General features: G+C 37.4%; 2 protein-coding genes and 1 long non-coding RNA gene across 4 annotated transcripts; 1 reads left to right on the forward strand and 2 right to left on the reverse strand.

Annotated features, from left to right (window-relative positions):
* Positions 1-65,630: 65,630 nt before the first annotated feature.
* On the forward strand, positions 65,631-812,103 carry THSD7B (thrombospondin type 1 domain containing 7B). Its single transcript, XM_042948618.1, has 27 exons — positions 65,631-65,769; positions 226,492-227,302; positions 264,605-264,850; positions 278,407-278,576; positions 329,801-329,956; positions 339,988-340,185; positions 417,264-417,455; positions 419,446-419,680; positions 427,874-427,989; positions 456,229-456,358; positions 460,626-460,729; positions 566,451-566,645; positions 572,081-572,347; positions 619,906-620,084; positions 709,971-710,104; positions 717,038-717,188; positions 769,245-769,386; positions 771,387-771,502; positions 773,669-773,786; positions 789,189-789,334; positions 794,430-794,589; positions 795,615-795,788; positions 795,889-795,984; positions 798,646-798,728; positions 800,775-800,967; positions 804,065-804,152; positions 811,889-812,103. The coding sequence occupies exons 1-27, from the start codon at positions 65,631-65,633 to the stop codon at positions 811,968-811,970; spliced, it is 4,821 nt and encodes a 1,606-aa protein (XP_042804552.1). The 3' UTR covers positions 811,971-812,103.
* On the reverse strand, positions 626,772-627,223 carry LOC122225912 (thymosin beta-10). The gene has a single exon (XM_042948619.1). It carries the CDS (start codon positions 627,149-627,151, stop codon positions 627,017-627,019), a length of 135 nt encoding a protein of 44 aa, XP_042804553.1. The 5' UTR covers positions 627,152-627,223; the 3' UTR covers positions 626,772-627,016.
* Positions 812,104-970,730: 158,627 nt separating the features above from the next.
* On the reverse strand, positions 970,731-1,035,190 carry LOC122225913. Of its 2 annotated transcripts, XR_006205433.1 has the most exons (7): positions 1,035,098-1,035,190; positions 1,034,856-1,034,998; positions 1,029,672-1,029,735; positions 986,478-986,629; positions 978,729-978,829; positions 974,707-974,910; positions 970,731-970,797 (listed from the first exon to the last, which is right to left on the reverse strand). It is a non-coding gene; the product is annotated as an uncharacterized LOC122225913 (long non-coding RNA). The 2 variants fall into 2 exon arrangements; XR_006205432.1 differs by having other exon boundaries at positions 1,034,856-1,035,183.
* Between the last annotated feature and the right edge of the window lie 111,249 nt (positions 1,035,191-1,146,439).

Here is a 1,146,439-nt window from a genome sequence, read left to right on the forward strand (position 1 = left end):
GAGCTTCTTCTAGTCGGGAGAGAGGATTGGGGCGGGACATCGGAGTTTAACCTATGATTATATGGAACGTGAAGAAAACATTTCTGTGCCCCATGCTTTTTAGAGTTTCTTTAGGTTTGGAGTTTCATGGTCCTTAACATTATTTCATTATATCTGATTGCATCTTAGGAGAGAGATTATTGGTTGTATTGAAGCTTGCAGATTTGGGGTTTTAAGAAGCTTGAAAAGCTTCACTTGATAATGTGAAATGTCTGTTATTGCATGCATACAATTGTGAAATGGAGAATATTCTGCCTCTTCAACTTCATATCCTGCTTCAATAGTCGATTATTTGAGGCCATTTTATAGTCTTGAAAACAATGATTTTATTAGCTGCATAGTGTTCCATTGCATGAATGGAACATAGTTTAATCAGTTCTCTATTCTTAAATTTTTGGATGTTTTATTTTGCTATTATTAATAAGAGTGAGATAAATAGCCTTCATCTTTGGTTACATTTCTGATAATTTCCTGAGGGTAGATTTCTATATGGAATTCCTTGGGTTAAAGGGTATACCTACTTGTAAGACTTAACATGTAATGGCAAATTGCCCACCAAAAAGGTTGTACAGATTATGTTTTCATTTGGAATGTACATGAATGCCCTGTTTATTTATTTTCATATCTGTATTTGTATATCTGAGAAAAATTTCATGACTTTATGTGGATTGGCACATTTCTTATGAATATTATACCCAAAGATTTATTTATCTGTTAGTGTGATGAATGAGATTTTTTATTCCATTATGTTCTATCAACTTTTTGCTGGTGTATTATGAAAACAATTATTTTTGGTCCATTCTGTATATGGTCATATTACTGAATTCTAATGTTCATTCTAAAAGTGTTTAGGTTGATTTAGGGGCACCTGGGTGGCTCAGTCAGTCAAGTATCTGACTCCTGATTTTGGCTCAAGTCATGATCTCTAGGTTCTTGAGATAGAGCCCTATGTTGGATTCTGTGCTGACAGCACAGAACCTGCTTGGGATTCTCTGCCCCCTTCTTTCTCTGCCACTCTCCTGCTCACACACTCTCTCTCCCTCTTAAAATAATAAATAATTTTTTAATGTTTATTTTATAAAGAGAGAGAGAGAAACAGAGACAGAGTGACAGAGAGACAGAGTGTGAGCACGGGAGGGGCAGGGAGAGAGGAGACACAGAATCCTAAATAGGCTCCAGGCTCTGAGCTGTCAGCATAGAGCCCGATGTAGGGCTTGAGTTCACAAACTGTGAGATCATGACCTGAGCTGAAGTTGGATGCTCAACTGACTGAGCTACCCAGGTGCCCTAAAATAATAAGTAAATTTTAAAAAATTAAAAAAAATGTATTTAAGTTGATTCAGTCAGTTTGTATTTGGACAATAGAGAAGTGAGAGTAAATCCTAGGAATGAAAATCTTCCACTTTCCTCACTGTATGTGAAAATGCACAGAAAACCTCTGTTGTTGGTACATTCTTATCTAAGTCAAAAAACAATGCTAGTGAGAAACACACCAAACAAACAAAACCAATGCTACTAAGTTAAAAGGTGATAGAATCTAATTTAGGTGAATAAAACTGGATTAATATGCAATTTTGAATGCTGTCCTTTAGGAGTAGAACTCTTAGAAATAGTAAGGTCTTGTTTGGTGTTGCTTGTTATATTTGTTTTTTTTAAAAAAGAGAATATGATTTTTCTTAGAAAAGGGTTGAATTGTGTTCAGCATTACGAAGAACCTGGAATGGGTTAGGAAATGACTACAGTCCCTTGCTTCTTTTAGCTTAAAATAGAATTTATGTTTTAATTTAGTTTTTCAGCCTTTATGTGAAATTGTTTAACATGAGTGTTAAGGCCAATGGTATAATAAAATGTCACTGATTCTTCATTTCTAATTTTTTTCATTTAGCAATGTCCATTGGCTTTCAAATAAGTTGGTTTTTAGGGCACTAGACTTGGCTGCTTACAGCTCTAATAAAATGATGCTGTTATAAAGGAGAACTGTCATTTTAGGTGCTCTCAGACTTTTATACTCTTGATACCCTGGCATCTCAGTGGAGAATTAGGAATTCATGCATGGGTGAAAGTAGATTTAATGAACATGAAAACCACTGAGAAGCTGTGTGCTTAATACCTTGCTTTGCTTATTTCTTCTCAATCCCCCAATGTCAACACTAGGAGCAAAAGGCTCTAAACTAGTGTCCTTGAAAGAAATATATAATGGGCAAAATATCTCAGTCAAATTGTCATTTATCAGGGGCTTTGAAAGTCAAGATCATTATTATTTTTTCAAGGATACAAAGTATAATTATGTAAATGCACTAGTAATGCACATCTGTTGTTTTTCCTGCTCAGTATACCTTCTTACCTTCTTTGGAATTAGGACCTTATTCTGGAGAGAATCATTACTCATTCATTCTCTCACTGCTTCTTAGGGTGGAATTGACCTCACCTTTGATGTCTCTGGATTGGATTTGTGGTCCTGACCTTGTCAATCCAAATGTCCTCCCCTGCTTTTCTCCTCCACCTCACCTCTTAAGGATTTATTCAGGAAGTGGGATATGAACCAAGCAACGCCCATGCACATTGCTCTCAGGCAGTGGCCTCAATCTGCTGTGGAGAGGCACTGAATTCCTTCTGGGGGTGCTACATGAGTGTAATGAGAGGCTGGACTTGGGATGACCATCTGAGCCACCACTTGCGGAGGAGAAATCAGAAACAAGACGTAGAGGTTCCTGAGCTGCTTGCTTTAGCCCTCTCCCAGTCCAGCTGTAGCTGAAATGAGCTCTACAGTGGATGTATATTCACCTATACATTTTCTTTTTTTTTCCTCTTTTTTAATTCATTTTAGGAGTTTAGGGAATATTTTGGTCATCTGTAAAGGAAAGAATCCTGAGAAATCTATTATTCTCTTCACTCAGCTTATTCTACTTCAGCCCTGTGCTGTCCCTGAAACATATCAGGCACCTCAGGGCATTTGCATTTGCTGGTCTTTATGTTTGGAAAATTCTTCCTTTCCCCATGGCTCTGGTCCTCCCCCTTCACATCTGTGGTCAGGAGGTACCTCTTTAGGGAGGCCTTTCCTGAATTCTTATTTAAAATGGAAGCAGATAAGTCCCTCCATAACCACCCTTCAATTGCCTTCTAGCATTCTAAATCCCTAATTATTTGTAAACCGTCAGGATTACCCTACATGTCCTGGAATATGAAATCCTTGATGGACGAGATTTGTGTTTGTTTTATTTTCTGTAGTATCCCTAGCGCTTCAATTGAAAGATAGGGTGACTGCTCAGTAAATGTTTGTTGAACTATATAAAAATGGTACCTAATTTCTCCAGAGATTACTTACTAATTACAGAGGGGAAGCGGTTACACAGTAGAATCACCTGGAGGACACCATGTTAACCAAGTGGTCAATGTCAACATCACCAACAATGGGACAAGTCAGCGTTACATGTTTCCTGAAGTGATGTGCTGAGGTTTAGGTCATCTTGCCACAAATGAAAGGAAACTTAAAAATATCAGATAAATCCAACATGAGAAGCATTCTGCAAAAAGATGGCTTCTATTCTTCAAAAATACCAGTATTATAAATGGAAAAAAAAGCTGAGAAACTTTCTTTATTAAAGGAAACTAAAGGGGCATGGTGACCAAATGCAACATGTGATCCTGGATCAGAAAACAGTGACATGAAGGTCGTTAATGGAAAACTGGAAGAATTTAAATATGGACTATATATTAGATAATAGTAATCTACCAATGTCAAATTCTTGAATTGGTAACGATCCTGTGATTAAGTAAGATATTGTCCTTATTCTTATGTAATACACATAGAGTATTTAGGGTAAAGCATCACGGTGTTTGCAACTTTCAAAAATTTCAGCACTATCTATTTATATTTACATATCCATATCTGTAGCTATCTGTTAAAAAGTGCTATCAAATGTTAGCAATTACAGAATTTAGGTGAAGAGTAGATGAAAAGTCATTGTATTAAAAAAAAAAAAAACCTTACACCTAAATTATGAGAATAGTATTAGCTAGAGCCATTTGAAATTACCAATATTTGGCCATTTTTGATTTATACAAATGCCAACTTCACATAGTTTATCTAATACTCTTTCAGCTTTTCTGTGAGTTTGATGTTTTTTAATGAAAAATTTTAAGAAGGAAGCACATGTGGTAGGTGTGACTGGACAATCTTTGCTGGATAATGTATTTATGTGGATCAGTTTTTCTCCTAGAAATTTATATCAGCCAGCTGTTTAAGGTCTTGTAGTCTGTGTATTTGCTGAGGGAAAGGAAGAAAGTGTAAAGTTGCCAATTAGCGATTTATCAGTTTCTACTGATAATTTTGTCATACTTGATGTTCATTTGTAATCAGCTTAAAACTCTAAACTTCATCCTGTGTAATCATTCAGAACACCCTGGTCTTGGCTTCTCAAGAATGTGTCTCCTGAGCCTGGCTCACAGGTGCTCCCTTCCTTCCCTTCCCCCACCCTCTCCGTCCTGCTCCTCAGCAGTGGTGGCTGGATGGGAAGTAGGCAATGGCAGTGGCTGCAGTGGGGGCCTGGGAGAGTCCTGTTCTATGACTAACAAGCACAGTGGCTGGACCCGGTGGAAGAGGTTCCTTTTCTGTCACCACTTGCCTCCCGGGCCGTTGCTGGAGATGGATGGCCGAAACTTCTGCAAGGTCCCTGTGCGGTCTTTGGCCACTGTCTCCTGTGAGTTTCTCTGGTTTTGGTGTTCTCAACACATGTAATGTGTGTGCCCTGCCTCCGTGTTCCAAACTCATTGACCTCTAGTGGAGCCTTCACATCTTTTTGTAACCTTTCACCCATGATACCTGCCATAACCCCTTTGACTAGGAATCTCCTTGCTTTCTTGCACACCTTAGTAGGGCCCATGACAAACTATCAGGATGTGAATGACTAGAAACATAACAGATGGCTTGGCCCTGGATCATGGATCACTTAATTCAAGCTTCTCTGAAGAGGGAGAGTGAGCGACACTCACACTACACAGGACAGAGTAACTGGGGCATAATGGGAAGATGAGTTAGGGGTTGTAAAGAGGAAGTTCGATCCTCTCTCCTCTTGTATTTCTGTAAATGATATAGAGACCAGTGCACTGCCATTCCTGGTGAGTTGATCGATCAGAGTTATGAGGACTATGGGGCTGAGACCCCATCCAGACATCCTTCCACCAAACCCACTTGAGGATGGTTTAATTTCAGCCAAGAATCCCATAAGTGTGGAGGTTGTGTGTACTGAACTGCAAAAGCCAAGGGGCATTGTGTCCTCCCAGAAGTCATCATGGGCCTCCCCTGAGTCTGACTCCTGTTTCTGCTGGTGCTGCTGCCATCTTGGGCACCACTAATGGTCCTTCCCTGAGGGATAAATGAGTGTCAAGCACTCCTTTAAGCACCTTCAACACTTGGAATCATTTGGTCTTTGATCAATAGAGCACTTTGTGAAATAGACCTTATTGTTCCCATTTTATAGATGAATAAACTGAGTCTTAGAGAAGTCATATGACCACTGAACATTTTACAGCAAGGTTTTGACTCTAGTTCTGATTGCTTTGAAGCTTCTAGCTCTTAAACCTTGTCTTAAAATATGCATAAGAATGTCCAGTAAAAAGGGGCATATGGGTGGCTCAGGTGGTTAATGTCTGACTCTTTTCTTTTAAGTTTATTTATTTTTGAGATATATATAAGAGAGGCAGAGAGAGGGAGAGAGAGAATCCCAAGCAGGCTCTGTACTATCCAGACAGAGCCTGACATGGGGCTTGATCTCATGACCCATGAGATCATGACCTGAGCCGAAATCAAGAGTCAGACGCTTAACCGACTGAGCCATCCATCCTCCCTGAGCATCTGACTCTTGATTTTGGCTCTGGTCATGATCCTAGGGTTTTGTGATTGAGCCCCATGTCAGGCTCTGTGCTGAGCATGGAGCCTCCTTAAGATTCTCTCTCTCTCTCTCTCTCTCTCTCTCTCTCTCTCTTTCTCCCTCCCTCCCTCCCTCCCTCCCTCCCTCTCCCCTTCTCCCTGGCTCATGCTCCCTCTCAAATTAAAAAAAAAAATTAAAAATATGTCTAATGAAAGAAGAGAAGAAGCATCCCATAGAAGGAGCTTGCAATTGAAGGCCAGGGCAATACTTTAGTGTGCCTGAATATCACCATGGAGCAGGTTTAAAAGGGAGATGCCTGTCCCCAGACATCATGACTCAGTGGATGCAGTGGGATGTCTGATAGTTGTAGGAGCACTCCAGGTGATTCTGATGTCTTAGCTGCCCCAGAGGATTAGCTAGATTTAACTGCATACATTAATTAAGTAGTTTATTTCTAAGTAAACATGTGGCTCCTAATTTATTTTGTAGTGTACTACTGAGGACCTTTCCTTGAAGAAGTTTGGGCTCTAATTCCAAGGCAGTATTGTCAACTAAGCATCTTCTTTTAGGACTCGGGTAATATTTGGAACATCAATTGGCACAATACGTGCTTTCTGTTAATTGGTTGGTTCTTTAATGTGGAAGAGATGTGTATCATCTGGAAGAGGTGCATTACCATGTAGGATAGCCTACTATGAGATGGTTTTTTCAAAGACAAAGGCAGAGGTAATGGATAACCAAGGAGAATGGGGCTGTCAGTAATAACATTTGGAAATTCCTCAACTATCCTCCAGCGTGGGCCATTAAGACTCGGCTGATTTGAAGATATCCAGCTGCTAAAGGACATTTTAGTATGTTCTCTCTCAATTTTGGTTTCCTTTTCTTTTTTCTTGTGACAGACGGTACCCGCTTTGGTTCGGAGAAAGCAGATGATACTTTTTAAATTATCCTTACAATTATCAGTTAACCTTTCGTCCTTTGTCTCTCTTTTGCTTCATAAAGTCCTCTCTGTCTTTTGCCAGTAACTTTTTTTTTGTCGTTTTCTAAACTTGTATCTTCACACATTTACTTTTTTATACGTAAAACCTGGCCTAACTGTGCTTTTCACGACAGTCCCATTTGCTCTTTATTCTCCACAAAGATCTCATTTTAGCCAAAATTTTCTTTTCTAAAGTTCATTTTTTATTATCTCCCTGACTTTTCTCCTCCTTTTCTCAGGGTTCATGTAGTCGCTTTAACATTTATACCCTTAAGAAATTCCTTTCTGTTTCTTTACTTAATTGACAAAGAACGTTTGGGTAAAGTCTCTTCCTTTGAATTGTTCCTTACTGGTATTAGGAAATTAGCCAAGACATGGAAAAAATGGATCTCATGAATATTGATTCATTGACAGGATTCTTTAGCAGATATTGTGGTAAATTGGTCCTGCCATGATGATGATCATAACTGATGAAAGTAATTACCAATATGTATTGAGTACCTACTGTGGCTCAGACAGTGTACTGAACATTTTGCAACTATTATCTCCTTTAATCTTCATGACTGTGTGCTGAGCTCAGTTCTTTTACCCCCCTTCTGTTTAGAGAAGGGAAAGATGCTGTTTTACTGGGAATGAGGAATCTGGTAGAGTTGGGATGGTTTGAAGATGGGACCTCTTCAGAGGGAACAGCCAAGAATAGGTGGTTTCGTGGGGCCTGAGAATGTCAGAGAGATTGTTTCATGGGCTCCCCTACCTGTCAAGATACCCACCCACCCTGCCCTTGCGCCAGCATGATAGGAATATAGGTTTTAGTCATTGTGCTCCTGCTGTTAACCAGAGTGCAATCAGTCCATCTTTCCTGAATGTTGATGCCACAGGGTAAAGGAAGTTTCACACGAGGCACTGCAACTGGGTTGTTGATGACAAAAGGGCCGGGCCTCTGGTAGGGATGGGTGGCAGGAGGAGAAATCAAGAGTGGGGAGGAGTGGGGAGCAGACCCAAAATTTTAAATGGTATTTCAAATGCAAAAAATTTAAATGCTAGTACATGTGAAGGAAGTTATATGAAAAAGAATTAAGAAATTTTCCCAAAGATACAAAGCAGTAGGTGGTATGGCCAATGTAAATAATTGCTTTGGACACATCTATTCCTTCTCTGCTTTTTAAAAAAGACTGTAAACATGTTAATTTTGGAATTTGCACTCTCTTGTTGTATATAAGTACCTCTACTTAGTATTAGGCTAAGGTTCTTTTTTTGTTCATATCTAGGTGATGATTTTCTATTATGTGAGCTTGGAAGTCCATTTGTTTGGACGCATCTAATATATAAACCCCAAAGTTCCTTCTTTTGGAGGGCTATTCCTGGAGTGCTGACAAATCATTTTGTGTGGCTGGGCTTCAGTATCTTGAGTGTACCAAATATAATCAGTGTTTGACTGATTAAATATGTTACTTGCAAAATATTTTATTAGGTTTGCAAACTCTAATACATGGCCTGCTGTCATGTTTCGGAAAGCTAAGGGTGGGTGTGGAAACTTTTAATACATGGAGTGTCTTCTCTGGCTGATAGATGTTTCTGTAAAAAATGGATAAGGTGATGAGATCAGAATCAACTGTGTTTCTTATGCAGAACCAGTGCTTCAGATGCATGCTAAGTCCCTAGCCATGCATCTCATTAACTTGCCTAGCAGTTGGAGATCTGCATACTGACTTTGAGAATATTTCATTACTGTATTTTTCTAAGGGAGGCTTTATATTTGCCAAAGAACTGACAAGATGTGTGTCTCTATAACTCAACTGGTTTTATATTATGATCAATATGAAAGATTGCCTCTGATTACCTGGGGATGCCATGAAACTGTTAACATATATTAGGTTTCTGGTTTATTTTCTGATTGACCGAATTCTGTAAACTTTAGAAAAAGGAGATGCATTGAAGAAAAGGTTAAAATTCTGTTTCTTTCTACTCAGCTCTTTAAAAATTTTGTCCAGGATTTGCTTTTTAACTTTTGCAACAATTTAAAAGAAAAATGAGAACCATTTTTGCAGATGACAACATAAAAAAGGAAAACAAGTTAGTTTTCTCTGACTCTTAACATCTTCAGTGCCCTTTGTATTATGTAAGGTAACATATTCAAAGATTCAGGAGATAAGGATGTGACCACCTGTAGCAGGGACATTATTTTGCCTACCACAGGTTCTCCAGTGTCATGACATGGATTGAAAAAGGGCTCTTTATATGCATTAGTCTCACCCTTTTAGTTATGAAATTATAGACTCTGAAGTAGACTTTCTGAAGTATAAAGTAGTTCATAATTACTTAAGTGTACTCTAATGAGACAGATTTCAGGAAATGGCAGATATAAAATAGGGAGGCTCTTATTTACTAAATTTCCCTCAAGTTAAGAAGCTACTAGTTTCCTAGGCTTAGAATTGAGAGAATTTGTTATTGTCTTCTATGGCTTGAAATTGTTTTGTGCATTTGTGGTAGCTCCCAAATGAACTGAAGGAGGTAAATGTGATGCATCTGGCCTTCCCCAAAGGGTCATGCTTGGTGCTGAGCCCATCGTTTCTTGTTCATTTGTTGATTGCTGTTAATAAGCTGTTTGATTACTAAATAACTCCAATCAGGCTGGCCAAAGGAACATTAGGCAAGGCTCAGATTGTGTTTTCTGATTTTAGCCTCTTATCCCTCTCTTCCATTCCATGTCACATTGTCCTATTTTGCCTCCTCTGGCAGGTGTGGGAATCTTTTGCCTAGCACAATCTGCTGTTAAATTCTTTACTCGTGATGGCTGGCAAAATGTGTTGTTTGCACTGTAATACACTTGAAAACTACCCAAGAGGGACATGGTGCAACTTCAGATGCATCCAATAAATGGAAGAGGAATTTCTTAGCAATAAGCCTTTCCTGATGGTCCTTAAATCACACTACGCTCCCTATTTTCTCTGCACTAGAAGATGTGTCCATTGCTACATGTTCAGTGACAGAAAAGGGGTGATCTGATATATTTTAATAAGAGCCTAGAGCATAGTATCTAACTCTGGGTAGTTAATGATTTTTTGGTTAATTTGTATATTTATATCCCCCTCCCTTCAATGATAGAATTTCTGACTTTTCTTATCACAGGGTATACAAATAAATAGAAACTTAGAAAATCAGAACAAGTGCAGGAAAATAAAACATGTTAAGTATTAACGTAGTTAATATGGTTTCTGTGATTAACGAGCAGATTAGACCTTATAGTAACAGCAAAGAGAATCAGGAGAAGTCACCAATCCCTCTGGCAATGCTAGGTCAGCTCCCTACTTCTCCAGGACTTCTGACTCATTTTTTGGTGGGGTCTGTCATTGATTTGGAACATACAACACAGTAAAGAGTGCTACAATATCCAAGATATCTAGAAAACTCATATTTGTGGTACTCTGGTGTCCAGACCAGGGTCAACACGCTGAAAATAAAGATGGATGGACATTTCTAAAATGTTGGAGACAAACAGAACAAGAATCACATGTGGCCTTAAGCAGCAAGGAGACAGAAACTTACATTTAGTTATCCAGGCAAGGCAAATGGCACCGGTTCATGTCTACACTGCAGGGTGAAACTGAAGTCTTGATTGAGGAAAGAATATCTCTTAGGTGGCCAGCCTCTATTGCTAGTGTGTTGCCACAGTTTAGCAGATGTTGACAGCAGGTGATGAGTGCCAGAAAGGACCTCTCAGCCTCAGACACTGGGTTGAAAAACAAGCAGAAGCTGTCCCAGTGCTAAGATTGTGTGATGGACCACTCTCTTTAGCAGAAGATACAGGCAAATTTCTTGACTTGCTACTTAGGTGTAGGCATTTTCCATAGGAAGATGTAGCTAGAAGCAGTTACATTGAAAAGAAGGAGAAAGGGAGAGGGGGAGACCTTAGGGGAGAGACTTTTGGAAAGTTTGCTCTGGGTTTCCTTACTAGGCCCCTTCTCCTTTTTGTCTGTCACACAGCAGCGTGGGTCTCTCCTATAAATGACAGTGTCCTACTAGACTGTAAACTCCACGAGGGCAGAAACCACACCTGTTTTAGCACCAGACACAGAGTGTGCACTCAGTAAATATTTATTAAATGAGTGGAATCTTACTTCCTCTATGAAGTCTTCATTAATTGTTCATACCATGAAGTTCTCCCTTTTCAAGGTTATTCTGGTGTTCATCACTTAAGTGTCAGTTTCCCTTGTTCTCTTTTAATGTACATTACAGTTTTTTTTTTAAATTAGATGGTAAGTTCTAAAAGGAACTGCAAATTCTCTGAGGACAGGAAACATATCTTATGCTTAAAAAAGTTTTGTGGAGTGCCCCAAATGATTCTGAGCACAATGCAGGTTTGAGCTAAGACCTGGAGATTGGTTTACCTTTGTTCATGGGTACGTGGAGATGTAGTCACTATCTTTTGCACATGGTGCCTCTTTCTTTGGCTTTGTCCTCTAGCCCCCTTAGGTATGGGGCTCATGGGGATGGAAGAGAGAGGGAGTAGAACCATTGACTGGCACCCCCTTCTCTGTGGAGACTTGATAACCTCAAGAGCAGGCTTCAGCTCTCCACCATTCAAATCAGGAGACTAAGACCTGGAGAGGAGAAGCTCTTGCCTTATACAAGGCAGGTGTGCAGTAAATTGGACCAGGTTGCATAGATAATTAGAAGAAAAGTTGCAGCCATAACTTGGGTCCCCTGACTCCAGGCTCATTGTTCTTTGCTGGGTTGTCTCATTTAAATTTAGAGAAGAAAGATTAAGCTTTCATTAATAGGATGAGGCACACATGCTGGGAATTGCAATTAATAGGGAAAGGGAAAGCCAGGAAGATCCTGCGGAAAAAAAAAAAAACAGGTGTGTAGGTGAAGCTAGGTGAAGAAGGGCTGGGTTATATATTTGGCAAAAACCATTATTTAGAGTTTAGCTAAATCATAACCATTGTATCTACTTTCCTTAGGCTTTGCTACTTTAATTTTAATTTATGGAATAAATTATCCATTAAAACATCCCTTAGAAAAATCTCCTTTTCTCTCTTGCCTCCTTTTATCGTTTTTATATATTTCCATATAAAAGCCGTAAGTTGTGACCCCACAGGGTGTCACAGTCTGTAACTGTGAGTGCTTGTGGATGTAGCTTAGATTATGTTCACTGACACATCTCATTGCATTTCCTCACAGTCCTGCTCCTTTCTCTTCCTAGGTACCAGATGTCATTTTCTTTTTTTGCACCCCTGTGTTGATGCGCCTGTTCATGTGCACACATACACACCTACTCCCCCTCCCTCCCCCCCCCTTGAATGTGCATAAACAAGGATTGAACTGAGGTAAAATACTGTGACATATGGTACCTGAAAAACCAGAGTCTCAATCGCAGGGCTGTAATCAGGGTGCAGATGTTTGGCATTTCACAAATGAAATTTTTAATGTAAAACTGTTTTAGTACATTAAGCTAAAAGATGGAAAATTAGCTCCATACTGTAATGAACCTTTCCATTGAAAAGGAATTAAATGGGAAACTTAACCAAACAAATAAGTTAGGTCCCCAGTGATCTTCTGAATATGTTTTTGTGAGTACTCAGATTTCATTTTTTATTTCCTCTTGGGGGTTCTTTCCTTCTGCCTTTATTATTCAGCTTACACAGATAGTGCGTTAAGGTGCTCTGAGTTTCTCTAATCTTAAAGTATTTGCAAAAGAGTTTTGACATGGTACTCTAATGCTTTCTTTCTCCAATGTCAAATTATACCGTAAATGCAATTTTTTTCTTCTCTTTGCCCTGTCAGACTAACCACCTGTACCTAGATGTTTTAAATGCACGATGGCTTATTTTAAAAATATGTTTCATTGGCTATTTTATGGCCACTGAATTTAGTACAACATACAATTTGTCACTTATTCCCTGTCCAGAATTTCTCCTCATTTAATGTTTAGTGATATTTTACTCCACTTTTATTGTAGATCTCTTGAAATTAGGAGTTAGATCTTGTGGTAAGTGATGTATAAATACCCATTGATTCTTTTTAGATTGTTTTCAGAAAAGGAAGGCATCACATTGCTTAGCAGAAAATGACATATGTGGGTCAATTATAAGTACACAAAACAATCAACTGGTAATTGCTATCAATAAAACTGTTTGCAATTTCTTCTTATAATCTTTTGGAACTGTGCCCTGTTTCCTAGTTTGCCTTGTTTGAGTGGTGCTCTGGAATTTTAGGCCTGCAGAAGAATCCTTTTTAGTTACGTTCTTTTTGCCAGTGGATTTTCTAAGTTCTCTTTCCATCAGAGGCAGCTCAAAATGCTGTTTTCTAACAGTATCTTTATAGTAAGAAGAAATAAGGGTTGTATTTAAAGATTGGAATGATATCCCTATTTAGTAACTAATATTTTGTTATATTTTCATTTGTTTTTTTATTTGATCCTTAACCTAGTGGATATTTATATTCTGTTTATGCATGAAGAACCTGAGGTGTTAAATGATCAAAGGCCATGTAGCTATCGGAGAGCAGAGCTAGAGTTCCAGCCAGTCATCTGTTTTCAGATGCTTTGGGCTTTCCTCTTTGCATTTCCACTATGCCTTTGGTGGAAGAACTGGCCCTTAAGTGGGCACATTCTGTATAAAGAGATGTTCTCCAAAGAACATGATAGAGGAGTTTCTCTATGGTAAAGACCTAATCTGTTATAATATTTTGCCTAGTAGTGCAGACTTGACCATTAATCCATGGACATCAGCTGTTGGTGGACTTGAAAGGTTTGTGTACCACAGAGAAGAGTTTGGGAGTTAGAATCAAATTGTTCTGTAGGCTTTAGGAGAATCTGAGGCTCTACCCAGCATTACCTTTTGGGAGTATACTTCCTACTCTTGGTACCTGATCCTTGCTATCCCATCTCCCTCTTCTGCCCTAGCCTACTTAAATAAAAGGTTTTTCTTCCTTAAAGGCCAGCATAGCCATTCTTGGTGGGCCTTCCCCGTGTTTCCCAGGACACTGGGGTGCCTTTCTTTTGGGACACTCCTACAATGATTATCTGCTCTAGTCACTAAGCACTTAGCAAATGTTAGCTTAATTTCCTGGTAAATGCTCTGATTCTTCAACTGTATGTTTCTTATGGATGGAAACATGCTTAAACTTCCTTGTATCCCCAGTTAGACAACAGTGGATGGGGTAGTACTGTCCTCAGGGGTCTAACTGCTTTGTCACAGGCCATCCTAGTCTCCAATCATTCATATCACCTTTTAAAAATACAGCAATCATTTGTCTTGCATCTAGCAAATAGCAGGCAATAAGCTAGTTCCTTCTATTGTTGGCTTATCCATTTCATAGCAGCTCAGGAATTTAAGTAACTTGCTCAAGGTTACCCAGTAAGTAGCAGACTTGGATGCACTCTTTTTTCCATCATACTGACTCTTGAATCCTGCCTGGTATCCATCCTCTAGATGTATCTTTAATCTGGCTTTTGTCTTTGCCTTCAGTCTGGGAGTATTGGCAGCTAGATAAGAATTTGTGGATTTTCCACATGAAACCATCACCATTTTAATAATCTCTCAATGGATTCTTTGATAAGTGATTATCATACTGGTAGAAATTAATCCTCTAAGTTCAAAAGCACAGGGCAATTAGGTGCATAGATCTTGATTATTTTCTAGGAGATTCCTTTTTTTTTTTTTTTTAACAGTTAGCTGTTTGGTGCTTTTAATGACTCATTTTTTTCCTCCTTAGATTTAAGACAATAATTAGAGCTAATCTTGGCTAGATAACTATAACGGGTCAAATGTGGGCCTCATAATTTAAAGGACTTTGTACTGAATATTGTTAGAAATATCCTACTTTGCAATTTTACTTTTGTTTATTCAAAGTCACATTTCTAAAAATTGCTGATTTAGAGCCTCGTTCATAGAAGAGAATGTTTTTCACTCAGGCAAAGTACAAGAGGTGAAGTGGAATAATTTAGGCCATCATTAAGCACTTTTTTCTTTTCATGTGTTATAGGTACACTTGTTCAGTCTTTGATGAGGACTAGGAAATGAAAGTGGTTTGAGATTAGATAAAATGAATTTGTTGAGACAAGCTTTAATTCATAAAAATTTATAAAATTTACTAAAATTAAAAACAAGAAAATAATCATTATACTTTTAATTCCTTGTCTAAGATGTGTGTCATAGCCTCCAAACCCCCATACATCTTTTTGAGATTTATTGCTGGAATTTTGGAGCTCAAAAGTGTAGCCAGAACTCATATCAGAACTCTTTCTTGCTGAAGAGTTGTTCCCATGACTAATATGTAGGTAATACACATAGCAGTGTGATCACATTGCTTGTCAAAATATTGAAATGTTTTCCTGTTGGTTGGTAAAAGTCACTGCCCCACCTGCTGAAACGTCTTATAATCCAATAGCTAAGGGTTAATATCTAACCACTAAGGACCCAGTTCATGGCCAGCATCCATCCTGTTGGTGGCTGTGTTTTGAATATCACATTTGGTTGTTCTTTTGCAGTCTTTCTGCCATGATGTGCAAAGATGTGTAGCCCAGTGGCCATGGATCTTTCCTGCTCTCGCTAATCTGAGAGTTGACTTTTGAATATTCTTTCACAGACATTGTTCCGATTTAAAATCAGTAATAGAGTCTTCCGAGTAATAGATATTATGGTTGAAAAAAACCCCACATATCTAGGCAAAAGTGAATGGAATAATGCTTGTTTTTGCTTTTTTTGTCTTGTTGCTAGCATTATTTCCCAAAGGAAAGCATGTAGGTTGACTGTGTGAAATATTTGTGGAGTTCTCACAGTTTTATGCTAGAGGTGTTTAGGATTGGGGATTGTAGGTTTGTTAGCTGTGAGTGTAGACACAGATACCTTCTAGAAGTTACAGAAGTGCTTTGACTCCAGGATTTATTGAAAGAATACTAACTTGGTGGCTTCTGACAAATTTATGTTACCTTCTATAATTTGTGTAGCAGTAAAATGTCACACATCATTAATGTAGGTTAGATATAAATAAATATTCAGATGTACCCACTGCCTCATTTTATCCTCATAAAATCAGTGAGAAGGTGCTACTATCTGTGTTTTACAGAGATTACCTAACTTGATGGAAGCCACATGCTTTTGACTAGTGGATCTATAGCCAAGGCTTCAGATCTGACCCCAGAGCCCACATGAAACTGCTTCCTCCCATAATGTTTCAAATAAGGTACCTGTAAAGTTAAGAGAGATTTTCAGGTCATGAAACAAAACACAATGAAAGAAAAACACTAAATGTAAAAAAGGGATGCCATATTCATTGTTTCTGCATCATTCATGAAATGAAAGGGGAGCAGGGTAATATTTTGAGCTCTTTATTTGAGTCCAGGCATAATTCTCTGGAGTCTGCTAACCCATATATTTTTTGTTATTGAAATAGGATTATGAATGCTAGCTTGTCTCATAGATATTATTGACTGTTGAATAACTTTTAAATTAGGAATATTGATGATGTGAATTATCATGATGTGGAATGTGAATTTATTAAGTTTTGCTGCTGAAACAAGGGTGTGGCTATAACATCTGTCCCTTCACTGATATCAGTAATGGACTAGGGCCTTTGACAAGCTGGCTTATGTACCCTTCTCCCTCATCACTCTGTGGATAACTGTTAGAATTATATCTTTGGTTTTCTTGTGGAGTTAACCCTATTGTCAGCATTTTCTTTTAGCATTTTTATGCTTAGACATGAAGAATATCTAAAATATTATCTCTTAGACTTTTAGTTTCCTTACAGACAATGGAGAAATAAAAGACTTACATTTTTCCATTCTGAAAAGCATGCTATACTTCTTGAATATTCTATACTCTGAGAAGAGAGACTGGCACATATTTGGATGTTAGATAAAGGCCTGGATCTATCCTTGATATTGATAAAAGAACACGGAAGTTTGAGATGCATAAGGACAGAGAAAATGAGAATTAATGTTTGTTTATCTTTGCTTTCAGGGAAGAAATTAAACTAATCTCATCAAAGATATTTAGGAAGTTTCTGACTGTACTCTTTAATCTTTGCTTCAGAAAACAGCAGACTGCATTATTAAAAAGATCATTGCATGTGGGAAGAACATTCAGCTGGTGTATGTTTTCAAATATGAAATTAAAGAATTTGAAGTTAATTTCAGAGCTTAAGAAACTGCTAGTCAAAACAGGGTAGGCCATTTGGGAAATGTTATTACATTATTTGAAACATATCTATTCAAAAAATGTATGTGTGCTGCTATACAAATACCCTGTGGGTATAATCACAAATGAAAACTTAACTGATGCTGAGATCTAGCTACACATTGGGCAAAGGTATTAATTTGGTCTCCTTTTTTGAGTTGGTACTAACTCAACTTTTGCCTGAATTGAGAAGCCCTTCTCTATCTTTATTGTCAGGAGGTGTGTGTGTGTGTGTGTGTGTGTGCGTGCACACGCATGCACAATATTTTAACCTCATATTGTCTAGTTCTGTGGTCAGTAAGGAGGAGATTCATTAGTTTATGTGCATTTATGTTTTATATATAATAGTTGGTTAAATAAACTTGCAACCTAACACCTCCAAGAGAGTTTAGCACTTTGCTTGTTGTCCTTTCCCATCACTTTTCTTAGATCCCCTTCCTTTGTTGGCCTCTGAGTGTTGGAGTACTCCAAGGCTCAGTTATTAGAGCACTCCTTTATCTAACTACAGTCATTCCTCAGGTGATCTTATCCAATTCCATGGCATTAAATGCCATCTATATGCTGAATGTGTTCATATTTTTATTTCCAGCCCCAGAAGTTCCTGAATTTCAGAATTTTGTGTTCATTGTCTGCTGTATAGCTCTCCTTGGGTATCTAAAGTCATCTCAAACTTGGTGTGCCTGAAATGCTAAATACTGATTCCTACCACACATGTGCATGAGGGCACACACACACACACACACACACACACACACACACACCACATACACACCTCCCCCTCTGGCTCCCCTCCTGTCTTCTCCACCTCAGTGAATGGCATTACCATTAATCGAGTTGCCCAGGTGCAAAAACCTAGGGATTAGCCTTGAACTTTCTCTCTCATCCATTTCACATTCAGTCCATTAACAAGTCCTGAAGCTATGCTTTTAAGATAGATAACACATATATTCCAAAATAAATCACACCAGTTCAACTGTTATTTTCCTACATTGGGCTGGCTTCATCTTCCCAAAAGATCTGTGTTCCCTGTTAACACAATGGTAGCCACTATTCCACCTTCTGTATTCAGAGGGAATGATGAAGAATATAAAACTAATCCTATCACTCTCTGTCTTCTAAAGACTTTTTGTCCTGCTGGGAATGAATTCTCAAGTCCTTACCACGAGGTCTGCCATGGTCTGGCCATTGCCTATCACTTTTTATGCATTTTCTGCTATTTTTCTTCTGTCTCCACTGCATTCATTCTGTTTTAGCTATACTGCCCTCCCTACTGGCTCACCAACTGTCCACCTCAGAGCTTCTGTTCTCTTTGCTGGCAGTGTGCTTCCCCCAGATATGTGTATGGATCATTCCCTCCTCTCATTTAGAACTTCTTTCTCTTCCTCCACTTGCCTGCAGGCCTCCCTTTCTCATCTCATTCAGGGTGGTGTTCTTTGACTACTCTATTTAAAATAGCAATCCTGTCACTCTTTGCTGTTTCTTAATATTTTATAGCATTTCTCATTACGTGCAGAAATATTGGTTATTTCACTTATTTGTCTATCCAGAAAGCAGGGAAGCTCCATTTGGGTATGGCATTGTTTGTGTCTCTGCTGCTGTGTCTCCAGCAATGGTATCTGACATATGATGAGGGGATGAATACATGATACATTTTTCTTCCTGATATCCTTACCCATTCTCTAGTGTTTTTTTTTTTTTTTATTTTGTGATAATTTAAACTGTCTCTTTATATCCCATTCTATGTTACTGTGAATGCTGAACAATGTTATGGTCCCTTCAGAACAGAGGAGCATCTGATTTAAGAGGCAGTTGTAAGAGCATAATGGGTCCAGGCTCAAGGCTTGGAAAGAAACAGCTGTGAGTTTAATGTTGCCTAATTACTGACTTTATGATTTTTGGACAGTTTGATTCACTTCCTTTGACCTCATGTCTCATTTGTAAACTCAGATAATGACACCACATTCATATGTTTATTTCACTGTATGTGGAGCTCCTAGTATAGACTTAATGCTTAAATGTGGTACGTGTTCTTATGACCTTTGGTGCTAAGGAATGTGAACAAATTTCTTCTGATCAAACCATTGATCAAATAATCAAATTTGTCAATCTTTTTTTGTTTGCTAACTTGGGTATGATTCTGTGTTTTCTTAGGATCTGCTTTCTTGGGAGAGGGAAGAAGGGTGGGCGGGTTGTTTGACCATTCGTAAATGAGAAGTTTGAGCTCAGATAGAAGGGTGGACAATTCCCCTTTTATCATTTACATATACAGTAGAGTTGATATTTAAACTAATACAAATGAAACTTATAATAAATGTAATTTGTGCATTTTCTATAATTGATCTCATTTTGCTTGTTTGTCTCTCTCCATCAAGTATCTGGGTTTGGAGAAACATAAACTTGCTAATTAAAGGTATACCAGTCTCTTCTCATTGAAAAAAAAAGTGGGGCTCATATTTTAGTCACCAAATTTATTTTTTTTGTGGTTAAATATCCAGCTTTCCTGAGTTTCTCCCCTTTTCCTATTTTTCTTCCCAAGATTGGGTCCATGTGTCAGGAGAGGCTTGTGAGGCTGGCACACTGACTTCTGGGCCTTTGTCAGAGTCTGGTGGGCTGTGGCCATTTTGTTCAGCCCTTGGGCCTCTGGCATTGTGCCTGCAGAGATAAGACCAGCCTGACCTGAATTTTGTAGGTACTATACTAGAATTCACTGATGAAATATTTTTTTTTTTAATTACAAAATCTCAGTTTCCTCCCTGAGGTCTCCACCAGCCTTGTTCTGTAGTACATGTTTCTTAAGTTTCCTCCATTCTCTCGGAACCTACAAAGCCTGGGCTGTGGGGAGGATATCAGGATCTCATTCACCATGCTGGACTTCCAGAACCCAGCAAGAGAGCGCTTTGGCCCTAGAAACCTTTGCCATCCATTTCTACACTACTTTGGGATACTGTCATGTCACTCCCATGCCATATTGAACAAAGGAGTTGACAGAGGAGCTTGCAGACTTCCTAGACTATGTGCTTGGGAGCAAAGACCAAGTAGCCCTTACATGGAGCTTCCTCATAAACTTGGCGTTTCTATCACACCTCCCTCTTCTCCACTGCCTAGGGTTTATTTGTAGTTGGGAGGATACTCCTTCCACTTCTTGTTTTTTTCTCTCTCTCTCTCTCTCTCTAGTCCCTGCTAATGAGAATCAGAGGAAGAATTATTCCTTCTGCTTCCTGTCAGGTGGGAGCTTCCCCCACATCATATCTTCTACCCCAATACCCCATGGCTTATAGTAAAACTCCATGATTTGAATTCAACATGTTTAATTTTGGTATATAAATGGAGAGCTTATAATAATAATAAAGAAAACTCAAACTTTTAATTTTGTTATAAACCTTGCAAGACCTTTGGAATTATTGTCTCACTATGGACTCATTGACTCAGTGTCTAGCATTGACCTTCTTCCTCTAGGAAGAGCCCTCCCTCTTCTTCTCAGGAGATACTTGACCTTCAAACTGGAGGGTATAGAGGGAAAAGACTTTCAAAGAAATGATCAATGCTTTTCTTTAATGTGTTGATAATATTACTTCATTACAATGCTTTGTAATCCCCATTTTCTCTTGGTTCTGTGGGGCCTGATGAGCATCTAGATCTCACTTGTTTCTGATGGTCCTCCTAATTTCATGATATCCATAAAATAAATCAAGCAGATCTGGAAAAATGCATCTACCTGACTAGAGTCAATGAGCTTTAAAATGACATCTCTTATATATATGTCTTATTTCAAGAACATGTGTTTAATAAGCATTTATGGAGTGCTGTGTACCTGATATTGTATTATGTCTGGGGATATAAATTGAAAAGATGTGTGTGTTTTAGCTTTTTTAAAAAACATTTTAAATGTTTTTATTCATTTTTGAGAGACAGAGCCCAACTGGGGAAGGGTCAGAGAGGGAGGGAGACAGAATATGAAGCAGGCTCTAGGCACTGAGCTTTCAGCACAGAGCCTGATGTGAGACTTGAACTCATGTACCATGAGATTGTGACCTGAGGCAAAGTGGGACACTTAACCAACTGAGCCACCCAGGCACTTGTGGGTTTTAGCTTTAAGGAGAACCCAGGTTAGTAAAGGAAACAGGCAGATAAAAGAATAACTACAAGGCAAATTGATAGCACACACTGTAGAGGTATGAATAAGAAGACATACAGAGGACAGAAAAGAACCCAGTTCTGTTGGGTAGTTGCAGGTCAGGTTAGGGAAGGCTGTCTGAAGAGGTTACCCCTGAGTTGGAGGTTGAGGAAAAGCTTGGCAGGTAGGCAGAAGGAGAGTTATGCAAACAAAGGCACTGAGGCAAAAATGGTGAGTTTAGCGTTTCAGGGAGTCTAAATAAATTTATTTTGTTTGGGAACATAGGAATTTTGAGGGATTGGCAAGAAATGCCAGGGTCAGATCACCAGAGGCCTTGGATGTCTTGTGAAAGAATTTGAACTTTACCTTAAAAATGGGGGGAGGGATATTGCAGGATTTTAAACACAGGAAGGGTATGATCTGATTTGCATTCCAGGGAACTTGCTCTGGGTATTATGTGGAGAATCAACTGTAAGGGAATAAGCCCTCTGGGAAACCAGATAGGATAAGGCAAAAGATGACAGGGGAAAAGGGAAAAGCAGAGAGTCAAGAGGTTTGCAGTAAGTGACCATACAGGAGATGAGGGCTGTGGGAAATGAGAGGGAAAATATGAAATGAATCCAGAGTTTTGGGGTTGTTTGGCTAGTAGGTGGTATTACTGAAGAAGAGGGAAGTAGCAAAAAGAACTGCCTATGTTTTTATTGGTGAAGCTGGCATTTATTGAGCATGAGCTGTGTGTCATGCCTTTTGCATCTGTGCTCTTAGCTTAACTCTTCCAAGAGAGAGCCCTAAGAGAGAAGGATCATTACTGTTCCTCACTTTATGAACTCCAAAGAGATTAGATGCTGTGGCCAAAGTCACACAATTAAAAGTGTCAGAGCCAGGATTTGAACGCAAGCTGACTGACTCCATAATTTGCCTACAAATATTTTAAATTTATATATTTAATGTTTACTATCATTCCCCTTTTAAGGTAATGAGCACTCATTATATAAGTGACAACATACCTAAACGCAAAAACAGGAAAGAGTCATTCAGGGTCTTGCCACACAAAAAGCCAAATCTTGGCTTTATTGTTCTGGGTGGGTTGTCACATGGGGAGAGGAGTTTGAGATGTCTACAGGTTACACAGCTATCTTGTAGGTGGCTGAATATTTGAGTATGGATTTTAGACTAGCAATCAGCCAGAGAAACCTATTTAGAAATCATCAGTGGACAGGTAGTAGGTAATCCATAAAACTGGAGAAAATATGTTAAAGAAAAATAACCAAAACTTTCTTCACTCTGGCAAGTGTATGGACCCTGACCTTCTACAAATACATATATTTAGATTTTGTCTGAAGAAATGAAAAGATCAGTTCATGTAAGTAGATTTATATGGAATATCATACTTACTATCATGACAAAGTTTTTCTCAATGGTTCTGGAGATTTCTAGATTTTTGCCATGTTAGTCTGTTGAGAATTTGTCAGTGTCTCCTGTTTCACCAATAATGGGACCTCAGTCCTCCTAGAAGGCTAATTGAACTGTAAAAATGACACTCTGAGGCAGCTAAGTCTGTGGAAGCCTGAATTTGTCAAATAAAAGGATTTAAAGACAATTGTTTTTAAAGAATAGCTTGCACTCTTGCATTATCGCTTACTTTGTCATCCAAATGATTTCTGTGTTCTTGGGAAAATATCAGTATTCATCATTGTTAAGTTGGAGGAAAAAAACTGCACTGGGTTATTTTATGGGTGTCAAAAGCTACACAGAAACTGAAGAACACCACGAGGTGCTAACCGTGTGAAACAGTCTGTGTTCCTTGTACCTTGTCCAAAAATAATTGACTCATTAATTTCAACTATATCAATCTGGTCCCATTATGAGGGTCAAAGATAGGTTAATTCTAATAAGTGGATGAATATCAGTTCACAAATAGGCATGCATTTAGCAGATATTATCTTACCAAGAAAGCAATAATTAGAAAAATTATTTAGTGAGGTGATTTCAGGGAAAAATGCCCTAAATGAGACCCCTAGTTTCTACCTCAGGATTATTAGGAGAACAAAAACTGAGCTGTGTTCCTAAAAATGACATTTGAAAGTGGAATGCAAAGTAAATTTCTCTTCTCTATGGGAAAGCATTTCCAAAAATAATAAAATGTTTTCACTAAAGGAGCAATAATTTCACCCAAATCACAGAACACTGTGAGTGAAGAAATATGGGGTTTTGACATCAGAATGCTTTGGCTTTGAATCTCCATCCTGTCACTTTACTACTTGACTTTGGACAAGGAATTTCATCTTTACAGGTGTCTGTTTCTTTCTCCATGAAGTGGAGCAATACTGTATTTCACAGACTGATTTTAGGGATTGGACAAGAAAATATATGTGCAAGCATCAAGCACAGTCCTTCATGTGCCATAATTATTCAATAAGTTTTTTTTCCTTCCTGAATAATGGACTCTAATCAGGTACATATTGGCAAGGTCTCCCTTTTCCAAAAAAAATGTTAATGTAATTTTGAAGCTGAGAAAAATAACTGTTCCCTCATACCAAGTGGTTTCTTTCTTTTTGCTTTTTCTTTTGCTTCCTACTAAGACATGGCTTTCTTTTATTTCATTTAACTTAACATATTTAAAAGCACTGTTTATACTTCTATTGCCAAGGGTAATCATTCATTTGAAGTAAGGCAATGTCCCATTGTTACAGTTATTGATGCCTGTTGGGGGGAATGTTAGAATTTTAGCATGTCTGTTTAAAGATTGCATTTCTTACATTTCCCAAGAGGAATCCTGGCTCCATCTAAAGTTCTCTGTGATCATATTTATATTTATATGCTTATCCCCCATAATGAAATCAGGTTCATGAATGTCCCATTGTCCTTTTCTCCTGCATCATAACCATTCCACATGCATAGGTAAACCATAAAAATGGAAAAATAATTAAATAATTTTTAAGCGTTCAACAGAAAATTAATAAGAATTGACTATATGCCATGCACTTTCTTATGGGCAGAGTTCAATAAATAAGGCAGCATTATTACCATACTCCAATGGAAGAAACAGATGTATGAAGAACCAATGGCAGTTGCAATGGTATAAGGGAGGCATTGCGCCTATTATTATGGGTATCTGAAGATGATCCGTGTGTAGCAACTTACCACCTGGTTGTAGATAAAAGGTGCATGTGTTAGTAAGACTGTTTCTCTGTACTGGGAGGGTGAGGAGGTATCCAAAGAAGGCACTTTGACAGTTCTGAGATGGATGCCTATGTGGGTATTGTCATATGGTTGGGTGCTAGAGTACTCCTTGTTCTCCTAGAAGCACTCAGTGCCCTTTGAACTCTGGGGATTTACTCCAGGTTGCATGATTCTGTGACCCAACAACCATGTCGGGTCCCCATGTCCCCAGCTGTGGGAGCAATGTGTAAAGTAGGAATTGAGGATCCTCCATTGTGAATTGCCAACTGTGTTCTGAGAGCCCAGAGGTTTTTCTGGGACAGAGAGCACAGTGCTTCCACCCCACCCTCTTTGGCCAGAGCTCCATGACTTCAATCATTTTTAGATGTTGAGCTTCTGCATATGGTTTTGTTTCTGAGAAAATTGTATCAGATAGGGTCCGATCATGCAAACAAAAATTATTCTAGATATTTGAGCATAGAGAATTTAACATAAGGATTTGGTAACATAGGTGATGGAAGATCTGAGAAGCCAATCAATAGACAATGTGGGAGCTATAAGGTGGCAGCTGGAAGCTACTACCTTTCCTAAGTCTGGAGAAATAAGAGGAGGTAGAGATGTAGCCAAAGCCCAGGAGCTAGGTGTACTTGGTGGAGACTGCAATTGTGGCTGGCCTGCCTATTGGTTGCTACAGAGGGCAGGATGTTCAGGCAGGAGCTGGAATCAGGAAGGAAAACCCACCCATCAGAGAGACAGAGAAAGAGGTACCCTGGCTTCTCCTTTTCTGCTGCTCTCCTAACGCTTCCTATTGTAACCTAGTAAGGGAACTGGGAACTTATAGAAGGTAGTTCATAGGAGAAAGGTCAGGATTGCATCTGAGCTTGAACAGGTGACTGCCACTGAGGCAGACATGGAGGTGAGCCCTCTATTAGGCAACAGCCAGCTGCAGGAAGTGTGGTTGGTGGAAGCCTCCAACTGCCAGCTACTTCAATTTGCCTCAGCTACAAAGAGCCTGCCTGCCTGAGGTCATCTGATGCCTGAGCTGGGAAAATGAACAGAGGATGGCCTGCTCGTCAGATCTCCACATGGTACAACTTTACCAGTGATGTTCTTTCTAGAGCTCCAAGGTGGGTGGCCAGGTCTTTGTCAAGCAAGAATTTCAGTTTGACCACTTCTTCCTTCTTCCTTCTTCCTTTCACAGGTATTGATACCTAGTACATTTCTTGTAGCTCAACTCTATTTCAGTATCTGCTTTTAGATAACTTGAACTTGGACATGGATGTATTTATCAACTCCAACCTCAGATGTGGTCCAGGGCAGAGGGAGAAAAGAATAAGTTTCGGATGTGAGAGGGGGAAACAAGATCATACAGATTAGAGAATCACGAGAAAAGGGAGAGTTCCTTGTGCAGTGGAGAACTTGAGCACACCATCATGGAGGGGGTGAAAGGGTTAAGAGGTTTGAATAGGTGAGTAGCAGGGAAGGGAGGTTTCTGGAAGAGATGAAGAGCTCAGTGGAAGGTGTAACAGTGGGAATTGTTATGTTTAGTGAAAGAGGTAGTGCAATAATTTAGGACCAAGGCCAGGTCCTAAATTCTGCTCTAGGGAAGGAATAGAAGCCATGATAAGAGCAAAAGATTTTTCTTTTAAACTTTGCAGCATCTGGGGAAACATATTTCACAGTTTGGCAGAAAGAGGTGTGTAGATTTTAAATAAGTTTTTTAAACAAGATTTTGTACACTCTTTTATTTTGGTTTCTGCCTCATGAAAACCTTTAATCACAAAAGCATAATTGAGCCAGGTAGAAAAGTCATTGTTTAGATACAAATTCTTTTTATTTTCTGGGATTCCATATTAGAAAGGAATAAAATCAGAAAGGCACTATTATAAGCAAATACATAATGGAATGGTGTGTTAGCCTGTTATAAACTTTGGTTTAGGAAAGGAGTTGCACAGTAGTACACAAAGGCAAGATGTGCTTTTGTGTTTCTTCCAGAGTAGATGTAGGTACTCTTTAAGCATGAATTTATCATGTTTCCAAAGAAGATAACTATGCTAAACATGCAAATATTTTCTTGTGGCTATGGTGAGGAAGAGATAGGGGTCATCAAAAATTATCCTGAACATTTGGGAGCTTAAACTGAAAGTTCCTGCTGATTTCTTAGGATCTTAGACAATCCTAGGATATGTTGTATACACAAAAAGAGTATATGGACCATCCCTGATACTGGCTGTGATGTGGATAGCCTGGTGAGGGAACTGTGGTGAGTGCAGGAGGTAGTCAAACATCTTCCTGTCACTGTCCTTTATCTTGGCTCTGGGAATACTCATTAGATTCCTGAGACCAACTAGAGATTTTCTCTTTTTACTAATGATGGATGCTTATCACCAGCAGTCAAATCAAGAGTATAGAGTCTTCCTGATAAAGTGAGGCCTTCATTGCTATGAGTATGCACATTGACAGCGACTTGGGCTTGAGAGAGTGAACGCCCCAAGGCATTGCCTGTTCTGATAGGAATCTAAATATAGTGACAGAGGAGATACCAAGTACTGAGACAAATGTCTGAAAGCCACTCTTAGGATTCTTTTATGCGTAATGTCATGTAGGAAAGGAGCCATAACCGGGAAATGCAATCATTCTGCTCATTAAAGAAATGAATACATTTTCTGCTGCAGTAATTTGATAATGAAATTTATATATTACAAGAAGCAGGAGTAACACCCCAGTACCTGCCTGATTGTCTTTAGTTATGAAGCTGATGCCAAATAATCAACATGAAAATAGTTTATAGGTGCCCTTGTTTTATTAAAAAGCACTTCATGATTCCATTTTAACCTACTTAGTAATTCATACAGAGTGCAAGCAACAAAGACATCATCATAATTATACATTGAAAATTGCCCTACTGGGATATAACTGTTTTATTCATATGATGTAGAATTCAGCAAGAATATGATCAGAGTTTGGCATATGGAGAAGAAAATCACATGCTAAAGCACAGTGTGCAGTGTATGATACACAGATTCCCATATTAACTTTAGGACAGCATTAGAATTTACCGGCAACTCTCTTTCCTAGGACCCTATTGATGGACAATAAATATCAACAACAAAAATAATGGTGAAAAATTGAGATTTCAGTTTTTATACATCCTGGATCTATATGTAGCCACATAGCTTATTTAGAGTTTGCATAAAGTTTAACTCTGGTCACAGGAGACACATGTGAAAAGCTTTCATGTGAGAGTTTTCCTATAGTACTCCTCCCCTCCACACACACCCCATGAGAAAGTTTTATTGCTGAATTAAAGGTGGGAATGAAGATATATTGTGAACACATGTTAGTTTGGATGGAAATAAATGGAATCACTTTAATTCGGAATCAACCTTCTGGCAAGGAGGTCTGCTGCCCTAATTAGAAAAAGACTGTGCTGCTGGCCAAGGTGCCACTATGTTCATAAAGTCATGGAGAAGCAAGAATAGTCACAGAATGGAAAGTCACATTTGGCCTGTGGAATCTGAGGGTGGGCCTTCCATGAAGGATATGAGTATGCATTGAGGGATGCTTGACTTTAGCTCCATCTAGAACTGTCTGGAAGGCAAACTTTGGAATTCTGGAAGCCTCTTTTTGATGGATACAGACAATAAGCTGAAAGGGCAAAGGATATCTGGGGGGCTTTGGAGATATGTTCTTTCTCCTGGAGCTAAGGAGATGCATATTCCTGGGAGGGGCACCGTGCCTTTCAGAGAGTCTTTAGTAGCCCGTTTAGAAACAGGTGGATATATGTCTGGAGTTAGCGTTAACTTTGAAACGGTAAAATATGCAGGTTTTCATATACAGTATATTAATGTTCCTTTAAGAGATTTCTCTGTAGTAAACCTGAATAAGCGATGCACGGATATGATTGTCAGTTGATTCTCAGTAGGAGCACAGAAACTTGAGCCTGATCAGGACTTTTTGTCATTGTCCATGTGAGGCTGTCTATCTAAGTCTCACCTATCAAAACCATATCGAAGAGCATATAAGCAGATCATTGGCTTTTGAGATTCTTGGACATGACTTTGACTTTTACCTTAGACTCCAGCAGGGTCTTTTCCTGCTTCAGGCTTTTATTTAGATTGAATGAATACATCAGAAGTAAACATTTGGAATTCTAAAACCGTGCAGCCCAACCTGGCCTTATATATCAGTTCTTACAAGAAAACATTTGTCAAAGTTATGATGTGCATCTGAACATTCTCATGACATTCTGTGTTGTCTGTCATAAAAATTTGGGCTGGAAGGGTCATTACGTAGAACCTCCTTCAATGTGATCTGAAGAACTTTCTTTGAGTATAGACTCCATTATTTATAGCATCAGAGGTGTAAGGGCCCTTAGAGGTCTTCTAATCCAGGCTGAGGCCAAACTCTTTGCGCAACTACCTCTGGCAGATACGGTCAGGGCAGTACATTGGGTGTTCTCCTTGAGATTTGGACCCTGGGTATCTCCTATTATGTAACCCAGTGTTTCTCTGTGTGAGCCCACATTAGAATCACGTGGAAGGCTTGTGAAACATAGATGGCTGTGTTTATTCAGTATTTTGGGGGTAAGGCCCTAAAACTTGCATTTCTAACATGTTTCCAGGTGCTGCTTGTCTGGAGACCATATTTTGAGAACAAAAATATAATATATACTTTTGGGTGGTTCTTGAGATTTGAAAAATAACAAAGAGTATGTAATAAAAAGACATGCTAAATTGGGGATACAGTAGAAATTCTAATAACTTTCTCAAGAATGCTTCTCATTTTAAAATCTTAATTTTAGATTTTATTATGCTCCTTTGAATGTATTTGTTGAAAGCAATGAAGACTTAAGACCTAAGCATTTATTATATATTTCTGTTCACTTTTTGCCAAGGAGTAAGTCTGCCAATCATTTTGAGAAAGCTGTAGGGGTTTTCGTTATGCAAAGTTTTGTTGAGGATGAAATGTTCTTATTCTCTTGAAAGTTTGTGCAGAGACACATTAGACTGAACAAGATTTTTAGTGGTTTCAAAATTCATAATTAATTTCTCAGTCTGAGATCACAAATTCCCAATTTCTTTCTCTTTTCTTCTCAGTTTTTAGAGAATAATATTACAGCAGCAACAATAGTAGCGGCTACTGTTTATCAAGTGAATACATATTTATGCCCAGCACTTTAATGTTTAGGGTCTCTGAGTCTCCCAGTTACTCTGTAAGTTAAATTTTTTTACTCTTGTTTCCTAGCTGAGGAGATTGATACTGAGATCATCATATAACATATGTAATTTGATATCCTAGGTTGCAAAGACTTGCATTTTCTTCATTATAAAACACATCCTCCCCACCCCCAGATGATATATCTGGTTCTTGAAGCATTTTGGGTTTGTTAACATCAATGTTAGTCAAAGAAAGGTTAAGATATACTGAGTGCTTACTAGATGCTATCCGTTTTGTATATGTGATTTCATTTACTCTTCACTGTATCCTGCAAGTGGAGTAATGTGTTTACCTTATTTTGAGGATGAGAGTTCTAGAGCTTCAAAGAAGAGGAAAGGAGTTAGATAAATAATTTGGGGAGCAGCATTTGAACCAGAGTCTTTCTGGCTCCTAAACGTGTACTCTTTTCAAGACACAATAGTGCTTCCCTAAAGGCTTGAAATAAATGGTCTTATTTTAATTGTTATTGAAGTTGATAATTGTTGTGGTGAGTTCACCTAACCATGGCCAGACTTAATAATGGACAGAACAGGAAGTCTTCTTGCTAGAGAGATTTGTGGAGTGTGGGTAAGTCCTGTCCCCACCCTGCCTTCCTGGTAAACTGTGTAGGGACTAGAGAGCCTGATAGTTATCCATTAGTGTTTTATGACTATAAATGCAGCCTTGCTCTCTGCAGTTGTCTTCTGCAAATGCGTCCATCCTTGGGAGGGCTAATGCACTAAAATGCCCTCCGAGATTGCATTTCATTCTCTACTGAAATAAGCCGAATGGTCTTTCTCTAGAAAAAATGTTCAGATATTTTTGTGACAGAGTATTGGAGAACTACAGAAAGGTAAAAGAAATAATAGAACATTTGTGTTTATACTATCACGCTTTATCAAATCTTAATAATTTTCTATATATGTTTCAGTTTTTTAAATACTATGACACTTTTTTTTTTTTACATTGGAAACTTCTCATGTTCTTTGTTTCAAACCCATTTTTCTTCATCCCTTTGCTGAGTTAAACCCTCTTTAATTTGGTGTTTGAAATTCCAGTATGTAGTTTTGCACTACTCCTGCATATATATGCATTTGGGAAAATATATTATGCTGTGTGATGGTTTTAAACTTTACATAAATGGTTTCATACTTTGTGCATCATTCTACAATTTGCTTTTCCACTCAACCTTATGTTTTTCGAGATTTCTCTGTGTTGATAAATGTAATTTTAGTTCATTGATTTTTGCAGCTGTATAATACCGTATTGTATGACTACACTAAAGATGATTTATCCATTTTCTTTTGAATGGCCATTTAGGTTGTTTCCATATTTTGCTATTAAAACAGTGATATCATGATCATTTTGGGTTATTTTTTTCTGTGAGTACATTTGAAAGATTTCTCTAATATGCCTAAGAGAAAAATAAAGCAAATAATGTAAGATACTTAGAAGTGAGATTGCAGGGATACAGGATATTCTGCATTTTCAGTTTTCCTGTATGATGCCTATTTTCTCAAAGGGTTATACTAGTGGACACTACCACTAGCAGTTTGTAAGAATTCCCTATTGCAAAACTATAATATCAGATAATTAAAACTTTTTTCAGTCTGAGAAGTATAAAATTGGGCTGTTAATGTGGTTTTAATTTTCATTTCCCTAATTAGTGATGTTGAACATTTTTTCATATGTTGCTTGGCAATGAATAAAAGATGGTTTTATCTATTTTTAGGCATAAAAATAAATATGTTATAGCTAATATTTTATTGTATTTTAATTTACTGATTCATTTTCATCAGTATTTTGTGCCCACTGTTACTTCTTATATCCTATCCCTTTATTTTCAATTTTTTTCTTTCTGAAGTGTTTTCTCTCTCTTTGTTGAAATTTCCTTGTATTTGTATGCTTAAATTTGTTGAACTCAGAAGTGATAATTTATCTGGTTATAAATTGGAGATATAAATTTATTTTTTTCTCAACTATTTAAAGGTAGTGCTATGTATTTTTGTTGTTGCTGATGAGAACTCTGTTGTCAGAATAATTGTTCAATTAGAGATCATTTCTTCATTCTGAGAATAGAGTCTTTTTTCTCTATTTGTTATGTTCTATAGTTTTTTATGATATATTCAGATATGGATTAATTTTTCATTTTGTTGCTTGATACTCCACATATCCCTTTAATCTGTGGGTTCATAGTGTCAACTTCCCATCTATTATCTCTAAGTATTCCTGTCCATTATTCCCTATCTTCTTTTTTCTGTAACCACTGTCAATTGCATGTTATATAGCCCTTCATTCTACCCTCTGTGTCCCTGAACTGCACCTTGTTGCTATTTCACCCTTTGTCCTTGCTGGATTTCTTATAATACTTTCTGATTATTTAATTCTTTGATTGTATGTGGACTAGCATTTATCTCATCATATTGTTAGCTATCGTTCCTTCAAATCATCATCCAGTTCAGTGGCTTAAAACAACTATCTCTTATGATTGCTTATCTGTCTGTCTGTGGGTGAGCTGGAAATCAGCTGATCTTGGCTGGACTCCACTGGGGTGGCTTTTTAACACGTGTTTCTCATCTTCCTTGAACAAGGGGGCTAGAGAGAGATGTTCTCATGGTGATTGTAGAGGTATCAGAGGGCAAATGGAAACAGTCAAAATTTCTTGAGGCTTAGTCTTTTACCATTTCTACTTCTTCTGTTGGACATAGTGATTCGTGTTGGCTGAGCCCAAAGTCAAGGAGTGTGGAGATATATTCTGGTTTTATGGGAGGAATTCCAAAGATGATGACAAAGGATACAACCCCAGGGAAAGATGAAGAATTGAGGCCCATAACGCAATCCATACTGACTGTATTTTTAAAAATTTCTGTTATAGCAGAATAATAGCCCCTAAAAGATGCTCACACTCTTATCCCTAGGGATATGTTTTATGGCAAAAGGGAGTTTTGTAGATTTAATCAATGCATGGTCCTTAAAATAGGGAGACGGTCCTATATTATCCAAGGAGCCTTATTCAGTCATGTGAGCCCTCACTAAAACAGAATGATGTGACAGAAGAGGAAGGCACAAGAGATGTAAGAGGTGGGGCATCAGAGAGAGTCTAAGTTTGAGAATGGTTCTGACATGCATGGGCATGTAGACATGGAATACAGAGAGAGACTGTAGGAGCTAAGGACAGTGGCCCTGAGCTGATCACCAACAAGTAAACAGGGACTTCAGTCTTAATGTAAGAAACTGAATTCTGGGAACAATCTGAATGAGCTGGAAGAGTGGATTCTTTCCTAGAGCCTCCAGAAAGGAACTCAGCCATGCTGATACCTGGATTTCAGTCTTATGAGACTTGGAGCCAAGGACTCAGTTGAGCCATGCTATGCCTAGATTTCTCACCCAAAGAAACTGTTAGATGATTATGGGTGTTGTTTTAACCTGCTAAGCTTGTGGTAACTTGTTATGGCAGCAATCTCCATGGTTTTGATTTTATCCTTTCCCATAATATCTTTTAATGTAACTCATGCCTGTCTTTGTTTCATGATTTATTTCCATTTTTACTAAAAGTTATTTTTATTTTATGATAAAAGGGCATCCTAGATATTTTTATAGTTTGACACAAAATTAATTTTATTAAAGTGAATTCTTTTATTTGCTGAGATATTTGCTTGTCTTTCTTACCATGAAATTTCTTCCTGTTTTTGGGGTCTTTTGGTCAGAAAATTTTAATATGTAATTGAAACAATTTTGGAATTGTTTCAAATGTACAGAAAATTTAAAGGAACAGTAAAAAAACTGCATCTCCTTAAGTAACTTTTCTTAACTGTTAACATTTTGTTGTATTCCCCCCCCCCAACTGTCTGTGTGTATATGTATGTCTATAGTCTTTTTCTGACATGATGCTCATCATCCCTAAATACTCCAGTGTGTACCTGCACCCAAACAAGGGCGTTCTCTTTATTAAAACTGTACATCCCTCCTGGTCAGGAAGTCAGCATGGGTACAATACTGTTACTCATCTTACTGTCTTCACTCAAATTTCGCCCATTTGCCCCATCAAGATCTCCTTGTCCTGTGTGGCCCAGATGCAAGCTAGGATTGTGTATTACATTTAGTTGCCAGGTATTAATGTTCTCCTTCAAACTGGAGCCCTTCTGCCATCTTTTTTCTGTCTCTTCTATCTTTGAGAAGCTTAAAGAATACAGGCCTTAGTTCTGTAGGATGATCTTTACCATGGATCCATCCAGTGTTGTCCCATGACCAAACTCAAGCCATGTATTCTTGGGAGGGTACCACAGAAATGATTCTATGTTCTGGGGTGCCTGGGTGGCTCAGTCGGTTAAGCATCTGACTTTGGCTCAGATCATGATCTCACCATTTGTGAGTTTGAGCCCCACATTGGGCTCTGTGCTGACAGCTCAGAGCCTGGGGCCTGCTTCGGATTCTGTGTCTCCTGCTGTCCCTGCCCCTCCCCCATTCCCTCTCTCTCTCTCTGTCTCTCTCTCTCAAATAAAATACAACATTAAAAAGAATAAAAATAAATAAATAAGTAAATATTTCTGTGTTCTTCTCAGTGCATGAAATCAGGAATAAATCACGTTGAATCACAAAATCACTGCTGATACTAGCTTTCATTATCTGATCAAGATCGTGTCTGCTAGGTTTCTTACTTTTAAAACTATTTTCCCTTTGTGTTTGATTAGCATTTTATGGAGAGATAGTCCTATTTGATGCTAAATCTTCCCTGATCAGGTCTGGCATTCACTGATACTGCTGCTTGTATTAGCTACCGCTGTCATGATTGCCAAATGGTGACTGTCTAGTTCCATCATCCTTTTTACATGTGTGGAGTAGCATTTGCTGTGAGCAAGAATTCTCTCTTCTCTCCCAGTTTTGTCTTTTTAATCTTTTTAAATTATATCAGCAAGGACTCATGGATTCCTATTTTATTCAAAAGGGTGTAATTCTGTACTTTCACTATTTATTTTCTCAGATTGTCCTAGATTTGGCCTATGGTAGCTCATAAAACTTGTTTGTAACCTTTTGATATATCCTCCTCATTTTTTTTTTATTGTATATTTATTTTTGAGAGAGAGAGACAGAGAGAAAGAGACAGAGACAGAGAGAGAGAGAGAGAACAAGATTGGGGGAGGGGCAGAGAGAGAGGGAGACACAGAATCTGAAGCAGGTTCCAGGCTCCGAACTGTCAGCACAGAGCCCGACGTGGGGCTTGACCCCATGAGCCACGAGATCATGACCTGAGCCGAAGTTGGACACCTAACTGACTGAGTCACTCAGGCACCCCATATCCCCCTCATTCTTTGAGTACTTCCTTACTTTCTGGCATATCTGGATGTTCTAGGCTCATTTTGTCATCTTGTACTTTTCCTGACCCCTCCCGTAATCAGCTGTTTTTCCTGGAGGTTGGTATTTCAAAGCCAGGTCAGGGTACTCAGTGTGCTCATGGCCACTGGAATGTCATTGCTCTTAGGATGACTGGATGTCATTGCTCTTAAGAGGCATGTCATTTCCTCTTAGCTGACAGAGCTAGAAAAAAAAAAACCCAATACACAATAAATACGTATGTATGTGTGTGTATATATGTGTGTGTGTAATTATATATCTATATTTATGTATATTTACTTGTGTGTATTTATTTAAATTATTTATTTATTTAAATTCCAGTTGAATATCTGACAATTCTTCTCAGTCTTCCCTCTTTCCATATTTTAAGTCTCTTCTTAGACAGTAAGAAATGGCTCCTGTTATCTTTGATATATTTACTTCCTCGCTCTCTCAGTTAATCTATTTGCTCAATAGCCCACTTCCCAATCTCACATCACTTCTTCCACCACCTTCCTGTCTCTGTTGATGCTCTCCTCTGCGTTGCCCCACTTTCTCTCTGCACATCACCATGGACTCACTCTTCTTTGTTGCCCTGCTTCCACATGCTTCCATGATGCTCTTTGCCAAGCCTAGAAAGGGAAAGGAAGGAAAGATGACAAGGGAAATTTGGAAGTGAATATATAAAAAGCAAAGCAGCTGGGTCATTTTTAATGAGAAGTTGTTCAGTAATCTCTTTCTCTCTCTTTACTTACCCATCTCTGTTGAGAGTTTTGTGGTAGTATTTTGTGCTCCTGACTTGGAGTGATATTGCAGATATGGGAGATCCAGCCATGGAAAGAGATATGGGAGATCCATCCACCTTGGTTCAGTTCCTGGTTGCTAGTATCTGTTTCATCCCTCTTATCAACATTTTCTATAATCCATAACCCAAGTGATGGTCAGTAAGGGTTTTTATTTTTTAGTCTCTTTTCTAAATATGGGAAATACTTTCCCAGGTACTGGTTTCAAATAATTAGCTTCACTTTGGTCTGTTATATTACATAAAGCATTTTTAGTTTCCTTTGTGCATCAGTAGATGAAAGTTTGGCCACTTCTGCTACTTCTTAACATGGAGATCAGCATTTTATGGCTTTTGCTTTACTTACTGCTTATCCATAGAGATACATCTCTTTGATTTTCTGTATGTTTATGTATGTATTTTTTAACCTATTTGGGTTTTATTCCTATATATATAGTGAAGAGTGGGTATATCTGGAGTAAAATTTAAGCATCTTTTTCCCAGTATATATCAGATCATATCATCTATTCACTCAGTGCTTAAAACCTTACACTGGCCCCCTATTATCTTAGAATAAATCTGAACTACTTATCAGGATTTAAAAAAGCCGCATATGACCTGCCTGTTAACCCACCTCTTCTCTCATCACTGTCTCCTTCATTCCTTATGATCCAACCTCAGTGAGCACCTTTTTACCCTCAAATATATCAACCTCACCCCCGCCCTGTGATCTTGCAATAACTCTCCCTCTGCTTACATTACTATGCTCCCCTTCCCCAGAACCATGGATGGTTCCTTTTTACCATTCAAGTCTCAGCTCGAATGTTACTTTCTTAAGGAAGCATTTCCTGTGTGCCACCCAGTCATTACTCCCATCATTACTTTCTATCATGCCACCCTGTTTTGTTTGCTTTATAGCATTTATCACTCTGAGAAAGAATTTTGCACAAGTGTTTCTTTACTTCTTAATTTCCTCAGTATCAATGGAGGGCAGGGCACTCCTATTTTTACCACAGTCACTGGCATGTAGACTGTTAATAACTGCTTATTAAATGAATGAATGAACTGTGCCCACATTACTAATGTGCATCTGGGCATTTAGGGAATTGGTAGAGTTTAAATATAGGGAAAGGTGAGGGATCTTCTAAAGCACACCCTGATTACCTTTCTTACAGGTTGATGCCAGTTCTTACTTGTTACCTTTCACGTAAAGACTCTTAGTATTGCATCAGTGTGATGATTCTTTTCCAGATTTTCTTTAAAATGCCTTTTAATGAGAGTGCTAAATCCTCTCTTGAACCTAGGTCAATTTACCTAGCTCTTGAAGAGATAGATCACTCAATTATAATGAGCTCTATATTTGAGTGGTGTTCAGAATTCCTGTTAATTTGTTTTCCTTCTTTCTTCATTTTAATATTTTCTCCTAGTCAGAGACAGCATGAAAGAGAGAGACAGAAAGGAAAGGAGCAGAGAAGGAGGGAAGGAGAGAGAGAAGGATGAAAGGAAGGAGGGTGGGAGGGAGAGAAGGAGGGCAGGCCCAATATTTCAGATATTACTTTTCTAATATGCTTAATTGTCATTCTTTTAGAATAGAGACATAGATTGGGTTTTGATGAGATGTTATGCTGTTTTTAGCTGATTCGTTTCAATAGTCACCAGAAATGTGGCTTATCTTCTATGAAAAATCATTTGATGTATAAGCACTAAATTAAAATTTAAATTGACTGTATTGATTTTAAATTGTCACCCATTTGAAAATGTGAGTTCATGAAATTATGTGACCAAGCTTAAATGTTTAACAACAAACAAAATGACAAGTTCTTAAGTTGCCAGAGTCAGACTCTCCATGTGACATGGTATGTCCACCCTGGGCTCAGGCTGTGGGCTGGAAGTGCTCTGATCCCACACAGTCCATGCTCGCATGACAAACCACATGCCTCCATTTCTTTAGATGTGACGATAAGTGACTGAAAGCAGCAGCAACTTGTGCTGTTCTGTTCCTTACCCCTGACAGTGTTAAAACAGATCTTGCTTTTTCAAGTTATTCTAGGCATCCTGTGTTTTTTTCCCCCTTGCTTAATTTTTTGCTCAGATCTATCCTATTTAGTGTCTATGAAATGTTTCTATGGCTATGTGAAAATTTCTGGTATAATTGTCAAGTAGAATCACATATCTGGAGGAATGATTTGAGGGTCCACCAGATATGGGTTGCTAAATTCACACAAGAGAACTCCAACAAAATTTCACACAGCAAATAGTTTTACAACAATTTGAGGAAAAGAATGGAGTCATGTCCTTCATAATAATGGTTCTCTATTGTTGAACATTGATAGATCATCTTTTCTCTGCCCAAAATGAATCCTGTCTCCTCACCTGCTGTTTAAACCCATTTCTTGCTGTGCTAGCATCTGTAGAGAATAGTGGTTTGCCTCCCCCGTCTGTCTACTACCCATTGTATTGCTTGAAGGCAATTGTATTTATTCACTGGCTGTCTTCTTTTTTATTCTGAAATGTTTGTGGTTTCTGTAGACTTTTTTCTTAAGCCTAATATCTCAACTCTTTATTCTGGATGGGAGTAGCATTACAAACAGATGTCTTAAAAACATAATTGAGCACAGCATTTGAGGAAAATAATTAACGATTTAAATGAATAGAGATTTTTTTATTTAGATATGCTAATTAAAGCAATTTTAAAGTGATGATTATTAAACAAATAGTTATGTAGGCTTGGGTAGCAGATTTTCACTGTTTTTGGAATCTTTTCTTTTGAGGATTGAAATTATCTAGTTTGGAGAAATCAACAAATAATGATCATTTAAAATGAATCTATAGGTCTATCCAATGATAACTGGGTCTACTTTGGGAATTTTAGACATGCAGAGATGTGGCTCATTTCAGTCTTTTCTTAAGTGGCGATTGTCATTCTCCATTCATTCTACACAATATAAGGCTAATGACCCTTCATGTTTTTGTCCATTTGCGGATCATCCTTGGACAACCTGTGAAATGCTTAAGCGATATTTCAAAAATATATTCTTTTATACCATACACACTTTTTAGACAGTGATACTTTGCTTGATAGCAGCTTCTGCCAACAGTATATTTATATGATCTAAAACAGTGATGCCATTGTGATCATGTAGCTTCATGACTCTAATCCATTTTTGTTATTATCTTTATATTGCTTTCAAATATGTGGTGGAATGCTATACTTGGAAATTGACCTAATATTTTCAGGTGATGAAGTACCCTTCTTTCTTTCATTATCTGAATTGCTCTTGCCACCCAGTGTCAAAATGGGAAAAAAAAAAAAAAAAAACAGGCTGACGTCCCATCATGTTTTCCCATGGTGCACCCTCATTGAATTATTTCCAGGTGGATGCGACAGATGTTCATCAAGTCGCTCCCGGCTTCTACTGTTAATTGAACCATAATGAGAGTGACAGCAGGGAAGGACAAATTACAGGAGTAGATATACAATTTGAACTCTGCATTCTTATGACCTTCCTGGAAACTTGGGTTGGACTGGCAGTCCCTGTTAACAGGTTACTAAACCAGGAGTCCAACTATGAATCATGGCTTTAGAGAAGTCACCTAATCTTGTTCAGCTATACTTTCATCATTTTTTCGTTATCATTTTCAAAAGGAGAAAAAATTACCTGTTTTAAAGCATCTGAAATGAGACCTTCACACGTTCGTGAATAATTTTTTAAGGAGATAAGTATTATGCATATGCCTGTTTTAAAAGTTATTTTAGCCAGGGGCGCCTGGGTGGCTCAGTTGGTTGAGTGTCCGACTTCAGCTCAGGTCACGATCTCGCGGTCCGTGGGTTCGATCCCTGCGTCGGGCTCTGGGCTGATGGCTCAGAGCCTGGAGCCTGCTTCCGATTCTGTGTCTCCCTCTCTGTCTACCCCTCCCCTGTTCATGCTCTGTCTCTCCCTGTCTCAAAAATAAATAAACGTTAAAAAAAAAAATAAAAAAAAAGTTATTTTAGCCAGAATTAAAAATTCTCTACTTAAATAGTTGGATTTGGTACAGAAGGTAGACTCAGAGTTGGTCAGGCTTAAGAAACACTGTGTTAATGTGCTAAGGGATGATGACTATAGCAACCAATAGTTAGAGAAGACACTACACTGAGAATAGAGTTTACAGAGTTCAAAGGAAGGATGAGTGGCAGTTACCAATAAGATGAGAAATAAAAAATAATGATTAGAGATTCGTATGGCTGTGAATGTCCTACTTGTAGGTAGCATTCAAGGGAGAAGACTGGTCAACATTTGCTGCCGTAAGATGTTTTTAATGTCCATTAGAAAGAGCCTTTCTACAAACCCTTTGATGTTTTTCTTAAGAGGAGTGGTATGACCACAAAAGAGAAGCCCAGAACTCAAAGTGTCAGAAAAGAAGGGAAGGAAGAATTCAAATGCATTAGCTGAACTATAATGGAGATGATAGCACGGGTTGATAACCAGTTCTCCCATTGTTTGTCAGTGGATGAAGAGAACAGTGAGAGAAACCAAATCATTCCAGAAATTGGAAGACTTAAGTGTGGATTCTAGTTTAATAAAAGAGTGGATTGGAGAAGATCATTCAGGGTTTATTTGAGGAGTGGGGGGCAGTATCTTGGGAGGCCAGAGAAGTGAAATAAGGGAGAACTGAGAAGACATGGAGATGTGAATGGAAGGAGCACATTATTGTTGATGGTGGACTTGATGCAATCCTTGGTCTTCTTTATCCTCACTCATATGACCTTGGTGACTACACCCAACTTCACACTGTTAGTAGCTACATCTTCTGAATATCACCAGCTCAGGACTCTCCCCTGAACTATGGATTTATGGATGCAATTTCTTATGTGTCATCACTACTTGGATATATATTAAGCATTTCAATCTTCACATCTGAAACTGAACTCCTGATATCCTTCTTCATTCACATCTGCTCCTCTCACCTCATATCCTATGAGTTGAAATTCATTCTTTCAGTTGTTTATGTCTAAAATCTTGAAGTCATCCTTGGTTCCTCTCTTTTACTCCATCTAGTACATCAGGAAATCCTGTTCGCACTTCCTTCAAAATATTTCTAGAAGTTGACTTATTTTTACCATTGTCAATTATAACTGCCTCACATCTAGTCTCCCTGTTTCGATATGTTCCCCTCTTGCAGCCTATTCCCAACACAGCAGCTAGAGAGATCCTGCTAAAAGGTAAGTCACATCATGTTACTCTTCTGTTCAAAGCACTCTAGTGACTCCCCATCTCACTCATAGTAAACATCAAGTTATTATAGTGGTCTATAAGGTCCTATACTCTGTTGTTTCTGACACCATCTTTTCTATTTCTCCTCTTGCTAACTTTACTCCAACTTCACAGTCTTCTGTGCCTCATAACCTTGGCACTTACTGTTCTGTCTGCTTGGAACACTGTTTCCCAGATCTGTGTATCTTAGCCTTATCTACTTTAAGTTTGTTCTGTTTACCATTGTATCCTTAGAATCAAAAACAATATGTGTCACACAGTAGACACTCACTAAATATGTATTGATAGAATTAATTATTTTGAATTAAGATATATGTGCCTAAAGACTTAGCAATTTGGGTAACGTGGAAGGAATTTGATGAAGAAGTGAGATGGACCTATTTTGCCACATGTAGGAGACAAGACTTGGCATAGAAATGCTTTGTGTCATGCAGAAGTCTAATTTTAGGATCTCATTATTTCTTGGTTCACCTTCTATAATAGTTTCTTCCACTTATTTCTTATCCTTTTAAGCTGGTTTCTCTTTGCATTCTCTAGATTTTTATTTAACTTATATTTGTTGAACATCTTCCATGTGCTAGATCATATAATAATGTGTGCTCAAGAAATTTTGTCTAAGACAATCCCACAACAACCCTATGGTTTGGGTATAAGTATTCTCATTTTGTTAGGCAGGTGGAAATGGAGATTCAAGAGGATGAACTTGATCAGAGTCACAGAGTAAGCCAGTGACAAAATGGGGACTTCAATTTGGTTCTCCTAGTTTTGAGTCAGGTGCACTCCACTTGGCAGTCTCCAATCTATCAGCAGAATCAAGTGTCTACTCTGTAAGAGCGATTATCATTTACTATTCCTTATCATCTTCCTCCTTTTTTTAGAGATCTAGAGAAATAGAAAGAACCTTAGGGTAGTAGTTATTTGTTTCTGTGTAACCTGTTACTCCAAAATTTAAAAGCCTAAAGCAACAATAAACATTTATAATCTCATACAGTCTCTATAGTCAGGAATCTGGCCCTAGTTCTTTCATGAGGTTGCAGTAAGACATCAACTGGGGCTGCAGTCATCCGAAGGCTTGATTGGGGCTAGAGTATCTGCTTCCACAGGGATTGACACACGTGCCTGCCACATTAGTGCAGCTTGTTGGCAAGGAGCCTTAGTTTCTTGCCATGTGGACTCTCAGTAGGATTGCTGGAGTAACCTCTTATGTTACCCAGATAAGTGATAAAGAGAGCATTCAGGCAAAAGTTGCAATGTCTTTTATGGCCTAGCCTAGAAAGTAACCCAGTATCATTTTCATAATTTCCTATTCAGTGTGAAAGGGGATGTAAGGCATGAATGCCATGTGGTGAGAATCATCAGAGGAAATCTTGGAGGCTAGCTTCCAGAGTCTGTCCCGTGTTCCACCATAATTCCCATCTTTTCCACATGCAGACTGCATTTGCCCCCTTTCCAGGCCCCCCAGAGTCTCCTTGCATCATTTCAGTATCCAGAATCCCATCATTTAAGTCAGGTTCACATATTATTACTATTATTCCACAAAATTTTGCTGTTTTTGGTCCCCTCTTAGTGGTCAGGTCATTTTTTTCTCAACTATGCTAGACACTGAGCATTTTATAAGACTTAGTTAAATGTTTATCTGTGCCAGGCACCTTGCTAGGAATGTAAAAAATAATCAGGCAAAATTTTTATCTCTGTGGAGTTCACAGTCTAATGGATAAAAGAGATGTAGAAATGATTATTGTACAACATACTTTAGGATTATAAGTTGGGTAGCGAGGAACTCTTCCCAGGTGAGCTGGAGAAGATTCTGCAGATAAGGTGCCATTTTTGCTAGCCCTTGAGTGTTGCAGACAAGTTCATAAAACTGTCAAGTAGAAGAGAATGCTTTGCCTAGAAGAGATAGCATGAGCAAAAACTGCTTCCTCTTCCTCTGAATATGAGCAAACTGAAGAGCTTAGCCCTTAGCCTCCTGTTCTGTCAGTACTGCATTCTCTCACTTGGAGAGCCTACCCAATTTTTCTACTTTTGTGAACTTTACTACCAACTTAATGGACCTAATTTTCCAAATTGTATCTCTAACTTTGACCCCTCTCAGTTCCATTTCTCCACCTCTCTAATAGATATTATTACTTGAATATTACATTATTACATCAAACATATAACAAAGAAGCAATCGTCATCACTTTCCTTAACTGGTTCCTCCTTCCAACTCTGTTTCTTGAGACCTCATTGTTAGCTATGACCCTCTTCTTTCTTCCTTCACTTTCTACTTCCTTTGTTACATCTCTTGCTGCCCTTCCATTTTTACATTTCCACAATGGTCACTTTACCTGTAGCACGTGTTTACATGTAAATTACTGCTCTAGTCTTCTAGTTTGACCTTATCTTCCTTAATCTGCCCTGTATGCTACTGTTTCATTAATTAAATTTATTACTTATTGTATGTCCAGTAATTACGATTAGTTGGCAAGCTCTGAAAAAGAGGTGGTAAGCATGATCTTTTTTATTTTACCTGAGTATAGCACTCTACTTTGTCTCTCCATTCTGGTATTCATTAAATATTTGGTCATGGCAATATTTGTTATGAAATTTCATGTTAGAGTAGGAGCAGAATTATAGGATTCTGTTCATTGTGTTGCTAGGACATAGTATCATGGAGTTAGGTGTATATTTGGTTTTAACAGCATTCAAGGGACCATCTAGATCCTATTGCACTAGAAATTTGTATAATATTAAATTAAATCAGCTATCAATTGGCTGGGGCAGTGACTATGACTGTGATAGTGTTTGGCTTCAGTTCTCAGAATGGACAGCAAAGTAGAGCAGAGAATATTGAGAAAAAAATTTATAATGGATTTCAGTTAGCATAGGGGGTGTAGGAAGAGGGTCTCATGGCTTGTACAACTCTGAGGAGTAGGAAAGAAAACCAGAAGGAGTAGACATCTTGATCTCTGTTTGATTTTAAGCTTTCATTATTGAATACAGGACCAGCTTCAACAGAAATAAGTCAAACTGAGATTATTTTCTTAAAAGAGGCAAATTGTTTACATTCATTTTAGTTTTCATGATAAAAAATATAAAATTATCCTGCAATCAGCTTTAATTATTTATGCAGTATCATGAAACCCAAGGGTCCTTCCTCTCTTCTCCAGGCATTTCCATTAAAAGTTGATGGTAATTCTGTGTTTAAATGGGTTTTGCAGAGCATAAAAGAGTGGGGAAGCTCTTCTCATTTTTGCTACTTGAGGAAGAATGGCTACATGGGAAACAACACTAATTTAAAGTAGTTAAAACATTAAAATTTTGAAGAAACATTAAATTTTCTTTTGCAACAGATTATTTTCCTTCCTTGGAAAAACATTCTTTCACCAACAGATTGCCAAAATCCACATAGTGCACTGAAATGGCCTTGATGAGTTGGCTTCTTCAAGCAGGAAGCAGATACTTATTAAGCACTCAATATGTGTTATACCATATTTGGTGTTGGGTACTTACAGTGTGTTCTCTGGGTTTTCTTAAAATCTGAAGCATTATTCTAAAACTGAAAAAAGGAGGTTCCGGAAGATGGCGGCGTAGGAGGACACGGGGCTCACAGCGCGTCCTGCCGATCACTTAGATTCCACCTACACCTGCCTAAAGAACCCAGAAAACCGCCAGAGGATTAGCAGAAGGGAGTCTCCGGAGTCAAGCGCAGACTAGAGGCCCACGGAAGAGGGTAGGAAGGGCGGCGAGGCGGTGCGCACTCCACGGACTGGCGGGAGGGAGCCGGGGCGGAGGGGCGGCTCGCCGGCCAAGCAGAGCCCCCGAGTCTGGCTGGCAAAAGCGGAGGGGCCGGACAGACGGTGTTCCGACAGCAAGCGCGACTTAGCGTCTGGGAGGTCATAAGTTAACAGCTCTGCTCGGAAAGCGGGAAGGCTGGAGGACAAAGGGAGGGAGAGCTGCTGAGCCCCCGGACGGCAGAGCTCAGCTTGGCGGGGAACAAAGGCGCCAGCGCCATCTCCCCCGCCCATCCCCCAGCCAAAATCCCAAAGGGAACCAGTTCCTGCCAGGGAACTTGCTCGCTCCGCGCAAACACCCAACTCTGTGCTTCTGCGGAGCCAAACCTCCGGCAGCGGATCTGACTCCCTCCTGCTGCCACAGGGCTCCTCCTGAAGTGGATCACCTAAGGAGAAGCGAGCTAAGCCTGCCCCTCCAGCCCCCGTGCACCTTGCCTACCCACCCCAGCTAATACGCCAGATCCCCAGCAACATAAGCCTGGCAGTGTGCAAGTAGCCCAGACGGGACACGCCACCCCACAGTGAATCCCGCCCCTAGGAGAGGGGAAGAGAAGGCACACACCAGTCTGACTGTGGCCCCAGCAGTGGGCTGGGGGCAGACATCGGGTGGGACTGCGGCCCCGCCCACTAACTCCAGTTATACACCACAGCACAGGGGAAGTGCACTGCAGGTCCTCACCACGCCAGGGACTCTCCAAAATGACCAAACGGAAGAATTCCCCTCAGAAGAATCTCCAGGAAATAACAACAGCTAATGAACTGATCAAAAAGGATTTAAATAATATAACAGAAAGTGAATTTAGAATAATAGTCATAAAATTAATCGCTGGGCTTGAAAACAGTATACAGGACAGCAGAGAATCTCTTGCCACAAAGATCGAGGGACTAAGGAACAGTCACGAGGAGTTGAAAAACGCTTTAAACGAATTGCAAAACAAAATGGAATCCACGATGGCTCGGCTTGAAGAGGCAGAGGAGAGAATAGGTGAACTAGAAGATAAAGTTATGGAGAAAGAGGAAGCTGAAAGAAAGAGAGATAAAAAAATCCAGGAGTATGAGGGGAAAATTAGAGAACTAAGTGATACACTAAAAAAAAATAATATACGCATAATTGGTATCCCAGAGGAGGAAGAGAGAGGGAAGGGTGCTGAAGGGGTACTTGAACAAATTATAGCTGAGAACTTCCCTGAACTGGGGAAGGAAAAAGGCATTGAAATCCAAGAGGCACAGAGAACTCCCTTCAGACGTAACTTGAATCGATCTTCTGCACGACATATCATAGTGAAACTGGCAAAATACAAGGATAAAGAGAAAATTCTGAAAGCAGCAAGGGATAAACGTGCCCTCACATATAAAGGGAGACCTATAAGACTCGTGACTGATCTCTCCTTTGAAACTTGGCAGGCCAGAAAGGCTTGGCACGATATCTACAGTGTGCTAAACAGAAAAAATATGCAGCCGAGAATCCTTTATCCAGCAAGTCTGTCATTTAGAATAGAAGGAGAGATAAAGGTCTTCCCAAACAAACAAAAACTGAAGGAATTTGTCACCACGAAACCAGCCCTACAAGAGATCCTAAGGGGGATCCTGTGAGACAAAGTACCAGAGACATCACTACAAGCATAAAACATACAGACATCACAATGACTCTAAACCCATATCTTTCTATAATAACACTGAATGTAAATGGATTAAATGCGCCAACTAAAAGACATAGGGTATCAGAATGGATACAAAAACAAGACCCATCTATTTGCTGTCTACAAGAGACTCATTTTAGATCTGAGGACACCTTTAGATTGAGAGTGAGGGGATGGAGAACTATTTATCATGCTCCTGGAAGCCAAAAGAAAGCTGGAGTAGCCATACTTATATCAGACAAACTAGACTTTAAATTAAAGGCTGTAACAAGAGATGAAGAAGGGCATTATATAATAATCACAGGGTCTATCCACCAGGAAGAGCTAACTATTATAAATGTCTATGCGCCAAATACCCGAGCCCCCAGATATATAAAACAATTACTCATAAACATAAGCAACCTTATTGATAAGAATGTGGTCATTGCAGGGGACTTTAACACCCCACTTACAGAAATGGATAGATCATCTAGACACACAGTCAATAAAGAAACAAGGGCCCTGAATGATACATTGGATCAGATGGACTTGACAGATATATTTAGAACTCTGCATCCCAAAGCAACAGAATATACTTTCTTCTCGAGTGCACATGGAACATTCTCCAAGATAGATCATATACTGGGTCACAAAACAGCCCTTCATAAGTTTACAAGAATTGAAATTATACCATGCATACTTTCAGACCACAATGCTATGAAGCTTGAAATCAACCACAGGAAAAAGTCTGGAAAACCTCCAAAAGCATGGAGGTTAAAGAACACCCTACTAACGAATGAGTGGGTCAACCAGGCAATTAGAGAAGAAATTAAAACATATATGGAAACAAACGAAAATGAAAATACAACAATCCAAACGCTTTGGGATGCAGCGAAGGCAGTCCTGAGAGGAAAATACATTGCAATCCAGGCCTATCTCAAGAAACAAGAAAAATCCCAAATACAAAATCTAACAGCACACCTAAAGGAAATAGAAGCAGAACAGCAAAGGCAGCCTAAACCCAGCAGAAGAAGAGAAATAATAAAGATCAGAGCAGAAATAAACAATATAGAATCTAAAAAAACTGTAGAGCAGATCAACGAAACCAAGAGTTGGTTTTTTGAAAAAATAAACAAAATTGACAAACCTCTAGCCAGGCTTCTCAAAAAGAAAAGGGAGATGACCCAAATAGATAAAATCATGAATGAAAATGGAATGATTACAACCAATCCCTCAGAGATACAAACAATTATCAGGGAATACTATGAAAAATTATATGCCAGCAAATTGGACAACCTGGAAGAAATGGACAAATTTCTAAACACCCACACTCTTCCAAAACTCAATCAGGAGGAAATAGAAAGCTTGAACAGACCCATAACCAGCGAAGAAATTGAATCGGTTATCAAAAATCTCCCAACAAATAAGAGTCCAGGACCAGATGGCTTCCCAGGGGAGTTCTACCAGACATTTAAAGCAGAGATAATACCTATCCTTCTCAAGCTATTCCAAGAAATAGAAAGGGAAGGAAAACTTCCAGACTCATTCTATGAAGCCAGTATTACTTTGATTCCTAAACCAGACAGAGACCCAGTAAAAAAAGAGAACTACAGGCCAATATCCCTGATGAATATGGATGCAAAAATTCTTAATAAGATACTAGCAAATCGAATTCAACAGCATATAAAAAGAATTATTCACCATGATCAAGTGGGATTCATTCCTGGGATGCAGGGCTGGTTCAACATTCGCAAATCGATCAACGTGATACATCACATTAACAAAAAAAAAAGAGAAGAACCATATGATCCTGTCAATCGATGCAGAAAAGGCCTTTGACAAAATCCAGCACCCTTTCTTAATAAAAACCCTTGAGAAAGTCGGGATAGAAGGAACATACTTAAAGATCATAAAGGCCATTTATGAAAAGCCCACAGCTAACATCATCCTCAACGGGGAAAAACTGAGAGCTTTTTCTCTGAGATCAGGAACACGACAGGGATGCCCACTGTCACCGCTGCTGTTTAATATAGTGCTGGAAGTTCTAGCATCAGCAATCAGACAACAAAAGGAAATCAAAGGCATCAAAATTGGCAAAGATGAAGTCAAGCTTTCGCTTTTTGCAGATGACATGATATTATACATGGAAAATCCGATAGAGTCCACCATAAGTCTGCTAGAACTGATACATGAATTCAGCAAAGTTGCAGGATACAAAATCAATGTGCAGAAATCAGTTGCATTCTTATACACTAACAATGAAGCAACAGAAAGACAAATGAAGAAACTGATCCCATTCACAATTGCACCAAGAAGCATAAAATACCTAGGAATAAATCTAACCAAAGATGTAAAAGATCTGTATGCTGAAAACTATAGAAAGCTTATGCAGGTAATTGAAGAAGATATAAAGAAATGGAAAAACATTCCATGCTCATGGATTGGAAGAATAAATATTGTCAAAATGTCAATACTACCCAAAGCTATCTACACATTCAATGCAATCCCAATCAAAATTGCACCAGCATTCTTCTCGAAACTAGAACAAGCAATCCTAAAATTCATATGGAACCACAAAAGGCCCCGAATAGCCAAAGTAATTTTGAAGAAGAAGACCAAAGCAGGAGGCATCACAATCCCAGACTTTAGCCTCTACTACAAAGCTGTCATCATCAAGACAGCATGGTATTGGCATAAAAACAGACACATAGACCAATGGAATAGAATAGAAACCCCAGAACTAGACCCACAAACGTATGGCCAACTCATCTTTGACAAAGCAGGAAAGAACATCCAATGGAAAAAAGACAGTCTCTTTAACAAATGGTGCTGGGAGAACTGGACAGCAACATGCAGAAGGTTGAAACTAGACCACTTCCTCACACCATTCACAAAAATAAACTCAAAATGGATAAAGGACCTGAATGTGAGACAGGAAACCATCAAAACCTTAGAGGAGAAAGCAGGAAAAGACCTCTCTGACCTCAGCCGTAGCAATCTCTTACTCCGCACATCCCCAAAGGCAAGGGAATTAAAAACAAAAGTGAATTACTGGGACCTTATGAAGATAAAAAGCTTCTGCACAGCAAAGGAAACAACCAACAAAACTAAAAGGCAACCAACGGAATGGGAAAAGATATTTGCAAATGACACATCGGACAAAGGGCTAGTATCCAAAATCTATAAAGAGCTCATCAAACTCCACACCCGAAAAACAAATAACCCAGTGAAGAAATGGGCAGAAAACATGAATAGACACTTCTCTAAAGAAGACATCCGGATGGCCAACAGGCACATGAAAAGATGTTCAACGTCGCTCCTTATCAGAGAAATACAAATCAAAACCACACTCAGATACCACCTCACGCCAGTCAGAGTGGCCAAAATGAAGAAATCAGGAGACTATAGATGCTGGAGAGGATGTGGAGAAACAGGAACCCTCTTGCACTGTTGGTGGGAATGCAAATTGGTGCAGCCGCTCTGGAAAGCAGTGTGGAGGTTCCTCAGAAAATTAAAAATAGACCTACCCTATGACCCAGCAATAGCACTGCTAGGAATTTATCCAAGGGATACAGGAGTACTGATGCATAGGGGCACCTGTACCCCAATGTTTATAGCGGCACTCTCAACAATAGCCAAATTATGGAAAGAGCCTAAATGTCCATCAACTGATGAATGGATAAAGAAATTGTGGTTTATATACACAATGGAATACTACGTGGCAATGAGAAAAAATGAAATATGGCCTTTTGTAGCAACATGGATGGAACTGGAGAGTGTGATGCTAAGTGAAATAAGCCATAAAGAGAAAGACAGATACCATATGGTTTCACTCTTATGTGGATCCTGAGAAACATAACAGAAACCCATGGGGGAGGGGAAGGAAAAAAAAAAAAAAAAAAAAAAATGAGGTTAGAGTGGGAGAGAGCCAAAGCATTAGAGACTGTTAAAAACTGAGAACAAACTGAGGGTTGATGGGGGGTGGGAGGGAGGGCAGGGTGGGTGATGGGTATTGAGGAGGGCACCTTTTGGGATGAGCACTGGGTGTTGTATGGAAACCAATTTGACAGTAAATTTCATATATTAAAAAAAATAAAAAAAAAAAATAAAAAAAAAAAAATAAATAAAACTGAAAAAAGACTATACTAGTAAAGAAAATTTTAGGCTGATACCCCTGATGAATACAGACGCAAAAATTCTCAGTACAATACTAGCAAACCAAATTTAGCAGCACACTAATAGGTTCATTCATCATGATCAAGTGGAATTTATCACTGGGATGCGAGGATGGTTTAACATCTGCAAATCAATCAATGCAATACAACACATTAATAGAATGAAAGAAAAGAATCCTATGATCATCTCAATAGACACAGAAAAAAAAAACATTTGACAAAATTCAACATCCATTCATGATAAAAACTCTTAATAAATTAGGCACAGAGGAATATAACTCAACATTATAAAGACCATATATACCAAGCCCACAGCTAATACACTCATTGGTGAGAGGTTGAAGCTATATTTCTAATATCTGGAAAGACAAAGGTGCTCACTTTCACCACTCCTATTGAGCATAGTACTGAAAGTCCCATCTAGAGCAATCAGTCATGAAAACAAAAATGTGTCAGAACTGTAAAGAAAGATATTTCTATTTACAGATGATGGGATTTTATATATAGAAAATACTAAAGACTCAATCAAAACTGTTAGATATAATCAATGAATTCAGTAAACTTGCAAGATACAAACTGAACATACAAAATCAGTAGCATGTCTATGCACTAACAAAAAATTTTCTGAAAAAGAAATAAAATATCATTTATAGTAGCATGAAAAACAATATAATAGTTAGGAATTTAACCAAGAAGGTGAAATATCTGTACTATGAAAACTACAAGATGTTGATGGAAGAAATTGAAGAAGACACAAATAAATAGATATCCTGTGTTTGTGGATTGGAAGAATTAATATTATTAAAATGTCAATACTTCCAAAAGCCATCTGTAGATTCAATGCTATCCTTATCAAGATTCCAATGGCATTTTTTTTATAGAAGTAGAAAGAAACATTCCTAAAATGTATATAAATTCACAAAAGACCCCAAATGGCTTTAACTATAAAGCTACAGTTATAAAAAACATATGGTACTGGTATAAAAACAAACAAATAGACCAATGGAACAGAATTAAGAGCCCAAAAATAAGCCCAAGAATACTTGGTAAACTAATATGTGACAAGAGAACCAAGAATACTGAATGGAGAAAAGGCACTCTCTTTAATAAATGGTGCTGGGATAATTGGATATTCACATGTAAAGGATGAAACTGGACCCATATCTTACAACACTCACAAAAAAATAGATCAAAATGATCTATTTAAAGACTTAAATGTTAGACCTGAAATAATGAAACTCCTTGAAGAAAAAACATGGGAATAAAGCCTCTTGACATGGGTCTTGGCAAGAATTTTGGAGATGGCACCTAAAATACAAGCAACATAATAAAAAAATCAACAAGTGAGACTACATCAAACTAAAAGTCTTTGATATGGTAAAAGAAATCATCAATAAAGTGAAAGGACAACCTACAGAATGGGAAAACATATTTGTTAATCCATATATCTGATAAAGGGTTAATATCTAAAATATATTAAAAGTTTATACAGGTCAGTAATGAAAAAACAAATAACCCATTAAAAATGGGCAAAGGACTTGAATAGGCATTTCTCCTAAGAGGATATACAAGAGGCCAACGGAGATATGGAAAGATGTTCAACATCACTAGCCATTAGGGAAATGCAAATTAAAACCACAATGAGATGTCACTTCATGCCTGTTTGAAGGGCCATGATCAAAATGACAAGAGATAACAAATGCTGGGGTGGTTAATGGGGAAAAGGGAATTCTTGTGAACTGTTGGTGGGAATGTAAATTGGTATAGCCACTATGGAAATAGCATGGAAGATTTTCAAAATTTGAAAATAGAACTACAGTATGCTCCTGAAATTCCAATTCTGAGAATATATCCAAAGAAAATGAAAACACTAACGTGAAAGGACATTATTTACACTAGCCGAGATGTGGAAACAACTGAAGTGTCCATAGGTGGATGAATGGATAATGAAGTTGTGGTATATATACACAATAGGATATTATTTAGCCACAGAACAACAAGGAAATCCTGCTATTAGTGACAGTATAGGTGGGCACTGAAGTCATTATGAAATAAGTCAGGCACAGAAAGATAAATACTATATGATGTTGCTTATAGGTGAAATCTTAAAACAAAACTCATAGAAACAGAGATCAGACTTGGGGTTACCAGAGACAGAGAGTAGGGGGGAGGAGTAATTGGAAGAAGGTAATCAAAAGGTACAAAAGTCTAGTAATAAGATAAGTACTTGGGCTGTAATGTATAGCATAGTGACTATAGCTAAAACTGCTGTATGGTATATAGGGAAGTTGTTAAGTGAGTAAATCCTGTGAATCTTGTCACAAGGAGACTTCCCACCCCTTCTTTTCTTTTCTTTTTTTTCTTTTTATGAGGAGATGAATGTTACCTGAACCTATTGTGGTAATCATTTGACAATTTTTATGAATCAAAACATCATGCTGTATGCCTTAAACTTTTACAGTGCTGTGTATTATTTATTTATTAATAAAACTGGAAAAAAATCTGTGAAATAAAGGCAGTCTGAATTACTCATCCTAAAATAACTTTTTTAAAGCTTGGATAAGTGAGAAGACAAGAATAAAAACAATCTCTCATGTTTATACCATGTTAATGCAACTAACATTCTTGGTATGACTTTTTTTCCAAAAAACTTAATGCATAGATTTTTCCCGCATAATTTTAATTAAATATAATATAATATTGAGGTTTTTCAACTTATCCTACACATACATTCCATATTTTTATACTCTTAATAACTATAATATGGCTACACAGTACTGCATTGAGAAGATACAATAAAATTAATTAATCATTTCCCTATGGTAGACATTTAGGTTACTGTCTTCTAATTAACATTACCATGTTTCTAATTAACATTAATAATAATCCCTGATATGAATGCTTCTCTGCACAGGTTATTTTTTTCCTGTAGTTAGGATTGTTTCTGAGGCAGTTCTTGCCCCATCCAAAAGCCCTTTTACCTGACCAGTTACTGTGAATTTGGCTACTAATGGCTCACAGCCTTTCCTTCTGCATAGAGTTGTCTTTCACCTTCTGGAGGCATGTCTGGAGAAAAGGCCCACTTTGGTGAAGGATGTAGATACCGTGAACCATGAATAATGGAGTATGAGATAAACATGTTGAGCCTAGAAAGGAGGAAGTTTGGAGTTTTTTTATGTGGCAGACAGATGAGATATACTTTATAACTGCAGAGGGAAGCGTTAAGGTCAAAGGCTTTAGATACGAAAGTAAAATAACTGTTCTGGGTTGAGATGCTTGTCCTAATCACTGAAGTTGTCACAAAATGGGATAGGCCACTTTGTGGGGCACTGAGTTAATTCTTTGTCATTGTAAATATTGCATTACTACCAAGGGTATAAGGGAAACTAAGTTATAGATATTTAACATTCTTTTAATTCATTAATCCTTTAAGCGTTAATGTTAGTGCTATCAATCACCTCTTATGTGTTTCAATACTTATTTCAACATTTATTTATTCTCATGTTTGGGAGCTAGAAGATGCAATAATTGCTGTAGAAGAAGAGTAGGATCAGTTTTAGAGTAATGGTGGCATGTGTTGGAAATTGTTAAGGGAATATAGCATTGTCATTTAAAAATTGATACCAATTTTTTTCAAGCTTTTGTTCTCACAGACATCTCCTCTTGACCTTAAGATTTCTGAACATCATTCCTCTCCCCCTAGCTGACAGAAGTTATGTCTGTGTTGCTGTTAATATCTATTAGTTTGGTACAACAAATAACAGATGTGTAGGATGTTATATTTTGCATTTTAATAAAAAATTACTATACTAAAACATTATTTTTAAAGGCCGAGGTCCTTTGAAGACTTCCTGTGATTCACTATTAACTCTGTTAAAATGAGTGATGATTTCTAGAAATTATAAGGCATCTGAAAGTTCAAGACTATTAGTCCAGGGGGCCTGAGTCATTTAATTTTCTTTAAGAACTTTACCTAATTATTTTTTTAAGTGTTTATTTTTGAGAGAGAGAACACAAGTGGGGGAGGGGCAAAGAGAGAGGAGGACAGAGCATCCAAAGCGTATCTGTGCTGATAGCAGAGACCCCAATGCCGGTCTCGAACTCATGAACTGTGAGATCATGACCTGAGCCGAAGTCAGATGCTTAACTGACTGATGCACCCAGGCGCCCCAGAACATTACCTAATTATTAGTTAATATTTACTTGTTTTACTAAAATATCCACTTGGCACTTCTTTTCCTATGCACTGTTAAACTCAGAAATGTTTTCATTTTTGGGGCCATAGAGCTCCTCCAACGTTGGAGCTGGTGGTCCTCATTCCAACTTGTAACTGGCAACAGTCTGGAAAAGGGTTAGAAAAGGTGCAACATTGATAGGGTGAATAGCAAATGGTGGCTATCTAAGGAAGTCGTTCAGAATGGAACTCTGCAGCGTTTTTGGGGGGAGCATGTTGGAATCAATTTGTGTGTGTGTGTGTGTGTGTGTGTTTGAGGTTGCTGGCTTTCCTAGTCTGATTCTTTTTGTTCATTATAATTTTATTTGATTAGTATATACCCTGCTGTACCTATTCACTTCATTTGTCCTTCACAAATGAACATACTGTGTCTAGTTGTTAAGCCACAAGTTAGAAATACAAAATGAAAAAATGTGGCTTCTAACTTCAAGAAAAAACCTTTTGGTAGGACACTGCAGAGGCCACTGGGATATGCATGTCTTTAACAACCTAGTATACCAAGTAAATAACTGAATCCATGCCAAGAATAAAGTATAGACAGATGACATTGAATGCTCAACTTAGCCATCCACTTGGCTATCCCAAATGGATCACAGATAGAATTCAGTGGATATTTTGGTGGTCACTGTTGGCTTTTTTGCCTTCTTCGGAAGCCCATGAGTCTCCAGAAAGTGTGGAGCTACTTCAGGCATAGCTCTCCAAGGACACAATGCAAACAGAGAAATGGTTTTTCATTCCCACATTTCCCTGGTAGACCTTTCCCCTCCTCCTTGCCCACAGTTTTCTGCCCTCATAACTAAGAATGAAAGGTTTAAACATACTTTCCAGACTCAAATGGTTTCAATGAATATATTATACAGTAAATAGTTTTAATGAACTGTGGGTAACAGTAGTATCATTTCACAGAAAAGATCCATCCTATTGCTGTTTAATTAAAATCTTTCTGCTGATGGAAACTTCTCTCTCTCTAGTGTTTTCTTTAATGCATTCATGATGCATCTGTCTGGGCTCCCTTACTAGAGATATCTTTCATTATAATCCACTTATCTAAGTTTGTAATTAAACTTCTAAATGTAAAATTTCCAGTGGAAAATTGCCAGGGTACCCAGTGAACTTGGTTTTCTTTCTCTGAGAGAAATCACTCTTTGAAAGCCTCATTTTTGTGTTTTGATCATTTTATCATTTTAGAAGTATTTGTGTGTGTATGTGTACACATAAGCAGATGCACATTAATAGTGTAATACAGTACATGAAGATGAAGAATGGCTTTTTATTTAGTGTCATCAATTTCTGCCTGTTTCTGTGAAATTGAAGGTAGATAGTATTGATAAATGGAGGTATTGCATTTTTAAGGTAGGAAAATGTTAAATGAAATATATTTCATGGCAGCTGACTTCAGACTTTGTTGATACATTTAAAACACCTAGAAACAATAAAATTAAAAAAACACACACACAACAACCTTGGAATTGCTAGTAGAGGGAACATAATCTGTTTTCCACTGGTTAAACATGTTCTTACAACTTTCTTTGTGGCTTGTGCAATAAAAGAAGAATCTAAAAAGACCTTTGCATTTCAACTTAAATTAAAGTATTCTCTTTCAGATATTACCCCATTCTTTTGGGAAGAATGAGATGAAAAAGGATGAGAGTAAATTCTATCAAATCTTCTGAATCTAATGAGCAACTTATTAATGGTCAATGCCGAATCATAATCATAATACATGAAAACTTATAAAAGATAATGGGAGGGACTGCTAGAAAATTTTACAGGCTTATAAACATGTTACTATTTTTTATGTCAACTGTGAACACATTTTTCAATAAGTTCTTTTGCAACAGTAGATGCATAATTGATGAAGAGAACACAAAACTATATTTATGTTTAACTAGATAATTCTCTTGACATTAAATATTTAGAATCTTACATTGCAGAAAATATTAATGAGTAATTAAGTATTTTTTAATTTCAAAGGTCAATAGCATTTGAGAAGACGATGTTGTCTTGTTCACACATTCTAGTTATACTGAATTCGTATAAAGCTCTTTAGAGTAATGGTTAAATACAACCTTACACACACAAAAAATCACTCTCTCTCTGTCTCCATTCATATATATATATACATATATATATGTAAAACACACACACATATAAAATACTAATATATATATATTTAGTTATAAAATTTGGTAAAAAGAGATTATCAAATTCTTTCCTACATCTTTAAGCATAATGGACTGTAGACTAATGCCATTAGGTTCCTGTTTTATTTCTTAAAATATCTGATTGTACTAACTTTATTACTCTTTCTAGAATGTAATGCTTTCAAATTGAATGCATTTTCTTTTTGTAATTAACCTAAGCTCCTCCAAGCAAATTATATAGATTTTATTTTTTCTGTAGTGAATATCTTATGTTTTTTCATGTTGTTTCATTAAACTATTTAACTTTCACTTTTTCCTGCTTTATATAAAAAAGAGTCTTCCACCTGTGGACTCAAATACAGGCAATATAGAAAATTTTTTATAGAAAAAAAAAGATCTCCTGATATTTTTTGGGGCGTGGAATAAGGTGTTTGTAATTTATTTATAAAGTGAGAGGAATTTTCAACTGTTTGCCAGAGTCCATGTGATTTTCAGGGTTTCACAATTACTAAATTAACTCTACTGGACACAGGGGAGAGAATTCAAAAACTCAAAATAAGAGAAACTCATAACATTATACAGCTTACCGTTGGCTCTTGAATATCTGATGAATGTTATTTCAGAGACAACCTATTGTTCTAAATTTAAATAATTTCCATTTGTCTCTAAACTAAATAAATTTTAGTAGCCATTAAAATTAAAATGACAAGTATACATTTTAATCAAAGATTTTTTTGTTGTTATTTTTTTTTTTTTTTTTGCTTTAAATGCAAGGGTTAGGAAGCTGACAACATCATTTATTGAAGCAAAATAGCATTCAGTAGTGATTGTAGTTCTTGAATAATAATGTAAGGAGGTTCCTATGATGACAAGTAGGAAAATATACATTTTTAGAAACCATTCCTTTTAGGTAAATTTTGCTCCCAAAGGAGCCATTTTGCACTTAGAAAAAAGTAAGTGATAATTTTTCATCTAAAAACATGGAAATATGATTCTTTTAAAAATGAGAGTCAGCACTTTTATTTATGTATTTTTAAAAATTTATTTATTTAAGTAATCTCTACACACAATGTGGGGCTTGAACTCACGACTCTGAGATCAAGAGTTGCATGTTCTAATGATTGAGCCTGCCAGGTACCCCAAGAGTCAGCACTTCTGGTTCTTTCTTAAATTTGCAGCAGATAGTTCTGTGTGTTGGATAAAACCCCCTTACCTAGTTATTTAGACATGCTACATATGCTCCAAATATCGGGATTTTAGAAATAATTTTAATATATTTCAGTTGGCTAATTTTTCAAGTAGATGGGCTTTTCTAGCTGTTCATTTGCCCTTATATGCTAAAACCTCTTCATCAAAATTATGGTCCATGATCAAGAAAACTTAACTAGAAAAAATTTTTACAAATGTAGACTCATTCATTCCTTCTTTCATTCATTTAGCGAATATCTGTTGAACATCTACTTTCCCAGCAATACACAGTGAACAAGATAAAGTATGCAGATGGTACTAGAGGAGATGAAAATTAAAAAAATAAACTAATATGTACTAGATTGTCAGGTATTGATCTTTTGTAAGTGTTACAAACAAACAAATGCCAAGAGGATAGATTGAATGCAACTGTGCTGAACAGATGGTGGTCTGGGAAGGCCTTTGAGAATAATGAAGTAAGGAAGCAAGCCCTGTGGATATCTAAAAAAAACAGTACTGTAAGGACCTTGAGAAGGTGCATCCTTGAGGAACAAGAAAGAGGCCAGCATGCCTGGGCTAGAAGACTGAATGGAGATTAGTAAGAAAGAGAGGAAGCAAGAGTCTAACCAGCATAATTTTTAGGTTCTATTTTGTGATGGGAAACCATGAGAGGATTTTAAGGAGGGCAGCATATTTTTCTTTCCTGAGTGTTATCCTGGATTTTCTATGGAGAATGCATAGAAGGCATTCAAGAGTGACAGCACTCCACCAGTTAGGAGACTGATAGCGTAGCTCAGGTGAGAAATGGTGGTGGCTTGCACCAGGAAGATGGTGGCAAAGGAGATGGGAGCTTGCCTGATACTGGACAGACTGTGGAGGTGTTGCCAGCTAGGTTTGCTGATGGATTGTTTTTCATATGTGAGAAAAAAGAGGATTTCAGGGTGACTCCTGGGCTTCTTGCCTGGTGAAGTGTGATTGCCATTTTGGAGATGACACTGGGGGAGGAGAAGTGGGCTGCAGCCTACATAAGGGGATCACAAGCTTTGCTATGTGTGCTGCATGTCAGTCGCCTATCACACACCCTGTGGAGATGTTCAGCAGTAATTTGGATGCATGAGTTCAGGGAACAAATCAGGACTGGAGATATGGGGATGGATATGGGGAAATGGGAACTTGAAGCATGGTATTTCATGCTGGGAGACTAAGATGACTTGGGAAGTGAGGAAAGAAAAGGCTCTGAGAACAGAGTGAGAGATATGTCAATTTAGAGGTCAAATGGGAGGATATGATAGAAAAGGAGGGTGAGAAGTGGCCAGTGAGAAATGAAAAAAAGTTTGGTATCCCTGACCAAAGTGAAAAAGTGATTAAGAGGAAGTGGAAGATTTGCACAATAACCAGAAACACTAGGAGTAACGAGGATGTGATTCCATGAGGTAATGGCTTTCCATGAGGTGATGACAAGGTAGTTCTCAAATGATAAAATCTGTCCATAATGCCTTCAGAATTAGGGAGGGGCTTGGCAACAGCATGGGGGAATAACTGCATAAATATGTTCTTAAATTAGACTGTGTATGAGTGGATTTGTTCTCACTGGGGAGCCTCAGGCAGCTTACCAAAGTAATCACTACCCTTCTTTTTTATTTATAGTTTATCACCCATGAAGCCCCCTTTCTTCACTTTGATAACTCTTATGCAAAATGACAACAGATGCAGTGGCTTTTCTTTGAATAGTGTGTCTATTACCTGAAGTAATCAGTATGGGAAATAAACCAACCTGCCCTGTTTAGAAATAGGGGCATCCACGATCAGGTTTACAGAGAATTTCAGTGTGTTGCTTGAATCATGCAAGATACTGTGTTTCAATCTGGAGAAGTCAGAGAGAGAGGCACACGCATACAAATAGGTATATCTATTAACAGATCCAGTGCGTGTAGGGACATGATACCGTTAGGAGTTAGAGTTGCTTTCAGCTCATGTAACAGAAAACACAGAAAAAAGGGGATTAAAACAAGCGGATTTATTTCCCTCACAAGGTGGAAAGTCCAGAGGGTGACAATTTAGGACAGTTGCTGAGGCTCCACTATGGCCTCTGAGTCTCAGGATCCTTCTGCATCCCCTCTCCATCATTCATAGTAGTGGGCAGTGTTCATTGTCATGGGCTTAAGACGGCTCTGGTACTTCCAGACATTATATGTATGTTCCAGGCAGGGGTAATGGCAAAGAACCACACTTTTACGTTTTGTCCTTTGGGATTTTGTATTTCTTTTGGGGAATAAAAATATATTTGACACTCAATCCATTGCTTAGAACTGTTATGTGGTCACTCTAACTGAAAGAAAATCTGGCAATGTGTAATATAGATATATAGAATAGATATATAGATGTAGGTATAGGTAGATATAGATGATATAGACAGAGATAGAGACAGAGATAGAGATAGAGATAGTAAGTTGTGTCTGCTGCAGCTACCAAGATGTAGCTTTGAAGGTTGTGACAAATCTGTTTCAAGCCCTCTTTCTATTGTTCCTGTGGCAAAAGTTTGTCCAGATATATGTAAAATACTTGTGTGGACTTTGTGCAGAATTCTCTGTGGCCTTATTACATGATGCAAACCTATTGAAATTATTACTATGGAAAACCAGAGTCCACGTGATTGTATATTATTCGGTATGCTTGCAGCTGCCTCATATGTTGATGTAATTGGTTTCTGCAGAGTGAGGTACGTGGAGGAAGAGGCTGGCAGTTACAAAGCTTGAGGAAGTTACTAAATATCATGTCATTGTGAGGCCAGAGGTTACTTTCTCATAAAATAGAGATGATAATCCCTGTTTTCTCCTTCACAGGGTCAGTGTGAATCTTTAATGGGGCTCTTGGTACAGACTGCTTTTAGCTCTTCAGAAATATGGTATGCACAAAGTCACAAGATTGGGTGGTTGGAAAAAAATCATCTCTCATTCCTTTGCTGCAGGGCAGGATTGCATTCGCACTGTTATTTAAATTTGCTAGAGTAAGAGTTTTTTGAATTTTGAGAGAGTAATTACAATATTAGCAATGGTGGCCCTTTATTTAGCAAACACTTGTTCTCTGGCTGGCCCCCATCTAAGTAGTTTCCATCCATTATTTTATCCCATCCTAGAGGTTATGAGATGACTGTCCTCCTCATTTTGTAGATGAGGACCCTGAGGCTCCAAGGCCAGGTGACCTGCCAGGGTCACTGCATGTGATGCCATAAACAGATCGGGACTATGGTGTCAGGCCTGTTATGTAATCCAGCTTTGACATTTTCTGGCTGAGGTAACCTTGGAATAATTATTTAACATCCTTAATGATCAGTCTCTTTTATATCTGAAAAATAGGAATAATTGCTCATAATATTATGTGAGGATTGAGTGAAATGATATGTAAATTGCCATGTATAAGCTGCTGAGAGACCCTACATAGGGCTATAAAGGATCTCCATTTTCAGGGTTATAAAAAATTGCTTGCATTGATACAGGGTTACAATGTTACTCCCTCTTGTTTCAGAGGAAGGCCACTGAGATCACTTGCAAATGACTTACCACCTCTGTGACCTTGGGCTTGTCACTTAACTCTCCATGCCTCGTCTCTGAAATGAGAGAAAATAGGAATAACTACATAGCAGGGCTTTGGTGAGAGTTAGAGTATTTAGGTCAATATTCTATATACAACAGATTATGAAAGATGAAATGGAATTCACAATATTGCAATCAGAAATCAGGCAGATAGCTGAGAAAAAGCAAATGCTCCTGTGGTCTCTCCAGTGGTATTTAGTTAACAATCACTTGTAATAGGCATCTATCTGGAGTGGCCATCAGCTGAATCAGCTGTGCCAGTCAGTTGGGTGGGTCTCAACTTGGGTGTCCTCTCCTCCAGCCCCTGTTACTCAGCCATCTTTATCGAGCCATCTTGTCCACAAATTGCCATGAGATGGCACTATGGGGATGTGCGTGCTCAAGTTTGCTTCCCTCCCTTTCACTGCTGTTCCTGCAGGTTGAAAGCAAATTGGAACAGCTTTTATTTTATTTTATTTTATTTTATTTTATTTTATTTTATTTTATTTTAAAGTTTTGTGCCTTTTAAATATTCAAGGACTTCAATGATAAGAATACATTTAAAGGGAAATGAAATGCGTGTAAAACGTAAGACGCATTTTTCATAGTTCGAATTGCCTTCAAATGGTTAGAAAACAGAGGCAAAAAGGATAAAGTGTTTTTTTAGTTCTCTTAGTATTCATCAATTTAAAGCTAACCTTACAAATATATTTTGGATGCTAAGATATATAGCAAATAAGTTGATTTGGAAACTGAATGATGGTTGTGATGTAAATTATTTATGCCATCGTGGGTAGCACATGCTTCCTGCATAATATATATTTTTATTGTAGTTACAGCATTTGTACAACATCTATTTATGTTGTACAAATAGAGGAGTGGAATCTCTAATTGTTTCTTGTTTCCCCTCTTTTTTTATTGTGAATACTTGTGTGGCTTTTCATGTAATGAATACAAGAATGACTCCCAGTGTCTTTGAAGGAATAATTGAGTAAACTTTCAGACATTTGGAGGAAAGAGAGGAAACACAGTTTAGTGGAGTAAGACAAACCTGGGGTCACATTCCATCCTGTGCTGTCCATCAACCCAGCAGAGATTCTCATTTTACTTATACATCTAAAGCATGGAGCGTGGCAAGTGGTGGAAGCTTCACCAAACCTAGTTTCCCACCATTTCTCCCTCAGCTTCTTGGGGAAAGGGAGGTAATGACGTATAGGATCATAGATAATACTGATACTAAAATGTGTAGGTATTCCCAGGAGTAAGATTGCTGTGGTATCCCAGACTGAAATGCTTTTGTTCATTCTCTAAGATCTGTATTTCAGATTTTGTTTTTTTGTTTTTTTGTTTGTTTGTTTGGTCAAGATCAGCCTAAGGTTTCTACTGGCACTCTTCCTGTTAGTGACAGCCAGAAGATGTGGTGACTGTACATACATGAGTGGCTATGAGGTTCCCAAGCCACTCTGCTCAGGGATCTGCCACTGGCTTAGATGAACACAAAAGGAAGCTTCAAGACATTGGGTCCCTTTGCAGAGTCAGCACAGGGTTCTGGAATGATAAGAAAGCCTAAAATGAGATCAGGGCTCATAGCGGCCTCTACTCAGGGAATTGTGGTGATTTTGTTATTGTTTTATTTTGAATTAAATACAAAGATTGATACAAATTCAAGATGTTTAAATATTACTTTTTGACTAATCATTCCAGATCACTGGAACTCTTAACTCTTTTAAGTCTTTTGTGGCTTTCCACCTACAGCCATTTGGAGTATAGCAAATATGGTTTGGGTCTTCCTTCTCTTTAGTTTACATATTAATGATTTGAATATATTTTTAGATATGCTGGATATGTGTCTCTTAATGATGAGGATGAACAAAGTCCTCTCCTTTACCCTGGTGATTTCCTGCATAAAAGAAGTTATCTTTGTAGAGAGCTGGTCCTGATGGCAAATTACTTTAATAGTAATAATAATAGCTTAGGATTAACTACACAGATCATTTTCATTACAAGTTTTATCCTTAGAATAAGCTAAAATTAATATCCATGCTGCCCAGCCTATAGCAAAAGCATAGTTGTAGCAAATCATACTCTTGGATGTTTGCTACAAAGAAGTATGACCAGTTCAGTTCTCTGGGCTTGAGGTGTTTGAATCATGTCCAGCAATGCCACAAAAGTTCCATGAGATAGTTTACCAGGCCAGTCTTGGGGGCAGTGAAGCAAGAGAGCTCTGTTTTATTTTAGCCAGATGACTCCACTTTGATGAGTCTCAATATTGGTATGTGATACAGAAATTTGAAGAAAAGGTTTTGGTTGCTTATCCATCCATGTACTCTCTTCATCCCTGGATCCAGGCCAGCCGTCAGAGAGCTGTGTACTTGAACTTCATTGCTTGATCCTTTGTAGAATCTTTTTTACTGATTTTGTACTTTTCCATTGTACTCTTGGAATGTGCCTGGAGTGCCACGAAACATGGTTTGCCATGTTTCTTATATTTGATGAAGTGTTGTGTTCAGCACATTGCTCAGCACAGCGTCTGTATTTATGAGGACTCCTAGGGTAAATTCCATGAGTGCCTGAAAGTAGACTAGTGGCTTCTCCTGAAACAATAATAAAAAAGAAGATATAATTTTCTCCTACATACATGAGGGCATTAATAGCTACTTCCTTTCTTTGGTCACTGGGAAGCTCATAGTCAGATTTGTTCCTCACTCTTAGCCACTATGTGGGTAAATGTGTAGGGACAATACTTCTACCTTGATATCCTTTTACTGTTCAATCTTTTTATTCCCCCCCTCCACCCATGTTTCTTAATACATTTTCCTATTACATGAACTGTGGCCCATGATCTCTAATCTCCTTACCTCCAGGTAGACTTATTATCCTTTGGGAAGCTACCTGGATATCCTGTAGGCACATCAGACTTAATATTGCTGGGAGGAAACTCTTCTTATCTTCCTTTTCAAACATGCCCCTCTTTACCATTCCTCCTTTGGTAAAGAGGTCCCATCTGTTTGATCATGTAAGTTGGCAGTCTTGCTGTCTTTTTTATTTTTTCTCTCTCATATTCCATCCATTTGGTAACTGAATCTGGCCTCTGTACTGCATTTGACATTTACCTGGATCCTTTCATTTGTCAGTTCTTGCCTGGACTATTTGCTAGTTTCCTAACTGGCCTCATCCACCATGAATGTGTTGTGCACACTGGTGTCAACTGTTTAAAAGTCATTCCCTTGCCTATAATTCTTATTGTTATTATTTATAGAATGAGTCCCAAATCACTCACATGACATCCAAGGCTCTTCATAATTTGCTCCCCAACCTGTGTTCTAAATCTCCTCTCTGTCCATTCCTCCCTCCCCTTTTCATCCTTCACAGCAGCCACCGGCCCACTCACCATCCCCTAAACACAAAATGCATGTCAGCACCTAGTTCTCACAGCCAGAAATGCACCCCCTGGCTCCCTCAAACCCTTGTTTTCCTAAGGCTCCTCTCAGACATTACCTTGTATGAGACTTTCCTCTTTTTTTCTCAGCACAGATGATCTAATTGCCTCCCCCTCAATTTCTCCATTTCACTTTCTTAATACTACTGTTAGAGTATTCTTTGCCCTATTTTGGACTTTGATGTGTGTGCATGTTTCTTCCCAAATTGTGAGCTCCTCAAGGAGTTTGGCTAAGTTGAAGGAGAGAGTAGACCAGGTATCTGCCAACCCTCCTCTCACAAAAGTCGACTGATAAGGGGACCATGGAGTCGCTAGAATTGATAGTCTCTTCAATGGGTAAGGATTGAAAGCATGGCTAATTAACCTTTGATCTTAAAATGTTGATATTATATGCACTCTCTTTATGGTAATGGGGAATTTGTAGTATCATCATGATAAAGGTTCTAGCAGTCAATGTGAGTCTTTATAATTTCTGTAAAGAAGAAACTTATCTGGTTTTCTTTCTTTTTTTTCCTTTAAAAAATTTTGTTTTTAGGAATAGGAAAGTCAAGAGGCTGAAAATCTGAAGAATGTTTTCAAAGGGTAATCTGGCTGTCACTTGCTGGTTATGGAGGAGCATGAGGAAGCTGTTTCTATTACTTTCTCTCTTGCTGTCCCATGCAGCTCATTTGGAAGGCAAAAAGGATAATCAGTTCATCTGGAAGCCAGGTAGGAATGTTCTGGCTGTTCCTTTGTCCCATTTTCATTAATGAGAAGACTATTCTTCCATTCTTGTTCTTATTTGTGGAGTAGTAGAGAATATTCAGAGAGGAAAAAAAGACTCTTCTTTTTTACAATAAAGCTTACATTTAATTTTTATTTCTGCATAATTGTCACCTCTACCCATGATCCTTGTTATCCTTCTGAATTTTCATGTTGTTGTCAATTAAAGTTATGATTTCCATAGTTACATCTGCTTCTCCTTTGTCACATATATCACTGTGCTGCACATGTGTAGCAAAATTGACTACTGAATTTAGCTGATAGCCTTAGCTACAAATGCTTTGGACCAGTTCTGTATGTTTCTTCCTTTAGCTAACAGACTAGTTAGCTGTTTATTATTAAATATTTTGTAGCATAGATCCTGTATATCTAAATTTGGGAGCATGAAGAATTGTCCTAACAACTTTGCTCATTAGCTGTGACTCCAAAGTCTCCTTAATGTATTTTGAGATCCCCAGATACCTTGTACACAAGTATATGAATAAGTTGAATTGAGATTTGGAGGCTTGTGTATAAGTCATGTTCTTTTCTAATAATTTCTTTAATTTGAGTGTAGAAAAGATCTGTTAAATTTAATTTTAAATGCTTATGTTTTATTATCTTAAATGATGAACCCTAAACGTCTTGGCTCTTTGTATCACTGATGTGTCTCTTTGCTCTAGATTTTAATTTTCTTGAAGTTTCAAAATCAGATCATTTAAAATATTTATTACTGTTTCCAGAGTCCATTCTTGCAAATACAGATAACTTTTATGCTTAATATCTTGGAATAGGAAAATGTGATGTTATAGAAGATGTATGGCCCTTGAAGAATTTTCATTTTAGTCTCATCAGTCGTAAATTAAATAGACTGCAAATGTATTGTGTCACCATGGAAATATGTACAAAAGTGATATTTGTAGTATTTAAATGATTTTGCAAAAATTAAGGTAAATTATGCTTTAAAGTATATTAAGTAAAAAAACCTAGTGCCACTAGAGATAGTCTGGAGGAAATTTAATTGCACTAAAGCCCCTATAAATTAATTTAATTGTGGGCTCTAGTGCCACATTAGTGATTTGTATTTTTTATCTCAGAGTGGTTTTAGTAAGCTTTGGAACTAGGTCTAAAAGTCAGTCTTGCAATTCTGTGAAAGGGGCTATTTTGTTCTAATCACAAAACGCTAAACATATTTATCAAATCTAAATGAGCACACTCATGTGACTCTACTCTGTCTGAAGTTCTCAAAAAAGTGCAATTAAGATAGAAAGTAGCAAATCTGAACCACAAATGAGATGTGTGAAGAAAAGGGGCTTATTTGGAAACAAATTTTAAAAATAAGACTGCTTTTCTAAAAGCAGGTCATTGGAATAAGGTGGTACAGACCCTCGCTGCAGTGGATGAATTCTTTGATAACTGTCAAACTTCAGTTTCAGAGATAGAATCCTTCCACTAAGATACATTGCGCTGTTCAAATGAACATCTCTGTCATCAGTCTCATTTTCCCTGGTATTAATTACTTCTTTCCCTCCTTAATGTGCCATCAAAGAGGTAATAAATATATACTTCCCATTTGGATTTGCTTAGAAATTACAAATTTATTACTTGTATATGACTGGATATTTTAAAAGTGGAAAAAAATTACAAGCTACAAAATGAAAAGCAAAAGTCCAGACCGTGTATCCCGTTCTCCAATCTCTTATGTATCCTTCGAAGATTTTCTTTGTGCATGTAGGTACCTCTCCATGCATATTTGTGTATATAAACCACATAAGATACACACATATACACATAAAGTATCACTAATATTATTTATTAGGGGTCTGCCAAAAAAGGAAAAGTACATGCACAGAAGGTCATTGGGAGGAGTTTAATAAAAGGACTGTTTGCAAAAGTGGGAAAGTGTGAACACTGTTTAAGAACAGCGACAAGGAATTGTGGAGTGCCTGTGAGCTAGTGTCAGTCTTTATGACTTCTAGATCTGCAGAGGCAAAGAAAGGAAGTGGTTTCTGGAATCTGGAGAGAAAACTTCATGGAGAGGATACCCGAAAGATGCTGTGACCTTCAGAGGGATATAACCAGCCTGCAGAGAGGAGTAGGAAAGGGGCCAGGGGAATGAAGGGCCCTTGCCCTCACATCTCCTGCCAGGGCTCTCATTGCCTGAATCCAACCAGAAGTCATGAGGCAAGGGACTCCACTGATTTATCATACAGACCGGCCTCCTGGGCAGGGAGCAGAGTAGAGAAAGGTGGACAATGTGGTTCTGAAAATATTTAACTCATACATACATATATGTACATACGCACACACATTTTGCTTCCTACAATCAGAATCATACCATGTACCCTTTTTTTGCAGCTTGATTTTATCACATGATGTCTTGATGAACATTACATAATAGTGCACATGGGTCAGTTTCATCTTTTAATGGTTGCATAGTATTCTTTTGTGTTTTTATTTAATAGTATGTTTATTAATGCTTGCCTGGCATTTCAGCAGTTTTTAGTGTTTTGCTACTATAAATTATAGTTATACGAATGCAACATTATTTTAAAGGTAAACAATACATCATCTTGAGGAGTCATTGTACACTAGAGCAATTCTGGGTCATTACCTTCAAAGGCAACTTCAACATCTTAGAATCTGTTAATCTACTTATATGTGAGTGTATTATATTTCAATTTGGTTTTAAAAGACATGTATTGCAGGTGACATCAGTTGTGTTTTGGGAGTATGTTATCAAATCTGACAACCAGGTCCAGTGTATTCTGAAATTTGAACAGCTTTCCCCAGGAGACCCAGACAAATATACTTAGAAACCTAGAAACTGTTCTCTGGGTTTTGATTGTAGGATCCACAATTTAAGATTTTTGTTGGTGTCTGTTGTTTTCCCTTGAGTCCATGAATTAGCTGATAGTCAACCTTATCTGAATTGGAGGCATTTCTAAGTGATTCCTGGCTTTGGATAAACAATGGATTGATGAATAATGAGTGGTATGTTATGTTGCTAAGGATTTCTGTACTGAGAAAGTCTGGTGAGCTGTAGGCTGTGGGGGTCATTGATCTGGCAGGGCTGTTGAATGTCTGTCATCACTGTGATGAGATCCTCTGATCTATATTTAGTGTCAAGCAATCTGCCATTCATGCCAAGGAAGGATTGTGTCTGCGAGAGTACCAGATAGGGAGTGATGTTACTTGTTGTTTTAAGTAAATATATAACTATTCATGTCTGCATGGTTTGTAAGGATGGACAGATCATGGTTTCTGAAGCCATAATAGTGAGTGGTTTCAAAGAATTTCTCAGTATTGGTTCTAAGAGGTTCATTGATTCCACTAACACTTGTCAAGTCCTTATTGTGTGACAGGTACTGTTACAAGCACATGAGATAAATTGAGAATAAAACAGGCAAAGAAATGGGGTAATGAACATGATCAAGAAGTTAAATAAAAAGTACATTAGATGGTGGTAAGTGTTTAGAAGGAAAGAGAAGGCAAGGAAGAGAGATATACAATGATAGGTGAGAGGCAGATATTGTTAACATGTAGGCTGTGGGATGCCTCACCAAGGAGGCGAATTTTTTTAAAAAAAGTTTAACATTTATTTATTATTGAGAGACAGAAAGAGGCATAGCATGAGCAGGGGAGGGTCAGAGAGAGAGAGAGAGGGAGAAACAGAATCTGGAGCATGCTCCAGGCCCTGAGCTGTCAGCACAGAGCCTAACGTGGGGCTCGAACTTGTGAACCACGAGATTATGACCTGAGTCAACGTCGGACACTTAACCAAGTGAGCCATCCAGGTGCCTCAGGAGGCAAATTTGAATAAAGACCTAAAGGAAGAAGGCAGTTAGCCATGGGGATATTGGGTGAAGAATTTTCCAGATGAAGGAAACAGCAAAGGCAAAAGGCCCTGAGGCAGGACCATATGTGGCATGTTTGGAGACCTGAAAAGAGGCCAGCATGCTGGAACAGAGCGAGCATGGGGTTAGAGATAGAACGGGACCCAAATAAGGTGTGTCCTCATAGTCATATACAATTTGTTTTACTATGGGTGAGAAAGAAAGACACTGGGGAGTTTTGAGAGAGTGGTGACATGATCTGACTTCATTTTAATAAGATTTTAATATGTCATTGTGAGTGGTCAGTTGAGAATGGTGGAAGCAGGGAGGTCAGTTAGGAGGCTTCTTCAAAAGTAGTGAAGAATAATGCTACTAGCTTGATCTAGAGTCATGGCAGTGAAGGTGGTAAGAACAGATTGAATTTTGGTCATATTTAAGGCCATCCTTTTTAACTTAGGTGATTTTGCCCAGCAGGGTTTTTTTCTGTTTGTCACAACTGGGGTGAGCTACTGATATCTGTGGGTAGAAGACACAGGATGGCCTCTACCACAATTACCAGGCCCCCAAGAGTCAATAGTGCCCAGGTTGAGAAACATTGATTTAAGGTAAAGCATCATGACTTACTTATGTGAGGGGGCGGGGAAGGAAGAGATTCAATGGTGGCACTGAGACTTTGCCCTTAACAGCTAGACGAGACAGGCTTGCATGGAGGGACCATTAACGACTTGGCATTGGACATGTTACATTTTTTAACCTGTTAGAAATTCATGGAAGATGCTGACCAGGAAGTGGGATGTATGGGTCTGAATTCAGGAGAAAGGTCTGTGCCAAAGACATAAATTTGGAAGTCACTAGCAAAGAGGTAGAATTTAAATGTATAGCCTTAGAAATGAAGAGGTGGCTTTGAAATTTGTGATCCCATTTATGTGGAGGATACACCTGTGCTTCCTTTGGGCCAAATCACATTAAAAATTGTAGTGGTAACATACACATAATATGAACTGTTACCGTTGTAACCATTTTTAAGTTTACGATTCAATGGCATTTAGTATATTCACAGTTGGTGAAGATATCACCACAATCTAGTTCCAGATCGCTCCAAATGATGTTTTACAAGTGAGTTTATATAAAAAGACTGGAAAAACAAGTTTTGCTATGAATCATAATGCATGAAAGGAGAAAAAAAAAAAAGCCACCTTTGTCTCTTTGTGAGAAGCTCTTTTACTAGCCTTAAGTCATCCTAAGAGATCTTTTGAGTCTAGTAGAAAGAGCTAGAGCTTTCGACACAGGCAGACCCACATTCAAATCCTAAGTATATAAAGAGGAGAAAGTTCTTTAACTTCTCTCAACTCTACTTATCCATTCAAAAATGAGGATAATAAAATACTTCATGGGGCTATTCTGAACATTAGGTAAAACTATATATTGAAATACCTGTGTATCATGTACCTACTCAATAAATGTTAGCTCTTATTTTTATCATTATTATATAATCATTTAATGTTTACAGTATCCAACTTTTGCATACTTTTGTTCCTTAAATACACACAAAAGGGGAAGTTGGTTTGACAGCTAAATATATTTTAGTGATAAATCGTCAAAAGTAATTTTACTAACTTTTTAGGTCTAAAACTTTCTATACGACAGACCCTTAGTTTTAGTAGCTCCTTCCCAGTAAACGAAAAGGGTGAGGATAATGGATCACATTCTAAGAACTAAGTAGATAAATTGGAATTAGTCTTTCTGGGAAAACAAAAAAGGACTATGAAAATGATATTGTATAAGGAGAAAAGATCTTACACAGGGTAATATATAATTATACCTTAAGAAATAATGTTTTCAGTGTTGAAAGCATTTTAAGAAAAAAGTTACATATGTATGTTTTTTTAAAGTTTAGGAATCCTAGGGAAAATAAAATGTTCTTAGGAGAAAGCTAATTTTTTGACTATGTCCATGAAATATTTCTTTTGGGAGTTTGATTAAATTGAAATCGTTTTAATTACTTCTATGGATATCAATTTGTCTTACAGATATGTGCATAATATACTCTCAGTGGTGTGATTTCTGTGCTATCAAAAGGCATAGACATATATGGAATGGGACTCACTGCTAAAAATTCTAATTACTTTTCTTTGGAGACCACAGGTACTAATTTTGCAATGTTTCCAGTGAGTCAGAAAAAGTCTCTGTTATTTAAATAATATAAAATAAATTATTCTGCTTTCCCCCCCCCCCTAAATAACACTATAATGTATGCTCCCTGAGGACAGGGAATTTGCCAATTTTATTCATGGATATATTCCAGGTACATAGAACATAAATAACTGTTGCATGAAATATTCCCAGCACATTAAGTACTTGCAGAATGAGTGGAACTGTCGTTGGGGTTTGTGTGTGTTATATGTGTATTTGAGAAGGTTGAAAAGTGATGAGGCTGTTATTATCAAACTTGAAATAAATATTGAGGAGAGAATGTAAAACTAATAAAAACCAGAGTCAAACTTATGAATCAGTTAACTATGAAAATAAATGATCTATATTTCCTTGTTGCCTGGCTCCAGGACCCTTTCTGATCATCTCTGGTAAAGATTTTGAAGATACTTTTTTATGAAAGGGTGCAGGTGTATAGTTAGAAATTTAGCTGTTGCTCTAATTCTTATGATGATGTATTACAGTTGCATGCCACCTCCCAATTCATTTTCACTGAGGTAGCCACTTACAACTCTTTTTTCTGTTTACTCTGATGTTCATCTCCATATTTCTAAGTAATATGCTCATTATTGACAATTCTTGGTTTATACATACTAGGTATTTCCTACTGACTTTCTGTTATGTTAGTTGAGGATGTTATCTGTCATCTAATTACCACTTTCCTTCCTTATGACCCCACTCTAAAATGGGGAGATCAAAATATTTAAATCCGTGAACATATTTTTTCTTTGGGGTATTTTCCCACATCTTTCCACAGTTGTTTTCTTTGGAATGTTCCTTCATTTTCTCATCTGGAACCCCGTGGTCCCTGTTGTGTTTCTCTTCTTTGCCTTTACTGCTTTATTTTCTAGAACTGCCAAACTTACCTTGTAAAACTCCTGAAATAGTGTACATCTGAAGTAACTTTTTATGTCTGAAAGGGCTTCTGTAGTTGGCATGTACGTGGCTGATAACTTGGGTGTGGAGTTCAAGGTTAAAAAGCACTTTTCCTTCAGAAGGCTTTGCCTCACTGTATTCTGGCTTCCAGTGTTGTTACTAAGAAGTTTGATGTCATTCTGTTCTCATCTCTTTGTACATTACCTGTTTGTTTTCCTCTTCCTGGAATCTTCTTTTTATGCAGGAAGTTCTGAAATTTCATGGATCTTGTGCTTTTGGGTATTTTCTTCTTATTGTGCTGAATATTAGGAAGATATTCTAATTAACATGCTCATGTTTATTTTGTATGTGTTTTCCTCCCCCCTAAACTCCTTAGATATTTCAGCTCTCTAGCTGATCTTCAATATTCAGATATTTCCCCCACTTTTTCTTTTGCTTTCTTTTTGTTTGTGTTTTTATTTTAATTTCTTTTCTTTTCTTTTTGAATTGGTGTATTTGTTTCCTTTGGGTAAATACTCAGTAGTGGAATTACTGGGTCATATTATAATTCTATTTTTAATTTTTCTTTTTTTTCTTTTTTTAATATAATTTATTGTCAAATTGATTTTGATACAACACCCAGTGCTCATCCCAACAAGTGCCCTCCTCAATATCCATCACTTGAAATATTTATTCTACTTAATCTTTCAGCCTTTCCTTTGAATACTTTTTTATTTCAGTATCACATTTAAAAAATTTTAATACCTCTTACTTCTCTGATTATATTTCTAGCGCATCTTGTTTCATAAACATAGTGTCTTTTAATTTAGAAGATGTTAATAATAATTTAATTTTTTCCCTTTCATTTTCTGTTCTATTTAGGCTTCCTCTAAGTTTCTCTTTTATGCATGTGTTTGTTTGATCATGGCCTCTGATGTGGGGGAGCTTTCTTTTAATGTCTATTGATTATTGTCTATCTCCTTAGTGTTTCCCAAGAGTAAAGCACTAAAAACTGATGGGACATTCTGTGTACTTGATTCAGCTTGGGCTTCCTTGTCAGGCTTTTGTGAGTGATGAGTTGACTTTTTTATTGAAGAATGGGTTCCTCAGAAGGCTATATCCCTCAATCCTAAAGGGTTTTACTCTGGGACTTAATATGGGTATTATTTAAGAAGAAGGCTAAGCTGCCATAACAAAGATACTCCCAGATACAGTGAGTTAAGAATGACAGAACTTCCTATGTCTGTTACATGAAGGTCTCATAAAGTTAGTGGTCCAGATTGATCTGCAACATGTGGTCCTTCAGCCATGTGGGTTTTTTTTTCAGTCTTGTGGAAGGATATTATCCCTTTCTGCCCATCCAGGACAGATCACAGGCATTTCTATGTTCTAGTTGATCAAAAGGGCACAAAGCTTAAGTCTCAAACAAGGGATTTCAACAAGTGGCATAGAAGTCCCATATGTGTTTCATTTCTTTTGTTCTATGCAGCAGCCTACTCCAACATTTCATTTAAATTCCTCTCTTTTGAATCGAAAATAGTGGTTTCAAACATTAACAGTCATCAAGTCAGCTCCCGGGGCTGATGGTCCAGCAAGGTGTTCTCACTTGTGGTCTCTTATGCTATTGCAGTCAGATGGTGGTAGGGGCTGAGTCATGTGGAAGGCCTTCTCACTCACATAGCTGACACCCAGGCTGGGAAGTCTCAAACAGCTGGGGTTGTTACAGCTGGGCCTGTAAGTATTTCTTTCTCTTTCTCTATGTGGTCTGGGTGCTTGGTCTCTCCATACTGAGGCTTCTGAGTAGCCAGACTTCTTACATGAAGCTAAGGACCCCTAGAGCAAACTTCGAAAGAGAAATAGGAGTTGTGTAGCTTTTTCTAAGCTAGCCCAGGAGTCATGCAGTCACTTCTGCTGTACTCTGTTGGTTGCAAGAGAGTCTCTAAGGAGGGAGCTTAGGTTCCATCTTTTGATGAGAAGATTGTCCAATCATTTGCAGATATGTTTTAAATTTGCCAAGATACATCACCACTTCTGTTCATATTCTCTTGGTGAGAATGTAGTTTCATGGTCATGTGTAGCCACAAGGGAAGATGGAAAATGTAGCCTGTGGTTTGGCAGCCATGTAAGCAGAGAAAATAGATTTTGTCAAGATTAGCAGTCTTCATCACAGGGACTATTTAATGTCTGGATTATTCAGGGTTCTCCAGAGAAACAGAGTGTGTGTGTGTGTGTGTGTGTCTGTGTGTGTGTGTGTGTGTATGGTGTGTGTGTGCATTTGCGTGCATGAAGAGAGAGAGAAGAGAGAGAGAGAGAGGAAGAGAGATTGTGTATTATCTGTCTGTCTCTCTGTTACAAGGAATTGGCTCAGGTGATTATGGAGACTAAGAAGTCTCATGACCTGCCACCTGAGTCCCCGGAAAACCAGTGCTATAGTTTCAGTTCAAGCCCAAAGCCTGAGAGCAGGGGGGCAAGTGGTATAAGAACCAGTTCAAAGGCAGGAGAAGAGTAATGTCTCAGCTCAAGATGTCTGGCAGAGTGACTTTTTCCTTCCTCTGTCTTTTTATTCTGTTTAGGCACTCAGTGGATTGGACAGTCCCTGCCAAAATTGGGGAGGAAAGTCTGCTTTACTCAGTTTACTGGTTCAAATGCTAACCTCCTCAGGAAGCACCTACACAGATACACCAGTAAATGGTGTTTAAATATCTGGGCATCCTGTGGTCCAACCAAGTTGACACATAAAAATAACCATCATACCTTCATCTCCTGAACTGAACCCCTTCTGGACTGCCTATACTAGACTACTAAAATGACCAGGGCAGAAGTCTTGGCAGAAGTGGCTCAACACTGAGTCCTCAACATTTTGCTTAAGTTCCTCTGTTTTGAGTAGCATACCTCATCATTGTCTTCCATGTTGTATGCCTCTGTTTTCCTCCAGAGATTGAGGAAGGAATAGAGAGAGGCATATGGGGGGAGGCTAATTAATTCTATTTATCAACTTTTAATTATTCCCCATTTGAAGCCACAAGCCTTACTCCTTTCTGGTGCCCCTAGGTCCCAAGTCTTCCCAGTGTTCTGCAAGTATAAATTGGCTTTTTTTGATGTTATGCCCATAACTCTTATGTAAGCGCCTAATCTTCAGCTTCCATTACAGTCAAGGTGCCTACTGCTCCTCTATCTGCTCTCCAAGCTCCAAATTTATTGCTAGTTGTTCTCCACCTCTTACTCCATGTTTTTGACCCTTATCGAGTTATACCTTTTAATGCCTTTACTGTCATTTCAGTGGGGTATCAGAAGAGTGAAAATATATATGTGTGTCATGTTCCCTGGGTTAATGGGAAGTCTTCTCACTTACTTTTCTGCCAATTTTACTATAGGCTAATTATTTCAGAATGGAAAGGATGTTGAAATGTTAATTTTTCTGTGGTGATTGACTCAGTTATTCTCTTTGAGCATGTGTTACCAAATCTGGCTCTTTATAAAGTTAACCGGCCACCCAAACTGTGCCTAGGTTAAATTTTTAAAAAAATTAATTTAAATGTTCATTGGCTTTGTATGATTTGAGTTGGACTGAGCTATTGGACTGGTGATGAATTTGGGCACAGTTTCTCTCTGGAGGTCAGATTATCAATGGAAAGCTCCTTTATGGCCACCTGGAAATATCTCCCTTCAACTTTTTCTTCCATGGAAGAATTTTGATATTGAACATACATTTGAATTATTCTTAGCTATGCAAATAAATACAAAAATAAAAATGAAAATAACTGAGGCCTGTCAAAGTGGGATTGAAACATGAGTTAAAGGCTAAAAGACAGTATTGTGAATTCATGAAGCCACTTTAAAAGCTTATTTTCTAAAATATTTTTACTATTTTGAGGGGGGGGGGAGGGAGGGAGAGCACAAGTTGGGGAGGGGCAGAGAGAGAGGGAGACAAAGAATCTGAAGCAAGCTCCAGGTTCCAAGCTGTCAGCACAGAGCCCAACATGGGATTTGAACTCACGAACCATGAGATCATGACCTGAGCTGAAGTTGCATGCTTAACTGACTGAGCCACCCAGGTGCCCCTAGAAGTTTATTTTATAAAGAGCTTCATGCTTATCTCCTGAGGTACCATAAAGCACAGTAAATCTTTTTTTTTTAATAAAATAAATAATGTTTATTTATTCATTTATTTTTCAATATATGAAGTTTATTGTCAAATTGGTTTCCATACAACACCCAGTGCTCATCCCAAAAGGTGCCCTCCTCAATACCCATCACCCAGCCTCCCCTCCCTCCCACCCCCCAACAACCCTCAGTTTGTTCTCAGTTTTTAAGAGTCTCTTATGCTTTGGCTGTCTTCCACTCTAACCTCTTTTTTTTCTCCTTCCCTTCCCCCATGGGTTTCTGTTAAGTTTCTCAGGATCCACATAAGAGTGAAACCATATGGTATCTGTCTTTTTCTGTATGGCTTATTTCACTTAGCATCACACTCTCCAGTTCCATTCATGTTGCTACAAAGGGCCATATTTCATTCTTTCTCATTGCCATGTAGTACTCCATTGTGTATATAAACCACAATTTTTTTTTTATCCACTCTTCAGTTGATGGACATTTAGGCTCTTTCCATAATTTGGCTATTGTTGAAAGAAGCACAGTAAATCTTGATTGGAAATAAATAAGAAAAAAATGCCTGTCTTTTTGTAAGTTGATTATAGATTTACTCAATTCATACAAGTATTTGGTATATCAGTGAAGTTCTCTGAACTTTATAGCCACATATGACATCTGTGGTGCAGACTCAGAGACCCAGAGAAATAACTCAAAAGGTATACATTTATTTTTATTGCCAAGTAGTATTCCATTGTATATATAAACCACACTTTCTTAATCCATTCATCAGTTGATGGACATCTGGGCTCTTCCCATAATTTGGCTATTGTTGATAGTGCTGCTAAAAACATTGGGGTGTATGTGCCCCTTCAAATCAGCATTTTTGTATCCTTTGGATAAATTCCTAGTAGTGAACTTGCTGGGTCGTGGCAGCTGCACTTGCAATGAGCATAGCATAATGTAGAAACTTGTCAAATCACTATGTTGTTGTATACCTGAAACTAATGTAATATGTATATAAACTACCCTGAAATAAAAAATTTTTAAAAAAGGAATACATTTAACACCATTCATGTTCACTACTCTCATTAATGCTATGTACTTTTGAGGCTTATTTTCATAGCAAAGTATGAATATGAATTAACCATCTCATTCTTTTATTTCTTTTCTTCTTTGGAGTTACTATAGTAACCAAACAGTAGTTCATGTAGGGAGTCTGTGATATTATTATCCCCTTACATTGATCATTTTCTCCCCCAAAGAGGAAAATAATAAGCTAATGTGGAAATAAGTAGTTTTATCACCCAATGGTGGATTTCATTCATGAATACACTTTACTGCAAAAGTAACATAAGAAATGATAAGAATAGCATATGGATATATTTTTGTGTGTGTGTGTGTATTTTTCCACAGGGTTAATAATTTTTTAATTGAATGCAGCTGTTCAAAGATTTTTGTTGCTAAGTATATGCACTGTGTTGAAAAGGAGTGCCTGCATTTTAAATCTTTTTTTTATAAAACCATTTTGAAGTTTAATTACTTAGCCATATTTGTAGCAAACCTGTAAATAAGAAAGATGCCCACAGTACATACTAGGCAGGCTGATGGCATGGTCCAGAACATGGACACCATAGTCAGATTGGGTGCTAAGCCAAGGTGTGGGTGACCTCAACTTTATGCCTTTGCTTTCTCACCAGTAAATGGGGAATAAATGAGAAAATATTTGTAGAATATAGTTCATATTCTATAATACATCCTCAGAGTACATTTTCTATACTCAAAGTTGCAGAACCAGAGACCTTAGGACAGCATGTGAACCCGACCAATAAATTACTTGTTGATAAGGTATGGGCTGTTGATAGCAGCCAAAGGGGTCTCTTCAGGGCCAAAGCCCCCAGGATTGGTCCATTCTTCCAAGAAGGGACAGCTCCAGTTGGCCTCATTTGCCTTCTTAACCAGTGTAATCACCACTAATTGTGAAAATTAAGTTCACTTTACAAAAAGTGTTCATTCTTGCCACCTGAATTATAAAATGTCTTAAAAACCAAATTAAATAATAAAAAAGGAATCAATTGAAAAAACAACAACAAAGTAAAAGTACATGATCAAAGTCATGTTAAATATTCAATGCTACTCTTCCATTGCTATTAAATGGATGCTACTCTGAGAATTTATGCCCTTTTCCTCCCCTCTTCTGAAATGTAGAACACAATTTAATTTGAACATATAGATATGAAGGTATAATGAATATCACTTCACTCAAGAGGTAATTGGATATTCTTTTTCTCCACTTAAAGTTTATTTTCTAATTGTCATTTTATTGTTTGATTTTAGTGGCATTCGTGCACCTTAGTTGTTTCAAATATTGGGCCTCCAATAAATATTGTCCCCTGACATGTCCATTCATAAAACTCTATTTTATTGTTTTCAAAGCAAGAGCTATGGGATGCTATACAAAACAATTACCAGGAAGAATACAGTCTTAAAGCTTTCTTAAGGGCCAAGAATGTATGTATGGCCTGTTTGACCAAAACTGTTATGAATACACTTTACTACAAAAGGTCAAAAGTTTGAACTTACATGGGTTTATCTGATTGACTTCTGTCTTAAGCCTCAAATTGAGACAAAAACAAGAGTGCAAGAACACCTTGATATCTGGCAACAAGGTGACCAAATAATTATACTATAATCCTTCTCTTTTATTCATCTTATACTGTCCTCACAACAACCTGAGATGCAAACGAGATTGAATAGCATAGGTAGTATGGGATTACAACTAGGCCAGTGTTTTTTCATTACTTGAATTTTCATTATGCAGAGGTCTTTGGCTTTCCTCTTTTGAAATTTTTGGAATTGCTGAGATGTTGCTGTTCTCAATAGAGAGGCCCATAAACCTAAGACACGACCACCTTCTCTATTTCCTCAGATTTCATGTTAAATGCTTATCATTTTGGTGGTTGATGACCCAAATAAACATGTTTTATGCCATGTGGAGGCTTTTCTATATAGCATTCTATGCTGTTACCATACTACTATTTATTAGCATGAAAGATTATTTTTAAAAGTATAATTTACATACCAAAAATTTAACCATTTAAAATATATATTTCAGTTATTTTTACTACATTTACCAAGTTACACAACCGTCACCACAATCTGTTTACCATAAATCTCCATTCACACCCCCAGCCCTAGGCAACTGCTAATCTACTTTTGGTCTCTATATTTGGGTTTTTTTTGGATATTTCATATAAATGGAATGATACAGAATGTAGTCTTTGGTGGATGACTTCTTCCATGTAGCATAATGTTTTTGAACTTCATTCATATTAAGCATGTATTAATATTTCAGTCTTCTGTATTGTGAATAGTATAATATTGTATTATATTAATATAACATTTTTTATTTATTCACAAGTTGATGGACATTTGGGTTATTTCTACTTTTTTGCTACTGTGTATAGTGCTGCTATGAATGTATGTGTGTAAGTCTTGGTATGGACATATATTTTCATTTTTCTTGGGAGAGGAAGTGTTGAGTTGTATGGCAAATAGATGCTTAACTCTAAGAAATGACACATCATTTTCCAAAGTGGCCATGCCTTTTACATTCCCACCAGCAATATATGAGGGCTCCTCTTTTTCCATATCTGAGCTAACATTTGTTATTGTCTATATTTTTGATTAAATTGATTATTGTGGGTATGAAATAGAACCTCATTATGGTTTTGATTTGAATTTCATTAATGATTAATGGTATTGTCTTTATATATATTTATTAGCCGTTTGTATATTTGATTTGGTGAAATGCCTAATCAAATCCTTTTTGCATTTTGATAGGGTTTATACCTAATCTATAGTCTTGTTAGTGAGTTTCAAAAGTTCTTTTTACGTTTGGGTACAACTCCTTTATTGGACAGGTGTTTTGAAAATGCTTTCTTTCAGTCATTTTCCAAAGTGGCCATGCCTTTTACAATCCCACCAGCAATATATGAGGGCTCCTCTTTTTCTATATCTGAGCTAACATTTGTTATTGTCTATGTTTTTGAGTAAATTCATTATTGTGGGTGTGAAATAGAATCTCATTATAGTTTTGATTTGAATTTCATTAATGATTAATGGTATTGTCTTTATATATATTTATTAGCCATTTGTATATTTGATTTGGTGAAACGTCTAATCAAATCCTTTTTGCATTTCAGAATTGGGTTATAGTCTTGTTAGTTTCAAAAGTTCTTTTTATGTTTTGGTACAACTCCTTTATTGGACAGGTGTTTTGAAATGCTTTCTTTCAGTCTGTAGGTTTGCCCTTTTGGTTTTTAATGGTGTCTTTGAAGTGCAAAAGTTTTGAATTTTGAAGTCCAATTTATTAGTTTTTTTTCATTTATAGATTGCACTTTTGGCCCCATAGCTAAAAACTCTTTGCCTTATTCAGGTTCTCAAAGATTTTCTCCTAAATTTTCTTCTAAAATTTTTATAATCTTAGCTCTTATATTTATGCCCATGGTGCATTCTAAGTTACTCTTCTGTATGGTGGGTATAAAGATCTAAGTTCATTTTATTGCATGTGGCTGTCCAATTGTATCAGCACCATTTGTTGAAAGGCTATACTTTCCTCACTGAATTGCGTTGGTGTTTTTGTGAACATCAATTGACCATAAATAAAAGGGTTTATTTCTGGACTTTGAGCTCTGTTCCATTAATCCCTATACATCTATCCTTATGCCAGTACACTGTCTTGATAACTGCAGCTTATCTTGATAACTTTATAACAAGTTCAGAAATTGGAAAGTGAAAATCCTCCAAATTTGTTCTTTTAAAAATTGCTTTTGGTATTCTGAGTCTCTTACATTTCTATTTCCAATTTAAGATCAGTTTGTCAACTTCTGCATGAAAGCCTGCTGGAATTTTGATAGGGTTTATACCTAATCTATAGATCCATTTAGAAAGAGTTGCCATTTTAACAATATTGAATTTTCTAATCCATGAACATGGAGTGTTCCTCCATTTGTTTAATTTACCCTAGTAATATTTTTTAATTTTCAGGTTACAAGCTTTTTATTTCCTTTAAATTTATTCATAAGTATTTTATTCATTTTGAATAGAGTTTTCTTAATTTCATTTTAAGATTGTTTATTGGTAGTACAAGGAAATGCAGTTGATTCTTTATGTACATCTTGTATCTTGCCATGACTGGCTATTGAGCTTGTTATTAAGTTATTAAGGTATTCCCTGATTTAAAATGGATGATACCAGGGGTCTATGTAGAATTTTCTGGACTTTATGGATACTAAATGCAGCAGTAAAGTTTATTTGCAGTACTTCTTGCCTGACAGGAGCCTCTTGCCTAACAAAAGTATTAAAACTCACTTGGAATATAATAGTAGGAAACTGAGCCTTTTAATGATTACTGCTACCTCTCAGGTCCAGAAGGCCACTCCTAGCACTGTATCATGGCAAGAGCTTTTGTTCTGCCAGACACATCAATAAGAGCAAATATCCTTTAAAACACCAATAAACCATATTAAGAAAAAAAAACCCTCAGTTAAATGAATAGACTATTAAGACATAGCAGAACTTGGGCTAGTGTATTTAGCTTGTGTTGTTGAGAGTTCCTAGTTTGAAAAGGAGAAAGGTATTGTTTTTCCATTTCTTAAAACTGTTTAAAAATCAATACTGCAGTCTATGTCTCTTGCTCTATAATTCTAGCCTCTTGGGAGTTAAATGTCTGACTTTTGTTTTAATGTATTTTTACATCATGTATTATTATATGCTTCAAGTAACTACTATTTATCATATAATTATATGATGCAAAGATGTTTATGAATTCTTAAATGTGATTTTAAAACTGTATTTTGACACTGTAACTCTTCTTTTGGGAACACATTCCAATTTTATAAGGTGAGCTAATTGCACAATCCATTTCAGTTAATGTAAATCAATTTTTTACAAGAACTTGCCTATAGTTTCCAGGGAAGCCCAACTATATTTACTGTTCTGAAAGAGTGGGACGTGTTTAAAAGTTTAAAAAGTAACAACCTTGTTAATTGCATTTAGGTTGGGATTTTTTTCCCCATGTTTATTTATTTATTTTGAGAGAGAGAGAGAGAGAGACAGAGAGAGAGAAAGAGACCAACCATGAGTGGGGGGAGGGGCAGCGAGAGTAGGGGAGAGAGAATCCCAAGTAGGCTCCACACTGTCAGCACAGAGCCCAATGCAGGGCTTGAACTCACAAACTGTAAGATCATGATCTGAGCTGAAATCAAGAGTCAGACACTTAACTGACTGAGCCACCCAGGTGCCCAGTATTTCAGTGGGTTTATGTTACAGTTGTAAGTGGGGTTTCTAAAGTTGCTGGTGGAGAGACTTAAGACTTTTGAATAACTAGACATTAATGTGTTTGATACTTAGCAACATTTACATTAAGTTCAGAGAAGCAGATGGATTCTGATATTCCTACCTTGAATATTACATGTTGAGTATTGTGAGTTCATCATAAGAGTCGATCACTGAATAATTTACAGAAAGCATAAGTTCTGTAGTTGTTAACGTGTTGGTAATATGCTGGTGGGTACTTGGCTGACAGCTTTGGTAGTGCAGCCTCCTGGACATGATATGTCTTATATGGCTCGTCATGAAAAATCACTTTTCAAATTAGAACTTAATAAAAACTTTCCTGGTCTGAACACTAAGCTCTACTCCCTGTGCGATTAGTGGTTTCATTTCTTTCTCAGCAGTTGGGTAATGATTATGGCTCCAGATGCAGTGAGAGTGATAAAGAGATTGATTAATTTCACTTGCAAGGGCATATGTTCAAAGAGAATCCAATCGGAACGCCATGAATGAAGATCTGACATCTTTGCAGCTGAGAGCTGTACCCTTACTTGGTGTCCCACTGATGCTGAGAATAGGACCTTGAAACCCATGTTGGTCTATAAAATGTTAGGTCTTGCTTCTAACCTAGGGCACATGTGTGTGAGTGTGTCTGTTCTTGCTGCCTTTCTCTGTCTTTGTAATGAGCTATTTGTGACAGTTAAAAAGGTTCTTTGGTTCCTTTACCCTAGGGATGCCTTTGAGTCGTGTATTGTTATTGATCAGTAGAACTAAGTTTGCCTCTGAACCATGGCTTAATTTAGAACACACCACACACACACACATACACACACACACACACACACACACATGCACACACACTCACACAGCATAACAAAGCCCTCTGTATTTCAGTGTGGAAAACATTTTCAATAATACAGCAGTGTGACCATAGAGAAAAGCCTTTTATTAAATTTTATTTAAAAAAAAACCTAAAAACAAAAAAGCATCTGTTTAATGCTTTATCAGCTTACATTTATTTGGTACCTCATATTTTCAAAGAACACTGTTTATTATAAATATATCAATTATATACCGCTGTCTTAAAAAATTTTTTTTTTTACATTTATTTATTTTTGAGAGACAGAGTGAGACAAAGTGAGAGTGGAGGAAGGGCAGAGAGAGAGGGAGACACAGAATTGGATTCAGGCTCCAGGCTCTTAGCTGTCAGCACAGAGCCCGACGTGGGGCTCAAACTCACAGACTGTGAGATCATGACCTGAGCTGAAGTCAGAAGCTCAACCAACTGAGCCACCCAGGCGCCCCTGCTGTCTTTTATTTTCATGCATTTGTAACATTTAAAATAAACATTTTATGACAATTTAAAAGTGATTCAAAACTTACTTTTTTTTTTATTTTTAAAAAAATTTTTTTCTAACGTTTTTTTATTTATTTTTGAGACAGAGAGAGACAGAGCATGAATGGGAGAGGGTCAGAGAGAGGGAGACACAGAATCTGAAACAGGCTCCAGGCTCTGAGCTGTCAGCACAGAGCCCGACGCGGGGCTGGAACTCACGGACCGCGAGATCATGACCTGAGCCGAAGTCGGCCGCCTAACCGACTGAGCCACCCAGGCGCCCCTCAAAACTTACTTTTTGAGAGAAAAATATTAACATCCACGGAAGATGGTGGGCTCAAATTTTGATGAAAAGAAGATAAGGATTCACAGCTGTGATTTCAACATGGAGCTTGAACTTAGTTTTGTTTCTGAGTCTGTGAATGAATGGATGTGTGTTCTGAATAAAGAAAATACATGCCTCTTCTTTTGGAAAGTGTCTCATCTACAAATCTCTGTCGTAAGGGGTGAGAGGAGAGAATAATATAAATTCATGACAATAAATGAGGAAAGTGTTCTCTTTCCTTGGATATTATGATTGTTTTGGTAGAGATGTTTTGATCTGAAAGACGTGGGTTCTTTTTCCTGCTTTTATACTTGAATGTTAAGATTCTATTCAAGCAGCAAATAGTTCTTGGGCTTTCCTCTATGTCAGGTGCTGTGCTGTGAAAAATACAAAGTGAAGCAAGGCACAGTTCCTGTTTCCCAGTAGGGGGGTGTCAGGGTGGTTGCGCTTACTGATCTCAACATGGAGGAAGTAGACCATGGCCCTCAAAGATCCATTCTGAAAGAATGCCAAGAATTTCTAAGTTATATTGATGCATAACTTTGGATGCTTTAAGAATGTACCCTATCCTTAAGGCTTCTCTCTCTCTCTCTCTCTCTCTTTCTCTCTGTCTCTTTTTTTTAAGCTCTGGAATAAGGTCAGTAAAGGATGGTAAAAAAAAAAAAAATGACTGGAAAGGGGATGATTGAGAAGAATCTCATTGATATTTAAATACTTCTCAGTACTTAGGTTAATTTTTAAAAAAATTACTGGGGAAGTGACTCTAGCTCTTTAAGTCCTTTTGATATTTTAAAAACATTTCCCTTAGGATGAACTTTGACAAGGAGATTCCCAGAGAGTTTTATTTATATACTCAAGAAAGAATCCATGCACTCACCAGGATTTCTAGGAAGCTAAGATAGTTTTTTTAAGATTTTTTAAAAGGCATTCTGCATTCAGTATTAAAGCCAGTGATGCATTAAAAGGTAGGCTTTGCCGTCTCTTATTCCATCTTTGTTAGACTACCTGATTTGTTTGCCCTTGATTGATTTTGAAATAGATGAGCCAGCTTTCAGTGCAGGAGAATGATTTAATTATTATAGAACCCAAGGCCCAAAATCAGATTTGAAGGTATGTTGAAACAGTGTTCGGAATGAATTAATGAACAGATGTAGTGTATATGTCAGTGATATCTGATACCCCTATGCTGACCGAAGGGTAGCGCATTTCCCTTTGGGTCTTCAATTCTAGATGTCAAAAGGTCCCTCTTAATCTGAGATAAATTCACTTAAGTTGCATAATGGAAATTCTGGGTCCATTAAAGAATCTGGAGTTTAGAAAATGGAGGAGAGGACAAAAGTAGGAGATACTGAATTTGTTGACTGATCAGGGACCATATTTTAGGGTGATTATATTAGCAGTCTGAACACTGATGTCGGTACTGACGCCAGAGATCAGCTGAAGTTCAAATTTATTGTTTAGTAGTTTATATAAAGCAGATATACAAGTAACTGTTTCTATAGAATTTTAGAGCTGGAAGGGATCTTGAGGTTATCAAATCTGGCTGCCTTATTAACAGTGAGCAAACTGAGAGCCAGAAAGACAGTTTGGAGCAACAGAGACAGAACTGGGACCTGGGTGCCTTGAGTCCGTTCTCCCTTCCCAGTTTCAAGTGCAGTTCACTTTCTTCTACCACATGGGCTGATGGTGGAAGGAACCGGAGCCTCACTGTGAGGGGATGGATGGTGGGCTTCAGCCGTACACATTCCCGTTTTTACAGTCAAAATAGTAGTTAGTCATTAAAACTGGGAGCTAAAGTCAATAAATCCAGATGATAGCTCTCAGGAGAAAGGGCAGATGAAAAGATATAGTGGAGATGTACAGAGCGACTTGACAGCAGGTCTTGACTCCCCTCTTGTCATTGGGCATGGAAGAACCTTTGTTCTCCTGAGGGAACTAGAGTTGGAAGCTCTGGAATCTGCTAAAAAGAGGCAGCGACTCCAAATATTTACACGGGAGTAAACAGTATGTTATCTTGCCTTAGCTTATCTTTTAAACTTGTTTATTTACTTTGAGAGATAGTGTGAGCAGGGGCGGGCATTGAGAGGGAGTGTGAGCAGGGGCCGGCAGAGAGAAAGGGAGAGTAGAACAATCTGACAGCTCAGAGTGCCATGTAAGGCTTCAACTCATGAAATTGTGAGATCATGACCTGAGCTGAAATCAGAAGTTGGAGGCTTAACCGACTGAGCTACCCAGGCACCCCCTTTTTTAAGTTTTTTTTTAAACACTATTTTAGACACAATGTGAAAAATGACATGGCAGTTTAGTCCAGCATAGAGGCATTTTGAGGTTGGATGAATCTGGTTTGTGTCCTTGCCTGCGTGTGAGTTTTGGGCCAGTCATGCATCCTTTCCATGCCTCAGTATTCTCTCAGCAATGTATTTCTTCCCACATTCACTTGTACACACTTATGGAGCATTTATTATGGACCCTGTCATATATTGCAAAATAAGGTGATTGATATCCATCCCAGAGAGTTTTTTTTTTTTTTAAATATGAAATTAGATCATGTACTAAAATGCTTAGCACTGAACCTGGCATATAGTAAATGCTCCAAAGGTGATAAAATTGTTTATAGTGCTGATCAGTTGGCATAGGAAAACCAGGTTTCTGGCTGGGAAAAACCTATGAGATAAAGAATTTAGAGTGAAAATGATAAAAAGGATGGTTATGGGGAGATGACTGATGTTTTACTGATACTAGGGAGTGGCTTGGTCTTGTTTTGTTTTTGTTGCTGTTTGCTGGGTTGCTTTCAAATGCTTTTTTCTTTTTTAATTACGGCAGAGAATAAAGCATTTAAAAAAATATATATACAATATATATATTATATATATTGTATATATATTATATATATATATTTTGTGTATACCTCAAAGGTGATGCTGATTGGCTACTACAAAGCTGGAGCACGGACAGGGTGGAGGTCTTTCACTCCACTCTACCGCATCCGTCCATCCTGGGTGACAGAGACACGCAGAGGACCAGAACCTTCCCAGACCCTAAGGACCAATGGTTCTGAGTTGCCCAAATGGAAGTTCAGCCTGAAGCTCTTATCACAGTGATGGAGCACAGGACTGATGGTTCCAGCACAGTGTCTGTTTTCTACGAAGCTCTGTGTTTCCTTCTTGAGTCTGAGGGGATAGGCAGCAGAAGTATCAGAATGTTCAAAGGAGCAATTAGACCATGTGGTGTCTCCTTGGGGGGTTCTCTTAGCTGAGCCAGAGGCATGATTTTTGGAAGCCTTAAAACAAAAATCAAAATGTAGCCTTAGTTGTGTCCCCACATGCTCCCAAGGGAAGGAGAGGGTAAGGACAGGAATTTATTTATGGGAGAAAAATCACGGTTAATCTTCCCCACAATTTGATACCATTTGGTGAGGTGTGTGAGAGTATCAGGCAACCCCAGCAAAAGTGAGAAGGGATTGGAAGGGGTGTTACTGACTTGTGGGACATTCTCTGGGCATCCTGGGCAGTGGTGGAAAGGTGTCTGAGTGAATGAGCAATCATGATCCTTGAATTGGTGGCAGGCACAGAGAAATAGAGACAATGGCCAAATTCGTAGGGTCAAAAGTAGTGTGCAGTGATGGGGGTTCTTTATCACTCTAGCCCCTGGAAGGGTTCCCATGTAGAGTCCTTCCAGGGCTGTTTCCTGAGGAAAGTGGGGCATGTTCTGTGTGGCCACCAAAGGACTCCTCCTTCTGCTCCTCTGATTGGCTACAGATATGTGATGAGCTAAGTAGAGGACCCTGTGCTTATCAGGATTGGAAAGGAGGTGCTTAGCACCTGGCTGAGGCTTTCTGCTCTATGACAAGGGCCATCTCTGACATGGTTAGAACAGTCAGGTGGGACAGCTGGTGCTGAGGTGATCGTGGTATGTCTCCACTGGAGAGAAGCAGTAAGTGGCCTGGAGACCCCCCAGGAACCTTCAGTGATTGGCTCTGGGATTTCACTGGGAGGTAGTTTGGGACAAGTGAATTAATTTGGACAGATAAGTTAGAGAAAACTGAGAGTAAAAAAGAAAAAAAAAATGTTTTCAAAATGAATGTCCCATTTGATGTGAATTTTAAATTCTTATTCATCTGAGAATTTCTTTGGGGTAGTCGATCTAAGGATTCCTCAGACTCATACTGTGTTGAAGCTGGTACTGCATTCCATTTTTCAGCTGGGGATACTGTATGCAAGGGGAAGGAAGTGACTCTGATTCACTACATCCTTGGCCCTAAGCTTCACATTTATGATCAAGTGTAGTCCTCATAGCAACCCTAGGAACTTTTTAGGTTAAGTCTTTTGCGCATGGGTCGCCTAAGACAATGCAGAGAATCACTGGTAGAGGTGAAATTAAAATCCAGCTTTCCAGAGAAGTGGCTGAGTGCTGTTATCATCATCTTACTTATTGTAGTAGTGAAATTTTATAATACTTAATTTTACCTTCATTCCTTCAGTTGGCTATCAGGTATTTATAAGGCATTTTCCATGGTACTTACCACATTCTAGGCCCTGAGGATAGTGATGATTTCCTTTCCTCCACCCCCAGGGAGTTTATCATCCAGTTGGTGACTTAGCACATAAACAGACCATTACGGAAAGAAAATCTAGCAGAGATACATCAAAAGCATTATGAGAATATAAAGATTATATAAGAAATATTGCCTTGAACAGTGGAAAGGAGCTATAATAGTCTGTACATCAGGCACTGGGCTAAGTGTTTTGCTTGAATTATTTTGTTTGTGTATTAGAAAGACTATTTCATTGGTCTTCAATTAATAGCTAGGTATATAGTCATCCTCCCTCATCATGATAGTGCTTATTTTCTTCACCAAGCTTCAGTAGAATATTCCAGTATTTCTCATATAAGACAATACAATCTAATACAATATTGTATATCAGGAATAATGTTTCACTTTTGGTTGTAGACAGGTAAACAAATGATAACCAATAATTTGAAACATATTCATCATTTAACATTGAGAAAAATTATCGTTATGGGTAACCTGAAATTGAGAGAGCATTCAGTCTTATGCAAAGACAGACAACCAGTGAAAGTCCAGTGGAAGAAGACAGTTGGGGCTAGCGTTGGAGCCTCTGATACTGGGGACGGAAGGAAGGCATGCAGATGGCTCTGGATGTTGAATACCAGTGGGAGATACTCACAGCTACCAGCAGAATCAAGCTATGGCATTTTCTTGCCTGGGAAGCTCTGCAGGAGTAGACTGAGGTTCTCACTTAATTGCTGGTGGAATGTCTCAACATTCTAACACATTTAATCTGGTCGCCCCCACTTTTTTTTTTTTTTAATCTCTGCTCTGCTTTTTGTGATCGCTTTGCTTAGTTTCTCTCCATTTATTCATAGAGGTCTTTAAAAATACTCTTTATTCCCTCTTTTATCCTGTTTCCCTTGTTTGCAGTGAATTTCCAGGGGATCTAAGGTTTGGCATGAACTTGATATTCAGCTGCAGGGGGATACCCTATGAGAATCTCCTAACTTCAAACTCTCTTGTCTTTCAAAGTGTTCTGCATATTGGTTTTATATATATATATATATAAACTCCATATATATATATATATGGAGAGGGAGAGACAGGGAGAGTTGTGTGTAGGGGAGAGGCGCGTAGGTAGAGAAAGTGTACACACTAATTTTTTTGCACTTACAGGTTGTTTTCTAGTATAAAAGGAGGGTGTATTGGGAGCATGGGAGTAACATAAAGGAAATCTGAGCTTTTTGTGGTCATTTTTGTATTTTTAATTTGTTGACTATAGTAACAGGAAACTGAGAGTATGGATACTTCCAAATAGTAATTTAGACTAATGTATATTTGTCTTGGAAGTTCTGATTAACTTTTGCAGAGTTCCCCTCTATTTCTTGTTTAGGGAATAAATAATTGAAAGGTGACTTTGTATATAGAGTAGAACAGAAGAAGAAGCATGATATAAATAATAGTGGTCTTTCTTTAAGTGGCCTTTTTAGTTTTTCTATAAAATCTGCAAAAGTAGTCTGTGGAAATATTCTTTTTAAAATGAAAATAAAATAATGTGAGAATATTATTAGAGTTTGTAGAGAACAAGTTGAACAAAATGTCGTTTGCCATTAAAAGTCAATAAAATGTTGGGGCGCCTGGGTGGCTCAGTCTGTTAAGTCTTTGACTTTGGCCCAGGTCATGATTTCACAGTCGGTGGGTTTGAGCCCCGTGTCAGGCTCTGCAGTGATAGCGCGGAGTCTGGAGCCTGCTTTAGATTTGGTCTCCCTCTCTCTCTGCCCCTTCCCTGCTCACACTTTGTCTGTCTGTCTCTCTCTCTCTCTCAAAAATAAATAAACATTAACTTTTTTTTTAAAGTCAATAACTTGTTTATAGTTCCCTTACATTTCAAGATCTTTTTACAGAAATTTTCCTTTTTTCAGTTCATAAGATATAATTGACATATAACATTGTATACATAATCAGTACAGTTATTATGGAAACCAGTATGAAGATTCCTCACAAAATTAAAACTGGAATTACCATTTGCTCTAGTAATTTCACTTGTATATATCCAAAGGCATTGAAAGAGCTGTATCAAAGAAGTATCTACACCTCCATGTTTATAATGCTGCTATAAAGTGTTGACAGATGAATAAAGAAATTGTGATTATATATAATTTATATTATACATATTATATATTATTATATGTTTATGTATTATGCAAATTATATGTATTATTTATATGTATAAATTGGATTTTTTTATTCAGCCATAAAAAGAAGGAAATTCTATCATTTGTGACAACATGGATGGATCTTGAGGGCCTTATACTAAATGAAATAAATAAGATGGAGAAAGACAAATACTATATGGTCTCACTCCGCCAAAATAAATTTTTCTTGGGACACTTGGGTGGCACAGTTGGTTGAGCATCAGACTCTTGATTTCAGCTCAGGTCATGATCCCAGGCCGTGGGATTAAGCCTCGCAGTGGGCTCTGTGCTGAGTGTGGAGCCTGCTTGGGATTCTCTCATTCTGTCCCTCTGTCCCTCTCCTTTACTGTACTCTCCCTCTAAAAAAGATTTAAAAATAATAAAATAAATAATTTTTCTAGAAAAATAAAGTTTTCTAGATGAGAAATGTGAAAAAGATTTCAATATATTTGTCAAAATGAACAAAAAAGTAAGTATGGTAAAGAGTTAAGTAGTCTTCAGAGTTCTTTCACTGAATCAGTTACAAAAGTAGAGAATACTGATTGCTTTTAAAATTGTAAGTGAAGTTAAAAAAATTAAATATATATACATGAGAGTACATTTCAGTCCATTTTTTTATTCACTTACGTTTGGTTAAAACCATGTTTGATAACCAAGAGAGAAAATAGAAAACAAAGTAAGAAAATAGTAAAATGACAAATAGTGACCATGGAATAACTTTAATTCATTTAAGGTCTAAACAATTAAAACTGTTACTGTCTTAATTAGTTTTACACCTAGTAGTAAACAACAGTTTAGTTTGATGAAATGTTTTAGCAATGTACTGTAGTAGTGAAAATCTATTCTTAAAATCTGATAATTTTTATTGTGTGTTTTTTTTAAAAGAGAAACTGAAGTAACAATTATGGTCTCAAAAACTGAAAAATTGTCTTTTTCTTCTTTTTTGATAAGACAATTGCCGTATTTCACTGGCCCACACAGATTTCAGTTCAGAGGTTTGTGTTTTTCCTTCTCAAGCTGAAAAATAAATGTCACCAACATTAAGCAGCAGGGTGTCTCCTCTGGTGCAGTATTTCTGGTGATACGGATGACACTAACAGTAGAGGAAATTTGACATTGGTGGCTATAGCAGATGAAAAAATCATTCATCTGAAGTTTTTGTATTTGCCTGAGAATTCAGTGATTCAGTCTTCATTTAATCTTTTCAGAGAATTTATTTGGCAGCTTTGATTTAAAATACTTTATGTTTTTTAATGGTTTTAATTTTTTTGCAGAGAAATGTTGAGTATGGCTGCCAAAATTTGCCTCCTATGCTCATTGCAGAATCTCTAGAGCTACATAAGATGCATAAGATAAGATGCACAAAATTAATAATATATAAGAAAAAATCTTGTGAAAAGTCCCACAAAATGTGCTAGAAATAATAACAACAATGATAGTATTTATGTTGACTGACCAGTTATTAGATGCCTTATTGCTTTCGCATACTTTATTACATTCAATCTTCACAAAACTCCTATGATATTCTTATTCCCATATTGCATCTGATGAAACTGACTCAAAATATTGACATGAGTAGCAGAATTGGACTTGAACAAGAATATTCTTTTTTTTTTTTAATTTTTTTAATGTTTATTTATTTTTGAGACAGAGAGAGACAGAGCATGAACGGGGGAGGGTCAGAGAGAGAGAGGGAGACTCAGAATCGGAAGCAGGCTCCAGGCTCTGAGCTGTCAGCACAGAGCCCGACGTGGGGCTTGAACTTACAGACTGTGAGATCATGACCTGAGCCAAAGTCAGACGCTTAACCAACTGAGCCACCCAGGCGCCCCTGAACAAGAATATTCTTGATAATAGACTTGTGCTTCTAAACAGTTGCTTTACACAACACCGAGATTCCAAGTCGGAGTCTATCAGGAACCTTGGATTCTCATTTGGAAGAGACAACTTTCCCAGGGAGCTCTAAATCTGGACTCAGCCACCTAGGAGACAGTCTGCACACACTAGCTTATAATGCATACTTATTGAAGGGACAAATAAAGGAGAGAATAGTTTTGAATGGATGGCATCATGCCTTAGTTAATTGTGTCAGCTACATCAAGGACTAATTGTAAAGACTGAGTGAATTAGAGTTTTCTATATGGGGGAAGAAGGACATTTTGAGGCTTGGATATCAAGTATTATGTTTTTTGAATAAATACAAATAGAACATCACTTAAGTAAACTAATGGGAACAATAGGGCAGATATAATTAAAAGTGGGACTATTCTAGAAAATACATTTGAGTCACCCCTTTCAGCTTATGGCACCCACTGTAGGAAAGAACAGGAGTGGGTCCTGATGCTCTAGGTGCCTGAAAGATGGCAAGATAAGGAAGGGGTTGGAGAGCAAGGATGGAGTGTGAGAAATGAGGCCGAGGGAAAGAAGGGGAGGACAGCAAGAGAACTCTCCTTGTTTTGTCCGTCACTAGTGATGACCAATACACCACTCTCTGCATTCCTGGAATAGAAACACTTAGAGAAAAATGCCATTTCTTACTCATCTTTGAATGTCTCATGATTTTGATTCCAGAGTCTTGCTCCATTTTAAGCTCAATAAATGTGTGCACAAGGGAATAAATGCATGACAAATACGCATGTGACTTTGGAAAATCCAGTTTGAGCTTCTTTTTAGCTGAGAAATCCCAAATACTAATCAGATTGTATCTGACATATAATCCAAAATTGCACTGGAAATAAAAACAGTGGATGTCATTGTTAATTGAGAGCTTGTGAACATGTCCTAACAGGCATGTTCAAAATAAGTGTTCAAAATAAAGATATTGGTGGAATCTACATGATGCTTTAGTATTTGTGATATGTCCAAACTACTTAAGTCCTTTTCTATTATTTTTTCTCTTGCTCTGGTTTTGGTTATTGTTTTTTTGTTTATGTGTTCGTTTTTAGAACTGAATTATTATAATTTTGTTTTTATTTAAATTCCAATTAACATACAGAGTAATATTAGTTTCAAGTGTACAATGTAGTGATTTAGTGCTTCCATACAACACCTGGTGCTCATCACAAGTGCACTCCTTAATCCCCATCACCCATTTAACCCATCCCTCCACCCACCTCCCTCTGGTAACCATCAGTTCTCTATAGTTAAGAGTCTGTTTCTTGTCTTGCCTCCCCTCCCTGTTTTTACCTCTTTGTTTGTTTGTTTTGTTTCTTAAATTCCATGTGAGTAAAATCACATGGTATTTGTTTTTCTCCAACTGATTGATTTTGCTTAGCATCATACTCTTTAGCTTCATACTCCATGTTGTTGCAAATGGCAAGATTTCATTCTTTTTTATGTCTGAGTAATATTCCACATCTTCTTTATCCATTTGTCAGTCAACAGACACTTGGGCTGTTCCCATAATTTGGCTACTGTAGATGATGCTTTTGTAAACAATGGTGGTGCATTATCCCTGTGAGTTGGTATTTTTGAATTCTTTGGGTAAATATCTAGTAGTGAGATTGCTGGATTATAGGGTAGTTCTATTTTTAACTTTTTGAGGAAACTCCATACTGTTTTCCAAGTGGCTGCACCACTTTGAATTCCCACCAACAGTGCAAGAGGGTTCCCCTTTCTCCACATCCTCGAGAACACCTGTTGTTTTTTGTGTTGTTGATTTTAGCCCTTGTGACTGGTGTGGGCTGATATCTCATTGTAGTTTTGATTTGTATTACCCTGGTGATGAGTGAAATTGAACATCTTTTCATGTGTCTGTTGGCCATCTGTATGTTTTCTTGGAAAAATGTCTACTCATGCCTTCTGCCCATTTTTGCTTGGATTATTTTGGGGGATTATTTTTACTACTCATTCTTCTGTATTATTTCCCTGGGGGTGAATGCAAATTACTGGTGTAATGGGATGACTTTCTGGGAAGTCTGAGAGTAGAATAGCATAGGAAGGAGGGTTGTTGGCAGGCAGAAACAACAATGTTGTTCTTAGATATATATTGACAGCAGGGGCCCCCCTAGGGTCTGTGGGATGATATTTCCCTTGGTTTGAAGTACTTTCAAGAGTAGGACTTTGGTTCCAGGAGTCCTGGAACAGTTTCTCAGGGAAAGAATTGAGTAGCGTATCATCAGTCTATGGAGAAGCTCTGTCAGGAGGGAGAAAACAACTTTAACTACAAACATCTAGAACTGAGTAGAGACTATACACAGTGCTAAGTAAGAGGTACAGAGCAAGAGAGAGAGATCAGAAGAAGTTTTGAGAAAAGTCAATATACAGATGGTTCTGAAACTAGTCCTGTCTGTGGTGGGATTTTTTTTTTTTTTTTGATGATTTATTTTTGAGAGAGAGAGAGAGAGACAGAGGCAGAAACAGAGACAGAATCTGAAACAGGCTCCAGGCTGTCAGCACAGAGCCTGATGCAAGGCTCGAACTCATGAACTGAGCCAAAGTTGGATGCTCAACTGACCGAGCCACCCAGGCACCCCCATAGTGGCATCATTCTTGAATGTGGTGCATTGTTAGGAATAAGGGACTGTGTTCTCAGAGGGACTTGATCATCTGCATTTGGGATTTTATGATACCTCTATGGATTTGAGGATCTAAAGTAAGTTGAATCTCAAGATGTTTTTGTATTTTAAAAAATACCTTGTTTTCTAATCTGCACATGGGTTTTGTGGTTATTGATGTTGGACACGCTTAGTCTAAAAATGTATGATTCTGAAGGATTAATGAGTGTTATGAAAGTATTCACTTATTTGAAGGCTTTTTTATATATGGCAGATAATCACAGTGCATTGCATATACAAACTCTTCATGAATTAGGATGTGTGTTTTGGAAATACACAAACATGAGTTTGAATGATGGCTCTGCCATTTGGTAATTATGCACTTTGGGGCAAATTTCTTAAATTCTCTCTGCCTTACTTTATGTATAAATTTGGGTACCTGAGTCAGTAGAGCAAATGAGATAATACATATATGGTTCATGCTTTGTTCAATAATGAGTATATAATAAGGGGTGTACAGAAAGAATTCAGAGAAGTAGTATTTTTAGTCAGCAAAGTCACCTTTTTAAAGGTGGAAAAGTTTTTGGAAAAACTTTTTCCAAAAGCTTTTGGAAAAGTTACATATTGCTGTTTATTGGAAGGGCAGGCAAATTTATGTTTTGTTCATGGAAATCTTTAATGTTTATACCCACTGAGAACATTTAGAGTGATGATTATGTTGGTATGACCCATATTCACGTTGAAATTGCTCTTCATATGCCATTCATTAATAATTCTTTGATCATCTTTGTATTTAATAAAATTGATAAAATTACTTTCACTGTTTCTTTCTAATAAAAACCTTTTGGCGTTCCTCTGGACATTTTATTGATAAACTCTCCCTTAAGCATACATCCAAATTAAATGTGAGAACCTGCAGCTAAAAGAAATTGCTCCAAGGCAATGACTCACTAAGAAGAAAAATCAATAGCAGTTTCATTAAGGACTGGAAGATAGTTTAGACATACTCCTACCTAGCTTTCTTCCGACGGAAAGGAAAGGAACAATTGTTGATTATGTCTCTCCTTTTAGATATAGTGTTCATATCTGAGTAACGTGGCTGCTGTATAGAAAGACTGTACGTGTTCCTTCAAATCTGCTGGGTTTCTTGAATAGAGCCAGTCTTTACGTTTTGAAAAATTGACACTCATTTAAATCAGTGTTTCTTTAATAATGCATGTCATGCTGAGCCTACTGCAAGAGAGATCTTTACAGCCAACAAATCCTACTGATACATTTGAATTAAATTCCAAATTTCTTTCTAAGTTTGTGCTTTCATTCCATCTTCCTCCCATTCAACTCTTAGTTGATAGCTAGTTAAGGGAGAAGGGCAGATCGATGAAAGGACATCTGGATGGTGGTGGATGGACAGATGGAGGTGGAAGCAGGAAGAGAAGGAGGGAAGCAGAAAGGAAGGAAGGAGCTAGTGTGTAGCATCATGGTATGTGTGCTTCTAACTCTGTGCTTCACAGCTGTATGACCCTGGGCAGTTTACTCAAGCTCTGTCTGCCTGAATTTTACCACCTGTGAAAAGGTCATAATAATAGTGCCTTGTAGGACTGTGAGAACGAAAATGAGTTATGTGAAGTGTTGCAGTTAGTGTCTGCCGCATGATAGGTACCATATAGCTGTATAATTTTGAGCTGTGTTATTAGTAACATTTTAAAAAACATAAAGCGGGGTGCCTGAGTGGCTCAGTCGGTTAAGCGGCTGACTTCGGCTCAGGTCACGATCTCGTGGTCCGTGAGTTCGAGCCCCGCATCGGGCTCTGTGCTGACCGCTCAGAGCCTGGAGCCTGTTTCGGATTCTGTGTCTCCCTCTCTCTCTGACCCTCCCCCGTTCATGCTCTGTTTCTCTCTGTCTCAAAAATAAATAAATGTTAAAAAAAATAAAAAATAAATAAAAAAAACATAAAGAGATAGGTAAAACAAATACAATGACATTTTTTTAAATGTTTATTTATTTTTGAGAGAGACAGAGACAGAATGTGAGTGGGTTAGGGGCAGAGAGAGAGGGAGACACAGAATCCAAAGCAGGCTCCAGGCTCCAAGCTGTCAGCACAGAGCCCGATGCGGGGCTTGAACTCACGAGCCGTTGAGATCATGACCTGAGCCGAAGTCGGACACTCAACCGACTGAGCCACCCAGGCGCCCCTACAATGACATTTTTAAGATGCCATTTTTTACTACAACAATTCAAGTTAAAAAAAATTGCATTTAAGCTACAAGGAACACAAAATGGCTTCTGGGTTATCTCAGATGGTAGTTGGACAGTTTGGACAATAAATGTCCCTAAAGGAAGATGTTTTTACCTACAGGGTGGAATATTAGGTGGGGGTGTAACCACATCCATGCAGTAGAAGAGTCCTAGTCTTTTTCAAGATGTTTCAGTATTGAGGAAACATCCATGTGGGAGCCACGCTGGCTTAAATAAAATCTTTTCCAAAGCAAGGTGAAATGCTTAGTTTTTCATAGTGTAGAATGAATCAGGAGGACACTCATTCCAAAGATAGAGAACTTTATCATAAATCGCTGCATGTCCCATATCAGGTGTAAATGTAGTGATAGGATGTTGTTTCTTCTGTGATAGCAGCAGGCAACATAAGTATCAATGAGTTTTTTTAGCAACTTTATTATAAAATGCTATTTCAAACTCTCAAGACTTTGGCTAGCCCAATCAGCCTTTATTTATCCCATTTCTTTTAAGATCTGTGAGATTCACTCAGTAATAACTAAGCACAATGGCTAACATTTACTACTTTTTCTTAATAGTCAGGCACTATTCCATTTACTTTGCATGGATTTTATATATTCTTTTGCCTCACCTGGATTGTTAGGAGGTTCATACTATTGTTATTTTGATTTTGTAGATCTGGACACTGTGGCACAGAGAGGTTATGTAGCCAGCCCAGGGTCACGCAGCAAGTCAGTATGAGAGCCAACATTCAAACTCCTTGTGATTCCAGAGACTGGGTCTTAAATGAATTCTTTAAAAAAAAAATTTTTTTTAATGTTTATTTATTTTTGAGAGACAAAGCATGAGCATGGGAGAGGCAGAGAGAGAGATGCAGAATGAGCTCCAGGCTCTGAGCTGTCAACACAGAGCCTGATGTGGGGCTTGAATCCATAAACTGTGAGATCATGATCTGAGCCGAAGTCAGACGCTCAACCAAATGAGCCACCCAGGTGCCCCTTAAACTAATTCTTTATATAGGTACTTAATATTTTTGAATGGTTATAATAATAATACCTGGTGTTAAATATAGCAAGAAAAAGATTTCTTCTCAATCTGACAGTTCACTTCCAGGTTTGTGGGTTTGTGCCAAGTATGTATACTTGAAGGACATTTTGAAATTAGAGAAATAAACATCTCTTTTCCCTTCTCGTATAAAAGGAAATAAGGAACCCCTCTTAACTTTGCCTAATAATTGTTTCATTGCTTTATTTTTGGTCTAAATTTTGCTAAAAGGAAGAAGCCTTTTTCTCTCTCTTAATCTACTTCTATCTACCAAAAAAAAAAAAAAAAAGAAAAAAGCCAGAAGAGCAAATTTCATTGTGCCTGTTCGTTGTGAGATTGTTTTGATTGTCTGTGGCCTGTAGGGAAGAGCATGTACTAACCTCTGCCCATGATGACCGATATTTGTGTCTACTGGTTCAGATTGAACTTTGTGTCTTTGAAAGGACTTGGTGGCTGCCTGTAGCAGGTATAGTAAGAAACGTGTTATTAATGGAGGGTCTACCATGTGAAGTGAACTAATTTACATCCATTGACTCATTTCCTTAGAGCAAAGAAGGACTGGTTATCCCTGTATTACAGGTAAGAAGAGCCAGGCATACAGCAATTCTGAAATTTACTCCGGGTTACATAGCTCATGAGCAACAGAACTCAGTTCTGAATTCAGATCTCTGGGATTCCTGCCCACTTTCCACCTTTCTATAGTGCCTTTTATTATAGTTCAAGCATGTGATCTAGGAAATGCTTTTCCCCATTGCTTCTTACTGGGCATGAAGCGGAGCTTCCAGCTGGTATTAGTTTTCTGGACTCTCTCACCTTCCCTTGCCTCCTTTTTGATCCAGATTGTTCAGCCATGTGGAGACTGCTTTCCCACTGCATCTGGCTTTGCTCCCCGATCATAGATACAGAGAGACAGCACTTAGCACTTTATAGTGCTGAATCCAAATATGTCTGAATCCAAATAATGATTATCATGAACCAGTCATTTCATTCTTCAGTCATGGCATTGCACTTCTTTGAATAGACTTTAGGGCCTCTATCTATAAAATGGATACTTAGAGTTATTGGGCCTATGGTTACAGACAGCATTATTATGAGTCTCTAAAAAGAAAGTTTATAGAATTACCCAAAAAAGTAGCCTTCAAATCAACACCGATTTTATCAGTGTCATATAGGAGGCAATTAGGACATATAATAAATTACTTTCATGAAGTAGATATTTGACTATGGTATGATTTTAGAAATGATGAAATTATCCAATCTCAAACTTGGGGGCAACAACTTTGAATTTGTATGAAATCTTCAGTTTGGAGTATTGGTAGTAACATTCCTCATTTGTTCCTATTCTCCTAGTTCCTGTTAGTAAACAGAAGTATATTTGCACTGCTGCTGTGGTTTGTAGCTTATTGAAATCACATACTTCCTTGGGTTCTTTCAGTAGGAATGGACAAAGCTAATTGTGCATGGTGTCTATGGACTCCCAAAGCCAGCTCTTGTCTAATTGAGTCAGTGAGTCAGCTTACATTTACCGAGCTCTCAGCTGGGGGTGGGGTGGAACCAGGCATTTTAACCAGAATTGAACATCTGCTCAGTGCTTAAGTAGCATGAGCCTCCAGACTGGGGCTAGCCTAATGGACTCGCCATTGCGTCTCTGCTATTGAACAGTGATTAGTATACAGATTGGGACATATTTGGTTTCAGTTCAGTCTGTTCCCACAGATGAGGCCCGAGTATGATCATATCATATAAATTATTTAAGGTGCAGCGTCTATGTAATCTGAGCCATAAGTAAAAGTTGGCCTACCGTCTGTTCTGTCACCCTGGAGGACTCTTTATTTTCCAAAGGAAATAGTCCATCTTGTGAACTGACATCATTAGAGTCATAAAAATTCAAATGTGCCTTGAGCGATTTCTTTACTTTGGCATAAAGTCTCAAGTACAATATCCAAAAGCTTAGCATTCTCTAACTGTTGGCTTAGGGTTAGATGGAAGAAATTTCTAGAACACTAATTGCAATTCCAAAATGGTGTTACTAGTTGTAGTCTGAAGAAATTTGAATCTGTAAATTCCATTCATTTTCACTGATTCTTTAAAGTTCAAGTTTTTTTTTTTTTAATTTGTGAATTTAGTTTGATGAGAAGTAGATTTAGTCATGGGTTTTTTGGATGGTGAAATAGACTACAGAGATTATTTTTGTACAATCCTGTACAATTTAGTTTGTCTGTGAAGAACTACTGGGTCTAGAAACAAAACTGACTTGTTGAAGGTCACATGGCTAGAACCAGAACCCAAGTGACCTGACTTCTGGAGGACCCTTTTGGTTATATCATCTCCCATCCACATCATTCTATTTTAGTGAAGAATCACAGCCTAGGTCTCTTTCATGTTTAAAACTTTCCTTGCTCTGGTTTCAGTGAGTTGGAAATAGAAAAGTAAAGGGGAACTAAATCTATCTCCCCTTTCCTCTCCTTGAATCACCTTGCCAAATATAGTTGCTACATTCTATCTATTCTTATCCTGTCTGGATAAGACCTACTCCTGGAGCCTGTCCTCCCCCCGCCCTGCCCCCGAATGCATGTAATGAAGACTTTGGGGTAGATCACGGCAAGTGACAGGGTCCCTGAAGTTAAAGGTCCAATAGTTACAGGTCCGCTGCTAAAGGATGTATAGCACACTCCTTAGATGGAAGGATAACAACAGCAAGTGTCCAGAGCTTTGCTATTTTCTTCCGTGCCAGACATTGTGAACTGGAGCTGCCTGCCAGGACCAGACTGGGGAACCTGGCCTCTTTAGTCACTTTCCAGAAATGCAACTTTCAGTTGGCTTTCCTGTTTAAGAAAGTTAACTAGATTCAACCAAGGGAGTTTAAAGGGATGTTAGTTTCTTCCATTTTGTATCTTTCCTTTCTCTTCAAGCATATCCTGTACTGATCTTCAGAACTGGGAGAATAAAGCAGACAATACCTTTTAACACTGTGAGGCCTCAGGGCATGACTCCTGTGGGTACTGGTTCTGGTAGTGACTTGACATTCTCTTCATGGAGGCATTTATGCCTCAAGTCTTCCTTGTTAGGCACTTAATTTAGAACTCTTTTAAAAAGTACCTTTAATTCTGCTTCTTTAAAGTAGTCCTTCCTAAGCCCAAAAGCGAAACAATTTCCCAAATGATGAATTCCTTAAAAATGCATGCAGTTTAGGACAGCAGTAGTAAATAATTGACAATTCAATAGCTTTAGTCCTTTTTACTCTCTGGAAGCTCTTGACTAAAGATGGCACACACATAAAACAACCACAAAGGACATAGTTGCTTAAAACGCTAATGCCTTGGAGTACATTTTCTCTTCTGCCAAAATATATTCTTTGATTATTTCCTGGTAATTAGGACTAGCCTCTAGCAGAACCGAAGGAGGTGATTTCCCCTGCAGCACTGCCCCTCCCTTTCTGAGCCACACTTGGAACCTTGCTGTATAGACACCTAGCTTCCTTCATTCAGATCAGATTATGTTAATGACTTTTTTATAATAGCAGTTGCTTCTCCTAGGAATGCACACCTCCCCACAGGTTCATTGGTTTTACTGTTTACTGTTTTTTTTAATTTTTTAAAATTTTCTTTATTATTTAATTTATTTTTTAATTTACATCCAAGTTAGTTAGCATATAGTGCAACAATGATTTCAGGAGTAGATTCCTTAATGCCCCTTACCCATTTAGCCCTTCCCCCCTCCTACAACCCCTCCAGTAACCCTCTGTCTGTTCTCCATATTTAAGAGTCTCTTATGTTTTGTCCCCCTCCCTGTTTTTATATTATTTTTGCTTCCCTTCCCTTATGTTCATCTGTTTTGTCTCTTAAAGTCCTCATATGAATGAAGTCATATGATATTTGTCTTTCTCTGGCTGACTAATTTCGCTTAGCATAATACCCTCCAGTTCCATCCACATAGTTGCAAATGGCAAGATTTCATTCTTTTTGATTGCTGAGTAATACTCCATTGTATATATATATCACATCTTCTTTATCCATTCATCCATCGATGGACAGTTGGGCTCTTTACATACTTTGGCTGTTGTTGATAGTGCTGCTATAAACATGGGGGTGCATGTGCCCCTTTGAAACAGCATACCTATATCCCTTGGGTAAATACCTAGTAGTGCAATTGCTGGGTTGTAGAGTATTTCTATTTTTAATTTTTTGAGGAACCTCCATACTGTTTTCCAGAGTGGCTGCACCAGGTTGAATTCCCACCAACAGTGTAAGAGGGTTCCCCTTTCTCTGCATCGTCGGCAACATCTGTTGTTGCCTGAGTTTTTAATGTTAGCCAATAGACACTTCTCCAAAGAAGACATCCAGATGGCCAACCAACACACGAAAAAATGCTCAACATAGCTCATCGTCAGGGAAACACAAATCAAAACCACAATGAGATACCACCTATAGGTTCATTTTAAACGTGCAATATCTTAACCCAAAGGACTAAATTTATTGTTGTGGCAGGCAGGCTTTCTAACGTGAAGTTCAGGGGATGTTTCATGCTGGAGACCCACAAAGAACAGCCCATAGGCCAGCGTCTTATCCTATTTATGTGCAGGGCCATGTTTTTATTTTTTCATATGCTGGATTTTATTTTTCTTATAAAGTCAGGCCATGGTAGGGCGCCTGGGTGGCTCAGTTGGTTGAGCGTCCGACTTCGGCTCAGGTGATGATCTCGCAGTCTGTGGGTTCGAGCCCCGTGTCTGGCTCTGTGCTGACAGCTCAGAACCTGGAGCCTGCTTTGGATTCTGCCCCTCCCCTGCTCTGCCCCACCCCTGCTCATGCTATGTCTCTCTCTCTGTCAAAAATAAATAAACATTAAAAAAAATTTTAAAAACAGTCAGGCCATGGTGCAGGTAAGATGTATTAAGCTAAGGAAGGTGGAAAGCAAAGTTTAGTTATGAAGAAGTTAGAATGTTTGGAATTTTTCCGAGATGTTACCAACGACTAACAGTACCGTCTTAAGAACTAGATGGCAATTTCCATTCAGCATTTCCTTGATTTTCTAAGATTTTAAGGTTCTTAACATTTTCTTAATTATAGAATTAATTAGCATGTTAATGGAAAAATCATTAGATGGCAGAATTCATAAAGCCTGTGTTTTTACAAACCACTATTTGCACAACAGAGCACTGCAGTTTTAATTACAGTCAATAGAGCAATTGGGCCAAACTGTACTCTGTTCCTAGATGGTGAGAACTCACATGTCTCTTATCTTTTTGACTGGTTATCTTTTTGCACAGAGATGGCTATTTTCCTTAGAAATTTCCCAAACTATAAAGATAGGTTGGAGAATTTGGAGCCCGGAGTTGCTTTGGCCTTTTTCAGTATTCTTTTCTTCTTACTTTTTACTACCGCATCTCAGGCATGCCTTTGTATACTAGCAAAGGAATCAAAAGCCCTAATGTTCTCTGCAGTATCCTTTTCTTTCTCCTTCACTGTCTGGATTCTTGGTTGTTGGGTACCTGCCCCCACTGCTGGTGGACATGAGCAACCACATCCAAGGGGACCGTGTCTGGCATCAACTTTACCTTTATTTACACTTGGCTGTCTAGTTTGCTGTGCAGACTCAGCATGGGGGATTATGCAGCCCTTCTCTGACCATAAGGGTTTGTTGCCACACAGTATTGTAAGATGTCATATAATTATGTATCATAATTTCTGCCTTTTTTCGTACTTGATTCTACTGAAATTATACCTGCCTCCTCCTCCCTATTATCAAGGTCTCTTGGCTAGAAATCATGCCACTTCCAGCTTTCTGAAGATGGTGGAGAGGAGAAGGGAATGTGTCTAATAAAGCTACATTATTTGGAGAGGAACATTCATTTAGTTGGCCATGATATAATTTCCAGTTGGTAATCTTTTCAACCAATCAACCTGAAATTAAAACTAAAAATGTAATAAGCTTTCTTATCTCTATATGTTTCAATTTTCAGCTTCTCCAGTGAGCTGGAGATATAGATAGGAGGCACACTTTCTGTTTGTTATACTTGATTGATGAACCCTTGTTTGCTGCTACTTTTAAAGTAGATAACCTTGACAGAATTCTACATTTTTCTAAAATTAAAACTCCGTAATACACTCATTCCCATGACCAGTCTCTATTTTTATCAAGATAGCTATTGCTCACCTTGCCATTAAAATGACTAAGTGAACTGTTAACTCTTATTTGTACGTCAGAGACCGTTGATGCCCTGGAACATGTTCTTTCAGCCCAAATGCCATTCCTCTGTATATTCATGTAGTTTATATGCATGTGGCTCTACCACTATTCTGTTTTGTTTTCAATTTTTCCCAATATCTTTTTTATTGTGGTAAAACACACACGCTCTAAAATTTACCATCTCAACCAGCTTTAAGTCTACGGCTCAGTGGTAAGTATTCTCACATTGCTTTACAACTGATCTCCAGATATTTTCATTTTGCAACCCTGAAGATCTGTACCTACTGAACATTAATTCCCCAACCTCCTGTCTTTTGCCCATGGTGACCAACCACCTTTCTGCTTGCCATTTCTATCATTTTGACTATTTTAGATATTTCATATGAGTGGAATTACACAGTATTTATCCTTTTGTGACTGGCTAATTTCACTTAGTAAAATGTTCATGTTGTAGCATGTGACAGGATTTCCTTCTTTTATAAAGCCACTTAATATAATGGAATCATTATATGTAGATAGTACGTTTTCTTTATCCACTCATTTATCAGTGGATAGTTATTAGTTATTGTGAATAATTCTGGGATTAACATAGATAGGCAGACATCTCTTCAAGATCTTGCTTTGAATTCTTTTGGATATATACCCAAGGAGTGGGCTCACTGGGTTACAGGGTAGTTCTATTTTAAATTTTTTGAGGAACCCCTGTACTCTTTTCCATAATAGCCGCTCCATTTTACATTCCCACAGTGTACAAGGGCTCCAATTTTCCACATTCCCTCGAACACTTGTTATTTTCTGTTCTTGGGTATGAACTGATATCCTATTGTAGTTTTGATTTATATTTATTTTATGATTAGTGATGTGGAACAATCTTTTCATATGCTCATTGGTGATTCATACATCATTTGGGGGGGGGATTGTTTATTCAAGTCCTTTGCTTTTTTTTTTAATCAAGTTATTTGTTTTGTTGTTGTTGAGTTGTAGAAATTCCTTAAATATTCTGGATATTAACTTCTTATTATATCTATGATTAACAAATATTTTCTATTATTCTGTAGGTTGATTGCCTTTTCACTCTATTGTTTCCTTGGATGCATAGAAGTTTTTAGTTTTATTTTTGCTTTTGTTGCCTGTTTTCTTGATGTCATGTCTAATAAATCATTGTACAATACAGTGTCCTGAAGCTTTCCCTGTATGTTTTCTTCTAGGAGGTTTATAGCTCTAGTGCTTATGTTTAGGTCTTTAACCCACTTTGAATTAATTTTTGTATATGTTTAAGATAAGGGTCCAACTTCATTTTGTATCCAATTTTCCCAGCACCGTTCGTTGATTATGTAGTCTTTCCCCATTGTGTAGTCCTGGCATTGTCTATTCGGGGTCCTTTGTGATTCCTTATGAATTTTAGATAATTTTTATATTTCTGCAAAAAAATGTTATTAGGTTTTTGACAGGAATTTCTTTGAATCTGTAGATTGCTTTGGGTAGCATGGACATTTTAACAGTATTAAGTCTCCCACCCCGTGGATATGGGATATCTTTGATATGGGATATCCCATTTCTTTGAGTGCTGTTTTGTACTTTTCAGTGTATGAGTCTTTCACCTCCTTGTTTAAGCGTATTCCTAAGCTTTTTATCATTTTCATGCCCTATAGTAAATTATCTTCTTAATTCCCTTTTTGGATTGCTCATTGTTAATGTACAGAAACACAACTGAATTTTGTATGTTAATTTTGTATCCTGAAACTCTGCTGAAATTGTTTATTAGTTGTAACAGTCCCCTCCCATCCCGCCCCAGTGGAATCTTTTGAGTTCTGTGCATATAAGATCATGTCATCTCTTAACAGAGATAATTTCACTTCTTTTCCAATTTGGAAGCCATAAAAATTAGGTAAGGAAAAAAAATGACTTCCAAATAACAGTGATGAGGGTGGGCATAGTTGCCTTGCTCCTAATCTTAGAGAGAGTTTTCATTTTTTTACCATTGAGTATGATGTTAACTGTGATATGGATTTTATTATGTTGATATAGTTTCCTTTTATTCCTAGTTTTCTGAGTATTTTTATCATGAAAGGATGTTGAATTTTGTCACATGTATTTTCTGTATCATTTGAGATGATCAGGGTTTTTTTATGTTTATCTTGCTTGTATAGCGTATTGCATTGATTGATTTTTGTATGTTGAAACATCCTTGCATTCTGCATATAAATTCCAGTTGGTCATGGTGTATAATCCTTTTAATGTGCCATTGAATCAGGCTTACTAGTATTTTGTTGTGGATTTTTGCATCACTGTTCATCAAGTATACTGATCTATTGTTTTCTTATCGTGTCTTTGTCTGGTTTTGGTATCAGAGTAATAGTGGCCTCATAGAATGAGTTTTGAAATGTTCTCTCCACATCAATTCTTTGGAAGAATTTGAGGAGGATTGGTGTTAATTCTTTAACTGCTTAGTTGAATTCTCCAGGGGAGCCATCTTGTCCTGGGCTTTTATTTTTTAGGAGTTTTTGATTGCTGTTTCAATCTCCTTAACCATCTGCACATTTGTTTAAATTTAGTGACACAGTTGTCTTGATTTCCCCTCCCTCCTAAACAACACACATATTGTGTTGATATTGCTGGTGAAGGAAAGGAATATGACATTACTCCTTTAAAAATGTAAGGGTGTAAAATAATTTAGGAATGCTAGGTAGAATATTGTGTTTCTTCTACAACTCTTCGAGTCTCATTTCTTTCTGCAAATAGCTTTTGATCAACTTTACCACGAAAACAAACAAGCAAACTGCAACAATAAAAATCAGGCAAAATATCTCTCCACTTTCACAGTCTCCTTAGTGCTGCATTTGCTTGTGTACATGTTATTCCTTCCTTCCTCCCATGTCTGAGGCAGGTAGGTCCCTCCTACTGTTTTGGTCTCATCTCTTCCCTTGAACTTTCCATTCTGATAATTTCTCTTGGTTCACTTCCTTTCCAATAAGTAGTCCTTCTCTCCTCTTACATTGGCTCTGTTTCCCTGTCCCTTTCTCTGCATCTCTTAAAAAATGCTTTTCTCTTCAACCTTGTTTACCTTTATTCACTGAAGGTATTTCTAAATTCTCCTCTACCACTCACTTGTCAGTTTACATAAACCAGCTACATAAACCTTGTGAGCCTTTATTTTCTTGATTTAAAATAAAGACAAAAGCAACAATAATAATGATAATATCTCCCTTAAATAGTTGGAATTGTAAAGGTTACCACACACATATGTGTTGATCTTGACCTTCCTAGATATCTCTGAGGTATTTGGAGTATTTTCTTCCTGGAAATTGTTTTCTCTCTTGAAAAAATTTTTTTTTTCATTTTTCATTTTCATCCTACATCTCTGGCCATTTCTCTTTTCTTTTTGATAAGCTCATTTCCTTCACTCGCCTTTTAGTCTTTATTCCTCAAGCATCGGCCTTTAGCTCTAGTCTCCCTGTACTTTGTCTGAGCTCTTCTACTCAGAATCATAGGTACATTTTTAATATTCATTTTTGGTTCAAAATATATACATGGGAGATATACATATGCATTTCCAAATTTATTCTGAAATCCAGACATGCTTATGGCCTGCAGATCTCCCTGGATGCTACAAAATCACTTCAAACTCATTGGGTCCAAACTGGTGCTCAGCAGCAGCTTGCTGAGAACCTTTTAGGTCCATTTCTATGAATTTCTGTGAGATCTTCTTGGCCATACTTTTTGTGTTAATAAAAATGTCCTTATCCCAGCCCACCACTCCCTAATTCCCTTTCCCTTATCTCTGTCTTAAATGTTCCTATTTTTCTCCTTGTTTCTCAAATGCATTGCTATCCTATTGTTCTTAAATGATCTCCTTATCTCCAACTTTCGAACTGGTTCCAACTTATCATTATAAAATACAAACAAAACTGCTTCTGAAACTTTGCTGCTTAAAATATTCTACCAGTTTTAGGATAAAAGGATAAAATCTGAATTCCTTTGTACACCAGAAAGATTCTTTGTGATTTGTCTTCTGCCTCGGCTTTATAGTCTGTCATCTATCCCATATATTTTTAATAATTTTTAAAATTGAAGTATCATTAATATACTGTGCTGTATTAGTTTCAAGTGTACAATATAATGATTCAACAATTTTATCCATTTCTCAGTGCTCATCAAGATAAATATGCTCTTAATCTCCTTTATCTATTTCACCCATGCCCTTACCTCCCTCCCTCCCTGTAGCTACACATTTGTTCTCTGGATTTAAGAGTCTTTTTTCGTTTGCTTGTTTGTCTCTTTTTTTCTTTGTTTATTTACCTCATTCCTTAAATTCCAAATATTAGTGAAATCATATGCTATTTGTCTTTCTCTGGCTGACTAATTTCACTTGGCATTACCCTATATATCCACCCATGTTGTTACAGATGGTAAGATTTCATTCTTTTTATGGCTTAGTAATACTTGATTGTGTCTTTATCCATTCATCTGTTGATGGACACTTGGGTTGCAACATTATTTACAATAGCTAAGATATGGAAATAAGCCATCACATACAATTTTGAGCAATATGGGACTATTTGTCCTTCCAGCAAAGTGAATATCTCTTACTTACTAGTTTTTTTCCCCTCTCCCTCTCATCTGTCCTTCTTCTTCTTCCCCTTATTCTCTCTCTCCCTTCCTCCTCCCCCTTCTGACTTTGTGACTTTTTTTTTCTGACTTTTTCTCTGTTCTCTACATAATTAGCTTGTTTTAATCTTTTAAGAACAGCAGAAACACCCCTGGCTCTGTGAGCTCTGTCCTGATCATCATCACCTTACACACCTAGACACTTGGTTAGAAGAGGCTTTCCTCCACTGGGCACTCAGGTATCCTCCCTTCTGGGGGAGTTGTCTTCTCATTGTTATGCTGCCAATACATGGTTCGAGTTTCAGGCAAATCGACTTCTGGAATACTAACAAGAGGATTTTCTTCTACTGCTATCCAACTAGAACGTATATCTTTTGACATTTAGATAATGTTGAGGGATCCTTATTAAATAATTGGCTTCAGAGATGAAGCCCTTGTTCAAAGTGTTGAACAGATAAATTTAGCTGTGTAAGTAGCAAAGAGCTTAAGTTTGTCAAACTGTAGGGCATTTCATTAGCATTTCTGAGGAACAGGTGTTTCTTTCTGAGAAAGGTTGACTTGATCATAGTAAATTTTGCCTCTAGGGATGCAAGTCCACCTTGGGTCAAAGAACTAAGAGTGTAAATAGTCAGGACTGACTGTTGGCAGACACTGATAGGGGACAACCAGTGCTTAGAAATGCAAGAATGTTGACAGGAGTAGAGATTTTCCAGATCAATTTTTGACACCAGTTATTTCAATGTAATTGTTTCTTTTTCTTAAGGAGTCACCAAGTTAAAGCCCTTCTAATTGTCTGTCAAGACACATTGGATTATATCCATTCTTATCATGGGAATCCTCTCCAGGCCAGGAGATTGGGAGGGAGAAGAAGAGAGGAGTTTTGTACATGTTTTTTCTTCTGGAAGTCAGCCTCAATTTGATTTTTCAGTACATTGCTTATAGTTGTATAGTTTTTAATATTTTGAAAGCATTTGAATAGCATTTTTTTTCAGTATAACCTGCTACATCCTACTTTTTGGCATTATTATAAACTGATTTATAATCATCTGTTAACAAGATTATATGACTATATCCCTGGCATACCCCAAAGAATATATATTTAATAATCTGGGTTTGAAGAGGCATTCTTTTTTAAAAAAAATTATGTTTTTATTTATTTTTGGGAGAGAGAGAGAGACAGGGCATGAACAGGGGAGGGGCAGAGACAGAGGGAGACACAGAATCCGAAGCAGGCTCCAGGCTCCAAACTGTCAGCACAGACCCCGACGCTGGTCTCAAACTCATCAACTGTGAGATCATGACCTGAACCAAAGTCGGACGCCCAACCGACTGAGCCACCCAGGTGCCCCTGAGGAGGCATTCTTGATATGAAAAAGGTACCCATTTCTTTTGTTACTGATTGGACAGAAAATAACCATGTTTTCCATATAAATTAAATTCCCAGGGTTCATCATTGAATTATATGCTTCTTATTTTAATTTGAGGAAGTCTAGTAATTAAAGTTTCATTCAGATAAAAGACAAATATTTTTTAAAAGAAATAAATAAAAACAAGTTTATTACAGATTTTGAGGAGCCCAACTCAAATATATTTACAGAGTAGGTTGATAGAAGAGTCATAAAATGTAATGCATGCAAAAAGAAAAATAAGCTATTGAAAAAAATCACACTTATCTTTTTTATCCTTTATTGTAATCAGAAAAAAATCATGAAAATTGTTCTATAAACATGAGTGAGCTAAAAAATATTACCAGAGTATTAGTTACTAGAGAAACAGAAATGAAATTTGGAAATGAGATTTATCATGTTCTCACTTTAATTTGTACTCCTGCTGTACTGTAAATGTAATAACCATCAACATGAAAAATGTAACAGATTGATAATACCATTGAGTTTTAATTAAACCACTGAAATGAAAAGGACCCAGATGGATAACTGGGAAATGTAGTTATCCTTTATGAAATGTGCTGGATTGCCCGTTTATTCTGTTTTCTTATAAATTAATGCTTTGCCAAAAATAGTGTCCTATCAGAAGATTTAGTAAACATTAATCATTTAAGTTTATAAAACATATGGTTGCTTTGGTTTTTTCAATTTAGTTTTGAAACACTTATCGCTCCAAATCAGCAGTTGTTCGCTTTCCTGATTCCTTCCTGCTATGACTTCCCATTTCAGCAATTTTCTACATAAATAGAACCATAGAACTGCAGTACGTATAGTTTGTTTTTCTATAAAGCCATTGGTGTGATCTGTTTGCTTTAGAATGCCAGATTTGTGGAGTGCCCGGGTGGCTCAGTTGGTTAAGTGTCTGACTTTGGCTCAGGTCATGATCTCACAGTCTGTGAGTTTGAGCCCCAAGTAGGATCTCTGCTGTCAGCACAAATCCTGCTTTGAATCCTCTGTCTCCCTCCCTCCCTGCCCCTCTCGGGCTAGTGTGCTCTCTCTCTCAAAACTAAATAAACGTTTAATAATAATAATCAAAAGAATGCTAGATTTGTAAATCTAAGTTTTAGGACATTTTAGGTTCTGTGAATTCATGAATTAAAAAAGAAAAAGAAAGGACACCTTAAGAAGCCACTCCTTTGGAAAGTTTTCAGCACTCCTGAAAATAGCAACCACTGACAGTGGTTCAGTTAAGACATGAAGCAGTGGTGTTTTTCTTATCAGCTTGATGTTAAGGATGAATTGGCTACTTAGGATTCGGGAGCATCCCATCTGAAGACCTTACTGAACACCCTGTAAGGTGTTCAGATGTTTTCAGAAAAGTGGTCACTAGAGTTCACAATGACAGACCGCTGATTTTTTGTGAACAAAAGCACCAGGTCACCCCTGTGGGAGAGTTCTGGTTGTAAATGTGCAGATTTCCAGTTTCTGACTCCCTCTATGTCACGTGAAGGGCATCTGAAGATGACCTTTATCCAGTAGCAGAACTGGACTTACATGTTGAATTGGAAACATAACATTTTCATGACAGCTACAGAGAAATGAGATGGATGAGTTTAATCAAAGAACAATTCTGTGTGTTTTTATCTTAGGGTTAACTTTGTAGGATATCCAAGTTTTCTGTTTGCAAATGGCACGAAAATCAAGTGTTTGTTGTTGAGGGCCCATTATGCCTGGCATTCTGAGGACAATGTCCCTAAGGAAGATGTCTGGGAGGAAGATGGCTCTGTGATGTGCCTGTGCTCTCCAGCACTTACAGCTGAAGTGTAGAGATAGCAAAACAAATAGGAAATAGGAAATTATTATAAAATCGATTCTACCTGAGTGCTATAAGAATTCAAGAATGGGTGGGATCAGTATGAGTTGCCTATAAAAAATAGGACAACATTAGAACATTAGTTTGTCGTGGATGATTGGAATTTGGAAATGGGAGAGTAGACCATTTTAACTAATGAGCTTAACATAATGGGAGACCTGGGGGAAAAATGATTGTGATGAGACAGGGAATGTTAAGTATCCAAGAAGAATGGCTTAGCTTAAGGAATAGATGCAGATAAGGTTGGCTGGACAAGGGAGGTCCAGGCATTGAGGTACTTCAAAGCTAAGTGGCAGAGATTAGATCTTTTATGACAGGACACACAAAACCAATGTTTGTTCTTGAGCCGAGAAGTAATCTGAAAGGACAGTGGTGGAAAGGTGAATCTGGAAGTGGCACCCAGCTAGGAAAATAAGATGGTTGAGGTATTATTATAAGATATTTGAGGCATGAAACATGATTAGGAACTTAAAAAAATTAACTCTGGAGAGTGAAGAATCCAAGATGTGGACATGGTGTTCGTATAGTGCAGCCTCTGTATCTGCTTAGGATGCCTGCCCAGCCTCTTTTGGCTGAGGCCTTTTGCCCTGCTCATGTTGGTTCAGTATAGTACTACACCCCCCAGGGCAGAGTGATCTGTCTTATGACAGCCATTTAACTCAATGTAAGCCAGTAAAAGGGTTTTCCAGAAATTGTTCTGATTTTTCTAGTTAGAGGAAGCCCTATTTTCCCTTCTGTCATGAAGCCATAGAGATACAAGACCAGATCTGCCCGCCAGTATTGTTAGAGCTTCATGCAACAAGCCTGAGAGAGTAAAGCCAGCATGCACAAGGACGTAGTGATAAGAACGGTGACTAGGGGGTTGGAGGGAAATACATGTGTGTGAATGTATATGCATGTGTATATGTATATGTCTGTGTGCATACATATATGTGTACATTAGTACAGCCCTAGAATATAAGCCTTACTAGCTGCATTTTGCAGATGAGGAAAATCATTGCTCAGAAAACCTAGCAATTTCGTCAAGGTTAAATAGGTAGATGGTAGATTGCCAATCAAAGCCTGAGTTCATCTGGTTCCAAACTAGTGTTCTTTTCTCTTTATGAGGCTGCCTCTCGTCATGGTCTTAGGGGGTCATGATCAGATTAAATGCTAATTATATTAATTGTCCTTACCTGGTCTTTCTTTTATGCTGCAAGTGTCTGTTCTCAGCAAACATAGCCCTTGTAGCTCTGCTCTGTTCTGTAGGAGGGAGACATGTTCTCCACATCTGTGTGATCCTCAGTGATATAAAACATGGGGAACTTTTCTCTCTAGGAAGTGTCACAAAGAGTGTTTAGTCAAACACTAGCCAATAAAATCTGTATTATCTATAGTATAGTCTATAAAATGTTCCAGGTTAATAGTGAAAAAAGTAGAACGTTTTGTTGCCCAAAACAAAAATCAAAATTAAACTAGGACTAGCTTTTAATGTATAACACTTGTAATATATAGGAATATTTAGTTAAAGGGTTTTAAAAGATGGGGAAAACATTTGTGGAGATTTCAGATGATATTTTGGACACCTGTCAAATTATTTAATGTAGACACTAATAGTCCCAACATTTTTTTCAATTACATTTAATGTAGATTTACAGAGTCTAACATTTTTAAAAATTGCACTTAATGTAGATACTGCTGGTCCTGATATTTTCAATTGCATTTGTGACTTTCCTTTTTGTTGATATAGTTACATCTCATTTATGCCTCTGGTATAATTTTCTAAAGTACTATCATTAGAAATAATAGTTATTAGTGATGATTTACCTGAATCCTAAACTCTTAATCCATTTTTAACTTATTATGGAGATCAAAGAATGAGATAGAAAGAAGGGTAAGGAGAGAGAAAATTGTTTTCCTAAAGGAAGTAACTAAAAGTTGGAAGAGATACAGAAGCTGAAACATGGAGAGTTGGATATGTGAATAAATCTGAAAACTGATTCCTTGGGTCAGGCAGGAAGATATGGAAACAGTGAAAATACACTGTGAGTTTATACAGCTGGGGAGAAATAAGGTTGTAAGGAAGCAAAGGGGAGCAGGAGTTTCTCATTCAAACCACCAGGGGGTGGTAATGTCACGGAGACATTTGCAGGGCACCAGAGGCTGTAGGGCTGACCCTGTAGATCAAGCATTAGTAACACTGAGAATGGTTAAAAGAAGGGAAAAGTGATTGATATATGTCATTCTAGTTTCTGTTACTCAGGGAATATCTTAGTATCAGATGTTACTCAGGGGATAACCACTCCATTTATAGATGATCTATTGTTTTTTGGTTGAACATTTGAGTATTTTGTTATTTTTTAAATACATTCTCAAGTTGGTTGACTCAAAAATAAAAGGTAAGCTCCGATGTATGTACTCACTAGTAGATAATTACTACTACTAGCTGTCATAGAAAATTATTGGTTAGTTAAAACTTTAACTGGATTTTGTATAATTGATAGATTTTAATTATATTATTCTCATTTCTGTAATCAGTCTTTCTCTCATTCTCTTTCTTTCTTTCTTTCTCTCTCTCTCCACTCTGACCCTCCCATCCTTCAGCATTATCACAGAAATGAAGTGTCTTACTCTCTTTTCATATTCTAATGCTGAAATGTATTGACCTAATTGATAGTGAACCTAATTGAAAATTTTAATCAATTTCTAATCTTTTCTGATCTAAAGTGGCAAGTAAATAAGAAACAAGTGTGAAACTATATAGATCTTCCAAATCCATAGCTATTTAGGTTGTGCTATTAACTGAGGTTCCCAAGCTAGAAGTGTATTAATTTCTCCCTCTTTGCAGTTACATCAACTCAGAAATTCAGACAGTTTGTCAAGTAGCTTTTCCCTACAAGCCATGTTCATGTAAAAAGCATTAGTCTAAAATCCACAAAGTAGCGTACAAAGTTAGAAAAATCAATCCAGTAGTCCCCCCCCCCCCCCCCCCCCCCCCCCCCCCCCCCCCCCCCCCCCCCCCCCGCCTTATCCTCAGGGGATATATTCCAAGACCCTGTGGATGCCTGAAACCACAGATAGTGCTGAACGTTATATACTATGTTTCTTCATATTCATACATGCCTATGATAAACTCTAATTTATAAATTAGCATAGTAAGAGACTAACAATAATTAATAAATAATAACAATTATGACAATATACTATAATAAAAATTATGTGAATGTGGTCACTCTCTCAAAGTATCTTATGTCCTATTTTCTTCCTCTTCTTGTGATGATGTGAGATGATAAAATGCTTACGGAATGAGATGAAATGAGGTGAATGACATGGGTGGCACTGTGATGTAGTGTTAGGCTACTACTGACCTTCTGACCTTATATCAGAAGAAGGATTATCTGCTTCTGAACTGAGGTTGACCTTGGGGAACTGGAATTGTGGAAAGCGAAACCACGGATAAGGGAGGCTACTGTATTTTATTGGTTTCAAACCTTTAATCTACTTCCTCCTGATTTTTTTTTTCAGAAAATGTTTTGTAGTAAACATTGATTTAAAGCTTTCCAAACATTGGTGATCGATAATTGTTTTCTAGTCACTGAAGAATTCATTAACTTCTATACTTCCTGCATTGCCACATATTCTTATTGAATTCTCTTCTAATCGCCACATTATTCTTGGCTGAAAACACATTAGCTATAAAAATTCATGAAATGAGAAACATAACATTATAAAGACTTTGTTTAGGTATAGTAGTTAATGGATTGTGCAGAACAGTGGAACACTCTCTCATTTCGAGTAAAACTAAATTTATATCTTCCATTGTTTTACACTTAAACATGGGTAACTTCACTGCTTTATCATTGCATAAACAAATTATTACCAAATGAATTTGTGGACCCACATAATTTTTACTTGTCTGGCAAGATGTAGGAATCTTAGCACCTTCTGTAGACAAAGATAGACAACAGTTGTATATGCATTAGGGCTTATTTATTTTGAATAAAAATAGATTATCGGTCAGCATTAACTTGAGAAATAAATGTAGTGTATCAAAAAGAAATTTGGCATACCTAATTCATTTTAGTATGTTAGCATATAGTTTCCCTTTTCTTCTGGGTGCATGTTAAACTGTAATCATTTTAGCCTATCTCAAAATTTCTACTATTTCATTCTATAAAAATGCTAAGTCATGGGGCACCTGGGTGGCTCAGTCAGCTGAGAGTCTGACTTTGGTTCAGGTCATGATCTCACGGTTTATGGGTTTGGGCCCTGCTTTGGGCTCTGTGCTGACAGCTCAGAGCCTGGAGCTGCTCGGGTTCTGTGTCTCCCTCTCTCTCTGCCCCTCCCCCACTCATGCTCTGTCTCATTCTCTCTCTGTCTCAAAAATAAATAAACGTAAAAAAATGCTAAGTCATTCATATTTATATTTTTATTCCTAAATCACATCACAATTTTAGTTAGTGTGCAGACAAGGGAATACTAACATAAAATTCATTATATCTAGACATTCAAGAAACTTCAAAAATGAAGATGAATGTGGAAGATGTTTGCATGTTTCCAAGATAAAACTGCAGCATTTATGCAGAATATGATCATGAGAATAGGCTCATGGATGAGAAGGCAATTAGAGGTACACATTCACACTTAAAAGCATCCAAAGGCTTTTAAGAAATGATTCAAATATAACACTTTCTTCTTTTCCAACTTCAGGTGCTGTTTGTACTTACCTACAACTCTGCTCATTCTCCCTTTGGAACATTTCTTGCTAGGCTTGCGTCAGATAGACCTGCTTGAACATTGATTTCACTACCTCCTAGCGATGGGGAAAATTACTACACTTTCCTGAGCCTCAGCTTTTTCATCTACATGATGGGGGTCATTAAACCTGCATCATGGCATTGTGGTGGGGATTTAACGAGTGTCTGTAGAAAGTGTTCAGCACATGTCAGTAATAATAACAGTGTAGTTAAGCTATTTTTACTGTGCCATTTTTATTCTTTATAATGTAAAGGATAGAGCTAGATGGAATGTATTGGATCCATCCTGAAATCCATCAATAACTAGCTACTTTAAGCCGTTCGTGTATCAACAGAATGGATGGGTTTAGGGACAAGTGTTTTTAACTTGATGGGAAATTTCTGTGGACAAAAGACAGCAGCCTCTTGAGATTCAGATACATTGTGAACTCAGTGTCATTTCTTTCATAGAGGAAATCGGATGTAACTAATATCATTTACTCTTCCCAGAGCCGTGATGAATACTAAGTGTGTTATACCTTCAAGTAAATAAGAACATGAGAGAAGGGAGGAAGGCTGTACTCTGTGGAGATTGCCTGGGCAAAGTGTGAAAGGGATAACAACAGTCATGTATTTTTTGGGTATATACAGAGATGTTTGTTAGATTTTGGAATACCTATATAAGAGATAATTGTGAAGACCTTTTAGTGACAATGATTGTCAAGCCATCTTCCGTCTCTTTTATTAACAGCTTTATTGAGATAGAATTCATATACCATTACAAATACCCATTTAAAATATTCAGTTCACTGGGTTTTAGTATATTCACAAAGTTGTCCAATCATATTCTAATTTTAAAGTTTTTGTCATCCCTCCCGAAGAAACTCCTTTTCTGTTAGTAGTCACCCCCTCCTCACCCGTAACCATAGGCAATCAGTACCCTATGTTCTTTCTCTTCCTTTATTTTTCAGCCTTTCTCCTACGTTTTCTCTGATTGGAATTTCTACTCCAGTGTATTCATGTTTAAACATGGTTTTTGGTTTGCCATCTCTGCCTTTTTGTCCATCATCTGCTTTCCTCACCTTGATAAACCTGTCCCTCTCCTGTTCTTCCTATTACTCTTAGTTCAAATCTCATCTTCTCTGTAAACCTTTGCTGATATCTCGGCATTTCTGAACCTGCAGTTCTTGAATTGGCCAGAATATTTTGTACCGTCATGTGTCAAATATTCTGTTTTAAGCCAAAATCTTCTTTTAATTGCTCATATGTTGGGATTATTTTCCCAAATTAAGTACAGGATACTTAGCTTACATGTATCCTACAGACCATTTAGTGGTTCTTTGTATAGAGTTGATACTCAATACATATTAACTGTCATCTCTGTTCACTTATCTGCTTGATACAGTTGCCCCAATTGGGCTATAAGTCATCTTTGCCGCCTTAAAATCAGAGAGGTCTGCTACAGTGGATACTTCTTGTTCGGAAAAAGCTATGACTCCACTTGCAGCTGAAGAAGTCTTGAGTTTAACTATTAAAAACATAGCTGAGTAGAATAGTTGCTTAATTTAGTGATTGAGTAAATAAAATACTTGCCATAGCTGAGCACAGGGCCTCAGGTAGGTACATCCCCGATGGCAGGGCTTGTATCAGGACATACTTTGCTTTTATCCAATTTTTGTACAAGCTGAATCAAGATAGTGGAAAAATAAAAGAGGACTTTGAGACGTGGAGGAAGTCCAGAGAGTGAGACATGCAGGAAGGGGTGAGAAGTCCGACTCACTTTGACTTGGACTGCACTTTGGACTCCGCCTTTTACCTATGCTAAAGGGGGTGCTGATGTGGGTGGTCTGTGGATCACACCCAGAGACACAGGGCTCTGAGAGAATGAAGTGCCCATCACTCTAATGAGTGGAATGTGAGATTTTGAGGAGTTGGGCTTGAACAGAAGGAAAATAAGCCTGGGTCACTGACCAACAGAAAATGCTAAGCCAGGAGGGGAGGAGGAAGAGAAAGAGGCAGAACCCAGACACTGAGGAGCTGAAGGAAGAAAAAGAGCATAATTCAATTAGAGTGTATCCTGTAGTAGTGAAAGACAATCAGAGGCTTTTTTTCCTTCACTTGAAACACTAAAACTTTAATTTGATTCCATCCCATTTTTCCTCAAATATGATATTTTTTAACTCATTACATGTATATATATGTATATACATATGTGTGTGTGTATTATATGTATTTAATATATATTTTTCATACATTTTTTGTGTGTTTGGCTTTTATTCAGGCACTTGTGGTACACAGGATCTGAAATAAATGTTCTTTTCATTTAGATAATGTAATGTTCTCTGCTTTTGTTGTGGTAAAGATCAGACTTTGTATTGAGACACATTTTTCCTTTTTTGTAGCACAGTGCATCACTGGGAAGGTTGTTATTTGATGCTTCAATGTGTGGACAGAGCTTTTGAAAAGAAAAATAAGATGAGGAACCAAACTGATGAAGCCTCCATTGTGTCCATGTCTGTAACAGAGTAATTTGATGGATAAACCAATCTGACTTTGTGTGGCATAACAGAGGTGACTGCCAAAATGGGCAAAAAAAAAAAAAAAAAAAAAAAAAAAAGGAAATAATACAACCCATACTGCCATAGAAATCAAGATACGTATATGTGACTTGGCAATAGTAATAGAAAGAATCTTATCTAATTTCTTTGCTCTTTGTTGAGTCCCTTTTGGCCACTAGCCTAGCTGGCCATACAAAACAAGATTCCATGGCATCTTTCCTAAATATGTCATTTTAAGCAGATTTCAATAAAAATGAATTTCCCACCCCTTTCATTGGCTGCATCATTTGGTTATCTGAGCTTGCGTTTCTGTAGCTGGCCTTGACTCCGTTCCCTCATTCACCTCCCAAGTCCAGTTAATCAAGTTATGCTGAGAATTTCTTCAAATTACCTTTTTATTTCTATTGCCACAACTCTAGCAGCAGCTGCTAGATTGTTCTCCACTCTCCTGATATATCCTTTTCTAATCAGTTCTGGAGTGGAAGATATTGGATTAATGTTCTCCAAACACAGAGGCTAGTATGTTATCATGCTACCAGGATTTTTAACTTTTCCCCCCTTTACCTCTAGTTAATAGTTCCATTCACCTTCATCTGGCATACTGGCCCTTACAGCTTTATCCCCTAATGCCCTGTGATTTTCTAATATAATTCCTGCCAAGGCGGGTCTTTCCTTTCACAGTGAATAGGGTATATGCATCCCCCATCACCAGCTATTCCCTGAGCCTTGGCTCATCTGTTTCTTCCATAAAACCTTTTTCTCTTTCTGACCAATGGCAATGACCTTTTTCTTCTCTGAGCCATTGTGTGCATACTGTCTCTTTATTATAACACTTACTATTGTGCTTTGTATACATGTCACCATCTCACTTTTGACCCCTTTGTTTCACAGACACAAATTCTACCCTAACTCTGTTGAGCCATCTTGTCAAAGTGTAGCATCTATTACACTGGATCCCTAGGCCAGAGCATTTAGATTATTCAGTAGCACCCACCACCACTGCCACCAACTCATCCTGAAGCACCCAGGGGTGAAGCAGAACTTTTGTTTTTTTGTATATAAAGGGCAGCATATACTAATGTGTCTTCCTACCATCCTAGCCGGGAAGATCCTCCCTTGTATAATACTTGGGGTCTGCAAAACTAACCCTCACATAGGTTCTTTTTGATATAGCCTTCGTGTTTATAATTACATGCAGCTAAGAGAAGGTCTTTATTCTAGCAGGAAAAAAAATTGAAAGCTCTGTTATTTTCTATTTAGTATGTTTTTGGTTATTTCTGCATTGAAAGGTGAAAAGGGAGAAGTGAGAAGTGACACAGACATGGGCAGACAGAAATATTTGATCAAACTGAGGGTTGATGGGGGGTGGGAGGGAGGGCAGGGTGGGTGATGGGTACTGAGGAGGGCACCTTTTGGGATGAGCACTGGGTGTTGTATGGAAACCAATTTGACAGTAAATTTCATATACTAAAAAATAAAAATAAAAAAAAAAAAGAAATATTTGATCAACTGAAATAAGTGCAATATTACAGCATGCAGTCTGTGATATATTAGGTATTACTTTTACCTTGTTTTAAGGAATAAAAAAAATAAGGATTTGTATTAACAGCTCACCCTGATCAGAGATTATCCAATTTGGAGAATATTTTGGTTTATCTCTCTCTTCCTTCTTTCTGTCTTATCCTCTATCATTTCCTTAAGAAGATGCATTTCCATTAAATGGCATGTGAGGGAACAAAAGAGGTGAAATCCTTCTTTGGTTATTAATTCTATGATGTATGCATTAGATTGAACTATCATACTGAACTATTAATATCTATAGACATGTGGGATTTCTTTAGATCACTTTTTATATGATTTTGGCTCTGCATTTAATAATTGCACATTTTTCTCTATCATTTTTTTCTGTCCTGAAAATGTGACACCCCAATTTAAGCCATCCTACAAGTATGTCTCTTCCTGCCATGTTCTAAGTTACTCAGCAGGCAGCTGCTGAGAATGTCCTGCAGGCATATCATAGGATGTGTCCAAAATAAGTTCTGTCACCTCTGCCCTTTGCCTTACAATCCTGCCTTTCTCTGAATGGAGACACCATTAGCTCTCTGAGTTGACATGAATACCCTCCTCTTTCTTGTAAGTGAAATCTCATCAGTTAACAAGTCCAACTCCTTCTAACTCTATAACACTTGTTTGTTTGTTTTTAAAGACTTAACCTAGCATGGTGTGGGTCATAAAATAGAAACAGAGTGGACATTTGCTGACTAAATACAGAAGCAAAACCAGTATTCTTGCCTCCTATATCACAGATTGAATTTCTTAGAAATGTACATAGTGCACACTGTGTCCTGCTCACAAACCTTCAGGAACTCCTCATTGTCTCTACAAACACCTATATTCCTTAGCCTGCAGGCAAGCCTCTTACCATCTAGATACAGCATAATGTAGAATTCTTGTATCTCATTACTTTCCCAGTAGACAATCCTGACTTCTCAAGGTTGGCCAAAGAGCACCACAGCTCCCATACTTCTTTTTCTTTGCTCATGCTGCTCTCTCCCTTCCGACACCACACTTCAAAATGCCAGGATTTTCCCCACCATTATTTCCTGATACAAATGCTCTTGTCGCTAAGGACACTCCTCTAGTTTCAGCCAACTTGAAATAATGTTTTCCTGATACTGAGTGATGTTGAGAATCTTTCCATGTGTCTGTTTGCCATCTGGATGTCTTCTTTGGAAAAGTGTCTGTTCATGTCTTCTGCCCATTTCTTCACTGGATTATTTGTTTTTCAGGTTGGAGTTTGGTGAGTTCTTTATAGATTTTGGATACTAACCCTTTATCCAATATGTCATTTGCAAATATCTTTTCCTATTCTTCTGGTTGCCTTTTAGTTTTGTTGATTGTTTTCTTTGCAGTGCAGAAGATTTTTTATCTTGATGAAGTCCCAGGAGTTCATTTTTGCTTTTAATTCCCTTCCCTTTGGAGATGTGTCGAGCAAGAAATTGCTGCAGCGGAGGTCAAAGGGTTTGTTGCCTGCTTTCTCCTCTAGGGTTTTGATGATTTCCTGTCTGTGAGAGAAATTCTTGACCTAGCATTGTAGAAAACTTGCAGACTTTGAGACTGCTCCTGAAAAACCTTGGGTTTTGTTACTACGTGATAATAATATAGATACAATTTACAATTCACAGGCTTAGAAATCATTCAGTTTTGCTAGTTGAAAAGAAGGTTTGGATGATTTACATTATTTCTGATATTTCAAATATTTTAGGACTTTATAATACTCTCTTATTTACATAGTTTAACTTTGCACAAATGCGTGATACTACAGAACTGTAATATTAATTGAATATAATTTGAATGGGAAGAAAAGAGTAAGAAGCACATCCTGTAATGTGTTATACAAACAAAAGGAAATTGCATCATGTGTGCATTTAGTTTATGCTAGTTCAACTGTAAAACAATCTTAGTGACAATAATTTTTATAGAGAGAATAACAATGTAAGGAGTATATAAAATTCTGCCTGCTTTTCCTTCAACGGTCATCTATACTGGACTAAACCTGAGATAGGTAATTTGATTCTGCTATCTGCTGACTCATTGGCCTGTAGCATTTTGCCTGTCTGGGTGATATTTTTGTGTTAAAAGATAATGCATTTCTGTTTAACTTGGCCCCAGAATGAGAATCAAGTATTTCACTTGTTGCTTAGTTGAAACTGAGATCTGCTCTGAACACAAGGAAAAGCTAGCTATATTGGACTTACTGAGAGCTACTGTGTCATTAATGTGTCAGCATGAGAACTTCAAATTCATTTTCCAAGTTGCTTTTTGCTAGACACGATTTCTACCTTATGCACCTATCTTTGAACCTAATTCCTTCATAAACTGCAATGTCTGTGGCTGCATGTCTGGTTGTGAGAAGATTTGGCCTGCATGCATTTCTGAGGAACTTCTCAAACCTTATGTCTTCTTAGTTTGAATGGCCTTATGGAAAGCTGAAGCAAGTTGGTGAGTTACAGTAGTGAACATCAGCAATGATCACCAAAGATTTCCGGATCTATCCTCCTTCCCTTTTGTCAAGTGCTGTAGTCATACTTCTTGTCCTTTATGGAAGTAAGTGGTACTGAGACTTAACTTCTCCACAAATGCAAGTCTGAACTGGAGGAAACCTTTTTGGCTTTTTAAAAAAATTAATTTAACTTTTTTTATTTTGAGGAGAGAGAGAAAAAAAAGAGAGGGGGGGAGGGGCAGAGAGAGTCAGAGAGAGAGAGAATCCCAAGTAGGCTCTGTGGTGGCAGCAGAGAGCCCAGTGCAGGGCTCGATCTCACAAACCATGAAATTATGACCTGAGCTGAAACCAAGGTTCAGTTGTTTAACTGACTGAGACACCCAGGCGCCCCTGGAGGAAAGCTTTAAAAGCAGCTGTGGGATTCTCTATATACATTATTTTCCTGCTTTAGTTTTGTGTGTGAATGGATATTGGGTCCTCCTCAGCCTGATTCCCTTACTAAGAATGATGTTAGGGAAAATCCCATTTTTGTCTAAGAGTCTTTATCTAAAAGACATGCATTTTAAACTACCTTGCTTGCTATTTGAAGCCCCTGAGGTTTGGGGGATTGCTGGTTGCTGCAGCATTATTGCTGAAATCATGTTCTGCAGTGGTCATTAGTGTTGCTGCTGTGGTGGTCTGTGTATCTCACTTTGCTGGAAAAAAAAAATCTCAGCATTGTAGCAAAATCCAAGCGGGTGCGGGTAATAATAGTGGACCAGGGGTCCTCAACCCTGGCTTGTGTTAGAATCATGACTGAGTCTGAAAAAATACCATTCAAGGGACAGCTATCTCAGACTTTCTGGTTATAATTAGCCTGTGATGAGGCTTGAACATATGCATTTTAAAAAGTTCCCCAGATGATTTTAATATTCTGCCAGAGTTGTGATCCTCTAGTCCAGCAGTAAGCTGCTGGCTCTCAGACTTTATTCTTTACTATCTATCCTTGTGATCGAAGTGCCTTTCAGTGTGATTCTTTTTTTTTTTTTAACTTTTATTAATTTTTGAAAGACAGGGACAGAGTACAAGTGAAGGAGGGGCAGGGAGAGAGGGAGACACAGAATCTCTGAGTTGTCATCACAGAGCCTGATGCAGTGCTCGAACCCACAAACAGCAAAATTATGACCTGAGCTGAAGTTGGAAGCTTAACCGACTGAGCCACCCAGGTGCCCCAATGTGATTCTTAATACTAAGATTAAGCTCAGATGAGGTGAATTTACCCTTGATGCTGTCTGAATTATTTGATTAATCAGTAAAATCGCTCATGGAAGTTGTTACCCTCACCCCAAAATTACCACTGTGAAAAAAAAAAACCAACAAAAAACCCCCAAAGGTTAATGGGTTCCTAGGATTCAAGTACAAATGGTGGCATTCACTATTGTTTTGCAATGGCCCCATCAAATTGTTTCATAATTCTTTTGAGGAACACTAAAGAAAGGTTGATGGTTATGCATGGCATTCTCTTGATGTTGAAGGAAGGAACAAAGAAATAACTTCCTCCTTTGTTTCTACTCAGATTATGCTATGTTTGGGAGGAAATGCAAATAAGTGGTATTTGTAGTAAAGACTACCATATCCAGTGGCTCGAGACTGAAAATACTTAGACAAACTATGTGTTTAGATGATGGAGAGGCTCCTACCATTGATTCATTCTCAGCCCTGGCATCTGCAGGGTCAGGGAGGATGGAGTGCAGGACGAAGGCCTCATGACATCCCTAATTGTAGCAGGCATGATGGACCCTACTGAGAATCGGTCTACTTGGGGATGAAATATACACTTGAGGGTTAGCTTTTAGGAGATATGTTTATTGAGTAACTTAAAACAGGGAGACACCACAAAATATTCTTTCTTTCTTTCCTGCCATGCCTCATCTCCTTATTATTGTCTCTTCCTACCCCAATCCCTACACAGGCTCAATTTAAGTAGTTTGCTGATTAATGTGCTCTTTAAGCTTATTTAGATAAAAAATGTAAGTATAATTCTAATATAGTGAACTCTATATAGTAACATCTATTTCTTTTTATTTTTATGTCAAGAAATACTGTTAGAATTCCTTGTATATATGGATTTCATTCCTGGCCAGTAGGTCTGGGAAGAAAACACAGCTAAAGTCCAGCTAGTTCTATAGTGAATAAACTAGAGAAAAAAAAAGTGCATGAATCCAAAAGGAGACAGTAGTTATTCCAACTTCCTCTACGATTACTGTCCTTCATCCTTTGCTTTTTGTGCCAGAGCTTTAGAACGGTATTTAATTAGGGAGGATGGTTTCATAGTTTTGATGGGCTTTTGAATTCACATAATTCAGATCGGCTAGTCACCAACATAATCATTGCTCCTTGGTGGTCAGAAAAAAGGAACTGTGACAATTTCAACCTAAATCATAAATCAGCTCTTCTCTCTCATTACAAATAGAGGTAACTCATCATCAAGATTTTTTTTTTAATATCCAACACATTGTAAATAAAAAGGGACCAGAAAAAAAAAATAGCACTTATATGGAACTCATTGAAGCTGCATCAACTAAACATATTCCACTGGGTCATGATATGGAAATAACTTTGGGATTTGGATTGTTCTTTGTCAAGTTAATTGTTTAAATGGGATGTTTCCTGCACTGGAATATGAGTAGTGCACTGTAGCTTCCATTTCCCAGTTTCAGTAACAAATGTAAATGCACTGAGAGACAGTCTGGGTGGAAGACTTTCTTGTGTGTGAATATTGTTTTCTTGTTAGTGTAAGTTATTGAATCTCCTTTCCTAGAGCTATCTGAGATGATTTAAGTACAGGCTTGTTCAGTGGCAGAGGACTAATCTTTGGAGGGTTTTTTCATCTGAGTAAGATAGCAAATCATCTAAGAGACCCAAATCCACTTTAATATTTTTACTCTTTGTGAATTACTATGTCAAATGTGTGATTTACCAGCACCTCAAAACACATTCTCAAGGAACCTAAAATTCTTCATATATTTTATGTTGAGTGTGGTAACAAAGAGATACTATTCTTTTGTTGTCTTGACCAAGGTCTCTAGAATCAAACATGAAGACTTGAGCCCATTTCACTTTTGACCTTAGCATATGACGTTTTCCTCTCTAGAGATATTCTTGCAGAACATTAAGATAGTGGGTTACCTTCTCCCTTGTGTATATCTGAGATTTGCTATTAGTGGGAATAAAAAATTCATAAACCACTTAGAGTTATAGTTTCATATGGATTCTTCCAAAGCAAATGTTTATGGTAATTTATAACTTTAGCCAAATAACTTCAGATAAGTCACGTATCATTTAGCTAAAGCTCTACATTCCTCAAGAAAAAAAAAGACCAAGGTAAATAAGTAAGTAAGTAAGTAAGTAAGCAAGTACGTAATAATATTGTACTGGTAACATGGCAAGGGGTGTTGTTACTGATCCAATAAAAAGTGCCAGAATATTAAAATTAAAAAAAAAAAAGTATGTGGAGGGGAAAAATAAAAAAAAGAAACATGGTTAAGATCTTCCATTTATAGTTTTTAACTTGTAGTCTGAGAGCAAAGGAACAGACAGCCTCAGGCCCCTCTGTAGAAATGAAAATTTACTCTTAGATTCATTTTGCAGGAAAGACAAACTTCTTTATTGAGCTTCAAGGCTGGCTAACTCCTTCGAAGACACGGCTGCTTAATCCGATTACTGGTTTTGAAGAACACATTAAGCTATTTTAAAGAACTACTATTTTCAGCCTTGGGAACTTCTTTTCATATTAGGCTACAATGTTTACTACCCAAGGAATAAGGGACTCCAGCAGAGAAACAGTAAGAAAGAATTGTATATCCTTATACTTCTGCTTTTCTTGTACATTTAGAGAGTTATTTCTAGAGTTACTTCACTGTTATGCCACTTATGTACAAATGTATGAAAGTCATTAGTAAGGGTTCAAATGGGTCACGATTAAATGGAGCACCATAGTGGAAAGACAAATGACCCCCAGAGCCACTTCAACATCTTTGCACGTTAACTGAACATCACTTTCCTCATAAATTAATTTCATCAATCCCAAAACATGTTCACAATAAAGCCTGCAAATAAACATCTATTCTTGAAGCTCTAATAATCCCTATTCCTTAAATAGTTTTTTTAATGCTCCTCTGAGTTTCATATAGACATCATCTTGTTTTACTATGTTCACTTCTCTCTAAGTTACTGAAGATTGTCAAAATTGCCAACACTTCTAGAGTTCAAATTGAAGAAAGATTAGAGTTTCGTTTAATGACAAATGTGTCAGAAATACAGCCTTACCAGACATAGAAGTAGTGATGTACTTTAGGATTTTATTTTACAGTCAAATTCAGATGGTTCATTCGTTATTTACTTACACATTACTTTTTTTTCCCCAATATATGAAATTTATTGTCAAATTGGTTTCCATACAACACCCAGTGCTCATCCCAACAGGTGCCCTCCTCAATACCCATCCCCCACTCTCCCCTCCCTCCCACCCCCCATCAACCCTCAGTTTGTTCTCAGTTTTTAACAGTCTCTTATGCTTTGGCTCTCTTCCACTCTAACCTCTTTTTTTACTTACACATTACTTATTGGATTATTTATTGACGCTGCTAGGTGCTAGGAACACGGGCATGATCTCTTTAGTTGTTGAATTTGTAATATAGTAATCAGATATTTGAAAAAATATTATACTATTCATTATGGAGTCTCAATTGTGATATGTCTGCAAAAGAGAAAAATGGGCTGCTGTAGGAGTGAAGGGGAGGGAGGTTAATCTGGAGTCAGGGAGGTTCTCTGAGGAGGTAACGTTTAAACTGAGATTGGAAGGAACCCATCAAAGGATAGCCAGGTGTAAAAAAGGTAGTGTTCTGCAAACTTTCCTTGATCAGCTTATCTCGTAGTGATTTCCCTCTTCATTTGCACCATTATTGTGCCTCTACATAGTGTCCCATTAGTGAATGTCTTATTTTTAAGACATCACGTAAGAGCTTTCTATTCTTTGACTTGTATCGTTTCTCTTGCTTCTTCTACTAGACTATAAAGGAATGCATTTCTGGGTTCTCTGCAGACTTTAGCCTGCAGTATCCAGATGTTGTGTATTTCATTAAACATTTGCATATGGTTGTTTGTAGTAGTTTCTTTGTGTTTTTCAATAGCCTCTGGGGTTAACCCATTCTGATTTTTATCACTACATTGCAATTTTGCTTTCTTAGCTATTATTATCCTTCAAATCCACATATTTGTATTGACTTTTATTGTAGGGACTCTAAGACAGTCATGGAGAGTGAAGGGAAGACCAATCATACAAAGAATGTAGATATGAGGACCACCTACTGGTGAACCTGAGTTACAGCTCTGGGGAGCTCTGCCCTGTTTGAGGTGAAAGACTTAGCAATAGAATTGTGTGCAATTTAAGGTGGTTGTCAGATAGCTGGAATATATGGGGTCACCTTGATAGAGCTGATGTATAAATGGAAATTTAGAGAACTATTGTTTACCTAGATCTTTAACTGAGTAAGTTTCAGCCTATAACATCAAATTGTTTTAACTTAATTTACAAAATTGCCTAGCTAAATTAGCCTCACTCCAGAAGGGAATTGGATTTGATATGACCAACATAATCTACTCTCTATAGATTTTTCCTATGTGTTAATAATAGCTTCCCATGCTCCTTAAAAAGGAAACTCTCAGAGAAACAGATATGCCGTCTCTAGAAATCTGGTCACAGAATCAACCATCAGAGTTCCTTTAAAGTTGCAGTCTCCTTAAGAATTTTTTTGATATTAATTAGGCTTAGGATGTGAGTTTTCTTTAATCAGATTTGTCAGATTTTAAATTGGTATAAAACATTTTTAGATTGTTGTATATGAAGGATGTGAATGTAAAAGCAGAGTAAAAGTGAGGGCATTTCATTTATAGGAGACAGCAGAAAAGAGGGATGTAGAAACTACATGCTTTCATGCACATAAAAAACATTAAATTTCTTACTCTTAGGCAGTAGAAATTTAATAAATAAATCAGGCATGGAGTAAGATTAAATTTACCCTAAATTTTTTAAATATGTAAGGAAGTCAGCTGCATGAATCTTGAACTAAATCTTTGATCTCCAAGGTACTTTGCAAGGCAGACATGACTGGTTTTTAACTTCATGTCAGCAAAATAAATTATTTAGCAGCATACAATGCCAGCTTGGCCCCGAGTGAGAATGAATCTCACACTGGAAATGGAAAACGTGGTTACATGTCTTGCAAATCTGAGAGAGATGGCTTGGCTGCTTGCACCTGGGAACATGTTTCCTACTAGTCTGACCCATAGCAGCCCCACCTCCTTCTTTTATGTGGCCAAGTGTTCTCCTGTGGATAGTGTACCATGAGAAATTTATTAGGCTTATGCCACAGTCATTTGAAGTTGGGGCCCATCTAACAACCATTGTACCTTCCTCTGGTGACAGTACCTCGAATTCCTTCTGCCTTCCTCGCAGTGTTTAGAAAAGGCTTCACTTCGGGGTCCAGATGGGATCATGTGACTTGGCCTGGCCATTGAGTGTCATTTGGACCCAATGTTGGTTCCTTTAGTTATTTCTGGGTCTTGGGCTGGTGTTACTATTCAAGAATTGACTCTGAGATGGAATAGGGTGGAAGATGCTGGCAGCTGTCTTGCTACCTACATGGAGGTAAAGCTGAGAGATAGACAGCTAGGTCCCAGCAGCACACTGTGAGCCCAGCGTCCTGCTGTCACTACCTTAGACTTTTCAGTTACATGGGCCCAACACAATTTATTTTTTGCCTTGAGCAGTTCATTATTAGTAGTCATTATTATTAATATTTTCTTTTTGTAACTGACAGCAGAGTCCTGGTAAATATAGTTTCATTGGTCTAAAGCATTTCATTTTCTTTGTTATTATGTTCTGAAGAGCTTCCTGAGTTTTGTGTTTTGTGTCTAGATTCAAGCACTCTATATCTGAATTAATATGGTCAAGTACATTTGAACCAAATGATAGTCCAAAGCTAGAGGCACCCCTGACTCATGAAAAGACTATACTGGGATTGTGATGATTAAAGTTAATGATATTTACTCGTTGCTAACAGTGTACCTTAGGGCTGTTGGTCGCTTCAATCTGGTCACTTATTTTTCTTAGTGTCTTGAAATTAGCCATTAATGGAGATATTTATCAGTTGGCTACACAAATGAAAGTGAGGAGTATTATTTTGCATCTCTAAATCAGGATACACAAAGATCTTCAATAATTAAAATAATTGTAAGTAACAAGATGAAATTTAACAACTCTGATTTTGTATAATAGTATACAATGGTAAGACTTATCAAGCTTATATTTCTTATTAATTACAACATTTTACATACATTTACCAAAACAAATTAATGTGTTCATTTTAATTTACTTTGTGGAAATGATTTCAAATGTAATGAATGAAGAGATAAGATAAAGATATTTTGGAATTTATTAAAATGCAAGTATTGGATACTTAATTTTTTTAATCAAAAAGCAAAAGTAGCTCTAAAGATTTCTAAAAGTAAAGATCTATAGTTGTGTCCTTCAAATAAACAGCAGACTACAGGAGGAGCACAGGATGAAGGAGATGTGTGGTTTATCAGCAGCACTGTGAAAATGATTTAGTGGTTTTAGTTGATTGCAAACACAATATGATTTAACAACCTGGTATACTGGCCAAAATGGTTAATTTGGATGCATTGATGCAATTGTAGACTGGTTTCATCTAGATACAAAAGCCCCAAACTCTGGAGGTGATAGTCACCTTTTATCCAGGGGTAATGAGGCCACCTCTGAAGAATCCATTGTTTTTGGCATTGTGCTTGGGGGATATTGACAAAAGGTGGGGCTCAGAGTAAAGGCAGAACCTGGGGAGAGCACTTGTCACTCTTCTGAGGGATTGGGATGTTTGCCTTGGAGGAATGAAGACTCACAGCAAATGAAACTGTCTTTAAATATTTGAATGATATTATGTGAGAGACTGAGTGAATTTATTCTGAGTGGCATTGGAGAGCAGAACTGGGCCTACTCTTTGGAGGCCTGTTTCAGATTACTTTAAGACTGAGGAGTCTAATAGAGGTCCCCCAAAGTGGGCTGAACTTTTTCCCATGTGGGTTTTGGATATACAAGCCTCAGACTGTGTGGTAATGCTGGTAGAGGTGATGGTGGTGGTGGTGGGAGGGGCAGTGCACCTGCCTTTTACATTCCCTCCAATCTGGGATTCTGGCAAATTCTTCAGAAGTGGAATTGGTTTCAAGTGTTATCAGTGGCAGAATCACAAGTAAACCTCAGAAATAAGGCATTCAGGGGGACTGGGTGGCTCAGCCGGTTTGGAGTTCTCATGGTTTGGGAATTCAAGCTCCACATCGGGCTTTGTGCTGACAGCTCAGAGCCTGGAGTGTGCTTTGGATTCTGTGTCTCCCTCTCTCTCTCTCTGCCCCTCCCCTGCTCATGCTGTCTCTCTCTCTCTCTCTCTCAAAAATAAAACATTAATATATACATATATATACATATATATGTATGTATATACATATATACACATATATATGTATATATATACGTACATATATATGTATTATGTATATACGTAAATATATATATATATACACATACACACATATACATATATATATATATGTGTGTGTGTGTGTGTGTGTATGTGTGTGTGTGTATCTATCTATCATCTATCTATCTATCTATCTATCTATCTATCTATCAGGCATTAGGGATCCTTAGCACATCCTAGAGCCAGGAGCTACTTTAATATCATATGTTTTCAGCTCAATTACTTCAGTCATTATGTGACTTTTTAAATAATCTCCTTCTTTGATAGTACTGCCTTCTTCCCCAGCTTCTACTGGTGGTTGCTTAGGGAAGTAGACACTGAAACAGCTAAGCTGCTGCTCTGTCTTGACTAGCAGCTTTGCATCCTTCAGTCCAATTTATAGCATTTGTCCCAGTAAATTACTGAAACTGCACTCTGATGTCCTGCCTTTGCTTGTCATAGAACTTGTCTTTCTCCACATTCACTGCTTCACTTTGCCCCTAAACATGGGTTTGGTAAAAGCCACTTCTGGCTTCCACTTCTCTTAAAATTACCTGGTTGTCAAAACACTCCTCTTGTGAACTTTTTCGAATAGCACATTCTATTTGGTCAGAGAAATCATCTTCAGTTTCCTTGTTGATTTTCTGGCAGGATGTGAACTTCAAGTCACTTAAAGCCATTATTGCTCTTTAGCCAAGTGTTTTTCAGCCTGAAATCTGGGTGATCAGAAATAGAATACCTAGCCAAGGGGAGCAAGGTGTTCACACCCCTACCAATTACCTCCATAAATGTATTGCAAAGATAGTGAGGTGTGCTTTTGGGCTAATTTGGTTAAAATAATTTTGACATTTATCCCTAACTAGAATTGAGGCCTGGCAAGAGAGGAACTCTGGAGGGGGGCTTCAGGGGCAGGAATCAGATATTAGGTTGAGAGAAAGAGCCAGCACAACTAGAGGAAGGCATACTTGATTCAGAGTTAACATCACACAGATTTAGAACTAAGAGCCAAAGTCTAACCATTTTGAGTTAGTGACTTCTGGGTTGTTTGTATGCAAAGTGATATTGTAGCAGATTGTGACCTGTGGATACTCATTTGAGGGCATTCAACAGAATTTATTTTCCAAATACAGGGTTTCCATGGTCTTTGTCATTGCTGGTAACAACAGGGTAGCTTTGGGACAGGAATGCCTTTAGCTCCTTTGGTTTCACTCCACCATTCTTTTCAAATGCCTTTTCTGAGAAGTGGTTTTCAAACAACAGCTTTAACCCATAGCCCCCTGTCCTACCCTCCCCATGTCAGGCCTTCCCTATCCAACAAGTTTCCTACCTTTATGGACAGAAATCTTTCAGCTGTACTTGTCGCTTAGAGTTGCACAAACAAAAGAAGGAGAATGAAAATGTAGACTTGCAGGGGGAATAAAAACCAATGGCATATTTGAAAATGTAACACCAGAAAACATAGCAAGTTCTCAGGTTAAATGTACGATTTCTGCTTCTGATGGAAATCAGTTACATTAACTTATAGGTGTTATTGGTATTTAGGTAAATAGTATTCAATATAAGTAGTAAAACTTAGAGGAGATGCCCAGAATGGATCATTCTTGGCAGAGCTTTGTGTCTTTTACTATTGAAGTCTTCAAATATATGCACGTGCAACTTGAAACAAGGTGACTCTTATTATTATGGATTTATTCTGCCTTTACCTTTATATTTAAGGAAGGTAAGTGATCATGGAGGAGGGGTGCCCAGGTAGGCTATTCATGAAAGTGCACTGTGATAAGTTCCATCTTCTATAATGATGGAAGAGAATAGAAGTGTCATGCAACTTCCAGTTACTTACTATATCATCAAGGGAATCGAGAACTCAGAAAAAGGAATTTGAAAATTAAAAAAAAAAAGTTCTTAGATTTTGTAATGTTTGTATCTGTGGTAGGCAGAATAATGCACTATCGCCCTACCTCCAAGATAGCCATGACCTAATCTCCTGAACCTGGAATACATTATGTTAGATAGCAAAGTGCAATTCAGGTTGCAGATGGAACTAATGTTGCTGATCGGATGAACTTGAGATGGAGAGGTTATTGTGGATTTTCTGGCTGGGCCTAAGGTAATTACCAGGGTCCTTATACATGAAGGAGAGAGGCAGAAGAAGAGCTGTAATGCCCCCGATTTCGAATCCGAGAGACAACCAAGGAGCCAATACCGATGCAAACGCACGAGAGTTTATTTGAAAGCTCGAGCTTGGGCCCAAGTATACCTGACACAGCGGAGCAGGGACTTGGACCCCTAGGTTAAGAGGCGTAGCAGTTTTATGGGGGCCAGTGGCCAATGAGATTGTAACACACACAGAAAGTTGCACATTCATGTCAGTCCACATGCAGGTGGCCAATTGAATTACAATTTACCCTATAGTAACTGTTTGAACTAGCCTATCACTCTGGTCAGAATTGGTGCGCAAGTTTGGTGAGCAAAAGGCAGGGTTTACGTTCTTTGGCGGTTAGGGGTTCTGCATTCCTAAATGAGCCAGTTTCCAGTAAGGGTGTGCTCAGCGGTTTGACTAGGGTGGGGGGGTGTCTTAAGCAATAAGTAGGTCATGTGGAGGTTATACATGAGATGGTGGGTGTAGCACAAAATGGAGTTAGTCTTGCTCTGCTTGTCCAGGGGTAGGGGATTTTTGTTAAATTCCTTAGGTCCCACAGAGCGAGGGTCAGAGTGGTGTGCATGAAGACTAGACCCGCGATTGCTGGCTTTGAAGATGGGACAGGGCCATGAGACAGGATCCCAGGCAGCCTCTGGTTGTCAAAGGCAAGGACATGGATTCCTCTCTAGAGCCTCCAGAAGGAGCAAAGGCCTGCGGACACCTTGATTTTAGCCTAGTGAGACTACTTCACACACCTGACTTGAGAATTGTTAACATACTAAATCTGTGTTGTTTTAAGCCACACAGTCTGTGGTCATCCATTGCAACAGCAATAGGAAACAAATACACTATGTGTATTTATGAAAATATGTTATCTGTTTCTTCACAGTATATGGCAATAAAAATCTTAGGAGTTGAAGAAGACCTTGCTTTTGGAAACAGCAGAGTTATGGAGAGCTGGGCCTACTGTGCCCTCCTCCACAGTCAGTCTTGTGCAAAAAGGAGGAGGGCGGGGCCTCCACAGGAGGCCTCTGAAGACAAAGGAGCAGAGTCTCTGGGGACAGAGGAACAGAAGACAGGGAGGGCAGAGGAGTTCCTGGGCTTGAGAAGCCTCCTCAGGACCTTAGTGTAGAAATACTCCCAAGACAGTTGAGGAGAAATCCTGAGTGAAATGATATGAAAGTGCTATAGAAAATATGATGTATTTTTGCTGAGAAATGTAACTTAATAAAGATAAGTGATCTATTACTTTTCTTATGGAAATAACACATTTGGGGGGATATTTTTTTGCTGGCTATAAAACATACATAGTTTGCACAAAGGAACATAAAAGCTAATACTTCAAGTTTGATCATGAAATATTCATTTTGAAATCTGGGTTTTTGTTGTGTTACTCTTTAGTTTGCTTCAACAGAGGCCAGAGTAGAGTTTCTAATAGAATGGTAAATGGAGATTAAATTACTGGTTCTGAATATTATACATATTCCAGAGATGGAGGCAGTGGGTCAAAATACTGCTTTTTGGGGTCAGAATTACATAATTAAAGCTATGTAACAGGGATGAATGCATCAGTATTCACCATTGCTTCCCGTTCTTACTCGCTAAGGAAGACTTTGGATCGGCTTGTTTGGCATTTAACACTCCCTCACATCCCTCCCACCCCACCCCTCCATTTATTTTGCAGATCATAGTAATTAGTAAGGAAGGAAAGGAGAAGAAAAGACAATTTGTACTGGAAAGGTTTATGATTTGCTTGAGAGAAGCTGAAGAGAATGAAGGTAATAGAAGAGGGAAATTAGAAGGAAAGAGCAGAGTCCATGCCAACCCTGTGTCACAGAGATTTTGATCAGGAGAGTCAGAAGATTCTTTCACAGCTCCTTAGTCCATTTACTCTGTCGTGCTCAAGACAACTGTTTCATGTCTTCTTTTCTTAAACCTTCAGCAAGCTCAATTCTCCTTCCACTAAGAAAGGAATTAGAATTCTCTCATCTTGTGTCAACTTGCTCCTGTGCTAGGCCTTGCTGCCCTTCCCAATGGGGTAATTGTCTGTACTTCTGTCTAGGACTGTCCCCAAAGATGCCCCACAATCCACCCCCTCCTGACTTCTCAACGGTATGACTTTACTATTTCTCTTATTTTGCATCAGTAACTTTTTCCCATTCTACTTGAACATTTTCATCTTTATACCAATATTCTGTAACATCTCCCATTTCCCAACAGAACAAAAACAAAGCCATCTCTCTTCTCTATATAGCTAACTTCCTCCAGAGGACTGTTTATACATGCTAGCTTTACTTCTTCACTACCCATTAATGCTTTTACTCACTCCAATCACGTGGTTTTCACAGTGCTTTTTTGAAATTGCCTTCGCTAAGGTCATCTTCCAAAATCCTATTGTCAGTTCTCTGGACTCTTATTATCTGACCTTTCATGTAACACAGTTAATATACTTTCCTCTTGACTTGATTTTGAGGACATCCTCTGTGTAGGCACTGATCTCAGTGCTGGGGCTGTGAACATTAGTCATAAATCTCTGCTCTCATGGAGTTGCTATGGGGTCAGACAGATAAGTTATATATATATATATATATATATATATATATATATATATATATATATATGTATATGTAACATGTATGGTAATAAATGCTCCAATGCAAACAGTATGTGGAGTGCTGGAGGTGTAGTTTTGAATAAGAGGTTCAAGAAAGGTCTCACTAAGAAGATGGCATTTGGGCAAAGGTCTGAAGGAGAATGAGGAGCATCCATGAAGAAAGTGCTTTGGGAGACAGGACACAGGCAGAACCCCCTCTTCCCAGCTGACTTCTGCCCACTTGACTTTAATGAAACTGCTTTCCAGAAATTCACCCATGACTTTTTCACTGTCATTGGCCTTTCAAAGGTCCTTTCTCTGTTCATTTGTTCTTGACGTCTCTGTTGTAGTCTTTCTTCAATCCCGTTTTTTCCCTTTAAAAATTTTTTTTTTTATTTACTGTCCTGTTGAGATAATTTGGTTTTCCTTTGGCTTCTGATTTTTGTTTATCTTTTATTCTGTCAGAATATATCTTTTAAAAACATTTATTGTGATAATAACATTTAACATGAGATTTACTCTCTTAAAAGAAATTTTAAGTATAAATACTACATTCTTAATTATAGGCCCAAGATTGTACAGCAGATCTCTAGGAAGTTTTCATCTTGCGTAATTGAAATGTATACATGGTTGCCAGGGGGAAATGGAGAGTTGCCAATCATAGTCAGTTTTTAATGGTTTCTTTTCTTCCTACCTGTTAAACTCATTAATTTCTTTTACTTTCTCTCTAGAATTCTTTTTCTATCTTCTTAACTCAAAGTTCTGATGGTAAATCACATGTTATTGGTGCTCAGTACATGCTTTTTCAGTACATTCGTTATAGACCTTTGTTTACCTCTCTGGCTTCAGTCCATACTTGTCTGTGCATACGTCTTCATTCTTCTGCTGACTTAACTTTTTTTCCTGTGTAAATACTCTAGTTTTCCAAGACAATGTTGGGCATTTTTGCTTGATTAGTGAGCTTCTGTTTCATTATCCAACCTGTGCTTAAAATTGAACTCCTGTCCCTCTTCAGAATCTCCCCCTCCTGGTTAACTGCTTTCTCACAGTGGTCTCAGGGATCTTGTTGTCTAGACTTCGCACTTTGGAGCTGGCTTTAGCTTTTCTCTCTTCTCCAAATCGGTCTATATTCATTCATTCTAAACAACATTTCTTCAGTCCATTCCTTTGCTTTCGTTTATATTGCCACATTTTAGCTTTGGTCTGTATCTTTTTGTCTCGACTGCTTTCGTGGCATGGTCTCTGAACTGTATTCCTTACTTTTTGCTTTTCTTATCTACTGCTTAGCTGATGAAAAAAATCTGGCACCAACCTACCATTCCCATATTGTCTTTCCTGTTCCTTCAATTCTCCCTAAGACTTGTCCTCTGAATATGTTAGTAAGCACCTTCCCTTTCTGGAAACATTTTCCTCTCCCTAAGTCCTATCCATGTTTCAAGACACAGATCAATAAAAAGCCTAATTGTAAATGATTCCCTCTTTCTTCTCTTCTATCCACCTACTCATCCTTCCTTTCTCTCTCCCTCTTCTTATGAACTCTCTATCACTCATCATCTCAGCAACTCACTTAGCCTTGTCTTTTATTTAGCTGTCATTCCCTTTATACGTGTCCTGTGTCCTTGGCTAAATTATCAGCTTCCTGGGGAACAGAATGCTGCTTATGCTTTATTGTATCCTCTGCAGTGCTCCGTATGTTACCTGGCAGGTGGGAGGTATTCAAAAAAGCATTACTTGGTTGGCTATTTGAAATAAATTTTTGCAGTGGAATAACATTCTAAATGGGTATGTCAAAACTAGTGGACTTCTTTACGAGAGTATTACACAGAGATGCAAAAATGGCCAAGCTGTTTGTGACACCTGCCCTCTCTTTCTCTTGCTAACTTGTTCGCCTTCCTGTATTGCCTCTCTCTACCAGTAACCTGAATATAGTCTTGAAGGCATCCTCATTTCTTTTATTTCCTTTTGTTATTATATACAAACATTCACCAAATTCTATTAATTCCATCTCTTCTGTGAGCATTCTCGGTGCCATTTCCTGCCACTTCATGGCCATGGTTCAAGATCCCAAGTGCTTTCCCTTCGTTATTGAAATAGCCCATTCCTCTGCTTCTTTCTCACAATCTTTTCTGCCTTATTCATGAATTTCAAAATATGGATGTGTTTATTTTATTTTTGTTGGTAGATATTCTTAGGGGAAAAATGCATATAAATACAGGTTTAAAGAATAATTGTGAAGTGAGCCATGATACATCAACCCAGGCCAAGAAATAGAATATTGCCTGTACCCCTGTGTGCCTCATCTTTATCATAGTCTACTCCTCCCAGCCAGAAGGAAGCAGTTTCCCTGATATTTGTAATAATGTTACCACTGAAGATATGGATCTTCCTTGATTTGCTTCTTATACTCTACTTGTGTTCCTGAGATTCATCCATTTTGTGTCACGTTACTGTATGTCCTCCTTGCCGTATAGCAATAATTGAAGGGATATGGCTTATTTATCCATTCTGTTATTAATGGACATTTGAGGGGGTTCCATTTTTACTATTAAAAATACTACTGCTTTGAACATTTTATGAATGTATCATGATACAGATGTACATGAGTTTCTGCAGGGTTTTTACCTAGGGGTGGATTTGCTGGCCATGTATATCTTTAATCTATTAATGACAAGCTCTTTTCCCAAATGATTAAACCAATTTACACTTGTTTTAGCATCATATGAACATCCATATTATTCCATATTCTAATGTTGTATGGTATTATCAAGCTTTGAAAATTTTGGTTTTGTTTGTGTGTATGTGTGTGTGTGTGTGTGTGTGTGTGTGTGTGTGTGTGACAGAGAGAGAGAAAGAGAAAGAGAGAGAGAGAATAGATATGTGTTTAAAGGTGATATGTGTTTAAAGGTATCTCTTTGTAGTTTTAATTTGCATTTTCTATTACTGGCAAAGTTGAGGATCTTTTCTTTTTTATGGGCTATTTGGATTTCTTTCCTTTTTTTGTTAAATACCTTGCCCAATTGTCTATTTTGTTTTCTCTTTATTTCTTATTAACTTTAGGAATCCTTTAAATATTTCTGCAAAGAGAACTCTGTTGGCTATATATGATGCAAATGCATTTTTCTGCTATGTCTATATTTTCATTTTCTTTGTGGTATTTTTAAAAACAGAAGTTCTTAATTTTAATGTAGATAAATTTGTCAGTATTTATGACTAGGACATTTAAAACCTTGTGTAAGAAATTCTTTCCTACCCTGAGCTTATGCTGTAATGTACATGTATTATTTTATGGAAGTGTTTAATATTTAGGTTTTATTATTTCATCTTTGACAGATTTTTGTTTTAGCACTTAAGGAGATGGTGATAGCCCTTTTTTTAAGTTTATTTATTTATTTTGAGAAAGACAGAGACAGTGCAAGTAGAGGGGTAGAGAATGAGAGAGAGAGAGAGAGAGAGAGAGAGAGAATCCCAAGCAGACTCCGCACTGCCAGTGCAGAGCCTGATGTGGGGCTTGAACCCACAAAACCATGAGATGACTTGAGCCAAAATCAAGAGTCGGATGCTTAACCAAATGAGCCACCCTGGCACCTCAAGTTGGTGATAGCCTTTTAACTCTTTTTGGTTTGCCCTCTGGTTTCTCTCACCTCCCATCTGTCTCACATTTGGCAGCCACCTACATTTCTAAAACAATAGCTTGAATAGTTTGTGTGTGAAAAGTATGCAGCACGTTACCCAAAACACAGTAAGAATTAACTAAATAAAAAAATACTAATACTGTTCAATTGCACAGAGAAAACAACCCAGCTTTTTACCCTAAAATTTAAGGTGCTACCTGGGTGACCCCTGTCTCCATGTACAAGTTTCCACTCACATCTTGAGCTCATGTAACTATGCCAGCCACTGACCTGCTTTCTGTTCTAGTAACAATTCTTTTTTTAAGTTTTATTTATTTATTTATTTATTTATTTATTTATTTATTTATTTTTGAGAGAGACATAGTGCAAGTAGGGGAGGGGCAGAGAGAGAGGGAGAGAGAGAGAGAATCCCAAGCAGACCCTAAAATGTCAGCAGAGCCCAACACAGGGCTTGAACTCACAAAAGTATGAGATCAGGACCTGAGCCAAAACCAAGAGTCTGACACGTAACAGACTGAGCCACCCAGGTGCCCCTCTAGTAACAATTCTTGCCTTGATTTCCCTAACTCTATGTCTTGGACTTTCCCCTGTCAGCTTTCCATTACCTTTTTCTCTGATTTTGACCCTCTAAAGTTCTTTATACATTGTGAATTCCAGCCCAATTTCAAAACCTTCCCAGGCTCCTTTATTGAGAAATGTCTGCTCTACACTTAGGCCACTGCATTTTGCCTCTCAGATCGAGTTAGGGAATAGCTTACCTCTCCCCATTCCAGACTTACCTCTCTGTAAGACCATGAAACATAGATTTTATTCTAAACTTAGTTATGTCAATGACTTTTGCTACAGTAGATTGTGAACTTTTTTAGAGAAAATATCTAAGTTTAATAACTTTTGAATTTTGGAGAGCTTCAAACATATGTCTTACATGTTGTAGGATCTCAGATATATATATATTTTTTTGAAGTAATTTGTTCATCAATTCATCCTGTTTTCCTTTTGAATGAGTTTATAACTATTACCTAATTATAAGAATAATTTTTTTGCAAAGATATTTTGTGAAAACAAGTAACAGTATAAAGGAAGGAATAAATGGAGACCTCCAGCCGTCATTTCCTGCCCTATTTCCAGAACACATCAGGTAGGATATAGAGAGGTTTTCCTTATAGAGACTGAATAACCTCAGAGGAAAGACATAGACATACCTGTATTTGGGGAACAGAGACTCTAAAAAATAAAGCAAACATAATCTAATCTCTGTAAGTGAAGCTCACCAGTTGATAAGCTTCTAATTAGCTTTTTAGTGTTTCATGTTTGATATAATTGAACAGCCAAGATCACCATGCATTTCAGGGAAAACTCCAAAACAAAAGTTGAACAAAGTTGTTACAAAACAAAAACAACCTCATACCTACAAAAGGAACTTATAGGATACAGCAGCAATGCAGGAAAAAATAAAATATTTTTAACAATCACTATCTTGAGAGAAATAGGAGAAAATATTGAACCCAAAATACAGTATCAGGATATTTAAAAAATATATATCAACATGATCTAGAAAGTTCAAAATAAGGGCGCCTGGATGACTCAGTCGGTTGAGTGTCCAACTTTGGCTCAGGTCATACTGTTGCAATTTGTGACATCAAGCCCTGCGGAGACTGGAGCCTGCTTCAGATTCTGTGTCTCCTTCTCTCTGCCCCTGCCTTGCTCATGCTCTTTCTGTCTTTCTCTCTCTCTCTCAAAAAGAAATAAACATTAAAAAATTTAAAAAAGAAAGTTCACAATAAAGTAGAAAAAAATCAGATAAAGGTTTAGAAGAAAAAGTTGAGGATGCTCAGAACCAAATGAACAAAAGAAAAGAAAAAAAAGAAAAGAAAAAATTCAAGGAAGAATAAAAACAAAAAGAAAATATAAAAACACTTAAAAAATTAACTTCAGAGGGCTAACATTTGATAAATAATAATTTCAGAAAGACAAAGCTGAGAAAGGGATGAAATAATGAAAAAAATAATAAGAAATTTCCTAGAATTGTAATGTCCCAATGACTAGATTGAAAGATATTATCAATATCTAGCCCAATAAGTGAGAAGAAACAAATCTATCCAAAGCAAAACAGTGAAATACAAGAATATCAGAAATAAAGAGAACATCCTAAAATTTTTCAAAGAGAAAAACACAAAGAGAAAAACCCAGCTTATATACCAAAAACTAGAATGAAAATTGCATTGGGTTCCTGGATAGGAATATTGGGACCTATGAGGTAATATATCAAAGCTTTAAATAGTTTAAATAAATTATTAATTAAGCTTAAGTGTAGAATAAGGAGACTATTCTTTTATACTCTATTTATTTTGAGAGAGAGAGAGAAAGAGTAGAGGAGAGGCAGAGAAAGAGGGAGAGAGAGAAACCCAAGCAGGCTATGTGCTGTCAGCTCAGAGCTCAATTCCATGAACCATGAAATCATTACCTGCACCAGTATCAAGAATCGGACACTTAACTGACTGAGCCACACAGATGCCCCATAGAATAAAGAGATTTTTATACCTCTATATGTAAAAAATGAAGTTTTTAATTATATTATTTTAATTTAATTTAATTTAATTTGTTGTATTTTATTTTATTTTATTTTATTTTATTTTATTTTATTTATTTTATTTTATTTATTTTTTTAGAGAGAGAGAACACAAGCTGGGGAGAGGGGCAGAGGGAGAGAGAAGGAGAGAGAATCCCAAGCAGGGATTCTGAGGCAGGACTGTATCCCATGCTGCAGGGATCAGGACCTGAGCTGAAATCACTAGTTGGATGCTCCACTGACTGAGCCACCCAGGAACCCCCAAAATTAACTTTTTTTGAGTGCCTCATTCCTTTTTATTGCCAAATAGTATTAACTGTAACAACTTTTAAAAAAAAATTTTGTTGGTGTTGTCTACAACAACTTTTTTAAGAAAATTTTTGTTGGTGTTGTCTAAAGGAGATTTATTTATTTATTTAGTATAATTTATTATCAAATTGGCTAACAGGGTATACAGTGTGCTCTTGGTTTTAGGGGTAGATTCCCATGGTTCAGTGCTTACATACATCAACCAGTGCTCATCCCAACAAATGCCCTCCTCAATGCCCATCACCCACTTTCCCCTCTCCCCCATCCCCCTATCAACCCTCAGATTGTATTTAAGAGTCTCTTATGGTTTGATTCCCTCCCTCTGTCTTTATAACTATTTTTCCCCCTTTCCTTCCCCCATGATCTTCTGTTAAGTTTCTCAAGATCCACATATGAGTGAAAACATATATCTGTCCTTCTCTGATTGACTTATTTCACTCAGTGTAATACCTTCCATTTCTATCCATGTTGCTGCAAATGGCATGATTTCATTCTTTCCCATTGCCAAGTAGTATTCCATTGTATATATAAACCACATTCTTTATCAATTCATCAGTTGATGGACATTTAGGTTCTTTCCAAAATTTGGCTGTTGTTGAAAGTACCACTATAAAACTGGGGTACACGTACCCCTATGAATCAGCACTCCTGTATCCCTTGGGTAAATACCTAGTAGTGCTATTGCTGGGTTGTAAAGTAGTTCTATTTTTAATTTTTGGAGGAGCCTCCACACTGTTTTCCAGAGTGGCTGCACCAATTTGCACTCCCATCAACAGTGCAAGAGGGATCCTGGTTCTCCACATCCTCACCAGCATCCACAGTTTTCTGAGTTGTTCATTTTAGCCACTCTGACTGGTGTGAGATGATATCTCAGTGTGGTTTTAATTTGTATTTCCATGATGATGAGTGATGTTGAGCATCTTTTCATGTGTCTGTTGGCCGTCTGGATGTCTTCTTTGGAAAAGTGTCTATTCGTGTCTTCTGCCCATTTCTTCAATGGATTTTCTGTTTTTTGGGTGTTGAGTTTGGTAAGTTCTTTATAGACTTTGGGTACTAACCCTTTATGTGATGTGTCATTTGCAAATATCTTTTCCCATTCTGTCAGTTGCCTTTTAGTTTTGTTGATTGTGTTCCTTTGCAGTGCAGAAGATTTTTATCTCAATGAGGTCCTAATAGTTCATTTTTGCTTTTAATTCCTTTTTTTTTTGGAGATGTGTCAAGCAAGAAATTGCTGCAGCTGAGGTCAAAGAGGCTGTTGCCTGCTTTCTCCTCTAGGGTTTTGATTGTTTCCTGTCTCATATTTAGGTGTTTCATCCCTTTTGAATTTATTTTTGTGTATGGTGTAAGAAAGTGGTCTAGTTTCATTCTTCTGCATGTTGCCGTCCAGTTCTCCCAACACTATTTGCTAAAGAGACTAGTTGGCCATACATGTGTGGGTCTAATTCTGGGTTCTCTAATCTAGTCCATTGGTCTGAGTGTCTGTTTTTGTGCCAAAACCATACTGTCTTGATGATTACAGCTTTGTAGTAGAGGTTAAAGTCTGGATTTTAACCTTCCACTTTGATTTTCTTCTTCAATATTACTTTGGCTATTTGGGGTCTCTTGTGGTTCCATAGAAATTTTAGGATTTTTCGTTCTAGCTTTGAGAAGAATGCCAGTGCGATTTTGATTAGGATTGTATTTAACGTGTAGATTGCTTTGGGTAGTATTGACATTTTAACAATATTTATTCTTCCAATCCATGAGCATGGAATTTTTTTCCATTTCTTTGTGTCTTCTTTAATTTCCTTCATAAGTTTTCTATAGTTTTCAGCATACAGATCTTTTATATCTTTGGTTAGGTTTATTCTTAGGTATTTTATGGTTCTTGGTGCAATTGTAAATGGGATCAATTTCTTTATTTCTCTTTCTGTTGCTTCATTATTGGTGTATACAAATGCAGCTGATATCTGTACATTGATTTTGTACCCTGTGACTTTGCTTAATTCATGTATCAGTTCTAGCAGTCTTTTGGTAGAGTCTGTATGGTTTTCCATGTAGAGTATCAAGTTGACTGCAAAAAGTGGAAGTTTAACTTCTTTGCCAATTTTCATGCCTTTTATTTCATTTTGTTGTCTGATTGCTGATGCCAGTACTTCCAACACTATGTTAAACAACAGTGGTGACAGTTAACATCCCTGTCGTGTTACTGATCTCAGGGAAAAGCTCTCAGTTTTTCCCCATTGAGGATGGTATTAGCTGTGGGCTTTTCATAAATGGCTCTTATGATGTTTAACTATGTTCCTTCTATCCCAACTTTTTGAGGGTTTTTATTAAGAAAGCATGCTGTATTTTGTCAAATGCTTTTTATGCATCTATTGACAAGATCATATGGTTCTTATCCTTTTTTTTATTAATGTGATGTATCACATCAATTGATTTGTGAATATTGAAGCAGCCCTGTAGCCCAGGAATGAATCTCACTTGATCATGGTGAATAATTCTTTTTATATGCTGTTGAATTCGATTTGCTAGTATCTTGTAGAGAATTTTTGCATCCATGTTAATCAGGGATATTGGCCTGTAATTCTCCTTTTTCATGGGGTCTCTGTCTGGTTTGGGAATCAAGGTAATGCTGGCTTCATAGAATAAGTCTGTAACTTTTCCTTCTGCTCCTATTTTTGGAACATCTTGAGAAGGATAGGTATTAACTCTGCTTTAAATATCTGGTAGAATTCCCCAGGGAAGCAATTTGGCCCAAGACACTTATTTTTGGGGAGATTTTTGAACTGATTCAATTTCTTCACTTGTTATGGGTCCGTTCAAATTTTCTATTTTTTTCCCATTTGAGTTTTGGTAGTGTGTGGGTGTCTAGGAATTTGTCCATTTTGTTAAAAAACCCAGCTCTTAGTTTCATTGATCTGTTCTACTCTTTTTTGTTTTTTGTTTGGATTCTATAGTGTTTATTTCTGCTCTGACCTCCATTATTTCTCTTCTTCTGCTGGCCTTGAGGTTTCTTTGTTGTTCTGCTTCTAGTTCCTTTAGGTGTGCTGTTAAATTTTGTATTTGGGATTTTTCTTGTTTCTTGAGATAGGCCTGGATTGCAATGTATTTTCCTCTCAGGACTGCCTTTGCTTCATCCCAAAAGGTTTGGACTGTTGTGTTTTCATTTTAATTTGTTTCTATATATTTTTTAATTTCTTCTTTAATTGTCTGGTTGACCCATTCATTCTTTAGTAGGATGTTCTTTAACCTCTATGCATTTGGAGGTTTCCAAACGTTTTCCTGTGGTTGATTTCAAGTTTCATAGCATTGTCATCTGAAAGTGTGCATGGTATGATCTGAATTCTTTTATGTTTATTGAGGGCTGTTTTGAGACCCAGTATGCAATCTATCTTGGAGAATGTTCTGTGTGCACTCGAGAAGAATGTATATTTGGCTGCTTTAGGATGAAAAATTCTAAATATATCTGTCAAGTCCATCTGGTTCAGTGTATCATTCAGGGCCATTGTTTCTTTATTGATTTTCTGTCTGGATGATCTGTCCATTGTAAGTGAAGTATTAAAGTCCCCTGCAATTACCACATTCTTACAAATAAGATTGCTTATGTTTGTGATTAATTGTTTTATATATTTGGGTGCTATCAAATTTGGTGCATAAACACTTATAATTGTTAGCTCTTCTTGATGGATAGAGCCCATAATTATGATATAATGTCCATCTTCATCTCTTGTTACAACCTTTAGTTTAAAATCTAGTTTGTCTGATATAACTATGGCTACTCTAGCTTTCTTTTGAGTTCTAGTAGCATGGTAGACAGTTCTCCATCCCCTTACTTTCAGTCTGAGGGTGTCCTCAGGTCTAAAATGAGTCTCTTCTAGAAAGCATGTAACAGGTGGGTCTTTTTTTTTTAAAATCCATTCTGATACCCTATGTCTTTTTATTGGAGTATTTACTCCATTTGCATTCAGTGTTATTATTGAAAGATATGGATTTAGAGTCATTGTGTTATCTGTAGTTTTCATGCTTGTACTGATGTCTCTGGTCCTTTGTAGTCCTTGCAACATTCCACTCACAGAATCCCCCTTAGAATCTCTTGTAGGGTTGGTTTAGTGGTGATGAATTCCTTCAGTTTTTGTTGGTCTGGAAAAACCTTTATCTCTTTTTCTATTCTGAATGACAGGCTTACTGGATAAAGATTCTGGCTGCATATTTTTCCTATTTAGCCCATTGAAAATTTACTGCTACTCCTTTCAGGCCTGCCAAATTTTAGTAGATGCATCTGCTACTACCCTTATGTATCTACCCTTGTAGGTTAAGGCCCATTTATTTCTAGCTGCTTTCATAATTCTGTCTTTGTATTTTGCCAATTTCACTATGATATGTCATGCAGAAGATCGATTCAAGTTACATCTGAAGGAAGTTCTCTGTGCCTCCTGGATTTCAATGTCTGTTTCCTTCCCCAGATTGGGGAAGTTCTCAGCTATTATTTGTTCCAGTACACCTTCAGCCTCTTTCTCTCTTCTTCTTCTGGAACTGCTATGATATGGATATTGTTCCATTTCATTGAATCACTTAGTTCTCTAATTCTCCCCTCGTGGTCCAGAATTTTTTTTATCTCTCTTTTTCTCAGTTTCATCTTTTTCCATAAATTTCTTCTGTTTCACTTAATCTCCCATCTGCCTCTTCGATCCTCACTGTCACTGCCTCTGGTTCATTTTGCACCTCATTTACAACGTTTGTTAATTCATCACGACTGTTTTTTTTTTTTATTTCCTTGATCTCTGCAGCAATAGATTCTCTGCTGTCTTCTATGTTTTTTTTCGAGCCCAGTGATTAATCTTATGACTGTTATTCTAAATTCTTGTTCAGTTATATTGTTTATATCTGTTTTGATCAATTCTTTAGCTGTCATTTATACCTGGAATTTCTTTTAAGCTTGTTATGTGGCCTGCACCTGCAAGCACTACTGTATTAAAGAGGGGTCATACACTGTCCAGGGCCTGGCACTTCAGAAGTGATTTTTTGAGAGTGTTACTTACTCTCTGTTGTGACTTTGGTTAGTTTATCTGCCTACTGTGGTGATGTTTTGGACCCTCCACCAGTTGCGTTTTGATTTCTTCATTGAAGTATCCCTGGGAAGGAAAACAAACAAAAAAGCAAACAAACAGAAAACAACAACAACAAAAAACATACAAAAAAACAAACAAGAACAAAAACAAAAAACCAGAGATACCAGCTACAAATAAACAACAGGGTGGAGGCGGTGCTGATGGAAGAGGCCTTATCCTATACAAAGAGAGAAATGACAGGTGTAGGGAAAAAGAAAAAAATAAAAATTGACCATACAGAGAAACTATATGGCTTAATCCAGAGAGAAAGAAAGGAAAATAAAGGAGGTGTGGAACATGTATCAAGAGAATGCATTAAATATGTCTGCTTAAACAAACCAACAACCAGAGTAACCAGACTAGAAGAGGGAAGAGATAAGAAGGAGAAAAGGAAGGAAGAATATATCTATGTAATAAGAATCATCCAAGAATTAAAGCAAGCAATGCAGCAGCACAGGTTTTTAGGAGGGGCTGTCTGGTTCCTCAGTGTCTATCCCACTCCAGCAGATATGCAGTTACCAGGTGTGGAGGGGTGTGGTTTGGTGTGGGCAGGTCCGCCTCCACTGTGGGCCCACTGCCTGTTCCCTGAAGCCTCATGTTGGTGGTGATATGGAGAAAAATGGTGACACCCCTGTCTCTCCTCCAAGGACCAGGTGTCCCAAACCTCTCTGTTCGAGCCATCCTTGCTGTGATGTGGATGCAAAGGAGGCGGTTAGTCCTGCTCTTCTGACTCCCATGCCTCCCTGGTGCTTGGCTGGGATTTAAACCCTGGTGTCTTAAAGATTATTGCTCCATGCATCCTGGTTCCGGGGAAAAGCCTCCCTGCCACCTCACAGTGCTGTGCATGGTTTGTCCCACTCCACTGACTCCCATGCTTCCCTTGGGCTTGGCTGGGACTTAAACCCCGATGTCTTTAAGGTTCCCACTCTGTGTGCCCCGGTTTCAGGACATGCCACTCCTTTGAGTGGATATATACCTTCTTCCCACAGCACTCCAGGGATGGGATTGCTTTCTCCAACTGCAGACTGTGCATCTGAACTAGTTACCGAGCCTGAGGCTGGCTCCCCTCCTCCCCAGGTGCACGATCTGGGCAGCCGGTCCCAGTTGGGAGAAAGTCCCACTGTTAGAGTTTGGATTTTTCTCTGTCCCAGTGCATGGTTTTTCTCTTGTCCAGATACAACCCTATGCTTCCCCAGCCTCTCTTTCTCTTCCCTTTGTCTCTCCACAGATGGGGATTCCTCCCCTTTGTTCATTTTATCTCTCCCAGTTCATAATCATGCACCCATGGCCCATAAGGTTGTCCTGGTGGATCCCTGGAAGTGTCCCTGTCATTTTGCTGCCTGGAATCTTGGAGTTCAAAGTCCTTTGGCCTCAACACTGCTGTGTTTGAAAAACAAGGGAACTTTGGATCCCACTTTTCTGCCATGTTGGCCCCTCCTCCCCAAATCAACTTTTTTAAAGAAGCTACTTGATCATGTATTTCAACAGAACAGTGGAATAAACCAAGAAAGCAGAAACTACTGGAATATATTTTCTACATAAATAAAGAGAAAACATGAGAGCTAGGCATAGAGTATCTAAAAGAAGAAAAGTAAGTGTAAGAAGACTGTCCAGAAAGTTTGGAATGCAAAGTTACAGAACTATGGTTTACTCACCTAAAAACAAACAAACAAAACACAACTGGTCTAGTTTATAGCTGGAGGAAGAAAGACCCATAGAGACCTTAATTAAAAAGACCTTCAGTTAAAAAATGCATTGATAGATTATTAGGTATATTTATGAAAACTGCATGTTTTGGTTTTCTCAGTACAATCCTGATTTATACCTGTTGTAGTCATTGATAACACATACTTTCACTTTCAGAAATGAAGGATATTAAGTTATATGGTCACCCTAGATATGTTCTACCATGTTGAAAATTGCCTCAAAAGTCTTGCGTATTGTGTAGGAGTAAAATGTATAGGCATAAAGCAAACTAAGCAAATGAAAAATGAGGCATATTTTAAGTTCTAAGAATATTAAATATTGCATAGGAAAGCAAATGTAATTATTGTTTATCACTGGTCAGAACTTATACAGATACAAAACACAAACATTGAATTATTGGTTTAACCAAAAAATATATAATAAAATTATATTGCATGATAGAACAACCGAGGGATATTGAGGTATATTTGAGCAGTAATAGGGAATGCTACCTCATTTTGGCTTCACCAAAATTTAACTTTAATATATCACATAAAAAGAAGTCTGAGATAGGAAACTGCCACTGTGTTGGTAGGGTTTGGGCTCCACGTCTCATTGAATGTTTACTTCTCCCCTCCTGTTTTATCTTTATCCTCAGATAGATAATTAGATGGCTGCAGAAGTTCCAAGCATTACATTAATGAGAAAGTGATGAGAAAGCCCAGAAACAGAAAAAGGATAATTTCTGCTGAAGTCTCTTTCCTAGGATCTAGGAAGCCTTCCTCAGTAATTACTGAGAAGACTTTCCACTGTGTCTCTGTGAGCAGGATTAGTTACATGCCCACACCTGAAACCAAATCACTGTCAAGGAGAATGGACCACCATGAGGTTTAGAGTCTTGGACCAAAGTGTAAATGTTGGATAGAAAACCAACATTATGTGCTGAACTTGCAATAGGAGATGTACAGGAGTAGTGAGAATTATGTCCCTATCTTCCTTGGAAGTTTGTACATAATGTCGAACACTGATGAATTAAGATATAGAAGTGTAAGTTATTATTTTGAGATCCGGTGGTCAATATCAGCAGAAAGAAAAACAATTTCAAAGCAGTTACTCTGGAGAACAAACAGGAAGGGGGGAAAAAGGTTTGTTTTTTAATACTTCATCATGCTTTTCAGTGTTATCTGATATTTTAAACAACATGCATATATTTGATAAAATGCCACTTAAAAACAAAACAGTAAGTATTAAACCTAATACCACAATTTTAAGAAACAATATAACATTCTACTACACAGTTTTCCATAACATTGAACCCGTCCCCTATTGAAATGTATTTAGATTGTTGAAACCTTTTGCTAATACAAACATGAAGGGTGAGCCTTGTTTTGTTTAGAATACTTTGGACATACTTACAAGCATTAAATAAATATGGTTTGAAGCAAGTAATTATTAGGAAGAAAGCACTAAAGATTCAAATGGTGGTTCTCAAATGTTGGAGCACATAGGAGTCACTTGCAGGGATTTTACAATAGCTCAGTACTTGGGCTGCACCCCAGACCAACTGTATTCAAATGTTTTTGGAGGTTGGGGCAGCTACACAGACATGGGTTTAATTTGAAAACTTCCAGTGATATAGTGAGTATACAAGTTTGAGAATCACTGTATTTAGGGAAATTGTTTTCCCACTCAAAACAATCATGATTTAAAAACATTTATGATGTCTATGGTGCGTATTGATTTGATATTATAATTCTGTAATTACTTACACCCATTACTTTCCTCTTCACTTCTTCTCTCATCTCCAGGCTTGCCTTCCCTCTCACTCATCCTCCCTTTCCCTTGCCTCAAGGCAAGAAATTTTAGGATTAGAGTGCAAAGGTTGCAGTTGGGGGATATCATTTCTTTCTTCTGTCCTTCCTTTATATTGTAACCAGTCTTGTCATTCTTTTGAAGGGGCAGAGGATGTCTTGTCTGTATTGGCCATTCTGAATTATGTGCTTCCTTAACTGGCATTATTCTCCTGTCTATTTTTGCACCCCTCACATTTGGGTTCTTTTCACATTCTTGAATGGCTGTTGCTTTCCAATGTGAAGACTTTGTTTCTACTTTTACAGCCTAGTTTGGCAAATAAATTGAATTTAAAGACTAAATATCTTTGTTTTTATTTATTCTGCACTGCACTTTTTTCCTTATAATGGACTGTTTTTTAAAATCAATATTTGTCATGACAGAAAAAGCAAAATTCATTATTTTCTAAAATTATTTGTGAAAATGGATTTCCAAGTCTTCAACATATTCATTCTATGACAGTAACAGTAAAGTGTTTTCAATTTACTTTTTTTGATCAAAACCAAACTTGACAAATACATTGTACTGCTATGCCATCTGTAGCAAGCTATTGTAATTATGCATCTGTTTCAAATTGCTCCTTTGTTAGTATGTTTTTGCATTCACGGTTTTGCATAATTGAGTTTACTAAAGTAAAACCCTTGAGTTTTAATATTTAGTGTAATATTTTTGAACTCTGGCATTCTAGAGAGTACATGTTAGTATGTAGAGTTTTGATGAAAGCAAATATTTTATTCCTTAATGATTTGTGTTGCTTAGGAAAGCAATATTTTAAAATATCATGAGGTAATGCTTTGTATAACCACATATTTCAGAAGGATTTTATAATTTAATGAGAGTTAGACTAAATGGCTGTGATTAAGTAATGATGATTCAGATTATGGTTTTTCTCATTATGTTTTATATGAATTTAATGAATATTCATCTGAACTTATGACATTTATTTTCATCCTGCTATTGACACTTATTTGCTCCTTGCATTGTATAGTTATGCCTATAATATTTGTTTTCACTCTTATGTGGATCCTGAGAAACTTAACAGAAGACCATGGGGAAGGGGAAGAGGAAAGAAAAGTTACAGAGAGGGAAGGAAGCAAACCATAAGAGACTCTTAAAAACTGAAAATTAACTGAGGGGATGTGGAGTGGGAGGGAGGGCAAAGTGGGTGATGGGCATTAAGGAGGGCACCTGTTGGGGTGAGCACTGGGTGTTGTATGGAAACCAATTTGACAATAAATTTTGTATTAAAAATGTTTATTTTTGAGAGAGAGAGAGAGGGAGAGAAATCTCAAGCAGGGGAGAGACAGAGAGGGAGGGAGACAGAGAATCCCAAGTAGGCTCCATGCTGTCAACACAGAGCCTGATACAGGGCTCAAATTCACAAACCACAAGATCATGACCTGAGCCAAAACCAAGAGTCGGACGCTTAACTGACTGAGCCACCCAGGCACCCCATTTTTTTTAAATTTTTTAAAAAATATTTATTTATTTATTTATTTATTTATTTATTTATTTTAAGAGAAAGAGAGAGAAAGGGGAGGAGCAGAGAGAGAGAATCTGATTCTCCCTGAAATTATGACCTGAGCTGAAATCAAGCGTCAGACACTTAACTGACTGAACCAACCAGGCACCCCTAAATTTTTTTTGATTTTTAAAAAATTTTTTTGAGAGAATGAGCACAAGTTGGGGAGAAGCGCAGAGGGAGAGACAGAGAGAATCTTAAGCAGGATCCACACTCAACTTGGAGCCTGATGTGGGGCTCAATCCCATGACTCTGGAATCATGACCTGAGCTGAAATGTAGAGTTAGATGCTTAACTGACTGAGCCAGCCGGGCACTGCTGAAGTTCATTTTAAATCGAGATTTTATAGTTGGTATCTTTATAATGTAGACCATTCTCTTTCAGTGATGCTTTTGTACAGGGTTTCTGTATAATATCATAGTTTTAGAGTTCTGTTTTATTAGATTGACTGTATTGTCATTATAAGTATGTTTTGAAAGTATGCACAGTCACTTAGCAACGTGGATGGAATGTTGCATTTAGTTAATAGTAGTAATGATAATAACAAGTAAACATCTGTTGAGTGGTTATCTCATAGCAGAAACTATGTTGAAGGATTGGTCTCCATCATTTCTTTTAACCTCACCAAAACAAATAATTATAATGTCTTAATAGATATTACTTCTATATTGAATTCACATACGAGTGAACAGGGGCTTAGAGGTTATATATATATTTTTTTCACATTTATCCAGGTCTTATGGCTAATATGATTTTTAAACAGAACCTGGACCATTTTCTGACCCCATACACAAAAATAAACTCAAAATGGATTGAAGACTTAAATACGTGACCCCAAACCATAAACTCCTAGAAGGAAACATAGGCAGTAATTTCTTTGACATCGGCCTTAGAAATGTTTTTCTAGACATGTCTCCTCAGGCAAGGGAAACAAAAAGCAAAATTAAACCATTGGGACTACACCAAAATGAAAAGCTTTTGCACAACTATGAAAACCATGAAGAAAACAAAAAGGCAACCTATGGAATGGGAAAAGATATTTATAAATGATATATCTGATAAGGGGTTCATATCCAAAATATATAAAGAACACCTTCAACTTAACACCAAACAAACAAAGAATATGATTAGAAATGGACAAATGTCTATTTAGATAAACATTTTTCCAAAGAAGACATCACATGGCCAATAGACACATGAAAAGATGCTCAACATCACTCATGAGTGAAATGCCAATTAAAACCACAATGAGATAGCACTTTATACTTGTCAGAGTGACTAAAGGAAATGAACAGCCAACAGGAAATACTAAGTGTTGGCAAGGATGTGTGGAAAAAGGAGCTCTCATGGTGCATGCTTGATGGGAATGCAAACTGGTGCTGCCACAGTGGAAAACCATATGGAGGTTACTCAAAAAATTAAAAATAGAATTATCATTTGATCTAGTAATTTCACTACTGGGTATTTACCCAAAGCAAACAAAACACTAATCCAAACAGATACATACACCCTTATGTTTATAGCAGTATTGTTTATAATAGCCAAGATATGAAAGCAACCCAAGTGTTCACCAAGAGATGAATAGATAAGGAAGACGTGGTATACATACACAGTGTAATATTACTCAGCCATAAAAAGAATGAGATTTTGCTATTTATAACAACAACATTACACCTAGAGGGTGTAATGCTAAGTGAAATAAGTCAGTCGGAGAGAGACAAATACCATATAATTTCCCTCATATGTGGAATTTAAGAAACAAAACAAATTAACAAACAAAAAATTCAGAAAGACAGACTCTTAATTTAAAGAGAAAATTGGTGGTTACCAGAGGGGAGGTGGGTGGAGGAAATGAGTGAAATAAATAAATGGGATTAAGAGGACACTTGTCTTGATGAGCACTGAAAATGTAAAGAATTGTTGAATCATCATATTGTATGCCTGAAATTAATATAATACTATATGTTCATCATACTTCAATTAAAAAATACATTATATAGTATGTTAATCAGGCTTCATTCAAGAAGTAGAAAATCATGTAGGCATTTAAAACAGAATGGATTTAATTCGCTTTTGAGAAACTGAGAGAGTATCAAGTGGTCAAAGAGGTGACCCAGAAATTGGTAACTGTAGAAAGTGGCTGTCAGTTCTCTGGCTGGAATAACAAAGGGATGAGATGGTGCTATGAGAACCTAGAAACTTGGAAAGTGGCCACCATGGGGCCAGGAGTGGTGACTGAGAGGTTCCATTAGGAGACTAGGGCCTTTGGGAGAGTTTTGCAAGGCCCATCTTGGTCCTACAGGTGTGCCTTGGGACTGATGCTCAGACGCCGCAGGGAAGGGATGTTAGAGCTATTTAATGCTACTGGAGGGGTAGTGATAGGAGTTGGAGAGAGGGCCTTCTCCTGCCTCTTTTCTCCTTCCTGTCTCCTTCCTCTTCCACCAGTGCCTCCCAGCAGCAGAAGCTAACCAGAAGGCTGCTGTCAAGGGAAGCTGAGAAATGTATGTAGCTTGCAAATTCCAGGCCCAGGATTACAAAGCAGAGTATCAAAGCTGTGGATTTGGGCTGAGGGGTAATTGGTTAATAAATGGAACCTATACTCTGAAGTTTAAAAGACTGTATTTCCAGGCTATCTCTGAGTATACCACATGCCAATTTATGTGGTGTTGGAGATTAAAAATGTTAAATACTAAGCTGCTGATCAGATTGTTGTGCAATATGTATGATTTTTTAGGTTGATCAAAATAACTGAGTTTAGACATCTTGATAATTCAGCATTGTGGCATGGATGGGAATCAATTTTCTCAGGAATTGGCTACTATTGCCAAAAGCCTAACTTGATTGGAAAATGATCAACTTGAGTCTGTCATATTATTAAGGTCAAAAGCATAATGAGCTAGACAGATGAAGTATATAATTAAAATTTTAAGTAGTGTTTTATATCATGTAATTTATCTATATAATTTAGGTTAATTTATCTCCATTGCTCAATGTCACTATTTGTTACATGTTTGAAGGTGTGCAGGTGGGTATGGCGAAAGAGAAAAATAATGCTATATGGGAATATGAGTGCATAACCTAAAAAGGTTAGCATTGATTTACTATTTTAAAAATACTGAGAAAAACAAAATAATTTTAAACAATCATGTATATGTTTGAAATGTTTCTTCAACTTTTCTAGGCTGAGCAGTTAGGTCAGCTTAATATATGCCCCTCTGTCTTGTTAGTTGCTTCCATGAAAGATAGCTGTATACTTTTAAACTTAGTATACTCAAAACCAGAGGAAAATGATAAATGAATTATATTCTTATTAGACATAAGAGAATGCAATTAAATATGGTTATTTTAAAAAATATTATCTTCCAATTGGGAATACATACTTAATTTAGATGATAAAAATGCCTTCTTTAATTAGAAAAAAAAAAGAAGTATGGTATACGTTTGACCTCTTTTTGTGTGCAGTTCATAGAATGATCCTCCAAAAATAGTTTTTATGTTAAAGTTTAAAGTATCAATTTTTTTTCCTGTAACACCAAAGTGAGAATTTGTATATGCAATAGATTAATGCTAAACTGAAAAACAAACTTAGATGATTTTTTTTCTATCTCTGTTACAGCAAAAAATCTCTTTGCAGAAATACAATTAGTGATTTTTAAATACCTTTCTCTGTAGCATACCTTTTGAAATGACTTTTAGACACTTGACCTAGGAAGTTGGCAAACTTTTTTTTTTTTCCTGTGGGAGAATTGCCAAACAGTTGTAATATAGTTTAAAGACACCAGTGCTCTAAACAAAAACCAAAGTAATGTGTTGGTCTGAAAACAAGAGAGAATATGTAGTTGTCAGTGCTAAATCTACCTAGGACAAGAAAATGCTCTCAGAGACCTTAACCTTGAAAGTAATGTCAAGCGCTAGATGAAGATTCTGGTTTTATCCTCCCAGGACAGGATGCTGAGAAGAGGGAAAAGGGTGAAGTGTTGGGTCAGAAGAAAGAAGCTGCATGTTGATCTGGACTCTGTGGTGTGTACATACATAGTTGTGGGAATCAACCTTCCCCTCAGATATCTGATTTTCTACCTTGGATATCTGATAATTTAAATAATCTGCATGAGTGTTTTCCTTCTCGCTTCATTATTAACTCTGCTTTTTTAGCTTAATTTGAATCTAGCCATTTCTCTTTTGAGGGTAGCTTGGTGTCCTTTTTCTAGGGAGCCCTTCCTCACCCTGCACTATGGCTTGCAGAGACTTGGGTTCTCTATTATTATCACCAATGCCATGTCTCCATGCTGGTTCAGTTCATAAGTCTGGAGTGAGTACCTTCTGTTTGTTCACTCACCTGGTTTCCTCTCCATGATCACTTATCTGGAAAACCTTGCCTGCCCCCTCCAATCTGAGTGGAGGCCCTCTTTGCACACTCAAGTTCCATGCCGTCCAGGTTATAGTGCTTAGTGTGCCATCTTGTAATAGTTGGTTTACCTAACTCTCTTTATTATTGGCCAGTGAGCTCTATGGCGGTGAGGACCTTGTCTTATTCATTTGTTGTTTGGTGCTTATCACAATGCCTGGATCTGACAGAGCTCATGGAGGAGGCCCTGGGTGAGGTTTTGGGGATACCAGGATGTATGTGACTCTATTTTGTTCTCAAGGAACTCACAACATAACTAGGGAGATAGATACATGAACAGCCAAATCTAACAGAGTGAACTATCTGTTTAACAGCTATGGAAGAGAAATGAGAACTGTGTTGTGTTAGAGTGAAGAAATACCATGATAAATATGCTGGGCTGAATATAATATGTTAAGTCCCTTCTTTCAGAAACATGCAGTCTGCTAACCTGGATTTCATGATTTTGCTTAGTATGTAGCACAGCCATGTTCAATGAGAAGTTTCTGGACAACCCAAACACCTTAAGTCAATGAAAGTTGATTGGACACTGATTATGCAAGCTGAAGTGATTTGTAAGATGGAACACAATAAACATAATTTCTTCCTTTGAGGTAGTAGCCCTCTGATAAGAAAATATGACATGAAAACCTAGAAGGTAAGATTTTTTTAAGTTTATTTATTTATTTTGAGAGAGAGAGAGAAATAAAGAGAGAGAGAGAAATAAAGAGAGAGAGAGAGAGAGAGAGAGAGAGGGAGAGAGAGAATCCCAAGCAGGTTCCATGCTGTCAGCATAGAACCCAACACAGGGCTTGATCTCATGAACTGTGAGCTGAAATCAAGAGTCGGACCCTTAACCAGCTGAGCCACCCAGGTGACCTGGTAAGATTTTTTGTTTTAAAGAGAAGGTATTCTGTAAGCACCTACAAGAAAGTCTGTGAGGAGTTACCAAGTGGACAGTAAGTTCTATGAGCTTCATGTTCTTCCATTTCCATGGTTCTTATCTGCCCATCCCATTGTACAGAAGGATCTAGCTATGAAGGATGTGAAATGAGCAGGTATGTAGAAGCAAATAACACAGGCTTCAAAATGTAGACAGAGTTGGAGTTCTTCTCTTGAGTTTCTTAGGGAAATGTCAAACAACACTAGGGTTGCTGTGATTGTTTCAGTCAAACAAGTGCACATGAATTGAGAACACAAATCATGGGGTAGGTAACTATTCCCGCCAATAGGAGCAAGTGTACCTTTGTGAACATCATCCCAGAAAGTTTATTTCTGTCACCTTATCAGCTCCCACTGCTAATAAACTATGACTGTAAGGACAGCTTATAATTTTGGAAATAGGACAAATGCTGTTTTGGCATACTAAATATCTGTCTACTAGTTATTGGGGGTAACTTGGTGCTATCCCAGTTTTCAGAGATGTTGGTGGTAAAAGTGTTGATTCATAAGTTATTTAGCCCTCTGAATTCGACACCTACTTTGTAACAGCACCATAGTGTTATCTTACTACCTGCCAGCAATCCAGAAAGGTAGTTACCCACACCTCCATTTCTCATTTGAGAACAACTAGATTCCCAGTGGTGCAAATGTCATTTCAGTATGTTCCATGTCTGTGTCTGTCCCATCTGACATTCAGAATATATGCTAGAGAGAAAACAAAGAGAGTCCTTCTTTTGATTTTGCAAAGTCATTTAGCCACGGCAGGTGACTGACTTTTATGCTACACCTTTGCAAGTTCCATGGTGGAGAACCACTGGGGCTATTCTTTGATTTATCACCTCGATAAAAGGGGCATTTTAAAAATGTAAAAATTAGGGCAAAAACAGAACCAAAAGTGAGCCATAAAAGGAATAGGAATAGGAGTAACATAAACAAGATGGATGTCAGGCATGTGAGGATGGGATAAAGGTGAGAAATAATGTCTGCATTTTCACTGCCTGAAGATGGGGATGAGGCAGCTGTAAAGACTGAAAACATCAACTTGAGAGGCTGAGAAAGGCCTGGAAGCCCATCATTTCGTCCAGCCTTTCCACCACACAGCATAGGCTTCTGACTTCAGCTTCTGACTCATGTCATTTTAACTTAATTTGGATTATTCTCTGAACATTTTTTATATCTGGTCATTGGGTCATTTTGCATTTGATCAAGTGTAAGGTATGTGCTAAAGATTTTACACCTGGTTGCTTTATATTTGCCAAAAAGGGTTGAAGAAGAAATGGCACATTATTTTTGGAGTGGAAACTACCTCTTCTAGGAACCTCTGGCAATACTATCAAGTGAAGACTTTTGTAGATCCATACATTAAGTTGAGAGAAGAACAGATAAAACTTCATTTTTATATGGAGTAGAGATGTTGTCCGCCTTGAGATGGAAAGCCAGGGTAATCCAGCTGCTTAAGTCTGAAGACTTAATTTAAAACGAAACCAAACCAAAATAAAACACCAAAACAAAACCAGGCTCTGTTGAGATATCATTTACATTTCATAAAATTCACCCATTTTAAGTATATAATTTTACAATTTTTGGTGAATTTATTTTGTTATTCTACCATCACAAAAGCCTAGTTTTACAAGACATTCACCACCCCAGTGAGATCCTTGGTGCCCTTTTTTTGCCACCTCCAGTCACAGGCAACTACTAATGTACTTCAGCTCTCTACAGATTTGCCAAAGGCTTTATTTTAAGGAAATCAAGTTGATCCAGGAATTTTAGGATGGATTTTTGTGTCTCTGGCCTCAGATGTGGGTAGGGAGGCTAAATATGAGCTCATACTGAAGTTTGAATTTTGTAAGTCTTTTGATTTTTACCTATTATATGAGAAAATGGCCTTGGGTAGTGGAAACAACAAGACCTAATCTGTATTTGCTTCCATATCTGCCAGAGTGAGTTGAGAAACTTCTTTAGAAAGTAGTTTGAGATTGTTTAATACTTTCTCTGGCCAGAGTATGACCTTGGATGATCTTACTTGGAAAGATTGGCCTCCACTAATGTATTAGTACACCGTTCAGTGTGTGAGGAGCTTCCACTGAAGACTGTCCTTGAGGTGGCTACAGGAGGGAGATCTTTGTCCTTAACCTCTGAATATTTGCATTTCCCAAAGAAACTTGTCTATAACTTTGAGAAGGCTTTCATGGATTTCCAGCTTTGGGCATGTGGAATTTTTTCTCACGTTAGTGGAGGCCAATCTTCCCAAGTAAGATCACTGAGGTCACACTCTGGCCAGAGAAAGGATTAAGTAATTTCAAACCACTTTTTGTAGAAGTTTCTCCACTCTTTCTGGTCAGCTTGGGAGCAAGGATGCCACACTATTTTCCATTCAAAATCTGTTTCACTCCTGCTCAATGCAAAGTCAATCCTGTCATTTAGAATCTTGAAGAAAGCTTCACTACCCTAGTAACTCTCCCTTCTCTCATTCATCCATTGAACAAGAATTTGTTATTTTGAGCATTGTTCTAGATGATAGGGACACAGGTGTGATTAAGAAAACAACACCATTGTTCCCCTGAAGTTTACATTCTAGTAGGGGAAGAGAAATACTAAATAAATAAGGTATTTTCAGAAAGAAGGCAGTGATAGAAATCAAAGCAGGGTGTTGCAGTAGGCATGATTGGTGATGCAGGATGGTGGGGTTACTATAGATAGGGTGATCAGGAGAAAGCCTCCATGAGGAGTTCATTTCAGCTGAGGCTAGAGTCACAGAGGGAGCCAGCCATGTGAAGATTTGTTTGCTAGATAAGTATTCCAAGCAGAACATGCAACAATTGAAAGACCAATTGAAAGACCAAAACAAGGCCAGTGTGGCCATAATTTTGGAAGAGAGAGAGTGATCCAAGAAGAGGTCAGAGAGGCTAGGACCCATGGTAAGGCTTTTGGTATTTATTGTAAGTGCAATAGGAAGTTGTGGGGGAGAAGGGGTAGTGATATGGTCTGAATTACATTTAATCCAGATTATTCTAAGTACTGGATGTAAAATGGAATTAAGGGTTCATGGGAAGGAGCTGAGAGTAGCTTATACTAGGGTCATAGTGCCATCTAGTAGTTTCACACATGTTGATTCTTTTTTTAAATTTTTTTTTTTTATTTTTGAGAGAGAGAGACAGACAGATAGACACAGAGCATGAGTGGGGAAGGGCAGAGAGAGAGGGAGACAGAGAATCCAAAGCAGGCTTCAGGCCCTGAGCTGTCAGCACAGAGCCCAACGCAGGACTCGAACTCATGAAACACCAAATCATAACTTGAGCTTAAGTTAGATGCTTAACTGACTGAGCCACCCAGGTGCCCCACACATGTTGATTCTTAACATGATGCTTTCTCTCTTCATTCTTTGTGCATCTGTCCTGTTAGTGACATCTTCTGCTTTCCTCTTTCTTTCTTTCTTTCTTTCTTTCTTTCTTTCTTTCTTTCTTTCTTTTTCTTTCTTTCTTTCTTTTGCTCATTGAATTGAGTAACCTTAGTGAGGATGGCTTTAAGTCATTGACTAAAAATACTCTTCAGAGACAATATAGTGAAATCCTGTCATTTTAGAATTGAGGCGACTGAAGTCAGGAGAGAAATCAGTGACTCGACTGCATTTATTCATCTTGTTAATGACAGAGCCAAGAACAGAACCCAAGCTCAAGGTTCCTTCCTCACTGATTGTTCCTTCCACTAATGTCCAGCCTGGGTGGTATTCCCATGAAATGTAATCATTTTCATATTCTTTGTTGTAAGAGTCAGATGTATTGGTCAGTGGGCAGAGAGGCCTTAGTTAGGAGGACAAGCTGGCAGAGCAGATCATTGTGTCAACCCAAGGTGACCAAGATGCCTGAGCAAGGGTGGTAGAGAGCCAGCAAAGCAACAGGACTTTAAAAGGTCAGAGTGATGAAGACAACAGATGGACAGAGCTGTAGGGGGGTAATGCCAGGCGGGGAGCAGATGAACCTGAGACTGTCTGAGGGCATTACAGGACAGTCAGCAGATGGGCTGTGCTGGAACGTGGGGTGAACAACACTGTTGTTGACACTAATTACTCGTGATGGAGGTGCTTTGCAAAACATGGGGGAAAATGTTCTTATTTCATAGAACATTTGCTGTAACAGTGGGCAAGTTCGCAACAGCGTTCTACATTAAATGCACTAAACTGGGGAACTGGGGAAATATTTGCAGTTTGCTTTTCCTTCTCTAATACCATGTTTGAGATGGAGATACTGATTAGGACATGCCACAGTGCCTGGCCAATGGCATTTCTTCTGACCATTGAGCATTTTTACAAATTAAAATTCCCTTAAAAGTAAAATATTCAGAAGTGAAACAATGCATAACCCAACAGATGAGGTGATTTTTGTAACAAATCAGCAACTAAATCAGAAGAATCTGATGTGGGAAACACATCAAAACTGTCACATCTTCTCTGATGGCACAGTTTCATACCAAAAAAAAAGTATAAAAAATAAAGCTGGTTATATGTTAAAAAGCCTGAACAAGTATGAGCTTCAATAGAGAGGCTATCCTTTTTATGTTATTAGAAAGTCCCTGGTATGTAATTTAACATTTTAACTCAAGAGATTTTTTGGGAGCAATTATTGTGGGCCAGATCCAGTGCTAGGTTCTGGTGATGCAAAATTGAGCTAGGTAGGATCCCATATCTCAAATCGCTCACCATTTAGTCAGAGAGAGCACACAAAAAATGATTCGAACATAACTGCTATTAAGGAGGTAAGTAAAAAAAAAATGCTTTGGTTACATGAATGATAAACCTCTATGATAAGGAGAGTAGGAAATTAAAATAGGAAGGTCAGCCGTGATCTTGAGAAAGATGAGTGGGTTGAATGATATATTTGCAAGGAAGTCTGTCCTGTGGTTACCTTTGCATTGTTGGAGGTCACTCCACATGCCTGAGCTTGCAGTGGAGAGGTGGGCCTCTTCCCCCTTCACTTCTGTATTTGTATCACTTTGGCTCCAGAGTAGCAAAATGCTAAGTGGTGGCTGGATGATCCCCAACCACTGAGTAATTGGAAGAGATGGGCAGGTTGAGTGGAGGGCATCAGTTTGTCTGTAAACCCTTTGATTTGCTCTTCATTAACAAGACAGTGAGTATTACTAATTCTACTTAGCCTTATTGTTTGCATTCTGTCCTCATAGCCAATTCTTTCATCCCATTAACTTTTCTTCTGCCTCACTTCTTTCCTTAAAGTTCTCTTATTTCCTCACCACTGCCCCTGGCCAAATTAAATTTGTCAAGAGTATTTTGGAACTCAGGTCCATAAACTTGGAATGCCAAACCACTACAGCTTAGTTTTTACAGTTTTCAGAAGCTTGTCTGGCCCTAAAACGGGATTTCTTATTTGGCTTCTGCCTTCTTCATTAGTCACTTTACCATAATGAACATTACAGAGTCCTCTCCAGCAGTCACATAAGCTATAAAGTCACATTCATGAAAACAAATTAAAATTTTATCTTCTTTGTCTCTCTTGCCCAACACACTAATATATAATTTTATTTCGGACTTGGAAAAAAATCGTTTAGTTGATTGATATAGCAATAAAAAGACATGTTAGATCAACCAAGATAAAAAAAAAAACTTGACTAAACTGACTTCGTTTTGCAATAATCTTTTATCTCAAATTACTAGGACCTTACTTAAATGACTGAAGTATACTATATAAAAGTTATTCTCTGGCAAAACTTTTGCTGGCTAAACACTGTAACTGATCAGAAGGAGTTTCTCTCTCTTAAGGTATCATTTTGGTTCTAAGACAATTGTGGGACCCAATTTAATGGTTTATTTCCTGGCAGTCTAGCTGTTGCTGATGCACATATGCATTACTGAGGGTGCTTTCAGCAGCATATCTGGGATTGAACAAGGAAGGAGTTTACTTGGAAAGTGCAGGGAAAACGTGTAGGGAGTGGGGAAGTGATGTCGGGAAGGGGAGGCAGCCAAAAAAGGTGAGCTATACCACCAGCATTACAGTGGGTGCCTGGAGCTTGACCCAGAGGGCAGACTCTGGGAAATAATGTGAAACCCACAACTGAGGGGTGAGGAGATAATTGCGTTACCAAGTCTCAAGACATTGGTTGAAGACTGCCCTGTTCCTGTGGGTATTAGCTTCTTGGCACTTCTGGCCTGTCATGCAGTAGCACATCTGGGCAACTCATCTTTCCGTCATTCCAAAGGTCAGCTGCTGGTAATTGGAAGTCAGCCTGATACTAGCACACACAATGGTCCCAGGGCAACCATGGGCCATTGAAAGTGTCGTTTCTCTAATTTTAGATTATCTGACAAACAGAAAAAAAAGAATAAAGTTAAGTCCTAAAATCTTTGCTCTCTGTTTAAGTCATTACTTCTCTTTCCTTCATTGATAGTCTAATCAAGAGATTCCTTCATCTTGCTACTCATGCTTTTGCATTGGAAGAAATACTTGGAGGCAATCTGACAGTGGGCAAAATGAAGAGAAACAAAGCTACCTGAATGATTCATAAACTGGAGAAGCAGATCATGAATAATCATGGGTTGTCAGAACAGGCCTTTGCAGCTAAGAGGATGCTTTCACTGTTTGAGCTATACACAAGAACAAATCATCTAGTGCTTGTATCACTGCCATCATTAATGTCACACATTTCGTAGGCACCTCCATTTGAATATGACACTTTTAGACAGTATAAAAAGCAAATCAAACCAATGTGCTCCTTTCCCCTTGGAATCTGAAATCTGAGCAAAACACCTAAATGGATATAAAAGCATAGTCCAGAGTGCACAATATGAAATAAGAGCCATGAAAGCAAAGTGAATGAGAAAGCAAGCCAGGTGTAATACGATAAGTAACACTTAGCCTTATGGTCAGGAATAGAATAGTAGAGTCTTCAGTAAAGTAGAGAACTTGAGTTCCATCTAAAGGGGACAGGCTGCCATATGGAAATGCAGTCTTAGTGGTTATGGATTAACCAAACTCTCCGTAATAGGTATATGGAGGTTCATGTGACATTGTCTCAAGTTTTAAATGAATAGGTAATTCACATATATTTAAAACACTGTGTGGCCCAAACATATCAGGCCAGGTAAAACACATTTGCTGACTGGATTCAGCATATCTGTCAAATTTACTTGGAGAACTCTGATACAGAGAAGTGTATAAATACCAGATGACTGTCATTGCTGGAGGTGGAAGAGGGTGTGTGTGTGTGTGTGTGAGAGAGAGAGAGAGAGAGAGAGAGAGAGAATCACCTGATGTGCTTATGATGAACATATATCCATATGCATTTATGTATGTGTATATATAGATACATGCATTTTATTGACAACAATGAGATAAGTATTTTTTTGAGATTATGAATGGAGAGGATAGCAAAGGTGTTTTCCATAGTCTTCTGCCATTTCAATCATATTCTTACCTCAAGATCAACTAAGCCATTGCCACATCACTGACTCTTGCCTTTATCAGAAAAGATTTTTGCCAAGAGGGGTTTCTTGGTATATAGGTGGATTTGCAGGTAAATCCATTGAATAGGTCTGGCATAAGATAAGAGATTTAAATGGTTTGTTTTGTAAGAGAAGGGGAGCATGGAGAAGTTCATAAGGACTTTTAATTGTGGCTTGAGAATAAGAATAGCATATAGTGAGAGTTCCTGGGTGCTAGGGCCCAAGGTATTTTGCCTCTGTTATCTCATTTAGCCCCAACGACAATCACGTATGGTGTTAAATTATTTTAGAGAAGGGAGAATGTACCCCTTTATGCATATGTGTAAATGAAGACCTAGAGTTTTAATTGTTTGCTACAGATTATAGAAACAATATTCATCAGTCCCAAGGCTTATATACAGATCACACTCCTTAAAGTATGCATACAATCCCTTGCATAAGGTTTTCAAAGAAGCAAGTATTGTCCGCATTTTTCAGAAAGTGGGAAAAATATACATTTATTTTATTTGTGCATAGTATTCCTCTTTGGCATGTAGGTTGATAAGTGTTGGTTAATTTGGGGACTTTCAGATAGAGCATGTGCCTCTCTTTATGCCTGAGCTAGTCTGACTCTGCGTTACTCCATAACCCATTTGTCTACTGGAGTCTTTTAACAGGTTAGCTAAATTTTTCAGAAGAGTGTTTTAATCTGTCAGCAGACATTTCAAGCAATCCAAAGCTTGTGGCTGCGGTAGAGGGAGAGGATCAATCCTACCTAAACTACGACCTTATGGCTGAGAATGGCTGTCTCAGAACAAACTCCAGTGGGGCTGTGAGCAGGTGGGAAATGGATGTTTGCCAATAGATGGTAACATAATGTGTCATCAAAGCAACAAAAGCAGAGATGGCACCGGAGGTTAGCACAGGGCAGATGAACAGATTGAGAGTAATAATGTTGAAACTCAGAGAGAGGCAGGGACCTGCGAATCTGCATCCCTGAGAAAGGAGACAGCAACACTTCCTCACCTCTTCCTTCTCCAAGAACAAGCTCTGCTTTCTGCCTATATTTCTGCTCTGTTCTCTGAATTCTTCCATTAAATACCTATTTTTAATTTGAACTAGTCTGAATGTTTCTGATATGTGAAATGAAATGACCCCATCTAAGGGGACATTTCCTGGGGAAGTGTGATGTGAATCAATATTGAAACCATCAATTCTTCTTTACTTGGGAAGAGAAGAATATGATTGGCAAGTAATTACTTCTCATGACTTCATCATCTTAAGGAGACAAAATCTCACGCATACCTCACTAAGAAATAAGAAACGTGGTTGTTACCTGCTTTTGTCTGTTTCATTTTAGACAGGAAATTGAGAAAAGCTTGTTGAAGGTGGAATTCTACATGCTATATTGAGGCAATTTTCTCTGGGCTATTCACTTTTAAAGTTAGGTCTTATTTATAGATGGTTAGAATGGGGACAGAATACGTGTCATTATTGAGATCGGAGTTAACAGTGGTGTGTCCCACATTAGTTTTTTTCATCCCTCATCCCTTGATCCACCAACTGATTTTTATCCCAAAGGTTTTGAGGAATCATCTTTACTTTTTGCTTTATCTCATGTATTTTGCTATCCCTGAATAGCAACATATAATTTGAAGAAGTAATAACATGATTTGAAGTTATGCTAATTTTTAATGGAATAATTCTGTGTGTTGACACCTCTGCAGAGATGTTGCTATAGCATTAATTTCTGTTTTCTCTGCTCTGTCTGTGCACAGGCTAGCAGAATGGAAGAAGCCACTTCACAATTCAGTAGGTAGTTAGAAAAGACATTGAAACTATTTTAAATTATTAACAGATGAGTCAGACTGTGTTTTTAACATGTGATTTAGAAATATACTAACAACACAAATTGGTGCTTTTGATAAGATAATTTCATCATTAATCAATAAGTACTCATTGGGCATTCTTAGAGAGAACATGGTGGATGCCAAAACAAATACATCTAACAAATGCACAGAAATGTAAGGAAATGATCGAGAGCTGTCTTTTAACAGTATTAGTGAAATACTTTATGTTCTCGGATGTTGGACTGAATTGGAAACATTCATGATTAAATTTTTATGGACAGAGTGATGGGAGGGTGGATTATCTTTATTTTCTAAGCAGTGATGTGAATTATTTTTTCTTACATACGTATTGGTTGAAAGTCTGTAATAGTACTCTTCATCCTTGGAAACATAGTCCCAATAATGTAATTGATAGCTCTTTGGGTTCAGGATGTTTTTCAAGTACCACAAATTAGTCATAGTAAACATGAAGGGTTATTATAAAGTTGAAGAATAAAATAGATGACTGAGCCTGTATCCAGCTGATGAGAATATTCCTGATATGGGAAGTTGCTCCTCTTTTCTTACTCCTTTTTCTTCTTTTTTATCTCCTCATTTTCCTACTCTTTCTTCTCTTCTTTAGTAAAAATCCTACTTATGAAATTGTTTTATTGACAATTACTTTATGCAACTAAAAGTAGAGTACAAATATAATACAAAACCTACATGCTTGAGGGATTTGTTTAATTAGGGATTAAAGTATAAAAGAGCTCCTATAAGTTCTCTGATTTTGTGTGGCTATTGTCATATCTAGACTCAGTTGGGATAATGTTTTGAAAAGATGAAACCAAGGTGGTTTGTTTATTGCCTGCATTCACTGATTTTATTTACCCTATCCACTTTGGAGAATGGAAAGCAGGTGCATAGGCACCACCATAAAGTGGAAGAGAATGTGATAGAACCTGCACGTTTCTGAGAGTAGAAGAATAAATGAAACTGAAATAGTAGAAACAAGTGATCTGACACCTGTGTCTGTCCTAGTTTCCTCATCCAGTCGCCACAAATTAAGAATAGTCACAGCAAAGTCCTGAATTAATGACTCCTTGCCTAATCTGGTAGCTTTATTTCCTGGAAGTGAATCAGATGATTCAAGGTCAGATGGTTCAGACCTTGGGAATGCAGGAGGAAGCTGAGTTGAAAACCATGTGGGCTGCAGAGTGCATAGCTTATGCCATGGTTAAGCTGCCGGGCATGACTAAGACCCAGTGTTCCCCAGCATTACCAAAGGATGAGGTGAGACAGAGAACTGGCCCGGACTGAGCTAAGAAAAAAAAAGCCAATAATTCAGCAGTCAGACTTTAACAGACAACTTCACAAGTTCTCAGAACACATTGGATCAGCAGAAGACACCAACTGAAGACCCATACAAAAATCAAGGACTCTACCTAATTGGTATCACTTAAGCTTGTTTGCTATTCTTAAGATGCTCTTTTTGGGAAGAGGAGGTATTAAAAACTGTGAAAGCCCATAATTTATTTTTTAAAGACAGAGTTTACTTCCTAAAATTATCTTATAAACAGAAAGAACCTAAAAGACCTGTATTGTAACTTTTTAAGCTTCATATTGTCATGGATTAGGAACATGTTTTCCTGTACATTTGAGTGTAACATGTTAATTTCAACCCATGATTCACACTAAAATGTCTGAGAGCAGGTGGTCCTTTTCTCCACATCACATCTGTAGGAGAAATGAGAAGGGCCTTTCTAATGGCAGAGACTGGAAGACCTTTGTAAAGTTTTCCTGAGGTATTCAACTTTAAACATAAAGCTTTACAAAGTCAAGTTTTGTGAAGGATTGAATTACACAAACACTGGACAGAGAGAGAGAGAGAGAGAGAGAGAGAGAGAGGGAGAGAGATTGCTGGTTGTAGAATAGAGAATGGCTTTATAGCATCAAAGAACAAACCTACCTTCATTTAGTACTTTTTACTCAAGAATATTGCTGGTGGTTTCTTTCAGGAGGGTGGGAAGTTGAGGTCAAAGATTCTTAAGTTCTGAGTCTAAAGCTGTTTCAAGAAGCAGAAAGCTAAGTGACAGCCTTGAGAAACTTAAAAACACACTTAGTGATAGGCAAAAGAAGTAATTAGTGGCATTCATTTTCATCATCTGTTTCATGCTTTTTTCCCTAACGTGTGTGTGTGGGATGTGTGTGTGCGTGCACATCCCACACACACACTCCTTCCTGCTTTCCTTTTATCCAAGTTTTAAGCATGGATAAAGAGCCTATTCAAGATTCTTCTCCTCGTTGAAGGCTTACACAAACTCTCCCATCTCTTTCTTCTTTTCAATATTTATTTTCTATATTCCTTGTTTAAGGACTGATTGTATTTGGCTTCAAGATTTATGAACGGTTCTATGAGAGCTTAATGTTTCCTCAGGAAAGATGATCAGCCCCCTAGGGACAGTAGAGATGTCTTGTGATGTCACTCTGCTCTTCTGGGCACAAAGGGCAACAGAGATAACCAATACTTGATAACTAACATTAAAACCACACAACTATCCCAAATAAACAACATAGTCTTTTAGAAATTCCTGGTGAATCCTTTTGTAGTCAGCTCTACTAAGTCATGTTTACTAAAAAACTGAGTGTGTTGGACTTGTGTGTTGATTGAAAAAAATGAAAGACTAAGAAGGTTCTGAGTAAAAGTGATGGAGGATGATAGATTGAAGCCAGAGCTTGGGTTACTTGTTTAAGCATGGTGGTAGTTTTGATTTATCCTTTTTGTACATCGTTGTGAACTTGGCTGAACTCACCCTAGAAATTCTGAGAAATGATGGCAGCAGGTAAGGGATTAGTTAATTCCCCAAATCTGCAAGTCTGTTCCCCTACCCTCCTAGCATATGATTTTGGCATCTGTCTCACCAGCAAGCTGCTATGAATCTGCAGCATTGTGAGGGGGAAACTCACAATATTTAAGAAATATGAGCATACTGTTTAGATTACATATTTCAAATATTGCACCTCCCCCTTAATGTCTGACTAAAGCCCAGCTGGGAAGTAATTTTGGTTCAGTAGGAGTTTTATGCCAATTTGTATTTTTCAAGTTTTGCTTCAAGGCTGAAGCAGGAGAATCCATCCTGTGCTAACGTGTTCAGTTTGGGACATTTTGGAAATGGATGGAGAACATTTGGAGTTCCACATCTAATTGTGTGAAATCTTCCTGACTAGGGTAGATTCCAATTCCAATGGAGAAATTTCATTAGGGACTTCTATGTTAAGACAAATTATATTTATGTCTTTTCATAAATTGCAACAGGATTGTCTAACTGCAGTTATTGGCTACCAGTTTCTCTCCAGAGAGGTTAAATCATTTTATGAAGCTAGAGAAGCAAACTTACAAAGTTAGGGTACAGTGAACAAGAGAAATACATTTGCCATTACGCTTTGAAGGTTACAGAGCAGAAATGTTTACTAAGCCCTCCCAACTTTTTTCCCTTAAGCTTAACTTTTCAAAACTATAGGTGACTGTAACTAAGGTTTGTTATGTCATCTAGAAATTGTGAAATTCTTATAAGAATTTAACTGGGAAGCTGTGCTGATATCATAGAACCTGTGGTTGGGAAAGTCTTTTAATGCTTAATCTCATTAAGAGGTAGTACATTTGGGGTGCCTGAGTGTCTCAGTCGGTTGGGTGTCTGACTTCAGCTCAGGTCACTATCTCATGGTTTGTGAGTTCAAGCCCCGCATCTGGGTCTGTGCTGACAGCTCAGAGCCTGGCGCCTGATTCTATGCTTCCGATTCTGTGTCTCTCTCTCTTTCTCTCTCTCTCTCTCTCTCTCTCTGCCTCTCCTTGGCTCACACTGTCTCTCTCTCAAAAATAAATAAACATTAAAAAAAAACTTAACAACAACGAAAAGGAGGTAGTGCATTTTAACATGCATCACAATTGTGACTGCTATCTTTAGCACTTAAGAAGGAATACTGATCCTGTGGGGTTTGATTATTAACTCTGTTATTATGTTCCTAGTGTACTCATGAAACTGTTTGGTAATGCACCCATAATTTATTTTTATTTTATATTTTGGAAGCATTGTTATGGGTTAATTGGCTCTATATTTTACAAGTTTGCATCACTAATACCAATAAAAATCTGTTTATATTGTTCTTTTGGGATTCTGATTGCATTAAGGGATGATTAGTCCTAATTAAGTTCTGTAGTCTGTGCTAATTACAATCAAATAAGACTTTACACAAAAATGTGAAATTATGCTGAAGTAAACACATTTTTGATCATTAATTAGAAAACTACCAGGCATACCTTTGAAGATGTTTTTATTTTATTTTGTATTTTTCGTTGTGAGATGGAAACTTCACCGACAAGTCACTGCATTTGGAAAGGGTGTCTTCCATAGTTGTGACAGAGGCAGTCTTGTTAATTAGAAATTTGAGTGATGTTTCCTTATTTTACTCCCCATGAGAACCAAACTGTCCCAGCTGTTCCTCATCTACCCTCCAGGTAGTAGTATCATGTTTACTTTACAGAATAAAAGTGCGAGGCTGAGGGTTTTAAGAGCATGTGTTCTATCATATTGCTTCATTTAACTTTTATGCACTGCAGTCCTTTTCACGTTTGACATTTTCCTGATTTCTTTTTAATGCTGTGGACTCATTTGTGTGAGGTGGTAATGGTGATTCTACCTGTACTTTCCTGGTGTGCTGACAACTGATGTCCTCAGCACTGACTTTTTTTTAATGTTTATTTATTTTTGAGACAGAGAGAGAGCATGAATGGGGGAGGGTCAGAGAGAGAGAGAGAGGGAGACACAGAATCCGAAACAGGCTCCAGGCTCTGAGCTGTCAGCACAGCTGGCTCAGAACCTGAGTTTCATGGAACTCACGAACCATGAAATCATGACCTGAGCCGAAGTCGGACGCTTAACCGACTGAGCCATCCAGGCGCCCCTAGCACTGACTTTTTAATACTCTTTCTTACTAGGAGTGTTGAATTTCCTATGTAAACGAGGAAAAGATAAAAAGGATAGAATCAGTTTCTGGCCACCTGCATCTGTTTCTGTCCTTTCATAGGAAACACTAAATGAGATAGTGCCTTTAAAACACAACAAGCTTCCTGGTGCATGGAAGGGTTCAATAAATGTTAGCTAAGATAATAATTATGGTTAGCATTGCATTGCATTCAATACTGCTGGAAGTCCAATTTGAGACCAATTAGTTGGTTTTGAGCTCAGAAGGAAGAAAGTATTTCATCAGAAGTCTCCAACAATTTCACTTCCTCTTTTGCACTTCTCCTGCTTAGAGATGCTAGGAGTTTAGCAGCTAAGACATTTATAGAGGCCGAACTCTCTAGGATACTTCAGTGACCCTGAAATGTCCACTCTAATGCAGTCGTACAGGCTCCAATTCAGAAATAATACTCGAATCTTTGACCATTTATCTACGTTGTAACCTTAATCTACTTTTTTGTAAGCCGCCTCCTCATTCATTTCCTCACACTCAATTACTTTTCTTACTCTTTATCAACCCAAGAGCTATTTTTCTACTTTTCTGACTTAATTGCACCTTGATTTCTTTGTTTCCTGTTTTCAAATATTTTTATTTTGGCCTTAAAATTTTTTTCTCACTCTTCAGATACTCTTAATTATTTTATTCATATTATTTTTTACTGTTGCCCTGTCTTCACTTGAGCTGCTGATCTCTCCAAGACCCTATCTTTTTTTTTCCCATCTCATTACTGTTATTTATCGCTGATTGAGTTCATATTCCAGCCAACCAAGTATGTGTTTTGCCTTTCATATGATTCTCTCCTTTCTTGCTCTGGAGTTTTAAACATGACTTTTTCTGTGTGTGGAGTTTCCTCTTTGACACTTTGTCGATACTCCATTCAGTGCAGAGCCTGATGGGGGGCTCAGTCTCACAAACCACGAGATCATGACCTGAGCTGAAACCAAGAGTTGGACACTCAACTGACTGAGCCACCCAGGTGCCTCATCTTTCAAGGATTTTTTACATCCAGATGCCTCCCCATGGCAGTGGAATTACAGAATACTCTATCTTTGAGATCATGTATTCAAATCTCCTTATGTTATAGATGAAAAAACTTAGGTCTAGAGTGGGTCACCTGAGCTGACCAAGAATATGAGGCCCTTAAATGTCAGAATAGGAACTGATGACTCCAAATCCCATGCCCGTTCTCACACCCGCTGTGTTACAGCACACACACAAATATACTTCTCCTTTGGTATCTTATGAGTTTTTTTTAACTTTCTTTATGCATGTGTGTCTTTTCCCCCTCAGTTACTTTGTAAATTCTTGGAACTCAGGGACCATACCTCCTTGCTTTTACCCTTTGTCTTCCATCATCCTCCGTAACCTCTAACAGAAATTGAATTCTCTACAAGGGCCCACCAAATGTAAATATCATTGTCCATATCATGCTAGCATTTTTATTTTTTTCCTGCATTGATTTCCATATATTTGAATATGTACCTCTATATACCTCTTTCCCCCCAAATTCTCATTATTTTAAAAATTATATTTGCATCATATTAGCTTTCCATTTTGTGATCAGAATTTTGTTCATGTCTTATAACTACATTTTAGCTAAAAGATAAAAGAATATCAGTAGGTGCACCTGGGTAGCTCAGTTGGTTGAGTTTCTGACTCTTGATTTTGGCTCAGGTCATGATCCCAAGGTTGTGAGATCGTGCTGGGTTCTGCACTGATGGTGGAACCTGCTTAAGATTCTTTCTCTCTCCCTTTGCCCCTCCCCCCTCATAAGCTCTCTCTAAAATAAAAAAAAAAGAAAAAGAAAAATTGTAGGTAGTTAATGGCTCTTTTTTTAGTGTGTGAGTAGCAAAACCCAACAGCATGGGTGTCAATTATTGTCAAAGTCTTTTTACTTTACTTGCATAGTGTATGAACAATTTTTTTAAAAGAATGCTTAATTATTTATTTTGAGAGAGAGAGAGAGGAGGGGGAGTTAGAGAGAGGGGCAGAGAGAAAGAGGAGAGAAAGAATCCCAAGTAGGCTCTTCACTATCCCAAGCAGAGCCTGGTGCAGGGTTCCATCTCACGAATGTGAGATCATGACCTGAGCTGAAATCAAGAGTCAGAAGCTTAACAGACTGACCACCCAGGAACCCCTAGTATATGGGTAAATTAACTCTCTGTATGCTAACTAAAGTCTTTTAAGTCTTTTAAAACTAGTTGCCTGCTGTTACCTCATGAACTTTTCAAATGTTTGACATTTTTCACTGGAAAGTCTCTTCATCTATTGGTTTGTAAGTCAGTTAACAACATCTATTAGTTTGTAAGTCTAGGTAATCTGTCTAATGGGAAGTTTTGAACTAGATGCTGTTTTTCTGTGTTGTTGTAATGGGAACATCCACATACTGCTTTTTATAAATGAGTAGCATACAAAATTCAAAGACAGAATTTGTCTTAGAGTCCTGCTCCTTTAGAACAATCTTGAAAGAGGAAAGTTCACAGTTTTGCTAAGGAAAGTTAGAAGAGCATTCTAGGGATAAGAAAGGCATGGTTAACTGCTTACAGGGTAGATAGGGAGTAGGGTACTGTGTTTTTCTGCCTTTAACAAAAACTGGAGAATAGGTTAGAAGATAGTAGATATAAGAATAGAAGAATTGCTCAAATTCTTTAAGTCAACGATCCCAAATATCCTATTCAATTTTAAAAGGAAATATAAAGTGTGCCATGGCAACCACTGAGATTCAAAATCATTAAATGGAAGGGTCTCATCCTTTGCAGGACTGGAAAGGCTCTGACTTTCATATGAATTTCTTTTAAGTACCTCTTCTGGATGATCTCTTCCCATAGAAAGACTCTTTAGAAACACATGTTTACTCGGTTCCTACCCTGTGTTATGTTTGTCTTTGCATTTATCAGCTCATCAGTCATCACAGCTAATTCTGAGGTGAACATTATCAGTTCCATCTAACAGACAAGGGGAAAGAGCCACAAAGCCGTGAAGTAACATACCCACAGTTAAACAATACATGTGGTAGAACTAAGATTTGAATCTGACATTTATATGAGTTTACAGCATTTTAATTCTTTTTCTAGGCTATATTACCTCTTAATGTTAAAAAATATCATATAGATTTTATGAACTCTAGTCGCAAAACACTAATCTGTCTTATTCCGCTGATGCCTGAGAAATTCCCTTCACCTCCCCACCACTGCCTCCTGAAATAATTGTGCATTCAGTTGAAGGGTTATAACTCTGCCATAGTATCTCAATTGTGAACATAAAGAAAGTTTCTGAAAAACAACATTAATTACTAATTATGTAGGAAATTTATTTAATCAGTTGAAAGAAAAAAAATGTTGATGATGAGGATTCAAAGATGGCTCTGTGTAAAATTGGAAGTATGCACATCTATACATTCATAAGTTGGGCTGCCAGCCTTCATCCACCTTCATCGTCGTTTGCCTGATCCAGTACACACATACACACGCACACACACACACTCACATGCTCAAATACTTATCATTCAAGAAGAGCCACTCTAAGGTCTTGTGACTATATCTCTTCATTCTGTAAATCACATTATTTTTTCCTAAGGAAACAATTAGTTGCTTATGAACTCACGGACGTTACTAAAGCCTTTGGAAGTGCCACCTATGCCTATGATGTATTGGAGGGAAAAGACACTGAAATACAAAAGAACAGGCTACTTCATGGGGAAAACTGCATATGTGACTCAGTTCATTTGTCTTTCTGGAAAATTATGGTCCTATACCAAGCTTTGAAGAAACCTCTTTTTGAAAATTCTGATAGCAATCTTTGTGTGTTTAGAAAAACATCGTGATGATGTTGATACCATCTTGAATTCTGTTCAAGATAATCAGCCGGATTTGTGGACATTTAACTGAACCCAAATACTTGAGTAAATTTTCCCATTTCAATGTGAACACTTACTTTCAAGAATGTGCAGTCTTCATTTTGTTGGATTTTTATAGTTATTTGAAATATATTCATGAGTACACTGTGTTTTTATAAATTATATTTTGTAAAAGTTATAATTTGAAAAATTATATATAATATAATTATATCATATGTATTATATTATTATATAATTAAATTATATAATAATATGATTCTTATAAATTGTTTTTATAATTATAGTTAAAATAAATTATAGATTATAAAGTTTATTTTAACTGCCTTATGTCACTTCTGTTCTAAATATCTGTGAATAGTTAAATCATTATATTCTTCTATTTTCTGTTTGAAGTTGGATATCATGTAAAGGTACTATTTACTCATGCATGAATGCATTTTACAACTTCTCTTCCTTTTGTAAAATAATTTGATAAAGTATATGTAGTCTTATTAAGTAAACAAATCCAACTGCTCAGAAAGTCCTAGTGAAATATGTGCATGTATTATATATCACAAAAAACTCTTCTGCAAGTCTGTTAAAGAATTATTTGATGTGAGACAGGAGAGCTAGAATGTTTTCAGGGTTTTTATTTTTATTGGTTTGTTTGTTTGTTTACTTATTTCCTATGTCAAAGTTAATTTTTAAATGAAGATGTGATTTCAGTTCTCAGCCAACTCCTTTTACCAATAATTTTCCTTTTGAGCCAACAAATGTTTATGAACAAGTCAACCAGTGGAGTTGAAAGGTGCTGAAGCCTGCCAAAGCATGTCGGTTGTTTTATGTTTCAATTCCCTGAGGAAAGAAATGTAGGGTATGGTACGGAAAATATCATCTGCTATTTTCTTTCCCCAGGGAACCAGCTTGGCTTTGCCATCAGTGAAACTGCCCATCCTTTACTTTGTTGCACTGGTACCTTGTGACTTTTTACCTCAGTTGAGCTGTAGGATGTTATGATGCTCAGAACCCAGACTGCATGTGTTGGCATTGCTGTTGGAAGAAATTGAGATAGCTTAACAGAAGTAATTGTGCACTTGTATTGTTGGCTACTCTATGTTGTAATTACTTCTGCAGTTGCCAAGTTCCACAAATTTCAAGTTAGCCAATTAATTAGGCTTCCATTGTAGAGAAAGATGGACCTACAATCTAGGCTTTTTATTATACAAAGAAAAGGAGGAGAGGTCTATTTTTCTTGATTCTATTATATATATTTGAAACAGCACAGTTTTGTTTTATCGTTAGCAGAAGTTTTTACCTTCTAAAGATTGCATTTGGCCTTAGAATTAAAGTAAATCTAATAACGTATTGACTACAAAGTTGTGTGTGGTACAAGAGTGGAGAGAGAACTCATTTCAGATTTTACATGTATGTGTGCTTGTGTGTGTGTACGTGTGTGCATGTGTACATTTACAACAAATCTTAAACTTTATATCTTTTGTAAATTATTAACAAAATCTGAGCTAATGATAATATTGAACAGAGAACCAATTTCACATTTTTAAATACTGAAGCAGTAAGATCTACCCCAAAATGTGCAAACGGAAGTCCCATCTGAACCTTTTTAAGTAATCAGTATGGGATGTTTGTGAGCAGCGGGCACACTTGTGTGTGACATGGCCTGAAATTTGTGTGAAGAAGGAAGAATGCCTCCTCTAATTTCCATTCTACTGGCATGTTGGGTGATTCCATGCCCTACCCCCATCTGCCCTCCACCATCAATGCTGAGAGAGAAAGCTTAGCCAATTCTCCCAACTTCTTGTAGACATTAGTACACAATAATTAAATATTTATCTCATCCCAGGCTGATACTATAACAAATAATACTAAAACAAATACTGTAACAGATAATATATCTCTTTTCATTTTTGTGGGCCATTTTATATTTTGCAAATTCTGTACCATACTGTCTTCAATTTCTCTATGGCTATATAGTTATAAACTATTTCTCATATTATGACGACTCTATAAAACTGTGATATGAAAGACTAGAATAGAAACAATTGAAAGAGAATTTTCCATGTAAAAAATGTAAATTTTACACAAATAAATATTGTACAAAACAGTTTCTTCCTAGCTGTGTAGATGACAAGCAAATTAATCTCAGTGTTCTCTTAGTATTGAAGGCATTTCATTTGATTCTATTAGTGTAATTTAAAAAATTTTTCTATGTCACATCATTTCATATGACTAATAGTGAATATTTGCATGCAGACAGATATTCCTGAGTGTAAATACTTAGGTTGTCTCAGCTTTCAGATGGAAATATTCATGTAAAAATGGGCACTAGTGAGTGAAAGTATAGTCAAATTAGACATTTGTCACTTTAAGGGAATGACTTTGTGGGCAGCTTGAATTATGCCTGAAAACATTTAGATGACCAGAATGTATACTAATTCTCACAGGAATGTTTAAATTACAATATGAAGCATTTTATCAATTAAAAGTTTCCTGTGGATTTGAATCACATTAACATGTAGTAAAGACAGATGACCGCCTAATGTAGAAATGAAGGCAGGAGCTCTCTGGAAAAGATTAGAGGTGAATACTTTAATATATTTCCATAGCAGAGAATAAACAACCCATGAAGAAAATACAAATTAATGGAAGGTGATGTGTAAAGTTTGTATCAGTGAGAGATAAATGAATCCTGTGGCCTGACCAGACCTAAAATTCTACACTTGGACCATTCATTGTAAAGGTACAATGCAGTGAGATAAGAATTGTGAAGACACTCTTCATGGTAACAAAAAAAAAAGGAGAAATTAAAGCAAACATCAACAGTAATATTTCTATAGGGATCATATTGCCAATGAAAACCTTGGACAAAGAAATCTTTATGATGAATTAATTAGGCCATAAGTCTTTTTATTTAACTATGAATCACCTGAATGCCAATTTAATTCCAAGTCAATTGATGTTATCATTAGTTCATTTAAAATCTATGAAACAAATATCCGTCATAAAATATGGAATGATATGTGAAATACTTTGCTGAATGTGATTGATATTAGTTGGCTTGGTTTCAGCAATAATTACTTGGAGGATTCAGCTATCCAGATAAATTTTATATGATGTCAAAGCTATAAGACTTAATGGGTTCATATCTAATCCATTCTATGAGCAAGGCATGAATAAGTATTGTATGATCAGTAAAACACTGTATCCTAGTTTGGGCTGGATCAGGAAAATGCCCTATGGCCAAAATTTTTATTTCCAACTCAGAGTGGAAGGCCCTTTCTGGTTTCTACACTGTCATGATAGAAGAGTGGGTGAAAATTCATCTTAATGAGAATGTCTGTGGCAGATAGTGAGTTGAACAGGTGGAAACAAATTAGTTTAAGAAGCCCCTTTTTGAAAAAAAAAAGGTAAATCAATTTTAATTAAGGGGAAACTATAAAACAAACACTCAGGCCAAAGGGTACATTATACCTTTAGATGTCAACTTCTTATAAAACATCTGTTAGCTGTTAATAAAACTGGACTTATGAACTATTGGACAACCCAAAGTGTGTGGTGTATTTCTTTAGTTGATGAGGTGGAAGTAAGTTCTTCCAGAATAAGATTAAATTGGACTATGCTCTTTGGTTTAATGTGGTTGATTTTTCTGGGGTGTATGCATGTGTTTCTATTCCATCTAAAGAGACAGAACTCTTTTTTTTTTTTTTACTAGAGTCTATCTTATAGAAACCCTTTATTTTCATGGACATTGCAATATGTAAAATATTTTATTTTATAACAATGAGGAGAGTGATGATAAAAATATCATTGTTTATGAAAGAGATAGTGATAGTTCATAAATTGCACCTATTGCTAACCACTGGAGCTATAAATGACTTAAAAGTGGTCTCCTTTTGTTATTTCATTTCTGAGGTCTTTTGTTCCACATTCACGTACAAACTACAGTGTAAGTTTTGTTATTGGAAACATCAGCTTGCTCCATTCTTTAAGGGTTGACATAAAATGCTTCTGACAGTCTCTAGACCTAAAATGCCATATGGGGCCTTTTTATTCTGCAGACAGAAAGGAACAGCGCCCGATAAAAATCATTGGGAGTAAATTTCCTAATTCTTTGATATGATATCTAGCACTGCCTTCAAAACTCAGATGAATTATAACATAACAGTGATGTTGAGTATCAGAGAGCAAGGGTTAAGAACCATGATTTCCTCTGGTGACTTCTCAGGAGTGTGGATAGCAGTAAAGCTTCCTTTGTGCTTCTGTGGTATCTTAGATATTGTCCATTATGAGGCTTATTGTGTTGGATTGTCATTATTGTCATTATTTGCATGCCTTAAGTCCTGGAGGACAGAAATTCTTTCCTTTGATCTTTATATCCACGCCAGGATTTTTCAACCTTCGTAATTGTGACACTTTGAACTAGATAATTCTTTGTTGTTAGGGGCTGTCTTGTGCAACCTAGGACTTTTAGCAGCGTATGTAGCCTCTACCCACTAGATGCCAGAAGAACCCCCCCCAACCCCCCACATTGTCATGATAATCAAGAATGTCTCCAGACAAGGGCCAGCTCGATGCCTGGCACACAGTTGATATTGAGTGAATATTTCCTGAAGAACAAAGTGCAGTTATGATGCTGCATAAAACAAGAATGTGTTTACCAGGGAATCCAGAAATGTGTTCCGGGTTTGAATGCATCTGAACATGTCATTTAGTCATGTCACAGTGGGGTGGCAACTCTCATTTCCCATCCCTAATTCTGTTATCTAACTCTGAATAAACTCGGGTGAATTCCACTCTCCACCTACACTCCCCACTTCACCCCGTCATCCCCGTGCTTCTGCTTGAGGACTTCAAGCTGTACAGCGCTGGAACACTGTTGGTGGCAGGTCATCTCACTGTGTAGACGTCTTTGACTTTGATCTGAGGAGCTGTGCAATCCATCACAATCAGATACAGAAGCATGCACAGACACCCTCACAGCTAGTGGGAGTGGAAGAAACTAGATATTGGCAGAGTGGAGCCATGGCTCTGACTGCAATTAGGTGTGCACTCTATTAATCTTCATATCTAAGGACTCAGTATATATTTACAAGAATCTCCTCTCTACTTTTCAACTACATGACTTGAACAATTCCCCAAAGTTCTCCAATAAAATTAATTAATTTTCTCACCGATAAAATTAAAAGAACAATAATATCTGTCTCCCTGACGCTGCATTGGAATACTCATCACACTTGGTTGTAATTCTTTTTTCACTGCATGCCACTCTTGCTGGCCTGGAATGTGTGTAAGGGGCAGGCTCAGATTTCTCACTCGTTAAAGTCTCCATCACAGCGCCAACATATGTCATTCCTCAGTTAAAGAAGTGAAAGTAGTTTGGGGTGCCTGGGTGGTATAGTTGGTTAAGCATTATGCTGTTGGTTTTGGCTCAGGTCATGATCTCAAGGTTCATGAGTTCAAACCCTGCATTGGGCTCTGTGCTGACAAAGTGGAGCCTGCTTGGGATTCTCTCTCTTTCTCCCTCTCTCTCTACCTCTCCCCTGCTTGTGCTCTCTCTCTCTCTCTCAAAATAAATACGTAAAAAACTTTAGAAAAGAGAAATGAAATATTTTTTCATGAAATACATTCATGAATTACTTTGTAATAGCATATACTATACAAATGTTAGTAACTCTCATTTATTCATTCAGTATATATTCTTTTTTATCTACTTTTTCTGTTTAAAAATTTTAAAATGTTTATTTGTTTTTGAGAGAGAGAGAGAGAGAGAGACAGAGACAGAGAGAGAGACAGAGGGTGAGTGGGGGAGGGGCAGAGAGAGAGGGAGACACAGAATCCTAAGCAGGCTCCAGTCAATGAGCTGTCAGCACAGAGCCCCATGCAGGGCTGGAACTCATGAACTGCGAGATCATAACCTGAGCCAAAGTTGGACTCTTGACTGACTGAGCCACTCAGGTGTCCCTATTCAATATCTAATGACCACCTACTTTTTCAAAGCCCAGTTGGGGTACCCTCAAAATTTAGAAATACATGGGGCGCCTGGGTGGCTCAGTCGGTTGAGCGTCCGACTTCGGCTCAGGTCATGATCTCATGGTCTGTGGGTTCCAGCCCCGCATCGGGCTCTGTGCTGACAGCTCAGAGCCTGGAGCCTGCTTCGGATTCTGTGTCTCCCTCTCTCTCTGCCCCTCCCCCGCTCTCACTTTGTCTCACTCTGTCTCTCAAAAATAAATAAATGTAAAAAAAAAATTTAAAAAAAATTTAGAAATACATCAAGGAATTGATTTAAATTCCTAACCTCATGGACCTTGCGTTCCAGTGGGCCAGGCTGTCAATAAGAATTGAAATCTCTCTCTCTCTCTCTCTCTTTGTCTTTCTCATCTACCTACAGACCTACATAATTTCTGGTATTTATAAATGGATAAGTACTATGAAAAAATATAGCAAGATGAGATAAGAGTGATGGAGGAACCTATTTTATAGAGAGTGGCAAGGAAAGACTTCTCAGGAAGTAATTAACATAATATTTTTATCGTTTTCATGATTAACATTATCATCAAGGTGCCGCTATTAGTCTTTCATTAGTAGAACATGTACTTTGATTCATCTTCCTATTAGGGATGCTGAACTATTTACATACTCTGACCTGATTCCCCTTGAAACCACTCCTAGGAATGGGGCCTCGGGTAGATCTTATGGCTTTGAAATGGGGGTTTTGACCATGCAATGAATCATTCCTGAGACCTTAGTTCAGTCAGTCTGCATATGAGACCCTCGATAAGGAGGAGGTTTTACCTTCAAAACTTGATATACTATTTGTCTCCTAAACAGTACCCTACCATTTTCTGTTTCATTTGGTGTAAAGAAGGTAACTTTAATGAGCTACTTCAAATCCTTCTTAACCTCTTCTTACAGTAGAATTTTTCAATCTTGGCACTTTTGACATTTGAGTCAGCTAATTCTTGAGGGGCTGTTCTGTACATTGTAGAATGTTGGCAGCATCTCTGATCTGTACCCACTGGATGCCAGTAGCATCCCTTCTCCATTTGTAACAATTGAAAATGTCTCTGAGCCTTGCCAAATGTCCCCTGCGAGCCAAAGTTGACCTCAGCTGAAAACTGCCTTTTAGGAACCTTCTCTGTCTAGCTTCTGTATATAGCATCTCCTGCAAGTGCTTTTGTTGCCCCACTGTGTTTACTAATGCAGCACCACAAGCTCCTTTCTCCCCTTCGATGATGTGTATCCCACCCATCCCTGAAGACCCAGCTGAATTTTTTTGCCTGTTGCATGGAGCCTCCTCCTAAGCACTATAGCCTGTTTCGCTTCTACTTCTGAATTCCTATTCTCAGTCATTTCTGTTTGATCATTGCTATTTTCATCCATTAGCTGAGCCCATTGTTTTTTATTGAAAGAATCATACCTTTTTATCTCACCTAGATTATAAATTCTCCAAAAGTAAAGACCACAGCTTAGTCACCTTTGCATCTCCCTGGGGCACTTGGATAAGGAAATTCTTGAAGTATAGGTTGAATTTAGCAGAAGCAGTCTTAATCACCAACAACCCCATCCTTAGTCAGGAGAAGTGATAAATAACACAGATGGTATGGTCTTCATAACAATCAGTTATTTTGGAAAATTAAATTTTTATGAACTCAATGTACAATTCAAGTGTAACAAATACTGATATTGGTGGAACTGAGTTTACAAGAGCTTAGAATAAGTTATGCATCTAGGGTGATCCTGAGTTGGAGGGTCAGAACACTTTAAATAATGGACTTCCTCATCAGGCACAAGGCTCGAGGTAATTGTTAGCTCTTGACGCAAAAGATGTTTACATAATGTTTAATAACTTGAACTTAATTGTTTTTGGTAACAAAGTAACAACGTCCTTGGAGAAGAATGTATGGAAAAGGGCATCCATTCAGGTAAAGCAAACGTGTACCTTTCTCCATGTCGATGGTTTGGTTTAACTCTTGAAGGGTAGGTTAATAGGTCTCACTGGAAGAAGTGCCTACACATTAACTTCTTTCTGCATCAAAATAAAACTTGTTATTCAGAGTGTATGTGTTTGTTAAGTAAATTCAGTACTCATGTGGCATTCAGGTAATTATTGAACACTGGAGAACCAAATTCAAGGTCCTTTTAATGACATCTGAGAAGTGTAGCACAACCACACTGGATGTGGGGTCTCCGGGCTCCTAGTGTGTGTTTACTCCACTTAGGATATGATTCATAGTCCTTCTTCTGCTTTTCACATTTAATAGACTACATAGGGATTTCTGAAACATGGACCTATCTCATGATTTCTCATAAATAAGTTCTTTTAAATAGCAATGTGAATTGTATTATTTCCAATAGAACAGCTAGATAAAAAATGCCTGGGGTATAGATGTACCTGAGAAATGCTCCTGTGGTGAGAGATTTGTGGGTCAAATGCCATACCCACTCAGGTGGATACATTTCAGCCAGTCAGGAAAACGGCCTGAAATGACTGTTTACTTAATTTCTTGGTGAGAGTGTAGTAACAGCTAGGTTATAACATACTGATTATTTTATTTGCTAGCCACTCTACATGTAGCAACTGAGGAATCCTAGACACAACCTGTTGTGAGGTTTCCCTGTATAGTATTCCCTTTGGACTCCCTGTCATTCCACAGGCCATTTTTTAAGATCCACCCCCAAGCCCTACTCCTCCCCCACCCAACCTTCCCACAGCAGAGAGCTTCAGGGTCCAGGCTGGTGTAAATGCCTTCCACCTCTGGGTAAGAGCTGGGACACCCAGGTGCTCTCCTGTGAATTAGGAATTAAGATGTGTGGAAACTAGTTAGTTTCTGTTAGTAACTTGATGTTAATGTGGTGGTCATGGAAAGCCATAGTTCATCATGTTCAGTTTGGGAAAGCAGAGGTTGGGGGCGAGGGCATAAAGCAGAGGCAGAGCACTGAGTGTGAAATCACTCCCCACAAGCTTTCTAGTTTTTCCTTTCCTTCCCTGGGAATGCTTGACTGCCTGTCTTTCCAGTAGGATCCATGTCATCATCCAAATCCTTACAACAAAGTCATCTTCTTTTGCTTGTGCTGGTTGACTGGGTTTCTGCTAGCAACAGAACCTTGAAAGCAATTATTTTCTCTGTTTTCCTAATAAGAAACATGAAGTCCAAAGAAGCCAGTAACTCATCCAGAGCAGTGGAGCTAGGACGTGGTTAAGTCAGGATTCCAGCTTTGTGCTCAGTGTTCAGAAATCTGTGCAATTATGTGTGTGGTCATGGTTTCCATCAGCAAAGTTTAGAATGGATACAAATAATTGTGTAGAGTAAATGGTTTGTGAATGGTCTTGTGATTGGGCACTTGTGTGATGGCGGCCCTTTCCTTGGTGCTGCTGTGCATGCATATGGCTGGCTTCATTGCTTAAGACATGTATCTGTGCCTTGAGGCCAGCTTTGACAGTTCTCTTTGCTGCTTTTCCACAAAGCTCAGGGTGATGCCTGCTTACTTAAGTCATTCCCTCAGCTTGGAGTTTTCAAGCTGTCGGTCCTGGTTGTCGGTCCTGGGTACTTTTCTTTGGTCTTTAAAAGTTTAAATCCCTGTTTTAGTCATCTTTGGGTGTTGTGATAAAATGACCATAATCTGGGTGCCTTAAATGGAAAGTATTTTTCTCTCATAGTTCTGGAAGGCTGTGAAATCTGGTATCAGGGTGCCAGCATGTGCAGGTCCTGGTGGGGACCCTCTTTGTGGCTGCAGATGGCTGCCTTCTGGCTATAACTTCATATGGCAAGGGAGAGGAAGTGGAGGGAAGAGAGAGAGAGAGTGAGAGACTGAGAAAGGGCACTCTCTGGTTTCTTCTGAGGGCACTAATCCCATCATGAAGACCCCACCCTCAAGACTCATTTAAACCTAATAATTATCTCCTAGGGGCCACATTTCCTAACGTCATCACACTGAGGGATAGAGCCTCGACATAAGCATTTTAGAGAGACACAAATAGTTAGTCCATAACAGTAGTCTAGTCTGTATCCACTATGGAAGAGATATATTCCTTAATTAGTTTCCATTGATGTCCTCACTAATTTGCCAGGAGTGCACTCACACAGGCTGGTGCACACACACAGCCACCACATGTAGTTCTTTCCTGACTGCTCCAAGCTTCTCTGGTCCCCCTTGGAATTCCCTGTCCAGTCCGCTCAGCATTGGCCTCTCCCTCATCCCCATCTTCAGGAGCTATATCTGGTCTTCATGGCCATGGCAGCGAGGGCTGCCCTGACTCCCTTGTGAGCTGCCTTGGTAAATTCACCAGAGTCACTCAGTGAAATTGGCTCTCTGTGACCAGACCTCTGTCTCCCTCAGGCCTCATCTCAAGCCATTTCTTTCCTTGCTATCTGTGCCGCAGTCTGAGCAGCCATATTCTATGTCCTGAAGTACATGGTGCCCTTTTTGTCTCTGAAGCTTTGACCATGCTGTTCTCCCAGCCTGGAATGCTTCACCCGCCCAACTCCTCACATTGTGGGGCTCAGCTTCACCCTCACATGGTCAGAAAGGCCTTCCCTGACCCCCAGACCTAGTCCTATTCCCTTGAATCTACTTGTATCTCAGACTTCCTGTATCACAGCACCACCTCTTCTTAAAATTGCTTTTGAGGTATCTTCCTTATTAAACAATAAACTCTCAGGGGCAATAACCGTATGTCTTACTCACTGCTCTGTATCCAAAGCCTCTCAAAAATGGTGGTACAGAGTCAGGATCATGATACCTGAAGTAGAGGATGTGAGTCTCATTCTCACACCAGGTTCCAAGAAATGCCCTTATTTAATTTTTGGCTCTGAATTACTCCGATGGACTGTTAGGAGATTCAACTTGATTTGACTTAGATACAGCTCCCTCCCTGCAGATTGTGCCCTACTATTGGAGCTTTTCCAGTGATCACTCATGGGTCCACAGAGGTTACTCCTAAGGCAGCCATTGTGTCTGCAGCTGCCTGCAGCTTCGGTGCCGTGGCTGGGACTGGAAATCGTTGGTGGGGATAGATATCAAGGCCAGCTGAGTCCATCTCCCCTGAAATAACCATATTTCATTCCTTGATGGTAATTTCCACCTCCCTGGGTGCAGTTAGTGTTGTAAGAGCTGAGTCTTTGTTATTCCAGACCCCAAAACCTGTCCTGTACCATTGCTCCTACTTTAAAGGAGCTCTTTCTCATCTGAGGAAACCCCTCTTTGCTTCCTGCTTCTGTGAGACTCTTTATTTCTTCCTTAAATATCAGTTACTCTCTTTTTCTTTTGAAAGTAGACTTTGATGTCCCGTGAATTTCGGAACCTGAACTAGTGGCACACAAAAACCATTTCCCCTTCCTTTGAGAGCAGGGAGGACTTAATCATCAAGACCTCTTAGGAGATGAAGAGAAATGGAAATATTTGTGTTTCCTTTTTCTAGTGCAGCAGTGAATGGTAAAACAAAATAATTAAATTTACATAATAAAAGAGTCTGAATGTTCATATCCTGCTATACTAACATTTGCTGAATGCTTACTATGTGTCAGACATTTTGCTAAATGCTTTACAGGGAAAATCACATGTAATCCTCACAAGAACACCTTGAGGTAGGTGATTCCTGATATCATATATGAGGAACAGAGGCTCAGAGAGGTTAAATCATGTCATAAAGTCCCAGAAGAGGATTCCAGCCCAGTCAACCTGACCTCAGAGCCTGCAGTTTTACCTCTGCTTCTCCTTCCAAAGGCCGATGGGGGTTTGCTAGATGAATAATTAGATAAAAGAGACCCTTGAGAGCTTTCCCCAGCAACTAATAATAAAAATGAATCTTATCGGCAGCTTTGTGCAGACTGATGGCCATCTCTTTGTTTTCTAAAGTAAAGAAATAACAGTAAATATGACACTTGCAGAGTATATAAGAATAGAGTATCCAGAAGACTTTAGGAGATATTTTTGACAAATGTCACCTGTCACTCTCTCTCTCTCTCTCTCAAACTACATCTTTTAGAGAGCTTTGATTTTGACCTCAGTTTGGAATGATAGTGCATGTAATCTTACCTCCTTGGTGAACTGGACATTGACACCTGAACGTGAAGCCCACTCCCCATCACACACACCTTTGAAAACCACTCCTAGAGGCTTGTGGTGGGGAGAGAAGCAGCAGTTATTTTCTCTTTGTGTCTGTTGTTTGTTTCTCATGGGGATCATCAGGGCTTATTTCATTAAGACAGCTCTCCTTACTGGGACCAGGATACATTCTCTGAGAATATTAAATGGTATATGAAGAGTGTCTAGACATGTTAATGCCCCTTAATGTAGTACCGTTGTGTAAATTAGACCGCAATTCTGTAGTTGGGCTTCTAAAGTCAGAAACCACTGTGTTTCATATCAGCCTCTGTATTAATCACAGATATACTGTCAATACTTTTACAGTTTCTCCTAACTATTGAGATTGATATGAAAAATATTGCAGGTTTACAGCCCTTCATCCCAAGTCCTTTGGGCCAGATGCTTTTCAAACCATAGGTGTTTTAAAAATATAATACAGTGCATATATACTTTGTGTTACATAGCACCCCCCGCACACTGGAATCAGTCATGATGATATTTCCACAGAAGAATATAAGAAAATTAAGCTAAAATGTCAGTTTCCTGCAGATTTTACTGCCAAATTAGAATATAATGTTTTTCTCTCAAATGAATTGCAAAGTATATGTATATAAACATATATATGTGCAATAATACGTGTGTGTGTGTGTGTGTGTGTGTGCGTGTGTAAATATGTATGTATAATCTCATTTTTAGAGCTTTTGGCACTTTAGCATTGTGGATGAGGGGTCGTGGACCTGGAGTATGTATCCACTATTCATAACCAGAAAGGAAATAAAAACAACAAAAAGTGGGGCACCTGGGTGGCTCAGTTAAGCATCCAACTTCAGCTCAGGTCATGATCTCACAGTTTGTGGGTTCAAGAACCACATGGGGTCTGTGCTGACATCTCAGAGTCTGGAGCCTGTTTCGGACTCTGTCTCCCTCTCTCTGCCCCTCCCCTTCTCACACTCTGTCTCTCTCTCTCAAAAATAAATAAAACATTAAAAAAAGTTAAAAACCAAAAAAAAGTAGAATAGTAGCTTGAGGCAAAACTGACTTGACATTGAAAGAAGGGACTCTGTGTTTTCTCTCTTTCTCCCTCTGTCTTTATAAGAAAAACTTAATCATTAGTGAGGATGGAACCAATTTTGGGTAGAGATTGGAGGAGAGATTTACACCTTGGAGAGAATAGGAGGGACAGGACATGAACCGCTAGCCAGGAGGAGGGCAAGGGCAGGGAGTGTGGCCTTGTGAGTAGGCAGCAGGCAGCACGTGCAAGCATAGGTCTGAGGAGCTGGTTCTCAAGTCCTCATGGGGGGCTGGTGTATTCTCAATCTTGTAGGGATGATGCTTGGGTCTGAAAGGGCAAATGCCCTTGTAGAAAACAGACTATCAAGCAGAAGTGAGGATATAGCTGAAGCTTGGATTCCCGGCTTTCAAACTTTGATGTCAGGACGTGCCTTATGCTTTCTCTGTCACTTGTACAGACAACGTTAGTCTGTTGCTTGGGGACTGTGGGCCCTTCCCCACTCCGTGCAGCACAGTGTCTTATCCTTTCAGATGCTTCTGTTGCTTTTCATTTCTAGTTTGAAAAGTTGTGCTCAGTCATGATTAGCTTTCAAAGATCTCATCAAAAAGGAATATCCAATTCCTTTTTCTTTAAATGCCGAGCAATTGGATTCAAAATTAATGCTGTACCTCAGCTTGCACCATTATAATATTTCCAAAAGTTCTGTTGTATAGGATGCAATGAGACAATGTTTAACATCTGTGAGGCAGAGATAAAGACCCTTTTTGACTGAGTTTTATTTTAACTTTCTTTGGAGTGGGTTCTTCCCTTTCCTCAGTCAAGAACTCTGATGTTTCAACATTTTTACACATAGATTGATGTTACTGTGTGTTGAGAAAGTGAGTCTTCAATTCTCTCTCTTTTGCAAACTAACCTTAAATATAAGAAAAATACATTATAAATGTTATTTTATTTTTAAATAAAATATTATTAAATTTAAAAAATAACACATAGATCACATTTTAAATTTTAGATTTTTTTTAAAGTTAAGAATATTGTAAGACAGCAAAGTATACTTCTTATGGTGTTTCCAAATAAGCACAGGGACAATTGTCAGATTTTAAACTAATGATTGGTTGGCAATGAGATTAGAAAGATGATAGCAGGTAAAACCAAAGAAACCTCATAAGGACACAGAAGTACTCAGATAATCTCTGGAAACGTACATAGCTATACTCTAAACCTTGAAAAATTTTGGAAAAGCACAAGGAATCGTAAGCACACATTTATGCTCTCAGAGTGATGCAACAAATGAAATATGGTTTCTGGAAAACTCTATTGTATATTTTAAGTGCAGGTTACAAATTTGCAGGGAATTTAGTTTGCAACGTGCAAGACACCTATGGAGCAAGAAAGCAGATAAAATAGGATTTATTGGGGCACTGAGTGGCTCAGTTGGTTGGGCATCTGACTCTTGGTTTCAGCTCAGGTCATGATCTCAAGGTTCCTGGAGCCCTGAGTTGGGCTCTGCACTATGCAGATAGTGAGGAACCTGCTTTGGATCCTCTCTCTCCCTCTCTCTTTCTGTCCCTCCCCTGCACATGCGTTCTCCCAAGATAGTTGGATAAACTTTAAAAATAAATAAAATAGGGAGGTGCCTGGGTGGCTCAGTTGGTTAAGCGTCCAACTTCAGCTTAGGTCATGATCTCACGGTTCATGGTTCGAGCCCCATATTGGACTCTGTGCTGACAGCTCAGAGCCTGGAACCTGCTTTGGATTCTGTCTCGCTCTCTCTCTGCCCTTCCCCTGCTTGTGCTCTCTCTCTCTCTCAAAAATATAAACATCAAAAAATGAAAAATAAATAAATAAAATAGGATATATTATTTTAACATACTCAAACATACTATTTTGTTGAGTGAAATGGCTCAATATTTACCATTATTAACTAAGTAATGTAATGGTTAATATTAAAAAAAAAATAAAAGCATGATGTTACCTGGCATTATGTTATTCTATTTCCAATATTTTCTTTCTATACATTTCTTTTTTTGTGTGAATTATTGAAAGTACCTTTTACTATGTACAAATACTTTGGCTTCCCGTAATGACAGTGGACTGAATATTTTAGTCACAACCCAGTTCTTACCTCTATTTCTTCCTTGTCCCCACACCTATTCTAGTAAGTCAGCAAATATTTTAATCATTTTTATGAAATAATTCTCAAATATATTCCTGTTGTAGTTACAATTCTCTCGTTTCATTCCCTAACACCTTCTATCCCATCCTCCGGCCATCACCAATGTGGTATCACCTCCAGGGAACTGTTGCTCACACCCATTGTTTCCTGCCATTCGAACCGGCACCTCATCCTCTGTGTTCAAATCGCCCTGCACACATCTCTGTCTAGTAGTTACTCTATTTTTATGTAGTTGTTGATTGGTTTGCTTCTCTCCACCATTCAACTGAAAACCTGTATTTATGTCTCTAATTTCAACACAATGCTTGGTACTCAATATATACTTGATGAGTAAAGGAAAGAGGTACCCATGTGATCTGATCATCCTCCACTGAAAAATCCTTTTGTGGGTCTCATTTGCCCACAGAATACATTCCAACTCCTTTGTGTGGCAATGCAATTCCTTATAACCTGTCCTTGACCATATTTCTAGCATGCTGCTGAACTGTATTCAACACTCTGTGGACCTTTGGGACTCTTTATCTTTGAACATGCATTTTCTCCATCTAGAATGTATCATCCTGCATCCCCCCACCCCTTTAGATGCCTTTGATCAAACCCTTTCTACCTGTTAAACTTTCATACATCTTGCAAATCCACTGTAAGTGTCATATCTCTGTGACACCTTATACTTCTTTATGCATATTTTACAGAGTGCACTTATATGAGTATATTATGACTTTAATTTATTATTTACTTTGCCCTTAGTGCCTAGCTCAGTGCTTGGTATCCATCAGATGCTCCATAAATGTAGTTTGGGTAAATACATGTGTCCTGAATTAATAGAATAGCACAGGGATAAAAGAACAGGTTTTGGAGACATAAAAAAAAAAAAGATTTAATTTGAATGCCAATTCTGACAGTTACCTGCTGTGCGACTTTAGGCTAGCTACTTACTAGCTCTGATCCTCAGTTTACTGGTCTATAAAATGGAGATAATGATTCATGCACAATAGGTTTGTGAGGATTAAGTTAGGGAGCATGAAAATTTCAGCCACAGAACTGGGAACACAGAGCTGCCCAATGAATGGCAGCTATTCCTATTTTTTAAGATTATTTAATTTTTTTAATGTTTATTTTTGAGAGAGAGAGAGAGAGAGAGAGAGAGAGCAAGTAGGGGAGGGGCAGAGATAGAGGGAGACACAGAATCCAAAGCAGGCTCCAGGCTCTGCGATGACAGCAGCAAGCCTGATGTGGGGCTTGAATCCACAAACCTTGAGATCATGACCTGAGCTGAAGTTGGATTCTTAACTGACTGAGCCACCCGGCGCCCCAAGATTATTTAAAAAAATTTAAATCTGAGTATAGTTGATACATGATGTTATGTTAGTTTCAGGTATACAACGTAGTGATTTGACAAGTTTATTATAGGTTTTGCCATGCTCAGAAGCGTAGCTATCACGTGTCACCATGTAGAACTGTTACGATACTATTGACTATGTTCCCCGCGCTGTACCTTTTATTATCATGACGTATTTGTTCCCTAACTGGAAGCCTTTACCTCCCACTCGACTTCACCCATTTTGTCTGTCCCCCTTACCCCTCTCCCCTTTGGCAACCATTGGTGTATCCTCTGTATTTATCGGTTTGTTTCTCTTTGTTTTGTTTTCTTCATAGCTGTTATTTTATTTGCTATGGAAACCCCACAGAAGGCAAGACCATTTATGGTTTGGTTGAGTTTCCAGGAGGTGTGGTTTTACCTGGACTTTAGAGGACAAATAAAAGGAAATGGAACAGGTGTCCCTGTAGGCAGAAGTACAGGGGTGGTCCGGACGGTGTTCTGAAGGAGACAAGCTGGCCAAATGAGATTGGAGGATGCAGGCATAACAAGCTAGCGTGCAGAGAGGTCCAGGTGATGAAGGGCCTTGAGTGCTAGACTGAGGGGCCGTTGACTGTTCTCCAGAACTGCTGAACTACTGCGGTTCCTTTAGAAAATTGTTTCTGCTCATTTTCTCCCAATCTGGTCCAGTTCCTGTCTATTTAAAAGGAGCATGTCTCCCCTATCCCCACCAGTGGGAACGCACACATAAATAGCATGGTACGTTATGCTCTACCCCTCCCACCCCCCACCATTGTTTCATTGAGCAGCTAATCACTGTGGACACCAAGCAGAGCAGAGCCCCTGAACCCTGCACACCTCTCTTCAGTGCTCCATTAAGAGACCACCCCCACCTGTCTCCCACGGCCCTTTTGCGTGGCAGCCAGCCCGGTGTGCACAGGAGCCGCGGTTTCATTTCATCTTCCAGTTTCATTTGTCATCTTGTCAAAGAGAGGGGCCTTCTGAGCACAGCGTCAGCTTCTCTTTTGTGAATGTGTGCCGTCACCATCACCACTCATCATGTTAAACCCCATTGTTCATGCAGAAGTCAAGGTTGGTGGGGAAAGCTGTAATCTAAAACAATTCACTTTTATTTATTGTATTCCTCTTTTTAAAATAAGGGAGTAGAAGGAGGAAATGTACATCTTATCTCGGAAGCAACATCCTGCTAGCTGGCTGAGAAACTGTCTGAAGAACAATGCATCTCTATACACAGTTTGTCACAACTGGTTAGTTTTTAATACCGTGGAGGTTTCATTACCTCTTTTGGAATTGCAGAATTTTTAAAGTAGAAATGTGTGTTTCTTTGTAGGAAGTGTGCTTTCTGGGAGTAGTTTTGTGTGGCCATTTTCCTGTTGAATGGCTCTAATTTGGCTATATATTTTTTACCTGTTCTAGCCCAAAAAGAGTATCTGGAGGTGCTCTGTGTAATGCTTTAGCCACTTACTACATGTGGCTGTTGAACTCCTGAAATGTGGTGAGGGTGACTAAGGATTGAATTTTTTGTTTTGTAAAATTTAATCAGTATTTACAATGTATAAACTGATATTTGATTCAGCTATTGGAAGACTTTTAGTTATTAGAGAAGCTTGGTTATGTGAATCTATTTTTATCAATGCTAAACTTTCTATTTTGTAGGTTTACATGCAGCTATAAGATATAATACAGAGAGTATTATCCTTGACTCAGTTTCTTCAATGATAACATCTGCAAAAGTGTAGCACAAGTTTACAACCAGGATGTTGACGTTATATAGTCAGATTCAAAGCTTCTCCATCACCACGAGAATCCCTCATGTGCCCTTTTATATTTTTATAGTCATACCTACGTGCCTCCCAACATCTCCCACCCAGACTCTGGCAACCTCCAATCTATTCTCCGTTTCTATAATTCTGTCACTCCAAAAATGCCATATTAGTGGAATTATATGGTAAGCTTCTTTTTGAGTCTGAGTTTTTTTCACCTAATTTTGAGATTTATCCACATTGTTCCATGTTTTAATAGTTTGTTCCTTTTTATTGCTGAGTAAAATTCTAGTGTATGGATGTACCACAGATTGTTTAACCATTGACCTGGTGAAGGACTTTTTCTTTTTCTTTTACAGTTTTGGGCTGTAATGAATAAGCCACAATAAAACATGTGTGTAGAGGTTTGCATGTGAAAATAAGTTTTTATTTAACTGAGATATATGACCAAGAGTACAATTGCTGAATTATATGGTAGTTGCATGTTTCATTTTATAAAAAACTTCCACATTGCTTTTGGAGTGTCTGTAGCATTTTATTTTCCCAGTAGTGGTGCATGAGTGAGCCTGTTTATCTACATCTTTGCCAGCATTTAGTGTTGTCATTATTTTTTGTTTTATCCATTATCACAAGTTATTTACTATAAATCTACATTTTTAACTATAAACTTCATGAAAGCTACATAGAAATCAAGTATTTGCAATGAAAACATAGCATCCAAAATGTGGTGCTATATGTGTAAAGTATATGTGCTATAGGTGTAAAGGCATAGTTTGAAGGCATAGTGTTAAAAATGTGAATTATCTTGACAGCTTTTTATATTGGTGACATGTTGAAAGTATTATAAGACACATTGGCTTAAATAAAATTATATCATTGAAATTGATTTCACCTGTTTCTTTTTCGTTTTTTTTAATGTTTTTTTAAATTTATTTTTGAGACAGAGAGAGACAGAGCATGAACGGGGGAGGGGCAGAGAGAGAGGGAGACACAGAATCTGAAACGGGCTCCAGGCTCTGAGCTGTCAGCCCAGAGCCCTACGCGGGACTCGAACTCACGGACCGCAAGATCGTGACCTGAGCTGAAGTCATATGCTTAACCGACTGAGCCACCCAGGCGCCCCTCTTTTTAGTTTTTTAATATGGCTACGGGAGAATTTAAAATTTCGTGGTAGCTCACACTCTATTTCTATTGGACAGTGCTGGTCTAGACTGTTATGATCACAGAGCCCACCTGGGCCTAGATGGAAGGTCTTGTTTTATTTAGTGCAAGAGTCAGCAAACACATTCTGTGAAAGGCCAGGTAGTAAATATTTTAGACTTTGAGTGCCATAAAGTTTCCATCGCAGGTACTCAACTCTGCTGTTGTAGCACAAAACCAACTATAGATAATATTTAAATGAATGAGCATGGCTGTGTTCCAATAGAACTTTACTTACACAAACAAGCAGTGGGCCTGAAGGCTATAGTTTGCTTCTTCCTGGTATACTAAATATAAACAAACTTACAACAAAACTCCAGACACATGGGCTGTATCAGATATGTTCAAGTCTGTATGCAAGAAACCATCCTAGATATTTTCACAGAAGGAATTTAATAGGGAATTTGATGTAAGAGGTGAGAAACTAAACAGGGGTGGTGAACTATCCTAGAATTTAGAAATCACTGGAAGCTGTTATCGCCCCTACATTTGGAGAGACGATGGAAGGGAGGAGAGGGGTGTTCTTAGGGTTTATCTGGTAGGAGCTGGTATCATGTTTGGGGCTGCCAGGCATGAGGTGGGACTTCAGGCAGAGTGGCTGTCATGGGACCAGATACTGGGGGATGTCTAGTAGCTGTGAGGTTCCCCCTGCCTTCTGTCCTCCAGTCTTCTGCCAGTGCATTGTGGTGGATGAACCCACATCAGGAAGGGAATCTGGGAAATGTAATTCCCTCCAATGCTGAGCAGAGCCCCAGTAGCACGAGGAAAGGACCTGTGAGCAGTGCCTTCCTAGTCCACAGATTAAACCTAAAATGAAAGGAAAGTAGGGAGCTTTGAGCTAGCCTGGTGGCCAAGAACAGCATTTTGTGCAGCATATTTCCTTCCTTTGTGTCGAGTCTTTTTTAGTAGTTTTACTATTTAATCCCTCAGGGAGGAATGGTTAGTCAAGAAAGAATAAAGATGAAAGGCCCAAGGACCAGAGTCCTCAGATGGAGTTATCAGTTCTGTCAGTAAATCATCAGGAGCTTGCAAGAAGCGGTGGCAGTGATGGAATGTGAGCTGGCGGTTTGTAGCTGGAGGAAGTGTGACAATTTTTCCCTCTGGGTATGAGCCACCCATATCATATGAGATTGGAAAATAGGAAAACAGAATTTCACTTCAAATCCAACTAATGGACAAGACATTTTTTTTCCTTCTAGTTTTTTTTCTTCTTTGACTAACTGAAATAAAGTAAAATCTCAGCTTTGCTTTGATCTGCCCCTTGGTTCCAAGAGCTGGGTTTAAAAAGTATCAGGGAGAAGGCCATTTCTTACATATTCACCTCTCTTTAAAATGACATCTGTTCATTGAAAATCCCCTCCCTTTGTTCTCATTATATCAGATATAGAGGTCTTCCAGACATCTACAATACTCATTTATTTGTATTTGTTTTAAGACAGAAACTTCTCTTCCTTTCCTTTATATTTCTAAGTAGGTAGCATTTGTGGACTCATTTGCCTCACTCTTTCCTTAGAAGAATGGGACACACTGAACTGGTTGGTGGTGGGTTTGGGAGAAGAACCTAGACATGTGTGGTCAGGCATTTCTGGCCTCATTGCTCAGAAAGTATGTGTTGGCATATGTTCTCCATTATGGGTTTAGGAACCTCACGGTAATGTAGCCATGTTTTTTTTTTTTTTGTTTTTTTGTTTTTGTTTTTTGTTTTTTTTTTTAAGGCTGGGAACATTTTATTTATTTATTTATTTATTTATTTATTTTTCAGTATATGAAATTTATTGTCAAATTGGTTTCCATACAACACCCAGTGCTCATCCCAAAAGGTGCCCTCCTCAATACCCATCACCCACCCTCCCCTCCCTCCCACCCCCCAACAACCCTCAGTTTGTTCTCAGTTTTTAAGAGTCTCTTATGCTTTGGCTGTCTTCCACTCTAACCTCTTTTTTTTTCCTTCCCCTCCCCCATGGGTTTCTGTTAAGTTTCTCAGGATCCACATAAGAGTGAAAACATATGGTGCCATGCTTTTTCTCAGAGCTGCCTGTGACAGGGAAGGAAGTGGGATTTAATATTAGTAAGACTACTTAGCCTAGGGTCTAAAGTTATATTCTCTAATCAGCCTCATCATTTATTACAAGTGATATTTAGATCTTTACATAATTGGTTTCTGGATTTGTTGCCCAGTCAAGTTCAAATTTAAGCTTTAGAAGAAGGGGGATATAATATATTTATTGGGTCCCTTTAAAACCTCTAAAACTTAGCACTCTTTTCCCATTATAATTGGGTCAACCTGAAAACAAGAAACATATATTAATATATCTATATTAAAAATTCACACTTAATTCATAACCTGAGTCAGGTACTCTGCAAAAAGTACACACACACACACACACACACACACACACACACTTCTTCCTTCTCCCACGTATAGTCAAACTTCGTATTCCCTTAGTTTTTTACACACCAGCAAAGAACACCACCATCCACTTAGCTTTTTAGGTCAAACATGTAAGTATCATTGGTTTCTTATCTTTTCTTCACCCAGAATGTCCTTTCAGCTCTAGCTCCAAGATGTAGCCTGATCTGACCACTTTTCACCATCAATATCACTCCTCTTCTTGGCAAACCAACATTATCCCATGCCTAGAGTACCACAGTAGCTTCCAGTCTGATCTCATTCTGCCATCTCGCCTACCTTAAATCATTCTTCATGTAGCTAGAGGATAAACTAGATCATTTATGTCATTCTGCCTAAAACCTTCCGGGAGCTTCCCATTAGACTTAAAATTTGTCCAATCTTCTCACTAAGCCAATAAGACTCAAAACTCACTAAGTCCAGGCTCTCGCCCTTTTCTATCTATACTTCAACCACACTGGACTTTTTGTTCTTTCTTAAAAGCATACACTTAGTTTGTGGATAAAGAGTTTTAAATGTGCTATGATATTTGCCCCAGTTGCTTGTCCCCAATTTTGCCAGACTCCTCCTTTATCAACTAAATTGTACCCTCTTCAGAGAGACCTTCTCTGATCTTCCTATCTCAGTCATCCCAACTAATTGAGATACAGCACTCTCCATCACCTTGTTTTATTTTATTCCTAGAACTTCACCATTTAGAATTTTATTGTGCATGTAGATTATTTAGCATAGGTTAAGTGGAGGTAACAAATAGATCACCACATAGTGTGATGGTTCTAGCACTATAGATGTTTATTTATTGCTTGTGTGGTAGTTCAAGATAAATGTTCCTGTTTGGCAGGCAACTGTTCTCCATGTGAAGTTTCATAGTCCCAGATATCTTTCATCCAGATGTTATTCTCTAGAGTCTGAAGGCAGCAGAAGGGGACAATGAGTGTGTGCGAAGCATGCTAACTTCTTAAAATCTTGTCCAGAATGGGCACATATACCCTCTTCAAATTCTTTTGGTCATAACTAATCACATTCCTTCACCTACTCGCAAAGAGGTGGAGGTAATGAAGAGATCACTGTCTTACATCTAAATAAAATGGTAGAACAGGAACAGCATATGTATAACATAATTCCCATTCAGAATAAGGAAGATGGACAATTACAGGGCAGTTAGCAGTTCAGAACATAATGGAATCTTTTTAAGACAGGGATTATGAAGACTGCTTTTCCAGTGGAGGAATTTTCCTTTCCGTTTTTTTCCTTTCCTTTCCTTTCCTTTCCTTTCCTTTCCTTTCCTTTCCTTTCCTTTCCTGCCCTGTCCTTTCCCGCCCTGTCCTTTCCCTTTCTTTTCTCTGTTCTTTTCTTTTCTCTTTCCTTTCCTTTCCTTTTTTCCTTGTCTTGCTTTGCCTTGCCTTTCTCTTTCTTTTCTCTTTTCCTTTCTTTTCCTCTTTTCCTTTCCTTTCCTTTCCTTTCCTTTCCTTTCCTTTCCTTTCCTTTCCTTTCCTTTCCTTTCCATCCCCCTCTTTCCTTTCTTTTGAGAGAGAGAGAGAGAGGGAGCCTCTTATGCAGGCTCCACCCTCAATGTGGAGCCTGACATGCGGCTTGATCTCACAACCCAACCGTGAGATCAGGACCTAAACCAAAGTCAAGAGTTGGACGCCTAACTGACTGAGCCACCCAGATACCCTTTTTTTCTTGATTAGAACCTAGATTGCATTTGGGAGGAACTTCCTTCTCCATTGTTCTCTATGGTTCTTTCCTTGCCTTCTAAGAAACTCTTCTTCAGTTTTCTCCATGGACACATCTGAAGTGAGCTTTGGGAAAATACCTTTTTTAGAGGCTATGCAATTTTTGCAACTTGCTCCCTGCTCATGAAACTTGGAGAGACCAAGGATTGCTTTAAGAGTTTGAGAGTCCAAGGCTTTTTAAAAGCCAGGCTTTTGGTTTCTTTGCCAATAGAATTTCCTCAAAACGTTTTAGCCTTTTGCTCTATCTGCTTTCAATCCATGTTGTATGTCTACACTCCCCAACCAGTTTCCAGTATCTGTTTTGAGACTGCTTTGGTTCTTTGCCTCCTCAAACCCATGCCTCTCATCCTATGGTGGCCACCTGAAATAATATGTATGTGTTGGAAAGCCACATCAACAATCTTATTTTTGTTTCCAGCCGAGTATATTTGTTTAAATTATAAGTTTTTAAATAAACATTTGTCCTCATTTTTCATTCCCATCTCAGGATATTTATGGTCATTTATCATTTGTCTCTCTCCCAGCAAGTTCTTAGTTTCTGTTTACTAAGCAGTCAACTTTACCTTGAGCTTATTAGTTTCTTATAATGCATTGGAAAAAGCAGCAAGTATAACCCGACAAGAACTAATGCTCAAAAGTCAAACTTCCTGGAGATATAGGCCAAGTAGGTGCTGGGTCAGTCTTCCCAGTTATTGTAGGCAACAGTGTTCTCAAATATTTTATGATGAGGTAATATATGATATCTGTTCCGTGTCACTCACTGCTTGGCCATTAAATTGATGTCACATATTCAGGTTATTTTCATGGTAGCACTCAAATCAAGGTACCATATTCTGTATTATTTAGAGTGGTGTTAGCTGCTCTCAGAAATAGAGCGTAGTACAATGCCTTAGCCCATAGTGGCTATTTGTCACTCACAGAACAGTCCACGGCATGTCCTCCTGGTCGGCAGATGCCTTTTTTCTAAGTAGAAATTGGGAGACTCAGGCAGCTTCCATGTAGAGGCTCCTCTGTTTCTTAGGACTTTATTTTATTTTTTAATATGAAATTTATTGTCAAATTGGTTTCCATACAACACCCAGTGTTCATCCCCAACAGGTGCCCTCCTCAATGCCCATCACCCGCCCTCCACTCCCTCCCACCCCCCATCAACCCTCAGTTTATTCTCAGTTTTTAAGAGTTTCTTATGGTTTGGCTCCCTCCCTCTCTAACTTTTTTTTTCCTTCCCCTCCCCCACAGTGTTCTGTTAAGTTTCTCAGAATCCACATAAGAGTGAAAACATACGGTATCTGTCTTTCTCTGTATGACTTATTTCACTTAGCATAACACTCTCCAGTTCCATCCATGTTGCTACAAATGGCCATATTTCATTCTTTCTCATTGCCAAGTAGTATTCCATTGTTTATATAAACCACAATTTCTTTATCCATTCATCAGCTGATGGACATTTCAGCTCTTTCCATAATTTGTCTATTGTTGAAAGTGCTGCTATAAACATTGGGGTACAGGTCTCCCTATGCGTCAACACTCCTGTACTGTTTCTTAGGACTTCAGATAATAGGAGAAAGAGAAGTGGGTGAAATCTGCACCAGATTTCTTGAAACCTTTGCCAAAATGGAATCTCTTTAACTCACATTCTCTTCACAAGAAGTAGTCACATGGCCACATCTATATGCAAGGAGAGCTGAGAAATTTAATCCTGTCTGAACAACAGCTTCTCAATGACATAATATTCTATGAAAGGGGAAATGCATGTTGGACATTCAGTCATCTTTGCCACAGTATGCTTGCACTCATGTGTTTAAGTTTCTATCTACCTTGATTTAACTGTAGGCTCTAGGAGCCCAGGGCTGTTTGTTCGTTGGTATATTCCCAGGACACAGAGCAATGTCTTTATTAGAGTAGACACTCAGCAATATTTGTAGAAGGAATGACAATACGATTAATAAATTGAACTCTGTACTTCATAATCCTGACTCTGGCAGTTATTGTAAACTCAAGATAGTTGCTTCAATTTTGCCCATCGTTAAATAGTAAAATTATATTATCTGCCTCATAAAGTGCGGGTCAGAGGATATAATGTATGCATATTGCTTAGCATTATGCCCAGCACAAAGTAAGCATTCAGTAAATGTAAGCTAATCATATTATTATTCCTGTTATTATATAGGTATATATCTCCCCAAATGAACCATGTCATGAAATTTTGAGGATAAGTGAATAGAATTTCACTTCTGGAATTAAAACAGTTTCCATTATTAAGGTGGTTGTTTTTGGACATAGGTAAAAGTTTGATGTTGAGACAATTTATTGGTTTGGATTCATACACTTAGAGGAGCATACTCCTACCTAAGGCAAATTGAGAGCCTCGAATAGGAGCATATGTAACCTTATAGTGCTTAAACAGTCCTGCAAATAAAATTATATACCAAATTACAGGGATCTCTGTTATCCTTTAAACTGGGTATGGAAGAAAGAGTTTGTAGGTAAAATTTCATGGGAAGTTTAAATTACTGATAATTTATCAAAAAATCATTTGCCTTAATGAAAGATATCATTATTTAAGGGGGAAGTTTAATTAATATCTGCAGATATTACATTCTCTGTGCCACACTTTATGCAACACTTTTAGGAAATGAGAAACCATTCAACCTTTCAGTTATTCAGTAATGTTTATGTAACAGGTACCAGGTTCCAGTCACTGTGCGAGGCACTGGGATTGCAGTGATGAACTAAGCAGAGAGGGTTTATAGTCTGAAAGTATAAACAAGTAAATGACAAAATGGAATGTTCAGTTTTAAGTGCTATGATAGTAAAGAGCAGAGCATCCTGTGGACATTCTCAAGAAGGGAATCTAATGTAGCTATAGGGTTCTGGATGGTCTCCTAGAGGAGACTAAGCTCAGACCTGAAAAATAGGTTGAAGCTGGGCAGGTAAATGATGCTTTGGTTCTTTATGAGGACCTAGAATTAACTTTTTGTTTGTTTTATATTAGGTTACATTAGAAATTATATAAAAATATACTGATGAAGATATACATTTTCCATATCCCATCAACCAAAGAAAATCATTGTCAATATTTCAGTTTATTTCATTCCTGTGTACCTTTTATATAACTAAAATAGCACAATATAAAATATTTTCTGTTTTGTCACTTAGAATAATATTATAAACATTTTCCAGGTTTTTTTAAAGGCATAGTTTTAATGGCTAAAAGGTATCCCATCTTGTGGATAAATCTGACTCTTACTGTAGCTGTACATTTAGATTATTTCCATTTTATTCATTTTAAAAAATCACTGGGAACTAATATTCTATTTTTAAGATGTTCAAAGATATGGAAACATATTTGTTGTAATAATGCATAATCTGTATCTCTTAAGGATAGTGCAAAAAGTCAAATTGAGACAGAATTAATTTTCCTTGGCTACTATGACTATAAAAGTAGAATCTTCTGAGATTTACAGTCTCCTTAGAGGACTCTTCCTTGAGTCAGTGCTCAGTTGAGTAGACTTCTGTTGTATGAACCAAGAGGTCTTTGAAAATGATCAGTATTGGATCAGGTTGTTGTGGGATTTTTCAGAGGCCTTAATATGCTAATGTGCATTGCCAATCTACAAGACAGGAGGAGTATCATCATGTTGTGATTCCTGAAGTTATTTGATCATCGTAGCCTATTTATATAGGACATCCCATAGGTCTAGTGTTCCATGGAGCACAGTTTTAGAAATATTGATTTATCATAACTTTGAGGCAGCCTGTAGCTGGTTGAAAGATTATAACAGCTAAGGTAAAAATGGTTATACCTTAAGTCATATTGGTCCAATTTTTGTACTCTGTTTAAGACTGTTGCACCTCATGGACACATGTTGATATAGGAGAAGCAGCTTTAGTGTATCATGGTAATTGTGTGCGTGTGTGTGAGCATGCATGAGTACATAAGTGTACGGGTGTAGAGAAAGATTGGTGGTAAAAACACAAATACAAAAATGCTTATATTGTATACAGACCATGGGAAATCCTCTATAGAAGGATATGCAGGATACGTAGAGAAAGGAGATTTCGCAGGTTGCTGAAAGGCTTAGGAAAACATATTTGTACATACATGTGGGTGTTGGGACGATTCCTTTGGAGCTCTTCATAATAGTGATCTCAAGTCTTAGGTTAGGCTTGTCCAGAATAATAATTTTATTATTGTATATGTGTCTACAGGTGAGCTAGGTGGGTCCTGCTAATCTGGGATTAGCAGATTATATCTTGCCCTTGTATCTCTAGTCAGTTAGAAGGTCTGCCAGAAGCTGGCTGATCTGAGATGGTCATAGCTGCTGTGATTCATTTCTGTTGCATGTGGGGTCACATCCTCCAGCAGGCTCTCCCGAGTTTAGTTCACATGGCAGCAGAGGGAGTACACAGGAAGCAGGAGTACACAAGTCTTCTCCAGACCTTTCAGAACTGGTGCAGTCACTCCCAGCACACTGTTTTGGCCAAAGTAAGTCATGAGGCTAACCTAGTTTCAGATGAAGAACTAGACTCCACGTCTTGATGGAAGTTCTGAGAAGTCATATTGCAGAGTTTGGATACAGAGAAGGTTGAAAATGTGGTGCTCTTTCTTACAAATGTCATCAATAACATCATCAAGAAAGAATGCACTCCAGGACTGTCAGCCCCTGACAATGGTAAGCCTCTGACTGGTGTGAACTTTGAGCTCTACTTTTGGCCTTTTGTAGGGATCTGTGTCGCTCTTTTTTTATCATTAAGCTGTCTGTGTTATATGTGTTGTTGAAGTGCTTGCTTCTTACTGCCATTTAACTGTACCCCACTCTTTTCTAATTTTACTTTGACTCACTGGCTTGGAAACCAGTTAACCAATCTCTGTCAGGGAGGTGTGGAAAGTAATTCTCAGAGCGTTTTGTGGTGTTTTGGTGACACATTTTTGCTGCTTGGAAGCTTAGCTTTTTGCTGCTAGCAAATACTGTAGAGAGGTATGTTCCTAGATTATTAGTGTGAGCTTTTAGAGAAGAGAAGTATTACTTTATCGTTTGATTTTGATCCCCATGAATTAAAGCATTTCACACATTTCACAAGAAGTTCCAAGAAAGGGGCCGTGGATGGTGCTCCTGTTTTTTTGGCCCATTCTATCCCCAGGTCTTAACATGATTTCTAGGGCTCATGATAGATGGAATGAATGAGTAAATGCATTGATGATTTGTAGTATTTCTAAATCCAGGTAGACTTGTGAAAATCCCCAGTGCTCTCTGTGTTCTAAAAAAAGGTAGTGCAAGTAATATTTTCTTGCCTCTGAGGGGGTATTTACAAGGATTAACTAATGTCAGGAAAGGGCTTTGATATGACTAGATGAAGGGCATCCCATAACTATAATGTTTTATTGTTACAATGCCATAAAATGCTTTTTGGGACATATAGCTTACATATTTTCCATAAAATTAATCCATAAATCATGTGTAAAATGTATCAAACCCAAAAGCAATAGCTTTGACCTTAGAATTGCTGCAGCAGTAGTTTGATGATATACTACCTACTACATCAGCAGTACTCTAGAGTACATAAAATGTGCTTCCACATATTCAACATGTGCAAACGCTTAAAACGAATGACTAGATGCTTTAAAAAATGATTAAATGATTCAGAGCTTTTCGTACAGAATTGTAAGTATTTTTAAGGCATTATTACAAATGCCACAACTTTTATTACAAATGCCACAACTTTTAGTTATTTTCACAAATCCACATGAAATACCATTCAATTCAAAATGTTCAGTAGAACTACCTTATGATTTCCTTTTCTGAAAGATAATCTTCATTTCCTGGTTTTTCTGCTTAATAGCCATATACAAATGTCCACAGAGCTTTTAATGAAATGTCAGCACACATAATCTTCTTGTTACATCTTTTTTTTTTTTTATGTCACCTGCATGGCAAATGTAATATTCACAATTTTTTTCAGAGAAATACTCATTTTTCCTTCTCAGTTACACTATCAAACTTATGAATAACTATGAAGGATGAAGATATATTATTATTACCAATATTGCCAAAGAGTGATTGCTCACTTTCAGTATACTTGAAGGAACTGTTACAACTTTCTCAGTATGATTTTGAAAAACACAAAAAGACATACCTGTCACAAGTAGACTTTTGTTTAAATAGGGCTATTTTGAAATACTTCTAACTTCTGTAGTGTCTATAGAACATCATTCTGTAAGTATTTAATCAGAATGGTGTATGCATTCCTTCCCCAGAGGGACTTAGGAAAGCAGGAGAATATCACTGAAAGGGTATCTCTATCACAGATGCAAGGTAACCTTTAAATATTTGCATAGTGTAATACCAGACAGCAGATTTAGAGGGACAGTTATTCATCCCTACTGGATTCTTTGTCTGTCTCCCTGCCTCACAGTGGCTGGGCTGAAACTTCCTCTCTCTGTTTCCCTTTCATTATTTTAGGACTTTCTTTTTCTTTGTATTAAACAACTATTTAATTGAAATACCAGCTCCATCTACAACTCTCATGGGATCATAACATATTTTGGCATCAACAGCTATGGGATATTGTGTCGAACCCTTAGTTTAGATCCTTATATAAAAGTGACGGCTTCTAATGATACTCAGCATGAGCCAATGTTTCTCTTTGTTCACAAGAGCAAGGAAGATGGCATACAGTATGGTCTCTGAGTACTTCAAGCATTCAGCACAGTGGCTGGCAGAAAGCATGCGATCAGTAAATGTCAGGTTGCTTCTCCTACCCAGACTCCTCTTTGCTTCTTTTTTTTAAACTGAAGTATTGTTGACATATCATATTAGTTTCAGGTGTACAGCATCATGATTCAACAATTATATACATTATGAAATGCTCACCATGCTAAGTGTAATTACCATCTGTCACCATACAAAACTGTTGCAGTCTTATTGACTACATTCTATATGCTGTATTTTTCATCCCCTGTGACTTGTTTTATAACTGATAGTTTGTCACTTCCCTCCCATTTGATTGAGAAAATCAAGACCATTTGGTATGGATTCCTCAAAAATTGCTCACATCATTCCCATTTTCTCTTCCTTCCCTGAGAAGAAAGTGTCATGTGTCATTATAATACTCTGCCGTCCATGAAACATCCAGTTTTCTGAGTGGATAATTTTTCTGACTCAGTGTTTGTAAAGCCTTTGTGTATTGATTGGAGTAACTACTAATCATTCTTTACACTGACATAATTTTAGCTAAGTCTTCTTTTCCTAGGAGATTCTAAGCAATCTGAGCGCAGATTTAAATTTGGACATTAATTTCTGAAAGTCCTCTTATAATTCTGATGTCTACGTTTTCTACATAGCGGTCACTTAATGCTGAATTGAATTGTTTATATATGTAAGTACTATAAATAGTAGTATAATATTATTTGTAGTTAATACTGAATTGATATTTTATATCAGGGAGTACTATTTCAACTTGACTGTTTTATATTTATATATTAAAATGATCTAAATTTAAATGAGTACTAGAGTCTTTTACCTGGGCTAATGAAGAGCTGTATGAAGGCGGAGCTCATGTTTCTGAATGGAATATATATGTATATAGCATATTGTGATATTGTTCTTTTATTCTAAAGGGACAGGCCTGTAGGAATCCAGTTTATTTTTCCATGTGGATATAATCTGCTGTTTTCATTTTTCACACTTGTTTGTCTGAGTAAAGGTCTTATTTTTATTTTCCAGAAAGTCTTAACCCAGGTTGGTGGGGGGTAGGGTGGGTGGTGGGTTACGGTTTTCCTTTATTCCCTCCTCTCTACATCTCTGAAGAAGATAAATATGGATTTATGTGACCAAAGTACTTTCTGCACTAACAAGTTGTATCTTAAGATTGCTTTATCACACATGTTTCCATTGTGTGACAAGGTGGTATAAACAGTGTAGTTTATATTAGAAAATGCATGTCTTATAGAGAGTATAGAAAAGGTTATTCAGAGGACATTAAGAATAACTTTAAGGATGTTAAGGAGGATGTTTTAAATAAAGGATGATGTATAAATCCGAATTGGTGTTGGTCATATCATCTATGAGAAGGATAATCCCAATGTTCTCATTTATATGTTAAGAATTTCATCTTATTTAATGCTTAATAAAATAAAAAATGTTTTGTTCGTCTCTTCCTGTGGTGAATCAGTTGGATTTTTTTTAACATTGTAAAACTTTTAACACAAGATGGAACCCTGACCCCATAGTGTTTCATTTCACTCTGCAGTGTGGGCTCAAGATGGTCATGTCATTATCACTAAGTTTGGAATTTAAGGGTCTGTGTGCTTAAAAATGTCCTCAAATGTTTCATGATTTTTGAAGTTATAAGAGTAGAAAGTGATTGAAATATTTGGCATTTTCTCTATGAGATTTTTAGGCATCTTATTAAAACCTCCTCATTCAAAATCACTACAGCAAGGGGTTGAAAGCTAAATGGTCATGTTCAATCCTACTGGATGACAAGGAATCATTTGTCTGTGCTGGACAGCAGATCTTTACTGCCCTCTGATGGACAATCCATGCTGTGGATGACCCTGTCCCCTTTCCTGGGAAAAGAGCCTCCTCTCCTGCTTTTGGCCGCTAACAAGCACTGCAAGGCCCATGGCCCGACCAATTTCTTAGCCTTAAGACTAGCTGGGGCAGTTGGGGTATTCAGTTTGTTGAGGAAGTTTGGTTATTTTAAACTTGTGTTTCTGTGGGGGGAAATAAGATTTTGTTTTTGAGGTGTGAACAGGCAGAGTACATTCAATGCAGGGGAAGGAATCATCCCACCTGGAGTGATGGCTGGCACAAAAGGGTTGAGGGCTTGGTTTCACTTCACAATGGCAATTTTGTACCTTTTAGCTTTGCCCTGCGTGGCAAGCTGCACTGGAGGGCTAGCTGTTGATACAACTGTGAAGTTGACAAAATCCAGTTTGCTTTTCTGTAGGACATAAAGGTAGGTTAAGTTGTGTGCCTGTGGTCACATAGCTAGAAAATGGAGGAGCCACAGTTCAAATCCTGACTGTGATTCCAAAGTCCAGGTTATTTCCAGAGTACAGGATGGGGAAGGTAAGGTGAACCTTAATAAAATAGCACTGAAATATATGGGGAAGGATGGCTTGAAAAATTCATATATTGAAAATTAGTAAAAATGGGGGAAAGATAAATCATGAAGTCGTATAAACATTGCTTTAGGAAGCCAGAGGTGGAACATAGAATGCTGAATAGGTATCAATGGACTTTTATTATTCTTCTTTAAAATCACATTTTAAATATGGAGAGCATAGGGGTGCCTGGGTGGCTTAGTCAGGTGAGTGTCTGACTCCTGATTTCAGCTCAAGTGATGATCTCATCATGGTTCATGGGATTGAGCCCAACATCAGGCTCTGCACTGACAGTGTGGAGCCTGCTTGGGATTCTCTCCCCGCACCCCCCCCCCGGCTTCTCCCCCACCTCTCAAAATAAATAAAAAAACAAACTAACAAAAAGATGGGGAGCACAGGCAGAGTTTAGGCTCTTGGCTCACTGTTCTGGATCTCCCCGTTGTTACTGCTGGGATTCTGGATGGGTAATGGAGCTGCTTTGTAGAATGGACGAGTCACCCACCTCCTGGATTTGTGTTAAGAGACTCTTAACAGAACAAACTGAGGGTTGATCGGGGGTGGGAGGGAGGAGAGGGTAGGTGATGGGCATTGAAGAGGGCATCTTTTGGGATGAGCACTGGGTGTTGTATGCAAACCAATTTGACAATAAATTTCATATATTAAAAAAAATAAATCAATAAAATAAACGATATGGTGTAGACCAGTGGTTCTCACCAGTGGCAACTTTACCTCCCGGGGCATATATTTGGCAATGCCTAGAAACTGGGGTGAGGGGTGCTGCCACCACTTCAAGGGTGTAAGGCAAGGATGGCCCTTTGTAGCAAAGAATTATCTGGCCCCAGATGTCAAATGCCAAATTTGAGATTGATGCTTATGTAGACCAAGAGCCTAGTAACAGACAGTATCTCCCACATGTACCTGTTATTTATTTATTTATTTAATCTTTATTTAAAGTTTATTTATTTATATACTTATTTATTTTGAGAGAGACAGAGACAGCATGAGCAGGGGATGGCAGAGAGAGAGAGAGAGAGAGAGAGAAAGAGAGAGAGAGAGAGAAAATCCCAGGCTCCACACTGTCAGTGCAGAGCCTGATGCAGGGCTCGAACTCATGAAACCGTGAGATCATGACCTGAGCCCAAACTGAGAGTTGGACGCTTAACCGACTGAGCCACCCAGGTGCCCCTGGACCTGTTATCTATTACGTGCCCATTGTGTGCCAGGCACTGAGTCAAGAGCTTTTCATGTATCATATCTGTTCTTACCAGCCTATAGGTTGAAATGATTGAAAATCAAGGCAAAACGTGCTGCTGAATGTTACAGAGTGCTCCATGGCAAGATCAAGATTTGGACTCAAGTCTGTATAGCTCCAAAACACTTTCTATAAGCCTACTTTCTCCTGTTTTAAAGAAGTTACTGTCATTGACTCTTTGCTTTAAGTGTTTGGAAGAATGAATGAACATAAGCATTTAAGAGTAGTTTGTCAGACACTGTGTGCAGAGTCTTGCCCACTGTGGGGTGTTTCTCTCCATTTACCAAGACCAGATGGTCAGGTAAGATGTTGATTTTTTGGTTAGAGGTAGCTGTCCTTGCCCCCTGCTCCTTAGTCTACTCAGGTAAGGCTCCCAGAACACTGCCAAATTGTTCACATCTGTAGTCACCCCCAGGGTAGAACTAAAGGTCTGACAGCACTGTGGGTGACACTCTGCCCCTGTTGCTTACTGCAGTTGTCAAAAGAAAGAAGCAGGTCAGAGAGGAGTGGTGCTGTTTCACTCCCAGAAGGGGCTCTTCAGTGAGAATTACAGAGGCTAGACAATGCTTACAAATGTATTCTTTTAATGTTTATTTATTTGAGAGAGTGAGAGTGCACGCACAAGCAGGGGAGGGGCAGAGAGAGAGGGAGATACAGAATTTGAAACAGGCTCCAGGCTCTGAGTTGTCAGCACAGAGCCCAATGCAGGGCTCAAACTCACAAACTGTGAGATCATGACCTGAGCCCAAGTGGGACGCTTAACCCACTGAGCCACCCAGGCACTCCTTCCTGCAAATGTATTCTAATGGAAAGGCAGACAGGAGAGCTGTGGGGGTCACCAAACTCCCCCCGCCCAGCTGAGTATGAAAGCTAATTTTGATCCTTCCTTTCTCCTCAGTGAGCAAAGAAGTAGCATTATCTCTTCTGGAACCCAGTAGATGGGTTGTCTGACATATCCCATGGCTCATGTGGTCAACTGGAAAAAAACAAAGGAGAGAGATTCATGCTGAGACTACATTTGTCTTGAAATAGAGAAAAAAAAAACACCTCAAGTAAATCTTAATGTAGATTAGGAAGTGTGGACTTCCAATTACTTCAAAGTGGCATAGGCTTTTGATAATGTGTTTCATCAGGATAGGAATTATGAGGTGCTCAGACTAATTCTCTGAAATCACAAGGGGGATAAAGAGTTCTAATAGCTTGTTACAGTAAGAGCCCAGGGAGTACAATGTTATGGTCCACATTAAATCTCCATCTCTAGACCATGAATTACATATTGATTTTTGGAGAAGAGAAATATAATAGAGGGTAGGTTGACAGTGAATGTAAATTAATAATTGTTTGCACGATTCAGAAATATCTTTTTGTGCGTCATCAGTTTCTGTGTGGTCTCTGTGTGGGGAAAGAACTGACGTTCCTTAAGTATTGGATATTAGTACCCTGATGTTTATGCATGTATGTATGTATGTTTATTAGTACCCAGAAGCACAGTCTTTTAACCAAGGGGAATAGTTACCCGTTTGTTTGGATAAGAAGGAAGAGGAGCAGAAAAAGACTCCTTGAGTTTATTGGTGGTGGGACAGGGATGGGGATGCTGATAAGCAGTACCTTCTGTCATTGGGCAAAGCATTCTAGTGCTGGGTATAGATTGGAACTAATTAAATATCATAAGAGGTTAACAGAATCAACAGGCAACATGCATATATGTGTATGTATGTGTATATGTGTTTACAGCCTTACACACAAACTCATGCATACATATTATATCTAATATGATTATATAATATAATCTGTTATATTACATATACATTTATATATACTACATAATAAATGCATACAGAAATATATAATGTATATCATGCATAGGAAATAGAATTGGCTTAAATACTTGTTACACAATATAAATTAGTATTATGTGTACTATATGTTAAATACAATGTATAATACAATATAAATGTGTAAATATATGCTATATCCTTAATATAATATATACTACAATGGATTTATATATACATATATATATTTATGTATATATAAATCAATTCTTTTGATTGCGTGCTACAGAATATCAAGTTCATGTAGTGTTCTTGCATGGAATACAGAGTCAATAAAGCTGTGTTCTAAACTTAGAATCTGATTACATTACTATAATTATCCTATGATTCACTGTATGGCCAGTAAAGTACATCTTGTCATATCCTGAAGTAAAATCTAGCACAGCACAAGCTATGTTTGAAATGACATAGAAAATCTAACAATTAGAGACGTGTAGCATATGCAGGACTTTTTTATTGGGCTGCAAATTAGTGGCATGCTCAGTGATTGCTTTAAATCAGTTCGTGCCTTCACAACATTAAGCTTTGTCCCTCTTCCATGCACTTTGATCTAGTGTCTTAGGTCTTTGAAATTGCTCTGCTAACACCTAACAGATAGGTGGATCTCTGCTGTGTGTTTTCTATCTGTCTTGTTCTTTGTGAACAGGTGGCAGATCTTAGATTTATTCTGGTGTGTTCTTTACTTTGTGGTTTTGTGTGTTTTGTTTTGCAAGGATGTGAATGCCAGGCTGTGGATTGAAAGTTGCATTTTTAACTTCATCTTATGGTGTGAATCCTAAAGTTAAAATTATGATTTTATTTCATATTAATTAAGATCATTAAGGTTAAAAACTAGGGTCCATCACCTCATCTAGCAAGGGAAAAGCATCACACATGCAAAATATGTTTATTTTTTTTCCTCCAGGAAAAAACTGACATAGGGAAAGAAGTTTATGAAGTGTTGTACCCTAGGGATACATTCTTTGGGATTCACGATATTTAGATAGCTTTGAGGACTCCTAAAAAGAGAAAACTTGAATTTTTTTTTAACTCTGCATTGTTCACAAATTTATTTAATAACAATGCTCTTCTCTCTGTACTGATCTTAAAAGATGCAGCTGTTCCACTGAAAACATTTTGGGATTTCTTGAATGATAATATGTTATCTTCAGCAGGGATCAGATGAAGTGGTTACTAAAGGAAAGGCCAGGAGGCAGCCCATTACTACCTTATCCCCAGAAGTTGTTAAAATTTGGCATTTTTTTCAACCATCTGTGTACTAACATTAAGCCTATCAAATAATAAATGCTACTTTACAATAATTATTATTTTCGTGGTAAAAATGTAAACTACTCCCATAACTCAGATGACATTTCCACAGTTCACTTTCATTGTAAATTGAATTTGCTCAAAGCACTCTGGGAAATTCCAGTCATGCAGGGGAGGAGGAGGCTAAAAAGAGTTGACACAGGCTTCAGGCCACTGCCTCGTGCTCACCCAGCTACGAAAGGGTAATGAGGATAGATTTTCTCAGTATGTTATTGAGCCAAGGGCCTGAATATCCTATGGTGCTGTCAGTTTATGGGTTGGTGGGGTATGTGTTTATTATTGCTTCTCTGATTCCCTTTAATTATTATATGTGGTGGTGACTATTGTAGTGGGTACTTACCTCAGCTAAAACTTCAGGTGTGCAAGAAATAATTTTGTCAGCTAACTTTGGTTATTTATTTTGAGCTCGTCGTACCACCAAATGGGTCCCCCATTTTTTCCTTTGGACCCCAGTTTCCTAGCCATCCATTTATACTGGTCCCCACTTAGAAGGCCCTTATTCCTGATAGGCTGGCTGACTCTAGAATTCTATGCTGTGTTTGGTCCTTTGTGCTACCTTCCCACTGTGCTGAGCCTGTGGATCTGTGGGAGGTGCTCAGTGGTCTTAGCCTTCTCTGCCTGGACAGCCCAGGCTGCCATTTCCTTTCTGGGGAAGCAAGCTACATGATCTCCTTGTCTCTGTTACTAACACTAACATCTCTGCTCTTATCAGTCTTACTCCAGACATGAGAAAGGGGCAGGGAGGAAGTTTTTTATTTTCAAGCTAGGAGTTATTTGTCAGGGGAAGGGCATTCCTCCCTCAGAAACATCTAACATAACCTTCTTAACGGACAAGACTTCTGGTAACACAAAAGCCAGAATCAAGTTGGGCTGTGTTCATTCTCAAAAGTGTCTCAAAGAAAATTTTTTTTCCATCACCTTCTAATTAAAATCTGTGTTTCTGTAAATGAAATATACTTCTGAAACATGTTTCTCCCATCCCCCAATCCCACACAAAGACTTGGTCTCTGACCCAAACTCCACCCTTTGGAATAACAATGCTTCTCAAAGTTGCATTAGGGTTTGAGCAGGAAGACATTTTACACAGAATCCTTCAGGGTCTAGCCAGGGACATGCATCCTGGCAGGTTTCTAGGGTTTCTTTCTGCTTCTGGTGCTTCCCTTCCTCAGGCAGAGGAGTGGTCCAAATTAACCGTCTGTAAGTGCACTTTCCCAGACCCTTCCCTTCTTAGGCCTTTCCCTGGGCATCTGAGAGTGTAATCATATCAACAAACTCTGAAGAGACTACATTCACTCTCTTTTCATTTCTTCTGCCAATTTTCCTGAAATTGGAAATTTAAGGCAGCTGGGAGTTCTGAAAATTAGCCTACTTTGTGAGGCTGCTTTGAGGACTGAGTGACATGATTGTTACAAAGCGTTGAGCACACTGTCTTCCCACAGTATCTGTAGGACTGATGCTGCTGTTATTCTACTGGAGCTGTAACCACCATGATAATTTCATCCCTGGCCACTTTTTAGTTTTGTTAGTAGGCAGGGATGATATGATCCGATATGTAATTCTCTGAGAAAAAAAGATTTAATCCTCTGAGAAAAAAAAAAAAAGATAATATTATTTTACTTGTTCAGCCAACTTCCTGGATCAATTAGAATATTTGAATTAGACCTATGTCCAAGGTCAAAGGTATTTCTGTAGACTTTGTATTTGTTAATGTTAAAATTAGAATGCTAACCATGAGAAGACTGGGTACCCCATTCTTCAGTGCAGGGGCTTTGTGGAGTCTGGACAGAAGGGGCCCAGAGAGTTGCAGAGTTGCAACAAAGAACAATAGGCATTACGAATACAGTTGGGATAGACAAGTATTTAAGAATCATGTTGCACATCATGTTGGAGATTGCTTCCCTTAAACATATGCTAAGGAAACACAGAATGGACCTTTTTTCCGCCCCCTCTCATTTAGGTAAAACCATCAATTCATTTGTGTGATGAGTTTGTGGTACTGACATTACTCCTAGTTATATTTAGATATGATTCTGCTTCCTACAGTGCTGTTTGCTCCAGCTTTAGTAATGGGTGGGAGGCTAACCATATGCCAAGCACTAGGTTAGCGCTGGGAATAGAGTGGTGAGCAGGACTGACATGTTTCTGCCATCATGGAGTTTAGAATCCAGTGGGAGAGACAAGGATTAAATTACACAGTCGGATTTGTAATTACAAGGGTGGTGAGTGCTTTGTGGAAGAGTAAGGTCGTGCCAGAGCAGGGCAAGCATTCTCTAAGAAAGTGACTTAAGATATGAAGAGTGGGGGTGGAACATGTGATTTGGCTTTAGGAATTGTAGCCACATGTACAATTGTAGCTACATGTAGTCCCCCAGGTATGGGAGGGGACTTGGAGCATTGGAGGAACTGAAAGATGACCACCATGATGGCAGAAAAGTGAGTGAAACTGGGTGGCCAGGTTATCAGGATCCTAAAGAGGTGGAAAGGGGCCAGATCAGGTAGGAACTTATATGTCATGTTAATTTTTTTTTTAGAGGAATGGGAAGCAACTGATAAGCTTTAAGCATGGAAATGCCATATAGATGACAAGCTGCACCCAAAGTGGTACAGATTTGAATTATTAAATGATATGTGTCTGTGATATGGAGAAAGAATTGACATCAGGGGTGCAGTAGGGTGGGGCAGTACATGCTAGAAGGCCAGACAAGAGGTTACTCCTTTTGTTCATACAAGAGAAAATGGTGGTTTGGAAGAGGGTGGTACAGTGGGAATGAAGAAATATGAGCAAATTGGATTGATGTTTAGGAAGTAAAACTGATGCGTGATTGATTGGATTTGATCTTTGTGAAAGAATCCTTAGGATGCTCATTAGACTGTATAGGACACATAGGTATTTCTAGTGTTTCTAGATAGAAAATAATATTGTGATTATGCCATGGTACTGCTGTTTCTCAGATATTTTTTCAAATCAGTAACTTGGAAGTTATTTTTCGGATGACAAGAGTCTCAAATAGTGTTAAAATTACTGTTTCAAAACTGAAATAATTATTTCTTTGGGAAGAAAAAAATTGGGTGAACTAGATGTTTTATCCACCAAAATGTACCTTATGTTTTGTTCTCTCTCACTTGTTCGTCATGACTATCTGCTACTAGAGAAAAGACATATTGAAAAGTAGATATACTCCATGTAACTGTTAGAGAATTGAAATTACGAAAAAAAATATTATCTCAAGTATGCTCCAGTGCAATTTTTAGCCTAGGTGAAATTAATCCTTGAGTTGCTTAATGATAAATAAAATGGATGCCACCCTGCCCTTTTGCTTCATGTATTCTTAAAGCCTATGTACATAGTCTCAACATTGCTGCTTTTCCAGTGAACGTCTAGGACAACCAGCCACAAAATAGGCCTCCTTTATCAATCCCAACATGTATTGATTATTCACTGTGGAAATAGCACTTTATTCTTTTTTTTTCCGAAGGAGAAGGAGTACAGCTTAAACATTTCAGCCTCCCAAGCACCTGTTCCAGTTTGCTTCTTTGAAGTATAAAGCAAACAAATTTCTGGCCCTCCTGAAGTTTAGTCACTGCCTGAGTGGCCCATAAGCTAAGGGAGAAAGTCCTTCAGAAGAACACTGTGTGGGATTCAGCTTCACTCCATTTCTGGCTTACTCTTCATTACCTTTTTCACACAACGGATACAAAACAGCTGAGTAAATGATTTTCTTCTGCTTCTCTAGGGAATCTAGAGGGCTTAGCGGAAGCATTTATTGTAAGTAAAGTCAAAGTTGACTGGAGCCATATTTATGGGATGAGAACACCCCATAAATATTCGTTGACAGGTAGCAGAGCCCCAGGAGTTCCAGGGCCATCACCCGAGCCAGGCCATTGAGCTGAGACCAAGGCAGGCGCAGAGTCCTTTAGGCAGGAGAGGAGTGGCTGTGCCCTGAGCCCCTCACACCAGCTGCACGTAAAACAGATCCCTCTTCTAAATATAGTTTATCTAATGGGCATTGCAAGGCTTCATTTGCTCAAGAGATATGGCTACTAAAAGTAGTTAAACTGCAGTTGTTGTGGAAAAGGCATGAGGTGGATAGAATGGAGAGTCCAGCAGCAGGGCTTCTGGGGTGTTTACTTTGAGCATGTTCTTTGACCTCATGCTTTGATGGTCTCATATAGCAAAGAAGAACAATATCAACAATGTATTAGGAAGATGGTAGGTGTTGAGAAAACTGTTACTATTATTTGCTATAGTTATTCTAGGGATGTGTAATTTCTTACTGGTGCTTGAGGCTTCGTTTGTGTGCTAATCCCCTGAAACTTGCTGGTTCTTTATGTTCTTGAACATAGCTGAGTCCGTGTTCTCAAGCATTCAAAGGCAGGAAGGATCCCATTTCACATAATAAATTGTGAAAGGTCCCTGAGAACGGCTCCAGTTGCCGGTGCAGGAGACTGAAAACTCTCAGCATTAACAGGCACTTTGTTGCTTGTGCTGTATGTGATTTTATGTAATTTTCACTTGTTTTTTATGTTTTTCCTCCTTTCACCGCGCCCTTCCCCCCCAATCTTGGATTACATTTACAGAGTCCTTATTCCTCCCTTGCAGTCTTAGGGTGTTACAATGGAAGCCAGCATAATATAGTGTAAAGATCACTGGACTGGGTGTCTGGAATGGAATTTTCCATCCCATTTCTGCTCCAAATGACTTTGTGACCTTGGGCAACTCATTGAATTTGTCTGGGCTTTGTTTCCTCCTACAAAAACTGTGGGCTGTCACATTACCTTTCCATTCCCATATTTGAGGCAGTTAGCAGGCTGTAGGTTTTAGTGATCTGAAAAGACCCACTTTGTGTCAGAATGTAGTGAAGAATATGAGGCTTGAGATTTCCTTTTAGCTTCAGAATTTTTAGAAAGTAGAATTCAGACCAGAAATATTGATAAACAATTTTTAAAAGGTGGTTTTCTGTCTCTGTGGTGTTTGCATTAGCTGATGAGTCATTCAGATATATTTCTAATCTGCCTTGCTGTCAAGCTACTTTTAATGGATGTTCTAGCCACTGGCAACTAATAATTTGTAATCATAAATGATAAGTAATGGAGGCACTTTGCTTTTCAGTCAGAGGCATCTGTCCACAAAGATGAAATGGGCTTAAAACGTGCTGTTAGGTGTCAAACAAAAGCACAATCATACAGAAAGAGCCTGGGATATTAGCAACAGTGTTTGCGCTTTCTGCAAGTATAAAAATTCAGTCCAAATGCTCTGTGGTGGCCTTGCATGGAATCATAAACTGTCTCCAAAAGTAAATCTTTATACCTATGAAAATGAAGTTACAGCTCTGAACCATTGCTGTTAAAATCTCTAATGAGAAATACTGGAATACTGTAGTACACATAGCCTTCAGACCACTGGTGTGTTTTGAAAATAGCTTTAGTATTAATAAAGGATTTTTTTGGTTCCTGTGAAAAGCATAATAGAATTTTTAACTAAAATGCATTATGGTTTAAATTTTTTCTCATTGAAAACAATTTTCCATGTTTTTACATTTTCTACATTGTGTTTCTATTGATATCTGATATATAACTCAGTAATGGATATATATAATGAACAAATTTTCTCTGTTAGTTTTGGTGGTGCTGTATGGCTTTAAACATCCTCTGCTAGTAGAAGTTATTAATTAACATGACAGATTCAGGAGGCATCTGGGTGGCTCTGTTGGTTAAGCGGCTGACTTCAGCTCAGGTCGTGATCTCATGGTTCATGAGTTCGAGCCCATTGGGCTCTGTGCTGACAGTTCAGAGCCTGGAGCCTGCTTTGGATTTGGTGTCTCCCTCTCTCTCTGCCCTTCCCCCGCTCACAGTCTGTCTCTGTCTCTCAAAAAATAAATGTTTAAAAAAAATGATAGATTTTGAAATGTAGACTTGAGAATGGCCATCCCTTCTAGCTTCCATCAGTGCCCCTGCCTCCAATATCCCTCTCAATTTCTGGTTTGCTGCTTTAGATCTAATGAGCTTGGAAAACCAAAACATTAAGACTGCTAAACTGTGTACCAAGTAAGTATAGATAGACCTGAAGGAGAGACGGAATGTCCTCTTCAGGAGCAAATTGGCATTACATTTAGTGCCCAGATTTTGTAAGAGATACTTAATGTTTCATTTATTTTTATATTTCCAGAGTCTAATATATTACTTGTCAAGTAGCAGGTAATGAGGAACTGTTATTTTAGTGAATGAGTGCTCAGATGCCACTCTTTTCTTATTCCTTGGGTTCCTTGATGTGTTTTAGAAAGTGAGATTTCTTAGATATTTGTTCACTATGCAATAGAAACATTATTTTAATTACTCCATGGTTGATGTGAAAGCCTTTTGAGAAGTGAAAGCTACTGCATAAATTTCAAGCTATTTCTTGGAGGGGAGGCATCTTACAAGTCAATGTTGTTTTATATCACATTTGGTAATGTTGAGGTTTATGAATGCTTTGGCATAGTAATTATCCACAAATAATTTGGGTAAGGTATTAAAGCTTTGCATTGACATTCATGTCATTCCTCAACCCCATTGCCCAAGATAAAAAGAAAGCAATGTCAGGGTAATAAAAGCAGTGGTTGAAAAAAAAAAAGAATAGTAAAATAAACATCTCCTCCTATTGCATGAATGGTATTAAGTCAGGGTTGCTGCCTCAAACAGTGGCAAATGGTGTGCAAAAGCTATGGAATGTGTTTATTCTCTCTGACCTCTTGAGTTCCGTTTTTCCTTTGTTGTAGGTATCTCAGTGAATGCCGCACCTAAAACTCAGGCATCCAGTAGGTTGTCCTAAATATGATGATTTAGATTGGGAGATACATTCATCTAAACTAATCCAGTTAAGGATAACTTAATTAAGAGAATAAAATGTGCCAGCACTTTTCTGCTTCTGGAGGACTATTACATTAGAGCATTCGCATATTTGCGCTTTCTGCAAGAAACACAGGCAGGGGAAAAAAAGAATCAAAGAGTCTTAAATGTGAATGTGACCCAAGAGTCCATCAGTACTACCCTTTTGTGTGCAAAGATTTTACCTTCTAAACCAAAATGTTAATATAATAATTAAAACTGTTGTGATTTAAAAGATTTAGCAGTTTATTCTAGAATGACTATGTTTATCATACACAAAAGGTAGTAAATTGCAGGTGAATTTTGTTTTTGCATAATGTTGGTCCAGGTAAACAAGTACTGAATTACTATTCCTGTTATACCATTAAAATATCTTCTGAGAAATGTAACACAGCATGAGTTTTAGTTTAAAGGCATATTATGTCTAATTAAACTTTTAATCCTTTACTGGTTCTAAATTTTGTTTAATTTGTATTACTTGGGGCCTGTTTTCAATTAAGGAATACCAAATGATTGATGTTTACAAGCATGGGTTTCCTATATGTTTCTTTAGATTATTATCTAAGGTATATATTGTGAATATAATCACATTTTCTATATATATATATAGAAAATTTAAAGGTGATATTCATTTTCTACAGGCAACTGCTCAAAACTTTAATATTTCCTATTTCTGAACTTGGACAGAGATACAAGATTTCTCAAACTGTAGTTCACATCTTACTTAAATGTGCATGTTTTCTGAAATGGCAAAATCCCTCAGGGCTATGTGATTTTCACGAGTGTGTGTGTTTAAAGTTCATAGGCAAACACAACTGAATAAATCATGGAACACATTTTGCCTCTATGCCTGAGAAATGCAAATTGTTATAGGTCAATTGCTTAGAGGTCTTGTCTCCATTTTATGTGTCTTGTTTGCAATTTGTTTTTCATTTATTCCAAGCATACGCAATTCACTTTTTTATTTGCTTGTTATTTACCTGTTGTTCAGTTGTCTGCAAAGTTTGCTTTTAACATGAGGAGAAACTATTCTACCTTGACTGCGCCTTCCTAAATGTACTGACTAATGCTTATCAACATGCATGTGTCTTACCTGCCATCCTAAATTTCCAGGGCCAGAAGGGGGAAATCATTGCTCAAATACCACCTTGATTACTTGTACTCATATCCAAAGGAATACTAACTACCAGATGGGAGAGATCATAGCTAAGCTAAGAAACAGATCTGCCTTGTGATGTTAGGATCACACATACCAATGCATATGGAAAAAAAACCACCACCACCACCACCACCAACAACAACAAAAACTCATTTCAAATGAAGGGCAGGAGCCTAAGTTTGGAGTCTCACAGATCTGGAGTCCCATTCTAGTCTACCATTTACTAGCTGTATAACCTTGGATGCACCCTGTAACTTCTCTGAGCTTAGTTTCCCCAGTTGATAAAAGGAGCATTCCAGCCCCGTGTCAGAGGACTGTTGTAAGAAACAAGAAAGGAAGGAAGGCACTGAGCAAATTGCTTGTGGTATATGACAAAGCAGTTCTGTGTTGTTGTTGTTGTTTTTAAATGTCTTGATTTGTGGTATAAATACTCACATCATGGTTGATTTCAAATTATGAATGATTTAGCAACCACTTGGTAAAATTCTTGAATATGTAACAGTCTTCTGCTATCATCCCAGCCTATGACAGCACTGCTAGCCCTTAACAAATGGTAATAATTATTTCTTAATATGTATATTTTGTCTTCCATTGATCTAAGAAATTTTTTGCTGTTTGATGTATTTCTTTGTAGATGGGAGAATGTGAAAGCTAAGGGAAGAATAGTAATGTACAAGGTTTAAAATATTAATGATTTCAAATAACAAAAAAAAGCTACCTTAACAGTTTTGAAAGTAGGCAAAAAACTTAGAACAAGAAGGAAATATTTTAATAATAAGAAAATATGTTAGTAAAATGCTTTAAGAGTAAGAATAATGATCACTTTGTAAGGTGTTCTAGATGAATTAAATTTAGTATTAAATTTTTCAGATTGGTTAGAAATGGTTTGATTTTTCTGCTCTTACTTTCTTTACACACACACACACACACACACACACACACACACAAAGTCCTAAGGGAAAAGTTGTGTGTATTTCCTACATTAACAAATAAAGATAAGCAGACAGCCATTATTTAAAAACCTAGTACTTAGAAAATGAGCATCTTTCAATTTTATCTGATAACTGTTTTATTTTATTCAAGACTGATTTTAGATTTTAAAATTTGCTAAATGGATATATCTTTTTTTTTTGTTTTAGTTTATTTATTTTGAGAGAGAGAGGGAGAGAGAAGGAGGGAGAGGAAGAGTGAGAGGGAGTGAGAGAGAATCCCAAGCAGGCTCTGCACTGACACTAATCGTGAGTGAGATCATGACCCGAGTCGAAATCAAGTGTTGGATGCTTAACCAACTGAGCCACCCAGGTGCCCCTGGAATATTTCTTTACTGAGTAACCATGGTGATTTTTTTTTTGGGCACTAATAAAAATTTGCGTGCACAGTCTGCCATGATGGGCAAGGGATGGCATACTTGAACTGAGATTGCTCCAGAGCATCTGGACACATGAAGCCTTTAAATGACTTTCGTGTAGCAATGAACATCTCGATTTACAGAGTACAAGATTGTGGGTGATCTAGGAGAAAAATCACCAGAATCCAGGGCAGTTGATGAAATCGGCCTGAGCCAAGAGTTCCATTTTTTATGTGCATTTACTGTGTCATGAGCTGGGGCACCACGCCTAGGAAATGTGTGGGCAAAGTCAAGGGCATTGTGGTGAGTAAAAGCTGACTTACTTCAATGAAACTTCTGTGCCCACTTCAGCAAGAGGAGTCTCCAGGATGAGGACACTGAAAGGACCTGAGGGTATTTTCTCCGTTAATCTCACTTACAAAGTGACAAGTCATTGGCATAGTAGGTCTGCATAACCAGATAGAGCTGTGAGGAAGAACTGGGAAGACTGCACATTAGAACCCCAAAACTGATGTCCTGTTAAAGTGATAGATCCTCACTGCAGCATTTGACCCCAAATGCAAGTACCTGTTTCTCTGAGGATATATATGTCTCTTCCTAAATGCATGTGACTATGCACACATTACTGTTCCTAGAAATATAATGTGTGGACATGGAAACAAATTCCATGAAGTAGTTAAATGGCATTTGGGCATTTGGAGTGTTTGATCAGATTTGGGGAAAGACAGAAAGACTGCATCTTCTTTCCCTTACCTATGTAAATTGTTTCTCGGGGTGTGAATTACCTTTATTATTGTCACAACCTAGTGTAGGGGCAAAGGTTACATGGTTGAGCTGATAAAATTTTCTTGCGTTCATATTACATATTTAAGTAAAGTGAAAGAGAGGAAAGTATTTTCTTTCCAACTGACATAAAATGTGCTTACTTGCCATCCTTATGAAGTTGTATCATCAGCCTTCTGGATAAGGCTGGCTGGTATGTCTTCAGGTCAGATGCAAAACAATGTGAGAAACCTCAATGGACACTCTTTTGTCTGCCCGTTTCTTCGTGGGACTCTTTCTCATGAAAACGTGTTCAGTAATTAAAAGAAGTGGCATATTATGAACCAATGTTGGTAGCTTTACCCGGAGTCATTACCTGTCGAAAATCCAAGGGGGTATATTTCAGGGATTGTGAGGGCAGTTCAATAGTGCTGTTGCTGCTTTTATTACATCCTCCCCCATCAGCTATTTTCTTTTTCATGCAATTCACTCTGCAAGCAAAAACCAAAAGCGGGGACATCTATTAAGCGAGTGAAAATATATTTAGGATACTTTGGCAAGTTATTTTTTAAAAACGTATTTCTCTTCTGAGCCACCTGCAGTATTGAGCTGAAGGCTTAGAAAGATGAGAGACCCTACTTTATTAAGATCCTGGGTTTAGGGCTTTTCTTTGAGATCAAACATTGTCTACCTAGAAAGTATTAATATTGAGTTAGATATATAGGCTTTGGAATGTAGCGATTATAATGATACCAATCATTTATTACGTGTGCATTGTCTCCTTGGCACCACATTGTACTACTGATCCTCAGAACAGTTCTGCAAGTCAGTGCTTTTATTCTTTCCCTTATGTAGTTAAGGAAACTAAGGCTTAGAAATGGAAGTAATTCATCCAAGTTTACATTGCTGGTAAGAGAGGGAGAGGGGATTTCAACAAACGCAGACCGATGCAGCGTCCACACTCTTCACAACTAAATTAAACCTCCACTTAAGTTCATAATTTCATACTGGTTGTGTTGGGAAGTGTGCAGACTGACCCATTTTTGTGTGGAGGGCCGGGTGGAATGTCTGAGTAATTGACATCCTTGTCTTTGTGCCTGTAGGCCCCTGGGGAAGGTGCGAAGGAGACTGTGGACCAGGAGGAGTCCAGAGTCGTGCACTGTGGTGTTTCCACTTGGAAGGGTGGACGAGTCACGTCTCTAACTGTGATGAGAACAGCAGGCCTCCAAAGGAAAGAAGCTGCTTCCGAGTCTGTGATTGGCACAGTGACCTCTTCCAGTGGGAGGTCTCTGACTGGCACCATTGTGTGCTCGCCCCTTCCAGCCTCGGCCAAGCCGAGCCTCGGCCTGAGGAGTGTGTGACAGCGCAACATGGGTTACAGCACCGGACTGCGCGTTGTATTCAGAAGTTGAACAGAACTGTGGCTGGAAATGAAATATGTGAACACTTTGTCCCACGGCCCCCCACAGAGCAAGCTTGCCTCATTCCCTGCCCCCGGGATTGTGTTGTATCTGAGTTCTCACAATGGTCCGAGTGTAGCAAGGGATGTGAGAAGCGATTGCAACACAGAACCCGGGCAGCCATCGCTCCCCCTCTCTATGGCGGTTCTCAGTGTCCCAATCTGACTGAGTCAAGAGCCTGTGACACTCCCGTTTCCTGTCCTCTTGGAGAAGAGGAATATACTTTTAGCCTTAAAGTTGGACCATGGAGTAAATGTAGGCTGCCTCATCTTAAAGAAATTAACCTAAGCGGAAGAACTGTTCTGGATGTTAGCTCTGATTCAAAGGAGCGAGTAACCTTTAGACATCAGAGTTACAAGCCACATCACCATTCCAAGCCCTGGGACTTAGAGATCGGTTATCAAACTCGGCAGGTCTGGTGCACCAGAAGTGACGGAAAAAATGCTATGTTAAGGTAGGAGGCCTTCAGTGTTTATACCTTTGCTTCACCTAGATATTTTACAACATAATTTTATAAGATATATTATTTCCTATAAAGGGATAATTATAATCAGGTTGGGGATTTGGGTTTTTAGAAGTTTAATTTAAGAGGTTTTCAATTTCAATTGTGAACATTTCAGAGTATAGACCAGGCAGAGCTCTGAATTCTTACATAATTAATAGTACAACTACATAGGATAAGGCATGCATTTCCACATTTTATCAAAGTGTCAACAAGTTTTAAAAAAACATTTATCACTATAGTAATAGAAGACTAAACCTTTCTTTATAATCATAAAAATTCAAATTGACTCTCAAACTTGGGATAGAAATTATGCAAAAATTATCATTTTTCATAATCATGTTTTTTAAAAAAAATTTAATTCTTATCTATTTTTGAGAGAGAGAGAGAGAGACAGAGCATGAGTGGGAGAGGGGCAGAGAGAGAGAGAGAGAGAGAGAATCCGAAGCAGGCTCCAGGCTCTGAGCCGTCAGCACAGAGCCCAACACAGGCCTGGAACTCACGAACCGTGAGATTATGACCTGAGTTGAGGTCGGTTGCGTAATCCAGGCACCCGGTATTCATGTTTTTTAAACTTGGTTTTGTTTACTTTTGTTTTCATGTTTAAGAAGATTCTCTAACATTTTAGTGGTAGATTTTTTATAGTAGTAATAATAACAGTAAGTTAATCTAAGAATGCTTTCTATGACATCGATTTGAAAAACATATTACCTTGCACGGCAATAATTAGAATTGCAAACCTGTAGAGGGAATGGACTAAAACTTTTAAAAAGAATAGTTAAGGCTGTTAGTGCTTAAAAGTTATTTGTAATTGTTCTACTTTAAATTGTAGTACAGAAAAATCATGACCTAGGTATATAGAAATATGCTCAAAGTAGTATTTGTTTTATTTTCCCCAGAAGGTCTTAAAGCGCTGGTATGTTACCAAGTTTTTCCAAATTTAAATGCCTTTCAGTAAGACGTATATTACAAAATAGTGAAACACTCATCTCTAGAATTAATCATTATCACCAGTTACTGTTTTCTCAGAATCCACAGCTGGCTGGGAGAGGCTCAAAAGACTACCTCTGCTATTCAAGAACAAAGTAATGTGATGATTGTTTCTTGTTTTTTTAATTTTTATTTTTCATTTGACTTCACAAATGAGCATATTTCATCTTTGATGCTTCATTCTGATTTATGCCATATGCGGTTGGCAAGTCCATTGAAGAGTGATTTTCTGCCTTTTATTGCCTGCCTCTGTGAAGCCCAAAAGATTAAGCAGATGATTTGGGTGATTATTGTTTGAATGTGTATGTGGGATTCTATAAAGACATTGTTTTCTTACTATTCCAGAGAATGTTTTCAGTTTTAGTTTGCTTGTGTTTGCCATATTGTTTTTCTTTGTTTTAAATTAAGAGACTTTGTTTTTTAGAGTAGTTTTAGATTTACAGAAAAATTGAGTGGAAAATACAGTTTCCATATAGCTTCTCCTCACTCCCCTCCACACATACAGTATGGTACACACTTCTTGCATCAGTGTAGTGTGTTTGTTACCATTTGTGAGCCAGTATCAACATATTATTATAGTCCGTAGTTTAATTAGGGTTCACTGTGTTGTACATTCTGTGGGTTTGGACAAATGTATAATGATATTGTTCATAATTACTGTATCATATAGGATAATTTCATGGTCCTAAAAATCTGTGTACCACCTATTGGTCCCACCTCTCCTCTCCCCAGTTCCCTGGCATTCAGGGATCTTTTTACTGATGGCATAGTTTTATCTTTTCCAGAGTGTTATATAGTTGGAATGATACAGTATATAGCTTTTCTTATTGGCTTCTTTTGCTTAACAATATGTATTTAAGATTCCTCCATGTATGTCCATGGCTTGATAGCTTGGTTCTTTTTATCACTGAATAGTATTTGTTGGTTTATAAACTATCCCTGTACACATAGAGCAGGGAGAGACCAAAGAAAGAGACAGACCACTCCGGATTGGGAGGTGGCAGTTTAGTAAGCAAGAGAACTTACCAATAAGGCTTGTCTTGGGTGGCTGCAAGATGAGTAGGTATCTGCACCCATTGCCAAATCTTAAAAGTTTATATAGAGGCCTTAATTGGTTTCCGTCACATATACCATCTAGATGTTCTCAAAAGACCTTACTCCTTTAAGACCATGTACTTAGAGCAGCTCCCACTGTGTACAGAGCATATATTCCAAGGACAAGCAAAGGGGTGAGGAGCCTCCAAACGCCTGAATCTAGCCTGATGGTCAACTGGCAGTCACATCCTCTTGATTACCTCCTCTAACAGTATTCTGTTGTATGGATATATCACAATTTGTTATCCATTCACCTGTTGGAGGACATCTTGGTTGCTTCCAAGTTTTGGCAATTATAAATAAAGCTTCTGTAAACATTCATTTGGAGATTTATATATGAACTTACATTTTCAACTAATTTGGAGAAATACCAGTGGGCACTTTCCTACATATTACAGTGAGAATTGTTTCATTTTGTAAGAAACTGCCAAACTGTCTTCCAAAGTGGCTGTATCATTTGGTTTTGCCACCAGCAATAAATGAGCATTCCTACTGCTTCACATTCTGGCCAGCATTTGCTATTGTCAGTATTTTGGATTTTAGCCATTTTTAATAGGTGTGTAGTGGTATCTTGTTTTAATTTGCAGTTCCTTAATCACTTACGATGTTTGGCATCTTTTCATATGCTTAGTTGCCATCTGTAGATCTTCCTTGGTGAGGTGTCTGTTCAGATCTTTTGTCTATTTTTTGAGTTGTTTTCTTATGGTTGAGCTTTACAAATTCTTTGTGTACTTTGGATACCAGTCCTTTATCAGATATATGTTTTTTTTTTTTTTAATATATGAAATTTACTGTCAAATTGGTTTCCATACAACACCCAGTGCTCATCCCAAAAGGTGCCCTCCTCAATACCCATCACCCACCCTGCCCTCCCTCCCACCCCCCATCAACCCTCAGTTTGTTCTCAGTTTTTAAGAGTCTCTTATGCTTTGGCTCTCTCCCACTCTAACCTCTTTTTTTTTTTTTTTTCCTTCCCCTCCCCCATGGGTTTCTGTTATGTTTCTCAGGATCCACATAAGAGTGAAACCATATGGTATATCAGATATATGTTTTGCAAATATTTCCTTCCAGTTGATGACCCCCTTTTCATTCTCTCAATAGTGTCTTTCACAGAGAAGTTATTTTTTGTTTTGTTTTAATCTTAGTGAAGTCAAACTTATCAATGTTTCTTTCATGGATCATTCTTTGGTGTTGCATCTAAAACAACAACAAATTCTCTAAACCTAAGATCAACTAAATTTTCTCCTATATTGTTTTCTAGGAGTTTTATAGTTTTACATTTTACATTTAAATCTATGATCCAGTCTGAGTTAACTTTTGTGAAAGGTATAACGTTGGTGTCTGTATTCTTTTTTTTTTTTTTTTTTTGCGTGTGGATGCCCAGCTATTCTAGTTCCTTTTGTTAAAAAGACTCTCCTTTTTCTATTGAACTGGCTTTGCTCCTTTGCCAAAGATTAGTTGACTATATTTATGTGGATCTATTTCTGGGCTCTCTGTCTTTAGTCCATTGATCTATTTATCTATTCTTTGCCAATAAAACAATGTATTAAATACTGAGGATTTATAGTAAGTCTTGAAGTTGGGTAGTTTCAGTCCTCTGGATTTGTTCTTTTTTTAATATTTTATTATCTATTCTGTATCTTTTGTTTTTCCATGTAAACTATAGAATCAGTTTTTTTCAATATCTACAACATAACTTGCCAAGATTTTGATTAGGATTGCTTGTAGTGTATGGATCAATTTGGGAAGAAATAACTTTTTTTTAATGTTTATTTATTTTAGAGAGGGAGGGAGAGATAGAGAGTGAGCAGGAGAGGGGCAGAGAGAGAGGAAGACAGAATCCTAGCAGACTCCATACTGTCAGCGCAGAGCCTGATGTGGGGCTCGAACCCACGAACAGTGAGATGATGATCTGAGCGAAACCAAAAGTTGGAAGCTTAACTGAATGAGGCACCCAGGTGCCCCAAGAAATAACATGTTGATAGTGTTGAGTCTTCTTTTCCATGTACCTGCAGTATTTCTCCATTTATTTACATCTTTGACTTCTTCATCAGAGTTTTATACTTTTTCTCATGTACCTTTTGTATCTATTTTATTAGATTGATACTTAAGTATTTCATATTTTTGGTGCCAATATAAATGTGTAGTGTTTTAAATTTCAAGTTGTAGTTTTTAATGGCTTGTGTATAAGAAAACAATCAACTTTTATATATTAACCTGTATTCTGCAACCTTGTTATAACCACTTATTAGTTCCAGGACTTTATGTTGTTATTGTTAAGATTCTTTGGGATTATCTATGTAGATAAGCATATCATTTGCAGACAAAGGAAGTTTTATTTCTTCATTTCCAATCTGTATACTGCTCTTCTTTTTCTTTCTCTCTCTTTTCTTTCCTTTTCTTTCCTTTTCCTTTCCTTTCCTTTCCTTTCCTTTCCTTTCCCTTTCCTTTCCTTTCCTTTCCTTTCCTTTCCTTTCCTTTCCTTTCCTTTCCTTTCCTTTCTCTTTTCCTTTTCTTTTCTTTTCTTTTCTTTTCTTTTCTTTTCTTTTCTTTTCTCTTTCAATTCTCAAGTTAGTTAACATACAGTGTAATCTTGGTTTCAGGAGTAGAATCCAGTGATTCATCTCTTACATATGACACCCAGTGCTCATTCTGAAAAGTGTCCTCCTTAATGCCCATCACCCATTTAACACCTCCCCCTCAACCAATCCTGTTTTTTCTCTGCATTTAAGAGTCTCTTATGGTTTTTCTCCCTATCTGTTTTTATCTTATTTTTTCTTCCCTTCCCCTATGTTCATCTGTTAAGTTTCTCAAATTCCACATATGAGTGAAATCATATGATCTCTTTTTCTGACTTATTTTACTTAGCATAATACCCTCCAGTTCCATCCACGTTGTTGCAAATGGCAAAATTTCATTCTTTTTCATCACTGAGTAGTATTCCATTGTATGTATATGTATATACATACAATTGTATGCACATATGTATGTGTTGTATTGTACATTGTATGTACATCTTATTAATCCATTCTTCAGTTGGTAGACATTTAAGCTCTTTCAATAATTTGGCTATTGTTGATAGCTGCTATAAATATTGGGGTACATGTGCTGCTTGAAATCAGCATTTTTGTATACTTTGGATAAATTCCTAGTAGTGCAGTTGCTGGGTTGTAGGATAGTTTCATTTTTAATTTTTTGAGGAACTTCCAAGAAATGTGCAGAAGACATGAATAGATACTTTTCCAAAGAAAACTTCCAGATGGCAGATAGATACATGAAAAGATGATCAAAATTGGTTGTCATCAGGGAAATACAAATCAAAACCATAATGAGATACTACCTCACACCAGTCAGAATGGCTAAAATTAACAATTCAGGAAACAATAGATGTTGGTGAGGTTGTGGAGAAAGGGGAATCCTATTGCACTGTTGGTGGGAATGCAAAATGGTGCAGGCACTCTGGAAATCTATATACCGTTTATTTCTTTTTCTTGTCTTATATTATCTAGGACTTTGAGTGTGACTCAAATAGGAGTGATAAAAATGGACATCCTTGCCTTGTTCCTGATCTTAGCAAGAAAGCATCTGGTTCCTCACAATTAAGTATGATGTTAAATGAAAGTTTTTTTCTGGATGTTCTTTTTCATTTTGAAGAACCTACCCTGTATTCCTAGTTTGCTGAGAATTTTTATCATATATTAGTGTTGGTTTTTGTCAAGTGCTTTTTCTGTATGTATGGATACAATGTATGATTTTTCTCCTTTAGTCTATAGATAAATTAGATTGTGTTGATTTTTGAATGTTGAACTGGCTTTACATACCTGGAATACAGCACATTTGGTTATGATGTAGTATTGTTTTTATGCATTGTTGGATATTATTTGCTAATATTTTGTTGATAATTTTTACATATATGTTTATGGGAGATATTGGTCTTAGTTTTCCTTTCTTATAATGTCTTCATTTTTTGATAATAAGATAACGCTGGCCTCATATAATGGACTAGAAAGTGTGTACTGTACTTTGATTTTCTGAAATAAATTGTAGCAAATAAGTATAGTTTTTTTTTTTTCTTGACTGGTAGAATTCAACAATGGACCTGGTGTTTTCTAGTTTGGTAGGTTATTAATTACTGATTCAATTTCTTTAATAGATATGAACCTATTCTTATTATAGATTTCTCCTTGTGTGAGTTTTAACAGGTTGTATATTTCATTCATCTAATTTATCAAATTTGTGTGCATAGACTTGTTCATAATATTCCTTTATTATCTTTTTTTATGTCCATGGGATCATTAGTGATGACCTCTCTTTCATTACTTATCAGTACTTATTAGTACTTTGTTTCTTCTTCTTCTTCTTCTTCTTCTTCTTCTTCTTCTTCTTCTTCTTCTTCTTCCTCTTCTTCTTCTTTTTAATCTTAAACTGGCTAGAGGTTTATCAGTTTTACTGATATTTTTTGAGAACCAGCTTTTGCTTTCAGATATTTTCTCTACTGATTTTATACTTTCAGTTTTATTGATTTCAGTTATAATTCTTATTCTTATCATTTTGCCTACTTTGGATTTAATTTGCTTTTCCTGTTCTAGTTTTCTAAGATAACTTAAGTTATTGCTTTTAGGTATTCATTTTTTTTCTACTATGTGAATTCCATGCCATAAATTTCTTTCTAATCACTGCTTTCACTACATCTACAAATTTTAATAAGTTGTATTTTTATTTTCATTTAATTCCAAATGTTGTTTAAGTTATCCTGTGACTTCTTTGACTCATGCATTATTTGAAAGTGTGGTGTTCAATCTCCAAGTATTTGGGGATTCTCCTCCAGCCACCTTTTTGTTACTGATTTGTAGTTTAATTCCATTGTGTCCTGAGAGTATACTTTGCATGATTTATATTCTTTAAGTTTGTTAAGGTGTGTTTTATGGCCTGGAAATGTGGTCTGTCTAGGTGAATGTTCAGTGTAAGGATGAGGATAATGTGTATTCTGCTATTGTTGGATAACGTATTCTTTAAGTGTCAATTATATCCAGTTGATTGATGGCACTGTTCAGTTCCACTATGTCCGTACTGATTTTCTGCCTGCTGGATCTGTCCATTACTGATCGAGGGGTGTTGAAGTCTCCAACAATAATAGTATATTCATCTATTTTTTCTTTGCAGTTGTATCAATTTTTACTTCACATAGTTTGATGTCTCTTGTTAGGTTCATACACATCAAGGACTGGTATATCTTCTTGGAGAATTGCCCCCATTGTTGTTATGTAATGCCTCACTATATCCCTAATGGTTTTACTTGTTCTGAATTCTGATTTGTCTGGAATTAATATAACTACTCCAGTTTTCTTTTGATTACTTTTAGCATGGTAATATTTACATTTTAATCTATCCTTGTCTTGAAAGTTTCTTGTAGACAATATACAATTGGATTTTCTGATTTATCCACTCTGACAATCTCAGCCCTCTGATATATTTGTATCATTGAATTTTAAAATGATTATTGATGTAATTGGAACAATATCTATTATATTTATTGTTTTCCACTTATTGCCCTGTTCTTTGTTCCTCTTTTTGTTTTTTCATCTCTGATTTTAATTGACCATTTTTTATTATGTCATTTGTCTTCTCTCCTAGCATATCTTTTTTCTTTATCTTTTTTTTTTACCTTTTTATTTTTTTCTATTAATTTTTTTTTTACTTTATTTTATAGAGAGAGAGTAAGAGCAAGTGAGGGAGAGGGGTAGAGGGAGAGAGAGAATCCCAAGAAGGCTTTGTGTTCAGCACAGAGCCCAATGTGGGGCTTGATCCCACAACCCTGGGTTCATAACCTGAGCCAAAGTCAAGAGTCAAATGTTCAATTGACTTAGGCATGCAGGGTCCCCTTTTCTTTACCTTTTTCCATGGTTGCCCAGGAGTTTGCAAAGTAAATTTACAATTAATCCAAGTCTACTTTCAAATAACACCATACCACTTTACACATTCTTAGAACATTCCCAGTCCCCTTTTCCCATTCCTTATAACACTCCTGTCATTAATTTCACTTAGCCATAACCCATAATTACTTAGTACTTTGTTATTATAATTTTGAATAAATTATTGATATTAGATCAGTTATGAATGAGAAAAATAAAATATTTTATTTTACCTTCAATTATTCCTTCTTCAACAGTCCTTCTTTATTTATGTAGCTTTAAGTTTCTGACCTGCATCGTTTTCTTGTCTCTGAAGAACTTCTTTATAACCTTTATTTCAAGGCAGGTCTACTGATCACAAATTTCCTAAATTTTTCTTTGAGAAATTTTTATTTTTCTACTTTTGAAAGATAGTTTCACTGGATATAGAATTTAGGTTGGTGGGTGTTTTTCTTTCAACACTCCACTATATTTTTTGCTTGAATAGTTTTAAAAAGAAATTTTATGTAATTTTTATCCTTGCTTATCCATAGCTTAGATGTTTTTCCAGTCCAGCTCCCCATCCCGTTTTTTTTTTTTTTTCCCAAGACATTCTCTTGGACTTCCTGTATTTTGAATATTGTATGCCCAGGTGTAGGGGTTTTTTTTCTTCCATTTTTAAAAAAGCTTATCCATGGGGTGCCTCGCTGGCTTAGTCAGTGGACTTTTGACTTCAGCTCAGGTCATGATCTCATGGCTTGTGAGTTTGAGCCCCATGTCGAGCTCCATGCTGACAGCTCAGAGCCTGGAGCTGCTTCGGATTCTGTGTCTCCCTCTCTTTCTGCCCCTCCACCACTTACACTCTGTTTCTTTCTCAAAAATAAATAAACATTACAAAAATAAAAAAGCTTATCCTGTGCTTGGTGTTCCCTGAGCTTCCTGAATCTTTGATTGGTTGTTGTCTGTCATTAATTTTGAAAAATCTCACTTATTATTTTTAAACACTTCTTTTTTCTTCTTCTTCTTTCCTTCTTTCTTTCATTTTATTTTACCTGTGATATTCCTATTACACGGATGTTACACTATTTATAATTGTCCTGTAGTTCTTGATATCTTGGGTTTTTTTTTTCATTTTTTTTCTCCTTTACATTTCAGTTTTGGAAGTTTCTGTTGACATTTTTTCTTTTTTTTTTTTTTAAACTATTTTTTTAATGTTTATTTTTGAGAGAGAGAGAGAGAGTGACAGAAAGACAGAGCATGAGTGGGAAAGGGGCAGAAAGAAAGGGAGAGACAGAATATGAAGCAGGCTCCAGGCTCAGAGCTGTCAGCATTGAGCCCAGCATGGGGCTTGAACCCACAAACTGTGAGATCATGACTTGAGCCAAAGTCGGTTGCTCAACTTGACTGAGCCACCCAGGTGCCGGACATTTTTTCAGTCTCAGTCTCAGTGATTCTTTCCTTAACTATGTCCAGTCTGTTGATGAGCCCATCAAAGGGCAGTCTTCATATCTGTTTTAGTGTTTCAACTTCTATCATTTCCTTTTGATCTTTTTCATAGAGTTTCCATCTCTTTGTTCGTAATATACATATGTAGTTTTGTATTATGATTTTTTCATGTTAGAGCCTTTAGCATATTAATCAAAATTGTTTTAAATTCCCAGTATGACTGGGCACCTGGGTGGCCCAGGCAGTTAAGTATCTGACTCTTGGTTTCGTCTCAGGTCCTGATCTCATGGTTTTGTGAGTTTGAGCCCTGTGTCAGGCTCTGTGCTGACAGTGCAGAGCCTGCTTGGGGTTCTTTCTCACTCTCTCTCTCTCTCTCTGTCTCTACCTCTCCCCTGCTCACTCTATCTCTGTCTATCTCAAATTAAATAGATAAACTTAAAAAAATTCCCGGTATAATGCCAAAATTTTAGCTATATCTGAGTTTGAATCTGACGTTTTCTCTGTCTTTTCAAACTGTGTTTTGTCTTTTTGTATGCCTTGTATTCTTTTGTTGAAAGCTGGACATGATGTACTGGGTAAAAGGAACTGAGATAAATGGGCTTTTTTTTCTGTTTCAGTAAAGTCCTATTATGCAAAAAAAAAAATAGGCTTTAGGTGTGAGATTTTGTATTTATTTGGCTAGGATTAGTCTGTGTTTGATGTAGCTATAGGGGTCAAAGGCTAAAATTTTCCTCTGGTGTCCTTGTTATGTTTTTTTTTTTTTTCCTTTTCCTCTTTTGTTTTTTGGTTTTCCTTAGAAAATTCTTCCTAATTAAGTTCTGGTACATGAAATTATTTTTATTGTAATTCTCTGTTATTAATCTGGAGCCTCATTAATGTTTTGGGGGGAGGAGGAGTAATGAATTTTGTAATGAATTTTGGGGGGAGGAGGAGTGTTTTATAGTCCTATAATTTGGTCTCAATCTTTTATTGAACCTGTTCTCCTAGATGTGGCCTTTAAAAATGCTTCTCCTACTTCACAACTTCTTTCTTCCCAATTAAGTAATAGAGAAAGGCTAGAGAGGGCTGGGGTTGGGTATTTTCTTTCCCCAGATTGTTAGGATCTGGTAATATCCCAGTTGGTTAGGCTTCAGTAAATAGTTTCCTTTGAGGGTGAGAAACTTTTAAGAATTCTCTGGGTCTACTTCAGAATGCCTCCCCTTGATGAGAGCATGACATTTTTTTTCTTTATTGTGAAAACCTGGTCAGACTTCTGGAGGTGAAACTCAGGAAAATACAGGATCTCTAGTAGGACTGGGCCCTCTTGAAATTTTTAACTCAAAAGCTTGTCTGAACTGAAACCACCAGCAATTTATCAATCACAGCTTAAGTTTTCCTACCCTGTAGTGGCTTCAATGGCAGTTTCTGCTCCTGAGATGCTCCCAGTAAGTTATGATTCTCCATATCCACCTATTTTCTTTGTGCCTTTTGGGACATCTATCTGCCCTGTGACTAAATTCTCTGATGAACTGAAGAAGTTGTCAGTTTTCAGTTTGTTTGGCTTTTTCTCATTTTAGGAATGAAAAGAAGTCTTTTAATGTTTATTTATTTTTGAGAAAGGAGTGGGGGGAAGGGGCAGAGAGAGAGGGAGACACAAAATCTGAAGCAGGCTCCAAACTGTGAGCTGTCAGCATAGAGCCTGACATGGGGCTTGAACCCACAAACCATGAGATCATGACCTGAGCCAAAGTCGGATGTGCAACCAACTGAGCCACAAAGGTGCCCCTAGCTTTTTCTCATTTTGATGATAGCAGTGAGTTCACACTGCTTAGGTGGTTGTATAGAAACCAGAAGTGACCATGTTGTCTAGTTTTTTTTTCCAGTTTTATTTTATTTTATTAATTTATTTATTTAGAGAGAGAGAGATACAGAGAGCATGAACATGGGAAGGGCAGAGAGAAAGGGAGAGAGAGAATGCCAAGCAGGCTGTGTGCTGTCAGCAGAGAACCTGATGTGGGGCTCAATTCCATAAACCATGAAATAATGACCTGAGCCAAAATCAAGAGTCAAACATTTAATTGACCGAGCCACAGAGCCTAACATGGACGATGTTCTCCTTTGAGTTCTAGGCAGCATATTGAACAACTTTTTAAACATTATGTCATGAAATTTATGCTATTTATTTTATTGAGTCATCAAAGAATTATGAAATGACTTATATCCTATCATGAAATGTTTAGGTTATTAGGAAAATATAGTGTTAAGTAGGAACATAATCTATTTCTCTAACTTCCACTGCAATGAACAGAAACATTTCCCTTGACAGCTGTGAGGGCCATTGTTGACAATATTGTCTCATCTCATTTTTATCCAACCTCATGAATTATGTGGACATAGTCCACCAGAACTTTTACTAAAATGTTTCAAATCCATCTTTGCAAAGTACACATTTTTTTTCCCTTTTTGTGGATCTGATACATTCAGGAAAGCATTGTTATTTTCGTGTGTCTGTTGACTTTTAGGACGAACTTAAGTTTCCCTTAATCAGTCAAAATTGTCATACATAATGGATTCCTTGTATGCTATACTTATATGAACGTTTAAGCCACTTTCCTTTTGGTGGTCTCTGTGAGACTGTATGGACAAGTGGCATTTTGTTTCCTCTGTTCTGATTATGGCAATGGCTAGTTGTCATGTCATTTAGAATGGGATACTTCCATAATGCCCGCTTCTGTTTGCGCCTTGCTGGAAAGTCATTTCACAATCTAGGGCACCACAAAGGTTTAATTAATGTCCTTTGCTAGTTCTCTCATTGATTACTGTTAACTTTTGATAAGCACCTCAAGCAATTTTCCCTTCACACTTACATTTGCCGTGTGGTGGGCAGTTCTCTTAGTGTTGGTGCTTCTCTGCTCCCTCATCACCGATTTGCCTTAAAGATGGGCTTAAAGATCTTTAGTTTTTAACTGTGTCATTGCATATCCTATTTTTCCCTTTATTTTGATGGGAGTTTCTCTGTGGTTCCACTATTACATTTTTATTTTATTTTTAAATTTTTTAATGTTTATTTATTTTTGAGAAACAGAGACAGAGGGGAGGGGCAGAGAGAAGGGGAGACACAGAATCTGAAGCAGTCTCCAGGCTCTGAGCTGTCAGCACAAAGCCTGATGCAGGGCTTGAAATCACAAACCACGAGATCATGACCTGAACCAAAGTTGGACGCTCAACCGACTGAGCCACCCAGGCGCCCCTATTACATTTTTAAAGAGCCGTCCCACAGCCTGTTCATTTTTTTTTTTCAGATTATCAGTGATGCTGTTATTGAACTTTTACAATACCTAACTTAATGAAATAAAGTGATCTTTATTCATCTTTTTTTTTTTTTTCATTAAAGTGTAAGTGCATCTGAGTTAAGAAATCTGGGTTGTAGACTAGGCAATCTGTGTATATGAATAAAAGAAGTGATTTATATTTATTATTTAGGTCAATAAAATTCAGATGAATGGATTTTACTTTGATTTTAATATAGAGAAACATTTGGCATGGGCAGTCTTTTAAAAGCTGTGATCATTTGGTACATGGTGAACATTCTTTAAATTCTCAGGCCGCTATGGTTAGATAAATATTCTATGATTTCCCTTGAAAAGAGCTCCTGAGAGGTAATAAATTTTGACTATAAAAAGAATCATATCACTACAGCTGAAATCCTACTGTTACTTTGCTTTTGTTTATGTTTTTTATCTCTACCACCAGAGTAGATTTAGAAAGAAATTTCCTATCCCTGTCCCTTTCAAAACATAAATAAGTGCTGACCCTGAATGTAAAAAGTCATTTTCATAATTTGTTCTTTGAAAGTGGCAGAGAATATTTTGTTGCTTTTGTTGTGTTGGTGGGAATGAGAATAGAGGACTTTTTCTTTTCTGGTTTTCGTTTTTTTTTGTTGGTTTACTTTAAGTTTTAGATTTTGTTTTCCTCTTTTCCTATGTATTGATTTAATTTTATTTTTAAAATATATTGAACAATAACGTGTTTCTCAAAGTTAAAAGTATACATCATGTTACTGGGAGGAGCATTACTTCCTCCTATATATCTCCATCCTATGTCTCCTACCTTTTGTAGATAATCACCATTCTTGTTTTCTCACTTATCCTTCTGTGTTTCTTTATGTTTTTTAATTTTCACTTCTTTCTTACACAAAGAGTAGCATAGTGTGTAACATTTTTTTTTTTAAAATTATTTATTTTTGAGAGAGAGAGACACAGAGCATGAACAAGGGAGGGGCAGAGAGAGACACACACAGAATCTGAAGTAGGTGCCAAGCTCTGAGCTTTCAGCACCCATGAACTGTGAGATCATGACCTGAGCTGAAGTCAGGATGCTTAACCAACTGAGCCACCCAGGTGCCCCCACACTGTAGCTTATTTGAACAGATTCCCACATTTAGACATCTAGGCAGTTTCTAATATTTTGCAATTACAAATAATTCTTCAGTGAATAAGCTTTTGTTCATATATTTTCATATTGTTGGAGATATATCTTCAGGATAAATTCCTAGAAGTACAATTGCTGGAAAAAGGATTAATACATACGAGTTTGTTTAAATAATGCCAAATTCTTTATGAGAGTGATGCCATCTTGCATTGCCATCAACAAACTTACAATGAGACTATACTGTCAAGCTTTTGAACTTTTTCCTAATCTGAAATGTGGGAAGTGATATTATAATAGGGTTTTAATTTTCATTTCTCTTAATATGTATAAATTTGTATATTTGCCCATATATTTAGGGGCCATATTTATAGATCTTTTTGTAAATTCTTTGTTCATGTTGTTTGCCTTTATTTCTATAGGAAGTTTTATCTTTGCTTTCATTTTCAAATTTTTGTAGTTAGGGATATTAACCCTATATCTGTGACATATACATATATCTCTATATATAGATATATTAGATATACATATTTTTTAAAGTTTATTTATTTATTTTGAGAGAGAGTAAGATAGCATGCACACCAGTGGGGGAGGGGCAGAGAGGGAGAGAGAGAGACAGAGAGACAGAGAGAATCCCAAGCAGACTCCACATGGTCAGCAGAGAGCCTGATGAGGGCTCGATCTCAGGAATCATGAGATTATGACCTGAGCTGAAATCAAGAGTCAGATGTTTAAAAGACTGAGCCACCCAGGCGTCCCATAATATATATTCTTATATTGTCACTTAGTTGGCATTTTGTGTTTTGACTTTGCTTATAGGATTTTTGCTATGCAAAAGTTTAAAATTTTTACATAGTCAAATTGATAAATATATTGCATTTGGAATTTTAGTCATGATTTGAAAAATTTTTCCATACCCAGTTTAAATTTATGAAAATTTTCAGGGCACCTGGGTAGCTCAGTCGGTTAAGCAACTGACTTCGGCTCAGGTCATGATCTCATGTCTGTGAGTTTGAGCCCTGTGTTGGGTCTGTGCTGACAGCTGGGGAGCCTGGAGCCTGCTTGGGATTCTGTGTCTTCCTCTCTCTCTGCCCCTCCCCTGCTCGTGCTCTGGCTCCCTCTCTCTCCAAAATAAATAAACATTTAAAAAAATAATAAATTAAAAATTAATGTTTATTTTTGAGAGAGAGAGAGACAGAGCATGATCAGGGGAAGAGCAGAAAGAGGGAGACACAGAATCTAAAGGAGGCCTCAGGCTCTGAGCTGTAAGCACAGAGCCCAAGGCAAGGCTCTAACCCACAAACTGTGAGTTCATGACCTGAGCCAAAGTCCGATACTTAACCGACTGAGCCACCCAGACTCACCATACCCGGTTTAAATATATCCATGGTTTCTATTACTACAAGCATAATTTTATTTTTTACATTTCAATTTTTGATCAGTTTAGACTGCATTCTTGTGTATGGTGTGAGGAATGGATCTAATTTTGTTGTTTTTTAAATCTTTCCAGTACCAGTGCCATTTATAAATGATTCTCTCTTTGACCCTTTAAGTGAGAGAACATCTTTGTCATATATTAACTTTCTATATGTAGTTGAATTTCTTACTGGGATTCTATTGTATTTTAGTTGTCTATTTATGAGACAGTCCCCAAGTATTTAAAATTTTTTTTTGATGTTTATTTATTTTTGAGACAGAGAGAGACAGAGCATGAACAGGGGAGGGGCAGAGAGAGAAGGAGACACAGAATCTGAAACAGGCTCCAGGCTCTGAGCTGTCAGCACAGAGCCCGACGCAGGGCTTGAACTCACGGACCGTGAGATCATGACCTGAGCCGAAGTCAGACACCCAACCGACCAAGCCACCCAGGCGTCCCAGTCCCCAAGTATTTTAATGAGAGAGGCTTTGCCAATCTAATGCAATATCTGATAGGGCTTGTCCCTCCTCATACCTGTTCTATTTCTGCATTTCATAGCTATCCTTGAAAGGTATTTATTCCTTGCAAAATTTATGATCAACTTGTCCAGCTCAATAAAATAAGCTCATTGGAATTTCATTAAGTAAAATTTATAAATTACCTTAGAAAAAACTAACACCTTGGTGTTGAAACCTCCTAACTAAAAACAAGGGATATCTTTTCATTTGTCTCAGGTCTATTTATGTGTCTATTGGAGATGTTTTATAGTTCTATTTATAGGGATCCTGAACACTTCTTAAGTTGTTTTCTTAAGTGAAGTTTTATATTTTTGTTGGATTAGAGATGGTATTTTTTGTCATTCATTGCATTCTCTAAGTGGTTAATACAAAATGCAATTGATGTATGTATCTTAATTTTATAACTTGGAGCTTGCTGAATTCTTTTATTAAATGAGTCACTTTTTATCATTTGCCTTCTGGTGCTTTTCAAATATAATGTCATGTTATCAGCAAATAGAGATAGTTTTGTATATTCTCTCATTCTCATGCCTTTGGTTTCTCTAGTTTAATGAATTGAATGCAGAAAAATCTTAAATAGTCATGAAGATAGTGCCTATTATTACCTTTCTTAAATCCCAGTGACAATGTCTCCAGGATTTCCCCATTAAGTAAGATTCTGGTTTTAGGACTGAGGTATTTATCAATTTTCTATCACTGCTATAACAAATTACCACAAACTTAGTGCCTTAAAACAACACATTTATTATTTTGCAGTCCTGGAGGTCAGAAGTCTGCAGTGGATCTCCCTGGAATAAAGTCAGGTTGTCAGCAGGCTGCATTTATTCTGGAGGCACCAGCAGAGTCAGTTCCCTTGCCTTTCCCAGCTTCTAAAGCCTGCTTGAGTTCTTTGGCTGATGGTATAGTTTCTTCAGATCTTTTTCTGAGATTTCTCTGACCCTCACTCCCCTGCATCTCCTCTCTTTTTTTTCTTTTAAGTTTATTTATTTATTTTGAGAGAGAGAGAGAGAGAGACAGAGAGAGAGAGAGAGAGAGAGAATCCCAGGCAGAGCCTGCACCGTTATTACAGAGCCCGATGTGGGGCTCAAACCCAGGAACAGTGAGATCATGACCTAAGCCAAAACCAAGAATCAGACGCTTAACTGGCTGAGCCACCAAGGTGCCCCTATTCTTTTTTTTTTTTTTTTCCTTATAAGGAAACTTGTTTATACATTGGACCCACCAGGATAATCCAGGGTAATCTCCCCATCTTGAAATCCTTAATTTAGACACATCTGCAAAGTATCTTTTGTCATTTAAGGTAACACATGCATAGGTTCTGAGGACTAGGGCATGCACTTTTGGGGGGAAATGGGTGTATTCTACCTGTTAGAAGGGGTGTGTGTGTGTGTGTGTGTGTGTATTCAGTCATATTAAGGAAGTAGCCATCCATTCCTGTTTTTTGTTAAGAGAATTCTCTCTCTCTCTTTCTCTTTTTTTTCTTTTTGTTCTTTCTTTTTTTTGTGTGGAGACTGGTCTATTCAAACTGGGAAGAGTTTTGGTAGATTATATTCTTGAAATTAATGACTCCTTTCCACTAGATTTTCAAATTTATTTGCATACATGTATTTCCTGTATAGAATTATTTACCCTGTGTCATTTTTATTAAAAAAAATTTTTTAACGTTTATTTATTTTTGAGAGACAGAGCATGAGTGGGGGAGGGGCAGAGAGAGAGGGAGACACAGACTCTGAAGCAGGCTCCAGGCTCTGAGCTTTAAGCACAGAGCCTGATGTGGGGGTCGACCTCACAGACTGAGAGATAATGACCTGAACTGAAGTCAGAAGCTTAGCCTGAGCCACACAGGTGCCCTACCCTGTGTCATTTTTAAATTTTTATATATCTATCCTTTATCTCTTCAGTTATTATTTAAACTAGTGGTTTGTATTCTGGTTAATGTTTTTAAACAAAACAAGATTTTGGATTATTAACTCGGCCTACTGTTTTTATGTTCCCTGCCTCACTAATTTTGACATTTTTCTTCATTATTTACTTCCTCATGCTTCATTTGTATTTATTTTTGTTCTTTTTCTAAGAAATGGTTTTGGATAGGGTATTTAACTTATCTTAATAATTATGATATTTCTATTTCATACAACCTACTGATGTTTTCTTTGTGTTATAATCTATGAGCAATCTTTATAAATGTTCTCTGTACACTTAAGAAGGTTTATCTTCTATTATTGGTGTGATTATATATGTACCTTACTGATTATACAATTTAGGTTTTTTAATATCTTTACTTATGTTTTGTCCACTTGTCCTTAGACTGAAAACGATTGTTAGATTCCCTATTATTAGCATTTGTGTCTGTTTCTTCTGCATCTTATATATTTTTTTCTGTGCACGGTTGCTTATATTATTTGGCACACGGACATTAAAAACTGCTCTTCACTGTGGAATGTAGCTTTTAACATTATCAGGTATGCTTATTTGACTCTTCTAATCATTTTTAGACAATTTCACTTTGTTTGATATGAAGACTGCAACACGTGCATTCTTTTTGTTTTCATTTGCCTGATAAACCTTTGTCTATCCCTTTATTTTTAGCCTTTTCCAATCACCACACTTTAAAAAAATGTTTATTTTTGAGACACAGAGAGAGAGAGAAACAGTGTGTACAGAGGAGAGGCAGAGAAAGAGGGGGACAGAGTATCTGATGCTGGCTCTGCACTGATAGCAGAGAGCTCCACGTGGGCCTTGAACACATGAACTGTGAGATCATGACCTGAGCGGAAGTTGGACACTTAACCGACTAAGCCACCCAGATGCCCCGAATCACCATACTTTAAGTATGTCTCATATTCACCATCAGCATGGAGTTGGATTTTGCTTTGTGAGTGGATATAAACATTAAATTTCTTTTAACAAATGAATTAACCTTCACATTGGTTGATATGACTCTTGACTGGTCTCAGTTCTGTCATCTTATGTTGAATTATAGTGTATATAATGTTGTATTTACTATGTGTCTTTATTTGGAATATACATCTTGCTTTTAAATATAGTTTTTGTATTTAGGAATGCTTGTATTTTTGTTCTAAGGACTATATTTATATTAACTCTTTTTATAGTGCCTTTTCCTCTCCTTTATCTAACCTAAGTTATTAGTATGTGTTATGTTAGTTTTACCCTCTTTTAAAATTTTTTAAAAATGTTTACTTATTTTTGAGAGAGAGAGAGAGACAGAGAGAGAGAGAGAGAGAGAGAGAGAGACTAGCAGGGGAGGGGCAGAGAGAGAGGGAGACACAGAATCAGAAGCAGGCTCCAGGCTCTGAGCTGTCAGCACAGAGCCGGACAGGGGGCTCAAACTCATGAACTATGAGATCATGACCTGAGCCAAAGTTGGCAGCTTAACGACTGAGCCACACAGGCACCCCTACCCTCTTTCTTTTCTTTTTAAAATTGCCTTCACGCCCAGCATGGAGCCCAATGCAGAGCTGAAATTCATGACCCTGAGATCAAGAGCTGAGCTGAGATCAAGAGTCATAGGCTTACCTGACTGAGCCACCCAAGCACCCCTGTGTTATGATAGTTTTAAATTACTCTTTTCTATCTTATTCTACTTTTCCATTTTTCTCTTTCTTACCCTTTATATTTTAGGTGAATTCTTTCTACTTGTCAGCACATATAATATTTACATATTATTCTTCTACACACGCTCAGTATAATCTTAGTTTTACAGTTATATATATGAAATGCTTTAGTTCAGTCATTTAGCCAAAGCCTTCCAAATGGCCTTTGGTGGGATACAGCCCAACATCCAGTGGATTACTATGGTATGTCACAGCATATAAAGTATTTCCTGAATTTGGTAGGTTAAAAACTATTTGAAGAACAGCTCAGCAGGATATAATATTCTTGGTTCACATTTTCTCTTTACGTTTCTTGGTAATCACTACTTCCCTGCAGCCTTGATTTGTATGTTGTGTCTGAAAAGCCTGGTCGCCAGTTTATTTTTTGGCCTTTGTTAATTATTTTATCTTTTTGTCTGGTTACTTTTCTTTACTTTAAGTTATAGTAGTTTTTCTAGTTTGTATCTCAGAGTTGATTGTTCTGGGTCAGATTTCTTGGTGTATAGAAATGTATAGATTTCAATGTATACAATTCAGGTTTTCTTTTATTTTTAGAAAATATTTTTAGATTATATTTTTAAACACATATTTATTCTAATGTATTTCCCCTCAAGGGACATCTAATATATTGGACTTTCTTGCCTACTTTCCACTTCCCATTATTAAAAAAAATTTTTTTTATTGTGTATTTATTTTTGAGAGAAAGAGAGAGTATGAACAGGGGAGAGGCAGAGAGAGGGAGAGACAGAATCCAAAGCAGGCTTCAGCCTCTGAGCTGTCAGCACAGAGCCCAACGCAGGGCTCAAATTCATGAACTGTGAGATCATGACCTGAGATGGAGTTAGACATTTAATGGACTGAGCCACCCGGGCGTCCCATCCACTTCCTATTATTGATTCCACTTTCTCTGGTCCACTTTTCTTCCTTCCTTACCTCGTCTTATTTCTCTTTGTTTTTTTCTGTAGTACTTTTTCAGTAGCCTATATTTTGTGTTCATTTGAATCTTTTCTTTCATGGGCATCTTGTAATTCTCTATTTGTTTTTTGAAGTGATCTTTTCTTCTGTGTGTGTGTGTGTGTGTGTGTGTGTGTTTTCCCCCTTAGTTCAATTAAGTCTCCTTTTATTTTATTTCTTCTTTTTTTTTTTTTTTTTGTCCATTCTGGTCTTAGCTTCTATATTTCTGATTCAAGTAGGTTTTTAAAATATCTCCACATGTTTGTTTGAGGATATTTACTGTAGTTTCTTGTGCTATATTTCAATATATTTTTAGCTTCATTCCTGTCATTGGTGCTAGAGGATACTGCTTACCAGCAAAAAATCTTGTACACTTTCTGATTTTTCTTTATAGTTTTGAATGGATGTAGTCTGCTTTATTTCTGTTCTTATTCATTTCTTGAACACAGCGTCTGTTTCAAAAATATTCTCTGTCAGTTTTGCCCTCTTTTGTGAAGTTTTATTTATGGATGTTGTTGTGAGTGGTAGTGGTCGGGGAAGATTGGTATGCCTTGTTTCATGTTTGCTTCCATAGGATCCTTTGTTTCCTCCCTCTATTTCCTTCCTTCCCTTCCTTGCCTCCTCTCTAAGACCTACCAGCCATTTTCTCTCTGTATGATAATCCCCCAGGGGATGCTTCTCTAAGACTGTCACTTCCAGGGCCCTTGTCTGTATGTGCACTGCAGGCTACCATGTTCTGACCCATATTCTGTATTTTGAAGTTATTGGTGAACTTTCTTCTTATTGAAATGATTTGTCTGCACTTTGCTCAAACCTTTCACTCCTCTGTAGTCTTTTGCATAGAATCTCTTGGGATGTTCCTCTCTTACTTTCTCCAACCAGTAGGTTGCATCTGTAGGTGGTCAGTGAGTAATCTGTTAGAACTTTTCTACTTATACATAATTTGAAGGTGTGCATGTGTGTGTGTGTGTGTGTGTGTGTGTGTGGATGTTCATGTTCTCTGTCTCTAGCAATGGTGAACATAGGGTCATGTGTGGTTTTATTTGCTTTTCTTTTTGATAATTTTTTGGTGCAGTGGTGGTGGAAGAAATTCATAGTTAGGCAACTGCCTTTGTTCTGCAAACCTAGAAGTCATGATAGGCTTTTTATGTTTTGTTTTCAATGCACTGTCAGATCTTATAAATTTGAGTTGGTAACCAGAAGAACTCTCACATGGATTGCCTGTAAACTTAATTTTGGCCTAAAAGACAGGGATTTAATTTTAAATCTTGACCATTCTGTTCTTTCATGTGTGCCTATTAGAGTGATTTTTTTAGAACATCAGTTTACTTCTCTAAAAAGAGGGTAGTGGCTAAGACCTTCAGGTCATTGCTAATACGGTTTTTATCTTTAACTGCTTACACACACATCCAAAAATATGTACTTACTTATCATTCTTGGTATTCTAAGAAATTTGGAGAAAATAGAATTCATTTTATTCTGGAATTTGCACTACATGTGCAAATGTTGAATCAATGTTGAATAATAATGTTTTCTAGAAACAGGAAATGATCACAATACTAAAAACATTCCATTTTAATATAATATCACTTTCAAGGACATTCCTTCTAAAAATTTCATATCTCAATATATCTCTGTGCTTATCTTTGTATTTATAGCACAATTTGTCCTTCTCACCCAACCAACTGAGCAGCTTTGTTTGTTTGTTTGTTTGCTTATTATTTTATAATATTTATTTATTTATTTTGAGAGAGGGAGAGAGAGAGAGTGTGTGTGTGAGCAGGGGAGGAGCAGAGAGAGAGGAAGAGAGAGAATCCCAAGCAGGCTCCATGCTGTCAGCCCAGAGCCCGAGGCGGAGCTTGATCCTACCAGGACCTGAGCTGAAATTACGAGTTGGATGCTTAGCCAAGTGAGCCACCCAGCCACCCCTGAACATCATATTTAAAATATAATTTTATTGGGCTCCTGTGTGGCTCAGTCAGTCAAGCATCCGACTTAGGCTCAGATCATGATCTCACAGTTTGTGGGTTTGAGCTCCGCATTGGGCTCTGTGCTGACAGATCAGAACCTGAAGCCTGCTTCAGATTCTGGGTCTCCCAATCTCTTTCTCTCTCTCTCTTCCCCTCCCCACTGTATTCTCTCTCTCTCTCTCTCAAAAATAAATAAACATTAAAAAAATAAAATTTCACATTGCTATTTTAGAATTAGTGCATGATGTTAGTTTTATCACCTATTGAAAAGTTTAAAATCATGTAAGTAAAAATAAGAAATTAAGAGGAAACGTTTCAGGTCAGGAGGGAATGAGATGATATATTCAAAATATTGAAGGAAAAACGAAGATGTCAACTAACAACTCTATACCTGGTGAGGCTCTTCAGAATGAAGGAAGGATAACAACTTTCTCACACAAACAAAAGCTGAGGGAGTTTATTACAACCAAACCTGCCTTACAAGAATTGCTAAAAGGAATTCTTTGAGTGGAAGTAAACAACACTAATTATCATCATGGAAACATAAAAAGATATGTAAAAAGCAAAAAAAAAAAAAAAAAAGAAAGAAAACAAAACTCACTGGTAATGATAAATATATAGCCATAGTTAAATTTTGCAATATGTTAACAGTGGTGCATAGATCACTTTACAACTCTGGTTTAAAAGTTAAAGAAAGGATATAGTAAAAATAATGACTACAACAATCTCTTATTAACTACTCAATAAAAAAGAAAAAGCATGTAAATTATAATAGCAAAAACCTGAAATGTAAGTGGGGGTAGTGAGCATAAAGTTTGTGAGTTCCATCGAAGTTACCAGTTTAAAGAAAGAGGTTGCTATAAATTTTAGATATTTTATGTAAGTCTCCTGGCAACCACAAGGGAAAATCCTGTAGTAACTATGCAAAAGAACTTGATTAAGACAAAGAATACTGCCCAAAGATATCAAAACACACAAAAAGACAATAGAATAAAAAATAAGGAACTTTGAATCTACAAAACAAACAGAAAACCATTAACGATATAAGAACAGTAAGTCCTTACTTAACAATAGTTACTTTAAATTTAAGACATATAAAATGGCAGAATGGAGAAAAAAAACATACAAGATCTAACAAAACGCTACCAAGAAGAGACTCACATTAGCCCTAATAACACACATAGGCTTAGAGTGAAGGGATGGAAAAAAGTATTTCAAGCAAATGGCAATAAAAAAAAAATCCAGGGTACCTATACTTATATCAGACAAAATAGACTTAAACTAAATATGGTGAAAGAGACAAAGAAGGTCATTATATAGTGATAATTAGGTCAATACATCAAGAACATATAACAATTATAAATATTTATGTGCCCAGTATTATAGCACGTAAGTATATAAAGCATATACTAACAAAGCTAACAGGAGAATAAACAGTAATACAGTAATAGTTGGGGACTTTAATACCTGTCAACAGTGTATAAATCATCCAGACAGAGAGTCAATAAGGAAACGGCAAATTTGTTTTTTTTGCTTTTTCATTAATATAATTTATTGTCAAATTGGCTACCATACAACATCCAGCACTCATCCCGACAAGTGCCCTCCTCAATGCCCATCACCCATTTTCCCCTCTCCCTCACCCCCTCAGTTTGTTCTCCGTATTTAAGAATGTACTGTGGTTTGCCTCCCTCCCTCTCTGTTTGTAACTATTTTTTCCCCTTCCTTTCTCCCATGGACTTCTGTTAAGTTTCTCAAGATCCACATATGAGTGAAAACATATGATTATCTGTCCTTTGACTTATTTCACTCAGCATAATACCTTCCAGTTCCATCCACATTGCTGCAAATGGCCAGATTTCATTCTTTCTCATTGCCAGGTAGTATTCCATTGTATATATAAACCACATCTTCTTTATCCATTCATCAGTTGATGAACATTTATGCTCTTTCCATAATGTGGCTATTGTTGAAAGTGCTGCTATAAACATTGGGGTACATGTGCCCCTATGAATCAGCACTCCTATATCCCTTGGATAAATTTATAGTAGTGCTATTTCTGGGTTATAGGGTAGTTCTATTTTTAATTTTTTGAGGAACCTCCACACTGTTTTCCAGATCGGCTGCACCAGTTTGCATTCCCACCAACAGTGCAAGAGGATTCCTGTTTCTCCACATCCTCGCCAGCATCTGCAGTTTCTTGAATTGTTCATTTTAGCTGCTCTGAGTGGTGTGAGGTGGTATCTCATTGTGGCTTTGATTTGTATTTCCCTGATGATGAGTGACATTGAGCATCGTTTCATGTGTCTGTTGGCCATCTGGATGTCTTCTTTGGAACAGTGTCTATTCATGTCTTCTGCCCACTTGTTCACTGGATTATTTGTTTTTCAGGTGTTGAGTTTGGTAAGTTATTTATAGATTTAGGATACTAACCCTTTATCTGATATGTCATTTGCAAATATCTTTTCCCATTCTGTCAGTTGCCTTTTAGTTTTTGTTGATTGAGGAAAGGGCAGATTTGAACAGCACTGTAGACCTAATAGACCTAACAGGCACACACAGAACATTCTATCCAACAACAGCAGAATCAGAATACATGTTCTTTTCTTTATGTATGTTTTTTTTTACTTTTTTAAAGAAAGAGAGAGAGAGAGAGGGAGAGAATTCCTAGCTGAACATGGAGCCCAACGTGGGGCTTGATCCCATGACCCTGGGATCGTGACCTAAGCTGAAATCAAGAGCAGGACGGTCAACTGAATGAGCCACCACGATGCCCCTACGCATTCCTTTCACATAAACATGGAATGATATATAGGTTAGAACACATGCTATGCCAGAAAGCAAGTCTTAGAAAATTCAACAGGATTGATATCATATCAGTGTCTTCTGTGTCCACGATGGCATGAAACTTGAAATCAGTAATAAGAGGAAAACTAGAAAAATTACAAACACATGGATATTAGACAACACTGTCCTGAACAACCAGTGGATTGAAGAATAAATTAAAGGAGAAATAAAGAATGTTTCCTCGGAGCACCTGAGTGTCTCAGTTAGTTGAACATCCAACTTTAGCTCAGGTCATGATCTCCCAGTTTATGAGTTTGAGCCCCACATCAGGCTCACTGATATCAGCCTGTCAGTGCAGAACCCACTTCAGATCCTCTGCCCCCCTCTTTGTGCCCCATCCCCACCCAATTGCACTCTCCCAAAAAATAAATAGATATTTAAAAAAAGTTTTCTCAAGAAAGACAAATGAAGAAAAACAACATACCATATCCCATAACTTATGGGATACAGCAAAGCAGTTCTAAGAGGGAAGTTTATAGCAGTAAATGTCTACATTAGGAAGCAAAAAAGATCCTTAGTAAACAACCTAGCTCTGACCCTTAAAGAATATGGGAAAGGAAAACAAACTGAGCCCAAAGTTAGTCAAATAAAATAATTAATAAATATTAGAGCAGACATAAATGAAATAGAGAACAGAAAACCAATATAAAAGATTAGTAAACAGAGTTGGTTATTTGAAAAGATAAACAAAATTAACAAACCCATAGCTAAATTAGCCAAAGAAAAAATATAGTAACTTCTAATTTAGAAATTATAAGTGAAAAAAGAGTTGTTAAAAACTGATACAACAGAAATTGATAGGATCATGAAGGACCACTCTGAATAGCTATAATCCGACAAACTGGACAACCTAGAAGAAATGGGAAAATTATTAGAAACATACGATTTACTAAGACTAAATCAGGAAGAAACAGAAAATCTCGTAGACCAATTACTATAAAGGAGATTGATTCAGTAATCAAAAATCACTCAACATAGAAGTGCCCAGGACCATATGACTTTTCTGGTGAATTTTACCACACATTTGAAAAGGAATCAACACAATTCCTTCTCAAACTCTTCCAAAAAATTAAAGAGGATGGAACAGTCCCAAACTCATTTTAGGAGGCTAGCACTATCCTGATACCAAAACCAGGAAAGGACACAGCTAGAAAAGAAAACTATAGGTCAATAACCCTGATAAATATTGATGCAAACATTCTCAATAAAATACTAACAAACTGAAATTAGCAACACATTAAAATGATGGTATGCTATGATCAGGTGGGATTTATTTCTGGATGCAAATATGTTTCAATACACACAAATCAGTCAATGTGATACATTACATTAATGGAAAGAAAGAATCTCAGTAGATGCAGAAAAAGCATTTGACAAAATTCAACATCCATTTATGATAAAAATTCTTAATAAATTAGGTATATAAGGAACATATCTCAACATAGTAAAGGCATTATATGAAAATTCCACAGCTAACATCAAACACAGTGTTGAAAAGTTGGAAGTTTTTTCTCTAATATCAGGAACAAGACAAGGGTGTCCCCTTTCATCAGTTCTATTCAACATAGTACTAGAAGTCCTAGCTAGAGCAATCAGGTAAGAAAAAATAAAGGTATGAGAATTAAAAAGGAAGAAGTAAAATTGTCTCTATTTGCAGATGACATCTTTGTATAGAAAATCCTAAAGATTCAACCAAAAAAACCTAAAACAAAATGAAACAAAAAAAAACACCACTTGTTAGATTTAATCGATAAATTCAGTAAAGTTACAGGATACAAAATGAATATTCAAAAATTACTAGCATTTCCATACATTAACAACAAAATTTTTGAAAAATAAAAAAATAAATCCTATTTTACAATGACATCAAAAACGTTAAAATGCTTAGGAACATACTTAAATAAGGAGTTGAAAGATCTAACATTGATGACAAATCAAAGAAGACACAAATAAATGGAAAGGTATTTCATGTTCCTGGGTTAGCAGAATTAATATTGTTAAAATGTCAATATTACCAAAAGCCATTTATAGATTATGTTATCCCTATGAGGATTTCAATGACATTTTTTACAGAAATTGAAAATACTCCTGAAGTTTATATGGATCGCAGAAATCCCTAGAGAGCCAAATAAATCATAAGAAGAAAAAAGCAGGAGGCAGGACACTTTTTTATTTCCATCTATACTATAAATCTATAGTTATCATGGGCACCTGGGTGGCTCAATCGGTTAAGCATTGACGCCATTGGCTCAGGTCATGATCTTATGGTTCGAGAGTTTGAGCTCCTCATCAAGCCCTGTGTCAATGGTGTGAAGCCTGCTTGGGATTCTTTCTCTTTTCCTCTCTTTGACCCTTCCACTTTCTTTCTGTCTCTCACAATAAATCAATAAACTTAGAAAAAGTTATAGTCATCAAAATAGTATGGTACTGGAATAAAAACAGATAAATGGACCAATGGAACAGAATTAAGGGCCCAGAAATTAACCCAAACATATATGGTCAAGTAATATTTGACAGTGGAGCTAGAATACTTAATGGAAAAAAGAAAGTTTCTTCAATAAGTGGTTCTGGGATAATTGGGTACCATATTGTAAAAGAATGAAACTCAACCCATATTTTATACCACTTGCAAAATTTCCCTTGAAATAGATTAAAGAGTTAAATATCAGACATGAAACCATGAAAATCCCAGAAACAAAATAGAGAATAACACTCCTTGACATGGATCTTGGTAATGATTTTTTGGATGTAACACCTTAACAGCAAGAAACAAAATAAAATATATAGTGGGACTATATAAAACTAAAAAAGTTTTTTTCTGCACAGCAAAAGAAACTATCAACAAAATGAAAAGATAACATACAGAATGGGGAAAAAAAGTATCTGCAAACCTTGTATCTGATAAGGAGTTAATATCCAATATATTTAAAGAATTCATACAACTCAATACATATGTACATACAGACATACGTACATACATACATACATAATACATACTCCAATTTAAAAATTGGTAAAGGAACTGAATAAACATTTCTTCAAAGAAGATACTCAAATGGCCAACAGATATATAAAAAGATGCTCAACATCATTAGTAATTAGAGAAATACACATTAAAATTAAAATTCATATATTACCTCATGTGTGTTAGAATGACCACCATCAAAAAGACAAGAGATAAATGCTGGTGTGGATGTGGGGAAAGAGAGCCCTTGTGCACCGTTGGTGGGATTGTAACTTGGACAGCAGTGTGAAGGATCCTCAAAAATAAAAATTGAACTACAGTATGGTCTTTCAATTCCGTTTCTGAGAATATAGCCAAAAGAAATGAAACCACTAACTTTAAAAAGATATCTTCAGGGGCACCTGGGTGGCTCAGTCGGTTGAGCATCCGACTTCGGGTCAGGTCATGATCTCAAGGTTCGTGCGTTTGAGCCCTGCGTCGGGCTCTGTGCTGATCACTCAGAGCCTGGAGCTGCTTTGGATTCTGTGTCTCACTCTCTCTCTGTCCTCCCCCACTCTGTCTCTCTCTCTCACACAAAAATAAACATTACAAAAAAATTAAAAAGATAATTTCACCCCCATGTTCATAGCAGCATATGTATAATAACCATTCATTGACACAACCTAAGTGTCCATTGATGGATGCATGGATAAAGAAAATGTGGATTGTAGAGTGTGTGTGTTGTATCTTTGTGTACATACACACACATATGTATACAGATGTATATATACATGTGTATATATACACGCACTATATATATTGTATTAAATTAGTATAATTGGATATTATTCAAGCAGAAGAAATGAGAAAACCCTACCATTTGTGAAGACATGGATGGACCTTGAAGGCATTATGCTAAATGAAATAAATCAGGCAGAAAAGATAAATACTACATGGTCTCACATATATGTGTAATCTTTTTTAAAAAAATGTTTTTTAATGTTTATTTATTTTTGAGAGAGAGAGAGTGAAAGTAGGGGAGGAGCAGAGAGAAATGGAGACACAGTGTATAATCTTAAACAAACAAAAAAACAAACCCTCCTAGAAAAAGAGATCAGACTTATGCTTGCCAGAGACAGAGGGTGGGGAGGTGGTAGAAACAGAGGAAGGTGGTCAAAAGATAAAAACTTCCAGTTTTAAAATAAATAAGTAAATAAATACGTACATAGGTACATAAGGATGTAATACGTAGCATGATGACTATAGCTGACACTGCTCTGTGATATATAGGAAAGTTCAGAGAGTAAATCCTATGCGTGCCTGGGTGGCTCAGTCAGTTGAGTCAGTGTTGATTTTAGCTCAGGTCATGATGTCACAGTTTGTGGAATCGAGCCCCACATCAGGCTCTGCACTGACAGCACAGAGCCTGCTTGGGATTCTCTCTGCTTTTCTCTCTCTGCCCCTCCCCTGCTCGTGCTCTCTCTCTCTCAAAATAAATAAACATTTTAAAAGAAAAAAAGAGTAAATCCTAAGAGTCCTCATCACAAAAAGAAATTTTTTTTTACTTTTTCTTTTCTTCTTTATATTTTTATTTTATCTATCTGGTAAGATGGACATTAGCTAAACCTATTGTGTTCATCATTTCACAGTAACATAAATCAAACTATCATGCTGTATGTTTTAAACTTACATAGTGATGTATGTCAGTTATTTTTCGATAAAACTGGGAAAAAATTCAGAGGCATTTCAATAGGTTGGTTTTATTTTATTGAGAATCAGAAAGAAAAAAAGTTAAGTAACTTAAGTAGCATCCCCTTGGTTCCACATTCTAACCTAATGTAAACATACTTTTTGTTAAACAAGACATCTTTTACCTCAGATGAATTTGGCCAAAAAAGCAGGTTATAGAAAAAAAGTAAACTCCTAATCTTCCAGCTAAAATTTCTCAGTAATCCTTAATATTTTTTCTTCGTAATTTTAAACTCTTACATTTTCAAAATTGTCTTACAGACAACATTTTAGAAACTCTGCTTACTTGAATGTCTTTACCTGCTGTATCTTACATTGTCATAGGCATTCTGCATTTTAGTCCACTTTCTAAAATATCCAGAGTTTCACATAAGACTTATGCTATGTGCCTGTTTTTTCTTCTTTGGGCTATCATTCTTATTCTCTTTTCAGATATCCCAATTAGTTTGACCAGTGTCAGAAAAATGCTACTAGTTTGGAGTCAAAATCATTAAAATAAGTAACATGTATTCTATCTTATTTCCAAAATGTATTCTTTTTTAAGCCAATCTCAGTTCTGGTTCATTTCTCTTCATTTCTCCATTCACATTTTATTCCCCAGTGTTATTTTCATGATGTAATCTTGCGATCATTCTCTAAGTTAGAATCTGTTAGCTCAAAGCCACTGTTCTCTTGTTAGTCTGCTGTGATTGGGTGAGCTGCTACCAGATGGATAGCAGTGCTTTTGCTAAATCATTAGAATAACTGCTTTCAAATGGCCCAGATTAGTTGCAGTTTCACTTCCATAAAAATAACTTTTTAACTACATAACATATTTTGGAAGTATTAGATTCTATAAACAAACTACATAATTTAGAATAAGATTAATGAAAATGAACATACTTCCAATATTTGATACTTTACTCATACATTTTAATGACTTCTAACCAGTAAGTTTTCCATGTGTCGTGTAGATTTAGCTCTTCGGGAATTTGTTAATTTATAGATTGGATCCTTATGTGGCTTTAACAAAACTCTGTGTCAAGTAACTTTTCAGGCTTCTTGTTAAATATGGCAAGATGAACATAATCATTTATCACTGCTATATTCTAGAACCCCACTTACCTAACAGTAAAGGAATAAAAAAGGCATAAACTCTCAAGGATGAGTATAATAGGGAAGGATCTGGCAGCTAAATAGAAATGTCACCAAATGTTGGGAGCCGGGAAGCAGACTGATGAGGGTTTTCACCGAGCGGAGTGGAAACCAGCTGAGAGTTCCCTTGCAGTTGAAAGATCTGCAGGAAGCAAATCAGTTTACGTGGCGCAGCTGGAGGAGACACACAGCTATGTGGTTATCACATTTTCGCCTCTTCCGGGGCATGGAGGAAGATATTTCACTGTCTTCTATGCAGTTATATTGGAGCCATTTGACTGATTTGGCCAATGAAATGTAGACAGAAGTAACGTAAGCCACTTCTAGGCTAAAGTTCTAAATCACTTTGGGCCATCTTCCTTCTCTGCCTTCCCTTCCTGAAGCTCCATGTGGAAGCCGTGTATTCTAGACAGTGAATATATAAGATGAACACAAACTAGACCCTTAAGTCTTCAGGTAGAGTGCTTCCTAGGAGAGTTCGCACTGAGCTGTATGCAAAAGGAAAATGAACAGTTATTTTGCTAAATCGTTCAGATTTCAGGGTTTATTACCACAACCTATTTGATTCTAATACAAGATTCTTTTTAAAAATTTTTTTTAATGTTTTATTCATTTTCTGAGAGAGAAAGAGAGCAGGGGAGGGGCAGAGAGAGAGATAGAGAGAGGGAGACACAGAATTCGAAGCAGGCTCCACGGCCCAGAGCCTGACATGGGGCTCGAACTCACAAACCATGAGATCATGGCCTGAGCTGTAGTCAGACGTTTGACTGAGCTACCCAGGTGCCCCAAGATTCTTTTTTTTAAACGTTTATTCATTTTTGAGAGACAGAGACAGAGTGTGAGTGCTGGAGGGGCAGAGAGAGAGAGGGAGACACAGAATCTGAAGCAGGCTCCAGGCTCTGAACTGTCAGCACACAGCCTGACAGGGGGCTTGAACTCACGGATGATGAGATCACAACCTGAGCTGAAGTCGGACATTTAACTGACTGAGGCACCCAGGCGCCCCATTAATACAAGATTCTTGGGAGGCCTAACAATTATAGGCGCTAAGTAACTCTGATGATAGATGTGTCCAATAGGCCTAAAAGTTACTCCCTTACCTATAGAATGTAGTGTAAATATGAAACATCATTCTGTGAACATGCAGATGGAATGAAGATCTATACGTAGTTTGTGAGAGTGCCCTGACAGTTCCCTTCCTCCAATCAGCTTTCATGGAGCTAACATCCAGGTCTATACAATGAAGCAAGGACAGGGGAATTCCCATCTTGGGAAAAAGGTGAGCGTTAGGCAGTCTACCCTAATGGACAAACAATGTGAACGGTCACTTCACAAGAGATGAAGTCTGAATAGTCATTAAAGATTCAAGAAGAATATAAAGCTCAATGGTAAGCTCAAAAAACAAATGTAATTTTCCAACATTTTGAAAAAAGTAAGTCTGATAATACCTCTTTAAGGCATGTAAGAAAGGAGAAATCTCATAATACCTAGTACATTTGATTATATGAATATTTATGGCCCAACTCAAGGCAAAAATACTGAAGAAAATATTTTACACATGTGTAGGACAGAGACATAAAAAGAGGCTCAATTTATAATCCTTTGGAATTGCAAGAAATTAACCACAACCAAAAGTTGCAGTAATGGGAAAATGAATAAATGAATTGCTATATACTCATACAAACAGTAAAAATAAATGAACATTATCTGTATTTGTCAACATAGATAGATCTAAAAGTCATAATATTAAGTGAGGAAAGTAATTTCCAGAACAATATGTTTAATAAAACATTTAAGTAAAACATTTAGCAACATGCAAGACAATGAATGCTATATGATAGTTATGAGCATATACATATTTATCTAAAGTATAAAAACATTGTAGAGAATACTAAAAATCAATGTCAGGTTAGTGGCTGTGTCTGAAAAAGACAGCTTGAAATGCATCACAAGAGACATAGGGAACTTTATCTGAATTTGTAATTTTTTATTTATTTAACAAAATTTGACATAAATGTTCATTTCTGTTAGTAAAGTCTTGGAGTATGTGTTATATAACTCTACTTTTCTGAATGTTTGAGGTATTTAACATTATTTTAACTGTTGAAGTTTTGATGAAGGGAAGATACCTTTCTCTTGGTTTTTATCTTATACGAGTTTCTGTTCTTTTTTTTCTAAATAAAGAGATTTCCTTATATTTCCATAGGAAGTAAGAATTATTAGAGTAATTTTTAGTTTCAGTGATTTCCTTTACAGTGAATACTTGTGAAATAATTTACAAATGATGTGTTCTGTAAATGTCAAGGAGATATAATTACATAGCATCTCTTTTTTTAAAAAGACAAATCCACAGTTTATGTCTGTTTTATTAAAAATACCACCTTCTATGAAAAGTTTTATTCCCATTTCTATGTGTAGACAATAATATTTGTTATGGGCTTTAGTTTATAAGGTGATTTTACACATACTAAAAGTTATTATGACTATGATAGGGGGTGAGTAAATCACATTTTATTATTTTTTCCTGCAGATAGTGAAGCTAAGTAGCCGGGAGACTAAGGTCATGCTAACATATTGTGATGCAAACTTCAAGTCTCAAATATTTCTTATTCACCACTTAGTGCTTGTCTACCTATTCCAGTAAAATGGAATTTCACTGATCAAAGTAGACCAGGGATCTATGTGGCAGCTTTTATGATTTTTTTTAACCAAGAAGGTAGGTTTGTGAGAATAACACTAAAAATAAGTAAATATGGGCACCTGTGTGGTTCAGTCGGTTAAGCGTCTGACTCTTGGTTTCGGCTTAGGTCGTGATCTCATGGTTCATGAGTTTGAGCCCTGCATTGAACTCTGCTGACAGTATGGAGCCTGGTTGGGATTCTCTGTCTCCCTCTCTCTTTGCCCCTTCCCTGCCCATGCTCTCAAAAATAAATAAACATTAAAAAAAATAAGTAAGTAAATATGTAATCAGTGGAACGTATGCTCTTCCTAGTTCCAAAAATTAGGATTCCTTTTCAAAAATGCAAAATTTCCTGATTATTCCCTGCAACTCCTTGCAAGTCTTGTTATCCATTCTACTGATCCAGTAGGAAAAGTCATTCTGGGGAAGATGAGCAACAGAGAGTGAAAGCTGTTAAATGGGAAGAACCAAACCACCACAACTGTAGACAGAGAACTGTATTGTGTGGGACCTTCTTTATAAAAGGAATTAAGTCCATCTTGGAAGGTGAGACTTTTCTCTAAAACATGCAAATTTTGTGTATTTCTAAAAACACACAAATTGAAAAACATCACTAAATTTTTGTATTAGTGTGCTAGGGCTGCCTTAACAAAGTATCACTGACTGGTGGCTGAAACAACAGAAATTAATTTTCTCACTGTTCTGGAGTCTGGAGAGTTCAAGATCAGGTGTCAATGAGGTTGGTTTCTTCTGAGCTCTCTTTTGCTTGTAGATAGTTGTCTTCTCTCTGTGTCTTCACATAGTCCTCCTTCTCTGTATCTGTTTCCTAATCTCTTCTTGTAAGGAGACCATTCATACTGGATTCGGGCCAACCCTAGTGACCTCATTTTAACTTAATACCCTTTCTAAAGACTCTTCAAATAGAGACACATTCTCAGGTACTGAGGGTTAGTACTTCAATATATGAATTTGGAAGCCCATAAAAATTTCTGAAAAGTGAAAACCTAGAAACTTCTTGATGTTTCTGTTGTATTATACACCAAAAGAGACAGTCTTCTCCCCCTACCTCCACAAGGCACAGAGACAGTACATTCTGATATAGGTGGGGCATTTTCAAGACAGGTTCTTCCTAGTATGTCTTAACCCCAAGCTCCCAAAATGTAACATTGGAGTGAGCAATGGTAATAAGGTATACATTGTCTTTTTTCATTTTGAAAGGAATATGATCTGAATAGACTTGAATACACACACACACACACACACACACACACACACACACACACACACCCACACACACACACACAAGGTTTATCTTATATCATTGTGACTTCTGAAAGCCACACTAACTCTCCATGGCTTCATGAAGGAATGAAAGATATCAATATGGAAACCTCACTATAATTTGCTTAAATTTGATCATGTTTTATTCTCCCCTGCACACCACCTTCTATAATCCCTTTCCCCGTTGGTGACTCTTCCTTATCAGCATTATTTTCACAAGTCACAAACATGGAGAACAACCATTACCTAATCCTGATTAGTTCATTACTCCACCAGGTTTCACTCACCCACTTTGGGAAGTCAGTATTTGAACATATATTGTCTTATGTTCCTGTCAAAGTTATCCTTTTCTTCCCCAAGGTAATGGATGCCTTTGACATAATAAGGAAAAGGCTAACAACAAAAAAAGTAAAAAAAAAAAAAAAATAAGAACACTGATTAATATGTAAAATATTATTTTCCTGGTGGGGTCTGATTTTCCTCACTTAAAATTATTTAATGCTCAGTTAAATCCAAATTTCTTAGCTGATGATGTGAAGTCTTTCCAGACATACTTTTGAAGAATTCACAAACCTAATATCTATCCACTTTCCTCTTTGAATTTTATGCTTTATAAATTGACAAATTATGACAGTTGACAAATTGGTTTTTACTCCCCCCCCTTTGGTGTGCTTATAAATGTTTAAGTACCTGTTCTTGGGGGTGGGGCGTCAGGGTAAGGTGGGGCTTGGGGGCTTGATTAGTAGCATCTGTTGATTTCTGCAGTGTAAATACTCCTACCATGGCCAATTTTAAGCTATCTGAGTGAAATCAACTGGCTTGCAAAATTCGTGAAAAGTTACTAGTTAGTTCTTGTGAAACAGTACATCCAGCTCTGGCATAACACTGGTTTCCATCCCCACAAAGTTTTATATCAAGGCTTCAAATATACTATTTTGGTGACCTAAAATAGTCTTCTTTCTGTGCCTGGGAAGCTCCTATCAATCTTTAAAAGAAATGCAGCTCATACATCTTTCTCTCTTAGAACCCCTCACTCCCTCCCATCCTCCTGGCCTTTCCAGATGGTCTATCACTGACTCATCAACTTTTCTCCTCATCATTATAAATGATTTCATGTTGAATTCATCACATTATCACATATCCCATCTTTTTATTTATTTGTTTCCCAACTAGATTGTTAGTATTTGATAGCACCTGAATTTTGCAAATGAGAAAACTGATGCTCAGAGCCTAATGGTGTGGGGAAACATGATACCACATTTGGTTTTTTCATAGCCCAGAATGAAAAGAGTGGATAGATCAATACTCTACAGCTTACCTTTACCTTTGTTTGACCTTAGACAAATGTTTTAGCCTTCTTGAGCTTAAATTTTCTACAATTGGAAATAATAATACATAAACTCATGGGGTTGTTGCGAAAAAGTACCTGTGAGATACAGCACAGTGTGTGTGACACGTGGGAACCAGTCAGTAAATGGCAGCTGTAAGTTATAGTGCAGGTGACAACACACTAAAAGAACCTCCTTCTTCGTCTTCTTCTTTTTTTTTGTATTTTATTATATTTTTTTATTTTAATTTTTTACATTTAAATTTTAGCTAGTTAACATACAGTACGATATTGGTTTCAGGAGTGGAATTCATCATTTACAACACCCAGTGCTCATCACAAGTAGCCTCCTTAAGGCCCATCACCCCTCTAGCCCATCAATCCCATCCCCCACCCATTTCCCTCCATCAACCCTCAGTTTTTTCTCTATCAGTAAGAATCTCTTGCGGTTTGTTTCCCTCTTTCCTCTCCCCCGCCCTCCCACATGTTCATCTGTTTTGTTTCTTTAATTCCACATATGACTAAAATCATATGGTATTTGTCTTTTTTTGATTGACTGATTTTGCTTAGCATAATACATTAGCTCCATCGTCATTGTTGCAAATGGCAAGATTTCATTCTTTTTGATGGCTGAGTAATATCCCATTCTATATGTGTACCACATCTTCCTTATCCATTCATCAATCAGTGCACATATGGGCTCCCTCTGTAGTTTGGTTGTTGCTGGTAATGTCGTTATTTTTCATAATGCTTTGCACAAGGTATAAGTGTACATGTGTGTTTTGCTAGAGTGAAATCACTTCACAGTTGCAGATAAAAGAGAACATACATTTTTAAGATGTATGTTCTTCATTATTTTATCATGATGCCTCTAACATTTTTTAAAATCCTTTGAAAGCTCATATCAAATTTCAGGGTTTTTTTTCCCCCTTAACAGGCACTTCATAATGTTGGTTACACCCTACTGTTTTTTTTCTTCTATTCTTTCAGCCTTTGCACACAAGACTCCTTGCCTTTGACTGTCCAGTCCTGCATCATGCCGAAAGACTGTGAAACCACTGAGTGGTCGTCTTGGAGCCCTTGCTCCAAGACGTGTCGTTCAGGAAGTCTCTCACCAGGATTCAGAAGCAGGAGCCGGAATGTGAAGCACATTGCTATTGGAGGTGGAAAGGAATGCCCTGAACTTCTTGAGAAAGAGGCCTGCATTGTTGAAGAACTTTTGCAGCCATGTCCCAGGTATTGTGCATTCTTTGGCATGAGTATTCAGTGTTCTACAAAACCTCATTTTATGTGGTGTAGGGATCTCAACAATAATAATAGTAGCTGTGATTTTTTTTTAAATTTTTTAACGTTTATTTATTTTTGAGATAGAGAGAGACAGAGCATGAACAGGGGAGGGTCAGAGAGAGAGGGAGACACAGAATCTGAAACAGGCTCCAGGCTCTGAGCTGTCAGCACAGAGCCTGACGCGGGCTCAAACTCAAAGACTGTGAGATCATGACCCAAGCTGAAGTCAGATGCTCAACCGACTGAGCCACCCAGGCGCCCCAGTAGCTGTGACTTCTAACTGTTGTGTCTTTACTCAGTATAGAGATCCATACTAAGCAGTCTAGCACAGTGCTTTAAGAGCATGGGTTGTGTTGATTCCCTGGGCTCTAATCCTATTTCTGTGATTTTCTAAATTTGTGAACTTCAGCAAGGAACTTAAGTATAGTGCCTTAGTTTACTCATTTAGCAGTACTAACTTCATCCAGAACCTGGCACATAATAATTGCTCAATAACCATTAGTTATCATTGCCTGACATGTCACACCTGATTTTTGTAACAAGTTAAGAGGCTATTCATAGCATCATCATTTTGTAAATGAGGCTGTTGTTGCTTAAATATTTTTTCATGTCACATAGCTAATGGGTGGTGACACCCCAGTTCTAATGCAGTTCTGTCTCTAAATGTTACTGCTACCCTATGAAACTGTTTCTAATATACAGCCCCTAATACATTGTCTAATGTATACAGAGTCAATCCCTAATACATGCTACCCTATGACATTGTCTCCAATGCAGAGAATTTTGAGAAAAACATTGACATAGATTAGTAGCTGTATTTTAATATTTTTATATTGTTTATATTTTGTCTGACTGTAGGTACGACCCTTGGTGAAGGCCTCCAGTATATTTTTCTCTGTGTTCTTGTATTATGGTAGGCCAAGTCTGATAATGACATAAGTCATTTGCAGCTGGCTATTCAGAAGTCTTTGGGGGACAAATTTGTGGTAATTCCTGCTGGACAGCTGCCCTGAGCTCTATCTGTTAAATATGTAGCTATTTTAGATAGACCTTTCCTATTGTTTTTTTGTAGTTTGTAGAATTTGAGAATCAGTTCCCCAGTGAAAAGTAAAATGAGGCAAAAAATATATCTTCTTGTAGCAATTAATCTAACAGTCAAACTCAACAGGCATTATTGATGAGCTTAGCTATTTCTTGCACCTGAAATAATGTGTATATCCGGTGGGGCAGGGGTAGAGGAATATAGGGACAAATGCCTGTTGTCAGATTCTTAGCCACTCACTTCCTCCACTTCACCATTGAAATCAGTGTGCATTCAAGTCCTCACATACTGATTGTTCATTTTTTACCAAGTTGACCCCTTAGATTCATATCATTCTGTACCTCAGAAGCAGAAGAGATAGATGTAGTTTATTATCCTTTACAGATTAACTTACTGTCTCACAGAATTCTCCCTAGTTGTGTGAGTATGTGTCCAGTCTTTAAAAACACTGATATTAGGGGGTGCCTGGGTGGCTCAGTCAGTTACGTGTCTGACTCTTGATTTTTGGGTCAGGCTGTGATCTCACAGTTGTGAGATGGAGTCCACATCAGGCTCCATGCTGGGTGTGGGGCCTGCTTAAGATTCTCCTACTTCTCCCTCTGTCCCTCCCGTGCTCACAGTCTTAAACTCTTTCTCTCTCTAAAAATAAAATGAAAACACTGATATTAAGGGACAGCATGGGATTTGGAAATGACATAAAGCCTGAGATCTTTGTTCTTTTTGATTTTGGGTAGACCTGGATCAAAATTATATTACCATCATTTATTAATTGTGTGTTTTGGGGAAAGCTATACAACTTCTATAAGACATTTCCCTTTTCAATAAAATGTGTCTAATTATACTGCCTGTGTTGAGGGTTGTGCAGATGAGGTATGTAAACTGTCAGTCTCAGTACTCAGCACATAGAAGCACTACCAAGATGGCAACCCTTATTGTTGCTGTTTGGAGGTGTGTTCATTTCCTCCAGAAAGAGACTACCTCCTTTCCTTTGAAGGCATACTATGGTAATTTAAAGAGGTAGGAAATTATTTCTTCTGGGTAATGTGAAATCTTTTTCACTATGGAGGCCTAATTCAGAAGGGTTCTCAATATTAGGCTTCTAGGAATAGAATCTGGGTTTAATGATGAAATAGACATTGATCCCCTTTTCCTTCATTCCTTACATGAAATGGCTAGTGACCTCTTCCAAATGTTAATTTATAGACATCCTTCCATTTTTACCTCTATTTTCTGTGTTGAAATGATTACAGTTTTCTTAGAAGTCAGAACAATTTCTCTCTGATGATCATGAGAAAGTTGAGTTGCATCTGTATTTGTTAAATAATGGCTACTTTTTATTGAGTACCTACTGTTCACCAATAACTATATCAGAAATTTAACAAAGATTATTTAGAAGAACATAAAATTTCTCATCAAAATAGGATAGTTTTGAGAGTAAAAGGGATGCAAACTGATGTTGTTCATATTGAAGTCTATTTGGCTCAAAGTCAGTATTCTTTCCATTACTTTCATGATAGTTGTAGTGAAGACACATACACAGATAAAGGTATATATACACATATTCATGGGTTTATATGTATCATTTTTTCCCAACAAAATAGTGTGGAATGGTAATAATTCAAGATGCATCCAAGATGAATTTCTTTATTGTTCTTCATTTGATTGAACCTTAACATCTGAAAATAGATGTGACAAATTTCATTGGCGATGGACCTGACCTTCTAGTTCTGCTGTTTGGAAACATTACTTAGTTTGACATTTTTTAAAAACCTTCTCAAATGGTGAATTTGTAGGAAATATGAATCTTGGAAAAGTCACTGAATACCAACCTGTGTTTCCTAGGGAGAAAGGTATGTTAGTGACTGATTCCAGGAGAATGCATAAATAACAACAAAATTAACATTGGCTGACATTCTTATTTGTCTGAAATCTGAGCTGTGGCATCTACCACAGGAAAGCACAAAGGCTGCGTACTAACTTTGGTTTCTAGTGCGACATGGTGATTAAAATTCATTGTGAACAAGGGAAATGGAAACAAAAAGTCTATTAGGGAACAAAAATGTCCATTTCTCCTTTCCCAGAATTCATGAGCAAGTCATATATATCAAGCAATCCAATTCACCATATTTCTCCCCAGCAGGAAAATGTACATTTCTGTGACTCTTCATGGTGCTTTTCTAAAGTCTCTCAGAATGCCGTTTGGCTTTAACTTTCCACCATCTTTGCTATAGGAAACATGCTCATCCATTCAATAAATGTACATTGACCTCTTGCTATGTGTCGAGTTTGTGATACCTCAGAGAACAAAATAGTCAAATAGTCAACAGTCCTCTCCTTGTCATGGGGCTTAAATTTTAGTGAAGGTACATCAAATAAATATAATAAATAAAATAAGCTATATACTGTGTGCATGAGCTATGAAAAAAAATCAGACATTACAGTAGGGTTGCTGGGATGCTGGGATGTGGGGTCAGCTCAGGTTACAGAATTAAACAGAGTCATTACAGTTGCCTCATTTGAACTGGTGGGGGACTTGAAGGAAGTGAGGAAATTAGCTTTTAAGTAATTAGGGGAAGAATACTCCAAGAAGAGGGAAGAGCCAGAGAAGTACCATAGGTCCTGCATATTAATACTGCTGTAAAAGTTCTTTAGCTACATAGCTTTGGGGCTATTCGTCTCACCAGCTAGACTCCAGCGGTAAACATTTTAGCTCTAAACACTACGAGTGCCAATCCCTGAGGCATGATCCCATGAAAGGAATGGTAAGTAAGAGAAGCCCATTCCACAAGTGCTCTCTGAGACCAGAACATCTTGGTAGTTCCTTGGGGCAACCAGCTTACGTAAACTTGAAAAGAGACAGAAGCTAGTCTGTTACACTAACATAGGAAATTATACAACTATAAAGAAGTTAGTGTAGTACAGCCTTAGGTTTGTTTCAAGAGTATGGTTTTAACCAAGACATGTATAGACTCCAAGAAACCCCTTCCTTCAGCATTCGGGCTACTTGTAGGTTTATGTCCATTCCAACGTAACATTAAGCACTCATACTGTATATTGTGAGGTGGGAATAGAAATGAGAGAGATGGGATAAGTCTGCTTGTCACTTGTCATCTTTTCTCTGGGTGTGTTTATCTCCTGCCATTGGGCATCATGACCTTAGGCACTATGCTATTCTCTACCTCAAAACATTGAAAGATATGTGTTTTATAAGCTACCTTGGTACTTGTGTTTTTTCTTATGTCCTGATTAACATCTGAAGTATTCGATCCTACATCTGAACTAAGAGGATGGTGAAAATCATTCTAAGACTGTAAATAAGGTGGCCCCGTTTACTAGATAGCATAAGGAAAGTTTTATTTATTTATTTATTTATTTATTTATTTACTCACTTACTTACTTACTTATTTATTTTTATTTTTTGAGAGAGAGAAAGAGAGAAAACAAACAGCAGAGAGAGAGGGGGGCAGAGAGAATCCCAAGTGGGCTTCACACTGTCAGTGTAAAACTTGATGCAGGGCTCAAACCCATGAATCATGAGATCATGACCTGAGCTGAAAACAAGTGTGGGAAGCTTAACTGATGGAGCCACCCAAGCAGGCACCCCAGGGAAGTATTTTAAATGCTTAATGTCAGATAACTGAGGCACAACCTGATGCCGGAACAGCTGTGACTCCAGATCCCTTGTGTTTATGTGGAGAGCCCATTAGGCTGAAGATACCATAACAGACAAACATATTGAAAAGTGTCAACACCTTTCCTGGAAATGACACCTCAGATGACCTACCAGCAACTTTCACCACTTCACCAGGAGACAACAATTTTCATGCAAAAAAAAAAAAAAAATGGCTGTTCTGTCTCTTAAATGATCATTTAGAATTTGAAATTGAATAGAAGACAGCAGTATTAAAAGGTGACAGTGACCGATGTAGATTAAAACTCCCAAGAAGATCTTAAGGCAGAAGCTGTGTGGTTGATCCTATTACATATACTGTGATATTACTGCACAGAAAAGCCAATTTGTAAAACATTGTTTCACTGTTTGGGTCTGACACTGAATAGATTGGCTCTCATGATCCATCTGTCCTTGTCTCTGGTATGCATGAATTTATCCTTATTATGATCTATCTGTGCACACTCACACTGAGAAATGTGTCTGGGTCTCCTGCAGCCTACTTTGATTTCTCTGTACAACACCCTTCGTCCACAACCCATGACCAGCCTGATTCTCCCTAACATCTCTTTTAGGCACTCCACCCAACTTTAGATTTTCCAGAAAAAATTCCTTTTCCTTGAGAAAACTCTGGGGATTAGTTGACAGATCTTTGTAGATGATATTGAAACCAGGGATAGAGCTAAGGAAAAGGATGGCAGGGAAAACTTTGCTTGCTTATTGGCTTTCTTTGCCCATTGGAATTCTGTAAGTGCTGGAACAGGGTTGCTATGTTGTGAAGAGATGTTTGTCCAACACCTGCTTCAGCCTGTCACTGTTAATTTCTAGAGAATTCAGGAGACTGAAAACGTTCAGTCTTTGTTCACTTAGTTTGTGCATATTAAGAATCTTGTAAAAGATCTTCTTTGACTTATGATGGAGTAACCTCTCAATAAACCCATGGCAGGATGAAACGATTGTAAGTTGAAAATGCATTTACTATACCTAACCTACCAACCATCATAGCTTAGCCTTACCTACCTTAAATGTGTTTAGAATGCTTACATTAGCTTATAGTTGGGCAAAATCATCTAACACAAAGCCTATTTTATACTAGTACTGAATATCTCATGTAATTTATTGACTACTGTACTGAAAGTGAAAAACAGAATGGTTGCATGGATACAGAATGGTTGTAAGTGTATCTATAATTTACCCTTGTGATCACATGGCTGACTGGGAGCTGCAGCTCATTGATCACGAGAGTATCAGATTGCATATTGCTGGGTGGAAAAAGATCAAAATTCAAAGTGTGGTTTCTACTGAATGTGGCTCACTTTCACATCATTACACAATCAAAAATTTGTATGTTGAACTAGAGCACCCAGAACATGATTACCATATCCTTTAAGAATGTTTATAATAGTTGGTAATGTTCTTACAAATCATCCCATATGTAGGGATGTTTATTTACTTTTTTGTTTATTTACTTTTTTCCTCTGCCTTCGAGTGGTTAGCACCTATAAAAATGCCTGGCTCATAGTAAATGCTCAGCAAACAATGAATGAATGAGTAAATGTTCAAATGTAGGGTAGTTCCAGAACAATATTATGCACATGGTACTTTCTTCCATGATTTTACTTATTATGTAATATGTGTGAAGGATTTAGAGTGATTTCTTATAAAGAGCAGCCGAAACTGACATCATCAAGGAGATTAAATAAGAACAACTACCCAGGGTAGGGATGGACACATGAAGCTTGATCTGATATTGTGCCCAATGGCCACCTTTCTTCTGCTAACAGTGTGCCTGGTTTTCCAGATAAGAAGTTTCTATTTTCATTCAGTTGTAAGAGTAGCTTCAGAAAGGGTGAGAAATGAGATCACAGTCTCAGTTTGTAAAAGTTTGCCTTCCAGAACAGAACGGCATGAATATCACCTACCATATCTCCTGAATCTGCTGTTGATCATCTACCACAGTGCAAACAAGCACTCTGTACCTAATAGGAACTCAGTACATTTTTTAAATGAATTCATGGATTCGTTAAGGATGATTTTTGTGTTGTTGTTGTTAACTGTTTTGATTAAACAGCTTGAGGAATAAAGGAGTGATGACCTGGAGCCCTCAGGAGACTGTGTGTTAGATAAGAAACAATGGTTTCAAATATCTGTAAATTGTTTCAACAGAAGAAGACAGATGCTTTATTGAATCTATCTTTTACTGGTACATATTTTTTCATGAGTCCCTATTGTGCCACTTGAAGTCCTCTTGGATGGAAGATTTGTTCCCCTGTTAGTGTAAGAAAAGTTAACGTACTGATAAGTGCTGTGCATAGTGATAGAAGTCTATTAATAATACATATGTGGAGTTTGGCTGGCAAAGCCAGCTGCTGAAGGGCAAAGAGCTTTGCACTTCAGAGTAGCTTTCCATAATCAATAGTCTCACTGTATTCAATAAAAAATTACTAGAGCATAAAATATATAAAGCTTGATCTGTTCCCTTTATTTTGGTCGTCTGTTCAGCAAAAAAAAATGACAAGTTAATTCTTTTCTAAATGCATTTACAACTTTAAAAGGGCAACAGACATTATCATAAATTAGTCATGCTGCAGTACACTGATTTTTAATATACACACATTTAATTTGAATACCTTGCACTGGGGCTTCAATTCCAAGAGTGTTTGCAAATCTATATGTGCTTAGTCAAAACATGACCATTAACTAATGCAATTATTCTTTCAATCTGTCATCATTAAGTCACTTAAGATTCTGTTCCATGTTGCTTTGCTTTAAATCCAAGTCTTTAGTAGGAGAAAAGAAATCCACACGTTAAGCAATTCTAAGCCTTGTGAAACTGATAAAGCATACATTCTAAAGGGCAGAGGTTGCTAGAAAACTCTGATGGTCCTGCCATCCTGTTGCTATTAGAATCACTTTATGTCACATTAGTAGGATGGAGGTCTTTTAAAAAGAGTTGCTAATGTGCCTTCTTTTCTAATTTTGTCTTTGCTAATTTATGATGTCTCTACTCATTGCTTCATAGCAATAAGTTCATTCCTTACTCCTTCTGCTATCCCCCTTCTGTTTGAAGAATAGTTTAAGTACAGGATTCCTTGAGTTAGACAACATCACTGTCTGGAAGACAAGCTGGTTATCTTGGCAAATGAATTTCAGGGCCTCAAATCACTTTTCCTAGTCCACAATTTGTCTCCTATATCTCTTAATGGGAATATGTATTTCTGCCATTAGAAATTTCTTTGACTTAATCTTGGTTTCTTCTTTTAAGCTGCATATACTTCTTTAGAATCATAACATATTTAATGTTAACATTTTCAGTATTTATTTTATTCCAATATAGTTAATATACAGTGTTTTATTAGTTTCAGGTGTAGAATATAATGATTCAGCAATTCTATACATCACCCAGTGCTCAGCATGGCAATTAATCTTGTAACTTTTAATATGTATCATGTGAATATACTTATTGACCATTTCCTAAAAGGAGACTTAAATTATAGGGACCATATAAGAATATTGGGCAATGAGTTTCAGGCATGGGAGAAGGATTTGGAAAACAGATTCTAGAAAGTAAATGAAGAAAAACTGAGTTTCTCAGTTATAATACATGGTTTCCCTGATGTCTGGGTTCTTGTCCCCTTTTCTGGGCTGTCTCATTTAAGAATTCATTGCCAACACACTGTGGTGCTAATACTTGGGGAAAAATAATTTGGAATCATTCTTCACTCCTCCCTTTCTCTCTCATCTCTATCTAATCCATTGGAAGGCTGTCCCTACCTTCACAGCATATCCAGAATCTGGTCACTTCTCACCACATTCACTATGACTGCCTCAGTTGAAGCCACCATCATCCTTCCTAGATGAGCAAAGCCTTCCAAATTTGTCTCCTTCCTTCACATCCCCCATAGTCTATTCTTCACTCAGTAGCCAGGGTGATCTTTAAAACTTTAAATCACACCATATTACCATTCTCAAAACTCTGCAATGATTTCCTGACATATCTAGAATAACACTCACAGTCCTAACTCTGGCCTACTATGTTCTTTATAGACTGGCTCCTGACTACTCCTCATTTTCTCTCCCTCTTATCCTAACCCACCTGACCCAGCCACACTGGCTTCTGCGATACCCTAGAGAGTGCCAAACACTCGGTCTCTTGGAAACTTTGGATGTGCTCTTCTCTGCCTAGAATGCTCCCTGACCGCTCATTCCCTCATGTTCTTCAGGATTCTGAAGACTTCCCTGGTCATGGCACGGAAATAGCTCTTTCTCTTCTCAAGGTCAGGGGCTTTGTCTTGCCTACTGCTGTGCATTTCTATTGTCTGAAATCTTGCCTGGCACATAATTGGAGCTCAGGAATTATTTGTTGAAAGAAAGGATTAATGAAAATGTGGTTGTGTAAGTGATTCCCTTACTATTTGGGCAGGCCTCTTTCTTTTTCTAGGGAGTCCTTCTTTCTAGCCCTCCCCCTGCCTTCAGGCTCTCATACGTATCTTTATGTTAACTAGAATGCCCTTGCATCAGCTCTTTTCCTTGTGCATTCAGTATTTGAGTTATCAGCATTCCCATTCTCAGAGGGTGGGGTTCCAGAGTGGTTGGAGGTGTGCTCTCTCACTAGTTAGTAGTGGGGACATTGGAGCTGTTTTCACATGAATGGATCATGACAAGTTTACTTAACACTCTAATCAGTAGGGAGCAACATGGAGAGTTTGATTTCAAGCCTAAAGTTACCTTCTTTAAGGTTTAATGGGAATTTTAATTTTTATAGTTAGGGATCCTTTAATTTGGCTTATATATTATTTCTCTTTTTTTAAATTATATCCTGAAAGCACCAAAACTTGACCCTATGTTACCACAGTGCTCTAATTATAAGTTGGCTGTAAAATATTCTCAAACTTTATTTTTGTTTGAGACTGAAAGAAAAAAAAATATATATAGGCAGTATAAAACATTATCAGTTAGTTGTCACTGGCATTATCTTTGCCACCAACAAAAAGAGATTTTTTTTTTTTTTTAGTCCAGAACCCACTTCCTCAGACCAAGACCAACATTTACTTGTCCTCATAAAGGCAGGACAGGTAGCTACCTATTGCCTACTGAACTTATTTTCAGTATCCTTTGATCGTGTTTCATTGGTTTGCCATTCGCTATTTTAATCTACCTGCCATTTCATTAAAGAAAAATAAATCTGACATTGAATCTTGCTCTTCCAATTACTTATGACCTTGGAAGAATTACTTCTTTTTTATTCCAATTATCCCATCTGTAAAAGCAGAAATAATATTTTCCTCAGGGTTTGTTGGGACACTTTAATGAGGTAACACACCTATTTTTGTTATTGGAGTGCCTGGCACAGAGTAGGCATACAGAAGGTATTGGTTGTTGTTATTATTACTTGAAGGCCATGTCATGATACTCTAGTAGTCCAAATAAATTAATGCCTTGACTGTTGTGTTCAGACAGAAACTTTGAAAAAAGCAAATGGATCCTCCACAGTCACATTGCTAAGGGGCCATGAGGATTGACTAATGTCTTTCATTCCATGGCTGTCTACTTGAGGCATTTCCACAATCAATTAAAAATGTTTTGTGCCCACAGGAGGTAGGACTCTGGCCTTTGAGACTCCCCATATTTCCCTCCTAAACAGAAGGACAAAATGAGGGTGTGTTAAAAGGCATCAGAATTTGGAGAGAGAGGTGAAAAAGGCCTGTTCTTTGACAGGGACTTCACTATTAAAGATAGCGTCCCAGGCAGTCTGGATGCCGTCTTGTCCAGAGGCTGGAGGACCATTGCTGTAACAGCTTCTAAAGGAGAAAGTGAGTACCAGTTAGCCAAAAGGACTCCTTTGATTTCTCATTCTGTCAGTTCCTGGAGACACTTCCCCAGGTTGATAGAGTTTGGACATTCAGTTTTCATGGTTGCAGGGTGATTTGTGACTACACATAGATAGGGCTTTCGAAAAAAAAAAAATAAAGAGGATGACGAGAGACTGTGAAAGACAGATTTTAAAAAGGAATATAGGAGTCCTTACCTGGTGATCATTTTCCCTCTGCCACTTGCTTGTCTGGTATTTTCTCTGAGGTGATAAACAATAGCAATAGTGATAAATGCCTTATATTTCTTTAGAGAATTTGTTGTTTGCCAGTGAATGGAATTTGGGTGTTGTTGGTTAATGAGCTACCAACAGGGTTTTTGTTACTTTACATAAAACCATAGTCATTAAACTTTTCTTCTCATTTTTCTCCATAATGACTTCCAAAATTCCTCCATTGCTAATTCTTCTAGGGTCATGATAAATTAATTGAAAAAGCTATTTATACAGCGTGACCCATTCCTTTCAAACAAGCAAAAAAATTGCTGTGACTTGCTGTAATTCTGAACTCTATGTTTCTTTTATACTCTGCTGAACTTTGGTTGCTGAAAGTTAGGCCATAGTATTCCTGGATCTCTAATGTTAGGACTTGAGGAAATCAATGAAGTCCTCATACATAAAATGTTAATGTGTGTGTGTGTGTGTGTGTGTGTGTGTGTGTGTGTGTGTTCTGTGGCAGCAAGGGGCAAAACCTGCATGTAGAAGGACAGAAGCAGAAAAGGAATTAACATTTACTGAACATCTATTCCATGCCATGTTCAACATTTGGTATTATTATGCCCATTTTAAAGACAGGAAAACAGAACTGGGCCACGGTTACATGCCTAGTAAGTGGCAAGGCACAACTCAGCTGTAAAGCATGCCTGTTGTCTATACCACACTGTTCCCTTTTTTGCCTACCTTATTTGTTAACTATATCATAGGAGGCTTCTACTCAGCTACTGTTATCTGTCCCCCTCCTTAATGGCCAGAAGCTCTTTGCCTAGGGGATCTTTGGAGGAAAGGGATCTGAAGTGAGACCTTGGTAGCCATCCATCCCAACAAACCCTTACCTCATTGCATTTTGCCCTGGAATACAGAGCCATCTGCCCTGGACTCAGGGGCATGAGGGAGAAGCTTTCTGCTTGAGTGAACATGGAGAACAGGGTGAGAACTTTGAGTGAGGAGAACAGGTTTCAGAAGTTTGCCTCTGGAGAAGACCTACCTTTGGAAATAATCAAACTTTTCTCAGTCTGTCACTCCCAGGAATTGGAAACAGGTTATTGTCTGTATCGTGTGCATAAGCAGAACCTGCACTGCGTACCCAAAGTCTTGTCCAGCCTACTGACTTACTTTTTTGCCTGGGAGAACCATGTGAAAATGAAGTGGGGAGGCAGAGGGAGAAGAGTTGTGTCACAGTGAACCCCCCAGAATTGTCCAAATTCTTTTCCTACAATGCGCTTTTTATAAGACTTCATGAGGGGCTCCTGGGTGGCTCAGTCGATTAAGCGTCTGACTTTGGCTCAGATCATGATCTCACGGTTCGTGGGTTTGAGCCCAGCATTGGACTCTGCACTGACAGCTCAGAGCCTGGAGCCTGCTTCAGATCCTGTGTGTGTGTGTGTGTGTGTGTGTGTGTGCGCATGTCTCTCTCTCTCTCTGCCTCTCCCCCTCTTGAACTCTCTCTCTCAAAAATAAATAAACATTAAAAATGTTTAATTATAAGACTTCATGACTGTCAGGTTTTCAAGCTTTTTTAGAATTATGACATTCATTGTGAAGGGGTTTGGTTATTATTAGGTTTCTGAGAGATTTGCTTTATTATTTTGATGTCTGTGACTTGACTTCTATTTTACTCTAGTCTCTGTAAGGCCAGTGTTTGGGTGACACACACTCATTTTTATCGCTTTTTTTTTTCCGTTTAAGTAGTCACAATGCTGAGAAATTTTTCCTCAAATCTGAAATGGGACAGCAGTTACAAGAATGTTCTTAGGTTTTGTTTATTGTTCTAGAAGTTAATGAGTCTATTGGTATTTATGTGAATGCTATAGGGTTCTATTAATGATGTGGGCTTGAAGAATGTTGTAATAACCCACAAAAGGAAATTCTGCCTGAAATAATTCTCCAGGTCTGAGTGCAGTGCTGGTACGATTGTTTGTTTTCTGCAAGTTGTGTTCAAACTCCGTTGGGTTTCTTCCCCGTATCTGTATGCGTGCGTGCATGTGTATGTATGTGTGTCTATTAGTATGTATCTTAACCAGTTATAAACCAGGAAGAATATATTATTAAGTCAGTTTAAATAACAGCATGTCTGCATATATAAAACACTCATCAGTTAAATATAGTGGTCACACTGATAACTCATTTTTAGTATGTATATCGTTATGCTAATGGGGTCAAACAAGTTGAAATACTGTCCTGTATCAAGAAGGTTGAAAAGTTGGTCATCCCTATCCATTTAAAATCATATATCCCAACTCCACACATTCACACACTACTCTACTATCTTTAAAAGGCCAACTTCCACATAGTCATCCAGAAGTTTGTGAAGTGTTATCCCATGAAAAGTTCGGCTGCTATGGAACAGGCTCATTGGGTTTTCACATCCTTCGTCTGATTCTTCACTCTCTTACAGTACCTGGGATGAGGCACATCCCCTGTGTATCCACATTTCCTTTCTTCACTCCTCTTATTCCATACTGCCACCAGGAGAGGCTGCTGTGATTTTTTGCTCCTAGGAAATAAAAGGGATTTAGTATCAAAACCAATTGACTTTAAAAACGAACAAACAAACAAACAAAGCCAATTGACTTTTTTTTTAATCTATAGGTGAAGATTTGGCCCTAGAATGATTATTACATGCATATGATATTGTGACTTAAGTTTTCTTTAGAATATTATATTTTCCTTACTTCTTCTTCTTTTAAATAAATCAAACCAAACAGGTATTCCTGGAGGACCTCTGAATGGAAAGAATGCCAAGTCTCTCTTCTCCTCGAGCAGCAGGACCCCTACTGGCCTGTGACGGGACCCGTTTGTGGAGGTGGGATCCAGACCCGGGAGGTGTACTGTGCCCAGAGCACGCCAGCGTCCACCGCACAGAGGGCCAAGGAAGGTAGGCAGCCAGTTCCAGGGACAGATGGTGCAGCTGACTGGAAGGGAATCAACTTTAAAGCTATCTCTGCATATTATTCTTGACATAATGGACCCTCAGCACTCACAGGTTTAGTATTTGTTTTGTTGAGAATTTGCAAACCAGTCCTAGGTTCTTCTACTTGTAATAATTGGCAATAGTTAGAAATAATAGCAATAATAATAACTTCAGCCTCAAAGGATCGTTGTGAAAATTAAATGAGAGCATATACCTAAGAGCTGTAGCAAAAATGAATTGCTATAAGCTAAGGGGCTGGTAGGTTGGAGTGAGTAATCAGTCATGAATTAGTAGCATTCTTTTTTCGTTTTCCTCCCAAGAGTGCTGTTTGGGTGAATTTGTGGATGTGGGAGTTTCTACAGGCCTATCACTTTCAAATGTCATGGATCCACTATTTTACTGGCATATTTTAAATAATGTGAAAATGAGAAGGAGACAGAGGAGGAGGGAAAACAGCCTTCTCCATAGTAGACTCTCTGACAGGCATGCACAGCCTTAGCAGTACCCCATTTGTTTTAGAGTTCGAGACAGTGATTACATATAGGGACTGAAAAACCAGCCCAGGTTTATTTCAGTCCATTGGCTGAAACGCCAAAAGTGAGCAGGAATGCTTCCACTCTAGAAGAACGTGTGGCATCGCAGCCACATTGGAGGACATGGCAGTTCTCTTTGCAGAAGTAGTCGAGGTGGGAATGTTTCCTTGAGTGTGCACATAAATTCCCTACTGTAGAAGGCAAGATGCATGCTTTCTTGGTATGGAAATGCATCTATTTTACCCCGTAAAGCTTTTCATACTAGGTACATTTTTGTGTGTGACATGGCCTCTCAACATTCCAGAGGCATCTCTGACCATAACCTTGGATAATTTAACTTCTCAGTTATAGAGGGATCATCTTAACAGAATCATTAGAGTTTGCTTCAACAATTAAAATTACAGTGTCACATTTACAGAGCTAGAGTTATTTTAAAAACAGTAATTAAATTTTCTTCCTTATCTAATGTCACATTTGGAAAGTGACAATTTACACACTTTCTGTTCCAGGGTAGAACGTGACTATGCTTACTTTTCTGACTTTGGACGAACAGAATTTAGAGAAAGAACTCTAGAATATTCTTTAAGACCTTGGTAATTTTTTTGTTCCACCTTGTCGTTTCTTGTCTTTACTGTTGTCTATAGTACTAGGGTTTTCGAGGGTCAGCAAGTGCATTAAAGACGTGGTATAGCTTACTACTTACCTTGGTAGTCATTAACAAAGGCTTTCTTTTGCTTTTGTATAGGAGTGAATGAGAGAGATTGGTCAGCTATTACTTTCCTTTCTCATAAATGCCTTAATTTCCTACTGTTATCATTTATAGATATACCTTGAGACCTCTGGCAACAAAAGAATTTCTTCTTGGTTCAAGTTAAACACAAGATAATAATTGAATTGCTATTGTAATGGACCAGTGAGTGTGTTTGCCCAATTAAAGAGGACAAATTTAAATATTTCTAACCTTTTCTGCTAATGCAATAATAAAGGCCAAAATTGGTGACAGTTTTTGCATCAGTTTCTGTGAACATCACATTTTTTTTCTTTAAGTTAGACTGTAGAGGGAAAAGGAAGTTTAATAGCATTGATTTTGAGAACTCTTTTCTCAATGACAATTGACTTTCCCACAGGTTAATTTTTCCTTAAACTCTAGGATACTCTGTTCAATCTTTGGACTGAAATTGCTTGACTTTTCTTCCCTACAAAATCCCACCATCTGCTGTGAGTTAGCTGCTCTGCATTTCAAGAACCTGATCTTAGGGGAACACAACCCTGGGGAAAACACCACAACCACCAATGAATAAAAACAAACAAACAAGCAAACAAAACCACACCAAAATAAACAACAACAAAAAATCAGCAATCCCAAAACCAAGACCCATTTCCATGGATCTCTTATGTAATAGAATGAAATCAAATCTAGATTCTGGAGTAAAAAAGAAAAATGCTAATTCTCCCCCAAGGGCCTCCTAGTTTCTTGTATATGCTTGATGTTGAGGCTGAATTCTGACTTTGATACAGTTCTGTCGGTGACTTCTTAGTGGTGTCCCATTCCCCATTTGACCTCAATTCATGGTGCTTATAGAAATGGCATAATATCTATGGCATATTTAACTGGTTCTTTTGTTCAGTGTTCATGTGATGTTTTAAAGGCAGCCAAAGTAGTGCTATAACAATCAATATGAGAAGCATTACCTGTAATAGGAGCCAAGCCAATAGAATTGGGAATGAAAATGTAGAAAAATATTTATGATTTTGTTTACCAGTTATTATTGTAGAGAGAATTGTGCTTCTCTTTTATAATTCAGAAATACCAGCAAGAGTGATGCTTACCTGTAAATCTGAAAGTTTGGTTTAGAGAGAGCACTTTCTTCTTGCCCTTTTCCGAAATGAAATTAAAGCCACTCAGCCTGCATTCAAGCATAGTTTCTCAGGAGATAAAACATTGAGATAAAGAACACACCTTCAAAATCTAATAAAGACTGGGAGGTAGTTATTTTCCATTCATGAAAACATGGCCTAGAAACTGAGATATCAACAAATTCGGAGTGAAATGACATAGAGATAGAATGTATTTATATGGTGAAGAAAAAATACCCCCCCCCAAAAAAAAACTAAATAAAAAATTTGGAGAAAGTATTGGTATGGCTGTAGTTAAGAAGAACACTTCCTGAATTTTTTTCTTATTTCAGATTCATTATTTGACATTAAATGGACACAGTTCTTTTAAGAACGGGACATCAATTGCATCCTCCACTCCAGTAAGATTAAATAGTTCTTGAAAGTCTTATGTCTTTATCATTTTGGACCCAGAGTTGACATAAGGAAGTATATGGTCAGATAAGAGAATGTATCCCGAAATGCCAAGTAGTGTATAGCGACTTAGTGCATTTTGGGTCTCAGTAGCGTATGGAGACTTAAATGTTTGAGTTGCAGGCTTTAATTTTAAACTGTATAGAATTTTGATAAGCCACATAAATGTTGCTCCAAGCTTCCAATTTTTTAAATTATTTTTAAATCTATTGACTGGTTGAGTAAAAGGTAGATGAAAATCACACATTCTTTGTTTTTTTTTTCAAAAATAATTTGTTAAGTAGCAACTATGTTTTAGGTTATGTATAAGACACTCATATGAAGGTGCTTCTCATTAAATTACAGGTTTTAAAAAAAATTTTTTAATGTTTATTTATTTTTGAGAGACAGAGAGAGACAGCATGAGCGGGGGAGGGGCAGAGAGAGAGGGAGACATAGAACATGAAGTAGGCTCTAGGCTCTGAGCTGTCAGCACAGAGCCCAACGCGGGGCTCGAACTCACCAGCCGTGAGATCATGACCTGAGCTGAAGTCAGACGCTTAACCGACTGAGCCACCCAGGTACCCCTTTACAGGTTTTTTTTTAATTGGAACAACAGTTGAACTAAGCATTATGCTGTAGTGTTGTAAGTAATGTGTAAGTAAGTAAATAAGTAAGTAAGTATATATATAATGGCTAAAACCATTTAATGGTGTCTGAGAACCCTGAGGTTCTCAAAAGGAGGTAATGCTCAAAGAGTGTGTGGGATCATTAGGATAGAATGCTCTAAGTGGGGGCAGAGGGGACATATGGAAAGGAACAGAGATATTTGTGTTCAACACATTTGTGTTGGTAGCATGTGAATTGGTGTGAGGGGAACACAGAGAATAAGACCTTCACAGTGACATTGGAAACCTAGGCCTTTGGGGCTGTTCTAGAATTAAGACTTTGTTTTTGAGAATATGGGTACAGCTTTTCTTTCCCCACAGCATGTTTTTAACAGAGAAGTCTCATATTCTTAACGGTATATAAGAATGTATAAATGTCAGTATACCAAAAGAATTCTCAGATATGCTCATGTCCTACTTGCACACTTATCTGATTATCCAAGAAGTTTTTAAGATATGAAATGAAGTAATTTACATTATGAACAGATGAACAGACATCCTAAGGGGCAATTGAAGGGGATATCTATTCCACCTTCATTTGAGGGCCTAGAAATGTCCTTTACATGTCTTTAGAAATTGGTTTTAAAGTCAATATGCTCATTTGGGTGTGAGAATAAGGTTTAAGGGAAACATGCACTTAGAACTTCCTTTAGTGTTGACTGGTAGAGAAGAAGTGTGTTTATAGCATTTTCTCTCTCTTCATGCTAAAAGAAAAGCAGAGATAACTGGATGAAATAATCTTTGCTGGTTAACAACAGGCTATTTGATGACAGTTCACATGAGACCAAAAGACAGAAGATAATTGGCCTGTAACCATTATACTTTGAAAAAAAACCCTCATTGTTGGGGTTATGGGTATAAGAGAAAGTCAGTGTATGTATACTTCAAATGTATATATATTTCAAATATTCTCTCCAAATATTTTCCCCAAAAGTGTGAAAGCCGAGATAAGTTTAGAAAAAGAGTATTAGATATTTAAAGGCAATTATGTTGCCAGGAGTTTAAATTGAGATTGGTTTTTACCTGTTCTGTTTCATTGTTTGTGTATCTCACTTTAGTGACTGTTTTAAAATCAAGTATAACAAATTTATCCTACTGTGATTTAGCAAATGTTTATTGAATTACTGTGCTTAGCAAAAATATTGAAGAGTTCTTACTTTAGTACTCATGAAATTATCAGGCTGTTCTTGACATTAAAAATGTCCTAATTTATTTAGCTCAAGGTATAATTCACATGATTGAAATAGGAATAGGAATTTCTCAAACTCTTTTACCAGTGACATTTCAGGTTTGCTAATCCTATTGCACTAAGCCCAGACCCCTGTTACAGAACATCCCTTTTTGCCTGATTTCTAGCCATTGGTATTATTGTCTTTGTCACAACTAGGCTTGTAAAGCCCTTGAAGGCCATTTTTAGGGTCCTGCTTTGTATTCCCAAGTGCCAGAGCCCATCATAAATGGAAAATTGCAAATGTATATGCAATTCAAAATGAAAAGCTCATCAAGTGAGAGAGTGATGTATTAAGTTTTGTTGGATTCTTTTTGCTTTATGGGCAACACAAAGAAGGAAATTGCTTTACTGTTAACAAAACCAAAATGATCTGCGGTTTGGATGTCAGCATTCCTTGTCAAGTCCAGGTGGTCCAGAGAGCCTGGAATGGAATCAGATAAAATGGAATATCTGAGAATCATGAAGTGATGGAAATGGTCCATGGGGAAAGATTGAGGAAGAAAGCAAAGGGGAAAACAAGGAGGGTCACTGGGCCAGGGAGATCATCTTGGACTGAAACAGTGAGTTTGCTGAGTGATCTTGGCCCATGACACTAGTTGATTTCTGAATAATTTCCAGAGTTAAATGTATTCCTTTTGTTCTCCAGAGAAAAGTGATTATGGATGCCATCAATGATTTTAAGTTATTTATGTCCATCAGTTTTAGTTTTGATTTTTAACAGTCTAGGAGGGGAGATGAGAGTGTCAAAAAATAAGTACAGAACTGACATAACGATATTAAGATAAAATGAAAATTTTAGAGAAGGAGAGATTAGACCAGCAGGATGTGGGGGACATAGGATAGGTTCATGAGGAAAAGCTTTTAGTGGACTTAAAAGAAGGACAGGAGTTTAGACAGGTATTCATGTGAAGGCGAAAGAATCCCAAGAATCCCAAACAAACCATTGGAATAAAAGTACAGAAGTAGAAAGTCATAGAACATACTTAGAGCAAAACCAGTAATTAAGTTGGACCTGAATAGAGGGCAGCGGAAAGTAAGCAACGTGGGTTGAGGGTAGCCAGATAGGCTTCTAGTCTGTGACGTTAGGCCTTATGATAATCAGATCATGAGGTGGTAGGAATTACACTATTACCTTCTTTATCCCTGTATAACACCCTGAGCTCCAATAACTTTAACCTTTCTAGGCCTTGGGAAACAGTCTCTGACTGACCAGTGTCCTACAGTCTCCCCCCCCACCACCTCCCCCTCTAACACAAAGTTACTCTCTGGCTCTGGCGATCACCTGGATAACCCCTCTCTCTTAGACATTGCTCTTTTTGGGAACCTTTAAAGACCACATAGGGTCTCTGGTCCTCAGTGGTCAAAGCCCTGTATCTCTCACCTCGCTGTAATTGTTTGTCTGTGTGCACTGTTAAGCAGGCCACTACACAAGGTCAGGGACCATATCTGTTGTCCACTGTTATTTTCACAGCACTCAGCACCATCTCTGGCACATAAAAGATACTTGAATTCAAGTTTTGCCTCTTCGTATATTCCTTTACCACCTTCTTTCTTTCTCTTGGTTGATGCTCTACAAGCACATGGTAGCTAGGCCACTTTCAGACCTGGACAAGATGCCACATCGTGATGTGTGGAGTCTGGTTTCCTGAGGAGCAGCCGAAGGACTAGGTGTTGCAACCTGGCAGTGGAGATTTGGCTCCTTAAGGTGTGAACCTCCACCAAAAGGAAACAGGATTTAGGAGGGAGCCAGGCTATTTCCAGTGCACCTGTATATTATTCCAATATATTCTTGCAATCCTCCCAGAGCAGTTCTGTTTTCCAAATACAGAACCTGCTATATATCTTTGGGGTTCAATACAAAATGGTAGTCAGCACTGCAACACATCACATAGTATTTCTTCATATTTTCCTAGCTTTGTGCCTCCCACTTTCTGTCACTGTCTCCTGACCTTGTAACTCCCAGATAAAGTATTAACACCTGAATTCTTATTGCAGGCTCTGCTTTCTAGAGACTCGGCCACAGCAAAACAATGAATATGTGTCCAAAGAAATAATAAAAGGCACTGTGTTTAGGGATTGACGATACTAATCTAGATGAGACCTGGTACAAGCCTGAAGTACGGTGGGGGCTGTAAACAACTCTTTTCACTTTTCATATTCTTTCTCTCTTCTCCCTCAACCTCATTCTTCTCCCTCTTCTTCTATATAATTTCTGTCTTCCTCATCATCTAATTTTTTCATTTCTTCCCCTTTCTCGTTTTTTCCTCTTCTTTTCACTTTGCACATATCTCGAGAGCAGGAACAGTTTTAGCAACTGTAGTAGTCTTCACAGCAGTGAGCACATTGCCTGGCCAAAGGCAGATAAGATCTCAACGGGAATTTCTTGAACAAATGAATAACCCCCCTGCATATAGTCATACCATTCGGTTTTAGGCATTTCTTTTCACTTCTGAACAATTTTACCCTTTATTTCAATTGTTCACATACACCTGCACTTCATTAATGAACAGTTAGATTCTCCTTTTCAGGGCAAAAGATTGTATTTAGAAAAACATGCTGAGACTAGTGCATTTACAATCTTTAGTTGGGTGTCTTACTAAACTTCATTTTGTCAGCTGGATTAGATTTTTCTCGGACACCAAGCCAAGAGGTAATGAGGTTCCTCTTGGCAGCGCAATTTCTGAAACAAGGAAATCTTCCAAATCTGTTTCTCCATCCTTGTTGAATATGTGAATGCCCTGGCAAGTAGGATATAGAAGAACCATCTGCTTATTGTCCAACTGTTCCTGCAGGAAAGTTTCACAGTTTCCTCCTCCACTTAATCTAGTATTTAGCATTTTTCCATGTTCTACTCTGAACTTCTCATCAGGTTCTGTCCTCAAGAGAGGTGTTGCTTACTAAGACCTCTGTGTGCTTAAGATTGGTTAAATTACTCCTTGTGTCTTCTGGCCATTATTTCAGGCACATTGGGAGGGGGTGCAGGACCAATCCCCATGTCAATGAAAAAGCAAGAAAACCAGCTGAATTGCAGTGCTGCTTCTCATTCAAACATTCTGTGTGTCTCTATGTGGAATGCATAATCACAATTCATTTTATTCTTTTAGGAACTGTTTTTCTAACACTTTGATTCTATTTATGACTGTTGGTGAAAGGTATCCAAAGTGTCCCAATTCCTTCTAGACTCAAGACTCAGTACTGGACCCAGCTAGTTCTCTGTGAATAATACATAGCATTTTAAATTCAGTTTTCCAGATTGGACTCTTCATTATCCTGCTCAATCCTATATGAGACTCTTTTCCAGTGTTCCAGAATTAGGAAATTGTCTTTCTTCCTGCCAAGTGCTTATGCTAGAAACCCGGACAGCATCCTTAATATTTTACTGTCATTCACCTCTTTGCACACTTTCAATCTAGTATCACATTCTGTTAATTCTACTTCCAAATATATATTTATTTGTTTATTCTGTTTATTTCATCTATTTCCTCTTCTAGCATTATTTCTCACATGAACTGCTATAATAGTTTCCAGGCTGATTTTCCTCCTACTCTTACCCCTTCTACATTGAGGAGGTGTGTGTTTAATGTGGCTCAGCACGTGGGCTCTACAAACACACTACCTGGGTCCAAATTCTTACTCTCTCACTTATAAGCTGTGTAATCTTGGACAAATTCATTCTTTTACTTTTAATTTACTCATGTATTAAATAGAAATAATAATTCCTAGCTCATCAAATGAACACATACATACGCACACTTATACACCACTTAGAACAGAACCTTATACGATAAGCACTTAATAACTACTAGCTATGATTAAGTTTCTTCTCCATACTCCTACCAAATCAACCTTATAGGAAAGCTTATCTGAGTGTGTCATTCCCATGAAAAATGATTTCAGTGACTTCTTCTAAGTGAAAACTTCTTCACGTCACTCACAGAGCCATGTGTGATCTGGCCCTTGCCTACTTTGGCAGCCTCAGCCAACTTCATCGCCCCTTCCATTAATTCTATTTCAGCCACACTCTGTAGCTTTAGGTGAGTTTAGTTAACCTTTCTGTGCATGAGTTTCCATCTTGTGGCTAAAAGCTAACATTGCATCATCTAGACAGCAGAGAACATGAGAATCACAGACCTAGAACTTGAACATCCTGATTCAGAACTGAGACACTTCAGCAGTCCAGTAAGGAGACTAGTCATTGTCCCTCTCTCAATGCAAAGAAGGACAGGGGGATTAGAAGTCCTTGGAAAGTGTCACGTCTGGCTGATCAGACATTTTCTAGCTACAGTTGTATGCTTTGGAAGGGAAATGCCAGTCTTTGAGGGGCAGCTAACTATCTCTGGCACAGGCATTATTTCCTATTAATCGCACCCCTATGTTATTCTTATGGAAGCAGTAACAAATTACCACAAATGTAATGACTTAAAACAATGCAGATTGATTTTCTCACAGTTTTGGAGGTTGGAAGTGTGAAGTGAGTCTCACTGGGCTAAAATCAAGGTGTCAGCAAGGCTGTGCTCCTTCTGGAGGGAGAATCCTTTCTTTGCTTTTCCCAGCTCGATGCAACTCTTACCTCTTGGCTTATGATTCCTTCTTCTATCTTCAAAGCTAGCAATGTACTCTCTTCAAATGTCTTTCTGACTATGACTCTTATGCCTCCTTCTTCTGTTTACAAGAACCCTTGTCATTACATTGGGTGTGCCTTGATAATCTGGGATCATATTCTCATCTCAAAGTCAGATGAGAAGCAATCCCAGTTCCTCAAGACCTTAACTCCCCTTTGCCATGTAACCTAACATTCACAGGTAGTAGACAGTAAGATTTAGACACATTTGGGTGGCCACTATTATGCCTACAAAGTCCCCTCCCACTTCTCCTGAGAAATAAATAATACTTGGGGTTTATTACAATTAAACAAGAGGCTAGTTGTTATGAATATATGGGTTATGTGGTGTGATGTAAAGGGATTCAGAGGTCCAGTTAGCCTAGTAAGAGTGAACTTAGTTCTAAAGTGGGGATTGCCATGACTGAGCACCAGCACCCCCATTTCCTGGCCATGTGATGTGGGGCAAATCATGCAGCCTCCTTAAGAGTCCTGTTTTCTCATCTGTAACATGGAGATAACAACAGATTTATCAGAATTAAATGAGATGATCTATGTTTGAAGGAGAAACAATTACAGCATAGTGCCTGATACATGGTAAGCATTCAGTAAGCACCAGGTGTTGGTTTTCTCCTCTTTAGACACTGAAGGCTTTGCTTTTTTGGGCACTTACACATTTACTGAAGCCCTGCCATAGACTAGACACTGTATCAAATATTAAAGATAGAGGGGTAAACAAACCAACCTTAAATATTAGAAAGCCAAAGCCAATTTGAGAAACATAAAAACAAATCATGTGGGTTTAATATAATGTGTGTTATATTACAGGTGTGTAAAAAGCATTTTTAAAGTGTAAGATTAAAGGGGGGGGGGTGCCTGGGTGGCTCAGTCTGTTGAACATCCAACGTAGGCTCAGGTCTTGATCTCACAGTTGATTTCGAGCCCTGCATCGGGCTCAGAGCCTGGAGCCTGCTTCAGATTCTGTGTCTTCCTCTTCTCTGCCCCTCCCCTACTCGCACTCTGTCTGTCTGTCTCTCTCTCTCTGAAACATAGATGAACATTAAAAAAAAAAAAGTGCAAGATTAAAGGGGAACCTGGGTGGCTCAGTTGGTTAAAAGCATCTGACTCTTGATTTCGGTTCAGGTCATGATCTCGCAGATTGTGAGTTCGAGCCCCGCATTGGGCTCTGTGCTGGCAATATGGAGCCTACCTGGGATTCTCTCTCTCCTTCTCTCTCTGACCCTCCACCTCTCATGCACACACACTCTCTCTCCACTTTAAAAAAAATAAATAAACATTAATTTTTTTTAAAATAGTAAAATGCAAGATTGAAAAACAAACAACCTAGAAGAAGAAAGGAGTATTCCCTTTAAAGTTTCTGTTGAAATGCAGACACTTCAGCTTCCTCATTTTTAAAATGAGAAAGTTAGAATATGATCCAAAGGCAGAGTCTCCTTCAATAATGGGATTATGTGATCTCTTTTCTCTGGGAAGGGATAAAGCTGAACAGCCAATAAGTATGACCCAGGCACTGGACTGGACACTTTATTGTCCTGTATCTACTATGGCATGTGTGTGAGGGATCACTCTTTAAGCTCCATAACAGTTAATACCCACTTGAGCTTAGTCAGTCACTGAGAACATAACACTACTCTGAGTTCTCTATGACTGCTTTCAGAATTGACTGCTCATAGATTTGGTACTACACTAGAAATATGGGATCCCACTCAAAGCATCCCAGTTGATTTTAATGCAAGAAGTCCACAAACCACGACTTAAGCATTCTATTACAATAGTTTGACACAGAAAAAATGGGAGATGTGAGAATTTTGGAATGGTGTAATAGAACCTGGGACAAAAGTTTTGATTTTTCAAAAAATTTCCCAGGGCTGTTCAGTTTCTTAATTGAAATGATCAGTTATAAAGTGACTCTCCAGGATTTCTTAGCATACATAGAAGCAGTTGAAAGACAAACAGGTCTACAAGAATTGCACAAAGCCATTGTAGGAAGATCTATTTGTAAGCTCAAACGTGAATAACTGACATACACACCTATCAAGAACTGTAAAGGATCTCACATATTACCCTACTTGCTAGCTAAGTTAGCCTGCAACCGTTTCATAGATACTGGCAAAAAACATGAGATCCCGGATCAGAGACAAAGGACAGTTTGTTACCCACAGCTATGTCAGTAGCCAGAGTATTGTCATTTGTATTTATTTCTTGAGCCTCAGTTCCCACAGGGCAACATAACAACAAGCCACACGACACTGGCACACATAGTAAGTTCTGTGACAGGAAAGACATACTGAGCTTTAGAAAACCCAACCTTTTATAAGGTAGGTAAAAGAAAACCTGGCACAACCGTTGCCCCAGAGGATGACATTATCCTCTTCCAAGGCTATTTGCTATATAAACATCCTTGAAAAGATAGTCTGGAATAAAAGCTGTCAGTATCTTTAATTATAAGATATGAAAAAATAGGACAAGTCCATGGAGGAATTGTCTTCCAGCAACAACACATATGCATGTACACACACACAGGCATGCACACACACACATACACACACACTCACACTGGTTCATATATCCCTTTCCATTAAAATGTAACTAAAATAATTGTATATAGTGAGTGATATGCCACTTTTACAAGGATAATCAGGAGCTAGCATTTCTACTACATGAAACAATAAAATGCCCTATGTCCTCCAAAATCTTTGATTGTCCAAGGCTAACCTCACATTTTGATGTCCTACGTTGTGGTATTAATTCATAGAAGGAAATATCATAGCCAAAAAAAGTAAAAGTAGCCACTACTTTTATTTAGAAAATCACCTCTCTGTTTTGAAAATTATAGCATCCACACTCTTGGGAAATATGTTCCATTTCCCTGAATCAAACAGATATTATAGAAGTATTGGGCTATTGATGCATAGCTTTATCCAACAAGCTATGAGACAAATTTGTTAAGGATAGAGAAATAAATATGTAACAGATTGGCTTCTCCTGCAGCAATTTTTTGAGATGTAAAATTTTTAAAATTATTCTGCCCCAATTGTTGGCTGTGGAGCTGATATTCTAGGAATTCTACTTCAGAGAATGTAAGATATTTATCTATAATTTGCCCCCTATTAATCTCAAAATAACAAACTTTTTCTTGGGGGGGTGTCATCATGGGAACTTTCAAATGTATGCAAAGTGGAGATAATAGTTATTACATTTTGGTAAAGTGAAACTATATGGAAAGAAATATTGAAAGGGGAATTAAGTGAACAGAAGTCTGATTTGGTCTGTGCCACTGATGATGATACTTAACGTTGGGCCAGATGAGTTACCCAATTTTGGCTTCAATTTATCCCTTTATAAAGTAGGGATAATAGAATGTATTTATTCTTACCTCATAGGTATATTCAAAACTAGTGGAAAATATAAATGTAAAAATTAGTTACATTCAGAAGAAAACTTATTTATATGTAATAGTCTTTTTCTTGTTTCTGTAATGTCTCCTTTTCACTGAATTAGAATTGATACTACAAAGACATTATTTTCCCTAAATTCTATACCTGCAATTTTCTTTTGGCCAGTTAGGTTGGCCAGACTCCTTCAGTATTTTTTAGACTGGATAAAGCTTGCAACCATATCTATCATTTTTTAAGACTGACAATTTCATTAAAATAACTTATGTAAGGGGCACCTGGGTGTCTCAGTCGGTTAAGTGTCCTCTGACTGTTGATTTCAGCTCAGGTCATGATCTCACGGTTCATGAGTTCAAGCCCCACGTCGGGCTCTATGCTGACAGTATGAAACCCATTTGGGATTCTCTCTCTCTCCTTCTCTCTCTGCTCCACCCTCTCTCTCTAAAAATAAATAAATAAACTTATAAAAATAACTTATGTAATTACTTGTTGATTAAATAGAAATGTTCTACATTTATCTCTTTAGGTCATGAGAAACTATTACTTGAAACAAATTTAAAAAAAGTGGAATTTTGGAACTGAGAGGAGATTTCAGTGTCATTTAAGCAATAATTATCAACAAACCTGGTGACCTGAATTACCAATGGTACTCGTTAAACATATTCCTTCTTGGGCTCCTCCCCTAGAGATTCTCATCCAGTGGGTCTAGTGTGGGCATGGAAATTTGTAAAACTTTCATATAAATATAAATGTAAATAAATAAATAAACAGGTGATTCTGATAAATAAGGAAGGTTAGGGGATATTAACACAATTTTATATTTTTGTCCTCAAATACGCAAATTGAGACCTTCAGTAGCTGAAACTTGCTGAGTCCTCACAGTCCATCAGTGCAGGCTTTAGACTTCTAACCCCTTGGCCAGTTCTCCATCCACAAACCCTGGTCTAACAGGTAATGTGCCCACAAAATATGTGCCTTCTCTACCTCACACTGATTCCACCCACCTACTTATTTACTCACTAGTGTAACATTTTCTTTCCTGCTAAATTTGGCATCTATTCAAGTTCCAGGGGCTGGAAAGAGCCCCAGGAATCAGAGAGCTTCTGTGAGAACTTGTTTGCAATGATAATAATTTTAGATGTCAGGGCTCAGTGTGGAGTTTTCAGCTTTAACATTGGAGCTTAATGACTTGCTAACTCAGATTGTTTTTAGTTAGGATTTTATGGCTTTCCATTTCTTGTTTATTCTTGTGTCTTATATAAGCCACATGGCTTTTCTTTATGACCCTGCAGAAAACCTCTATTGTAATAATACTATGTCAAAGATCTTTGAAAATCTAACCTGTTACAAAGGTGAAGATTATTTTTGTTTTTAACTCCATTTTCAAATGGTTTGAGGTGGACTTAAGGCTTAAAAGACATGGTAGCTATATAGCAGACATCAGCCTGCTTACACTATTCTTAACTCTGAAGCTCAATTTATTAATACTTTCTCCTGATTTTTCTTTTATCCTTGGCAGAGGGGCACATTCTATACAGTACAAATTAGACCCCATTGTCACTGGTCAACTTGTTTTGCTCTTCCTTTTATATCAAATAGAAGACTTCTTAGAGAAGCTTTAGTTTTCAATCCACTCCTTCTCCACCTCCTTTTTTAAAGAAGCCATGCACACATTTGTCTTTAAAAGTGTTTTCTTTTTAATTGGAATATAATGAAATAGACCTTTTTCTATTGGTAAGATAAGGAAACTGTCTTATTTGTGTTCAAATAACATAGTATCAAGACATTTATTAACTGGCCAAAACTAAGTGACTGTCTCTAAGGTCCAGACTAACCTTCTGTTCTCTGTTTTATGCAGGTTAAGGCTAGAAGTCAAAGTATAACATTAGCAGTGTTGTTGTGACCATTTCTTTTATATTTACTAACTGAGGTAATAGAATCATGATGTAAATGTAATTTGAAAAGATGTTGAGGAAGGTCATCGAGAAGATGTTGGATCTATGCAGTTGGGGGCTCCTCATCAAGATGAGTTGGATCTATGCAATTGGGTGCTCCTCACCCCATCCCCTGTCCTTAGGATGTGGGTTTTGCTTTCCATCTCCACTGCTAGAACCTGCCCCAGGGACTCAGCCTTGAGATTGTGATGTGATGTTGAGAATGCCTGGACAATATACATGACTGAACTCAGTTAAGACCTCTATATAAATGTTTAAGATTTGGCAGATAGGAGCTTACAAACCAACAAAGAGGCTGGATTGGTTCTGTGGTACAAAATTTTCTGACAGGGTGGCTTCTTGAAGCATCTTTGAGTGTGGTTTCAGATTGCATGCTAGAGATGACTAATTCATTACTCTGTAAAGTTCTAATTATTACATAGACTTCTCATATCCAATTGCTTCTTGTTAATTTCCATCCATTTCTCCCAGTTCTGCACTTAGGAGCTGCATAAAATTAATCTATTTTTCATATAAAAAACCCTTCAAAAATTTAAATATAGCCACACTATACTCTTGACATTTTTCTCTCTATACCAAACACCACAAGTCTTCAACATTTTCCTCATGGGGCATATTTTCATGCTCTTTCATCATAAAGGATGCTTAATGAAGTCTAATAATTTCATAATGAAATGTAATTTTTTTTTGGTTACTGTCTATTTAAAAAATAAGCTTTTGAATTTTGCCTTGAATTATTATCATGCTGGATACACTTTGGAATCTATCCTCTATCCCTTGTGAACAATTATTAAAAATTGGTTTGTTTTCTCCTTCCACTTCTATGTCCAAAATTTCTCATCTAATCTATCTGAAATCAGTCTGAAAGCACAGAGTTCTGTGGGTGAACATAGGAGGATGGGGCTTTTGATGGGTCTTCCAGTTATGGAAAGTCTGAAAAAGGTTGGGCATGTGGGGCCTCACCTTCTCCACTTGATAAAGTAATAAGGGATTCCCCTCTTTGCCATACAGACTGTGTAGGAGGCTAACTTATTTTACCTGTAGGATAGTGCTTCTCAGATTCTAATGAACATGCAAATTATCTGGGTAACTTTTAAAATACATATTGTGATTTAGTATATCTGGGTTGGAGTAGGGATCCTGCATTTCTAGTAAGCTCCCAGAGATGCCTATACTGCTACTCCATGGACCATGCTTGGAACAGCTCTGTCCAATAGAAATCTAATACGGGTCACAAATGTGAATCACACGTGGAATTTTCAGTCTCTGGTAGCCACATTAAAAAAATGCAAAAAAAAAAATGGGTGAAGTGAAATTAATTGTAATAATGTACTTTATTTAACTCAACATATCTAAAATGTCATTTTAATATATGCAATCAGTATAAAATGATATTTTAAATTATTTTTTTGCTATGTATTAAAATTTCTATTTGTTTTACACTTACAGCACATCTCCTATTAGATTAGCTGCATTCTAAGTATTCCGATGTGATATGTGCCTACGTGGCATCTGACTGTCATATTGGACATCACAGCTCTAGCTCTAGAAATTTGGATCTCACAGAACTAGAAATAACACAAGTAACTAATATTTGCTGATGCTTACTTTGTGTATGACACTCTTATGAGATGCGCATGCCATATAAATGCTGTAAATGAAGAATCTCATAAAATCCGTACAAGATTACTATACCACAAGTAACATTATTACCCACCATAGACATGAAGAAAGCAAGCCCTGCAATGAATGAATGGCAGGGCTAGGATTCTTATCTAAAGAGTATGAGCCTAAGTCCTTACCCACTGCTCCAGGGCAGAGGGAGGTTAGTTCTTAGAAAATGGGAGCAGCAGGCCTGGCCTTGGGGTGGAAATGCCAGGCCAGGTGATTCCCTGTGGAGGCATGACCACTAAATTCCAGTACTGAGTTTCAAATTTATTTTTATGTGATGTATTTTCCTGTGTTTTTTTTTTTTCTCTAGTACAGTTGATTGACTTCTAGTTTAGTAAGAGAAGCCACCTGTTGACAGTGCCTGTGGGAATTAAGTTCAATAGGGATGCTTGGGGGATCTTGTTAATTCATTTTCAGAGAATGAATGTGACAGAGGCACCTGGGTCAGCTAATCAGGGATCCACAGGAAGATGGGACCAATGTTAGGACATGCATTGGCATCGTGGGAAAATCCTCAAACCCATCTCTGGGGGTTAGTGCTTCCGACAGCCACTTGGGGTGAGGGCTTGAGTGATTTTGTTTGTATGCCAGAGAGAAACAGCCAACTTTCTCTCCCATCCCAACACTGGTTGAGACATTGATTATCTAAATTTCCTGTCTTTTCTATGCTGTAACTTAGCTTAAGCAGGAGGCTAATTTTATTTTGAAAAGCTGCATGGTCTCTTCGACTATTTTAGATTTTTTACTCCTTCTTAAGCGAGTTGTTTCTACTCTTTTCAGATGTAGACAAGGATTTCTTTTTTTTTTTCTTTCAATATAATTTATTGTCAAATTGACTAACATACAGTGTGTAAAGTGTGCTCTTGGTTTTTGGGATAGATTTCTGTGGCTCATTGCTTACATACAACACCCAGTGCTTATCCCAACAAGTGCCCTCCTCAATGACCATCACCCATTCTCCCCTCCCCCCACCCCCATGCAACTTCAGTTTGTTCTCTGTATTTAAGAGTCTCTTACGATTTGCCTCCCTCCCTCTCTGTTTGTAACTGTTTTTCCCCCTCCCTTCCCCCGTGGTCTTCTGTTAAGTTTCTCAAAATCCACATATGAGTGAAAACATATATCTGTCCTTCTCTGACTGATTTATTTCACTCAGCATAAGACATCCAGATGGCCAACAGACACAAGGATTTCAGTAATAACAGCAACAATGAGACTTTGAAAGGTAGTTACCTCTGGTGCCTAAGAGGGAGAGCTCTGGACTCAGAATGCTACACTGAAACTTTTGTCTGTATCCTCTGCTAGCTGTGTGCCCTAGACAAAGTCACTTGCCCACTGTGAATGCCAGACTAATGATACCACTGGCTTACAGGCTGTTATAAGCGTCATATAAAATAGTAAACATAAAATGCTTAGCTTAGTACTTGGTACTTAGGAAATACTCAGTGAGTATTAACTCTTATTAAACGCTTATTGCCATTCTTCCCCCATATCTTATTATTCTTTTGCCCAAGCTGAACAATCATCCTGTCGTTTACTTATTTTTCTTACCATAAAACTTTTAAAGTGCCCCTTCCCCTCTTTTGGCTTTCCTTAGCATTTTTATAGGCACACTTTATTCCAAGCCTCAGCCCTTGTAACACTATTATAATGCCGTGTTGAAGTCACTAATACGTATTCTTGGCTGTGTTTCCTTTTTTCTAAATTTGTGCAAGTCTTTAAAATGTGTGCTCATCTGAGAGTCTCCTGAGCACCCCACAAGGCCCCCTTGTATCTTTATTCTAGTTAATCCTCTTTGAGGCTTTTGCAATTTGGGATTTTTATTCTAGTTAATCCTCTTTGAGGTTTTTGCAGGATTCTTTTTGGGGGGAGGCTACACCTTAAAGTGTATTGTATCTTGAGAGATTTAGCTCATGACTTTTCTGTGATCCTTTTGGATTTCTAAAATCTGGTTTGCAAGTCTAGTTCAGACTTCCATCTGTCACAAATTCTATAAGGACTTGGGGCGCCTGGGTGGCTCAGTCGGTTGGGCGTCCGACTTTGGCTCAGGTCACGATCTCGCGGTCCGCGGGTTCGAGCCCCGCGTCGGGCTCTGGGCTGATGGCTCAGAGCCTGGAGCCTGCTTCCGATTCTGTGTTTCCCTCTCTCTCTGCCCCTCCCCCGTTCATGCTGTGTCTCTCTCTGTCTCAAAAATAAATAAACGTTAAAAAAAAATAAAAAAAAAAAAAACAAATTCTATAAGGACTTGAACCTGGGTTGGAGGAGGCAGAACTGTGGTGGGTGGTCCCCACTCTTGACCCATCTCCATCCTGGAACAAGACTGACGTTCTGAATGCAGTCTTCAAAGAGAGCTTGAGTGAAACAATGATTTAATCAGAAAATAGATGTTTTCCTCAAAATTTGAGGGAAGAGAAAAGTAAAGAGACACATCCTACATTAAGCAATTTAACTTAATAATTTTCCTCATTAGGCTACGCTGGCCTTCCTCAGGATCATCCTCCCAATTTTTATTCTCTGGTGGTCTCTGTTTTTCTACTCTAAAAAATATTGTTTTATCTATCTATTTATTTATTGAGAGAGAGAGAGTGCACATGAATGTGTGAGTGAGGGAGGGGCAGAGGGCACGCAAAGCCCTACATGGCGTACTGTCTCATGACCATGAAATCATGACCATGAGATAATGACTTGAGCTGAAATCAAGAGTCAGATGCTTAACCAACTGAGCCACCCAGGCTCTCCTCTTCTACTTTAAACTCCTATCTCTCCTCTCTTCCTCCTCCTTTTCCTTCTTCCTCGTCCTTTCTCTTCTCCATCTTTCTTCTTCCCTCTCCTTCTCTTTCTTTTTTGAAGAAAATTCAGTTATTTTCTTGTTAACCATATTATACATAGTAAATAAAAAGTTTGGAGGTTAGAAAAATAATGTCTATATAAAGTGACCAAATATGATGTAGGGGACAGGATCTCAGTGAATCCCACTCAGACTGTTTACTGCCAATGCACTCATCATGTCTACACTACCAACAGATAACTTCTCCTTTGTCAGACTTTGTCCTAGGATAGCAGTTCCTTTCCCTACTCTTTTTACAATTTCAACTATAATGTACTGTGAGTAGAATTTTCCAGATGTTGTGCTTTTAGTTGAATGATATTTTCATAAAGTATTTACACAGCTGAAGTTCTCATTTTACCTTAACATATCTCTGTGATTTTTAATTGGGGTATAATTTACATATAGTAAAATGTTCAGATGGTAAATCTATGTTTTGATGAATGCATATCAAGACAAGTGTTTCAATTACCCCAGAAAGTTCCCTCTGCCCCTTCCCAGTCAGTCCCATTCTATTTCCAACCCCAGTCCCCATCAGCAACTATTCACCTGATTTCTATGACTTTAGTTAGGTTATACACTTCGAGGATTTTCTATAAATGGAATCATATAATATGTACTTTTTTGTGTTGTCTTTTACTTGGCATAGAATTTCTGAACTTCATCCATGTTGACCTTACATTGCAGAGTAAAATTCCCTTGTATGAATGTAGCACAGGTTATTTATACATTCTCCTGTTGGTTGACATCAGGACTGTTTTTCACTATTATTTACAAAACTGTCACAAACATTCTTGTGCAAGGCTTTTTGTGAACAAATCCTTTTATGCTTCTTGGATAAATACCTAGGAATGCAATTGGTGGGTAATGGGGTAGGAATAGTTTTATTAGAAAATTTCAAATCCTTTTTTCCCCAAATAGATGGTAGTATTTAACCTATTTGCTAGCTGTGTGTAAATATGAGGTTCTGGTTGCATTATGTCCTTTAAAACCCTCAGCCTTTTCAGTCTTTTTACTTTTAGCTACTTTGTTCAAGATGTGGTGGTGTCTCATTGTGGTTTTAATTTTCATGTCCTTGGTGACTAATGAAATGGAGCACTTTTTCATGTGCTCATCGTATATCTTCTTTTGTAAGGTTGGAATCTGTTACCCACTGGGGAAAGGATTGTGATAGATTTTCAGTCCAGGATAATAAAGTACCATCCGTGTCCTCCAACAGATTGGCTGGGCTTATCATTCTTTCCAAAGGTTACTTCTCTTCTTCCATCTCATTTTGTGCCTCTCCTGAGCTACCCGCCATATGTTTAGATTCACTGATTTCTAAGCAGGTTAGCAGACCTGTGACATTTAATGTGAAAATGTGTGTGAAAACACTGTATCCTAAAAGAGTTACAAATGTAAATTATTTTCCTACCTCCTTTTTAATATGAAATTGTTGGGCTTTTTTGATGGTAGTTGTGTGCCATACTTGAGGGCCCTAGTCCAGCAAGTCATGGTGTCGCTTACTATATCCTACAAACCTCATTTTTGTACATTTCTCACTCATCCTGTATGGTAGTATCATTGCATACTGTTGCCAAGTATTTACTCCTGTGTATCACTAAGCATACCTTCTACTGTTTGTTTTTTTTTTTTCTGTCCTATCATTTGACATTCTATCCTCCATGTATTACATTTTGCATCTTTATTTGGTCTGTTTCTTTCTGTCCTTTCATTTTCAGCTTGAAGTACACTCTATAATTATTCATTGAGTGTTAACTGCTGTGTTAATATGCACCCCCTACTGTATGGGCATGTTGCTGTTGATCGAGGGCCAGTAAGGTACATGCGTAGAGTTATTTACAAGTAATGTTAACTAAATTGCACTTAGTCATATCCCCATTCTCCCAGCAGAACACCGGGAAAGTCGTGTACTGATCATTTTTATGTTGAAAAGACTGAGAAATTGGAGGATCTGTTATTCCGGATCTAAAGGAACACATTTATGAGGCAATTTGGATGCGGTGTAGAGACAATGTGATACAGAGGCATATCCACTCATGACCAGTGCTGCAGTGGAACATCTAGCAAACCAGGCTCAGTTAGAGTGGGCAACTCGTATTAAGGTTAGGTTAAACAGCAGGACAGAGGGTGATTTCCTCTCTGTAGTCATTTGAATTCCAGTTATGGAATCCTGAACATTCCACTCCAAGCCCTTCTGTAGTTTGCCAGCCAGTGGACCATGATTCTGGGTGGTGAATAAAAGGAGAGTTAGAGATTCCTCCAAACTGTCCTTTGATTGGTGCAGATGTTGCATTTGCCTTCATGATCCATTGTGAGATGCTCTAGGAAGCCCCCCATGGTGGAAATATCCTTGCTGAAATTCTGCCATTAGTAATTTATTTCTTTGGCTTAAGAGCTATGTTTAAATGAGAGCATCCTCAGTTAAAAGATAATACATTATGCCAAATACCTTATGACATTATATGTCAAGGATACTGAACTACTTTAATGAGAGCACATTACATTTCATTTTTACCCTTTCTAATGACATTTTATTTATACAAGAAATACATTGTTGTGAAAAATTAGATAGAGGATATATTGTAGAGAAAGTTAAAAAATTCCCTCAAGCCTACCCCAGTAATCAGGAATAGCATAAATTAACTGGCATAAGTATTTCCTGATATAACTTTGTATACACACAGCATACACACACACATGCACACACACATGTATCTAGATGTGCATTCAGACATACATATACATATATATATATATTCTTATTATAAAGAATATATATATATATTCTTATTATAAAGAATATATATATATATATATTCTTATTATAAAGAATATATATATATTCTTATTATAAAGAATATATATATATATTCTTATTATAAAGAATATATATATATATATATTCTTATTATAAAGAATATATATATATACTTTATATATACAATAGTGTATATATATATATGTGTATATATATATACACATATATATATATACACACACACACACACACACACACACACACAGAGATCCCTCATCATAACATTGCATAACATCCATGGTGCAGGTGAACTTAGTTTAATCATTTCTGCTAGAAGGGCATTTAGAACTTTCTTACAGCAAATAACGTTGAGGAGAGCATCCAGCTATCCTCAAATAGTGTTGAGGAGAACATTTCGCTGTACATCTAGCTTTGTTCAAATGTCAACTGTCAATATTTTAATAAAATTCCTAGAAATAGAACTGTTGGATATGGGCATTTCAGATTTATTAGAAACAGCCAAAAATTCTTCCCCCAAATTCTGTGTCATTTCAAATTTCATTAACAATGTCCAAGCTTGCCAGTTTCTTCATATTTTTCCAGTACTTCATATTTCTGCTGACTGGGTAAGAGAGAATTATAGTCACCTTGTTTAAAATTTATTTCCATGACCACTAGTGAGAATTTATTTATCTAACAAATATTTACTGAGCATCCACCATATGCTAGGAACTGTTTTTAGACATATGGAACACAGCCGTAAGAAAGAAACCAAAACCAGAGCCCTTCCTGTGGTATTTATATTCTGATGAGAAGAGAGACATAATGGATAATTTGACAAAAACATACATATTGAGGGATGATAGGTGCAATGACAAAAAATAAAGCAGACTATGAACCAAGATAATAATGAAGAGCTGGGTGAGAGTGTGTTCCACTTTAAGTAAGAAAGTCATAAAAATTCTTTTGCCAGAGGTAATATTTGAGCAGAGGCTTAAGTGAAGGAAGAGGGTTAGATTAACTCTCTGGACAAAATAATGTTCCAGGCAGAAGAAAAGGTGCAAAGACCTAGGGCAGCTGTGTGCTTGGAATATTCCCTGATGCAGCAAAGAGGTTCTCACCTGGAGGAGTGTGAGGCAGTAGAGACAGGCAGGAGGTGCATCTGAGACTCAGCAGGGGACTAAGGCAGAAGATGCAGAGAGGTGCTGGCCAAGGCAAGTGTTTGGGATTTTGTCTAGTGAGAGGAGAGATGTCAGATGCCTCTGAGCATTATCACAGCCCAGTGTTGAAAGAAGGACAGTACAATGCAAGGGGTAAGGCTGCCTCAGGCAATAAGGGGCACAGTGTCTTTGGAGAATTTATAAGCAATAATAAGACCAATTAGAAAAAATAGAGAACAGTTGGTCATTGCCAGGTTAATTGGTGTTGGGAGGGGATGAGTGTGGCTATAATGGGATAGCACAAGAAAGCCTTATGGTGATATGGAGCAGTTCTTTATTGTGATTGTGTTTCTGGTCATGCGAATGTGCACAGGTGAAAAATTTCATGGAATCACACACAAATAAATGAATATATATGAAGCTGATGAACTCTGAATAAGTGCTGTGTGGTATACCAATGTCCCTTTCCAGTATACTTACTATATACTAGAGTTTATAATATTGTGTGTGTGTGTGTGTGTGTGTGTGTGTGTGTGTAAGGTATACTAGAGTATATAGTATTGTATATATTTGTATGTTATATATATTAAATAAATATATAAATATATAAACATATAAATATACAAATATAAGTGTATATTTATATATTATTTATTTTTATATATTATTTGTATATAATACAAGGATAACTCACAGCATCCCACTTATGTTTAAAGTTCTTTATCATCACCCTTGTCTGCTGGGTATTTCGATAGTGGATATAGCGAGCTCAAGTTTTAATATACAATTAGACATAGACGTAGCTATAGGTTTCTTTAAATGATTACCAGAATCTTACTACACATAGTTCTTTGTTTTTTATTTTATTTTTGTTTTTACATATTCCACCCCATAATTGGATAAACAATACAGCAACAATATTTTTAATCAGAGAAAGAATTGCTACAAAATGTAACAGATAACTTTCAAAAATAAACAGAAAGGAAGATGGAGAAATTAAAGACAATACCTAAAACCCTGTTTATTGTACTGTCTTAGAAATTCTAAGTTTTTATTTGATGTTCTTAAATTATCTAGACAATAGACACATATAAATAGCAATGTTTGAGGTTCCAGTCTAAAAGGGTGACATAGGAAGACCCTGAACTCACCTCCTCCATAGAACATGCCAGATGCCATCTATTTATGGAGCAATTCCTCCTGAAGAAGAACAGAGGGCTGGCTGAACAGCTTCTGTACAATAAAAGATAATGAGAATGGCAAATGGGAACATCAAGAGAGACAGAGATCTGGTAACAAAGGGAACCCCCAACCCCGATGCTGAGAACCACAGTGAGGAGGGATAGTAATGAAGGACCAGGAGCAGATTTTCTGTGTCTTTGGACACAGAAAAAAATAAAAATTAAAACAAAGCAAAAACAAAAACAAAACCAAGGTTTAAAAAGCAACTGGAATATAAAAGAATCAGCCCTAGAACTCTGCCAAACAGTGAGGGGGGTGCTGGAACTCTCTTTGGATGGGAGAGGCTGACAAACCTAGTCTGTCTCTTCCTCCATCTTGAAAGCACAGACTAGTGAACAGTCCGGGCACCCAAAATGACCCGCCACCTCAGTGACCCCAGGATCCTATCCCATAACATGTCCAGCCATCCAACAGGGTGGCCACAGGCAGTGCACACATAGACACCCCTCCCTGGTTAGCACCCACTACAATTCCAGCCTTGGCTTCAAGGTGACACAAGTGCCAAGCGCCCCAGAACACTTCAGACGACACCACTTTGGCTTCAGATGGCCTGCTGGGTCACCCGTGGTGCACAGTGCTCCAGAACTTCCCAGCTGATATCTGCTTTAGATCCAGTTGCCCTGCCAGAGTGCCCCCTATGCAGAATGCTTTGGAAAGCCCTGGCCCTTGCCTGCATCGGTTCCAGCCATCCCGCCATGTCACACCCTGCACTGAATACCCTGGAGCACCCTGGCTTACACCCAAGTTGACTATAGCCATCCCTCTAGGTCACCCTCAGTGTGGAGAGCCCTGGGACAATCCAACTTGCAACTATTTCAGCTTCAGTTGTTCTGCCAGGGCACGTTTTGCACAGAGAGCCCAAGGACCACATCAGTCCACACTCACTTTAGCTTTAGTTGACCTGCCAGGGCTCCCAGTGTGCAAAGCACCCCAGGACTCTCTGGCCTATATCCCATCTTGACTGGAGGCACTCTCTGTGCAGAGAGTCATGGAACATCCTATTTTACACCCACTGTGGCTTTAGCTACCTTGCCAAGGTGTGCCCTCCATTGAGCCCAGGGCCTGTTGGCTTGCACCCACTTTAGTTTCAGTGATCCTTCCAAGACATGCTCTGAGCAGGGAGCCCAAGGACCCCCTGGCCCACACACTGCCTCAGTTCCAACCACCCTAACAGGGTACCTCCTGCACAAAGTGTCCCAACACACCCCAGTGTGCGCCCATTTCAGCTTCAGGTGTCCTGTAGTGTGCCCATAAAACATCCCATCTTTCACTTCAGCTTTATCTGTCTTGTGAGGCCATCCACTGTGTGGAAAGATCCGCGACCTCCCAGCCTGCACCCTGACTCAGTTTGAGTCAGTCTACCAGGGAACTCTGCAGAAAGCCTCAGACATCCCAGATAATACACACTTCAGCATTATCTGTCCTGCCAACCTGCTTTCTGCATATAGAGCCTCAGGACATGCCAGCTTCTCCCACTTTAGCCTTAACTATCCTGTCATGGCACCTGATTCATGGAGAGCCCAGGGACCACGCTGATCTATGCCCACTTCAGATTTAGCTATCCTGCCAGGACGTCCACTGCATGGAGAGCTCCAGGACCTCCAGCCCTCTCAAGCCACAGCTCCAGCCAGACAGCAAACACACAGTTTACATAGGGAATGATCATACACAAGACCATTCCTTCAAGTTTAGGAGAAGTGGTTGTTTCACCTAATCCATAGAAAGAAAAAGAATCAAGAAAAAATGGAAAGATAGAGGAATATACTCCAAAATAAAGAAAATCACAAAATCTCAGAAAAAGAACTAAATGAAATGGAGATATGCCAGATAAAGAATTTAAAGTTATGGTCATAAAGATGCTCACTGGGCTGGAGAGAAGAGGGGAAGAACTCAGTGAGACCTATAATAGAGAGATGGAAAATATAGAAAAAAGAACCAGAGTTGAAGAATACAATAATTGAATTAAAAAAAAAAAAAACTAGAGAGAAATAACAGTAGATTAGAGGATACAGAATAGATCAGTGATCTGAAAAATAGGGTAATGAGAAGCACTCAGGCTCAATGACAAAAAGACAAAAGAATGAAAATAAATGAGGAAAAGTTAAAAGACCTCTTGGACAACATCAAGCAAACAAACATTCACGTTTTAGAGGTCTCAGAAGAGAGAGAGAGGAAGGGGCAGAAAACTTATTTGAAGAAATAGCTGAAAACTTCCCTAACCTGGGGAAGGAAATAGCTATCCAGGTTCAAGAAGTACAGAGAGTTACATACAAGACAAACCCCAGAAGGTCCATGCTATGACACACAATAATTAAAATGTCAAAGGCTAAAGATAAAGAGGCAATTTTAAGACAGCAGGAGAGAAGCAAAAAGCAGTTTATGAGGGAAACCATAAGTCCATCAACTGATTTTTCAGCAGAAACTTTGCAGGCTAGAAGAGACTCTGTACTGAAAGGATCAAACAAACCTACAACTACATAGCAAGAGTATCACTCATATTTTAAGGAGACATAAAAAGTTTCCCACACAAAAGTTAAAGGGTTTATCACTACTAAATTGGCCTTACAGGAAATGTTAAAGGGACTTCTTTAAGTGGAAGAGAAATGACCATAATTAGATGTAAGAAAATTATGACTAAAAAGATGTTAAAGGGGCACCTGGACGGCTCAGTTGGTTAAGTGTCTGACTCTTGCTTTTGGCTCAGGTCATGATCTCAAGGTTGTGGGATTGAGCCCCATATCAGGTTCCCTGCTTACAGCACAGAGCTTGCTTGGGATTCTCTTTCTCTTTCTCTCTCATTCTCCCTCTGCCCCTCCCTCCACAAAAAATAAATAAACTTAAAAAAATATGTGAAATATGACAGCATATACATAAAAATGGAGGAATGAGTAAGAGGTTTTGGTTTATTTTTTAAAATGTATTTGAACTTAAATGACCATCAACTTAATATAGACTGTTATATACTTAGGATGTTAGACATAAACTTCATGGTAACCACAAACCAAAAACCTATAATAGATATATAGAAAATACAGTTAAAAAATACAAACTTAACACTACAAAAATTCATTAATTATAATGAAAGAGAGCAAGAGAAGAAGAAAGGAACAGAGAAAAACTATAAAAACAGCCAGAAAACATTAACTAAATGGCAATAAGTACATACCTATCAATAATTACTTTAAATGTAAATGGCCTAAATGCTGCAATAAAAAGACAGAGGGTGGCAGGATGGATAAAAAAATATCCTTTTTAAAAAAATATAATTTATTGTCAAGTTGGCTAACATACAGTGTAAAAAAAAAAAGACCTTTCTATATGCTGCCTACAAGAAACTCACCTCAGACCTAAGGACACATGCAGACTGAAAGTGAAGGGATGGAGAAATATTTACAATGCACATGAAACCAAAAACAAACAAACAAAAAAATCTAGGCTAGTAAACTCAGACAAAATAGTCCTTAAAACAAGACTGTAATAGGAGACTAAGAAGGGCATCACATAATGATAAAGGGATCAGTTCAACAAGAAGATATATCAATTGTAACTATGTGTCCAACATTGGAACAGATAAATAAATAAATATTAACACATAAAGAGAAAAAAAAAATTATGGTAATTCACAATAGTAGAGGACTTTAACAGCCCACTTACATCAGTGGATAGATCTTCCAGGCAGAAAAATCAATAAACAGTGTCTTTGAATGACACATTACACCAGATAGACATTGCAGATTATATACAAAATATTCCATCCAAAGACAACAGAACACATATTTTTTCAAGTGCACATGAAATATTCTTCAGAATAGATCACATGTTAGGCCATAAGGCAATCCTCAATAAATTTAAGAAGATTGAAATCATACTATACATCTTTTCTGGCCAGAATAATGTGAAACTAGAAATTAATCCCAAGGGGGAAAAAAACCTGGAAAAAGCACAAATGCATGGAAGCTAAATGGCATGATACTAAACAAATAATGGGTCAACAAAAACAAATAATGAAGAAATAAATATCTGAGAGGAATGAAAATGAAAACACAATTGTCCAGATTCTTTGGGTTGCAGGGAAAAGTAGTTCTAAAAGGGGAATATTTAGCAATACAGGCCTACCTCAAGAAACAAGAAGCTCAAATAAAAAATCTAACTTTACACTTAAAGGAACTAGAAAAATAAGAATAAGCTGAAGGGCATCTGAGTAGCTCAATTGGTTAAGTGTCCGACTTCATCTCAGGTCATGATTTCACAATTCCTGAGTTCAAAACTTGTGTCAGGCTCTCTGCTGTCAGTGCAGAGCCTGCTTCAGATCCTCTGTCTCCCTCTCTCTCTGCCCCTTCCCACGCTCTCTCTTTCTGTCTCTCTCAAAAATAAATAAACTTTGAAAGCAAAAAGAGAACAAAGCTGAAGGTGAGTAAAAGGAAGGAAATAATAAAGATCAGAGCAGAAATAAATTACATAAAGATTAAAAACATACAGTAGAAACAGTCAATGAAACCAGGAGCTGGTTTTTGAAAAGATAAAGAAAATTGATAAACCCTTCCCCAGACTCGTCAAGAGAAAAAGAGAAAGGACCTAAATAAATAAAATCTGAAATGACAGAGAAAAAGTAACAACTGACACCACAGAAATAGAAGGGATTGTAAGAGAATGGTACAAAAAATATATGCCAACAAATTGGACACTTTAGAAGAAATGAATAAATTCCTGGAAACATACAATCTTCCAACACTGAATCAGGAAGTAATAGAAAATCTGAACAGACCAATTATTAGTAACAAACTGAACTGGTAATCAAAAAAACTACTAAAAACAAATGTCCAGGACTAGATGGATTCATAGGTGAATTCTATCAAACATTTAAAAAAGAATTAATACCTACCCTTCTCAAACTATTCCAAAAATAGGAGAGGGAGGAACACTTCCAAACACATTTCATGGGGCCAGTAGTACTCTGATTCCAAGACCAAAAACCCTACAAAGAAGGAACTATAGGCCAATATCCCAATTAACATAGATGTAAAAGTCCTCAGCAAAATATCACCAAAGTGAATTCAACAGTACATTAAAAATATTATTCACCACAATCAGGTGAGATTTTTTTCCTGAGATGCAAGGATATTTCAATATTTGCAAATCAACTGATATGATACACAACATTAACAAGAAAAATGATAAAAACCACATGATTATCTCAATAGATGCAGAAAAAAGCACTTGACAAAATTCAACCTCCATTCATAATAAAAACTCTCAACAAAGTGGTTTCAGAGGGAGCATACCTTAACATAATAAAGGCCATGTACAAAACACCTCACAGCTAACATCATATTCAATGGTGAAAAACTGAGAGCTTTTCCTCTGAGATCAGGAAGAAGATAAAGATGTCTACTCTTACCACTTTGGTTTAACATAGAACTGGAAGTCCTAGCCACAGCCATCAGATATGAAAAAAGAAATAGGAAGCATCCATATTGGTAAAGAAGAAGGTAAACTGTCAGCACTTGCAGATGATATGATACTATACATAAAAAATCCTAAAGATTCTATCAAAAAACTATTAGAGTAATAAATGAATTCAGTAAAGTTGCAGAATACAAAATTAATACTTAGAAATTGGTTGTATGTCTATGCACTAATAACAAAGTAGCAGGAAGAGAAATTAAGAAAACAATCCCACTATAACTGCACCAAAAAGAATAATACTTTAGAATAAACTTAACTAAGGATGTAAAAGATCTTACTTTGGAAACTATAAAACACTGATAAAAGAAATTGAAGATGACACAAAGAAATGTAAAGATATTCCATGTTCTGGATTGGAAGAATTAATATTTTTAAAATGGCCATACTATCCAACATGATATACAAATTCAATGCAATCCCTATCAAAATACTAACAACATTTTTTCACAGAACTAGAACAAATAATACTAAAATTTATACAGGACCACCAAATCCCTGAATAGCCAATGCAATCTTGAGAAAAGAAGAACAAAGTTGGAAGTATCACAATTCCAGATTTCAACATATAATACAAAACTTTAGTAATCAAAACAGTGTAATACTGGCATAAAAATAGATGCATAGATCAATGGAATAGAATAGACAGCCAGAAATTAACCCATAATTATATGGTCAATCTATGACAAAAGAGGCAAAAATATACAATGAAAAAAAAAGACAGTCTCTTAAAGAAATGGTGCTAGAAAAACTGGACAGCTACATGTAAAAAAAAAAAAAAAAAAAAAAGAAACTGGATCATTTTTTAACAATACACGCAAAAATAAAATCAAACTGTATTAAAGACCTAAATGTGATACCTGCAACCATAAAAATCCTAGAAAAGAACACAAGCAGTAATTCTCTGACATCAGCACTAGAAACATTTTTTTTTAGGTATGTGCCTTAAGTCAAGGGAAATAAAGGAAAAAATAAACTATTGGGACCACATGAATATGCAAAAGCTTTTGCATGGAGAAGGAAACCATTAATAAAAGAATAAGGCGACTTACTGAATGGCAGAGGATATTTGCAAATAATATATCTGTTAAAGGATTAAAATTCAAAATACATAAGAACTTACATAATTAACACAAAACAGAACAAAGCAGCAAAAAAAAAACCAAATAAAACCCAAGCAATCTGATTAAAAAATGGGCAGAGGACCTGAATAGCCATATTTCCAAAAAAAAAAAAAAAATACAGATGGCAACAGACACATGAGAAAGATGCTTAATATCACTAATCATCAGGAAAATGCAAATCAAAACCTCAATGAGATATCACTTTATACCTGTCAGTATGGCTAAAGGCAAAAAGACATGAAATCAGTATTGGAGAGAATGTGTAGAAAAAGGAGCCCTCATACACTATTGGTGGGAAATGTAAATTGGTATAGGCACTGTGGAAAACAGTATTTATGGAAAAGTTTTGAGGTTCCTCAAAAAATTATAAGTACCATATAATCTAATAATTCCACTACTGGATATTTACCCAAAGAAAATAAAGACACTAATTTGAAAAGATATATGTACCCCTGTGTTTATGGCAGAATTATTTATAACAGCCAAGGTACAGGAGCAAACTAAGTGTTCTCCTGTAGATGAATGGATAAAAAAGATAACAAAATGGAGTATTACTCAGCCATAAAAAAGGAGGACATCTTGCCATTTGAGACAATATGGATGAGCCCAGAGGGTGTTATGCTAAGTGAAGTCAGACAGAGAAAGACAAATACTGTATGATTTCACTCATATATGGAATCTAAAAAAAAAAAAAAAAAAAAACTCAAACGAATAAACAAACATAAAGCAGAATCAGAACTATAAGTACAGAGAACAAACTGATGGTTGCCAGAGGGGAGGGGATGGGGGATGGGAAAAATTGATGAAGTGGAACGGAAAATATAGGCTTTCAGTTGTGGAATGAATAAATCACAGGAATAAAGGACACAGAATAGGGAATATAGTCAATGATATTGTAATAGCATTGTATGGTGACAGTTGGTGGCTACACTTGTGGTGAGCATAGCATATTGTATAAACTTGTTGAATCACTATGTTGTACATCTGAAACTAATGTAACATTGCGTGTCAACTATACTCAAATAAAAATATTTTTAAAATGTGATGCTTATCTTTTCTCATTTAATAGTTATAACTTTTATGTCTTTTTAAATTGTATTGCACTGGCTAGGAAATCTAGTATGATGGTAGGTCATAAAATGTTAGCTAGTATCCCTGCCTTGTTTCTGACTTAAATATGTAGAGTTTTTTGCTTCTAAATATGATTTAGTTGTGATTTGTGTTAGAGAGCACTTATTACATATAAGAGTTTGTTTCTTCATTTGTTTTAGGGATTTGGGTGTTTGATTATTAATGGTTGTGGAATGTACATATAAATCAATAATATTTACATCACATATGTTATACCTTATTATACCATATATTATATTTTTATACACAAACGCACACACACACACACACACACACACACTGTGATGAGCTTTTGAGTTGCCTTCCTCAAGGAAAGGAAACTCTGTCTATCCATGCAGTAAGGTACATTAACAAATACCCCAATAGTAAGCCATTCCTGCATTGTTAGGAAAGAAAAAATTTTGCTTTTTTAATTTTTTAATTCTTTTAATATTTTATTACACTGCTGGATTCATTTTGGATATAGTACAAGAAAGAATATTTTAATCATTTAAATCATTTTAATCATTTAATCATTTTATTTTTGCACTTTTATTTATAAGAACAATTTCATTTTTTTAAAGTTTTCATTTTAATTCAGTTAACATACAGTGTTATGTTAGTTTCAGGTGTACAGTATAGTGATGCAATTTCATTATGTAAGAATTTTTCCCTCTGATGTCCTCTAGTGTCAGATTATAAAACACAAAATGGGATCAGTTAGATGATAAGAATGGAAATTTAATATGGAGTAGAAAGAATAGTAACTTCAGAACATTCAGAAGTCCAGGCTTGTGTCCCATCAATGTGTATATATTGGCCAAAAGGCAGCAAGAAGTTCCCTAGTACCTGGGATCTCAAAAAATGAGACACCAACAGGTCATGGCTACACTTGTGAACTAGCATAACATATAATTGTTGAATCACTATGTTGTACGCCTAAAACTAATGTAATATCATATGTCAACTATACTAAAAGAAGAAGAAGAACAAGAACAAGAAGAACAAGAACAAGAACAAGAGGAGGAAGAAGGAGAAGGAGAAGAAGAAAAGAAAACAACAACAATAACAACAACAGGAAAAAATAAGAGACAGAGAGGGAGAGAGAGAGGGAGAGGGAGAGATTGTCCTACCAAACAACTTCATGATTATGCTCAGATTATCACATGCTTTTTCTGAATTTCTCCCCACCCCCTGTCTCTGATCTTTTTTGGGAGGTATAGTACCTATCTCATGTACAATTGGCTCTAGGCACATGAATGCCTAATTACATACTTGCTTGATAATAATCCTTAGTTTTTATGTGTAAATCTAATTCAGCTGATCAAATTGTAGAGTCACCAAGATAAGAGATTTTAGAAGTTTACCACTTTGTTGCAATTTCAACTCAATTGGCACAGTCTTACTTGACAGTGATTTGTGTTAAGTAGGCCTTTTCTGCTTCCAGGATATTTCCTTTTGTAAAGAATATAGCCTTTCCTTTTAAAATTACACTGGGTATTGCTGAGAGGTTACAAAAGGAAAGTGGCCTAATTCAGACACTTTCATATTGCTTCTATTTAAGTTTTTGGACTTTGGAATCATTAACAAATAAATTTAACATTTTGACCTTCAATGCATACCTCTATTAACCTCACTCTGAACTCCACTAGCCACTGTTCATTCTGTGTCATAGTGTCTTATTTCTAGTAAACTACAGTGGCTAATCTCAGACCCTAACAATCTGTTACTAATTAATTCTTCCATCTACTGTGTTTTCATTGATGTGGGATATTTCTTGATCAGTCACTTGGAATTGTTTTTTCCTTTATAAAATATGTATCTCTTAGGTTTAAAACAAAGCACATATCTGATGCGTTTCTTCTTCTTGTTGTTGTTTTTCTTTTTTTCTTTTTTTTTTTGAAGTTTTCAAGGACAAAACAATTTACCTTAATCTATGGCTATAACAATGGCTTCTAATTTCCAAGGGGAATTCTTAAGCTGACCTGACTCTATATGTACTTATTCTTCTTTAAGATTGTGTATGAATTATAGGCAGCATAAGCTGTGTTGTGTGAATTAGAAAAAGTCTCCCCTTCTTGGTGGAAGTTTAGGAAAAGATACCCTTCTGGGCATAAACTAGAGAGTGTAAATTTATAAGAGGAGCACCGGTTGGATTTCAGCCCTACTTGCCCTTTGGCAAGGTGACCTCTTGCAGGCTTACCCTGTCCAACCCTTGTAGCACCTGGAATGTTAGGATTTTCCAGGTATCCTCGTACTCGTTCAAATGTTCACCAAGTATTGACTGCCAATCTTTTTTTTTATGTAATATCTGGATTAGAATTGAAATTCACATAACCATGTTAATTGACTGATGTGTTTATTCAGTATTTCTTGGATACCTGGCTGTCAGAGATGAGTTGGTGTTGCAGTGGTGAGCCAGACAGTGGATGTTCTTATGGAATCTGTGGGGACTTAACTCAGTCCATGTGTTATTATTTAATATTTTTCATCAGCCTTTCATCATAGGTGGAATGTTTCTTTCAAACCGATTATTGAAAAAAAAAGCGCTGTATATGTTTTTCTTGGTGATAGGCACTTGACTAGCTGAAAACTTGCTAATAATGAGTCTCAGGTGGAAGTAAGTAATCCAGGGGTAGATTGGAAGATGGCGGTGTAGGAGGACGCTGGGCTCACTGCGTCCTGCTGATCACTTAGATTCCACCTACACCTGCCTAAATAACCCAGAAAACCACCACAAGACTAGCAGAACAGAGTCTCCGGAGCCAAGCGCAGACGAGAGGCCCACGGAAGAGGGTAGGAAGGGCGGCGAGGTGGTGCGCGCTACATGGACTGGCGGGAGGGAGCTGGGGTGGAGGGGCGGCCCGCCGGCCAAGCAGAGCCCCCGAGTCTGGCTTGCAAAAGCAGAGGGGCCAGACGGAGTGTGTTCTGACAGCAAGCGGGACTTGACATCTGGAAGGTTATAAGTTAACAGCTCTGCTCGGAGAGCGGGAGGGCTAGAGGACAGAGAGGGAGAGTTGTTGAGCCCCCGATGACAGAGCTCAGCTTGGTGGGGAACAAAGGCGCTCGCCAATGCCATCTCCCTCGCCCATCCCCCAGCCAAAATCCCAAAGGGAACCAGTTCCTGCCAGGGACTTGCTGGCACCGCACAAACACCCAACGATGTGCTTCTGCAGATCCACACCTCCAGCGGCGGGTCTGACTCCCTCCCGCTGCCGCAGGGCCCCTCCCGAAGCGGATCACCCAAGGAGAAGCGAGCTGAGCCTGCCCCTCCCGCCCCTGTGCACCTTGCCAATCCACCCCAGCTAATACGCCAGATCCCCAGCACCACAAGCCTGGCAGTGTGCAAGTCGCCCAGACGGACCACGCCACCCCACAGTGAATCCCGCCCCTAGGAGAGGGGGAGAGGAGGCACACACCAGTCTGACTGTGGCCTCAGCGGTGGGCTGGGGGCAGACATAAGGTCTGACTGCGGCCCCACCCACCAACGCGAGTTATTCAAGACAGCACAGTGGAAGTGCCCTGCAGTTCTGCACCACTCCAGGAACTATCCAAAATGACCAAACGGAAGAATTCCCCTCAAAAGAATCTCCAGGAAATAACAACAGCTAATGAACTGATGAAAAAGGATTTAAACAATATAACAGAAAGTGAATTTAGAATAATAGTCATACAATTAATCGCTGGGCTTGAAAACAGTATAGAGGACAGCAGAGAATCTATTGCTACAGAGATCGAGGGACTAAGGAACAGCCAGGAGGAGCTAAAAAATGCTATTGAACGAGCTGCAAAATAAAATGGAGATGACCACAGCTCAGATTGAAGAGGCAGAGGAGAGAATAGGTGAACTAGAAGATAAAATTATGGAAAAAAGAAGAAGCTGAGAAAAAGAGAGATAAAAAAATCCAGGAGTATGAGGGGAAAATTAGAGAACTAAGTGATGCACTAAAGAGAAATGATCTACGCATAATTGGTATTCCAGAGGAGGAAGAGAGAGGGAAAGGTGCTGAAGGTTTACTTGAAGAAATAATAGCTGAAAACTTCCCTGATCTGGGGAAGGAAAAAGGCATTGAAATCCAAGAGGCACAGAGAACTCCCTTCAGACGTTTAAAGCAGATATAATACCTATCCTTCTCAAGCTATTCCAAAAAATAGAAAGGGAAGGAAAATTTCCAGACTCATTCTATGAAGCCAGTATTACTCTGATTCCTAAACCAGACAGAGACCCAGTAAAAAAAGAGAACTACAGGCCAATATCCCTGATGAACATGGATGCAAAAATTCTCAATAAGATACTAGCAAATCGAATTCAACAGCATACAAAAAGAATGATTCACCATGATCAAGTGGGATTCATTCCTGGGATGCAGGGCTGGTTCAACATTTGCAAATCAATCAACATGATACATCACATTAATAAAAGGAAAGATAAGAACCGTATGATCCTGTCAATTGATGCAGAAAAGGCATTTGGCAAAATTCAGCAAACTTTCTTAATCAAAACCCTTGAGAAAGTCGGGATAGAAGGAACATACTTAAACATCATAAAAGCCATTTATGAAAAGCCCACAGCTAACATCATCCTCAATGAGGAAAAACTGAGAGCTTTCTCCCTGATATCAGGAACACGACAGGGATGCCCACTCTCACCGCTGTTGTTTAACATAGTGCTGGAAGTTCTAGCATCAGCAATCAGACAACAAAAGGAAATCAAAGGCATCAAAATTGGCAAAGATGAAGTCAAGCTTTCACTTTTTGCAGATGATATGATATTTTACATGGAAAATCCGATAGACTCCACCAAAAGTCTGCTAGAACTGATACATGAATTCAGCAAAGTTGCAGGATTCAAAATCAATGTACAGAAATCGGTTGCATTCTTATACACTAACAATGAATCAACAGAAAGACAAATAAAGAAACTGATCCCATTCACAATTGCACCAAGAAGCATAAAATATCTAGGAATAAATCTAACCAAAGATGTAAAAGATCTGTATGCTGAAAACTATAGAAAGCTTATGAAGGAAATTGAAGAAGATATAAAGAAATGGAAAAACATTCCATGCTCATGGATTGGAAGAATAAATATTGTCAAAATGTCAATACTACCCAAAGCTATCTACACATTCAATGCAATCCCAATCAAAATTGCACCATCATTCTTCTTGAAACTAGAGCAAGCAATCCTAAAATTCATATGGAACCACAAAAGGCCCCAAATAGCCAAAGTAATTTTGAAGAAGAAGACCAAAGCAGGAGGCATCACAATCCCAGACTTTAGCCTCTACTACAAAGCTGTCATCATCAAGACAGCATGGTATTGGCACAAAAACAGACACATAGACCAATGGAATAGAATAGAAACCCCAGAACTAGACCCACAAACGTATGGCCAACTCATCTTTGACAAAGCAGGAAAGAACATCCAATGGAAAAAAGACAGTCTCTTTAACAAATGGTGCTGGGAGAACTGGACAGCAATATGCAGAAGATTGAAACTAGACCACTTTCTCACACCATTCACAAAAATAAACTCAAAATGGATAAAGGACCTGAATGTGAGACAGGAAACCATCAAAACCCTAGAGGAGAAAGCAGGAAAAGACCTCTCTGACCTCAGCTGTAGCAATTTCTTACTTGACACATCCCCAAAGGCAAGGGAATTAAAAGCAAAAATGAACTACTGGGACCTTATGAAGATAAAAAGCTTCTGCACAGCAAAAGAAACAACCAACAAAACTAAAAGTCAACCTACGGAATGGGAGAAGATATTTGCAAATGACATATCGGACAAAGGGCTAGTATCCAAAATCTATAAAGAGCTCACCAAACCTCACACCCGAAAAACAAATAACCCAGTGAAGAAATGGGCAGAAAACATGCATAGACACTTCTCTAAAGAAGACATCCGGATAGCCAACAGGCACATGAAAAGATGCTCAACGTCACTCCTCATCAGGGAAATACAAATCAAAACCACACTCAGATATCACCTCACGCCAGTCAGAGTGGCCAAAATGAACAAATCAGGAGACTATAGATGCTGGCGTCTATATAAAGGATGTGGAGAAACGGGAACCCTTTTGCACTGTTGGTGGGAATGCAAATTGGTGCAGCCACTCTGGAAAGCAGTGTGGAGGTTCCTCAGAAAATTAAAAATAGACCTACCCTATGACCCAGCAATAGCACTGCTAGGAATTTACCCAAGGGATACAGGAGTACTGATGCATAGGGGCACTTGTACCCCAATGTTTATAGCAGCACTCTCAACAATAGCCAAATTATGGAAAGAGCCTAAATGTCCATCAACTGATGAATGGATAAAGAAATTGTGGTCTATATACACAATGGAGTACTACGTGGCAATGAGAAAGAATGAAATATGGCCCTTTGTAGCAACGTGGATGGAACTGGAGAGTGTGATGCTAAGTGAAATAAGCCATACAGAGAAAGACAGATACCATATGTTTTCACTCTTATGTGGATCCTGAGAAACGTAACAGAAACCCATGGGGGAGGGGAAGGAAAAAAAAAGAGGTTAGAGTGGGAGAGAGCAAAAGCATAAGAGACTCTTAAAAACTGAAAACAGGGGCGCCTGGGTGGCTTGGTCGGTTAAGCGTCCGACTTCGGCTCAGGTCATGATCTCACGGTCCGTGGGTTCGAGCCCTGCGTCGGGCTCTGTGCTGACAGCTCAGAGCCTGGAGCCTGTTTCAGATTCTGTGTCTCCCTCTCTCTCTGCTCCTCCCCTGTTCATGCTCTGTCTCTCTCTGTCTCAAAAATAAATAAACGTTAAAAAAAAAAAAAAAACTGAGAACAAACTGAGGGTTGATGGGGGGTGGGAGGGAGGGGAGGGTGGGGGATGGTTATTGAGGAGGGCACCTTTTGGGATGAGCACTGGGTGTTGTATGGAAACCAATTTGACAATAAATTTCATATATTGGGGGAAAAAGAAGTAAATAATCCAGCTCGAATAATGGGGTTTTTGCCCACCTAACTGAGAAGGAGAATACCCATTTCCTGGAGAAGAACATCATCTCCATGATAAAATATGCCTTGAATGAATGTAAAGTATAAATGTGAATGGGATATGATAAGGTTAATGAAGGATTGATTGATTGATTGATTGATTGATTGATTTAGCTAGAGGCAGCATAAATGAGTAAACTAAATATTAGGACAGAAGATTCTGGATTGATACTTCCACTAACTAACTGTTGGTCTTGGATAAGTCACATATCCACTTTGGTCCTTGATTTGCTCATTTTTATAAACAGGATATTGTATAAGATATCATTAAGAATCTCTTCCATTCCAAGATTCCAGGAAGGAGCATATGTTTGAAAGGAAGAGATTTTCTAAGTAGGCTACTATTTTCTTTAGGATCTGGCTCTTTGAGACATAAAACTTCCTTAGACCATGAGTGTCAACTGAGGAAAAAAAAATGAGAAGTCTCTCTTCTCTAAAAATGTAGCAACATATATATATATATATATATATATATATATATATATATATATATGTGTGTGTATATATATGTATATATATACACACATGTATATATACATGCATATATATGTATACATATACATATACATATACATATGATCATTACAAATATAAAATTAAGAAAATAATTCTAGATGAAAGGTGTCTTATATAATTAATTGACAATCAATATTAAGTCAAGAGGACAAAATTGGTTACTTCTACTACTAGAAGATGTGGTCTTATCTTTTGTCTCAGGACAAGTAATATGTCAGAGAGTGGAAATGGTGGTGTTGTGAGTGTGTGTCCTCTTTGGATTCTGTTGAGTTAGATTGGAAGCAAGATGATTTTGGGTAGGTAGTGCTGGTCTTCAGATGAGGTACTTCCAGATTCTCTGTAATCTCCCATGGAGAGAGCTCCTGAAGGCTCCCTGAATTTTGTGCTATGTTCACTACTTTAAGGGTTTTGAGCTACCAAAGGTCTGAAAATTTTCTGAACAACCCCTACTATTCTTTCAGTGTTCCCCTCCTCCCAAATAATAGTCATAACAAACATGTCTTACCTTTAGGCTTCATTTAGGTTGAACCACACAGTGTTTGTTAGAGCACCTGAATTACCAAAATATAAATACTAAAAAAAAATTAATGATTGCTGCATGTAACCACATCTCTTTTTATGTAGTAAAAATCTATATTATTTTGAAAAATCTATATGATTTTGAAAATAGGTAATAACCCTTTAAGAGTCAATGTTTAGTTGAATTTAGGAGCCTATAAATACATCCATGCTGCTTTTTAAAAAATATTTTGTTTAAGTTTATTTATATTTGAGAGAGACAGAGACAGCATGAGTGGGAAAGGGTCAGAGAGAGAGGAGACAGAGAATCCCAAGCAGGCTCTATGCTGCCAGTGTAGAGCCCGACTCAGGGTTCAAGCCCATGAAACTGCGAGATCACATCCTGAGCTGAAACCAAGAATCAGATGCTTAACTGACTGAGCCACCCAGAAGCTCCATCCATGCTGCTTTTAATATAAAATCAACTAACTGCATTTTTAAATTGAATAATTATTCAATGCTTTCTCTTTCAAATTAAGACTTCATAGAAGACAGTTATAATGTTTTAAAACATAAATCACTGTCCTTTTGATCTCATAGCCTATTTTGCTGTGATGATATATGCAAATGTAAAAAAATATATATATAAAATATATAAAATTTTGATATAAAAATGTATAAAAATGCAACTTAAATTTTTTTTAATGTTTTATTTATTATTGAGAGAGACGGAGAGAAAGCAGGGGAGGGGAAGAGACAGGGAGAACAGAATCTGAAGCAGGCTTCAGGCTCTGAGCTGTCAGCACAGAGCCCAGTGCGGGGCTGGAACTCACAAACTGTGAGATCATGACCTGAGCCAAAGTCAGATGCTTAACTGACTGAGCCACCCAGGCACCCCCAAAAAGTGCAACTTCTTAAGGCAGTTTTTAATAATATGATTAGTATTTAAGCAAAAAAAAAAAAAATAAATACAATTATGCAACATATCGGCTATTTAAAATTGTCTGTATTCTCTGAATGCATCAGAAAATAACATACCTTATTGGTTAATAGAATTATCTCTCGCTTATTGCAATGAAAATATCAGCATATAGACTCCAACTTCAAGAAAAACACAGGTATTTAGAAGCACTGTAGTCAAATTGAAAAGATAGACTCTAGCCTGGAGCCATGGAAATGTGTGATGAATCCAATAGGTTTGGATTTAGAGCCTTGAGCTGGAAGAGTCTAATATGGTGTTGAAGAGAGCAAACCAGAATCACACTGGCTGGGTTCAAGTCCTGACTCTGCGGGTATACTGATTACTGAAGCTTGAGACTATTTATTTATTTATTTTTTAATTTTTTAAACATTATTATTTATTTTTGTGAGATAGAGCATGAGCAGAGGAAGAGCAGAGAGAGAGGGAGACACAGAATCTGAAGCCGGCTCCAGGCTCTGAGCTGTCAGCACAGAGCCCAACGAGGGGCTCAAACCCACAGACCATGAGATCATGACCTGAGCCAAAATCGGACGCTCAACCAACTGAGCCACCCACCCAGGCGTCCCCAAAGCTTGAGCATACTTTTACACATTCATTTGTCTCACCGGTAACTGAAGATGCTAGTAATACTTACTTCAACACAACCTTTTGCTAATTAAATCAGAATACATTTGTAAATTGGTCAGCATTCAATTTAAGTTCAATGTGTGTTCTACTCCATTCATTCCCAGTGGGGGATGATACCTCCCCCAAGGGGACAAAAAATGGTGCATGGAATGTAAAAAAAAATCTTACACTTTTTATATATAAAGCATATACATATACACAGTATATTTGTGGTGTGAAAATGCCATGGGGGAGGGAAGGGCCTTTAGGGAAAAGGTGTTTACAAAAGGCTCCTTAGGAAGGATAGAATGTAACAAACGTGAGAAGCATTGGCTAGTCCTTATATTTTACAGAAGCTCACATGCTAAGAAATTTACCCGATTCACATAGTAGTAGATTCTCAGTGTAATGTTTTTTAAAAAATAATCATATTTGCCAATTGTTTTTTTTTAAATGGTACCCCATAAATTATTTAGAGTACTGATTCCCCAACCTGCTAATTAAAAAGATTTTTGAAGATATAAATTTTTACTGTACTCTCTGCTACCCCTTTACCAATTTTGACCCAGTGTTTCTGAGTTGGGACTGTGTTAGGCTCTATTGGGTTAGGCAGGTTGAAAGCTACTAATTTACAATGTTGGCCTTGACCTAATGAAGAGCTAGCTATGTAGTATAGGACTTGCGATGCTTGAATAGGCCTGGGAGGAAGGAGCTTTCATCCAGCTTTGCAATGCAGAGGTTTGGTTTGAAAGTTTTGTTTTGCTTCAAAAATGTATAATGCAGTTCCTCACACAAAAGAATGAACTGTTCTGCCTTTTAAAAATTATTATGCGGTGTCTCATTCGTATCACTACTTAGGGACCTGGTGAATCCCACGAGCCTTCCTTTGAAGTTGAATTAACTTGTTCAGTCTAAAATGATTTGCAAATATAAAGTAGCATATGCTAACAAGGATATCAGGTACAGTGAGGCCTTCAGTATCCCTTCCTTTAAAAACAGGACAGTGTGCATATTTATTTTAGAGACAAAGAGTTCTTCTCCTGGCCCTCTAAAATAAATACCGCATATTTTCCCTTCTTTTTCTTTTCTTTTCTTTTCTTTTCTTCTCTCTCTTTTTGTTTTAAGAGCTTTAAGAGCTCTTGGAGCTTTGGAGTTTGTGATATTGGTTTTAGAGATTTGTGTTGCCTCAGAGAATATGGATTTCCCCTTCTGGTTATCATTATTATAAGTTTCCATTCAGTTACATCCAGGTTGAAATACCCACCTTCTAAACCCACACAGACAAAGGTCCACCTTGCTTGCTTCTGGGGAACTAATATGGCATCTTGTGACAGTTCTGAAGTCTGGGAGACCCAGCTCTGTTTTCTGCTGTCTCCTTCTCACCCTCCTTACCAGATCTTCCTGCTCCCTTTTCTTCCTCTGAGACTTCTGTATCTCAACTATATATTTTTTTCTTTTATTTCTCAAAACATCCTCTTCTGACCAGGTTTTTGCCCAGTGGACTTAGGGCACCCTGCTGTCACCTCTGCCCTTTCTCAGTTGCTGGGTTGGATATGATGATAAAGAGAGAGGACTGTGCTAGGGATACTGTGTGTACCCAGTGGAAGGTGAGCTGGGCCCACATTTGCTACTCTTCACTGGTTTCACTCTTCAGCTACCTTAATGGTTTCTTTGGGCATCGTTTCTCTTTAAGAAATCTTGTGAACTCATTGTAATTCCTTAGGGGTGGCCTTAAACCTAAGTTTTAGGATGAAAATAGTCATAGTCTAATTTCATCCCCTCCCTCAAATCTTTACCTTTCAGAATCACATGAGAAATACCTACCTAACTCCTCATCTTCCTTTAACAACACTTTCTTGAGGTTTGGTCTTTACTACTGATATTTTAAAATTACGTTGTTTTTTTTTTTTTCTATTTTATCTCACTTCAGAAATTTTGGGAAGTGGACAGAATATTCATCTGTTTATTTTCCTGATCAATTACTACTGTTTACAGCAGGGTTTTTTCTATCATAATTTTTATTACAAATACAAAATCATAGTATAGTGTAGTATTAGAGGATAGGGGCTTTTAAGAATCCTGGACCTGTGTTGGTCACTTATTAGCTTTGTCATTTTGGACAAATAATTTATCCTCAGCTATGTCATCTACAGAATGGAAATGATAATGATACTTACTTCCAATGATCGTGATGAATGAATGAGAATTTGCATGTAAGTCCGTTGCACAGCGCCTACAAACAAGTAGGTTACTAGTGTGTATTAGGCTATTATTACTAACCTTAATCAGTAAAATAGGCATTTATGGTCATTCCTGGGAACACTTTTCTTATTCAGCTCTTCCCATTGGTTCTATGGGAAGATGAACTCCAAGTTTCAAATCTGTGAGTATGAGGAGAACTTTTGCATGAAAACCCTTTTAAAAGCTGTACTTTCCCCATGTTGCATACTTATGCCACTGACATCCTGTGAAATTCTTCCTCTTACCTGCCTCTCTGCCTTTTCACTTTTTCTCCTTGCCTGACCACTTCCCCACCTTTCATTGATCTCCTTTCTATCCTCTCTCATCAATAATGGTATTTTTAACTTCGTACGCTGTGAAAGATGCCATTTAGGTCAGCTTTTGCTCCTTCCACTCTTTCTATACCTTACTTTTAGGTGCAAGCTAAAAGGCTGAAAAACAATTAGAAAGAAATTCTCAGAAGAGGAATAGAGAGAATATATGATAATAGAAATATATGAGTATCAGGCCAAAGGCTGCTATATTATGTAATTATTTGATATTGATTGTGATTACTTTCCGAAATTGTACAGCTACCTCATTTATTTTGCCTTCATTTGTATTCTGAATCTTGTTTTCCATCTTCACCTATAGTGTTTTTACTCTGTAGCATTAAGGAAATCACTAGGCATTTTCTGAGTGGCTTTATGAAATGAATGAAATTTGGAAAACTCTCTGATATGTGGTCACATTTCATGTAATTATTTCTAATTGCTGGAATTATTTTTAGATATTAAATTCACAGTACATACACATGCATCTTCCTGCCAAATTGTATTGCACAGAAGTTTGCCAAGAGAGTCACAATATGGCTAAAATTAAGCTTTATTAGGTATAATAGGATGAGATGTGATTTAATTCTTTAAGCTGCCTATAAGTGCTAGAAGACAGATTGCTTTTATTCCATCCACTAAGTTAAAAGAATGATCCATTATTTTGCAAATCCCAGTGGCAAAAGGCAATTGAAATAATACATGAAGCTTCTTGAAGGAAAATAGCTTTCTGGTTAAAATTGTAATATTATTTATCTTTCCCCTTCAACCATTTGACTCCTTCAGTCTGTAGAAGAGGCCTATTTATTTTAGCAGTAAGGTGGATTGAATTTCTGCCAAGTCAGTATACTCCCTAAATGAATATGTCACAGGCAATATTGTTTCTCAAAAATCATTTAGAAAGCAGCATTTTTACATAAGTAGGCTCTTTCATTAGTTTTGAATTAAATCTTAGCAATTGCTGTTTCTATTATGGTTGTTCTTGGAGAGCCCATGGAATGAGGGGATTCTGAGCTTTAAGTGAAAATTCCCTTTGGGCTTTACAGTTCCTGCATTTGATTTGGAAAATTGAAATGAATATGACTTTTTTGTCTAGCTTCTTCCTGAAGGCTTATGTCATTCTAGAAATCAAGTATCTTACGTAAAATCAACTGTAGATGGGATAAATTGTTTGCAGGAGGACTTTGCTATCCCTAAGATAAAAAGCAGCAAAACAGTCCAGGTTTCAAGAGTTCCCAGGAAGTAGCAAGCATCACCTCTAGTTTCTTTTCATCTCCACCTCCTTGAAAATAGTAGGAAAAAAAATCAGTATCTTGTGACTAATTCCTTGACCATCTTTAAGACACTTCTTTCTGTGAAGAAGGAAAGGTGAGCTCCATTATGCCATGGCAGAATTACCTCAAACACCTTCTGAATTTTCAAAGACTGACTTTATTTTTCATCCAGTAATAGATATATTAAAAAAAAAAACAAGAAAATGCCACTGGATCCTGTGATAGCTCTTTTTACTTTAAGCAAATAGAACTCATTTTTGCAAATTAAAGGGTACTAGGTTATTAGTTATAATTAATTAAATATTATTTTGCAATTTCAGTTCAGTCTCTTCTTGAGGAATTAAGAGGTGTTGATATTTAGATCTTACAAAATGGTCATCAATAGGGGTGGGGGATAATATACTCGTATTGAATCTTTGCCAACTTATTTCTGTGCTAATTCAAATTAGTTCAGATTAGAGCTTGATTTAGTTTCAAAAAATAAAATGTGAAGGTACCCATTTTTCTTTACAATGGCAGTCATATGCTAATGTCACAACAGGCATTTTTCTTCTTAATTACAAATCGTTTTGATTGAATTTGTATGCTCATCTGAAATCACCTTGTCATTAAGAAAATCATGAACTTTGTACATTTCCAGAATTAAGAACAGTTTTGTGTGTGTTTATTTTTAAAAATTAAACATATCAGCTACCCAGCTTATTTTCCCTCTTATTAATTACCATTCTGTTCATGGAACAATTCATTATTTAAGACAACTTTGCAATCATTAGTAGCAGACTTTCAAATTTCTCGTAAGTCAGGTCAATTTAGTAATTTCTTATTGCAAAGGAAAAATGCCAGGTTAGGCACCAAAATATTCAAAGTATTAATGACTGTTGCATATGTACAATCACTTATAATATTGTAATAGCACTTGGAAAGCTACCACTATGTAGCAATCTCAATTTCTGAGTTGAAAATTATTTTGGCTCTTTAATACTTTGTGACCATGAGAAGTCTTTATAGGGACTAACTTTGCTGCCTACAAAACCTAAATAGACTGTAAAACCTTGGGTAATTGCTTATCTAGTCAGGCAGTTGGTCAACACAGGAATGAATGGCAGAAGGCATCAAGGTGACATGGTCTAAAAGGCATCTGGTATAAGAGAGACAAGTACAGACCTGCACTGATTAGAGCAGGGATTCATTGCATTTGAGAAGACAGAATTGGTAAAGAGAAGTAAAGTTGTTTCAGTCAGTAAATCCAGAGAAAGGATTTCACATGGGTGGAAAGACCGCAATTCTTGCTACAGACATCATGGCTGGAGTTTGGCCAAGTAAAGTGCACAAACCATCCAAATTCAGGTGGCCCATCTCACTTCCACATCCTACCCACCTCCCAAAATTATTTTATTACAATGTGAATAGCCACAAATAAAAGAAGTAAATAATATTTTGAAGTGGACCAAAGTTTGGTCTCACTACCTCTTGCTTGGTGGGGGAAGAATGGACAAGGATTTGGAGGAATTTAAAAATAGTGATGAAGTAAAAAAAATAGTCATGAAGTAGGAGAAGGTTTTGGATTTTATTTAAAAGGTTATAGTGAGTCTGCAGACTTCATGGAAATCATGGATCTGTTGTGTCACTGACTGCCTCCATTGTAGTCACTGTGATTCATAAACAAAATATCCTTAGTACAAGCAACCTTGTGTGTCCTGTCTGATGGCTCCATTCCATGGAAGGAAATCCAACAGGGACAGGTAGAGGTGAGTCAACCACCTGAGACAAGGCTCAAGTTCTGCTCTGCCTGAATTTGCTAACTACCTAATGTCTTTGGTAAAGACTACTTAATGTCTCAGTTTTTTGGTAAAATTGATGAATTCAACTAAATTAGCTCTAAAGCTTTCTTCTAGGTCTAAATAGTCAATAGGTATAGAAATATTCTCTGTTTGCTGTTCTTAAGGAGAAAACTACCTAAGTGGTCTGAAACTGGTAAGTGCTTTGTGAATTGCTTATGATTTATTTCCAGAACAAATGTTGCCCAGAGGGTCTGAGATACAGATAGGTTGGCCCAAGTACATTGACTCAATGCTCAGATGAAGCATCTTAGACATGTTGCCTGGGACTGGGATAATTTATCTGTATGGATTAAGATCTACTGTCTGTCAAAACAGTAGGTGCTAAAAAGGCACGAGTGTTCTGACAAATGGCCTCATTTCTACCCCTGGGCCTCATAATTTTGTCACTTAATAGTCTCCAGGGAACCCCACTCCCTCCAGCTCCTCTCTTGCATACTATGTCCCTCCCTGCTTCCAAATCTTAGGCATACCCTTATCGCTAATATCCAGCAGTCAACTGATTGACAGTTAAGTATTTATCAAAGGGGACCTGGGGTGACTTAACCCCATACCTCCCAAACATTCTTAAAGCTCTCCAAAAACATGTCAGATAAACATAATGATCTATAAAAACAATGTCTTTGACATAGGACAAATTCCCAGTCTCTTTCCAGTTGTACTGCCAATATGAAAGCTTACTTATTACACAGACATTCAGGAGCTTCTAATGATATTAGTGAAGGTCTCCTCTGGGCATAGGTGCTGCAGTGGTAGATTGATTAGTTCCAACTGCAGGGCTCAACCTCAAAAAAGTTGTAGCAGCACATGTCTCCTGGGTCTTGGAGCTGAGAAGTTGGGGTATCTTCTAAGCATTGATCACCAGACACCTAAAGTCTGTCTGGTGTTGTATGTAGTAAGACAAAGGAAAAGAGAAGTAGCAGTAATAGCTTTCTAGTCTTGTTGTTGGGTCTCATGGATTCATGTATGATTAGTATTAACTCACACAGAAATATGAGTTCCATGGGGACAGAGACCTTGTCTGTTTTGCTCACTATTCTGGTTTCAGCACCTAATACAGTGTTGACACATCGTAGGTACTTATCAGTGTACGTTGAATATCCTATGATGAGGCCACGTAGTGCAGTGATTAAGAGCACAGACTCTGGAGCCAGGCTGACTGAGATCCCCATCTCAGCTCTGCAACTGACTGATTAAGATTGTGGGCAAGTGAGTAAACATTTCTGTGTTGCAGATTCTCCATTTAAAAAAAATAATGTTTATTTATTTTTGAGAGAGAGACAGAGTGTGAGTCGGGGAGAGGCAGAGAGGGAGACACAAAATCCAAAGCAGGCTCCAGGCTCTGAGCTGTCAGCACAGAGCCCAAAGTGAGGCTCAAATCCATGAACCATGAGATCATGACCTGAGCCAAAGTTGGATGCTTAACCGACTGAGTCACCCAGGTGCCCCTAGATTCTCCATTTTTAAACTTGAAATAGTAATAATATATATCTCAAAGTTATGCAGGTTAAATGAATTGATGTTTGTAACCAGTGCCTGGCATGCACTGTAAATGTGTGTTAAATAACTAGATTAACTAGTTTACAGCCCCACTTCCTTTACCATCACTACTTAGGTTTTTTTGGGGGGGAGAGTAACATTTGAGTTTGTGAGAACATGTGATAACAAGCACAGGCCCAGACCCAAAGGCATTTCTGTCTTAAGACCTCTGGGTGTACAGCTTTCCATTCCTGCAACACTCTGAAGCATCACTTTCCATCAATTTCGCTAATGTGCTACTTGACTTACCCTTCTTGATTGAGAGCTCCTTGAAAGCAGACACCATCCAAGAGGGTATGATTTAAAGTGGGTACTGATGGTTTTAGAATGAATGCATGAGGTAGTCAGTGAATGGCAATCTTGTGTGTTTTCTCTTGCTCACCCCTGGGAAAGGAATCACAGACCCCTTACCCAACTTAAAGGGGTGGTGGTGGTGGTGGTGGTGGTGGTGGTTGGCCTTCTTTTCTCTCTCTTTCTCTCTCTCTCTCTCTTTTTCATTTTATTGAAATATATTGAGATTCTTCTTTATCCACAATCCACCAGTGTCATAGGTACGTTCTATTCCTGGACACTCTAACCTTCCATCTCACTGTCATTCTGGCCAACCCAATCTCTGTTTGATCACCACCTCTGCTCAGCCTTCCCAGTAACATAGCGATTAACCCCAGTTTTGTTCTCTCTTCCTATCCTCACCTCCTCCACATGGCTTGTGATCTTTGACATTTACATTGGCCATGTTGCTTTGCCCTTGTCTTTTATTTTAGTCAGGTCACATCCTTTTGGTAAAATATACAAGACTTAGTCAGAAACAAAGCATTCTTATTTTTGTTCACGAACTTGTTTTTCCTGTTCACCTTCATAAGCACCTGAAGCTGCCCCACTGTTCGTTGGAAACACATCTTTCCCCATGGGAACTTCTAGAAAACACACAACTTCTAGAAAACACTATTTTAAATTTTGCTGTTGTTTTCATTTATGTTCAAGTTTCTGCTGGTCCAAGATGTGATTTCTTGCTGTCTTTACCACATTGAATTCACATCCATGTAAAGAGTGAAGAAGCAAAGTAGATAGTGTGATTTACCACCCAGTCCTGTCACACCCGTCTTTGTCTTTGAAGCACTTTTAATCTGCTTAACCGGAGGACATGACATATGGGAAATATTTAGACAGTAGTACAAGTCATTTCATAAGATAAAACTGTCCGAACTTAAACCATTTGTTCACAAACTCTGAATTGCTCCAAAACCACCTTAGTGTGAGATCACTCTGTCCAAGCCTCGTTATGCATTTGGCTATTCTTTTATTGTGTCATTTGTTTTCTAACTACTATCAGGAGCTCATCTTTTTCATTTTCTGTGTATTTTCATGGTGCCCAGAATGGATCTGCATGGAAAAGTCACTTGGTGAATGCCACTCATGGCCAGATGGTCACTGCACCCTGAAGTGACCCAGTTCTGGGCACACTCTGGGTGCAGGTGCACAAAGAAGGGCTGGAAGCCTCCTAGTTTGGCATGTACCCATGGCTTCTCAGACATTCTTTGTGCTTCTGGGTAGCCTCACTAATGAAACTGACTTTGAGGGGCTAATTCTGTAGCCACAGATCCTGATTTTTCTTCTTTTCGAAGAACCATTTTTCTGCTATGTCTTTGAGAGCTCCACCCCTCAGGGGAGTAGATTAGTTATGCTAAACACGCCACCTCAGAGGTTTGATTTTGACTTTTTGGCAGAAACTCAGTCATTTCTATAGTGGAGATAGACTCATCTTGAAACTTCACAAAGCCATTTAATTTGTTTAAATCATAACTCTAGATAATTTGTATCTATATTTCCAGTCCTCTCTTGAATTCCCAGGGAATACTCTGTGAAGCAGGAAACTCAGTGAATTCCCTTTGTGCTATATATATCTTTTTACCTTTTTTCACCCAAAATGCTAATGGCATAGAGCTAAGCAACAAGTATGGGAGAGTGTTTATGTTTTGTTTCTATATACTATTGAACCATGTGGGCAAGGTAGGCACACAAATAAAGACATTAGTAATTCTAGAATGTGGGTGCCTGGGTGGCTCAGATAGGTGCCTGACTCTTGATATCAGCTCAGGTCATGACTTCGTGGTTTGTGAGTTCAAGCCCATCATCAGACTGCACTGACCACGCAGAGTCTGCTTGGGATTCTCTCTCTCCTTCTTTCTCTGCCCCTCCCCTGCCCTCTCTCTCTCTCTCTCTCTCTCAAAGTAAATAGATGAACTTAAGATAATAATAATAATTTTAGAATGTGACACAGATCATTATATTTTTTCTGTTTTTTAGTCTCTAGACCTGTGAAAAAGACATTGTGTCTGGGACCTGCCCCTCCAGCCTCTCAGCTCTGCAATATCCCCTGCTCTACCAACTGTATAGTATCTTCCTGGTCTGCCTGGGGCCTGTGCATCCATGAAAACTGCCACGATCCTCAGGGGAGAAAAGGTGAGTGTCTCGTTTGTGTGTGCTTCATTTACTTCCTTTGTACACACAATTCATTTACTTCCAATGTACACACAATTATTCTGGTAGCTAAGTAGCCGATTAAGCCTGCTTAAGACAATATTTGTTTGTAAAATGCAGATAACTAGCTCAAGCCTGACAGCATTCAGTTATTAGGGAGGCCGTTGGGGAGATTTCTATGGAGCAAGAATCTGACCTTTATTGACCTTCCGGTTAGGCTCCTAGCTGTGAAATGACTATCACTCAAATAGGATCTAACAATGTTTTGTATGTGTAATGGTTATACTGAAGAAATTAGACATGATTTCTGTAACCACATCAGGAAACAACTGTTGTGCATATCTATTTATTTTCAGATTTCCACATGCTGACTTTGATGTTCTATTTCAGATTTTCACGAGGGGCATTTATGCATGTTGTTTACTTTTTGATGTCCTTGGGCTTAAAGTGAAAGCTTCAAACTTTATGGGTGTATTTAATTTTGTAGGTCTCTGTAGTCTTGTTTCCTTTACTTTGCTGTTATATACACATCTTCATCTTCCAAAGTTCATTTTTAGTGATGCCTTGACTTTTCTTTCATTAACCCTTCAGTTTGTATTGATATTATAGCCCCTAAATAACAATAAAAAGGAAATACTTCTTTTTCTGAGAAAAAAAAAATGAGCTCCCAAAATTTAAGTTGTGTTTGCTAAGCACTAATCCTAGCTGTCATATAAAGAAAGAATACATGGCCAAGTGCTTGATGCTATAAACTTGGTACTCTCAGCTTAATTCTGTGTCCATTTGAAAACCCACATTTCAGAGGGCACCTGGGTGCCTCAGTTGGTTGAGCATCTGACTTTGGCTCAGGTCATGATCTGACGTGAGTTAACGTCAGTTAACTCATTAACCGTGAGTTTGAGCCCTGCATCAGGCTCGCTGCTGTCAGCACAGAGCCCCCTTCAGATCCTCTCTTCCCCTCTTTCTGCCCCTCCTCTGATCATGCTCTCTCTCTCAAAAATAAATAAACATAAAAAAAAGAAAACCCACACTTCATCAATTCCCAGATTTCTCACATGCATCCACGTGCGTGTCCAAGTTCACACACCTGTGCCTCTGGGCTTTTCTCTCTCTCTCTCTCTTTTTCAATGTTTGTTTATTTATTTATTCTTTCCACACTTCAGGTTTCTAGATCTAATTATGTCACAAAATTGGTGTGTACATTTTATGTGGAGGAATTTTTTCCCTCCAAAACATGGTAATAAAACAGTATAGTGCATTATAAAGGATGGGATCTTATTTTTATGATCAATTAATTTTGTCTAGCTTCATTGAAATACAATTGACATATAATATTGTGTAATTTTAAGGTATGCAACATACTGATTTGATATAAATGTATATAGCAAAATGATTGCCACAATAAGGTTAGTTAGTACATCCATCACCTCACATAGTTACCTTTATCCTGTGGGAAGAACTTTAAAGATCTACTATCTGTACTGCCATGTTCATTGCAGTGTTATCCACAATAGTAAAGTAAAAGTAAAGACCAAGCGACCACTAATGCATAAATGGATAAAGGAAATGTGATACACACACACACACACACACACACACACACACATATATGAGCGAGTATATAGGAATATTATTTAGCCATAAAAAGAAGGAAATCCTGCCATTGTGACAACATGGAAGAAAGTTTAGGACATTATACAAAGTGTTATAAGTCATACGGAAAAAAGACAAATCTTGTGTGATCTCACTTATAAGTAGATTCTTAAAAAACCCTGAAATTATAGTAACAGGGAGTAAAATGGTGGTTTCCAGGGTCTGGCTGGTGGAGAAGATGGGGAGATGTTGATCAAAGGGTCCAAACTTCGAATTATAAGGTTAGTAAGTTCTGAGGATCCAATGTACAGCATTATGAGCATAATCAAAAATATTGTATTCAGTTTAAAGTTGCTAAGAGAGTAAATCTTTAAAATTCTTACCATGAAAAAGAAAAAAAAATTAATTTTGATTTTAGATAGTAGATAAAGTAGAAAAACATGTCTTCCTTAATGCTTCTGGGAAGAGTCATGAATCTCATTGGCTGCTTTGTGTCATATGCTAACCCTGACCCAGTCATTCTAATTGGCCAAGTCCCAGGCATGTGACCACCACTGGAGGAAAAAGGCTCACCAAGCCTCACAGACTGAGAGTATGGGAAGGGTGGCTCCCTCAAAGAAATATGAGGTGCTGATGCTACAAGAAGGTAGAAATAATGCTGAGGTTAAACTAAATAGATATTTATTAAGTGCTTTGTCCCCTTTGTTCTGAGCCAGAGAATTTCTACAGTGATTCAGAGAATGCTCTCTTCCTCATTCTGTATTGCAATTTTTGTTACGCAAGCCAAATTTTCACAAGACCCTTTATGAAAGTGCTCTTTCAACTTTTCTTTCAATCTTCCTTTTCCACATAACCCTGACTGGTCAAGGAACTCAGCTGGGAGACTCACAACATTTGGACTGTTCCACGTGTCCCTTTGGCTCAAGATGATTTAATGCCAAAGCTTTTCTTCATTAGTCCCTATTCCTCTCTTGTATGAGTCAGCTCTTGCAACAGCACCCTGGTCCTTAATTCATTAGACATCACCTGTTGCGAGTTAAATTGTGCCCTTCATAAAACAAACAAACAAACAAAAAAACACCTTCATTCCTAACACCTTGTATATGTGAATGTGACCTTATTTGGAAATAAGGTCTAATGGCTGATGTCTTTATACCATGAGGGAAATTTTGACACAGTGATACACAGGGGAAAATTTCATGTGAAGGCAGACATTAGAGTGATGCCTCTATAAGCCAAGGAATGCCAAGGATTGCCATCAACTACCAGAAGCTACGGAGAGGTATGGGAACAGTATTTCCCTAGAACATTCAGAGGGAGCATGGCTCTACTCACACTTTGATTTGGGGCTTCTAGCCTCCAGGAATGTGAGACAAAAAATTCTGTTGTTTTACATCACCCAGTGTGGTGCTTTGTCATGACAGCCCTAGGTTACTCTTATACTGCCCAACTTTGCATCAGTGTTTGAGCTCAGCAAGGATAGAATACTTCATAATATTTCAAAACTAAAGTATAGAGAAGTTAACCAAGTTGTCCTATCCCACAGTGACTTAATAATGTCCAAGCTAGCACTGAGAACCTGGGTTCCTGTCTCCCTAGTCCAGTGTTCCTTCAAACCTTGGGCTTCCTTAGTGCTTCCCTCTGTGGCCTAAGGAAGTTTGGATCAAGGCACAAGTCCAACACTGAGCTTAGCAGAGAAGCTCTCTGCCTACATGCACCACATTGGCCAGTGGGACCCATTAGTCTTGAGAGCCAATCATTGAGCCAGTATAGAAGATAAGGCATAGGGTGTGGGATTAGCTCTAGTGTATCACCTTTGAAGGGAGAGGGAAAGTAGACTGCAGCTCTGTGATAAAGGAAAGGTGTGCCAAGAACAGCTTGGGAGCAGCAGGTAACTGGAACATGTATTTTTTTACTCAAACAATAAACTTGTCAAGAGAGGCTCAGCCTTTGGAGCTGAAGGAAAGGGTGGAGGCAGTACAACATCTCACCTGAAGGTAGTAGTGTCACTGCAGCCACTTGCAGAGTGTAGGGTCATGTTGGGATTGATGAGAACCAGTCTGTTTTATAGGGCACCTACTTAGGCTAAATGACCTGCCCTAGACACTAAATAATCACAGACAGGGGAGCATGTACACAGCAATGATTGTTATTCACGTCTGGGACGTTTGCTATTTTATAAGTGCTTCCTAGAGCAGAGACAATTTTGATTTTTAAGGTCTTGTTAAAATCTGCCAGGACCACCTGCCTCTAATCCCTCCTGGAAAAAATAAAGAATGGAGTTTTCCCTCTAGCGAAATGATTCTGTGCCTACAAAGGGACCGAGCATGTTATGATGATCTTTTTGTTAATTCTGCTGACTTGTGAACCTGAGGTCTTGGATCTTCTCGATCTCAGTCTGTCCCACGGTCCTACCATGGGGTCTCTTGGAGACGCTGACTGGCACAAACTAAATGTAGTTCAGAATTCCACGCAGGCTGGAATACACAAGCTAATGCATTAAACATCACAAAATTCTGGGGTGTAAACTGGACTGTTTAGCTTCACATTTGAATTCCCTACCCTAAAGAAATGCAGTGAACCTGGTAGCAGAAGTCTAGGATATACATACATTCTTAGATATTTTATATTCTTATATATATGGAAGGTGGAAGATTTGAGTGAAATATCAAACAACAGCAAGAAAATGAATGTGTAAAGTTGGAGATAATTACTTTTTTCTCTTTGCTAGTCTTTTCCCCAGTCACTGTGTTATTGCTTTGGTATGTTACTTTTGTTCGCATTTAAAAAAAGAAAGTAGGAAAGAATGGGAAAGCAGTTAACGTATTACCTAATAGAAGAAATTAGTTACTCTAGAAATGATCTTAACATGGCTGTTATTCTAAGGCAGGCACCCTTCAGTCAGGAATCCTGTAAGGTTTGTGGCTGTCAGCCATCTGAAATACATTAGAAAATCAGCCTCGTACCCAGCCTTCACACTTTCCACCAGGTCTGTGATAGGCAGACGAGGGGAACAGTACTCAGCAGGTTGGTACTTGTCAAGTGAAGCTAGGACACCTTTCAGAGGAATTTAAATTGGATCAGGTTTTAACATTCATTGCTTTATCTTTGATATACTCCCAGGGAGTTATAATTAGAGGCATATGAAAGAGAAATAACCTGAAAAAAATTGCTGATGGGTGAACTCTACACATAGGTATACCTTTAAAAAATTCTTTTTGATACAGTGACATACACTTATATAACATCCTTGTCCCTTTCAGACATATTCCAGAAAGACAGATACCCTTGACCACAGAAGTTGTTTTTTTCTTTAATTTTTATATTTTGAGAGAGAGAGAGAGAGAGAGAGAGAGAGAAAGAGAATGAGTGGGGGAGGGGCAGAGAGAGAGGGAGACACAGAATCCAAAGCAGGCTCCAGGCTCTGAGCTGTCAGCACAGAGCCCGATAAGGGGCTCGAACTCACAGACTGTGAGATCATGACCTGAGCTAAAGTCAGACATCTAACTAACTGAACCACCCAGGCTCCCCGTACAGAAGTTTTAAAAAACAGTTTGATGGAGGCTTCCCAATACAGAGTCATATTAGGTAACTGCTTATGTGATAGGACTTCAGGGATTCCTTCACCAGCCACCCCCCCCCATATGGTATTACCCTCAGTCATACACATAAAGTTCTAAAATCCCCATAGGAAAAGACATTTTGAAACTGAGAAGCCATGACTGTCTTTACAAAGACAGTCTTTTATGCTCTGAAACAAATCAATTTAGATAACACAGCAAAAGCAGGAGAATACTGTATGTTTTAGATCTTTGTATAACAACGTGGGAAAATTTACATTTTCCATCCTTGCCTGGTAGATAGATCCACTCTTAATGAGAAGTCTATAAAATCATTTTGCTTTGTTACAGAAAATATGTATGCTAATAGTTTTTTTTTTTTCTTTTCCCTTTTTCCCCATATCTATGTGTGTTAGGAGAGGGGGCTGTGCCTACTTCTCCTTTTAAGTGTTGAGAGCTCTTATGCTCATGATCACCCTATCATTACTTTTTCATATTTTCTGAATTCAGAGAAGGGTGGAAAGTAATACTGATAGACTAAAATGCTACTCTTGCAGGAATGGTGGTTGATTTCTAAAGAGTTGGAATCAAGGATTCAGTGTGCTCAGGTTCTTTGGATCAAGGTTGTTACCCCATGTAAAAGGTTCCCAGAGAGGAGGAGCAAATGGGATGCTTGAGATAGAATAAGTTTCTGTCATCCTTGGCCAACCAGCAGGCTACTGCTTCAGGCCTGTCCCAGTGGAGTCAGTGGGGAGACACGGTGTTGACCATGGACAGCTCCACTTTTGGATCACTAACCCATGAGGATGTAAAATCCTCAGACCTGAATTTACCTCCTGTCTCCTTTCATTTTTCCATGGCTTCATTTAAAAAACTTTGACCCATATTATGCCATCTGCGCTTCTTCCCTTTTCTCTTCCCAACCCACAATTCACTCTTTTCTAATTCAGTAGAATATATACTATGCCAGTAGACTATATACTAAACTTTGGGTTCATAAAAGAAAAAAAAAAAAAACCTTGCAAATACCAGTTTCATTAAAGGTGAATTGACTCTGTGGTCAGGAAGTGATTATTAAAACTCCTTGCTACTTAGTACCTAAAATATCACTATCCAATCTGTATACCTCCATTTTAAGGAAATGACCCATAGGCCCTGCAGATTCATTATATGAGGTGGGGCTAGAACGCATCATACACAAGAGCTGATTTAAATTCTTTCTTATGAAGAGGTAATGACTCAAAATTCCTTGGCTGAATTTCATACATATCCGTTTAATCAATAATGTGCTTTGGGAGCAGTGATAAAGTATCATTAATCTTAGTTTTCATATGCATAAAATGAGAATAGTAACTTATAAAATAGTTTCAAAGATTTATTAATTTGGGGTAATATAAGTAAAGTGGCTGGCACCATCTTGGGATAGGGTAGATGTTTAATTAATGCACGTACCTTTTCCCCTTGTTGGACTATATGCTCTGTGAAGAATAGATTTATGTTTTCTGTTCCTTCTGTGGCTTCCCACAGTACATTACAGTGATCTACATATGGCAGTTAATGTTTACTGAATGATGCTATCTGATTAATATGGAATTCAGCAAATGAAGGTAAGTGGTTGGCTGGCCCCAGCCACTGTGGAGTTAGCAGTTGTGTATCTTTCAGAACAGAAGCACCCAGGGGAAGCATGATGTCTATTGCAGACATGAACACCAATGTGTGATTCAAGTTAAGCACTAACAGGAGACTGCAAGGTTTTTGTTCTAATGCTGAGCTTCTGCTATGATTTGATTCTAGTTAGAGTCAGGACAAGGGCAATACAAATGAAAGACTAGAAGAATTTATTGACTGAGGAGATGTAATCTATAGATTTATGGTGAGATGGATGCAACTTGATTTGTAGAAGAAAATTTTACATACCCCTTAATGGCACTAAGCTCTAGGTTAAAGGATATCCAGAATCCTCAGGAAAGACTGCTAAGTTTCTGACACAGTAGTGAAACCTTGTAAATCATGGAGACCTATGCTATGTCCTGCTCAAAGATACCGACTAAATAAGAGCAAACATAAGAGGATAAGTAAGCAGTATATGAACATTATTTGTAATAGTAGGGGTCACTTGGGGTTCCTGAGTAGTTCAGTCAGTTAAGCATCTGACTCTTGATTTTGACTCAGGTCATGATCTCACGGTTTGTGAGTTCGAGCCCTGCACCAGGCTCTGTGCTGGCGGTGCAGAGCCTGCATGGGATTCTCTCTCTTTCCTTCCCTCTACCCCTCCCCTGCTTGCTTTCTCTCACTCTCTCTCTATCTCCCTAAAAATAAATACATAAATAAACTTTTTTTGAAAATTAAAAAAAAAGGATTTGAGTTCATCCAAGTTGTGTGGCATTGAGAGCTTGGAGTTCATTATCGTTGGATGAGCATCAGGTGTAGTTGAGAACCTTGTATGTTTCCTATGTCTCTTCTGAAGGTGGCCCAGGAAGGGACCTAAACCCTTCTGCATATTTTATGTTGACTAATTAATGACATAGACTTGTAGGTACGAAGTATGGCAGAAGCCATCTTTTGTTTTAATTGTCCCTGACCTTAATATTTTCAATGCCATGATCATGAATGTGGTCTCTGATTGGCTGAATGATGCCTTCTCCTATGTGGCTGATCATCAAAGTAAGAATCAAAGACTCTCTTTTAAAAAGAGCTCTTTCCTCTCTCTCTCAAAATAAACACATAGACTTAAAGTTGAACCTGTGTGGCTCATTTGGTTAAGTCTGACTCTTAGTTTTGGCCCAACTCATGATCTCACAGTTCATGGGATCGAGCTCTACATTGGGCTCTGCACTGACAGCACTAAGCCTGCTGGGATTCTCTCTCTCTATCTCTCTCTGGCCCTCCCCAGCTTGCATGTTCTCTCTCTCTCTCTCTCTCTCTCTCTCTCTAAATAAATAAATAAATAAATAAACTTAAAAAAATAAACAAAAGGACTTCATAGGTTAACCCTAGACCAAGAAAACCCAAAAAGAGCATTTGAGGTGGTTTATCTAAAATACTTTCCCAGCCCTGTAATATTCTAAGGAAGCGTGGCTCCCTTTTATGGCCTAAAACCATGTGTCCATTAGTTCACACCTCCTTGGTTGTGCAATTTTACAGGAGTGAATCTTTTGCCCACTATACCTTGAGCTTTGTAACCTTTCATTTCATTACTATTGGTGGGAAAATAGGCATGGCTTTGGAAAATATGGGAGAGAGATATACCTGGCTTTGTGACCTCTCATGGTCCCTAATTTGTTCTTCTCCTTGACTCTTGTGGGAATAGTAGTAGGGTATCTAACTCTCAGGCTGGGCATTCAGTGTTCTCAAGCTCTCTATTTTCCTATCAAAGTCTGTCTGTCTGCTGTTTCTCTCTTTTAACTCACCCGAAGGAATAAGTGAATAATTCCTTAAAATGTTATCTCCCAATAAGACTGGTTTCATTAAAAAGAAGGAATTAAAAGAATTAAATTGGTTAACAGAATTTAATGTGTTAGAGAATGGAAGTTAAAATATGAGGTCCATGGAAAGCAGGCATAGCCTTTAGAAGCGACATGGTAGGGCACCTTAGTGTCTCAGTTGGTTGAGCATCCAACTTCAGCTCAGGTCATGATCTCACTGTTCATGAGTTCAAACCCTGCATTGGGCTCTGTGCTGACAGCTCAGAGCCTGGATCCTGCTTTGGATTTTCTGTCTCCCTCTGTCTCTGCCCCTCCCCCACTTGCATTTTCTCTCTCTCCCCCAAAAATAAATAAAAATATTTTTAAAAAATTAAGAAAAAATTTCAGAAGTGACATGTAATAAAGGCCAGAGATTAAAAACTCATAGACTAAAGAGTTGTATCTAGTTCTCAGTCACTTTTTTTTCTTTAATTTTAGGGCACTTTGTTTTTTAAAAATGATAAATTAGTTAAAAATGGAGAGATTTCATATAAAAACAAAACACAACTTGGATTTCTGTCTCCTTAGATAAATTCCACATTCCCTCATGGCAGCAGCCAATGGAAACAGGATTATGGCCACCTGTTACAGAACAAGCATACATCTTCCATTTCACCACACAACTCAGGACTCCTTACAGTTGTACAATTGACTCATTTCCCTCAGTTTGTATCTGTTTGACTCTTGCAACACTGAGTTTATGACTCTGTAAGCTTATAGAGTCGAAGGCCCATATATATCCTTATTACAGGTGATGTTGGGCTGTAGTCCCACAATACATTTTTTTTTAACTGAATAATAGTCCAGGGACCCATGTCTAGCCAAGGTGAGGAATGCAGTCCAAAGAGATGCTGTGTTTACAGGGAAGGCTGACCTGGAATGTAATGTCAAGGAAGGGATACAGGGAAATCTCCGGGCATAAAGCTGTGAATTTCTTAGTTACCAGGGATATGTCAAAATGTAGATGTATTTCAACTTAATGTGGAATAAGCAAAATGTCAAAAACAACAGAAAAAATAAAATGTAGATTTATCTATGTTAGGCTATTTCTGTGAGTCTTCATTTATTTCTATTGGTGTATTGATGCCATTGGACCAGTGCTACTTGCTACTCCATTTGATTGTGTGTTTGTGTATGGCCTCTCCAAGATTGTTAAGTCTTGGAAGACACAGTCTCTGCTCTAGTTCTTTTCCATTTTCCCTTTCTTTTTGTATCCCCCTACCCCATTTCCCATAAAAGAAAACACCTTGAACTCATACACCTTTTAGGACTATAGAGATTAAAATAAAAGTTTTATCTCTTTTCTAGTTGCTGCTGGTGTTTTGTTTTGTTTTGTTTTGTTTGTTTTGGTGGATAAAGTTGAATCCTGTGAAACTTTTTTTTCTTTTCTTCTCAGGATTTAGAATGAGGCAGCGCCATGTCCTCATGGAATCCACAGGGCCTGCGGGCCAGTGCCCTCATTTGGTGGAGTCTGTTCCTTGTGAGGATCCAATGTGTTACCGATGGCTGATGTCTGAAGGCGTCTGTATCCCCGATCATGGAAAATGTGGCCGAGGACATCGCATCCTGAAGGCTGTGTGCCAGAATGACCGAGGTATGAGGCAAAGACATATGTGTTGTTAAGTGAGAGCTGCCCTATTACTATTACACGTCACTGCTCTCAAACAGGTCGTTTTCCCAAGGGAGGGAAACAGCTTTCCTATCCTTGAATACTTATGTTGAGGCCACGTGCTAAATTGCTGCAAAGTAAGCAGTCTTGAGTTAATGTGAGGCCACATAGTCCAAAAGAAAAGTATATGATTATGCCTCAGTGCAACACAGTGAAGCTAGAGATTTTTGTGCAGTTCTTAATTTATCAAGACAAATAGAATACAGAATTCCTCTGGGTAGTTTTCAACTTATCAATACCAAACAAGTTTTATTTGCCTTTTTTGAGGTCAATATGTAACATGTTTTATATATTATTAACAAATACTACCTTGTAAAGATTCCAGGGCTACAATTCTCTCCAAGTTAAGGGAAAAAAAATACTAAGCTATATCTTTTCATTTATGGAACATTCAACTACACTCAGTTCTAGACATAATACTGATATTTCTAAAGAACCGTTTTAAAATCTAAATTGTCAAGATTTGCAAAACTGTAAACAGTGGTGTCTTTGCTTCATTGTCAAGCTTGTAGTACAATGGTTGTTTGAAATGAAGGGTGATTTAGAAAACATGTAAGTCACATGGAAATGAGGAAAGTGACATTTGTAAACCTTTATCCTACAGTTAAAAAAAATCAGTCTTTTGGAAGAATATTGGTATGTTTATTAATCCCATTTATAATGCTCTTGATGGGTGGAGGGAAACGTTTTGACTTATGGAGTGAAGTAATCCATAGAATAGAAGGAAATTACAAAGTGGATTCAGAGTGGCTATTCGCATACACACAGGGTTGACATTCAGCAATGGTTTCCTTGTTTCCCTCCTTCTTGTCTCCCCCTGCAGCCCTCTTTCTCTCTTTCCCTCTCTTCCTGTCCTTACCTCTCTCACTTTCTTCTTTCTTTCCTTCTCTAATCTTCCTTTCCTCCTGCTTTTGATCTGTTTTCTTTCTTTCTTTCTTTTTCTTTCTTTCTTTCTTTCTTTCTTTCTTTCTTTCTTTCTTTCTTCTTTCTTTCTTTCCCACCACCATAATTAGCAGATAGACATTTTGTCAGGCAGTGTAATCAGTTATCTCATGAAAGGTATTTGTTTAATTAGAGGTCAACAACAGGCTGTATTAGCTAAGTTGTTAAAACTAATAGTGGCTTCTAACATTACCAAATAATTTTTGAATTGTGGTGATATATGTACAACTTATTAACAGAGGCAAATAAGATCACTGTGGTATTGCTTTTCTTTGATTTCAGGAAGAGTAGTATAGAGGTTTAAACCTGGAGTCTAAATCAGCCAGGTTGGAATTTCAAGTCTGCTACTCCCCTGCTAGATGAACTCAGGAAAATTAATTAACTTGTGGAGGCATCCTTTCCTTCAGATTTAAAATAGGGGTAATAAAATCTACCTCTCACTGATTGTGAGAGTTAAACTGGTTATATAAAAGTGATTAGTGAAGTGTCTGGCACATAACCACTCAAAATAAGCTATAAGATTATTTTTCTTATAATACACATTTATTACTGTTCTCTGCCCTGGGGGAATTGTGCAAAGAGCATTCTTATATAATATGAAAATAATGATGAGTATTAGAATAACCATATCACTTCTTCCTCCCAACCTCCAGCTGTGGAATCAAAAAGATGCTTTGTGTGGTTGAGTCCCAAAGACAAATTACTGTCAGGCTTTGTCATCTCACAGCAGGTATTAGAGGCTTGTCATGATGTATTATGTCTATAGGGCTGGGGAGTTTTTCACAATTTCACAATCTGTGTCTTCTGTAGTATTGCAGAGTGTGATATGATTGTGATTTATAATTAGAAATACATATTCTTCCCATTTCCGGTGCAGAGCTGCTAAAACTCTTGGAACTTCCTGAGCAAAAAGAGCAATGGGAGCATCTTTTGTTACATTTGGTCTTTTGTCCTCAATTCCTGAAGTTGCTTCTGTAAAGGTGAAATGGGCATGTTATTACTCAAAAACAAAAACAAAAAAAAGAGAAAGAAATGAGTGTGTTGTTATTCATAACAAGCACCATTCTCCCACATTTGGGTTTATGGTAATGAGGTGATTTGTGGAAAGCACCTAAGGATGAGAGCTGGTTGCCAGAGGAGCCAACCAAATAGAGGGTTGGAACTTTCAGTCTCACCCCCTGATTGCCAGGGAGGGGAGAGAGGGGAGGTTGAATCAAACACCAATGGCCAATGATTTAATGACTTGTGCATATGTAAAGAAACCTCCATAAAAAATAAAAAAAAATAATAATAATAAAAAGAATTGGGGGTCTGGAGAGCTTCCAGGTTGGTGAACACTGTGGAGATTTTTGGAAAGTGGCAATGGAAATTCCACGCCCTTTCCCCATATCTCCCCCTATTCATCTCTTCCACCTGGCTGTTCCTGAATTACATCTTTCACAGTCAACCAGGCATGTAGTAAGGGTCATGTAGTAAGTAAAACAGGTTTCCTGAGTTCTGTGAGCCACTCTGGCGAATTAATCAAAGCCAAAGAGGGGGTTGTGGGAAACTCAAATTTGTAGCTGGTTGTTTAGAAGCATAGCTCACCTGGGCTTACAGTTGACCTCTGAAGAGGAGGGTGGTCTTGTGGGACCAAGACTTTTCCCTGTGGAATCTGATGCTATTTCTGGCTGATGTCAGAACTGAGTTGAATATTAGGACGTCCAGTTGGTGTTGGAGAATTCCGTGGTGTGGTGTGGGGAAATTGTCCCACCTCCCCCAACACACACATACTGTCCCACTGAAAATGGATGCAGAATCCTTTCTACAGAGATATCCATTTTACCATTGTATAGCATTTCTAGAGTTTTATTGCTTATCTCTATGAAATGGCTAATTTTCAACATTGACCTAACTCTTGATTTCTATGGGGAAAAGTAGAAATTACTACTGGTTCATATCAATTCCATGAAGTCTTTATGGTGTTTACATACTTGGGTGGCTCCTTAATCATTTGTGGGGTATCAGCCATAGTCATGGTTACAAGAACATGCTAGCCTGGTAGCTGAAGTAGTCTTTTGTCCAGTGAGAAATTGAAAATGTGGTCTGGTTGCACATTTTGCAATTCAGCTTCTTTGAGATTCTGGTTAATTTATGATAGAAGTTGAACAGAAAAGTGCTTCTCTTTAACTCTCTGCATATTATCATGGTCTTTCCGTATCTGCAGGAACTGCCAGAACTGTTGACACTCATTTAAATGCTTGGAGAAGGGAAAAAAACGGTTGAGATATATTTAATAAGTCAGCTGTGATTTTTTTTCTAGTAACATTTGGTAGTTTTCTTTTCATCTTTCTGAATTTATTATTGTTTTATATGCCCTTTATTTCACAATTTATTTAGAGTTAACTGGGTAAGACCAAAATAAGTATCTTCATTTTGGTAAACAAACAAAGAAATAAACAAAACAAAACAAATTCATATTAGATCTAATCAGACTTAAGTCCTGCTATAATTTGTAAGGGTAACTTTTTCATATATGTGTATATATATATATATATATATATATATATACACACACATATGTATATATGTGTATGGTATGTGCACATATGTATATGATATATACATACACACACACGTGTGTGTGTGTGTATGTGTGTGTGTGTGTGTGTGTGTGTGTGTGTGTGTATAACATTGAAACCCCTTGCAAAATATCTATATCCCATTCAGATTGTGGAACCAAGAGATTTCCACATAGCCATGATCAGGATTCTGTAGGCCTCTTCAAAGTGTCTTCTTGGGTATTTGTGCCACTAGAAAGAATATTTGTCTTTCCCAGAAGTGTGTTTAAATAATTAGTTTAGGGGCACCTGAGTGGCTCAGTCAGTTGAATGTCCCGACTCTTGATTTTCATTTAGGTCATGATCCCAGGGTCGTGGGATTGAGCCCTGTGTTGGGCTCCTCACTGAGTGTGGAGCCCATTTAAGATTCTCTCTCCCTCTGCCCCTCTCCACCTCTCATGCTCTCTCTCTGTCTCTTTCTCAAATTAAAAAAGAAAAATTAGTTTGGAGCCTTTGAAAATCTATAATCTCTGTCACATTGAAGCCAGTAAGTAACAATTTGAGATAACCAAAATTTGTGGGCTAGTTTAAGAATGTAATCAACTTTAGACTATCAAAGATCCAAGTAGTCATTTATGAATTTCTACAGTCTGTGTAGAGGTATGTTTTGACTCATGCTCTACTTTGATTTATTAGTGAGTGTCCCGTCTTACTGAAGTTACTATTTCTCATCCAGCCTGTGATTGTAGCAAACAATGGGTTAGTAATACTTATTTTTAGGAAGAAAATTGTATAAAAGATTGCACGAATGAGTATTCTGATTTGTATCTGATTTCTAATACTTTGGTCGATGAACTTTGATTTCTTTCCTCTGCACAACATCTTATCACTAATCTGGGTCAATAGAAGTCTACTGAGTATAGAATATACATAGGTTTTTCTTGTCTCATTGACAAGCAGGTTTCCTGCAAGTCAAAGTAGACATTTGAAAATAAATGGACTGTGATGCAAACTGGATGCCCAACCTACTTCTCCTTTAGATTATCAGGTTAATATGCTGGGTTTTAAACTTTGTTTCTCAAATGCGTAACTAGTTCATTGTTGCCAGGTTTCACTGGCAGTTGATGAAGGTGTACCACTATATACCATCTTCCCAGAGTAGGTTGGGAAAATCCCCATAATGCTAGGGCAGTGGACAACATTCCTAGTGACTGACATATGATCACTATTTATCATCTTTCATGTCTCTGTAATGCAAAGTGGACAGATGACATCACAGGGTCAATGGATAAACACCAGACTGTCTACTAGGCAGTCAGACCTTGAGTACTCACCAAGTGCTTTGCTCCATAATTTGCAGAGTAGGTTATCTTGAGGAAAAAAAGAGTGTATATTTCGGCAAACATCTTTATTTGGAGGTAATGTGGTGTACATTCTGTACTTGGAAAAAGCAAATACCCGTGTTGGTATAACACAGAGTATTAATACATTAAGAAGAACAAAGTTCACATGTTGACAGGTACATGGAACTAGGGTTCTCCAGTGTTACTGGAATGCCCCCTTCCATAAAGGGATACTTATTTTTCAGTTGCACTAGATTTTCTCCATGCAAATATTTTCCTTAAGTGGTGTATATATTTGCACAGAAAGCTTGGGGAATGATTTTCCATCATTAAGGTTACTTTGCTTTTCATTTCAGAGGCATTTTTCTGTGAGTTATTGCCTTGCATCATTAACCTTGGACAATCCAAAAATGTGATATTTAATCTTGGATAAAATGGCATGTGCTCATAAGCATGTGCTTATAAGTACCCATAGGATGACTTTAATTGGTAGAAAGCATGCTAGGTTAATCATTTAACTGAAGTGAGTTAATTTTTTTTAATGTTTTTAAATCTATGATTGAATTGGAAGTTTTGTTTTATTTATTTTTTTATCTTTAAATCTCAAGAAATGTTCTTTAGATTAGCTTTGAAAAGAAGGTCAAACTCCAGATAACAAGTTATTCATCGGAATTCTAAATAAAACCCCTTTTGTGGTTTCAAGTACTATTTTCTAAACCCTTTGATCATGTTGTATGTCATTTTGGTCATTGAGCACTGCTTTACTTCTCTTCTATGCTTCTTCTTTGTCTTACAAGGTTTTCTAACTGCTATTTTAGCACAATATTTATTTTCTTATATTTTAGGAAGACAAAAGAATAAATTATCGGTGAGATATTTCTTTGCCACACAAGTACTAGTCTGTGGTCTATCAACCTGCTAAAGAGACTCTACATATTAGAGCCACCACAGAGATTACACAGCCTCAAAATAAATTTCAAATAAAATTTTTCTAAAAGTTGTGAGCACTTTCATGGAAATAAGTATGTAGCTAATTAAGATGTGCATTTTGGAAGGGATAAGAGTAATTTTAATTGTTTAAAGTTATAAGAAAGCAACTATTATTTTCATCTTATGTTATTTTTATTTGTTTCTGTTTTGAGCAGAAACACACACACACACACACACAAACACTTATATACACACATACACACACTTACCTTTGCATAAGGTTTGGGAATTTAAAAACTGTATTGCCAGGAGTTCAGAGGGATCGAAGGATAGGGAAATAAATATGGACATGCATTTTATATTAGCAGTGCAAATCCAGAGACAGCCTTTTTGAAATAGCTAAACTTAGCATGCACTGTTTCCTGCTCAGATCCTCTCAGCCATTTACCATTTCTGTGTATATCAGCCCCCAAGTTCCAGCTGACATGACTTGCTTCTGTTTGCCGGGGGAATTTCTCTGCCCACAGAAGTGCAGTCAGCAGTGCCAGGGAATTAACAATCCCAGGGAGCAGCCTTCAACCCATGATTGGGAGTTGTAAAAATCATTGCCCTTGCCTTTCAGATGGGATAACGTTGAGATGTATGTTCTTTGCTGTTTCCGAGAGCTCCCACTGAGAGGAAGCTCCACCTACTCATCATGGTGACTTCCTTTGATCACACACCCTCTCTCAGCCTCCTTCCCTGTCTCATCCCCTACTGTTGCATTGGTTCTCTGGCGTAACTCCCCAATAAACACTTGCCCAAGAATCTTTGTCAAAGGGTTTATTGTGGTATGACTCAAACTGAGACAAGGATGTGTGAAAAGATATTTCATGGATCCATTCCTGCAGCAGATAGAGGATCCAATTCCAGTCGTACCATGTCGATAATATTTAAAGAAACAACTTCCTTGGAAGAGATGATACTGCCAATCATGAGATCCCATTCAAAATTTTGAACAACCCTCACTATTTACAAGTATTTGGTAATATCAGATGGCTTCAGTATACTGCTTCTGCACCCCTCCCCCATCCTTTGAAAGCATAAAACCATTAGTGAATCCCATTTCTTTACCAGTTAGACAATACTGGTAACTTATACAATCCTCCTGAGTCTTGTTTTCCAACAATTGAGTTATCTTATGACTCTCAGGGGAAGGCTAGCTAGGTTATTCATGTTTTCATTTTATAGTGGATTCCAGAGTGTATTGGAGTATTTCTAAATAAGGACAAGAGAAAAACAGAGGTCTTTGGAATGTTAAAGGAATTATTTGTGTAGGAAAATTGGGACTGAAGTGTTTGGGGAGCATATTTCTCTATCTCCTTTGTTATAGATCAGTCATTCAAAAACTACAGTGTGAAAATCCCCCAGTGGGATTATAAAAACACTAGTCATCAGAGAAATGCAAATCAAAGCAACAATGAGTTATCCCCTTACACCTGTCAGCTTGGCTAATAATAAAAAGAAGAAATAACAAGTGTGGGTGAGGTTTTGGAGAAAAGGGAACCCTTGTGCCTTGTTGGTGGGAATGTAAACTGGTACAACCACTGTGGAAAACACTATGGAGGTTCCTCAAAAAATTAGAAATAGACTTACCATGGGATTCAGTAATTCTGCTACTGGGTTTTTACCCAAAGAAAACAAAAACACTAATTTGAACACATATATGCATCTCTGTGTTTATGGCAGCATTATTTACAATAGTCAGGATATGAAAGCAACCCAAGTATCCATTAATAGATGAATGGATAAAGATGTGGTATATATACGCAATGGATTATTACTCAACCAGAAAGAGGAATGAGATCTTGCCATTTGCAACAGCATGGATGTACCTATTATGTTAAGTGAAATACTTCAGGCAGAGAAAGACAAATACCATATGGTTTTACTTATATATGGAATTCAAAACAAACAAACAAACAAACAAACAAACAAAAACAGACCTATAAGTACCAAGAACAAACTGCTGGTTGCCAGAGGGGAAGGGGTGGGAGGATGGGGAAAATGGGTGAAGAGGAGTGAGGGGCACAGGCTTCAGTTATGGAATGAGTAAGTCATGGGGATGAAAGGTACAGCACAGGGAATATAGTCAATGGTATTTTAATAGTGTTGTGTGATGACCAATGGTAGCTGCACTTGTGATAAGCATAGCATAACTAATAGACTTGTCAAATCACTATGTTGTACACCTGAAACTATTGTAACATTATGTGTCAACTGTACTTCAATTAAAAAACAAAACACAAATGGAGTGGCCCCCACTCCAGAGTTTCTGATTCTGTAGGTCTGAGATGCGGCTAGGGATCTGTATTTCTAATAAGTTTCCAGGTGATGCTGATGGTGATGGTTGAGGGACCACACCTTGAGAAGCACTGCTCTAGGCAGAAGGGGGCCTATAGGCAACCTCATAATGTTTGTGTATAACAGAAGTAGGCTACAGCAGTGACAGATATGTCTTATACTTAGAATCAACAATAGTATTGATTATAATCTGTTGTTTCTTGTTTCCTGCTGGGGAAGTTATTCTTGAAATCTATGAAATATATTACTGTCTTTCCAGAAGCAAGCAGTGAGTAAATATTCTTTTATTTCTTTATTGTTACCTGGATGGATTACTAAAGATCAAATAGTGGAAAGCAATAGTGTACTCTTGCAGAAACAGAAGACACATAATATGTGAGATGAGTTATTTAGGTTTAGAGGAGAGAATTTTCATTTTCAGCAAGCTATCTTTTTCAGACCACCAACTGGTAGCAGTTTGGTGTCAGTGTCCTTACTGAGGGAAGTGTGGTGATGACAAATACGTTGTATTAAATTTTGAAGTGAACCTGACTTTGCAGTTGAAAGTGCCAATAAGATCAGGCTGCTATTCACGCTACAGGAATCAGACTGCAAAAGAGATTAAATTTGAGAGTTCCTGTAGCCAAGTTCTGCATTCCCTTTCATTTAGATGTCTTGCAGTGAAATTAAAGGTGAAATTTTAATAATGCTTGGCAATGAGGGAATCCAAAAGAGAAAAATAGAGACTTGTTCTAATCAGTTTCCCTATCCATGTTTGATGGGAAGGTGGGAGTAGATGTAAATGGTGAATCAATTTAAATGTTAAAGAGAGAGGAACTGCAATGCGGTTTAAATATATTTACTGTACCTTGCCTGTCGATAAACAGATACTGTATTTTGAATTACTTCCTCTTTCTACCCTGGTAAATACTTAGACAATGCAAGTTAGCTTTTGTCTTTTTACTCTGTTACCAAGGTTCCCAAGGACATGACTGTGTTAACATCACTACCCCATTAACTATAGTCTGATTTTTCCAGATTTTAATATTTGGAAATACCTGAAAAGAAATTGCTTCCTGAGTGTGCCTGTGTGTCTCATAGAAAGGCTGTCTCTTTTTTCTATCTCTTCTGAAATTCTCAATGGCTGTCTACTTTCTGTTCCCGGTCCATAGGATTTGAAAACCAAAACAAACCATAGATTGTACTGATTCTTCAAAATATAGTTCATATGATTAAATGGTCAACCTGACCTTCCAATGGGAATTAATGTGAGACTGTCACCCTTGCCATTACTTTCGATTTTCTGGGCAAGCTCTGAGTTTTCCCTATTCCATTGTATATTCTACTAGTGTTACTAACAGGGATTAGTTAGCATTAGTCACAGGGATATAACTTTGTTTTCTCATTCTGAAATGCATTTTAAAGTGTCATTTGGCTGTTTCATATGGCCTTTGGCTGGTAACTCCTGACATAGCATCTCCCCACTTTTCCCTCTATGTAGACATAGGAAAAGTAAGGTATGTAGATTAAAACACATTTCTCATATGCTGGAGTAATTTTCACTGATAGGATCACCAATATGACTAGATTAGGAAATGCAATCACAGGCTTACCTGTGCTGTACCCATCTGAGTGTTTTAGGGAAAATATAATGAAAAAAATCTCTCCTGGAAAGGCCTATCCATCCCATGCAAAATCAATTAGAAGGAAATTTTATTTAGGCTAGAAAAAATTTTACTTAGACTTTATAGTTAACTCTGAATTTCTAAATTGAAATAATTAGTACAGGTACTGTATCTAAGTGATTAATGAATCAAAGTTAAGAATTCATAGTGTATAAGCCTTTCTGCTGTGCTGTTCTTTCCATACTTACTGAGTTGAGTGTCTGCTATCCCAAAGAACTTGATCATTTTCCATGGAGAAATATCTAAGACGTAGAAATCAAAAATTATTTTAGAGAAATCATATATTTTACATCAAAGAAACACAAACTAAAAGGTAAAAAAGTGTTGAATGTTAATTTAGGGTTATCTTAAGAACCTGGTATTTCCCTTAGTCCTGAGGTAGATTTCAGTCAACAACAGACATCTAGAAAATCCATAGCTCACACCAAGTGCTACTCTTACCTCTGTTACTTCTGTGGGAATTTGCCTCCAGTCACTTATTCACCTGCCTTAGATGCTCATCTTCTTCTTCCTTTGTCTGATCTCACTCATTCTTTGAAAACCTGGATTAATGTCCTTTAGAAAACCATCCCTTCCCTACCATCCCACCTCTTTTAAGCTGTTCTGGACTCTCAGGTAAACATTAAAGTTACCACCCACCTCAGATTATTTGTCAATTATGATAATCCTATTTGCTTGATAGATGGTTGGTTCAGAAATGTGCCAGGTTGAATCCATCTGAGCCAATGGGATGTGAGAAGAAGGACATGAAAAAAGAAGGGTGTTGTTTCAGTTGCTTCCCTGATCCATGGTATGATCTACAGTTTATGTAACTTCTGGGTGAAAGCATTCCTGTGTGTAGTAGGGAAGACCTGTGAAGACACTCTGGGTCCTAGAGGACATTGTTGAGCCCATTAGTCAACAGTCTGAGCACTGGCTGTTAAGTAAGACCAATAGATTTCCTTATTGTAAAAGCCAGTTTCTATTGGAGTTTATTTTAGCTGCTGCACAAGTCATTCTAAATGATGGGGTGCCTGTCTCCTGTGTTCTCATAACACTTTGTGGTTCAGTTATTAACGTCTTTACCACTTTATATTGAAATTATCTGCTTTCTTTTTCTTCCCGTTTGACTCCTAGTTTTTCAAGGGCAGAGACCTTGACTCATTCATCATTTTATTCTTGGCATGATGCCAGAGTGTCTGGTGTATTAAGATGTATTCAATAAATATTTATAGAACTTAAAAGAGTCATTTCAGTCGATTTATACAACAGCCCAATTGGGATGTATTAGTATTATTCCAGTTTTACTGATGAGAACATTGTAGCCCAGAAATGTTGATAGCCCAAAGTCACTCAACTAGCAAATTCTGACACCAGAAGTTTGAATTCCAGACCTAGGACTCCAAACCTGTGCTTGTTCTGCTTCATCAGTGTCAGCAAATGCAGAGCACAGGCACCAGCAGCATCAGCACTGCCATGTCTCAGACTTGTGAAATAGCTTTCATTAGTTAAGATGTTATTTTGTTTGTTTGTTTGTTATGTGAGACTTACCCTGAAATTCACTCTAAACGCTGCACTCAAGGCATCCACTGCCAACTGACTGATGTGTGTCCACAAGTTGAAACCCACTTCTAGTCTCACAATAAGCATCTTGCCTCTCTTTTCTTTGATCTGAGCTAGCAGCAGGAGAGAGGTCATCAGGTACAATGAAAACATATAGCCCACACACGTTTCCTTCTGGCACAACAAGGTGTATTTGAACTAGACATATAGTACTTATCTGGTTTTCCCTGGCAACTTTAGTTCTAATCTTGATCATATTCAGACAGCTAAGCAGCATAGAATTTATTCATCAGACTGGATTTGAAGTAGAAAGAGAAGCAGAATCTCTGAAAAAGAAGATATGCAAAGTCACAAAGGAGAAGGTGGGAGACAACTACTAAGGGACAACTAGCTTTTCACTCCTTCAGAGTAGAGGTATTCCTCCAGGGAGGCAATAACAGAACTGCCCATGACACTATATTTTGAGATTCAAGGAATTTGTGAAGTTGAGGGAGTAAAAAGCAAGCAGACTTCTATACACCAAAGTAGCTCTTAATATCATATCAGAGTGTATTAAAATAAACTGAAAGTGTTCATTGAGGACGTGATTTTCCTGAGACATACTGCTTTAGAGGGCAAACAGGTAGAAATTAAAAGATGACAAACTTTGGCTTAAAATGTGAACACAGGTTCCATTTTTGTTGCCTTAGCAATGGTGACTAGTGTAAGGAGCTCGCTGTCACTGAAGGCATTTGCACAGAGGCTAGACACCTCTCAGGAGAGGTGAGATTCTCCACACTATTCTGCAAGAGAGGCTGGCTCTGTGCATCCTCTACTGCCAGTTTGGACAGGATAGTTCTATATTGCTCTTGATTTTCCTGCACCTACAGATACTTATCATCCCTGAATCTCCCCCATAAAATGCCAGTCATGTCCTCTAGTCCTTGTGTCAGCTCAGAATGAACCCCACGTATTTGTAGTCACCACCAGGAGGATTTCTCCTGATGGGAAAACGCAAGCAAGAAGATGCCCAGTCTTGGGGCACCTGGGTGGCTCAGTCAGTTAAGCATCTGACTCTTGATTTCAGCTCAAGTCATGATCTTGCAATTCATGGAATCAAGCCCCATGTGGTGCTCTGCACAGACAGTAGGGAGCCTGCTTGGGATTCTCTATGTCTCCCTCTCTCTCTGCCCCTCCCCTGCTCATGCTTTCTCTCTCTGTCAAAATAAAAAAAAAAACTTAAAAAAAAAGCCCAGTTTTCCCAAAGTTATCAAGAAAAGGTTATGTTTAATTAAATAATGAATTTTAACCAGGTGATTTAAATAATAAAAATTAAGATGAAATTTTCAGCATTTTTTGTATGCATTGCAGCTAAAAGAAAACCACACGCAAAAAAGATCATGCTGGAAATTAAAATTTTAGATTTCAGGAGAATAGGAAATTTACATATTCAGAAGGACCAGTCAGTTCCATGATTAATAAATGAGGTTTATTACTTTATAATATGTTCCAGTGGGTGTGGGAGAATGATGTGAGGGAGAAGCTTGACTTCCTCTTTGGAAGGATAGTGTGGCATATGAGAGTGTGTTTATTGAGATAAGTAGAACACCGTTCTATAGGAAACTGGAAGGAGCATAATCTCAAAACCATCTCCATCCAATATTTATCACAAGTGCAGCTGAGAGAAACAATATTAGTAAAGATATACCAAAATTGTTTCCTGGATTAAGTCAGGGAAGATGAAAGCTATGTCCCTGGAGCACATAATATTGACATCCTACAGAATTTTTTTTACAGAATCACTTATTGCTGTGATATCGGCTGCCTATAGTATGTCAGGGTATAATACTCCTCCCCATAAAACTCATTGTAACTTCTTCAGAGGATATGCAAGTTCGATTCTTTCTGCTGTGCTTATTTGCCTGCTATATGAGGATCTTTAGGAGAAATGCTGGCTAGTCCCAAATCAAAGATGCTTTCCCATCTCCTGATCAGCTTCTGTTGAATGTACCCTGAAAATTGTGCTGTTGACAGGCTTCCTTATTGCTTCTCTCCTGGGTCTACTTCATGTTCCCCCTTAGTTTCTGCCTTTCTTCTCTGCTGTTTGAATGTCATCTTGTATAGTATTGGGTGTCATTCTCCTTCCGCCACTTGCTAGAAGTGTGACCTTGAGCAAGTTACTGATCTCCTTGGCACGTTAGTTTTCTCGTATGAATGGAGATTAGAATAGGACCTGCATTGTAGGTTGATGTAGGTATTGATTTCTTCTATGTCAGTTCTTTTTTTTCAAGTTTATTTTTATTTATTTTGAGAGAGAGACAGAGAGCAAGTGGGGGAAGGGCAGAGAGAGAGGGAGACAGAATCCCAAGCAGGCTCCTCACTGTTGAACTGTCAGTGCAGAGCCCCATGCAGGACTTGAACTCAGGAACTGGGAGATCACGACCTGAGCCAAAGTCAGGAGTCAGATGCTTAACCAACTGAGCCAAGCAAGCATCCATATGTCAAGTTCTTAAGACAATTCCTGGTATGTGGTTAAAAATATAAGCTATTTTTATTATAATTATTATCTTTTATTTCATGTAAATGAGCTACCTTAAATACTTTGTAGACTAAACTGATGGTATAAAGTAATGGAAACAATAGTCGAATTCAGGCAAATGATTCATCTCTTAGAGGCTTAGTGTCTAGACTCATAAGAATAGGATACTATTTTGTAAGATTTGTATTTTATTTTTTACTTTTTATTTTGAACTAATTTTAGACTTAGAGAAAAAAACAAAGATGTGCAAAAACAGTAGAAAGAGTTCTCTTATATCCTTCACCCACTTCCCCCATTTTTAACATCTCACATAATGACAGCTCAGTTACCAAAAACCAGAAATGAATGTTGGTACAATATAGCTGGTTTTGAGAGTTCTTATAAAATAATATAAAGGCTTAATGGAGGGTCTGGCAGGTATCTTGATTTTTCTTAAAAGTTGATCTTGTCTGTAAAAGTAGAGTAATCTTTAGTCAGTCTAGTTTGATATTTGAAAACATTGCTTGAAAGTGATGATTGTAAAAGATTTAGAACTTTTGAACTGGAAAGTACACACATAGCTCAAGCTTCAGGCTTAGATCACGTTCTTGAAAATAATGGTTTTTATTTTTAATTAATTAAAAAAATGTCTTGGCAACAGCACAATTTGCTATAAATCCTGACATATCCCTGTGGTAATAGGGAGGAAACATAGTGGCCCCAAGCTCTGATAGTAACATGAGCCAAGTGACTGTGTGATCAGCCATAATTACACCCACTGTCAAAACAGGGGACCTAGGCATTGATGGATATAGGTCTTTACATGCAGCAGGAAAGAACATCTATGGAAAATCAATTTCTTTGTTCTGAAAAATGACTTATTGTCATTTCTAACATTTTACTTTGGGCTGATTTCATTTTTAGAGTTCAAATTTGTTTATGGTGTGCAATAAGGATGAAAAATGCATGTGTTCTCTGGTGGTTTTGATTAAAGATAATGGCACCTTCCATTTATATACTACTTTACACTGTAAAAAACATTTACTTTCACTTACATTATTTCATTTTATTCCTCACAACAGCCCTACATGATGGTCAGGAGTTTGTGGCTTACCCTCATTTGACGACAGAGGAGATTGAAGACAAGAGAAATTATATGACTTACCTGAGATCACAAGGCAAATATTTGAACCAATGTACTTCCAAAGTCTTAGGTACTGAATCCTGGGATTCTCTAGGGACATGGAGTTGAAACAGATATTAAATAATTGTGTAATCTAGGAGAAAAACTTTAAAATTACACACACACACACACACACACACACACACATACACATATGGGAAAAGGATCAATATGTCTATCCTTATGTAATCTAGAAGAAAAACTTAAAAATCCATACGGGAAATTGAATAGTATTTCTATCCTTATGTTATCTGGAGTAAAACTTAAAAATCCATATCTATATGTCTATATGTTCATCTATGTTCTGTCTCAAGATCTCTATTTATGTATCTCTCTATCTCTAGCTACACCTAAAATTCCTGTTCCTTAGACCAATATCTTTGGGAAGAGGAGAAAAGGGAGTTTGGGAGCCAGAGGGGAGAGAAAATAATAAAATGGTCTGTACTAGAAATCTATTCATAAAGCATGGATGGGGCAAAACTATTTTGAAATCTGTTTAGAGGTGATGATAGGTTTTTGGATTATGAGGCTTCATTCTATTTACCCAAAATTGAATTATTGGGAATAATTTTTGGCTCTTCTTGAATTATATGAATTAATTTATAACTTAATAACTTCCCAACTCAGGTTTTTGTTTTGTTTTATCATTCCCACATTGACTGTGTATTACAACCAATTTTGTAGAGTTATGGAGAATAAAAATGACATGCTTGATCAAATATATGAGTATCCCCAAAAGGAGCTCCAGAAATGACAAATACCCAACCAGAAGAGAATAAGCTCCCTACAATAAAATCAACATATTAAAAACAAAACAAAACTTTATTAATGAAAAACACCTGTGAGGACTTTCTAGCCACAGGATGGCTATGGAGTTTTATCCTTGGTGCCTTTTATAAACTCTGTTTAGAAAATCCAGGTGGCTTCAGGGATGGGATAAACAGAGTATGGGCCATTCTTCCTTATGTCATATTTTGATTCATTCACCAGGGAATGACATCTGAAGTCCTTTTGTGTCTGTGAAAGCACAGTCCATTGCCTAATCTTTGATATTTGTAGGTGTTGCTCTTAGAAACTACTTAGTCTAAGAGCTGTGAAGAGAGAGGTGGGCACTGGGGAATGGGAATGTGGCTTCTCAAGGCTTAATATGGACAGTGGGTTTGTGAACCAACCAGTGTGTGGGTGCATGTCAGGAAGGAACTACAAGTCCATTCCTTAGATTTGTGTGTTCTACACAGCATCCCACCAAATAGAGCACCTGTGCCAGTTTTACACAAAGCTTAAGAGCAGGGAGTGTTTTGAATTCTAAATGATTGTTTTTGACTGAAGTTCTTTCCTGAAAGGGGGTTATTATCTTTACTAAATGTGAGTGGCCAGTGCACAGTTTAGGCAGAGGTGTTCCCAACCCTTTTGCTTTTAAGAGTCTAGAAGTCCAATATTTGGCAAGGTGATCTGGCACACCTGAAATGAATGCCAGAGTAATAACACCAGGACTACCACTCTGGGCAAAACATGAGAACGCCAAGAGAAGGTGCTGAGTTGTGATGAAGGAGGTATGTTATTTATTTTGAATGAGATATTATCTTGTGGGCATTAGACCAGAATGTTCAACCAGGGCTTCCTTTGTTGTTGGTTCCAAAAATAGTTCAGTGTTCCCTAGTTTGGATAATCAATTTTAATATTATTTAATCTTCTTTCAAATATACCCCCATCCACACTCTTTCCGAGGAATGTATACATTCAATATCTGAGATTTTTATGCTAAATTAAAAATTTTTTACATTTATTTATTTTTGAGAGATAGAAAGAGACAGAGTGCACATGGGAGAGGGGCAGAAAGAGAGGGAGACAGAGAATCTGAAGCAGGCTCTCCAGGCTCTGAGCTTTCAGCACAGAGCTCCATGAGGGGCTTGAATTCAAGAACTGGAGATCATGACCTGAGCCTAAGTTGGACGCCCAACCGACTGAGCCACCCAGGCTCCCCTTTTATGCTAAATGTAAAAAAAATCTTTTGCTCTCGATGGAAATTCCCCAGGGGATTAACGATTCCAGCTCTACACACTGCAGGAAAGGCCTCATTGCTCATCCTGTAGCCTTAAAATTTAGCACAGTACCTGACACATGGTAGGCACTCAGTATTTGTTTGATGAGTTAAAATAATGCTAGATCTCCCTAATGACACCATAGGAATCATAAGATTTATGAGCCAAAGGACTCTTAGGCATTGAATTTAACCCTGTCATTATATTGAGATTTCAAAAGGGTTTCATTTTTCAAAGAGAGGTAGAGCTAAGATTAGAATCCAGTCACCTTGCAGCCTGCCAAGTCCTCTTTCTACCATCCATTTGTCAGCAAATGGATATTCCATTTGTAAAGGCAGGGCTACTTTGATGTTCCTGAGTTTATGAGTTGGAACATTGTGGGTAGATATTGTATCTGGAAATCTACCTTATCCCTTGAACAGAGAATTTTCCAAATCATGTACCATGGGACATTAGTTCCAGGGTTTCCTAATAAGTAACCTGGAAAAAGAGATTCTCTGGTTAAATAAAAGTGGAAAATGCTGCACATGTTATCTCTCTTATGGAAACTCTTAATGCATCATTGTTATAGAAAGGGCTCCAAGAAGAATGCCTTTGAAGAAACCTACTTAATTATGTTTCCTCAAGAGTTTCTTCAAATTGAGCAATGAGCACTTTATTTGCAATTTGCATACTGACACATTCTAGAAGAGTATTCCCAGTGATGACATTTCGGGGATTGCGGTCATCTACCTTCTAAGGTTGACCAAGTCTTACCCATTTCTCTGCAGTCCTTGGGAGCAGCCTCTTTTTTATGCTGCTTTTTCTATGGTGTGACCATCTTCAGGATGTCTTGAAGTCTTTCTTTCCCTCTAATGATATTAAACTGAGATATTAAACTGAGTTAAACTTAGGCATCTGTGAGAAATGTATATTATGCTGAAGTTTCATAGGAAGGGTAGAGAGTTTTCTATAGAATAACCATTCACCCTTGTTCACTCAGCAAAACCCTGTTTATTCCCATTGTCCTTCCATAATCACAAATGCCACCCCTTTTCAATTTCAGAAATATTCAGGTTTGGACACATAGTCATTCTCCCATGCTCAGCCCCACACAATAGCCACCGTGTCTCTTCAACTCAATCTCACCTTTGGCAGCTAGTTGGCAACTCACCTTCCCCTTTGATCTCTATCCACATCACCTTCAGTTCTCACTTCTTCTCACATTGCTGTTATATTATGCGGAGTCACCCCCTAGCTACGTGAAACCCAGGGGCCAGCTCTTTCCACTAGAAATAAGGTTTTCGAAAATTCTTGCCATGGAAACTGGTTTCTCCTGAAGAACTTTCATGTTTGTTGCTAAGAACCTATGACGGAAATAATCAGAAAGTTAAAACAAACAGCTGTGTGTAAATAGGCCCTATGACAGTCCCCAGCAGAGATCCTGTGCTGTGCACATCCACCGTGTCTACTATCGGCGCTGTTCTTTCCTGTTCCGTTTATAGGTTCACCATTTAGGACCAAGTCATCTGTGGTCTACACTCTCTGGAGCTCAGGAGCAGGTCTGTTCTCTCCACAGGAGCCTCAGGATTCATCATCTGGGTTTTCTGGTCACTTGCCTCTACTTCCTCGACTTGCCATGGTACCATGTTTTGTGTTGCAGCTGGAGACTTCTCTGACTATGCTGCCTTAATTGACTCTTCCCTTCCTCTCCTATTTCACATGTAGTTATTACTACACAGCCTTACACTTAATTGCTCAACTGTATATTTTAATTTGGGGTTCTTTCATATAATGTATTCTCTTTGAAAATAGAAACTGGCTTAATGATTCTTAATTGCCCGCCGTGCCTAGAATTTTGTAAGGCTCACGTGAATCAGGGAGTTTCAACCATGGAAAATACTTTAGACTTTACCTAGTTCGGCCCTTAAACATGGTCCAGCAACTTGCATCAGGTCACCTCTGTGTGGAAGCCTAATCCAGGCTGACAGAAAATATTTTTGATTAAAAAGAGGGGAGTAGCCCACAATTAAGTCTGCAGAGGTCCAAATGACTGAAGCCTTCTTCTGGGTTTCACTGACCAGTGACTGTCTACCTCTTACTGTCTCCTCAGTATTTTTCATAGTTGACAGTATGGAGGTGATTTTTATGAACTCTACAAGCTTGTGGTGAGGCTTACCTGAGGCAGCGTATATGTCATGTGTTACTCAGAATTTGGATGTATCAGCCACTTAGTACATTATAGTTCATATCCATTGCTTTATTGCCGGTGTTTAATTCTTTTGTGTCCAGGTTGCTTGAAGGACTGGAACAGGTTGCCTGAGTTTGGGCAGCATATTATGACTCAACCTCATAACATCTGCTCTGAGCCATCTCGGAGGTGGGTTGGGAGTGTGGGATTGCCATGGTGACAAGGATTCTTCCAGCCCCACCTGCAGCAAGGGAACTTGCTCTTTTTCTGAACCCATTGATTTTGATGACACTTGGCAAAAGTATCCTCAGGTATTTACAGCCTTGGTCTTTGTACTGCATGACTCTGCTGGCCATTGTTTCCGGGCTTTCAAGGATCAGAGCGACAACTTCAACTCCCCAGGGGCTGGCTAAAGAACATATGTATATCCACCTGTTTAATTCATAGAGGAAATGATCTGCAGTTCACCATGTCAGGAAATCATATTTCTGACAAATGTAGGGTTTTTTTTTCTGAGGTTTTTAGGGGATTGCACCTTTTCCCTCATGGGGAGTGTTGATGGAGCACTTGTCGGGTCAGCTGTCACTGCTGCTCTGGGAGATGGCTGACTACTGACAGCCTGGAGGCAGTTAGGTGGCTGCGGATCGCTGTGTGTCTCCTCAGGCGGACCACTTGTCATGGGGCTAAGCCAGGGTCAAGAGATGCTGCAGTTTCTTGGCACACTGCTGCTGACAGGGGATCATGCAAGCCACACTGCCCACCGCAGTGTGCCATTGCCCTTACAAAGGTCTGGGGGGACGAGGAGGGTTTCTCTCCTAATGAGGGCTTGCTTAGCCGGCAGAGGTGCTGGCAATAACCTTCTGCGGGTGAAGTCACTCTTCTTGGGAATGGCAAGCAGTTTTAAAAGTGCCACCATCGCCATCCTTGGTCACTTCACCTATTGGCCTGGCAGGTATTTATTCAAACACTTGTCCGTTAGTGCAGGATTTGTTTTCCTCTTCAATTTCGTCCTCTCCACATTAGTTTGTTATAACAAGATATCATTGTTTCTTTTATAGTCCATATATAATTTATTTTCCAAAGCTTATGAGAATTCTGTAAGTACCCCTTCTATTTTCATTGTCCCTCTGCTGCATCCTCAAGGCTTATGTGGGAACACAGTTGAGCTCAGATTGGGATGAGGAGCTCCCTTTCTGCTTTGAGCCAGCCTGGCACAGGAGTAAGGGAGCCTGGTGTTCATGGCACTTTGGCTACTTTCCTTACTAGGTGTCTGAGTATAATGTTTAGTAAACTACTTGGGGTTCCCCAAACCTATTTTTCTTCTAGGCCTTTATTCACACCATTTTGTGTGCCAACACACGCAGTGTGTTCACACAGTTTGTTCTATACCACATTCGTACTTCCCTTGCCACCTCCCTCAGCCACTCATCTCAGCTTATGTGCCGTCTCCTCCAGGAAGCCCTCTCTGGTTCCCTCCATTTGATAGGCTCTCTCCCAGATATGCCCCCTTTGTGGGGCTTATGCAACCCTAGTTGTGCATAAATGGACTACAGTGTCTATACTGCAGAAGGACATCCACTGTGTTATGAGCACTTCATCACTTACATGTTTTTCTACGTCAGATTTTTTTTACCTTTTTTTTTTAAATATGAAATTTATTGTCAAATTGGTTTCCATACAACACTCTGTGCTCATCCCAACAGGTGCCCTCCTCAATACCTCTCACCCACCCTCCCCTCCCTCCCACCACCCATCAACCCTCAGTTTGTTCTCAGTTTTTAAGAGTCTCTTATGTTTTGGCTCCCTCCCTCTCTAACCTCTTTTTTTTTTCCTTCCTCTCCCCCATGGTCTTCTGTTAAGTTTCTCAGGATCCACATAAGAGTGAAAACATACAGTATCTGTCTTTCTCTGTTTGACTTATTTCACTTAGCATAACACTCTCCAGTTCCATCCACGTTGCTACAAAAGGCCACATTTCATTATTTCTCATTGCCATTTCTACATCAGATTTTAATAACTTCATTGTATACCATAGGACAAATGCACCACGATTTGACTTAAAGGGTCACCTATGGTTGGGTGTTTAGGATGTTCCTTTTTTTGGCTGTTACAAATAATGCTGACGTGAATATTGTACAAGCAAATCTTTATGCTTTCCTTAGGATGAATTGTTAGAAGAGTAATCGCTGCTGTCAGTTTGTGTTTTGTGCGTTTTTACCTCCCACAGAATTCTTGGGATTAAAGAGTTCACCACAGAGTGGGGGAAGAGATGAGGTGGGGAAAGTGCCTGCATCTGTCTGCATTTATTCCAGTTTGATCACGGCTATATCATAAATAATATGGTATCAGTATATAGCATGTGTTTATTCAATAAGACATGGTGAAGGCAAGCATATGTGTTCTGGGATATAGGAAGATGCAGAAAATATACTCTAAGACTTTTGCAGCATACAATGTGAACAGTATGAATTCAGAAATGGCGTGATCATGGAAAAAGTCATAAGGGAAGAGTAGTTCAAGTGCTGTTGGTAATCAATCTTGGATGTCTTTTCTGTCCAGGGTGGTTCTGGTAGGGGAGCTTTCTTTCTTTCTTTCTTTCTTTCTTTTTTAATATATGAAATTTATTGTCAAATTAGTTTCCATACAACACCCAGTGCTCATCCCAAAAGGTGCCCTCTTCAATACCCATCACCCATCCTCCATCCTCCCTCCATCCTCCATCAACTCTCAGTTTGTTCTCAGTTTTTAAGAGTCTCTTATGCTTTGGCTCTCTCTGGTAGGGGAGCTTTCTAGATAAGATGGTATTTGAAAGGAGACCCAAAAAATTGGTGTGATTTGTGTACTGGAGATGAGAAATAGGAGCTGGAGAATTCAAAGTGCAAAGAATTGTAAAAGGAAAGCTTAGAAACAGAAAAGCAATGGATATTTTTCCAGAATAGTGAGAGTTTGTAGTTGCCACATGAATAAGAAACATTCACGCTTATTTTTTTCACACCTGTCATTTGCACGCCACCTTTATGCTTCTTGCTGTAACTGCGTGCTTTCATTCATGTAGTATATATATTGAATCTAATAAGTCCTGCTAATTCAATAAATGCATGTTAAAATCCATTTCAAAACCTGGGCCAAGTAATGAGGAACCATAGAAAATGCCGAGTGAGGTCTTCATATTAAGCTACATTATTGGGCATTTTGCTTCAAAATCTGATTTTGATGTATTTTCCATAGTTAAGAAAGGAGAGCTTCTTGTGCTTATATATGTATGTGAGTGTGTGTGTGTGTGTGTGTGTGTGTGTGTGTGTGTGTGTGTGTGTTTATATGACTGATTTTCAGAGGGTCTGGGCTGGTTGTGGAAGTAATAAATAGTTTACTGTGGATTGGTAAATGGTCACTCATCCATCCATCCCTAGTGCCCCTCCACGAGCCAGCCCGTCTGCCATGACTTACCAGACCCCTCCACAATCCAGCAATGTGATGGGTACCCAGGCCACACCAGTAGTGGTGTATGTGTGTGTGTGTGTGTGTGTGTGTGTGTGTGTGTGTGTGCATATACACTCCTGGGCATTTGTGTATGTAGGTAAGCTGGGTTGTATGTGAGCATGTTAGCTTATTTTTGAGAGGACTGTGAAATGGAAACAAGAAGTGACATGACAAATCTCATTGGTAAGGAAGCATCCTGAGGTAGCAGACCCAGGTTTTGAAGGGAGGGAATTGCTATGGATGCTCTTGGCAGTACTGTGTCCGCCTTATTGGTGTCCTTAATGATAGGCATGCCATTGGACTTTCTGTAAACACAGCAGATTCCTATAAAATCAAGAATTTGTTCTTTAAGGAATGTTAATTATACAAACTAGGATATGAAAGCCAGAAGCCACAGAATAGGAAACGCATACAAAACTTATAATCTGCATGCCTTGAAGCGTGTCATTTCTTAGACCTAGACGGCAAATCACAGAAATAAACTTGTGCATCCTTGGTATTACTCCCAACTCTCTGCTTTTTTTGCTCTTCATCTCTTCAGCTATGCATTAAATGAGTGTGAATTCTCAGCCTTAGCTTTCTCATAGGGAAATGGGTTAATAGTCTCACCTCACAGATTTCCTGTAAAGATTCACTGAGGTAATAGCCAATGCAATGCAGGTCATATAAAATGGATATCCCCAGCTTCTCCAAAAAAGAAAAATGAGAGTAACAAACAAAACTACGCAAGCCCTACAACATCAGCATAAGTAGAAGGCAGAGAAGACCCAAACTTACAATCACATTAAGTAGAAAAGTAAACACCAAATTCAGTGAGGTGTCTCTAGCACTCCCTGAGGTTAGGAAATATAAGCTGGGCTAAGGGGTAGGGGGAAAGGGGTGCTCTCTAGGAAAGAGGGGACCAGAGAGCTAGCTGCAGACCTAAAACTGACCTCAACCCACCATAAGAAGGAAAAAAAAATCACTTCATGTATGAAAATACTGAAAAAATGCACTTGACTTCTGAGCTTTCTCTTCTGGAAAGAGACTTAAAAATCTCTGATTTGAGCAGACAGCCTGGAGAGGCAATGCTGCATGGAGAGAAAAAAGTATGTGAGTATTTTTATTTGGGTTACATTAATTTTATGAATTAACTGAAGGAGAACTTCTATTTTTATAATGTTGATTCTTCCAGCAAAGAGCCTATGCTCAGGTAGTCCTTTGTGTCTGTCATTAGTGTTTTGATATTTTCCTTGTAGAAGTTTTGTACATTTCTTATTAAAATTATTCTTAAATATTTCATCCTTTTGTTGCTATAGTAAATTGCATTTTTTCACTTTGTATCTTCTAATTAAATATTATATGTGCAATTGAAGACTATTGATTTATGCTAATTTTATAGCTTGCTACTTTATTGAATCCTTTTATCCTTTGAGTTAATTTTACCATTGATTCTTTAAGGTTTTCCAAGTACACAATAATATAATCCCCACAAAAAATATTGCTTTACTTCTTTTTATTCATTTTTATCCAAATAATCAATTTCTCTTATCTAAATACATTGAGTGTTACATTATTGATGAATAGTGGTTTGGACAAGGAGAAATCTTGCCTACGTCTTTAGATCACTCCATTAAGAAAGATGCTAGCTTTAGGACTAAGGTAAACATATTTTAAGAGTGTATCCATCAATTCCTATTTTCTTACATATATATTTTTTAAAATAGGATTGCATGTATAATTTTGTTAAATGATGCATTGCCTAAGTGGATTCCTAATATTGAACCAACCTTGCTGTCCTTGGATAAGTCCCACTTGGCCACCATGTATTATTTTCTTGATATGGTATTGGATTTTGTTCAGTAATATTTTATTTAAAATATCTGCATTAACATTTAAACATGTTTTATATTCTGTACTAATTTAACTAGGGTTTAGTAGGTTTAGTTATCAATGCTATATTCTGTAACAATTTGTAGGGCAACTTGGTCTTTGATGGCTGAAATAATTCCCCTGTGAAACCTTATAGGCCTGGCATGGTGTGGTTCAATGATTACTTTCTCTGTTTATTCTAGGAAAATTGATCCGTTTAAGATTTCTATTTTTAATGAGGTCAATATTGATAAACTGTATTTCTCTAGAAATTTTCCATTTCATTTGGATTTTCATATTTATTTGCATAGACATTTGTCAAGTAGTTTCTTGTGTGTGTGTGTGTTTTTTTTTAAGTTTTTATTTAAATTACAGTTATCATACAGTGTAACATTAGTTTCAGGTGTACAATATAGTGATTCAACACTTCCATACAACAGCTGGTGCTCATCACAACAAGTGTCCTCCTTATAAAATCCCTTCTGATTAATTATTTCTTCCTTGTCATTACTTATTTTGCATATCATAGCTTTAAAGTTCTACATAAACTACTGTATAAAGAATTCTTTTTAAAAAATGAAGGTAAAAGGTAAGAAAATCAATATAAATTTTTGAAGAAGCATGAACAGACAATTCACAAAAAATATATAGATAGAAAAATGACCTTTGGGCATATAAAATTTGTTCACCTTTACTCATGGTGGCACGAGTGAAAACTATACTGAGATATGATTTCTCATCTATGAGATTAGCATATGTTAAGAAATTCTAACAACACTTTGTCAGTGAAATGGGGGAAACAGGCATCCCTACATATTGCTCATTGGAATAAATATTGAAGTTGACCGATATGAAGTAGAATTTGGAAATATCTATTGAAATTATATACACTTAAAAAATTTTTTTTAATGTTTATTTTTGAAGGAAAGAGAGACAGAGCATGAGTGGGGGAGGAGCAGAGAGAGAAGGAGACACAGAATCCGAAACAGGCTCCAGGTTCTGAGCTGTCAGAGCAGAGCCCCACACGGGGCTCGAACCCACAAACTGTGAGATCATTACCCGAACCGAAGTTGGTTGAACCGAAGTTGGTCGCCCAACCAACTGAGCCATCCAGGCACCCCGAAATTATATACACTTTTATACTTTGATTTGGCCTTCCCACTTACATATTTACCCAGAAAATGCACCTCCCACAGTACAAAAAGATTCAGAAGTAAGGCTACTTATTGTACCATTGTGATTATGAATCATTGGTATCTAAATGTCCATCTATAGGAGAGGTGTTGGGTGGAAAGTATTGAATAAACTATGATACATTCACACATTGAAGTGACATAGGCCCATTTCCAGGATGTATTGTTAAATTAAACATACAAACCATGAAAATGTTACTATACTATCCTACCTTTTGTATAAGAGACATTAAGAAACACAAAAGAAAATCCAGAGATTAAGGTTAATTACCTCTGCCATGTAAGTGGGAATTGAGTGGAAAAGACAGAAGGAATTGGGAATGGTGGTGGTAGAAAGTGACCCTTTTGTGAATATACCATTTTTACAGACCTTATTTTTAGAACTATGTTAATGTTTCATATATTCAAAAATAAATTAAAAAATAATAGAAAATAAATAAAGCCTGTAATGGTAAGGAGGAGGTGGAGTTAAAGCAAAATCAAATAGAAATAAATTAACTGTATTTAAAATGAATACATACAGTCACGGTAAAGTGAGGTGAAGGAAGAGAACTAACTCAAGTAACTTGTAAACAGAACATTTAAGTCATACACTTTCCATCAAAAGACAGTGGGTGATGGGCATTAAGGAGGGCATTTGTTGGGATGAGCACTGGGTATTGTATGGAAACTTATTTCACAATAAATTATATTTTTAAAAAAGACAGAAAAACAAACCAAAACATTTGAAAGAAATACAGACCTCTAATTGTCTCATAAAAAGTGTTCTTTGCAGAAGCATGGGTTAGCAATCCTGAAACAACTTGTTATTCATTATTCTATAAGCCAGGTTTTACACTGTTGAAGCAGTGAATTTCAGATCTGGAAAGGAGAAATCATGAAATGGACACTGTCATTTTGGTTTAAAATTGGTGATATCAGTATGAAATCATGGCCTTCAGTATGTGATAGATGATTACATAGATAGATAGATAGATAGATAGATAGAGATAAAGAATTCCAACATATAAAGAGCTTGAAAGTCTTCACTTACATATTTACAACTAAGGGAAAGCTGGAAAACTAAAAATTAATTTTCTTGGACCCTTCATAGAACCAAAGCCTCAGAATAAAGTGGCATCCTAACATCTGGAGAGACAGGTGCATCTACAGGAATACAGCACCTGAGATTTGTGTGCATTGAGTAGAAACTGCTGGAACCATAAATAAAAAGAACACATAAATAGCAATTTTGTCAAACTGTTAGAGGTAGAATGTGGGATAGTTTGACAATGAGCAACTTAAGGGGCTACAGTCTTCGGGAACGGGACCACTCTTTGATGGGCTTCCCTTCAGGAACCCTATCAGAGATCAGACGAGATCGGGCGCGTTCAGGATGGTATGGCCGTAGACTTCAGGAACCCTATCAGGTTGTCATGGTGAAAATGACAGAAAGATCCCCTCTTGGCAGTGGCAGGGGGAGGCAATTGTGAAATATGCTAAGTCTCCTCTATCATCAAGATCTACTCTCCCTGAAAAAGGACTTTACCAGAACTCAAGCCTAAAACTTTATCCCAGCTTGGGGAAAGGAAGTCCTCCTTACTCCAGCCACTCTCAGCTAAGCGAGGATAGAGTTATGTCAGAAGAGTAGATAGATTAGGAATGCTGCAGCCAGGGAAGAAAATAGGGGTCAGAGAGGGGGGGGGAAGGTATAACATTATAGAAACACTGTGAAAGTCACAGCCCTAAGACATAAGACCACTAAAAGACTGAGATTTAATTATAAGATTATAGAATATCCCTCTTCCCCTGGACCTTACCACCACACCAAAGGGCTCCATTATAATAACAGTAGATTATAGCTCAAAGAGCAGCAAAACACAGGCTGTCTCCAAGGAGTAATATACATGGAAGCCCAGAGTCAAGAGTGAAGACAAAAACAATGACAGTAGAAGAATTTGAAGTCTTTCATATTTATACTTATCACCAAAATTAAACACAGCTTAACTCCTCTTCAGATTAATGTAAATCGACGTAATGAAATTCTGTTTGCCTCAATTCTTATTACCTGGTATGGTATGTCAAACTTTCAACAAAACCTACAAGGAATACCAAAAAACAAGAGAAAACATTCTCTGAAAAGGCAAAGTAATTATTAGAAACAGACTCAGATGTGACACAGATGTTGGAATTATCATACAGAGAATTTAACATAATAATGATTAAAATGTTAAGGGCTCTAGGAGAAAAAGTAACAACATTAAGAACAGATGGGTAATATAAGAAGGAGTCAAAAGGAAGTATTTGAAATAAATAAAAATCCCTGCAACAGAAATGAAGAATGAGCCTTTGATGGATCCATTAATAAGCCAGACACAGTGAAGAAAGAATCAGTTAGCTTGAAGATAGGTCAATAGAAAATACCCAAAATGAAATGAAAAGAGAAAAAAAGAATGAAAAAGACAAAACAGAACATTCAAGAACTGTGGGACAATTTCAAAAGCTATAACATGCATGTAATTGGCAAAAACAGAAGAAAGAAAAAATGGAGCTGTTTAGGATGCTCAAGAATAAATACCCCAAACAGCCAACAACAAAAACACCTAAGCATTTCTTATTGAAGCTGCAGAAAACCACAGATAAAGAGAAAATTTTGCTAAAATCCTTAGGGACAATTATTTTTAATTATTTAGGATCCTAGGATGGAATGCAGACGGTGACAAAATAATCTAACAGTATTGACATGTGTGAAATGACTACTGAAGGGTGTGGGCAGAAAAGGCACAGACTTAAGTAACTTTGCAAATGACTGGAAAGTGTAAGACTCTAGGCAAAAAGAACTATGCATAAGCAACTGCCAGTACTGAGATTGTTTTCCACATCGAGGGGATTAACAGTTCTGAAACTACGCTACATGTATACCAGAACTGAATGATTATGTAAATAGATGGTGGATGGTGGGAGCTATTGGAGTGGAAAGGGAGGAGGCTAGAATGATCGATGTGGTAACAGGATAGACTTGGACACATCAGTATGAACTCATGTTTTGTTTAATGTATACCTGGTTGGATATGTATAGAAATATTTATAGATGTATGTATCTTCATGGGTTACTAGATACACATGTATTTCCTAGTTCTGTCGGCTGAGAGGTCCTAGAAGCAAGGTCATTGAGCACACCTAGTACCCAGGCCTTAATTTCTAATATCTTTCTCTAATAAAAGGCACCAGTGCTCCTTAGAGAAATGATGAATTAAGACATGACTGGGGGATAGGTGCTACTTGTTGGCTCAGCTGGTTAAGCATCTGACTCTTGATTTTAGCTCAGGTCATGATCTCACGGTTCATGAGATCGAGCCCTGCATCGGGCTCTGTGTTGACAGCGCTGAGTCTGCTTGGGATTCTCTCTCTCTCCATCTCTCTCTGCCCCTCCCCAACTTGTGTGTACATTCTCTCTCTCTCTCCCTTTCTCTTTCTCTCTCTGTCTCAAAATAAGTAAATAAACTAAAAAAAAAAAAAGCCTGGAGGATAATGAACCTGAGTGTCTTGCAGTGCCGGAAAATGAGCAAGTGCTGAACAGCCTTGTTTACAAACACACACACAAAGACATATGTATGTCAAAGGGATACAAAGGTACCTAAAAGGGCTCACAGTGGCCAAAGCTACTGCAATTTGAGCAAAAAAAAATGTGATTCTTGATGTGTATATACTTTTGATATGAGGTAATTAGAATTATATTTTGTCTTCTCTGGAGCCCATAGCCTCTGTCTAACCATGAGAAAAGTGTCATCCAACCTCAGTGAAAAATATTCTGTTAACCTACCTGAGGAGCACTTCCAAAACTGTCTAGTTGATCAAAAACAGGGAACATCTCAGAAACTTGTCACAGCCAACATGAACTTAAGGATATGTAGTAACTAAATGTAATGTGGTACCTTGGATGGGATCCTGGATCAGGGAAAGTCATTACATAAAAAATAAGGAAATCTGGAAAAAGTGTGGAATTTACTTAACAGTAAGGTCTCAACATTGGCTCATTAAATTGTGGATGAATGTACCATAGCAGTGTAAGATGTCAATACTAGAAATAGAATTTGGAATATATGGGAACTCTCTGTACTATATTCACAACTTTTCTGTAAATCTAAGACTCTGCCAAATAAAGGTTCATTTAAGAATTGGAAAAAGCTTAGGGCACCTGGGTGACTCAGTTCATTAAGCACCCGACTTCAGCTCAGGTCATGATCTCACTGTGAGTTTGATCCCTGCATCGGGCTCCGTGTGACAGCTCAGAGCCTGCAGCCTGCTTCGGATTCTGTGTCTCCCTCTCTCTCTGCTCCTCCCCTGCTTGTGTTCCTTCTCTCTGTTTCTGTCTCTCTCTCTCTCTCAAAAATAAGTAAACATTAAAAAAATTAAAAAATACTGGAAAAAGCCAAACACTGAATATAAATAAATGTACATATATATGTAGATATATACTTGTATGTATGTGTCAGTAAACATCTATTTTCCACCTTTTTCCTGAAAGGGTCCAAAAACAGTGATATTTCAGCAACAATAAATACTCCTAGAGCCTAGATCTTGGTTTCTAAATGTCATTCTCCACTAAAATGGCCCTGGTCACCTTGGAAAAAGCTGATTTCAGGACTGGATTAAGGACAAGGATGAGACTGGAACATCTTGTGCCAAAAAGTAAGAACACACTCAATAAGTAGTAAGGATATAGCAAAAGAGTGCAGGAGCCACTTTGAAAGGCTTTCTACTAGCCAAGTCTTGGACAATTGGAAGTTCAAGTAAGTTATGTTTAAGTTTAAAATATGTTGGATAAAGTATAAAGTCTGCTTTGATAAAAATGAATGGATGAATGAATGAGTAAAGGGGAGAAGGGAAAGCTCTTTCTTGCAGAAGAAAGCTAGAAGTAATGAATAAACAATGAAAGATAAAATTAGGCAATAGCCATTTACAACCATCATAATAATTATTGAGTCAGGCAAGAATCATCAAGGGATGTTGAAACTGTGGGTGAAAAGAAAGTCTCATGAAGAACATATTTGCATAATTGAAAAACATATGCCCACAGGATATTTTTTTAAGTTTATTTATTTTGAGAGAGAGAGAGAGAGAGAGAGACAGAGAGAATTGTGAGCAGGGTTCACACTCAGCAAGGAGCCCTATGCAGAGCTCTATCTCATGATCTCATGACCTGAGATCATGACCTGAGCTGAAATCAAGAGTTGGACGCTTAACCAACTGAGCCACCCAGGCACCCCCACACAAGATATGTTTTAAAAACAGAGAGTAAAATGGTAACTTTACAGATGAAAAGAATGAGGGGGTGTCACTTTCCACAATCAAATATCAGCAGTAATGAGGCTAATAGACAGCATGTGCCTCCTTTACCCTAAGGAGAACTCAGTATCACTTTTGTGATATCCTGGCCTGCCAAAGGTACATACCCTGACTCTGGTCATGAGGAAATATCTAATATAACCTGGAAGAAATTTTGGACAAACACAAATTAGGGGAATTATGCAAAATACCTTCAAAAATGTTAGTTGTGACATAGACTGAAGAACTCTTTCAGATTAAAGGAGAAAAAGTTAAAACAACTGCATGCAAAATATGGCATGATTTAGGATTTGCATCATTGGTGTAATTAGCAAAATCTTAAAAAGATTTGGAAATTATATGATGATATTATTTTTAATGTTAAGATACATTGTTTATGAAACCCAGAAGAGAGAAAGAAGGAAGGGGATGGGAAGGACAGAGAGAGAGAGAGAGAGAGAGAGAGAGAGAGGAATAATCCAGTTTAGTATAGAGTAAAATGTAACATTCAGGCAATCTTGTTGAATGCATGCAGGAATATTTTGCTTTATTCTTATAACTTTTATGAAAGTGTGTGTGTCTTTGTACATTCAAGCAGTTATAACAGAATACTATAGACAATAGATAGGCTAGAAAGTCCAAGATCAAAGCTCCAGCAGATTCAGGGTCTGGTAGAGGCCAGCTTCGTGGTTTACAGTTGACTTCTCTCTGTGTTCTCAGATGGCAGAAGGGGCAAGAGAGTTCTGGGGTCTCTTTATAAGGGTGATAATCCCATTCATGAGGGTCTCCCCCCTCATGACCTAGTCATTTCCCAAAGATTCCACCTTCAAACACCATCATATTAGGGATTAGGTTTTAACACATGAATTTGGGGAGGATAATGCATAGCAATATGAAATTGTGTAAAAACTGAAAAATAAGTTGAAATAAAGACTAATCCAAATGTATGCTCATTAAAAGCATTCAGCAGAAGAAATAGAGACTAGACTGTAGAGAGAGAAGTTTGGACATTATGAAATGGGGAGTAGGAGATGTCAAGGTAAGTCATAAGTTTTGGAAAGATGAACTGGGAACGTATAGACTACAGTTGGCAATTCAAAAATTCTGTAGTCACAAGGGGCAGAGAAACCTTTGTTCTTGGATTTGGGGTGCTTGGGAATATCACTGAAACAACCTCAACATTCTCTTCCATAACCTTAGGGCATCGGCATTTGTTCAGAACATTTAGTACACATTGTTTGTGAAAGATGAAAATGTGTGATTCTCTTCAGTGTAAGAAATGTCCATTATATCAGTGAGAGTAAGACTGGGTCTACATGGTCATTGATAGCCGTTTGAATCCTGTATCAATCAAATGACCTGAGCCATTTCCTATGTAACACATATTCATGCACACATGTATACACATATATGGTGTGTGTGTGTGTGTGTGCACGTGCACACATCCACAGAGAGTGTGTGTGTTAGTTCAGTTTTTATTTCCAAGAAGTAGCTGCACATCCTTCATGCCTCTGTTTCTACTCCATCTTTCTGCTTGCCAGCTATTCAATTATTTAGTTCCTACTTTTCATTATTTCTTTACCAAAGGGGATAAAAGAAAAGTGGAAATACTAATGAATCTATGTAGTCATTTATCAGAAATTCTTGAGAGGTGTGATGGGTTCAGAAATCAATAGGATGAGTGAATTCCTCCTGTCCTCATTTGTTTTCTTCCTTCTGGGATTCCTCTCTCCACTGCCTGCCTCTCTCCCCCACTTGCAAAAGGAGAATTTGAGAAGTGGCATTTTCCCTTTATAATCTTTTCAGTGGTGTAAACTGTAACATCATTACTGAACCTCGGACAGGTAGACCAGGACACTTAGAGAGGAATGAGTTATGTTTAACTAAAATCTGCTTACTGAGAATAAATGGAAAAATGCTTAACTAGGGTTCACATCTCCTCTGCCATTCTTTCCAAGCTCTTAGAAGCTGCACTTTCAAAATAATTCTGCCACTACTTTCAACCACTTAACCTTCTGAGAAAAAGGGACTGGGGATTTTAGCTGCTATTTTCAACCATCTGAGTGAGGACCAGATAATGCCCCCCTTCCCCTCCCTGGCATGCATACTCTTTGTGTGTTAAAGATGTGTTTAGAAGAAGGCTGGGGATAGGGGTTCTATATGTATAAATTGGAATTTGTTTTCTAATTAACTCCTGATTTCTGCAGATTCTCCTTAAATGGTTGTACCCTCAGCACTAAACCTTTCCTCTACAATATATTGGTAAGTGAGCAGTTATACATGAAAAATCCTTTGGAAGGGATTTTCTTTTGTTTTCTAGACTAAAATTTTAAATTATCTTACTATTAATTTTTTACCCTTACTATTTGAGTTTTAGGATACCTTTGGGAGAATATCATCATGGTTTCATGGAAGATCTTTGAGTATAAGAATTTCCTGGATTTGCATTATGTATTTGAAATTAACAATCAAAAGAATGGATGTCATTAGAGTTCCTCACCATCCTAATAGGGGGCAGAGCTGAGTTACACAGCTTCACCACTGTAGTCCTGTGTGGTCTATGGTGTAATTGGATAAATAATGGTTATGCCGTCCCATTCTGCAAGTGAATTGTATTATATAAAGTTTTATGTGTAGCTCTTCACTGGCAATAGTGAATATGTTTTAAGAACAATGCTTTTTTTTCAGGTTTTCATTTTCATTTTCCTTGCTTTTGTAGAAAGTATATTAAAAGAGAATAGGATATTCATAGTCTTTTTAAGACTATGCAATATACAAGCTAATGTACATTATAAATACTTAAAAAATAAGTGTATATATAACATCAAAAATAAAACATCCCGTTCTGAAAGCCCCTTCCTCATTCACCCATTCCCTCTAGTCTCAATAATCAACAAGGCTTAACTTGTTAACATTATTAACTTGAGGTTTCAAAATGTTTTTCACATATACATATATATATATTTACATTTGTTGTGCATTGAAATACAGACATATCAGCTTATTCCTTTTAGTTGATCTCCAAGGGTCTTATGTACTTGCTTTTAGCAGTGATCATCTTGAAAAGACAGTGAAAGCTAATTCTAATACTCATTCCATGTAGTAGATAAAAAAAAAAATCATCTTGTGATGAATATCCTAAAATAGTGTTGAGAATAAACATAGCATATTGTATCTTTGCTTTTGATAAGTGAGGATAATTTATTTCTCAATCTCAGATTTTTAAAAATGGTTCTTTATTTTCTGCTTAACTAAGGGAAATATGCAAATATGATACTCTTGCATTATACTTTTGAACTTTATGTGGAAATTGATTTTCATGGAGAAAATGAAATGCATGAAGGTAGTATAAAATATTTTCCAGATATCAGGTGGCTAGAATGATTAATGAGAAAGGAATGCTGGTGGCCAAATATTTCTAGAGAGACACAGCTGAGATATGGGAAGAAATAGCCTCAGACTCTGACTAGACTATGGCAGAATCTTCACATAATTATTCCTTTTCATTCTTCAAGGAGCATTGGAAACTTGAATATCTTTCAGTCTTTAATGATTTTCCCTTTACTCAAATTCTTACATCTGTACCACTGCATTCTCCCTTAGATATTTCATATGTATATGTGTAAGATCTCCCCCTATTGGAATAGTGAGGGGACCTAATGTCATCCATTCTTCTGGCTGTTAATTTCAAATAGATAGTGCAAATCCAGGACATCAAATTCCTCTACTCAAATTTTATATCTATATCTATATCTATATCTATATCTATATATAAATATCTATATCTATAGATATTTATATATAGATATAGATATAATATAAATAATACAAATATAATATATAACATATATAATATATACATATATATAATTATATATATATATAATATTTTTCTGTGATGGCTGAAAATTATTCAAGGGCATGGAAGTGACTTTTTCTTTTTTGTATATTCCTATATACCATAGTCATTCTCACCCCAATTTGGGTGTGATATGGAAGCTCTTTATAAGTGCTTGTTCAATTAGTAAGAGAACTAAATCATTAGTTTCAATTTAAATCTCCACTAAGTCTACCTTATTGTGGCATGTTTATACATAAAATGTATGTAAATGCTTTAAATTGAGTGTTCAAGTTGTTTTAGATTTCTCTTCACATTTTTATTTATTTCTTGGTTTATTAGGAACCGATTTTTAAAATGAGTTTATCCTGTTTATTTATTATTTTTAATGTTTATTTATTTTTGAGAGAGAGAAACAGAGAGACAGAGTACGAGCAGCTCAGGGGCAGAGAGAGAGGGAGACACAGAATCTGAGGTAGGCTCCAGGCTCTGAGCTGTTAGTACAGAGTCCGTCACAGGGCTCGAACTCAGGAACCTTGAGGTCATGACCTGAGCCAAAGTTGGACGCCTAACTGACTGAGCCACTCAGGTGCTTTATCCTATTTATGTTTAAAATAAATTTTTATAAAGCATAATATACACATAGAAACCAGTAAAATCATAATGTTTCCTGAATGAATTTGTAAAATGTAATCTTACATGTACCCAGTATACATATAAGGAAATAGCACATTCCTAAGTCCCCCAAATTTCTCCTTATGTCCCATCCCATGGATACACACTCTTCAAGGTAATTATTTTGACTTGTACTATCATAGTCTAATTTTGGCTGTTTTTTTTGGAATTTATGTAGAAATAACCTATTTTCTATTAACATTATGTTTCTAATATTCATTCATATTGAATATTATTGGTAAATATCCATTTAGTTCATTCTCTTTCATTACAAAATAGCAGTCCATTGTTTGACTACAGTAGATTTATTTATTAATTGTAATTTGATGGTCACTTCTCTGTGTGTCTTTTTTGCATTTAAAACTCAGGGCAGACTTCTGTCATATGATGCACATGCAGTCACTTTTAGTACAAGTGGCTCTGCACTTCTCCAAAATGGCTGCGCCAGCGAGGAGCCTAGTGTCAGTGGAAGAGAGTCCTGGGTGCTCCCTACCCTCGTCAATGCGGGTGCTGTTGCTTTTTTTCCATTTAGGCACTCAGGTGGGAAAGTAGCAGCATCTCCTTTGTGGTTTAATCTGCATTCCTCTCATGAATAAAGGGATTGAGCCCTTTCATATCCTTGTCAGCCATTTGTACACCTATTCTGTGAAGTTCCTAAACACTTTGCCCATTTTTCTGATGGTCTGTCTGTTGTTTTGCTGATCTCCAAGAGTACTTGATCCTCAATATATTTTGGACATGGCTTGTTTCCCACGATCTTTTCCCTACTGTGTATTGTGCAGTTTCACTTGTTTCACTTCTATAACACTGTCTTTTGAAGAAAAGAGATTTTAAATTTCTATGGAACTAATTTATTATAATTTTCTTATAAGGATTCTGTTTTTTTGAGTGAGCTCATGGATGATTTTGTTTTTATTGTTTTCCTTGGGTTTTGTGGTAGGCTGCAAAATGGTTCCCCCAAAGATATCTGCATTAAATCCCTGGAACCTCTGAATGTTACTTCATTTGGGAAAAAAAAGTGTTTTCAGGTGTGACTAATTTAAGGCTCTTGAGGAGATAATCCTGGATTATATCAGGTGGGCCCTAAATGCCATCACAACTATCCTTATGAAGAAAGACACTCAGAGGAGAAAATACAGAGGCAAAGGTTTTGCAAAAAGACAGAAGCAGATTAAGGGTTATGTGACCACAAGGTAAGAAATGGCAAATGCTACCAGTAGCTGGAAGAAGCGAGTGACCATTTCCCCCCTGGAGCCTCTGTAGAGAACAAAGCCCTGTTGACACCTTCACTTTGGACATCTGGTCTTCAGATCCATGAGAGAAAAGTTTCTGTTGTGTTAAGCAACAAGTTTATAGTAATTTGTTACAGCAGCCCTGGGAAATTAATACAGGTTTCATAGAGTTTCTTGTTTATGGTTCCTTGAATTAAGCCCAGATTCACATCAGGAATTGGCAAATACTCTAAAGACAGAGAGATTGTAGAGTGTAGTCAAGTCTCTGTGATTCTATCTTGCTGGAAACTTAACCTCAAGATTCCTATTTGACTCAGCAGTTCTCCTATGGTAATAGATAGACGATTGATTGATCAATTGATAAATAGAGTGTTTAATTGGCTTTTTGTTTGTTCTCAGTGGGATTATTGGTGTGTGTCAAGCTATTCCATTATAACCAAAACCAGAAGTCTTATGTAAACTTTTTAAAATGTATTTTTAATTTTTGAATGTTTATTTATTTATCTAGAGAGAGAGGGAGAAAGAGAGAGAACATGAGTAAGGGCAAGGCAGAGAGAAAGGGAGAGAGAAAACCCCAAGCAGGCTTCACACTGTCAGTGCAGAGCCCCAAGTGGAGCTCAGTCTCAGGAACTGTGAAATCAAGACCTAAGCTGAAATAAAAAATCAGACACTTAACCAACTGAGCCACCCAGGTGCCCCTGTAAACTTTTTAAAAAATTGGAATTCTCCTCACTTTTTCTCCAAATTTACTCTGTTCTCCAAAAAGACAAATGATATATGCTCCTAATTCTTAGATAAGATATTACCTGTTCTAAGGTACCAAACAGTGAATAGAACAAGAACTAATTTCTCATAGTTATTAAAATGCTCAAAACATATTTTTTTAATGTATCCTTTCCTGAATAGAAAGATAATAATTAGGTTTGGTTTTCTGGCATTAGGATGAATATAAGAGAGTAAAAACAGCTAATTCACATTTTAAAAAGGTGTATTTCTCTAGTTCTCAATGGTGGGGTGGAAAATAAATAATGACTAATTTTATTCATTTTTTACTTAATTAATTAACATATGAACTAGGCCTTGGTCATGCTTCTGGTTCTAGTCCAATACTCTTATATTTTCATTGAGATATGAGATAAAGGAAAACTTAAAACTTGTTTTAGTAATTTGTTAATAGTTAAAATAGCAATTTGTTGTTAGTAGGTTTGAGGACTGCTTATTGCACTAAAGGACTGAGTTATCATTGAAATAACATTGGGAACCTTAAAACATATTAATAAAGAATGATGGGTGGGTATGTGTATGTGTACTTATGTTAAAAATGATCTTTGAACTTCAGAAAATAGGATCTTGTGCACTGTATTTCTCAATTTGTACTGCTATTCATTAAAATAAAACATTTGAACAGAAACTTAAGAAATCTACCATTATACACACCTTTGCATGAACTTTGCTATTCCAAGAATTTGGAGATGTAATACTACATAACACACTCCCCTTGGAGGCAACCTTTCTCTTGCCAGGTGGGAGCATGTAGCCCATTCAACAAGAAATATGAGTGTTTTACAGAAAGATAACCATACACAATCTCAAGGGAAAAAGAACAGCTTAGAGTTACAAGGGAATTAACATCAAACATTTCTCAGATTGGCGATGTGATGATAATTGGAACAGAATGACAGACAAGAGGTGTGTTGTTGAGTCCTCTGGGGGTTCTATGTAGAAGACAGTCTGTTGCATGGCCTCTGGGGTGGGTACCATGAAACTAACATTCCAATCTGCTAGTTTAAAGTTGCAAACATTTTTAAAAGGAAAATCAATTAAAAAAAGAAGTTGCTTCAGTGTTCTTGTAAATAAAATTAAAGTATGAATACATCAAACTTCTAAAGAAGGGATAAAAGAGAAAATTTGTGGGGCACCTGGATGGCTCAGTTGCTTAAGCGTCTGACTTTGGCTCAGGTCATGATCTCACAGTTCCTGAGATAGAGCCTCACGTGGGGCTCTGTGCTGATAGCTCAGAGCCTGGAGCCTGCTTCCAATTCTGTGTTTACCTCTCACTGCCCCTCGCCTGCTTGCACTCTGGCTCTCTCTCTCTAAACATTAAAAAATGAATAAATAAAGAGAAAATTTGGTTTCCCCATTATTCACTTGTCTTCCAGTAGAAGATGCCTGGTAATGGTCAGGAGAACTGTGGTGCATATTATTCTCCCCTGGTGTCGTGGTCTTCAGATTTCCATATTTTCTGTGCTACTCTATAGGCCGTGAATTATTATTAGTGACTTTGCATGTCGGTTTATCTGCTGTTCAGTTGTCTATGTGTGATTGAGGTCTGAGGTTAAAGAATTAGAGTTGCTGAGAAATTATAATTGACATTCTGTATTGTTGATTTTTTTAAAGGAAACCATTTCAAAAATGATACATTTTCTTTTAAAATATAATCATATTTATGTACACACATTTATTTACTATATAGGTTTGTTTTGGCATATTACCTACATAAAATTCATTAGGAAATCAAAAATCAACTGCATGTCTTAAATTATACTTGAAAAGGGTGAGTTGTGATATGCAACATTTTGCATAGCTCATGATGTAGTGATTTCATTATATAATTTTAGCAGATTTACCAAAAGGCAAAAAAAAAAAAAAATCACTACAACACATTGGCAATTATAAGATTATGAAAATGATTAACAAAAACTAGAGTCAAGGAACATCAATGACACATGACAAAAACCTTCATCATTATGGGATACTGGACCTGAATATAGCATCCAACTATTGTGTGAGAGACCACAAGTTCAGATGAACCACAAGTGGATAATCTAAAGGAGTATCTTCAATCTACTGACCTCATTAATCTCTGTTGACTCTGAATAAACTGGGTCCAGATCCCACCATAGTCCAAATCTCAATGGAAGGAAATTAGCAGAATGTCACTGAATACAATTTTTCTAATGCCAGTTTTACTTCTAAATATAGTGTCAGTGACAGTGAAAAACTGTAGATCTTTTAGAGATTTCTTGGGGATTGAAAAAGTTGTCATTGAGCATTTAAAGTCTGTCATGTAGAACATGTCTTAAATTTGTTTTATATGGTCCCAAAGATACTCTACAGAATCCCAAAGATTCTTCTACCACAAATGAATAGAATTTATAAGAAATCTTTTCAGTTACTATAATGAAATACTAAGTTTCTGGTCACTGGAAAAAAGTTCAAGAAATGAGGAAAATATATGTTGGGGCTGTTTTCAGGAAATTAAGGAAATAGATGGTTAAACCCAATCCTTTAACACTTATTTTATTTTTTAAATTATGTAAATTTTGGTTCTTTTATATATTTTATGGATTTTTGTTCAAGAGAAGCAAAGGCTGTTTTCCCATTGTCATCTCCGATTTCAGTAGATATGAGGCCTCTACAGTGTTATGGTTGTAGATGACTTTGGACATCACTGTCCTCTTTGGAAGCTCTTTTCTCCAAATTCGTCCTTTTTTATAAAAATTCAGGTGTGTAGAAATGGCTCCAGACTGAAAAGTTCTAGGGTCCTGGAAAGCCCTACCTTCGAATTTAAATATTTCATTTTTAATATTATGTGCATCTTAAATCCCAGGGAAGTGATTCTACAACAGCTGTACATTTATTTTACAGTAGTTTGCATTAATTCAAACTCTACTTGCTCTTCTAATACATTATTTATCATTGTGTTAAGAATATTGTCAGCAGTAAATTGTTGTCAGCATATTTCTCCATATTGATATTATCTGCTAACTTATTTACTTATATTACCGAAGTAAATTGGCAATACAAATCTGTGCCTCTTCCGACAAAGAAAGTGATTTATATTTTCAGCAAGGATTCTCCTTTTTGCTTTTTGTGGGGTCTGCATATCTTTTATATTCCTTCTTTTCTTTTTTTAAAAGTTTATTTATTTTGAGACATAGTGAGTGGTAGAGGGGGTCATACAGAGAGGGAGAGAGAGAGAATCCCAAGCAGGCTTTGCACATCCAGGGCAGTGGGGTTCAAGCCCATGAAACCTGAGATCATGACCAGAGCCGAAACTAAGAGTTGGATGTTTAACTGACTGAGACACACAGGCCTTCCCCTCCTTTATTTTTTTCAGGGATGGGCTGTAAGTTGATTTCAGAGGAAAGGCATTTTCAGTGGCTTATTCTCAAGCAGCTGCAGACCTCTCTGTATCATCATCTTCCACCTGCTTTCTTGTTTAATTACTGATAAGACACTGGGAGGTAGGGGCCTCATTAAGTTCTGAAGATCAAGACAATGTGGTGATAAGAGGTTAAATGACTTACCTAAGGGCATCTAGTACCTGCACAAACTTAAACAGGGAAATACTCTTCAGTTCAACAATATAATTAATGAGGGAGAAACAATAAACATAAATGAAAGTATTTAAAGCCCCAAACACAATTTTATGTAAGCAGTTGCCTCTCACAGATTCTCAGCCCTGATTTCACATTAGAATTACCTGGTGAGCTTTTAAAAAAACATTAATGGACCTATCCCCAAACACTCGTGATTTAATTGAATATGGACTGAACCCTAGTGTCAATATGTTTTCTAAGATCCATAGATGATTCTAATATGCAAACAGGGCTGGAAATAACTACTCTCTATATAAGAACTGAATGGGCCCCCATGTTTGAATGGAATACAATTGTGGAGAGTTTTATTCTGGGTCAGACATTATGGGTAGGGAGAAGAGATATGTTTTGTGGTAAGGTATCTGAGTGAGGGCAAGGACACACATATTGTTTAACTTATTAGCCAGTCACTATTCATGAGCTTATTGTTTGCTGAGACCCAGTACTTGAAGTTGAACGCAAGAAGGATAATAGATGCATTTTCATGGTTGGAGCTATGAATACAAATTACCATACTGAGAGAAATAGAAGCAATTAGATATGGGGAGGATTTGATCTAATTAGAACAAGTGTGCACTGTTCACAGAAGGGATGTGAATTGATTACGGTGATGCTTGAGGAAGGTAGTCCCTATTTTCTAGAAAGGAAAGTTCAGAAGGGGAGAGGATGTTGATGTTCGAAAGGACTAGATATTCATTTATTTATTTGGAAAGTAACAGATACTTAAATGGGTAATTCAGGACAGTATCAGAGGGAATGAAGAGAGGAGGTGGGAGGTGAAAAGGAAAAGGAGGAGGTGAAGGATAGTGCATCTGCTAGTCAGGGATGCCCACTCTGTTCTGTGCTTTCATATGTTAACAGTTAAACCAGGTTGAGTTTATTATCGACATTTATATATTACAAATGAGGAAGTTGAAACTGAGCACATTTAATTTATTTGCTCAAGGTCAGAATATTAGAAATGGGTGATGTTATTGCTCAAATCCAGATCTTTCGGGTCCAAGCCTTGGTTCATTTCAATGTTCATTTCGCTTATCTACCAAGCCCCACTGCCTTAGAAAGACACATATTGTAAAGAGCCATTAGTAAATCAGGAATTATTGAATTAATACATAAGAGACAACAGATGGTGACAAATTTCTACATAGTGCTTTGCTCCTTCATCTTTTGTCCACAAGAGCATGAGTCAAATGGTTTGCAGGAAGAAAAGCGTATTAATAAGTCACGTGGCATAAAAACTAGTGAAAAGAGCATGGCTTTAGTCATGATGCCAAGAGATGGCATTGAATTTGCACACGGTTGGGGAGGTGGGTCACTTCAGGAGTGGGCGATGGGAGAAGAACACAAGAACAGAAGTCTGGACCGTGTAATTTTCTCCTAGAATTCAGTGAATTCCTATCCATTCAAACCTCAGTTCCTTGACACCTCTTCTGTGAAGCCTTTTCCTATATGTTACATGTTCTTTGTCACATCCTCCTCTGTGCCATCACTGCTATTCTCAAATTCCTATAAGACTGGTTAAATTGGTTTTTGCTTACATAGCTAACCCCACTAGATTCTGACCGTCTTGAAGGCAGGAAACATGCTTAATTCTTCTTGAATCCCTAACTCCTGGCACAAGATGTTTTCTCTCATTAAACATAAATGGATAACAAATAAATGAATGGATGAATGGATACAGTTTTGTCTTTTCACTGGTGACTATTACCAGATTCCATAGTGTGCCCGATTTGTGGCCGAACACAAGACAGTTATACTGCTTACCTAGAAATAATGTAATTACTACTATCCCTATTAACTGTTTTTAAAAATCTGGTCATACACCTGAAACTAATATTACACTGTATGTTAGCCAACTGGAATTTAAATAAAAACTAAAACAAAAATTGGTCATATATGTAAACTCATTTTTTGAATTAAAAAAAATTTGAACTAGGTACTGCTGAATTCTGCAAATAAGCAAATCACTACATTAATGCCCAGTTATTTGATTTACCTGCAATTCTAACATGGAAGATAGAGAGCAAGTTACCAAGTATTATCTGAATTTAAGAAATGCTACCGTTACGGTAACTTGGCACGTGTTGTGAGCTGAATTGTATTCCCCAAAAAACCATATTGAAGTCTTAATCCTCAGTACCTTAGAATGTGACTACACTTGGATATTGGACTTTTAAAGAAGTGATTCATTAAAATAATGCTGTTAGAGTGGGTCCTAACCGATTCTGACTGGTGTCCCTATAAGAAGAAATTTGGACACAGAGAGGCACCAGGGAGGTGTAGGAACAGAGGAAAGACCATGTGAGGACCACAGTTGAGAAGGCAGTCATCTTCAAACCAAGGAGAGAGGCCTCAGAAGAAACCAAGCCTTCTGACACCTTGATCTTGGACTTCCAGCCTGCAGAACTGTGAGAAAATAAATTTGTTGTTTAAAGCTACTGAGTCTGTGGTAATTTTTTTATGGCAGCCTGAACAAACTAACGCAGCATGAGATTCATTTTTCTCTTCAATGATGCTGCTCATCTAAGTTCTTCATAGTCTATCAAGCTTTCACTTTTTGACATTTAAGCAGCTATTCCCACTACGTAATCAATAAGCATAAGTAGATCATGTCTAAGCACATAGGCATAAAATATTAAAAGTTCTGCCCCATGTAGTTGGAAAAAATTTTGCATAATTGGTGCAGAGATACATGGGGGAAAGAGGTAATCTGTAAAATGATGTTGAATATGTATGCATTTATTTTAAATCACCTATCACCGCTGATTTGAAGCATTTGCTCTTACAGTCACGTAGGAGCCTCTATTTTTTTCCTTTTCAAGTTAAACATTGAAAACATTCAAGAATAAATCTCTGTAAAAAACACCTATACATCATTGTCAAATCCTTATAAACTTTGAGTGGGAGAATTTTATAAGAAATTACTAGGCTGACTTGGCTTGATGTATAGTAATACATTTAAACAGCATTTAAGTAGAGATGAGCAGAGTATCAAAGACTATAGCAATAAACATTAATTTCTTTTGAAAGTACTTAATATTTCTCTTGTACAACTTCTATGTTCACTTTTGCATTATGTCATTTAATGAGATTATGCTCGAGTTGAAACTTAGAAAAAAAGTTATTTCAGAAGATAGAATTTAGCCCTCTAGGTATATCAGGTTTTTCGATGTCATATGGATTTTGAACTCCTTATCCATTTTTCATTTATTCTTAGGGGTTTTTAGAATAATTTATCCAGGAAGAAAAGGAGAATTTATTGAAATTATAGCTGTTTCTTTGAAACTTTGATCCTATTGATTGCAGGAACATTAGTTAATTCTTTCTTAGGTTTTTTGGTTTTTTTTTTTTTTTTGGCTTTTTTTCTTTCTGGAGTTCAGCAGCTTGTGAAGGTGAACATTCATTGAGAACCTATTATAGCAGGTACTTCCCAGGCATTTAACGTTTCAAAGATACCAAATGACCTCAGATATCTTTCACTTCAGCTCATGAAGTGAGATTTGCATATAGACATAGATACTGGCCATGAGAAACAATATTTTATGGTCCAACTGTTTGATTTTTGTTCATAAAATTTGACATTGAGCAATAGAACATCGCCCATGTAAAATTTTAACCCAGACTGCTTGTCTGTTTCTTCACCCAGACTCTGTCCACCCTTTACTCGCAACACACATGCACCCACAAACATACATATGCATACACATACCCTCGACACACACACGAAGATAGGTCATAGTTGTGCTTTCAGTGTCTCAAACTCAGCATTTCCTCAATTAAGCTAGAATTCTATATGAAAAAAAGTAAAACATTAACTTATTTGGCAGATGTATGGATGTTATGTAATTTTTATTATTAATCAATTTATTTTAATGTTATAATAATGTACCTTAATTACTTAGATAACTTTCAGTATAGAATTTATACATGATCTTTGTAGAAAGACCTGTTTTTGAGATATGGCTCCATCCTTTATTGGCTAACTTGGGGCAACCCAATTAATCTTCTTGTGCCTCAGATTCCTTGTCAAAATAAGACTGTTAATATCTCTACTAATAACAATGGTGAGGAATGTATGATTCACAGTGTGGGAAATTGCTTAGTAAACAGTTAAGTGCTCCACAAATTTATTTTTTTTTGTTATTTTTGTCAATGTAATTATGGTTGTTATTTTAAAGTATCTTTCATGGAATTTACATGAGCACCTGCCTATTATTAGATTATGAAAAGAAAATCAAGGATTGAAAATCAGCCTTCAGGCATCCAAATTGGAAAGCAAAAATAAAATTGTCTCTCTTTGCAGATGACTTGATCTTATATGTAGAAAATCTTAAAGACTCCACCAAAAAAAAAAAAAAAAGAAAAAAACTGTTACAATTAATAAATGAAATCAGTGAAGTTTCAGGATACAAAATCACATACAAAACCAGTTGCATTTCTGTACACAACAGTGAACTGTCTGAAAATGAAATAAAGAAAACAATACAATTTATAATAGCATTAAAATAATAAAATACTTAGGAATAAATTTAACCAAAGAAGTGAAACATTTATATACTGAAACCATAAGACATTGGTGAAGGAATTAAAGAAGACATAAATAAATGGAAAGATATCCTGTGTTGAATGATCAGAAAAATTAATATTATTAAAATGCCTGTAATCCCCAGAGCAATCTGTAGATTCAATACAATTCCTATCAAAATTCCCATGACATTTTTCACAGAAATAGAAAAAGCAATCTTAAAATTTGTACCTGCAAAAGACCTCAGATAATCAAAGCAATCTTGAGAAATACTGAAACTGGAGGCATCCCACTTCCTGGTTTCAAGCTATATTATAGAGCTGTAGCAATTAAAAGAGTTTGATGCTGGCATAAAAACAGACTTGTAGATTGATGGAACAGAATCAAGAGCCCAGAAATAAACTGACACATATAAAGTCAACTCATATTTCACATGAAGCCAGAAAACTCAATTGGAAAAAGACAGTCTCTCAAGAAATGGTGTTGGTAAACTGGATATTCACATGCAAAAAAATGAAATTGGACCCCTATCTTATACCACTCACAAAAAATAACTCAAAGTGGATTAAAAAGAATTAAATGCAAGACCGAAACTGTAAAACTTCTAGAAGAAAACAAAGAAAATGCTCTTTGACATTGGCCTTGACAGTCTTTTGGATGTGGTATAAAAAGTACCAGCAATAAAAGCAAAGGTCAGTATGTGAGACTATATCAAACTAAAAAGCTTATTCACAGCAAAAGAATCAACGAAATGAAAATAGCAAGCTATTGAGTAGGAAAAAAATATTTGTAAACTGTATATTTGATAAGGGGTTAATATCCAACATATATAAGGAACTCATACAACTCAAAAGCAATAACAACAATAAAAATGATCCAATTAAAAAAATGGGCAAAAGGCTTGAACAGACATTTCTCCAAAGAAGACATAAAAATGGCCAACAGATACATGAAAAGAGGCTTACATCACTAATCATCAGAGGAATATAAATCAAAATCACATTCATAATCAACCTCACGCCTGTTAGAATGGCCACCATCAAAAAGACAAGAGACGGTGTTGTTAGGGATGCTGAGGAAAAACAAACCTCTGCACTGTTGGTGGGAATGTAAATTGGTATATCTACTGTGGAAAATCATATGGAGATTCCTCAAAAAATTAAAACTACCATGTGTCCAGCAATCTCACTTCTGGGTACATTTGCGACAACAAGGATGGACCTTAATTAAGGGCATTATGCTAAGTGAATTAACGTAGACAGAGGAAGATAAATGTTATATGACTTATTTCACTTATATGTGGATTTCAGAAAGCCAAGCTATTAACAAGAGAGTAGACTGCTAGTCCAGGACTGGGTGGGTGGAGGAAATGAGGAGTTACTGGTCAAAGAATATACACTTTTATTTATAATAAATACAAATTCTGGGGACCTAATGTATAGTGTGGTGAATCTAGGTAATAATACTGTACAGTATACTTGAAAATTGCTAAAAGAATAGATCATAAATGTTCTTACCACCACCACCGCAACAACAAAAAATGGTAATTATGTGAGGTGAAGGATGTGTTAACTAACCTTATTGTGGTTGTTATTTTGTGGCATATATGTGTATCAAATCATCACATTGTACACCTTAAACTCACGTAATATCATATCTTAATTATACCTCAATAAAGCTGGAAAAATATCAGCCTTCCTTGTTAGGCCTGCATCCATTCATTCAATGGTAATTATTGAGTACATATTCTGTGCTAGGTTCAGTGTGGGAATGAGCATACCACGCTGAGAAAAACAGAAACAGGTTTTGTCATCTTGGAGCTAAGCAAAAGAGGAAATCTAGCATCAATACAGAAACAAAAATAAAAATCCCAACAGTATTTGTAGTGATATATTCTGACATGTTCTTTAAAAAGTCACCAATTATGTTAAATGTTTATCTGATTAAATATATTTTAAAACCTATACTTTGTGTAAAATGACGTCACTCTTGGATTCACTACCCTTTGATTCTTGTCAGTTTTTTTTTTTAATTTTTTTTTTCAACGTTTTTTATTTATTTTTGGGACAGAGAGAGACAGAGCATGAAGGGGGAGGGGCAGAGAGAGAGGGAGACACAGAATCGGAAACAGGCTCCAGGCTCCGAGCCATCAGCCCAGAGCCTGACGCGGGGCTCGAACTCACAGACCGCGAGATCGTGACCTGGCTGAAGTCGGACACTTAACCGACTGCGCCACCCAGGCGCCCCTGATTCTTGTCAGTTTTAAACATCCTAGGCAGATATCATAGTTCTATAGGTGTCTTTTCTTGAATTCAACCTGTGATGAATACACTTTTTTTAATGTTTATTTATTTATTTTTAGAGAGAGAGAGAGAGAGAGATCATGGAGAAAAGACAGAGAGACAGAGAGAGAGAGAGAGAGAGAGAGAGAGAGAGATAGCAAAAGAGAAAGAATCACAAGCAGGTTCCACTCTATCAATGCAGAGTCCAAAGTTGGGCTTGATCCCAAGAACCATGAGATCATGACCTGAGCTAAATTCAAGTCAGATGTTTAACCAGCTGAGCCACCCAGGCATCCTGATGAGTGGACTTTTTATTAATTTTATTCTCAAAGGCATGTGGGTAGTAGCATTTCAGAGGCACTTAAGTGGTATAGAATCATCTGTTCTTTTTTTTTCCCATGAAAAACTTCTTTTCAACTTATTTTGCTTTTATTTGAGTATAGTTGATACACAATGTTACATTAGATATTCTTTTTTTTTTTTTTAACGTTTATTTATTTTTGAGACAGAGAGAGACAAAGCATGAACAGGGGAGGGTCAGAGAGAGGGAGATACAGAATCTGAAACAGGCTCCAGGCTCTGAGCTGTCAGCACAGAGCCCGACGCGGGGCTCGAACCCACGGACCGCGAGATCATGACCTGAGCCGAAGTCGGCCGCTCAACCGACTGAGCCACCCAGGCGCCCCTACATTAGATATTCTTATCAGAATTATGAAAAGTCTTCATAAGGAAACCCTTTACCAATATTGGGAAGATTTGAAAATGCTTGAAAATTATTCAGGTTCTAATTTGATTTGTCAATATTTTTGTCAAACTGGGTGATTGATAATGTATCCAAGAGAAATAGTATGTAGCATAATTTTAAAGCAAATTAAGACATGGAGTGAGTTGAGACTAATGATTTTCAAAGTGGAATGCACTGAGAGCTAATATGGAAATAATAAATGCTCTAAAGTAGGCTTCATCTCTAAATTGGCATTTTCTTTGCTACACAAAGAATATCACTTTTGTCCTGTGACTTTTAGTTCAGAAATTATATTGCTCAGGGCAATCCTAGTCAATCATGAACATGAAGCATTTTCAAGGTGAGACCTGAGTATGTGAATATGTAAAAAGATGCACTGAGTATTGAGGACAGCCCTGGGGAGGGAACTAAGATGCTATGAAGAGAAGGCCTGAGAAAGAACAGCAAATGGTATAGGATTATGGCTCGGGGATAAAAATAAGAACTAGAATATTTTCCTTGATAGTTGATACGTGAGTAAAGGTTCAAGGACAAGAATGTCATTCAACTCAGACCCAGATTCATGGCATCTGCCTAAGTAGAAATTGTTCCAAATTCCATAAGCTAATATCTGTATGATAAAAAATTAACAAATAGACAAACAAAAAGTTATAGGGAAGTCTTATCAAGTATGCAGTATCTTTGAAACCTGAATTTGAAGGAGGCTGTGAAGTAATTCCAAATACACTGAGAACTATTAGCATATTAGGAGCTGATAAAGAGTCTCTTTGGCCAGCTTTAGTGAGGCTTCTCTGAGACTCCTTCTCAGCTAGGCCCCACCTTGGGCTTGAGTCTCCATCCTTGTAAAGTCCAGTTTTAGCAAGAACCCTGCTCAGTCATTTTAGAGAGAATCCCCACACTTGGTACCTGATGACCCTCAGTATCCGACCAAATTCCTTATCTTCGGTTATTCCCTAGGTAATACGTGATCATCCTGGCCTGTCACCAGTAAGAATTCTGTTAGGTCAGATTAACAAGAATTATCCTACCCCTTAGTAAAATTTCTATCTACCACTTATTTCCTCACTCTGTTCCTTGACTGTAAATCTCTTTTCTTTGTTGTATTTAGAACTGAGCCTGGGTTCTATACATAAGTTTCTTTCCCCTCTATTGCAAGACTCCTTTATTCAATCTGTGTTTGGTTCAGGGGTGCAATGAAACTATTAGCAACAAAAGGCCAAAAAAATACTTTACTGTCCATCTCTGGTTTCTCTTTGACAGAGCACATAACACATTTTCTATGACTACTTCTAAAATTCATATTCCAGTGAGTGAGAGATAGAGAAAGTTCCAGTATCAGATATATAGCTGACACATTTCAGTATATCTGTGCTATATATCACCAACTCTCTCCCTCCACTTGAATTTCTTGCTAAATGAGCAGATGATTATAATCTATAATAGCATAACAAATACTATACTATATATAATATATGATATATTCGATAGTATTTAAAATTAGATTAACCTATATAACATAAAGTTATATATAAGATGCATGTTTGTTTTTTTATTTTTTTTAATTTAAATTTTAGTTAACACACAGTGCAGTATTAGTTTCAGGAATAGAATTCAGTGATTCGTCACTTACATACAACATCCAGGACTCATCACAAGTGCCGTCCTTAATACCCATCACCCATCTAGCCCATCTTCCACCTACTTCCCTCCATCAACCTTCAGTTTGTTCTCTATCATTAAGAGTCTCTTGTGGTTTGTTTCCCTTTCTCCTTTTTTTCTTTCCCCCATTTCCATATATTCATCTGTCTCGTTTCTTAAATTCCACATATGAGTGAAATCATATGGTATTTGTCTTTCTCTGACTTATTTCGCTTAGCATAATATACTCTACTATCTACATTGTTGCAAATGGCAAGATTTCATTCTTTTTGATGGATGAGTAATATTCCATTGTATATAGAGACCACATCTTAATCCATTCATCAGTCAGTGGACATTTGGGCTCTCTCCATAGTTTGGCTGTTGTTGATAATGCTGCTTATAGCATTATTGGTGTGCATGTACCCCTTTGGATCTGTATTATTGCATCCTTTGGGTAAATACCTAATAGTGCAATTGCTGGATCATAGGTAGTTCTATTTTTAGATTTTTAAAGAAACACCATAGTGTTTTCCAGAGTGGCTGCACCAGTTTGCATTCCCACCAAGAGTGCAAGAAAGTTCTTCTTTCTTCGCATCCTTACCAACAGCTGTTGTTTCTTTTGTTGTTAATTTTAGCCATTCTTACAGGTGTGAGGTGGTATTTTTAGATTATTAGATTAAGTTAGTATCAAGTTATATATAGTATGTAATATAATATAGTTTATATTATGCTATATTATAGTCAATAGTATGATACAGCATATATAATAACAGATAATCACATGTAATTATACATAGTGTATATAATTATCTACTAAATGTAAAACAAAATTCAGGTAGAAAACAGAGAGTTAATCCCTCATCCCCACTATTCTCCCAGTCACATTGGGCTGACAAAACCAACACTAACAAACCCATTTTGAAATCTTGATCTTGGGACCTGGAGTTGTCCTCATTCTCATTTAAACCAAAGTAGACACCAGCGATGCTAATGGCAGGCAGAATTGGACCACAGAACCAGATACAGGAACACCCAGTTGCCTAACTTCTCAGGCAAACTTCAGTCATTCCATGAACCTTACAGTGATGCAAATCTGTATTATAAGTGAGTGAAGTTTTTCAATTCCACTTATTGCATGAGGATGAAGTTTTAATAATATACTGGAGCCATGGATTCAGGTTCTGCTTATAATTTTAATATCTAGGACCACCTTTTATTTAATAGGCTCTAAAATTAAATTAAGTTCTGTTAAAATTAAATAAGATCATTTTTAACTTTTAAAAGTATACACAAAAGTCTCACCTTCTCTTTTTCATATATATAAATTTTTAAAAAGTTAGATTAAAAACCAAAGTTAAAGACCTCAGCCAGTTTTATTTGTTCACATTTGTCATCAGAGCATAATGTCTGAACAAATGATGTAGAAACATACATTTAAAGTTCTTTTTATTGTGTATAATTACCATGATTGATATAAATGTGGGTATATCAGATACACACCTAAGAAAACACCTATATATTATATATTGCATATTCCTTTTAGAGAATGATATGTAAGCTTTTGTTTTTAATAAGATGACTACATTTTTCTTCCTAGAATATTTGGAAAATCAAGTTAACATAATAGAAACAATGAAGAGTATTGACATTGATTTAATATCAAAAGGATATTTTTGAAGTTTCTTTTGTGGTAAAATTCAGTCTCGTGTGATAATAACAGTAATATATTTTATTCAGAGGTAGAATTTGCATGTCAGTATGTTTCAGGTGGTAAAAAAGAAATAAATTAATAAGGTGAAGGCTCTGATTCTAGCTAGTAACATTATTTCATAAATTTTATGTGCAAATGGTAGTATATATGTTTTCCCCACATATGTTTCCCCTTTTATTTTTTCTTTTTAAGAGACAAGAAACTCTTAATATTGTCATATATTTTTACCTGGATTTTTCTTCTGTTTGCCATCTTCTCTATGTTTAGATTATAAGGTTGCTGACCATAGAATAAATGGAAATTGAGCTTTTAAAATAAGAATATGAAATCTAATAAGCATATCTAGGATGGTATATAATATGTATGCAAGTCTTAAAAGTCCTGGCTTTGATAGAAGGTAAAGAGAGATACAAGTATTTTAACTGAAATTACTTTCATCCTTTTCTACAAAGGCCAAGGATTCCAAGAAGGTTGTATGAGTTCTGAAAACTAATAGTCAAGTGTTTGTAGAGAGAGGAGTTGTTTGGAATAAGGAGTTTGCCTTCTGGAAGATAGGGGGGAGCATGCTGACCTGGAGAGCTCTATATGCTTCAGCCTCTGAAGGAGATATGGTGATTAGGAAGTTAGGACAGTACAATAATTTTTCAAATGCTGACCTAATAAAGATGATCACCTAAAAGTACTCCTTATTCTCTTGCAGGATTTCAACTCAATTATAAACCTTGCAAGAGGGTAGGAGACACACTTACTTTAAAAGAAATATGTCAAGACATTGACCACACTTGTCTTCCTTAATCTCTTAATCTTTGTGAATTAGCTTTCTGACTACTTTTGAGAAAATGGAAATGTTGTTTCTGAATATGTATATTTTTCTCTAAGATTCTGAATGTAATATATCAGAATAAGGGTCTGGGAAATTATGCATTCCTTAACTAGGTTTCTAGATTAAATTGTGAGATGGGCCCAGAAGTACATAATGACAGTGCAATTCTATTTGCAGTGTCAGTGTTTCAATATTTTATGAAATTAGCAAAGCTTTATTGTATTTTCTGCCTAGGTACTCAATTGAATAAAAGGCATAATAAATAAGAACTCAAAGGCAGAATTTTGTGGAGGGGAAAATAAATTAGAAACAGTAATGCAATCACACTTATATATATTTTATGATTTCATGCATTCTGTATTTGAAAGTTTGTCAAGGTATGCTTGGGTATTAAAATATAGATTAACGTTGAAAGTTTTAATATTTTTCTCTGTTTACATACTTCTTTGCACACATCAGTGTAAAAAATTCTGCCAAAAGTAGTAGTCAGGATATTCTCTTCCATTATAACTCAATATTGAAGAGGATTGAAGAATATTTTCTAAGAGAAATAGTATTACTTTCTCTAACTCTGGGCCTTTTGTATTTTGGGGCAAATTATTACACATAATCCTCTTAACATTTCCACATATTAATTTGGAATAATGGATCAAAATTTTTACAGGCTTGAGACTTTACGTAAAGTGATAAATGAGGAAAACTGAACAGATTTCCCTTTCCACATTGCTGACACTTCATACGTGTGGAATTATAGGGAACTCTGCCACAGTCTGGCAGTGAGCAATGCATGATTACTTCCGAGCTGGACGCAAGTGTACTGTGGTGCCCAAGTGTCCAAGGATGGGTTTGGCATACTCAGCAAGACCTTGTTAGTCGGCTTTGCTTTGGCTTCACATATAGAACAGGTTGATGATCAAACTCACATAGTTTGTGAAAGTTCACAGGGAAAGAAAATGTGGTTTCCTGAGCTTTGGCTGATCTCCACAAACTAGACTGGAAAGTCACATGAGGACAGGTCTGGAAACAGCTACTCAGGCTGCCTATGGCAGTGTTCATATTTTTAAAAATTCTCAAATGACCCTATCTAGATTACCTCCCCCAACTGTTTCAGGGCAAATTTGCTCCTATATCTCCCAAGATATGCGTAGTGAGAATTTAACTATTTTTTGAATATTCTGTTGTCCTCTCTTGGCTCCTTCGGTCATTTTTGATTACCTAAATGAGAGCTCCTGTTGCAAAATTTTCCGTTCCGCAAGTTTTCCTTGACATCCAGCATTGCTTCTCAGCATCTCCCCCTGAGGAAATGTATGCTGTTAGAATGTTACCCCAAGCAAAATGAATATCCTGGATAAGTAAATCCACTGCCAAAGCAAACAAAAACTGACAAATCAGATGGTGCCTCACAAAGCTTTCCATAAATGCCTTTTGGTATGCTCATCATTTTCTACATCCTTTCTTAATGCTCTGCTATTCTAAAATAGTCTTTCAAAGACTCAGTTGTATCTACAATGAACATGTGCGAGATCTACACAGAGGTTGGTAGATTTATGTGGTCATTGACGCTGTCATGGTTATCATCATCATCATCATCATCACCAACACATACTGACCACTTCCTAGGTGCCTGTTACTTCGGTCTTGCCACATTTAATCATCACATGACCCCTGTGCTACATTGATCAATATATATTGATATATATATTCAATTGATATTGAATCATTATACATATATTTAGATGAGGAAACCAGTATGTAGAGAATTGAAATAACTTACCTAGTGATACATAACTATTAAGGACAGGTTAAAACTCAAACCCAGAACTTTCTGCTTCTAAATTAGTGTTTTTACTCCTAGTAGTAGAACTTTGTTCAGATATATTAATATTGGTGCATTGCTAACCATCTTAAAATTTCCTCAATTTGTGCTAGCTCTATGGATGCCAGAAATGTCTAAGACTCTAAGCATCGCTTTAGCTCAATATTCCTTACTTTAGTTCATTTAGCATTTATTGAATACTTACTATGAGGGAGATAGTGTTCTAGGCAAGGGGGATTCAGAAATACATGAGATATATCATTTTCTTTGGCCAAGCAAGCAATATAATGGTTTCAATACTTGAGACATTATATGACTTTAAATTTATTGAGCAGAAGTTTCCCTTCATTTATTATGTCTCAGGAAAAAAAAAGTGCCTATGTACAAATAACCTAATAAGTGCTAGTTTAACTGCCTGGAAGTATTAGAAAATTATTCTTTTAACCAGTGGGCCAGTTAGAATAAGATAAATGATCAGATATATCTAATGTTCTTAAATTGCTTCCAAAGAAACCATGCCTTGCAGGCAGTAAATGTCAACATAATTATTAATGATCTAATTAAGGATTTGACCTCTTAAGTAAAGCAGACATCCAATAAAGTAATATTTATTTCATGAAATGAGAACATGTTTCTTTTTGGTCTCACTGCAGAAGAAACAAGAGTACACAGATTTCAAGTGTCTGTATTCATCTTTTATTATTCTGAGCACACAGCTTGAATCAAATGTCATGGTTACACTTATGCAGTATTGAGGAGAATTTGGAAATGATGTAAAGTAATGTTTGGATTTTTTTGATGTTTGCTTAAGTTAACTCCTTGTGTTTTGAAGTATCTCAGCATATATTTTATTTTATTTATTAAACTTTACTTAAGTTCATTTATTGGCTTTTTTTAAACTATTTGAGATTAGTTGGAAAAATGGCAGTGACGAATTGTAATTATAACTAGTAGATCAGTTTGGGCAACTTGGGCAAATAGAGATAGGGTTTATTCTACTTTATAATTCATTCAATCGCTAAGAGACGTCAATATTAATCTTAAGATGATGTTAGTGAAATGCAGTATGTAAAAATTATAATAGGGAAAATCCATTTATTCATCAAAATCATACTATCCATGTAATTAATCTAGGTGAAAACACTTTTATTTGTCATACATGCATATTTCCACCTTCATCAGCTTGACTTGAATATGAACTTTAATAAACCTTCAGTGTTCATCTTTTAGCATTCCATGTTTCTAATTATTATCTACCTGATTTTCATTCAGACGTTTTTTTTTTTTTGTTTTTGTTTTTGTTTTTTTTCATTTGCCTGGCTTTATGAGAGACTGAAGTAAGCTTTTAACAGCTTTCTGTTTTATGTTGGATCTCAAATTATGATGGATAATGGAACATATTCTGAGCATTAGTGTGCGTGCCCTCTGGTCTACAGTACTGTAATCCTATATATGAACTAAGTTTGTAGAACAAATTGGAAAAATGCTAGACAGTCATTATTTAGGACTTTCAATAATTTGCAACATTTTGATGAGAAAATGATACAGCGTGATTCTCCACAAGTTCAACACTGGAAACCTTCATTGTAGTTTTATGGTTTGGCATTTTATTATACTTCCTCAATATGATAAAAAGTAGCCATTAGACACCTGCCATGTTCTGAAAAATTGAATAGGAACAGTTTAAAAGCCAAGAGATCAAGTACAGGAAAAACATCAACAGTGTTTTTTTACAGGGAAACATGATAGTTGTCCTCTGAGAACTACACAATCAGGGATATGTAACTGCTTTAAAATATTGTGCTTTTGTTGAACTGTTTCCCAGTATAAAAATCCTTAAAAGATGTTGGTTAACTCTACATATTCTTCATAGAGCCCAAATTGTGCAGGGTCTGAAGGAAAAAACTGGTGTTATAGTTCCTATAGTAGCAAGAGTATAATTCAAACAGAAAAGAATAGGGATATACCAACTTGAGAAAAAGGCAAACATACACTTCATTCAAAGCTTCCCAGAGGTTTAAGCTTAAAAATTTGTTGGAATAAAAATAGTTCACCATGGTCTGTAACTTTCAATAGTTACCAACACAATTATATCATAATAGCTATTATATTAGCTATTATGTTGTAAGCTCCCAGCTCAGGACTTTGCATGTATTAGCTGATTTTTTTTTTTCCTACATGATAACTGAGGAGAATAGGAGTGCTGTAAAAAGGATACTGTTCTCATAGTCACCCATGAACTAGAAGTTCTCATTCTAAAGATGAGGATACTGAGGCACAGAGAAGTTAAGTGTTAGCTAATAAGTAGCAGAGGTAGAATATGAACCAGGGCAGTCTGACTCCAGAGACCATTAGGATACGTATACTGTTTCTCGGTTAATGTTGCGGTTGAAAACATGGCCTTTGGGAACTGTTTCCCAGTCAGTTCCTGATGTCTCCAAATAGACTCATCACAGGTATCTATCAAAGGTACTGGTTGGGGTGCTTTCTACAAAAACCTAAGATACAGTTTATATCTTAAATAGACTAAACATCTTTCTCTCTACTTCTCATTCATTCCTTCCTTCAGAATTTATTGATATCTACTATGTGCTAGACATTGTGTAAAATGTTTGATGCAATGTTATAAGATACAAAGTCCCATCTTCATAGATTGTTTATTATACTGTTTGGATTATACATAAATGTTGTTTTAGCCGGAAGCTAATGTCCATTGCATCACAGTATATTATAATGCTCATCTCTTGGTTGTTATATCAGTAAATATTTGACATGGAAAAGCTGTGCTTTAGCACCCAATGTGGACAACTTGTATACTAGAGCATGCTGGTTGGAGAGTCACAATACCCACAATTATGAAACTTTAGGTCCTAATATGTACATTTCAACTCATTTTTTGTTTGTAGCAGAAAATGCATTTTCTTTTCCTTCTTGAACATTTGGCTTCTTAAAAGGAAATTGGATATGACACCAAAGTATAATCCATAAAGGAAAAGTTGGCAGATTAGACTTAAATTAAAATTTTAATTAAAAATTTTAAAATAAATTGGTCTGCAAAACATACTGTTAACAAATGGAGGGGGAGGGACACAGACTATGAGAATATATTTGCATATCACAAGTCTGATAAAGAACTTGTATCCAGATGTTGGTTTGTAACATCAGGAGCTTCCGGAGTATAATCTGAAGGACTGGAGAGACCTAAGACAGAGGTAGGCTATTCCTGATTGATAGGTACCACTTTTAATAAGCAAAGAGAACTTACATACGAGGCTTGTCTTGAGTGGCTGTGCAAAATGAGTAGATTCCTGCACTTGCCAGCCAAAATGTAAAAGTTTATATAGAGGCCGTAAGTGGGTTCAGTCATATATAATGTGCATGTGGTCTTAATACCACATCATTATCTTGAGGCTCTATCCTTGGGGCAGATCCTAGGAGTGAGGAAGGCAAACAGAATGTCCTTGCACATTCCAAGGACAGGGGAGGGGTGAGGAGCCTCTAATTGCTTGGGTCCAGTTCACCGATCAACTGGCAGTTACATCTTCTCCATGACCTCCTGCAACACTCCATCCTTATGACCAGCTCTTACAATGTTCCACAGCCCCCTCCCCCATAGTGTGCTCTGATCAGTCAGCAAGGGGTTTCACTAGCATGAAGGTAGCTTCTTTGACAGCAATGTGGCTACACAGAAGGCAGATGCCAGATGCCACAGTAATGATACAGGCACATGCAAAAGAAAACATAGATTAAGACACTGATTTTCAAAATCAGTGACAAGTGTTTCCACCAAAAGCCCCCATGTTCCAAACCACTGATTTATTAAGTCCTATAGCCAGAGGATCAGATCATTCAATGTGTCCTCATGTTATTTAATAAAGATGATATATTAGCAGACTTCTCAGGTTGAATACACAACATTCTGTTTGGAAAATAGCACAGGTACATCCTTGTGAGGTAGAATTATGTCCAAGGCCACCCTGTTTCAGAGCACAGTTTTTCTCATTAAAGACATTTCAATGTTTATGAAGGACAAACTTTGTCTATCATTTAAGGCTGTCTGGGTGGATTTAGTAAGGGCTTCTATATGTGCTGTAACATCCTGCAGGCCAGGGGTGGGAAGGCAAAGACGGTCCCTAATGACCATATCAGTGGAAAACAGAATGTGCCCATCTGACCTCGAGGGAAGTGAAATTGGCAATTTTCAATGTGGGGTGGATTCTCTCCTGTGTCCAGGGAAAACCCAGGGTGAAGAAGCCCAACCACTCAGGTGGAAGCCATGGCCAAAGATTTGTAGCACATAATTGCTGGGTGCCATTCAGGGCTACTTAGTGAATACATGGTGGGCATACCAATCAGTGAAAACCAGTCATTATCCTTTAATATGACCTAATGAAAATATAGTTCTGGTGATATCCATCCCAGATTTCTTGGATAATTGAGTTGGTTCTGTCTAGAGTGCATTCTCTTCCTAACATGAGGTTACCAAGGTGTTCAATGTCCATAACCATTCATGTGGGATAAGTTATATGAACCTGTCCCAAATCTGAACATAGCCACCCATGGCTTTGATAGTGGAATTTTTAGGACCCTTCTGATCAGCAGTTTTATGGGCTGCCTGTGCCGTTTGATTAACATTAAAAGAATACCCATGCACAGTGTTACTGGTAGTGTGTGGCACAGGTTTCTAGATCAGTATTGGTGATGTCCGATGAATTAAGAGTATTAGTCCTAACTTGTTAATTCTTTTTTCTTTTTTAATTTTTTTAGTGTTTATTTATTTTTGAGACAGAGAGAGACAGAGCATGAATGGGGGAGGGGCAGAGAGAGAGGGAGACACAGAATCGGAAGCAGGCTCCAGGCTCTGAGCCATCAGCCCAGAGCCTGACTCGGGGCTCGAACTCACGAACCGTGAGATCGTGACCTGAGCCGAAGTCGGACGCTCAACCGACTGAGCCACCCAGGCGCTCCTAACTTGTTAATTCTTAACGTATTACTTTAGGGACGTCTAATCCCCTTCCTGGAGTGGCAATACCACTATGACAATCTTGGAGAGCTAGAGAAGGACAACTGCCCACATAGTCAACAGTGGCATTGATTTCTTTGTTAGGTATACAAATGGGTCCACTGTAGAAAGTATCTCTATCAGGTGCTCATCTTGTGACCAGAAACTATAGATGCAGCAAAAGTCTAAGGTCAAAAAGACAAATATTTAATAAGAACTTGTATAAGATCTTCCTCTTCTATGAAAATTACACCTGTGGACTGATCCTTAGCTATTAATGTTGAACCTGGTTGTGCACACTGCACATGTTGGCTGGAGGAAGCAGCACCGTCTTGCATGAGGAAATGGATGGGGGAGTGGGATATGCTGGACCAGGACCCTTACCATTTCCCTTCTTTCAATGGTTCATATTCCATTCCAGGTATAGTACATGTTAACAGTTCAGTGTGCAGAAGGGCAATGGGATCCCAGTGGATATTGAATAGTTCCTGCTTACTGAGGGGCACACTAAGTAACTCACCCATCCCACTGCAGATCCCAGTAGATAACTCCTTTCTCAGACACAATAGGCTTGGTGTTCTCAGCGGCAGACCATGTTGATCCACAGTGAGAGTCAGAGCAATAATGACTGTTTGCTGAGGCTTACATACCTTCATGGTATTGGATGCTTCAGCAGAGGTGCCCAGTCAGGCATGTGGAACAACAAGCTCTACTGGTTGATCACTGAAATGTATTAAAGCCTGGGACAGTACTTCAGTCCATTGAATCGAGGTGATTTTACCTGTTACTAATTTAATCTGCTATTTTATTATTTCATTTTTTTTCTTTCTACCAACCCTGCTACTTGTGGGTAATAGGGGAGAGGGAGCCTCTATTTAATGGAATATTCTTTTGCCAAGTCTTGCACATTATGACCTTTAAAATGTGACCACAGATCACCATCTGTTCAATAGGGGCATCCATATATGGTGTTCTTCTCTAACCCCTTAATGATGGAAGCCTACTTTGCATGGTGACAAGGGAAAGCTTGGGTCATGTCAGATGCCGTGTCTACAGAAACCATGGCATATTTAGAAACTTCACTCGGGGACAGGAGCCAATATGATCAATTTACCAATTCCTCACTGGTTGGGAACTCTGGTAGATAACGCTAGCCTTCTTTGCCACTTGCCTTGGATATTGGTGAGAACACAAAGGTCCTTCTGTTACTTCATTAACCAAGTCACTGTAATTTAAAAGTAACCTGGCATCCTTGGCAATATGCTGTCCCACCTGAGCACTGTGGTAGCCACCTTTCTGTGCACCTAATCTGCTGTAGTTACTGAAGGGTCAGTTGCTAAGCTTGTATCTGAGCTAGAACATCAGCTTTCTGATTGGCAAGGGGTGTCAGTGTCTTATGAGGTGGGATGAAGAAGACAACGAGGACTGTCTTAGCTCTTATATGAGAATTCAGATGTCTTTTCATATATCCTGACCCCACAAGAATTTGTTATAAAATCACTCACGCCTTGGCTACCCATTATCTGATCCATAGGGTAAATCTCTTTATAACAGCTCAATTGACAATACAAAGGGTTAACAGCCCTGGATCATGAATTTTCACTAGCCAAACTGCTTTAAGTTCAGCTCATTGGCTGCTGAGATTTGTTCTCATTTCCATCCAGATTGTGTCAGTGCTGGGCTGAATAGGGACCACAATCCATGTGGACAGATTGCCTCCACAAGACCAATCTTTATAGCAGGTATCAGCAGGAATTTCTTTCACTCCCTCTCTACAGGCCACAGAGGTTGAAACAGTAATAAGGACAGGGGAATTTGGGGGATTCACATATTCTACAGGGCCTAATAGCACCCACATGTCTAGAGACAGTGGGCTGGTGGACAGGGTAGTCCTCAGTTGCAAACAGGTTTGCCACTTAGTCAAAATGGGGGTTTGAGCCATGGCAGAGGTGAGTTGATGGAATATATATTTTAACCCACCCTTGATATGAAGGGAAATTCTTACCTTGATATGCTGTTCCTTCAAGAGAGACTCTACCTTGAGGAGCTCTGTATACACTGCTAGGAGCTTTTGCTGTATGGGGCATATCAGATTTTTTATTCCTTCCAAGTGGGACCAAAATCCTAGGGGCACTCTCTCCTTCTGTTGTATCTGCCAAGGTGCCCAACCTGTATCTTCCAGAGTCATGGACACATCTAATGCAAATAGTAGCTCTGCTTGAGAGATGCCCAGAGCTCTAATCTGCTTCATTAGATTTTTGCCTTCTCAAAGGCAGCTTGCTGCTCTGATTCCCAGTCCCATATGTGTCCTTTCTTTACTTGGTGGCATAAGGGATGGAGATGCTATTTCATGTGGGGAATAAATATTTTTAGAAGTTGGTTGAGCTTGCATTTTATCAGTCACAGCTTCTGGGACCACATGTATCTTACCTGGCCAGATGACGTCCAAAAACCTTACATTAGTTCCTGGATCTTGAATTCTGTATTGTTCACCACCTATCCTCTCCCTCACAGTTATTCAAGCAAAGCCCACAGGGTGTCCTGCAGCAGAGGCACATCTTCACTTGTTAACGTTATGTCATCAATGTCATGAGTCTCGTTTACTAATGTGGGGAAAGGGGATAGGGACAGGTTGCAGACTACCATCCCATTACAAATGATTGGGCTGTGCACATAACCTTGGGGAAACACTTTAGAGAAAAGTCTATTGTTGTCCCTTCCACGTGAAGGAAAATGATCTTGTGGTGGCCTGAGGTATATTGGAAAAGACATTTGGTAAGTCCAGCACGGCTTGACACACTCCTACACCCCGGCCAAGGTATCTAAAATAGTGGCAATGGTGGACACAGCAGCATGGGTAGGGGACATTACCTTGTTCAATTCTTGGTAGTCTGAGAAAAAGAAATGAAGAGTGAGATATGAATTTATTCATATCATTTCAGTACTCCCTCTAAATGTTAATGGACTAAATGCTCCAATCAAAAGACATAGGGTAGCAAAATGGATAAGAAAACAAGATCCATCTATCTGCTATTTATAGGAGACCCATTTTAGACTTAAAGACACCTTCAGATTGAAAGTAAGGGGATGGAGAAGAACTATCATACTAATGGTCACCAAAAGAAAGTTGGAGTAGCCATACTTATATCAGACAATCTAGATTTTAAAATAAAGACTGTAACAAGAGATGAAGAAGGACATTATATCATAATTAAGGGCTCTATCAACCAAGAATATCTAGCAATTATAAACATTTATGCCCCCCACAGGAGAGCATACAAATATATATATATATATATATATATATATATATATATATATGTATATATACAAATATATGTATATACAAAAATATACATATATACAAAAATATGTATATATACAAATATATATATATATATATAATCTCACAATCATAAAAAAACTCATTGGTAATGCTACCATAATATTAGGGGACTTTGACACCCCACTTACAACAATGAACAGATTGTCTAAGCAGAAAACCATCAAGGAAACAATGGCTTTGAATGACACAGTGGACCATATGGACTTAACAGATATATTCAGAACATTCCATCCTAAAGCAGTGGAATACACATTCTTCTTGAGTGCACATGGAACATTCTCCAGAATAGATCACATACTGGGACACAAATCAGCCCTCAACAAGTACAAAAAGATCAAGATCATACCATGCATATTTTCAGACCACAATGCTATGAAACTTGAAATCAATCACAAAAAAAATTTTTTTGGAAGGACAACGAATACTTGGAGATTAAAGAACATCCTACTAAAGAATTAAAATGCTAACCAAGAAGTTAAAGAAGAAATTAAAAAGTATATGAAAGCCAATGAAATGATAATACCACAGCGCAAAACCTCTGGGATGCAGCAAAGGTGGTCAGAAGATGGAAGTATGTAGCAATCTACGCCTTCCTAAAGAAGGAAGAAAGGTCTCAGATATACAACCTAACCTTATACCTTAAATAGCTGGAAAAAGAACAACAAATAAAACTCCAAACCAGCATAAGACAGGAAATAATAAAGATTAAAGCAGAAATCAATGCTATCAAAACAAAACAAAACAAAACAAAACAAAACAAAAGAGTAGAACAGATCAATGAAACCAGGAGTTGGTTCTTTTAAAGAATTAACAAAATTGATAAACCCATAGCCAGTGTGATCAAAAAGAAAAAGAAAAGGACCCAAGAGATTACAAACAACATTACAGAAATACAAACAATAGTAAGAGAATATTATGAGCAATTATATGCCAATAAATTGGGCAATCTGGAAGAAATGGGGGAAAAATATAGAAACATGTAAACTACCAAAACTGAAACAGGAAGAAATAGAAAATTTGAACAGACCCATAACCAGTTAAAGAAATTGAATTAGTAATCAAAAATATCCCAAAAAACAAGAGTCCAGGGCCAGATGGCTTTCCAGGGGAATTCTACCAAACATTTAAAGAAGAGTTAAGACCTATTCTTTTGGAGCTGTTCCAAAAAAATAGAAATGGAAGGAAAGCTTCCAAATTCATTCTATGAGGCCATCAATACCTTGATTCCCAAACCATACAAAGACCCCACCAAAAAGGAGAACTATAGACCAATTTCCCTGATCAACATGGATACAAAAATTCTCAACAAGATACTAGCAAACAAGATCAAACAATACATTAAAAGAAGTATTCACCACAATCAAGTAGGATTTATACCTGGGATTCAGGGCTGGTTCAAGATCCTCAAATCAATCAATGTGATGCATCACATTAATAAAAGAAAGGACAAGAACCACATGATCCTCTCAATCAATGCAGAGAAAGCATTCAACAAAATACAGCATCCTTTTTTGATAAAAGCTCTCAAGGAAGTAGGGGTAGAAGGATCATACCTCAAGACCATTAAAGCCATATATGAGAAACCCACTGCTAATATCATCCTCAATGGGGAAAACTGAGAACTTTCCACCTAAGGTCAGTAACAAGACAGGGATATCCACTCTCACCACTATTATTCAACATAGTATTGGAAGTCCTAGTCTCAGCAGTCAGACAACAAAAAGGAACAAAAGGCATCCAAATCAGCAAGGAGGAAGTCAAACTTTCACTCTTTGCAGAAGACATGGCACTCTATATGGGAAACCCAAAAGATTCCACCAAAAAACTGCTAGAACTGATCCATGAACTCAGCAAAGTCGCAGAATGTAAAAAATGCACAGAAATCGGTTGCATTTCTATACAACAATAATGAAGCAGCAGAAAGAGAAATAAAGGAATCGATCCCATTTACAATTGCACCAAAACTCATAAAATATCTAGGGATAAACCTAACCAAAGCGGTGAAAAATATATACACTGAAAACTATAGAAAACTTATGAAAGAAATTGAGGAAGACACAAAAAAATGGAAAAATATTCCATGCTCATGGATTGGAAGAACAAATATTGTTAAAATGTTGATACTACCCAAAACTATCTACAAATTCAATGCAATCCCTATCAAAATAACACCAGCATTCTTCACAGAGCTAGAACAAACAATCCTAAAATTTGTAGGGAACCAGAGAAGACACTGAATAGCCAAAGCAATCCTGAAAAAGAAAACCAAAGCTGGAGGCATCACAATTCTGGACTTCAAGATGTATTACAAAGATGTAATTATCAAGACAGTATGGTCCTGGAACAAAAACAGACACTCAGATCAATGGAACAAAATAGAGAACCCAGAAATGAACCCACAAATGTATGGCCAAATAATCTTTGACAAAGCAGGGAAGAATATCCAATGGACTAAAGACACTCTCTTCAGCCAATGGTGTTGAGAAAACTGGACAGCAACATGCAGAAGAATGAACCTGGACCACTTTCTTACACCATACACAAAAATAAACAAAATGGATGAAAGACCTAAGCATAAGACAGGAAACCATAAAAATCCTAGAGCAGAAAGCAGGCAAAAACCTCTTTGACCTTGGCTGCAGAAACTTTTTACTCAACATGTCTCCGGAGGCAAGGGAAACAAAAGCAAAAATGAACTACTGGTACCTCATTGAGATAAAAATCTTTTGCGTGGTGAAGGAAGCAATCAGCAAAATTAAAAAGCAACAGGCTGAATGGGAGAAGATATTTGCAAAGGACATATCAGATAAAGGGTTAGTACCCAAAATCTATAAAGAACTTACCAAACTCAACACCCAAAAAAGATATAATGCAGTGAAGAAAGTGGCAAAAGACATGAATAGATGCTTGTCCAACGAAGACATCCAGATGGCTGTCAGACACATAAAAAAAAGGTCAGCATCACTCATCATCAGGAAAATATAAATCAAAACCACAATGAGATGGCACCTCACACCAGTCAGAATGGCTAATATTAACAACTCAGGCAAGGACAGATGTTGGTGAGGATGAGGAGAAAGAGGAACCCTTTGCCACTGCTTGTGGCAGCCCCTCTGGAAAACAGTATGGAGGTTCCTCAAAAAATTAAAAATAGAACTACCCTACGACCCACAATTGCAGTACTAGGCATTTATTCAAAGGATAGAGGTGTGCTGTTTTGAAGGTGCACATGCACCCCAATGTTTATAGCCATGCTATTGACAATAGCCAAAGTATGGAAAGAGCCCAAATGTCCATCAACAGATGGATGGGTAAAGAAGATGTGGTATATATATACAATGGAGTATTCGCAATCAAAAAGAATGAAATCTTATAATTTGCAACAATATGGATGGAACTAGAGTGTATTATTCTAAGCAAAATTAGTCAGCCAGAGAAAGATAAATATCCTCTGACTTCACTCATATGTGGAATTTAAGATACAAAAAGATGAACATAAGGGAAGGGAAGCACAAGTAATATAAAAACAAGGAGGGGGACAAAACAGAAGAGACTCTTAAATATAGGGAAGAAACAGGTTGCTGGAGGGGATGTGGGTGGGGGGATGGGCTACATGGTAAGGGGCATTAAGGAAGACACTTTTTAGGATGAGCACTGGGTGTTACATGTAGGGGATGAATCACTGGTTTCTACTCTTGAAATCATTGCATTATATGCTAACTAACGTGGATGTAAATTAAAAAATAAGTAAATAATAAAAGTAAAAAATAAAAAAATAATAAAAACAAAAGAAAAGAAAACAAACAAACAAATGAAAAAACCCCCGAAGCCTACATGCTGTGTAATTCCATCTCTATGACATTCTGGGGGAAAAAAAGCAAAACTATAGAGAGAAAGAACAGATCAGTGGTTTCCAGGGACTAGAATTTCAGGAGACAAATTGACCCCGAAGGGAAAGCACAAGGAATGTTTGTGTTGATAGAGCTGTTCTGTATCATGATAACCCTGGTAGATACAAGGTTCCATGCATTTGCCAAAACCCATTGAACCATACAATACATAGAGTGCATTTTATTATATGTTAATTAAAAAGTTGTGGGTAATGGTAAATAATGAAAAAAGCCCACACGTTGACAACTCTTTTCATGGGAGAACCTTAATGAAATTCATCTCCTTTGACTTTGTTTTTCCATTTCTCAAAATTTGTTCTTAGGAAAACAATCAATGATATGGTCAAGAATATTCTTTGTTGTGTTATGTGTCACAGAGAAAATTGAAAATGTCTTAATTGTGCAATTTTAACAAGGTAGCTAAGTAAATTATAATATATTTCTTATTCACTAAAGGCATTCAAATTATCTTGTTGAGGGTTTATTATATAGAAAGAAATGATCATTTTTTACTGTTATATTATCAGTTTACTCTATTGACTTACCCAGTTTAACTTAAAAAACATTGATTATCAATGTTTGCAAACTTTTAGACAACTTGAAATACTTTCTAAAGGTATACCATATATTCAAGCTGATCCATATATTTTTCTGAATAGCTAGATATATAAACAGATAGGTATATAGATAGGCAAAATGAATAATGTTATTTCTGCCTTTATACTCATTTCAGTTCCTTTTTTATTTTTCTAGCTAAGACAAAATTGGGATGGAGAATAGAGGTAGTATCTTTGATCCAAATCATTTTTCTGTTTGGGGTGTCATTTATCTCCATTTTCAACCAATAATAAAAAGCCACATTATATATAAATGGTGCTTTGCAATTTCCAAAGTATTATTTTACATTAGCCTCTTTGATCTATCACCATACCAATAATATAATCAGGAATGATAGCAGCACTCTTCCTACCACTTATTCAAGGAATCTTAAGCCTAACAGTTTTCCTGGGCCACATTTTGGTAGGTGTTGAAAGCAGAACTCAAATCCAGATGTCACAACTCCTATCAAATATTGTGTTCCTTATAAACCACTGTTTACTTACTTCAAGATTTTCCCTTTTGAAAGGGAAATTTAGATCATTTATTCCATTGTTAGAATTTTGGTTTCATCTTTTAAAAATTATAGAGAATCTCTATAAAATTCTCATGAGAAACAGAGTTTCCATATTAAACAGATGTCATCGGATTGTATTTTGAGATGTAACAGTGTGCTTTTTTTCATTGTGGGCAACCGCCTCCCCCCATACCCTGATTACTGAGCTGTCCACTGTGTTCAAAAGATCAGGATTATTATACCTTGAATGCAAACAGATGGTACCAGTCAGTGCCCAAAATTGCCATCTTGAAGCTCTTTTCAGAGACAAAAATCCTGAAAACCAGACTTTCATATGCAAGAGCCAGGTATTTTGTAAATTCCAAATAGCTCCCTGTAGATATCAAGATGGGAGGCCAAAGGACTCCATACAGATTTAGTGTCAGCCAGAATCCTACAATGGCCAGTTCCCAGGGAGGGCAAGAGAAGGTACACAGATGAGTGTCTCTTACCCCCTCTCCTTTTGCAAATGAAATATTGGACAATGAATATGAAAACTGGCTGTTTCAGATAGGTTAAAGGGGAAGCAAAAGCAGAGGGACCATTCCCGTTTGATACTTTGGGAAGAGCCTGTGCACACGGGGTTCCCTGCACCACACCTAAAGGGATGGGGCTGCAACAGTGAGAGGATGATGTACTGTGTTTAGGCACAGAAAGGAGATCAGAGCTAGCTGCCTATCACCCTCACAACCTGGTCTCTCTGGGCCATTTATGATATGAAGTCTTCCCAAAATTCCTGTATGCTCCAAAGTGGGATAGGAAGTGTTAACTGTCTCCAGGAAACTGGGACTAGCTTGGAGTCAGGTCTAGGTGAGTATGAAGTGTGTGGACTAGAAAATCAGAAGCTATGTCAAAGACTATAAATTAGCAATAATGCAGGTGCATCTTTAAAAACATGCATCTTTGAGTGATATAACAAAGACCAAGTTAAGGAAATATTTCAGTAGGAACTTTAAATGGATATATTTATGTATCCCCTTCCCTTTGCAACTCCTGTCTGTTTTTGACTACCAACCAGAAATTGGGACTTGTTAACAAATTGATGTCATTTTTAGGAAAAAAAAAGTTATTTTTCAAGGTCAAATTATGGTAGGTGTCAAAAACAGCACTATATATATAGTTACTTTTCCCCCCACACCTTAGTTGTAATGAGTAATTTTCAAATCTTTACATACACACAGGAAATAGTGGTTACTTTCTTCTGAAATATGTGGTTAAGTCCAACAAAATATGGCGTTTCAGCTCTAAGACACTTTGTTAGATTTTACTTGGGTTTGTTTTTGTTTTTGTTTTTGATAATTTTAGTTTACTTCTATGTCTACTCGTCTACATTTTCTTTCACCCTGAGTAACACTTAGTATAGTACTCATGAGCTAAAGGTATTATAATCCTCTATGCTTGACTGACTCCAGTGGATCAGGCCTTATGTAGCCCAGGACATATATTGTCTTGACAGTGAGAAGATAATGAGTGTCAATAAAGCATCATGTTTAAGAAATAGGCTCTAGAGCTAGGTTGTCCAGGCTCAAATTCAGGATCCACATTTTACTTAGGTTTGTCCTTGGGTACATTGTTAAATTTATCCAAGACTCAATATTCTCATCTCTATAATGAGCATAATTATAGTTCATACCTCATAGTATTGTTGTGACATTTAAATGGGTTGATATGTGTAATTTACTTAGAGTAACAACTGACATCTACTACATATGGTGCATGTGTCTACCGTTATGAATGCTTTGAGGATCAAATGAGTTAATAAATACATGTTAAATGTAAGATTGTGCAGGTGACATTCTAGGTGATCAAAGTGTTACCTGCTATTATGTTATTATATGCTGGGGAACTGGATATCGCTGCTCAGTTAGATTTCTGAACAAACATCTCACCTGCCATGTAGATTAAATTTCAGCTAACTTACAGCTTTTTAAAACATGTCTACCTTAGAAATATTGGCTTCTTATTTTTAACTCTTATATCTTACCTGAAGTATTTTCTTTTTAGCAGTCCTTTTGAGTACCCCATTCATCTTAAGCCTTTGCTCTTGTATTCTCTTTATTTTCTTTTAATAGCTATTAGAATTTGATTGTTTCTTTGTTTGTTTGTTTGTTTTTACTTTGTGAATATCCTTACATCGTTATTATATTTTTGCTTGTGTTTGTATCATTTATTTAATCATGCATTGTGCTGTTTCTGCTGAGTGTCCCTCCTATCCACTTCCTTTCCAGTCTTGTGTTCTGTCTTATCCTTCCATCTTTTAGTTCTGAGCTTTTTTTCATCCGCTTATCTTTTTTATTTTTGAAATAGATTGCCCTATTCTGCCCCACCCTGTGATGCAATTCCCAGATTATCAAGGTGCCCACTCCTTTAGGCTTACTCTTTCTAATACTCAATTTATTGAGTAGCTGACAATGGATTGTGTAGAATCACATCTTTATGTTTTGGCATCAGCTGAAAGTAATGTAATGATGAATGCACATGTGAGATAGGAGCCAGGAAGCAATACAGCATAATAGATAAGAATATCATTTATAATGTCTAACAGATATGTTTTCCAGTGCCATGTTTTCAGATACTAGCTGTATGACTTTGAGCAAGTTTTTTTTAACCTTCCTGTATCTCAGGCGTAAACAATGGTATCTAACTAATGATGTCACTGTGAATATTCAGTAAACCACTACATGTAAAGCGGTAAGTACAGAGTATAATACACTCTATGTTTTCTCAAATGTCAGACGCTGATGTTCTTTTATTACAGTTGTTTTTGTTATTGTGATTATGATAATACCTAACATCAGGTTTCTTTGTCTTCACATATGTGTCAACTAGATAGACAAGTAAGTTTCAAATTGTGAAATTAATAAGCAGAAACATTAATTTATTGCTGGCATTGCATTATTACATGTAGATTCTGCTTAGCCTTTAGCTTTAGTTTTATATTTTATTGGTTTAAAATATAAACACACTTCCTTAGTTGATTAAGGTCTCAGTCCAAAAGTGGCCAGGGGCTACGTACCTTTAAGAAGGTAACATTTAAATTTAAAAATGAAATTAAGTGCATATCAATTCCAGTAAATTTGCTATGTATTATCTGTTGACATCTTACTCAGCTGTCGGCAAGCATTTAATCAACATTTATTGGCATTCTTTTCTGAGATTTAAATAGGACATAAAATTTTATGACATGTAGAGTATTTTCAATAACTGTTTCATTATTTTTCATAGATAGTATAATAGTATACAAGAGAAAATATCAATAAAGTACCCAGAGTGAATTATTTGGGGCAGAGCAAGGTAGTTTGAAGTTTGTATAATGACAAAATGCTGGTCTACTTTCCAAATAATATTGTAGATTTGTGAATAGCTGGGTTCTCTTTTTTTTCCATTTTGTTTATAATCTTTTCTCTTTTTGGACATATAGATCAGAAAACTAAGAATTATAGTTGTTTGCTCTATTGTTACAAAAGATAGATGGTACTTCACAATATTGAATTCTAAGTCCTTAGTGGTCACAAAAAAGGAATGTTACAGAATGTAATATATACCATAGGTATAGTTTAAATAATAGTTTGATACAGAAAGCCCAGACTCTCTCTGATAGCTTATTAGTGTTAAATTTACATGATTGCTTGACCAGTAGCCATAGAGTCTGCATGAGCTACTTATACTTTAAGTGGCACTTCAATGGGGAAAATAAACCTTTTTAAGGAATTGTGAGTATATCCATATGTTCAGGAATCTTCCTTTCATCTAAATACTTTAGCTTTTAGCTGGGAATGGGTGGGCATGAGGACAATAGTATAAACTACTGTGTCTAAGATCTAGTTATCTGGCCATCTGTGCCACAGTTCCCAGAATCACAAACAAAACTGAGTGATAAATATGACCCCGAAATTTTACCCCTAGACATGTACTGAAAATAACTGGAAACGGGTACTCAAAAAAGTACAGGTATAAGCACTTTCATAGCAGCAGTATTCACAATACTTAAAAAATGTCCAGTAATGGATGAATGGATACACAAAGTGTGGTATATATGTACAATAGAATATTATTCATCATAAAACGGAATAAAGTAGTGTATATGGTACAACATGGATGAGTCTGCAAAGCATTAAGTGAAAAAATCCAGACACAACATATCAGAAATTGTGTGATTCCATTGAAATGGAATACTCAAAATAGATAAATCTGTAGAGAGAAAACATAACTTGGTGCCTGCAGGGTCTGAGGAGAGGAGTAAAGGGGAAAAATGCTTAATGTATAAAAGGTGTTACTCTGGAGTGATGAAAAGGTGTTGAGGCTAAATAGAGGCAGTGGTTGCACAACACTGTGGGTTACTAAGTGACACTGAGGTGTTTACTCTAAAATGGTTAACTTTATATAATGTGAATTTCCCCAAATTAAGTTACTAAAAAAATACTGAATGGCCACATTGAAGCAGCATCATATCCCATATTCTCAGAATCACAATTGGTTTAAATAAGTCCACTCCATGAGGAGAGAATGTGGAGTTTGTCATTATTGATCCTGAGGAGGCTGATAAAGGCTGGAAGTAATTTTACAGTCTTCTTGAAAGATGAATTCAATTTCCTTCTTAAATATATTCTATTTTATTATGACATTAGATTATCAGAGCTTGTGAAAATCACTTTTAATAGCCAAGTTTCTGTCCCATGTGCCGCTTTATTTTCCATGCTTGCCTGAGATTTCAGTTGGTCTCATTGATCCATCCGAGAAAATGAAAACAGGAAAGTATAAATGCTCCTCTTCTGAGATGGATTCTCTCTGTACAATGAGGGCAGATAATTATACTGATTTGGATGGGCAGTTGAGGTTATTCAGGCTCAAGTGCTTTATTTTTGACTCTTAAATGGTTTAGATTCACCAACCATATAAATAAAATGATCTGGATAATTATACATAGTTTTTATATTTTATGTGAACCAGACTGTGAAACTGTTGGTAGTTGTTTGTACACATATATGAATGGCACAGTAAGTGCTTTCAATGGCTATGACATAAATATCTAGATTTTTCATATAAAGAAGGCCATTAGGTTTTTGTGGTGTACATCTTTGCAAACACACTTTAAAGGTTTCTGTATAATGAAAGTCCTTCATGTGCTAGGTACTTGCTATATATGTCACATAAACGATTCCTAATCCTTAGAATATCCCTGAAAGATAAGTGTCATTATTTCCTTATTACAGATGAAATAGCTGAGGTTCAAAGAAGTTAGGTGATGTACTCGAGAGGAGAAGTAGGGCGAGGATTCACATCTAGACACTTAACTGTATGCAGCTGGGCTACCTTGTAACGGGGATCCCATTGCAGCTCACTCACAAACTGCAGACACTGCTTATGATTCGTAGTTTGATTTCCCTAAAGAAAATCTCATTCATTTGCTCACATGTCTGAATTGTCCTGTATAGACAAGCTATCAAAATATCGGTAGGAATATTGACATTTAACTGCATGGAGGAAATAGGTATATCAGTTTAAATGAGAGCTTAGGTGTTCAAAGTATTTGAGCACCTGATGTGAATACTAAGGGTACTGAATGGTGATTTGGAAGGATGTTAAATTTGAGTCATGGTAAACCTGATCAACTGGAAATTTAAGGAAGGTAGAGAGATAGCAAAACTTGCGTGTCAGTCTAAGTGATTCAGAATTTGATGTCAAATAACAGTTTCAGCATGGGTTTTGTCTTCTCCTCATGCAGCTTCAGTATTATCTTCTAAATGTATTGCATTTTCCTACCACCTATTCCTATTTCCTATTTTGTTGATACTTTCATTGCCTGGAGAATCCTCTTTCATTGCCACCAAGTTTCAACCTTTCTTTTTTTCTTCGTTGAAAGCCTTCTGCTATCATGCTAGTCCCCCAGATGACCTTCTCTTCCCTGAACTACTATAGTATTTTCTGTTTTAAACACACATTTGCAACTTGGCATTTACTTTTGGACTAAGTTTTCTTTTTATATGTTTATAGCTCATCTCTGTTATGAGTTATGAACTCTAGTGGGGTATATAATAGTATCGTCACCGATTTTTGCCCCATTATATGCCTTGGACATAGCACACGTTCATCAAATAGTACTTGATAATCTTATAACTCTTGAAGGCAGGGCTTTCTAAAAACAATTCATCAAAATACCACTTCTAGGAGATATTCTCCTCAAAAATGGATGATTGTTGGCCAAATAAGTCTGTAAAACACTACATTCAACTTCCACCCTAAGAAATTTACACTGTACATTGGCATTTTCAGCACTCTGAGGAGTTTTTCAGTAGTGAGACCAAGTTTACTATTTTAACTCAGTATTCACAGCTTTCTCCCCACTTTTTTGTAAGAGCCCTACTAATACCTATTATGCTTCAAAAATGTCTTCTGTGAGACACTGCTTTAAAGTGGTTTGTGGGGTACCTGGGTGGCTTAGTTGGTTGAGCATCTGACTCTTGATTTCAGCTCAAGTCAGGATCCCATGGTCATGGGGTTGACACCCAAACTTAAGATTCTCTCTCTCTCTTTCTCTCTCTTTCTGTCTCCCCCTCTTTCCACCCCTCTCCCTGCTTCCTTGCTCATTCTCTCTTTCTCTCTCTCTCTCAAAAAAAATAAATAAAACTATATTTTTTAATTTAAAAAATAGGGGTGCCTGGGTGGCTCAGTCAGTTAAGCATTGGACTCCGGGTTTCTGCTCAGGTCATGATCTCACGGTTGGAGATGTGCTGGTGGTACAGAGCCTGCTTGGGATTCTCTCTCTCTCTCTCTCTCTCTCTCTACCTCTGGCCCTCTCCTGCTTGCACCTGCATGCGTGCGTGCACTCTCTGTCTCAAAGTACATAAATAAACTTTAAAAAATTTAAGAACTAAAATGCTTTGTATCAAAATTATGTTAATAATATTCACAAATATGGAAATTAACTTTTGATTAGATGTAGGTTGGGCATTTTGTATGGCCTCCTTGCTTCTGTACTTGGGAAAAGACTACCCCTCAGCTGTGTCAGGGCACATGCGTGTGTGCATGTGTGTGTGTGTGTGTGTGTGTGTGTGTGTGACAGAGAGAGAGAGAGAGAGAGAGAGAGGGAGGGAGCATCTGTGTGCATGTGTATATGCATGTACTATACAGTGTGGACTCAACCTGAAAAATAGACTGAGACTAAAAACAGAATGATTGGAACTGGTCTTTCAGCTTGATTATCTGCTAGAATCTCTATTACTTCTCATAATATGCTTGAAAAGTTTTATTTGTACCTCAGGGGCAATGAGTCTGGCCTCATTTACAAATATGAATGCAGATATTAACAGTATACTGTCTTCTCCTCCAGGCAGTCTTACTGTCGACTGGTTTTATTTACTTCCTCAGCAAAGGAATATCCATCTCCTTGGAATTAGACACAATGTGCTTAATGGGAAAAGCAGAAGTTTTGGAGTCAGAAAGTTTTAATTTGATTCCCATCTCAGGGACCCTGAGCAAGTTTTCCTTCCAGAACCATTGATTCCTCATCTGTAAAAGAAGATGGGTTATACCTGCTTCTAAGAGCTTCTTACGAGGACAGTGCCTGGCACAAAGGAGATGCCCTATAAACATTAGTCCCCTTTGTAGTTATTCTGTTTGTCAGGCAGTTTATGATAGGAGAATTCCACAGGCATAAAGTCACACAGACAAAACTTCTCTTTCCTATAGATGCTGTTCCAAATATGTGTTGTTACTCTGAACTATAAATGACATCATTATTCTTCATGTCTTCTGTTTTTATGAAGGGACATTGAGCAGGGGAAATAGAATGAGTTGAACTATAATCTATAAAGAGAAACACTGGAATTGTAATAGTGAGTAAATAACCTAAAAGAGATTTTTTCAATTATTATAATTATTTGAGATACAGAAAAGTAACTTAGAAATGATCCCCTTAGTCTTAACATCTATTCATTGTAAAACAAAACAACAAAAGAAACAACTCTCCACTATTATTTTTATATATAAAATTTTGGGTTTGACTAATTAGATCATTCAAAGGGAGAATAATAAATGTATTAGGAAAAATGTCAGATGGGCCTTCAAATTTGTCTCAACATTATATAATATTTTTTTAAAAAGTTTTTAATGTTTATTTTTGATATAGAGAGAGAGAGACAGAGCATGAGCGGGGGAGAGGCAGAGAGAGAGAGGGAGACACAGACTCTGAAGCAGGCTCCAGGTTCTGAGCTGTCAGCACAAGAGCCCGACACAGGTCTCAAACCCACGCACCGTGAGATCATGCCCTGAGCCGAAGTTGGACGCTCAACTGACTGAGCCACCCAGGCGGCCCATCAACATTATATAATAATTTTTTCACAAGTCCATTTCCACCATGGTCTGGGATTATTTACCACATGTACAAACATAACAAAAGAATAATTTTGTGTTAATCTTGCTTAAAGTTACATTTGTGGAGGTAAAGTCACCCAACAGATAATTAGAATGATATAATTCTTTATAGCATAGAATAGAATGTTCAGCATAAATTGAGGTTTGCAGTCCAACAGACCACTGTAGCACCTGTTTTGCAGAAAAAGATATACTTATTACATATGGTTATCAATAGCACGTCAATCATGTCTATCTCTAGCCAGCCGTGGCTAAATTGTTCCTGGAAGAAGCCCACTCTGTCCCTGTGAAGGATGACAAATGAGAGTTTTGCTGTGGTATCTACCTTTCTAAATGCCAAATGATCTCCTGGCAGTTTTTCCTGACATAAATATTATGAATGGCTGAAGAAACCGTCATTTTTCACACTTTATTGGTTTAGACAGAAGGTGAAGTCTTCTCGGCTAAACTGAAGTAGTAGAGGAAGCAATGAACCTAAATGTTCCTTGGACTCTCCTCAATTGTGCATTAATCAGCATCTGTCTCGATCTGGTTGATTACAGGAGAAGATGTATCAGGGAGTCTCTGCCCAGCATCTCCTCCTCCCGAAAGGACGGCTTGCGAAATTCCCTGCCGAATGGATTGTGTGGTGAGTGAGTGGACAGAGTGGTCATCCTGTTCACAGTCTTGTTCAAATAAAAACGCAGATGGGAAACAGACCAGATCGAGGATTATACTGGCATTGCCTGGAGAAGGTGAGTAATAGTGAAGGGTTCAACGGGGGAGTCAATGGCCAAATTACTGTTTTTATTTTATTTTTTTTCTCGTAAGCACTTGAGAAGGTCATATTGTGGAAGTAGCCACATACAGGTGATAGCTCTATGGCCTGAGTCAAAATTAAATGTCATTTCTATGCATACTTTTTCTCTTTAACTCTCTAGTTTATCTATACTGAGTTTCTATATTTACATGATTTGTCTTAGCCCAAACCTATGCCTAGGCCATGGCAATCAGATGGTTGTTATTTTTCATTATACTTATTTTGGGGGGGGACCACAAAGTTTGATTGCCACACATCCAGCTTCAGGTAGCTCATACATTGGGACATTGGGGAATATAATTGAAATATGTCTGGTAAAAAAAAAAAAAAAAAAAAAAAAAAAAAAAAGCTCCAAATTAGGAATCAAGAGACATGGCTCCTTGACCAGGAACTGCCACTGACATCGGCAAGCTATCTGATCCATGCGGCCCAATTTCCTGTTCTGTCATGCTGGCATGTTGTGAGAGGGAAGAAGATGAAGGCTCTGAAATGGCTTTGAAGAAGCTAAAATGTGCTATGGAAATGTAAACGGGTGACATCAGAACAAATTGGAGGAGCAGCTGTTTCTATCATTGATAGCCATGGTCTCTGTCCCCCAGACACATACGTTCTTTCTTTCAGGCTCTCCCTGCCTAGGGCTCAGTAAGAACAGCAGGATGGTGTGGCCACTGGCTGTGAGGAGCTCCTTTTTAAACAAGATTCTGTTCTGTGATCCTGAAAAATGGGGCCAGGGTCAAGAGGAACGAAGATTTTCATATTCTTAAATTGCAGTTGCTTCCCCCTCTTGTCTTTTATATTTCTGGAAGGAGAAAAAAGTCAGCAGTATTTAATGGGAAAAAAATAACAAGAATAACAAAACCAAGGTCACAAATCTTTTTGAGCATTTGGCCCACTGAATAAAACATCATAGGGTGGAAGAGTAGGAAAAAAAAATCAATACTTTAGATTAATGCCAGTTTTTACATGGGTATAAAAATGTGAAAGAAAAGACAGTAATGAAATTTGATTGTCTGACTCACCCAAGAGTGTAAGGATGCACATCTGTCTGGTCTCCCTGCCAGTGGATAACACATTGTCAGATATTATTTCAGAGTTTAAGGATAGGCTCTCTTCTGCCAAGCTTTAAGAGATACTTCTGGGTTTCTCAAAATTGCAGTAAAATGCACGGCTTGATGGAAGATGGGTGTCTTAAAATGATTCTCTGAGAAAAATAATGCTCTTAGGAAAAAGAGACCATATATAGGTAATGTGTGTGTAAGTGTATAGGTTTGACCTAATACCACTTCAAGGTCATGGGCTACTATATCTAACAGACTAACTTATGTAGGCATCATGTTACTAATATAAAAGTAGATTTCTTTGGAGTTTATCTCAGAGACACAGGACTCAGAGGTGGGAAATAGAATCTCTTTTTGTTGTTGGTGGTGGTTTTTTGTTGTTTTTGTTTTTGATCTAATCAACATGTGCTGCTACCTATTATTTAGGAGGGAAAGTGCAATATATTGTCCTCAGATTGTTACTCAGGACAAAAAGACCATGGCCCTGGAATGGGCAGAAGGGTACAGAGGTTCAGGCCTTTGGAATCCTGTGTCAAGAAACCACCTTTCTGGACCATTAAAACAGCAAAAACAAGGGCCCCTGGGCGGCTCAGTCAGTTAAGCATCTGACTCTTGATTTGGGCTTAGATTGTGGTCTCAGGTTGTGAGATTAAGCGCTGGGTGGAGCCCCATTTTGGGCTCTACACGAAGCCTGGCGCCTGTTTGGGAGTCTCTCTTCCCTTCTGCCCCTCTCTGGCTCACATTCTTTCTCTCTAAAAATAAATAAACAGCGAAAACAGCAAAAATAAGAATGACAGTAACAACAGCAGCCTGCTAAGAACAACAGCAAAAACTATGTATCCTTTTTTTATTGTTATTTTTTTGTAGGTGGAAAACCATGTCCCGCTACTCAGGCCCTCCAAGAATATCGTTCATGTAATGACCATTCCTGTATGCAGCTCTACTGGGAGACATCGCCTTGGGGCCCCTGTTCTGAAGACACATTGGTAACTGCCCTTAATGCAACCATTGGCTGGAATGGAGAAGCCACCTGTGGTGTGGGCATTCAGACACGGAGGGTCTTCTGTGTCAAGAGTCATGTGGGACAAGTGATGACCAAAAGGTATCACCAATAGTTTATTGAAAGTGCGTATGGGGGCACCTGGGTGGCTCAGTCAGTTAAGCATCTGACTTCGGCTTGCATCATGATTTCATGGTTCATGGGTTCAAGTCCTGTGGTAGGCTCTGCGCTGATAGTGTGGAGCCTGCATGGGATTTTCACTCTCACCTCTCTCTCTGGACCTCTCCCATTTACACTCTCTTTCTCTCTCAAAATAAATAAATACAGTAAAAATTTTCATTGAAAAACTTAAAAAAAGAAAGTACATATCTCTCAAACAAAGGTAGAAACAGTTATAATATGAATCATTAGTAAAGTTATGGAAAGCAAATTTGGCCCACCAATATTGTATCTATTTGAGTAATCAAACATTTTCTTGATCTCTCAGTATTTTTGGTTCTTTTTCACTCACATAAAGACGAGTTCAGTGTGAAGGTAGGTTCCCCCCTTTGAAAGGATATGGTTGTGTCACACTCCTCTTTAGGTTCCACTGATCTTCTCTGACATGGGCAATAAAGCAACATAGCCATTTGAATGGACTAATTCATGCCTGCAAGTAGGTTATAATCTCATATATGTTAGACTCTTCATATGAAGACATAAATTAAAAAACAAAACAGGATAATTTAGATATAGGAACTAGGATATAGTTATGAAAAAGAGTCAGGGACAATTGCAAGTGATAGGCAAAAAGAGTAGTTAGGCAGAAAACTCCACTGTGGGAGTTTCATCTCTAGACCAAATGAGGAGAAGACCTGACTCTTCCTCATTCCACATGGGAAGTATCTTGGAAAAGACAATGCAAGGGACCTACACAATGTACAGTGACCAGGTAACTGTTCTGTCCATGGAGATTTCCTAGTAGCCATGTTTGAACTAGTCTCCTTCTTGTGGTAAAAGATCCCACCCCAGGGGCACCTAGGTGGCTCATTTGGTGAAGCATCAAGCTCTTGATCTCAGGGTCATGAGTTCAAGTCCTGCCTTTGACTCCATGCTGGGAATGAAGCCTACTTAAAACAAATAAACGAACAAACAGAACAACCCCACTCCAATCACAGGAATGGTGGGTCACCAGGATGGGAACACCCAAACTTTTGTCTAGTGTCACAAACTAGGCAACTTAAAGTGCTTCCCCAGGAATTCACAGATTGGGAAAATGAAACCCTCTCTTCTTTCTGTTCATGAGGCTCTAAGTATATGAATTGAGAATTGCCACAAGCATGGTCCTGGGGAAAACAGCAGGTGAGGGGAGTGAAAAAGATGCTGAGAAAGAAGCAAAAACTGAAGCAGAGCACATCCTGGCAACATCAAGTCCTTGGCCTATCCTGCTAAGTGTGCCCCTGCCCTTCCTGGCAACACAGGCAGATACACTTACTTGTCCACCTGATTCAATCCAATTTGTGTTGCTGTCTGGGACATCTCAAGCACCTGATTAATTTCACCTTGGGACACCTTGATGATAGACTCTGAGCCTTATCCATGGTGGTATGGAAACCACAATTGCTATGTAAGGAAAGTCATAGGAACTCAGATAAGGGTAGTGAACTGTGGATGGCACAAGTCATGCAGACTGGCCAGATACTGCTGGTGTTGGAGCATCCGATGTGCAGATGACTGTGCAAATGCAAGCAAAGATAATATGACTTGAAGTGAAGCACAGTTCAGAAGACCTAATCTCTCTCTCTTCCCAAAGGTGGCTTCTAAGAGTACTGGAGTTGGATGTTCTTAATTGCTACAAACCCAGACTTTAGCACAATGTTTGGCATATAGCTGGTGTACCATAAATGTCTTTGGAATCGACGAATGAGCTATATTTATATGTGGAAAGTTACAGGGTTTAATGAGGATTGGATATGAATCACAGAAGATTGACAAAAGCTAATGTCTATCTTTTGTTCAAGAAAAATTATTTGATCCACCATCATACATTTTGGCAAAGGGGACTGCCATAGAAAGTAATGACTAGATCATATGCATGACCTTCTACTCTTATTAATTCATAAATGTTATTTCTGCTTCAGACCTGACTTGACATTGCTTGAAATGTTTTTTGGAGTATCAGCTTATGTCAGTTGTGTTTTGCAACTCACCTGGTATGCATAGCACTACACGGACTGATTGAACCAATGGGAGTTATAGCCAAACACGGAAAATAATGCTCACATATCACTAGACTCAGGTGAAAATCTAATTCCTGGGGTTACGGTAAAATCCTAAAAAGCTTCTAAAGATATTATGCAGATGTGAAAACTCCCTTTATCTTGGGAAGGATTTTAGGCTTGCTAATGTTAATTTTTATGATGTAAATTTTCAACTGCTTAAAAAAGACTCATGAAATATCAACTTGAATATACAAATAAAATTAAATATGGCTTATAGTTGTAAACCCTACATAAAATGCAGCAAAGTGTTATTCCTTATCATGATGAGAAAATTTAGCATGCCTGATGTCTGATCTTCTCCCTTACATAAAAACTTTTCAGCTCTTGGAGTACCTGGGTGGCTCAGTTGGTTGTCTGACTCTTAATTTTGGCTCAGGTCATGGTCTCATGCTTCATGAGTTCGAGCCTCACATCAGGCTCTGCAGTGACAGTGCGGAGTGTGCTTGGGATTCTCTCTCTTCCTGTCTCTCTGCCCCTCCCCTGCTTGTGTGCTCTCTGTCCCTCAAAATAAAATTAAAAAAAACAAAACAAAATAAAACAAAAACCCTTTCAGCTCTGAACCAGAACAGGGAATTCATATCCACTTGATATGAGCGCAGTTTGTTTATTTCTTAGCAAAGGGACTTTAGAATTGAGACTAACACCAAATAAATTGTCACGTTTAAAAGTCTGTTTTGACATGAAAAATTGGATTACATGTTAAAGCAGCTCCAATTTCCTTTTCTATTCTAGAATTACTTCAAATGGTCGTTGTTGTTTTTTTAAGCCAGAACACATAAATGTTATTATTGCTGTGAATAGCCTCCAGGTTTGCTCAGTTTACCATCACAGAAAATAAATTGCACAGATGTTTTCCCTAACACACACACACACACACACACACACACACAGAGAGAGAGAGAGAGAGAGAGAGAGAGAGAGAGACATTGATAATTACTTTTTACACTGCTAATGAGGCTGGAGACTTAACAACTTAGGTTGAATTCTTACTGTGTATCTCCAAATGACCCTGCTAAATATGAGGAACCTGAGTTGACTTTAATAAAATTAATTAAAAATGTTTAGGTTAAGGAGATTAATTGAGATAAGAGATTAATACCTAGTGTCCAGTGAAGCACATAGTGAGATAATGAAACTATGAGCAGTAGAAAATACTGTTTACTCTGCCCTTTCAAAAAATATATTGTTTTTGTTCTTTTCCACGTAAAAGATACTGCAGTGGGAAAAGATTCCCTGCCATTTGTGAAATCCTTGGAGTGGGGGTAGGGGAATAGAAACAGAAAAGAAGGAAGTATGCTGAGGAAGAGGGGGCCTTTGGGGGTAGAGAGAAAGAAGCATGTCTCCATGGACTGGACGGCTAATATAATGTGTTTTATCTCCAAGCCCACTGCACTGGGAGGCAGAGTTCCTTGCAAGTTCTTGCTTCCCTGGGTTGGTGTCTTGGTTTCTATGCAGTTGTATAGGTGAGAATGTTAGCATTGTATGAGTAATAGAACTGATCATATCAGAAAATGAGAACTAGCCAGGGCACAAGTGAAACAGAAGTAAGAGCTTATTGGGATAGTTCTAGGATTTTGTTTGGTTTTGTTTCACTATTTATTGTCTTTTTTTTTTTCAGTTGCAGCGTTCAAAAAATAATAAAAAAGATTAAAAACACACAACTCAAAGCCTCCTGAAAGTCCTGATAAGGCACTTGCTGCCTTTAATGTGAAAACACCTGGCATTGTGTGAGATGTAATAATAGAGAGCTCCATTTAAACATTTAATGTTGACAAACCTGGCAGGTTCGCCCCACCTAGCTGAGTGAGACGTACGTTGGTTCCTGGGTTGGAGGATTGATCAAAGAAATGGAGCTTTGTGTCTGCATCTTGATTATGGAGGCATAACTGAAAAATGGCAGATCTTTGTAGCTCAGTTTGATGCATTTCAGCACAGTGTTTATAAGGAACTGAAGGCTACAGAGCAACAAAGAGATAATAGTTATAGAGCATTCCAGTGCTAGTCCAGGGAAATACATGTGCTGAAATGAAATACATTCATCCTTTTATTGAGACCACTGCCAATCTAGGGTCAGAGTGGTATGCAAAATTAGGAAGTATAAATTATGACAAAAGCCAAGGGGCCATACTTTGTTTACTATGTAAAAAGTGAATCCATATGTTTCCCTGGATTTTAAGGCTTTAATTTTGTTTAAGAAATGGCTGGACAAATTAGACTAATATCCCCAGGGATTTATTTGTCTTCAGGCTCCAATAACATTGAATACTATTGAATCATTCACTTACTGTTACTAAATATTTACACTGAGCTAAGATATGGCGCTTTTAAGATATGATATAAGATGCAATTCCACATTAAGGCGTTAAAAATTAGTTTATGCATCATGCATGCATACATAGACACGCAGGCGCACGCGCACGTGCGCGCACACACACACACACACACACGCAAGAAAACAGAGTAAGAGAGGTCAAAGCCTTTCTTGGTCAGTATCAATACAATAATACAGAAAATAAACCTTGTAGGTTTTTTTTTTCAGAAATGGAGGGCACATATGTTGCTAATGGTCAGAGTATTTTTGAAGACTAAGAAGAAATTGATGCAAATTAGAAATTTGATGATTCTTGAATGGATAGACACTATCTAAGGAGAAAGGAAGAGGAAGCTGAACCCCTGTGGAAAGAGGTTGCAAAAGAAATGAACAAAAACACAGTTTTCACTGACAAGAGAATGTTTGGCTCCTATCAGACCACAAATCACATTCTAGGAAAGCTCTCCGTTCATGGCCTCTATAAAAGGAATGTAACCTGAGCTTGATCTTTGCTGTTGAGGAGGTGATACCGTTTCTCTCTTACGGACTTAAGGGAAGAACACACAGAGAGAAAGAGGCTGTATTATGGAAACTTGACATTATGCCCAGTGAGTATTTATTGTGCATGATGCCAATAAAGGGTAAATAAAGTAGACAACTTCAGTTCCCGAAAAGAGATTAACACCTGCTCCTAATTGAAATGAGCAAAATCCCTGCAGGATCAGCCTCCTTCTCGAGAAAGCCTGAAGCTAGTGCCACAAATATTTCTAAGCTTATTTTACCAATGCAGGAGTGAGAGTGAGGTGGCTGGTTTTAGTGGGACTCCTGCCACTCCACTGAGCACACAAGAAGTCGGCGTTGCCCGAGTCATACTTTCATTTCCAGCCACATACCACAGGAGCTGTTGGAGAGGAGTTAGAATAAACAGCAGCTCAATTTAATTTTAGTAGACCTTAGAGTATGAATAAAGGACTTGGGAATGATTTTAGTGTTTTTTGCTATCTCCAGTAAAGTATGACATAAGTTTTCCTTACCCGAGTAGCTTGTTTAAGTAACACTGTATTCTCATAAAGACGCTTTTCTTTCTTTCTCTCATTTTTTTTACTGAATTGATCTCTTTGATAGGCAGTGTTTCTGTGTATATTAAGTATAATTAATAATAATATAAGCCACTAGAATCACTTTGATGGCTCAGTCAGTTAAGTAACTGACTCGATTTCAGCTCAGGTCATGATCCCAGGTTTGTGGGATGGAGCCCCTGTGAGGCTCCATGCTGAGCATAGAGCCTGCTTGGTATTCTCTCTCTCTCTCTCTCTCTCTCTCTCTCTCTCTCTCTCTCTCTCTCTCTCCTCCTGCCCTTCCCTCACACTCCCTAAAATAAATAAATACTAATGATAATAATGAAAATAATAATAATGCCACTAATAATTTACTGAGCCATTTTTTTTCTGTGAGTATATGCATTTTCTCTTTTAATTTATTTTTGTCCGTTTTATATACTCCCCAGAAGAAATGAAATGATACAGAGAGACGATGATGGCAAGCAACAGGTCCCGTCCATCTCATGCTCCATTTAGTATCCCACATCTCAAACACAACCACAACAACTTTTTAACAGTTGTTTTGTGTTTTTCTCTGTCTCTCTATTTTGACTGGGTGAGCCTCCACATGGTTCACAAATCATAACAACATGCAAAGATATATATAACAAAGAGAATCCTCATGCTCACGCCCCTGCTCCCATCCACCTCCCCCATCTCCTGTCCTGCCACTGGGAGCCATTGTATTAGTTTCTTATCTCCATCCATTATGTCAATGCAAGCAAGCACAAGTATATATTTGTAGTCCTCCTCCCTTTCTGATGTTTACCTCCTGACTCTAAATAATATATTTTCCACATATCATTCATAAATATCTTCACTTGTCAATGTAAAATGCCCATTCCTCGATTCCCTCTTGTGAAAGCAACGAACCTGAACCCATTTACACTAACTCCTGTCTCGACTCCCAGATGGTGGGTGTTCTGTTGGCAGGTTACATTAGCACTTTGAATTAATCTTTTTAGAGCTTTGTTTCTGTTTTCATTTATATTTAGACTGGCACTCTGCCCACCTGCGTTGTCAGATGAGGACATCCAAGCCCCCGCTCTTTCTCTATCCCCTTCCATCTCCCCTTCTTTGTCTACTTTGTCTTTACCTTATGGTCACAAAAGTGATATCATGTGCATTCTGTTCCATGGTCAAGTTCAGTCCTCCATGTTTGGCTTATATATTATTTCTATTCTAAAGTTTTAAAACTAAGAAATTGTTTTTATTTTGTTAATTATCTAAATTGATGAGGTCTGATGTCATCCAGATTCTTCTCCATTCTTGGGTAATTCTTCCTCTTCTTCCATAACCATTATTGTCTGTTCTCTTACTTCTATGAAGTATTTGAAAACTGGACAACGTTTGTGTTTGCACATTGGTTGTTTTATGTACAATTGGTGGACTTTTCACCTAAATTGTCATCTTTTCATCAGCTCTGTGTTTCTTTTTAATTCATTATTTTCTTGTTAATTTTGTCTCCTCTAATTTCTGTTCTCTCCTTCTATAAGGTCAATTGATTGTCTGAACTTGCTACACTGGTGTTTTGTTCTGTCATAATTTTTCTCAAATGGCCTGTCCCCATGTAGCTTTGGGTCCATTACTGATTATTTCAGTGCCTCAATTTATCATTTGAAAATGAAGGCTATAGTGCCTCTCACTGTTGTTATTAGGAAACTCAGCACTGGCTATCTCATGCTATTAAGCTTTACGCACACTGCATTTATGTGCTTTATGAGGAACTTATGAGAAACAGAATTTAAAATGCAAAAAATGTTGCTGAGTTCTTTCCTGTTTTTCTTCTCAGCATATCACTATTTTAGAAGATAATAAATGTGGTTTTTAGCCCTCTGTATTCATAAAACAAGTAAGCAGGCAAGAAAACAACAACTTGATTGCCATCTTCTGAGACTTTAGTTCTTCTAAATGACTTTGAATTAGTTGACTGTAGTATTTTCGTCCCAAGTATGAGCATTCATTCTCAGCAAAATGATGGAATTGAAGTGTTCTCTTGTTAATGCTAGTTAGTTTATTTGGCCTTTGCCTTCTGTCACATTTTGTTTACTCCATCTCATCACTCCACATGTTCAAAAGAGATACCTACCAATTGTTTAAATATTCTAAAATTCTTTTTATTATCAAAATGTAAAGCAAATGTAAATGGTTTTCGATGACTTTTGTTTCCCACTATGTTCATATATTGCCCTGTATTTTCCTGTTCCTTTTGTAGAATATCACAGATTTGATATGTTACCCTTAATAAAATGCTTTCCAAAAAAATTTATCAGATGTGTTCGTTCTGAAAAGAAATCAAGTGTCACTTGAGTTGATGCTGATGGTGAGACACTTTCTTGGCATTCGTCTTTCATTGGTTTCTGGTATTGCTGTTTTCTTGGACTAGTGAAGAAGTGTTTTGGTCTCCAGGTCAAGAGAGCTGAAGTCTGCTTTGGCTCTGCCTCTGGCTGGGAGACCTTGGGAAAATAGCCTCAACTCCTTGTCTCTCTCTTCCTTGTCTATAAAAGTAAAAACAGAACCTCAGTATTTTCTGTTCTGAAATCCTATAGTTCTATTGTTTAGCATAGAACTAAACAACTTACTCTTTCCAGGAGGCACTGATGTTGTCTCTTCACATTGACAGATGTCCAGATTCCACTCGGCCAGAAACAGTGCGTCCTTGTCTTCTCCCGTGCAAAAAAGACTGTACTGTGACAGCTTTCAGTGAGTGGACGCCCTGCCCAAGGTCATGCCAACCAGGTCGGTGCATTCTGTTTCTTAGTGCTTTCCTTCCCGACCACCTGAATTGTCTTCCCCACTGCTAAATAAATGAGAGATTGTAGAATGGGAACATCTTTCTTTTCCATTTGCGTGTCCCCCTGTGAAACAAGGTTGGTAAAATTTGTAAATGAAGTCTTGGATTTCCAGATCCACCAGAACGTGGCAGGGCAAACCTATTCAGTTACTGCGTGCCAAAAATTTCACTGTAGCGCTTTGCAGAAATGCTTATCCTCTCTTAACCTTGTTGTGGTGTTTTGAACAGCCATTCAAATATGGTTCCTTATAAAGCCTCAACACCATGGCAGTTTCTTTGTGGCTCCTGTGTGCTGGGAGTCTGACTGTAGGGATCTTTATTAGACTATAGGGCCTTAAGCACTGTGCTTACATCACTGATAAATGTAAGTCTGTGGAAGAACAAGGGCAGATACATGAAAAGTTTTGAATCGGTACAAAAATTGGCAACATAAGATTTGTGTTTCTTTACTATAAATATTGATACTTTCATACACCTGCGTGTATTTGGATGGCAGTGATCCAGGATACTTAATACCAAAATCCTAAAAAAACACACAGGAACTCTTTGGTAGAATGACCCTCTGTCATGGAACAGGTCTTTACTCCCAGCACATTGCACTCCCCTGATGAGCTAGTCCATGGGTCAATACCAGTACTCCTAGTCCAAAATCTCCATTTCTACAGAAGATATAGAATTAATAATTTGGTTCTTATACCCATAGTCTTATACCCTAGCCTTGGTCCTCTGGATCTTACCATTGCCACAGTTAGAAAAGGCAAATCCAAGAAAAGGAAGCATGCATAGAATCGTAACCCTAGTTCCCAGAGTAAATTGGGTTTCACACACATATCCTAGCCTTCTCTCTGTAGTCATGTCTTCTCAAACAAGACAAGGCTATATTAGCCTTCTGGAAGAAGGGACAAGGAAGTACTGTATGCAGTTCTGGAAGGGGAGAACCTGACACAAAAGTTGAGAGCATTCATACCTTTCCTTGGGAAATTCCATCCCTGCGCATCTAGGATCCCCTAAATGTTCTTTGACTCGCAAGTCGTCATGGGAGTGATGTGAAAGTATGACCAACACAGACATAGATCTGCCAGATACTTCAAACCCACTCTTAGTGACTGGCAAAGGGATAGTGACAGCTAATGAAGATTACTATTATCAGTGTCTTATAGTGCAGCGGTGGGGAACCTGCATAAGGTTTTCATAACTGTGCCATTTCATCTTCTTAATGATATTTTGTCATGAAATTAATATAGTTGTATCCAGTGAGCTTTCTTATGGGTAGAATTACAAATAAATATTTTGAATATGAAAGAGCTTTGAAAAATACAGTGGAATAATTTTATGATTTTTAAGGGATGGAAACAACAGGTTCTTCCAGGAACTTTTGCAAACTAATTCTCCTGAATGGGGATACAAAGTAAGGGAATTGAATGAACAAGGTTTGTAGAGAAACCAGGAGAATGCTGTTTCCAGACAGAGTGGGACAGAAAAGCTATGATCTCTCTGAACCATTTGAAAGGCAGCATCCAGGAGGCTGACTTTTGGCACTTTAATGGTAATGTACTTGAAAAAATGTCCAAAGATAAAAAAAAAAAAGAGAGAGAGAGAAAGGTATTGGAAAAATGCAAGAAAATAAAATAATATATGATGAAGGAGTTTTATTGAGATTCAGCTGTTTCTTTTAGTTTCTTCCTCATGAGAGATTAGCATAATTCCTCTGTTAAGTGATTATAGGAAAGGAAAGACTGAATTAAAAAGAAGACCCCACTGGCAGCCAGATATTGGTGTTGGAGCTGTCAAGGTCCCCTGACAGGGAGGGAGACATATTCGTTTTGTTGAGCCAGTGCACTCTAGTGGCCAGAGAATATTTCAGAGACTGCTCTTGCATGTATTCTGCCATCAAGAAGATTTCCTGCTGCCTGAGAATCTTCTAGCACTGGCTAAGGATGGAGGCATCATAGAGCATGTGAAATAATTGCTCTTCCAGCAATTTTAAATTTACTTCAATTTCCGGAAATTCAATTAGTTATTTAAATGGTTGGCATTGTAATGAAAATAGTTCTAAGCCTCTGTGGTCCTTTTTCTGCCTCCAATTTTTCAAGCCTAGATAATTCTTTTCACAGCCTGGCAGTCAGGGGACCTAGAGGAGCAAAGATTCAATTTTCAGATTTATTCCAACTTTCCACTCCAATCCTGTTTACCCTCATGTTTAGTTTATACCTTGGGACCAATATATTATTAAATAACCATGGCTTAATTAGGAGGGACTATGTGAAGGAGGATAATATTAAAGGGAATTGTACCTCTAAACCTGTGGTTCTCAGACTTTATTGTCTCTGAATCACCTGGAAGCATTCCAAAATGCCTATTTTCAGCTCCAGAGCTAGAAATTCTGATTCATTAACTACGGGACAGTTCTCAAAAATGTGAGTTGTAAGAAGCTGCTCCTGAATGGTAATGCACTCTATTTCTGATGATAAAAAACAAACAAACAAACAAAAACAATAGATCCATAAACAATCACTGCTTGAACTCCTGACATAATGGCCTATGTTCAGCTTCTTAAATGCATCGTGCTCTTCCCAGCGGAACAGTTGTAGAATGTGATGGCTAAGAACACAGATGCGGGAGCCAGATAGGCAAGACTGAGTTTCAAAGTTTGCTCTGTGATGGGAACACATTGCTTCATCTCTCTGTGCTTCAGTTTCCTCGATTGAAAAACAGGGTTAATAGTCACGCCTACATATATGGAAATCACTTAGAGCATGATTGGGTCATGCTTCAGGATTGCCTGAAGTGTCCAACGTTATTTGCTTAATGATGGCAACAGTTTTCTTATTGTTGCATGGAGTAAGCATTGGGCAAGCATTTCCTTAGTTGCCCTGAGCCTTTGCACCTGTTATGTGTGAAGCTGACACTGTATTCAGATGCCCCTCCTGTTTTGACCCTGTGCATCCACAGGGACCTGCATTAGCAGCTTTCCCCCAGGAATGCTATTCTCATGTCCTAGATCTCCCAAATGTGTTAGGCTGTCCCCAGTTCACATCATTAAGTAGATCATCCCACGGCATCCTGCACATCCCCCTTTATGACACCCTTATCTTTCCATGTCAATATTGACCTTGCTAGAAGTCCATGAATGCCAGGACCATTTCTGTCATCTTCACTGATAGATCATCTAAACCCAACACAGTATGGGGCATAGTTGTCAGTCAATAACTATTTTTTTGAATGGACAAATGTCCTGTAAAGAGAGAGAATGATGTGACTTTGAATCCAGGCAGGATATTCTCTGTCCTTGAGAGTGTGCTTCAAAATGTACTTTGGATAATGGTGCTCTTGAATAATACTTCTCAAACTTAAATGCTCATACATATCCCCTGAGAATCTTAGTAAATACAGATTCTAACTGAGTAGACCTAGATGGGGTCTAGAATTGTACCTTAATGTAAGCTTCCAGGTAATAACTATATTTTGGTTCCAAAGCTCCAGTTCAGGGTGGGGTTCATTAGAAATTTTTGAGCAAGACAGTGACATGGTCAAAGTTGTAAAGTGAAAAGCATAGCCTAGGAACAGATCAGCAGGTGGGGACACAGGTGAGGTACTGTGTAGGGTGGAGGGAGGAGAAGTGGTTTAACCTAAACTGAGAAGTCTGGAGAAGCATGGGCCAGAGCAAGTGGTGACCTTGGCTAATGAAGAAGGAGGAGCTTTTCTTTTGCAGGTGTGATTTCATATTGGGTCATCAAAATTAAGAATAGTTTATATTCGTGGTCTCCAAATTTGACTACACAGCGGAATCACCTAGAGATCTCTAGAATACACTTTTATTTATGTTTGGGTTCTACTTTAAGACATTATGACTTAATAGTTTCCATATGATCAGGGAATCACTGGGTGATATGAACTTCAAACCAAATCCATTTGAAACCTCTCAGAGAGCCAAGGTGGATTCAGGGGCCTGAGTGTACCAGGAGTGATTTGTGCCTTAGCAATGGCTGAATTGTGTCAGCTTTTATTTGGTCTTGCCTGGGTTCATGAGCTAAATCCTTATGACTTCAAAGTATTCTCAAGCCATGAACGATCTCTAGCTAGTAGTCAGCCACTACTCCAGCCTTCATACTTCTCCTCACCTGAGTCTCTCCTAAAATGATTAATGATTGTCACACATTCTTCTAAGCAAATCAGATATTTGTCAAGCTGTGGCACTGTTGTGGCCTTTCTGATTTTTAAGCCCCAGTAATAAATTAGCCAAATGATCAAGAATCATCCTTTGGTACTTTCTTGCTGTTTTCTTTAATTCTTCCTTCAGTCTATAATACAAAGGACTGCCTGAAGTATCCAACGTTATTTGCTTAATGATGGCAACAGGTTTCTTATTGTAGAGGTTCTCAGCCCTGTGGAGCTTTTTTTCCCCCAATGCACTGATGTCTGAGATTCATCCTAGCCCATGTTAGTCAGAATCTCTTCATGCTGAAGGGACATTGGCAATATTAAAACTCTCCTAAAGTGACTCTTAATTAGTGGGCAGGGATGAGAAACATTTAGTGCTTTATACTTTGCAACATGCCTTCACATACATTTTAACCTGTTTTAGGAGATCATTGATAATTGTTTGTCTGGGTGTTGTTGGGAATTAATCTTGGTCACTGCTCTTATAACCATCACACTTCATGCTTTTCCTTTAAAGTCAGAAACCAATACTGATTTTCCAGGATTTCTCTTAGGTTATCTTTAAATGGATGCATTTTATATTTTAAACATTGAATTATATGAAATTTCAGATGTGTACATAAATTAATACAATGTTAATGCAAAAGGTTAATGATCAATAGAATGTGCGCTTGTGTTACCATCACCAGGTGAAAACAATCACCAAATTATGGCCACTCTCATTTTCCCCATGCTACCATTGTCCCCCTTTCCACCACCCCACCCATGGATTATTTTGGAATAATTCCCAAACGTGTACACCACTTCCATAGAAGGGAAATACATAGGAGGTGAAGCTGTTGGACTGGAAGATAACATGTATAAATAGCTCTTATTATAAATTCCTAGAAACCATGGAGCTAATGATTAATTATTTTTCAGTATCAATAATTAAAGCCTGAGGGAGCTCCTTTAACTTTCATCTCTAAGGGGCAAGCTGGAGAGCAGTGTTGTGGAAACAGGAAGGCCAAAGGCAAACCACTGCCGGGAATTGGTAGGAAACTTCATCTGGTGGTAGCCTTTGTTCCTGTTCAAACCCCTGGAGATAGGTCTTGAGGTTTTTTAGATTCAAAGGCAGTAATTCTTTTTAAATACCAAGGTAGTGTAGCGTAGCAATTAAGTGCATGGACTCTCAAATCCCATCTTTGCCATAGAAGTCACTTTAGACTCCCTTTAAACTTGCTGTGTTTCAATTTCCTCCTGTACAGAATGAGAGAATATCTGCAGCTACTTCCTAGAGTGGTTATAGGGATTAACTGAGAACAGGACACATTAAAGAATGTCAAGTACATGGAAATTTATTATTATTATTATTATTATTATTATTATTAATATCTAAGTCCCTTAGGAACAGGGAACTTGTCTTTTATTATGTTGGTGTCCTGCAACATCTAGACATCCTGTGTGAGTATGATGGTGCTTGTTTCATGTCTGTGCTTTTCTTGGACAGGTTATAAAATCTAGAGGGCAGTTGTCTTCCGATTTTATTAATGAACTTGCAGTGCTTAACACCAGAGCTGGCATAGGAAGGACATTCGGTAATTGTTGTTGAACGAATGAATAAATGAATTCTGCATCTTTCCCACAACTAGTTAAAATTCCTAAAGATTTTGCTTCCATTAAGATGAAGCCATAGCATTAACAGATCCACGCCAATTATGGGAAAAGATATTGGTCAGTTATAATGTCAGATAAGTAAAAAAATCACCTGTTCTGGAATCCAGAATTTCTCCCACTCGGATGCACATGAACACCACCCTCTCCCTTCACTTACCCCTTTCCAGCACGCATCGTTCCCTGTTTCTCCCTACAGGAGAAATACTTTTGTCTACCTGAGAAGTGGTGGATGGATTACTAATTTACTCCCAAATAATGAGGAGGCCTTGGACACTAGTCCCCAAAATGGTGTTGAAGGCATCGTGATGCTCTACTGACTTTCTTTAAGAAAGTGACTTAACCTAAATTTCAGTTACCACCTATGTAAATGTTTCATGTTGTTTATTTCCAAGTGTTTTTGAAATACTAAAATGAAATAAGGAGTGTATCTCACATACATGTCCCAAGCTCCAGCCTCAAAATGCAGAGCATAGGTTCTTTTGTTTTTTACAGGCTCCACTGGGGGTGACTTTCCCCCTTTGGTCTATAATTTAAAGCCTATAGATGTAGATGTAGATCAATGTAGACCAGTACAGATCACTACATTGCCCTTGTACTCAATAAATATTCCTGAAAATGTAGTAGGAGGAGTGACAAACATTTAGGCTTGTGGAGATTACAGTTCTCAATCATTCATATTCCTGCCAAACTGAGTTCTGCTGGTAAAAGACACTTTCTCTCAATTCATGGGGGAAAAAATAATTGATAAAATTCTCTTAAGGATTTGGAATTTTTTGCTCTCGTGTTTGTTTTTGTTTTTGTTTTTGTTTTTGTTTTTGTTTTTTTTTTTGCTTTTCCTTAAAATTTGGCACCTTCTGCCTGATTCTTTAAAACCCAGTATGAAGTGGATTTGACTTCGCAAAAAAAAAAATCAGGTTTGGCAACAACAGAAATTAAGAACATTCTGGGGTGCCTGGGTGGCTCAGTTGGTTAAGCATCCAACTCTTGATTTCGGTTCAGGTCACGGTCTTGTGGTTTGTGAGTTTGAGCCCCATGTCGGGCTCTTGACAGTGCAGGGCCTGCTTGGATTCTCCCTCTCTGCCTCTCTCTGCCCCTCCCCTGCTCATGTTTTCTCTCTCTCTCTCTCTCTCTCTCTCTCTCAAAAATAAACATTAAAATAAGAAAAAAAAGGGGGGGGAATATTTCATCAGAGCCCCTTGACCATTTCCTAACATGGAGGAACACCACTGTGCCATAGACAACCTGCTGCTCAGAGGTTGGCACGCAGCTGGCACTACCCACCCCTCACCTTGAGAGGAAATATTAGGAAAGTGTTCTTAGTCCACACTCTTCCTCCTATCCCCAACTCCCAGCTCTTCCGCACCAGAGTTGGTGTACAGCTACCGGGACCTCGAGTTCACAGCATCACCAGCTGGGATTTTCCTTCACTTGCTACAGTGGCCCCAGGAGGTAGGTGTAATCATACATGACTATAGAGGTGAGGAACCCCAGCTCAGAAATATGGAGTAATGGGTCCACGGTTACCCAATGTGCATGGCCAAGGCAGAGCCAGAGTAGAATCCAGATTTCTCAGACTCCAGCGCCTGCCTGTTTTATCTCAGAACAAGTTATTTCTCATATCAATAGGCACACTCATTTTGCTTGTTTATTAGCAATTCAAGAATTTGCAGCCTGGGACTCTCAAACCTGTGACACAGGCTTGGCACATTACAGAACTATCACACATTGCTTTCACATATGCTGTTTCCTTGACAGTTTGGTGAAAAAGGAACAGCTGTTCCATTAGTCCTGCTCCAGAGAGGAGGCAACGGAATTGTCAAGGGAAGCACTCCTGGTCACCTGATCCAAACGGAGCAAAGAACAGGTGAAGATACCCAAATTTACATGAAACTTGCTACATTGCCTTGTCTGGTGAGCCCATACAGTAGTAGGCAAAAAAACTAGACAAGGTCTGACTCTTATCACTAAAAGGCCAAAACATCCACATGCTTTTGCTTCATCTCACTGCCTCTTCCTGTCGAATTAATAAAAATTATAATTTATTGCTATCCATCATCCTGTTTAATTTTTATCTCAGCCCTATATGGAAAGAACTGTTATTTTTCCATTTTACATATGAGAAAATAGAGGCCCAGGGATAGGACTCAAGATTGCAAAACTAATTGAGGGCAAAACCACATGGAAGCCTAGGCTCTTACTCACTCATTCAGCAATAAACGTGCTGAATAATCAGCGTGTTGCAGCCCTTCTGCTAGGTACTACATGTATATATGTAGAGTGGTGAGTGAAACAGACACAGATCCATCCATTTCCATTGTGGAGGGTACAGTCTACTGGAGGAAGATGGAGCCACTGAACCCACAATTACCTAAATACCAATTGTAGTATGTGCTGGGCAGATGAGACTGTTGTGAGAGAAAGTAGTAAGGGAAATCAGATTTCCGCTCTGTCTAGAATATCTTTCTCCTTATCTCTATTGCTTGCCAAGATCTTACCAAGGTATAAATCCTTGCCTCCTCCACAGAATTTGTCCTGATCCTTCTGCTGGAAACAACCACTCCTCCCTCTTGGGTCTCATAACCCTGTCTAACTTGCTTGCATTCTAACTATCCGTAAAGGTATTTTGTGTTCCTCTGAAGGGATGTGAAATCTTTGAAGGCTAGAACCTTTTTCTGCCTTCATTCCCAAAAGTGCCTAAGTAATACACTTAAGATGGAACAGAACTCAGTAAATCTGTACAAAATAAACAGATGCCAGTTAGAAGCAACCTACTTAGGCAAAGCTAGCAAACTGCTAAGAGGAAATTGATATGCCTTTACAACTAAATTTCTTTTCTAAATGTTTCCATGGCTCACTGCAAGAACATGCACAGTGATGTTGGCAATACAAGATGTGGGACTTAGGGGCACTTGGTTAGCTCAGTCCATTGAACATCTGAATTCAGCTCAGGTCATGATCTCACAGTTCGTGAGTTTGAGCCCTGCATTGGGCTCTCTGCTGTCAGCACAGAGACTGATTCAGATCCTCTGTCCTCCTCTCTCTCTGTCCCTCCCCTGTTTGTTCTCTCTCTCTGTCTCTCTCTCTCTCTCAAAATAAATTAATTTAAAAAAAAAGAAGATGGGGGACTTAGAGAATCTGATTTATCTCTGGTTTCCTGGCAAACATGATTAAAAAGAATTCTTTATCCTTTATAATTGTTTACACATTCATTTACTAATTCACTCATTCATATGTCCATCAGTCTGTTTGTTTATTATTATTTTTAATGAAGTTATATGAGTATCTCCTGGGAACCAAAGCCTATTCAATCGCTATTTCTTAGAAGGCATTTCCTGCTGCAACTTCCCATTCCAACAGAGGTCACCAACTGAGGCATTATGTCCATAGGAAATGAAGTAAAAGGTTTCATGTTTTTTTTCTTTTTAAATAAAACCCAAGGGCATAATGTTGAAATCCAAAACTGTGTTCATGTGCAGTCTTGCAGTGGCCCAGATTGGCCCAAGGGTAAAACAATAATTTGAATAGTTTCTGAAAATGTGGCCCATACACTTCCAGCTCAGAGTGACTGGGGATGCTTGTTAAAACCCTAAGAGATTCTGATTTTGAGGTCAAGCCTGGGCCCTCAAAATCTGCATTTTTAAAAAATGTTTATCTATTTATTTTGAGAGAGAGAGTGAGCATACAGCAGCGGGAGGGAGAGAGAGGGAGAGAGGGAGAGAGAGAGAGACAGAGAGAGAGAGAATCCCAAGCAGGCTCTGTGCTGTCAGTGCAGAGCCCAATACTGGGCCCAAACCTATGAACCATGAGATCACTACCTGAGAAGAAGTCAAGAGTTGGACGCTTAACTGACTGAGCCACTCAGGTGCCCCCGAATCTACATTTTTAAATACACTGCCTTAGTAATTCTAAGACACATTAAAGTTTGAGAACAACTGAACTATAGGATCATTTAATTTAATCATTAGCCAATGAACAATTTAAGAAATGTATAACTTGCATCTAGTGTATAGTTCTAATCATCTGTTTTGGTTTTCAAGGATCAAAGGCTTTTAAGCTATAGTTGGTTAAAACGACTTGTTGGAAAATTATAACAAGAAAACTCACAGATAGCCAAAAATAAGGAAAAAAAAAAACTCTCCATGGAAGTCATGGGAACTAGAAATGCCAACAAGACCTGGCACTTATCTGCAGCTTCAGGGCCAGCATGCTTCCTCCTGTCTCTGCTAATCTGTGTGCGCCTACTGTCTGCCTCTTCTAATGAGCCTTCTCTGAATCTGTACACTGTCATAACTAGCAGATACAGAGCCCCAGAATGGCTGTCCCAGCCTTGACTCTACCACACTTTTTTAAGTCAAGCACCCAACGTGGACAGAAACTTCCCTTCTGGCTCTTTATTCAGGTTACCAAGAAAGAGAGTCTGATGGCCCCATTTGTGTCAGGCCCTCAGCCACTTCAGCAGCATGTGGACAAGCCTCCTCAAGTCAGGACCCATCTGAAAGGGGAAGGGGACAGTTTGCAGAAAGGTAACAGGAACTGGGTTTGGAAGTTTCCCTCTCAGATGGAGCAGTGATTGTTCCCCACAGAGACTGGCCTCTCCAGGAGGCCCACGCTCAGCCCTTTGGGAGAGAATTCAGAACGTGACTCCTCCCCTCACTTCTGTTTCAGCAAGTCTGTCTCTGTTGTTGGCCAAACTGCAAGCAGAGGCATGGTAAGACCTACCTGCCTGCTTCCAGCACAAAAGCCATCCTCTTATCACATCAGAGTTGGTTTGGAAAGAGAGTGATTTACATTAGATAGAAATACAGAAAAGGAAAATGAAGCCTCAGGCACATAAATACAGTAGAATTGTATATTCATGTAGACTAGAAACTTGTAGAAGAGAGAAAGCACTCACCCTGAGTTTGATCTGGGCCAGAGGTTTTACTTCAGACAAACAAAATATGTAGTCCGTGTGTACTTGAATTCTTACCAAAATGTACAGGCTGTAATTTCTATCAACAGTCTATCATACACAGTGTTGTATTGGTCATCTTATAAAATAAACTAACATACCAAACAAAGTCAAATAAGTAAAAGCAAACAAAAATTTTAAAATGTAGATTTGATGCATGAGGTTCTGTTCCTTACATCTGAAATCCACCCTTACTCATAACTTCTTCGTTTGCATGTAATACCTGCTATAAAGCACTATTAATCTCTCACTCAGTAGTCAAGCTACATTACCATAAATAAATCCTGTGGCTCACATGGATATTCATAATGATTTATTGTTAGCCATGGTGGCAAAGAATCTGTGTTTCTTTGGATGTGAATGCTCTTCTTTTCAAACTGTTAAGTCCTGGCTGGTTTCTTTCCCATATCTCTAGAATTCTCTGCAGATTTTACAGTGCATCACAATATAACTTTTATTTGCCTGTAGAGGTAAATAAGCTGCCTTTCAGAAACCAAGGTACCCGTTCTAATTAGGAGTTTATTCTTAGACTTTTCAGTATGCTTCCTATGAGGAAATAGAATAAATTAGTTTTGATTTCGGTAGGGTGTTACTTTAAGTTTATTAAATAATTTTCTACAAGTAAAAAAAATACATTAATTATTTTTCACTTCCTTGGCTTTGATCCTATTTTAGTATGATTCTAAATTAGAGTGTGGTTTAAGGAGGCTTTTGACTCATTGGATTAGCTAACATGATGGTAGATTTATAAACTATTTAATTTGTCTTACTATAACAAACCTGAAAGTTAAAGGTGGAACTAAATGTTGGGATCTTAATATGTCAGTTAGGAACTCCAGGTTTTATAAGAACATCAAATGATTTTGTATGGTAACAAATCAAGAAGATATTAAATTCATGCTCAAAATGAAATAGATTGCTCATGATTTAGATGAACAACTTTTAAGTGTTCCTTAATAGAAAAAAATCATCACTGAATATTCTGTTAATCTCTTAAAATTCCTTCAAAATTAAGTTGCTACATGGAGATAGTTCAGATAGACTATCTACTGATTGGCATGTTTTCAGTGATTAGGAGTAAAGTATCCCCAAATAAGTATTCTAGGAACGATAGATTCTTTGCCATTTGAGGTATTTTCAAGTTAAATTTAATTTGCTGATTCCTAAAATATGCTTATAATAACTTTATTTAGAAGCCTTACAAATGATAACCAAAGAAGGCCACATATACAATGACAGGTTCTGTGGGAAGTGTGCTCATTTCTAACATGAGCCAACAATATCCTCTTCTGCTGCTGGATGACCACATGCTTTTTGAACTGATATTTGATTATATTCAGTTTAGCACTTAATTATATTCTCTCTTGAGCTTCTCTCTAATTTGTTCATGTGTAGTGGAAAGAATCTAACATCTGTATGGTGCACCCCTGGCATTGCTCCTTAGCTGTGTGCTAATTTTAACTAAAATTTAGTAAACCTTTCTGAAACTCTATATGTTCATCTGTAACATAAACATAACATGTAGTGTCTATAAGACAATTTACTTCCTAGGGTTTTCTTATCCTACATGAAGAGGCTGGCTCAGCAGTAGTTGCTCTGTATGTGTTAATTCCCTACTTGCCCTCCATTTTGTATTTCATCATCCCTGAGTAAGCTGTAGGATCCATGAGTACTCAGGCTCAAGCTATAAAGTTATTAATTTTATAAACAGAAGATAGAAATATATTAAATGTATGTTTTGAGTGAAAATGAGAGAAAGCAAGAAAGAGACTTTCCTCTAGAAGGAAAATAATAGAAGTTTATTAAACATATGTTGTTACACTGCATGGAACATGAAATACCATTATACGTGATCAACAGGCTCATGTATGATTTTGGAATTTAAGGAAGTCTGCCTTTTCCCCACCCACTTTTTTCCCCCCATCCAAATTTGGAAACAATGGAGAATTAGTCCAAGTAGAGGGGGATCAAAATATCAGCTGATTCTCAACCCTGTAATTAGACAGGCTTAACCCTCTGGTCACAGACCATGTTGGACTACTAAAAATTTGAATGACCATGCCCCAGAAAAGAGCAGAATATGTGCATTCTATGAACAGATACATCCCAAAGAACAAGAAGGAGAATGAAAGAAAGGTGATGTATGTCCACTTCCATCTCCCAAAATAACATGATTTAGATGGCCCTTATCCTTACCAAAGAAGACACAATGGGGGAAGGGGAGAAAGTCCTGAGACAAAGAAGACTGTGGAAGTAAATCTCCCTTCACATAGAAGGAATCATCTGAAGGGCTCTACCCTCACAGACTGATGCTAGGCAGCTTTGTAAACTTCTGTTCTACCTTTCACTGCTTTCTTTACTTTCCTCTTAGCTACGCTGGCCTCCCTTCTGACCAAGTTTGTTGTCTCTTATTCAGACTTGCACTTGCTGCCCCTTCGTCCTAAAATGCTCTTCTCTCACCTTGGCATGGGTGCCATTTCCTCAACATTTGTTTTCAGTTTAAATATCATGTCTTGGTGAACCCTTCTCTGAGAACCTTATTAGAAATTCTCCTCTTCCCATTCTCTTTCTTACTCACTATTTCATGTTATTTTTATTCATAGTGCTTAACCATTCTCCCAATTAGAAAGTAAGCTCCATGTCGTGTTCACTGCTTCAACACGTTGGATAGTGGCTGCCACAGAGTAAGTGCCGACATAGTAATTAAATGAATGATAACAAATGAATGTATCATTAATTCAGCAAACTTTTTGTAGGGTTTACTATATACCAAGCTTTATGCCAGTTGCTAGTAACATTAAGATTAATGAGATGAGATTACTTTATTCAAGGGGCTTTTTTTTATACGAAATTAGAGTACGTAAACATATTTTTCCTCTAACAAGAATGAGCACAGAGTGTTAACAGCCAGAAAGGAGGGTGTCTTACTCTAGCTAAGTGGTCCGATAATGTAATATTTGGTAGATTAGGAGTTTCCACATAAACATGGAATACAAGTACCTTAAATATAGAAGAGAGGATGTATGTATGGAGGCTTGGCAGCTTGAGAGGACATGTTAATGAAATGAATAATAGGCAGCTAGTGATGCTTGGGATGCATAATGCATAGGGAGGGATGATAAGAAATAGGGTTAGAGAGATATGCAGGAGCCAGTTTATGAAAAGATTTATGCCATTCTAAGAAGTTTGGACATTATCTGGAATTCTAATAGATGCTTTAAATTTTAAGCATAGGTGTGATAAAATCAGATTTGTGTGTTAGAAAAAAAATAATACAGAAAATAATGAGGTTAGACACCATTGTAAACCAGTGGGAAAATTATGAGGCCATTCAATTATCTGGGCAAGAAATGAGGAGGATCTGTTTTCTTGAATAAAAAAAATGTGAATTGTACGTAAGTGTATAAATTACCATAACTCAACAGTATTTAATAGCATGTCTTTATGACCCAGTGTGTACTGAGTTCTTTGCCCATCCTGTGGAGTTCACATAACTGGATGATTATGCAAACCCTCTCTCCTGCTCAAGGAATTTAAATGCTAAGAGAGAAGCAAAATCAGTAAGTAACTGTCAGAACTCCAGGACAGAACACATCCTTCCTAGTCCCCTCTCTGTGTCTATACTTCCAAGGAGTAAGATAAGCCCAAAAGAGAGGATCTCATTAATTCTCCACATTGCCACTGTTTTTATCAGGACCAGAACCATAATTTGTAGGGCCCAATGTAACATAAAAATGTGGGATGCCTTGTTCAAAAATTATTAAATATTTCAAGACAGTTGTAGCAGAGCTCTAAACTAAGAGCACTATTGAGCCTGGGGCCCTATGAACTGGCTAGTCTTGGTCCTTATTGACTTTCTGTAGGGGCCAGGCTCCTAACTGGATAGAGCTTTTATTCCTGTGAACAGTTGCCATTATTGGATTTCAGTTTCATTGGACTGCAATTCTTCTTACACTTGGCTGAGAATATTCAGGGGTTGGAAGCAGAGGATAGCAAAGCAGAGCAGTAAGAACACATACTTTGGATGCAGACTTGTTGGATTTCAGGTCCTGTTTATTACTTACTGACATCTTGGACAAGATACAAAACCTCTCTGCTCCTCCATTCTCTGACCTCCAAAATGGAAATAACAAGAGTAACGGTGTTTTAGGATTGTCGTGAGGATTGAGTTGATTTATGTAGAGCACTTGGCAAATGAATGAAGCATGGCAAGTGCTTGGATTGTTTTTCTTATTGTTTTGAAGGTTATATTCTGGATAATAAACCTTGCGTGCTTCCACATAACGCAGATCTTACCATTCAGAGTGAGGTTTGTCATTCAGAGTGAGGTTTGTCATTCAGTGAACAGAAATGCTTAATATTAACATGATTGAATTTATCAATTACTTACTGTATGATTTTCCTCTTTTGTTTTTTAAGATTTTTTTCCTATCCCAAAGACATAAAGATACCCGTGTTTTTCTCCAGAAGCTTTTATATGTAAGCCTTAAATAATTCATTTTCATCTATGATATTAGATAGGAATTATTTTTCTTTGCGGAAACACTGACCTCCCTCCTCTCCCAACTCCAGTGTACCCAATGAAGAAAGCCAGTCTGGACCCCCTTGCTCTCTCTGGAATTTGACTCTGCTTTGTCTTTGTACACAGCATTCACTTTGCATAAATTTCTCTTCTCCTAGGTATTATATAGATGACCACCTAGGTATTTCATGTTCTTGCTCAAATATCCCTTTCTCACTGAGGCTTTGAAGTTTAAAATTACAACTTTCCCTCTCCTTAACACACACACACACACACACACACACACACACACACATTCCTTACAACTTCCTGCTATATTTGTGTGTGTGTGTGTGTGTGTGTGTGTGTGTGTTGCATGGTATTTAATTGCCTTATGAAATAGTAAATATTGACTTATCTTTGCAATTGTCCTTCTGCTTCCACTAGAATGTAAGGTCCAAGAGGTAATATTTCTTTCTTTTGTTTTGTTTTATTTTCAATTTCACGAATGGCATCTCCTCCTTAGATAACTTCAATATTCTTTTTCCAGAACAATCCCGAACACATGATAAACGGTTATTATCTTAGATTTTCTTCTTCAGATATAATAGTGCTGAATAGCTCCAGCTCTACACATTTATTAATAAAGAGGCATCTGGTTAGGAAAACTCTGGGTGACTTCTTTCTTTTTTTTTCCTGTTCTTTCTAGAGTTAAGGTCAGGACAAGAAAGCAACCCCACTCTTTCTGTCTGTCAGAGTAGGTTTTTTTTCACTATCCACACACGAAGGGAATTCTAGTTTTATGTGTGTATCGGTGGGATAGTCTCTGACCAAACATCACTCTGTACTCTGGCCACACAGTTTTTGTCTCCTCTTTCTTGATTTACCGATCTATTAAAAGCCGTGTTCTCACTGCCAACAATGGAGAAATTTCATCAAGGACCAGTGCTCCAAACTTTCTTTTACTTGCCTGTCTTTTTATACCTGCATTTATAATCTGTTTTTGAAAATATTTCAAAGGGAATTCCAAAGAAAACAAGAAGAAAAAGGGGAGGAGCCTATAGGACATGTCAACCAATTATAATTCAGTTGACAGTCAGGAACTGAATTATAACCCAATGACAGTTATATATTTATTAGTATTTTAGGAGAATTGGTATTGCTATTTCTATGTATGGTAGTATTACTGTGATCATCTTTCAAAAAGAGCCCTTATCTTTTATAAATCTATTCTGAAATATTTACAGTTATAATTTTATGATGCCTGAATATTAGAAATAATTCAGGTGGTCATGAATGGGTAGGGGTATAGATTTTACAAAGCATAGCCAGATGATTGTTGAAGCTTATGGGTAGATATATTGAGTTCATTTGATATTACATTCCATTACCTGATTATTCTTCTTCAAAGCCCCAAATAAGTTATTCTAATTATTTCCCTTTGAGGTACCAGAAAATAAGTATTTTCCCAAGTTTACAGACCTGACATTCCAGACTCACCAATTCTAAAAAGTCATGTTACTACATCAACACCAAGCCATAAAAGGAATTTCAAAAACCAGAGGCTTTATGTTGATGCTGCAAATTAATGAAGACAAGAAGACAGGAAATAACACACACCTCATGCATAAAAGGGATAATTAAGAGTCTTTGTCTTCATCGTGATAAAATTTATAGTTAAAAGTGAAAAACCTTATTTTAATTGGGTTATCTTTACAGAGCTATTTTTCTTTACCTTGTCTTACTACTACCACCAAAACAAAAACTTTAATATCACAATCAATATTAATATCTAAATGCTCCCACATACCTTAAATTCACGTAAACCATTTTTTTACATGTAGACGCATCCTGGGGCATTGCAAAAAGTTGCAGAAACCAGGATTCATGTGGTTGAGCCATAGTGAATGGTGGTGCATTTTGAGAACAGCAGGTAGATGGCCCAGGGATACACTTCACTCTCCCGTAAAAACAGAGGATCTAAGGGTCTGAAGTTGCTAGCTGTGCATCCCTGAGTTGTGACCTCACTGTGCTGTGACACATAAACTTGATCTAGAAGTTCTTCTGTCCCCTAGCTGTCAACAATATTGGGCATGAATAGAATCCTTTTATGCTCATGAGGGCATAAAGCATTAATAAGTTTAGAGTAATATAGATTTTTTAAAAAAAGAGTTGCTTTGAATATATGGTTCAGTATTCATGCCTACTAATGACTGTGTCTTGAATTTATATCTTAGATGACATCTGTGTCTCCCCAAACCTGTCTGCATACAGTGCAGTGTGGTGTTGCAAAGAATTTCACTCTTAAGGCTGATGGAGTGTAATGCGTTAGGGAGCCCTGTAGCAAGAAGCCACTAGACATTTCTTCTGCTAAAATGAAAAGGGGTCTGAATGGAGGGAAAATAAATCCCTGTCATTTCAGCATGGGTTGGCAAGAAGAAAAGACAAGTGCAAATTGTCATTATAAATAGTGTTGTTAACCCTCCTCATTTATAGTACACATTTCCAATTATACCCATTATGATGTACTTAGCTAGAGGGCAGGTTGCATTTTTTAAATGTGTTGAGAGCATTGATGATTTAGCTAGTGCTCATTTGTTTTCTATTGCTTGGTTAAGCATCTTGCATTGTCTTTTTCCTGTTTTACATATTGGATGAAAAAGAGATGCTAGCTTTAAATGTGCTAAATTAGTGGTTCTTTGCCCTAGAGATTTTTTAAACATACCAATGCTTGGGCAGTACCCACCAGAGATTTTGATTTAAATGGTTTGGGTTGGGGGAGTCATTAGGAGTCTGTAAAAGTGTCCCTTGAGGTTCTAATATGTAGCCAGGATTAAGGACCACATGGGTTGAGGAGAAAGCAAGATCAGCTGTGGATAACTTCATTTATCATATTTAGAGAAAGGAAGGGCCAGACTCAAAGGTGGTCACTATTTGATAAGGTTAGCTTTACAGATTGCAGATATTCTAAGAGCAGCAGTGGTTGAGGATAGAAGTAGAGGAAATTGGAGATAGTCTCTAGAAATTAGAACTATTGCATAGGCTTTAGAGAGTGTATGGTAACTACTGTAGAGAGGACATGTTTGTTTGCCTCGACTGTCATCCTAGATAGTTTCTGCAGATATGAACACAAGTTGCTTCATCTGAAACTGAGGGCTTGCATGTAAGGAATTTTAAGTGGATACACACACACACACACACACACACACACACACACACACACACTACATTACATTTAAATCCAATTTAATTAGACATCCGTAACAGCTGTCCTGTGAGTTGGCTCAACAGTATTCCCCACATAGGATAAGTAAGAAAATTGAAGCTCTGAAAGGTGAAGTGCATTGCCCAAGGTCATATAGCAATTCAGTAATGAGCTGGGATTAGAAACCAGAGCCCTGGAGGTCCTGTCTGTTGCCAGAGCCATTGAATGTGGCCTCTGTTGCAAAGTGAATGATGATTATGAACATTTAAGAATATAGAGTACATTTTTACCAGGCAACATTTTAAAATGAAAGATGTATATGGATATCCTAGAGCTTATTTTCAACAGTCCTGGAAAGTTTGGCAGAAAAGCTTTGCAATTTTGTTTAATTTCACCGGTATATAGATAGGCTCAGTTGAAGTACTTGGAGGTCCAGGCTAGGAGGGAATTTTGGGGGGTGGGAAACACTCTTGATGTATCTGTTCTCTATATGGAACACCAAGATGAATAGGCAAGAAGTGTATGAAAACTCTCTACTCATAGTTCTAGGGCATTACAATGTTCATTGTTTAAGCCTGCCATTTATCCTTGAACAAAGAGAGAGATACTGGCTTGATGGGCTTTGGATAGTAAATATAAAGTTTATATTATCATGTCTGAATCCTTATAAAACTGTGCAGAACTTCTACATTATTATCCATCCATCAAGTTTCACTTCAGCTTCACTGGGGAGATTTAATAATGCATGTATATATGTTTCAGTATAACGCACAGCCCCTAGGTTCATCTCCTACATATAGAGGAAACCTGATAAATATTTATCACCAATGACAACCCTGTATGTGGTAAGTGCTTCTCTGAGAACTCAGAGTCACTGTTTTTCCATATTTAAGTGGGAGATAGTTGGGCTGGTGGTGAACCCTGGTTTGTGCCTTTCCTAAAAAAAGAAAAAAATCTCAGCAGTGGTTGTGAGTAGACTAATGAGGGCCATTCTCTTGTGTATAATTTTTTGGGAGAGAGAATGCTTTTCTTTTCTTTCTTTTTTTTTTTTGTTTTTGTTTTTTGTTTGTTTGTTTGTTTGTTTTGCTTTCAGAGGATGTAATGTTGAAGAAAGTTGGGCTGACAGACTTCTTAATGACCATTTGGAATTTTTGCCAAGTGAAACTTGTTTTCTCTTCATTTTAATGCTCCACTTTGATTAAACACCACTTCTCTTTAGTTACATAGCTTTTATTCGTGATGTTTCTATCATAACAACACATATCACGTAGCTCCAGTCAATTATCTTCAGGTAAGCCCCATACTCTCCTCTCCCTTTCATTTTTAATTTAATGATTCATGAGCAAGTGTGCTTGGGGCACAGGACCATTTTCTTTGGATGCATGAACTGATATCTAAAGCAGAATTCTGTGGCAAGAAATAAAAAGGTCCAGTGATCAGATTGAATAGATAATTTTAAGAACAGCAGCACAGTCTATCTTTTCCATACATTTGAAATGCAACCCTACGCTGCAGTGAGAGACAAAATGTGCTTGTTACTTACATTCGCATGAGGTGATAGTCTTTTTTTGGAGAGCATATAATTTTCATACAAACAGAGGTACTTCCAAAAAGTGAGTGGATGAGCTATTCATATTTAAGATGAGATAACAAGCATTAACTAGGACTTTCTTGAGCAAACAGGTACTTGATCAGCTTATCTGTTCCTCTCCAATGATATGACAAGGTGGTTGATACAAATTGCCTTGCAATTGTAATTTAATTTACCAGGAATGTGGGATGATTTTCAGCCACTCATAGTCTACTCCTCAATGCTCAGAACATGGCCAAGATGTAACACTGAATAGAAGGCCAGTTTGTCATATTTTTCTTTTAATATAAAGAAGCCTCAATTATTGAAGCATTTTTCTGTGTTTTTGTTTCATTTTATTTATTTATTTGTTTATTTGCTTATAAGTCTATTTTGAGAAAAAGAGAGAGAGAGAGAGAGAGAGAGAGAGAGAGAATGCAGCGTGAGTGGGGGAGGGGCAGGGAAAGATGGAGAGAGAATCCCAAGTAGGCTCCTTGCTGTGAGCACATGAAGCCCAATGTGAAGATTGATCTCACCAAATCATGAGATCATGACCTGGGCCAAAATCAAGAGTCAGACACTTAACCGACTGAGCCACCTAGGTGCCCTTGTTTCATTTTATTTATTTTAGACACAGAGACAGAACAGTGGGGGAAAGGGAGAGAGAGAGAGAGACAGAAAGAGAGAGAATCTTAAGCAGACTCTATGATCAGCACAGAGCCTGTCACAGGGCTTTATCCCATGACCCTGGGATCATGACCTAAGTTGAAACCAAAGTCAGACGCCCAACTGACTGAGACACCCAGGTGCCCCTTCTATGTTTTTTTTGTTTTTTTAAATCTTTTTTCTCACCTTCTCTCATGAATTCATGTTATAGAAGACTCCCTGTATCAGGCAATATGTACATCCTTTACATGCAGTATCTCATTTAATCCTCCTGTCAATCATATGACATAGAAACTTCTTTTTGGTTTGTTTTACAGCCAAGTAAGCTGAGGTTTAGCAAGACTAATTTCTTCTACTTTTGCTACCATCTTTCTGGGAAACACTGGTATAGACCTTCTCAGAGAATCTATAAATATCTCTTATTATTATATATGTATAAATAAATCACTTATATATTTCTGATATTAAATATGGCTCTTGATGTTTAAGCTGCCATCTTCATAAATGTTACTTCTTTTGATTATAATTAGTAGCAAGTATAATTATGCCTGATGACTAAGTGATGATAAAATATGCATAAATAAAAATTGAATTTAGACTAGTTTATTAGCAATAATCGTGCTTAAACAGTTACTTATGTTTACAAACAGGAATTTTAATTTATTGTTATTTTTCATAGGCCTAATGAGGTTGGAAGCATCACTCACCAAGCCCCACAAGCACTGTGTTTACTGGCATTTGAAGCCTTCTGCCAACAGGGTACTATTGAAGAATTGATTAAAAAGGAAGAGGTGTCCCATGGGAATAACAGAGGAATTATGATGTGAACCCTTCCCTGGAATGTCCCTCTCTCTTTGTTTTACCATAAAGTCTCTGTGGAAAGATCATGGGCTTGGATGTCTGTTTAGCCAGTTTTAATGACATAGTTTTAATCGCTTAACAACTAGCAAGGTGACTTTGGGCAAATTATTTAACTCTTCCACCCTCCATTTTCTTATTTGGAAAGTGGGAACAATAATTATAATTTTAAAATAAATGAAAATGGTAGTAGTAACACCAGCCTTGTAGCATTATAATAATAAAATGAGATACCATATGCAAAATGTCCAGAAGCAGATCTGATATAGATGAAGGAGAAAATTCCTGGAAATTTCTAATGCATTTTACATACGTTTAAAATCCAAATGTCTGCAACCTCCAAAGACACTGTCTTCCGTTTTCTGTCTACTTCCCTTAAATCATTTCTTGTGTCTTCAACAGAAAGTGAGGTTCTATTTGACTTCGATTTCTGAGACCTTCCACTTGGCCTTTTGCTCATCATCTCTTGTCTGACTTCAGATCTTGATGTTGGGTGATGCCAGAGACATTCGCTTCTTCTGTTGCTAATTACCTCTTGGGTTTCTGGAGTTAATGTCCTTCCTTGGTACAAAAGTGCTCCTTTCAGGCTGGCTTCAAAGTACAGGTGAAGTGAGAAGACTATTGACTGCTCCATCCCAAGTGTGGATGTTGCCTGCCCTTGAGGTTCCATGACACCCCAGCTAATTCATGTCTCTTGTGCATAACTGACCCAGCTTTAGGTCTGGTTATAAGCTGAGGCACTTATATTACAAAAAATGGAAAAATCATTTAAAAGTGATTGCTAAATATTACCGTGCCAAAGTTGAAGGACAAAGAAACACATCACACAGAAAAAGAAATTTTTAGCAGCTATCTTGCAGATCCTGGTGTTGATTCACTATGTCAAGATCATACCTTATCTCTGTTTCTCTTTTTGAAAAGATATAAAATGTCTTCATTTCTATACAGTGACAATCAGTTTTTTTCTGTAGAAATCTAACCTCTATTCTAAAAGTTTGTTTTGTCCATAGAATCCATCTTTCTCAACCCTCACCTGAACATCTGTAGGGCATGATAAATTAATGCAGCCGTGTTCCCTAAACCTTGAATGACTTCACCTGGAATTACACCATAAAGCAGAAAACCTCTGTGTGTGAGTGTTCATTGTGTGTGTGTGCATGTGTGTGTGCACGTGCACATGTGTGCACATACACATACAATGCGAACAGAGAAACATTGATCTATGTTCTCTCTCAAGAAAGGCATCTATTTCATTTTTCCTATCCTCTTCAATTTTTATTTCTGATCTTCTAAGATAACACTTGGACAACACACACATACACACAGAAACATATACACACATATACACACAGGCCCACACTCATACTAATCCTAAGGGTAAAAAATAATTTTCAGAAAAAGTACAGTGTAACTGGAATTAACTGAGAATGGGAGACTTATTCTTAAAGACATAATTTTTTACAAAGCTGTCCCCACCCAAATGAAGATAGCTCTATATTATTATGCAAAACTGTTTTTATTTTATTGAAGTATAATTGATGTACTATATCCTATTAGTTTCAGGTGTACATCATAGTGATTCAATATTTTTATGCATTATGAAATAATCCCCAAGATGTCTAGTTACCATCTGTCACCATATAGTTATTACGATATTATTGACTATATTTCTGATGCTGAATGGTACAATCCCATGACTTATTTATTTTATAACTGGAAGTTTTTACCTTATAATCCGCTTTCCCTATTTCATCCCCCCACCCCTGCCCACTTTGGTAACCAATAGTTTGTTTCTTTTACCTACAAGTCTGTTCCTATTTTGTTTTGTTTGTTTGTGTTGCTTTTTAGATTCCACATATATTCTCTGTTGGACTTTTGTTTAGCATGTCATTCACTTCCTTCCATGTTGTTGCAAATGGCAAGATCTTAATTTTTTATGGCTGAATAATATTCTATTGTGTATATATACTATAATTTCTTTATCCATTCATCTATTGATGGACAGTACAATTGCTTCCATATTTTTGCTATTGTAAATAGGGTCTCAGTGAATATAAGGATGCATATATCTCTTTGAATTGATGTTTTCATTTTTTTTTTTTTTTGGATGAGTACCCTGAAGCGGAATTCCTGGATCTTATGGTAGTTCTACATTGAATTTTTTAAGAAGCCCCCATACTGTTTTCATTCCCTTTTCTCCACATCCTCACCAACATTTGTTATTTTTGTGTGTGTGTTTTTCATAATAGCCAATTTGACAGGTGTGAGGTAATATCTCATTGTGGTTTTGATTTGCACTTCTCTGACCATTAGTGATGTTGAACATCATTCCATGCGTCTGTTGGCCATCTGTATGTCTTCCTTGGAAAATGTCTATTTACGTCCACTGCTCATGTTTTAATTGTTTTTTTTTCTTTATGAAGTTGAATAAGTACATTATATATTTCGGATATTAAACCCTTTCGGATATATAATTTGTAAATATCTTCTTTCAGTAGGTTGTCATTCCATTTTGTTGATGGTTTACTTTGCTGAGCAAAAATTTTTTAGTTTGATATACTCCTATTTGTTATTTTAACTGTTGTTAACTCTTGCCTGAGAAACTGGTCCACAAAGTATTTCTAAGACCAATGTCACAGAGCTTACTGCCTATCCTTTTTCTTGAGATTTTATGGTTTCAGATGTTATATACAAGTTGTTAATTTATTTAAAAAATTTTTTTACATTTATTTATTTTTGAGAAACAGAGTGAGACAAAAAGTGAGTGGGGGAGGGGCAGAGAGCGAAGGAGACACAGAATTTGAAGTAGGATCCAGGCTCCAAGCAAGCGGTCAGCACAGAGCCTGATGCAGGACTCGAAACCACAAACTGTGAGATCATAACCTGAGCCGAAGTCGGACGCTCAACCAACTGAGCCACCCAGGCATCCCGTTAATTTATTTTTAAAATAGTTTTGTATATAGTGTAAGATGTATATAGTGTAAGATAGTGGTTCATTCTTTTTCGTGTAGCTGTCCAGTTTTTTTGACATAATTTTTGAAGACACTGTCTTTTCCTCATTGCATGTTTTTGTCTGTTTTGCCATAGATTAATTGACCATATATGCATGGATTTATTTCTGATCTATATATCTTTTTTTTTAATGCCAGTACCATGCTGTTTTGATTACTGTAGATTTATAGTATAGTTTGAAACCAGAGAATATGATTGATACCTCCACTTTGTTTCTGTCCCCCCCCCCCCACTCAGGATTGCTTTGACTGTTTGGGATCTTTTGCAATTCTATACAAACTTTAGGATTTCTTATTCTAGTTCTGTGAAAAATACCATTGGTATTTTGATGGGGGTTGCCTTGAATCTGTAGATTGTTTTGGGTAGCATGGACATTTTAATAATATTAATTCTTTCAATCCATGAGGATGGTATACCTTTCCATTTATTTTCATCTTCTTCAATTTCTTTCATAAGTGTCTTAAAGTTTGAGAGTACAGGTTTTCTGTCTCCTTGGTTAAATTTAATCTTTGGTATTTTATTATTTTTGATGTAATCATGAATAGGATTGTTTTCTTAGTTTGTCTTTCTTTCTGATAGCTGTTTTTAGTACATATAAACACAACCAAATTCTGCATGTTAATTTTGTATCCTGCAACTTTACTGAATTCATTTATTAGTTCTAATAGTTTTTTGGTGGAGTCTTTAGGGTCTCCTATCTATGGTATCATGTCATCTGCAAATAGTAACAGTTTTAACTTCTTCCTTTCCAATTTGGATGCCTTTTATTTCTTTATCTTGCCTAATTTCTGTGACTATGACTTCCAATACTATTTTGAATTAAAGTGGCAAGGGTGAGCATTTTTATCTTGTACTTGATCTTAAAGGAAAATCTCTCAGCTTTTCACCAGAACTATTTTAATTACACTTATTTTATTTCTTCTTAAACTCCTATTTTATATTTCTCACACTACCTTAAGTAGTTTTAGAAATGGGCCAATTATAACATTCTTCCTTGCTATATAGTAGTATGTCTTTCTTATTTTATTGGCATGTTCTGGCAGAAAACAGGAATGGTGGCCATTCAAATGGGGCAACTGGGGAAAAATTAATGAAGGGTCTATTTACAAAATACTGGAAAGGGTTATGTAAGCTAACAGGGGATGGTTCAGTACCTGAAGTAGTGATGTTTAGGAGCCTGAAATTTGATAGAGGTAGGAACAATTAGTAGGATTACAGCTATATGAGAGGGCCACTCCACAGAAACCATGCCTTTTGGTTGGTGTAGAGAACCAGTTAAGGTGATCTAGAAGATAAAATCTGGTGGAATAAATTCCCTGATCTTTCTCTCCTCTTATCATCTTTTTTCTTACATTGTGTGCCCCATCCCTCTGTTGGCCAAACCCAACCAGAAGTCAATGGACAAGGGAATCACTGATACAGTCCTTCTATGATCAGTTCCCCGGGTAGACAGCATATAAAGCAGGGGGATAGATCTGTAAGTAGATGGAAAAGATCCTATACATCTGCTTAACTTATAGTTCATGATCGTGAAATGTACATTTGTTTCTCTTCTTTCCATAATCTCATTAAAATAACAGAAATGAATTGTGAAAGCCCTAATCCCATGTTAAAAAAATAATAAGAGAGAGAAGACCATCAGTGGATGAGAGCTCTAAATGCATTTATGAAAACTTAATAGACAAAGACTAAAGATCAGAGAAACTGATGATGCAGCACAGAAAGCTTGTCCTAACTTAGCAGGAATGTGGGTGGTAAGAGAAGAGGAAGTTTGTTTCCCCATGAAGACTCTTTAGAACCATGGTGGCTGGTCTGAGAGAGGACAGGAGGAGTGAGGAGTGGGACTGGAAAAAAAATGTTTTTTTAAAGCCTTTAAATAACCATTAGAAGCATAAAAATAGTGATACAATTATAAAAAATTGAAAGGTGGTACAAAGTAAACTTCCATCCATTATAGCAGAAAGTCAATAAATGATGTCTAAAATTAATGAATCAAGAAGCAATGACATAAGTTTATTATTTATGGATTTGGAGATAACCACAGATGAACTAAATAAAGAGAGTTCAAAGTCTTCTGGAAGGAGGACAGGGAATTGGTTGTGGGTCAGTTTTTTTCTCATTGTAAGTCATGGTACTAATGATTTTTTTAAAACCACATGAAAATATAATTTTACTGAAAGTCCCCCCCCCCCTTTTGTCACATTCCACTTTGTTTACTGGCTTTCTAGAAATTTTCTTCTTAACATGGTTAGGTCTGTCCCAGACTTACCAATTAATTCCATTTTCTCCTACACCACCCTTTCTCTCCATTCTTCATAACCCTCCAACATGTGAACATCCACATTCCATCTAAATGCACCTACATGTCTTTATGAATTCCATGCACCCATTTATGTCTCAGGAGTACCTTTTCTCAGACTTTCCTTGGCCTAAAATGACTTTAACCTTTTTTTTTCTATTAAGATTTCAAGTCCCAGAATAAAATCTGTCTCCTCCAGGAACTGTCTGGTTTCTAGAGACAAAAATGATTATTCTTTCTTCGTACTCTCTTAGTACTGCACACTGTTGACATTTCTCGCTCTACCAATGTCTTAAATTTGTTGTATCTCTATCTGCCCCATTTTCTTTTTGTGTAAGTTCAAGAATTTTTATTTTTATATCTAGTGCATATTTTGCACATAGCAATTGAAATATTTGCTCACCATTGTAACTGTAATTGATTTTTGTTGCTGTTATTGATCAGAAGGCATCTAAAGATTATGAGATGAGTGCCCCAGCCCATTAAAGTGATAGTGAACACTGGCTGTCTTTATTGAGGTGCCTATTAATACTTCTGCTTTTTAGCCAAACCAGGAAGTAGACAATATTTTGTTTTGTCACAATTTTAGCGCCTTTCCCCTAAATTACAATTATATCCATATTGTCTCAGGTTATGATGAATGAGAGATATTATAAGAAACTAATACCCACAAATAAATTACTAATGTATTAATTTTAATGAGTATTTCCAGAGGGAAATGCCTTTCCTGAGGAAGTGATTTGCTGATAGTAAAACTCTAGGCCCTTGAGCTATTGTGAGATCAAAGTTGGTTTCTGTGGTTTCTCAGATTATGCCATGTAATTCTTATGCCATAGGTAATATAAATTCTGATTAATTTAAAGCATATTAAGACAATTGGGAAACACTCTTTGCATATTAGGTCATATAGATTTGAAATCACAATTATTGAGTATTAACTATCTATCTCATAGGAGTGAGAATTGGTATAATATTATTAACCCCTGGTCTTTGCTTGTCATTCTCATTCCCCAAAAAGTCTTACCACATGTTTTTACTTCACCTCCTTCTTTCTTTGTTTCTTTATTTTTTTCCTTCCCTTCCTTTTCCTTTTCCTTTTCCTTTTCCTTTTCCTTTTCCTTTTCCTTTTCCTTTTCCTTCCCTTCCCTTCCCTTCTCTTCCCTTCCCTTCCCTTCCCTTTCCTTCTCTTCCCTTCCCTTCCTCCCCTCCTTCCTGCCTGCATGCCTGCCTGCCTGCTACTAACCCTGTATTTTTCCGTGCAGCTACATAAAAAGGCACTATAATTTTATTTTTCCTTTACTTTAGGAAATGCCACGGTAAAACAGTCTCGATATAGGATTATCATCCAGGAAGCAGCCAACGGAGGCCAAGAATGCCCAGATACCTTATTTGAAGAGCGAGAGTGTGAAGATATTTCATTATGTCCTGTATATCGGTAATTAGTTACCTTTTAAAATAATCATTAGATTTTAGTGTAAATCATGACTTATTTTCTTTCATAAGTTTATGATTTTTAGTGAGAAAGAAGATAAGGTAATGTTTATCTTTAACACCTCTGTATTTCCCCCTGTTATTTTGAATGTATTTTGAGGGAGTAAGGAATAAGAAAGTCTAATTATCAGAAAAAAAGAAACAAACATAGTTTGCTTTTAAGTGAGCTGCTGGAGTTCTGTCACCTAGGCAGTCAATTTTAAGGATTAGGATCCAAAGAGATTCAGGATAAAGACTACCTGGAAAACAAACACACATGTAATTTACTTCATTCTATTGTTTTCATCCTAAAGCCTTTAATGAAGAACTAAGAACAAAAATTTACTTTTAAAATAATTATTTACTTTTATTTTAAAAAAATTTGGTTCTTAATTTTTGTCATATACACATTTTAATAAACTACTTAGGGAAAATAAAAAAGTTTAACCTATGGATAAAATATTTAAAAAAAAAGAAAAAAGAAAGGAAAAGAAAAGAAAATGTGCACCTGGGTGGCTCAGTCGTTTATGGTTAAGTGTCTGACTTCAGCTCAGGTCATGATCTCACATGGTTCATGAGTTCGAGCCCTGCATCGGGCTCTGTGCTAACCGCTCAGAGCCTGGAGCCTGTTTCAGATTCTGTGTCTCCCTCTCTCTCTGCCCCTTCCCTGTTCGCACTCTGTCTTCCCTCTCTCTCTCTGTCTCTCTCTCTATCAAAAATAAACAAAAAGTTGAAATTTTTTTTAATTAAAAAAAAGAAAATGACTTTTAAAATATATTCCCTCTTGGCAACTTGGGGACTATTATTTATAAAAATAATGCCTGAGGTTTGTGTGTTTAGTCATTAATATCCATCCTTTTAATGTTGGATTGAAGCATTGCCTTAAAGTACATCTGGATTAAAATCATTCACTGTTGAGTTTTACTTACTTGTGAAGAAAAAAACCACTGTCTTAAAATTCCTGTGGTTATCAGTACACTTAAAAATGCCTTTATCAAAAATGCCTAGTGTTTCTCCTGATTATTTGAGGAACTATATCTTAAAGATATGAAATTCAAGAGCTAATTTATTCAGGAGGACACAAGTTTTTTTTTTTTCCTTCTTTCTCTCTCTTTTTGTTAAAGTTTATTTATTTACTTTGAGAAAGAGAGAGCATGAGCAGTGGGGGGAGAGGGGGCAGGGAGAGAAGGAGAGAGAGAATCTCAAGCAGACTCCAGCCTGTCAGCACAGAGCCTGATGTGGAACTCTATCTTGCAAACCATGAGATCATGACATGAGCTGAAATCAAGAGTCTGAGGCTTAACGGGCTGAGCCACCCGGGTGCGCCCCCCTCTCTTTTTTAAGAAGGCTCCTCACATTAGATAGAGTGCCACTGAAGAGTCTAAATGACTATCAGCTTTATAATCCTTTATTCTTATTGTTTCTACCTAATGGCCAGTTTAAAGAGGATGTGAATAAATACTGGGAACGTGCCCAGACTACCAGTTGCTTCATTAACCACAGGGCTGCTGTGGAAACACTGTCAATATTCATCTCTTTATACTATATATAAATATTGAAACTTCTGAGCCCACCAAAAGAGCTCTTGGGGAAAGTAGCCAATTGAAAAAAATTAGCCAAATTAAACGTTATTAGAAGTTTTTATAATCCCAGGTCTATTATAATCAGAGAAAATCCTAGAAGCTGTTAGTGAGCTTTTCCTTTCTATTGTCCACTCTCTGAACTCCCTGGTTGCACTCCATTTTAGCCATTAATGTTTAAACTCGTTTCCATCATTGACCTCCTGCCATTTTCCCCAGAAACCAGTTTTGTTGTGTCTGGATTGGATCATTGTATCATTTCTCCTGATGCTGAGGTTAATATGTGTACAAGTTATCAGCAAGATTCTCTGCTCCTCAATAAAACGCCCTTTAATTTTAAGCAATATTCCAATTTAGTTTTGTATCCCTTTTCACTGGTATGTTAGGGAGCTGAGTTAATACAGACCTGTATCATTTTCTTCTGATTCTTCTTTTACTCCATTAAGGTAACATATTCACATGTTTACCATTTAAAATAGAATAAAAATGTCTGTAGAAATTTTTCTGTGAATTTGAACATCTCCAACACATTAAGTTAATAAGCAAAAGGGAAAAAAACATGAAGATGTATCCTTACATAGAATTAATGTGGGGTCAAGGGTCTATGGCTAAGGATCCGAGAATTTAGGAGGGATAACTGGCCTGCTGAGTTGTGAAATCTGAGTGATTTCACTTAACCTTTATGAGGCCAAGTTTATCATTCCAAGACTGAGTTTAACAAGTCCTGAAAATTCCTTATATTTCATTTTATGCAGCACACTAAACTAGACTGAACACCATGATCTCATTTCAATCTAGAAAGTCTTAGTAAACTTAAGGGATCTGAACGAATGATACATCCTAGTTGAAAAATTGCCCTGAAACACCTTACCATTTCAGTTTCTGTGTTTTAGAATTATACTAAATGCATCTATGCATATGCGAGGTAAACTTACAACTATTTAAAATTAAGGAGTGATTTCTTTAATGCCAAGTTTTTCTGTTTTTCTGTTTAGCTGTTTCTTGATTTCTCTCCAATCCCTCAACTATTGACAGTATGATGTCCACTTGAGTGAGATCAATGATTTTATACACACACATACACACACACACACACACATATGTAATATTATTGACAAGTTTTGTAGCGTAATATGTATTATTTTTTTAACGTTTATTTTTATTTTTGAGACAGAGAGAGACAGAGCATGAACGGGGGAGGGGCAGAGAGAGAGGGAGACACAGAATCTGAAACAGGCTCCAGGCTCTGAGCTGTCAGCACAGAGCCCAACGCGGGGCTCGAACTCACGGACCGTGAAATCATGACCTGAGCCGAAGTCAGACGCTTAACCGACCAAGCCACCCAGGCGCCCCACGTAATATATATTATTGACCAGTTTTGTAATATAATATATATGTAATATTATTGACCAGATCTAGAAGATCTCTAGAATTTTTTCATCTTGCAAAACTGTTCAATAATATTTTTGATTCATGTTTCTGTTTCATTTTTTTTGTTTTTGTTTTTTAATTTTTATTTATTTTTGAAAGACAGAGAGCACAAGTAGGGGTGGGGCAGAGAGAGAGGGGGACACAATCTGAAGCAGGCCCCAGGCTCTGAGTTGTCAGTACAGAGCCTGATATGAGGCTTGAACCCACAAACTGTGAGATCATGACCTGAGCTGAAGTCGGATGCTTAACCTACTGAGCCACCCAGGCTCCCCTGTTTCATTTTTTGAAGTAATATCTATTATTAGAGGTATTGGCACATATTAAAAAAGTGTCAACATATACTAAGGAAGGAGCAGAATTTGTGGTTACACTTAGAGTTTGGGTTTTTGGGTACATTCTGAAGAGATAGGTTTAAGGATACAAGTCAGTCTGTCCTGTGGGTCATAAAAATAGAAAGTTTTGTTTACCTGAGAAAGGAAAACAGTGGGAAACCATACGCCTTCCTTACAGAGTATTTCCTTTGAGGAATAGAAATATTGATAATTCATCAGAAATGGATCCATTCCTCTTCCATGAGATGAACTATCACATAAGATGGGTCCCTGTGGCTCCCCACCTCCCTATTGAGATGTCTGAGTCACTTTAAAGTCTTAGAAAATACCTTATAACAATTGTTGAAGTGGAAGATTGAGTGTGAAAGTTTGCACCCCAAACTTTCAGATGTTTAAACCCTGACTCTCTAAAGATACAGTGGAACATAAGGATTTTCTCTCTCCCTCCCTCTCTCACTCTCTCTGTCTTCTCCTTCTTCTCTTCCTTTTCCTTCCTCCTCCCCATCATCATCATCATTGTCTCCTTCTGCTTCTCCTCCACCTCCTCCTTCTTTATATGACTTTAAGTTGATAAGGAGGGTAAGCCTTCTAGATTTGATCCGTGCTTTTAAGGATATTTACTGCCACTTTGGTATATGGACTACAGCTTATATGGGAAATGTCCACATTTAAAATAATGGAAACGCTGCATTAACCATGAACCTGGGGCAGAGTAGACTCTTGTCCTCCCTATTATGTGCCAGAGTTCCATTTTATCACATTGGATTTATATACATTTTTATTGAATTACTGTTTTTGTGCTTTTGTATTTCAAATTCACTTATTTTTATATTTCTTTCGTGTGTTTGTCATGGTGAAATTTTTAGTCCGCTGTTCTTTGTAATCACAGGTGGAAGCCACAGAAATGGAGCCCTTGTATCTTGGTGCCAGAGTCTGTCAGGCAGGGGATAATGGGCACCAGTGAAGCCTGTGGAAAGGGGATACAAACAAGAGGTAAGGGCATTTTAAAACAGTTTTTTTATGTTTTTCTTATAGACTATTGTTTATTTTATATTTGAATAATTATGATATTGGATTACGTTATTTATATTTATCAGTATTTGAGTTTAAGTTGGGAATTATTGTTGATTTTATACTCTCTTTCAACCATAACCAGCTAGTGTATCTGTGAACTAGTGCAATGTAAGCGAATATCTGTAAGTGAATTCTTAGTTATTTGCATATCCCAATGCTGATGTTCCAGACACATGCCGGACATGATCCAAGGAATGAAGAATATGTCTATGACTAGACCCAACAGTATACATTGCACTTTTTAGGTGCTAATTTAATGTTTGCTAAATGAATTAAGGATGACTGAATCAATTGACTAATCTTAATAAGCATGACTTGAATGTAATTGTTATATGCATAATTACTATATGTTCTATATATAATATACATAGAAAGGAGCTATCTTATTCCTGTGAATAAGCATCTGGATCGAAGTAGAAGTGCTTTTAATCATCAATGCCAAGGTATGGCATATTGAAATCTCTGAAAAGCACTCAGAGACTCATCAGGCTGCTCACTTTTCTGTTTCATTCATAATCCAGGTACCAGTCAAATGAAGCTTGATGAGAAGTGCTTTATTCTTAAAATCTAACCACTTTGTTGCTAAAGGGGTATATGTAGCAAAATAAGACCTTGTGGAATCAACTGCATTATACTTGTTTTATAATTTTTCTAAAAGCCATATTTAGAATTGTCTCTTCCTGTTGTGTAGGTTATTGTATTGGTTAGGATCAGTCATTACAACCAGCACAATAACTCCCTGCTTTGTTTGTTGATTCAGAGCTGTGAGGAGTCCACCATGACCAGGTGGCAATCTTAACTTCTGGATCAACGGAATCTTATTGTGTCTCCTAGTGGAAGCACTGTTTCCTTCAGAACAAAGACCTATAAGGGCAGCAGAACATAATATAGCAAAAGACAGGAAACAAATGTTTTACTAGTGAGTCACCAAGGGTAATAGTGAGTTATGCCATCCCCATTTATTCCTTCCCCTTGATTCCTGCCTATTGGAGAGACAGTATCAAAATTGGGTGCTTATTCAGAGCATATACAGCCTTCTGTAAAACCTTGTCTCAGCCCTGCAAGGTATTAACACCTAACTGGTATTATAACTGAGTCTGCAAAAGACCTTTCCACCATTCTATCAAGCCAGCTGCTTCAGGACTGTGGGAAACACGGTATGATTAGTGAGTTCCATGAGAATAGGCCCATTGCAACACTGTTTGTTGTGAAGTGAGTTCCTTGATCAGAAGCAATCCTGTGTGGAATACCATGACTATGGATAAGACATACTGTAAGTCCATGGATGGTAGTTTTGGCAGAAGCATTGTTTGCAGGGAAGGGAAATGTATATCCAGGTTAAATATCTATTCTAGTAGTAACAAAACACTTTCCCTTCTGCGGTGGACGTGGTCCAATGTAATCAAACTGCTCCCCTGTAGCTGGTTCATCACTCTGGGGAGTGGTGCCATATTGGGGACTTAGTGTTGGTCTCTTCTGCTGTCATATTGGGCACTTAGTGATGGCCATAGTCTGGTTGACATTGGTGAGTGGAAGTCCATGTTGCTGAGCCTGTGGATAACCTTCATTCCTGCCACCATGACTACTTTGTTCATGAACCTATTCGTTGATGACAGGAGTAACTGGGGAAAGAGGGATGACTGAGGTGACTGGTCTCCATAGAACAAATCATCCTGTCCATTTAATTGTTAAAATATCCCTTTGCTGAAGTCACCCTTTGGTGAGCTTTCACTTGGGACTCAAATATTTTCTCATTTTCCCCAATATAGAGAGGTCTATATATATATCCCTCTTCCTCAGGTTTACTTTTCATCAACTTTGCAATCATGTTCCTTCCAAGACCCTGACCATACAGCAAAACCATTGGCCACAGTCCATGAATCTGTATATAATCACATATCTGGCCATTTATCCTTCCAAGCAAAGTGGACAACCAGGTATACGGTTTTATCTTCTATCCACTGGGAAGAGGAAAATACCTCTCTTTTCAGGGGTATCTCAGAATGGGACTATAGTGCTTTAGCTGTCCATTTTTGTGTTGTGTCTGTATATTGTGCAGAACCAGCTGTAAACTAGGCTAGAGTCTTTTCTTTTTCTGTCAACTGATTGTAGGGAACTCTCCATGAGACCATAGGTATAAGGTGGGAGAGAGCAGGTAGTTTAGCAGAAGTGGGAACCATAGATATTTGCCTACTTATTCATGTAACATACGTGTGCCTTCAGGGCCTACAAGGACCCAGATATCTATATACGACTTACATTTGATGATACCTTACATTGTGGCTTGGTGGATTAGGTAACACCCAGTTCATGATGGGCATCTTGAGTTTCATGATAAGTTGGTGACCCATGATTAAGCCTGCATTCTCTACCAAGACACAGTATCAAGTGAGGAGGTGTTTCATTCAAATAATAGTTATGTGCAGAGAATGACAGGGCTTTGCTCCAAAATCCTAAGGACCTATCCCGTGACTCACTTATAGAAGCCCGCTAAAGCCTGCAAACAGTGTTCCTGTCTGCTACTGATACTTCAATGGCACTGAATTTGCTGGATAATGTGGCCCAACTGGCAGAACAGTATGCAGAGTAGCCAAGACTATTATAGAGATTTTTCTTATTCTGGTACCCACTAAAAACTAGCAGCTCTGTGAGTCTCTTGGCAAATAGGTGATACTAACACACTCAGATAAGGAATATGTTGCCTCCAAAATCCAAAGAGGCCCACTAGGTGTTGTGCCTAGTTTGGGTTGCAGGAGGGGCCAAATGCAAAAACTCATTCTTCCTCATAGAAAGGATATCTTGGCACAGCTCACACCACTGGACCTCTAGAAATTTCCCTGAGATAGAAGGTCCCTGAGTTTTTTCAAATTCATTTCTTATCCACTGATGTCAAAACGTCTTGCCAAAATATCTGGGGTAGTTGTTACTTCCTACTCACTAGATCCATTCAGAGTAATGTAATCAATGTAATGGACTAGTTTGCTATCTTGCAGAAGGAAAAGACAGTCAAGATGCCCATAAACTAAATTATGAAATAAGGCTGAAGAGTCAATACACCCCTAAGGACAGGAAAGGCATGTTGTTGGCCTTGCTACCTAAAAGCAAACTGTTTCTGGTGGTTTTTATTATTTTCAAATATACTATTATTTGGGGTTGGAGCTTTAAGAAAGAAATTTGGGATCACATCAGTTTATAACAATTACACTTTGTAAATAATGTCTAAGAACATTTATACATGTGAGTTTTATTGGCCAGGTAGTTTTATTCAGGACTGCTATGAGGCTATATACTGACTGTGTAAATTAAGGGATGGGAGCACCTCCTTAAAACATTTTACTTCCAAAATTGTTGTAATAATATGATCTTATAATTATAAGACCTTTGCCTACTTTCTGCTGGAAAATTTCTGTAACATATCTTGATTAGCAATATGTACAGGAGTGAAATTTTTTAAAAATGGTACTTTTGTGTGGTGCACAACTTAGTTCTATATGGTGGCCTAGACTTTGACACTTTGATACTACGGTATCATAATGATTGGTTTTCATTGCAAAACCATTTAGTAATTTGTGAAGAGATGTGGCTCCTAAGGTATAGAATCTTATCACATAAATGGCAAATTATTTTATCTGTCCTCAAATAATTCTATTTTGGATTTCAATTTACATGGATTCTAGCTGGAGAACTGATTGTCCCTTAGACTAGGCAAGTGATCTTCTTGAGTTTTCTCTAAATTAGACACCAATATTAGAAAATTTCTAGTGTTTATTTGTTGGAAAACTTGTAATTTTAAAGTAGTGGGATGGGTCTCCAATTTTAAGATAGTGAAGGAAAGAAACATCTACTCCAGTTTTTCTCTAAAATAACTTCGAAACCAGCAAGGACAACATGAAACCATAATATAAAATTAATCTTCAGTAGATCTCTTTTATAAAATTGCTCCAGAGAACAGGAAGCACAATAAACTCACCTTCAAGTAAATGAGGAGATATCTGTAACATCAATCACAATATATGATTTAGAAAGTGAATGGAAGGGCCCCTGGGTGGCTCAGTTGGTTAAGCATCTGACTTCGGCTCAGGTCATGATCTCGCACTTGAGTTCGAGCCCCATGTCAGGCTCAGTACTGACAGCTCAGAGCCTGGAGCCTGCTTTGGATTCTGTCTCTGTCTCTCTGTCTCTCTGTCTCTCTGTCTCTCTGTCTCTGTCTCTCTCTCTCTCTGTCTCTCTGTCTCTCCCTCTCACCCTCTCCTGCTCATGCTCTATCTCTCTCAAAAGTAAGCATTAAAAAATGAAAAAAAAAAAAAGGAAAGTGAATGGAGATATGGTAAAGTAGTTTGCAGAACAAGATTATGCCTAAGTTTGGCAGGGGTGAAGGTGTGGGGATGAAGGGAAATAAAGTGACTTGTCCTAGAGAACTCCAGAAAGGTACCATATCCTGCAGAAGGAAGTATGCAAGTGTGTGTGTGTGTGTGTGTGTGTGTGTGTGTGTGTGTGTGTGTGTGTTTTGGGGTGGGAGAAAAACACAGGGGCTTTTGAAAGTCTGATTTAAGAGCAGTGAGCAATGTCACCCTCTTCCTATTCTTTTGGGAGCCTGGAGATGTATTCTCTGGTGATATAAAACCAGAAGAATTGTATACTTTGAACAACAGGCAGAGGAGAGTGGAGATGAAGTGTTAGCCTCAAATCAGGAGGATCAAAAGGAAGTCCAAATAAGGAATTAAGAGACCTTCAGTTCCCTTCTTCTACCTGCTTTAGCATGCTAGCCAGGTGTCTTTTAAACTTTTCAGTCCATGGATGCCCTATCAATCCAAAAACAGTTTAAATATAAATTTTCTTTGAGGAGCTTTTGAGTCACAGAGGGAGTATGAATTTAGACCATAAAATCATGGAAAGGCCAGCTTGGGGTTATAAATTCTCAGAAGAGACCCCCTCCCCCACCGCCATCCAGTGTTCAGTTTTAGATTTGCAAGTGGCCTTGCTAAGGCATTTTGCTTTGCATGTTTATTTCTAGTTCATCCATACACCAAGGGCTAGCCTTTGACATCATTATTGTTGCTATGGGGCCCTTCGTAAGATTCTCCATAGCAGTACTTAAAGACATGACAATGGAAACTGGGGCCTACAAGATTTGGTAGAAGCCTTCAGGATGAAGGTTGTCTTTCTTGTTTACCTTGCATCCCAAGCTTTTACTTTGTTTTGTGCTTTATGGACTATTTTCTTTGGGGCCAGCCCAATGATACATTTAGAAGATATATGTTTTATCCATTTTTTTTCATGTGAGAGGTCTTTTATGATTTCTAAGCCATTACACTGTTCACAACAGAGGAACTCCTTGTTTTATGTCATTGTTTGTATTGGTGACCTGGTTAATTGATTTACAGTAAGAATACATTTATATAAAAAAGAAAGAAAGGAAAATAGAAGGGCAAGTAGAATTACAGCTGGAGCTAAATGTCTACACCACCTCCAAAGAAATGGGTGTTTGGGGTTCCACTGTCCTAGCTGCCCCATACTGTAGGGAGAGCCAGGTATCATCCCTGCCCAGCTTCCAGTATTTAATCTGAATGAAGAAGGCATGGTAGCTCAATATTTATGGCAAATGAAAATATCAGAGGAATAAACTTCAGTATTCTCACATACCTTGAGGAAACTTCCCTTAAATGGTACAATTTTAGCATAAAAAAGAAAAAAGTTAAAGATATTGGCAGTCCTAGAAGGGGACTGAATTTGTCTGTGGACTGATATGGTCTGATACGCTATTCACAGTGACTATTTTAAAACTGACCAACGGCCTTGCCAGTGTGTTTCTTTTGGATAATACTTTTCTTTTCCTTTATAAGCTTGTGAGTATACTCCATCATAAATAGGAATGAGACATAGATTCCACTGTGATAGAGGCATAATAGCTGCTGGAGATCAAAGCTGTCCTGCTTCAGATATCCTTGACTTCCATGAAGTACCTATATTCTTCTTTGGTTTGTTTTCACTGAGTAATATTTATGTGGACCAATGCAGGCAGAACTCTATCTCTGTCAAATCTTTTTGTTCTTCCTTAATTTTTGTCTCTGAGAGAAGCAAAGTCTGCTTATACAGTAGTTTTGATGGAATCTGTGTGTTTTCTTTGCATCCAAGGGATCTCTTTAAATAAAGGTCTTTTCCAGAAAAAAAAATTGGCAAAATAATCCAATTTCAAAATGAGTTTCTTAAAAAGGAAGAGGGTTAGAAATAGGAAAGAGCTAAGGAAAAAAAAAAGTAGTCTAAACTCTAATAGTAAAGCAATAATACCAGGTATTCAAAAATGAAAATTCACATGAAATATGTATTTGTGTGTGTCTGCCATTTTAGTAAAGTAGGCTTTATTTCACGTTATTTCCTTCTTTGTTTTTAAGTTTTAATTTAAATTCTAGTTAGCTATCATGCAGTTTAATATTAGTTTAATGTGTACGATATAGTGATTCAACACTTCCATACATCACCCAGTGCTCATCACAAGTGCATTGCTTAATCCCCATCAACTATTTCACCCATGCCCCCACCCACCTCCCCTCTGGTAACCATCAGTTTTTTGTTTTTTGTTTTTTTTTTTTCGTATAGTTAAGGTCTGTTTCTTGATTTGCCTCTCTCTCTCTTCTCTCTCTCTCTCTTTTTTCCCTTTGCTCATTTGTTTTGTTTCTTAAGTTCCACATATGAGTGAAGTCATATGGTATTTGTCTTTCTCTGAGTGACTTATTTCACTTAGCATAATACTCTCTAGCTCCATCCATGTCATTGCAAATGGCAAGATTCCATTATTTTTTAATTGCTGGGTAATATCCCACTGTGTGTATATATTTATCACCTCTATTTTATCCACTCATCAGTTGACGGACATTTGGGCTGTTTCCATAATTTGGCTATAGCAGATAATTTTGCTATAAACATTGGGGCGAATGGATCTCTTTGAATTAGTATTTTTGTATTCATTGGGTAAATACCTAGTAGTGCAATTGCTGAATCATGGAGTAGTTCTATTTTTAACTTTTTGAGGGAACTCCATACTTTTAAAAGGCTTTTAATGCGTGATTAAATCTTTAAAAATTGATTTATATACTTTTTGTAGGATTATATAAATTATATAAATATAAACTATATATCCCTATCAAACAGGAAATAAAGATATTACATAAGCTGAATTAAGAGGAACCTACTCATATTGTAGGTCCAAGTACTCTAATTTTATGACCAAAAAATGTTCTTCTCTGGTTATATTGTCTTCATGGGGAGAAAGTTAAAGATATTGACCCACTACCAGCCCCTTAGCCAACATTTGTCTGGAAAACACACAGAAACACAATAAAACACATACATTTTTAATTTATTAATTATTATTTATTTTAGAGAGAAAGAGAGAGATATTGCAAGCAAACAGAGGAGAGGGACAAAGGGAGAGAGAGAGAATCTCAAGCATACTCCATGCTCATCAAGGAACCTGATGAGGGGCTCTATCCCACAACCCTGGGATCATCACCTGATCCCAGGACCAAAATCAAAAGATGAATATTTAACTGAGTGAGCCATCCAGGTGCCCAAAAAACATAACATTCTGAAATAGAGAAATAATTATGGCCTGTTAATAAAATGTTGAAACAGTCAGTCAACTAGTCATGTTCTTTCTGATACCAAAAATCTTTGCATTTTAAGAAAGGAATAGAGTATCTCTAGTCTTTTTTTTAAGTTTTTATTTTTAAATTTTTTTAATGTCTATTTATCTTTGAGAGAGAGAGTCAGGGCACGAGCAGGGGAAGGGCAGAGAGAGAGGGAGACACAGAATCCAAAGCAGGGTCCAGGCTCTGAACTATCAGCACAAAGCCCAACGCAGGGCTCAAACTGATGAACCATGAGATCATGACCTGAGCTGGTCAGGTGCTTAACTGATTGAGCCACCCAGGCGCCCCTGGTCCTCTTATTCTCTAGATGGAGAAAGTCATAGTCATTCAACCTTATAAGTTGCTCACATTTTGTCTTTTTCATATTTATCTACAACAAGAAAAAATAGAATTCATTTTTGTAGATTCACAGAAGAAAAATATATAGGTTTAAACTATGAGCAATAATCAAAGCAAAGATAGTCTTTTCTATTTTTGTTTTATTTTTGGTGTGGGAGGAGATAGGGGAAAGTTTGCTGGGAAGGAAAGTGGAGTAATTTCTGTTTAATTCAAGGAGAACAAAATGAGCTATGAATTGTGGGCATTTCCAGTAGAGAATGGGGGGTAACTGTAGCTGCCTCAGGAATTCCTTCCACAGATGTAACTGTTTCTTAAATGGGCCAAGACATGTGATGGTATCTTTCTTGTCAATTTCAAGAAGCCACAGCATGACACCAGTTGAGATCCCAAATCAGTGTACTAAGGTTTCCAATCTAGGCAATGAACAACACTATTTTCAATAACTTGTGATATCATTTTTAATAACTGCTCATGTCACAGGAAAAATGATCAGACCCCAATATTCTTTGTATTGAAGATCATTCTTGGGGTGATTTCTGACTTCAGTTCTGACTTCAACACAGGAAGAACCAATTGGAGGACATCATGTTTTTTTGTTATCTTATTAATTAGCACCTGATTAAAAATGAGCAGTTATAAATATTTTTTAAGGAACTTTAAAAACATCTCCTCCAACTATGGTCTTTTTAAGTGTGACAATACAAGGAAGTTCAGGATAGAATGTAGAATTAAAGTGACAGTGTAGGGCAACTCTCTAAATTAAAATATCCTCAGATTTTAACAAAAGAATGGTTTTTATAATACCATAGGCATTGGTTTAAAGAGTAAAGTGTTAAACTTATAGCAAAGATTGCATTTTTATATAAGTGAATGATGATTCTGGGAGTTATTTTTTATTTCCTTTTTATGTTTTAGAATAAGATTAGCTTTGGAGCTTTCATGGTTGCTGCAGGTAGAATATGCACATTTCTAAAAAAATTGGCAATAAATTAAAACTAAATATTAAAGGAGGTGAGTGACCTAAGGCATGATGCTTTAGTAACACATTATTAACTAAATGCAGATTCAGAGATGTTGTCTTTCACCAGCCTCTCCATTTTTTAACATAAAAGCTGTAATACAAAGTACAAAGTAACTCTGAAGTCCACCTACTCACCTCCCTAGAAGATATTTCCCTGATGAAATGGGTCTCAGGGGAGGGAACGGGTAGGGGGTAATTTTTTTTATTTTTTCATTTGAGTGATGCAATCATTTGCTAAACTCGGAGCAATAATTTTCTCTTCTGATTGCATGGCTCTCAGTTACAGAACTATCTTCCCTTCAGGAATGTTAATATGAATTTCAAAGTCTACTGCAAACTGTGTAAATGTAATAAGATTATACTTCTCTTGTCCAAGACCCGAATTCAGTCTCTTCAAATAGATGCGAATCTCTTGGCTTCCCTTAGTTCTCAGGTTACTAAGGTCAAAGTATTCATTTCTGGTTATCCCATGAGCCATCTTAGGATTGTGTCAGAAAGAAGTAATGTTTGTACATTTTTAAAGAAAACAGAAATTCCATCAGGCAGTCTAGTAGCAGTGAGAGGAGGAGGAGTCCCCGCTCACTGTAGAGGCTCTGAAAACTGACAGAGGAGCATCAAAACTCAGACAAACCACTACTCTGAGTTCAAATAGATACCAAAGTTGCAAAACAAGTACCTTTTTAGGCCAACCACAGTTTGAAGGGTCATGTGGTGGGACAAAAGAACCCAATCTTTTAATCCAGATGCATGAGGAATGAGAATTAAAAACCTATTAAAGTCAATTCAACTCAATAGGTTCATAGAATGATCAACCTCATAGCAATATATTGAAAGTAGCTACTAAAACTAAGAAATTTAAGGTTCACTGAGGTTTTGTAATTATATCACAAGGAGTTCTGAAAGCCTATACCAGAATATTGACTTCGGGAATGCATTAGAAAGAATGAATATATATATATATATATATATATATATATATATATATATATATATATATAGAATGAATATATTTATAAAGTATCATAAAAATCAGAGGGGGGGGGTTTAAAGAAATGTATATGTGGTATTGCCAAACGTTTTAGAAATAACTGTGTAAATAGAGATGGGAGAAAAGAATTTGACAACTGACTGAACATAGTTTCATATTCAGAGTCTAGTCGCAGTGAAATAGTTGTAGATGAGAAACAACACAGTTTTGAGATCAAGATCTGAGAGGAAATGGATGTTTTATAGATGATGTTATAGAATATTTGTCAAAGAACACAAGGAAATTAGTAGCATTATAGCTCTGGGTTCAAAGAGCACATAGAGGACCACCTTAAACAAATACGAAGAAAAAATAGAAATAAATGGTTAAGGAAATATATTGAAGGTGTTATAAAGAGAGAACATATTAATATGAGTATGATTCTGGAAGGATGGAGAGGATTATACTGAATGTAGAGATAAATTCAGGAGTTGGAAAGAAGAAGAGTCCTTTTTCTCTTCATTCTAAACTCTGGAGGAGGAGCCGCTGGGTAGCTCAGTCAGTTGAGCATCAGACTCTGGATTTCAGCTGAGGTCATGATCCCAGGGTCTTGGGATCAAGCCCTGTGTTGGGCTCTGCACTGAGCACGGAATCTGCTTTGGGAAGCGCTCTCTCTCTCTCTCTCTCTCTGCCCCTTCTCCCCCACTTGCTTTCTCTCTCTCTCTCTCTCAAATAAACTAATTAATTAATAAAAACTCTAGAGGAAAATATCAGGACACAAATACAAGAGGAGTGAGTAAGAAAGATGAGAGAGTTTTTACAAAATGGCTTTCCCAGTAGTCACTCATGAACTTCTAATTTTAAATACCTCTGAAGGGTCTCCCTTTCTATTTGAGACTCCCCACTCCCCACTCCCATGTCCCAGTTTTCTCTCTACCTCTCTTGAATACTTAGATCCTAATCTCTAAGCCTGACTTTTCTTCCTCTATCCAAATCTTATATGGCATCATTCTCTATACTTCTTTGCTATTGTCATCCCCATCCATAATGTCTGCCTGGAGAATCCTGACTTTCCCGGATTTAAGCTCCAGAGATGATCACCAGGTCTTTGTTTTAAGGCAAGTGTCTCTCTTAACTCCAGATTAGAACTTTCACCTGCTGAACATTACTCACCCTGCAGACAGAATACTGATTGTTTAAAATCATTGTTTCAAAAATTGTCTTACTACCTCCAGAAACTGGATTTTTCTTCCTGAGTTTTCAGTGTCAAGTAGTTAAATCGCTCTCATTCATTAATAAAGAGGGTCAGCCATCAAATCCTAGCAGCTTCATCTTTCTAAGGCCTCCACAGTATCTTCCCTCTTTTCTAGATCACTGTGAATGTATTCTGGGTTTTGTAGTAACTTTCCAGCGGTTCTCCTTATATCTAGGTATATGTCTTATTAATCCATCCTTGCTTTGAAGCCAGGGCTATCTGTATAGAGTAATTCATCTGATTTTATCATTCACCTACTGAAGAACTTTCTCTGGCTAACCTTTTTCCCGTTTGAAGCCATGACTCTGTGCCCTAAATATCCTCCTAACCTGATATTCTGTTTTACTTCTCTCAGTGTTGTCTCCCAGAGTCCCCCTGGCTAGCCATTGCCCAAGTGACACTCATCATCCACAAAGCATTCATTAATGTCAGCCTTCTTCTTCAGCCCGGAAATCTCCTTCTTATCTTCCTCCACTTGTTCAGTTGCACACCTCCTGGTCCCATCTCAGATATTACCTCCTTCCCCACATAATTCCCTTCTTTCAGTTGTAGTTAAACACTTCCATTGTGCACTCCCTATTTACTAGTACTTTATGTGTTGTGTTATATAATGTCTTAAATGTCCCCTCTTATTGTATGTTTCAGCTCTCCAAATGCAGAGAATGTACCTTATGCACCTCTCTATCACCAGTGCTTCCAAATAGCCCTGTACTATATATATAATAGTTGTTCAGTAAATATCGGCTCAACAATTATTTTGTGTATCAGAATAGGAAGTTCAGAACTTTAGCAAAAATATGATACACATATAATTCATATGTAATTTTATTCTTTAAAAGCAAAATTAAAAAGTATACTATATTAAAATTACTATTATAAAATATTCTATCTATGCTTCAATCAAATAATGGTAAAAGGAACTGTGCTTATGGGAGTTTAACTCCTAGAGAGTAGAGTCTGAATAACTTTTACTCTAGAGTATGCATATTTTACAAAGTGTTTCAAAAGTATATTTCTTGTGTAAGATAATGAGATGATGATAAAATACTTTACCACCTGACGTCAAGATTATGAATTAAACTTGTGTAATTATCAGGTTCCTCTCCTAGAACTTACAAGAAAATGAGAGGATTTTGGCTCTTACCCATAGCAGACCTGCTGAAGGTGTTGTTTTATTTTCTCTAGAGTGGTGGTTTTCCACATGTGGTGTGGTGACTTTGCCTCCCGGGAACATTTGGCAACATCTCGAGACATTTTTGATGGTAAAGACTAGGAGGCAGGATGTACAACAGGCAACATTCTGGCATATCAGTAATGCCAAGTGTGAGAAGTTTTCCTTCGAGAGCCAAAACTACAGTGTTAGCTTCACTTTCTCATGATTAAACACATGTAATTTTAAAATACTTTATCATTTAAAGGACTAATTGGAATGCTGCTCATATAAATATTTCTTACAATTGTGCTCAGGTTAACAACATAAGCTAATTGGCTAACTGTGTGTATAGCTGTAAAAGAATTACAAATGCATTTAAAGCCAGAGTCATATTAAAGGCACGTTTAAAGAATTTGTTTTGGGGCGCCTGGGTGGCTCAGGCGGTTAAGCGTCCGACTTCGGCTCAGGTCACGATCTCGCGGTCCGTGAGTTCGAGCCCCGCGTCAGGCTCTGGGCAGATGGCTCAGAGCCTGGAGCCTGTTTCCGATTCTGTGTCTCCCTCTCTCTCTGCCCCTCCCCGTTCATGCTCTGTCTCTCTCTGTCTCAAAAATAAAAAAAAAAAAAACGTTAAAAAAAATTAAAAAAAAAAAAAAAGAATTTGTTTTGATGTGTAGATCCAGAGCAGTTCAGAATTTGCAGTTGGATGGAAAATGGTAATAATGACAATTGCAAAACTGCAAACTCATAATTAAACACTGACGCACTTATACAGACTGAAAATGTGAGTACTTTGCCATCTTATCAGCAACTTTCCTTGAAAGTCTGGGTTTTGGAGTGACATGAATGGTATAATTATACCTTACATAAAGAGCTATTTATTCTGTGTTTATATTTTGGAAGCTAAATTTAATTTGTAATGGTATTATTGTAACAACCTAATCAACTGTTTTTTTTGTTTTTTTTTTCTTTTTTTTTTTATTTTTTTAATATATGAAATTTACTGTCAAATTGGTTTCCATACAACACCCAGTGCTCATCCCAAAAGGTGCCCTCCTCAATACCCATCACCCACCCTGCCCTCCCTCCCACCCCCCATCAACCCTCAGTTTGTTCTCAGTTTTTAACAGTCTCTAATGCTTTGGCTCTCTCCCACTCTAACCTCTTTTTTCTTTTTTTTTTTTTTTTTTTCCTTCCCCTCCCCCATGGGTTTCTGTTATGTTTCTCAGGATCCACATAAGAGTGAAACCATATGGTATCTGTCTTTCTCTGTATGGCTTATTTCACTTAGCATCACACTCTCCAGTTCCATCCATGTTGCTACAAAAGGCCATATTTCATTTTTTCTCATTGCCACGTAGTATTCCATTGTGTATATAAACCACAATTTCTTTATCCATTCATCAGTTGATGGACATTTAGGCTCTTTCCATAATTTGGCTATTGTTGAGAGTGCCGCTATAAACATTGGGGTACAGGTGCCCCTATGCATCAGTACTCCTGTATCCCTTGGATAAATTCCTAGCAGTGCTATTGCTGGGTCATAGGGTAGGTCTATTTTTAATTTTCTGAGGAACCTCCACACTGCTTTCCAGAGCGGCTGCACCAATTTGCATTCCCACCAACAGTGCAAGAGGGTTCCTGTTTCTCCACATCCTCTCCAGCATCTATAGTCTCCTGATTTCTTCATTTTGGCCACTCTGACTGGCGTGAGGTGGTATCTGAATGTGGTTTTGATTTGTATTTCCCTGATAAGGAGCGACGTTGAACATCTTTTCATGTGCCTGTTGGCCATCCGGATGTCTTCTTTAGAGAAGTGTCTATTCATGTTTTCTGCCCATTTCTTCACTGGGTTATTTGTTTTTCGGGTGTGGAGTTTGATGAGCTCTTTATAGATTTTGGATACTAGCCCTTTGTCCGATGTGTCATTTGCAAATATCTTTTCCCATTCCGTTGGTTGCCTTTTAGTTTTGTTGGTTGTTTCCTTTGCTGTGCAGAAGCTTTTTATCTTCATAAGGTCCCAGTAATTCACTTTTGCTTTTAATTCCCTTGCCTTTGGGGATGTGCCGAGTAAGAGATTGCTACGGCTGAGGTCAGAGAGGTCTTTTCCTGCTTTCTCCTCTAAGGTTTTGATGGTTTCCTGTCTCACATTCAGGTCCTTTATCCATTTTGAGTTTATTTTTGTGAATGGTGTGAGAAAGTGGTCTAGTTTCAACCTTTTGCATGTTGCTGTCCAGTTCTCCCAGCACCATTTGTTAAAGAGACTGTCTTTTTTCCATTGGATGTTCTTTCCTGCTTTGTCAAAGATGAGTTGGCCATACGTTTGTGGGTCTAGTTCTGGGGTTTCTATTCTATTCCATTGGTCTATGTGTCTGTTTTTATGCCAATACCATGCTGTCTTGATGATGACAGCTTTGTAGTAGAGGCTAAAGTCTGGGATTGTAATGCCTCCTGCTTTGGTCTTCTTCTTCAAAATTACTTTGGCTATTCGGGGCCTTTTGTGGTTCCATATGAATTTTAGGATTGCTTGTTCTAGTTTCGAGAAGAATGATGGTGCAATTTTGATTGGGATTGCATTGAATGTGTAGATAGCTTTGGGTAGTATTGACATTTTGACAATATTTATTCTTCCAATCCATGAGCAGGGAATGTCTTTCCATTTCTTTATATCTTCTTCAATTACCTGCATAAGCTTTCTATAGTTTTCAGCATACAGATCTTTTACATCTTTGGTTAGATTTATTCCTAGGTATTTTATGCTTCTTGGTGCAATTGTGAATGGGATCAGTTTCTTCATTTGTCTTTCTGTTGCTTCATTGTTAGTGTATAAGAATGCAACTGATTTCTGCACATTGATTTTGTATCCTGCAACTTTGCTGAATTCATGTATCAGTTCTAGCAGACTTTTGGTGGAGTCTATCGGGTTTTCCATGTATAATATCATGTCATCTGCAAAAAGCGAAAGCTTGACTTCATCTTTGCCAATTTTGATGCCTTTGATTTCCTTTTGTTGTCTGATTACTGATGCTAGAACTTCCAGCACTATATTGAACAGCAGCGGTGACAGTGGGCATCCCTGTCGTGTTCCTGATCTTAGGGAAAAAGCTCTCAGTTTTTCCCCGTTGAGGATGATGTTAGCTGTGGGCTTTTCATAAATGGCCTTTATGATCTTTAAGTATGTTCCTTCTATCCCGACTTTCTCAAGGGTTTTTATTAAGAAAGGGTGCTGGATTTTGTCAAAGGCCTTTTCTGCATCGATTGACAGGATCATATGGTTCTTCTCTTTTTTTTTGTTAATGTGATGTATCACGTTGATCGATTTGCGAATGTTGAACCAGCCCTGCATCCCAGGAATGAATCCCACTTGATCATGGTGAATAATTCTTTTTATATGCTGTTGAATTCGATTTGCTAGTATCTTATTGAGAATTTTTGCATCCATATTCATCAGAGAGATTGGCCTGTAGTTCTCTTTTTTTACTGGGTCTCTGTCTGGTTTAGGAATCGAAGTAATACTGGCTTCATAGAATGAGTCTGGAAGTTTTCCTTCCCTTTCTATTTCTTGGAATAGCTTGAGAAGGATAGGTATTATCTCTGCTTTAAATGTCTGGTAGAACTCCCCTGGGAAGCCATCTGGTCCTGGACTCTTATTTGTTGGGAGATTTTTGATAACCGATTCAATTTCTTCGCTGGTTATGGGTCTGTTCAAGCTTTCTATTTCCTCCTGATTGAGTTTTGGAAGAGTGTGGGTGTTTAGAAATTTGTCCATTTCTTCCAGGTTGTCCAATTTGCTGGCATATAATTTTTCATAGTATTCCCTGATAATTGTTTGTATCTCTGAGGGATTGGTTGTAATCATTCCATTTTCATTCATGATTTTATCTATTTGGGTCATCTCCCTTTTCTTTTTGAGAAGCCTGGCTAGAGGTTTGTCAATTTTGTTTATTTTTTCAAAAAACCAACTCTTGGTTTCGTTGATCTGCTCTACAGTTTTTTTAGATTCTATATTGTTTATTTCTGCTCTGATCTTTATGATTTCTCTTCTTCTGCTGGGTTTAGGCTGCCTTTGCTGTTCTGCTTCTATTTCCTTTAGGTGTGCTGTTAGATTTTGTATTTGGGATTTTTCTTGTTTCTTGAGATAGGCCTGGATTGCAATGTATTTTCCTCTCAGGACTGCCTTCGCTGCATCCCAAAGCGTTTGGATTGTTGTATTTTCATTTTCGTTTGTTTCCATATATGTTTTAATTTCTTCTCTAATTGCCTGGTTGACCCATTCATTCGTTAGTAGGGTGTTCTTTAACCTCCATGCTTTTGGAGGTTTTCCAGACTTTTTCCTGTGGTTGATTTCAAGCTTCATAGCATTGTGGTCTGAAAGTATGCATGGTATAATTTCAATTCTTGTAAACTTATGAAGGACTGTTTTGTGACCCAGTATATGATCTATCTTGGAGAATGTTCCATGTGCACTCGAGAAGAAAGTATATTCTGTTGCTTTGGGATGCAGAGTTCTAAATATATCTGTCAAGTCCATCTGATCCAATGTATCATTCAGGGCCCTTGTTTCTTTATTGACTGTGTGTCTAGATGATCTATCCATTTCTGTAAGTGGGGTGTTAAAGTCCCCTGCAATGACCACATTCTTATCAATAAGGTTGCTTATGTTTATGAGTAATTGTTTTATATATCTGGGGGCTCGGGTATTTGGCGCATAGACATTTATAATAGTTAGCTCTTCCTGGTGGATAGACCCTGTGATTATTATATAATGCCCTTCTTCATCTCTTGTTACAGCCTTTAATTTAAAGTCTAATTTGTCTGATATAAGTATGGCTACTCCAGCTTTCTTTTGGCTTCCAGGAGCATGATAAATAGTTCTCCATCCCCTCACTCTCAATCTAAAGGTGTCCTCAGATCTAAAATGAGTCTCTTGTAGACAGCAAATAGATGGGTCTTGTTTTTTTATCCATTCTGATACCCTATGTCTTTTAGTTGGCGCATTTAATCCATTTACATTCAGTGTTATTATAGAAAGATATGGGTTTAGAGTCATTGTGATGTCTGTATGTTTTATGCTTGTAGTGATGTCTCTGGTACTTTGTCTCACAGGATCCCCCTTAGGATCTCTTGTAGGGCTGGTTTCGTGGTGACAAATTCCTTCAGTTTTTGTTTGTTTGGGAAGACCTTTATCTCTCCTTCTATTCTAAATGACAGACTTGCTGGATAAAGGATTCTCGGCTGCATATTTTTTCTGTTTAGCACACTGTAGATATCGTGCCAAGCCTTTCTGGCCTGCCAAGTTTCAAAAGAGAGATCAGTCACGAGTCTTATAGGTCTCCCTTTATATGTGAGGGCACGTTTATCCCTTGCTGCTTTCAGAATTTTCTCTTTATCCTTGTATTTTGCCAGTTTCACTATGATATGTCGTGCAGAAGATCGATTCAAGTTACGTCTGAAGGGAGTTCTCTGTGCCTCTTGGATTTCAATGCCTTTTTCCTTCCCCAGTTCAGGGAAGTTCTCAGCTATAATTTGTTCAAGTACCCCTTCAGCACCCTTCCCTCTCTCTTCCTCCTCTGGGATACCAATTATGCGTATATTATTTTTTTTTAGTGTATCACTTAGTTCTCTAATTTTCCCCTCATACTCCTGGATTTTTTTATCTCTCTTTCTTTCAGCTTCCTCTTTCTCCATAACTTTATCTTCTAGTTCACCTATTCTCTCCTCTGCCTCTTCAAGCCGAGCCATCGTGGATTCCATTTTGTTTTGCAATTCGTTTAAAGCGTTTTTCAACTCCTCGTGACTGTTCCTTAGTCCCTCGATCTTTGTGGCAAGAGATTCTCTGCTGTCCTGTATACTGTTTTCAAGCCCAGCGATTAATTTTATGACTATTATTCTAAATTCACTTTCTGTTATATTATTTAAATCCTTTTTGATCAGTTCATTAGCTGTTGTTATTTCCTGGAGATTCTTCTGAGGGGAATTCTCCCGTTTGGTCATTTTGGAGAGTCCCTGGCGTGGTGAGGACCTGCAGTGCACTTCCCCTGTGCTGTGGTGTATAACTGGAGTTAGTGGGCGGGGCCGCAGTCCGACCCGATGTCTGCCCCCAGCCCACTGCTGGGGCCACAGTCAGACTGGTGTGTGCCTTCTCTTCCCCTCTCCTAGGGGCGGGATTCACTGTGGGGTGGCGTGTCCCGTCTGGGCTACTTGCACACTGCCAGGCTTGTGTTGCTGGGGATCTGGCGTATTAGCTGGGGTGGGTAGGCAAGGTGCACGGGGGCTGGAGGGGCAGGCTTAGCTCGCTTCTCCTTAGGTGATCCACTTCAGGAGGAGCCCTGTGGCAGCGGGAGGGAGTCAGATCCGCTGCCGGAGGTTTGGCTCCGCAGAAGCACAGAGTTGGGTGTTTGCGCGGAGCGAGCAAGTTCTCTGGCAGGAACTGGTTCCCTTTGGGATTTTGGCTGGGGGATGGGCGGGGGAGATGGCGCTGGCGCCTTTGTTCCCCGCCAAGCTGAGCTCTGCCGTCCGGGGGCTCGGCAGCTCTCCCTCCCTTTGTCCTCCAGCCTTCCCGCTTTCCGAGCAGAGCTGTTAACTTATGACCTCCCAGACGCTAAGTCGCGCTTGCTGTCGGAACACCGTCTGTCCGGCCCCTCCGCTTTTGCCAGCCAGACTCGGGGGCTCTGCTTGGCCGGCGAGCCGCCCCTCCGCCCCGGCTCCCTCCCGCCAGTCCGTGGAGCGCGCACCGCCTCGCCGCCCTTCCTACCCTCTTCCGTGGGCCTCTGGTCTGCGCTTGACTCCGGAGACTCCCTTCTGCTAATCCTCTGGCGGTTTTCTGGGTTCTTTAGGCAGGTGTAGGTGGAATCTAAGTGATCGGCAGGACGCGCTGTGAGCCCCGCGTCCTCCTACGCCGCCATCTTCCGGAACCTCCAACCTAATCAACTGTTAACACAGTTGGCATTTATTGAGCACTTTTTCTTCCTTGTATTACCAGAAGGATAACTTTGTCACCACAACCTTTTATCTATTAATATTGTTTCCATATTAGGCTACGTATTCCCTGAGGCTAATTACCAATATTTTTTGGATGTAAAGTCCCTCACCTTTCCCTAGTGTCCAGCAACAGTTTCATCATCCCAGTTCATTCTAATTGCTCTGGACCGTGACTTCATTGTGCAGACCTCACTCTGCATTGGCCTTTTTATGTAGAATGTGACTTGCTCATCACTCATTTCATCTTGTGGGTTAAATATATGCATTATCACTCCTCGTCCACTACAACCCAGTAGGAGCAGTGAATTTTTTTATTTCTTAATGGAGCTATGAATCTGATTGCTGCTCTCTTCTGGCTAAGGTATAGGTGGCATAATTTCCAAGCCAGTCATTAAGACTAGTCTCCTGGATTTTGAATATTAAGTTGAGTGAATCATTTGTGGTGTTTTTAATTTTCTTGATATTCAAATTTAAGAACTGCCCTAATTTTGTATGTTTACTTGATCTTTGAGATGTGGTATCATTATTTTTTTCTCTGGTTCCGCGAACTATCTCATATCCTTCCTTCTCCCTACCTTTATCTCTCTGTCTCTCTCGGTCTCGATCTCTCTGGCTCTTCAGCTTAAGTTAACCAGAATTGGTTCTCTCAGTTGCAATTTTAAATCCTCAATACATATCAATACTCCAAACTTGCTTTTCCTATATTTCATATTAAAAAGAATGACATTACTTTTATTATTCTAGAATCTTCCCAATTCTTAACTGATCATATCTTGTTGAGCAGAACATTCTGTAGATTCTACCCCAAATCTCTTCTCTTCTCTCTCCTCTTACTACTGCCAGTTTAGTTCAACCATCTCTGGACTATATCATATTATTTTCAAAAACTCTACCTGGTATTTCTAAGTGATTATTCTAGAATTAATATTTAATTACATCACCACCTGTTTAACATTTTTAATACATCCCTGTTACTTCTGAAGCATGACACATAGAAATATTCATGATCTGCCCCTACTTTCATTTCTTCCCTTAACCTGGTCCTACCCCTATCCCCCACCTCTTGTATGTAAATCAGCTGCACACTTAATTTTCCCCAGGTAGTTTTTCCTCTCTTTTCTTTGCCCAAACTCTACTTCTGTATGAATGAAAGATTCTTTTCCCACCTTGCCCCAACAATCTTCTTTAGGACATTTTTAGTGCTAGTTGAATTATTGGTTTACTTATCTCACTGTTATTGATGGGCTGAAATTATGTTTTATTCATCTTTGTAACCCTAATATATAGCATCTGGCACATTCTTGGCACCCAGTAAATATCTGGAAAATAGATAACATTGCTCTTCTTTTGTTGTGGTCATGGAATTCTACCTAATAATGACTTTTTTACTTTTTTATTGTGGGAAGAGTTTCAAATATACTGTGTGTGTGTGTGTGCGTATGCATTTATACATACACATGCATATATATGTATATACACACATACATATTAAATAATTATTAACATACTACTTTTGTGTTTCCCTTATTCCCCCTCCTCTCCTTGCAGTGACATTGCTGATACTTGCTCTCACATCTCACATGTTATTTCTAGTATGAGTTTGTTATTATCTCCATTTTCTTTACATTTCCTTAATTGAGTCATTCTAGAAAACAACAGTCTGTTCCAATTAAAACACTAGCACAGCAAGCAATATCATAACAACAGAAGCTAAGGAAATAGCTTAAATAAACAACACAACTTATCAATTGAATATTTATTTTTCCATTTTACCTAGTTTCCAATACTATATTTGAATGATAGATTCTTAGTCTTCACAGATGCCTACTTTTTTTTTTTTTTTTTTGCATGTGTTGCCTCTATATGATTCCCTTGGGAATTTTGAACTTTTCTATATATCATGCCCCTGGCCCTCAAAGAGTACACAAATACCACAGGCAGTGAAAAACATAGTAGTATTAAATAGAACATCTTGCCCTACTGAAATGGAGAAATGTTTTTAGTTACTGGAAATTCTAGTCTTATATTTCTTTAAGTGTTGATGTTCATGTCACTATTTTGTTTCCATTAATCTCTGAAGTCCAAAACACTTTATCTTCTGTTGGCCAAGCTGGGTTAGGCTTTGTAAATCTGTGTCCTATAATGACTTGACCTCTTTCACTCTTTCACTCACTGATGACTGAGTTCTCCCTTTGAATTTTGTTTATAATTTTTTAATGTTTATTTATTTGAGATACAGAGAGAGTGAGAGAGAGAGAGAGAGAGAGAGAGAGGCAGAGAGAGAGGGAGACACAGAATCTGAAGCAGGCTCCAGGCTCCGAGTGGTCAGCACAGGGCCTGATGTAGGGCTTGAACTCATGGACTGTGATGCAAGATCATGACCTGAGCCATAATCAGACACTTAATCGACTGAGCCACCCAGGTGCCCCTGAATTTTGTTTTAAGCTATATGCTTTATGGCTATCAATAAGTCATGATACAGCATTTTAACCCAGAACATCAAAAGTTAAATACCATTATTTTCCTGCTGTAAGTGGTTCAAGATTCATTGAGAAGGTAAATCCATTTGGCATGGGAATTTTTTTTCTTCACATATGTCATATCGCAAACCTATATTTAAATATTCTCTATTGATATCTAAGCTCCTAGATGATGAAGAGAATTCATGCCAGGGAAACAAACAAAAAATTATATATAATATGGAATAACATAATAATTTTATATAATATATAATTATATAAAAATATTCATTATTGTTGTTATATTATAAAGAATTGACTCACATGATATGGAGGCTGACAAATGCCAAAATTTGTAGTGGACAAGACAGAGATTACTCAAAACATCCAGGGGTACAAGTTTAGATCTGAAGGGTGGATGCCTTAGGACACAGGAAGAGCCAGAAGGAAACAATGTTCTGGCTCAAACAGGCAGGAAAAGTTCCCACTTACTTAGTCTTTTTGCTTTATTCAGGATTTCAACTGATTGGACAAGGCTCACCCACGTTGTGGAGGTCAATCTGTTTCACTCAGTCTGCCAATACAAATGTTAATCTCACCCAGAAACATCCTCATGTGTATATCCAGAATAATGTTTGACAAAATATCTGTGCACCCTGAGGTCCAGTCAAGTTGACACAGAATTAACTACCACAGTTATCTAGTCCCTAGGGAGAAGCTTCAGTGACTAGAAATTCTTGGATATTATGACTTTCTTGCTCATTTCTTGGTCCATTCTAATATACTCAGCTGCTCCTTAACTATAAAACTCCGACCTTTTTCAAACTATATTCCCTATAATTGGCCTATCAGATTCAAATATTTGACTCATGTTTACTGCTTTGCCTTTTCTGTTTTTATCTCCAGGGAACTTTTTTATTATTATTCTCATAATGCTTAGATCTGTACATTTGTTTAGCTCTGTTGTATTTTCCAAAGAATTATAGATGTGAAGGTTGGAGATCTCAGAAAATAAATAGTAGGATGACCCCACTGTCTTACCATCCTTTCCCCTGCCTTTACAACATACGTTATAGGTAAGCATACTGAGTCTAGCTTGGCGAGATTTGAGAATTTTTCTCAAAACCACAAATTTCAGGTAAGAAATACACAGATATATAAAGGGGAATAAAGTGGTTGCCAAAAAATGAATCCATAAGTATGGCAATTTAAGTATTTAAAGCCAAGTTCCATCATGACTCATTACGTGACCTTGAAGTTGGTATTGTATATCATTTTCTCCTCTCACACTCTTGGACTAAACCCAAAGTGCCTAACTTCTATAGCAGAATAGACAATATTCTAGAGCAAATTTACTAATCTAATTTGGTGTAGTCTTTATTTAAACATGTATAAATATATGATGAACTATAAAAGCTATTGATTTTATTTTGTGCCATTGAAAGGTTGCATTTAGGTTTTTCAGATCATGAAATCTGAGAACAAAGCTACAAAATAACAAAATTTTAGTGCAGCTATTAGCTACTTTATTAAGATATAGAAAGATTTAGGGAAACATTTTTTTATTGAAAAGCAACAGTATACCCTTATCACATTTTTAAAAATACCTAAAACTTGTGGGCTTAACTGGCTATTAAACTTAAACATACATATTTTTTAACTTTGAAGAGTTGCTATTGTGTAATTTTTTTTTCTATTCACTATAGGAAATTGATTTGGCACAAGTGAATGATAGATATGATTTTCAAACTTTCTCTCTCTATATATTTGTTATATTTTTTAGAAATTGCTTTTAAACCATAAAACATGATATTATATGCAATCTTTTACTTCTGTTTTCTCAATTGGGTAATAAAGCATTGAACAATATTCCTTACAAAAGCATTGCTGTGTCTCACTGTTATGTGCTTGATGAAAAATATTTTATCTACTTCATGGAATGAATGGAAGTAGATAAAGGTTGATTATGATTTTTCAAAAATCTGTTTCATGGACAGAATTGTTCGTCTACATTTTGTGTGCTAAGGGAAATCAAATAGGAATCTCATTACAGTTAGCATTTATAAACTTAATGCTATTTTAATTGCTTCTTATTCCTACCTGCCCCTTCCCTCTGCAAGCTTCTAAACCACAAGAAAAAAATTAATTTATTCAAACTGGAATATCCATACTTATTATAGCATATCATTTAATCAACTATGATGAAGAATTTAACCTGGGTGTGTTATTTTATAATTTACAAAAGGTTATGAGCATTTACAAACTTGCCTTCCTGCCTTCCTTTCTTCCTTCCTTCCTTCCTTTGAATGATAATTTTATGGTGTATTATCTCTATTCCATCTATGTTTAGTGACACCATTTGATTCAGTGATTATAGGATAAATTTGTGTGTGTGTGTGTGTGTGTGTGTGTGTGTGTGTGTGTTCTGTCCAACTATTGTTCGTTAGGACATTTCCATGTGGGAAATGAAATTTTCAAAATTTATTACCAATTCAGTGTGGAAAAGCAGGAATGCATTGTCCCTGACATGTAATTTATACTGCCTGAAAATCAGGAGATGGGAAATTTATAAGAATTCATGAGAGGATAGCACTGCTGTAATAGAAGGCACGTGCTAGAAAAAGGAAAAGTGAAATCAGCAAGGAAAAACACTCATGCTGGTGATGATGGGTAGTTTATTTGATATTGGACTATGGGTAAAGTAAAGATGGTAGAACAGATGTATATGGAAAGAAACAATGAAAGAGCTCTTGCACTGACTGAGGTGCGTAGGGGGAAAGACAGGCCAATGAGGACAGAGACAGCAGAGGACATGTGGGAAAAAAGCATAAGAGCTGTAAAAACCACCTTGGTGGGGGGCACGGGTGGAGAATAAGGTATATGTGGCTGTGCTAGGGATGGACTTATTTATTGTAATTCTCATGACTGACAAAGGAATGAAAGTCTTTTTATAATTGGAATTTATAACCTTACTTATAATTTATAAAGCAATATGAAAATCTTCCTCCCACTGGCTCTTTAAAAAAATTATTGCACCTGGCACTGCATCACAACTAGCCCATTAATGTTTATTATAGACATTAACCCAACTTCCCCCAGCTTCCTTTTGAAATGCTGATCTTGTTTTTCCCTTCCTGGCTCCCAGGAGACTGGCTATGCACCTCAGCTTTCAAAATGTTCTTCTTTCTCTCTCAGGCATGATTGTTTGTCAATTCATCCACTTATTTATTAATTAATTAAGCAGATACTTAATGGGCACTATCTATATCATAAGCACAAGTTCTAGATACTAAATACATTAGTAAACAAAATAAAAATTTCCTACCTCTTGGAAATTAAATTATAGTGAAAGGAAATTGATTATCAACAAAATAAAGGAATGGTATGTATGTCAGATGGTGATCAATGTTGGAGAAATATGAATCAGGAAAGAGGGATCAGAAATGTGAGAATCTGATGAAGAAAATGGTTTAATTTACAATATGTTGATCAGGGAAGCTCTTGGTAAGAACATGACATTTGAGTGGGGTGCCTGGTTGGCTTAGTGGGTTAAGTGGTTAAGCGTCCAACTTTGGCTGGGGTCATGATCTCGTGGTTCGTGGGTTCAAGGCCCACGTCTGCATCCGGCTCTGTGCTGATGGCCACAGACTAGAGCCTGCTTTGGATTCTGTGTCTCCTTCTCTCTCTGCCCCTCCCCTGCTGGCTCTCTCTCTCTCTCTCTCTCATTCCCTCTCTCTCAAAAATAAATAAACATTAGGGGTGCCTGAATGGCTCGGTCGGTTAAACATCCGACTTTGGCTCAAGTCATGATCTCATGGTCCGTGAGTTCGAGCCCCGCGTCGGGCTCTGTGCTGACAGCTCAGAGCCTGGAGCCTGTTTCAGATTCTGTGTCTCCCTCTCTCTCTGCCCCTCCCCTGTTCATGCTCTGTCTCTCTCTGTCTCAAAAATAAATAAACGTTAAATAAATAAATAAATAAACATTAAAAATTAGAAAAAAAAAAAAGAACGTGACATTTGAGGAAATATTTGGAAGAGCGAAGGGAGTGAATGATGCGTGTATCTGGGAAATGTGTAAGTCCTCAGATAATAAAGAACCAGTTGTATTCAAGAAACAGCAAAAGATTGTGGATCTTGAGCATAAAAGCCAGGAGGAGAAAAAAGGGAGAGAAGGGGTCAGAAAGGTGGAGGAGAGCCTCGGAAGGAATTTTGATTTTTATTCTGAGTGGAATGAACAGGTAGTGAAGACTTCATGCAGAAGACTGACAGGATCTGATCTTGAGAATAGGGTTATTGGGCTTTGTAAAAGGATTCGATAAATGTTATGAGACATGGGTTGTCCTAGGATGACTGGAGGTATGGCTTTGAGCGTCATGACCCCATAGTTGATATTTAAACAGTGAGACTGGATGAGACCACCAAGGAATCTATATAGCTAGAGAAAAGTCCAAGGAATGACCTAAGAGATTGGGGAAATGAGGAGCAGCTAGCAAAGGAGACAGAGGAAAAGAGACTGTTGTGTAGGAGGAAAACCAGGTGAGTGTGGAGCTTTGCACACCAAGAGAAAAGAACATTTCAAGGAGGAGAAGGGATTGACTGTGCTAATTGTTGCTGGAAGAAGTAAGATGGGTTGGAGAATGGCCCATGAGATGTTACAACTTGGAAGTCACTGCTGATCTTCGAAAGAAGAGTTATGTGGAGGATTGCGAGAGCATGATCGGTGGTGTGTTCAAGAGAGGACTGGAGATGTTTCTGGGGAAAAAAATAAAAATATAATAAACCTTGTAACAACTTTTGATGTAAAGGGAGTAAAATAGTGGGGTAGTGGAGTTTGTTCATTTATTTTGTTGGTTTCTAACCCTGGAAAATTTATAGCTAAAGTAAATGGTTCAGTAGAAAGAGACACTCATGGTGGACAAAGGGGAAGGAATTGCTGGAAGGATGTTCTCAAAGGCAAGAGAGATGAGTTTTACTTGTTTAATCTTTTATGTAGTAAAAAATGAAATTATGACCATTAAAAATGAAAATAAAAGAATGGCACAGTATAAATTCAACCCTTGTCCCTCATGAATCCAACCACTGTCTCACTTCTCAAATGAACTCAGAAGTACCTTGGTGTGTACCCCTCCAGAAATGCATGTGCAAATATCCACACAGACACACATAAAGGCACTTTTTAAATACAGGTTCGTATTGTGCTACAACCTTTTCACTTTTATTTAGTGTTTATAATACAGATGCCTTTCCATATAATTGTATGTGGAAGTTTTCATTTTTAACTTATGTTTAATTTTTCTCTGAATATAAAAATTGATATACATTTTCAGTAAAAATGTTAGAAAATAAAGAAAAGCTATATTTTCATATGAACCAAATACTTTTTCTCCTAAACTCACTTCCAAGAAAAAATACACCTGTTAATATTTTTATTTAAAAATGTTATGTTTTGGGGCACCCCGTATCAGGCTTTGTGCTAACAGCACAGATCCTGCTTGGGATTCTCTCTCTCCCAATCTCTCTGCCCCTCCCCCACTCGTGGTCTCTCTCTCTCTCTCTCTCTCTCTCTCTCTTTCTCTGTCTCTCTCAAAATAAATAAAATAAACATTAAAAAATAAGATAAATAAAAATGTTTTATTTTATGTCAGTGTAACAGAAGAACAAGATCAGATATGGATATGAGAAATTTGCTATAATTCAAATGCTGCATTTTAGCTTCAAAAATAGAATTATTTGGTTCTCAAAAATTAATCTAAAGTTAAAAAAGATCCAGGGAAATATTAAAAGGTTGAAGTTGTTATTGTAATTTTAATTGTGTTTCTTAATGGCCATAAATTTATTCCCATTAATAAAAATTGATGAACTATATCCTAAAAATCAGAATGTACCACTGATTTCTAAACAGAAAACTCAATCCTCCTAGATTTTTACAATTAATTACTTGATTCAAAAATACTTACCAAGCACTGACTTTGTGCTAGGCATTTTTTAAGGAAGTAAAGATGGAATAATTTCAATGTAGATGAAACTTACTTTTAAAACCAAGAATACATTTTCAGATATAAATCTAGATTTAAAAATAATAATAGGCAAAGGCAAAATTCTTATAAGTGACAAAATAGTTTTTAAAAAGAAAAAAACCCATCATGGAATAATTATTATAGTTAGTACCTATTACAAATTAAATAAAAATTATAAATCATCTGACTTCATATTCTCAGCAGGCCTCTTATTCATCTGCAATTTCTTTACTGTTGTATGTATGCTCTTGTTTTTCCGGGAAATTCTGGTATGCCCTGTTAATTGCTTCAAGCTTTTTTTCATCTGAACCATGGATTTTTTTTTATTTTTTCTTTTCCTAGAATTTCCTTTTTGTTTGTTTAGTTGTTTAAAAAAAATAGGTGGTATGTATTTTCTTAGCAACTATGTATCATAAACTTATGATATATAAGAAATAATTTCATTTCCAAATTTTGATCAACTGTTCATTTAATGGTGAACACTGTCTTCTTGAAAACACATGCATGGGACTTTCCAGACCAGCAGCTTGAATGTAAAACCAGGACTTGAACTTAAGCTTAGTTCTACTTTCCTTCTTATTTATCTTTCTCTCTTTCTTCTTTGTGTGTGTGTGTGTGTGTGTGTGTGTGTGTGTGTGTTTCATACCTTTGCATTTAATTTTGCTTGGCTTTGTTTCAAGGGTCCTGAGTGGTAACTTTCCGATATTCTTGTGTTAAAAAATAAGTTTATTGGGGCGCCTGGGTGGCTCAGTCGGTTAAGCGTCTGACTTCGGCTCAGGTCACGATCTCGCGGTCCGTGAGTTCGAGCCCCGCGTTGGGCTCTGTGCTGACTGCTCAGAGCCTGGAGCCTGTTTCAGATTCTGTGTCTCCCTCTCTCTCTGACCCTCCCCCGTTCATGCTCTGTCTCTCTCTGTCTCAAAAATAAATAAATGTTAAAAAAAAAAGTTTATTTTCCCCTCAAACTGAAATGACCATCTGATTAAATATAGCATTCTGGCTCTGAAATAACAACCCCCCCCAAACACACATGCTGCAGATCCAAAATCATGCCAGTAAGACACTTTTTGTATTAGTCCAGGATTAACCAGAAAAGCAGAACCAGTAGGAGATATGGACTTAGTAAGGGAGTTAGCTTACAGTATTGTGGAAACTAGTTAAGCAGTCTCTATAAGGCTGTATCTATCTGATGCTGAAGTTTGAACTCTACAGAGTACATACTCAAGAAGAAGAGGTCACAGGAGGCTGGAACCTGCAAACAGTAGTTGCAAACTCACAAGGATGAATTGAAACTCAGGTTCCTCTTTGACTTTAGTAGTGAAAGGATCCAGCTGAGTCTGGGTTCATTGTCAGAATTAAACACATAACCTGGCCCAGGAGTCAGAAAACCTAAAAGTAGATCCAGGGGGAGGTAGTAGAGGCTCAGCTGCTGCTTCATAGCAAGGAAGCAAATCAGCAGATCAGCAACAATTGTTGAGCTACAAAATGGCGCATCCTTCTTTTCAATCCTTCTCATCCTTCTTTTCAATCCCTTGAAATCTTCCTTGTGGCCCACTCCAACCTGAAGTATACACACAAGGGAATTCTGGGAAATGTTCAAGTCCTGGAAAACTAGCCAAGGTAACACGTTATAAAACCATCAGGCACATATTTTTAGGTGGACTATTTTTGTGATGTTTTCTTTCATTTTCTCCAAACTTTTAAGATTTCATTTTAAACCTGGACTTCTAAAATTTTACAAAAGTTTGCCAGTTTGTCATCACCACCATCTTCATTCTCATCCTCATCTATATAGTTAATAGTTTTAATATTATTGTTTTGTTCTTTTAGGTTTTGCTCTATAGTTAGTGGGCAAAAGGTACAGATTTGCATGTGTCTTTAGTGATGAAGAATTTATATTTTATTATTTCTATGCTTTCTATTCCTTTTTTCTGTGATATCTTTAGACTGATACATATTTTCTATATTTATCTTCTATTATTTTTTTTCTCTTATTGTCTCTTTCTCACCACCCCCCACCCCCTGCTTTTTTAAATTTATTGTTCGGATCTATGATAAGGTTTCAGTCATATATATTCTGTTTTCTAACATGTATACTGAATGTTTATAAATACCAACAATGTTATTTTTTCAATTCTGATAATTATTATTTTCTAATTGTCCCATTGTCAAGAAGTATAAAGGAAGGCATAGGTAAATGGATAAATAGATGATGAATATTTTCAAGTACAACCTTTTTAAGAAAGTGATACAATGCCCTCTTAAGTCTTTGAGAACAGGAATACTTAAATTCTCTGCTGTAATCTTCATCATCTCCATTCATCTTAGTTTCTCTGTTAAGCTGCTGGTTTTCATGATTTGTATATCTTGGGATTCTTTGGTTGTTCATTTATATTTACAGCTGAAGGACTAGCTTGAAACATGGAGCATGAACTTCTGCAGCAGCTTTACAAAATAGGCGTATTTTAGAAGGGAAGGATTGTTTTGGGATTAACAGTTCTTTCAGGTTTAACAACACAGGCAAACCCTTAAGAGAAGAAGAGTTCAAGTTGCCTTTTTGCCTTGCTAACACTTTTGATGTGGATGCTCCCAGCAGACCTGTGAAAGGCTTCTTTTTTAGCCCACTTGCCAAAGACCACCTTCAGTCAAGGTGACTCCCAGATCCCTCATGACAAGAGGGAGCATTAAGTGATTACAAGCAGGAGACAAACAAACAAACAAACAAACAAAACCAAAGAGACATTACACTTTCTAGGAACATGTCTTGACAACCCAGGAATAAGAGGAAACTGCTCTGAGCCAATATCAATTTCTATTTCATCCTGAATCCAAAGGTGGTGTTCATTTACTTTCTGAAGACACACATATTAGAAACGCCGTGAGAAGGCTCTAGATAAATTGCAGCTTTATTTATTGGGGTGTGGAAATGGGAATGCCAAATGTGAAATGTGTCCCTAAAATGCTACCAGGCATCCACTCCTATGAAAGCATACACTTTTTTTTCATGAAAGGTTAAAAAAAAAAATCAATGGTCATGTACCACTGAAGATCTTTACTGTTTTGTGTGCAATGTGAACATTGCTGGCATAAACTGGATTTATGTTGTACAAGCATAAGTCATACTTTTTCTCAGAGTAAATTGTAGGATTAGCTTGTATTTTAGGGTTTATATCATTCTTGGCTTTGGTGCCTTTGTCATTCAGAGGTTTCCAGAATCTGACCAGCAGAGATGTTCCTCTCAAGGGACTCTGATGATAGAAGTCTTAGAGCCAACTCACAGGAGCTGCTACCACCTGCCAGCAGAAGGCAAGAACTCCTTTGGGAATAGTTACAAATAGGGCAGCTATTTCCTATCATGCAAACTCCTTGTCATCCTATCCCTGCTGTCTTATCTGATAAACACATGTGATGCATTGTAGAGGAAACAATGGAAGTTACCCATTATCCTTTCTTCCAGGTGTTAAATTAACCTTTTATTCTTCCTCCCACCTGCTCCTACCATGTTGCACATATGTGCACCCACACTCACAAACTCAAGCCACAACTTCAGCTAGCAGTGGAGAGGGCTCTGCTCTATTGGAGCTCCAAGCAGAAAAGATCACCAGAAATAAGGGAGCAGGCATTTTTTAAACAGCATGTGAGGACTCATTGTACTGGCCCTGAGCTTTCTGATCAGGTTCTAGATCAGTTTTTGTTTTTTTTTTCTACTTAGACTTCTTTCATCTATGAATAAAGACCTAGCATAAACAATTCTCTGCTTTAAAGTCTTTGAGGGGTTTAAAAGTGATCGAATACTATCATATATAACAGCCACATTTAAGAAGGCCTATTTTAGATTTCATTCAGAATCATGAATAGTTCATGTATCTTAGCCCCAAATTGTCCAGTAGCACGCATTAACACATAGTTGTCAAGTTATAGGTAACAGACAAGCAAATTTTTTTGCTTGTTTTATATATTTATATAATTTTCTTAGTTTTCAAAATACAATATGCAAAAATACATATGCAAAATACAATATGCAAAAGTTACATATATATGTATATATATGTACACCCATTGTTACACAGAATTTTGTGAGAAACTAATATAATAAAAAGTATTTGCAATCTCACCAGCCTGAAAACCAGTCTTTAAATTTTAGCAAGCAACTTTTCACACATCTTTTTATTGTATTATTATTTGTTTTACTTTAAAGAGAGAGAGAGAACACAAGCATGGGAGAGGGACAGAGGGAGAGAGAGAGAGGGGGAGAGAAAGAGAGAATCTTAGGTTCCATACTCAGCATGAAGCCCGACACAAGGCTCAATCCCATGACCTTGGGCTCATGACCTGAGTTGAAATCAAGAGTCGGAAGCTCAACCAACTGAGCCACCCAGGCATCCCTCACACATCTTTTTACATATGTATCACAGAAACATACCTGTTTTTTTAAAATTTCCGGATGGTTCCTAATAGACATTTTTAAGAGTCCTTTTTAATTGATGTAAAGGTAACTGGTTATATGTATACTTCGTTTTGTGGTAACTAATCTATTGCTAACTGATATGAAGGTATTTATCAGAAACAGCAATGAACAACTTTATCCACTTTTAATTTTAAGATTTACTTCTACAGTAAAGTAGAATTGTTGGGCCAGAGATCATGTATCTTTAGACATTTTAGTAAATACTTCCAAATTAGCTTCTGAAATGTAAAATTATTTTCTTCTCTTGAGAGCAGTATAACATGCCTATATCTTCACTGCTTTAGCTAATTCTACTCAAGACTATTAGTATCTGTTGATCAAAATGCATGAGAGTTTTTTACTAGTATTTATTTGATTATAGGTATTTCTTAGCCAATTATATTCTTTATTTTTTTTTGTAAACATTGCTTCTTAAAGTTCTTTGTCTATTTTTATAAGGCCATTTGTCTTATTGTCTTTCCTATAGTTTGAAAGAGTTCTTTGGTATATTATGAATAGTAAACTTATTTGTCATATATTTTTCAAATATGTTCCCAATTTGATATTTCTTGTTTAGTTAATACCATTTATGTGTTTTTAAAAATTATTGAACAGAGTTCAGGGATTGATACACATATTTTTTAAACATTTTTTAGTGGCACGTCTATCAAATTTTTGTCTGTATTCTAGATTAAGTGTTATATTAGAAAAGTTCCTCTATCCCAAGCTTATAAAAATATCTACCTGTACTTTTGCTGTTACATTGAATTTTTTAAATGTAATTATTGTATTGAGCTGGAATACATGTGGGATAAAATTGAGGTAGAGATTGAATGTATTGTTTTCTAAGTAGCCAGCCAGTTACCCAAGGTACTTCATGATTTGAAAAACTGCCTATCAAAATTTCCCATGTAAGGGTCTGTTTCTGAGCCCTATTTTCTTTCTTTGATTCATCTATTTACATACCACCATTCTGCTGTCGTGACATGCCTAGTTTTATATTATGTTTTTACATCTACTAGGTAAATTTTTCCCATTTTACCTTTCGTTTTAAGAATTTTCTATAATTATTCTTCCAGGTAAATATTTGAATCCTTTATTAAGTGTTTATTTTAATGTTAAAGACTTGACATTGGTTGCATTCTATAGTCTTTGATATCATCTCAGAATTATTACTTAAGTAAAACATTACTTTAGCAAGATAAATCTGGTGGAAATATATTAGCAATTTTAGCAAAGAGGTATACACTTTCTCGGATGTTTTAGAAGTTATAGTCTTTGCATAGGCTGCATGGGGGGAGAAAGGATTACCACAAATGGTAGCTTTGGATGAATCTTTAACACTAAGAAGCTGGGGCGCCTGAGTGGCTCAGTCGGTTAAATGTCTGGCTTTGGCTCAGGTCATGAACTCATGATTCTTGAGTTCGAGCCCCACGTTGGTCTCTGTGCTGACAGATCAGAGCCTGGAGCCTGCTTCAGATTCTGTCTCCCTCTTTCTCTGCCCCTCCCCTGCTCACATTCTCTCTCTCCCTCTCAAAAATAAATATAAAAAAAATTTTAAAAAACTAAGATGCTATAGAACATGGTAAATTTTAAATAATTTAATTTCTCCAGGTTTTTATCTAAATTTCAGTTAGTTAACATATACTGTAATACTGGTTTCAGGATTAGAATTTTGTGATTCTTCACTTACATACAATACCTAGTACTTCTCACAAGTGCCTTCCTTAATTACCCATCACCCATTTAGCCCATCCTCTGTCCACCTCCATTCCAGCAACTATCTGTTTGTTCTCTATAGTTAATAGTCTCTTATGGTTTGCCTCTTTTTCTCTTGTTTTTTTCCTTCCCATGTTCATCTGTTTTGTTTCTTAAATTCCCTAATGTGACTGAAATCATGCAGTATTTTTCTCTGACTTACCTATTTTGCTTAGCAGAATACTTTCTAGCTTCATCCATGTTGTTGCAAATGGCAAGCTTTCATTCTTTTTGATGGCTGAATAATGTTCCATTGTATATACATATGCCACATCTTCTTTATCCATTCATTAGCATTTGGACATTTGGGGTCTTTCCATAATTTGGCTATTGTTGATAATGCTGCTGTGAACATCAGGGTGCGTGTGCCCCTTAGAATTGGTATTTTTGTATCTTTGGATAAATACCTAGTAGTGTCATTGTTAGATTGTAGCATAGTGCTACTTTTAACTTTTTGAGGAAACTCCTACTGTTCTCCAGAGTGGCTGCACCAGTTTGCAGTCCCACCGACAGTGTAGGAGGAGGGTTCCCTCTATCCATATCCTGGCCAACACCTCATTTTCCTGTGTTGTTAATTTTAGCCATTCTGACTGGTGTGAAATGATATCTCATTGTAGTGTTGATTTGTATTTCCCTGATGATGAGTGATATTGAGTATCTTTTCATGTGTCTGTTGGTCATTTGTATGTCTTCTTTGGAAAAATTTTGATTCATGTCTTCTGCACATTTTTTAACTGGATTATTTTTTTTAATTTTTTTAAATTTATTTTTGGGACAGAGAGAGACAGAGCATGAACGGGGGAGGGGCAGAGAGAGGGAGATACAGAATCCGAAACAGGCTCCAGGCTCCAAGCCATCAGCCCAGAGCCTGACGCGGGGCTCGAACTCACGGACCGCGAGATCATGACCTGGCTGAAGTCGGACGCTTAACTGACTGCGCCACCCAGGCGCCCCTGGATTATTTGTTTTTTTTAACTGGGTTATGATTTATCTTAACAGAATGCCACAGTCTTCATTTCTGTGCTAAAATAACCTCTGACAATTAGCCAAAAAAAAAAAAAAAAAAAGTTTTTAAGAATTTACTCTAGTGGTTTTCGTGATGGGTTTATTCATATCTTCCCAATTTTTCATATAGTATTTCTTAAACTATTGAAAAAAAAAGTCTAGTTTCAGAGAAGTCAGTCATCTAAATAAGAACTAATTGCTGTTAAGAAATAGTTATCAGTTTTATATATTTCACAACCTGCCTGTGGAGAAAGATAGGTGGAGAGACGAACCAGTGAAGGAAGTAGAATTTATAATCATTAAGTGTTGCTAACATTATATCAATTTATTACTCCCAGTGATAATTAAGGCTTTTTAATTCTCTGACTTGGAAGATTCTGACATGATCAGTATTTCAAGAATAAAAGAAAAACCATACAAGGAGAAGTCTGTGGAATTTTGAGTATAAGTTGAAATAATTTATAAATGTAATTCTTATTCACAGTGTTACATTGATCCCTGAATGCAGTTGACAGTTTGCCCCAGGTGATGTTGATATGTAAATTTTTTGTATATCTTGATTTTTTTGTTTCTTTATCTTTTCAGAATATTGATCAGGTATTATTTTTATCTGTAAAATGACACTGGCCTACATAGCAGTTTTCTGATCTATTTTTCCCTTTCCCATACATCTATGAGCAGTTATTTGAAGTCCTTTCATACACTAGAGTACTCTTAATGAGTGGAAGGTGTTTAATAGTGTTTACTGATTATTGTATAATGAGCCTATTACATATAAACCTTTTTTGTAATATGGGATGACTATGTTTTCTTCAATTACCTGCTTATATAGGTACTTTATGAAATCTGGTATATGGTAACAGGACTACTTATTCTAGAGGATCAAATGACGTCAAGGCAAAAATAAAAAAAAAATAAAATTAAAAAAAGAGGACTCCAGAACATTCTAATCAAATACTTTCATACTTTACAAATGTGGATAAAGAAGGTAAAATAACTGACAACACTTGGCCTCTAAAAAGTATCAATCCTAGGTTACATGTAGCTATACTCTGATTTGAGTTCTAAGTAATTAGTATTAATTACATTCTGTACTTACATCATATTTTTGTCTTCTGTAAACCAACTTTATTAGTCAAGATTGTTTTCCTTACTGTAACAGAAAATGTAACAAAATAGGCCAATTGCAAAAAGATGGAATTAATTGCCTTACGTAGTTCAAAACTCTATGATGCAGAGCATACATCAAGCATGACTGAATTTGAGAATTCAAATAACGCCATCAGAGCTTGAGTTTTCTTCCTGGGTCTGCTTCCCTGTGTTCCGGCTCCATTCTCCAGCTGTCCTCAGCCATGAGGGAAGTATGTCTCCACTTCAGGCCCAACAAACCTAGGACAATGAGAAATTTTGCTTTGCGAACCATGTGGCAAATTGAGGTTTACTGCCCAGATTTGGGGGTATGTCCCTGAAACAGTCACTGTGACTCCCATAGACTAGCACTAAGTCCAGTACCCACACAAGGAGGTGTGAGATGGTGTGGAGCCTATCCCGAATACAGGCCTACCTCTTTTTATTGAGCTTTGATCTTTGTGCTTGCCGATACTATGTATTTTAAAAATTGAAGATTTACACAGGCAATCCTATCTCTGCCATTTTTTCAACAACATTTGCTCACTTGGTGTCTCTGTGTCACATCTTGGTAAATCTCACGATATGTCAAACTTTATCATTACTATATTTGCTACAGTGATCTGTGACCAGTCATGTTTGATGTTGCTATTATCACTGTTTGAGGGCACCATGAACTATGCCCATACCAACAGCAAACTTAGATGCTGTGTGTGTTCTGTCTGCTCCACCCACCAGCCCATCCCTGTCTCTCTCCCTCTCCATGGGCCTTGCTATTCCTGAGATGCAACAATACTGAAATTAGGCCAATTAATAACCCTACGAGAGCCTCCACATGTTCAGGTGAAAGGAAGAGTCACAACTCTCCCACTTTATTTTTTTTTAATTCCCTTTCTTTAGTGATGTGTAATTAACATACAATTTTATATTAGTTTCAAGTGTACAACATTGATTCAACAATACCACACCTTACCCAATAATCACCATGATAAGTGCAGTCACCATATAATGCTATTATAGTATTATTGTCTATATTCCTTATGCTGCACTTTACATCTCTGTGACTTATTTCTTTTAAAACTGGAAGTTTTTAACTCTCAATGCCCTTTATCTATTTCACTCATCCCCCCACTAATTCATTATCTGCATTTAAGTGTCTGTTTTTCTTTTTCTTTTATTTTTTGGTTTGTTTATTTGTTCAAGTGTTTTGTTTCTTGGATTCCTCATATAAGTGAAATCATATGGTATTTGTCTCAGTCAGACTTCTTTCACTTAGCATAATACCCTCTGGGTTAATCCATATTGTTGCAAATGGCAAGATCTCATTCTTTTTAATGGATAGTAATATTCCATTGCATACCACATCTTCTTTATCCATTCATCTTTTGATGGACACTGGGTTTCTTTCATATTTAACTATTGGAAATCATGTTGTTATGAACATAGGATACATATATATTTTTGAATTAGTGTTTTTGTTTTCTTTGGATATATAACCAGTAATGCAATTACTTGATCATACAGTTTTTCTGTTTTTAATTTTTTGAGGGACCTACATACTGTTTTCCACAGTGGCTGCACCAAGTTACATTCCCATCTGTAGTGCATGATGTTCCTTTTTCTCCATATCCTTACCAACACTTGTTATTTCCTGTGCTTTTTGTTCTAACCATTCTTACAGGTGATATCTCACTGTGGTTTTCATTTGCTCTTCCCTGATTATGAGTGATGTTGAGCACCTTTTCTTGAGTTTATTGGCCTTCTGTACGTCTTCTTTGGAAAAAATGTCTTTTCAAGTCCTCTTCCCGGTTTTCATCAGATTATTTGTTTCATTTATGTTTAGTTGGATAAGTTCTTTATATATATTTTGGATGTAGATATATCAATTGCAAATATCTTCTCTTATTCAGTAGGTTGCCCTTTTGGTTTGTTTGTTTGTTGTTTTGTTCAGTTTGGTTTGGTGGTTTCCTTTACTGTGCAAAAGGTTTTTATTTTGGTGTAGTCCCAATAGTTTATTTTTGCTTTTGTTTCCCTTACCTGAGGAGACATATCTAGAAAAATGTTACAATAAACAGTGTCAAGCAATCACTGCCTGTGTTTTCTTCTGGGAATTTTATGGTTTCACATCTCACATTTAGGTCTTTAATCTATTTCGAGTTTATATTTGTGTATGGTTTATGGAAGTGGTCCAGTTCCAATCTTTTGTGTATGGATGTCCAGTTTTTCCACCACCATTTATTGAAGACTGTATTATCCCTATTGTATATTATTGCTTCATTTGCCATTGAGTAATTAACCATAAATTTATGGGTTTATTTTTGGGCTCTCTATTTTTTAACATTGATCTACATACCTATTTTTGTGTCAGTACTCTTTTGATTACTACATTTTTATAGTATATCTTGAAATTTGGAATTGTGATGTTTTCAAGTTTGCACTTCTTTCTCAAGATTGCTTTGGTTATTTGGGGTCTTCTGTGGTTCCATACAAATTTTACTTGTTCTAATTCTGTGAAGAAGATATGGGTATTATGATCAGGATTGCATTAAATCTGTAGATTGCTTTAGGTAGTATGGACATTTTAACAATATTAGTTCTTCCAATCTGTGAATGTGGAGTATCTTTACATTTGTTTCTGTCATCTTCAATTTTTCTTTCCATGTTTTATAGTTTTCAGAGCACAAGTCTTTTACCTTCTTAGTGCAGTTTGTTTCTAGGTATTTTATTTTACTTTATTTTTTGGTGCAATTTTAAATGGGATTGTTTTCTTAATTTCTCTTTCTTCTACTTTGTTATTAGTATATAAAAATGCAACTGATTCTGTATATTAATTTGTATTCTGCAACTTAACTGAATTCATTTGTCAGTTCTCATAGACTTGTGGTGGAATTTCTATATGTAGTATCATGCTATCTATAAATAGTGACAGTTTAACTTCTTCCTTACCAATTTGGAGACCTTTTCTTTCTTCTTGTCTGATTGCTACAGGACTTATAGCACTATGTTGAATAAAAGTGATGAAAGTGGACATCCTTGTCTTCCTAATCATAGGGGAAAATTTCCCCGTTGTTTTTACCATTGAGTATGATATTAGCTGTGGCTTTGTCATATATTGGCTTTATTATGTTAAGGTATGTTCCCTTTAAACCCACTTTGTTGAGAGTTTTTATTATGAATGGATGTTGCATTTTGTCTAGTGCTTTTTTCAGTAGATGATCGTATGTTTTTTTAAATCTTTTCTCTTAATGTGATGTATCATAATGATTGATTTGGGAATGCTGAACCAACTTTGCATCTCTAAAATAAATTCTACTTGATCATGGAGAATGATTTTTTGACGAATTGTTGACTTTGGTTTGCTAATATTTTGTTAAGGATTTCTGCATTTGTGTTCATCAGAGATATTGGCCTAAAGTTTCTGTAGTATCTTTTTTTCAGTTTTGTAGTTTCTTTCTTTCTTTTTTTTTTTTTTTTTTTTTTTTTTCCTGTTTTGTGGTATCTGGTTTTGGCATTGGGGTAATTTTGGCCTCTTAGAGTAAATTGGGAAGATTTCCTTACTTTTATTTTTTTGGAATGTTTTTTAGAATTTACTTGCAAACCCATCTGGTCTTGGACTTATGTTTGTTGGGAGTTTTTTGATCATGGATTTAATTTCATTACTGGTAATCACTCTGTTCAAATTTTCTATTTCTTTCTCATTCAGTTTTGGAAGACTATATGTTTCTAGGAATTTATCTATTTATTCCAGGTTGTCCAACTAGTTGGCATATAATTTTTCATTATATTCTTGTATAATCCTTTATATTTCTTTGGTGTCAGATGTTATTTCTCCTACTTCATTTCTGATTTTATTTATTTGAGTCCTCTTTTTTCTGTGATGACTCTTGATAAAAGTTTATCAATTTTGTCTATACTTTTATCTTTTCAGAGTAACAGCTCCTGGTTTCATTAATCTATTCTATTGCTTTTTTAGCCTCTATTTCATTTATTTCTGCTCTAATCTTCATTTCCTTCTTTTTTCTAGGTTTGGAATTTGTTTGTTTTACTTTTTCTAGCTTAACTTTTAGATTTAAGGTTAGGTTGTATTTTTGAGATTTTTCTTGTTTCTTGATGTAGGCCTGGATTGCTATATATTTCACTCTCAGAAATGATTTTGCTGTGTCCCAAAGATTTGGGGCCATTGTGTTTTCATTTCTAATTGTCTCTATGTATTTTTATATTTCCTTTTTGATTTCTTGGTTGACACATTCATTCTTTACTAGCATGTTGTTGGACCTCTAAATACTTGTGTTCTTTCCAGAGTTTTTCTTGTAATTTATTTCTAGTTTCATACTGTTATAGTCAGAAAAGATGCTTGATGTAATTTCAGTCTTCTTAAATTTATGGAGACCTGTTTTGTGGCCTAACACATGATCTACTTTAGATAATGTACCATGTGCACTTGAAGAAAATGTGAATTCTGCTGCTTTTGTATGTAATGTTCAGAACATATCTGTTAGGTCCATCTGGTCTTATATGTCATTCAAAGCCACTGTTTCTTTGTTGATTGTCTGTCTGGATGATCTATCCATTGGTGTAAGTGGAGTGTTGAAGTCCCCTACTATTATTGTATTTCTGTCAAATTTCTCCCTTTATGTCTATTAATAGTAGTTTTATGTACTTGAGTGTTCTTGTGTTGGATGCCTAGATATTTATAATTGTTATATCTTCTTGGATTGTTTCCTTTACCATTAAGTAGTATCTTTATTTGTTTCTTGTTACTGCCTTTTTTTTTAAAGTCTATTTTATCTGATATAAGAATACTACCTTGGCATTTGTTTTTCTTTCACTTACGTGGAATAGATTTTTCTATTTTTTCACTGTCAGTCTGTATGTGTCTTTAGGTCTGAAATGAGTTTCTTGTAGGCAGCAAATAGACAGGTCTTTCTTGTTGTTTTGTTTTGTTCTGTTTTTTTGGCTGTTATGTTTCTTTGTTTTTGTGGGGGGTTTTTTTTGGTTTTGTTTCTTTTTTTTTAATTCATTCAGTCATCCTATGTCTTTTGTTTGGAACATTTAGTCCATCTATATTTAAAGTAATTATTGATAGGTATGTACTTATTGCCATTTTATTAGTTGTTAGTTGGTTCTGTAGTTCTCTGTTTCTTCTTCACTTATGGTTTGATGGCTTTCTTTAGTGAAATGCTTTGATTTTTTCCTCTTTACTTTGTGTGTATCTCTTATAGGTTTTTGATCTGTGGTTTCCATTAAGTTCAAATATAATATCTTCTATGTATAAGAGTCTATATTAAGTTAATGTTTGCTGAAGTTTGAACCAATTCTACAAGCACTAATCTTTTACTCTCCCCTCCACATTTTATGTGTATGATATCATATTTTGCATCTTTCAATTTTGTATCCCTTGACTAATTTGTTTTAGATATAATTGATTTTACTGCTTTTGTGTTTTAAACTTCATACTGGCTTTGTAAGTATGTATTACATACTTTTTTATGTATTATTTTATCTACCTTTTTTATATGTATTATTTTACCTGTAAATTTCTCTCCTTTTATAATTTGCTTACTTCTAGTTATGGCCTTTTCTTTCCACTCTTAGAATTCCCTTTAACATTTCTTGTGGACTGGTTTAGTGGTGATGAATTCCTTTAACTTTTGTTAAAGGGTATTTCCCTTGTATGTAACTGTTTTATTTCTTCTGCTGCTTTTAAAATCCTCTCTTAATCACTACTTTTAGCCACTTGAATTATTATGTGTGTTGGGGTGGAGGCTCTCTCTGTGCCTCCTGGATCTGGATATCTGTTTCCTTCTCCAGGTTAAGGAGGTTTTCAGCTCTTATTTCTTCAGATAACTTGTCTGCCTCTTTCTCTTTTCTCATTTTGGAATCTCTTTAATGAAAGTGTTATTGCACGTGATGATGTCACTGAGTTCCCTTAGCCTTTTCTCAGTTTTATTATTCTTTTTATTTTTATTTTTGTTGTTCAGTTTGGTTGCTTTCCATTATCCTGTGTTCCAGATCACTGATCTGTTCTTCTGCATTCTCTAATAAGCTGTTGATTCACTCTAGCGTTTTGTTTGTTTGCTTGTTTGTTTGTTTTCAGTTATTGAGTTCTTCATCTCTGGTTCCATTTTTATATTTTCTCTCTGTTTATTGAGGATCTCACTGACTTCATGCAATCTTCAAGTCCAGTGAGTGTCTCTATGACCATAATGCTCATCTCAGTTTTATTTAGCTCTTTTGCTGTGATTTTGTCCTGTTCTTTCACTTGAGGTGTATTCCTTTGTTTTCTCATTTTGTCTAATGCTCTGTGTTTGTTGCTATGAATTATAGAGGTCAGTTATGTGTCCTAGTCTTGAAATTACTGGCCTTGTATAGAAAAGGTCCTGATTGGCTCTGTAGCACAATGCTTTCTGGTGACCAGATCCAGGCACTTCAGGATTGTTTACCGTGTGGACTACACACACTCTACTATTGTGTTTACGCCACCTTTGCCTTCAGCTCAGTCAGCTGAGATCACCTGCTTTGCCTGCTGTGGGTGCACTGGGTAGGGTTGGGTCCCTACACAGTTGAGGGGTCTGTCTGAAACTTCCATGGGCATAAAGGTGGGCAGGGTCAGTAGTCAGGCTAGCTGTCTGCAAATAGCCTGTCTCCACCAGTGCATCCTTCAGCAGGGCTTTCTCCCTGTGAGTCCCGCAGAAGCTTTTATCCATGGGAGAGGCCAATAGTCAGAGGACTTGTCAGCAACCAGCTTCTGCCACAGGTGTAGATGCACTGAATGGCAAGGCTCTCTCCCTGTGCAGTCAACTAAAAGACGAAGCTGCTGGAACTGCAGGTATGCCGGTATGTGGGGTTATCTCCCCCTCTCCAGGACAGGAGTCACTTTGGAGTGGTATAGGTTCCTGCCAGAGCATTTGCATTGTGTAGTGGAGCACTGAGGTGCACCTGCCAAGACAGTGGGATCGGACGGGGTTGGTCCACAAGCAAACACAGGGACAGGGCACACGGAGCTAGCATGATAGGTGGAGAGTGTTAGTGCTGGGTCCTGCAAGTGTCTGGCTATCTAGGCCAGGGTAGGGGAAGAGAAATGGCACCCTCAAGGTCTTTTGTTCTTGGAGAAGTCTCCTGAAAATCTGCCTCTCAAGCACATGTTCTGAGATTAGTAAACAGATCTTCATGTTAAATCCATGTTCGTTAACATGTATTAATGGTTTCAGAAATATAATTTAATGATTCATCACTTACATACAACACCCAGTGCTCATCCCAAGTGCCCTCCTTAATGCCATCACCCATTTAGCCCATCCCCCCACCCAACACCCCCTCCAGCAACCCTCAGTCTGTTATTTGAATTAGAAGCCTCTTATGGTTTGCCTCCCTCTCTGTTTGTATCTAATTTTTCTATTCCTTCACTTATGTTCACCTGTTTTGTTTCTTAAATTCCACATATGAGTGAAATCACATGATATGTATTTATCCTTCTCTTGCCATTTGCAACAACGTGAATGGAACTAATGTATTATGCTAGGTGAAATAAGTCAGTCAGAGAAAGACCCTGTTGGTTTTCAAAGCCAATTTCTATGGGAACTTGTTATCCCTGTTCAGGTCCCTGGTGCGTAGGGCTCCCAGTGTGGAGTCTGTTCCTCTCCCTTTTCCAGGCTTATGGTGTCTCTCCTGTGTGTGGTAGTCTCACCAGAGTTTTGGGTCCTCTTCTGCCTCTTCTTCCTGTTCTGATGTGGCCTCCTCTCTATGATTAGCTGTGGAAGGTCTGTCTGCCAGCCTTTGGGTCATTTTGAGAGTTAGTTACACAGACGTACCCATTATCTCAGTGTGTCCATTGGAGGGGGTGAGCTCAGGATCTTACTACTTTGCCATCTTCCTCCAGTCTCCTATATGTCTCTCACTAAATAAAAAACTAGAAATGATTAAGCTTAATGAGGAAGGCCCATCAAAAACTGAGACGCCAAAAGCAAGGCCTCTTGCACCAAACAGGTAGACAACTTGTGAATGTAGCGGATATGTTCTTGAAGGAAATTAGAAGTGCTACTCCATGTACATATGAATGATAAAAAAGGAAAACAACCTTAATGCTAATGTGGAGAAAGTTTTTGTGGTCCAGATAAAAGATCAAACCAGCCACCACGTTATCTTAAGCCAAAGCTTAATCCAGAGCAAGGCCCTAACTCTCTTCATTTCTGTGAAGACAGAAAAGTGAGGGAGCTGCAGAAGAAAAGTTTGAAGCTGGCTGAGGTTGGTTTGTGAGGTTTAAGGAAAGAAGCTGTACTCATAATGTAAAAGTGCAAGGTGAAGTAGGAACTGGTGGTAGAAGATGCAGCAAGTTATCCAGAAGATCTAGCTAAGATAATTAATGAAGGTGGCTACACAAAGCAACAGATTTTTCAGTGTAGATGAAACAGCCTTGTATTGGAAGAAAATATCATCTAGGACTTTCATAGCTAGAGAGGAAAAGTCAATGCCTGGCTTCAAAGCTTCTAAGGACAGGCTGACTCTCTTGTTAGGGGGCTAATGCATCTGTTGACTTGAAGATGAAGTCAATGCTTATTTACTCTTCCCAAAATTCTAAAGATCTTATGAATTATGCTAAATCTATTCAGCCTGTGCTTTATAAATGGAACAACAAAGCCTGGATGACAGTATGTCTGTTTGTCACTGGATATATTAAGCCTACTATTGAGAAATACTGCTCAGAAAAAAGATTCCTTTCAAGATTTTACTGATCATTCACAATGCACCTGGTCACCTAAGAGGTCTGATGGAGACGTACAATGAGATAAATGTTGTTTTCATGCCTGCTAACACACCATCTATTCTGCAGCCCATGGATCATAGAGTAAGTTTGACTTTCAAATCTTAATTCTTTAAGAAATGCATCTTATAAGGTTATAGCTGCCATAGATAGTGATCTGGACAAAGTAAATTGAAGACCTTCTGGAAAGAATTCACCATTCTCGATGGCAGTAAGAACATTCCTGATTCATGGAGAAAGGCAAAAATATTGGCATTAACAGGATTTTCGAAGAAGCTGATTCTGATCCTCATAGATGACTTTGACGGGTTCAAGACTTCAGTGGAGAAGGTAGCTGTGGATATGGTGGAAAGAACCAGAATTAGAAGTGGAGCCTGAAGATGTGATGAATGGCTACAATCCCATGATAAAATTTAATGGATGAGGATTTTCTTCTCATTAATGTACAAAGAAAGTAGTTTTTTGAGATAAAGTCTACTCCTGCTGTTGAAGGTTGTTGAAATGATAACAAAGGATTTAGAATTCCATACAAATCAAAACCACACTCAGATATCACCTCACGCCAGTCAGAGTGGCCAAAATGAACAAATCAGGAGACTATAGATGCTGGAGAGGATGTGGAGAAATGGGAACCCTCTTGCACTGTTGGTGGGAATGCAAATTGGTGCAGCCACTCTGGAAAGCAGTGTGGAGGTTCCTCAGAAAATTAAAAATAGACCTACCCTATGACCCAGCAATAGCACTGCTAGGAATTTATCCAAGGGATACAGGAGTACTGATGCATAGGGGCACTTGTACCCCAATGTTTATAGCAGCACTCTCAACAATAGCCAAATTATGGAAAGAGCCTAAATGTCCATCAACTGATGAATAGATAAAGAAATTGTGGTTTATATACACAATGGAGTACTACGTGGCAATGAGAAAGAATGAAATATGGCCTTTTGTAGCAATGTGGATGGAACTGGAGAGTGTGATGCTAAGTGAAATAAACCATACAGTGAAAGACAGATACCATATGGTTTCACTCTTATGTGGATCCTGAGAAACTTAACAGAAACCCATGGGGGAGGGGAAGGAAAAAAAAAGAGGTTAGAGTGGGAGAGAGCAAAAGCATAAGAGACTGTTAAAAACTGAGAACAAACTGAGGGTTGATGGGGGGGTGGGAGGGAAGGGAGGGTGGGGGGTGGGTATTGAGGAGGGCACCTTTTGGGATGAGCACTGGGTGTTGTATGGAAACCAACTTGACAATAAATTTCATATATTGGAAAAAAAAAAGAAAAAAAGAATTCCATTACCTTAGTTGATAAAGCAGCAGCAGGGTTTGAAAAAATTGACTCCAATTTTCAAAGAGTTCTACTGTGGGTAAATGCTATCAAAGAGTGTCATATGCTACAATGTAATTGTTTGTGAAAGGAAAAGTCAATTGATGTGTTAAATTTTATTATTTTCTTGTCTTAAGAAATTGCCACAGCTACCCCAACCTTCAGCAATTTGCCACCCTGATCAGTCAACACTGAGGCAAGACCTTCCACCAGCAAAAGGATTACCACTTGATAAAAGCTAATATGATGGTTATCATTTTTTAGCAATAAAATATTTTTAATTAAGACATGCATGTTGTTTTTTAAGACATAATTCTAGTGCACACTTAATAGACTACAGCATAGTGTAAAGGTAACTTTTATGTGCACTGTGAAAACAAAAAATGACTCATCGTGTTGAAATGTTCACTTTATTACTGTAGCCTGGAATTGAACCCACACCTGTACATCTGCTGAATATGAGGGCAAAGCTTTCCCCTCCAAGGAAAAGGGAGGATATTGACAGCAGAGGATGGAGGCAGTGTATATTGGGCAATGATAATGTTGGACAGTCATGGTACTAGATCATTTTTCTACTCCTTTCTGACTGTAACAGCATAAGAATTAGAATCTAACTATCTGAGTTTGAATTTTGTCTGTGTACCTAATAGCCCTATAACCTTGATTTTAACCTCTATCTTCCTTGTTCTTCAGTTTTCCCATCTATAAAATGGGAATAGCCCCTCTTTATAAGGATCTTTATGAAGATTAAATTGCATCAAATATGGAAAGGTGTAATGTGTAGCATATCTGGAAATGAGACTCATTAAGCAGAATTTTGTAATGCAAGTTGCCTGTCTTATTGTTTCTCACCTTAAAATCTTACTGTATTCTAGTGTAATACTTCTTACAAGATATCTCTTTATATTCTCTATAATTCCGTGAAAAGCCATGGAGCCTTGTTAAACCTGAGGCTTTTTGAAGACTAAATAAATGAAGCTTTGTTACAGTGACAAAACTTCATGTGTATATTTCTAGGAAGGACATATAATGGGTCCTGAGAGCCAGCTCCTCCTCACTAAGGTTCTGGTAATCATGGGCCACACATTTGGCTCTGGGAATGTCCTGTTCTACACCCTTCTTATCTTGGAGGTACTCTTATTGCATGTCAACTTGGCAATGATGTCCACTTCCAGCTTGGAGGATAGCTCTTACTGCTGTCTACAGAGAGGTACTCATCTGTCTTTTCTTTTATTCAGAGCACTTGTTCACAGTGAGCTTCTTCAAAGCTTAGAGAATGGATGTTTATCTGTTTGTTTCTGTGGAAGATTTTTCTTGTCTTTAGTGTGATCTGTAGGCTGCTGACTTCCTTCTCCACACGGTAATGAGCCTGGTTGCACGATGCTACCTACAGCTATAACTCTCACCTGAGGATGATGTGTCTGTGTTCACATGTCACTTTGCCTATCATGGCCACAGAGGAGCACTTTAGAATGCTTTTGCCAGGAGTTACTTCTTATTGGGAATCGCACAGGGATTTGTGTCTCAGCATCTGCACACCCAAGCCCCTCTAATCTGTGTTGTTGCTCTTTAATCACTTCACGTTCAATACTGTGTGGCCTGCAGAAGCCCCTGATAAAGTGTGAAGCACTGGAAAGATCCATCACTGCTGTTGCTGCTGTTTTCTCACCTTGTTTAACAGTTTGGATATTTCATATCAGATACTGTGGTGGAGACATCTAGTTGCCCGTACAATTGTTATTTTTATCTTTTTCCTTAACAGAAACTTGACTTTTTAGAAGTAGTCAGGCTAATAATAATAACAATGATGATTATAATTATATATATAATTAAAATCATCATTGTTATTATTATTACCATCACTATTATTATTATTATTATTATTTCCAGGCATCCTTGAAGCTGGAGGTAGCAAGTGAGTTATAAGCAGAAATTATTAGGTAGGGCTACTAGTAAATATCCTTAAATGGGCCAACCCAGCTATCCCTTTGGCTTGTTCTTGCCTGGGTGGTGAATGAGACCTTTGGTGTGCTAGCTGCCATCTTATGGCCTTGAGGACGGAAGGCAAGCACCAAGGACTAAACAGCAGAGAGACAGAAAGCACGAAGAGCTTAGGGGAACTACACTATCAGCCTGAGACCGCTTATCACTGGGTTTGTTTTATAAGAGAGAATAAAATTGAAAGAGAACTTTATGTGTTTAAACCACTAGAGTTGGATTTGTTATTAGCAGTTGAATAACAATTCCTAAATGATAGAGACTCTCATAGAGACTTTTTCTGTTTGTTTTATTTCTTGCCATAGTACCCAAATTTAGCATATGGTCTCACACATGTGTAAATATATCATTATTATATCACTTTGTAGCCCAGTTCATATATTCTGATATTATTTATATATATATAAATATATAACTGTATATATAATATATATGTAATATAAAGTTATATAATATTATAATTGTATATAAATATATAAATTGTATATTTATAAATATATAAATATCAATATAGTTATATCAATAAATATCAGTTCATATATTATGATATCATTTATATATAAATATATAAATATATATTACATATAACATAGACTTATACATATATACTTATAAATATATAAACTATATACTATAAATATATAAGTATAAACATATATTTTGTTACATGGCACAGCACTGACAAACATTTTTAGGCTACCATACTTCTATCAAGAAAAGTTACCTTTTTCTTAAAAGGAATCATTCAAGTTTATTAGAAAGTATAACTGTTTTGAAATTGCACACCTTCAGTAACATTTATTAGTCTTTGATTAAGGAAATAACATTAGATGCAGAATCCTAAAACCTTATTAATTTTGAGTTAATCTCTGTATATTTGGGCCATATAGAAATTGACTATAATACGTGGAATAGTGTTAGGGTTGTAACCTTGTACCAAATGCCTGAACTCATGCTTTCATATCTAAATAGAGGAATGAGTATTATTATCTACACATTAAAAAAAGCTCACAAAGGTGGACTGGAAGAAGTGTGTCCCAATTAGTGCAAATTCATTAATTCCTCTCTGCTCTTGGGGACAATTATTCCTTTACCTTGAATGTTCTTTCCTTTCTTTGCCAGATAAAATACTACTTATCCTCAAAGCCCGTATTAGATGGAACCTTTTCCCTGAAGTCTTTCCAACTTCCAAGACAGAATTATTTCTCCCCTTCTCTAGCTTCCCAGAGTACTACTGCAAAATGCATTTTGGCACTAATCTAGGCTCTCTGACCTTAATTTATGTGTGCTGTAGACAAGTTACTAAATTTCCTTAAGCCTCAGTGGTTTCATATTTAAAATGACAATAATAATACTTATTCTATAAAATAGCTATGAGATTAAATGAGGTTAGTTACATAAAGTTGTCACAAAGAAGTCAGTCTATATTTAATCCTCAAATTACAGAATTTTTCATTATTCTTATCTTTAGCATTAACTTTACGAGAAATATTCATTCCATGTTAGCACTTAACATATACTGTAGTTTAGAGCATTGTGTCTCTTGAAGGGTAAATTCTGCAGTGTAGAACAGGAACATTTCTTACCAATCTTTGAGTAACCTAGAACTAAATTGTGATGAAGTCATTCATTGAACAGGGTAAATCTAAAGTAACTTTTGTCTGTTTTATTGAGGTATATTTGACATACAATGTTATATTAGTTTCAGGTGTACAATATAATGATTTAATACTTATAAATGTTGTGAAATGATCACCACAGTAAGCCTAGGTAACTACCATCACCATACAAAATTATATAATTACTTTTTGTGTATGAAGAGAACTTTTAAGATTTACTCTCAGCAATTTTCAAATGTGTGATACAGTATTACTAAGTATAGTTGCCATGCTGTATATTATATCCCCATGACTTATTTACTTTATAACTGGAAGTTTATACCCTTTGACTCTCTTCTTTCACCCCGACAACCATTCCCAGCTTCTAGTAACAACCAATCTGTTTTCTGTATCTATGAGTTCGGTTTTTTGTTTTGTTTTGTTTTGTTTTGCTTTGGTTTTAGATCCCACATATAAATAAGATCATATGGTATTTGTCTTTTTCTGGGTGACTTATGTCATTTAACATAATTCCCTCAAGATTCATCCATGTTGTTGCAAATGGCAAGATTTCATTATTTCTTATAGGGGAATAATATTCTTGTGTGTGTGTGTGTGTGTGTGTGTGTATGTGTGTGTGTGTGTGTGTGTGTGTGTGTGTGTGTATCACATATTCATTTATTTGTTGATGGACACTTAGGTGGTATCCATGTCTTAGCTATTGTAAATAATGCTATAATGAACATGGAGGTGCATATGTCTTTTGGAGTTAGTTTTTTTCATTTTCTTCAAATAAATACCTAGAAGTAGAATTGGTGGATCATGTTGTCCTATTTGCAATTTTTTGAGGACTTCTATACTGTTTTCCATAATGACTGCTCCAATTTACATTCCCACCATGTGCATAAGAATTCCTGTTCTCAACATCCTCACCAGCATTTGTTGTCTCTTGCCCTTTTGATACTAGCCATTCTAACATGCAGGGGATGATACCTCATTGTCATTTTGATTTGCATTTCCCTGAGGATTAGTGATATTGAACATATTTTCATGTACCTGTTGGCAATATGAATGTCTTCTTTAAAAAAAAATCTACTCAGGTCACCTAATTTGACTATTAAGTGGTATGAGTTTTTTATATATTTTACTAAGTATCTTTTGGATGAATGATTGGATTAATGATTGATTTTTGTGTGCCTTGTGTTTTGTATATGAAGATCATACATACACATTCTGAGTTGTTATAGAAGTGTTGTGTGTGTGCCAATGAATCTACATATTCTTATCTGATCATCTACTCCAGAGGGGTGGAGAGAGCTTCACCGTGATACAAAATAAAATTAACTTTCCCAGATAAAGAAGATACTTATGGTCCTGGTCTTATCAGTTTGTCATGTCAGTAGCTGAGCCAGCCAATCACAGACACCATAGGAATGAGGCAATGTGGCAGTATGCAGAGTGGATTCTTTTTGAGTGAAATGGTTGTGAAGATGTTGGCAATAGGAAAATCGAGCCCTCAAGAGCATTCAAATGGATCCTGTGGGATGGTGAGCTGTGCATCTCTTTCAACAACCATAAAGAAATACAAATATACCAACCATATTGTGTTGTTTTAGTCCATGCTGAATTTCATGGAGTATAAATTCTTATCCAATCTAAGCACATCTGTTCATAATAATTAACTTCTGTGCCTCGTGAGCAGAAAAGCAGCATCAGCTATACAGTGAGATGCATTGGCTTTATTTCTGTTTGTCATAATGATTCATTGAGACATTATGGGGAAGCAGATGCTTTTTATGCACTCAAAGACTCTGCATTGTGGCTGCCTATGCACTGCCATTACTCCTCATATGTTGAATTAAGCAGGGCTTTAAGGTTGTAGAGTATTATGGTTGTCAAGTGTTAATACCACTGTGGGAATATAATTTTGAAACTTTAAAAAGTCATTTGCTCATTCCAAAACTCAGTTCCCTTTCCCTCTCTGGTGTGGGATCATAATTTAAACCCTAATCTGGATTTTGAGTAGAAGCTTTTATAAAGTTGCAAATCACTGGACTGGAAATTTCTGTGAAAATTTTAATTTTTTTTTAACGTTTTTATTTATTTTTGAGACAGAGAGAGACAGAGCATGAATGGGGGAGGGGCAGAGAGAGAGGGAGACACAGGATCAGAAGCAGGCTCCAGGCTCTGAGCCATCAGCCCAGAGCCCGATGCGGGGCTCGAACTCACGGACCGTGAGATCGTGACCTGAGCTGAAGTCGGACGCTTAACTGACTGAGCCACCCAGGCGCCCCGAAAATTTTAATTCCAGTCCCAGATCTACCACCTTCTCTGTCAAAAATAAGCGATCACACCTTCCCAGTAGAGATATTATGATGATTAAAAGTACAATCATAGAAGCAGAGTACGCAGTAGAGACCCTGGTGTATAATAATAATAACATCCAATGAAAGTTATTTTTCAGCTTTGTTCAATCTATATGAATTATTGTATTTAGTACTCAAAAACTCCTATGAGGTGGGTACTATTATTGTACCCATTTTATGTATGTAGGAGGAAACTAAATCTCAAAGAAATGAGTTTTGCCAAGCTCAGTCATGAAGAAAGTATAGAATCAGGACTCAAGCACATGTTGGGTCACCAGAGAGATGACAACCTTAACTTTGCTGTTCTTCACTTCATAAATGTGAGTTGACAGGTTTGATGAAAGCTGAGGCAAAAGTATATTTTGATCTTGAGTTGATATTTGATCAGACATCTTTAAATCATAGCCTTAGAAATGGTTATAATATAGGTAGGTAAGATATAAGAAATGACCAAGAGTAATACCCTCTCATCTAGACTTGGAACAGCTCTATTTGACATAGAGCCTCTCCTCATTGTCTTTCATGTATAAATACCTAGGTTTAATTTGTATGGGAAGACATGGGGGAGAGGATGTTTTCTTATCTCCATCATAAACACATTGAATAGATTATCTGACACTTGCACAGATTTTGTAATGGAAAGCCATTCCAAAGCTCCTGATGAAAGGGCAGCTCTCACCCCACCACATCTGTTACTGTTTGGTTCCACATTCCTGACTTGTGAGCAGGCTCACTGACCCAAGCCACTCAACACATATTTACACACATAATTTAGTAGAAACTCAAGAAATGTGTTGATAGAGAAGTCAAGAGGCTGTGATGAATGATGCTCAATCAAAAATTTTGAGTGAGAAAAACTATGTGTGAGAAGAAACCATGGGATTAAAAAAGACGTATAAAATAGAAGAGCAGAAAAACAGTACAGTTAACAGAGAGACTAGACTAGAACAAGTATGAAGATAGAGGCAGAGGTGGAATCCAGTTCATGAGCAAGGGAATAAGTAGTCTGACCTGGCTTCCATGGACCCTAGTGTCTTTCTCCCACCAGAAGCTTAGTGTTTATTCTCATGAAATCCTTCCTTCTCAACTTTCTTGACAAAATAACTTTATAGTGCTCTTGCACTTCCCATTGTACCATGAACCAGTTCTTTTACTTTCAACCAAAAGAATAAATTAAAGTATCTACTCTTCACTGACTATGCTGGAAGGCAGCGTGTGGCATTAAGAAGAGAATTTTGGGGGTTCCTAGCTGGCTCAATTGGTAGAACATGCGGCTCTTGATCTCAGTGTTGTGACTTCAAGCCCCACATTGGGCACGGAAACTACTTTTCAAAAAATAAATAAACAGGGACGCCTGAGTCTCAGTCGGTTAAGTGTCTGACTTCGGCTCAGGTCATGATCTCGCAGTTCGTGAGTTCGAGCCCCGCATGGGACTCTGTGCTGACAGCTCAGAGCCTGGAACTTGCTTCGGATTCTGTGTCTCCCTCTCTCTCTGCCCCTCCCCGCTCTCTCTCTATCTCTCTCTCTCAAAATAAATAAACATTAAAAAAATTAAAAATAAAAAATAAATAAATAAAAATAAGAGAATTTTGGCTATACGTAGCTCTAGGTGTGCATGTCTTCTTTGACACTTATTATCTATGGAGGGAAGAAAGTAAGCTATTTTGATAAAGTAGTATCAAGTAGGTGAGTGTTTAGTCTCTTGTTTGTATGAATGAATTTGACGGGAAGCTTGATGACAAATTTGTTGTATAGCCAAACTGGAGACAAACTTTAGTGAATTGGTAATTTTGAAAGATATTAATTCCATAAACTTCACAGGTGTATATTCATCATTTTATATGAGAAAATTTAGGAAGATGAATTAGATTTTATTTGACAAGAATAAATGTTCTGGTTCCAGCAAAGCAAAATGCCACATTATTGTCAGCAGTAATACCTTTCATTTATTTTCATATTTTCCCTAGGTCATGATCATTTTGAAAGTGAATTTTAATTAGGAAAATACATCACTTTCTGAGGCTTATAGCAATGAGTAGCCACAAGAGATATCATCATTTGAGACTTAGGTTATCTCTTCCCCTGTAGTGAACTCTTGGGGATATAATGTAAAAGTGAGTGGTTAGCTTTGAAGTTGATAGGTATTGCTATTTTCCTTTCACTTGTCACACTATTTTGCATTTTTAATTACTTCTCTGTATCCTAAAGGCACTACAGCAAAAATCAACGCCTTTAACATGTACAGCCCTTGAGTCTTGTGTAGTTGGACACAAAGTCAGCACTCAATACATGTTTGTTCAATTAGTGGATAAAAAAATAAACTAATGATATTATGTTTCTTCCCTAATGAGTAATGTAGCCATCCAATAATTAATGAAATTCATCATGTTTATTTCATTCAATGAGAATTTACTAAATATTTTAGAACCCAATTATTCATTGCTTTGGATTTTATTACACACCTTGTGAAATAACAAGAACAAAAAATAGCCTCTATAGTTCCTACCCTCACAATGGTTATAGTTAAAAGGGCTATTAATGTTTATTAACCAACATACTTTTTAGAGGGATTGCAACTTTCTCATATTGATTCTTACATAGTTCTTCTTTATTAACTTCTGTCCACTTATTAACAATGGACAGTTTAAGGGGGAAAATGTATATTCCTATGGAAAAATAAAAGCTAAAGAAATATTTTTTATATAAACAAAGGGAAATACTAGTCAAATCAAGAGTCTAAAAACAGGAGGGGACTAGTTAAAAGAAAGGACCAAGAAGACGAATTAAAATAAGAGTGAAAGCTGGAGCACCTAGGTGGCTCAGTTGGTTAAGCGTCCAACTTCGGCTCATGTCATGACGTCACAGTTCATGGGTTTGAGCCCTACTTCAGGTTCTGTGCTGACAGCTGAGAGCCTGGAGCCTGCTTCAAATTCTGTGTCTCCCTCTCTCTGCTCCTTCCCTCCTCATGCTCTTTGTCTCTCCCTAAAAAATAAATAAACATTGAAAAAATTAAAAAAAAAACATAAGAATGAGTGCAAAATCAAAGCCCCATATTACTGACTGATTTCTAAAGAGCTTTCTCTCAGGAGGAAGAAAGCCTCAGACCCAAGTCAACTTGATCAATACATACCTCTTCCTTGCGAATACAGGTCAACAAAGTCCATTTCATAGTTAACTGCATCAGCTGGTTGTTCAGTTAACATGATGTGACATGACAGATTTACTCAAATTCACTGGTTTTATTTCTTACCCAGCCTGTGGCTTTGTCATAGGTGTTGGCATTAAGTGCTGTGTCTATTCAAGATTTTGTTGCTGTAGAAAGAAGTAGTTTCTGGATAGGCAGCCACAGCTAAATAAGAAATCATCTCTCTGAATTCTGCAGCATTCCCCACCTCTTCTCTTTTTAAATTTTTTTTAACATTTATTTATTTTTGAGAGAGACAGAGCACGAGTGGGGGAGGGGCAGAGAGAGAGAAGGAGACACAGAATCTGAAGCAGGCTGCAGGCTTTGAGCAAGCTGTCAGCACAGAGCCTGATGCAGGGTTTGAACCCACAAACTGTAAGATCATGATCTGAGCTGAAGTCATATGCTCAACTGACTGAGCCACACAGGCGCCCCTCCCCACCTCTTCTCTTAAACAACTGGTCACAGATAGAAGGTTCATGTCTGGGGCACTGAGGAGGAACCTCCAAACTGAAGGGAAAGCAAGCAGTTGACTTCTACTATAGTTTACTTTTCATCTACGCCTTCCCCTCCCTACCCCCCCAATTTTACTTCCCATAGAAAAAAGCAAGGATGACAGTGAGACCAGGTTGAAAATACCTGTACTGAACAAAATGATATTGCAGAAGAAAACCTGCTGATGGGGTTTGCCAGACCTGTACTTCTTCATGTATTGGTTGCCTGACTGTGAGGAATTATGTATCCTACATCAGTTTCATGATCTTCAAAATGACAAGACACAACATCAGATGACTGAGAACTGAATGATTTAATCTGAAAAACAAAACAAACAAAACATTTAGCACAAGAGTCTGGTCCTCAGTACACATTAGCTAAGTTTAATATCTTTAATATGGGAATAATATCTATTTATTATATTTGACAGGAAGAAATGAGATGACATAAATGGATTTGGAGGGATGATTTTAATGCAATTTAAAACACTACTCAACTTATCCTACTACCCAGAAGTCAAGACTTAACATCTGCTTCATTTATTTTTCTGACTGTCTTGACTCTTTTCTGTACTTCCTTCATTTTATGGCTTCTCTATGGCTACACAATTCCAGAGTTAACATCCATATTTTGCCATCACGTCTGAAGGAGAGGAGATATATCTTCCTAGTGTCCTCTCTTAAGTGTGGGGACATTTTTCTTAGATTCCTTTGGAAATCATCTGTCATGCACTGTTGACTTCGATTGGGTCACAAGCACATTCCAGAACCAATCTTGTTAATAGGGGAATATCAAGAATTGATAGGCCTAAGGTTGCATTCTTAATCCAATCAATATTTCAAGGAGTATAACTTTCATACTCTTCAAGCCTACCTCTGGCAGTAGTGAGGGATTTCACTTCTCTAGAGGAATGTAATCCTAGTGGGGAGAAATAGATACCCAAAGGAGAACTAGGGTTCCCTCAGGAAGGAGAAGAGCGAAGAATGCATTAAAAACAAACAGCATTGTAACAATGTGTGAACATGCCTTCATCTTTGCCTGGCATGTAAGTGATTCTCAATGTAAACCGTACTAAAGAAACTTCACAACAGTTTATACAAAGCCATTTAAGTTTCTGAAAGTGGGGCTAAATCATTGGCAAAGGAAACAGTGGCTCTGTATTTTTCAAACTATAAAATCCCCCCCAAATCATGCCTGTCAGTTCTTTCACACTGCCCTTCTTAGTAAGAAAAATGGTCAGTTAGTCCAAGACATTGATTTCAGGTCTACCAAATGGAGAGCTGCTTGGAGATATAAAGACAAATAAAAGACATTGGAATGAATTTTCTTTGAAATCAAAATAGTTGACGAAACTGGATGTACACAAGTAAAAATGACTTGAGTCCTCACAAAATAGCAACTAAACCAGCACAAATCAATATGAGAATGTCAAAAGAATTCACACCCCCTTGATACATGCAGTTAAAAAATAGTAGTTTAAAAGATAGTTTAAAAGGCTGTTTGTCAATCTGTTAACTTGGAGTCTATATGTGTCCTTTTTCCTTGTAAACAGAAGACTTTCTAAGAATTTAAATAGAGAGTGGTTTCATATTCACAGCAGGCATGCTTAAATGTGTTTTACGATACATGTTTAAATATGAAAATAATAAATGCATAAAATCCCTCTGTGGGTCAATGCTAGAACTTTTAAGCTTGTTGATTCTTTCTTGGAAAATACAGTTATCCATACATTTAATGGTTTTATTTCTATCTGATTAGGTGATCTTCCTTCCTTTAGTGGTTAGAAAGTTATTTGTCATTTCTAGGTGAAAGCTGAGTGTACTTTTTGAGGATTTGCATATTCTCCTACCAAAGTCTCTCATTTAAAGAGCAGGCACAAAACAGATAGCTGGACCAATCTGGCCAGGTGAGGGTCTGGCAAGCCAAGGTGATGGCCATGCTCGAGACTCTCTATGACATCTGCTGTCCGCTGCATTCTTTATTGATCTTGACCCAGAGTATTGGCCCATATCAACCACCCAGTGCATTCAGGATTTGATTGGTTAGTTTTGATTTATTACTATTAATATTAGAAGAACACATTATAGTTTCCTACTTATCATATGATACCAAGGAATAGAAACTCAGCGTGTCTTACTATGATTAATCTAACTTCTAACTCTTCCAATGATGTCTTTCTCCTCTTCCTTCCATGGATTCTACTTTGCTCCCTCTTCATTTTCTCTTCTCTGGCCTTTATCTCCTCCCTGTCTCCTTCCCTTCTGCCTCCTTCTCTTCTTCACTCCCTTTCTATTTCCTCCCTCCATCTCTCTTCCCTTCTCCTCTGTCTTTCTCTGTCATTAAATAGTTACTGCAAGCTTATCATAGATCACTAAATCTGAGGCAATCATAGTGCATAGTAAGCTCTGGCTTTGAAATGTGTAAAGCTAGATGTAGTAAAAAAAATGTTTTCAAGCAACAATTTCAGAATTGTTAGAGAATGAAATTAATTTTGATTTCTAGTCATACACATGTATTTCTTTATAGCACAGTAGCTAAACAGCATTAATTAATCATTTTAAGTAAAAGCTGTCAAGTTTTACAGATGCGGCCTTTTAAGTTTCCAGATTATTTCAGGGGCCTTTTTGTGAAAGGTATGCTGACATTTTGAAAAGTAGATAGTCCAGGGTGACAGTTTTTTTTCTCAGCTGGATGGATTTTCAAGATACCATGGAAGCATAGGATTACAGTGCTCTTGCTGTGTTTTTCCCTTACTGATATGGGGGTTTTGCTTTATAATTAGGTATTTACAAGTAGTTGGCATTTTTCACTTCTTCTTCTTTATGAGTAGAACTTTGTGAGTTCTGTGAGACTCGACATCTTATTCTTAGCTAAACATGCCTGGGTCCAATCAATTAGGTAAATATAGCATGTTATTTTTTAAAATTAATTTGAAAAAAAAATGCTGATTTTTAATTGAATTTATTTTACCCCTAAGAGCTTCTCTACTAAAAAATTAGAGTAAGACAGAGAAAAGCTTATGAACAAATACAGTAGTCAGTTTCCAGTAGCAACAGGCTTTGGTTGTCCTCTTAACACTAATGCTTAATTATTTTGAATTTCATGGAGAACACTCCTGAAATTTCAAATAAAACATTTAAATGTTAATCAGGACACTGCTAATTTCCCTGCTATTTTACTATGATAAACAAACAAAAACAATTTTTTTAATTGTCACTCTAAAACATGAATCAAGAAAACATAACAGCAGAATATACACTAGCAGTAACTATATCTCTTTGAAAAGGAGTGTTAGATGGCTACTGACTAGTAGGTCAAACCAGTTTTCCTGTTCTCCTCCATACCTTTCCAAATCCTCTTAACACAGAAAGGTTTAGTGAGCAACAGAATGAGTTAGGTGGTCATGTAGTTGTGTGTATCCAAGAAACCATATGCATCAATTCACCGTAAGGTTTCCGAGAGGTAGGTGAGTGCATGCTAAGAGTTCAGGCATCATACTGGACATCTGTCCCCCTCTATCTCTGGCCAAGCTCCAGGTTCTCACACATTTACTTTTTAAAGATTCTCAGATTGTCTCCACCTCCACCACCACCACCACCCTAATTCATATTAGCATTGCAATCCATTCCCCACTGTGCAGCCCAAACAACCTTTTAAATACGGGAACAGAACAATGTCATTTGCTTGCCTAAAATCTTGGGTGATTTTCTTCTCCCCTTAGGAGAAAGGCATGATCCTTTACATGGTTGAGAAAGACTTGAATGTTTGTGTTTCTTTTCAGGCCTGGAAATCTCTTTCTTCCCTCAGACTCCACTGGCCAAGCCACACTGGTCTTTGTTCAGTTCCTATAACAGTCATTGCTCTCTTCAACCTCAGACCCTCCACAGATTTCTCCCTTCTTCCTAGAATACCTTCCTCAAGAAGGGAAACTTCTCTGTTCCCACACTGCTAAGATCTCCCAAGTCACCCCTTGTCATTGTAGTACTTTTCACAACTTCCATTTGTGAGTCTGTGTGATTACTTAATAACTACTCTTTTATTGATGATCTGACAAGACCAGATAATAGACTCCATGATAAACAAATTACAAACTCACGTCTGTTGTGCCTAATCCTGATTTCCCAGAATCTAGTATAATGATTAGGAACTCTATGCATATGTCAATACGTAGCTCTGCATGGAAGGAAAACACAAAAGTAGTCGTGAGATCTGGTTTTGATGTCAGGCAGACTGGAATTCCAGTCTTGGCTTCCTTGGTGTCTAACTGTGTAACCTGGATCAAATTACATAATTATCCATAAATTTACTTTCCAACAGGGCTAATAGCTTGACACATAGTGATTATAAAAATTAAATTAGATAATGTCTTAATAAAGTTATTTCCAGTAATATTATGCCATTATTATACTCAGCTCTGTGTTAAAATTGCATTAATCAACTTTCTAATTTCCTTTAAAGGCAATTAATGGCAAGCTAGCAAATGCACAGTTCGTATGATGCTTAAAACACAATCTCCTATTGGTATTTCTTTGAGTTCTTGAGAGCCATCAGGGAGCAGGAAGTAAACATGATTTCTGGCTCTTTCTTCTCTAGTTATCTAGCTATAAAGATTTGGATTTTGGATTTTTTTTTATTACTTTTCTCTAATTGTCTATACTATAAAATTTTGGACTTTGCCTACTGTCTGGCTCTTTTCACTGGCTTTCTTTCATCTCAGATGGTCTCTAGAGTGGCTTTTCTTTAGCATTTAACTCCTGGGAACACCATTAGTGATGGCATAGCCAGAATGCAATGGAGAGCCAATATTGAAAGACAAAAAAAAAAAAAAAAAAGGAGCGATAAAACTTCAACATTTTCAGAATGTAATTTCCTCAAATAGATAAGAAAGAAAACTATTTAATAAATATGCATTGTTTTCATTTGCAACTTCTCGAAATTCAGGAATATGTCAAGAATATTTGTGAAACTAATGGTTCTTTCATCAGTAAGTTTTCAGGGACACTCTCCTGCCTAAATTAAATCTTGTGTTTTCCTGTCTCTGAGTACCTCTACCTGAATAAATGTAGGCCTGTTCTATATCATCCTTTTTCTACCTCAATGCAAATGGTCACAAAAAGAAGAGAGAAAGTAAGAATGGGTACATCTTGTTCTACCATCACCCTCCCCCCCTTCCCTCCTCAGCTTGGTCCAGCCCAGCACCAGCCCCATAGGTGTTAGAAAGGAAATGGGGCAGGTACTGTGAGGGGAAACTTTCCTGTCTTTTTCTCTATATCCAGATCCACTCCCAAGTCTTTGTTCCCTTCTGGACCATCATATGTCTCCTGCCAAATTCTCCCTTTAGTCCAGTGCTAATTCTTTAACATGCTTCACACAAATGTCTCTGTACCTCCCTGCTCCTCCACCCACCCCTGCCCCCATGGACTCTGCCCCTAGAGATCAGCACCAATGACTGACCCAGCATGACATCTGCTCCTGCCACTCCATGGTGATTCCTGAGTGCATTTTTCCTAAATATATCCTGAAATAGAAGACTTTAATAAGCTTAGAATTGGGTTAACTAGACTTCTGTGATGTACCCCGGGAACATTTTATTTCTGTGGAAACATATGGTAGCCATTTGGAAACTCAAATTGAGTTAATCATAACATACGAACTTTAAGAATACAACCACTCATAAGTTAGACACTACCTCTCAATCCTCTGTAAGCCAAAAATTGCCTACTGTTGGGAATTTCTGAGTGCTCACAGATAAGGTAACAAAAACACTGACTATTAGTAATAGATTTCCAAGGAAGTGAGTGTCCTCCACAGGCTCTGTAAACAGTATCTGATCTTTGTCCTGCTGTTTCCATGAAGGGTCCATAAAACAACAGAGAACAGATTAGCAATGCATCAGATGCAACAGATTAGATGCATCAAGTCTTGCTTCTTTTAACCTTTCTTTTATTCTCCCCGCCCTAAGAAAGAGTTTTTTTCTCATCCACATTGAATTTTCCTGCCAGAGCTAATAGCCCAGGCTCACAGCCTCTAAATAAATCAGCAACAGTTGGTGATAATATTGGTTTAGGAAGAGAAATAATGTCTGGCATGCATTACATTAGTTAGACAGATTGGAACCAGATTAAGGACAGAGGGGGTAGTAAGGTGATTTTGAATTGTAGTTATTGCCCATCAGTGCACTTAGAGTAAATAGATCAAATGCTCATTTTGAAGACAGCAAAAGCCTAAGAAAGGCCAGAATATTGATTTTAGGTGATTTTACCTTCTCAGAGAATGGTGATAAGGATTCAGACATAGCATATTCAGAAGGAAACTTTCTTGGGTCTTAAGTGAAGAATGTTGCCCTCCCAAGTTTGAAATGTTTTTCTTTTTTTAGTTTTTAGTAGTTTTCTTTTTCTTTGTACTGCTTTATTCATTTGTATATTTTCTTAATTTTCTTGTGGCTTCTTTCTGGTGGTGACATATTCTACTAGTGAACAATTAATAAATATTATTTAATACACTTAATTTTCAAAGAGCAGAGATGCTTACCAATTAGAGGAGTATAAAACACTGATCTTCCCTGACTTGTGATTGGGTTACATTCTGATAAGTCCCCTATAAGTTGAAAATACTCTAAGTCAAAAATGCATTTAATACATTTAACCTACTGACCATCACATCTTAGCCTCGCCTCACCTACCTTAACTGTGCTCAGAACACTTGCGTTAGCCTACAGTTGGGCAAAATTGTTCAACACAAAGCCTATTTTATAATAAAGTGTTGAATATCTCATGTAATATATTGAATACCATACTTAAAGTAAAAAACACAGTGGGTGTATGGTAGAGAATGGTTGGAAGTGTATCAGTTGTTTGCCCTTTGATTGTGTGGCTGCCTGGGGGCTGTGGCTCACTGCCCAGCATCACAAGAAAGCATCATACACATATCTAGCCTAGGAAAAGATCCAAATTCAAAAATCCAAGTACAGTTTCTACTGAACGCTATGGCTTTTGCACTTTTATAAAATTGGAAAAAATTGTTAAGTCAAACCATTGTAAGTTTGTATAAAAGTATAAAAATGTGTTGGTTATTGAAAGTTATACGTTGCTTCCTTGAGGCAGTAGAAGAAAGTTCTCAATTATCAATACTATAGTGTAAGGGGAGCAGTTAATCATGAGGATGTGATTATTCCAAATACTCAAGGTGACTAAATATTTTGGGGCCATTTATAGTTTAATATTTATGTCTGATGTTAAGAAAATTAACTGCCATATATAAAGAGCTGAATATAAAGAGCTGAAGCAGGAAAAGCTAGTAAGTGACTTGCCTCCTCCCCGAATCTAGTTTTATTATCCTTGGAGCATATCCTATATGCTGGTACCACAGGATGGCATCTATCTGACTCCACTTTAACTCAAATAAGTTTAATTTTTATCCATTCAACTCTTGGTCCAGTCTGCCATGGCCAGTGGGGCAGAATTTTGCAATATCCACTTGGTAGCCAAAGATCCACCCTGTGCATCAGAATGTACTTTGTAGAGATCGTATTAGAGAATGTAAACTTCCTTCCCTTCTAGCTCTACCTCCAAAATGGGCTACATATCAAACCAAAATCAAGATGTGTGTAAATCTTCCAGCAGTTCAATTGCAATAAGAGCAGTTCTTTTCATGGTCTTGCTCTCTGTGCTGGGAACACGAAGAACTTCAATGAGATGACCACAGGACAGGCATTTAAATTATGAAACTGTGTTCTTGGACAGAAGACCGTACAACTAAGTGTGTCAACCTTGAACTATAGATCAACTTTTTGAGCTGTTTAGTGAAGCATTACATTACATAAAAGTCCCTCATTGTTTTAAAAATGTCTGTTAAAATCACCATTTAAATGTCTATTCTTCAAGAATAAAATGAAATTCTTTGAGGTCACACCTCATCTTCCCCCACTCCAATATTTTTATGTATTAGTTTTATTTTTTTATTTTTTTCAATATATGAAGTTTATTGTCAGATTGGTTTTCATACAATACCCAGTGCTCATCCCAACAGGTGCCCTCCTCAATACCCATCCCCCACCCTCCCCTCCCTCCCACCCCCCATCAACCCTCAGTTTGTTCTCAGTTTTTAACAGTCTCTTATGCTTTTGCTCTCTCCCACTCTAACCTCCTTTTTTTTTTTTTCCTTCCCCTCTCCCATGGGTCTCTGTTAAGTTTCTCAGGATCCACCTAAGAGTGAAAATATATGGTATCTGTCTTTCTCTGTATGGCTTATTTCACTTAGCATCACACTCTCCAGTTCCATCCATGTTGCTACAAAGGGCCATATTTCATTCTTTCTCATTGCCACGTAGTACTCCATTGTGTATATAAACCACAATTTCTTTATCCATTCATCAGTTGATGGACATTTAGGCTCTTTCCATAATTTGGCTATTGTTGAGAGTGCTGCTATAAACATTGGGGTACAAGTGCCCCTATGCATCAGTACTCCTGTATCCCTTGGGTAAATTCCTAGCAGTGCTATTGCTGGGTCATAGGGTGGGTCTATTTTTAATTTTCTGAGGAACCTTCACACTGTTTTGTATTAGTTTTATATTTACTTTCTTTTCAGGCTATTTCTGACCTGCAAAAAAGTTATAAAATAATACACTGATTGTTTGTATGCCAGCTTTCCCTGTTGTTAACATCTTACATAAAAATAATAATACAATTATTCCGAACCAGGAAGGTAGTAGTGGTATAGTGCTATTAATAATCTTTAGATTTTATTCACATTCACCCATTGTCTCATGATTTTTTATTTTTGTTTTGTTTTGTTTTGTTTTTCTGATATAAGAGTCAATCCAGGACCTTATATTGCATTTAGCTGTCATACTGCCTTCATTGTCCTCAACAGGGGACGGTTCTTCAGTTTTTCTCTCTCATGACCCAGACAGTTGTGAAGATCAGCCATCATTTATTTTATAGCATGTTTCTCAGGATGGGTTGATCTGATTTTTTTTTCTTCTTTAGATTGAGGTTATATCTTTTGGCAAAAATGGTATCAAATAAGGAGTTGCATGATAGCAACATGTCTTCTTACAATTTAATTTTGATCTCTTCCTTAATGTACCATCGGGCTGGTTTCTTCATTGTAAAATGGCTATTTTTCTCTTGTAACTAAGTGTTTTTGTGGGAAATTACTTTCAGACTATACAAATATCCTGTTTCTCATCATTCTTTTTCCCATTTATTTTAAAAATTATCAGTGATTCTTATTCGCTGAATTCATAAATGTAACATTTGTCAAGTGGTAATTTTCTGTTTTCATCATTCTTACTATATTTATTCATTTGAATGCTAATGGTAAGAGGAATTGTTTCCTCTCCATCAATCAATTTATTCGACTATTTATATCAGTATGGATTCATGGATAATTATTTTATTCAATGAATTATAATCCATTACTGTAATTATATTATTGCTCAAATTGTCCCAAATTTGTCCATTGGTAACTCCTTCAGGTTGGCTCTTTATAACACTTTTTAAAGATGAAAAAATATATTCTTATGGACACTGTTACAATTATGTAATACTATGTGACAAACCCAAAACTTAGTGGATTAAAATAACTCTGCAGTGTTATTAGTTCTCATACTTCTGGGGATCGGCTGTCTTAGTTTGATGTTTTTCACTTGGGATCCATCAAACAGATGCCATAAGGCAGCTGATTGGACTGCTGAAGGCTTCTTTAGTTACTTATTTGAAGCTTGGCCAAGAATGGTTGGAACAGGTACACCTAAGTCAGGTATTTCTCTCTCTAGATATTCACTACAAATGACTAGTTAGGCTTCCTCATACTGTAGCAATCTCAAAATAGTTGGACATTTTGCATGGCAGGTAACTTCTCCCGACCAGGTGTTCCAAGGAACCCATGTGGAAACTCCAAGCTTCCTAATGACCTGGCCTCAGAAGTCACACATTATTACTTCTGCTATGTTCTATTGATCAAAGTAGTTATAGGCCAGTGGATTCAAGGCTCGGGAGTAGGAAGCCCAGCCAGCCACTCTCAATGGGGAAATGGCCTACACAGAAAGGAGAGAAGGAATTAATGATGACATCTTGGAGATAAGCCACTGCACATACCTAGTATTGATTTAAATTAATTTTAATGCCACTTAATACATCTAAATTCAAAAAACTAAGAAAATATTATTTATGCTTATGGTGCTTATGAATTATAAAGTAAGAAAAGTTAAACACAAGGGAAACTAAAAATCCCATGTATTTTTAATTAACAATATTAATTTACGTGTCAGTTGATGTTGCTTCATTAAAGCCCTAATTCTGCTTAGGATGTGGTACTAAATGCTGTAAAGAAGGTTTTTGAATACGACATACCAAAATTTCATCCTTTAATTAATTACAAAGCCTGTAGGCATGAATGTGAACATACCTGATGGCGGGGAGGGAAAAAGGACTGAAAAGGTAGTAAAGCTCCTGTCTGTGGAGGTTAAATGTTTTTTTAGGGATTTCATGAAGGTCCGTTAGCATTGGGAAAAAGTTATCTTTTTCTTGATTCTATAACTGACTACTTTTACTTAGTTAACAAGATAGTATTTATAGTAGATACTATAGATATCATCTATTTCTCTGTAATGTAAGGAAGTACCAGCCTGAACTTTCTCTTAAAAACTGACAAAGGACAAAAATTTTTATCTGAATAAATATCTTCTGAAGACAACTTAAAGACTGACCTCTGGTACTTTTCTTCTAAGACCCGTGTCATCAATCAGAGTCCTATGCCATTAGAAATGTGCTTTTTCTGCTCAGACAAATAAGCGCAACTGTTCCTGTCAGATGGCAAGCATCCAGCGCATCCAGAAATCACTGAAGCAGGTGTGTTTGTGGTAGATGCAAAAATAACTACAGAAGAGCAAACAAGTGCACGCTCTTTAATGTTCTGCTGAGTGCTATGAGAAAAAAATATATATATATAAATATATATAAATTTATATATATATAAATTTATATATATTTATATATATTTATATATATATAAATTTATATATATTTATATATAAATTTATATATATATAAATTTATATATAAATATATATAAATTTATATATATATAAATATATACATATATCAAGAGAAAGTCTTTCTTGCCATACTCGGGAACATGGGAGAGGATGAAGCAGGGAAATAAAGTGCAGTACTCTGAAGGGATGGACTGGGCACTGGAGTTAGAGTGGATGTCCTAATTTCTAAATTGAGTTTTTTAAAAAAAAGAAAGAAAGCCTCTTCACTTGTGGTTTGGGGTTTGGGAGAAATTTATCTGGCAGCTGTTGTTAATAAATCGGGTTTTGTTTTTCTTTTTTTTATTGAGAGTAATAAAGGAAAGCGTTTTTTGAGCCACGTGATTATCATGATGTGACTCTAAGAGAGGGACCAACTAATGGAAGGAAGCAGCTGTGGGATTTTATTCTGGGGCTTTGGTGGGCTTTGGGACAGGCAGGAAGGGATGCTCTTTTTTCACTCACATACATGTGTGTCTCCTTTTCTGCCCATACCTCTCTCCTTACCACTCTTTGTGCTCCCCAATTTAACCATCTTGCCGGGCATTGATTTCATTGACTTCATTGATTTCATTGACTTGAGAGAACAGAATAAGCTTTTTTTCCCCCTTTTTCACTATCAGACAGATCTGGGATTTTATCCCAGTTTTTCTACTTATTAACCAGGTGATATTTGGCAGATTGCCTGAAAATTCTGATACCCCAGTTTTCTTCTCTAGGGTAAAGTTCTAATAAGTACATCACAGGATTGTTTTTATATAGAAACTTACTAGTTCAGCATCTTTCATTGGAGGTATAATATATGTATATATTGTATATATATATGTATATATACCTATATTAATATAGGAATTAATATATTATATATACATATATTATGGTTTGTAGTCAATACAAATTGAAATCACTTCCTTTATTATAAACATTTTATCTTGAACTGTGCTGTTACATCCAGAACTTTCTTTCTGCCAAATAAATACAAATCTAAAATATGTCCTCCATGTTGTATAACTTAAGGGAAATTCAGATTTCACTTTAAAATTCCAGGTTTTAGATAAAATATATTTTTTAAGTTATTTATTTATTTATTTATTTATTTTTGAGAAAGACAGAGAGAGTGCACATGAGCAGGGGAGGGGCAGAGAGAGAGGGAGAGAGAGAATCCTAAGCAGGCTTCACACTATCAACACAGAGCCCAGTGTGGGGCTCAAACTCATGAACCTTGAGATCATGACCTGAGCCAAAACCAAGATTTGGACGTTTAACCGACTGAGCCACCCAGATGCCCCTAGATGAAATATATTTTAAAACTCACGTGTAAGGGATATAAAGGTTTTATAAGGAATTCATAGAATTATCTAAGTAACCAAAGTGTTAGGCTGGGCTATTTCCCAACATTGGCATTATTGACATTTTGGGCAGGATGACTCTGTATTGTGTAGGATTATCCTGAGCAATGCAGGATGTTTAGCTTTTCTGTCCCTAGGTACTAAATACCACCTAGTTATTGCAACAACTACAATGCTTCTCATTTTTAAATTCTACTGAGAAGAGCACTTTTACTCCTAATTGAGAGCCTCTGGACTAGACTGTATATTTGTTTATTTGTTTTACTTATAAGGGGTATGATTCCAGTTGCTAGGCCACATCCTATAGTGTACAAATGCTATAGTATATAGTGTACAAATATATACTGTAGTGTACTTAATCCTTCGAAATGATAGAAAAGATAATTTAATGCATAACTTCGTTCTTTTTGAAATCTATTGAGTCCAGAAACTGCTAACATAAAGGATTCAATAAGTGATGGAAGCAGTGATCTCAAATACGCATTTTGGGTTTTGATATGGCCTAATGGTGTTTCTTTTCCTCTTTGAATTCTGAGTGAATTGAGGAAAAAGACAATGGGTTAAGGCACAGGTAATTAAATATTTTGCTTGTTAAGCTAATATTGGAGAATGTGGCTTATATCTGGGGACAAATGAGTTTCCAAATGAAATAGACTGACCAGATAGTCATGGAAACACCAGACTGGGACAGGCCTTCCCACATGTAAAGATGTGGTCGCTGCCCCTGTAACATCCATAGTGTGGATGAGCAAAGGAGACCTTATGATTTTTTCAGGAAGGCCCAATTTTTAATGGGATGAAAAGGAAGGTGCTATATTTTGTATACCCACATTATTCCAAATACTCCCATCAATTTCCTGCCCTCCATGGAAGGGAAAATGAAGAAGAGACGGACCAAGACAGACCAAGGTTCAGCTGGTGAAACTTAATTCATGTGGAAGAAAGAAACATCACAAGTTGGAAAAAAAAATCCAAACAAGGCATATGCTTTTTTTTTTTTTAATTTAGTTAACATCTGCACCCTGCCTTGGTGAAGTGTTCTGAGTTGGTTGGCGTGGTGCAGGGAGCAGGAAGGAGAACCTGTCCTGTAAGTTTCTATGTAAAACCAGGGTGCTGACAGCTCTTCTTGGCCTGTGCACCTTCTTTTACTCTCTTTACCTTTGTTTCCAGGGCCTTTTTTTTTTTTTATTGTGGTAAAAAACCTATAACAAAATGTACCATCTTGACTGTTTTTAATTGTACAGTACAGAGTGTTATTTGTCCATTGTTATTTGTCCATATCTCTAGAACCTTTTCATCTTGCCAATCTGAAAGATCATACCGTAAATAATTCCCCTTTCTCCCCTTCACTCGGTCCCTAACAACCACCATTATTTCTATTCCTGCACTTGAAGATACCTCATATATGTGAAATCTTGTGGTATTTGTCTTTTTGTGACTGACATATTTCACTTAGCATAATGTCCTCGAAGTTCACCTTCTGTAACATAAAATAGGATTTCCTTCTTTTATAAGGCTGAATAATATTCCAGTGTATGCATATTCCACATTTTTTATTCATCTATCAATAGACATTGAAGCTGTTTCACATCCAGGCTCTTATGAATGATTCTGCAATGAACATGGGTGTGCAAATGTCTCTTTGAGATTCTGTTTTCAATTATTTTGAATATATGTCAAGAAGTAGGATTTCTGAATCATAAAGTAATTGTATATTTAATTTTCTGAGGAATCACCATGTTATTTTCCTAGTGGCTGCACCATTTTATATCCCACCCACAGTGTACAAGGGTTTCCTATTTCTCTACACCCTTGCCAACTCTTGGCTTTATTTTTTGGGGGCAAGGGGGTTGGAAAGTTTTGATAGTGACCATCTAATGAGTTTCAGATGATATCTCATTGTGGTTTTGATTTGTATTTCCCTGATCAGTAGTGATGTTGTACAGCTTTTCATGTGCTTTTTGGCCATTTGTGTTTCTTTGGAGGAAAGTCTATTCAAGTCTTTTGCCCATTTTTAAACTGAGGTATCTGTTACTTTTGTTGTTGAGTTGTAGGGAATTCATTTTCAGAAAAATGTAGCGTTACTAGAGGGACTCTAGACCAGAGTTTTACAGTAGCTGCACTTGAATTGGACCATTACTCATTTTGTTTGTGTTCATACACCTATGTGGAAAGTCCATATGGAAGCATTTGACACATCTTAAAGGTTCTCATGTGAAGAGAGATACTGTGAAAAGAAACCTAAATGCAAAATTTCATGAATATCCCATTGATGTAGATACTCAACAAAAGATATGATTAACATGTCACCAATAGACTATCTAGATTCAAGTTACACAAGGTGATGTCAAGAGCCAAGCATGATTTATTAACTAAAAAGCAATTGTTTGCCACTGAATGCCTAATGACAATATCCATAACTGCAAGGCCAGATGTTCAGACTCATGTGTTTTTGTGTGTTTTCTTTAGTTTTTTATTTTCTGAGTGCTGTTAATCATATGCCCTCAATATTCAGTGTCCAATCCATTTTGTTAGCCTTTTATCATTTTAAACAGTTACAGATTATGTCTCCATGGAGTGTGCTAGAAATGTCCTTATGTTGCAACAGCCTATGCTTTATGAGATAAACAAATGAGTAATTCAAGCTTTGTAGCGAGTATGTGTGTCACATAAGGGCTCAGTCATAATTTTTGAATTGTCTGCAATGCACATTAAATCAAAGTGTCTATCTGAAACAGTAGTAGTATTTCATGAGCTGTGTAGAATAGTTCCTTATCCTCTCTCTAAGAATGTATTTATTTTTACCTTTCCAGTTTTACTTGGGCTTGGTAGATCACAAAAGCTTAACTTAATCAAGTCCAAGGTCAAGGCACTAGAATCTACATGCAGCATTTTTTATTCCTGTTGTCTTGAAAGTTTAGTAATTTGTGTGTAAAGATAGCATATCCCTGCCTACAGGATATTGTTCTTTACATTTCTTGAGGTTTTAAAAATTGATAATAAATCTGAAAGTTTTGAAAAATCAATAACATTATAAAATAATTATGATATAATATTTTTCTGGCCATCTAAGATGGCAGTTTCCTGAAATGTGCATGTGTGTGTATGTGCATGTGTGTGTGCATGTACGTGTGTGTATGTAACTATTTCCACAGACTGGGATAGGTTTAGATAAAGTTAATGATACATTTTGTCCTCTGGCAAAACCCTTTATTTGACTCGATGATCAAAATGAAAAATGGCTTCAGAAGCATCATTCAAGTCTGTTGATTTGGGAAATCATGTATAAGCAATCATGGGAATCCTCAAATCAAACTAACTTATGTTCCCTAGGGAGACATTATTTTGTGATTTTTTTAACAGCATTTTTACTCATTTGTCATTTCTTTATGGAACAAGATGATCATGAAAAGGAATATTACTAATTTATGATGCTGATTGCATTCCATTTCAACTGATTAAAGCCAGCTGAGACATAGTACCCCAATGCTGTTTATAAGAACCATGCCTGGTGTGTGCAAAGTTCATGAAAATCCTTAGCAATTTGTTAAATAATGTGCCGGGTGATGGCTATAGATTTGTAATATTTTAGAAAGGTCTATCTTTAATTCATGAACCTTTCAATTTCCTTAAAAACTTATGCCAGGAGGGCAAAGCTGTGTGACCCACTTATAGTTATTGCGAACTCTGCTTCCAGTTACAGTTTCAAAGTAGGCTATTCTATTGCCTGCTGTGTTCAACCTTTTATTGAGACCATTTTTCTTTGACTCTTGAATACCCAGGTAGCGACTTGTGATAGTTATTTCAAATTTCTATTTTCTCTCATTTTTTTAGATGAGTCCATACTTTATCAAAATCCTATTCGATGATCAGCCAATGAGAACTATAATATGCCATAGTCATAACATCAAAAGAACTACCAGAGATTAAGAGGAAGAAACGTCTTTTTAAAAGTATCTGTCTTTTCTCTTAACTCCCAGATAAATCATAAGGTGTGGTAATTGTTAATCATAATTTGCTAGACTAAGTTTTTCATACTTCTACTATGGAACACATAGTTAGGTTTGGAAAGAGTGATATATATCTCTATCAAGTATCACTAAAAATGTCTCTTAAATCATAGGTTTTTTCTCATAATTATTTTTAAAAAAGAAGTGCTTTGATAACCTGCTACATACCAAGGTACCAAGGATGGACTAGAGAACAAGAAATATAGAACACTATCCCTGTGGATCTTTTAACTTAGTAGTGAAATTATGTACTAAATAAATACTTACAAAAATAAGTAGTTATTATTCTGGTAAGTGTTGTAAAGGAAAAGTTTGGGGTAAATGAATAAGTTTAATAAAGTTGATACCAGATGAAAGGAACTTGATTGATCAAGGTGAGTTGTTTACTTCCAACAAAGGGAGTATTATGTATAAATCTATATGCAAGGAAGTTGTTCAGTGCATTAGAATAATTGAAATAGAACTAGTGACTAAATTATAGCCAGTAATAGAGTGAGAGAGTGGCCTAAAGTAAAGCTGCATCAGTGGGGAGGGAAGAAGGATCACATGGGAGTCTGTAAGCTAGTGTACTTAGACTTTATGATGAAACCAATAGGACCATAATAGAGTGTCAGGTTGATGCGTGGCATGATTAGATTTATGTTCGAAAAAGATCACTCTGACAGCACTATGAGGAAGGATTGTGTGTGTGTGTGTGGCGGGGGCAGGGGGAAACTGGATTCAAGAGACCATGTTAGAGACTGTTTTCATAATCCATTGGAGACTTTATAGTAGCTTTGATTATCGATATACCAGGGAAGATGGAGAGAAAAGGATGTGCTAAAGGTAGAATACCCAAGATTAAGTAGATAGGGAAGTAAAACAGAGAGAAGTACCCAGGACAACACTCAGGTTTCCAGCTGGAGCAACGACAGTGTTCGTTAATGAGTTAGCTCCTAGGGTGGAGCAGGATGGAGAAAAGATCATTAAAACCACTTTAGAAATGTCGAGTTTGAAGATCCTGAAAAAAACAAATAGCCTAGGGGAGATGTCTAGTGGGCAACTGGAGCTAAATGGAAAAGTCAGAGTTGCAGATTCAAGCCTGGTAATCATTGGTCTCAGAATTGGTAATTGAGTCTTTGGGATTGGATAAGATCCACTGATCTGAGAGCTGGAGAATGTCAAGTCAGAAGAGATGAATCCAAAGCCCTGAAGAACTCCAACATTAGAAGGTCAAGTCATAGAATATGGTATGAGTTTTTGGTATCATTTTATAACTTATGCAATGAGCAAGTTATGTTTAACATGGAACATTAAAATCATACATTTGATATATTGTTTTTTTTTTTTTTATCACCATCTAATGAAGTACTATATTTTCACCAGGATACACACAATATTTCTGAGAATTTAGGCAAGTCTTGACCTCTAAAGCTTCAGATTATTTGGTGGTAATATTAAAGACTACCCAACCATCTGTTCATAAGCAGAGGGAGTTATACCTGTAGTTTATAGTAGGGATAATTTCCAACTAAGTAGAAAACAGAGTTATGATAGAATGAGGATAAGTCTTGATAGAGTTTAGGAAATAGATCGAATGTAGATGGTCATCAGAATGAGATTCTGGGTAACTTGCAGCATGAGGACACTAAGCACGTGGGAAGTAAAGAGAAGAGCTAGATGTAACTAAGACAATTAGGAGATGGGAAAGCCTAGATGCCAACTGAAATTCTTAAGGACAGATTTTTGACAATATTGAAAGGTTTATTGAAATCCTCCCTAATGCCACAAAACACTAAATGGTCGTATTATTTATTCTCTCTCAAAAGGAGCACTTTACCTAAAAAAGGGGAAAAAAAGGAGAGGAATAATGTTATATAATTATAAAGGAAAGGTGGATTCTGAGTGCCAGTCAGGACAAAACAGACATTTTGCTCTCTCTTACTTTGCTCACCTGTCTGCATAATCCAAATGGAAGTTAATAGGCAAATGGTTCACCTGAGATGAACAAGGATTACTTCTGAAAGTCCACGTTTTAATGTTCAATGTCCCACTTTTTAAAGGAGGGGCAAACATTTGTTTTCCTTCCCACTCAAACACAGTTTAGTTTTGTTGGTCCTTTCAGAACCCGACTTAGCTCATGGGCTAAGAAGGAATCCTCTCAGCTTCAGAGAATCTAATGTCTTGTTTTTGAAGTTATTTTCTCAAGGTTTATGGACTTTACTTAGAGAGGGATCTACAAGATTCAGAATGCCTCCCATGACAGCAGACAGCCTCTCTGCTGTGGCAAATGTTCCCAATGGTGGTTCCTGAGGCACACTGCTGAATAGGTATCATGTGTCCCTGATGTTCCATCTACACGTCACGGACCAGGTGTTAGAGCTCTACTAGAAGCTGATTAGAGCCTCCCAAACTAGACTTAGGGCCAAGCTTGTTGTGGAAATGTTTTTAAATGTTCAGAGAGCCAAAGTGTGTTCAGAAAAAGTAATAGTCTTATCTTTAAATAACTTTGTATGGAAACCAATTTGACAATAAATTTAATATTAAAAAAATAAATGAATAAATAAATAATAAATAAATAAATTAAATAACTTTTGGAGCACCTGGGTGGCTCATTTGGTTAAGTGTCTGACTCTTGGTTTCGGCTTAGCTCATGACCTTGCAGTTTCATGAGTTCGAGCCCTGCATCAAGCTCTGCACTGACAATGCAGAGCCTGCTTGGGATTCTCTGTTTCCCTCTCTCTCTGCCCCTCCTCCATTCATGCTGTCTCTGTCTCTCTCAAAATTAATAAATAAACTAAAAAATTTTTGTTTTAAATAAATACCATTTAAACAGAGGTAAACAGGTTTTGTTTTTAAACATTATAGAGCTTTCAGTATAAAAATATACATTATGGGGGGCCTGGGTAGCTCAGTCAGTTAAGCGTCCAACTTCAGCTCAGGTCATGCCGACTTTGGCTCAGGTCATGATCTCATGATTCGTGAGTTCAAGACCCACATCAGGCTCTGTGCTGACAGCTCAGAGCCTGGAGCCTGCTTTGGATTCTGTGTCTCCCTCTCTCTCTGCCCCTCCCCCACTCGCACTCTGCCTCTCTCTCATAAATAAACATTTAAAAAAATTTTTAAATACACATCATGAATTTCTAACAGGTATATTTGGTATGCATTTTCCCTAGTTTTTTTGACGGCAGAATAAAATCTGTTTAACATCTCCTAGAATTAGTGTCCCCTGGAATAGAGTAGAAATGTTAAGTTAACCTTAAAAGAGACTATGTACCTTATAAGTAGGTCCAGTTCTAGAATTCTGCTCAGTTGAAATGTTCTGTACCAGTCAGTGACTAGTTGACTCAGATTCTCATTTTTTAAAGACAGATATGCAGCGTTGGAAGGAAGTCAGGAATAAGTGGAGATGTGGATTAAGAAAAGCAGTCAGAGAGAAGCTGAGCGGTAGGTATGGTGATGTGCTAACTTAGGGAGATAGAGGTGGCCTCACCTGAGAGTTTAGTAAGATGCATCCATTCTCAGAGGTACTGTGAGAGCATTCCTGTGACTGTTGGCTTGTGATCAGTAGTGAAACTCTGCCCCAGTTCTCTACAAGGGGTGTACAGCTATAGACAGGTGTCCATGCATCCCAGCCTCCATGTATATCCTTAACTGTCCTAACCAACCTATTAGGTTGCTCTTGTTCCTTAAAGTTGGAATGTCTCTGTTGACTCTGTCCTACCCTGGATGGTGACGTGGATTTCCCTAAAAGAATTATAGGGGTGAGGAGTTATTCTTCCAGATCTCGTAGCACCCCTTACAAAGTAGGGTGTTTGTTTTAATGCCTGGCACTCTTTTTAAATCCTTTACTGGTGAGAATTAAGGTGGATTTATCCTTTTGGTTTTCTAGATAAAGGCTTGTAAATAAATACATATGAATAAAAGGATGTGTGCGTACTCTGATGAATATAATAGATGCTTCAACCATATAGAAGCTTTCTTTGAAATCTCTCAGAATTCTTATTTTACATATATCAGGAAATACCACACATCATTGAAAAGAGAAGTAGAATATATTTTAGGAGAATTAGTAGGCTATAGCTACGACAAGAAAATACAACACATTTAAATCAACCTCTGTGTCACTTTCTGTTAAAGAAAGGTAATCTCACAGCCATATGGCCTGCTATTCCAGCCTTCCAACTGTGTCTGATGTCTGATGCTCCTCTCTCTCCCACTAATCCTGTTTGTAACTATGTGGCTGGCCCTGGAGGCAGAAGCTAGTATCTCTCTCCCTTCTGCTTTCAGACAACTATCTCTGCTGAAATATTTGATTATACAACATTATAGCTATTTGTTTATATAATTGTCCTTCTCACAGGATTATGAGTTTTTTAAGGGCTAAAGTAGTATCTTATTTGCCTTTGCATCCCCACAACCTCATAGATCTTGGATATTGAATGCATGAGTATAATCATGCAGTCAGAAAGAGTTCCTTATTCTTGATATCTTAATTCCATAAGTGTGTAATGCATGACACTTTACATTTTAAGTCTCTCTTTTAAGAGGAAAAGGAGGGGCACCTGGGTGGCTCAGTCAGTTAAGTGTCTGACTCTAGATTTTTGGCTCAAGTCATGGTCTCACGGTTTGTGAATCCAAGCCCCACATCAGGCTTCATGCTGGAAGTGTGGAGCCTGCTTGGAATTCTCTCTCTCCCTTTCTCTGCCCCTCCCCAGCTCTCTCTCTCTCAAAGTAGATAAATGAGCTTAAAAAAAAAAAAAAAAAAAAAGAGAGAAAAGGAAACTGGTTAAATTACCTGTAGATAGACAGTAGACATTTGGAAAGAGCCAATAGCTTATAATTATATTTATGGTTTCACCAATTGGATGGGTTTTTCTTTAATACTCATATATTCAAATCCTCTGCTAAGCAATATAAAAAACATATTGGTACTTTTAGATTCTTTCTGCTATTGATGTCCAAGCAATTTTATAAATATAATACTTATATTTATATATAATATGTATAAACAAAATAACATAGAGTATATCTGGCAGATAGGAGATAGCTTCAAGTTAAGAGTTTTGCATACAGGCTCCATTGTCACTTGTTATTGAGCTGTTTAGCACTTGCCTTTGTGGTTATATTTCACATCATGAAATCTATGATAATCTTGCAGGGTTTTTTTTTTGTAGTTATGATATATAGCATCAAGGTGGAACTACTTTTGTTCAAAAAACATCTCATAAACTCAGTTATATTTTGATCGAAGTTTGAATTTCAGGTCCCTCTGGGTATCTGAACATCCATTTATTTCTGTCTTGATCATCTAATCAAAGGGAATATTCTGAATGCATTTTCATTTTGCCTAAAATTAACAGCGAGGCTTCAAGCAGATGTTATGAGAGACTGGAAAAAACTTTAATAAAAAGAATAGCAAGAAACTGGTTTAGCAAAGAAATGGCAAAGTAAACAACCAAATAAAAAAAAATTAGTAAACATCCACTGTAAGTATCTTTAATAGATTTATTTGGCATGATTGAGTTTTTAATGGTTTGTGAAAGGAGTAATCATGAATGAGTTTCAGACCTCAAATATTTATGCTTTTAAGAAGAGCCACAAACTTTAAAGCTTTTTACAAGCTTCATGTTCTTATAGAGGGTTTTATTTTTGCTGGAGCCAGAGCAATAAAAATAAGCCAGTTGCTATCAACTCTTAACATTGAAATGTGGATGGTCATTTAAATACTGCAAGGCTGAGGATCCAAATGGCCCATCAAAGTTGTGTTGCAAAACAAGCAACATCATCATATCATTGATACTTTACAAGGAAGAAAATGACACAATCATAGCAGGAATATTTCAATAAGAATAAAGGAGTTCTTCTGTAAAGATATATTGTAACATTTATATATTCTTCTAAAAGCATCTTAAGACAGGATGAAAAGTATAAGAAATGTCAGTTTGCTATTAAGAAAAAGAAATCAGTATCTTTGCATAGACAAGGGGATCTGGGATGGACTAAAAGAAGTATGGTTAAGATTAAAATATACTAATACATAATTCCTAATGCATGAGTGCTTTCTAAAATCAGCATGGACTTTCTGAAGAGTTGTAAATACAGTCACACCATTAATTTTTCTAATGAATTGACCCCCTGTCAAGGCAGAATGACCAGTGGTTCAGAGTCTACACTCTGGAGTGAGACTTCCTGGTTGTGAGTCCTACCTCTGCCACATGACAGCTCCTTGAATTTGAAAAGTTAATTAACTTTTTTTTTGGCTTCTATTTCCTTCTGTATAAAGTAGGAATGATAACAGAACGTAGCTGTAGAGTACAGAATAGTACCTGGCACAAAGTAAGTGGTCTGTAAAGTTTAGCTAATACTTTGCTTGTTTGCCCATTTGCTTTATCTTACCCGACCCTAAAAATCATAGATGTAGTAGTCTGCCATGCACATCTAAGAGGGTGAGAATGGGCATCCACAAAGTCCCCTACAGGCATGGCTTCTCAATGATTCAGGGAGTTGCTGTTGAAGGCTAGTCTGTTGTAGTGGTCCTATAGCGTTAATCTCCATTAGGTTTCACTGGGCCACCAGGGTTCTTAATGTGAAGACAGTTCTACAGCTGTAATGCGAACTCTGGCCAAGGGTACCCTGTCACAGGTTGCCAATTTTGCACAGGACTTTTACTTCCCAGACATATCCCCTTGGGGCTATACCTGCCCTAGTGTGTCCATTCAGGACTGATTCTATGATCCACCAATAAATGGGCTAAAACTCTTGCCCCTCTTTCTCTCTTTAGGACTCAACCTTAAAGGTTAGACATCTTTCCCCCTTAAATTCTTAAACACCAAGTACTTGATAATATCTCTTTAGGAGCCTGAAAAACAAGACTGCTTTACTCAGTTTTCCAAAGGAAAACTTCAAGTCCACAAAGTTATCGATGGTAGGGTGTTGTTTTAATAGCTCCTAGTGAGTCTCATAGCCTATTATTTATTATCCATGTCCTTGGTAAAGCCCTCTCCAACATTGACTCTGTGCTTGCCCACATGGTTTGCTTTGACCAATAGGTATTAGTTAAGATGACATTAGCATGGGTTTGACAAGTGCTTGCCCAATAGAGTTTGCCCTATTGGATGGCGGCTGCCATTGTTTGAACAAGTGTTGGACTCCTTGAGGGTGTAACACCACATGGAAAAGAAGCCTGGCTATTCCATCTGTGACAGCTCAGCCCATCTTCTAGCAGATCCTCCAGCTTAATTTTTTCTCATGGGTGAGCCCAGGCAACACCAGGAGAATTGCCCAGAACCCATAGTTGTAAGCCTTTGCTTTGTGTAGTTTGCATGTATCAATAGATAAACTGAGGGGCACCTGGGTGGCTCAGTCGGTTGAGCGTCCGACTTCGGCTCAGGTCATGATCTCGTGATTTTTGAGTTCAAGCCCCGCGTCGGGCTCTGTGCTGACAGCTTGGAGCCTGGAGCCTGTTTCGGATTCTGTGCCTCCTTCTCTCTCTGCCCCTCCCCCACCTGTGCTCTGTCTGTATAAAAAATAAATAAATGTAAAAAAATAATAATAAAAAAAAAAAGATAAACTGATACAGTGTCATGCCTACTATTCCAACTAAAATACTATCAAATACCTCTTGCCCCAGTGAAGAGAAACACACACGCACATGCACATACCACGTGCATACTTTTACTCTTAGGTAGCAGATGTTGTATGCTTGGCTTGAAAATGTTCTTAGGTGTTCCTAGGAAATGTATTTTATAATTGCATTTGTTGAAACATAATAATGACATTATATGTGTATGATTTATTAAATGAAAGATTTGGTGAATGCCCAGGAAAAGACTTTACTAGGTATTAAGAAAATTCAACCTTAAAGAAAATATGAGTAAAGGGGCACCTGGGTTGCTCAGTCGGTTAAGCATCCAACTTTGGCTCAGGTCATGATCCCATGGTCTGTGGGTTCTAGCCCTGCTTCGGGCACTGTGCTGACAGCTAAAAGCCTGGAGCTTGTTTTGGATTCTGTGTCTCCCTCTATCTTTGCCCCTCCCCTGCTCACACTCTGTCTCTTTCTCTCAAAAATAAATAAACATTAAAACGTGTAAAGATGTGTAAAGAAGAAAAATAATAAAATTGATATTTTATAATTAAACATCCTCAAATGTTCTTTTACTTCAAAAGTGTGTTTCTCCATGTGGAAGCAGCTATGTATAATAGCAGTGACTGCATCCTGTGAAGTTTGGTGGGCATAGGTATACATTTTGGCGTCTCCATTGACTATTTTTGTGATTTGGGGAAAAATGATAGGCTTTTCTGAGCTTTAGTTTCTTCTGAAATCCAAAGACTATATTTTCTCATGTATAGGATTTTGACAAGTATTAGACAGTGATTTCATAAAGCACGTAGCAAAATGTTTGACCCTCGATGTCTTAGTAGTTGTTATTACATTCATGGCTCTCCTTCCCATTACTGGTTGCGAGGTTTGAGGCCATCTGGACAGACTTTAAATAAAACTATGGGAAAATGTTGCTGTTTGAAAAGATATTTGCAGAAAATGGACAGTGTAACTTGGAGGACTTGTAAGTCTCTCCTTTGAGGATAATGCATAACCCATATTGATACCATCCTCCTCTCTAATCTTCCATCCCCAGATGTTAAGAGTTGCAAGATGAAAGACATCATAGGGATGAGATTGCAATAGCCCATGTAGTGATAACTGTGGAAAGAGCTGTGATGATAATTTACTCTGCAACTCACTCTTATTCACACCTGGTAGAACATAGAGAGTAAGGCTCTCTTCAAATAGAGAGTAAGGCTTTAACCTGTGTTTCTAATAGTCCCCTTCTAAGTGTGCATTTTAATCCTACCACTTATTCATATTTTAGAGCAAAATATTTCTCCATTTATTCTCTTCTGCCTTTGCCCTAACACATTCCCTTATTTGTGGTGATGTCCTAAGGTACCAGTCCTGAGACATGCCTCTTTCAAATATATGAGAACAAGTGAAGCACACTTCTTTTGGAGGATAGAAGACTCTTTCATCATGTTTTTTGTTTTTTTTTCCTAAAGGGAATTCTGAGATACCCACTGAAATTTCCTCACAGATGTGTTCCCTGAACATATTTCTTTTGTTTTTAATTTTTTTAATTGCTACCCATGGCTCTGATAAGAACCTTATTTCCTTTTCTCTTTTATAAAATGATTCAATAGAGCTAACTTTTCAGTATCCTGTGATAGCATCTGCAAAAGCATTCTTGGTCATGATTAAGGGCTAACTTAATTTGCAGACAGTAGATGATTAGATGTAAACTTCCAGCAGCTACAAAAAATATGTATACTTAAGACTGGAGATGAATATGCCAAAGTAATATGAAAAAAATCTTAAAAATAGCGAAGCTCTTAATGGTTTATGAAAGAGAACATCTCAGGGATTCAAGGGGAATGCATTCGGGAAAGTGGCTCTCAGGCAAGAAGAGCAGAAGCCATATTATACTCTGGATCCCTTCAGCGCCAAACACTGTATCTCGCATTTGGAAGGTGTTTAGTGAATACTGCCTCAATGAGTGACTATCTCAACATGGCCTTAGTAACTTTGCTTTTCCAAGTATCACAGTCTGGTTGTCAGCTTTTATGAAGCATTTACATCAGTGTCCTTGGTTACAACTGTATGGATCTGTGGGTGTTCTGAGTACCTGAAGCTGTTTACAAAGAAGGTTTTTACTTATGGGCATTCATCAGATAGCCTAAAATACGTATACCTCTGATGAAGACAAACAGAACAAATTCCACAGATCCTTATTTCCTATAGAAACCAAAGCCCTTAATAGGGCATCTAGGGCCTTCTGCAGTTTTGTGTATGCTTACTTTTATAGTCTTATTTCCCATACAAAGCTTAGGTTCTAGTCCAAAGAGGGCTAATTAGCCATGCCATTACCTCTCTATAGGATGTCATCCTTCCCCATATCATCAGGCAAAACTGTATGCATCATTCATGATCCTGGGAAGGAGCTACCTCCAGGAGCCTCTGGGCCACCACCCAGTCCAGTGGTAGGGTGAGAAGGGACCAGGACCCTGATGGGTTGCATTTGAAAGAAAGGACTGGTAGGGCTTAGTGCCAAGACACAGAAAAAACAGCTTATCTAAAAATGATCTGAGCGTTAAATTAAGCAAAAGGGAGTCATGGTCAAGGCATCAAGGCAGTGGAAAAGGACGTAAAATTTTAGAGAGATTACAGGGAGATTTAAGCCATGGTACTTACAAGGAAGTCAGCCACAAGTGGATGGACTCAGAGTAGGTTCTCATTGAAGGGGGCAGTAGGACAGAGATAGCAGGATGCAGTAGGCCTATGGCCTTTATATACCCTTGACTTACTCCAGACCTACATTTTATAGGTGCATGTTAACCTGTGGGCTATTATAATAACCTTCAACACTTGCTAAAACATACCATGTTGCGTTCAAAAAGCACACCATGAACTTCTAGGAAAACAGGTCATGTGCCAGGTATCCTTTTTATATGTGCATATGACACACTTCTCCTGTTCTCCTGTCTAGACAGTGGGGTTTGTTCCACACTTATCTTTCTATCCTTTCCACAGTCCTCTGACCCCACATTCACAAACACGTCCAAGCTCCCAAGGCAGGTGGCATGTGAGATATTTTTATTGAAATAATAATCAATGAATGAATAAGTGACTCACTTGTAATATAGACATCTTAATGTGAAATCCAGTAATGTGGATAAAACATGGGCTTAACATATATGTAGCAGGTCTATGTTAACTGTTACATTTTTTTAAGCTTACGTAATCAATACTAAAAATTAACTTGCCAAATAAAAACACACTGAAGTCTGTGACATTTTTTAATGAAACAATGTCCTCAGAGACATTATTTCAACATGTGAAACGTGGACCAGAATGCAGAAAATGTGCACTTGTGGCTGACCCTGCTGGGCATGAGACTGAACATTTTTGAGCCTCAGTTTCCCCTTGTATGAAATGGAATAATTCCCTGCCCTACCTATCACTATTTGCCTTTTTCAGATCTTTGAAAGATTTGCACAAAAGGCATAATAATGCCTAGTGTTTCTCCAATTTTTCTTTTACTGGCTGTAAATCAATAAGATATTTTGAGGAGAAGAAATATTAGGCGATAGATAGCATATAGGATGTGACTGAAAGGAAAACTTTTGGGGATTTTAATTACAATAACCCTTTAATATTTAATACTTGAATAATATTTAATGTTTCCTATAAATGTAATTACATTTAATTACAAAATGTAATTAAATTAAAATACAGGCATTTTAATGGATTTATTCACTCTTCTAATACAATATTAAAGTATAGAATTTCCATAACTATTTTTCCTTTTTCTGTTATTTCCTTTGCTGTCATCAATTATTATATTTCTCTACCAAAACCCTTTAAATTCAATTTGAAGTGAATTATTAACGGAAGTAGTTCGAGGAATATGTGAAATTTTTGTTTTGCCTCTTTACTTCCAGAGTAATGATATTTTACCTTCAAAGTTACTATGCACTTTTTTAGAATTAATCCATCTGGGAAAAATAGATAAAATGAAAAATAGATGATTATTTTTTCTTTTCACTTGATATTTCCCCCTTGTACTCATGCTTCAAGTAGCCACACTATTTGTGAGTCTCACATCCTGGTGCTGTAGTTAACTAGCATAACTAATACATAGTTAACTAAGCTTTAGACAGGTTACATGGTAGAAAACTAGATAAGGTATCAAGAGATCTGGATTCTAAACCTATTTTTCATTTTAATTACTTGCTTCAGCTTGGGCAAGTCACCTGACATCTCTGAAATTTAGTTTCCTCATGTATACAAGGAGAGAGTCAATAGAAATCAGAGACACAGGCATGAAGCAAGTTCCAAAAATGTGTTATTATGGCACGAGGGATGCCATTGACACTAATGACTCTTCTATAAAATTACAGTCATCACCCCTAAAGTGTTTTTTAATTCTATGAATACCTACAAAACAAGTCTGCAGTCTAATTCAAAAGGCCACCAGTTTTTAACCCTTGGAATGAGTTATCTCTGTGTACCTTTCCAGTTTTAAAATGCTATAATATTTATAATTTACAGTAGTTTGGACTACCATAACCAAACATCATGGACTGGTTGACTTGAACAAGAGAAATTGATTTTCTCACAGTTTTGGAGGCTGGAAATCCAAGATTATTGTTCCAGCAGAGTAAAATTCTGGCTTGCAGATGGCCTCCTTATTGCTAGCTCCTTACATGGTTTTTCCTAGGTGTGTGTGGTGGAGAGAGAGATATTTCTGTCTTGTGCTCCCTCTCTAAGGCTACTAGTCCCATCATGGGCACCACCTTTATGACTTTATCTAATCCTAATTGTCCCCCAAAGTTCCATCTCCAAACACCATAGCATTAGGGGTAAGGGCTTTAACATATGAATTTTGGGGAACACTAATATTCAGTCCATAACATAACTCATTTGGTGAACGTCCCTGAATATGTTGTAGAGGGTGGGCTATGTAGTCCAAGGCCCTAAAAGACTCAAAGCCATTTTTCTTTGAAGAGGAATGGTTGAGGTAGAATAAAACATGTCTTACTTATACTCGAAGATTAGGGGCAGAATGTGAGCTCACTATTTTCTGTCTCTGTTAATGAAAAAAAAAAGAAAGAAAGAAAGAAAGAAAGAAAGAAAGAAAGAAAGAAAGAAAGAAAAAAGAAAAGGAATTGCCTTCCAAAATTAAAGAAGGATGGATTTAGGATATGTTAAAGAAAAGAAAAAAATCTATAATTAACCCAAATCTCTAGATTAAAAAGAAGTTACAGAATTTATACTAAAATATCTTACCAAAAAGCTAAGCTGATTTTCTCTCTCTCTCTCTCTCTCTCTCTCTTTTTTTTTTCTCTTAAAAAAATTGTCTATCTCGGGTGCCTGGGTGGCTCAGTCAGTTAAGCATCTGACTTTGGCTCAGGTCATGATCTCACGGTTCATGGGTTGGAGCCCCATGTCAGGTTCTGTGCTGACAGCTCAGAGCCTGGAGCCTGCTTCACATTCTATGCCTCTCTGTCTCTCTGCTCTCCCCCATTCATTCTCTCTCTCTCTCTCTCTCTCTCTCTCTCTCTCTGAAAAGTAAATAAATATTGGGGCCCTGGGTGGCTCAGTCGGTTAAGCATTCAACTTTGGCTCAGGTCATGATCTCACAATTCTTGAGTTCAAGCCCAACAGCTCAGAGCCTGAAACCTGCTTTGGATTCTGTGTCTCCCTGTCTCTCTGCCAGTCCCCTGCTCATGCACTGTCTCTCTCTCCAAAATAAATAAACATAAAAAAATTAAAAATAAATAAATAAACATTTAAAAAATTTTAAAAAAGCATAGATCAGTAATTTAGACATTTATATAACCTTTTGGTTTTTCTCCTTAGCCATATGAAAATTATGTCATCAATAACAAAGGTATTTAGCTAAGTTAATCCTGGATTCTTCAGCTAGCTTACACTGAATTGTTTGTTAAAGGGTAACATAACAACTCAGTTGGTTTCAATACAAATCCATTTTGTCAATGATGTAATATTCAAATGCCTGGGTTCCTCTCCAGACATGTTTTTTATTGTGATAATGCAGATTATCAGTATTGAAGATTATAGAGCCAAGAGCACATCACTGTTAAAAAGAAAAATAGGTGCCATCTAAGTTTCCACTATTTGGAAAGTATTATTAAAAAGAAACTAAATTTTCTTATTAACTCCTTAGGAAGAAGATTGTGTGTTGAGTTTTAGCTTTATCTGCTTCATTAATTCCCAATTCCCACCTAACTAGAAGATGTATTCATTATATTTGCTACTCGTATTGGGAACCCTGACCACAAAAAGACTGCTATCCCATAATTTTCAGAATTCTCAATCATATTTAAGTAAAGTAGTCTTAGAACTCTGCTTGGAATTTCTCAAACCAGTCTTATTTTGATATATATTTGCTAAATCTTCTCGGTTTCTTTAATAATGGTTCATTTTTTTTTCCCAAGTAAACAGACTACTGACAGATTGGAATGTTAGCAGTACCTCAGTGTGTTAAAGCCAAGTCTTTTAAGAATATTTTACCATTTTCCCAGCTAGGCCCCCTGCTTTGCTTGGATCTGATTTGAGCTCATCGACTATCCCTTCCTGGTTGTTGTTGTTTTGAAACAACCTCAGACACTTGCCTTCCTTTTCCCCACAAGTTATCACAATTTGGGAGGAAGCAGATCTCTCATGGTCAGTAATGAGTCTGTCTTGGCCGAGAATAAAACTGGGTTATTTGGGCTTGGGTTTGTTCATTGTTGTTGATAGTCTCTGACATTCATTTCTGGAATTATTTGCTTTAGCAAGCAGCAGCTTAGAGGAGTAGAGATGCCTTCACCACCAAAATTCATGTCTACTGCTTTGGAGTTGCATTGGACTATTTCTTTGTGACATGTGAGATCTAAGGGATATGTAAATTAAAGCTACTCTTCTAGAAATAAGAATATGGAAATAAAACCTGAGATTATGTGATCTCTAAATCAGTGGTCTTTGAGAGTTGAATGTCCTAAAAGGGGCAGAATAGTTCTAAATAAGGAAAGTGAACTGAGAACTTCTAAATAACCAGCTGCCTTAGCTTTTCCACTCAGCTAAGGAATAATTTCTTTCTTTTGTACTCCCTGGTGTTCCTGTAGTTCATCTCTCATTATGAGCTAATAACCACTTCATTTCATTTTTGTCATTTTGACTTCTGTTATCAACACTTTTCTCAGGGTCCAGTCCTAGTTTTTCCTTCTGGAGGTAAAAAATAAATTACATCAGGGGTGCCTGGGTGACTCAGTCAGTTAAGCATCTGACTTGGGCTCGGTCATACTCTCACAGTCCACGGGTCCAAGCCCCTCATTGGGCTCTGTGCTAATAGCTCAGAGCCTGGAGCCTGGTTCGAGTTCTGTGTTTCTCTTTCTCTCTGCCCCTCCCCTACTGCTGTCTCTCTCTCTCTCTCTCTCTCTCTCTCTCTCTCTCAAATGATAAACATTAAAAAAATAAACAAAAAACAATTTCTTTTTTTTAAAAATAAGAGTAAATTAAATCAGTCTAATCAACCTCCATGCCAACCAGCCACTTAACATGTCAAAACCCAAGAACTAGGTTTCCTGTGTGTATTTCGATTATTGTCACAAAATAGAAGAAAAAAACATGCCACCTTCCGTTGTTGTTGTTGTTGTTTTGTTGTTGTTTGGAGAAAGATAAAGATGTAAGTAGAGTATCTAGAGTAATGAAATATGAAATTAAACTCCATTTTAGTTTGTTGGCAAAAGAAGACAAATTGGAAAGGCTTTGCCTATAAAGAATGTATTTATGAAGCATAATCTACTATATTATGTATTTGACTTAATATACTATTTTATATACCTGGGAATATTTTAAATATGTTAGTCTGTTTTACTCCTTCAATCCCTGTAACTTCTATCAAATGTAAAGATTTTCAATTTGAAGGATCAAACAGTTCTTCAACAGAAATAAAAAACTTGGGGCGCCTGGGTGGCTCAGTCGGTTGAGCGTCCGACTTCGGCTCAGGTCACGATCTCGCGGTCCGTGAGTTCGAGCCCCGCGTCGGGCTCTGGGCTGATGGCTCAGAGCTTGGAGCCTGCTTCTGATTCTGTGTCTCCCTCTCTCTCTGCCCCTCCCCCGTTCATGCTCTGTCTCTCTCTGTCCCAAAAATAAATAAACGTTAAAAAAAAATTTAAAAAAAAAAAAAAAAAAAAAAAACTTAAATAATTCTACAAGGTTTTCTCCTTGCCTCCATTTGCCTCAACTACTGTCAACTATTTTAGCTGATTATGCTGTTTTAAATTCATGTCTCTAACTATGTTTGGTTTCTGGCATCTTATATTTTCAGCTTTAAGCATTAACCATTGTCTTCCCAGTATGATTAATAGGGACTTAGCTCTCTTGTATTATCCTGCCCTCGCTATGCTGATACACTTCCTATTTTCTCCATATGATTATCATGTAGTTTTATGAGATCAATGTATTCAGTGTTTATATTAGTATGGTTATATAAGTATTTTTTAAAGTCTTACTGTGTGTAAGTACACTATGATAATCATATATTTCTTGAAACATTTTATTATCCATAGAGTTCCTAATTCAGTTTTTTCCTTCCCTTTGTTTTTCATCTTGAAAGATGTAAAGGATACATAAATTAAAGCTACTCTTCTGGAAATGGAGAAATAAAAACACAGAAATAAAACCTGAGATTGTGTCATCTCTAAATCAGTGATCTTTAAGGTTTGAATGTCCTAAAAGAGGCACAATAGTTGTTGTTGTTGTTGTTGTTTTAATTTATTTTTGAAAGAGACAGAGTGTGAGTGGGGGAGGGACAGACAGCAATGGAGACACAATCAGGGGCAGGCTCCAGGCTCTGAGCTGTCAGCACAGAGCCTGATGTGGGGCTTGAACCCACTAACTGTGAGATCATGACCTGAGCTAAAGTCGGACACTTAACCGACTGAGCAACCCAGGCACCCCCACAATAGTTCTAAATAAGGAAAGTGAACTGAGAACTTCTAAGTAACCAGTTACCTTTGCCTTCCACACAGCTCAGGAATTGAAAAACTCCCAAACTCTCCACTGATTGAGTAAATATTTTCTCAAGATAATCAGATCATATTTCAGACAAACTTTAATGGATTTTTCTGGCCTATTCAATCAATTTTTTTCATTCAACCCCATTTCTAGAGATTCTGTGTTGCAAGCCAGTTCACTTTTGGCTTTTTGTAGTTTCTACCTTCAAATTTAACATTTCCCTAAATTCATTCAGTCCTTTGCCTCTTGTCCACTGATTTATGGCTTCCAAAATCATGACACCATTTTGTTCCTTCTTATTCTCTTAATGTGCTAGGGACTCACAAAGTTTACTGAAGTTTTACAAGGAAGTAGAAGTATAATCATGTTTCCTCTCTGCCATCTTTACCTGGAAGTCTAACTAATTTATATGTGTTATATAAAATGCCTTCCTGAGGCACCTGGGTGGCTCAGTTGGTTAAGCATCCCAACTTTGGCTCAGGTCATAATCTCATGGTTCATGAGTTCAAGCCCTGTGGCAGGCTTTGTGCTGACAGCTCAGAGCCTAGAGACTGCTTTGGATTCTGTGTCTCCCTCTCTCTCCTCCCCACACCCTCTCAAAAATAAATAAACATTAAAAACAAGTCTTATAAAAAAAATAAAATGCCTTCCTGAGTGAAGTATGGATTTATTTTTATCATAATTGTAGAATTTTAGCAATGGTGTGCTAGTGTGCTATATGTATTTAACAACACATCATCAAATGAAATAAAAACAGTTACACATAAACGCTTGCTTTAGGACCAGCTATCTATGCTAATCTTGCAAGTTCTTGATAAAAGCCTGGATTACAATACATTTGAGAATGTTCTGTCCTGCCTGTACCTATAATGTTGTCATGTAATATTAGAGCTGGAAGGCAGATCAACCGGGTCCATCTCCATCATTATGCATATAAATACACTTGATTTTTAATGAGCCGAACCCAGAGTGGGTCATGCGTCTCTCACAGGAAAAGCCAGAGTCAGACTCAGTCTCCTGACTGACCCTGCTCCATCTTCAGATTGTGTTTGGGTCCTGGTCATTGGTGTAGAATTCTGGCTAAAACACAAGTTCCACTTGGGCGCTATGAAGACTTGAAGGAAATGTGTGAAACAATGCATTATCAGAAGAAGTTTTGGTTATAGGCACCAATTAGCCTTGGTAATTTGAATTGTGCAGATGCCAGTACTAGCTCAAAGTAGTTAAATGTATGAACTGGATATTATTAGTCACATGAAGGTTTATTATTTCCTAGTGCTTAAAGGCAAAAATAGATCAAGTTCCTATCTTATAACCGGTAAGACACTAGAAGGCAGCTTTACTCTTAACTCAGCCAACTTTAGCAGGTAAAAAAAAAAAAAAAATGCACATAAGAAATCAGAGGTCACTTGATTTGGGGGTATATATCACTTCAAACAAATTCAATTTCACATAAAAGCATGCATTGTTTACTTTGAAAAATGAATCTTTGAGGTTAAATACCATTATTCTGGATGGAAAACCTTTTGATAGCACGCTCTTCTGTTGCATTAAAGTAGATTCATTTCCTTCATATTTACTGCATACACCTTTTCAGGAATCCATCTACATATTGAATGAAGTGAGTTGTTCTTCATTAAAACGTCTTGTGAGAGAAGCTAAGTTGTATGACTAGCGAATATATATAGTGCATAAGAACTACAATATGATCCCTGAATCCACCATTACTCAGACTTTTATTATAGGATTTTATTAAGTTTGAGACTCTGGAACTGAATTAAAGTGTAACAAATTTGTTTTTCATAAAGGATGCGGCAAATGCATGGTCTCCAGAGGGACCGAAGACAAAATGGGGATTGAATAAACATAATTTCAGCAGCATCCTGGCAGAGTGTACAGAGGAGGAGACCCAACAAAATGAAAATAAATGTCTTTTCCACATGGCATCAGCTTTGTATATAACAGACAATTGATTATAACGGTGGTGATTACGATCCCATGTAAAGCATTAGTACTCATAGTGATCTACAAAGAGTAAATCATTTGTAGAAAAAGAAAATTTCCTTTGAACATGTTTTAAGTAGATCCACAAGACAATGTGGGATACTTTGGCAAGGGGTGGGGGGAATACATGTGGATATTGTGCTGAATTATTGTTTCTCTGTAGCAGCGAGATAATTAATACCCTGGGTCTTTGCAGTTGTTTTTCAATAGAGAACACAAAATTACTTCTTAATTTGGAGTTTCACATCTCATTTGTTACTTAGTTACTGTTACTAGAATGATTATGTGATGCAAAGTTTAGCGTCCTGACAAATGATACAGCACTCATTATCAAGATAGCTTATTTCATGGCAGATACGTATAGTTAAAGTTTCCGTTTTATATAGGCGTTTAAGAATCTTAGCTTTTGCACTCCAAGAGGAAGGTTTTTTTTTTTTTTGGGGGGGGGGTGTTTTTTTTTTTTTTATTCTGTACTTGGTGCAGTGATTCTCTGTGCCCAAGTCTTCCCTGTGCCTTTATATGAAGTGCAGCGGGTAACTGAATCACCATCCATCTGTCAAGCCCAGAGCAACTGTTAAAAAAATACCCAGCCCATTTTTTCTCCTGATTTGGAAGTTGGTTGCACAACAGCTGTTTGCAGAGTTACAGGTGAAACTTATGTAAATACTGCCATATTCCTTTAAAAATGGAATAAATCACCTTCTACATGCAGTGTATGAATTAGCATATTTATTCTTTCAAAGCTTCCAAATATACATTCCCCTTGTATGTGTACATAAAATAGGGGCTGGAGGAGTATAAAGCTTCTAGCATATTGCATAGTTATAGGCAATATTCTGTAGAATGAAGTGTTTATGAATTTTTTTCTAAATATATAAAAGAAACGTCAAGAAACTCATATGATTTGAATTGAGGACTTCATTCGGCATAAGACACAGAATTTAAATGTGGGAGATATTTCTGAAGGAATCTAATCTGAACGCTTTTTAGTGGCAGTGAGAAAAATGACTTGGAAATACGAGAAAGCATCTCATCATTAGCTTACACCTCTAATGAGGCAATGATGGAGAAAGAAGGAGAGAAAAATAATTTATAAGAAGATTTCTATTTCTTACCCTGACAGTTTTTAAAACATGGTAAGAATTTAGCTCTAACCACCATGAAATGCTTTTGTATTCTAAATATATTTACATACAGGTGGTTCGTAGATATTCTATATTTTGTCGATTCCCCACACACATTAGAAGTTGAGTATTCTGTGTAGATTATAAGCCCTCTTAGGGCAGAAATTCTGTCTTATATTACTGTAATGTCTCACAGTTCAACTGATCATATTCTCTCAATAGCATTCTATAGAATTCTAATTTGGTAAGTATGGCACCACAGAAAGTCTAGGCAATTGTAGTTTGCTTTTTGTTTTACTTAATGGAGGAAAAAATTTTAAAAATGAAACTTTGCAGGTCAGAAAACATATGAAAAGAACTGTATTTTTAAAACTTTTTTATGTTTATTTTTGAGAGGGAGAGAGAGTGTGAGTAGGGGAGGGACAGAGAGAGAGGGAGACACAGAATCTGAAACAGGCTCCAGGCTCTGAACTGTCAGCACAGAGCTCAATGCAGGGCTCAAACCCATCAACCATGAGATCATGACCTGAGCTGAAGTTGGATGCTTAACCAACTGAGCTACCCAGGCACCCTGCAAAGAACTGTATTAATGATAAAATCCTAATTCATTACTCATGGGAACATCTTTGTTTATAAAAGTTAATGTAAATGGTTTTGAGCCTAACTTCTGGGAGAATAATTTCTTTCGTAGCTGGTAAATGCTTATGATTCCCAGGATTTCTAGAAATGCAGCATCTGCCTGACATGATTTTGTGACATGACTTTTGAGCTTTTTCTTAAGAATTATATTTATAATTTATATTTGTTCAAGATTCAGAATATTTACATTATAATTTTTTACAGCAGCTTGAGATACAATTTACTCTCCAATGTATGTGTATAGGTTGGTAGTTTTTAGTATATTCACAGAGTTGTGCAACCATCATGATAATCTAATTCCAGAAGATTTTCATCACCCCCAAAAGAAACACTATCCTATTAGCAGTCATTCCCCATTGAATTATTTTTAATGGAAGAAAGTCAAGTGAGATAAATGGAACTACTCTAAGGTGTTACAAAATCAGGGAGAGAATCTCTGACGTGTAACAAGGTTGGATGCAGTGATGGCTCCTTCATATTCGCTGTCATGACCTAGAGTGATTGCTGTCAGTGTCTTGCGGAGTGTGATGATTTATATGCATTTATAATGGTTTTCTTCAATACAGGTTTTAATATCTCTGTAGGAGGAAGGACTCACAGAGGCATTCTAAATGGAAAGAGTGGCTGAGAACTTTGGAAGCTGTTTGCATAGCATGTCCTCCCTTTCTGTTGAGAGTGTATGTTTTTTTCGGTCTAGTTTAGGGAAGGAAGTAGCTGGAGATTAAAAGACTTGTCTGGCAGCTTTGTTAACAAATGAGCTACTCTTTGTAGCTGTTTATTTTGGGTGGTTTCACTGTGACTGATTGGAAATCATTGGAGAACTAAAGATATTCCAAGATCACTTGTATTTATACAAATGGGCTCTATGGTATCCTAGAGAGACAATTTTATGCTTTTCCTTCTTGGATTTAGGATTTCCACTGGTTACTTCTCCACTCTAGTGTAGGAGCATATGCTCACTCTACTTACCTGGAACCCCCTGATTTCTTGATTTTGCCAAGTGGTCAACACGAACCTCCTGTGCTCCCACTTCTACCACACATTCCCACGGGCCCACACCTGAGGTAAACTGACCCCCAATCCTAGCATTCCCTTCGGGAATTTGCCACAGTCATCGGCAGCCAGAGTTTAAGATCTCACTGCTTTCTCCTCTGTGGCCCTCATGTGTATTAGCCATTTTTAAATATAATTGATGCATTGTTTGTAATTTTACTTTGTTCTCTTTTTTTCCATAAATGTGTACTTTTGTCAGTTTTAGTCAGTTAGGGGGGAAAAAGTCCCTTAAGTCAAGAGCCCTAACCGTGTGCATTTCTTTGGTTAGCTGTGAACACAGAGAGCTCCAGGGCTTAACAGAGGCCCTGGAATAAAGTAAATGGGCATTTTTTAACTGCACATTTTCTGATCTTGTATTAGAACCTAAATAAAGTGCTTCAAGGTTACCTAGGGACTAAGTATACATTATGAGCTCACTAAGAATTTCTTATTTATTTAAAAATGCTTTTTCTCTGAGAAGGCAACAATAATTGGGGAGTATGTTTCCAACATGCAAAATGAGTTGTATCTTTCCATAAGCAAGTTTATAATTGGGCTCCTGCAGCCACACAGCTTCGCATATGGTACTTATGAGTCAATTAAAGCACCCTAACAAGCAATTATGGGTTTATTGTTTAATTCAATTTCCACAATTCATGCTGTTCCACTCAAAAGTTGCATATATGTCAGCATGTAATCATAAGCACACACTTTATTCAAACTCTAGTTTTGAAGAATGAGACCTTCAAATACTGTGCTCCCACATGCTGTGCTCTGCACAGGGAGAGAGAAAATACAAGGGAAAAATGAATGCATTTGGGGCATGGCAAGAACTGGCTTTTACTTCCAAATTGACTCATTTGGATATAGGCAAGTGAACATAAATTCTCCACTAACTTTTGATTGTCACAGAAATGCCATTGCTAGGATAGCCACTGAGTGAATTTAGAGTATGTGGAATGGTTGGTTGGTTCAACTCAGGTGATTTAAATCCAAAGGGGAAGGGCCTGGGTTTGATCCTTGTGTGGAAGAATTGGCTTGGTCATGTCAGGGTAACCCCGATATCTGTGCCTAGGAAATGCCAATGTTAACTGGCCACCTTTCCTGTTCTTCCTCATACTACCAGGGCTCCTGGCCCTCCCCCACACCAGGGCTGGCCATGTTGGGAGAGGATCAGAGCAGTCTGTGTCCACTGCAGCCAGAGTAACAGCATAGACAAGATGGGAAGACTATTTCGTACAGCATACAAGTGACAGTATTGATGTGCTTCCTAACCCTGGCCAGCTCTTGGCTCTTGAGCATGGAATGGGATGTGGGAGTGGCTCAGGGCTGCCCTCATGCTGGACACTTCAGAGCATGTCCTCTTAGTAGAGACAACAAGACATGCTTGCTGTGAAAGAGAGCATACAGTGGGTCTTCTTTTTTGAGATATGGAAGTTTCTATTACCTCTAGCTATTCTCACTCCCTTCTCAATTTGAGTATTTCTCTGAAGAGATTTTCCTTCACTCATTCATGAAGCCAACAATTGAAGCATAAAAATTGGATGGGGGGAAGTGGCTTTGCATTTTGCCTGGCTCAGACTGACCCAGGTGCTGGTATTCGGCAGAATACTGTGCTTGTATTTAATATAGATGTACATTCTTTTTTTTTTTTTTTTTTTTTTTTTTTTTTACATAGTCTCCACACCCAATATGGGGCCCGAAGTTGTTCATGACCCTGAGATCAAGAGGCACATGATCTACCAACTGAGTCAGTCAGGCACCGCTAGATTCTTAATTATGCTTGATCTTGAATAAGAAAGAAGTCCACTTGCCTGTTTTCTCTAAGGATACCCCAAGCAGTGTATGGGAAGAGTAATTCTAAAGGTAGCCTGACTCTCAAAGTAAATAAATATTAAAAAGGTCGGGGTTGGGGGGAGGCACCTGGGTGGCTCAGTAGGTTAAGTATCTGATTCTTGATTTTGGCTCAGGTCATGACTTTATGGTTCATGAGGCTGAGCCCTGCATCAGGCTCTGCCCTGACAGTGTGGAGCCTGCTTGGGAACTCTGTCTCCTTTGTTGTCTGCCCATCTCATGCAGATGAACTCTCTCTCTCTCTCTCTCTCTCTCTCTGTGTGTGTGTGTGTGTGTGTGTCTGTCTCTCAAAATAAATAAGTAAACATTTAAAAAAATAATAAATGTTGCCTGGATGACTAAGGAAAGCCATGCCAGATAATTGCAAAAGAAAAAAAAAAGAATTAAAACAAAATAGTTGTGAGAACATGGAATGGGAAAATCGTGGTAAGTCTGTCAAATCTGTGTTCCTTATTAGTGGGAACACATGAGGTAGGCCTGGTTCTTATTCTAACGAATGAGGCAATACCTCAGAGCTAGGAAGAAACACCTCTCCTCTATGTTGGAGGCTGAATAATAGTCCCCCAAAGTGGCAAGGTCTAATCTCTGGAAGCTGTGAAGGTCTTATGAGGCAAAAGGGATTTTGCAGATGTGATCAAGTTAAGAATCCTCAGGTGGGGATTATCCCAGGTTAATCCAGGAGGGTTAATCCCCAGGAGGATCCAATGTAATCATGGCTGCCTTTATAAGGTAGCGGGAGGACTCAACAACGTGATGAGGAGACAGAGGGATGGGGTTGAGGAGATGTGCTGCTGATACTCTGTGGGCCTGGCAGTGAAGGATATAGGTGGCCTCTAGACGTCTCAAAGGGTGAGATACTTGATTCTCTCTCGCCTCCAGAAAGAACCAGTCCCCATGGCTTCTTGATTTTAGCTTCCAGAAAATGATGCCGAACTTCTGACTCCCAGAATTTGTAAGGAAACAAATTTTGTTCTTTTTGTGGCTAAATTTGTGGTAATCTGTTACAGTGGCAACAGGAAAACAATCCCCTGGAAATAAATTAGCATTTAAAAAAATGGGGCATTTCTGAAACTAAAGGAAAGTGTTGGGCTTCCCAACAGAGTGCTTCTGTGCCCCTGCCTCTTACTCCACAGTGGCTTCAAAGAATCCATCTCTGTCTTTAGTGGCACCTAAATGTGTGTCAGTCACTTGTTGGGAGACCTGTGCATACACAAGCCAGACCCAGGCTCACGAGTCCTGGGCCTCCCCACCTAGTGGTGAAGCGTGTATATGGCAGGCTTCGTATTTTTTAGGTGCTTCTTAATTTATACACTTAATCTAATTAGATTTCTCTCTGCAGCCTGTCTGTCATTAAGGCTTTAGGAAAAAGGACAGGGTAAAGGCCACCTCAGATGGAATATGGATGCAAATGCAGGAGAAATGTCTGTCAGACAAGAAGAATAAAAGTTTTCCTCTTGCTGACAGAGTGGGTCCTGGGGAAGAAACACTAAGAAACTGGGGAAAGGGGAAGTGGAGCTGAATGAATGTCCGTGCTGGTTTCTCTGACTCGGGGCTGATGTTGTCAGGGTAGAGGGCTTGGCTAATGAAAGGGAAGGAAGCTGAAGAGTTTGTGCTCCATGTTCTGTTTGGAACTCTGGGAAGAGGTGACCTACAGGGGCCCCACTCCATAAGGAGGGCCTTAGTGGCTCCCCAGATGTTCTCAGAGTTTCTTCTGCTGTGGAGTCTCCAGAAGTTCCTGCCTGCCCCAGGGAGGGTGAGGTGGCTGCTGGTGCTGTCTGGCAGGCATTACAGAAGAATCTGCTCTGGGTCCCCCAGGGCACCGATCACATGGCCCCAGCAGGTACCAGGACAGGCTAGGCCTCCTCAGCTAGAGGAATATTGTCCCTGAACAGGCTGAGAGGGAATCACCATGAGGTTTTGGGCTTGAGAAGAGACTCCAGCAGTGAATGACACCAATGTCAGCAGTCATCAAGTGGGCAAGGGCCACTGCAGGTGTTCGCAGAGTCCCAGAGAGCTTCTGAAGGATCTTCTTGGCAATCCAAGACCCTTGCTGGGTGCCATACCCCTATGTCAAAAGGGGAAGTGGCTGAAAGAGGGAGACTGAAAAGAATCTACCTGAAAAGAATTAATATAAATAGGAAGGACACTAATTAAAAGAGCCCAAACTCAGATAGCTTTAATTGGGAGTTTGTACTTTTCCTGATTACCTACCAAGAAGGGAGCTTTTAAGGACAATTACATCAGTCTGTATCAAAATAATTGGAAGGGAATGCAGTTTTGCCCTTAGACTCAGCAAGAGGTGGTCTCCTCTAACTCCTGTATGTTTGAGGGCTCTTCTCTGTCCTTCTTCCAGCTTCCTTCCCACTCATGCATAAGGAGCACCCCCCAAGCCAGCTTCCCTACCCACCCCCTATCTAAACTCTGTCTAGTCCTTAGAACCCTAGAATTTCCTGCCCATATGGCCCTAAGCAAGCTTCAAGGACAAAAGAGGCCTCTTGTGAGTCTGACCTGAGGAAAGCTGTGTCTAGCTATGTGTGTACTCTAGACCTGAGGGTGGGTCACAGGCAGCTGACTTGTGAATGGAGTTTTGTAGGACTGACAACAGTCCCATTCCCAAGTGCAAGAAGGTTGCTCCTGGGGTAGAATTCAACTGGGAATGAGAAGGGAAGAAAGGGGGCTAGGGTGTGGGACTGGGTGCAGGCACATTCCAGACTGAAACTTGAAGTCCTCTCAGAATTTTTATTGTAACCTAGCTAAGTCCTTATGAAAGCAAATACGTTAAGGTAGCAGAATAGAATGAATCGATGACACATTTGTTAATGTTAATTTTTAATTCCTTAGACTTGTGGTTTATGACATCTTCTTACATTTTCACACCAGACCCCATACATGCTATGGGCAGCCTGGCATAATGTCATTAGGTTGGTAACTTCCCAGATACAGACCTTGTAATTCTATGCATGATGGGTCTTCTCAAAGATAGGGACGTAGAGTCCTGGGAGTGTGCTTAGCAAGGAAAGGAAGCCAGCCCACCATAGTGCTGGCTCTCGGCACAGGCCTGTGGTATGTCAAGCCCCTGGCCTGGCCCAAGTTGTTTTTACTGGATATATCTTACTCCGCTTACCTGTGTCAGTCCTTCCAGAAAGCTGCTCTGCCCAGTGCCAGAGGCCCCAGGGCTATGCTTTTGCAGGGCCCTGAGGGTAGTGACCTTTTATTTCTACATTTCTTCCATCTGTGTACCCCCAGCCACAGTGCAGGGCCTGACATAGAGAACATGCTGGTTGTGCTGATCAGCTGTTGTCCATCCTTTTTACTCCATGACCTGCATATAAATAGAGCTTTGCACTCGAAGCTGCTCAGGGTTGCAGGACAGCAAATCATAGAGCCCCTCTGGTTTTCTAGCATGTCATTCCCATTTCCTGGAAATCATGGCCTCTTGAAAGAAACTCTTCTTAAGCTTTCTTGTCAACTGTTACAATTGGACTCTAGTCCAGAGCAGTGTGGATCAAGTAATGTGGTTGTCCTTGGTGAAGGTGAGGAGTGTAAATTGACAGGAAGTAGCAATCTCCATCACATAGTCTTCCCAGGCAGGACATCATCCTTTCTTACAAGGACAGCAACCCCTGCCCTCCTCATAACATAATTGAGAAGAACACCATTTTATCACAGCATGTCTGAATATCTGAATCTAGAGGTGACAGGGGGCAGAAAGCCTAACTGTTTAGTAATAGTTAATAATCTGTTTAGTAATAGTTAATAATAGTAATAGTAATAGTCAAATCTGATGATTTGAGTCCTCATGGAAGCCTGAGAAGGCTGCCTAAACCTCCCACATTGAACAGCAGGTAGTTCTTTAAAAATTAACTCAGACACACTGAGAATTCATAGAGGACCTTGCTTTGTTTCTTCTGAATAATCAGATAAATTTACATTTTGAGTCAGGGCATTCCTTTTCATGCTGCTAAAATCAAAAAGAGTGAGGTAACAGGGGAAAGCTATTAGTAACTCTGGTCTTTTTGTGATTTTTATTTATTTTTTTCTTCCAAGTCTCAGCTTGTCTCGTAATTATGAGAAAGGTGAAGAAACTGAACTCCGTTCTATGTGTGTTAGCTACTGTGAATGGAAAAATACAACCTTGGGTTTTACAAAGGTTTCTGGTGAGTTCCAGGTCACCCCTGCCCTACCCATTTACCAGGTGACTGTTGTATGAGAGCGCTTGTCTGAGTGGCTCAGCTCAAACACCTGCTTCTCCATTATTCCTTAAGAATAGTCAGCTGTCCCAGACAGCTAGTCTGACAACTTTCTGTCCAAAGCTTAAGGTAGCTACATTTCCAACAGTGCCCAGTAACGAGATTGTTCTGCAGCTATTGGAGCTAATTTTACCCAAGAGTACAATTTTCCTCCAGCAAAGACAACAATATTCCAAGTTTAATAAAGGATTATCATTGAACATTGAATTGCCATCCCTTAAACAATTCAGTTCAGGTAGAAATGCATGACAGGAAGAGTCTGTAGTAAATGTCTCTCCCTTTCCTCATAGACTTTGCCTACTAGCGTAGTACAGTACTTTACTTAAAAACACCAAAAGGGAAATATTTGCTCTAGATTGTGGCCTGCAAGTGATTTGCTATGATCCAAAGGACCCAGGACTCAGAGTTAAACTAAATAGCAGATGTCTGACAGATAAATTCTCCCTAATGGCTTGTTTTCAGCCTGCCTATTGTGCATCCTTTCTATTTAGGACTAAAGTACCTACTTTTCCTTTCTATATCAAGTTTCCTCACTGGTTATCTCCATTAGGGAGACTACAACATTGTACTGTGGACTCTTGTCACTGCCACTATTGTAGCCTCCCAGAGGCCAGATTATTTTTATGTACATGTATATGTATGTTAGTAAACACAATGCTTTCATAATTGTTTATAGTTACTTATTGTGACTGGATGGATGGTTGGATGAGTGAATGGACCAAGTTCAGTAAGATAAACAGGGAACAAAATGTCGGTAATAAAGATCCAGGTGTATAAGCAAAGTCTGATGTTAAGACCACTGTATAAGTAGAGAAAATGACTTTAAGATGTAGTCCTGATTTTAGGGGATGAACACTTTTTTTCTGGCCTTATCTCCTCTCTTGATCAGAAATGAAGCGTTAATGGTTCTAATGGTCAGAAAAGTTTGATAAATGCCCCTAAATTTTAGATGTTAAAAATTCAGCTTTAGCATACAGTGGCATGACACGTGTCTATGCTGGATAGGACCACCTCGGTGAGTGAGGTAAAAAGTTGCTAATGTGGGCAGCACTCTTCTGTGCAAATGTTCACTGTCCTCTCATGAAATTCTTAAGAGTTAAGGATTTTGATCTTAGTGCTTCTGGAAGGAATTCCCAACGGGCCTTGGATTTGTTTCTTTCTTTGCAGTTCTGCTCTCCTCTGGTAGGTTAGACTCCTTTTTGTAAACCGTAAACTGAATACACAGAGCATCACTTGGAAGTATAACAGACAATATCCTTGGGAGAGCCATGCAATCTTGGGAAGAGGCTACTGACCTCAAGAGTATAATTCAGGGGCGCCTGGGTGGCTCAGTCGGTTGAGAGTCCAACTTCGGCTCAGGTCATGATCTCACGGTCCGTGAGTTCGAGCCCCGCATCGGGCTCTGTGCTGACAGCTCAGAGCCTGGAGCCTGCTTGCGATTCTGTGTCTCCCTCTCTCTCTGACCCTCCCCCATTCATGCTCTGTCTCTCTCTGTCTCAAAAATAAAAAAATAAACGTTAAAAAAAAAAGAGTATAATTCAAAGGAGATTCCAGTTACACTTCTTAGGAGTCAAGACTAATTGGTGGGATTTGGAGAATTTTTCCTGAACCAAGACAAGTGATGGTAGATTCTTCTTTCCTGATGCTTGTTAGGTTTTTATTTCCAGTAGACTTCATTATAAAATTAGGTCAGTCTCCAGTCGAATGTGCCAAGTGCTCTAGTACTGTGCTAAGTACCTCATCTGCATCAATTTATTTTATGGTGTAGGCGTTCTCCTTCTCATTGTATGGGTGAGTTAACTGAGTCTTCAGAGAGTTGACATAACTTGCCCAAGGTAACAAACAACAGCAACACAAGAGTCACTCTTAGTTCTGTTGACACCAGGGTGTATAATTTTATCAGTACACTTTGCTACGTCAGTAGTATTTCTTTTTTTTTTAATTTATTTTTGTAACGTTTTTTATTTTATTTTTGAGAGAGGCAGAGACCAAGTACGAGCTGGGGAGGGGCACAGAGAGAGGGAGACACAGAATCTGAAGCAGGCTCCAGGCTCTGAGCTGTCCGCACAGAGCCCAATACAGGGCTCGAACCCACAAACCGTGAGATCATGACCTAGGCTGAAGTCAGCCGCTTAACCGACTGAGCCACCCAGGCACCCCCTCAGTAGTATTTCTTAAAAGAATTTCTCTGACGTGATTAATCTATATACCTTTAATGACTAAGAACTATAGTGTAGATTTAAAGTAATTAATACATTTAAAAAATAGCTTTTCCTTAGGAGTTGGCCTAATGGAAGGAGGCTCTAAATTGGATTGTTCCAGTAGCTACTAGTGACCCTCATTTACTCTAAATATCTTCTCTTTTTGTTTCCTGGTTTTCCAGTCCTTCAGACTTGGTGCTTGATATTTCTTCAGTAATTTCCTACCCTCTAGTAAAGTATATAGTTCAGTATCCAGCCATCCAATAAATGTTTATTGAATGATTAATCTTCTACTAGAACATTCCCAAGAAGGAAATACTGATTTAGGGTTTTGTGTCTAGTGATTTTTTTTTTTAGAATCATGAGCTTGGAGAAATCTGAAAACAATAATGCCTGACTGTATGCTGATGATTGTATGATCTGTAGTGTGTCAGTTGCCACTCATCTTTGGATCAAGAGACCATCAGTAATAACACACAGCAGGGATCTTGAGATTAATGTGGGTGTCGTCCAACTTCATGCTACAACTGTGGATGCTTTCTTTGGCCCGTAGAACTCCCTAAAGTCTCCATTAGATGACTCGAATATGCCTATTTGTATAGGAGCAATGGAACGGATTTGTTCTACATAACCTAATTAAAATGTAGTGAATATGTTTATGGCATATTTGACATACTGTTTGACTAATGGGGATTTGAAGTTTAGTGCCAGAATCCTGTGAGATTCAATCATGGTTTTCTCTTTCATCCCTCAGATTTTTAGAATGACCAAGGAAGAAATGAGGCAATGGAGAATGATAGTGTGTGCATGTATACCTGTGAGAACTATCAGCCTGCTTGACATAAAATAAATTAAAAATTGCTCTAATTTTTTTAAAAAAACTTAAAATTAAAAAAATAAATACAAAGGGGTTATAATTGATAGCATTTATTGAACCCTTAGTGTACAAGGGATACTGTTTTAAGATTTCTCACAACTCTGTTATAGGTATCTTATCATTTTAAAGATAGAGAGTCTAAGCACAAAGACTAAATAACTCAGTTCAAGATGTTTGGAATTGGAATTTGCATTCATACCATTTGACAAGAATGTCTATGAATTATATCCTATGCCATAGTTATTATTAATTTTTAATGCTTTTTCATTAATGTAAAATAGGTCAATATAGACATTCATAAGTCTAGTATTTGCTAATGTAATTTGCAGAATTTCAAAATTGAATGTTTATCATAGTTGTCAAGTTATAAACTTACGTGAAGAATTATCTTTAAAAAACTTTATCGAAAAAAATACCTCATTTGTATATACATAGGAGTTCAGGTTTCAAATATCAATGCTTTTACAAAGTATTTAAATTTCCCCTTGATGTTGATCAGTACATTGTTATCTTAAGGGAAACATATACCTTGGCAAGATAAAAGTCACCTAAATTGACTGCAGATTAGTTATCTAAACATGCAATTCCAGTAACATTTGCCTGCACCCTCCCTAAGATAAAGTATGTTGGTGTATTCATCATTAATGACTATAATAGTCCCAACAGGCCAAACACAGGGATGTTGGCTTTTTGTGCAGTGGATTTTGTTCCTAGGATGCAAATAAAAATCAAAACAAATTATTCAAAATCCTTGAATAACCCCACCTGCCACAGAGCAGATGCACAAATGGGGAAGTGTGTGTGCACCCGTTATCATCTTAGCTAATTTCTTGGTCCTAAAGCATACACTGGGTTTGGCTTTCAGTTAAAACACACACACACACACACACACACACACACACACACACACATTGAATTGTTGTCTGTGCTCAGAATAATGAAAGGAATTCAGAATACAAGAAGAATGGGCAATTAAATGGAGCCCCTATGTACACTTAGCCTGCCTTACAGAAGTTTCTATATAAAGTATTCTTAACAATATTGATCCTAAGCTGTGGTAGGTTTTTTGCTTGTAACTTGGTGGATTTTAGAGTCGTAATAAAGATGACCCTAAACTATGATTTCTTTAGGATGATGAATTCAGCAAATATCCAATAACATGCACCATATTTACAGGCACGATGCCAAATGTAGGTTGTCAGTGGAAAGGCTGCATCAGAACCACCTGGGACACTTAAAGGCAAAAATATTCCTAGAATTTTTTTTTTTCCCCAGAGATGTTGATGCAGTAGGTTTGAAGGCATGCCATAGAATCTGTGTCTTCTCATAAACCTCCATGACTAGGAATTCATTTAGAAGAGTAGTTTTCACCTAGGGCAACATTTGGCAATGTCTGTAACTTGGAGTTTTCACAACCAGGAGGATGTGTGTGCTGCTGGCATCTAGTAGGTAGAGGCCAGGGATGCTGCTAAATATCTTACAGTGCACAAGAAACACAGGTCTGCACAACAAAGTATCCATCCCATAATGTCAATAGTTCCAGGGTTGCAAAACACGGGTCTAGAGAATATAGACACAACCCTAGAGGGTCCATAATTAGGGTGAATAAAAGATGCACAAAAATATCCTTTATACTTAAATAAATGTCACTAGCTCAAAGAATCAAATACAGAATTGAGGTAAAGTATTTATGAAATTTTGCTTAAGATTATTGGTTATTTTATGGTATGACTAGAAGCATTCTCATTGAAAAATGCTGTGAATGAGACATAACTGCCATTGATAGGGTATCTGTAATGCGAATTATCTGGATAGATTATGCCTATACTTGAGAAAAAAGTATTGAAAATTTTTCATTGATCCTAAAATGTTAATAAGGAAAGGTTTACTAAGAAACAACATTTTTTTTTTTTACTATTTTTTAACGTTCGTTTATTTTTGAGAGAACGAGTGTGACCAGGGGAGGTGCAAAGAGAGGGACAGAGGATCTGAAGCAGGCCCCGTACTGAAAACAGAGAGCCCAATATGGAACTCAAACTCCTGACCTGAGCCGAAGTTAGACACTTAATTGACTGAGCCACCCACATGCCGCAACACATTTAAAAAAAATTTAATGTTTTTATTTATTTTGAGGACAGAGAGAGACAAAGCATGAGCAGGGGAGGGGCAGAGAGAGAGAGAGAGAGAGAGAGACAGAATCCAAAGCAGGCTCCAGGCTCTGAGCTGTATGTCAGCCCAGAGCCCAATGTGGGGCTAGGATTCACAGACTGTGAGATCATGACCTGAGCCGAAGTTGGATCTTAACCGACTGAGCCACCCAGGTGCCCCATTTTTTTTTTTTTTAAATACTGGTTGTGAAGTGAAAATAGGACCACTCTTACAAGTGCCATTTAAACAAGTAAAGTAAATTAAATCTAGGAAGAATTCACATGATTTTAATGGTTTTGTCCTTTTTTTGTCCTCTATTACTCTTACATATTCTTTTAGTTTTAGATCATCCCTCGAGACCAGATACAATCTCATGTACAATAAATTACAGAAAGTTATTTTGGTTGCTGTCAATGTAACCAAATTGGATTAATGAAACCAATTAAATCCTCAAATACCTCCACTGGCAAGGGTAAACCTTTAATTTCCAGAGAGAAATAGGGTTAGCTATGTTAAACACACATAGTCACAGTGATAACCAAATTTGCAAACACTGGGGGGATTCTGCTATTTTGTCGAAGAACCAGCAGCAGACTGATTGAATCAAAATAATACAAACAAATCCATGTGTTGTCGTTTTGTTTTGTTTTCTTGTAAAGCGGTCTCCTGCATCTCTGATGATAACCAGTCGGCAGAAATGATGGAATGCCTCAAGCAGACAAATGGCATGCCTCCCTTTGTGCAAGAATGCACGGTCCCGTGTCGAGATGACTGCACCTTCACGGTTTGGTCCAAGTTTACACCCTGTTCCACAGATTGTGAAACAATCCGAAGTCGACGGCGACAGCTCACAGGTAGAGTATGGGACAGCTCATAGTTAGGGCATACCTTTCATTTCTTAGCTTCAGACAATGGATGTGTTTCTGAACCTGCCACAGAAGGTGGAAGCTCCAGAAGGACTAGAAATGGTATCAGGTCTCTCCCTTTCCCAGCCAATTACTGACTTGATGTATCTTCTGTGTCTATGCCTGCCACATAATATCTACTCATTTTTTGTGAAATGATATGGACCATTCTATAGCTATTAAGTTCCTCTCTATAGGACTTTATAATGTTTACAGTCTTAAATGGCAATATAGCCACGAGCTAGCTTGGAATAGTTAATGACAAAGATTCTGGTATTTTGTCATATCAGAATCTCAGCAAAGTTGATAGCAGTGACTGATGTGTAAAACCCATCAAAGGCAGATCTAACCTGTATCATTCTCTTTTTGCCATTACCTTACAAGCAATTTGACATTTTAAAATGTTAGTAGTGCAAGATAAGTCAAATTACATATATAGGTTCTGCTTTTGTGGTATATTATTTTGGTTCTGTTTGCATCCGTGCAATTTAATGGAAATTAAAGTAATTAATAGTTTAATCAAAGTGCTGGAGCTATTTTTGCCTGTAATATACAAATAATTGATGCAGTATAGCATATTGTACTACTACTCTAGATAAATACCCCAGAATTTCTTGTAGTTGTATTTGCATATCCAGAAAAACTTAATTTAGGTAATGAAGACCCAGAGGAAAAATGCCAAAATAATCACTGGGATAATAAAATTGGTGTTGACATTGAAGAATTAAGCACCGAAGACCATTTGTTCTTATAAGCAATTTAAGGGCTAATTCTCTTGGTTTCAAATTCCCTTTGTTTGAATGCATTGCTTACAAGATTGTTTTAAATTTAACTCACTCTAATGGATTTACTTAATCGATGAGAGCCTTTAACAGGGTTTTTGCACACAACCCGGGAGCCCATTCATAAGTGTAGGTGAAATGTATAATCAAATAGAAACAGTCAAGTATGCTGCACTTTGTGCTTTTTTCCTCAAAATTCTGTGCATATATAACTTTATGCGGCATTGCTTGTGTTTCTAAAATGAAAAAATTCTTACAGGGAATATAATGCAGTGGAATGTGTGTGACAGGAATAATTTCAAGTTCAGGTGTAACAGTTTTGAAGGAAAGGATGTTTTTAATTAGTGGCCAGTTTTTGTCTTTTTCTTTTTTCCTGAGGGTTTACTGATGGTATTTTATACCTGAAAATTGAAAAAGGGAATATCAAAAATCCCAAGATATTTATTAAACTCGTGAATTTTGTTACAAATTGTCAAAGCTGACAAATGTAAAATAAACTTTTTTTGTAAATATTGGAAAAGCCATTGTATGCTTTTCTGCAAACTCTGTCCTAAGAATTAATCCTACCAAAAAACTTAAATTTTTTTCTGAGTTATTATTAATTATGCTTTTTGCTTGCTAATTGACATTTGTGTGTCTTCATGTCTTGGAAATAACTGGTCAATTCTATGAAACACCTACGTTGTAGGGGAAAAAAAAATCAACAATCATGTATTAGGTGTGTGGGAGGCAGTAGTGAATTGAAATTTGTCACTTCTTAAGACTTATTTTCATTGTTGTGGTATTTGCTTGCATTTTGGTTTCTCATGTAATTTGGTGGTAAACTTAAGTAATCTCTAACATCAGTGGTAGTAAAAGGCATGGGCTTAGACTATAGAACAATGGGACTCTCTCTAACACAAACACATGGGAAGCACACAGTAATACTAGCCACTGCATGGAATAATGGGCCATCTAGGGTGGTGTTCTTTTCCATTTTTTTTTTCCATTTTTAACAATAGGCCTTAATTCAATATCTGAATGTCCTGGGTGTTGTACCTAAACGGGATCATCCTGGGTTTTAGATTGAATGGTATTTATAGTAGTTGTTTATACAGTGCTGAAAATAATCCATTGAGTAGATTTGTTCAGGTTATTAATATATAAAATAACTTGATAAATAACATTTAATATATTCTTATAGTTTTATGTCTTGGGGGAACAGGCACAAATTTCCCTCTGACTTAAGTGAGGAAAAATATCTTTATAGTTGTATTAGCGGTAGACTTTTTTGTTATCTTGGGTTTTTTTTTTTTTTTTTTGGTGTTTTTTTATTTGTTTTTAAGTACTAACTAGTTCTGAATCCACAAGTTAATGCTAATTGTTGACTATACTGTAATCAAAGTAAAGGACCAGTGATAATTTGTTTCTTATTTTGAGAACCATTTCTGTATGAGTTTACTCCAATCTTTCTTGAAACAGTGGTGCCACATAATTAAGGATATCCCAAATACAGACATGGCATATATTAGTACAGAATGCTTGTTCTGCCAGCAATTTTTGGTTGCCTTGTAGATTAGTATCTTTCTTCCTATTCTGTCTTGCTCTTACTTTCTCCTTTTGTCTTCACTTTCTCCCCCACTCTACCACTTCTTAAATCTTACTTTCTTAATCAACAGTTTACTTACGTGTGCTAGGCCTTAGGAATACTACTGGGGAATAGATAGGCATCCTACTTTAAGAGCTTCCACTGTAAGGGAAGATAGAGAATTTAATACAGTTACAACCCAGTGTACCACTTGTGACAATAGCTGTGATATTAGTGCTACATTAGTTTCTTAATGCTTTTGTAACAAATTACCACAAATTTAGTGGCTTAAAAAGAACACAGATTTATTCTGAGTTGTATAGCTCTAAAATAAACGTGTGTGTCACCAGACTGAAAACAAAATGTTGGTGGATCTTCATGCCTTTCTGGATGCTCTGGGGAAATTCCTTTCCTTTTTCTAGCTTCTAGAGGCTGTCCACATTCCTTGGCTCATGACTTTTCTATCTTGAAATTCAGTAACATTGTGTCTCTCTGACCATTCTGCCTCTGGTTTAGGAAAGATTCTCTGCCCTGCGATTAGGTTGGACCCACACAAATAATCCAGAATAATCTCATCCCAAGGTCAATAATCTTAGTCACATCTACACAGTGCATTTTGCCATCTAAGGTAGCACAATTATAAGAAATAGGATGTGAGCATTCTTGGAAAGGCATAGCTTGTGGTAGGCAGAATAAAAGTACAGAAGAATACCTTTTCCAGGGGTAACTAATACTTTACCCCTGCCACGGAGGAAGTACAAGCAGGCATTAATTAGACTATGGAGAGAGGTTGGAACTGAGGAAAATTTCTGGTGTAAGAAATGCAAAGGCCAGAAACCAAGGAGTCATTTCCAGGAACTGAAAGATGCTTGTTTTGTCTAGCTTGTAACATGCCCCAGGCAGAGTGGCATCACACAGGCAGGAGGCAGGTGCTAATGGTATCAGACACTTAAGGGCCTTGATGACCATGGCAAGGAGCCTAGAACCATGGTAAGTCACTGAAGACTTTTAAGTAGATGAATGACATGATCAGACTTACATCTTTGTGAGGTGGTTCTAACTGCAGAGTGGGGAGAAGATGAAAAGGAAAATAAGGTATAAAATATTAGAAGAAGCTGTTGTGATTTAAGCTGGATATTTGGAGATGGGCTAAATATTGGTGGTATTGGTCAGAATGGAAACAATGGACTGATTGAAGAGATACTTAGTCATTTGATATGATCTTTTTCATTAATCAGATACAGGTAGTCGGGTAGAGCAACAGAATTCAAGTCTGACATTTTACATTTTGACTTGGTCATGTTGGTATACTTGGTAAATGAAGATGGAGAAAGGAAGGCCCTGGTGTGAAGAGCTTGAGGATGGGTTTTGCCAGGTTGAGTTTGGCCTTTAAAGTTCCAGTCTGTGGCTCAGAAGCTTGAGCAAGAAATCTAGAATGGAGATAATAATAAGGAATTTAAGAGCTGTAGATGATTTAAACTCTTTCTGTGGGTGGGGAGCCTGGGTGGCTCAGTTGGTCTGTGGTGACAACTCAGAGCCTGGAGCCTAGGATACTCTCTCCCCTCCCTCTCCCCTCCCTCTCCCCTCCCTCTCCCCTCCCTCTCCCCTCCCTCTCCCCTCCCTCTCCCCTCCCTCTCCCCTCCCTCTCCCCTCCCTCTCCCCTCCCTCTCAAAAATGAATAAACATAAAAAAAAAAAGTTAAACTCTTTCTGTGGGTGAAGCTAATGGATCAGAAAAGAGAACCTAGTGATTGGTTTCTTTATATCTCAACCAGTAAATTCTCATGGCCATGATAGAAGCTGTGTTTCCCAAACTTTTTCTCCCTAAATGCCCCTAATGGTAGAGGAAATGAATATATCCTCCCAGAGAGGTAGTGGCATGCCTGAAATTCCTGCAAGATCATTTCAGGTCCTGCAGGAATCCTTATTTATTGTGGTCATAAGCAGCATGTCAGACCTATAGAGCCAATCATCCAGCAGCAACTGTAAAAATATATATAAACTATTTGACAATGAGAAAATATCCCATGCATCAGCTTGTATTAAGCATTTCTAAAATAGCTATAAAGACTGGGAATAAGACCAGTAAGTAAATCAGCCTACTTCATTTTTCTATAGCCTGCCAAGACTCTAGCTGATGACTTATTAATGAGGTAACAAAATATAATTATGAGATTTACTTGAGAATTTTTAGGAATCGAGTGGAAGTACATTGGCCAGAAAGTTGAAATCAAGTTACAGGCTGACTTGAAACTCCATTAAACATGATTATCAAGTACTCAGAGCAGTGGGAATTGATTCTGCATTCTCATTACTTATAGACAGAATCACAGCTAAAAGGTCCATCAAAGTCAATTGGTAAGGCAAAGTCATATTCTAGAATGCTTGAGTTAAAAGTCTCTCAAAGTGGAAGCCATGCCTTTTTCTCAGATTAAATTACCCAATGTTATTGGAACATTCATTTCATTGTGTCAGCATTTGTGAGCTACTTGATGGCAAGGACCAAAATAAGTTCTACTTTGTCTGCCACACCTGGAGTGACACCTGACCTCGCTCCAGGGCCATTGTATGGGAGGGTGTCCTTTCATCCTTTGAATAAATAAACCATTTTCAGAAATGTACTTCAAAGAGAGGGTGTTTATGTTGGTTTCCCTGGAAACCATTGATTCCAAGGAAGACTGAGAGGCGATAATTTGCTTTTATCAACAAGTCACAGGGAAAATTATACTAAATGAATTAACAAATTTTCTGGCTGTTAAGTCACTGTAGCAAGCATCTTTTTTTAGTTTGTTTTTTTTTGGCACTCTCCAACATAAGACGATTTTTAATTTTATTTTTTCCAAAATAATTTGAATTTCACAGGTGCTTTGGGAATTGCTTTCATTGTCCTAAGATTTACTTTCATGGCAATAAAGAATCAGGGCAGGGGGAGGCTATAGTGTAAGATTAAATTTTCTAAGAGCTAGTAAAGACAATAATGTGACTTTTTACAAAACAGATATGAAATTAATATAGCAATGTCTCTTTTTGGAACAGGGAAAAGCAGGAAGAAAGAGAAATGCCAGGACTCTGACCTGTACCCTCTCATGGAAATGGAACTATGCCCTTGTAATGTATTTATATCTCAACCTTATGGAAACTGGTCAGATTGCATTATTCCAGAAGGCAGAAGAGAGTCTCAGCGAGGAGGATTTCGGGTGCAAGGAGAAAGCAAAGAATGTGGAAAAGGAATGCGCTTTCGAGCTATAGCCTGCTCTGATAAAAATGGAAGACCTGTTGACCCCTCATACTGCAGCAGCTCTGGTAAGGAGTACAGATGGGAACATACACAGCCCAGGAGGTGTGTCGATGGTCTAGAATTAGTAGCTTTGTTCTTTAAAAATTGTTTTATTTCTCCTTGGTCAATAACACACTACCTTTCATAAAATGCAGGCATTTGGAATGCATAGATCCATATTTTACTGATTATTTGGAATGTGATTAGTTTGGATCCTTAACTCCGTCCTTTGGCCACTTGGTTAACTGTGGACGAGTACAGTTGCTCTACTTGACTGAAAAAGCCATATTTAATTAAAAAATACATCTTGGGGTATGTTTTGGTGCTCTGATCATACATCTAGAAAGCAACCAGGCTGTGAGTTTCTTCCAAGTTAGTTGCCAAAATACCAATTAAAATATTGATTTAAAATGTTTTACCTTGTAATATATAAGAATATCTAAATTAATAGAATAAAACTGTAGGAATAAAACATAGGCAATCTGGGAGAGTGCTGTGAGCTGTCAGTTAGGAAGAAGACTTTTTTTTTTCCATCTTGGGAAAATTTGAAAGATAGGGGTGAATGGGGAAAAGAATGAGAAAGAATGAGATTAAATACAATTGGGGTAAATGTTGTTGGGAGGGTGGGGTGGCCTGAGACTAATGATTACAATGGAGCCTATGAATTTCATACTCTAGTTTGTCTTTTTTTTTTTTTTTTTTTTTTTTTTTTTTTTTTTTTTTTTTAAGACTAAAATGGTTACGATTTTTACAGAGTATGAAAGAGAAGTCATGTTTGACTGGCAAACTCTGGGAGGATAAAAGATTTTGGCCTCTGGGATCAAAGTCTTGTGTTCTAATCAGCTTTCTCAATAATATTAGAAATTGTAAGTTGATTAAGTTCTGACATAGAAGGCAGATAAATGAGAGTTTGTCTTCATTCCCCATGCATTAGCTGTTCTTTAAGATAGGCCCATATCATTATATGAATACAACTTAAAGCTTAATAACTTTTTAATTGGTGAAATCATTGCTCTGCTTCCTGGGGTACTCTATAAAATTTTCTTCAGTAATTTGACTCCTAGAAACATTAAACACATCACAAACAAGTTGTGGATCTGTTTTATGAAAGCCAAACCTGGTTGGCTGTAATCTTTGTTTTTCCATTTATGTATGTATGTATGTATGCGCACACACACACACACACACACACACACACACACAGTGTTTTCTGAAAATTACTTTTCCTTTCTCCTATTGAAATGTTTGACTTACAATGTTGTATACATTTAAGGTGTACAGCATGTTAAATTCATAGAATTTTATAGGGAGATGATTGCTGTTGCAGTGATAATTGGCATCACTATCACATTACAAAATTATTTCTTTTTAGTGGTTGGAATAATTAAGTTCTGGTCTCTTAGCAATTTGATTATAACACAATTATAGGTGTGTATATTCACTATAGGGTGCATTAAATCTCTAGGACCTATTTACTAATTGCAAATTGATATAGCTTAATAACATGTGTCCTATCCCCCAAGCCCAACCCCTCATCTCCTGGTAAACACCATTCTACTGTTTTTACAAGTTTGATTTCTTTACACTACACATATAACGATATCATACAGTATTTGACTTTCTCTTTCTGAATTAGCTTACTTAGTGTAATATCTTCAGGGTCAATCCATGTTGTTACAAATGGCAGGATGTCCTGATGGCCAAATCATATTCCCTGATTTTATATATATATATGTGTGTGTATATATATATATATATACACACACATATATATATACACACATAGATATGTATATATATATAATATATGTAACATATATATATTATGTGTATTATATATGTAACATATATATATTATATATATGTTACATATATATTACATATATATAATATATATAAATATAATCAGAGATATAACATATAATATGTAACATATAATATGTTATGTATATATATTACATACATATATATATATTACATATATATAATACAGCACATCTTCTTTGTCCATTCATCTGTTAATGGGCACATAGGTTATTTCCATAGCTTGGCTATTGTGAATAATGTGGCAACGAACACAGGAGTATATTTCTTTGATACCCTGTTTTTATTTCCTTTAGGTATGTACCCAGATGTGGGATTCCTATATCCCATAGTAGATCTATTGTTAATATTAGAGTAACTTTAATATTGTTTTCCATAGTGGTTGAACCAATTTCATTCCTACCAACAGGTGTACAAGGGGTACCTTTTCTCCATATCCTCAACATTGATTATTTCTTCTTTATAGCCATTTTAACAGGTATGAGGTGTTATTTTGCTATGGTTTTGAGTTGGATTTCCCTGATTGTTAGTTATGTTGAAAATCTTTTCATCTACCTATTAGCCATTTGGATGTTTTTGAGGGAATGTCTATTTCTCTGCCTGTTTCATAAGTAGATGGAGTGTGTTCTTTGTATATTATAGTGCTATCTGAAACATAGTTGGCAAAAAGTTTTCTCCCATTTGCTATGTTTCCATTTCATTTTGTTGACTGCTTCTCTTGCTATGCAGAAGCTTAAGTTTGATATAATCTTATCGGGGTTGCTGCTGTTGTGGTGATAGATCCAAAACCTCATTACCAAAAGCAATGTTAAATAACATCTTCACTGCATTTTCTTCTAGGAGTTTCATGGTATCAGGTTGTATATTTAAATCTTTGATATCTTTTATTAAATTTTTTAGTGTAAGATAAGGACCCAGTTTCATTGTTCTGCATGTGTTCAGTTTTTCCAACACTATCTAAAGAGATCATCATTCCCCCGTTGGGTGTGCCCTCCTTTCTTGTTGAATCTTAGTTGACTGAATATGCATGGATTTTCTTCTGGGCTCTCTATTCTGTTTCATTGGTCCATGTCTTTTTATGCCAATATTATTCTATTTTTATTATGAGAGATTTGTAGTATGACTTGAAATCAGGAGTGTGATAACTCCATCTTTGTTCAGCCTCAGGATTGTGTTGGCTATTTGGGGTCCTTGGTGATTCCATTTCTCTCTCTCCATCTTCTCTATATAAAGAATGCTCTCGGGGCACCTGGGTGGCTCAGTCGGTTGAGTGTCCGACTTCGGCTCAGGTCATGATCTCGCGGTCCGTGAGTTCAAGCCCCGCGTCGGGCTCTGGGCTGATGGCTCAGAGCCTGGAGCCTGCTTTCGATTCTGTGTCTCCCTCTCTTTCTATGCCCATCCCCTGCTCATGCTCTGTCTCTCTCTCTCTGTCAAAAATAAATAAACATTAAAAAAAATAAAATAAAAAAAAATAAAAAAAAGAATGCTCTCTGAATTTTGATAAAGATGACATTAAATCTATAGAAGACTTTTGGGAGTAAGGACATCTTAACAAAATTCTTCTGATCCTTAAACATGGGTTGTTTTTTTCCATTTGTTGTTTTTACTTCAATTTTTTTCAACTAAGTTTTGTAGTTTTCATCATACAGATCTTTCACTTCCTTGGCTAAATTTATTCCTAGGTATTTTTATTGTTTTGGTGCTGTTGTGAATGGGATAGTTTTATTTTTCAGAAGTTTCATTATTACTACATAGTAACATAACTGATTTGGGGTGACATCTGGGTGGCTCAGCTGATTAAGTGTCCCACAATGTGTAGCCTGCTTGGGATTCTCTCTCTTTCCCCCTCTCTCTCTGCCCCTCTTGTGCTCACTTTGTCTCTCTTGAAATAAATTAAATAAAACTTAAAAAATAACTAATTTTTGTATGTTAATTTTTTTTTTTTTTTTTTTTGTCTTGGAACTGTATTGAAATTGCTGAGTAGTTTCAACAGTTTCTTCTTGGTTGAGTCTTTGGGGTTTTATTCAGTCTCCCAGCTGAGCTATTTCGGCTGCTTGAAGTTTTCTATATACAAAACAATACCACCTGCAAATAGTGACAATTTTAATTCTTTCTATCCTGTTTGGATGTTTCTTGTTTGGTTGCTTGGGGTTTGTGTTTTTGTTTTCTGTTTTGTTCTGTTTAATTGTTCCACCTAGGACTTCCAGTACTGTAGTGAACAAGAGAGGTAAGAGAGGACCATCTTGTCTTTTTCCTGTTTCAACATTGAATATAATGTTAGCTGTGAGTTTACCAAATGGGACCTTTATTATGTTGAGGTATGTTTCTTCCACACACAATCTGTTGAGGGTTTATATTGTGAAAGGATGTGATATTTTGTCAAATAATTTTTTTGCATTTATTTCAATGATCATGTGATGTTTGTCTCTCATTCTATTAATGTGATATATTTACTGATTTGTGTATGTTGAATCATCCTTGAATTGAAAGGACAGATCATACTTGATCATGGTGTATAATCACCATGTCTTACTCATTGTAGTCTCCTAATATTTTGTTAATTTTTTCATCTATTTTCATGAGTAGTATTCTATAGTACTCTTTTCTTGGAGTGTCCATATCTGACTTTGGTATGAGGGTAACACTGGCCGTGTAGGAAATTGAAATTATTTCCTCCTCTTCAATTTTTTTTTGAAGAGTTTGAGAAAAATTGGCATTAAGTCTTTTTTAAATGTTTCGTAGAATTCACCAGTGAAGCCTTCTGTTCCTGGGATTTTTTATGTTGGGAGGGTTTTGATAAATGGTTTAATCCCTTTACTCATTAATTTGTTCACATGTTTGATTCTGTCTTGATAGGTTGTGGGCTTCTAGAAATTAACTTATGTCTGCTAAATTACCTAATCTGTTGGCATGTAATCATTCACAGTAGCCTCTTATGATTATATATATATATTTCTGTGGTATCAGTTATAATCTCGCCTGTTCTGTTTCTAATTTTTAGTCTTTTTTTTTTTTTTCTTAGCCAAAGGTTTGTTAATTTTGTTTCAAACAGCTCTCCAGGGGCACCTGGATTGCTCAGTCAGTTAAGCGACCAAATTTGGCTCAGGTTGTGATCTCAGGACTTGAGAGTTTGAGCCCCACATCAGGCTCTCTGCTGACAGCTGGGAGCCTAGAGCCTGCTGTAGATTCTGTCTGTCTGTCTGTCTCTATGTCCCTCCTCCGCCCTCTCTAAAATAAACATTAAATAAAAAGAAAGAAACCAGCTCTTAGTTTCATTGATCCTTCCTGTTTTTCCAATCTCTATTTCTTTATTTCCCCTCCTTTCTTATTTCCTTCCTTCTGATATTTTGGGCTTAATTTATTTTTCTAGTTGGTTGAGGTTTTAGGGTAGCTTGAGATCTAACTTCTTAATGTATCCACTTATTGTTATAAACTTTTCTCTCAGAACTACTTTTGTAGGATCCCATAGGATTTGATAGGCTGTTTTTCCATTTTTATTAGTTTTAACTTCCTGATTTCCCATTTGATTTCTTCTTTGACCCATTGCTTGTTCATAAGTTTGTTGTTAAGTTTCAACGTATTTATAAACTTGTTAGATTTTTTTTTTTTTATTTCTAGTTTCATAGCAGTGTGGTCAGAAAATATAGTAGGACTTCACTCTTAAATTTTGTTAAGTATTGTTTTGTGTCCTGTTATGTGTTCTATCCTGGTTAATGTTTCATGTGCACTTGAGGAAACAATGCATTCTTCTGTTGGGTGGAATAGCCTATATAATCTCAACTCCATTTGGACTAAAGTATTGTTCACTTCTAACATTTCCTTGTTTTCTTTTTCTATTGGGATGATCTATCCACTATTGGCAGTGTGGTATTGAACTCTCCTGCTAATAAATAGTTGTCTATTTCTCTTGTTAGATCTGTTAGTGTTTACTTAACATCAGGTGCTCTAATGATGAATGTGTATACACTTGGGGATGTTAGACCTTATTGATGTATTGACTCCATTATATAATCTTTGTTGTTGCTTTTTTGGGGGCTGAAGTCTGTTTTGTCTAAGTATGGCCATCCCCACTTTCTTTTGGTTCCCACTTGCATGAGATATATTCTTCTTCTGTCCCTTCAAAATTGGAGTGTATGTATGTCTTTAAAGTTGAAATGAGTTTCCTGTAGTCATCATACAGTTAGGTTGTTTTTCTATCCATACAGCCATTCTGTGCCTTTTGATTGATGAATTCAACCCATTTACACTTAAAAGTGATTACTGATATGTAAAGACTTAAAACCACCATCTTATAGTCTGCCTTTGGTTATTTATCTCCAGTGTTCTTGACCGTCTCTTTCTGCCTACCTTTGTAAATTGGTAGTTTTCCACAGTGATACGCTGTCTTCCTTTTTTTTATCTTTACTAATCTATTCCAGATTTTTGCTTTGTGGTTTCCATGAGGCTTACATAAAACATCTCCTAGATAAAACAGTCCATTTTGTGTTCATAATCCCTAATCTCGGGGTGCCTGGGTGGTTCAGTCAGTGAAGTGTCCAACTGTTTTTTTTTTTTAATTTTTTTTTTTTAACGTTTATTTTTTTTTGAGACCGAGACAGAGCACGAACGGGGGAGGAGCAGAGAGAGAGGGAGACACAGAATCGGAAGCAGGCTCCAGGCTCTGGGCCATCAGCCCAGAGCCCGATGCGGGGCTCGAACTCACGGACCGTGAGATCGTGACCTAAGCTGAAGTCGGACGCTTAACCGACTGAGCCACCCAGGTGCCCCTAAGTGTCCAACTCTTGATTATGGCTCGGGTCATGACCTACTGGTTCATGAGACTGACTACCACATCAGGCTCTGCACTGACATCACAGATAGTGATTCTCTCCTTTTCTCTCTGCCCCTCCCTGACTCACAAATGTGTACTCTGTCTCTCAAAATATGGAAATAAACTTAAAAAGAAGTTTATGTTGAAATTCGTTAGTTAACACAGTGTCATATTAGTCTCACATGTACAATAGTTATTTTTACATTTCCATATGATGTCCAGTGTTCAACACAAGTGTACTCCTTAATCCTCATCATCTACTGAACCCATTCCCCCACCCACCTGAACTCTGGTAACCATCCGTTTGTTCTACACAGTTAAGTCTTTTTCTTGGTCTACCTCTCTTTTCCCCCTTTGCTTGTTTGTTTTGTTTCTTAAATTCCACATGAGTGAAGTCATACAGTATTCTCCGTTCTCTTCTTTTGCTTAGCATAATATCTCTAACTTCATCCATGTCCTTGCAAATCGCAAGATTACATTTTTTATAGCTGTGTAGTATTGTGTGTGTGTGTGTGTGTGTGTGTGTGTGTGTGTGTGTGTACCATATCTTCATTATACATTCATCAGTGGACACTTGGGCTCTTCTTTTAATTTGGCTACTGTAGATAATGCTGCTATAAACATCAGGGTGAATGGATCCCTTTGACTAATATTTTTGTATTCTTTGGGTAAATACCTAGTAATGTGATTGTTGGATTGCAGGGTACATCTATTTTTTAACTTGTTGAGGAGCCTCCATACTCTTTCCCAGAATGGCTGTGCTAGTTTTCATTGTCCTCAACAGAGCAAGAAGGGTTTTCCTTTCTCCAGGTCCTTGCTAACACTTGTTGTTTGTGTTCTTCATTGGAGCCATTCTAGTAAGTGTGAGGTGATATCTCCTTATGGTTTTGATTTGCATTTGCCTGATAATCAGTGATGTTGAGCATCTTTTCATATGTCTTTTCATATGTCATTCATATCTTCTGCCCAATTTTTAATTACTCATTTTGGTGTGTTGAGTTTTATATCTTTTTATATATTTTGGATTCTAATCCTTTATTGGATAGGTCATTTGCAAATAACTTCAATTCAGTAGGTTGCCTGTTAATTTTATTGATTGTTTCCTTAACTGTGCAGAAGTTTTTTTTGTTTTTGTTTTTGTTTTACTTTGTTTTGTTTGATGCAGTGCCAATAGTTTATTTTGGCTTTGGTTTCCCTTGCCTCAGGAAACATAGCTAAAATTAAGTTGTTATGGGCAATGCAAAGAAATTATAGCCTGTGTTCTATAGAATTTTTATGCTTTCAGGTCTCACATTTAGGTCTTTGATCCATTTTTGAATTTGTTTTTGTGTATGGTGTAAGTGGTCCAGTTTCATTCTTCTGTATGTTGCTGTTGAGTTTTTCCAAAACCATTTGTTGAAGAGACCATCTTTTTTTCCCTCATTGGATATTCTTTCCTGCTCTGTTGGAGCTTAATTGGCCACATAATTGTGGGTTCATTTCTGGATTTTCTTTTTGGTTTGATTCATCTGTGCGTGTGTGTGTGTGTGTGTGTGTGTGTGTGTGTGTGCGCGCGCCTGTACCATACTATTTTGATTACTGCAGCTTTGTCATATAACTTGGTCTGGAATTGTGATACCAGACTTTACTTTTTCAAGATTGCTTTGGTTATTTGGGGTCTTCTGTGGTTCCAAAAAAATTTAAGATTGTTCTAGCTCTGTGGAGAATGCTGGTGGTATTTTGATAGGGATTGCATTAGATGTGTAGATTGCTTTGGGTAGTGTAGACTTTTTAACAATATTTGTACTTCCAATCCATGAATATGGAATGACTTTCCCATTCTTAGTGTTCTCTTCAATTTCTTTCAGTGTTTTATAGTTTACAGAATACAAGTCTTTCACCTCGGTGGTGAGGTTTATTCCTACATACCTTACTATTTTGGGTGCAGTTGTACATGGGATTGATGCCTTAATTTCCAATTCTGCTGCTTCATTAGCATGTATAGAAATGTGGCACATTTCTGTACATTTTTTTTTATCTTGTGACTGATTTTCTTGATCACTTCTAGAAGTTTTTTGGAGTCTTTCAGGTTTTCTGTATATAGTACATCATCTGCAATTACTGAAAGTTTTACTTCTTGCTGATTTGGATGCTTTTTATTTATTTTTGTCTGATTGCTGTGGCTAGGACTTCCAGTACTATGTTAAATACTAATGGTAAGAGTGGACATCCCTGTCTTGTTCCTGACCATACAGGAAAAGCTCTTCTTTTTTTTCCCATTGAGAATGATGTTAGCTGTGGGTTTTTCATGTATTTCCATTATTTTGTTGAGGTATGTTCCCTTTAACGCTACATTGTTGAATGTTTTTATCAAGAATGAATATTGTACTTTGTCAAATGTTTTTTCTGCATTTGGTCATTGGTTTATTTCTGAATGCACTTGTTGACAGATATCTTCTGAGTCCTGTGGAGTAATGTGCCAAGGCACTTTTGTTCTATTATAGATGTCTAATTAGTTATTACAAGGGGAGAAGGGAGGGGTAACTCGCTGTCCTCATACTGATGTCATGTACATGTTGGTTTAGTCATTCATTTGAGAAAAATGTGTATTTTGAACACCAGCTATGTATCTGCCCATCTTCTATGATTTGGGTGTACATTTAATGTGAAACAAAGTATTCATGAAGTTAATTGTCTAGTGGGGGATAAAAACAAAACAAAAGGAATTTTAAGTTTTTATTAGCTCTTTGGATGCTGAGTATAAAATCTTGACATAAACTTTAAGGAAGTCCTTAAAGTAACATAAACTTGAGATGTGAAGGCTGAGAAAGAAGCAACCATGTGAAAAGTTCATACAAGATCATCAATATATTCTGAAGAGATAAGGTAAGCAAGAAGTTCTTGCAAAAAAAAAGTTTTCTATTTGAATATAGTGAGTGAGGAGCGAATTTTGTGAAGTGAGGTTGAACAAGTAGGCAGAATCTTGTAGGACAAGGAGAGGAGAACAGATATAATTTAAGTGCAATCATAGATGAGAAGGGGGGAGTTAATATAATCCAATTTAAATTTTAAAAGATTAATGGATATGATTGACATACAAGGTGTTTCAGGCATACAGTGTAATGATACAGTATTTGTATATATTGTAAAATCAAAGACACATGGTTAAAATTTTCTTTTTTGGGATTAGAATTTTTAAGATTTTACTTAGAACTTTCAAATATACAATGGAGTATTAACTATGTGGCACATAACATTTTATGATTTATATGTGTGGAAGTTTGTTCCTTTTTACCCATTTTATCCACTTCCCATCACGTCCCACTGGCAACCACCAGTCTGTTTCTTATGAGTTCAGTTTTGCTTTTGCTTTTTTGTTTTTGTTTATTTTCCAATTCTGCATATAAGTAAAATCATACAGTATTTTTCTTTCTCTCCAATTTATTTTACTTGGTATAATGCCTTCAAGCTCTATCTATGTTGTTGCAAATTGCAAGATTTCTTTTTTTATATCTGGATAATAATCTATTGTATATTTCTATTGTTTTCTTTAGCTACCCATCCATTGATGGATACTTAGGTTGCTTGGCTATTGGAAATGGTCCTGCAATTAACATGGGGGTACACATATCTTTTGAAGTTTGTGTTCTATTTTCTTTTTTCCAGGTAAATACCAGAGGTGGAGTTGCTGGATCATGATGTTTCTATTTTTAATTTTCTGAGGACGATTTATACTGTTTGCCACAGTGGCTAACCAAGTTTACTTTCTCCACAACCATGCACATGGGTTCTTTCTCTACATCCTCAACAATACTTACTTGTTATCTTTTTGATAATAGCCATTCTAAGAGACATGAGGTGATACCTTCTTGTGACTGATTTGCATCTTCCTAAAAAATTTCTTAAATGTTAATTTTTTTGAGAGAGAGAGACAGAAAGAGTGCGAGTCATGGAGGGGCAGAGAGGGGGAGACAGAATCTGAAGCAGGCTCCAGGCTCTGAGCTGTCAGCACAGACATGGGTCTTGAACCCATGAACTGTAAGATCATGACTTGAGCCAAGTCAGATGCTTAACTGACTGAGCCACCCAGGTGCCCCTGGTTTGTATCTTCTTGATGATTAGTGATGTTGAGCATCTTTTCGTGTGGCAGTTGGCCATCTGTACACCTGAAAAAAGGTCTGTTCAGAACCTCTGCTTTTTTTATCATGTTTTGTTTGTGGTTTTGGGGGTTTCATTTTGTTGTTTTGCTACTGAGTTGTAGGAGTTCTCTATTTATTTTGGTTATTAACCCCCGATCAGATACATGACTTGCAAATATATTCTCACATTCTATAGGTTATCTTTTTATCTTGCTGATGGTCTCCTTTGCTTTGTAGAAGGCTTTTTAATTTGATATAGTGCCAATAGTTTATTTTTTGCTTCTATTGCTTTTGCTTTTTGTGTCAAATCCAAAAAAAAAAAAAATCATTGCAAAGACTGATATCTAGAAGCTTACCACCTAGGTTATCTTCCAGGAGTTTCATGGTTACAAGTCTTAGATTTAAGTCTTTATTCCATTTTGATTTCTTTTTTGTGTAAGGTACAAGGTAGTGGTACAATTTCATTCTTCTGCATGTGGCTGTCGAGTTTTCCCAACATTATTTATTAGAGACTGTTCTTTCCCCATTGTAAATTCTTGGCTCTTTTGTCATAAATTAATCTGCCATATATTTGTGGGTTTCTTTGTGGGCTCCCTGTGTCGGTTTTTAATGCCAATATCATACTATTGTTATTTGCTTTGTAGCATAATTTGAAATCAATCATGATATCTATGGTTTTGTTCCTAAAATTACTTTGACTATTTGGGGTGTTTGTGGTTCCATAACAATTCCAGGAATTTGTTCTATTTCTTTGAAAAATGCCATTGGGATTTTTGTAAGAATTAAAATGTATCTGTAGATTCTTTTGATTAGTATGGACACTGTAATACTATTTCTAGCCCATTAGTACTGAATACCTTTCCATTCATTTTTCAGTTTCTTTTATCAGTGTCTTATAGTTTTCAGTGTATAGGTTTTTCTCCTCCTTGGTTAAACTTACTGCTAGGCATTTTATTCTTTTGATGTAATTATAAGTGGGATTGTTTTCTTACATTTTTTTGTAGTTCATTAATATATATAAAGAAATACAACTGATATACATATAGATATTCCATTTCTGTATCCCAAAAGCTAACCTAATTCTTTTATTAGTTATTATGATTTTTATGGGGTCTTAAGAGTTTTCTGTATACAAAATCATGTGCCTGCAAATTGTGACAGTTTAGTAGAATTCAACAGTGAAGCCATCTGGTTCTGTACTTTGGTTTGTTGGGAGATTTTGACAACTGATTCTATCTCCTTAACAGTAATTGATCTGTTCAGATTTTCTACTTCATGATTCACTGTTGGTTGTTTGTGTTTCTAGAAATGTATTCATTTCTTATAGGTTCTCCAATTTGTTGGCATACACTTGTTCATAGTAGTCCCTTAAGATCCTTTAGATTTCTGTGATATCAGTTATGTTTCTCCTTGCATTTCATATTTCAAATCCTGGCTTTTTCTTGGTGAGTCTAGTTAAAGGTTTGTTAATTTTATCTTTTCAAAGAAGCAGCTCTGGTTTTCATTGATATCTTCTATTTTCTTTTGAGTCTCTATTTCATTTATTTCTTTTCTGGTCTTTGTTATTTTATTTTTCCTCTAACTTCAGCCTTCATTGTTCTTTTTCTAAAATCTTGGGGTGTAAAGTTAGATTATTAGATTTTTCTTGTTTTTTAAAGTAGGCATTTACCACTCTGAACTTTGCTCTTAGAACTTCTTAAGCTGCAACTTTTTTAAAATGTTTATTTATTTTGAGAGAGAGCATGTGCTCATGCATGGGCAGTGGAAAAGCAGAGAAGGATAGAGAGAATCAAGCAGGCTCCTTGCTGTCAGCACAGAGCCCGACATGGGGCTAGATCTCATGAACTGTGAGATCATGACCTGAGTTGAAAAAAAGAGTTGGGTGCTTAACCGACTAAACCACCCAGATGTCCCTTGAGCTGAACCTTTTAAGTTTTGGAGTGGGTATTTCCATTCTCACTGACTGAGTACTTTTTGATTTCTCTTTATTCCTCCTTTGACCCATTAGTTTTTCAGTTGCATGTTGTTTAATCTTCACATATTTGTTAGTTTTCTGGTTTTCCTGTAATTTCTAGTTTTATACTATTGTGGTTAGAAAAATGCTTAATGTGATTTCAATATTCTTTTTTTTTGTAGTTCTGAATATTTTATTTTATTTTTTTATTTTTTAAAATTTACATCCAAATTAGTTAGCATATAGTGAAACAATGATTTCAGGAGTAGATTCCTTAATGCCCCTTACCCATTTAGCCCATCCCCCCTCCCACAACCCCTCCAGCAACCCTCAGTTTGTTCTCCATATTTATGAGTCTCTTCTGTTTGGTCCCCCTTCCTGTTTTTATATTATTTTTGTTTCCCTTCCCTTACGTTCATCTGTTTTGTCTCTTAAAGTCCTCATATGAGTGAAGTCATAGGATTTTTTTCTTTCTCTGACTAATTTCACTTAGCATAGTACCCTCTAGTTCCATCCACACAGTTGAAAATGGCAAGACTTCATTCTTTTTGATTGCCGAGTAATACTCCATTTTGTGTGTGTGTGTGTGTGTGTGTGTGTACCAATATGCGCGCGCACACACACACACACACACACACACACCACATCTTGTTTATCCATTCATCCATTGGTGGACATTTGGGCTCTTTCCATACTTTGGCTATTGTTGATAGTGCTGCTGTAAACATGGGGGTGCATGTGTCCCTTCAAAACAGCACACCTATATCCCTTGGATAAACACATAGTAGTGCAGTTGCTGGGCTGTAGGGTAGTTTTATTTTTAATTTTTTGAGGAACCTCCATACTGTTTTCCAGAGTGGCTACACCAGCTTGCATTCCCACCAGCAGTGTAAAAGAGATCCTCTTTCTCCTCATCCTCGCCAACATCTGTTGTTGCCTGAGTTGTTAATGTTAGCCATTCTGACAGGTGTGAGGGGATACCTCATTGTGGTTTTTATTTGTATTTCCCTGATGATGATTGATGTTGAGCATTTTTTCACGTGTCAGTTGACCATCTGGATATCTTCTTTGGAGAAGTGTCTATTCATGTCTTTTGGAAAAATTATTCTAAAGGTCAGTCATCTTTTTTATATATTACTTTCAATTTTCAAGTTTTTTTTTTTAAGTTTAGAAATACATATTTCAGTTAGAAGAGCGTATCCTTAAGAAAAAGGAGACCTAACTGAATCAATTGGCAGAACAATAGCAAAAACTGTTAGAAAATGTAAAAGATTTTCAGCAAATGAAAACCATTCTTTGATGAAGGTTTACCATAGACTCATAGCCTTTATATTTGTGTTAATATAATTCTACAGTACATAATTCAAAGAGGACTTTTTAAGAAGAGTAAGTGACAATACTTCATTTTGTCACCTCTAGAAATGAGACACACCCCCATCTATCAAGATGGGGTAGTGAACATGGAGGGAAGTTAATAGCACTTATTAATAAAGACAACTTTTTTTGTTTTAATCAGAGATCACTGATTATGAAAAATTCTAATTTCAGCATGTACAAACAGGCACAGAGCAAGGATGTCAATCTAGCTATCCTAGTAACAACAGCAAATACTTTGCCCTTTTAAGCTCTTACATGGGTTTGTCTATCATCTGCATCTCTAAGACATATATAGGATTCTCTAGGATTATCAGATAAATTTCTTCATGAGGATAATTATTCCTCATGCTGAGGTGTCCAATGTGGACCCTCGTGGTCAATACAGCAATGGGTAACAGAATCTAGTAAATTCTTAATTATATATTCTCCTAGATTCCATAGATGATTCAGATCACAGATCTCAGGCAAGTCTATTTGACTTTGAGAGCATCACTATGAGGACTAACTTTAAAATTGTACTTTATTTTTAAAAAATCAAGGAATTTCTCTCTATGTCCTGTCAGTGATTATTGGTTCCTGTTGAGTCACATCATGGTTTAATACCAAAGGAATAATATATTTCCCAACTTGTGACAGTAGGCTGGAGTTTGACTGGGATTACCTAATTCTTGCAACAAAATAGCATATGCCAAAATTAATATACTTGAGATGAGTTAATTTCAACCAGGTCTCTTATCCCACTGACATTTTGTCTAAGGACAGGACAGGAACGCACTCCCATAAACTGCTTTCTTCTCCTTCCTGCCTTACTTTCACCTTCCTTTTAGTTGGTTCTCTGAGAGGAGTTAGAGGAAGACTGGATATGAACAAAATTAGTCTACTTCATCACTTCCTACTTCCCATACTAGTCCTTATTTTTCTTGATTGTCCACTTCATCACCAACTGAAATATTGTATATTCACTTAAAAGTTGCTTGTCTTTCCTACCACTAAAGAGTAAAGTTCTAAGAGAAATAGCTGCTTTTTTGTTCTTTTAACTGCATGCATAGCACCAAGAACAGTGCTTGAAATTTAGTGTTAGAAATTTTTAATACGGAACTGAATAATCAAGTCTTTGTAATTCTTAATAATTTTATGTCAAATATTTCTCAATCCTCTTATATTGCTATCTAATATTCCCAGTAGTAGATGTTCAAGTATTTTGCCTTGTCTTATCCACCTGACCTCTATCATGACGGAACCATCAGCCATCATATTAAAAGGAAAGTGTGACCATGCCAGTGCTCTGTCAACTCTTTCCCAGTTCCTTCACATAACAGCTCCTTAACAGGCCATGACATTATCCCACTGGACATTTGGACATTAGTCTACCTGGAAGGTACTTTCTCCTCCTTTCAGGAGACTCTTGACTCGTTGGGCTAAGATCAAGTGTTGTCTACTCCAGAAAGTATTTCCCCTATTCCCACTCCCAGAACACAATGGAGCATCATCTGAAGATTCCTACAATTCCTTATAATTCTTTTTATGCCTATATTTACCATTCATTTTTTTTAATTCTCCATGTAGGTTTCTTTTTTCTCACTAAAATTATAGCTTACTGAAATTCAGAACTGAATCAAGTTCATTTCTTCATCCCCCATGTGGAAGAGTGTCTAGCTCATCATAGGCCATCAGTATGGGTGATGTGACTGTGTGAAAAGACCAGTGTAGACAGGATAAGAGTCAACACAGATAGGCCTTCATAGAAGTTCTGAAGTGTGTATGTTCCTGTGTGCATTTGTGTTCTGATAGCTCTTTGGATAGAACTATGTATAATGAACATAGATCTATAGAGAAGTCAGCTAATATGAGGTCAAAGACTATAAGAATACCTGGTTCTACTGTTCTACTTTACCCTTGATCTACAGTTGGGGACTAGAGCAAGTGAAGTTATATTGCTGTAGGTGTACAAGCAGTGTTTTAGAAGGAAATGAAAAAAAAAGTTTTCCAAGTGATCCAGTGATAGCTCTGTACAATTTTAATTCATCAAACTGAAAAGTGAAAGTGTGATCTGTTTTATAGTGGATTCCAGATGAATTATAATTTTAATAGGAAAGTAATTATATTAATATTTCATCCAGAAATAACCTAGAATTTTCAGCTTAACCATTACAGCAATTTTATTAACTTGCTTTCCTATATAAAGAGGTATAGACGGCAGACAAAACAAAATAAAAAACCTAAACAATCTCTTCGTTATTTAAAGAATGATGTTTCACATATTTGGAGTTACTGAAAAAATGATTATCTTAAATACATCTAAAAAGCTTATATTTTATGTGTATGTATTGAACTTTAAATTACTGAAAAATTTCCATTAATATTACATGTACCCGAGTTTATTTTGCCCAAGCTGAGAGAACATGTTCAGGGACTGAAAATCAGGGGCACCTGGGTGGCTCAGTCAATTAAGCGTCTGAGTTACCCTTAGGTCATGATCTCACGGTTCTTGAGTTTGAGCCTGGCATCAGGCTATGTGCTGTCAGCAGAGTCTGCTTATGATCCTCTGTCTGCCTTTCTCTCTACCCCTCCCTGCTTGCTCTCTTTCTATTTCTCTCTTTCTCTCTCCTTATTTCTCTCCTTATTTCTCACCTTCTTTGTCGCCTTCTTTGTCGCCTTCTTTGTCGCCTTCTTTGTCGCCTTCTTTGTCGCCTTCTTTGTCGCCTTCTTTGTCGCCTTCTTTGTCGCCTTCTTTGTCGCCTTCTTTGTCGCCTTCTCTCTCTCTCTGCTTCTCTCTCTCTCTGCTTCTCTCTCTCTCTGCTTCTCTCTCTCTCTGCTTCTCTCTCTCTCTGCTTCTCTCTCTCTCTGCTTCTCTCTCTCTCTGCTTCTCTCTCTCTCTGCTTCTCTTTGTCTCCTTCTTGCTCTGCTTCTCTTGCTCTCTCTCTGTGTCTCTCTCTCTCTGTGTCTCTCTCTCTCTGTGTCTCTCTCTCTCTGTGTCTCTCTCTCTCTCTGTGTCTCTCTCTCTCTCTGTGTCTCTCTCTCTCTCTGTGTCTCTCTCTCTCTCTGTGTCTCTCTCTCTCTCTGTGTCTCTCTCTCTCTGTGTCTGTGTCTGTCTCTGTCTCTCTCTTTTTTCTCTTTCTGTCTCTGGCTCTCTTCCTCTCTCTCTTCCTCTCTCTTCCTCTCTCTCTCTCTCTCTCTCTTCCTCTCTCTCTCTTCCTCTCTCTCTCTTCCTCTCTCTCTCTTCCTCTCTCTCTCTCTTCCTCTCTCTCTCACTTCCTCTCTCTCTCACTTCCTCTCTCTCTCACTTCCTCTCTCTCTCACTTCCTCTCTCTCTCACTTCCTCTCTCTCTCACTTCCTCTCTCTCTCTCTGTCTCTCTCTCTCTCTGTCTCTCTCTCTCTGTCTGTCTCTCTCTCTCTGTCTCTCTCTCTCTCTGTCTCTCTCTCTCTCTGTCTCTCTCTCTGTCTCTGTCTCTCTCTCTGTCTCTGTCTCTCTCTCTGTCTCTGTCTCTCTCTGTCTCTCTCTCTCTCTGTCTCTCTCTCTCTCTGTCTCTCTCTCTCTCTGTCTCTCTCTCTCTCTGTCTCTCTCTCTGTCTCTCTTTTTCTTTCTCTCCCTTTCTCTTTTCTTTCTCTCTTTCTCTCTATCCCTCTCTCTGTGTCTCATTCTTTCTCTTTCTCTCACTCTCAAGCTTTCTCTCACTCTTTCTCTCTCTTTCTGTCTCAAAACATTTTTAACACTTCTTTTTGAGAGACAGAGCACCAGCAGGGGAGGGGCAGAGAGAGAGAGGGAGTCACAGAATCCAAAGCAGGCTCCAGGCTCTGAGGTGTCAGCACAGAGCCCGACACGGGACTCGAACCCACAAACCATGAGATCATGACCTGAGCCTAAGTCGGATGCTCAATGGACTGAGCCACCCAGGCATCCTTCAAAAAGAAACATTAAAAAAAAAATAACTTTTGTATTAACTGAGATGATTTAGAGAGTATTTTACAAAGTGTCTTGGCAAAGATTTGTTTGTATCAAAGATGAGACCAGCTTGTTGAACTATTGTGAGCTACCCTCATACGTCTCCCACAGAGAATGAATGAAATAGTACACTCCATCCTTGGTTACAAAAAGAGACATTTTAGTCATCTGCATCTTTTGCCAAATGACTGGTTTCCTTTAATCTGATACATCTTTGTTTTTTGTGACATTTAAAAGCTCTTCAAATCATCACTCAGGGAAGAATTAATTGTGCCTGTTAGGGGACAAGAAAACTTAAATTTGAGAAGATGAATAGGTTTCTGTATTTTTCATGTTGAATTTTTTTTAATGTTTATTTGTGGGAGGGGGTGGAGAGAGAGCCCAAGGAGGGATGGGGGAGGGAGGGAGGGAAAGAGAATCCCGTGTAGACTCTGCTCTGTGAGCTCAAAGCCAGATGTGGGGCTCAATCCCATGAACCATGAGATCATCATGTGAGCCAAAATCAAGAGTTGGATGCTTAACTGACTAAGCCACCCACATTCCTCAGTTTTTTGTTTGATTGTCTTTTTGTTTTTTAGGGGTTTTTTTTTTGTTTGCTTTAATAAGGGTGTTCATTTAAAACAATTTTTTAGTGTTTATTTTTGAGAAAGAGAAAGACAGAGTGCTAGTGGGGGATGAGCAGAGAGAGAGAGAGAGAGAGAGAGAGAGACAGAATCCACAGCAGGGTCCAGGCTCTAAGCTGTCAGCAAAGAGCCTGACATGGGGCTTGAACTCACAAACAGTGAAATCATGACATGAGCTGAAGTTGGATGCTTAACCCACTGAGCCACCCAGGCACTCCATAAGTACTGATTTTAAAAATGTATATGATACTGGTACTTAGAGATGTGTCTTGCTTCTACCCATGAGTTTCCATCCCAGTTGCTCTCCCTCACGTTAGCTCAGATGTCGCTCCCCTTTTGCCTGAATTTACTACAGGGGTGTTTCCTCCACTGTCCTCGCCAGATCCTTCCTCCCACCACCTTTTTCTCCCTTTTCATGAGGCATGTCACCAAAAGACAAATGGAATCATCCCTCTCCTAGGTTGTCAGGAGAGTTTAAAACCTGTGGCCCAGATGCTTTAGCATGACCTGTAAGCCCTGTCATGGTTTTACTGTTTTTTGAATCTCTGAAGCCTTACCCCTCACCCTTCCTATGTTTCAACACCAGGCTTCTCAGGTTCTTGCACATCTGCACACCTACCAAGCTTTTGCCTTTTGTATGTCTACATTTTACTTCTGATAGGACTTTAACTTTTCCTGTTTACAACCTAATTCTCTGATTAACTCCTAATCACCTTTCCAGCCAGGCATCACAAACATCACCTCCTCTAGGAGACCACAGGCTGTCTCTTCACTCCACCCTTCCCCAACCCTTAATACCCATTAAGAGCTGAAAATATCTGTGTTGTGTCTCTTAGATGTTTCTCACATTTCAGCTACTTTATTGCCAGTCGGTCTTGCCAGTGGGTGACATGTGCTCCTTGAGGGAGGGACTGTTTAATCACTCTTTCTTCACAACCATCTGGCAAAGAGTCAACATATCCTATATACTCAATAATTAGCAAAACATGATGTAAATCCATGCTTATGGATAAAGAATTTTAATGTACATGTGTTTCTTATGACTGCTATAGCAAAACCACAAACTCACTGGCTTAAAATAACACACTTATTCTCTCACATTTCTAGAGATCAGGAGTCCAAAATCTGTTTCTCCGGGTCAAAATTAAGGTGTCATCAGGGCTGTGTTCCTTTCAAAGGCTTTGGAAGATAATGTGTTTCTTGGCCTCTTCCAGTTTCTAAAGCTGCATTCCTTGGCTAATGGCATTTTCCTGGATCTTCAAAGCCGGTGGCATAGGCGCTTGCTTTAGTGTCTCATTGCCTCCTCCCTCTGTCAAATCCCCTTCTACATCCTTCTTATAAGGACATTTAAGAGTATCTAGCTGTGCTGATAATCCAGGATCATCTTCTCATCTCAATATGGATAACTTAGTTGCAACTGCAAAGTCTCTTTCAACCTATAAGGTAACATTCACAGGTTCTAGAGATTAGAACTAGGATATCTTTGGGACCATTATTCAGCCTACCATAGTATGTTAAGGCTAGTAAATTTTTGAAAACAAACTTTTTAAAGATGTACTAATGAAAATGAGTTGGAAGCTTCTCAAGTGTTAGAAACATTTACCTAGTGTTCTTTATTTCTTAGTGTGCATTGTGTCTACACAAGGGGGTTTATGTGAATGATATCACAGTCTGGAAAATTAATTGGCAAAATGCTGAAATGTAATAATTAAGAAAACAAATGGGGCTTTTGGCTATTTTCGTGAACAACATTATATGGAATTGATAATCCCATTCACTTTTTTTGTTTGTTTCGTTTTGTGGTTTTATTTGTTTTGGCATATGGGTTATGCCCTTCTATCGAGGTCCTGTATTATCTTGTTTATTTTACTTTCTAATTTTGACCTATTTAACTATTAATAGAGACAAAGTCTTACTGAAAACCTCTCATTTGAAGACAGTACTATTCTCTTTTGAAATAGTCCTACTCATTTGAAGTAGTAGGACTACTAAAATGTTTGAGGAACTCAGTCCAAGAATTCAACTAGTGAAGGGCTGCATTGGGAACACTGGTTCATTTGTATATGTATTCACTTATTCTTTTAACAGACATCAATGGAAAATTTAGTTTATATCAGGCTCTTTTCTGTATAATAGTATATAAAGAGGAGTAATGCTCATTGGAGATATCCAATTTAATGCTGGACTGTTTGGAGAACTTCTAAATTTGCTATTATCTTCTCTCTCTGCCAGAACATACTTTAGTTTTTTGAATTATAAATAAATAAAAATTTCAGAACCTTAACCAGTCTATCCAGGGGAGTGGGGAAGAGAGAGGTCTCTGGTGTCTCTTCTTACAAGGACACTATTCTCATTATGAGGGCCCCACACTCATGAGCTCATCTAAGCCTAATTACTTCCCACATACCATCACCTTGGAAGTCAGGGCTTTAGTACTGAATTTTAGGGTAACACAATTCATTGCATAGCAGACTGCTAATGATCTCCAGTCTTCTTGGAGAGTGATGATATTCTAAAATTGACTGTGGCAGTAATTGTACAACTCTGAATATCCTTAAAAATGTGCACTTTAATGTGTGAATAACTTAAAGTTAAAAGTAAACTTTGAAAGCTAATGAGGTGGGATACATGGGTGACTCAGTGGTTCAGTATCCAACTATTGATTTTGGTTCAGGTCATGATTCCAGGGTCATGGGATTGAACCCCACATCAGGCTCTGTGCTGAGCGTGGAGGCTGCCTGAGATACTTTCTCTCCTCGACCCCCTACCGCCCCTCTCCCCTGCTCATGCATGCATTCTCTAAAATAAAATTTAAGTGGCTCCTGGGTGGCTCAGTTGGTTGAGCGTCGGACTTCAGCTCAGGTCATGATGTCATGATTTATGAGTTTGAACCCCACATTGGACTCTCTGCTGCCCATGCAGAGCCTGCTTCAGATCCTCTGTCCCTTTCTCTCTTAGCACCTCCCCCTCTCATTCTCTGTCTCAAAAATAAACTTGAAAAAATAAAACAAAACTTAAAAACTTAATGAGGAATTTATAATTGAAAAGAATGATTTGATGTAAAATATATATGCATTACATATTTGTTTATACATACGTGTGTGTGTGTGTGTAGAGATAGATAGATATTCACACACATCTAAAATATTGGCACTTGGGATTCTAACTCATTTTAAGGATTTTCCTGAGAATCACTTTTGATAAGAATAGACTTGTAAATAAGTAAATCTAATCAAATATAGAACATGCCAGCAGAGAAAAATGAACAAAGTGTTTGGGGAAGTCGATGATAAACTAATTCTGGGGTGAGTTTAACATTTGAACTGGGTCTTAAAAGAGGAAAGAGGGGACATTGTGGTTTGGTAAAGGTAACTAGTTCTGTAGGACCAGGAGGTAGGTGACTGAAGGTAAGGTTGGAAATCTAGGTTTGAGTTAATTTGTGTAGGAACTCAAATGCTAGAAAAACTATCATACAGTTTGGTAAAGGTAACTAGTTCTGTATGACCAGGATATAGGTAGGTGACTGAAGGTAAGGTTGGAAATCTAGGTTTGAGTTAACTTGTGTAGGAACTCAAATGCTAGAAAAACTGTTATCATACAAGGCACTTTTGGTTTTTTTTTTAACTTAAATAATGTTTGAACTTTTTTTTTTTTCTTAAGGGACACCCTTCCAACAAAGCTCCATTGTTAACTAAAATTATTTTTATCATAAAACTAAAAAATGTATCAACAAAAAATGAAATAGAACCTCCTTATGCTCATAGAATATAAGCTATATAAAACTGAAAGAAACATAAAATTGTAAATATTAAAATTTGAAATTTACTGTTCTCTAAGAAATATCTGCAGAGTTGAAGAGCCACAGCCACACCTGTATAACAGCTTTAGGGCAGTAGTTCTCAACCTTTTCACTCTGGAGACTTACATACTCCATAATGTTTGCCTAGGACACTCATCAGCAGTAGATATTCCAAAGGGTTTCCCCCATAGGTAAGATTGCTTAAGGATGAGTGAAACCAGGAGCCTTGTTCTGACTCTACCTTTATCTCTCCCACTGATGCTGCAAATCTCAGACTGTGAAGACATTGCTGCTTTAAAAGTAGGGTTGTTAACAAGGGCCGTGATAGGATTCTATGTTTACTTTGGAAAGATCATTCTGGCTTCAGGGTTGAGGTTGTGGACTAGATAAAGAAAAATTAAACGTAGAGAAACTAGCAGGGAGAGCATTATAGTGGCCTCAGTGAGAGTGGAAAAAAAAGGCAGAGGCCATGGGGTGGGAAGGGAAGAAAGTCAGGAGGAACAACACTGGTGACAGGTGTAGAAACAGGGTGCAATCAAGAATACATCTGAAGACTGGGTCAGTGATGGATGGGGACCCTGGCAAGAGTACAGTGGAAAATGGAGAACTCTGTTTCAGACAGTTTGTGGGCTGAGCAGAACAATAATGATGTTAAAATAAGTGGAAAATACTTGAGGTCAGAAAAGACTGTAATTATAGGCCTGGGGTGTAAATTTTGGAATAGCATTTGTTGGCAAGGTAGGTGATAAGGGTGATATTGCAAACAGGAAGAGATTATCTCCAACAGAACACTAAGCCATATTTTTGTTTGGGAGGGTGGGAGAAGAGTTCTGCACCTTCCACTTAAACCTCACTGACTAGAAACTATCCTACAACTGTCAGCTGCACAGCTCTAAAATTGCAAAGATCTTTTTAAAATCTAAATGTAGCTCCTTTCACCCATTGGTTCCAAATTCATTCAATTAAAAATTATATATGTGTGTATATATGTTATGAGTGTGTATCCCCTGTATTTAAAAATATATAAATACTTTATTTTCCAGGCTAACTACCCAGAGGTTTGTACTCCATCTCCTATGCAATTTCTAGCCCTTGATTATTGTGTTTTTTCTCCAATATGTTTCTATTTGGCGGTAAGCACTGAAATGATGGTAAAGGGAACATGGTGTCCTCGTGTCACTTTCAACTACACATTTCATGTACCATCTGCTGCAACCATACTAGACTTCTTCCCACTGTTCCCCACGCACCCTCTGCCCTTGAATGACTCCTTCCTTTGCCTAATATGTTCTTTCCTTAGTCTTTTCTTTTTAAAGTCTTTTTCTTTTTAAGGTGAACTTCTGCTTGTCTTTTGAATGTCCATTTTTCCAAAGAGCATTTTCCCCAACTTCACCAGAGCAGTTCTGTATTCTCACAGAAATATAGTCCTACTTCAACATAAAACATGATTTAGATTATATTTCATCTCTTCAGAGGTCTTTGTCCCTTCCCAAATTATTAGTATCCTATTTTTGGCTCATTAATGAATTAATGAGCTATCTATTGAACACTTAATATGTCAGGCACTATGCTATACCTTGGTTATGTAGTGTTAGACAAAACGTATGTGGTCTTTGGTTTCATTGAACTTGCAGTCTAGTTATTGAAAGATATTTAAGAAAATATATACAGAGGATTTAAATTTTCAAATTACCCTAAGTGCTATGACAAAATTGATCAGGGAACACAATAAGAGGAGACATGATTTAAATTGGGTAATCAGACAAGGCCACTTTAGGGAAGAAAATATGATCTAAAGAGTGAAGGTTAACTAGATGTATAATAGGTCAAGAACACTTTCAGCCAAAATATATACTCAATGTCTCTTGAATAAATAGGAGTACAATATTCTCAATGTTGTATTGTATTTACCCATTTTCTTTGGGCCATTTAGTTTTTTTTTGTTTTTGTTTTTTGTTTTTTTTTCCTGCATGTTTTGTTAAATGCTTCCAGTAGATGAGTTTACATTAAAATAAATGCATAATTTGTATAGTGAATACTGATGCATTTTCAGTTTGTGGTCAGATCCTGAAGTCTTGTTTTTTAGGAAATACTAGAAAGTTTTTTATACCCCCATTCTGAGTATGTACATTCAGTTGTGTTTTGGGTACCACAATGCAGAAAGAAGTGTGCTTTTTCCTATCTTGTTTCTCCTATTCTTAGTTGTAGCTCATTATTCCAGCTTGTTAAGCACTCTGAATCTTGATTCTGACATACAACATATTAGCTCTAACTCTCTGCTTTATATCATCCCAAAATTTGATAAGCATGCCATCTGTGTCTTTATCGAAGTTGTTAATCAAAATGTTGAACAAAAAAGGACCAAGCATTTTCCCCTCAGCATTCAGCCTGGAAAATAAAACATCTATAAATATTTATAAAACTGGGAACATCTTATATATGTGTGTATATATTCAGATTTTTGAAATACGCTTCTGTAGACAATATTTTATATTTTTGGTTGAATAAAGTTAATTTGGAACTATTGGATGGAGGGAGCTATATTTATATTTTAAAAAGATCTTTCCAGGGCATCTGAGTGACTCAGTTGATTGAGCTTCCAAACCTTGATTTCGGCTTAGCTCATGATCCTTGGGTCATGGGATCGAGCCCTTGTGTTGGGCTTCTCACTGAGGATGGAGCCTGTTTAAGATTCTCTCTCCCTCTCCCCTGCTCACATGCTCTCTAGAAAAGTAATAGAAAAGTTTGAAAAGATCTCTCCAGTTTTAGAGATGCTCAGCTGATGGTTCTAGGATAGTTTCTAGTCAGTGAGGAGCTAAAGGATTCTCTCTCACCATCCCAAATAAAAAAAATATGGCCTTAGCGTTCTGTCCAAGATAATGTCTTCCTGTTCTCCTGTTCTCAACATCATCCTTATCACCTACCAAGCCATCTAGATGCTTTTCCAAAATTTATATCCCAGACCTATAATTACAGTCCTTTCTTTTTCCTGACTTCAAATGTTTTCCATTTTTTTAAACATCTCTAATTATTCTGCTCAGTCCACAAAATAAAACAGAGTTCTCCTTTTCCACTCTCAAGTTTGTACCAGACCCTTGCTAGTGTCCCCATCTATCACTGACCCAGTTTTCAAAAGTATTCGTGATTACACCCTGTTTCCCCCCAAGTCCCTTATCCTCACATCTAAGACTATTAAGGCCCAGGAGCTACATTCCAGATTTCTCATCAGTTATATTCCTTCCCACTGATGTTATCAATGAAAGTGGCAATATGTTTTAACAGCTTTTCCTGGATATTGGAGACATGGCTAGGGAAGGTGACGAGTAAAGTATTAGCTTTCAAAGTATATGCTTTGTGTTAGGTATTTTGTCTGGGGCTTTGCCTATGTTATTTCATAACATCTGTTTATGCAGGGGTGCCTGGGTGGCTCAGTCCATTAAATGTCCAGCTCTTGATTTTGGCTCAAGTCCTGATTTCATGGTTTGTGAGATTGAACCCCGCGTTGGGCTCTGCACTGACAGTGTGAAGACTGCTTGGGATACTCTCTCTTCCTCTGTTGCTGCCCCTCCCCTGTTCATTCTCCCCCTCTCCCCCTCTCCCCCTCTCCTCTCTCCCTCTCCCTCTCTCAAAAATAAACATTAAAAAAAATTGTTTACCCAGAGTAAAATCTCTGTGCTCACACAGCCCAGTCTTGATAAGTTAACACATTGGAAGAAATTGAAGTATTTTCAATTTATTCAAATTCTCTGTGATACAAAGAAGTAGAACAATGGTTCACTCTACACAGAGGTTTCAAATATATGGCTTTTCCCACTGGTACCCTACCCAGTGTCCACTGCAGGGCTTTGGGCAGGAGAAAAATAAACAGTATCTTGAAGTTCATTATAATTTTTGGTGTCCTTATGTTTTATGTCTCAACTTGAACTGAAGTGCTTTATCATGTATATCCTGAGGACATTTTCTCTTTGGAGTTTCCACTCATACTGTTATCTTATCAGGCTGTTAACTTCAAAGAATGAGGACAAATGTAAGTAACCTCGGGCATCAGGGCCCATTGTTATATGGAGAGCTAAGGAAACAAAGAAAACTTCCTCTGCCTCAGGAGATGCTCCTGGTTCTAGCCTCTGCTCCCTGCCATGTGTCTTGTTTCCTTTGGTCTCCTGAGTCATGCTTGATGGCCTAGTTTTGCTCCCTTAACTCTACTGCTGTCTCCCTGTCTCATATTTTAAATACTTGGAGAAAGGATTTGATGGAGTTGCTGCATGTTCTCATCCTCAGTCTATGCGCATCCTTCTTTGATTTTTAATTCAGTTTCACAATTTCCCCCTTTCACTCTCTATCCCCAGTCCTATTAGCTTCCCTCATATTTAATTTATAACCTTCTAATCCACTCTACGTGTTTATACTAAAGTATATGCATTCCTGAAGTATGAGTATACATATAATTATTTACCTTGTGATTTATTTACATTTATAATATACATCCATCTCATTTTTACCTTTATTGGAAGATAATTGACAAATATAAAACTTAAGTATATATAATTTATAATTTGATGTTTTAGTATATGTATACATTGGGAAATGATCACCCCAATCAAGCTGGTTAACACATTCATCACCCCACATAGTTAACATTTTTTTTTTGTATGTGTGCTGAGAACAATTAAGATCTACCCTCTTAGAAAAACTCAAGTTTATAATACAGTACTCTTAACTGTAGTCCCCATACTCTACATTGGATTTCTGTATGTTATTCATCTTATACAACTGAAACTTTGCATCCTTTGACCAATGTCTCCCTGCTTCAACCCCAACTTCGGGCAACCATCATTCTGTGCTTCTGTGTTCAATTATTTTAGATCCTATATATAAGTGAACTCACACAGTATTGTCTTTCTGTGTCTGGCTTGTTTCACTTAGCATAATGATCTCCAAATTCGTGTATGTTGTGAATGGCAAGATCTCCTTTCTTCTTAAGACTGAGTCCTATTCCATTATATATAAATATCACATTTTCTTTATTTATCAACATATAGGTTGTTTCCTTATATGAACTTTTGTGAATAATGCTGCAGTGAACATGGGAGTATAGATATTTCTCCAAGATACTGATTTAATTTTCTTTCATACATACTCAGTAGTGGAATTGCTGGATCATAGGCTAGTTCTATGTATATAGGAATAGTTCTATTCCTATTCTATTCTATATAGGAATAGTTGTATTTCTATTTTTTTCCCCAATAAGTAATGATGGGTAATACTGAGCATTTATAATAGGCTATACCTGTCTTTAAGGATCTGCTGGCTCATTTTATTTTTATACCAACATTATCAGTTAATTACTTATTACTATGTTAGATAAAGGAATTAAAGAATAGAGAGGTTGTACAAGATTGCCCAACAAGGAATGTGACAGCTTCTTTTCTCATTCATGCAATTTGATTCTAGAGTGTATCTCTTAATATATTAACTGCTTCCAATCTTTCCTTTATAGATTGTATATTCCTTTGGGGACACTGTATAGTATTCCATCTTTTACACATATTTAGCATTTTAAATTTCTTTTCCACTAGTGATAATTGTCCAGGCTTCACTCCAGCTTTGGCCAAATAACGAAGTTGTGAATACCTTGTGCTGCAGAATGATCATTAGGTAGCTAGTAGGATAGTATAATTTACATAAATAAGTAAATAAATAAATTAGAACATTAACAAAAATGAGAAATACATCAAAAATCAATAGTTGGTAGCCTTTGGTGAGAATGTTTTATTCTTCCAACTCTTTCTTCTTTTCACTCTCCATTTTCTCCATCTCTACATACAGAATTGTACGGCTGACACCTCTCAGATTTTGAGTCTCACATGCAGAATCAAAGCCAGAGAGTAATTTTTACCTCAATGGTCTATATATTGTGTCCCTGATTTTTGCATATATCCTAGTAGGGACTGGTTTCATCTAATCATTTCCAGCCAATACAAAACAAGAATTCAGGCCTTAAAGTACCTTAGTACCACCTCAGCTCTCTTGAGTGAGAAGAATTGAGGGTTTTATCTATCTATGTCTCTGTCTTTGGGGACATTGGAAGGATAAGGTAGTACATTTTAACTTCAGTTAGAATAATTCAGTACTTGTACCAGAGGTATATTCCAAATATATACAGGTATATCCTCTGCTTCCTTCAGAGCTGATGATGATTGGAAAGAGATACCTGTAAAGCTAAGATTCTTATGTACTGCATACAGTAAAAATAAAGGAAGCTGTCTTCAGTGCTTCCTGAATTATATCTTCACTTCATCATATTATCACCACATGTTGAGCATTGTGAATTTACAGAATTTGATGAACCTTAAATGCCAATGGAGAGACCTGGAAATAACAGATGGGGGAAGTTGCGTAAGTCATGTCAAGGAGCTTGGACTTTAATATAGGAGCAGGATAGAGGGAACCTAAAAGGAGAAATGTGATTGGTTAGGGCTGAGGGATGGGGAGTGATTATGAGTTCATTGTAAGTGTTTTTATGGTCTTGTGACTTCATCCCCATCTTCATGTGCCTTCAAGCTCTGCTCAATATTTTGATATGCCTGCTTTAATGAACTATTAATTGGCAAATACCAAAAGCTCATCATTACCTGTTCTATTTTCTTGATCAAAATACACTCAAGCACTCTATCCATTCCTACATGCCGCATAGGTTTGGGCCTTGAGGAGAAAATCTCATTCTTGAAAACTCCACATGTGGATCTTCTCCTTTTAAAGGATTTCTCAAGCTGAACTATCTTCTTACCTGTCATCCAATCTCCTATACTTAAGATGATGTTATATCTTCTATATTGGAGAATAATAACGGTAGCAGTATTAGTGAACCCTTTGTTCAAAATCTCTAATTTACAGACCAGTTATTTGAAGTTGGTGTAATAATTACCTCCATTGTGTAGATGAGAAAATCAAGGCTTGAAGATGGTCAGTGACAGGCACAAATTAATACCACTATTAAGAAGTGGTCTGCCTGACTTTGAACTCCAGTCTTTCTCATTTCTAAGCCCATGCTATTATGCAACATGGCACTTTGCATCTCTCCTAGAAACATCCAACTGGGTGCTTGCTTGTGTGGTTAGCACTACTTAGAGCTTTCATGCAATCTTCTTATGTAGGAAGTACTGCCATTCCCATCTTATAAATCAGAACTTGCAAACCATTTTTTATAAAGGTCCCGATAGTAAATATTCTGACTTTGTACCTCATACTAACTCTGTTAAGACCAGTCAGTTCTGCTATTGCAACACAAAACCCACCATACACAGAACTTAAATGGGTATGGCTTTGTTCCAGTAAATTGTATTTACAAAAACAGGCAGATGCTGGATTTGACTTTGTAAGCTGTACTTTGCCAATCTTTCTTATGGATGATGAAATTGAAGGTTAGAAAACTTAGTTCATATTAAAGTGGAATATAGGCCTAGGTTGGTTTGATCTCAAAGGCAAGGTTCTCATCCATGTGTTACATTTTTTTCCTTATCATAGTCATTATTCCTCTCTCCAGTGGGTTATGCCCCTGCCAAAAGATAGGTTTAAGTCCTAACTCATGCTATTTGTGAATGTAAACTTATTTGCAAATAGCATCTTTGGAGGTAAAATTAAGGAAATTGAGATGAGCTGATCCTAAATTTAGGGGGAGTTCTAAATCCAGTGACTGGTGTCCTTAAGAGAAAGCAGAAAGAGCTGTGGGGCACAGGGAAGATGGCCACGTGAAGAGAAGGCAGGAATTGGAGGCATGCTGCCAAGAGCCAGGTAGCACCTGAAACCCCAAGAAACTGGAAAGGCAAGGAAGGGTTTTCTCCTAGACTCAGGAGGCAGCACAGCCTTACCAACTCCTGAACCCAGAGAATACATATTCAGTGTTGTAAGCCACAAAGTTGGTGGCAATTTGTTATGAGAGCACTAGGAGACAAATAATCTTTATCTGTTCCTTTGTTTTCTCCTCAGAGGAATATTTCTGGTCACTCTTGAGACTTTTTCATAGTTTGGAAAGGTCTTATCTTTTATTGAATTGACGCTATTAGTATAACTAGAAGATTATTGACTATTTGTGTTTTCTTAGAGGAAAAAAATACAGGTGTCTCACTGCATAACTTTTTCCTTTAGCTGGTATATTATTAAATACAATCATAAGGTAGCTCTTGGTCTGTAGAAGATGAGAAAAGCCTAAATCTCTGGATTGGGTGATGCACAATCCATTAGGAAACAAATTTATTGGTAAGTGAAACACATTCACCATTGCCAGCTTTCAATATAAATCAAGGCAGGGAGTCATATTTAATTTTACACCTTGGTGATATTTCAAAGTTTTTTACAGTAACTTGCAAGGAGTTAATGTACTGTGAATTCATTCCAGTACATTGATTTCTGCATTAGTTCAGTGAAACATGCAGTTCTTTGGCAAAAGCAAACTTTTGGAGGCAAATTTTCTTCATCATGTACTCCATGATTTAGAATTTATAATAACAATATGTTTTGTTGTTTATGAATACAAATCATTGAATGACCCAAAATTCCAACAAATATAAAACAATTTCATCTTTGAAGTTTGTCTCATGCACACCTTATCACTTGCGAGCTTTGCTCTGGGCTACAGAGATTGGAGACAGTTGGCTCTGAATGGAAAACGCCTTCATCCATCTCATTTTAGATATTCATACTGTTCTAGGTGTTTTTGATGTCTCTTGTTGACACCTTTAGGAGTTACGTTTAAGTGCTGGTGTGAATAATATGCAGGGTACTGGTGTTAGTAGAACTAAAATCTCCTAATGAAGCTTACAGTCTAGGAATTTTTCTTGTGTTGCCCTTTTCCAAGGTAGGGATTTCTAGTTAAATTCCTCTTAGATGCCTTCATGTAATGAGTAGGATGAGCCCTGATTTATGGGCATCTTTATCTTTTACTTTTCCCTACAATACAAGCAGCACCCCCTTCATCTGTTTTCATATCAGAATTGTGAGTTCAGTTTTTGCCTTAGGTTGAGGGGAAAGAAAGCCTTGGTCTAGAAATATAAACTATCACTCTCATGTACTGTAGAAGACTGCTATGCCATATTGCACCTGAAGAGCCTCTGACCCTACTCAGTTTCAGCCAATTATTGCAATGTTAGAATCAGGACCCAGGTATTTCCAGATCCTCCACGTTTTCAAGAAAAGCCAGAAATCTTTGTTTTCATATGAAACCCCCCAACACTGAACTCTTCGTCTCAAAATAGATATATAAATAAGCAAATAGATAATGAATAAATTCAATATGCTGGTTTAATACTATGTCTGGATTCATGTCAGAGCTTCCTTTAGGGACCTATAAGATGAAGCAAAAAGGATACTTTTCTTCTAAGCTCACCTATTTCTGAATCCCGTGGGATACTTACAAGCATCTATCCCATAAACTGGCCATTGCTTATGGTTACAATTTGTTGTATTAAACCTGTCTTAACACTTGGGAAATGAAGCTACTATTTAAAGACCTGGTTCATTGGTCATTTTGAAGATAATCATTTCCATTTAGACAGTATATTAGCCATGTGTACATGCCAGAGCTAGTTAATTATAAGTAATAGTCAATCATATTTCATTATATCATTCTCTAACAACATATATAAGTAAGTGTAATATATATCTATTACACCTAATGGTCTTTTAGTCTAAGTCCTAGCCATCTGTCACTTAAGTTCTGAATTTTCAAATCACCTTTTAAGAAGGTACTGTTCTCAAGATGTCTTTTCCTCAATAGCACACCTGAATTAATATCACAATTCTTAATCAACTTTCTAAGCCCTCCAGCATGACTTTCTAGTATAGCCCCACCTGACCTAGCCAATATTATACTTTTCCCCACCTCAGATTGCAGATTGTTGTACAAAAGATGTCTCCATGGACTTGTGAACATTTTAGGTCCATTTGCATCTTTAAAAAATTATATATATATATTATATATATGTATATATATATATATATATTATATATATGTATATATATATATATATATTATATATATGTATATATATATACACGTGTATATATATATATATATACATGTGTATATATATATACATATATATATATACACGTGTATATATATATACATATATATATATATATATATATATATATATATATATATATATATGGAGAGAGAGAGAGAGAAGGGGGTGGGGGAGGGGCAGAGAAGGAGAGAGAGAATCCCAAGCAGGCTCCATATTCAGCACAGAGCCTGACATGGTCTCCATCTCATGAACCAAGAGATCATGACCTGAGTTAAATCAAGAGTTGGATGCTTAACAGACTAAGCCATGCAGGTGCCCCCATGCATCCTTTTAATTTAACTTGTGGTATCCCTCCTGCCTGGATCACCTTTTTATCAAAACTTTTCCATGCTTTAGAGATTATTTAAAGTTAGGCCATGATATATTTAGGACATTAAACAGGCTTTGGGACATTAATACAGGGACTGAGCAGACCTGAATGGATGAGAAGAGATTGGAGACATGAAGGCAGTTAAGGAGCCATTATAATAGTCCAGGTGAGAGATAATGAGTGTCTGGCCTTGGCTGGTGGCAGACTTGGAAAGACAAAGATGGACTCAAACAACTGATTTACTGATGCTAGATAGGATCTCTCATTTTGTCAATGCTACCCTAGCTTTTAATTTACACGAAAATGATTTGGAATGAGAAATGTGAAAATTATTATGTTTTTTTTTCTTTTTTACTAAAACATGTTTACAGAATTACATTCTCCATCAATCACTAGCACTAAAAACAAGATAAGGCAAAAACACTTTTACCTTGCTATACAGCTTTTGGTAGTGGTAAAAATATTACCATGTCATTTGTGCTGTATGTTAATTTTTTTTTCCACAGAGGCCTGCTTATATTTTTTTGACCTTACAGTGTTAAAGGGAGTGAAAAAGGACAAGTATTGTTACATTTTTATTTTCACTTCAGGAGACTGAACTATTAGGATTTAATATTTTATTCCAGATCACATAAGGGTAGACCTTGATTTATAATCCATATCTCCAGTGCTTTTTTAAATAATAAATTATAAACTTTCCTGAATTACATATCTATAGGTTCAAGTTTTTCAAGGTCACATTCTCATTTGATGCTGTTACCTTTCAAAGTATGCTAAGTGCTTGATAAGGCTTAATTTTATTTTCTCAGGACATTATATATAGGTTCTCAAAATGCTCTTTGTTCCATTGGACTTTCCACTTTATCTGTGCTATGCCAAGGTAGATCCATCAGGATGAGACAGGTTCTGGTACAATAACAAATGCAACCGATATTTCAAGGTGACAGTGGTTGAAAGCCACAAAGATCACTCACTATTCACCTCTGTCCAGGATTGGCTAGGGGCTCTGCTTCACTCCAGGACACTAGCTAATGGAGCTGCCACTCTCTATAACATTTTTGGTCCTTGTGGCCTAAGGCAAAGAAAGAGTATGCAAATTTACACTTGGACTCTTAAGGCCTCCACCTAGAAGTGGCATGTTTCATTGGCTAAACCAAATTAAAAGATCACACCTAACTACAAGGAGCAGTGAAATGTAATCATACCAGGTGTTCAGGAGCAGATTTTAAAATACTTGGGCAACAGCACTGATGAATATGAGGCACCCTCTCAGATCAGCTTGCAGGATTTTGTAAAGGAAATAGAGAGAAGTTTAGTGTGATTCAAGTCGAGAGTTTTCAGAGCAAGGAGATGTAATGACAGGACTTAATACTGTCTCTTGCAGGCACAGTTCTACGAGTTAGTAATACTGGTTTGTTAATAATCTGTGTATCTTTGTAGGATTTCAGCTGCCAACTTTGTTATGTGGTTAAAGCATTCAGTCACGAATTTTAACAGCACATATTTGCAGTATTGATAGAAAACCCCTTTAGTATATACTGCCCTAATTCAACGGTTCAAATTGTTCTGTGTCCAGTGTTCCATTTGTCCTTAATTTCCTCCATGTATTTTGAGAGTAAAACCTCTCTTTTGCCTGCTTGGAGGAACTTGGTGCAAGATTGTTCATGTGAAACTCTGTGTGAACAACTAGAGACACCATCTTGATTAAATTGCCTGGACAAATCAATTTAAAAGATTGGTTCTTTATATGATTTGGTTGATTGATTAAATTGACACTGATACATTTAGTTATGGCAAGTGGACCATCTCCAGCAATTAGTCCAAAACCTGTGTCTACCACAAATTATGCCAATAAATATGTTCATGTGAATTATTTAAAAAGTAAAGCTAGAATATGCATCTGTGTTACCTTATAGTATGTTAAAATTGGCATATAGAATTTGTATCTTATAATTTAAGTAGTTAATTATATGCCTTCTTTTTCTCATTTATAAGACTGAAGTCTTCCAAAATATGAATTTAAGGGCAGGGTTGACTTTCTACTCTATTACTCCAGCATTAAGGAGAACATTCTGGGGCATATAATGATTTTTTTTTTTCCTATTTGCTAGTGAGCCAAGTATCTCAGTCAAGTCTGGGTTTGAGTTCCCTTTCTATTTCTGACCAGTCTGTAAAATGAAGTTTTTGGTCTTCCTGACTTTGCATAGCGCATCTACATCTAAAATAAAGTAAATCAGTAAATTATATTTTTGATTATAGAAACTAGTTGATACTTAAATGACTTTTTTTTTTTTGGTAGATGTAATAAAATTTAGTAAGTAATTATGCAATGAAATAGTTCAGTTTAAAGAATCTAGGAAAACTTTTTGTTAATGTGAGTGTTTAAACTTTGTATAACTTCTAAATCTGCTATATTCCAGGTATCTGATTAGGCTGTCGGTCCAAAGAATATACTTTGTTATTTGCAATTTCACAGCCATCATTTTATAAGGTTTAACATAAAAGAGGCTATGCTAATGTCCTAAAAAGTCCTATGCAATAAAGATATTTTTCTGGTAGTAGAGAGTACTTTTGGAAACTTTGTTTTAATAACTCAGAATTTAAAAGAAAACAGATGATGATAATTCCAGGGCTTTCCAACTTTCCTGTCTCAGGCTCCACAGACACCTAAACAAAGTTGTAACCATCTTTGAAAGAATGTAACTGCTATTTAGGAGTGGTATTCCTAGACCAAAATAAAATTCACCAAAGCAAGCTGGTAATCTTATGGAGTTTGACCTACCTTTCCACACACTAATGGATTGAGATTTTAAATGTTTAATATAGTCAGTTCTTCCCCTGAGAACAATGGCAAAGTATTGATCCAATTTCTCAAGTTGTTTGTCTTACGACATGGACAAAACATTTGCCTCCAGTTTTCTGCACACCTCTCCTAAACAAATACTTTAAACTACTTTGACTCAAGTCATCAGATACTTCTCAGTATGATATATTATTAGATAAGTAGTAGTACTAAAATGTGTAAATTGAAATAGTAAATCATTAAATATTAAGAAATGATCTCATTTTAACTCATAAGGTACTCCCAGATCCTCACTTGGAAGTGAGGAAAAGAGGATCAGATTTTTTTTTTCCCTGTCTTACTGTTAGAACTGTGTTCTCATTATTTTAGCCAAGTGTCAGTAAATAGAACACACACTTTCTAGTTAAAATGTTTGCTGTTATTTTATACAATAGGAAAATACAAGTAAATTGATCTAGGTTATTTCCTCATACTTAATATCCTCAATATTTTACATCCTCCAAAAACCGATCTTGTTGTTGTTGTTGTTGTTGTTGTTGTTGTTGTTGTTGTTGTTGTTTTGGGGGGTGGGTAGGGGATGTGTTACCACTTGAATGATGGAGGAAACAAATGCACAGTAGGTAATGAATTAGGAAGTAGTTTCATCAATCAGACGACCTGATTCAGAGAGCTGTATTTTCACCTATGTTCACTGTACTTACCTAAACAGCAAAATTTGTGATTAGTAATATTGATAGAAAAGTCATTTCAGGTTTCTGGGCTTCAGTCCCATTGGATGTTTAAGTTATTAAATAAATTCCTTTAGTTATAATATAGATAGAGGTACTATTAATGGGTCCTATTCAGCTCCTCTTTTTCCATAATTTCAACAATACTTTTTGGACACCTATTACGTGTAATGTTTGTACTTTACAAAGTCACAATGTTCGCTATATGCTCTATTGGTAATTCTGTAATCACTAATTCATCCCTAGCTTCATATGCATATGGGTAACTAAAATGGAATGTGAAGCATCCCTTGGCCAAGTAATCTGATGGTCCAAGCAATGTACTCTGCATATAAATTGTGGTGTAAAATATTTTTGGCAGAAAAACTGCTTCTTTCACAGCAATTGGATTTAGATTTATGAATGTTGCCAGTGAAGCTATTCTGTGGTATATTTTATGTAAATGAGTTTTTAAAACATTAGTGAAGTTTCCATAGTCAGGAATTGGAATTCTCCTATGGCAGGTTAACCTTGTACGTAGTCATATTTGATCATATTCTGTTGCCAAAAACTCTAAGTATGTGGGTAAAACTAATCCTTTCAATTATGAGATAGGTATAAGAATATGCAATTAATGGTTCTCACTATGGGCTTTCCTTTGGGGTATACTCTAGCATGAAAATAACTTTCCTGAAAAATAAATGTCACTGTTGCTTAATCCTGTTTAATTTCAAAATTATTTTATACTTATTGAATTTATGACCTTGACTTTCACAGAGATCCTCTGGGTTTATGTCTTTGGGTGAAAGAAAGAAAAAAAAATGTTGCTAGAGGCTCTCCAAATCCTTCATCACGCAAGTGTAGATGAAAATGATTTAAAAATCTCATTGAATTAAAAGGGCATCTAATTCAAAATCTTCTTTAAAATGGGATCTATATAGTCACTAAAATATTTAGAAGTTATTTATATAAAGTCCCCTGGAATTTTATATTTGAAACTTGTATGCCAGGAAAATTAATTCCACTTAATTACTAGTCCTGCTGTTTTTTGTTTTTTTTTTTATTTAAAAAAATTTTTTTTACATTTATTTATTTCTGAGAGACAGAGCACAAGTGGGGAGGGGCAGAGAGAGAAGGAGACAGAATCAGAAGCAGGCTCCAGGCTCTGAGCTGTCAGCACAAAGCCCTACAAGGAGCTCGAACTCACAAACCGTGAGATCATGACCTGAGCCGAAGTTGGGCCCTTAACCAACTGAGCCACCCAGGTGCCCCTCCTGCTGTTTTCTTTAAGTAGCAAATGGAATCCTTTTGTGACTCAGTTTCTCTATAAAATCAAGTAATGCTTATGGTGTCTATAATCTTATATTAGCATTTTTTATGTACCTAATACTAAATTAATACTCAAAGCTCTTAGCAAAGGATAGTAGAATTAAAGTTATGTAAAACAGTAGAGAAAATTAGTCTTTTAATAATCTCAAATAGAGCGATTTTCCTTAACCACACAAGGATCCTTTCTGATGATCCCTAGATGTTTGTTGTACTCTGTCTTGTCAGTGAGTATTATTTGGGGAATGTAAAACCATTCTAATATTAATGGCAGAGAAATAGAACTTAAACATATCTATATATTTTGTATCTATAACTATATATATATATATAATGATATATGTAACTTAAAGTAGGTATATAGTATATATTTATGCAAACACATAGAAAAACAGATATGGGGAGAAGGGAGGAATACGGTCAAGGAAACAAGGTCTTGAAAGAGCTTTATAGAGAACTTGAGTGGTAAAAATGTGCCCTATATAGGAAAACGAATGCCTTTTCCATTATCATATGAAGAGAGAAGAAAAATAAGGGAATCCATACAGACATATTCACAGAAAATTGAAGGAGTTCTTATTTTTATTTTTCTCGGTTAAGAAGAGAGGAGATCGTGAAAGTTTGAGGACATGGAGAAGGCGTAAACAACCTGTAATATGGGATGGGAGAGATAGGAACCTCAGAAGAACCTCCAGTCAGTGTGAGAACATGGTTGACTGAAGATGGATACCACACACTGCAGTGTCACAAGCATACGATTAGCATTTTCTTCTTTTCTGCCTGGTAGTCCAGGGTTAAGCAGAGTAGGAAAACAGCTGGACCAGTCTAGGTCTGAAGTTTTGCCAGACTGGCAGGCAGAAGAACCGTGGTGCCAGGTGGTTGATGCTGTTGGCAAAAGAGTGCCCGATGTAATGCAAGTGGAAGGCTAAGCTGGTAAGAGAACATTTTTTCATGAGGAAAAGCATAGAGATTACTGGAGAAAAGGAATTAGTCTATGTGGACAGATTTCACAATTCCGGGGAGGGAAGGGCAAAAGAATGAGTTACAGAGGTGGCCCTCAGCTTTGACTGCACAGTAGACTCCCCTGCGTATTTCTCTAGGTCTCAATCTATGACATTTCTGATCAAGTTGATCTGCAGTATGTCCTGGGCAGGGGAAATATATTTTACAGCTAGAGTTGAAAGCCTTTGTTTAGAGTGGCTTGTAAAGAATCTTAAAGATTTTGCAAAGTATTTGGCAGTTTATTTTCAAGCAAAGGAAGAATCAGCAAAGGTTTTAAAAGTAGGAGTAGCATAAGTTATTTCTTTTAGAAAAGTAACTTTTTCTTCAGAGTGTTTGAGCAATAATAAAAAGGAATGATTAGGGAAAAGTGTAGAGAATATTGTAGTATTCTGAGCCAGAAACGGTAAGATCTTGAACCAAGGTCTGACAAAGGAATTTAAGAGTAAAGGACATATTTGGGATGTTTCAACAATTGGAACTTAGTACACTTCTTAATATATGTATACAATGACAGAGGAAGGTCTAAGATAACAAATTTTCATTGGGGATGATATGTTAATTTTCAATTGCATAAATTATCACAGACTTAACAGCTCAAAACGTTTATTATCTCTGTCTCCATGGGTCAAGAGTACAAGAATGACTTTCTTAGATTCTCTGCTTAAGAGTCTCAAGAGGCTATAGTTAAGATGGAGACCAAGGCTAGGGTCTCATCAGACGCTTGACTGGGGAAAGCTCTTCTTCCAAGCTCCCTTGGAATTCTTGGCACAATTCATCTACATGCACTGTAGGGCTGAGGTCCCTGCTTTCTTACTGTTTGACAGCCGGAGGCTGCCCTCAGATCCTGGAGGGTGCTTTCAGTCCCTGCAATGTGGCCACTACCCAGGCCTTTTATCCACAGCTGTTTGCATCTTTAAGGCCAACAGAAAATCTCTTCCTCCACAAAAATATCCCAGATACTCTTATGAGGGTTTTCATCTCATTAAGTCAAGCCCACTCCAAATAATCTCCTCCCTTCTTTGTTGTTGTGGTGGTGGTAGTTTCGCACCTAATGTTCTATCATGGACACTGTGTCCTTTTCTTTTACTATTATTGAAATAAAGTTAATATACAAGGTTACATTATGTTCATGTACACAACACTGGTTCAACAACTCTGTATCTCACATTACCTTCACAAGTGTAGGTACCATGTATCACCATACAATGCTATTAAAATACTATTTACTGAATTCCCTATTCTGTAATGTTCTTCCCCATGACTTACACATCCCATAACTAGAAGCCCATACCTCCCACCCCTTTCATTCATTTTGTCCATCCTTTCATCACCCTCCCCTATGGTAACCATTGGTTTGTTCTCTGTATTTATGGGTCTATTTCTGCTCATTTTATGTGTTTGGTTTTTAGATTCCACATACAAGTGAAATCCTATGGTATTTGTCTTTGCCTGACTTACTTGATTTAGAACAATACCTTCTAGATCTATCCATATTATCATAGATGGAAAGATCTCATTCTTTTTTTTAGATATTGGTGAGCAGTATCCCATTATACATACACCACTTCTTTATTCATCAATCAATGGGCAGGCACATGGGTTGCTTCTGTATTTCAGCTATTTGAAATAATGCAGTTATAAACAGGGGTGCATATGTCTTTTCCAATTAGTGTTTTTGTTTTCCTTGGGTAAATACCCAGTAGTGGGATTACTGGATGATATGGTATTTCAATTTTTAATTTTTTGAGGAAACCCCATACTGTTTTCTGCAGTGGCATCATCAATTTATATTCCCACCAGTGATGCATGAGGGTACTTTTTCTCCACATCCTTGACAACACTTGTTATTACTTGTCCTTTTGATACTAGCCATTCTTACAGGTGTGATTTGATAACTCATTGTGGTTTTCATTTGCATTTCTCTGATGATGAATGATGTTGAGCATTTTTTATGTGTGTTGGCCATCTGTATGTCTTCTTTGGAAAAATGTCTATTCAAGTCTTTTGCTCATGTTTTGATTGGATTATTTTTCCTTGTGTTGTAGAAGGTCTTCATATGTTTTGGATATTAACCCCTTATAGTCATATTATTTGCAAATATCTTCTCACAATCAGTAGGTTGCCTTTTTGCTTTGTTGGTTCCTTTGCTGTGCAAAAGTTTGGTGTTTTTTTTTTTTGTTTTTTTGTTTTTTTTTTTAATTTGTTATAGTCCCAAAAGTTTATTTTTGCTTTGGTTTCCCTTGACTAAGGAGACATGGCTAGAAAAATGTAGGTGAGGCCAGTGTCTCAGAAATTACTGCCTATGTTTTCTTTTAGGAATTTTATGGTTTCTGGTCTCACATTAGGTCCTCAAACCATTTTGTTTCTTTTTGTATGTGGTATAAGAAAGTGGTCCCGTTTCATTCTTTTGCATATAGTTTTCCAGTTTCCCATAACCGTTTGTTGAAAAGCCATCTTTGCCCCATTGTATATTTTTGCCTTCTTTGTCATAGAATAATCGACCATATAAGCATTGCTTTATTTTTGTGCCTCCTATTCTATTTTATTGATAGGTGTCTCTTTTTGTGCTGGTACCATACTGTTTTGATTATTAGAACTTTGTAGTAAATCTTGAAATCTGGGACTGTTACACCTACAGCTTTTTTCTTTCTTCTTAAGAGTGCTTTTGGCAATGTGGCTAGTCATTTGTGGTCCCATACAAATTTTAGTATTAGATATTGTGAAAAATGCTATTGGTGTTTTGATAGGGATTGCATTAAATCTGTCCATTGCTTGAGGTAGTATAAACATTTTAACAATATTGGTTCTTCCAGTCCATGAGCATGGGGGTATCTTTCAATTTGTCTGTGGCTTCTTCAGTTTCATTCATCAGCATTTTATAGCTTTCAGAGGGTAAGTATTTCACCTCCTTGGTTCAGTTTATTCCTAGGTATTTTATTCATTTTGGTGCAGTTGTAAATAGGATTGCTAATTTCTCTTTCTGCTACTTTGCTTTTCGTGTATAGAAGCAGCAGATTTCTGTATATTTTGTATTCTGTGACTACACTGGATTCATGTATTCTAATAGGTTTTTTTCCCTTCTTTAGGATTTTATTTGCATAATATCATGTCATCTGCCATTAGTGATGGTTTTGTGTTTTCTCACCAGTTTAGATGTCTATTATTTTTGTCCAACTGCTGTGACTAGCATTTCTAGTACCATGTTAAATAAAGGTGGCAAGAAGGACATCCTGGTCTCTGTTCCTGACATTACAGAAATGTTCTGTCTTCCACCATTGAGTATGATGTTAATGATGGCTTTGTCATATATGACCTTAATGTGTTGAGGTATGTTCCCTCTAAAATCATTTTGTTGAGAGTTTTTATCATGAATGGATGTTGAACTTGGTCCAGGTCTTATTCTGTATATATTGAGATGACCTTATCATTTTCATCCTTTGTCTTGTTGATGTGGTGTATCACATTCATTAATTTGTGGCTTTTGAACCATCCTCACATCCCTGAAATAAATACCACTGGATCGTGGTAAATGTTCCTTTTAATGTATTATTGAATTCAGTTTCTTAATATTTTGTTGAGGAGTTTTGCATCTATGTTTATTGGGATATTGGCCCATAGTTTGTTTCTTTGTTTGTTTATGTATGTATTTATTATATTTTTTGCAGTGTCTTTGTCTGCTTTTGGTATCAAGATGATGCTGGCCTTGCAAAATGCATATGGAATCTTTCCTTCCTCTTCTATTCTTTTGTAGTAATTTGAGGAGAATAGGTATTAACTCTTGTTTAAATGTTTGGTAGAATTTACCTGTGAATACATCTGGTCTTGGACTTTGGTCTGCTAGGAATTTTTTTTTTTTAAAAAACTGATTTAATTTTGTTCCTAGTAATCAATCTGTTCAGATTTTCAATTTCTTTCTAATGTAGTTTTGAAAGATAGTATGTTTCTGGACATCTACCCATTTCTTCTAGTTTTTCCAATTTGTTGGCCTATAATTTTTTCATAGTAGTCTCTTATAATCCTTTGTGTATTTGTGGTGTCAGTTGGCATTCCCTCTTTTCTGATTCTGTTTATTTGGGGGTCTTGTCTCTCTCTCTCTCTCTCTCTCTCTCTCTCTCTTTTTAATCTTGCCAAATTTCATCAATTTGGTTTATCTTTTCAAAGAACTAGCTCCTGGTTTAATTTATCTTTCTATTTTTTTTTCTCTAATTTATTTCTGTTCTTATTTTTATTTCCTTCCTTCTAATTTTAGGCTTGCTGTGTTCTTTTTCTAGTGCCTTTAGGCATAAGATTAGATTGTTGGGGATTTTTTGTTTCTTGAGGTAGGCCTGTATCACTACAAATTTCCCTCTTAGAACACCTTTTACTATATTGGAAAGTTTGGGGATAATTGCATTGTGTTTTCATTTGTGTCAGGTACTTTTTAAAATTCCTCCATTGATGTGATTTCTCCACTGATCCATTGGTTGTTCAGTAGCATGTTATTTAGCTTCCATGTGTTCGTGTTCTTTTTTCCCCAGTGTTTTTCTAATAATTGGTTTGTAGTTGCATACCATTGTGGTTGGAAAAGATGCTTGGTATGATTTCAGTCTTCCTAAATTTATTGGAACCTGCTTTGTGACCTCACATGTGATCTATCCTGAAGAATGTTCAATTGGCCTTTGAAAATAATTCATTGTGTTGTTTTGGGTGGAATTTTCTGTATGTATCTTATGTCCATCTAGTCTAATGTGCCATTCAAATCCACTGTTTATTGATTTTTCCACCTGGATTATCTATGAATTGATGTAAGTGGTGTGTTAAAGTATCCTACTGTTGTTGTATTGTCAGCATCTACTTTTAGATCTTCAAATAGTTGCTTTATGTATTTGGGTGCTCCAATGTTGGGTGCATAGATTTGTACCGTTATCTAATTACTGGATTGATTCCTGTATCATTATTCAGTGCTCTTCTTTGTCTCTTGATAAAGTCTTTGCTTTAAAGTCTATTTTGTTTAATATAAGTTTTGCCATGCCAGATTTTTTCCACTTCAATTTGCATAGAATATCTTTTTTTTCTCACTTTTAGTTTGTGTGTGTCTTTAGGTCTATAGTGAGTCTCTTATAGGTAGCATATAGATGGAGCTTGCTTTTCATTTATTTTGTTAATTTATATCTTTTGACTACAGCATTTAGCCCATTTCCATTGGGAGTAATTATTGACAGTGATATACTTATTGCCATTTTCTTATTTTCTGGTTGCTTATGTACTACTGTGTTCCTTTCTTCCTGTGATTGATGACTTTCTGTTGTCCTATGTTTGGCCTTCTTTCTCTTTATTTTTTGTGTATCTGTTATAGGTTTTTGGTTTGTGGTTGCCATGACATCCTAAATATATAGCATTTTTAACATCCTAAATATATAGCAATCTATATTAAGTTGGTGGTCACTTTAGTTTGAACACATTGTAAGAGAACATTTTTACTTTCCCCTCCCTACTTCATGTATATGTTGTCATAATTTACATCTTTTTTTTTTTAACCTCCATTCTTTTTTTTTTTATGGCCTTTTGTTTCCAATAAGTTACTTTAACATTTCTTTTAAGGCAAGTTTACTGCTTTTTGATTTTTGTTTGGAAAACTCTTATCTCTCCTTTAATTCTGAATGATGATCTTGTTGGATAGTGTTCTTGAGTATAGATTTTCTTTTGTTTGTCTGTTTCCTTTTAACACTTTGAATATATCATGCGACTCTTTTTTGGCCTGCCAAGTTCCTGCTAAAAAATCAACCGATAGCCTTATGAGGATTACCCTGTGCGTAACAGTTGTTTCTCTCTTGCTGCTTTTAAAATTCTCTTTATCTTTAATCTTTGCCATTTTCACTATTATGTAATGTGATGTGGCCCTCCTTAGGTTCATCATTTGCGGCCTTTTGTTCTTCCTCAACTTGGATGTCTCTTCTTCTCCAGATTAGGGAAATTTTCAGCTATTATTTCTTCAAATAAGATTTCTGCACCTTTTATTCTCATTTATCCTCTGGGACCCCATATAATGCAAATGTTTATTTGCATGATGTTGTATAAAAGATCCTTTAACCTATCCTCACTTTTTTTGTGTGTCTTTTACTATTCAGATTGGTCACTTTTCATTACCTGGTCTTCCAGATCATTGAATCATTTTTCTGTGTCCTCTAATTCTCTGTTGATGCCCTTTAGTGTATTTTTCATTTAAGTTATTGTAGTATTCTTCAACTCTGATTTTTTGTTTGTTTTCTTTCTCTTGAAGTTCTCACTGGGTTCATCCATTCTTTTCTCTAGTCTGGTGAGCATCTTTATGACCATTACTTTGAACTCTTCATCAGGCATATTGTTCATTTCCATGTCATTTCATTTTTTGAGGTTTCTTTTTGTTTTTTTCATTTGGACCATATTCTTCTATCTCCCCATTTTGTTTGACTTTTTATTTGTATCAGTTAGGCAGAAGAGCTATTCACCTAAACTAGAGGTATGTCTGATGATTTTGGCTGGCTGGATGGAGCTGTGCCTGCTGCATGCAGGGGTCCTGGGTTCTATGTGCTGGGGCTGCCCTGGCAAGATAGCTGAAGCTGAAGTGGATGAAAGCTTGGGTGTCCTAGGGCACTCTGCACAAAGGGGCACCCTGGCAGGGTGCCTACAGCCTTTATGGGCATGGGTTTTGTGTCCCGGGGTACTCCACACCAGGGCATCCTGGAAGGGTGGCTGGAGCTGAGGCAGGAATGGGCCAGGTGTTGCCAAGCACTCCACAAGGGGTTGCCCTGCCAAGTTGTCTGGAGCCTGAGTGGTACAGACCTGGAGTGTTTGGGGGTGCTTTGTGCATGTGTCTCCTTGGTAAGATGGCTAGAGCTGCAGTGAGTGCTGACCAATGCTGACCAGGTATGAGCTGTCCTGGAGCCTCCTTGGTGGGACAGCTGGCTGGGGCTAGTGTTGTTTAGGGGCAAGGGTCTCACTGAGGCAGTAGGCAAGGTATGGTTCCTGGATCCTTTGTTTTGGTCCACACTACCAAGATAGAGGGAGAACATAAACTGTGGCATTCAACAGGCCCTATGACTTAGAAAGAGTTCCAGCAGCTCTCCCACTGTTGAGCAGAGTTCTAGGCCTGCAACCTTTATGTCCAAGTTGTACTTTTAAATTTTCTTCTTTTAATGTTTATTTTTGAGACAGAGACAGAGCATGATCAGGGGAGGGGCAGAGAGAGAGGGGAAAACAGAATCGGAAGCAGGCTCCAGGCTCTGAGCTGTCAGCACAGAGCCTGATGGGGGCTTGAACTCATGAGCTGTGAGATCATGACCTGATCTCAAGTCGGACACTTAAAGGACGGAGCCATCCAAGTTGCTCTTTTAAACTGTGGCCTTTTTTGTGGAGCTATTGTGGGCTGGGTGCCCAGGGGGTTGCTGAGGTGGCAGGGTGACTAGGATGCCTGGACCCTGCTTCTGTCTATGTTGTCAAGATGGAGGGGAAATGTAAACTGTGATGCTCTCCAGCCCCTCCAACCTGGAGAGAATTTCAGCAGCTTTGTTTGGCAGAGATCTAAGCCTGGCTCCTTTTTATTTTAGTTGCTCTTTTAAACCATGGCTTGTTTGGTTTTTTTTCTGTGCCCCAGGTAGACAAACCTACTTGTGGCCCCTCCATACTATCGTAGTTAACAGTGTTGGGTTTGCGGTTTCTTTAGTTACCATGTTGCCATCTCTCTTGCCATTCTCTATGTTGTCTGTTTTGTTGTGCAGAAGTTGTTAAGTCAGCCCATAGTTCTTCAGGAGGAATTGCTATATAAATAGGTGTAAATTTGGTGTTTCCATGGAGGAGGTGAATTCAGGGTCATCTCATGCCACCATATTGGGCCAAACTCTCAATCTCCTTTTTGATCATCTCAAAAACAACTAATTTGATGTATTTTTATCAGTGAATTCTCTTCCTTTTTGCCACATACCATAGCCTAATCATGGGAGTGGTTTCCTGTTACATTCACAGGTCCTGCCCACACTCAAAGGGATGAAATTATATAGGCATGCACACCAGGGTACAGGGATCAGATATGATGCACTTAGTTAAAATGAATAATACAGGAGAAGTAACATGTTTTTCAAGGAAACTGGCCTCAGTTTTAGATACGTTGAATTTGGAGATAATTGGCCATCCAATTAGAGTGTATCAGTAGGTCTTATAAAGTTAGTAGGGAGATTAGAATTGTAAATATATGTTTGGTAGTGATCAGTAGAGGTGATAGTTAAAAAATGAGATCCTCCAGAGAAAGACTGTAGTAAGAAGAGGACTGGGGACAAGAGCAAGGCCAGGTAAGCTAGAACATCTGCCTGTGCACTTCCACCCATGTCTCTTGATTGCAGTCTAATCTCATCATTCAACCTTTCGTTGTTCCTATAGTTCCTCTTTTAATAATATCCTGCTCTTGCTATTGTGTTGTCCACTCTCTGTCCTCCTCCCACCTCCAAGCCACACTACTAGGAAGTGAGAATCAAGAGCTCTCTTAGTGAAAGCTTGGCAGATGAAAGACACTAAGAAAAATGGACTCTCTTATGCACCCTGATCCCAGATGGGGAGTTGTGGGAATTATAGAACACAAGGGTCAGTGAGAGGATATGGTGCCATCATTTGCCCTGACCCACCTTATTTCTTCATCACAGAGAGCAGGACTGTGAACTTTTCTTTACTCCCCTCCCAGAATTGGCTATCAAGTGTTAGATGGCACAAATTTGGGATGCAGATGTAAGTATATGTACTTATCTCTTAAAATGATGGTCTGTTTGAGTAGAAAATCACTGAAACCATTGCAGTGATATTATTGAACAATCTGAGCTATGATACTGGAAAAAGAAAGTAAACTTTATCAGTACATCTTGACCAGACTTTCCTCCCTTAAATCTTTTTCTTTCAGGTTATATTCAAGAAGAATGTGTCATCCCATGCCCGTTTGATTGCAAGTTAAGTGACTGGTCTAGTTGGGGGTCTTGCAGTTCATCTTGTGGGATTGGAGTGCGAATTCGGTCCAAATGGCTAAAAGAAAAACCTTACAATGGAGGTCGCCCATGTCCCAAATTGGATCTCAAGAATCAGGTAAAGTGCCTGAAGCAGCAACAACAACACGGAGCTAAAAATTATCCACTTGATAATTTCTTGTTGAAATCAGAGTCATTATCATGTTGCAAGTAGCTCAGGAGAAGGGTAAGGAGGACATGACGTAATATAACAGTTAGTAATAGAAGACTTGCCCACTCCTAGGTAGAGACCAACCTGGTATTACTAGAAATAATAACATTTACAAAAATTAAATCCTCTTGATTTTTAAATGTTTTTGAAGCATAATTTGATTAATGTTATTATAAAAGTGATGTGTGTATATATGTATTTAAATATAAATAATCTGGGAGAATGTCAATTACTTTATGGAAGTAAGTATAGTTAGTGGTCTCATACATGTACTCCAAAAATGGAATTCTATTTTCCTTCACCTAACTCTTGATCTAATTTTCCTTTCTTCTCAATGTTACCAAAGTTTCCAGATTTTCATGTCTTTTCTGAGCTATTTCTTTGTTTCCCAAAAAGTCAAAGCTATTTTCATAAATGGAACCCCAAAGGATACCCTTCCATATGGACATCTAATAAAATTGTCATCCTAAGCAAAGTTGATTAGAGTATGTTAGTTGGCTTTACACATATAACAGTCTAAGATTTAGTTAAGAATTATAATAAAGACCTCAGATTTCTCCCATGATGCATAATGGTTATTAGATTAGGACTGATACATACGTTTTTAATCAATTGAATAAGAGGAGCACAAGATGGTGATAGTTGAAAATTCTTTATTCTTAAACTGGTGAAGGTTGTCTTATATGGGTAGTTATATCCTTTGTGATCATGCATGTATTTTAACAGAATAGCTACACAAGGTTCTATTACTAATTCTATTAATTTTCTGCGCTATGAACCCCCTTTTGATTAGGTTTTTCATACAGATTGTTTAATAGAAGGGAAATCTATGTTTATTCTTAATTAATTTGAATAGCATGCATATGAGTAGGTGTCATTTGTCAAGTTGAGGCCAGTATCTTTAGCTATTTTTTCCCTAAGTTTTGCTAAAAGACCCATAACTCACTGAAAAGTGAAATTACCATTCCATCCAAAAATAGTTCTGTTGTAAGATGACAGTATTCTAGTCTTGGTTTTTAAGGTTATATCATAAAATAGTGACCATAGTTTCTTCTCTCAAAGCTATTGTAAACCTATTGGGGAAGACAAAGCAGAAGATCATAAAATCAACATAGAGGTTGTGAAAACAAAACAAACCCCAAAACTCCACATGAACAGTAGTTTGGTGAAGGGAAGATTAAGATATAGGAGTAATAAAAACAGGAGGGAAATAATCAGAGCAGAGATGGCATAAGGAGATCAGCCTTACTTTAGTACAAAGAAAGGTATAATACAGGTTTATGATTACAAGGAGATTTTTCAAGTGAATTTTATGTATGAGGACTATGTGACACTCCCTAAGGGATTTTCCAGGCATTTAGAATGGAAAATAACTACAAAGCTGTAAAAAATGCATGGCAATTCTTATTATTTCTCAAAACTATCTATGGAAGCTAAGCCTTCATAACACTAGTGTTAAACACTAATTTCAATATGCTAATTTTATAAACTAAGAAATTATCAGGGGATTAAAGGAACTTCATTGGAATGCAGACTTTAAGACTGTATTTCCACTATGCAAAGGCAAATGTGTAGAAGTGTGTCTATCAAATTTGAGAGTATGAATAAGATAAGATAAAAGTACTTGTAAACCTGTTGTGACTTAAGGGAAACTTGTTCAAAATGCTTAATTGACATATAAGACTGGTAACTTTAAGAAGTAGTACAAGCTAAAAAAAAACAAAAAAAAACAAAACAACTAAGTAAGTCCAGAGGTGCCTAGGTGGCTCAGCCAATTAGGCATCCAACTCTTGGTTCCTGCTCAGGTTCTGATCTCATGGCTGGTGAGATCAAGCCCCACCTGAGGCTCTGCACTAACACAGAGCCTGCTTGAGATTCTCTGTCTCCCTCTTTCTCTGAGGCTCCTCTCTCTCTCTCTCTCTCTCTCTCTCTCTCTCTCTCTCTCTCTCTCTTTCTCAAAATAAAAAATATATATATTTTTAAAAATAATAAGCCCAACTTTAAGAATAATTTAGATAAATTCCATAAGCGAAAATTAAGTGAAGATGGGCCTGTCTGCAAGAGGTGTTTCTAACTCTTAAGCTCAAGAAGGGAATTTTAGCATTCCAAAGACATTCATTTGTTACACTCAGAAATGAATCCTGGGATTGAATGACAAGAAATCAAATATAGTGTGGCATATATGCTGCTATAAAGAAGTTTCATATAGTTAGTATGTATGTGGCTTAATTCAACTTGAATTGAAAAACTTCACCCTAATCCATACTCTATATTTTAACCTAAGTTAATTGGTCCAGGCGACATGTAATATGTCTTCCCTCTCACTTGCAAGTCTGTTAACAGCAAGTGGAAATACTGCTGTAAAAAATTCTAAATGGAGAAAAAATTCTCCTCAGAGCAATTCCTTTTCTAAAGCAAGCATACTTTTACCTGTAAGTAGATTTATGGAAAGCGATCTTGCTGACTTTATTACATATTTACTCTTAAATATGATAGCACCCCTGTGTGTGTATGTGTATGTGTGTATGTGCATTATATAATAAATAGAAATATTTTTGAAGTTAGCCATATTTTCTTAACTCATCTGAATATAAATTGACAGGAATTTTCATTGTTGAGGAAATATTCTCCAACTTCTATTATTTATGGCAACTCTTCTTTAGAAAAGATCACTATTTGAGGAAGTATGATCTAGTTAGAGGTATAGTAAGGCTTTTTGGTAAAGTTCATTTTTACTACTGGCCTTAGGTTATTTGTCTACTTTCCAGTTGGTTTTCATGTTTGGATTTATTTTCCTGTTTTTAGAACCAGGTTATACTTCCTCCTCTATTCACATAAGAGCTTAAAAATAATAACCAAATTTTAGCGGTAAGAGAGGCACATATCTTTAGTACTTAAGCAAGAGGAAAATTCTATATATGTCAGATTGAGCCCAACATATACTTCATATATGTGTATATATGTATATATGTATATATAAATATAAATACATATAAATATATATAAACATATACAACTTGGTGTATGTATATATAATACATATGCCTATGTAAATATCAGCATACCTACATATGCTTATTCATTCCTCTCCTTCATTTAGAATGGGAGGTCTTTTGAGGGCAAAGTCTTTCTACTGTGTAACTCATTCCAGCCACTAGTGCACTACCTTGTGTATTGTCAAATTATATTTACCGGATTCTTTATTTTAAAAGAAGGCTTCTCAGGGAGCCTAGGTGGCTCAGTTAGTTAAGTGTCCCACTTTGACTCAGGTCACAATCTCGTGGTTGAGTAGGTAGCTAGTTCCATTATAAAAAACGTTAGAACCCTGATCTCTTTGCTACAATGTGTCATTCAAATACTCAAAAATATTAGCCCTTCTAGAAGAAAGAAATAAGAACCTCCAAACTATTATTGCCTGAATTTTTTCAAGATTCCTCTGAAAACTCCTGGATGTAGAATCCCTATTGAAACATAACTCTACGATTAAAAAAAAAATAAAAATAAAGGGTTGCTGTTATGTAGACAAGTTCATAAACTGTTCTGAATCTATTAATGGAATCAATTTTTATAATCTCTCATAAAAAGCCTCCCTTGTAAACTGAAACCTATCAACATGAGAGCTTTCTCTCTAGAAGTGCCAAAGCGACAGCATTACTTGAGTAGCTTTCTACTAAGTATATTTGTGACCCTGCAGCTCCAGCATAAAGTTTACCCAAAACTCTTATCAAGGCAGAAACTTTGTAAATGGTTTATTGGATTATCAGGTCAGCTGGCAGATACTTTGACTCTCCTGTGCATAATAAAATACATAATATATTTTAATTTTTTATAGTCTGTAATGTCTTGAGTGAATTACTTATACTGTATACTTTTGTTATTTTTTCTTTTGAAAGTCTCCTTAATAGAAGATTAAGTATGGGGAAGTTAGAGCTCTATTGGACTTACATTTCCCCTTAAGAGTTCTTCACATGACTGAAGGCAAGAGTGTTCTAGGAAATTATATTTTGTTTATAGGTTGCAAATCTGTGTGTTCACAGTATGTATGGGCAAAAAAAAAAAAATCATACATTGAGATTCATTACCTATACTTCTTAAAATACATGCTATCTACTTAAATACAATTTTAAAAGAGTTTTCATTATGTTTGCAACTGAATGAGAGGATATAAAATAAATGTGTTTTCTAGAAACAATTGCCATTTTAAAGGTGTGTTGTCTCACCAAAGAGGAGGGATCTAAATTTGGAAATAGAGTTGCAGTGCATTTTATTTTTCACAGCAGTGTAATAATATTTTGAAGAATGTTTTCTTTCCAAAGAAACATAAAAATATTTTCACATGAATATTTCTTCCTTAGAAGACCTTTTAAGATGAAAAAAAAAAAAAAGGTTTCTATAGATAAATAGCTTATGCTCCTTTTAAATACTGCTTCATTAATTAACAGTAGCATGTTATGATGTGGGAATAGGATAACTGTCATTCTATCTGAATGTCTGTTTATCAGAAAAATATGGCTACACTTGAGCTTTAATTTGGCTTAACCAGTTTTGGCTTCTTGCTTCTTTTTGACCAGGCCAACTCCCACTCATCCTAGGCTAGTCCAAATCATTCCTGGCAGTGTTTTGCTCACTTGGGACTTACTATGTTGGCAGGAGACCCAGACTGTAATGGAGTAAGAAGTCTTGTTCTTGAGTATTAATATGAAAGGCAGCCCAAGCTTATTCATAATTAAGTACATTCAGGTATACCATTCTTGTGTGTGGTGTTGGTGTTTGCACCTTTGATGAAATCTTGTTTTAAGTAGGAAATATCATATGCCATAAATCAAGAGAAACAGTGATTCATTCCTCAGGGTTATTTGGGAGGATTTAATAGGGCAGATATTCCTAGGACATTTCACCTCTCCCCTACATAGTACTCATTATTCCAAAACTCAGGTATATGGCACCCCATCTCAGAGGCAGCATGGAATGGCTCATAAGGGCTAGTGTTCTTCCATTTTTTTATCCTTTATGCCTGTCTGCCAATCCAGACTGCTCTCACGTTGTGATATGTCACTGAGCTGAGCTCAGAGGAGATGCAATTTTTCTTCTCTGTTCTTGCCCTGTCATCATTTCCAAGAAAAATTGGTGTTCTCGTTATTTTTTAAGTTTGTTTATTTTGAGAGAGAGACAGAGACAGCAAGAGAAGGGCAGAGACAGAGAGGCAGAGAGAATCCCAAGCAGGGCTCGAACCCAGGAACAATGAGATCATGACCTGAGCCAAAACCAAGGGGTGGATGCCTAACTGAGCCACCTGGGTCCCCCCAAAATTGTTTTTTCTTAAGAGATTTCTCTCCCCCACATTGATGCCTCCACATAAACTATTATTGATCATTCCAAAGTAATACCCCCTAGGTTGTTACAATCTTTTGAATTTTTGATCATTTTTGAGAGCTGCCAGAATAACTCATGAAAGAAATTTTCCTTTACCTGTTGTCCACTTTGTCTTGTGTTTTACTGTTTTAATATTAGGCATTGCTACTCTGAAAATATTCAAAATCACTTTCAGTTGTTCAAGATATTCTTAGGTACTTCTAGAATGTTCTTTATTAGGCTGACTTGGTAAATGTCCCCAGTGCTGTTGCCTGGGAGCAAGAATTCATGTCTTCTTCAAGGGTCCTTCCAGCTGGACTAAGACTGAAACTGACATGAGATAGATTAACATGAGAAAATCAAATTTAACAGTGCATGAATGGGAGATGCACACAGATGTGGAAATTCCAAAGACAGGCAAAATGAGGTATACAAGTCATCCCGAACTAAAGAGAATGGGGTGGGAGTCTGGGACTTCAGGGGAAAGGAGTGCAATTCATGGGGTGATAAGAGGAGCAAATGTTTGATAATTAGATGTTTGCCCTGCCATGTGGATGGATCACTCAGATAAAATTTATCTCTGAGAATAACCACTATTTTGGGAAAGAACTCCAGTTGAGATTCTTCTGTAGTTAAGGGTGGTGCCAACATTTCTTTTGAGCCCATAGGGTCTTGATTGCTTTCAGCTTGAAGTAATCTTCATGCCAAAATGGCCCATCTTAGGGCAGTTTGCCCTTAGCCCCTATACTGTCCCTAGGCAGGAATTTCAGGATTGGCTGCAGACAGCTATTAAATTATGAAGCAGGTAAATTTTGTCAAATTTTGTCTTGGTAACTCTTTCACTGTGTTCCCACACCTCCTTAGCTCCTTAACTCCTGAAGTCCTGAAATAACTACTTTGGATAAGTCAGTTTTAATAGGAAATCACATGGTCTGTGTTTGCAATTTTAGAAAACTGTTTTCTTAACCAAGTACTTAAAGTAGAAGTTCTCAAGTATTTTTCTAAAAAATAGTGGCAGAACATACTTTTTAAGTTTTTATGAATCATTCTGTCATTTAAGCTTTAAATACAGAATGGAAACTTCGCTCTTTTTTTTTGTTTTTCATTTTTTTCAGGCATTGAAGGAATATGCTTTTGACTTTAACCACCAGATTTGGTTATATTAAACATACTTTTTATTTATTTTTATTTATTTATTTATTTATTTATTTATTTATTTATTTATTTATTTATTTATTTTTGCCACGAGGTGTGTTTTATTTTCATTAATCATACAAATAAGTTGCTATAATATCCCAGGGCAAACCGGAGAATTTGGCAGTCCGATTGGTGGGGGTCCCCTCAGAGACCCACAGGCCGGTGGCGTCGGCACGGAGTGCCCGGGTTCACAGTGCAGCTTGTCGCTCGTGTCCATCTTGCAGGTGGCTCTTCTTCCTCCACGACTAGGGTGTCTCGAAGATGACGGGGCTGGGGAATCCTTTAGGCTCTTAGGAAATTTCGCTCCGCTTCTCCTGCTCAATGGTCTCTTTGGTCGGCAGGGTGTTCTTCTCCTGCGTCTCCGTTTTCTTCAGCTTGGCCTTATCGAAGCTGGCGATTTCCCCCATGTCTGGCTTGTCTGCCATTTTCTTAAAGCGATCCGTGGAGTTCCGCCTCGAGCCCGGCGACTGGTGCTCCCACTCGCGTTGCTGCAGCAAGAGACCTAAACATACTTTTTAGAATGTTAAGTTGAACTTATGAACTTGCTGAATATCTGTTTTTTAATGGCATGCTAATTCTCCAGCTTTTTTTTTTAAAGATATAATTGACATGTAACATTGTATAAGTTGAAGACATACAATATGCTGATTTGGTACATTTATATATTGCAGTGATTATCAAGGTATTAACTAACATATCTCTCATGTCACATAGTTATCATTTCCTTTTTGTGGTAGGAACAATTATGATCTAGTCTCTTAACGACTTCAAAGTTTGTAATAGAGTATTGATTATAATCACCATGCATTAAATCTTCAGGGCTTACCTACTAGTTAAAGTTTGTACCCTTTAGATTTTTCAAGCTTTATCCCAATATCCCAATATCCCAGAACACAAGTTACCTAGATCCTGACTGGATCTTGTGATAAATCCCTACAGAAAAGCATTTGTTGAATCATGATTTTTCTTTTTTTTTTTTTTTTTTCTGTGTGACTTAAGAGTCAAGATAAAAATGGTCTCCCTGAGAAGTTTATCTAAATCTTCTGAAATCCAGAGTTCATTGTTTTCATAGCCTTTATTGATCATAAGAATAGAACAATCACCATGGGAGTGGAGGGTGTTTTAAAAAGTTTCCCAGGACCCTGCTCTGGAGACTGTAGTCTACACAGTTAAAGGGATTCAAGAATGTGTATTTGCTAACAAAGTTTTGTTTTTGCTAGTTCTTTTGGTCAGGCAAGTAAGTGGGTAAATACTGCCAGAACTGAGATTCTTGCCACTGAGGCTGCCATTTCTGCTGAGATCAGTTCTGGAAAAGATTTTCTCTGCAGTTGCCTTTCTCTGCAAGGCTGCCCTTCCTAATCCAAACAGTTAAGACAACCACTATTTGTTTGGTACTAAAAGCAGACCTGGGAGAACCCTCCTGTTTCATAGAAGGGGAGACTGAGGCTTACAGAGGTGTAATGACTTGCCCAAATCCACCCTGATGTATATAGGAGATTAAAGAGACTATCAGGTATGAGGTAAAACGCTGCCCTGTCATCTCCTAGCTGTGGGAATAGGAGAAAATTATTTAACCTTACTGAGTCTCAGTTTCATAAAATGTCAAATGGGTATAATAATGCCAACTACCTCATATGTATTCGTTAATAGAAAATGAAAATAGAAACTTTCTATCTCTTTGGGCATACAGTATGTGCTTGAAAAATGTTAGGTAGAATTGTTTTTCCTTAGTCTCTAACACATAATTTCTGTTAACAACTTACATTTGCTTTTACCTATACCATATTGCCTTTTAGAACTAAGTTATGCAGATTGTTTCTCTTTTTACATTTAGCTACTTGAACATTTGTAGTCAAATATTTTGGTAGTAGTAACTCAGCTTAGATACATAGTAAAAGCTACTGTCACTGTTTCCTATATGGAAAGTCTATTTTATTGCTAAACATCCTGTTCAGCACTGCATTTTTTTTTTTAGTGGTAAAAGGAAACATAGCTTTTTATATATCTGTGACTAATCTCCTATGAATTTGTGATTCTTTGGATCTTTATTTTTTTTAAACATTTTTATGAAAGAGTACAGCAGAAAGATAGCCAAATCATTCTGGGTAGAGCTCTATGAATTTTCATAGTGAACATTTTCATTCAGTTACCACCAATGTCAAGAAATCCTACATTATCAACATCTCAGGTGGCCCTTTGGTGCTCCAGCTTTCTTACTACCTTCCTTTCACCAAGTAGAACTACCATTCACATTTCCAACACTGTTGTTGAGGAGGAGAAATTTTTACTTTACCTTTCAAGATTCTTCTGGCTAGTCGAAGAATTAAAATCATATGGGACAGATTAATATGACAAAAACAAAAGTTGAATAACCATATACTTCCTGTATACATGGGAGTGACCTTAGAAATAATGAGTAACTCCCTGAAATGGCCAGAAGTCATCACCTTAAATACCATCTTGAGCTAAAGACCAAGAAGATATTGGGACTGGGGAGTCAGTTATAGCAGGCTACCAGGAAAAGTGCAGTAAACACAAAGTTGTTATACATATTTAAGTTGCTGTCTTCTCCATTGATCAGAGTTTCTAGAGATTGAGTCACCGCCCCCCCCTTTCCTGGTACAGAGAATGAGGCACTCTTACAAGTGGAGATTTCCTTTATACATGTAAGTATCTCTTACAAAAGGGTAACTTCTACCTGGTTTTCATTTTCATTTAAAAACTTTCATTTAAAAAACTTTCTGTAGATGGATTCTGCACTATATATTCTTTGGGCCTGCCTTTTCCTCCTCAGTATTATGTTTATGACATTTTCCATCTTGTGATTTGTACCAATATTTCATTGACATTGCTCTGTTATGTCCTTATGTATATCATACTATTGAATATACCACGTCTTAACTATTTTTGTTGTTGGGTGGACATTATGGTTGTTTTCAACTTGGGGATATTAGAAATAACACTACTGTGACCATCCCTGTACATGTCTTGAGGTGCTCATGTGTGTGCATTTCTGTTTAGTACATACCTAAGAGTAGAATTTCTGTCATAGGACATGCATATACATTCAACTTCAGTAGAGAATTGATTTTTCATTTTAACTTGTAAATTATCTCAGATTATCCTAAATGCAAATAGTATATACTTCTAAATAATGACCTGAAGTATGAACTGTCTGATACTAATCAAAAGGGGTCTGGAAGTCATATGGATACATTAAATGTTTATCTCCACATGTGCTCTTTGACAGAATATCAGTGACTGGTGTCTACCCCCAAGTCTTAAGAGAACAAGTGTAGGATCACTCCCTTGTGGCTGAATTCTGCTCACTTGTCTACTAAAACAGCCATTATAACCATTACCTTTCCTCTGTCTCTAATCTCTCCTCTCTTCCCCTCCACTCAATTCCTCACACAGCAACCCCAGCAAACATTCTAAATCACAAATCTGGCCATAAATAAAACCTTTCATGGGTCTCTTGCTACCTTTGGGGTAACGTGCAAACTCTACTATAGTTTATAAGATATTTAATGATCCTGTCCCTACCACATGTCTCCCAGCTCAGAGTCCTTTTCAAGTCAGCAAATCACTCAGGCCAAGGAAACAGCTTATGAGTTAGGAGGAAGGAGCCACTCCTGTGTTTCATCTTCCCCATCAGGCCTCATACAATGCTTTCTTGTAGACAGTGAGAAGTCACATTTTCAGGCTTATCAGCTAAATCAAGGGACTGTCTAATGTGCTTTTAACAAAAATTGACTCAACTTACAAGTTACCAAAACATTCTTTAATGAAGGTAGATGTTTGGATTTACTGTATTGCCTTTTCCCTGGAAGCTACTCCCCAAATTCCCTCTATGCTGGTTTACAATCCTGCTCCACTGCTATTTAAATATAGACCATCCAAGGCTGATTAGAGGTGTAGCTATCTTTCCTGAAGAGAAATCTTTCTCTTAGATGGCAAGGTAAGGGACACTGTGCTTATTACCTGTGCTGAAAGCATGAAAGTATGGAACCAATTGCAAAGTCTGTCTCAAAAGAATATTCTCTAATAGCAGAAGGGTTGTTCAAAACTATCTTCCACACTAATAGACAACAATCTTGTTACCCTTGGAACTGAAGGTAAATTGATTTGAGTAGCAATATTAGAAAAGTTTGAATTGAAGCAATTCTCCAATGTACTGTGTGTCAAATGGGGGCCAGTAGGTTCCATGTGTCATAAACCCAAATGGTAATAACAGAGTGAAATTGCTGTTGCTTTGCTCTGTTTTGGAGCAAGAGAACACAATTGTATTTAAGCCATTGTTGATCCAAAATTTTACATTTTATTCCTTTAAAAAGACATTTGACATATGCATAGTATTTCTGTATTTTTAAATCTTTGCTCAAATTTACCTTCTAAACGTTTTACCTATTTATTTACCCTTGCTCCTCCCATTTACCCTTCCTTGGTTCTCCTTTTCCCACTGTATGATTTCCTCATTTATTGTTGTTTTTAATTTCTGGCTGCCTCTTCATGCCACCCCTAAAACAGATACACTGCCTGGTTCTAGATAAGCACCTTGAAAAGTGATAACAGTGTTTTAGGTTAGGTTCTCCCAGAAACAGAGCCTGAGATATAGGATTCAAAAACAAGAAGTATAGTTCTTAAGTGCAGGAAGCAACACTAGGGAAGAAAATAAGAAGTGCTTCTTCAACAAGAGGTGTGTTATTAAGCCAGAAACCATGGTGACCACAAAAGCTGAAGCTTTTTGGGAATTCTAGGAGACTTGGAAAATATATGCCCAAGTTTTATCAGACCTGAAGGGCCAGGAAGCTGGGATATTCATGGGGAAATGCAGTGAGAAATACCAGGGACACGGATGTGTACTACATGGTCATTATTCTATTAGGAAAACAAATAAAGGATACTCTGGCCTGAAACACTCCCTTCTGACAATCTCCCTGTACTGCTAAAGGGAAATGGCCTTACCATGAGGAAGTGACATCTTGTGGGAGATGACTTAAATGAATATATGGACTCTGTGAAACTCCCTTTTCCTTAGGCATGAGGGGACATAACTGCTGGCTGTGCAAATACCCCTGAATACAGAGAAAAATATAAGATATAGCATGGACCCATGGTTTGGAGTGGTATGATATGGTAGTTAATATATTACACTTTGCATTATTTAAATATTGAGTATTTCCATGCCATATAATTAACGACATTGGGAGGAGAGCTATAGAAATGTAGCAGGCAAAATTATGTTAAGTGTATGATATTGACAGGGACTTCTTGGCAATAGTAATTTTTTTTTTAATTTTTTTTTCAATGTTTTTTTATTTATTTTTGGGACAGAGAGAGACAGAGCATGAACGGGGGAGGGGCAGAGAGAGAGGGAGACACAGAATCGGAAACAGGCTCCAGGCTCCGAGCCATCAGCCCAGAGCCCGACGCGGGGCTCGAACTCACGGACCGCGAGATCGTGACCTGGCTGAAGTCGGAGGCTTAACCGACTGCGCCACCCAGGCGCCCCAGCAATAGTAATTTTTAATGAGACTTGGTAGCTTTCAAAAAGAGAAGAGGTAAAAATAAAATTGAATTCTAAGTAATTATAAATGTGTTAGCAATCACTCATTCATTCAGCAAACACTTGGAATAAATGATATGCCCAGAGGAAACCTCAATAATGCTCATAGAAACTTTACTGCTCACTTTCCACTGGGAACTTGCCTTCTTGGAAGCTCAAGTGAGTGGTTGGATAGATTGAAATTATAGATGATAATGCTCTAGATGCTTATAGCATCAGGACTGCTTTAGCTTTGAAAATGCATGAAGAAATTTGGACACAATCAGCAAAATTATCCATTCCTTCTCTATATTAGGATGATTTGCAACTAACAGAAACCTCAAACTAAATTGGCGTTAAAAAAATACAAAAATCCATTACCTCCTGTAATAAGAAATCCAATGGTAATGCATGTTCAAGGATTGATTGATTCTGTGACTCAGCAATGTTATCAAGAACATAGTCGTTCTTAATTTCTCTTTCTCATCTTCTGTGTTGATTTAATCCTCAGGATGTTAGGAACTGCCATCAGCAGTTTCAGGCATAGCCTCCTGTTACAGCTATGATCAGAAGAATAAGAGAGTGTCCTTTGGGGGCATCTTAGGAACAACAAAATTTTCCCAGAGCCTCGTTCACTCCCCCAAAAGACTGCCTCATTGGCTGAAGTTGGATTTTATGTCCATTCTTAAGCCATCTCTGGAAGGAGTCATGGGATGAACTTGATTAGCTCAATCAAATATTTTCCAACCTTTAATTTTTTAAACTTCACAGTACATATAGAAAACAGTAATATTCATCTGACAAGCTGGAATATGTGTTGGAATTTGTCTGTGGCAACAGTGAATGGTCTGAGACCCTAGATTCAGTGTCTAATACACACGTGAAATCCACCTAAGAGACCCTGGTGGTAGGGCAGTGCTTTCATGTGCATGTGAATCATGTGACATATCTTGCTAAAATGCAGGCAGTTGTCTTCCCAGGGGATAGGGACTGTGATTTTAACAAGCTCCCAGATGGTGGCAAAGCTGTTGGACTGTAGATTACATTTTCGGATGCTAATGTATATCAGTTGAGAAGGAACTCTTTCTTAGACCAGAGAATCAGCTGGGATAGATTGTATTTTGAGGAATGAACTAAAATGTCCACTGTATACTCTTAATTTTACTCTTTTTGACATTGAATTTGATAAGAGTAAAATTAGTTTTAAGTAACATTTTTAAGCCTTACATTGAGATGGAAAAATTAATGTCTGTAATTGAATATCTGAAAGTCTCTCGTGTGTTAAGAAAAATGACTTAATACTTTCCCTATGAGGATATGAATTGCCTGTCCCTTCCTTGACACTTTTTTTGGAGAGCGGGGGGGTGGTGGGGACAAGGGTATCATTCCATTTTGCAAGTCATTTGGCATAACCAAATTTCCAGTGCCTCAGTCCATATGATAAATAAGCGAGCTTGAAATCAGATAAGCAGTACATCCATACACCATTTTTGTTGAAAATTAAATTGTTAGTCTATATTTTCCACTTTTTTAAAAAAAAAGATACATTTTGCACATGTAGTGACTAAAGTTATGTCCATATGAAGCTAAAAAAATGATAAGTTCAGTAAAGTCCAGGGAAAATCATTTACCAAAATGAAGCATTTGGTGACATGAACCTAGACCTATCTGGATTCTCTTGTCCCCTTTACCCCAAAGCTCTACATATTAGAATTGAAGTCCTCTATATCTAGGAAACCAAACAAGAAAGATAATTGAGTAAAATACTGAATGATTGTGAGGAAACAATCGGTCAATTTGGCTATTTAAAGCAAAATAGGGATAGCAAAGATCTAAGAGAAAAACTGAATTGAAACAGCTTTGGAATGTAAAAATGAAATATGAACATCTTGAACTCAGTATATGATCCTCTTTGCATGAATTATTGCCTGTCATTTGAAATGCACATTATTCAAAACTACCAAAAAATCTGTTCTGGCTTATTACTTAATTAAAAGTAAGTTATGAGCATTTTCAATCTTTATATAATTTATATCATTTGTAAGTCATGAATTTCCCATAATTCTGTTGGCCTTAATCATCAAAAAAAAAAGTATCACTATGCTTAAATACAGTTGCTATTCATCTTTTCCACTCTCTAGCAGATGTTACAAAAGAAACTATCACAGCTGGTGAAAATTGATATTCAGAAGTATAAAACATGGCAGTGAAAAGATTAATTTTCTGTACTCAGTGCCCTTGAGACTTGAAAACTTTAAACTTTCTTCACAGTAAGGCCAGTGGTTTCATTGTCTGGTTGGCAGTGGGCAGATGATAATGTTCTGCTCTATTTTACTTTATGGTGAACCAAAGAGGACTGGTTGTTTCTCTAATGAGTTTGTAAGGGATGCTTCGATGCTGACACATTAGCTGCATCCCTTGAACTGCTATGATGAGGAAGTGAAACGTAGTTTTAACAACTTGCTAAAATTATCACCATTAGAGTGAATGAAGCACTAAAATATATATACCAGATGTTTAAAATGGTTAGATTTGGGAGAAAACCTACAATTAATTTACATTTTAGTGCTAAGTACAAATTTTAATTTATTCTGATTAACTACTTTATAGCCCATCTAGAATACCATTTGAAGGAGTTATGGAAAAGCTATAAAGGAAGTCATAATCAAGAGATGACATTTTATTGGCATAGAAGCAGAAGAGTTTCATGCCTGATGCCCATATTGCTCAAAAAGGTTCAACTTTCACTTGCCCAGAACCTGTTATTGAATTACAGGCTTGGAATCAATATGGAACCAGATTAACTCACTTAATTACAATTTGTGCCAAGATTTAATCCCTCCACAGATCAGGTAAATTGCTCTAATCTACATGTACATACTTTATACTTGCCACAGTTAAGTCACCATGCAGAAGCATAAATAGATTTCTTGATGCAAATTATTATAAAAGGGACTGGCAAAGTGAAAACTGACAGCTGAGGCCAAAAGCTTTCCTATAGATGAGAAAACCTTTGAAAGTATAAATGCTGTTAAGACAACATGGTCAACAATAAGTGCCTGGCTTTGCATTAGGCATTCTATAAGTAGTAGCTGTCACTATTAACATCATTCTTGATTATGTTGCTGGTGAGGATTTTGGGGAAGGTTTTTGGAAACCACACCATATTACAAACTTTCTCCAAGTCCAGATCATTTAATCTGGTGATCCATTAGAAAGTTATAGATTGCTGAGTTCATTATTTAGACTGATCAGTGTTTGCCACCAGGTCTTTGATTAATTGTTGAAATTTTAAAAATAGGAATTTTTGCCTTAAAATTTAGATTCCTAATATCTCTGTGAAAATAGTAATATCTGGCAAATATGAAGTGAATCTGAGAATGCCTGTCCTCTTTAGACAGACTCTGTCAGTATAATGGTTATCTTCCTTCCCTGTACCTAGTCGGGCATCAATAGCCAGGTTCATCCCTTTATGGTTGTGGTCTGGAGAGAGCAAATAAACAGTCACCTATATCTCATGTTTGGATAATTAAGTTATAAATCAGTGCAACACACTGCTATGTAAAATATGTTGTATCCTTCTACCTTAAAAAATAGACCTTCATAACAACCCAGAAGGCTAGGCTTAAATTTGGGATTCTCAAAGTTTGGAGTGGAATGTGGGGTTGTAAGGAGAGCCCATCTTCAGCCTATGGTTTGTACTTGTTCTCTTCCAGCCCACACTCCCACTATCTGTACAAGCTCTGTCCACTGCACACCAGCATCCATGTCCACACTTCAGGCCTAGGGGTACTTCTGTGCAGGCAGAGGTGCAACCCATCCTCCAGGGGGATACACCAAGGGAAGAGACCCATGCAAGTCATGAAGGCAACTCATACTCATTTGGCTGGGGAATTTTTTTCTTTTCTTTTTTTTTTTTTTTTTTTACTGTTGTATATATTTGTTTTACTTTAAATTATACTATTGTTAACTTCTAGTTCTATATTAGTTTCAGGTGTACACTATAGTGATCCAACAGTTCCGTATGTTATCCAGTGCTCAAGACCAGTGCATTCCTAATCCCTTTCCCCTATTTCACCCATCTCCCACCCACCTCTCCTCTGGTAACCATTTGTTGTCTATAGTTCAGGATCTGTTTCTTGATTTGTCTTTTTTTTTTCCTTTGTTCATTAACTTTGTTGCTTAAATTCCACATATGAATGAAATCATATGGTCTTTCTTTCTCTGGCTTATTTTGCTTAGCACTATACTCTGTAAATCCATCCATGTTGTTGTAAATAGCAAGATATTGTTCTTTTGTATGGCTGAATACTATTCCCTTGTATATATGCCACTTCTTCTCTCCCCATTGATCTAATGATGAGCTCTTGAGCTGCTTCCATAATTTGACTATTGTAAATAATGGTGCAATAAACATAGGGATGCATAGATCCTTTCAAATTAGTATTTTCACATTATTTGGGTAAATGCCCAGTAGTGTGATTACTGGATCATAAGGTAGTTCTAGTTTTAATTTTTTGAGGAACATTTGGCAGACAATTCTAGAGTTCAGGCTTGTGGAATGTGATCTAACAGATTCTAGAAGGAGGCACAGGTCAGACTGCCCATACGCATGTCCCTGGTCTCTACAGATGATTCACCATAAGGAAGAGACACAGTGGGAACAGGGCCAGAGAGGGTTTGTCTGTGCTCAGGGGGAAGCCAGAGGCAATAGTCAGTGGCTACTTATCATGAGATTTGTGCTCTTGCTTTCTTATGGTAGTTTTACAATGAAAGCATTATTCTCAGAATTCAAGTCTCTATCAAAAATAACATGACTAATGGAAAAATAATGTGGAGAATTTCAAGAAGACGGAAAGGTCCTTGTTTTTAGATGGAGATTATTTTATGTATTTATGTCACGAGCCTGCAGTCTGCAGGTGTTGGAGTTCAAGGCCTTAATTTAGTCATCCTGCTGCCCATTTTGTAATGCTTTGTTTATGGTACATAGTTGTTCATGAATATTAATTGCTTGCCTTAATGCCAGAGAGTGAATTTGTAGAATGCTTATTTCAGTTGAAATAGGGAAGAAATTAGAGTTTAATTTAAAAGCCTTTTAGGAAAGTGCCCTTAAAACAATGACTTTCAATTTTCTGGTTTTAAGGTCCTTTATATTATTAAAAATGAGGATCCCAAAGAACTTTTGTGTATATGGATTGTATCTGGGTTTACCATTTTCAATATATAAAGTAAGGAATTGAAAAAAGATTTAATTTATTTAAAATAATTAAAAGTAAACCCATTACATGTTAATAATACTTTAATGAAAAATCAGTATATATTCCAAAACAAAAAATTTTAGAAAGTAGAAATTGTTAGACATTTTGCAAATTTCTTTGATCTCTAGCATCATAGAAGATATTTGTTTCTGCATTCAATTGTTTGTAATAGGTTTTAGTGAAGAATAAGAAGAAATTCCAGCCTTACACAGGTAGATAGAAAAAGTTTGTGGTAGACCTTCTTAGATAACTCTAGATAGTCTTTGCTATATACCAAAATTTGAATAATAGTTTATCAACATTCAATTGCAACGTAAAATCTGAAATCCAGCAATCCACTTGTTATAATTTGTTAACTTAAAATCCAGTGAGCTGTCTGACATTTTGAATAAGTCTTTAATCCATGATTTTGTAACATCATGCACTGATCATTTAGAATATATTTTTGTCTATTGAGTTATGCTGAAATGTTGACATACTTTACCTCATAATATTAAAAATTCATATTAATATCACCACTCATCTTTCCAGAAAAAAATTAAGTATAGAGAAGCTCTGAAGCATTTCCACAGTTTTAATTTTTCCTCGGAAGCTTGATATTATCACTGTTCACTTCGATTTTTGAGAATTTATTTATTTATTTATTTATTTACTTATTTATTTATTAAAGTGTACTTACTTTGAAAGAGAGAGAATCCCAAGGAGCCTCCTCACTATCAGCACAGAGCTGAACGCGGGGCTTGAACTCAGGAACTGTGAGATGGTGACCTGAGTCAAAATCAAGGGTCAGGCACTTAACGGACTGAGCCACCCAGGCTAACCAAAAATGTTTTTATTTTATTTATTTTTTAAATATAATTTATTGACAAATTGGTTTCCATACAACACCCAGTGCTCATCCCAACAGGTGCCCTCCTCGATGCCCATCACCCACTTTCCCCTCCCCCCACCCCCATCAACCCTCAGTTTGTTCTCAGTATTTAAGAGTCTCTTATGGTTTGCCTCCCTCCCTCTCTGTAACTTTTTTCTCCCCTTTTCCTCCCCCATGGTCTTCTGTTAAATTTCTCAAGATCCACATAAGAGTGAAAACATATGGTATCTGTCTGTCTCTGACTGACTTATTTCACTTAGCATAATAACTTTCAGTTCCATCCATGTTGCCGAAAATGGCCAGATTTCATTATTTCTCATTTGTCAAGTAGTATTCCATTGTATATGTAAACCACATCTTTATCCATTCATCAGTTGATGGACATTTAGGCTCTTTCCATAATTTGGTTATTGTTGAAAGTGTTGCTATAAACATTAGGGTACAAGTGCCCCTATGCATCAGCACTCCTGTATCCCTTGGGTAAATCCCTAGCAGTGCTATTGCTGGGTCATAAGGTAGTTCTATTTTTAATTTTTTGAGGAACCTCCACACTGTTTTCCAGAGGGGCTGCACCAGTTTGCATTCCCACCAACAGTGCAAGAGCGTTCCCATTTCTCCACATCCTTGCCAGCATCTAGTCTCTTGCTTGTTCGTTTTAGCCACTGTGACCAGTGTGAGGTGGTATCTCAGTGTGGTTTTGATTTGTATTTCCCTGATGAGGAGTGACATTGAGCATCTTTTCATGTGCCTGTTGACCATTTGGATGTCTTCTTTAGAGAAATGTCTATTCATGTCTTCTGCCCATTTCTTCATTGGGTTATTTGTTTTTTGGGTGTGGAGTTTGGTGACTTCTTTATAGATTTTTAGATACTAGCCCTTTATCCGATATGTCATTTGCAAATAACTTTTCCTATTCCATCGGTTGCCTTTTAGTTTTGTTGATTGTTTCCTTTGCTGTGCAGAAGGTTTTTATCTTGATGAGGTCCCAATAGTTCATTTTTGCTTTTAATTCCCTTGCCTTTGGAGATGTCTCGAGTAAGAAATTGCTGCAGCTGAGGTCAAAGAGGTTGTTGCCAGCTTTCTCCTCTAGGAGTTTGATGGTTTCCTGTCTCACATTCAGGTCCTTTATCCATTTTGAGTTTATTTTTGTGAATGGTGTAAGAAAGTGGTCTGGTTTCATTCTTCAGCATGTTGCTGTCCATTTCTCCCAGCACCATTTCTTAAAGAGACTGCCTTTTTTCCATTGGATACTGTTTCCTGCTTTGTCAAAGATTAGTGGGCCATACATTTGTGGGTCCAATTCTGGTGAGTCTCTATTCTATTCCATTGGTCTTTGTGTCTGTTTTTGTGCCAATACCATACTGTCTTGATGATTACAGCTTTGTAGTAGAAGCTAAAGTCTGGGATTGTTATGCTTCCCACTTTGGTTTTCTTCCTCAATATTACTTTGGCTATTCAGGGTCTTTTGTGGTTCCATGAAAATTTTAGGATTCCTAAACACCCACACACTACCAAAATTCAAACAGGAAGAAGTAGAAAATTTTAACAGACCCATAACTAGTGAAGAAACTGAATCAGTTACTAAAAATCTCCCAACAGATAAGAGTCCTGGACCAGATGGCTTCCCTGGGGAATTCTACAAGACATTTAAAGCAGAGTTAATACCTATCCTTCTCAAGCTGTTCCAAAAATAGAAAGGGAAGGAAAACTTCCAGACTCATTCTATGAAGCCAGCATTACTTTGATTGCCAAGCCAGACAGAAACCCAGCAAAATAAGAGAACTACAGGCCAATATCCCTGATAAATATGGATGTAAAAATTCTCAACAAGATACTAGCATATCGAATTCAACAGCATATAGAAAGAATTATTCACTATGATCAAGTGGGATTCATTCCTGGGCTGCAGGGCTTGTTCAATATTCGCAAATCAATCAATGTGATATATCACATTAATGAAAGAAAAGATAAGAACCATATGATCCTGTCAATTGATGCAGAAAAAGCATTTGACAAAATGCAGCATCCTTTCTTGATGAAAGCCCTTGACAAAGTCGGGATAGAAGGAACATACTTAAACATCATAAATGTTTCATAAATGAAGAGCCCACAGCTAATATCATCCTCAATGGGGAAAAACTGAGAGCTGTCCCCCTGATATCAGGCACATGATAGGGATGTCCACTCTCACTGCTGTTGTTTAACATAGTGTTGAAAGTCCTAGCATCAGCAATCAGACAACAAAATGAAATCAAAGGCATCAAAATTGGCCTTTGATGATGTCCTTGATGGCCTTGATGAAGTCAAGCTTTTACTTTTCGCAGATGACATGATATAGGTGGAAAACCCGACAGACTCCACCAAAAGTCTCCTAGATCTGATACATGAATTCAGCAAAGTCGCAGGGGACAAAATCAAATTTCAGAAATCAGTTGCATTTTTATACACCATAATGAAGCAACAGAAAGAGAAATAAACTGATCCCATTCACAATTGCACCAAGAACCATAAAATAACCTAGGAATAAACTGAACAAAAGATGTAAAAGATCTGTATGCCGAAAACTATAGAAAGTTTATGAAGGAAATTGAAGAAGACCCAAAGAAATGGAAAAACATTCCATGCTCATGGACTGGAAGAATAAATATTGTCAAAATGTCAATACTACCTAAAGAAATTTACACATTCAATTCAATCCCAATCAAAATTGCACCAGCATTCTTCTCCAAGCTCGAAAATGTTCTTCGAAGTGATAGTGTTATCCCATGATCAAAGGAGCTAGTTTAGCTTGAAACTCAATTATGTATAATTGCCTTTTGTTCAGAGAACCATCCAACCTCAATATGCAGTAGAAGAGTTACATACACACTTCAAAATTAGTCATGCAGCATATTATAAGTATATGTAGTCATGAGTGGAGTGGAGAAGAATGGAATGACTATAATACAGTTTGTCCCACTTCTTGATTCATTTTAGGTAACAGCAGTTTTACCCTCATTGCTTTTGCATCATCATTACAAATACTAGAAGAGTTTTAAAAAAAAATTAAAAAGCCAATGACATCTGTATTATTATTATGAAAATAGTTTTGACCACTATACCCTCTGGAGGTGTCTTAAGGACTCCTTAGCTGTCCACAAACTGCACTTTGGAAACAATTACCTTAAAAGTAGTAGGATGAGTATAGAATTTCCTGAAATGAAAGAGCATTTCCCTCTTAGATTTCCTGCTTAGTCATAATAAATCCATTATCTTTTTAAAGTTTATTTATTCTGAAAGAGAGGATGTGAGCAGGGGAGGGGTAGAGAGAGAGGGAGAGAGAAAATCCCAAACAGGCTCCATGCTGTCAGCTCAGAGCTGGACCCCAGGGGCTTGAATTCTGGAAACTGAAATCATGACCTGATATCATTCTAAGGGCTAAATCCCTTTTCTGCTCACTTTTATTCTTAGTTCTTTGTAATTCTGTCCAAGTGTTAAGTCTCTCTAGGACTGGGTGTTGTTTTTCAGAGACTCAAAGAGGGAAATAAACTTTTTAGAAGGGCCAGTGCCCTCAGTGGGCTTGAATGATGTCATTTACTCTCCATATGTAACAGTCATGTTGGAATTAATATGTATTTAGATGTACAATCGCTGCTCAGGTCTTCACACTTACTACTTTCAAAGTACTTTTGGATTGTTCTTTAATATTTGAGACAAGAATGCAGTATTAGATTATCATTAGTGATTCTACAAAGAATATGCTTAGGCTATTTTTAGCAATTTAAAATCATAACTGTTATCGGTATTTACAAAAAGTCTGTGACCATGTTATTTGAGAGTTTTTGGAAACTCATTTTTATTTACAGGATATTATGCTAATTTAAAATACCAACACAAGGTGTTTATCATAGTACCATTAGGTCTCCTCAAATTCTGCAACTCTGTAAAAAACCAGCTATAGGTATTAGATTATTTTATTCAATTTACATGTAGAGTGTACTGAGCAATAACTCTGAAGTTCTATCTTTATTGAGAAGAGATGAGAATTTTCACTTTTGATTAAACTAAATTGCATGTTTCAAGAACTTTCCAATTAATTATAATTCAAATAGAGATTTTCATTAGTGTTCAGAAGAGGCTAAATTTAAGTGCATTAATAAATTAACAAGATTAAAATTTTAACTGTGTGAAGGACTATGGGAAGTGTCTGGAGTTTTAAGAAGGCAACTTAGTAAAGCTTTGAAAATTAAGTCAATTTTGAAAAAAAGGATTTCTCTAAGTATGCAGTTCTTAGTTATTTCTCAAAACACTGAGACTGTATGCATGCCATGACTTTTGCACTCAGAGAGAATGGCCAGTTTTTGATGTTTTAGTTTTATATCCATGACAGTTTTAAGGTTTTTTTCCTGGCACTATATAAAGTAATTAAACAGATATTTTCCAGAATGAATTAATATGGAGAATAAAGTCTGTAATCCTACTTTTACAAAGAGATCTTCTCATTTTAAATTAAATAATAATCCTAGAAGCTGGAGTCGGCAAGCTTCTTCTGTAAAGGACCAGATAGTAAATATTTTAGGCTTTGTAGGCCATATGATTCTCTGTCAGGACTACTCAGCTCTGTTGTATGGCAAAGTTAGCCATAAACAGTAAGTAAGCAAAGAACATGTCTGGGTTTCACAAAAAATTTTCTTTACACAGACAGGGAGTAGGCTAGATTTAGCCTATGGGTTGTCATTCACCAGCCCTCATGCCCCCTGTAAATAGCTTCACAGAATATCTCGAGTTAGAGAAGATAGTAACAATCAGATCATGTAAATAAAATAGTGCACCCCATTAGCCTTTTACACATCCAAGGGCTTTCAGGAACAGTTCCCCTAAAAGCGAAGAGTGCATTTCCTTAGACTCGTGGAAGTATCATTCTGTGCAAGCTTAGCCACAGGGTCCATTTTTGCATCCAAAACCTTATTCATTGACTAGTTATTAGTATAGGCCAGGTTTTCAACCATATCTCACATGTTCACCAAGAAGTTACTTAGTGTTCTAAGGTAAAAGCAACTGTGTAAATTCTCATGTTCAAATAATTTTCAGAAAAATAGAATTAAACTATTTTTTTATCTATAAAAAATTTAATAGACTTATATATAATGTAAATCTCCAGATGACAGGGTGGAAATATTTCCCAAACTTATTTAACCCTGAAAGCCCCCTTGAACAATCATAGGAGATCCATTGAACATAGTTTGAGAGTTGCTAGTTCTGGGCTTCAGTCTACCTATCAGCATTCTTAATTATAACTTGCCATCTGGAAATAGCTTCCATGGCTGAAGGGCTCAATAGACTCCTACAGATAATTATTCCTTTCCTCAGCCTGCACTTAGGGCTTTCTCTTCTCAGCACTACCGTTTCCACCTTGATTGTGTCCTGATTTCTTCCCTACTTCCAGAACAGGGAGAAGTGACAAGAATTGGTGAAAGTAAAGAAGGATGTGGTGGATCTGTATGCCCACCACAGCTCAGGTTCTCTGAATTATAGATCAATGGTAATTCAGACTCCTGGAACATAAAATCATTGCACTGCACTCTGGTTCTAGCAAACAGCTTGAGGAAGAAAGAATGGGAGGTTATTAAGTGACAGAAGGCATAGATAAAAGCTGTGAAGGTTTGTTTTGTCCCACTTAGGAATGAGAAGTATCCTCAACAGGATGCCTTGGGATCTATGGCTCCTCGCTGGTGTTGGCCTTCTGCTGCACCAAACCATCATTTGTTCTGATATTCTGCTGGGTCTCCTGCTCATGGAAATAATATCAACAGTTCAAACTGATGAGCAGGATGCTTTACCCGTGTTATCTCATTAGTTCTTGGATTAATCCTGTGAGGAAAGTAGTACTCTGTTGCCTTTTTTTCTTTCTTTTTTTAATGTTTATTTTTGAGACAGAGAGAGGCAGGGCATGAGTGGGGGAGGGGCCGAGAGGGAGGGAGACACAAAACCCAAAGCAGGCTCCAGGATCTGAGCTCCCACTCACGAGCTATGAGACCATGACCTGAGCCAAAGTCAAACACTTAACCAACAGAGCCACCCAGGTGCCCTTCTCTTGCCTTTCTTAAAGCTGAAGAAAGTCTTCAGAGAGTGATCTTCAGAAGGTTTAAGTTATTGCCCTAGGTGCACAGCTGGTAACTCAGATCTAGGACTAAAACCCAAGGAAGCCTGTCTCCAGGTCTGAATTAATGCCTTTCTCTACTGAGTCAGTACGTGAGGGAGCAGAAGCCCCTAATCCCATCTGAAACCTTTAATGACCATTGAATATACTGGAGCAGTACACTCAGAAGTAAATATACTCTAATCCTTACCCTGAATGCACAGTATCCACTTCTTTGATTTCTAGTTATTGTGTGTGTTTTGTTTTGTTTTTTTATAGTTGGATTTCCAGAAGCAGTGAGTAGGGAATCAATTAATTCTAGGAAATTAAGTTAGGGAAGTTTCATAAAGGAAATTACAACTTACTTGAGCCTGTAGGATGATATTAACAAAAATAAAACGGAAAAAAGGGCTTCCAAGCACAGGAAAACACAAAGGTCCTCAGCCACTGGTGGGGGCTGGGAATAGTAAGTTGTTGGGTACAACTGGTTATAGCCTCAGGAGTCATTTCACAGACAGAATTTACAAGATGTGTTGATGGATTGGAACTTGAGGCAGAGAGGGCTAAGGAAGAATCATCTTTCAAGCTGGATGGCTAGTGAGATGCTAACACCATTAATGGACAGAGAAAACCTTGAGGGTTCGATGTGATGCTAGTTCCAGACATGTCTAGTTTGAGGTTCCTTAAGGTAGTTAAGCGCAGCTTTCTAATCCAGTAGTTTGATATTTAGATCTGAAGCATTGCAAAACACTCAGTACAGGGCAAACTGGGATAGAACAAAAAAGGTAAAAATATTCAACTGATATTAACTTTTATAATCAGAAGTAACTTATCAAAGTGATGCAATACTAATTACCTAGATAAGGTATTCACATATATAGGAGTACATATAAATATATATACAGGGCGCCTGGGTGGCTCAGTCGGTTGAGCGCCGACTTCGGCTCAGGTCACGATCTCACGGTCCTTGAGTTCGAGTCCCGCATTGGGCCCCTGTGCTGACAGCTCAGAGCCCGGAGCCTGTTTCAGATTCTGTGTCTCCCTCTCTCTGACCCTCCCCCATTCATGCTCTGTCTCTCTCTGTCTCAAAAATAAATAAATGTTAAAAAAAATTGAAAATAAAATAAATATATATACATAGTATATTTTATATGCTGTATATATTTATACAATTAAGATGCATGTTTGATATGTGTATGTATATATGTATATCTTCTATCTTCTCTAAATGTGTCTTCTATATGTATATGTATATGTGTGTATATATATATACACACACGCATATATATGCATATATTTATATATATATATCTTCTATGAAAAAAGGCACTTAGAATTTCAAAACATTGATATAGGAGTAGATTTGGGGGTATGACTTTAAAATTGGATCTTCATAAATTGTATCTACTGCTTACAATATAAGATACACATTTTCACTGATTATGAAGTTAGAAATAGAGGTGCTGATGACCCAAATGTTATTCACAGGGAGAAATAATGATTGCCATGCTAGGGCTGTGATAATGATGATGATCTCTAAAAGCTGTTAACAAAGTGGCTCTGTCTCTATGAGGCTGAGAACTCACAGTTTTTTCCTATCATTCTCTTTTTCTCCATTTCACATATGTACATGCACACAGTATATTATTAAGAATAACAAATCTTCTGAGGTGAAAAAACTAAGACATTGCCCACTGAATTTTAGAGAAGGGAGCACTCACTTGTGCCTTGCTTAAGAGAAGAGAGTTGCATATCACTAGAACTGAATGGACAGATACTGAGTTTGAAATTGCTAGATGCTAACCAGGAAAGAACCTTATCCATGACAAAGTTCCACATGTCCTGTAGCATGAGCCACAGATATGTATAACATGATTTTCCTAGCATGACGACCAAATCCAGGACTAACATTCCCAAAGCAGCACTCCTTCTGGCTGCCCTCAGTTCTCTGATTTTAGGATAAAATTGAAATTCTGTGCATGTTAACCTAGTTTCCTATACTTGTTAATATTTGATCAAGGGAGGAACTTTACATTTTTGTGTGTTTGGCTTATAAGTGCTAACAAATAGAAAAGACTCATCTGCTCTCCTATTTCTCCAACTCTTAAGAAAATACTAATCCACCCAATCCTATAACCAATGAAAAAAATTAGGTTTTATTTATTTGGTGCTTACCAATTTAGTCTTACCATAAATTGTTTTATTTTTGTTTTAGGAATTATATTCATTGAACTAAAATCAAATGTATATTTGTGGGGCACCTGGGTGGCCTAGTCAGTTAAGTGTCTGACTTCGGCTCAGGTCATGATCTCACAGTTTGTGGGTTCAGTCCCCATGTTGGGCTCTGTGCTGACAGTTCAGAGCCTGGAGCCTGCTTCAGATTCTGTTGTCTTCTCTCTTTCTCTCTCTCTCTCTCTCTCTCTCTCTGCCCCTCCCCCACTGGCGCTATCTCTCTCTCTTTCTCTCTCTGTCTCTATCTCAAAATTAAACATTAAAGAAATGTAAAAAAAAATCAAATGTATATTTGAAAATTCTTAATGTAGCTTTGAAAATCACTGTGTCACTCTGTAGATGTTGTGAATAGTTAAAAACAGGAAATCCTGACATAGTGACTATACGTAAAAATACGGTGCTGTACGCTTAAAAAAAATAAGTGTGTAGATCTCAAGGGTTCTTAACAACAAAAAAGGGACAGAAAGAAACTTTAGAGGATAATGTACGTGTTTGTTACCTTGATTGTGGTGATAGGTTCATGGGTTGATAGGCATATGCTCATGTGTATGTCAGACTTATCAAATTGTATATATCAAATGTGCAGGTATATCAATTATACTTCGGTAGGATTGGGGGGCAGGAAATCCCAAATTGGAACTCAGCATTATTCCTGATGTGTGTGTACACACACACACACACACACACACACACACACACATCCTAGATACATCTTCAATCTAGAATGTTTTTATGTTTTGCTGGCTGAAATTACTAACTGTATCTCAACCATCACTCACAGTTTGCAGAGAAAACCTTGTCTTCGTTGTCTGCTTCCCGCATCACTACATGCACACCCCTTGATGTACACCACATGACTGTGAAGTCCATAGAACAACATTTTTTTTTCTGTGTGGTATCATGTGGAGGAAACACTTGAGCAACTCAAGAGCAACAGGTATTCGTTAGAAAAATCCATCAGAGAAATCAATGGTAATTTGAGTTTCACCAAGGAGAAAATGCAAATAGATTGAGAAGAACATAAGATCAGAGTAATCACCAAGCTAGCATGGATGATGATGTTATAAACCGTGGTAAAGGAAATACAGCTAAAACGTGTATTTCCTGGCCATTAGCATCTGCCAACTAACATTCGAAAGATTCTCATTAAGTACCAGCTAAGTGTCACCTACAGTGGATCACTGACTGTCAAAACAGTGACAGTGACTTTTTAGAAGTTTCTGCTAGATGTGATAGAATTCAAGGTGTAAATTTTAATTATGTTTTTTACTGACGACAATTCAGTTTAAATATACAAGACTATATTTTTATAAATCCATTCCAAATTATGATAGAAAGTAAGGTAAGTTAAAGATTTTAATAGGGGCTGGAGTTGTGTTTTGTTTTTGTCCCTCGGGAGATCCTAACAGAAGCATTGTTGTTGAGAAAGTGGTAAATATGCTAATATTTTACATAAAAGTTTATCCACCTGGGGTCTGAGGATCTCCAGGAGATAAAGGACATAGTTTAGACAGCCCAGAAGTGGTTTAAAAGAACCGTCCATGCACGTATTTGTGATTATGTTTTATTACAAAGATAATTCTTATAAAAAGAATGAATTTAAGTATATTCTGGATTATTCAAACAAATGCTTTATATACTAACATATAATATACTTGAACCTTTATTTATATTTTTCTTGTCATACTAATAACAAGTAATTACTTCAAAAGTTTATTTTATATCTGAATTTGAGATCCATGGACTACTGACAATTAATTATTCAGTTAACCCCAGGATCTTTGTGGCAAGAACACACAACATGAGATTTACCTTCTTAGCAAAATTTTGTTTGTGCAATATAGTGCTATCACCTAAAAACACAATGTTGTATAGCAGATCTCTAGAACTTATTCATGTGAAATAACTGAAACTTTACTATTTGATAGTAACCTCTTCTTGCTCTTCCTACTCCCTGGCAACCCCTATTCTATTTTCTGCTTTTATGGGTTTTACTCTTTCAGATACCTCATAAAATTGGAATCATGCAGTTTCTTCAGTGGCTGGACTGTCTCACTTAACATAATGTCCTCAAGTTTCATCCATGTTGTCAAATATGGCAGGAATTCCTTTTTTAAGGCTGAATAATATCCCATTGTATGTATATATCACATTTTCTTTATTCGTTCTTCTGTTAGTGGAAGCTTAGGTTGTTTTCACTTCTTGGCTATTATGAATAATGCTGTCGTGAATATAGAAGTAGAGTTTTTTATGCTTTTAAGCTAATGACATATTGTCTCATATTATCACAAGGATGTATTCTGCAGTAGACAGGCCATTGTCTAGCTGAGTATTTAATATGTGCATAATACTGTGCAGTATTAAAACAAAAGGGTAGCTTTTCACTGGATCCTTGAAGCAAAATACACACACACACACACACACACACACACACACAAATGGTGATTTTTTTTTTCCCCTTTCAACTAGATTTAGAGTAAAAAGAGAAAGAAGGGTGAAGAGGGAGAAAGACAAAGCACATTAATCTTTTTTTTTTTTTTTTTGGAATTAACTACCAGGAAAGACCATAAGGAATTATGTATGTGGCAAACTTTTTTTGATAGGACTATTACTACTGACTGTATCCATTAGTCTAGATGTATGTAACAGCTAGGGACTAGGGGAAATCTATAAACTTGAATCAGCTGCTCAGTTCAATTTACATATTGCCAAGCAATGCATTTAGTAACTTTTACTCCCCTATTCTCAATGTGTTTTAACTAGATAAACCACCATTTTGCTATCATGTGGATACAAGTTTAGATGCAGACTTGGCCAAAAGATTTAGTTCTTGACAAGCTTCGTCACCCCCAGGCTGCTGGATGCCAGCTTGCCACAACATGAAGCCAAGACCTGTTACATGCTCTACTGTTTGAAATAATATTCCAGTTCATTTGTAAAAGATTTTGCCTTCATTACTTTCAACTTCAATTGAAAGGAAGGTAAATGATATAAGAGTTAAAAGTGAAAGAAAAATTCCTTGAAGGAAGTGAATTAAGTTGTTTCTAGAAAATTAGTGTACAATGCCATTAATTTCCAGATTGTTTCCAGTATCCTACATGCCATGATTATTACCTGATTTTATTAAGCATTTCTGTGCTGTGTTTGATCTTTGCAAAATCTAAAGTGTTTTCTTCTCCCCTGCCCCCACCTTTTTTTCCCCCTCAAGAATACCACTCCTAATCTGGTCTTGGTTTTAGCTAATCTCTTTGCACTTCAATTAGGAAGACAAGAGCAATTTCTTGATTAGCTCTGTCTTCAACTATATCCATCTTTTATTATTTTACATTTAACCCTAAATTCCTTTTCTGCTACTTTAGGATACAAGTACATACCCAATACTGCAATGGAAGGGAAATGAGACTTTATATGCCAATTTTCAGAATACATTCCAACCTCAGTTAAGTAGGGCCAGGTAGCAGCAAAATGATGAGCTTAATTTTTGAAACTTCCTTTCTTTCCATCTTAAACCTATTTCCAGTGTTCAGTGTTTCCACCCATGAAATTTCTATCATACCCATGTGCCTACTGGGACCCTTTTACCATCTTCAGACTCCGATTTTTGCATTAAGGAAACCAACTCTAGGGAAGAAAACATCTGAATTGAAACAAGTTACACTAAGGTGTAACTAAGTGGCTGATAAGCATAGTATTGTCATCTGCCCAATATAATCTGTCTGGCAAAAGAAAAATTCTTTAAGTAGAGAGGAGATAGATGGGCTTAATGGAAACAGCTTGAGATTTGGTGTCAGAACATTTGAGTAGCCATTCTGGCCCCATTTATTCTTCAGTTTCCTCCTCTGTAAAAAAGGTTTAACAATGACCAGTTTGGAGTAACCTTGCCATGATGCAATTAGATGATGTATTTAAAGTGCCCAGGATAATGTCAGAGAAAAATTAGCAGCTAGTAAATAACACAAGAAATCAGCTCTTAGAAATGGGGCTATTTCAAGCACTTTGGCAATAGACTAAAAAAAATATTGTAGACAGCCATTCTTTGTTGTTTTCATATTTTATCTGTAGTGTTCCTCAAATCTTTCTCGTTTTTCTGAAAAGAGATTTATACGAAGTTGAGTCAAATTTACTGAGGTCTTTGCTTTATACTTTAACAATTGCTTTCTCTAACAGCTTGCAGAATGATCTTATTTTGGCCACAAAGATGCAGGTTAAATGTCAGCAAAAGATTAACTTTATTATATGTAATCAAAGAACATTCTGAGGTAATAAACCATGATGCAACTATGCCTGTCTTCTGTTGTCCTAGGGGCTGCTGCCTCCTGTCCCCCCACTGTCACCACTTCACACACTTGAAAGGTATGATAAATGAGGGCTCTTGTGGCTCACAACTTCCTCCATGAGGAAAATCCATTATCATCTTCAAATAAAAGAATGGCCGGTGGTAAAGGTCAGCTCATGAGTCCAATTTTACCTTTGGTTTGTGGATTGGAGAGAAACAAAGCCAACCAGATGTGAGGCAAGATGCTGACAACCTTTAAAGTCTGAAAGTTTCTAAAAGAACAGAGAATAGTAACATCCTGGAAATGTGTTCTCCCCTGCTTCTATTTCCTTTTTAATTTTTTTTTTTTCATTTTGATCAGCATGTAGTTTAAGAAGAGTAATACCAACACTCGGGAAAATGTACCTACCATTGTGCATAATGCCCTTTACATCATTTGGAAAATGATAATGTTAAAATTTAGAGCTTAAATCCTCATGTTTCTTAGTACCTCACCCTTTTTTTATATGGAATCATCTGCTTAGTAATTAAATTTGATGCGTGGAGTTTTTGAATATAAAATTTTACTAGTAAGTAAATTGAACAATAGCACATCACTTCCCCATGAGAAATCAATCTTCCTGACTCTTGATTAACTAAGATGCATGGAGAGAGGGCATTCATTATTAAAATTTAAAGCTGTGGTTAACAGAAGGTAACTAATCTTTGCTGTTGAAAATAGCTTCAAAGTATTAGTCTATTACCTAGCCATATTAAATAGAGTGTGCTATGATGAATAATGAATGGATGTTATCTGATGATTAGATCTGTTTTATTTTCTAAATATTATTTTGTACCTGAGAGTCCAATAGATCAAGATTCATAAAATAGAGGTGAGTAGATGGGATGAACTATAAATATTTCTGAGGATTTACTTTTTTGAGAAATAAATTGGTACTTATTGCCAGTTTCCTCACCTTTCTCTCTTTCTGGATGTTAGGTACAGAAAACCATGAGGATAGTATTTAGATGAGATCCTATTTATTGTGCTTTCATTCTATACTCAAATCAGAAATGAACCTGTGCTCATGTGATATATGGACAGGGAATAGAATCTAATTTTCCTGCCCTTTTTAAACATCTAGTTTAACAGGTAATGCAAAACGGTAATCTTGTTGTCCTTAGAAAGCATTTATGAAATGTCACTTGACCATCCTTGCCCCTTTCCCCATTACTCTTCTGCATTTTTTTCTATCTTGTACCTACTTTTGGCTTCTTAAACTATATTTTGCTTCTAGAATAATTTTTGTAGCTACTATTTATTATATCAAAAGAAGGTTTATCTTCCTTAGCTTTGTAATCATGACTTTTACAGTACCTCTACGGTCAAGCCAGTCATCTAGAATTTCATTCAAATCTCCCTTCTTGACAACAGTCTACCCTTTGTTTAATTCCCATTCTACCTACCCAATCTACCTCTCTGTTCTCTGCCTTTATAACGCCCACACATACTTCAACATCCATGCTTTGTGTCCTCTCCTCCAAGAATGCAGGCCTGATCACCATCACCATCCCAGACCACTGTGAGTCCTGGTGAGTTTTGAAGGAATACAAGGGTACCCTCTCTCAGTCATCATTTCCCATATTGTAATTATTGTTTTTTTCTCTATATAGGGTAGGTAGACTCCTTAGTACAGCGCTAAATACTGTGTACTTAAAATGTTTATTCAGCCAATTTGTAATCTTTTCTATTTAGTAGTATGTGGGGGACATGCATAAAAACTTCAATGAATATTATCATTTCAGATTAAATAATACCCAAGAAAAAAAATGGCAGGTATAATAATTACTGTGGGCAGGAAATAAGACAATAGGCTCCTTAACCTTGACTTCTTTTTTTTTTTTTTTTTCTTTCAAAGCTGCTGCCATCTGGTCCCTGGCTGTTAAAAGCTACTCTACCCACATGATTCCTTCTTCCCTGATGGTGTTGGTGGGGAATCAGGTCTTACCTCCCTCAGTCCTACACCCATAATAATTCCAAAATCTAGGGAGGTTTACTCTGGGGTTAACTCCCTCATCACCCCAAGTGCTATTGTGGGAATGACTCAAGAGTGAGTGAATTAGATATTTAGAATGCCCAAACCTCAGCTCTCATTAGCATCTCAATGATGAGTTCAGGGGCCTGCCAAGGGGTCCCAAGAGTCCAACTGCCTACCCCCTTCTCCAGTGTCCTTCTACTTCATACCTTTCTGAGCAGTGAACGGCTATGTAACTGAAAGAGACTATGCACATGGTTCTTAACAAAGGTCTGCTCTAAAATATCTTTGTTTGTTCTGCTCTAAAATATCTTTAGAGAGAGTGTGAGAGAGCATGAGCGGGGGAGAGCAGAGGGAGAGAGAGAGAATCCCAAGCAGCCTCTGCACTGTCAGCAGAGTCCAACGTGGGCTCAAACCCATGAACCGTGACATCATGACCTGACCCAAAATCAAGAGTCAGATGCTTATCTAACTGAGCCACCCAGGTGCCCCTAAAATATCTTTGATATCTATACTTAGACAAGATCTATGCCTCTCAGCTTTTAAATGATGTATTCTGTCCAAACAAATTTAAAGTTCTACCTCCTTGAAGCCCACTACATTCATTTGCACATTTTGTGTTTCATTTTTTTTCCACATTTAAAAAATCAAAAGCAACAGTTATCTTTCTAGGGAGTCAAATTTTAATATATACTTAACTCTTTACAATTCACCTTTTTTATTATTTTTTTAAAAACTTTATGTATCCCAAATGAGAGTCACAAAAATTTAAGAAAACTTTGAAATTGGTGAGTTGTGGTTTGAACATCCTTTGAAATTCTGCAATTAGGAATGTATCAAAGTTATAATTTTAAAGCTTACCAAGACATTTAAGCTCAGTTAATGAGACCTCTTGTCTTGCAAGTAATGGATAGATTCCAGACCAACACTCACAGACGATTTTCCTGAGGTCTCCTTCTGTATCCAAAGACTAACAGATTCAGACCAGCACCAGGTTTCCAGAGAACTTTCCCCTCCAGGTAATCTAGGTCTGTGTAGTTTCACATTTAAATTTTTTTAAATTTGTTTATTTTTGAGAGAGAAAGCACAAGTGCGGGAGAGGCAGAGAGTGAGAGGGAGACACAGAATCTGAAGCAGGCTCCAGGCTCTGCCCTGACACCTCAGATCCCAACTTGGGGCTCAAACCCATGAACTGTGAGATCATGATCTGAGCCACAGCCAGACATTTAACCAACTGAACCACCCAGGTGCCCCTGTTCTCTCACATTTTAAAGATAAACTTAAATTCAGAGTGCCTGGGTGGCTCAATTGGTTAGGCATAAGACTCTAGATCTCGGCTCAGGTCATGATCTCATGGTTAGTGAGTTTGAGCCCCACATCCGGCTCTGCACTGATGATATGGAGCCTGTTTGGGATTCTGTCTCTCCTTCTCTTGTCCCCTCCACCACTTGTACTTTTCTTCTTTCTCTCTCTCTCTCTGTCTCTCAAAAATTTTTATAATATTTTAAATAAAACAAAGATAAACTTAAATTTGGATTTATTAATCTGGGATCTCCGTCAAAAGTTTCTCTCCTCCTACCCATTTCATACCTCTTAGAGTCCCCTTTGTTTTGTAGTTTTTCCTTACAGTCCCAAATGTATGACCAGCTTTTATTACATGCTGATTTCTCATCTGTGGCCAGCTCTTTTTAAGTCATTGCCCGTTATAATTACCATTATATTCTTAACTTCTGCCCTTCAACTTCACTTCTAACAAAAAACAAAGAAACAAACAAATAAAACTGGGCAATATTTTATCTCTTTGAGTAATATAAATCTCTGATCCACTTATTTATAAGATAAACTCTTACAATTGGAAGAGTTCTAAAGTGATTGTGATGTTGTGGATACCCGGCGAGTAGGGGTGATGTAGATGGGAAGCTGGTATCCAAGTTGTCTGCTGTCCTGTCCAGGTGAACAACCACTGTGGTCCCTCCCAGCTTCCTCACTCCTTTGGCTGCCATAGAGCCAGTGGGGGAAGGAGCTGTGCAGGGGAGCATGGGGAACAGGAGACCCACGTAAGGCTCCACCCCAGTCCTCAGCCTACCGTTAGGGAGAGGCTACTGCTCTAGGTGCCCCCTCCTGTCCAGGCCCCTAACTAAAAGCCAATTCAAGTGTCTTTTCCCTAATAAAGCCTCAGAGGGCTCTGCCACACACACCCCCAATCCAAATGGCCTTAATTTCTATCCATTTAGTTTTGACTTCTCTTTATTCTTTTTTCGTAAAGACAGTTTTTAATTCAGCCACAATTTTTGAGTATCTACAACGTACCTGGCCTTAGGATTTAGAAATTAATACATTCAGCAGTTACTCCTAAAAGGCTCTAATCACCTAGTCCATGTATTCTTCTGAAAGTATAGGAAAAATTCTGTGTGATTATTTATATGTCCTTTTTTTTTTTTTTTTTTCTGCAGAGAACAGTCATAGTCTTCATTAGGTTTTTCAAGGATTTATAATCCAAAAAATTGGTTAAGAAATACTCATCCAGAACTATAATTAAGTAAATTCATACTCCCAGAAATATTGCTTACTTTGTTAGGCATCTTACAGGTGAATCCGTGTACACACACATACTAGCTCTTACTTTAAGCCTCTTTCAGCTTGTTAAAGAAGATGAAGTTCTGTTTATTAACACTGATGGTACACTAACTTTTAACAGAATTTTTCTTTCAACTACTTGCTGGCGAAACAAAAAAATATTTTAGATCCTAAAAACATTTAATGTAGACCTAATTTTTTCAACTTGGTGGTAAGTAGTTATAGATCCCTCTGAATTTACTATTGTTAACCATGGTTATTTTATCCCTGTTTTGAGACTAGATTCATTTCCAAATGTAGCAACTGCATACAACCTTTGTTTGATCAAATATAGCAAAAAAAAAATTGTTTCCTGAATGAAGAATTTCCTCTGGAAATTAATTCCTTTAAAAAAAAAAAAAAAAACTCCCTAAGAGCAGTATAACTTAATTCCTACTGCCAGTTACTACTAACTAAAGTTACCCTCATGAAATACAGGCATTGTTAAATAGCAGGAAGGTTTCATGACTCCTTCACTGACTCCCAATTTTAAAGTCACACATGTGCAACGTTAAGAAAGTAAACTAATATTGGTTTTCATGGAGAGCTGGTTTCCTTCTAAGGCTCAAAAATCTCAAATTGAATATTTTCCACCAAGGTGAAACAAAATGTAAACTTAATGTGGAGAACCTAGATTCAATGGTATTTTATTTCCTTGCAATCCTGGATTTTAACTAAGCACCGTGATAGGACTCATTGTACCATAGAACACCAGCTTCACTACCATTTCAGTTGGAATTTTCTAAAGCATAAAGAACTTAGCCATATATAAAATGGTAGCATAATAACTAATATTTCTTGCGATTGGTTAAGTATTTTCAGATAAATATGAAATGAAATCAATCTGGAGATTATACTGTCTTCTCTTTGACTTCATTGACGATGTATTTTTTGAGCCACCCTGCCCCCCAGTTCCTTGTGTGTTAAGGTATTATGTAAGGCACAGGGGGGAGAAAAGTGAATTACTACTACTTAGTTCAGTATATCCATCTCCATAAAAGGACAATGAAGTCTTTTTTCACATGTAGAATTCATTATCATGATGTAGACAGTTGGAATTGATTTCATGACTAGCCCAGAGACTTTGAGCATGCTTATTAGGACTCAGTTGCCTATCCTTAAATGAAAATATCAGACCAGGTGATCCTGTGTATCTTCTCATGTTAAATAATCTGAAACAAGGTGCCCCACCAATCCCAAACTAAGGTTCAGAGTTAACAAAGTTTATTTGCCAGTGCTTCTTTTTTTGTATCTGTTAGATGGGGATACTTTATTGATGAAGAGATGAGTAGAAGGTGTAGGGGAAGGCTGTTATTTGCTTGTTGGTTATTTTGTAGTCTCCTATAAAGATCATTCATTCATAGATAAAGGGGAGAAAAACAGGAAGGGGTAGGAGGAATTGGCCACTTCAACTAGTTGTTAGTGGAGAGAGAGGTGAGCATGATATCCCAAAGAGATGATCATTATGGTAGCCTTTATGAAACTCTAGGAGAGAGCAAAAGAGTTTCAGGGCCTAAATGAAAGTGAACTGCACCCTGATGGGGAAAGGGATATACTCTCAGGTTCTTCCAAGAATCCTATGTTGTTCTGACCTCCAGAGGATCAAGACAGACTTCACATTTGACCTGAATATAGGCATGGTCACCTGTGCCGGTGGTTTCCCAGGTACAGAATATGGACAGGGGAGTTCTGTAGCTCCTATGTAAGACTGTGATTGAGAACTTGGCTCATAAGCCCCTGTGGATACCTGTCCTGGATTACCAGAAAACTTGGGGTATGGTGGGAGCCTCTTTTAGGAGACCCTAAAATGGGAAGTCTGGTGATGAGACAAGGCTAAAAAATCTCATTATTGGTTTAATGGAGTGTAGTGAGGTCCATAGAACATTTGCTTCTTCAGTCCGTTCTATTCCAATCTAATCTGAGACTAGTTCTTCTTTTTGTTTCAATTGTTCATTATAAACATAGATAGTAAAGAGGTTGTAGGGACTTGTCCAACCTGCATAGTTCTGAGAAATTTTAAATATATCTTGGTGCTTGCAAAAAAAAGGATATGGATATTTTTCAGCTTGGTTGAAGCATAAATGCATTCTAAGCAGTTGTTGCATAAACTACAGCAAAATAATTGCCTTATTCCAACATTTCATTGTCTTCTCTCCACTCATTCTTCTAATTTTGCATCCATTCCCAATTTTGCAGTGGGGGATCCACCTCATCGTCTTCTACTTATGCTCCTTCAATGTTTTATGTCAAAGAGTAGCACCCTATGAATACTGGAGGGTTTTCATATGATTCCATTTTCATTTATGTATGACAGGTATTGAATTGCTTACCTTCTCACCAAATTCCCATCAGTGATTAACAGTGCTCTTTCCAAGGGTTCCATGAGCTATGTCAACATCACAACCCTTTCAAGTGGCTTCATGAATAGAGTATATCAACAATGAGAAATACTATGTGGTGATTGTAGCTGAAAGTGATCAGGTCTAACAATTCCCCACTCCCCTCTTCCAACTTCCACTTGAAGACTATCAGAAATTCATGGAGAAGGAATATGTTGCAAGAGATCAGGCAATATAGTATTACTTGGAAGCAATGAGAAGGGTGTTGGAACTATATATAAATCCTGAGAGGAAAGATGAGGTTATAATATTCTAAAAAGGAATGCAGCTTATGAAGAAAAATAGGGTAGTAAAAAACTGCAGTAGTGGCCAATCCTGATAATATAGGGGGAAATTAACAAAAGCAGATGGATTTCAAGACACTATGTAAGCATGGAATTGAGACAAAACTCCTCAGTTCCATTTGAAGACTTTTTTTTCCTTGGCAACTATCACTCATTAGTGAAATCGTGACCTAATTAACATACCCATTTTGAAATCTCAGAATCAAGAATTGAATGTTGAATAACAAAACCTATCTGGTTGTATAAGTTGGGATAATTTAACAACCTGACATAAGCTAAGAATGAGTTTTGAGTCTATCTTTAGATCTGCTATAGAAAATACAAATTAACCGATTATGCGAATAATTCAGAAACATGTCTTGTTGGCTCAATACCAAAGATCTAGATATTACAGATGTGCATATTGAGGCTGATGGCCCATTTCTCATTTTGATTTGATAGGTGCTAGTTTGTGCTTTAGAGTTTCCAGGGCCTAGAGAGTTAACACAACAACAAAGTGAATGACACAAATTAGAAAAGCCTGTTTTAAGTCAGGTTCATTGATGTTTGCTTTCCAGGTTTGTTGCCTACTACCAGTGCAATCTTGAAAGTCACACTCCCTGAAACTACTTCTTAAAATCTGTAAAATATGTATACTAATATGTATTTATGGGGGTCTCTGTGAGGATTAAACAAAAATATTTGTGCACCTTATGGAAGCGTCCCTTTAATCAATATGAAGGGTATTCATAGACGGAAGAAAGGAACTACAATCTAGCAGGCAGGAGCAATGATCTCTCTTAACAGAATATGGTGCATCTCTTCTCACAAAGTGCCTGCAATAAAATGCAAGCTCAGTCAGTATGGAATGCTGAATGAATTCATCCTTAATATCAGAATCATTTCAGTATTACCTCGAGGTGTTCTGCATCTATTTTCTGAAAGAAAACAATAAATTGGGTAAAGGTATTTTATTGAAGAGTTGAAATAGATCATCTCGAAGTCTCTGATCAGATTTTATTCCACGTTATGAAAATGAATCCATTCCTCCAAGCATTTTTCTTTACTCATATTAATTGATATGTCCTTAGATTGTTTCAGAGATGGAAAACTTGCCTTTAAAGTAGAATAAAATTTAGCACCCCCCTCCCTCCACAACACAAGAGTCATGGATGCATTACTAATATGATTGTACTTATAGGAATCACTCCAGTAATTTGCATTTCATTCAGTATTTTCTTAAGAAAATTGCCTATGATTTACCCCTCTAATTGTGGGTTAACAAGGAAATTAACATCTCTGAAGCCACAGAAGAGCAGAGGTAAGTTAAATTCAGGGCCTAATCGTGAAGGTAGTTACAGAAATCTAAGCAGGGCTTTCCCTCAACGAAGAATGTTGAGCCTCTCCTGAATGCAACTGGAAGTGTTTGTGGCTGTGGTCTGGCTAATGAATTGAGTAATTTAAACAGGAAAGGATTAAATGGGCACTGATGATCAATGCACAAACTAAAAGTGTTGATTTGTCAGCTCTCACTGCTTATCCTAAGCCTAAGTGCAAGAAACTCATAAACCAATAAATGATGCATGGTGAAACATTTTAGCATAACCTGAAAATGTATTAGATAAGACCGTGAAACCCATGATGATGAAATCAGGTTCCAGGCATTAAGGTTAGGATCCCTGTGTTAGTCTTTCAACAGTAACATTCTTCCATCATAATCATTTTGCCCTTTAGCAGTTCTCTTAGTAAGTCTGAACAGGTCACTGAACAATATAAACCCTTAAACATAGGTAGATACGTATGTGAGCATATGTGTGTTTATGTGCTGTGTTACGTATATATTGTGAGACACAGAGAATGAGAAGAAACAACTCCAACATTTAACATTTGAAAGGGAGTGCATTGATTCTATTAATGAAACCTGAAGTGCAAAATGAATACAATCCTTGCTAAACTTGACTCTTAGCACTGAATAATGCTTCCAAATCAACTACCTTACTTGTGGCCTAAGACTAAAATGTGGTCAAACTAGCCAACTCTGGGGAACTAAAATTTTCATCACAGCTGCAATAGATATTAGCTGACTAATTTTAAACCAAGTGGGATTTTTACATTGTGGGACGGTCCCCACTTGGGTTAATGCAGTGCTGACACACCTTGTCCTCAAATTGCCCTTACTTAGAAGACCGCTTCTAGTCAATCTCAGACTCATATGATATCTCTGACTCTCTGGGTCATACTTGTAATGTTTCTTGTCAGGTTGTTGTATTTATATTCTTAGGGTACTGCAGAAAATCATGCAAATATGTTCATAGAATATAACATAATTGGAAAAAAATCCTTGCCCTGTCTAATTTTTAGGAAATGATACCTATTATTACATATTGCACATATAATAGCCTGTATACAATAAGAAAATTTCCAAAAAAGTAGGAGGGAAAAATGGGTATTTTAAAGCAAAACCTTCATTCTATCATTGCTGTTTGCAGAGTATCATGTGTCCAAAGGGAACATATAATCTGTAAGCAGATCATTGTTACAACCCTAGGACATCTTTTTTAACTCATAAAATCAACTTCATTGATGGTTTAATTTCTATATAATGCATTCCTAAGTGTACTTTACAGTCCAATGAAATATGGCAAATGTATACACTCATGTAACTTCCATCCCGTTGAAGCATAGAACATTTCTATACATCATTCTCTATAGGGAATATGCTTACCAAAAAAGGTTTTCTCATGTCCTTTTTTCAGTCACAACTCTTGCTTCACCCCCTGGGGCATGGTTCAAAATCAAGGATATTCCCCATCTTAAGCTTGTCACCATACTTACTCAGTTCTAATAAGCATGCTGTGCTCTGGGGACAGAGAAGAGTGAAAACATTTTGAACATTCTACATTGCTGTATATGTAGATACTATAGTTATATAATATGTTTATGCCTTTCTCCTGAGAAGAATATTAAGCAATGCAGCTGGGGAGTGGTAAAAATAGCACTGGGCCTGATACAAAACAGACCTGCTTTCAACTTTAAGATTACTGGTCTCTTGATGCATAGTTCCCTTTCAAGTTACATAACCTCTAAGAACTCTGGTTCCCTCTCCTGTTTAACAGAGATAATACTCACTTACAGAGTGTAGAAAAGAGGAAGTAAGATCCTGCAACAATTTCACCCTGTGGTGGTACTCTTTATGGTTACTGAACATACCTGATCTTCAAACTACTTTTACTTTGAATACCCCTTCTGGTCAGTTTCAGTCCTGTGCAGTATCTCTAACTCCCTGGGTCTTGTTTTGTAAGGTTTCTTTTCAGGGTGATGAATTTATGACCTTCTTAGAGTACTGCAGAAATACATGCAAAATCTATATGTTCATACACAGCATACAATGTAATTGAAAAAAACATTTTGTGTGTATTTTTTAGATGATAATAGTCATTATTACATCTAATTTAAAGCCTACCTACCCATTCTTCCTCAATTCCCACCACTCTGCTGAGACATCCATCAGCTTCCAGGGTTCCTGTTAGATTATTTCCCTCCCATCTTCTCCATGTAGGGTGACTGCTTTTCTTTATGAACTTGCTCAAAATGATAATAATAATTCCAATAATGTCTTCAATAAGGAGATTTAATACTATCTTTACCTAAAATGGTTGATATAATACAAATCAGATTGAGACCAAAAATAATTGGATCCCCACCACAGATTTGGAAAAGTGCCTTTTTTTTTTTTTTTTTTTTTTTTTTTGTCTTGTCTTTGTACTCACATTGGGTCCAACGTTTGTCTGATATTCAGTCTTGGATCATAACTTCAGGAAGGGCTATGTGCAACTGCTGCTGGTGAGGAAAGAAATATTTATATCCACAGAATTGCAACTCAGCCAGTTTCTTTGTGTCAGTTTTGTAGTTTTTGTCTGCAAACCTGCCCCTTGAAATAGTATAGAGTGTGTGTTAATCCAGATTGTTCAAAAGGTAGACTCTCAGGGGTGCTTGGGTGGCTCAGTCATGTAAGTGTCCGACTCTTGATTTCTGCCTGGGTCATGATCTCGTGGTTTTGTGGGTTCAAGCCTGGCATTGGGTTCTGTGAGCTGACCTTGTGGAGCCTCCTTGGGATTCTATGTCTCCCTCTTTCTCTACCCCTCACCCGCTGATGCTATTTCTCAAAAAAAGGGGGGGTGCGTAAAGAAAAAGAAAAAGGTAGACTCTCAGGATTGAGGGTGCCAGCAATTTATGGGGGTCATGTCCTAGGGAGAAAATGCAATAGTACTGGTAGAGCCATTGGGCCACAGTGCAGGTCTGAACAAGGTCATCAGAGTCCTTGAGCCAAGTTTACCTGTCAAAGGAGTCCCAGTTTCCCAAGAATGGGCTTGCATAGTATCCCTGCTGTAATCTGTCACAAACTAGGAGTGGCTGGTGGGAAGCCTGGCCTCAGCAAAAACACACTGAAGGATTTCAGGGTTCAGCAGCTTGTGGTCCTGAAAGATTATTCTCAGGACCACCAGAAGTGGTCCCTTTTCAAGTGTTAACAAGCATACAGCTTGTTGAGGGATTTTTGTTAAAATTCAGATTCTGATTCAGTATGTCTTCCAAGGGATCTGAGATTCTACAGCTCTGGTGAGCTCCCAGGAGCTGCTTTTGTGCCTGGTCCAAGCACCACGCGTTGGGTTGCGGGGGTGGAGAGCACTCAGTTGTTGATCAATCCACGTTTGTGATTCTATTACTCCTCCACTTGTAATCAAAGAAGTTCAGTTCCATAGGACTTGCATCCCATACTGACTCATAGGCCATTGTCCACTCTTCAGATGGTTGATGTGTGCTTCATGATCATCTCTGGATCAATAATCTGTGACCAGCCATCTGGGATAATGTACACAGAGTTATAAACTTGCCTAATAAATACTAGATTTTAAAATAGAGTGTATGAATAGAAAATTGGAGGTATAGTTAGGCCAGCACATCAGGAGTTGACTATCACTGAAAAGATAGTCTGTTATTCATCAGTCCCAAGAGGAGGGAGCACAACCACACAGGGTCTTACTGGAAAGTACTCAGGAGTGGGGGAGTGTGGCAAGGGCCTTTATTGTGATTTTCACAGGAAGGAATGAGTGAGGTAGGAATCAGGTTTAGGATTGGCTACTTTGAATCACTTCAGTGGGCTCTGGACATAGGGACTGTCTTTGGTTGGGTACCGGGTCCTGGGTGATCAGAGCAGGTGTATAGTGGCCCCAGAGTGTGAGAGCTCCATAAAGGAGGTCATTGGGCGTGGGCTCTGGATTGATTGGTTTGTATCTGAAAAGCACAGCCCTGGGAAGCAGATTCCCCTAAGGAATGGTTGGGTCAGATGATGGAGGCAAGAGACCATGGCAACGTGATTCAGACATTTTATTAGGATGTCTTGCATATGTAGAGTAGCTGTTAAAGTACCAATTTATAGAAACTAGAACTGTGGTTAAACCAGCCAGTAGCTTTGTTTCAGAAGTGACTTACAACTGTAGAAAGCACTTAGATGTCTCTTTATCATAAGTATTATTGGTTCCTTCTGAGGGCGGTTTGCTCTAGAGATTTGTAATGTCCATGGGAGAACCATTTTCTAGTCAAAATAGACATTTTTTAAATTTCCTCTTAATTTCTTCAATATTGCTGGATAAAAACTTATCCAAACCCTTATTCTTATACTAATATCAACCAGCCTTTTATTTCTCTAAGAAGACTAAATCTACCTGTCTTTGACTTTCCATACTTCTGACTCTCAAAGGTTGCTTTGTAGAGAGGCAAGGGGATGTGGAAAGTCTTAGATAAATACTCAGGTGGGAGGTTCAAGAAAACCCCACAAACAGATTATCCATTAGCATTTACCACACAAAAAGCTTCAGAGTGGGCATCTTTCACTCGCTTTTACAATGTTCTTTCAAGTTTCTGATGACCTCATGATAAAAACTCCATTCAGTGGTAATAGATTTTAAGCCTTTGTTCTGTGGGAATGTCCTGGAAGCTACTGCAAGGCTGTCTGGCTCCTGGGCTCGGGAGGCAGCTAATAGTGAAAACACCTGAGTCAGAGGGGAGTCCTGTGCAGCAGATGGAAAGAAAAGTGAATTGACAACCTTAAACTCAGCAGACAAACTCCTCTCCAGAGGCTTGCAAGAAATAATCACATAATTGGTGTTTTCTGAAGAAAGTAGTGTTTACTTTAGTATAACAATACGAACTCAGCTGGCAGACTTGAGGTACTTGAAGATATTTGGGAGGGCAGCATGGTACATAATTATTTCCTTGAAAGGAAAAGAGATTATCCTTCTGGGAATACAGTGTTCTTATTCATCCAAAATCTGGCCTGTTTGTCACCAATCGTACAATGTCAGCAATTGGAGGGAAATTATAAATAGGTTTTACTTCAATGCCAGAAAGTAACATTCCTACCTTGAGGCTTCCTTTTAAACCACTGAAAATAGAGCTACCTCAACACAAAGTCCAAGAATTGCCAGCCTGGGGGAGGTCAAACTGCAATCATGCATTATGGGTTTGGGATTCCAGAATACAAATCATACCAGAAGGGAGGTGTCTAGCTGGCTGAGTAGAGTGTGCAACTCTTGGTTTCTGGGTCGTGAGTTCAAGCACCACATTGGGCGTGGAGTCTACTTAAAATAAAAATAAAATTTAAAAATTTAAATTGCATTAAATTCCATTACCACTAAATGGCTGTGTAAACATGGGCAGGTTACTTAACTTTCCTGCATATTAATGTTTCTTCATCTTTAAAATGGGAAAAATATAATAGCAGCTACATATTAATGTATGTTAATGTTTCTTCCTGCATATTAATGTTTCTTCATCTTTGAAATGGGAAAAATATAATAGCAAGTACCTCACAAGGTTGTTACCATCATGAAATTGGTTAATATTTACTAAACAACTAAAATAGTAACTGGCAAACAATAATCACTATGTTTATTAAATAGTAGTAAGATATCCTAAAGTGAAACTGATGAGTTGAAACCAAGTTTAGATTTCAATTGTTTCATTTTGTTTTGTATTTTTGTTTTTAGAGAGAGTGCACATGCAGGAGCAGGAGTGAGGGGCAAAAGGGGAGAGAGAGAGAAAGAAAAAGAGAATCCCAAGCAGGGTCCACACTCAGTGCTACCCCTATCCATGGCTTGATCCCATGACCCTGGGATCATGACTTGAGCAGAAATCAAGAGTTGGACCCTCAACCAACTGAGCCACCCAGCACTGCTGAAAGAAATGATTTTTAAACTGAATTAGCTAAATTGAATTTATGTGTGTACGTGTAATCTCAATACTGTGCTTAGTCCTTGGCATGGTGGTCCTGCCCCTTCTCAAGGGATTTTGAGCTTTGGAATGCTCTCTTTGATAAAAAATATCCTGTGCCTAAAATCATCGAGGCTCAGCAGGGCTATCTAGGAAGGGTACTGAGCCAGACCTAGACCTATATGGGATTGTGTCTTGTTTTCTATCTCAGGAAGATCTTGGGCACTCTATTTTATGCATGTTAACTAAGAAAGTCCTGGGAATTACTATTGTCTTGGGAACCATGGCAGGTCCTGGTTCCTGAGAGGCAATGTGGCCAGTGAATCATTCTTAGTGACCACAGCATTATTTGCAGGATCATAGCAGATCAGGTTCCTAGGAGAGAGTACTGTGACATTGATTTCAGAGCACCAAAATTGTTTATATAGACAGCAACATTACCAAAAGTATTTGCACACGGCCCTGCAAACCCTGTGTCAGCCCTATGGGGTCTAAGGTCATTTTCCTGTCTGAGTCCTTTTTTCTTTCCTCTTTGATATATTTTGTATAGCTTTATTAACAACAAAATTCAGCCATTCTAAGTTTACATTTTTCGCTACTTCCAAAACAAGTTTTAGAACACTTACGTTCTCCCCCAGATTTCCCTCATGCTCCTTTGCCATCATTCCTGTGGTTAATTGATTTTACTTTTAAAATGATTATAGGCTTGTGATCTATTATTTTTATCATTAAATATGAAGTTCCTTTCTCTAGTAATATTTCTTCTCCTGAAGTCTGTTTTGTCTGGAATTTAATACAGCAATTCCAGCTCCCTTTTATATGCCTTAACTTTTTCCATCCTTTTATTGTCAACTTATTTACATTTTTTTAATTTTAAAGTGTGTTTCCTATAGACACTATATAGCTGGTAGTTTCTTTCTTATCCATTCTGAAAATCTCTACTGTTAATAAGTTAACATGTAATATAATTGATAGGGTTGGATTTAGGTATGTAATTTAGCCACTTGTTTTCTAGCTTTCTCATTTTTTATTCCTCTTCCTTTCCTCTTATGAATTTTAATAGCCATGTTACCCTCTCTCTTGACTTTTTAGATAGATTGATTTATTATTTGTAAAGTTGTTGCTCTAATAATTATAATATCATCTTTACTATAATTAAGTTTAACACTGGCTTCTGTTAAAATATAGGAACTTTGCACAAGTGTAGCTCCATCTCCCCTATCCATTTTGTGTTGTCAAGTATATTGCATCTGTATGCATTATGAATCCCAAAATAACATTATAAATTCTACTTTACACAATTCTGAGACTTAAAGAGGTTAAGCAAAAAAGTACATATATATCTGTCTGTGTGTGTTTGATATATTTGCCCCACATTTACCATTTCTGGTGCTCTTCGTGTCTTCCAGTGTAGCTAAGTTAGCGTTTTGTGTTATTTTTCTTCAGCCCAAAGGCCTTATTTTACTATGTTTTATACACAGTTCTCCTAGCCACAAATTCTTTCTGTTTTTCTTTATTTTGGGGAAAGTCTTTATTTCACCTTCATTTTTGAAGAATGATTTTGCTGGATATCAAATTCTTCATTGAGTTTTTCCTGTTAGCATTTTGAATAGAGTTCCAGTGCTCTGCCTTCCACTGTTTCTGAAGAGAATTCTGCCATTAATTATACAGTTTTTCCTTTGTAAATGATTTATCATTTTTCTTTTGCTACTTTCAAGATTACTATTATTTGTGGGGCACCTAGTTGGCTCAGTCAGTTAAGCATCTGACTTTTGATTTCAGCTCAGGTCATGACCTCAGTTTGTGGGATCAAATCCCACATGGGGCTCAGTTCTGATAGCTGGGAGCCTGTTTGGGATTCTCTCTCTCCCTCTTGCTCTGCACCCTACCAAATAAAATAAACTTTAAAAAAAAGATTTATTTGCTAAAATATTGATTCTCATTTTCCCTCTCTCATTTTTTGTGGAACTTCAATTACATGAGCAATGGAATGCTTGACATCAGGTTACAGATTTCTGAGGCTTTGCTCATTACCTTTAAAGGTTTTTCTCTCTCTTTGAATGGGATATTGACCTGTTCTCAAATTTATTTCTTTGCTCATTATTTCCGTATTTCCATATGTTTTTAATTCTTTGAACATATTTGCCTCTACTTCTTTATATATATTTTTTTAAGTTTGGACTTAACGATAGCTACTTTGAAGTTTAGCCAAGTCCACTCCAGGTCAATTTGTATTGACTGTTTTTTCCCTGTGGATTGATAACTTTCCTCTTGCTTTGTATGTCAAATAATTTCTTTTGTGAGAAACTGGACAATGTAGATGATATGTTGTAGTTACTTTCATGCCAGCATAAAAGGCTGTTGTGCTGTTTTAACAGTCAGTTAAGTTTTCTGGATTTAAACTACAAAATCTGATGTGTACAGAGTCTGATGTGGCTGTTCAGTGTTGATAGCCTGGTGCTCTTGCAGAGTTTCATGGTTAGCCAGTGATATATACAGAGGTTATGTTCACACAACTCCATCCAGTCAAGTTTCCATCTTCTATCACCTGAGTTGTATGTTGGTTGACTTAACAGCATGGCAAATCCACAATTCTCCCCACTCTTTGATTTTTGATCTGGATGGATCTCTGTCTGGTATGTAATCTAAGAGTAAACCATTATTTTTTTAGCCTTTCTACATCTTTCTTACTTTCAAAATTCCTCACTTACATTTCTGATCACTTTGCCACCTGCCCTGAACTGTTAAGCTATATAGTATTATGCCACCAAACTGAGGTAATAGGAATGTATTCAGCAATATGGCCACAAAATCTCTGTTCTTGTGGATGAATTAACAGTGTTTCACAAATAAACTTTTGCAATTTATTGCCTACCTTTATTTTTCAATGTCCTGAAATGATTATTTTTAATAATTTTGATCAACCTAAAACCTGTTTTCTGTAGAGTACAACCAGCCACATTCCTCATTAAGGCATTATTTGAAGTGAAATTATTTTATTTTAAATGCTTTCATAAATAATTTGAAATCATTCATGAAATCTGTATTTAAGTGATTTTTTCCCCTTTAAATGATGTTAGAGACTACATTTTAAAAGATCTCGAAAAGTCTATGATAAAAGATTTCATGTATTTAAAGATTAACTTAATGCAGTCACAATTCTTAATTATTTCAGTATAATATATTTTATCTTCACAGCACTCCTGTGAGGCAGTATTATTATTGACCTCATTTTAGATGAGTAAACTAAGCACAAGCAGGATAAATGTCTTGCCGAAGATCATCTAACCACTAAATGGCAGAGCCAGGATTTAAATTCAGGTACTCTGGAGTAATCACCAGCATATAGAATCTCTTCTTTCATAGCATTTGAGAAACAAACCTAGGATAATATCAAAGTTTCTCAAGGACTGACACGGGCTGAAGTATACTTAAAAGACAACCAGTGAGGTTTTAAGCAACACCATTGAAAACCTCAGCAGGGTATATTGTATGGATCACTGATATTCCCCAGTGTCTTCCTCAAGCTTTCTCACGTTGAAAAGCTCAAGGTTGTTTAAGCAATCAGGGCTTGTATATCATATTTTTAATAATGCTGTTTGTTTCTCTGATTCACACCCCATACTTAGTACAGTCAACTACTAAAATAATTATAAGCAGTAGGTTACGTTGTGATTCTGCATGAATTTTTTGAAGTGAAGAATTGTGAGGAGATAGGAAGTTTTGCCACAACACATATCTGAAAGGGCATAATAAAGTGAACTGTTAAAAAATTGATGATCTCTCTATAGCACTGATATTTTAATTGGAGGTAGAGGAAATGGAGAGTGCAGGATTCAGCTGCACATAAAAATTTAGGCTTGGCCAATGGAGCAGAAAAGCAGCTAAAGTCTTTTAATAATTTAGAAGAACTATGATCCAAATATTGCAAGTAGACATAAATAAATTTGATAAATTTCAAGCCTTCAACAACATATGAAGTATATGGTCACATACTAAATTTAACAAAAATATTGTAGTATCAATTTAATAAACCTAGACAATTTTTTCATTGAGGTAAATTTTTCAAATAGGTAAATTTTTCATTAAGAGTGATTTTTCTTGCCTTCTGTTTTACTCAGGGTTCCCTAGAAAACAGATCCTGAGGCAAAGCTAGAGGAAGTATGGTCTGGGCTGTTAGGAAACTAGACCCTTAATTGAGGTTGTCCAGACAAGGAGCAGAGTTTGAAGATGGAACAGTGATAGAAGGTGGGGGTCTCTATGACCAAAGCTGGAGTTTGGGAGATGCATGATATCCAGAGGCTCTGAGAGGAGACCTAAATTGTGCCAGACATAGAGTTTGACTATATCATTCCATTTACCTTCATAAAATACCATTTTTATGTGTCTTAAAGTAGTAATCCAGTTACTCTCAATCTCTGTCCCTCACTGTTTTGTTTTGTGTTCTTTTGCCTATCCTTTCTATGACTGTGCTTTTTCATTATTGATAGCATTTCCCACTAGAAATCAACTGAGAATTGATGAAAATCTCGAAGTTGACCTTGCACCCTCCCTTACTGCTGACATATATGACATCATATGTGATATATGCTGTATTGTATGTCACATCAATTAAAGGCTAATGGGGGATTATCAGAGCACTGCTCAGTTCATTTGGAGACTCAGAAGGCAATGCTTATTGCTTGTATTTTTCCAAGTTTTATAAATTTATTATGTACTGTTTCAAAATTAGAATGAAATACATTGAAAATTTTCATACATTGCTTAGAGGCGCTCAGTTAAGCGTCTGACTTCAGCTCAGGTCATGATCTCACAGTTCATGAGTTCAAGCCCCACATCGGGCTCTGTGCTGACAGCTTGGAGCCTGGAGCCTGGAGCCTGCTTTGGATTCTGTGTCTCCCTCTCTTTCTGCCTCTCCCATGGTCAAGTTCTCTCTCTCTCTCAAAAATAAACACTTAAATTTTTTTTCCATACATTGCTTAAATAGGTAGTTCTTAACATTAAATGGTAAAGGGTATCTGAGCTCAGTAGAACTATAGTTCCAATTCTTATTCTTTTATTTGTTAGGCTGATCTCCCTGGGAATATCACTTAACTTTTCTAAGAATTATTTTTTCATCTGTAAAGTGGAGGTAACAACCCTGGCTTGAAGAGTTATTGCAGAAATTTGGTGTCTATATCAGTCGTTGTCCAGTCAGGAAATCAACACCAATCTAGACCAAGCCAGAGAATTATTATTTTTTTTCCCTCATGGGAAAGCTGACAAAAGTATTGTAAGATTTGGAAAAGAAAAAGGAGAAGAAGACATTGCCCGGATGTCAGGAAGATGACACCATCTCTGGGCTGATGTCCATAAAAGCATTCTTGCCACTAAGATTGTTAGAACAGTTATCTTTGGTTCCACTCTAATCATGCAGGGGAACATGAGCAGGAGCTGTTTTATTCCTTTTGATGGAGGTCCTTGCTTCTGCTTTTAAAATGCTTAATTAGTAGTAGAACTTGGATACCGTCTGCCACCACCACTTCAGGAGGGTCAGCCTGAAGCTGAATGTCTTAACTTTCCAGTAATTTCCATTTTGGCCTGAGTAACAGAATATAACCAGACACTTGCTGGCAAGGAAGCCTGCAAAATTGTACATTGCAGGTTTGAAGGTGAAAAGGTGAAAGTAGAAGGAAATGTAACGGGTTGAAATTTAATAGGTATATGTGTAACACATCAAAAGGAAACAAAATACAAAGCCTCTGCCATAAAATAGGGGTGTTAGTGGTCCTATTTTTTTATACATGCAGACCCTATAGTTTCCTTCAAATTCTTAGAAAAAGTTCATAAATACTTAAAATATACGAACAGAAACTTAACTTGGTCACTGGAACTTTTGAAAGAGGACCTATCTCAGAGAATGAGTGAATGTCAGCAAAACAGTATCAAAACTTTTCATAATCTGTTACCTTTTTCGTTCTGACATTAAAAGACAGCTGAGCAGTTATAGACAGCCAGTCTATGGGAATGGAAGCTTTGTCATAGGAACCTTGCAAGGGAAGATGCTAAGAGGTAGAGATTCCCTGTTTCTCATGTTGTCCGTTACGCTTAATATCCTGAAAACAGTGTACATTATTTCATGGTTGAGTGAAAAAGCTCTTGGCTTGGAATAAGGATGCATTCTCATTTTTCTTGCTGATTCGTTGAGTGACTATTATAACACATTAGCCATCAGAGTATATCTTCTTTAAAGAAAAAGGAGAGTGTAGATTAATTAATTCTCTTAAGATCTCCTCAAACATTGTTCTGTTTTATCAAAAGATGATGATGATGATGGTGATCATGATGATGGCATCTTCTATAACTAATAGAATCTAATTGTTATTGAAAGCTAACCATATGCCAGACACCAGAAGCACTCTATGTCATCATCATCATTAGTATGTTGATGTACCCCTATTTAACAGAGGAACAAATGAGGTATAAGTGAACAAGTTACTCTGTTTATGTAAGGCAAGCTGAATCCAGAACTAAAACTAATTCTCAACTCTCCATTGAATGCATTAAATGTGTAAAACAGAGATGCCTGTAAAACCTAGGTGTGTTGGGGCACCTGGGTGGCTCAGTCGGTTAAGCGTCCGACTTCAGCTCAGGTCATGATCTCACAGTCCGGGAGTTCTAGCCTCGCGTCAGGCTCTGTGCTGGCAGCTCAGAGCCTGGAGCCTGCTTCCGATTCTGTCTCCCTCTCTCTGCCCCTCCCCTGCTTGTACTCTGTCTCTGTCTGTCTGTCTCAAAAATAAATGAAACATTTTTAAAAAATTATAAAATAAAAGACATTGATGTGTAGGGTTTTTAAAAAAGAAAAAGAAAAAAAAAAACAAACTTGGTGTGTTTTAGGTCTGAAGTCTCCTGGGTGGCCCTGTGGTAGCAGCAACACTTGTAAGAATAGTAAAGTCATTTACTGCTTGATTTCTTTTTAACCAGTCCATTCACATGCTATTCTTCAGTACAACAAACTTTTGTCTTTAGCATCTTCGTGGCATAGTAGATGTACGAGGAAACCAATAAGCGTGCCAATGCTTCATATTAAATTGCAATTATATATTATTGCTTTCATAATGCTAGAGGGTGATGAAATTTCTACAGAATTATATTTGATAATTTAATATGCTGGATTAATCATGATTAATGCTTAAAAATCAATAGCACTTAGACTTTTAACACATCTCAAAGTTGTTGGAAAGTTATTTGTGATGAACTCTGTGGTCAGAGATAAGTAAAATATTAGCCCCCTCCCCTTTCTAATCATTTGTCTGAGCTGGAGTGGGAGTGGGCTGGGTTCCTGTTCCTGCTGCCGTTCAGGCTGCATAACCAACCAGCAAGGGGCAAAACTGCTATAAAGACTGATAGCCGGGGCGCCTGGGTGGCTCAGTCGGTTGAGCGTCCGACTTCGGCCCAGGTCATGATCTCGTGGTCCGTGGGTTCAAGCCCCGCGTCGGGCTCTGTGCTGACAGCTCGGAGCCCGGAGCCTGTTTCGGATTCTGTGTCTCCCTCTCTCTCAGACCCTCCCATGTTCATGCTCTGTCTCTCTCTGTCTCAAAAATAAATGAACATTAAAATCAGCTGAAGAGCTTTAAAAAAAAAAAAAAAAAAGACTGATAGCCACTTGGGCGATATCTCCAGGATGGTGTGTAATTTGTATGAATTTCTGGACGAGGTGGTTTTCCTGGGATCTCAGGGCCTCATATAAATTTCACAGCCCAGGGCACCTGGGTGGCTCAGTTGGTTAAGTGTCTGACTTGGGCTCAGGTAATGACCACGTGGTTTGTGAGTTTGAGTCCTGTATGGACTCTGTGCTGACAGCTCAGAGCATGGAGCCTGCTTCAGATTCTGTGTATCCCTTTCTCTGTACCTCCCCCACCTGTACTCTGTCTCTCTCTCTCAAAAATAAATAAAACATTAAAGAAAATTTTTTTAATTTCAAAAGCCTTTATTTAATACATATTTTATCCCAATTCATGACCATAGCATCACTGTTAACAAAAATAGCAGAACATATTTGTTGAGCTCTCACTCAATGCCAGCCACTGTGCCAGGACAGAGTTGGGATGGCTCAAGTCAGTGAGACCGTCACTGTCACCAGGAAGCTTGTACTCTAATGAGTAGGGAGATTGTGCAATAATGAATAGGGGGATTGTGCAATAAATAAATTCTAGAAGGCCATGCAAAGTGCATCACAAACTTGTCTAAGGAAAAGAAGCCCAGAGGAAGGCACAACCCATGCCTCTTGGCCTCCTCTTTGGACTTTTTCCCTTGACCATTAATTCATCTCTCCCAGGAAGAGCTGTGCCAATACAGGAATAGAGCTGTTGGTGGCTCAGCTCTGTTTGTTTTCTGTGATCAAAGCGTGGTGGGAGGAGGTGGAGATTCCAGCTGGCAAGGCTGTTTCTGGTACATCAGGGACAGTAGAGGGGCTGCTGGCATCTGCCTGGCTTTGGAGGCTTCTCTAACCATCCGGCTCCCCACAGAACAGGACTGCTCCTAGCATATGGTCACTGTGTCACACAGTAGAGCATCAGAGGGTCTGTCAGTTGCAGAATGTCCACACAGCAGGGCCAGGATCTGCTGGCATGTGTCCTTGAGCTGTTGAGTACCTCCACTCCTTATTCTGTGTTATGTTCAAGCATAAGACACTGGGTGCTCCAGTCCCTCCCCGATTGTCATGCAGCACCACCCTGTGTGACCCTGAACTTTGATCCCTCTTGGGGCGATAACCCCAAGGATACCCTATATAGACAGCATTTAGGTACAAAACAGCTAATCTTAATCCCTAGTTTTGTACCGGTTTCTTTGGTAATATGAGTAAGTTAGGTAACATGTCTCAATCTGTTTATCTCAAAAATAGAATGCTATCTGCCTAGAAACTCCAGAGTTGTGGCTGCCTCACAAGTTTCATTTTCTTCTCAGTGTTTAGCATATTTCTTGCTACATAGGAAGTGCTTGATGGATGTTTGTTGAATGGATTGCTGGTGAGGAAAAGAAGGCAATTCTGAGTGGCTGTTTTTTTGTTTTTTTATGGAGAGGAAAGAATAAAGATGGGGCAACTGTGGAATTCTTTAGCAGTTAGAAACCCTAGCTGCAACTCCTTTTGCCCTGGTTTTCCACTGCTTTGTATTACTTCATTGACATTGTTATAAATCCAGCTTCATAAGGGCAAAGTTTTGCAGCAAACCTACCTGCTACATGAATGAGAACAAAGCAGAATATGATTAGAAAACTCTCAGCAGAGCAGAACCGAGCACTTAGAATTCTATGTTATGACACATATACTTGCTCCAGATAGACCATTTCTTCATTTAAGAGTCTGCCAATTACTACCATTTATGCTGGGTGATTGCATTCAAACCAGTTGTTTATCTGTCTGATGGCAAGGATTGCATTTCATTCATCTTTAAATATCCCTAACACATGTGGTGGAGGAAGTTCCACATAGTGGCTACTGAACAGAAATGTGCATTTTGAATGATTACTCTGGAAGATTAATGTTTGACATTGTAAATGCCACAATCTAAAAATGCTGCGAGGAGTAATATACTTTCCTTAGGCCAGTGTGGTGATACATATATAATTTTGGATTCACACACGTAGAAATGGACTATGCATATATTCAGTGACATGATTATAGGTTGCAGTTGTTATTTTGTTTTGTTTTTTTTATTATTTTTTTAATCTTTATTTATTTTGAGAGAGAGACAGAGTGTGAGCAGGGGAGGAGCTGAGGGGAAGGAGACACAGAATCAGAAGCAGGGTCCAGGCCCAGAGCTGTCAGTACAGAGCCTGATGTGGGGCTCGAACTCACGAACTGTGAGATCATGACCTGAGCCCAAGTCGGACGCTTAACTGACTAAGCCACCCAGGCGCCCGCAGTTGTTATTTTGTTAATAGCCCTTTCATTCATTCAAAGTTTTATTGTCACAAGATTTTATTTGCTGATACTCTCTTCAAATATTTTCTGTGTGTCCTGATATGTCTCCATAAGATTACCATATTTTCTGGGCCAGAAAGCTCGGTTTCTTCTCACATTTGGAGTTTTCCGTAGTTAGTCTTAAATCATGGGCTTTTAAAGGTAGAACAAAGCTTAGGGATTATTGAATCCAATCCCACATTTTCCTGAGCCATTGCCAGTTATTTCTGTGTATTGTACTCACAACCGAACAGGAAGAATACCAAAAGAATTGATATGATAAATACTATTATTTTCAAATTATGCTCTGTTAAATTTCCCATCTCACTCTGAAAATTTCTGAGAACAATTTGAGATGCTTGGAATATATGGCAGACACAGTTGATTGCCTGCCCTATAGCCATTCTTCCTTCCATTCCTTTTTTCATATTCATAGAGCCCAAATGTGTTCGGTCAGTTATACATCCAGCTTTACTGAGTTCATAAAGATGGGCCTAAGCCAGTCATGGTTAATCCGTTATGCAATTTTAGTCAGCCCGGGACCTACTTCTTACAACCTCTACATACAGATCTCTAGCTCTTTGTAAGCTCAAGGGTGCCAGTGAGGCAAATTCATTTTTTTAAAGGATTATTTTGTGATTATAAATGGAAAGCCATGTTTGAAAAACCCTGCTGTACATATTTTGGACAAGTAAGTTCTCAATACATGCCTCTTACTTAAAAAATACATAGGAGTGATTTAATTTTATGTCAAGGTAGTGGTTTATGGATTTTTCCCCCATTAAAATAGTCTACTAATCAATTCCTGGCTTTCACCCAATTCTATTTACAGTCTACTGAGTGAAACTGCATGTGTGTCCACTGCACTGAAACCCAAACAACAGCAATGATACAGAGTCCTGCTGCTGTGAGTCTGTGTAGCCTGTCAAAGTGTCAAAAGATTTGGCATCAAAACCTCATTTTAAAAGAATGCCTTGAGATACTAATAGGATATTCAATAAGCCACTCGAAAATCCCAAGTCAGCATGGGGAGGCTTTGCAGTTAGCCCAGGAGACATTTTCCAACTCATGAAGAAGTCTCTCATGTGGAACCGTGTCCTCACCATCCCTGCCGTGGGCCACTAGAAATTGCTGCTTGGCTGGCAGAGCATGGGAACCATGCTTGTTAGAGCTCACTGTCCATTTTTCTTTCTTTCCTGTTCACTACTATTTTTGGGTCCAAGCTATTTTGGAGTGCAAGGTGCCTCATCACTTTCCTACACAGGGCGGAATAGAAACCTCTACAATTTTAATACGTGCCTGCCCCATTCTTGTTTATATTTGTCAAGCCAATGTTCTAGAATCAACTGCCCTGTACAAAATGTTGAATAAGAAACAGTCCCAACTCTCAAAGAGTTTAGATTTTGTTTTCTAAGTACTGAGTATGCAGGAAAAGAATATGTTTGCTAAGTCAGGAAATTGACGTGCAGTGATCTGAGGTCAGCTTCCAGTCTTAGGTCATTCCGCTTGGGGGAGCCCATTCTCTTAGGATTGACATTCCATGGATATGTACCTGTCCAGCTCACCAACTGGTCCTCCCTCTGGTTGTTTGGTGACTTTTCAGATTGGAGTTTAGTAGCCTAAAGGAAAACTTAGTCTACCCGTAAGACTCTGTCACCAAGTGTATGTGGGTGCTTTCCCCACACCAACCAATTCTCCCAGTCTCTGAACACCAACTTGATGTTGTCTAATTTAATTCCACTTGACACTACTCAGAATTAGTGTCAAATCCCATAAATTGAAGGGTTCAATCCCATAAGATTCTCACTTCAGATGCCAGTCATAAGTACTGAGTCCCCAGGGTTACCTGCACTTCTATCTGACTTGGCTATAAAGTCAGGTGTTCCCACAACCCGTCTCAGGTTTGATAGTTTTCTAGAACAGCTCACAAAATTCAGGAAAATATTTACTTACATTTACTGATTATTATAAAGGATATTACCGTAAAGGATGCAGAGGAAGAGCTGGATGAAGAGGGACATAGAGTGAGGTCCTGAAGGGTCCTTTTGTTCCCTTAGAATTAGCATGTGCCACCCTTCAGCACAGGAATCCAGAAGCTCTCCAGTCCCTATTGTTCAGGGTTTATGGAGGTTCCATCACAAGACATGATTGTTTAAATCATTAGTCATCAGTGATTAACTTAATCTTCAGCCCCTCTCCCTTCCCTCCAGGTCAGAGATTGGGGCTGAAAGGTACAAGCTTCTAATCATGGCTGTGCAGTAGCCAATCAAGAGCCACCTCATTAAAACAAAATATGCTCCTCTTACCTAGGAAAGTCTAAGAGATTTAGAAGCTCTGTGTCAGGAACCAGGGGCAGAGACTAAATATATATTATGTATTATGCCACACAGCCACACAGGTTGTTAAATATCTTCAGTGTCTTCCCTGCTTTAGAACATGTATGCATTTGAGTTCTGGACAGCATTGTTTGGTGTTTTCTTGCTTGCTCTCTTTTTTCACTTGTGCCAACAACTGGGATTGAAGACTTCATACCGTGTATTCTATGGGATCGCTGTCAGTTTTTCTTGGTTGTTGTTTGTCTGGAGTTTGATTAGTTTCCCCATATGTTTTGCATATCCTTGGTCCTTACTATGAAATACATATATATTTGTTGTTTGGTTAGGACTTCAAAGTACTCAGAGTAGTGGGACCACTCATCAATGTTCTGTTCACATGAGCAATATACTTAATGAATTAATAAGGAGAAAATAGAAGACCCACACCATGTATAATTTCTACCACTCTTTCTCACTGACCCCAGACATCCTAGTTTATTCTAACTCTTAACACCACAAAAGAGATGGTGATAGCTGAGGCCAGGAGCTTCCACCTCTTGGTAGTAGCTACTGTCTCCTCACTGAGGCAGGCAGCTCATCAGCATGTCTTGGGACACATATTTCATGAGGCAAACCTTTTCCAAGAAGTAGTTACTTAGACTTGTTCATCCATTTCCCACCATGTACACTTCTTCTCTCTTCTCTGAAAACTCTCTTAACTGCCACTCAGGGATAAATTTTAAAATACGCTGTCATTATACGGCTTAAGTAGCGTTTTGCATTTGTAATTTGTTGTGTTGATCCACGTGGACCACATTTTACAAACATAATGGTGCAGTGTAATCCGTTTAAATATGATTAATGCCAATATTTCATAGTGCACCATGCTAACAAATGGAAATATTGTAGTCAGAAAATGGAGCAGCTAATGAGAAGAAAAGCTGGAGAGTAAAGAGCTGCTGGTGAGTTCACACATTGATAAGCATTGGATGAGTCAGAGAGGGCTGGATAAGTGTCTGTGTGCCCAAATTACTCCCTTGTTCCTAGCCCTTAATGTAGTCCTATGTCCCTGCTTAGGAGTCACATCAAAGCTAGCTTCATCCAGCCTCTGTCACAGTTGGTATGCCAGCCAGCCTCTTCCCTCCTTCACCTGTAAGCACCTCTTCTCTGGCGTCTGGGTCTTTTGTTTCCCAGCTCTGACTCTTCAGCTCCAGATATTCGGTGCCTACCTAGCTCCTTCCAACCCATCAACCATTTGATCTATTTTCTCTGCCTCATTTCCCCCTCTTCTCCCCATTCTTAGTACATCCACTACCTGGAGAGAGGGGGATGAAGTCACATCTCCCACCGGCCTCCACCTTGAGGAAATAAAACACCTGGATACTGAGTACATTACCTTCCTAACCTTTCACCCAGCAGGGTAGAGCAAAATCAACTTTTTGGAAAAATAAAATATTCACTTACTGCATGACTGCTTATAATATGATCATTCATACAACATTTAGTATTTGCAAGACACTATCCTAGAGGCTGAAAATTCAGGGCTATGACTTCATTGAGCTTTCAGTTTCTGTAGGAATAAACTGATTTTCTTAGTTCGATTAACTAATTTTTAAATTGTGGAAATTTATTATGGTATTAATACTTAGTAATTGTGGCACATTGTGATAAATGTTTTTTTTAATATGAAATTTATTGTCAGATTGGTTTCCATACAACAGCCAGTGCTCATCCCAACAGGTGCCCTCCTCAATGCCCATCACCCGCTTTCCCCTCCCTCCCACCCCCATCAACCCTCAGTTTATTCTCAGTTTTTAAGAGTCTCTTATGGTTTGCCTCCCTCACTCTCTAACTTTTTTTCCCCCTGCCCCTCCCCCATGGTCTTCTGTTAAGTTTCTCAGGATCCACATAAGAGTGAAAACATATGGTATCTGTCTTTCTCTGTATGGCTTATTTCACTTAGCATCACACTCTCCAGTTCCATCCACGTTGCTACAAAAGGCCATATTTCATTCTTTCTCATTGCCAAGTAGTATTTCATTGTGTATGTAATGTGATAAATGTTTTGAGTAAGGGGATGTTGGAGCTTAGAGAATTGAACTATGGCTTGAAAGATTAGGAGGCTGAAAAATAAACACGTATACTAAAAAACAAAAACAAACAAAAAACTAAAATATCACCAAAGAGGAAAACTCCCAGGAATTTTGTACTGCTCCTCCAATGTGAAACAAACCATCAAAGAGATGGATCAGTAAAATCTAACGCTTTCTTTAGAGGAATGAATGATTTTGGAAAGGGAATAAAAAGATAGGAATTTCTGGAATAAAGTATTGATTAAAGGATTAAAAGAACCAAGGTACCTTGGCTGAAGAATGAGTATGTCTATATGTGCACAGAAACTAATTTCAGGGTTTTTCTTTAAGTGCTTGGCTTCAATTGAGCAGCAGGTTATCTTGAAAACAAAATGACAGAATTCCCTTGTTTACAGAATAATCTTATTTGAATGGATTCAATTTTTAACCAAATAACCTTGCAGAAATCCTTGTGTGTGTGTGTGTGTGTGTGTGTGTGTGTGTGTGTGTGTTCAAATCATCTCAAAACAGACTTGTTATGAAAATTCCATTTATTTTTGTAGTGTGTTATCCTAAAGAAATTAAGAAATTTAGGTAAGTATTTTCTAATTCATCGATGAGTTTAATCGCTCTGTCATAATAATAAAAGCCACAGTCCATTATCTTCTTTTCTTGAGCTGATTGTGGTGGATATTTGCTAATGTTGCTGCCCCAAGTCGAACCCCCTTTTTTGTACCATCAATCTGATTTTATTTGGAGGAACCCTTTTCCTCTACTCATAAGCTGTGGTATGGAGTGTAAGCTGGAGCCAAAGGTGAATAATAGACTCCCACCTGGAGCATCAGAGTACTGAGCAGCCGGGGAATATGGTAGTTGACTTGGGAATAGCCATGTGACCCAGTAAGGACTAGAGTTGTTCTTTGACAGAAATTTCTGTAGGAAAAATGTTCTCTTTTCCATTACACTTGACTTGGGAGGATATGATCCTGGAGTTCTGGAGGAAGCCATCTTGACAGAACCAGTGGAACTATATGTGGAGATAGCAAAGAGCATTCAAGACATGGGAAGGGAGAGACTGGTTTCTAGAGTCGTTTTTGGTTCCCTGAATCAAATGACACTTAGCGTCTACCGTAGACTTTTCAGCCATAAGAATTAATGCATTCTCACTTTCTTTAAACCATTTGGGCTCGGTTTGTTGTCATTTGCAATAAGAGGAATCATAATGCAAAGAAAGTTTGGTACCTATATTTTAACCTTCAGTAATGTTACAATTGCGTTCAACTTTGTTGAGCACAAAAGTGATACTGTTGTATATCATTGCGTACTTTAGAAGTGACTTTGTAGTCATTTGGAAAGGCAGCATGGTGTAGGAAAAAGAATCATAGACCTAGATTTTTTTAATTGCACACAATATTACATTCGTTTCAGGTGTGCAACATAGGGATTTGACAAGTTTACATGTTACCCAGTGCTTGCCACAAGTGTAACTACCATTTGTCACCACACAAGGCTATTACAATACCATTTACTATATTCCTGTGCTGTACCTTTCTTCCCTGTGACTTCTTCCATAATCAGAAGCCTGTATCTCTCACTACCCTTCACCCATTTTGTCTACCCTTCACCCCCTCCCTTCTGGCAGCCACCAGTTCTGTGTATTTATAGGTCTGATTCTGCTTTTTGTTTGTTCATTGCTGCACTTTTTTTTAGATTCCACATACAGGTGAAATCATAGGGTATTTGTCTTTCTCAGTCTGACTTATTTCACTTAGCATAATACCCTCCAAGTCCTCTCATGCATGTATTGTCTAACAGTGTCATTTCAACTCTCTGAACCCTTGTTTCCTCATCTGTTAGAGATAGTAATAAATGCCTCATGGAGTTTTTATGAGGCCTAAGTGGGTAATATGCTGTGTTTAATAAGAGAGGAGTAATACATGCTGGAGTATCACAAATCAAACAAAAGATACTTCAGTGCCTTTACTATAGATCATTCAGAAACAGTCTTGTGTTCTGCAAGAATAGGAGCAACTAAGCAAATAAAGCTGTTTGTAACTATCATCATTAAAATTGACCCCCTTTGCCTGATCTAGTGCCAAAGCCTGCAAGCAGTGGACAATTAAACTCCCCAGTTAATCCAGCCCCCACACAGCCTATTTAATAACCGCCTTAGGTTTCTCATTGCATACACATAGCATTTCCCAAAACTTCCTCTGAAGTTAAACTTTATCAAAATCACTGGAGATGTTACAAATACTTATTCCCAGACTCCACTGTAGACATCCTTCTTCAGAATCCTTAGCAGCTTCTGAAGTGCATGCCAGAGTATGAGATCTCCTGGTCCACAGGGTAAGACCACATTAATTGGGATGACACAGGAGACGACTGACTGGCACTTTCCAGACTTCTTTTTCTAACATGTAGTTCTTCCTCCACCCTCTACATTTCAGCCACTCCAAAAGCTCTTGGCATACAATTATCTGTAGTTATTAAATTTTCATACAGGTAATTTTTTTCACATGAAAAATCTTTTTTTTTTTTTTTTTTTTTTTTTTTTTTTAGCAAATTCCTATTTATCGCCAGTGATAGAGGTTAAAATAAATCTTCCAGGATTCTCCCACTTTCACAGAGATAGTCCTTTTCCTTTTGAAGACACTTTTCACTTTTATGAAGTATTCATTTTTATGTGACTGTCACCTCCCTCCCCTCCCTCATTTCTCTACTGAAGTATCAGCAATCTAGATATTATTATTTAATGGAGTCCTCTGTAGATGTTTGCTTAATGAATGAATGAGTGAAAGGAAGACTGAATGATTCATTGGGACATGCATTAGAAATACAATGACATACAGAAAAGTGGGGGTTTTCAATACATCAAGGAGTTAGCTCTTTGACCTAAAATTCATTTAACATCCTAAGGTTTGCATGTGCTAAGGGACTAATGATTATCGGAAAGATAAAGCCTGAATAATTTCATTGTGCTTAGGGAGGTCTCACAAAGAAAGTGAAAGTAACAGTTGAACATTGAAGGAGGAGAATAAACAAGAATTAAAGACCAGCAAGTGTAGTATGGAATGTCTGAGAACTCTGGGTATTTCAAGGAATTTAGAATCCTCCAAAAAAATAAAAGACATCCACAGTGCACCTGTGCTCAGAGAAGTGCTAGCCAACTTCAGAAATTCAGATTGAAAGTTGAAGCTTTTTGAGAGCAGCTACGTGTTTTACATGGGGAGAATTAAACTGCCCTTTGGCTATCACACTTCGTTTTCCAGCTGCAGTTGAGATGAGAGATGGGAATAGCGACACGTGGGTTTGGAGTGTAGCCATGTAACTACCAGGCAGCACTTGGAGGAGTGTCCTGCCATGCATTTGAAATTTGAGAGACAAGGGGATGGTGATTCAATTAACATTAAAAAGGAAGGAAAGTGCCTTTTAAGTAGTGTATGGGAAAAATTAAGAGGAAAGAAGTCTTTAAATTTTTTTTTACTGCTCTCTCTAAATACTGCTAATTGAAAGTTACTGTTAGTGGCACAGCATGGTCTGTAGTACACCTGAGAGAATTAGACTTTAAAAGCTGTGCAGATCTGTAGGAAAAATCTGCATTCTATTGCTCTTGCTATAGAGCTGTGCCTACCTCTTCCATCCTTTGCAGTAGTCAATTATTGACTGACTAATAGGTAAGGAAGCTCTGGGGATCCAAAATGAGTAAGGCATGTTTACAGATGCAGCTTTTGAACAGTGTTTTCCAGAGCATGTCCCAAGGATGCTATGAAGACTCTTTTCCCAAAGAGTTTCATGTTCAAATAAGTTTGAAAAACATGAATTGTAACAAATGTAAACCTTTTTTTAATCTGGAAGTCTCAGACTTCTGATACTTAAATGTGCATTTTGAAAGAAAGGGGACGGATATATTCTGTGTATCTGTATGTTCTATACAGATGTCTCACAAATAAATTTGACTACTGAACTTATTAAAAAGTGAATGTTTCACAGATTTACAGCTTATTCTTCGACTGCAAACATGCTGCAATCTTCTGTGTTAAGCCGTTTGTGAGATTTGCAAAGGGCTATTTCTGGGCGTGGCTAAATGACCCACCGGGCCTCACTGTGTTTCTCCATGACGAGGTGTGCTATTCACACCAGTCCTTGCGGATGATGTTGCCAGAACACAACAGAAATGGGACTAAGCTGTAATATGAATGATACTTCCTGGATTTGTCGGGCAATACTTACAATGAAAAGATAGAGCTTCAAGGCAGATTGACCATTGGCCTCTCTTGGATAATTGTGCTGTTTTAGCACAAGGCTCTTTTAATTACCAAGATGGGAAGATGAGCCATCCTGCTGCAGACCCAGTTGGGAAATGCAAAGAGGCCATATTGAGGCACGACCTGGAGATCATTATTACAGCCCTGGTCTGAGGGCTCAGGATGCAGGACAGGACTCCAGGAGGCCTGGAAAGAGAAAACAGTTCTGGAGAGCACAGAGTAGGCTCAAGCACATGAGAACAAGGGTAGGACCTATGACCATAATTGCCATAATTAATGGCTTGGGTCCCACAAGGAATATGGCAAGAGCTTAGTGTCTGGAATTAAGACACAGGCACACATAGGTAACCAGCTGGATTCGTTAGTTCTCAAATATCCAAACATGCAGTATTTGGGATAGATTTTCTAATAGCACAAAGCATTTTTATAGCCTGAATCTTACTAAATGCACTGTTTGCATATCCAGAAGATTTAACAAAATCACAGTGAGCAAGCTCATTTTACTGAGGGAATACAGGCATTGTACCCCACAGCAGTAAAGTGAGATCATATCCTGCTAGTGAGATACATACCCTGCTTTTCTCTGAAAACAACACTTGATTGTATAATATTTACAGTGCTTGGGCTCTGAAGATCAGAAAAAGCAGTCTTATCAAAGTATAATGTTTTCTGTAATTAATGATGGCATTTATACTTGATTCTGAACCCAAGAAAATATACTGACTCAGATGCCCTTGCTGCACCACTTTATTGGACAATGTGCAGGTATGATTCAAGTAAACGATGACTGACTACAGGGGCAAGCACCCAGGCTAAGGACTGTTGGTGCGGAATTCAGTTCTAAAGCACTGAAACTGAAAACACTCTAACGTAATGAAAATTTTATGACAGCTTACGTGAATATCTTATTTTCTGCACTAGAGTTTTTAAGGCAATAAAATTATATGGAAATTCATATAATTATACCTGTAATTACCTAATAATTGATGTAATTAACCAAGGACTCTCTTGAGAGTGTGTAACTGACCAGTTACACGGGCAGTCAGCTAATTTCAGATGCAATTATATCCACATGTAATTTCATACACCTGCAGTTAATTGCAAGGGCTAAAGGTGGACTTAAAACAAAGGAGCCTATGTGACTATTTCCCCTTAATGCTTGTTTCCTTTATTCCACTACCTAGTGACTTATGCTTAATTCAGTATTATCTTAAATTCTTAGTAGGTAAAGTGTCTTCCTGGAGTGATATGGAGACTTTGGGTGAGTTGTGGTATTCTCACAGAATATCAAATAGTGCTTTCTTGTTGGATAAATGAGCTCCAGTCTGGGGCTCATAGCCAAATAGAGATGATTAAACTCTTCTAAAATAAACAGAAAGAGTGTATTTGATGGAGCAAGGTGTACTTGAAAGAAAGAGCTCATTTTAATTGTATTTTTCAAGTTGAATCTTAAGGTAGTGAGGATAGTAGCTCTGATTTACCAAGTTAATTGCTTAGCATAATATTGAGAACACCATAAGTGTTCAAGAAATGTTTGGTGAATGAACGAATAAGTCTTGCAATTGCTTTAGGACCATTTCGAATCTGCATCTTGGGGTATCATTAAAACCATCTTGATCAAATGTATTATGCCAGTTTCTCTGCATTTCAAATGCCAGCAAAGGATGTTTTTCTAAACAAATGAGGTTATTACTGACTTAGCTCCTTAAAGGGAAATTCTTAGATTTTTGGTATTGCTAATCTTTGAAGAAACTAGAGATAATCTCGTTATAGAAGAGGAAAAACTTTTAGATTGCGGGGGGGGGGGGAATTCTAGATTATTCTGTTTCTATGTGTTTTATAAGTTAATAAATTCCTACAAAACACATTTAATTTGGATTTAATTTGATGAGATCACAGCCCTTGGGGAACAGTGAACATCCCTAAGGTAAGATTTTCTTATTAGAGAATACAAGAAATTAAATTATTTCTTATAATGATTAAACTGCATGGTTATGCAATAGAGACAAAATATGTTTGTATCCCCCCAGAGTTTGTCTCAAGATACAGAGTATGGTTGGTTTTCTCCTCCTTCTTTCTTATTCTGACTCTGCTCTTACCTGCCAGGTTTTATGATCTTGTAGTTTAATTATTAGTAACTTAAAAATTTTATAACTTGCTTATGAAAACAAGTCTATAAACTAGCGGATTAGTGACTATACAGATCAAATGACTATCATTAGGACAAACAAGTCTGATGCCAGTGAATCAAAATAGTGGATAAGCCATGGTTTTGATAATAAAAATTAAGTTGAGAATCTTAAAATATGTGAATCAGAAAAATAGGCAAGTATTTGACCATATATTGTTTGCTCAGATAAAATAGGTATATAGATACATGTTATAGATACATATCATAGTTAAATAGGTATATATGTTTATATAGGTATATCTATATATTTGTATATATCTGTATATTTGTATATTTATGCATACATATCTATATCTTATGTGATATAAATGGTATGTAATATTGTATATAAATATGTAATGATACAGGCATACATAATGAAGTAGCCTATTTTTTAATGGTATAGCCTAGAAATAATAGATGGGGAAGACAAAATATATTTGTTTTAACTCACCAAATTTCTTTTGAATATAAATGGCTCCTTATTGTTAATTTAATTTCTTCAGAATGCATTATTCCTGAATTATTCCTCTAGTATTAGGAAAAGTCCAGTTCTTCATAACATGAATGTTCATAAATCTGTCCCATAGGAAATAAGTAGGATACAGAGTAAAACCTGTTATTCCTATACTGGTTAAATCTATCTCTCTTCTGTACCTCTGCTTGAAAAGAACTTCTTCCTCGTGTCATTGTACAACTTTCAGATTTACCTTCATTTCACTAACTTCATTATTCCTTCATCTCAGCACACCTACCTAAAAAAGAAAAAAAAAATATTCTTGTTCTTCTGATATATAGCAAGAAGTTAAGCAAAGCAGTTGGAGTGTTAATTGTTATTGCTTTATGGTTTTGGCTTCTTTATTTTAGATCTTCATTCCAAATGAATTTAGTGACCTAGTCCAGTGCTGTGGAAAGCAGTGTATTGTAAATGTTACATAAATAACTCTCTGCAAAAGAAAAAAGTAGTGAAATCCCCAGATAGAGTACTATATTTGTTTTAATGTAACCCTAGCATGCACCTCCTTAGCCTGGGCTGCCACTGGGCTTTCTAGCTTATTGAGATTTCAGCATGATGCATCTGATTAAAGGACTCAAAACCAGTAATTTGCCTCTGATAATATCGTTTGACTGCCTGATTCTTTTTTACATGGAAGCACAATGAAAATCTTGACAAAACACTTGATTTAGCAACTGCAGTCTTAAGAGCTTTCTCTTTCCTATCACTCTTGGTTATTCAAATATCCTTAAAGTATAAGTAACTCTACACATGCACACCTGCCCACACATACACACACATGCATGTGTGCACAATTAACAGTGTTAGAGGAGCTTGTTTTCTTCCAACTCTGATTTTCCACAGAATTTGAAACACTGATTATTTTCCTAATCCTTGTATTTCCCCCTTTGCTTTGATTCCAATTTATTCCTCCATTTTTAGTATCTGCTTTCTGTACCATCAAAAATAAAGTCATTTCTTTTTCTGCCTTCTTACCTATTTTTGGAGGATTTCAGAGGATTCATGATAACTAGAGTTCTAATAGCATTCATCTATTTTTAGAAGTCAGTGGTGGCTATTAAACAGTGCATAGCAATCCATTTTATGTCAATGTGAGTGTAGAATATCATTTTATGACCAACTAGAAGTTGTACTCTGAAAAATATCACTGAGGAGATTCCTGAAGAATGTATTTTTTTTTTCTTATTTAGTCTCTGAGGAGACAGCAAAATACAGATGCCCTGTGGAAAGAGGAGGCAAGTTTGAGTTATGTCTGTGTCACAACTTTTCTCTTTCTTTAATTGTAAAATCTATATAATAGCTAATTCATTTGTACCTCCATGCAACTAAATACAGAAAGATGCATCGCTTATGGCAAAATTGTGTGCCCCTCATTAAAAATGAATATGTCAATAGTTTTCTTTTTCCCCAAAATTTTAAAGTATGTAGAAACATACACAGAGATCTGAGTAAAAAATATGTCACTAGCGTCTCTATGTGAGGTTGTCCATTAAGTGAAAAAACACCGCTAATGATCACAGCAGATAACTTTAATATAAAAATCATATAATAACATATCATTTTATGCGGTTCCATATTAAAGTAGTAACAATGACTACTGTGGCATACCTTAGTTTAATTATATTTCATAAGAAAAAAAAACATTCAGGGACACCTATGTGGCTCAGTTGATTAAGTGTCCCTTGATTTTGGCTCAGGCTGTGATCTCAGGGTCATGAGATCAAGTCCTGTGGAGACTGTGACAAGCTCCACACACTCACTCTGTCCCACCTCTCTCTCAAAAGAGAGTGAGAGAGAGAGAGAGGGAGGGAGACAGGAAGAGAGAGAGAGAGTAAAATCCTCCTAGAATTGAAATTTGATTTTGTCTATTGAAATCCTAGCATTGAAATTTGGTTTTGTCTTTTGAAATCCTCCCTATCTATTCATAAAAATGCTTGATCTTCTCCAATTTTTTCTAAGGTAGATTTCAAATATTCTTCAGCATCTTATTTAATTTTATGGTGTTTGGGCCTATAAAAAGTTGTAAATAAAGCTAACACTATGGAAAATACTTAAGATATAAAATTTGATAGCAATTCCATTCATTATTACTTATGGTTCATAATTCATATTTACATTTCCATCAGTTAGTATTCATTATTTATATGTCCATACAATTTTTCTTCATTCATGTTAATGCACTTGGCTGAAAATTCATTATTTGTGGAAATGCTGAGGGGGTCTGTGCAAGTAAAAAGGAAAGAGGTTTCTGTCTCCTAGAAATCTGTCTTAATTACCATGTATATTAGCTGTCATTGATATGTAATTTAAGATAATGAATAAATCATATTGCATGAAAATAGAATTCTAACATCTATCCCTATTTAAATTTACTGACCACATTGACACTTAAAACAGAGCTACAAAGTATCCTTTTACCAACTTCTCTTATTCTACAGTTGCCAATGCTTTCAGTCCACTCTTAAGACATTATACCAGGTGCCTAATGTATAAAAAGGAAATTACTCATGAAATGAATAACTATCTAGTACCTCCTATTGCCATAGGCTTAGAATATCGCTAAGGACAAGAAAGCCAAAGGCTCTGCTCTGATAAACTTATATTCTGAAGGAAATAGTTTGCAAATAAGTAAGCGTATAAATAAATACTTGCAGATAATGATGGGTAGTGTGAAGAAAATAAACAAGGGTAGGGAGATAGAATGATCAGGGAAGATTTCATTGAGAAGGTGACATCAAAGCATAGTCAAGATTGATATGCAAAGGAAGCATGGCAGCCTAAACAAAAATGTTACAACAGAGAGGAGAAGTAGGAGGCACACAGACCCAGCAACCGACTTTCACTTTCTTGTTTGAGGACCAACATGGAAGGTGGCTATGTGACTGAATGGAAGGAGCTTCAGAGAGAGACTTGGAGATAATTTTAGAGAAATAGACAGGATGGGGTCACTTACAGCTCCATGGGCCATGAGTAAGAGGACCACAGATATGATTCTGAGTGCACTGGGAGTTCCAGCAGTGTTCTGAGTAGCCAAGTGAACTGGTCTGAGCTTGTCTTATGTACGTGCCATGGATCCCAGTCTTAAAACAGACTTAGACTCTATCTAGGAATATAGAATATATATATTCATATATATATATATATGAAAAGGCAAATCTGTGGGAATTTCTGTTTGTGTCTCTGGAATTCAGGGAGTGTGGAAGCACAGATTTGGGAAAACGTGAAAGGAGAGAAAGTAAGACCTGAACTGAGCTTTAAAGATTGAGTAGTATTTAGGTGTATGGAAATAGAGTTGGTCCAGAGGAAAAGGTAGACAGTTTCTGTTTAAGCACATTACAGTTTACCCCACTAGTGGAAGTTTAAAGTAGAAAGAGCAAAAAGCAGCTTGACTAAAGCTCAGGAAAAAAAATAATAAAAACTGTTTATAGATGTGAGAATGGTTGAAATATCTGAAAGAAATTTGAGCAAGAAGCATAGAGGATTAATCTTATCCAAAAATTATATATATATACATATATATATACATATATATATGTATATATATGTGTATATATATGTATATGTATATGTATATACGTATACATATACGTATACGTATATACATATACGTATACGTATACGTATATACATATACGTATACGTATACGTATACGTATACGTATATATATATATCATGGATTAATTCATTATGGTACCATGATTAATTCATTATGGTACCATAATTTTTTAAAAGACAGAAGAAGGAAAAGTAATATATGTAACTTCTGGAAAATGACTTGGTTCATCAAGTACAGTCACATTCCCATATCTGATTTGATTTTTAACACGTTGGAAACTTCTTCAGTAGATATCCTGAAAAATAACAAAAAGTTTCTTTTGATTGTCGTTATTTATTGCCCTTTAGAAATTTAACCAACTATATTAAAGAAATTGCCCATTATTATTCCCTGAGAGGATTCTTGGCCTTTAATATTATACTGCATTTCTTGGGGCTCCTGAGTGACTCAGTCGGTTAGGCATCAGAGTCTTGGTTTTGCCTCAGATCATGATCTCACAGTTCCTGGAATGGAACTCCATGTAGGGCTTTTGTGCTGACAGCAGGAGGGGCCTGTTTGGGATTCTGTCTCTCCTGCTCACTGCCCCTCCCTTGCTTGTGAGCTCTCTCTCTTTATCTCTCTCTCTCAAAATAAATAAATCAACTTTAGAAAAAAATATTTTAAAAAATAATGCATTTGTTATTTACACATATTTTTACATATTTACTGTAGAAGTACAGTTAACTGAAATTGAAGAGTTGTAATAACCCTCAAACTATGGAGCTATATTCATAGAAACCTATAACTCTAAGTTCTGGACAGGCCAAAAAGCTCAAGGTGTCAACACAACCATAGGAGTGAAACAGACAATATGCCCAAGTCTCTCTTCATTGATGTAAATTACAGTCCATGGGGAACAATCATCAAGATTGGGTAGTAATATTAATTTAAATATTAAAATATTAAGTATTAAAGCAAATGAGTCACTTCCATAGATGTAATACTAATGTCCAATAAAATAATTTTGTGGACATTGTATGTTGTTCACTTTGCATTAATTATATGTAGCCATAATCATGAAACGGACATTTCTCTATCAGGAATTTTCCGAAGTATCTTGTCATTAACCACTTGTAATGTTTTTATACTTCCATCTAAAACCAAAGATAGTCCCCTTTTGACCTATATAATTTGTAGCCAGCAAATCAATTTTCATAGTGTTTTTGAAATAGTGATACTAAGTCTTGGCCACCTGCTATGTTTGTGAAGTGACTTCTGGTTGTAAACAACCAGTATTTATAGGCTGTGGTGATGATGATGAATTGATTGAAATATGACTAGAATTCCCAAGATACCAGGTATATGGATGTTTAATTGACCTACCAAACTTAGTTTCTTTGGAACTATTATGTTCTGTAAGTTAAGATTTTGGATATTTTACATAAAAGAGTAAAACTTGAATTCAAATTGAAAATTTGTTTTGGAGTTGAGTTATAATTTTTCAGATATATCATAAGATTTTTAATTTGTATTGCCTCAGAACTACATTAATGCATTTTTGTATAGATGGTTTTGCAATATCTACTCTATGCCAGGCACTAGGTAACTATTGAGAATACAATGATGAATAACAACAACAACAACAACAAAATGTATTGGCCCTGCCCTCAAGGAGCATACAGTCTTACAGACTAGTTGTAGAAATTACGGTAATTAAATAGTCACTTAAGTAAGTTCAAAATTAAAATTATGGTGAGGTTAAGGAGTAAAGATACATGGTGGGTAAAAGTGGGCAGTAGGAACAAGTGTCATGGAGTCCACATTCTAAGAGTTAGTCTGGTTTATATGTGCTGTATTTTTCAAAAAAAAATTTTTTTTTGCCATGATTGATGACTGTGACTGGGATACTAAGTGAGTTTGACCTAAGCTTCAGAGATTTAGTGTATAGTCTTAGGAATCGGCTCTCAAAGCCAGAGGACAGCTGGGAAAAATCTGTCCGGCTTTCTCAGATTCGTGTATTCTTTATTCCCATACAATCATATGTTTCATATTTACTAAGAGGAGGCATTTTGCTTGAAACTTGGGAGGGAAACATTCAAATTCTAGCTGAAATGTAAACCATTAATTTTGAATAACCCGGGAAAAGGATTTCTACTTTTTTTTTCAATTTTGCATTATAATAGCAGCTCAACTAATGCATATATAATTTTCTTTCCCTTTTGCTTGTCATGCATTGCCAACATGGACTTCTACAAAGGCTCAGGTTGGTGTTGCAATCTGTTTTGATCTTTACTGTTTTCATTTAGTGAAAAGAAGCTTTGATGTTTTCCTTCACAAATCAGCTTTTTTTCTCTTTGTAAATCCTGATCAAAACATTGTTCACACATGAAAGAAAAAAACTCTTCCCGTAGGAGAGTCAGTTGCCTATATGTCTCTCTTAAATGTATACCTTTACATCAGCAAAACAACTATTTCAGAAACCCAGAAAATTGATTGATATCGGCTTAAATTTGTCATGCCTGGCTTGTTTTATGATATGAAGAAAATAATGCCCTAAGATTTTAGAATCAGCGGAGTATATCAGGCTCTGAAAAGGTTTCTGATACTAACTCTGCTCTCTATTACTTCCAGAGTGTATTAGATGACATTGTACTGGATTTCTCTATCCCCACACTTAACATTGAGAGTTCCATGCACAGCATCCAGCAGATTTTAGGGTCACCAAATTTTTAGCAAATAGCATTCAGAATATTGTTTTCTCTCTTTCTCAATCTCCCCTCTTGTTTTTTTAAAGGAATTAATCTTTTTTCAGGTTTACATCGGTATGTCCTATAAATCTCTAGTTCCTTTATAGTTTTAATAAATCCACATGCTATTTCTGTCCATCCCAATTTTGTTTGAAATATTGTTGGTCAGATAATGAAAACATCAGTAAAGTTTTCAGAGGCTAACTGTATAGTAGACTGGAGTGATATTTATGATGCATTATCTGCCAGGAGCTAAGTACAGCTAAAGTGAGTTTGTCAGTCACAGAAGAATCCAGAGTTTTTTCATGTGCAAAGTTTTACAAGGACTATCAATGAAACATAATATGGCTAGGTAGTTTGGGTCCTGTGCACTGGGGATGGTACAAAATGTACAACTCCAGTCCTACCCAATCTTCTGTTAACTGGGGTTAGATAGCTGACTTTCAAATCCAAAGAACTTTGCAACGTGATACCTTCTGTTATGTCTAAGCTTCATCTAAATGCTCAAGTTGTTTTTTTCTGGTCAAATATATATAAAATCATGGCATGACATTAGTAGGGTTGTCTCCCATTTCATGCTCTGGGCATACACTAACATCTTACGAAGAGGACGCATTTGCTAAAATTAAAGATTCATTTCATCTTCTCATATTTAACTCCAAGATTGCTATAATGATTTGTAAAGATAAGTTCTTAGAGTCCTATAGAAACTTTTTCTCTGAGTAAAAATAACGACTTTTTGCTAACAGGGCCATATACCATACTGCATGGCACATGCAACTTGGTGTATTGTTTTAGCTCACTGACCCCCAAATGGATTTTGTTGGCATAAAGTCGTTTCCTTTTTGTAGATTGAAGATGGTATACATCCTTCTTTAGTTCATGACATATTTATTCCTGAATAACCAATCCTTTATCTTATTGATTAGTGTATTTCACTTTTATTTAACTTTATACCAAAAAAGGCACTCATTTGAAGACTTCCCCCAAAACATGTTCATAAAATTTCAATATAAAAAACTAGAAGATTAGAAGTTTAATGTAGATTATAACATAGAGAATATGTTCCAGAATGGACTGAGATGTAAAGAAAGGGTAAGCAAATATAACTTTGCAGGCAGTAAGATCTGGTCACGACTCCTCAGCTCTACCATAGTAGTACAAAAGCAGCCATAGACAAGACACATATGAATAAGCATAGCTGTGACTCAGTAAAATTTAACGAAATAGGCTGGGGTGCCTGGGTGGCTCAGTCAGTTAAGTATCAGAGTTGGGCTCAGGTCATGATCTCACTGTTCGCCACATTGGGCTCTCTGCTGTCAGCTTGGAGCCTGCTTCAGATCCTCTGTGCCCCTCTCTGTCTCTCTGCCCCTTCCCCCACATGTGCACACTCTCAAAAATCAGCACAAAAAATATTGTAAAAAAAATAATACAAGAATTAGGCAATGTCAGTGAAAATAGTAGAGAAAAGATCTCCAAAAATCCTCTTCTGCATAAAAGCAACAAGAACACTGGCAAAAATTGTCCAAATAACATTTCTCAGGACTCTGTCCATTAATCAAAAGCTGCAGCAATATGGGAAGCATTTATTCAAGAAAAGTAGGTGAATCTCAGAACAGAAGTACTTATTACATTTTAACTTGTCTTATGTCCATGTTCACAACACCAGCTCCATAATGTCCTTGAAAGAAGCTGCCCACAATCGTGGTGTAATAATAATAATAATCAGCCTGGTATCTACTGAGAGGGCTGAGCAAGGTTGCAGCTCCTTCAGAGTTCTGTTCTTTAAAGAATTGCCTTTATTTAACTGTCTGGTGGCTCCCTGGAAGTACCCACTCATAAGGCTTTTTTTTATTTCACCTGACTCAACTGACCTAGTGTGAAGAAGCTTGGGGAAATTACTTCAAAATAATCAGAAGTAATTGTTTAACTTGCAGCTACCTGAGACAGTAGCTAACCATTGGGGCAAGCAACAGAATAACAAAAAGCTTAAAAGGAAAAGCTAGGGAATAAAAAACATGTCCATAGGAGTTTTGAAAAACTCTGACATATTGCTGGGAGTTAAAACACCTTGGACACGCAGATAACTATGGAAAGCCATAACAGGACTCTCTCACCTGGGGCTAACCATGAGACTCCGTGCAAGCAGAAAAATGAACACAAAGAGCTGTAAATTGCTGACGGAACAGTTAAAAGTGTGCCCCAACACACAGGCCCTCAGCAAAGACTGGAGACATTTTGGTCCTAGGGATTAAAGGGAATCTTTGTCAGATCATTACACGAAGACATCATTAGGCATAACAAACTCAGACTTCACAGAATTAGTTTAAAAAAGTCAATAAACAGGGGCGCCTGGGTGGCTCAGTTGGTTAAGCAACTGACTCTTGAATTTGGCTCAGGTCTTGATTTCAATGTTTGTGGGATCAAGCCCCGCATTGGGTTCTGTGCTGACGGCACGGAGCCTGCTTGGGATTCTCTCTACTTCTCTGTACCTCCTTGACTAGCGCTCTCTCTCTTTCTCTCTCTTCCTCCCACCCCAATATTTTTTAAAAAGTCAAAAACAACAAAAAATAGCAACAATAGCAAACACTAGAGAGAGGGAAGAAGTTGGTCTCCAGAGTTGCCACATTATATTAAGTGTCTAATTTTTCAACAACAACAAAAAGAAGAGCTATGTGAAAAAGTAAAAATAAAGTATGGTCCATACACAGAAAAATTAATTAAAAATGGACAAAAGCCCAAAATATAAGGGCTAAACTATTACCCTCTTAAAAGAAAATATCAGTATAAATCTTTGTGACCTGGGATTAGACCATGAATATCTGAAGCTCAAGCTAAGACAGGGAAGAAGTGGTAAACTGGATTTCATCAAAAGTAAAAGCTTTTTGTAATTCAAGGTACATCATCACAAAAAGTTCAAAGACAGTCCACAAAATGAGACAAAATATTTGCAAATCATCTATCTGATGAGAATCTAGTATCCAGGAAATATAAGGATATCTAACAACTCAGCAATAAGAAGACAACCCAATTAATCAGTGGGAAAAGGTCTTGAGTACACATTTTTCCAAATAAGGTATACAAATGTCCAATAAACACATGAAAAGATGTGCAGATGCTAAACATCATTAGTCATTAGGGGAACACCAATCAAAACCACAATGTGGTATCACTTCACAGCCACTAAGATATCTATAATCAAAATCAAAAAGATAGACAGTAATTATTGAACGTAGAGTAATCATAACCCTTGTACATTCCTGATGGAAATGTAAAATGTTGCACTTTGGAAAACTCTTTGGTAGTTAAAAGGTAAATGTAAACAGTTTCCACATGACCCAGCAATTCCATTTACTCCTAGGTATACAGCCAAGAGAATTGAAAACGTAAATCCATGTAAAACCTTGTATACCAATGTTCATAGCATGATTATTCATAACCAAAAGATGAAAACAACCCAAATGTCCCTCAGCTATCCAAACCTGGATAAACAGACTTGGTTTATCCATACAGTTGAATGTTACTCAGGCATAAATAATAATGAAGTATTTATTCATGCTACAACATGGATGAACTTCGAAAATATTATGCTAAGTGAAAGTAACCAGACACAAAAGGCTACATGCTGTATGTATATGAAGCGTCAAAAATAGGCAAAAAAAAGGAGGCAAAAAGTAGATTAGGCTTTGGTTGTTGTTTGTCAGGGGCAGGGGGTAGGAGAAAATGGGTAGTGACTAATGGGTATAAGGTATCTTTTCAGGATGATGAAGATACTATGAAATTAGAAGTAATGATGATTTCACAGCTTTACAAATACATTTAAAAAAACTGAATTATACACTTTAAAATAGTGAATACTGAAGTGCCTGGGTGGCTCATCTGGTTGAGCATATGACTTTGGCTCAGGTCATGATCTCACCATTTGTGAGTCCAAGCCCCACATCAGGCTCCCTGCTATTAGCCCAGCTCCTGCTTCAGATCTTCTGTCCCCCTTTCTTTGCCCCTCTTCCACTTGAGTTCTCTCTCTTATTCTCTCTCTCTCTCTCTCTCTCTGTCTCTCCCCCCCCCCAAAATAAATATTTTATATTTTTTAAGTTTTTATTTATTTTTGAGACAGAGACAGAGCATGAGCAGGGGAGGGGCAGAGAGAGAGGGAGACACAGAATCCGAAGCAGGCTCCAGGCTCTGAGCTGTCAGCACAGAGCCCAATGCGGGGCTCGAACTCATGGACTGTGAGATCATGACCTGAGCCGAAGTTGGCCGCTCAACCGACTGAGCCACCCAGGCACCCCCCAAAATAAATATTTTTAAATTAAATAAAGGAGAAACCTACATATTTTATGATATGTAGGTTATATCTCATTTTTTAAAAACAGTGGCAGGCCATTTTTGGCCGCAGGCCCATAGTTTACCAACATGCAAAAGAAAAGGATTTGTGTCATCTTTATCTAATGTTTAAGAAGATTCTGGGTCTTATGTAGTAGAGCATCAGTAGTATCCAATGAATTCATGTGTGAGTGAATGAGTAAGTATAAGAAATCTAGCTTCAACTGTTAAAAGATCTATAACTCCTGTTATCTACAAACACATATCTTTAATGAAGAATAATTCTTATTATATTCATTCTATTTTCATGTTATTCCTCATCAATGCTTTATACTCTACTTTGTAAGTGATCACTAAACTGTTAGTAGTTTTTCATTAAGTCTTGCAACATGGGGCACTTTATATGTCTCAGCTATAAAAAGACTACCTTTTTAGGAGGAATCATTTCATGCTCAATAGAAAATGTCAAAAACTGATGTGACTATGGAATTGTAAATACTCCTTGTATCTTTATCAGAAATAATAGTGCTTTTTTTGGAATGACTGAAGTTGTTTTGCTGGCTTAGCTGTCACTGTACATCTCTTTTTCTCAGCAATGTATTAGGTGCTGTGGAGGATGAGGAAGCATAAATCTTCAAGGCATTTGTCTCTTGCATTCTGTCATCTCTCCCAGGTTTTGAGCTTGTAATGTTGGAAACTATTCAAAAGTTTATTAGGTTAATGTACGTGGAAATGCAGGTGTGTTTTCAATGAAGTGATGTAGTTGAAATAGATGATCGTATAGATTACTTCCAGCTTCAAAGTTCTTTAGTCCGTGTTTCAGTGCTAATCTTACTCTAAACAGGTATTACTTACTAAAGCGAACTCTCTCAAACTTTCTAAAGCTCATATACCATTATTGTTCTTTTGAAAGTAAATATTAAAGTCAGCAGATGACTTTAGACCCCGAGAGGCCTTTAAGTGAGCTACCAGGAAATCAATGCCAGAAGCTGATACAAAACCCCTTTGTTACAGCTTCCTTCTTGGCTCACTAGACCACAGATAATTTTTCATGCAGTATAAAGGATCATTTCATGACTGAAATGAAACCACCCCAGAAGAGGACCCCATTATTAACTTAATAGGTTCCCACCAAAGAATCCAATAATGGAGAACTGGAATCCACTACAAGTAAAGCAGCTGATGCTGCCCATCCCCCCAATTGCTCTACACTTGACATTTAATCAGTTCAGAGAAGTGTGATTCCTGGTAAGGAAGAATATTTTAACAAGACCCCACTCCACAAATGAGATGTCAGCTCAGATCTAGAACTATAGGTCCCATACTTCCTACAGCTTGATTAAGTTCCATATGAATTTATTATGAGTCTATCAAGAGCCTGCACGTGTCAGATGCTATGTGCAACATAAGAGATGTGCAAGGTATCACCTCCATCTTCTGAGAGATCCAGTGGTCACAATGAACCTGGCTCCCTCATGCCATCAGGCTCTGCTTTTAGCCAAGAATGGTGAAAACTGACTACCTTGAGTATTACTTGTATGTTTCTTAATTCAAGGCATCCATAATTGGGATAGGCAAATGTGGTAGTACTGTCTGTCTAATAAATAGCATCTATATTTAGAGATCAGAAATTAGAGAATTTTAAAATCCTACAAACCTAAAAACATATTAGACTCTGAATTTATTTGTAGATCTACTTCCAAATCATGGGACCAGAGTACAATTATAAGCAGTTAGATTTGAGTTATTAATGCATAATATTAAAATTCTTGTAAAAGTAATTATAAAGAGCAAAACTTTTAGCTTCAGGTGATGCCAACATCATGGTTTGGTCTAGGTGTATGCTTTTCAGGAAGCACGCCCAGGGAAATATTTCTGCACTCATTCATTCATATTGATGCCAGTATACATCTATTAAGCACACAGTATAAACTAGGGACACACAATAGCTTTATGCCCTATTTATTTATTTTGGTGGGGTGGGGAGGGTTGTTTGCACAAAATAGGATTTCTGGAATTCTTAGTACAGACCCCAGAAAGGCTGTTGTTAGACGCACACACACACACACACACGTATTTATGTTTCAACTGTTTGTCCAGGTCAAATTTGTAGAGACGTGCCCATGTTATGTAAATGGGTTAACTGATCTTTCTATAACACATTTTAAGACCTTCATTGTCAGGTTTTTCAAATAACTTTGTGTTCTGCAAGTACCCAGGAATAAGTTAGTTATTTGTGTTGTATATAGCAATATGCTTGTTAGACGTGATTTCTATCTCACAATCAGCTGTCTTTCTTTTGGTCAAAATAAGGTTTACTAAAACAGGGGCTAGGTACAGGTTTGCCTTAAAATACCATTTTCCTGCAGAATCATCTTGTTTTTATTTTGTGAAGAACCAGAAAGGTCTGCCTTAGTCTTGTCCCTTCCTCACTGACTCTGAGGAAGAATGTTTGCAACATGATATTCTTTATTCCATAAAGTAGCAGCTTCCAATTAGTCCCTAATAAGAGTCTCCAACTGATGAAACTAGGGTGGAAATCAGAGGCAAGATCCCAATTTATCACAATGTAAGTGAATGGCAGGGATTCCATTAACCAATCAATCTTGCTCTCTTTTCCACAAAGGTCAGGCTGTGCTGTCCTGGGTTATAAAACATCATGTGTGGCTCTATGTTTCACTTAACTTTGTCCCAGATACATCAGGTTTGTTATGGGAGGACTCACATGAAGAGTTCATATTTTAAAAAGCTGTTTTATGCTGTGACTGGCCTTGTTTCATAGCAGAGAAAACTGTTAGAGCACAATGCAGTCTGAGAACTGCTGCTTTATATGTTTATGTACAGAAAGATCACTCTGTGTCTATAACACAAAACATTTTTGTGCAAAGGTCTCTTTAGAGATATTTTGTAATTATTATCTTTGGCTCAACCTATAAGGAATTAACAATTGTGTCTGGTTTTTGTTTAATGAAAAGATACTGTGATCCCCTCCTCTCCTCCTGTCTGTTATAACAGGATCATTTAGAAATTAGCCAAATTAGGAATGGATTTTGTAGTCGGCAATTCTTACATTGTTCCTTCTTTTTAAATTGGTTCTACTAAACAGAAAAAAAAATGGCCATTTTTTTTTAAGTTTTTATTTAAATTTTTGATGGCTCCTTTTTTTCTTTGACTTCCTGATTAACTTTGAAATAGTGCTATATGAGAACTCTTATACATTTCAGAGCAGGAAAGGTTTATTTGTGGTAATGATTAAAAGGCGATAGCCTGGTGGGTTTAGAGCTCTCCTTGCCTGTGAAACACCAATTATGAGGCTTTCCTTTTGGTCGTGAAGCCGGAAGCCAGTTTCGTGCTAGCCTACTGTGAGTATTGGTAAGTTCTGAGCAAACCTTGCAAAGACCACATTGCTTTTCAGGTCATACACGGCTTCTGATTTATGCCACCTAAGCCAACTTAAGACGAAATAAGATGGTAAATATGTCATGAAAAGTTTTCTTGGCAAATACCCAAGAGTTTCTTCTGCTCTGCTCATTAGTAATACTCCCTGGAATTTAGGGCTCTTGGGAAGCTGATGCCTTGTCTTTTTCTTCACGGTTCTGTTGGTGAAAAAGAGGAAGTTTTCTTTTATCTGTCCTTAGGTTCTAGAATACACTAATCTTAAATGATTTCAAAAAGTAGCACTGATGTTTGAGTTGTCTCTTTCATTTTCAGTTCCAAATCCTGGTATCTCTTCTACCACATTGAGTTGGAAGCTTTGTGGAGATAGCAGTTAAGAGGATCATTATTCCCAAACTGTAGCCTCCTACTGGGACTGCTGCCATTTCCGCCTTGCTCAGAGCTCTCCTGTACTTTCATCTCTGTCCTGTTTGAGATGACTTATGTTCCCCAAACTTTATTTGGAATCTATCTCTTGATATAAATCTCAGAAATTTTAGTGACTCCCCTTATCTACAAATAAAATTCTATCTCATCACATTTTCCCATTTACTTACCTCAGCTAGCTTTAATCTCCAGGCTTCATCTCATGTGTACTGGGGCCCTTGTGTACTGTTTATGAGAATTATGTTTAGACTGTGGTTCATTTGCTTGACTGGCAAACCTCTCATCCAGAGAAGTTCCTATTAGATTATCCTAACTAGGGCTATTCTTCTTTATGCATTTGTATTTGAGAGTCTAGCCACACAAACACAGGATTTCTCTGCCTAAGGGGTGTGCAACTTAGATTACACTGCTTCTCTATATAATTACATTTTTTATCATCCAAATTCTATTGATTTCCTGAGCATGTTTTCATAGGCTTCTTGTATTTATTGGGTGAACAAACAGTTGCATGTATTCCAGAGTATAGGGATAGCATGATGTTCTCAACTACTGAGAATAAGTGGGAACTATATTAGACTCTGTCCCAGCAAAGGCCATTAAGGAAAGTAAAGGCTTTGGCCAAAACTTTCACTTGTGTTTGACACTTAGAGAATGAGTTGCAAGCCTCAGAACAAACCCTTCTCCTCCGTTTTTTGATGAACCCAAAACAGTACCATATACCTTTCACATAGAGATACCCTTAGGACATGTGTTTTGAAGAACTGAGATCTGTTCATCTCTCTTTATGCCTCTAACTTGTAAAACGTATGTTACCCGCCAGAAGGCAAGGGTTTCCATTTCAGACTCTTCTATTAAAACAGAGAAAGAAAGCTGTCTTTTCTCTCCTGATTTTTTGTGGTCATATTCTGTGACCCAGGTAAGTGATAACTCACTCACTCACTTTCTCTGTCTTTCCATTCATCCATCTATCCATCTATTTATCTAATATTTGCACCAGACTCCTGGACAGTATCTCATATACAGTAAGGGCAGAAGTGTTCTTTTCTGTAGTCAGGTTTCCATGGTGCAATCAAACTCCCTTTAAAACACAAACCTCTTGCAAAAATTTTGTTATAAATTTTTATTGTGTAAGAATACTTAACATAGGCCCACCCTCAATACATTTTTAAGTATGTAATACAGTATTTGTAATCCATAACCACAGTGTTGTAGGCTGGTCTCTAGAATTTATTCATCTTGCATAACTTAAATTTTATACCTATTGAATAACATCTCCCCATTTCTCTCGCCCCAGCCTCTGACAACCACCATTCTATTCTTTGCTTCAAAGAGTTTGACTATTTGAGATACCTCATATAAGTGGACTCATGTAGTATTTGTCCTTCTGTAATTGGCTTATTTCACATAATGCTCTCAAGGTTCATTCATAACCTCATTTCTGAAGAGCTATTGGTTCAACTCTTCCAGAGTTTTCTGGAAGTCTCAGTGATAATTGGGATGGGGTTGTTCTTGTTTTGTTTTGTTACTTCAGCTTGACTGGTAACTGCAATCTGTTCTATGAAAATCCAATGGGCCACCGTGACAGTAGACTCTGGCATGCTATGAGCAGTCTACAAAATATCATCTGATTTTTTGTCATAACACAGCATGGCAGTGGTTGGCATCTCTCAGGGTATTGGAAAAGTCACTCTAACCCTGGATTGAGTTTCCCTCTTTTATTCTATTTTTTATGATTGTTTACATAGTGGTAAAGTACAGAGTGTGGGCCTTATAGTTCAACTTGCCCCGAGTTGTCTATGTCAATATGTTACCTCAGTTCTGTAACACATATCAGGCACAGAGAGAATCTGGTCAGTGCTCACTCGCGCACGTGTGTGTGTGTTAGTGCTTTACTATAGAATATCATACACTTTATAGGATTTGCACAATAATCATTTTTTTTGATTGTCTATTACCATGCAGTTTACTTTAAGACCATGGTTTACTTTCATAGTCACTTAAATGACACACAGTAAGAAATGAAAATCTGCTATCAGGAAAATATAGTATTAATGAAGAAAAAAAAGCTAAGGCATTGCTTCTTGTTTGCCATTATAAATAAACTACATTAGCACAGATAACTGAGCTTTAATCATGGCCTTTTACGTGAGGGCCTGGTGGCTCCCCAGTATTAAATACCCTCTGTAAAGTTCAGGTTGTGTGTGACACCCTTGAAAGAGGCAGAAATATGGAGAAGGGGAAGAAGTAAATGCATGGCCTGGGGCCCTACTTAGTCTCCATACCCATCCCTACCTCCACCCCCACTTTGGGGAGGAAAAGAGGACCATGTGGATGACAGAGCTGGTTAAGCTGTGCGTGGATATTCATCTTGATTCTGATGGCATTATGCTTAAGAGATCATCAGTGATATTCAGACCGGAGGTAATGGGTTAAGTGCTAATAGAACATTAGAAAAGGAAAAGGAAAAAAAAATCTGGGGTTTAGAACTTCTCAGTAAAAAATATTCTTCAATATTCACTTTAGAAAAAGGCTATTCTGTACAACATACCTTGTCTCAAAATAGAAATAGTAAGGTGATTTCAAGGCATAGCCTCATTGTTAGTCCATTTCTTCTCTTCATTGTATGTAAAGGCAGTAGTTCCCAGAGCTTTTGATATAAGGATCTTTCACTTTTAGCCAACCTGGATTGAGAAACTTTCTAATGAGGAACTTCAAATTTAGCGGTACTTTCAAGTTAAATTAAAACTTCATTAATCACAGCATTGCCTACATTCCTTTGAGGAGCGGTGATAACAGTATGTCTGAGATTATATTATTCATTGAGACTATAGACAAGGTTTGGTATGGGAATGCACTTATGGGCCCCTCGGTACAATGCTACAGTTCTCAGGGTCTGCACATCCAGCTCAGAAAGCGCTGTTTTTAGGAGATGAGGAATGTAGCCACCACTTTTACTGTTCTAATCAAATACCCATTGGCTTTAAAGTTCAACAGTTTGTCTACAAATTTTGCAGATAAAACTCAGTCAGCATTATTAGGTTTGTGTTTAGATTTTCCAGTGTGAAAACTGAAAAGAAAACATATAATGCATATTTAAAACCAATGGTGAATCTCACAAACCAGGCATGGGGATAAGCTCAGGGCATTCTCAGGAAATCTTTTCAAACACTGTGTAGCTGAAGAAGCTAGTGTGAGAAAATGTCCTGGAAGAGGAAAACAGCCAAGGTCTCATACTTGAACATCAAGGCTGGAACTGACAGTTGCCCACTTCACAAGTATGGATCGCTGTACTGCGGATTTCCAGAAAAACCTGACTCCAAATGCTGCCCTCTTGAGCAACACATTGGACAAGTGATGAACGTAATGTTTTTCCCAGACACCAATTTAAAAGCATTTGTGGATTTTTTAAATCCCCCATTCACATCAAGAATTGCAACCACGTAAAAGACATAGTCCCTGCTCTTGCTTTAAACATGGAAGTTGGTTTTCAGAGATACTTTTTGGTTTTTCGAAATTATGAAAAGAGACCCCATACATGAAGCCTTGAAATGACTTGCTTGTGCAGTATTTTTTTATATGAAGTAATAGCCATAATCTACTATATAGATATCTTTGTAATTCTGTTCTTGGTTTTCCCTTCTTAGGATTTATAAATATTAGCATTATCTTCCTCATTGGAAAGATATCCTCAGAGCATGGTGATATGCCCGAAACAAGTTAAACAGGCAAAACCCAGCACTTTTTTCGAATCACCAATCTCAGCTTGAGGACCAGCCTAGTCATTCATCAGCCATAAATGGCTCAGAATCTTCAAATTTTATTTATTTTTACATGGAAATAGGGATTCTACTAATGTGTAACTTAAATGATCATGATGGTTGAGACCTGAGACATAAAATGTCATATAGAAGCTATAAAGTTATATGCAACCTTATGTGGTGTCACTGATAACCTGGGACCAGTGATGCTGTAAAACGTGGGTGCAGTTGCATTAGGACTGAACTTTAGCACTGCATGTATTACATTATGCACAGACAGGTATAAATTCATGATTAACAAAAATGGAAGCAAAAGTTTATTTACATAAATGTGATATTTTTCAGTCATTCAGATATTCCTAATGGAGGAGTACCTAATTTAGTTGTAGACTGAAGAAGAAAAAGGGCAGATTTTGGTTAAGCTGAGGGAGGCTGTAGCATGGAGGACCCTTCTGAAGGGAAACAGTGGAAACTGGAGGCTGAAAGAGAGGAAACAGGCAAGTAGAGAAGGGCTGGGGAGAAGTTCTTTGAATTAAGAGATGAGGGTCTTAGCCCTGAAGGAAATTTGTACATCTTATGTTAAAAGCTCACAACATTTGAGGCAGAAAGGAACCCATAGTGCTTTATTGGTCTCACCACTCTGAGAAGACCACTTCCTCTCACACTCCAGTGGTACAGACCTGGCTCTGATTTGCAGGAATTTCTGCTCCTAGATGGGGTTTTGAACCGATGTCAAGTTCTACTGATTAATCTCAGTCCCCAGCATGGAAGTCTACAGCCTGAAGACTTTTACTGGGCGTTGTTGACTGGCAGCTTCCCTGGAGCAAAGGGTTATTACCACAGAAAATTGGAAGTCATAAATTTTCCTTTCTTTGTTTTTGTTTTGATTGTGGTTATTGTTTGTTTGCTTTATTTGAGTCCTTAAGCCCTAGGACTCTGATAATTAATAATGACATCCGCTGAGCACCACTGAGTCCCTGCTTCCAAGTGTAGGCCAGGGAAGTCAGTTTATAGTTGGAGACTGGTATCACAAAACAGTACTTAGTTAAACTGATCAGTTACAATGAGTGGAGATGTATTTAATAAATATTAAAAGACCGACTCAATGAGTAAGTTTATGATATGACTCCAGAACTAGCAAAATTATAAAAACACAATTCCCCATTGAAGAAGTAATAAATAAGACTCATTACTAGGAGAATCAAATGTTGCCTCTCAGAGGATTTAGATTTTTCAGTGGCATTTTTAGCATCTATAGCCCTATTAAACCCTATTATTTTCTTCCTAATTTGTGCCATTTAGGAATGATTTTCATTTAACTTTCCCATGGCTCATTTCTCTCCTTCAGAACATTTCCATATGATTCCCTGATAAAGCCCATGCTTTAACACATTTCCATTATGAAACTGTAATAAGCACCAACGAAACAGCAATATGAAATGGCCAGAACATAAAGGACTGACAGGAGAAGAAATTGGCCAGCTGGGTAGTTAATTTTTATTCTGGAATGCCTACTGCACTTTTTGCCGCTTCTGGTTGTTTTAACCCTCTCAATAAGATTCCTTGCCTGATGGACAAGGACTGTAAGGAGACAATTCTCAAAATTCTTTTTTATGTTTATTTTACTATGGGGGGGGCGGGGAGAGCACACGTGAGTGCATGTGCATGAGCGGGGGAGGGGTAGAGAGCGAGAGGGAGACACAGAATCTGAAACAGACCCCAGGCACTGAGCTGTCAGTACAGAGCCTGATGTGGGGCTTGAACTTGGGAATGGCGAAATCATGACCTGAGCCAAAGTCAGACACTTAACCAACTGAGCCACCCAGGCACCCCTATTCTCACAATTCTTAAAGGACATGGTTTTTCCCCATAACAAAATCATCAAGCGGTACCTTTTAATGACACAGTGATTGTTCTTCACGCCAGCCCATAATGGAAAGGAGAGGTTTTTATTTTTGTTCCTCCTTATTGTCCTTTGGGCTTTGCAAAATACCCCTTACGTGTTCTGTTTAGTGGGCCTGTGTTCTCTGGAGAATTACATGAGGGCCAATTAGCAACTGGGCTCCCTTAAAAAATTAGTTTCAATTCAACAATTACTTGTTGAACACCACTCTCTTCTCCATGTCTTGTGAAAAACAGGCATATGGAAACTTAGTTCCTGACTGCCTAAAACTCAAAATTTTCTTTAAGTAGCCACGTAAACAAATGCTGATTATACAGGTTTGACTTTGGTTAGGACCAGAAGCATCAGGTATGAAAAGTACAAATTGTGTTTCTCTGAGCTTATTCTCTCCATATTATTTGAAGTAAAAAGTAGACTTATTATATAAAGTAAAAAGTACACATTAAGACCAAGGTGAGAAAACGAGTTAAAGTGGTGTGAGAAATAGGAAACATTTAGAGAGTCAGATGATGACTTTATTGAATGTGCACGTTCCCCCAGCAACACACAATGAGGTTCTAACCTCCAGCATTGTCCCGGCTGTGTACATGTGCATCCTGACGTTATAATCTGGCTACAGGTCTACTGAAAACTGAGACAGCCAGTGAGTACCAAAGATATGCCAACTAGGGGTCATGGGAAAAGCCTTGCGGAAGCGATGGGGTTTACTTGGGCTTTGAAGGAAGGGTAGGGATTTATCAGCTAGAAGTAACAGTATGAGCAATATTAAAATAGCATACACATCTGAGGGGGAAGAAAAACAAGTAAATCCACGTGACTGGAGAATCTTTAAGAGTTGCTTTTTTATATACCATTGGCCAAGAGGATGGGTCAACATCTTCCTACCTAAATATGCTCCCTATCTTCCAACAGCTTTTCATTGAGGTTGGTTACTCTGCTACAGGTGTAGATTGCAGAGCATAAAGAGTAAAAACAGTAAACCAATATATGACCAGACATTAAAATGTGTATATCAGAGGAATATGAAACTAAACAGGTTTTCTTTCTCCCCACCCCCCCCCCATCTGTCTTTGGGGTTTCCATAGGAGGGAAGGTAGTCTAAGCTCTGCCTAGTACTGATAGCTTTAGAAATATAGGCCCCTTTCAACATATTCCATCCATTTGCTTTCACATTCATACATGAGGTATGGGAAAACACTTTTTTAATTAATATTTTCATCTACCCCATTTGTACCAAGTTGGTTTGGCAGGCTTTCATGCATTTCATATGAAAGCCAAAGAGCTTTACTTAAATGGTCTGGTACCTATTGAAAAGTTTATAGAACAAGCCCATAAATTCAGTGCAATCTTTATTTCTTGGTATAGTTGAGTTGACTAAACCCTCAGCTGTCATCAGCTCACTTTCCAGGTGTCTGCTCGGTTGGGTTCCTGTCTTTTCATTTTTGTCGATTTTTCTCTTACATCTACCATGCTAGAAGTTTTTCAGGCAGACTTTTCTCCCTTACAAGTTATTACCTCCTTATTCTAATGTAGATTCTGCTTCCAAACCTTTCATTCCATTCTTGGCAGCCTTCGCAGCATGAAATGTGATTCTTTTATTACTTAATTCCTTACTTTCCTACACCCATTTCCACTTCTATTTCCCCATCTCCTTTCATTTTGCCCTCACATATTTTTCACTTTGTGGTTTTCCTTTTCCTTGTGTGCTCTAGGTGAGAGAGCCAAATAGAACCCCACGGTTAAAAATAGTTTCTGACATTATTTGTGATTCCTAAGATGTAGTCTCACAAATAACCTTTTCTCATTTGATTTCCATCTAACATGCTGACGGTGCTCCAATCTTGTTTTCTGATTATCCCATTACACAGTGCTTTCCCTCACATTTAGTGGAAACTTGCAAGGAACAGTTCTGTTTGGGTAGCATTGCCTAGTCATCATTTATGATTTTGTGGAATTAGAAAGGCAGTAGGAGAAAAGAACTCAGGCCTAAATTTTTATTTAAAAGGAAAAGCATTAATTAAGTATTTTGGTAATAGGTTGAATCACTCTTCATCAGCGTGCTATATTAGAGCCCTCTCTGTGATCTAGAGTAACCTATCACGCAATGAAACATTTTCTTACCAAGGGAGAGTGCTGTGCTCTATATTGACTAATGCATTTTAAATTCAGTCTTAAATAGGCAAACTCAATTGACTACCCATTGGGATACAATTGTAGGGGGCAAAAATCATCACAAACAAATGCATAGGAAGTAACCTAAGAATTCATTTACTGTAATCATTGTTTTTACCATAAAAGTGTAAATATTCACAGTCAGTAATCAATCATGCACAACCTTTAATAGTCTAGCAGTGTTTGTCTTGTGTGTGTGTGTGTGTGTGTGTGTGTGTGTGTGTGTGTGTGTGTCTGAGTGTTATAGCTATGCTCTGAAAACATCCTACAAATAGATGAATTCATATGAAGCCACAATACCCAGGAGGCTAAATGATTGCCTGTTAGCATTGATCATTTGGGGGCATAAAAAGAAATTTCCGGTGCAAATAACACCACTTTTCTTATGCATTCTAAGGACCTCTTATATTCAAGAGTAAATTTTCCTTACGTATATTTGTTTCAATTGACATCTTAAAGTACATCTGAGAATACAATACGCCAAATAATTGAGAGCTGGACCGTCTAATAGATGCTGTGTGAGGTCTTCAAGGAAATGAAATGGTAATGGAATTCTTATTCTCAGTGGTAGGAAATGACTGTCCTTTGTTCTCTTCTGTGAAGGCATGCCATCAAATCTTAGTTGATTTCGCCTGTATGTTTCTTTAGGCAAGTCAGTAATTTCAGAGAAGCCAAATACATCTCACTTTTTGGGAGTGTAATTTGGCTGTTTTAACCAGAGTATAGTTCTTGGGTTATGTTCATCCGGCATTATTAAAAGATAGGCTGTTTTCATATACCTTGGGTAGTTCCACATAATTTTTTTTTCCTTTCCTATTCTTGCTTGGCAGGTCCATGAGGCAGTCCCATGCTACAGTGAATGCAATCAGTATTCCTGGGTTGTAGAACACTGGTCTCCATGCAAAATCCACAATGAGCTGAGATCTCTGCGCTGCGGAGGAGGAACACAATCTAGGAAAATCAGGTGTGTAGAGATGGAGACACTTGGGAAATGGGCCTGTGGAACTTACACATTTTTATAAAAGAACAGTGTTGCTTATCCAAGTACTCTCTGATTTTTACACCGCATACTCTGGCTTTCGCTCATCATCAAGTATCTGTGGAAGCATATGTGCCCTAACTGCCATGTGTACAGTGGGATTTCCTCTGCAGTTCAGTCACAGTCCTTATCGTTTCCTACAAATGACTTAGGTGGGAAAGCTAATTGCATGGAGCAGGCTGGCATCCCTTCACTGACTCATAATCAGCTATAAGTAAGTCTTAACAGTTACGGAGATTTTAAAAACAGGAGATTTTGGCTGTGATTTTGCTCTATGGGTAGTATAGTTGATGGACATGATCTTAATTTTGAATGTCAATGCATTGAAAAGCTCAATTTAAACCCTCCCTATTACCCTGGAAACTAAAGTCTGAGAATATTTATAAACAGTAGCAATGAATTTTAATACAAAGAAAGCACACCTCTGAAAGAACTTAGTGAATTCTGGGTTATTTACAGAGCGGTCTTCTTTAATGTTTTTGTCTTGTAAATACAGCAGTGATAAGCAAAGGAAAACACTTGGTCTGAATTTGTCAAAATGGCCTATTCAAAAACAATTTGGAAAGAAAGAATTTCTTTACCAACTGAGGATTAAATGTTAGAGACTGAACAAGCAAAAACTAAAATATTAATGATAAACAATGGTTAGTATGTGAATTCAAGAAGAAAATAGAGTTTAGCCAATTATTGAATCGCATGAGTATAGGGTATCATTTTGTGAGATTTAGGAAGCTCCATGTCAAACGGACAGTGCCCAAAGCCTGTAACTCCCTATTGAGTTCACTGTTGGATTGACGTCAGTTGCCAAGGCAGAGCCTGCTTATATGTGTTGATTGTTACTGAACATCAGTGAACCTACTTTATTCCATAAGTCAGTATGCACCCACATCCACCATTTCTGTGACTTAGTCCCAATGTTGCAAAACCACTGATAAGCATGTTGGAAGAAATAGCTGTTAGTGAAACTTTGATGTGCTCCTCCTCATCAACCTAAGTGAATGGCTAGTAGAGAAATTGTCTTTTTGTCACTTTGTTCAGTCCCCTTTCCTCTTGGGACTGGTGTGCTCAGGTTGTCGCAGACTTTTTTCTCTTCAAAATCTGTATCTCCTGTGTCTTGTTCTCTTGGTTTTGAGAAATGACTGATCAATCTAGCTTATCAAGGAACAAGCAGCTGAGCTGTGGTACCTCCACTCTCATCCCAGACAGGCCTCTTACCAGTACTAAAGCAAAATCTCAGGAGAGAAAGGAAAGCTTTAAGAGAATAAATCACTATCAACAGAACTGTGGCAGGCTGACTGAGGAAAAACATACTTAAACAAGAAGGCCTTTAACTTCTCAGCTCAACATATAGAGCTTGATATAATAAAAGTAACACAGCTACTGAATATCACTCTGATATGGGCTAAATTGCATTCCTCCAAAATTTATGTATGTCCAAACCTTGAGAACCTCAAAGTGTGGCTATATTTGGAGACGGCCTCTTTAAAGAGGTAATTAACGTTAAATGAGGTCACTGGGATGGGCCCTAATCCAATCTGACCCATGTCCTCATAGAAAGAGGAGATTAGGACACAGACACAAAGGGAAGACCATGTAAAGCCACAGGGAGAAGACAGCCATCTGCCATCTACAAACCAACAAGAGGGGTCTCAGAAGAAACCACCCTGCCAGCACCTTAATCTCAGACTTGGAGCCTCTAGAACTGTGTGAAAATAATTTTCTGTTGCTTAAGGCACCTAGTCTGTGATATTTTGTTGCAAATTTTGTTCTGGCAAATTTTGTCATGCTTTATGTGTATAATATTAATTATGGGAAGCAGATTTTCCAGGTGTGTTGCATTCCAAACCACTACTGACCTTAATAAGATGCTGTTAGAATGAATAAAATAGCTTATCCTTTCTCTTTCTTGAAACCTCTAATCTGGAGGACATCTTCACGGTTCATCTTGGGTTGCAATCTTCAATTAATTCAAAAAATATTCTGTGTGTCAGGCAGTCTAGGCACTGGGGATAAAATGAACGAAATTTTCTATCCTCAAATAACTTGTAGCAGTAGGAAAAAAAATAAACACATAAACATAATGGAATGTCTTTACTATGAAATGCCAAGAAAAAAAATTGGATTGGAATGAGTGGGGATACTGTTTTGGAGAGGTTCCTCAGCAAAATATTGAAGCAGTGATCTGAATAAGATGAGAGATCTGCATGAATATAAAGATCTATAGAAAGAAATCCCAGGGAGAAGGAGTGTCCAAAGCCAGAAACCTTTTTTGGCTTGTTATAACAAGATGAATAGCAAGGTGTTCCATATGGCTGGCGTCACTACTCAAATGACACAGCCTTCTAAAACAATGTCAAAGAATTTTTTTTCCAACTGTTTGAAGCTATGAAATGTTTGAGACAGAGGAAATTACATAGTCTTATTTGCATTTGAAAGGACCTTGTCGGATGTAGTGTAGAGAAGGTATTTTGGAGTACATAAGTAGAAGCTGGGATGAAGTTTTCAGGGACACTGATGGTTAGCTTGGGCTTGGTAATAATGAAGATGGTAAGCAGGTCACATTGGACTATTCTCGGAAAGTACAGACCACAGGATTTATTTATAAAGTGATGGTAGAATGTGGAAGAAAGAAAAGCATCAAAGATGATGGCTAGGTTTTAGTGCCTGAACAATCATAGGAATGATGGTGCCATTTGTTGAGATGAGGAATATTAGAAGCGAGTTTCAGAGAGAAAATCAAAAGCTAGCTTTTGAACACATTAAATTTGAGATGATTTTAGCCATCTTACTGCGACAGTACCGTTTTGGAGTTCAGAGAGAGACAGTGGTATAAATTTGTGCATCAACAGCTTATACATTTGGTATATATTGATAAGAAAAGACATAAGAAATGGAGACCTGGGGAAATCCAATATTCATGATGACAACAAGGAGAAAACTATACAAAGGCACTGAAAAAGAATATCTGGAAAAGGAGGAAAACCATGAAAATGGGAAGATAGAGGGTTTTTCAAGAAAACAAAATAATCAGTTGTTTCAAATGGTTGTCAGAAATTTACTAAGATGAGAATTGATGAGTTTGGCCATGTGGATTCTGTTAATGATGCTGATAAAAGGTTTATCTGGATTAGTAATAAACATATGATTAAATTCAGCAGGTGGTTATGGAAGAAGTGGGGGGGAAGCATGTGGAGAAAGCAAATATAGACTAGCTTTAAAACAGTTTTGCCATGAGTTTTGAGGAGAAATGAGGTGACAATTGAAGGGACATATGGCAAAGAAATTGATGATGCAGAATATGTATCTGCAGGGGTATTTTAATTTTGGAACATCTTCAATATCAGTCTTTTTAAGTCATTACTCTTGGGCTTGTCAGAACCACCAGAAAAGTCTCTTTGTAAATCATGCGTGAAATAGATAATCCTAGCAGCCAGTGTTTTGGGAACCTAATGAAAGAAAGCTGTTGATGTGGTAGACAGAATGGTGGCCCCCTAAAGATGTCACATTTTGATCACTGAAATCTGTGAATATGTTAACTTACATAGGAAAAGGGACTTTGCAGAGATGATGTTAGGATTAAAAAGGGAAGATATTCCTGGATTGTCTGGGCGGGGACAATTTATTCACAAGGGTTCTTAAAAGTGGGAAAGGAAATATGCGAGAAAGGGAAATGTAACTACAGATGTAAGGCAGAGAGAGATGCAAGTCTGCTGGCTTTGAAGATGGAGAAAGGGGCCATGCCCAAGGAATGTGGGTGCCCCTAGAACCTTTAAAAAGATAAGGCAGTGGTTTCTCCTCTAGAGCATCCAGAAAGGACTCCAGCTTTGCCAAAGCAATGATGTTAGCCTAGTATGATCCATGTTGTATTTCTATACGATAGAATTGTAAGATAATAAATCTGCATTGTTAAAACTTCTAGGTTTGTGGTCATTTTTTTCAGTGTGTTAACTCATACTTAAACACTTATTTTTCAGTATGATACTCCCATCCTTAAGTGAGGCATGCATGTTCTAGCCCAAAGATTCTTTTTGTGACCCCTCCAGATAATAAACCTTCAGTTACCTGCAAGGGGAGTAGAGAGGCCATCAACTATCCTTGTGGACTGGAAGTAGGAGGGAGTCTGAGGGCCCAGGTACTTCTTAAACACATGATCAGTAAATCTTCCAGGTTTTCAGCCTCACCTTCAGCCATATTTCCAGAGGTACTTGGTGCCACAAGTTCCTGAAATTTTTATGTGTTCTGGGGTGTAAATGGAGTTACTTCCTTTGTTTTTCCTTGAAGTCTTAGTATTCAGCTTTCTTGGTATGTATGCTAAGTTAGTTACCACTAGTTCATCTATTTTCTATTTGTTGCTTTTGTCCTTTTCCCATGTTCTTTGTCCTTGTAGGGAAATGCCTTGGGTTTTTGGGTTTTCTTTGTTTGTGGGCTTTTTGTGGATTTTGTAACAAATTCTTTTACTATTGTTTTTCTGGCATATTGGGAGTGAACAAAGGCTAATGCAAACACTGAATTGGATGCCACTGACCAGAAGTCTGATCTCTTCTTTCTCAGTGAAATAAATAATAAAAGAACATCAGCTGAGAGCATGCAGGCAAGAAGGAAAGCAATTTCCAACTTTTAAGTTTGTCCGGAGTAAGACACATAAGATATTTTGTGGTCTTTACTTCCACTATTGACTCTTACCACAAAAGAAATTAAAGTTCATAGATGACTCTATACAGTGCCTCCCTATATTAAAAGGCATTACTTACATCTTCTCTCTCCTATTCTACATTAACCTCCTTTATACAATATATAGTCTTTCATTACTTAGCACCTCACAAAGCTTATTTTGTTGTGTACAAGGTAATGGACTACTTTGCCATTTTCCTGAATTAAAAACAAAACTGTATGGCAGTTGGTTGAGCGTCCAATTCTTGATTTTGGCTCAGGTCATGATCCCAGGGTCGTGGGATTGAGCCCTGCATCAGGCTCTGTAGTAAGCATGGAGTTTGCTTAAGATTTTCTCTCTCTCCCTCTACCCCCTCCCCTGCTCATGTTCTCGATAATTCATTCTAGTATAGCATGATTTGAGGAGCACCAAAGTTTCTCCAGCATATGTATCTTAAAATGCTTATTCCTTGGCTATGGCATTGTGTCTGAAATTGTCAGATCAGCAAATGGCACCATTTAACTCTTCATTATTGTCATTTTCATCTTCACTTTATCATCACTAGAAGAAAAGTGTGCTAACAGTCAGGATCTTGCCCCTCGTGTCTGTCTGTCTATCGGTCTGTCTCTCTCTCTCTCTTTCTTTCAGTTCTATATCTCAACAGCCAGGCAAGGGCCTGTTACCCAGTAAATCCCTAAAAATCATTCCTAAATGAATTATTATTGAAAATACTAACTTTGAATCCCATATCTAGCCGAAGAGACTTGCACACAGCTGGTCTTTCTTAAACATTTTTGAAAAAATGAATTCAAACAGAAAATTCAAATTGGGATTTAATATCAATACAGAGAAATGCCCACTCATAGGGGTATAGTTGAATGGATGTTCACAACAAAGACACAGTTGTGAAGCTAGCCCAGAGGCTGAGAAATAAAATATTACCAGGACTACCTTAAGCCCTTATCAGTAAGTAACCATTCCCCCAAACCACTTTTCTGACTTCTGATACTGTAGATGAATATTGCCTACTTCTTAAATTTATATGAATGGAATCGTGTAGAGCATACTCTCTTGTGTCTATCTTCTTTTGTTCAGCATTGGATATGTGATCTTCATCCATGCTCTATAATGTAACAATAGTTCATGCATTCCCGCCACCTTGATAGCATTTAATTGAATTACTTACCACAATGTATTTATCTATTGACCTTGTTGAATATTTGGACTGTTTCTAGTTTGGATGATTATGAATAGTGTTAATATGCATATATTGTCAGATTTTTTTTCTTTTTTGATACACATTCATACACATTTCTTTACATGTTATAGGCATGTAATTGTTGGGTTACATGATATGTCTATGTTTCGTTTTGGTAGATACTGCCAACTAGTTTTTCAAGGAGTTTGTGCTCCAACCGACAATGTAAGAAGACTTACAGTTGTGGCATATTTTTGCCAACCCTTGATATTTTCCATATTTTTCACTGAAGCCATTCCAATGGGTATGTAGTGGTATAATACTTCAGTTTTAATTTGATTGAATCAATAGCATGATTATTTTGTCTTGCCTTTGCCAGCATTCTTCTCAAGCCCAACATAGATTAGACCAAGCATCTGCACACCATGTGCTCAAATGCTGCATGTAAATGCTTACATATTGACCTTTGGTTTGTGATACCAAAATTCCTTACTGAAATGAAGAGAATACTTGAAAGAAAAACATATTCAATTATGTTTCACATTACTTGGTCATGACCTTAAATGTGTCGGACAAAGATTAAGGAAGTTTGGATGATGTGAGATATAAGTGTAGGAAAGGTCTAAGAGAGTCACAGGAACTACGAAGGCTCTCACTGTTACAAAAGTGATGATGAATTCATTCAGAGAAGGAAAGACTTCAAAATTTGTTACCGTAAAAAGAAAATTCACTCTGTGCTGGACCTGAGTTAAAGTAGTGTAGGTCTCTTGAGATAGAGAGTTCTTCAAGAATGACAGTGGACTCCAGTTTTTTTGCGTTATTCTCTCCTGCTCTGCTGAATAAAGGATTATCATTCAATAAAGGTCAACTGGCTGAAGAAGGAATATTTTTCCCTTGATTTCTCTGCTAGTCTTATTTTATGTTTAACTATCTTTGAGGGGTAAGTAACTATATCATAACTATTTTAAATTTACTCTCTATTGTTTTATCCTTTGATCTGGCTTTGCAGATGCGTGAGTGCTGCAGATAGTGAAGGGGGAACCGTGGATAACAGCCTGTGCAACCAGGATGAAATTCCCCCAGAAACCCAGTCCTGCTCTCTCTTGTGTCCCAGTGAATGTGTCATGTCTGAGTGGGGACCTTGGAGCAAATGCCCACAGGTAATTTCTCTTCCCTTATCAGTACCCTAATCCTCCAGTGCTATCTTCACTGTTGGCCACTATATATTCACAGTACTTGCTCTCCGAAACATTCTTCTAGTAACATGAGAATATAATTTTGCCTGAGAAGGAAGAAAAAAAAATTCAGCAAGCGAGACTGAACAATTTAAAATGCCAGTGCTTCTCTTCAGGCCTTTATCATGGGAACGCGAACAAGGAAAATAAGCCTATAATGATCACACTAGGATTTGAATGCACACCCATTGTTAAAGAGGTCTTCTTTAGTACCAAAATGATTCTCATTATAATCTCTTGGTTCTGTTCCATTTTTATCCTGGCAGAATCAATTATATCTTAGTAGCTCAACTCTCCTGTGTAATTTAGCTTCTGTTAGTGATGATCTGTTTTTGCCTTTTGCTGTTTTCCTGAAGATGAGGTGTTCTTTTGTCATGTTCTTCTTCCAGAGCTGACAAAAAACCTTTTTTAAAGTCTAAAGCATTTGCCTTTATTTTTTTCTTTTTTTAAAAAGTGGAAAAATAACGTGAGTGTGGAAAAATAAATATTCCTCAAATAGAACGGTTCCACTTAATATTCTCAGAAACTAAACTCTGATATTTTAGACTTGTATTATTTCAGCTTACAGAGCTAAAAAAAAAAAAAAAAAAAAAAAAAAAAAAAAAAAAAAAAAAGAGGATAAGGAGTATGTTATATGGCTCCAAACATTAGGAAAGGGAGACTTAGGGTACTGTGAATTCAATGGTGATACTGACAGTTTATAATAAGATTGTGTTAAATCTTTGCATGGAAATGGAAAATATTTTTGAAATCAGTTAATATTCTTTACTTGCAGTTTTGAATTATTGGTTCATCATTAAATATTGCAGACTTATCTTTGACATTTCCATATTCAATTCCTAAAAGAGTTTTTCCCTTTATTATTTTTTCTTTGTTGTATCTTGTTTTGGGAGGGGTAGGACAACACAATGTTAAGATGAAGAGATATTAACGGTAATTTGTAGGAATGGAATGTTGGTCCTACTAAGTCACTTATTTTGTATAACTTAAATATAATGAAAGTTAACATTTATTGAACACTTACTGTGTGCAAGGCACATGTAAAATTATTCTCTTTAGACCCTATACCAGTCTTACTAAGTACATAATATTATCAATCCAATTATACAGATGGACAAACTGATTCTCAGGAAGGCTAAGTAGCTTGCACAAAGTTTTACACTGAATAAGTGATGGAGCTGGGAATAAACTTGATGCTGTCTGCTGAAGCCAAAGCCTTTGCTCTTACATCCTTGGCTCCCTTATCTTAGAAGAATTAAGGTAGATTTAGATCCACTACTTCTCTTTCTTTAAGATGCAGCATTTATTTTAAGAAACAAAGCAAGTTCAGGGCACCTGAGCAGCTCAGTCAATTGAGTGTCTGACTCTTGATTTTGGCTTAGGTCATGATCTCAAGGTCGTGTGATCAAGCCCTGAGTCCCCTGTTAGGTTCCACACTCAGCTTAAGATTTTTTTCTCTCTCTCTCCCTCTGCCTCTTTCCTCAACTCAGTCAGTCTCTCCCTCTCCGTCTCTCCCCCTCCCACCAAATTAAAAAATCAAAAACGTAGAACAAAGCAAGTTAACTGTCAGTATGATTATTCTCTGACTACATATAGGTAGTTATAAGTACATATATTCACACTTTACAAAATGTGGCAGCATACATTATTAATCAACTTGCAGAAGAATTAGCAACCTGAATAAGTTAAATGTAGAGGTCATGATCTTCCTTCTCTTTTTTCCAGTTTTCTCACAGTAAACTCCATTAGGCTTCACATTACAATGAAAATGTTGCCTCTTAAGTTAAGGAGTCTGTCCATTGAGCTAAATGTCTGTTGTAGGAGCATTTTATACAATGTTGTGATGGCCTGGCATCCTGTTTATTTCTTTGAATTTCTAAGAGGCAATTTTCTTTAAGGTTTGCTTTTCCCAACATAATCACACTACTTTTGGAGCATTTAGAAATTGGAGATAGAGAAAACATTTCAGCCACCTTTCATATGTCTGGAAGATGACATTGGCAGTTACTCGCTTATCAGCAGGAAGTGAGAGTGTTGGTCTGTCAACTGCTTATGTACCTGCTCAGTAAAATAATGATAATAATAATAATAATAATAATAGCTATGACAACAGTAATAACTTTCATTGAGCACATCTTATGTAACAAGCACTGTCCTGGAATTTCATAACACTATGCTATGATGATAGACATTTGTCCACAGTCACTCAGGTCTGTTTGACCACAATGACCTTGTTGTTTCTAGATGCTGTGCTGCTCTCAAGTGTAAATAAAGTCTTTAAAATGGAAAAAAATGTAGTCAGGGCTCAAACCTGACTCTCTTAAATGTGTTGCATAATTTTAATAAATTGCAACATCTTAGCATAATGCCCCAACGTTATAGGTGCTTAAGCAGTACTTGATAATGATCATGATCATGATTATAGCAAAGTTAGCAAGCTGGATCTTTATACTTGAAGTTTAATTAGCACTTCAATGTGCATTTTCTGAGAAAAATAAAACAATTATTGTGTAATTGTTCTCTATAGCACGTACTAATTTGTGCATCTAACTATTGGCCATTATTTTACTAAATTCTCCTTTGATAGTCAGCAGTGTGACATATGTTAATAAGACCAATTCACTATGTTTTTCTTTCATCTTTTTCTTACAAGGGCAGTCACACACATAGAGTGTGACTTAGAGTCAAACACATAACCAAAAAAAAACAAATAAGGAGAAGTGCCCCCCCCCAACCAACAAAGAAACAAACAAAAACAGGATATTTCTGAGACAAAAATATGTTTGTCTTTATATGGTACTCTGAAATTTACATTTTGATTTAACTGTAAAAACTACATTTAATGTGAAAAAAGCTTAATATGTTTTAAATATAGTAAATAGATTTGCCAGTTAATTAAAACAAGCTTAGCAAAACCAATTATTTAAGTAAAATTATGTTTTGATTTCCCAGCATGTGTCCTACACTCAGGCTAAGCATATGAGACAGACCATCACTGCTACCAAAGAACTCAGAGCTCTGGTATCTTTATAAATACATACTGTGTATGTATAACAAAGGATTCAATAGCTGAGTAGCAATGTTTATTAGTTCACACTGTGTTTACTAATAAAGTGGTAGGCAATATATAAAATGATTATACTTCCTAACCTCTGGGTCAATGACTTTCACTCTTGCACATGTAAGAAGCCTCTAGAAAGTACATTTACACACAGTATCTCTGCCCTGTCCTATAGATTCTGATTCAGTACATCTGGGTGAGGATCATGAGTTTGCATTTATAAAATTTCCAGGTGATGCTGATTCTGCTATTCTGGGAACACATTCTGAGTCCCAAGGCTAAGGCCATTACATTCAAGTCATGTTTTTTTCTCAACCTCACTGTAATCACAACTATTTGTTGAATATTGAGTGAGCATGTAGAATTAATTGGACACCTAGCTTATATTTACAGATGCTTTTCATGTGCCAGAAATGTGCTTAGCACTTTGTATTTATTATCCCACTTAATCTGCAGAATGCCACTATGAAATATACTATTATCCTCCCAATGTATAAATGAGCAAACTGAGTCTCAGGTTAGTAACCTGCTTTTAAACAGCTAGCAAAAGGGACATGACTATTTAAGTCTGTGTAATCTATACATAATCCCTAACCACTCAAAAGAAAAAGAATCCATACTTCCTGTCCTAGAGAATATGCTAACCTATAAAATCTGTTGTCTCTTTTTGTGGTTTACTTTGGTTATTGGATTTGTGAATAAGTTGAATAATCTACATCATTTGACTAGTTTGCCAAGGAGGGAAAGCAAAATAGTCACAAACGAGGGTGTGATCTAATGCACGGGAAAACTTGCTGGCTGTGTGGCTATGGCCAAGTTACTTAAACTTCTGAGTTACAAGTTCCTCATCGGGAAATAAGGACAATGGCCACTGCTTTTCCAGATCATTTAAAGATTAGAGATAATGTGTATAAAGTGAACAGCACAAGTATTACTTGATACAGATTTGTTAAAAAAAAAAAAGAGAGAGAGAAAAGTAAGAAGCAAATCAAAGTTTTATACTGTGGTTGGGAAACAAGATAGGTTGGTATATATTTTCTAAGTCATACAGGTAATGTCCCTTCTTTCACATAAAATGGGTTATTATGTGATCTTACAGAAATAAAATGTCACCTTCTCTGCTGAAAAAATGACTTATGCTTAATTTGATAGTAGTCCCTAAAAATAAGGCTTCAGAAAGATAACTTTGAATGAATGGGTCACTGACCTTAAAGTTACTGCCAATTGCAAAGCATACCAAAGAGCAAATAAGACAAAGGCATTAAAAATTGTGTTGGGACCATTTTCACTGTATTGGAAAGAACTGGAGACTATGGATCAAGCAAAACAAACACAATTCAAGGCAGAATTTGAAGAAAATGGAAAACCACGTGTTTCACTTATTTTTATGTTCTTGTTTTTCATACAACATACACACACACCTCATTTATTTTTTTTATCCCAATATGCTCACTTCTCTAGAATGCTTTAATGTGGAAGGAAGCTTATAGAATTGCATATTTAAAAACCTTTTCAATAGTGTTCACTCTTTAAAGCTATACGTATGTGTATAAGTACACAAATATGAAAAATACATATATAATAGTTCATTGTTTATTACCAAGAATTTCTTTTTTACTTACCTAATCCTAATTGTTTCCCATTTTCATCCTTATTCTTTATAAATTTTGCTGCTAAGTATTATTCATAGAATCATATATTCTTCAAGAGAGGTTTATAAATTTCTAAATTCAGAAACTGTTCAGCCCTTGACATAACTGAAAGAATATATGGTTCTCGTCATGTATGCTGCCAATCCCTACAGAAATTTTCTATTGAGTAATACATATTTTCTATTTTTATGACTCTCCTTGGAGGCTTACTGAAGGAATTTCTGAAACAATAATGTTGATAGAAGGCAGCAGAGAGGGTCCTAGAAGTGAATTCCAAAGTGAGGTATACTTGACAAAAATAAACCTTTGCAAAACCTATCCAGAAAGATGACTTGAGTTCAGCAAACCTACTTGAACTTTAATTGATTTACTTCCGGCTGAATGCATCAAAAGCTGGTCAGAACTATAGCTGGGCATACCCTTTCACTGTAGGAATTGGAGACTCATTTAACAGTTGTCCACATACAATCTCATGATCAAACAGTGACTCAAATCTTTGCCTTATTACCAGGGCAACTTCTGAAGAAGCATCACAAAGGAGGGCTTTGCAAAGAAACTAGAGTTTAAGTGCAACTGAATCTGGATTCTTTCATAATCTTAATATGATGCGAGTATAGGTATATACTAACAGATATATACTACCATTAACCTCCCAAGTGAAGAAACTTTTAGTTTAAAAGAGTTAGAGAAATGTAGACCAATTTTTCTAAGAGCTCCAGAAGTAAGCATTTGAAGACTAAGGAAAACCTTATTTTTTTCATGGCGCTCCAGTATTATTTTTTGTAGGGTCTGTCAACAGTGACATTTTATTACTGATGACTCAGCATTTTCAGTACCTTAGCACTGAAACAGCACTCTAAAAGTTATGTTTCCAGGAAAACAATGTACCCCAATGTATACTATTCATATTCACCTCCAAGCACTTTATCAACCTCTTTTCAATCCATAACATGCAGATGACAACCTGTATTTGTCTCTGGAGGGCATGTCTAATGGTCATGACCCTTAAGTTACCTTATGCTTTTCTTTGACTCACAACTGAAGGCCAGTGGAGGAAAATGCTAATTTTTTTTATATGCTGGACTGAAAACTCTGGTTGTTTTTGTTAAATTGATATTGTCTCTTTATTAGAAGCCAGTAATTCATTACTCAGAGCTTTGTGGAGTATTTTACCCCACTGTCAGTGAGATTTAATATAACCTAGAACCATTCTTACTTCCAGAATTATACTAGGCCCTGCCAAAAAAAGGGTCTCATTTCATGCAATGTAGTAGCAAATGATAATCCTATAAAGGCAGCCTTTGGGCTCATCCAGTTTTGTTTTTTGTTTTTTTTTTTTTAATTTAATTTGTTTTTCTTTCTTTTGCAGTGTGATTTTTTTGAATCTCACTATCATCAATTTGGGATACAAAATAAGTTTCTATTGCACTTAGTATCTCTGTCTCTGTCTGCCTCTTCTCTACTTATCTTTACCTCTTGACCTCTATTTTTAGATATGATTTAGTAGAGAATAAAATAGGGGGAAAGTCTAGAGGTCTCATTGTTTGTTACATAGGCAGTATTTCATTCCATCCCTTTATTTTCCAAATGGTAACTGTCTGCTCTGTTGTGCCTAGTGTCCCTTGTGCAGAGAATTCTAGTTTACCTTTTTTTTTTTTTTTTTTTTTTTTTTTCAAATAACAAAGGTCTACTCCTGAGAGTTGAGAAAGGCTAGCATCTGGCTATGCTAAGTGGGCAGAGGCTACATGGGTGGGTTAACTGCTTCAAAAACAGACTTTCAATGAGCCCTAGTTTTGAGTCCTAATTTCACCTCCTTTTTCAGATCTTTTAGTAGTATTTCCTGAAGTTCTTCACAGTGTTCTGTCTTTAACCCAAATCTCTATCAGTAGAATCCTCACACAATTTATGGTGTCTCATGCCACAGAAAAGTATTTAGTTTCTATGAAACTAAGTTATTTCTTGCTTAAAAACTTAAAAGATTTATTTAAAAAATATTTCTAATATTTTTATTGTTTAAAAATACATGAGGATATCTAATTCATCTGGCTTTTAGTTTTGTATATGGTATGAAATAGACTTTTCTCTTAAATTCTAAATGAATATTCCTCCACTGACTTATTTTTGTATTTTATATTGTACGTATTTTTTAACTTGTTCATGAGAGGGTTTCTTTTCTTCATTTTTTTTGTCCTATGCAATTAAAATTTACATAACTGTAAATTTTTTTTTCTGTGTGCATTTCTGCTGGTTATGCATTTCTGCTGGTTAGTTCTAAGGTCTAATTAAACTTGAATGTTATATGTATCTTGTACCTACTATGTTTTTTAAGTTTCCATATTAATTTTACTGGTTGCCTTTTTAAATTAGTTTACATAGTTCTTTTTATATATATTTAATTTTTTTTAATGTTTATTCATCTTTGAGAGACAAAGAGAGAGCATGAGCAGGGAAGGGGTAGACAGAGGGACACACAGAATCCAAACCAGGCTCCAGGCTCTGAGCTGTCAGCACAGAGCCTGACGTGGGTCTCGAACTCAAAAACTGCAAGATCATGACCTGAACCGAAGTTGGACACTCAACCAACTGAGCTGCCCAGGCGCCCCTTACATTCTTTTTTTTTAATATAAAATTTATTGTCAAATTGGTTTCCATACAACACCAGTGCTCATCCCAACAGGTGCCCTCTTTAATGCCCATTACCCACTTTCCCCTCCCTCCCACCCCCCCATCAACCCTCAGTTTATTCTCAGTTTTTAACAGTCTCTTATGGTTTGGCTCCCTCCCTCTCTAGCCTTTTTTTTCCCCCCTCCCCCTCCCCCATGGTCTTCCGTTAAGTTTCTCAGGATCCACATAAGAGTGAAAACATATGGTATCTGTCTTTCTTGGTATGACTTATTTCACTTAGCATAACACCCTTCAGTTCCATCCACCTTGCTGCAAATGGCCAGATTTCATTCTTTCTCATTGCCAAGTAGTATTCCATTGTGTATATAAACCACATTTTCTTTATCCATTCATCAGTTGATGGACATTTAGGCTCTTTTCATAGTTTGGCTATTGTTGAAAGTGCTGCTATAAACATTGGGGTACAAGTGCCCCTATGTATCCTGTATCCCTTGGGTAAATCCCTAGCAGTGCTATTGCTGGGTCATAGGGTAAGTCTATTTTTAATTTTTTGAGGAACCTCTGCACTGTTTTCTAGAGTGGCTGCACCAGTTTGCATTCCCACCAACAGTGCAAAAGGGTTCCCATTTCTCCACACCCTCCCCAGCATCTATAGTCTCCTGATTTGTTCATTTTAGCCACTCTGACTGGTGTGAGGTGATATCTCAGTGTGGTTTAGATTTGTATTTCCCTGATGAGGAGTGACGTTGAACATCTTTTCATGTGCCTGTTGGCCATCTGGATGTCTTCTTTAGAGAAGTGTCTATTCATGTCTTCTGCCCATTTCTTCACTGGATTATTTGTTTTTCGGGTGTGGAGTTTGGTGAGTTCTTTATACATTGTGGATACTACCCCTTTGTGCGATATGTCATTTGCAAATATCCTTTCCCATTCCGTCGATTGCCTTTTAGTTTTGTTGATTGTTTCCTTTGTAGTACATAAACTTTTTATCTTATGAGGTCCCAATAGTTCATTTTTGCTTTTAATTCCCTTGCCTTTGGGGATGTGTCAAGTAAGAAATTGCTGTGGCTGAGGTCAGAGAGGTTTTTTTCCCTGCTTTCTTCTCTAGGGTTTTGATGGTTTCCTGTCTCACATTCAGGTCCTTTATCCATTTTGAGTTTATTTTTGTGAATGGTGTAAGAAAGTGGTCTAGTTTCATTCTTCTGCATGTTGCTGTCCAGTTCTCCCAGCACCATTTGTTAAAGAGACTGTCTTGTTTCCATTAGATATTCTTTCCTGCTTTGTCAAAGATTAGTTGGCCATACTTTTGTGGGTCCAATTCTGGTGAGTCTCTATTCTATTCCATTGGTCTATATGTCTGTTTTTGTGCCAATACCATGCTGTCTTGATGATTACAGCTTTGTAGTAGAGGCTAAAGTCTGGGATTGTGATGTCTCCCGCTTTGGTCTATTTCTTCAATATTACTTTGGCTATTCAGGGTCTTTTGTGGTTCCATGCAAATTTTAGGATTGCTTGTTCTAGCTTCGAGAAGAATGCTGGCATAATTTTGGTTGGGATTGCATTGAATGTGTAGATTGCTTTGGATAGTGTTGACATTTTAACAATATTTATTCTTCCAATCCATGAGCATGGAATGTTTTTCCATTTCTCCATTTTCCAGTGTATCTTCTTCAATTTCCTTCATAAGCTTTCTATAGTTTTCAGCATACAGATCTTTTACATCTTTGGTTAGGTTTATTCCTATGTATTTTATGCTTCTTGGTGCAATTGTAAATGGGATCAGTTTCTTTGTCTTTCTGTTACTTCATTATTAGTGTATAAGAATGCGACTGATTTCTGCACATTAATTTTGTATCCTGTGACTTTGCTGAATTCATGTATTAGTTCTAGGAGACTTTTGGTGGAGTCTATTGGGTTTTCCATGTATAATATCATGTCATCTGCAAGGAGGGAAAGCTTGACTTCATCTTTGCCAATTTTGATGCCTTTGATTTCCTTTTGTTGTCTGATTGCTGATGCTAGGACTTTCAACACTATGTTAAACAACAGCAGTGAGAGTGGACATCCCAGTCGTGTTCCTGATCTCAGGGGGAAGGATCTCAGATTTTCCCCATTGAGGATGATATTAGCCGTGGGCTTTTCATAAATGCCTTTGATGATGTTTAAGTATGGTCCTTCTATCCCGACTTTCTCAAGGGTTTTTATTAAGAAAGGATGCTGAATTTTGTCTAATGCTTTTTCTGCATCAATTGGCAGGATCATATGGTTCTTATCTTTTCTTTTATTAATGTGATATATTACATTGGTTGATTTGCAAATATTGAACCCTGCAGCCCAGGAATGAATCCCACTTGATCATGGTGAATAATTCTTTTTATATGCTGTTGAATTCAATTTGCTAGTATCTTATTGAGAATTTTTGCATCCATAATCATCAGGAATATTGGCCTGTAGTTCTCGTTTTTTGCTGGGTCTCTGTCTGGTTTGGGAATCAAAGTAATGCTGGCTACATAGAATGAGTCTGGAAGTTTTCCTTCCCTTTCTATTTTTTGGAATAGCTTGAGAAGGATAGGTATTATCTCTGCTTTAAATGTCTTGTAGAATTCCCCAGGGAAGCCATCTGGTCTTAGACTCTTATTTGTTGGGAGATTCTTGATAACTGATTCAAATTCTTCACTGGTTATGGGTCTGTTCAAATTTTCTATTTCTTCCTGTTTGAGTTTTGGAAGTGTGTGGGTGCCTAGGAATTTTTCCATTCTTCCTAGTTGTCCAGTTTGTTGGCATATAATTTATCATAGTATTCCCTGACAATTGCTTGTATTTCTGAGGGAATGGTTGTAATAATTCAATTTTTATCCATGATTTTATCCATTTGAGTCATCTCCCTTTTCTTTTTGAGAAGCCTGGCTAGAGGTTTATCAATTTTGTTTATTTTCTCAAAAAGCAACTCTTGGTTTCATTGATCTGCTCTACAGTATTTTTTAGATTCTATATTGTTTATTTCTGCTCTGATCTTTGTTATTTCTCTTCTTCTGCTGGGTTTGTGGTGTCTTTGCTGTTCTGCTTCTGTTTCCTTTAGGTGTGCTGTTAGATTTTGTATTTGGGATTTTTCTTGTTTCTTGAGATAGGCCTGGATTACAATGTATTTGCCTATCAGGACTGCCTTCACTGCATCCCAAAGCATTTGGATTGTTGTATTTTCATTTTCATTTGTTTCCATTTATTTTTTCATTTCTTTAATTGCCTGGTTGACCCATTCATTCTTTAGTAGGGTGTTCTTCACATCCATGCTTTTGGAGGTTTTCCAGACTTTTTCCTGTGGTTTATTTCATGTTTCATAGCATTGTGGTCTGAAAATGTGTGTGGTATGATCTCAATTCTTTTATACTTATGAAGGGCTGTTTTGTGACCTGGTATGTGATCTATCTTAGAGCATTCTCCAAGTGCATTCAAGAAGAAAGTATATTCTTTTGCTTTAGGATGCAGAGTTCTAAATACATCTGCCAAGTCCATCTGATCCAATGTATCATTTAGGGCCCTTGTTTCTTTATTGATCCTGTGTCTAGATGATCTATCCATTGTTGTAAGTGGGGTATTAAAGTACCCTGAAATTACCACATTCTTATCTATAAGGTTGCTTATGTTTGTGATTGTTTTATATATTTGGGGGCTCCTGTATTCGGCACATAGACATTTATAATTGTTAGCTCTTCCCGATGGAAAGACCCTGTAATTATTATATAGTGCTCTTTTTCATCTCTTGTTACAGCCTTTAATTTAGAGTCTAGTTTGTCTTATATAAGTATGGCTACTCCAGCTTTCTTTTGACTTACAATAGCATGATAGATAGTTCTCTAGTCCCTCACTTTCAATCTGAAGGTGTCCTCAGGTCTAAAATGAGTCTCTTGTAGATAGCAAATAGATGGGTCTTTTTTTAAATCAATTTTTTATCAATTTATCTATGTCTTTTGGTTGGAGCATTTAGTCCATTTACATTCAGTGTTATTATTGAAAGATACGGGTTTAGAGTAATTGTGATGTCTATAATTTTCATGTTTGTAGTGATGTCTCTGGTACCTTGAAACATTTCACTCACAGAATCCCCCTTAGGATCTCTTGTAGGGCTGGTTTAGTGGTGATGAATTCTTTCAGTTTTTGTTTGGGAAGACCTTTATCTCTCCTATTCTGAATGATAGACTTGCTGGATAAAGGATTCTCAGCTGCATATTTTTTCTGTTCATCAGATTGAAGATTTCCTGCCATTCCTTTCTGGCCTGCCAAGTTTCAGTAGATAGGTCTGCCCCTAGTCTTATGGGGCTCCCTTTGTAAGATAGAGCCTGTTTATCCCTAGCTGCTTTCAGAATTTTCTCTTTATCCTTGTATTTTGCCAGTTTCACTATGATACGTTGTGCAGAAGATTGATTTGAGTTACTTCTGAAGGGAGTTCTCTGTGCCTCTTGGATTTCAATGCCTTTTTCCTTCCCCAGATCAGGGAAGTGTTCAGCTATGATTTGTTCAAGTACACCTTCAGCCCCTTTCTCTCTCTTCTTCTTCTGGAATTCCTATGATACGGATATTGTTCCATTTCATTGCATCACTTAGTTCTCTAATTCTCCCCTCATACTCGTGGATTTTTTTTATCTCTCTTTTTCTCAGCTTCCTCTTTTTCCATAATTTTATCTTCTAATTCACCTATTCTCTCCTCTGCCTCTTCAATCCGAGCTGTGGTCGCCTCCATTTTATTTTGCACCTCATTTATAGCATTTTTTAGCTCCTCCTGACTGTTTCTTAGTCCCTTGATCTCTATAGCAATAGATTCTCTGCTGTCCTCTATACTTTTTTCAAGCCTAGCAATTAATTTTATGACTATTATTCTAAATTCTTGTTGCATTATATTGCTTAAATTGTTTTTGATCAATTCGTTAGCTGTCGCTATTTCAGGAGTTTCTTTTGAGGAGAATTCTTCCGTGTCGTCATTTTGGATAGTCCCTGGAGTGGCGCAGAACTGCAGGGCACTTCCCCTGTGCTGTCTGGAGTAACTTGTGTTGGTGGGCGGGGCCACAGTCAGACCTGATGTCTGCCCCCATCCCACCGCTGGGGCCACAGTCAGACTGCTGTGTACCTTATCTTCCCCTCTCCCAGGGGCAGGACTCACTGTGGAGTGGTGTGGCCCCTGTCTGGGCACTTGCACACTGCCAGCCTTGTGGTGCTGCTTTGATGGGATCTGGTGTATTAGCTGGGGTGGATCTGCAAGGTGCACAGGGGCGGGAGAGGCAGGCTTAGCTCACTTTGCCCTTGGTTGTCCCCTGAAGGAGGGTCCCTGTGGCACTGGGAGGAGGCAGGCAGACCCTTCAGAGGGATGGATCCACAGAACAGCGCTTGGGTGTTTGTGCGGTGCAAGCAAGTTCAGTGACAGGAACTGGCTCCCTTTGGGATTTCAGCTGGGGGATGAGAGAGGGAGATGGCGCTGGCCAGCATCTTTGTTCCCCGCGGAGCTGAGCTATGTCTTTGGGGGCTCAACACCTCTCCCTCCCAGTGTCCTCTCACCCTCCCCGCTCTCCAGGAGCAGCACTGTTCACTTTTAACATTCCAGATGTTAAGTCCTGCTGGCTGTCAGAACTCATGCAGTCCAGCCCCTCTGCTTTTGCAAGTCAGACTTGGGGGCTCTGCCTTGCCCAGCGGGCTGCCCCTCCACGCCGAGCCAATCTGTGTACCGAGCACCGCCTCTCCACCCTTCCTACCCTCTTCTGTGGGCCTCTTGTCTATGCTTGGCTTCAGAGAGTCCATTCTGCTAGACTTCTGGTGGTTTTCTGGGTTATTTAGGCAGATGTGGGTGGAATCTAAGGGATCAGCAGGATGAGGTGAGCCCAGCATCCTCCTACACTGCCATCTTCCATCCGATCCGTTAGTTTACATTATTAGATTTTCCATATGATATAATCATACAACCTATATATAGCCACAAAATCTGCAAATAATTATATTTTATCTTTTTTGATATTTATATTATTTTTCTAGACCTTTTATTATCAAGAACTTCGTAAGTAATGCCAAAAATCGAAAAGAAATCCTTTTAGTCTTTCCCTGGTTTTAATCATAACATGTTTGAGCCATTTTTTCTCATATTTAAGAATTTCCTCTAAATTCCTTTTTAACCTATTTGTAACTATATCTGTGTATATGTATATATGTTTTCAGAAATGACTTGTTTCATCAAATGCTTTTTACTATTACTGATACAAGTTTTAGAGTTTGTCCTTTGTGAATATTATGATTTCAAAATAGAACTGACTTGGAAATGTGCATGTATTTTAAAACTATATGGTTATAGTTTATCATTATTTTAATTGGTTCAGGATGTTTCTCTCTCTCATTCTTCCCATATTAAAATGTTGTATTTAATATTATGCTTATTTGGAAAAATACATGTGAAAGATTTCCAGATATTTCTTTTCTGTGAGCCAGTTTTTTGAAATATGGGAATTTGTTCTTTAAAATTTTAAACACATCTGGAGCCAGGTTATTATCCAATAGAATGTTTTTGAAAATCCTTCCAGTTTCTTACACGGTTATGTTCTTTTGAAATCCTCTACTTCTTGAGTCAATTTTAGTCTTTGACATAATGCATGAGCATGGCATATTTTGCTAGATTTTTTACAAAATCAATTTAAAGTAATTTTCTTTTTGAATTCATTTTTTTTTATTTTTTTTATTTTTTATTAAAAAAAAATTTTTTTTTTCAATGTTTTTTATTTATTTTTGGGACAGAGAGAGACAGAGCATGAACGGGGGAGGGGCAGAGAGAGAGGGAGACACAGAATCGGAAACAGGCTCCAGGCTCCGAGCCATCAGCCCAGAGCCCGACGCGGGGCTCGAACTCACGGACCGCAAGATCGTGACCTGGCTGAAGTCGGAGGCTTAACCGACTGCGCCACCCAGGCGCCCCTTGAATTCATTTAATCTCCTATCTGTGATTATCTCCCTTTCTTTTTTCACATGGTATTTATCTCATATGTATTTATCACATACTGTGTAAACGTGTGTGGGTGTGTGTGGGTGTGTATTTCTGGCATTTTGACATTTCTGTTTTCTTCCATATATTGGTGTTTAAGTCTTGTGTTTTCCGTTTTAGTTCATATACCTTAAATATATATTAGTATGTATTTTCAGTGTTTAAGCAGATACATTCCTGTCATTTATTTTTGTTTTCAATATCTTTGGCTATATCCATATCTTATTATTCCCAATAAAACTTCTAACATTTTTGTTAAACTTTGAAGGAAAAGAAATTTGGATGTTTATTAAATTTCTATTTAATGTGAATTTGAAAAGATTTTTACCTCAGTATATCCAGTTAAAAATTAAAATATGGTATATTTTCTCTTTTTTATTGAAATATAGTTGACATACAATATTATATTTTTTCACATGTACAACATAATTGTATGACATTTACATACATTATGAAAAGCTCACCGTGATCGGTCAAGTTACCATCTGTCACCATACATTGATGACATGTAATGTATAGTTATTACAATATTATTGACTATATTCCCTATGCTGTACTTTACATTTTACATACTGTACCTCTTAATCCCCTTCACCTATTTCACTCATTCTCCCACCCCTCTCCCCTCTGGAAACCACTGGTTTGTTTTCTGTAATTATGAGTCTGTTTCAGTTTTGTTTGTTCATTTGTTTTGGTTTTAGATTCCATATATAAGTGAAAGCATATGATATTTATATTCTCTGACTTATTTTACCTAGCATCATACCCATTATGTCTATCCATGTTGTCACAAATGGCAATATTTAATTCTTTTTTATGGCTGAGTAATATCGAGTCGTGTGTGTATATATATATATGCCACATATATGCATATGCATGTATGGTATATTATACACACACACACACACACACACACACATATGTATATATACACCATATCTTTTTTATCCACTTATGTATTGATGAACACTTCTGTTGCTTCTCTGAGTGGCCCAGGCACTTTTCAAATGCTGCCTCTATGCTGAATCTCAGAGGAGTGAGTTTATGCATGGGCCCTTTAAGAGCAGAGTGTCTATATCCCTTTGGCACTCTTAGAGTGAAGCCCTCCTGATTTCCAAAGTCAGATGTTAGGGTGGCTAGTTTTTATAACACAGATTCCCAGGGTGGGGGTGAGAGGATGTGGAGTGCCTGATGTGGGGCTTGAACCCCACATTCCTCAGGGAGGACGTCTATGCCTGTGATATCACTCATGCTTGCGGGTCACAATGCTAGGGTTATGGGTATCACTCAGACCTCATCTGCCCCTTCTGCTCACTGGATATGACTTTTTCTTTATATTTTTAGCTATGTAAGAGCTGTTTGGCTAGTGTTGAGGTCACACTCAGCGAGAGTTGCTTTGTATATAGTTGCACCCTTGGTATGTCGCTGGGGGGAGGTAAACTGAGGATTCTCCTACTCCACCATCTTGATTGGGCTCTCTTTCTTTCTCTCTCTCTCTCTCTCTCTCTCTCACAAATATATAGAATATATTAGTATATTATAATTACATAATAGTTATAATTATATAGTATAATTATAATTATATATATATTAGAGAGCAAGAATGAGGGAGAGGGGCAGGGGGTGGGGGGGGAGAGAGAGAAAGAGAGAGAGAGAGAGAGAGAGAGAGAGAGAATGAATCTTAAGCAGGCTCCATGCTCAGCACAGAGCCCAATGCAGGGCCCAATTCCACAACTCTGGGATCATGGCCTGAGCCAAAATCAAGAGTTGGACACTCAACCCACTGAGCCCCCCAGGTGCCCCTCTCTCTATTTTAATCATGAAATATTTTAGGTATACAAAAACTACAGAGAATTATGTAAAGAAAATGTTAATGTCCAACTTCTAGCTTTGTAAAAATCTTAGCAATTTGTGTACTTCACTTTTTTTTAAATTCAGCTCTTCTTTTATGTTTCTCTGTGAAATTTTGTGGCGTTCTTTATGTAGGCATTTTATGTTGAGCTTATACTTATGCGTTACCACTTTAAATAGTACCACTTTAAGTGTTATTGCTGGCATGGAGCCCAAAGGACTGGATTTTCTTTCAGTTTTTTCATGTTTTTATTCATTTCACTTCTGTACTTGCTCTTTTATATTTTGGGTCTGTTTTTTTGGTATTTTAAGAGCTATAACTATATCATCTCAAATAATGAATGTGTCCTTATTCTGAGTGTGTATAATTGTTCTTTTCTTATGAGACCTTATTTAGTTGGGCAGCACTAACAACAACCATGATCAATGACATTACTGGTTGTTGGGCATCCTTATATTTCTGAGTTTCACAGCAATGTTAAGTATTGTATAGTTATTATGACTATTGTATTGCGATAGATAATTTATAATATTTTTTTTCTTTTGGTTTCAAGAAACAGAAGACCAAGACCAAAAGCTAGACCCCCGGCTAACCTTACCATGACTAACACTAAGAAAAACAATTTTAGCCTAGACACAGCAATGTGGTGCATATGGAACCTGATCCTGACATGAACCAGGTTGATGATTGTTGTCTGAGCTAGAACTGTGGGCAGGGTGAGGCCAACCATGATGGGAATTTGGGCTTGGCAGTCACCATGCCTGACTTGCCTAGTATATCCATCTGTGAACAGTAACATATTTGTTTCTATACATGTGTGAGATTTTACCAGAAATGGATTTTAGATTTCTTGATTAAACACTTGACATACATTACAGTTACTCTGTACGTGTGTATAAATTGCTGAATCGTGATCTTCTGTAAGTTCTTTATGTGAACTATCTTTCCTGTCCCAGGAAAAGTAATCTAATCATTCACAGTGTATTATATTTTTTACTATACCACTGAGTTTCTTTTTTGAGCATACATTTGTATCTGTATTATATAATTGAACATTCTTGACCTTTTTCATCCTGTTTGTATAATTGAGGTTGACCTTTAATTTCCTTTTTATGCATTAAATATTGTGAGTTTTTGATGTCAGAGTTATCTCAATGCTATAAAATAAATTTTGCATGCCTTAAAGCCTTACTGTGCTTTGAAACAGTTTACCAATCTGAGAAAGTATGTGATGCTTGATGATTGATAGAATTTGTCTATAAAACTGTTTGGACATGGCCTTTAGATGGGACATCCTTAGTAATTTCCTCAATTATCCAGGATTATCATTTTATTCAGAAGAAATTTCTATTGTCCTTTGACTTAATTTTTCTGCTATATTTAAAAATTCCTCTTGGAGAAAAGACTTTCTGCATTTGTTATTATATTTCCTTTCATATTTTTTAGTATCTTTTTATCTCCTTTTATTTTGGCTACATTTGCCAGAAATTTATTAACTTTAGTGATTTTAATTTCAAAGTTTCATTTCATGATCAATTTTAGTCTTTTTATTTTATAACTAGTTATTTTTGGTATTGTACTTATCAATCTTTTTTTCTATATTATTTTCTTTAGGTTTCAAGGTATGTATTTTTCCAACTAGAATAAATCACTTTTTAATGTATTTACTGTCTTTTGAATAATGAGAACATTCAATAATATTAATATAAAGGATATTATAGGATTTATCTATAATAGAATTCAGGCAGGGTGAGAGCAGCTAGAATACTAAGGGTATGGCTCTGACCTTAAATTTGATGTGAAGTGTTCTCATTTTCATTGTTGGCTAAAAAGACCATCAAAATACAAATGTCCTTGTGTCCTAAATAGTTGTTTTTCAAAGTATATTTAAGGTTTTAAATTTCAAAGCCTTTCCTATTTATTTAACATTTTATTTATTTCTATTGCTTTAAAAATATATTGAGGGTTGCTTAGGAGACTGTTACAGGATCAATATTAATGTTGCACTATGGTTGAAAAAAATGAGTTATTGCCTTTCTTAGAATGCATGCATATAAATGGACAAATTCAACTCTATAGTTTTTATTAATCTTGTATAAATACGTGTCATTAGCCAACTTAAAAAGTTATAGACTGACAGTAGTCTGCTAGAATGCTATTATGATTTTATTTCTGTCAAACTCTCCTTTATGATCAGGTTTTATTTTTATAGTTTGATACCATGTCATTTAGCACAATAAGTTTCATAAATGTTTGCTTGAGTAATTTTTTAAAGTTTATTTATATGTATTTTGAGAGAGAATGGTTAAGGGGCAGAGGAAGAGGGAGAAAGAATCCTGAGCAGACTCTGCATTGTCAGCACAGAGCCCTATGCAGACTCAAACTCATGAACCATGAGATCATGACCTGAGCAGAAATCAAGAGTCATTCATGCAACTGACTGAGCCACCCAGGTGACCCTGGTTCAATTATTTTAAATGGATCTTTGTTTCATCAGAACTTTACCTTGTTATTCTATTTCATCTGACATAGATTTTTCTGCTTTATTTTCTTCTTATATATGTTATCTTCGCTCGATATTTTTTCTATATCATTTTCTTTTAAAGATTTATATTATAAGCATACATTAATATTTTGGCTTTTCATAGAAGTATTTAAATTTTAATTTTTTTAAAATGATTCTTTATTTATTTTGAGAGAAACAGACAGAGAGAGTGCGAGTGGGAGAGGGCCAGAGAGAGGGAGAGAGAAAATCCCGAACAGACTCCGCACTGTTAGCACGGAGCCCTACACAGGACTCCATCTCACAAACTGTGAGATCATGACCTGAGATGTAATCAAGAATCAGATTCTTAACCAGCTGAACTACACAGACACCCCTTAAGTTTTAATTTTTATAACTAGCATCTGTTGTGTTTTATGCTTAAAAAGAAGGTATCCTTGATTTCTGTTGTTTCCATTGGTTTTATTGACTGTGACTTGCATTTTTGTATGCATTTCAGTATTTTACTATTACTGCTTTTTTTGATTTTTATAAAAATCCTTGAATATATATTTATCTGTTATAAACTTATGAATAAAACATTAAATTATGAACACTGTGTATCAAAAATATCTAGCTTATTTTATTTCTACCCTCAAATTCCTATTTTGCCAATATAATTTTCAATTACAGAGCTAAGTTATCATTTTTATCAGCTCCTATATCTTACATAATCATTTATTATTTGTAGATTTCTGTATAGAAAATATTAAATTTTCTTTATTAGACTATTTTTGCTTTTAAGAACATGATACTCTTTAATTGACGTATTTTAATTATAAATATGACCTCAAGCAAGTTGGAATGATACCTTGAGTTTATTTACTTAATTATGGCAAAATTTCAAGCTCAGATGTTTAGCGTATTCTAAGGCCATAGCATTATTCCTATTCTATCTCTCATTTTCCCTTATTACTGGCTGCATCTTTATCCATGCTGCATTTCTCTGTTACTCAGTGTAGTATGAGTTAGGATATTATATGTGCATTTTCCCTTTCTAATTCTAGGAATTTTTAATAGTCTTCTGATGAGGTTTAAATTTCATATATTAAAATGCACAAATCTTAAGGGTACAACCGTACACAGTTTTACGTTTTATACATCTGAATACCCATCTGATCTGTTTAGATCAAAATGTAGGCCAGTTCTAGCACCGTATAGGCACTTTGATGCCACTTTTCACTTCATGTGCACAATTCCATACCCCAAATTAAACACTATTATTATTTTTATCATTGATCACATTTACTAGTTTTTCTTGCCTTAAACTTCATGGAATGGGATATTACAATATGTAACCTTTTGTATCTGATCTTATTAGCTTTATATTATGTCTAGTACATTATATAGATGGAAACACACAATACATATTCTTTTGTGTCCAGCTTATTTTGCCTAATACAATATTTTTGAGATGTACGAGTGTTGAACAGGTCAGTACTCTGCTCTTTTTTAGTACTAAATAGTATTTTATCATAAGAATATAGCATCATTTATTTATGCATTCTCTTGTTAGTGGACATTTGGGTCATTTCTAGTTTAGGGATATTATGAATATTGCTACTGTGAAGATTCTGTGAGTCATTTGGTGGATATATTAACTCATTTCTCTTGAACACGTATTTAGGAGTGGAGTAACTAGGTCATAAGATAGGTATATGTTATGTTAGAAATGTTCAGACAATTTTCAAAGTCCTAGAACCATTTTACAGTACTTCCAGGAATGTGCAAGTGTACCGTTTCTAATACATTCTCATCCACATTAAAAGTTTTCAAGTTTTTTTCCTTTTTTTTAATTTTTAAGAACACTTTTTTAATTTATTTTTGAGACAGAAGCATGCAAGCATGGGTGGGGGAGGGGCAGGGAAAGCTGGGGAGAGAGAATCCTAAGCAGGCTTTCTGCTGTCAGCACAGAGCCTGATGTGGGGCTCCCACTCACAAACCATGATCATGACCTGCACCAAAATCAAGAGTCAGATGCCTAACTGATGGAGCCACCCAGGCGCTGTACAAGTTTTCTCCTTTTTAAATTTCACCCATTCCATTGAGTTTGTAGGAATATCTCATTGTCATTTTAACTGTCATTTCTCTGCTAACTAGTAATGTTGAGTAACTTGTCATAGCTCTAATGAGCCATTTAGGGATTTTATTTGTAGAATGTCTGTTCAAGTCATTTACCTATTTGTTTTTTAAATGCATTCAATTTTTTTTATCTTGGGGGTATAGTTTTCTTATTTTTTTTCTCCCCCAAGATTTATTGGAAAAAAGTTGACAAATATCACTGTGTAAGTTTAAAGATATATACTGTGAATTTGATATATATACATGTTATGAAATGATTCCCATGGTAGGGGCAGGTAACACATCCATCACCTTACATAGATACCTTTTTTTGTTTTTGATTTTGTGTTGAGAACATTTATATTTTTTCAGTTTTTATTTAAATTCTAGTTAGTTAACACACAGTGTAATATTAGTTTCAGGTGTACAATATAGTGGTTTAACACTTCCATACATCACGCTGTGCTCATCACAAGTGCACTGCTTAATCCCCATCAACTATTTCACCCATCCCCCCCCCCCCCCACCTCCCCTCTGGTAACCATCATTTTGTTCTCTATAGCTAAGAGTATATTTCTTGGTTTGCCTCCCTCTCTCCCTTTTCCCCCTTTGCTTGTTTATTTTGTTTCTTAAATCCCACAAATGAGTGAAATCATATGGTATTTGTCTTTCTCTGACTTACTAATTTCACTTAGCATTATACTTTCCAGTTCCATCCATGTTTTTGTAAATGTCAAGATTCCATTCTTTATTATGGCTGAATAATATTCCTCTGTGTGTGTGTGTGTGTGTGTGTGTGTGTACACATACAAAATCTTCTTTATCCATTTATCAGTCAATGGATATGTGGGATGTTTTCATAATTTGGCTATTGGAGATAATTCTGCTCTAAACATCAGGGTACATGGATCCCTTTGAATTAGTATTTTTGTATTCTTTGGGTGAATACCTAGTAGTACAACTGCTGGATATTTGGGTAGTTCTGTTTTTAACTTTGAGGAATCTCCACACATTTTCCCAAGTAGTTGCACCAGTTTGGATTCCCACCAACAGTGCAAGAGGGTTCCCCTTTGTCCACAACCTCACCAACACCTATTGTTTCTTGTGTTGTTGTTTTGAGCCATTCTGATAGGTGTGAGGTGATATGTCATTGTAGTTTTGATTTGCATTTCCTGATGATCAGTGATGTTGAGCACCTTTTCATCTGTCTGTTGGGATTCCATATGTCATCTTTGGAAAAATGTCTATTCGTGTCTTCTGCCTATTTTTAAATTGGATTATTCTTTTGTGGGTTTGAGTTTTATAAATGCTTTATGTATTTTTGATACTAACCCTTTATCAGATATGTCATTTGCAAATATCTTCTCTGATTCTGAAGGTTGCCTTTTAGTTTTCTTGATTGTTTCCTTTACTGTGCAGAAGCTTTTTATTTTGATGTACTCCCAGTAGTTCATTTGTGCTTTTGTTTCCCTTGCCTCAGGAGAAATATCTAGAAAGAAGTTTCTACAGCCAATGTTGAAGTTACTGCCTGTGTACTTCTCTAGGATTTTTATGGTTTCAAGTCTCATGTTTAGGTCTTTAATCCATTTTGAATTTATTTTTGTGTATAGTATAAGAAAGTGGTCCAGTTTCATTCTTTTGCATGCTGCTGTCCAATTTTCCCAACACTATTTATTGAAAAGACTTCTTCCTCATTGGTTATTCTTTCCTGCTTTGTCAAAGATTAATTGGCCATATAGTAGTGGGTTCATTTCTGGGTTTTCTGTTGTGTTCTATTGATCTATGTTTCTATTTTTGTGCCAGTATCATACTGTTTTTATCATTACAGTTTTTGTAATATAATTTGAAGTCTGGAATTGTGATGCCTCCAGCTTTGCTTTGCTTTTTCAAGGTTGCTTTGTCTATTCAGGGTTTTCTGTGGCTCCATACAAATTTTAGGTTGGCTTGTTCTAGCTCTGTGAAAAATGCTGGTGGTATTTTGATAGGGATTGCATTGAATATGTAGATCACTTTGGGTAGTACAGACATTTTAACATTTGTTCTTCCAATCCATGAGCATGGAATGTTTTTCCATTTCTTTCTGTCCTCTTCAATTTCTTTCATTAGGGTTTTACAGTTTTCAGAATATAGGTCTTTCACCTCTTTGGTTAGGTTTATTCCTAGGTAGCCTATTGTTTTTGGTGCACTTGTAAATGGGATAGATTCCTTGATTTCTCATTCTGCTGGTCCATTATTGGTGTATAGAATGCAATAGATTTCTGTACATTGACTTTGTATCTTGCAACTTTACTGAATTCATGATCATTTCTAGAAGTTTGTTTTGTTTCGTTGTGGAGTCTTTAGGGTTTTCTATACATAGTATCATGTCATCTGCAAATAGTAAAAGTATTATTTCTTCCTTGCTAATCTGGATTCCTTTTATTTTTTTGTTTTTGTCTGATTGTTGTGACTAGGACTTCCAGTACTATGTTAAATAACAGTGGTAAGAGTGGACATCCCTGTTTTGTTCGTGACGTTAGTGGAGAAGTTCTCAGCTTTTCACAATTGAGGATGATGTGAGCTGTGGATTTTTCATAGGTGGCCTTTATTATGTTGAGATATGTTCACTCTAAATCTACTTTTTTGTGGATTTTTTTATCATCAATGCATGTTTTGCTTTGTCAGATGCTTTTTCTGCATCTGTTGAGAGGATCATATGGTTTTTAATCCTTTCTTTCGTTAATGTGGTGTATCACATTGATTTGTGAATATTGAACCATCCTTGCTACCCAGAGACAAATCCCACTTGATTGTGGTGAATGATTTTTTTAATGTATTGTTGGACTTAATTTATTGGTACTTTATTGAGAATTTTTGCACCCATGTTCCTCAGGGATATTGGCTTGTAGCTCTCTTTTTTAATGGATTTTTTTCAATCTGGTTTTGTTATCAAGGTAATCCTGGCCTCATAGAATGAACTTCAAAGTTTACCTTTCTCTTCTATTTTTTGGAATAATTTGAGAAGACTAGATATTGACTCTTCTACTCTGTTAGCAAATTTCAAGAACACAATACAGTATTGTTAACTATAGTTGTCAAGCTATACATTAGACTCCATACTGGTTTTATAAGTGATTACTACCTTTATTATGTGTTTGCTTTTACCTGTGAATTTTTTTCATAATTTTTTTACTTTTAGTTATGGCCTTTTGTTTTTACTCAAAGAATTCCCTTTAGCATATCTTATAAGGTTGGCTTAGTAGTGATAATGCCTTTAATTTTTGTTTGTCTTAGAAGCTCTTTATCTTTTCTTCTATTCTGAATGTTACCTTGCCATATCACACCCCTCCCTTCTGGCCTACAAAGTTTCAGCTGAAAAATCAACTGATACCCTTATGAGATTTCCTATGTATGCAATGTTTTCTTTTCTTTTATACCTTTAAAATTTGCTTCATCATTAATTTTTGCATTTTTATTTATTTTTGAGAGAGAGAGAGTGAGTAGGAGATGGATGGAAAGAGAGGGAGACAGAGGAACCCAAGCAGGTTCTGTGCTATCAGTACGGAGCCTGATGTGGATCTCGAACTCACGAACCACGAGATCATGACCTGAGGCAATTTGGGACCCTGAACCGATTGAGCCAACAGGTGCCCCAATTTTTGCCAGTTTAATTATTATATGTTTTGGTGTTGATTTTCCTTGGTTCATCTTGTTAGGAGCTCTCTGTACTTCTCAGATTTGATGTCTGTTTCCTTCCCCAGATTAGGGGTTTTCGGCTATAATTTTTTCAAATAAATTTTCTGCCCCTTTTGTCTCTCTCCTCTGGGATCCCAATAATGTGGATGTTACTACATTTGATAATGGCGCTGAATTCCCTTGAGCTAGTCTCAGTTTTCATTTTTTTAATTTTTGCTGTTATTCTTGGTTTCTTTCTATTACTATTACCCTCTCTTCCAGATGATTGATTTGTCCTTCTGCCTTCCCTAATCTGCTGTTTATTCCTTCTAGTCTGTTATTTTTCCCCCAGTTACTGAATTAATCTCTTATTGCATCTGTTCTATATTTTCTATTTTGTTGTTGAAGTTCTCACTCAATTCATCTACTCTTCCCTCAAGTTCAGTATCTTTATGACCATTACTTTGAATTATTCATCAGGCTATTGTTTATCTCAGTTTCACTTAGTTCTTTTGCTGTGATTTTTTGTCCTATTTAGCAAATATTCTTCTTTCTCCTCATTTTGTCTCTCTGTGTTTATATGTATGAGGGAGGTCAGCTGTGTTTCCTTGTCTGAAATGTAGTGTCTTTGTGGGGCACCTGGATAGCTCAGTTGGTTAAACATCTGACTCTTGATTTTGGTTTAGGTCATCTCAGGTCATGACATCAAGCCTCACATCAGGCTCTGTGCTGACAGCATGGAGCCTGCTTCATAGTCTCTCTCTCCCTCTGTCACTCTCCTCCATTCACTCTCTCCAATAAAAAATTAAAATACTGTCCTTATATATAAGAGGTTGTTTGGTGCCCTGTAGTGCAATGCCCCCTACTCACCAGAACCAGGTGCTCCATGGGTGTCTCTTATGTGAGCTGTGTGTACCCCACTGCTGTGTCCTCAGCCCAGTTAGCTGCAATGATACACTTGGCCAGCTGTGAGCATGCTGGGCTGGTTTTGGTCTCTGAGCTGTTGAGGGGCCTCTCTGAGGCCTAGGTGGGCTAGTAGGTGTACAAGGGAAGCAGTCAGGTTATCTATTTGCAGTTAGCTTCTCTGCAAGGCCCATAGAGTTGTTTTGTGGTGGGCTGGCCAGAAGTCAGACTAGGTGTCTGTAGTCAGCATCTCTGCCACAGTTGCGGGTATATCCAATGTCAGGGCTTTCTACCTGCACAGTCAGCTAAAAGGCTTGGCTGCTGGAATTGCAGGTGCACTGTTGTTGGGGTTATCTTTCCTTCTCCCAGGGATAAGAGGCACTTTGTTGTAACATAAGTTCCTGCTGGGGCTGCTTGCTTGGTGTGACTTTGGAGGAATGCCTGTGGAGGCTGGCAGGTTGGATGGGGCAGGTCCTCGGATAAATGGTGGAGCAGGGCTTGCAGTGCTAGCAAAATATATGGAGAGTGTTAGTGTTGGTTCCTTCAAGTGTCTATCTTGGCTGGGGTAGGGGAAGAGAAATGGCACTCATCAGCACTTTTGTTTTTGGAGAAGGCTCCTGAAGATCTCTGCACCTCCAGCGCATTTCTGAGATTAGGAAATAAATCTCCTTTAGGTGTATCCCAGGTGCTTTCTAAACTGCTACTTCTCTGCTGTGTGTCTAGCAGGGTTATTTATTTTGCTGGCTCTGTTAAAGGCAGGGACTCAGTTTTTTATCTTTTTCCTGCTTTCTTGGAGTTGAGCCCTGCTGATTTTAAAAGCTCTGGAACTTAAGCCTCCATACTTTTCAAAGCCAGATATTATGGGAATTCAGAATCCATAACTAGTTCCCAGTACCTGGGGTGCCTAGTGTGGAGTCTGATCCTCTCACTTCTCTGGGCTTGTGTTGCCCCTCCCATTTGTGGTTAGTCTCACTGGGGGTTTGATTCCCAACCACATCTCTGCCCCACCTACCCTTTCCAGTGTAGCTTTCTCTTTATAATTAACTGTGCAAGGTCTGTTCTGCGAGTCTTCAGGTCAGTTTCAGAGTTACTTGTTCAGATGTAGCTATTACCTTAGTTAAGTGTTCATGGGCCAAGGTGAGCTCAGGATCCTCCTGCTCTGCCATATTTCTCCTCTCCTGTATTTCCATTTTTATTTGTCTCAGATATTTTTGGATTTCTCTTTTCATTTTTTCTTTGACCCATTTGTCATTCAGGAGTGTGTTATTTTGTTTCTACATATTATGAATTTTCCAACTTCACCCTGCTATTGATTTCCAACTTCTTATCATTATGGTTAGAAAAGATATTTGATATAATTTCAATTATGAATTTGTTCAAACTTATTTTGTAGTCTAACACATAATCAGTCCTGGAGAATTTTTTTGTATGCACTTGAGAAGAATGTATATTCTGCTACTAGAGGAAATGTTCTGTATATGGGGAGAATGCTCCTTATATGTATGTTAGGTCTATGTTGTCTGTAGTGTTGCTCAAATCCACCGTTCTCTTATTGATTTTTCTGTCTGAATGATCCATCCATTATTGATAGTGGCTATTAAAGTCCTCCACAATTGCGTTGCTATTTATTTCTCCTTCTGGTTCTGCAGTTACTTGCTTTATATATGTGTGTGTGTGTGTGTGTGTGCGCTCCAATGCTGGGTGCATATTTACAATTATTATATCTTCATGATGAATTGATCTCTTGATAATTATATAATGACCTTTTTAGTCTTTGTGGCTCTTTTTAACTTAAAGCCTATTTTGTCTAATGTAAGTACAGCTACTACCTTTTCTTTTAGTTTCCATGTGCTTGGAACATTTTTTCTTTCTTTTTGTAATCAACTTATGTGTGTCCTTAAAGCAAAGTGACTGTCTTGTAGGCAACATTTCTCATTTTTTGTTTTTTGTTTTTTGTTTTAAAGTCTATGTTTTTAATTTAATTTTTTTAATTTTTTTAAAAAATTTACATCCAAATTAGTTAGCATATAGTGCAACACTGATTTCAGGAGTATATTCCTTAGTGCCCCTTACCCATTTAGCCCATCCCCCCTCCCAGAACCCCGCCAGTAATGCTCAGTTTGTTCTCCATATTTATGAGTCTTTTATGCTTTGTCCCCCTCCCTGTTTTTAAATTACTTTTGTTTCACTTCCCTTATGTTTATCTATTTTGTCTCTTAAAATCCTATGAGTGAAGTCATATGATTTTTGTCTTTCTCTAATTTCACTTAGCATAATACCCTCCAGTTCCATCCATGTAGTTGCAAATGGCAAGATTTCATTCTTTTTGATCGCCAAGTAATACTCCATTGTATATATATACCACATCTTTATCCATTCATCCATCGATGGACATTTGGGCTCTTTCCATACTTTAGCTATTGTTGATAGGGCTGCTATAAACATGGGGGTGCGTGTGTCCCTTTGAAACAGCACATCTGTATCCCTTGGATAAATGCCTAGTAGTGCAATTGCTGGGTCATAAGGTAGTTCTATTTTTAGTTTTTTTGAGGAACCTCCATACTGTTTTCCAGAGTGGCTGCACCAGCTTGCATTCCCACCAACAATGCAAAAGAGAGCCTCTTTCTCTGCATCCTCACCAACATCTGTTGTTGCCTGAGTTGTTAATGTTAGCCATTCTGACACATGTAAGGTGATACCTCATTGTGGTTTTGATTTGTATTTCCCTGATGATGAGTGATGTTGATATTAGCCAACCAGATCCAACAATACATTAAAAAAATTATTCACCATGACCAAGTGGGATTTATACCTGGGATGCAGGGATGGTTCAATATCTGCAAAACAATTAGCATGATTCATCACATCAGTAAAAGAACAAGAACGATATGATCCCCTCAATAGATGCAGAGAAAGCATTTGACAAAATACAGCATCCATTCTTGATAAAAACTGTTAAGAAAGTAGGAATAGAAAGAGCATACCTTGAGATCATAAAAGCCATATATGAACGACCCAACGCTAATATCATCCTCAATGGGGAAAAACTGAGTGCTTTCCCCCTAAGATCAAGAACAAGACAGGGATGTCCATTCTCACCACTGTTATTCAACATAGTATTGAAAGTCTTAGCCTCTGAAATCAGACAACACGAAGAAATAAAAGGCATCCGAATCAGCCAGGAGGAGGTCAAACTTTCACTCTTCACAGATAACATGATACTCTATATGGAAAACCCAAAAGATTCCACCAAAAAACTGCTAGAATTGATTCATGAATTCAGCAAAGTTGCAGGATATAAAATCAATGCACAGAAATCAGTTGCATTCCTATACACCAACAGTAATGTGACAGAGAAATCAAGGAATCAATCCCATTTACAGTTGCACAAAAAACCATAAAATACCTAGGAATAAATCTAACCAAAGAGGTGAAAAATCTATACACTGAAAACTATAGAAAGTTTATGAAAGAAATTGAAGAAGACACAAAAAAATGGGAAAAGTTTCCATGCTCCTGGATAGGAAGAACAAATATTGTTAAAATGTCGATACTACCCAAAGGAATCTACATATTCAGTGCAATCCCTATTAAAATAACACTAGCATTCTTCATAGAGCTAGAACAAATAATCCTAAAATTTGTATGGGACCAGAAAAGACCCTGAATAGCCAAAGCAATCTTGAAAACGAAAACCAAAGCAGAAGGCATCACAATCCCAGACTTCAAGCTATACTACAAAGCTGTAATCATCAAGACAGTATGGTACTGGCACAATAACAGACACTCAGATCAATGGAACAGAATGGAGAACCCCGAAATGGACCCACAAACGTATGACTAACTAATATTTGACAAAGCAGGAAAGAATATCCAATGGAATAAAGACAGTCTTTTCAGCAAGTGGTGCTGAGAAAACTGGACAGCGACATACAGAAGAATGAATCTGGACCACTTTCTTACACCATACACAAAAATAAACTCAACATGGATGAAACTTAAATGTAAGACAGGAAGCCATCAAAATCCTCGAGGAGAAAGTAGGCAAAAACCTCTTTGACCTTGGCCACAGCAACTTCTTACTCAACACGTCTCCGGAGGCAAGGGAAACAAAAGCAAAAATGAACTACTTGGACAACATCAAAACAAAAAATCTTCTGCACAGCAAAGGAAACATCAGCAAAACTAAAAGGCAACCAACAGAATGGGAGAATATATTTGCAAATGACATATCAGATAAAGGGTGAGTATCCAAAATCTATAAAGAACTTATCAAACTCAACACCCAAAAAACAAATAATCTAGTGAAGAAATGGGCAAAAGACATGAACTGACACTTCTCCAAAGAAGACATCCAGATGGCCAACTGACACATGAAAAAATGCTCAACACCACTCATCATCGTGGATCTTATATTTTTATCCACTCAGCCATTCTGTGTCTTCTGATTAGAGAATTTATAAGATCTTGCTGTTGCCAATTTGTTGTGACTCTTTTGCAATTGCTTTGCTTCTGCTTCTCTTGCTATCTTCTTTCTGATTTGATGATTTTTTGTGGTGTTATACTTTTATTCCTTTCTTTGTATTTTCTACAAATTTTCCTTTAGGATTACTATGACACTTACATAAACTACCTTATAATGATAATATCCTATTTTAAGTTGATAACAACTTAAATTTGATAGTATACAACCTAATTTAATAAAATTCTATACTTTTCTTCTCTCCCTGATCACACTTTAGGTTATTGCTGTTATAATTGATATCTTTTTAATATTGTGTATCAAATAACAAATTATTGTGAATATAGTAATTATTTAATACCTTTTATTTTAATTTTTTAACTCAAGTTGAAATTTATTTATTGCACCACCATTACAATACTAGAGTATCTGAATTTGACTATATATTTACTCTGCTGGTGACTTTGATACATTCATATGTTTTCATGTTTTGTGTTGAACTTTCAAAATTCTTTTTGTCTTTAACTTTTTGACAATTGTTTTATGTGTCTTGATGTAATTCTTTTTGGGTTCAACCATTGGTGATATTTGAGCTAGGAATCAAAATGTTCTTTTTCTCCTCACATTTGAGAAATTTTCACCCACTATTTTAAAAATAAGCTTTCTGTCCCTTTCTCTTCCTCTCTTTCTGGGATTCCTATAACACATATATTGAATCTTTTGATGCTGTCTCATAAGTACCATAGACTTTCTTAACTTTTTCATTCATATTTCATTTTATTCCTCTGGTTAATTTCAAGCGACTTGTCCTCAAGTTCACTGATTGTTCCTTCTGCTTTGTCAAGTCTGCTGTTGAAACTATTGAATTTTTCAGCTCAGTCATTATATTCTTCAGCTCTAGGATTTTTGTGTGTGGTTTAGTGTGTGTGTGTGTGTGTGTGTGTGTGCGCACGCATGTATGTATGCACATGTGTGTGTGTGTGAGAAAGAGAGAGAGAGAGAGTTTATATTCCTTTATTGAACTTCTCATTTTGTTCATGCACTGTTTGCGAATATTTGTTTTATTGTCTATCTGTGCATTCGTTGAACTTAAGAGGATTATTCTGAATTATTATTCTGAATTTTCTGTAGACAGTTCATTGATCTACATTTCTTTTAGAATTGGTTATTGGATCTATATTAGTTGCCTTTGGTGGTGTCATGTTTATCAGGTTATTCTTTATGATCCTTGCATTGGTAACTACAATTGAGGAAGCTACCTCCTCTTGCAGCCTTTACAGTTTGCCTTCAGCAGCAATAGACCTTTTCCTTTCAGCTTAGTTTGTTGTTCTGAATGAGTTAACTGGTAATGTCTGTGGCAGGTGAGACTTACTGTTGTGGCCTTTAGTTGGGTGGGGTCGTTGCCCATGCTTTGAGATTGGGGTTGTGCTGACTGGGCTCCACATTCAAATGGGACCACTCACTGGCTCATTGATGAAGCAAGGCTGATGGTTGAGCTCCACCATTAGGTGGGGCCACTACTTGGGTTCTGCAATCACCTCTGGTTGGACAGGGTTGTAGGGTGTGTTCCATGACAGGACAGTGCCATTTGTTGTCCTCCATAACTGGGCAGCATTACTAACTGGGCTCCTTGCCTGAGTGAGACCACAAGCTGTGCTCAGCAATCAGACTGGGATGTAGTATGTATTCTTTTGCCAGATGAGGCTGTAAGTTGAGCTCCACAGTGGGACACCAATGTAGGCTGGGCACTGAGGCTTTCCATAGTCATTGTTAGCCTCCCTGCTCAGGCAGGACTGGCAGCTCTCCTCAACCATTGTGTGGGGCTGCAAGCTTGGTCTTTTACCCAGGCTAGCCATTGGATGAGCTTCATGCCTAATCAAGGTCTCTTTCAAGGCTTTCTGGGTAAGTGGGGCTAGAAACTATGCTCATCAGTTGGGGAGGGCTGCTGACTTGCTTTATTATCCAGCTGAAGCTGTAAAATGGGCTCCATCACCAGGATGACCTATTAGCTGGGGGACCCAAACCAGATAGAACTACTCACCCAGTTCCTTGGCCAAAGGGGGCTGCCAGCTCAGTAATGCACATAGCCAAAGCCACTAGCTAGCATCTCTGCTTGAGCATCATTGCCAGCAGAAACATGTTTTCATGAGCCATGTGCTGTTTTTTCTGGTTCTTGCCTCTGTTCTCTTATCTCTAGATAATCCACAGTGGTCTAGTTTGCTGATTCCCTGCAGTGATTCCCATGAGGCAAAACCTAAGTTGGCCTTCTGAGAAGCATTCTGTAGCAATGGGAAAATATTCTGTAACCTTGGGTTCTCTTTTCCCTAGTGGAGAAACAGTAGGCCCAAGGTAACTTTCTGGATGCAATGCTGTGTCAGCCTGGGGGAGAGGCAGTGCAGCCAAAGGGAAACCATTCCTCTTATCTTCTAATGATTTTTTTCTGTGTTTTTGTTTCTGTGGTCCAGGGCATGCTTCACCCTGACCCCTAGTTTTAGGATTTTGCAAAGGCATCTCGTCTATGGATAGTTGCTGGTTGATATTTCTCTGAAGGGGGACTGAAATCAGGAACCACCTATTCCACTGTCTTGCTGATATCACTTTCCTATTTTTATTACTGATTTAAAGAAGCTCTTTATATATTCTGGATATAAGTCCTTTGTCAGAAACATGCATTGTGAATATTTTTTTCAACCTTTATCTTTTTACCTTCATTAAAGTGGGTTATTTTGTGTTGTTTTGGTAAAAGTTGTTAGTTTTGATGATGTCTAGTTTTTTCTATTTTGTACTTGATATCTATTTTGTCTTGTTTGATAAATCTTTAACCCAAGGCCATAAAAACATTCTATATTTTCTCCTAAAAGCTTTATAGGTTTAGTTTTCACATTTAGATCTATGGTCCCTGTTTAAAAACAAAACAAAAATTTGTGTAACATGTTTTAGAAGTGTATTAGTTTTAGTTATTCCAAAGTTGAATCCTGTACCAATAATTCAGTGTGAGTGATTTATTAAGAAAATATTCCTAGGAGAAACCAAAAAGGTAATGGTGAAGTGGAATTGAAAAAGGAAAGAAGCCAATTGGCCATCTCAAATGAAGTCCCCAACTCAGCCTGATCTCCAAAATAGCTTTAGAACATGATTATACCACAGAATTGTCTCTTCTTGAGGCTAAGGAAGTGGCCTTACGTCCCCTGCCACTAGTTACTCACCAGTTATAGGCTGACTTTTAGGGAGTTGGGGAATATTCATGATTTTCCTTAGAGTTTTAGAATTACTGTAAGTTTCCAGGGACAGTCCTCTTAGAGTCTCAGGTGTAAGTCACTAGCAGCAAATCATGTACAAATGGAGAAAAGCATACCCAGAGTACCTATTCAATTGGTTTATTTATCCACACACCAGTATCACACTGTCTTAATTACTATATATTTAAAGTAGTAATTAAAACTTGGTAATATAAATTTTCCAATTTTTGTAATTCTTCAACTGTCATAGTGATTCTGTGTCTTTTGCATGTCCATATAAATTTTTTAAATTTTTTTCACATTTATTTATTTTTGAGAGACAGAGAGACAGAGCATGACAGGGGCGGGGGCAGAGAGAGAGGGAGACACAGAATCTGAAGCAGGCTTTAGGCTCTGAGCTTTCAGCACAGAGCCCGATGCAGGCTCAAACTTACAGACGGTGAGTTCATGACCTGAGCCAAAGTCGGATGCTTAACCAACTGAGCCGCCCAGGTGCCCCTGTCCATATAAATTTTAGAAATAAAGTGACAATTTCTCCTAACATTTCTGCTGTCCTTTTGATATTGCATGGAATCTGTAGATCAATTTGGGAAGGACTGACATGGGGCTCATAGTCTTTTAATCAATGATTATGGCATATCTTTCTATTTTTAAGATTTTTAAATTTCATTCAATAATGTTTTATAGTTCTCAATATAGAGGTTTTGCATGTTAATTCTATTTTCACATTTTTATGTTACTATAAATGAAATTGTTATTTTTACTTTCCCATTGTTGATGACTAATGTACAGATATTGTTAACTTTTAAATATTAAACATATGAAATTACTAAATTCACTAGTGTTAAAAATACTCTTTCTGTAGGAAATAAGTATTTCCCCACTTCATGAGCCTCCTTTACTTATTATATTTCATCACTGTATCATGGCCTCCAAAATTCAAGTACTCCTCTTTGCTCCATTTTCTAGACTTCATTCCAAAATTATGATATTGTAAGAAAATATAAAAATGCTACATCTGCTCCTTTTATTTGTCAATCTATCCATTCTCTCCTTTCTGTACTATCTTCTCAGAGAAATTAGTATGAGAAGATTGTCGTGGTGGGTTTCACATGTCATAGGTACAGCGTCGGGCCAGCCGAGCAGTCCTAAAGCAGACACATCCTAACAACCAAGAGATAAATACATTCTCAAATGGGTCAGAGCGGTGTAGTATATAAAAATGTTTCCTGATTCCTAGTACTTTTGTTGTCTTATTTGTATAATTTCAAATCAATTTGTTTAGCTTAAAACTTTTTCAAGTATTAATCCAGAACAATTTAATGATTTACTACGTTGGCTTGGAAGTACTTGACTTTCACTTTAAAACCGAATGAGGGACACCTGGGTGGCTCAGTAGGCCGGCTCAGGTCATGATCTCTTGGTCCTTGAATTCCAGCCCCATGTCAGGCTCTGTGCTGACAGCTCAGAGCCTGGTGCCTGCTTCAGATTCTGTGTCTCCTTTTCTCTCTGTCCCTCCCCCCTCATGCTCGCTCACTCTCTCTCTCTCTCTCTGTCAAAAAAAAAAAAAAAAAAAACAAAAAAAAACCAGAATGAACTGTCTTTTATATATAGCCTACAGCATTTTTTGCTGATTGTCCTTTAGGGGGGAATCTAATTTTAAAAATATATTTGTGTGTGTGTGTGTGTTTCTATGTATACACATAAACACATTTCTATATGTGGCAATGAAAATAGATATATCTTTAGATATAGATCCATCATGAATGACTTATCAGTCATATAAAACTTTTAAAAATAATGACATTTATTAAAACTCCTTTAGGTGAAGTTTATATTGGATACCTATTTAATATTTTAATTATTAAATATTGAATATAAGCGTTAGGGAGCTTATACATTGCTTAGTACTTTTGCAGATCTATATCACATTGTTCTAATCTTTAAAAAACTCAGATCTCAGTGAAGAGAAAAAAGGTATTAGATGAGTGGCAAAAACACAGAGCAATACAAAATAGTTAAATATATGTTAGCATTTAAATCTTATTTGGGGATCATAAGAGTGAGCTATTTGAAATCCCAAGAGAGTAAGATATCTTACTTAAAAGTAAGATATCTTGCAATCATGATGAGCACATAGAAAGTTACTGAACACAGGCAAAGAGCATGAGTACATACTGGTTGATACAGCATCTTCTAAGAGCAGAAGCTGTCTTACTTGGAGTAGAGTGTAGCTGTTAACAAATTGAGGGGATTCAGTTAAATGAGAACCAAGAACAAAGGTCTTAAATGGTGCATTAACAAATTACTTTTGAATTGGCAGCATATAGAATTAGTATGTGTTTTGGTAACTGCATACCTCCTAAAAACATCCATTATAGATATTCCCTTAATTATACTTCATTTAGTTGTGTGTTCAAACATCATCTTCTGGTTACTCATACAAGCAGATAAATCTTCTGAAACCAAAATCTTGTATCGTAGTTAAACATACTCTGATCAAGTATCAGACAGTTCTAACTATATCTCAACTTGTATTTATCTCACATTGAAATAAAATGAATTGACTTCAATCAGATTCATCAAAGTATATACAAATTTAGTTAATGTGAGAGTTGTGCTCTGAGTCTCTAAGATGTATAATTTATTTTCCTTCTTCCTTCTCTGTTTCCTAGTTCTCCTCCTCCTCCTTTCTTCCTCTTCAAAAGTGATAGTAATGTGTAGTATTTTCTATGGTCCAGTAACAGTGGATTGATTAGTACATTTAGTCCTCTGTTACTATATATTATACTTTATTTGTACATGTTTGAAATAGGTTAATAAATCAAGGTGATTTTGTATAAATTCCAGAGATGTGGATGCTAGAGGATGTGGCTTTCTGTAGACACAATAGAAGGGTAGAGTAATATTTAAGGTTTACTCATTATTTTCATGAATATGTAAATAAAACTATATGGTATTTCACAAAAAAGAATATTTTGAAACTAGTATGCCTGGTATCCCAGGGTCCAAAATCCATGAGTATGAAGTAATGTGATGGTTATTTTGAAATTTTGTAAGATTAGTATATTGGAAGTAGCCAATATTAGGGGGTAATGTAAGAGTAAATCTCAGCACAGGTTTGAAAAATTTAGATATAGTGGGAGCTGTAAAAATAAGGTAAAATTTAAGATACAATGATAGATATTGTCCCTCTGATTATTCTACATGTGTAGCATATGCGCATACACACACAGTCACCAAAGAAAATATTAAGACAGTAAAACTAAGTTCTTCAGAATGTGTTGATGAGTGCCAAGGAAATCTAAAGTAAAAGAAATATTATAATTCCACACTTTCACATATATGATCTCACAAGCAAACTATGAGGGATTTTTAGCAGATATGGTCATGTCTGTATTGTAAATGAGGATACAAGGTTAAATAGTTTTTCCCAGGGCACAACAGTTAGCAACGGTCCTAGTAGTTACAAAAAGTTTTTCTGATTCTTTCTTCGAGTAAAGGTTAGTAAAAAAACTTTGAGGTAGATTTTTATTTTTTTAAATATAATTTATTGACCAATTGGTTTCCATACAACACCCAGTGCTCCATCCCAACAAGTGCCCTCCTCAATGCCCATCACCCACTTTCCTAAATAAAGTATAACTTAGTGCTTTTATTTTCATGAATAAATAAAGCTCTTTGCCCCCTTCTCTGTTCTTCCCTACATAGACTTTTACTTTGCCAGAGAAGTAGTAATGGGAATGACTGTTAATATAATACACTCTTTATTCTCTTTGATAATGACCCTTAGTTTGAAAGAAATGGGCTAAAATTTCTGTTGGGCAACTTTTTGCAACATCATTGTAATTAATGCAACAAACTACTGTTGCCATGGACAATTACGTGATACATGGAAATAGATTGCTGTATATGATCTCGGTCATAATAGCATTTAGAATAATGTAATTCTACCTATATTTTCAAATACCTATAAAATTGGTGATTCCCTGACTTTAAAAGAGTCTTAGACCTTGGAACTCTCCAATGTCCATCTGGCTTCAGGGCATGGTCTTCCAGGGTTTGGAAACAAGTTTCTTTGTGTTCAAAATGCATCAGCTGTACAAGCTAGCTGTCAAAGTCATTTACTAATTTAAGAAAGTCCAGTGCAAAAGCAGGGGGGAAATTGTTTTCTGAAAAGGCAGTGACATCTGTAGATAACTTATCACTACAATAGAATTTATCTGGGAATCTAGACCTTGGAAGAGTTGGCTTCTAGTTCACTTAAATATTTGCTTAATGATAAGGAATGACTTGACCAATGGCCAAAAGATACAGAACATATAGTTAGAGAAACTGAGGCATCATCAAGAACAAAAGACATAAAGTCAATGAAAGAAATTTATAAAAGAAAAATATTCTGTACGTGGAGTTTTCTGAATTAAGACCTGCAAAGAGTACATGACTGTGGCAATTCCAGGTTAATGGTTAATTATTTTAAATTGGGGCTATACTGTTGACTGGTAAGAGATTGACGGTTGGAATTATAAACAGTGTGTATTTAGAGGTATAGTCCTCACTTTATACATCTATATATATATATATATATATATATATATATATCCATATATCATATATATACATATGGATATATATACACATATGGATATATGTGTATATCCATAAGACTTATATATATGTATATATATATGTGTGTATATATATATATATATATATATATATATATATATATATATATAATTGTTATTTAGACAACTACGCCTAGGGATTCCTGAGAGAAATAAATTATAAAAACATATGAAAGTCCTTGATGATTTAGGATGGGGCTCCCTCTTCCTACATCCCTCACTCCCTCTCATCCTGTTCCTGTCTCCTCTTTCCCCCCTTTTTCTTCACCTCTATCTCCAAGCTATATGCATGCATATGTTTTTATAAAAAAAAAAAAAAACAAACAGAAAGGCTCAGAATATTATTTTTGTCTTGACACAGGTAGATTGCAAATTAGACCTATGACCTGGTAGTCCACCAGATGGTACATTCTCTGGTCAGTAGCCAAATATGCTAAAAGATCCTCAGAACTTTGAAATACATCCCTCTGCTACATCTGACAAACCTACAATATGGGATCAGGAAAAAAAGATGAGTTTCTTTTTCATGCATTAGCAAAATTTCAGCAAGGAAGGTAGGTTCTTTATCACTCAGGACCCAAAAAACTTTGTTAGTCTACATGTTTTGCCATACGTTCCAGAACTATTCACTAATTCACAGAATAAAGTGTTTACAGGATAGCTAGTGAACATTTACATTGGCTTATACAGTAAGTTAGGATATGAGCATTTATTAGACAGTTATAACTGCCCAAAACCCACTAGAGATGCATTCACTTTAGTTTAAGGGTTGCACATTTCCCTATAAATGGCTTGTTGTGAATAATGTAAATGTGCATCCCTGAGAATAAATTAAATACATTTCCTGCTATTGGTAATGTGTTAGAACAGTTGTGCCATAAATCACTTGAGCAGCATTTATAGATTACTATACTCTATCTAGGCCAAGCTTGTAAATATCTGTGTAACTCATAATTCAATGATTTGCAACCCACTAAAGAAAACCTTAGAGATTTTTCTCTTGTTTTTTTTTCTTCCCTCTCATATGATAGCAATAAACATCTCCCTCAAAGATATTCATTTTGAATGCTTTTATAAAGCTTAACTTTTTAATAGAAGCTAGAGGATTTAATGCATAACAAGAAGCATCAACCAGAAGCCTATGGAGTGACTCTAACAGCTCATAGGTGGGTCTTCACTCCTGTATCCTTTTGCCCTTTCCCTACCAAGGCATCATTCCTGGAAGACTCAGCAATTCTCTGCAGGCTTGTGGCCACAGGAAGTGACCATTTTCCAAAGCCTTCAGGCTTCCTTTGTGCTCTGTTTTCTCCCTACTTCTTTTCTACTCGCCTTCTCCCTCCTCCTACTTCTTCTCCCTCCTCCTACACACACATACACACACACACACCACATGCACACACACACACAATCATGTAGGAAACAAGCAGACACGTTTTGTCTACTCCTAACTCCATCAATTTCATTAGAACTTAGGACACATCAGAAGCAAAATAGGCATTCAGCTTTTTTGGAAATAATATAGACCATAGGTTTCCATGTATTCTTGGGATCACTCTACAAAGTAAAAGCAAATTCAAAACGAAACAAACAAAAATAAATAAAAACAAATACAGTGTTTCTCTATACTAGGTATTTTGTATGTATTACATCTTTTAATGCTTATAGAATAGCATGATTAGCCCCCTTATATTAGTGAGGAAAGTGAAAGTTTAGAAGACTTATAATATCTGGGTTGCAGGGTCCAGAGTCAAAATTGAGCCTAATTCAAAAGCTAGCATCTATATTCTTTCAGCCTGACCTATTTCTCCATAACTTTAGCAAGAGATTCTTGTCTTATGAAAATTGGTCATATCTATTGAATATAATGCTCTGGAATTTTGTCCCTATGAACTCTGTTTGAGTTTCTAAATTTACAGTAGTCTTTTCTATCTCACATTTACCTATATTGGGTTCTTTTGCCTCTTTCTGGTTGCATTGGACTTCTAGCCTAAGAGAACACCATACTTCTTCAGGGAATACACTCCAAATTATACTTTATACATCTGAGTGTTTGTCAATAGGGAGTGAAGAAATCTGGTGAGTTCTGTTATGTCACTCCTGTGTACCTACCATTCCCAAAGACTCTGCTTCAGCAGTCATCAGCCCTCCTCATGCTCACTGGCTCACATTCCAGTGTCTGACTGTCATCTATTTTGTGCTCTGCCAATTTTCAATTTGTTTCTGGTGGCACTTGATTGAGTGGCTCCAACCTTTGGGTAATTGGTGATGAGTTGGAACTTGATGGCTCTTAGTTTTCATTTAGATGATGCTTTGCTGAATCAATTTCTGCCTCTTGGCACAGTCCAGTATGAACCCCTCCCCTCACCAGAGTGCCCTCTCTGTTCACAGAATGCTTTTTGTTCTTCAGAGTGCTCTCAAACTTATTTTATCTTCGTTGTGAATTATATGGGGTAAATTTATGAGTGAAAAAATAGACATGGAGAATTGCCTTTTATTTCTAGAGGCAATGGCTGTTGTTTGTTAAGGCAGCAGGGCTTCTGTCAGTGCTCCTTTTGTAATCACAATATGCAAAAATAGGTTCCCCAAATCTCTAACTCTTTATATAGGATAGTTCTGACATAAGAACATCCAGATCATTGAACAGTGTACTTGGAAGATTTCAACCACCCACATAATGTATAATGGGCTATGAAAGCTAATCGGCCACTATTATAATAAAATTATTCTTCTTGTTATTGACATATATTGGTTAAACATTATTTATAAAGTAGGTATATAAAGATAATACTTGGTGCAGTTCTTGAAATCCAAGAAGATAACAAAAGTGATATCAAGATTCTGGTTTCTGTCCTTTGTATTATACTATGTGGCTATGACAGGTTGTTGACACTATTTGAAGCTATGTTTACTAATCTATAAAAGTGAGTATAATAATTACTCCTTAGAATATCAGATATGATTTTATTGGGATTACAAGTACATCAAAAATTAATAATATTGAAAAATTTAAACCATCAGAGTCAGAGCCCAAGTTTACTTGTAATATTTCTAATTGCTGAGCTTTCTGCCAGTGGAGTTTTCTCTAAGAAGTCTGAAAAGAGTGACTATTTTAACTTTGGAAATAGTGAAATATAAAATTTAATTTTTTGAAACGACTCATTTGCTCTCTTTGATCTATGAAGAGCTGTCTTTAGTGTCAATGATATTTCAGTATTATGATGGCTATTATTAAAACTTTAGTATCCAACTACTGTATATTAATGGTTTTTAACTCAGGTTTGTGATCTATGTTCCATTTTACTTGTGATTTTGATTTCATCCCAAATGTTGGTTTCATGTCCAAGTAGAAAAGGCCAGATTTTTACTTTGAATTTTAAACATGTGTTTACCATATGTGAAGGTTACCCTACAAGTCCCCCTCTGCAACATTTCAATCCCTCAAGTTGGTAAGATAGAATGTGAAAATATATTTACCCCTATGACACACTATAGCATTGATTGCCAGGGGAACTCTCCATAAAATGGCATGTCTGATCAGAGAGATATCTTGGTGATTTTTATACATACTTCAAATTTTTAAAAATTACATGTTGCTCTCCAAATCTTAACCTCCTTTCCATTTTGGTTATAGTATCCATATTACCTAGAAAACTATCTGTGAATAATTTTATGTGAACTATGTTTTCTTAAAGGATATATGGTTAAATTAGATTTACCTTATCTCACTAGTATTCCTTAGTTCTTTATATGTGTCTGTAGATTTTTTTTTAAGTTTTAAGATAGTACACTTATATGGGAGAAATAGAAAAATGGTAATTCTGAAATTGCAAATGAAAATACTATGGGTTCTTTTACCTTCAAATTATTTTATAATTGCAGATTGTATAGAAACCAAATTATGAACCCCCCCCCCCAGATTATTTTTCCTGTTTCAGAAGACCCTCAGATAAAATGGATTTCAATTTGGTTGCATATCTTTTTCTCTAGATGGTAAATGCCATGTTGAAAGGCAAATGCTAAGTATACAAAAGTGTTGAGTAAACATTTATAGGAAATAAATTTGAGATTTTTTAAAAACCCAAATACATTGTATTCTCTTTCCTTCCTGTTTCTCTTCTGAGGACTGGCACTTTGAGAAAGCTATTTAACCTGAATAAATCAGGAAAATTAAAATAATTATGCACAACTTAGAAGTTATAGTAAGGATAATACATGTAAATAATTTAGCACAGTTTCTAGCATGTAAGTACAAAAATAAATTGTAAATACTCTTTATTGGACTAATATTAAGTGCCTCCTAGGTGATGAATGCTGTTAGACATTGGGATATAATGATCCCTCAAGCAAGCTACAGTCTGAGGAATGCAAAATATTTCTAATCAATTTCAACAGAGTAGTAGCTGTTAAAAGAGAAAAAACAAAAGTTGTCATGTCAGCATATATTGGCCCACTTTTTCACACCTGGAAGAATCTCTGAAGTTTTCTAGGCAGAAAATATACATCTATAAACCTCAGATGAGTAATAATTAGTTAGGCAAAGTGGAGTAGAGGAGTGATGGAGGGAGGAAAAAAAAACAGGAAAGAAAACATTCCGTGTAAGCAAAAGCCTAGAGCAATGAGGTGCCTATACCTCATGCTCCAGACCATAATGCATGAGGTGCCTATAAAGAATGAGCCCAGATCAGCTTCCCATGTGGGTGTACTCTGTATTGTTAGCCCCAAGTATAGAATTTTAATAACACTCTTCTTCTTCTGGTGGATCAAGTGGTTTTGGCTAAAAAATGATAAGATTCTCCTGAGAGGAAAGAGACCCAAGGATCTTTGGAGGGAAAGGTTAGGCAAAAGTAGAGAGTGAGATCTTAGACTCATTCTAGGTGCATTGTTTAGCCCCTCTGATTTATGGTGGGGACTGGGATTAGATGGGGTACAGACATTAAAACAGATATCACAAAACTGACTCTCTTTTAGTCTTCGGAGGTCAGAAGAGGGGCCCAGCACTCTTGCACTGCTGGCAGACACAACACTCTGTCCTGACATTCTCATTACAGACAGCATCCTGGGGTCCAACTCACACCAGGAACCCAACTGCAGTTTATTGCTAATTTTGGTTTGGTTTTTAAATTTGTTTCTTGAGTGGATGAGGCTTAGAGTGAAGAAAAAGAAATAAGCATCATAGGGAAATTAAAGAAGAGAAGGACCGGAGGGGTCGGGGGTGGGGCAAGGGGAAGGACAGAGAGTTTGAAGATAAGAGTTTGTTTGCCCTCAGTTCACATAGCAGTTGTCCCCTAGGGATCCTCTAGGTGGTATATAGTTATTTATGACTTCGTGTTTCATTTATATTTTTTTCACAAGCACTTCCTAAATATCAGTGTGCCAGTGCCATTTATAATTCTGCTATTGAAAAAAAATTCCAAATAATTTCAAATTTACAGAAAATTCACACCATCAGGTTTTAAGTTTGCTTCATGTACTTTATCTTTCCCTGCCTCATACACACAGACATGCACCTCTTTCTCTCTCCACATGAACACACATATATACATATATGTGAAAAAATAATGGTGTCTGTGTGTTTATACGGTCTTTTTTGTGAACCACTTGAGCATGTGTTGAAAGCAACATGCCCTTTATTCCCTTACTATTGGCCATTCAGTATGTATTTCCTAAGCATAAGGATATTCTCTAACATAATCACAGCATAGTTAACAAATTCAGGAGATTTCTCATCGACAGTACTTGCAACTAATCTTTGGGCCATATTCCCAAATTCTCAATGGTCCCAGTAATGCCTTTTCTAGCATTTATAGTCCTTTGATTACAGGATCCAGACCATAATGCATTTACTGATTCTATCCCTTTGGTCTCTTCAGTCTCTTTCTTTCATGACTTGGACATTTTTGAAGAATGTAGGCCTTTATTTTGGGCTCTGTTTGGTCATTCTTCTTTCTTCATTCCCAAGCCCCAATAATAATATGAACACGGTATACCATTTATAATATATAAATAGTGATTGGATAGGACATACATCATTCATTTGTTACAAGGCCTCTGATTGGAATATAAATTTGTACCTTCACAACTCCTTAGTGTCATAAAATACCAAGCAGAAGGACTACGTGGGGATGTCCCGGACTATTATAAAATCTTTACCCAAACATCTTAGCTAAGCAAAAATCTCCAGATATTTATGTGTCATCCCAACTTCCTCCTTGCATTAGGACCGTAAAGCTTTACCAGGAACGTTATTTCATGTTGATGATATGATAGCTTTTGCCCCTGCTCTTGTCAGTTTCATTACACTGAGACATGTGGCCCTCCTCTTTCCAATTAACTCTCTAAATACGATGAGTCAGTCCCTAGCCTATGAGCATCTTTTATGAACTGTGGTCTCCTCAAAGGCTGGCAGTAAGTCTTGTTCACTGTCCCATCCCTACATTGACTCCCCCACACCTCAGACTGTGACTTACTTTGCTTTTGGCTTAGTTTATAAAGTTCCTTGTGTCTGTTGTCTCTCTCTCTTTTTCCATTTCTAATGACTACTGTACATACTAAATGCTTTCCAGGTTAAAATAAATGGCAGTCACAATAACCACAGTCACTAAACAACTCTCTTAGACATTGTTGTACCCACTGTCCCCACCTCAACCTACCCCACAAGTATCGCTACTTTACAGTAGCAGAACAGTTGAAGATACTGAAGAGCAAATTAGCCCTCTCCTGGCTTGAGCACCTACTATGTTGTTACATTCTGTGGATTTTAATTTCATCATCTGTAAAAATAAGGATATTAAAATACACCTAGATCGGTAGCAGGTTGAAAGGCTTTTTGAGCTAATCCCCATGGAATGTCTACCACAGTGCTAGGCATGTGTTTATACTCTAAAATGTTACCTGTTGCTATTGGGGGTTTTAGGCATCCGGATTATGGTTCGGTCTCCACTGTTATTACCCTTTTAATATCTCAAAGGACAAACAAAAGCTATAGAGGTTATTCTGCTATACATAGGATTGTATGTCTTCTTCGACCCCTCAATTGTGGGGTAAAGTACAGAGAGAAACAGAACCCATCACTGTAGGGCCCAGGAATCCAACTTCTGCCCCTTCTGACTGACTAGTAACTTTAGTTTACAGTATTTTCATTTCTGATCAGGTTTGCTATGATGTCATAGTAAACATTCCTTTTTGCATGTAATTTTTAAGCTGTGCAAAATACATTAATAAGAGTTCACTGCACTTGCAAAATCCACAGCTCTAATAATTCAGAAAGCTTACATTCATTAATCTCATTAAACTCATTAAGTGTCCCAAAGCCACTTCAGTGGTAGAGGTTAGAAATACATGCGATTATTTCATTTATTTTGAAAATGAAAAACTTCAGGGGTTCATACTGATGAACTATAGGAGTTCATTTAAATTCTCCATTAAATATGTATCTCCTTTTTTTCTATTCTGAGAATCCACTTTTTCAAGGACATTGGCAGTAAAAGAAAAGTATATCGTAATTACACATTTGCTTTGATCCATGTAACAGAAAACATTCCCAGAATAATATTCCAGCTACCAACACAAGTACTTTAAAATGTTCATTTTTGTTCAAAGGTTCTTCTCATTTGTTTTTACATTTGAATTTTATCTATATCTTATAAATTTTACATGTAAAGTTGACTCACCACAAGTCTTTAGATTAATGTCATCTCAGCCCTTTTGGTTGTCTAAACTTCAGTGTCCCCTAAATTCCTAAGTTACGACTCCTGGAAACACTATTCCTTGAGTTCTTGCATGTTGTTAACAGTTTATGCATTGTCTTTTAATTGAAAATCAGCTTTGCTGAATCTAAAATCCTTGAATCATTTTTGTGTGTTTCTTTGTTTTCTTTGTGCATCTTTCAAATAGCTGGTATGTTTTCCTGTCAAAAAGTCTCATGACCAGTTTGATTTTATTTCCTTTATAAAACATCTGGTAGTCTTGTCCAGATACTCATAGAATATTTCCTTCTTTTTCTTTAAAGCTTAATACTTTTACCAGGATATGTCTCAGTATTAGTTATTCTGCGATACCCTTTCAATAAGTAGTTGAGTCTTTTTTTTTTTAAGTTTTTTTGAATCTTCTTCAGTTCTGCTTTGTTGTTTAGGTTTTCTTCTTCATAAAATCTTATATGCATGTGGCATCTGTATTGCCTCACTTTTCTAATTGCTAGTTTTTCTCAAATTATTTTATCTCTTGTTCTTTTATCTCTATGTTCTTTTATCTCATTTTTCTCCACTTTTTTTTCTTGGACAAAAAATGATAATTTTTTTAATGTTTATTTATTTTTGAGAGAGAGAGAGCACAAGCAGGGGAGGGGCAGAGAGAAAGAGAGCAAGGGAGACAGAATCCAAAGCAGGCACCAGGCTCCAAACTGTCAGCACAGAGCCCCACGTGGGGCTCGAACTATGAGATCATGACCTGAGCCAAAGTTGGATGTTTAACCAATTAAGCTAATCAGGTGTCCCCAAATGGTATATTTTTATTCTTGTATTTCTCCTAGTTTCATCTTCATTTCTGAAAATGCTTTTTCTTTTATTTCTATTTACTGAGTTCTGTCACTAAAGGTCTGTGTCTAATTCTTATTTATGTTGTTCTTTCATATCTATGCCAGTTTTGAAATTCTTATTTGTTTCCTTTGAAGTAGTAGTTTGCATGCATGTCTGTTTTTCATGCATGTCTTTCTACTATACTTTCTTATCTATGGGGACACTATTTTGACCTTTATTACCTTTTTTCATAATACTGTTGTTTGGGATTTGAATTTGATCATTTTCTTTGCTTATTTTTTTGTGTGTGAAATCAAGTTTTGTGAACTTTTGGGGGGGAGTGTATTTGAGGATTGCTTTTTTCTAATTTCATTTTCGTGGTCCAGGGCACGTTCATTCTTTCCCTCTTTTGTTTTTAGTGTTCGGAACTACAGCAACTTACTATGTGAGATTTACTGGATCCTGTTTCCTTCCCTCTTTGTTTATTGGTCCTTTCTTTTCCTTTATTGGTAGTTTCCCTATTTTGCTCCCTTAGGAAACTCTTCTCATCCACTTCTCTTCAGTGCAGGGAACTATTTTGGAAGGGAGTTTTGGCTTGTTAATACATCAATGCCCAAAATCTCTCCATGAACCCCTTTCTAGCCACCTGCTTCTGGAATGTACAAAATCCTCCTATGCTCAGGTTTAGTTTTCCATCACGGTGTTCTTGTGTATGGCAGATGCCTCATTGTACCTTTTGCTTTCCCCTATTGGATGCTGATGTCACACAGGTCCTATAACTTCAGTCACTGGTCCCCGTATGTTCATAGTTTATGGAGATAACTCATCACTTAATTTCATATTAATCACATTACATAATTCATCACATAATTTCATTTTCCCATATGTCTCTGTCTTTGCTCTTCTTGCACTGGAATATCCAAAGATTTTTTTTCACTTCTGTAACCATCTTCTCAGAATCTTTGAGAATATTTTTAAGCATGAGAGGCATAAATAACAATTCTTCAGGACCAGATTTTTCTCCTGTAGAGGTCGTCTCGACCTTTGAGAATCAGAATTTATTTCTTTTAATTCCAGTAAAATTAACATACAATGTTATATCAGTTTCAAGTGTATAATATAGTGATTCAACAATTCTATACATTACTCTGTGCTCATCACAAAAACAAAAACAAAATTAAGCCACTGGGACCATACCAAAGTAAAAAGCTTTTGCACAGTGAAGGAAACCATCAGTAAAACAAAAAGACAACCTACTAAATGAGGGAAGATATTTGCAAACAATATATCTGATAAGGTTTAATATTCAAAATATATAAGGGACTTATACAACTCAACACCAAAAAACAAATACAATTTAAAAATGGGCAGAAGACATAAACATTTTTGCAAAAGGGGAAGATATTTGCAAACAATATATCTGATAAGGTTTAATATTCAAAATATATAAGGGACTTATACAACTCAACACCAAAAAACAAATACAATTTAAAAATGGGCAGAAGACATAAACATTTTTCCAAAGAACACATACAAATGGTCAAAAGACACACAAAAATGCTCAACATCACTAATCATCAGGGAAATGCAAATCAAAGTCACAATGTAGTATCACTTCACACCTGCAGAAGGGCTGAAATCAAAAACACAAACAAATGTTGGTGAGGACGTGGGGAAAGAGGATCAGGATTTAATTTCATTAAACATCTCCTTACAAAGCATTGCAGGGGTATTTTGCGAATTGTTTTACCCCATTTTTCCAAATAAGAAAACTTAAGTTAAAAGCATTATATATCCAGTTCTGCCTCATGAGAGAGATGGAAAGAAACAGCAGAGCTACTGTCAGTAGGGCTAATCAACAAAATGAGGGAGAAACCATCTCACATTAATCAGATAAAGCCTGTAGCAGAATAAAAGCGTTCATTTTTCTGTATCTGGTGGGAGTTGACAAGGCTAGACTTTGCTCCTGCTCATCTCCACATAAGAAATATACTGAGTTACTTAAGTTTACAAGTACCTGGACTTAAGTGAAGTTTTTTCAAATTGTGTTTGTTAATAATTAAGTGTTAGATGCCTACGTAGCTCAATCAGTTAAGCGTCTGACTCCTGATTTTGGCTCTGGTCATGGTGTCACGCTTCCTGAGTTCAAGCCCTGTGTTGCTCTGCTCTGACAGAAGGAGCCTGCTTGGGATCATCTCTCTCCCTCTATCTCTTTCCTTCCCTGCTCACTCTGTCTCTCTCTCTCAAAAAAAAATTAATTAATAAACTTAAAAAATAATTAGGTGTTAGAAAAATATCAAATTATACATTTTTATCTGGATTTCTTTAAAATACCTGAATTAACGGTCATCCTTTATGTGGTGAATCAAAACCACATCAGTAAATACTGATATGTTTTATTAATGAGAGATGCTATTATTTTAGGAAATGTCATCTAGATTTTCTGGAAAATGTATGATAATTAGAAGTTTACATTCTCTTTTTATCAGATATGCAGATCTTTGTGGAATCCTTACATTCAGGAAATATGATCATAGTCCTGTTTGTCTTCTAATGGCAGCTTACAAATATCTAGTATTATTGCCCAGGAAGAACCAAATTATCCTATACAACAAATATTTATTATTTACCTTCTTTATTCCAGACATAGAAAAAGCTTTTCAGTGTCCAAGAAAATTAAGATATGACTCTCTTCAAATAGTCCATGGGAAAGAATGCACACACATTGATACATGTACATATACAGTGGAAATGTTTAAAAAATGAGATTATTCCAATTTTATGGGCGCAAGGGAGTCATTGGTGGCTCTCCCATGGGATATCTGATTTAATTTTGACAGATGAATACAAATATTCAGGTCAGGCCCAAGGGTAAAGGCCCTATTGCTAGAGAGAACAAAAGGTAAGAAAGCACAATGTCATAAGAAAGGATTGAACTTTAAGATAAGTGCTGGTTTTCAAAGGTAATAAGTTAGAAAATCCAGTCTCATAAAGGGGGCTTATTTACTAGAGACTAACTGGTTCTTACTGGTCATCTCTTTCCCTAGCAAGTAAACTTTAGCTATATAACCTTGATCTTTACAATAAAACTGGCCCAAAGTTGACTTTGGGTTAGTTATCCACACATCACTTTCTCAACTTCGTTTAGGAAACCGACAATATGTCATTGCCTAAATACTCTAGAGGAGAGGAGATTCAGGTTTGTATTTGAGGAGTCTTGGTCCAATAAAGAAATCATCCAGACATAAGCCTCCTTTACCATTCTTTTTTTCTGAGCCCTACTTCCAGCTCCCTTGTGACTAAGTCATTATTTCATAACCTTCCTACAAATAGCTAATAGAAAGAAATAAGGAGAGAACACTAACGTACCTATCACTTCTTAGCAGTGCCAGGGCAGTTTTTCTTTTTAAGTGGAACATAAAAATATTGCCTAAGGTTAGGTTGGATTGTGTTTGTGGATTCCCCTCACCCATACTTTCCCCTTTGTCTGTTTCTATGGATAGAGAATCAGTAGGAGAGTTAGACGCAGCGTTGGTTTTCAATATATTAATTTCTAGAAAGTAATTATGGAAGTCTACATGATTATGAATTAGGGGTTAGGCTTAACTGAATATTTTAAAACCACATCCCACCGAACTAAAGATTGATAGACTGTGAGCTCTGAGGGAGAAAATTCTTAAATATCATCAAATTACACTATCCCCCGATCCACTTTTCTCACCCAAGTTTAAATAAGCAAAGATCTATCATATACAAGTAAATTGTTCAAGGTGACATAATTTATGTGTGTGTTATTATCTCGTTTGCTTTATTTGATGGTGTAGACTAAACAGGTACATAAGTTCTAACACTTATTCATTTGGTTCCAACATTGATTTTTTTAGAAGGTAGAAAATCAGTAAAACACTAATCAGGGGTATCTACCTAGATACCTTCATTTTTCTTTCATTGGCAAATCATTTAACTTCTTATTCCTTCTTATGAGAACAAACAATCAAATTAATTGGTGAACTAGTAATAAATTATTGGTAAACATTTATCATGGGATTCACTTGCTGATAATTAAGTATAATTACCTGGTTTTGATGGCCCTTCTTTATCATTTAGAGATAATTTGATATAATTAAAATGTAAAATTAGTTTAAAAGTATTGACAGATCATCCAACTAGAAAGTTTCATGGATAAAAAAGTGTGTTTCAATGGCTCCAAACATTTAAAATTAGAAGAAAAGTGGGGTGCCTGGGGGGCTCAGTCAGCTAAGTATCTGACTTTGGCTCAGGTCATGATCTCATAGCTTGTGAATTAGAGCCCTGCATCGGGCTCTGTGTTGACAGCTCAGAGCCTGGAGCCTGCTTCGGATTCTGTGTTTCCCTCTCTCACTCCCCTCCCTCCCCCCCGCCCACTCGTGCTCTGTCTCTCAAAAATAAACCTTAAAAAAAATTTAAAAATAAGTAAAAATAAAATTTTGTATCATTTTTCTGCATACTTCAGTGTAATCCAACCTTATCATTTTGATTAATAGCCAAGATTCAGTTTATAGGTTGAGTTCTTGCTATAATATATGAAAAAGTAAAAGGAATAAAAATAAATAAAACATCCAATATAGAAATGATGATTTGGTAACCTTAATTCAGAGACTTTTATTTCTCTTGTGGTTTAGGCATCTATATGCCTCTTCAGATTTGGGGGTTTGAATTGTGTCGTTGTGACCATATTTAATGGTATTTATTGAACAAGATTTTTAGAGATTGATATGGGAAGTAGAAACCATAATGTGTCATGGCTTCAAGCAGTTTATAAAGAAAGGAAGGAGCCAAGGGAATAAAGAAATCATGGCATTATTATAAGGGCAGGTATAGTATAGAAGTATATGTGTATGTATATATGTTCAGAGACAAATCCTATAGAGTAATTCCTGAGCATGGGGGGAAATTTGCTCAGGGAGGAGGAAAATAATTTATCTTTATTGAAAAGTATCAATGATGAAGCCTTGATTAGTGTTCTGAAGGGAAAGGATAGGATTTTAGACAGTTGAAAGATGATTCCAGTAGGTGGAACTTGAAGGTTCACCATGGCTAGAAAAGTTGGATGAAATGTGGCAGGTGGGTTTACTGACTCAAGGGCATTATATGACTTGAGGCTGTAAGAGGACCCATGGGCAAAGTGATATTCGCAGGAGGTCACATTTTTACATTCATTTTGTTTAAAGGGCAATATGACGTGTAGTGGCTCATCCCCTGTGGATCAGACAGCCTCCCAAATATGAGGGAAGTTCTGGTGTATTGGCAATCTTGATTTTATAATTCTCTGTATATACCTGTTCCAGGGTCTTAACAATTATTTTCTCATTAAGATTTTCTGCATGGTTATTTCTGTTGGGCTATCTGAGGGCACGGGGACATTGTCTTCCTTTTCTCATCCATTGAAACATTCAAGAATGCATTTTATCTCTTGCTATGTGGCAGGCTATTTGAGAGTACAGAGTGTGTTTAATTGAAGAAAATAGTCTCTATGTGCCTAATTCCACGTGGAAGACAGAAATGTAGCCTTCACCATAACCTAGAAAAGGAGTTGTCAGGTGCAAAAAAACAAACAAAATACCAATTTATAGTGAATTACAAAATAGTTTTATTTTCTCAGTATTATATTTAACACTCTCAGTTGTCTCTTCCCTGTAGTTGTTACACAAGTGCTTACATGTACACAGATAACCATACATGATTTGCCACCTAACTATGGGTCCATTCTGACTCTGTCTGCTCTTTGATTTTCACAGTCCTGTGATCCCCACTCAACACAGAGAAGAACCCGCCACCTGCTAAGACCCTCCCTGAATTCAAGGTCATGTGCTGAAGACTCACAAGTGCGGCCTTGCCTCCTCAATGAAAATTGCTTCCAGTTCCAGTACAATCTAACAGGTACGGTTGAAACCCACAGCCATTCTATTTTCCCTGAACATTGACTAATGGGAGAATGTGTGTGTGTGTGTGTGTGTGTGCGTGTGCGTGTGTGTCTTCATTCTTGGGATTCAGGACTGACAGTAGAATGTGAGAGTGTATTGCACGCAAGGCCGAGGCTTTGACGTTTCCAGTGTCCCTTCACAGAAAGAAATGCCCGCACTTGGCATGTAGCTTTAGCAAGGCCACCTGGAATCTCAAAATTCCGAGATGCTTCAAAAGACTTGGCAAAGTTTCAGAAAAGAGCTGAATTAAGCCATGATAACCACAATAACAAAAATACACAGCAGGGGATAATTTACCACTTAGGGAAGAACGTAGTCATGCTGTCATAGAATTTAGCTCTTTCATGGCCTTTTTTATTTCAAGAAATTCAAGCTTGTGGTGTACTTGCTCAATGGGTCTCAGTAGGATAAATTGTAGTCCTGAGTGGACAGGGATACTTTAGAGGCACTGGGAATCCCTCCGCCTCATTTTTCAGCCACTGCTCAGGATTCTCCTGTGTCTCATACCACAGACTGTTTAGTTACATTGATTTGCTGCCTGCCATTCCCAAAAGGAGCAGACATGCAAAATGCCACAAAATGTGGAACCATGTTAAGTCTCGGCACTGAATTCAGTACTGACAGCCAAACCACCACAGGCCTGCCGAGGCAAAGTAATAGTCTCTTCTGAAACAAATTCCCCACTGAGGTCACGGTGGCACTATGATATTTCTCACATAGAAAACTTCATAATGAATTCTGGGGGGTGGGGTGGGGCAGTCTGATTGTCTTTATTGGTGAAAGATGACTTAATGTATTTGCCCTCTTTAGTTAAAGGTGCTTCAGATCCTTGATTTTTATAGTAATTTTTCAGAAATAAGTGAAATTTGCTTTACTGGAAGAGAGAGCATGTCTTTAAAATACTGATTTTACTATGCATTGGTTTACTGTTCCCATTAAACTCATACGTAGGTCATTTATCAAATATGGGAAGTGTCCTTAAAGAGGTTCTTGATGTATATCATCAAAGACCATTCTTTCTAATCACACCAAAAGTAAGAGTTGGTTTTTGTTTTTGTTTTTGTTTTTTTTAAGAATCAGATTAATTATGGCATAATTCATTCAGACTCCCAGTTGTCTAGTTTGCAATGCAACTATCCAGATCTTTAAAACCTTCTCTCCTGGGGACACCTGGGTGGCTCAGTCGGTTGAGCATCTGACTTCGGCTCAGGTCATGATCTCACAGTTTGTGGGTTCGAGCCCTGCATTGGGTTCTGTGCTGACAGCTCAGCGCCTGGAGCTTGCTTCGGATTCTGTGTCTCCCCCTCTCTCTGCCCCTCCGCTGCTTGCACTCTGCCTCTCTCTCTCAAAAGTAATTTAAAAAAAAAATTTAAATAAATGAATGAATGAATAAATAAAATTCTCTCCTGAGACAATAATTTGAAAAAAATTAGATTTTCTGTAACATTCATGTAGTTCTGAGGTACCTCTCTTTCCTTTCTCAGGCAAGTGTCTTAAGACACTTAAGCTCCACTGTACCAACTTTACCAAATGGTTTAGATGACTGGATTTGTTCCTTGAAAATAGTTTCGGGTTACATTAAGCAATAGCATCATCTCTGGGTTCCTTTTCTATCAGTTATCCCCCAGCAAACAGATGATTCGAAACTAGTTTTCCTTTACCATCCTTGTTGGTGTCTTTCCTTTCCTCTTCAGCACAACAGTGACACGATCTCCAACAAACCATCTGTCTTTTTACTTTTAGAAAGCAAACTTAGGAAGGTAACTCACTTTGATTTGGTTGTTTACTTGTTTTGCTGTAAAAGAATTGCATGGTGCTTTGTGAAGCCACCTGGAAATTATTTTAGGATTATATATATGCTATCCTGCCTCACCAATGCAAATAATCAAAGGTTTGTTGTATTTTGCTCACATGACCATAATTCTGAAACTCAGTGTGGTGATCCTATACCTGTAGAGTGGAGCACATGCCAGCTGAATGAAAATGCTACCTGCGGACAAGGTATCAGGACCCGCCTTCTGAGCTGTGTACGCAGCGATGGCAAGCCAGTTGGTGTGGACCAGTGTGAGCAGGTAATTGGTTTGTATTTGTATCTCATGCTAGGGGCTTTGGATTTTTTGTTGGTTTTGGTTTGTTTTGTTGTTGTTGTTGTTTTTTGTTTGTTTGTTTGTTTGTAATATTAGTCTACCATCTTGACGCTTGGTATAAATGACAAACTCCGATTCCTTCTTGCCAAACTAGGGCTCAGTTGTAACTGGTGTAGCACAGTTATACCTCACTAGTTTGAACTTAGTCAAAATGACCAGGAAAGGTTATTTTGCACTGAGGAAATGGGTCGATTAAACAATTATTTGTATTACTTCCAGAACTTATATGTATGTACATGCTAACAAACTATTCATATCAGGTGACTATAATATTTAGATATGATTCTGTGTTAGGCAGGTGATTCATTTGCATGTATGATAAACACTGTGCCTTGCACATAAGACGAACACTGACACTTGCTATTAGAATATACTCCTAATTTGCTTAGCAAAGCCTTGCTAGATAAATAGCACAGTTGTACTTTTCTTCTCAATCTAAGTTAAAATGCCTCCCTACAAAGTGCCAGTTAGTGAGTTCTGAATTTTTGTAATGATGTTACTGTTCCTTTTTTTCCTGTGATGAACTGTATAGTTTGGACAAACGCTGTAGTCAAAGCTGTTGCAAGTAAGTTGCATTTCCTCCCCAACGTCAAAGTGAAAATCACTATGGGGACAGTTTAATAGAAATAAGAATGACCATATGCTGTCACACTAGAAGAATCACCAACATAGTTTTTAGAATTGAAAATTCCAAACTTTGGAAATTGAAAATACAGGGTCAGTGAACTCATATTTCCACAGAAGCTTCCCTCACAAATTGGCTAATGGAAATTGGTACCATTTCTCCTAAGATAGGTGGAGTCCACAAGTGAAATTAGAATCAAAACCAAACTTTGCTCACCTGTCCTGACTTAAGTATTATCCTATCAAGTATTAAAACATGGCTCTCTTAACTAACAGTATAGCCATAGACACACAACAACTTTGAGACCAGGCCATCTGATGAACATCCCATTTGGTGAAACTGTAAAACTGGCCAATATGGGGCAAAGTTCTGTCCACCATGTGTCAGCGATTTATTTTAACATTTCATTGAATCTGCCTCTGTAGAAGTCTGCAGGAAAAATAAATGGCCAATCTGCAGCAACTCCAAATAAGTTGAAAATGTTACATTTGGTATGTGTAATAATTTTTTTCTTTTGATACAAAGTAAGTTATGAACTATTCATTAATAGAAAAACCAGTTTCCAAATACCGTAAGTTAAACAAATATTTAAAGAATATTAAAGAAGTCCCAAACTATTAACCTATCTGGAATATCCATGCATCTCAAATGGATCATCGATACTATATGGTAATTTCTCTTTTGCCCATGCAGCACGTAATCATGCTAAAATCATTAATTTTAATTTGGTGTGGACATTGCTAACATTTAATATGTGTTCAATGTCAGAGTTTTCCTAAATAAGCACATGGTGTATGATTTCTGTAGTGGAATTTTTCATTATTCTTTCAGTGTTTCTTAGATGATTTATTCTCTCACTAAGATCTCTTCTAGCTTGGCCATCACAAAAAGCAATAGATTTTGCCTAGATGCTGGTTTCAGAGACGACAAGAGAGAAATAAACCAAAGCACCAACTTTTCCCATGATTAAGAGTTTGGTTAGGTTTTCAACCTAATTGATCTTTTTAATGAGCATAGTTGTTGATTTTGTTTTTATCCTTATTATTTTTTTAGCCTAGATAGCTGTTAATTTTGAGCTCTCTATGTGCTGTTGACCCATCCAGAAGTGCAAGGTACCTGAATTTAAAACTGAGGCATCCTCCTGATTCTGTGTTTGCTAAACAAGGACAGATTTCTGTGGCATCTAACTGCCTACTCTCCCAGAACACTAATTGCAGGTCTATTCTAGAGTTGTGGATCTCATAAAAATAAATTGGGCCAATATATTTCTCATTTGTGATGTAAGGACAACCATTTTCTGTGACTCCCACCAATTTCTATGAGAGGATATTTTTCCCTGCAAAGATGTAGAAAGATTATTATTGTAGCATAAAGGGCATAGAATAGTCTTTCCCATGAAAGGATAGTGATTTATTTTGACAGTGATATGATTCTTCAATAAAATCATACTTTATTTCCATCTACAGCGTAACTTGGAGAAGCCCCAGAGAATGAGCATTCACTGCCTGGTGGAATGTGTAGTCAACTGTCAGCTCTCAGGGTGGACAGCTTGGACAGAATGTTCAAAGACTTGTGGCCATGGAGGTACTTGGTTTCCCTATGTTTGTTTCCAGTAAACAGTTTGGCTTTTAAAAAAATTTTTTAATGTTTTTATTTTTGAGAGAGAGAGACAGAGCACGAGTAAGGGAGGGACAGAGAGAGAGGGAGACACAGAATCTGAAGCAGGCTCTAGACTCTGAGCTGTCAGCACAGAGCCTGATACCAGGCTCTAAACCATGAACTGCAAGATCATGACCTGAGCCAAAGTTGATGCTCAACCCACTGAGCCACCCAGGCACACCCAGACAGTTTTGTTTTTAAATGTCTTTCTGGGGGTGCCTGGGTGGCTCAGTCAGTTAAGCGTCTGACTCTTAATTTCGGCTCAGGTCATGATCTCATGGTTTGTGAGATTGAGCCCTGCATCGAGCTCTATGCTGACAGTGTGGAGCCCGCTTGGGATTGTCTCTCTGCATCTCTGTCTGCATATCTCTCCCCCCCCCCCCCCAAACAAATAAATAAACTTTAAAAAAAGGAAAAAAATAAATGCCTTTTTGTACGCCATAAATTGACAAATGATCATAAGGCATGTTGACCAGTTGGAGGCAACATGAGCCTGACCCAGAGGGGAAGAGATATAGAACTTGGTCTTGTATGAGTCCTTTACTTCTAGGTAGAGGTTGCAAAACTGACTTGGTAACAGTGGCAGACACCAGAGAAGCTGCTAGACCAGTGGGACAGTGTTCATTCAGAAGGTCATAAGCTCAGGGGCGCCTGGGTGGCGCAGTCGGTTAAGCATCCGACTTCAGTCAGGTCACGATCTCGCGGTCCGTGAGTTCGAGCCCCGCGTCAGGCTCTGGGCTGATGGCTCGGAGCCTGGAGCCTGTTTCCGATTCTGTGTCTCCCTCTCTCTCTGCCCCTCCCCCGTTCATGCTCTGTCTCTCTCTGTCCCAAAAATAAATAAAAAATGTTGAAAAAAAAATTAAAAAAAAAAAAAAAAAAAAAAAAAGAAGGTCATAAGCTCAACCAACCCAAAAAAATGTTGGCCTCCCTGGTTTTTGGAAGAACTATGTACTATGTAAGTATAGCTGACTCCTGTGTTGGGCAAACCCCCAAATCACAATCTCTTAATATCCTGACTGGAGACTAATTTGCCACTCACATGAAAGGAGGTGTTGCTTGCACTTTAAAAAGTCAGTCAAGGACACAGGTTGATGGAGAATCTACCACTTTAATACAACCAATATTAGCCGAATGGTGCCATCCAGTTGGCTCTGTGCAGGTTTTTATGAGCCAGTTTGGAAGTAGCATACATCCTTCCATCATCTATATTATACAAAATTTAGTCCCATGTTTCCAGTTCAGTGCAAGATGGTTGAGCAGCAAATGTATTCTCTAGATGGCCAGTAATTCTTAGCAACAGTGTTATGCTATAGAGAAAAAGGAGTATACATCTGTGGTGAACAGATAGAAATCATGACCACAAGTTCCCAGGATGCCAGTGAGCAAATGATATACAATGGCAAGGATTGAAGGGCAACTGATACTCAGGAGCTAGACAAATGGCTATATAGAGGGCACACCAGCACTGGGCCAAAGTAGGGACCAAGACATTGTCCATGGAAGAGAGCACAACAAGAGCATAATGGGAAAGCACAAACCTGTGGTTTAGGATAGGACTCTGATCCTGAAAAAGAATTTTAAGTTCTCACAAGGTAAACGTCAGAAAATTAGACTAGGGTCCTAGGGGAAAATCTTGTTGTATGATTAGGCACTAAGCAGAGGAGATGAAGGGAAGAATTGCAAGTTGCAGGAATCATGGAATCAAGATGGGAGGAGGGTACACCAAGACCTGCATCTGACTGTCAAACAGAAATACTTGGGAACAGATTCCTAGAAGTTCTGTGACTGGCCCACTGGCAGTAGTACATAGGCTAATTTCTGAGCTACTCTGAAATGAGTGTGCTGGCGTTGCCGATAATTCTCTGCCTCGGTTGGGATTGTCTGAGTAACTGTGGCAGGGTGCAGCCTGGAAAAGGGGCTCATCTGTAAACTGAGCTGTCAGATTTTGGAGAGGGTAGAGCAAAAAACAGTAGCTGGGATTTGTACTAGGAAAATGTGACTAAGGAAATTGAAAACTACTTCTGCAAAGAGCATCACGCACAATGAAAACGCGGGAGTCCAAATGCCCAATAATAACATGCCATTTTCCGCACAGTTGAGAGCCTGTAAAGAACCTCAGGAAAGCAAATGGCAAATCTTAAACCCAAGATTTCAGTGACTGACCTGCTTTTCCTCAAATATTCTGATCAGCTGCATGGTGTAGTTTCCAACTGGGCATCCACTTGAAAGTTGGGTAAATCTAGGTTCAAATTGCAGCTATTTAGGCAGATTACTTAATCTTTCTGAATCTCAGCTTCTTTATCTATAAAATGGAATTTATGCACGCTGGAGGTATTTTTGGTTTGAGAATTAAATGATATGAAGTATATGAACACCTAACACAGTAGTTGACACATAATAGGTGTTTATTTATGTTAATTTCTGTCTCCATCTTCTTAGCTGCCAAGAGTAGAGAGGGTCATCAGACACTACTTAGGATCTTTTAAGGATTATTGTATAGACTTAGTCACTCTGTCTCCCAATTTCATTTCTCATCCTTTTGCCCCATTCAAAATCACATTATGGTCACAGCATAAGTGTATTTTAAAATTGCAAATTTGTGGGGTGCCTGGGTGGCTCAGTCTGTTGAGTGTCCGACTTCAGCTCAGGTCATGATCTCATAGTTCATGGGTTCTAGCCTCATGTCAGGTTCTGTGCTGACAGCTTGGAGCCTGGAGCCTGCTTTGGATTCTGTGTCTCCCCTCTGTCTCTGCCCCTCCCCTGCTCATGCTCTGTCTCTCTTTCAAAAATAAATAAATACTTTAAAAAAAATTTTTTAATTGCAAATTTGAGGGATGCCTGCATGACTCAGTTCCTTAAGCAGCTGACTCTTGATTTAGGCTCAGGTCATGATCTCAAGGGTTGTGAGATCAAGCCCCACATCAGACTTTGCAATGGGTGTGGAATCTGCATCTGGGGTGCCTGAGTGGTTCAGTCAGTTAAGTGTCCAACTTCAGCTCACGTCATGATCTCGTAGTCTGTGAGTTCAAGCCCAGCATCGGGCTCTGTGCTAACAGCTCAGAGTCCGGAGCCTGCTTCAGATTCTGGATCTCCCTTTCTCTGCCCCTCCCCCACTCACATGCGTAGGTGGGTCGGTGTGTGTGCACGCGTGCACTTTCTCTCTCAAAAAATGCAAATTTCAACAATTGTTTTCCTATTGACTTAAGAGTAATTTATTCATTAAACAAATACCCATGTGCCAGTTCTGGTTCACTGTGCTGGGGATTGCAGCACTGGGGGGAGGTAGATACTTGCCCTCTTCTCATGGAGTTTACAATGCAACTGAGCGACAAGAGACAGTAAACAAGCAAATAGGTAATATTGTATGTTGATGAGTTCGCTGAAGACATACAAATGAGAGATGTTTTTCACATTAATGATGCATTTAGTCAGAACAACTGGTTGCTCCTCTGTCCAGCAGTGACTCAGCCTGGTTATTCTACTGCTATAAACACTGCAGTCTTGTCCTCATGGGTCTCTGGGAGGTGTGACTCTTATGGTGGTAAAGGGTAGCATGGAAAAGTAGAGAAAGGATGAGGTCCTATATTGCAAGCATGGTCCACAAAGACCTGTGGGATCTCACCTGTGCCTGCCTCTCTAGTCCCATCACCCTCCACCGGTGCATAGGCTCTCTATGCTCTAATACAGTATATTTCAGTCACATCCCTGAGTGTGGAGCATCTTACCATCACTGCACTACTGCCTCCTACTACTCTTAACTTGCATGCGTCAAATCACTTGCAATGTCTGCACGTCTGAGGGGCCAAACGCTGTTTGGGTTCTTCATGTGTGAATCCCCTCAATTCCTATGAGCACAATAGGTGGCACATCGGAGGAATTTCAGTTAATATCTGTCATTGCCCAGGTGGCTCTGGATCATAGAAGAAAGCTGGAAGTGGAAGAGCCTGCAGACTGGATCACAAGCCCAAAGGCAGCCAACCCCTGCCAGTGGCTGGTTTCCTGGCCCTCTAACTAAATGCATATGTCTTAGGTACATTACCTTAGAACGTATTCAGTGCAAAGGAATCAGATCCGTTCATTATTATTTTTGCCTGGCAGTCCTAATTCTGCCACTGTACCAAGTCAGTGAAACATGACAGATCTCCGTGTTGTGCTAATATACTACCTTGACAAATAAGACCCCTATTTGTAAGTTTAGCATTAAAGTATTATTTTAATTTTTCCAAGCAGTTCTGTTAGTGCTGTGGACTCCCCAGACCCTGGTTGTCTATTAGGAAGACAAAAACAAACAAATGAAAAAACATTTCCAAATCTGAATCCCACTATTGGAGAATTCTAGGCTATTAGAGTTTGAACTTAAATTCACCTTTTCTAAGCCAGAGAATAATAAACAAAGAGAAACAATCAAAGGTTTCCTAAGGAAGTAATTGTGTGAACTAAGGTACCAGTGGGATTAGGGAAGGAATGTTAACTACTTGGCAGAAATCAACTTGCATAAAGCACTTGGAAGTCATCTAAATAGTATCCATTGACATTCAATATAGCACTGGTTACAAATCACCACTAGGTAGTTTCTAAAACTCCATTAGCATGACTTCTTGGAAATCCTTTCTTGACCTTTAGATGTCTTGATCTCCTGAATTGTCAGATGTAATAATACCTTTAAAAAAATTATTCCATAATCCTGATATCTGTCAAACCCTCCAGTGATCTAAATATGAATGTATTTCATTGTTCCTTTATGTATTCAACAAGGATTTGTAAAGTTTATACCTATTATCCTGGCACTTAACAGTGTCCTCTTTCATTGACAACAGTGACAGTGTGAAAAATAAATTATATGGTGACCATGCTATTTAGATGTCTGTTCTTGAAGGCAGGACTGTAGAAGTGTATTCCTATGATTTACGTATATACTCACTGGATGCTTTCTGAGCTTCAGGCATTCTCCCAAAAGCTGAAGCTACACTGTGTATGGGACACATAAGATCCCAGGCAAAGACCCCTGACATTCAAAGTCCCACTGAATCCAGTGAAAAATTGGATGGCGATAACAAGACACACAGCAAGTAAACAAGGAAATAAACACAAAAATAACAGATGGTCAGGATGAAACCAATGATGAAATCAAAACAGATCATGTGATGGAGAATAAGTAGAACAAGTTTTTTGCAAGGGAGTGAGGGATGAGGGAAGAAAGGCCACTGAAGAGCCAATATCTATGTCAAAATTGAATGACAAGGTGCCATAGCTCTTATAACTGGTATTTTCTTTAAGTAGGCTGCTCTTCAATTTCACAAGCATTTTTTGACTACCTGTTATATTCCAGCCTCGATGTCAGGACCCACAAACAAAAACCTAAAAATAAGCATTTTTCTAATTTGTGCCTGATTTCAATCTTAAAAATAAATAAATAAATAAATTGAACAGTACAAAGAAGACTAGGATACATGGCCCTTGAATTTTTAAGCACCCACCCTCAGGATGGTGCTGAGACTGCCTTTGTGGTTGCATTATACCCCTCAGCCCTCAAACTTCTCCCTGATTCCACTTAGGGCACCACTGTTCCCTGATCATCACCCACCCCTGCCACAAGCAGAGAGTAAGTGTTTCCAAAATGAGAGAATCGTGTATTTAGATCATGCCTTGATCCTCGCACAGCACAGCCTAAGAGCAATAAGCAATAAGCTCTTCTGGAGCTGAAGAGGTTGGAAACTATCATTGAAAAGCATCTGTGCCTTGTCTCTTCTGAGACAGCACACCAGTAGCTGTCTTTTGTTAGCCTCTTTCCTTTTTTCCAACTGGTGGTGGCAATAGGGCACAAGTCACGAGAGGAGATAGTTTATTTAGTCACATTAAAGTGGGCAAGCAAGTTGCATGGGAGTCTGACTCCAGCACCTGTGGCTCTCGGCTGACTGCTTTATCAGAAGTTCACACAGTTGTCTCAGTTTCTGAATTCGCTGGCTGCCAGGCAAATGCTGGTATGCTAGATGTCCTAGATGCTTCCCCGTGAGCCACACTTCGCTGTCAAACCCGCAGAACTACATTGATCTGGGGAGAGATTTTCAAATGAGCTCTTTCTCTCTTTTCCAAGTGTCTGCATTACCTCTTTCATGTACACCTGATGCTTGGCATATACTTTCTAATTGTGTTAAAGATTTCAAGGTCAGAACAGTTCGAATCCAATTTATTTCACCTTAGATAGAGACTGATTCTAAGCTTCCACTAAGGGATCTTTTTAGGTAGATTTCAAAGATCAAAGCTTGTAATAGAATAGCTTAATATTTGGATTACTCATGTTCTTTGTTGAATTTTCATCAGTTCAGTGGAATGTAGAACTCCCTAAATTTAGCATTTCATGAATTATTTATTATTTAACCGATAACATTCTAAGAGTATTATTAATCTCAAACTGATTTTTTCCTATTTCATATTTTTAATTCAATGTATATGAGTTTATATTTTCTATTTTATGTAATCCAGCCTGACTTTGTATCTCCCAAATGGCACATAATTTTTCTGTCAACTCTTCCCTATAATGAAAAAATAATAATTTTGTGTTAACTCCAAAGTACCACAACTTTGTGATTTCCAGCATTTTTTTTTCTTTTAAGCAAAGGTAAGCTGGTAACCTTCATTTTTAGTATCTGTATAATACGTGATCAGTGTGGTATCCTTGAGCAGGCACAGTTCAATTGCTATAACAATTGAAAATTATATCAAGTAATTAGTTCCTATGACAAGAGAATAATAAGCTAAATTATAAAATTATAGAATGGGGAAAACCAAAGACCAGACAAGAAACCAGAAGATCTAGGTTTTCAAGTTGGGTCTTCTAATGGCAAGTCAGAGGACTTTGAACTAGTCTTTGCATAACTTATACTATTTATCTGTAAATCGATGAAATGTTAGAACATTTCATTTTTAACATGTATTGTTCAGTGGCACAATTACTGGAGCCAGGAGTGTTTTCGTAACTTTACAACAGTACTATAAAGGACAGGTATAACTTTACAGGTGAGGTGATAAGCAGTTAAATAATCTGCTCAAGGTCATGCAGCTTGTTATGGAGGAAAGATTTGAACCCATGTTCAGGTGTCTCCAAAGCCCCATTTTGCCCCTTTGCCTCTGACACCGTACTTGTAAATGTTCTTGTTGTGTATATGGCCCTGTGTTGGGTGCTATATCACTTTATAAAAATTCTCCTAATATATACATTTATTTAAAAATAAGCAGAGGAAATGGATCTCAGATTAGAACACAAAGGGCAGGGGCACCTGAGTGGCTCAGTTGCTTAAGCGTCTGACTTTGGCTCAGGTCATGATCTCACAGTCTGTGGGTTTGAGCCACACGTTGGGCTCTGTGCTGACAGCTGAGAACCTGAAGCCTGCTTTGGATTCTGTGTCTCCCCTGCTCATGCTCTGTCTCTCTCTCAAAAATAAATGAACATTAAAAAAAATTTTAAAGAACACAAAGGGGCAGTAAGGGCTTTAAGAAGTCCATCTGAATTTTCAGCCTCGTAAATATTTACTGGTTTCATAATCAACATTGTTGCATATTATCTGGTTTGTCTAATTGGAATATAGCTGCAGGGAGCTAATATTACTGACAGGAACTGTGTGACTCTAACAGACAGAGTAGCTGCAGGATGGCTAAAATCACTCTCTCTGCCCTTCTCTTCTTGTGTCACATGGGGAACTTCTTATTGGGGTATTTCTGCTGTATGTAAGTTCTTACAGTGGTCCATCAACTTTTGTTAGCTTTTAATGGGACTGAAATGTGATTATTGAGAGTAGAACTAAAGATAGATGGCTAGAACGCATTAACAGAGAAGTCTAGAGCTCTTTATTGCCAAGCAATACCAAAGGTGCCTAATCTTCTATTCTTGGAAAGCCTACTGCAATCCATGATACCATGGTCTTCTCTTGATCTCTAAACTTGTGGTTCTGGCTTAGCATACCTCACTCCCAGATAGATGGTCATGGCTTGGACTAGTCTGCTTTACTGTGAAAATCTTCTGGAATCTTTATCTTACCTGAGTTGAGCGTTCTCTAGGATGACAGGTACATGGGTGCCTGAAGCAATTTCCAGATAGGCCAAGCAATCCTTCTGTAGGGGAAACCCTTGCACCATAGCTCTGAATGCAGAACTGTTTATCTTCCATTTATAACAATGCCAAACATAGGCCGAAGATCAGTCTTTAAGTTTCAGATGGGGACCAACATTTTTACTCATGTTGTTATATTAGAAAATAACACTGATCCTTTGGGTGCCTGGGTGGCCCAGTTGGTTAAGCATCCAGCTTCAGCTCAGATCATGATCTCACAGCTTGTAAGTTCGAGCCCCACGTCGGGCTCTATGCTCACAGCTCAGAGCCTGGAGCCTGCTTTGGATTCTGTGTCTCCCTGTCTCTCTGCTCCTCTTCTGCTCTCTGTCTCTGTCTCTCTCAAAAGTAAGTAAACATTAAAAAATTTTTAAAAAATAAAGAACCTTGACCCCAAATTCATGTCCACCAGAGTGTATTTTTAAAACAATATTTACACTTAAATTTGGATAAAAAAATCTAAGCAATATTTAACTTTTTAAGTAAACTTCACACCACCTGTGGGGCTTGAACTCACATCCCTGACATCAGGAATCATATGCATTACCAAATGAGCCAACCATATGCCTCTAAGTGATATTTGTTAAGAGAATTAAGTAGTAGATGGCAGTATAAAGAGCCCTATGAAATCAACTGAACATTTTAGACAATGTAGTAAGTTTCTACTGCTTTCAGAAATTTAGTGACAAGTACTCAAAAGCAAATAAAGAGCTATCAGAGTGGAAGGTGTTAATACTATAATTTTAATTACTTTTTACTAAAGGAAAATATGAAATGTATGAACGCAGGTAGCACATTTATTGTAGAGGGTAGGCCTAAGTACACATCTCAGACTTGTCTAAGTGTCCTAACAATTACACTGTAGCATCTGACACCTGATTTGGACCAGATGAGATCCTGGGAAAGCACATGCTTTTGGAATAAAATAGACCTTTTTTCCAATCCTGCTAGCTGCGTGATTTTGAAGAAAAAAAAAGTTTTGTATATATATAACTTCTCTGAGCTTCAACTTATGAACTGAGAGTATTAATAATTGTGTCTGAATCAGAGTCTGAGATCGGGATTCTTGTTGAAGTGATTTATTTGAGGGTAGTGGGGAGAACAGGTGTTCTCAGGGCAATGGGAGCAAAGCAAGCAGAATAAGGAAGGGAGAAGAATGAAGCAAGAATATTCTATATCATCTCTGTATCAAAGAAGATTGTATTCACTTATGTAATTTAGTCCCTCCCTCCATAATAAAGGATACTTTTGTAATGACAGAAGGTGTTATACAATAAATTATCTTAGCCAGAGACATACGTGGTTACTATTAATAGATTGGCATGACCAGCTGTTAATGAGGTTTTTTAGTATCCCCTTTCTTCTTTTTCATTTATTTTGTCATCTGCTAGAATTAGCCACTACTAACCTCAGGTAGCAGGCACCAAAACCTTAAGAATAAATCCATAGGAGGAAATACTTAAAAATGGAAACATTGTACTCAGTACCCTAATTGTTGGGTGCATATCAGAAAGGATGACCATCAACTTGAGATTGGCGACATTGAGCCCCATCCATGGTCAGCCCCTTGTAGTTACTTGTCAGCTCTGGAAGACCAACCTTGCCAACAATTGTGCATATGCCTTGAAAAGTCAAATCCTATTCAAAAGAAATAATTCCATGGTGGAAATCAAACCACTCTTAATATTCAAATAACATGGCATATGCACAAAGTGACTTTATCTACCACTAATACTGTATTTACACATCTACAGTGCATCAGGGTTTATGGGCATGTTCATATGAATTGCTCATATACTCTAATGAACTATTTAAGGTTAAATAGGTATGTTCTTTATTGCTCTATTATTCTTATATTTCCTTTTCTACTTTCCCCTATATACATACTTTGCAATGTTTGGGTCATATTCAAACTGTCCAGAGCTGCTATCAAAACCATAATTTTCAGTTAATCCAATGACTATGTATCAGGGACACAGAAGAACTGTTGTTTAAAGCATGCCACTGTAAAGGTACATGGTGGCTGACTCCTTGTATCTGAAAGTATGGTCAGAGAACCATTGCATTTGACTCCATTTCCTTTTATGAATATAGAAATTGAGAAATATTTGAATAGTTTTGAGAGCTTTTTACTGCTTTAATCTTCCACATCCACTTTGTCAGTGGAGCCTCAGAGTAAAGTCTGAAGACTGCTGTGTAATCTGGTCTCATATGCTTTAAATCTATATGCAGATTCCAATACAGGCCTGTGTGTGTGTGTGTGTGTGTGCGCGCGCGCGTGCACATGTGTGTGTTACAACTCATATGCCTCCCTGTTTGCTTTTTTTTTCTGGAGTTCTTACCATGTAATTCATTTTCCTTTGTTGCAAGTAATTATTGCCAATTTAAGTGTAGGCCCAATCTCACTGTTGCTCTTAATGAGTTCCCAAAATTCCTCAAGGGAGGAGAGGAAAAGGCTTAGAGAGAATTCCTAGCAAACTTACCCTACTGTAATTTGGGTCTTTATTAAATTGAAAACATATTTTATAAGGCAGTGCTTTTCTCTCTTTTATAGCTTGAAGAGTAGATGAATAGAGAGTCCATTTCTATTTCTACATCTCCTTGGTACTGCTCATGAAGCATCCTGTCTATAGTTACTATTGAATTCAGGTTCCAAATAGATTCCAAGTCCCATGTCTAATACTATTTAAGAACATAAACCCAAACAAGAGGAGTGCAACAGAGTGTCCAAGAAAATTGCCCCATTTTCAGATCTGAAGCATCAAGATATGCACAGTAGCGACCTTCACTCTTACTCTGAGGGCAGAAGGAATCCAAGCTAGAGTGGAAGGGGTTTAGTGAGTTGGGACCAGGCTGAATCATTAGTAGGAGTTTCATAGTTATATGCATTTCATATTATAATCCCCATAGAATACAGGTAGAAGCAGCCAGGGCCAATTCTAGGAATGGATATGAAATAGGGGTTGTTAAAACAGATGGTTAAAAAAAGAAGTTTCAACAACCACCTACTCTATTTTTGATACATTGTTAAGGTGGCTTATATGATATTTTTTGATTGATATAACCAACATGAGATGACTCTAAGGAATCTTCATCATCTCAGTATTTTTCACCTGAATCAGCATAATTGTGATTTCTGAAGGAAGCCAGTCCCTTTATAATATCAAAATATTCATGAACGAACTGACCATTTATGAAGCCATCCTCCAACCAATGACCTTTCTCCACTGATACATGTTGTGTCACTGCATCAGAGTATTCGTTGGTCAGTCTCTAGCTGAAAACAGAGTATGTACCCAGAACAAAGGGATACAAAATGCAATAGTCCGTACACCAAAGATAAACTGGAGTTCTTGAGAAAATTGGTGAAAAGTGAGGTGAAAGCCAAAGATTATGATGGTCAAACTGCAAAAGCCAGTCATGAAACAATGCACCTTTTATAGGGTAATCACCACATTATATAAGAAGTATCAGTAGCTGATTTATCATTTGTCCTCATAATGATTGCAGGGTCGCCATCATCATCTACACGGTAGTTGACAGTAGATCAAATAAAACTACTTGCATACTTTTCAGTTCCAGAAAAAGTCCCATTTAGACTTTTATTATTTATTAAAAATAATTTGATTCCTATTTAAACAGATGCATTTTTAAGTGGCATTTTCCTCAGCATGAGTTATCCTCAGATAATAAGGACTTTTTGTATATTTTACAGAAGAGGAAATTCATGCTCAGAGGAGTTAAAATACTTCCATGCGCTCACATCATTTACAAGCTGTTAATTTGAGAGAACTGTTTCCAACTGGAGAATTTTGATGCCAAGTCCAGGTTTCTTTTCACCATACATCCACTATTTTAAAATTCTCTTTCTCTTATATACTATATCACATCGTAACTTTAAACGTCTTTAATTTGGCCACATTTTCACTCCCCCCCCCCCCCACATGAAAATTCACTATCACCAAAACCATTTCTTCAAGAGTTTCATTTTAGGGTTCCTTTTGGAACAGTGTTGAGAGATGTTGCTTAATTGAATATTCCATCCATTCTGATGTTTGGAATCCCAGGCAAGTTTAGACTACCACCACTGGAGACGGCAGGCCTCCTTGTTGATACTGTCTGTATTCCATGCAGCTAAATTTAATACTTAAAACTTCAGGATGTGTGAAAGAGTGCCTAATTTGAGGGGCAATTTCTCTGATTATTTAATTTATACAACCCAAATCCCTGACTTAAAAAAGAAACTTAATGAAAGATATCAAGTACCTTCAGAAACCTTTTACACACTCATGCTTTCATTAGCAATATTTTTTCTCATTGAACTTTAATACTCGTCATTTAAACATGACAGTATACTTCAAAATGTAGGATTATTATATGCTCTTTGATTTTAAAATGTTCTTGGTAGTAACTGGCACTGTTTGAAAATATTATTTTTCCATTAGGATAACAAAAGGCAGAGAAATCATACGGCTGTGCTTACAATGAATGGTTTTAAGACTTGATTATTTCAGAAAGTAAAAGCATCATTTTTTTTTTCTGTTGAATACTTTAGGTCCCCCCGCCCCCCCCCCCCACACATACCTCTATGCCCAGCAAAAGGTATATCACTTTAATAGAAATAAATGAAACGGTTCTAAAGTAATGGCCATCTGTATGTCATCAATTCAAGAACAAACTTGAAATTATTTGGTTAAAATAAAATAGAGCCTTTTTTAGCTGTGATAAAGGCAACACTGCATTGTTATTATTCTTACAACGATTTATAGAACAGAATGGAATTATAATGACATTTAGGGTAGTAGGCATTTAGGTCAAGAGAATACACGTAAAGATTATTATAAAACTGAAGAGTATTTAAGCAAGAATTAATGTAAAATACCAAATGTATTCACCAAGTAGAGACAACATTTCATACAAATGATGTCCAAATGGTATTACTTGATTTGAGTGATGCTGGGTAGAACATCATTTCAAAAATGCATTCTACATAGGAACTCAGCACCCAAGAAGAATGGGTAGATTCTGTTATTCACCAAGCACAGGTTATTGTTGACTCAAGGTTTACTGTCATCCAAAGTTCCTTTTATCTTTTGCATAAAAGGCAGTGGTAAGTAGTTCTCCTTGCTCTCTCAACTCAGGGCTAATACAGTAACCTCTGGAGCAAAACTTCCTGGGTTTGAATCCTGTTCTGCAGCTTACTAGTTTTTTGACCTTAGACATCTGACTGAAACTCTACCTCATTTTCCTTATCCACAATATGGGAAATAGAATTTTCCTTGAGGGTTGTTATGATTCTTCACTATATAAGTATTTAGAATAGTGCCTTGTATATGGTACCTGGTCAACAATTGTGTTGACATATCATCACACATTTTCAGGTACCAAATACCACATAGATAATTTATGAAAATATGAATTGTACAAATATTCAGTTAGTACTTAATGTGTATGAAATACCATGTTAAGGACAGAAGCCGAAGCCTGAAGGCATAGAGAATACAGTGATTAGAACTTCCTAGTTTTCTTCAAAAGGTCTTCTCAGACCAAATTGGTTTACTACAAAATCAATAATATTCTGGTGGCCAGTAAGAGGTCTAGTCCACTGAAAGGTGAGTCACTCTTACTTGTCCCCAAACTTGAGGGCATCTGAGAATTATTCCTACCCAGGGCTTTCAAGTGAATTCTGTGTTGAAGTCATCACTCGCTTTCCATTTTATTATTATTATTATTATTATTATTATTATTATTATTTTAGAAAGGGAGGGGTGGAGGAGGAGAGAGAGAAAATCTTAAGCAGCTTAGCATGAAGCCCGAAGCTGGATGGCTCTCAGGACCTGAGCTGAAGTCACAGTCAGATGCTCTATGGACTGAGCCACCCAGGCACCCCCTAGTTTTCCCTTTTTCTTAACCTATAATTCTAGAATCTTTGGTATTGACTAAAAGATCCCATTTAAATAGCCTTAATAGCATTGGCTCAACCTATTCTTCTTCTGGTTTCCCCTGTTCCAGCCAGTTTGGCTTTCTGTCAGTTCTTCAGACAGGTTTTGCTACTTTGCATCTCATGACTTCTTCACATGCCCTTTCTTCAGCATGAGACACTTTCTGTATATCCTGTCTGGCTGACTCCTTCAGATTTCTACTTAAAGGTCAGCTGCTCATGGAAATGTTCTCTGATTCCTTCCCAGACTGGCATATATCCCCATAACATTCTCTCAGAGAACCCTGGGGTTTTTTGTTGTTGTTGTTGTTGTTTATCACAAATACAATTACACAGTTAACTTTATAACAACAGTGGAAGGACATCATAGTCACAGATAACTATCCACACAATAGTACCTCATCAACAAAGAAGAGTAAGGACAGGAGTGCGTCGGGAAAGAGCCAGAGAAAAACACAGACATTTACATTCTGTCCACTCTTCCCCTTCAACAGACTTATGACCTGATGCCCATAAGTGCCCTTAAAATGACATGGGAGCCCTGCTCTTTCTTGGCTGTTCCCATTAACCAATTTTCTTTTTTTATGAAATGAAATACCAGTATTTGAACATATTTTTCAAACATCATGCCTCCTTGACACAAGCCAACAACTTAATCTTGTACTCAGTTAAAAAAGAATTTGGCTCTAAACTGTAGGAAAATTATCCATGTTGAATTAATTGAGAGATACTCTGGAGATCTTGGGGTGGCACCTTCCTAAGGAATTTTCTAAGGTAATTTGAGTTGTGTGCAAATTTTTACCCTACCTGCTAATTTAGAACCTAACAAGAAAGATGCAACTCTATTTTTAATATTTCTAATCTTGGCCTAAAGTACAAGGTCTAAAAGGGCAGAAGCTACATCAATTTCATCACTGTATCCCTGGCCCATAGCAGGATGCCTGGATCATACTGGAGCTTAATAAATATTTGTTGAATTAATTAACATTCCACCAATGTTTATAGGATCAGTCTATTTGGGCAACAATATAGTTTGGAGTTAGAAAAACTAAAGAAGTAGAAGGCAGACAGAACTACAGAACCTTAATCATTATGCAGACTTTATAGACCCTGCATGCCCATAGGAACCTAAATTAAAATAGCAGAAAAACTGAGAGCCAGACATGACAAAGTTCAGTATATTTTAATGAAGACTTACGTATGGAAGGCAACATTCTGTCTTTTAATTCCCTTTCTAAGCCAGCCTGTAAACAAAAAGCTAACACCTTCCTTATCCTTTTAGGTCGAATGAGCCGGACTCGATTTATCATTATGCCAACCCAAGGAGAAGGACGGCCATGCCCCACAGAGCTTACCCAGCAGAAAACCTGCCCAGTGACGCCCTGCTACAGCTGGGTCCTCGGCAACTGGGCTGCATGCAAATTGGAGGTAGGTCATGTAATGATACTTAAAGAAATCTTCTTAGTATGCCTAAAGCATCTGTCTGGTCAACCTGTGTGCTGATGGAATAAATTTCACAGCACCAGGGGCCTGTACAATGTACTTTTATGCAATAGAGCACATGCAAAAATATAACCAAATGACTTAACCTCATGCCAAGTGTTGTCGCTAGGAAAATAGCCATTCATTAGTCACTGATTCTAAAAGGGTCATGGGACTTTCATTCTCTTAGGCATTCTCAAAAATACCATGTTATCTTCTTGGCTTATTGAAAATATCAAAGTATTATTTAATTAGGCAAAAGCCTGATGCTATGGCACAGCTTGCTGTGGACTGTATTTCTTAAAGACGTACTTTTAGGCTTAGACAAAATCTTGCATATGGGCAGAAAATCAAAAGTGTATGAAAGTTACGTTTTAACATTATTACACAAACCAAGGTTACTACACTTTCCTCAACGATTACTTTTTTATTGACCTGAAATATAAATGCCTAGCAACATCATCATATATCACATACCCAGAGCTTTTGCTGGATCAGCAAAGATCTCCTACTGCATTTTCTCTCTGGTTTCTAATGTACGAAAAAGCACATTGATTTTTTTTATTCTCTTATTTTACTAGTTTTTCCTTCAGTTCATATTCCAAAGCACATTTTAATTAGGTAACAATAATTGTGATTAAGCATTAAGAAATCTGCCGAGTATTCTCATAGAGATGTTTAGTGTTCCTGTCAGGATGACATTGTCATGCAGCATTACTATCTTGCAGAAGTTAAATGCCCATGTATTTTAATAAGTCCCAGAGGAACAAAATTGTGTGGTACATTTGTTCAGTCTCCTTTTTACAGAAAATAAGATAATCATGCTCATTAATTCAATAGTAACCTAACATTACTGAATCTGAATACTTTGCCTACCAGTCTAAAATCTTCTTTCCTAAATCTTAAGCAATTTTTAAATGCTGCTTGGAATCACAATAAAAAATGGAAGGAGTAGTTTTCCTTATAATTGTAATAACTGTTGACAGAGTAGAGAAAATAAACTCAAAGAATTCAGGAACCCATTGCAGGGCAATAGAGAAAAAAGTTAGGGGGGAGAGAAAGAAGGGTATAAGACTGAGAAAAATCCCATGCTCTAAGTCTTGCCAGGCATATAACTACTACTCTACCTTAACTGTTCTTTTTGTACCTTCCCTTTTGATCTCCTCAGGTATAAAGAGCTTTTTTTAAATATGCAATCTGCCAACTTGTCCCATGGGGATATTATGGGAGAAATGCCAAATGTACTGTTTCATTTTGCTCTCACATAACTGAGTTCTTGCCAGAACCATAGGAGCAAGAGTGGCGAGTTGTGAACATTTTCTGTAGAATTGCCAGTGAGGGTTGGGGATTGTAGCATCCTTTGGAGATACCCAGGCTTGGAGACCCTGGAGACCCTAGTAGCAGGAGTATCCAGAAATTTTAGCGATGCTTCCATTTTCTAGACAAGGTTATTCTTGTTCACTGACACTTCCAGTCAGGAGGAAATGCTGCAGTTTAACTTAATTCAGGCAAAGCTCTTGAAAAACAAGTCTAGGTAGTGAATTGTTCTGGGGTGAGCACCTTACCGGAACAGGGCCAGTCAGCTTTCTTCCCTAAGAATTTGGAATAGTATTGGATCTGTTCAAAGATTGTGTATCCGGGTACTCTTGCTGCATTTTCCTGCCCTGTAGATAAAATAAGTAACTCTGAAGCAGACGCGAACAAAGAAGGTGCCACACGAAAAGAGGAGGCAAAAAAGAAAGGGAATCATGATGGTATGAGTTGAATTTTGCCTGAGTTCAAGCTGCATTTCTGCTTTTTCTGAAGCCTGTGAACTCTTTGTGAGACAGATAATTCAGTATCTCTTTAGCGGGTTGCCTTTTCTTAAATGTATATGGAAACAGAGTTTGGAATTACTGATTAAAATACATGTGGGCCTCTGCACACAAAGGCAGATCACGTCTCTCACAGCTGCACTTCTCCTTGTCCTGGCTACCCTTACCTGCCAAATAACAGGTTGGGCACTCATTCACTGAGGGTGGTGGTGATGTCCAAGTGGCTGACTGCCATCCAATGGATCAAACCATCAGAGAAGCTACAACAGGGCACAGTGGATGTAGCAAAATGCCACTAACATAGAAAGAGATTAGCAAAAGGAAGTGTTTATCCTTAGGCTTTGCTTTTATTTTATTTTATTTTTTAGTGTTGTCTAGCTCTTTCTATCCAAATTCCTCAGTTGATAACATGTATCCACACATATGTTCATGAATCTGTTGTACGGGCTCAGACTCCCAGAGTCTAACAGGCTTAATGTTGGCCAAGGTTCTGCCAGTTCCTAACTCTGCCATTTCTGCCAAATCTGTAAACTCTCCAAGTCTGTTTTTCTTACCTCTATCAGGAGAGTAGAAATAGTACCTGTTTTTTTCTGGGAGCTTTTGGTAGGAATTAGAGAGTTTATATATAGTGCATACCTTGGTACCTGACATAAATTAAGAGCTCAATAAATTGTAGTTGCTATTATAATTTTGATTAAGACTATGATTATGATTATTATCACCATCTGCCTCTCCACATCTGGAGAGTATACAAAACATCCATCAATGATGCGGACAGTGGAGAGTCAGCGAGAGAATCCTCACTTGTTGATATTCTTGCTCAAAGAAGCCTGGGTCTACTTTCAGTCTCTTAGTGTGGAAAGCTTCATGAATGACAGTGAGTGAATGCTTGCCTTATGAATGAAATTATCATTCTAATGCTGATTTCTCTTCATCTTATGGCTGCTGTTGTCAAAGATATAGGAGATTAAGGTTGAATATGGGTACATACTAGGAACACATTCTTGTTTGTCTTGGTTTTTAAAGGGATCCCTGATGTAGACTTGTTTCCTGTCACTTCTTCACACTCCCATCTCCTGGAATGTCAAACAAAACTCTAATCAACTGCATCTTCTGTTACCTGAGGTTTCAGAAGGCAAATTTCATACACTGCCAAGTCTTCAGACTCTTCTTTCCAAGTACTCTGTAGCAAAACATATAGCTTAGACAATTCTGCAATGGATCCATCATCCAGAATGATAACTTATAAGAGAGAACCCTCTCCCCAAAAAGAACTTCAACTTACACTAGTTATTTTCCACTTTAGAGAGTAAACACTTATTAGAGGATTTGCCTTAAATGAATCTACTGTGTCTGGACTTTGAACCTCTACTTATCTCCCAAAAAATGCACTCAGGTCAAAATTAGGGTGCATTTATTTGAAAGCTTCACAATAGCCACAAAAATTATTATAGCAATTATGAAGTATTGATAAATCAGATGTGTGAATTGCCATCTTAAACAATTGTTAATCCTTGTGAAAAAATCTCTAGAAGCAAAGGTGATACTCCCCAATTTATGTGCCTATTCAGGTTTTTAAGATTTAAATGGCTACAACTTGGACCTCCCCTAAGTTGTACCTTTTCTTTCTTGACAGTATGTCTTTAAATCATAATTTTCTTGTTATGTCAAGAATTTTTCTCAACAGCCACTCTGTAACATCGTGTACCTCTAGCAGTCTGTCCATGACCTGCCATTGGCATTCAGCAGTTGCTGCCACAGGGCCTTGACCTGATCGGTTCTCAGCTGGCCTTCCAGTCCCCAGACCCATTCCATGCCCTGGCACGCTGTCATGACTACTTTAGCTGATCACCTCATCCTCCTTTGCTTCTGCCACAAAAGTCCACAAAAGCTCCAAAGCCTAAGAAAGGCCGTTTCTGGCCCCTGCAGGGGGCAGGGCATAAAAAGAACATGAACCCCAGTTTCCCAGTGCGAAGCAGTTTTCACATTGTCACCTAATAACGGGTTAGTGGATTATAGCATGTGGTATCCCTGACTGCAGTAACAGAGGTGCAGAGGTGGGAGCTCTCTCTCTAGCTTTTTCTCTCTCCACCTCTCCCACCACATGAGCAGGAGTCATGAAAACTCCAGCTCTTACACTGACTTCTGGATTTTTTGGAAATTGAGCAACACACCTTGGAAGTTTAGGGGAGTTAATACTGCCTGGGATTGCTTCCCTCCCCCATCTTGGATGGTATTAAGGCATGTTACCACATGGCCTGTTTGGAAGATATGGGTGACCAAGAAACCAGCTGTGTTTACTTGTGAAGTTGAGGCCAGCTTGGTAACATACTACCTTTTATTTGCTTTCCCTCTGTTCCTGCTCTAGTTCTTTACTCTCACTCTGCCATCCTAGGATCTCACCTCCTTAGCATAGAAGCTTTGCCTTAGGCTTTGTTTTCTAAGCTATTTATGGAAAAATAGAGCTACTGTCTAGAGTTATCCAAATATCCAGTGGACTTCCTTTTGAAGTATGAGCACTTGACAAAAACTGAGGTGAAAATACTGATGAGTATCTGCCAAAAATGTTATAGTAGGAAACTTTTCATCAGGCAGATGGTTAGGTCAAATAACCACAAAGAGCTTTCTAGTTCTAAGCTTCTGTTTCTGTGAGACATTGCACAAAATTTTTTTCTAATTGCCCAAAAAATCTGAGTGTTACTTGTATTAAATATCTTCAAAGAACATTATTTAACACAGAAGGCATGCTGGGAAAACAACTTCATGTGGCAAGAGAGAAAATCAGTGTTTTATTGAGAACTCCAACCTAATCCATATGAGAAAGTACTGAATTCCCTACAAAAGGAAAACCAGCAAAGTAAAAGAGAAATGTATGCCCTATGGCTGTACATACTCTCTTGGGGAGTGATTATGGATTAGGTTATTTTAATACATACACCTAGACAAATTTTGTATGTTTTTTTTTTTTTTTCTTTTTCAATCCTGGCTGAGTTCCAAAATGAATCATGAGAGTCTGAGTACATACATTCCATGGAATAAATTTGCATTTTACTTTAGCTTCTCTTTTAGCTCTAGGAGGATTACTTAGTGATACTTTATTGTCAACAATTGAAAGATAACTCCCAAGAGGAGGAAGCTGTGGATTTTCTTGGGCAAGAGGTGGCAGGAGCCAAAAATACTGTGAGATGCTAATTGGGTAATTGTAACAGCATCCTTTCCTTTCTTAGGGTGGAGACTGTGGGGAAGGAGTCCAGATCCGCAGCTTTTCCTGTGTGGTCCACAATGGTTCAGTCTCTCACTCAGCTATAAGTGTGGACGAGGCACTGTGTGGAGAAATGCCCTTTCAAGACACCATCCTGAAACAGCCATGTTCTGTGCCTTGCCCAGGTATGCGATTTTAAATGATTGGGAGGGACTTCCCTGGTGATTTTATTTTATTTATTTATTTTTTTTTTTTTGGAGAACGTCTAATTAAAGTTGAAATTTCATATTAGCCACAATAAAAATGCAATAAAGTTATCACTTTATAATATCCTTACAGCTTCAATGGAGGCAGAGTAGGTAAGGGGCAAAAAAGCACTGGAGTTGGAAATTTAAGAACTAAGTTAAAATCTTTGTCATATCACTGGTGTTTACCAGAGACATAGAGTCTAGTGCTTTGAACCTAAGTTTGCTACATCTAGAAAATATGTTAATAATGCCTAACCTGACAGCATTGGCCATCACTCAAAACATGCTGACTGGATCTTTGATGACCCCATGAATGGTGGGGTGGTAGGAGCAAGTAATGCTATAGATTCATAAAAACATTCTAAAAATGTGAAGGTCGTTGTTAGATACATAATATGCATGAGTTGATTTTAATCTTAATAACCAACCTAGCTTGTATGGCATAAGTTTAAGGTGCCTGAATATATCCACACATGTAAATACATACATATGTACATATATATATACTTACAAATGTGTATGTTTAGATTATTATATATTCTTTAGACTCAAAAATACTCCACTTCAGAGACCAAACTGTTACCTTTATATAGTGTCTGTGGATGTCTATTTTATGTTAATGCTGCTCCTTGAAAACTGAGTTACTATCATCTTTACATCTCCCTTTTAAAAAGTTTATTATCACTAGAAGACATATAGTGTTATCCACATAAAACTGCCACTACTTCATTTCAAATCATAGTAATCTAGTTTTCAGTACTTTCTTGCTAAACTAGATTAAACCATAAATTATTATTCTCAGTGTATTCTAAGTGGGAAATTGGTCAAGGTGGAATGTATAGTACCTAGAACCTGCCTGTATCACTGTGCCATCACCACAAATCTCACTGTGAGCCCTGTCCATGTTTCCAAGTGCCAGTGTTCATGTTATTTTCCTTGCTCTGTACTGCACAATCATCCAGGAGACTGCCACTTAGCGGAATGGTCAGAGTGGAGCACGTGTGAATTAACCTGCATCAATGGAAGAAGCTTTGAGACAATGGGCCGCCAATCTAGGTCAAGGACATTTATAGTTCAGTCTTTTGACAACCAAGACAGCTGCCCCCAGCAGGTTCTAGAAACACGCCCTTGTACAGGTACCAAGAGCACTTTTCAGTTCTCAGCCTTGATTGAGCAACACTTGTTCTATTTGTATGTGAGGTGTAATAGAACCGCTGTTATCATATTTACTTGCAGGAGGCAAATGTTATCACTACACATGGAAAGCAAGTCTTTGGAACAATAATGAACGAACTGTATGGTGCCAACGTTCAGATGGCATTAATGTCACAGGTATTCCTGCCTAAGATTTGTGTGGGCACTTCAAAAAGATCTGAGTGTTGGTGTTTGTGAGAAGAATTAGCTTACACATTATAAGAGAAGACTGGGCAGTTGACCTTAGATGATCTTCATAGCAAATTGTCATGAAACCTTATTTTGTTTTAAATTTTGAGTTGAGGTATATATACTTGGCATATAATGTTAAATTAACTTTGGGTGTACAACATAGTGACCCAACAATTATATACATTACGAAATGCCCACCACAAGAATATCATGATATTATTGACTACATTCCCTATGCTGCATTTTGCTTCCCCGTGACTTATTTTATAACTAGAAATTTGTACTACTTAATCCCCTTCACCCAACACCATCCCCCTCCTTGACCTTTGGCAACCACCAGTTTGTTCTCTGTATTTATAAGTCTGGTTCTTTATTTATTGTTGTTGTTTGTTCATTTGTTTTTTAGATTTTATATAAAGTGAAATAAGAGGACATTTGTCTTTTCCTGTCTGGCTTATTTCACTTAGCATAATACCCTCCATGTCTGTCCATGTGGTTGCAAATGACAAGATCTCATTCTTATGGCTGAGTAATAAAACTTTGCATCTTAGAATGCAAACAATTCTATTTGAAGACTAGTAATATATATGACAAGGCACACTATAAAATTTCCTTAAATAGCATGTTCTGAGACAAAGGCTAAAAAAGAGTTTAAAACACTAGTCTCTAAAGTTTTAAATCATGTTATCTTCTCAGTAAAAAGTTTTTGAGGACATCTCTCAACATATCCTATTCTTGAACTGCTATCCTAACATTTTATGAAACACATACAAAAGTTGAAATTAAAAGGGTGGATAAAGATAAAATATATTTGTTAATGGTGCAAAAAACTGTTTTTGCTCTAGGTTATAGATCTCCGTGTCATGCACTAGAAACTTGGTTTTGGATATTTTGCTAGTCATTATTATTTAATATCTAAATATAGACTGAGAAAAGGCTTCCTCATTCATGACAGTGGATATCATTTGAATGTACAAACGATCTCAATTTTGAGTTTTTTTAATGGCTTATCAGAGAAAATTGTCATTGTTTTTACTGCTCCTGTGGCTGACAGAGCTTATTGAACCAGTGAGAGAAGTTCTGTTCTTCTGTAGGAATTGAAGAATCATCACCTCTGCCTTTGTCCTGTTTGCCTATTTTGGCATTGTGTATTCCCTTTAATCCATTGTTTATACCTACAATAATTTTGCCCATTCTGTAAGTTATTGTTGGAACTAAATACACTGTAAATCTACTTAACCAGGAACACAGAAAGTAGCATCCTCTGCAGCATGCTGAGAGTTAACTGGTGAGGGTTACACTATCAAATTCTCTGCACCTAGTATTTGGTGCATGGTGGACAACATAGGGCCATCCAATGAGCAGCTCAGCTTACGAGTATCAGCTGTTAAGTATTAGAGCTTAATATTTTTTAACTTTAAACACTGTATAAACTCTACAAAGTCTTGAATTTTCTTCCCAATTCCCTAGAGATTTGATACTCCTGGGGTGCAGACACTACTCTTTGGAGATCACTGGTCTAAAGAGTGTAAACAGTCCTCCAACCACTATTGGTAGCAATAGGTCCATGTGGTTATTGCCACTAATGCCCAGATTATCCATTTCACCCATAGGTACTAATTCTGGATTGTAGAATTTTTTTGGTTTTGGGTATTTTTTCCCCCTGTGGGAACAGTAACAGTGGGAATGTAGCCGCATCATTCCCAGGGAAAACATAGATCTGTTTTCTATACCACCTTTGGCTGAAAGCTTTTCGCCAGCTACCCATTCATAAACTATAATTGGGTGACAATTATAGTAAAGCAAAATCTAGAATCTCTAAATGAAACCAGTATTATATAAATACAATTTAAATACTGCCCTCATAATATGTCAAATTCTTAGCTTAGTACCTTGAATCCAGAAAGGCATGACTAATATGTAAATGATTTTCAGATTGTAGGGACATTATTCCATCCATTTACTCAAAAATATTTAATGAACACCTGTAAGTACTGTGTCAGATGTATGACTGCCTCTCCCAGAGCTTATACATTTGCTTTGAAAAATGTGTAAAGCTTCATTTTTATGATCGTGTGTGTGTGTGTGTGTGTGTTCCAGTTGAGATACATTTAAAACTGTTACCAAAGTGTTTGCTATTGTCGTCCATGAATCCATCAGTGGCATTCTTTTCACATTTGGTTGTTGCCAGTTGGCTTATTGCCTAGTTAGGGTATGCAGGAGCAGGAGAAAAATATACATAGAATGAGTCTTTGAGCAGATCTATTTTCTGCTCCAGAACTTACATTGAAATTTCATCAGTTCTTTTCCTGATCCCTGCACGCAGATGTTACCCTCAAGCAGAGCTGTATGATAGAATGACAATGCCAATAAGCAGGTGTAAAAACTACTGTGACCATCTTGTTAGCAGAGCCTCCCCTCTTGAACAATTCTTCCTGGAGTAATCTACAAAATACGGCTGGACCATATGTCAAGCAAATGGATATAAAAAAAATAATACTGTTATAGTGTGGCCATTGCCAGAGAGGAAAGAGGAAAAAAAAAAAAAAATTAATGTTTACCATAGCAAAGTCCACAAGTGATGGTGGGTTTTTTGTTTTTTTGTAGGAGGCTGCTCCCCTCAGGCCCGTCCCGCTGCCATTCGGCAGTGTAATCCAGCCTGCAGGAAACCTTTCTCCTACTGTACCCAGGTGAGTCCGGTGCGGGAGCCTTCTACAGTTAATTGCTGTCTTATGCATATGCTATTGGGTGTTTTCAAGGGGGCTCCAGCCCCAGCAGCAGTTCCGTGTGCTCACGGTACCATCTAGAGGAGTTTGCAGGAATAAATGCAGGTATTAAGGATTTTTCTTTGTAGAGCCATGTCTTATGAAGAACAGTCTTTTTCTGTAACTCTGACTATAGCCAAATCTACCTTTCAGATGTCTAGTTTATATTATCTCTGTTTACCGATAAATGTTCTTCGTGGATTTATTCTGTATTTCTTAAACTTTCATCTAGCCAAACTATTTTGAAAGATCTAAATGTTTATATTTGCTAATTACTTAGTAAAAGTTGAATATTTGCCTATGAAGAATGTATGTGCACCTGCACACTTTTTTTTTAAAGCAGAAATCTTTCCCTCTGTTCTTCTCCCATTTACCCCTCAGGAATTAATGCAAAATGTGCAATGTATTCTGTATTCTGATCAATGGCACTCACAGTGTGCGGTGCATATATAAAGTTATGTCATGTTCCCTAAAGAAATAGTTTTCTTCTTCTTATGTGTTCTCTCCCAAAAATTATCTGGTTAAAAATAATTCAAGCACTCAATCCTATTTTATGGATCTTTTAAAGTAGGTTAATTCTTTACCACAGAAAAGCAAATACCTACGCTTACAGAGGAGAAAAGGGGTCAGCAACAACTTCATATGCTAATGAGATTTGCAAAATAGAAGTTGTGGCTTTCCACCAACTATCTGGATACCCTCTTTAATAAAACAAATACCTTTTACGTTGAACCTTTGGCACATGTGATTGGTTACAACTTTTTACTTAGACTAATTGAGATTACCTCAATTGTCATAACTAGTTCTCTCCATTGAACACCATGTAATATCTTCAAACGAAATGTTGTAATAATTGTCATTATGATAAGAATGCTGCCTGTTCACTAAACAATGGGCAGTGATTAATTCTACCATACTTTTCTGATCTTTGCCTTTTGTACAAGATTGAGGTGCCCTCTTTAGTTGGAGTGTCTATTGCTCCTTAAAATCATGTGTTCAGTTAACAATTGATGACCCAAATATAGCCATCCTTCTGAATCACCCAGACCTGAGTGGTTATGTGAGGCTAGGGGCCTGTTCAAATAATGCCATATCAACAGTTTCAGATGAGGAGCTCTAACAGCAAAGTCATACAGATTCATAATTTTATGCTTAACTTGTTCTATTCTTCTCTATCATCTTTTTATTTGAGGGAAGAGGGAAGAACGATTATTTTCAGTTTCACTCCTAGAGACAGAACAAAATCCTTGTTCGTTATGCCTCATCATAGCCAGCATCTTGGAGAGATTTATTGTATATGAAAATGACCAGAAATTCACAAATATGAAGAACACATTGACATGGTGCCGACTAGGAATGTGATGTATTGTGACACTCAGGTTACTACAAGGAAGCATATGGGACATCTGGTGAAGTCTTTTTTTTTTTTCCTCTACTTAGGCTGCTCTACTTGAGTGCAGAACCAAGCTTCCAAGCAGAAAGGTAGTTCAGACTAGTTAGTGATCAAGGGTACAAGGGACGAGCAGCATTCAGCAGCTGGTGCAGCAACAGACATCAAACAGCACAAAGTACATAATCTGTGTTGCTTTACTTCTCAGCATCAAGGGCAGCAGGTTTGAGTGAGTGGGCAGGAATCTGAAAGAGTTGGGGGAAGAGTAGAAGATAATTTGATTAAGTGTGCCTCAAATATCTCTGCGAGAGAGAAAAAAGGATGGAATGAATGCCGTCTGTTGTGATTTCTTATAGGGGAGGCGTAAGAATTGTAAACCTGCAGAAAAATCTGATGCTGTATTCAAGGGTTGACTTTGGAATTCAGAAAGATGAACTGTTTGGCTTTTCATCTCTTTGGCAACTCTGTTGCTGAAAAACCCCAAACTGCCATAACATATCATGCACGTATTAAGTGATCCCAACATTTAAATTCTTCTTTTTCATCACTGTGTAACCGTAAAACTATTCTGTATTCCATAGGGTGGCGTCTGTGGCTGTGAAAAGGGCTATACAGAGATAATGAGATCAAATGGTTTCTTGGATTACTGCATGAAAGTACCAGGCTCAGAGGATAAAAAAGCTGATGTGAAAAACCTTGCTGGGAAAAACAGACCTGTGAATTCAAAAATACATGATATTTTTAAAGGATGGTCACTTCAACCCCTTGATCCAGGTACATTTAAGACGTAAGAAATACACATTTTTCACATGGGGGTGGGGTTCATGTTGTAACCACTGCTTATGACAGAAAGAATGGAGGGAAGGAAGAGACTGAAGAGGTGATGTGGTCGAATTCAAGGTTTCTTAACTTTGAGTGCCATATAAGAGGTAGTCCCTTTAAATGTAAAATGTTCTCATGGATGGTTTAAGATAAATCTGTTTCAACCCCAGTGTAAAAGATACTGAATTAAGTTCTCAAAATATTAACATTTAAAATTATCTTTCAATTGTAAGTTATCTCTGCAAGAGAGAATGCCTTTTAACTGGAGTTTTCTGTATATAATTCAAATTAAAAGCAAAAATTGCCATAGATCAAGAATGTGTAGATACCTTAGGAAATGTCTAGGGACCCTATCTAGTTTAAGTAACACTAGTGGAGTAGTAAAGAGCCTTAATTTCACAGACAGACATACCTTGGCATCATGGCTCAGAATGTACCCATTTTGTGATTCAGCATAGTGTCTTTTAATTGATTTTATAAGTGAGTACACAGGTCCATAAGCACCTGCCTTACAGGATTGTTGTTCTACCACCATGCTGGACCTGCAGGGCTTAGGAATTGGTGGTGATTCAGGATAGGAATGAACATTTATTTGACGCTTTCTGTGTACCCTATCATTCTGTGCTGGTTATACGGAGTGAACGATCTCATGAAATTGCAAAAACCTAATGAGATGCTATCATCCCCCATTTTTGAGATTCGGAGTCTGAAACAATGAAAATGAATTTGACCAAGGTCATACCACCAGTAAGTGATAGTAATATTTGAAAGGCAGGTCAGTAAGGCCTTTCATAGATAGCATTTGTTTCAGCTCCCCACTTATGAAGTATGCAGAAAACAAAAGCATGATTCTTGGTGCTTATCATACACACCTTTCCTAGGAAACAAAATGCTACTAATGACTAAGCAAAGTGGTCCAACAGGGCATGGAGAAGAAAGAGGCAGGCAAAGCTCAAGCAAAATATACCCTGGGAATTTCCCCCACAGAACCTATGCACCTGCATATCAAAAGTGCCTCAATGACGTGCTTAAGTGAAGAAAAAAACAGAAACTAGATCTAGTAGGAGAAATCAGATGTACACTCTTCAACCCCCTCTTCAGGATGACCACAGTATCTTATTCATTTTTGATCTCCCTGTATGTCTGGGCATGCTATAGGTTTTAAAAACATTTCATTCATTTTGTGACTGAATTAGCAGTAGCTTTAAATTTGAAGGAAGCAGGATATAAAATGTAGCCAGGGTCACCCATTGCCTGACCACCCTACTTCAGGAAGAGAATTAGGGTGAGGTTCTAGAGAAATGAATGCTCAAATCCACACGTGGGGTCCTTAGCCTTTGGGAGCTAATTAAAATATCAGTAATAGCATGTATGTCAACATACATCTGTGTGTCTATGTTTTTCTCTTGATAGTGTAAATTGGAACAACCTCAAGAAAGTCGTTTAGGCAATATGTATCATACAGTTTGACCTAAGAGTTCTTTGCTAGGAACCCATCATACAACTATATATATATATATATATGTATACTAAATAATATTTGTTATGACTGCTTGTTGTATAAAAAGATGAGTGGAGGGGTGCCTGGGTGGCCCAGTTGGTTAAGCGACCGACTTTGGCTCAAGCCATGGTCTCATGTTTTGTGGGTTCTAGCCCTGCATCAGGCTTTGTGCTGACAGCTCAGAGCCTGGAGCCTGTTTCGGATTCTGTCTCCCTCTCTCTCAAAAATAATAAACTTTAACAAAAAAAAAAAAAAAAGAATGGAAATAACCTAAATGTTGATAAACAGAATATGGAAAAACAAAATATAATACACTTATACATCTCCTATTAAAGAGAATGAGACCTGCTTTTAAGATCTAGCATGGAAAACTGCATGCATGCTCTGCTGCTATATTTGCATATACAAAGGAAACTAAAATGATTCACAAGGAAACATAACAATGGTCGCTGCTGGGTTGGGAATTGAGAGAGAGCATCAGGGAGACTTATTTTTCACTACATATCTTTTTTCAATAGTTTGAAGTTTGATCCTATCCATTATATTATTATAAAAAGTTATATTCTTTTTTTAAGTAACATGGACCACATCCTTCTACACTGGGGATTTAAAAGTACTGGACCCTCCCAGTACTTCAGTTCTAGGAGGTTTAGGAGTAAAAAGATGAAAGGTACTTTATCACTCAGGGAAGACTTTTTTTCTTTTTTTTTCTTTCTTCCAATGTAAAAAACTCAGAATAGGGGATTGCATCATTAGTGTTTCAAAGAGATCTGAATCAAAGCTTTGTTAAAATTTTATGACCATAGAAAAATATCATTACTACATTGAAACCTCATTCTAAAAACCTGACTGAGGCTTTAAAGTGTCTTATAAGCAAAAACTGTAATGGGTAGTGATAATATAATTGAACGTAATTGTGATTTTATTCCAAACAGTTGTTGTTTACAATAGATTTTGATAGTTGTTCATCCCATAGAAGCCTTTCAAGATGCCAATAAGTTTTTTGGACCTGCAGTTAATTACATTCACGTAGTATAATGAATCTTCTGTGTGCATCTATCTTTCAGGAAGGAATGCAGTTCCTTGGAGATACTCAGGCATCTCTCTCAGACCAGTTAAACATGCTCACATAAGCAGAAAATAGAAAAACATATATACACTCAAGTTATACATATTAAAAATCACAAAATAGATCAGACTATTGGGTTCTATTTTTCTTAACTATAGCAGATAGGGCATCAAAATAATAAGCAAATATTCACATGTATGGTTATAATTTGACATAATTTGGTGAATTTATCATTAGCTTATTTGGGCATATAGTTTTTGTTCATTCAACATCATTCAAGAAGCAAAGTCCCCAAAAGTGGTGAGAGTAATTTTCTTTGCATGTAGGATTGCCTCGTAATTTTTTTGGTTCTGTATATGTTGTCAAAATGTATTGTGACACTTTTGTGTTACATGTATAAGACTACATAAACATACAAAATTAAAATAGTCTGAGAATTCTTTTGCATGCTAACCTTATTTAATCTCTATTTTAAACAGATGGCCGAGTAAAAATCTGGGTTTATGGCATTTCAGGTGGCGGTTTTCTTATCATGATTTTCCTAGTATTTACTTCCTACCTTCTTTGGTAAGTACTAACTAGCAAAACGTTTATATTCCATATTCTTATAGGTGACATATTATGCTAAAAGGCCATTGGCTATTGTAATTGGACTCCTGAACCCACAAATAATTATCAACAGTAGAATATAACTTTTTTATTTGGTTTTCAAATAATATCAGAAGATGTAAATCATTATAAGGAAATTTCCATTTTAGTATTTTGATTTAGACTTTTTTTGATTAAATAAACATTAAAATATTTTAATTTTTGAGAGGCAGAGAGAGGGAGACACAAAATCTGAAGCAGGCTCCAGGCTCTGAGCTGTCAGCACAGAACCCAACATGGGGCTCGAACTCACAGACTGCAAGATCATGACCTGAGCTGAAGTCAGACACCCAACCGACTGAGCCACCCAGGCACCCCTGATTTAGACTATCTTTCAGTGTTGACTGTATGTTGGCATCTCTTGGCACCTCCTGGGAATTGATACTTGGTTGCAGCCTCAGAGATTGACTTAATTAATCTTGCATGTGGCCAGGTCATCTGGATGTTTAAAAGCACTCCAGGTAATTCTAAAATGCAGCCAAGGCTAAGAGCCATTACTCCAGATAATTCTAATATGACCTATCTTGACCAGTGGGTTCAATCAGCCTGTTTAGTACATTTTTCTTTTATTTTTGAGAGAAAGACACAGAGTGGGGGAGGGGCAGAGACAGAGCGAAACACAGAATCCAAAACAGGCTCCAGGCTCTGAGCTGTCAGCAAAAAGCCCGACACGGGGCTAGAACTCATGAACTGCGAAATCATGACCTGAGCCCAAGTCGGACACTTAACCAACTGAGCCACCCAGGTGCCCCTTTAGTACATTTTAAATAGAGGCCAGGTTTTATCCACATTGACCAGATAGAGAAAATTTGACAATTTCAGGAACCCCATTTTCTAAGTGACTTGTTCCTGAAAATTTAGTTGATGAGTTGTTGTTGAGACCAGACAGATGTAAATACATTTGAATGTTTTCAAGTGTGTTGACAATATTTTATTAGCTTCCAAAGCAAAATTTCCAAAGGATCTTTTTATTTTCATGAGATCAAATGTTACCTTGTTTTTCTCCAAATTGAGATATTTATATTCATCATCTATTAAACTATTTCCTTGAGAATTTTTACCCAAGTTTTAATCTCGATTCAAATCCAACCGTTGTATATTTAGTCTCAAATTCTGTTTCCAAGGTTACACAGGTTTTTAAATCTTTGCTCTGGATCAGTGAAAGTTAGTGAAGAAAATAAGATGACTTTAATTCTTTCTGCCACCTATAGTGCTACAAATTGAATCTCTAGAAATTGGATTTCTATCCAGCTAATGTGTCCATAGTGCTGTAGTAAAAAGTAACACCTTCGGTTAGTCCTTCAACCTATAATCAAATGATTTGACCAATTTTTATGTCTCAATTGATAAATTTTGTATGTATTCCTAGATGGTGTCTTAATGAACAAGTGTGAAGTTGAAAGCCTTATATGAGGTTCAGAGTGATAGGATGCATTCATCACTAGAAAAGATTAGAAAGGGAGGAAAAGGTCTTATATTGTAACAAAGGACATGAAGGTTTGACAGATGAGAAGCTCCTCTGAAAGTAATGACCCAACACAGTGTAAGAGAATCAGAAAATCTGTTCTGTAAAAGCTGGGATGTGTTCTAGTTGTTAATTGCTACATCCTCAATTCCAAATCCTATTGTTCCCGCCTCCCTGGAATATCTAAGAGATTAAAAATCAACAGTAAGTCATTAAATTTGCCTTTTTGCATTTCTCCATTCCTTCAGGAATAAATATTTATTGAGGCCCTTTCTGAATGACCCTAAGCTCTGGGGATTAATTAGGTACATCACTGAATTCTGGAAACAGTTTTCTAGAGAATTTTTTAAAGATCAATATAATCCCCCTTACATTTTAGTGACCAAATTACATAAATATTTATGTACAGTATTTTGTACATCTATTTGTTTCATCTTCAATGCTTGGCCTTAATCACCTCCCATTAGGTATAGCACAATAGCTACATACTTGGACTTAATGCAAATACTCCTTTCTGCTATCTACAGCAAAATTAGTCTTTCTAAAATTTAGCCAAATGATCAGCCTCTCTCCTACTTAGACACCAGCAGTGACTTTCCATTGACAACAAAAGGAAAGTCATGTTCTGGCTGCCTAGCTAGCCTTCCATAATTTCAGCCTGAACAATCATTCCAAGTACATCTATTTCCCTATGCCTTGGACAGTCCCGTGTGTGTATTTTTCTCATTGAAGAAATTTTTTAGAAAAATTACCTCCTTAATAAACTCTTTATTTTGATGAAATGGTAAATTATCTACTGTAATATTTAACCAATATGCTTAGTTCTGCATTCGTACCCATAATCCTATATTATATATTCATTATAATATACTCATTTTCTCTACTTTCCCATTTCATAGCAAAGTTTGTATCCATCTTTCAGATCACTTTGTAATTACTGTTATCTCTCTTCCCACAGTCAGTTTCAGTTTCTCAAGTTTACCATTTTCATTTCTATCCAAGTTGTTTGAGATACCACATTTGTTATCCATGTTGCTGTTTCAGAAGTTTTCTCCTAAGACCCCATGTACCCTTTCAAATGTATTAGGGAAATTTGCCTTTTCATTTTCACTGTGCATGTTCAATTTTGATGTCAGTTTTTTTTATTATTATAAAGGTAAGCTCTTCATTATATGGAAAACTTATATAAGGGTTGAATATAAGCCTATAACTTCTTTCTGAAGGATAATGTTTTTGGGAGAAGTAACCTTTTATTAGGATGCTTACGGTGGTACCTTCTAGTTTTGCAAGGAGTCGGCTGCTTCCAAGGTACCTCCTTAAGTCCCGTTTATCTAGAATGAATTTTCACCATTAGCTATTGACATGCTATTAGTTCTTCCCAGTAAACCTCAAATGCCAACATTTTCCCAAACAGTCTGGAATAACATGTCCATGCTTCCTCTTCTCTGGCATTTACTCTATGCTGTGATTGTAGTTACTTCTATAAATCTCTTACTCCTCTACCATCCAAAGTAGAATAAGTGGATGATTAAATGAGTGGTAAGTAAACACACACACACACAACCAAACCTAGGTGTTTTACATAGATTGTCTTTTCCAGTCCTCACAATAATCTAATGTGTTATTGCTATTATCATACCCATTTTAAAGACAGAGCAAGTTTTTCTGAGGTCATCAACCTGATAAAATCACTTCTAGGTATGCCTAGGCCCAGAGCTTACGTTCTTTCCACTGGTCTTCTCGTCTGCAATTTCTTTCTCTTCAGTAATCCTAAAAACTCAATGTAGTGTCTCCAGCTTTCATATTTTTTAGATGTTCTTTGTTTCCCAAGTAAGCTATAGACTTGGGAACAGACCTTTTGATATCAAAACCCATATCATTTACTGTTACATATGAGCTGCCTAAAGAGTCCAAATAGATACTTTCACGACATTTACTTCTATTAAATAGGTTGCACAGGAGTTAGAGGATGACAGTTTTGGTGATTTTATATTTTCTCCCCAAAATAAAAGGCTTAGGACAAGAGAACTGCTATAATATGCCAGGCCTTAGGTGTATATTTTAGATGAAAGCAATTTATAATAAAACTTAGAAGCGCTTTTGAGAAAATATAGAAAAATAGTCTTCTTAAGGACCGCTTTGTTCAGATACAACCCTTTGTACATCTACCATTAGTGTTCGAAGTTTTTGAAATATTACTGATGCCCTGCTCCCCTGGCAGTAAAGATCCATGAGGCAATTGAGTCCAGATGAGCTCTGGGTGAGCTTGTAGTTAATGTAGATATAGTACCAGAAAATTGCTGCAGATAACTATCGCATATCCATCCTGCCCTGCCCAGTGCCATTCAGTAAATGGGCCCCCATTCTGCCCAAGTTTGAGAGTAGTGTCCCCAATTCCAGAGGCCCTGCCCTTAGGAATGGCTGCCTAAACCAAAGACAGTTCCGGCTTTCATCAAGCTATTTAAGCTCTACTGCCCTGGGGCTGGAATTCATTGGTACTGTTGAGTACCAGCAATTTGCCTTTAAGTCTATAATCAGTTTGTTTTCCTGGTTTACTGGTTTTAGCCCTTGCTAAAATTCAAATGATCATGAAAGAGGTCACTTTAAATGTGTGTCATTTGGGGCAGTGGGTTAAGTGTGTCTGACTTTGGCTCAGGTCATGATCTCCCAGTTCATGAGTTCAAGCCCTATGTTCGGCGCTGTGCTGAAGCTCAGAGCCTGCCTCAGATTCTATGTCTCCCTCTCTGCCCCTCCCTTGCTTCCTCTCTCTCTCTCAAAAATAAATATTAAAAAAAAAATTTTTAATAAAAAGGAAAAAAAAATGTGTGTCTTTCAAAGATCTCTTACAGCCAGAGTCGCATAATAGTTTTATCTCTGTGCCAAACCTGAAAGTGACGGTGGCTGTCACGAGTGCTCTATTAGGAAGAGTTACGAGGCTCCACCTCAGTCCGACAGGGAAGAACAGTGTGATGGATTAGAGATCCATCCTGGGTATGGGATGAGTGGCGGTGGCCTATTTGCCAAGCAACGGCAGGTCCTGATTTAGTGTGAGTGAGGTGGTCACACCTTTCCTGAGACCAGAGTGGAGGAGAAAATATATTTTTAGAAAAAGAATTAAGGGAAAAAGGAAAGGGAGCAGGGCCTCTAAAGACAAGTCCCCAAGTTGGTGGCTTTGCTGAGGACAACCCTGCTACATATCCCCTCCCCTCAGGGTTTTTTTTAACTCACCAGTAAGGTTTCAAAAGCCACAGCTACCCAGCACAGTATCACCTTACTCGGTTTACCAACATTTAATAAAATTTCTCAGGTCGCACACATTCATAGTTACGACATTAGTATCAATTGAGAGGTTACACAATCATAATAAAACGTCGCCTTCATCCAAATGATCCCCAGCACACCCCATGGCCCACAAGGATTTAAGGACTATGTATTAGAAAACCCCTCTTTTTTCCCAGTGGTTGATACAATGTTCATAATTCCTTATGTGGAAACTCAGCTCCTATTTTGAGCACAATATGGGCCCAAAAAACAGCTGACCACACTTCAGTGTCTCCCTGGCAATGTTGACATAAAGATCCAGCCATCTCTATCCCTCTTCCCCACTCCCCAGGACTCAGCTTTTGCTTTTTTGCCCATCACCCTTCACAAATGCAAATTAAGAATGGATAACCAAAAACTATTTGGAAACACCTCCGTATCTTCCCTTCCCCCTCAAAAGGCAAGAGATAGAGGATGAGCAAGACCCCAACTGTCATTTCAGATGAATTATCTTGTATTAGGACAACCTCCACTATAACCAAACCTCCACCACAGTGGATGCACAAGCTGTTACTTCCAAGTTGTCCTCAACTGTCGTTTGTGGGATTTCTTAGCACTTTTAAATGCTACAGATTAGCATGCTCTGGACCTCATTTCAAGCTGGGTCCATTCTCTATGCAAGAGTCTGGGCCAAACAATAGAACCAGAGCCACTGGAATATACTTCTATATTAAAGTTACATTGACTATTATTCTAATAATGACAAAATGAATAAGCTTTTGAGAAGCAGGAAACTGGAGGCTTCCCATGACAGAGGATGCTAGAGCAGGTTCCTTCCTCTCCTCAGTTTCCCTAGTTGGAAGGTGTCTCTGTGTAGCCCATGCCCAGCCTCACCTCATAACCCACTGAGCACCCACTGCACCCCAGCTGCCAGGCAGGAACACAGATGCCATCTGTGGTTTTCCTTCTAATGATTTTTTTTTAAGTTTTTTAACATTTATTTTTTAGGGGCAGAGAGGGAGACACAGAATCCGAAGCAGGCTCCAGGCTCTGAGCTGTCAGCACAGAGCCCGATGCGGGGCTAGAACTTATGAGATGTGAAATCATGACTTGAGCTGAAGCCGGACACTTAAGTCACTGAGCCACCAACGTGCCCCCTTCTAGTGATTTAAAAATTTTTTTCATTTCTTGTTTTTGATTCATTATCGAACCAAAAAAATACTTTTAGAACTTGAGCATTTAAACTAGGTGATTCTCCTTAAAACCATTTTAATTCTATCAAGCACACACACATGTGTGTGTGTGCAGTAAAATTCATGTAATACAGAATTCTCCATTTTAAGTCAGACACAAAAGCCACATATAGAATGGTTCCATCTGGATGAAGTATTCAAAATAGGCAAACCCCTAAGGTGCAGAAGTTTAAGTGGTTGCCAGGGGCTTGAGTGTGGGAGAAATAGGAAGACTACTTCTGTGAGTATAGAGTTTCTCTTTAGGTGATGAAAATGTTCTGGAACTAGATAAGATGATGGTTACACAACATTGTGCCACCGAACTGTACACATTAAAATGTGTTTCTAATTTAAGTTCAAAGTATGAAAATTCCCATGTACACACCAAAATGTTTCTACCAAGTGCCAAGTTAATGACATGGATACAGAGGAAGTGCACTGAAGAGGTTGATGCCTGGGCCTGGGCCTATGTGTTAGAGGTGCTTAGTTTTCAGGCTCGGCCACTTGGTGACTTGAGGGAAGGTAAGTGACCTTTCTAGTCCTTCTCTGTAATGAAAAAAAAAAATCAATGCTTCCCCTCTCTTAGGATTGTTCTGGGATTTATTGAGATGTAAAATGTTCAGCACAGGGCTTGGCAGTTAGTATATTTCCAATAATAGATGCTATTTGGGGCACCTCAGTCCGTTAAAATCTGACTTCGGCTCAGGTCATGATCTTGCAGCTCATGAGTTCGAGCCCCGCATCAGGCTCTGTGCTGACAGCTCAGAGCCTGGAGCCTGCTTCAGATTCTGTGTCTCCCTCTCTCTCTCTGCCTCTCCCCTGCTTCTGCTCTCTCTCTCAAAAATAAACATTAATAAAAATAATAGATGCTATTAAAATAAACTTGGAGACAAGGAAAGAATTGCCTCCCTGCTGGTAAGGACAACCCCCAAGACCTGGGCACTGAAGGCATGAGAATGCAAAAGTACTGAGAAAGGAAGACAGGCCTTATGGTAGAGGTGGGGCACCATGTGGCCAAATTCAAACTATTAACATTCATCAACGTAAGTTGAGTTTCACCCATACTAAGACTCAGAGTGTAATGCAGGTTGTTTTGCCCCAGATCTGGGCCATCACTGTGTGATTTACCAAGGTTAGTCAACCTCAGCTTCTCTGAGAAGGAAGAGCAGCCCTCCCTGACCTGGCAAAGTTGTCAACCTGCGGTAAAACAGAGACCAGGTGTGAGCGGCTCTGCAGAATCAGAGAAAGTGTCCTGACAGACTCTGGTTACATGGCATCTAAATGTCAGGCTTCAGGCAAGAGCAGAAGTGTGTTTACTTAAAAACGAGACCCGGGTAAGGCACAGAAGCCTGGCTGCTCCAGCTGCTCATGTTAAACATCTCTGATGTGCATGCAGGTCACAGTAGCTTAGGAATTAGTGAACAGCAGATGTTGGCATTACTGAGTATAAACAAGAACAAGAAAAGTAGCCCTCTACCACGTTCACTGGTTCCATGAAACCATTTTTAAGATTTAGAAAAAATGACAAGTTCTCCCTAAAATAGGGGTAAAGTATTCAAAAAACAAAGCCACAGGTTCAGAGCGCTCAATCTTTTGTCATTTAGCTGCTTGAATTTCTATACCTCACAATAGTTTTTGGCAGATCAAACAGAACTCTGTGAACAATTTTTATCTGAGGAATTCTTTTCCCTTTGCAGCAAGAAGCCAAAACCACATCAAAGCACACCTCCCCAACAGAAGCCTCTGACCTTAGCCTACGATGGAGACTTAGACATGTAACCTGAAAAAGAAATCCAAATGTAGACATCAACTGCCTTAACCGCTTTCTCTTTTGTAGCTCTCAGACTTCTCAGTTTTTTGAGGAATCTCATGATGTGATACATTGGGCAGAATGCAAATATTGCGAAAGTAATATTGCCTCAACTTCATTTGGACATGAAGTCAAGGATTATTAGGTCTGCCATTTTGCTTTCAAGTTGTTTGTGGGTGTGTGTTTACTTTTTTGATTCTCCCAAGGGTCCTGAAAAACCCTTCTCTTCCTGTTTGGAAATGGGAAGAAGAAAACATGATGGAATTCCCACAGACTCCCATAAACTTTATCTTCAGCAGCATGATGACAATCTGGAGGAAAGTCGAATCAAGGCGTTTACTGTAAATGACGAGCCTGACACTGCTTTGTTACGCACTATATTAGTGCAAGTCTTTATTCTTCCCATACTTCAACACTGAGTTTTCTAGAGTTTACATTGGTTCAAAGACTTTCAAATTGGATTGCCTATTTTCATGAACACAGAGAGAATGGCTTACCATTTCAGAAATTCTCTGAGTTTTTACCTTTAAATATTGTACTTTGTTTTGTAGCCAGGGGATGATGGCACTTCACGGATTGCATTTGTTGAGGTGGGGGGGTGGGGAGTGGAGTGGGTGTAATTGCTGGTTTAGATGAAAGCTAGGTGGTTTCTGAATGAAATCTGTATTGAGTGTTAGGTGGTTATATTGGAGAATGAGGTAGATTATTTGATTACTGAAACTGTATTTTAACAGAAACTTAGCCATGTAGATATAGTACTATGCCATACACAGTTGTAATTCAGTTTAATGACGACAAACTCTGCTTTTGTAATTTCAATTTTCTTATCTGAATATTTATAAATTCTTCTTTTGAATTTAATTATCTGACCTCATTTAATATACATCGAACACCAATCCTGTTTGTAGCAAGTCTTGCTTTTATAAGGTTTCAATAATATCTAAACACATTAAAAGGCTGAAACCATTTTATGAAGATAATTGTTTGTAATTGTAGATGTTGAGAGTAAGAAGGTGCCATCTTGTGGTATTGACTTGTATTTATAACAAATAAAGTGCTCAAGAGACTGAGATGTTGCCTATTCTAAATTTATTCACTTATGAAATACCTTTGGCTTTGACAAAAACAGTTTTAGTGACAGCTTCCCTGTGTCACTGTTGTAGGGGTTGACAGCTGAAATCACTGACAGAGGAAAGGATTCTTATTCCACATTCTTAACAATATGAAATAGAGCCAACTACAATTACACAGAGTAGCTCTGAAGGAATATTTAAAGCTCAGTTAATATTAGAACAAACCACTGAAATAAGGCAAATGCTGATGTGTAAAATGACTTAAGAAAATGGGAATGTTAGAAATGTGATGTGGAAAGAGGGTGTTTTCATTTATACTTTTGACTTCTGTTAACCATTTAACACTGACTAACTGGTTTTGTCAATGGCACTATGGTTTTTAAAAAGTAAATGAAAATAGGATGGTTTATATCAATAGTCTGACTAAGGAAACAACCCCTAGAGTTGGCCTCTAATAAGTTCTCTTAAATAAAATCATCAGCAGTCAAGAGACCCTGCTTCAGAAATGAAATCTTGGCTGGGCCCTTTACCTGTGTGTGGTCCAGCATAAAGATGACAAATTATCTCTTGTTTGACCCACAAAATAAATATAATGAAATCATTTTTATCTCAGGTTAGACATTAAAATAAATGTCAAATGAGATTATGGTTTAAAATGTCCTACAGACACACCAAATACAGACCTTTCTATGGAACAGCTTCCTCTGAAATAAACCCAAAAAATATCTGAGCAACTCCTACACATCAGGCACATGAGAAAATATAAACATCGAAACAGGAGAGGCTGAGACACAATCTCACCATAAACCCCATGTGGTCAGTGACCCACAATTGGAAGGGAACTCACATCCCCAAGTTTCTCCCACAGGAGTAAAGGTTTGAACCTCACTTTAGGCACTCCAGCTTTAAAGAGCTGTACCTGAGAGATGGACACTCTGAAACATCTAGCTTTGAAAGACAATGGGACTTGCATCCACAAGGCCTACAAGACTAAAAATACTGAGAACTAGCTCTTGAACGATTCACACAGACCCACCATGGCTAACCTCCAAGCCACAGCATATAGGCAGCAGTCTTGCTATGAAAGAAGCTATTTGCTTATATTAAAATCTTTGACTTGAGGGTCAGGTATCTAACATACATAGAGGGGCCTACAAAAATACAAAGACCATGGAAGCTGGTGGACACCATCTTTATGCTCTCCCATTGCCTTAAGGTAACCAGTATCTTCTAGAAAGGAGACTGTATATACATCTGGGGCCCTGGTTGTTGTAGCTTCAACCCAGGGGAGGCCTCCTGACCACCTGATTCTGGTGTCCACGGAGCCTTGTGTTCATAGGTTTGATGAAAAGGCATCAAACAACAAGCAGTATTTAACTTGCTATTACCCCAGGGCTCAGCGGAGAAGGAAGAGACTGAAATGCCCATCTCCTAGTCTTTTCCTATAAGAGATACATTTGCATACTTTAAAAGCTGCTGCCTGAGGTTCCAGCTTCCAATCAATTTGAATCTAAATGCTGTCTGAGATCCTCGCCTTTGGGACACTAACAAGTCTTGGTAGACCCTCATCTAATGAGAGCCACTAAGAAATAAGTAGGCTGCTTGGACAATCACAAAGGTTTGACAGACTAGCAGGGTTAATTGAAAACGTTCATCTGTACAAAGCCACTCCTTCAAGACTGTAGAGGTGGCTGTTTTATCGAATGGATAAAAACCAACACAGAGTTGAGGAAAATGAAGAAACAGAGGAATATGTTCCAAATGAAAGAACAAGATAAAACTTCAGAGAAATACCTTAATGAAACATAGATAAGTGATTTACCCGACAAAGTGTTTAAAATAGCAGTCATTGACCCATCTATATGCTGCCTATAAGAGACTCACTTCAGATCCAAGGACACAGACTGAAAATGAGGGGATGGAGAAAGAGATTACATGCAAGTAGAAACCAAAACCTGGGATAGCTCTTCTTACATCAGACAAAATAGACTTTAAAACAAAGACTATAATCAGACACAAAGAACATCATTACATAATGATAAAAGGGTCAACCCCAAAAGTATATAAAATTGCTAAATATTTATGCACTCAACATAGAACACCTAAAATATAGAAAGCAATTATTAATATACGTAAAGGGAGGAAAAGCAATACAATAATAAGAGACTTTAGTTCCCCACTTTCATCAATGGATAGATCAAAATCAGTAAGGGAAATATTAGCCTTAAATAACACGTTAGACCAGATGGACTTGACATATACAGGACATTTTATCCCAAAGCAGCAGAATATACATTCTTCTCAAAGCACACATGGAACATTCTCACACAAAATAACTATACTTCAAGATTGAAATCATTTCAAGCATATTTTCTGACCACAATAGTATGAAACTAGAAATCAAATACAACAAGAAAACTGGAAAATCCCCACATACATAAAGATTAAATAAACATGCTCTGTACAAACCAATAGTGATAATGCATATATCATAATAAGGCTTACATCAAGAAACAAAAAGATCTCAGGAAGGAGGCAGTGTAGGAGGATCCTGAGCTAACTTCCTCCCATTTGGACACACCAAATTAATAACTACATGTATTGCACCTCATTCTAAAAAAAATACTTGGAGATGGGCACAACAGATCTTCATCAAGTATCTATGTTAGAGCTAGTGTTATAGCTAACATCATAAAAATAAAGACATATAAAAAGGGCCATATATGGCCAGGAACCAAGCCCGCAGCACACAACACACAACTGAGAGGGATATCATAAGCATGAAAGAGCTAGGGGATAAATCCCCACACTGGGCATTCCTAGCCATGGGAACCTGCACAGGGAAGATGAGTACCCCTAACTCTGCCTGTAAATATCAATGGGACTTTGGGCCCCTGGGTGGCTCAGTTGGTTAGGCATCTGACTTTGGCTCAAGTCATGATCTCACCGTCAGTGAGTTTGAGCGCTGTGTCGGGCTCTGTGCTGACAGCTCAGAGCCTGGAACTGCTTCGGATTTTGTGTCTCCCTCTCTCTGTGCCCCTCCCCCACTCATGCTCTGTCTCTCTCTCTCTCTCAAAAATAAGTAAACATTAAATTTTTTTTAATTAAAAAAAATCAGTGGGATTTAACTGTGGGAGAGCCAGAGAAACCAGGTCTCTGCTCTTAAAGAGCCAGTACACTTTATCACTTGGCCTGAGACCCAGCACAGAAATAGTCTGAAAAGCAGACTTGGCTTATACATGAAGATGTATTGACTAATTATTTTAGGACATGTGCCAGAGGGGCAGGGATCTATAGGAACTTTCTCTGGAAATAGAAGTGCTAGTAGGCATCATTTTTCTCATCCCCCATCATCCTGGATAGCCAGATGCTTGTGGCCTGTTCTGACACCCTCCATTTATCTTGCCAGGACTGCTTGCCCTCCCCATCATTCCCATGTAGAGCCGCCCCACCCAGCCCACCCACCCCAGCAGGTACCCTTCCAAAGTGACTCCTGCCCCACTACACCCAGCAGGCAGACTCAGTTCAGACCAGTGTCTCCTCAAAGTGTCCAACCACACCCAGAAGGCAGTCTCACTTGGGACTGATGCGCTAAAGCTGCCCCCACTCCAAAGAGGAGGGGGGCTGATCCTACCCAGCAGGACTCCTGCACTAGCTGCACCCAGGACTCACAGCTAATCAAGTCAGGGACAGGCTCTACCCACCAGTGCACACATGGCAGTAGCAACCAAATATTGCAGATAGTGAGGCTGAGAGCTGGCCCCACCTGACAGCAAGTCTGCGGTGGCTGCAGCCAGGTCTCTCAACTAATAGTGTTGTGTGCAAACCCTACCCACCAGCACACACAGAGTAGCTGTAACTGGGCCTCTCAGCCAGCTCTGCAGGGGGAAGTTCCTATCAACCAGGGTGCACACAGCAGTTGCAGCCTACCATTGCAGCCAGTCTAGCTGAGGGCCAGCCCCCTGCCCACCAGCCCACAAAAAACATTTGCAGCAGAGATTCTCAGTCAGCCAGGAAGGGGACAGGACCCGCCCATAAACACACCACCAGCACTTGCGGCTCAGCCACAACAGGAGGGCACATGCAGCCCACACAGGGTACATCAGTGGAACAGCTTGTCCTGGGGACCAGGGTCAGGATTGGGCTATAGGGCACCACAAGATCTTTCTATATAATGCCACTACTTGCAAGACCAGGAGACATAGTTGACCTACCTAACACATAGAAGCAAACACAGATTCAGACAAAATGAGAAAACAAAGGAATATGTTCCAAATGAAAGAACCACAAAAACCACAAAAAGGAGCTAAATAAAACAGAGACATGCAATCTACCTGATATGAGTTTAAATAATGGTCATAAAGGTAATCAACAGAATTAAGGAAGAGTTGAAAAACTCAATGAGAACCTCAAAAAAATAGAAAATATAAAAAAAGAACCATACAGTACAGAAGAATACAATAACTGAAATGAAAAATAAACTAGGCGAAACAGTAGTAGATTTGAGTGAGGATGCAAAAGAATATATCAACAATATGGAAGACAGGGTAATGGAAAGCAACCAGCTGAAAAACAAAAAAGTTTTTAAAAGGATAGTTTATGGTAACTCTGAGACAATAAGCATAGTAACATTCACATTATAGGGGTCCCAGAGGAGAAGAGAGAGAGATAAAGGGACAGAAAAGTTATTTGAAGAAATAATACCTGAAAACTTCTGTAACCTGGGGAAGGAAACAGACATCCAGGTTCAGGAATCACAAGGAGTCCCAAACAAGATAAACCCAAGCAAGTCCACACTAAAACAATAGAATTAAAATGACAAAAATAAAAGATAAAGAAACTTAAAAGCAGCAAGAGAAAAGCAAATAGTTATAGACAATGAAAAGCCCATAGGAGTATCAGCTGACTTTTCAGAAGAAACTTTGTAGACTAGAAAGAAATGTCATGGTATATTTAAAGTACTGAAAGGAAAGGGAAAAAAAAAGGCTGTAACCAAGAATACTCTATCCAACAAGGTTATTATTCAAAATAGGGGAAAGAGAGAGAGTAAGAGAGTTTCCCAGCAAACAAATGTTAAAGAACTTTATCTCTATTGAAATCAGCACTAACATTTCTTGTGAAAAGACTTTTGTAAGTGGACAAGACAGGACCATAACTGGAAGAAAATTAGAACACAAAAGTAGTAAAATAAATTATATCTACAAATATCAGTCAAGAGATACATAAAATAAAACGTAAAATATGGCATCATATACACAAAACATGGAGAAAAGAGTAAAATTTTGTGCTTTGGAATGTATTCGAACATAAATGACTATTACCTAGAAATTGCTATACACATAGGTTGTTAAATATGAACTTCATTGTAACCAAAACCTATAATACACAGACACAAAAAATAAAAATAAAGAGAAAGGTATCTAAGTACAACATGGAATAGAGTCATCATAACACAAGGGAAGAGGGCAAGAAAAGGAGAAAGAAAGAGAGAAGAACTACAAAAATAATGAAAACACATTTAACAAAATGGCCATCAGAACATACCTATCAATATTTACTTTAAGTATAAATGGACTAACTGCAACAATCAAGTGATAGAGTGACTGAATGGACAATAAAATAAGACCTATCTATGTGCTGCCTACAGGAGACATACTTCAGACCCATAGACACAAAGAATGGAAGTGAAGGGATGGGGAAAGATCTATTCCATGCAAATGGAAACAAAGAGAAAGCTGGAGTAATAATACTTTGAGACAAAAAATTGACTTTAAAACAAAGACTGTGGGTCCAGTTTCAGTCCAAGACCCTGAACTCACAGACACCAAATCAACATCTATTTAGAGGGCTAACTAAACTGTTTCTATATGAAAAAAGAGCAAGAGACCACATAGAGAATGGCAAGAAAGACTGAGACACAGTTAACTAAGGAAACCCTCACACCTTGTGCTGAAAACTACAGCTAGGACGAATAGTACTGAGGAGCCATGAGCTGATTTGTCTGATTTGAGGCACAGAAAAACAAACAAGACAGACAGACAAACAGTTTAAAAGAGCAGCTAGATAGTTCTGGTCCCAGATGGCAATGAAAGAAGACTCTGAACTCACCTCCTCCATGGAACACACCAATTTGCACCTATTAATAAAACAATTCCTCCTGGAGAAGAGTGAAGCGCTAAAAGAACAGCTACTAAACAACCACAGAGAGAATGGCAAGAGAACAGCAAGACATGCAGAGACACAGTAATGAAGGGAACCCCACTGTGGATAGCAGTGGGGAAGCATGGTACTCAGGGACTGGAAAGAGATTCCTCTGTCCTTATGCACAGGAAAAAAAAAAAAAAAAGCCAATGGCTTAAAAGAGCAACTAGCATCCAAAAGAGACGACACTAGAACTACTGTGCCAAGCAGTAGAGCAGCTACAGGAATGCTCTCCAGGTAAGAGGAACTGGAGAACAACACAAGTTTACATTCCCACTCCATCTTTAAAAGCCTAGGCCAAAAAACTCTGGATACCATTTGGACAGGTCCCTATGCCATAGCTGGTGGGGCTCCAATCATCAAAGCAATCTTATGGCCTCAGCAAGCTCTGGATCCTTAAGCCTAGACCAGTCCAAATCATGATGGAACATAGGGGGGAAAAAAAGTTGAAGTTTAAAAGGGCCAAGGAGTTGTGGAGACACTCTCTCTACCTCCACCTTAAAAGACCAGACCAGAACAGTGTCCAGATCACAGTGAGCTTGAAACATCAGCAAGTCCAGGGTCCTCAAGCCCACACCAGCCTCTGTGGTGCTGGAGCACAGAAAATAAGCCACAGGTTTTGTATGGGTTTTGTTGTTGTTGTTTGCTTTGTTTTATTAAATTTTTTGGTATGCTTTTTAATTATTTATTTTACAGCAAAACCTTGGTTTACAAGCATAATTTGTTCCAGAAACATGCTTGTAATCCAAAGCATTTGTATATCAAAGCGAATTTCAAGAACGATTGGTTCAGTTGTTATCATGTGATGTTCAGCATCATGTACTACTTGTATTGATACACACCGTTCATTTATAAAGTTACAATTTATTAAAAATGTTTGCTCATCTTGCAGAGTACTCACAGCACAAGTTACTCCCAATCCAAGGTTTTACTGTATTTTTCAATTTGTCTTGTTTTAATTTTGTGCTTTTTGTTTTCTCACTTTCTCTTTTTTCTTCTTTTATTATTTTGTTTAATTTTTTTCTTTCATTATTATTATTTTCTTTTCTATAAAAAGCAATGACTTAAAAGATTAGCTAGCATATACTGCCACAGTTTCAGTCAGGCAGCAAAAGTCACCAAACTCATAGAGTCTATATAGGGAACTACTCCCTCAAGTTTAGGAAAAGTAGCCATTCTGCCCAATTCATAGAAACAAACACCAATTCAGGCAAAATGGGGAAACAGAGGAATATGCTCCCCCAAAAAGAACAAAAATAAACCTCAAAAAAGGAATTAAATAAAACAGAGATAAGCAATATTCCTGATAAAGAATTTAAAGAGATGATCATAGAGATATTAACCAGGCTACAGAAAACAGTGGCCTTCAATAAAGAGATGGAAAATATTAAAAAGAACCAATCAGAGTTGAAGACTAACAAATTAAAAGCACAAACTAGAGGGAAGCAAAAGTAGATTATAGGATGCAGAGAAGCATATCAGCAATCTGGAAAACTGGGTATGGAAAACACAAGCTGAAGAGAAAAAAGAGAAAAAAAATTAAAAATGAGGCTGGATTAAAAGATCTCTAGGACATCAAGTAAACAAACATTTGCATTATAGGGGTCCCAGAAGAAGAAGAAGAGAGAATAATAACTGAAAACTTCCCTACCTTGGGAAGGAAATAGACTCCAAATCAAAGAAGCATGAAGAATTTCAAAGAACGTGAACCCAGGAAGGTTCATACCATAGCACATAATTAAAATGCCGAAGATTAAAGAGAAAGAATCTTTAAGCCAGCAAGAGAGAGACAAAAAGTTACCTTTGAGGTGAAAACCTCTGAGACCATCAGCTGCTTTTTCAGCAGAAGCATTGCAGGCCTGAAAGAAGTGGCATGATATATTCAAAGTGATAAAAGGAAAAAAATCTAAAAAATCTACAAAGAAGAATAGTCTACCCAGCAAGGTTATCATTCATATTTGACCAGGAGATAAGAGTTTCCCAGACCAAAAAAAAAAAAAAAAGAAAAGAAAAGAAAGAAAAGGAATTTATCAGTAGTAAACCAGCCTCATAAGAAATGATAAAAGGACTTCAAGTGCAAGAAATGGCCATAATTAGCATTAAGAAAATTATTAATAAGAAGATGTAAAATATGACAACATATACATAAAATGTGGAGGAGAGAGTAAAACAGGAAGAGAAGAGGAAAAAGAAAAAAAATGAGAGAAAGAAAAACATAACACTATAGAAGCACATTAATCACAGAGAAAGCAAGGAAGAATTAAAAAACAACAGAAAACAATTTTTTAAATGATAATAAGTACAAACCTATCAAAAATCTCTTTAAATGTAAATGGCCTAAATGTTCCGGTCAAAAGACACAGGGTGGCAGAAGGGATAAGTAATAATATTAGTAATAATTAATAATAATAAAGACTGATTGATATGCTGCCTACAAGAGGCATACCTCAAATCTAAAGTTAAGGGATGGGAAAACTTTCTCAATGGAAATGGAAGCAGAAAATAAAAAAAGCCATGGTAGCAATGCATATACCAGACAACATAGATTTTAAAACAAAGACTATAACGAGACAAAGAAAGACATTATAGGATGATAAAGGAATCAATCCAGCAAGAGGATATAACAATTATAAATATCTAACAACAACTAAGTAAGGAGAAGAACCTGCATCTGAAAAGTTAGGAAGGTCAGAAAGCTTGCCCATAGGAAAGAGGGAGTGCAGAGAGGGCCATTGAACAGGGAGCTCACACAGGGAAGACCAATTCCCATAGCATTTGTCTTTAAAAACCAGAGGGGTTGGGGGCACCTGGGTGGCTCAGTCAATTGAGCGTCTGACTCTTGGTTTTGTCTCAGGTCATGATCTCATGGCTACGTGGGTTTGAGCCCCACATGGGGCTCTGTGCTGACAGTGTCGAGCCTGCGTGGGATTCACTCTCCCCTTCTCTCTCTCTCTGCCCCTCCCCCACTCATGCTGTCTCTGTCTCAAATAAATAAATAAACTTTAAAAAATATAAATAAATAAATAAACAAACAAATAAATAAAACAAACAAACCCCAGAGGAGTTGAATTCTGTGAGTGTGTAAAACCAATAGGGCTAGTAACCCAGAGCTTTGGAGGTCACCTGACTTAGCTCTGGGCAATCAGGTAGGGCAGATGATAGCTGGACTACCACTTTCATAGAAACAGCAGCTTTCATAAACAAGCAACATAAAAATGGCAGTTTACACAATTCCAAGAAAAAACAGGAGACAGGTCTGTTCATACTGATTCCTAAGTATTTGGAGGGACTTCCTTATAAATGAGGGAGCAGGCAGGCACCATTTTCCTATCCTATCCCCCAGAATTTGGAGAGATACCTGTTGGAGGCAGGGCTGCACAGACACTTGCTACTTAACTCACTAGGGGTACACCATTCTCCTGAGTTCCCCTGAGGACTCACCCATTCCAGAACTGCTGGCCTCGGCCCTGAGCTCATCTCAGTACCCATCTACCATGTCCTGCTTAGCTGTGTGCCCCCATCCACCCTTATATTTTTTGCCCAGCTGTGCATCCCTAGCTGCCATGGCATGCAGTCTCCAGCCAACACAGCATTTCAGGGGATCAGGCATAGGACCAGTGTCCTACCATACATTTTGTTAATACCACCCCACTTCTCCCAAGTTCCTTGGTGGGTATGTCCCCCAAGAGCTGGCATGCCTGTGTCCCATTAACACCACAGAAAGCAAGCACAGCCTACAACAAGCAGAAAATCAGTGCAGATCACACATGGAAAGGAAAAGTGACTCAGACACAATAGGAGGGCATAAGCAATATACATAGATACTCTTCTGAAGTGCCAGGTTCTGGTGAACAGGGGACACTGGAGTTCAGGGGACTCCAAGACCTCTTCTTCATAAACTCACTACTTTCAAGAACAGAAGACACAGCTGATTTTCTTAACACACAGAAATAGACACAGAGAGGGAGACAAAATGAGGAAACAGAAAAATTTATCTAAAATGAAAGAACAGGACAAGGTCACAGCTAGACATAGAAGCAAAACAGATAAAAGTAATATGACTGATAAATAACTTAAAGCAGTGATTATAAGGATACTCTGTGAATTTGAGAAGAGTGGATGACATCAGTGAGACCTTTAACACAGAGGTAAAGAATAACATAGTAGAGAGAAAGGTTACAATAAATGAAATTAGAGAAAAGAATTATACAAAACAAGAATACACTTAAAGAATGCAGTGACTGCATCAAACATAATAACATTCATATTGTAGAAGTCCCAGTAGAAGACAGAGAAAGAAGGCAGAAAATTTATTTGAAGAAATAATAGCTGAAAACATCCCCGATCTTGTGAAGGAAAAAGATATCCAGATTCAGAAGGCACAGAAAACCGCCAACAGAATCAATAAAAACAGACTGATACCAATACATAATGTAATTAAATTCGCAAAATATAATGATAAAGAAAAAATTCTAAAAGCAGCAAGAGAAAAAAAAAAAGTCACTAACTTACAGGGGAAACCCCATAAGGCTAACAGAAGATTTTTCAACAGAAACTTTGCAAGCTTGAAGGGAGTGACATGATATATTCAAAGGGCTGAAAGGGAAAAATCTGCAGCCAAGCATACTCTATCCAGCAAGTCTATCATTCAGAATAGAAGGAGAGGTAAAGAATTTTCCAAACAAAAACTAAAGGAGTTTATGAACACTAAACCAGGTCTGCAAGAAATATTAAAAGGAACTCTTTGAGTGGAAAGGAGAGACCAAATGTGACAGTATAGAGATAGGAAACACAAAAACAGTAAAAATGAATATTTATGTAAAAAATCAAAGAACTCACAAAAAAGGATATAAAATATAATAATATATACCTAAAACACTGGAAGGAGAGGAGAAAAGGGTGGGTTCAAACTTAAACAACCATCAACTTAATATAGGCTGCTATATGGAGATGAAATTATATGCAAACCTAATTAAAACCATATATCAAAAACCACTAATAAACATTCAAAGAATAAAGAGAAAGAAATACAAGTATATCACTAAGGAAAATCAGCAAAACATGAAAGAGAGAAAGACAGGAAAGAATCAGAGAGAATCTTCAGAAACCACAAAACCAGTAATAAAATGACAATAAAAAAAATGTATATGTGTGTGTGTGTGTGTGTGTGTGTGTGTACTTTGAATGTAAATGGACCAAATACTTCAATCAAAAGACATAGGGTGCATAATGTATTAAAAAACAAACCCCATCTATATGCTGCTTACAAGAGACAAATTTTAAACCTAAAGATGCCTGCAGATTCAAAGTGAGAGGACAGAGAAACATCTATCATACAAATGGATGTCAAAAGAAAGCCAGAGGTGCAATACTTGTATCTGACAAAATGTATTTTAAAAGAAAGACTGTGACAAGAGACAAAGAAGGACACCATATTGTAAGGGGGACAATCCAAAATGAAGATATAACAATTGTAAATATTTATACACCAAACACAGAAGTATCTAAATACATGAAACAGTTAATGACAAACATAAAGGAATAAATTGATAATAACACAATAATAGTAGGTACTTTAATACCTCACTTACATCAATGGAAAAATCATCTAAATAGAACATCAACAAGGAAACAATGGCTTTGAATGACACACTGGAACAGATGAATTTAACAGATATATTCATAACATTCCATCCTAAAACAGCAGAATACACATGCTTTTCAAGTGCACATGGAGAATTCTCCAGAACAGATCACATATTAACCCACAAAACAAATCTCAAAAAATTCAAAATTGAAATTGTACCATGCATATTTTATGAACACAACACTATAAAACTAGAATTTAGCTATAAGAAAAAAAATCTGTAAAGACCACAAATACATGGAAATTAAACAAAATGCTATAAACAATGAACGGGTCAACCAGGAAATCAAAGAAGAATTTAAAAACTACATGGAAACAAATGAAAACAAAAACACAATGGTCCAAAATCTCTGGGATGCAGCAAAAACAGTTGTAAGAAAGAAAGAAGAAAGAAAGAAAGAAGAAGGAAGAAGAAGAAACATCTCAAATAAATAACCTAACCTTTCACCTAAAGGAGGTAGAAAAAGAACAAACAAAACTTAAAGACAGCAGAAGGAAAGCAATAAACATGAGATCAGAAGTAAATGATTTAGAAACTATAAAAACATAGTACAGATCAAAACCAAGAGCTAGTTCTTTGTAAAATCAAAGTTGATAAATCCTTAGCCAGACTTATCAAGAAAAAAAGAACAAAGGACTAAAAATCACAAATGATAGATGAGAAATCACAACAAACACCACAGAAATATAAATAATCATAATATAATGAAAAACTATATGCCAACAAATTGGACAACCTACAAGAAATGCATAAATTCCTAGAAACATTTAAACTCCCAAAACTGAAACAGGAGAAAATAGAAAATTTGAACAGGCTGATAACCAGCAAAGAAATGGAGTCAGTAAATGAAAACAAAACAAAACAAAACAAAAAAAAAACTCCCCCAAAACAAATGTCCAGGACCAGATGTGCCCATAGACAAATTCTAGCAAAACTGAAGAGTTAATACCTATTCTTCTTAAACTGTTTCAAAAAAATAGAAAGGGAAAGAAAACTTGCAAAATCATTCTATAAGACCACCATAACTCTGATACCAAAACCAGATAAAGATACCACTAAAAAAGAACTACAGGTCAGTATCCCTGATGAATATGGATGCAAAAATTCTCAATAAAATACTAGCAAACCAAATTCAACAATACATTAAAAAATTATTCACCATGATCAATTGTATATATTTCTGGGTTGCAACTGTTATTTAATATTCAGAAATCAATGTGATACATCACATCAATAAGAGAAAGGATAAAAGCTATATGATCCTTTCAATAGTTGCAAGAAAAAGAATTTGACAAAGTATAATACCCATTTATGATAAAAACCCTCAACAAAATAGGCTTAGAGGGAAAAAACCTCAACATAATAAAGGCCATGGATAAAAAACCCACAGCTAACATCATCCTTAATGGGGAAAAACTGAGAGCTTTCCTCTACAGTCAAGAACAAGGATGTCTACTCTCACCACTTTTATTCAACATAGTACTGTAAGTCCTAGACACAGCAATCAGACAATAAAAAAATAAATAAAAGGCATCCAAATAGGTATAGAAGAAGTAAAATTTTCACTATTTCCAGATGATATGATACTATATATAGAAAACCCTAAAGATTCCAAGAAAACACTGCTAGAACTGATGAATGAATTCAGTAAAGTCACAGGATACAAAATCAATGTACAGAAATCTATTGCATTTCTACACACCAATAATGAAGCAGCAGAAAGAGAAAATAAGAAAAAAACCCAACTTACAATTGCACCATAAATAATTTCACCAAAGAGGTGAAAGATCTGTACCCTGAAAATAATAAAACAGTGATGAAAGAAATTGAAGATGACACAAAGAAATGGAAAGATATTCCACGCTCATGGATTGAAAAAAGAAATATTGTTAAAATACCATACTACCCAAAACAATATACACACTTAATGGAATCCCTTTAAAAATACCAATAGAATTTTTCACAGAGCTAGAACAATCCTAAAATTTGTATGGAACCACAAAAGACCCTGAGTAGTCAAAGCAATCTTGAAAAAGAAAGGCAAAGCTGGAGGCATCACAATTAGGGACTTCAAGTTATTTTACAAAGCTGTAGTAATCAAGCCAGTATGTACTGATACAAAACAAGGCACACACATCAATGGGACAGAATACAAAATCCAGAAAAAACCCATAATTATATGGCCAATTAATCTTCAACAAAGCAGGACAGGAATATCCAACAGGAAAAATAAAATCTCTTTAACAAAGGTGTTGGGAAAACAGGACAGCTACGTGCAAAAAAAATGAAACTGGACAACTCTTTTATGCCATACATAAAAACAAACCCAAAATGGATTAAAGACCTAAATGTGAGACCTGAAACCACAAGAATCTTAGAGAAGAACATAGGCAATAACCTCTTTGACACTGGTCATAGCAACATCTTTCTACATAGGTCCCCTGAGGCACAAGAAACAAAAGCAAAAATAAACAATTGGGACTTCATCAATATAGAAATGTTATGCATAGCAAAGTGAAAAAAAAAAAACAAAACTAAAAGGCAATTTAGGCAATGAGACAAGATATTTTTAGATGATGTATCCAATAAAGGGCTAGTATCCAAAAGATAAAGAATTTATAGAACTCAACACCAAAAAAATAAATAAATACCCCATTTTAAAAATGGGTAGAAGACATGAACGGACATTTCTCCAAAGAAGACATCCAGGTGGCCAATAGACACAAGAAAAGATGATCATCATCACTTATCATCAGGGAAATACAAATCAAAACTACAATGAGATGTTACCTCACACCTGTCAGAATCGCTAACATCAACAACACAAGAAATAATATGTGTTGGTGAGGATGTGGAGAAAAAGGAATACACATGCACTGTTGATAGGAACGTCAACTTGTACAGCCACTGTCTAAAACAGTGTGGAGTTTCCTTAAGTTAAAAATAGAACTGCATCATGATCCAGCAATCATATTACTGGGTATTTACCCAAAGAATACAAAAACACTAATTCAAAGGGATCCATGTACCCCTATGTTCATAGCAGAATTATTTACAACACCCAAGATATGGAAGGAGCCCAACTGTCCATCAACTGATAAATGGGTAAAGATGTGGTATATATACACAATGAAATATTATTCAACCATAAAAAGAAAGTAATCTTGTCATTTGCAAAGACATGGATAGAGCTAGAGAGTATAAGCAGCATATGACAGTGAAAGACGAATACCATATAATTTCACTCACATGCAGAATTTAAGAAACAAACAAGCAAAGGGGAAAAAATGAGGGAGAGAGTCAAGGCAAAAAACACACTTTTAATTTTAGAAAACAAGCTGATGGTTATCAGAGGGGAAGGGTGGTGGTGGTATGGGTTTAATAGGTGATGAGGATTAGGGAGTGGACTTGTGAGGAGTACAGGGTGATGTATGGAACTGTTGGATTATTATGTTGTACACCTGAAACTAATATAACACTATATGTTAACTAGAATTAAAATTAGAAAGTTAAAAAACAAAACAAGTGTTGGTGAGGATGTGGGAAAGGGAATTCTTCTACACTGTTGGTGGGAGTATAAATTGGTACAGCCACTATGGAAAAAAACATGGAGTTTCCTTAAAAAATTAAAAATAGAACTATCCTATTATCCAGCAATTCTACTTCTTGGTCTTTATCCAGAGCATACAACAATAACTTGAAAATATATATATACTTTCATGTTCACTGCAGCATTATTTATAGTAGCCAGGACATGGCAAAAACCTAAGCATTGCTAAATAGATGGATGAAAACTAAAGAAGTCGTGGTACACGTGCACATGCATGCACACAAACATGCAACGGAGTATGATTCACCCCTAACAAAATGGCATCTTGCCGTTTGCAATATGGATGGACTTTGATGGCATTATGTTAAGTAAAATAAGTGAGACAGAGAACGACGAATGCCACATGATCTTGCTTATGTGTACAATATCAAAACAAAAAAAAACAAGCTCATGTACACAGAGAATAAATTGGTAGTTGCCAGTGGCAGGGGGTAAGGAATAGGAGAGATGGGTGAAAGTGGTCAAAAAGTACAAGCTTCCAATTATAAAATAAGTAAGTCATGGGGATATAAGGTACAGCATAATGACTATAGATAAACTGTATTTTGTATTTGAAGGTAGCTAAGAATAGATCTTAAAAGTTCTTATCACAGGAAAACCAAAACTTATAACTATGTGTGGTGATAGCCATCCACTAAACTTATGCTGATCATTTTGCAATATATACATATTGAATCATTATGTTGTGTACCTGAAACTAATATATGTCAGTTATAGCTCAATAAAAAAAGAAGAAAAAGGAAAGTAAAAGTAGGGGAAATAAAAATTACCAGTATGTACTAAGAGTTCTGGCTATAGGCGGAGGATTGAGAATGTCATTTTGAGAAGTGAATACTCAATATTATCCACATATTTTGAAATATTTGTGACAATTTTTTCCCTTAAACATACAAGTAGATTCACGTGTATTAAGAGTATTAGAAAAATGAATCCCAAAATAGATCATTCATGCCCTTTTCAAACCTGGCCTCCAAAGCAAAGCATCATAAACTTAAAAACTACAGTAATAGATCCCTTGTTTTATGTTTCAAAGATTAGAGTATCATGCATTTTTTTATTTTGAAAATGATCTGAAATAAGTAGTACTAAGTATTGAGTACCACACTAGTAATACTAAGTATATCTGAGGATAACTTCACCATAATCTAACACCATTGTTAAAACTGTATAGATCATATGAGTTTGGAACAATCATGATGCTAGCAATAAATTTTCTGCTTTATTCTAAAATAATAATAATAAATGTAAGATAATTAGTATTCATCACATATCAAAAGTACAATATTATCTATAATTACTATTACGTAGCACATTAAGAATTGAGGCCTTTTGGTCATTCAAGTGTCACATTTATTTATTTTTGTTTCATTTACTATAAATTCAGTAATTATCCATGTATTGAATTCGTGTTAAGAGATTTTTCAACATCTATGGCTTGCATAACTTACCAGATATACACAATAGTCAAGATATTTTTATTCCAGTTACATTTACTTTTCAAATACCATGATTGTACAGATTTCTTGTATTCATTCTTACATACTAAACATCTACCATGGGCTAGGTACAGTGCTAGAAGTTACACTGTTCAATCAGTGAAACAGGATTCCTTCTACTTTTACTTTACTTAAAATTATACCACAGAGATCCAAAGATATGGAAACCACCTCTCTAGAACAAAGCCAAGTAAAGAAATGTAAGTGAAATAGAATTATTCTACAGGTAGATACAGATTCCACAAGTTTAACTTTTTTTTTTTTAATTTTTTTTAATGTTTATTTATCTTTGAGACAGAGAGAGACAGAGAATGAACAGGGGAGGGTCAGAGAGAGAGGGAGACACAGAATCTGAAATGGGCTCCAGGCTCTGAGCTGTCAGCACAGAGCCCGACGCGGGGCTCGAACTCACAGACCGTGAGATCATGACCTGAGCCGAAGTCGAAGTCGGATGCTTAACCGACTGAGCCACCCAGGTGCCCCCAGATTCCACAAGTTTGTATATCAAGTCTGTGAAATCTTTTTCTTAAGATAGCATATTGTTCTTACAGTAAATACAACTTTAACATGTGTTGTTCCTACAGGCAGAGAATGTGAGAATGTGGGTAGGAACTCATAAAAAGTGAGTTGCGACCAGGTAATGCTACTAACTAGTCACTGACCTTAAATCATCTAAGTCATCTTTCATAGTGCACAGTGTAGAAAAGGGACTCACATAAAAACATCAACTGGTTTATTCCATAAATGTATAGAGCAAAAATTCTAGATAACTAGCTTATAGGAGTATTTAGTTTGATGTGCAGAGATCTTTTATTTTTTACTAGTCCCAGTCATTAAAATGGAGAGATTTTATGCAAAAATTTGAATTTCTAGCTTCTCTTCAAAGCTTATAAGATCTGGTAACAATTAATGTTGCAATCTCTCATGTTAACAATTTGCTGGAACTGAATATTGGCTGCACTTGTTAGCAATGACATTTACTCTCCACTCATCAATTAACAAATATTTAGTGAATATCTACTGCGTGCCAGACACTACTCTAGATGCCCAGCAAAAAGACACCAGTTCACAGCCCTCATTGCACTTACATATTCATAGGATGGGACAGAAACAAAGCTTGAAATAAACATGCAAATAAAACATGTTAACATGGTGACAAATGTTACGATTAAAACTATATAGGACATTGGGACAGAAAGTAACTTAGCTCAAATCCTACCCTCTCAATGGGACATTCCCAGTGATGATTTAATACTATAATCCAGGATTCTCATAATATAGTCCAACAGTCAAATCAGGCCAACTGCTTGTTTTTGTAAAGTTTTATTGGAGCACAGCCATGCCTGTTCATTAACATATTGTCTGTCTACACATGCCTTTGTGCTACAAGGCAGGGTTGAGCAGTTGCAACAGAGACCCTATGACCTGCAAAACCTAAAATATTATCTGGCCCTTTATAGAAAAAAAAAAACTTGCTGACCCCACTCCTGCTGGTACTCTAAATCCCCTTTGTTCCCCAACTTTTTCTTTTTTCCATAGCCCTATCACCTCTAAAATTCTTTTTACTATACATACATATTTTATTTTATTTTATTTTATTTTATTTTATTTTATTTTATTTTATTTTATTTTATTTTTCCCCCTCACATTAAGATGTTAACAACATGAGAGCAAGGATCTTAATTCTGTTCCTATATGTATTCCAAATATTTGGAATATGGTAGGTACTCAATAAATATTTATAGAATCACCAAGCGAGGTTAGAAAAATAAGTAGTATATAGCATAAAACCATGGAAGCCATGGTGAGGAATTTTATTCTCATCTATGGGCAACCACAGGAGGGTTTTAAACAGTGGAATAACATGATGTGATCCAGGCCACCATGGTCTCATCACTTCCTATTCTTCTTACCCAGACTCACCAGGCTCCTTCATCTGTTACTTACCTGGCCTATGCTACAGATTTTAGTACAGCAAATACTCCATGAATGGGAAATGATTATGGTAGGGGAAACTCAAAAAGACCAGTGTTCAATGACTGACTCTACCTCAGAAAATACCTCTGTGGACAGAAGCCCCAGGGAAAGATGGATTTACTGGCAAGTTCTGCATAGTTCTTTGATAACAGCATTGAATAGCAAGCTCAATGATTTTGAAACAGATTTCATGGGAATTTCATAAATTTAATGACTCATATTTGTTTTAATGCTTATAAACATAAATTGTCTTCTGAGAAATTTATGCCAAGATGTTATTGTAACCAAAGTACAATAAAATCCAGCTTACCAATTAATATCTCAAGTGCACATGCATGCTACCCATGGATTATAGGTGTGCTGAGAAATCAATACCCCTCTACTTTGGAGATGATCAGAACCTTCCCCAGCTCAGTTATAACCTCATCATTTTATCCTGATATGTCATAAAATTACTATGTTATATGAATGCCATAAGGTTAAGAAGTCCTGCAATGGATAACAATCATAATTGTTAATATTTGTTTTCCAGAAGAGAAGAAAAATCAAAGACTTATTTGGTTGCTAAGATTATGAGGTTTATTAGGAGAATTGGCAAAGGCTTCCTGAATGTATTCCTATTTTTAATGAACTTACAAACTAGAAGAAATATATATAAACATTAAGAACACTGATCTAAAAGGGGGCACAAGGAAGGCTTGAAAAATTTCATTTGGGAGATCAAGGAGGGGCTTAGGAAGACATTGGAATTGGAGTTACACCCTCAAGAGTTAAGACATTTTGATGGAGTAGAGAAAAGGAGACTGCTAATTGCCTCCACACTGCTATCCCACAGATCTAATTTTTACATTCCTTGGAATGAGGACAAAGAGGAGAATATTTTTCACATTCTTGAATTGGTCTAAGAACCAATTAGCCCAAACTGAGATGTTTCAATTCCTTTATCAAGCAGTGTGAAATGGCTTTTCCCTTACAACTACTTAGGACCCTCCTTCTCATAACCAAATCATTTACAAGACTCCCTACTAATGAGCTTATAGCCCATATGTCTACCATGGAGCAACCTCATTAATCTCACACAACAAATGGGAGTTGTGGAAAGCAGAACACGCTACTCTGATACCTAATTAAGAAAAAACTGCCTCAATTCATTGGTAAAGACAGGGAACCTGGGAATATTTCACCATAATCTAGAGATCATACACACACACACACACACACACACACACACACACTCCGAAAAACAAACAAATAAAAAAACCAAAGCAACAACCACAGAAAAATTCCTAGAGCGTCACTTGGCATTTGTTGTTTATTCTCAAAAAACAATAAACAGATTCAAACTGTTCAACATGTCAAATACTACAATTGTATAATTCAGAACTTCCCAGACTTCCTTGATTTCCTGGACCCTTAGTGTCTCAGTAATTTTTCCATGGTGCTTGCTATAATAATTAGGTATTGCTTTTGGCCTGTTTATAAAGTAGTGAGATCCAAACAACTTAATAATTTATGTCTTAACTTAGTAACCTTTTGGGAAAAAAATACACACAAATTAAAAGATATTTTAAATAACCATAATTACATATAAAGTGGATTTGTGCTCCTGGAATTTCAACCTTGGAATTAGATTGGATGCTGCCACCCTTATTTCCTATTCCATATTGATTTTCATTCACTATTCATTTTTATCACATCAGTGAAAAACCAGCTTTATAAAAGTGTGACCTCATTGAAAGAAATGTAGTGCAATCTAATGTTGAAATATGAACTACCTCAAGTCAATAGTTCACACCATATCTGACAGATGCTACATTTTGCTGCATATTCCTTGTAAATTTAAAATCTGGTGAATGTAATTCTGAAGAAACCATTGATACACGACCAATCAGAATTTTGTTTCTGAGTATATCAGGGCTTTAGATATCCATGTCTATTTTCCATGGGCTTGTTTTTCATTTCAAGGTTGAACAACCACTTGAGCCTCATTTGCTGTTGCTATTGTTTTGGTTCCTAAAAATACAACTTCAATTTATTTCTCAATTCTCCAAATGTCTCTGTATCAAACATTATTGATTTGCAATATATTTAAAGGCACAAGGGAAACAGTCAAAGACTTCTGTGTGTGTAACTACTCACCTATAGTAAATATGTTCTGTACAGATATTATTTTTATAGTTTTCTTACAATGGAATATGTGCTTCCACCCAAGTTCTCTTTTCAGACCCTTTACCCAAACACCTGCAATTAACACATTTTTAACATAATCATATTCATGTACAAAAAAAAAAGTAGCCAGGAAACATATAATTAGAAAAGCAGATATGAAAAGGCAAGAAGTACGGAGAAACTAAAAGAATAGAGGTAAAAAAATTGAGGAAAACCTTTCGTTACTGATTATTAAATCATAAATGGAAAGAATCCAAAGCCATTGTAATAAAAAGCAACTTATGAAAAGTTTCATTCATGACTAAAAAATTGAGAAAACATATCTATGTGTATACATATATGCATATGTGTGTGTATGCATTTTCTAAGGGAATCCAAATTTTAAGTCCAATAATTAATATATTGCACCTCACTACATTAGGCAAGAAATACATTATTATTCTCATTTTACATTGAGGTTGGGTACTTTGAAAGATGATCCCATCAGTAAATTGTAACAAATCCACTAGAACAGGCCTCCAAGTACTCAGGGGATTAATCGTTTAACTAATAGGCAATGTCATAGCCTAGCCAGTGCTTGGAATTGCTGTTAATCACATTGCAAACTAAAATCTTCATACAGATTTGTGTGTAATTTAAGCATGAACATATGGCTATGCTCGAGGCATGGTCACTGAAGGATCCTAAACATTATTGTTCCCATTCTTTTATCTTTAGCAGAATAAGAGGTAATCCCTCTTAATGGTTCCATACTGTATCTTCTCTTGAAGGGAACAACAGGACAAGCCAATGAGGCTAATCACTTGGATGGGAATGGAGAAAATACTCTGGCAGTTTAAAAAGATGTCATTAGGAGAGAGAAAACAAAACAAAACAAAACAAAAACAAGAATTTCAAGTCCTCCTCTTTGGATGTTGGATACAAAATATAGGAAACATTTATAGCCTTCATGGAAGCTATAGGGCATTGCCCAGCCCCCAAAACTCAATTCACATATACTAGTTGCAAAACAGGGTTGCTGTTCTCTGGTTTTCATGTAGCTCCATCTACAGTTGTATAACGCTCCAACCCTGATGGTGTTCAAAGTTTGATAGATTGGAATAATTGCCTTTAGTTTTAGTATTTTGCAAGATAAATTATATTATTTTGTATTTTAAATAAAGAATAAGAATGTTTTACACTGAATACAATCCTTATCAAAATACCAATAGCATTTTTCACAGAATTAGAATAATCCTAAAATTTGTTTGGAACTACAAAAGACCCCAAATAGCCAAAACAATCTTGTAAAAGAAAAACAAAGCTGGAGATATCATAATTCCAGATTTAAAGTTATAATTCAAAACTACAGTAATCAAAACAGTATGGTATGGGCACAAAAAATAGATGTATTGATCAATAGAACAGAATGGAAAGCCCAGAAACAAACCCATGATTTTATGGTCAATTACTTTTCAACCAAAGAGGCAAGAAAATGCAATGGGAAAAAGCCTTTTCAACAAATGGTGTTGGGAATGAGCAACATGTAAAATGAAATTGGACCACTTGCTTAGACCATACACAAAAATAAACTCAAAATGGACTAAGGATCTATAAGTGAGACCTGAAAACCATAAAAAGAGAGCACAGGCAGTAATTTCTCTGACAGAGAAACAACTGTAGCAACATCTTCTAGATAGGTCTCCTGAGGCAAAGGAAATAAAAGCAAAAATTAACTATTAAGACTACATCAAAATAAGACGCTTCTGCACAGTGAAGGAAACAGTCAACAAAACTATAAGACAACCTGAGAGAAGATATTTGCAAATGACATATCTGACAAAAGGTTAGTATTCAAAATACATAAAGAACTTTAATACATAAAACACACAAAAAAAACCCCAAAAAATCAAATTAAAAATCAAGCAAAAGACATAGATAGACACTTCTCCAAATAAGACATCCAGATGGCCAACAAAGACATGAAAAGATGCTCAATATTACCCATCATCAGGGAAATGCAAATCCCAACCACAATGAAGTGTCATCTCACACTTCTCAGGATGGTTGAAATCAAAAACATAAGAGACAACAAGCATTGGCAAGGATATGGAGAAAAAGGAACTCTTGTGTACTATTGGTAGGAATGCAAACTGGTGCAGCCACTGTGGAAACCATTATGGAGGTTCCTCAAAAATTAAAAAGATAGAACTGCTCTATGGTCTAGTAATCACACTCCTGGGTTTTTACACAAAGAATGTTAAAACGCTAATTCGAAAGGATATATACACCCCTATATTTATTGTAGTGTTACAATGGAATCAGCCCAAGTGTCCATTGATAGATGAATCGATAAAGAAGATATGTGTATGTGTGTGTATTGTATACATAAATATAATACGTATTTTAAAAACCCATAAAAAAAGAATTAAATCTTGCCATTTTCAGCAACATGGATAGAGCTAGAGAGTATAATGCTAAGCAAAATAAGTCAGAGAAAGACAAATACAATACAATTTCATTAATTTGTAGAATTTAAGAAACAAAACAAAGAGAGACAAACCAAGAAACAAACTCTTAACTATAGAGAACAGATGGTTATCAAAGGGTGTGTGTGTGTGTGTGTGTGTGTGTGTGTGTGTGTGGCAGGGGCGGGGGGTGGGTGCCAGGTAAAACAAGTGAAGGAGATTAAGTGTACACTTATCATGATGAACACTAAGTAATGTATAGAATTGTTGAATCATTATGCTGTACACCTGAAGCTAATATAACACTATACATTATACTGGGATTAAAATGAAAAACTCTTAAAAAAAGCAATGTTTTAAGGATGTCTGGTGGCTCAGTTGGTTAAGCATTTGATTTTGGCTCAGGTAATGATCTCACAGGTTCATGAGTTTGAGCCCTGCATTGGCTTTGTGCTGACAGTGTGGACTCTGCTTTGGATTCTCTGTCTCCCTCCCTCTCTTCCCCTCACCCACTCATGCTCACATGCATGCACATGCATTCTCTCTCTTTCTCTCTCTCAAACATAAATATTTAAAAAAAAATGTTTTACACTGAAGCAAAAACACCACATAAACAGAAGTTTAATGAAAAAAAAAGTTCTATAATATGTTTTTACCTAAAAAACTATATTTTATTGATATATTCTTTAAATAGCTTAAGTATAAGATCTTAAATTTATCAGCTTTTCATCTGCAGTGTATCTTTCAAATATTATAATATTGCCTTATCCTAAGTATCTTGTCTGATCCTAAGATTCAAAAAAAATAAAAATGAAAAACAATGCTTAAGTACTACATAGTAATCCACCAATCCGTTAGCTTTCTAGACTTCCCTTAGAAGGCTAGTCAGTATCAATTTACAGAAACACTAAATATACACATGACTTAATATTTGGTGCATTTTCTTCACTAAAAGTGATTCATCTGCTTCTAGGCATTATATGCTACTACCAGTTCATTTAGTCCATCTTCAAACATAATGAGTAAATTTATAATTAAAATTTTAATTTATAATAATTAAATCTAGTTCTAAATTGAAAAATAGGTCAACATTAGTCACTTTTAAGGATACAAACTATCCATAAATCTGTGAGGACAAACATTTTAGTTTAAGAAAAATGGTAAATTTATGCCTCTTTTCAAACAAGCTTAAGTAAAACTTTGATTGCAAATAATTCATAGAAATCCTAGCAGGGCTATGCAGAGTACAGATACAAGGTGCTGAATTTATTTGAATTCAATTGAAATACAGAATTGATTTTCCTTGCCGGCAGTTTTCTGAAATGTACATTATGGCTTTGTTTAGTTAAACCAGTTATGACACTTGAGCCTCTGAAATGCTAATATACCTGCACCAAGCCTCCAAGTGTGTTGATTTTGCTTCTTTGGTGGAACAAATTTCAATCCCTTTCAGGCAGAAAACTAAGATGAGCAGATATTTGTGCAATGTATATGTTAATTAAAGCACACTGTTCCCTAAGGGCTGGGAAGCAAAGAATGTATTATTATGGGTATTTTAAGGAAGACATTCACTTATATAAAATTCAAGACCAATAGGGCAGGAAAGTATATTGCCATATATATATATTTAAAAATAAGAAAAAGTCATGCTTTTCAAAATAAATGTGGATGCTTTAATGTAACAGCAATGTGTCTCCAATCAAAAATTATATCATGCTGATGGTCACTGTAAAAAGAGATTTCAAAATGGAGCAAGCAAGCCTAGTTAAGAGAGTCTCCTTTAAAATAGACTCAGGAGACCATAAAGGATTAAGAATTTTTGCATGGCCTCATGGGAGGACCTATGTGTCCTCAGCCAGAACTTAACTTCTTCCTCACCACCATGACAGCTGAATTGTTTGCATTCTTCACTTGAAAAGGAGCCAAAGCTATTTGATAAATTTCAATCCTTCATTTGCATATTAATCCAATTTAGCCCAGTTAACCTAGTTTCAATCCCTTTTTTGCATAGAGGAAATAAATGAGAACTATCCTCATCACCTTTCACCTTTATACCCCTTTTTTGTCTCCCTTAGAAGAGGGGTCAGGTTTCTACTTGATGCTGTCTCCCAAATTGCAATTCCAATTGCTTAAGTAAATGCCTGTTTGCTTAAATTTTTAGTGAATTCTTCCTTGGTTGACATTTCTTGGCATAGCTGACAGGATCCAGAGCAATGGATACTGGATCCTGGTTGCCTGTGTGGACATGAAGATGATGCCTCCGAGAGACCACTGTTCTCTATGCATTTCCAATGTGTGAAGCTCAGAGTTCTAGTTGTGAGGTCTCCTGGATCTGAACCTCCTACACCTCTTTTACTCAATGTTCAGGCCAACTTTATTTGAGCAAGCTAACCGGTTCTGTCCTCACTCTAATGCCATTCTCCCCTTAAATGGGGGAGGATTTGGGTTTCAAGATATTTATTGGTGAGTTCTCAACTTATTTTCTGGTGGCCATGTTTTCTTTAAACTTAAATTGTTTCCAAATCATAGGAAATGTTTCCTCTATAACAGCCCTAAATGATCAACCTTCTTTGGGAATGCCAGCTGGATTTTTTTGTAAAGATTATGGCCCTCGTCCTATAAATGTTTTTCCTATTAGAATCACATTACCCAGGATAATTTAAAATTTCATGGGCTAAAATGGGACACTTTTGATATCCCCAAATTATTCTATGTGTGCACAACTGGAAAGAGAAAGATTATAAAAATCAAAGCAAAAGAGTGGAAAGCTTATTTTAATTGGCATCTGGAGGCCTACAAAAGAAATACTAAAAAGGTTGCTTCCCTTCAAGGAGTTAACTCAAAATGTTCAAAAGCTAATTGAGGTCTTTTGAGAGGCTTTCAAATTTGATATGTGGGCTGAAGCCTCACAAACTCCTCCTCTTCTCAAACTCCTCCTCTTCTACCTCCTCCTTTCGCCCTACCCACCATTCTTTCCCCTAAGATTTCAACACTTTCCTTCTCCTGTTCCCTCCCCATGCTGTTTCTATCCCTTACTATCCACTTTTTCCTCTATATTCTTAGCAAAACAGCAGATTTTAAAAAATCAAGTTAACTGCCAGATTGTGAATTTTCTTTAAACTTTCTAGGCAGGACTGAAGGGGTACAGAGCAAGTTTCCCCAACATATGGACTATTTTGAGCTGAAGGCAATGGAGACCCTATAGACTCATAAGAAATACCTATCACATAGACCAATGGAATAGAATAGAGACTCCAGAATTGGACCTACAAATGTATGGCCCACTGATCTTTGACAAAGCAGGAAAGAATATCCAATGGAAACAAGACAGTCTCTTTAACAAATGGTGCTGGGAGAACTGGACAGCAACAGGCAGAAGAATGACCCTAGACCACTTTCTTACACCATACACAAAAATAAACTCAAAATGGATGAAAGACCTGAATGTGAGACAGAAAACCATCAAAACCCTAGAGAAGAAAGAAGGAAAATACCTCTCTGACCTCGGCCACAGCAATTTCTTACTTGACACATCTCCAAAGGCAAGGGAATTAAAAGCAAAAATGAACTATTGGAACCTCATCAAGATAAAAAGCTTCTGCACTGCAAAGGAAACAATCAACAAAACTAAAAGGCAACTGACAGAATGGGAAAGGATATTTGCAAATGACATATCAAACAAAGGGCTAGTATCTAATATCTATAAAGAACTCACCAAACCCCACACCTGAAAAACAAATAATTCAGTGAAGAAATGGGCAGAAAACATGAATAGACACTTCTCTAAAGACATCCAGATGGCCAACAGGCATATGAAAATATGCTCAACGTCACTCCTCATCAGGGAAATACAAATCAAAACCACACTGAGATATCACCTCATGCCAGTCAGAGTGGCTAAAGTGAACAAATCAGGAGACTATAGATGCTGGAGAGGATGTGGAGAAACGGGAACTCTCTTGCACTGTTGGTGGGAATGCAAACTGGTGCAGCCACTCTGGAAAACGGTGTGAAGGTTCCTCAAAAAATTAAAAATAGATCTATCCTATGACTCAGCAATAGCACTGCTAAGAATTTACCCAAGGGATATAGGAGTGCTGATACATAGGGGCACTTGTACCCCAATGTTTATAGCCTCACTTTCAACAATAGCCAAATTATGGAAAGAACCCAAATGTCTATCAACTGATGAATAAAGAAATTGTGGTTTATACTCACAATGGAATACTATTTGGCAATGAGAACGAATGAAATATGGTCCTTTGTAGCAACGTGGATGGAACTGGAGAGTGTTATGCTAAGTGAAATAAGTCATACAGAGAAAGACAGATACCATATGTTTTCACTTTTATGTGGATCCTGAGAAACTTAACAGAAGGCCATGGGGAAGGGGAAGAGGGAAAAAAAAAAAAAGAGAGGGAGGGAGGCAAACCATAAGAGACTCTTAAAAACTTGAGAGTAAACTGAGGGTTGATGGTGGGTGGAAGGGAGGGGAAAGTGGGTGATGGGCATTGAGGAGGGCACCTGTTGGGATGAGCACTGGGTGTTGTATGGTGCCTCATTTTGTCTTCCTGCCTGGGGCATATTGGTTGTGGGGTTTGAGGAATATCTTTGGGAGTAACTCTGCATCTCAGGGAGTATCCTCACAACTTCTTTAGTACCCATCTTACACCAAAGCGATGGTTCTTAAATACTGCCAGAAATATTTATTGTTTCTCCTGGCTGAAAACTGGAAAGTTTTCTTTTTGTTTTTTTTATTAGCTCTGCAGTCAAATGTCAACCAGATTGGAAGCCGATATTCAAAGCCTGATAGGAATCTTTTTTAAAACACCTTCTCCTTTAAGTTAAAATTAGAGCTATGTATCCAGAAGGAAAGAAGCAAATTGAAGATAATGTAGTTAGATAAGTGGATCAACCTCTGATGTCATTTAAGTTACAACCCAATTCCTGGAGGAATTAAAAGCAACTGTCCTTATCTTAAAGATCTTTTCAAAAACTAGAAATGTAGCTCTAGAAGAAATTCAAAGTTCACCTATTTCTTTACCAATCCCAAACTTGACCTGTTTATCTCAAAAGGCTTGTAAATTATTTGCCTTAGGAAAAGGAAGCTCTTCTTCTAGGAACTTACATTTTTTCTCCATCCCTTAAAGTTACTCATCTTATCATGTCTTTAAAATGTACACATAGGCCACAATCATCTGAGATGAATGGGGGAAGAAAAGGTGGGGGGAAGAAAAGGTGGGGGGAAAGAGGCCTCTTTAAAACAAACTTCCAAAATGTCTCTTGTGCCCAACTCTAGCTCAGCCTTCTTAAGATTAATTCCGGGGACAAATAGAAATCTTAAAAATTTTCTCCACAAATTAGGAACTACACACCCACACACACCCACACACACACACACACACACACACACACACAAATTAATGATGTGAGATATTTTTATACCTCTGGATGGCACTGTTAAAACTAATCTGTAAAGAGCTTTATTTAGTTGGTTTTAAAACAAGTGCTTGTAAAAATTGAGCATTCTAAAACTCTCAGGAAGATAGAAACTAACCCAAACATTTTTCAAGTTCACATGATCTGGAAAAATATTCAGTATAAAATCTAGCTTAAATTTGTTGGTTTAATTAAAACAGGCATGTCTTTAGAGTTATCTACATCGAATATGATGCAGATAAACTTTTATTCTACCTGAATTTACTAGTTATATTAAATGGTTTATCTGTTGCAATTTGTCAGCAAAAATAACATAAAGATGATGGTTAGCTGTTTAATGTCCTGTAAAACTTTTATTTCTAATCTAAACGTAGTTATAAAGAACATGTATATTAAATAGATATAAATAAAATTTAAAATTTTTAACTTTTAAGTAGCCTTCCAAATATTTTAATAATTATCTGGATCATTTTCTAAACAGGACAAATACTACAACATTAATTACTAAACAGGTTTATCTACTTTTGGTTTCTTATTACAGAGGAACTAAAACATATTTGGAAATACTAGTGATGAAGGAGCATAAGGTAAGCTGAGGGCCAAGCACAAGCTAACAACACCCCCCTCTCCCCTAGGTGGGATGTGACATTCCTCAGACACTTCTGCCTGCCCAGTAAGAAAGGAAAGGGGAAAACAAATGGTTCACTGATAAGAGATGACAGTCATATAGGACATAAATCTCCATCAGTTTACATATGTCCTTAGTAAATTACAAGAAAAAGACAATATTATCACTAGCCTAATCTCCAGAAACCTATAGACTCAGTTTCCTGGAGTTCCAATATCACTCTCTCCTCCAGAGTGATATGGACAACAAAGGCAAAAAATAAATGGAAAGTAAAATTAAATTTCCTTATAACATGCAGCCCATTGACAAGTACTTGAGGCAAATACAAATTGTAACATTTCTCCAGGAACCCCCTATTATCCTAATGTTAATACCTTATCAGAGGGAAAACAACCTTAGCTTAACAATAGCAAGGACCCTAGCATCTTAAGAGTCCTCTAAAGAGGACTTCTGTGGAGGCCTCCCTTTTGCCTTTACCTCCCCCAACTCAATAGTATATAGTCAGGCATTCTTCACAACCCCAGTGCAGCTCTTTCTGGCAATGGATCCTGTCCCCTTGCTTTAATAAAATCACTTTTGTGCACCAAAGACATCTCAAGAATTATTTCTTGGCCATCATCTCTGGACCCCTACCAGTCCAAAACTCCATCACTAATCCTACATTGGAAAAATTTTAAAGGCATATGATTCTAGAAATTATGAAGTATCTTCATATTTTTGCAAATCTAAAGGATGCTGGTATAATAGTTTTAGTTGTTTAGGAAAGAAAGGGGGAGGGGGACCCAAGGCTCAAAATGGTGTCACTTACAAAGTTCCCACTGGGACTTTGTATCTAATCTAATTGTACTTTTAACCTCCCCACAGAAAAGTAGCCTAAACTGGTCAGTCAGGAATGTTTTGATTAGCACCAATGAAAAACTCAGTTACATGGGTCCTCTCCAACCCCCAAAGGAAGATGAAGCAATCTGCCTGATAAGACACCCTGCCCTTTCCCCTAAAGGAAAGTGACCTTGTCTAAAATAATCCTTTATTTTCTTCTGTTAATAACTTCCTTATCCCATCTCCTCCTTCCTATGAAAACATTCGGTTTTGTTTTTGCTTTGAGACAAAGTGCACATGTGGGAGGGGCAGAGAGACAGAGACAGAGACAGAGAGAGAGAGACAATCCCAAGCAGGCTCTACATTGTCAGCACAGAGCCTAATGTGGGGCTTGAAATCATGAACTGTGAGATCATAACCTGAGCTGAAATCAAGAGTCTGATGCTTAACAAACTAAGCTACCCAGGTGCCCCCAAACTTTCCATTTTGTACAACTCCTCAGAGCATCTCTATATGTGGTAGGTGAGTTAAGAAATGCCTTATTAAAAAGTGCCTGATTCATGAATCATTTAATAAAGCCAATCAGATCTTCAGCCTTACTTGGTTTTGTTTTTTAACAGATTTGGTGACAGTGGTGGGATCTGAAGTGAACATCCCCCAGCATTTGGAGACAAGAAACAGAGGCATGGCGTCTATGTGTCCTTTTAATTTGTGATCTTGTCATTTCAGAGGCAGCTCAGTCTGAGCTCTGCTCTGTTTTGTATTTGAGCTCCTGATCTAATTGGCTTTCCTTTACAGGGCGGTTCAGCTTGAGCTGGCAGAGAAGTATAACCATAGCCCAGCTGAGTTGGCAGTTCTGCCCAGAGCCCAGTTGAGCTGGCATATTTTGCTGCAGACTCAAGCCCCTAGCCTTCCAGGCTATAGTTCCTGGGTGGAAAATGTCAGTAAGGTTTCATAGGAATTGGTGGTGGGGCTCACAGGGCCTTTTTATGGCCAGGATGCAGGACTACTAATACATTAAGGCCAATGTTTATATTGTTTTGTGTATATAAAGGCTATTTCTAGTGGGGATCTAGGAGCCCAAAAAACTGCAAAAACTGATGTGCATAGGTTGAGTATTGGAAGGTTATTACAGTGCTTGCCACTTTAAAACAGGCTTGCATGATAGGATAAGTTGGTCATAGGATATGTTAGACTGACACTAGATCACCTGCTGACTTCAAGTAAACTGTACAAAAAGGCACACTTCCCAATTCCCAACCCAGCAGCACATCCCTTTTGGGTACTGGTTTGGCTCTAAGAAACCTTAAGTCTTAGCTCATAAGATATTTGAATTCTAAAGATCAAGCACACTACTTCCCTGCACACCTGTTTATCTTATCTAAGAATTATAGTCCCAGAAGTTGCAGATATCTAGCAAGAAAAAATTAAAATAAATAAATAAATAAACTAAAATCACAGTGGCCATTATGGGGAATGTTCCAGTAAGACAAGATTGTTCATTTAAAAAGTGCACTTAAAAAATAGTGTTCCCAAATTAAACAAAATGGGATGTCTATTTTAACTGGTGTACAGAAGTCTCCAAAAGGCTTCAAGAGTCCAAAATAGTCTCATTAAAAATTCATTACAAAGGTTAATAAAACACACACACACACACACACACACACACACACACACACAGAGTACCTGAAACAAAAGATTGTAATACTGACCTAACTCCTACTCCTCCTTTCAATCCTTCTTTACCTGAGTTCTCAGTCTACTAATTTTCTGTCTCAACTGCCTTTCTACTCTGAAGCAACAATTACAGTTTAAAATAAAACCACCTGAAGTTACAGGAGATCCTCCTCAGATACTTCATTCTTTGGTCAAAGATTAAATAAAAGCCATAGGGAAAAAAAAACCCCAAAAACAAAAATAAAACCAAAAAAAAAGCTTAAACCCAGGAAGAATCCTCAGAACTTGTTGTTTTTAATTGATTACCTCCTGAGCACAGTTGAGAGGGGAAAATAAAAATTCATGTTATCCCTTCCTTTCCTAATCCAGATTCGCTGGTTATTAATCCCTTTCCTCCTGGGAATAACTATTTCCTTCTTGCAAGTCTTGTTTTACATCCTAAAAACAAGATTTGGCTTTCTGCCTGCCTGTGACATGCAGGTTGTCAGTTCTTTATTTGGCTATCTTTGAGAGTGGCTCTAAACTCTATAAAAATAGTATCCTTTGTACCCTCTTTGCAAATGTCTTTTAGGTCCATGTGGGCTAATACTGCTAGAAATCTTTACTGTTTGTCCTGGCTAAAACATAACAAGATATTTTTAAAAAATTTAATAGCTCTATAATCAGAATTTTGGCCAAATTAAAAGCTGATATTCAAAGCCAGATAATAATTTGTTTAGGTCTTCTCCCCTAAGCTAAATGTATTCAGAGCAGAAAAAAAAGACTTTCTCATAGGTGGATGGGTGTGTCAGTCCTTTAATATTATTTAGGGCACAACCAAATTCTTTGAGAAATTAAAAAAACAGCTGTTCTTGTTTTACAACTCTAGTCTTTACAGGACCAGAGACACAGTTCCAAAAACAATTCCAAGACCAATCCTTTTCACTAATTCCCAAACCTCCCTTATTTATCTCAAAAGGATTATAAGTATTGTAAAAAGTCTGGCCTTAAAAGAGCAAAAGTCCTTCTAGAAAGTGCTTGCATTTTCCCCTGTGCCTCTATAATGTAAATATACAGTGTTCTGCCTGGTCTTCTGCAGGGATTCTTTAATTAGCCCATCTCTTTAAAATGCAAATTTCAGGGATGTAAAAACAAGGGGGAGAAGCCATTTAAAACTTAACTGGTCAAGGACAAATACAAATCTTAAGTATATTCTCCACAAATATTAACTTATTAATATAACCTTAACATACACACACATACATATATATATATATATATATATATATATATATATATATATGTATGTATAATTAATATGACCTTAATTTATTACATCTACCAGAAAAACAAAGTCACATCCAGCCTTTATAACTAGTAAATTTTATACCTATTTGATGGCAGTAATTTTAAAACAGAAGCTATAAGGTTTGCATCTAACTGTATGTTGACATGTGTTTATATTTGTGTTGTAAATGTGTTTCTCTATCTCCAGATGGTATTGCTAAAATTAATTTGTAAAATAACATTTAGCTGGTTTGAAGACAAGCACTTATAAAAATTGAGCATTTTAAAACTCAGAAAGATAAAAGCTACCCCAATGTTTTTAAGGTTCATGGGATCTAAAAAAAATATATATCTGATATAAAAGTTAGTTTGAAATTGATGGTTTAATTAACATAGACATCTCATTTCAACTTATCAATATCAAATATGACACAAACGACCTGATGAGTGAGTGTGGGGCAAGTTGAGGGCAAAGTACAGGCTAACAGCACCCCTACCCAGGTGGGATATGTGTAATATTCCTCAGGAGCTCCTGGCTGCCCAAGGACAAAGGAAAAGACAGAAAACAGATGGTTAAACTGTTAAGAGTCTCCATCAGTTTACATATATCTTAGTACAATTACAAAAAAGGGCAATCTTATCAATAGCCTAAAATCCAGAAACTCCTTATAGTCTTAATGTTTATGCTTTGCTAGAAAGGAAAAACAACCTTAGCTTGACAACAGCTAGGCCTCCCTCCAGTAATCTGTGAGTCTTTAGCATATGAAATCTCTTTGGAAACTTCCCTTTTGACTTTACCTCCCCCAAGTCCATGGTATATAACCAATCATTCTTTACAACACCAGTGCAACTCTTTCTGCCCACTGGTCCTGTGCCTGTGCTTTAATAAAATCACTATTTTGCACCAAAGACTTCTTCAAGAATTCTTTCTTGGCCCTCAACTCTGAACTGTACCCACCCTATCCTCCCCCCACCACCATAGTTCCTAACCTCATCATCATAACCCACTTTTATTCTACTTAAATTTATTAAATTCATATTCTACCTGTTGCAATCTGTCACCAAAAGTGACTTAAAATGATGGTTGATTTTGTTTGTCTCATGAACTTTTTCTGGGTAATTGTTAAGAATAAGTGGAATAGATAAATGGTTTGTAGGTAACATTTAAATAGCTTCCAAAATATTGTTAACCTAAAACTTTGCAGTTTTGCTAGGTTAAATGATGTATTGGGTTAATTTTGTTGGATATCTAAGTCTTTTCCAAGTAAGATAAAATAGTAAAATATTGATTATTAAACATAGGTTTATGTATCTTTCTTATCACAAAGAAACTAAAGATAAATTTGGATATCTAGGTAAAAAGTTTTCTAAGCATTAAGAATTATAATAAATATAATTAAAACTACTGGAATACTAAGGGAAACAACTCTGTAAGCAAGAAATGTAAGAAATGTGTTTTTGAAAAAAAGAGAATTTTTTTGGTAAGAAATGAGAAATGGGAATACATTTTTGTGAAGGGAAAAGTAAGTAATTTTCTCTTAAAATGAGACTCGTTTATAGAGAAGGAAAATTTAGGATAAAATATAAATGAAAAAGAAAGTTGTAGAAAGTTTGTGAGAAAAAGCAGCTTTGGAAAAGAATTATATGAGTAGTCAGAACTAAGATTGAAGTAACTAAGTTTATATATATGTAATATATATAAAAATATATAGTATGTAATTTATATAATATATAAGATATATATTATATAGTAAATATATATATTATATAATAAACATATATGTAAACAATATATACAATATATATTATAAATATAAATATAAATAAATATATAACATATTATTTATGTATATAAAGTTTATATATATTTACATATAAATATATATAAAGGTCTTTTTAACCTGGAATATCCAAAAGATTTGTTAATTAGATTATTTAATATGTAAAATACATAGAAAATATTGCCAGATAAATAATACTAAGACTTCTTTAGATTATGTTTGTAAGATTGTGGCATATATAGACAAAGTGCATTTCTGTTTTCTGCAAAAATGGTCCCTTTATCAGATTTTCACCATTCTAATGTCCTTGTGATATGGCAATAATCTGCTTCTGGAAAAAAATTAATAGACAAATGATGGCTATAAATTCAATAAATAGGACTGTGAGAAGCCCCAAACAGCCACTTGGTTTTTCCAGGCTCCCTGACAAACCCCATTTATCAGTTTTTACATTCCTTCACCCACAATAGTACACTTAAAATGACTCAAATTATCAACAGACATTTGTGTAGAGACTTCTATAAAATTTTAAAACTTGCAACTGGACCTTATTCAATTGCCATTTAGTATGAGTTATCAATACGTTCTTGTTACTGTATATATGTTTTCTAGATATGTTAAAGCCTTTCTTTGGCTTAAGGCTGATGTCCTTGCAGTAAAACAAAACAAAACAAAACAAAACAAAGGAAACTGTAAAAAAAAAAAAAAAAAGAAGGAAAGAAAAGAAAAGAAAAGAAAAAAAGTTTTGGGCACCTTGGTGGTTCAGTACATTCAATGTCTAACTTCAGCTCAGGTCATGATCTCAAGGTTCGTGAGTTCAAGCATGACATCAGATTCCCTGTTGTCGGCATAGAGCCAGCTTTGGATCCTCTGTCCCCCTTCCTCTCTATCCCTCCCCTGCTGCTCTTTCTCTCCCTTTGAAAATAAATAAATAAACCTAAAAAAAGTTTCCCACCTGGAGTGTACTTTCCATTAACTCCAGTGATCAAGGGAGCCACTAAATACATCATAGAAACCTTAGTAAAAACCTTACAAAATTCTTGATATTCTATCAGTACACAACCTCCTCCTGATCTGTTGTCTTACCCTAGTATGACCTGATGTTTAAGTTTCTAATGTTAAATCTCTAATGTTTTATACTCAGGCTTCATCAACTGCTTTAAAAAGCGTTCCTAAATTCCAATTCAAAAAAGCCTGTCCATCACAGTCTATAGCCCAGTAACTGGTATTCTAAAGCAAAGACACCCCTTGCACCATTAAAAGCAACCTTACCAAGTGCTTCTGACCACTGACACTGCTGCCAAACTAAAAGATGCTAGAGACCTCTAAGCCAAATTGACAAGGAGAATTAACTAATATCAAGGTGTGGACTTCTTCCATCCAAGACACCAGATCAAGACTTCATACTTCAACTAAATATAAAACCCTTTCTCTTTCTTTTCCTTTCCTTTACTCTGGCATTGGCCTAAAAAGATGGAAATCTCATTAGTATCTCCCAGACCTTTGCAAAAGAAAGGTAACTTATTTCAGGCTAAGAAAAAAAAAATCTAACTGTGCCTTTAAATTTTCATAAGAAAAATAAGACATCTCATTTGTCACTCCCCTAAATTCACTTTGTTGAGTTAAAAAGGAAACCTCTTTTGGCAGGTCCCCATCTCCCTGGTTAGGGATAAATGTAAATGAACTTATGATCAAAAATTTCTCCTTAATTCTTAAAATTATTACAAAATCTTCTAAAGCAATAGCAGCCTAACAAAAATCTTTAGTGTCTCTGGCCTAAGTTGTCCTTAATAATAGAATAGCTCTTGATTATCTTTGAGCTCAGCAAGGAGGGATCTGGGCCGTGTCCAACACCACCTGCCATGCCTGGATTAACCTTTCTGGAGAAGTTAAAACTTGATTACATAGGAATAAGCCAACTTGGTCTAAAACAGTAACTCCTTCCATGAGATCTTTGACTTATCTGAGTTTGACTGGTTTAGGTCTTGGAGACCACGGTTCTTAAAGTACACTCCAAATATTGGGAACTGTCCCACTTATAGTAACCATAATCATCCCCCTGGGTGTACTATATTCTCTCAAATGTTTTAAATGCCTATTAACAGCCACTAACCACCAAGCTAACCACCAAATGATCTTCTTAAGACTGGGACATCTAAGGAATGAGGTAAATAACTGGCTTAAACAATGTGAATGAGAAGCTGTGACCTAGGACTAAAAAAACCATCAGGATTTATAGATATTAAAGGCTCTACAAAAAATGTGACCTGTACCTCCAGGAAATATGGGGGAGTACAAGGATCCTAAGCTTACCTCTTCTCACAAACACACCTAGATAACACCCACATCAATGTAAATAACACAGAAAATGACCTGAAAATTGGCAGAACAGACTCTCTGAAGCTAAATATAGAGAAGAGGCTACATTGAAGAGGTTAGGAAGGTCAGAGATGGGTGAGGAGCTAAATAGGCCCTCAGGACTGTCCCTAGGAGGGAGGAATGCCATCGACACAGAGAGTGGAGAGAAATAGATCCCCACATCAGGCACCCAGGCATGGGGAACCCACCTAGGGAAGATGAATTCTCATAACGTTTGGCTTTGAAAACCAGAGCAACCTTATTTTACAAGTTCTTACAATCAGTGTGGCTTAACATCTGGAATTTTAAAAATTGGTGGGCTCAGGTCTGGTAGGGCAACAGGAGGGCAACAGGAAACTAAGTCTCCATCCTTGAAGAGATAGCACAACAAACACACTCACAGAGATACAACATGGAAGCAGCAGCTTGAAGAATCCTGGGGTATAAGGGAGACTTATTTACTAATCTCAGAGTGTGTGCTGGAGGGGCAGGGATCTTTGGGAAACTTCTCCAAGAACAAAAGAGCTAGGCATGGTGTGTGTGGGGTACCATTTCTCTCCCCAACCCTCCAGCCTAGATAACACGAAACTAGCATAGCTAGAACACTTCCCACCTAGTTTGCTAAGAGCATGCCCCACCCCCATGTGCTCCTGCAGATCTGCTCTCTCTCCAGCTGGCCTCTGCATTTTGGGCAGATACAGGTCCTTCCTACAACAGACAGTGAGGAACTGACTGACACTGTGTTTCCTAGCTCTACACTCTCCTGTGAATTCACCCTCTCCAGCCATAAGGCAGCAGTTTTCTAAAGCAGATCCAGGTCCCCTCCTCATAGCAGACCTGTGAAAACCTTGCTAGCACTCCTCACCCCAAACCCACGTTCTCCTGCAGCCCTGCCCCCTCCAGTACACACTGTGGAGCCCTGCAAAGTGATACTACAAGCCAGGCAGGGTGTAAGAAGCCCAAATAGGGGACAGCACCACTCCAAAGTAACTCCTGACCTGAAGATGGGAAGGTAACAATATACACCAGTCTGACTGTGACCCCAGCAGTGGGCTGGGGATAAACACCTGGTTTAACTACAGAGCCTGCCCACCAATGAAAGATTTTCAGAGGATAACAATGGAAATCACTCTGCACTTGGGTGCTACTGCATCTCTGGCAAATGCCTGGTCTGACTCAACCATAGTGGTCCCACACTGGCCACTAACAACACAGGAACAAAATCCTGCCCACAACAGGCAAAGAGAGACATTGCAAATGACTAGACTGAAGGCAAAAGTGGCTCAGGCACACACAACACGCACAGACATCACTGCAGTGCCAGGTTCTGATGAACATAGACATTGCATTGCAGGACACTATAAGAGGTAGACTTCTTCCTCTATAGGCCACTACTTTCAAGATGCAGGAGACATAGTTGACTTTCCTAAGACATAGAAACAGACACAGAATGTTAGACAAAATGAGGAAGCCAAAGTATATGTCCCAAATGAAAGACAGGACAAAATCACAGCAAGAAAGCTAAACAAAGAGAGAGAGAGAGAGAGAGAGAGAGGCAATATGCTTGAGAGAAAATTTAAAGTAATGGTCATAAAGATACTCACTTGACTGGAGAAGAGTAGAGGACCCCAGTGAGACCCTAAACTAAGAGAGAAAACATAAAAAAAAAAAGAAATAATGATGAATAATTCAGTGGCTGAGATTAAAAATACAGTAGACGGAGTAAGAAATACACTAGAGGGGGGAAAAAAAACAGATCAGCAACCTGAAGGATAGTGTAATTGAAGGCAATCAAAGAGAACAGGAGAGGGAAAATAAATGCAAATAGACTTAAGGAAACTCAGCGATAATGTTTGCATTATAGGGATCCCATTAGAAGAGAAAAGGGGGCAGAAAATATAACTGAAGAAATAATAGCTGAAAATGCCCTGAATCATATCATATCTGATATGAAATAGATATCCATATTCTGGATGCCCAGAGAACCTCCAACAAAATAACCCCCAAGGAGGTCCACTCCAAGACACAGAATAATTGAAATGGCAAAAATTAGTGATAAAGAGAATTTGTAAAGTGGAAAGAGAGAATAGTTATATACAAGGAAAACTCTATAACACTATCAGCTGATTTTTCAGCATAAATTTTGTAGGCCAGAAGGGAGGGGCATGATATAGTCAAAGTGCTGAAAAAGAAAAACCTGAAGCCAAGAATACTGTATTCAGCAGGATACCTGGGTAATTCACTTGGTTAAGTGACCCACTTTGGCTCAGGTCATGATCTCGCAGTTTGTGAGTTCAAGCCCTACAATGGGCTCTCTGCTGTCAGCACAGAGCCTGCTTGAGATCCTCTGTCCCCTCTCTTTGCCCCTCCACCATGCATGCTCTCTCTCTTTCTTTCTCTCTCAAAAATAAGCATTTTAAAGGGCCATCTGGGTGGCTCAATCCATTAATTGTCTGACTTCAGCTCAGGTCATGATCTCACAGTTCACAAGTTCAAGCCATCAACTTGATATAGACTGCTATATGCATAACATGTTATATATAAACCTAATGATAACCACAAATAAAAACTGGTAATAGATATGCAAAAATTAAACAGAAAGAAATCCAAGTATATTAATAACTAAAGTCAGCAAACTGTGAGAGAAGGGAGTAAGAGGAGAAAGATACAGAAAAGAACTAAAAAAACAACCCATAAAGCAAGTAACAAAATGGCAAAAAGTAAATTCCTATCAATAATTTGAATGTAAATGGACTAAGTGTTCTAATCCAAAAATATAGGAGGGGATTTAAAAAAAAAAAAAAAGCAAGACCCATATATAGGCTGCCTACAAAAGACTTATTTCAAACCTAAAGACACATAAAAATTGAAAGTGAAGGGATGAAAAATCATTTATCATGCCAAAGGGAGTAAGAAGGAAGCCAGGATAACAACACCAACTTCAGGCAAAATAGTCTTTTGTTTTTAATTTTTTTAACATTTATTTATTTTTGAGAGAGAGAGACAAAGTCCAAGTGGGGGAGGGGCAGAGAGAGAAGGAGACACAGAATCTGAAGCAGGCTCTGGGCTCTGAGCAAGCTGTCAGCACAGAGCTCAATGCAGGGCTCGAACCCACAAAACATGAGATCATGACCTGAGCCAAAGTCCGACGTTCAACCAACTGAGCCACCCAGATGCCCCATCAGGCAAAATAGTCTTGAAAACAAAGACTGTAACAAGAGACAAAGAAGGACTCTATATAAAGGAAACAATCCAAGGAAAAGATAATAGCAATTGTAAATGTTTATCTACTCAAGATAAGAGCACCCAAACACAAAAAGTAGCTATTAACAAACATAAAGGAAGTAACTGACAGTGATAAGTAATAATAGGGGACTTTAACACCCCACTTATATCAGTGGATATTCCAAACTGAAAATCAAATAGGAGACAGTGGCTTTGAATAACACATTCAAGTGTTGGATCAAAGTTGGATCTAACAAACATATTCAGAATATTCCCTCCTAAAACAGCAGAATACACATTCTTTTCAAGGACACATGGAACATTTGCCAGAATAGATCACATATTAACCCACAAAACAAGCCTCAAAAAATTAAAAAAGATCGAAGTCATACCATGCATCTTTTCTGACCACAACACTATGAAACTAGAAATTAATCACAAGAAAAAAATCTGGATAAAACACAAATACATGGAGATTAAATACTATTCTAATAAACAATGAACAGGTCAACCAAGAAATCAAAGAGGAAATAAAAGAATACATGGAGACAAATGAAAATGAAAACACAATGGTCCAAAATCTTTAGAATGTACCAAAAGCAGTTCTAAGAAGTTTATTACAATACAAGCCTACCTCAAAAGAGAAAAAGTATTTTTTCTTTTTTTTCTTTTTAGTGTTTATTTACTTTTGAGACAGAGAGAGACAGAGCTTGAGCAGAGGAGGGGTAGGAAGAGAGGGAGATACAGAATCTGAAGGAGGCTCCAAGGTGTCAGCACAGAGCCAGACACGGGGCTTAAACTCACAAACCATGAGATTATGACCTGAGCTGAAGTCAGATGCTTAACTGATTGAGTCACCTGGGCACCCCTGTAAGAAAGTCTTAAATGAACAAACTAACCCTATATCTAAAGGAGCTAGAAAAGAAAGAACAAACTCCAAAATGGTAGAAGGATAGAAGGAAAGAAATAATAAGGATTAGAGAAGAAACAAATGAAATAGAAACTAAAAAAAAACAACCAAACAAAAAACAAACAAGCAAAAATAAATGATAAAATGTATCAGTGAAAGTAGGAGTTGGTTCATTAAAAAGATCAACAAAATTGGTAAAGATTTAGTCAGACTCATGAAAGAAAGAACAAAGGAAGGAAAGAGAAAGAGGATAAGAGGGAAAGAGGGAAGGAGGGAAGCAGGGAAAGAAGAAAGAGGGAAAGAAGGAAAGAGAAAGAGAAAAAAAGAAAAAGAAAAGAACTCAATATCAGAAATGAAAGACAAAAATAACACTGAAAATCACAAAACTATAATGGATTATAAGAGATTATGAAAATTTATATGCCAACAAATTGAACAACCTAGAAGAAAAGGATGAATTTATAAAAACATATAATCTCCCAAAACAGAAATGGAAACAAAAAGAAAATTTGATCAATTACCAGTAATGAAATTGAATTAGTAATCAAAAAACTCCCAACAAACATAAGTTTAGGACCAGACTACCTCCCAGGTGAATTCTACCAAACATTTAAAGAAGAGTTAATGCCTATCATTCTCAAACTATTTCAAAAAATCAGAGAAGAAGGAAAGCTTCAAAATTCATTCTATGAGACCAGGATAATACTGATACAAAAAAACGATAAAGACATTTCAATAAAAGAGAACTACAGGCCAATATATCTGATGAACATGATGCAAAAATCTTCAACAAAATATTAGCAAACTGAATCCAACAATATATTTTTAAAAAAGCATTCACCAAAATCAAATGGAATTTATTCCTATTGGAATGCAAGCATGGTCCAAAATTTGCAAATTAAAAAGCATAATACATTTCACCAATAAGAGAAAGGATAAAATGATATGATCATTTCAACAGATGCAGAAAAAGCATGTGACAAACTACAACATCCATTCATGATGAAAACTCTCAACAAAGTAGGTTTAAAGGGAACATATGTCAACATAATGAAGGCCATAATAAAGGCCACAAGTAACATCATACTCACTGGTGAGAAACTGAGAGCTTTTCCCCTAAGATCAGGAACAACACAAGGATGTCTACTCCCACCACTTTTATTCAACATAGTACTGGAAGTCCTAGGCACAGCAATCAGACAAGAAGAAGTAAAAGGGTTCCAAATTGGATAGGAAGAAGTAAAACCTTTAATATTTGCAGATGACATGATACGATATATAGAAAATCCTAAAAATTCACCAAAATAACTTCTGGAACTTATAAATGAATTCAGTAAGATAATAGGACACAAAATCAGTACACACAAATTTGTTGCATTTCTATACACTTTAATAATGCAGTAGCATGAAAAGAAATTAACAATTCTATTTACAATTGTGCCAAAAAGAATAAAATACCTAGGAGGTAAAAGGTATATATTTTGAAATATGTAAAATATTGATGAATGAAATGGAAGATAACACAACAAATGGAAAGATATTCCATACTCATGAATTGGGAGAACAAACATTGTTAAAATGCCTATACTACTCAAAGAAATCTACAAATGTAATGAAATCCCTATCAGAATACCAATAACATTGTTCATAAAACTAGAACAAATAATCCTAAAATTTGTATGAAATAAAAAAGGACCCTGCATAACCAAAGCAATCTTGAAAAAGATGGCCAATACTGGAGGGATCCTAATCCCAGTTTTCAAAGATGTACTACAAAGCTGTAATAGTTAAAATAGTATGCTACTATCACAAAAATAGACACACAGATCAGTGGGATAGAATAAAGAACTCAAAAGTAAACTCACAATTAAATAGTTAATCTTCAACAAAGTGGGAAAGAAAACCCAGTGGAAAAAAGACAGTCTCTTCAGCAAACAGTGCTGGGAAAACTAGACAGTTACATGCAAAAGAATGAAACTTTTTCACACCATACAGAAAAATGACCTCAAAATGGATTATGGGGCTAAATGTGAAACCCAAAACCATAAAAAGCCTAGAAGAGAGCATAGGCAATAATTTCTTGGACACTGGCCACAGCAACATTTTTCTAGATAGGTCTCCTAATTAAGGGTAACAAAAGAAAAATAAACCATTGGGACTATATCAAAATAAAAAGCTTCTCTACAGCAAAGGAAACAGTGAACAAAACAAAAAGGTAACCTACTGAATAGAAGAAGATATTTGCAAATAATATATCTGATAAGGGGTTGGTATGGAAAATATATTACAAAAACTTCTACAACTCAATATCAAAAAACCCATTTAATCCAATTAAAAAATCAGCAGAAAACATGAACAGATATACAGATGGCCAACAGACACATGCAAAGATGCTCAATATCACTAATCATCAGGGAAATTCAAATCAACACCACACTGAGATATTAACTCAGCTGTCAGAATGGCTAAAATTAAAAACACAAGAAAATAACCATTGTCAAAGAATGTAGAGAGAAAGGAACCCTCATGCACTGTTGGTAGGAATGCAAACTTGTACAGCCACTGTAGAAAACAGTATGGATGTCTCTCAAAAAATTAATAAAATTGTCATATGATCCAGTAATTCCACTACTGAGTATTTACCCAAAAAATACAAAAACACTAATTTGAAAATACATATGCATCCCTTGTTTATGGCACCATTACTTACAATAACCAAGTTATGGAAGAAACCTAAGCGTCCAAATATAGATGAACAAGTGAGAAGATGTAAGTATATATGTACATGTATATGTGTGTGTATGTATGTGTGTATATATATATATATATACATACATATATATACACACACATATATATAAAGAATCCACAGAAAATCAATAAGAAAACATTGACCTTTTTAACCTGTGTGTGTGTGTGTGTGTGTGTATCTTGTCATTAGCAACAACATGGATGGATCTAGAGGTTACAATGCAATGTGAAATAAGTCAGGGAAAAACAAATAGCATATGATTTCACCATATATGGAATTTAAAAAACAAAGCAAAGAAAAAGAGACTCAAATATAGAGAGCTGGTGGTTACCAGAGGTGTGCTGGTTAGGGGGATAGGTGAAATAGGTGAAAGGGATTAAGAGTATGCTTATTGTGATGAGCAATGTATAATGCATAGAATATCTGACTTGTTATATTTTATAACTGAAACATAACACTGTATGATAATCATATTGGAATTAAAAAAAAAACGGGCTGCTTGAACAAACACAATGGTTTGAGGACAAACATGAGCTAGGGCATGGTTAAACAAGTTTTATTTTCAAAACAAAACCACTTCTTCAAGACTGGGAATGCTGGCTGTTTCATTTAATGCATAGAAACCAAACAGAGTCAAGCAAAATGAAGAAACAGAGGAATATGTTCCAAATGAAAAACAATATAAAACTTCAGGAAAAAAACCTTAATGAAACAAATATTATAATAATTTACCTGAAATAGAGTTCAAAGTCATGGTTAAAAGATGCTTACTGAACTTGGGAGAAAAATAAACACATTGAGAACTTCAACAAAGAGACAAAATATCTTATACAGTACCAAACAGAAGTTACAGAGTTGAAGAATAAAATAAACTAAAAAATACAATAATAAAGTTTGACAGTAGACTAGATGGAACATAAAAAAAGTGGTTAGTGAACTCAAATACAAGGCAGTGGAACTCTGCCAATCAGAGCAGGGGGAAAAAAAAGTAATGACAGTTTAAAGGACCTCTAAGACATCAATTAGGCTAGCACTTGCACAACAGGGGACTGAGAAGGAGAGAGAGGGCAGAAAATGTATATGAAGAAATAAAGGCTGAAAGCTTTACTAACTTGGAGAAGAAAACAAACATCTAGATCCAGAAATCTCAGAGTTCTAATAAGAGATACCCAAAGAAACTTATACCAAGACACATTATAATTAAAATGTGAAAAGATTAAGAGAATCTTAAAAAAATAAATAAAAACCAATAGAGAAATAGTTTGTTATGTACAAGGTAACCCCCATAACATTTAGCAGATTTTCCAGCAGAAATTTTACAGACCAGAAGAGATCAGCGAGACATATCCAAAGTGCACAAAGAAAAAAAAACCTAACCAGACTACACTATCCAGCAAGATTATCATTCAGAATTCAAATAGACATAAAGAACTTTTAGATAAATGAAAACTAAAGGATTTCATCAATATTAAACTGGCCTTTCATGAAATTTTAAAGGAATCTCTTTAAGTGAGAAAGAATGTGTGCTAATGAGTAACAACAAAACATACACATGTATAAATCTCACTGGCAAAGGTAAATATATAAGTATAGCATTAATCATTTAAAAAGCTTAGTAAGATCATTAAAAGAGAGAAGAAGTGAAATTAACTTTAACTACTGTAATAACATGAGGGATACACAAGATAAAAAGATGTAAGATACGACCTCAAAAAAAAGTAGAAATAGTAAAAAAGTACAGCTTTAGAATGTGTCCAAAATTACATAGTTATCAACTCAAAATAGACTGTTATCAATATAAGTTGTTATATGTAATTCTCATGGTAACTTAAAGCAAAAACCAACATGCAAAAGAGAAAAAGAAAGGTCTCTAAATACAACATTAAAGAGAGTCATCAAACCACAAAGAAGAGACAAGAGAAGAAGGGAGCAAAGGAATTAGAAATCACCAAGAAAACAATGAACAAAATGGCAATAAGTACATACCTATCAATAATTTCTTTAAATTTAAATGGATTAAATTCTCCAATTTAAAAGACAAAGAGTGGATCAATGGATACAAAAACAGGATCAATCTATATGCTACTTATAAGAGATACACTTAAGATATAAGGACACACAAACTAAAAGTAAAGGGATGAAAAAACATATTCTGCAAATGGAAACAAACAAACAGCTGGTGTTATCTATATTGATTTCAGGCAAAATAGATTTTAAACATAGACTGTGATCAGAGACAAAGAATGTGGTCCCATAATAATAAAGGGGAAATCCAACAGCAATAAAATATTTATCAATATTTATGCACTCATGATGGAAGCACCAAAATATATAAATATCAATAGATCTAAAGAGAGTAATGATAAAAAAATAGGTGATTTTAATATTCTACTTAGATCAACAAAAAGATCACCCACAGAAAATCAATAAGAAAACATTAGCCTTAAATTATGAATATGAACTTAAGAGACATATACATTTCATTCCATCCACAAGCAACAAAATACATTCTCAATTGCACATGAAATCTTCTCTAGGATAAATCATATGTTAGGCCAAAAAACAAGTCTTAATAAACTTAAGAAAACTGAAATCATATCAAGCATTTTTTCTAACCACAATGGTATGAAACTAGAAATCAAACTACAAAAAGAAAACTGGAAAACTAATAAATATGTGGAAATTAAACAACATACTGAACAACTAATGGGTCAGAAGAAATCAAGAGAAATGTGAGAAAACACCTCGCGACAAATGAGAATGGAAAACAACATACCAAAACTTATGGAATGCAGCAAAAGCAGTTTAAAGAGGGAAGTTCATGGTGATACATGTTTACCTTAAGAAGAAAAACTTTAAGTAGTCTATCTTTATATCAGAAGTAGAAAAGGAAGAACGAAGCCAAAAGTAGTGGGAAAAATAAAATAAAAAGATTGAGCAAAAATAAAATAAAGAAAAACATAGTGGAAAATATAAGTAAAACTAAGAGCAGTTATTGGAAAGATAAACAAAATTGATAAACCTTAGGTAGAGTCAAAAGGAAAAAAAATAGAGGACTCAAAATCAGAAATGAAGAAGACATTATAACTGATGCACAGAAATGTAAAGGATCACGAGACTATTATGAACAAGTATATGCCAGCAAATTCGATAATCTAGGACAAATGGATTGATTTCAAAAAACAAATGATTCACCAAGACTTAGTAATGAAGAAATGGGGTGCCTGGGTAGTTCAGTCGGTTGAGCATCCCACTGTGGCTCAGGTCAGGACCTCCTGGTTCTTGAGTTTGAGCCCCAGCTCTGGCTCTCTGCTGTGACTGCAGAGCCTGCTTCAGATCCTCTGTCTCCATCTCTCTCTGCATCTTCCCTGCTCATTCTAATAAATAAACACTTAAAAGAAAAGAAAGAAAGAAACGGAACACTTCCTCATTTGATGAGGCCAGCATTACCTTGATACCAAAACCAAACAAAAATGCCACAAGAAAAGAAAATTACAGGCCAGTATACCTGTGAACATAGGTGCAAAAGTCCTCAGTAAAATATTAGTAACCCTTATTCAACAATACATTAAAAGGATCGTACACTGTGATCAAGTGGGATTTATTACATGAATATAAGGATGGTTTAATATCCACAAATCAATTAATGTAATATACCACATGAACTGAGAGAAGGATAAAAATAATGTGGTCTTCTCAATAGATGCAAAGCATGTAAGAAAATTCAACATCATGATAAAAACTCTCAACAAAGTGGGTATAGAGGGAACATAACTCAACATAATAAAGGCCATATATGATAATCCCACTACTCCCATCATACTCAACAATGAAAAGCTGAATTCCTTTGTGATCAGGAACAAGACAGGATGTTCACTTTTACCACTTTTATTCAACGGGGTACTGGAAGTCCTAGTGAGAGATATTAGGCAATAAAAAAGGAATAAAAGACATCCAAATTGGAAAGGAAGAAGTAAAACTGTCGCTGTTTACAGATGACATATATTATATACAGAAAACCCTAAAGACTCCACCAAAAAATTATTAGAACTAACAAATTAGTTGAGCTTACAGAATGCCAAAATGAATACACAAAATTGTTGTATTTCTATGCCAAACTATAAGGAAGAGAAACTAAGAAAACAACCCCATTTATCATTGTATCAAGAAAAATAAAATACTAGGGACAAATTAAATCAAGGAAGTAAAAGACCTATATATACACTGAAAACTTTAAAACACAGATAAAAAATTAAAGACACACACACAAAAAATTAAAGACACAGATAAATGGAAATATAATCTGTGCTCATAGAGTGGAAAAATATTATTAAAATCTCCATGCTACCTAAGGCAATTTAAGATTTAATGCAATCCCTATCAAAATTCCAATAGCAATTCTCACAAAATAGAAAAACAATTCTAAAATTTTTTGGAACCAAACAAGACCCCAAATAGTCAAAATAATCTTGTGAAAGGAAAACAAAGGTGGAAGCATCACACTCTGATTTTGAACTATATTACAAAGTTATAGTAATCAAAAAGTATGGCATTGTATAAAACAGATACATGGATCAATGAAACAGAATAGAAAGCCCAGAAATAAGCCAATACATATATGGTCAATCAATATTTGACAAAGGATCCAAGAATACACAATGGAGAGAGGACAGTCTTGGCAATAAATGGTTTTTATAAAGTGAAAAGCCATATGCTCAAGGATGAAACCAGATCACCATATTATATCATATACGAAAATTAACTCAAAATGAATTAAGGTGCTTGAATGTAAGTTCTGAGACCATCAAACTCCTAAAAGAAAGCATAGGTAGTCAGCTCCTTGACACTGGTTTTACAATAGATTTTTTAGGTTTGACACAAAAAGTAAAACAAAAGCAAAAATAAAGAAGTGGGATTATATCACACCAAAAATCTGCACAGCAAAGGAAACCATCAACTAAATGAAAAGGCAAACTACTGAATGGGAGAAATATTTTCAAATCATATATCTTATGGGGCTAATACCCAAATATAAAAGAACTCACACAACTCAATAGCAAAATAGAAACCAAAAGCAATCCCACTGAAAAATGAGCATAAGTTCAGAATAGACATTTTTAAAGAAGGCATAGATGGCCAACAATATATGAAAAGATGCTCAAAGTAAGTAATAATCAGGTAAATTCAAACCAATATCACAGTGAGACATCACCTCAGACCTGTTGAATAGCTATTATCAAAAAGACAAGATATAAGTGTTGGTGAGGATGAGAAGGGAAGGAAATCATCATGCACTGTTGGTGGGAAAGTAAATTTGTGCAACCACTTTGGAAAACAGTATGGAGATTTTTCAAAAAATTAAAAATAGAACTACTTTTAATATGATCATATTTAAAATATGATCCAGGAATTCCACTTCTGGGTATTTATTCAAAGAAAACAAAAACACTAACTTCAAGAGATATATGTACCTCCCCATGTTTATTGCAGCATTATTTACAATAACCAGATATGTAAACAACCTAAGTGCCAACTGACAGATAAAGGTAAAATGAAATTATGGTATATGTATACATGGAGTGTTTTTCAGCCATAAAAAGAATGGAATCTTGCCATTTGCAACAACATGGATGGACATAAAGGACATTATGCTAAGTGAAATAAGTTAGAGGAAAAAAATACCTTATGATCTCAGTTATATGTAAAATATTAATGTAAAAAACCTCACAAAAACAGAGGACAGATTGGTAGTTGCCAGAAGCAAGGGCTGGGTGGTAGGGACATGGATGAAGGGGTTCAACATGTACCAACTTCCAGTTATAAAATAAGTCATGGGGAGTTCTGGGAAGATGGTGAAGCAGGAGGTTATGGAGCTCAACTCGTTTCATGGACACACTGAGATAATAGCCACCATTAGTGCAACTGACTTGTAAATGACCTGAAGACTGGCAAAACAGACTTTCCACAGTTATATCTAAAGAAGAAGCTGAATCAAAAATAGTAGGAGGGCCCAGACATGGTTGGGAACCAAACTTTCCAAGTAGACTAACCACAAACAGGAGGGACACCACAGGCATGGAGAAGTGAGAGGATTAGACCCCACCCCAGGCACCCCAAGACATGGGGACCTGCATTGAGAAGATAATGTTTGGCTTTGAAAACCAGTAGGGCTTAATTTTATAAGTTTTTACAATCAGCAGACTTACTCTCAGTACTTGAAAAATCAGCAGAGTTAGCTCAGGGAGAGCCTGAGAGAAATAGGAAACGGAGTCTCTGTCTTTATAGACCCAGGATAATAAATAACCTGGATGAGATATAGCATCAAAGCAGGAGTTTGAAAAGTGCCTGGGAGAGAAGCAGATTTATTTATTAATTTTAAAACAGGCTCTAGAGGGCAGGGATTATTAGGAGATTTCTCCAAGAACAGAAGTGCTAGTGGGCACCACTTTTCTCCTCCCACCCTCATATCCCAGATAGCAGAACACTTGAAGGAATCAGTGTAAACACTCTCCACCTATCTTGTTAGCATCTTGTAACCCAGTCCTGAGGATCTATCCCATCCAACCTGTCCCCTCAGCTGTCATCACTCCAAAGCAGCTCCTGCCCAACACATCCTGCAATCAAACCCAAGAGAGACTGATGACACTCCAAAGTGACTCCTGCCTTGGGAAGAGAGGAAGATAACTATACATACACCAGTGCACCTATAGTCCCAGCAGTCAAACCTTATAGCTAACAGTGCAGAGAGCATCCCCTGCTAATCAGTCCAGGACTGGAAGCAGGTATGTAGTCTGATTGCCAGATCCATCCATCAGTGTCCTCTCAAGGGAAAACACAGGGAGAAGGTACTGCTGGCTGGTGTTACAGCAGCCTTGGTAGATGGGCTGAGGGCAGGAATCTGGTTTCACTTATGACACCACCCAACTACAAGCCTGTCCTGTCCCAAGACTGGCTCTGTAACAGCACAGGGACAAACCCTACCTGCTATGCCCACAACAGGCAAAGTAAGCAATCACAACTCACTGGGAAAATGCAGTTCAGCCTTAATAGTAAAGCACCTGCAACCCACTTAGGAGATACCCCTGAAGTGCCTGGTTCTGGTGAACTGGGGCTATTGCACTCCAGCTAATGCACAGCTGTATTTCTTAATACACAGAAACAAGCACAGAGAGTTAGGAAAAATAAGGAAATAGAGGAATATGTCCCAAATGAAAGAACAGGACAAAATTAGGCAAAAGAGCTAAATAAAATAGAGACAAGCAATATTCCTAATAAAGATTTCAAAGTAATGGTCATACTAACTGGACTGAAGAGTAGAGGATCTCAGTGATACCTTCAATAAAGAGATAGAAAAAAAATATACAAACCAGTCAGAGATGAAGACCTCAATAACTAAACTTTAAAAAAATACACTAGAGAAAATCAATAGCAGATTAGAGGAGACAAAAGATGGGTCAGTGATCTGGGAGACAGGGTAAACAAAGGGCAGATCAGATCTTTCTGATGGATATTTGTTTATTTAGAGGCAATAATGTAAATTTAAATAAATGGCAGTATGTCTTAGATGTTTTCCATTTTTCTCTCCAGACTTTTTTCTCAATTCTTTCACCAACTCCAGATTACTGAATTTATGGATTATATCAGTGGGCTTCCTTGAACTCTGGAAGACAATCAGTCAGTGAGAGATACCGGTAGGAGATCAAAGAACAAATAGAGATTATTCATTCAGCCAACCACCTCCCTGATGGATTGCCATGAATTCATTACATTTCTCTAATTAAGGCCACAGCTTCTGCTGAGTGTCTCTCTCATTCAACAAGAGATTTTCCCTCTGGGTTCCAGTACCTTATCTTTCCATCTTCCTCCTTTTGCTCCTTTAAACATAGAAGTGATACTTGTTTATGACTACTGGCTTTCCTTAATCCTGTTTAATTATTTAAAAATACTTTTATTAGACTCAAATCAATCAGTTGCTGAAGCCATTTCTTTCTTGCTTTAATTGAGTGGTAATTTGTACCAATGTGACCCTAGGAAATGGGATTCTGGTATTGCTCATATGTTTAAGGGGAACACAAATTACTTTCTCACCCTAGTAATTAATATGCAATAGATTCACAATTACCCAGATTTACACTGGTGGTAAAATGTTATGGAGTACAAACAGAAAGCAAAACATTGGAGGATTGCCCTTCGTTGCTATGATGGCAAAAGTGATCATAATGATGGAAAGCACATAGAAGGAAAACGAAAAATTAAAGGTTTTGAATACCAACTCATAATATGGGTGGGTGAAAAATTAAACTGGTATGCCAGCTAGTTTCTCAGGATAGTTATGGCTGAGACATGAGCCCAAGTCTTCATTGTAAAGCACTGCAGATATCTTACAATAAATATAGCCACTGATTTGGGAGAAATATGGCTCTGAGATATGAGACAGGGCATTTAAGCAGACAAATAATCCTGTGAACTATAAACCACCAAATTACTCTGTAATTCTTTTGCCAACAAAGGCAATTCCTCGCCCCCCACTTAGAAGGACTAACTTTCTCCATGCATAAAAACTTCTGAAAGTTTTGTCACAGGAGATGTCAACTCTGTTCGGTATCCATTATCATCACCACTTATTTCCTATAGACTCATAAGAGAATTAGATCCCATTGTGAAGTATAGATTGGTGAGAAAAATTAAAATATTCACCGAATTTGTTTAGGCAGGAATCTGAGGAGAATTATGTGAGATTTTTTTGAATGTTTGTTTTTGAGAGAGCGAGCACGTGCATACACGTGCACGAGTGGGAGAGGGGCAGAGAGAGAGGGAGACAGAGGATCCCAAGCAGGCTCCATACTGTCAGAGCAGAATCCAATGCCAGGCTCGGTCTCACAAACTGTGAGCTCATGACCTGAGCTGAGCTAAGAATTGGATGCTTAACCAACTGAGCAACCCAGGTGCCCATAATGTGAGTAGATTCTAGTGATAGACCCAAAATGGAAAACAGGAGACTTGATTAACCTGAGTGTGTCGCCATGGAGATGATCACCTAGAATTTATGGTTTAATGCGTTACATTGGACATCTGAGGAGTCATATTAATTGACATCTAGGTTGACTAATTTAAACCTAGAGACAATAGTGAATTAAACATACTCTAGAAGAAGAGGACAAAAGCTCCAGAGAACAAATAGTTTGAATGGAACTATTCTGAACCTGCTCAGTGACACATTAACTTTGCTTTCTTAGAAATCTCAGAGCTTACTGCCTTTCCCAAGGCATTAAGAAATGCACCAGTAAATTGAGAAAGTAATTTCACCAAGATAGGGACATAGGTCATTCTTGAATTCATTACCCCTCATAAGAGCAACTATTTATGAACACACTGTGAAATTCCTAGAAACACAGCAGTGAGGCTTGAAGCAACCTCCACTCCCTGTACCACAGAGAAAAAATGTATTACAAAGGTAAGAGGAGAGGCCACACACTAATCACATCACCTTCTCACCCAGGCTGGCACGGCACCAAACTAAGAGGGCTCCCCTGAGCCCACAGTTCCTCCAGTGGGGGAAAAAAAAACAGTCCAGGGTGGACATCTACTTCCCCCAGCACCATGGGTTGCTTGTTGGGAGTCCCACTCTGGTCTCTCCTCATGGAGATCATGGAGGAATCTGCAGGATTTGACTTATAGGAATTGAATTGTGATGGAGAAATGGAGAGGAGCTTATAGTAACCAATACTTGGAACTTCACATACTAAGATCCTCCTTGCAGTACCCAAGTAGTATTCCCAACCAGTGGCTTTGTTCAACTAGAGTCAAGATGTTGGCCAAACCTGACCTTAGTACTTGATAGGGTATAAGTCTGCCTGATTGGAACCTTAAATAAAGAGCTTCGCTGGCCCTGGAATGAGGTTGATCCCTTCACTAGGGCAGGAAAGCAAAGTTATAACCATGGTCACTGCTGAGTGTAACTCTGAGCCCCACCTGGCCAGAAAGCTTGGTTGGGACACTTGGTGAGCTGCTTAGCCAAGCAACACTGGAGCAGAGAGCTTGGTAGGCATAATGATCATCCACACAGCAAAGCCAGTGATTCCATTTGCCTAGGGAACTTGGGGCACAGTTTGGCTTGTGTCAAGATTCCAAATAGAGTGTTGCCAGACAGTTTGTTCTGCCACTTTGCCAAGGGAAAGGGAGTAAACTCATGTCCCTGCCCACTACTGAGGATAGCTTTCCACCCTCCCTGACCAGGAAGCCAGAAATTGCTGAAGCCAGCAGCATTCAAGCAGTGAACCTAGTCTGCAGCTCTGTCCATCTAAAGAGTCAAGCCAGCAATCCTTTATGGCCAGAGTTTGGTGCATAAGTATGTCTGATTAGCTCCCCAAACAAAAGCATTTCCAGACTTGGAGCCTGTTCTACGACCCACCCTTCCTAGGCAGGGAAATTATTCTGCAGTCCTGCCCACATTTGAATATAGTCTCCAACCCTGCTAACCAGGATTCCTATCTAGAGCCCTGGAGAATATTGAAAGCTGACTCTGCAGCCCAGATTATAGTGGCACTTGAGTGGAGAGGCTGACCAGTGGCTCTCCATCTGCAGAACTGAGACAGTGGCCCCATCTGTTCAGGGAGTTTAGCATGAAGTCATGCCTGATTTGATTCCCAAAAAGCCTTGCCAGCCCTGGGCCTCTTCTGCAGTCCCAACCTGGGAGAAAAGCTAACTTATAGCCCTGTGCAATGCTGAATACAGCCTCTAGACCAGGAAATCTAACTAGGGGCCCCCAAGAATCTATGCAGCCCTTTCTGAATTCTTAGAGTGGCACTTGAGCAGAGAACCTGGCTGGCAACTCTACTTTTCTGCAGTGTTAGGATAATGGCCCATTACGCCAAGGAACCCAATGCATAGTTTAGCCTAATCTGATCACTAAACAAGACATTTGCCAGCCTTGGGGCATGTATGGGGGCCCTGTATGGGCAGGTAAACTAATTAATAGTCCTGCCCATAGGTGAACACAGCTTTCAGTCTGTCCGAGAAGGAAACCTAAGTAGAACAGGGAAGCCGCCTAGCCAACCCTACAGCCTTGCTTACAGTTGGCACTTATACAGGAAAAAAACCAAAAACAAAAACATGTTTTTCTCCATCGGCAGAGAAAAACTGGTGGCCCTGTCTAGCCAGGGAATTCAGTAGTCAGTCTTGCTTGATTCTGGTCCCCAAAGACATGGGGTCTGTTCTGATGCCCCAGAAGACAGGGAAGCTAATAGCCATACCTATTGGTATATTACCCAGTCCTGCCAGTCTAGGAATTTTAGATTTGGATTTTAGAATTTTAGAATTGGGTTCCTGACCAGGGAACCCAAGCAACTGTGGACTTTGCTTGGGCAGGGAACCAAACCAATTGTCCTATTCAGCTGCCGTCAGCCCGAAGTACTACTCAACCAACCTCAGAGCTTATGCAGTACTATTGCCCAAAATAGATCCTGATAGCAGGTTCCACCTACCCAAGAATGCTACCAGCTGAATGTATTCAGAACCCTAAGCTAAACGGCATGGTGAAAAAATGTCTCTGCCAAAGTGAACCTGTAAAGTCTGGAATAGGACACTGCTTACTCAAATGCACAGATGCCAATGTAAGGAATCACGTATCATGAAAAAGGTCAATATGATGCCAAAGGAAACTAATAAGGCTCCAATAACTGATCCTAAAGAAATGTGATCTGTGAACCGTCAGATGGAGAATTCAGAATAATTATCTTAAAGAGATTTAGTGAACTACAAGAACACACGTACAGACAACTAAAGAGAATTAGGAAAACAACACATGAACAAAATAAGAAGTTTGACAAATAGCAATAGAAGAAAGGAAAAAAAAATTCTTTTAAAAATGTACCTATATGAGTGCTGGATATTAAACGTATTGTGGTAATCATCTTACACTATATGTAAGTCTTTGTGCTGCATGCTTTAAACTTATATAGTGCTGTATGCCAATTATAGCTAACTAAAACTGAAAGAAAAATTATAAAAATGCATTGCAAAGAGAGCTCCAGTTTCCATAAGTTTTATGGTGGCTGACTTATATAGACTAGAGATAATGTTGGGTAATATTGCAATCAAATTAGGTTCCTGTTTTTAAAGAGAACATTAAGATTCTACATGGGAAAGCTCAGGCTGCTGTACTTAAAAATCAGCAATGGAAATTGGGAACAACATTCACAAAATTCATAGGGACAGTGTAGTAATCAGAATATTTCAACCCATAAGGATCTTTAGTGATTGTTAATTGACCACAATTTCCCTAGAAATACATTGTAAGTTCATTAAGACCCTGCTTTGCATATACAGAAAATTCTAGATTGGTGGCACAAATCTGGCTAAGTAGGGAATTGTGGCCTCTTACACAATACCCAGACCTAGGCTAATTTATGGACCTAGAGCTCCTTGATAGGAAAGGAGAGCTACAATGTAACTAGTACAGTATACTACAAATCATAGCTCAAGCCTTCCCCAGAGATACCCATGGCCATTTTCCATCATCTTTTTGCACTACAGAAATGGAAACACAAAGACCTAATTCTGGACTTTGGGACATAATTAGGTACTGGCTATTCATTGATTCAAATCCCTAGGTACTAAAAACAATATGTTTCACAAGTCAAAGAGTGGACTTATGAAGGTCAGGTGATAAACTTCTGACTCCAATCCATTATCTCACAATGAGTCCAGTGCAAGCTCATACACATACTGTGATTTACCCTATCCAAGAATTAAGACTTACTATAATAAGAGAGCAGTGGTTTTCAAACCTTACCATACACCAGAGTCACCCAGAAGATTAAATTATTATTTTTTATTTATTTAGATTTGCACCCAAGTTAGTTAGCATATAGTGCAATAATGACTTCAGGAACAGAATCTGGTGATTCATCCCCTACATATAATACCCAGTGCTCATCCCAACACGTGTCCTCCTTAATGTCCCTTACCCATTTAGCCCATGTCCCCACCCACAGCCTCTCCAGCAACCTTCAGTTTGCTCTCTGTATTTAAGAGTCTCTTCTGTTTTGTCCCCCTCCCTGTTTTTATATTATTTTTACTTCTCTTCCCTTATGTACACCTGTTTTGGATCTTAAATTCCACATATTAATTAATATATGTGTCTTTCTCTGACTAATTTCATTTAGAATATACTCTAGTTCCATCCACATTGTTGCAAATGGCAAGATTTCATTCTTTTTCATTGCCAAGTAATACTCCATTGTGTGTGTACACACAGACACACACACACACAGACACACACACACAACATCTTCTTTATCCATTCATCTGTCAATGGACATTTAGGCCCTTTCCATACTTTGGTTATTGTCAATAGCACTGCTATAAACATTGGGTGCATGTGCCCCTTCAAAACAGCATTCCTATATCCTTTGGATAAATACCTAGTAGTGCAATTCCTGGATCGTAGGATAGTTCTATTTTTAATTTTTTGAGGAACCTCCTACTGTTTTCCAGAGTGGCTGAACCAGTTTGCATTCCCACCAGGAGTGCAAAAGAGGTCCTCTTTCTCTGTATCCTCACCAACGTCTCTTGTTGCCTGAGTTGTTAATTTTAGCTATTCTGACAGGTGTGAGGTGGTATCTCATTGTGGTTTTGATTTGTATTTCCCTGATGATGAGTGATGTTGAGCATTTCTTCATGTCTGTTAGCCATCTGGATGTCTTCTTTGGAAAAGTGTACATTCATGTCTTTTTGCCCATTTCTCTGGAAGATTACCAAAAATACAGATTTCAGGGCACCCCCTCTCAAAGTTTCTGTCTTTAGGTCTCTGATGGAGCCCACTAAAGTGCACATCTAAGTTTCTAAGTGATAGTGATGTTTCTAGTCTGGGGATCATACTTTGAGAACCCTACTTACCATAATATCCCTTGTTCTAGGGTTCAGGTAACCAATTGAGTGTTATTCTAGCTTAGTGGTTCTCAAAATGTCTTCTGACCCATGGAATGAGAGCCATTTATTACCTTTTATCTTCTCTGAAGAAGTCTTCTAGTATACATCAGCATAAACATAATCAGCTAGTGATATCAATTACAGTTGTCTTTCTAGATGTGGTATTTTTCTGCAGCAAAACAACACAGCCCTTGGCACCTAATATACAGATAATAACTTGACAAGTTTTTCCCCTTATTGGTATGAGCAAAGTAAGTTAGAAGGTGTTTAGCTTCACATATGAACAATGGTGTACTATTTTATGATCTTGTCATATTAACCTTTCTGTTCTCTGTCTATAACATATTCCAAAGGGAGTTTGATTTTCTGGATATCCCAAAAAACATTATGCTAGTTCCTCATTGTAGTTAATGAGTACAAAGTAATACATGTGTGCCAGAGAGTGGGCAATAAATACCTATGAACATTCAGAGGCCTGCCATGTGGGAATTTCTGAACCCACTGATATGCAGCATGTTGGGATATCTCCTATAAAGTTAAAAAGAAACTGCTATACTTCGCCCTGCACATCAATGAAAAAAGAGATCCAAGTGTGATGATAATCTAGATTTGGGGGTAACTATCATTTATTAAGGTGCACTGTTTCAAGGTATTTACTGGGTTAACTGAAAGACTCTTGATTTGGGTGGGTCCTTGCAACAAAAAGCCTCTGCAGCAAGCACAGGCTGCAGTGAAAGCTGTACTGTCATTGAGACTTGTGACTAGCAGACATACGGTTTTGGAAATGTCTATGCTAGAGAGATGCTTAATGAAACATCTAGCAAGCCCCCATAGAAGAACCACAGTGCAGACCCTGAGGACTTTGGAGTTCAGTCATGTCCATTTTGCTCTCTTCAACTAACAATTATACTCCATTTGAAAAGCAGCCCCTGGTTTGGTGTTGGGCACTAGGAGAAGCTGAACACATGACCACAGGGCACCAAGTAGCCATGCAATCTAAATCACTCCTTATGTACTTGTTACATACTTGGTGTTATATAAGTTACCAAATCAGAAAATTGGAACATTTTCAGCAGCCATTGTATTATACAGAGGAAATAGGATGCAATCTGGCATTAGCAGGTCCAGATTGTAGGGGCTACACTGCACAGAGGCTTAGATTTCAGTGCCTACTCCTACTGTTTTACTGTCTCTTCCTTATCCTAGTTACAGACTAGTTACATTAATTAGAGGCTGTAGTTAAAGAAAAAAAAAAGATCTGGATTATGAATAAATCAACACAGTGTTCTCTCACTAGGTGGAAATAGAGAAAAGAGAAAGACAGTGGTGATGGGTATCTTCCCAGTGAGCTGGTTCTTCACTTACATAAGATAGAGAGGACCCATGGTAAAAACCGACAGTAACTCATAGGTGATCCTGTATGCTGGCTGGTAAGTCAGGGACTTGAACAAAATTGGAAAATTGGTGACAATGAGGTCCGAGTGAAGTAAGTTGATAAATATCTTGGCACAGAGTATAAAGATATCCATGTTTTACATAAATTCTTATCAGAGGATATCCACAACATCAGATACTTTTAATTAATGCATAAGATCCATTCTCTGATGTTAGCCTCTTTCCCCCTGCACTCTGATGTTTGGTCAATGAGCTCATATATAATGAGGCCCTGATAACAGGAGTGGAGGTATATATAGCTCAAAAGCCTGTACTTTCTCTTGCAAATGCTTAACTACTATCATTATTGTTGACTGCAAAACCTGCCACTAATGGACACCAATGTTGAGAGCAAAATGGCACCAGCTCCAAATAAACCAGCTAACCACTAGATGGTTGACCATTTATACTGGACCCTTCATCATAGAGGGAAGAAGGAGTCGATCTCACAAATATAGAAATATATCCTGGGGTAGGATTTACTATCAATTACTTTTACAGCACCTCTATTAATAGACTTACAGAATTATTATCATTTGTAAGGTATTCCACACAATATCACCTGGGACTAGAGAACTCATTTCACACACATGAAGTGTCACAATAGGCTCACTAAATTCAGAAGTCTCGCCACATACTCCCATGTCTTATAAGAAGTTCAGCTGAAGGTGGAATTGCTTATGGATGGAAACATTTGGGAGACTGACTACTCAAGGTCAAAGGGAGCATCCTAAATGATGCAGTAAGCCCCCTTTGAATTGTCCACCAGTTATTGTCTCCCCCATGAATGGGTTGTAAAATCAAAGTGTTAGGGTATGTCTTAGTCTGATTGGGCTGCTACAACACAATAACATATACTGCATGGCTTATAAACAACAGAAGTTTCTTACAATTCTGGAAACTGTACAAAGTTAATAGTTCTGGAAGTCCAAGACAAAGGTACTAGCAAATTTTGTGTCTGGTTAAAACCCATTTCCTTGATAAGCTTGGTTGTTTTGTTTGTTTTTGGTTTTATTGTTTTTTCAGTATAGCTGACAATGTTACATTAGTTTCAGGTGTATAACATAGTGATTCAACAACTCTATGCATTATGCTATACTCACCACAAACGTAGTTCCCATCTGACACCATACAACACTATTACAATGCCACTGACTATATACCCTAGATAGTTATATTTTCACTTTAACCTCAACATGAGAGGAATGGGTGGGAGAGATCTCTGGGGTCTCTCTTATAGGGACATTAATCCAATTTATGAGCATTCTACCCTCATGACCTAATCACCTCCCAAAGTCTCCATCTCCAAATACCATCACAATGGGGATTAGGTTTCAACGTATGAATTTTGGGCAGATAAATATTCAGTTCGTTGCAGGGTAGGAGTGATTCTTCTTAGATTTCACCAAATTACCTAATAAATCTTTGCTTCCTGTTTATAGCAGCTTGGGATTAGTAGTTTTGAAAGTCTTAGAGCCTTAATTTACTTACCCAATATATTATTGCTTAAAATTCAGGTTCTTTCTAATTAGGAACTTTTATAAATTTTAATGGATATTCTCAAGGAAGATGTGCATGATATATACAGAGTTGCTGGTTCATATGATCAAAGCTTGGTTAATTTTATTCTAGACTAGCAGACAGTTTTCCAAAGTGGTTGTACAATGTTAGACTCTCAATACAGAAAGTTCTAGTTGCTCTACATCCTCGCAAATCCTCGGAGTTTAACATTTGATTTGGTAAGTGTGGTGTTTGGTATTGTTTTAATTTTAAAATTTCATTGTGAACATAATTTAAATTATAGTCATGGCATTGAGAACCTTTTCATATGCTCATTGACCATATGGATATCTCATTTCCTAAGGTATTTGTCTAAATATCTTGGTTATTTGAAAAAAAAGTTATCATTTTAATGATTTCTAGGATTTCTTTATACGTTCTGGATATAAATCCTTTGCCAGATATAGGTTTTGTAAATATACTTTCCATGTCTGTGGTTTGCCTTTTTACTTCCTTAATCTTTCAGTTGTAGAAGATTTTAAGTCAAATTGTTTTTATGTTAGCACTTTTTGTTCTAATTAAGAAATATTTGCCTACACCAGATTTATCTGTTTCCTTCTCCAAGTTTAAACACTGTTTTGACATTTAGGCTTATGATCCTTTTTTAATTAATTTTGGTACATGGGGTAAGGTGGGGGGAGGTCAAAGGTAACTAATTTTGTAAACATCTTTTTTTTCCATTTGGTTATCTAATTTCTCCAGAAATATTTGTTGCAATGATAAATTTTATGTGTCAACTTGACTAGGCTAAGGGAAGCCCAGATAGCTGGTAAAACATTATTTCTGGGTGTACCTGTGAGAGATTAGCATTTTGATCAGTCGACTGAATAAAGAGATCTACCCTCACCAGTGTGGGTGGGCATCACCCAATACACTGAGGGTCAGGATAGAACAAAAAATGAAGGAAGGGTGAATTCTTTCTTTCTCGTACCTTGAGCTGAGATATCCATCTTTTCCTGTCCTCAAACCTTTGTAGCTCCTGTTCTTCGGCCTTTAGACTTTGGGATTTAAACAAGCACCTATCCACTTCACATTCAGCTTATATTATACCACTGGTTCTCCTGGTACTCCAATTTACAGATAAAGCATATTGTGAGACTTAGAATCCATAACTGCAGAGACAATTTCTATAATGAATCTCCTCTTATCTATATATATCCAATTAGTTCTATTTCTCTTGAGAATCCTAATAAATGTGTGTATTTTTAACTGAATGAACCTCCCTTGGCTTACTTAACTGCATCGATGTCTTTGTCAAAATCAAGTGATTGTATATAGGGTTTATTTCTAGACTTTTTATTGTTGTTCCGCTAATCTATTTGCTCACCTCAATGCTAATATTTTATTGGCTTAATGTAGTTTTATTTTAAATCTTCAAATACAGTACATCAGCTTTTTTTCCAGACTGCCTTGGCTCCTCTTTAAATTTATACATAAAAGATACACTTATATATGTTTTATAAGTTTTAGAATTCCAGTGCTCACTTTGGCAGCACATATACCATAAGTTTTAGAATTCTAATTCTAATTATATAATATGTAACAAATTATTTTTTTATTTCTATGAACGTATTGAAAGAAGTAAAAAGTCTATATGTGATGCAGTATCTAATGGGAGCAACAATTACATTCTGGATTTTTTTTTTTGCAAGTGTAATCACTTTTTTTAATTCAAATTTTAGTTAGCTAACATACAGTGCGATATTGGATTCAGGAGTATAATTCTGTGATTAATCCCTTACATACAACACCCAGTGTTCATCCCAACAAATGCCCTTAGTACCCATCACTAATCTAGCCCATCTTCTACCCACCTCCCTCTGTCAACCCATTGTTTTTTCTCTATCATTAAGAGTCTCTTGTGGTTTGTTTCCCTCTCTTCTCTCGCCCCTCCCATATGTCTACCTGTTTTGTTTCTTAAATTCCACATGAATGAAATCATATGGTATTTGTCTTTCTCTGACTTATTTCACAATACATTCTAGTTCCCTCCACATCCTGGCAAATGGCAAGATTTAATTCTTTTTGATGGTGAAGTAATATTCCATTGTATATATACCACATCTTCTTTATCCATTCATCATTCAAGGGACATTTAGGTTCTTTCCATAGTTTGGCTATTGTTGATAATGCTGCTGTAAACATCGGGGTGCATATACCCTTTTGAATGAGTGTTTTTGTATCCTTTGGGTAAACACCTAATAGTGCAGTTGCTAGATCATAGGATAGTTCTATTTTTAACTTTGATGAATCTCCATACTGTTCTCCAGAGTGGCTGCACCAGTTTGCATTCACACTAGCAGTGCAAAAGAGATCCTCTTTCTCGGCATCCTTGCCAACATCTGTTGTTTCCTGAGTTGTTAATGTTAGCCATTCTGACAGGTGTGAGGTGGTATCTCATCGTGGTTTTGATTTGTATTTCCCTGATGGATGATGTTAAGCATCTTTTCATGTGTCTGTTAGCCATCTGGATGTCTTTGGGAAAATGTCTATGCATGTCTACTGCCCATTTCTTCACTAGGTTGTTTTTTTCGGTGTTGAGTTTGATAAGTTCTTTATAGATTTTGGATACTAACCCTTTATCATATATGTCATTTGCAAATATCTTCTCCCATTCTGTAGGCTGCCTTTTAGTTTTGTGGACTGTTTCCTTCACTGTGCAGAAGGTTTTATCTTGATGAAGTCCCAGTAGTTCATGTTTGCTTTTGTTTCCCTTGCCTTTGGTGACGTGTCTAGTAAGAAGTTGCTCCTACTAATGTCAAAGAGGTTGCTACCTGTGTTCTCTTCTAGAATTTTGATGGGTTTTGTCTCATATTTAGGGCTTTCATCCATTTGAATTTATTTTTGTCTATAGTGTAAGGAAGTGGTCCCTTACACTGCAAGGAATGCATTTTATTCTTCTGCATGTTTTAATCCAGTTTTCCCAACACTATTTATTGAAGAGACTGTCTTTCCATTGGAAATATTTCCTGCTTTGTCCAAATTTAGTTGACCATGATTATTAAAATATATATTAACATGTAATTAGGTATCTATTATAAAGTTTATAATTCTTTTATAAGCAATAAACTTTAAGATAAAAATACACTGGAATTTGGAAGGGGGTAAATGTGAATCTATCAACTTCAGGAGAAATGACATCTTAATATCCAGACTTTCAATTTATGATGATAGTATCTCTCTACATTTACTTATACCTTTCACTTCTTTCACCCATTTTCAGTGTATGAAAATTATTCTTACCTGTGGTTATTTGAAATTAAGTATTCTATTGTTTTTTTGTCTGTTATTGTAAATTGTATTATTTTTCAATTTTATTTCCCAATTTGTTACTACATATATACAGAAATATTAAGTCTCTTAAAAAGCTTTAATCCCCAGTTGTTAATTTTACATTTAATTTTCTCTCTAGAGAAAATTCTTTCAGTTTAGATTATTTCAAATTTCAAGTTATTAATTCTGATTTTCTTCTGTGTCCAGTCTATTTTAAGCCAATCAAATGAATTCTTCAAACAGCTTTTAGTTTTAGATTTTCTTGTTTTTCTGCTTAAATTCTTCATCTTTATACCATTTCATCCACCTTTTCTTCTAAATTACTTGTTTATAATACTTTTTTTTTACTCTATTAATTCCTGCATTTGTCTCATCAGTGGTTCTACTTTTTGGGACTCTCTTACTTTTTACTGTGCTCACATTGACTTGCCACTTTGTGGGTCTTCTAATTTTTTGTGTGCGTATTGCACTTTAGGTACAAAATAGCAGCAGAGACTCAAGTGGATAATAAATTCTTCCATAAAGGACTTGCCTCGGTCCTTTGTTATGCAGCTAAGTGCTTATACATCTTCACTTTAATCAGTAGTTTAGGTAATTTGTATTCTAGTTCTTCATAGTGAAATCAGGCCATACCCTCCAGCAGGGCTTTGAAATTTAATCAGAGATAAATTAAACAATTTCTCTTCATTTTCCCAACAGCCTCCAGTTTTCAAGGACCACTGCTCAGTTACCCAGATTTCTCAGGTGGAGAATTGGTTAGCAGCCATGTCAGCCAATTTGCAGGGGTAAAAATCTCAGATGACTTCTTTTCTCCTTAAGGTTCCTCTGCCTATAATGGTCTTACTTTTACACCCATTTTCTTTCCCATGTAGACTGAGCAACTGTATTAAGAAATAACATCTCTGGTCTTTCTCATCTCTGAAGAGCCATCCTCTTTCAAAAATTATTTAATTTAGGGGCGCCTGGGTGGCTCAGTCGGTTAAGCGTCCGACTTCAACTCAGGTCACAATCTCGCGGTCTGTGAGTTCGAGCCCCGCGTCAGGCTCTGGGCTGATGGCTCGGAGCCTGGAGCCTACTTCCAATTCTGTGTTTCCCTCTCTCTCTGCCCCTCCCCCGTTCATGCTCTGTCTCTCTCTGTCTCAAAAATAAATAAACGTTAAAAAAAATAAAAATAAATTATTTAGATTTCTTTGTGCCTATAGCTCTTTCATGACTTTGAAAGGTATATAAATTTTAGGGGTGCCTGGGTGGCTCAGTCAGTTAAGTGTATGACTCTTGATCTTGGTTCAGGTCATGATCTCACAGGTTCATGAGTTTGAGCCCTGCTATGCACTGTCAGTGTGGAGCCTGCTTGGGATTCTCTCTCTCCCTCTCTGTCTCTGTCCCTCCCCTGTTCTTGTTCTCCCTCTCTCAGAATAAACTTTAAAAAAAATTTTTTTAAAGGTATACAATTTTTAAAGTTTTTAATTTTTTTATGTTTGTTTATTTTTGACAGAGAGAGAACAGAGTGTGAGCAGCGGAGGGGCAGAGAGAGAGGGAGACACAGAATCCGAAGCAGGCTCCAGGCTCTGAGCTGTCAGCACAGAGCCTGATGCGGGGCTCGAACCCACCATCTATGAGATCATGACCTGAGCCGAAGTCAAACACTTAACCAACTGAGCCACCCAGGCGCCCCAAGTTTTAGGTTTTTTTTAATATTACAGTGTGCTCAACTGACTTTTGTTACTCTAATTTAACTGAGATCACAACTCCAACATACATATTTTATGTTAATTCCTTTTTTTAAATGTTTATTTTTGATAGAGAGACAGAGCATGAGATGGGGAGGAGCAGAGAGAGGGAGACACAGAATCTGAAGCAGGCTCCAGGCTGAGCTGTCAGCACAGAGCCTGACAGGGGGTGCTCCAACTCACCGACTGTGAGATCATGACCTGAGCCCAAGTCTGATGCTCAACCAACTGAGCCACCCAGGTGCCCCTACGTTAATTCCTTTTATTCCCACCCTTCCTGCTGTCAGAGAGCAAAGAGCAGTGTCTTAGGTTTCAGCAGGATGACTGAATTGCTATCATCTCAGGATGATAAAGTAGCTGCTGGGACTTTGCATGGGGACAGATGTTTTTCAACAGAACAGAAGGGAAAAGTGAATTCTCAGGAGGAAAAAGGGCTGACCTTTTGTCCTGCTGATTTAACCTTCACATTCCTCATCATGCTCTACTCTCCAGAAAATAGTTAATGTCATCAGTGAGCTCTCTTACCCATTTAACAACAATTGGGTTCAGTCACTAAACAAGAAGTATGGTAGAAATGGGAGGGGGCCACATGTGAGATTCTGAGATACCTGCAATGTACTAGGATTTATGAAGATTGACTCAGTGGTGGCTCCAAAAGTATATACGTATGTAAACATCGGTTAGGCTGAATACTTAACATTTGTGCACTTCACTGTATGTAAGCTCCAATTAAAAATATTGAAGTGTTTCTATAACACTCTACTTAATAGTGATCTTTTGGTTTTTCCTCAGGAGATAAAAAACAAGAGGAAGATATCCATTATTACTACCTTTACCCAACATTGTACAACATTGTGAAAATTCCTCTCTACTAAAATATAGCAAAAATTTAAAAAAAGGGTTTAGGAAAAATAACAAAATGGTCATAATTCGCACATGACATTACATACATATACACATATATATAGAAAAAATATTAAAAATAGAATTAAAAAATCTATTTTACAAAGTTGATATAAAAGTATAGATATCTATGCAATAATAGATACAATTACAAACTCCTGTCTTCTTGAAATTATACCATTTACATTAGCACCAAGGACCAAATATTGAGTAAAACTAAAAGTTGTGTAAGAAAGAAAAATTACAAAACATTTTTGAGAGAATTTAAAGGTGGCCTGCCTAAGTGGAACTTTATGAATAACAATATAATAACAATATTAAGAGGTGTAAAGATGCCAGTTATCTTCAAATTTATCTGTAAATTAAAGGAAATCCTAAAATATATATGTGTATATAAATTCATAAGCTGGTTCTTAAATATATAGGAGAATGCGATGATCCAAGAATAAGTAAGACAAATCTTCAAAAGAACACAGTTGGAGGAATGTTACTACCAGGTATCAAAACCTATTATAAAGCTACACCAATTAAGGCCATGTGGTGTGGATGCAAAACAGATTAATAAATAAAATGAATAAAATAGAGAATCTAAAAAAAGACTCTACACATCTTTGATTTATATCAAAGATGACTCTGTAATATAGCATGGAAAGAATCATCTTTCCAGTAATTGATGCTGAGTCTACTGCGTACTGGTATAGAAAAATATTTAATCTTGACACGTACCTCACACCATATGCAAAAATCAATTCCAGAAGGACTATAAATCTAAATGTCATAGATAAAGCAATAAAATTTCTGGCAGCAAATATGTTAGAATATCTTAATAGGCTTGGGGTTGGCAAAGGTTTCTTATGCTGGACATAAAAACATAAACCATTAAATAAAAAATTGATAGACAAACTGCATTAAAATTTAAAACATCTATTCATCAAAAGATACCACTGGAGAAAGTGAAAAGGTAAAGCAAGAAGATATATAAGCATCCAGAACATATGAACTATTATGAACCAATAAAAGGAAGACAACACAACAGGAAAATAAACCAAAAACCTGAACATTTTATAAAACAATATCCAATTGGCCAATAAATGAAAAAAGTGCTAAATTTCACTAGTCTTCAACACACTAAAGTTAAAACTACAATGAGCTAGGGGTGTCTGGGTGGCTCAGTTGGTTAAGCACTGACTCCAGCTCAGGTCATAACCTCATGGTTCATGGGTTCAAGGCCCCCATCAGGCTCTGTGCTGACAGCTCAGAGCCTGGAGCCTGCTTTGGATCCTGTGTCTCCCTCTCTCTGCCCCTCCCCTGCTCATGCTCTTTCTCTCTCTCAAAAATAAAAAAAAAAAAAAAAACTACAATGAGTTACCACTACACATTTGCAAAATGGCTAAAATAAGATAGTATCAAGGGTAGGTCAGAGTGTGGCATACGACTGTATACTACCATAAGGAATGTAAATTGTTACAGTAACCTTAAGAATACTGTAGCAGTCTCCACTAAAGTAGAATAAAAGCACATCCCAAAGCCCACTGATTCTATTTCTGTATACAAATGGACCTATGTGCACCCAAAGATATGTAGAAGCATGTACATACTGCACCATTAATTAGAACCCTAAAGTAGAAACAACTGAAATGTTCAAATGAAGGATTGGATCAAATGTGGTCAGTTAATACAATGGAGTTTCATACAGTGAGAATGATGTAAATATTTTTACATGCAACAATAATTTCACATACACATTAAGCAAAAGAAGTGATAAACAGCAGAATGTATAACAATTCTATGTAAGGTTCAAGAATGAAGTATTGCTTATCTTGCACATCTTAAACTATGTGGTGTACACTTATGATTTGTGCACTATCTGGTATGCGGATGTTACTAAAAATTTACTGAAAAAGAATCAAATATACATCTTCAGGTTTCCAGAACTGTATTTCTTAGGAAACCATATTATAGAGGTTAAAACACCAATGCATAACATATACACAATATAATTGCAGCATTTTTCATAGAACAAGAATAAAAGAGGCAAGTGCCTTATAATGAAGACTGTTTAATAATTATATCTGTACATCATGAAGTATTTTACAGCCATTAGAAAAAATTAGAGTTACCATCCAACTTGGAAATATTTCTATGAAATAGCAACTGAATAAACTGAGGTGCTAAAAAGTAGTAAAAGGATCCAGACTCTTCAATTTTCAATAATCACCTAAAACTTCTATGTTTGAACATGTATGTTTTATGTCTATAAATGTTATATATTATTGTGAGGCCATGGAGAAATCTGAATAATGCCTACATTCTTGGGTGAGGATTAACATTTGTGGAAAGATGAGAACAAGAGGATTAGACAAATTTAAACTAAGAAAAATACAGCCCGAACTGATTAGTTTTTGTTTTAGTGAATAAACAGATGTGCCAAGATAAACAATAGAGAATGAAAATAAAGACAAAGAATAAAATATAAAAAAATAATTCAAAAGTAAAATTACAGCAACTCTGACCATAGATGCAAATATTAAAAAAAAAATGTTAGCATCCAAAACAAACATTTGTTATAAGTATATCACAACCAGATCAGGTTTTCTCAAGAATGTAATGATGATGATTGGCATTCAAAAACAAATTTATAGATGTAGCTTGCTACATTTAAAAATTAGGAGAAATTATTATCTCAAATATATGAAAAGTATTTGATTAAATTCAATGCCCATTAATGATTAACAACTACTAGCAAACTAACAAATTAAAAGTTCCTTAGCCTACTATAAGTCATCGGCATAAGTTATCATTGGTAAAGGAGACAGGTCAGGAGTATGTCAAGGGTATCCAGTATGATTGCTATTATTCAACATTATTCTGAAGACATTGTTATTATTTTTAAAAAATGGGATTGTTAATATATGTAAAAGGCCAAAATCCATAAAGCAAATTAGAAAGAATAGAGGACAAATGTATTTATGATATAAATTATGTGAAAATATAGGAGATGAGATGACCATTAGAGTTCCATTTACCTGTTTTGATGGAGTCTTGACTTCAAGAGGATGACAGAATTTCACAAGTCATTACAACTTGAAGTGTCTCGATCTTTTCTAGTTCATTCAGGACATTGTACAGCCACAACTGGTAGGATACTAGTATGTAACCACATCTAACCAGCAATGTTGTGTATTAGGTGTTGAGATATGAACATTGCTCTCAAGGAACTTATAATCCGTTGTGGGGAAGGAAGACTCATAAATGGTATGATAAAATAGAATGTTTAGGTAATATTATAGAAGCATGTTCAGAATACACTGGAAGACCAGAGACACTAAGGTAGCCTAGAATGACTAGGTGATGTCTGCACAAAGAACTTGGAGCAAAGTATGGAGCTAGATTGGGGAGTGGCATTCCAGGCACATAATCAGAGGCAGAATACTGTGGAGGTATAACACACTGGATATACTTGGAAACTATCATATGACAGAAGCTTAGATATAAGTGGGACTAGGGAATGGACTTCTTGAGAGGGAGAGAGGAGCTGGATTGTAAAGAGATATCCATAGTGTAATAAGCAGTGTGGGCATTACCCAAAGGTACAGAGATCTAAAGCTGCTTCAACAAACACTATTCAGATTTGTATTTTAGTAGCATGGAACAGGGGGCATAGTAATAGAAGCCAAGAAGAGGTGGAAATAAAATAGAGATGAACTTAAAAGATAGGTAGATCTGGTTTGAGGAAAGGTAGATCTGGTCTGAGTTGGGGACACATCTAATATGGAGGTTCCTGTAGAGTCACCAGGCCAACTTTCCAGACCTGCAACACTGGAAAAGGGGAACCTACCGCTGGGGATATTTTTCTCCTATTTCCAACTTGGACAGGGTTGAAAACCTCCACAGGTTTACTTTAGATTGACTAAAATAATTGCACTTTTTATTCTACTTTAGTTTACCTAAGTCTTAATGAGTTTATGAGAAGATTATTTTCGGGGTGCCTGGGTAGCTCTGTCTTTTAAGTGTCCTACTCCAGCTCAGGTCATGATCTCGTGGTTTGTGAGTTTGAGCCTTGTATCTGGCTCTATGCTGACAGCCCAGAGCCTGGAGACTTCTTTGGATTCTGCATCTCTCTCTCTATCCCTCCCCTGCTCGCACACATACACTCTTTCTCTCTCCCTCTCTCAAAAATAATAAACATAAAAAGATTTTCATGATGGACATAGTTTAATTTTTGCAACTGAAACATGTATCTAATTTCAATGGAAATGTATTTTTAGTTCAGCTACATTTGATCTGAAATACTCAATATAATCTTACTTTAATAGCTAATATATAGATCTAAGATTTTACTTTTTTTTCATTTTATCTTCCTTAATATTTTCTTATTCCTTTTTTTTGGGAAAATATTTTACAATAAAAAAATGCTGTTTGATATGATTTTATATATACTCAATATACTTTTAAATCTGTATTATATTTACATAAAGGAAAATGGTCTCCTTCCCCTTTTAGTGATCACTTTTCTTTGGATATTTACTTAAGACATTTAGGTACATCAGTTTCTTCATAGAAAATTCAACTTTGTCACGTTTTCCTAGATTGGGATAGCTTACCAATACCTACCTATCCCAATACCTACCTCCCTACTTATCTACCTATCTATCCCAAGCAGTCTCTGCACTGACAGTGTGGGGCTCAATCCCACAAACTGTAAGATCATGACCTGGGCCGAAATCAAGAGTTGGATGATTGACTGAGCCACCCAGGTGCTTCACCAATTTATATTTTTAAAGTACTTTTGTATTTTCCTAGCTCATCTTGGATGTTATCTTTCATTGCAAAGATAACTCAGTACTAATTGTCTTTTGGTATTTAAGATAATTTAGAATTTCTAACTTGTATATGAAAGCATATTGTCAAGGTATATTCCAGTGTCCCAGATAGCAGTATTTATTAAAATGTGGATACTAAAATCTCTGTAAATTGTTATTATAATTTTGTTAAGTTTCAAGGTGTAAGAATTCAACATGAAATTTATGTTACCCCTATTTTGATACTGTTTTTTTTCTGTCAAGAGCATATTTGTATAACTTTATCAAAATAAGAGGAAGTTTGAGAATATGCTATATCTGAATTTATACTCTAATTGCACATTTAAAAAACTCATTTATAGTTTTCATGTATAGTTGTCTGGAAAAACTGAAGCTGTCCCTAACATTTAGATGATTACATTTTCAGTGATTATAATTATTCTAATTGTAATTCTAATTATTTTATAGTTTCTTCAGCTCAGAGTTCTCTCCCGTTTTGAGGCAGTTGCTCTCTGATCACAGGTGTGAGATCCAAGGAGTCATGTGACGTAAGTTTTGTTCCCAAAGCCAAGTTACATGAGTTTAGGTTTAAGTTCTTCCACTTAAGTGTTTTAAGACTTTGAGCAAGGATCTTACCCTTACTGGACCTTAGTTTCCTCATTTCCAAATTGAGAATAGTTATAATATTTTCTCATTGAATTGCTGGGTAGATTAAATAATAAATACAATACTATGTCTATAATACAATTAAATAATACAACAGTAATACAAGTACTGTTTTTAAAATAGTACCTGACATAGGACTATTATTTTATACAAACTCATGTGTCCACTTTGCCTTCTTCATCCTAGGTGGAATTAATGTGATAGGAGAGGGGAATTACCTGTTTCATGCTGAGTCAAGCAAGTGTCTCCTGGGAATGTCGAATTAACACTGAGAAAGTAAGTCTCTATTGGTAACTTGAACTGAAACAAGTGAAACTGGGAGCTATGGTGCAGCTGTATCTTCTAGTTTTGTTTGTTTGTTTTTTGGTTGAGATCCAGCTCTACTTGTTTTCTACCTTTGGGTCCTAGGGGACACTTAGGGGCTCCTATACTTAGTGTGTTTACATGTTTTCTTGATTTCTGTTTCTGTCAACAAAAAAGAATTTCACAATATGTAGGGGTAGAATCTCTTGATTGTAGGGAATATTCTAGTACTAGTTAAATGTTAAGGTGACTAGGGTGATCTGTTTAATATCTATTTTTGTATCAATAGTATTTTAGTTATTGTGTGTAGGAGAGAACAAAATCAGAATGTTGAGTAGTCCATTCAAGGCAGAGCTACCTCAAAACCATCTCCTTTATGAAGACATATTTAAACATAGACACTGAATTCTTCCTCTTTGGCTCTCAAGGCAGTGGATTTCAGATATTTAGAGGTCTTTGTCCACTAAAGACATTCTGGGTTCATCACTGGATTTTTCATCTTACCACCCATAACATCTTCTTTTTATGAAATAATTATGTTCATCCTCCCCACTCAAAATCAGGAATAACCTTTATCTTAAAATTGAGTCCTTTCAGCTATATTTAATTTTTTTGAAAAATCTCGTTATATTTTTCTTAGTTCATGATAATCTGGCACCAAACCTTGGTCTGATGGCACTTCTCATCCTTCACTTTTATTTAGCACCTGTCAGTTCATAGTTGGTATTATATTTATGAAGACATCTTTCTCTTCCATTAAATGGTATTCCCCTTGGAGGAAAAATGGTTCTCTTGTTTATCATTGTCGTCTTCATCATACCCAGGCAGCCCCTAATACATGTCTTATTACTGAGGATTGATTATATAGAAGTTACTGAGGGTTGTGCCATGTAGCCCAGGAGAAACTTTTTTGTTTGTTTAATATTTAATACAGGGTTGAGTTGGAAATATGTGAGAATAAAGTTTGGGCCAGCCAGCACTTCTTTTATCTGTAATGTTTAAATCTTTACTGTAGAGACTACCAAGTAGCTCAACAACTATAAAGACCTAAAGGTTCATTTCACCAGTTATCTTTGCTTTATGAATTCCACGATCACCTGGGGGGTATTTTGAGGGCCAACCCTAATTACTTAGTTTTCATTTTTAAAGGCATCACTATTTTTGTAGCTTTAACAATTTTAACAGCTATAGGGTATAATAAGTGTCTTGAAAATAAATTATAGGCTAAAAGCATGGTTGAGCCATTTGCACATAAGACTCATTTGCTGAAATTATTAGACGGGGTTATAACAGATTGTGGCTGAGGCACCAGCGGCTTAAGACTTTCAAAAGCTACCCTGACTTGGAAATTATTTCTAATCAGGAACTTTTCTCTAGTAACAAAATAAATTGAGAATATACTCACTAGTTTTGTTGACCTGCCACTGAAGATCTAGTTCTTATATCCAAGACTAAGTAGGGTGTTTAACACAGCATAGAGAATCACATGCTTTCACTTTCCTGGTAGGGGTACAGAATATGGCAGGAAGGTGGTGTTCTGGTCTTACTAGGCTCAACTCCCATATTCTGGCCAACTCTAGTTTGGCAAAGAATTAGCCTCAGAAGCTGTAATTCTTCAGGCAGCTGACCTCCGGGGCTACAACAAACTAAGAAACAACCTATTATTTTCTGGATAAGTGAAGATTCTTATCAGGAATCAATGAGTTTTAAATATTTTGAACACATGCTCTAGCTCCATTTCAAATATCTTAAGTGCCCTCCACAGGCATACATGTCAAGCAACAGATCAAACACAGGCAATCTCTGTACCAGGTTCCAAAGAAATACTCCCCTGTACTCAATTGAATTAATCTCCTTTGATTGTTCAATTACCACCAATATACACATTAAATCATCACTTCAGGGTAATTTGTTTCCAAATTATTTGGCACAGGAAGATTAGCTTTGGAGTTCCTGGGTGGCTCAGTCGGTTAAGCATCCAGCTCTTGATTTTGGCTCAGGTCATGATCTCACGGTTTGTGAGTTCGAGCCCCGCATCAGGCTCTGTGCTGACAGCACAAAGCCTGCTTGGGATTCTCTCTCTCTGTCTCTCTGCCCCTAATACACTCTCCATGCACTCTCCCTCTCTCTCTGAAAAGAAACTTAAAAAAATTAGTTGGCATAGCATAATTAATCACCTTGAAAACATAACATAGATTTCACTTTTTGCCAGACACAAACAGTGGTTTGCAAGCATCATGTTGCATGGGATCTGCCTTTGTCCTCCTCTAGCTTGTATTCTCACCAGCCTTTTCTCCCACTGCCTGTCCAGCCCTTTTGTGCATGCACAGTGGGGTCTAGCCTACAAACATTCTATCGCTGGGGTTCCCCCAGCTCTGTGCGTCCTCAGGTCTTCACTAATGCCATTCATTGGTTAACTGTTCAAGCAGTTGACTCTTAATCATCATTCTGGCCTCAACTTTAAAGTTGCCTCTTCAGAGAAACCTTCGTCAACCTCCATCATTAAGTACTTCAGTTACATGAAAATTCTTTTATTTAAATACAAGATAATTTACTGAATTGTTATTTCTCTCACTAGATTATCAGCCCCCTGTGGCCATGTGTTTTGCCCCTGCTGCTTTTAGACCTGTGCACAGCAACTGCCACAAATGTGGCAGCAGTCCAATTCTTTTCTGTAGAAATGGCACCTACAATATGATGGTAGCAGTGCATTTCCAAAGCTAGTCCTTTAAGACAATAGCAGCTGTGTCAGATTTGCTACTACGATCATTGTGGGGCAATACCTGAGATGACAGTAGCCCAAACTTTCTTGGGCACCTAACCTTAAAAACCAGTGGCTTAGAATCCTGTCTTAATAGGCTTACATTCATTGCTATTCCACTGAAAAAGGACCACAAGTTTTAGTCAATTCTCATTTCTGCATGGAGCACATGCATTTCTAAGGAGTTTGGGGATATTTGCAGAGGCAGAATCTTTAAAATTCTACATGTTCTTTTATGTCTAAGAAGTGGTAGCAGTGAGGGGCGCCTGGGTGGCTCAGTCAGTTAAGCGTCCGACTTCGGCTCAGGTCGTGATCTCATGGTCGTGAGTTTGAGCCCCGCGTCGGGCTCTGTGCTGACAGCTCAGAGCCTGGAGCCCATTTCAGATTCTGTGTCTCCCTCTCTCTCTGCCCCTCCCCTGTTCATACTCTGTCTCTCTCTGTCTCAAAAATAAATAAACGTTAAAAAAAAATTTAAAAAAAAAAAAAAAGAAGTGGTGGCAGTGAGCATACAGGCTTTGGGAAATTTAGGCAGAGATTACCTTCTCTGGTGTATTTGTGTGCTGGGGCTGCCATAACAAAAGATCACAACCACAAACTGGGTGGTTTAGGCAACAAATTTTCTCACAGTTCTAGGGGATGGAAGTTCAAGATTAAGTGGTCAGCAGATTAGGTTTCCCCTGAGGCCTCTCCTTGGCTTTCAAATGTACTTTTGTTTGAGCATACGCATCCCTGGTGTCTCTTCATCTTATAGGGACACCAGTCATACTGAATTGGGCCTCAATCTTAAGACCTCATTTAACCCTAATTATCTTCTTATGGCCCTATCTCCAAATACAGTCATAGTGGCGGTTAGGGCTTCAACATATGAATTTTTAGGGGGACACAATTCAGTCCAAAACATCTAATAAACCTATTATATATAAGTCACATTCATAAATGTTATATACAGAGCTATGTATATAAATATTATAAGTATTAAACTTATTATTCTGAGAAGGATCTTAAAATCAAGTCTGCATTTTGCTATTAAGATTACATAATCAACTCACCCCTAATAGATAGCAGTATATTATTATTTTAGGAACGATCTCAAGGGGAAATAATATTTCTCACGAAATAGCCTTACAGACATGCATGTAGAGCAGAATTCATCTGCCTATATATCATCCACTGCTTTTGAGGGAATGAAAGGAAATTGCCAACTTCAGCCACAAGACAGCTCTTACAGTGTCTGCATGTGGGAATTAAGACCTTTATAAACCACTGATCAGGCTCTGTATTGTGCATTTTGATATTTACTGATATGAAAAAAATAAAATTATTATTTTGCGTAGACTTACCTAAAATTGCTTACATATGGGCTGGATTTTTTTTCTTGTTTTGTCTTGATCTGTGATTTCAGATAAATTCTTAGACTATTTCTGATCCAAAGTATTTGTTTTGAATACCATAGTATGGAGCCCATTTTATCTACAGGAAGTTAAAAAGGCTCAACTTGAGTGAACAAATTTACTACGTGACAAGACTGTTTGTTGTCTTTTTTTGACGAGAAAAGATCAAATCCCCTATTTAATACAATCAGTGAAGGAAGTCTATGAACTGTTTGAATTGAAATGAAAAACCATAATGACGACATTTATAACATCTGTCACATTAGATTTGCTTGGTCTATATATCTCTCTGTGGAATAATAGTGATTTATACAAATTGCTTCTCACTGCAATTTATATCAGTGTAAAGATGCCACCAGATATATGGAGGATTTTATTTGCTTCAAACTGAATGTCTGCTTAATTGTATTTGCCACTAAACGGAAATACTACCCTTTGGCATATCTGCTTAGATATAATGGTTAATTTATTTTGCGGTTTTATAACTTCAGCCTCTTCCACTCGTTAGATACTTAAAAGCATAACTTTTTCTTTCTGCCAATATATGTATATGTTTATGTATATGTATAAGACATCTTTATGTCACAAATCTTGTAACTTTAAATTTTATTCTCCAGGAGCTTCATTGTCTAGGTATGCTTTATTTCCCCTTATAGAAGTAAGAAAAACAAAAGCAAAAACAAAAACCCTTACTCTGGCTACTATTAAACTATAGCAGTGGTTCCCAGTGCAGGGCATTGGGGACAATTTTGCCCTTCAAAGGATATTCGTAACTGAAGAAATTTTCAACCCCTGAGGGATGCTACTGGCATCTAGTGGGTAGAGGCTACGGATACTTCTCAACAGCCTATAATCAAAGAGCAGTCCTAAACAACAAAATACCTAGTCAAAAATGTCATTAGAGTCAAGGCTGATGAATCTTGAATTACTGAATGGTTCCTTAGTGTAATGGAGTTACATGATCAAGATAGGTCTACATAGAACCAGACATTTCCATTAAAAGCGAACAACTTTTAAAATCCAAATAATTTATATAGGCATATATCATGTAAATAAGTTTCCAAAAACCCCAATTGCATTTTCAGTTTTAATTGGGAATATTTTGGACTTCTCAATTCTTTCTGGCTATTCCTATTCTGTCCTCTACAGTGAAGGGTCTTCCCCACTGTCGGACAGAGCTCAGGGCACTTTCCCTACAGACCTCCTTTTCGTTGAAGGAAAAAAGTGAAGGAGGTCCAGGAACTCTTCCTCAATGATTTTGGTTCTCTGCTGTCCAACACTCTTGAATCTGTTTTTCATGACGTTGACCTATCTTAGCTCCTCCTTTACATCAATGAACACTTTAGTTTGCCCTTTTCACTAAGTTTTCTCTCCTTTCTCCCATTCTTTCTGTGTAGGCATCACCCAAGGGATTCAGTTAACACTGAATTTGCTCCCCTGACAATCCCATTTATCTTCCGGTTTCAGTAGTGATTTCTAGGTGATTATTAAATTTTCAATTTAAAGCTCAGTCTCTTTTCTCAGTTGCAGATGTTTTCCTGGGTACCAGCTGCTTTGCCCAACTGTGCTGCTTTCCTTAAATGCACGTCTCTTCTCCTTCAAGCTCACCACCTTCACACAGTCTGTGCTAAATCATGGAAATTGTACCTCATGTAATTATCTGCCTTCTCCATTTACTAATTCCTATTTGAGTATATAAAATACTCAGTACTCAATATAAAATACTATAGCAATCTTTCAAAAGCAGAGATTCCTTGTATTACTGTACTGCCAAAATGCTCAGTGCCACTCTTCACCTTATACATTAAAAGAAAGTCATCACCCTACCATTAGGACCCTATGTAGTATGTTCCTAACCATTTTTCTTGCTTTAACAATATGCACACCCAAAGAAAGTCCACATTCTAGCCAAACTAACTTGAGCCTGGACCGTCAATGTGCCCTCTATCTTCCACAGTGTGTGTCTTCTCAAGCTTACTTTTCCCCCCTCCAAGTCTGTACCACATCATTGCACATCCTGTGGGAAACTGTTTCCCAAGGTTCCTATGCTCCTCCATCTCTGACATTATCTTTTTCTTCTGTGAACACCCAGGGCATTTGTTGCCATCATTTCTTTAGTGCTTACCTGGTGGAATGATCATCCTTGCTTAATTCTCCTTGTCTAATTTTCTGTGTTAAGTAAACTTCATATTGTTTGATGAACAGCATAGATTTTGTTTTGCATATCTGGTTTTTCTAAAGCACTGAACATAAAATGCTGCACATCATTCACTGTTCAGTAAATGTGTCATATTTAAATTGCAATCTACCTCTTGTCCTATATCTTCAACTGCTGACAGCACATTTTTATATTTTATCTCAATTTCTACTCGCATGTGAAGTTGAACTCCTCTTCCCCTGATCACAGGATTCGTCATCTACAATTCCTTATTTGTGTCAGTGTAAGACATTTTTTCTTACTAGTCAAGTTAAAAAAAAAAAAAAAAGAGAGAGACCTCAGTCTTTACTTTTACACACTTTCTTTTTAAAGCCATAAAATGCCTTTGATTCATAAAGCCATAAAATGCCTTTGATTCATTAAACAATTTACACCTGCATTTATAGTGACTTCTTAATCAGTTTCTGCTGCTCATTTCCCTTATCTGAACATTCATAATAACAATTAACATTGCTTTGAATGCTTCCTATGTGTTATGTACTACCTAAACATTCCATAATCAGTAACTCATTTAATCTTCACAATAATTGTATTAACCTGAGACCCAGAAAAAAACAATGTCTTCTTCACAGTAGCAGAATTATCAAGTGGTGAGCCAGAGGCAAATCCAGGCAGCTTGGCACCAAGGACGAGGTTCTTAAAACACATGTTCTACTTTTACATTCTCAAATTCATCTACAACTCCCAGATTAATTATATCACTTTCTATGATAAAAATTCTTCATTTTCTACAGAATAAAAATCATATTTCTTGGAATTCAACCATGATCAATTTATGTCGATGATACTGATCCAAGCTTGTCTACTGCAAGAGTACTTCTCTCTACTAGCAGCAGACTCCCTAATCTTCCTGGAGAATGCCCCAAATGCCCCTCCCTTCATTATTTTTGTCTCTGTATCTTCTTTTTCAGGCTCCTCTATCTACTTTTTCTGCTATCCAATCTCTCCTTATTCACTAATTCAAAAGCTACAAACTTGTAGCAGATCTGTCAGACCTGGCCTATCCAGCAGTGGTTTTATGGTGTTTTAAAGGAAGATATTTAAAGATCAGAATGAAACCAGGCCACTATGTTACACAATACGCAAACATCAATTCAAAATAGATTAATGACTTGAATGCAAGCTCTGAAACCATCAAACTCCTAGAAAAAACAAAAAACCAAAAAAACAAAAAGACAAAAAACAGAGGACCTAAGCTTCTTCATACTGGTCTTGGTGATAATTTTTTTTTGGATTGGACACCAAAACCAAAAGCAACAAAAGCAAAAATGAGTAAGTAGGACTACATCAAACTAAATAGGCTCTGCACAGCAAGAGAAACCATCAACAAAATGAAAAGGCAACTTAAATGGGAGAAAATATTTGCAAATCATAGATCTGATTTGGGGTTAATATCCAAGATATATTTAAAAACTCATACGTGGGGTGCCTGGGTGGCGCAGTCGGTTAAGCGTCTGACTTCAGCTCAGGTCACGATCTCACGGTCTGTGAGTTCGAGCCCCGCGTCAGGCTCTGGGCTGATGGCTCGGAGCCTGGAGCCTGTTTCCGATTCTGTGTCTCCCTCTCTCTCTGCCCCTCCCCCGTTCATGCTCTGTCTCTCTCTGTCCCAAAAATAAATTAAAAAAATAAAAATAAAAAAAATAAAAAAAAAGTTAAAAAAAAATTTAAATAAAAAACAAAACAAAAAAAAAAAAAAAACTCATACAATGCCAATAGCAAAAACAAAAAAAATTCAATTAAAAAATGTGCGGGGGGGGGGGGCACCTGGGTGACTCAGTCAGTTGAGCATCCAACTTTGGCTCAGGTCATGATCTCACGGTCCGTGAGTTTGAGCCCCACATTGGGCTCTGTGCTGACAGCTCAGAGTCTGGAGCCTGTTTCAGATTCTGTGTCTCCTTCTCTCTCTGACCCTTCCCCGTTCATGCTCCGTCTCTGTCTCAAAAATAAATAAACGTTAAAAAAAAAAAAAAGTTAAAAAAATGTGTAGGGGATCGAATAGACACTTTTCCAAACAAGACCTACAGATAGATGGTCAACAGGTACATGAGAAAGTGCTCATCATCACTAATCATCAGGAAAATACAAATCAAAGCCACAACGAGATATGACTTCAACACTTGTTAGAATGGCTATTATCAAAAAAGATAAGAAATAACCAGTGTTGGACAAGACGTGGAAAAAGGGCAACCTCTGTGTGCTTTTGGTAGGAAGGTAAGTTGGTAAAGCTACTGTGGAAAACAGCATGGAGTTTCCTCAAAAATATTAAAAATAGAACTACCCTTTGATCCAGCAATTCCACTGCTGGATATTTGTTGGAAGGAAATAAAACCTCTAACTCAGAAAGAAATCTGTACCACCATGTTAATTGCAGCATTATTTATGATAGCAAATACATGGATACAACCTAAGTGGTGTTTGCTGATAGATGAATAAAGGAAATATAGGTAATGTGTGTGTGTATACACACATGTATATATATATATAAATGTGTATATACATATACATATATGTATATATACATGTGTATATACATACGCGCGCGCGCACACACACACACACACACACATATTATCTATTATATCTATTAGCTATTTAGTAGTACGGCAAGGGTTCAGTTTTGATTGACCTGGCTGAAAAGTCTAAATCTATCCAACATATGCCTTATTTAGTTCACAGATTAATTATCTAATTTTCATGGAGTCACTGATGTGTTGGCTCACACTGGATAATGACAGCCTTTTGTGCATATCTTTTCTCAACGCCTCTTTCAGTGCTGTTGGATTAATTGCTTGAAATCAGCCATGGAGGGACTATTTATATCACAGAAATCAATAAATGCTAAAAACAGGGGTTTTTGGATAGCCAGCCATTAAACATTTACCAGCATACTCTTTTTAATGAATGATATGGTCATTCAAGGTTTTATTCTTTGTTTATGGAGAGCCTCCCCCTAATACTAAGAATCTAAAAGACTAAATATAATAATGATTAGGAGAATACAATTTTTGGTTGATAATTCTTACTTTATTAAAAAACATTTTTTTGATATTTATTTTTGAGAGACAGAGAGAGATAGAGCACAAGCAGGAGAGGGGCAGAGAGAAAGGGAGACTCAGAATCCAAAGCAGGCTCCAGGCTGTGAGCTGTCAGCACAGAGCCTTATGTGGGGCTCGAACCCACAAACCAGGAGTTCAGGACCTGAACCAAAGTTAAATGCTTAACCAACTGAACCACACAGGTGCCCCGATAATTCTTACTTTAAATTCCTGTCCTGCTACTGGTTACATAACCTTGGGGATGTTACTTAATGTCTCTAAGTTTCTTCTTCATCCATAAATCACAGATATGTTAATTATCTTAAATAAGGTATAGAGGGACCATGTAGAGAAGAGAGGCAAGTACTGTGCTCTTAAGCTCCTAGAGGGAAGATAGGGATTACTGGGTAGGAAGGAAATGTTTTAACTATCAAAATTTTGATAAAATTGTCCCAAGTAGAGAAAAAAAAATATGTAAATAATGAAACGTAGCTTACGATTTTATTTTTTCTGTATTAGCATAAACATAAAATTTTAATCAAGATTCCTCTTTCAATCATTTTAGTTATGATCTGCTTAAGACACTACACTCACCTGATCATGATGGTGGAGTAGGAGAATCCCGAGCTCAACTTCTATGGACATACCAAGTCTGCAATTACGTTTGGAGCAACTCTGAGAACTGACCTAAAGACTAGCAGAACAGCTCTTCGACAAACATATAAAGAAAGAGCCACACTGAGGATGGTAGGAGGGTGAGAGACATGGTCTGGTTGGGACCCACACTGCTTGTGTGATGACTCATAAGTGGGAGAGACATCAGAAGTACAGAGGTCCTCACTAAGAAGTAAGGTGTTCAAGCCCCATATTGGGGAAGAAGAGCCCCCATAAGGTCTGGCTTTGAAAATCAGTGGCTTAATGGCAGAAGTTTTGAATGTCTATGGGGTTTAATCTTGCTAGAGCCAAAGGCCTATAGGAAATAGAGATGGCTCTTAAAGGACCCACATGCAACCTCACTTACTAGCACAGACCTAGCACAGAGGTAGCAGTTTGAAAAGCACCTGAACTGGGGCGCCTGGGTGGCTTAGTTAAGTGTCTGACTTCAGGTCAGGTCCTGATCTCATGTTTCTTGAGTTTGAGCCCTGCATTGGGCTCTGTGCTAACAGCTCAGAGCCTGCAGCCTGCTTCAGATTCTGTGTCTCCCTCTCTCTGCACCTCTCTCTTTCTCTCCCAAAATTAATTTAAAAACATTAAAAAAAAAAGAAAAAGATAACCACCTGAACTATATGTAAAAAAGATTTATTGACTAACTTTAACATGTATACAAGAGGAGCAGGGATCTATAGGAACTTCCTCTGGGAAGAGAAGCACTAGTAAGTGCTATTTTTCTTGCCCACCTTCTACCTACCTGGCCTGACACTGGTGGTACTAGTTCTGATATTCTCTATCACCTTGCTAGCAATGCTCATCCAACGTGGAGTTCCTCATCAGACTCACCCCCACACAATCCAACTGCCATGCCAGGTGTCCCTCCAAAGTGGCCAGCAGCCTGCCACACTAGTAGGCAGACTGGGCATTACTGCCCACCCCCCAAATGGCTCCCACCCCACCACACCCAGCAGGTAGCATCAGCTGGGTCTGGTGCTCCTCCAAAGAGGCTGACCACTGGGGACAGGTGGTAACCCTGCCCACCAGTGCACCTGCAGCAACTGCAGCTGGTGTGTGGTGGTGGTGGTGGTGGTGGTGGTGGTGGTGGGGCAGTCTGTAGGAATCACAGCTGGGAATCACAACCAGTTGGGTAGGGGGCCAGCCCCACCAGCCAATACATCTGCAGCAGTCAGCCTACCCACAACAGGATAAAATATACAACCCAACAGAGGGGATACCCTTAAAGCACCTGATTCTGGTGATCATGAGGGATTGCACTTTTAGGCCCCATAGGATACTTTCCACATAAGGCAATTCCTTTAAGATCAGGGGACATAGCTGATGTACCTTCTACATAGAAAAAACAGAGAGAGCCAGGCAAAATAGGAAAGGTCCAAATTAAATAAAACAAAATCTCAGAAAAAGGACTAAAGGAAATGGAGATAAACCAATTATCTGTTAAAGAGTACAAAGAAATGGTAATATAGTCACTAATCGTTGGAGAATAAACAGAACTTCAAAAAAGAGATGGAAATAATAAAAAAGAATCAATCAGAGATGAAGGATACAATAACTGAAGGCAAAAATACACTTGAGAAAATCAACAGCATACTGGAGAGCGCAGAAGAATGGATCAACAATTTGGAAGACAAGGTAGTGGAAATCATCCAATTGGATGGATGGATACATATATATATATATATATATATATATATATATATATATATGTATATATATGTACATATATATGTATATACATATATAATATATAATATATACAAATATATATCAATCTAAATAATATATACAAATTATATATACATACACACACACACACACACACACACACACATATATATATATAATTAGGATAGTTTGATGGGCCTCTAGGACAACATCGAGTGTACAAATATTCACATTATAGGGATCCCAGAAAGAGTAGAGAAAGGGGCAGAAAACATATTTGAAGAAATAATAGCTGAAAATGTCCCTAACTTGGGGAAGAAAACAGACATCCAGGTCCAGGAGGCACAAAAATCCCCAAACAAGGAGGAGGAGGCCCACACCAAGATTAATTATAATTAAAATGGCAAAAATAAAAGATAAAGAATTTTAAAAGCAGCAAGAGAAAAGCCAATAGTTACAAACAAGAGACACCCTGGTAAGCTATGAGCTGATCTTTCAGCAGAAACTTTGCAGGCCAGAAAGGAGTGGCATGATATAATCAAAGTGCTGAAAAGAAAAAAACAACAACCAAGAATACTCTCCCCAGCAACGTTATCATTCAGGTTTGAAAAAGACACAGCTTCCCAGAAAAACAAAAGTCAAAGGAGTCCATCACTAAGCCTGATTCAAGAATTGTTAAAAGGGGCACCTGGGTGGTTAAGTTGGTTGGGCATCAGACTTCAGCTCAGGTCATTATCTCACAGTTTTTGGGTTTGAGCTCCACATTGGGCTCTGTGCTGACAGCTCAGAGCCTAGAGCCTGCTTTAGATTCTGTGTCTCCCTCTCTCTCTGCCCCTCCCCCCACTTGTTCGTTTTCTCTCTCTCTCTCTCTCTCTCTCTCATAAACAAATAAACGTTAAAAAAAATTTTAAAGAGGCTATAACAATTATATATGCACCAATCATGAAAGCATATAAATATATGAAAGAATTATTAACAGATGTAAAAGGGATAAATTGATAGTAACATGGTAATATTTGGGGACTTTAATATCCCACTTACATAAATGGATAGATAATACAGAAAATCAATAAGGAAACATTGGCCTTGAATAACACGTTAAACCATTTGTACTTAACAAATATATACAGAAATTTCCAACCTAAAATAGAATACATATTATTTTCAAGTGCATATAGAACATTGTCCAGAGTAGATCACAACTTAGGCCACAACAAATCTCAATAAGCTTAAGATTTAAATCATATCAAGCATCTTTTCCAACCACAATGATATGAAACAAGAAATCAATTACAAGAAAAAAAAATAGAAGATCAAAAACAAAACACATAACATCCTCAAATCCGTGAAATTCAGGAAAAACAGTTCTAAGAGAGAAGTTTATAGCAATGCAGGTGTACATCGAGAAATTAGAAAATCTCAAAAAAAATCTAACTTTACACCTAAAGGAACTGGTAAAAGAAGAATTTTTAAAAACCCCAAAGTCAGCAGAAGGTAGGAAAGAATAAAGATTGAATGAGGGGCTCCTGGATGGCTCAGTTGGTTGAGTGTCCAATTCTTGATCTTGGCTCAGGTCATGATCTCACAGTTTGTGAGTTTGAGTCCTACATTGGACTCTGTGCTGACAGCATGCAGCTTGCTTGGGATTCTCTGTCTTCTCTCTCTGCCCCTCTCCCACTTACTCACTCTCAAAAATCAACATAAAAAAATCCTTAAAAGATTAGAGTGAATATATAGACTAAAAAAATGGAATAGATTATGAAATTAAGAGCTGGTTCTTTGATAATATAAATAAAATTGATGACACTTTAACCAGACTCATCAGGAAAAAAAGAATTCAAATTAAAAAAACCGTAAGTTACAACTGACACCATAAAAATACAAGATTATAAAAGGCCTCTATAAACAATTATGCCAACAAATTGGAAAACCCAAAAGAAATGGATAAATTCCTGGAAACATGCAATCTCTCAAGACTAAATCAGTAAAAACAAAGTCTGAACAGATTTATTACTAGAAATGAAATTAAGTCAGTAATCAAAAAGTCCCAAGAAACAAAAGCCCAGGAGCAGATGACTTCACAGGTGAATTTACTAAACATTTAAAGAAGACTTAATACTTATCCTCTCAAACTACTCCAAAAAATGAAGAGGAAGGGATGCTTCTAAATTTATTCTACCAGGCCAGCATTAACATAATAGAAAACCAGACAAGGACACTCCAAAAAATTATAGGCCTATATCCTTGACAAACATAAATGCAAAAATATTCAATAAAATATTAGCAAACCAAATTCAATAATACATTGAAAGGAAATAAACCACAATCAAGTGGGATTTATTACAGGGATACAAGGATGGCTTTTTATCTGCAAGTTAATCAATGTGATACACCACCTTAACAAAATGAAAGACAAAAATCATCAGATCATCTCAATAGGTGCAGAAACATGATTTGACAAAATCCAACATCCATTACAATAAAGTCTCTTAAGAAGTGGGTATAAAAGCAATATACCTCAATATAAGCCATATTTAACAATCACACTGCTAATACACTCAATGGTGAAAAGCTGCAAGCTGTTTTTTCTTAAGTTTGAGAGAGAGTGCATGCATATGCGAGTGGGGTTGGGGCAGAGAGAGAGGAGGATAATCCCAAGCTGGCTTCATTTGTCAGTGCAGAGCCTGACATGGGGCTCAAACCCATGAACATGAGATCATGACCTGAGCTGAAATCAAGAGTCAGATGCTTAACCTACTAAAATACCCAGGTACCCCTGAAAGTTGTTTTTCTAAGATCAGAAACAAGACAAGAATCCCAACTCTTACCACTTTTATTGAACATAGTACTGGAAGTCCTAGCTACAGCAGTCAGACAAGAAATAAAAGACATCCAAATATGAAATAAAAGGCATCAAAATTGGAAAGAAAGAAGTAAAAGTGTCATTATTTATGGATGGCAGGATACCATAAATACAGAATCTGAAAGACTCCACCCAAAACCTCCTTGGACTAATAAACTCAGTGAAGTTGCAGAATACAAAATATACAGAAATGTGTTGCATTTCTACACACTAATAACAAACTATCAAAAATAGAAATTTAGAAAATATGATTTCATCAAGAAGGATAAAATATTTGTAATAAATTTAACAAGGTGAAAGACTGGTATTCTGAATGGAATGGAATTGTGTAAAACAGTGATGAAAGAAAGTGAAGATGACACAAGTAAACAGAAAGATATACCATGCTCATGGATTGGAAGAATATTGTTAAATTGTCCATAGTACCTAAAGTAATCTACAGATTTCGTGCAATTCCTATGAAAATACCAATGGCATTTTTCACAGAACTAGAATCAAGAATCCTAAAATTTGTGTGGAATCAGAAAAAGACCCCAACTAACCAAAGCAATCTTACAAAAGAACAAAGTTGCAAGTATCACAATCTCAGATTTCAAACTACACTACAAATCTATAGTAATCAAAAGAGTGTGGTGCTGGCACAAAGACATAGACCAATGAAACAGAATAGAGAGAGCCCAGAAATAAACTTATGCTTATATTGTCAATTAACATACTGCAAAAGAGGCAAGAATAATACAAAGAGGGAAAGAACAGTCTCTTTGTTAAATTTAACTGCATGCAAATGAATCAATCTGGAATACTTTTATATTGCATATACAAAATAAAATCAAGATGGATTAAAGATCTAGGGGGCACCTGGGCAGCTCAGTCGGTTAAGCAACTGACTTCGTCTCGGGTCATGATCTCACAGTTCATGGGTTGGAGCCCTCATCAGGTTCTGTGCTGACAGCCTAGAGCCTGGAGTCTGCTTCAGATTCTGTGCCTCCTTCTCTCTCTGTCCTTCCCCTGCTTGTTCTCTGTCTCTGTTTCTCAAAAATAAATAAACATTTAAAAAATTAAGAAAAATATGGATGCCTGGGTGGCTTAGTCAGTTAAGCACCTGGCTCTTGATCTCAGCTTAGGTTATGATCTGTTTGTGGGTTCAAGCCACGTGTCGGGCTCTGCACTGCAGTATGCAGCCTGCTTGAGATTCTGTCTCCTCCCGCCCACCCGCCCCTCCACTGCTCTCTCTCTCAAAATAAATAAACTTTAAAAAAATAAAATAAATAAAAAGCTTTTGCACAGCAAAGGAAACCATGAATAAATTGAAAAAGGCAACCTACTGACTAGGAAAATATATTTGCAGATGGTATATCTGATATATACCAAAGGGTTAATAAAAACAATACACAAGGGACTTAAACAACTCCACACTAAATTAAAAAAAATCCAATTAAAAATTTGGCACAGGACCTAAATACTTTTTCTTTCCCCAAAGAAGACATACAGATGGTCACAGACATGAAAAGATGTTCACTATCACTGATCATCAGGGAAATGCAAATCAACACCACAATGAAGTATCACCTCATTTCTATCAGAATGGCTAGCAGCAAAAAGACCAGAAATAATAAATGCTAGCAAGGATGTGTAGAAAAATCTAACCCTCATGCACTGTTGATAGGAATGTAAACTAATGCAGCCCTATGGAAAATGGTATGGAGGTTCCTCAAAACATTTTTAAAAAAGGTAGCATATGATCCAGACGTGATTCCACTTCTAGGTATTTACTTAAAGAAAATGAAAACCCTAATTCCAAAAGACATCTATTGTAGTATTATTTACAATAGCCAAGATATGGAAGCAACCTAAGTGTCCACTGATAGATGAATGGGTAAAGAAGATATGGTATATGCATATAAAAGGCTATACAACAGATTACTTAGACATAAAAAAGAATAAAATCTTATTTGTTATAAAATGGATGGACCTAGAGGGTATTATGCTAGGTTAAGTAAGTCAGGCTGAGAAAAGACAAATGCCGTATGATTTCATTTACATGTGGAATCTAAAAATCAAAACAAGTGAACCAATAAACAAAAGTGAAACAGACTCATAAATACAGAGAACAGGTGGTTGCCAGAGAGAAGGGGGGGGGGGGGTGGATGGGCTAAATGGTGAAAAGAATTAAGAGGTACAAACTTTCTGTTATAAAATAAGTCACAGGGATATTGAGTACAGCATAGAAAATGTAGTCAATAATATTGAATAACTATGTATAGTGACAGGTGGTGATTAGACCTTTCATGTTGATCATTTTGTAACATGTAAATGTCAAATCACTATGTTGTACATCTGAAATAATAGTGTATATCAACTATACTTAAACTTAAAAAAATAAATTAAAAAGAGATAAGTAGCTTAAAGCTATGTATAAAGGATGAAATAATATCTGTAAGGCACCTAGCACTGAGCTTGGCACACAGTAAAGTATAATAAATAGTATCTATTTTCTATCAGCCCTATGGGGTACACCTACTTTTTGCTACTATTGGGAAAAAAAATTATTTTTTTTTCTAATGTTCATCACAAAACCAGCTGGAAAATATAGGAAGAAAAGACTCCAGAACAACATTTGTTGAAAGCAGCCACCAAGGAGAGAACACATAGCTGCAGAGAAGGTATGCTTGGCCCCGTGAGAAATAAAGTCAACACTTGCTCATGATTCTCTTCATTGATGTTCATAGCACTCACTGGTAGCCAAGCAGAACACCCTTAGTCCTCATGGAACTTACATTCTACATTACACTGGAGCTCAAACTCCTAAAGCCCCAAGACACCAATTTATACACACTTGTATTTTGTTAAGAATCCAGATCCTGTTATATCTAAATAGCAAAAATTTAATAACTACTCAATATGTAGTGATACTAGTTAAGGAATATTATGTGTTCTTCATTGGTAGGGTATCGGAGGGGACTTTTAGGTTTCTTGTTGGTGTTGCCATGGATAAGATAATAAGGTTCTGCGAATCTGAGTGTTTGGCTCAAACAGAAAGCAGGAGAAGCTTCTACAGAATCAAGAGTTGGTAGAACGGTGGATATTTGCCCACCAAAGGGAAAAAACCCACGAAGACCAAGTGGTTTGATGTGGCATACAGGGACATTTCTTACATTATATGCAAAGTGATCATCTATCTCTTTCCCTGCACACATCCTTCCTGGCATCTTTATTATTCAGCAAATCTCCCAAAGATGAATGTATGGGATTTGCAGGAGAAGTTACAAAATGTTACACCTAGCCTCAGCATCAGCAGAAGACAAGGGCTGAGCTGCAAAAGTACACCTGTTACAATGTGCAACCCAAACCTTTTTCCCTTGTTGTTACTGTGTTGTATATATCATGAAGTTCCTATTTCTAATCATGAAGTTGGCTGGGTGGCCACTACTCTATTTACTCAGGCACTGCGAATTGTTAAGAGCTCTACAAACTGCTGGAAGTAGAGTAGTGTAACTTGCTGTGACAGATGATGTTAATTGCCAGCCAATATCTATTTTTCCATTTCTTCCATAAAAACCAAACTCTAAATTTTTATTTAGAGTGAGGATGTAATCAATTTCCACTTGTTTTTCCAGATTTCAACAAATTGTGAGCATGTGAGTGGATCACTGCTGATAAGATATATGCAGGACTGTGGGGTTTCCTGGAAAGTTGCAGATGGGGAACGGACTCAGTTCCACAGCCTCGCTGTCCTTCTAGCCACTTTTCTTATGACCTGTATTGAAGGTAAGATGTCTTAAACCCTAGAATTCCTCTTATCCAGAAATCAACCACCTTAAGGATAGAAGCCCTGTAGTGAAGACATCTGAGTAGAAACCTAGACATTAGGTGACTAATTCATCAAACCAGCAGATGAGACTGGCTTACCTACTTCTTATGCGTTTTTATGTCACTGTTATTTGATTTTCTCTTTTATGCAGCCAAACTAATCCCAACTCAGTCATATTATCGCTTTATAAACTGCCAAGTTTACTCTTATTTTTAGTAAGAATATTGCTTACAAATAATTCATAAATGTTCCCAGAAACTGTGGACATCCATACCACTCATGCAAGAAATATTTTCATCTTTTTATTCTGTTTGATTTTATTCATGTAAATAGTTTAATTTATTCATTTGCATTTAAGTTTCAACTTTCCCTGGTGATTATTTGAAGTATATTAAAAGAATGCAGACATTATTAAACATTTATTTATGCTTTAGAATTTTTTTATGAGACCTAGGTATTCACTAAAAATGTAATACTTTAATATCAAAGATATGGTGAAGCCAGTCCTATCTATTTTTTAAATGTTTATTTTGAGAGAGAGCAAACAGGGGAGGGGCAGAGAGAGAGAAGGAACTAGAGAATCCCAAGCGGGTTCCATGCTGTCAGCACAGACCCCAATGTGGGGTTTGATCCCATGAACCATGAGATCATGACCTGAGCTGAAAACAAGAGTCTGACACTTAACCAACTGAGCCATCCAGGTGCCCCAAGCCAGCCCTATTTATTATTTTAATTAACTTCAGTAAATTTAATTTACTTAATTCGAAAGGAGCTGAATTAATGAATACCTAGTATTCATTCTCCCCTTCTTTACTGACATCCCAATTGTGTGGGCAGCACCAAAGGGCTCAGCCTTTAAAAACCTACACTACCTGTAGTTCAATTACATTACCTTGTAATGCAATTCTGGTCAAGTAGATTTAAGTACAAGTAGCTGACATCTTCCTGAAAATCTCCCTTGAAGTGGGTAGACTTGGCACATTCATGCCTTTTTACCCTTTACCATCTCCTTTCCTTCTGACTGGTGCAAATGTGAGAGCAGCCAGCTTAAGACCACTGATGAAAAGCCAAGAAAAGTCACAGAAACCTGGACTCAGATACCTTTGAGCAACAGGACCAATGTCTGCAAATACCTGCCCTCAGACTTACTGTGTGAGGAGCCTATAAATCTCCAATGTAGGTTACAGGAACCATAAATTCAACCTCCAACAGTTACAGGGCTACAGGGAAAATAACTAACTAAATAGGAAGCAAATAATGTGTATTTTAGAAGGTGCAGTATAAGAAATGATCATTTTTCAAGACAATTTTGAAGTCGGTTTTCTGTACTATTAGTTGATAATTGGCAAGATTTCATCCTCCTGTTAGGTCTTCAATCTTAAGAGAAGCTGTACCCATTTCATCCTCTTCTTTTTCTCCTATTCTTTAACAAAGACCTCTTCCCTCAGGAAACTATTTCTGAGCCTCTTACTCATAGATAATTGAGAGACTGCCTCCCAATTCCTTTTTAGTTCCTTTCCCTAATTTCTGATTATTTTTCTTCAATACTTCATTACTTTCTTTCTCCTTTACTTTTTTCCCTTCTTTTAGCTTTTCTTTGCCTCCATTTTGTCTTTTCCTTTTCATTATTGTAAATTAAAAAAAAATGTTAATGTTTTTATTTATTTTTGAAAGAAAGAGACAGAGTGTGAGTGGGGGAGGGGCAGAGAGAGAGTGAGACACAGAATCTGAAGCAGGCCCCAGGCTCTGAGCTATCATAGCACAAACTCATGAACCATGAGATCATGACCTGAGCTGGTCAGACGCTTAACCGACTGAGCCACCCAGGTGCCCCTGCATAATATACATTTTTAAATATATATTCTAATTCTGAAAACTCAGTTATCTTATTCTTTCTCTCACCTTTCCAAATGCTTAAGCCACTGAAATTATGGAAAAATATACAGAAGTCATTGTAGCAGGCAAATACAATGACTAATACTATCAGTGAACTGGCTGTACACAAACATATGTATAAACATTTATACACATCATATATACTGGTTGGTATTTAGTGAGAGCGTAGCGTATTGCTGGCAAAAATGAAAGAAAAAAAGAAAGTCCTCTTGGCACATCTTGATCCCAATGGTTTTGATAGCAGGACCTAGTACTTGCTGGTATAAAATGTCAATGTGTATGCACATGCTACATGAACTCTTAAAAATTTTATTCCATAGCAGATTTAAATCAATTTCCCCATTTCTTATACTAAACATGATGTCAGGTCTTAAAAGAGGTTGCTCACTTTAGAATTATTTCTCTAATTCTTTAGTGAACTTGATTTTGGAGCGCTTCTCCACAACTTCCACATCCAGTTCCCTCCCAATTTGAAAGTAGAGTGCATAAAAATTGGAATATCCATTCACCATTTTTACAACAAGTTGTGTAATAAATCAATCTTGCCACAATATCTGCTCTTTAGGTAAGTCTGGTGTGGAAATAATAGTGCCTGCAAATTATTTTACTTGTTTATAACTTCAAAATCCTTTACCAGGTTTTAAAGATAATTCATGGTTTATTACCTTAGGGTCATTTTATGACAGCAATTGTGGTTTTCTGGACATAAAAATGCCGCACAGTAACTAAATGAATATAAAACACGTGCCTCAACAGAAAGAAATGAAGCTGGGTTCCAACAGCCTTGCATTCTGAAGAGAAAATGGGCAAGAAAGTAAATTGAACTGACAAGGTGATGTAAGCTGTAGGTAGAAGACTATTACTTCATTAACTTAAGAAAAGATTTTGACCCTTCACAATACCTGTAAATAGTTTAGCTACATAAGGTGCTTGGCCTTTCATTCGAAAACTGTTTTCCAACAGATTTTTCGAAGTAGATGGTACCACCAAGTTATCGTGTCAGGGCACCTGGGACTGGCAGTGTGATAAAAATGCCAAGAGTGGGCATCAGGACATGTTTTTGTCTCAGTTAAATACGAAAAGGCAACAAAGCAGCAGTAAACTCTCAATCCCGTCTGTACGGGAGCCTGTCACTCTCTTCTAAGTAGACTTCCTTGGGTGTCACCATTCCCTCAAAGTCTCTTTGGCAACTTCCTTCCTATAATCTCCACCCAAATCCCCCACCTAAAAAGGCATGCAGGAAGGGGCCATGTGATCTATTCTGCTCATTCTCATTATCAAGAGAAAGGCCAGAATTCTAAAGGCTTTTCTTTTAGCCTAGTCACATAGCAGCACCTGGGAGCCATGAGAAATCCTAATGAAAATGTGTTATCCAGCTCCAGGCACTGGTCCAAGCCCTCCATACCCATTATCCCTTTATCCTCATTTTATAGGTTAAGTAAACCAAGGCAAAGAAATTAAGTGTTACTCAGGGTCACACAGTGGGTAGCAGAGCTAGAATGTGAATCTACAGGACTCCAGAATGCTCTTCTCACCAGTTACCAATACTGCTTTAAGAAAGAAACCAAACCAGCCTTATGGCTTCCCAAATGCTGACCTGGATATTCAGTTTTTTATGTGCCCATTTGTTCAGCTCCTCCTTTCTGGTCATTTTACCACCAGCAAACACTGCACGGTTGAGTGCTCCTTTAAGTGAGGGACACTGAAAGAGCACACAGATTTCTAAGCAGCCTAAAAGCCCTGAAGTTTCCACTTGGCATTTTTTGAAGTGTATTCCTTAAGAGGCTGATCCTTTGCCAGTCCTACAGGACAATTAGAACTTGTCAGTTAAAGATACGCAATATTCTCCCCCCTTTAACCCTGTGAAATTTGCATTTCCTTATCGCAGTGCACAGGCAGCTACTGATCTGATTATCACACAGGCATTTCACCAGCTGCTCCTGCCCATGCAGGTGCTCTAATCTCTCCCAACCAGTTCAGCCCTGACACTTTTTGGGGTGAATGGGGCGATGCCCAGTTTCCCCATGTCATTGTCTTGTTTTCTGCCTTTAACTTCTTCCCTATTACCACAGAAGGGTCACCCATGCCCTCTTCTTCCCTAGAAATTTTGATTCAGGGTGCTTTTTGTGACCTAGACCTTGAAGGCAGTCTGAACGTGCAGCCCTATACCCTCCCTTACCCTCCAGGTAGTCAGGCTTATAGAGCAATACTAAAACTTGTCACAACAAAACCACCTGGCCGTCATAGCTTGTAGTGGCCTTTCTGGATTTGTCAGAGGCTTCCAAAATCATTCTAGACAGGAGGAGGAGGACGCAGGAGCAAAAATAATAATATCACTGTTTCCTCTCCTATTGGTTGTGTCCTCAAATCTAGAAAGTGCTAGAGCAATCTATCCAATTAGGCCACAGAGATTATTAGTAAATTATGATATACTAGAAAAGAACCCACTTAAAATGAATAACTTGGAAATAACAAATTAAACAGGCTGCTAAATTGAATCATAATAGGAATTCACTCGAATAACTGATTGGCCTATTCTAATTAGTCTTTTTATTAAGGAATTATGAAGACTATTTTGTACATTGGTTGACTGAACTTGGGGACCAGATGTTCAATGCTTCCCTTTCAGATTGTATTCAGGTAAAATAACCTAAATTTTAGCCCAAATGACAAGTTGTGAGCTTAATTAAGGAGCGTATTGTTATTATCCCACCTTAAAACTCAAAATGGAGCTGAAGCTTTCCTGGTACCCCAATAGGATTTGAGAAGAATAAACAAGGAAGGAACCAATTTTTCCTCCAGAAGCACTAAGGTTAGATCTGGAAATTCCCTTAATTTATTGCTTTCCCGTGTTGAGTGCCAAATTGATAGGAGAAATACTTTAGTTGGATATGGGTTTTGGACTTGTAGTATTTTTCATGTATTTGGAATTTTTATCGGTCACTTCATTTGAGGCTGAAAACCAGTACAGTTACCACAGTGGGTGGTTAGCAATAGTCAGACTAAGTGTCTTGATGGCACTGCTAAACTGAGTTAATATCAGACGGTATCAGAAGATTACTGGCAATGGGAAGAGATTTTAGTTCCTAGATGATTTATATGCTAGGGTTTCATGGGAAGCAATAAACATCAGCCCCAGGTTCTGTGGTAATTTTTTTTAAAACGATGTAAAGAGACTAAGAAGTGGATGTTGTTTTCTTACTCAAAGGAAAAAATAGGAAGGTGTATGTTTAGGAACTGGAATCATTTTAAAGAAAGAGGGTAACCAACGGAGACTAGAATAATATGGAGTGAATGCTGGTTTTGTGTCTGTATATTCATATATTCAAAAGAACCCAGACAGCGTGAAATTTGCTCCCATGAAATGCTCCAAGATGAATTATACTTGGGCAATGAAATGGTATATCTTCAGAAAAGCCTGGGAGCTGAGATGAGAATACGAGTATGTAAGAACAGGTCATATTAAGACACCGGTCTCCACATACTTTTAAAAGTGCCGCTAATAGAGTCTGAATCTCAAGATTTGGTATTATGCAAAATATGAAATGACATATTTCTTGGATCGTCCCATAATATAGGTCATGGAATAATGAGACTAAAAGGACTCAAGTTACTGCCACTGAAAGGAAATTAGTGGGTTATATAGGAAGGGTTTTGCTGCCCTTGTACTTGTGGTAAGGATCTGGTTATGTTATATTGCCTGTACTTGATTTTAAAATACCTCAGACAATCTACATGTGTGGTTTTTAATCTATAACATAGGGACACCACGTGAACATTTCAAGTTCCCTAACTGGAATACACCAGCCTATAACCATGTGAGTCTCTAGTCCAGAAGCTTTACAGGTTTTTATTCCTAATCAACAGAGCCCTTAAAAGCTAAAATATTAGGTGATAAAGTGTGTTTTCATCAGTGAACTAAGTGGCATTTAAGATGGGTGAGGAGAGAGTTATTGTTCACGGTGAACATGTCTCATTCAAACACCTTTGTAAGGGCAGAGAATAAGAATCAGCATACCCAACAGGCTCAGTACTATAGGATGCAATCTTAGATTTAGGATTCTGAAATTAGAGCTGTATTTTACCACTGCATCAGCATTCTACAGAAATAAGACACATAGGGTATTAAATGATAATCAAGAATTGGCTAAAGCAATTACAGAGGGTGATGAGATCCAAGATCTACAGGAGGCAAGGTGGAGACCCAATGATGTAAGTTCTAGTCTGAAGGCTAGCTGGGCTAAAACCCAGGAAGAGCTGAGGTTTCAGTTTAAGGCTGAGGTCAAGATAAAACAAGTGTCTCACTTCAGAAGCAGTTAGGCAGAAGGATTTCTCTTGTAACTGGGGAAAGGTCAGCCTGTTTACTCTATTCAGGCCTTCACCTGATGGTATGAGGCCCACTCACATTAGGAAGAGCAATCTGCTTTACTTAGTCTATCAATTTAAGTGTTAAACTCATCCAAAAACACCCTCACAGAAACACTCAGGATAATGTTTGAATATCTAAACACTCCATGGCCAAGTTAATACATAAAATTAACCATCACAACTACCTACAGAATTTTGACATCTGTCCCAACATTAAGTCAGTGCTGCTCTAGAATGATGTCACATCTGTCCCTAGTAATTATGTATGGTGATGTTGGAACAAGGAAATGGTCAGGGACCTGGGACTGCATCAGTACTACTGAACACATCCTATGATTTTTGTGCATGCTTGCTAATAAATCTTGATCTGTACAGAATATTTCATTGTAACTCCCTAACTGTGGTAGTAAGAGATATCCGTTAGCTCCCAACCACCTCTAAGCTATTGGATACTTCCCATTGCCAACTGAAAAAAAAAACCCTCATAATTGTGAATAACCCCATTGCATTGGCTTAAGCTAGATAGTAGCACAATTTCTACAAAGTCTCTGGGCAGAAAAGGACTTTTTCCACAGAAGAGGTTTTGAAATACCCTTGCATCTCAATAGCACCCAGGATAATACTGACCTCACAGAGAGGTCACAGGTGACAGCACAGCCACATCCCTTAGGTAGAGAGCAGAGATTTGCAGGAACCCAGAGCTATTTTTGATAATATGAAAAATAGGAAGATGGCACTGTGAAGAATGTATGGGAATAAAGTACAGCTTCTATGGGTGAATTGCTAATGGCTGTCCCACAAGCAAAAGGAGAAGTCATTAGGACCCAAAGAAACAGACATCAGAGTATACCCAAAAGAGAGAACCCAGAGAAGAGCAGAACTAGTCCCTTATCACATGCTTAGAGATATTATCAGCTCCACAGTAATTAGAACTGCAAATAGACTAAGAACCATTGAATTACTTTCAAGTATATTATATGTGTGTAGATGAAATTTTATGCAGGAGAGGACAAAAGACAGAATATTTCTCAAAGAACCTTCCGTATTTTGTTATGGGATGAATGGAATCCACCTTATAAAATTAGATTCGAGATTCTGGTGCCTGGAGTGGACTAACCAGGTAAGCAGCTACGTGTACAGGTTATAGTCCTAATGAAACAATTCAGTCTCTCAAATGAAGAATAGACCCCAAGAAACAAAATCAATGACTATTTCAAAAACATTTTATCTAAGATTATACTTTTTAATTCTCTGGAAATAAATTTACTTTCCAAAATAGTTTATATTTACCATTGAATATGAAGTCCCTTTGCTTTAGCTGAGGACATCTCAGCAGGATTGGAAAGAAAAATGAAGAATTACTTTACATGATGCTAGCTCAACTGACTTTGTAATGCAATATATGCTTTGAGACTGAGGATATGTGCTTTTGGAAAACACAATAACTCTTATCAACCTTGCAGTGTTTGCTTTAGTAAAATCGCTACATCAATGTCTAAAATTGTGTGATTTCAAATGGAGAATAGTAGGTGGTTTCCTCCCTAGGACAGTCTTTTGTGAACTTGACATCTCTTTTTCGATCTACATTCAGCCTTCTACTCATTTCTTCATATCTTATCTCCTCATGGCAGTTGGGATTTATTTGGACTATTAATGTCTCCTTTACAGAGGTATTATCCCCATGAAGCTATTTCTTGTTCCGATATGAACTTCTAAAGCTAATCTAAACATAGGGACACCTTTGACATTAAAGGAAAATCTGTTAAGAATATCCCCATGAGACTTGGCAAAAAAAAAAAAAAAAAAATGGTAATGAGCACACTGTGTTCTCCAATCAATCCAGCTCTCCAGGGAGACTCCTAGAGTGATTTCAGGATGAACATTTTCATTTCATGGAAAAACCAAAGCAGAATTATAGGTGTCATTTATTTGTAAGTTAGAGGTACTGAGGTTGAATGTGGTTTACGTGTGGAAAGATGGTAGTGTGCATATCTCTACATGCTGAGTGGTGATGGCAAACACACAGAGGGTTTTTTGTATTATAACTAAGTTAAGTATCTGGAGTTTTACTTCCTCAGCAAGATAAGCTTTTCCATTACATAGAAGATCACACATAAGAATTAGTAAGATTACTAAAGGGAAAATGACAGCTGAACATTTGATAGTACCAGAAAGGGAAATTTAGCTGAGGAATAGAAAACAAACTTCCTGAACAAAACTGGTAGAAACTAAATTTCTCTCATGAATTGGGCTCTGCCATTTCCCATAATTTAAGGCTCTGGATGGTAGCATTCTCCCCATTTTGGAAACCATTTGTCACTAATTGAGGCCAAGTGTAGAGGTACAGGGATCAGGTTCACAAAACTATATTTGCTTCCTTTATGGCAACCACTAAAAACCACTGTATTCACAAAAAAAGGTTGCTCAATAAAATGTTAATTTCAAAATGCTTTTCTGAAATAAGTTCAAAGTCATTTTTCATACCTTTATCTCATTTTGTATCCAATTTGTCACCAATTCCAGTGTTTTTCTTTTAAAATATCTTTCAGGGACGCCTGGGTGGCTCAGTAGGTTAAGCATCCAACTCTTGGTTTCAGCTCAGGTCATGATTCCATGGTTCATGAGTTTGAGCCCCACATCAGGCTCTCTGCTGACAATGTGGAGCTTGCTTGGGATTCTCTCTCCTCTCTCTCTGGCCTTCCCAAGTGTTTTTTCTCTCTCAAATAAATAGACTTTTAAAAAATATCTTTCAGATTTTCACTTTTACTTCTTCAAGATTTAGGACTGCACTCTTATGATTACAACAAACTTTAGTCCAACTATCTCAGTCTCCATATTTTTTGTATGTAAATATTTGCAGACTGATTTAAGCCTTAAGTTACCTAATATGGTGTGCCAATGATCTATGAGAATGTCAAGTACAGATTATTCTACTTTTATATTTAGAATGCATCTCATTGAGAATAGTCCTCATCCAGTCTGACCATTTCTGCTTTTTAATTGTAGTCTATAGTCTACTTTTATATTAACATGTATTAAATCTGCCATTTGAGATTTCTTTTCTCTTTGGCTCATCTAGTTTGTTGTTGTCGTCATCGTCATTGTTACTGTTTCCTTTCCACTTTTGAGTTAACAATCTTTAATATTCTATTTTGATTCTTCTTTTGGCTTTTTTGCTGTACTTCCCTGCATTGTTTCCTTTAGTGATTGCTCTAGGGATTACAATAGGAATCATTAGAGGCACCTGGGTGGCTCAGTTGGTTAAGCATCCGACTTCAGCTCAGGTCATGATCTCACGGTTCTTGAGTTCAAGCCCCGCATCTGGCTCTGTGCTGACAGCTCAGAGCCTCGAGTCTGCTTCAGATTCTGTCTCCCTCTCTCTCTGCCCCCCCCCCAGCTCTCTCTCTCTCAAAAACAAACATTAAGAAATATTAAAAACAAAAATAGGAATCATTAAATTTTGACAGTCTACCTAAAATATTTTGTGTAAAATATAGGAATTTTGTAAAAATAGAATATTTTCATTTAACAGACTGCCTTTTGTGCTATTGTCATGCATTCATATCTACATGCTTTATGTGCATATCCTACAGTGTTAAAATTTTGCTTTAAATATTTATTAAAAAATTGAGAATAAAATTATGATGTTCTAGGTTTACCATTTCCATTGACCTTTGTTTCTAGAGATTCAAATTGTCTGGTATCATTTTCCTTCTGAGTAAAAAATTTTCTAACATTTCTTGTGATTCAAGGGGCTTGAGGTAAATTTTCTATTCTTTTCTTCATCTAAAAAGGTTTTTATGCCCTCTATTTTGAAAGCTAGTTTTTCTTGATAATTTTTTTTCCTTCAGCAACTTAAAGAAGTCATTCCATTTTCTTCTGACCTTTATTGTTTCTGACAAGAAGACCATTATTGCTATTACTCCTTACATAATGCATCATTGTTTTTCCCCTTACTGCTTTAAAGACTTTATTTTTCCTCCCTGGATTTGAGCAGATTGTCTATGTTGTGCTTTCACTGTATTCATCATATCTGCTTGGGTTTTTCTAATGACTCTTTAAGCTTCAAATCTCTGTGACAAATGACTTTGTTGATTGTATCCCCTTGCAAAGAGGTAGCCTCTATCCAACCCTTTGGGTTTTGGACTTGTTGCCTTCTTGACAGGGCTATCAGGTACATTCCTACAGAAGCTATTGGCTTGCTTCTGGGTTCTTGTTGATATTGAAAATTGGACCCACAGAGGCTTTAGGACTCTCCAGTCTGATATTCCTATTTTGGAATGGGTCAATTTAGACTCAATGGGTAGGTAACAAGGTATGTTTTAAAAGCTCATCAAGTCTCACTTGTCAAATGGAACTGGTATATTTAAGAACACAGCCAACCTGAACCGGGGCATCATTTTGGCTTTCATTAAACCTGAAAATTGTTACTTTGGGAAAAACCTTTATCTTCCCCACTATCTAAAATAAAGTTGTTACCTCAATTGTGCTCTCAATACACGGTGATGGAACACCTAAGCTGAAATTCAATGGTACCCACTGGGCTGCTGCAGCTATTCAATATCAGCATCATCTATCCAAAATGGATGGGATAACTGGTTGGTGGGTAATATGTCCCTAGTGAACTTCCCATTTTTACTGGCTTTTGGGCTCTTGGTGTTGTCCTATCTGCATTGTCTGCCATTTAATACACTACAGACAGCAGTTTAAAGTAATCCCCCTCTGGGGCCACAAACTGAAAACCAATCATTGCTATTAATGGAGCCATCACGGACTCATGCAGATGTCCATGATCAGGGTCCATCCTCTGAATAGACAGATTGCTCAAGATTGCATATTCAGCTTGCCACCATTGCTGCTTGGATTCGTCATCATACTAGATGGGGCAAGACAGTCACCATCATAGGTTGGAACAGTATAGAGGACTATATCTGATGCACAGGTTACCACTACTTGCTAGATTCATAACCCATGCCAAAAGTTAACCCATTTATCTTGTGGTGTGGGATACCATATTGGACAGGATAGGGCTCTTATCCACACCTGTAAATTCAGTACAGCAAGCTTTAACTCCTTATCAAGGCTGATAATGGTGCTTTACCACTCTATACTTTTTCTTGTATATGTTTCTATACTCTCAGCTATATCTGGCCACAGTTGTGATCCTTAAAAACAATCCTTAAAATGTGTTTGGCCTTCCAAACCATTTGCAGTCTGATAGGTGACTTTTGTGATAAAAAGCACTTAATGAATTGATTATTAAGGTATTGGGAGTTTCCACATTTCTTTGTACCCACATATATCTGATGTTGTACACTGCAACACCCTCCTCAAAAACTGACAAAATCTTATACTACTTTTTGCATTTCCTCCTGATCCATACATCCTAGTAAGGCAGTTTGGTCATTGAATGCAACTGCTCCCAGAAGAGATCATCTCCTTGTGGCTGCTTCTTGGGTAATGGTTAAGATCAAAAGGGTAGAAGGTTACATAGACCTATCTTGAAAATTAGGAATTCCTCCTTACCACTCCTGGGCATAAAGTTTTTTACTTTCCCCTAATGGAAAACCCAGACCAGCCTGGCTGGTATGGCAGCACAGCTAAACGGGGGCATAAAGGAAATTAATTCTGGTTAAGCCACCTAGGTTCTCTTGTTGGACTGATATGGTCCTAGATCATAGGATAATAATCTCCTAGTTGACTATTCACTGCAGTGGCACACCCAGGACAAATGGAAGAAAATAGCTATGTATAAGTTGTATAAAAATGCCCTTTTTTCCTCTCATACTTGACCTTTCTAAATGAGAAGGCCAAGTGTGAGTAGGTGAGGATTATTTTAAAAAAAAAGGCGAAGTTACTGATTATAAAATGGGGCATCCTGATTTTGCAGTGGTCAAAAAAGAATAACATCCTGGCATCAAGGGGAGGAACATCTCAGACACCAGAAAGGAGGTATATTAGTATTTGTTTCTCAGAAGCATCTCCTGTACCTCCCATGGAAAATATCTGTCAACACATGTGGATGTTTTCCCCACCTCCATTCTTATAGCCCTTTCTCAGTCCCACGAAGCAGACTAATTCCACCCAACTTGTAGCATAGACAAACAGGACAGGTTGAACTGACTTCCCTTAAGCAATTCCTCTAAAACAAGGACTTGGCTAAATTAAGAGATCTGCAGAACCTAAGGTCTACTAGCCAGATAGGATACCAGTTAGAAGTCCAGTCAACCACTAGCTCTGACTAATGCAGATCCTACTTTGGGAATACCAACAATTGTAAACAATAATTCATTGCAAGGGTAACCATGTACATTTGATTACGTGTAAGCCAGGCATTAATTGGACTTCTTCCTGAAAACATGGTGATTTGACCTTAGAAGACATTCAAGTAGTTAAGAAAATGGCCAACCAATACATGAAAAAATACTCAACATCATTCATCATCAGGGAAATACACATCAAAACCACAATGAGATACCACCTCACACCAGTCAGAATGGCTAACATTAACAACTCAGGCAACAACAGATGTTGGCGAGGACACTGAGAAAGAGGACCTCTTTTGCACTGTTGGTGGGAATGCAAGCTCGAACAGCCACTCTGGAAAACAGTATGGAGGTTCCTCAAAAAATTGAAAATAGAATTACTCTATGACCCAGCAACTGCATTACTAGGTATCTATCCAAGGGATGCAGGTGTGCTGTTTCCAAGGGACACATGCACCCCAATGTTTACCGACGCACTATTGATAATAGCCAAAGTATGGAAAGAGCCCAAATTGTCCGTCTACAGATGAATGGATAAATAAGATGCGGTATATATATATATATATATATATATATATATATATATATATACACACACACACACACACATATATACATATATATATATACACATATACACATATATATACACACACACACACACAATGGAGTATTACTTGGCAATCAAAAAACAAATGACATCTTGCCATTGGCAACAATATGGATGGAACCAGAGGTTATTATGCTAAGCGAAATTAGTCAAAAATATCATATGACTTCACTCATATGAGGAATTAAGATACAAAACAGATAAACATAACGGAAAGGAAGCAAAAATAAAATCTAGAGAACTGAAGGTTGCTGGAGGAGCTGTGGGTGGGGTCATGGGCTAAATGGAAGAGGGGCATTAAGGAGGACACTTGTTGGGATGAGCACTGGGTGTTATATGCAGGGGATGAATCTTTGGATTCTATTCCTGAAATCATTATTGCACTATTTGCTAACTAACTTGGATGTAAAGTTAAAAAAATAAATAAGTAAAAAAGGAAAGAAAAAGAAAACACTACCAGTAGATCATGTAGCCCTCATACAACTGTGGAAATCCCTTCAAAATTTGGTCATGCTTAGTTACTCAGAGGAGATTCTTGAAGAGATAAAAGTCTCGTTATTTATGCATACCCTATAGGCAGTTATTCCTACAATGGGAGTTATCCAATTTGAAAAGGTAGTATTATCTTGGCCCCTAAATTAGCAGACATGATCATTAATATCATCTTAGCTCTGGAATGCATTCAGAAAACCAACAACTCAATGGCCAGAGTTCTGATACATAACCAAATTGCCCTACACATTCCTCCTTGTGGGACAAGATTAAGTCTCTGTAAATCAATGTTACATTTTATTGTAACTGGATTAAAATTTTCAAACCAAGTAAAAAGGTTAATTCAAAAATTTAAGAAAATTACCTGGATTTCTATGATAAAACTTGGTATTTTATGGGATTTATTCAGCTAGCTGAGTCCAGCCATGAAGATTCAAGAGGGAGGGTGCAGGGAGGGAGAATGGTCAATACTGTAGGCCCCCTCCTGCTGCTTTGAGTCCTAGTGACAGCAGTTTTAAATGATATAGGAGACAAATTCATGAGCTTTGTTTGGGTCTACCATGTTGAAATTAATGAGGGTGGACAACAGAGTAGTATACACATGGGGAAGTTCACCAGGAGCTGAGACAGTATCAATGAGGGGCTGATATTGTAGGGGGAGGATTCTCCAGGGCTCATGCATGTTTTTTCAGGTATCATAAGAGAGGCATTTACTACTCTTTGTTCTGAACTATCTTTTTAAGAATGTTTGTATAGAGAATACCTTTGGAAAATAGAGATAGTATTTCTATCCAATGCAAAGAGAATTCTCAAATATAATCAAGTAAACATTTCCCTTCAGAGCAAAGGACAGGCATGCTTGTTTCCAATTATGAAATATTAGTGTCCTATCACAAAGTTCTCCTCTAACACAACCCACAGCATGTACAATTGCTTTCTGTTTTTCTTCACACAGCTGTGTAGAAATTGGGATTGGAAACACAGTGCAAACATAAATGCAGCTACTCTAGCAATTGCTAGGAGTGATAAACATCATTTTCTGAACCAAGAGTCTCATGTAGTCTACCTGCACCAGTGGAACTGTGGCAAGCTAACTTGTTTGTAAGAGTAAAATTTCCAAACCTTAAGAATTTTTTTTTAATGTTTCTTCATTTTTTAGAGAATGTGAGTGGGGGAGTGGAAGAGAGAGAGGGGAACAGAGAATCTGAAGTAGGTTCCACACTGACAGCAGTGAGCCTGATGCAGGGCTTGAATTTATGAACCATGAGATTATGACTTGAGCTGAAGTCGGACACTCAACCAACTGACCACCCAGGTTCCCCCAGAATTCTTGATGATGTGAAACATATATAAGCAACTAATGTAGTTTCTGGAATAATGAATACTCTTAATATTGGAATCTGATTATTTCCTATGCATATCACAACAACCAACACATAAGGATGTTTAATATACACAGACAGAAGAATTGGTCATGTTTCAATGAAATATTATTGTGGAATAGTTTCCTAGATACTATAATAATGTCACAAGAGAATGACTTTCAAATACAGTTGGATGGCCCAAGGAAATTAATAGCCAGCTCTGTAAATTTTTTAGTGTAACACATGGAACACATTCCAGTCAGAACAATAGTTCTCACAAGCTGACAATTTTTTTTTTTTTTTGCTTAATTTTCTATCCAGCAGATGTCAACGGTAATCTTACTAAGCTGACAAGGCTATTTTTCTCTATGTCCTTCCAATAGTTAATTTTTTTTTCCTAACTCTGATATTTTAGACTTGAGAAATTCTCCTTAGCATTAGGTTTCAGTAGTTATTCAAAACTGTTGGTAATGTAACAATTTATGCCAGCTAAAGACAATATTTTTATAGCATGACAAAGGCCCATGATCAAACCTTTATATATCTTGGTGCATCAGCCAGACACTTGAGAGAGTTCTCCTTTAAGATTATTAGGGGTGCCTGGGTAGCTCAGTTGGTTGAGCATCTGACTGCAGCTCAGGGCATGTTATCACAGTTTATGGGTTCAAGCCCCGTGTTGGGCTCTGTGCTGACAGCTCAGAGCCTGGAGCCTGCTTCAGATTCTGTGTCTCCCTCTCTCTCTCTGTCCCTCCTCCACTCACACTGTGTCTCTTTATCTCTCAAAAATAAATAAACATTAAAAAAAAATAAGATATACCAGACATAGGGGCACCTGGGTGGCTCAGTCGGTTGAGCAACCCGACTTCAGTTCAGGTTATGCGGTTGGTGAGTTTAGGCCCCTTATCAGGCTTGCTGCTGTCAGCCTGTCAGTACAGAGCCCACTTCAGATCTTCTGTCCCCCTCTCTCTACTCCTTCCTCCACTTGCACTCTCTCAAAAATAAACAGACATTAAAAAATAAGAGATATGCCAGACCTATAACAAAAGGATACTAGAATCTATTAATTAAAATCAGAATGAAATATGAATTTATATCTATATCAATATTTAAGGACTTATCTAATACACAAGAGGTTTTTTTAAAGGAGGAAGAATGGAATCTATTGATTATTACACAAAATATTCTCTATCCTTTATTATGGGAGGACTGCATGCCCCAACTTACTAACTTCAGTCTTACCTGGAACTTGTTCTGACCAATAAAATTTTAGTAGAAATGTGTGTTATTGACGAGTAGAAACTTTTGGAACTATCATGGCATTCTGAAATTGTTCCCTTTTTCCTCTGCCATGATAATGGAAGTGTCCTAAATAGAAATTATTCCTTCATCCTGTGTCCCAGAATGAAGACAACAAGTTGCATTTAATCCATGACAGATAGGGAACTTGAGACAAAACTTCGCTCCTGTTGAAGTCACTGAGATTTAGGGGGTTATTTGAGACTGCAGCAGAATTTTGTCTGAGATGTCTGACATAGGGGCAATAGAAAAGGTTATTTATCACCACAGAAAGTGGATAAAATTAACACAGAGCACTTTGTTAATTCTAAAGCAGCACAAATTCTATACAAAGAATTCAACTTCTGCCAAGTTATTAGCTTTCCTTCGTGTTCCTTTGCTCTTAAGATGGTTGATTCCATGACTTGGTTGGTATCTGCTACTATTAATCATAAAATTCTCTGTTCTCATTCTTTCTCTCCCTCCTGAAGCAATGATTCATTCAATATCCATTATGTTCAGCCCTGTGTCAGCATTTCTCTCTTCATACTTTTATACCTTGTAGGGAAAACTTAGAAGTGTAACCTTTAATGAGGCAATCACCATGTGTGAGGTTCTGACTTAACATTTTCATTATCAATACATTTTATAGTTACAAATTATGCTATGCATCTTTTTTCTATTATAGGACTCAAATGAGATTCAGAGTGGTTAAGGAAATTGAAGACAATTATATACCTGCTAAAAGAACAGAACTAAAATTCGAATTCAGTCTGTCTAAGTCCTAAAGCCTCTGATTCTTCCACTACACCATTATCATAAATGATAACATGAGAAAACTATGTAGATTATCAAATCTAATTTCCTCATGAAGCCAGAGATATGTGCAATGAAATATGGGCAATGAGAAACCAATGAATTTCAATGGACACTTTTACTTCTATGTATCTTTAAGGTTTTTGACTCCTAGTTTAATGCTATACAATTGTTATAAGTATTTGGTAAATAATTAAGTTGAAGAATTTCTTTGGAAAAATCCAGGTAATTGTGACAAAAATTAATCAATTGCCTTACAATGTAACTTATTAAAAATTTAATTTCACATGACTTATTTAATAATTATTTGGAGGCTGAACTGGTTTAATTAATATAAGCCTAGAACTGGTTAGTATTTTAATGATGAGAGGCTAATAGAGAAATTAAATGAAAAGCTTCATTTTTAGTTTTTTTTTTAATTTATTTAATTGACCTAGAGGATTCTTCTAATAAATGCTTTAAAAAATTGTTACCGCTATTAGAACTGGAGCAAAAGGACTTGCAGTGGGCTAGATAAATCCAGGCCGACTTTCTCTGAAATACATGCGAGAAGATAATCTCAGCAAAAGAAATAACGAATGTTGTAAATAGGGTATGAAACACAAAGAATAAAATAAAACTACATATCTCATGTAGTAGCCACATTTTGGTGTCTTCCCATCTCACAACTATTTTCTCTTCTCTGGGAATTACATGGGAGCAGGTATCACATGCCCAGGTCCATTTTATATTACCCTCCCTTCTTAGCCATAAACAATGAATCAATTTTATTTTATTTTTTTAATGTTTATTTAGAGGGGAGGGTAAGAGAGAGATGAAAAGAGAGAATCCCAGCAGACTTCATACTTCATACCGGCAGCACAGACCTAATGCAGGGCTTGAACTCACAGACCATGAGATCATGACCTGAGCTGAAACCAGGAATTGGATGCTTAACTGAGCCACCCAGGTGCCCCAATGAATCCATTTTAGATCCTGATCCACAATGGACCCATTACACTCATCCTTTAAGGAATATGTAATGTAACAGAAGCGTACAGAGATTGGGAGTTTGGGGCTAAGTCATACTGTTGATGGCAAAGCTCTTAGAATATTCATATAAACTCATGTTGCTGAGTTTAGCAAAAACCCTTTAGTTTTTCCAGTCCCAGACTTACCTCAAATATTGATATTCTGTAAACTTATTGTTACCATGTCTGTTTTCTGGGGATTTTTTTCTAGCTTTGTTTTACTATTTAATTTAAATCTTCAGTTTTTCTATACATGAAAGAACTTTATCAACTTTAAAGCATACCTTTAATGTTTGAGCTTAATACATAATGACTGAACATGATACTTCAACATAAATGCAATCTTGGACCTCCTCACCACATTCACAGTGCTATTATATATATATATATATATATATATATATATATATATATATATATATGTGTGTGTGTGTGTATATATATATGTATATATGTATATACATATATATACACATGTATATACATGTATATATATACATATATATACACACACACACATATATATATACACATATATATTTCATATATGTATTTTTATATTTTACATTTATATGTTAGTTATATATTAAAATATATATTTTATATTTCAAAAATTTTCACCAAAAAATGTTTTACATGTATTAGCATCCAGTTGACATCTGTAGCAAAATTTTATAATTAGAACAATTTATATGATAAAAGCTGATGCAATGAATGTGCTTAAACTTTCTCTATTTACTCCTGACCCCATCATGGGTGTTCATATTTTCATGATCAAATTTTAAAAATTTATATTCTATGCCACAACCATAATTTCTATAATCATTTAATTCTATATTTAAGTGGCTTCAATGCTTTTTAAACCATGACTTCCTTTATCTCTGGCATCTTAGTTTTAATTTCTGATTTGTGAGGTTTCATTTTCAAGTAGTTTTGTTTTTCAAAGGTTGAAAAGTAATGTATTAAAATTTTGGTTTGGGGCATGCTGGGTGGCTCAGTTATGAGCCTGACTCTTGATTAAGGCTCAGGTCAAGACTCATGGGCATGGTATAGAGCCCCTTGTAGGGCTCTAGACTCCACGCTAGGTGTGGAGCTTGCTTAAGTGTCTCTCGGGGAGCCTGGGTGGCTCAGTCAGTTGAGCATCCGACTTCAGCTCAGGTCATGATATCAGTTTGTGGGTTCAAGCCCCGTGTTGGGCTCTGTGCTGACAGCTCAGAGCCTGGAGCCTGCTTCGGATTCTGCGTCTCCCTCTCTCTCTGCCCCGAATCCACTCGCATTCTGTCTCCATCTCTCTCAAAAAATAAACATTAAAAAAAAAAGAAAAAACAGTTTCTCTCAACCTCTGTACCTCCCCCACTCATGCTGTCTCAGAAAAAAAAAAAAAATGTGGAAATTTAGGAAACAAAACAGATTAACACAGGGAGGGAAGGACAAAAGATACAAAGAGAGGGAGGCAAACCTTAAGAGACTCTTAAATACAAAGAACAATTGAGAGTTGCTGGAGGAGTGTTGGGTACAGGTATTGGCTAAATGGGTGATAGGCACTAGTGACAGCACTTGTTGGGGTGAGCACTGTGTGTTATATGTAAGTGATGAATCATTAAATTCTGGTCTTGAAAAATAGTAGAAAAAAGTATAAGTGTAATACATAGTCATGTAACAATAATATAATAATTTAGGAGAAAAAAATTAAAAAATAAATTTTGGTTTAAAATGAGATACTTTACATATAATGAAACGCAGACTTTAAATGCACAGTTCAGGAAGTTTGGAGAAGTTAATATACTAATGTAACTACCACCGCAATCAAGGTACAGAGCATTTTTGTTACCTCAGAAAGTTCCGCAGGCTCTTTTTCAAACAATGGCCTCCCCTGTTACACCCCTCTTTTGACACAAAAACAGTCGCTGATAGTTTTGTCACCATATCACCACAGCTTTTGTCTTTCCTTATGGTTCATTTAAGAACTTGTACAGCATAGGGGCCTCTAGGTGTCTTGATTTCAGCTCAGATCACAATATCACATCTTGAGATTGAGCCCTATATCAGGTTCTGCACTGCTTGGGATGCTCTCTCTTCCTTTCTCTACCCCTCCCTTGCTCACACTCTCTCAAAATAAACAAATAAACAAAGGAATCTATGCCTTATATACTCTTTTGTGTTTGGCTTCTTTTGTTCAGTGTGATTTTTTTTTTTTTTAAATCCATCTGTATTGTTGAGTGTATCAGTGATTCATTTCTTCTTACTGCTGAGAATGATTCATGTGTTAACTTTCCTAAAAGTTACCAGTTGATGGATACCTGATTTTCTTTTTTTGAGTTTCAGTTTGAATATGGCTGTGATAAAAATTATTTTTAGTTACAGCCATATTCATTATGTGAAATTTATGGGTCTTTATGTTAGTGTTTATGAAATTACTAACCTGTTTTCCCAAGTGATGGAACAATGTTTCACTCAAATCAGCATGAGAGATCCAATTGCTTCATATCCTCTTTGATGTTTGACACTGTAAATCTTAATTTTACCCTTTGTAGTGTGTGCAAAATGCTGTGTCATCATGATTTGTGTGTGTTTTCTTGATGACTAATAAAGTTGAAATCCTATCATGTGCTTATTAGCTATTCTTATATCTTACTTTGGAAAGTGTTCAAGACTTTTGCCATTTTAAGTAGATCAACTTTCTTATAATTAATGTATAGTTGTTTATATATGCTGGACAAAGTCCATTCTCATAATATAAAAAATATATAAGTACATAACATATATGTGTTCATTTTGGGGGGGGAGGGGATGAATAACCAGCCTATCAAATGACATTTGTTGAAAAGAGTCCTTTCTCATTGATTTCTCTTGTCATTTTGTCATATATCTATTGAATTTATATGCATTGGTCATTTCTGGACTCTAATATTTATCCTTATACCAAGACCACACTTAAATTCTGTAATTTTATTCTGTAGCATTGCAGTGCTGTTTAGTTCTGCTTCCTTGACTTTAAAGTTTACAAAAGCATTCTTCAAATTTCTGTGTGCAAATATTGGCCTCTGAGTCTGCTTCTCAGGAAATGTAACCTTCCAACAACCCAGGTATTACTCAAATCTTCTGTATAGTTATTGGGTTTAAAAACATCAATTTAGTAAGAAGTGTTAAAATATGCAAATAGGTTTATGGAATTGCCCATTTTCCTTTTAGTCCAGTCTTATTTTTTTTGCTTGGTGTATTTTCAAATTATTTTATTAACTAAATTAAGTGTATGTGTTTATTGATAGGAGTTTTTTCCCTTTTAAAATTATGACATGGTCCTCTTTCTGTGGTTTACTCCTTGCATTGAACTCTAGTTTGTTTGGTATCAATACAGTCATACTGTCTTATGTTTGATATTTGCATTCTATATTTATCTTTTTAATGCTTCTCTATTTAAAATAACCTAATATTTAGAGTGCCTTTACATGTATAGAGCTTCCTTTATAAACATCATAAAGTTCTGTCTTGCTTTTTTATCCAGTGTGATCATCTCTGCCTTTTAAAGTGTTTTGTCCGTTTCTAGTTAATGTAATTATTGCTATGATTCAGTTTATGTCTACCATGTTACTATTTGATTGCTATTGTCTTCTTGCAGTTAACACAATATTTTTCTTGTCCTCTGGACTTTTTTTGTGGTAAACTATGCATAACAAATTTAGAAATAACAAAAGAAATTTGGGGCAATCAAAAATATGTGGAAATTTAAAAGTATACTCCTAAATAATCAGTGGGTCCTGTGAATAAAAAGATATTAGGAAATACTTCGATAATAATGAATATACAACATACCAACCTTATGGGGTGAAGCTAAAGCAATCTCTAGAGGGAAATCATATTTAAACAATATTAAAAACCTAATAATCCCTTTTTAGCAACTGAAAAAAATTAATCTAAACAATAAATAATGAAGATTAGAACGGATATTAGTGAAATAGAGAATAGCAAAATATGGAAAATTGATGAAACCAAAAGCAGGTTCTTGGAAAAGATCAGCAAAGTTCACAAACTTCTATCTATATTAAGAAAAAAAGGAGGACTCAAATTATTAGAGTTAGAAATGAAAAAACATTATGATTGATCTGATAGAAACAAAGGATTATAAAGTAATACTGAAGCACTGTATGCTAATATATTAAATAACTAAAATGAAATGGACACATTTCCTAAAAAGTCACAAACTTGTAAAACTAATGTATGAAAAGATGAATAACCTAATTTATAGTAAACAAACAGATTTAATTAGTAATAAAAACACGACCAAAAAATAAAAGCTCAGGAACAGATGGCTTCATGGCTGAATTTTACCAAACATTTACAAAAGAAATACCATGTTTTTCACAAAGTCTACCAGAAGAGGAGGAAGAGGAAGAAGAAAACAAAACACTTTCCAACTCTTTCTATGTGGCTGGAATTATCCTGATAACAAAACAGATAAAAATATCACCAGAATATTACAAGTTTCTCATTTATATGGACACCAAATCCTCAAAACACTAATAAATTAAATTGCAACATATAAAGAATTACATGAGTAAGTGGGATTTGTCCCAGGAATGCAAAGATGATTTAACATCTGAAAATAATGTAACACACCATCACCAATAAAGCATAAATGAAAAACTACATCATCATCTCAATACACAAGACCTTGACAAATCCAAAGCTCTTTCATGACAGAACACTCAAAGTAGAAATGGAAACAAACTTCCTCAACCAGATAAACTGCATCTCTCAAAAACTGTATAGCTAACATTATACTGAATGGCAAAAGACTAGCTTCTTCCCCCTAAGATCAGGAACTAGAAAATATTCACTCTTCCCACTTCTATTAAAGATTGCAATAATTTCATTGCCAGGGCAATGAAGAAATAAATGGCATCCAGATTGGAAAGGAAAAAGTAAAACTTTATCTATTTGCAGATGACATAATCATGTATATAGATGAGCTTAAGGAATTCACTTAAGAACTGTTAGAGCTAACAAGTTCTACAAGATTACAGGATACAAAAACAATATATAAAAAAAGCAACTGTATCTCCATATGCTTGCAATGGGCAATCTAAAAATAAAATTCCATTTACGATAGCATCACAAATAATTGTAAGTTTAAGAAAAGAAGTACAGAATACATACTCTGAAAATTACAAAATATTTGATAAAAATTAAAGATCTAAATAAAAGAAAACACATCTCATGTTCATGGGTTGGAAGACCTACTATTATTAAGATGGGAATATTCCCCAAGTTGATTTAGAGATTCAAGGCAATCACTATCAGAATCTCAGTTGATTTCTTGAATTGTCAAGCTGATTTTAACATTCATATGCAATTCTGAAAGACCCAGAGTAAAACAAAACAAAGGAAACAATGCAAAGCTAGTGTAGTACTGGCAGAGGAACATATAGATCAAAGGAGAATGATGCAGGGTCCACAAACCCATGTGTCTATGGTCAATTGATTTTCAACAACAGTGCCAAAATCATTTAATGGAATGGGGGAAGTAACAGTCTTTACAATACATGGTGTTGTGACAACTGGACAACCACTCATTTAAGGAAAAAAAAAAATAGAATTACACTATACTCTTAGTCTTCACTCAAAGGTTAACTAGTGTTAACAGTTGAATATATGTGATTCAGAAATACAGTATATTGTATCTTGTTTCTGTCTCCTGTGTGAAATGCTTGTGTTCAGACTGTTGTGTTTGCAGTTTCATTTAGGAAATGACATGCCTTGTAATAGCTTTCACTTAGGTACCACTTTTTACAAGCCAGGCAACATTCTAAGTCTTTTATATTTTAAATTTTTTTTAATGTGTATTTTGAGACAGAGACAGAGAGAAACAGAGCATGAATGGGGGAGGGTCAGAGACAGAGACACAGAACCCGAAGCAGGCTCCCGGCTGTGAGCTGTCAGCACAGAGCCCGACGCAGGGCTCGAACTCATGGACCGTGAGATCATGACCTGAGCCGAAGTCGGACGCTTAACCGACTGAGCCACCCAGGCGCCCCTAAGTGTTTCATATCTTAACCTGATGTATTCTATCCCAAATTGTTCACATTTCAGGATGATAAAATTGAAGTATCCAGAGTTAAATAATTTGGGCAGTTTGCATAGTTGGAAAGAAGCAGGGCTGGGATGCAAACACAGGTAGTATATCCTAGAGCTCACATTCTTTACTCTCCCCCCACTAGCCTGCCTCTGGAAAAACTCGAAGAATTTGAAGTCTTTATGTGAAATGGCATGTTTTCTACTTTTATATGTTCTCATCATTCAAAACATTTAAGTTGAGCCTTTTTGTATGTACTTCAAGCAATGACACATGAATATTTTGGTATGATTTATTTTGCCATAGAGAATGAGGTTGGGATTGAACTACAAATTTTTGCTGATAGCCAGAATTTTATTGTCCTTATTTATCCGTTCATTTGTCTGCCTGTCCACAACATGGTGGGGTTCTATATTTTATCCTGTGCCTAGCAAAGTGACTCCATGCTAGTTTGTTGAATGAGTGAATAAATGAATGGACGATCTCTTACGAATTATTACCTCATTGAGGATAAATCAAACGGTTCACACAATTGCGAGGATCAGATGAATAAACTTTGAAGTGCTGAAAATTGCAAAGTGTCATATTGTTCTCCCTTTTTATAATCTTAAATAAATCTTTGCAGAGTAGGCACTTTAAAGATACCTAGCCATGTATTCAAAACCGTAAATATTCTTTGATTTCATTGTTGCTATTTCTGGAGCCCTCTAAAACTAAAAGGTCTCAAACTTTCTCTTATTCTTCAGCTTAATGAAAACTTTCCTGGTTCTTAAATTTCAGTTGGTCTTTGAAATAGACACCCTGGCTTTATGGCTATGCTTTACTTTGTATCTTGTCTGTTACTCCAAGCTTGAAAGAAGGAAGCACTAGCCATTCCACTCCTTATTGGCTACAGTACCCATCCCTGGTTCTGATGTGATAAGATGATTAAAGGATCTGAAATTTAGAGCACAGAATCCTGAATGTGTGAAATGCTTGTCAAAATTTTATAGTAATTAGGAGTTAAGGCAAGAAAAATGTGGCTGCTTAGAACTTGGTAGATTTCAATGTGACGTAGATTTCTTTTGAGATTTTTTTTTTAATGGAATGTACTCATTAAGACTCAAACACTTCAAGTTCCATTGAAAGAAAAAAAAATATTTTGTGTAATATCTTAGGTGTATAGTATTCTTTAGATGTGAACCTTTATTTGGAAGTGGGGTCTTGGAATTGATCCCACTAGAGCATCTACAACCTTATCCCACTTTTCTTGCAGGGACATAACCAGATTCATTTTTCATTTATTTGTTTTTTTAGTACATTTATACCGCCAGACACTATAATAGACATGTGGATAAAATGGTGAACAGCACGGACACTGTATTTGACCTTGTAGAGCTGACAGCTTGGTTACGTTTTATCAGTTTTTATTATGTAATTTACAACTTTAAAAAAAAGTTTCATGATCTCCCAAGATTGAGAACTACCATTTTCACATCATTACCTATTTGGGAATATTAAAGCTGTTTCCATTTTACATTAATAAATCTAATTTGGCTGTAAATATTTTCCCTGAATATTATTTACCTTGCCAAAAGGAGAGTTTTAAGGTAAAAATACTCATTTAGCATAGGGCTCAATCTAATTTGTCCAAGATAATCTTTCTCAGTAGGGAAGTCCTAAGTGTTCTGTGTGGCTTTTGCCAAAAGAAATAATTAAAAAGCCAAACTAGAAGGCATATGATTAGGGAATCACTTTTCCTGTATTAGGGAAGTAGGTGGAATATCCACTTACTCTTCAAGTAAGGTGGCTTTCTATCTACCAGGAACCTATGTTTGTTGTCCCATTTATAGTCTGGGAACATCAATGACAAATTTTTCTTCATGTGACTATATGACAATGGACGTTTACCCCAACTTCTGTAGTTCTAGAGGAAATGAACAACTTGAATGTTCGAGAGCACTTTGGAAATTCTGGATGATGGTCAAATACTAGAAATATTTAGACTCCCTATGATAGTAAATAAAAAAAATAAAAGTAGGGAACTGATCTTGTAAAGAGGGAAGGGCTTGAGGGCTATATAATGAAGACAAAATATGATCTAGAGTTGAAGGTAGGTTGCCAAAGCAATAGGGTCTCCAACCCTCACACAAGTTGATTAAGTGCAACGAATCCTGGAAAGCCTTCTTTCTGGTCTGTTCCCATTGGAATGTTTTAATCATCTTATCATAGCCACCGCTAGGAGGAAAAAATGTTATTACTTCATAATTGCCATTATAAAAGTCTCAGGAGAGAAAACAAATTTAAGTTATTCCAACTGGAATACATATCCCCTCAGTTGAATTTATCGATTTCTTTGCCATTTCCTCAGGCTGTAAAAACAATGGAAATAATACAAAGTATTCTGATCTCACTATAGCTCAGGGTAAAAAAAAAATAAATAGACTGCTGGAAAAAGAGTGTAAATGTTAACCACAATATCAGAGTAAACAGAATGTGTAGAGTGTCCCAAAGGAAAAAAATGGAAGAAAAGAGAAAAATAGAAAATAAAGCAATCTTGACAACTAGGCCAATCTAAAGGGGGAAAAAGGATTCATGAAAATAGGGAAAAAGGATGCAAAGGGAGGGAAAAAGATAAAGATAGAACTCACCCATCAAAAAATTCCACGAGATGCAATATGGTTGTTTGCCTTTTGTCATCTTGATACAAACAAATGTGTTGACTTAAAAGTTATGTGTTAAAAATGATGGAGCTACAAGAATGAACTTGGGTTCTTGGAAATAAAACTTGGCAAAGAGGAAGTTTCAAGATGGGGCATGGGAAGATCCTGAGCTCACTTCTTTCCACAGACACAACAACTATACAACCACATATGGAATAATTTCCTCAAAAAAAAACCAAAAAAACAAAAAAACAAAAAAACAAAAAAAAACAAAAACAAAAACAAAAAGCCTTGAAAACTGGATGAACAGAGAGTCTCCACAATGAGGGACAATGGGCAGCATCCAGATGGGTAGGAGTGGCAAAGACTAGGTCTCACCAAAAAAGAAAAAATCTCCACCCCAGGAGTGGCATTCCACATTTGAGAGGTGATCTTAAAAACAGATTTTTGGGGCACCTTAGTGGCTCATTTGGTTAAGTGACTCTTGATTTCAGCTCAAGTCATTATCTTACAGTCTGGGAGATTGAGCCCCACATGCGGCTCTGACAGCATTAAGCCTGCTTGGGATTCTCTCTCCCTGTCTCTACGCTCTTTCTCTCTTTCCCTCTTACTCAAATAAACTTAAAAAAAAAAAAAAAAAAAAAAAAAAAAAAAAAAAAAAAAAAAACAAAGAAACAAAACAACAACAACAACAACAACCAGACATTCTGGAGTTCTGGTCCAAGATGGTGAAGTAGGAAGACCCTGAACTCACCCCCTCCATAGAACACTAAATTTTGCCTATTAACAGAACAATTCCTCCTGAAGAACTGAGGGCTGAATGAACAGCTACTGAACAACCAAAGATAGAATGGAAAGAAAACAACAAGATGAAGACATGGTAACAAAGATTCCCCCCACCCCCAACACCGCACACAGCAGTGGGGAGGGATAGTACTGAGGGATTAAAAACATATTCCTGTCCTTGGGCACAGAAGGGAAATCCATGATTTAAAAGATCAACTATCACATAAAACAGCTAACACTCAATCTCTTGTAAGTGGTGTAGGAACTGTGGGAACACTCTCCAGGTGTTCCCTTCAGAGAAACTGAAGAACCACATGGTTTATATTCCCACACTACCTTAAGAGTCTAGACCTGAGCAGAGCATAAGGCCATCTTAACAGACAGGTCTGGTCATCACAGGAAGCTTGCAACCTGATTGAGCCCAGGGTCAAAAAACCCCCATTCAGCTCTGGCTGTGTTGGGATACACACCCAAAAAGCTGGGGTTAAAAAGGGCTGATAAACTGTGGGGATACTCTTTCCTTCCACCTTAAAAGGCCAGACTAGAACAGGATCTGAAAGTAACTAGCATATACAGACATAACTCCAGCCAGCAAGCAAAAGGCATGAAACATACCATCTACATAGGTGACATCATACACAAGACAACTCCAAGTTTAAGAGAAGTAGATATTCTGCCTAATTCTCCAAACAAACACTGAAAGTCAAGCAAAATGGTGAGACAGAATAGTATCCTTCAAAAAAAAAAAAAAAAAAAGAAAAGAAAAGGCTCAGAGGGGGAAAAACTAAATGAGACAAAGACAAGCGATACACTTAATAAAGATTTTAAAGTAATGGTTGTAAAGACACACTCACACTCAGTGAGACCTTCAATAGAGAGAAAAATATTTAAAAGAACCAATCAGAGTTGAAGAATACAGTAACTGAAAAACACTACAGAAAATCAACAGATTAGAGGATGCAGAAGAATGTATCAGCAATCTGGAAGACAGTAATGGAAACTACACAAGCTTAACAGCCCCACCCCCCCCAAAAAAAAGTGAGGCTAGTTTAAGAAATCCCTTGGACAACATTAAGTGAAAAAATATGTGCATTATAGGGGTCACAGAAGAGATGGATTGAGAAAGGTGTAGAAAACTTATTTGAAGAATACTACATGGAAACTTCATTAACCTAGGAAGGGAAGACATCTAAGTCCAAGAAGCACAGAGTTCCAAAACAGATGAACCCAAGGAGACCAACACCACAGCACATAATTATTGAAATGTCAGATTAAAGATAGAATCTTAAAAGCAAGAGAGAAAGAAAAGTTACATATAAGGGAAAACTTTTAAGACTATCATATTTTTCAGCAGAAACTTTGCAGGCCATAAGGAAGTGGCACGATATATTCAAAGTACTGAAAGGGAAAAACCTGCAACCAGGAACACTCTACCAGGCTATCACTCAGATTTGAAGGAGAGATAAAAAGGTAAAAAGATAAAAGGAACTTAAAGCAGTTTATCACCACTAAACCAGCCTTACAAGAAATATTAATGGGACTTCCTTAAGTGGAAAAGAAACAGCCATAAATAGACCTATGAAAATTTTTAATAAAAAGATATAAAGATGACAACATATACATAACATGCAAAGAAGGGAATAAAAGGGGAAGAGAAGGGAAAAATAACAACAAATTTTTTTTCTTTTAAAAATGAACTTAAATAAACAAATTAATATAGACTGATATTTTCTTAGGATGTTACATATGAACCTCAAGGTAAGCACAAACCCAAAACCTGTAACATGTACACAAAAAATAAAAAGAAAGAAAGCCAAACACTATAGAAACTCAATCATAAAAGAACAAGGACAAAGAACAAGAACTAGAAAACGAGTTTAAAAATAGCAATAAGTATATATCAACAATTACTTTAAAAGTAAATGACCTAAATGCTCCAATCAAAATACATAGGGTGGCAGAATGGATTTAAAGCAACAACCACCACCAACACTCATTCTATATGCTGCTTTTATGAGACTCCCCTCAGACTTAAAGACACATATAGACTGAAAGTGCCGGGGTAGAAAAGTACTCCTCATACAAATGGACATTGAGAACAAGAAGGCAGAATAGCAGTGTTTATAGTAGACAAAATAGATTTTAAAACAAAGACTGCAATAAAAGACAAAGAAGGGCATTACAGAATGATAAAGGGATCAGTCCAACGAGAGGATATAACAATGATAAATATCTCCACACCCAACACTGGAGCACCTAAATACAAAAAGCAGATATTAACAGACATAAAGAGAGTAATTGATAGTAATACAATAGATGAATTTAATATACTACTTACATCAGTGGACGGATCATTCAGAAAGAATATCAATAAGAAAACAATGCCTTTGAATGACACAACAGACCAGATGGACATAACAGATTCTCTGTTATAATGTTCTATCCAAAAAAAATAGAATACACAGTCTTTTCAAGTACACATTGAACATTTTCCAGAAGAGCTCACATATTAGGCTGTAAAAAAAAAAAAAAAAAACCCTCAGTAAATTTAAGAAGACTGCCATCATACCATGCATCTTTCTCCATTACAATGGTATGAAATTAGAAATAAGCCACAAGAAAAATAAACTGGAAAAAAAAAACAAACATGTGGAGACTAAACATGACACTAAATAGTCCATGGGTCAACCAAGCAATCAAAGAAGAAATAAAATACATGGAGACAAATGAAAACACAATGGTCCAGCAAAAGTTCTGAGGCACTTCTAAGAGGGAAATATATAACAATACAGACCTATCTCAAGAAAGAAGAAAAAACTAAAATAAAGCTTACACCTAAAAGGAACTATTATAAGAACAAAGCCCAAAGTGAGTAGAAAAAAAGAAATAGTGGTGCCTGGGTGGCTCAGTTGGTTAAGCATCCAACTTTGGCTCAGGTCATGTCTCATGGTTTATGGGTTTGAGCTTCATGTCAGGCTCTGTGCTGACAGCTTGGAGCCTGGAGTCTGCTTCCAATTCTGTGTCTTCCTCTCTCTGCTCCTCCCTGCTTGCACTTGGTCTCTCTCAAAAATAGACATTAAAAAAAAGAAATGAATAAAAGATCAGAGCAGCAATAAACTACATAAAGGCCAAAAAAAAAAAAAAAAGTCAAGGAAATCAAGATCTGGTTATTTGAAATGAAAAATAAAATTGAGACATTCTTAGGCTCATCAAGAAAGAGAGAGAGAGAGGGAGAGAGAGAGAGAGAGAGAGAGAGAGAGAGAGAGAGAGAGAGAAAGGACCCAAATAAATAAAATAAATGAAGTAACAACTGACACCACAGAAATACAAAGGATTAGGGAAGAATACTATCAACAATTTTATACAAATAAACTGGACAACCCAGTAGAAATTGATAAATTCCTAAAATCTTACAAAACTGAACTAGGAATAGAAAATCTGACAAGACCAATTACAAGTAAAACAATTAGTAATAGAAAAAAAGTGTCAAAACATTAAAGTCCAGATGGATTCACTGGTAAATTCTAGCAGACATCTAAAGAAGAGATAATACCTACTCTCTTCAAATCATCCCAAAAACTAGAAGAGGAAGGCAAGCTTCCCATTACATTCTACAAGGCCAACAGTATCCTGATACCAAAACCAAAGACACCAAATACACACAAAAAGAAAATTAGAGGCCAATATCCCTGATGAACATAGATGCAAAAATCCTCAACAAAATACTAGCAAACCACATACAATACATTAAAAATATTCACCACAATTTGAGAAATTTTAGAACACCATTTACAATGGACAAAAAGAATAAAATACCTAGGAATAAATTTAACCAAAGAGGTAAAGAATTGTACTCTGAAAATTATAAAACACTGATGAAAGAAGTTGAAGAGGACACACACAAAAATGGAAAGATGCTAATGGATTTGAAGAATATTGTTAAAATGCCCATAGTACCCAAAGCAATATACTGATTTGATGCAATCTCTATCAAAATACTAACAGAATTATTTTAAAAAACTAGAGTATTAAAAATTTTTATGGAACCACAGAATACACCAAAGTAATCTTGATAAAGAACAAAGCTAGATCTATGACAATTTCAGATTAAGATATACTATAAAGATGTAGTAATCAAAATAGTATAGTACTGGCACATAAAGAAAGGAAAGGAATGAATAGACCCTCCAGAAAACTCATGATTATATGGGAAATTAATCTATAACAAAGGAGGCAAGGATATAGAGTAAGAAAAAGACCACCTTTTTCTTGGATACCTACATGCAAAAGAATGAAACTGGACCACTTTCTAACACCATACACAAAGATAAACTCAAAACGAATTAAAGACCTAAATGTAAGACCTGAAACAATAAAAATCCTAGAAAAGAACACAGGCAGTAATTTCTCTGACATCAACTGTAGTAATATTTTTCTAGACATGTCTCCCAAGACCTGGGAAACAAAAGCCAAAATAAACTATTGAGACAAATTAAAATAAAAATCGTCTGCCCAAAGAAACCATCAACAAAAAGACAACCTACTGAATGGAAGAAGACATTTGCCAATGATATATTTGATAAGGGATTGATGTCCAAAAGACATGAAGAACTTATACAATTCAACATAGAAAAATTAAAAATGGGCAAAAAACCTGAACAGACATTTTGCCAAAGACCTACAGGTGGCCAACAGACACATGAAAAGATGCTCAAAGTCACTAATAATCAGGGAAACGCAAATTAGAACTACGATGTAATATCACTTTACACCAAGTAAAATGACTAAAATAAAAATGACAAAAAACAACAAGTGTTGGTGAGGATGTAGAGAAAAAAAAAAAACTAGTGTGCACTACTGGTGGGCATATAAATTGGGACAGTCACTGAAAAACATGTTCTTCAAAAAATTAAAGATATAAATACCATATTATCCAAAAATTCCACTATAGGGCATTTACCCAAAGAAAATTAAAACAATAATTCAAAATGATATATGTACCCTTAAGTTTATGGCATTATTTACAATAGCCAAGATATGGAAGCGCTATAAAAAATATGGGATCATGCCATTTGAGACAACAAGGGTGTACCTAGAAGACATTATGCTAAATGAAATCAGACTGGGAAAGACAAATACCTTATGACTCCACTCATAAGTGGAATCTACAAAACAATGACAAAAGCAAATTAATAAACAAAAAGCATAACCAAACCTATACATAAAGAGAACAAATTGATAGTTGCCAGAGGGGTGGGGGTGGTGAAAATGGTTAAAGGAAAGAAGGAAATACAGGCTTCCACTTATGGAATGAATGAGTCACAGAATGAAAGGCACAGCCTAGGGAATACAGTCAACAATATTGTAATAGCAATGTAACAAAGATGGTTGCTACACTTATGATTAACATAATAGCGTAATGCATAAACTTGTCAAATCACTAAGTTGTACACCTGAAACTAATGTGAGATTGTGTGTCAACTGTATTTAAAAACAAAAACAAAAACAAAGCCCACAAAACTTTTCCCTGAGGAGCAATGGGTTGGAGCTCCACATCAGGCCCTCCATCCCTTAGATCCTACACAGGAGAGAGGAGACACCAAAGCCAGACTTTGAAAACTAACAGGAATTATGTCAAGAAAATCCATAGAAATTATATGGGTTGGAATAGATATTCCAATATTAAAGTTCTCATATGCAGTCTCACTTGCCCCAGGACCCAATGGTAAAACACCAGTTGCAGAAGTGCCTAGATCATAGGTGACAGACTTATTAGTCCTGAGACATCTGTCAGAGAGGCAGGAAACTGCTGAGATACCCTATGGGGAAGAAGACACTGTTGAGCACCAGTTTTACAATCACATTCTACTTTGACATTGTTGACGCTGGTGGGTGCCATCTTTGAATGCTTACTCTAACCTGCTACTATTCGTGGAAATGGCCTGCTGAGAATCTTGCCAATTCTCATACATGAGGCAGCTACTGAGGTAGCTCAGTGAGCTGAGCTGGGCTAGGAGAGTCCCCACCCACTGCCACAGTTGCAGCACCAAATATAGCTACTCAGACAGCCAGCCCTGGGTAAAGCCCCAACCACTACTATAGCCACAGTGGATAGGTGAGGCACCCTAACCAACCAGGCCACAGGAAGAGCCTCAAATACTGCTGCCACTCCAGCCAACTGTGCTAGGGAAAATCCATACACCACAGTCCCACAGCCACTGCTCTGCAATAGGCAAGCACAAACCTGCACAACCAAGGAGTCAAAGACATCAAAAAACAAAAAATACCTGGGACAAATTAAAATGGAAACACGACATTTCAAAAATCCATGGGATGCAGCCAAAGCAGTTCTAATAGGGAAGTACATAGTGATAGAGGCTTACCTCAAGGAGAAAAAAAAATCTCAATTTAATGTTATACCTAAAGGAACTAGAAAAAGTAAAACAAAGCCCCAAATTAGAAGGAAATAAACATCAGCAGAAATACATGACTAAAATAAATACATACATACAAAAGGTGAATGAACTTATGGCTGGTTCTTTGGAAAAAAAATTGATAAGCCTTTAGCCAGACACAGCAAGAAAAAAAAAAAAAGAGCTCAAATAAAATCAGAATTAAAAGAAAAGTTGCAACTAACACCACAGGAATACAAAAGATCCTAAGTACTTGCTATAAATAATTACGCACATACAGATTAGACAATCTAGAAGAAATAGGTAAGTTTCTGGAAACGTACACCCTGCCAAGACTGAATAATGAATAGAAAAAATGAAGATGGATCACTAGTAATGATATTGACTCAATCAAAAGACTCCCAAACAAAAGTCTACAGACAGGCAACAGGTACATAAAGTGTTCAACATCACCAATCAGGGAAATGCAACTCAAAACCACAATGAGATATGACCTCATACCTGCCCAAAAGGCTTACTATCACAAAGACAAATAACAAATGTTGGCAAGGATGTGGAGAAAAAGGAACACTTGTGCACTTTTGATGGGAATGCAAATTGGTGCAGCCACTATGGAAAACAGGATGAAAGGTCCTCAAAAAATAATTAAAACTAGAACTACCATATGATTCAGCAGTTCTACACCTCGGTACTTAACTGAAAGAAAATGAAAACACAAATTCAAAATACATACTGTTTACTGCAGCATTATTTACAATAGCCAAGATATGAAAGAAACCTACATGTCCATCCATAGGTGAATAAAGAAAGTGTGGTATATACGTACAATAGAGTATTAGCTATAAAAAAAAAAAAAAAAAAAAAAAAAGGATGAAATTTTGCCACTTGTAACAACATGGAGAGACCTAGAGGGTGTTATGCTAAGTGAAATAAGTCAGACAGAAAGACAAATTCTGTAGGATTTCCTTTATATGTGGAAACTAAAAAACAAACCAAAATAGAAACAAACTCATAGATACAGAGAATTGACGGTTTCCAGAGAGGAAAGCAAGGAGAAGATGGACAATATAGGTGAAGGGGAATAAGAGATATAATCTTCTAGTTATAAAATAAATATATCGTGGGACATAATGTACAGCATAGGAAGAATAGTCAATAAAGTTGTGCAAACTTTGTATGGTGATGTTGATAAATATCAATTACTATGTTGTATATCTGAAACTAATATTGGATGTTAATTATATTTAAAAAGAAAACTTAAACAATCTTGGCAGAGAGCTTCCCACCCTTAGGAATATTCATATAAGAGATAAATTTCTAATGCATATAAACCACATAGATTTTTTTTTTTCTCTGTTGCAGCTAGCAGTGTCTTAACAAATGTGCGGTGCATATAAAAAACAGAAAACCAGGGCACCTGGGTGGCTCAGTCAGTTGATTGTCTGACTTTAGTGCAGGTCATGACCTTGTGGTTTGTGAGTTCTAGCCCCATGTTGGGCTCTGTGCTGACAGCTCAGAGCCTGCAGATTGCTTCAGATTCTGTGTGTCCCTCTTTCTGCCCCTTCCCTGCTCACATTGTCTCTCTCTTGAAAATAAACAAATATTAAAAAATGTTTAAAAACAAAAACCCCAGAAAACCAGTCAATGATAGATAAAAATATAATCCAAGGATGAGAAGAAAATTTCTCAATCATATTATAAAATATTAGTGCAACAAGAACCTAAAACAATGTATTAAAACAGTAAAATGACACAGAAAAAAAAACTATGAAGTTGCCTAGAAAGCCAAAAGCATTATGGAATTAAAGTAGGAACAGAAAGTATTTCTGTTATTTCTATTTCTATTATTTCTATTATTCAAATTATTGACCGATGAAAAATGACAAACACAGCAATTACAGATGAAGACAAAGACAGTAAAAATAAGTTAAAGATACTCAACAACCATACACAATGTTAATTGGTAGAGAACACTACAAATAAGATAAACATTCAAAACATAATACAAGAAAATTTCTCATTTCTATATACAGAACAAAATAATTTGCCTATCAAAAGAGCATTTCCTTTTCATTTACAATGTTTATTTGGAGAGGGAGCAAGTTCAAGCGGGGGGAAGGGCAGAGAGACAGGAAGAGAGAGAATCCTAAGCAGACTCTGTGCCGACAGCACAGATGGATGCCGAGCTCCATCTCATGAACTGAGAGATCATGACTGGAGTCGAAATCGAGTCAGGGCTTAATCATCTGAGCACCCAGGCATTCCAAAAGAGCATTTCCTCTTTAAGGAAATTTTATCCTAAAAGCTTTTTACAAAGACTACCTAGTTAATTTGTAAAAAGTCAGAGACAGATAAAGATTCTTTTTAGATATCCAGGCAGAAGATTCAAATTATTGCCAAAAGGAGATTGAGATTTCTCCCAGCATTATTGATGTCAGCACCAATGGCAGGCACTTTAAAGTTCTGAGAAAAAATAGTCAAAAACCTTTTACTCTAGCAAAATGTCTTTCAGCAACAACAACAAATCCCACTCTGGCTTTGGTGGACAGATGATCCACACCATCTCTTCTTTAGTAGTAAGAAAAATGGACAAGTTATTAAATATATATCCCATTTAAATTCACCAGAAATAAAGCAAAAAGTGAGTTCTAGTCTAAAACCATGAAGAGAAAGGAATCTCAGAGAGGTGAAGTCTATATTTATTCTACTTTTCCATTTTAAACTTTTTGAATTCAAAGTTGCAGGACAGAGTTGGAGAGTTTAGGAAAGTAGAAAAATGGAGAATCTGAACAGGGATTTGGGCTACTTCGTATGAATGAACAATAAAAAATAGAGTTCAGAAACCATCAGGGAGAAAGAGCCCTGTTAAGTATTCCAGATATCCAGTTACAATCAACTCCAAAGGACCACACAGTACTAGGAGGATCTCGGAGAACTACATGCTAGAAATAAATATAAACTGGAAATACAGGAGCTTTCACAGATAGAAACCCAACTTCAAACAAGCTTGCCTCCAATTGGATTGGGTTAACTGACATAGTGTAGCCACAGAAGATCAAAATCCAATCTTCTCTGGGTAGGGAGATCAAATTAATTTTTTAAATATCAATTGCAAAAGATAATATATGGAAGTCAATAACATCTCACAATCATATTGATAGATGCGGGAAAAGCATTTGACAAAATTCAACACTAATTCATGATAAAAACTCTCAGCAAACTTGGAATAGATGGGAACTTCCTCAATTTGATAAAAGAACATCCTCAAAAAACCTATAGCTTAGTAGTGAGAAACTGGATGTTTTCCCACTAAGGTCAGGAACAGGACAAGGAGGTCTCCTCTCACCACACCTCTTCAACATGATACGGAAAAGTTAAAGCCAATACCGTAAGAAAAGAAAGGGAAATAAGAGATGTATACATTAGGAAGGAATAAAACTTTATTTATGGATTTCATGATCATCTGGGCAGGCAAAATGAAATAATTGACCAGTGGAATAAGCAATTATACCAAGGTTGCAGGATACAAATTAATGTGTAAAAGTTGTTTTCCTGCATACCAACAATGAACAAGTAGAATTTGAAATTAAAAAAAAAAATTATGGGGCACCTGGGAGCTCAGTTGGTTAAGTGTCCGACTTTGGCTCAGGTCATGATTTCATGGTTCACGAGTTCAAGCCCCACATCAGGTTCTGTTCTGACAACTCACGGAATGGAGTCTGCTTCAGATTCTGTGTCTCCCTCTCTCTCTGCCCCTCTCTGGCTCATACTCTATCTCTCAAAAATAAATTAAAAAATTTTTTAAAAACCATTTATATTAGCATCCCACAAAATGAAATATTTAGGTAAAAATCTAATAAAATATGTACAACATCTATGAGGAAAACTACAAAACTCTAGTGAATAAAAAAGGAAACATATTCTAATGACTAAAACAAGAACTAAATAGAAAGATATTCCATGTTCATAGATAGGAAGACAATATTGTCAAGAGGTCAGTTGTTCCCAGCTTGATAACACATATATATATATATATATATATATATATATATATATATATATATATATATATATATATTCAATGCAATTCCAATCAAGCTAACATCAAGTTATTTTATGTTTATCTATAAATGGATTATAAAGTTTATATAGAGATACAAAAGACCCAGAATAGTTAATATGTTATTAACACAAAACATACTTTATAAATACATTTTACACATGTACTTACATTTATCTTCATATATTTATAAGTCATTTATCTATATACCTAAAAATAATATCCAATTGGGTTAGTAATGTATGTATAGTGAGAATCACTGATCTTTAAAAAAAAAAATTTCAGGGGTGCCTGGGTGGCTCAGTTGGTTAAGCATCCTACTTGGGCTCAGGTCATGATCTCATGGTTCTTGAGTTCAAGTCCCCTCTGTGCTGACAGTACAGAGCCTGCTTGGGATTTTCTCCTCTCTCTCTCTCTCTCTCTCTCTCTCTCTCTCTCTCTCTCTCTGTTCCTCCCCCACTTGCACTCTCTCTCTCTCAAATAAACTTAAAAAAATAAAAATAGATGAACACTTAACCTTTGTGTATTTAACAGATTTAAATTTTTTAGAGCAGTTCTAGATTCACAGCAAAAATGAACAGTAATTAAGTGGCAAAAGAGTTCATATGCCCCTTGCCCATTCTCTCTCCACATACAAACTCACACACTTTCCAACTATCACCATCCCACACCAGAGTGGTACTTTTGCTACAATCAGTAAATCATCAACTCATCACTGTCATCCAAAGTCCACAGTTAAGCGTTTATGGCGTTATACATTTGATGAGTTTTGATATATATAATGACATGTATTCACCACAATTGTATCATACACAACAGCTTCACCATCCTAAAAATCCTGTGTTCTACCTATTCACTCCTCCCCTCCCTCAAACCCTGGCAACCAATGATTACTTTATTCTCTCTATATTATGCCTATTCCAGAATGTCATATAGGTGGAACTGTACAATATGTAGTTTTAAATTGGCTTCTTTCCCTTAATATGAAAGTTTTTTATTTTTTCATGGATTGACACATCACTTTAAAAAGAAATTATAAAAATGATAGAGTATTGAACATTCCACTGTCTGAAAATACCACACTGTATTTATCCATTCATCTACTGAAGGACATCTCAGTTGCTTTTAAGTTTTGGCAACCATGCGCAACTTCTGAAAAATCCGTGTACAGGTTCTTGTGTGGACATAGGTTTTCAGCTCCTTTGGATAAATACCAAAGAATATATTGCATATTGTACTTTTCTAAGAGCATGTTTACTTTTCCAAGAAACTGTCAAACTGTCTTCCAAAGTGACTGTATCATTTTGCATTCCCACTAGCAATGAATGAAGAGTCCTGTCTGCTCCACATCCTCACCAGCATTTGGTGGTGTCAGTGTCCAGATTTTTAGTCATGGTCCAGATATTGGCCATTCTAATGGACATGTAATGGAATCTCATTGTTTTAGTTTGCATTTTCCTGATGACTTATGGAACACTTTTCTTCTGTCTTTTCTACTTTTTCAAATTTATGGCCATTAAATGTTTATCGTAGACACTGTTCAAAAACACAAAACTATCCCCTTGGTCCTCTGTCCATTTAGCAAGTATTTCTCTTTATTTCAACCTTATTTGATATTTCTGCCATCCCTACATTCTTTTTTGTCCATTGTGTCTTTATCCACCTTTTTTCCCAAATTTTTATTTAAATTCTGGTTAACATATAGTGTAATGTGGGTTTCAGGAGAATTTAGTGATTCATCACATACATATAACACCCAGTACTCAACACAACAAGTACCCTCCTTGATATTCATCACCCACTTTGCCTATCCCCGACCTACCTACCTCCATCAACTCTCCGTTTGCTCTCTAAGGTTAAGAGCCTCTTGTGGTTTGCTTCCCTTTTTTTCCCTCCCTTCCCATATGTTCCTGTTTTATTTCCTAGATTCCACATGAGTGAAATCCTATAGTACTTGTCTTTGACTTATTTCACTTAGAATACACTTTAGCTCTGTCCACATTGCAAATGTTAAGAGTCCATTCTTTTTGACGGCTGTGCAACATTCCATGGTATATATATATTCTTTTCTGCTTTTTTAATTGTTTACATTCTACAGGAACATTTTTTTCCCTTTATAAAAACAATTGAGAAGGGTTTCCTTTAATGGGGGAGAAACTGGCTCAAAGCAAATATGCCAAGATGTGACAGTAGTTAGTATGGACTAGGGAATATAAATTATCCTATTTTCTATTTTTCCAGTGTGTTCTTAAAATTAAAAAAAAAAAAAGGCGTTTGAGGTAACTTTATGTAACCAACTCCACCTGGGACAGTTGAGATCTAGGTGTGAGCTGAGAGATATTCCTCACACGCACTTTCCCCTGGATTTCTAAGCTTCATCTCTACACATTTTGTCAGAGTCTTCTCTTTCCCATACCAATCTTTTTAAAAAATATTTCCCAGTAACAACAAAAAGTATTTAGGTAATAATGAGAACAGAGACCTGAATAGGTAAAATCCTCATGTTAAGTCTGTAAGGTCAGCATTGCAGATGGTGCTGTCACCACTGAAGAGCTAAGGCCATAGATGGGCATTAGTTCCGAGAGATCTCAAATTTCTTAGCATTAACACTATATGATAAAGCTGGTGGGGGGGAAAAAAACCTTCCGCTTTAGGTCTTAATCACTTGAGAAGCAAAAACAAAGGAGAGAAGAGAGGGGAAACAAATACAGCCATGACGGTCCCATTTGTTCATGTGGGTTACTGATAAAGTGAGCATACCAGGAGGCTAGCTGCCCTGTGATTCCCTGGGGAGTGTGTGATGGGGGTGGGCCTTGTATCCCTCCCCTCCTCTATTTTACGGTTTATCTCTTGGATGCGCTTTTTGTGGGTGACTTTTATTAAACTTTCGACACAGTTTATATCCCAGTGCTTCTTTGCTGGCATTCAAGCAGCTTTCTGTTTGATAATTCTTATTGTTTTATATGCTAAGCTGAAGAAATCACCTTAGCAAGACAGAACAAACATCCAGTGATTAAAGGCCTAGGTCCCAGGCATTATCAATGGCCCAGCAGTGCTTGCTGCATGAAAAAGTGCTAAATTCCAAATTAAATGCCTCATCAAAAGGCCCACCTAATCCCAGGCCTTCATGAAATCATGTAACATCTGCCATCCCCGCTAAGCTTTGGGGACTGTGACATCAGGAGGGGGCCTGGTGCGTGCCTGGGACGCTTCACAGTTGAGTAGAAATGTTTCCATAGGGAAGGAAAAAGCATAGACTTACACATTCAATTTGAAAGCTTGGACAAGCCCTAAAAGATCAACTTTCCTCAGAAACGCTATGGAATTAGACAAGTCAGATTCAACCAGAAAATGGATCCTTGTTTCCTACTTAACATCTATATCCCTAATATATTCAAGGACAGAAGTAGTGTGAATTTCTGTGCTCAAGAACCAAGTAAATGTTTTAAAACTCTGGGAATTCACTGAAAACCATAGCAATTTGAAACACAAGATGTAGTAGTAGTAGAATATACGGGCTGTAAGGTTCATAAGCTACTCCCTCTATATGGGTGACTTTTGCTGCCCAATTTAACTTCCTTGGGTCTTTGCTCCTCATTTATAAAATGGGTAGGTCTAGCCTGGAGAATTTTTGTAAGGATAAGAGATAATGAGTACAATAAACTTGGTACAATACCCAGCATACAGTGGGGACAAAGTGATTATTTAAATATTATTTATAGATTATTTTTTTTTCAGGCTGATCCTAATAGTTAGCTAATGTTAGAAAAACAGAAGCAGTTTTAGCCATGTAACATCTGTGGGTTTAGAAACACATTAGAAAAAAGTTGTAAGTTATCTAGAAGGCATGTGTTACTAATATTGGTCCAACTTCTGTTAGTGCTCTTATTTATAGGTGAAATAAAGGATAAATGTTGCAACCTAAATGACAGACAAAACACCAAAACAAAAGGGGGGCGAAGTGTGTGGGCGGGCACTCCATGACCTGGAAGGAGAGAAAGGAGGTTCCTCTCTAAATCACACTATATCGGCCCACAGAGAAGGTAACCAGAGACAGGCAAGAGTGAGAAGCAGATGTGATCCCTAGCCAATTTTGTGGCCATTATCTTGTAATCATATTGTCACTCAGAATCGGCAGTAATGGTATTTAGAAATCTCCTATAGCACCACACTCACTTTCTTTATATCCTGTTCTCCCATAGGTACCATAGGTTTTGAAGTTATTACAGAGAATTTTAGGTTCCAAGAAATTATTGGGCAGACAGGACAGTATCTGCTCTTAATACCAATGCTCTCTGTTCGGTGCCCTGGGTAACATTTCCCCAACTCAGGCAAAGAAATTCACGTCGGAGGCAGATCAGAGCCTGCACATATGGGACAGAAGTTCAGATCATCTCATTCATCCCTAATTGTCATTTGAGTCCAAAGCCTTCCTGAGAATGACTTCGCTTTACTCACCAGGACTTTGTGCTAGGCTATGCGTCTGGAATGCACAATAAGAATAAGAAAGTCGGATCAAGTAATTCTAGGAGAGCCCTGTTTCAAGAGGATGCATGCTGTTTCCACTTAATGTGGCAATCATTTGTACCCGGCAGACACCATGTTGTGAGGGAAAAACAGGTTTTATTTATCTCATTTTAAAAAGAATGTGTAAATTTTTTTTTTTCCTCAAAAGATAGACCCCCAAACTCTTCATAGTTTATAGAGCAAGATGAGAAAACTGTATATGAAAAATTTTCCTGTCATGTTTTTGTGTGTTTAATATGTTGATGTAATTACCCAGAATATGAAGAGGTTAAATACACACACTGGAGAACTAATGGTTTTGCTCATTTTGCAAAAGCACAGATCATTTATCTGATCAGAAAGGCAGGTTGGCCCAATTAGGCCTTTAATGTCAATCATACGGGCCTCTGGGAGGAATAAAAGCCTTAGCTTATTTAAAATTCAACAAACATTTTTTGAGTGCCTACTCTCTGCCATGCACCAGACATGCAGAGATGAACCATATTTGGTCTGTGCTTTCCAGAAGCAAACTGTGTAATGAGAATACTGATTCAGAATAACATCAACGATATGACCAGTTGTTGACTTCATACCCCAAGCCTGGCCCTGGGATGAGGCTTTCACGCACCCTCTCATATAGAAATTTGTGGTCAACAATTTTACGGAAAATAAATCGAGACAGGAGAGTTCAATGAATTTCCCTAGGTGTTTTAAAATGTGGATTTTACTATTATTCAGGTTTGGTGGAACCAACAGAACCGGGAGACAACCGTATTGAAAAGATAGGTAGTTACTCACCGTTCCAAGAGGAGGAGGCCAACCTTGCCAAGGAAAGCCCTGCAGGGAAGCCCCAGGGTTTACTGGGAGACAGAGGGATCGGGAAGAAATGCAAGCAAGAGCCTTTATAGTAGTTTCTGTGGGCGGCAACAGGTAAGCAGGCTTTAGGATTGGCTAATTTGAACAAGTTCAGCAGGCTCTCAGGTATAGGGGCTGCCCTTATGGGTCTGGTATCTGGCCTCAGGTGATCAGGGTTGGAGGAATAGTAGTTTGGAGCATAAAAGCCTATAAAGAGAGGCTGTTGGGAATACAGATTCTGGATTGGTGGGTTTGTAGATCAAAGCTGCCTTCCCAGCTGAGTCCTTTACTAACTCTGGAAATTGGTTCAACCTGGGAGAGGCAGTTTTTCCTGGGGCCCTGGATATCAGAATATCAGAAACACGTGGCTAATACCTGTGGTTGCAAAGCTAAGACAAATGGAATTTGAACTCAGGTCTAGCTACAGAGCAATCAATCCCTTAATGACTGTTCTACTTCCCTGCAGAAATGCCAATCCCCTCATCCCTTGCATTCTCTGCCCAGTTTACTCCACTCAGCAGCAATACAGAAAGAATGCTAGTTTTCCATTCATACCTATAAACAAAAGCAGGGTCCAGTTCTTTGGAGTTAAATCTTGCTGCCTCTGCCAATTAGTTTTTCACTAAGCTTTAGTTTTCTAACTCGCAAAGAGGGAAGAATAGTGCTTACCCTAAAGAATTGTTTTAGAGATCAGACTATGTATTAACACATTTATTGGACTATAGTAATTACTCAGTAAGCACTATCTGCTTAAGAATTACCCAGGAAAGTTCCCTGTCTATAGAATTCGTGTCGGCACAGAAACATTAGCAGACCCTTAAATATTTTTTAATAAGTGTAATGATAGTGACGTTTAGACAGAAAATACTGAATGTTTGTGTCCCCCTCTAAATTCATATGTTGAAGGCCCCAAAACAATATGAAGGTATTTAGAAATGAGGACTTTAGGAGGTGATTGGGATTAGATTAGGTCCTGAGAGTGGGGCCCTCGTGATGGGAGTAACGCTTTTATAAAAGGAAGGGACACTAGATTCCACCCACCTCTGTGAGGTCTTAATAAGGAGAAGACCACCAGCTGCAAACCAGAAAGAGTCTCACCAGATCCGACCACAGCATTCTGTTCCAGCAACCTGAAATAAGGCCAGTGCTCAGATGCTTCTAGGTAAAGAGATTCAACTTTTACTAGATTGCATAGAATCGTAAAAGCATCACAATCTGGGCAAGGTTCTGGAAACTATCTACAATTTAGTAAGAAGTCACAAAGGGATTAAATGGTTTTTTCCCTCCTCTCACATCCTGCCTTTAAAGTGGCAGCCAATACTCTAACAGGGGCCCTTGAATTTAATTCCCAGTACTGGCGATCTCCTTCATCCTTACTGCCAGGGTTCGCTTTGTATTTACAATAAAATGGCCTCAACATAAGAAAGTATGATTCGAGGTATGGAAAAATATATTTATCCTTATATGTTGTTCTGTTCATCACTTGGGACTGGAAATTCCAAATATTAGACTCATCCCTCTGGATTAAGAGGGTGTCTCCTTATTGTCCTTGTTGAAATGCTCACAGCTATTCTGATGGTAGCATCATGCACAAAACTGGTCACAGAATTAAACAGGGCATGAGCCCTCAACCGGATGGTGTGGTTTGTTTCTTTTCACTTCAACCCTACCACTCCTGACCCCACAGCTATAGATAATTGGTTACCTGGCCAATCCATCAGCCTGAACAGCTAAGTGGTGGTGGTATTTACCAAGAAAAAGGGGAGGTCTGGGGGGCCAGGTTAGGAATTGTGGGGCATCAAGAAAATGAATAGCAGCCCATACATAGGTTTTACCTCCAAAATATATGTCCATATAGTTCCTTAACTGTATTCTGCAAAGTAGTAGTTTTTTTTGTTTTTTTAATTTTTTTTTAACGTTGATTTATTTTTGAGACAGAGAGACAAGAATGAATGGGGGGAGGGTCAGAGAGAGAGGGAGACACAGAATCAGAAGCAGGCTCCAGGCTCCGAGCTGTCAGCACAGAGCCCGATGCGGGGCTCGAACTCGTGAACCACAAGATCCTGACCTGAGCCAAAGTCGGACACTTAACCTACTGAGCCACCCAGGCGCCCCATGTTTTTGTTTTTTAGTAGACTGGCTGCTGGATCATTATGGACTGGAAATTGGAAGAATTACTTGAGAGAGGAGCAGCATGGCTGAAAATCCAAGACCCAGGGTGTGTGGTGTTTGAAGAAGGCATCTCACCTCCTTATATTAGGGGTGTTAGCTGTAAGGAGTCACACAAGTCAGAGCTGCACTGCCCATTCCAGGTGGGGGAATTAATTCTGCCAGGACCTTCTGGTGCCAGCCAGGGCAGGAAGTTCTTAGTCAGGCCTTTAGACAGGCCCTGGACATCAGGGTGCAGGTAAGAGCTCTGTGTTGCTCAGTTATGACAGGTTCCCTGAGAGGATTAGGTTATTTTCCTGAAAGGAGTCATAGAGGTCATCTACTTAAGTTATTTTGTTGAGTAGCCGATGTGCAAATATTTTTTTAGAGTACAGATTTTTTGACCTTGCTTTTATACTTATTTTGCAGCCCGGAGAAGCAGTATGGTGCAGTGGTTGACAGAATGGATTTTTACAACTGAACAGATTTGTGCTAAAACCCCACTGAGCAAATTCTACTGCAAATCTTGGAACTACAGTCTCCTAATATGTTAAATGTAAAGATAAAACCTACCTCATGTGATGGTTGCAAATTAAAAAAAAAAAAAGTAACACAAGAATTTAGCGTACAACCTAAGTAATTAGAAGTTTTAAGCATTGTTGTCATGGTTATGAGTTTCTTACATCCACTTGGTGGTGCTGGGTCATTGTGGAAACAGGAAGGACTAAATAAAATTACCCCTTAACTGAATCCAGTTATTGATTTTTATTACCGTGTCGTATTATTTTCTCCGAATTGACCATTTGTTTTGGTTTCATCTAGACCAAGTGTCCGTAAACGATAGGGGCTAAGCCATCCTAATGAGCTAATAAATCAGGTTAAGCAAGCGTTCTCTTGGCTCCATCTCCATCTCCATTCTCAATTCTTTGTACTTTGTCTTCACAGGGAAGTTTGCAAGCCCAGTAAGGAGATTCTTAATTAGAAGGTTTATTTAACCTTAATATACTAACTTCTGTAAGACAGTGGAAAACATTGTGGATATACTATCTCAGAAGATGAAATGGACCACTTTCATTTTTTTCTGAAATGACAACAAAGCAGTAACACAGGCATGATAAAACTAAGCCTAGAATTGGTGTCCACTTTATGTTCTTAAAGCCACTGAAACAACATTTTTGTTCTCCTTAAATCCTCTCTGTTAGGTTTTTAACTTCCTCCTGTTCTTCCACAGAGCCCAAGTTGTCAGTGTCTCCTGTCTCCATGAACCATCTACTCCAGATGCTACCAATCCCCTTTAATTTTTCATTAGTAAGATATGTGTGATGGAGGTCGCTTTCTGTGTAAATCTCCCTGTGTCCCTTCCCAGATAGTCTTTCCTTCTGCCTTGGAATATTCCTTCAATGTGCCATGTAATCAAGAAGGAACCCAGTGAGAAAAGGTACATTTTGCAGAATATTGGCTAATTTAAATTCTTAAAATAACAGGAAGCTGAAAATGTTTGCTGATCCTACTGAAGTTAGTGTTGAGTCAAGGGGTCATTTTAATCGATCCCAGCTGAGCACCACCAACTAGAAAGCCAGTATCAGTTCCCTAGTCCCAGTGAGCACCTGGGACCTCTTAAGGAGTGTGTGGTGGGGAAGGATAGGAGTAAAATAACAGGTCTTTGTCATGAGACATTCCTGGGCTTATTTCCTGTCAAGATATGTAATGTGTATATGATTTAGGACTTCTTATGAAAATTCTCTGGGCTATAACATTCTCATGTAAATAATGTAAATAATAGGGCGTCTGTAGGGGGTCACTGCTGTTTCTGCTTGTTTAGGGTTACCAGATTTAGCAAATAAAAATAAAGAACACCGATTTAACTATGAATTTCAGATGATCATATCATAGTGGGTGTATGTCCCAAATATTGCTGGAACTTATTTATACTAAAAGTTACGCAATATTTAGGACATACTTATACTAAAAAATATATTCATTATTTGCTGTGAAATGCAAATTTAAGCGACTGTCTTATATTTTATTCAGCAACTCTATGCTTATTCCATCCCCCTGTTCCCTGATAATTCCTGATGCTTTTCTGGGGAACTGCCCCTCTCCCCAAATTAAATCCATTTGTTTCAGGTAGAGTAACTATCGCCTCAGCACTAAACAGGCAATAGAATACAGGTTTGGCCAATCAAGCATTAAATTCTCCTTATCACTGTTTCTTGCTCAGAGCTGGGTGTATGACCTACAGCAGTCCAGTTAGACTCAATTCTGGGATTCAATGAAACATCTCAAAAATTTACTTTCTCTCAGGACTGATGAGATACAGATATAAGCCTGGAGCTGCTGACAGCTGTTTTGCTAATATGATTTGGGAGACTGCTGGAGAACTGAGCTAGGATGACACCGTAGACCTCAGAGCTGGAGAGTAATATTGTGTCCTGATGATCTTATCTGAGTCCCTGGATTCACCTGTGACTGCAGCTAGCCTACCCCTACATCTGTGGTTATATGAGCCTGTTTTATAAACTACTTTTTGATTTAAGCTATTTTGAGTTGGATTTCTACCAACAATAACCAGAAGTGTTCTGAAAAACCTAGATCATCATCAAATTTTGTGAGTATGAAATGTAAAGTGCTAAACAGGAAATCTGACACATTTAAGATGTTTGGCAAAAATCTGTCCCGTTCTCCCAAATACACGTAAATCCCAAAGCACTGCACACACACACACATTCCCTGTCCTAAGACAGCGATATATGTGTGTGAATGGATGGATTCATTCAAAGTTATTCCTCAAGCCAGAAATAAACAACTTAGGAAAAAAATTTTTTTTAGTTTTTTTGAATTTTACTTGTTTGCTTGTTTATTTATTTATTTATTTATTTATTTTTTGAGAGTGAGTGGGGGGAGGGGCAAAGAGTAACAAGGAGACAGAGAATCCCAAGCAGGCTCTGCACTGTTAGCAAAGGTTACTGATACTGGGCTGGAACTCATGAATTGTGAGATCATGACCTGAGCTGCAACCAAGAGTCAGACACTTAACCGACTGAGCCATCCAGGTGCCCCAGGAAAAAAACCTTCTTAGTAACTATGATTTCAGGCATATGTTTCCTTTATAAGGAGAGCACATTTTTTTTTAAACTTCCAGTAAGGACAAGTTATAGCAGCTCCTCTCCAAATCCAGGAAAAACAAATGTAAGTGAAAAACCTCTTATTGGTAAGTAAAGATTATAGTACTAAAATATGAAGCATGTTAATCTTCTCAAACCCATGCAACACTGCTATAATTACTAATTGAACTGAGATATTTGCTTTCCTAGAAGTTTATAGGAAAATTAATTGTTTGCAAGCTTATGCTAAGCTAGTAAGCATAAGATCTTTAATTCTGCATATTGGTATGAGAGAAACATGTTCCTGTTTCAATCTGTGTTAAAGAGTGTATGTAGAGTAGTATAGTGCAGTGTCTCTACTGGGAAACCCAGTGAGAATATAGTCTAGTAATCTGGTTTCAGCTTGAGACGTTTAAGTATTGCCCAAATCATAAGGCCAATATCCCACAGTATATTCTGATGGATCATAACATCATCCTGGCTTCCTTAATTTCAGTAATTACTTACAATCACATAGAACAAGCAAGGATCTAGGCTGAAGGCTTTGGAGCTAGATGAACATGGATTAAAGTCCAGATTCTGACACTTGCTAGCTTCATGGGTTCAATGAATCACCGTAATCACTGATACTCTGTACTTAGCTGTAAGAATTGGAGATAATATGTATTATGTACCTAGCAAAATATCTAGAATGAGACAGAAGCTCACAAAATGATGAGCACCAGAAATTGCTGAATCACAGCTGTGCTGAATTTTTATAGCTTAGTCTCTGAGAAGGTAGTTGCCAGATCCATACTGTTTTCTCCTGTTGACTTCAAATGCCCTGAAGTTAGAAGATGGCATTTCACTATGGTTTCCTCCATTTCTTTCAGTCACTGTAGTTGGAATTTTCGCTTCTAAGATGACACTTTCTCTCGTCTCTTTGACCCATTCCCATCCCTTGCATACATTAATCAAACACTTTTAGGTCTAAATTGTTTACTAGAACAGAAAGAGATGGTAAGAGAGGCTATATCAGGGTGGTCAACACTATAATATTCAGTTCAAGATAGTATGGCAGATCATTTATTGGTGAAGGGTGGAGGCCACAATTTGCAAGTAGGGCTGGAACCAAAGTGAGGCCATGGAGTTCCCAGGGTAAAAACTTAAGAAGGCACTGACTCAGAGGGTCCTGCAAGCACAATGTCAGTACTGAGAGTGAAGGTCTCCTAAATTTTGTTTCCTAGGAATCTCATTCACTTCACCCTAGTCCTGACCCTGAATTGCAACAGCAAGTCACATTAACTATAAATGTACAGTAGCATTCAAAGCTTGGAAATGCAAATCCATTTTCACTTGTAGTGAATTGTTTTCCAAGTCAAAGTTAGAATTTACATGCACACACACACATAAAAATTTATTTCAGTAACAAGTTGTTTTATAATTAATCAGCACCATGTAGGACATGCCTTTATTATCTTTGGTTCCAGGAATTATTTTGGTTCAACTCGACAGGAAGAATCTCAGGTATATGTTGAAAGAGTGGTTTTCAAAGAAGCATAAGCATAAATTGTTTTCTAAATCCCTTTAGTTGTCAAGTAAAGTCTCAATTTTTTTTCTGAGCTATTCAAAATATGAAAGATTCCTAGTGTTTTATCTCCAATGTGAATTAATTTTTAAAAGTCAGCACATTTCAGAAACCCAAGTTTGTGAACATTCTCAAAAACAGCAAGAAGTAGGAAAGAGTATTTAAGGCAGCTCTGATAACTTCCTAAGAAAATACACTAGTTTAAGACAAATTTAAAAATCAAGAAGTTTATTAGAAGCACTTCAAGTTTCTAAGCCCTGGACTTATTAGTTGGCCAATCTTTTCGCCTAAGATTCAGGCTCTGCTATTTGTTCAGGATTCAAGGGAAATGTATAGTGATTGCTAAATTCACAGAGCACTCCTCTAAGTCCCCAGTTTTGCTTCTGTACCTACGCTCAATGTGCACTGTCCCTACAAGTCTCCTTCAGCCTAATCTTTGCTGTTAATTTTTTTGAGAAATCCAGGTGTTCTCTTAACTGTATATAAAATTTACAGTTAACAGAGGAGAGGTTGGTAGGGGGTTGGGCTAAGTAGGCGATAGGGATTAAGAACGATGTGATGAGCACTAGGAGTTGAGTCACTAAATTGTATCCCTGAGTATACACTGTATACCTGAGTATACCTGAGTAAGTGTTGAGTCACTAAATTGTATACCTGAAACTAATACTACACTGTATATTAACTAACTTGAATTTAAATAAAAACTTAAAAAATAAAAGAAATCCAGGTGTTGTGTATTTTCAGCAGCTCACACCTGTATCTACAGACTGGCAGCTGTCACATGCTTACCTGTGGGTGATGTTTGGGGGTTTGGTGGGGGTCAGACAGTATAAGCCTTGCAAAGCAGAGATTTCTCTGTTGTTTTCTCTCACGTTGTGCTTTTTGTCTGCTTTTTCCTCTTCTCTTACTGTGTATTTGTTACTTTTTCTTTGGAAGAAAGTTCATATGCTACTCAAAAAATGCTGAGTGATCTATAGCTAGAAGGGACAGGCAGGTACTTGATGAAGTCTCAAGTTGTAGTTAGACCTTTTCCACTTGACACTGGCACCAAATTTATAGACTTCCTAACTACCAGAGAAGACAGAAAGATGGTCTCATCGTAAGGTAGTGTGATTTACTTTAAATGACATTAACCCTCCTACTTGCTGATTCTTCTATAGAATCAAGGAACAGGGACAACGGTGAGAAAACCCCAAGCTCCCTGCTTCAAGCAAACAGGTTAAATGTTCTTTCGAGGGAAACTCTCCAGTTTTCCAACTTTTAAAAAGACTCCCCTCCCCCTGCCAAAAATGGTGTATTCCGATCCTTGAGTTTTGCAAAATGCTTGTAAGAATTTCCAGAACTTTAAAACAATTACATTTGTCTCATTACATATCAGATCTTGGAAGCTATCTATATAATAGGAAAACAATAGATTTGGGGCAGAAATTATATACTCCAGTTTTGACACTGTAACTAACTCTTTAAAAGGCATTAGAAAGCATTAGGAAAGTTATTTCCCTTTTCTGAGTCTTAGGTGCCTCATCCTTAAATCTGGGATTTTAAATTAAATCCATGTTTCAACTCAGTCCATGAATCCATGTTACTCTATGATCAATGCTAAGGGTATGCAGAGGTATAAGTCACAGTCATGACTGGAGGAATAATTTAGTTGGAGCTATAAGGCTGTGCATATAAAATAATAGCAAGCATTATAGAACAGACCACATTTTCGTCAAGAATTGGGTGGTACCGATCACGAGTATCAAAGTATTTCAGAAGAGGCTGGTGTCAAAGGAGTAAGTCTTTTTAGAGAGATTAGACTTGGGTTGGGCCCTTAAAGTAGGTGGATTCATTATGTAGATGGATGGAAGGCAAAGCAATGGTTAATATTAAGTAAATTAATGGGGGCTCCATGATCAAGAGCCCAAATTTGAGAGTGAACATGGTAAGGTAAAGTAAGGGAAATGGCTTGATATATCAGTTTCAAATGGCAGAAATGTGTTCATTTCTAACTTGCATAAGTCCAATTTCCACGTTTCTGATTGGTTTGGATAAAAACTCAAACTCAAGACCTAGACTCAAAACAGAGTTATCCATTACATTTCTGTGTTATTTACTTCTTAAGAGAGCTTTCCTCTATTATACTCTATTATAGCCCATCTTTTGTGTTTCATCTCTGATCGAGTCTTTTCCACAGAAACTTTTCTACCAGTTAAATTTTCATTGCTAGAATGAATGAGTTTATCCCATTACCTTTGAGACTTCCCAAAGTTTCAGATACAAGGGAAGTTATATAAATGTCTAAAGAACAGATTATCTTTCCATTCTTATATTGCAGAATACAGTCATTGCATCCTTGTCGCGACAGGCGTGACAAACACCGAGGTCAGGGTCCTGAGGGTAGGGGAATGCAAGAAAAAAAGAGAGAAGAGAAAGTTTGGGAACAGGAGGGTCCCCTGGGCTGATGGCCCAAGTGACGGCTTTATTGTTGCTGTACACAATCTTTTATAAGACTCTTATGGATCAGGTCATTCTAAGAATAAACAGGTTTCACATGATCACTGCCAGCCAAAACATTTAGTTCTGTGTACCTTGAGAACTTTCTGAACGGGTCATAAGACCTTGTTGATAGATTGCTAGCAAAACACAGTTCCCATGTTTGTTTCTATCTGACTCGGGGTAGAAAAAGGGAGGTAGCATTACTGCCAACACCTGCAGACCACAGGCTTCAGGAATTAACTTTCTCAGCCTTGACAAGGCTTTCATATGCCCTTGAAAGTGGGGGAATGGGAGAGGGAACCACCAGGTTGGCTAAGTCAACAGGGAACGTTGCTCCACCCGGTCTCAGCCTGGCACCGGGGCCCCCCCCACACATCCTGGCTTACTACCTAATCTCACATTACCTCATCTTCAATCATCTCTCTGCATGTTGAAGTTCCCTAGACTCTGCTCTAGGTTTCCTTAGAGAACCTCAAAGTTTCTGTTTCTATTACTATTTAGAAGTACTAATTACTGATGATATGCTTCAGCTGTGAATATATATCTACCCTCCCTTGGATCTATGGATCTAAGCAAGGATCCATAGAGTAATTACGAACTCATTTATTTCCATAATTTTGCCATGTGGAATGATATGGATTGCTTTCTTCCTCTTTCCTCCCATTTTTTTTCGATTCTCAAACTTGTTCTTCCTACTCAACAGGGAAGAAATAAGTTTTTTTTAAGACATTTGGGGTCAGATTGTAGAATTTTGTATTAGAAATACAGGCATACCTCAATTTGTTGTGTTTCACATTGTGCTTTACAGATGTTGTGTTTTTTTGTTTTGTTTTGTTTTGTTTTTTACAAATTGAAGATTTGTGGCAACCTTGCTTTGAGCAAGTCTATCAGTGCCATTGTTTTTTAACAGCATTTGCTCACTTCATGTCTCTGTGTCAGTTTTTGGTAATTCTCAACATATTTCAAACTTTTTCATTGTTACCATATTTGTTACGGTGATTTGTGATCAGTGATTTTGGCATACTATTGTAATTGTTTTGAGGCACCATGAAGATCCATGGCACTTATATCCATATAAGGGTATGAACTTGATCAACAAATGTACGTGTTCTGACTGCTCTGCTGATCAGCCATTCCCCTGCTTCTTTCCCTCTTCATCAAAATAGGCCAAAAGCTAGCCTCTCTCACCAGTTAGTCAAGATGTGAATGCAAAGGAAAATTTCTTGAAATTAAATGTGCTACTCCATTGAACACTTGAAAGATAAGAAAGAAAAGCAGTCTTATTGCTGATGCGGAGAAAGTTTTGGTGGTCTGGATAGAAGATCAAACCAGGCACAACATTCCCTTAACCAAAGCCTAATCCAGGGCAGACCCCTAGCTCTCTTCAATCCTTTGAATCTGAGAGAGGTGAGGAAGTTGTTGAAAAGTCTGAAAGTGGCAGAGGTTTGTTAGTGAGGTTTAAGGAAAGCAGCTCTCTCCATAGCATAAAAGTAAAAGATGAAGCAGCAAATACTGATGTAGAAGCTGCAGCAAGTTATCCAGAAGATCTATCTAAAATAACTAATGAAGATGGTTACATTTTTTCAATGTAGATGAAATAGCCTTATATTGGGGGAATAAAAAGATACTATTTAGGACTTTCATAGCTAAAGAGGAAAAGTCAATGCCTGGCTTCAAAGCTTCAGACGAAAGGCCGACTCTCTTTTAAGGTGCTAATTAATGCAGTTGGTGACTTGAAGTTGAAGCTAATACTCATTTACCATTCTGAAAATCCTAGGGTCTTCGACAATTATGCTAAATCTATTTTACCTATGTTCTAAAAATGGAGCGAAGCTTGGATGACAGCACATCTGTTCACAGAGTGGTTTACTGAATATTTTAAGCCCATTACTGAGACCTACTGCTCAGAAAAAAAAAAAAAAAAAAAAAAAAAAGATTCCTTTCAAAATATAACTGCTCGTTGACAATGTACCTTGTCACCTAAGAGCTCACATGGAGAAGTACAACACAATGTTGTTTTCATGCTTACTAACACAACATCTATTCTATAGTCCATGGATCAAGAAATGATTTCTACTTTCAAGTCTTATTATTTAAGAAATTTTTGTAAGGTTATAGCTGCCATAGATAGAGATTACTCTGATGGATCTGAGCAGTCCATTAAAAACCTTCTGGAAATGATTCACCAATCTAGATACCATTAAACACATTCAAGATTCATGGGAAGTGGTCAAAATCAGCAGGAACAGGAGTTTGGAAGAATTAGATTCCAGCCCTCATGGATGACTTTGAGCGGTTCAAGACTTCAGTGGAAGAAACAGCAAGAGAACTAGAATTAGAAGTGGAGCCTAAAGATATGGCTGAATTCCTGCAATCTCATGATAAAACCTTAGAGGATGAGGAGTTGCTTCTTATGAATGAGCAAAGAAAGTGGTTCCTTGAGATGGAATCTACTCCTGCTCAATATCCTGTGGAAAACACTGAAATAATAATAAAAGATTGTTACATAAACTTAGTTGATAAAGCAGCAGCAGGGTTTGAGAGGACTGGCTTCAATTTAGAAAGAAGTTCTACTGTTGGTAAAATGCTATCAAACAGCAAGCATTGCATGCTACAGAAAAAATCGCTTCTGAAAGGAAGAGTCAATTGATATGGAAAACTTCATTGTTGTCTTATTTTAAGAAATTGCCATAGTCACCCCAACCTTCAGCAACCTTCATCCTTATCTGTCAGCAGCCATCAACATCCTCCACCAGCAAAAAAGACTGCAACTTGCTGAAAGGTCTGATGATGATTCACATTTTATAGCAACAAAGTATTTTTAATTAAGGTATGGACACTACTTTTTAGACATAATGCTATTTTATACTTAATAGACTACAGATAGCAAAAACATTACTTTTACATTCATTGCAAAACAAAACAATAATTTGACTCATTTTATTGCAATATTCACTTCATTGTAGTGGTCTGGAAGCAAACCTGCTGTATCTGAGGTATGCCTGTAGATGGATGGGAGGAAAGTGCCACATCTCATATTTGGGTACGACAGAAGTCAAGTCATACATCCAGGCTTCCTCCAAAGTATATATAAATGGATGTAAGGGCCTTCTTTGTACCAAGATTAAAGGAGGTGAAAATTTCCCAAGCTCACTGCCTCATTTAACTCTGAGAAAACACCTCTTGATAGATGTGGCCCTGTCTGTTTCACATTCCATCTGGTGTTCATTAATTACTGAGGGCATTAATGATGAATCAAAAGCCATTTTGCAAAACAATAAAGTGGAAGTTGCTCCTCAGAATATTTAATGCTCTAGATATTTATTTTATTCCACCCATTTCGAACAGGTGGGTCTATTATGCTTTTTGCTATTTGTCTCCTATGACTGATTCTCAGTCTTACAACTTTCACAACTTCATGCTAAATGACAAAAAAAGTGCTTAATTAAATGTGTGGTTGGTAATTAGAGAATTTTCACAAGTAAGTACAGATGGAGCCAATGTAATTGAATGAGGGAACATAGCAATCCAGTGAGCTTTTATATAGTTGTGGAATTATATGAGCAAGATATTAGGAGAGGATCTTAGCAGAAGTCTAATAATGGAAGTTTTTTTTTGTCTCCCTAAAATGTAATTGTTTTGAACTCCTCAGATTCATATACAACCCAAGGAGAGATAGAAAAATATGTATTCCTAATATATGGAGCCATTAGCAGGGAGATCATATGTCTCAGTTTCCCTGGAACAGTCTTAGTTAACATATTATAGTAGATGCTATTGTTTCCACCTATAACACCTAGTGTCACATTCAAGTCCATGTTCAAGGTGTTCCAGTACAAGCACTTGGGACTCTCTCTATATGGGCTTTCTCTTGGTTCAAAAGAAAGACGGGCGAGAAGTGAGTAGTAATTTATTTCTCTAGGAGTGGGCCCCCGACAATGAAAGATGGAAGCTGAAGAAAAAAACAACCCAGTTTCCATCTCCTTAGGGTATAACTCTGAGGTATATTCTAGACTGATTTTCAGTTTTTCAGCAGGATTGAGCTCCCCCTGACCACAGTGGTAACTGGCTTGTTGTGTATTTACTGTTGGTTTCCCTCCTGTCCTTGTCTTAATTCCTCACTGTCCGACTACTGATTCCTGGGGTAATTTCCCAAATAAGTGGCTTATTTTCAAATTCTTGTCTCCAAGTCTAAATCTACAGGAAGATACCCAAGACATGTTTGGTGTCCTTGGGCAATTGTGAAAAGATCTTCCTTTGTCTCTTAAAGGTTTCTCAGCTTAGATATATCATTAGATGAGGATATATCATTGTTGGACTCATCTAAACTGCAGAAAATCTTGCTTCACTTATATCAAGATTTACTTTGAACCAGTAGTTCAAAATAGCCCTTCAATTCCTTTTATTGCAATCTTCCAGGAGATAGATAACTGGAATATTCTAGATCCTCTGGATATCACCAGGGACTTTAATTCATTCCTTCTGTATCTTGATTACATTTTATTCATACATCTCTTACATTCACATTAAATTATAATGACAATTCACACATATGTCTGTTCTACTTGGTTGGAAGCTCCTCCTGATCTAAGGACACTAGTTTACTAATCTTTCAATTACTAGAGTGTAGCAGTACCTGGAATGTTTAAGTGATATTCATTCAATGAGTACATAAATGTGTGAATTGCATGCATAAATTCATGGGCCTATTCCCTTTGTAAATTAAGACTGGATTTCTAAATTAGGAAAAGGATGTTCACTGGACAATGAAGCCTCATGTTCCTGCCACAAGTCCAGCTACTTTTGTGAGAAATAAGTTTCATAAATACCTGTGGCTCTTGTATTGAAAAATAGCAAACCTTTCCTCTTTTCTCATTAGGTCATTGACCAGCGTTTGAAAGCAAGGCATCCTCTAAAATATCTTGAGAGAAAATTCCACCCAGTAGGGTTGTTCTTTTGCTGGTGGCCAAATAGTATCAGTCTCTGTCTTGTGGAAATGAATTCCTAGGTACAGAGAGAAGGCAATACATCTGCCCATGGTGTGACTCCTGAAAAACTTTGAGACATTTCTCTAGTATTCCATAAGAACTGCCATACATCCTGGTCTTAGAAATACTGGAAGCCCCAAAACTTTATCTGGATGAAACACTAAAGATCTTTGCAATCCTACATTTCTGAGTATCTTTGAAGAAAATATGTTACCAAATGTAATGTATTTGTAGCCCCTACACACACAACCTTAAAGACCAACCTTAAGACACAACCTTAAAGACCAAACAATGCAGATACATGAGTGGATAAATGGATTGGGTCCAAAGTGATATCTTATAAACACAAGTAAGGAACACGGGCAGGAAGATGTTATGAAATATCTTCTCTCAACCTCCTTGGCTTTCTGATTTCATATCTGACTGACCTGACTCTCAGATTTCAGTTTGTGTCATCTCATATGTATAAATGTCTTGGTGCATTACTTTGTGGAGTAACACCTGCTATTTATGCTTTGGGAATGTGCTATGGACCCCAGGATACAGTGTATCTCTTACACTTAATCACTTAACTGAGATAAGGCAGCCACCATCCAACAAAATATCTAGCCAGAGTCAGGTGACAAGTCCCCAGCTGTCTCCTGGGACATGTGACAATCCTCCAGGACTACTTGGGTGATATAACTTTTTGTTACAATAGCATAGCAGAAGTTCTCCTATTTTGAAACTCAATTTCCTCAGATGTAAAATGACCCCCAGTAGTCATCTAAGCCAGGCTTTGTCATAGTAAATAGAAAAAAATCAAAAGCTAAAAGTTGAGGAGAGGACCCAAGATGACAGTGTAGGAAGACCCTGAACTAACTTCCTCCAAAGACACAGACACCTATTTATAGAACAATTTCTCCTGAAAAAGTACTAAGCTCTTACTGAACAACTGCACAAAAAAAATATAGAGAACACGTGGAGAACAGTGACTGAAATGGAGACACAGTAACAAAGGGAACCCTTATCCCCAGTGCTGTGAACTTCAGTGGGGACAGATAGCATTGAGGGACTGTGAGCAGATTTGTCTACTCTGGACATATAAAAAGAGCCATGGTTTAAAATGGCAACTAGAATATGAAGGAAACAGCCTTGAGCCCTGCCAAATAGTGGGGAGCTGCTGGAACTCTTTCTAGGTTGGCCCATGCCAGCCACAGCTCAAGCCAGCCAGCCAAAGTCACCAGGCACATCCAGTCTACACAAGAGATAACCACACACAAAGCCATTCCTTCAAGTTTAGGAGAAATAGCTGTTCTGCCCAATCCATAGAAACAAAAGTCAAGCAAAGAAAAGCCACAGAAAATCAAGTAAAATGAGAACACAGACAAAAGTGTTCCAAATGAAAGAAGAAGATGGGGCACATGGGTGGCTCATTTGGTCAAGCACCCAACTTCAGCTCAGGTCATGATCCTGCGATTCATGGGCTTGAGCCTCACATTGGACTCTGTGCTGACAGCTCAGATCCTGGAGCCTGTTTCAGATTCTGTTTCTTCCTCTCTCTCTCTGTCCCTCCTCCACTCACACTCTGTCTCTGTCAAAAATAACCATTAAATTTTTTCTTTAAATGAAGAAAACGAAATCTCAGAAATAGGACTAAGTGAAACAGATAAATAACCTACCTGATGAAGAGTTCAAAGCAATTGTCATAAATATGCTCAACAGACTGGAGAAAAGAGTAGATGAATTCAGTTAAAACTTTAACAAAGTGATAGAAAATATACAAAAGAAGCAATTAGAGTTGAAGAATATAATAATGGAAATGAAAAATACACTAGAGGAAATCAATAGTAGATTAGAAGACACAGAAAGATCAGTGATCTGGAAGACGGTAATGGAAAGCACCCAAGCTGAACAGCAAAAACACAGCCTCAATAAATTTAAAAGGATTGAAATAATACTATGCAGCTTTTCTGACCACAATGGTATGAAACTGGAAATCTATCATAAGGGGGGAAAAACTGGAGAAAACACAAACATGTAGAAGCTAAACATGATCCTAAACAACCAAGGAGTCAACAAGGGAATCAAAGAATAAATTAAAAAATGCACAGACAAAAATGAAAATACAAAGGCCCCAAATCTTTGGGAAAGAGTGAAAGCAATTCTAACAGGGACATATATAGCAATATAATCCTACCTCTACATACATACATACATACATAAATTAAACAAACAACCTTACACTAAAAGGAACTAGGATAAGAAAAAATAACACCAAGGTGAGTAGAATTAAGGAAATAATAAAAGATCACAGCAAAAATAAATGATATAGAAACAAGAAAAACTATAGAAAAAAAATCAGTGAAACCAAGAGATGGTTCTTTGAAGAGATAAACAAAACTGATAAAACTTTGCCCAAACTCATCACAAAAAAAGAAAGGACTCAAGTAAATAAAATCATAAATGAAAGATGAGAAGTAACTACAAACACCACACATATACAAAGGGTTATAAGAGAATACTATAAAAAATTACATGCCAACCAACTGGACAATCTAGGATAAATAGATAAATTTCTGGAAACATACAATTTTCCCAAATTGAATCAGGAAGAAATAAAAGATCTGAAAGATCAATTACTAGAAAAAAATAGAACTAGTAACCAAAATAAAAGTCCAGGATCAGATGGATTCACAGATGAATTCTACCAAACATTTAAAGAAGAGTTAATACCTAGTCTCTTCAAACTATTTCAAAAAATAGAAGAGAAAGGAAAACTTCCCAATACATTCTATGAGGCCACCATACCATGATCCTAAAACAAAAAGATACCACAAAAAAAGAAGAAAAGAAAAAGAAAAGAAACAGAAAACATAGGCCAATATGCTTAATTAACATATAGTAAAAAATCCTCAACAAAATATTAGCAAACCACATTTAACAACATATTAAAAGGATTATTTACCACAACCAGGTAGGATTTATTCTGGAGATGCAAAGATGGTTCAAAATCCACAATGTATTCAATATGATACTCCACATCAACAAAATAAAGGATAATAATCATATTATCATCTCAATAGATGCAAAAAAAAAGCATTTGGCAAAATCCAACTGTTCATGATAAATACACTCAACAAACTAGGGTTAGAAGGAAATACCTCAATGTAATAAAGACCTTATATGAAAAACCCACAGATAACATCATACTAAAAGCTAAAAGCTTTTTCTCTTAAGATCAGGAACAAGATAAGGATTTTATTTTCAATACAGAACTGCAAGTTGTAGCCACAGCAATTAGACAAGAAAAATAAACAAAAAGGCATCAAAGTTGGTAAGGAAGAAGTAAAACTGTCACTATTTGAAAATTACATACTACTGGTTAGAGAAAACCCTAAAGACACCACAAAAACTATTAGAAGTAATCAATAAGTTCAGTAATGCTGCAGGATATGAAATCAATATACAGAAGTCTGTTGTGTTTCTAGACACTAATAATGAAGTAAAAAGAGAAATTAAGAAAATAATTCCAATTACAACTAAAAGAATAAAAGAATAAAATGCCTAGGCATAAACTTACCAGGAAGGTAAAACACATGTACCCTGAACTAAAATACATTTATAGAAAAACGGAAGATGACACAAATAAATGGAAAGAGACATCCTCAAGGATTTGAAGAGATAATATACTTAAAATGCCCATACCCAAAGTAATCTACAGATTCAATATAATCTATCAAAATTCCAATAGTATTCTTCATAGAACTAGAACCCATAGTGCTAAAATTTGTATGGAACTTCAAAAAACCCCAAATAGCCGAAGCAATGTTGAAAAAGAAAAAACAAAGCTGGAGGTATCACACCAGATTTTAAGATATACTACAAAGTAGTATGGTACTGGCACAAAAACAGGCACATAGATCAATGAAACAGAATAGAGACTCCAGAGATAAACCCACTCTTATATAGTCAATTAATCTATGACAAAGCAGTCAAGAATGTATAATGGGAAAACATAGTCTCTTTAGTAAATGGTGCTGGGAAAACTGAACATCTACATTCAAAAGAATCAAACTGGACCATTTTCTTATAGTATACCCAAAAATAAACTCAAAAGGAATTAAAGACCTAAATGTGAACCTGAAACCATAAAACTCCTAAAAGATAACATAGGCAGTAATCTCTTAGATATCAGCCTTAATAACCTATTTATGGATATATCTCCTTAGGCACAGGAAACAAAAACAAAAATAACTAGTGGGACTACACCAAAATAGAAACCTTTTGCACAATGATGGAAACCATCAACAAAACAAAAGTACAACCTACTGAATTGGAGACTATATTTGCAAATAATATATCAGATAAGGGATTAATACCAAAAATATATAATAAATTTATACAACTCAACACCAAAAAGACAAATAATCTGATTAAAAATGGGAAGAGGACCTAAATAGACATGTTTCCAAAGAAGATATACAGATGGCTCATAGACACATGAAAAGGTGCTCAACATCACTAATCATCAGGGAAATGGAAATTTAAACCACAGTGAAATATCACCTTACACCTGTCAGAATGGCCAGTATCAAAAGACAAGGAATAACAAGCGTGGGCAAAGATGTGGAGAAAAAGGAATTCTTGTGCATTGTTGGTGGGAACATAAACCAGTATAGACACTGTAGGAAATGGTATGGAGGTTTTCTAAAATATTAAGAATAAAAATACCATAATCCAGGAATTCCACTACTGGGTATTTACCAAAGAAAACAAAAAGATTAATTCAAAAGGATATATACACCCCTGTGTTTATTGCAACATTATGTACGATAGCCAAGATATGGAAGCAACATAAGTGTCTATCTATTGATAGGTGAATGGATAAAGAAGATGTAGTATGTATGTATATATACAAGAATGAGATCTTGCCATTTGTGAGAACATGAACAGACCTACAGGGTATTATACTAAGCGAAATAAGTCAAACAAATATAAACACCATTTAATTTTACTTACATGTAGAATGTCAAAAACAGAACAAATGAGTAAAGAAAAATAGATCTGTAAATACAGAGAACAAAGTGAGGGTTGCCAGAAGGAAGGAGGTAAGGAAGGGTAAAATGGGTGAAGGGGAGTGGTAGGCACAGGCTTCCAGTTATGGAATGAATATGTGGATGAAAGGTACGGCAAAAGGAGTATAATGAATGATATTGTAATAGTGTTGTATGGTGACAGATGGTGGCTACACTTGTGGTGAGCATAGCATAACATACAGAGTTCTTGAATCACTATTTATACACCTGAAACTAATGTAACATTTTGTGTCACCTATATTTCAATTTAAAAAAAAGCTAAAAGTCAACAAACACAACTTGGAAGAGGTAAACACATTAATTATGTACAACATTCTAGAAGTTTTCAAATAGTTTGGCTAGTTAGGTCATGATACTTGATACTCACAATTAATCTATTGGGTGTGAAGGAAAAAGAGAGCACTGAGAAACAGGAAGGGTAAGCCATTCAGCTAGTTTTTGGGTAAGTCAGCACATGAACTCTCTGCTATCTCAGTATTCTTAAGCACATCAGCCTGTGCCCATTTTTGGTCTTCCCCACTCCCTCTAGGGGACCATCCTTCCTTAATCTACTTTCCTCAGGTTATAGGAATGGGCACATGCCCCAAGTATGGCCAAATGACATATCCCTTCTCACTGAGCAAGTGACTAGTCCAAGAGGTAGACATTACTTTTTTTGTTGTTATTTGATGACGTTTAGCTTGTGATTTTTTTTTATATGCAGATACTGAGAGAATTCGAATCCTGGTGTCGGTCCATGAGGTAAGGCATTGGTTTGTACAGTGCTTCCTCAAGTCCCATATCCTTTCTAGCTTCCTAATCCAATAAATGCTCCCAATTTGTTAGTTTGTTTAAGCTGCTTTGGGCTGTTATTCTCCCTTGCCACATTTAACCAATTACAAAGGTAAGTAAGGTGAACTAATAAATTGTCTTCCAGTCAGAATACAAAAATGACTCAATCATACATGAGATTATGAGGCTCAAAAACAGGAATCAGAAGAACAACTTTAGTAGATAAATAAGGCAGAGTTGTTAGAGTGTATTCAAGGTTCTATGTCAAGGAAGGGACTCTGAAAGGCATACAGGACTACAGGAGAAAAAAAAGAGTAGAGAAAAGGAAAGTTGAAGTGAAACATGAGAAATGTGTGTCATCATCAGACTTAAGAATATAATTCAGGTCAGTAAAAAGTCTAATGCACACAACTTGGTCAACTCACCCAATGCACCCAGTAAATCAACGAATGTCTTGCACATTCTCCAGTCCACAACTCTCCAGTAACTAAGGCCTCTCTGCCTCTTGAGCATATACTCTTTAATGTTGTTTTCCATCAGCTTCACTGCAACCTTGGTTTACTAGCAAAATGATAGTCTTAGGACAAGGGTAACAACTAGTCTTATTTAACACTGCAATCATATAGAGAAACCCAGAGGGTCTAGAAGCCTGCTTTCTCAGGAAAGCACTGGGATTAATTAAATCGTCTTTAAGGAGCCAAGAAATTAAAGGCAGCAAAATGGGAATATTCTATTTTCTATTCATTTAAATGTTCATAAAAATCTCTGGGTTGCTGGATGATTATTGCTTCTGAAGTGAAACAACTGGATAAAGGAGGGATTGAATGAAGGGTAGAAAATCAAGTATCTTGGTATGAAGACTGCTCCTTCAAAACATTGTGAAACATTTTTTAAAGGCACAATTTAAAAACCTCTTAGTTCTGAAGCTAATGTTGGGAATAAAATCTTCCTATTAACAACCACCAGTTGGTAGTTGGTTGAGCCAGAAAGTCCTGGAGTTAGAATCAGACCTTGTTAATTTACAGAATATCAATCTAATCTCGTAGGTGTTTTTTGCTTGCCACGTTGCTAGTTTCTAGAGATACAATGGTGCACAAGTGTGTCATAGTCGTTAGTTCCATAAAGTTGCTAGACTAATGGAAAGGAAGAGCCAAGACAAGTAATAATGACATTGTGAGGAGAGAGGTGTGATGGAGAACTTTGGGGACCTAGCAGAAATTGCAGCTGGAGGGCCTGACTAACTGAGGGGCAAAGAAGTCATTCCTTTCAAAGTAAATGTTTAAGCCAAGACCATAGTGACAAAAAGGATTAGCCAGATGAAAGTGGCTGTAAAGAGTGTTTGGGGCAGCAAGAACAGTATGTGTGAACAATAAGGCAAGAGAAAGGGAACATCAACCCTTGGTGGAAGTACAGCGAGGTCAATATATTTGTACATAGTTGTGAGGTGATGGGGGACTAGGGACAGACCACCCTAGAGCTAGCATAGTAATTATCATAAGTAGTTACCCCAAAAATACTGAATCAGTTAATGTCTCTAGGATCAGATCAGTGTTCTCTAATTTAGGAGAGTCAAATTCCAACACCAACGTTTTCTTACTTAGCTGCCCACTAACTAATCATCAGGAGTCAAGATCATGGAGGGTCTTACAAATTATTTTAAGGAATTTAAATTTGGCATTTTGAAATTTCTTTAAGACAATTATCCAACCATCCACCCTTCCATCCATACATATATCTGTTTTTTAATGAATATTTATTATCTATTATGTGGCAGGCATTACAGCAGGAATTAGCATTGTATTAGAGAATAAACATAGTTACTGTCTCTGTGAAATTTATACAGAATAGAGAGGAATGGGTAATAAACAAGTAAATATATGATACAGCTTATTATTACTACAGTGAGGAAAACAGCCTCCTAATAGTGATAGAGTTAACTCACCTAGATAAGGTGGTATGAGAGATGTCTCCAAGAAAGTGTAATTTATACTGTAACTGAAGGTTAAGAAGGCATCCATGTAAAAAATGGGATGAAAAAGATTCTAGGCAAAGGGGCAGTATGTGTAAAGATCCGAGGAGAGACATATCTGGACACATGTGAGGAAATGAAAAAGAGCCACTGGCACTGGCTATGAAAGGAAGGACAGAGTGGTTCAAGGTGAGGCTGAAGGTTTACCATACATGGCTTTATAGGCAATGATAAGAAATTTGGATTTCATTTGAACAGCAGGAAGCCATTGAAAGTTTAAACAGAAAGTAACATGACCTGCTATGTTATCTTTATGCTTTAGGTTTCTTTTTTTTTTTTTTTAACGTTTATTTTTATTTTTGAGACAGAGAGAGACAGAGCATGAACGGGGGAGGGTCAGAGAGAGGGAGACACAGAATCCGAAACAGGCTCCAGGCTCTGAGCTGTCAGCACAGATCCCGATGCGGGGCTTGAACTCACGGACCGTGAGATCATGACCTGAGCCGAAGTCGGCCACTTAACCGACTGAGCCACCCAGGCGCCCCTATGCTTTAGGTTTCTAAATTTTATTCTAATTGCTGTATGGAAAATAGATTTCTAGTAATCAGCTTGGGGTGCCACAACAAGATACCACAGACTGGGTAGCTTTAACAACAGACATCTATTTTCTCACAGTTCTAGAGGCTGGAAGTCCAAGATAAAGGAATTGACAGGGTTGGATTCTGGTCAGACCTTTCTTCCTTGCTTGCAGATGGCCACCTTCTCTCTGTGCAAATGCAGAGATTGAGATTTGATATCTCTTTCCTTTCTTGAAAGGACACTAGTTTTATTGGATTAGGGCCCTACTCTTATGACCTCATTTAACCTTAATGAACCTCCTTAATTGCCCCATCCTCGAATACAGTTAACATTGGGGGTTAGGACTTCAACATACGGATTTGAGGGGACACAGTTCAGCCTACATAGATCAAGAAATGGAAAGACACAGAGTATGTTAGGATCGTGATTGTGCATTGGAGAAAATAATGGTAGTATGTTAGAGAAAAGTAGATGAACTCAAGAAATGTTTAGAGGTAGTAACATTAGAATGAGTGGATGGTTTGGATGTGGTACTACTATGGGTGTAAGAAAGTCTTAGGGAGGAAATATTTGGAGGAGGCTAGTAAGAGTATGGTGTTGGAACTATTATATTTGATAAATCTGTGAGCCACAAAAGTGAACATATTTGACAATTAGGTATAAGAATCTGAAACTCAGAAGGGAGTCCTGGAGAGAAGATCAAATTTGGGAATTATTATCACAAAAGCTGTCATTGATAATACTGTAATGATTGAAATATCACCAAGAGAAAAAGCCCACTGTACATTAACATTAAATAGATGGGAATAACAAAGGGGATCTAAAAAAATAAAGTAAGAAAGATATAGAAAGGCAGGTAGAAAACCAGTCAAGTGTGTTTCTGGAGGTGCGGAAAGATTTTTTTTTTTTTAAAGGAATGGGTAATTGCATTGGAGTCCTCCAAAGGCCACCCCAAGGTTCAGTAATTCTCTAGAAGGTCTCACAGGATTCAGTGAGACCTTCATGACTCATAATTGTACTCATGACTATGATTTAATGCAGTGAAAGGATACAAAGCCAAGTCAGCAAAGGGAAAAGGCACATGAGCCAAGTTCAGAGGAAACCAGGTGCAAGCTTCCAAGTATGCTTTCCCAGAGGAAGTCCCACAGGACATACTTAATTCCCTCAGCATCAAGTTATAACAACATAAGTAAAACATTGCCAGGGAAGCTCATTAGAAGACTCAATGGCCAGAATTTTCGGGGCTAGTCATGGAGGCACTCTCAGCCTAGCACACATCAAAATTCCAGACTTGCCAAAGGAAAGCTGGTGTTCAGAATAAACCCTATTGTATGCACAAGCAGTTTAGGTATTGAAAGCCACTCATCATTTGGGAATGATAGAAACCCTCCTAAAATCCAAGTTCCCAGATGCCTGCCTCTTCAGAGTCAACTTTGTTATTGTTGTGACAAATTTTTATTTAAATTCCAGCTAGTCAACACATGGTGCAATATCAGGTTCAAGTGTGGAATTTAGTGATTCATCATGGTGCCAACCTTGTAAGGCAGGCCTAAGGATAATCAGACCTGCTTTGTTAACTCCTTCCTGCAGTGTCAAAGAGTAAGATGCTGTTTACAAGAGTTAAAGCTAGCGAGAACTGCAGTGTCTGATTAAATTATGTGACAAATAAGTTATTGGTGATGTTGCAAAGCAGTCTCTACACAGGGCATGGCAAAGTAGTTTGCCATGAGTGGAAACATAAGTAAACGGTAAATAACTGAAGACAGTGAAGAAAATACTTTCAAGAAGAGTTGGTTATGAAAGGGAGCCCAGAGTGTAACAGCTAGCAGTGAAAACAGGCTAAGTGTGTTTATTTGTGTTAAACAAAGAAATCTGGAGCATACTGAAAAGCTAGGATATGAAGTTGGTAGAAAAGGAGAGGTTAAAGATACCAAAAAGACAGAAGATAATCAAAAGAATGTGAGTTCTGAGAAGGCATCAGCTTACCAAGAAGATTAGCCTTCAGTTGGAGGAGGGACTTTCATTTTGACAGGAGGTAAGGCAGAACGGATGGGTTTAAGAGCAGGGAGGTTTGAAGTTACATAACAAGAAGCTGAAATAGTTTGCTTCTGGTAGCATTTGTTTATTCAAAGAAATTGACTAGATATTCTGCTGTGAGTCCCACAGAGGTAGGTGTTGGAAGATTAAAGAAAGTAGGACAGAGTAGAGTAAAGAAACACAGTAGACGTGACAGTCTGGTTAAAGTCGGTGACCACAAATTCATAACTGCAATAAATAACTAGTTAGGTGATTCCTTCAGTGAATATTAAGAAGGGAAAATTTTGTAGTGGGGATAGTCAGAGGAAACCATATGAACATGATGTATCACATGGACAAGGTAATAGATGTGGATGCAAAGCAACCAATGTTGGACATATATTTTTTTAATTTTTTAAAAAGTTTATTTATTTTTGAGAGAGGGGAGGGGCAGAGAGAGAAGGAGACACAGAATCTAAAGCAGGCTCCAGGCTCTGACCTGTCAGCACAGAGCCCGACATGGGGCTCAAACCCATGAACCATGAGATCATGACCTGAGCTGACGTCCAGCGCTTAACTAACTGAGCTACCCAAGCATCCCAACAATGTATATTGAGCACTTATGTCCAGACATGTGGTCCAGGTAGTAGGATGGGGACATACAGGAAGGCTGTTTTGCATAATAAAATAACCCAGAATTTCATTTACTATAACATTAACAATAATTAAATCAAAAGTAAAAGTGATTAAATCAGCTATTATCTGCTCAGCCATGAGGAACTCAACACTTTACGCTATTTAGAACTAATATGATATTTCCTAGAGTTCCCTCGTGATTGCATACAAAACATTCTGCCCTTATATTATTCAGGTTGTGTTTTCTAACTTCTTTTATTTCATTATAATTCATCTAACTAATTAGTTATTTCCTTACTCTACAGCCATTCAAGTTCTATTTGTTGGGCTTGTTATAGATAATGCACATTATAAAAGCAATGCTAGGAGTTGCCACTTCCTCTATTTTAATAAACCTAGGCTTTAATGAGGTGTCTGGCTGATACATAGCCCAGAATTTAGAAGACAAATCAAGCTCTCAGTTGAAAATGAGGATCTAGACTTTGCTCAAAATGCCACAATACTTTGGCAGTCTGGACAGACGAGACAACAAAAAGCTATTTTTAACATTCATTTTATAGTGATGTTATTTTTGAATATGTAAGCATATTCTGATGAAATCATTTCCATTTTAAATTTAGGGCAAGTCCTGAATGTAAAACTAAATTGAGAAAGTAGTGTAGGATTTCACTTGTATTTCTCATAAAATTTCAGTAACCCCCAAAAGAAAAATATTATAAGATCAGATGTGTCAAAATTCATGTGAAAGAAATAAATATATAAATAAATAAATAAATAAATAAATAAATAAATAAATAACCACACTATATTTATCCATTTAGCTGATATCCTAAGTAGGCTATCACATATCTATCACATTGCATTCCATAAATATGTCCCTAAACATTTTGATGCAACAATTATATATTTAGAAGTCCTGTATACCAAGAGCAGGATCAACATTTATTGCAGATACAAATGAATCACAGTCTCTGGCTCCTGAAATGTAGAGCCTTACTGAAGAAAAATGAAATGTATGACATTTTTAATGAGTGAAAGACAAAGAGATGAAGACTCCAAGTATGTGTCCTAGAAAGGTTTGAGCAGGGAGTGATTACTCTGGTCTCTATCATCCAGTTACTATTTCAAGAAGCAACAGCTCCAGAATAATGTTCCAAAAGAAAGTCTGCTATGACTGAGCTATTTCCACCTCTGTCTTAATCCTCATCCATTCCTTCACATGAAACTTCTGTACCAGGCACATAGACTGCTTGTTTCCCCAAACTCTGTCTGGTCTGTGCCTCCATGGCTTATGTTTGCTACTCCATCTCTCTAGAAAGCCATACCCAATCCTTCACCCTATTTTGACCACCAGTTTCTCGCCATCCAAGAACTCAAACCTCACTCACTCTGGGACACCTCTAAGATCTTGCTTGGCTGAATTAAGAAAATCTTTTTCACTTACCTTGATCCTAGAAGTTCCCACAGTGTCCTGAAATTGCCTCCTTGTTGACAGCCTGTAGGTTCCTTGAAGGCAGCATATCTATATGAATAGGCACTGTTGCTAGCCCCTGGCACATAATGAGTTCTCCAAAAATTATCACATGGTTGAATGAAAGGAAGTATTTGATAAGAATATCCTAGTTACATGGGACATCAACTTGTCAACCTACAACAAAGACATGGCAGTCAAAGGAGGAGATAAATCTGAGTACTAAAGGAACAAGACTAGGCTCTATGTGGAATGAGACATTAATACATTGTAAATAAACTATAGACAACAAAATTCTGTGGATGTGTCTCTCCTATATGCTAATCATTCCTGAATTTGTTATCTCATTTATTTCTCAAGTAACTTTGTCAAGTAAATTATGATAGCTTATGGGCACTCTACTTTAAAATTATCTAAATTTGCTCATAATTGCTCTAATTTAGTCAACTATTTTTATTATAAAAATAATGTGTGCACATAATGGTATTAAATGCAATGAAAAAAGTTATGCCATTGCCCTTCCAATTACCTCACAGGTAACCATCTTTAGGTATTCGTGTTTTTAGATTTCTGCTGGTTAACAATATTTTAACAACAAGGATATGAATCTATTGCTTGATAAATCAGTTTAAGAAACTTACCAATTTATGAAATTTGCTTTATAGTATAAGACCATAATTAATTCAGGTATCTCAATAGTTTGAGATTCTAAAAATCTGAATGCAAATAAGCAGTACTAATACTTTCATTATCCAAATGCTACTCCTTTTAGGACCAAGTAGTGCACTTGAACCCATAGAAAGAAAGAAAATTTGACATCATATAGAATATGCTGATGAAAGGAGAATGTGCTCTGCATCAGTCAAAATAATTATCTTTTAAAGTTTTCCATCAATTGCTGAAAGCATGCCACATTTTGCTTTGCTTTATACTTCAAGCATGACTTTCTCATACAGCTCTTTGTCTGATGGATGCTAATCACATCTCTATTCTCTTGAGTAGACGAAACCATGATTTCTTTATGATGTAACTAAAATCTTCCAGCTTTTATGTCATCATATTTGATGAGTGAGGTCACTATTATCTTTCAGTCATTCTTCTGGGTATACTCTTCCTCTGTTCCCAGAACAGCCATAACCAGTAAGGGACTTAGATCATGGAACTGAAGCATGTGGAGCCATTTGTTACCTCAGCATTCCATAGCCTACTCTGACTGATGCAGGCTTGCTGTGTATGGTTAGGATTTTGTTTTTATATAATTTTGAGTTACTATTCTAGCATCTAGTGCTATTGAGAAATGTTTGGATACCAATTTAATTATAGATTATTTACTATCGAGGTATTTTATTCTCTCAGGAAAATTTCAGATCTTCTATCTTTCATGGTGTGAAATTTCATAAGCACGTGTCTGGATTTCAACTCTGTCTCATTCATACTTCAGTTAAACACTTCTATTTTTCTCTAGTTCCAGTAAATTTTCTTCTCTTTTTCTTCGTTAAGTAATTTACACCTTAATTAATCTTCCTTATTCCTCCTTAACTTTTCAGCATGCACTGAATCTTCCAGCTTTTAAACCATAATATTGGATTCTTATTAAATATAGATCTTCTAACTTCATATCTTTAGTTTCCCTCCCATACTTTTAACTCTCAACTAATTGGAAATTAAATAAATTGTTACATAAATAAACTATCCAAATCATAAGTTAAGAGCCTACTGGCTGTATCTTCTATGTGATTTCTTCACTTTGATTTCTTACCCTTTTGTCAGTTGTTTTTAGTTCAGGTACCTTCTGTGTTCTCTCAATGCTCTTTTTTTTTCCTAGTCGTTTTCTTATAATGAATATAATTATCTTCTCAATTCTCTTTAAAAATAAAAATTGGAATTTAAAAAAAATGTTATTTCAACTCCACTGGATTATATCTGTTTTCCTTTGGTTCAATCTGTGTGTTCATTTTGGTACTCTGCTATCAAGCCCTTTCTTTTCCTAAAATGCCTAGCTGTCTTTGACTCTCTATTGCACATACAACTTTTCCTGTTTTCCCTACCTAATTATTCTGAGTCTGAAGCCTTGCCAGGATTCCACCAGAAAACACATATTCCTAATGTTTCCTTTGTTGGGATTTTTCTTGAACGGTGGCTTATATGTCAATATAGTCCCATTCACTTTCCCAAATGTCTGATTTGCTGATGCATTCTCTCCATTCTGTTAAGGAGCTATTCCATTTTGTACTTTCATACTCTAGTTTTAATGATACTTTGGCATGCATGTGTCTGCCATCTTGATCAGGAAGCGATCAAATTTATTTTTCCAAATACTGAGTAAAGCTATGAATCTGCTCATTACTGGCTAAAAATTTTAAATTATACTAAGATATTTTGGCAAGAATGATATATGAATGGAAGAAGAGAGGAATAACATTTGTTGATCACCTACTGAGTGCCAAGAGCTGAGTGAGAGAGATTCTTTATTTTCATGACCTCATTTAATCTGTACAATAACCCTCTTAGGTGTCACTATCTCCATTTTATAAAGGTATATATTGGGACTCAGGGAGTTTAAATAAATTGCCCAAGTCATAGGACTAATAAATAGTAGAACCAGCTCTGGATGTCTCTGGCTCCAAATCATCTGCTAGTTCCTTCACTGCATGCTAAATGACTTTGAATGCTTTAGATTCAATGCCTTAACATGGTGAGTTGTTGTATTTTATTGTTCTTAAAATAAGAGAATAATATAAGAAATATATCTTATTTGCTATTTACAAATTCAGAAAAATCTTATTTAAAAGAAAAAATTTTAATGTATTTTATTGGTGGCATAAATGGTGGGATATACTATTTTTCTGCCTTTCATTGAAATCCAACCAGTCATATATATTTTCCTCTCCATAGAGTTTTCAGAGATAGTGACAGAGAAGTAAATATTACTGTTCTGCAATGTCAAATCAAGGCTACAACAATAGATGCTGTGCATTGGCACCCACAGACTATGAGACAGAGATAGTAGAGCAATGTAAACCTAGCTTAGTCTTCCCCACTGTATCCTCCTCACCAAATAAAAGGTTAAAAGTACAGCTCACAAGTTATTCTCCTCATTCAGTCAAGAAACAGTGTATTTCTTCCTTCCCCAATGAGTTAGGTATATGTGACACTATCAGTGTATGCCAGACATTGTGGATTTTATGTTGGTGGATGCTGGGTTGTCTTGTGGGTTTGCATGTGTGTGTGTTGTATTTCCTTAAATAGTTTGGGGCTTTGTTCTGGGATGCAGTTAAACCACTTGTTTTAGCCTTTTCAGACTTGCTTTTAAAATTCATTAATTGGAGGTAGAACAGCCTTTATTTGGGGGCTAATTTATCCTACTTGTAAGGTAATATCCTTTTGAAAACTCCACCTGATGCACCTCTATTAGGAAATATTTCCACTTTGGCAGGTAGAACTGCTCCTGGCCCTGTGTGAACTCCAAGTATTATTCTTCTTATTTCTTTGTGATGGTTCTTTGCTAGGTATTGGTTGTTTGTTAATGTGCACTGACCAATAGGAAAGACCCAAGGAAAGACCCAAGTAAAAACTCAGTAAAGACCCAAGGAAAACTCTGAAGATCTTTGGAAATCTCTCCTTATGAAGCTATTTTGTCTCTGGTATTCTGCCCCACAAACTAGTTTCCTTGGTCTCCCTGAAATCCTAACGTGTTTTCTTCAACACAGAAAGACTATCAGGTTCCATTTATGGTTCCCTCTGTTACATTTTATGCTGAAAAATTTCTTTATTCAGTAGGCTGGGACAATCACAGGGTTTATCTTGTTTGTATCCTTTCTCTGGAGGATCATTGTTATGCATACTCTGTTGTTCAGAGTCTGAAGACTATTGCTTTGCATATTTTGTCTAATTTTTTAATTGTTTAAGACAGGAAGGTTTCTTAATCTGTTCAGGCTGCCATAACAAAAATACCATAGACTGGGTGGCTTAAACAAAAGATAATTATTTCTCACAGTTCTGGATGGGAAGTCCAAGATCAAGATGCCAGCAGACTGGGTTCTTGGTGAGGACATTCTTCCTGGCTTGCAGATGGCTGCTGCCTTCTTGCTGTGTCCTGACATGGTGGGCAGATAGAGAGTGTGATGGTCATTCTTCCTTTTCTTATAACTACACTAATCCCACCATGGGAACTCTGAATCTTATAACCTCATCTGAACCTAATGGCTTCCCAAACGCCCTTCTTCCTAATACCACCACATTGAGGGGTAGGGCTTAAACATAGGACTTTGCAGCGGGGGTGAGGGGGCACAAACATCCAGTGCACACAGAAGGCTAAGCCAGTCCTTGTTAGTCTTGATTGGAAGTGGAATTTTTAGTCACTTTATGTCCAACTGAATTTGGTCAAAAAAACTAGATGCATATAGACAGCTCTGCTTTCCATTTATCCCTATTTTAGGCCAGAATAAATCAGCCCAAATATCATAAATCTGAAAATTTATTCTAAAGGATACCAAACATCTTGTGGGAGAAAAAGGAAAATACTTGGCAGATGTATGGCTTATGTCAAATACTGAGATTGTTTTGACATTAAATCCAGACATTTTACACCCTGTTGATACAGCCCTATTTTACATAAGATGAGAGACATTTTGTCATGCAGACTTCTTTTCAAGTATTCACTCATACTTGAAATCTATTTTAATATAAAAGAGTAAAATAGTGAAATAGGTGTGGTGGCCGACATACAGAAAACAGCTGGTTTGTTGATAAGCAGGCTGGCTAGGAAGCTTGTACCACTGCCTAACCAAACTGCTTACTTTAAGATTAATTTAAGGGCCAAACACAAATAAAAATATCAGGGTTATTCACTGTGTGTTGCTTAGAAAAACAACAATAACAACCACAGAAAACTCATTTCAGAGTACTTGCCAGACATTCAGGCCTGGAGGACATAATCTCCAGTGAGTCAGAATAGCAGAGAAAGGCTGTAGTTGTAGTTTGTATTCAGCAAATCATTGGCTTGTACAGTCTTTAAAATCCAAGAAAAGCTTTGTGTTAATTTTGAAAGCCCCCAACATTTCAATGGACCACCTTTTCCTTCATACGTGCTGACACAGAAGTCCTACTTTACCACACATTTATTGACTATTTCAAGCAGAGCAGTAGGTGCTGGCCACGGGACATATGATGATAAGTAACAGCCATATTATTTCTGAAGGAGAAGGGATTAAAAACAAAACCAAAAACAAAACATGCATCCAAATGTTCACAAGCCAAGGCACTGTGTGTTAGGTGCCATAAGGATGGTTTGAATAAGAATATCTAGGGAAGACACCTTAACTGAATTGGTCTTGAAGGGAAGTTTTCCTAGACAGCCTTTAAAATAGATGGTGGAAGGTGGCCAGGATTCACACAGGAAGAGACAGGAGTTGGATGAGGGCTTACTAAGGGTAGAAGTGGTGAACCACAAGGTAGTGACTTAAAAGGGTAAGTACCTCAGTGTGCATAAAAGATTAACTCGAAGGACTAATGGAAGAAGAAACAAGAGAGAGAAGTTGGTCAAAAGTTTTACCTGACAGGCTAGCAGTGGTTTCAACAAGGTAGATCACTTCTGGGTTCTCACCAGTAATACACTAAGGTTTGGTACAAAGTTCACAACTTCCCATGGTATGCATTAAAAACAGCCTTTACTAGGGAAGCTTAAATAGGCCACAGGAAAAAAAAAGTAGTTATGAGAGCCCTGATTCTTCTTTCATTCCACAGAAATGTGTGTTGGGTTCAAGGCAGCTCTGAGCTTGACAAGTACCCCCGCAGTAGTTGATAGTCCACTTTCCATTGTTAAAGGATAAGTATGGGGGATTAGCCCGTCAGTGGATATATTAGTCAGGGTGCTCTAGAGAAACAGAACAAATTATATATTATGCCACCAGTATATATGATATATGATATGATATGATATGATATGATATGATATGATTGATATCAAATAAATGAAGAGATTTATTACGAGGAATTGGTTCATATGATTATGAAGGCTGAGAAGTCTCATGATCTGCTGTCTGTTAGCTGGAGACCCAGGAGAGCCAGTGGTGTAATTCTAATTCAAGTCTGAACCAGAGGAGCTGAAGATGTAAATACGAGTCCAAGGGAAGGAGATGACAGATGTCCCAGCTCAAGCAGTCAGGCAGGAAACAGAAAGGATGGATTCCTCATTTCTCTGCCTTTTTGCTTATTCAGGTCCTCAACAGAATGGGTGATGCCCATGCACATTGGGGAGGGCAGTCTACAAGATTTGAGCCCACAGGTTCAAATGCTAACCTCATTCAGAAACACCCACACAGACACCCCCAGAAAATAACATTTAATCTGGGCACCTCTTGGCCTACCTAGTCTAGTTGACACATAAAATTAAGCATCATAGTGGGTGAATGCACAGATTATTGAGTTACACAGAGTCTGAATTTGAGATGCCAGCTATTTATAGGAAGGCAAATAGCTAGAATTTGGAGACCTTGGAACCCATGAGATGTTGCAGTGTCCTCTGTGGGAGGAAGAGACTGATTAGCAAGTTGAATTTTGATGGAGGTTCCAAGTCCCAGCTAACTGCCAGGGTCATTTTTGGACAATTTTGCTCATTACATCATCAAAGGGCTAACAGGGATCAAGAGAGGTTGCAAACCCAAAATACTTGAGGCACCAAACAGAATAAAAAAACAAAGGAACTGGTGGGACTTGTTATATACTGAGAACATTCAGTGTTAAATTTTTATTTTTATTTTTTAATTTTTTAAAATGTTTTTAATATTTATTTATTTTTGAGAGTGAGACAAAGTGAAAGTGGGGGAGGAGCAGAGAGAGAGGGAGACACAGGATTGGAAGCAGGCTCCAGGCTCTGAGCTGTCAGCACAGAGCCCGACGCGGGGCTTGAACCCACAGACTGTGAGAGCATGACCTGAGCTGAAGTCGGATACTCAACCGACTGGGCCACCCAGGCGCCCCTAGTGTTAAATTTTTAAACACACACACACACACACACACACACACACACGCACGTGCACACACACACACACACACACACACACACACACACACATCCTATTCAGGCCTCTAACACTGTCTGTGATCCTGATTTTGCCAGTACCAATTGATGATCCCAATAAAGGTAATGGAGCTCTAAAATCAAAGAAATTATTTATTGGGTTACTGTAGTAGACCAAAGAAGATATAGAGCAATGACAATAAAAATGGGGAATGAGGAGGCAGAAAACAATAGATACTTCTGCGACCTGAACAAAAGTCAACAGAATTTGCTGACCCCTCAGGTGTGGAGTGAATGAGGGAAGAGTCAAGGATGACTCAACTCAAAAAACAGGTGACTAAGAACATGATAGTACTATTAACAGTAATAAGAAATTTAGAAGAGGAGTTGGTTTTTTACAGGAAGTAGACAGTAATCTGGGTTTTAGACACATTGGATTTGAGAAGTTGAACACAATAGCTACATTCTATATACCAGGCACTTTGCCAACCATTTGATATGAAATATCCATCTAATGCCTACAATTATTCTATGAAGTAGAAACTTGTTATTACCCCCATTTTATTGGGAGAGAAGGTCTTGGAGAAAATAAGTAATTTGCTAATTATACCATTCATTAGCAAAACCCAGACAAAGTCTTTCTGGTGCCAAGGCTGAGCAACCACTGAATCAATATATAAATTCCAGCCAAAAAAGTGAGATTTCAAGGAAGGCAGGGCAGAAGCTGAGTCATCTACCTTGTCATGAGAGAAGGAGCTATAGGAAGAGATGGAACTTGTTTGAAGGGAACATATAGACATCAAGAGAGAGATGGCCATTGACAAAATGTTGGGATAGTTTAATTTGGCTGGATGGTGGGAAACCAGAAGGAATAAAAACAAGGATAGAGGCAGAAATCAGAAGATAAGAAGTAAGACTGAATCACAAAAAATAAGAAATTTTGGGGTGCCTGGGTGGCTCAGTCAGTTAAGCATCTGACTCTTGATTTCAGCTTAGGTCATGATCTCATGGTTTGTGGGATCAAGCCCCAAATCATCGTGAGATCACAAGCAAGCTCTGTGCTTGCTTAGGATTCTCTCTCCCCTCCTACCCTGCCCCTCCCCCCCGTGCCCACTTGCTCTCTCTCTCAAATAAAAAAAAAACTTAAAGAAAAAAAAAAGAAAAGAAATTTCAAGAGAAATGTGTAATCCACAGCATAAATTGTTGCCAAAAGGAAAGACCGGTTACAGAAAACTTTGGGATAATAACGGCAAGCACTTAGAAGGTGCTTATTATATATATCAGGAAGAGTTTTACATACTTTTACATAGTGATCATATAATTAGCACAAGCATATCCCACTGTCCAGATTGGAAGCTGGTACAGAGAAGCAGTGCCCAATGTCACTTGGCCAGTGCGAAGCAGAGCTGTGATGCCACCTAGTGAGTCTAGTCCAAGCATATACATCCTCCACCATCCTGCCACAGTTTCAGGAGACTGGTCCCTGCACTGACCAGACTGTAACCTATGGAGTAATAGCTAAGTGATAGTATTTCTCATCTTGCCATAGAGTAGTGGTTTGTGGGATAACCTGGCTTGGGGTTCTTCCTCTTCTGCAAAATTCTAAAAAAAGAAAAAAAAAATACTTCCGTGGACCTGGAGTCCAGGAAAGGCCAGCCTCGTTGTGCTGCCATGGCAACACTGCAGCTCCTCGGGCCCTGAGGGCTTGTGGATCTTGATAAGTGGGCTGAGGCCTCGAAGGCCAGGAGCACCACTTCTATGGGAGCTCCTGTGTGCCTACCTGCCAAACAGTTAGAGAGGCCAAGTGGAACCACAGGTTTGATATGAAGGAGAAGAGAGGTGGTCTGAGTCAGTGCTAAACAAGAGGAGGTCCTGAGATGGCGTAGCAGGACCTCTCTGATTGCAAGTCAGGCCTGTACTACTCGCTTTGCTCCGCACCAGGCAGCACACAGCACATGGCTGCTTAACTTGACTCCTGCAGGCTGACAGAAAGGCCCCTGCTGACATAGGGAGAGGTTATAAATGACACTCATCAATCCTCTGCCTTGACACCTCTCCCCTTGACCAAACTCTAGCCAGGCTCCTCTGAGCCCTCTTCTCCCCCAGACCTCAATCTTGTACAAAACACTATAAAGGCTCGAGCAGATACTAACATAGTTTCTAACAGCTTAAAACTGCATCCCTATCATATTCCCAGATCCCCTTCAAGTGCCTGTCTTAGAGAACTTAAAGCTGGTAAAAAAAAAAAAAAAAAAAAAAAAAAAAAATTTCTCTTTCTCCCAGTCAACATCTAAAGATAGGGCCCCTGTTTTTCAGTCTAGTGGGAGGCTAGGAGCCTAATGTTAACGAGCAATAATTAGAAAACCCAGATGTGTTTCACGTGGACCAACCACTTCCTGCTTTTTGTCATTTTTCACTTTCTGACTCTACTGAGCCCCCTGTTGTCCCCTCTGTATCCCCTACTCTCCCTTTAAAACACCCAGTCACCTCTGCACAAATCAAAGTCGAGTTCAGTTCACATTGGACTCTTTTCCCTATTGCCATAGGATATTCCTGATTGGAATCTGTCCTTACACTTTTAGCTAGTGTCTGGCTTTGTTCATCTTTGACAGTCATCCCAAGAATACCCTCTCTGGCACCTTTAATCCCCCGTATTCATTAATTACTTTGAGAAGGAGCAATGTTTGTAAGCTTTAGTTGAAAAGCTCAGCCTTCCCCTCCCCCACCCCACCCCGGGAAGAATCCTACATAAGCCCATTAGCAGGAGCAAAAGTGGGAGTGAAATTACTCTGAAAGCTTTGAAAGGGCTCTGACTCTAGAGAGGGGCTGACCAGGATTTCAATAACTGCTCCTACCATCTTGCAGCCACCAAAGGCCTACATCCCTCACACCCTATTTTGCCAAATTTGTTGTCTCCACAGCCTCCTACCTGCCCGCTGCTTAATATCATCCATCCTCTGCCTTTGTCATTTTACTGAAGAAGTGCTCAACACCGTTTCTAATGATGGGGTGCATTACCAATAGAAGGAAGGCGGCAGACTAGAACAGGGAGCCAGGGTCACTGCCCTTCCCTGGTGGGCCATGGGGGTGAGTGTGGGGAGACACTGGTCCTTGAGATAGAAGTTGAAGAACTGAAAGCAACTCTATCAAGCTGTTTCCAAACTTTGTGGCACACTGAAATCACCTGAGGATCTTCGAAAACTACGCTTACTTCCCACACACGGACATTCCTTTTTCTTTTTTATGTTTATTTTTGAGACAGAGAGAGAGAGAGAGCCGAAGTCGGGGAGGGGCAGAAACTGAAACAGGCTCCCAGGCTCTGGGCTGTCTGCACAGAGCCGGACACAGGGTTCAAACTCACGGACTGAGAGATGATGACCAGAGCTGAAGTTGGACACTTCACCGATTAAGCCACCCAGGCACCCCGATTGCTCAGACATTCCAAATACACTAGAATGGGATGGTCATCAGAATTTTGAAAAGCTCCCCCAGGTGATTTTAACATGCAGCAAAGTTTGGAAACCACACTTCACTCCCTAGGCAACTACAATAAATCACACTTCACTCCCTAGGCAACTACAATAACATTTTGAACAGGTTGATAAATCTTTAAAAATCTTATGCCTGTAACTTTTAGTGATAAAAGTATTTAATAGTGGCAGCCTCATTGAGTGCTCCATAGGTAACATATGTTTCACAATCATTAATTCGTGTAAGAACACTGGGGTAGATATTCTCTCAATTACATAAATGAGGAAACTGAGTCTCAAATATCTTAAGACACATTGTCCAATCTTACACATTAAGTAAGGAGTGGGAGCAGGATCTGAACACAAGACTCACCTTGAACCAGTCAGTCTTATCCACTATAGCATATTGACCGAATGCAAGACTCTTTATTCTAGATGTTTGAAAAGTAACTTTGAACATGTAGCCTGGAGCCCACCCAGAAAAGGGTCTGGCCCAGGGAAAACTGGATCCAACGAACACATTCATTCAATGGCATGGTAGGCTTTTTTCTGTCTGGATCTAATATGATGTCATGCTTGTTTGAATGGCCTTCCTGACCCCTAAAATCTCTTAGCAAAAGTAGCCAACAATCAGGCTCAGTCAGCAGGAGACTGAGCTTAGAGGAGACACAGCAGGTGTCAGGGTTGAAAATGATGAGTTCCAAAGATCAACACAAGTTCTGGGAGACAGATATTACAGAATATGGAAGAGATGGAGGAGGCAGATAAAATCTGTTAATTCAGCAAGTCTTAGTGAATGAGAAATAGCAACACTGATGGGGATGCAGCTTGATTCTAGAGCAAAGGCTGTTCGTGTGGAAGTTAATCACAAGATGAATTGAGCTTAAATCTGGAGTGGAAGTTTTATGGTCATGGGGCGTGCATTGACACAGACTTCCAGATTTTCAGTCTTTTCATTTTGTATGAATGTGTTGAGTGATATGTATCTAGAATGGACAGAGCTTAATAAATGAATACTAGCACCACCTGAATTTGGTGCTATGAAGCACCAAAACGGCAAGTAGATATTTGGGCAGGTGCCATGTGCTGGATGAGGGCCTGGCACCTCCAGAAAGACTTTGCAACAGAAGCACGCTGTGGTGTTGCAGAAGAAAATGACCTCCACAGTTGGACAGACCTATGGGAACCTGGCCTGAGCACCTGCTAGCTGCGTGACCTTGGGCAAGTTACATAAACTCAGTCTGTTTTCTTACCTGTGAAATAAGGACGTGGTTTTGTTCTCATATATTTTTTGTTGGAATGAGTAAAATAATGGCATAAACATCTCACACCTTTCTTGGCACATGGCATAAAATCAACATTCGCCAGTTTCCTTGCCTCCCTGTGTCATCTTGTTCTTTTATCTCTGGAACAGAAACACATTCAAACCTTTTTTTTGTAATTTGCAGCATATTCAGTATCACTTACATTTTAAAATATTATAGGTGATTAGGTGTAATAATATATGTTAAAGTGTTTTGAAAATTTTAAAGTAGTAAATGACTCTAAGGTATCATTATTTTAATTACATAATTATACACGAGCGGATTCTACCTCATAGCTCTCACTATTCCCTCCTGCTGCTGACTCTCAAATCTACATTTCTAGGACAAATAAATCCCTAAGGGCTCCTTTTCCTCAGGGACACTTACAAATCTCCATTTTGCATTTCCAAAAAAATGTACCTTACCGGCAAAATGCTCCTTCCTCTTTCTACTTCTCCTACTGGCTCTTGGGACAGATTTATACTCTCTGTCTTTACATGAGGGGGAATCTAGCTCTGAATGTAGGTCAAAGTGGTAGACTGGAGAAAAAGGATGGCTGTGGACTCAGCAGTCATACTTGGAAATCTTGGAGAGCACATGGTGAATATCACATGGTCTATACAACCTAACCGCCCTCATTCAGATCCTGGTCTCTTATCCAGACAAGCTACCTGACTTCATTATGCCTCAGTTGCCTCACCTGTGAAATGAGGCTTGTTACGACATCACTACTTTCTAGGGTTGTAGTGATGCTTAAGGGAGCTAACATAGTGGAACTACTTACAATACTGTGTTACCTATCATTACTATTAGCTTGCTGCTGCCTTTATAGCTACATAGTCTTAGATAAGATAAACTTGGAGCCTATCAGCTCATCTGTGAAGTAGAGTAGTGCTTGCCTGCCAGTGGATGTGAGGAGAAAGTAAATTTGCTACCAAGTAGTTGGAATCATTCTCTATGGTTAGTCCGTGTCAAGGAAGATGGTAGATTGAGTCCAGTTGCTTGCTGAAGACAGAATATGTATGTGGTCCCCTCCTTGCTTCTCCTTTCCATGGCTGGAGTGCTCATTTTACCTGGGTTTGGACAGCTACCTGCTCTTAATTTGGATGCTTGCTCTTCATTTCACCTGGAAGCCACATGGGGCTATGGCCCAGGCTTCTACAGACCAGCTCAGCAGAGGCACTGTGGGCAAACAGCCTCTCACTGTCCATCTGCTTCCATCCCCCTATCATGGTTGGGATTGGGAGTCCAGATTCGATTTAAGGAGAAGGTTTCTAACCTGAGCTAAAGGAGTTCTACACGTGGTGGATCCCAGATTACTACAGTTGCCATCCAAGGACTTGCAAAAAGCCATCACAATAACCAGGAATAGTTTTCCTTCTAGTTGCTAAGAGCATATTTTTCTTCGGGGTCTCCCAAAAACTGGGCCTAGGTTACGTTGGGTATCCCTAGACCCTGGTCATAGTGTTGCCATAGGAAGACCTCAATCTCTCTCTGGTTTCTAACCATAAGCATTTGAATAAGTATTCATTCTATTTCTGTGCTTGATGTGGTCAATCACACTGGAAAGGGGGCATTTTCCCTCCTCTCCAGCCTTTGGGTGTGCTGACCTCCTGAAGCCCATGACCAGTATAAGTGGACAGACTTTCTTTTTTTTTTTTAATTTTTTTTTCAATGATTTTTATTTATTTTTGGGACAGAGAGAGACAGAGCATGAACGGGGGAGGGGCAGAGAGAGAGGAAGACACAGAATCGGAAACAGGCTCCAGGCTCTGAGCCATCAGCCCAGAGCCCGACGCGGGGCTCGAACTCACAGACCGCGAGATCGTGACCTGGCTGAAGTCGGACGCTTAACCGACTGCGCCACCCAGGCGCCCCCCTGGACAGACTTTCTTACAGACAGTAGCTGTTTCCTTGCCAAAGCCTCTAGTGTATATTCCCTCAGTCATATGAGCTCAGCGTCCCTGGCACTTTGGGCTCCTCCCTGTATTGTCATTGTTCTTATCTTGTCAGTCATCTAATAAGTGTTGATTCTCTGATGTCTCTCACTTTTTTGAATTCTAAATGTTGCTCTCCCCATATTCAGTTGCTTTTCTAGCTATGACCACACTACATTTATCTTCCTAAAGCAATAGTTCCAGTGACTCACACCTACAGTCTTCCTACTGTCCTCATGCAGAGGTGATTTGCCACAAGTTTAATGAGGCTTAATGTTGAGGGCTCCTCACTGGCAGGAGATCCAGCATCACGTCCATGTTATCATATGCCTTTGTAAAATTAGCAAAAGTAAGATATTTTCACCCAAATAAATCCACCATGTCTTTATGCTTGCAGATATACCCATCTTTGTCAGGAGGTGATGAAGTGGGGGGGGGGGAGTATTTTGGATCTTTATAGCAAGAATTTTTGTTCAGAGTATACTTCAATCCAATTTAGTGGTATGTAACCTTTTAGGTTCACAATCATCTTATGCTATTTTTCCTAAATTTTGTGATGTTTTTGGAGTCTGCCAGCCTTTAAAAGTTTATATAACATGTTTTGGTTTATATCCTCATTTGAAATAACCATTCACTTTGTACCTTATTTTGTATAAAAATTCTTATGAGGGTATTGAATCCTATAAGCTTCAAGCTAAAAAAGTAGATCTAGTGCTTATATTGAATTTAAAAGATACAACTAGTTTGAGACTCTATGCCCTCTCTTTTGGGCTGCTCATATTTTTTCCCTAAATTTTCCCCACTGCCCTGCCCTCACTGCCCTGCCTTCTACTTCTGCTGTTGCCCCTCAAGTCTTTGTGTGGGTCTCTGAATTTTACTTATCCTTCTGAATCCCAGCCACATACATGCCAATGATAAAGATAGCAAGCTCACAGTTATTGGCTGTTTTCACACACTAGGTATTGTCCCTACATTGTCTTTAGTTCTTTCCACCACCAGGGTCTTTTTTTTTTTTTTCAATATATGAAATTTATTGTCAAATTGGTTTCCATACAACACCCAGTGCTCATCCCAAAAGGTGCCCTCCTCAATACCCATCACCCACCCTCCCCTCCCTCCCACCCCCCATCAACCCTCAGTTTGTTCTCAGTTTTTAAGTCTCTTATGCTTTGGCTCTCTTCCACCCTAACCTCTTTTTTTTTTCCTTCCCCTCCCCCATGGGTTTCTGTTACGTTTCTCAGGATCCACATAAGAGTGAAAACATATGGTATCTGTCTTTCTCAGTATGGCTTATATCACTTAGCATAACACTCTCCAGTTCCACCAGGGTCTTAAAACCACCGAGAGGGAAGCATCGTCACATACAATCTGTAGATGATGAAACAGAGGCTCTGTGAGCTTATCCTGCCCACTCTCCCAGAGCATTTGCTCTTGTCCTGTAGCAGCACCTCTTAAGAGTGACTGTTCCCCACTTCTGTCCAGAGATATCTGTCCAGAGATATCTCTGACCTCCAAAGTACTGATAGTACCCACCTTATACTCAGCCAACTGCCGCCATTGTTAAATAACTATCTTGTAGTCACACTTCTTACTTTCTCCTCCTTCTTCCACTCCAACCAGAGTATATTAATCTAGAATCCTGGGATGAAATCCTATGCTCCCTTTGGATGTTCTCTGGGGCCCGTGCATGCACATGTTCGTACTTACTACACATAGGTATACATGAATTGTTCCATTAGAAACTGCAATAAAACCAGCTGGAAGGACAGCTCAATTCCCATTCCTAAGAGCTGGAAGCTGTGAGAATAGGTGTCTCTGTTCCACTAGTTTAATACCAGGATAGAAGACAGAAGTTAAAAGATACGTATTAGAATTCTCTTTAAATTCACAATGTCAAAAAATATATTCTAAAAATACTATTCACAGAGAAGCACAATTGACATATGTCATGATACTGACGGTTTCATGTAGGTGATTAGACCGACAAAGAATTTCATAGCTTTTGAAATACAGTAGAAAAATTATGCAGGGATTTTCAAATCAATTTCCATCCTTCAACATGAAAAATGCATGCATATTTTTAAAACCAATAGGAAGACAATGAAAATGAGGAATAGCAAATATATTATGCATCAGAATCATTATTCTGTGTAATCTTTTTTTTTTTTTAATCTCTCTTTTGGTACCTAATTGTCCACATGTTGATCCATGGACTATTGGGAATGAGAATTATAATCTTAAAGTTTTCAGTTTTTTCTTTCTCCCTCTCCCTCATCCCCTCCCCATCATTAATGGATTAAATTGATGGAATGATGGAATGTTCTGTTTCTATACACAAGTTATAGGTATCTGACTCCACAGCATATGCTGGAAAAACTCCTCTAGCATCTGGGCATTGGGCACAGAATCTCAGGTTTATAAGAAATGTTAGATATCATATACTGCAGAATATTTCATTAAACTAATAGTCATAGTTTAGTGTGTTAAGTATTATATTAATCATACTTCATGTTTTTCAAAGAAAAATCTATATTTTAACAAGGAGAAAATGTAGGTTTAAGTAGTTAACTAATAATTATTATTAACATTTAGTAAATGCTTAGTATATGATAATGTTCCAAGATAATGTATGTTAACTTGCTCAATCCTCAGACAATGCTGAGAATAGTACTTCCAAAGAAAGTACTGTAGCCCACATTTTACAGATGAGATAACTGAGGCCAGAAGAGCTTTAATGACATGCCAAGGTCATACAACTAGTAAGTGGCAGACCTGGATTGTAAGCCAGGCTGACAAGCTCCAGAAACCACCACACTGCCCCAAATAATGCATCTATTTAAAGTCTTTGAACTTTTTTTTTTAATTCCAGAGTCTATTTTCTTAGTTATACTGATTCAATCCCCTTTCCAATTACCTTACAAAAGGTTATTAAGCCTCAGCTGGAACCCCTTATTGCTGGGGGCACTGGCTGCTTCTGGAGAAAGTTCATTCTATTTTTGGACAGTTCTGTTAGAAAATTCTTCCTTATGTTGAGCTAAAATCTACCTCCCATTACCTGTCGGAAGAGAGTGGGTTGGTAGAAAATGTCATTAGATATGAGGCTAGACAGGAAGGTAAAAAGGCCAGAGTGTGAAAAGCTTTGAAGGCCACGCTAGCTTCTCATGCTGATGCAAAGACTGAGCCTCTGGTACATGCCCAGCTGTTAAAACACATCTCCCCGCCTGCACCTGAATGACAGGTTTTCAAACTTCAGTGGAGGAAACTACATTTATCTGTCCTGCATTTGACAGTGTTGTTTCCACTCATCATTCTGGTATAAAGATATTTTTGTCTCCTGATTCTGAATTTTTTGTGTATTAGCTACCTCTTTTCACTTTCCACATTCATCAGCATTTTTTTTCAAGCTATTGATAAGCTCCCAAGAAAGATCATACTTTGTTGCCTAAAAATTAGGATTAAAATGGTCAGTCACACTAAATTGTAGCATTCTTTTTTCTTTTTGTCACCCTGCACTATCCTGGGTGCTTCAGCAGCCAAATGACCACTAGGTACAAAACAGTGAAAATCATAACAGAATGCTTAAGGCTGCTATACAGGAAATAAAAAAAGGCATTTATGTGTCTGCTTAATAGAGAATCAATATTTGGCTATGATCTAATTGGAAAGTTCCTCTTCGCATACCAAAAGAAAAAAAAAAGTGTTCATTTAAAAGTCACAGCTTTATGAACAACATGGAATCAATTGGGCAGAACACAGAGCAAGTACTTGAGGTCAAGACAGAACAAGGACACTGACCCAAAAAAGCAGAAAGAGAGGTTTATTCACTCCTGGCCATCGAATAACCCACAGCAAGCAGGCTGGCTTTTTGTAGACAATAATAGAGGAAGAGTCCTTCTTAGAAACACCTGGTAAAGACTTTGGTACTTAAAATCTTTCAGTGGCTGTAGTTATAGAAGAAAAAGATCTCTGCAATTACAATAAAGATTGTGATACGAAGAAGCAATCATCCCAGCTGCTTGAGAAGGACCCAGAGGGATGCAGCCCACAAAGGAAATTAACAAGTTCTGCTGGCTGAAAGAAGTAACACTCTGAGCTAAACCAAAACAAAAGCCATTCCCATAGCAGTCCCGGCTGACCAAGATTCACCAGAAATTAGTAAAGAGAGAAGGAAATTTAAGAGTCTGCCTTTTATAACTTTTAGTTTAATATATGTAATTGTTCTCAAATTACTTTTCAATAAATTACATATAGTTTTCATTTCAGAGCAGCCCATCTATTTTCTCATAAATTACCCAATTATTAAAATTAATAACAACAGTTCCATGTATCATGTCAGAGAGAGATCTGGTCTGAGCTAACCGGTGAAAATCACATTTAAGATCCACATTTATGACTCTGGGGCTTACCATGAGCAATGTTGTCTTAGGCTGCTTATTCTCACCACATGTAAGTGTACGTACAGCCAAGCAAAAGTCCATTTTGGATAGCAGGGTCTGCCTCATTTCCTGAGTCAGCTGATGCTTTGAGCAAGATGCCCACTGCTGTGCCATAGCTGGTGCTGTCTCTTCCTACCCAGCTCCTGTGACACCATGAAGGAATTGTCAACAGCAATAACAAGCAGAATTACAGCTTACATGGCACACTCTATGTGCCCTCACCTAAGGCAGTAACTTTAATTTACTCCTTTCTGACTTCTCATAGTAACTCTTTGGCATAGGTTTAATCATCCCAATTTTATATTTGAAGACACCGCAGTTCAAAAACTTTAAGTGTCTTTTTTTTAAGCCAAATAACTGAAAGATGTGGAGCCTGTATCTGCTTTCTACCATGTAAGTCATTTGCACGCTTGGTGTGATTCTTAGATTTTACTACCAGTTCTGTTCCAAGTTTTGTTTTTTTTTTTTCTCCTCCTCCTTGTGGCAGATCCAGCACTGTGATTCTGTTTTTACACCCTGCCTTTTATGGACTGCTGTTGACTCACTACTCTGCCTCCACGGAGTGTTTTTAAAGAGCTGCATGTCTCAGAGTGAAGGCCATCCTTAGCTTTTGGGAAAGGGTGTGAATGCAGGCCCACATCCCATGTGTCTAAATATTTACAGACCAAACTAACAAACTGTTTAATAAACTATGTTCAATGCTTGACAAATATACCTTTATAAAGGCCAAGAAGGCTATGTTTGAGTTTAGAATTACCAAGTACCAAGAAAGACAGGTCCCAGCAAGTCTCTTCTCTCCATTTCTGGCTCCATTCTGTACTGAAAAGCCTCTCACATTCGCCACCTGGTGCCTGGGAGTGTGCATGCTGGTGGTGCGATCTGTCCTAGGGAGCGTAGACCCAGAGATACAAGCTGTGTGAACCTTGGAAACAGTTTGGGGGCCATCTGGCCAAAGAATTTGGGGATTCTGAGCACCTGCATCATGGTCTGGGAGGGAAAGGTGCTAGTTCTAAGGCCATGTTCCATTGGCCTCGTGGATCCCTTGTTTCATAGCAAGGGGCATACTGAAATTAATCCAGAATGGGATCTTCTTAGATGGCAATATTGCTTGATATTTCTCAAAATCCTTGCCTCTTTCACTGACAGTCACTGAAACAATGAATGTCTAGGCCAAATGTCAGACAAGTTGCTTTGAAAGTCAAGCTGGTCTTTTAGAGCCAGTTCCCTTCACCTTTTTAGAATCACTCCCTTCCAACTACCCAGTGCTTTTCTGCAGGCCCAAGTCATCCATTCGCGGAGTACATAATGTGAAAAATTCATTCTCCAAAATATGTTACCTTTCCCAAGGGACCTTATGTATTTTATTTTAAAAGAGGCTGCAATTTAAACCAAAGAAATAAATTTTCTAATGATGGAATTTCTAGCAACAGCAGAAATATATTTGGGGACAGGGATTTTCTTGACATAAATCTGTATTACTTTCCTAGGGTTGCCGTAACAAATTACTGCAAACTTGGTGGCTTACAACCACAGAAATTTATTTTCTCATGGTTGTGGAGACCGGAAGTCTGAAATCGAGGTGTCAGCAGAGCCATGCTCCCTCTGAGGGCTCTAGGGAAGAATCCTTCCTGTCTCTTCCAGCCCCTGGTGTCTGCAGATGTTCCTACGTCTGTGGTGCCACATCGCTCCAATTGGCCTCCACCTCACAAGGCCTTCTCCTCTGTCCCAACCTCCCTCTGCCTTTTTAAGGACATTTATCATTGGATTAGGGCCCATCTAGATATTCCAGGATATTTCATCCCCATCTTAATTACATCTGCAAAGGCCCTATTTCTAAATAAGGACACATTGACAGGTTCCAGTAGACGTGTCTTTCGGGAATCACCATTCAACTCACTAGACTATTGAATTCTGCTATTTGGGCAGCATTCTTGTGCACGCAGACTGAAGGCCCACCTGCTGCAGGCTGAGGAAGCAGGAAATGCCAGTCCAGCATTGCAGGCCTCAGGGAAAGATGAGAAACTTCCTCATGGGATATAAACCTCATCTTTGGAGAGGAGATGAGACAGCCAGCAACTACATTTGGGAGCATGAACAGAAGGTTATGGCACTGCTTTTAGGAAAGCTTTAGTCAAACTGAAGCACAGCAAAGAATAAGTCATTTCATCTTACTTTTCAAGACTCTTCATATCATCACAACCATAACTGGAGACTATATGAGCTTAAGGTCTGACATTTAAATTCTATTTATTTATTTTCCGCTTGAGCAGGGGAGAGAAAGAAATACCAGTAATCTTAATGTCCTAAGATTTTTAAACTATATTACTTCATTTTATCCTCATAATAGCCCTCTAAGGAAGATATTAGTATTCACGCCCATTACAGAAATGTGGAAACTAAGGCCCTGAGACATTAAATAACCTGCCAGGATTTCACAGCTGAGAATCAAAGGCGCTGAGAGCCACAAAATCCATGCTCTTTCTTGGACTTTACTGCCCTGGGATCAGTCTAGATCAGCCATACCCCTCTAAATTGACTGTTAATCTTGCTGACTTTCCTCTTGTAAAGAGCAGTAAAGCATCCTCTACTAGCAGCTAGAGAAGCCCAAGGCTAGGAACCAGTTGTTCTTTTTGCTTACACTATACTGCCATCTAGTGGAAAAATAATTAATGGCCGAAGGTACCATTTCAGGCATCTTAATTTTTTGATACCTGTAATTCATTTGTATTTAAATTTTGCTTTTTACTTATTTTTTATTTAAAATTTTTTTAATGTTTATTTATTTTTGATAGAGAGAGACAGTGCGATCCAGGGAGGGACAGAGAGACACTGAATCCAAAACAGGCTCCAGGCTCTGAACTGTCAGCACAGAGCTCCACGTGGGGCTCGAACCCATGAACCGTGAGATCATGACCTGAGCCGAAGTCGGACGCCTAACCGACTGAACCACCCAGGCGCCCCAAAATTTTGCTTTTTTAAGTTGAGACCCTATCAAAATCAGCACGGAATTCCTCCCCCTGTTTCCATATACATATCTACACTCCTTCTGTACACATCTCTCTCTCTCTCTCTCTCTCTCTCTCTCTCTCTCTCTCACACACACACACACACACACACACACATATGGTCTACAGACTACTCCCCCTAATAAAATTGTGACCTTTTGGAATTGTGTAATTTGACTAAAAATTTAGGGAAGAGTTTAGACAGAAATGACTAATAGATTTACTTTAATCATTTTTCATACCATAAAACAAAATTTCTTTCCATCACAAGTAGCTTCCATACTGACCCCATGTCGGAGTTGCCTATAGTACTGATGGTGTCCAGTGAGTTGACTGCCGGAGTAAGACCACCCCGTGGATAAGACAATGATGAATGCCCCCATATAAATGGGAAAAGGGAAGGTGCAGCTCTGATGGCCCCATTATTAAACATGCGTTCTAAGACATCTAAAACACTTATTAGTATTAGTATTAGTCTCCTGATCTTGCTATAACAAATTATCACAAAGTTAGTGGCTTACAACAACTTAAGTTTATTATCTCACAGTTCTGGAGGTCAGAAATCTTAAATGGGTCTCAGTGGGCTAAAATCAAGGTGTCAGCAAGTCTGCATTCCTTCTGGAGGCTCCAGGGGACAATCTGTTCCCTAGCCAGTCCAGCTTCCAGAGACTGCCTATAGGCTTGGGTCTCTTCTTCCATCTTTAAAGTCAGCAGTATTGGCCCCAGGCCTACTCACAATGCCATCTCTCTGGATCTCTCTCCTTTGTTACCCTCTTCCTCCTTAAAGAAGGCTGTGATGCCATTGGGCCTACTACAATAATTCAGGTTAATAACCAATATCCCTGTTTTAAGGGCAACTGACTAACAACCTCAATTGTACCTGCTACCTAAACTCTTCTTTGCCACATATAATGTAATACAGTCTCAGGCTCCAGGAATTAAGGTATGGACATCTTTGGGTATGGGGAAAGCATTCTGCCTCCTTTCCCCTCCCATCCCACCACCCCCCCCCCACACTTTCACAAATTACAAAGAGCCTTGTAAGCATGCATGAGGACACATCAACCTTGAAATTCTACCTATACTTTTGGCCAGCCACATTTAATAGCATATAAGAGCATAGGTTCAGATAGACTTAAGTTTAAATCCCAGATTCATCCTCAGATGTGAAAACTTGTGTATGTTACATAGCATTTCTATGCTCAGTTTCTTCATCCTTAAAATGGGCATAACATCTTCCTCATAGGATTATTGTAAGGCTTAAATAAGTCTCCAAAGAGCACTTAGCAGAGCACGTGGCATATATAAAGATCTCAGAGTCTCCGAAGGAACCATTTCTGAGAATTTCTGAGGATTTTCCATTCCATCTTCAAAGTGAGAGTAGCTAACCACCTAACTAAACACTGCCCTGGATGCGTGGGGGACAAGGAAATGACACTGCCTAGCTTTACCCAGTTAACTACGTCCAGTAGAATTAGACACCAAGACATGCTGTCTTGTGAGGTTCTTCTAAAACAGGTAAATGAAGGCTTCTGTTGTACCTTACATATGGGGATAGACTTTGCCCAGACTTCTGCCACGTTTAGGTGGGAAGCATTTGAAGAGACCATAGAAGAGGAGGACAATTTTCCTTCATCCTTTCCCATCCTTTTTTGTCTAGAACATGTATACCAATGTCAACACTTCAGCAACTATTTGTATACTGTACAAGTATGCACAGAAAGATGGTCATTCTGACTGGTGTCCTAAAGCTGAGGGCAGCAAGCCCACGTGTGTGTGCATGTGCGTGTGTGTATGTATTGCTACCACACACACATATGCCATCAAGTTACACAAAAACCTATTTTTACCCTAATGAGAAGTAAATTGTTGGCAATGGAAATTAAAATGGTTTTAAAAATTTCTTATGACACTAAAATTTATTTTTAAGTAGAAGTTCTGAAGTAATGAATAAAAAAGTTCATTGGTTATAAGCCACCTATACACAATGCACTTAGGTTGTAAAAAAGAATAATGCTTTTAGATAGGCTAAATCTATGTGTCTCCTATAATCTTGTTTCAATAATAAATTTACTTAGGAACATGTTTATTAGGGAAAGTAATTTCTGCAACTACTGGAAATATTTCTGAATTCGTAGTATCTAATATATTTTTACTGTTTTATTTTAGGATTTTAAATACCTCTTTCATGGCTAGAATACATGAATTCCTTGAGTATAGAAACTATGGAGCAAAATGCTATTTGCACATTACAAATATAGAAAGGATGCTCTAAGTTTTACTTTTACCCCTATGAACTTTTTGATTCCCTGATTCCCCTAACATGTCCCTCCTGACCTATTAAAACCTTCTTGAAACAAACAGGAAAGACTGGGCCATAACCGGTCCTTCCTGGGTTTGCCAAACCCCTCACTTAGGTAGCTGCATTGTAAAGGTCACTGCATTTTGGATATGGTTACAGCTCTCCCCCTGAGGTATCTCTGTAAACCTCAGGAGCTGGAGGGCTACACTGTGACTATAAAACCTAGAACCTGCAACCATAGTGCATCTCAGGTTTGCACAGCTTAATGTTCAGCTTAATGTTCATTATATCCCATGGACTTCAGCATGAGGACATCAAAGGTAACTTGGCAAACCCAACCTCCATCCTGAGTTTATACAGCTGGTGGGGAGGCAGTCATGGCTTGGGTAATGAGTCTAATGCAGAGTAAGTGAGCAACTGTACCTTGGAAAGAACATTCTATGTTGCTTTCTGAATATCAGTACCTCCCTCACACAAAGTCACGGAGCTTTGTCTTCGAGAAGTCTTCAGCCCTCAGCTCCATGTAAGTGGCAAGGCAAACACATTAATTCAGTGTGACAAGACTGTCAACTCAGTCCAGTTGGTGGTAGCTCAGGGCACATCCCAGCAGAGCTGAGAGTTAGTGAGCCCCACCAGAGGCATGCTGGAACAGATTCACGCGAGAAACCATCATGTTTTGCTCCTCTCTGCCTCACTTAGAAATTTTAAAAACTGAAGTTATATGGAGTTTAGCTTTTAGAGAGAAGCAGCTAGTTCAATTCAGAACTTAGGTTAGACTGGTTGGCAATATTTATTTTGTACCTTAAAAATGGCAAGCACTCTACTGAGAATTATATATACATTATTTATTAACTGCACTGCAAGGTGGGTGGAATTAATCCTTGATGAACCTGAGGCCTAAAGAAGTCAAATGATTTTTCTAAGTTCCCATGGAGAGTAAAAATGAGTGTTGATACTCCCCTTACATCTCTAACCCCTTTTATTTTTCCCTATGTAGGAATACAACAGTGAAATATATTATGTAAATAAGTAAAAAAAGTAAGCCCTTAGTATATTTGACTTTTCTAATTTTTATTCAACTGATCAGTCTCCTTAGACACAATGTATCTTTGTCCCCTCGCTCTACCTTATGTCCCCTCATACCTTCCCTGCTAAGTTCTAGAAAATGACTCTGAGAGGTACCTCATTTGGATTGTTTATGGCATTGATTTTCATCCACACCATTCATAATGTGTCAGAAATTATCATTTTCCCTTTGTTATGGATTGGATCATCCAGGCGGTAACAAGTTATCAAATAAAATATTAAAATAAGCAAGTGGGTACAGTAATTGTTAAAAGTAACCAGTGGGAGAAAATGAGAGTCAGTGGACTATTTTATCCCAGCTATAAGATTAAAGATACTCATATTACATGTCATATGTTAGTTATGACAAAATTTCTTAGTTTCCTCTATCAACACACGGAATTAAAATGTCATTTCTTCTCAGTGATTTTTTTTTCTATAATCAACAGAAAGGGATCAATGAGTCTTTCTGTCAAGCTTCTGTGAATGAGTCTAGTAAGTAAAAAGGATTGTTTTGAAGTAGATTCTTCATGTTTCCTCCCTTGTTGGCCTGGATTAAAGGTGAAACTCAATTGTCCCATTATGATGCACTTCTCTCTTTTATAATGAGAAGGGGATGAGGAGGAGAAATGCATTAATACTCAGCAAGGACCAGAATGTATCATAAAATACTAGCTAATGCTTTCCTTTTTCTCGTAATAGACGTTTGGAATAGTTTCTCATTTATTTAAGAAATAGGCTACATTAGTTTCTAGGCCTTGTGACTCAATGTTCTGTAAGTTACACAGACCTGGTCCAAAGCTAAGGTGTTTACTGCTGCTAAAGCCATTAAATTTTTGGATGATTAAAAACAAGAGCTAAGGATTAACAATAATTAAATGTCTCTTAGAAAAGGTCAGTGGTACAAGGAAATGGTTGATTGCACTGAAAGAATAAGAAGAAAGTTGAAGAGAATGTATTTTTTCAACCACAAAACTGAGTAAAAGCCATCCAAGCTGGGAGATTTACTAATTCATAGCAATTAAGTAGTTAATTAGAAGTCTGTAATTATCTTTGCCACTTCATTAAGAACTCTGTACAGATTTCCCAGTATAATTTGTTGGAAACCCTACTTACCTTGGTTATTGGGATTTCATGAGGAAACTACTTTCAATGTATTAAAGGAGTGTCTCATTAAAACTTTGTTCAGCCATCCACGGAAACACAAGTTGATTCCTAAGAGTCTAATAGTTTTGGGCTTACTGACGAAGTGTGACTTAAAGGACACAGGACAGCACAAGTAACGTTCTAATTCCGAATTGCCAGGGGTGGGTATTCACCCACTGCACGGGTATGGCTTCATTACTTACTTTTTATGCAACTATCCATTCTTACTGGCTGTGGCATTATTCTGATTGGCATTGACACAACAGTGTCCATGTTGTATTAGTTTCTAAACATTACAAAGATCAGTTGTTCTGCAAATGGGTGACTACCCTTAGGGAAAGCTAGAACCCATAACAAGATACTGACGTTGGTCACCTATCTTGGCAATAACATAGGAACTCAACCTTTCTTCTAACTGTGATTATAACAGCCCAAACCTATGAAGACCAGTCACCTCAAAAAAAGGTCAACAAACAAAATGGTGGTAGAGCTCTACTTTTCTGTTTTACTTGGTAGATCGGCCCTGTGACTATTACATTGTCAGCAAGGTTTGTGTTTGCAAATTGGCTACAGTGCTGTAAACAGATAAATAGCAAAATGGTAGAAATACTAGCCTATCAGGTGATATAGAGAGAATAAAATAATGGATGTGTGTAACCACTTAACTCTGGCATAGAGCATTTGATAAATGATATGGCATATGAGGAGAAGCGTTTCCCTAGGTTTTTCAGACAGATTATTATCTAATTTTTAACAATTGGTATTTATTCACTAAGTGAATGAACTGTGATTTTTTTAATTTTTATTTTATTTTTTTAAAGTTTTTTTAAATGTTTATTTATTTATTTTGAGAGAGAGAGAGAGAGACAGAAAGAGAGGCAGAGAGAGAGGAAGAGAGAGAATCCCAAGCAGGCCCCATGCTCAGTGCAGAGCCTGACGTGGGGTTTGATCTCATGACTGTGAGATCATGACCTGAGATGAAACGAAGAGTAGATGCTTAAGTGATTGAGCCACTCAGTTGCCCCTTTAATTTTTTTTATGCTTATTTTTGAGAGAGAGAAAGAGAGAGAGAGCACTAGTGGGGGAGGGGCAGAGAGATAGGGGGACTGAAGACCAGAAGCGGGCTCCACGCTGGCAGCAGAGAGCTCCACGCAGAGATCGAACCCATGAACCGCAAGATCATGACCTGAGCCGAAGTTGAATGCTTAACCAGCTAAGCCACCCAGGCATCCCCCAGGTGCCCCTTTAAATAACTCATTATAGTTAGACATTAAGGTTATTTTGAAATTTTTGCAATTATAAACACATTCATCATGAGTATCTGTATGCATAACACTGTCATAGCATTTGTGTTATTCTTCATTCTAGATTTTGCCAACTGGATTGGCTGTATCAATGGGATGAACTTTTTTAACACGCTGTCACAGATAATTATCCTCTCCTTATTTACCCTCTATTTACTCATAATTTTGAACTACATCTTGTACCTGACTTTAAGTTTAAAGATTTGTCATATTTGTAAAAAAAAAAAAAAAAAGATTAATAAAAGAACTTCATGAGCATGATGCAGAAACTAAAAACCATAGAATTTCAGGCTTCAGGTGGGAATTGAAACTGGAATTGAGAATTCAAGGAACAATTTAAATCATTTAATCAGAAACAAGGACAGTGACAGGAATATGTAACAGTCTACTTGCAGACAATAAGCAGATAAATTTTGCTGGAATGAATGGTTCATTCATATACAGAAATAATGGGGCATCAATGGAGAATAAAAAGTAGGTAGAGACCAGGTAGGAAAGCACCTTTAATATCAGCTAAGATATTTCGGCTTTATTATCCAGGCAACTGGAAAAAAAATCAAGATTTCTGAGCATGAGGATGACATGCAGAAAGGCATTGTAGAAATCTGTGGTTTTAAGAGTGCAAATGGGGTGTGGATTGCAAGTGGTTAAAAACAGAGCAAAATGCTAGAAGCCATTGATTTGTCATTAAGAATTTAGAAGTGATTTGCTATGCAAAAGACGAAATACTTGAAAGAATTAAGGACAGCTCTTATTTTATGTGTTAACAATGTTAGATTAAATGTCAAATTTAAAAACTGACATATAAAATAAAACACAGCCATACATAACATTTTTAGTACTTACTGTGTATCAAGCACTGGGTGAATTGCCTTACATTTTTTATGTCATTTTACCTTCCCCCAAGCCCTATATGGTAGGAATTATGATTATCTTAACTTTATGGAAAAGAAAATAGCAGTTTAGAGAGGATAAGTACTTTATTTCATGCAGATAATAAGTGACAAAGCCAGGATTTAAACCTGGTTCTACTTGGCTCTAGAGTATACATGCTATCATCTGTTAAATGTGAACTCATTCTTGAACAAATATGATTTATATATTTATATTTTATTATAGAGATAGAGAGAGTGAGTGCAAGTGGGGGAGGGGGCAGAGAGAGAGAATCTTAAGCAGGCTCCACACTCAGCACAGAGCCCTATGTGGGGCTCCATCCCATACCTTGGGTCATGACCAGGGCCAAAATCAAGAATCAGATGCTCAGCCAACTGAGCCACCCAGGTGCCCCTGATTTATTTATTAAGAGAAATTTATAGAAGATCGGGCAAAGGTTGGTTCCAGGGGAAATGGAATTGAGGAATAGATGTAAGATAAACTACTAAAGTCCAGAAAAGAGAAGAGGATGCCAGGACAATTTCAAGTATTAGACTATGGGATACAAGGAGAGTGGTAGGACCACTAACAGAAATAGTATACATGAGAAAAAAGCTGGTTTCCAGTAAAAAAATGAGTTTTGCTTTAACAATAAAACAATATACGTGTATTTTAGAGCAAAGTCCAAGTTTTATAATTACATCCCTTGAGCACGTCAATTCCCAAAATAACGTTAATAGATGTTAAATAAGGTGTTGCTAAATGGTGGCTTAACCACCATGCTTATCTTCTCTTCTTCCTAAGGTAAGAATACACAGCAATAATTAAACATGCCATCTGGTGACGTAGCTCAACCACTGTGGGCATTGATACTCTGGCTCAAAGAAATCCAGCTTCAATCATTTAAAATTTCACAACCAGTGAAGTAGTTTCTCTACTTCTGCCTTTGGTATTCCTGCCAATTAACAATCCCCACTTATGTAAACCCATCAACTGTTCAACTGTCTTGTTCTTAAATATGAACAGAAAACCAGCATCTCTGCATGCAAGAAAAGTGGAAAATATGACACAAAAGGAAAAGTAAACAAAAACTGAAGGAAGGTTGAAAGGGCAGAAGGGCGACTAGAGAAAGTAGTTAATTCAAAGAATAGGAAAAAAAATAATGCCTTTACTGCCCACAGACAGCCCAAAAGATATCGAATTTATAAGAACAGCATTATAGACCTTACAAGTTAGCATTTCTAAAGTCTTTTGTTGATAGTGTTTCCTAAAAAGAAAAAAATATTTCAAAGCATTGAATCACTATATTGCATACCTGAAACTAACACCATATGTTAATTATAATGGAATTAAAATTTAGAAAAAAAGAAAAGGAAAATATCTGGATGAATGCTGGTGGCTAGAGGGCTTTTGGCATGAAAAGTTCAATATTTATTAATTGTCAGTACCTTTTTAGGAAATATTGAACAACTATAGCCTTGACCCAACCATGGAGGACATAGTTTTGATTTAAAGCATTTTTCTTTTTCTTTTTTTTTTTTGTTTTCTTAAAACAATTTTTTTAATATTTATTTATTTTTAGACAGAGAGAGACAGAGCGTGAGTGGGGGAGGGGCAGAAAGAGAGAGGGAGGCACAGAATCCAAAGCAGGCTCCAGGCTCCAAGCTGTCAGCACAGAGCCCTACACAGGGTTCCAATTCACAAACCATGAGATCATGACCTGAGCCGAAGTCGGATGCTTAACTGACTGAGCCACCCAGGTGCCCCTAAAGCATTTTTCTTCATCCCAAATTACATACCTAGGAGTGTTCCCAGCCCTTATGGTTGTGATTAAAAGAAACTTAGCTCTATGAACCCCTTGAGAAGCCCTAGAATTTATTCTATGATCCTAGCAGGTATCTTTTAGAGACTCCACGTCTGACAGGATGAACACAATTCTCAAGCAATCTGTAAAGGTACAATAAGGTTCCAAGAACATTCTCAGGAAGCACTCGTAGTTCACTGAAAGTCACTTGTTTGGGGCAATTAATCTAGAAAGTGAATTCCCTTTCTATCTTCAAATCTTTGTAGCAGTGATATAAAAAATCTAGATACGGAATTTGGAGATGGGGACTCAAACTACAGCCGCTTACCACTTGACTTTATACAAATCAGTCACCACTCATGATCAACCACCATGTGGTGTCTGCCTAAAACATAAACACAGTAATATCTGTGGCATAACTTGTTAAAAAATAAATGAAATAGAGATTGAAAAGATTTAAAATCACCATGTATCATGGTCATGAGCATATAGGAACTCTATTATATTGAAGACATCTTTTAGATAGGTATAAACTAAAATTTCCACATAAAAATCAAAGAGCATCATATATCATTTTATCATCATCAAAAGATTGTCCATTATGTGTACATACTATTTTACCCAACACGAAAAAGGCCAGGCTTTATTGGAAAACCTTTGCATACCCCCAAACTGTCTCTTTAACATAAGAAAGGTGGATATTAATTTTGAGCAGACAACCCCCAAATAAGCAAAAACAAATACACAGCAAAAAAGTCATATCGTACCTACAGTAAAAATGAGATTTCCATAATATGAAACCCAAATTTTATCCCTAAATTGGTCATATTCGAACAATAATTATCTTATTTCCTCAAATGCAAAATAAAGCCATTTGAAATAATGATTTCTAAGATCTATACAGCTTTGGAATTCAAGATATAAACATTTCTAATAATCATTCAACCTGGACCATAAACTAAATTGAACTGGTTCAGAACAAAGATTATATTTTTCCCCAATTTTCTCTTTATGGCTTCTAAGCATATTTTTGGAAGAGCAAATTACATTTTCAGCACAACTATAATCTCTTGATTAATTATACAGACAAAATATTTATCATTTTTATAAAGCTTTACCTACCTTATAGGCCCAGAGATCTATAGCAAATGTCACTAACACAATTATACCCAAACTTGTTGTTGAATATTCTTGGTAAATTTTCTCAAAATGGTAAACATTACAGTTACCATATGACCCAGCAAGTCTACTCCTATATACCCAAGAAAAGTATAAACATATGTCTATACAAAAACTCACAAATGGATGGTCATAGAGGCATTATTAAAAAGAAAAATATATTCAGTCTCTTTCTATCTCTCTTGCTCCCCATCCTCATCACATTAAAATGGCAAAGGAAAAACAAGGAAGATAACTTCTGGAAAATAAGAAACGAGGTTTTTTCTGCGTCAAGAAGTTTAACGTGTATATGGTTTCACTCCTATACCTAAACATCTATAACACATATAAAATTCATTTGCTTTTTTGGTTCAGATTTTTTTTTTATAATGAGCTGTAGTACAAATACACTGAACTATTAAGCATAGAGTGTGTAGGTGCTTCCTGGTCATGGTTTGAGAAATGAAGAAAGATTGTCCAATTAAAAACACCACGGCCCTCTCCTGAGCCTTTTTCCCTGGTCTAAATTTCCACTACCTATGTTAGTTCTTTATTTTAAGTTCTTATCATCGTTGCAGTATTATCAGTGGAGGAAAAAAAATTGTAAAAAAAAATACTCAAAAAGTAGAAATGACACAAATTTCCACCAACAAATGAATAAATAAACATGTGGTATATCCATATAATGGAATATTATTTGGCAATAAAAATTAATGCAGTACTGGCACATCCTACAGCATGATGAATCTTGAAAACACTATGCTAAGTATATATTCCCATTCACATGAAATGTCCAGAATATAAGCAAATATACAGAGACAGAAAGTAGATTAGTGGTTATCTAGGGCAGAGGGGGAAAGTGGAATGACTGCTACTGGGTATGGCAATTTGATGGTATCTATTAAAAATTTTAAAGAACGAATTTTTTGACTCAGTCATCTACTTTCATAGATCTATCCCAAAGTAAGGGTACAAGTAGACATATATGAGAAAGCTGTTTATTACTGCATTGTTTGCAACAGTGAGAAAATAAATTAATTCTGTGGAATATTATGCAGCACTTACAAATTATAATAATATGTACAGACTTGGACAGTGACACAAGCCATTTATTGATAGACTAGACAGACAGATGGATTGAGATACAGAGATATTCCTTTTATATGATAGTATGCATATGACACAGAACAATATACATATAGAGACATGCCTTTATGTAACATACATATATAAGACATATATGTAACATACATATGACACATAAGTATACATGCAATATGATTCTGTTGATGTTAAAAACAAAAATTGGATAAACACAAACTGAAAGGAGGCATAGCTGACAGTCAAAGAGCAGTTATTTCTGGGGACTGAAGTAAGATTGAGAGGTAACAAAGAGGGCTTTTTACATTCTACTCTGTATGCTTTATATTATTTGAAATAATATTTTCATATTATTTTGAAATAATAATATATTCATATATTACTTATGTCATTAAAAGGGGAACTAATGTTTTTAAATAACCATCGGAAAAATTATTTACCTAGCCAGAAAGATTTTGTAAATAGAAAACATCCAAGCAGGTAGGTAAGCCACATGGTTTCCCTCAATGAACATCAGGTTCCAAGAGGTGTGGGGAGTCAAAAGGTGGGGAACCAGACAGCGGAAGAGGATTAGCAAGACTAAGGTCAGCCCAGGTGTCAGAAGAACATTAGGGATAAGTCTACTAGAAAGAATAGATTAGATCAATCCCATTTTTATGATTTGAAATAGACTTGACAGTTGGAAAAGTATAATTTTTTCTCATCCTTGCCACTTTTATTTGAAAACTTTTGCAGGACACAGAGTATGACAGATGATTGTGTGAGTCACGGTCCTGGACAGGAAAAAAAAAAATGGCTCAATGAGCAGGATCACTACTGAAAGAGTTTAATGAAGGGACTATTAGGAAAGCTGGAGGCTGAGTTAAGGGAACCAACAGGAAAAGGTGAAGCACAAAGGAATACAAAAATATAAAGCCATTACCACCTCAAGCCTGAAGACAAGAGGGAAGTTGGGGCTTCCTCCGGGTGGCCCAGTCGGTTAAGTATCTGACTTCAGCTCAGGTCATGATCTCATGGTTGTGAGTTCGAGCCCGCTATCTGTACTAACAGCACAGAGCCCATTTCAGATACGCTGTCTCCTTCTCTCTCTGCATAAGATCTGTCTCTCTCTCAAAAATAAATATTAAAATTTTTTTAAAAATAAAATGTCAGTCTTATTAAAAGAGAGAGAGAGAAGGGGGACGTGGTAGCCAGAACCTGTGAGAGCTGCAGCTGTAAGAGAGGGCCACCCAACAAGAGACAAGTAGCTACTGCCAAACTGCAAGAGGCACCTGAGGAACACAGAACGTTTTCTCCTCCTGCCCTCTGACCTTTGGCCAATGCTCTCCTTTGACCATATCCAGAGGGCAAGTGATACAGGAACAGGATGCAAAAGGGTTGAGAGGGGATGATCAATGACCAATGCTAATGCCTCCTTTAATTATAAGGTGCTTGTGGTTTTTAAATGAATTGATATTTGGGACAAGCTGTACTCTGCTGGTTGTGTCTTACTTCACCATTGTCATGTAAATATCACAGGCAAAAAAATGCAAAATGCAGTGCACTTAACTATTCAACCCTACTGGAAATGTATTTAAAAGACTCAAACAAAGGCTTTGCAGAAACTAGAATATTTCAGGGAGAATGCACATGTCTGTTCCAGAGAGTATAATTAGAGACCATAAAGTGATTGTCCCATCTTTGTCATGAGGCTGAAACAATTTTCAGCTGCCCCATTATTCCCTGTGATAAAGAAGATAATATGTAAGCCATAGTTATACTTTGCAAGGTTTTTTTTTTTTTTTTTTTTTTTGGGTAGCAAGACATTACTTGATTTGAAATTCAAATAATGTCTGTACAATAAACCAATAGCCACTCTTCAGGAATCCTAAACATCAGTCAGGAGTATATTATGTGAATGTAATTTCTTTTTGATTTAAGTAAGTGAAATTTTGCAAAGTAATTCATTTTATTGATTAATCCATAAAGCGCCCATTCTATTGTAAACCCCCAAATCATTCTGTATGACTGTAAATAAATAGGTAAGAATTAATATTGAATAATAGAGATTCAAAGATTCTTATCTCATCTTGAATTTCCTTTGCAAATAATGAGTAAATTGTCTCAAGTAGAAAAAACAAAAAAAACAAAACAGTAGCTTCAGATGTGCAGCAACATGAACATGTCTACAATGTCTAAAGAATAACCAAGGCCAGAGTAATGACAGCAGAGAGAGGAAGGGGGAGATAGAAAATAATGCATATGATGAACCAATCATGTAGAGTTTTGTTAGCCAAAGGAAGAACTTTGGTTTTAATTCTGGGTAAAAAGGAACAGAGGCTCCAATTGGTCTTCCCTATTTCTGCTTGTCTTGACTTCTACTCCTGGCATCTGTCATGAGAGAGTGGACCAGAAATAGCTGCTGCTCCTTCAGCCTGGGTCTCAGAGCTGTCCTACAGATTGATGGAATTTCTTGTGGCTGTTAAGTCCTGGACATTTGTGGGTTGATTTGTTATAACATGAGCTGGATAATATACTCCCCTAGACTATGAGCTTCATGTGTATATATTATATCTGTTTTTGATCAACATCTGGATATGCAGCGCTGGAGTGGTTTCTAGCAAATAATAAGTGCTCAGAAAGTAAGGGTGGTGCACATTACAATCCAGCTGTGAGATTCTTTTTTTTTTAATGGGAGAGAGAGAGAGGGCACATGAGCAGGGGAGGGAAGAGAGGAAAGGAGAGAGAGAATCCCAAGCAGGCTCCACACTGTCAGCACAGAGCCCAATGTGGGGCTTGAACCCATGAACCATGAAATCATGACCTGAGCTGAAGTCAAAAGCTGGGCACTTAACTGACTGAGCCACCCAAGCACCCCTAGATATGAGATTCTAATATTGTAGAAGTGCTTGAGTCATGCCTTAAGTTATTGAACCAGAAAAGAATCTCTGGGTATTGAATTCAAGTACTGTTATTAAATATTGTTATCAGTATTAGAGAAGAACTATATGTTCTTCATTTTTAAAAAATGCATAACATACAGGATATAAAATAAGTCTCCTAAATTCATCTTCCCATTCTGTTACTGGTTTGTATGTATACTATATATTTTATTATATATATGTGTGTGTGTGTGTGTGTGTGTGTGTATGTATACATGGATATGAATATATTTATAGTCACATATATAGTTACATAAATGGCATTACACAATATGTAGTGATTTGCAACCTGTTTTATCACATGAATTGAAAACATACTTTTTAAAGTTTATTTATTTTGAGAAAGAGACAGCACAAGTGGGGGAAGAGCAGCTAGAGAGGGAGAGAGAGAATCCCAAGGAGGCTTTGTGCTGTCAGCACTGAGCCCGATGTGGGGCTCAAACCCATGAAGCTGTGAGATCATGACCTGAGCTGAAACCTAGAGTCCGACACTTAACCAACTGAGCCACCCAGGCACCACAAAATTGTATTTTTATGTTCATTTTCTCATTCTTTCTAAAAGCTGCATAGTATTTTATATATTTATACCATTATGCATTTAACCAATCTCTTATTGATATTTATTTTCTAGTTTCTAAATACTTGTCTACAAATATGCAAATATGCATCTATATGTATACTTGTCATGCAAATTTGTAGGCATAGCATTACTGGGCTCCAGGCACACATAATGTATATTTTGATAGGGACAGACTGCTCTCCAAAAGGTTGTTCAAATTTTTCATATATATTTTTTAAAATCTTCATAGGTGATGATAATGCAGTCTTCTGGTTAAAACCATTGAATTAAATAGAAAAAGAGAGAGGAAGCTTGAGGTTAGAACAACTTTTCCCATCACGTCATGCCTAACCAGGGGTAAAGAACATACCACCTTGGTCAACCGTCATTAGTTTTCTCAAAAACAGATTTCGGTTTAGTAAATTTTTTCCTTAACATAAGGAAACAACATCTTTTTGTATGCCCAGATACTTTTTACCTTTAAATATTAATGGTAACAAGTGAAAACATTCTAACTGGATTCCTTCAATTTGTAGTTTATGAAAAATAACCCAAATATAATGTTCTTTATATCCAATCCATATCAGTGGATTTGAACTAATTATGCTTCACTGAACTGAGAAATGGCTGACATATAATACTTTGCATAGTTTTTACAGCACATCTGAATGTATATTTGAAATATCTTTGTCTTTGATAGGTGCTATATGCCTTGAAGTTTCAGGTTACTACCCTCTGTCAGACAAGATGTTTAAAATTAGTAGCACATGTCCACATAATAACAAAGTGAAATGAGCTAATCACTTTTGTTAGAAGTGTCAATCTCCAACAAAATGACAAGATGTTTTCATTGATGACACCCACACTTTGCTTATTAAATATTTGTTACATAATTTTTGTTGAAAGGTAAGTACATTGAATTAAATCTTAACCATCTAAATGCCATGATAACCTTGGTGTAATAATTAAAGATGCATTAGCCAAGATGTCTAGATGTGAACATCTTATAAAATGGTATTGAGGGATAGACTGAGAAGGGTCAAAAATATGATAAACTATCTATTCAGCTTGACAATCAAATGACAATTTAATTACATCAAGAAATCATTACAAAGTGAACAATTTCCCTGGACTAGGCTGGCTTACTTTTCCTTCTCTTTTTATTTTCTCTGACAAGCTACAATGTGCTATTTAATACAACCTAATGGACCACATGAAGTTAGATCAAAGAGCATATCAATAATTCTACTGACTTTATCTGAAGTTTTATCAAGTCATAATAACTAGTCCCAACCTTATTAAATGCCTATTTAACATTTTTTTAAAGTTCTTAAAGTACTGTGGTAAATTTTAAAATAAGGCTCTATATATTTTCTCCTTCTCTTCCTTCTCTTCCTCCTCCTCCACCATCTTCTCTTCTTTTTCTTCTTCTTCCTATCCTATTAACTCATTAATCATCAATTTAGAATTTACTATAATCAGCATGAAAGAACTAAAAAAATATTTTTATTATCTTAGAAACTCCTCATGAAGAAGGATTTTGAAAGGATGATGGCCCCCTAATTTCAAATCTTACTGCATTTCCTTAAAAATCTCAGACTATGAAAATAAAATATCCCAGTGTGCATGGCCACAGATAACTAGAGGACAGAAAATACTAGAACTTCCAGTTATATCGTAGTGGGCAAATAAATAAGCCAGATCATTAGAGTTGGAATATGGAGTCTATGCATTTGTGGCAAGTCAGGTGTGGTTTGCACAGAAGGCGGCAGATGCATGCGGCTCTCATAAAACACAGATGACATCAAGTATGACTGACCGTCATAAGAAAAGAAACGCAGTGAGTGAATAAGCATGAAGAATAGATCTGAAATCTGGCGTATCGGAGCACTGTCTACTGGAGAGGAGATAGCCCTGGGGAAAATTGTTTCTGGGCTTTGGAGAATGGAATAGGCAACATGGAATAGGTTGTTTCCTTTGATTACATGATGAAAGGAAGGTTGGAAGCAGCTCAAGAGAGGACCTTGAAGTATGACTGTTTCAAACAATCAGAAGAAGTATGAATGCTGTAAATCATAAACTTGAAAATTCATAACCAGAAGATATGTTAAATAAGGGCTGACTCTAAAATGGATGGATAGATAAAATAGATAAATAGATAAAATAGATAAAATAAACTCTTCCCAGAAGAGAACTACAAGTTACAAGATGCTGAAGGGAAAATAGTACAACTGAATGTTCAATAGGAGTAAAAATAAGGGTAATAAAAAGAGCAAAGAAAATGAAACCAAAATACATAAAAAATTAGAAGAGTCCAATGAAAAGTGATAAGGGAAGCAGATCATATACATATGTATGTATATATGTATATATATGTATGTGTGTGTATATATACATATTTGGAGTCTATGAAAAAGAAAATATAGAAACTGAACCAATATTTAAAACTATAATTCAAGAAAAGTTTCCTAATAAAAAACCTGAATTATCAACTCCCAGATGTTTCTTAATTCAATTATTGGACTTTAAAGATGAATAAACAATCCTCTGAACTTCAGGGGAAAAAAAAATCAAATCATTTACAAATGAGAGAAAATTAGGTTGAAATTAGACTCATCAACAAAAATATGGAAAGCAATACAGAAGAGACATATTTTCAAGAAACTCAATAAAAATTATCTAATTATTTTATATTTAATTCAGTTTCCCTTACAATATCAGGCTATGGGAATGAAAAAACAGTTATAAGCCCTTAAGAATCTATGAATATTTTTTTCAGGCATGGTTTTTGCAGAAGTTACTAGTACATAAACTTTTTCCTTATAAGAGATGATTGAGGAAACTGGCAGAGTCGTTGGTGGAAAGAACTGAATATTTAATTTTGGATATAAGGCTCAAAGCTAGGTAAACATGGAAGAATAAAATGGAAATGTAATATGCTCAGACAGAAAGATACATGTAAATTTTAAAAATGGAAGGAATAGAGAAAAATAAGAAAGGAGTAAAATAAAGTCATTGGTGTATATAGATATATATAAACTTCAAACCTTATTAAAAAATGACCTCAGAATTATTCAGACCTGAATGTAAAAGCTAAGACAATAAACTCTTAAAGGAAAACATAGGTATAAATCTTTGTGACCTTGGATTAGGCAATACTTTCTCAGATATGACATCAAAAGCAGAAGTAACAAAGAAAAAAAATGGATAAAATATATTCATCAGGGGCACCTGGGTGGCTCAGTCGGATAAGTGTCCTACTTCAGCTCAGGTCATGATCTCGTGGTTTGAGTTCAAGCCCCCCATTGGGCTCTGTGCTGACAGCTTGGAGCCTGGAGCCTGCTTCACACTCTGTATCTCCCTCTCTCTCTGCCCCTCCCCTGTTTGTGTTCTGTCTCTTTCTATCTCTCTCAAAAATAAATAAATATTGAAAAAATTCTTTTAAATGTATTCATCAAAATTAAAACATTTTAGGGATAATGAGTAAACTTGTGGAATTACTATGCTGTACACCCGAAATTCATGTCACATTGTGTGTCAACTATATTTCAATTAAAAAAAAAAAAAACACAAAACTTCTAGAGGGTCCAGTTCAAGATCATGATGTAGAAAGTCCTCCCACGGACATAATAAGTCTACAGCTACATATGGAATAATTTCCTCTTAAAAAATGTAAAGGCTGGCTGAGTGATGACTACGTATCAGGAAAATGAGAAGAAAACCACACTGAAGAGGTAGGAGAGGCTGGGACACAATCTTTCCATAAAACCCACCCCAGGTTCAGGGACCCACAACTGGGAGGGAACTTAAAACCTGGATGTGCTCCATGAGAAGTAAAGCATTTGAACACCACATCAGCCATCCCAACTTTTAAGATATGCACCTGAGAGATTAGGGCCACCTTCCCCCCAAAAATATCTAACTTTGAAAACCTATGGGGCTCATGCCCAAGACCCACAAGACTCATGATCTGAGAAGCGGTTCTTAAAGGGCTCAAGTGCCCGGACTCACCTGCCCCAGAGCCCAGATCAGAGGCAGCTGATCATGCTCAGACTTAGAGTGAAGGAGGATCTCCTTCACTTTAAATTATATTAAGTTATATATAACTCCTTATATTAAAGTGTTGGCCTGAGGGTTAAGTGTATATTTAACACACACATCTCAGAGACTGCAGGAACACACTCCAGGACAGAAACTGGCAGGTTCCATCTTTGCACTCTCCCTTTGCCATGCTCCAGCACACCAGTATCTCCCAGATTTACTCACATCTGGTCTCCTGTTTTTTGTAGCTGCTGCCTAGAAGGAACCTCTTGATTTCCTGGCTCTGGAGGCCAACGTAGCTTATGTTCCTGGTCCCATGACAGTAAAAACTGGTGTCACTCAGATAGAAGCTCATATCCCTGTCTGGCAATCCTGGGGCTGGTATAGCTATAATTACACCAATCTACGCGTGACTGGTTGCAGGGCTAGTACTGGGTGGAAAGTCCATTTATGTACATTCTAACATACAGTAAGTAGAGGCGTTGGCTTTTAGCTGAGTTCAACAACAGTTCTGAGAATTTGAAATAGGGGACATGCATAAGCCTCATTTCCTCACTGTCCTCCCAGCTCTATTTTAAATAACCCTCTTAGCAATGTCTCTACTCCATCTATTCTCTCCATTATCAGTTGTCAGTCTGATAATTGTCAGTTGTCAGTTATCATTTGTGGCCACCTAGAACAAGAAAAGTATGAAAAGTCTGCCACAGTCAATAGGACATCACTATGTGGTAACAGCTATTGCTAATGAGACATATGTTAAAGGGAAAATTCAGGAACCTGGCGATAGAATTTTTTTTCCACCAAAATCATTATTAAAACTTAAAAGATATTGAAAAAAACTAAAGTCATGGATACAGAGAACAGATTAGTGGTTGTCAGAGGTGGGGGGTGGGAGAATGGGCAAAATGGGAAATGTTCTATAACAGCCTTTTATAAAGGTAATAAAATACCTTTATTAATTTTTTTAAATGTCTATTTTTGAGAGCAGGGGAAGCACAGAGAGGGTGAAGGGGACAGAGGATCCAAAGCAGGCTCCACACTGACAGCAGTGAGCCTGACAGGGGCTTGAACTCACAAACCATGACCTGAGCTGAAGTCAGCTGCTCAACCAACTAAGCCACCCAGGCAACCCAAAATAAATTTTGATAGGACACCTGAGTGGCTCAGACAGTTAATCGTCCAACTCTGGATTTTGGCTCAATCTGTCATCTCACAGTTTGTGAGATCGGCCCAGTCAGGCTCTGTGCTGTCATTGTGCAGCCTGCTTGGGATTCAATCTCTCCCTCTCTCTCTGTCCCTCCCCCACTTGCTCACATGCTCTCTCTCTCTCTCAAAATAAATAAGTAAACTTAAAAAATAAATTAAATAAACTAAATTTTTGATAATTACACAAAATATTGAATATACTATACATAGATTGCTAAATATTTACATGAAGATAAACATGTTCAACAAATTACATATAATATTTGTAAGAAGTGTAGTGGAATTGAAACCATGAAATTGAAAGTCAGTCCATCTCTAAGATAATGATGAGAGCAAATAGGCTAAAGACTTGTGACTTAGTGACTTTACGTAACTATGGAAGTGCTAGCCCTGGTCTTCACCTTCTTTGATATCTAGGTTTTATTGCCCACAGTAAATGAATTGTTTCCTGAAAGTAAAGCTGATATGCAAATTATAAGTAGATCCCGTATCTCACTGTATAGTTATTCAATGGTGAGATCTAGTACATATGCTTATATTTTCCAAGTATACAATTAATTGATTTAATTTTTATGTTTTGATATTTCTATTTCATTTACTAATTGATTTATGCAAATCCATGCATTACAGGAGCACACATTTTCTTATATGCTGCAACATGCATATGAATGTGTAGCCCTGCGTCACATATGTGGGGAGGGCTTATCACCCAGGCTGAGCTTCTCCCATGGGGTTCTTTCCTACCTCTTTTTAGGCGGCCTATCTCCAAAGGGATTTCTTGCCTTTAGGGCTGGGATTAGTCTAACTGGCTGAGCTAGAACTTCACTATAAAGACATTTCATGCTCTTTGTATGTCATGTATGTATGTATAATAGTCCTATGTAAAACAACTTTGGAAATAGGTCAGCTACAAGTACCAAGCTGTGAAACATCTGTCAGTTATGTCAGCTTGGACACTGGTTGGTCTGACCACTGAACACTCTGTATTAGGATCCCTTAATATACTAAACAGAACACATACAGGCTCACAATGAAAATTTATAATTTCTTTAGCATTGCTGTATGTCACCATACAGCTAGGTCTAATGTCTTCAGTGAGAGAATTCAACACCATTTGTACAGGTGGAATGAGGAGACCATGTAGGCAAAAGCTTGTGGAGCCAAGGATCTGGTCACCAACATGAAAACTAAGACTCAAAGATAGGACCATCTCTTTTACAACTTTCCAATATGTATTTAAGAGGATTTTGGTGGTAGCCTACCAGGTACATAAGCCAGAGTGGAAAGAGACTCTAATCAATCATCTGACCCAGGGAGCAGTCTGTGGTCACTGAAATAAATTTTAAAAATAAAGAAAGAGTTGCCCTTGTAGGCCCTTGTTTGGACATATCTTCCAAGGTTTTCAATGACATACCTCAGAAAAAAATTCAACAATGCCCCACTGGATTTCTTCCCAAGAAGCTAACAGCAATACGCAGTTAGTTTTTAAGATGACTAGTAGGCTTTTGAAGAAGCCTCATGGAATTTTAATAATAAAATTTGGGTTGGAGGAATACATGTTAAAGTACTTGCATTTTTCTTTCTCAGTCTGACTTATTTCAGTTAGCATTGCATGATTTGACTCATATGTGGAATCTAAAATATAAAAAAAAATGAATAAATACACAAACACAACTCAGAATCAGACTTATAAATAGAGTGAACAAACTGATGATTGCCAGAGAGGAAGACGTGGGGAAATGGGTAAAGTGGGTGGAGTGGGAGATACAGGCTTTCAGTTATGGAATGAATAAATCACAGGAATAAACGGCACAGTGTAGGGAATACAGTCAATGATACTGTAATGGTGTTATATGGTGACAGATGGTAGCTTCACTTGTGGTGAGCACAGCATAACAAAGAACAAGTTGAATCACTATGTTGTACGCCTGAACTAATGCAACATTATGTGTCAATTATGCTAAAATTAGAAACTAAAAACAAATAATAAGGTGCTTGCATTTCTTTCTATGTGGCAATAATTTAAATTATGACTTTTGTAGCAAAAGAATTAACACTCAGTATGTTAGCAGAATCAGTTGTATTTAGCATTATGAGGCAATATTAATCAAAAAAATGGAAGCATTTCTATACAAGAAGCATAAGTTACAGTATTGGTAGATAGGTCTCTGATTTTTTAGGGGATAGTCCATTGGTCATATTATAAGGGGTTACGAACTGTATATTTTTTAAGGCATGTAAAATATATAATATTTTTTAAAAAGCAATCCAATTATCTAATATTGTGCTAAGATCTTTTAGATTTTCAATAAGATCTTGTGATTGACAAACTAGAATAGGTCATAACTTTCATAACCTCTGTATCATTGATTTTTAAGCTTATTTATTTATTTTGAGAGAGAGTGTGTGTACAATCAGGGGAGGGGCAGAGAGAGAGAGAGAGAGAGAGAGAGATAGAATCCCAAGCAGGCACTGCACTGTCAGTGCAAAGCCTAACACGAGGCTCGAACTCACAAACTGTGAGATCATGACCTGAGCCAAAACCAAGAAGAGCTGGCTGCTTAGCCAACTGAGCCACCCAGGTACCCCTGTATCAATGATTTTTAGTTGAATAGATTCGTTTGGTTGTCAATGTCAAATCTGTACATAACAGAATGAAATAAAAAAATAGGTCTCTTTTCATCTCTGGAACTACAAAGAAAGAATTGATCTACCAATTCCAGTCTAAGAAGCAATAAATTAGCAATTACTTTCTGGAGTAGTATATTTATATTTATATGCACATTTAATGTAATATAGATTACATACCATTATAAAATTATATATAAGATACATTACATAAAACTAAAAAAAATATTTTAATTAAATGGCACAGAAATGAAGACACAATTTCTATCTTCAATGCACCAGAGACCTTAGGGGAGAAAGGTCCAGAGTTAGTGGTATTACAGAAGAATACTGGTAAGATCTTAGCTGTACAAGTTACAAAAATAACATTAATAATATAATTTACAATATAAAATAACTTAATAAAATTAGGTAACAGTTTGCAAGGGTTTTGAAAAGTTAAGTTCATGCACATTAAATCTAATGTTATGTACTAGGATGAACTGCCTTAAAGTGAAGCTAAATCCTGAAGGAGAATAAAAATTTTTCTCTATACTATACCCCACATTTCTGATGAGTTGTGTATTGTTCATCGATCTGGTCTATATGGCTTTATTCAAATTATCTTACTCCCTGTCCAGATTGGCTAGCCTCACTGAGCAGAAAAGAAGAAAGTTGTCATTTTATAATTATAAAGAGTATCAGCAGAAACTTTCAGTACCCTCAATAGGAAAAGCAAATCTACCTGTCTTCAAGGTGGTCAATCAATAGTGTCTTACGTACCAGGAGATATGAAATGACGAGTTGAGTGTCATCAATGTTATGCTACAATAACAATAAACAACTCCATTTAATCTTCAACAATCTGAGTAGAATCAGAGTCTCAGCTTACATAAACCTAACTAACAAGGAAGTTCTCTGAACTCAGTGGTGACATTCATTTAACTGGTTTCTGTAACAAACATTTATTGACTACTTACAATGCAACAAGATACTGTACCAGGAGTACAGAAGACAGACATGGAGCAGACAGATGAAGATCTGCCTTCATAAAACTTATTTGTTAATGTGAGAGATAACACTAAATAGGGAAAATATATAAAATACATAGTTAGTGATCAGTCCTATGGGAAAAAATTACAGCAATAGAGAGAAATGGTTATATTTTTTGACCGAAGTGTACACTACTTTTAGACAGAATGGTTATAGGAGACCTCACTGAGAAGGTGACTTTTGATTAAAGATCTGAAGGGGAAAAATTAAATACATACACTCACACACATATATATGTGTATATATAATTTGTAATATTATATATTAACATATATAATGAAGTATCTACATGACATAAATTCAACCAGTGTACGTGTTAGAAATATTACCAATTAATTTATTCTCCTGTTCAGTATTGTTAATTCAAGCTATTATTTCTCTGAATTGACAGTCTATAGAGTCTTTTAGTAGGTAGCTTTGGTATGGCTTTTTGACTAGAAAAGATTGAAAATGAGTAGTTACAGCAGGCACTGTGAGTTTGTGACCCAAAACTCACTGAAATGCCACCCCTTTTTTGCTCACCTCTATATTTAGAAGCTGGAAAATCTAAATGCTCCTTTTGGCATGACCCCTTGGAACTAGAATAGCCTTATGACACTGGCAATTAAAATGGAAATACTTGTGATTTCTTGAAAGACTATACTCTGTGGTTCAGTTTCCTTCCTGTTTGTTTTGGCTTTGAATACAGATAAGATACATGGACTTGGGTAGATATTCTGGACCACAGGATGGCAAGGTTGAAGAAAAGGCCAAGGAATCTAAGATAACATCCCTGCCACCAAGCTGTTAAACCAACAGCAGAAGCTGCTTTAATCAGACTTTTTTTTTTAATTCTTTGAGAAAAATACACCCATATTTATTAGGACTCTTATAACTCAAGTTTTCATTTGCTTGTGGCTAAAAGCTTATCTAACTTTTACAGACAGAAACACTAAGCCCCTGCATCTATAGGGTTATGCTCTCATGCACACCATCATATAAACAAAAGCTATTTCTGTGCTTAAGACTGACATGTCTTCCATGGTTCTTGAACTCATGGTACCTCACAAATGATAAACATGTCACTCTCATTACCCTCTTAATTTAAAAATAGTCTTGATTAGATAACACCCTTATTTCAGAGACAATTTTAATGTCAAAGAAGAAAGAAGTTAAGTACAAACTTGGAAAACATATAATCATATTTTGATACTGAGAGCCAGAAGAAACTTGACAACAGAAATATTTCATCAGCCACAAAGAAAAGGGTCCTAAAAATATGATATTGACCAATGTTCAGTGACACCAAATAAATATGTCATGATGGATTAAGAATGCTTTTTCTATTTGGATCTTGATGTTTTGCTGTCAACAGATGTGTAAGTTGTCATTCAATTGCACAATATTGTTTAGTAGCTAGTGCTCCAAAAAAAAAGTTATAACCATAAATAGAGTATTTGCTGGCACTTATTGAGAAGAAAAAGATTATTCTTTTGATAAAATTAAGGAAATATTTAACAACCATCACCTTAATATTTGTTGCTATATACTTCAAATGCTATATATAAGACCCATAGTAACCAAAAACAAAAAATCTATCCTAGATACACAAAAATAAGGAGAAAGAAATCCAAGCAAAACAATGATAAAACAATGAACAAAATGAAAATAAGTATACACATATCAATAATCACTTTTTTTCTTTAGAAAGAGAGCAAGAATGGGGGAGAGGGAGAGAGAGAGAGAGAGAGAGAGAGAGAGAGAGAGAATCCCAAGCAGGCTCCACGCTCAGCATGGAGCCTGATATGGACTCAATCAATCCCATGACTCTGGGATTATGATCTAAATCAAAATCAAGCCAGATGCTCAACCTACTGAGCCACTCAGGGGCCCCTATTAAATATCATTTTAAATGTAAATGATCTAAATGCTGCAATCAAAAAATATACTGTGACTGAATAGATAAAAAAAAAAAAAAACAAGGCCCATGTATATGAGGCCTATAAAAGATTCACTCCAGACCAAAAGGCACATACAGACTGACATTGAAAGGATAGAAAAAGATATCCCATGCAAATTGAAACAAAAAGAAGCCTGAGGTAGCAAAACTTACAGTAGATAAAACAGATTTTAAAACAGAGACAAGAGACAAAGAAAGGTATTACATAATGATAAAGATATCAACCCAACAATAGGATAGCAATTGTATATATCTATGAATCCAACATAGGAGCACCTAAGTACATAAGGCAAATATAAATGGACATAGTAGAAGAACTTGATTGTAATACAATAATAGTAGGGGATTTTAATGCTCCACTTACAATAATAGTAGGGGATTTTAATACTCCACTTACATCAATAGGTAAATCAGCCAGACAGAAAATCAATATGGAAAGAGTGGTCTTGAACAACACATAGACCAAATGCACTTAATAGATACATACAGAACATTCCATCCAAAAGCACCAGAATATACATATTTTTCAAATACACATGGAACATTATCCAGGATAGATCACATGCTAGGCCAAAATACAAATCTCAACAAATTTAAGAAGATTCAAATCACATAAAGCATTTTCCTCACCAAAAGGGTATGAAACTGGAAATCAAACACAAGAAAAAACTCACAAACATACGGGGGCTAAACAAGATGTCACTAAAACAAATAGGTCAACAAATAAATAAGAGGAAATTTTAAAAAAAATCATGAAGACAAATTAAAATTAAAACACAATGGTCCAATATCTTTGGGACACAACAAAAGCAGTTCCAAGAGAAGATTTTATAGTGATATAGGCCTACCTCCAAAACAAATAGAATTTCAAATAAACAGTCCAACCTTACACCCAAGGGAACTAGAAAAAAATAGAAAACAAGCTCAAAGTTGTGAGAGGGAAGGAAGGAAAAATAAAGCAGAAATAAATGAAATAGAATCTGAAAAATAAATAAATAAATAAATAAATAAATAAGATCAGTATAACCAAGACTTTCTTTTTTTTTTTTAAAGATAAACTAAATTGATAAACCTTTAACCAGACTCATCAAGAACAAAAGAGAGGACCCAAATAAATAAAACCAGAAATGAAAAAGAATAGGTAGCAATGGGCACCACAGAAATATAAAGGACTATAAGAGACTACAATACAAAATTATATGCCAACAAATTGGACAACTAAGAAAAAAATAGATAAATTCCTAGAAACATACAATTCCCAACACTGAATCAGAAAAAAATATCTGAACAGACTGATTACCAGTGACAAAATTGAACTGGTAATTTAAAAACTCTCAACAAACAAAAGTCCAGGGACCAATGGCTTCATAAGTGAATTTTACCAGATATGAAGAGTTATTACCTATTATTCTCAAACTATTACAAAAATAGAAGAGGAAGGAATGCTTCCAAATTCATTTTACAAGGCCAGCTTATCCTGATACCAAAACAAGATTAGACACTACAGGGAAAAACAAAACAAAACAAAACAAAACAAAACAAAACAAAATTACAGGCCAATATCTCTGATGAACATAGATGCAAAAATCCTCAACAAAATATTAGCAAACAGCATTCAACAATACATTAAAAGAATCATTCACCCAAACGAAGTGGGATTTATTCCAGGGATGCAAGTATGGTTCAATATCTACAAACCAATAAACGTGATACTACACAATGACAAAATGAAGAACGAAAACTATATGATCATCTCAACAGACGAAAAAAATCATTTAGAAACATTCAACATTAATCCATGATAAAAACTTTCAACAAAGTGGGTTTAGAGGGAACATACCTAAACATATAAAGGCCATATATGAAAAACCCATAGCTAACATCATACTCAATGGTAAAAAGCTGAAAGCTCCTCCTCTAAAATCAGGAACAAATCAAAGATGTATACTCTCACTACTCTTATTCAACGTGGTACTGGAATTTCCAGATGTAGCAATGAGACAAGAAAAAGAAATAAAAGGCATACAAATTGGTCAGGAAGCAGTAAAACCGCCACTATTTGCAGATGACATGATAATATATATATAGAAAACCCTAATGACCCCAACAAAGAACTATTGGAAATAATAAATAAATGCAGTAAAGCAGCAAAATACAAAATTAATATACAGAAATCTGTTGCATTTCTATGTGCTAATAACAAATTAGCAGGAAGAAAAATTAAGAAAACAATCCGACTTAAAATTTCATCAAAAAGAATAAAATACCTATGAATAGATTTAACCAAGAAGGTGAAAGACCTATACTATGAAATCTATAAGAAATTAATTAAAGAAATTGAAGACGACAAAAACAAATGGAAAAATGTATCATGCTCATGGACTGGAAGAAGTAATATTGTTGCATTGTCTATAATACCCAAAGCGATCTACAGATTAAATGCAATCCCTATCAAAAGACCAACAGTATTTTTCACAGAAAACAATTTTAAAATTTCTTTGGAATCACAGGGACCTCAAAGAGCCAAAGCAACCTTGAGAAAGAAGAAAAAAAACTGGAAGTATCACAATCCCAGATTTCAACATATACTACAAAATTATAGTAATCAAAACAAGGCAGGGGATGGGCTAAAGGGGTGATGGGTATCAAGGAGAGCACTTGAGTTAAGCACTGTTATATGTAAGTGATGAATCACTAAATTCTACTCCTGAAACCAAAATTACACTATATGTTAACTAGTTAGAATTTAAATTAAAATTTTAAAATAAAAAAAGTATGGTACTGACTACAGAAATAGAAACACAGGTCAACAGAACAGGATAGAGATCCCAGAAATTAACCCAAATGTTATGGTCAATTAATGTACTACAAAGAATATACAATGAGGAAAGATAACCTCTTCAATAAATAGTGTTGGGAAAACAGGACATATACATTCAAAAAAATGAAACTGGGTCATTTTCTTATACCATACACAAAAAGAGATTCAAAATGGATTAAAGAACTACACGTGAGACCTGAAACCCTAGAACTCCTAAAGGAAAACATAGGCAATTATCTCTTGGACATCGGCCTTAGCAACATTTTTAAGGATGTGTCTCCTCAGGCAAGGCAAACAAAAGCAAAAATAAACTACACCAAAACAAAAGGTTTTGGCACAGTGAAGGTAACCATGAGCAAAACAAGATAGTAACCTAGTGAATGGGAGAAGTTATTTGCAAATGATGTATCTGATAGGCAATTAATATCCAAAATATATAAAGAACTCATATAACCCAATACCAAATAAAACCAAAAATTCAATTAAAAATAGGCAGAGAACCTGAATGGACATTTTTTTTTTCCCAATGAAGACATACAGATGTCTAACAGAAACAGGAAAAGGTGCTCAACAGCAGGGAAATGCAAATCAAACCCAATGAGATATCACTCCACACCAGTTAGAATCAAAAAGACAACAAATATCAAGCATTGGCAAGGATGAGAGCAAAGGAAATCTTCATGCTCTGTTGGTGGGAATGTAAATTAGTACAACTACTTTGGAAAAAAGTATGGAAGTTTTCGAAAAAATTAAAAATAGTAATACCATATAATCCAGTAATTCCACTACTCACCCAAAGAAAACAAATAGACAAATTTGAAAAAATATATGTACCTCTATGTTCACTGTGGCATTATTTATGATAGTTAAGATATGGGAGCAACCCAAGTGTCCATCGATTGATAAATGGGTAGAGAAGAAGTGGTAATCAAAACAATCTAACAAAATTCCAGGACCAAATGGCTTCACAGGTGAATTCAGCCAAATATTTAAAGGAGAAGTAATGCTTATTCTTCTCAAACTATGCCAAAAAAATAGAAGAGGAGGGGCACCTGGGTGGCTCAGTCAGTTAAGCTTCTGACTTCAGCTCAGGTCATGACCTCACAGTTCTGAAATTCAAGCCACGTGCTGAAGCTCGGAGCCTGGAGCCTGCTAATAAGAATTCTGTGTCTCCCTCTCTCTCTTTCTCTCTCTGCCCCTCCCTCCCTGCTCACACTCTGTCTCTCTCTCTCTCTCAAAAATAAATAAACATTAAAAAATTAAAAAAATAAATACACGAGGAAAGAAAACTTTCAAATTCACTCTGAGGCTAGCATTACACTGATAAAATACTAGCAGACTGAATCCAACAAGACATTTCAAAAAATCATTCACCATGATCAAGTGGGATTTATTCCTGGGATGCAAGTATGATTCAATATTCACAAATCAATCCATGTGATGGGGCACCTGGGTGGCTCAGTTGGTTAAGCATCTGACTTCGGCTCAGGTCACGATCTCACGGTTCATGAGTTTGAACCCCACATCTGAGCTGTCAGCACAGAGCCTGGAGCCTGCTTCGATTTCTGTGACTCCCTCTCTCCCTGCCCCTCCCCCACTCACTCACACACTCTCTCTCTATTGCTCTCTCTCTCTCTCTCAAAAATGAATATTTAAAAAATTTTAAAAATCAATCCACGTGGTACATCACATCGATAAGAGAAAGGATAAAAACCATATGATCATTTCAATAGCTGAAGAAAAAGCATTTGACAAAGTACAACACCATTCATGATAAAAACTCTCACCAAAATAGGTTTAGAGGGAACATACCTCAACATAATAAAGGCTATATATGAGAAACCCACAGTGAACATCATACTTAGTGGGAAAAAAGTGAGAGATTTTCCCTAAGGTCAGGAACAAGAAAAAGGTCTCCACTCTTATCACTTTCATTCTACACAGTACTGGAAGTCCTAGCCACAGCAATGAGACAACAAAAAAATAAAAGGTTGGGGTGCCTGTGTGGCTCAGTCGGTTAAGCCTCCAACTCTTAATTTTGGCTCAGGTCATGATTTCTGGGTCCTGGGATTGAGTGCCACTGCCAGTGCAGAACCTGCTTGGGATTCTCTCTCCCTCTCTTTCTGCCCCTCCCCTGTTCTCTCTCTCTCTCCTCTCCCCAAATAAGTAACTAAACTTTAAAAAACATTTTTAAAAGGAAATAAAATGCATCCAAATTGATAAGGAAGAAATAAAGTTTTCACTATTTGCAGATGACATGATACTATGTATAGAAAACCCTAATGATGCCACCAAAAAACTACCAGACCTGATAAATGAATTCAGTAAAGTCACAGGATACAAATCAATGTACACAAATTCACTGCATTTCTATACACTAATAATGAGGCAACAGAAAAAGAAATTTAAAAAAAACAATCCCACTTACAACTGCAGCAAAAATAATAAATAACTAGAAATAAAGTTAACCAAATAAGTGAAAGAGCTGTACTCTAAAAACTATAAAAAAAAAAAATTGTGAAAGAAAATTGAAGACAACACAAAAAATGGAAAGGCATTCCATGCTCACAAATTGGAAGAACAAATATTGTTAAAATGTCCATACTACCCAAAGCAACCTGCAGATTTAATGCAATCCCTATCAAAATACCAACAGCATTTTTCACAGAACCAGAACAAACAATATTAAAATGTGTTAGGATAGCCAAAGAGATCCTGAAAAAGAAAAAGAAAACTGGAAGTATCACAATCCCAGATTTCAAGTTATATTACAAAGCTGTAGTAATCAGAACAACATGGTACTGGCACAAAAAGAGACACATAGATCAAAGAAACAGAATAGTAAGCCCGGAAATGAATCCACAATTATGTGGTTAATGAATATCCAACACAGCAGGAAAGAATATGCAATGGGAAAAAGACGATCTCTTTAACAAATAATGTTGGGAAAACTGGAGAGCAACATGCAAAAGAATGAAACTGTACCATGTTCTTACATCATGCACAAAAATAAACTCAAAATGGATTAAAGACCCATATGTGAGACCTGAAACCATAAAAATCCTTGAAGAGAGCACAGGCAGTATTTTCTCTGACACTGTCTACAGCAACCTTTTTCTAGGTATGTCTCCTGAGGCAAGGAAAATAAAAGCAAAAGTCAACTATTGGAATTGCATCAAAATAAAAAGCTTCTTCACAGCAAATGAAACAATCAGCAAAACTAAAAGGCAACTTACAAAATGGGAGAAGATATTTGTAAATTATATATCCAATAAAGTGTTAAAATCCAAAATTTATAAAGAACTTATACAACTCAACACCCAGAAAACAACCCAGTTAAGAAATGAGCAGAAGACACGAATAGACACTTTTCCAAAGCAGACATCCAGATGGCTAAGAGACACATGAAAATATGCTCAACATCACTCAGCATCAGGGAAATGCAAATCAAAAACTACCATGTGATATCACCTTAAACTATCAGGATGGCTAAAATCAAGAACACAAGAAACAACAAGCATTGGTGAGAAAGTGGAGAAAAACGAACCCTCTAACACTGTTGGTGGGAATGCAAACTGATGCAGCTACTGTGGAAAACAGTATGGAGGCTCCGAAAAGTTAAACATAGAACTACCTTATGATCCAGTAATTGCACTACTAGGTATTTACCCTAAAAATACAAAAACATCAATTCAAAGGGAACATGAGCCTCCATGTTTATTGCAGCATTATTACAACAGCCAAATTATGGAAATAGCTCAAGTGTCCATTGACAGATAAAGAAAATGTCACACACACACACACACACACACACACACATGCACACAGAGAGTTATTATTCAGCCATAAAAAAGAATGAAATTTTGCCATTTGCAACAACATGGATAGATTTAGAAAGTATACTGCTAAGTGAAATAGAGAAACACAAATACCATGTCATTTTACTCCTAATAGGAAGTTAAGAAAGAAAACAAATGAGCAAAGGAAAGAAAGAGAGAGAGAGAGACGAACCAAGAAACAGACAACTATAGAGAACACACTGATGGTTGCCAGAGGTGAGGTGGGGGGAAGGGAATGGGTTAAATAGGTGATGGGTATTAAAGAATACACTTACCATTATGAACCCTAAGTAATGTATAGAATTGTTGAATCACCATATAGTACACCTGAAACTAATATAACACTGTGTGTTTACTAGAATTAAAATTAAAAACTTAAAAAAAAAGTAGGGGCATGTGGGAGGCTGAGTTGGTTATGCATCTAACTCTTGATTTCATCTCAGGTCATGATCTCATGGTCTGTGGGTTCAAGGCTCCCTTTGGGCTCTGCACTGACAGCATGGAGCCTGCTTTGGATTCTCTCTCATCCTCTCTCTCTGCCCCTCCTCTGCTTGTGTGCCCTCTGTCTCTAAATAAATAAATAAATAAATAAATAAACTTAAAAAAAGAAGTTCCAAAGAACAGACACTCAGATCAATGGAATAGAATAGAGAACCCAGAAATGGACCCACAAACATATGGGCAACTAATCTTTGACAAAGCAGGAAAGAATATCCAGTGGAATAAAGACAGTCTCTTCAGCAAGTGGTGCTGGGAAAACTGGACAGCGACATGCAGAAGAATGAACCTGGACCACTTTCTTACACCATACACAAAAATAAACTCAAAGTGGATGAAAGACCTCAATGTAAGACAGGAAGCCATCAAAATCCTCGAGGAGAAAGCAGGCAAAAACCTCTTTGATCTTGCCCGCAGCAATTTTTTACTCAACATGTCTCCAGAGGCAATGGAAACAAAAACAAAAATGAACTACTGGGACCTCATCAAAATAAAAAGCTTCTGCACAGCAAAGGAAACAATCAGCAAAACTAAAAGGCAACTGACAGAATGGGAGAAGAGATTTGCAAATGACATATCAGATAAAGGGTTAGTATCCAAAATCTACAAAGAACTTATCAAACTCCACACCCAAATAACAAATAATCCAGCGAAGAAATGGGCAAAAGACATGAATAGACACTTCTCCAAAGAAGACATCCAGATGGCCAACCAACACATGAAAAAATGCTCAACATCACTCCATCATCAGGGAAATACAAATCAAAACCACAATGAGATACCACCTCACACCTGTCAGAATGGCTAACGTTAACAACTCAGGCAACAACAGATGTTGGCGAGGATGCGGAGAAAGAGGATCTCTTTTGCATTGTTGGTGGGAAGGCAAGCTGGTGCAGCCACTCTGGAAAACAGTATGAATGTTTCTCAAAAAACTAAAAATAGAACTACCCTATGACCCAGAAATTGCACTACTGGGTATTTATCCAAGAGATACAGGTATGCTGTTTCCAAGGGACAAATGCACCCCCATGTTTATAGCAGCACTATCCACAACAGCCAAAGTATGGAAAGAGCCCAAATGTCTATGGATGGATGGATAAAGAAAATATGGTATATATATAGAATGGAGTATTACTCAGCAATCAAAAAGAGTGACATCTTGCCATTTGCAACTACGTGGATGGAACTGGAGGGTATTATGCTAAGTGAAATTAGTCAGTCAGAGAAAGACAAAAATCATATGACTTCACTCATATGAGGACTTTAAGAGACAAAACAGATGAACATAAGGGAACGGAAACAAAAATAATATAAAAACAGGGAGGGAAACAAAAGAGACTCATAAATATGAAGAACAAACTGAGGGTTGCTGGAGGGGTTGTGGGAGGGGGGATGGGCTAAATGGGTAAGGAGCATTAAGGAGTCTACTGAAATCATTGCTTCACTATATACTAACTAATTTGGATGTAAATTTTAAAAAATAAAAAATAAAGTTAAATCAAATTTAAAAAAAAGTTCCACCTACCCTTAGTTTTAGAGTCAGAATTATGTAAAGGATTAGCAAAGGGAAACAGATGCATTTTCTTGACCTACAAGGAAAGAAATTGGATTTTAAATATTATTTGTTGAGTTACATAAAGTGAATGAATTATGTATCTAAGTATTATTTTCTATAATTTCCAATTATGTGTTTTATCCAAAAAGTGATATTACTTCTCTCAAGTTCTCTAAAATGATCTTGCCTCAAGTGTCATACTATTATCTTCTGTGGAACATATTTGAAATAAGGCTTTGAGGGTAAATAGTATACTTGCTTTTTTATGACTACTTTACAGTCACTTGTAAATTGAAATGTACTTGCAAACATGAACTTTAAAGAATCAATATATCCATGAAAATGTTAAGGGAGTTCTGGACTTTCTTTCTCACTTTTGGAATTAGAAAGTCATTTAAAGTACTCATGTATGTTTTTTACAAATTGTGTGAAATTGAAGTTAACTAGAAATAGTGATGATTAAACCTTCTCAATTAAGTACAAATTCTCTCTGTTACTGTTAAGACTATCTAAGAAAGAAAAGCTTAAATTCCTTTAATTCCTGAGGTTCTAAACAAATGCCCTCATGACACGAAAATAGTCTATATACCTTTATAGTTGTGGGTTTTTTTAATTTCTTGATCACGTGTTCATTAACAGCAAAAATTGAATGATAGAGTTCTGTGCAGAATAATAACCCAGGACTAACTGACTCACCTCTGACTCTTCTGCCATTGATTAACATTTTCAGGACAATCAATATCTATCAGATACCACTCAATCTCAAAATTAATCAAGACAAAATTCTGAGAGTTATGAAGTTCAAGTGTCCTGTGATGTTTTTTGGTACTTATTTTATAGGCACCCTTGCAATTTGTTTTCAGTAGGCTTATCTGACTGTATGAAGCCTGAAGTCCACTGGAATAGTAAATGTAGACATCCTCAATACTTATTTCCAGAGCTATCTAATGAAGTGTCTTTGTTTCTTATAAACATATTTCAAATTATTCACATCTAAAATTGCAATGTGCGTTTCTAACAACCATATCACTATTACTTGAGCATCAATTAAAACAATTTTTGTTATAAATATTCATATTTTAAATATGCATATACAAGTAAGTCCTTTCTAAATATCCATTCCTCTGTTGGACCTGCTTGCCATTTATGCTACTTAGTATCACTTTATAAGACTGATTCAAAAGCACATGATACCTCTTCCCCATGCAAACACAAAGCTGCTTTTCCAATGGCTAATATTCAGCAGACACCTGAGTTGGAGAACTGGGTATTGAATCTAGGTCTTCCACTCACTAATTCTACGACTTTAAATGAGATGCTGATGAATCAGTTTCTCTTACTTAAAAATGAAGCCAAGGGCTCTAAGCTATATTACAAAGCTGTAGTCACCAAGCCTATATGGTACTGGCACAAAAAGAGACACATAGATCTACGGAACAGAATAGAAAACCCAGCAATGGACCCACAACTGTATGGTCAACTCATCTTCAACAAAGTAGGAAAAAATATTCAGTGGCAAAAACAATCTCTTCAAAAATGGTCTTGGGAAAACAGTACAGTAACATGCAAAATAATGAATCACTTCCTGGATCACTTCCTTACCCCCATACACAAAAATAAATTCGAAATGGATGAAATATCTAAATTTGAGGAAACCATATAAATCCTAGAAGAGAACACAGGCAGCAACCTCTTTGGCCTTGGCCAGAGCAATGTTTTACTAGACATGTCTCCAGAGTCAAGGGAAACAAACGCAAAAGTGAACTATTGGGACTTTATCAAGACAAAAAGCTTCTACACAGCAAAGGAAACAGTCTACAAAACTATAAGGCAGCCTATGGAATGTGAGAAGATATTTTCAAATGACATATCTGATAAAGAATTAGTATCCAAAATCTATAAAGAACTTATCAAACTCAGCACCCATAAAAACAAATAATCCAGTTAAGAAATGGGCAGAAGACAAAGAAGACATTAGATGGCTAACAAACATGCAAAAAGATGTTCAACATCACTCATCATTAGGGAAATGCAAATCAAAACCACCATGAGATACCACCTCACACCTGTCACAATGGCTAAAATTAACAACACAAGAAATAACAGGTGTTGGTGAGGATGCAGAGAAAGGGGAACCCTCTTGCACTGGTGGTGGGAATGCAAACTTGTACAGCCACTCTGGAGAACAGTACAGTGGTTCCGTCCAAAACTAAAAATAGAACTACCCTATGATCCAGCAGTTGCACAATGAGATATTTACCCAAAGGATACAAAGATACAGATTTGAAGGGGTACATGCATCCTGATGTTTACAGCAGCATTACCAACAATAGCCAACTATAGAAAGAACCCAAGTGTCCATCTATTGATGAATGAATAAAGAAGATATGGTCTGTATATGCAATGGAATATTATTTGGCCATCAAAAAGAATGAAATCTTGTCATTTGCAACAATGTGGATGGAACTAGAGTATATTATGCTAAGCAAAATCAGTCAGTCAGAGGAAGACAGATACCACATGATTTCACTCATATGTGGAATTTAGGAAATAAATCATATGAACATACAGGAAGGGGAATAAAAGGAGAGAGGGAAGCAAACCATAAGAGACTCTTATCAAGAGAGAACAAACTGAGGGTTGATGGAGGAAGTAGGTTGGAGGAGGGGCTAAATGGATGATGGGCATTACGGAGGGCACTTGCTATGATGACCACTGGGTGTTACATGTAAGTGATGAATCACTAAATTCTACTCCTGAAACCAATATTGCATTATATGTTAACTAACTAGAATTTAAATAAAAATTTGGAAGAAAAAAAAATGAAGCCAAGGTGACAATACACATTAAAGTACTATTGAGGTGGCACTCCCAATTATTATGAAGAGGATTTTTTCATTCTTATTCTATTAAGTACTACACAGATGCAATGTAATATTATATTTTAAGTACTATAAAAATGTAATATATTGTTAAAATTATTAATTTTTGTTGTGGGGAGGATTGAACATATGTTCTTTGCAACGGTATTTACCAAAACTTGTATTCAGAGATTTGAAACACTGATCGTATATTGAAATGAAAAGTCCATTTGTCTACATTTCTCCTAGTGAGTAAATTCTCTGAGGGCAGCTACAATTGTTACCATAATCACTATTTTACTCTAGTGTCTGGCATGAGGCATCATATATAGTAGGTATTAATTACACCTACATCATATACATAACTGACTTGTCAGATGACTCTACATGCTTGAATGAAAGAGGCCTCTCCTTTATGCAGATACAGAGGTGGACAATAAGACTAGGGGTGAGGGTGTAGGTGAAAAATTAGGACCAACTGGTAGAATCCAGGGGAAATTAGTAAACCTAAGTTTTAAAAAATGTGTTAAAAAACAGAAATATCTAGGCTGGTAATAGAGATTTCTCTATAATGAGACATGCTTAATAAAAGCTGATGGCCACCTGTCACGGCTATAGTAGAAGGACTCACTGAACTGGCTGGGATGGAGTACAAGGTAACACCTATGATCCATTCCAAGAGTCAAATGTATTTCCAACCACAATTAAAAAGAAAAGAAAAACTCTTTAGATATTAGGTAATAAGATGTTTGAAAAATTTGCTGGTCAATTTAGTTAATATAATTAATTTTGTCATCATATATACCAATCCCAAGAAATTTTCTGTATCTGACAATTCTGCATGACTTACCATGGCATGAAGCAATGAAATAAATTAAACTGCTAGGAAAGCAGTAAGTACTACCTCCCTTTTACAAGAAGCAGTTTTGTTTGCTACTTCCTTAGTGAATTGGAGCTTCCCAACGTGCATTTGCCTCCATATCAGCTGTCAGGTGACTAAATATTTTGCTGAAGAATTGACAGGGACCAAGGACTTCATGAACATGACCTCTCTTGATTTTAAAATCTTTCAAAAGATGCCCTTTGCCATCATGAGTGTCCTGGAGATAAAAGTGGGAGCTAGCTGACAACAAGCTGAGGAACTGTCATTAGTTCTAAATGTTGAGCAATGGAGCATAACATCTTTCAGCAAGAACAGCCAAGAGAAATGGCCCTTAAAATATCTACAGTATCAAATATTATAAAGGAATAATTACCATGTGATAGATACATAAAGTGGGTGCACAGAGGTTATTTGTCATTACTGCAGTCTGCTCAAAATTCAGAGGGAATGACTCTCCTTATTTAGGAATAGACTTTTACATACATGTCAGGGTTAACTCATAATAGTCAAACTGCAATGAAATGTAGTCCTACTGAAATGCTTCAGTTAAAAAACATAGAGTCAATGGAGCACCTGGCTGGCTCAGCTGGTTAAATGTCCTACTCTTGGTTTCAGCTCAGATCATGATCTTATGGTTCATGGGATTGAGCCCCACATTGGGCTCTGTGCTGGCAGCATGGAGCCTGCTTGGGATTCTCTCTTCCTCTCTCTCTGCCCCTCCCCTGCTTGCACTGTCTCTCTCAAAATAAATAAATAAACATTAAAAACAAGACAAAACAAAAGAAAACAAAAACCCACAGAGTCATTAAGAAAGATAGGTGAGAGGAACTTTACAGATCAAAACCCTTTTTGGGGCACCTGGGTGGCTCAGTTGGTTCAGTGGTCGACTTCAGCTCAGGTCATGATCTTGCAGTCTGTGGGTTTGAGCCCCATACCTGGCTCCATGTTGATGGCTCAGAGCCTGGAGTCTGCTTTGGATTCTGTGCCTCCCACTCTCTCTGTCCCTCCCCCACTCACACTCTGTCTTTCTGTCTCTGTCTCTGTCTCTGTCTCAAAATTAAATAAACATTAAAAAAAAGTTTTTAAAACCAAAAAAAACCTTTTTATCTCATATTTCAGGTAATAAACCTGAAGCTCCAATTGATTAGGTGGCCGGGGTAAGTTCATGTAGTAGGTTCCTAACAGGTCTATTTGTCCTTAGTCTCAGCCCAGTATGCCTTTAACTATTACAAAGCAATTCACTACAAGGTTGATTAAACAGTCTAAATTAAGTTAATGACGTATTTCACTGTAACAGGGAAAACTGGCCTTGCTCATTTGACTTCTTTCCTACTATCTCTCCAACTCCTTCAATACACAGGGAAATATTTGTACTACATTGAAAATAGAGGACAAGTGCCAGCCACATACCAGAAATTTTGTAGAATCTTGCAAGATGTAGTACAGGTGAGAGAATGTGGGAAGGCTGAGCAACAGTTAAGACATCATGGGTAAGGTCAGAGTCCAATAGATAACCAGCAGAACCTAATGCCACAAAGTTCAGAAGCTGGGTTCTGGGACAAGAGCAGATGAGAAGCAAGCATCAATCTCTCCAGTTCTTCTGAGAGTAGCATTCCAGTGCTGGTACACAGAATGCCAAGTGACATACTTACTCCCAGTTTGCCCCCATTGTGGGATGCAGGACTCTCTGAGAGTATGGAGCTGTGTATATGTAGTTGGAGCGGGAGGTCAGCCACTGTCATCCTTGGTCTTATAGAAGAACACTATTCCAGCTAATTGGTTTCTAACAACCAACATGGATAGGACAGCTTCAGTATGATGTCACAATGCTTTCTCCAACCAAGTCTCATACTTTACTAATTACACACACACACACACACACACACACACACACACACACACAAATGGACATTTTATCCGTCATCATAATACTATAATCTAAATGTTTTCATTCTCTTTTCTTCAGAGACCCAAATGTTTGAATAGAGACTGAAAATAATCTGATAGAAACTGTGTCATAACCATAAACATGAAGATATTGTATCATTCAAAGTAAGAAACTTTTACTCTGTGTAGCTGTAAACTTTTTTGTAATAATTAAAAATAATAATTACCAAAATATATTAAAAGCCTGTATTAAAAAAGAAGAATGTGAGTGACCCCAAGGCATTGAGGTCTGCCATACTTTATGGCCAATGAAAGCTAGAAACCAGCCTTCTACTTTGAGAGGTGAGTCCTCAGACATATGCAAATTCTCACTCCATGAGAACTTATCTTTTATTGGGTCAGAAACTTATAGTATGTTATTTATAAACTCAAACTTCTAACATGATAAAACAAAATTAAATACAAAGGTATTTTAATAAAAGAAAGAGAAGTGTAGCCTATAACCTATAAAGATTCTCCATTTTTTAGTCATTCAATACAAAGGCCAGTGTATTGCCCCTCTTAATACCATCAGGTGTCTGGTCATGTTAGTTAATTACACTTACTTGATTCCTTTCTCACAATCAAATTTCTCATCATAATAGTGTAGCTTTGCTTGTAGTGAAAAAAGCAGCCACTCACATCCATGCAAATGTTTAGTTTGACATTTCATCATAAAGCAATAATTTGGTCCTCTGATTTTATGAGCTGATGTGGAAGAGCTGGTGTGGTGATCATCAATAATGAACAAATGAGCATCAGTATTAATGTATGACAAAGAAGACTTAAAGTCAAAATAATTAAACTGGATAAAAAAGGTTTCTTATGGATAAATATATTACTTACAATGTAAAGCAAAAAGACATTCCTAGGAAATGATTTTAACACACATCATTCAATCATTTGTAAAAAATTTAAGTCAAAAGATAATATAGATACATTCACAGTGTATGTGAATGTTGTAACCAATAATGTATATTTTACATGAAACATTATAAAAATATACATGGGGCTCCTGGGTGGCTCAACTGGTTAAGCATCTGACTTGATTTCAGCTCTGGTCATGACCTTGTCATCATGAGATCAAGGCCCTGTGTTGGGCTTCACTGGGTGTGGAGCCTGCTTAAGATTTTCTCTCTCTCTCCTTCTGCCCCTTTCTGCTCATGCTCTCTCTCTCTCTCTCTCCCTCAAAAAGAAAAGTATAAATATTATTTTCTAATACCCATGAAACTTTCATACAAAATAGTAAGTTATAAAGAAAAATCTAAATCATGAAACTTTAGTGCCAATATTCCCTGTCAACATTTTTCTAAAACTGAGGAAAAATAACAAATGAACAAAAAATTCCCCAAGATATCTACTGGAAATTTGTAAAAATGTCAAATAACTCACATCAAATAAGAAATATAATCTACAATAGTCACTACTTAATTCAATACTAAGTTATTATATTTTCATCATATCAGTATGTCAGATAAAAAAATCTAACTATATGGATTGAGGCCAAAAAAATGGGGGAGTCGATTAAATTTAAATTCATTCTTCCTACGAAATAAAATAAAAATAAACCTTTTTAATAAACAGGATATTTTCCTAAAAAATGAAGAATGTATAACTCAATCTAGTCAATATTATATATACTGGAGGAAAAAAGAGGCTTTCTTTTTTTTTTAATTTTTATTTTATTTATTTATTTATTTATTTATTTATTATTTTATTTTTATTTTTTGAAGAGGCTTTCATACACCTGCTATTATTTCTCTGAAAAAGAAATTTTATAAGAAGGAAGGGAGGTATATTTGACACCATCTCAGATTTGATAAGACACTGTTTATAACTTGTCAAAATCTTGTTCATAACTAGAATGCTTTTCTCAATTAACCACAAAAAAAGATAAGTTTATAACCATTTATAAAAGAAGTACCTTTAATCAGGGTATGTGTATATATAATCCCTTAACTTTTACTTTTTATTTTTCTTTAATGTTTATTTTTGAGAGAGAGAGATACAAAGTGCAAGGGGATAGGGGCAGAGAAAGAGTGAGGCACAGAATGCGAAGAAGTTTCCAGGTTCTGAGCTGTGAGCACAGAGCCTGATGCTGGGCTCTAACTTACAAACTGTGAGATCATGACCTGAGCTGAAGTTGGCCACTTAACTGACTGAGCCACCCAGGCACCCCATAAATCTGTCAGGTTTTGACTTCACTGTAAAATATGTTGCTCAACCTATGTGCCAGAGCTAAGCAAATTAAAATCAGGTCATAAAATAGGAAAGGTAAAGGTGTCTAATATAAATACATTTCAAGCAACCAAATATTTTTGCCCAAAGAAGAAAAAAAAAAACTATTATTTTAAAAGAAAACATATAGTTCAAAGTATAGTCCACCCTCGCAACTTTTTTGTATGACTTAAAAGATCATATTTTTGCCTGAACATTTGAAATTTCATTTGATCATATATTTTCTAACAGGAATATTTTGTATCAAGGATCAATGATTATTTTATACTTAAACTTTTGTTGAAAAAAGCATTGTACTTCTCAACCCTTGAAACTGTTGTCCATAGAATAAAAGGCATTTGTAGCATACAGATCATCCAGAAGATAATCTTCTGACTTACAAATATATAGGTGTTAGTGGTTGTGATGTCATGTATGGGACATATTTGGGCATCATGTACGAGGTGTCTTCCAAATTACTGGACTTGTAGTGATGTGTGGAGCTTTTGATCTTTTTTTCTCAGGGTTAAAGTGAATAATAACGCAGTGAACTATGTGAATTAACCTGATTCTTTCTGCTCCTGACTAAAAGGCTCTCCTCCTGGCCCCATCATTGACAAAACTGAAAAAAAGCCACAGAACATATTTTTCTTGGTGTTTTTGAAACTCCCTAATTTTTTTAGAGAAAAAAAAATTAAAGCAAAACAAGGCAAAATTAAACAAAGCAGAACACATTTGACCCTTGAGAAAACAAATATATGACCTGATAACTATGAGGTGTTAACTAGAAAATAGTCAACTGAACTTAAAAGGAATAAGCCAAGTCTGTATGTATCAATAAGGATATAGTTTAAAAATATGATGCTAAATAAAAGGGGCAAGCGGCAAAAGTATTGTCATTTATATTATCATTTCAAATATAAGGCACAAAACAATATCTCATTTTAATGGATACCTTTACTATAAAAATGTGCAGAATAATATTAGAAGTACATGCACCAAGTTCATAATACTCAGACAAAGTAGGGTCCAGATAAAGACAGAAATCTAGAAAAGGTTTTTGCAACATTTTATAATATTCTAAATTAAAAATGGAATAAATACATCACAAGGTATTTATATCTATATATCTGTTCACATATATACTATATAGAATTATATACAGTAAATTATATTGTGGTAGGATCTCCTAAGGGGGAAAAAAAAACCCAAAACCTCAAGGCAACCTGGCTATACACATACGTGACAACATCCCTCATGACCTTGTAACATGAGAGCACTTAATGAGACTGCATGTTTGTGTGTTACCATATATGGGAGACAAATAACTAAAAAATACATTAACAACTATGCACGTGGTGCTTGGGGCTCAGTTCTTCGGGTACAAACCCAACTGAGCAGTGCCAGCAGGAATAAAGTTGCTTCCTGGAAAGAAAAGCCTTGATGTCACGGCTCTCTGGGCGAGAATCCTGCTACATTACTTGGGGGCTTGCATCCAGGTTTCGGAAACAGTGCATTTCCACCTCCTTTGCTACTGGGGATAGGAACCTGGGGGCACCAGGAGAGACGGCCTCTCCTGGCACAAGCAGACCCCTTGATCTGCAGAAGACTAGCCTTCCCAGCACACCCGGGTGAGGACTCTGTGAGGTCCGGGAACCGGCCCAGGGAGTGCCCGTCAGACTGGTAAGAACCCATGTTCCTTTCGGCAGACCTGCCCATAAGAGGCAGAAGGGATCACCTCCCAGAGTTGCACTAGTAGTTCCACAGGGGACGAGGAACGAAGCTGCAACTCTAAGGCGCTGGGCCCTGGGCGCCGGGTAGCAGGTTGGAGTCGCCCTGTGACTTGTCTCATGTTCATTTCCTGGGTCAATGACTATGATAATTACAGCCAACTGTCTCTGGTTATTCTACCTCAGAACGGGGACTTTAAGGAGTATTCCCAAGCAGCTGCCAAAACTCCCTTTGTTTCAGGGAAATTCCCTGTCTTCTCCAGACAGACATGAACTGCCTAATTCCACTAGTGGAGAACAAAACAAAACAAAAGAAAAGAAACCTGGAGTCTGCTCCTCTGTCTGAGCTGACAAGATTTAAAACTGGGAATTCTCTTTCTCTGCCTTCCTCTGGCACCTTGTGTCTTCTGCATTCCCTTCCCCCACTCCTGTGTCTGCACCAGCTTGGTGGGGGGGGGGGGGGGGGTGCAGCCCGCACAACTGACTCCTCAATGCCTCAGACACCATCAGCTCCTCCTCCCACCTTAGATGTCAAGGAGTGAAGACCACTGACTTCTGATTTCCCCACCAACTTTCCAGGTAAAAAGTAACCATGGGAACAAATTGTCTTACGTGGACCCAAATAAAACATATTCAGTATTTAAGCTAATTTAAGTTTGTTGGTTTGTCTAATGTTTATCAACATTAAAAAAAATATATTAAAAAAAAAAACAAGCTTTTATTCCACCTAGATTTGCTGAAGGTCAAATAAGCTCATGTTACCTCTGTTTTGTTAACAAACAAATTAAACAAACAATTAAAAACCTCTAATTTGTTAACAAAAGGATAACCTAAAGTGACAGTTAACTTTGTCTCAGTTTTCATGGGTAATTGTTAAGATAACTTTCAAAGTCTTTGGTAACCTAAAATGTTAAAGTTTTGCTTGCATGATAAATTGAGATTGAATTCATTGGATATCTAACGAGATAAGAGGCTAATAAAAGCACTAATTACTAGATGTAGTTTTGTGCTTCTGGCTTGTTGCAAAACAAAAACAAAAACAAAAACAAACAAACAAAAAAAAACCCTAAGGATATTTGGATCTGTGCGAAAACATGCTTTGTGCTTAATGGATTCATAACTTTGCCAACAACAAAAAAAATTCTAATGTAACATAGAGTTCACACTTGGTTACTACTTAATTTTCACTGGAGACTAAGCTTTCTAAGAGTTAAAATTCTGCTAAATGTAGTTAAAACTGATAAAAATAAGAAAAACAACTCTGTATGTAGAAAAGTAGGAGATATGAAAGATATAAAAAATGGAAATATATTTTTGTTGGAGGTAAAAGAAAGTGATTTTGTCCTAAATGAGACTGGTTATTTGGAGAGAAATGGCTTGGGGAAAAATCTAAATGCAAAGAAAAGTTGTAGAAGATTCATGAAGGAAAATCTTTAAAAAGAAATTTTATATGTGGTCAAGACGGACTAAGGTTAAAATAAATGGATTTTAAAAGTACACTGGGTTAAGATTAAAATTCCTCCTGCTTTGATCCAAAGACTGAAAAAATGATGGCAATACCCTTGGTGCCAGTCTCCAAATCTCCACATTTGTGTTGTTCCTGTTCAGCAGAGGAATGGATGCCTCTGCCATTTGAGGGAGGGATGATACATGAAGGGCTTTTACTAAGATACTTGGGAGCCATTTTACTAAGCATAGCCCACTGTATGCCAAAAATGGATATCCACATGGTTGAAACATATTTACGTGGGCATTGTGGAAAAATGCAGGGGAATAGGCCATAACTTTGGCCCTTTAATCCGCTCCCTCAACGGCCAGTGATCAATATGTAAGTTATTATTGGGCCAAAATAAAATGAGTATCCCACGACAACCAGGAAAGTCTTGCTTGGTCACAGTCCATACCCCCAAGGTCCTGCAGGTGGGAAATGGAGGGGTAAGAAAAAACAGGAAAGACCAGGTCAGCTCTCAGAGGTAGGGTCAAGCCTGGGTAAGAATGACTACTCCCAGCACCTCACAAGACTGACAGGGCTTTTGGCTGCCAGTAGCATAGCCAGCAAAAAAATCTGAGCCAGGTGATGAGGTTTCTCCTGGCCAGCTATAGGAAATTGAGATAAGGGACAACTTTCTTCCTTTTTTCTATAGGTGAATAATTCCCCTACCAAGGCGATTACTCCTTTGGAATGCATTATGATTCATTTTCTTTTGCATCAAGGCTTGGCCCCAGTGCAAATTGGAGGAGGGAACCTGGACCTCAGAGGGAAATATCAGTGACAATACTATCCTACAAGTGGACTCGTTTTGCAAATGTGAAGAAAAATGGGGACAATTCTCCTATGTTCACTGTTTTGGGGCCTTAAGGAAAAAAATCAAGATATATGTAAACAATGTAAGGTGGATACTAATTTAATGGCAACCCTTTCTAAAGTCCAGCAATCAGGAGGGGAAACAAGTAAGGGCCCCTTACCTGTACCCAAAACAGACCTAGAGAAGGAGGAAAGGAAGTCTCCCACCTCAACCTCCTCCTCCTTGGGTCCTTAATCTATATAAAAAAAAAAAATACAATTCTGTTCTCTGCTACCCACCTTGTCCAGGCCCTCCCCATAATGTAACTGGCATGTTTCCCTTACAAGAAGCTAGAATGTCAGAAAAAAAAAAAAGAAAGAAAGAAAAAAAACCCTTTATATTACAAGGTTTAAGACAGATAAAAGAAGATCTAGGTAAATTTTCTGATCATATAAATATATAAAGGCTTTTCAGAATATTACATATGTTTTTGATTTGACCTGGAAAGATGTAATGCTTTTGTCAAATCAGACTCTTACTGACACAGATGTTTTTTAAAAAAATTAAGAAAATCTAAGATTTCGCCCTTAAGTTATGCTAAATTAGCCACTATTTTACAAACACAAAATGAGAGCCCGATGGCCTTCCTGGAGAGGTTGAGAGAGGCTCTCATTAAATATATGGCTGTCTCCCCTGACACCCCTAAGGCTGACATTATTTTAAAGGGCAAATTTGTCAGTCAATCAGCACTAGATATTCAGAGAAAATGCAAAAATTGGCTGTTGGGCTTAAGGGGACCCTGGAGGAGCTCTTACTGTTGGAGAAGTGAATAAAGTACTGCACCAAAAATGGCGTTTGGGGCTAAATCAAGCTCTGGTCTCTAGCTTAGAGACCCCTCCTCCGGGTTCTTCTTCCTTTGTTTGCTGTGTGCGCGAAAACCCCCACAGATATGGAAGCTGATGACAATAAATGACCCTCCCCGCTTGCATTCGGCACTCAGATCTTTGGAGAAACGGTCTCCTCTGAGCCCGCCAGTGTTTTGGGGTTTTTTTTCTCTTTTATTTTTTTCATTTATTTATTTTTTAAATATGAAATTTATTGTCAAATTGGTTTCCATACAACACCCAGTGCTCATCCCCACAGGTGCCCTCCTCAATACCCATCACCCACCCTCCCCTCCCTCCCACCCCCCATCAACCCTCAGTTTGTTCTCAGTTTTTAAGAGTCTCTTATGTTTTGTGAGCCTGCCAGTGTTAAATAAACCTCCGATCCACCAAGATCTCCGAGTGCCGCTTGGTTTCTCCTCCAGTGTACCAGCCTGGTTCCGTAACATTACGAGCTGCCAATTGGGTATATTACAACCAAGATCAAGAGGAAAATAAGAGAAAAAAATAAAAACAAAAGGAGGCTTAAAAAAAAAAGAATCTGAGGCCTTATAGTTGTGGCCTTACGTACTATGTCAGACTGGACTTTGCCAGGTCCTGGCACCAAGTGCCATTTATATGGCTGGTGAAAGCACTAAAATGAGAACATCCTCCGAGGGGACAACCAAAATGAAAACCCCATAAGCCATGCCCCTGATGTGGAGACAATCACTGGAGATCTGAATGCCCTCAGGGACCTCTGTCCCTGAGGGCTCAGGTAACCAGTGTCCCTGGAAGGGACTACCAGGGCCTGGGGCTCTTCATGGTGGCTCCCCTAAACCAACTGCCTATCAGAAACCCAGAGCCTCAGGTAACTCTAAATATGGAAGGAAAACTGGTTGATTTCCTTCTTAACACCAGAACTACCTTTTCTGTTCTCCTTTCCTCTCCAGGCCAACTATCCAAACGCAGCATGACAGTTAGAGGCATCTTCCAAAAACTTCTAACTAAATTTTTCTCTCAGCCGCGGGGATGTACATGGGAAAACCTAATTTTTTCTCTTTCTTTCCTGATAATGCCAGAGAGCCTTACTCCCTTGCTAGAAAGGGACATTATAACTAAATTAGAGACTATGGTGCTACTAACTCCAGGACTGATAAGCAATTATGTGAGTTTTTGAAAATTACTGGATATTGTAGGCTGTAGATACCAGGGTTCAGGAAAATAGTTTGCCTGCTCTATCAATTATTAAAGGAGACTCAATCCCACCTACTACCCTGCCCCCACAAAATAAATAAACTGGGGTCTGCCTCCTAGACACTGTCTCCAGCCCTTGAAATGGTTACAAACAGAGCGGGACAATTACTATTACCAAGCTCACAGAGCTAAAAGACCATTAAAACACAGCATCAGGCCTTTCATTTAGGGAAGGACAAAACTTATCAAATGGCCCAAAGGATGTTTACTAGAAAAAAAATTTGCCAAGGACAGTTTTGCAAGTAGTATCAGCCTGTGAAGTATGTGCTGGAAACAATCCTTTCAACCTCAAACTTGCTCTCCCAGGCAATCAACAAACTGGAGGCTCTCCAGAAAAGACTGACAGTTAGGTTTCACTCATATGCCAAGGTCAAAGAGATTCCAACATCTGTTGGTATGGGTTAATACTTTTACTAAGTGAGTAAAGGCCTTCGCCTACAAGACAGAAAAGGCACAAAAAGTAATACAAATTCTGCTTTATAACATAGTACCCAGATTTGGCTTACCTAAAAATTTACAAATTAATAATGGTAAATGGCTGCCTTGACTCTTTCTCTGGTAGAACTCCTGGCTCTTGGAAAAGTTTTACACCTCAAAATAAAGTAGACTGTCTGTTTATACTCAGAAAAATCTAAATAACACCTCACAAGCAGTAGAGACTTTATAAACATTTTTAATTAAATTAGGGCCAACTCTTGGAAATAGAACCACCATTGATTACTTACTGCTCCTGCTCTTCCGTCACCTGGGTTATGAGCGATCCCCTGACATGTGTTGTTTACAAAGTCAGGGTCTGTCCTAGACTGTTTGACAGGTTTGGAAACTGTAGACATTATCTTAAGATGCCATCTTGTTGGTCAGTAGAATCTTTACCTTGTGTTTTTCTCTTTGTGTCTGCTAATGTTTATTCCGCCTCATTCCTGCCAGCCTTTCTGTAAAACCATACTGTGCTATGGTACCGACACTGGGGTAGACTCTAACTGCTGTACCCCCACACCGTCCCTTATCAGCTTGAAGAAGCCAGAACGGTCATTGTCCCTGTTCCCTAACAGCAGACACAGACCCTGTTCCAGGGGATAAATAAATAGGGAAAGGGTTAACATGAGACAGGGAGAGATAAAGGACCTTCAGGGAGGGAGACCACCGCTGCAAGTGGGAGGCTGAAGAAGCAGATGGGGTTCTCCCCTTATGAAATCCTTTATGGTTGCCCTGGGTGGGGGGAGATCTAAATGAGATAGGCAATATAATCCTAAGACAACAGATGAGGGCCCTTGGCTCTACCCTAACCACCTTACACTCCTGGGTCAGGGAGCGATTACATGTGAATCTGACCACAGACACCCACCCCTTTAAACCAGGAGATGCGATATGGATAAAGGAATGAAATGTCCAACCTCTAAAACTCTTCTGGAAGGGCCCGTCACTGTCATTTTGTCCACCCCCACTGCAGTAAAGGTAGCCAAAGTGGGTCCCTGGATTCACTACAGCAGAGTAGAGCCGGCATCTCGAAAGTGGGAGTGCATTCCTGATCCATCAATGCTATGCAAGCTGACATATGGAAGAAGCAATCTGCAACTCCAGAGGCTCCGGGAGACTGCAGCCCTGCTTTAGTCACTCGGGAAGCTGACTAAATCTATGCACGGCAGAAGCTCGAGGAATCGATGGTCTGATGAAACAAAAGACTATCCTTATTTTTATATGTTTCCTTACTGTGATGCACTGTCATGCCTTGGGTCTCACTATTATTCTGATTCTTGCTCTACTCTTTGCCGTAGAATCCGCCAAGGCCGTCCCAGCCGGCTGGAAATGTGGTGAGAGGTTTCTGTTAGCACTCACCTTCCTTTTGTGGATAGGATACTTCGTTGGTACCAACATTGGAAAACGATGGCCATAAGTGACTAAAAAATGAGATCCCCACAAACCTTATAGTAAAACAAAATACCCCAGTTCTACTACCGGGGTTTGGCTTCTCAAAAGCTCAATTATTGGGAAAAACTGTCTTGCCTAGTAGGGAAAAAGTTCATCGTCATCTCTTAAAAACTTAACATGCCTAGGCCAAAGATTTTATAACTCAACTGCCCGAAAACCCCAATGACAGATCACCTTGAGCCAGATACCCACCCCTTATCTAATTTGTCTCATCTTTGAGAGGCCTGGGACAATGTCAATGCACCTATCAAATGGCAGGCCCCAGGTGGACTATACTAAATATGTGGAAGGACAGCCTATATAAACCTCTAAATCAAGATGATGCTCTTTGACCCTAAATAGAGGGGTCCCAGCATCAAAGGGGAGAATGTGGTAGGGTCCCTTCCCTAAGGAAAAAAAAGAAAAACCTCAAGGCAACCTGGCTACACGCATACGTGACAACATCCCTCATGATCTTGTAACATGAGATCACTTAATAAGACCGCATGTCTGTGTATCACCATATATGGGAGGCAGAGAAGTAAAAAATATATTTAAAAAACTGCCACGTGGAGTTCGGGGCTCAGTTCTTTGGGTACGAATCCAACTGAGCAGTGTGTCGGCAGGAATAAAGTTGCTTCCTGGAAAGAAAATCCTCAGGGTCACAAATCTCTGTGTGAGAATCCTACTACAATGTAATATGTTTCAGATGGACGGCTAAATAGATATGACTAAAGTTTTAGTCTCTGCAACCAGACTTGCTTGAATCCCTCTCCCTTTAGCTGTGTGATTTTGGTCAAGTTACCTAACTACTCTGAGCTTCTTTTTCCTCATTTTAAACTTCTGATGATATTGGCACTAATCTCACAGGCTTATTGTGAGGATTCAATTAATTTATATATTTAAATGTTTAGAACAGCGACTGGAATATGGCAACACACAAATATTAAATACAATTACCAGTTTACAAACAAAAGAAAAAACACTGGGGGGCAAATATAGTACCTATGAATAGTGGTTGATTCTGATTTGTGAAATATGATTGTATGCTGGTTGAAGTGTTGTTGACAAATATTCATTGCCCTTTTTCTAAGAAAGGACTAGACTTCTCCCTCTCCTTGCCATCTGGCTGCACCTTGCAATTTTGCTTCCGTCAATGAAATGTGAGGGAAGTTAATACGTATCTTCTGAGCACAATGGAAAAAAACAGTACGTGATTCACATTTTTTTCCTTTTCTCCTAGTCTATAATCATGGAAACAGGTAGAGATGGACCTTCCATCAGCCTGGAGCCCAGAGTTACTATGAAGTGAAAACAAACAAACAAATAAGCAAACAACCATTACAAATCTACAATGGAAATGTAGCAGGAATTGGAGAAAGAGAACTTTTGTGTTTAAGTCACTGAGATTTTTATTTACTATCATGGCATAACCTAGCTTATTCTGACAGATGCAAAGGCATTGAGATTGCACTTTTATGAATGTTTAAATTATAATAAATCTATGAGACTTGTGTGTTGCTCCTAAACAAATATAACTCTCATGCCTGTTTCCCCAGAAAACCTGGTTAGGTGAGCTATAGGCACTTCGAATACAAAGACATACATTCCAGTCTCTGTTCCCCATGAGCGGATAACGTGGGGGAGGGAAGTAGTCATGCTTACAAAAAAGTAAAAAACATTATATTAAATGCATTTTCCCCAAAGGTCTCATACTTTCCTGAGAGTCAACAGGAAGGACAACGGGTGACAGGTGAATAGGAAAATCCATCTACCAGGCTTTCCCAATAGGTGGTCCCCAAGCTGCCTCTACAAACGGTAGCCCATTGTGTACCTCCAAACAGGAGTATTTGTAAAGGGAAAGCCAGACACTGGGGAGAGGCGACTGGCAAGGTTTTCCTTGAAAAGAATTGTCAGAACATTGTGCTCCTTCCCTTTCCCTGAACCGCCTCAACCCCGACAAGTCAAGTTAAAGCAGCACTCAAAGGCCAGCTTGAAGAGCTTGACAAGACACGAGGATTCCGATGAGACAGCAACCAGAGCGGACTCTTGCCAAAGCCACCTCTGTGAGAAGCTGGCTGAAGCGGTTTGAGTTGCCGAGCAAAGAGAGAACGACATAATAGAAGCTGTCTGTAATTCTAGAATTTAGAAAGACAAAAGAAGTGGGATTTTCGCGTGGGAAGAGTTGGTGGGAGAAAGCAGAACTATAATCACCTTAAAAGACCCCAATGCCAAAGGAGGGACCTGAAGGGGTGAGGTGACTCCAGCATTCCACCAGGGGGCGCACTGCTCCTGCAAACAACCTTTGCAGTGGGAGGTGCCTGCGGAAGTAGGATACAAGCAAAGAAGAGACTATGCCTCCGCAAAAATAAGCACTTTGGAATAAAGATTATTTTAAACTGAAGACAGATGTAAAAAAAAATTAATAGAAACTTTCTTTGGAGCATCCATTACCTTGTTTAAAGCAGGTAATGTTTCTGGGAAACAGGGGTGCCATTAATTCCTCTTCAGGGCATATACACCCCAGAAGGGAGTACATAAATAAAACCTACTCCAAATCCCTTCTCCAGGGATTTTTATGGCCCAGAGGAGATGGAAAGACCACTTATACCTGTATAGACAAACATTATCACATTTGTTTTCCCATCACCTACTAAGTTAAGTATATAAACCCCAAGTTCTAACAATCTTTTGGGGTTACTCATCCCTGAGTTTCTCTTGGGTGTATTGGTGCTGCCTGCATAAATGGTTTCCTTTTCTCCTGTAACCGTCTCTGGCCGGTTTAATTGGCAGGGTCCTACCCACTGAATTTAGGAGGAAGAGGAAAATTTTTCATCCTCTACATATCCCAGGGATTAAAGGGGCAGAATTTGGACATCTGTCACACAAGTGCCAGGCCAGAGACACTTGGCCTTTTGTGCAAATCCTCCTCCGCTCGGTGCCAGTGCCTGACCTTGGAGCACAACTAGTGAGTGGGTGGGAAGGAAAAACAAAGAGAGAGGAAACTGCCTCCTCCTCCCTCCACCATCAGTCCTGGAGTGAGACAGGGAGTTGGAAATGTAGTTTTACATTAGCCCAGACAGGCTTTTCTTCTTCCTGTGAAGAAATTATTCACGTGAAGCGAACAATGCTGAGTGTACCCTAGAAGACTTTTTATGTATCTCTGCTTACGTATAAACCCCACTCAGATCTGCTGAGTAAATAGCTATTAAACTAACCTCTATCACTTTCAGATGGTTACCTCTTCTTGACTTTACACAAATGGAACCATACAATATAAAATCTTTTGTAGCTGGCCTTCTTTCCCTCCATAATACGTCTGTGAGCGTCATCCAGGATGTTGTGTGTATCAGTGGTACTTTTTTAAATTGTTACAATGTGCCTCCTGCAGCTCCAACCATCTCACCAAGGGGACACAGGTGCAAAGCACACAGAGACACTTCAGGCCCACGCCACTTTGGCTCCAGCTGCCCTACCAGAGTGGCCCCTGTGTGGTGTACCTGGGATCCCCTGGCACATACCCACCCACCTGGGATTCAGCAACTGCCAGGGTACCCCCCCCCCCGTATGAAGTGCTCCTGGGCACCCCAGCCTGGATGCTGCTCTGGCTCCAGCTGCCCCACTAGAGCGCCTCCTAGGGGAGTGCCCAGGACCCTCTGGGCTAAGCTGGCCTCAATTCCACCCACCCTGCCAGGCTGCCTGCACTGAGCATTCCAGGACACCACAACATGCACCCACGTCAGTTTCAGCTGTCTTGTTAGGGTGTCTATGTGGAGCACCCCAGGACCCCCAGCTTGCACTTACTTTAGCTTCAGCTGTCCTTCCAGGGTAACCTACATGCAGAGATCCCAAGACCACCCCAGCCAGGGTCCACTGCAGCTCCAGCCATCCCACCAGGGAAGCCCCAGGACCACCAGCCCACACCAGCTACTGTTGCCATCAACCAGCCCAAATCCCCAGGCAGACACTGTCTACAGAGGGGACACCCAATGCAATACCACTTCTTCAGTTTAGGAGAAGCAGCCGTTCTGCCTAATTTATAGAAATAAACACAGTTGAGCAAAATGAAGAGACAGAGGAATATGCTCCAAACATATTGGAAAACAGGAAAAAAACCTCAGAAAAAGAATTAAATGAAATGGAGATAACCAATCTACCCGATAAACAATTCAAAGTAATGGTCATACGGGTGCCTGGGTGGCTCAGTTGGTTAAACTTCCGACTCTGGCTTAGGCCATGATCTCATGGTTTGTGGGTTCAAACCCCGCATCAGGCTCTGTGCTGACAGCTCAGAGTCTGCAGCCTGCTAAGGATTCTGTCTCCCTCTCTCTCTCTGCCCCTCCCCTGCTTGTGCTCTGTCTCTTTCTCTCTCAAAAATAAATAGACATTAAAATTTTTTTCAAAAAATAAAATTAAAAAAAAAAAAGTAATGGTCATAAAGATGCTTGCTGCACTGGAGAGAAGCATGGATGAACTTAGAGACAACTTCAAAAAAGAGAGAAAATATTTTTTAAAAAATCAGAGTTGAAGACATAACTAAAATGACAAAGACACTAGAGGCAATTAACAATAGATTTGAGGATGCAGAAAAACAGCAGCAATCTGGAAGACAGGGCAATGAAAAGGACTCAAGCTGAACAGGAAAAAGAAAAGAATTTTAAAAAATGATAGGTTAAGAGATCTTTTGGACAGGGATGCCTGGCTGGCTCAATTGGTAGAGCATGAGATTTTTGATTTGGGGGTCATGAGTTTGAGTCCCATGTTTAGAGATTACTTAAAAATAAAATCTTTAAAAAAAAGATATCCTGGGGTACATGGGTGGCTCACTCAGTTATGCATCCAACTTCAGCTCAGGTCATGATCTCATGGCTTATGAGCTGGAGCCCTGCATGGGGCTCTCTGCTGTCGGTGCAGATCCCACTTTGGATTCTCTCTCTCTCTCTCTCTCTCTCTCTCTCTCTCAAAAATAAATAAACATTAAAGAAAAAAGAGATCTTTTGGAAAACACCAAGTAAGATAATAGCTGAAAGCTTCACTAACCTGGGGAAGGAAATAGACACGCAGGTTCAGGAATCACAGAGTTCTAAAGATGAGCCCAAGTAGGTCCACACTATGACACACAATAATTAAAATGCGGGGTGCCTGGGTGGCTCAGTTGATGAAGCATCATCCTACTCTTTTTTTTTAATTTTCTAATGTTTGTTTGTTTTTGAGAGACAAAGCATGAACAGGGGAGAGGCAGAGACAGTGAGAGGGAGACACAGAATCTGAAGCAGGCTCCAGGCTCTGAGCTGTCAGCACAGAGCCCAACACGGGGCTTGAACTCACAAACCGTGAGATCATGACCTGAGCTGAAGTCGGACACCCAACCGACTGAGCCACCCAGGTGCCCCAAGCATCATCCTACTCTTGATTTGACTCAGGTCATGATCTCATGGCTCGTGAATTTGAGCCCCACATTGGGCTCTGTAGCCTGCTTGGGATTCTCTCTTTCTTCCTCTCTCTCTCTGTCCCTTCCCTGCTCATGCTCCCTTTCTCTCTCTCTCTCTCTCTCTCTCTCAAAAATAAATAAAAACTTTTTTTTAATGTCAAAGATTAAAGCTAAAGAGAGAATTTTAAAAGGAACCCAAATTGGTAAAGAAGAAATAAAACTGTCACTGGCAGATGACATCCATCAAAAAACTATTACAAGTAATAAATGAATTCAGTAAGGTTGCAGGATCCAAAATTAATATACAGAAATCCATTACATTTCTATATACTAATAATGAAAGAGCAGAAAGAGAAATGAAGGAAACAATTCAATTTATAAGTGCACCAAAAAAGAATAAAATGCCTAGGAATAAACTTAATTAAGGAAGTGAAAGACCTATACTCTGAAAACTGTAAAATGTTGACAGAAGAAATTTAAAATGACACAAGTGGAAAGACATTCCATGCTCATGGATTGAAAGAAATAATATTGTTAAAATATCCATACTGGCCAAAGCAATCCACACGTTTAATGCAATCTTTATCAAAATTCCAATAGTATTGTTTACAAATCTAAAACAAATAATCCTAAAATTTATATGGAACAACAAAAGACCCCAAAGAGCCAAAGCAATCTTGAGAAAGAACAAACCTGGAGCTATCACAATCACAGATTTCAAGATATACTACAAAACTATAATAATAGAAACAGTATGGTACTGACATGAAAACAGACACATAAATCAAGAGCACAGAATAGAGAGCCCAGAAATAAACCCAGGCTTATATGGTCAATCTAAAACAAAAGAGGCAAGAACATAAAATAAGAAAAAGACAGTCTGTTCAATAAATGGTGCTAGGAAAACTGGACATCCATATGCAAAACAATGAAATTAGACCACTTTGTTATACCATACACAAAAAGAAACTCAAAATGGATTAAAGACATAAATGTGAGACCTGATATCCTAAAACTTATAACAGAAACTATAGGCAGTAATTTCTTTGTCATCAGCCTTAGCAACATTTTTCTAACTATGTCTCCTTAGGTAAGGGAAAGAAAAGTAAAATTAAACTATTGGCACTAAAAAAAAAAAAAAAAAAAGGTTTTGCACAGTGAAAGAAACCACCAACAAAATATGAAGGCAATCGACTGAATGAAAGAAGACCTGCAAATTAAATAGCTGATAAAAGGTTAACATTCAAAAAATAAAAAGAACTCATTCATCTCAACACCAATAATTATTAATAATAATACAATTAAAAATGGAAAGAGGACTTCAATAGACTTTTTTCCAAAGAAGACAGAAAAACAGTTAACACATTAAAAGATGCTCAATATCACTAATCATCAGGGAAATGCAAATAAAAACCACAATGAAATATCAGCTCCTGTCAGAATGGCTTAAGTCAAAAACATAAGAAACAAGTGTTGGTGTGAATGTGGAGGAAAAGGAACTTTCATTACTGCTAGTGGGAATGCAAATTGATGCAGCTACTGTGGAAAACAGTGTGGAGGTTCTTCAAAAATTGTAAAATAGAAATACTATATGCTCCTGTAATTCCACTACTGGGTATTAACCCAAAGACCACAAAACACCAATTCCAAAGGATACATGCACCCCTATGGTTCTTGCAGCATTACTTACAACAGCCAAGATATGGAAGCAACCTAAGTGTCCACAGATGGATAAATGGATGAAGAAGGTGTGGTATACGTATACGGTAGAATATTATTTAGCCATAAAAAAGAAACGAGATCTTGCCATTCACAACAACACTTTTAGGGTATTATGCTAAGTGAAATAAGACAGACAGAGAAAGACAAATGCCATCTGATTTCACTTAACAGCCAAGCAAACAAAAGCAGAAACAGACACATAAATACAGAGAACAAACGGATGGTTGCCAGAGGGGATGGAGGGACGGGAAAAACAGGTGAAGGGAAGTGAGAAGTATGGGCTTCCAGTTTTGGAACAAGTAAGTCACTGAGATGAAACACGTAGCATAAATAATACAGTCAGTGGTGTTGTAAGAATGTGGTCTGGTGACACACGGTAGCTATACTTGTGGTCAGCATAACATAAGATATAGAGTTACTGAATCACTATGTTGTACACCTGAAACTAATGTAACATTGTATGTCAACTATGCTTCAATTTAAAAGAAAAAAAAAAGAAAGAAAAAGAAAAACAGAGAGAGAGACCCCAGAGAGCTCGCTTGTCCATTTCACCATGTGAGGACACAGCCATAAGTCTACACCTCAAGAGACAGCCCTCCCCCAACCATGCAGACACTCACATCTCAGACTTGCAGCCTCCAGAACTGTGAGTAATAAATGTGTGTTGCTTATTTTTTTAAAAATTAAGACTAAGGCCATGGTCAGCTCCAGCCTTCCATGCTCTCTTGTCATACTTCTCCATTATTTTCTAACAAAAGGCACAACCTGTATTTCTAAAAAGTGCTGAAAATCTTAAAGAAAAGCCTGTCGTGCTCAGCATAATCCCGCAATACAGACAGTATGTATAAAGCTTATTTTAGTAAAATAAACAATTTTTGTTCAATATTTATTTTGAAAATGTACTGTGTGCCAGTCTCACTTTAAAACATCTGGGATACAAGAGTGAGCAAACGGGAAAAGTCTCGACCCCCATGGAGTAGAATGGAGTCTCCATTCTAGTAAGGCAAATAGACACGTTCGGAAAGCAGTATATGGTCCAGGGTTAGGTTGTGTAAAGGCTATGGGGGCAAAGAAGACCTGGATAAAGATGGAGTGACACAGCGAGTACGTGGCGGGGAATATCCAAGTCACAGAGATGCCTCAGAAATGAAAGAAATAACGAAACACTCACACCAGCATCCGGGGAAGAGGGAAGAGCCAATCGGAGGCCCTAAGACAGCAAGAGTTAGAAGAGTTCAATAAATATCAAGAAAAGTAGCACAAAAGTGATATAGTGAGTGAAGAAAAAGTGGTAGGTCAACCAGGACCCAAAGTACCCAGGGCTGGTAGACACAAGTGACAGTTCTGCATGTGAGGAAAATCCATTGTAAAAATGTGAGCAGAAAATGAGGTGATTGACAGACGCTTTTGAAAAATTCAGTGTGGCTCCTGTTTGGAAAACAGGCTTGGTAAAGAAACAGTAATGGAATTAGGGAGATGAGCGGGAAGGTGTTGTGGTGTTTTAAGAGAGATATCATAGACACGGGGTCTGGTGTGGTAGCAAACCGACTTTAGGACGGATTGTAAGGTGAAGCTCACAGACTTCTCCAATCGAAGGGATGTGGGCTGTGTGAGAAATAAGGAATCTAGGCTGCCTCCTAAGCATGGGGCCTGGGCAACTGGGTGATCAGAGATGATATTTCTATTAAGACTGGACATGAAGGGAAGCATCAGATTTGGGACAGGAAGCAACCTAGTCTCCTGTCTGGACATAAATTCCAGACGTCTCTCAGACATCCCAGTGCAGGTGCTAATTCAGCAGAGAGAGATCTGAATCTGAAGTTTTGGGAGCAGTCACAGCTGGAGGTGTTAATTTGGAAATAATCAGCACTGGGGTAATATCCAAAGCTAAGACATTGGATGAAGTAATCTGGAGAGAACGTGGATGTGGAGGGCTCTCAGTATTTAGGAAAGCAAGGCTATTGAGGGTGGTTCAGGACAAACGAAGTTTTACCTAGAGGACAAACAGGACCCCATAGAGCCGTTCAGTCCCACGGAGAAGGCAGGACCGAACCCAAGTGAGTTGTCTCTCTCTTCGCCATGGGACACATGAGACCATAAAGGCTAACAATTAAGCTCTCAGGATGTGAAGCCAGACAGAATTTCATTCTTATAATAGGTCATTACATTCAGGCCAGTGATATTAGGAAAATGTACAACCTTTCCAGGTCTATTTCCCCACCAGCAAAATGGGCATCTCATCATCCCTAGCTCAGAGACAGATATGAGAAATGAAGGAAAGGATGTCAAGCACTTAAAACCATGCTTGGTACTTAGTAAGCACTCAATAAATGAGTGTTGGGCTGTGATCGGATGATGACTCTATTACGTTCCCTTAATCTTCCCTCATGTGTTAGACTTTTAAACTTGTTTCAGTAAATGAAAACAGTTTAAAGATCTAAAGAGGGAAATGGGGTAGGGAAAGAAAATTCACATCAGCTTAAATATACCTTCTAGAGAGTAGGTAATAAAAACTAAATTAAGATACAATGATTATAAATTTTAATCACAGAGAGAAAGGTGGTGTGAGAAGAGCATAATTTCATATCTGACAGCAAGTCTTTAGCTAATTCGTTCATTGGAGCAGTGGTAAGAGCCATTTTGGAAAAAAAAAATGTTTTTCTGGCAACGTTTACCTGTGAAGTTTTGAAAAATTTGCATTCAGCAAACTTAGCATCATTTATTTTTTCTTTCCCCCATGGTAATTATAAAATCCTGGAGGGAGGAAAAAATATAATACTTTCCAGGAAGGAGGAGAAAGGAAGATAATGCTGTAGGCCACAGTGGACATCATCACTTTTCTGTACGCACTTTCGGAAGAGGGCCCATGCTGTGGACTGAAGTTGAAAGGAAATACAGTCATCATATCTGGCATTAAATACCCATAAGTATATTTTACAACAACATGCATTCGTGTATGTCTGCCAGATACATGACAATATGTGAGTATACTTAAGAGAATTCTAATGTGACTAACAAATAGCAACCAAACTGTTCATAATGACTTCAGGCACACAACTGAATAGAGGGGGAATTTTTCTTTTTTACTTGAAAATTACATATCTAAAGATGGTGATGTGAAGCTGAGTGCTAATGCAAATTACGGTGGAGTATGAGAAGAAATGGGCTGCAATCATCTACCCCACTTTGCCCTACTTCTGCCCTTCCCCAGCAGAGGTGAGCTCAAGCTTTTACTTCCCAGAGAGGAGGTCAGAAGGACCAGGCTCCTGGGGGAAAATGGAAGGCAGCCCCTTCTCTGGAAGCAGGGAGTCTACACGGGGGCTCCCTATGTTCCCCAGTCCTCAAGTCTAGACTCCCCATATCCGTGGACACTAAGAGTGCCAAGTAATGGGGAAAGTCCTGGAATTTCAGCTGCTGATTGGAAGTCCCAGCCCATTTTGTTCAAGATGATCTATCTTTCTTTGTGGTTGATGTCAATATTTCAGAAAAGGTGTTCTCATGGGAAGATGGGTGTATGACATCACCTTCTCTGACTTAAGAAAAGAAGAGATACACAACAGCCTGCCTTGTGCTCTGAACGGCTTTCATAAGAGACCAGCCCACCCTGGGGGAGGTACTACTTGCAGGCCAGGGAACAATTTCAGACATTCTGAGCACATTGTGGTTCCCAAACTGTCAGGGGCCACCTTATGGGCCAAAATATACCTTAATACCCTTAGTACGAATTGTATACCTGATTGGCTAACTGAAAGCAAAACCATAATGGAATGTGACCAAAGACAGGTATATATTCTCCAGGGGGTCAGTGTATATGAAGTTTATTGGGCAAACAAGCCTTAATAGGAGAATGGCCTGAATAATTTGAGGCAACACAAACTTAAATTCTTGGATAACTCATTAGGGACAATAAGAGGCAGAGTTCTGTAAGAATATTCTCTGCAAACCAAACACAGTGTTAGATCTTTCAGGTGTAAAATTCTCTTCTTCCTCATTGTAGTTTATCCATGGGGAAAGGGACATGCAAAGCATGGTAAACATAGGAAGACAAGTTACATTTGAATAACCTCATTGCCACAGGAAAAAAGTGGAATATATATATGTTTTCCATATTTTGGATATAGGCTTACCCCAGGTACACTTTAGTCTAGATCTTTTGTGATTAAGCTTTGACTAGCTCTAGCATATTCTCTGATTATAATCCACTCAAGGTAATAATTGATCAACATTACCTAAAGAGCTATGAATAATACAACAATATATAATTATAATACAGCACATATGACATAATAATAACTTTAAGAGACATGAAAATCTGAGTATTACAGTCTAAAATATATTTTTATATGTACATATACAGAAGGAGGAAATTTGCATCTAAAAGGTAAAAAAAATATATTAAAATTACAAGATTGCCAGTGGTTGGTGGGATTGTGGTTTAACTTTCTCCATATTCCAGTATCTTGAAATATGGCTTCAATGGGTTATAAAATAACCTCTCTTGGGGCGTCTGGGTGGCTCAGTCAGTTAAGCGACCGACTTCAGTTCAGGTCATGATCTCGCCTTCTGTGAGTTGGGTCCCCACATCGCGCTGTGTGCTGACAGCTCAGAGCCCGGAGCCTGTTTCAGATTCTGTGACTCCCTCTCTCTCTGCCCCTCCCCCACTTACGCTCTGTCTCTCTGTCTCTGAAAAATGAATAAACCTTAAAAAAAAAAAAATAAATAAATAAAATAACCTCTCTTGTTTGGAAACAACATTAGTGGGGAGTAAAACTTGCAGAAGTGGGTATGATTTGCTCAATGCTGATCCTTCAAAGCACAGGGATCCAGTCTAAGAACGAAGAGCTCACATCAAAAAATTAAAAAACCTTGACTCCTACAGAATATGAGCTTCCGGACCTCCTTGTCATGAAGTGAGATCCACGGTCTCAGGAAAGTAAAGGTCACCTTCGGAAGACATATGTATGGCAGGAAACATTGCAAAGCAAACATTCCCAAGTCTTTTTCCAATGCTGCTTGGTCAAAATAGAATGAAATCTATCCTCAGAATAGAAATAATTCTACGACAATCACAATCTTGTTTAAGATGAAATGCAAGGTTAGCTGCTGTGGCAACTGGAGTGTGAAGAGACAGGAAAAGCATTAGGACTTTTGGTTCATGAGCAGTTCCTCCCATAGCCTGGAGCACCTTCTCCCTGCGACCTTCATCATGATCCGGCTGCTGCTGAACCGGTGGGATCTTCGGCCACCAGAGGGCGCCCGCACCCAGCGAGACAAGAACTCCAAAGAGCTACGTAAAGGTACTTGCAAAGGTGAAGCGCATGCTGACCTAACTTGCTCTGCTTTCTGTAGTTTCAGCATTACGTTTGGAACATATTAGACTTAACTCTGGAGGTGTTAAGTTCCCACGTGTCCAAGAAGAAATTGCAAGCTTTATGTCGGCGGATGGGAGCAATCCCTAACGCGAGCAGACGCTGGCCGCGCTTGAATGCGTCTTTCTGAGAAAGCTTCACTTAGGTGGTCACCAGTCTCTCCTAACAAGGTACAAGGGACCGCAGTGCTGCAAAAAGTGCTCCAACAAGTACAAGGCAGCTAAAAGGTCAAATATGGGAGAGACATTTGCCCAGATACTAATTTGCCTAAGCAACCTAGTAAATGGCAACTGAATGCCGCTGTTGGCTAAATTTATGGGAGATATACTGTACGAAGGTAATTGAGGAGATCTGGTTAAGAATGGGAAAGTAAGGGGCGGGGTAGACGTCAGGCACAGTTTGGGGCTGTGATTATATAAGCCTAAATCTAGGATTTGACAGAGAATACTCTGTTAGCAAAAAGACCTATTTCTCAGTTACGATTGTTATTAGTGTTTTTTTTTCTTTTTTTTAAGCTGCAAAGTCCTCAGCTATATAATTTTGAGCAAAATCACTTAACCCCCTCAGAACCTTGGTTTCCTCAAATATATTTAATCTGCGCTCCCCCGACCCCATCTCAAGAGAATGCCTAAATCTTTGGCATTGAGCATTTGAACAGTTGTTTTTTTCCCTTCCTGCCCACTCCCCACTTCAAACAGAGAGTTTATGTAATGTTTTCTCTCATAAATCCCTGGTTTGAAATCTACCTGCCTTCAAGTACATTCCTACTTTTTCTGTCCATTTCTGATTTCTTTTAATTATTACCTTCAACTTAATCTATTTCTTCAAATTACCTTGCCTTCCACTAATTTTTTTAAGTTTATTTATTTTGAGAGAGCAAGCAGGGGAGGGGCAAAGAGAGAGGGGGAGAGAGAATCCCAAGCAGACTCCATGCTTTCAGCACAGAGCCTGATGTGGGGCTGAAACTCACAAACCATGAGATCATGACCTGAGCTGAAACCAAGAGTTGGATGCTTAACAGACTGAGCCACCCAGGCACCCCCCACTAAATTTTTATAATGGGCCGTGTGAACTTTCTGTACCATTGTAGGGGAAAAAATAAATAAATTTTGTCCTTAACAAAGGATTGCCAGCCCTGTCTCGCATTATAAATTGTGAGATGTCCAAAACAGTAAGCATGAATTCCTCAGGCTGTGCCTACTGACGCGTTCCTGGGAAGCCTTCAGAGCATCTCCACTACAGCTCCTCTTGCTTGGTCTTTGGAAGTGTCTGGGGGAATCTCACAAGCAGGGTCTCAGGCAGGACCCACTGCTGCTGCTCTGTTGTCTAACCCTGGAGGGCTGGTTCTCGCTGGTTTCCAGCCCACCGTGGAGCGCACCCTGCCCCCCCAGCCTTCCCCCCCGCCTCCCCACCACTTGCCATTGCTGCTGCTACTGATCTCAGGATGACCTCTGTCTGCCAATTACCTCCCTCACACACCATAACACCCTGCTTCCAGGACACGCCGAGTCCTATCATGAGGCATTCCTGGTCCTCCTGGAACCCCTGGTGTTCCACAGTAACCCTGTTTTATCTGAAGCATTCATGTGTGGAAGCTGCAGTAAGTTTCATACACAAGAGGGAAAGAGGTGTGTTACACTGTGTAGTGGGCCCTGTCCATGCTCAGGCCCACCCCTGTAATCCACTCTCCCAGCTGCATGCACACATCCTTCAGTTGCTATGCTTTGTTCCAAATGCCTTGTGCCTGGGGCCTTCTTCAGAGGGCTGGCCATGAATCGGTTCAACCCTTCACAGAGAGAGTCAGACAGGACTCAGTACCTTAGGCCTGTCTGGAGCTGCTTGGAACCAATGACTGACTATTGCAAGAGTCTGACAGCCTGGCTCCCTTGCTCCAAAGTGGGGTGAATTCTGACATAATTTATGGTTTAGAGCTCCCCAAGAGATCAGGCTAAGGCTGGGGAGTTGTCCAAAATTATGCCTTTCTCTGTTCTGCATTCTCTTCTCTTTTACATGTTTCTCCTGACCTTTAATAAGCCCCTTACTCATGAAACTGTATCTCAGGGTCTGCTTCTGGAAAGCCTACATAAGATATACAGTACTAAGTGTGCAGTGGTGGTTTTTGAAGCCAGACTCTATGGACGGTGTCCTAGAGTTGTGTCACCAGCCACACAGCAATAAGGATCCTCTCACAGGTAGTATGTGCAGGTTGGAGAGCTCCTGACATGTTAGAACACTATGCTCTCGGTTGAATTGTAGCCCCCAAACTGATGTTGAAGTCCTAACCCCACTATCTGTGAATGTGATTTTATTTGGAAATATAATCTTTATGATGATCGGGTTGTGATGAGGTCATTAGGGTGAGCCCTAATCCAATATAAGCGGTGTTCTTATAAAAAGGGGAGATTTGGATCCAGAGGCAGACACATACCGAGGGAAGATGATGTGAAGGCACGGCAAGAATGCCATCTACAAGCCAAAGAGTTCCTAACGGTGCCAGAAGCTCTAAGAGAAGCATGAAACAGAGTCCTTCTGACCCTCTCAGAAACAGCCCTATTGACCATTTGATTTGGGGCTTTTAGGCTCTAAGAACTGTAAGACAATAAATTTCTGGTATTTCAAGGCACCCAGTTTGTGGTGCTTTGTAATGGTAGCCCTAGGAAATGAATGCAGATGAAATGCCGACAGAAAGGGATATATTAAAATGTGCAATTTACCTTGGCTTTTGAGAGATACAAGGCAAAGCGTAGTTACAAAGCCTGTGGACAGTCTCCTCGAGGAAGTGAGGATGAAAGGCTCACGTTGGTCAATTTCAGGCACCAGTAACAAAGTCAGAAAACCCCTTCATACTTTTTTTTTTAATGTTTATTTACTTTTGAGAGAGGGGGCATAAAGTGTGAGCAGGGGAGGAGCAGAGAGAGGGAGACACAGAATCCGAAGCAGGCTCTGAGCTGTCAGCACAGAGCCCCACGCGGGGCCCGAACTCACAAACTGTGAGATCATGACCCCAACTGAAGTCTGATGTTCAACCGACTGAGCCACCCAGGCGTCCCTCCTTCATACCTTTTAAACAGACCTCCTACAGCCAGAGATGGACCATGCTGAAGATCAGGCCCAAGACCTGCTTTTCTATCACAGACCTAAAGAAGAGCCAGCTTGTGATTTCCACAAATCTCCCAGGCAATAGTCAGGGCCTTGATATGAAAGGAAGGGGACCTCAAGACTTGGAATCAAAACACGAGAATACATATGCTTGTGAGACATGAACCCCAGGACCCTGAGCCACAGAGACTTGAACCCTTGAATCCTGTTGCTGGAGGGCAACAGCATCCTTGCTTGAAGATTGTAGCCAAGTGTGCAAACATAAGCACAGAAGCCTAACAAGAGATTTATTTTATGGCTTATACCCTTCATTAGACCTTAAGTAAGTTTATTAGATCTTACAGTTCCATCTGTGAGAGAAAGAAGGTGGTGATTCAAATTCTCACTCCACGAGGTTTGAGACCACAGTCAAGCTACATAATGAATTTGAACCTCAGTTTTCTTATCTGACAAATGGTAGTTAATGACACTTACCATAACGTATGCAATGTAAAACTACTTCACGGAGAGGGTGCGTGACAATTACAATCTATTAGATTCTTTCTAGCTCCAAATGTCCCTGATTCTAATCATGTATAAGAAATCTACTGCCTAGTAAAGACCTCCGCTAAAAGGTAGCCAGGCAAGGACTATGGAAGGAAGCTTTTCCTTTTTTTCTTGTTCTTTTTATCTATTGAGAGAGATGAAGTCAACAGCTGTTGCAACAAACAAGCTCACTTAGTGAGTTGAATAATATCAAACTGTTGCTCAAATGAAAAGAGCAGCTGGCTTTTTACCAAGGCATCATTGTCATACACACCCTCACATTCGGGATCATTAGAAATTTACATGGGGTGAAAGCACTGGAAAACTATATTTACTTTTCCATAAATCATCAGAAAAATGCTAGACACTCTCAGGGAGATATGAGGAAAAAAAAGAAAACACACACACACACACACACACACACACACACACACACACACACACAGATGTGTATTTTTCATGTGAATGTGAAGAAAAGTGCTGGAAATAAATTTAAGCTTTCCCCAGACAAAGAAGTGGCAGGCATTCAAAGAAAGATAGATACTTAGAGGAAAATGGGGGAAGTGTAACAGAGAAAAATGTGAGCTATTTAAAAGCATAAATTAGTTCAAATGTTTCAGATAGAACTAATTATTTCCAGGCCTGTTAGGAAGTACTGCCTCAGATGTTAGCATTTCAGACCCCGGAGTATCTGAGTACACACCTCTAAATTTTCTAAGTTTACTTTGGTCTGATCCTAAAAATTCAGTACAGAATATTTGTAAAATGTAAATAATATAAGAAAAAATCCATAACCTCATTATCTAGTGAAAATTAACCCATAGTACTGTGTCGTTCCTTTTAGTATATTGTCTATGCATTTTAACATAAAAGATATCAAACAGTACATGAAGTTTTGAATCCTGTCCTTGTTATTTAATATCATCCCATGATATTTTTCACTGTCCTTCAAAATACTTTATAAACATTTTTTATGATTGTACAATAATATGCCCTTGTATGAACGTCCATAATTACTAACAATTCCCTAATAATGAAAGTTTAATTTTATTTTTAAATTTCTTAAAAGCATAAAATTATGAGGCAATCAGAACTTACTTTATCTTTTTAGATTATAGAACTAATACAGGTTATTGTGGAAAATTTGGAGAATAAAGAAAACGATAGCAAATTAAAAACAAATTTATCTCCATTTTTTCCTCCCAAGGTAATCACTTGTCACATGTTAGTTAATTTTTTCTGGGTTCCAGAAGTCTTCTGCCATCTCCGGGCCTCTCCAAGATCTATCTTTTCCATGCTCTAATTGTCTCAGTTTCCCAGACAAAACTGTATCTTAAATTCAATAAGTTCCCATAGTTATATTTCAGGTCCTGTGAAAAACCTGTAAAGGAGCTACTCTGTGGCATTGCATCCCAAATTTACATATGTAACAGATTTCCGGGGATGCAATCCAAATTTAGATATGAAACAAGCCTCCAACTTCCTTCACCTGTAGGTCTGGTCTCACGTTATCTTACACAATGTTCAGCCCTCATTTCCTTGGACCTCAGTAACCTGTGAGTAGAAATGGGACCATTGTCATAAATCTGCCTTCACTGATTTATATTCTCAGCCTCATGCCAGTGATTTCTCCCTGTAACCTTCCCCACATATTCCTGACGGATCGCTAAAGAGTACTGGATGGCTGCTGGTTGAAGATGTGCTTCACAGTCTGTGCTATGAAGGGCCCTGCTCATATCCCGTTACAAAAGTTATTGTCTTATTTGATTGTAAAGCTCTGTAAGTTGACTCAGGTCACGTTCTCCTCAAGAGTGCCTTGAGGAGAGGATTTTCACGCAAGTAATTTATTAAGAAAGTGATGTCAGAGAAAAACGAGGAAGAAGTAGGGGAGGTAGGGTAGGGAAGAGAGAGGGCAAGTAAGGCAGTGGTTTCAGAAAAGGTCCAGCTTCAGCCTCATCCAATGGGAGGCCAAGGGGATGGACTTTCAGACACTGAGAACTGAATGTCAGTCATTGCCAAATTGTTGCTTGGAGGGCCCTAACTTTTCTAGCACCCCTTGCTCTCAGCAGAGGCCTCCGAGGAGAGAGCCTTAGGTGTAGGCCTTCAGAAGCAGCACAAAGCAGGTGGCAAAGGACTCACAGAAAGAGTCAAAGGGATTCTGGATGTCTGCTGGAGCATCAGTAGTGCTCACTGATGCTATGGCCTGAATGTTTGTGTCTCCCCTAAAATTCACAGGTTGAAGCTTCATCTCCCAAAGTGATGGTAATAGGAGGTGGGGCCTTTGGGAGGTTATTAATTAGGTCATGAGGTGGAGCCCTCATGAATGAGATTAGTGCTCTTGTAAGAAGACACATGAGAGGGAAAGAGAGACAGGATACGAGAAGATTGGCCATCAATGAACCACTAAGTGGGCTCTCATCCAACACAGAATCTGCTGGCATCCCCATTATGGATTTCTTAGCCTCCGGAATTGTGAGAAATAAATTTCTGTTGTTTAAGCCACCCAGTCTACAGCATGCTGTTACAGCAGTTCAAACCGAGTAAGACAACTATACATGCCAAAATCCTCACTAAACTGTAGATCTGGACTATGTCACTTTGTCTCTCATATCTAGCAGAAGATTCCATTCTTAATGGTAATGTATGTTGAATTTAATCTTGTTATAAGCTTTCATGAAATCAATTTGGTTTTGACCATGTCACAAACTAGTTTTGATTTGAAGTCCAAAATAGTTCAATCTTTGCTAAATTCAGGTCTTCGTAGGTGACTTTATTGAAAAAGTATAAAATTTTAGAAATTATAAGCAAAATGGTTAGTTAACACTGAGGTTAATGCACAAATTCTAACCTTATCTATATGTAAAGGCAATAATCAACATCAATTTTATTGGAAAAACGGCTTTTTAAAAAATGTTAGTTATCTGCCATCTTAACAATGGAGGTAATTCTACAAATTTTGGGACCAGGAACGCCAATGAATTATGTCTCTGTTCATTAAATCCTAACATAGAAAACAAATCTGAATAGTGATTTGGAATACTAACTTCATCGACAGAGGCTTAAAAATTCCCTTAGGATAGGCTTCTCTGTCACAGCTTAGTTAAAACATTTCGGGAATGTGAGGTCAAAATGGTATGTATGGATGAAGAGAGCTGATCCCAGGAGGCAGAGCTGTTATGATTTACCCTCAAAACTCAAGCAGAAAAGTTGCAGAATGTTGGAGTTACCCCCACAATGGCTTGCAGCATGGGGCCAGAAGTATAAGTGTATGCTGTGTCCCTCCTGACAGAGTAAAGGGAAAGAAAACAGACTTAAAATCCTGAGAGAAGCCTACTTTCTTTTTGGAGGGTCTAATTACCTTTCACATTGATAATGTGATCTAATGTTTCTCAAGCATGTGAGCACAAGCCTCACAAAATAGTTGACCATTCAGTGTGGGAAAAAAATAAGACTAGAATAGTTATCTTCCTACTCCCTGAACTGGAAGAGAAGAAAAAATTTACTTGTTTATAAACTAAAGCAGAAACATTAGGAGAAGAAAAGTAGTATTATGCTTCCACCCCCTGCCCCACTTCTCATCCTGGTTTTTGTTGGTAGCTAACCTTGTTGAAGTTACATTAAGAAATCCAATACCAGATCAGAAATTCATGCAATTACAGAAAACATAATTTATACATGACTGTTTCACTAGTACCAAAATAAGTTCAATGCAGTACAATGGCTATTTGTATGAAGCTCCCTAATTAACTTAATGATGTCGCTTTGATACTTAGAATAACTATAAAACACTCTCCCTGACAGGGGGCATTGGTTTGTCATCAACACTGAAAGGAATAAAATTTTATGCAGTGCATTTATAATTAATATACAAAAGATTTTAGATGCATCCATCCCATGCCCACTAAGTGCTATTTTTCCTAATGCCTACTTTTTTGCATGCCTGATTTTTTTTCCTTCCTCTCCTTACATAACACCAGCCAAGTAAGTATGAGAAGCCAACTAGAGATACCTATAAATTTGGGAAGAATATCTTTGCAATATGAGTCTGGACAGAATAGTACAAGGGAGGGTGAAGTTGAATGTTTCCCAAAGATAGACAAGTTGAAAGATTCTGTGAAATGCCGTGGAGTATGATCTAAGTGATCTCTTATCCTACCTTTGCAGGGAATGTGACATCCCAAATAGAACTAGCTTCTACTCCATTCCAGAGGAAGAAGGGATCAGGCTCAATTGAGCCTCTGTTCAGGCTTCAACAAAGAGCACCAATGTGGGGATTTCTCCCTCATGGTACATGAGGGACCAAAGGACAAGAGAATAGTTCAGGGCCTAGGATGAGAAGTGACAGAAAAGTGACCTCTCCAGGGAAGAGCTTGGCTTTCAAAAATCGGAACACATATCTGGGAAAATGACAACATGGTCTCCTACAAGGTGTTGGATTTCCTGATCTCCCAAAATTGAAGAAGACAAATAGATAAGTGGTGGATTTTGTGCATCTACAGTAAATAGAATATTTGGAGTACAAAGAGGCTTCCTCCAGGTGCATCGACAGGGGCAGGACAAAGCAAACCTGTAGGGAACAAAGCCCTTTTTTTGCACCATCTGTATTTTTCCAATAATCAGAAATAGGTCTTGGTGAGATGTCAAAGAAAAACAGGACCAGCAGCAAGAGAGAGGAAGATCAGGCAGAACAATCATAATACACACCCAGTAAAACAAAATTGCTAGAGAAAAAGAGGAAAACCTAAAAAGTACATATGGAGAGTCAAGTGGAACACCAAAAAATAATAATGATGAAAAGAGAATATGGAACTCTATAGAAATATATTTGAAAACATAGAGTAAATGAATGAATTCCTAACCAATGTACTCATTGCCAATTAAGTAGGAGGAAACTTGGATGGACCAAACCCAATAGAAGAGATTCCAAAGATGATTAAATATATATTATTGCAAAAGTCTCCAAGAAAAGTATAAAATACTTAATAAATTTAACATGAATGACACAGGATCTATATTTAAGATTTTCAACCTTGGATTTACATCAAAATAATCTTGGAGAACTTTAAAATAGCTTGATGTCTTCAGACAAAACAAATCAGAATTTCTAGGGACAAACCCCAAAGATCAGCATTTTTTAAAGCTTTCGAGTAATTCCAATGGCGGTATTGAGTTTAAGAGTCACTAGTCTATATGAAAAATTATAAAATCGTGTTAAAAGGTGTAAAGCAAAATCTTAAAGGAGCATACAACCTTTGATGAGAAAGTTTAATTTCATAGCATTGTTCATTCTCCTGAATTAACGTGTAAATTTAATGAAATTTCAATCAGAAACTCAACAACTCTTTTTAATTGGAAAAACTGATTTTAAAGTTTGTATTACAGATGATTACTATTACCGGGGCACCGGGGTGACTCAGTCAAACACCCAACTCTTGATTTCAGCTCAGGTCATGATCTCATGATTCGTGAGATTAGGCCCCAAGTTGGAGTCTATACTGAGAGTGCGGAGCCTCCTGGGGATTCTCTTCCTCCCTCTATCTCTGCCCTTCTCTCTCTCTCTTTCTCTGTCTCTTTCTCTGTCTCTTTCTCTCAAAATAAATTAATAAACATTAAAAAAATTAAAGATGATTACCATTACCAAATAATAGCCAAGAAAAAGATCATGATTTACCAGTTACTAGAAAATATTATGAATAATTAATTCATCATTATAAAAGGCAGGACAAATAGACCAGTGGTGCAGATTAGAGAATACAGAAGTGGCATCCAATATGTATGAGAAGTAACAATGATCTATGTGGTAGTTCAGTCACATGAGAAAATGATGGATTATTTAATAAATAGTATTGATACAACTGGAGGTACACCTGGAAGAAAGTAAAAGTGGACCTATATCTCCTGTTTACTAGCAAACTCAAAATTGTTTATCAATTGAAATGTACAGTAAAATAATCAATAAATTTATATATACATACATATGTAGACTTTTAATGAGACTTCATGTTAAAAATAGGGATCAACAGGACCTTCCTTTTTTTAATGTGTATTTATTTATTTTGAGAGAGAGAACTGAATGTGTGGGGCAAGGGCAGGGAAAGAGAGGGAGAGAGACAATCCCAAGCAGGCTTCACACTGTCAGCACAGAACCTGATGTGGGGCTTGATCTCACAAACCATGAGATCACCACCTAAGCCAAGATCAAGAGTCTATCCCTTAACCGACTGAGCCACCCAGGCACCCCAATGAGACCTTCTTAACCGGGGCTGCTATCTAATAATTTCCTTTCTGTATTTTCCTCAATTCTTCCCCTTATCCCTTATCCTTCTCAGGCTCACAAAACTACCTCCAGCAGCATCCTATCCCATTCAGATACTTAGAAATTCTTACCATTCCCTTCTGCTCTTCCATTGGAGGCTTTGGGCACACAGAGGAGAGAAATGGAGCCTAAAAGGATAATTTATGTGTAGCACCTTTCATGCAGCACCATTCATGACACCCTCACCAGAACCTGAAGCATCAGGGCATGGAGACAACTTTGAGTCAAGAATCTATTACAAAATTCTAGCTTCATGAAGACTCAAAGGAAAAAAAAAAAGTGCTTACTTTTCATTTTTCTTATTTATAGATTTTCTTTGACTTTTCAATTGAAAGTATTCAATATCTTAAGCTGTTTAATTGGTATAAAAATTAATTCTGCTAAATTAGAAAATCTCTATGGCAAACTGGCTTCAAGTATATTGGCTAACCCAGCAGAACAGCCTGTGGGAAATTAAACTGACCTCGATCACACATTGCATCCATACTGGATACCCACACAGGCTTTGAGCATGATTTCTTCTCATACCTAAACACCTATAAACATTTTACAATGGTGTAAATGTAGAGACTCAGAATTACTTTATTAAGATTTTTTCTTTATTAAACACACCAGAATTTATATATCCAAATAAATGCTACTTCTCCAAAGTATCCCAATACATTGCCATTGCTGTTACTAATAGGTATGTTGCTCTTTTCTCAGAATTTTTCTTAGAGTCTGTCAAAGATTCTTTGAATTTCTTCAATGATTTTTTGAAACTATATGTGCAATCTGAATATATCCAAAATCATATAGAGTAAAACGTGGGTAGTCATATAGAATAAGGTTGGAAAAAACATATATAGTTATATAGTATATAGTTGGGGAAACTCCCTGAATAATACTATGTGTGAGTGCCCACATACATATGTAACAGTTTCTTAGATGTCTCAAATTTGTTTAAACATAATTCTAAGTATTTGCTGTTTCTGGGTAACTACATTAAATGCCACCACTGACTTGAGATACAGCCATCATTTGGGGGGAATTTGTTTTTGGTGCCTCCTGGTCACTCCTTTTAAATGCTACACAGATGCGTAAATATCTTCATTTCTCCTTTCAGACCCACACGGTCTGTTCACTGAAGCCAACCCAATTGGCTCAACAATTGTCCAAGGTCTTGCTATCTCCAACTTCAGGACACTATTTATGTCACAAATACCCCTGGCCTGATAACCTTTATCAACCCTTTGTCACTCCTGTGCAGCATTGCTTTTGAGACCTGATTCTGGATGCCCTCTCCAGATAGTCTTTTCTATTACAAAAAAAAAAAAAAAAAAAAAAAGAAAGAAAAGAAAAAAAAAATTTCACTTGCAGCAGCACTTGCCTAAGAGATGACAAAATTAAATGTTGTATTTCATTATACTGGGTCCCTACCCAGCTGAATCTGATTAACCACTAGGGACTTGGAGTCACACACCCTGCCCCACCCCTGCCACAACACCAGACCTTTTCTGGATCTAACTGAACTTGTTCATGACCAGTAAGCAAGGGGGCTACTTTACAGATCTCGTGCACTGACCTCAGTCTTAGGAGAATGTGAGCTTTCAGTGCTTAATTAGCGTAAGGACCATGGCCCTCCACTTTCTAGCATTTAAGACCCTGAGTTTTCCCTTTTAGGCCCAAATACTCAGTGGCTCTCCTCACTGGTGTGTGCTTCCTAATAAAGTAGGCTCCACAGGCCACCCTCACCCCTGTAGGCCAGGGTACTGTGTTATTTATTCTCTGTCGTCTCTATAACCTCTTCTGCCTCACTGCTATTTAATTAGGTATTGTCTCAGAACTTCTGGAGTATATTGAACTATATTTTGCTTTAAAAAGTACGTTACTGGGGCGCCTGGGTGGCTTGGTCGGTTAGGCGTCCGACTTCGGCCCAGGTCATGATCTCACAGTCCGTGAGTTCGAGCCCCGCGTCGGGCTCTGTGCTGACAGCTCAGAGCCTGGAGCCTGTTTCGGATTCTGTGTCTCCCTCTCTCTCTGCCCCTCCCCTGTTCATGCTCTGCCTCTCTCTGTCTCAAAAATAAATAAACGTTAAAAAAAAAATTAAAAAAAAAATAAATAAAAAGTACGTTACTCACCAGCATTCTTTTTTTGTCAAACGTGTGACACAAGACACCCCTAATACATCTCCTTAAGAATCTTGAATCAAAGACAGATTGCTGATAACCCATTTGTTTTTTTCATCCCTAGAGACAGTGTTTCTTATGGTGTGGTCTGCAGATAACACTAGGATCATCACCTGGGAATTTCTTAGAAATGGACATTCCCAAGCCCCAGTTCAGACCTACTGAATCTGAAACTCTGGGGTGGGGCCCAGAAGCCTGTTTTATCAGCCCTTCCAGGTGTTTCTGATCACAAACTCAAATTTGACAACCATTTCGCAGGCATACTGCCCAGGGTAGTGTCTCAATAAATGCCTGTTAATTTGACTCTGCTAATCCTTCCTTTCAAGCTGTAATTAAAATTAAGGGAGCCCAGCAATTCTAGGCAGAAAATAGGGAAAAGACACAGAGGATGCACTAGGAATTGTAGGCCCATAGAGGGAGCTGAGTCTTCAAAAAGAAAGAAAACACACCTTTTCATTTCATGTTTGTTTTCTTACCTTGTCTCATCCCAGCTGTGTGATTCTACATACCTCGCTGACTTTCCTGGCTGTCTTCAGCACGGTCACATACAGGTCCTGAGAAAAATCTTCTTTAACTTTCTGTCCCTTATTCGTATTTCAGAGTTTATGTCTTCACAGAAAGCCGGCAATTGCTGCAAAACTGCATAATTTCTAGGGAATCTGGAGTCACAGAGTTCTCTAGCAAAACCTGTTTCCCTTTGCACTTTTTCACTACACGTGGGGCTGTCTGATATCTCACATTTTCTGTAGCAACCCATAGTTTTTAGATGTCCAATGGAACAGTCCCTTAGCTGATAGCTCCCTACAGCAGTAGGAGGCAGGGGTTGCTTGGGGCAAAGACAGGAGTTGGACATAAGAAAAAGCATGGACTTGGATTCGGATACTGATTGACAAAATAAGAGAGCACTGAACTTTTTTGATTTCTTCTTTGTGCTAGGCCTTTCTAAATCATAACTCTTGTGAGAGCGTGGTAAGTGTTCGTTTGGTTAACTCTTTGGAACAGTGACTCTCGACCTTGTCAAGGATGTTCAAACCATCTGGATGGAATTTTTTTTTAAATATCTGGCATGGAGCCTAGGTATTGGTAGTTCTTAAATTTCCCAGGTGATTCCAATGAGTAGCTAAGGTTAAAAAACACTGTTTTGGATTTCCTAGTTAAAGATTGTTAACAGTGAGGTGTCTGCCTATTTCTTAATGTTTCTTTTCCTACAGTCCGCTCCCAGAGATCAGACCACAAGTGGATCAAAGAATCACACAGAAAAGGGAAACTGAGTCATCCCTCAAGAGCTCTAGGATCAAAATAAGACACAATTACAAGATCAATAAGCCTTGAAACTGTCTCTCTTTTTTGCATCTGTGTTTTTTTCTTATCTACCCAAGACTCCTATTCTGCCTTTATGACAAAGTACCCACCATTGTTGAAGAAAACCATCTGACAAACCTACTAATAATAAAGCTTCAGTGACCCAAAAGGTAACTGCTATTGTTTTTGATCGACATTTGCATTTTCGAAAGTTACTGGAAAAGAAAAACATCAAACTCACAGGATTTGAGAACGTACTGATACAATGCTAAATGGCTGCATTTCAGGTTACAGCTGTATCTTTGATCCAAGAAACTTTCCATGGTGCTCTGGGGGAAAGTGTGCTGCCTTTGGGAAAAGGAATTTGCACATTTCCAGACCCAGCATCCCAGGAAAAGATATGGAAATATGGGCTTGGAGCTGAGAGATGATACATTACTGACTGATACATAGAGACATAACATACGAGAATTTCTGGAAATGCAAATTGTTTTTAGTGTGTGATGGGCATCTCTTCAACTTTTAGAACAATAGTGATACATATCAGTTACAAACCTTTTTAAATCACCCCTTCCACTCCTGTAGCAATAAAATTCATTGTCTCGATTAGTTTGGAGATGTTCCTACCCATAATCACGAACAGCAAAGTATAGATTTCAGACACTTGTATCTAAAACTTAAAGGCAACTAAAAATGCACAACCAAATGATTTCTAAATTATTCCAAGTTCAGTACTTTTTTACACATTTAACATTTTGATTATCAACTTTCTTTTAGAGAGTAACTGAATAGGAAAGATTTACTAAGTACAAAGATATGAAAGGCCTTTCACAGTTTGCCAAGATTCACATTAATTATTTAAAATCAAACAAAATTCTGGTTGAAAAACAAGAAAGAAGGCAAGAAGGAAGCTCCTTTATGCATGGTGCTGCTGACTACCATCTAAAGAAGATACTATCAGATGATTGTAGAATCACTCAAAAACACTATTCCACTGAGTTCACTTTCTCCAGAGGAAAGGTCTAAATTTGTGGTCACTTGTGTGGGTCAGTAGCTCAAGATAGGGGTGTGGTTGGCAAGTTAAGTGTGAAATTAGATTTCTGGTGTAATTAGTCATCTAATTGCATATCCAAATGTATGCTACATTTGCACATTTAATTAATTACGTCTTAATTGAAATCATTCTGCTCACAATGATTTGTTCTAATTTCCTTTCAAATCAAATTTGAAAAGGGAAAGGGAAAAAATCAGTTTTGAATTCATTTGTAGGGGAGATTGTATATATATATTGAAAAAAAAGTAAAAATGATGGATTTTCAAATTGTTTCTTAAAAGAACATTTTTTTTTTCAGTTCCTGTAGAGGTGCCAAGGAAAACATTAAAGACAATCCAGATAACTAAATGGGATTTCATTTGAATACTCGTCTAAGTTTGAAGACGGAGAGAATACTCTTTTGTTGTGGATGTGCCCATTATAATATTGGTATAATTAGTCTTTCAGCGGCAACTCAGATTTTTGGGTCAGTGCAAAAGGCCTTGTTTATTTCAAAGAGCTAGTTCTCTGAGAAAGTGGCTAATTAGTCTTAGATTCCACGTGCACACGGTCTGGTCTACAAATTAAAACAGGTATTTCCTTTATGAAAAGTATGCCTGGTAGGGCACTTCCACATGCAATGGGGTCTTTGTTTCTACATCTAGAGGTTCCAGAAAACTAGAAAAGGTGGGGTTTGTATCTTTAGATATGCCACAGTTGATAAATCCTTAGATCCAGGTATTAACAACTGAGAAAATTCTTGCATTTCCCATGATTTTAGATTTGAAGCCATCTATTAGCTTAGTGCTAGGGAAAATCATGTCAGGAAATGCAGAAACAGAAAGTTCCCAGTTACGTTTTTTGGGGGGCATATAATTGGAAAGAAGTCAGGCCTTTAAAATTAATGACAGATAAAGTCACACGAAGGTCAATTTGTTATTCATCTGGTAGTCACAGTTCTGAAATTACTGACTCGGGCATCTAACAGTTTAGCTTTAACTTCGGCATTTAATTTATTATCCATTATAGCTTCTCTTCCATACTGATCCTTGCCCTGAACAAGATGTCATTTCATAAACCCAATTAAACATGGTACTTACTGTGGCTTAAATACCAAGACAGATTTAATGTATTGTCCAATTTCACAGATCAGCAATGTTTCTCTTCCTGCATCACTTGCCATGACAGTAACAGAAGTGAACAGTCTGTGCCAGTAGATGGGCCAGAATTTAAACCGTATAAATATTGTGTGGTCCTGCAGGTTAAGACAATTGGGAGTTCTTCACCCAAAGTGTCACACGGTTCTTGGATATATTGTGAAATTAATATTCCATATACATGAATTTCAGCCTTTTTAAAAAAGGCAGAATGGTTTCTGGAAGGCAGTGAGTCTCTTTCCAAATTATTGAATTAGAATGCTTAGTCAATAAATAAGCCAGTGCTATTTTCATCAATACTGGAGTTGCCTTTCTAACTTGGTGTTTTCTCCCAGTAAGAAGAGGCTTCCAACTAATTTGTTTAAATAGTGGAAGTCAACATGGAACTATTTTATTATTGACTCACAGTGGTCTCTGCCTATTCAACTCTGTCTTCTCCAGCCCAGGCCTACTCATTATAATGTTGATGTGAACTATGTCAGGTAGTGTTGACTGGTTTCTTACTAGATACAATCCCTTATTCCCTTAATTTATAATAATAATATTTTATGCATGTTACAACAAATTCACAGAACGTGGATTCCTTTCCCAGTCCGAGGGGATGGACCATGATTGGTCTAAGCCATGAATATTGTGTTGGACTGTATTATTTGTTCATAATTTTTTGTTCCTTCCCCACCTTGCCATGCTTCAGTGAGGGAAAAGAGTACTTCCCTGGGGCGTTGACTTTGGCTTGGCTATAAGATTACTTTACCAGCGGAATGTGGGTGGAAGTGAGAGAGTGCCTATTTTAAGCAAAACTACTAGGAAGCATCATGTGTTTCTGCTTCTCCTTTTGCATATCTGCCCTAAACTGTGAAAATCATGTGCCCCCTCTGTCCATCAGCCTTCCAGGAATGAAGGACTCTTGGCACACACATGAACTTTCCTCATGGTCTAGTGTAGCAATGCTGCGACTGATCCACAAACTCATGAGCCAGAAACAATAAACTTATGTTCGTTGACACATTAGTGTGTTTCTTTAGCTGCATTACTGTGGCAAAATCTAATTAATACAAATGTTGATTTAATTCTTCTTTGCTTGTGATTGGTTTAGAGATGAACCTTTGACCCTGGTGTAGCTAATCAGATATATTAGAAAGTATACTATGGGAGGGATGTTATGAGTAGTATTTTGACCTCTGATGAAAGAAAAAAAAGAGACAAAAAGTAAATGCGCTTTTAAATTATCTTCGGCTTTATTGTTCAAAGACATAATTACTGCAGTTGTGTAGTGATCTTTTAACTCTGAAGAATCACACAGGAAGAAAACCAAACATGCTAAGGGTAGCAGAACAGAAAGCCAGAGAAAAGCTGGGTGCTTAATGACATTATTGAAAATCTGGTAGCTGGCATTTACAGAAAAACTGAGTTACTATATTGCTTAAGCCACTATTAGTGACTCTTATTTATTTGCAGCCACAGGCACAAAATAGCATGTTTCTAATAATATACCAAGAAATATAGACCATGTATTTTTTAATTAAAGAGATTTTAAAAAATTAAAGCATCATACTATATAAATTGTACTATTTTTCATTTCAAAAGGCAAAATGACATTGCTATACACTATAGCATCTGTATACTATAGGAACAATAACCGTCTCATTAAAAAAAAAAACAATAAAAACCCCCACCTAGTGTTCCATGTGTGAGTATGTAATGCCTTTGTATATTTTTACAATGCCTTTGTATTGAATTAGAAATCTAGAAGATCAATCTCCATGAGTTATTACTCCAAAATAAATTTTAAAAATATAAAACGATGAAAAATGTGAAAGAAAAGCTAAATGAAATGGAAATTAAATCCACAAATAAAAATGGCCACCTAAAGGAGTCATGAGAGTAGCACAGAGAGAATGAAAGTAAACACTCAAAGAAATAATAGAAGAAAACATTAAAACCTGGACTAATGAATCACATCCTGTGAAGTCATTACTCATAAGGTGCTAAGTTAAAAGAATTTTTTTTATTTTTATACCTTTAACAGCACTTTTATTCTTGCATTTTATTTATTTCTTTATTTTTAATATGAAATTGTTTGTCAAATTGGTTTCCATATAACACCCAGTGCTCATCCCAGCAGGTGCCCTCCTCAATGCCCATCACCCACTTTCCCTTCCCTCCCATCCCCCATCAACCCTCAGTTTGTTCTCAGTTTTTAAGAGTCTCTTATGGTTTGGCTCCCTCCCTCTCTAACTTTTTTTTTCCTTCCCCTCCCCCATGGGTTTCTGTTAAGTTTCTCAGGATCCACATGAGACTGAAAAACATATATTATTTGTCTTTCTCTGTATGACTTATTTCTCTTAGCATAACACTCTTCAGTTCCATCCACGTTGCTACAAAGGGCCATATTTCATTCTTTCTCATTTCCAAGTAGTATTCCATTGTGTATATAAACCACAATTTCTTTATCCATTCATCAGTTGATGGACATTTAGGCTCTTTCCATAGTTTGGCTATTGTTGAAAGTGCTGCTATAAACATTGGGGTACAAGTGCCCCTATGCATCAGCACTCTTGTATCCCTTAGGTGAATTCCTAGCAGTGCTATTGCTGAGTCATAGGGTAGATCTTTTTTTTAATTTTTTGAGGAACCTCCACACCGTTTTCCACAGTGGCTGCACCAGTTTGCATTTCCACCAACAGTGCAAGAGGGTTCCCATTTCTCCACATCCTCTCCAGCATCTATAGCCTCCTGATTTGTTCATTTAAGCCACTCTGACTGGTGTGAGGTGATATCTCAAGTGTGGTTTTGATTTGTATTTCCCTGATGAGGAGTGATGTTGAGCATCTTTTCGTGTGCCTGTTGGGCATCTGGATGTCTTCTTTAGAGAAGTGTCTATTCATGTTTTCTGCCCATTTCTTCACTGGATAATTTGTTTTTCAGGTGTGGAGTTTGGTGCGTTCTTTATAGATTTTGGATACTAGCCCTTTGTCTGATATGTCATTTGCAAATATCTTTTCCCATTCAATCGGTTGCCTTTTAGTTTTGTTGATTGTTTCCTTTGCAGTGCAGAAGTTTTTATCTTCATGAGGTCCCAGTAGTTCATTCTTGCTTTTAATTCCCTTACCTTTGAGGATGTGTGAAGTTCGAAATTGCTGCAGCTGAGGTCAGAGAGGTTTTTTCCTGCTTTCTCTTCTAGGATTTTGATTGTTTCCTGCCTCACATTTTGAGTTTATTTTTGTGAATGGTGTAAGAAAGTGGTCTAGTTTCATTCTTCTGCATGTTGCTGTCTAGTTCTCCCAGTATCATTTGTTAAAGAGACTGTCTTTTTTCCATTGGATAGTCTTTCCTGCTTTGACAGAGATTAGTGGGACATCCTTTTGTGGGTCCAATTCTGGAGTCTCTATTCTATTCCATTGGCCTATGTGTCTGTTTTTGTGCCAATACTATGCTGTCTTGATGATGACAGCTTTGTAGTAGAGGCTAAAGTCTGTGATTGTGATGCCTCCCGCTTTGGTCTTCTTCTTCAATATTACTTTGGCTATTTGGGGTCTTTTGTGGTTCCATACAAATTTTAGGACTGCTTATTCTAGCTTCGAGAAGAACGCTGGTGCAATTTTGATTGGGAGTGCATTGAATGTGTAGATTACTTTGGGAAGTATTGACATTTTGATAATATTTATTCTTCCAATCCATGAGCACAGAATGTTTTTCCATTTCTTTGTATCTTCTTCAATTTCCTTCATAAGCTTTCTATAGTTTTCAGCATACAGATGTTTTACATCTTTGGTAAGGTTTATTCCTAGGGATTTTATGATTCTTGGTGCAATTGTAAATGGGATCAGTTTCTTTATTTGTCTTTCTGTTGCTTCATTATTAGTGTATAAGAATGCAACTGATTTTTGTACATTAATTTTGTATCCTGCGACTTTGCTGAATTCATGTATCAGTTCTAGCAGACTTTTCATGGAGTCCATTGGGTTTTTCATGTATAGTATCATGCCATCTGCGAAAAGTGAAAGCTTGACTTCATCTTTGCCAATTTTGATGCCTTTGATTTCCTTTTGTTGTCTGATTGCTGATGCTAGCACTTCCAACACTATGTTAAACAACAGCGATGAGAGTGGACATCCCTGTCGTGTTCCTGAAAACAGGGGGAAAGCTCTCAGTTTTTCCCCATTGAGGATGATGTTAGCTGTGGGCTTTTCATAAATGGCTTTTATGATGTTTAAGTATGTTCCTTCTATCCCGACTTTCTCAAGGGTTTTTGTTAAGAAAGGATGCTGAATTTTGTCAAATGCTTTTTCTGCATCGATTGACAGAGTAATATGGTTCTTATCTTTTCTTTTATTAATGTGGTGTGTTACATTGATTGATTTGCGAATGTTGAACCAGCCCTGCAGCCCAGGAATGAATCCCACTTGATCATGGTGAATAATTCTTTTTATATGCTGTTGAATTCGATTTCCTAGTATCTTGTTGAGCTTTTTTGCATCCATATTCATCAGGAATATTGGCCTATAGTTCTCTTTTTTTGCTGGGTCTCTGTCTGGTTTGTGACTCAAAGTAATGCTGGCTTCATAGAATGAGTCTGGAAGTTTTCCTTCCCTTTTTACTTTTTGGAACAGCTTGAGAAGGATAGGTATTATCTCTGCTTTAAATGTCTTGTAGAGTTCCCCAGGGAAGCCATCTGCTCCTGGACTCTTATTTGTTGGGAGATTTTTGATAACTTATTCCATTTCTTTGCTGGTTATGGATCTATTCAAGTTTTCTATTTCTTCCTGTGTGAGTTTTGGAAGTGTGTGGGTGCTTAGGAATTTGTCCATTTCTTCCAGGTTGTCCAGTTTGTTGGCATATAATTTTTCACAGTATTCCCTGATAATTGCTTGTATTTCTGAGGGATTGGTTGTAATAATTCCATTTTCATTCATGATTTTATCTATTTGGGTCATCTCCCTTTTCTTTTTGAGAAGCCTGGCTAGAGGTTTATCAATTTTTGTTATTTAAAAAAAAAACAAAAACAACTCTTGGTTTCATTGATCTGCTCTACAGTTTTTTCGATTCTATATTGTTTGGTTCTGCTCTGATCTTTATTATTTCTCTTCTTCTGCTGGGTTTGGGATGTCTTTGCTGTTCTGCTTCTATTTCCTTTAGGTGTGCTGTTAGATTTTGTATTTGGAATTTTTCTTGTTTCTTGAGATAGGCCTGGATTGCAATGTATTTTCCTATCAGGACTGCCTACACTGCATCCCAAAGCATTTGTATTGTTGTATTTTCATTTTCATTTGTTTCCATTTATTTTTTCATTTCTTCTCTAATTGCCTGGTTGACCCATTCATTCTTTAGTAGGGTGTTCTTTAACCTCCATGCTTTTGGAGGTTTTCCAGACTTTTTCTTGTGGTTGATTTCACGTTTCATAGCATTGTGGTCTGAAAGTGTGTGTGGTATGATCTCAGTTCTTTTATACTTATGAAGGGATATTCTGTGACCAATATGTGATCTATCTTGGAGAATGTTCCATATGCACTTGAGAAGAAAGTATATTCTGTTGCTTTGGGATGCGGAGTTATAAATATATCTGTCAAGTCCATCTGATCCAATGTATCATTCAGAGCCCTTGTTTCTTTATTGATCCTGTGTCTAGATGATCTATCCATTGTTGTAAGTGAGGTATTAAAGTCCCCTGAAATTACCACATTCTTATCAATAAGGTAACTTATGTTTGTGATTAATTGTTTTATATATTTGGGGGCTCCTGTATTCGGCACATAGACATTTATAATTGTTAGCTCTTCCTGATGGGTAGACTCTATATATAATGCCCTTCTTCATCTCTTGTTACAGCCTTTAATTTAAAGTCTAGTTTGTCTGATATAAGTATGGCTACTCCAGCTTTCTTTTGACTTCCAGTAGCATGATAGATAGTTCTCCATCCCCTCACTTTCAATCTGAAGGTGTTCTCAGGTCTAAAATGAGTCTCTTGTAGACAGCAAATAGATGGGTCTTTTTTTAAATCCATTCTGATACCCTATGTCTTCTGTTTGGAGCATTTAGTCCATTTACATTCAGTGTTATTATTGAAAGAGATGGGTTTAGAGTCATTGTGATGTCTGTAGGTTTCATGTTTGTAGTGATGTCTCTGGTACTTTGTGGTCCTTGCAACATTTCACTCACAGAATCTCCCTTAGGATCTCTTGTAGGGCTGGTTTAGTGGTAATGAATTCCTTCCATTTTTGTTTGGGAAAACATTTATGTCTCCTGTTCTGAATGACAGATTTGCTGGATAAAGGATTCTCAGCTGCATATTTTCTCTGTTCATCACATTGAAGATTTCCTGCCAGTCCTTTCTGGCCTGCCAAGTTTCAGTAGATAGGTCTGCCCCTAGTCTTATGGGTCTCCCTTTGTAAGTTAGAGCCTGTTTATCCCTAGCTGCTTTCAAAATTTTCTCTTTATCCTTGTATTTTGCCAGTTTCACTATGATATGCCGTGCAGAAGATCGATTCGAGTTACTTCTGAGGGGAGTTCTCTGTGCCTCTTGGATTTCAATGTCTTTTTCCTTCCCCAGATCAGGTAAGTTCTCAGCTATGATTTGTTCAAGTACACCTTCAGCCCCTTTCTCTCTCTTCTTTGGGAATTCCTATGATACAGATAGTGTTCCGTTCGATTGCATCATTTAGTTCTCTAATTCTCCCCTCATACTCCTGGATTTTTTTATCTTTTTCTCAGCTTCCTCTTTTTCCATAATTTTATCTTCTAATTCACCTATTCTCTCCTCTGCCTCTTCAATCCGTGCTATGGCCACCTCTATTTTATTTTGCACCTCATTTATAACATTTTAGCTCCTCATGACTATTTCTTAGTCCCTTGATCTCTGTAGCAATAGATTCTCTGCTGTCCTCTATGCTTTTTTCAAGCCCCGCGATTAATTTTATGACTATTATTCTAAATTCTTGTTCCATTATATTGCTTAAATCATTTTTGATCAATTTGTTAGCTTTCGCTACTTCCTGGAGTTTCTTTTGAGGAGAGTTCTTCCATTTTGTCATTTTAGGTAGTCCCTGTGGTGGCTCCCAACTGCAGGGCACTTCCCCTGTGCTGTTGGGAGTAACTTGTGTTGGTGGGCGGGGCCACAGTCAGACTGCTGTGTACCTTATCTTCCCCTCTCCCAGGGGCAGGACTCACTGTGGAGTGGTGTGGCCCCTGTCTGGGCTACTTGGACACTGCCAGGCTTGTGGTGCTGCTTCGATGGGATGTGGCCAAGGGCGAATTGGTTGGGGTGGATCCGCAAGGTACAGAGGGGTGGGAGGGACAAGCTTAGCTCGCTTTGCCATAGATGGTCCCCTGCGGGAGGGGCCCTGCAGCACCAGAAGGGAGGCAGACCCGTAGGAGGGATGGATCCACAGAAGCACAGCCTTGGTCATTTGTGCAGTGCAAGTAAGTTCAGTGACAGGAACTGGTTCCCTTTGGAATTTCGGCTGGGAAAGGGAGATGGTGCTGGCCAGTTCCTTTGTTCCCCCACTGAGCTGAGCTCTGTCTTCCGGGGCTCAACAACTCTCCCTCCTGCTCTCCGAGCAGAGCTGTTGACTTTTAACATTCCAGATGTTAAGTCCTGCTGGCTGTCAGAACTCACGGAGTCCAGCGCCTCCGCTTTTGTAAGTCAGACTTCGGGGGCTCTGCCTTGCCAGGCGGACTGCCCCTAGACCGCCCTGGCTCCCTCCTGCCAGTCCGTGTAGCACGCACCGCCTCTCTGCCCTTCCTACCCTCTTCCATGGGCCTCTTGTCTACACTTGGGTCTGGAGAGTCCGTTCTGCTAGTCTTCTGGCGGTTTTCTGGGTATTTAGGCAGATGTGAGTGGAATCTAAGTGATCAGCAGGACACGGTGAGCCCAGCATCCTCCTATGCCACCATCTTCCCAGGTCTTAAATGAAATTTTTTGAAAAGACACTAAAAGCAGGTACAGCTTTAAGTGTATGCATGTGTGCACATGTATGCGAAACATTTGTTTTAAATAAGTTTTATTGAAATATCACATATGTCCATTTGAGGACAGATTTTGAGCTTGATGAATTTTTACCAAGTGAATACAGACATTTAAGTACCCATCAAGTTAGAAGATAACACTTAGCCAGCACCTCTGTCAGCTCTTTACTCAGGACATTATTTGTGATAATTACCTGTTCTGTCTCACGTAGCAGTAACGAATTTGCTAGTTCTGTTCTATAGCATCTCATATGCAGACAGATGACAGTCTACCTTTTCTCCTCCTGATGTACATGTGGGTTAATTTCAGGTTTTGGTTGCTATTAACGTGATGTGTTAAATATTCTTGTCTTTTTTTTTTTTTTTTTTTAAGTGAAAACATACGGATTTACCAACAGACAGGAGAAGCTCTATCTTTATCTCTGGGGAAACACGGATACCTAGGTTTTGGGCTCTTGGCCAAGATGTATTCACATTTTCCCCCCCCATTACTGGTATATTCTTTTTCTTTTTTTTTTTTTTTTTTCCATTACCCACTTGTAGCTTTTCCAAAAAAAATTTTCTTTTAATTTTGAAATAACTTCAAACTTAGACAAAATTTGCAAGTATAATACAAAATAATCTTTCTTTGAATCATTTAAGAGTAAGTTGCTGACCAGCAGCCCTATAGGTCCAATACTTTGGGATATATATCTTACACATATCCACAACAAACTATTAGCATTGTTTTTACTGTCATTCATACATTGCTACTATTTAATCCTCAGACCCCATTCAAGACCCTCACATTCACAGTAAGCTATCCCTGTGTGTAGTCACCTTTCTCACTTTACTGTGGCTCTGATCCCCTCCCTACGTCTATATACCCCAGAGGGTCTCTGTATACACCATACAGAACTTTCCTGAATGTTTTTATCTTACACAACCATAACACAATCATTGAAGCTGAGAAACTAGCTTTGGCATTGGTGTCATAGTATTAACCAAGCTAGGGGTCTTATTCAAATTTCAGCTGTTTTTCCACTAACATCCTTTTTCAGTTTCAGGATTCTGTGTAGGATCCCACTTTGCAATTAGCTGTCATGTCTCCTTAGTCTCCTCCAGTTCCTTAGTTTTTGTTTTCTAGAACTTTGCCACCTTTGAGGAGTACTCCTTGGTTATTTTCTGGGATGTCCCTCATTTGGGTTTGTTTGATGTTTTCTCCTGATTGGATCGAGGATGTGCGTTTTCGCAGGAAAAATAGAAGTAATGCTCCTTTCTCAGTACAACATAGCAGAGATTATATGAGAGTGACAGTATATCTTGTTACTGATTGTATTTACCTGGATCTCTTGGTAAAGGTTGTGTCTGCTGGATTTCCCTACTGTGAAGTTACTATCTTTACCATTGTAGCTAATAAATATCTCAGGGGAGATAATTTGAGACAATCTCTTTTACCCCAAATTTTGCTGCTAATTTGAGCATCCATTTGTGGATCTGATCACTAAAGACTATTATTGTGGCAACTTCCCAGCAGTGATTACCCATCTCCTTCTTTCGGTATACATTTATTATTTAGATTTTTTTCTTAAGTAAATGCTATCTTCTTACCCATATATTTATTTGCTCAATTATTTATATGAGTATAGACTTGTGGATATTTATTCTATTCTAGGGAACAAAATACAATAATATAATTATTTATTTTGTTGCTCAAAATGTTTTAATTTTGGCCATGAGGAGTCCCTTTAGGATAAGCTGCTACATTTTTCTAACAAACACACTTTTTTTTGTTTTTTGGTTTTTTTTTTTCCTACTTTTATTTCCTATTTTTTTAACCACTCCCTTATTTTCTGGGACTATGAGATGTACCAGGCCTACCTTTTGTTTTCCCTACACTAGTCCAGGAATTAACTATTTTCTTCAATGATTATTGACTCCTTTTATTGAAAAATGGCATTTAGATACCAAGATCTAGGTGCTAGGTGTTCTAATAGAGTGCGATTGCTTTTAGGCCCTCTTACTGAACAAAGCTAAGGACTATATATGTATCTAACCAACATATACTGTAAGGATAAAACGATGAAACTTTCTTTGAGGAGGGTGTTGGCAACCTCCTCACACTTTCCTCCTTAGAATGTCTCCTTGGAATCTTAATAGGTTCCAAAAGAGATCTGACCTTTTGATTTTACAGTACAAATGTGGGGACTTTCTGATCTTTGGAACTATAAACACATATCTCTAAAATTAACTTAGAAGACTTTAAAAAGGAGACTATCTTCAGCTAGGGCCCTTTGTCTCTTGAGGAGATAAGAGAAGTTATCCTTGTGTCTGCCTTGCTAAATAAATTATATGAAAATCTGTCCAGGCTTTTTGTCACATTTTTTGATATCCTACATGCATGTAAATCTATTAATTCTTACTTAATAATAAACTGTGTTCTCTTTTCTATATTGGTTCAGAGGGGTCTTTTGTTGGCAGAATTGTTTTATTTACCCCAAACACACATGTATGCATACACACATATACCTCGGTGTTTCTAAATCTTTTGCTTTAAAAAGAGGGATGCTCAGGGCACCTAGGTGGTTCAGTCAGTTAAGCCTCTGACTTCAGCTCAGGTCACGATCTCGCAGTTTGTGAGTTCGAGCCCCACGTGGGGCTCTGTGCTGACAGCTCAGAGCCTGGAGCCTGCTTCTGATTCTGTGTCTCCCTAGCTCTCTTCTCCTCCCCTGTTCATGCTCTGTCTGTCTCTCTCTCTCTCAAAAAATAAATAAACATTAAAAAAAAAGAGGGATGCTCGTGGATGCTTAAATATTGGTGAACAGACACCAGTAAAAAAGAGAATGCATAAGAAAACGGATTTATAGATTTGATGGCAGAAAATTAAGGAATTTTTCACTTGGGACATCAAATATCTCTGAAAAGTAGAAAACAGTTCATTTGTTGAGAGTACCAACAAACTGGGAGGAGCAAAGTTTTGAGGAAAGTGGAAGTTTATAAAGTTAAAATAGTTACTGCCAGTGATGAGAAATAGAGTTGATTAAAAACAAAAGCATGTGTGGCTGCTGAGTAGTTTCTTGGATGAGTTCATATTGATGACTACAGCCATAATCTACTGTGGCATAACCACTCACTCCAATGTTGGCTCTGCTCTAATGCTTGCCAGCTCTCCTCCACACCCTCCACCAGCGGTTCACCACCCCAGTGGCACATCAGATTCACCCAGGCTTCTGTTAAGAAACAATGATCCCTGGGCCCCACTCCCAGAAAGACTATTGTAACCCTTCTGGAGTATAGTGTCAGCATCTAGTATCTAAACGTTTCTGAAGTGATTCCCACGTGCCCTGAAGGTGGAGAACCACAGACCTAGAGGTACTACTCAACCTCTTCACTGCTTGCTACAGATAAACGACCCAGGCAAGTCATTTCTGAGCACAGTAGAGTTTACTGGAGATTGTAAACTGTGAGTTGAATAAGCAAGCAAATTTAGCCAAATCAAATTTAATTCTGAGTTTTAAAAATGTCCTATGGTCACCCCAAGAACTGGAAACATTTACTGGGCCTTCACCCAGCATCATTTTCAACCAGCTCCACTTTGCCCTTCTTCTACCCCAGTGTCTTCTTCCTACCCACTTCTTCCTATTCTGTCAGACCAGGGGAGCTAAAACTTCTCATTCTTATGCAGAGTGATTCAGCTCCTACTAACAGTCTGGTGTCCTCCACTTTCTTGCAGCATGAACTCTAGCTATTCATCACCTTTGAGAGTCTTTGAGAGGCAACATTCTCACATGTTAGTTTGTAGCATCAGGACAAAAGGTTGATGCTGACTCCAAAGCTTCCAGGGCCCAGGAGCCATTTAGGAATACAGGTCAGCTACAGACTTGCAGGAGGAATGTAAGATATTGTTTCTTTTTTCATTCACTCAGTAGTTACTAACAGCCTGCCATATGTTTGGCCAATGAAGGAAAAAAGACAAAGAGATACATGCAGTGTAATCAGTATAATGGTTTAGTAAACATAGGATGCTTGCAGTAGAAACACCTAAAGGAACTAGGAGGAGGGGAGGAGAAGGAAGGTGAAGGAACTGCAGGCAGTAAGAGCCCTGGGTTGCAAGCTGGCTTCCCAATTCCAGATTCACAGAATTGTAGAATTAGAGCATCATCGAGGGTGTTTGTTAGTGAAACCTGGTCTAAGCAGCCCTTTTGTGGATTACAAAATAGAAGTCGGCTGTCTAGGAAATGAACTGAGTTGCAGAAGGTCCCATAGCAAGTCAGTGGCGGGGTCAGGATTAAATTGGAATCTGGGTCCAATGGCTGTGGGCCCAGTGATACTCTCCCAACAGGTAAGTTTCTAAGACCCTGCAGGCCCTGCTACTGGAGAAGGTAGGCCAGCAAGAGCTGCTGGTGGCAGTAGGGTCTGAACCCACAGAGCTGATGCCTCTGTCTGCAGGGTGACTGGCTCAGCTTGGAGACCTGGCTGTGCACTCCCGAGTGGCTCTGCACAAAGGGGACCAAGGAGGGGAGAAGTGGATACATAATTTGGCTTCAGCATGGACTGAATGAGAAGGCTACATACTGAAAACAGAGAGGAGAGTGGGCCCTCTGAAAGAAGAACCACTCTAACAAATGCTAGATTTTTAAATTACAAAGCAAGCATATCACAGCCATATGGCACAGCTTTGGAAAATTCCAGGAGAATGAATAAGAGCAAATAAGAATAGAAAAAGATGACTTTGGAAGCTTGTGTCTGAAATAAGTAGGGAGGCATTTGGGGGCATAGCAGGAAAGGAATACACATAGCATCTAAGGAGAAAACTCAGACAAATTCACAATAGGCCTTTTAAAAAAATTCAGTTTGTATGGAGTCAAGCTTGGGAGTGTAGGTCATTTCTCCACTCACTAGGGTTAGAGTTGCTTAAATGTGGACCAAATCAGGCAAAAACATGATGCAATGGGGCTGTTCTATTCAGCAGTTCTCTCTTTTCCTTTTTACTTCCTACCACAAGGGATTAAAATAGAGAAATTCTCTCTATTCATTTAGTTTTACATTCCCCAATTTCCACATTTGTAATGATAACTTAGGAAACTTCTTTGCTTGGGTAAAGATGTTTTTACATTAAATATAAAACTTTTCCCAAGCATCTACTAGTTCACCCAGTAAGCAATTTCTTCCTTACACACCAGAGGTCAGTATTGGCCTATTAATTTACATGAGCTATTAATTTTTATTTTCCCATTTAATAAAAATGAGAAACAAAATACCACAGCTCATTGTTATATTGGAATTTGGTATTCATTTCTTAAGAAAGCTTCACCTGGGTGAATATGAATATATGATGACTTAAGAAAAAGAAGAAAAACTTTAAAAGGTGGTGTGTGGGGAGAAGCCATGCAATGAAAGTGACCTTTTTTCTTCAGGAAAGCATTCCTAACTCTTTCCAGGCATTTTGATTAAGTAGCTTTTACATGATAGTTACTATTATGCATAAGTACTCTTCATAACTAGCAGTATTAATTTACATGCTGTAAGTGAACCAAAGGCATCGCTACAGTGTTTACAGCCCAGGAAGTAAGAATCCCATAGAACTCTGCCTACCTATAACAGTGTATCAATTTTGGATGGCAAAGTTACAGATAATCTGGACAAATAAAACAGGGGGCCAGCAGTATAATAATGACTGTGAGTACCTAGAGAAGTTCAAAGATCTAATGGAAAGAAGAAAAACCTAGAGGCGAATCTTACAACTGTCCATAGAGGCATTAAAGACTTTCCTCAGGAAGAAAAATAGATCAGTAGGGCTGCTCTAGTCAGCGAGGCACAGAATTACAGAGACCAACACCGCGACTTCCTATGAGATAGAATTTTCTAAAAACTATAGCTGTTCCACATTTTTGCCTGGGATGCCACAGAAACAGTTCCAGCACTGAGTATCGGGATAAACTAGATGAATGCCAAAATCTTTTACATTCTAAGGTTATAGGGTATGTGAGTGTAATGCCAAAGAGCAGACATGCTCATGGGTTCCACAAACTCTAAGCCTCTTTCCAAGCATGTATATTCTAGGCGGTACCTGCTTTAAAATGCCTCCTGGATCCTCACGAACAATTTCCTCATCACAGGCGCCTCATCATCTTTTGAAACATATTGCACTTTTTTTTTGGTATTATTTAGCTTTGTGTTTTTATGTCTTATCTGCAAAACAGATTACTCTTTGAGGAATACATGTTTTTATCCTCTGTAATACTGAGTACAATACAGTGGAGTTAGTAAATACTCAGGTAATATTTGTGAAGTGACTTGATTTCTCTATCTGTAAAGTAGTGAATAAAAACACTCACCTTCCCTGCCTTCCTGAGTCGTTCTGAGGATCAAATGAGATAATGTGTCTGAAAGCACTCTGAAGAATATCAAATGTTGTACAAATGTAAGGCATTATTATTTCAGAGGGGGTTCTCTCATTATAACCTTCCATGTCAGCTTGAACATAATGGCAACTAAGGAACATTTTTAAAAACTTAATCTGAAAAGAGACTTGTCCCTTCTGGGTACAAATTATAAGACTCCAGGGGGAAAAAAAACTGTTTGTGCATATTTTTTTTTGTTTGTTTCTAAATAGCATAATGAGCTATGGCCTTTCAGGGAAAATGTTGCTCTGATAGAAGTAATTCACAATGTAGAAAATTGCCCTTGTGTACTTCCAGGAAGGAACTGCAAACAAATGAGCTATTTTGTCTTCTCCAGCAAAGGGACTTACCAGGCATGGGTGGCAGCTGTTCAAGTCCATCTGGTCAAGAATTCACTAAGATCATAATGTGAAAGTAGCTCAAATGCAGATTTGCACGACAGCCTGCAAATGTTCCTTTGGAGACAAAATGGTTGCTCAGGCCAATAATCTGCATTTTTAAAAGTCTCTAAATATGGGTTTATGGAATAATTCATAACAGCTTTAAGAAACTATTATGGCACACTGGGAAAGTCATCTGTATTGAAAGACATACTTGTTCTGTCGGCCTGCAAACATTTGTTTACTATTGGCCTTAATCATATCACAGTTTTATAAATAGGACCTTTAGTTTTTTTAAGAACAACTTTTCCAGACAAAATATTATGAGCAAATAAAGGACGTGGCTAGATTTTCGAAACATCTTATTAACTTTGAAATAATATTTTGAAACTTAAATAAGATAGTAAGACATGCATGCTGATAAATATGGGGTGGGGGGAGGAAAAACAACTGAAAGTTTATAAAAGCTTCTCAGCAAATAAACACACGAGAACATGATAAATGATAGAACTATAATCTATAATCTACCTTAATAGTATATTTACATAACTTCTTAAAATATTTTTGTCACTTTAACATGCTTTTTCTTATTGGAGTATGTGAAGAATGTTGTGAGATAGAATGTATATGTTTATGAATGCGTGCACTGATGTTAAAAGAGTAAGAGATGGATTCTGTCTCTCCCTCTCAAAAGCACAACTGAAATTAACACTTAAGATCACTGCTTGTGCCTGGAGCCCGTGCTTTAGTCCTATTTGCTGCAGGTCTCTGGAGTGCCTATGCTGACAACACTGCCTCTGAGCCTTCTCCTCACCTTGGTTTCTCTACCTTCCCCTAGGCAAACCCCTGCCTCTTCTCTTCAGAATCCTCATGAAATTTCAGGAACATTGATGGATAGGGAAGTTATTTTCAGGTTTATTTCAGAATTATCCTCCAATAGGCTAGGGCTGGTTTAGAATTTGGGGAGAGAAACAAAAGAGCTTGGCAAAACGTCTATTAGTTCTAAAGTTAAGGCTAGAGGCACCAGGGCAATCTCAATTTCCCTAGGATGTCCCAAGGAATCCATGTCCATATCAGGTCCAGATATCATTCCACCAGCCAAAGACCACAGGAAGCCTTGACAACTCAGAGTAAAGAAAGTTTTAGTAGTCCTTGGGCAGTCACTAGTCACTCAGGCTATTTCAGGGGCCACTTAGTTTCTCTTCAATGGTTTAGAAGGCAGTAGGGGCACCTTGGTGGTCATTTCCACCAGAAACACAAAGTCAAGACAACTCTGCCACTCAGGGGATAATGCTGACTTTTGAAAGTTATGGTAGGTTTATCACCAGGGTCTCCTACCTTTCCAACAAGCACTGCAATCAACTCATAAAACTTCATCCTTTCAGGATATCCAGCTCTAGGTAATCTAGAAGGATGGAATGCAACAGGTTGATACTTGATTCAGAGGTTCTGGACAATGAGTGACTGAATTTACAACCCCCCTATGGTCATCAGGGTTCAATCAAGGTAGATCACCTGGGGATTGGAGCAGCAGGAACCAGGTTCAGAGGCTATCTATTATAAAGTCTCCTATTGACTTCTCAGGAGCAGAAGACACACATCATTAATATCTGGGAGGTAACAGTTCTAGGCACTCGGGGCCAAAGTGAATGTCTGGGTCTGATTCACAGTTCTCATTAAGAGACCTCTGGGTGGCACACAGTAGGTTTTGAGCAAGCATTAGTAGAATGAATGTTTATGGAAGGGCAATTGTCTGACCTAAGGTACTATGTCTCAGTGAAAAAGGTTCTTAGAACCTGCAGTTAAAGAATTGTATTTCAATTTTTTGTTTTCTCTGTCATTCAGGATGAGATTCAAGAGCGAAACTGTGTCTTGTTCATCTCCCCAGCAGCCAGTATAGTTTCAGATATCCAATAAGCATTCAGTGTTTCCAGAATTAACAAACCAGGTAAGCCTAGTTACTTATTGCCATACGGCTTAGGTGAGAAAAAGGCTGGACTTTGGAAAAGGACTCAATCACTGAATAGGATGTGGGTGAGTGGATCCCATCACAGATATGAATAGAGACCAAAGCAACATGTCCAGGACAACAGAGTGATAGGTTATACTCCAGGTAAGTAGAAATCAGAAAAGCGTTAAAATGAAATGTTGGCCTTTCCAAACAGTTGGATGGAATATGAGACAATTCATTCTTATAGGAAGGACAGCAAATTAGAATAAGAGGTATCTGTTATTACAGAGGAGGGTCCACACTAATGGGCCAGCATCTAGGACTAGGGTATCCCTTTATGAGAAGGGCGATGACAGATAACAAAAGAGGACTTCAGAAACAGGGCTCACACTGAAGCTTGGTCATCAAACGTGGGTGCCCGGGAGCAGGCAAATAAGACTTCAGAACAGACTGAGATCCATTTCCCAGAACTGAGGTGTGACATTAGAGCAGAGAGAGGCAAAGTAAACAGGATCAAACACAGTTTCTAGATGCAGCCATGCAAACCTCCCCAGCAATATTCAGGATTAGTGCTGAGAGTCAAGGAGGTGGTGAAATTGCAGGAGGGCTTTAGGCGGCCACAGCAGAGGAAGGAAGAGACTTGCAGAGACTAGAAACCACTCTTGGGCTAGCATTTGCAATAGTGGGTTTGATTTGGGATGTTCATTCTAACAAACAACAATTTAATTAACTGACATATTCCAGGATGTTTTTAAGACCTAATTTCCTCGGAAATGATTTTTTAAGCACTCATTATAGAAAAAATTTTTTGCTGTCTACACTTTAGAAAAAGGTGTACTATTTATAAAAGTTGGGAGTTGTTGAACTGTTAGAGAAAGCAGGGAGGAAAAAAAACCTTCACAAAGTGCCTTCTCCGGTTACTCCTTACAGATGTATTCTTAAAATAATCACTTGACATATTTATATGTACATCTTTAGTTTAATATCTTACCTAATTGTCCAACAAACTAATTCAATGTTGTTTGCGATGCATTAAATGAACAAAAGATAAACTGGGTAATAGAGAATGCAGAGAGCCTAGTGGCCCATGAAATCACTGGATTTGCAAAGTGATTTTCTTTTCAGTGCTGTGCCCTATCTGAGAACAAAATCTGTTGGCAAAGCATTTTAGTAGCAACCAATGGATTAGAATATAGAGACATTAGGCATGCCACACGGGGTCAAACCAATGGTCCATCCAGGATAGGCCATTACAGAGGCAACATGAGATGTTTTTTGGAGATCAAAGCTGCCTGATGCGGTATCAGTTTATAATGATGGAAGCATTTAATATGTATTCCTAAAATCTCTTAGCAAGCTGACATGTAACTGTAATTCACCACCTTATACAAATTCCTGGATTTTTTTTCAGCAGCTCTCACTCTTTGTGTTACAAGCACCATAGATACAATGTCTGGTATGTGAAAAGTAACATTCTCCTTTTCCTATTTGTAGACTTCTAGATATTTCCAACGTTTCTTAAAACCTCAAAGTCTTACTGATATTTCAAACCATCCCCATCTCACTTTGCTGTGCAGCAGTTCTCCATAGGTGGTTCGCAGAGCAGCAGTATGAGCTGGGAAATTGTTAGAAATGCAGATTCTCCGGTCCCACTCTGGACTTCCTGAATCAGAAAATCCAGGGTAGGCCAAGCAACCTGTATTTTCAAAAGCCCTCTAGATGATTGTGAGGTATACTCACAACTGAGAACTACTGCTACATATGCAGTAAGTTTACCCACTTACCCTCTGGCAAAAACATATCTTTGCATTTACTTTTTAGGTTGATTGTTACTTATCTTAGTAACTATAGATTCCTCTAGTTCATTTGGCAACAAAACCAGAACTTTATATACTGAAATACAAAATGGAAGTGAAGAGGAGAAAATATTGTAGTAAAATCAACAACTAGAAAACAATTTGGAATCATTTAATTCAGGGGCAGGCACTATACTTCAAAAACCCAACAAGCATTGCATTTTAAAAACATAGCCTCAGGGCGCCTGGATGGCTCAGTCGGGTGACTCTCTGACTTCAGCTCAGGTCATAATCTCACGGTGTGAGTTCAAGCCCTGCGTCGGGCTCTGTGCTGACAGCTCAGAGCCTGGAGCCTGCTTTGGATTCTGTGTCTCCCTCTATCTCTGCCCCTTCCCCACTCGCACTCTGTCTCTGTCTCTTGAAAATAAATAAATGTTTAAAAAATTTTAAAAAAAATAGCCCCTAAGTGGATAATTTCCAGTGATGATTTTTAGTCATAAAGAGAAGATCAACTTACATTTATTATATCCAAATTTCTCTGATCAAAGAATAAATGATTAAGGCATTTTGGATACATTTTCATTATAATGAAAATAGTAAATATGTTTCAGAAATAATGGGGCATACTGAGATATTTATTTATTTGAAATATTTGCTTATCTGAATATCTGAGGATGCTAGATGCATATGTCCTTATAATATTCTATTCGTCTTCTTTGAAACAAAAAAAATGGTGTCCATTGGCACTTTTTCTTTTCAAATTTTTGTGGTAAAATACATGTAAGATCTACTATCTTAACCAATTTTAAATGCACAGTTCAGTGGCATTAGACACATTCATACATTGTGTAATCATCACCACCATCTCCATAAATCTTTCATCTTGTAAAACTGAAACTCTGTACCCATTAAACAATAACTCCCCAAACCCCAGCCCCTGGCAACTACCATTCCACTTTTTGTCTCCATCATTTTGACTATTATAAGTGGAATCATATGGAATTTATCTTTTTTGTGATTGGTTTATAATACTTAATTTCACTTAATGGCCCATCCATGGCATATAGCATATCAAATAATTTCCTTCCATTTTAAGGCTGATTAATATTACTTTGTATGTACATACCCTATTTTGTATATCCATTTTCCCATCAGTGTACATGTAGTTTGCTTCCATGTATTAGCTATTGTGAATAATGCTGCTATGAACATGGATGTACAAATATCTCCTTGACACTTGCTTTCAATTCTTCTGTGTACATACCCAGAAGGGGAATTGTTAGATCATACAGTAATTTTATTTTTAATTATTTGAGCAACCGTCATACAGTTTTCCATGATGGCTGTGCCACTTACATTTCCACTATAGTATACAGGGGTTTCAATTTCTCCACATCCAAGCCAGTGAGTGTTGTTGTCTGTTTTTTGGTTTTTGGTTTTTGGTTTTGGGGTTTTTTTTTGACAGTAGCTGTCCCAATCAGTGTGAGGTGGTATCTCATTGTAGTGTTGATTTGGATTTCCTTAATGATTAGTGATGTTGAGCATCTTCTCATGTGTTTATTGGTCATTTGTCATTCTTTAGAGAAATGTCTATTCAAATCCTGTGCCCATTTTTTAATCAGGTTGTTTCTTTTACTGTTGTTGAGTTTTAAGAGTTCTCTATATATTATGGATATCAATCCTGTATCAGATACATACTTTGCAAATAGCTCCTCTCATTCTGTAGGTTTCCTTTATTCTCTGTTAATAGTGTGTTTTGATATGCACAATTTAAAAACTTTTATGAAGTCCAATTTGCCTATCTTTTCCTTTTGTTACCTGTGCCTTTGGTGTCATATCCAAGAAATCACTGCTAAATCCAAGTAAATCTTTTTTGTTATTTTTTTCTTTTAAAAGTTTTGTGGTTTTAGGTCTGGAATTTAGGTATTTGATTCATTTTTATTTAAATTGTGTATATGGTGTTAGGTAAGGATCCAACTTCATTCTTTTACATGTTGATATCTGGTTTTCCCAGCACCATTTCTTAAAAAGACTGTCCTTTCCCCATTGAGTGGTCTTTACATTCTTGTCAAAAACTATTTGACAGTATAAGTGAGGATTTATATCTGGGCTCTCTAGTCTCTTCTATCGGTCTATATGCTTGTCTTTGTACCAGTACCCCACTGTTTTGGTTTTTTTTGTTTTTGTTTTTGTTTTTTTTTTTAAGATTTCATTTTTAAGTAGTCTGTATACCCAGTGTGGGGCTTGAGCTCACAACCCCGAGATCAAGAGTTGCATGCTCTACTGACTGAGGAAGTCAGGCGCCCCCCACCCTGTTTGATTAGTATATCTTTATAGTAAGTTTTGAAGTCAAGAAGTGTGAGTCTTCCAGTTTTATTCTTTTCTAAAATTATTTTGGCTATTGGAAGTCCACTAATATTCTACACGAACTTTAGAGTGAGTTCTTCTATTTCTGCAAAGAAATGTCATTAGGATTTTGATAGGGTTTGCACTGAACCTCTAGGTTGCTTTGCATTGTGTTGACATTTTAACATTAAGTCTGCCAATTCATGAACATGGGATGTGTTTCCATTTATTTATGTCTTCTTTGTGGTGAAATAAAGGGGATTAAGAGTACATTTAATGGGATGAGTACTGACTGTGTAATGTATAGAACTGTTGAATCATTATATTGTATACCTGAAACTAATAAAAACATTGTATGTTAATTATACTTCAATATTTGTGTCTTCCTTAATTTTATTTAGCACTGTTTCATACTTTTAATTGTATAAGTCTTTCACCTTCTTGGTTAGGTAAATTCCTAAGTATTTTATTATTTTTGATGCTATTGTTAATGAGATTGTATTTGTAATTTCATCTTCAGTTGTCCATTGTTAGTATACAAAAATACAACTGATTTTTGTGTATTGACTGTATCCTGAAATTTTACCAAATTCATTTAATAGTTCTAACAATTTTTGTGGCATTTTTAGGGTTGTCTCCATACAAGATCATATTACCTGTAAACAAAGATAATTTCATTCTTCCTTTCCAATTCGGAGATCTTTTATTTCCTTTGCTTGCCTAATTGCTCTAGCTAGAACTTCCAGTACCATGTCAAATAGAAGTGGTAAGAACAGACATCCTTGCCTTGTTTCTGACCTTAGAGAAAAAGCTTTCAGTCTTTTATTGAGTATCATGTTCATTGTTTTTCATATATAGCTTTTATTATATTGAGGTAATTTCCTCATACTCCTAGTTTTTTGAGTGTTTTTATCATGACAGGATGCTGAATTTTGTCAAAGGCTTTTTCAGCATCAAATGAGATGATCATGTGCTTTTTGTCTTTCATTCTGTTAATGTGATATATTACATTGATTTTCATATGTTGAAACATCCTTGCATTCAGGAAAAATTCCATTTGGTCATGGTGTATAAAGCGTTTAATATGCTGCTGAATCTGGCTTGCTAGTATTTTGTTGAGAATTTTTGCATAAATATTCATAAAGGATACTGGTCTGTAGTTTTCCTTTTTTGTCTGCCTTTGGTATCAGGGTAATACTGGCCTCATAGAATGAGTTAAGAAGTGTTTCCTCCTCTTCAATTTTTTTGGAAAAGTTGGAGAAGGCTTGGCATTAGTTCTTCTTTAACCGTTTGCTAGAATTCACCAGCAAAGCCATCAGATACAGGGTTTTACTTTGTTGGGAGGTTTTTGATTACTGATTCAATTTTGACTCATTCTCCTTACTAGCTATAAGTAAATTCAGATTTTCTATTTATTCATGATTTTGTTTTGGTAGGTGTTATGTTTCTAGTAATTTGCATATTTCATCTAGGCTATCCAATTTGTTGGTACATAATCATTCATAGTACTTTCTTATAATCCTTTTTTTTCTATAGAATAAGAAGTAATGTCCCCACTTTCATTTCTGATTTTAATAATTTTAGCCTTCCTTTTTTTTTTTTTTTCCTTTCAGTCCATCCAGCCAAAGGTTTGTCAATTTTACTGATCTATTTGAAAAACCAAGTTTTGGTTTCATTAATTTTCTATTTGTTTTGCTCTATTTCATTTATCTCTGATCTAATCTTTATTATTTACTCTTTCTATTAGCTTTGAGTTTAGTTTGTTCTTTTACTTGTTCATCAAGTTATAAAGTTAGGTTTTTGATTTGAGATCTTGGCTTTATTTTTTTTAATGTAAGGATTTATAGCTATACATTTTCCCTTTAGCTCCAATTTTGCTGCATCCTGTAAGTTTTGGTATGTGGAATTTTCATTTTCATTTGCCTGTAAGTATTTTCTGAGTTTCTTTGTGATTTATTTTTGATTCACTGGTTATTTAAAGGCATATTGCTTAATTTCTACAACGTTGTGTAAATTCCAGTTTTTCTTCTGTTCTTTATTTCAAACTTTACCCCGTTGTGGTCAAAGGAGATACTCTTTGTGATACCAATCTTTTAAAATATACCAAGACTTAACTTGTGGCCTAACGTATACTCTATCCCGGTGCACTTGAGGAGAATGTGTGTGCTGTTATTGTTAGATGGAGTACCTGTGCATGTCTGTTAGATTTAATTGGTTTACCACGTTGCTTAAGTCCTCTATTTCCCTACTTATTTCTTGTCTGGTTGTTCTATCTATTATGGTGAGTGGGATATTATTGTAGAACTGTCTATTTCTTGCTTCAATTTTGTCCATTTTAGTTTCATATATGTTGGTAGTCTGTCATTAGTATATATGATTATAATTGTTATATATTCTTGCTCTATTGAGCCTTTTACTAATATATAATGTGTGGGGCACCTGGGTGGCTCAGTGGGCTAAGTGTCTGACTTTGGCTCAGGTCATGATCTCATGGTTTGTGAGTTCAAGCCCCACATCAAGCTCTGCTGTCAGTGCAGAGCCTGCTTTGGATCCTCTGTCTCCCTCTCTTTCTCTCTGCCCTTCTCCCTTTTACACTCAATATCTCAAAATAAATAAAAAATATATATTATATATATAAGTATATATAAATATAATATATAATATAATATAAATATAAAATATATATGCTATATATATTATATACTAATATATAATATAATATATAGTGCCTCTTTGTCCCTTGTAACTTTTTTTAATTTAAAGTCTATTTTGTCTAAATTTAGGATAGCCATCTCTCCTCTCTTTTGGTTACTTTTTTTGTGAAATATATTTTTCCATCCTTTCACTTTCAATCTATTCGTGTCTTTGGATCTCAAGTGAGTCTTTTATATACAACATACAGTTGGACTATGTGTTTGTTTTTAATGTAAGTATAGTTGACACAATGTTACATTAGTTTCAGGTATACAACTTAGTGATTTGACAAGTTTATACATTATGCTGTGTTCACCACAAGTCACAGCTACCATCTGTCCCATTACATTGCTATTACAATATCACTGACTATATTCCTTATGCTGTTTTTTATTCCCATGACTCACTCATTCCATAACTGGCGGGCCTGTATCTCCCTTTTCCCACTTCCTCCCCTCTGGTAACTATCAGTTTATGTTCTGTATTTATAGTTCTAATTCTGCTTTTTGTTTGTTTGTTTGTTTGTTTGTTTACATTTAATTAATGAGTGGACTATGTGTTTTTAATCTGTCAATTTTTGTCTTTTAGTTGTAAGAGCTTAATCCATTTACATTTAAAGTAATTACTGATAAGGAGGGACTTAATTCTGTAATTTTGCTATTTGTTTTCTATGTGCCTAACAGATTTGTCTCTCATTTTCTGCATTACTGTCTTCTTTCATGTTTAGTTGATTTCTTATAGTGAAATGTTTCAGATCCTTTCTCATTTCCTTTTGTATATATTCTATAGTCATTTGCTTTGTGGTTATCATGGGGATTACATTTAACATCTTAAAGTTTAACACTATAACTTGAACTGATACCAGGTTAACCTCAATAGTATTCAAAAACTATTCCTTTACAGCTCTGTTCCCACTCCTTTTGATTGTTGAGTCCCCCAAATTACATCTTTGTACATTATGCATCTGCAAAACATAAATTAATAATTCTTTTAAATGCATGTCTCTTAAATTACATAGAAAACAAAACTGGAGTTACAAACAAAGTTATAATAATATTAGCTTTTAGACTTTTTTTTAATTAGTCTCGTAAATCATGCAGAAAACAAAAACTCCAGCTTCAAACTAATGTTACAATAATACTAGTTTTTATAATTGCCCATGTATTTACTTTTTCTGGGACTTATTTCTCCATATAGCTTTGAGTTACTGTCAAGGACAGTAATTTTTACACTGCAGGACTGCCTTGAGTATTTCTTACAAGGCAGGTCTAATGGTAATGAAGTCCCTCGACTTTTGAGGTGACTTACTTACTTGGGGTGTCTTAATTTCTCCCTCACTTTTGAAGGAGAGTTTTGCTGGATATAGGATTCTTGGTTGATAGCTTTTTTTTTCTTTCTTTCTTTCTTTTTTTTTTTTTTTTTTTTTTTCTTTTAGTACTTGGAATATATTAGCCTACTGCCTTCTGGTCTCCAAAGGTTTTAATGATAAATCTGCTGATAGTATTATTGAGGATCCCTTGTATATGATGATTTGCTTCTTTCTTCCTGCTTTCATGATTTACTCTTTGTCTTTCAAAAGTTTGATTATAATGTGTCTTTGTATGGGTATCTGAGATCATATTACTTGGAGTTTGTTGAGTTTCCTGGATGTTTATGTTCATGTTTTTCATCAATTTGGGAAGTTTTAAGCCATTATTTCTTCACATATTCTTCCTGCCCCTTTCTTCTCTTCTCTTCTGTAATTCCTACAATGAATATGTTGTTCTGTTTGATGGTGCACCACCATCCCTTAGGCCCTACTCATTTCAATCTTTTTTCTTTCTGTTCCTCAAACTTGATAATTTCTACTGTCCCATCTCTAAGTTCACTGATTCTTCCTTCTGCATGCTCAAATATGCCTTAAATCCCTCTCGTAATGTTCTTTCAGTTATTGTATATTTCAGTTCCAGAATTTCTTTTTAGTTTTTTCTTAGATTTTCTATCTCTTTATTGATATTTTCATTTTGCTTATGCATCATTTTTTTTAACTTTTTCCATATCTTCCTTTAGTTCTTTGATTATTTTTATGACAGTTTTTAAAAATGTCTTTGACTAGTATATCTTCCATGGAGTCTTTTTCAGGGATAGTTTCTTCTTCTTTTTTTTTTTTTTCCATTGAATTGGTCATATTTTCCTGTTTGTTTGTATGCCTTGTGGTTGTTGTTGTTGTTGTTGTTGTTGTTGTTGAAAGCTGGTTACTTGAATCTAATAATGTGGTCACTCTGGACATCAGATACTCCCCCTCCAGATTTTGCTGTTTTCTGTCATTGTTACTGTTTTTCTGATTGATACAGGCTTTCTATGTACTGAAGATCAACCTGAGGTATAAACTTAAGGTCTTTTCTGACCCTTTCCCTGGACAGGTGTGGTCACTTTCTAACATTCTGAATATATGAACTTGTTTTTGAATATCCTAATTTTTAATATATGGCTCTCCAGAGGGGAAAATTAAAAAAAAAAATGAAGTGGGGATATGGGCATTGGCCCTTTAAATGTCCTGAAAGTTACTTCAGTAGGAGATAAGGGGGCTTGCAACAATGAGGGAACTACAAAAACAATGGATGCCTACTTCTTTGCCCATACTTCTGTGATCTAAAATAGCAATCAGTGATCAGAGCACAGATCCCTAGTAATTGGAGGACAGGGTACTTTTAGTCTACCCTGGATCCCACCAGCTGTGTGAAAATTGTTCCAAGAACACTGTGCACTGCCGCTTGCCACATGGCTGTGGGTGGGGATGGGTAGGTGCTACTGTGCAAAGAGCCAAAATTGATAATCAACTGCTACTTACCATCCAAGCATTCTCCTGGAAGATTTAAGCCTTAAATAGACTCCAGAGTTCCAAAATAGTTACATCAGACAGATTCTGCCAGTACAATTGTTGTCTAGGTGACAGATGGTGTAGGTGGTGTCTAAAGAGACAGATTTCTGGTGCCTCTTACTCTGCCATCTTCCTGCCCATTAGCTTTAAACATATTCCAGCTGAGGCATAGGACAAGGCATAGGACAATGTGTTCCAGCTCAAGAAGCCAATGATTTTGGATCAAATTTCACAATATTATTTTATATGCTTGATCATCGTGGTGGCAATTTTTTACATATGAAAACCTATTTTTAAAAACCTAAATGCTCATTTCACAACCTTTGACTTATTCCGAAATATACCTCTGGTACCAGAAGAGGTCTGACTTCATGTTCAGTGGACATTTGTGGAAGGAGAGAATGTATGCCTCTGTTCTGCTGAGCATTGCTAGAGTCATACTGACCAGTAGAGCATGCAAATTCCAGACTAACTGCATCACAGATGGAAACAGTAGCAGAAAGAATATCTCCCTGAATCCTCATCCTTGCAGAGCCAGATTACTCAGTCAGTCAAGTAGGGTGCAAAACATTGTTAATTTTAGTGGGGGAAAATGTTGTAATTTTCTCATATTCTTTGTCACCTACTGTCTGACATGTTTTTATCCACTCAGTAGTTCTTTTCTGGATTTCAAATAGGATTTCTAATAATAAACATGAACCAATTCCATCATCAGGCTGTTTCATGTTCTTTACATTTCTGTCCTTTATAATTATATGCTAGTCTTTGAATATGAACATAATACTTCTGATGCAGCATTAATAATGCATATGCCTTGAATTGTTGTGTTTTGCTAGAGGAATAAATTTGTATTGATCTTATCACTGCACTTTCTTGGCCAGTACTCATGTGACAAATAGCACTATCCACAAGACTGTCATATGGCTTGAAACTTATACCAAAAATACACCTGGTCAACCAGGCTGATGTGGGAATTTAGCAAAGGCCCATGCCTTGCCCTCATTAGCAACAGAAACCAGCAAAAGGTAGCGGTCACCCCTCATTAATTTAAATAGATACTGAAATTTATCTTTGGAAAAATCCAAAGGACAAAAATAAATACTATACAATAATCTGCTGCTATGGATACTTGGATGATAAAAGATAAAGTTGACAAGACTGGGAGCTCTGCAATGGTCAGACTTTCAGGAAGGATTAATGTCTGCTCTGACAATAAGAGAACATAAGAATGTTCTGGTGATACATTAATTTAAAATATTGGGGGGCATGTTCTGAAGAAAACAGATCAACCTAAAGGTGTTGGAGCAAAGGGAGGAAGTTCTGAAGAATTAGAGGCATCACACTTTGAGATCCAAGTTTAAGACTAACTCCATACTCTTCTCATAGATACTTCAGGTATGGAAAACTTAATTTTATTAGTATATATAGTGTATGTTCACTATTACTATTAAAATAAACTTACAAGAAATGTATAATCCAGAATATAAATTCCCTTAAGTTAAGGTGTGTATAGATTCTGATTTCCTCTAGACACTCCTGTATCATGCTGATGGTTCAGATGTAAACATTGGCAGTGCCCCCATTTAGTTCACAAAAGTGTCCTGGTGTGTGTGGATGTGCACACACATATGCATATGGATTTTGTTTTAATTTGTTGTTTGTTTTGCAGAAATGAAATGATAGTATACATGTGGTTTTGACATTTTTTCACTGAATATATATCTTAGAATCTTTTCGGGGTTTTTTGTCATTCAAAATAACCCTTTTTTTAAATCTACTATATATTCTCCATTAATTATAGTTACTTAATCCTCTATTAAAGCCATCTGCATGACTTTGAATTTTACATGACTGCAAATAATTTTGCCACGCATTTTTTACCCATACTTTAATGCACATGTTTTAATGTCTGTATAGGATAAATTTTTGGAAGTGGTATTGTTGGATCCAAGAATATGAACAATAAAATCATAATCACTATTCCAAAGTTTAGGTACAGTTTTTAATTTTCAATTTAATAAGTCATAAAACTTCAACTTTTTCCCATAATATTTCCATTTTAAGCTAAAAGTTTTAATTATTTAAATTAAGCACAAAATGTAGCATATTTTATTTTGTCTTACCTTACGCAAAAAAAAAACAAAAAACAAAACAACAAAAAAAAAAAACCCACCACTCTTTGAGACTGGAGGGATTGGCCAAATAAGTATAACATAGAGGTACTGACTTTCCACACTAAAGTTTGAAACCCTTGGGGAATCTAGAGACTTCCTCTAGACTAAATTAAAGGAGTCTCACTTGTCTTTCAATAAAATGTATCAAACTAACTTATCAAATAGTGTAAGTTAGCTGAGTTTCCTTATATATAAAGCTAGCATAGGGGCGCCTGGTAGCTCAGTTGGTTAAGCGTCTGACTCTTGATTTTGGCTCAGGTCATGATCTTACCATTCATGAGATAAAGCCCCGTGTCAGGTTTTGCACTGACAGTACGGAGCTTCCTTGGTATGCTCTCTTTCTCCCTCTCTTTCTGCCCTCCCTATTCGTGCTCTCTCTCTCTCTCTCAAAATAAATTATCTTAAAAAAAAAAAAACACAAAAAACCTAGAATAAGCTATCAAACTGAACTATTCCCTGTAACTATAAAATTAATTTCTCCTTAGCTTTTAAGATTCTATGAAGTAACATTATAGGCAATAAATAGTCTCACATTTTGAATTAGGGCAAAATATTCTGGAATTAGTCAACTATAAGACTGCATTGTTGCGTATGAGAAATGTGCCAACACTGACCCAGAGATAGCCTCTCTTAGTTGTCTTCCTATTATCCTGGTGCTAAAGCTTGTGCAAACCAGGGAGCCCTGTGACAAAAGGCTCACATGTGCAAACTCCTTTCTTTTCTTCCTTCCTTGCAGTCTTGCTCATTTGTTTCCCTTCCTTTCTTATTTATCTTTTTTCCCCCTTTATTTATTCCTATTTCCTTCTACCCAAATACAACCCCTAACTCTTTCCCACATTATCAATATGTGCCAACAAAATGGCAAGTACATGTCTTAAAGAAGATACAGATGACTAAGAGGGAGCACTTGCCCTTGAAAAGCCCACAGCTGAGTCAGAGAGACAGACATGTAAATAAAGAATTAGCCTGCCTGATGAGTACCATAATTATGTATCCAATATAATTAGCATGATAAAGAAAACTGAGCAACTAATTTTCCTAGGAGGAATCAGGGCAGCTCTACAGAGAAGACCGTACTTGTGACATGTCTGGAAGGTCATTCATTCAGTGTGTGGGAGAGAGCAATTGGGGCCCATAGGCAGATGGGCCCTGGGCTCCAGCTGCATCAAACACAGGCTTCAGCCTGGAGGGCAAGTGATGTCATTTCTGCCTTCATTCTGTCTCACCTGCTTAACAGAGTTGGTAGTAATCAAGTTGTAATACAGTGGCTTTTACTTGTATCTGCATACATCACTGCTAGCAGGGAGGGAAAAAAAGTAGTTCCCAAAACAATGCATTTAGTTTCTGTTAGTTTCCTTATTTTGTGAAAATAATCTCAGAATTTTTATTTTTCTCTTAGAGGAAGTATAATATTTAAATATACAAAACAAAATTACTCCATTATTTTTGACATTTGTAAATATTTCTTCATAAATTGGGCCAAATACCCCATTTTATATATACTACTCTTCACTCTGGGAATCCTCAAAGGTCAATGGACAGCCAATAGAAATAAATCTTGGTGCTTTAAAGCTAAGATTTGAGTATTTGTACCATAGCATAGCATAACCTATCCAGATTAATATAATCAGGTTACTTCTAACTTGAAGGCAAGTTACTGATCATGCTGGCCAAGAAAGAACAAGCATGATAAGGCTCATACCAGGTAGATGTGTGACTATAAACATCATTAGAATTATCTAATCAAAACCACCAGACTATTTGCTGTCGGAAATGAAGCCTCTAAGGCATATCAGGAGTATGTGTGTATGCATGTGTTTTCCTCTAAGTAACTGAAAGCAAGTTTAGATATTTCACAGGAAGCTTAGATATTATTTTCATTATTTATTCTACTGTATAAAATGTTATTTAACCATCTTGCCTTCAAGTTAGAAGTAACCTGGAAGTGCCTGGAAGGAAGTATGGTATACATATTTCTTTGGGGGGGCATGCCTCCAGACCAGGGCCTTGTCTGGGTGGGTGGAGTGTGGGGTTTCCTGGGAAGGCAAATGGCACAGTTGTACTTGTGGGGTGCACCTCCAGTGTGTAGGGGAGAGTGAGTGCAGGTCCAGATAAAGGGGTAGGGAGAGGATGGGTTGGGATGTGTCGGTCATCAGGGGAAGTTCAGAGAATAGCAGAATAGGGCCTGAGATCCTGACCACGTTTTCCAGTGGTAGGATGATTTCTAGGGACCTCAAATGTTCTACTGGGGTCAACAGAGAATCCTGGGATGAGAAACACCTGGGCTGCTCAGACACTAAAGGTCCCTCAACCCAGACTTCTCTGTAAGGAGTCTGGCTCACACAACCTGTTACACAAACTCTGGTACTTGTAGATGCCTCTCCCTCCCCCTGGCCAGGTATGGTAGAAACAGCAGGGTATGCAGGGCAGGGACCTACCAAGGCCAGAAACGAGAGTGACTTGCTCACGCGCAGACTGCAAGTCTATAGCCGTCTAGGTCCCTGAAGGCCCCAGGGCAGCAAGGGTTTCTAGATGGAAACCTGGGGCTGCAATCCCATGACTGCCAAGGTCCAAGGCTACAGCAACCCTCAGGGCCAGTTGGTCCTCCTAGAAGCTGTGAGTTGTCTACAATTTGTCCCAGGAGACCATTGCTGCCTCTTCCTGGAGGCTTTCTACTGAACAGCAGCCTCAGGGCATTACACTCTTTTTCTGAAGGTAAAGCCATCCAGATGTCTTCATAGATTGGACATAGGAGTGAGAGAAACAGAGGCACAAAGGATGATGCTGAGGTTTTTAGGTTGAGCAAGTAGAAGCAGGATAGGACTAGGGTGAGGTGAGTGAAGGGCTGAGGGCACCAATTTTTTTTTTTAATTTTTTTAATGTTTATTCAGTTTTGAAGGACAAAGAGACAGAGCATGAGTGGGGGAGGGGCAGAGCGAGAGGGAGACACAGAATCAGAAGCAGGTTCCAGGCTCTGAGCCGTCAGTGCAGAGCCCCATGTGGGACTCGAACTCAGAAACCGTGGGATCATGACCTGAGCCAAATTCAGGTACTTAACCGACTGAGCCACCCAGGTGCCCCTTGAGGGCACCAAATTTAAGGAGACACTCATTCTCAGGGTCATTCAAAAGCAGGGTTAGCACTTGCATGATACTCTAAATGTCTTAAATTTTATGCCCAAGCAACTCACTTGCTTCACCCTAGCCCCCGTACTGAATAGAAACATAAACTGAGTTGGGGTAGGCTGTGCAGAAGCAGGTTTGGTGAGGGGGGGATGAATATTGGAAGTCTGGTTCTAGACATGCTGAGTTTGAGAAAGCTACTGAATATCCAAGAAGAGAAAAGAAGTGGTCAGCTGGAACCCTGATTCTGCATCTCAGGGAAGAGGTCTAGAGTAAAGTTATACATTAGGGGGATATCACAAGACTAGATAAACTCATGAAGTCAGTGAGGATGGGTGGATGGATGGATGGATAGATAGATAGATAGATAGATAGACAGATAGATAGAAGAGGTTTTAGGGCTGAGCCAGGAAATTTTTTTTTTTTTTTTCTTTTTTTGGTCAGAATGGAGAGGAACCAGAAAAGGACCTTGAAAAGGATCCCAGGAGAGAAGAAAAACTAGGATTGTGGAGTCCGGGAGGACAAGAGAAAATGCTTCAAGGGGCAGGAAGTAATCAGTTGTATCATGTATCAGTACATGTATCATGTATCAGTAATCAGCTGCTGTATCATTCTAGATTAGGACTGAGATTGGAACATTGGCATCCATTGCATCGGAGGTCATTGAAGTTGACTAAAAAGGGTTTTGGTGGAGACATGGGAACAAAAGTTTAAATAGAGTGCACTGAACAGGAAGAAGGAGAGGGAGAGGGGAAGGGCATTCAGCAAACATAAACAACTCTTTCAAGGAAAGGGACAGGGAGAAGCTGAAGAGGGAGAGAGAAGCTGCAAGGGGAATAAAGGTCCAGAATTTAGGACTGTCTCAGTTTCTCAACCTTGCATCCCAACCTCTCATCTTTGGATTTAGCCACGGGTCCTCTGAGTTCCTGATTTTTCGCCAGGCAGGGATTTGAAATAACAACTATTCTGATCGGTGAGAAAAGTTCTAGAAGAGATTTTTTTCTACCGAGACACATGTCAAAGGAAATGGCAACATGTGGCAGTTCAACTAGGATCAGCAAGTTTTCTTCTGAATTTGTTGATTTGGAAATCGTTTGTCTGGCTCTGCAACTGAATCATCATTTGCTCTACCAGTTTTTCTAAACTCTCACATGCTGATGCTGGTTCAGAATAATACATTTTACTCTGTCAACTTTTGCTTACCACTGAGGATCTAAAAGTGTGTTCAGAGGTAATTTGAACAGACTCTTTCAAGATAGTGCATCTTTTAGGAGATCCACAGCACAGTAAATATAACCTGATAATCGTGCCAAACATTTCTTTGCTTTGTAAAATTGAATTGGCAGCTTTGCATAATAAAGGGCTAAAATTATGAACCACATAAGATTTGCCTGAAACTTGATTGTTCAGGCTCAAAATTCTCTGCTGAATACTCTTATGCTTGCTTTTGTATTTATCCATTTTCATGTGACTGCTTACAGCATACATTTTATTTTTTATCTATTTTCCTAAAAATAAATTTTAATAAATATGCCAAAGCCCCTCCAATAGAATCCATCATATCACATGTACTATATAGATACATATTTTACCATCACAATTGACATACCAACATTTATGAACTTGGTTCTTTGCAGATGCATTAGGAGAAGTATCCCTTTATACAATGTAATATTTTGCTATCTTTTGTTCCTTTATCCCTTGCTATGCTTTACAAAGTGTTTATAAAATAAGGTGCAGTTTTGGATGCAAAATGGGTAATCATCAGGAAAAAGTCATAAGGAAAGCAAAAGTAGAGTGAGGATCATGGGACATTTCTATCTCTGTCTAAGGTGTGGCTAAATTTAGTCCCATGGAAACTCTTGAGAAATAATCCAGCAAGAGTGAGATCATGGAGTGTTACCTTTCCCAAAGTAGAAATTATAAACAGAATTATAAAATTGCCACTTACAAATTTAATCCTCTATCTTCTAATTGAAATTAGGGACTTAAGAAAGGACCAAGAGGGACTTCTGAATTAATCTAAGCTGTTTTCATAGTGCAGATGAGAAAACTGAGCAGTGCTATTCTGCAAGTCCCCCTAATGTGGTCTAGAAAATATTGGAATCTGGGTTTCTGTTATTGTTCCAGATATCCATCTATTACAACATACCTTTATGAAGAAACTAGTATGAACAAAGGATCATTCAAACCTCATGTGGAGCATACAAGCTTGTGGAAAATACTCCACAAAATCCATAGTCTATTATCAAAGGATGAGATAGAAATTTCAATATCTAGAATATAAGATTCAATTTATTAAAAGCCATGAGGATGATATAAAGGTTTAAGAAAAAAAGACAAAATGGAGTTTGGGCAAACAAGTGCAAGTTTCTCAAAGGAATAGCACTTAATTTGTGATGTGAAGGTGAGATTTCAATAAAGAGAGATGGGGAAGAGGACGGTAAGCCTGGCAGAGGGGTGTCATTAGCAAGGACAGGAAAGTACACAGTAATGAAGAAGAGAAAGTCATCTAACATGACTGGATTATAACTTACATTCACATTTCTCTGTCATGCTACTTCCTGCCCATCAGGTATGGCCATATTTTCAATGAGCTTTATTATCAGATGGAGTAGCCTTATCCTAAATAGTAACTCAGCAGTCCCTAAGCAGAAAATAACTTGATCACCATTCTCTGGACTTTGAGAACAAAATCAAGTTGTACATCCTTTACCAAAGTTTGTAAGGCATTTTTATAGGAAAGAGGAAAAGACAACTGATGTCCCCTAACCACTTGTGTTGGTCATTTGTTTTGTTTGCTTTCAAAGATCTCCCTACCCTTCTCCTGCTCTGCTGTGAATTGCAGAGTCTCACCTTCACAAACCAAATTCCCCAGTCTCCCTTTGCCAAATGGTCACTAGGTAGATTCAAATAATGGGGGGAAGAGCACTGGAATCAAAGGATGGAAGGAAAGGAAAAGTCGTCTTCTTACTGAGAAGAAGTATTGTCAGTTTCTTCTATTCTGTGCTGAAGGCAGTAGCTCCGTAGTAGTCACATCTCCTCTCTGGCTTCAGCTCTGGTAGTGCTCGCTCTGCCATGGTTCCAGTCTGGCAGACTCCACATTTTCTGGGCAGCTCCTTCTCCATGGTTTCAGGTCCTGCTGGGAATCTAGCAGTGCCAAAGCATTCCTTTGGGCCCCAATTTGGGCATGGCAGAGACTTCCTACTGATGCCAACCTGTGGATGCTTCACTCCTCCTTGTTTGCCTTTTCAACTCTTCTAACACAGAAAATTAAAGATGTATATTACTGGGATGTTAAAAAAAAGTGAAACTGTCTTCAGCCTCAAACAAACTCATCATGGATCCATCTCTTTCTCCTCATCTCCAGACTCTTCCATGTTCTCTCTGCATTGTTTTCATTGTCAGGCCAATATGTATTATATGTTATAAGTATTATATATATAAAATAATATAATATAAATGGACTATGTAGCCAGGAAGATGATTGTTGGTTGGAATAAATCTACATGCTTGAAGTTCATAATCCAAATGAAAAAGAGGCTCCCTTTTCCAGAAACCCTGTATTAAATCCCAAGGTTTATTCTGATTGATTTACTGGAGTTCAGGAGAATGTAATTCTCTGATTGGTCATGGTCATGTGTATTACACATGGTAGTGGTATTACAGGCTTATCATAATGAGTCTCATCAATTTATTGAGGGTGAAGTAGTGGTTACTTACTCAAAAGAAGAGACACTGTCCAGAGACCCTGGACAAACAACAAGCATCTAATATTGGGAGGTGCTGAAAATTTCCCACTTGCCCCCTCCACATCTACTCTTCATCACTTTTTTTCTTCTCTTCAACATTTTCTGACCAGAGTTTGTGTCAAGGAACCTGACTTCTTTGACCTCTATTCCCTGTCCTCTTTTGTCTTCTGACTTTTTGCTGAATGCAGCCAATGGAGCACACTGCCAGGAGATTGATGAGAAGGCAGAAGGAAAGAGCCTTAGAACATATATTCCACCTCTCCACCATGCCAGGCAGTGACTTGGCAATGGAAGCATCGCTCACTAATGGTTCTTTGCTGGGCAGTCTTTCCTATTTACAAGTTTCCCTAGTAAGAAGATCTGCCTTCTCCCCTGCCTTCACAGGCCTGAGGTATAATAGCTTTTACCACTGTTAGTCCCTGGGTGCCTCACTACTCCTGGTGGGTTCCTTTAACTCTGTCTACACCCTAAATGAACTCTTCTTTAAGTCTCTTCAATTGCTCTTTTAAAAAAAACAAACAAACAAACAAAAAAAAAACCTTTATTTTCTTAGAGCAGGTTTAGATTTACAGAAAAATAAAGAGGATCGCACAGAGATTTCCCATACACCCCCTGCTCCCACACATGCATAGCCTTCCACATTATCAACATCCCCTCCAGAATGGTGCATTTGTTATAATTTATAGGCCTGCACTGATACATCATCATCACCCCAAATCTACAGTTTACCTTAGGGTTCACTTTTGGTGTCATATAGTCCATGGGTTTGGACAAATGTATAATTTCATAGCCATCATTATGGTATTATACAGAGTTTTTTCACTGCCCTAAAATCCTATGTCCCCTCCCTATTCATCCCTCCCTCCACTCCCCACCTCTGGCAAGTGCTGTTTGTTTTTTTTTTAACTATCTTCACAGTTTTGCTTTTTCCAGAATGTCATATAGTTGGAATCATACAATATATAGCCTATTTATACTTGCCTTTTTCACTTGCATTCAACTTTCCTCCATGTCTTTTCACAGCTTGATAGCTCATTTATTTTAAACACTGAATAATATTCCATTGTCTGTACCACAGTTGATTTATCCATTCACCTACTAACGGACATCTAGTCACTTTTAAGTTTTAGCAATTATGAATAAGCTACTGTAAATATCTATGTGCAGGTTTTTGGGTAGACATGCATTTTTCAACTTTTTGGGTAAATACCAAGGAATGTGGTTGCTGAATTACATGGTTTTGTAAGAAAGCACCAAACGGTCTTCCAAAGTGGCCATACCATTTTGCATTTCCGCTAGCAATGATGAGTTTGCTCCACACCCTCACCAGCATTTGGTGTTGTCAGTGTTCCAGGTTTTGGACATTCTAATAGGTAGGTAGTGGTATCTCACTGTTGTTTTAATTTGCATTTCCCTGATGACATATGATGTGGAACATCTTTTCGTGTGCTTATTTATGATCTGTATATCTTCTCCAGCAAAGTATCTGGTAAGCCCATTTTTAATTCAGGCTGTTTGTTTTTTTATTGTTCATTCTTAAGCAGTTACTCTCTTTAGTGTGCTGTCCCCATCAGGACCTGGAACTTGCTGGTAAAATGATTATTTTTACTTTGTAGCTTACCAAGCCAAACCTTCAGCATTTTCAGAAACTTCCTGAAGATCATATAGCTATGTGGGTCTGGGATTGAGTTTAACGCTCTGGTTTGTCTGCCTTCAAAGTTTGGATTCTGAAGTGACAATTTCTCTCCTGGAAGATACACTAACCCTATAGGCATATTCCATTGTCATTGGCCTTGTCATCTGATGACTATATACTACCAAATATGGTGGACCAAGCAACAGAGATTTTGGCTCCTACAGTCAAAATGGCTCCTATGTTAAAGAGCCAAGGGGAATAAAACAGAGAATCCAGTCCCATCCAACCCTCACATTGGTGGATAAATCCAGTTTGTTTATTGATAATGCACATACTCAATTTCTCATAGTCTGTGAGGAAATGGGCCCTTCATTAGTACACCCAATGAGTAAGCTTTGCCATTGTAATCTTCACCCCTCTCCTTGTATCTTTCTTAGAGTGAATTGTATTAATACATGAGAGAGTAAATTCTTGGTCTATTTCTTTAGAAATATGTAGTTTTGCATGGAGGAAAATAGGGGGAAAATAGTGGTCTAATGGAAACTTGAATAAACTTTAGTCATCTGAGGAAGGTCAGCAACAGGGACAGGATTTATGAGAGGCACCCTCTGTGGTCTTCAGCTATAATTGTAAACAGATTTTTTAAGTGACCTAATTACTGTTGATTCTTTACCACAAAACTTGCTTTAACACCACATTCATGGAAGTATAATTCATCAATGTAAGTACATAACAGCTTGTTGTTTAGGGCTCACAGGTACAAAAATGTAGTATCTGAAAGGCACAAAAAACAAATGTGTAATGGTAAACAAATAAGACCTGACCCAGAGTGCTAAAGTTCATTTCCTTCTCACTTCATTTCCATGATATCTCCTTACCAATACGATATCCAAAACTACATCATGAAACTAAGAAGCCTAAGAAGTTAAATGAAAAATAATAGCTGGAATAAAGTGCAATTAAAGGCATAGGCAGGAAAGACAAATCCTCTGATGCATCTGAGATTTGACATCTTGGAATCCAATTCAACAAAGCAAGAAGGAAAATTAGACCAGCGAAGTCCTGCTGAGAGAGAAAGCTCTCTGTGCTTCAGTGTCCTTTTATGTGGAGAATCATACAAGGCCCAAGGTCCAATATGCAAGGGAAATGAGCACTGTGGTTTATGGGAAGAATCCAACACAACAAGGCATTTGCATGCACTGACTTTGAAGGGCCAAGGAAAACAGTGGCATTGTTTAATGATACGATAACAAAAATGAAAGAAATTGTACAAAACTATTAAAATCTTGTTTCTTACATATTGGCATGGCCCCAAACTGGGGATATTTCTCTCCAAATGTACAGATTCACAAAGGGTGTAATTTATTTTGAGGAAAGCTTAGAGCGGAGAAGAATAAACAAAGACTCTTTGTGGTCAGAGTCTGCTCTGAGAGGAGATCCTTGTTTCCTGTGGTTCTGGGAAGACATACTGTGGTTCTGGGAAGACACATGGGTACAACAGCAATGACCTCCTTGCATTTTCTTCTACAAAATTCCAATTGCCCCAGAACTTTCCCTATTGATGAAAATGGAAGACCTTTGTAGAGTGAAACATTCCCCATGACTTGTGTTTATTTGTCTTACTATAAAGTTGTATTCTCTTTTGTAGCCTATGAGAAGCTTAAGAGCAGAAACAGCGTCTACTCATCCTTTCTTATTTGTTAGCTCCATGCCTGGACAAATAGCAGGTATTTAATAAAGTCAGTTCTGTTGACCTAATTTTTCAATTTTGGTATTTTTTTCTCTCTAGGAAAAAGACTTACACACACACACACACACACACAAACCAGTGGGTACAAATAAATAAATAAATAAATAATAATATCAGTAAAGCATAGTTAACTTACACTAAAAGTAAAAAGTAAGATATGAAAAAAGCTCAAAGATCAAAATATATAGAAGCTACAGAAAAACATAGACCCACAAAGCATATTTCATGTCTTCATGTCTTAATCTTTTCTTCTCTAACATGAGGAATGAGGAAGGGTTTCTATTGGCTGATGCTTTCTGTTGGCTGCTGATGGCTACATTATCTTTTCTAATAAGAAACTCAGTAATTAGCCATAGATGTTCTTGTCCCTAAATAGACCTTAAACATTATTAATCAAATAGAAATTAGTTAAACAGTAAGGAGGTATAGTGAGTTGAATAGTGCCCCACCCCCCGCCAAAATTCACGCGTACCCTGATGCACATCACTTGACCTTATTTGAAAATAGAAAATAAAAAGAATCTTGAGATAAAATCATCCTAGATTTGGAGTGGGCCCTAAAATCCAATGACTGATTTCCTTAAAAGAAGAGAGAAGGGCACAGAGAAACAGAACAGAAGGCCCTGTGGAGACAGAGGCAGAAATTGGAGTTAGGCTGTCATGAGCCAAGAAACACAAGGAACCACCAGAAACTGGAAAAGGCAAGGGAAGATCCTCCCCTACAGCCTCCCAAGGGAGAGTGGCCCTGCCAGCTCTTTTGTGTTCTTTTTATTTTGGACTTCTGACCACAAGTGTGAGAGAAGAAAATTCTGTTGTTTTATGCCACCTAAAGTCTGCAGTACTTTGTTACAGTTGCCTGAGGAAACTGACACAGGAGTTTTATACTTGGCATTGATTTAAGTAGGAAGGCAGATTCCACAGACAGTTTGGTAAATTCTGCATATTAACACCGTATTGAAAATAAGCTCTGTAAGTGGGAAATCAGCACTCCCAACAAAAGCAAATATCACATTCCAACTGTATTTATGGTAGTTGAGTCTATGCCTCTTATTCCAAAAGATTCCTTTAAAAACTACTGTAGATGATGGATAACGCTCTGCCTCTTTTATAGGCAGATTTTATAGACACTATATAAATGTTAATTTAATAATTAATAAAAACTATGTTGAACCAATTCCTAAAAATCTGTATTATTAGTCACCTCCTTTAGGTCCTTAATAAAATAATGATATGTATTCACAGCCCTCAGTTTTATAGGATTTCATCTTGATACCTCATTATTTTATCAAACTACAGGTTGAGGAAGACACATTCTGCAGCTTTCCTTTAGGAGACAAGTTTTGAATCTACCTTTCCAGAAAGGTATTTCAAGGTTTCTGTCTCTAGAATTACCCCTTGCTATTATCCAGGGATAAAAACCATCAGCTACATTAACTGAGGCCCTGGGACAAAAGCTTGGGTCATTACTGGAAGGTATGTAGGCTCTTAAACTTCATTTTACAGATATTGTTTATTATTAATGTAATCATTTACACAGAAGGAAAATGAAGATGAAGGAAGTTAAGTGAATTGCTTAGGGTCACACAGATAGTCAATGGCAGAATCAGGAATTGAACCTAGTGTTTCTAAAATGTCTAGTTCCAGAGCCGTGTACCATATAGCTTCCTTAAAAATGTGCTTAAACCTGTTTGCTTGATTACTCCCCTTCCTGAGTTCAGGAAAGGTGAACACCATGTTCCTCTTGAAAACAAAACAATTACTGAGTACCTATTTTTTGCCAGGCACTGTGAGAGTAAACAGTGGCTTATAATCCAGGCTCCGATAGTATACAGGCTGACTACAATTTAATAACTCTTTAACTCATTTATATAGTCTAATGGAATAACAGGAGGTAACTTTTCTAAGTTTCTGCTCTTATGTTTGAGAAGTAGTTTGGTCCCGGGAGATGGGAGGGAGTGGAAAGGATGTGGCACAGCTTTCATAACTCTTCTCAAAGTCAGACTTAATGGGCTTACCTTTTTAGAGCAGACCCTGTAAGTGACTTATGCTTCCAAGCTCCCTCATTTTAGTCATCTTTCAGTAGGAAAACACACCCATGATGCAATAAAATATGACTAAGTAAATAACCTAAAATTCTGTTTGAAACCCCAAACACTGGCAGTGGGAAGCCATGATTAGCAATACATTTTTTCTGCCATTTTCTTTTACTAATCTTTAAAACTGTAGTAAAATACACATAAAATTTGCCATCTTAACCACTTCTAAGTGTACCATTCACAGGTGTTAAGTATATTCACATTATTGTGCAATGAATCTCCAAAACCTTTTAACCTTCAAACATGAAACTTTACATCCATGGAATGCCTCCTCCTTTTCCCCCATCCCACAGCCCTTGGCAACCACCAAGGGCTTCTTTCTGTTCCTATGAATTCGACTACTTTAAGATACCTCAAATGAGTGGAATTATGTACTTTGTCTTTTTCTGACTGGTTTATCATTTAGCGTAATGTCTTCAAGTTTCGTCCATGCTGTAGCATGTGTCATTCCATTTCTTCTAATGGCTGAGTAATATTCCATTGTATACAAATTCCACATTTTCTTTACCTAGCCATTCATGGATGGACACTTGGGGTGCTTCTACCTCTTGACTTCACTGCTATGAACATGAGTACATACTCTGCCTACTATTTTTCTTTCTTTTTTTCTTTTTTTGTCTACTATTTTTCATCACAGTTTAAGCACTTCTATTTTTTTAAGGTTCTAAATTAATAGAACGTGTTGTATTTGGAATCTAAATCAGTGTTTTATTCTTAATGCAGCAACAAAAACAAATCATTTCTTCTTCATAGTTCAGAAAGTGCCATTGCATGATTTATGTCTATGTAAAAATACTTCCTGCCCAAGAAATTTCCCATCATCCTCCCCAACTGCCACCAATATCTTTTCATTTTTTCTTCAGATTTTTCAACTCTTTAGAAGTGTTGGATAAAATTTCAGAGTTTAAAAGTTCAGAGCTGCTTTGAATGGAGTTGTGAGCTGGGCAGTATCAATTTCCCAGGAAGGGAAAGAAGAGCTCATGGAGCATGCACACTTCCAAATCTGTATGGCCCAGAGATTAATGTTCTGGATTTTTCTGATATGCTTCTTGATGGTGAAAATGCTAAATGTGTCTCATGGGGTCATTACTCATTTCTAAATTAACCAGCTTCATTATGTCTTGGGAATCAAAATTTCTGATTGAGTCTACCCTCTGCTGTTGTTGAATTATGATAACTTTAGAATGACTGCTCCTCTTTGGGATGATATAATGATCTAATTCTCACTGTGGTAGTGGAGGCTTTAGGCTGGGAATACTGCATACTTATGTTGTGTCTTACTCTTCTAGACAATAAGAAGATAAAATTAATGTTCAGAAAATTTGGTCTTTCAAAAGACATGACTGTCAGCTATAGCTAATCATACAAACTGATTCTTCTTTTTTTTTTCTTTATATTGAAAGGCAAATACAAAAAGTGTTTCTAGTTAGGTGCTATTGTTTTTGAGACAAAAGATCTATGCTTTAGAAACTGGAGATGATATTGTACTAAGACCAGAGTTACCTGATGGGATGAGCAAATTGTCATGAAAATAAAATGTTTCACTTATTTTATTTTATTACAACTGTACCACAACTAAGAAATCTTGATTTTTGGAAATATAAGTTCCTGTTGCTCATAAACACACATACACATATCTTATGCATAAACTATATATATATATATATAGTTTATGCATAAACTATATGTATATACTATATACATATACTATATACATATAGTTTATGCATAAGATATATATATGTATAAGATATATATATATATATATATATATATATATATATATATATATATACACATATTCATTTTACAGATGAGCAAACTGAAGCCCAGGCAGTTTATGGGACTTACCCAAAGCCACACAGTCTATTAACATCAGTAGTGGAATAACTTAAACTCTTGTTTCTCAGGCTATTTTACCTCATACTTCCTTTTGATAAACATAAAAGTTTTGTGAAGTTGCAAGGAGTTTTTGGGAGATAAACCTTCTCCACTTCCCCATCTTTCAGCCCCTGTAAAATCACTCATATGCTTAGAAGATAGTTTATTATGTACATTTCTACACACTGATTAGGTTGAGCTTTTATTTTTCTGTGGTCAAAAAATACATTTTTTTAAAATTCATATATTTTCCCCTGAGCCTCCTTCCATTACTCTCCAAACACCAGTTGGGAACCATCTATTTTTAATTAGAAATTTCTCTGACTACATTTAAAACATGATATTTATGTATTAATATTGAGATGATGGCTCCAACTTGTACAGACCACCTCTGAAGAATGTTACAAACGTGTGACCTATATAAGTATCCCAGCTGCACTTTTTGTTTCCTCATTCATATCTGTCCCTCACCCAGCCTTGTGCTGGAAGTCTCTTCGGACTAAGACAAGTTAACATTAGGCCTTTATGTCAGTGTTCAGAAGTCTGTTGTTTAATTTCACCTATTTTTGAATTTCCCCATCTTCCTCCTATTATTGATTTCTAGTTTTATACCATTATGGTTAGAAAAGACACTTGATATGATCTCGATCTGCTCAAATTTGGTTAAGACTAGTTTTGTGAACTATTATATGATCTAATCCTGGAGAATGTTCAGTGTGGTGTGAGAAGAACGTGTATTCTGCCATTGTTGAATAGAATGTTCTGTACATGTCCGTTAGGTCCATTTGGTCTACAGTGTTACTCAAGAACACTATTTCTTCATTTATTTTCTGTGTGGACGATCTATCCATTGTTGAAACTGTGGTATTAAAGTCCTTTACTATTATTGTACTGCTGTCTATGTCTCCCTTCAGTTCTGCTAGCATTTGGTTTATATATTCCGATGCTTCAATGTTGGGTGCATATTATATTTACCCAATATATAATATTGGGTAATATCCTCTTAATGAGGATATTATATCCTCTTAATGAATTAAGAGGATATTATATCCTCTTAATTCATTAAGAGGATATTATATCCTCTTAATTCATTAAGAGGATATTATATCCTCTTAATGAATTAAGAGGATATTATATCCTCTTAATGAATTAAGAGGATATTATATCTTCTTAATGAATTAAGAGGATATATTATCCTCTTAATGAATTAAGAGGATATAATCCTCTTAATGAATTAACCCCTTTATTATTAAAGGGGCTATATCCTCTTAATGATATATCCTCTTAATGAATTATATCCTCTTAATGAATTATATTCATTAATCTCTTATATCCTCTTAATGAGGATATAATGTTATATCCTCTTAATGAATTAACCCCTTTATCATTATACAGTGATCTTCTTTGTCTCTTGACTCCCTGATTTCAAATTATGTCACAAAACTATAATAATCAAAACAGTATGACCCTGGCATAAAAATATATAAAAATATACACATAGGCCAATGGAACAGACTAGAGAGCCCAGAAATAAACCCTCCTATATATATGGTCAACTAATATTTGAAAAGGGTATCAAAAATACACAATGAGGAAAGGAATGTCTTCAATAAATAGTACTGAGACAACTGGATATATACATGCAAATGAATGAAATTGGATTCTTATACTAAAAAAAAAAAAAGTTAACTCAAAATTGATTAAAGACTTAAATGCAAGACCTGAGACTGTAAAACCCCTGTAATAAAACAGAGAAAAAGTTCCTTGATATTGGTCTTGGCAATGATTTTTTTGGTTATGATACCAGTACTACAGGCAACAAAAACAAAAGTAAACATATGGGACTACATTAAACAAAAGCTTATGTGCAGCAAAGAAAACAACAAAATGAAAAAGTCAGCTTATGGAAGGGTAGAAAATACATGCAAGCCATCTACTTGATAAAGTGTTAACATTTTGTTTTTCAAAGAAGGCAAATAGCCAAGTAAAAGAAAAAGTGATTAACATCACTAATTATCGGAGAAATAAAAATCAAAACCACAAAGAGATATAATCTCACACCTATTAGGATGGTTATTATCAAAAAGATAAGAGATAACAAATATTGGTAAGGGTGTGGAGGAAAAAATAACCCTTGTGAACTACTGGTGGGAATGTAAATTCATACAGCCATTATGGAAAATGGTATGGAGGGCCTCAAAAAAATAAAAATAGAACTACCATATGATCCAACAATCCCACCTCTGGGTATATATCCAAAGGAAATAAAATCAGTATCTCAAAGAGACATCTGTACTCCATGTCCACTGCAACACTACTCACAGTAGCCAAGATATAGAGAAACAAGCTGACTTTCTGTCAACAACTGAATGAGTAAAGAAAAGGTACATGTACGCACATACACACACACATATATATATACACAACAGAATGTTATTCAGCCTTAAAAAGGAAGGAAATCCAGCCATTTGTGACAACCTGGATGAACATGGAGGAGATTATGCTAAGTGAAATAAGCCAGATATGGAAAGACAAATACTGTACAATCTCATTTATATGTGGGATCTAAAAATGTCATATTCATGGAATCAGAGAATAGAATGGTAGGGGTTAGGGGGTGAAAATGGGGAGATGTTGACTTAAGGATACAAGGTTTCAGTTATAAAATGAAAGCTTTTGAGGATTTAATGTACAGCATAGTGACCATAGTTAATAATACTGTGATGTACACTTGAAATTTGCTAAGAGAGTAGATCTTAAGTGATCTCACCAACCAAAAAAAAAAAAAAAACCAATAATAACTGTGAGGTGATAGATGTGTTAATTGTGGCAATCATTTCACAATGTGTGTATAATATTTAACCATCATGTTGTACGCTGTAAACAAAACAAAACAAAAATAAATATTATGCTTTGCTTTTTTTAAAAGCTTTTCTTATTCTTTTTAATAATCTGTGGAGCTGACCCCAAGGAACATTTTGCACTGAGGTAAAGCTTACATAAATTCCAGACTATGCATTTTGAGAAACGGGATATCAGAAACTTGATTAGCTCTGCTTGGTCTTTGCATCAGAAAAGTAAACACTCGCTGTTGTTGAGAGATAAAGCCTGGAATCTCAGTGGCTTAACACATTGGTTTCATTTTGTAAAACCAACCCACAGCAGGTGTGGAGATGAGAGTGGAATCTATGTTTGTATTTGTCAGCTTGGGCTACCATAACAAACACCACAGATTGGGTGGCATCAACAACAGAAATTTATTTGCCCAAAGTTCTGGAGGCGGGAAGCCCATGATCAAGGTGCCCACAGGTTGGTTTCTGGTGGCGGCCTCTCTCTGCTCTGTAAAAGGTGGACATCCTGCTGCCTCCTCACATGGCCTTTTCTCTGTACATGCTCAAAAGAGAAAGAGTGCAAGCAAGCTCTGGTGTCCTTTCCTCTTCTTATAAGGACACCAAGCCTATCAACTTCATTTAACTTTAATTATCTCCTTAAAGGCCCTATTTCCAAATATAGACACATTGGACAAAATATGTCAAAATATGTATTTTCAGAGAAGGACAATAATTGAGTCCATAACCATGGTACACACAGTCTTTCAGAGATCTAGGCTAAATGAAGATTCACTGTCTTCAGCATGGACCTTCCAAGGTCTCCCTGAGTGTCAACATTCAGCAGCAACAAGGAAAGAGAAAGAGTACTGGCACAAGAAGGTAAGAGGGGACACTCATCATTTCTACAGAGGTCTGACTGGTGACGCAATCATATGTCACCTAACTGCAAGAGGGATTGGGAAATGTCTAGAGTGTGGCCAGTGTAAAATAAATGGGTTTGGTGAATAGCTCTCCAATCTGTACCATAGCCCTTGATGCTCCTAGACATGGTAAAAAAAGAAAAAAAAAAAATACCTTTTCTGAGCTCTTCCAGAATGTTCTCTAGCTCATGTTAATTTCAAATTCTTCCCCAAATTCTCCTACTTGCTTTCACCTATGGAGCTATACATAACTCCATAATTGCATGAATAATGCATTCATATATGGAAGAGAGAGTATAAGGCCACATTCAGCTTATGTTTTAGATATAAAGAATGAAGGAATAGCCAGTGTGGATCAGTTTGAGAACGTTTGTGCGGTGAATGGGAAGAGCTTCAACCACCTTAAATCTGAGAAGTCTTGAAGCCCTCACACTGCACATGCAGAGTCATGTAATTTGTGTGCAGTATCTCTGTGCGTACAAGAAAAGAGAAGAAGTCCTGTATGTATTTCATGTTTTCTATAATGGTAAGAATGGATAGCAAGAGAAGTAGGATAAAACCCTAGAAAAAGAAGCAATCCAAAGCTTGCTGTCCAAAGACAGACGTCTTCCTTTCACTTCCTCTACTATCTTTCCAAGAAATCCCATGTAAACATTAAGCACACTTCAAAACCATGGTTTAGACAGGTTTATCTCCCAAGCACTAAAACCCTATACCATTCCCCCATGCTACTGCACTGGGGTCCTTTTAGGGCACTATTCTCAGCATAAGATATTGAGTGGGTCAAGTGTGTAGGGGACCTCCCAGGGCCACTATGATGAGGTGAGAATCCCGGTCTCCTGGACAAGAAAGCAAGCCAGTCTTAATGTGGAAGCAGGATGGGCTGGGTGGGGCATTCATTCCTTGGTGAGAAATTCCTAAGAACACATTTCTCCCTTTTAATTAATTCTCCTAGTAGAATTAAACTCAGTACTTTTTTGCTCTTTGTAAAAGTACAAATGAAGGTCCAATGTTTTTAAAGCAATCTGGGTTTAATAAACTAAAAATTAATTTTTTTAATTTCTTGAAAACAGTAAAATCTCATTGCCATTCTTTTTTCTTTTTTCCACACACTCCTCCTTACTGTACTTTCAAAGTAAGCCTTTTTCATTACTCTGAAGTGCTTTTGTCTTTAGGTTGTCAGTAAAAACAAGCTGGCCTCTTTGACTCAGTTCATTGAGATATGAGTGCACTGAAACGCGTCCAACGGGCCATTGCCAAAGTTGCTGTTTTACAATTTATATCTGAGCCAGAAGAGTCCAAGGAGAATTCCACTTGTGTAGGTTGCATAAGAGCTGGCAAACAAAGCTGAACTGGATAAGAGTTTAAAGAAAATAAGACAAGCATAATATGCGATCGAGGCCACAGATACTGTAGTACAGAGAGTGAGATCGTGACAAGGTGAAAAGAGGCTGCAAATTTATTAAGTGGTTCAATCCTTCCTGAGAGCTCTCTGCCATATCTCCTTCGCACAGGTGCAGATTTTGCCTTTATTTTTACAAAGATTAGAGCAAGAAAGAAGCTGCTTTGAAAACAGGAGGAAAAGCCAGTTTCAGAGCACTGGTTTTAGTATAATCTATGGTACCGGTTATGGAATATGCATCATCTTATTCTCACGTCGTGCCATGTATATAGCAGAAGCTTAAAAATGTCTACTGCATTGAATTGTTAAGCTCTGTTCCCTTCTAAGTAAACCAATACCACATGCTGCTTGCTACCTCTTGAGTAAACAATATTTTTGTGGTTTCTTCATTTCAAAAAAGCTCAAACATTAACTCATTTGTGGGGGTACTGCCTACACTCATCTGGTTATGCCACAGTAAACTTCAGAACTACTAGAAGGCAACTGTTCTTCCTTTATGTCTCCCCGCAGGTCCCAATAAGAGTCCCCAAAGACAAAAGTCACATGGAATCCCCACCATTTATTATAGTTATTTTCCTTCAAGTAGAAAGCATCAGATGTTTCTATATTCAGAAAAAAAAAAGAAAGAAAGAAAGAAAGAAAAGAAAATCATGAGTCATCATGAGAAGACCATGGATTTTGGATTCAGACCAATCTATATTCCATTCTACACTCACTCGTAGCTATGAAACTATGGATAAGTAGCATGATCTTTCCTAGTCTGTTTTATTATCTGAACAATAGTGATTCTTACTTAAAGGAATGTTCTAGGAATTTAGTGAGAAAACACATGTACAGTAGGGTTGCAAATGTACTCCTAGTCAAACACAGGTGAAGAAATGTAGCTTCCTGTTGTTCTGTAGTTGGTCTACTCTTTGTAAATTCACACTCCAGTTGATAGTGAAGGCAATCATGTGATCTTTGTCTGATCCAGGAACTGAAAGTTACTTCAGTCATAGAATCTGTTCTAGACGCTGCTCAGACTTTTAGATTCCCCTTTCCCTAATCTTCCCTGAGAAGTCACCGGGCATATAAGGGGGTTTACTCTGTCCTTTTGGTGGAGGGAACGGGGGGCAGGCTTAGTTCAGGCAGGGTCCCCTATGCTTTCTGTTGCTTGCTATGGACAGATTGGCCTACCTTCCCCAATACTGGCAATTGCTGGGCTGTGACTAGTTCTCCCTATTCTTTTTATATATTTTTTAAGTTTATTTATTTATTTTAAGAGATGGAGAGAGAATGAGAACATGAGTGGAGGAGGGGCAGAGAGAGAGGGAGACAGAAAATCCTAAGGAGGATCTGCACTGTTAGTGCAGTCTGATGCCGGGTTTGAACCCATGAATCATGAGATCATGACCTGAGCCAAAATCAAGAGTCCAATGCTCAACTGATGGAGCCACCCAGGTGCCCCTCCCTATTCTTTTTGGAATGAAACATTGGCACCCACCGCTGGAGTCCATGGCTCCAGGCATTCAAGTGCTCCCCAATTCTATTATCACTTTCTCCTGTTCACTGTGACCCTGTCTTTGCAAAGTTGCTGTACTCCTTTCTCAACACTTCCTCCCCATCTAGGGCACATGGGGACTTCTGGATTCTTGTCATACCAAATGCAGACAAAGAGGAACCAGGCCCATATCTCAGGCTCACGCATCTGAATCTACCCTGCAGTATCCCCCAGCCCCACAGGATTGCTTCAGTGCCACACGGGGTCTGGCTTTGGCTGAAGTACAAGCCATTTTAGGGGTCTGCAGCCTCCCCAACAGTCTGTTCTGGAAAATAAGCTATTCCTTTGATATTTACATGCTGTCTCACACTCATTTCTATGTTCCTAAAAGACTTCTGCATTTGATGTATAGGATTCTCAGGTGGGGAATTAGAAGTAAGAGCCTTTTTGCTTTACTGCTATATTTTTTCTTCTCCTTCTAGGATCCCTTAAGGCAAGAAGGGGTGAGCTTTTTTCTTTCTTTTTTTTTTTTTTTTTTTTTTTTTTTTTACTTTTCCTTTCAGAAAAGAACTTGTCCTGTATCATTTTCTCCTCATTCCTAATTTCCTTTAAGACTCCAGTGTCATGTTCAGTCCAAATGGTGGGAGGGGGTGCAAGAAATCAGTCCACCTACATGAGAAACTAAGTAGGAAAGGATCTCCAAAGCCTTAAAATTGTTACAGATAAAAAAACACTTGGGGCAAAGCCTGGAATCTTCTTGAATTCACAATAGGTAAATAATCCATACTATATGGTCATTTCTGTGCATAATTTAAGTTATTATGCTTTGGATTGGCGGATCCTAAACATCTTATGTGACAAACACCAGACTCGATAATACCACTCTACCATCTCTAGGCATCTTTATGATGGTTGCACCACAACCCTAAGTAACTAATCCTAGTATTAACCAGCAGCTACTCTTACGAAAGTTCTCCAGAAATTCACTTGGATTCCAAACACCTAATGCCAAAGACAAAGTGTGTGCTTCTCTCATTCTGTTTATTTGTGGATGGTTTTCAGTGATTAGGAAAACAACCAAACTGTAAATGCAGCTTGTCAACCCCAACAATGTGGCTTTTCAACTTCTGGCTGATCAAAACATGAAAAGGTAACAATTTGACTACTTTTTGTATAAATATAAGTGCATATTTTCACAGCTTTGCTTCCAGACTTAAGCTCCCCCAGCTGATTATTAATTGCCAGGAAATGTCTGCCCAGTCTATCACAGGGTCTTAATTAAGAAAATTCATAGAAATTATAAGGGGGGCGGAGGCCCATGGAATTCAGCAGGTGTAATGAATTCTAAAGAAGCAGTAGTTAGAGATTTCCCAGGGTGTGCTAATAATACACACAAGTTGGAGGACAATAGAATTAAGAATTCTTTTTTCTCCTTTCTACCAATCTCCTCCCTTTTTAAAAGATACTAACTACTCAATCTTTAACCCTCAATTCAGTGCCTCTTCTTTCCAGGGAATTTCTTAGTCTCCCTTTTCTGCACTCGATTAGGCTGCATTAAGTGACCCTTCTCCGCACTCCGACTGGTAAACAGCATTGCTATTGTTCTAACCACACTCTGCTTTATCTGTTACATGTTTGTCTCCCCACAAAAGTCTGTGGCTTTGCCTGGTCCATGCCTTATTCATCAAAATACCTCCTGAATGATATAAAATGTCCAGTCCACAGCTACCTCTCAAAACTTGTGTTGGTTAAATAGAACGTACAAAAATCACCATTTTGAGCTATCCAGAGCACTTTAGAGAGCAAGAGAGCAGAAGGAGTTATTTATTTTTACATTTTAAATATTATGCTTATGAGTGGAGCCCACAGTGAGCAAACCTTTAGTTAATTTACTACCTATTTTTGCCAAGCTGGGAGAGAAAACATTTTTGGATCATATTCCCTGTGAGCTGCTGTGTTTTCCATAATTCATTCCTCCAAGGGCTTTACCAGGGGGCGGGGGCAGGGAGGGGCCCACCGGTAAACAGCAGATGCCCAGCAGGCCCAAGGCATGTCTGACACACGGATGATGAAGGGGAAGGGAGAACGGGAGCAGCAGCTCCTGGGATGACATATTTAGGAGCCTGAGGAGGTGTATTGCTTTAAAATTACTGATCATAAGAAATAGTCCCTGCAAATGGTGTGTGGTATGTGCCCTTCTGTCCACACTAATTCAGTTGGTAAGCACAGGGAAACAGAATTCTTCTTGTTGAAGCTCATAGAAATGTCAAGAGTGAAAAGGATAGGGCCGTTAGAATTCCTTTGCAATCTGAAGCTCTCGCTTGAAGATGAGACAGGAGGAAGGAGCTAAGAGTGAACAGAGGGGAAACACGCAGGAATAATATGTGGTTCAATACTTGCTTAAAGTAAGGGGGATGAAATATTCCCTACCTTAGAAAAAGTCAAGTGATCACTTTTCTGAGGTCGTGCCCTTCCCAGAAGAGAGATTTCTGGGCAGTAGATGAGCACTTTCTCCAAGAAACTGAGGGTTTGACTTTCTTAATCCTGCAAAAGAAGAAAAGTAAAATGCAGTCACTGATGTTTAAAGACGGAAAGGGGAGTCAGCAGTCACTGACTGCAGAACTGTTCATTACAATGACGTTCCTGGATTACATCCTAAGGAAAGGCACTGGCCCTGTTCAAGGAGGACCCATTTGGTTAATAATTATTGAATTTCCATTCACTTTGGAATTTAAAACAGCAAAGTGTAATAGCCACACATTATGAGCAAGGTAGTTAGGGGGTACAAGAAGCAAGAGACATTCTCTGTCCCAAATGACTTTAAGGGCTTGTTGTGAAGATTGTATAAATACATATAAGTGACCAAACAACAGAATATATTCTTGGCATAGAGTGGGCAACAGGTTAATACTGGCATGGATTTCTGCTGAGTGATGAAGTTTGTGGTCTATGTACTAGATACTACTAGATTTTAAGTACATAATATTATCCCAGCTATGCTCATCCCAGACAAATAGTGAGGCCTGGGCTTGGTAATGCCCCCTCCTCAGGCCTGCACACTGAGCCCCTGTGTTTGCTCTTCTCAGGGACTGCTGCCCTTTGGTCTCCTGGGGCTTTTTTCAGACCCAACCCCCTCACTCTGCCCTTCTCTGCTAGCCTGTGTGACTGTGAAAGTACATACTAATATACATGAGGGGAATATGGGATGATTTTTGTATTTAGATTTTGTATTTAGACAAGAGATGGATTAGCTCTAACACAGAAGATGCTGCACTTGGAGTCAGAGGTGCAAAGTGTGACCCACTTCTGTCTCTTACAAGCATGTCCCCTTGGGTAGCTCACTGACATACCCAGCCCAAATATCCTCATCTTCACAGGTATCCCAACTGTAGAGAAGGTCACAGTGTGGGCCCACCAGGAATGGAAAGTATTGAGTCCATTAAATGCCTGGAAATACACATGTTCCTGGAAGTCCTTCATGGGTGAGTATAAGAAAAAGTAAGTAAAACATAGGTTATAGCCAATTTTTTAACCTCATTTATGAGTCCTGTGAAAACTGGGAAAATTCAGACTACATATAACAGGAAAGTATGTCATTTTCCTTATAAGGTTTTATGAGAGTCAGCCACCAACCACAGTATCCAAAAGTGTCTAATTGCATTGCCCAAACATTTCTTGAAGCTGCTACTTTGCAACTGAAATCATTTAGTAAAAAAAAAAAAGGGGGGGGGGTGCCTGGGTGGCTCAGTCGGTTAAGCGTCCAACTTTGGCTCAGGTCATGAACTCGCGGTTTGTGAGTTCGAGCCCCGCATCAGGCTCTGTGCTGACACCTTGGAGCCTGTTTCGGATTCTGTGTCTCCCTCTGTCTCTGCCCCTCCCCTGCTCATGCTCTATCTCTCTCTCTCTCTCAAAAATAAGTAAAATATAAAAAAAAATAATAAAAAAATGTTGTTAATAGTAAAACTAGAAGGCTTAGGTCAGAGGCAAGTAATTCAGGGGTTGTATTCTTGTTTTTTTTTTTTTAATTTTTTTTTAAGTTTTATTTATTTATTTTGAGAGAGAGAGAGAGAGAGAGAGAGAGAATGAGCAGAGGAGGGACAGACAGAGGAGAGAGAGAATCCCAAGCAGGCTCCACACTGTCAGTGAAGAGCCTGATGTGGGGCTCGAACTCACAAACTGTTAGATCATGACCTGAGCTGAAATCAAGAATGGGCGCTTAACCAGCTGAGCCACCCAAGTGCCCCGGGGGGTTGTATTCTTAATAGGAAGGCAATAGTCACACATTCTATATTTCCTCTGGGGTCACTCCAGCTGCCAGCTTTCAGTACCTTGAGCCACTGACTCCAGCTCATTGATCTCCATGTCCTCCACAACAGCTAATAAAGTGGCTTATGGCACCAGAAGTTCAATATAGATGTGTCAAATAAAAGATGAATAAAATTATAATTAGAAGTTCATGACTGCAAGGAGCCGCAACGCTAATGCAGGCGATACTGTGTTTACCGAGGAATTGTTGAGGAGCCCACCATTGGGAAATGCTATGCTCATGGGGTACACCGTTAATTAACGAACAGCCAAGTGCTGAGTTCAGGAACGAGAAGAGACAATTATAGCTCTGCTGCTGGCGAAGCAGCTCTTTCACTGACATGTAAGCCCTGCATAAAGCCTTGGAAATTTCCATGTTAATAAAAACAACCCTGGAGAATCACAGGAGACAGGGGAATCTGCTTTTTATCCCTGACAGTGTGGTTGTCTCCTAAAATGAGGTTTTGCCAGCCTAATGCAAAATTCTGGTTGCAGGTTTCGTTTACATTCGCAGGCCACCTCTTAGTGCTCTGTAAAAGAGATCAGAGAGAGGTTGTGGATATTAAACTCCTACCAGGCCTCCTCTCATGCTGAGTATAATTAGATTTTAGTCTGAGGTCAGAGGGAAATGGGTAATTGGGGCAAATTGCTATCAAGCCAGGCACTTTCTCATATGACTTAGATTCTGAACTCAAATGAACTTGACCTGTCTTGCACAGTCCTGCCTCTGCTGGGTCTCTCCTGTCACTCCTGGCATCTTCCTCATTACTAACGGCCCTCTGCACACAGCAGGCCTCTTTGGGATCTCTCAGTCATTATTTATGTTCTTGATAGACCCTCTTACTCTTTCCCCCTTAGATCTCTGGCTAAAGATTCCCGTTTTCAGTAGTCCACAATACTTTGCAACTCTAAGAGAAACGCCCTTACTTAATAGTTCTTTGTGGATTGGCAAGAACTGGACCCCAGCAGGATAGTTTTTCTGGTTGACATCAAGGATTCAGTCAGAGCCGAGCTGGGTAATTGAAAGCATTTTTGTTTAAAAATTGTGCATGGAGAGTTCAATCGAGATGACTGTGATTCATCCATGTGCTGAAAACAGTCACCTAAGTGCGTTTGAAAACTGAAGGGGGAAAAGAAGATACAGTATGCAACCCTCTTTGTCTCTATACAATGTCAAAGATTCTCAGGAGGTTTGGTGTCCTTGTCGATACCCTTTTCCAGGGGCTAACGGTGAGTGTGAGGGAGGACAGCCAGAGCTAACTCAGTGACACTCTGCAGTTCTGGGACTCCAAGCCAATAAGGAGCCAGGACTGGTCTACGTGCAGTATGGAGAGGTGACTGGGTGTTCTAGCAAAGCAGAGGACATATCCTGTAGGAAGAGGGAACCACTCCTGGGAACCAGGGATTAGGGACAAGGACAACAAGACCAGAGTAAATGTCCTAAACTAAAGCAACCAAGCAAGAGGACTAATAATCAATACAATGTTGTCTTTTTTAGTTTCCATTACTGCTGTAACAAATTACTACAAATTACTTAAAACAATGTGCATTTATTATCTCACAGTTCTGGAGGCCAGAAGTACAAAATGCATCTCGCTGGGCTAAAAATCAAAAAGCGGGTTGCCTTCCTTTCTGGAGGATCTAGGGTGGCATCCACGCTCTTGCCTTTTCCAGCTTCTAGAAGCTTCTTTGACTCGCCCTTCAATCAAATGTTTCTCATGATGTCGTTTCTTTGGTTCTGCCTCTTCTGCTTCCTTCTCCCACTGTTTTGAAATATTCTGGACATCCTGTGTTGCCTTACTTCCAGAACACTGACTAGCAGTCAGAAGCTATACCCCATGGCAACAGTGAAGTCCTCTCTAGAGAGATGGAAAAGTCCCAGAAAATCTGTCTACATGTTGTCAGTAAAGGAAGGCTCGGTGAAAAAGCCAAACTTGGTAGCAAACTCTACCTATGCACCACAAGCGAAACCCAAAGCAACTCAGTATTAGGAGCTCAGTATCCATGGGTGTTACAAACATGCAGACATTTATATAAACTGTTTTCATTCCCTAACACTCAGAGAACCTGGTGTCTAGATCCATCACACTCTTACTCATTTCCTCCCAGAGTTATCCTCCTGAGATGTGAGAAAGCGGCATTATGTATTCTAGCAGCTGTCAACCAATAGAATATCCAGAATACATAACTGAAACATAACGTGTCTGATCTGAAGGCCAAAGTACGGTGACACTCACATGCACTTAAACAGATATGATACACATTATTTTAACAGGAGTAAAATGAGGAGTTGGTGAGAACACAGGAAAACGGAATGCAGAGTGGTGACACAGAGGAGAGAAACACTGTATCTCTCGGGGAGACTTTTAGAAGCCTTCCCAGAACGAGGAAACTTTGAACAAGAAGTTTCTGAAAGAAACATGTAGATAGTATGGTTGAATTCCTAAGTAGAAAGAGGCGTCAAGTAAGGTATCAGGAAATCGTAAAATCGTCTGTTGTTCTCAGGAAATAAAAAGAAGTTATGAGCAATGGAATGTTGGCCCTGAGAAGAAATATTTCTTCACTCTCAGAATCAAGATGCACAGCAGCTATGCGCCTAGACCATGATGTTGTTTCAGAAAAATACAGTTGTTTACTTACTCCTTAAAATGTTTTAGGCTGTCCATTTTCATTGTCTTCCTCACTGTGACTCTGTCTGCCCACCTGTTACTTCCTCTTTCCTTAACTACTTTGGTTCCTGTATATCTTCCATTACTCAGTAATTCAGTAGAGATATGAGGCTTACTGAATCAAAAGGAAACAGGAGTGATGTAAACATATGTGATGGGAGCTGCAGTTTTAATCCATATCTACTGCTATCAGAAATCTTGGTGGATTTCAGCTTTGGCTGTGAGTTTTGTAAGAAATCATTAAAATGTAGATATTTATAGCTAGATGACTATATATATATATGTATATGTATATATATGTGTGTATATATATATATATGTATATATATATATATATGTCTAGATATGTTATAACATTGAACAAGGTTACATGGCTCTTAACCCTTACACTCCAAAAACTTAGATCTCAGGTACACCATGTCAGCGTTCCTTTTATTCTGCTTCAGCCCTGCCGAAATCAAGAATCAAGTTTCTCCCTTCAGTGGAAACAGGGTCACAAGCCACCAGGTGGCAGTGGTTGTTAAAAGTGGTTATAAATCAAGAATATTCTGTACTCACTGCACCTCTTTTCATTCTGGCCATATGTGAAGAACTTTTACATGTTCTAAAGGTTCATCTAAAACACCATCCAGACATTCTTTTCTATGGGCAATGTCATTCTCTCAATTTCCTAAGTTTGGAATTTTAAATTATATTATACCCTTCTAATTCCTTAATAGTTATTATCCATTAATCTTTACTTCTTGAGAAAACACTTTTTATTTTATAAAGCATCTCAAATACTCCCAATGGATTCTTTTTTTTTTTTTTTTTTTTTTTTTTTTTTAGTGTTTATTATTTTTGAGAGAGAGTTGGGGAGGGGACAGAGAGAGAGAGGATGACAGAAAATCTGAAGCAAACTCCTCGCTGAGAGTGGAAAGCCCAATGGGGGGCTCAAACTCATGAACCCTAGGATTAAGACCTGAGATGAAGTCAGACACTCAATCGACTGAGCCACTCGGGCACCCCCTCACAATAGCTTCTTAACTACTGAGCAGAATCCAAGCATTTCAGGCTAATAATCAGGACTCGAACAATCCATGCCAATCTACTTTTTATATGACCATGGAATCATATGGTATAGTGTTTAGAAGATGCTTAATAGAATTTGTCCTTTGATTGATATTTGTATATAATGATAAATACACAAGTTTATACAAATGAAAATATAAGAGATATTGTCCTTCAACCATTTTAATTACTCCTGGCTCTCTGCAAATAATATACCCAAAGCAAGAAGTCATTCAAAGGATACAAGCCACTGAAGTATAAATATTATTTAAGATTTCATTATCACCTCAAAGTTTAACCACAGACCCATGCTAGAAGACTGTACATCCCCCTGTGATAAGAACTAGCCCTTTCTTCCATCAGATAAACTAGTTCAGTTCATTCATATCAGGAAACAAGCTTAACAACTGATTTAAAATTTCATGGACAGTATTGGTAATAATAATTCCATCTTGCATGCACAGAATGATTTATAAGTACATAAGATGATTTTATTTATTATACCACTTGAATTTATTATATCATTTGAGATATCACATGTGGTTGACAGAAAAGTATTAGTTGTTCTATCTTACAGAAAAGGGAATTTAATTTTAGTGGAAATAATGTATTTGCCTTGTCCTTGTCCCTGGTGACAAGGACAAGAAGTGGCAGAAATACAACTTACACTGGGTCTCTAGACCCCTGGTTACAAATATGAACTGAATGGACTTGGAATGCTGGAGGAGAAGCAGGCAGTCAGTCTGGCTCACTTTACTACTAGAATTTCCCACCCACGTCTGGAAGAATAGCTCTGTCTTGGTATCTAGGGGAAATCCAGAAAAATTAATGGAATTTGATACACTAAAGAACTTCTCTGCCACCCAAATGTAATTTCTAAACTTTTTTTTTTCTTTCAGAAACACTTTTTCATAAGAAAATGTTAAATTGAGCTGCTCTGGTTGAAGGGGACAAAGACCCCAGGAAACTGCAAGTCTGGCTTACTCTGTTGCTCCTGAGATACTTGCAGAACCAGAAGATTCTAAGAAATAGAGAGAGAGAGAGAAAAAAAAACATTTGCAGTATTCAGGGTCTTTCTTTACAAGCAGCACAAACTGGGTCTAGTTAATGTGGGGGAAAAAGACATTAATACTCTTGAGGACTTTGCTGGTCTCACAGGGAGGCCTGGAGAAGACAGACCAGAACCATGTCTGAGATGATGCACTGGGGTTGACGTGGTGAGGTGGCTGCAGCTGCCCCAGAGACATACTACAGTAGACCTGATTCGACTGCTGCCCCAAAGTCATTCTTGGTGTCACAGCCACTGCCAGCAAAGACAAGTCTCGGTGACTCTTGCATCCTGGGGTCTCCAGTTCCCATTCAGAGTCCAGGACTGTGTCTGATTGAAGGCCCTAATGGCTTGGTTCTAGCTGCGAGGGAAGCTGGTGAACCTGGGGGGGGGGGGAGGGGGGGAAGGGGGGGAAGTCCTGAACACAGAGGGCGTCACATGTTGGGTGGCCGAAACAAGTGACCAATGCATATTATACGTCTGGTTCATGTTTGTCATTCTCAAACCCAGCCATCCAGATTAATCACCTGGAGAGCTTCAAGGATAAATTAAGTGACAAAATATCATAGAGACCAATTGGATCCGAATCCCTAGCAGCGAGGCCCAGGCATCCATACATTTATATCAGTCTCTACTGGGGAATCTAATACATGGTGAACATTGAAAACCACTGGCTGTGCTGGTCTCTAAAGTAGTTCCAGCTCTGTTTTTAGGATTTGATTACAACAAGCCCAGTGCTCTTTCCACAATGTTTTGCACATTTTACTTTTAGGAAACTGAGTATCTCACACCAAAATAGAGCAGACCCCAGGAATAATCATCCTAAATCTTTTGCTTCCAGCGTATCCAAGTTTCACAAGAGAAAACTTTTTATCCCTGTTCTTAAGGCAGAAAGAGTGACTTTACATTGTCCCAATGCTACTCTTGGGGGGCTGCCCATGTACCCAGAATTAACTGACATGAAGTCCATTCTTCCTACTGACCAAAATGAGGAATGAAAGAGAGACAGGAAAAGTCTTTCTCTGACTTACAAAGGAAAGGAAGCACAGCTCTTCTGAAATATAGTGATGGACACTCCACAGCAATCCAGTCCATCTATTAGTTTAACTTATTATCATGTGCCAGGAACCGTGCGAGGCATTGGGGATCCAATCATGGCTCAAACACATGCTTCCTTGCCCCCGTGGCATGTCAGCCTAACGAGGGAGAGTTTTACAAACACTTTGAAGGAAAAGATCTAAGTTCTATCAGAGAGTAATAGGCTGTAGGAGGCCAGGGAGGGGACTGGATTATGGGGGGCGAGGACCATCCCTCTGATGAAATGACTCCGGTGCTGCTTGATGAGTTACTAGGACCAGGTCAGGGCTAGAATGGAGCCACCAACACTCTTCTACGTTTTTTCTCAAGTCAAAGACAATTTCTTTTTCTCCATTTAAAGAGGAGATCAGACAACCAGATGGGCATTTGCTCAACTGGTTTGCTATTTATACTTTGAAACATATTGAGAAATACTGAATCCACTACAGAAGGCAAAACATACAACATTTGGCAAAACCAGTCTCTTGAGGAAATTTCTCAGGAAGTGCTGGGGCCCATCTTTCTTGAACTATATCTGGTTAATAGGACTAGATTTGTGCTTTCCTAGACAGCTCTCTCCAACCATTTGTGAAACAAGGCACAGAATAAATAAAGATATTTATCTCTAGTTTACCACCTCCTGCCTCATAAGAGAAAGCCTGTCTTACGTGTTCATCCTTGAATTGGTCAAATTTCTCTCCTTCAGCACATGGGAGATGAGATCTCAGGCACTATTTCCTGTGTTTCGATTTTCAGTTTGATGATGCCTACTCTGGAGGTGGTCTTTCACTTAAACAACACTGTCCCACTGGAGCTACCTATTTCTGTGGCTTTTCCACACCCAGTTGAAAGGGTAAGAGTGGGCCCATCAACCCGGAATTAGCTGCAGTGCCATCCCTAAAAGACAAGCCCAAAGTGGAGATCATTGATTCACTTCCTACCCATGTCCTTTGGGCAGCAGACCCCAAGGACCTCAAGGATTTCACTGGATGTGACACTGCTATCAGGAGCTCTGGACAGCAGGGCCTACCTGTGGTTGGTTGTAGCCTGACACCAGTGCTTAGAACCAGGAATTCCAGCTCAAGTACAAGCTTTTTCATGTACTAGCCTTGTGACCATGGACAATTCATTTTTCTGGGCCACAGTTTTCTCATCTATAAAATGGCGGCAATGACTCCACCTACATTAGCAAGGTGTCAGAATATTAAAGGAGCCAGTTTCAGATTATCATAAGCCATGACACACTTTACAAATAGAAGGCAGGGTTATCATGATAGCCTTCTATTTATTTCTTCCCTATTCCCCACCCTTTGGTTTTGCAATTTGCCCCCGTCAGGCCAACCTGTCTAGACGCCCTGTCCCTGCCAAGATTCTATAAATCTTTTCCCAGAAGCACATTTTCTCCACTATCAGATTGCTCTTGCCCAGGTCTGAATTCTTTTCATCATCATTAATTTGAGGACTTGGTCCGCAAAGGTTTTGTTTTGTTTTGAAAAGAAGAGAAACCAGAAAATCATAGCAAACCCTGGGAAAGAGGTGAAACTAAGGAGAGGTGGAAGGGAAGAGTCTTTGAAATAGTAATTAGGGAGGCAAAGAAGTACTGGGTAAATGTCAAGTCTACTGGTGCACACATATAACATAAAGCCAAACTGATGCATTTTAAAAAAAATGTCAAAGTTGACCATGTTTGCTTGTTTGTTTAATTTTTAATTTACAAAGAGTAAAATCCCTCTTCCTGGCATACAGTTCCAAGGGTTTTGACACATGCACTACCATGGCACCCAGAGTACAGAGTTCATCACTCCAAAAGGAGTCTCTCTTGCTTCTCCTTTACAGTCTGCTCCTCCCCTGACCTTTAACCCCTGTCAACCACTGAGCCAGCTCTATGTTGCTACTAGAATTTTAAAACGGGAAATGAAAATCTCCCATCTGGTCGGTAAATGTAGTTTCCTTCCTATCTCAGCATCGCCCTTGGTCTGGAGTTTTGTTGTACTGTAGCTCATAGTAATAAAGTTCAAAGAAGAGCTATTGTTTTCTAAGCATCCCTATCATTGTTTTGGCAAATACTCTCCTGTCTGGGTGCCAGAGAAAGGTCCTGGGGGTGGGGATATATTGTGTTTGCAAAAATGAACACGATCTCATAGAAAGGCCATTTTCAGCACAGAAATTGCAACCCTGGTATAAAATTAGAATTGCTTCTCAAGGAGAAACAGCCTTTATTAAAGTAAGTACAAATTCTTTCTGGAGAATCCCAGGTTTGATATAACTTTTAATTAAGTTTCTCAAAAGCTGGAGCTCATTTATTCTTCCCTCTGTCTGCCACCTAGCAGCAGTATGCAGGGCCCCGTATTCACTGAGACCTTGCTTTGAATTCTAATTCCAATTTGAGTTTTCATATATAATTTTGGCTCATTCCATGAGTTTTCTAAAATCATTTGTTTGAATATCATCAATATCTCCCTCCACTTTCACTATGGAAATCTCTCTGGATTTGGCTATTAAGGAGTTTGAGCTATCTGTTCTCAATACTGGATTGCCATGAGTGTTTTAGAGCCAAATTAAACAAAACGAATTCCCTAAACAAATTAAATTCCAATATGCATTCATTTCTTACCCCAACTAGAGATAAAAAGGTGATAAAATGAACTTTAGAAAAATGATTCTAACAGCAATATTATGAAAAACAGGTGAGCTTTTTGTTGTTTATCTGAGGAGTGAAAGGGCCAAATACTGCAAATACTGTGAAGTTTTAACCAACTTTGAAATTCCAAAGAGAGCTTCCTTTGGCATCCAAAGTTAAAAGCAGACTATGTAATACACAGCAGGCATGTGTGGGAGGCAAAACTCACTCTGCCTTTTTTTTTTTTTTTTTGGTGGCATGACATTCCAGAGGCAAGAGAGCTCACATACGTATTCAGAATTCCCAAAAGCAAATTTTCAAAACTTAACAAGTCAATGCCACATACCTTCACCATCCTTGACCCAATCTGTATTTCATTTCTGCTAGAACTGGATCAGTGGAAGTATTTATTTGCACTAGGCAAATAGAGAAGTTTTGTAGGCACTTTGTACATATCATGCCTCCTTCTTTAACCCTGTGTTTATTGGCTGCAAGTTTCACTTGACTGCACAAAATGGATTCACAATTGATAACTCTGAAACATAAGGGCAGTTGTGTTTATGGAAGACCATCTTCTAGCTACTGAAACTGGCTGACACCCCCTGTATAATGTCTGATTATAGAACATGCTGGGAAAGGAGCTTATTCTTCAGGTCCTATAGGTATCCATGAAAACTCTTAGAGGCCTAAATAGGAAATAATAAAACAAACATTGACACATATGCTTTTTGTTTTTAATTAGCCATACTGATAAACAGATCTTAATTATTTTCCACTGCCTGAGAGCATATGGGTAATTAGTATGATTTCCTTCTGTTTTCCAAAGAGTGCATTCTGATGGTATAATCTGTGCTTAAAAATGGAAAATAGCTTTGGATTTAGAGAAGGGGTGGTACCATAGAATCAGAGAATGAGGTATACAGAGTGCCAAATTTCTGAGAAGTGGCATCCTGCTTCCAACCGGAAATACTAGCCACATCTCTGAATACCAGGTTTAAACTCAAGTATCCTTAGAATTTTAGAACTGGAAGTGAGATGGTGGGATCTAGTTCTTCACATTTGAAGAAACTGAACTCCCACTGAGTTAAGTACTTACCCAAAGTCACACAGAGAGCTAGGGAGTAGAACAGAAGAAGAACCAGGGTATCACACACTACTCCACTTAGTAACTTCCTCCAACTGTCTGAGACAGGGACCTCCTGACTTTGCCCATGGCTAACTCTGCAACTTTCAGAGGCTAGAGGAGTCCCAGGTGCCCACTGATGGTTCTTCCTCATGAATTTAATGAACTCTGATGAATTCCGAAGAGATAATTTCCCAGCAAATACCTTCCTCATAAACAAAGCCAATCTTCCTGATGTCCTAAGGGAGTTAATGATCATAGTCAATCGTCTCCACTCTTTAAGATTTCAATAATACAGCCTTCTTTTGACCCTATAGCTATCATATTAACTATAATAATATCATATAATATGCAACATGCAATAATATCATAATAGCTATAATAATATCATAACACAGTGAAAATACCTTTATTTTCACTATTTTACTGTGATTACCTGGCATTCATTGAGCATTTAATATGTTCTAGGTGTTTTGCTTTACACTTTTATACTTTTTTAATTTAATTCTCACAACAAATCAGCATAGTAAGCACTTGTGCTAGTCACTGGCTGCTATCAGATCCACTTTTGGTCCTTCTCCTGCTCTGTTCAGTATTACAGGGTGCTGAATCTTGCAAGTTAAATCACCCATGCTTTCTTGCCAACTTAGCTTTCACTCAGCTTTAGTAAAGAGGGACACTGGCAAAGATGAGAGCAAAAGAAGAGGGAAGATGCTGAGTATTTCTGTCCATTTCCTTTGGTTTCAGGCAGCATCTCCAAGAGTAGCTGTGTCTCGTCCATTGTTCTAGCTCTTACTGGGTAGCCCAGGCTCCAGAGCTTTGGTAACACATGTCCTCCCTTTATTCCTCCAGCCCTACAGGTTGTGGGAGCTTCCTGATAGGTTGCCTCAACATCTCTGTTTGCCTTTTCAGCTCTTTCAAGACCTTTTAAATTGGTTGACAGTATTAAAAATTCCCTCTGAACCACCTCACAAGAATTCTGCAATTTGGACTGAAACCTGGCTAATAGAGTATTATTGTCCTCATCCTATAAATGAAGAAACTGAAGGTTAGAGAAATCTGTCTCACTCCAGAGAGATTACTATGGTTTAAATACTATGCCGGACATTTTATACACAAAATATTATGTGGTAATATTTTAATATTACCTCACAAAAATATTTAATCCTCACAAAAATATTATGAGGTAATACTATTATTCCTATTTCACAGATTAAAAAAATGAGGCTCAAGGAACATAAATTACCTATCCAATGTCATACTAGTTAGTGGCAGACCCAGGGAGATCAGTTTCTAGATCATAGTAAGAGGATAACCAATTAATTAAGAGATGTTGGAATAGGGTACCACTTCTTCCAGAATTTGAGTGGTCAAACTCTTTAGCAAGGTCATGCTAGAAAGTTGAAAAAGGAGGCCTTTGTCACATTGCCATAGCTCAGCTGTTTTACCAGAAGGCTCAGGGCCACCCAGCAGCTTTGCAAATAATCACAGGGCTAAAAGCATCTGTGTACTGCTGTTTAACAATCTGCCCTCCAGGAAAAATTAAAAAGTCCTGATTCATAGTGTTTGCCCATCTCCATAGTGTAAATATTCTCACCACGGCTGATTTTAAGCTATTGATATGATATCAACCAGCTCCCAGAATTCCTGAAACTCCACCATACTACTGGCTAAAGGTCTAAAAGGCACATGATTGGGGTGCCTGGGTGGCTCAGTCAGTTAACTGTCCGACTTTGGTTCAGGTCCTGAACTTGCAGTTTATGAGTTTGAGCCCTGCGCTGGGTTCCATACAGACAGCTCAGAGTCTGGAGCCTGCTTTGCATTCTGTGTCTCCCTCTCTCTCTGCCCCTCCCCCACTCACACTGTCTGTCTGTCTGTCTCTCTCAAAAATAAACAAAGATTTTTTTAAAAAGGCACATGGCTAGTTTTTGTTGACCTGATTATATTAAATAAATACATTTTTAGATTAAGGATTTAAAAACTGTAAGTTGATGAATTTCTGTTTTTCAAAAGACATCATCAAAAAATGAACAGCATGCCACAACCTGGAAGATATTACATATATGTATGTATATATATGTATATAATGTGTACATATGTATACATACTCACACGTATATGACAGGACTCATCTAGAATATATAAAGAAATCTTATATAAATCAATAAGAAAAGAAACAAACAATACAGGCTTTTAAAATGGACAAAAGACTTTAACAGACCCCTCATGAAAGACTACACACTTTTTATGGCCCACAAGTATTTGAAAAAACACTCAAAGTCACTAATCGGTTGAAAATGAAAATTGAAACTACAAAGACATACTGCCATATACGCCCAGAAGGGATGAAACAAAAGTGATTGGCAGTATCAAGAATTGATGAGGATGTGGCACCTAATATCTTTATATTTTGCTAGTGATTGTGGACATTTGCAGATCTTTTTGCAATATCTTCTAAAGCTAAATATTTGTTTATCCTATGACATAATTTCACTCATGGCAACAAAAACGAGTGTGGCAAAAGACATGTATAAGAATGTTTCCATCAGGTTTATTTATAATAGCCCCAAACAGAAATGGCCCAAGTGTCCATTAAGAGAAAAATAGATAAAAAATAATACATTATAATAATATTCAACAATAAAAAGAATTAACTGCTGATGCCCCACCCCCCCCCCAAAATTATGGGAATATCTCAAAAATATTATGAAGAGAAAGAAGCCAGACATAAAACTATACATTCTGTGTGCCCCTTTTATAGGAAGTTAAGAACAGGAAAAAGTAATCTATGGGGATAAAAATCAGAATGGTCGTTATCTGAAGGGGGGGGGCTGTATTATTAACTGCAGACATAAATTAGTCTTCTAGGGTGTATCACATATAAACCTTCCTCAAGCTGTACACTTGAGATTTGTGTACTTTATTATATATAAATTGTGCTTTGATTCTTTTTAAGTAATATCTGAGCCTCATAGGCATGTGCATCCTTTTAGTCTCTGGATCATGTACAAGCAAGGCTTCTCAGATGGGAGAATGTTTTAACCCATCATATACTTGAACAAATGCCTCTGTACCAAATCCCAGAGTAGTCTGTTTACCATTAACCCTCTCTTTATAAAAATTTTCTTACATGAACCCTTAACCTTCACAGACCCCTAATTCAACACTAGACTTATAGTCACTGAGACAGTAACTGAGATGATCTGTATAATGGACTCAGGCAAAGGTTGTTTGATGAATTGCATTCTTTTATGTTTGTTTTGTTTTCATAATTTCCCAGTTCCCGATAATATATCAGGTTCTAAATATTTACCGTCTTCTATCTTTGGAAGGGGATCTAGACCTTTCCAGGTTACTTTAAATTTTTGGATTATTAAATAGGAACTAAGTTCTCTATTTCTTTTTTGTCTTGTCTCATTACTTATTCCTACCCTTAAACATTTCTTAAGTCTCTAGAATATCATTGGTTACTCTTCTATATTTTTTACTTTCTGTCTACTCATCCACCCTCTTACCTCCCAAGTAATTATTCTCCAAATATTTATTCTGCATTATTTCATTTGGTTTGTCTTCTCTCTTATTGGGTATTTTGGACCTTTTTAATTTTTCTGTTCTAAGTTAATTAAAACAAAAGCATAAACTCCAGGCTAAAAAAGAGCAATTGAAACAACTATGCCATTAAAAACAAGACATAATGGCATTATTACCAGTTGTGTGAGTTTAAGAAACTTCCATTGATAAAATGTGGCCAGGGATATTTCACATAAAGTCAAGGGGCTGCTTACCCAGAGATTATCTTCAGGTTATCATTTATGATTCATTGATAGTCTTTGTATACGGTGGCTCCGCTAGCTATGAATACATCTAACTTTAGTTTCATAAGCCCAAAGTAATTTATCTTTTTTAAAAGATGAAGACTAATCAGAACTTCAAGGAACCTTAAAGGCCATCTAGTCTACCTTCTTTCCTCATATTTATATATAGTAGGGGTGGTAGGGGATGGGGGAGGAAGTTTAAAGCAGTTACATCATTTACCTGATGTTATTTACCTAGTAAGAGGCTAAGCTTGTATATAGTACTCAAGTTTCTCGCTTCTTAGCTTATTTCTACCCTTATGAGAAACTTAGCTAAATGTCCTGTTAAAAGTAAGATTCTGATATCTATCATCTGTGCCTGATGTTACCAATCAAATTGAGCTCTAATATTTTATGTACTATGATTTCAAACCTCCCTTCAAGACCACAGTTGGGCTAAACTGCTTGTTAAATTTCAAGTAAACTAGCACATCAAATAAGCCAACCAATTTGTATAAAATACCTTCCTCCTCCATGTTTGTCAAGAGAAAATAAAGTGGGACTCTTGTAACTATTTGATTAAGATAATTTAATAATATTGTCATTATCATTTACATATATGTTATGCTATGGGGCATATAGCTAAGGATAAGAATAAGGCCAATAAAAACAGTGTTCAAAAGACTACAGACCAGAGTGGAGACTGCTGAAGAATGTTACGTACCATAAAATGGGTCCTTGGGATTTTGCTATCGTTTATTCCTCTTTTGTTCATTTGTTTGTTTTTTGGCATAGCACATTCAAAGCAATAAGAATAAAAGGAAATTAAAAAAAAAAGCAGAATCATACCTATAAATAGAGAATAAATTGATGATTGCCAGAAGGGAGCGGGGTGGAGGTCGAAAAAAAGTGGGTGAAGGGGAGGGGAGATACAGGCTTCTAGTCATGGCAAGAATAAGTCACGGGAATAAAATGCACATTGTTAAGAATATAGTTAATAATACTGTAATAGTGATACATCAGGACAGACGGCAGCTACACTTGTGGTGAACACAGCGTAATGTATAAACTTTTCAATTCACTATGTTGTACACCTAAAACTAATGAGACATTGTGTGTCAACTATACTCAAATAAAAAATAAAAAAATAAATTTAAAAAAGAATAGGGGTGCCTGGTAGTTCAGTCGATTGAGTGTCCGACTCTTGATTTCTGTTCAGGTCATGATCTCATGGTTTGTGAGTTTGAGTCCTGACTCAGGCTCTTTGCTGACAGTGCAGAGACTGCTCGGGATTCTCTCTTTCTCCCTCTTTCTTTCTCTGCCCCTTCCTCACATGCTCTCTCTCTCTCTTTCTCTCTCTCTCTCTCTCTCTCAAAATAAACAAATAAATTGTGTTTGTTAAGAATAAACAAGGGAAACCCTTTCCTTTATGACCTAGCATGGACATTATTATATTAATAGGTGATAGGAAGAATACAGAATCGCTCCACTTTTTGTTGGTTCCAGAGTTTTCTAATATGGAAAATAATCTTCATGTTGATAAGGTACAGAGTGGTAAGAAGTAGTATGATACAATTTTTAAAAATAGTCCATGGAGTTAAACAACATGAATTTGAATCCAGATTCTTCTCTCACGAGATATATGATCTTGTACAATGTATTTGTTCTGAGTCTTGCTTGATGATATCAATAGTTCCATTCCCAGAGGATTAGGAGTATAATGAGATAATGTGTGAAAGGTACTTTGACACAGAAACAGCTTAATATATGGTAAGTAATAGAGGACAGAAACCCCAATAGGTAAGAGAACATCTGAGAATTCTAATTAAGACAATCTTTCACAGCCTAGAAGAATCACATCAGAATATACCAAAATAATTTATAAGAGCAATGATGTTATTGCCAGTAAACTTTGAGAAGTCATGGCAAATGACAGATGTGCCAGACAGTTGCTCCCATTTTCAAAAACGAGGGGGAAAGAGGGCTCTTAAAATTTAGTTAATTCCTACCAGCCAGCTAAATGTTTAATCCCCAGGGACATTACAGATGTGTTTTGGATTATGAGACAGATATTCTATTTGCAATTTTATTTTTTTAATGTTTATTCACTTTTGAGAGAGACAGAGAGAGAGAGAGAGAGAGAGACAGTGTGTGCACGCGCAAGCGCGCGCTCGCGCAAGAGTGGGGTAGGGGCAGAAAGAGAGGAGGACAGAGGATCCAAGCAGGCTCTGAGCTGTCAGCACAGAGCCCAACGTGGGGCTCAAACTCCGTGAGATCATGAGCAGAAGTCGGAAGCTTAACTGACTGAGCCACCCAGGCGCCCCTCTATTTGCAATTTTAAAAGGAAGCTGTGATTGCTAAAACCAGCGTTCAGTTAAGTGCAAGTCATGCTGAAAGCAACAAGATTTCCCTTTTTTGAAGAGGCTGAAAGATTAATCAGAGAAATGCCAAAATGCCATAGACATGGTGTATCTGCATTTTAACAGGGCATGTGGCAAAGGTTTTATAAACCTTTCTTATGTTAATGTGAATTATGACTGTCCAGAGGAATCTGTTGAACTCGGGGCTTTTTTTGTTTTTGGGGGGGTTTTTTGGAAAGCAGTAGTAACATCTGAAAGAACTCGGATTGGACAGAACATGGTTGGGAAATATTAGTCTAATCTGTACTTCTTAGGCAACTTTTGGGAGACTGTGTTTATTTCCAAACACCATTTTTTAAAAAAAATATTTATTTATTGGGGGGGGGGGGCAGAGACAGAGAAAGAGGATTTATTTATTTTTTTTTTTTTTTTTTTTTATTTATTTTTTTTTTTTTCAACGTTTATTTATTTTTGGGACAGAGAGAGACAGAGCATGAACGGGGGAGGGACAGAGAGAGAGGGAGACACAGAATCGGAAACAGGCTCCAGGCTCTGAGCCATCAGCCCAGAGCCTGACGCGGGGCTCGAACTCACGGACCGTGAGATCGTGACCTGGCTGAAGTCGGACGCTTAACCGACTGCGCCACCCAGGCGCCCCGAGAAAGAGGATTTAAAGAAGTATCTGCGCTGACAGCCCGGTGCAGGGCTTGAACTCACGAACCCTGAGACCATGACAGAAGTCAAATGCTTAACCTCTTAACTAACTGAGCTACCCAGGCGCCCCCCACAACACCAATTTTTTAAAGAAAACCTGACAAATTCATTTGTCCAAAGGGGGAAACTAGCATAATGGATTATATAAAGCTATACTGGAAAGGAATGATTAGTAACTGTTATGGACCAAGTATTTGTGTACCCATCAAATCACATGTTGAAAGCTTAAGCCCCAATGTTATAGTATTAGGAGGTGGGGGTCTTTGAAAGGTGATTAGTTCATGAGTGTGGGGCCCTCATGAGTAGGATTAGTGCCCTTAGAAAAGAGATTCCAGGGAGCTTTCTTGTTCCTTTTAACATGTGAAAACGCAGTGAGAAGATGACTATGCAAAGAAATGGGTCTTCCCCAGACACCCAGTCTGCCAGCACCTTGATCTTGGCCTTCCCAGGCTGTAGAATTCTGAGAAACAAATGCTCCTTGTTTAAGCCACTTAGTGTATGGCATTTTTGTGATAGCAGCCCAAATGGACTAAGAATTATGGAACTACGAAACAGACACCTTTGAGAGTAGGGCTATCCTATGAGCCAATTTTTCAATAAGTGTTATATGGGGAAGAAACTAGAATCCTTCCATTCAGTTTAAGCAGTACCCTGTATAAGTTACAGGGAGGCAGATTTGGGCTGAACATAGGTTGTGAGAGCACCGGTTAGGGATTTGAAATATTAGAATTACATTCCCAGTCCTGACCCTTCCTTGCTAAGCATGCTTGAGCAAAGGACACAACCTCTCAGAATCTCAGTTTTCTCATCTGTAAGATAGGCAAGCCCACAGAGGTGCTTCAAAGTTTAAAATCCTATACTAAGTTAGAAAAGATCCATATAATTCCTGGCACATAATAAGAACTTGATAAATGGAATCATAGTTGTATTTTAACAGAGTCCCCCAATAATGTAAAGGATGAAGAGTATCTGAAGGTGGAGAGTAGCTCAATAGTGAAAATGATAAAGTACAATTTTAGTCATTTAAAATAACTGAAAGCCTACTGTGGGCAGCACACATCATGGAGAGTTGTGACTCAATTCCTGTCTCTATTAGCTAGCAATCACATAGGGACTAGCAGGGGGGACGAGGCAAGTATGTTAGTAAACCCTAACATAAGGACAAATGCCATCAAAGTTGTAAGAGGCTGAAAGTTAAGAGCACAACTGCTAATCCTTTTGGGGGGAATATGGAAGGCTTCATGGAAGTGGTAGCCTATGAAGAGTAGGAATATTTTCAGTGGGTGGGGTAAGAGGAGGAACTGAAGGAGGGGCCGTTATGTGGAGAGGGGTAGGAAGGAAAGCACAGGGATACATCCAGAGAAGCAGCACAGTTGGAAGGGACACACTGGCAAGTCCAAAGGAAAATGAAACAGAAGTCTGGATGATTTGGGGGAGGGGGAGAGGGTGGTGGGCAAAGAGTGAGTCTTGGACTTAACTTGGGGTATGGTGGAGAGACAGTACACATTTTGCAGGGAGAGGAGTGACTTTATCATTACTGTGCTTTAAAAAACTGAATTTGGCAGTGGCAATAAAATTGGCGAGGATCTGTGTGACTCCTAAGGCACGAAGGCCAGGAAGAAAATAGCAGAGTAGGTCAACAACAACAGCAACCAGAATCTCAAGTAGGATAGAGGCCCTGAGAATGGGGAGGAAATCCTTAATGAAACATAAATGAAGGGCTGACTGTTGGAGAAAATTTGACAAGGGACGCAGGTGATGGTCTCAGGTGAAGAATGAGTTTTAATTAAAAGCAGGTTTTAGTACGCACTTTTGAAGTTAAGGTCAATGACATTTCTTCACAGCTGAATACACCCTTACTAAATATTTGTTTAGTAGATGAATATGTAAATGAATGATTTGGATTGAGTGCTTAAGAAAAGAGCAGAGGTGGTAATGAAGAACCAGAAGCTTGTGAGAGTCAGTTTGAGGAAGACAGGGCTGGTTGGATAGACATGACAGTTGAGTAGCGTATATTTGTATGTGTGTAGCCCTAGTTGCTAAGTTAGCGCCTGGTGGTCAAATCCAGCCCAGCAACTTGTTTTTGTGCAGCCCATGAGCTAAGAATAACTTACATCTTTCCATGACTGGAAAAAATCCAAAGAAGAGTAATATTTCATGACATGTGAAAATGACATGAAACTCAATTTCAGTGTTTTTGTTTGTTTGTTTGTTTTGTTTCTCATCCAGAAGGGACCAGCTTGCATTTTATGGGAGCAGCAACAATGTGCTAAGCATAACGTACTTGTTATCCACATAATTCTCACTAAAACCCTATCAGATTTTAATTCATTGTTCCCAGTTTACTGATGAGCAAACAGAAACTTGTCTTTCAGCCAAGGACACATAGTTACACACTACACCCCCATGAATCTGCTTTTCCGGGTTTCCCACTTTCTCCTAGGATAAAAGCACAGTTCTAAGAGTAGTGAGACCATGAGTGCTTATAAAAGAGGGTTTGTTGAATGC

Source organism: Panthera leo, chromosome C1 (genome assembly GCF_018350215.1).
Source record: "Panthera leo isolate Ple1 chromosome C1, P.leo_Ple1_pat1.1, whole genome shotgun sequence".
In the NCBI taxonomy this organism is placed as follows: Eukaryota; Metazoa; Chordata; class Mammalia; order Carnivora; family Felidae; genus Panthera; species Panthera leo.

Excerpts from the sequence above, each read along its gene's own strand:
- THSD7B (XM_042948618.1), top strand. The coding sequence starts at position 65,631 with ATGTTTTCAAAGGGTAATCTGGCTGTCACTTGCTGGTTATGGAGGAGC. Across the intron at positions 771,503-773,668 it reads GTGTGGACCAGTGTGAGCAG|CGTAACTTGGAGAAGCCCCA; the intron begins GTAATTGGTTTG and ends TTCCATCTACAG. Across the intron at positions 798,729-800,774 it reads CTTTCTCCTACTGTACCCAG|GGTGGCGTCTGTGGCTGTGA; the intron begins GTGAGTCCGGTG and ends TGTATTCCATAG.
- LOC122225912 (XM_042948619.1), bottom strand. The coding sequence starts at position 627,151 with ATGGCAGACAAGCCAGACATGGGGGAAATCGCCAGCTTCGATAAGGCC.